This window comes from Columba livia, chromosome 8 (assembly GCF_036013475.1).
Source record: "Columba livia isolate bColLiv1 breed racing homer chromosome 8, bColLiv1.pat.W.v2, whole genome shotgun sequence".
In the NCBI taxonomy this organism is placed as follows: Eukaryota; Metazoa; Chordata; class Aves; order Columbiformes; family Columbidae; genus Columba; species Columba livia.
The window spans coordinates 29,954,685-31,100,047 of NC_088609.1; the positions used below are offsets into that span (position 1 = coordinate 29,954,685).

The window sequence follows — 1,145,363 nt, forward strand, 5'->3', positions numbered from 1 at the left end:
AAAGATATCCTCAGGTTCTCTGCTTTGAAATGATGCTACTGAAAAAAAACACATTGCTACTATAATCAAGTTTAGGCTATCATTTGGTTTATGGCAAATAGATGGTATTAGTTAACTCTCTCTGGAAGGAGTGATTCATTGCAGAAGGCGGAGCAGTACTTTGAAGACCTCCCTTCAAACTTCTCAGCTCCTCACAGATGAAGCATATTACACGAGACTAGAGAAGAATAGGCTGTCTTTGAAGAAGCATTAACATGCAGTGCCATCTTTTAAATGTTTTAATTGCTGGTATTCAGCATTTGTATGAGTAAGACAGTCTGTTTATATAAAATTTCTCTTTCTTGTTAACGTACTTGTTCCCCATAAATTGCTGAAAGGAGTTTGTGCTTTTTCTCTACAAGCTGTGCATATTCATCTGAGTGCCCCTGTGCTCAGTCTCCTTCAGAGAGAAAGCCCTTGCTCTTATGTCTTCTGAAAGCTCTTGCAATATGTGTGCGTTCTGCAGCACGGTTATCTTTCAAATATTACAGAAAGTCACTATTTAAAAATATAGGTACTATACAGAAGAATAAAGCCAGATTGGTTAATTTCGCATCTTCTTGAATGCCGTGATATAATTGACTTCCTGAATTCTAAAAATTGCCATGCAGACAGTCAATACACCAGGGACAGACAGTCAGGATAATGATTATCTATAAAGCTTCTCTCTCTCTCTCTCTCTCTTTTTTTTTTTCATTCTCATGCAGCATCAGACCTTTTTAAATGATCTGTAGGTTGTCCTGGTTCATTTAGCTCCATCTGTCTGCTTCAAATATGGGTTTATTATGTGGTAGACTATCTACAAGTGTCTTCTTGCTACAGTAACCTTTTAAATTAAATACGTTAGCAGAGTATGAGAGCTTGCTAACCAAGGGTTTGCCCTATTTTCCCAAGAGGTTCCTCTCAAAGAAAAATTCTCTTTACACACAAAAAAAATTGCAGAAATTCTACTTACTGCATTGGGGCATGTCAGCTCTGTGCAGTGAAATACTTGACAGGTCTCCCAAGGCATGGAGAAGCACCATATAGACGTAGTATGGATCTGGAAGTAGAATAGTGTTGATCAAGTGGCCCTGTGGCCAAGCTAAGAATCCCTGCTGTGATACTGAGGGGATGAGATGTTTTGGATCCAAGCTGCTTTGTGTACATCTACGTAGAAACTCCACAAGGTAAGATACATGTCAACATGACTAAAAATTCCCTGATGCCAGACTACAGCATCAAATTCCTAACTGGAATAATTTATAACCCCTTGAATTCTGACTACTTAGGGGAAATAAATATGAATAAATAGCTTGGATATTTTTAATGATGATTTTTTTTTCAAGGCAGTAGAATGTAGCTCTTTATGCACTGTTACATTTCTTGAGAGTGCGACTAGGCTGTATTAACTAGAAGACAGGGACATTACTTGCTTAACTTTTGGAACTCTCCTGTGCTTTAGAACTGGACTGGCATCTTTGTAGTTAGCACAGAGAGGTGGGGTTTTTTTAACAACAAAATAAACCCCACAACAAAAAAAACCCCACCACATTACATCTCCCGAAGACCCATAAAATTGAAGTACATCTGCAGACAACAGAAAATGTTTAGAAAGTTTGGGTAAACTCAAATTTCAAGAGAATAGTTCATCCCTAATTTGCATGCATGAGTCACATAATTGTCAGTGAGTGATGAAACGGGGAAGCAGGTGGTAGTGTCTGCACACTGGGTTATGAGCGGAGCGTTCTGCGGCAGGGTGTGTTTCAGGCTGTAGGAGAGTTACTGGGAAATGTGACAGACCAAGTTTGTTTGGTTACTGGACAAACTGAATAGATCTGCAAAAACAGTTTAACGGGCCAGGAAGATAAATGCTCTGGCTAGGTTAGAAAGTCTGTTATAAGAAAAGAAAGATGATTTCCGAGATGACAGATGGCAAAATATTGCAGGCTTAAAAAAATACAAAGCACTCTGAGGGCTCCTATTATAACTAGCTCATCCAAAGAGAAGAGACAAAAAAAAGATCAGAGAGATACATTTGCATTGAGGAAAAGAAAAAAAAGTCATACCCTTTTTATTCTGCCTTACGGCCTCATTAAAAACCAATCAAAACAAACCGAACAAAGAAACCCCACAAGCCACAAACAAACAAAATAACCCAAACTGAACCAAACCCCACCTTCCTATAAAATTGAGATCCACCGCCTGTGCTCTTCCACCCTAGCACAGGCTGTCATATTGCCTTATATTTGCATATTCCCACAGAATTTATACTGCTTACATATCTTTCTAAGCAGCATTATACCACAAAAAGTAATGTACTAAATACCCAGTAATACAGCATCCTTTGGACTAAAGACAAGAAAGGGAAAGGAAAACAGGTATATATTCTTCTAAAATATTTTTTTGAAACTGTTAGACTGCAGACATTCTACTCTTGGAATGTTTCTAACCAGTAGTTTTTACAGGCTGCTATTTTGGCTGTTAAAAGAACACCAAAAAAAGCGAAGACCAATGAGGTGGAAGTTTAGCTTTTCCAGATCAGCTGAGGGATTGGTTCAGGAATAAACAGCAGCATCATAACTGGCCATGCATACACCAATGATGTAGCTGTAAATCCTGGAAAAGCACTGCACAGTATTTACAGTATAAAATTCTCCACCTGTCCAAAACTAAGTGATCCCGTAGGCTTGTTGACACACCATGTTTCAGATTACAGTGGACAAAATTAAAGCTCTCTTAACTTCTGGGTCAATAATGCAGAATAATGACATTTATTAGAAGCGTTGCTAACTGTAAAAAAAACATTCAGAAATACTGACATTGAGATCAACATTTCTGACTTGTCCACTTTGAAAGACCATAACTCTGTATTGAAAGCTAAAGGCAAATGTTTTGTCATTGGCTTGTTGCATTACAAGCTCCATTTAGGACTAAACCATCCATACTGTGGCAGGAGACAGAAAACATGTAAACCACTACAAACTTGAGAGTCATTGTGGGATCTCAACTGTACATGTCTCTTCCTCACTAAAATACAGTTTTCTGGTAGTAAAGGCTTTGAATGGGCTCTGGAAAGAAACCTGCATGAGAAAGAAGTTCTCCAGTGGGTTGCCCTGAAAGCTGTAGTTTGTCTACCTGAACTTAGCTTCAGGAGCTGTCTGAAAAGTTAAAGCCATTTTATTGTAGCTGGTAAGCAAAACTAGCTGGAAGAGGAAAAGGCAGGAGGTATCTGTTTGGACCAAGGGTGCTAAGTGGAATGAGAATCAAGAGTGAAGCAAGATCCATCACAGAGAATTTTCATGGTTTCAGAGTTTCGGTGCCCTAAGCTTTTTGTGAGAAAATGTCCCTAAGATTAATAAATTCTTTGCCAATCATGCGTTTGTCATTATTGCCTCAGTACCAGACCACGAACATACTGGAGTTGCCAGGATCTCTGGTTCTGTCGTGACTTCCAGTGCATCAGCAGATCAGTGCACAACAAGTCAAGTCCTGTTCTTTGCTTTGTATGTTCTTATGTCTGTTAGCGAACAGGTTAAGAAAGCCAGTTCGTATCCAACAAACAACAGCCTAACAAATTCTAGCATTTGTGAAATGTCAAGTAAATATGTGTGCTCACAGAATCCAGGGCGTATTTCTAGACACTGTAATCCCTCCAGTCTTAGAAAATAAGCAGGATCACAACAGCAACAGGCTCTAGGCAAACAGACAAAACCCCCACATTTCTTTGGAGGCTATAAACCTGCAGTACCATACCTGCCAACCTAAGTAGCATTCTTCTGCTGTTTGCTTAAGTTATGCATAGATTCAGCTAGGAAATACAAGCCCGACGTACAAAATAATCAGGATAGAATGACAATTCCTACAAACCACCAAATTGCTAACCATCAATTTTCAATCATCTCCTCTGATCCTTTATTTCTGATTTCTTCATGGAGTAACTTTTGTGACCAACACACGTAAGTAAAACCTATTGTAACTGTGTCTGCAGAAAGAGCAGCACTTGGCAAATAAAACATTGGTTGAGACAAGGTCATTGTAGAATTGCATACAGGTCTTTAGCTTTCTGCTCTTCACTACTGCTTAGATATAGTTCTCTTTGTCTAAGTTAATTTCTTAATGACAATCAATTATGCTACTTGTTGCTTGTTTATATTACATTTTGCAGATTTCCAGTTTTGTGCCACTGAGACATAAACTTCCTGACCTTCAATACATTAAGCTAATGTGCTCCCACGTTAATGTAATCAAATGATCACAGCACTTCCCACTATCTGAGCTTTACTCTTAACAGTGATTGCTGCAGAAGCCATCATGTTTCAGTTGTGTTGTCAACTACAATAACGATCTTGCTATGTAGTCTTTAGTTCATTATTCTAGTGCAGTGGCTATGAGAAAATTTAACTTGCTGAATACAACGTTAGCTTTTATGAAAAATGTAAATTTGAGACATTCAGGAGAGGTGAGATCTTTTCTTATTCAAGCAAATAGAGTAAGGACAAACAGACTGGCTTTGGGTGTGCGAGGCCTTTTTCAGGTGAAGGCTTTTCTCCCCTCAACAATTATAATAGCTGTTGTAATAAAGTACATGACTTTTTCTTGAAAACCTTGCCTTATCTGTATTCTTGGACCTTCATAGCAACAAACATTTTTCACTATAGGTGTGTACAAAACTGAAATCCTTGGGATCTCGAAATCAGTTGTATTTTGCAGTGTCTATGCACCTTTAAACCATAAACACTTCCTGCATGGCGACATGGATGTGCAACACTGAAATTGCATCAAGAATATTTGATACAAGAAATTAAGAAGTTTCCCTTACTAGAACTAGCAGAAGGAATTAGGTTAGAACATACTGATGACAAGAACTGAAAACTTCACGTTTGTCCAAAACTACGCATGGGGTCATATATAGGGGGAATCCCGAAGAGCGCTCACTGCGTGTCAGCAGCTTGTTCAGTTGTGTAGCACAATCAAGCAGTAGCTCCCAAGAGTCTTTTGGCATCTTGGCTTGGTTTGGAGGCAAGTGCTCTCTCCAGTAACGGAGGGGACAGAGCAAGACAAACAGGAAATGCATAATAAAACTGCCTACTTTGTAAAACTCATAAGCTTATCTTACAAGCTGGATACATGATATATTCTCTTTGAAAATGTTATAGATAAACTTGTGCCAGCCGCAGTCCATCAATTTTATGAAATTAAATTCAGCGAACGCAGCAAATTCCCATACCGTAGGAATAACTACAGAACCATCATGAATAATGAATATAATGAAAGAAATATACCTCCAAGCACAGACAAACTACTGACTGCATCGTCAGATTAAAAAAACCCAGGGTGACTTAAATAGTTATTTGCAAATATCATTCTGTAAACAAATTTGAATATAAAAGCCACACAGAGTTTGTTATTCTTCAAATTTGTATAAAGGAGTTTTCATCTCTGAAATGACAATCCATTCAAAGTACAAAGGCAAACGTACTGAAGGTGGCAGTTTGATTTACCAGAAATACCAGGAAATAGGGCAGAATACAGCTGAGCATAAATTCCTACCAAAAGTTATCATCAAGTGAGTGATCACCAGGGAGTAAAATGCTTGTGCCTCCACTTCACAGAGATCTTGGGGAACAACAAGCACTTATCACTAATCAGTACCATTGCCACTGTACTCCAGAAAACTGTATTTACAGAGGTTTATTGCTTCCTTTATTTAACTGTCTCCAAATATAAGAAAGACTTGGATCAAAAATGGCCTTCACCTTTCCCCAAGCAGAAATAGAAATACACAAAGAACCCCAAATCACTTGTGTCTCCATTCAGACAACGGTTTGAAAATAAAATGAAGTGGATTTTCCTCTGTTTTGAAGACTACTGCATACCACATTCAGGCCAGTATCACATACTGAAAGATCAGATAGCTGATAGGGTGATCACCTGACAGAGCTGGCTCAAAGATAAGTCTAAAGCCTGTATTTGCTACCCAGCTCAGGTTGTCCCACTTTCACTGTGTTCAGCTGGCGCCAGAGAAAGGGAGGGTCTGAGAGTGAACTTGCCTGTGTTAAGCCTTCTTGGCAAAACGTAGATATCTCTATTATCTTTCTGCATTTAGCATCTCTGCCTGCCTGCACGGCTCCTCATTAAAGGAGAATGTGAACTTACGGCAAGGAAGAGGGAGAAACGAACATCCCAAATAAGATTACAGCTCTCAAAATACTTTATAGGTAGGGAAAATGCAGCTCCCACAACCAAGAATGGGTGAGAGTAACCCTGAGAATCCATTCCAAAAGTTAGCTGTGTAGCCCCACCGTAGCATCAACATAAATAAACCACCAGTGCAGGGCAGGTGAAAGGAATCTGGGTTTATTTCCTCTGTCTTCTGAACTAAACAGGAGCTGTGCTTCAGTGGGAATCTGGGATCGGGAAGTTCCTCCCTGCTGCATTGTAGTGCCATAAATAGCAATTTTTGTTATGTAAAAAATGGTAGACAAAACAGTAAAGACGACATCCTAAAAATGTTGGATCTAACTGTACTGCTCTTCTTAAAGATAATTAGTAAAAACTTGGCAAATGCAGAAAAGGCACGCATATAGTCCTGTGTCTGGTATGAAGTTTATACATCCAGAAACTGGAAGTTTATAGAGGGTAGTTAACATCTCAGTTAACGAGTCTCTTGACTCAACTGATGCATGTATGTTCCTTGGTGCCAAATTACACATACTCTGGACAGCACAGTATTACCCCCACTACAGACAGAAATGTTTTTGGGTGGTTATAGACATAGTAAGGGAAAAGAAACTGACTTCATTAACATGGAAGTTACTGATTCCTATGCACAACTATCAAGGAGAGGGTCTGAACTTATGAGTGACACCAACATAGAATGGAAAATCGGCAGAGAAGCTGAAGGAATATAAAGAGGAAATAAGAGGCAAAGTACGACTAAATGAGTGATGCGGATGTTCATTTGAATACAGAAATGTTGTTTACATTTTTAGGGTGACTAAGTTGTGTTTTAATGCATCTCAGAATTAATCAGAGGCTTATTCATGCAAAGGAGTGGTACACGTGGGGCCTGCTATCCGTAATCTGCTTCTTGCTGGCTGCTTCTTTTTTTTCAGGAAGCCAATTAAAACCCCACAATTGTAAGCAATCTGGTTATGTCATTGTATTTCCTGGATGGTAAATCTGTAAAAATGCTTGGACTTTGTATAATTTGGCCCACAGATGTCTCTCAAAGGAACTGAAATGTATGTAGAAAAGATACATGGGTTTTTGTTTGAGTTAATTTGGAATGAAAAGGCAGAGCCCTACTGCAAATCATATTTGTGAAGCTGGGAAAAAAATAAATGTGGTTGTTGCCATCTGGCTCTTTCAAAATGATCCCTACGGAGATCTGTCTCTGTCTATTTATACCATATCCATTGTCATCATATCTGACCGTCCTGTGAGATGGCACTCTGGGCAAGAAACAGAGAGGATGATACTCTGAAAATTATGGAGATGATTCTCAGTGAAAATCAGCATAGCAAGATTAGTGAATGAAGTACATAGTTTACACCAAATGAGAATCTGCCCTTACGAATGAATTGCCCGTTGTTAAAAGATCTTAGAAGTACACTTGTCATGACTGTTCTTAGTGAGGTTGTCCTGCCTCAGAGACCAGAGATAAGGGAAAATGGCTTTTTGCTTTCCTCTCCTGATGGGCATTTCTATGTATGTACAAATGCAGTCTCATTTACACCAGTACTCATGGACCCTCAAAAGCATATTCACACACAAATACATATTATGTCAGAAAAGCTAATATACCCACCTATGTTATTCTTTGTAAGAAGCAAGGCTTAGAGGAGGTTGCAGGGGCACTGAAGAGAGAACAATTGAAGATAAATATCTGGAAATTAAATACAACTACTCTATAGCTAACAATAAGGATAGGTAGGCAGCGTTCACTACTTCATATCTAATATTCAGGGACACAAACAGGATATTGTGCTCCTCTGAAAGCTTTTGTGTTTGTAGCTTTTGCCTGTGTATTTCTAACTGCCCTTCCCCTTTATGCACCTGTGTCTCGTTTTTTAAGGCAATAAACCCCTTAACAGGCCCTACCAAGGCTCACTTTCTGATTAAAAGGATTGTGGGCATCCACTCAAGGAACAGGGAAAACACCATGTGATTTAGGCATCCATTCGTACCATTCAAATGTTGATTATTCATGGTAAAAAGTCCATGAGGATACCACAGGAAAATGTGTTAACAATATATTAACAACAAATGTACTAACAAAAGATACCTGATTTGTGGGAGGAAGCTGGTTTCAACAATTAAAAGTGGCTACATTCAGCCAATCATTTTCTCCTTTCCTAATTTCAATATCTGACCTAAATGATAAAACTGTTAAAAATATTTGACCATCCAAGGGGAAAAAAACACATGAAATCCCCAGAGTTTCTTGATACAGCAGAAGAAATGCTGTAAACATTACATGTTTATAAGGAGTGTTCTAGCAGTCTCTGTGTACTGTACCACTAAGACTCTCAAAAGGCATGTAAACACATCTACAGCAATACAACACTGAGTAGCTTAATTCTGCTCCAATTTAACTCAACTGAGAGCAGTATGGAGTAGCTCAGTGCTGGTTCATGTTTCCACAACATGCCCTAATGTTGCTCACTGCTGGCCCAGCACCGCTGCTAGTTGTTCTGGCAAAACAATGCCATGGAAATCCTTGCTAAGGTACAGGAACTCACCTTGGAATGAAGGACCGGTGGGAATGCAAACACCCTCACACAGTATCTTCACTGAACCCTTCCTGGGCTCCACCTCCCCACAAATGGCCTGATTCTGATGCACTACTTAGTACAAAATGGTATTAAATTTCAATCAAAACCAGTCATAAGATTTTCTCCTAGTGGCAAATCCACTCAACCTTATTTGAAGTAGGAGGCATTCCTAATTCATCCACCAGGATTTTCAGCCTAACCACAGCTGCCAATTTTTAAAAAAAGAAACAACCTATTTCAGGGAGTATGAGATAACACCAATAGCTGATACCAGGTTAGTGTTAAAATCTTCACAGGACCTAGTCTTAGAAAGGCTGTGAAATGTAGTTATCTGAGCCTGAATACATATTACACTTCCAGTCTCTAGTATATTCATTTTTCTTGAGCATTTTCCTATGAATAACTGCTCTAGAAAAGCCTGGTAGCTGATTCTTTCCCTACCTTTCAGCCACCTCTTAGAAGACCTTCTTCTTCTTCTACTTTCCACTCTTTAGGGCTCAGTTTTATGTCTTTTCTTCTAATCACATGCAGCTCCTTTGCTGGAGGTTGATTTTTCTTTCACATTTTTTTCTTCAGGAGAAATATAATTTTTCCAACGACAACCTTTTGTTCCTTTCTCTTCAAGTCACACAACTATCATTCTGCAGCTCTCTCAAAAAACCCTTCTATTTTATATAATTAGTCATAGATCAAAATAGCAGACAATGTCTTTCCTACTGTCATTTTTTTAGAGTGTTTCTGATAACTATATAATGAGAAAAGCCTTTCCACTATACTTCTCTTGTGCCCTAGTTGGATATTACTTGTATTTAGATCACGACATAACAAAAGCTTGAAATTAATTTTCATGAATATTTGTTGCAAAAAGAGGACACATTTGAAATGATAATATTTACATTCTATTAAGGTGCAATCGACCAGCTTGTAGACAGCAGAATAGAGGCTCAGGAAGAAATTACCTAAGATATCCGTAGGACTCAACATTCATGGCCAGATCCTCCGTTTGGCTTCAATGGAGCAATGCTGATGTACTCCCACACACAATCTGGCCTTGTTCTCTGCAGTGCTATGGCACCCAATACTCTTTTTAACAGGTTTACCTTTGTCCAATTAATATTTTTTGTTAATATTCAAGCAATTTTTATTTACTTAAAAAAAATCTACGTCTAAGAGGTCTAAAATGCGACCCGTGATCACTGTGTCAGCCTCTTGGCTTTATAATTTTTTATTCAGCCTCCATGTGCAAACTCAAAGACCTTCAATACTCATTTCCTTTCTGGTGCATCTCCCACAGATGCAAAATATTCCCTGGAAACTCTTCCAGAGATGAATGTGCTGAAATTTCACTGCGTAGGGGTAGAATATTTTATTATGTAATATCAAATTTTAGTCTCATATCAGAGATTTTCATCTGGAGATATTACAGCACCCAAAATATAATACTCCAACTTCTGTTTTCAAGTATTTAACTACCAAATAAATGCTCTATCAGCTGGACCCCTCGGGAACTCCAGCGATATCTGGAGCTTATCAGACAACCCTTAGAATTTTTTTCGGGGTAATTTCTTGGGGAAGTATCTCAAGTTTGGCTGTGCCTGTGTGAAGGCAGCAAACCAAAAGTGAAATGGTACTTGCATCCCACATGCCTAGATAAAACATCTTCACGGGTTTATTGTGCAGCATTCTGCAGTAACAGATATGAATGGCAGGCAAACCCCAGAAATTAATAAGATCCTTTCATGCATGTGTCTACAGGGAGTCTTTATTAATGTTCAAGTTGAACCTCTAAAGAGATGGCCAGACGTTTTGCATGGCACTCCTCCTGGCCCTTTACTTACAGGATTTTATTAGCATCGACACTGAGATATTACTTACGTAATAAGAGTTTATGACAGCACAAGTACTTATACGAGAGGACTGCACATCATTAGAACATATTTTCTGACATCGTGTATTCTTCATTAACTTTTAAACATTTTACTAATTAGATTTCACTTTGCAAAATGGACACTAAAGAGGATGGCTTTTATCCTGGCTCCTACTCCATGAAAAATTATGGGATGGTGGGCAGCAAATGTTAATTGAATATACAGCAGTAGCTGAGTTCTGCTGCTGCCCTTCTCTTCCTGCTGCCCTTTTCGAGACTGAAGGCTGCCATTATTGTTTCATTCCTTTGACCTCTCATAAGGGCAGCAGAGAAAGGTCAGGTTGCTCTTTTCTTTCCACTCCTCCGGATCAGCTGGCAGTCCAGACCTCTCCAAATTTGTTCCCATAGCTTTCTATCGTAGTGTATCTCCTTGAATATCTTATTTCTATTCTTAACTCTGATTTATTGTTCTAGTACTAAGAAACCAGAAATTAGGCACCTCCAACTCTCCAGGCACCTAGATAACCTCTTAAAATACAAATGACTATCACTTACCATATGATCAGATAGGAGCAAGAAAGACACCTAAAGCAAAATGTGATACAACCCTCCAACAGCCTCACCAAAATCCTCTTGCTTCCTTTCAGCCAAACTATCTTTGTGACTAAAGGGGAAACCAGCAACTGGTCCTGAAACGTAGTGAACATGTCCACAGGAACAGTGAGTCACTGCCTCCACCTTCCCACTTCTTTTTGTTTAACCCTAGTGTCCCAATCTAATCAAAGCTTATGTGATCACAGACACTCTGCTAGTTTGCAAGTCTGACTGCCTCCACCTAGTAACTTTGGCTTTCACCAGGTAATTCAAAATTGATTTCACAGAAAAAACAAAAGTCTTTGATATAGGCATAAGTTTCATGAAGATCAGTAGTCAGCTAATAGGAGGCAGTCCCTGCTAGCACTTTGAATGAAGGAAAGGCAGGAAGGGTTTAAATTGCCTCTCATATGTTCAGTTTGCCCAGAGGCTGGGAGGAAGTAGCAAACAGGTGGGACATTTTCACCTTAACTTCTTAAGTTACTGCAGGAGAAAGCGCATCTGGGGACACATGAAAGGGATAGAGGGAGCATGGAAAGACAGAGGACACAGAGATATCACAGAGTATGAGGATTTTTAAGAGACATGGGGGAATCTGGAGCTAAATCAATGGAGAAATGCAGATTATTAAGGACAAATCCATTGCTTAACCAGACTTCATTACTCCCAGAACTAGTAACAGGGCTATGGCGTATGTCCCTTCACTGGCAATAAGTACAGAAACCATATCAGCCAGAGCTTCTTCAAGGATTCACTCAGATTATTTAGCTTTCTAGATCAAAGTCAACAGCTTCAAATGAATCTGGAAGACAATGGCATGGCTTTATGGGGTAAGAAGAAACTTCAGCCTTTATTGATATCAGCAAAATGAGATCAATAAATGCAGTCACATAACCTTCAAAAGCGTAGGCAACTCTAGTTATTAATAATTCACTATAAATGAGTGTAGCAGCACTTGCTCTGTTCAGGTGTCAACATTTTTAGGTTGAGATAATATACAGAATTTATTGGAAAAGTTTTTCCTGTGCTATCTTTCCAAATAACCTGACTACAGTGTTCATGCTGTTCCCTGAAGGTGCAGGGCTTACAGAGGACCCTTGCCCACGCCTAATAAAGGCATTTATATGTCCGTCCATACAAATCTCTGCATATGGAATCAGGCTGATCCTGAACAGCAATGGCAATGTCCTTATTAATTAAAACATTTTGTTATTAAGAGATTTTAGTACTCTCATTAACAGTAATAGCATGAGAGCAATATCTTGTTACGAGGAAATACAGTAGCAGAAGGGAGAATGCTCTAGAGAGGAAAATTTCCATGGGGCTTAAAGATCCTTGGCACAGGATATATAATAAATGAGGGTGACTTCTGTGTCTCAGAAAAGTTACCTTGCTTTGCCCACAGAAGAAACATGGCTGGCTCTGGGTTCAATTAAATATTGCACCCAGGCTTGATTCCTATAGCCAACGAGGTTGACGTTAACTATTCTTTCTACATTACAAGTTAAGAACGTTCTGATTTTGTATAACTTGGTCACGGATACCAGTGCTCTGGAAAATCCAAAGCAAACATATTCTATGAATTTCTCAGGTATCAGAATACGATTTTGGAAATTTGTTCAATAGAATTCGATAAATCTGGAACAAAAATTGAGAAAAGTTATAGACTGCTTATTTGTTCATCTCCCAGTTCACATGTATTTTCAGGCAATATATTGAGTTAAATTAAGCAAGCAAATTTGGATGACCAAAGTCAAAAACAAGCTCAATCTATTTTGAGGTATCTTTTCAGTTCCAGAAGTTTTAAACTTTACTACTGGGGAAAAAAGAAAAGCCGCAGCTGTGTTCAGCAATTCATAGTGGAGCCTGATACCATTGATTCTACTGTCTATTGTGCCCATATTGGTGATGCTGCTATGAAACATGACTCTAGGCATGCTCAATGGTGTGGCATGGAGGAATTAACCTGCTTCTTTCATGTCTTCATAGCTAATACGTTTTATCTAGTTATTATGTAGACTGATCAAACGGAGAGAGTTTAAATGCTTGGTGACTTGTCACACTGGGACCTTCAACTGTTTGAAACAGTGAATTATTTTCAGACAGTTGCTGCTGTTCAATTACGCATTTTTGTTTTGCGATGCATATAATCAGTCACCATATTCACAAATTCAAGATTTCCCAGTGGGAAAAGTTTTAAAGATAGGAGTTCTATTACTTTCAATGCCTTATCAAAATGGAGGCAAGCAACACATGTTTTCAGCAACAAATATCTTGGGAAATATACTAAGGGCTCAATCCTGCCGTTCTCAGATATTTTGGGATTTGCTGCTACCAACAGAATGGCTAAGGCAGTATGCTAAGCCCAGATCTATTTTGTTCTCCATACAGAAAACTGTTTTGAGGAAAGAAACAGGGAGGCTATCGAATTCCAGATCAAATGCGTAATACATGTGTCAAAAAATTTACTCAAAAGAATGAACATTAGTTTCTTTGGTTTACAGATTATCAACATTATAAACCATTTCCGTGAGCAATACAGGAACAAAAACTCTTAAGCGGTGCTAAAAACGCTCTTCCCCATCAGGAGGAACAGACAGTTTTGCAGCTGTCCTTTGCAGCATCTGTGACACAGCCCGTCAGCACTAACTGCAGACACACAAAACGCCTGCACCTCTTCTCTGGGAAACAACTGACCTTGATGCCTGTCCACACCTTTTCTGCCCCTTACAGATCTTTTGCATTTGATGTGAATTAAAAAGGTGACGGTGTGCAGGGAATCCACCTAGATTTACCCCATCCATTCCACCAGGAGCCTGGATTCTTTTGGTGTATTAGAAACAGAAATACATTAAGTCACTGACAGAATGAAATAGAATTCTTGATATGGCGATGTACAGTGTTGTAACATCACTGAGGAGAGTTTTGAAATGTGAGTGCAAATCATAAGACTCTTAGCTCGCTAGATGCAGTCAAAACAATGTCTAAGATTTCAAGCTTTAAAAAGATCTAAGGGAGAGAAACACCAAACCACAGATCCAAGCTTTGTCTGGGATATCCACCCCTATTAATATTGTGTGGGAATATTCCCAAAGGACAAGGAGAATGTCAACAACAGGCCAGCTTTGCTTATGCATTGTTCGCCAGAAGTGAAGGATCTGAACACACTTTTTACATTTCAAATGTTTGTTTTGCTTAACACAGAAGTTATTTCCAGAATTCCCTGTGAGAATCAAGACATCATTACTCTGGGTGCTGAGCAGACGGTGTATAACCTGATTCTGGCCTGAAGATATTTCCCTTCCCAGACAAGATATATGTAGCCAACTTTGACAACTTTTCATGCAATTCTTTGTGATTAGAAATGTGCTCAGAAAACAGTCCATTAAAACTGAATGAAAGGTCAAGTCCCCATTTGGGTAATTATGTTGTTTTCAAGAGTGATCAGAGAGAACTATGGCAACATATTGTGGATTAGTATCTGCCACCATACGGCACTTCAAAATGACAAATAGGAACAATGCATAGACTTTGTTAAAGAAGCAAATTGTAAGCAATTTAAAAAAACCTGTTGTATAAAATCAACCCTTGGTATTAAATACCGGAAACCTGTGAGATATATATATTTTTTTTGTGCACATCGCTACACAGGTACAGAAATATCCGAGACCATCAAGTCCTGGGCAATTATATTTTATGTCTGATTATTTTAGACTTTTTCACTTCTACTATCTAGGAAATCTGTAAGGTGTCTCTAGCTGTAAGGAAATATTTGGGCTGCTTAAATACATGCTTAAAAGGCAAAGATACCAAAGTACAGAGATTGAGTATTTAGTCTTATTAAAATGGGCAAAAAAAACTCCAGCATCCTGGAAATGTAAATGGAACAGAGTTTTCCTGTCAGTACCGCTGACAGAAAAAAGCACCAAATTGTTCACAGTATGTTTGGGATTGGAAGGGACCTCAAAAGACCATCCAGTCCAATCCCCCTGCTGGAGCAGGAACGCCCAGGTGAGGTCGCACAGGAACATGTCCAGGCGGGTTTTGAATGTCTCCAGGGAAGGAGACTCCACAACCTCCCTGGGCAGCCTGGGCCAGGCTCTGTCACCCTCACTGAGAAGAAGTTTCTTCTCAAATTTAAGCGGAACCTCTTGTGTTCCAGCTTGATCCCATTACCCCTTGTCCTGTCATTGTTTGCCACCGAGAAGAGCCTGGCTCCATCCTCACGGCACTCACCCTTTCTATATTTATAAACATTAATGAGGTCCCCCCTTAGTCTCCTCTTCTCCAAAGTAAAGAGCCCCAGCTCCCTCAGCCTTTCCTCACACGGGAGATGCTCCACTCCCTTAATCATCTTCGTTGCCCTATGCTGGACCCTCTCCAGCAGTTCCCTGTCCTGCTGGAACTGAGGGGCCACAACTGGACACAATATTCCAGATGTGGTCTCACCAGGGCGGAGTAGAGGGGAAGGAGAACCTCTCTCGATCTACTAGCCACCCGCCTTCTAATCCACCCCAGGATGCCATTGGCCTTCCTGGCCACAAGGGCACAGTGCTGGCTCATGGTCATCCTGTTGTCCACCAGGACCCCCAGGTCCCTTTCCTCTACACTGCCACTGCTTCCTCTTTATGAAAATCGCAATATGGTCTTAAAAATTATGAACACAAAAAGAAAAGAAGGTGATTTTTGTACCTTTTTCTCGCTTTCAAGCTGCTGAAATTGCACAGATCACTTCTGAGTTTTTTCTGCAAGGTGAACTGCATTGTTTTTTATTCCTTTTCAAGGAGCGTTCTCATATGAACCATGTCCAAATCCTGAAATCTTGTGAAACGTGACGCCGTCAGGAGCTCAGAGCTGTGCAGCAGCGAGCCTGGGCAGGCTGGACAGCACGCCCTGCAAAATTCTAGCGCCTGCTGCTGGGAGATGCTCAGCAGAGATGGCAGCGCTTCAGCACTTCAGCTTGAAGAAGGAGCTTTCCAAGGGCGCCATGTCGCCGGCACCATCCTTCCCAGCCAAGCCCAGGCCAGGCAAGCTCTCCCAGGGCAGCGGGGCAGCCTGTTGCCTACAGCTGCTCCACACACACAGAGCTCCGGGGTGAAGATGGCTGGTTAGAACTCTCCCGAGCAATCTCTTGGGATATAAATGCACCCCCAGCAGGTCCTGGGCACTGCCCGGCCCATGTCAGCTGCCAGAGACGGGTCAGAGCTGCCACTGCCCTCCACTGGCACAGCCGCCACCTCGTCTGCCCTCCTGTCCTGGTTTTGTTAAAAACAAGTTTCTCTTTCAGTGAGTTTGCCTGTCAGCTAAAGCTTCATATTAGCTGCATTTTCCTGGAGAACCAGATACATGTTTTGGTAAACATAGCAATGGAATGCGAGGTCGTTGATAAGGATGGATGCACATCTTGTGAGAGGGGCAACGAGAAACAGATGACCAAAAACTGACCAAGTATAACATCCCATTCACATAAGACTTCAGTGGAGTAGGAGATCACGAGGATCTTGTCCTTTTTCCTCATGGCCGACATGAGGAGAGGACCTTGAGAGTCGTCCCTGCGAACTGAGGCCTAGTGACAGACTGAATCCAGCTCCAGTCCGGGACTTTGGGTGCCGGCCCTGCAGTTGCCGGTACTTTCAAGGTTGGTTTTGTATATTTTGTATTACTTTCTCTATTCTTATCAGTAGCATTTTTAACTTTCCAACTCTCTTCTCTTTGTCCTTCTTTCCCTCCCAATTGCCTGTCCTTAGTGTGAAGCGGGGAGAGGGAGGGGGTTTTATTGTTACCCTGCAATCGAACCTCGACGCCTCCGCTGGGAGACCTGCCGGCTCTCCAGAGCTGCTTCCCTCAACGAGAGGCCGGCAACAGACAGCCAATCCTTTGCCTTCCTTGGAGAGTGACAGCCCTCTTGTCCAATGAAAGCCCAGCTCTGTGTCAGGTGGTGAACAGCCCGCCCAAAAAGCTGCATCACACCTCCACCCTTCGGCTTCACCTCTGAGACCAGGATGAGGTAACTGAGACAGGTAGAAACTTCCCCCAAAAAAACAGAGCTGTTTTGATCAAAAAACGTGTGAAATAAACCGTGCAAACAATCGCATGGAAATCGTGCAGCCTCTCTCCTACCTTATAATTCCAATTACATTCTCCTAATCTACAAAATTGAAAGGTAATGAGCAGTATTTCCTTAAACCACATTAAATAACACTGTCAAAATGCAAATTTATTCATTAAGTATAAATGAGTGTGTTAAATATTCATGAATTGTTGCTTGCAGTATATAATTAATCCCATGGTCTGTGTGTCCAACAGCATTTAGAAGATAAAGAGTTGAGAAAGCGCTGCTGCAGAATGATAACATTTAAAGCATGTTTTTAAAAGCAAAGGTCGCCAGCCCTTTGGCTCCTAAACTATTACCAGTGCTCATAACTCATTGTAATGCCTCTTCAGCATGTACACACGCTTTCATGATTCAAGGTTTGTGTTCTCAGCCCTTGCTGTCTAATAATCTATTCAAGGAAAGAAATACTTGAGAGCGGAAGGTGCTATTAAATTGTCCCATTCACTACCGATGCACTCAAATTAACACGGCACTTTCTACATTTTAAAATTCCCAAGGAATACAAAGCTGCCCTTGAAAAAAATGATACAGTTTGACTCCCTGGTCCTTCTTTTGTCTGTAAAAAGTGAATCCTGACACTTGCTTGACTGTCACTAAGGCTGGTTGCCATTTCAAGTATCATGAAAGATAAAACAAAGGCTTCGGCACCAGGGCTGACCTCTTTTTTCCTGTGCTTTATAGCCATTTGCAGATGTGAAGCTCAAACCCTGTACTAAGCTTTAAGCAGGTGCTCCCATTGATGCCAATGTGAAGTGTGGCACATAAAGCACTGGGATGTTATGGCTAAATGTCATTAGCTTAAATATTCCCTCTTTTCTCTGCTTTTCTTAAATTCCCACTGCTTCCTTTCATGGAATCGAAACCACTTTCAGAAACTTTGTCAGTCTGCTTCATACTGGTTTTTGGGAATAATCTTTGAGGTAATGATGAAATTATTTTTTCAAGATAGCACGAAGAAATAACAAAAAATAAAATCATTAGAGTGTTCATAGTAATTCCCTCCACAATCACCTGATGAACTCAAGCTGCCTGCTCTACACAGCTTTCAGCTAGTTGTGCAAGTTGTCCTGGTTTTGTTAAAAACAAGTTTCTCTTTTAGTGGATTTGCCTGTCAGCTAAAGCTTCATATCAGCTGCATTTTCCTGGAGAACCAGATCCATGTTTTGGTAAACATACCAATGGAATGCAAAGTCATTGATAAGCATGGATGGACATCTCACGAGAGGGACAACAAGAAACAAGTGACCAAGAAACTGACCAACTGTGTATAACATCCCATTCACGTGAATACTTCCTATAAAAGTGGGAGATCACGAGGATCTTGTCCCTTTTTCGTCCCTTTTACTTATGGCTGACATTAGGAGAGGACCTTGAGAGTCGTCCCTGCGAACTGAGGCCTAGTGACAGACTGAATCCAGCTCCGGTTGGCTGCAGAGTCCAGTCCAGGACTTTAGTTGCCGGCTCTGCAGTTGCTGAGACTTTCAAGATTGGTTTTGTATATTTTGTATTATTTTCTCTATTCTTATTAGTAGCATTAGTAAAACATTGTTAATTTTTCCAACTCTCTTCTCTCTGTCCTTCTTTCCCTCCCGATCGCCTGTCCTGAGTGGGAAAAGGGGAGAGGGAAGGGCAAAAGGGGGAAGTGGGGGGGAGAGGAGCTTAACAATACATCTGTCAGGGTTTTATTGTCACCCTGCAATCTAAACCCTCAACACAAGTGAAAACTCTGCAGTCTCCCCTTCCTTCCTTCCCTCCTTCCTTCCCTCCCTCCTTCCTTCCTTCCTTCCTCCCTTCCTTCCTCCCACTTTCAGAAAAAAAAATACATGGCAGTAAATTGATCTATGATGGTTTAGTGTGTGAGATTTTTACCATGTCATTTTGTGTGTGTGTGCAATTAATCAACACAATACCAACCAAAACTGACTCACATTTCCAAGTAACTCAACTTCTTGTTCATGGCACAGGCCATAGAAAATTAGTATTTAAGAAGTGCTGAGAGGCTGTGCTCTGTCCAAATTTAAAACTTTATGTTTTTTCCCTTGCAAACATGTAACAAATGGTGTGTTATTTGTCTGAAGACACGTTCATCCAGAGCCAGCAAGAGTATCTCTGCATCGCATGGGCTTGTTCTGTACCATGTGGACATATCCTGCCAAGTTAGGTGCTGGAGGATTTTCAGTTTCTGTACAGTATATTCAGGGGACACATTTGCATAGTTGTCTTCCTAGTTGTGCAGAACTAATACACAGGACAAGGAAGCAATCAGACTTTTTGCTGGGTGACATCACCATACATCAAGTGTCTTTCATCATTCAAGTCACTAAGATGATGAAGTGATACAACTTGCAGTGTGTCAGAAAACGAGCTGAACGTCTTCTCTGTAGTGCTGACCAAAAAAAGGCAGCATGAAACCAAATGGATTTGATTAGCCTTATTTCAAGGCCTGAGAAGCAGTGCTTAGTGAACTACAGGCACTATAAGAACAGGTTAAACGCAAAGGTGGTCACAGAATGCAGGATAATGTTTCATCGTATCTATTAAACAGGTAAGTCATCAAACCCCACAGCCAGGCAGCTGCAATCCAAACACTGTTGCCACTCAGTTTACAAGACGTTTGTGATAATTGCTTTTGTTGTAATTAAAAAGCTGCGCAAGTCTACCCAGATGTATTGTAACTAGCACCTTATCTCCTGTGCCAAGATGAGGACAGACCTCACCTGTCAAAGACAATTAACTTAGAGAGCTCTCCTCTGGACAGGAGAAGAGTTAATCAGAAATTCTCTGGTAGAACGTTTTGCTTTTTCTAGTGAAAAATGCTAGTTGGTTGTCATTTAAATGTCCCACAGAAAGATGCAGATTTTGATCAATCTTCTGACAAAACAAGCCTGTTCTTAATCTGTTTCATTTTTTGACAGTTCCTCTGCTCACTTTACATATTGTCTCAGAACCTGGACTGTAGTTAGCAAATTCTGCCGACCCAGAGGAGAGATGGGAGCTGCTAGCCCAGGGACTATCCTGGTTTCTCTCTGCAATGATAAACAGAAGGGCCCAAGCAGATAATGTTTGAAGAGCCTGCATTTTCATTTGAGAACAGATGGCTTTCCCCCATCTCCTCCCCTCCAGAGGCAGAAGTGTGATGGTAAGGTATCATGTGTAGCCAAACCAACCTAGGATAAAGGCTGGAGATACAAAGGTGATTGGAAAGGCTGTTTTGCAAAGAAAAAGTAGACAATGATAGAGTGTTCCTGGACTCCAGGTGTGTCTTTAAGATTGAACAGCTGTCCAGTGTCTGAGAGCAAAGATCATCAGTGATTACACATGCAGCTTCAGTGACTCTGCTTCATAGATGAGTTCAGGGAACGCTGTATATTGCTGAAGGAGAAGAGTGCTTTGAATGAAGGAAGACAGGAAAAAAGGATTCTGAACATTCAGCATCTGTCTTTTGATGCAGATGAATGGATGGCACAGTTTGGGTAGTCTCCTGTTCAGCAGAAGGACAAACAAGATGACCATGAGCCAGCACCGGGCCCTTGTGGCCAGGAAGGCCAATGGCATCCTGGGGTGTATTAGAAGGGGGGTGGTTAGTAGATCGAGAGAGGTCCTCCTTCCCCTCTACTCCACCCTGGTGAGACCACATCTGGAATATTGTGTCCAGTTCTGGGCCCCTCAGTTCCAGCAGGACAGGGAACTGCTGGAGAGGGTCCAGCACAGGGCAACAAAGATGATTAAGGGAATGAAGCACCTCCGTTATGAAGAAAGGCTGAGGGAGCTGGGGCTCTTTACTTTGGAGAAGAGGAGACTAAGGGGGGACTTCATTAATGTTTATAAATATACAAAGGGTGAGTGCCACGAGGATGGAGCCAGGCTCTTCTCGGTGGCAAACAATGACAGGACAAGGGGTAATGGGATCAAGCTGGAACACAAGAGGTTCCGCTTAAATTTGAGAAGAAACTTCTTCTCAGTGAGGGTGGCAGAGCCTGGCCCAGGCTGCCCAGGGAGGTTGTGGAGTCTCCTTCCCTGGAGACATTCAAATCCGCCTGGACATGTTCCTGTGCGACCTCACCTGGGCGTTCCTGCTCCAGCAGGGGGATTGGACTGGATGATCTTTTGAGGTCCCTTCCAATCCCAAACATACTGTGATACTGTGAAACAGCCTGCTAGGGAAGAGGCTGAAAAAGAGTGCTACAAGAGAAATTGATGAAAAAACAAACCAAACACCACATGGGTCTTTATCCACCATGAGGTCAAGATGTCAAAACCAAAATTAATCAAGGATGTAGAAGTACTAGTCCAAATGAATCTGGGTAAAAAGGAATCAGAATTATCTCTTTATGAATTAAGTGTAGCAAATATTACTGACACTGTCTGGGAAGAACTACATAACTGAAACATTAAAATAAATGATTTTAACCTATTTTGGAATGATCAAGTAGAGAGAAGGGAAAGAAGGGTGGAACTCAACAGTCAAAAAGACAGTCTGTTTTCAGGGCACTGGCAGCTCAAAGAAATTATCTTGAATGCAGTGGATCAATACTCTAACAGATAAAACACTAGATGGGATAGTAGCTGCTGTCTGCAAATCACCAAATCATAGAAGAGAGCAGGATGACTGGATGCCTTTGCACCTTCTGTAATGTGTAGGAGCAAAAAAAGCTGCGCTATCATCTGAGATTTCAATCTGCCTGACATATGCTTAAAGTTTCATGATGCTGGTACTAAAACCTCTGCAGTATTTTTGAACATTATGTATGAACATTTCTTAAAACAAAAAGGGAAACTCTCCCCAAATGAGAATTCTATGTGAGATCTCATCTCACAAATAATGAAAAGAGATCAGAGGACTTGATAAGAGAACTAAATATTAGTGGCTATGATGCTTGATTGCTCTTTATGGGCATAAAGAGAAGGAAGCCCAAAGAGTAATATGGATGGTGCAGTCAGTCTTTTTACCAAGCTGAAAATTATTGTAAAGGAGAATCAGCTAGGAGAGAGAACTTATCAATAACTGGAAAATACACATATTTTACCTAATAGCTGTGAAAATTAGGAAAGAAAGCTGTATGTGTTTAAAAAAATCTAGCTCAAAGGGTTAATTAAAGCCTCTACGTAAGTATGACTCACTGAAAGAAAGTTGATAACACTGAATATAGAGTAGAAGTAAGGAACTACATAAATAATTCCTCCAATAAATGTAGCCAAGTAGTAAGGAGAAATTTATGTCCAGAGAATTAAGGACAATATTTTTCAAATACATTAGCAATCCTGACAATGGTACCAGTTCTTCATCAGGTCGAAGTGGAAATTTGTTAAGAGTAATGAAGACAAGAAAGAAGCGTTCAATAAGTATTTGTGTTTGGTATTTAAGGAAAAGACACACAATTGGTGATGCTTTATGAGGATGATGAACTACCAGGCAACGAAACTCCTCAAAGAAAGCCATTAAATAGAAGCTACTGAAGTAAGAAATATTTGCATAGAGAAATTCCAATAACTTTCATCCAAGAGTTGACAGAGGAATCTCTATTGTTATTACTGCTTTTTGCTAATTCTTGGAACAATTGGGAAAGTTCCAGAAAGCTGGAAGAAAACTTATGTTGTGTTAATATTTAAGAAGGATAAACTTAATGACCTATATAATTACAGTCCTGTCAGTCTGAAATTGATCTGGAGCAAAGTAATGGAATAGCTGACAGGGGACTCAATTACTAACTAATTAAAGAGGAGAAATATGGTAAATGCCAATCTCAGTGCAATATGGAAAACAGATACTGTCAAACACATTTGCTGGCTTTTTTTCCAATTGTGACTACAAGCAAAACACAACACTGTTAATATACTTTGATTCTATATGACATTTGATGTGGTATTCATGACATTTGAGTTAAGAAACCATAATAATACAAAGCAGACGTGTCGCACATTAAATGAATCAAAAGCTGGTTAACTGACATTTCAAGATGTGAATTTAAATGGGGAACGATCACAGATCAGGTATTCTGCTGGGATGGCTTCCTGGGCACACTCCAGTTAAAATTGTTATCAACAATTTGGAGGAAAACCCAAAGGTTTGCAGAAGACCCGGTCATTAAGGGAGAAATTAGTAATAAAAAGAAAAAACCATTGACATTATTTGACAAGATGGAAATGTAAAGCCGCAGGAACAAAAAATTCAGGGGAACAGGCTGGCTATTCTATAAGAGTTTGAAAAGGTCCAAGGGGGATAACTCAATAATTAAACTATTTCTTTTTACCCGACTATCTGGTTCTAGGACAAATAATCAAATAAATTCATATTCACATCCCATGCCACTAAGTATGTTAAGTATGAATGTACTCCAAGAGTTATATGCAAACCTAACTGTCCTGCATGGAAAAAGGATGAAATGATCCATATTACATCATGCTATTAGTATGCATTCACAGCTCACGCTGTAATGGTTCTGAAGGGAACATTACGGTATATTCAGAGAGTATGTCTGAAAAAATAACACACAAATTCGTAACAAGCCCCTTGGCAGCATATCAGATTTGAAGGACCCTCAAAGCTGAGTGTGTGAATGGCATTTCTTCCCTTTATTTAGTTTCCTTCGGCTCTTTGCAGTGGCTGACAAAATAGCCCGGTTTGCAAAGGAAACAAATTTCTGTGCCACGAGTACCTGAGTACCAGAATCTGGCCCAAAATTAGATGGTAACATTTGCTGCATTATATATGCCAGTGCTGACAAACACACCTGGAATCTCCAGCCCTTTCATGAACGCAGTTAAGTCTATATGCGTTTAATTCAGCACATACAGACCAAGCTAAAATTTACATGTTGAAGCCTGTTGCTTTTTAATCACGTCCTTAGCGGGGCTATGAAACAGGAAAATGAGAAGCTAGTTAGAGGCTGGAGGAGTTCCAGCTTTCCTCTCAGCGCCATGAGGTCCACCGCGTGATGGAAGAGAAGTTACGTAGCTCCTCCTCATAGTCTTGTCAACGCTGTAGCTGCAAGTTCGCACCTTTGCATGAAACGTGATCTCTCCCGCAGCCCCTCAGTCCTACAGAGCTTGCTGAAGCGTGCACTGAATGTCCCCTCCCAGGGGTTTCAGTGACTTGAATTCCGAGAGCGCACTTGAAGGATGTACCCCATACGGATAGGAGCCAACGTGCCTTTCCTACAAACTCCTGCATTTCTGTGTGCGTGTGTGCGCGCACAACCTGTGTTTCAACACGCCGAAATAAACACATGAATTTTTCTTGTAAGTGTAGGCTTTGTGGCTGAAAGTCAATTAAGAAATAATGTAGGCATAAGTTCATGTTTGTGTGTAGCAGATTACAATGCTTTCTAGAACACTTTCTAGTTACTTTGACTTCGGTGAACTGTCAAGTATTGTTATAGTAGCATACACATAAAAAAGAGTAAGCGTTTAGCACAAAATAATGTATAAATTATGTCAGACAACTGCAAAACTGTATACATTTATTCACATTTTAAAATAACTCAGGCGCAATTTTGCAAGTACATGGAAGCACATTCTCCAAATGGGGGCAAAACCTAAGTAGCGTATAGCAAGAAAACACATGGCAGAACATCTGAAATAAGTAGAAATAGTACGAAAGTTTCCTAAGTCTACAGTGATATCTACTATGAATACAGTTGTCAGCGTTACAAAAAGGTAGCCAAAGAATGCATGTAATAAATAGTCTAACATGAACTTTCTACATAAGTTTATGTTAGCAGCATATAGTAGCAACTGTCTAAGAACAGAACATTTGTATACTGTACACACATGCACATATGCACACATATACAGATACAACTGGAAGGCCACAAAACCAAAAATACCCTGGGAGAATGATGAAGGGAATTTTTATGTGTGATGCAGTATATAAAAACAATGCATGCATTAGCAAGCATCCAGCATGTTCATGATAAGATCACAGCCACGAGTGGAATCACAGTTAACTCTCCATCAAACTATGCACTTTCCATGCTGGATTACTCTGTCCTATACCACATTCCTGACTTATGGAGCACATTTGGATGTTAATCTTAGAAGGAGTAGGAAAACCTTGGTTCCCATGATCTGACAGGAGAAACCAGATCTTAGATTTGAGAGAAAAATACCAATGCAAAGAAACATACCCATGTGAAGCCTGAGGGGAAGGGTGGTGGGGAAATAACAAAAGGCTTTTATTTAGCCAAAAGATGGGCTAGCAGGATTTTTACTTTCCTGCGGGGCAGTCCAGTATAGAGCCCTCATTTAAGAAGCTTTAGTTTTCACAATGGAGAGGTCCTCAGGATGTGAACTAGATTCCTTTTGGGTGATCCAGTCACTAGTGGCCTCCATCCCATGGGACCAAACTAGAGACTGTGCATGGTGTGGACATCAGGCCCTTAGGATACAGATCTGATCCAGCTGAGCTAATTCCTTCCTTGTGTAGATATAGGCTTTGGAAATATACAGAATAAACATGAATCAATGGGTACTACAACCTGTAGTTACTGTGTAAGAGATTAATCTTATTTGTTCTTACTTGCCACTACCTGGAAAAAAAGTCTTTCCCTATACTCTCTTTTTGTGCCTGCAGATGTGTGTCTGTGCCTGAGGACGGGATAGATGAACAGCCAAAAGAGCAGTGAGCACACCATTTTTCTATTTCTCCAGTCATCCCCAGAAAGACTACTTTCAGCAGCAACAATACGAAAAACCTACAGGCATCTTAGCCCGTTTACTCCGTGTACAATTCCCATTAAAAAGATACTCCCATAAATGTCAAAATCTTGTGACTGTTGCCCTGTCAACATCTTGACACTATCCATGTCAATAAAGTCATTCCCGATGTTACACACAGATGTGGAATTTCCTAAGAACACAGAGTTGTGACTCTGAGCACTAGAGCAGATTCACCAAAGGAAGTTTAACTTTTTCTGATATTCCAGTGAAAAATGTCAAATGTAATAAATATTTCTGGACTGGTTTCAACGATTGATTTGCTGCCAGCTGCTAATGGCACTTACAGAGCTCCAGCGAAGTGCTCTGAGTAACACATGATATGAGAGAAGAAAAAGCACTACTTCTGTTGCTGAAACTAAGTTTACACACAACTTACATTATTTATTATAGTGCGAGAATAAAACGTGTAACATGCTATCATGCATAATACATGGTAAGAACATGCATTAGTTCAAGTTTACAGTCTCTTTATGGCCCATAAATCAGAATAGCAGTGGCAGATGCTGACAGCTGCATATCTTGAGGAATTCTCAGAAATAGCAGCAAGCAATGCAAAAAAGATGCAAAATCAGCTCTTTAAGACACCCATACAATGGTCACTGTTTGTGAGTCAATCTTACAAACAATAACAAAACCCAGTGGAATATTTCCCGCCGCATTCCAAGAAACGGAGTTCAACACGTGAGGTGAGACTGTGCCCTAAGCAAGACCATGCTGCTGGTTTGAGGGACTGTCCCTGCGCTGACACCCATCACTCCTCACCCCCAGGTCAGCATCACCGCTCCCCTGGCCCCACGGAAGGGCAGGACGGGACAGACTTTGGGCAGCTCACAGGCTGCGTAGGTCAGCTGAAGGATGTATGCCATCCATGATGATGGCTTCCACAGAAGCCCTGTCCTTCAATGTGGAGAGACCCCATCTTTCTCCTTCAGCCCCTTTCTGGAGGGTTTGCCTAGGAGACTCCAATCCAGAACACACACACATGAGAATTCTGTAGATTACACAATACGAAGTTTACAAGCAGCTTGCTTTTCTCTCTGTCTTTAGCTATAACTCACAACAATAGCTAGAAAAATAGATATGAATCTGGTGGTTGGCTATTTACCGTATCATTCTTCACTCCCCCATGGTTAAGTCACATTCCTCTGCATCCTCTCAGGAAAGAAGGAACAGAATGAGACACATCTGCTGAAAATTAAACACTTTCTCCTCAAAAGAACTATGCCTAGTCAGGAAAAACACTCCTTTTTTGGTAAATACATGACTCTCTGTTGTACGCAGTACATCAAAATGACCACAGACAGCTCCAGTGTGATCCTTTGGCACTAACACAGTTTCACTCTGGTGGGTACCCTAAGGTTCATCATAAAAATACCCCAGACTTGCGTGAGCGTAACTAAAGATACATGCTATTTTTGAGATACATGTAGCAAAAAAAATAATCAGCAAAATATAAGCAACGGTATGTAAAGTGCTTCTGATTTTTTACTTACTAGGGGCACCCTCCAGTTATAATTAATGAGTGATTACTTATTAAAATCTTACTTACCTGGACATGTGCTCTGGCTGTACGTCTGTGCTCTGCTGCCAGCTACCTTTGTGTGGGGTCCTACTTCTGTCCAGCTCACGAGCTGGTGAATAAAGACCATCTGCACCAGCCCTCCAAGTGCTGGATGGGCTCCTCTCCATTAGCTGTGCACCGCATCGTGTGCACATGGTACTTCTCAGGCAGACACTGCTTACCTTAGTACCCAGGAGTGCAAAGATTTTACTGGCGTGGGCACTGTAAGTCGTGAACTTGCCAAAGTGGTTTCCATTAGTTTCTAACTGAGTCCTCAGAGATTCCTATATCAGTGAGTCTTCAGATAATTTACATCGTGTTAGGCTGACTTCTTCATCCCTGGTGTTGTTTATATAGAAACCTTTAGCAACACAGAATTTGCCTCTGCTTTTTCCTGCAAAGGGCATGTTTTCCCACTGCTGGTAATTCCTACTGGAGAGAGTAGGACAATAGTTCTACCTTTGAGGAAACAGAATACTTTGGAAAAGTATTTCCAGGAGAGAGAAATGGGTTCTCCTCTCCTAAAGCACTTTAGGGGCATTTTTTAGAAGTCGAGACACCATCTGCTCCTAAGCAGAGCTCTTCCTCAGTCCTCCTCGCTTACTGATGTAACTGATTCAAGCAGTCTGCAGATGGAGCCTCCCAGCCCAGATGGAAAGGGAATTTGGCTGGATACATGGACTACTTTTTATCTTCCTGTGAAGAGGCCTTAGTGTAAGCAGAGGGCTGTGATCTGGGCGTCTAGGAGGAACGACAAGGCTGGGATCATGTCTGCTGTGTCTGTTTAGAAAAACAAAAGCCAGGTTTTTATGTTATTCAGTTAATTACCTGTGGATTTGTAGTTAGCCACTCGAAAACTTTCTGCTCCTATTTAAACTTCTTTTCCTTGAAAAAAATTAAATCTGAAATAATGCAACAACATACATGAAGTGTATTAAAATTTAAATGTTCATTAAAAGCAAGCCTACAGCAGACCAAACAATAAATGCCCCTTTTCTTTTTTTTTGTTCCAGAAGTCTATTTTAGAAAAATAACTAAGCTATAAAATAAAACATTTGCTGACTATTTAGCTGACTGACAGGGAAAAAGAAAACAAGTCAAATTACTTGTGAGTATTCCTCTATTAGCTGCAATGTGAATACCTATTTTGAAAACCTCAGGTAAACTCCCTGCTTGTTTTATACACATGAGTAGTTGATTAAAATAGGACTACTTGAATGAATAAGCAATTAGGATCTGATTACGTTCAGGTAAACTCTCGTAGGCTTTATTTTAAAGAATTAAAGGTTTTCAGCCGATGTCTTAACTGCTCTCAGAAGGTGAATCACCGAGGTCTCTCACTACACAGCCAAGTACTGAGATTCTTTCTTCAGTACCACAGTGCTGATTTTTAAGAGATTTCAACAAAGTAATTTCTTTGTAGAATCATTTTTAACACAGTGGTCACAGTTCTTTACTGATATAATAAAAATCATGCAAATATGTGTTTAGTTTATGCTAAAGACAGGCTCATTTAAATAAAGGAGCTGATGTTCATTTACTCTCGTGTGAATGAAGCCTGCCGTAATGTTTCTAAAAGTGGATCTGCTCCTCCTGCAAATCCAAGCAGAGAGCAACACTTCTACTTTGCTCTGACAACTGCACTCTAATGATGTTCTCGGTTTTGCTGTACATTTAGCTGTTCTTAGAGCTGTATTTTTCTTAGCTAGCCTTTCCATGAGATATTGCTTCGTACGGCATGCACGCACTCTACAAGGAGCTTCAGTATGAAACACATAATTCACAACTGATTTATGGCGATTTGGCAAGTCTTAATTATCTTAAAAACCTTCTCAGGCTTAAAAACTGCCTTGCATGTGAGCACAGCTTGGGCAGAATCCTTATTCTGTGCTCGCTGGGGAGAAAGACTTTGCTTCACGAGGACACTTCTGATGTAAGTCTGTCCAGCCCATCTGCACTGACATATGCAGCACTTTCACAGCAACTTTCTATTAATCCAAAGGCCTTCTAAATACAAGTTCAATCTGACCGATGTTCTCCTTTCCAGCTCCCCTTCCCACAAGGGATCTATAGGTTTTCCCAGGCTGCCCTGTACAATATGCGTGGAATGTTCTCCCTAGTTCCGTATGTCCCGCATTCTTCAAATCCTGCATTACAGTTTTTTTATTAGTTTTCCATCTATCCAGCCATCCATCTGAACCGAAAAGATGCATATGCACATGGCAATAAATCTAGTTTACTGTCTTTTGCAACTGCAACTCTTCATCCATCCATGACCCTTCCCCCTCTTGTTTTCATCCCATGCTATATTAGCCTACAATTGATTTTAAACTCCAGGGACAAGAAGCAGCCACTTTAAATTATTTCTATAGTACAGCGCTGTCTGTAGCCTTCAGACACTCTGGGCACCTCTTCTGCAAGGCATTATACAAATACATTGCAAATGAGAGTATCTGTCTCAAGAGCTTACAAGAAAGTCAGTCGAGACAGGGAGTAGGAAAATATTGTTGTTCTCCATTTCCGAAGAGGAAGGTGAGACATCAAGTCACACAAGAAGCCTGGGACAGAGAGTGTATTTGAATATAGATATTTATCCAGGATCATAAGCATGGCCCCAGTCTTTGTCTGACAACCAGCATGAGCACTTAGAGCACTAAAGTAAGCAGTGAAAGCTGAGCTATATTAAAAATAAAATCAGAAAGCTGCATTTGCAGTAGAAGGGGCAAGAGAGATGATACCCCGGCACCACCTACCAAGAGGAACACGAAACCAATGCTGAGGAGGAGGAGCACAGGTGAAGAGATTTCCTCCTCATCCTAAGAACTGCAGCTGCTGATGAGAGAATATATATGCCATGAACATATAAAATACAGATTCATATATACAAATATACAATAGGAAATAGTCAGTATACAAATACTTACATGTAAAAATAGCTTTTTACTTTCCCCTTTTCATGATTTACAAAAGCATACAAAGTTTCCTGTTGGTTAATATTTAAGTAGTGTGAGTAAACCCTGTGTGTCTTGTTCCACACATTTTTTTTTCAAGTGTTCACAGTATTGGCTATTACAGTATTGAATGTGACATTCCAGATGTTAAGCTTAAAGCATGAATTTAAATACGGTTTAAATAAAACTCACATGTGTAGTGGAATTATGGTCATGTTATGAATGAGTCTGCTGCACTTGCAAACTTTCCATAAGAGTAAGCCTGGAAATACAGATTTCAACTAAAGATGAGTATATTTTAAAATTCTTGAGCTGCCTCTTGATGTGCAGATAATATCGTGAGATGGTGAGTTCTTTCAACTCCATATGAAGCAATGCAAGCTGAGAGAACTCAGTGCTGCATATTATCCTTGGTAGGAAAGTGGATTCACAGAACAATTCGCCATCAGATCCAGACACACTGTCACTCTCTTCAAATACCCAACCGACAAGAATAAAAGACAGGTACCGTTGGTTTTGTATTAAGAATAAATAAATGCTCTGTAGCATTCTTCATCAGGAAAGTGCTTTATGGATTTAAATTAATCCTCACAGCTGATGGATGACATTTTGATGGGAAAATACTGTCAAAATACTGGTATCTGGATGTTGGAGCAACGCAAAGGCACACCTGAAGTAAATGGAAATGTTCATAAGACAACTTTACACTAACCAGCTTGGGTACTAACAGCAGGCTTGGTACAACAGCCAAAGGTTTATAATGGGCTGCAAAACACAGTCTTTGCTAAATGCCATGCTGTGAAACTAAACTGTGGGACAACAGCCTCAGAAAGTATAGAACATGTCATCCAAGATGGTTCAGCCTGACCAGGGTGGAATGACGCTGCATTTCAGAAGTTATTAATTGATCAGCGAGAGCCTCAAGTAAACAGTATCTTCTCATGCAAGAGTTTTCTACGGTTCAAGAACCACGTTGAGCTCATCTCTGATTTTACCACATATGCAGGTGCTCAGATGTATCAATGTATTCATGTGTTTTTCAGAATTTACTCACTCGTACACCTTGGAGGTCTATACTTCTCCTCATAGTTCTTTTGCAGAAAATTTCTACTAATCCCACAAATGGAACTAGTGCTGCAGTACCACAAATGAGCTAAAAATACTAATTTGAATTAACTAAGGTGATGGACAAGTTTTAAAGGACCACCATGTTCTCTGTGTGCACACCTGTACCTAGGAAATCTCATATGTCTTTAACTGCTACTGCCTTGAAGTAAAATCCAGTTAAAGTATAAAGTGCATTGTGAGGAGTAAAACCCTAAGAAATAACAAACAATGTGTCTGCCTTCCACAGATGATTAATCTTGCTTAACAGCTGAACCATCACCCTCTTTGTCTTCTAGTTTTTAGTTTAGTGTTACCCCTGCTGAGAAAGGCCAGCCAGATGTAAGCAAAATTCTTGTAAACGGAGACATTTTTGTAACATGCTGTTAAGGGAGAGTTAAGAAAACCAGTATCAAGACACTGTCCAGTTGGGGTGGGTAAATATTATTGTGTGCCTCTTGGCCCATTCAGCAAATACTTTCTTTTCTGTGATAAACCTATGGCCTCCATACGGAGCATTTTCGTGCAGAAAGTATTCCTCACACTCATCTCTTCCTGGCTCGTAATAGTGGTAGGGAACTTTACGAAAGCCTTCTGACCTAGGAAAAAAAGAGATACATTTAAGTATTATTTCCAAGAAAAACATTAATATATACTGCACCTGAATTATCTGAAATCCTTTCCATGTGTCAGCACCTGAGCTCCTTTGCTAAATTGTATGGGCTTTCATTACAGCATGATTTGTATGAATTTTCCTATAGAAAACGAAGCTAAGTGTGTATCTCAACACACACTGGTCTCATCGGTCAGTAAGCATGGCACAGGTATGGCACATTTTGTTTAGCCTTAGACAACTCAGTCCACAAAGGCTCCATCACTAAGCAAAGTCTTCTCTTGACACTGGTTCTTGAACTGGCTGAATAAGGCAGTTATAAGAAGAATATACATTATATAAGTCGGCAATGCAGTCAGAACTGCAGTTTAAGAAAACCCGCCCTTCTCTGCCTTAACAGAATGAAGAGCTATCATGCCGTTAACTGGTTTTACATCAGGTCTAAGCAATGCCAGCTTGCCTGAACTCTATGAGGACGACTTTAGTCCTGCCACCCCTCATCTCAGGGCGCCTACTGTATTTTCATAAACAAAGAACAACATATGTTCATTCCATCTGGATGACTCACTCAATCAGTGAAATCTGCAAGTTCTAAAAACTCGGTCTCTAATGTTAAGATACCCTAATTAAACAGCTGTGACTCAATTCTATTTTCTTTTTTTTAGAGTCTGCCAGGAATGAGGAGTAACAGAGAATGTGGACTGGGGGTCCACACAAAGACCTGACTTTAGGAACCTGGGACCCACTGAACGGGTTACATGCAGGACTTGAACCAGCCTAGCTACAGAAGAATAGACTTGTACTAGTATCACACATCGGTTATGACCTTTTCTGCTTTTCTGAATGAGGAATAGTTTCATTTTATATTTTGCTACCATATAGTGTAGATTAAAGCACTTAACTTAGATTGTGTGTATAGTTTTACTTCTGACAACAGAATTAATCCATTGTCACTGTGAGGTCGCTACCAGTGGTTGGTTGGAATTTATGTCAGTTTACTGTGATAAAGCTCGCAGGACTTGTTTTATTATCTAATTAGAAACCCCCTACTACTGAAAACAAGCCATATATAACCTTGAAAGTTCAAGCAGGTTGCTCAATGGTGGTGAAATGTAATTTCAGGTAACTACCCTGGGCTAACCAGTTCCTTTCACTTCCAGGTGTATTTGGTATTCAGAGAATTATTACTATTTCCTCTATAGATTTGTTTTAGCAGTAGAAGTAAGTATATTTGTCAGAAGAATACGAAAATACTTTGTTGCCAACTAATTCAGAAACCACGAAAGATCTTTCATTAAAAACAGTTACTTATGACATCCAATGTTAGATTTTGTAAGTGTTCTTATTTTCTCAACAGCAAATGCCATATCAAGACTAACTAAGCTAACAATAGTGTCACATTAAGGCAAAACACCGGGAAATGACTGCCTGATCCATTTTTTGGATTTACGATATTAAAATAAATCACAAAATTTTGACAAGACATCAGAATTGTAGATGTATGAAAATAATTTCCTGTGATCTTACTTGCAGTAGGTGTCATTTATCATCCCATAGACGTGAATTCCATAGCAGGCATCCATAGCCAAAATTAAGGTAAACCAACCCGTACTGAGATATGAACCTGACTGGACTCTGTAAAAATACAACATACACAAAACAAATTGCAATGAGAAATTATCAACACTTTATCAAAGAAATAGAATGTATTACCTGGGACAAAAGGCATTAAGCAACCTGACAATCTGTCAAAACCATACAATTATTTTGAATTATTTATAGATATGCTCTCATTCTTGCCAGCTTGGGGCCTCAAGCTATTGTCCACAGAAAAAATACCACATTCAATATCTGAAGTCAAACAATGCATCTCCCTTGAGACAGAAACTATTTCATTTTTATGTCTGAAGGACAGCAATTAGTAGACTGTGTAAAACGAGGCAAAGTTCACCAGAAAGCAAACTACTGGCAGAGTTTGTGCTGTGTGCACGTGAGTATCCAACAGCCCCTTCCACAAGAAAAGCCTTGATCTGCAGTGGGCTTGGAAATTCACACAGCAATGAAACTTCTAAAGACATTTTGGTAGAAAAGCATGTAACATGAGGCTTTGAAAAACAAAGCATGTTGCTTTATATACGTTTGTGTCATCATTCTTTAAGATGACATAGCAGAGAGAAAAACACAAGAAGACAGTGCCCAGATTGATAACCTTTGCTGAAATAACTAGTTGCATTAAATCAGTGTAGAAGTATTACCTGCATGAGTGAGAACAAATGACATGTGTAAGGATTTGGCTTACACACTGGCTTTGTGAGCAAACATGCGTTGTTAATTACAGACCAAATCCCGCTCGCTCTACTCATGCAAATGTTACCATAAGGGATGGGGAGTCAACAGAGTTCCCCAAATACAATTCTGTGATCTTAACAGAGCCCCAGCTTTGTCTCAGTTTGAGAGAGTTGGGTGTGAGTGAGAGGAGGGGATAGTTTAGCTTTATGCCACATCTTTTAGCTCTTAGGTTTTGGGTACAGCAGGGAGCAGTCTGTTCTTCATCATAAGTTAAAGCAGACTAAGGTTTGCACACAATTAAGCTTTGCTGCAAAAGAGCTCCCAGGTAGGCCTATCTGCGAATCAGTTATCCCTGTCAACAAAATCTTCCAAAAACATTTTCATCCTGGGGTAGGAATAAAGCTTGCATGTGGAAAATAAAAATAAATCATATAGCAACTTATCCAGCCTATAAACCCCAACTTTCCTGCGAGATAGAGGAATCAACTCTGGCATTTCTTCCTGGTTCAGAACAAGAACGTACTACGGTCTCCTGCCCCCCAGGTAAATCTGCCAATCAGTGGCTTTTGGCTCGTATTCTGTGTTACTTCCTTGCTCTTTTTTTGTTGAACCTTGACTAATTTTTCTTAGTGAAAACCAATTACCTCAGCTCCCAGAGAGTTTTACCGTACTCAGGAACACTGAAAGGAGTTTGTGCTAAATTGCTAAATCTTCTCTTCCTTGCCCATGTCTACCTTCCTTCATGGGTTAGCTGGTGTAAACTTCTATCTCTACTTTTCTGAAATGTGCTTTTCCTTGGGGAGACCCCTAACTACCTGCTTGGATGCTTTCCTAAGGGACCATTCTGGAAACCATAAATACAGGGTTAACTTGGCACTGAAGGATGACAAGTGGGAAGAAAAGGCAGGGTGTCAAATACCCGTGTTCCATTAGGTGGACACCAACTATGATTGTGCTTCTTTACTTGACGCCTTTGTAGCCATGAAAATGTGCATGTGTTTATCTGTCCCCTTAGGATCTTCCTTTCTTCAAACAGAATGATCTACTATTGTCTAGCAAAGAGAATTCCCAGTCCAATTCAGGTTATTTCAGAGTAACATTCTGCCATGATAAAAAGCTGCATTGTTTCTAACTTGCTTTCTGTTCTTGTGCCAGAACAACACTAGCCTTGAGTTTTTAAAGCCATTTAAAATCATAATAGCTATTTATAAGAACACTGTGAAGATCAGGACCCTTCCGATAATGGAGGTTTATTGGAGAGTACTATATTGACAGTAGCATCTGAAATTTGCTACACTCAGGAGGAAAAAGGAATTTTAAAAGAGAATTAATCAATATTTCATGTCTTATTTTAACACCATTGGACCTTAGTCCTCTCATCTATATACTACACTGGCAGGATAAATAAAAACAGCGGAGTGAGTTCCCAGATACCTTCCCTGGGAGATGAAGTACATGACAGAATACAGATTATGTACTTTAAAACAAAGCACTTAAATTGCTCCCATTTTTTTCTTTTGAAGATACATAGGGATACAAGGGAATATGCTTAAGCAGTGGGGATTCTGGATGATTTGGTAACACCTTAGAATTCAATCTGATACCGTAAACATACATTCAACATTCTAATGAAAGCAATATTAGATCTGTGAAAACAATTTGCAATGTCCCTAAAAAGTCATAAATCTCTGAATACTTTTAAAAATATCATCCCATAAAGCCGTAGTGCAAAGCAATGTCTCAGCTCTTGCTATTATGCTAACACCGTGCACTCCATTTCTTTCTCTACAGGAGAGTTTTACATGGATTTTGGCCAGGGCTTTTTGAGACTCATGAGAAGGAGCTCCTCTCATTACTGTAATTGCATTCAAATTTCACATTTTACACACTGAAAAGGATCCTCCATGTATGAGCAGCATAAGGCTATGTCACTGCACGAATCTGAGCAAAGGGGGACATTCATCTCAAAACAGGGAAAACAGGAGTTTGTCAAACATCATCCATAGAACAACTGTAGGCAAATCTATTGTGATACATGTGCGTGCAGCAAATCCAAAATTCTTCCCTATGGCTCATAGTGACTTTTTGTTATACTCTAAAATTAATGGGGCACCAGATCGCGGCAGGAAATTGTCTGAACAGCTCAGGAGAAAACAATGCCCTGTTTTTCAAAAAATGCATTTAAAAAGAAGATGGTTTTGCTTTCAAGACCTGATTCACAACTGGATGCAGCAATAAAATGGCAATTCTCACAAAAAGTTACTTTGTCTGTTTATCTTGAGAATGAAAGCTTGTTTTGCATACTTCCTGCATCATTTGGCTTCTTAAATAAATGTTAGTTATTGGGATGTAATTCATTCTGCTAAATACCATCCAGCATTTCAGACAAGTACATAAGCATGTTTTTAACATTAAACACATGAAAAGACCAATGGAATCAACTTAATTAAGATGCTTGAAACAAAGTATATTCTTGCCTATCTTGTTCTTAGTGAAGGTTTAAGTGCTTAAACTGTCATTATTTCATCTCAGAATATAAAAGTGAGCTCCAAGATTCATAGTTATTTGCAAGTTTAAAGTCTCAAAACGTAGGATTTGCATTTTTAGTAATGCTTTCCATAAAGTCCAATAGAAAGAACTGCCTATAGTTTCTCACAACACCTTAAAAAGGAGCCTTGCCTTCTACATTTTAGAAGGAAATTATAAAAAATATATTTAGAATTGCTAAAATGCTAATGTGTGATACATAAAGGATTACTTAAAAATAAAAGCAATTAGACATGGTTCTTTAGCCTTAGCTTTCCAATATTGTAAAAAAGCATAATAAATGATATAAATAAGATGGGATAGATAGAGCCCAATAAAAATGTTGGCGACTGAAATTCATCTTCTTTGACATCTATAACCGTGCTTTGATGGAGGCTAAATGAAGGAAAAACTGGTTCCTTCTCTTATCAGGGGAAAATGGAGGAACATCAAATATTTTCTTCCTGATCCAGGGCAGGTAAAAGTTTTGTTGTCACTTGAGTTCTGATTTTACCATAGAATTCCAGGAAGTTCTTTTATTCGTTCGATTGTTCCAGGATTTTTTAATGTGCATAATCAATTCGAGCTCTATGGTTCAATGGGCTGTAATTTCCAGTGGGGATTTCAGTGGTAAAAAACCAAAAGTTTGTTGTGGCAGAGATGTCCTGTAGACAAGCAATGAAAATGCAGAAAAGAATTCAGAACCTTTTTTTTTCCTTAATTATTTACTGAGATAAATTAGAGCACAGAAGGTCAATTAAGAGTGTTAATTAAGAAGAAAAACGAAGAAATGTAGCACTTCAAGAAGCTATCAAGTAACACAGAGCTTGCCAAAAGCATTAACTAGACACTTTGCCTTTTTTGCTTTTTTTCAAAATATTGCAGGAAAATAAAATTCAACAATGACAGATTGAAATGACGAGATTCTCCAGGCCAATTAATTGACAAAAAACCTTATCTTTTCAAAATGTCTGTTTATAGACTCTAATTCTCAGATGACCCTCCTACCAAACTACTGAATCAGCAGCAGCTTTATGTGCAGCAGCTTGCCAGGCCCCTTGATTAATAAAGAATTATAAGTAAGTATATGGGTCTAAACAAACTAAGAGACCTGTAATCCACAGAGCGGCGGCTTCATCATGTGAGGTGTCCTTCCAGCATGCTAAAAGATTTGTCAAAGTGATTCAAAATGAAAAGAAATATTTTCAAGAACTGTGTCAAGATTAGTTTAGACCATATTCAGGTAGACATGTCTGTGGCACTGAGGAATTTGTATCCGCAGTGCATCACGACCCCATGGATCCCCTGGGAGGGGGTCAGCACGCTCTGGTTTTGCCGGGCCCCCTGCCGCTTGCCCCGTGTCAGCCTCGTCTGTCACCGACCCTCGGGAATGAGGGTAGAAGGTCCATGGCCCAACCACGCTCCCTTGTTAAAGACAACCAGCTCTTCTTCTCCCTGGGTTACTGCAGGATTTTGCATTGCTGAATAATGGTGTTTCCTTACAACTAAAAAATTAGAAATTTATCTACCAGCACAAACTGGTGATCCATTATTTAATTCTATACTTGCCAGATTAGTGCTATCGCGGTACCTATGTTGACTGAGATGTATTTTTTTCTTCTGCAGAAGCATCTCTGAATATATCTGCTGAACAACCCTTCTTCTTTGCCATATTTAACAATCACATTCCCCGAGTTTGGTCTGTGCTTTCCTCTTCATATCAAAAGTAGATTTATTAATGACAGATTAGAGTGAACTGACAGGAAAATGTCCCCACCTCTGAGAGAACGGCAAGGCTTGTTTTCCGAGCACCTCTCCTCTGAGGAGGACATGTACTTCTCATGCCAGAAAACTGTTTTCTTGAGAGGAAAAAAACGAAGTACATTTGGTACAGGAGAAGGGCAAGAGTCTAAATGCTGAAGAATGTGAGCACTAGCTTAGATGTAATTTGGTTTTCTGCAAGACTCAGTGCTTTGTTGCTAATAATTTCATTATGTGCTTTGTGCAGAAAAAATAGCACAAGAAGAGCAATGGAGACACAAGCACAGAGAATTGATTTCACTTGGTAAAAACGGTTGCTATTTCTGCATTATAAAGATACCTGTTCAGCGGTTGTTTTTCATAATTATTCATTGTTTCGTACGTGTGTGTATGCACGCGCGTGCTTGCTTTGCATTCCACAGCCATGCAGGACATCTAATAATAAACACCCATGCCCCTCTAGCAGCAAGCAGACTGTCTCACACATTTAAAAGCCCACACGGTGCTTCAGGTCATTCTGAAAAGTGAAACATTTATATATGGACAGATGTTTTATTATCCATCATGTATGGTTGTATGCAAAGCTTAAACAAGTGGAATGCATTCTGAACAGCACAGACCACATTCCAGATTCAGACAGCAAGATGTACCTGGGAATGGAGAAGGGATGCACCCCTGCCAGCCCAAACTCTTGGCAGATCATCCTTACTGTGAATATAAACCGCAGTCCGGTGGCACACTGGCCAGTCATCTCCAGAAAGATGAGTTTTCTATCTATATCAATACTGCACCAATGGAACACGTAGGACAAGAATCTGTTTTGGTTGAACTTGCTATAAAACCACAGAAAAAGCTACTCCTAGGTCACAAACTACCCCATAAGAATCTCTCCCCATAATCTGATTTGAAAAGAGTTTTAAAAATTAATAAATCCTATGTCAAATGGCCTTGAAAAATAAGACAGCAAGGACACTTCTGAATGATTACAAAAGGGAACACAAAAAATACGGCTTTCTATTTAACTGCATCTAATTAGAAAATACAACTATTTGACTTACTATTTATGATTTTTGGCAAGACAGGCAAAAACAATATTAGAAATAATGAAGAATCTGCTACTGCAATTACTGAAATCCATGCGACATCTGCTTGGGTGTGTAATTTATGCATATAGCTCCAATCTTTGTGTTGTGTGCATATTGTTTTCTTTCTTTCCCCTCTTTCTCTGCTCTACTCAAAATATCCATGTAAACATGAAACAAAGGAGGGAGCGGGGGGGAAAGGCAGCTGAAAGAAATTGACTTCTGCTGCCCAGGCTTCTGTACTTCCCTTATTTCTGGTTCCTTAACCTGACTTTGACACAGCTCAGTCGTGAACCGAGGCAACAAGAGAAGGAAGTTATTTCATTCAGGCAGAGAGGGCTCCTTCAGATGCCTTTGCTGCTCAGCTCAGAGAAGAAAAGGAGAATTCTTGTTTATCAAGGGTAATCAGAGAGGACCAGCTCGCTGCAAAGCACACACAAAAAAGAAACGAGGCTAAAGAATTGTAATTGTAAACCCTACTTTCCAGCTTTTATATATATATATATATATATATGTATGTATGTATATGAATGGAGAATTGGGCGGGGAAAAAATTAATGAAATATAACAAGGGCAAGTGTAGAGTCCTGCATCTGGGCAGGAACAACCCCAGGTTCCAGTGTAAGTTGGGGAATGACCTATTAGAGAGCAGTGTAGGGGAAAGGGACCTGGGGGTCCTGGGGACAGCAGGGTGACCATGAGCCAGCACTGGGCCCTTGTGGCCAGGAAGGCCAATGGTACCTGGGGTGGGTTAGAAGGGGGGTGGTCAGTAGGTCAGAGAGGTTCTCCTGCCCCTCTGCTCTGCCCTGGGGAGACCACACCTGGAATATTGTGTCCAGTTGTGGCCCCTCAGTTCCAGCAGGACAGGGAACTGCTGGAGAGAGTCCAGCGCAGCCACCAAGATGCTGAAGGGAGTGGAGCATCTCCCGTGTGAGGAAAGGCTGAGGGAGCTGGGGCTCTGGAGCTGGACAAGAGGAGACTGAGGGGTGACCTCATTAATGTTTACAGATATCTAAAGGGTGAGTGTCAGGAGGATGGAGCCAGGTTCTTCTCAGTGACAGGACAATGGGTAATGGGTTCAAACTGGAACACAAGAGGTTCCATTTAAATATGAGAAGAAACTTCTTCTCAGTGAGGGTGACAGAGCCTAGACGAGGCTGCCCAGGGGGGTTGTGGAGTTTTCTTCCTTGGAGACATTCAAAACCCACTTGGACATGTTCCTGTGCGACCTCACCTGGGCGTTCCTGCTCCAGCAGGGGGATTGGACTGGATGATCTTTTGAGGTCCCTTCCAATCCCAAACATACTGTGATACTGTGATACTACTAATAGGTCAGACTTACTGCAGTCCCCGATGGCTCTGACAAAGGGAGTGACGGCTGAAACCTTGACACAGGTTTCACAACCTGTGCCACAGGTCTCTGTGGGGCAGCTTTCTGTGCTGTCCTCTTCACCAGTACCTGCGCCCAGTTTACTAAGCCCTGGCTCAAGATTTTCCCACAGCACGAAAAGGGGTAGAGCGGGATTTAGATTTTCATACTTTGTAACAAAAAATGAATCAAAATTTGAAAGCGTGCCAAGCGGAAGAAAAAAGACAACAGTGACTTTTTCCTGCATCTACATTTAAATCAACACTTGCTGTCTTGGGTCTGCACATTCTTCTCCAGGGAGGATGTAAACTAAACAGAGCTGCAGTTAATCCAGGATCCCCAAAGAGAATTAATTAAGCAGGCTTTCCCACCCTTTTCTTTTGGTATTACAGGGCACTTACTACTCCTAGCTGCATATTTTAGTGAAATCTATTGTAGGTGAATACAGAAGTAATTTCTTGATTAGCTCTCACCTTGTCAAGGCAAGATACTAAAGAGAGTTCATCTAATCTTGTCTGAAAGCAGCTTGGATTTGTCATAAAAACATTTTCTTTTTTTTTTTTTTTTTTTATGTTTAAAGCAAAAAATATGAGATGATTTTCTAAAGGCGCACATTGCATGTCTGTGGCGTTGGGATACGAGCAGAGGCTTTTATAAAGGTATTTTGGTTTACTGTTATGGTGAAAAGAAAAGAACACCTATCACGAGACTGTACCCGAACTATTTATTTGAGTGGGCAGAACACTCAGCTGGCAGAAACCACACTGATGTACATCTAGCTGATCCCCTCTTACATTTCCTACAATCCCATCACTACTTCTTTTGATGGTAACATGGAAAAGAAGGCAGTATTACATTTTTCTCCCTACATTTTGCATTTATCTGAGAACTGTGCTTTTCACCAAGATAAATGCTCATCCAAAAAAAGCTTATGGACTTACAGAGGGCCAGTCATAATATTAATGGGAAGTTTCATTTACGAAACAAAATTATTCACTGAGAAAAGAGCACCCCACGTATAAGACATTCGCGGGTGCCTATCCCTCTATCAATGACTTGTGTTTCCCCAGCTGTGGTAGCCATAAGAATGTTTCCAGGTATTGTAAAATTAAATCCTAATTTGTTGCTAAATTACTCACTGATTATTTAGGCTAGGGTAGCCCTGCAAATCCTCGCTGTGCAAGGCACTGTATACCCACATGTGACAGTCCTTGCCCCAAAGAGCTTAGCTGTCGATCACGAGAAACAGAACCTTTGGAGTAATTTAACATGCACACAAAAGTCTCTGCATGAAGTATAGCAAGCAGAATAGAATAAAAGAAATGCAAGACCTTTTAGTACTGCTCCATAGAAACTTCCTCCAATGCTGCATTGTGTTATAAAGACACATTCTATGAAACTGAATCTGGAGCCACAGTGCTCTTCTCTACACAAACCAAAAGTTCATTTTAGATTACGGAACATCAATATTTTCAGCAAAAATGAAATCTTAAATCCAGACAAATTATTCTGATGTGGAGAAAAGGAGATAAAAATAGAACTTGTGTGGGTTTGAATTTTAATTCACATGCAAGAGGCCATAATGTAACCCATCAGTCAAGCTTCGAAGATGAACTGCTAATTAACACAGATGTTGCCTTCCCTTTTACTATTGTGACTTTCTCCAGATTAACTTTTCCTTAAAGTAAAAAAGGAACAAAATATTTCTCTTTCCTTTTTTTTTTTTTTAAAAAAAAAAAACAAACCCAAACCAACTATATAGTTTAATGAAAGATACAAACATTTATAGGTAACATGTTATGGTTTAATTTCAATATTAGGGTCTTGTTTACTCTCTATATTGTATCCAAACGTCTCTAGTCTTTCACTGGTTTCTTAACTAACTCACATCTGTCCAGCTTTCTAGATAGAAGCAAATTCTCCCAGTCTCTGAGCTACTGAATCTTCCCCACCTTCTCCATTGCTCTGTTCACACAGTAGCTGGCTTTCTGATGGGCACCCCTCACTGATGTACGTTGGACAGAAGAGTCTGAGGTCTAATTAAAGCCCCCACTTGAAACAGAGGGTCCCAAATCCTCAGGACTTGCATGACTACCTTTTGTCTTTCCCCTTCTGTCCACCAAGAGCCACTACATCTGTGCTGCAGGGTCTTTGGAAGGCCAGGTGCCTAAAGCCATTGACACAAGTATCCGCAATGAAGGCACCACCTTGATTGCAGATAGACACATTCAGCAGAACAGGCAAAGAATGGTGCATTTTCTTCTCTCAGATGGCAGCGTTTAGAAAAAAGCATGATACAGCAAACAATTTAGAAAAGCAGAAGACGCCACGGAGAAGCTCATTGGAAGAGGAACTGTGGCTCAGAGTAGATTCCCTTCTATCCCACTGCACAGTTCCTTCAGCAACAGACAATTTCAGGATGTTTCCTTCCCATATTCATTGAATAGACTGCAAAAGGTTCATACAAATGGAAGCGGGGAGGAAAAATCTCCATGCTTATTAAAATGACAGTGAAATGCTCTAAAAGAGAATTTTTATGGCTTCCCTGCTCTCAGTGGAAGTAACAGATCAGTTAATTTTCTAAGTCTTCCACAATCCAGCTTTTTGAGAATGGTCAACACGAGAATTATCAGACTGATCATCTCACCAGCTCACTGTCAGCATGATGCCTAGTTACCAAGTATGGTGACGAATTTATTTAGCTTCAGGGATTCGATATTTCCAGTGAACCAAAGTCACTAGAGCACATTCATGAAGCGGGACGGTGGTCCTTTGCTTTATAAATGAAAGCTCTGGTTTCTCCTCCACATAACACATTGCTCTCAGTGTCATCACCTTTTCAGTGGTTCCCAGCGTCAGTGATAACGTGGAGGCTCAGCTGTGCTGCCAGGGAAGCTCCGCAGGCACCTGCCAGCACACATCAGAGGGGCTGCTGCTGCTCCTCAGGCGTCAAAGCTCAGGACATCACCTTTAACCGGATTCTTCTCTATAAGCTTTGCACATCAAACATTAAAACAAACTAGTCCATTACAACTAGAAACTGCAGCCCGCTTGTCACAGTATAGATGACCCAAGACTACATATTTTTGGCACCAAATTATAAAATCTAAAGCTGCAAAAAAATCTGTTGTACAGTAATGTCACAGAGAACCTCGGCTCACACTAGTAACTACATTGCTGGAAGGAATACCAGATTAAAAATTAAGAGTTCAATCACACACAGTACTGGAGATAGCATCACAATTAGCTTTACAAAACAACATCATTCTTTATGAGGCTTTTTCTTTTTCTCTTCATGCTATTTGCCTGATAAGCCTTTGCCAGAAAAGACATTAAACTAATTAAAATTACTTATAGAAAATGTGGGACAACTGAAATGATTTATTGATTTTTCTTCTCAAAATAAACCTTATTTTGAATTCCAAATATACAATAATAAAAATAAAGCAGAAGCCTCAGATAGTATGTTTACTCCCAACATGTTAATAAATTTACAGAGACAATCCATTAAAACTTTAAGGTTACAATAGCTGTTTGGAAAAATCAGTGTAGAATACATTTTATGCAATTAAATTCCTTTTCTGCTGTAAGGTACAAAGCCAAGAGCTGAGGTGTTTTCAGGAAAACCTACAACTAACGGGAACTTCCAACAATAGTTTAAAGGAAAAAGTGTCCAGGCCAACAAGTCAAAGTGTGAACATTTGTTATGCAATATTAATGTGCCGCTGATATAATCCGCTATCTGCATGCAATCTGAAGAGATGAGAGAATATGAAGCTGTGTTAAATATCAGTCTGTGGTAACTATCGCTTCTTATCTAGGCACGGAAATAACGAATCTTTTTGCTTCAGTTCTTTGGGAACTCATTTTAAGCATTTCTACAAGACCTTCGTCGTCCACCCTGCAACGTCATGAATGCTCCTTAGATCATATTGAGAATTTGCTCGTCCTGTGAATATCCCCAGTGTTCAAATGTATTTCTACGAAGGATGCTCATGGACTGACAGTCTGAGCAGAACACAGCATTTGATCCTTCACGAGGACCCTCCTCACAACTCTCTATCTTAAATCCCTTTGAAGTTTCAAAAACATACCTAGACTTACTGAAAAATGAATAGCTGATCCAGTTTGATGTTGTCCCTGTCTTTTTTATATACCCCATCTCCAGAGCTCCAACTCAGGCACTTAGATATAAACGTTCTGTAGTACATACAATGAATATATACAAGTAAATAGATGCAACAGCCACATTCACAAACCAGCAGTTTTACCCCTCGATCTCTGTGGTGCCTTTTGCCACTCCACTAGCCATTTTGTCCTCAGATTTGACAAGAGAAGGCATAGCACTTAGGCAAAATACATTACTTCTCTTTTTTTCTGCTCTGCAAGTCAGCATTATCTGATTAGGTCTACTTCCTACGGCTTGTTCAGTCTTGCTTATCAGACACACTGGAAAATATTTCCAATAATAAGCCACCAGAAATCTGCCTTCATATCTGGTGTCAGGCTACATATAACAGAAATCTTTTCATATTAGTTTTAAAGTATTGCTTCATTCAACAAGCCGACGGCTGGCTGACACACAATCTAACCTAAAGGCTATGGATCAGCAGGTAAATGCAGAAATTCTATTAGTTTTCAGACCTGAGGTTTACGCCTTTCATTTCAAATGAAATCAAAATCCTACACATGAATAGGTAAAGCACAGAGTAAAGATCCTTTCTTAAAACCATCCATTACCTGTTACATGAGTGCAAGGAAGAAAGCAGTTCCTGCATCTTGTATATACTGAATTTCTTGTGCTCAACGACTCTGGCAAGGATGGTAAATAGCAGACATAAAAGAGATCCATTTTGAGGAAAAATTAAAACCATGACGAACATTATATCAGGCAATGTGAAATCCTGCAAAGGTGCGAAGACAGGCATATTCAGATATGCTTGGTATTAACAAAACCTCTCCAAGCTTGTACAAATTGGACTTTCTTACTTCAATCTGAATTTAAATGTTGTAGGCAAACTGTCTATGCTTTAGAGGTTTTAGAAATGAGCATCCTCATGTAGCACCAGAGGAACGAAATAATGCAAAAGTGCATATTACAATGTACCCAGAAAGTTTAGGAAAATATTTCTTTTTCCAAAGCAGAAGGAAGGGCTGACACACCAGAAGGCTGTGCTGCCATTCAGCGAGACCTGGACAGGCTGGAGGACTGGGCAGAGAAGAACCTGATGAAGTTCAACAAGGACAAGTGTAGGGTCCTGCACCTGGGGAGGAATAACCCCAGGCACCAGGACAGGGTAGGGGCAGACCTGCTGGAAAGCAGCACTGCGGAGAAGAACTGGGGAGTTCTGGTTGACAACAGGTTGGCCATGAGTCAACAATGTGCTCTCGTGGCCAAGAAGGCCAATGGTATCCTGGGGTGCATTAAGAAGAGTGTAACCAACCAGTTGAGGGAGGTGATCCCCTCCCTCTACTCTGACCTGGTGAGGCCTCATCTGGAGTACCGCATCCAGTTCTGGGCTCCCCAGTTTAAGAAGGACAAGGAATTACTGGAGGTAGTCCAGCGGTGGGCTACGAAGATGATTAGGGGCCTAAAGCACCTTTCTTATGAGGAGAAACTGAGAGAGCTGGGTCTGTTCAGCCTGGAGAAGGCTGAGATGGGATCTCATCAATGTTTATAAATATCTCAAGGCTGGCCGTCAAGAGGAGGGAACAAATTCTTTCCAGTTGTGCTCAACGATAGGGTGAGGGGCAATGGGCACAGACTGAAGCACAGGAGGTTCCATCTGAATATGAGGAGAAACTTCTTTACCTTGAGGGTGCCAGAGCACTGGACCAGGCTGCCCAGAGAGGTTGTGGAGTCTCCTTCTCTGAAGACACTCAAAACCCACCTGCCCACATTCCTATGCAATGTACTCTAGGTGAACCTCCTGCTGGGTTGGACTAGATGATCTCAACAGGTCCCTTCCAACCCCAACCATTCTGTGATTTCGTGAAGAAAAGCATGACTTTCTCTTAGAAAAATTAGCTGTAATATTTGTCTTTGGAGCATGGCATTAAAGAGTAAAGAAGCTACTTGGCTTGTTGGGGTCCCTCTTTCTTATTATACAAGCCTACTCATATCTTTCATTTGTCTTTGTGTTTATTTGTATTTAATCTGTATTTTCCTCTGGCAATAGGTTTGATAGCCACTTGTTTCATTTCGTGTTGAAGCTATCTTACAGCTTGATGATTACAAGTGAGCTGGTATTCTTTATCATAGCTCTTAGCTATTATAATATTCAGTCCTCATATATGGATTTCCCCTACATTTTCTCCAAGAGAGGTAGAAGTGTAGCTGTTACACAAAACTGAGAAGAAACAGAAGTCTACACAGTGTGAGATTTCACCTTATGTGTTCAGTCGGATCAAGAAATGTTACGTCAACTGGCTTACAGTAAAAGCAAACAGAAAACTCCAGATGCAATGTCAGGGTACAGCTCTCAGTTAAGTCCAATAAGCCAATTAAATCACAGTTTATGAAGGAATAAAAACCAGCCATGATCGTTCTGTTTTATCTCACAGAAGATGAAAGCAGAAATGCAGGTGTATCTTGCCCTTCTGACAAGTATATGCCAGCACTTCTCCCGATTCTGCATAAGAACTTTTGACATGGAAACAGTGCTCTGTACTCTCCAGTCAAAGGCTGACCTAAATGGTGCATGAAAATCCACTTTCTGTTGCGGTATACTAAAATCAGGGATGCAGAAAGCTAATATGAAATATACCATCCGAGCTGGCTCCACTGCTCTTGTGGTACCTTTCATCCCAAAAGGTTCATGGCAGACTGCATACACACTGACAAATGCTCCACTTGCAAGGGAATGTGGAAGGCGTTTAACAGCATGGCAACGACAAAGGACAATTTAGGATGAGGAGGAAGGTCTGTGTATCAAGTAAACTCCCCAACAGCATGGGAGATGCTTGTGCAATGCCGTCAAGAGAGGAATACTGATATGGAGTAGTTTCCTAACGCATCCTTGAATTACCTTGGAAATTGCTCATCGAAGTATTGACTGGATCTGACTATGTTGAACTTGTTTGATCTGCTGATATTGGGCTGTATGGCTGCAGTTTGTGATAAGAAGCCAGTGTTAAAAATAAACTTCAGATCTCAGAAAAGCCAAGCAAGAAAACCCACAACCCTAAACTATTCACATTCAATACAAACAGGTAATTTATTCTTGAACTGCTCATATAATAGTCTATATCCATCTATCATTATGAAAAATACATGGATAAACAGCTTATTACCATATGAAACAACGCAGAGATCTTATGTCTCATAGATTTACAAGCATTGCTCAGGGCTTTGCTGTTTTAGACTAATGCCATTATCTTTATGCTGTGTAGTATTGTCCTCCATTGTGCAGTATTCATTATTATGCGCTTTTTTATTCACTACCTCTGCAGATATGCACAGATCAAGCTAACCGATTTTCTGGTACCACAGACATGCATTGCACTTAGGTCTACCACAGGTATTCCTCATGCTTACAAAACAAAGCTCTTCACTCTTTGTAAATGTTGAATGATTTCAATGGTGTTATTAGGACTTTGTTTACCCTCCATTCATTCCTAGGAGGATTTAAGAAATAAAAATTTACTGGTAGGGGGAAGGAATATAAATTGAACTACTTTATGAAGGCCATTCCTTAAAATGACTCAGACAATAAATTTCAGCAATTGTTAAAGAGCAAAAGCTTTTGTAGGTACCTGAGAACAACAACACAGGTGGAGGAAGAAGAGAGAACATCTTCAGCTGAGATCATTCAGGTTTACCATTTACTTGTACAAGCCTAACCAGAGAGCTGCTCCTCAATTAGTGAACTGTCACTTCTCCTCTGGGCCTTGAATGACACTTTGCTCTTGTTTTACCTTTGTATTTTTATTTGGTTTCTTTAAGTGCTTGCAAAGGATTAGTTTGAAAGGATGCTTGTTTTCACACACTGTGGAATGAGTTGCCTGTTTCTAACTTGCAAACTACAATGCAGGCTAGACAGACTCCATAACATATAAACAGAGTTTATAGAGGCTGTAAGAAGCAGCTGGAGTGGAAGTGTTTTGCACAGAGCAGTGTTCGAAAAGATGCTAGATATTATCTCACTCAGTCCTCAAATACCACGGTAAATGAACACATAAAACAAACCTAATTTCTCCCATGAAGATTTCTGAGTTTCTCTTTAAGGAAAGAGTCTGGGATGAAGGCATAGGAAATACAAAATTATCTCCTTTTGGTAACTTATTTCACTAGTGCACGAACTGCATGAAAGACACTTCTGTATTGCACGAATGTGTGAAAATTAACCATGGGAAAAATGCATTTTACACTGCGGTCCAGAACTGAAATATACATTGGTGACATTCTCCTTTCTAAGCAGTTTAATACTGCAAGTAAATGAGACCTCACAGTGTTATGCAAGGTATGCAAGGGCAGATATCACCAACAAGCAGAAAAGTTAAGACTCGGGCGGACAAAGCCAGACCCATACAGCTCAGTTAAATCTATTGTGAGCTCAAGTACCACCCTCAGTCATGCTCAGCAGCCTGTCAGACACAGCGCAATCAAGCTGTGTGGTTGATGATGTTACCGATCCAACTGTTTCTCACCACCAAACAACTGGAGGTTACGGATCCCACAGTTCTGGTAGCACATGATGCAGGTCTCTAACTTGCTTCATGTAAAATAACCAGACTAGACCGACTTGCACCCATGGGAAGCACGACAGCAGGTAGCTGACTACGCTGGGCGGTTAGGAAGTGGCTCTGTCTCACACCAGTCCAGCCAGGAACATGTGCCTTGACCCTCTGGAAATGTGCATTCATGAGTTTTGATAGAGCAGCTTCCTAGAATTTTCTACTGATAGGAAATTGGGAAAACAAATGCATCTAAGGAGAACAAAATATCTGATATTTTGATCATGGGCAAGCAAATACCTTCAAAAAGACTTTGGACCTGCAAAGACCGTTATTGGAACAACATCTTTTTCAAGCCTGGCTTGAAGTATGCCTAGTATCCACATATAAAGATCATCATTGTAATGGTAATTGCTTTGCCACTCCAGGAGTCCACTCCAGGAGCCTGAATAGCAGACACAGCTATGATTAAATGTAATTCAATTCACCTCTTTGTATCTTTTACCTGGCACCACGTTGTTATTTACCTGAACAGTGGTTATAAACCCTCACAATTCAAATATTATACAACAAAACCAGAATATTGCCAACTTGAGACAAGACCACTAGTAAAGCACTCCTCCTTAAGCAAATAATGCTGAGAGATTTTCAGTACTTTGCCTTAGGCGTTTAACTTTGTTCAAAAATAATCATGAGGGTAGGCAGAAAACATATTTGACAGAGCGGTTAGGTGGAGGCTTATATTACTATGGATTTTCGTTCAGTAGAAGCAGGTAGAAGATGAGTTTAATGCACTTTCTAGAAAACGATCTTTTGCTTTACTCCTATTTGCTAAAACAAAAAGTTTCAATTCAAACGATATTTTTTCCACAATGCCATGAAAAGTGAAGGTGTAAAATCATTTATGTTCTTTGTGATGTCTTTTGGTTTGGGGTTTGACATCACACTGTACTGTGCTCCTATCTAAATGACTTCATGGATTGATGGCCTCAGCTGCCCAAGTGCTTGAAATCAGCATTTGCACAAAGTTGTACTGAATTATTAAGTTGCCTTCACATTTTGGAGTGCTCCAAAATAAATATCAATCTTTCGGTTTCTGTTCAAAGTACTTCCTGAAAGCAAAATGAATTAATCTATTAGCACACCTGTAAATTAAGTAGGTATTCTGACTTGTTAACTGAAGCAGACAGAAGCTGTCTGAGATGTCCAAACAGCTTGCTCTTGCTCCCATTGAAACCACCAGCAGTGCTCTCATTGTCTTCAGAGTCATGGGGCAGAGCCCAGAGTAAGCAGCAAATAATAAAAACCATAAATCTAATTCTCAATCAATTGCATTAATAACACATAGTAGACTACAGGGCGACAGGAAGGCAATGTGCTTGGCAAAAACAAGTTGCACGAAGCAACAGTTAATACGGCACATCCCACAAGGGTATGTAGGCATTTGCAACATGAGCACCTGTATATTATTTGTCCCAGCAGTTCTTGAATATCTCCCTTACCGGTGGGCAATGTGCCGGTAACCATGCAATTGTGACGGAAAAGCACCTGGAGCCCCATTTAAAAAGTGAAAATCCCTGTTTGCTTCTGCCCCTGAATCTCAAGCAGACCCGATAAACCTGCTGATGCCAGATTAGGAAAAACATATTCCACAGTTTATCATAAATAAGTGGGATGTATGTTTAGGTTCTGCCTGCAAAGAAAACCCTTCATCCTGGCTTGAATGGGTAGGGAACTTTTCAAAGTACAGAATTTCAAACAAGATTAAGCCCCAGTAAATCCTCTTTCATTGTGCCTTGCTGTGCAGACTGTCCTTTCACTAAACACAGGTTTGAAATATGGGGTAGCTTATTTCCCAGAGTGCCATCCTTCTTTGGCTCAAATTCCCACAGAGATTTGTTTTCTCAGCCAACCCTGCACATTCCTCCCACTAACGAGTACAACTGTGCTACAAAACAGACATCAAAATGACTGCCATGCCACAGAATCCAGGCTCCTACAAAGAAGAAATAGAAAAGAGACAGACATTGTTCAACCCGATCTCCCAAAATGATGCAGAATCCCTTCAAATCAATTGACCTGATGTTCCTGGTGGTTTTGTATTTCTTGTTCTCCGCCTTTTCCAAAATGTCCTTTTCAATAAAGCTTGAATAAATCTTCAGAAATGTAAATGAAGTGCTCTGGAAAGGGCAAGCAATCAGCTTTGAAGCCCAAGGAAAAGAAATATTTTTCATTGCAGAATTTATACATCATCCATTCAGACGCAGTATCTTAATTTTAACCTATATGGTGTCTATGAATGAGCCTGAGCCTCACCTGAAATAAATGAAGTCTCGCTGAAAGAAAAAATGAAGTGATAGCCTTTTTCCAAGTTCTAACAGAAGACAGGAATTATTCAGAAAAGAACAACAACCAATGCAAGTATTGTAAATACTGCAAATATTTCTTTCATATGAAGCAGAAATGATTTTATAGCTTTCCTGAGAGGAACTGTGAAACCCATTTTCTTTTTCCTGCAAGGATAAGTAAAAATCTTCTGAAACTCTATTACTATTATACTCTAAAATATGTATAAGGCACAGACATAAACTCTCCTAAGAAAACAGCAAGAAAACAATCTAGTTAAAGGTTTCTAATCTACCTGTACAACATTACCCTTCTGGTTTCTTCTCGAATAAAAATGAGTGATTAGAGGGATGAAAACCAGCAATTAATTCATTAATTTGTAAGGGCAGAGGAATAAAATCCTTAAAATCCTGGATGTTTCCCCAGGAGTTTTGCTGAGTGATTTTGTACCTTCTGAAGGCATGTGCCAAGAGAAGGTCAGCTGAACTAATCCATGCTTACACCTTGGCATCTCCATTGAAACATGACATCTCTGTACTGTAGAGTTATTACTTGCTGCCTATGACACTAAGTCTCAGAAAAAGGCCAGACTTGATCCCGAATGGAGGTGTGACTGACATGTCTTTCATAAGCCCAAGAAACCTATAGACTGGGTGTCTCAGGAGACTAATAGTTCAACTTCTTTTGGAGTATTTTCCTCTTCTGTCTGGCTTTCACAGCACACGTTTTCCCGATACAGTAACTCCAGAGCGGAAAAGGAAGCACCAAAACTCAAAGGCAAGTCAAATGTATTTGCTCATGCACATTTACCCAATAAACAGGGCTTAAGCATTCACTACCAGTTGTGAATTCGTCTCCTCTAAGTGTGAAACCACAGCTTCCTTGGTTGGTCTCACAAGTTTTTTCCACACAAAGCAGGGAATCCCAAAATCTCACAGTGAATGCCTGGCAGCAAACAAACAAATGAAACAACACATCACAGAATAAAAGCAGCCATAAAAAACCCTCATGTATAAAAATTAGTTGTCAGATAGCTGACAACTCCATTCTGTCTTCCTGTAGCTCGTAATACCCAGGAAACAACCTCTTCCCATTTATCACTATTTACCAATACCAGTCTCCCAGGTCTCAGAGCTTGGACCAGCTACAATTGCCACCCACTCCATATTCACAGAATCCATCTCCTTCTCATGCCATCTGTTCTTTGTCCTGGACTAATCATGATATATGGGGCAATATGATGACTACCTGCTCTCAACGCCGCTTACTGTAGGTTTCAGCAGAAACGCAACTGTGAGGCTACGAGTATCGTCTCTAAACTCCTGGTGTAAAACCACTGCAGCAGAGAGACAAGTTTTAGGATGAGTACTACTCCCGATGCTGTTATCACCCTTTGTTCTGTGTTGGAAGAGAGATTCTATCTGATTTTTTACCACTACTATACTTCAAAGCTACACTTGGTGCAAACAAATCTAGCTGATAATGGCCTCTCTTGGTTAACACAGGATCACGTCTGGAAACTTGACTACGAAAGGACTCTAAGATTTACTTCTGAAACTTAGGCTTTCATTGGTCTGTTTGGGAGGAAGGCTGGTTACTAGTGATAACACATGCATTTAGACTCTTAAAGAAACCTGACAGGTGCCAGACATAAGAAATTCTCATTTTCCTCTGCGAGTCTGGCTCCATTACACACATGTTCAGATCCCATTTTTGTTAGCCAAAGTCCTGTTTAAAAAATCATTTAACAGATTTTAAGAAGCCTGTAGTCATTTATTCAGAATTTTTCCTTTTTTATTTCAGTCGGATATTAATAGAACAGCAAAGAAAAATGTTCCCATGGTTTAAAGAACACATTTTTCTCTATATCTGCCTCTGCTTACACATGAGGGGGAAGAGGCTCTTATAATCTACAGTGCAAGCAGGAAAGGTGACAAGGGAAAACTTATCTTTTAAAATGCTTTCCTGTTTTACTTCAGGTGAAGCAGGTAGTTAACATGCTGGAGGCTGTTTTCTGTGTAACCTGGAATGCTAAAGAGAAGCGGCATTCTAAATATCATATATAGAGCCTGCATCATAACATCTGTGACAACTGGAGATGCACAGACAAGAATTAAAGTTTAACTAGTTTTGAAGTGAAAAGTTAAATACCAGAGAGAGTGCTTCTTACTATCTGCCCAATATTAAGAACACTAAATAATTTAAAAACGACAGTGAGGGTAATACATGCCGCAAACCACACAAGATTTTACCCTTGCAAACAAAGTTCAGGAGCTTTTTTGCTCACAGCAAAAGCATCTTGGTTTGAATTAGTATGATAAGTAAATATTCCCACTTCTCTGCTGGTTTGGAAGTGAGGTTAATAGAGGTGAAACATTCAAGCAACATCTCTAACATACACATTTTTCTGTGCAAGAAATCATTATTCCCACTTCATGATTTTGTCGGCCTGGATGTAAGATCTGCAAAATGGAGAAAAGTTTACAAAATGCAAAAACGACTTTGAGAGCAAAATAGAATTATATATTTATGTTTCTGGTCAGAAAGTAAGCTAGGGTAGTTATTTCATTGAATAAACAAAGACCAAAGCATCACCTCTCTCTTTGCTGTGGTCAAAGTCAGGATTTGCAGATCTCATCCACTAAGGCTTGCATCTTCAGACCGATCCAATCCAAGCAGTAGTAACATTTTAGTGGATTCTATTTCTTTTCTGCTTGAATTAACTGTCTGAAAGATTCATTACTTGCATAGTTCAAGGCTCTGAACAAATCTGAATTAACTTCAGTGGCTCATTTTCATAGGACAGAGTTAGTTTGTACACAAGTGTAATCTGAATTTTATCAGGAACTGAGGCTGTTTCGACAAGCATGGGACAAAAAACCCTAAGGCACTTGAGTACGTTAGAACCTAATTTCCTTAATTCATATTAAAACCAAATGTATAGAATATTGTAGTTTAAAAAAATCGTTGGTGTTAATAGGACAAGTGATAAAATGTGGGTCTAACCAAAATGACTCAGTATTGCACATTAAACCCCACAGAACCCAATTACTCATTGCTGTTTCTGGTGAGGAATGTGATATTCAAGGGTATAGCCTGACCTGCAGTCATAAAGAACACATATATTAAAAAGAGCAGGTTGATGGCAGGGCTACGAAATACTGTTCTTTTACTGCATGATCTTAGCTTTGAATCCATTGGTAGCAGTATTAGGACAAGAGTTACATGATACAATTTTATTTTAAAGCAATCAGGTCCATAGATTCAGCAAAATCCTGACATGGTTGTACTTGACAGAAGGCAACATTAATAAGCTTGGCCTTGGTATTAGGAAGATCTCCCTTTAAAAAAAGCACTTGTGTGTTTTCTTTTGAACTTGTCATTTTGATTTATCTGAGAATCTCTTCTTGATTTACCTTGAGAAACCTTACGAGGCATAAAGAGAGACCTTTTGGGGATGTCTTGTCACATGAAAAGGCTTTATCCTATTGTCCACCCAGTTTGCTAAGTAAGCGACCTGTCATGCTTCTATTAATTCGCTCAGGTCAAAGCTGAAATTCATTTTGAAGCTCATATTTCAGAATTTTTCTTCTTGAATCCATTGAGCTTGCTGTGTACAAGCACAAAACTGTCATAGAAAGGGAAAACAACAACAATGAAAAAAAAACCAAACAAAACAAATAAAAACCCCCCAACCAAACAACCAAAAAACAACAACAACAAAACCCCTGTCATGTGCTTTGGGTTGTTTTTCCCCCCTCTTCCAGTTCAAACAAGTGTCTGTTTTGTGCTGCTGAGATTGGTACAACACCTCATCCATTTCAAAAGGGAGACTGCTTTATGAACTCATGGAAAACGGTTATTTTATACAGCAGCTTGCAGATATGATCCTCTGACAAGCAGCGCTCATTAAAAGAGCATCAGCTGGCTCAAGCAGTAGTCTTGGTTGCTACTGAAGTAAGTCAGACCCTTGGGGATTTTAACATCATTTGTTCAACAAACAGTCTCATTCTGTCCAGCTGTAAAAGAAAAAAAAAAATCCAATTTAAAAATAAATCTTTTGTAATGTGCTCAAGGAAATGTATGGTATGGGAGGATTGAGAAGTTATCTATTATACAGGCATTCTGTTCACATCCAGGATGATTGTGCCTTGATAAACGAACAGTGACACTATTGGCAAACCCGGGATTTGAAGTAATGGTTCATTAATGCAACTGCACACTAAGTAATGTACCTGGGTGTCAGCATTCTGCCAGGTTTTCTTCCTCATTGTAATGCTCTTTTTCCTCCTGGATATGTTTAAAAAATATCCTGGCACTCCTGTCAATATATTAGTTTGAAAAATGTCACCATGGGCCCGGAACTGTTGTGTGTGTACGTAACTGTGCACTGACACAGCCATTGGCTTGATGCATTCTGGTGATGCGAGTTCAGCCTCCTGTAGAGATCCAAATTATGATACGATTGCACTGAGCTTACAGACTTCTCTCATGCTGGGATGGAGATGGTGTGAGGAGCTAAATTCACAAAACAGAGCAACGTGCTCACACGGCATGGTTTGAATAGCTCTTCCAGCTGCACGCCGCGCACATCTTGCTTTTCTTTAGAGGAGTGCAGAGATTAGATATGGCTGAGCTGGGGATGCGAGGTATTCACTTCTTCCTCTTCACTAACATGATCCTTCTCATTTTGATCTGAGCTTCCATCATTCCTTCCTTCCTTCCCTCTTTTTCTTCTTCTTTTATTTTTTTTAATCATATTCAACACTTCCCAACTCTACCTGCCAGTGACCAGATGTCTAATAGAATGGTTTGTATAGCCCATGGCTCTGTTCCAACAGGGTGAGTGCTCAAAGGCCCTGGCAAGAATATTTTAAAGTGTCGTTTAGGATTTAGGATCAATTTGAAAAAGACAATTACAATCAGCGCTGTTGGTAAGGCAAGGTTTTAAAGCACACATAGGGCAAAGGAGGATTCAACATCAAGGGGAATGACATCCAAAGGGGACGGACTTAGTAATTCCTTCCATCTGTCACCGATAGATGACAGAAAGTTCATTAAGCCATCTTTGTGTGATCAGAGAGGAAAACCGCATTTTCAGCACAATTATGTAGCACCATGCTTAACTATTATCATATATGTCAGCAACAATTGCTAGTTGTTGGATGGCTTATATACAAGTATCGTGAAGAACTCAAAAAAGGTGTGTGTAATTGTTTCAAATACGTTTCATTAGATTTTAATTTGTAGACGGATGTGACTGGTGCAGCATAAAGTGACCTCATGCTTCCTTGCCCCAGGAAATTCTTGGAAATGAGTGATTTCAGCTCAGTGGGATTCACATTGCAATGTATTTTAAATTACAAGAACTGAGTCTTTTGCTTGCTGTTGTCCATCTGCGTGATATTCTTTGATTTACTCCTAAACGCAGAACATATAGATTGCTTCTTATCTACATAGCTTAGTGAGTCTTACACAGAAAAATTAGGAAGGAAATCTCAAAGGCAATTATGTTGGAATGAAACAGCTGCAAGGAATCATCAAATGCGTTGTGGCCAGCGCCAGCGGGAGTGTTTGAAATAGTTGAGTTCATGTGAAAACTCACCTCACGCAGACTTTTTGAAGGAAGACGCAAGTGTTTGCTCAGGGATTTTTGAAATTTTACAGAATTGCTCAGTTTTCCCCAGTCCTATGAAGACATTACTAACAGTCAGCAGAGCTCTCCTTTGCCAGCGGCTACTGATTGTAATCCCTTTCCCCTGCCCTCGCAGGTAGGGAACGTGAACAAATATCCACTGCAGTTAATGGGATCATCTTAAATCCTTCAGAGGCAACTATCTTACTCCATTAACCCACCAGGGACTGGCTGTAACAGAGACAAGAGTGTGGTTTGACTCCCAACTTATCTCAATGGCCACAATATTTCTTAGGGCGCCCTTTACCAACGCATCTTTGCACACAAATGGGGCCGAATGCACCGAACTAATGAAGGTTACCTACTGTTCAAACTTTAAAGCACATCAAGGAGCATGCCTAACTAATTCCACCACCGGGCTAAGATCATGCTGTATATTTGACAGTAAGCACAGTCTTTCCAGCCTGCCCAGGGGAACCTCCACTCTTATCATTTTGGCTTTTGATGTGCAGCACCTACGGAACAAAAATACTTAGCAAGTTGCAAACATTAAGGGTGAACTTGAAAAGTTCTTGTTCCAAGCTCAGATACCCGATATTGAATGTGCCTGTTGGCACATTCCAAGCAAGAGCAATTTTAAAAACTAAACCTAACATACTATTATTGATCTGATTTTGTCTGCTGTGCAAGGTGCAGCCGTTCCGCTGAGGTACCTATGCAGTTCACACGGCTGAAGGCCACTGAACTAGAGAACAAGCTGATCGATTTCCTATTTGTGTCCAACAGTACTTTAGTGGCATTAAATATTATTTAATGGCACTGATTACATTTCAGTAAAATTTCCAAAGAAACCTTAACAAAAAATAGCAACAACCAGCCCTCCCCTTAACCGGTAGCATTGTTCTATAGCTGAAGCAAGCACACTGTCTGGTTGCACTGGAGGGTCACATCTTGATTAAGCAGAGTGTCAAGAGTATTGATAGCATCTTTTCAGTATTCTGGGGAGCAGTCATCAATAAAACCCTAACAGAGTACAATGACTTGTACTCTCCTTTTATTAATCATGAAAATATATTTACAGTTGGGGCAGAAGTGCATTGCAAGAAGCATCAGTCCTCTCTGCTCACATCCACATTGCAATCCCCGTTCATTTTATAGGAATTGAAGTCTAAAATGGAAGTCAGTTCACATGAATCTTCCTGTTGCACACAATTATTGTTACCAGAAATCTTCAAGGAAAATCAAAACAAAGCTCACAGGCAAATCAAAATGACAAGTTCAAAACAAAAACACATTAAAGCTTAAAGAAAAAAAATAGATCTATTTCCTTTACCGACTCAAACTTAATAAAGAAGATTCTGACAAGCACAGTGCTGTTATATATACAGCTGCCTGAGTCCACATTCCTGATTGCTTTATACGAAATGGTGTCAAGAAACTACCCTCTCAATAGTACTAAATGGGAAACATCTCGAGTGTATTTACTTCAAAAATCAAATGCAGGTGAGCAAGACGCCAGTTTAATTTCTTTTTTATGGTAAAATCCCTGGCTCATTGCTGGGCTGCAGCTGCCGGTTTGTTTGCAGATTGACTGGTCCAGAGGATACAGAATGTGAACAGCATCTCGGATTTTCAGGGGAGAGCAGAGGGGCAAAGTTCTCTCCTGCAGGTCAGCAGTGTGGCTCAGAAAGGCAAGTTTGCCTCTTCGTGGAGACCATCCAGACCAAAATCTTTCCCCTCACTCCATGAAGAAAATCTTTCTGGAAAGAATTCACTGTAACCAGTCACCGCCTGATCTCCGAGTTTCTTGTTTCACCAGTCCCAAGAGGTGCAAATCATCTCCTGGGATACATCAAACTGCTCGTGTCCGTGAGGGTAGGCAGCTCCTCAGCAGAGACATTCAGTATCTCACGTAGTTTAGCCCTTAACACACAGAGGCGAAAAAAGAAGAAAATAAAACTAAAATTAAATACTTTGCATGGTTCATGTGCATGAAACAAGGAATCCTCCTGACCACATACTGCAGGGGGTGAGCAGCTAGCGGAGTTCCTACCTAGAAAAGGAGAAAATGTTCTATTTCCTATGTCAATCCCATGGCAAATATTTGCAAGAACTAAGCAAGCATACTTAATTGGCTACTCTTTTTGTAAGCAGAAGCCACAGAAGATGTTTATCTTCAAATCTGATTTCATACCTCAGCTGTCACTGAGGAAATTAAACATTCCACAAGTCACTCTCTCTGTCAAATACGGAGACAGTCGGCAAATGTAGGCCATAAAGGTAGAGACTAATTACCGGCTGTATGAATTGTTGCTGTTTTCCTCTGTCAATTACGTCACTGTTAATCATGGAGTGAACTCCTGAGAGTTTTGTATCGTTCCTCCCTGCATTTTTCACAAATGAAAAGTAAACAAATGTAACCAGAGGTCATTCTAAGCTCTCTCTATCCACTGGCAGGAAAAAGTTCTAGGAGCCTCAGCATCTCTCTCCATTAAGATGAATTTTAAAATGTTAATTTCACAAAATGCTTTTTAACTAACAGATCGAGACAGGTCATGATTTATCTTACGAATTTGAATCATATTTATGCACACATTTACTTCTGGTAAAAGATTTTCTGCACACTATTTGTGCCCCGTTCTTGCTTTTTGGGGCTCAGAATCATTTACGTTGGGCTACATAAGACTCACCATAAAGGGGCCAGAGCAAAGAGTGAAGTACAGGAGAAGAATGGAAGGAATGTATATACGGTAGGTCAGTCTTCTCAGTCATAATAACTGAGCTAATAATTTTTCCCTATGAGGCCACCCTGGTGTTTCCACCAGAAGGTTCAGCTGTATCAGATAAAAGCTAAACTTCATAAGAAGGTAGAAATACGATTTACTGTTAAAAAGACAACGTATCTGCCTATGTTGGGCAGCCAGTGGTGCATCAGTATTCCTCCCGCACTTTAGAAAAGACAAGCATCCCAGTTTGCTCCACAGGATTTTTTTAGAAAATGTGATATTGCAGTTGAATTCATTCAATACACCCAAATATCAACACAGAATTTGGCACGGGAGACCAGATGAAAAGAATATCATAAAAATGTCATAAGGGTGCACAGACAGGTGAGGGAATGAAATCTTCACAAATACTAATACAGGACACAAGAAGCACAGTTTGGGGCAAGTTTGCCTTGGATTGCAAGAACAGTCTAATCCAATTCCCACATGAGTTAAGGAGTCTACTTCCACCAAATTTGACACATAGGACTAAACCCACCACAAGCACATACAGAAGGAAACTATTGATACCTGTTAGCACTGCCCATCGGTTTTTTGTCCCCATAGATTGTTACGGTCACACTGTATTTAGCACAATGCCTATCAGTACTCCTCTGCAAGAGCAAGTATTATTCTCACTTGTACCTTATGGATCCATAAATACCTCTACAGAAGTATTTTCTTCCTTTCATCTGGCACTAAAGAATTGTACGTTGAAAAACTGCTCTGACTCAAATGACAACTCTTGCTGATAGAACTGAAGACAGACCTCAAAATTTGATTTGAAATACAGGAAAACCCTGTGTGCTACACTTCACTTTAAAAATTAAGACTGTGCATAAGAAGAAACATATGAACAATTGCATCTAATTATATATATATATATATATTTCCAAGCAGTTCTGGGAACAGAGGCTCCGCTGTCCTGTGCGGGATTCAGCAAGATTATGGTCTTGGCACTCGTTTTCTCTGAAGGGAAATGTGATATGACATGAACCTCTTTTTCTTACCTACTTTCTTTCTGTGATTACAATTAGATTGAAACCTCCCTGCCGCTGTTTTAGAAATTCAAACCTTAGCCTAGATATTCAAAAATTACACATGGTCTTTTGCTAAATACCGTAACTCCCATCTAGATAGAGACTGATAACCTCAATTTATAGATGCATACATTTTAAAGAACATAATTAATTTAATTCTTCACTAGAGTTACTGGTAACTAAACAAATGATGGGTAATAGTGCATTTGGAGTAAAGAGGCTGTATTCCAGGCTGTGAGGGATATCAGGAAATCCAACCGCTCCTGTGAACTGCATATCCCTCCTTTAGCACGGCAGGAACAATGTGTCATTCAGGCTACAACCACATGAAGATTGGAGTATTCTTGTTATGACCATTACAATAATTAATTGCTTATTAACCTGCAAAGGATTATCTTGAACCAATACGATTCTGCTAGTTGGACTTCAGCCATTTGATTACTTACTACTTCTGTTTACAGGGAATTGGGGACTACTGCTACTCACCCTATCAGTCATTAAAAGGAAATTACTTTTTCCAGTCAAGCTATTATGGTCACAGGATTTTTACATTTTCTATTACTGATAGTATGAATTACTATAGCATTGACATACACAGAATATACCTTTCTTTTGGTCTTATATTAACAATTGGGCAGCTCCCGGGTTTGCAATAGGGCTGTTAAAATTAACTGCAATATGACAATAAATGCCATGGAATGGCATGCCAAGACTGAAAGCAAAACATGGTAATATCAGGTAATAAGGCTGAATTACTGTACCGGTAAGTTTGTATCATGTGCATTCTGAAGGTGATACCTGGCAGGTTACATTCCTGTCAGGCTTATGCACGGCAAATCTTCAGCACATTGTGTAGAGAGGTAAACCGGTAATTTCTAGTTCATTTTTAATTCTCAGCTAGATCCATAAAATTACTTGAAAACTGCGTCTGCAATAAGCTGATTGTTTCAGCACCTATTTCTTATAGAGAAAAAAGAAAGGGTGAAAAAAGAAAGAAAGAAACACCACAGAACTGACAATTTGATGGGATTGCAAGCTTACTCAGCCATCACTGGGATGCCTGAAAGGCCAGGCACTCACTTTCCTTGGTACAGATTAATTAGCCAGCTGTGACGCCTAGATCTCTATTTTTAAATAATGACTTCCATAAATCTCTGAAGACAAGAATTTACCACTGCTACATTACACGTAACTGTAGCTGCAAGATATCACTAGCAGTGGAAATTCAAGTTTGCAGGAAACTGATACAAGGCTTTTCCATGAAGAGTAGGAAAATTAACCCTGACACCTATATAATTCCACTGGGGCTCACCTCCATTTCCGATATAACACCACAGCAAATTGCATCCTCGTGCTTCTCATACAATCATGAAAGTGCTAATATTAAAAAACCTGGTAAGGTGTCTGTGTTTTAGCTAGAATTAATGATTGTGAAAAGGGAAAAGTTTGGGAAATGTTGCAGTAAGCAGCAGCAGGTGAATTTGTCCCAAGGCTCGCTCATAAAAACTACAATACACACATTTGTACATGGACACTTATAACTCCAGTGAAGGTAAGCAGAACTATTTTGTCATTTTTCAGATTGTTTTTGTACACTTGTGCTTATTACCATTGGGCTCACAACTCTCATTCTGAGCAGATGCACTGAAGTAGGTTTAACTACCTGCATGTTTCAGATAAGAGTCGTTCCTTTTTCAACTCGGGTTTGAATTCCCTCAGTTCATGCAACATTTCTGTCTGCAGTCATGGTAAAGACAAAGTACAGGATGAAAGGAATATCTGCCTGCAGTGATCCTCGATAACTGCATACAGCAGGATATTGTCACCAGCTGGAAGAGCATTCAGGTGTCACTCATAAATGTGATTTTTAACAAAAATGATAGTCAATAGAATTGCTATAACATTGCAGTGGGGAGAGAAGAAGATATGAAACACTCCAGATGTGATCTATGCTGCAATATTAAGTGAATTACCAACATTTTGCAGCAGGTTTGTCTAAGGAATAAAAAAATAACTCAGCTTTGAAACATCCCAGTAGTTCTTTAACAGGCGCAAAAGATCAACAGATAATTACAGTGTATTTTGGTAAATACAGTGGGTATGATTTATGGTATATTTTAATTACCACAGAGAGCCTAGCATGAACGATGAACACTTAAAAGTCAAGATAAATATATGAACACATCGCCTATAAAAATAAATCCTTTAAGTAACATGTATTTCACTGATATTTGCAAGAAACTGCAGAGCTACATGAGAATAGCCCTGTTTCATTTGTTATGTAAATGGCTGATGAGTTACAGGACCATCTCTCACTCTTTGCCAGATTCAGCAAGACAAGTTATGTTCCCCTTCATGGGCATATACCTTTAAGAAGTCCATAGGAAAGAAGACGCCTATTGCTTCAGTTTAAACAGGTGACACCAAATGCTATTTTGTTAGCATTATTTCAGCCTTATGCTAATGAGTTCCAGCACTGTTGTAGGTGAGTCTCTCCTCAATTATGCAAACTTTGGTCTTTAGTATAGAGGTCATAATGTGACACACAAAATTGTATAGTAATGAGGTTATTCACATTCTGTTACAGTGCACAAGAATTGAAAACCAAAAGTGAAATTAACTTTCTTCCTGGTCTTTTTTGTCTTCATAGATTGAGGGTAATAACACAGTGGTATAGGATGACTGGGATACAAATATTCAGAACCCAGCATCATACCAATATCACAAAGCAAACATCATAGTGGGTACTATTGCATTAACACCGCAGTTCTGAGCTCTAGGAGATGAATTTCATATATAATACAGCCTGATGTTTACCAATTCATCACAATGACCTGGCTTGCTACTTCCTCAGAAAACTGCAAAAAAGAAAATGTCACACATATTTGCATTCAGGAGGTTACTGTGCATCACTGCACACTTCCCATACTGTCTAAACAAAAGTCTGGTTTGTGCTGTCAGTCTAATGGCTCAGCTGCTAACCCCGTCCGAACTGCCCTTGGGAGGCATCAGGGGACTCTCCATACTGGTAGCCCGAGGCATGAAGAAGATGAGGCGCTTTGTTCCATAAAGAAAAAGAAAAGCTACTGTCAGGACAGCCCGTATCCCACAGGATCTCCTTCTGGAAGTTATTGGAAAGTGTGACTACAAGCAAGGAAAGGTGGCAGAGGATGGCTGGTGTGGGGAGCTGGAACCAGCTGGTGCACAGATAGGAAAGGGGTTTGAATTAGTGAGAACAGGATTTCAGATTAGCAAATTGCCTTAGCTCAAGCTGATGCAGAATACAGCTTCGAGGATAAAAGACCATGTTTGGTACATGCATGGATAAGGGCATCCACATGTTACTATCCCTGCTTAAAGTCTCTCTGTTTCAACTCACTAATTTGTTGGATATTTTTAGACCTAAAAGAATAATTTTATCAAATGTGTGTATAACATATGGTCTGGGTGTCTTTACAACACATCTTACTCTGTTCACTACCAGAGTAGCTGGATTAAGACAAAAATAGGTTGTGTTTCTTTCTCCCTAAATGTTCATTACACATCTACTGAAATGTACAAAGCAAAGCAAAAATCATAACTCTGCTTCAGAGGATGGGCTGGAACAAAAGGACAGGGCTAGAACTGGATGTTCATTTTATGAGAATTTTTGACAGTCCAAAATTCAATTTCACTGCAAACTAATAGAGATAATTTCCAAAGCAGAACTCTACAAGCTATGTCATCAGCCATTTTTATCCCCAAACTTCCATTGCAAAGTGAGTTTTGAATTTTCATTTATTATTTTTCCAGTAAAACAGCAGTGATCCCTGTGTCACGGAGGCACCCCGAGGTTAGTTTAAGGGACAACAGGGTCCAAAACAATCTTTATTAAACTGGTGAGAAACAGGGTTTTAGCACTCCAAAAGTGACTTAAATACAGGTTCGGATCTCAGTTGAGGAAAATTATTAAGGGGCAGCAACTAATACAACAGGTGGTCCACAGAGTGCATGCACGTGGCATCATCACCCAAAACAATGCCGGAGCCGTCTCTGAGTCCGGGAGGAGCACACACTTGCCTGAACACGGTGTGGGGTTATTTTAAAGGGATACACGTACTCGTATTGAGTACGGAAAGTGTGCACTTGCAATTGAGCGAGGGTAAATTTATAATACACTCGCAATCCTGCAAGGGTTAATTTACTTACACGTGCAAATGTGCATGGAATATTACACATGCTTATGTGGAAGCTCGGGAGGAAAATACATTCACGATTGTGCGAGGAAATAATTTATACACGTGCTTGTATTGAGCACGGAAAGTAAGCGTGCAAATGTGCACGGAAAGTTACACGTGCTTACATGGAAGCACGGGAAGAAAATACACCCGTGATTATGCGAGGATTAACTTTACATGTGCTCATATTGAGCACAGAAAGTTACACGTGCAAATGTGCACGGGAAGTATAAATACACTCGCAGTCCTGCGAGAAGTTTTACTCACAGCCGTGGCGGCAAGGCAAGTGGAGTCTCCATCCCAGGGGGCTCTCGGCAGCAGCATCTTCCTCGTGCTCCGAGAGACCCACGACAATGGGCGGAGTCTTGACGAGAGTCCCGTTTTTTATAGGCTGATCAGATCTGACTGCAGGCATTCCAGAAGCTTCTCTGCACCCCCACACTGGCTGTGGGTGCCCCTGAAGCCTCCAAACATCCCCCACACTGGCTGCGGGCGCCCAGCGGCTCCTGGCGCCTCGGCGCTCCCTTCTCCTAACGGCCCTGGCCAGGGGCTCTGGGGCCAAACAAAAGCAGCTGTTGGCCTCAAACAGCAGAGAGAGAGGGAGATGTGTCTACTCCTTCCATGAGAAAGGAGGGAGGGGGAGAGAGGGGGTTTTGCATCCTGCCACACCCTGTTATTCACTATTTTGAGAGAAATGCAAACATGACCTAGAAGATGATTCATGCTACATTCAGAAAATGGATACGGCTGATTAATACTCAGTATTCTTCTGCTTTTCTGAATGAAGGATACACCTGTGTAGCACAAAGCAGTGCACTGCAAAATACAGATATCCAACTTCAGCTAGAGGAGTGAAGTGCAAACAAGTTCCATGTCTCCTGTCTAATAGTAATAAAACAGTGCAAGAAATGTCTATCCAAGTGGCCTGACCTTCTAAAGTAATGAATACCCAACAGCTACCAGTGAAGTTGGTGTGCCTCAGAATTCATTTAAACTAAAGCTATTTATTAAGGGGAAGATTTTCACAAGGAAAACATGCAGTTATGGGAACAGAAATACCAGGTCTACCTTGGGAAACTTCATCACTGTCAAACTCTGGAGTGAACATCTAACCTTTGGTACCTAGGTGTGAAAATCTCAGTTGTATTTTCACTGTGTTTTATACAAAACAGCTGACAAATGAAAAATACTTATTTATACGTGGTGACACTATCTCTTTTGGGCAATGCTGGAGTCAGATCTCCTAATCCAGCATTTATGTTCTTCCCAATTCTCCCTCTTTTCCTCTTCCAGGAAATCTGTAGCTCTGCCAGTATGTGCCAAAAAACCATCACGACATAATCCTGTCACATAAAGTGTTCTCTAAAAGTTAGTTCTTCCAAAACAGTCTCTTTTGTGACTTTCTCTGGAGTCACAAGGGGAAGACTCCCATCATGTCTTAACGCACCTTCCAGAATTTCTCAGCTATTGGAAAATAATAGATGTTCTCTGACTCCTTTGTGCAAAACACCAACATATTTACCTTGAGATCCGGGGTTTGAGGTCGAAGCATTGTTACAAAAGCAACGAAGTAGCAACAAATTTTAAAGGTAATTTTTTGTTAGACAGGCGTACATTCTGTTCCACATTTGCATTCAATGATGTGTACATGCTGAATGCAATACCATTATCCCTTCTATTTGAATTCTTTTTCTGCTACGGCACAAAAGAAATAATTCTTAATCGCACAGCGAACTTAGGCTTGCAAATCATTAGGAGACCAAGGTTCCCTTCCAAGCTGAAAGGGCTGCATCACGAGAGATGCAGAGGTGAAGGAGAACTATTATTTAGCCGCAGGACAAATCCTGTTCTCTACACAGCACAGACTGGCAGAGTGCCCAGCACCGGGCTGCTCTGCTCATGCCATCAGTTCAATACAGCTTCAACCTGACAGAATTACTCTGGATCCGGAAAAGGAAACTTCTTGTTAAGTACTGTGCCAGTTGTTTAGCATCTCACCAATGGTGCTGAATGTGCCACTAGTGAGCACTTGAGGTCTGGAGCAACCGTGTATGAATAAGGATACAAAATCAGTTGTCTCCCTTGACTGTATTCTTTACTTTTACTTGGCTTAGGCAGCTTAGGGGAGGCATCTACCTGGCTTATTTGCAAGAAAGGATCCGTTTCCATCAAGAAATAATTCCTGAGATTGACAGCCCTGTTTGCTCAAGTGCAGGTGCAGCTGAAATTTGGAAATGAGACAACATGTTGTAATTGCATCCAACACCGAGGAAGGGTCTTCCCAGGAAAACTCTGCTTAAGCTGCTTCTTCCAGGGTGGGAAGCAGCAGAGCTTGCAGCCAGCGATTTGTGTTGCTCTCATCCCTGAGGATTTCTGTGCGGGAGTCTCAGAAGGGACAGGGTCTCTGCTCCGCACAGACAAGCAAGCACAGCTTCGCCAAGACAAAATCCTGCTATAACCATGCTCTGCTGCAAAAAAAGTAACCTGGATCAGTGTGGCTTTCTGTACTGTCAAATACCAGCAGTACTGCAGTGCACCATTTTCTCTGGGTGATCCAGCACAGGCCAGATGCTATTTCAGTACTACTAGAGGTAGAACTAAAGCTAATGGGCCATACAGGTATCGCAGAGGGAGGTGAAACAGTGGGGACAGGGAGGTCCCAGACTGAGAGGCGTCAGAACCTAAATGATCCTTTCCCTGAATCCATGTACTGGGAGGTGCAAAACTCGTCTATTCAGAAATTAAGGTATCTTCCTCATCACAGAACTGAGTTATGTATTCAGTGACTTCTTGGTTGCCTTCCATCAAAGATATTTCCTGTTCTCTTCCTGCACCTAGTGCTAAAGCTTCAGCCTTATGTTTTCTTTAATATCTTTAATCACGGTTTTTGGGTGAATGAGCTTAACAGCTCCTGAGCCTAAAAAATTCTTAGCTCAAACTACATCCAAAACTTTTCTAATCATTCACTTTGTCATTCGAATACATATAAACTTATACATGTGTATACAATCTGAAACGTTTCTTCTGCAAATGACTGTGCTTATATTTCCAGTATCTTCATTACAACTAAAGAAGCTTTAACTTGTCCCATCACACAAGAACGGAAAGACCCTACACACCAAACGTGTACCCTCTTTATTCAAGGTCATGCTTGTGGGGCAGTTTCACTACATGGTTGTAAAACTGCAATCCTGAAATCTCTGAGATGAACTCCTTCCCATCAATTCTGAATTCTACCCCACTAGTGGCATTAACATGCACAAATCTGCTGGAATATGCGGTTTTTATCACAACTATTAATGAAATGCAACATCATAAACAATAAAGTTTAATTAGTAACTAAAGTGTCTATGGCAATTAAATAAGAAGGAAGTGTTCTGGAACACAGCAAGATGGATTATACTTTGAGTCATTTACATTGCAAATGGATTTTAAAGATGTTATTGATGGAAGTTTAGGGGAAGTTAAGATTTTTAGAAAACAAGACAATGACTCTATGACACTCAAAGGCATCACTTGGCTTAACATGAACTTGGTAACTGGAATGGCAGGTGGAACTAATGGGAGTAGCTAATAATATGAAGTGCACTGAAGGAACATTAGGAAAAAAGCTTAAGAGACTATAGTGCAGTGACACGACTCATTAGTGTCAGGCCAAAATAGCACTCAAAATTAAATAATACCTATTCAGTAATACAGTAAGGAAAAAAAGAAATTAATGTATGTCATGCCTATTTGAAACTGAACACAGCTGCTTACTATATAGTCATAACTCCAACTGAAACACTGTAATCAGTTAACATTCAGAGCAAAGGTCCTATTTCTAGACAATCTGTGAGTAACCTAAGTGGACAAGTGGTGGAACACTGTCTACTTGTTTCAACTCACAGTTCATTCCACCTGAATTATTCAGCCTACAACAGCAAAGCTGGATAACTGTCAGGAGAAGGCTGGTTAAGAACAAAAATAAAGAGGAAAAGAGGCAGGTGGCTGTGACTTGAGGCCAAGATTTCTCCTCTGCGACAGGAAGGTAAAGAAAGCATTAGCATTCGTTCTTTTGCAGAAAAAGCCAGCAAAAGCTAGATGGGGAAGAATTACCACTGGCTGATTCACTAGGAAAGTGAGTTTTCAGTTCTGCACAGGCTGCCCTGAAAGCAGGCAAATCCTCCTGGGTTTGCTAGAGGACAGGTCACCTCCGAAGCAGCCTGGTCCTCATGCACCTTGCTACCCAGTGCGTGTCGATTCCCTAACCCTGTGATCCCCCGGGAATGGGCGCTCAAGCACACTGAAACCCCGCTGGGCCTAGAACAGGGACCCGTGACTGTGCAAACAGCACTCACCAGCCTTGCAGAGCCTGCCAAGCTTTAGAGTTATCCACGAGGATGTATTTAGGAAGAGGCATTTTGAGTTCTTCATCTGCGGGGTACAGGAATTTGAATTGTTCCCACTGGCAGTAGATACAATACGGGCAGTTGAAGATTCATTTTTTGTGACAGTAAGAATGGAAAAATAGTGGCTTTTGATTCTTTCTTTTCACAGGTTTCCATGAACTTAAACTGTTTTATTTTTCAGACCAATCTAATGTTTAAAACACTGTCTGCCCTCGCCAATTGCCCTTGTGTCAGGCTTTTTTTCTGTTGTTTTCTCATGTCTCCTCCACTATCCTATGCCTGGCTTATCAATGGTAATGAAATTTAAGAGACAAAATCCTGGACTTCGGTGCTATATTAGAATTTTGGTTGATTTCGTACAGATCCTTAACATTAGCTATTTTGTCCTTAAGGGAAGAGGTGAGTAAACAGAGCAAAAGGTATTGATCAATAGCTTCATAAATAAAGTCCCTTGAAACTTCTGCTCCTACTCTTGTCCCTCTTTGTCTGCATATTTACAAACATTCTGGCATCAACACATCGGATTTTCAAAAGCATTCAGGTGATTGTTTACTTTGCTGCCGGTGCAATAGGAGGTAAAACTACCCCTTAACTAACGGCAGCCCTGATAAGCCTTTGCTGAGAGTAAATCCCATCTCCAAGGTTTTTCTTCCCAAGTATGTTTGCAGAATAAGCACCGTGAGAATCTCATATCTTGTCCACAGTGATGTCTGCTCTACAGGATAGATTCTCCCTGGAATATTTGCTACTCTGCAGCGAACCACAGAGAGGGTCGATTCTGCTACACAGCCTTGGCAGGTGACAAACTTCTGTCGCTCTGGCTCCTCAGGATTACAAGGAGACACTGTCTGTAGCTTTCTTTTGTTCCAAGGTGCAGTGGGCAAGGTGAATAGCCGCATGTACTTCTGAGAACTGCGTTGCCCTCGAACACTCACATCTGTGCAACAGGAAAGCTATACAAAAGAATGAAAAGAGTGAAAGCGAAAAATCTGAATGTGTTATTCAAAGGCTTGAAGGTTTTGCTTTATGCTCTTCTAATAGCTCTGAAATGAAATGACAGTAGATCTTTTTAAGTACGTGCAGAAAATCTGATCTTGCAAGTGCTGGCTGCTCCCCTCCTGGTGCTGAGCACTTCTGTTGCCTTGGAACTGACGCACTCAAGGCACATGCTTTGTACCTGTGGGACAATCTCATCATTTATATATTTACTATTGCAAGGTGAAAGAAAAAATGGAGCTATAAGAGTTTGTATTGTTAATGCATGGAGGGGCCACGGAGCTGACTTTTGGAGCAAAGCTTTGCAACTGGAGGGCACATGCGAAAGTCCGCATACTAAGCGGCGGAGAGGTTGTTTTCCCTTGAACTCAAACTTCAGTCAAATGACATGACATATGGAAATGGCGCCTTCAGGATTAGCTCATTAGTGCTCTTAAGACCTCTGATTCACCTACCATTTTAAATGCAAAAACTTCCACAAGTTTTGTAAATATTGAACAAAATAACGGTGTGTGCACAAATGTATGGGAAGGTTTTCAGACAGCTTGGGAAAAAAAGTGCTATGTGTTTGTTGCCACAAAAAGCACCTTTTTTCCTCTGTGAATGTCAGCTTCTTATGGGTGTCGGCGAATTCTGACAACCAGAAACCAGCACGTATTTACTCTGCCCTGTGTGGATGAGGAAACACAACAATATATGAGATCTAAACGAGGAAACATTTTCATTTTGCATAGGGTCTTGGATCTTTAAAATGAACCAAATCCCCAGCTCTGAAAAACTTTTAACTTTGAGATATTTGTTGACAGGTAGGCTCAGATCTACAGTTTGAATTTTTTGTTCTGTGACACCTGTGTTTCTTCCCTATGCATAACAATGCAACAACTAGGGAAGAAAGTCTGCCTTATAATTAGAGCAGAAGACAGAGCATGGAGAGAGAGCATATTCACACAGCTTGAGACACTTTTCTCCAGGCTTTCTACAGCCACTGAAGAGAGAGAACTTTACGAGGCAACTTATGGCCCCTAAGCAGGCCTCTGTTTTTAATCACCTCTCCAGTGACTCTCAAAAGGACTCCAATGGCTGTGAAAAGAGGCCTTCTCTCCAATGAATACAGAAGGGGCAAGAAAGCCGCATCTCCTAATGTAGGTTTCTGAGCAGGGGTTTAGATGCCCTCAGTTCTGTTTTTGCATATTCCACAAGACTCTGTGCCTGGCAAAAGGCAGGTGCCTCAGTTTTCTCATCTGCAGAGCTGGTGCCCCTTCCATCCCCCGGCTCCAGAGCTGTCCCGTAAAGCAACGGCAGGACAAGAGGCAGAAGAGGTGGGATGTGACGCTACACATCACAGCATGCTGGATTCCACCTCTAACAGCAGGTCTCCACCGATAACCCAACTAGAAGGAAGGCGGTGCTACCAGTCCTTAACTGCAACATACAGGAATTGGAATATGATGAGAGGTGCTGATACAAATGTGCTGTGCTGAGAGGTAGTTTTCCCTGCAGGAGCGCTATCCTGGAGGTGGCATAGCTATTTTAAAATGTTTTATGATTTTAAAGCATCATAAAGGTCAAAGTTTAATAACTGTGGCATATAATTCCCTCTACCTTTAGCTCTGCTTCTAGTGTTATTAACTTATCCACAGTCTAGACATAATATGCAGTGCAGTAGTTTGAGCAACGCTCTGCCAAGCTGACAGGATCAGCTTCTCGGGGGATGTAAGGGTAATTCACCCTCCAACTTCACTGAATCCTCTTTGGACCGAAACCTGCTAGTTGAACAAAAAGTTGCTACAACATGTCATATGCTATGGCGTGTAAGAGATGTCAGATGTGGTGAACATTTGTAATTGGAAACACACAGTCGAGTGCAAAGAGAAAATAGCTGTATTTCAGAAAATGAACGGGATGGTTCCCCATGTACAAATAGGAGTTTTCACTAATGTTATCCAGCTCCTAAGGATAAAAGGCTTTCTTTTGCTTCCACTGGAAGAGGATTCAGCCTCTAAAATTATTAGGGAAGACAGTTTTCTTGGATTACTGAAAGAACAAAACACGGCCCAAGCCAATGTGTCACTGTGGAGGAATACACGTTCTCGCAGCATCAATACGGTCCCCCAAATTCAATTAAAATATCAATGTATTGAATTAACTTGGTCTTTTTTTCCTAGCTCTGGATGTTCTCAGCTACATCCATGAGGAGACAGATCTAAACCACAGCCAAACCAACGAGTGACTACTTCCGGCTTCAATAGTTTCAGATCAGCAGCTGTTTGAATGCACTTGGGCAGCCTTTTCTTCTAAGAATTGATTACAAATGTTTAGTAATAAAAAGCCCAGCATTTTTAAGTTGCTATGTAACGGAAGTGATTTTTCACATAGGCCATGGCCCACAACAAGGTGAGCATTAACTTTTGAATGTGCAAAAATACATGTTAAACTCCGTTCCCACAAAACCTCACACATGAAATATCAACGTTTACTTTCTGCAAACATTTATACCAGATATGATTGCTCGACTGTTTGCAGAGTTAATCTAAGAGTGTGAAGTAAGTTAATTTAAAATTAAAATTAATAGGAGTTGTTAGTTCACATTATTCATCCCGCTTTGTTTAATACAGAGGTCAAGTAGCAAATGTGTGTGGGAGGCAAGAACGTCACACCAGTCTCCTTTCTTTTGCCCCAGTCTTTTACACCTCCTGGGCACAGCCTGCTACTCTCCAGTTCTGGCACTCAGAAAACCTTCATCAGTAATAACATTTATGTCAAAAAAAAGAAAGAAAATACTTAATTTTGCCCATCCCAAGACACAAATGTGGAAAAAAATGTGGCATTTCTTAGATGTAGAAGCATTATACTGGGGACAACCTCCCTTCCTGTGCTTACGTCTATCTTCAGAATCAGTATTAATGCTGTAACACTATGCAACAGACATATGGAAGTGTTATTTGTTTCTCATTTACCAAACAGATAAGAATATGGAAATAGTTTCAGTCCATTTGTTTGATGAGCTTCCTAAGCCAGTAATAAACAAATCAATACAATTAGTTTTGGCTCATCATCATTAGGACCTTCACTACTGGGATACAATTTAATTATACCTCTTGTTCCACAGCAAAAGGAAAGCCTTTGAAAATGGGCCACTTTGCCAACTATTGAACCAGGAGGGAGGAGCAAGAAGATACATCAGTGATGGAGGAGTTATTATCTAAGCAGGGTGTACAACATATAAAGCATATTGTGGAATACAATTTCCCTGATTGCAAGTCTAAAATATTCCTGCCATTAAGTGCTTACGAGCAACCCAATGTGAAATCCAGCCGTAAAATGACTGTGTATATGACATGCTTCATGTGAATGTTGCAATTAATACGGCACGCATCAATCACTCTTGGACTTGATTACAAACTACACTAATCCTAATTGATTAATTAAGCTGCAAAGTTACATACAGTAATGTAGGTTAAAAAATCCTCACCATATGTGCGCTAATGTCCCAAAATACATTTTCATAGCGGAGATTAAATGCTGTTACTTTGCTCTCGGCTGTGCATTAAGAGTCTAACAAGAAGGGCTGCACCAAACATGGATATCCCTGCAATTCTGCAGTATAGGAATGCAGCTAGCTATAGCAGAGGTAATGGGAACAAACATCCTCATTCTAACCCTCAGGAATATTTTGGGGAGGAAAAGGCTGAAATCTAAAGCTGGCTTTCCTGAAGGACTCCTGAACCACAATTCTGCTGTGGCAACGCCTGCTGCAGAACAGTCCTCACCTCGGCGGGGACAACAGAAAATCTTTAGGTGCACTGAATGCACACTCAGAGGGGCAACTCTCCAACACCATCAATCAATGCCTCAAGACTCTAATTGGTATTTTTGCACCACCTTTTTATGCCACAATTGCAGTCACTCTTCTCTAAACCGTGTCTGACAGGTTTGAAAGCAAAGATTACCCCAGAGAGGGGCAGGTGGGGTAGAATGGTGCCAACCTGCCCAGCGAGAGGGGCCCAGATAACCTGAAGCTGGAGATGAAAGGGCTACACAGGAGAGGAAGGAAATCTCTAGCGATCTCCCCATCATGTCACCTTATCACGGGCTAGGTTTGCCAGGCTTTTATTTGCCATGGTTTCAGTCCTCCAGGGAAAATATCTTTGTGAAATCTAAGGTGACTTGATACATAAATAATGCAACTGAGATCACTCAAAAAACATAACATTCACTACACATCCAGTACAAAGCTCACTATTGTATTTATAACAATACATCTTTGGATGACATATTTTAGATCGACTTATAGGAACTTTTCACACAATCAATAAATGTTACCTCCAAATTAATTGCTCGGATGCTTAAAAGTGTATTTCTGCTCAGTACCCAGCACCAGGCACTGCTAATCAATGCATTCTACTGTATGATTATCATACTAATTTCATCTTATTTTTGAATGACAATAAAAACCAATCCCCCAAAACAAAAATACAAATGAACCAACCAAAAAAAAAAAGTGTTTTTAAAAAACAGGAGCTGCTGCTTGTATACTTTGAAAAACTGTGGTATATTTAAGGTTTCGGTATGGAGAATGAAGATGCTAACTTCAGACAGCTCCTTTTAGGTATCTTGCTGTAAACAGACACATAAAAATTACAGTAGGTTGTCTTAGCTGAAGTTCATTATGAAGTATCATAATGACAGTGCAAGCACTGTAAGCCACTGAGGTGTTGTCCATAAGAGGCTCTGCTTTCAAAGTATGTCAGGTTGGTTTTTAGTTTCAGCAGGTCTCCAGTGTCATCAGAAAGGACCAATCCATCCTGGAAGGTAGGTATGGAAGGAAATTACCCTATGCTTCCCCAGTAATGTCAGCGTAACACAGCCAGTTCAGGATCTCAGCAGTACCGTCCCAGAGTGAGCATCTGAAGATTTCCAGAAAATAATAGGATCTTTTTTAAAGCCTCTTATACAGGTCTCTACCTTTCGCTTGGTAAAGTCTGTGAAAAATAATATGAGCTGTTTCATGTTTGTTTTGTGGTTATTTTTGTTATCAGGACACAATGCCCCAGTGTCTTTTTGACATGTATGTGTTTGCCCTTCCTAAGGTTTAACACTTTAGCTTCTTTTTCATCAGGCCCCTGGATCATAATCCAAAAGTAATGGTCTAGTATCACTTAAACTGTCATCTGAGTACAAAGCTATTAAACACAGCTGGGCTGATAAAAGGAAAGAAACTCCTGCTGGTGAAATGTATTGATGGCTGGGCACTGTAACAAATTTATCAGTCTCTTCTACAATGTATTGTCATTCGTAACTGGCGTGGCAGAGTGGAGAGGGCACTGTGGCGTTGGGGATATTAAAAGCCCGTTTTTCTATGAGGAAGTTTGCACTGTTTGAAGTGTCCCGTTTTGTTGTGTTGTCTGTAACACCTTCCTCAGCCTCACAGGACACGATGCTGGCTGCAAGCCAGTAAAGCAAATCCTACAAGAGGCTACAGTTAAGACAAAAGGGATGGGAGCATAGGGGAGGAAATGCAAATTTATTAGCATAGTCACGCCTGAAGCGCATGGGGAGCAGAACCTTTGGCAGGGTTCAAGGGTCTCTCAACAGGCCCGTGCCTGCCTCTCTCATGGCCGCTGCTGAGAGCCCATGGGAAAAGCCAGCAGTGACCTTAACGCAAATGACCCTACAGCAAAAAAAAAGGAGAATTAATCAAACTTGGGCCGTTGTGTCAAAAACATAGCAAAACCATTTTCTGGGATATCTTATCCTCCACAGAGAAGTAAACCAGCAACATAAATATAGGAAGGCTTGATCCAAACATCTTTTGCTTCATTGGCAAGAACCTAGGGCTTTGAGATTTCACCATTTTACTTTAAGTTCTACAATATGTAGCATTCTTTGAGCCCTGTTTTCTGGAATCAATTGACTATACGGGAGGTGCCACTTTTGCTAAAACAGGAGAAATTTTCAAGCCATCATGATTTCAGAGAACAGCTGGGAAACACAAACTCTGAAATCCCCAAAACAAGAACACAAACAGAATTTCATGTTTATCCTTCTGAAATCTCATCTTGGGAGGCTGAGCTCTGGCCTTGAACACCTGAGAATGTTGGCATTAAGATACTTACTGACACCTCAAACAAGCTCCTATTCCTGGCCCTGAATCTACATAGGGGCTCAGAGAAGAAGCTCCACAGTATGTGTCGGTGCAGGTGTGATGATGAGAACGTGTCATTGCCAAAGAGACACATTTTTGCAGCACCTGGTGTTTTTTCCGACAGTACCGTTTTACCGCACCAAAAAGCTGAAGTTCAAAATGCAAGCAAACCAACACACTTTGGGACTTGAAGGTAAGAGAGCTGACTGAAGCTGTGACCTTGCACGCCAGGGAAAAAAATGTACGGCTTGTTACTAGAAACCCTTTCTGAAAAGAAAACACAAGTGCATTTATTTCAGTGGGCATTCATTCAAGAGAGTGCACACATTTTGTGCTTTTATCTCAGCATCTCATTATATACATGCAAAACAATATTTGATTCTGTCATCAAGTGGGTAATTTTGTTGTTTTATTGTTTCTTTTAAAACAGATGATAGCTGCAAACAGAGCAAAATCAGGCTAAAAGCTTGAAATGCACTAAAGCTTACCTATGCATTTTCTATGGTGCATCACTATCTGACAGCTCTTCACTGATCAAGCTGTTCAGATCCACAGTTACAACATCCATTAGGATCTTGCAGTGAATTCTACGGTCTGATTGTTCCGCCAGTTCTAAGAGGATAAAGCAGTATGGGCAAATTCTCTGTTTCCAGAATGCAGTTATAATAATAGGCCTATAACTCCTACAGCAACCACTTAGCAATACTCAAATGCTGTAAAACGCCGTAGCTGTGAAATCTAACAGTCATAACTTTGAGACCCCTCAAAACTGCTCTGCTTTCCAAGATCTAGTTAAGCCTATCTGGGAAATTTATGCCAATAGCAATCATACATGTTCATCTGCAGATGCGAGTTCAAAGGACAAATCTTGATGATTTCAGAATACATTCTTCCATTTTAATTGAACCCAGGATGTTGAAAACATGCTGTAAAACTCAATCCTTTCCCAGTGTCATTATTTTCTCCAATACCGAGTGGTTTGAGTGGTTGGTAGTTACGGAAATGAATGGAAAATGTCAAGAGATTCTGAATTTCAAGTGTTCTACTCCTGAAATCAGATCAGACTGTACTGCAATAAGTAATTAATGGTGTATCTGCCCAGTGTAGTCAATTACACTGCTTTTATAAACTGATGTATTTCTTGTATGTATACAATCAGATGGTTGACTTATATTAGCTGCATGACCTGTAACTTGGAATATCTTTATGCGCAGTGAAAAATCTCAAGCATGCTGTCCCGTCACCATAGTTTCTTGAATTTAATATGATATTAATTCAGCAAGTCACAAAACAGTTGAGATGAGATAAAATAAACAGTAAGAATTTCACCTGGACTTGGGCAAAGCATTTGAAACTGTCCCACACAACATTCTTGCCTCTAAACTGGAGACATATCGATCTGACAGATGGACCACGCAGTGGATAAGGACTCGGCCGGACGGCTGCATTCGAAGAAATGCGGTCGATGGCTTGATGTCCAAGCGGAGACCAGTGACGACTGGTGTTCCTCAGGGGTCAGTATTGGAACTGGTGCTATTACCATCTTTGCTGGTGACATGGGCAATGGGACTGAGGCCACCCTCAGCAAGTTTGCCAGTGACACCAAGCTGTGCGGTGCAGCTGACACGCTGGAGAAACGGGATGTCATTCAGAGACACCTTGACAGGCTTGAGAGGTGGGCCCATGCTAACCTCATGAAGTTTAACAAGGCCAAGTGCAAGGTCCTGCAAGTGGGCCAAGGCAATCCTAAGCACAAACACAGGCTGGGCAGAGAACGGATTGAGAGCAGCCCTGAGGAAAAGGACTTGAAGGTGTTGCTTGATGAGAAGCTCAACATGTTCCAGCAATGTGCGCCTGCAGCCCAGAAAGCCAACTGTGTCCTGGGCTGCACCAAAAGAAGTAAGAAGAGCAGGTCAAGGGAGATGTTTCTCCCTCTTTGCTCTCGTGAGATCCCACCTACAGTACTGCATCCAGCCCTGTGGCCCCCAACATTAGAAGGATGTGGACCTGTTTGAGTAGGTCCAGAGAAGTCCATGAAGGTGATCAGAGGGCTGGAGCACCTACGAAGACACGCTGAGAGAGCTGGGGTTGTTAAGCCTGCAGAAGGCTCTGGAAAGACCTCATAGCAGCCTTCCAGTACCTAAGGGAATCTACAAGGAAGCTGGATAAGGACTTTTTACGGGGGCATGGAGTGATAAGACAAGGACTAAGGGCTTTAAACTGAAAAAGGGTAGATTTAGATTAGATAGAAGGAAGAAATCCTTCACTATGAGGGTGGTGAGGAACTGGAACAGGTTGCCCAGCGAAGTTGCGGGTGCCCCGTCGATGGAAGTGTTCAAGGCCAGGTTGGATGGAGCTCTGAGCAACCTAGTTTAGTGGAAGGTGTCCCTGCCTACGGCAGCAGGTGGAACTAGATCATCTTTAAGGTCCTTTCTAACCCAAAGCACTCTAAGATTCTATGATCCTGAAGATCCACGAACAAGGGAAAGCTGTGGCTTTATAATCCTGCTTCAGAAGGGAGTCTTTCACATAATCACTAAAAATTTTAATTTCTCTGCACAGAATGAAATTCCAAATGGCTTTTGACAGTGGTAACTCTTCTGCAAACCTATTTTGTTTTAGTAGCTGAACATCAATTCATACCATAATGAAAAGTAAATCTTCAAAGTTCTCTCTCTCTCTCTTCCTTAGCATTTAATACAAATCGATGACACAACGTGACCGCTATCACAACATCTCTCCTTGCAGATTATTTTCTTCACACGTTTAATCAACGATGCTAAGATACTAAAATCACTTTGCTGCCTTTTTTCAATTTACCAAGACTTAGTCTTTCTCTAACTTTCAGGCAGCATGTAGGTTAAATAATACTGGTTGAATGTGGATTGATTTGAGGGTAATAGTTATGTGTGAAACAGCATATATTGTATTTAAATTTAGTGATCTAATTAAAGCAGTGGAATCTTTGAGTACATGTATCACAGATGGCACAGTAGTTTATCTTTCAATAGGTCTCCTGTTATAAACTGTAAACTTCACTCAGCAAGCTCAGTAAAACATTTTATGCATATAAACTGACTCCTAATTGTGTGCTGACGTTTCTAATAGTGCAACAATCCCAAGGATCTTTCTATTTGATTTGGCAAAGTGCTCTTTACAATATCATTCGCTCTCTTTCTCTCTTGAGATACGGAAAGGTTTAACTGGAGCTCCAGGATACACTGCACACGGTCAGAGCTTTCAGCAGCAGCCAGCCAACCTCTTTATTACTCCTTCATTCCCTGGGTTTATGAAAAGGGCAGTTAATTCAGCAGGCAGCCCTCTTACCTCTGTCCCAGTGCTGCGATGGCTCCGATTCCTCCCTCACTTGCGCTGCTCTAAGCCTGCAATAACTCCACTGAAATAATCAGTAAAACTGGTCTTCGTGAGAGGAAAATGAAGCTCTTTATCTTTCAGAGACTTAGTGTTCTTTCTTACTGCAAAGTAAGTGCTTTTTCTGTATTGAAGCTATTAAAAATGTCAAGGTGCACCTTGCAAGGCCAAAGACATTTTACTTTTATGACCAAATTTCAGTTTGAATAATTACAAGACGCAGTTAAAAATACGTTTTCCACAAGAAGGGCCAACACTTTCATGAAAATGTTTTCCTTCCATACTGCATTTCCCCCCCTGTGTCAAACGCACATTTGTTCTTTCCTTTCATTCGTAAATGTCTATTTGCTGTTTAGCAGCCATTGCATTTCATCCCAGAGGTGGCTGCATTTTGCAGTGGATGAAAGAGACTCTTTTATAAATAGTAAAGTTAATTATTTCATCTTATTTCTTCATTTCCACCAAGATTAGCTGTTATAAATAAATACATTTACAGTCATCAAATACTACTGCCTCATTTCCCATTAGATTCATTCTCTACACTTCTTTTCCATGAAATCAGACTCAGCTTTTTCATACAAAGAGGGCACATGATTTTTAATTCCACTAGGATTATGTCTTTGGGTCAAAGCATAATTGCCTACAATAAATAGAAGCATGAAAGAGTGACTTGGAAATGGAGAGACAATATGCTGGACCTGTTTAAAAGACATCTGGTGCCCCAATTCACTGATAGCAATGCTGAAGGGCATTTGTTTTCCCCTGCTATGTGAAAATTCAATTTCCTTTGAACTATGGGGAAATCATATTTTTATCGATTAAAGGGAACCAAAAAAAAACAGACAGATACCCAATTTTGTGGGTATCACACAGAGCATCTCTGGCCTTGCATATGGTGTACTACTGCTTTAAATAAAATACTGTTGGTCTTAATTTCTTTCGACAGCAGCCAGATGTAGGGAGCCAAGTGTGCATCTGTGGGAAGACCAATGGAGAAACAATTCCGAATCTTTACATTAACAGTTAGCCTCAGGCTCTAACTATTATTCTGTAGCGGCACTTGGCAGGGAAGGTATATGAAGTTTTGTAAGGTAAGAAGGAGTCTCCATTCCCCACCCTGGCAACAGATGGAACTAATGAACTACAATTAAAGTAACATTTGGTCCATTCACAGATCAATTGACAGACTGAAAACTAGGAGGGATGTATGCTCAGTATTGCTCTGGAAAGGAGGTGCAAACAGAGCTTTAAAAATACCAATAGCTGTGTGCTAGGTTACTTCTGCACCCCTCAACAGCTCTAAATTCTCCTGAGTTGCTGCAGCCCCTTGCCAGTCCCTAAAATACCACCAAGAAGCTCTTCTCAAGGTCAGCATCCTCACAGTGGCTCCCGGACACACATCTTGCACTGACTGTATGTGCTTTGCACAAATGACTCTCTGATCCCTCAAGGTTATTCACATCAGAGGAGTAAATGTCTTTTCAATCAGCTGTAGAGCAGCTGTGAACAGCTGGAACAGTGAAAGACAGACTGCTACAGCTGGATCCCCTCCATTCAACTATCTTACCTGCTGTGGCAAGACCTGAAGCTCCCCAGAGCATGGGAAGGCGATGGAGATTCAAGTATCTCCAACTACTGTGGGGCATGTGCCATCCTCTGGGTTGCTGCAACCCACTGATGGCTCTGCATTGTGAGAGGGTGGGTGATGGGGGTTCCTGGGCCCACGTACAGAGAAGGCAGCAATGTCACAAGGATTTACTGCAGGCCTCTCCTGAGGTCCCAGCCTGGGCACACTCTTGTTAACAGCTTTAGCACTGGTGAGCAGCAGGAAACATTTGGAAGAGTAACATCCAGAGCTGAAGTCTGCTCACGACAGATGGGAAAGTTAATTCAGTCCTGGACAGCAGATGTCACAAAAGGTTAGTCACAGAGTCATGGGTCTGAGCAGGCGCTGTAAATACAGTCGAGCACCAGCTTAAGGTATCTTACTCCTTTGCAAAGAGAGCTTCTTTTCCATCATTCCACCCAGTGGCTTCACTGTTGTGCCCTCAGTCCCACTTCCCATCAGGGAACAAGGAACAATGTTAAGTGCCAGGCAGAGTCACAGGACAGTCTACAGAGAAATCTGACCCAGCTACAGCTCTAAAGGTCCTGTGGAGTAAGGTTAGAAGGTGAAGAGAGAATGTGTGACGGAGGAAGGAAGCTCTGCCCACACTCTGTTGCCAGATTATCAACATACTAGTGTACTAAAGCCTTACAAAGTCAGTTCCTAAACAAACACACACCTCTCAGTGCAGATACTTCAGTCTACCTGTTAAAAAGAAAAGGCATTCCCCCAAACAAACAATTAGCTTTCCCCCTCTTCTATTAAAAAAGAAAATGCAAATTTAGGGAAAACCAGTCTGTATACAAACAGTATTCTGAGAAGACCAAATGTTATTGCGCCAATGGGAGGAATGACTTTCAGAAGGAAAGGCAGTCAGCTAAAACTGACAACCGTACATACTTAAGTCCACAGAACTGTTGGCTTGAATGTCCCAGCTGAGTTTAGTCCCTGCAGAAGTAGAAAGAAGCAATTTCAGCCGTTTCTAAATTCAATTTTTGAACTGGAAAGATTCCAGATAACTTTGGACAGTAATTTCACTGCAGTGAGATATGTCAAGACTCTTCTATATCCAAGTGTACTTTAATATATCTAGAATTCTATAGGACTTCTGTATGACAATTAAAAGCTTCCTGATATTGTTCACTCTAACCACTTCCATGGGAATATACTTAACAGTCATCATTCCCACGCTTGGAAAATGCACTCCAGCTATCTGGCCAAACTTCTGTGGTTTTTTTGGTATCTCTCTGACTCAATTTTCCATGTCACTTTTTTCCTCTGCCCCAGGGTGCAATTCATTTTCAGATCCAGTTTTATGTTGCCAGATATAAGTAATTATGAAGAACCAGGATGGCAACCAGACCAAGAAGAGCATGATATAGCAGGTGAACTTTCTGCTGTAGTAAGAACATGAAAGATACCACCTCTGTCATGCCTTTGCCAAAACAACAGCATCCTAAATAACTGCGCATACCTGTTAAAAGATATGCTACATAACCAGAAGAACCCACAATTTACCTCACTTTGCTCACGAAGAGTGAAGCGCCCAGGTCAGGCATCTAGACTCTCTTTAGTCAATAAAGAAGGGGCAGAAAATCTGCTTCACCTGTCTTTACACAACCCTTTCAGACAAGTACTTTCCAGAGATGTTTACTGAAAACTGCTGGAAGGGAGGCGAGGGAACTACCTAAGGCAAACCCCTACCCTCCACACTGCCAAAGCAACCCACTCAAAGTCTACCTGCATTAGGGATTTTACATCTTGACCTTATGTAATTTAAATGAAGTTCTCTGTATTTTATATTTAATATGTTAAGAACACCAATTCAGCCAGTCAACTATGCTTAATGCAAGCCTTTGGTTTTCATTGGGTTGGGAGCTCTTGCGTGAAGTAGCTATCTCCTTTTACACTAGCATTCTGTGTCAAGAAGCTGCACCCTGTGACATTAAGGATCTAAAAGTATAAGTATACTGTATTCTGTAGCACTAAAAATCAAAGAATCCAAATCAATGCTACAGATCACAGAACGTATCATTGGGAGTTTTTCACCATTAAAAAAACATGTCTCATGATCTATGTTGTAAATACACACTCAATCCATTTTTAAAACATGTATTGCTCTGAGTGCGTAGGGATGGTAATGGGAATGGCAAGGATGTCGCTGAGATATTCCTGCCCTAATGTTTCCCCTGAGTGAAAGACGTTTTATTGAACTGACATGGGAAACGATAAAGACAGTTTTTACAAATACAGATATACACAGTTCGTTAGTTACAGCCAGACTCTTTTGTAGAACCAGTGACTAAAGTTATGGCCACTAATAATGCTAAACACTGCTTCTGTAAGGCCAGTACTTCTATAATCCATAATGGTGAAGATCACATGATGAGATAAGCTTCTCTTTATATAGTCTTCCACACAGAGGCTTATAAGTGTATTTTCCTCTCATAGGTAAGATAAAGGTTGAGCCGAATTATACCATTTCCCCCAAAATTTATTGAAACAACTATTCTAATTGGGCCATAGTATTAGCCTTGATATGATTACAAGCAAGTTTTGAGGAATCAGACAATAAAGCAGAAAAGAAAAAACAACCTGTAGGCCACTCTGAATGAAAGCAAACCACACCATTTTGAATTCTCCTGCTCTGCTGTCATGCGCAGGAATGCAAGAAATAAAAGCATTTATTAAATACAAGGTGGGGAGGGCTGCTGGCTGGACTACTTAGCATCCAAAGGGCATGAAACCAAAAAATGGAAAGGGTCTAAACTTTCTGCATGCACCTGCAGCCCACTCGGTACCGCTCAGTGCTAGGCTGATATGCCTTCAACAGTAACACCGCAAGGTAATTTGGAGTCCAATTGTACTTTAAATAGAGAGGGCTCCCCTAGGAATTAGAAGAATCAATTACTGCATATTAGACACAGCAGATATAACTTTTGTGTGAGCCTTTAATTTGAAACCAATGGATTTGGTCCTCAGTAGAAAAGTATGGACTTTTTAACTTTAAATAGTATTTTCTCAGAAGTTTTCAAATAAGAGTCCCTGTATCACATTGCCTTCCTACCCATTCTTTTTAGTTCATTGCTTTCGCACATCAGAGACTGAGTTACACTTTCGAGTCTTTCACTTTTAAAGCAATAATTGAACTGTGTACATTGCTACCATATATTTCTTCAAAACGTTTAAAATATTACCAAACAATAAATCTTTTAATCAGTTTATTATACTGGTCTTTTACCTCATAGACTTAAGGTCAAATCTGGATTAGAGAAGCTGGTGTAACCTGATAGTTTCATCAGTTCATGGCAGCGCTTCCTGTACATAGTAAAAGACCAGTTTACCTGAGCTGGACCAGCAATCTTCGCTTGAGAGAGAAGCCAAACCTGGGGCAGAAGCATCACAGTGAACTGGGTCTGACACGAACTCACAGAACTGGAAAGGCTTCAACGGGTTCTGGTGTGTGACATTAGCTTGTCACTTTTGTAGGCACTCGAATTATTCAGGCTATTTACACACGAGCTAAGATTTTCAGAGAGTAAGAAGGGTACAACTTCTCAAAGCAGATCAGGAATCTAATCCCATTTTACACTATTAGATCAAGGAGGCGCTTCAGAAAATGATTTTCCCCTATATTTCTGCCATGTCCACTAATTATAAAGAGCAGCTACTGGTGATCAAGAAATGAAAACAGGAATAAAATACTGACAAAACTTAGCTGCCAGCTCCTGAATTTACTAGAACTAATTGAAACATTTTCCTCACTTTGAAGAGAGAAACCAGCTCCTGATGCAGCATCCCATGCGCAAATCCTGCTGTGAACAAAAGTGCAACACAGCGTCTGACCTCCCGACTTTGGTGGAGAGCGCACATGTTGAAAACGAGATTAAAGATCTGCTGTTCAGACCAGGCTTGGATTTACAGGGATTTGGTGACAGTGAGGAGAAGGGCAGAAGGTGGTAATGGCTGTCTGAGAAAGCTGTAACGCTGTTTAATTCACAGCCAAATCTGTGGCACAGAGCAAGCACAGCTTTTCCACCCCTCCTGAAATGAAAGTTTGCATCAGGTTCTATCAGTGCTCTCTGGATGCCACTGCAAAGGCATCGGAGCTCACAGTTTACCATGTTGAGTAAGAAAAATAGCAGCATATTGTGAGCTATTTTCATCAGGTTTTCTTCCGCTAATTTTATTCCTCTTGTGCTATAAGATCACTCATAGCAGCTCAAAAATGCCTAATGAAAAGAGAAATAGCCTATTTGATTCCAGCCATGCTGTTCTAAGAGAATTAATCAGAGTCATCATTACCTTAAACACTTCCATTCAGTGGGCTTTATGATGAGCGCAAGAAAAGTAAACGCTGTTTCAAATAGGTACCTCTATATATTGAATCAAATAAATGAATGATAAAGCGCTGGCACTTTTTGGCTGTAATTCTCTCACTGCTTAGAGCAATTTCTAATGCAAATGAAGGATGATGTAGCAGAGCTATTTAGCAATTTTCTTTGATGGGCAGTGCTGACTGCTGGAAAGTGGCAGGAATGCAACTGCTCCGACGTGGAGTGCTCCAACGTGTCTTGAGAGCTTCCTTCCCAGATCTAATGATCATTCCTGCCTCCTGCAAAGTGTGATCTTTAAACAAGGCTCAGCTGAGCAATACAAGCCTATCATTGCACACAGGCCAAGACACAAGAGCTGGGTCTAGTCATACAGAATTTTAGGTAAGTTGCAATTTCTAGTGAATTCATTTAGGAAGTTCCACTACTGTCTGTATATAAAAATGCACTTTATATGGATTTGATCATCATCTGGTCATCCAGGACTCCCCCCAAGGTAAGCGTGAACTCGCACAGGCAAGATAATACGCCTGTGTTTTCTGAATGTCAGGGTAGTGCATCAGGGCCCATTTTGGGAACCCTGAGTGAAGGAGATCTCCATAGCTCTGCCATCGGCTTGCAGCATGATAGCTGTGCACCATTTGAAAAATGACTCCCTGTATGAGTTTGACAATCAGGAAAACAGGGAAATTAAAGCTGATTTAATGTCCTGCACTGCTTTAAGGTCTGTGGATGATATGCATTATGAAATGCTAAATACTATTAATGAAATCTAACTGGAGCAATAACACTGGCTTCAGTCTCGGGAAGAAAGATGGGCTTGGGAACCATCCCTCTATTTAATGAAACATTGCATAAGGCCAGAAGGAGGTTGTCATCAAGTAAGAGTGTATATACAAAATGCAGTAGATTGTATGTCTACAACAAATTAAAGCACAGAAAAATTCTTCAGAGACTGCAAAAATACCTGGACAATGTGAAATGGTGTACAAACATCATTTTTACAAGGGGATAGAGCATAGGTTCTCTTCAGGATATATATGGGAAAAGAATAAGCCCCAGTTAACCTCAGTTTCTCGGTCTTCTTGAACCTTTGTGTCTCATGAATGTGGGATGTGGCACTGACTGGAAACCTCAAGCTACCAAGATGCAACTCTGCTGGGTTGGTATTCAGACCAAATAACACAACATCAGAAGAGGCAAAGTCTTACAAAGCTGTAGCGAGGAAGAAAGACCAGACCCCCATGTCTTCACCAGCCACCGCCAAAACATGGACCAGCCATCCTGCTAACAACAGCACAGAGCAGATGTCGTCCTTTGTAGAGTATGGAGGCACTCAGGGAGACCCAAACAAACCTTCCCCAGCCCTTAGCACACCCTGCCACACACTTAAGGGGATCAAAGATGTTTATACTGCTGCATCCTAGGGAAAAGCGAGACATGGTATTCTGAAGTAAATGAAAACATCAATAAACCCACTTCCAGTAGGATAGCAGAAGGTCTGGAAAACTGGGCAGACTTACTGAAGAAAGTGGCCAGGGCAAAGGAAAACATCTCAGAAAGCTGTTTTCCAGGCAAACTGGCCCGGTTTAAAGGATGCTAACCAGCATTTCTGCAACAATATTTCACTACTTTTTTTTGCTCAGACTTTTCTGTCTGAGGAATGACTTTGGAAATGGAGAGGCAGGGCTTGCTGAGATCCATATGTTGCGGTGAGAAGAGATGTAACGCTGAGCTTTTTCCACAAGACTGGGCAGGGCGATCTGTCCTCAAAGGGCATATTTACAGGAAATCATCAAAGACAAATTTGTGGTTTCCACTTTCCTGATTGGGGCGGATGGTGCTGTATGATTGCTACTCCAGGTCCTCAGGTGTCCTGCTGTTTTCAATACTTTGCACTTTAAACTGTCTTACAACTGACTTTGGTTTGTACTTATTTATTAAAAAAAACCCACTTCCATCCGTTTAACTAGTTAATGCTTTCACAGCCCTTTGAAGCTGTAAAGCACTGCAAATTTAGAAACTGTTCTTAACAATCATTTGGACAAATGCATCCAGAAAATTGCATATTGATGGAAGGAGTTTATGTTCTTCGCAGTCAAATATTTCCTCACTCATTTCATGCAAAATTGCTTGGCCAAACAGATTTTCCCAAGGCTCTCTCAATAATGAATGTAACTTTCTTTTGTTTCTGGCTCTTCTCCGAACCCATCAGGAAAGGGTAAAGCATAATGACATAGGTCTGTTGTCTCCTGTAACCCTCTGGGACTGTTCTCTCTAATGTGATTGTTCGAAAAATCAGCAGTTTTCTGGCAGGATATAAACCAAGCTATTTTACTTCCAAAGAACACTGAAAAACAATCTGAGCCCGCTCACTCATTCAACATTAATTTTTAAAAGAATCAATTTTGTAATCTTTCAATTATGGTTTATTATAATGATAAAAATCACTGAGAAATACGGGGTTTTTTTCTACTTCTAGTGCTGGTTGCTGTCATCACACCACTTTCAGCAATGCTGAAAACATCTGGACTAATAAACCAGGCATTACTTATTTATATTTCAGTATTACTTATTTAGAAAGATATTAAACATCGATCCCCTTAGCAGTTGGTGACGTTACAAAAAACTAAAAGCAAATAAATTCTATCTATAGGACATAAAAACCTAAAGTCACTGTGAGTCTGGCTCTCTTGTACTGCTGTAATTGAAAAGCACTTTAAAAAATCCAAACCAAACCACACTGACCTCGCTCCTCGCTCATACTGTGGAACACACGGTCTCTGTGCGAACACCTCTGATGCTGGAAGCTCACAGAAAGGCTGTTGTAACTGTGGTCCGCAGCCACATACCAGATCCCTTCTCTTTTCACACCAAAATCGTCACATAAGAGGGAACACGCATTGTTCATACAGCAGGTCAGGCCAGAGCTTAGCATTTAACAGCATGAGCACAATGGCTTTTATTATGTTCACATTTTACAATAAAAAGCATACAGAAAAATAACTTGGTTTCTGATCAAAATCTGAGCTCCCTGCTGTTTTAATTCCTGTAACCAACGATCATCAATAAATAAACACGCACAACTTCTACATCCCACTGTGAAATTTTGTGTTTGTTTTAAGTACCGTATGTACTGAGTTGGGATCTGGAATGCCAGATCAGACTTTCAGGTATTCTGCTCCAGGATTCAAGTGAAAGAGCAAGCACAAGGGCACGGGCAGGGAGGGGAGAGCTGTTCTTCATCAGGTCTCTGACCTGCTTTAAAAGAGGTTGTGCCAAAAACAGGAGGCGTGTTTGACGCAATATGTTTCACAATAAAAGGACAAAGGCTGAAAGAAGAAAGCCACGTAGGTGACATAGTTGCAAACAATGAGCGAGGAAATCAAAGGGGAAAAAATGTGGAAAAATATCAGGAATGATAGAGAAGGAAAAAGATATTAGAAGGAAAGCAGGAAACATGGCAAATGGAAACAAGTACCTAATGAAAGGGAAACATGAACAAGGAAGAGTTTGTGACCAAAGTACAGCGAACACATTACAGCCTGTGATTTGAGTTAGCTAATCCAAATGGAAGAGGCTGAGATGGGCATAAGGAGAAGGCACAAAAGTTGAAATGCTTGGGGAAGTGCTTGGGGCCAGGCCTCAGCCTCACAGACAACACATGCCTTAGTATGGCATCTAAAGGACCGGGCAGAAAACCATGCTCTGAACATCACCATACAACCATGCGCACTGTGGCTCACAAATTCTACCCACCGTTTATCTCGCTGAACAGAAAATTAAACCCTGCCTTTGCAAAGCCACAAGAACTGTCGCCTGCAAGGAGACAATCCCATAGGTGGATGCACTGGATAACTCGGCTGGTCTCTGGGCTCCCTCTCCTCCATAGCATTCCCACCCCAGCAGCCTGAAGGTGCCTTTGCCTTCCCACTGATACGGGCAAGAGCAGCAGGGAATGCGGTAGAGAGGTGGGAGTCCCCAACCCCATCCCCTCGACGGGAAAGGCTTCTCTGACTTAGTTAATTAATGTTCTTGCCACTAAGATAATTTGGGAGATCTATGCATTCCTGAACCAAGCACTTGTAACTTAGAGCTCAATATTCCAACCTACAAAATGAGAGGCTTGTCTATCCCTGTCAAAGCACCATTTTTCTATTTGTTCTTGCGTGTTCCACCTATGGATATAACAGAAAATGAACTTGCTTATCTGGCTGGCTCTACTACTCAGTAGTAGATAATACTCAAACAAAATTGCTGCAGATGACAACACACATCTTTACGATTTTCTCATTCACCTAAAGAGAGATGGTATTCTACTGACTCAGTGTCAAGCTACCTTCATTTTTCTAACACAAACCTGAAGGACCTAAGATTATGTTAAAATTTGTGTTCAATGCAGCCATGTTGCAAGATTTGACTACCTCTGGCTTACTTAATTTTAAAAAATTTCTTGTGAAGACTATATGTACCGTTTGATTAAAAAAGAACTTCTAACCATTGGTTTTAATATACCATTGGTTTTGAAGTACATAGAGTGGACACAAACTTCACTGAAGCATGCAGAGCTACAATTCTGTGCAAAATGTTCTCTTTACAGGAAGTGCAATAGTATTGTAAAATGTAATTAGGTATAATCTTCCCTGTTTTCTTTAGTTATTAACATTATGTAAAGATAAACTAAGGCATAATGAGTCTTTTCAGTATCACATAATTGTTATTTTAATGGTTACATTACAAGCAATATAATACTATACATACTTCCACCTCTCATATTAGTGGGCAATTATTTTGAAACTTTCTATTATAATCTACCCACAGAGACCCATGTATTAATGCTACCACGTTATTACAGTATGATGATGACCACAGTTTTGAAATCAATATGATAGCCTCAGGGAAAAATGTAAAGTAATAATGAAGAAAATATCTATATTATATGCCAGTTTCAGTCCTGGTAAACTTCAGACAGAAGTTCAAGGGAAATGTGGAGCTGCTCGTGCTACCACTATCCTGAAACTGGTCAAATACATATGAAACCTGTGGTTATTATTTCAAAAAAGGAGGAATACTTTTAATTGATCCAGAATTAAAAGCTTGGAAGTGAAACTGGAATAAGCCTTCCCTGAATATATCATTCACAACTATCATACTAAACCATATCCAGAAATATTGCCCAAAGTACTATATTTTCCACTGATAATGGTCTTAGTTACCTGTCCATTCATTGTCTTTCTAACCAAGTAAAGCAGCGTAACTTGGAAGCTGCTGGTGCTTAGACAAGTCTAAGCAGTACATAAAGCTTGTGGGTATCCTGAGGACGCCCGACACAAAGTTAAATGAAATTTCACATCCACAAGGCACTCCATGGGCGAGACCCAAAATACCTCTAGGAGTGGGAAGGCTCTAAGCAGCCACTGCAGCTGAAAGTCCCTGGCAGAATCTGTACGGTGGAGCTGAAATCCAACTCTATCGAACGCTGTGCTTTCCTGGAAGAGGAGGTAAAGGTAACTTAAGATAATTAAATAAGCCTGGAGGAGTTAAGGCCCGCTGCTTTCTTCTACTCCAAATACAAAACATATTTCAGTGTCATCACTAATATAAAATCAGAGCAGCACACAGAGAATAAAACAGAATACTAAGGTCCAGCAAAGACACGATTCTCCCTCGATAACAGAGGACAAACACATGACAAACACTGGTCACATTTTGTAACGGACTGGAGGAAGGTGTGGAGACAATGATAAGATGGATGGACGCAGGATAGGAAAAAAAATACCCAAAGAAACTGAAACTAAAAATCTTCTTTTAGAGGAATACTGCCTTGCAAATACTCTTCAGATTATTTTCTTCCCTAACATTTTGATTGACTGTAAAAAGTCACGAGACTACTGCTAATTTCTGGCACTAAGGAAGTGCCAGAACATTACCACATTTGGCTGAAAACAGGTTATAGAGCAGCAGAAGTAGTTTCCACTTTGCAGTTCCAAACCATTCCAACCCAAAATTAACACTGTAAGAGACTGAAATGCCTTCACAGTAAGCACACAACATTCAGAAAGCTTTATGGGCACGAATTTCTGCACAGCAATAGCTTGTGCTTTCCTCCCGTGTTCTTTTCTCAAGGAAGTCAAATTGTAAAAAGGGCATAAATATTCCTTGCATCACAAAGGCATTTTGAGGCTTAAGCAATATCTGCAATATTTTTGGAAATGCTCTCATGGAAAATGTTTGGGACGCTCTTCAGAGACGGGATCGCTAGCATCTCTAATGGATGTACTTCAAGGAAAACTCCGAAACAACATATGGAGAGCAAACCAAACAGAGAGCACGTATTTCTGACATTTATGCTTGGTTTTATTGTTAAGATAAAAGCATGCTGTTTGTTCCTTAGGATTTCATCTGCTATGGTTTTCTTTCCTTTGTCTCATTCTACACCGCCGACATCATCTGCAGCAGTTTTTAAAGTTTTGCAGCAAATCCTGTACTTTGGGAATTTTAATGAGTCGTGTAGAGAATGTTATTAGACAGGGAGTTCATCCCTCCTTTCCGTAACCAGTACGGCTATAGCAGAGAGGATGTGCTTGCTGAGACGACTGGTTTTAAAAACAAAGAAAAAGAAGTCTCCAAAGACCAGGATGGGATAGTAACAGCAAACTTGCAAAGAACAAATATGGGCATTTAGAAACCTTTTCTTCTACTGCAGTTGCATGTTTACTGAATACTTATGTACCGGACAGCGTGGCGCCTCTGGTATGCGGTCTCGACTGTACTCAACGCTCCTACCAACAAGAAATGCTTACAACATCTTAAAAATAGAACGGCTGAACCGTTGAACATCTGCATCAAAAAGTATTCCCCTTCACACCCAAACTAAGCTACACATACTGATCAATATCTAGGATGTCAGACAGACTTGAGGACACTCCTCAAGATTCATAATAAATCCCCACAGTTGTAGTTGTTTTTCCAAACCGCTATAGCTTCCAAAACCTGCTGAAGATGTGAATGCCTGAGAAAAATTGTATGTGCTGGTCTTGTGCATGTTACTTTTTAAATGCACAGCTGCCTCACTGTTAAAAGCTCAGAGAATTTGAGTATCACAGGAACTGTATAGGATGTAGTCGGCGATGGTTTTCTAAACACAGGCTGTAACATATCCCAATGGCACATCAAGTTCTCCGAGAAGCGTGGCTGTGAATCCTGAGTTACCTTCAAAGATGTGTGCTATAAATCCATGTGAGCACATACATATCTGTACAGCTTTGCTGTTCGGAAGTTGCAGCCTGAATTTTTTATATGGAATACATGATAACAGACATATAAATAGTGTAGAACATCTGTTTCATGTTTATATGGGTAAAAATACACACTGAAGATGCGCATGAGCAAGCACCTAGTTACACTGAGTTCTAAATTAATGACAAAATGTCACCATTTTCCCCTCGTTTTCCTCACACCTATGTGTATGAGGCCCACACAGGCTTGATTTGTTATCAATTAAATTTTCAGTGAAGTATTTGTTTACTAATCTCTACATTCTTAAGGTAAGGTACTCCAACACCAGTTCAGGCTAAACTGTTTCTACTTTTAAACAGTTTCTCTTTTGCTGTGTTACCTACTTTTTCAAAGCTTTGAGAAGACAATGTTTTTTCTAGACATCATTCAGTGAGATACCAGAAATTGGTTCTCATCCACCTTTTCTTATGAAAGTATTTTCTCGCAAGTTTTACTAGCTAGTGGGTGGACAGATGTAGAGAAACTCTTCTCTATCGGAAGCGGCAAATCACTGTCGTGTTTTATTCCCCAGCTCCTAAGGTTGCTTATCCTCACTTGAGCAGCGACTCTAACACAAAATCCCCCAATGCACCTCATGCAGTTTGATTGTACTACGTTGTCTTTTCCTAAACTCTGTAAATATGGCTCAGAGCACTTTAGGGAGCTTCCATTAGAAAGCCCACAGTTAGCATGCTACCCATTGGTTACTGGTAAAGTAATAGTAACATTGCATTTGTTTTCTAAACTACTTGATATATCTCAGAAAAGTATTGCTGTGTGACAACTGGTGATAAGTATAGACTTCAATGGTAATCACTGTGTTTTAAAGACAACTATTTCAACTGGCAGCAAGGCTGAGCTGAAAAGAGAAATTAATTCCTTGATTTTTAAAGCATTAGTTCTGTTCCTTTAAAATGTTAAGCTCCTTCCGGAAAATTAAAATTTTGCACTATGGAAGATTGTCGAGGGTTTAGATTGTGGGGTGACAATAAAACCCTGGCAGATGTATTGTTAAGCTCCTCTCCCCCCCACTTCCCACTTTTGCCCTTCCCTCTCCCCTTTCCCCACTCAGGACAGGCGATTGGGAGGGAAAGAAGGACAGAGAGAAGAGAGCTGGAAAAATTAACAATGTTTTACTAATGCTACTAATAAGAATAGAGAAAATAATACAAAATATACAAAACCAATCTTGAAAGTCTCAGCAACTGCAGAGCCGGCAACCAAAGTCCTGGACTGGACTCTGCAGCCAACCGGAGCTGGATTCAATCTGTCACTAGGCCTCAGTTCACAGGGACGACTAGCAAGGTCCTCTCCTAATGTCGGCCATAAGCAGAAGGGAAAAAAGGGAAAGGGATGAGATCCTCGTGATCTCCCACTTTGATATGAAGTATTCACGTGAATGGAATGTTATACACAGTTGGTCAGTTTCTTGGTCACTTGTTTCTCTTTGCCCCTCTCGCAAGATGTCCATTCATGCTTATCAATAAGTTTGCATTCCATTGCTAGGTTTACCAAAACATGTGTCTAGTTCTCCAGGAAAATGCAGTTAATATGAAGCTTTAGCTGACAGGCAAAATTCACTGAAAGAGAAACTTGCTTTTTAACAAAACCAGGACAAAGATGATCCAGTGAAGCTTGTGTGAACACCAAAGGCTTCATTCAAAACCTATGCTTCTGTTAATTTTTCCCTCCAAGCCTTCTGCCTTGCAACCATAAAACACCTTCACCGTCAGCAGCAAACCCAGAACCAGTTCAATCCACAGCGCTACCAGGGTTTCTAGCATACGGATCACTGACTTGCCTAATCCTTTCTAAAGGTATATGCTCATGGGATGCAAGAAAATTGGAGGCAGAATCTCATCTACACACACAATCCCAGTGTTGCTCATGAGAGGTATCAGCAATACCCTCATGACTAGAAAAGCTGCAGAATATTTAAAAGCCAGGATGGAAAAAGCGCGTTTAATTAGTACAATACCAAACATTGTACAAAGATTTAACATCTGGCTTGTCAGGAGCAGAAAACAGATTCAGTGGCACTTATAGAAGATGCTATAAATTAAGGGCAATAGATACTGAATTAATTCAAAGAACACGTGAAAATGCACAAAGATAAAGTAGATCCTGATTATGTATTTCTGGACCTGAATCACCAGGTAAAAAGAAATAACTCCATGGGTAAAGTCAGCAATCACCACAGAATCAATAGGTGTCTGAGCCCGCACCAATCCATACGCAGCCACAGATTTCTCACAAAATATTAGCTAATATTGATATTTTTTAATAAAGTTTCACTTTACTATGTAATTAGTGTAATGTTGTAGGGGCTGTGTTTCTCGACAAAAGTACCAGTGCCTTGTACAGCACTTACTGGCACGTTAATAAAAACTGGACTACTTCTATTGAGCTCCATCTGCCTAACAGAGAAAAGCGTTCATCTTAATTAGGAAAATCTTCATAAAGAAATACAAATGCAGTTACTAATGAGCTGAAGGGAATAAATCTAGGACACTCAGGAACAACTGGTGTTTTACCGGGAAATGGAAGAATGAATATAAACCCCAAAACAGTTGTTAGCTGTCCAGTGATTGACTACAAATAGCAATAGATGTTGAGCTTTTAAGTGTTTTATAATGAAAAATCTATTTATTTCATTAAGGCTTCATGCTTTAGACCCTTGTTTTTCCAGGTAATAAAGCAGTCCTGGCTGACAATGAAACTATTTAAATCCTCTATGAATTAAGATGGACAAATCCATTAGCATTTTTTGAAGGAATTGCTTTATAAAAAGAAAGAATGGAAGCGACAAGCAATGGTTCAAGAAAGAATCTGCCATCGAGCACTTGAAAAATGGTCACCAGATCACTGCTCCAGGGAGCTGACAACTTTTTGCTGACTTCATTGGTGCAGCATTAGAGTCTATATCATCATGATAAAGACTATATGAGAAAGTAAACTACAATTTATTTTCGTCCTTCGGAATGTTTCAAGAGGCTTTATACATTTCCTCCGCCAATCTGAATCAGTTTTTCCATCATTTTCTTCAAAGAGTTCTGTAATTTAAATACATTGATATGACCCAACTCTGGTCATTTTCCTTTCAAAACAAAAATTAACTGATCTTCTAGAATTTATATTTTAGAAAAAGCATGTTAATACAAAGCACGGATGGGAAAGTACTTCCTAAATCCCTAAATCTAACCCCCTGTGTCAGTGTTCACAACTTCCCCATGAAAAACCACTTTCTGCAAATATTACCCAACAGTAGCTTTTATGTTTTCTCTGAATGGCCTCGATAGGAAAACTAATATGTATATGTAAGCAAATGCAAAAGTGGAAATAGCATTACTGTAATATTTAATTCAACTTCCAAACCAGAAATACAGCTTAAAGCTCTGACGTTCTGGCCGCTGACAGCTTTACTACCTCAATTCACAGAGAATATCACCAAACAATAGAAATTGCAGCTACTTGAGCGTCAGAGAATGTAATTTCATTTATTCATTTCAATGACGTTTTTACTAGGCTACAGCTTCACGTGGATTAGTCAGCCACATCAAAACCCACATATTGGCTGAGGTGAAGCTGTGATGACTGCAGATGTCTAACAGTGTCAATCTGAACTTTAGAAGAATATAATTTGCTAGCTCCAAATGACAGAGATATAATATAGGTCTCGTATATCTCCGAAGTAATAAATAATTAGTGCGCAGAACTGAGGAAGACAGCAGGTTGAGCACACCCCCAAATTCTGAACCTTGATGCAGAAGTCAGTGATCACAATGATCCATCTTTCTACCTTGAATGATAAAACAGCTTTCTCACAACCTAACACACAGCACCATCTGGCATGAACAGAGCAAACTAAGAACTTCTGGAAGAGAAGCACAAAAGCAATTTCGTTTCTTCAGAACTGTCCAAGATATTAACACAAATCCTTCAAAACCAGCCATTTGACTGCAAATATGGCTCAGTGAACCTGCCTGCTGTAGACACGTGTATAGGTAATAATCTCAAGAAGATGATGTTGAATTGAACTGAACTGTTTGGTTATGGGATCGGTGTTGTCAGAGTTAAGACAGAAAATTGTCTACCAAACTGGCTGAGTTTCAGCACAGTGCCTCATGTCTCTTAATGGGGATTTTGGGAACTCAGAATACATCTCCTCTGCAAAGCTCAGCAGGCTCCTGTCGGTAGCTATTTATAAAAAGAGTGACTACGAACACCAAGTTTAGCTGTGCTTTGAGCAGCGCCAGCACAGGCATCACCGGCTGTCTGCTGGGGCGCCTCGTCCCGCGGGTGCAGTGGGACAGGAGCAGCCTGGTCACACCGGCAGTGCCGGGAGGGGACGGGGAGCTCAGCCATCCCAGGCACCCCTTGGATGTGCTGTGCTGAGTGGTCAGTCTGAGGTGTTTGGAGTACAAACACACATGGAGCCTGCAGTCCGGATGACATGACACTGTCTCGCTGATATTAGCACAGATTTATTTTATCATCGCTTTTTGAAAGTGACTTTTAACGCAGACTGTTTTCTAAATGATCCTTAAAAGACACTCCTTTCTTCCACATCACCTTCACCTGAGGCAATAACATCCAGTAGCACTGATCTATTTGCTGCTAGTTTTCATTAATTTTACCCTCCCTAAGGGTGGTGCAGCTTTGGTGCCAGCTAATTAAAACCTATTTAGGGCTGTTCAGTGCACTTTATCAGACCAAAATTAGCTCTGCTGCTTTAATGAAGACTACAGTTTTCTCTGTTATTTCCAATTAAATGTTATATCATATTGCATTCTATTTCTAACACATGGCAATGGTATAGAGGGGCTTCATAACCACTTACCTGGATTGAGGTACATAAAAAGATGCCACATTTAATTATTACCTAATGTTTCTTTAAATTCCTTCACTTGACTCAATACATATTATATACCAAAACATTAGTGAAATAGTGGAAGAAGCTGCCAGCTTTATGCTCCCTCTAGGGAAGCACCAAGTAAAATGCATTCATGAAAAATTGTGCATGTCTGGTAATGAATATTATTTATGTACAACAATTATTCAAAGCAGATGAGCGTTCACTGCCTTGAACCCGAATGCTTCACTAATGAAGACTCTCAGAAAGAACATATGTCCCCCAGATTCATAACACCACATGCAAGGTTAATTCTGCAGCGTGGATAGCCCTTCTCAGAGGGAATTTTCTGCTGTTGTAGAATTAAAAAAAATACGCCTCATTGCGAAACAAAGAAACTTGTTTGTTGGAATTTAGAGGCAATTCTTGTTTCTTCCATGAAACAATGATAAACCCAAGCTGTGTGTTTTGAAGCTGCCCTCGGATGAAGCTCACACACCAGTGGCGCAGGAGCAAAGCTTTTCTGCAGCACATACCTGTTAGCTGCTTCTCAAAACATCCTTTAAAACCTGAACACCGGTAGGATGAAAATACTGAAAAGTCCCACTAATTACCTAAAAAATGGTACATCAAAGAGCAGGAATAGAAAGCTCATTAAAGGCTTGACAGACTAGAAATCTGTTGCAATCTTACTTTGCGTTAGTAGCATACATTGTACATAAGGACAGTATTTTAGGATTAAACTAAAATAGATGTGGTTACAATGCACTCAGTACGTTTTAAAATACGAGTTGGACTTGGTTTCCTTCCAGAATTTTTGCCGGGAACATGTTGAGACAGACCTCTGTTCAATCTAATATTGCAAGCAAGAGCTGATGTTTCTCTAAGGAACCAAAGGAATATTTGGCTGAGGAACCCGAATCTGTCTCAGCATCATAATAGTCTGGCACAACGTGCAAAACTCTTTCCATCACCCACAAATCTCTTATGCTCTCCCTTTACTGCTTTCACAAATACCTCTAACAGCCTCATGACCCTCCCTCAAAACAGCAGACGGGTCCTGTGAATGTGACACAAAATGCAAGTTTCCAGCTGAGGTGCCCGATTAGTAGGAAACTGCAGGATGTTCGCTTGTGATACAGAAGATGTTGGCTGGTGGCACATTGATTGTTTCCCTTGTTTCTGGCTGACAAGCGCACTAAATGATAACACCACCATTTACTATTTGACGTGGAAAAGTAGGACTAAAAATGAAAGGTGCAGTAGATACAAGGGTATTACCTGATTGCCATTGTGAGAAGCGGTGGGTTTTTTCATGGTGTTAAAAGGAATGCACGTACAAATGCAATGTGATGTGGGTCATGAGGCAGGCTCTTTACAATTTGTCCCATTCGTGGTGTGAAACTTTTAGTTGTTGTAATGGATTAAGGAGAAAGAAATTGGGCCACTTTGACATTAGGCTGCTTAAGAACTTTGTTCATAAGCACAAGGAGAATGGAAGTTCAATCTGCCTTTGATATACAAAGAAGCATTTGTATTGTGTTAATTGCATAATAATAAAACCTTAAGATGTGTTAATTTGTTGGAGAGGAATGAATTAGACTGGAGATGAGGATACTTTGACATTGGTTGATGAAAATTTTTGATAGGATACACTAAGGTCTAGTTTTACAATAAGGATGTTGACAAAGTATTGTAAAATCACTGTGACTTGGCTAACATGGAAGAATCATAAATATAAACCAATTTATGCTTCGTAATGCAATAATGTACCCATGATCACACATAGCTTGAATAATATGTAAACTATACGACCTAGATGTAAGAGAGATCAAGAACAGATCTTGTGTATTTTCTCTGTGAGACTCTGTTCATCAGTTTGTTCAGTTGCACTAAAGAAGTCACGATAACGTTGACACCTTTATGACACATAGGAGTTCCCTCCAACTCTAGAACTGCAGCAGCAACATGTGCACATGGTGAACAAGCTGAGGGGCAAGCTCTTATCTACATTTCAGTAGCTTCAAACAAAGGCAAAATCCCAACTTACCCAGTTAGACTTCACAAAGTGAATCAAGGAAGTTTGAGAGAACAAGCTCTTTACTTCAAAAGCTGAGTGAAAATTCAGACTGAGTTAAACTGCGAATATCTATGTTTTTAATTTTGTCAGAATAACTATGCTCCTTCACAACTGCAAATTCACGGGGTGCAAATTCACAAATTAATACTAAGACACAGCAATATTCTGGAAATTACTTCCTAGTTAGCTCTGGTGCTCTTCCATGCCCACACACAGGTGATCGGAATTTTTGCAGCTCAGTTACAAAATTCCACAATTCGTGGTCTTAATTCCACAAATCCAATTTCTGGTCTGAACATTCTAGACAAAACAGTGGCCCTCACACGTCCATTTCCTCACAGCCCCCACTTAAGCAGCATTCTCAGGTATGGAAAATAGAATTTCAGCATAACTCTGGTAAAAACCTAAATCTATTACTGCATCACTGATAATCCATTTTCACCAAGTAACAGAAATAATGTATAACACTGAGGTTTATGTTTGAAGAGAAGCTACAGTGCACCTCAAGATAGAAGAAAATACAATATCCAGACTTATCCTTTGGTTGTGCATTTGGAAATGTTTGGGTAGCATAATCTTCTTCAAATAAAATGTCAATTTAATCAATAGTAAATTGAGCTGAAAACAACGCACAGCTTTGAAAACACTTCAGGAAGACATCCAATATACTTGGGACTCAAGCCAATGGAAATGGAAAGAACAGAAGGTAGCGTAGGTGGGGTAAATGGGGCCTAGCTGCTGCCTCATCAAGCGCTTATAACAGTCAAAACCACGTAACAATCCATTAAAAACGTATCTGGGGACTCATTTAGCAGCTGGCATCCGGCACGGACTTCTCTCATGTATCTTTTGTCAAACATTATAATTGTTCTTCACAAATAGGACTTACCGGTCTTTTCCCGTCTCCTTCTTAAACACCGCATCACAGTAACTCATGCGCTTCTCTGTTGTCACGTAGATTTGGGCAGTTGGGTAGCTCTCCACAGTTCTCTTTAGCATGTTGTACACGATGCCATTTCCATCCTTCCTCATGTTTCTAAAAGGTCCCCAGATCACATAAACAGTGTTGTTGGTTTCTTTGAAGAAGTATTCAGGATTCTTGAGTAGGAGAGGCACGCTTGTGTGAGAGACCACTCTTACGGTTGTCCTCTTCCCAACATCCTCCTCATAGCCCTTGGTGGGAGCATTGTTCATCCTCCATATGCAGGAGGACTTGTCTATCTCAGCTCCCACCTTCTGGCCAGCCATCTGTCCCGAGTTTGAAACAATGGCACAGAGGTCACAGTCAAGTTGTAGAGGCTGGAAAAAAAAAAAAGAAAACAAAAATATATAGCAAGTCTTTATCTATAAAACACGAAGATTGAAAATTCAGCTAAAAGGAAAACAAGCACAGCCCAACAAACTGACAGCAACGCTTCTCTTTAAAAAAAGAACTTTAGCCATCCCCATGTGGTAGAGCCCTACCACTACAAAGCACTGAAACACAATCCTTTTTAGAGAAACAGATGGCAGTTCCAATATTTTTCTCTGTTCTCCACCTTGCGAGGTCAACTAGAAAAATAATCATTCATTTTTTCCGCCTAAATGTTACTCTTTCCACTAGAAAACAATAAAAGAAAGAAGCAGTAGAAAACAATATTTAGATCAATTCCTTTTTTTCTTTTAACAAGATGTTGTCAGCAATAGAAAAAATAATGCTGGAACTTTAACTGTACAGTGACTGTGTTTATGTGTCTGAATGAATTGTTCCCAAATATGTGATAGAGGTCAAATGAGATGTAACTCTAAAAAGCAATGAAAAGCACGAAAATCCTGCATTTGGAAAGGAGATTTAGACAAAGGAATAGGGTGTTCTGTCTGGATAATGGTTCTGATCCATAAAAAATGAGAGGCAGATATAATGGTGACATGTGAACCAGTAACGTAACCCTGGACAAACTGAAGTCAAAGACAGTGTTTCCTCAGTGTGTCCTAGGGCACTATTTCTCCAGTATGAATTGAAAATAGGAACACTCACCTAACAAAGATACACAGATCTCTCTCATGCTCCATTTGTCAGACTATACATAGTAAATGCATTTTGGTTCTTTTTTAGCAAGAGTAAAAGGAAAGGCCCTGTATTTAAGTTGGATTGTATGAAAAGTTTGGCTAGAAACCTAAAGCAAATGAAAACTACATCTACCAAAAAAACCTACAAAAGACTGTCTAGGCCACAAATCATCGACAATTTTTTGTACAGTCACAGACTTGGTCTTCTGCCACGTTCCCATCTGGAAAACAGCGACTTCAGATCAGTGTTTATTAGGAATAACTAATCTGATGTTCTTTGGACATTTAACCTGACAGGATGCTAGGTACTTTTCTGATCAGACCTGTCATTACTTCCCTTCAAAATCACACCTCATTTAGCTGACGTGGATGAATATCCTGACTACATTTGACCACTATAACCTTAGGACATGGTGCCTGACAAAACATCACGGTTTTTTAATACATATATAATGGCGGATAATACAAGGACAAGAGATAAACATCTGAAAAGAGCCAAATTATAACAGCTAAAGTATCTCATCTTTGGGTGACAAATATTGTACTGAACTAAAATACATCCTACAAGACTTTTGCAACAAATCTCACAATTGCAAAGGTTTGATTTCTCTCTGTGAGTGATTCATGAAAACGCTCTTTCCTCATCAGGAGTTAAAGATGCCTGACTTCATGCAAAAGCATTGGCAACATTTCCTTTGCAGAACACCGTGTATGTTTTTACAGCTGTTGTAGTTTTAGAGAGCTGTCCTGCATAGCTCTTTGACAGCAGGGGTAAAATCCCAGGAGATGCAGCTGAACACTGTCTTTCTGTTTACTGCTTAGTTACAGAAATCCTCTCTAAGATACATTATGAGAACATGGCTGGGTGACCTAAACAAATCCATAAGCATAACTCACGTCTTAACATGAAGTGAATTGTTGAAGTCCCAGTAGATTAATTTATAGCTTTCAGGGTGAACTTTCAAACTAACAAATACTGAATATGAAACTGCTAGATAGGAAAAGCCAATTTGGTCAAGAATCCGGTCTCATTTAAATTTGTCTCAACCTCAGTGTTGGTTTATTTATTTTTTTTCCACAATATTCTACCTCCTCCATTAAAATAGAGCTGCTCTCTTAAATTTGGAATTGTTTGATTTTCTGACCTCAGTTAGAAATGCATTGCACATTTTCTATTCATTGAGTGTAACTGTTCTGCTCGAATAAACTGAGTACACTCACTCTTGCAATTGTGTCCCCTGGTTTTCTAGCTCTTTTGTTGTGATTCATTTATCTTGTTCCAATTTATAAAGCACTTTCATAATATTGAATGCCTGGACTAGGTCAACATATAATCTGTTCTTCTTCAATAGAGGCAGAGACTTAACCCCTCCGAGCCCTACCTCAGAATAAATGTTTTTACGATGTAGAGAAATTTCACGTGTCCTAATACGCTTATTTCCCAACAGAGATCCCAGAGGGAGTAAGGAGCCTGACTGACAGACATCCCACTGACTCCAGCATCATTCACTGACCACAGTATCTTTTTGCATTGTATCTTCCAAAACACATGAGGAAACATGCATCAATATTCACTCATTGAACCCCCACGTGGAGACAGGCCAGCAACTTGCTGTCTTGATTTATAAGCATCACAGACAAAAGGGGTAGTTTCAGTAATCCACATACAATAGCTTTCTCATTTTCCTCATTTGACACGACATTCCTGTTTATTACATGCTAGCTCAGGTATGGCTGTCCCATGACTTTAAGACTCAAAAGCTGCTCAAATGTAGCTCGTCTGCCAGACGGCTCCCACGGGAGCTATTCAGGCACAGGATTTGGGTGCCCAGCAGGACTGGAACTGGGAAGCACCTGGGTAGCTGTGGCTGCTACTTCTGCTGCTGAACTAGGACACAGCTGCCAGCTTGCTATGACCCTTGAAGGGTTGGAGTGATCTCACCCCCTACTCTGGCATTCTATTAATACATCCCTCACACCTCTTTCCCATAGGTGTTTTCTGGCTGCGAGTTGCCCACGACAGCCGCAACCTGTATGAGAAACTATCACTTTTCCATTTAACTTGCTGTATTGTTTCTATTAAGGACAAACAGAAGCAGAGAGACAATTCTTACACACAGAAACTGGAATATAGAGAGATGAAAACTGGAGAATTAGAGAAAATGTGCCTTCTTGGTGATCTGTTTTGCAGTTAACGGTAACTATTTACAGGTGTCCACATCACAAACATCCGGACAACAATGAAATGTCATCCCATCAGTAGCCATATCAGAGAAACAACAATGGTTCTGGCAGGCAGTCCAGGCTGCCCTCTCATCTGCAGAGAGGGTACAGAAGCCATGGGATTGAAAGAGATTGACAGGACCATACGGAAACATGTGTTCTTACTGTTATTCTCGCTGGACCGAGAATGTCAATGAAGGGTTTACCTGTACCTTTCACAAGATCTTTATTCACTTGCATTATAAATATATGAGCTAAATTAGAAACAAAACCAACCAAACAAAAACCACAATGGAAAAGAGAACCGTTCACCTTTTCTTCTCTTTTCATGTGTTTAGACACATATTTCACTTCTACGCGCCATGGGGACCGAGCTATTACTGCTTCTAGAAAATTATTCATTTTGTCACTGACCAGAAGGACGTAGAAGTCCCCAGCAGAGCAGCTGGGCACGATTCTGACAAATTGTCCCATCCTTTTTCCTGAGTGATATATCGGAACTGTTGAGGAGCGCTTATATTTTAATCAGTAAAGAAAATGAAATGTCTGACCTTTCCATTTCCTGTGCAAGCTTACAGACAATAGAAAAGATAATTAAAACTGTGAATTAGAACTTGCAAAACAGTGCTGCTTCTCTAGCGAAGAGAAATAGCTGTGCAATAAAGGTCACTTATCAAACAGTTCTAGTTATTAAATCTTTGCATTTAGCACTGAAGTGGCTTCACAGAATCAAAGGTCAAATCATTAAATAACAAAACCAGTCAGAATTAGAAAAGGTCACAAGCAAATCTAAATAGAAGTAGGTCACAAAACATAACTCTTTCATGGAGTATTTTGATATTTGGAACACCGGTTGCTTTCCAATCAGAAACAACTCCCGCATCATTTTGAATGTCTCCGCCAAGAGACTGAAATTCCGGCTACAGGACCATTTGTATAGAAGGGTTTCCCAATGGCACAGATCCAGGATCACAGACTTTTCCAGGCCTGTAGGTCTGCTGAAGTCCCAAGCGTGGATGATCTCAGGCCAGGTCTCAACCCCTTGGCCAAAACTTCAGCACAAGTCTGTGTAGTCCAACAAAGCAACATCCTGACAGATCATTCACGTGCCGAGCTCCCGTCTTCACAGAGAATGCCAGATTCACTCTTCAGTTGGACCCAACCTAGCTCAGGACTTATGCAGATGTAATTTACACTAACGAAAAGCCGGATTTCTCTTGCGACTTCTGAGCGCTGGAGAGCTCACTCCAACCGCCAACTCAGCTCCACTCTGCGAATCCCACAACTAATCACACAGATAGTTGGGAAATTCGGATTAAACTTTCCCAATTGTTACTTTAACAATATGATTGTAATTTTGTAAATTGGACGCAATGCCCATTCACTACATAATGAGGCAATTATTAGCAGCTCGCCACATATTAATTTGCTCCTTTAATGTTGAAACAAATGAGGTCTTTTCTTATAATCATCCTATTTGAGTGAATTCTAACAAAGCCGATTGAACAAGGCTCCAGAGAGACTTTCTTTATTTCAATGCCATTTATTCTTCTACTCTTCTTGGATGTCTTCAGAATTTTAGAGGATACAACATTTATAATGATGCCAATAGGGAATAGATTTTGCCTTTATTCTTCTTGATGTTCTTTTGAGGTCTTTGAAATGAAAGGTACAAGAGAGGCATTAACCGTCTGGCATTGTTTTTATTGCTTTTCTCCACTTCACAAGCAAAAATGTATTTTAATTTTTCCTGTGTTTCAGTAATGATTAAGCAAGCTGGTTTTTTCTACACTTACTCGCTTTCTTCAGACCTCTGACTGGGAGGAAGGACTCGCCAGGCTTCTCTAAGACAAAATTCAGCACATTTAAAGAAAAGAAAGAGGGTACTTGTATGTTCACCCAGCAAGAGCTATGGTATATAAATCACATTCTATAACTAACATCAAGCAGTAGAGATAAAAATGATAAAAACCACAGGTCTGATTACCCTGAGTTTGCGGTTGTTCCCCCTTCTCTCCTGTGGTAGCGTTGTGGTTTTTTAATCTTCAGTAGATGATTTTGGTCCTAGCCCTCGGCATCACATCCCAGTAAACACCTCCGTCTTCATAAAATTTAATGTTAAGATTTCATAAAGGTTTTAACATTTTGACATTATTTTGAAATAAGCCCTATGTCAACATGCATCCCATTTCCAAATAAATAGAAAATGATCTGCTTCTCCATAAGACTGTTCCTGAGGCTGAAGTGCCGAGGATATTTTATTTAGATGCCTGTCACTGATATGTACGTAAGTGCTAGGAGGAAGTTTTATTTAAATTGAATAAATTGGAAGGGAATGCATAGGAGCCACGTAATGGGACTAATCTTGCAGTAAGAGACTGAATAAATAACCATCTCTAAAATTCTTTCTATATACACTCACCCAGTTGTTACAGAACTGTCATTTCCCTGATTTATTAATTCAGCTCATGTCACAGCTCCTTAAAAGGGTTGTATCAGAACGGGTATCTTGTGGATTCCTGATGTCAGTGGTAAAGAGACAGCCTGGACTTTGGGCAGAGGTTAGAACTTTTATGCCAGCGTCTCCAGCACTATCTAAACTTTAATTTGGCATGTGTATTTTTGAAACATTTTATCTTTCTTTCTCATGGAAAGGGGAGAAAAAAAAATACACAAACCCAAACCTTCTGAACACGAACCACAGTGCAAAGTGATGCAGTGCCATCTTTCTCACTTTCCAGACAGCTCCAGTTGCTCTACGCCAGCTCGTACCTCTTTCAAGATACAGCAGAGCAAATGCTCACCAGAATGTTGTTGGTTTTGCTGCTGCTATTGGGAGCAGTATAGGCAGCTTTGCAAAAAAGACAATCAAATATATCTCATGACACTCAGAGCTGAAAAATAAATGCCTCAAATGTATATGAGAAAACTCTGAGTAGCAAGAGAGCCAAGTATATGGCCTATAAAGAAGAAAACAGAAACGCAGGTCTTTTTATGTATTTTCCTCTATTCTAATATAAAGTAAAAGTTGAAAAATCAAAGATAATACCTGTCTTGATAGTCCCATTAAATAAAATTTTAGTAAAACCAAGTCCAGTTTGATCAAAATATTTTAACTATTTTTTTTAAAAAATCGTATTTAAATAGTATTCTACAATGGAATTAAAACGCTCCTTCAATTGAACATTTTTTTGTATTATAAAAAGGTTAACACATAGCAGTTCACATTAACAGAACAGTCTCTTTCATTTTTTCCTTTCTTCCTGAATTCCAGCTGAAACATCATTGAGGCTGATACCTTTTAAATAAGCCTACGCTGGTTATTTTCTTCTGGAATAACAAACTATTAAGAGATTCCCAATAGCTCTGTTGGCAAAAGTCTCAAAAATGGAAAGGTGGTAGGGAGTAAATAAGGAACAGGAGGAACTGTCCTGTGTCTACGTGGAGGGCCAGTGATGGAAGGAAGTGGCCAGATTCAGTGTTTCAAGCACAACGGCAGGACCCAGCGGAGGCAGAGCACTGGAGAACTGATGGTCAACAGCCCTGTGGGACTTCCAGCACTTAGACAGGGGCAGGTGAAGAAAGCTTTGCCCGGAGGTGTTGCCTGAGGGATGTGTGAGGATCTGTCTCGTGTGTGCACTCTCTGTCAGCTGCAATCTCATTTTAGTTTGCGTCTCAGGTGGTTGGTAAGTTTTCCTCTCCCAATGTATGAGGGCAGAAGGGATGTGCTCTTATTTACATGAAGATGTCACAAAAGGGGAAGGAAGTAAGTGGAAGCGGGATACAAAAGGAGAAAAGTGAACAGACAAAAATTAAACAGATTACAAAAAGGGAGGATATAATTTAGTGTTTAAAATAAAGACATATAAGGGGAAAGAGTATTTGAGAAAAAGTAAAATACTGATATACAGCCAGTAAGACAAACCATGATGCTTGGGAATGAAATCTAGCAAAAGAAAAGTTGGTTGGAAGATATTCGTTAAGGTGTAAACTAACTACTGTGAAAAAAGCTTTATCGGACATGTCAATCAAATAACTCAGCATTATGCAGACAGAATAGCTTTCTTCCTTTAAACTACAATTGCCCAAATGGAAAACAGGTACATTCGGTCCAGCACGCAGTACTACACCTTGTAGGTAACCAGAAACCCTGACGCCTGTAGACATACAGAACTCTGTGTCTATGGTTCCAGATCCACCTAATTAACATCTCTAAACTGGGGCAGGGAGGGGAGGAAAATAGATTCTTCTTTGCCATATAAAATGTCAAGCTAAATATACAAAGATGTCCAAGAACATATGTGGAAATGTGCATGTCAAACACAGTTGAGGATTGAATGCCTAATTGTTATGGGAGGGAGGCAAACTCCACTATGCACACCCTCACAGCAAGTTCACGAGGCGGGCACTAATGTAACATTCACTCTGAAAAGCATCCCATGACAAAATTAATTTCCCAGTTGCTTAAAAAGGAAAACAAAACAAACTACATTAATTCTAGAGTACACCTAATTTCATCCCAGTGGTTTAGCTGATGGCCATAAATAATGAGAATGTTTGAGATACTCCATCTATCACTCATTTGCAAATATACAACCTTTGAAACATCGTGGCTTTGTAACAGTTCAAAAGCTGGGAATTCTTCCAACCCAATGCTGCTTGCTGAATCCAATAAGTCATTTATCTTAACATCCGTCACATTGCTCACTTTCCCTTGTTACCACGTGATGGCTCTTGAATTATGTACACCACAGTTACCGGACAAACACAATTTACACCAGACACTGTCTATCAAGCTTCATAAACAACTCCAAATGCAACACAATAAGCTGATCTTAACTACGGCCCCCCTTTTGTCACTACTGCAAAACTGTATTTGCAACAGTATATTTGTTACCATCAAAAACATCGTCACTTGATCCAGCAAGTCATCAGTGTTGTAATATTTAGACGTACTTTATCTCCTGCAATTCTCTGCTTATATTGCATTTCTTTTCTGGTTTTTTTTTTTGTATGTAGCAATAAGGAAGATAAATTTGTTTCTTCTCTATACAGGCATATTTGCTCGGCAAACAATACAAACCACAACGAGGTAAAATGTCACTCACAACTCAAGGAGACATAAAAGGGGGAACGTACTGTTAGCACATGGACTGAATAGCGAATGAATGACAGTACGAAAGGACAAGAATAATTTCGCACATCCAGAAGCATGTATAGAAGCAGAGGACAGGTAACAGGTAACACAAAATCCTTCCGTACGGGGTGGACTTTAGAATGATGGCCTTCAAAGCAACTGAGGCCAAAAGGACTCCCTCCACAAAAGCTGGATTTTCCTTGCGAATAATAATAAGCATCTGTGCAAAAACATTAATGAGAATTCTTCAATATGACGTTGCCTATGAGAAGACTCTTTCTAAGGAATTCTTTGTCACATAGGCAAAACATTAGTTACCCTGTAACCGCTGACTTTAATTTGTATTTATTATAAATACCCACAGATGGCAGTAAAGTATATAATGTATACAGCAGATCTGTTACAAGTTTGCTTTCTCTAATAACCTCTTATTATCAGCACTCACCATTAATCATGGGCCATTATCTAGGAACGTATTTGGCTGAACCACAGATGCAGGAACGCCTGTTAGGCCTCTAATCTAAATACATTTGAAAAAAATAACACTCACAAAACACGGGCCTTCTAATATGAAGTTCACATCTTATTTCAGGTCAATTTATTTGGGATCTAACCTGGGGAAATGACATCAAGGTAAGCGGCAAAAAACACCTTGTATCCCTATTTTTTTTTAGATGAAAATCCACCTAACAGGCTGGAAGTCTAACCTCTGATTTATTTTGGTTCCATGCTGTCTAGGCCTATTATTTAATTTTGTCTCTCCTGGTGGTCTATCTATCAAATTATTTGTATGCATGGAAGGAAAGCGACATGCTAAAATGTTAATTATCCATTTTTCTGATATTTAAAAAAAAATCCATGCCAAGAATAACAATAAGTTTTATTACAATAGCATTAAAACCAGTAGCATTTTTCATTTGACAAAATAGGCCTTAAGAAGCTTTCTGATACCCGTGTTTTTAATTGCAGGATACCTTATCTAAAAGAGAATACTTACTTGCTACATTCATTTCTTTTCCCCTCATAGGTATATTGGGAATATTTGCTGGACCCCGTTATGACTGTCAGCTTTACAAATGTTTAAAACCTTCTGTAAAAATGTCATTTGAGGTTAAGACTTGGCTTACAAGGTCCTAGTCCAAAAATTAAATTGTTTTAAACAGCCTGTACTTTAAGACACTTAAATCATTTCATTTGCAGAAAGATACAAGGTTAAATCACCATTTTTCAGATATCTGAACTTTCGAACATTATGGCACTGGGCACTATGACAGAAATTTAAACTGGATTGGAGAGTTCTGCTTAAATAATTAGGAAGATTTATGTTAAGGTCTTTTAAGTCATTAATGGAAGCTGTTGAAGCATAGCTGCATATTTAAAATCTCTGAAGCTAAAGGTCTGTTTCAAATGAAAAAATCATTGTACATATACTCTCTTCTGATTGCTTTCGCATCATTGCCTCAGTGCGTATGTCCACTAACTAAATTTTCATCAGCGCAGATCTCATTGCAGGCACTGGTTTCTATCATGGACTAACATTACCTTTGTAAGCACCCTCAAGTGGGAACTACTGGGTTAAATGATTTGTAAATAATTGGAAGATCATTCTGTATTGGTTCTCCTTCTTCATGGAGCTTGATGGTGTAGTTTCTGGTACTAGCGCATCCCACACCAGCCCAATTTCCCCCCTCGCTTACAGGCTTATGCTAAAGAACAGTCCCCGAGCACAGTGGCCTCTGCCACATCTTACTGAAGCCAAGAGGGTTTTGAGCAGGTCATTGCAGCATCGCTCTGGAGCTCAGGACCAGGCCTGAGGAGGTGCTGAGGAACACACACACACACACACACACAAACGAGGGGGTAAGTTATGTGGTGAAGGATGCTAGAAGCAGCTGCAAAGCAAAATCTTATTAGAAAATGAAAATAACAAGCCCTATCAATCTTTTCTCCACTATATAGTCTGGCCTGACAATAATACTGTTGCAAGATATAAACAACACTACCTCCAAAATGGGTACTTATAATCATATAGCTCTTCTCCTTATAATCTAAATTTTTTAAGAGAGAAATTAATTTGAAGTCCTTCACACATTCTTCAGGAGAAAAATACCACTGTAATGTACCGATATGCTGACTTTCCAGGAAAATCTATGGCACATTCATAGCTTCCATCACAGTCAAAAGCAAAACTCCTACTGACATCGTTGGAGCCAGGACATCACCTAACGAATTTTGGAAAGAGAAATTTGTATCCTCGGTTCATAGATGGAAAAGCCTTCTATCTGTAAGCAGACTCAGCTCAGCAAGAGAAATAGCAAAGAAACTTCTTATGTGACGTATCCAGCTTGGGGTAGAATCTCTGCAGGGCTGGGCTCAACAAAACATACGCTAATCTGAGAAACAGATTTAGATATGAGACCATAAAATGAAAAGGCTCAGGAAAAAAGTGTTCTACGCAATTACAAAGGTCACAGTGCTGCTCCTTTGCCTGGGCAGCAGCAGAGGCCTCTCAGCTATGATTCTGTTTCAACCTGTGAAAAGGATACAGGTTATTTTCTTGATGTAAGCTATCTACTCCCAAAGCCAGGTAACAGTCTTCCTTGTTTGAATGTGCGCATCCATACGCATGCTCTGTGCTATATGGACTTAACCTGGTGACAACCGAAATTATCACCCTCGTGTCTACTCCTGGGATGGAGACCTAGGAGGCCACATTAGCTTCCTGCTCTTACTGGCAGCAAACGGGTTCCGTCAGGTTTTGCATTTCAGCCCTGCCTGTGAGGGCACAGGGTTTGTGTGGTTGGGGTGTTTGTTGTGTGGTGCTCTTTTTTTTAAACCTGTTGACTTTAATGAAGCTTGTGATCCCTTATGTTTCCAAGGACTGTAATGACAGGAGGATCTTTATTGTTCAACAACATGAAAAGCAATCTTAAAGGTCAACATAAAAGCTCGTCAGCTGCTCTGTCATTCCAACTGACACAGCAATGAATAACATGGTTCTGACAAAACAGGTTCTTGGGGACAGCAATAAGGAGGAAAACTTGGGGCCCTCTGAGAGCAACTGCCTGGTGACCGCTTTGGCTTGCTGGCACTATGAATATGGTGAAATACACATCAACTGATGGCCTAGTAAGGGAAGTGGTAATGGAAGAGCGACAACTACTTTCTACAGCAAACAGGTTGTGCTTTTCCTTTCCTCCTCCTCGCAGGCAATGCTACAGGCTCTGCTGCACCTCTGGATTCCAACAGCTCACAGCCGCACGCTGGGAACTGAAGAGAACAAGTTGTACCTCAACACCACAAAGAAAGTCTGAGGGACTACAGTACGCAGCCAAGTAAAAAAAATATATATACATATGTAAATATATAAATATGTAAATATATATATACAGATGTATATTCCACTGAAGTCATCAACTAATTACAAAATAATCATCCAAAAGAAATGCCCATTCAGGTTACAGCTAATGTAGAGGGGAAAAAGCCCAGAGGACAGCAATAAATCTTGGCTTGCACAGAAATAGTCTTTCTTCATCTCCATAAACAGTATATGTTGGAAAACTTCTATAGCCATGTTAGTTCTATGTTGTCTTGTCTGCTCAGTGACTTAAAGAAGGCACATACATATGTATTAACAAAAATAAAAGCAGCAAGAGGTATTTATGGAGAGTCTAGATGATGTACTAATTTCATTATAAGAAAATATTTACAAAGCAACTGTGAAAGCTTTGGCATCTCCTCTCTCTGAGTCACACTACTGCACAATTATAGATGCGGTAAGAAGAACAACGTGTGTGCGTGTGTCTTCAGCTACCCCATCACACATGGTCTTAGACACACATAGTGGTTTTTGGCTAAAATGGACCAAGGCAGATGAGCTGAGGAAGAAATACTGATGAGCTACTTATGTCCCATAAAAAAGATTCCTTTGTTATTTTTTAGGGAATGCACCTTTGTAACAGAGGGCAAATAAGCTTTAGAACAAGTGCCCAGAAGATTCTGGAGTCTCCATCCCTATAGATTTCCAAAGCTTGACAAGGCACAGACCACACCTAACCTTGCTATTAGGCCTGTTTATAGATGATGTTGGACTAAATGGACTCAAGAGGTTCCTTCCAACTTATTTTTTTTTCAATAATTCTATCACTTTAAGAACTAAAGGGAAATTGGATGAATTGTAATGAAAAAGACAAAACACATTTTTAGTAGTGAGGACTATTCATCACTGGGAGAAAAAGACAACAGTGACAACAACAAAAGAAAACCACTACAATAAAAGACTGCAAGTTGAATAATTAGTGAAAAATTATTCTCTTTTTCCTTGTCTGTTTTTGGTTCTTTCTACTGCCTGTCACACACAGAATCACATATAAAATACAGCAAGAGAGACAGAAACATTGCTAAAATGAAAATGGGATGATAAGATTTGATCTGCATGTCATATCACAATCCTGCACAGGACCTACACCTAATAAATCTTATTCCTGATAAAACATTACTAGGCACAGCTACAAGACTGGAATCCAGATTGGCCTAAGGTCATAAACACAAGTGCACTCCAGCCAGTGTAGCACAGGCTATGGGCAGGCAACACTGACATTTTGTTCCTGGCGTATGTGAAGTAGCTCCAGGATTGCTAAAGTGGCTGCTTCAAATAGTTTAGGTTCATTGCTTCATAAGATGTTTGTAGAGACTATAAATTTTAGTTGAGTCTTCCTCATAGGTCTTATTTCTAAGGCCTGTTAGCAATGAATACAAGGTGATATATATCACGTCATGCCTGGAGAACGACGCTGGGAGTTCTTGTTGCTGCTTTTCGCTCTACTGACAATGGTGCCTTCACCGGTACCGGAACGCAGACCCAACGCGGGTCCAGCTGCCTTTGGGGTTAGGAAAGGGGTAAAAAGAAAGCAAACCTCCCTGCTAATCCAGCATGAATAAATCTCTTCTGAAACAGAAGTCAGGACTGGTGTCACGTGCTATCACCATGGAGCGGTAAGCTGCAGCTTCACAGTCAGGGGGCTGTGGAGAGTGTAAAGTCCAGGCTGGGACAGAGGGGACGAGGAGAAGAGGTATGTTGCAATGTATAAAATGTACATTACATTCTAGAAAAATGAGGAAAACTCCCATACAATGAGACCTGCAAAGATCCAACTATAATACAGCAGAATTATAGTGGCTATGAAAGGTAGGATGATGAAAATCAATTCTGAAAAAGTATATCACAAGCGAATACCGTACTTATCCCCTCCCTTTGGAATAACCCCACTGTAGCAGCAAAACCATTGCTAGTTCTGTGACAAGATCCTTGCGAAAATCCCGCAGACCCTGTTTTTCAAAAGAGCAATAATGAAAAAATAAAGTCCTGTGGTGCTTTTCCTCTGTCAGCCCTGTTTATGAATTCATAGCACAGCACGAAGGTTATTAAAATCCCATATGTGAGAACCACACACAGCACAAGGAGATATGAATTGGCATTCCGCAGAGATAATGCTATCTAGTGGGCAAAACAAGTTGCACGGTTTCATTCTTATCCAGAGTATGTTTGGAAAGGGCAGAGCATTTGGCTGCTGCTCATGGAGAGCTGACCGGGCACAAACCATTTCTTCTTCTTACCTTGTTGATTAATAGTTTCAAGTAGAGTGTGGCTGTTATCTTGCTGGGCTTTGATATTCCCAGGACACCCTTCTACCCGCACATTGTTTAACATGGGGTGGATTAAACGCTATTTGGGTGACTCAGATACAGTAACTATTAAACACATTGCTGTTTACTTCCACATACATGCATTGCAAATCAAAATGTAATTAACTGTGGAGATAACCAATACATTTCATGAATTAATTCCAGAGTCCTGCCTACCCAATAATTTAATTGTTTTCCAAAATTATTCATTTATTTCCCATTTTATTATTGAAACAAAACAGTTAATGCTGGGGTTTATTTTGCTGCCAAAAATGTTTGGATCACAAGTAGCAAAAAGCTGTTTTCCAGCAGCTGGAAAAACTTCAAGGAAAACAGAACAAACAAAGACAAACCACAACAACCTGCTTTGGGAAAAAGGTTTATGGGAAGAAAACAACCAACCAACAACCACCACCCCAAAAAAAAGCAACAACGAAAAAAACCAAACAAAACCATCACACCACAACCAACCAAACACACCACAACTCCACTAACAAAGCACAGACATGCACTAAATGTTCCCCCAGTGCTTGAATACTCTGGAACTTTTGTTAAAGAGAAAGCAACTTGCATGGTTTTAAAAACCTTGAAAGGAATTGAATTAAATGTCTAAAACATACTCCACTTAAGGACAACCATCAAAGGTTTGCAAGGTTGTTCCTCTGTCTTGCATGTATGATTGATCAGCCATCAGTGAGACCGCAGGTGTCTAACGGCAGCCAGCACTGATGACAGAGATGGAAAGCACTCCAAAGCAGGAAAGGCAGGATCTGCTGTGAAGAACCAAGACAAAATGATCTTCTGGCAGGATTAAAACCCACGTGCTTGTTGGGTACTCTGCTATATTGCTGAGGAAGGGTTTCCTTCTCATCCAGATCTCTATGATCTCACACTGCTGCTCATTCGCCCATTTGAGCAATCACTGCTGAAATACAGAACTGGGGTGATGCTGTGAAGCTTCTGTTGAGATCTGAACTTTCTCTAATTTCAGAAGTGTTTAGACTCAAGATTCTCATTTATACTAAATTATACACCCTTTCAGCTATACCTTCCAACCCTATTGCTATGTGGCAGGCCCCATCACGATATCACACCTTCTGTTTCAGCTACTGGATACTACTTACATGCTACAATCATCATCACTGCCAGAAATTATAATCTATATCAATATTTTACAGAAGCAAAGTGGGGAAGACAGTGAAAAGAAATCAAGTCTCATAACTAAAATGCTTATTCATACAAAGTAGTCAGGAACATTCAACTGTCTTGAACGGGGAAGCAAAGAGGGGAAATCAACTGCTCTGAATCATGGCTGCAGCTAAAGAATGGTCCAGCTGCACCTGGAAATCAAAACAGCTCAACAGAAGCTTAATTTCTGAAGATTTCTGACAGAGAAACCAATTAGTTGGAGTGCTTAGCCTAGGAAATATGTGCAATGCATTTTTTTGCATAGGGATGATGGGATTTTATTGCCTGAACACAAAGTGAAAAGCCTGGTACCAGTACTTTTTTTTCTGGATTCATGAAGGAATGACTTGTAGTTTTGAAAAGGCACAGCTACAGCGTAATTACATTGTACAATGACAGTCCCTGCACTTTGGAGGAGGTGGAAGGTTCAATCACCACCCAGAGCAACGCAAACAACCCTTTCTAGAGAAACAGATGAAGAAACATGTTCTTCAGGGATGGGGCGATTTTCTATACGCGGTTACCTTCAGGTTTGAGTTCAGCTCTGAGGACACCCGTGCAATACTTTTGGGTGACCTGACAGTAAGTCACATTAGCTTAAGCTTCTGATGCTGCAAAATACTTAAGATCAGCTGGTCTTTTTCTTATGCGATTGGATTATTTTTGCTTCAATCATAATCCCACAGACTGTTATTCTATGCTGAAAATAAGAGCCCACCCTTGCATCTTTTTCACTGCCACTACCATTACAAAACACGAGGAAAATAATTCCGTTTTCCTTTTAGCTTAGCTCCTCAAAAGAAGCCTTATTGCATCTCTATCAAATCAGAAGAAAAAAACAAAATGAGGGAAAAAACCCTGACTTTTGTTCTCTTGACCTTGGGAAATAAAAATTCACCAGAGCTTCCCTTCATCTTTCCACTTTATTTTGTTCTGTGACTTGGCAGAAATAAATATCCAACGAAAAAAAATCTTCTATCAGTCTTCTGAATACTTTTGGGACAGAAATCACTGAGAAGTGATGTGTCAGGGCACCTCGTCCGTTTCTTCCTCTCCCTTTCTCAGTCTAAGGATGGTATTGAAAAAGCAAAACCACTTATAAGTGCTGTTTGGGGCATAAAATCCCCTGCCATTTATCTCTCACTAGGACAAATTTTGAAAAGAAGAGCACTTAGAAGTCTCTTTTTGTCTCCATCTACATTATTCCTTCTCTCGGATGTACTTCAAAATAGAAATAGAAATGAAATGCCATTTTCACTGTTTTGATGTTCAAATCAGGCATGTCTCCTCTAATTTCTTCCTTTTGCATTTGCTCTGTAGCAAATATCAGTTTTGGTGTACGCTTCATTCTGTTCCTCTCTCTTTTTAAACTCAACACACCCCCCTCCCCACTACCCTCCAATTCAAATAATGAGATTACGATGCTATAATTTTATTCTGAGCATGACCTTTGATTTCTATACCAAAAAAAAAAGGTACATCCGTTGTGCTGGCCAGATGACAGCAGTACAAACATTTAGCTAATTTAATTGACGCATTAACTCTCTAAAGTGGGGGAACCTTCACTGACCATGGCAGCCATCTCCTGAACCACAAATCAGAAATGGGCACTCAGTGGCAGCAAAATCATAAATACAGTTTTTAATAACTGAAAGAGCAAACATCATCTTGAGTCATACATAAAGGGGTTTGGAATGATCTTTTCACTCTATTTAGCCGTAATGACAGCAAATTCAGTCTGGGAATTTGACTTCAGCACAGATTTGGATCAGCTGCTGAAAGGCAAGGAAAAAAAAAGCAAAAAGAACAATCCATGCCCTGGAAAATTTAAGTAGCAATAGAAGAACAGGGTTAGTGCAGAGAAGAGAAAATGGAAAAAAACCTGATGAACGCTTCCAAATATGTCAAACATGCTGCAAAGAATTGTCCATGTCTGTTCTACATGAGCAAGAGAGATTTGGATTAGACTTTAAGCAGCTTTCTAGCATGGGATACTTTAAAACAATTATAAAACAATCTTGCTGGGGCACAAGTATGAACTAGGTAACTCCTGAGGTCCTTTCTCCTTCTGTGTTCTGCGATTCAGTGAGTTGAACAGGCTGATATACATACAGCGCTTCACAATTTAGCCTTCTTGGGTGACGCTAAAGAAAGAAGGTGACACTGTGCTGTAGGGTAACAGTGTCCAGCTCCGCACTGTGCTCTGTACCACATGGAAAAGCAGCTCTCCAGGTGCCCTGCAGCTGGACAGATGTGCAAGTGTAACTCATGTACTAGTAAAGTAACCTGCAATTTGACAAATCCTAATCCCCAGATAATCAGTAAAACGAGAACAAATCTAATTCTCCATAATGTAACAGCAGCGATAATAATATCAACTTCCAGCTTTTTAGAAAGTCAAGATTATTTTGCTAAATATTAATAATTGTTTTAAAACACTGTCATGTGCTTCTGAGTTTCAAGTTAAGCTACAGCAAAATGAAACTGAACTGGAGGGATTCACTAGTCTGTCACCTTTTAAGATTTCTGCTGAAATCTTAACAGACTGCTGAAATGCAACAGAAGAGTTGCAGTCAATCCTTCTTTCCTCTAAATCTGTTCAAATGTTACATAAAGTATTCCCATACAGCCCCTGCATCTTGACAACAGTAGGTATAAAGCTGCCTTTGAGTAAAAGCTGTATATCTTCTTAGCTTATGACAGCTTCAGACTCACTATTTTTTTCTTCAGTAGAAGGAATGAAAGTAATTGTGGAATAAAGTACCACTCAACATGAGTAAGGATATAAGGATGTCAAATTCTGTTCTATTGCAAGTGCTGTCAAATGATAAGCAATTAGAACCTGCTTTAAAGGTTGCTTAAATAAACAGTAGTTTGTATGAGTTACTTCTCAAAAACCTGCCTAATGTACATACCGCAGTGTGGAACAGTGATTTGTCTACGCTGACTGTGGTGTTACGTGGATAATTCAAGTATAAGAATTTCTACCTGTGCAAAAAATGTTGGTTTCAAAGTCAATTTGAGGGTGTGTATTTTTACCTGTTTCTGATCAGGTCTTCACTGCCGCTTTTCTAAAATCTTTGCCATATTGTCAGCATCGTCTTCATATATAGCTGCCAGTGGAAAATGGATCAGACGCCACAAATTGCTCAAAAGCAATGAAGCCTTGAAGGAACCTTCCGCAGAAAGTCTCTGAACACAGAGCCTGAGCCTGCTGTGCCTGAAATTCCCTCAGTGAGATTCTCCCATGAAGCCAAACATACATTTGTTTCCTCCAGAGGAAACATAAATGTCCTATGGTAAAGAAATGCTAGTTTGTGGCTACCACATTCAGTAATTTATTAAAAGATATAGTTATGCATGCTTCAAAAACATTGCTAAGCGATTGAGCCTACTGACCTACAAAACACAGGTTACATCTGCATTTCAAATGTTGCTTGGTATCAAGCATCTGCAAACTTAGATGCTAACCAAGTAACTGTTTCAGCTGAAAAAACAGATAATGGGGTTCCAGTGACAATAACCCTTGATAAAACACGAGCGCATTGTGTGTAATCTTGCCCCTTGCACCAGAGAGGTGTTGCCAGTTATTGACATTCAGTTTGCCATCAAGAAAACCCATCACTTGTGGAAATACACAGGTAGATGTCCCCATCCACCACTACGCTGAATTTGTCCAATAAACTACAAACTGGTCACGATACGTGAAAATCAGTTTAAATACTGACCAAAGCTCTCCCACAGAGATCGGTCTGTCTGCTCCCCCTCCCACATGGGAAGCAAACGCTGCCATCCTCAGAGCTCACTAGGGACAGAACCGCTTATGGCTACACAGCACAGGGGCACAATAGGAAGAAAAGGTTATAAACACTACAAACTCGGGAAAAACAGACTGTAAAAGCCAATGTGCTTTAATTATTGGCACTGGGATGTGAAAGCCTTGTGCTGTGTTTGACTTTACACTTGTAAATATTAAATGTAATAGCACAACAAGGTCACTATTCAGGACAATGATGCTAAGATTCTCTGTAAGATGCAACCTTCAGACAACTATTGGAGTTACTAATTGCTTCAGCAGGATTACTCGTGTGGCCAGAAAGAGCTGGATTTATCTCTCTGGTAATTAAAAAAGAACAACAAAAAAAATCCCAAATCTGTACAAATCTGCTAATGCATACAATTTCATCACAGGGAAAAGGAACAGAGGATCACATTCTCCTTTCACCCTGACATAAACCTGAAATCCTAGGTAAGCCATTTCTGCCAGTGGCAAAAATAAGAAACCTGCCCTGTGAATTGTAAACTATTATACAGAGGTCCAAACAAAGAAGGTAACGAGACTGTACAATTTTCTGCTGAAAAATTCCTATGTTGAGGGAAGATACTGTTTCTGGATTATAACTGTACTTTTTACCTTTGTCCTTGTTGCTGAGCACAGGAAATACCAATTCTGTTCCCCAAAAGAATGATACATGAGAAATAATAATAAATACAGATATCCTTTGAACTAAGATTAACTTGTTTCAAAAAGCTTTTTTATAAATAGGTGGTATTGTTAAAGAGGTATGTAAGAGTATAGCTGAAAGGTAAATAGCAGGGTAATGAAGCAATCCCTGTGAAGAAGCAATAAACAGCATGGAGTTGAGTCTGTCCGTGGGTGCATTTTCAACTTCAGGAGTCTGAACTTTAGCAGCCATATCTATTCCTTAACTTCTAAATTGGTGGAGTGGCCATCAGAGCTACCTCTGATAAAGTTATTTCTCAAAGAAATAGAAGTTTTTCTAGTCTTGGAGCAAACGCATAACAAATGGCATGTAACTCACACTCTGACTTTAAGCCTGACTGTGTCACCTTAAGTCGCCCTTCCTTCTGAAGAGGCCTCCTACAATCAATAGCATTATTCCTGAAGTGAGCTACCGCTTATGTTCACAGACACCAGAACATTGAAGTTAGAGGCAACATTCAGTCTTAAAGCACTTGTGTTTGTGCTTTGTAAGATTCCCTCTCTCCTATGGGGAGACTCCACAGACAGGTGGAGGAAGGAAGAAATGGGAACAGAAGTTTAACACAGCAGAAAGTAGGTAGGGACAGCAGAGCCCATATGCACCTAAAGTCTAAAAGACAGTTAACAATATATATCTTGTGGATCCTGGCCCAGGGGAGCAAATCTGAATTGACAACTTTAATGGCAAGACCAAGACTTTTGCCTGTTCAAGGATCTGGTATAAATACCTAACTGGGGTGGCTGAGAATTTAGAAGTTGGAACCAGAGCCCAGTGACAGGACAAGATACAACAGGCATGAATAAAAACACAGTAAATTCTGTTCAGACATATGAAAAGCTTTTTCACTGTAAGCCTGGTTGAACACTGGAACAGGTTGCCTAGAGATGTTGTGGAGTCACCATCCATGGAGATACTCAAACACAATGAGACAAAGCCCTGAGCAATCTGCTTTAGCTGACTCTGCTTTGAGGAGGGAGGCTGGACTGGATGATATCCAGAGACTCCAGACCCAGAGGGAAATATCTTAACCCCAATGGGGCTATGTTTACAGGGGTGTTTTTTCCACTGTTCAGCAAGGAAAAAGGTGTAAGTATGGACATATTTTTGCTGTATCTGAAAAAATTATTTGATACTGTTTCATCCAACAGGTTGATTTCTGAAGTGGGAAAGCATGGCATTGAGCAAGACAAGAAACAGAGCAGGTTATAAGTCTTTCCATAGAGAAGAAAACAAGGATGTCTATAAAAGGAACATTTTGAGAATTAGAGAATGTGCCATATGTGTCTCTACTAGAACCACTTTAGGTTTTTTTAATACCATTTGTCGCCATTATCAAAAAAATAAATCAGGGCATCTAACGGAGGTCAAACCAATATAGAAAAGGATAGCAAAAATTTTCTGCTAAGGAGAAACGAATTACAACCTGCTATGCTGGCCAGGGGGGGCTTTCTTAGACCTCGCTGGATAATTTCCAGTCTAACACATAGTTTCTGTCAATGATTGGCAATATGTATCTTAAATATGCTAACAGCACATAGATTTTAAAAGCGTCTTCATTACATATTAGAGTTTCTGCTAAATGTTTTTTATTGTTTGCATAGAACTAGCAATGAGCTGAGTCTGTACACAAAGTTATAGAGGAAGGTTCAGGTCCATGGAAGCTGACCTGGGTTTGCTGCTTTTAAATGCCAGACTATGGAGAGCTGAAATCATACTTTTGGGAAAGCACATCAGTAAGCTCTATGCAATCACTAGACACCACAGGTGAAACACTGTAGTACTAACACCCAAATTCTGTCATCTCTGTATCACAGAATCCCAGAATGTCAGGTATTGGAAGGGCCCTGGAAAGCTCATCCAGTGCAATCCCCCCATGGAGCAGGAACACCCAGATGAGGTTACACAGGAAGGTGTCCAGGCGGGTTGGAATGTCTGCACAGAAGGAGACTCCACAACCTCCCTGGGCAGCCTGGGCCAGGCTCTGACACCCTCACTGAGAAGAAGCTTCTTCTCAGATTTAAGTGGAACCTCTTGTGTTCCAGTTTGAACCCATTACCCCTTATCCTGTCACTGGTTGTCACCAAGAAGAGCCTGGCTCCATCCTCCTGACACTCACCCTTTAGATATCTGTAAACATGAATGAGTCACCCCTCAGTGTCCTCTTGTCCAGCTCCAGAGCCCCAGCTCCCTCAGCCTTTCCTCACACGGGAGATGCTCCACTCCCTTCAGCATCTTGGTGGCTGCGCTGGACTCTCTCCAGCAGTTCCCTGTCCTGCTGGAACTGAGGGGCCACAACTGGACACAATATTCCAGGTGTGGTCTCCCCAGGGCAGAGCAGAGGGGCAGGAGAACCTCTCTGACCTACTGACCACCCCCTTCTAACCCACCCCAGGTACCATTGGCTTCCTGGCCACAAGGGCCCAGTGCTGGCTCATGGTCACCCTGCTGTCCCCAGGACCCCCAGGTCCCTTTCCCCTATACTGCTCTCTAATAGGTCATTCCCCAACTTGTATCCACAGTGTAATTACACCAAAACAACAAAGAATGACAGGTAACAGATTATGCAGACTGAATTCTATTATTTTCTTCAGTTGGAGTTATTTTTGATTTTCCGCTATGTATAGGTATCATCCCATGTTCTGGGCAACTAACTCAGGAACTGAAATATGTGAAGACCACACATATCCAGGTTCATTTTGACAGATTAACCCCATGTTTCATGAACAGGTTCAGAAAGAATGGCATGGTGAAGTGTGAGCTCCTGAGATGCAATACTAGTAAAAATCATCTAGACTAAATCATAAAAAGAAGGAATGAGCACTATAACACCATGAAAAAGGAAAGGAGTTGGAAGTGATGATAAATTATACACTAAACTACCTGCGCAGTATATTTTCAATTGATGTCACTTTCTGAAACCATCAGAACCACACTAGAAATAGTTCAGTAGGCAGCCTGAGTTCTGTTATTTGCAAGAAGGAAGTTGACTGAAAAATACAGCAGGAAATCAACCAAAATCATGGATTTCTGCACTAGAAGAAACTTAATTTGTTGGCTTGTTTGTTTGTTTTAAAAGAAAAAAAGAAAGAAAGAGAGAATTGAGGGAACTCCCTTGTGTAGTTTAAATGTCTCTTAGCTTCACTGCCTTCCCTGAACACCCATGGACTGTCTACCTTTAAAATTTTATCTGTTACAAATAGGAGGTAATTCAGCAAATACAGAATTTAGCATGTGCTTAAATGCTTTGGGACTCATTCCAAAATGCGTGAAAAATCAATGTCTTCACCTGGTTTTGGATGAGGCCCCTGTTGAATATATCTGGTGCTAAGCATGGGCTGAAGTGTTTCGCTAAACAAGTACCAGAGAGAAAGAAATATCTCAAAGAGGTCATTTCCATCTGTATATAAGCACTTAAATGTTACCAGTCTGAGATGCCCAGCTTTAGGTAATGTAAGGTGAAAGCATCTGGATGCTTCAAGAACAGCTTATTGAAGAATCATAAATGTAGCAGCAGAAGATAGTTCTGGATAATACTAAGCTTCGTATGTCCTTTGCCTTGACCCATCATCCTTATTTGTCATCATCTGGTGATCTATGTCCTCCACGTTTCTGATTTTAATTCACATGAACAGAGTGTTACAGGGAGATGTGACTCTACAAATCTTTAATTATACAAGTGAAAAACATGTCACGAAATTCAGGTATGGAGCTCAAAATTACAAGGGATCTGAAAAGTTGCCATAATTTACATGTATTCTAAGACTGTCAGAGCCCGTACCAGTCTAAGTCTTCAAAAAAGATTCCGAAGGACTTCACAATATGAGATAAAACAATAATTTTAGGCTATGTTATAATGTAATTCGTTGCCAAATGATTTCTATTCAGTTTCTAAAAGAGACAGCTTTATAAGAATAGAAAGATTTGTACAAGTCTGGTGAAATTGGTACAAAAACTGTAATAAAAGAGTCAATATAATTTCAGAGTTAACCATCTATTTTCACTACTACTTTAGGTGTCTTGTGAAAGGCTTCCACCTTCCACCTTAAATGCACCATTCCTGACTGCTAAACAATCAAAAGAGAAAGCTGCACCTAAAGACAATTCCAATGGAAAACTAAATTAAATATTAAATACTAAGTGCATGTAAAAGATCACCCGCAGTTTCTTTTCTGTCAGAAAAAAAGAGAGTTACACTACGCTTCTTTTGTTCCATTGCTCTACTAGAATTCATTACCTTCAAAGAGAAAAACAAACAAAAAAGCCCTTCATTCCAGGCTATCGGTGTTTAATTATCGCACATTTACTTCAAGTCCAAGAACCACTGGTTCTGGAAAAAAAATACAAATAGTGCTTTGAAGATGATGTCTCCATGGCTTGCTACATGATGTAGACACCTCCATTTATGATTTCTTGTCCCCATAATGACAGGTTTTTATTTCAGGTAAAATATTAAAAAGAGAAGGAAAAAAAACCTGAGTTATGAGTTTGTGGAGTGAGCGGATTAAAAATAGGCTGAGTTTTTCAGGCTTTCTAATCCTGAACCTATGACCTGGATTTGTATTTTGAATACTATTACTACTGCTGAAGATTACCTAGCACCACCACCTGTCCCTTTGGTATGAAGACAAATGTAGCTTGAGTAAGAATATAAGAATGTAGTTTCCCAAGGAAACAAGGCAGCTTTAACTCTGCGAGCTCTTAGGGACAGCCTGTGACAGTGGACATGGCAAAGGAGGTGCCTTTAGAACACCTGCTGGCAAAGGCGACCCTAACTCAGATGTCCTTATATTCTCGTATCTCCCCTTTCACCCCTTTGCTCCGATAGGTAGGTAAAGGGGACACAACAGCAATTTAGACATCCAGGCATCTCACCTCAATGAGGAAGCAAGGGGAACAAAGGCCTTGCTCAACCCTTGGCTGTATTTGTGCTCAAGTGATGGCATATTTCAGAATAACAGCACAAGTAGACCACTTACAGTGCAATTGTAGAGGGACGGCTCAGGAGAGCAGCATCAATGAGGCACTGAAATAACTTATGTGCATGCACAGGACAAAAAATTCTGATAAACCTTCTTTACTTTCCTGTGCTGTCCATCATTTTCCTACTCCACTCTCTCCATTTTTCCAATGTTATGTTTATTGTTCACTGATATTCTGAAAAGTTCCAGATCACACAGGTAGTTAATACTGATTAGAAAGCTGCAATTTAAAACCACAATACCTGGCTCCAGATAATATTTTTGCAACAGAGGAAATGGATGAAATAAAGTTAACTTCTAACTTCTAAAGACTGCTCACAATCAAGGGAGAGGAGTCTTAGGAACAGAATTCTCATTAGAAAGATTTCATCCATACTGTCATCAATAAGCTGTGAAGAATGAGTGTAGAAGCCAACCTAGAAATAACGTAACGCAGTGTGTAAGAAAAAACACTGCACTGAAAACATAACTTCTTAAAAATAATTAAGCAAGCAAATTCATCACCACCAATGTAAACCTTTCAACGCTCTGACAAGCCTGAAGTTTCCTGCTCTGCGGCCTGATATCCAAGATTCACTGCAAAGCCCTGTTTATCCAACTAACTGCATTTCTCAGTAGCTCTACCTAATTATCAGTTTGGCAATGAAAGAGGCAATGGGGAGCATATATATGTAAATACACCAAAATATGCTAGGGAACATTAAATGTATAAAATCAAGCATTGAAAATGTAGGGAAGTGTCAGAATTAAGGTTGCTGTGCAGGCCTAATTGGGCAACCCTGTGTGCACGCATTATGATAGTGTATTTAATTACCCGACCACCTACTATTTTTGACACTGGACCCCTGCTTGCACTGACTGACATAATGAGCAGCTACTCAATGCCTTTGTTTTCTTGTTATTAGTCAATGTGTCCCCATGCCTCATTTATTGAGCACTATTCACACCCTGCTCTGAGACTTATTAATTTCTGCATGGGCTGTCATACAGCACTTATATTCTAGTAGTTCCTCACTTCTCAAATATCATCCTAAGGTGAGACGCAAAAAGATTGCATTAGCCTTCTTCAGCAGAAGGGTTCTAAGAAAGCAAGGTGAAAGTTATGAATTAAATTGAGAAGTATACGTTCACTGACATACAGAACCTGAAGCAATTAAGAGTTATTTGGTCATTTCTATATTAAGAAAAATTTTCATTGACTTGAGCTATCTCTGTGAAAAATCAGTGCTTCATAAATCAGACCCAAGGGTCTCAAACTACGCATTCAGAAAGTAAACTACACACAATTAGTAAAAACATGGCTTGATTAGACTGGAACCACAAAGAAATTCTGTAACAGGGGCAAGAATAAAATCTAGTTGCCAGCATTAATGCTTAACCATGACAGCCTTGCCTTCCATTCCTGTAATGTCCTAACTCCTTCACAACTTGCCATACCTTCAGCAAAGGCGGGCACCAAAAATGCTAAAATCTGGACAATGAATGAAGCTGAAGTTGTCCCATTATGCACAGCCATGAATACATCAAAGAAGCGTGAATCAAAAGCAGAAAGGCAATTTTAATCATGGCATTTCCCAGACCCTGAACCTTGACTTTCAAACCCATCATGTCAGCTTCACAGGCACACCTATCTTGTCCATGGCAGGGCCAGAACCTTCCTACCCACCACACAGACTGCAGTCAGTTGAATAACACAGTCATAGTGGCAGTAGCAGCATACTATTCTCTCCTTCAGTAGCCACACTGGTTGTATTTTTTAATAGCACCATGATTGTTATTGGGAAAACATTATTCCAATCAGCACTAGTGAAAATAACCCATTTTCCCTCAACCAACAAATATGTCATTAAGAAATAAAATATTCATACTAAAGAAGCATCCAAAATTTAGAGTCGAGCAGGCAGACATATTCCAAAATTCATTAGGTAAATTAATTATGGGGTATTTAAAAAGACTATTTTCTAAACTGCTTTTTGTGTCTTTCACCCACCAGTCCTCCTTTCAGGAATACAAGTTATTCAGCAGGCACACAGGCCCACCGCTCTGCCAGCACAGTGAAATAAATGTCTAGAGGTCAGAGCCTTGGGAAGCCTGAGCTGGGTCTGGCCCGGTCCTGACCTGCTGTGTGGCCTCTGGTAAATGACAACCTCAAGGTCTCACTTTCCCAATCCGCAAAAAGGGCTGGACACTTGATCTCAGAAAGAACTGCACTTGGTATATTGCTCTTATTGAAAAAAAGCCTCCCTACATCAAACCTCTCCACATGTCAAACTGTGTGTGAAGGTGACGTATTTAGCATGGTCCATTTAGTTAGAAAATTATCACGTATCCTGCAAAAGCCTCATTTGCTCCCAGCGCACGGGGATCGGCGGAGTTACGCCTCCGACCTTCCAGGCGTCACCCTGCAGGGACACGAGAACAGACGGGCAGAGACAGGCCAGGGGAGGAAACCTGAGGCACCGGCACATGATCCACCGGTCAAATTTAAAACGAGCTAAAATTCCTTTTTGCAAAGTCCTTGTAACTTGACGTGGATTTAGCTACCAGTAAACTCTAGCCGTGGTGCACACAAACGCAAGGATCCTGCAATGGAATGACAGATCAAGCCTTCTCAGGTGCCCACTTCCTGTGCACAGCTGTTAGACCTGAAAAATTGAAATAGCAAAGTCTAAAAATCTAAGTAAATATGTGTTTTAGAGGAATGATTTCAACTGATTATTTAAAAGTATAAAGAGGTCATCTCACTGCTAATAAAACAATTAGCAGAGTGACATAACTTTCACTCGTTAACTATATTTCTTTCGTACCAACACTACAGGAAGTGCAACAAAGAAAAACTATAATCAGCAAAAATGTATTCCAATGACAGGTTTTTTCTCCTATTAGCTCTGCAAAACATATTAATCCTGAAAGAATAATATTTCCTTTCAGTTTTGCATAGCAGTGTGTACAAATAAAAACGTTAACTGCCAGGACATAATTTTCAGCATGCTTGTCTTACTTCAGATGTGTGGTTTTTGTTTGGAGCACAGCTGTTCATATTTCCCAACATGAGCTTCAGCGCTGTAAATATCTTCTCTATTGAGGCTGCATTCCCAAAGTGCTGCACAGGCGCCACATGTACAAATGGTGTTAGTGCTAATGTAAGCTCTGTGCATGCAAATCCATGCACGGCACTTTGAAAGTGAAGACCATGGACCTTGACCCCACCATTTGCCACTGAACCAGAACCGCTGTATTTAATGCTGCGACTGTAGGATGCTGCGTTTTTCAAACAGCTAAAAGCACTCACTCTGAGATAAAATTTAAATAGATCGTTCTGCAGAAGTGCATTAAAGAAGCAAGTTACTCCCAGCAACCTGGAAACTGAAGGAAAGATTGTCTGGCGTTTATCACCCCTTTTTTCCCCCCAACAGTAGAAGTCTGTGTTGTGTTTAGCTCAATTTCTTTGCTTCTGGATTTCCAAAACAAGCCCTTTGCCTGTCAGCATAACACAGCTGGCAGCACTATTGCCTCTATGCTGGAAGGTCAGAGATGCACATCTCTGACTGAGAGGCGGGCTCGCGTCCAACGCTGACGCTGCACCAGAGCGACTGGGGGATGTCGCTGCTCAGTTACAACTGCCTGCCTTCAGATGAGACATTCAATCAAGGTCATCTCTGCCCATCAGTGGGGACCACCTGGGTGAAAGGTAACAATCCCATGGCAATTTTCACAACAGTAGGATATAAGCACAATGGTCTCCACAATATTTTTCTCCTGAGAAATAGCTTCTGGTATCTGAGATTCTTTGGAAGCAATTGTTAAGCAAAATAATAGAAGCCCATGGGACTATTCAAACCAACAATACTGCCCTCCTTACTTTGCAATACCTTCCCTGTTTAGGAGGAAGGGTTCCCTGCTTCTAAGTACAGCAATAGTAGTGAGTCCAAGTACACATAAATACATTTTGTATGGATACAGCATATAATCATAAGGTTTTTAGAACTGTGGGTTCACAAATTTCCAGTTTCCTGAAGGCAAATTTCAACAATAATGATCAAATTAGGTTAGTATCATTCAGTCTGCTGCTTGAGGAAGACAAAAAAAGACAAGAAACATAAGATTATATTAAAAAAAAACCAAAACAAACGCAAACCCTATTTCTGCATCATTGTCTTCTGAGCCCATCAGTCAAGTTTATTCTATGGCTGGTGACAAAAGTGGTGGTCGGTGGCCATCTACCTCCTCTGTGCCCCAGCTTTGTGACTACAGGGAGAGAACGTGATGAACAGACACGGGCATTTTTTAGCTTTCATAGGATCAATCTATATTGTAAGATCAAGAGCAGAAAGAAAAACTGGTACAACTACAGATGGATGCCAGGCTGTTGCTCTGAAAGTGGTGAAATATCACATCTTTTAATGAGAGCTAGAACAATACACAGGTAATGTAACAGGATGGCATAGAAGTGCAGTGTACTGTGCTCAGGGAACTTGGGCTGTCACAGAAATCTCCCATCCTGAGCAAGGATTTCACCTGTTCTTCATGGACTATAATCAAGCAAGAATGAAGAATTTTTTAAGAAATGTTTTAATTTTTAAGAAACTTTTAAGAAATTGTAAAGCATGTTTTTCTTTCCAAGGAAACTGGGAGAACTTGCATCCTTTCAGATATTGATAAAATAGGGTTCTTCATTGTATTAATTTGAGCAATCCTAGGCAGGTCTCAAGGAAGGAAATATGTTTTATTCATGTGATGGGGGGAGTAAGAATGGAAGGATATCAGATCAAAGGAAAACTGGAATAAAGTTATCTTTGACCACAAGTGAAAACGAGAAGCAAAACCTAACATATATATAGATATATATAGTAGATAGTGAAATAAAATTAAGCATTCAAATGAAAACACTGCTTCTATAAAAATAAGAAATAAGCATATACTTAATGTCCATCATGGGAAAAATTCCAGTGAAGTTACAATTAGATTTTGAGAGTAATTTTAGTAGTAATCCATTTCATTTCTATACCACCATAATGATTTCATCAGTAACAAATTCTCTAGGTAGTATCGCACTGGAAGGTTTGAGGATGGCACCATTAAATAGCATCCATAATTGTTACAATCAACTGCATATTACACAAAAGGGTGCATTTGTGGATGACTGTTAAAGGTACCAATTTGTGAGATTAGCATTACACTGAGCCTTCAAGAACCTATTACCTATGGACCAAAGCTCATGTCAAGTCTATTTTCTGCTGCAAAATGAAACTAGGCATCCTTTCACAGTAGAATACGCAAATACTGCTGATTACCATAAACAGTTTAATTATGATGAGGCAAAACACAGGTTCTCCAAATACCACAGGGCGTAGCTCTAGGTATAACAGCTGCCAATATGTGGATGTTTTCTCATCTTGTTTCAACCTCCTTTGCCCTTAAACTACGATGAGAGTCTTGTGGACACACACACCAGTTCCACAAAGCACAAGAACGTGATGTTTCCTTTACAGCAATAACTGGGAGCAAACCTAAACCAAGCAATCTGTTATAGAAACACATCTGCCTCCCCAAATCCTCCAGAGCAAAGGTGGTAAACTCATTTTCACCAGGGGCCACGTCAGCCTCGCGGTTGCCTTCAAAGGGACGAATAGCATGACAAGGCAACCACAAGGCTGATGTGGCCCATGGTGACAATGAGTTTGCCACCCCTGCTCCAGATCATTGAACAACAGACACTACCTCTGTGCAGAACACTCTTTAAAGATTATCCTAGCTCAAATACAAAAAAATAGTCGAAATCTAGGAGATCCTTAGGTAGACAAATACTTCACTGCATAACTATATAGAGAGATGCTCATATTGCAAAGAAACAAAAGCGCTACATTCATGAATTCTCTAGCAATTTAAAAATCCAAACAGATTTTAAGATGTATTTTGCAATAATATCTACTCACATTTAACGCAGAAATGCCTGTTAGTGATATGTAGTTGCCAAAATTATATTTGTTTATAAAGGTTTTGCTAGACAAACTAGATTTTTCAGAGAAAAATGACATGCTTAGTAAGTGAAGAGAAATTACTAGAGGCACTTTCACATTTAGTAAAGACCAATAAAAAGACTGATTTTGAGGAATTCAGAATACAGCTTAGATAATTGGACAATTAATCTGAATGCACAAGAACTACAAGTGTATGTACAAATCAGATGGTTTTAATGTAAAATGAATTGCTAATTTCTTAACAGACCTGGCACATTCCATCATGAAAGCCGTTCCCCTAATGAACAAACATGTTAATCTGCAAGGACACTACTGCAGACTGGATGGAAAAAATAGTGGCCAAAAGTCATTTTTTAGCTTTCATAGGATCAATCTATATTGTAAGATCAAGAGCAGAAAGAAAAACTGGTACAAACTACAGATGGATATCAGGCTGTTGCTCTGAAAGTGGTGAAATATCATATCTTTTAATGAGATTAACAAGAATAACTCAAACCACTCTAAGATTTCTCATATGGACCAAAACAAACAAAACCAGGACAAAATAAATGGTGTTTGCAGAAAGAGCGGAAAACCATGAAGAAAGTATTAATACCAAGTTGGGCATCATCTTGAGAAACCATGAAGTCATTACTCTCAGGATAAAACCATCCAATACGTTTTAGGAAAAACAAATCCCAGGTAATTTGATATCTAGAAGCAGAGGTAACATTATGTCACGTCCTTCGTCCTGTTCCAGCTCAATCCAACGCCAAGCTCCAGAAAATGGAGACAGGGACAAATGAGGAGGAGGTTGGCTTTTCCTATGGACAAATTAGGAAAAATAAGGAAGAGTTTTGCTTGCTAACATGGTGCTAAAGGTGGAACTGCAAGTGTCTGCATCCACTGGAAGAAAGAAGAGAAGGAGAAGCAGAAATACTTAAGATCTTTAAAGAAGCAGGAAACAACGAGGTATAAACGGCTGTAATATTTTCCCTATCTCTGTCTGAGGAAAAACTGCAGTGGGGAACCGTTAGTCCACTGCATGATCTTACCAGGGAAAAGGCCCAAGAATTATAAATATAAAAGCAGACAGCTTAAAACCTGAGTTAAGGTGAAATACGGGCCAATCATGTACTAGTAGGGAGATGAGCAGACAATTGGGCTTTTTTGAGCTCTAAACATTTTTTTCTATATGTAACTACTTAGCACACACTGAAACTAGCAGAAAAATACATACATTATTCATGCTATTCATGGTAGACATGCACTGTAGTTTCGGTGAACAGGACTGGAAGTAATACCAGAGGAAACAGAGGCCTTAAAAGAAGACACTCATTTCAGAAACTGTAATTATTTGGGTTTTTTTTTTTAAAGGATTCTGTTATGATAATAGTTTGGTTTGCAGAAAATGATTTCTGTGCTGTTCGGATAGATGCCCTCACAGAAGGTTATTTCTTCCCCAGGAAATGAAGGGTGGGTAACAGAATGGGAGCAAGTGGAGGGAGCTCTACAATGCTGGTTCCTATGTGATTATCAACAGCCTGAACATAACAAATGTTTTAGATTTCACGACAGAATTTACCTTGTGTTGCAGCCAGTGGAGATAGGAACTCATTTTAAACAGGAAACAATATCCCCCCCATCCATTGCTTGAAAATGACTTCTCATCCACAATTATCTGTCAGTTTTGCCTTCTCATTTTCAGCTATCTAAAGCTTCCATACCTAGAAAACTCCATTTCTCCTTGATTCTTGTGCTGAGCTCCAAAATAATTTATTAGGAGTTACACATGCTTATCAAAGACAGATAGAATTCATGCAAAAATTAATGGCAGTCTATGAAAGTTGCTATATATCATCATATAATACGTGCTAACACCGCTGTCACATTACTTGAATTGCCCTGTCCTCTGTCAATCAGGATAAAGCATTAGGGTAGTGCAAAGATTATTTTTGTTGTTGTTCTGACAATAAAGTTCTGGCTGTAATACAACGTAATAAGTCACAATATATCAGAGGTAGTAGATCCCAAATCATTATATGAGAGTTAATCTCACCACCCACACTTCACTTTTTGAATGTGACCAAAAGTGACTTGATCCAGAAATGTTACGTGCTCTTTATAAACACGAATCCTTTACAAACATGGTGAAACAGAAGAAGTGAACAGTACCTTTGGCCCACACCAGCAGCAGGACAGGAACTGAGCTTAGTACACAAGAGTTCCAGCCTGTTCTCTGGTGAGTGAAAGATCAAGACTAAACACCATTATTTGCATGACAGTAACGTCGTCAGCTCCATCATTCGTCACTGACACTGGTGATGACGAAGCGTATTGAACACCAACTGGAGCAGAACGAGTGGACTCACTCGAATGGGGGACCCCACAGGATCCTGCTCTCCTGTGGGACTCGCTGAAGATCTGCCATTGAGAGGATTAATGAAGAGACATCACCTGCTATGATTTTGAGACAATTACATTTCCGTGGTTTCTAACTAGAGAGCCTGTTTAGCCTCAAAACCACGGAAAAGTGCCTGTACCCAGGCTTTGGAAGACTCTGGCATGGCAGCAAATAAACATTTTAAGGACTCGCTCCATTTGAGAAAGAAGTTATGCTTGTAAAGACAGCAGAAAGAAACTTAAAAATGTGTGTGAGCTCCGAGCAGACACACAATTTTGCCATAAATTCTTCTGGCTGGAAATCTATTGCCAGTTGCTTTTCCAAAGCCCGTCATCTGAAGACTGGATCAATATAATTCATTCTTCTTGGTGCTACATCTTGAATCGATTCAGGAACCAAACCTTGAGCAGAAGGCAGCGGTTGCTGCCTTGTTAAGAACAGTCCCTCATCTCCTAAATCTCCAAGCGGTGCCTTAGAAGTTATCCTGAAGAGTATATTTTTGGAGAAGAGGTAATCTGATGCTCTAGTGTAAGAAATTTGGGGCAGTGAAGGGCAAGACAAATTGGAGAGGACAGAAGCTGAAGGAAGAAATTAGCACTGGATCTAAAAAGGAAGATCTAACAGGAAATGCTACAGACATTAGAAATTTTTACACACTAGAAATAAGATGACATGAGAAACCGTATCATAAGCTAGAAAATATTAATAAATCAATAAAACGAAATTCACAAAAAGCACCTGAGAACAAAATTGTCAGTCATGGATCAATTCCATAATATACTGTATGTCAACAAATACAGGGCTGTTGTTTTTACCTAAAAGCCAAACTTTGTCCTTCACCTTGGTGTTTAATTTCTATTGCAGTGTATTTGCCAGTGCTGATCTAAGCTTTCAGTGTACTGCTCCGGAACTATGATACTTCAGGGTGGCTCCTGTGCATGTAGTTGGGCATTTCATAGGAGTCTAAAGGCATCTGAAAAAAAGCTCAGAAAAATACTTTTTCAACTTGATGCACTCCAGAAATTACATTTTGTCTTTACAAACATGACTCTTAGGCATCAGCATTCAAAAAAGCAAAAGGGATGGAGGGTGGTAGCATCACTGAACTAGAAGCAGGGAAATCGACCCAAATCAACTTGCACTTTGGCTGGTGTAATATTAATACAGGGCCCTTGAGCATTCTCTGCAGACTGGAGTAAGCAGGTTCTGTCCCCTGGAGAAATACTCATCCAAGATCTGTGGCATTTCCATCATTTTCAAATCTAAAACTCTGGGTCCTAACTGCAAGAGATTCTTAAAGACAAATTCAAGCAGCTGTGCTATGAAAAAAAAAGGATGCTTTTACTTGCAGAAAAGATGACTTGTACGAACAAAGTCAAGGCAGTAACGTGCGCCCCTTGGGTTAGGGATAAAAACGGAGGATGAATTGCTGTTAGTGAGTGGACAATCCCAAAATCACTCTAGTCATTTCTCTGCACTCATTTTTGGAATTTCATTTTACACTGTATTTATGCATCCAATGGGCATGCCAACTGCTTTTCTGAATGACAGGAAACAACAAATTACTGTAATCTCTGACTAGCTGAATATAAAAAAAAAAATACATCAAATGAGAAGGAAAAATAAAGATGGAGGAAAGAAATACTGCAGATAACACACAACTTCATCTTTTCCCCACCCCTACCCAGACAGAAATGGTTTTCATTTTAGGGACTATAATTTACCATGAACTTTTCAATGGTGGTGGTGGTAATTATTGGTTTAGAGGTAGTTCAAAAATTATTTATGATGAGTAGACAAAATTTACATCTACACTCACAGAAAACGTAGGTCCTTGTTACAGATACTCTATCAAATACAGCTCCAAGATCCACACAGTGCCAGCATAGTGATGCTGGTCAGGGGCACGACGTTTTCAGTAAGACAGTCATACAGGTCCATATACAGACCAAACAATACTATTTGGTAGTATGGATTAATGTATTCAGACAGATAAGAGAGAGTATCACAAGAAAAGCAATTATTTCTGGTGCAATCTGCATCTGCTCTAAGAAGGTCTCTTAGCTCATTTCTCTCTGTGCAGCAGTTATACCAGTCCACCTGGTCCAGCTCAGTCTGAGAGGAGATAGAACAGATTAACAGCTCAAAAACGCATTTAAGGTTCACATTTTAATCTAACAAAAAGCCTAAGAGAAAAGGCTCACTCAGTAGAAACTTTCCACCAACTCAGAGGACAATAAACCAGAAAAACCCCCGATATATTCAATCCACAGAGCCTTGCAGCAGAACATGAAGCTGCCAAGCGCAGGCTATGACAGATGGCCATGGGAGCAAACTTGGAAAGCAAGGCTTTCAAGGAAGATGGCTGTGGCTTTAAAACTAGCCAGGAATTGGCATGATTGTCAGTGTTAGGAGCCTGCCTCTTGTGCAGGTTCTAACTGCTGTGCTCACGTGCACACGTGTGAGTGTATGTGCGGCTGGCACGCAGCCTCCCTGCAGGGAAGTATTAACTGCCCTGGGTCAGCTCAGTGTGCACATCTCTGCCAGAACCGCGATGCTGGGCAGGAGCTCAAAGAGCTACAATTGCTGATTACCACAGCCAGCAGAAACCCATTGTGTAGAAACAATTATATGAGCAAAATTTCATTTTCACTAGCTCTTTTTACTCTATGGTGTATTTTATACACCAGTACAAAGTGTACCTTAGCAATCACCACTGCATCCAAGACTAGCAAGACTTTGCTGCAAAGGAGACCTTGAACCTCCATGAGAAACAGACTATAAATGAGGTGAGTGACACGGAACTTATGATGAAAGCATCTTCATTTTGAAACAGCAGCAGTGGGAGGATATCGGGTGAGTAAATTACAGGGCACTGCTCTCCCGGCTGATGAAATGAAACACCAAAAAGACACCTTACTTACTATTAATGCAAACCAGCCCATCATTGATTTAGCAACTATTACTAAAAAAGCTGAAATCACATCATGGCAACAGAATTCGGTTCTCATCCAGGGTAAGAGCATGTTCAGGTTACAGCAAGTTCCTCCTTCCTCTCTTCGACCACAACCCTCACCTGCTCATTATACCAACCACCCTGCCTTTCCTGTCACCCCCAAAGCTTTGGTCTTGTTCAAGAATCTATTACACCAAACCTCTCTGATCTTTTCTTTACCAATCCAAAGAGTATTCCATTCACTTTGTCTGGTCCAGCTGCCATTTAATGAAAACACAAATTTACTGATGGAAGTTTGTCTATCAGGCTGGTTAATTGCAAAGCTTAGGTTGTTCTCTGTTTGCCAAATGGTGTCAAGTAAGTTTTCGTGGTGTCGTGTCTCTCGGTTGGAGAGGCATGTTCACGCTTCTCAGTTGGAAAACACAACTGGCACCTTCTCATAGAGAGTCTAACATTATCCAATATAAACATCCCCTTTGCTAGCAGTAAAAAAATCTTCAAGAAAGTGGGAGAAATCTTTGGAAATTACACATAACCAAGGTAGATGGCAAATCTATAGCACCGGACACATTTTCTGCTATAACCTGTAAGCTCCATTCAAAAGATCAATCCAGCCCATGGCTGTGTATTTATTTCTACCAGGCCAGATTCTTCAGGGATTGACTTTTGATGGCACAGCTCACTTGCTGATAGTAATCGCTTATCAAGTCCCTTAGTCTGTTTTTTTTCAAGGAAAGAAAAAAATAGCAGAGCTGCCACACAGGCAGCACTGCTTGACTCATCACATTCAGGCTCTGTGTGGAGCAGATTTAATTCCTTTGTATAGAATACTTGATATATTTATCCTGGCACTTGACTTTTTCCTCATGAGACACCATCAGAGTTGTGGCAGCTTTAAAAACCTGAGCTAATTCCATATATACAGAAGGAAAAAGGCTGAGCTGGCAGGATTTACTCTACTGAGACACACATCATCTGTGCTGCCTTCTCTCCCGCAGGTTCATAACAGCCTGAGCGGTTTCAAGTGGACCTCACAGCTCATTCTGATGGTTCTCTCTTCTCCTGGGCCAAAAGGGAGCTGGAAAGAGGAAGAAAGCAGTGGGGACTCTGGTGATAATTTGTTCAGTGAGGTCTGTTTCTGTAATATAAGATGTGCTCCCGGAGCTGATCATTTGGTGGTTAAAGTCTTTGGCAGGAATTTTATTTTTAAGTGTGGCTGCAGCTCCCAGAGCCAGCAATGGGAGCTCTGGTGTAGTCAGCAAACACAGAGGGGTGGGGAGGACGGGAATCAACAACCCACCATAAAAATCCCCCTCAGAATTACAACAAGCAATATGATTGTCATTAAAAATGTTATGTATCAAACATAGCGTGGCCAGCAGGACAAGGGCAGTGATCCTTCCCCTGTACTCTGCATTGGGGAGGCCACACCTGGAGTATTGTGTTCAGTTCTGGGCCCCTCAGTTCAGGAAAGACATTGAAGTGCTGGAGCGGGTCCAGAGAAGAGCAACACGACTGGGGAAGGGACTGGAACATAAGACCTATGGGGAGAGGCTGAGGGAGCTGGGCTTGTTTAGTCTGGAGAAGAGGAGGCTTAGAGGTGAGCTCAGCACTCTCTAGAACTACCTGAAGGGCAGTTCTAGCCAGGTGGGGATTGGTCTCTTCTCCCAGGCAGTCAGCAATAGGACAAGGGGGCATGGACTTCAACTCTGCCAGGGGAAATTTAGGCTGAGATTAGAAAGAAATTCTTTACAGAGAGAGTGGTCAGGCATTGGAATGGCTGCCCAGGGAGGTGCTGGACTCGCCGTCCCTAGAGGTTTTTAAACTGAGATTGGACATGGCACTTAGTGCCATGATCTAGTAAACGGACTAGAGTTGGACCAAGGGTTGGACTTGATGATCTCTGAGGGCTTTTCCAACCCAGTCCATTCTGTGACTCTCTAGCCAATCCTTCTGTAGTATTTTCAAGAAAAGTTGTTCCTGAAAATTTATATGGCAGAAGCAGACAAATATAGAGAATAATATACAGCATGTTTACTTTTAGTTCCATTATTATTACTACTATTATTATTACATGATTACTAAGGCTGAAATGATATAACAGAACAACTGATATAAAATTGTGTCTTAGAAGGGATATAAATGATAAATGACTATGAAACAGATGACCTTTTCTTAACAAAATATCCTGTGAATTCTTAAGCTGTAAAAATGAATAAGATCCCAAAGGAAAAGACAGGATGGAAGTTATGAAGTTGTCAGCAATTAAATACTAAAGCAACTTCCTGTCACTGTGAGTTCTGGTTGATGAAGCTTTTTAGTCTCCCTAGGACCCATCTCTTCCCAGCAAGAGCATGACACAAGCGTCCCTGAAGTTAGCGGAACACACCACACGAGCTCACAGTCCCGTACCTTCTGTTTTGACACGAAGCCCAGCACTATTCTCCCAGTTCCTCTTCACAGTAAGTGTCAATCCGTATCCATCACTAACATAGGTAAAACTTAAACCTTCCCAGGTTGATGACTAACTTTAGTTATTTTTAGTACTCCATATGAAAATTTTGGACCTTTTAAAATTTTTTCTTACATCCCATATATGGAAAGAAACAGCTATTAAAACATCCATCACAGTCTTTGCTTGCTTTGTCCATTTTTTAATTTAGTTATTCAAGTGTCATGAAAACATGGTCTCTCATGATTGGTATAGGTGCTTCCTATGATTACGCCTAACAAGTTTGTCAACCGTGGTTTTGCTATTGTTGAAACGGTATGCGCCTTATATTACTAGCAGATGGCACATCACAAGGCCTGTATTTCTGCATGTGATGTTTTCCTCTATACTTCAGGTGCTATTGTGTTTTCAATGAAGTTACCCATCCGCAAACAAACAAAAAGCCCACATCAAAAGAAACACACAAAAACCGCACCACAAACTAGACTCAGGTTGAACGTTCACACATGTATGTGGCTGGGTGTGCCACAACCAGCAAGCAATTATTGCTTGTATACTAGTTTGCTCAGGTTACAGGACAAAATGGTGTGTGTATGATCCAAATATATTTGTTTCTTCAGTATCACAGTATTGATGAGGTTTTCAGTGGCAATAGGATTAAAACAAACAGACAAACAAAAAACCCACCTGCTACAATGCGTGTTTCTTTTCCCTAGTGCTCATCACTATACTGCAAGATTCTTCAATGCTCAGGACACAAAGGCTCTTCTCTCCCTCAGAATTAATTTCAGATGAAGCCATTAGATCTCGCAGTTGCAGTTTAACGTGGGGATTTTAGGTCATCTCAGAACTTACCCTTTTCCAAGAACAGTTTTAATCTTTGCATAGTACTTGAATATACTACTTATAATTATGTTTCAAGTGTTATTGCAGCTATATTTCAGATTTTAGGTATGTAAGAAAATGCTATATTATTTTAATACTGACGGTATGGTAAAAATCTATTCAATATTCACCTTTCAGGAAGCATAATCAAATATCCAAGAACACTATTAGACTTGCCTAGCATAAAGTTTCAAACCACTAATGGGTTTTAAATTGATGTCATAATGCTGCAATTTAAATACATGATGTTCATTAATTTTACCAGAACTCTTTGTAGAGTAGGAGTGGTGCGAAATAAGGAAGAAGGTTATGTTTCCTACACCTGCCTTTTTTTCTGTATGGTTGCCCATTTCTGATACAAGAGAAGAATCTTTACATCAGCTTGGGGTGGGGGGTGAAGTTTACTCAAATGACAACACGTTTCAATCAGGTAATCACTGTGAAATTGTATCAAAGTAGTATTTTCTGTGAAAAAAACACCAGGAATAGGATAAATGTAACTAACGCATGATAGGCATGACATTTCTTAAAGATGGATTTCATGGGACCTATCACCAAAAATCCATAGGTACAAAGTAGAGGAAAATAAGGGATGGAAAAGGTCATCTTGCCCATACACTTTGCCAGTGAAAGGTCAAAATTCATGTACTTGAGCAAGACAGCAATATTGCAAAACGGGCAGCTGTAGTCTTGCCCAAATCTAAGGGAGTCCCCTCAAATGTGGACACACAAAAAGGAAAAGAGATCCCACTGTGAAGGACTAACCAAGGGATCTGTGCTCTTGAGGGGAGCGAGAGACAAATTTCTAGGTGAAGAATCATCTATTTCAGAAATATCCCAAAAGTCAAACTAAAATGTGTCTAGACATAATGGGCCAGTATAGTACAACACTTCACTCCTATTTATATTTCAAATATAGTATGTTTAATGTACATAAAGTCAGGTTTTCAAAGCTGTTGCTATAGCTACAAATCAAGGAAACCATAGCAACATCCCTGTATTATGTACAGTCTTAATTAGGGATTAAGCTATGTCTCTCTTTGCATTTTATATTAAATACTCCCATGCAACCTAGTTATAGTAATCTTAATTTTTTTCAGACTTTTTAATAATTAAAATGCCATAGCATTATACTTTCAAGTCAAATACACAACTCCTGAAATACACCTTTACCGCATTATTCTGATCATACCTAATAATATACACATCACTGTTTTTTACTTAAGATAAACACAGATGTTCATATCACTGTATTTCCTGAACTCCTTTAATACAAATCATTGATCAGTTCAGCCGTAACCACCAAGTAAGTCATTTTCCATCATTTCATAAGGGTTTCAAGTCTCATCTCATCCCACTCAACTTTGCCCCAAAAGAAATCAGCTCCTCCTAACCAACCTTTTTTCCTATTGATTGAAGTTGTGGTTTTCTGTTGTTTGTTTTTTCCCTCAGAAAGTATGCAAGGGAGGGACAGGGAAGCTAGAGGAGCAGACTTTCTAGCCCCCCTGTAATGTCAGATGACTGGGTTGGTGGTACATGACTCTAATTACTCTGTTTTGTTGACCTTGTACATGCACTATTTGAGTACACTGAGAAGTCAGGATTAGAGAGCCCTGGCATGCGGCACATGTGGAGAGGAACAGGAGAAGAGAGAACAAATGTAAAGAAAAGATAGAGGATGTTGGAAGTGGCCGGTGAGCAGGAGGGGGTGCTCTCGGATAGCGGGAGATGTGTAGGACCCAGTGGGGTGACAGGCTTCAAAGGACACCCTAGAAGAATGCGAACACGTTCAGCGGGTGTGTGTAGATTCTCTCAGCAAAAGAAAAGAGAAAGCCAAAATCACGGTTTTAAAAGCCTTCTCTGCTATATTCCTCTGCATCACATAATTTTCTGATAATTCATCGTGGTGTTTCAGTTCTATGAAATGAGCAGAAATTCAAAATATTTGGCACTTACAGAAATGAGAGATCTGTGGTTTTAATCTCTATGAACAACTGAGAATTGCTGGTGATTTTAATACAAATAGCAAACAAATGCATGTTTTTAAAGCAATCTGTGTTATAAAAATTGTAGTCTGAGAATGCTACGAGTGTGACTTAGGAACATGAGCCATGTAAAAGCTTTTCACATGGGCAGCACAACAAAACTTCCTTTGGATAAGGAACAATTAAGTCAGAAGACGGTGCATTCACAATCAGCAAGGCACATTGTTTCGTCGTTATCATTTTAATTAGCAAAATATTAATGTAATCTGCAAACACAAAGGGGAAAACAATTAAAATTACTAAGTTTAAGGAGTCCTTCACGACCTAAGCTAAATTGAGACAAATGTCTTACTAACCGATACTGGTCACCAACTTTCAGGACATTCATTTCCATTTACTGTTAGAACTTCCAAGCGTGTTATCAAATTTAAGAATGAATTAAGGCTCCCACAAGCTACAACCAACCTCTGATGAAGGCGATGGTGAATAAAAATGGATTAGCATGCTCCCCTCCTCTCCAGTTATCAGTCCGGACTGATAGTGATCAAGTGACTGTGGCAGCTCTGCCTCATTCGGATTCCACACCTGCCACTGTGGCAATAACCCAGGGACATGCAGAACACGCTGCCCTTTCATTTCCAGTGGGTTCCTGGTCCTTCCGTATTTAAGATATGCTAGATGGAGCCTTAGCCCTTTTGAACTCAACAGCAGCTCCCATTCATTTCACTGGGACTAGGATTCACACCCTGACTCTAAAAGATTTCCTTTCAAGCGCTCATCCTTTTTCTGCTCCTTAAATAATGTACTTTGGCCTCCAGCATACTCAGTGTTGTATCTTACACGGACAACAATTAAAAGATAAGTTTAAAAGAAGCTGCCTCCTAAAAAGCATAACCCTCTCTCATTGTATTTAACACTCTAAGGGTAAAATACTAACTAACTTGTCCGATACACTTATAGGAATGAACATCATGAAGTGGTATTGTTATTCTCTATGAAAGCTGGTGCGTGAATGAATTTCATTCATTAATATAACAATTGCAATTTTATAAAGAGAAATAAGTAACAGTAAGAAGTCTGATAGTATTTTTCACAATTGAGAGTGCTATAACTGTGCAGAAACAACTTTTATAAAGAGTTAACTTTTTATGTTAGCTTATTTTGCAAGTTTGCATCTGTTATAAATAGTACAGAGAGAGCGAATGAGAGAGGAGTCTGAGCAAAAAGCACCCACCAATATTGCCAACACCCAAAAACGCCATCAGATTTTTTGCCAGCTAAGACATTTTAAAGCAGGAGCCCTTGTAAAATATAATTCTATCACTGAAGTATTTTTATCACACAACAAGTATTCTGCAAAGCAGATACAGGCCACGGCATTTTAAAATACAGACTGGAAATACTGACCCGGCTTTCAAATAGATACCAAGTGTTAGTGTAACAGTTTCAGAAAAATCCAGTAAACTTTTCTACACTCGTATATATTCATTTCACAAACGTCTTCTTCCATGCAAATAAACACAAACTACTTCTTCCTTGGGTATCGCAGACAAAATGAAACGTTTTTAGGACTTAGTTACAAAAACAACCAAGAAAATTTCCTTTTGAGTTAAAAGGACTGAAGGCTTGAAATTAATCTGAAAAATTTTCTTGTTTGTAGAAATACCAGTTTTTACTGGGACTAAGCATGATTTTAAGGCAAGGTCACTGCTCTCTCCACTACAGACATGGTGGAAATTTAAAAAACTCAATGATCATTTAAACGGCAGCACACATTTAAAAGACACTTTGCTCAGAAACATTACTCGCTTTAGTATTTACAGTGGACAGGCTGGTAGAAAAGCAGGAACAGAAAAGTCTACGGGTCCATTATGTTGTGCTCTTTATAACAGGTCTTACCTCTTGTGTCTTCACATTTATGTATCCGTAGTGAGTTCTCAGAGGCTGCCTTTGGCCATAAGAAAATGGGATCCATTTGACACTGGTTTGTCCAAAGCAGTTTAGGATCAAAGGGAAAGTTACTTCATTTGTGAGACGAACGATGATCAGACAGAGGAACGCCGCAATGAAACTCACAGCAACAACGGACTTTCTCTGTCATGAAAAGAAGAAAGAAAATCAATTATTAAAATCAAGAATCAGTTTTAATAAAAAATACATATCTTCTATAACGGGATGAGGGAAAAACACTTTAGAAAGCCTCACGTGAAATTATTTTTATGGCAGTCACTTTGCTGCAGCAGCACAAGGAGCTGGGTGACTGGATCATTTTGTTTCGACAAATTTGCATTTCAGAGGTTTCAAGAGTTTCTTTAAGAACTGGTTTAAATTTTATTTGTATATGGAATTGTGATTTTTATGCAAACACCCACCCCAAAGTCTCCACTCAAAAGCATCAGTGCTCTAGACACATGACAAATACACAAAGTGGAAACGCCACTTGCAGTCACACCACACAATATTTATTGCGCAGAAGATGATGGCCACAGATTGTATTTATTGTGTGTTCATTTTAAATCATTCCAATGCAGCAGAACTCATACTCTAACCTTAAATATTTTTAGAATAAATGTGAAGGCAGCACAACAGCCTGCCTTACTGGAGGTTCACAAATTGACATTGTGAGGCATTGTTATCTTGGACAAGACGACCTCCATAGTTAATAACGTAGCAGATCTGAAGCCTGTATCTAATTAACCTTTGCTTTCCACCTCTAACCTATCCAGTTGGTCGGACTGCTTAATGTAACCACAGAACAATGTCAACTTTTTCCCTGGGTAACTACCCAGTCTGCAGGAGAAAAAACCTAGAAGAAATACGATGTTCCCCTCTTTCTTTGCTATTTTCTGAATGATGCAGTCAATTACTTCTTGACAAATTAGTTAAGGACAATACATGTTAGTTAGCATATGTAAAGATTCTAGGTATGATGCTGTATCATAAGGGTTATTTTTAAATTTTCCCTGAGGGACTGGAACAATAATCATTTACAGGTGTTTTTACTGCACTTTAATTACATTCAAGCTTTACCTAATTTGCCACAGTTTAATCACCCTACTGAATGTAATTCTACCCCCTGTAAACAGTAAAACATACAGAAAAGAGGCAAAAATAATTATTTGCCTAAGGGCCTACATAAGTATATAGCAACACTCAATGCTGGGACGGCAGAATCTGATCACCCTGATTTTTGTCTGCAAATACCACCAGCTAACAGGCACCAGCTGAGTACACATTTAGGACAGATTTTGTACACGATGGCAATCGGATCAGTCATGCTGCAACAGCGATGGAGGGGTGGAAGGCAAGCTCTGATTGCAGCCACGTACGATGAATTTGTTCTTTGCCTGGAGGTTCATTTGACAGTCCGCAGAAAATCAAATTCAAAACGCTGAGCAGAAGAAACGATGATATTTACCCAGCAAACATACTGGGAAAGGTGCAGACAGAGTTTTACTGAACGTGAGCACGCAGGGCTCATGTGCCCATGCATGCAGCCTGGAGACACTGCTGCCGTGCTTCGGTTTGGTTTCTGGACACAGAAAAAAGCGAGAATCGCAAAGAGCATACAGCAAATTTGAAGGGATGTTGCTGTATTCCCACACACAAGAGTTAACAAAATAGTACCTTATGGGGGTCGATTGCATAGCTCTGTTTTGATGTATTAGGAGGCTGCAATATATAAGATACAAGCAACAAAAGGCTGAAATGGAAAACGCGGGTGAATGAGGTCACTGTGAGGAGAAAGGGAAGAGGATGATGAAGAGGAGCAGTATTGTGGCAATGCGATTCAGTGAGGAATTGTAGTCGGCTAATGACCGTGCAATGTAAAATTAAACCCGGCAAATCTTCAGAGGGCAGCACAGCAGCCGCAACCCAATCACAGCTTTCAGAATTCATGGAAGCCACTGCACTTTTCATCAGCTGCATTATAACAGATTTACATTAAATTGCAATAAACTGGCTGGGGAGCACTTCTGTGTCACTTCTTTTTGTACCAGATGGAGTCAGAAATGTTTAGCTATATATCAGGGCCTTGTAAGCGTTAAGAGGAGCCAAGATGCGCAGTGCAAGTGATAATCATAAAACCTCAAGAAGGACGGTGAATTAGTCATATTATTTATTGCAAATCAGGATTAAACTATTGCAAATACTTAAAGGGGAATCTACAGCCTCATTCCATTACCTGAGCACACTTTGATCAAAACATCCACAGCGGGAAGCAGCAACACTGCCCTGTATGATGCCACTAACTGATTTCCCCATATTTTCTATTCCTGGTCTGTTGAATACCCTTTGTAGCTCCTTTATTTTGTGTAGATACGTCCTGAACTCGAAAACACTGCAGTCAGCTTTGTGTGCTTCTCACAGGGAGCTGTTCTAAGGAGCCTCTGCCCCAAGAAGAATTCGGATTGTGTAGTTAGATTCCTTGGCCTTTTCAAGATGCCATCTGATTTTTATATTCCCTCTCTTTAAATAAACTGCACTATAGGAGAAAGGAAAGAAAAAACCTGTGGCTGCCTTTTGTTTTCTTATGTAAGAAAATATTGTTTGAAAAACACCAAAGATTTTTCTGTGTGTGTGTTGCTTAGCTAGAAAGAACCTGCGCTAACTAGAGCAACGCAACAAGATAAAGGCATTTTTACAACAGAAAGGAATCAACACATCTGTTATAATTGTTTTTGGGGAAAAAAAAAAAAGCTATATGCAAACACAATGTCTGTTTATCAACTTGTACAAAGGAACTTGAGTTAAGGATTTGGTTCCCTTGCAATTTTTTGTTAATGGCATGAGATCCAACAATACGCATTCTCCAAGGGAAAGACTACTGCAAATTGTAATTTCATCGGCTCAGTATTGAAAAACAACAAAGCACCTACTTCTCATAATTTTAGCCTTTAGCATCCCATCAGGCAGTCTGTTCAGTGGGCAAGAGTATTCTAAAGGGCACCTCTAACAGTAATTAGTTACCCTTACGTTCTTCCCTCCTTTACATGCTCAAAAATAACAACAACTAAGTGTTATTTATCAGGAAGTACTTCTTGTAAGATCTCTCCTTCTGCAGGCAAATGGATTTTGTTATCTTTCCTGTAATAAAATTTAAAATTTAGTATTGGAGACTCCACACATCCTACAATACATTAAGATATGACAGGGAAGTATGAAGCTATATACAGGGATGAACACTAGACTCTAATTTCTCTCAAAATTTGTCTGTATCAACATTTTAAATGCTCACACATCCTAGCATTTGGTAGAGCTATACCAACGTTAATTAGCAACTCTCCACAGAAAGAAATCTTATTCCTCCTTAATTTTCAGTTCTCATGAATACAAACAGTATCTCAACAAAATAAATGTTTCTCTAATATGGAAACATCCTCTGTACAAAGCCCAATCAATCTATATATCTTGCTAGCTAATTTAACATAGGTATCTTGATGTTGCTGATATTTAAATAAAAAAATGTATATTCGGTTATAAATATTTTTATACATATTCAGTGAAGAGTAAACAATAAGACATCATAAATAGTTTCTTAGCTGCACTATCACAATTTATTAGCTTTTGTAATATTTTATTTCATTCATTATAGTATATGACTAGTCTAGTTGAAAATTGCAAGAAAGTTACCATACTTATGAACCCCAGGTTCCAGTGTAAGTTGGGGAATGACCTATTAGAGAGCAGCGTAGGGGAAAGGGACCTGGGGGTCCTGGGGACAGCAGGGTGACCATGAGCCAGCACTGGGCCCTTGTGGCCAGGAAGGCCAATGGTACCTGGGGTGGGTTAGAAGGGGGTGGTCAGTAGGTCAGAGAGGTTCTCCTGCCCCTCTGCTCTGCCCTGGGGAGACCACACCTGGAATATTGTGTCCAGTTGTGGCCCCTCAGTTCCAGCAGGACAGGAAACTGCTGGAGAGAGTCCAGCGCAGCCACCAAGATGCTGAAGGGAGTGGAGCATCTCCCGTGTGAGGAAAGGCTGAGGGAGCTGGGGCTCTGGAGCTGGACAAGAGGAGACTGAGGGGGGACTCGTTCATGTTTACAGATAGATAAAGGGTGAGTGTCAGGAGGATGAAGCCAGGCTCTTCTCGGTGACAACCAATGATAGGACAAGGGGTAATGGGTGCAAACTGGAACACAGGAGGTTCCACTTAAACTTGAGAAGAAACTTGTTCCTGGTGAGGGTGGCAGAGCCTGGCCCAGGCTGCCCAGGGGGGTTGTGGAGTCTCCTTCTGTGCAGACATTCCAACCCGCCTGGACACCTTCCTGTGTAACCTCATCTGGGTGTTCCTGCCCCATGGGGGGATTGCACTGGATGAGCTTTCCAGGGCCCTTCCAACCCCTGACATGCTGGGATTCTGTGAATACAGGATGCTATAGCAGAAGAGTGAAGGAGTTTAGTATTTGTTAATTACATTAAGACTGTGTAGCTGCTCATTTGTGGTTTAAAACCAAACCAAAGTGGACACACATCAGGTCAGAGCACACATAGTATAAGACCTGGGATCCCACACACACTAGAACTAAACAGTGTATTCTCAACTCTTTTCACTCAATCTCCACAATAACAAAATCCCAGTTCCAGATATTTCTCAGACACCAAACTCATTCTGTCTAGTATGTATATCAAAATAAACAAGCAGTAGGCATGATTCACACTTCCGAGGCTTCAATTTATATCCAAGTTGTTAAAATCAGAATTGAAATAAAAACAGGATTGTGTCATCATACTATGCTAGTTCACATAAATAAAATAATAACAACAGTACTTTCATGGGTGTGTGTGTGTGTATATATATATATATATATATACACATATTTGGCTATCTATAACCTCCATATCATCTGTGCTTGGCTATTTACCAGTGTGATTCATTAGCTTAATTGTGGCAAGAACTTGACAGTCTGAGCAAGCTTGAGTGATTTTTCTCTCATAATCTGCTAAGTGTGAGATGACGAGAACAGTTGTTATAGTTCAACAACGGCGGATAGACACAACCCTTTTTTGTGTTGTATACAGTTGTCTAGCAGGGAGGAAGAAAGGAAATATCTCCGACATAAGACGATAGAAATTTCCTAAGTTGTAAATTTTACTTATATACTAAGTAGGTACTTGGTACCTTTCCTTTCTAGCCCAAGAGCAACACTCTGCCACATAGAGTGTGTTCTATGGAAGAGACTATCAAACCACTCCGCAAGTGGTAATAAAACCCCACACTAGTGAGGTTAACAATAAAAACCCATTTCACAGATGCATAAACTGAAGTTGAAAGCAACTTTCCTAAGATCACAAAGAAATCAACAGAAGCTACGCCTAAACTTTTATTCTAGAACTATGTTGTTTCTCAGGTTTATTGTTTCTGTTATAACCAACTACCTGAATTTGTTAAGTACCAAAGTTGAACGTGATAATATGGAAGACTCTAGTAAAGGACCCTTGCGATCACTCAAGTTCCATGCCCCAAACAGTAATTGAAAAATAAGCCTTTTTTCAGAAACTGATTTTTTACAATATTCATTTTTTTCAGTTATTTTAATGGATACATGATAATACTGCGCTTGGAAGGACAAATCAAAGGTAAAGACTTACGTGAGGGCTTTGAGTCTCTTAGATGACACAATATGCAGTAATATTGTACCTTTACGAGCATACAGAATAACTCAACGCTTTTTTAATATCTCTCCACATTACACTACTTTTATTATACAGCTGATGCAGGGATTCAGGTTTTTTACTCAAGCATAATACCAATTGAAAACAATAATGGCTACACTTACTGAATTTGTTTCGTTTTCTAGACCGCTGTATTAAAAATAGTTTTATTTAATTTTCTCCTTTATGGTCTCAAGCATCCTCTTTGAATGCTGCTTTCTGTTACAACAGAGCATCAAATGGAACTCTTTCAGCACGCTAGTTGAGTACACCTTGCTGATATCACTCGTATTGGAAATAAATATGCCTTCCAGCTATTTCTTTTGTCCTGAATCTCCCTTTAACAGGGCTGCTGGAGGGATACTCAGGCAGGGGTCCTGCAAGTTTTCAAAGAGGGAGCAAGACTGTATAGCAAAGATGCTTTTAGAAACAGACACATGTCAAACAACATTTGCATAAAATCGGTAGCTGAAGATTTACTTTCTTCTCCTTCAGAAGTGAAAGTTAACCCGAATACGTTCAAAGGCTCCACGGGAGACGGCTGTCGATGCTTCTCTCTCAGGAGAAGGTAAGGGGTTGTATCACAAGTCAGACCTGCTTTAGGTTCAAAAACCAGTCAAATCAAGATTAAAGCTTGGTTTTTTTTGTCCTGGAAAAGGGCAGCTTTGCTAAACTGGAATGTAAGCAGCGAAGAAGCTGAGGAGTAAGAGCGGAAATAAGATTTGGTGATGGACAAGTGAGGCAAGAAATGCAGCTTACATAAAACTAGATGAAAGTTATAGAATGAAACACATGACTTTTAGCCTTCTATATGGCCTAGAAAGTATTTAGTCTAACAATGTATGCTGGGTCAGGACTGTATTCATAGCTTATGAAGGTATGAACAGTAGACGCTTCTTGCCTCCTCTTGTAGGAATTCTGGCCTTTTTTATAGCTAAGGGAGCTCAAGAACACGACTCATTGCACCTCTTCTATTGTTGCAATTTGTTGAAAACTTGTCACATAATTCAGTTTTCACCACGATTCACAGTGCAGTCCCATGCGAATGGTGGTGTGTCTAGGTTCATAACAGATAGACACGGTGTTTTTCACAGCAAAATAAAACACATTCAAACATCTCCCTCATTAAAGCAAAAAATCTCTGCAGAAAGGGCTCAGGCAAGACCTGAGCAGCAAACAAAAATGGGAATCAGCACAGTGTTGCCAAAATAATGGATGTGGCAGCAGCAGTGGTCTATAACACAAGTCTTCACTGCTTACGTACCGCAGGATTATTCCTGTTGAGATTTAGTCTCAGGTAACTGCATAACTACTACACACGGCAGAAATAGCACACATATTTGCTTAATAATATGGAATTATGTAAGGTGCAGAACTTCAAAGTTTCAAGGAGTAAACGTTGAAGTATTTTGGAGATCTCTCATATGCGACCATGCATAAGAAGTTACTACATTTGAAAAGTCCCAGGTATTATGAGCCCTTCAAATTGCAAAATGTTGTCAAATTTATCTGCATCACTAATCCCTCTTGCCCTAAACTCAAAGTCTGATCTGAAGGAGCTGGGTTTTTTTGCCTTTTTAAAAAAAAATCTGGAGATATTCTTACCCCTTAAAGTGATTTCAGGCTTTCCAGCACTTTGAGTTCTCCATATCCTATAGTGATTCTTTCTTCCTCTCTTTTCCTGCTTGCTCAAAGCTGAGTTATTTCCTTCAGCAGCATAGTTCTGGCCTAGAGCTCCCTATGCAAACAGTCTCTACCCCCAACAAGGCACAAATACAGCATTAGCACAGCCCCAGTCTTCACAAACAACCAAATCACAGCACTACCAAGCAACCTAAACTTCTGACCAAGGCATGCTTTTTGCCAGTCTGCTGCTTTGATTTATTTGTACTCTAAATGAAAGCTGGCCAGTAGCTTAAAACATCTAGCCCATTAAAATGCCCGTGACAGAGAAGCACACTTTAAATAGGGTTGTTGACTTTTCATTCTAGAAGATTTGTTAAGACTATTTAATCTAAAACTTCTGTTACTGGTTTACCCATGTCCTTCACAACTAGGGTAACCTTCATCAGTAGCTGTAGATGCATGTTATATAAATACTAATGTGGTCTATGCATGATAAAGTAGCATTAAAAAGAAAAGCCTCTGCAGTACAGCTCTCAAATGGTGCTTTTTTTTCCTCTAACTCTGGATTATTGCCCGGCTCTTCTTATCAATAGCTTGGCAAGCTTTCAGACACACACACAGCCTAACGTGTGCTTCCCTATAATAGAACTGCTGGTACAAGAATTTGTGATCTTTCAGCCTGGCAGTTGGTTGTTACTACTTATTGAAGTACCACCGGATTGTAGCTATTTTTCACCTGCTGAGAAAAAGTTCCAAGAGAAAACCACCCAAATGTGAGTATTAACGCTTACCCTGCCAGATACACCTCACATAGGTGAACTCTCTCTTCTTTATAGAAATATATAAAGATGCATGATAGGCAACATCACAAGAATGAATCGCTAACTGGGGAGCTTTCACAAGCGGTCTGAAAGACACCCTATAGCTGCCAGTATTTTAACGAAAAATTCCTTTCAAAAAGTTTATTCTTTCCAGCAGAAATAGACGCAAAAATGAATAAACCAGAAAAGCAATAACAAAACTTCACAGACGCATCAAGACAGATTTGGAGAAAACAATAAAAGTATCGGCAGACCTCTGCTCTGCTGATCTCTATATATGAAAAAAAGTGTAGTTATTAAAAGCCTACTACATTTCTTTATTATTTTATATGAAATATCAGAAATACTCCATTTCTTGTTTCAAAAACTCACAGGAAAGGGAATGCGATGGCTCCTAAAGTAAAAGTGAGATAAATTCAATTTCTGCTCCTAGCAGTAAAATAATCCATGCATTTGGTACACAGCAGGAGGAATGGATGTTAATCACGTACCTATATGTCTAGCAAACACTATGCTGGGATGTAACCTCTGGAATTACTAACTGTTAGATAAGAAAAAAAAAAATCAAACAAGTAAAATTAAAAATATGACAGCAGCCCAGGGGCAGAGAAAATCAAAGGAAATAAAATGCTGCGACAACCCCAAATTCTCCTTATTTTCAGGCTGCACATCTGTGAAGCAAATACCTTTTGCTGGAAACCTTCACTTGCCTGCAGCTCACTTCTACCTGCGGGGAAAAGTTGGTGCTACAGAGCAAAAACCGTGTACCTAGAAATTCACACAAGTGAAATGTGACTGCCCACCACCATCTGGACAAACCCAAACTTCCTCCATGGAGTTCTCCTCTGTAAAGATCCCTGACTGCCACGCTGCACCTGAAGCTAACAAAAATTGGCTCCGTGCCTCAGTTTCCCACTAAAGGTCAGATAACACTGGCTGACAAGAGAGATCTTGCCTAGTCTGCCACTTGGCAGGACTCTTGCTCTGGCCCTTCCCATCAGCTTCATCCCATACTGCTCTCCGGGAAGCCAGCACGTTTGGGAAGTTACTCTGGATGCTCTCTCTGCCACGGTGTACGCAGTGCACCTGCTGTTCAGAAGCACAAAAAGGAAAATAGAAGCAGGAGGTCATTATTCATTTCAGTCTTGCGTTAGGCACCCTCAGACAGCCAGTGCACCCTCACACAATGCAGATCAACGCCTTGTTCCAGGGGCAGGGATGCAAACACTGGCTGGAGGGAGGGTAGAAACCTCCTTCACAGCCCCACCGGGCAAAGGTCTGAATTCAGAGAGCAAAACCACAACGATTTTTCAAACTGGTCTTCCCCGCCAAAAAGCAGGACCGCTGTGAATTTGAAAGAAGCTGAGAGATGATGCTCTTCAACTGGCCTGTAGGAGGAATGTGGTTCCTTGAAGTTGTCCCCCAGTCTCCCCCTCTTCTTTTGCATTTCACCAAGAGATTCTCCAGCACAAGCTGTAGCCTCCATACGCAGCCTCTTACACAAACCCAGTAAACTGGGCTCTAAATCGTTTTTGCAAGGCCCTTTTCTCTTTATCAGACACAAAAATCTCCCTATTTTCTTTGGATAAACCTGCTTTAGCCTGCATCATCTATACATGGTTGACACATTTGTCATCAGAAAAGTAAAGTGTATTGTTCAATGCCTCCAAGCACTGTCTGCTGCTGGCATGTGGAGTAACATTTCAATAGGCATAATCATTTACAGCTGATAAAAAGCAAGACCTAATTACAAAGAAGTGGAGGCTGAGATCAGCTATTTTGTGAAAGGATTTTAAATGTTCTGCAGTATATCCAGGAACATACGACTCTTAGTGAGGAAAACACGCTTTCTCTGTTTAACTCTTGTTCCCTTCTTTATGTTGTTTTCTCTATTGGAAGCTTAGGGGAAAATCCTTTAGAAATCCTTTTTGTATTTTCTTTTTTCTAAAGAAATTAGACACCAGCATAGCACTGTCATTTCTGAACAGATCTTCAAAGTCAAGATTTAGATGTAGATGTTAAACTATTTCTGTGGCATACAAGCCTTCAGGGCAACTTTTGAGCCAATGGAGGCATACGGCATTTGCTGGCATGGTCACATTAGGGTTCTTTCTATTTCCTGAGTTCATTTTCTAATGCAAGAAGTGGAGTTTTGCAAGTGCAACAACTTGCAAGTGCAACACGCCATCTGTGGGATACACATTGAATTCCTTGCTAGAGCGGGGGCTTAGGTGGTTGGTTTCGGACAAAGGTATGCAGAACACAAGAAGACACTTTCTGCAGCACACGTTAACAATCACATTGTTATCACAGCACTAGAACATAGACTTTCCAGCTAGGATGCAGATCAGCTGTGGTAACCGCTGTATGCTCAGAGCAGCAGACCCTACAATGCTATGATCAAAATGAAAAAAGAAGCTAGGCATACATTTTCTACATCTTAAATCTCGTTTGTAGGAGGGGCTGCACTGAGCAATGCAGCGCCCGTACCCGCACAGAGGGGCAAATGACCCGCACATTTCACGTAGAGAACGTCCTTTCAAGACCGGCAGAATCTGACCTTATTTTACACACTTCTATTGATAAAATCACAAGAAAATGTTGCAAACCAGCAGGAACTTAAACTAAATTTAAGTACAATTGTATTCCATCTACATGTAGGAGTCTGTTCATTATTCATCTTTGGATAACATGAGCCAGAGGTTATCAGAAGGTGCCACAAGAGAGACTCTCCAGATAGCAAAGAATATATAGCATTATAGTTACAAAATATAATGACTGCTCACAGAGTGCTCAAGAGGTTGCTGACATATCCCTTAGTTGGCTGGGGAGCTTCTTAAATCAGGGCACTGAAACTCAATAAAAGCACCGATCAAGGCAGCGGCCCGAACTTAATTATGAGCTTTATTGATCATGTCTTCTCTTAAAAAAGAAAAACAAGAGATAAGGTGTCCACAAAGCACTGAGCTGGTGGCAAGGCCTGGCGGGACACTGCACAACAGATTCCTTGGCTGCCCTGACAAATCCGCAGTCTTTGCCTTTTTTGCTGACCTTTCACTTCTAGGAATTGGGAAAAGAATTTTCTGTGAACTAGTTTTTATCCAAAAGAAGCCAAATACAATTTCACATTTACAATAAAATCCGTGACCTGAGACCTATTTTGCGAATGCACACTATCGGATGGTACCTGCAGTGGAACAGCATCCAAAAGCCACAATCACCATTGTGCTAAAAGCTATAAATTCTTGAGATCCATTATTTCTGCAGTGCATCTCAATAGCAGCCAGAGGAAATCATAAACATTGATAGTTTTCCAAAAGAAATTCTTCCGAGCAATAAAGTTTAATCTCCCACTGATCTGTTATCCTGATAGAATAGCACATGGACAGTAACATATATATCCCATCTAAACACACATTCTATCATCATATCACACTCCTCTCACGCTGGGTGAGCTAACTGAATTGAACTTGACCTTCAAAGCCCTTGGAATGCAACAAAATATCTCTGTTTTCTGACATTTATGGGTGGTTTTTCTGCATGGCTGCTTTTATTGCCTAGAAAATAATGGTGAAAGCTGTGTGGACAAACCTTCTATAAACACTGACAAATCACATGAAAGGAAGACAGATTTATTCAGTGTACATTACTCCAGAACTAATCTAATCAAACCCAAGATTTACATTTTTAAAGCAGATCAAAAATTCATAGAGTTAGCATTTTGATACAATAGATATATATTGCAGTTTTATTTTAATCTGCAAGTGTAATTGAACTGATTTGGATTTTCTGCGCTCTTATTTTTGATTAAATAGGCTTTATGTGTTTCATATGAAAATACATCATTGAACTTGCACGTGCAATAGGAAAACTCTATGGAAAATTCATACAGAAGATTACCACCTCTGTCTAATAAAGCTTAGATAAAAACACATATGGACATAAATCTATATTAAAACCTAAAAGTTCTAGATGTAAAAAGACAAATATATCCTACTTGTGGTTTTCTTAAACTTAAAAGAAACCACTCCTGGCCGCTTTATCAGAACTGATGCAGAATGTTTGATGGAGCAAGTGTGACACAAATGTGTACCTAGCAAAGTTTTCCATTCTTTAGTCCATTAAGTACTGCATGATTGCCAGGTGTCAGAAATCATTCCAAACCCCTGTTGTCTCCATGCGTGTTTTACTTATTTGCATGCATCAAACAAACAAAAATAGTAGAAAAACTCCAAAATATTCAAATTGAGCTTATTTTTTGTATGGTAGTAAATTGAAACCACAGTGGCAACACTGCTTCAAACAGTCTGTGGACTGTTCTCTAGAAGACAACAGGGGTTGCAAAACAAAGGATGCATCTGCTATGGGGTGGACACGGGTGGCTCATGTTCTGCTGCCCGATCTTGGGCAAGTCACTGCTACTCTGTTCCTCATTTTCATAGTCTGTCCAAGGCCCCCAACAGCATGCTGTTTTCAAACAGCAGCAAAGCTTGACCCAATTAGAAACAAGTATTTTCACCAAATATTTCAGTCGAAGACATAATCTACTGTTTGGGTACTCAGTTCTAAGTCAGTGCATCTGGCAACTTGCACTGAACAAAAACAACTGCTGAATCCCATTCCACCTTCATCCCACTTGAGTCAAGTCTGGCATCACCAACCCCAGCTCCTGAATACTCTTCTTGAGGTCTGTGGCACCCAAATACTGCATCTTTGTAGCTTACAGCCATTAAAAAACTTCCTTCATTGCCAACTGTGCAAGCCTTGACCTGGATGGGCAAAAAGTTCTCACCTTCAGTTTTGTTGCTGATGGAGGAAGCAGATTCTACCCACAAGCTTCTGTAGGTCACAAATTTCTCCCACACCCTAACAGCCCAGAGTTTTCATTTCTCTTTAACACCACTGTGGTTGAAAGCAGTAGAATAAGGCCACTCGGACCATAACAAACTCATCACAATGTCCCAGAGGTTACAAAAGGGTGTTTTCCATCAGGGAAACTGCCAGAGACACCAGTGAGATCAAATAATGTGCACCAAGACCATTTGCAAGTAGACCATTTACATTTGGATCTATGATATTCAAAAAGCATATAATGAATGTATAATGAATACAGTAATGTCACTCTTACTGTTTTGTCTGTTTTCAATATTTTCCATTATTTTTCTCAAAGGTCTTCGTTTTTAGGTACTATTTATCAGTTCTTACCTCTAGCTTTACCCCAGTGCTGCTGAAAGAGCAGTTATCCACAGAAGAATGAATCTGGACAGGACAAAGGACCCCACTGTCCTGTGGCCACATGTGACCAACCACCCTTCATGGTGCTCCTGTTCTCTGTCACAATGTTTGGGTTTCTAGTAGTTTGTACCATCATTACAAGTTATGAGAGTTTACGATCTGTTCCCATCACTGCAAGTTATAACAATCATCCCTGTGCTCTGAAAAAAAGCAGCAAAATACTTTCTCAGTGAACCTCTAAGTCTTTTAGCCATAAATCTCAACAAATAACGCTGTTTAATTTAACACTGCTATGCAGATTAATGAGACATGTTGTCCACAAGTCAGGGGAGGAACACAAAGATCCATCCTAACTTATTTCGCTTCCAGGTTTATTCATTGTAAGCGTTATATGACATTCACACGGTACTGAAGTTCAAAGAACAAAATGCACATCACTAATAAGCTGATCATTTTTCATTTTGTCTTAGATGCCAAAATTAATGATGCTGTTCCTTTTTCATTAGGTCTCTTTTTTATACTTTATTTCACTAAATCAAAAACAGGGTATGTGAGCAATCAGAATATTTCTCTGCAATTTCCTTGTTTCTGCACATGTAACTAAGCCCACAGTGCTAGAAAATAGATTTAATCACCTTAAACCCCAGGTCTCTCAGGACTCCAACAACTTTTTTGGAGAGAAGATCCAACTTCAGGTGTCAATGTTTCAAGACATTAAATCCTGATATTTTCAGTTTCTCATTCTTAGTTATTCGGCATTCACCACAAATGTCACCACTCAAGTTTCAGCTGGTCTTACTTATTTCCTCTTGCCTGAAACTTTAGCACCTCATTGAGTGCCACAACATCTAATTTGATACCCTCTGACCACTCTTAGATAGTCTCATCCTCAAAGTCAGGCAGTACTCCCCACTTTGCTGTGCTGGGTAGTGCCTCTGCTTCAGCAGCTTCTTGCTACCCAACAATACTGTTCTCGAATTCTCCTCTTTCATTGACGTTAAGGTATCACTATCTTTAATCCCACAGTTTTTCTGCCATTATGCCCCAGCCTCCCATTTGAGTCTTAAACCTTCCTGCCAGTTTCTCCTTTCCTAACTGTTTTAAAGAATCTTGTAGCTGCTCTTCATCATCTACTCTTCTGTGTCTAGCTGACTAATGCCATCCTAAATTCCCTCTCAGAACATCATGTTTCATCTCATAGTAATTCTTTCTTACGATATTAAACAGCTTTTTTCTGGAAACAAAGTCACTTTCCCTGTACAGACCAGTACACATACCCCTTTTTTTCTGTAGCTGTTTGGCGTTTGTTTTTCTGTTATGATACCACTCCTGCAATTGCTGTAATGGTGACGGGCTGCTGTATTTCAGCCTTGTTAATGTCTTTAAACCTTTGTTACGTAGATACAGATTCTTTTGATCGGTGCTGCACTAAGAAAACGAAAGTACTGTTCCACTTAGGCCCTGTGAAGTGCCCTCTATGACAAGGGGTATGGAGAAGAGAGTATATAATGCTATAGAGAAAGAATGTGCTTTGGGGGACTACTGGGGGCATCACCTTTTCATAAGGTATTTGCCTAGAAAGTGTTAATCTAAATAAAAGGCTGGTAGACTAGAAGCACTTTTCTAAACAACAGACTGCATTTAACATTTCTAATTAGTCCTACCAATTCTCAGAAATTTACTTTTGATGTATCTCCTCTCAATCAGTTTGAGCAAGCTCACCGAACCAAATTCTTCTTGTATCTTCCAATAAGCAGCTCTTCTGTTCTCCTGATACATGAGCTTCTCTACGCCTGTTCTTCTGCTTCCTTGTCATCTTCCTTGACTATGGGTATTGCACTCAGTCTTCCAAAAGGAATCTCACCAGTGTGCGATGGTTCAATTTTATTGAGATTCCTGATCATCTTGTGAGTGATCAGCACATCCATAACAAGTCCTTTGCCACTTGTTTCCAGCTGATGAGCTGCCAGTACATCAAGTACAGTGGCCGCCTGATTCCTTTGTTTTTCTATGGTTTGTCTAATTGATAATTTTATATATATACTTTTTTAACACTACAGAACATCCCTGGAGTCTTCTGTAACTATAGCTTAGTTATAAACTGTAGAAGCCAAACAACATCCATAAAGCTTTTAGAAAAAGACTTTCAGAAAAGCTCAGGTCTCAGTAATGCCAGGTAGGATAAAAGAGGTTGCAGCCGCTACATAATAGCAGCTATTGTGTCTTGAAAACAGCATCTCAATCTATTTTTTTAAGTCTTTAGATGCTACTTGAAAAGCCGTGCACAACAGCCTTAACTCACATTACTTTGGAAGTATCTCAGTGAAAAACATTGTCCACAGGGTGTGCCACGACAGAAAACGTATCGCAGCGAGGTCACTTTATGTAAGCTTATTTATTATGCTTTTAAACAGAGTGAAGAGGAATTTTCACACTAAATGATTTAGCCTCTCAAATTTTGACCAAGACTGTACCAAGGAATGTCATATGTTGTCCACTGAAGGGTAAAAGTGTACAAAGCATTAGAGGATGAAGCAAACTACCAGTTATGCACATTTTGTTTCAACCTTCGTCCCTCTTGTCATTGAGCACCGCAGCTGTCATCTCCTAAAAGCCTCACACTGTCACCTCAAAGAGACAGCAGCTGACACATCCCTTTAAAATGAAAGCAAAAAGAGATCTTGTGACATCATAAAACTGGGGATGATAAAATCATTTGGCATAACAATAAGTACAGAAAGACACTTTCCGCTAATCTTTCGCTTTTGTCTCTTCTTGTTATTGGATGCTCACAGGGGAGAAGCAACGCAGCTACCTCTCTTACACCCAAAGTATTTCCCTTTGGCAACCAAAGGACTACTGAAATCTATAGGGAAGCTCTGCTCTGGTTAAAAGCTTCAGAGTTTTCTCTGCCTTCCTTGACCACAGGATGGATTGCCTACATCATACTTATACAGGAAAAAATCATGGATAAATTACTGTGCTATTTTTACTGCACAGAGAATCTCCTCTGCACTACAAACAAAAATAAATACCTCAAAAGACACGCTTTTCCCCCCGCAGCAAAAGCACATCACAGCAGGCCACCTTGCTGACTAGGCAGAGACGCTGTTATTCTATCATATAGGGGTAAGTGGTTTGCTCTTATTTCAACCACATTGCGAACCCAAGACAAGTGCAAACAAAGATGCTGTTGAGAATTAACAAGGTCAATAAGCTGAACCAAAAGCACGTTAAAAATCGCATCAGAGAGAAATAAATGATGTGACAACAGTCCGCTAAGGCACACATTCAAAAACAATCTGATCAAAAGGCAAAGCGGCCCAAAATCTGTCACTTACTCAAACTATTTAAGATTAAACCAAGGTAAGGTGATCACATCACTAAGAAAGCAGAATTAGATCTTTTTAATTATGCTATTGTCTAGTAATGAATAAATTAGGCTTGATTCATTTTATTCCCTCCTCCTGTGCAGCACAATTACAACAGTACTGGAATGAGATTAATAAAAAATTAGCATTTCATCAAAGGTTTTTAATACCCATCTATGATTTAATTTGATCACCAAATTTGATCTATAGTGATATTAATAGATAGAAAAATCCATAGTAGAGTCCATTATTGTTGAACTTTATCATCTTTTTAGAAAGTACAATAGTAAAATTATCTATTAATTAGATTAATTTCAAGGAAGTGTAAATCATCCTGACCCATGATACTTGCTTGCAAAGCTATTGTGAGAGAATAATTTATAGGCAATAGTACAGGAATATTATTCTGAGCAGATGCAAACCTTGAACTTCCAGTCACTAGACTTAAATTCTGACTAGCAATACATCACCTTACAGAAACTCCTATGTCCTCAAGTGCTGCAAGGAGGAGGAAAAGAAAAACAACACAAAAAATCTAAGTAGATTGTTGTTGTTACATATAGTCTGTATTACTGCTTAACATCACCATGAATTAAAATTGGATAAGAGTAAAAATCTCTGATTTTTAGAACTTCAAAGTGAGAAGGACTGCGCCACTCAAATAATAGAGCCCCGTATAAAGAATATGTCTTACAAGTACTTTCATTTGTAACCTATCCTGCTGGTGCTCTATATGGCCTTGCACAAGTATTTAACCCTAAGCAGTAGCTGGCAGTGAATACATGTAGTAAGGAAGGCAAATAAAACATTTAAGCATAGCTTTGCAACTTTTTCATCACATTAAATCAATTTCTACAGATGCTGGATTAGATCTGTCCCAAACCTATATCGGATTCCTAGGTTTAAAAATTTAACTGTATGGTCTTTAAGGCACCAATAGCATCCCCTAAACGTTGAATGGAAAGTAATCAAGACTAGAATCTTGTATTCACACATAAATTTTCAATGGAAATTAGTCACTGTGCTTTCTAATGAGCTATATGTCACTCACTGTGCTTTCTAATGAGCTATATGTCACATTGCACTGTCTATAAATTGTAAATGTTTTCAGCTATGGTGGATAGAGGTCTTACCTGTAAAACCTCATTATAATATACCAAGAGGCTACCAAAATGTTCTGTTTCAAGAGATGGAGAGGACAGAATTTTTTTTATGCACGCACCTATTCCTAGGAACACCTAAAAGCATGGACAGATGGAAAGCGCTCTTCTGATCCATGATTACATCCCTCCACATGATAACTTCTGTACCATGTTTTTTCTAACATTTAGGCTTTTAACATAGACACTGTGCAGAACAAAAGCAGATCACTGCACTGGAAAACCTAGAATCTTGCACCCCAAGACTTCAGTAAAGATCAAACTGAATGGATGTAAATCTGTAATATTATGACTAATCAAGAGTGGACAGAAGACAGCAGAAGAACCTTCTTCCCATCTCTTGAATCCTCAGTTGGTTTTAAGTCCTGTGCAGTGCAACACGTCCAGTAACAGAACATGATAAACACCATTGCTTTAGCTAAAATTTTATGACAGCTTATAGCACCAAAGCAAGAGCACTTTTTCTTGAGGAAATACTCCATGTTTCTGACAGACTATTTAGCAGATGCTAAATGTTCTGAATTTAAATGAAATGTTTGTACCAGAGGGCCAGTGGAAGAAGGACCTTGCAATACGGTCCTTGATTCCCAGTTAGAGGTATTTGGTGTGGCATTCAGTAAGGACTGGAGTTCTTTTATAACAAAGCTTAAAGAATAAAGAAAGCTACTAGAAACACCACTTGTACTTCTGCTGTCTCTCTGGAATTTCTAGTGAAGTGAAATTGATTTTCCTTTTTTTATTAGAGAGGCTATTAAGCATGAGGCACCAAGAGCAAGCCACATAACGAGACAGAAGCATCTGCAAATGCCTGTTAGTTGTTGCACAGTTGCTTTTTGAGAAGAAATACCTGCATGGGTGGAAGATCAATCTCTGTGTAGACTCCAGTGGCAACACATACGGTGACTCCAGGAGCCTGCGTGCATCCAGAAATCTGCAGGTGCAGTAGGCGGCCACTACTGAAATCCGATCCTAGATTTGTCAAAGGATCAAGGACATTTCACCTATCTTCTGACAGACACCCTAGCTCACTAGAGACTGTTCCAGTAAATGCCACATATTGCTGATAGCCCACTTTGACTGCTCAGTGTAAAGAAGTTTGAAACTAGGGCTTGCAGATGAGGTTAAGAAACTCATTATCCACATCTCCCCTTTTCCATCCTTTTCTTTTAAACTCACATCCTCATTGCATTTTAATTTGACTTTCTCCCTTATGAGGAAAGGCTGGGGGAGCTGGGGCTCTTTAGCTTGGAGAAGAGGAGACTGAGGAGTGACTCAGTGTTTACAGATATATAAAGGGTGAGTGTCAGGAGGATGGAGCCAGACTCTTCTTGGTGACAACCAGTGACAGGACAAGGGGTAATGGGTACAAACTGAAACACAAGAGGTTCCACTTAAATTTGAGAAGAAACTTGTTCCTGGTGAGGGTGGCAGAGCCTGGCCCAGGCTGCCCAGGGAGGTTGTGGAGTCTCCTTCTGTGCAGACATTCCAACCCGCCTGGACACCTTCCTGTGTAACCTCATCTGGGTGTTCCTGCTCCATGGGGGGATTGCATTGGATGAGCTTTCCAGGGCCCTTCCAGTCCCCAACATTCTGTGATTCTGTGATCATCCAGAGCTGACCATACAGATTTGTTATCTACGCCATCTTCCAACAGAAGCAGAAGTGGTAGGAGAGCTGGAAACCAGACCCAAAAGGCATTGGGTAGCGGCACATTGCTGCTGTAGAACAGCGGGCCCTTGTTCTGATCTTGTTTCTTCCTGACACACTAGTTTCCTGGCCAGTCTTTTAGAGAATGTGATTAAAAAAAATAAATTGTAGGCATAATATTTCATTTTCTGGTAATAGAACAGTTTAGCACACAGTGACAAAGAGAACAAAGGAGGATAGCGCCCCAACAAATACACAGTTTAGAAGGCACTTATGGTCCTATGAGAGCAGAATAAATTCCTACAAGGAGAATTAATAGGATACCTTATTCTTTAACATCTCAAGGAGGCAGAAGTAAAACAAAAATGAAACTCAAAGCGTCTTTTATTTCAAACAAAAGGAGGATATTTAAACAGGAGAGTGTCATGGGAAAGATTTCGTACCACTACAAACAGTGCACTTGTTCAGAATATAACAGCAATAACATTACTAATGGAAGCAAGACGTTCTCTCAGTTTTCATGTGGATTGTAAATTAGAGAAACTAGTACACGAGCTAAAATACCCACGTATGCATGTGCATGCGCGCACACACACACTGCTCGCCCTTTGCAATGACTGAATTGTCATTTCAGCTCTACAATAGTCAGAGTACAAATGGATGGTTTCTCATCTGCATCTAGCTGTGGCCTCCCTGTTTGTCCCAGGGCCCGGGCAATAGCGTGAAGCAGTGTTATACTCATTAGTCCCTGGAGGTTTCCGCAGTTTATGATCAGAGATGACTTTTCCATCTTCCCACTGCTTGTATATCATTTAACATTACAAGATGTTCCATGAATAATGGAAATAATGAAGCTATGTCCTCTAAGACACTCTCCCCAGGCCAAAGACAGCACCCACTGGAGTTATAAACAAGTTATACATGCGCTGATTAGCTGGCAGAGTGTGTATTACAGGTCAGCTTTGCTTGCCTTTCCTTCACCTGGGGCCTTACTGTGGATCCTCCTCTTCTAAACAGTCACTAATGTTCACAAAACTCGTAGGGATTTAAGTAGCTCTGAGATGATGAGGAAATGCAGAAGTTATTTGTAGAAGAGGACTGGACAGACAAATGAACAGGCAGATAAGCACCATGGCTGTATAACTTATTTCTAATAAAATTTAAACAGTCACTGCTCTTCTAGTTATTTCCTCACTGGTTCTTTCATATAAAATAAATAAGACAGACTGAACGACTTTTGAAGTATGGATTTTTCTCATTTATCTACAAACTTGAGGACAAGAAAGAACATCGATGCTCTACCTAGTCTTCAGAGGCATTTTTGAGTATTACTTGACGGTCTTCATTCCTCAGAAACAGTAAGACAGGATCCAACTTACCCAGTGTTGAATACTTCTTTTTTTAGCACTTAAGCACAGTGTAACAGCAAAGGCCCTCGGAGACTTATTTAGTAAAGCAGGCTGGAATACTCTAATTCTGGATCCATGCTGGCTTTAAATTCTATAACAAATCCAGAGCCACGTAGGAATTCACAGTTGTAATTGCATTGAGCAGCACAGCCAGAAAAACACTTTCAAGCAACAAAGATGTAAATTAATCTTTCCAAGTAAAAAAGAATTTTTCTTGAATTTTTGCCAAAAAAAAAAAAAAGGCACATTAAACTATTTTAATTCCATTTGTTGGAAATATATAAGTATTAACTAGTTCGCTAAAAAGGTCCGCAAGAAGTAAACATTTTTAATCTAAGAACTCACTGCTGAAAACATGCTATGCTGGCTTATCTCCGAGGTGACTAAACCCTGAGTAGAAAAGCCAGCAGCTGATCAGAGCAGCACCCACACTTGAGGTCAGATGGGCACAACTCAGCTATTCCAAGTGTCGCTTGACATTTTGCTGGCTCACCAGCCTATGTGCACCGCTCCAGACTTGACAGATTGCTTGCCACCTGGCGTGCCAAGAGTACAGCAAGAGAGAACAGGTGAGCAGGAGCGTACAAGGAGGATAAAGGCAACATTATTAGATCACCACTCATGGAGAAAAACTTGCTTACTCCAATACCACTGTTCTTGTAAAGGAATTCTAAAAATCTCTCTGTATCTCATCAGACACAAGTAGCTGAAGTTAGAACGCTACATGCCATTATGCATTAATACCTCAAATTTACCTCAGAAGATGCTTTAATGCAACAAAGCTGGAAAATGCAAATATTTGTTACATCATGTAAGACAAACAGTTCCGCAATCACACTGCGCTGACAGAGAGTGATTTTCTCTTCATACACACCAGCTAACGTGAGGTATTACAATTCATGTAAATTGAACTATTCCTGATTTTCAGAGTGAAAAGAATTCAGTTCAAGATTAAGCAACAATTAAGTTTTTAAAATCCCGTGAACTAAATGAGATGGTGAACGATGCATATACCAGAGCTTCAGTAAGCCACTGATCTTTATTGGACTGTGCTACCTTTAATATCAATAGTAAAAGTTACGAAATTACAAAAATACATCATTAGATAATCACGCTATTCTGTTATCTCACTAAACACGAAGAGCAAAACGCATTGCATGAGGTCTGGGTGCATGGGAGGCTTATACAAAAAGCCAGAGATGGGTTAGAGGTTAAAAAAAAGCCCTGAAATTTGGGGATATTCAAGGCATGTGGCTAGAACTGCACAGCTTCTCTTCCCAGGGATGCTCTTAAACACATCCTCAAGGCAGCAATGTGATTACAAGGAATTGGTGCATTGAAACGTTCTGAGAATGGAAGCTGATCCAGTTCAAACAAGTGAGAAATGAGTATGCTACAATGTTGAATATTTAATTAAAGAAAGAAAAAGAGAGAAGATTCACTAGAGACAACTGTTTTGCACTGGCAGGCTTTGGCTAGCTGGCTTGAGAAAGATTTCCATTGTTAAACTCAATTTGAAGAAAGGAAAAAGAGATAGAGGCATGCAAGAGTCTGATATTGTTCAATTAACATTCTGGTTTAAGATTTTAACAATAGCATACTGAAAATGCCCATTTAACGCGCAGGAAAATGTCTGCTCCCAATTGGTTTGGCATGTTCCAGAAATGCCGTCTGATTATACCTCAGCCCAGAAGATTGAGCAAGCTGTCTTAAAGGATTACAACCTACAGACTTACATTTCTGATTTGTAGAACTGCTGGAGGGCATCGTTGAGTGAAAGCAGTTTGTGAGGGTGTTGTACAGAATGTACATCTCAAATGTTTTACACACATGAATTCAGCAAACCTGCCTTCCTGGACAGCAGTAAATCAAGGACACAAGCATCTTGGGAAGGAAAAGGAGAGAGTGAGACGTTATATAATTTTTCTCTATTTTGTCTGGTGAACACGCTCTTCAGATAGTGCAGAGGTCTGTTTGATAAAGCAATTTGATTGAAAACAACTGTGCTATTCCTCTGAAGAGTCCACAGGAGTATCACAGATGGTGAGATAACTTGCTGTAATTTTCTCCAAGAACACTGAATCAGGCTTTCAGCCTACATAGCAGTCGATAATTTCCAATAAAATTCACTAAAGGAGATTTGTTTTTTCGGGAAAGTGGGGAATGTAGGGAAAGAATTTTGTATTTGCACTTCTCAGATTTTGATTATCCCAGCGCGCGTGTCTCTGCTGCGATACCGGGATGTGTTCTGCACTCGGCATGTTGAATATTCTTGCCCTGGCGATTCTGAGTGCACACGTAGGCTAATGCCAGGTTTTTACAGTGACAAAGAAGTGAAAATATGAGAAAGCAAAAGGGCGAAAAAAAGGCATAAATAGCACTGAACTACAAGTGACCTAACCGATCTGTCTGGAAGACTACGGAACTGAGGAACTAGTCTAGTGATTGCTTTGTAATATCTTTACGTTACACTATACAAGATGGGTAAATGCGGTGTCATTGTGTCCTGCTATTCAGAGCCTAACTAGAATAACTGGACTCAATTACATTTGGAGTGGATTTGCGGGGTGAGACATCTAAATCTACAAATAAACCAATCATGTTTCACCATACCAAAGGATTAAATAAATTGAAAAAAAATAAAATATAGCATTTCTATGATCCAAGCTACTCAACCGCAGTTACTCCTTAATGTTTACAAGGATTTTTACCAAATACACTGACCACAGAATGGACAGGCACAGAGAAGACTGTCAATTTGCAGGTGCACTGTGGACTGTAAGGATGTATAGAAGTGTGTCAGTGTTTCCATTGAGGTGTTAGGGCAATTATGGGCCTTGAAAATATACACTGCTCTGGACCTCAGCCAGCCTTCTGCAAACTGAAAATAAACAGGTCTTCCGCTTTAAGATTTTATTCCTCATTCTCCAATAAACAGCCCTTCCTGTTTCATCAATAATATGGAACATAAGGCAAGGTTATATCAAGCCAACCTGCTATTTCCAATGACTCTTCACATTTCTAAACCATCAACAGGTGAAATAACTGTCCAGCCGTTGACTCAAGAAACAGCACATCTGGATTCTAACATCTCACTGGAGCTGGGTACTTGCTGTGGTGAGGAAACACTATACCAACATGCACAGCTAGTCTGGGTTTGTTACCTGGGAGGTAAATGAGAAACATGTCTTAGTCCTTACAACTCAAATACGGTAGTAACCTTGTTTCCATGATTCTTATAATTTGCCTAGACAGCACAAAACTTGGGAGCACTGCAGTTTGCCTGCCAGTGTTTGTCACACGGGTGCATTGCTCTGCTGCCTCTTCAGCTTTCCCACATGCTCCCTCGTGACACAGAACCCTGAAAGCATCTCCACTGGCAGCATTGGAACATGCACAAAACTGGCAGCTTGTCTGCGAGCCTCCTTCCTCTGCCACTGCATCAGCAATCTGTCTGAAGGGCCTGCTTTAATTCCAGCTCTCACACCTTTCCTTTACTGGCATTTAGTTCTGCTCTCAATGACTTGTCCCCGGAGAGTTCTTTCCCTCGGGAAGAAATGCTGCAGCTCCATTGATCGGCCCATGTTCTGTATATAGCAATTCCACACAAGTAGACTATATTGCGTGAACTCCGTGGCACAATTTCCATTGTTTTGGAACAGCTTTAAGGCTCTCAAAATGGTCTCATCAGCAACACCATTATCTGTTAAAAAGGCTGAACTGCTCTTGAGTGCTGTCATTCTGTAAGCTCACCTGCACTGAATGGAATAGCATCCTTGTTGCAAGTCTAGACCACATTTTGGGTCTTGAAAAGCAAACAATGCTTCAACTCACACATAGAGCTCCAACTAAACTGCCAAGGAATCGTTTTAGCTCTTGCTGCTTTTGATTGTAACTGATAAACTGCCAGCTACATATTTTCCCCAGTAATACAGCCCAGGAATCTGCTTCTACTTTGGCAAGTTCAAAATAGTTTCTGCTGCAACTAACTCCTGCATAGAATGCTATTCAGACTATTCAGCCTTCTGGACTATTTCCCATGCAAATCTCGCTTTCAGTTTTATGAACCAAATTTAAGAGGGGGAAAAAAAAAAAAAAGCATTATTTGAATAATGAATCGCCAATCTGTAATTTTAAAATCCTTGAAGATTTTGCTCCCAGGAGTTAGAATATCTAACCTTTCACAGAAGTCTGGCTTTTCATTTCCTTCCTGCCTTTCACAGTTGAATTTCAGATGCTACAGTTGTATTTCAGACACCTCTTTCGCAACACTATTTCTGAATTATCTGTTTTTTACTTGTGCGAAGTGAATCTACACTTTACTTTAGCACTCTTGTGCAAAATATGTGGTTTTGAACTCCAACAATACCCACTCTCCTCAGCTTCTACCACTGAGCAAGACTAATCTATTTTTTATTTTCTTTTTTTATAGTCAAACAGCACTTTGCTATGAATTGCCTAGAATTTGTCCCATTATCACTCTTCAGATAGACCAGAAATCTCGACAGATTAAAGCCATTAGCCCTTTCTTAGCCACAGCACTTGCAAAACCAAATCTTCCATGTCAGCTGCAGTCAGCTATAGCCTATAGGTAGATTTTTGGAAAGGTCAGATCTTCACATTTACCCTTTTCTGCCTGTTTGCTGTTTTGTAGTACAGTGTGTTGCAAGGGTCACACTCCCAAAGTATCCAAACAGCAACAATAACTGTTTGCAAAGGAATATGCAGAGGTATATCAACTTTATATATCAACAAAAATGACACCAAACTTGACGTTATCTCAATGAGCAATGTGCAGCGAGCCAGTTCCAACGTTTGTTGTTTCAGTTAGAGTAAATTTCAATGACAGAAAAATTTTGATTAACACTGGTAGAAAACTGGCCAGCTGTGCTGTGAACCCTTTCACCAAATACTAAGTTCAGAGCATTTTTAGAAAGCCATGAACAGAAAGTTTAATTTTGTCCTCTTGACATCAAAACGTACAGGATAAAATACACAAGCAAGCACCATTAGCTGTATGTGAACAGTAAAAGCAGAGCCTGGCTGGAGCAGCACCACAAGGGATCTGCGGCCCCTGCTCTGCCCAGTCGTTCATATGTTACCCAAATACTCACTGCTGGAGGATCAAAGGGATCCACCTGCTAAGGTCCCTGGCATGGCAGAATGGCCTCTTTTCTATGGAGCATCGGTTAAAGGCAGGCTGAAAGAACAGGCTTTGATAGCAATGTACACTTGAAATGAGTGAATTGCAGAGATTAGCAAGCATTTTGTCCACTCTGTGGAGAAGGCAAACCCTTGCTCAGCACTGTGCAAGTACAGTCCCAGGGTGTTCTATGAGGATCCTGGGGACCTTTCAGAGAGAACAACATTACAGCATCACCAACAGACAGCAGCACTCTGTGTTCCTGGTTGCTGAGTGTTTTGTCACATCAGTCTGGGAAGGCAAGAAACATCATTCAACGATTCATTCTGGTTAATGAAGTTTTCTCTCATTACACTTGAGTGTTTTGGTTTCTAAGACAAAATATTTCTCACAAGAGAAAATGCGTGCCACTGTGCTGAGGTAGCTAACTGGCATTCCCATCCCCATCCCCAACAAAATGGTTCGGGAACACTTGTAGCATGTCTGTTCAATTCTTACACAGAAGGACAGGGCTTCCCCAGAGGCTTGTCCACACGCTAAAACAAAAGGAGGTTTCATAGCCCCTGAGAAAGGCACTGACTAGATTCGGACACTAGGGAAAAGACAGCCAGCTTCTACATGTCTATGGGTGCCTGTCTCCTGATGCTACCCATGCGATGATCCAGTTTGTTATAGTGCTTTCTAAATCCTAGCCAAGAGTTTTATCTCTGAAGATATAGAGTAAATATAAGAAACGTACTTATTAAAAGGTCAGAAACTGTGCTACCAAAGTCTGTGTGTGTGAGTGGGGAAATGTCACCCATCATGCAAGCTCCGGTTTTTCCCAGATTACTCATTAGGAGCACAAAATAATTCTATTTCATATTTCTGCATAGACACTCCAGACTTTGAGCCCAGTTCTTGTTGCTGACAATAGTGGCTGACAGGTAGATGGAGGTTAGAATGGCTCCATTATAAAGCAAACCCAAAAGAATACAGAGTTAAAGGTTTTGCAGCTCACCAGCTCTGCCACTGCTTGATGTTTCAGCTTTTGAATTCTTGCCTTTGCATCTTCCTTTTAACATTTTTACGGGACTTTCTAGCTGGAGTACCTATTAAAGCAGCTGTGTTATTTACTGGATAAAAAGAGCTCCCTCTTTAAAACAAGTGAAAATAAATGCAACAAATGCGTAGTATTACTCTTGCCCTATTGATTTCAAATGTCACAGTAGTTTCACTATTGTGTTAACATTTACATGATAACTCAGTGTAGACGTTTTTCAGTGAATGCACTGAGGTTCACCTTGGGACCTGACCCTAGTAGGGTTCCATCCTCCTGCATTGTCCTCTTCCCTTCAAGTTGAATATTCATTTTGAAACTGCATCAAAGCATGCATCTGGCTCACAATAAAATTCTCAAGAGGAGGCCCAATAGTTTTAGGAACAACGGTGGAAAGAATACAAACAGAGCAGTGTGAAATGAAATCTCAGCAAGACTCTGCCCAATTCAAGTCTCTTCTGCATTCAACATTTGAATTTTCTACATTATTTATTGCCACCATCAGAAGTTTAATCCTTAAGGCATCATTCTGCATGCAGTTGCCTTAAAAGCACATGAAACCCTAGGTAGCTTAATTCCAATACAATTATATACATTATTAATCTCATCTCCAAATATTATGTGCATTTCATCTGAGGAATTGTCTGAGATCCAGAACTTTAGTGTGGAGACCAATTTTCTTGTATCCAAGCTAATTTCCAAGAGCTCTGTTAAGTGATCTTTCACTTGAAGACTCTACTGCCGACAAGCACCATTTTTGTAAGCTGCAAGTAGCACCAAGAAAATGTCTCCAAATCTGAACATTTACCTAATGGAATCGTATTTTCAACCTACATTTCTGAATTTTTCTCTGCAGCTGACAAGTTAAACATTCAGAATCCTTCCCCTCCTCACACCACTAAACTCCCAGTAGATTAACCTGTAATTGTGGCCAATTGCAAGGTGCCTTGAGGTAACTTTACTACTTTGACTGCATCAAACATGATAACTTAAGATGTGACAAATCTCAGAAGAGAAAACTCTCTGCAAGTACCACTTCCATTATTCATTCCCTACTGTCAACCTGAGTGTTCTCAGAAGAGTTCTCCAAATGTCACCTTCCCACTATCTTTCACAGAGCTCCGTACATGTGGCTAGAAATACTGTTGCAAGTATATCCCAGTGTAAACGTTCGGTTTCCACATACACAGAAAATGTTTCTTCTAAAGAAAAAAATAGGGGGGAAAAAAACCAAATGAACAAACACCACGAAACAACTATGTTGTATCCACAGAGCCAGTACGTCCTTCTGTGTTATCTTCAAAACTAAAAGGAGATAGAATGAATGATGCGCACAGGAAGGCACAGGCTGATTTCTGCAGGACTCCTGACCTCACATTCAGTCCGTGACTGCCTGCTCAGTTTGCCTGTATTACTGATACAGTGGTTATTCCTGTTATTTCCCCTTCAAAATTCATACCTGAGGAATAGCAACACTTTGTGCAAATATATATATTCTTATACATGAGGAAATGGGTCTATTCTTTGTTAATATTAGTTTTTATTTCTACTTGAGAAGTTGTAGCCATCTAGCTAAGAAAAGGAAACAAGATAAAATAAGCAGATGTCATGTGGAATGCTATACATCAAGCAAGGACTGTTTGGCTAAACTACTGCTAAGTACCACTGATAAATCACACAGACCAGAATTCATTGCTTGCTCAAAATAGGAAGAAAAAGCTTTGTATTTTGAACATGTGAAAGAAAGCAACTACAATAAATAAGTATCTTCTGTAAATATCCTCAGATCTCTTAAGCAGAAAGAGAGAAAATATTCCAAAATTCGGGAAAAAAATGCTGATAACATCTCAGCTGAACGTATTTTAGGATCTGATCCAAAACTCAGTAAGACATGGTGAGTTTCCATAGGGCATTAAGCTGTAGTTTCCATAGGTAATCACCACCAACTGCTGCTAGTAATGAAGGAGCGGTTGTGAAGCAGGCAGTACGTTTCCAGAGACTACACTGCTAATATGTGCATTTGATTTTTTTATGGTATAATAGTCTTTGGACACAAGGATTTTTCAGAATCCCAACATTACAGGCATTTTAAGTGGACTTCTGGGTTTCTTGACTAGCTCATTAAAACAGCAGTTTTTCTTTCAAATCCTAGATCCCTTGAAGTCAATTAGCTTTTCCTGCCTGGGTAAAGTGGTCTGCTTCCTCCACTGACTCCTTTGCACCTTTGTCTTCAGAGAAAAGCCCAGATTCTCTCTGTAGCTTTCACTGCCAAGGTCCTTAATGTGAAGTATTTATGGTGTCTGGCAAGGTAAAAAAAATGCTTTCTGCAATTAAAGCCTTTATGAACATTTTTGATTCTGCTCCGTTCCAGTCCTAGTGAGATATATATATGCACACATTACAATCTGTATTTCAAAATGAGGGAAAGCAATGCAAATAGGTTAAGTAGTCCAGATAAGGGTGGATGTCTGAGCACACCAGATTCAGCAAACAAACCAGAAGATTCATTACAGTTTATCATTGTAACCGCTTTCAGCGCAGCCTCAGTGACAAAACTGCCTTGTACAAGTAACGCAAATACCACTGATTTCTCTTGCATACTTATTTAAAAAAAAAAATAGAGCATAAAAGAAACATGCTTCTTGGAGTTTGCTTTAATTAAAAATCAGGAGGAGTATCAACTTTTCTTTAAATTATCCTTGGAGACCATAACTGGTTAGCTTAATTCTTCAAAGATTGCTGTACTCTGCCTCCTTGGCTTTTTTCTCTGTCATACATTGGCTCGTTTTATGCCTGACAGTTCTTTTATTACCAGATTTCAATTTGAATCCGATTTCCCCTCTGTCTCATTACTTCTGTCTTGCTCTCTGTTTGTTCTCTTTTTCTTTTCCTGTCTGACAATTCTCTTATTAGCGGATTTGGGTTTGCTTTTGTTTCATGCTTTCTGATTTTATTCTCCTGTGTCTTATTTTTGCCTTTTTACTTACTTTTCTCCTGTCAAGGCCTCCTTTTCTTCCTGCCTATCCTTTCAAAAGGTATGTACTTAGATTTTGTTTAAGGTTGCTGGATTTCAGCATGTTGTGGAGTTGGTTTATGGATAGGTACAGCCATGCAGAAGGAATCACGTTGAAACCTTAGTTCCTTCAGCTGTTTGGTCTAAAAGCACAATCACTAATGTAAGTGTCAACCTATTTATATAGCCATTAGCTCTGCTTCTCAGCTACTGCAACATGCCCTAGATCTAAACTGACTGGGTTAAGAGCAAGGACACTGCCTTTAGATTCATTACTTTCACCCAGAATCCTCCATAAGCCATTAGGTTCCCTCCAGTTAGTAGAGAAAAGAGGTGACACACAAGCCATGCCTTCACTCTGCTGCACGCAGGTTCTCCTCACATGATATACTCTCCTGGAGCCCACTAACAGGCACAACCAACATTACTTGCAGTTCCTTGTGTCTCAGCTCCTCCCCAGGGAATCACGTGTGTGTGCGCACATCACGCAGTGGTGCTGCAAGTCACTGCAGAGGGAAAACAAGAGCTTTTGTGGGCTTCATTGGGGAAATATTGGAAATGCTGCCATTAGCGAGCTTTATCCAGCTGGTCTCCCAATCTTTTAAAGAACTCACAGTACCAGCAGGAATGCATGTGGCCCAGGGGCTGGCAAACACCCACTGGAGCATTGTGACCAGTTCCAAGCAGTCAGGGCCATGAATGAAAGTCAGGGAGACCTCCCTAGTTTGTCACCTGCATCACTAATTTGCTTCAGCTGCCAGAACTTGAGGGAAGACTGAGAAAGCACTACTGGGACAGGGGGCTGATCTGAAAGGAGACGCTTGGCCCATCATAATGCTTGGGAATCCACTTTTCAACAGAATATTTATTTTTATGGGAGTACAATACACAGTTGGGTGAACTTGCTACCATTGACTGCAAGGAGGAAGAGAATATTGTCTCACTGTCCCTTCATATTGTTGTTCTGGTGTTTTGCAATCTAAAATAGAAGTATTGTAGTTATAAATTTTCTCCGCCATGCTTATAAGATGGAAAATTTCTGTTTCCAAAGGCACCAAGAAAGGAGCTTTCCTAGATTTCCTGGTGAGAGCTCAAACTGATGTATTATTTGTCAAGAGACACATTAAATAAACTTGGCCTTTTTTGCTGTCATCAGCTGCCTGAAAGACGAGCTACAAGCATTAGAGTTGCTTTTAATGTCACAGCATTTATGTTAGAGAAAGCACAGTTGAAGCTTCTTATATTTGGAAGGAAGGTATGATGTCAGGAGTGGGTATTACTTGCTGGGGCTGTCTATTCCTCAATGGGAGACTGGTTCCTGCGTAGTGTCTCCTGTACAGATCTGCACTGGGGATGAACAAAGTAATGAATTGTCTCTGATAAATGGAAATCGGGTGTATCAATAGGAGGATGAAGTGCCATGTCATTTTCATGGCCTGTAAAAGAAATCTCGATGAAGTGACACGGCATTTCTTTAAAGGTCATTATTACCCAAGTGCAAGGAGCATACTTCCATTCAATTATTTCCAGAACACAGCCCTCTGTATTGCCACCAAAGAAGTGTTCAGGTCATTTTTTTGTTGACAGGTCACAGGACTTCCTCCCAGTTTCCAGTTCTCCAGATTTAAAGTTCAAAAGCAGGACTCTATACAAAGTGCAACGTAGACTATCAAGACAATGATTTTCTGCTTTAGCTTGCGAAAACTGAAGAATAGCACATCATGTGTCATGCACTGTGGGTTAGGCATACTCACACCCTATTCCATTTGCTAATGAAAGCAAAGAAATAAAAAGAATGTATTGCATACAATGATATGGGGAAGTGCAACATAAAATGTAAAGGCATGCAGCATTATTTGCTGTATTTAAATCCTGTGGATGTACTAAAAACTGCAGCTGTGTGAACCAGATACCAACCCTTCCTTACGATGCACAAATTCTGTATTCTTGGACCAGTATCAGATTGATCAAACTGAATCCAGGATGAGAAAATGAAAGAAAATAATGAAAATGCTCAGAAACATACTATTGGTGAGGCAGGATTTTCTCCTTTTTCTCCCCCCTTTTCCTTTAAACAGACACATCTGCACCAATTTCTCAGACTGAATAGTATTAATCACATTACCACAGTAAGTCCCACAGCACAGATGATTCATCTGATGTGCTGATAAAGAAGGCCATCTCCGCTCCTGCACACCCTGCTCTGCTCAACATCACTTCGTTTCCTGTCTTGTGATTTATACAGAATTGGGACTAGATTGCACACCCTTGACACAGAAGTCCCACTAACATTTGAATAACTGTTCACCATTATGCATAGAAGCTCTTATCAGTGGGTCTTTGAGCGCGGCTGAACGTGACATAGCACTAAACTGCAGCAAGCAGACTGGGATTAGAAATTTCAAAGCCATTTAGATGCCTTAATGATGCACTGTCATAATCCGCCTTCGGGAATGATCTGCCCTCATAGCAAAAGCTAGCGCATTAGCAACATACCCCAATTCCCTCAGGCTCTCCTGCAGCCTAATTAAAACAACCAGAAGCCTTGTTTCACGCAATCTCCACTGTCTATGACAGATCTGATCACAATGAGCACCCTGTGCACGCTTCCCAGGATAGCCAGAATCAGTAATTCGTAGACACATACTGCTTTTAAACTAAGACTATATGGCAGAGCTTTCCTATTTCCCGGCGTCTTAAGAAATCAAGCAGTCAAAAGACAAATAATAAGTTTTCTGAAATCAAACCTGCACCCTGTAGAAACTAGAGACTGATCTGCATTCAGATACAAGACAAACTCTACAGGCCAGCCCATAACTCTACTGTACCTGTCAGTCATATACTTCACATGGAGACTGGCAAGAAACACCAACATTTTTCTTTGCACAGCAATTATTAGCAGAATCCAGACAATCCCAAATGGAAGATGCACAAGGCATGCTGGGTCCTCACTTTCTCAACCTTTGTGGCTTGAATTCAGGCCAAAGCAGTGACTGTTTTGAATCTTAATGCTGATCTGGAGTCATAAACCGCTCCTAAGTTTCTGCCTGGAGCGCATCTATGCCACATTCAGAGCAACTGCACATGCCAGAACTATCACAGACCCTGCACATTTCTGCCAAAACTCTATCTGCTTCACTGGAACTTAATTTGGCCCTGAGTCAGAAGTTACTTAATTCAAACAGCACCTTGTTATAAATTTGCTAGGAATTATCCCCCAGTTGTTTATCAGCAGGAAGACAAAAATTTAAAATACAGTTTACATTTTCCAAGGCCAAGAATTGCTGGCTTTATAGTAACACTATTGACTTGTAAACAAACAGTAAAAAGGAGGATAAAAATCTATCATGCAGGATAATATCCCTCTCATAAATACTCAAGCTATATCTACCTAGCAAATAGAGAGCAAGCAAGGCTTCTGAACCACTTAACACTTCAACTGTTCAGAGAAACCCTTGGATATTGTTAGCAGATAAAAGATAACAGGTTGTGAAATGCATATCCTTTCATTTACCTTCCACATACTCCACATTACCTGAGGTAAGTGTAAATTACCTCAAGTGCATTCCTTATCAAAAAAGCAAGGATATGTTTCCATACTCCTAAAACATTCCTATTTTCAGTTTACATTTCTTCTCTTCAACTTTTGTCAAAGATGCACATAGTACCAGTATTTTCTTCCCGTATCCCACCCTCAAGAAAAGCCTATAGCACAGAGAAAGCAAGTAGGTTGGAGTTGAGCGTTCAGATCTTGATTTTTCACCATCCATTTGAACGGTTTCCCCAGAGTTCACAAGTATTTAGATGCAAGTGTCCAGTGAATGCACATGAGCAAAACACTTCGAGCAAAGAAGAAAGCAACCTACGTGTATAACACAGTATTAAAATATCTATGTGTTTCAGACCACACTTCAGGAAAGCTCTCGGTCATAAAGACTTGAGTTTGCCAGTAACAAAGGTACCCAGCAAGTAAGAAAACTCAACTCTTTCAGAAGCCAAAGACAAACTCACTGCCAATTTTGAGCCTTATAACTCCCAACTATGAACTCTCATGACTGAAATACTTTGTTAACTAATAGCAAGTCATTTTCTACTGTTGAAGTACTCCCTCTGCAGAAACATGATGTGAGCACAGGAGGTTGAATCTGAAGATGTCACCCTTAAATGAGTCGACTCAGGTAGGCGTCCCTTCCAACTTCACACCACTTTTCATCATTGCTGTTTAAAAAGTTCTTCCAAAACTTCACTGGCTTGGAAATACATACTAAGAGGCAGAAATTGCAAAGGAAGTGGGAAAGGCTATAAATATTCCTATAAGACAAGATAAATTGAAGAGAAACTATGCTCTGTTTTTTATATTCTTACTGTTTTCAAATAAAAACCTCAATCTTTTGTGGAAGATAATTTCTAATCGATTGGTTCAAAGCCAACGACTGAATTTTGTACAAAGTACAAGAAGATTGCCAATGATGTCTACATCTCACCCTAATAAGGCTGTTTTATGATCTATCATATTCTGTAAATCTCACCTAACACTGAGCTCTGCTTCTGAACTATTTAACAACTAGATGAAATGTTTTGGTACAGTTTCACTGTAACTCAATTGAGAGTTTAAATGAAACAAAACTTCAAAATGGCACTCTATTTATACGCATCCTTACATCACTTAAAATACCCAAGACCACTTCCAGCAAAAACTTCAATTGCTGCAAAAACTTAATGGGCCTTAACATTTTATACGCCACAGAACCAAACACAGACAAGCTACAGGTTGATGTTATTTAGAATACTGTAGGACACCAAAGGAGTACTCCAGGGTAAAAAGCTCCCTGCCGCTAATGGTCTGTGTTTGAGCTGACAGCAGTGACACATGTACACAGGGTGAGAATTCACGATGCAAATGGAACACTGTCTTCGGAATGGGGAGACACAGATTCGCTGGTCACGTCTATTGGGAATTTGTGCATGTACATGCAAATTAAAAAAGGTTAAAAAGCAAACTAAGCTGAAAGTTAGCTTGAGGAATAAAGAAGCTGCAGTATGAGTTTAGGATACCATCAGAAAACAGGGAAAGAAATACACGCATGCAGAGGGAAGAAGGAAGGGATGCCCAGAGAGAAGGACAACCATTAGTTGGCCAGTTGGTGGATGTATCATTATGAATATAATTGCAGGCACAAATGCATTTGACTTGGTTGCCTAAATATAAAAAAACTCCTACATGGCCCTTCCCTTTCTATGAAACCATCAGTTACAAAACCAGGTCTGTCACTACAACCTTGACTAGTACAGAAGGCACTTTATACTTGCATGAAACAAATAGGAACTGACTGAGTCTGCACTAACACGTGAGATTCAGCTGATGGGTCATTAAAAGTGGTGAGCAGCATCCCATTATTTTCCCCCTCATTTGTTATTTTTAGCTTTCTGTTCTAAGAAAAGAAGTCACAGGCTACTATATCCTGCCTGTCCATTTCACCACATTCAATAATCACATCTCCGTACAAGTTTTGTGCCAATCTGCTTCACAGGGTACACTCCAAGGTTTTCCACACTCACTGCACTTCTGGTCCATACCCGTACACACAGACTAGCCAGCTGCTCAGAGGTCCTCCAGCTCAGCATCTGCCATAGCGTGATTTCAGAGAGCCCTGCTACCAAGGAAAAGAACTAAACAACACAAAGGGGTGGGAGGGGGAAAAAATCTGATGTGCTGCAAGGAGATGCTATTTCATAAAGGTGGAGGGGAAGTAGCCAGAAAAGCAAGAGATGTGAGTTGGAAGGAGGGAGGGAAGCATACAGTGACATGAGAGCCCCATCCAGAGGCAACCAGGTTGTATGAATTCCACTAGTAACAGAATGACTTTTTATTCATTAAGAAAATCACTTTAGATGTGCTGTTGGTGTCTGTTCTGATTGTTTCCAGGACAGAAAGATTTGTTAAGAGAGTTAGATAACGATATGTCCATAAGAAAAACGAGGCAACATAAACGTGTTTCAATGTCTGCGTAAGGTTACCAGTAAAGTGCTCAGATTTCTATCAGCTATTCAACATTGGCCACCATAAAGCAAGTTCTGGTGGGACCATGAGCATACAGGAGCCAAGTTCAGGGCTTATCATCACCCAGCACAAGTCAGAAGAGACTACGGAGGGTTGTACATATATACATTAACTCTTATGTATAAACAGGAAATAAAATGTTTCCATGGAGCAAGTGTAAGATTATTCCTTACGGCAACCCTAAGACATGAGAGCAAACTCACAAAACTTATATTTCTGATAATCCTTTTTGACAGATTTCATTATGGAACTCAGACGTCCTACAGTTTATTTTGATTAGGATGAGAAATCTATGATACAACCAAATATCTCATGCAATTCTGTCTGCTAACAAAATAAAACCGGAAGAGAAATTAAGGTAAAAAGGGGTATTTTCTTTACTCGCACAGTCCCAAACTTCCTTCTAGGTGACATTCAATCCAGAAGGATTTTTTGCCTTTTCCTGTGGACTATACTGCCAAGGATGATTTTGTTACTCCATCCAATGCTTTCAAAACAGCCCTATCCCACTGCTCTAGTACTCTGTCTACCTTCTCTCACCAACATATCCAAGCCTTCATAAAATCATATGCAGTGAAACCTTCTGCTTACACACACCCTGGGCTTGCTCACGTTTGAAGTGGAAGCTGCTGTCACTCTGCCATCTGTTCTATAAAAGAGCATCTCTGTTTCATACAGTTTTTCCAGATGACAGGAAACTATTGTCTTCCCGTTGGTGGCAAGAGTTTTAGTCCAATTCGGAATAACATCTAGCAGCAGAAGCACAGGGCAAAAATACTACATTCTAACTCTGAGCGACCTGATCTAGTTGAAGATGGCCCTGCTTGTTGCAGGGGGGGTGGACAAGATGACCTTTGAAGGTCCCTTTCAACCCAAACTATTCTATGATAATAAAAATTTTAAAAAGTAATAATAATAAATAAAGTTTCCAACCCAAAAGACTCTGAGGAAGTGAAAGACAATAACATTACACTTGAGTGTGCGACTCTGCTCTCTGCTTTAAGTCCTTTAAATGGAACCTTTCTGATGCTAAAGAAAAGCGATAGCATGAAAGCATTTATGGTAAAAGGCCAGCTTAAAATGCCCTTAGCTCAAAGGCCATCCAAGGCCACGCGTCTTTGACATTTTTTAAACATAAATCTCCATACTTTGTTCACTTTCTTTCAAAGCATAACTTGAATTGCAACCCAGTTGGGGTAATCTGGGAATTTTATTTCAAGAGTGTGATTCAATTTTGAGCGTTTGATTCTGCAACTTTAGTCCTGTGTCAAAAAAAATCAATGAAGTAGGTTCTATTTTTTCTTTCCCTGCAAAACAACTGCTCTTCAGTGCAGTGTTGTGCTGTTTCATGTCCATATGAACATGTTCTTCTCTTGTTCAGACCGATATCTCTGTTTAGCCTCAGTGGCTTTCCTCTCTGATCCACAAGCAGATACTATGGATTCCTTGCACTGTGTTTGTATCCTTTGGTCCCTCGCCATAGACATTGGCTTTTTTTTTTTCTTTTTAAAATTGTCTTTGAAAAAATTCTGATTTGCTGTCCGTTTTTAAGGTCAGGTTCACAAAACACACACACCCTACCTTTGCTTGGTAGAGCTTGTTAAATATTTTATTTTATTTGTATTTTTATTAGCTGGATACAGCCCTCTGGGGCACTTTTATGAAGGATGCTTTTGAAATGTAAATGTGATTGATTTGATATTACAGCTTATATTATTCTACTTGCACAGTGCCTTTGGGAAAAGAGAATAGAGTTTCTCTTTCTACTGATGAAAAGGTTCTATGGTAGGTATTTTCCTCTCTTCTACACACAAGCACAAAGAGCCTACTAATTACTAAAGAAAGTTAGCACTGTTTACATGCTCACAACTTCTAGTGTTTCTTCCATTTTCTGAACTGTTTTGGATAAGAAAAACAAACTTGATGCTCCCATTTAAGAGGCAAGTTAAAATTTATATGTGATGCAGACACAGCTCCACCTTTAATAGACCAAATAGTACAAACCATACCATTCTTGTCACAGTCACTAATGGAAAGTGCATAAAGCAGTACAGCTAGGTGGTCTGGAACATGCTGCTGCATTCACCATCACAACAGAAAAGCTGTGAGAGCAAAAGGAAAGGTTGCAAAACCCTATGATTAATTACTCATATTGCAAGAGTTATTTATTACCTTTAAGAAGTAGGTAAATAAGTGCTCAATTCCTTTATGTAACACCAAGTCCTTCAGGAAGGATGTATTTCCAACACTTGGAAGTGATGGGCTTGTGAGCTCCCATTTGAAACACACTGTTCCACTTTCCCCTCCCGCAAGGGGGTGGAATGGACATTAGCAAGGATTTTTCACTGTAGTTCTGCACTGAGATCATCTTCTCTTTTCAAAGAAAGCATATTTGTATGACTTCTACAATCTATCAAATCCAAACGATTTAGCAGAAATACGTTTGACTGTAGCAAACAGTAGAAACAGTTTCAAAACAGTGATGTATTGTCTAGGGAGATATTAAAAGTAAAGCAGGTAACTAAGAAGTTATTTGCATTTCACACGCATAGAATTAAAATACACCCACAAGAACAAGAGGCATTTGTGTAAAATTTAAGCAATATTAAGTGTGCAGTTTTTCCAGCGAATTGGTAAAGCTCAGAAGATGTAACTAATTAGAACAGAAGGCTGCAACAGTTAGACTGTTTCAGAAAGAATAGTTAAGGTATGTTGCCATATGGTGCTTAAAACTCATTTAATGCAATCCAAATAGAGGAACATGTGCATATACCCCTGTGAGTTGCCCAAGCATTAATACTGCCTTTTAACTCAGCCATTTAGTACAGGCACAACTGTTACTGAGCTGTATGACTTTAGACAGTGAAGGTAAAATTAAATTGGGAAAAGATTACAAAAGCTATGAAAATGGCATAAATCAAATCAAATTAAATATTCATCTATGTGTTATATGACATATGATGTTCTGTTCTGCTGAAACAGATAGCAATGTGTAGCAATAAACTCTATAACTTCAAAGGAGCGGCCACTGTACACGAACTCAGACAGTGGATAGGACAGTGGGGTCATGCAGCAGATCCTGAGGCAACGGACAGAATCTCTATAATATCTAAATTGCTCATGTTTGAAAGTACCAGGTGCCATCTGTTCCTATTCAAGTGTGCTCCCTGACAAATATCAAGAAGAATTTTGTAGAGTTTAAGAAGCTGACATGACATTTATGAATCTGAGAAAGAAGAAGAGTTAGAAGTTGAGAAGACAATATCTGAGACCTTAACCAACAAAATTTGTCTTCATTCTCTTCTATGAAAACACAAACTCTTTTTTTTCCTAACGGGGATGTTGCATTACTGATATTGATCCAGAAACAACAGGAAAAGCAGAACTTTGCCTTCTCCTCTGTCAAACTCTGAGAAAGCCTGAACCTCATTTAAATACTGAGATTTAGTCCATCACCCAACAAAACTGTTCATCCTGCTGCCCTGGGAAAAAAAGAGTGAATACAAGAATGAGTAGCCTAAAAATCTTATTCTCTCTTCTGCTGGAACTATTCTTACCTACTGTGTCAAGACCTATCATTATATAAACTCTTTGTCTGCTATTTATGCTTACTATTGCACTTAGCACATTGTAGGCAAATAATACACAAAATAAGCCCTTTTACTGAATCCAAAAGAAGGATGGAAAACTATTTTTGCTATTGTTTAATGAATAAAACTGTCTCACACCCATAATCCCTGGCTCATCTCTTAGGAGGCAGAATATAATTCCCTGGGAGACTTGAGTAAAGGTGGAACTGTGCTCCAGTTGTGTAACTGGTAATTGCCTTCCACGAGCTCTGCGCTGACACAAGGACACCGCGCACAGCAATAGCTGTTCCGCTCACACCGTCGGGAGTAGAATAACGGCCCTATATTCCTACCTGTTCCAGTTCCTGAATCTTAATCACCTGGGGGCTGAAGACACTCCCTTAACTGTGTATATTTTACAACCAGTCAATGCAAAATTAATTACTAACTCTCCCAGTCCTCCAAAAGACATTTTAAAAGATTTTTAGACCTATACATTTTTAAAAAGCATCCTCCATTGATCTATGTCTCTGCCATAGATCTGCGTGCTGCTTTCTGTTCTCTTCAATCTGAGTCTTGAAAACGAGGTACCTTTTCTGAATCCCAATGCCTAAATGTATTCATTGACATTTAGTAATACATTTTACTACTCTGGCCTTTGAGTATGTTGTATCACAACTGCCTGGTCATCCCATAGTTTCCCCACAGGTCAATGACACTTCTGAGGAGGGAATAAGCAAAATGCTATTTGAGCTGATGGTATCGCTTTCTTATTGTGGTGGCTTTGAATTAAAGGCTGTGTATAACAATAACTACACCCGACAGCTCATTGCTTTTGGTGCCAGCTGCCTTCGGAAACTACCTGATTGCTACCTAGGAGGCCACACTCACAAGGGGCTATAGAAGCAAGCTGCATTGCCATCGCTTTCGGGGAGACAATAGATCATGCAGAAGGTTAATTCTGAAAATAATGTGGATTGTAAACAAGATCTTCTGAAAGCTGCACCGCTTATTTTGAAGAAATCTATGTAAGACAGAACACACAGGGAAACTGCAAAGAGTATCAGCTTAAGAATTGTTCTTCTCTGTAACTTCCCTGATTTAGCTAATATGAAAAATAGACACTTAAAACCCCATACTTGAATGTTTAAGACAGATATTCAGGTATTTTCCTAATCATCAACACTGAAGATTCTTACTACAAGTTTGCATCATTGAGCCATCTTCGACAACATAAATCACAAACTCACGTGTCATTTTTATCTTTCACCCAACTGCTTATATTCTTATAGCATGTTGAAATTCAGTCATCTCTGTAACAGAGAAACTAGCCACCCAGCACCCAAAACCAGGACACCGTGGGAGAAAGCAGATGGAAAAGGTGCCGGAACAGGCATAATATTAAAAATAAAAATAATTTTTTAAAAAAGGTGTTGTAGGGCTGTCAACTCTATAAAGAGAATTATCCACTTTCCAAGGGCTCATCTTAAAGCCTCTAGTTTTATGGGAACAGATGCAATGAAAATATACCATAAGTGCACACATGTTAGAGCAAGAGACAGACTTCTTAAGTCTAGGTAGGCAATTTATACATAGAGTGACCAAAGCTTTCTTCCTAGAAATCAGCAGGAGAACTGTCCATTTCCATGGGGACTACATTTTCCTTCTCACAGCTATGTTTCAAGAGGGGAGACTTTAAGAGGAGTGAATAAAAAAACCCCACCGGCTCTGCCTCTTTTGAAAACAATTACTAAAAGTCCTTCTTTGCCCTTCTATCCTTTTCCTTTCCCCTCCACAGAAGAAATCAAAATCTGTTTTTCATCTTCTCAGATCAGCATTGCCTGATTAGCTTTAATTTTTTGATCGACTATTTCCTATTAAGAGTCTGTGATCTTTGTTGTGACAAATACTTTGGACAAATTAGCCAGACATCAGCTACCTACACACACGTCTGTCACTGTTTTTAACAAGCCTTAGTCTCTGACTTGCCAGGGAGGCCGTCACATACCTCTCAGTTAAATGTGCATGTTTTTGTTGCCCAGAACACACGAAATGGCATTAGACACCTAAAAAGCAATTAAATCCTATTGTTCAGTACAGACCTTCCCAAAGCAGGAAATATTATATTACTCTGATAAGACCTATTCCAAATTCGGGATTGGGGTCAGGACAAATGAAGAGGAACCTCAGAGATTTAGGTACTTTTGTATACAGTTTAATTCCAGTGTTGTGTTTAAGGACAGATTCCCCAAAGACCATAACAAGCTTCTACATTTAAGAGCAGTGTATCCTATAAATTCACTGTACACTTGGGTTTACATATTAGTCACTGCTACTTTGTAACAGTAGACGGTTATAATAATGGTATTTCATGTTGTTTCACAGTTAGGGAAGATAGAATAATGATTTGGGAATCCACAGGGAGCCAGTGAAACCAAGTAAATGTTTTGCTATTCAAATTGTGGTGTGAAAGCAAAATTTTCCATCGAAAGTGCTGGCATAGATTTTTCAAAGTGTCTTTAAATACCATTTCCCAATCTGTCGTAATACGTAATAATGTTTTCTCCTGACTCTCAATCATGAAACCAATCGCCAAATTAATTATTTCTCAGAGACCTTTATGATGCTTAGCACATTCTTTCTCCACTTGATTTGCCTTTGTGTTTTACAAGCAAGTGATTTCAATGCAATATTTTAAAACATACATTACTTAAGAAAACTGCTTTGATAAAAATAAGAAACGATCGCTTTCTGCTGGCAAGAAAACACTGCAACAAGTTAAAACAGTGCGACTGAAAGCTGAAGTTAAGTTCGGATTACAGTATTCAGAGTTAGGCAGAGGAAAGGTGGGTTACTTGGAAAATAAGAGAATACAGAATGTCTTGGAAAAAGTCAGGGCATTTCTTAACCTGTCTTTCAGATGTAAGCTCAGCAGCTCCTTGAAATCCAAATGTATGTTTGCACTAAACACCAAGTTGCAATTTGTTGTGTATGTGTTGGGTCCAAAAAACTCCAGCAAATCCTTCTAGAAATGCCTTAAATCATACATCAAAAATATTTCAAAATAAATACAGGTTTTTAAACCAAAAAATGACTGGTTGACTTGTGCCCAGGAGTCCCTTCAGAGGTGACAATGAGCTCAAGCTGCATGCCAATAACCACAAACTGCCTTTTCTGGCCTTGGCAGCATCATTTCAACTTCTTGCCTCAGTTTCTTAATGCCGAATGATAAATATAACAATGTAGACACATATACAAGAAAATGCAAGGCATAACATAACGAGGTATTTTAAATAACTACTCCCCGTCTCCCAAAGGATCTACTCAGAATGTAGTTTCTACATTCTGTGTGGTCTAGACAATAGAGTAGTGAGGTGGGTTGCAAACTGGCTTAAGGAGAGAAGCCAGAGAGTGGTAGTCAATGGTGCGGAGTCTAGTTGGAGGCCAGTATCTAGTGGAGTGCCTCAGGGGTCAGTACTGGGGCCAATATTATTCAATATATTCATTAACGATTTAGACGAGGGAATAGAGTGTACTATCAGCAAGTTTGCTGATGACACTAAGCTGGGAGGAGCGGCTGACACACCAGAAGGCTGTGCTGCCATCCAGAGACCTGGACAGGCTGGAGAGTTGGGTGGGGAATAACCTGATGAAATTTAACAAGGGAAAGTGTAGAGTCCTGCATCTGGGCAGGAACAGCCCCAGGTTCCAGTATAGGTTGGGAAATTACATATTAGAGAGCAGTGTAGGGGAAAGGGACCTGGGGGTCCTGGTGGACAGCAGGATGACCATGAGCCAGCACTGTGCCCTTGTGGCCAGGAAGGCCAATGGTACCTGGGGTGGATTAGAAGGGGGGTGGTTAGTAGATCGAGAGAGGTTCTCCTTCCCCTCTACTCCACCCTGGTGAGACCACATCTGGAATATTGTGTCCAGTTCTGGGCCCCTCAGTTCCAGAAGGACAGGGAACTGCTGGAGAGGGTCCAGCGTAGGGCAATGAAGATGATTAAGGGAGTGGAGCACCTCCCTTATGAGGAAAGGCTGAGGGAGCTGGGGCTCTTTAGTTTGGAGAAGAGGAGACTAAGGGGAGAACTCATTAATGTTTATAAATATACAAAGGGTGAGTGCCATGAGGATGGAGCCAGGCTCTTCTCGGTGGCCAACAATGATAGGACAAGGGGTAATGGGATCAAGCTGGAACACAAGAGGTTCCGCTTAAATTTGAGAAAAAACTTCTTCTCAGTGAGGGTGGCAGAGCCTGGCCCAGGCTGCCCAGGGAGGTTGTGGAGTCTCCTTCTCTGGAGACATTCAAACCCACCTGGACATGTTCCTGTGCGACCTCACCTGGGCGTTCCTGCTCCAGCAGAGGGATTGGACTGGATGATCTTTTGAGGTCCCTTCCAATCCCAAACATACTGTGATACTGTGATACTCTAGAACATGGTGCATCCAGTATGAGGTATTACGGCTGTCTGGGACTGATACAACATTGGGGAGATTGTTTTTCCCTTTATTATCTCAAGTTAAACCAAGCAAATGCTATTAATAGCAGGAATAGGCTGCGTTATGGACCTCTTTATTGCTGACAAAAAAACCAGGTCCAAGTTACTGGAAGGTTAATCTCTCTCCCATCCCTTCAAAGGCTGCATTAAGTACCTTGCAAATGACAAAGCAAATGGGTAAAAACAATACAACAAATAAGAAAGATATGGAAAATATGGGTTCTTCCTTTACAACTTCGAGAACGTGAATTTGAATTTTGTATCTAATGCCTACACATTGTGGCTTACAGAAACATTAAAAATGTATAAACAGAATTTGAAATAGCTCGAAGAACCACAGAACAACACATCTGTTAACCAAATGGAAAGTACCTAAAAAATTAAAGAGGTTGTGGAATGGTTTGTTTTCTTCTTTTGCACTGCACACAATGATTATGTGTTCTTCCCCTCTAAATGAGTCCTCTAAGCTATAAGAGTTTAAATAAACAGAAGTGTCCAGCCATAATGTCTGTTTATATCAGTCTTTGATCAAGCCCAACTGCAACAAATTAGGAGGAGTCTATAAGCAGTAATTAGCAGCATTATTACAAAAGCATTATCACAAAATACTTGCATAACATATTTCTCTCAGTAAGGGTGGGTAGTCTTAAGCCACTTTAAGACTTCACAGTACGATACAACATGCTAAGATTCACACTAAAATAAGTCATTTCTGAAGAATAGGGTGTTCTTCATGTAGCGTTTCCCAGTCTCTTGTAAGAAGGAGAGAACGATGGGCATGAGGTCAGCAAGAAAAGGAGATTGATGGAGTGTAACCACAAAGGGATTATAGAAGGAAGGAAATGTCTTCAGCATAAGTGAACTGTCTTTATTTCGCATTAGTGACATGCATAACAGCACTCTCCTAACCCTCCCTGCACCCCCCCAAAAAAACCTCCAGACCAAACAAACAACAACAAACATACACTGCAAACCACCTTTTGCTTTGTACACAGGCTCCATTTCGAGATTGTCAACACACTGAAAGAATCCCCAAGAAAATTAATGTAATATGGCAAACCAATGAGAAAGATGTATTTTTCTTCTATAGCCTGTTCTACTTCATTAGCCAGCAGGGGTAAAGTCTTGGAGTGTGCATCTGAGCAATTTGTCTGTTGTCTCAGAAACATACCTAACAGAGTTGATATGCAGGGGGAGAATCTCTCTCCTTGACTTCCATATTATTAATCTGCATCTGAGAAGTCATGCTGGTCCATGCATCTGTGTGCAAACAGCCACCAAAAGGGAGAAATCTCGATGTCTCTGTCCATTGGTGATACAACCAAGCTCATCCGTCATTAAAAAAAGAAAGAAAAAATCTAGAAACAGGGCCATGGATCAAAGTAAAAATAACCAGTCTTTTCCATAATACATTAACATTTCACAACTAAAGCTAAGGAAGACACTGCCACCTCGTAAAAGAACAGATAATTAATTTCACTACCACCAGAAATGCTCTTTATAGAAAGAAATCTACTTTTGCTTCTTCAATACCATTAAAATATGTCTACAGCCAATCCTTATTCAGGGCTAAAGGCAATTTTTAAATTACCAGTTATTATGTTAATTTTTTGCTAAGAAGATTTGTGACTTACATAGCATGCACAGTTTAACGTAACTAGAATTTGCCCTCCTGCTGCTAATTGATGACAAAGCACTACACACTTTCTTAAAGAAAAATTAAGCATAATTTTCGAGTCCATTACTGACCTTTATTGTACACAAACTGCTTGAAATAATAACATTATCTACAATCCAGTTCTCGATTACCTTTAACTTCCATATCCTGAATACGCCCGTTACATACTATCAACTAGTTAATATAATCTCTTTTATTTACAATGTGAATATTAGTGGAAGAAAATGGAAGGGCAAATAAAACGTACCACCAGAATAATGTGGGTTTCAACATATTTTCAGACTTTGAGAATTATTTGTAATTTTGGAAAACGTGACACTGCTACACAGGTATACACAATAAATATAGAACTTTATTTAAAAAAAAATCCTTGTGGTTAGTTTATAGAGATTTCCATGTCCATTAAGTCACTGGGTTTTATTTTAGCTAATGGAAATTCTGGTAAAGGTAGCCAATATTTGTTCCCTGACATTTCGGCTGAGAAAAAAAACCCAGAGATTTCCTCATCTTGCTCTCTGAATCCACAGTACATGTGTAAGAAATAATCAATAGCGCTCAGTTAATACCACAGAATATTTCTGCAAATAACCGTTTTAGTTGTAATTCTGATGCCCATAGTCAGGGGGTCACCTTTGACTCTTCCTTCTCAAGACACCATGTCAGTGTCTTAAAGCTACTTTCCATATAACATTTCCAAAGCACGTTTTTGTGCTGTGTGCACATCAGTACAAACTAATTTGTGCCCCTGTTATTTCAGTATTGATGGTTTCACCTTCACACAGGTAGCTATTGTTACACCCTGCAAAATTCAACTTCATCCACACCCCAGCTTTTCTTTCAGAAACCCCATTGATACCTAAGTCCGTCCAGTTCACCCGACCATCGCTTCGTTCCGCACGCAACTTCGAGGCCTTCCTTGATAGAAATGCAGCATAACCTCTTCCTTCTCTTCCCAGTGCTCCCAATCCGCCATTCCAAACCAACCAAAAAAACCCCACCAACCAACAAACCCACCCAAAACTGCAGTTTTCAAGGTTGCACGCAACGACGTTTGTATAAAGCAAAGCTTGTCTTGGCACTGGAATGCTCAAATTGTCATTGGGACAGAGAACAAAAGTAACAGCATGTAACTCTTCTAACAACATGAGCAAGCTATACATCAAACCTGAAAAATAACATCTTCAGTATTAAATGCTTGCACAGAACTAAGTGATATATTCCAAACATTTGTATGCTTGTGAAGAGAATTTTGCTTTTTAACTCTACAGTTTACATCCATTTTTTAATGGACATGTATATACATAAAATTTGCTGTTGAGCTCCTTGGAACAAGTACTGCACACTCCTTGCTCTCTATTTGAAGACCAACTTGAACAAGAGGTTCTTGTCCCTAAGTAAGCTTCAAGGCTCTAGAGTTCATTTTTACAGCCACCTCAGTTTAGATGGATAAAGCCTTAGCATAATGAAGTTAGTAGAGAATTTCACCCTACAATTCAGAATAAGGGGACACAGCAGAACAGACTCCAACTTTCTGCTCAGGTGAATCGCTGGGGAAACCTCAGACCTGTCTGGAGATTAACATATGTACAACATGATCCAGCAGTTCTGTGGAATTAGGATCAATACGATCAAGTGGGATATCAGTGTTAGATAGGTAACAGGTAGAAGATTTTACTTTTAAAATACTCAGCAGTCATATATATGTGAACACTGGAAATTATATCAAATGCTATAGGCAGAACATATAAGAGCAGCAGGTGCAGAGGCTGTTAGTAAAGCAGTTCAATACCGATAAGCTTCAACCGATCTATCTTACAGCAAAAAGAGAAGAAATTCTTGCAAAAATCTGTCCATAAACAGATACTAAGGGAAGGAGGCAGGGTGCACCTCTCACATCCCTAAGCCAGTGAAGGTGGGTGCTGGGAATTACAAGGGAGCGCTGCTGCTATTGGAATAGAGCGATGGGCTCCATGCACCATTGGTGTGAGCAACACGTTTATGTTCTTTAAAAAAATGCAAGCTATTGAGGCTGTTGTGTGCAGAGAAGAAAGTGCTCAAGTACAGGCAAGGGTGGAAAGTGTCTCAGTGTGCAGCTGCAATAATAAACCTGGGTGTTCATCACTATGAACAATTTTGCAGTTCAATCAAGTTTTTCATTCACAAGTCTCCAAGGATTATACAAATGTTCATTAATGAGGTAACCAATCTCTTTCCAACTCATTTTCAGATGAATTAACTAAAAAAAAAAAAAGTGATAATAAAAGCTCGTTTCCCAAGCTTGCTGTTTTACGATTATATGGCCACCCAATAGGAGATTTTATGGCATATTCACATATAAGGCAACATCTAGAGAGCTCTGCATTTAAAAAGTGCTTGATGAGATAGGATTATAAACAAACAGGAAGGAAAAAAGCTCAAGTGTTAGACTGCTTGGCTCCATCTCCTTTTATTCTCCTGTAGTGAACTTGGTGACCTACATGAATTAGATCCTTCAGATACCTGGAATCGCAAGCTAGGAATATTGAATCTCCCTTCTGCACACACAGAGAGCAAACAATGATCACGGTAATGTATTATACCACAGTCCTATCCCTGAGCAGACAGACAAAAAGAATTTAGTCAGAAATTGGAAATACTTCTGAACACAATGAAAAATTGCAGTGAAGCTAAATAGAGAGAACTAGAGCAAGCAGCCGCATTATCTTCTGTAATGGGCAACGGCTGCCACGGGCTACAAACAGCATTTGGATTTTTCAGCACAAACTGGGAGGACCTATATAAACTTTTAGAAGGCCTTTCAATCCACAATGTCCATCATACACCAACAAAGCATAATGATGAATTTGGAGAAAAAGCAGATCGGTAGCTTGTCAATCTGCATGAAATGGCCAAGTCATGCTATTATAAAATCTTTTAAAAATGACCTAATGTGCAATAAGGGGAAAAAATTCCAGAGGTGAGTGATGCAATTGTATAGTCTATTCATGTACCACCTCAGAAAGTAAGAAAATACCCAAGACAGTAAAGCAATGTTTTGTATAATTGGTCATGCACACTAACCGTAGTAAAGGGAATTATTAATTATGTCACAGCTTCCCGACAAGAAAATAATGCACCATTTTAAAGTAGGGAGCAACAGGGATCAGTGGCTTGGGAGGTAACATTTTGCATATATAACATGAATGCTGTGGCTGTTTGCAGAGTGAAGACAGCACGAGGCATAGAGAAGGAGACACACATACGCAAAGTCCAAACAATTCAATTCACTATGAACGTTAATCCATGTTCTACACCACACAAATTTCCTCAGAATTACACAAGACAGACAAAATTAAATAATCATAAAACTGAAGTACACAGGTTACAATTACATACAAAACCAGCAAAGAATAAATACACACACACTTAAGTTTCACAAAGTACAGACAACACTTTCACCACCTTCAGTTAAAACAAGTGAATGGGTGCTCCTAGCAATGTTAAAATAAGCAAAGTACTCCTATGAGAGACACAGCAGATGCAAAATAGAGATGCAGCCTAAATATGTCTCTTTCAGCTTGATACAGCCATCAGCGGCAGCATGAAGCTTATTAGCGATCATCCCACCTTGAAGCACCACGTGAATGAAAAGGCAATCAGGCTACATGATGTCAGTGAGATGGGACTTCAAGGATCATTCCAATAAAAGAGGCAGTCGGTTCCTTGTGTGTGAAGGTCACTATCACCAGTGGAGAAATATACACCTGACTGCAAAGAAATGTCTTGCAGTGGTGTTTGCATGTGAAAAGTTTGGTTCAAGGACAGGAAACCATTCTAGTGGAAAGAGATCGTAAATCACCAGAGACCTGCTTCTTAAAAAAAGAAAAAGTAATGACAAGAAAAAAAGACTGAGCTATACATAACTGACTTCCCATCCAGTAAAACCTTGCAGCATCAAAATATGGCAGCTCAACAGTCATATTAACTCTTCAGCTTGACAGAGTCACCTGAAACAGTTTTATGCCCGTATCAAGGGAGATGCTAGAATGAATCAAAGAATTATGAAGAAGAATTTACTCAGTCTTACATCCAGCATCTTTGCAAGATGACTGTCCTTCCCATTTATACGAGTTCCCAAGAACAGACAGATCTTTCCCTGCGTACCATGAGGTAAGGGTACAAGGCACCATTAGATGTGGTAGTAGCTGAATCTCACTTTGAATTATCACAGAGAAAAGAAATTCTCTAAATATTAATTTACACATCTTTTGTGAAGTGATCAATAGGTGCTACACAGACCTCAGGCATGACAAAAGAAACCTGAGCCCAGTGAACAGCAAGAACTCATATAATAGTGTCCAGTCTAAGCAGAAGACAAGAGTGGAGTGTAGGAAAAGTCCTACAGATTGCTGGCTAAATGGTCAGACATTGTACAATTCCTCCATCCTGGGCAGGCAGCAAAACCAACACTAGAAGTCAAAAATTAGAATAAAAATAGGTATTTTTAATATTCCTTTGTTTAAAGGCATGATGTTGAATGTCAGCTCTTAAAGAAGGTGGCCTAACTTGAGGCACCTTTGAAACAGAGTCAGTCATTCAAGGCAAATTACACAGCAGCAAAGCTACATCTGTTTAACAAGCATTAACTTATTTGTAAACACATTGCAGAGGACAGGGATCTATTTCACAAAACGGAAGTAAATTTATTAATGACAAACCAAGTCATAACTGGGAAGGCTGAAGAGGACAAAATATGCTTTTGAGACTTGATTAGCAGACCACAAAAGAAAATAGCAGTTTTCCAAAATCCTACTCTACCAAGAATTTCTTCTCGCCCAAAAGGAAAGATTAACACACGCAAAAATCAGACAGGTTTCCAGCCCTTAAAACACCAATTTGTTTTGCCTTTCCCTGACTTGCATATTGTCACCAGCCCTCTCTTTGCAGTATGGGTCTCACAAATGCAGTTCCATTCTCTGCTGTTGGCAGAAGTCAGGGATAACAGCTCCTCCTGCTAGAAGAACTCTCCTTTTGCTTCAATTACATAAATGGTGCTTTGGGTGCCAGAGGTTCCACTTCAGTCCCTGCTGACTCACATTGCATCTCCGCAGCTGTGGTTCATTACTCATCAGTCTGCAGGCTTCTTCTCTTCTCATCTGTGACTAACTATTAAAGCACACTAATATGGAAAATTTACAAGAAAATGGACTTCGCTGCCTGGGATAAAAACAGTATTAATCATGCAAATATCTGCACTGTGCATTTGTAAATGTTGTGGGGAAACCAAGAAGTCTGGCTGTGTCCCAAGAATGTGCTTATAGCACTAGAGCTATCTAGGTTGAAATCTCATTTTCTAAGTACTAGATTAAATAAATACTGCAGCCCACAAGTGGAGAAATTTGAAGTCTTTTCCAAATCTGTTTCATAATATTAAAATGCCATTTATTATACAAGAAACTTTGAGTCTGTAGAAGTCCAAGGAAAAAGAATCACCTTGCCATGCTTCCCAAACATACTCAAATGAAACAGTTTAGGCAGAAGCATGAATTGAAGCAGAAGTAGCTTCCAATAAGTCCTCCAGCTTCTGCATGCAGCACAGCTGCAAGAGGGGACTTGGGTTGAGAGTTTTCACATAGCAGAAGCTGCAACTATCATGTTTCCTCTCCCTTAAATATGATCACACTGTCGGAGGATTCTGCTCCTTTTGAAGCAATTTGGTTCTCACCCATTCAAAATTGCTTCTGCAGTGCTGGAAGAAAGAAAGGTCCAACTTCAGAAGAAATGTGGATGCCTTCATATAAGCAAGACATGGTTTTCTATTTGAAAAAGTTAAATAGCTTTCTCAGCCTCTTTGGTTGCTAATTTAATCCCTCTGCTGGCAGATATTTTTAGTTAAGTTGCTGGAAGAGTTGTTCTGCTTTACAGTCAGGTGGAAAATAATAATTCTTTGAAGACATCTCAGCCCAGAGAAAACACAGGCAAAACACTAACTTTCTCCTTGGAATCGTGATAAGAATTGGATATAGGGGGCTATTTGAGAGAGACTAAGTCTAGTTTTAGCGACCTGAATGCCAGGAGTCAGGCTTGTAAAATGCTAAATTCTTTTTGCATAGCAAGGCACACAACTCAGTTGACCAGGGCAAAGCAGATGCTTTCTGACCTCTGATCCAGTCTGACCTCCACATCATACACAACTATGTTTCACCCAAATAACCTATATCAATCTGAAAGACTTGAGTTATATATTTTAATTTAGGAGCAAAATACTTAGTCTACTGTAACTACAGAAAAGAAAAAGCTACAATGCTACACTAAGCCTTTGCAAAGGCCAGGAACTAATGAACAGAAGTGCACACAGTTCTAAAAGCCAAACCACACCTCTGCAGCACAAAGTTGAAACACTCCCAGAGCTCCTTCCAGGCTAAGCCAGGGCAAAAACCTCATTGATCACAGGCCTGCAAGCAAATCACTGCTGAGACACCCAAGGGAATTCTCTGCATCATCTTCCTAGAGATTGTGCTGATCTGGCCTACTTATTATCCAGATACCAGCTACGACCCGATTTGATGCTCACAAGGAGCCCTGCTTTCACCAAAGTCAAAATATGTAATGGGAACAGGCAGAGTGTAGAAGAGGAATTCATTCCTGGCAGGCAATTAGCAGAAACCCTGATGCATGAAATATAATAGAACCATCATATTAATGCAAAGTCCTATGTAATAAAAGCTGTCCCTAATTTATTTCAGGGTTCACTGCAGGAAAGATACAGGCCAAGGAACCTTTAATTCCACATCTCCAGTACATATAGATTAAAGAGCATCTCCCAAAATTGGAGGAAAGCAGGTATTTCAAGAGAGGCAGCCAATTTCTCCTTAAATACTCATAGTGACACAAGTCCAGTATCTCCCCAGGGCACCGTTCCAACGCTCCATCCCTTGAGTGCAGCAAAAACTAACAAGAGTCACTAATGACATGTTCGCTACAAAGGCTAGGTCTGTTCTTGATAATATTACTCGACTTATTAGCAGCATTTGTTACTGTTCAGTAGATCCTGCTGCGTTGCTGGCTAGCAGTGATCAGGCACGTATGGATAGTTCTGCTCAGAACTGGCTGCGGTTTGGCTTTTAGTTGGTGAAAGTGAATTCATTCTCTCATTTTGCTGGGTTTATGTAGGCAGCTCACTTCTCCCCACATTGATTTTAAGGCCTCAGGGCAGGACATATTTCTTTTATGACTTTTACTTGTTCTACATGAATTCATATGCGTACTTGTGAAGTGCATCTGAGATGAATATATAAACACATTATCTAGTAAACCCTGTGTTAGCAAACTATAAGCAACCCAACTGAAGGATGGCAGCTCTGGTAAGTATCAGATATGTATGACACAACTTTCCCAAAGTCATGTCTCATCTAGTTTTCCATCTCTGCTTTCCTACATTTATGCTGCCACTAAATTGCCTCCCTTCAGCTTCCAGTCTCAAATCCTTTAGCTCTTTCTCCTTCCCTCTCAGGCTCAATCAAAAGGCCGCCTACCTAACCCATGCAGTGGGTGCACAGCCTTATACTGCATTTCATGTCTCTGATGCATCAGTTATCACTCAAGCTCTGTAAGGATGAACGGTGCCAAAAGCAGCAATGTGAAGCAACTGAAATGAGAAAAAGGGACCAAAACCAAACAAAGACCATGTCCCCCCGCCCCCCAAGAAAAACCCCGCAACCCACACAAAACAACCAAAAAACCCCAAAACAAACAGAAAAAAAAAAAAGGGAAAAAAATCATATAACAGCTTCTAGTTTTGTCTGAAACATAAGATAGATAAACTCAGCACTGTGACGTAAAACAGTACTGACATCTGCACTTTGAGAACATGTGGTCTAATCTCCTTTGGAATCCCTAGTGCTTAATCTGTCAATCACCACACACAGACTTAGTATTTACTTCCAGGTATTAATCCTCAGCTGTTTCAAGCATAAAAAAAAAAAAAAAATCACCAGGTTTAGACAATACAGCTAAAAACCCCAAGGTTTTTAATCAATTCTTTTCACAGAAATATCCTACCTTGTTTTAACTAATAAAAAAGCAATCCTATTGACTAAAAATTTAATCTTACCTTAAGTATTTTGCCAGTGTGACCACAGAAATATCTCTGAACTAGACTCAAATGCGAGGCACATTAGACGAATGTAGCAGATAAGAAGAAAATCTCCTTTAGTGTAAGAGGCAGAGGACTTTGTCAGGGAAATTTCTGGGAAGGTTCTTCCTCTCTGGACCACACCATTTTCTCTAGTTCAGAACAGCCTTGAATTTTTACCCCCTGGGTTCCTTTAATTACTCTGGATGTACATCATGAGTCATAACAAGACAGTGCACTCCTTAGCCACATCATGCCGATGGCCATTCACCCCAAGCATTTGCAAAATGAAGATTGTTTCTGTTTCACAGAATCACAGAATCCCAGAATGTCAGGGGTTGGAAGGGACCTGGAAAGCTCATCCAGTGCAATCCCCCCATGGAGCAGGAACACCCAGATGAGGTTACACAGGAAGGTGTCCAGGCGGGTTGGAATGTCTGCACAGAAGGAGACTCCACAACCTCCCTGGGCAGCCTGGGCCAGGCTCTGCCACCCTCACCGGGAACAAGTTTCTTCTCAAGTTTAAGTGGAACCTCTTGTGTTCCAGTTTGTACCCTTCCTATTACTTTTTTTTCTTGTAGAAAGTGGAAGAATAGGTAAAATAGATGCCTGTACAATGGGAAAAAGCAGGCAGAGATTATTCACTTTAGGAAAGACAGGAAGCAGTTAATCTGAAACAAATGTAAAGAATTACCTCCAGTCTCTACTTCCTGCAAGTAAGATCAAAACTGCATACAGTCTCAAGTGTTTCTTCACTTTACTGTAACTAACGTCATACAAATACTGGGCCAGAGGCCCCATTCCTCCACAGCACTAATGAAGCATCAGTTATATTGAGAACGTGATGCATTGAGCACAGCTCACTGGAGCCCACTGGCAAGAACCCAAGATGAGCAGAGCAGCACTTTGGTAAAAATACTGGCAGCCCATGACCGCGTGATTGACAGAGAGAGAAAACTTCCAGGTTCATCACCATATGTGGATCTCTTATTTCCAGGATAACTTTCCTTAGTATTGTCCTGCACTATTCAAGGCATGTTTTGAATATGCTATATGGCCTACACTAAACTGGCATTTCAGGACAAGGCTCTCAAAACTCCGAAAATTAGTCATAAAAGTAACTCTATTTTATGGCTGCATCCCTCATTAGACTATTTAGCACCAATTGCCATTGATCACATTCACATTCACAAGGCAGAGGCCACAAGGAATTACATCCTAGAACATGTCAGTTCCTTCATTGTCTAACACAGTTTCATGTATTTTATTCTACTGAAGTCAAACCTCTACCTTCTCATTTTGAAGGGTACAAACAGGCAGCAAACATTCTCCCACCAGTGCTTGGCAGAACTCCTTTAAACATTGCAAAGTCACTCTTGCTTGCCAACTCATCTACCAAATACTTTTGAATTGGAATGACCCTCACTGCAGTGAATTTTTAAATGTAAATGTAGTCAGACTGCCTATATTTGCCAAACTAGGAGCTACACATTTATGAATGCTTGTGTTCAAGTAAGCAGAGAATGCAAGACTAGGTGTTTATTTTTATTGATGATAATGTTTCTGTCTGATGGAAGGCTAAAAGCTTTAATAAAAAGCCTCCTTGAAGTGAAGGTCAGCACAATCAGATACTCAGGACGCAAGGTTTAATTCACCATATGAAGGTTAGTAAGGGAAACCAGAGGCTACTTTGCATGGTGTTACTAATGCATAAAGGCTTGCACACCAGTTACAGCAACAGATTTTTATATAGGGTTGCTGAAACATTTAGAATATCAACACAGGATCAATTTAACTGTCCAGCATCCAAACAAATATAAAAAGCAACCCTGAGCAAGCCGGTCTGCTGACTGTGAGCTAACACAGAACCTCAGCACTGGATGCAGGCAAAGAAACCCTCATTATCACTAGAGAAACAAGAGAGTGTGTTGTAATCTTGGTACCTACTGAGGAAATATTTTCCTTGTCCTACAATGGTATTCAAAACCAAATGCATTTTGATAAACTGTAAAATACAAACATAATGACTGTGTAAGAACTACAAGCATGAGCTCAGTAACCACAACCTCAGGCTGGTGCTTTACATAACCAGTGGACTTTTGCCTGGACTAGCAAAGACAAACAATGCTGTGCTTCAAGATGTCCCAGGACTTAGTTACAAATTAAATAATACATCACCTTCTTCAAGGAGAAATCACATGGCTGGAACTCCATGAAACGTTTGATCTAGCGACAGACTAACCGCAGACAGACATCTCCACACTGTTATTGCTATTGACAAAACTCCCACAACAGGGACACAACCTAATAAACTAGAAGGATCAATTATTTCTGCACTACATTCTTTACCATCTCAGTTCTCCAAGCCCTTAACGTTCCTTAGGAGAAATTCAAAGCAACAGCAAAAAGCCCTTGGAAAAGTGTGTTTAACTTTATCAAACTTCTGGAGACTTCTGTGAGCCAAGAGCTGCTATTTATCAGCATATTCTGTAGTTCATATAGCACATGCTTACATTAAGTGTCAGTTTCCTTTCTCAGCAACTCTTCTATGAAAACACTTATACTTTTTAATGACATGGGGTCATTTTAGCATCCCAGGAGAACTGCATCCCCTTCCCCCCCATCCTCCTTCAAAAGCAAAAAGCACTGATGAAATACTAGCAGGATATCATTCAATGCCTGTCTTCACAAAGGTATCTGATCCTACCTATATATACAATGCTGAATTTTGCCCCAGCATGTACTGGTTACTCCAAACACTTCATTAGGAACATGAAGATATTGGTAAAAAAGCCTTTCATTTACAAATCCTTTCTTGCCCAGTGGCCAATTGAGATAACAGTTCTCTTAAACATCATATTTTAACCAGTGCACTAATTTTATGCCTTTTTTAAAAAAATACGGAGGCCCTCTAGACAAGGCGCCTTCACCGGCTCTCACAGAAGACAGTACAGTACACATTTTCTGGTTTATTAACAGCTGATCTCAAATTAATGTGAATTTGGTCAACCCAGCCATGAAAGCAGAGCTGCTTGGAGCTGAACACCTCCCACACTTCAGGTGTGACCACTGCCACATCCATCCAGCACATGCAGCAAAACAACATCGTTGGAAAGATGGGTATTGGGAAGGACGCTGAACACGATGGATTCTTGCAGACTCCCTTCTGCGTGGTGTGAAACCGCAGCAACACGGTTTCTGACCTTTGTAAAACCCAGAAGGAAAATCTCGTACCAATGCGTATTAATTAAAACCTTAGTTGATCCTTTCTTTAATAGAGGCATCAAATTTGCATTTCCTTAACCAGTAAGCTAAAGTGGGTATCTAGTGGTGAAAGTGTTAGGCATTTGATGCTCCTCAGAATTACAAACTTAGATCCTATCAGCAATCCAGTAAATTATTGAAGTTTACTACAAGAAATGTTTCAATAGAATTTAAAAAAATAAAGGGAAGGGCACCAAGAAGGCTGTTATAGAACGTAACAAACACAATTGCCAAATTTTACCCAGTTTAAACCACTATTCTGCTCACACTGATATATAAATAAATTCAATAATTTATCTTCCTAACAACGCCCAATAATAATATTGATTGTGCCATTTAAAGAGACACCAAAAAAGCCATCCTAATTCTTACAGTGAACATAAAGAAAGAGTAATTACAGAACCACTGGATGGAAAACAATCACAATATTTTAGTTAAAGAAGCTGAGACTAAGTAGTATAATGTACTCATCTGTTGTCTGTCATAATGAAGGCAGTAATTTGTCCCAATACCATTTAAGTATCTTAAATCATTTGGAATGCATGGTAAACTTCACAATGGCACTGCAAACATTTTAAAAGCTGTAATTTTGTTGGGAATCCGAGTTCAGGATTAGGGTAGCAACAACAGGGAGTGTTCAAAGCGAGACACTTCACTCTCAGAATTTCCAGCAGAGGTCCAGAGGCCAGGGAGGGGATGTTGTTTCCTTGGAAACCAGTCTACATATATAGTTGCAGTGTTTAATATGGATAAGGTGACACAGTTACTATGAAGCAAATATAATTATTCTTCTTTAAACTGAACAAATCTAGAATACAAAACCGTCCAATCTCTAAGAAACATAAAAGGATGCTCAATGGCAAAGATCAAACAGCAAGAATGCACAACCAGAGCAGAAGAGAGCAGCCACCAGTGTCCGGGCTGTAAAAGTAATAATGAGAATAAATTCCATGTGTGTCCTCCCTTGTGATGAATGACTGCCACATGACCAGTTCAAACTTTTATTTGTTTGTTCTCCCTTCAGTCATTATTGGTAGGATATGTTTCACTTGGCATACGTCTTAGAAACAGGCTGCATTTCAGGAGAGCAAACTCATTTAAAGGCATTTTTGTTAACAAATGGATCTTTTATAAGGGCCACGCACAAGGTATTTACCAAAAAGCAAACTTTCAAACTTTATTTACCAAAAAGCAAACATATATACGTATATATATGCATATATATGTATATATATATAAAATATTGGCCAGTCACATTTGATTTGAGCTTAGCTAATATTTTATGTGTATTCTGGAAGCCCAAAGCCCACTGCACTTGAGCGGTCAGCAAGGCAGGATTGCTCATGTGACATCTTTCAAGTGGTTTTTAGACAGAATTTCATAACTGAGCGGCCATAAGACCTTCCATAAGATACAGCTACAGAAAATGTATGTTTTAACTGGATATATTTTAGCCCCCAGAAACATCTGCTCCTGACCTGGAACACACTTATGAATGCCCTCGATTTTATGAGGACTATGGGGTCTCTAATGTCAGCAGAAGTACTGCAGCAGTCGCTTGCCCTGCAGACATCCATGCACGTGGTTAAGTCTTTGAATGTGAACTCAAACACAATCTCCACAAAGACACACTAGTGGAAACCAGCTGAAACTAAAGGCTATAGCTAAAGGCAAACAAAAAAAAATCTCATACAGTTTACACCGAAGTCAACCATTAAAAAAATAAACTTTAAAAAAAAACTCTTCACAGTTTTCATCCTTTCACCTGCACTGTTCAATTACAGGAACCAACAGAAAGATTAGGAGAAAGAGAATATTGAAATCATTGCGTTTATTTTAAGCACTTGAAACGATTACACATCCATAAAAAAAAAATGATAAAAGGATAAAGCTGTTTAAGTTTTAAGTCATAGATAGATCAAAGTCAGCCCTGGATTGAGAGTCTGTTTAAATCAGTTCTTGATACAATAAATTAAATATTCAGATATGGAATGCAAAAATCCAATAGAAAAACTGATCTGTTACATGAAACATTTGCTGATTACTAGGCACCTAAATAGCTGTCAGCTCTCCTAATAACTCCATGTTAAGAGACGTGCTCATGACAGAACAAAACCACCACCATCAATCAGATCCAAGTTACAGGCCCATATGCAATTAGTAGCGTGCCATTCCCCTTTCTTTCTTAAGACACAATTATTTAGTAGAAGGTGTTTGACAAGGAAATACTGAATAAATGCTACAAACAAATTATTGGCAAAAGTTTGTTCACTTTTTAAAGTGAATTTGAATTTCAATGTGGGGTGGGGGTTTATGTGTTCACTGATCAAAGTACAGCATTTTAGTGCATTATATTAATGTAACCAAATTTCATTAGACTGTCAAATTCAAAACCCAGGAAGGGAAAATAATAGCAATAAGAGCTATGAGAAAATAATATATAAAACAAGTGATACACAATGCAATCGCTCACCACCTGTCAGCTGATACCCAGCCAGTTCCTCCTAAGTGCTCACCCATCCCACCCTGGCCAACTTGCCCCAATTTAAATGCTGAGCATGGCATCATATGGTATGGAATATCTCTTTGGCCAGTTGGGTCAGCTGTCCCCTCCCAGCTCCTTGGGCACCTCCTCGCTGGCAGAGCCTGGGAAGCTGAAACGCCCCTGATTTAGTATAAGCACTACTTAGCAACAACTAAAACATCAGTATATATTAACATTATTCTCACACTAAATCCAAAACACAGCACTATAGCAGCTACTAGAAATAAAAGTAACCCTATCCCAGCCAAAACTAGGACAAAACTTCATTATTTTTTTTTAAAGTGTGCTGACAGAAAAACAAATTACTAATTTAAAATTAGTTCTCTATAATAACAGGATTCATCAGTGAAGATTTAGATGTACTTTTAAAAATTACTAGCTTTTAAGCATATTAAATCATAGTATCACAATATGTTTGGGATTGGAAGGGACCTCAAAAGATCATCCAGTCCAATCCCCCTGCAGGAGCAGGAACGCCCAGGTGAGGTCGCACAGGAACGTGTCCAGGTGGGTTTGAATGTCTCCAGGGAAGGAGACTCCACAACCTCCCAGGGCAGCCTGGGCCAGGCTCTGCCACCCTCACTGAGAAGAAGTTTCTTCTCAAATTTAAGTGGAACCTCTTGTGTTACAGTTTGAACCCATTACCCCTTGTCCTATCATTGTTTGCCACCGAGAAGAGCCTGGCTCCATCCTCATGGCACTCACCCTTTGTATATTTATAAACATTAATGAGGTCCCCCCTTAGTCTCCTCTTCTCCAAATTAAAGAGACCCAGTTCCCTCGGCCTTTCTTCATAAGGGAGATGCTCCAGTCCCTTAATCATCTTCGTTGCCCGACGCTGGACACTCTACAGCTGTTCCCTGTCCTTCTTGAACTGAGGGGCCCAGAACTGGACACAATATTCCAGATGTGGTCTCACCAGGGCAGAGCAGAGGGGCAGGAGAACCTCTCTGACCTACTGACCACCCCCCTTCTAATCCACCCCAGGTACCATTGGCCTTCCTGGCCACAAGTGCCCAGTGCTGGCTCATGGTCATCCTGCTGTCCACCAGGACCCCCAGGTCCCTTTCCCCTACACTGCTCTCTAATATGTAATTTCCCAACCTATACTGGAACCTGGGGTTGTTCCTGCCCAGATGCAGGACTCTACACTTGCCCTTGTTAAATTTCATTACTGTTATTCCCCGCCCAACTCTCCAGCCTGTCCAGGTCTCTGGATGGCAGCACAGCCTTCTGGCGTGTCAGCCGCTCCTCCCAGCTTAGTGTCATCAGCAAACTTGCTGATAGTACACTCTATTCCCTCATCTAAATCGTTAATGAATATATTGAATAATATTGGCCCCAGCACTGACCCCTGAGGCACTCCACTAGATACTGGCCTCCAACTAGACTCCGCACCATTGACTACCACTCTCTGGCTTCTCTCCTTAAGCCAGTTTGCAACCCACCTCACTACTCTATTGTCTAGACCACACCTCCTCAACTTAGCTGTGAGGATGCTGTGGGAGACTGTGTCAAAGGCTTTACTGAAGTCAAGGTAGACGACATCCACCGCTCTGCCATCATCCATCCACCTTGTTACATTCTCATAAAAGGCTATGAGGTTGGTCAAGCACGACTTCCCCTTGGTAAAGCCATGCTGACTGCCCCTAATAACCCTCTCATCCTTGATATGCCTTGAGATGGCACCAAGGATAAGCTGTTCCATTACTTTCCCAGGGACAGAGGTGAGGCTGACCGGTCTATAATTACCCGGGTCCTCCTTCTTGCCCTTTTTGAAGACTGGAGTGACATTTGCTTTCCTCCAATCCTCAGGCACCTCTCCCGTTTCCCGAGACTTGGCAAAGATGATGGAGAGCGGTCCAGCAATTACTTCAGCCAACTCCCTCAGCACCCGCGGTTGCATCCCATCTGGACCCATGGATTTATGGATGTCCAGACTATTTAATTGCTCCCTAACCCAGTCCTCATCAACTACAGCAAACTCCTCCATTGACCTGGCTTCATCCGGGGTCTCAGGGGTACAGGGCTCCCCAGGACAGCCTCCGGCAGAGTAGACAGAGACAAAGAAGGCATTCAGTAATTCTGCCTTCTCTGTATCTTCTGCCACCAGGGCACCCACCCCGTTCATCAGTGGGCCTACATTGCCTCTGGTATTAGTTTTATCTGCTATGTATTTGAAAAAGTTCTTTTTGCTGTCCTTGACCCCTCTCGCCAGCTGTAATTCTAAGGAGGCCTTGGCTATCCTAGCTGCCTTCCTACATTCCTAAAATCTAAATGTACCCACGTAAGTATTATGGACTTGCACAATATTAAGAAAACCTTTGGCATCATTTGAAGCTGCTGTCTGGGTGCAGGGGCATATCAGTATGAAAATTGTATTTTAAACACAATCTATATAGGGTTATTGTTCTGTTTATTTTTTACTGTTACCATGATATATGGCAGCATGACGATTATCCTAGTCACAATGGAGTTGTGTCACACTACTAGAGAAAACAACTTACAATAACTACACATTTCTCATTTTTAGCAGCAATCTAGGACAAAATCTTACTAGAGTCTAATTCTTGCAAAATACAGCACTATTGATATCAAAATTTAATACAAAAATTTTCAGTGATTTAAACTTAGTCACAGATAATATTGAATAAAGAGTTCTAAATGAACTGAACACTCCTCTTAAATATCTGTCATTTAAAGAACCAGACCACAAACACCTTATCAAAGGTAAATGGGCTTCAAGATAGCTTCAATACTCTTTGTGCTACAAAGATACCACCAAGTTGTAGATGTCATCTATAAAAACAGAGTTGTTATATTTAGAGTTGTTCCTTCTCTAAATGTAATGCTAAGCCTTCCAATGCAGAGTTGCCATTTCTCGTCTTATATAGAGACTCAAAAGGATAAAAATGAACCTGCACTGGACACGTGCCTTTCACAGTCCTGTTTCTTTGATGTGCCCATGTCCACTGGTTAAATCCTCTACCAGCAAAATAACAGCTGACACCTCACACACCGGAACGATAGCTGTAACAATAGCAGTTTATCTATTCCATACAGAGATCACCTAAATACCCCGCAGGATAATTAGCAAAGTTCAAGAGGCATTTTTTTAAAAAGAAAGTCACAAAGACAGTAAATCTGAGCAAGACATCACTTGCTCACAACGATATTGTAAATTATTAGAAAAACACAGTATTTCTGGCAATAAATGGCAAAGGTCTATGAAAGAACCCTATAAGCTCAACTTTCATTTCCTCCTCATTCTTAAAATTTTCCTGTTTTCTGAGAACAAAGTGAAGAAGATAGAACAGAAGTTACTAGGGAGGTGTGTAACCCCTTACAAATGGATTTGTCATCCACATCTAAGTTTTTATCTTTTATGTATATGTAGATAGAAAAAAAGTCAACTCTATGAAATTGTTTTGTCTTTGTTTTCAAAACTTCCTGAAGTATTTCCTACTGGTTTGTTTTAGTATCTTACCACACCTCTCATTCTGTACCTGTCTGTAATAAAGTCATTCTGCTTATTCAAATGTATTAGTAGAAAAATTCTGCAATAAGTCCACTAAATTAACACTATTATTAAAAATACAGGTAACTAAAACACTGTAATTTATAGGTTCGCACGGAATACAGAGTACCTTACTACCTGCAAGAAACTAAACAAACCAACTAATCTATCAGTCAACAGTAATCAATCAGGTTTGCTCTCTAGGGTTTTTGATACTGTCAAAAGCATTTAGGAATAAATCCAGTGATGAAGCCAGAGGAATCCCTTCCAACTTGCCTGTCTAGTGAATACATTCTCAAGTAGCACCAACCAAAAACTTGCGCAGTTTGAGTTCAAATGCACATAAAGTAATAAACAACGGCCAGAGAAGGACAAACACTCAGATGATGTTCCTTGTGCCTTACTACATGATGAAAAGAATGTGTTTCTCTGGTTGCTGGGACCAGGACATTGAGAAACAAAAGGCCCCTACATAAAACCTAACAGAGATGGAAATTATATTTTCATTTGTTTGCAACTCCGTGTTTTCTTTAGATACCTGGCATCTAGTTCAAATATGTATGGGCTTTCACTTTATAAAACTGGAAGAAAATTTCTAAATGAGGAGATTTCAAAAATCAAAAGATTCTTGTAAAATATGACACTAAGAGTGTCTTCCCCCTCACCCCGCATTTCACCATCCCACGTCCATTTGGGTAACCGCATACCAGCTTGTGAGTTATTTCACTGTCACTGGATCTGTAGTTTTCAATGAAAAGTCAGCTTTCGGCAAAAACATTCCCTAAAGGGAGCTACAATTGCAGGGAGCTCTGGATATGCAGAGAAATCCCTGCTCTTCCAAGTTTTGTCCATAAGCAAGTTCATCATCGGTGCCAGGGAACACAAAACGCTTCCCCTTGTGATGCCTGGAGTAATATTTGAGGTCACGCCTCTGCTGATGCCTCTTCTGTTCTTCACTGTTCTCACTTCAGCAAGCCTCCCACTGGACTCAATTAGAATTTTGCTTGAGTAAGCACTGCAGGGTATGGTCTGTTGGCATTAAATAAGCCATCATTTTTAATTGACATTTTAAGTTCCATCAAACCACAGACTATACCTCACACCGCCTCAGTAAGTGTTTGCAAAGGGTAACAATTTGGATCATGTTAATACTCACAAGTGATCCAAGTATACACTGTACAAATACTGAGGTTAGGCAACTTATTTCTTCTTAAATTAGTAGTATTTTGAAAGTCAGAAGACAGCCCAAAGTTATTCTAGGGCATGCACATATTTCTTTTAGATCATTTGGTCCAGCACCATAAGTATTCTGGATACTCAAGACCTCATAAAAGGCTGTTTTATTGGTAAATTCATCCTAAGCCTCTTTTTAGATATAACATTATCCATCTTGAAAAGCCTATAACAGCATGCTCACCACTTTTCATGGGTACACTAACTATCCAATCACCCCAAAATCTTCCATTACTGGCATTTCTTTTTGGGACATCCTCCCCAATATCACTCATCCTCCCCCTGAAAAAGAGGCATTAACAGAAGCTTTTGGTTAGTTGTGTTAGTTGTATTACACACTCAGGATGTTTATTCTTTGAAGCACTTTGAGGCTGACATTTGTATGAACCTCAATAGATGTATAACATAACATCAGATTACTTTTTTGGTTTTTTAGGATCCTAAACCACTTAGCATAATATTATTCTGAATACGTGGAGGACAAGCTTCATACTAATGAATGACCTGTCTCACAATTCCTCTTCACACATGTGCTTCTGTTCACTTCTACATGTAGAACCCTAAGTTACTCTAACCTTCAAAACCCATTTTTTTTTCCCCCCATTTCTTCAAACAAAGAAACACAGAGAGACTTCACTGAGTCTTACGACATGTATTTCAATCCAGAAGCCATTTTGCAAGCCTAAATCATACTACTTCTTTTGTTGTTTTTTCTCCCCCAAAAGGACATCCCTATTTCTTGGAGCACCCATCTACTTCAAACATCCCCATGCTCAACTGCTGATGAATCTTCAGGATTAATGACAGCTAAAAGGCAGCAGATATTAAGCTTGTGTAAGATTAAGTCATGCTTACAGAGAACAGGTAACTAGAAATTCAAAGGAAACACAAAAGGAACATACGAGCTTTACATGCACTGTGCTTTTGCACAAGCAGAACAAAAACTGCAGAGAAAACACTTTAAGAGCCAAATCAAGTGGATTGTTTCTGTAGCATCCTAGAGTTAAAAGGCAAATTACAATCAGTCCCGCAGTAAAATTGAATTTGACAACTCTTTTCTATTGAGATTAGGAATTATCATCTTGCAAACCTGCACTTTGGAGCATCAGTGTCAACCTGTCTGGAACGCAATTTAGGTTTTTCAGTAACATAAAATGCCTACTCTTCTGTAGTCATTAGTGGCTGGCATAAACAGTCTGACAGTATTATAAATGAAGGCCCTGACAGTTCGCAACACTAATCCAATATTTTGCCAGTAGCTCTAGAGCTCTCTGAGAGGGGAAAAAATGCACCTCTTTAATCAGAATCCCTTTGCTCATTCCTGTACTGATGTGGCTTGCAAGTCTCTTTGTGGGAATAACCTGATTTCTGTTGAGCTAGAAAACACACAGTAAAGAATTACATATGTTTATGCACACGCTTAATGTTCTTAGCATAAAAAGATGAGCTAATGTAGTTTACAAGTTATTTCTTAGAGATGAATCTAAAACTAATGAGTAATATATATTTTGAAATGGAAACAGTCTGGGAGCTCTCATTCCCTCTAGTGGCCACGGGCGCTTCGACACCAGATTCAAGAAGGTATGTGAACTGCATCCTTTTATTTAATATATGAAACTAGACTGAGCTCTGCTGCAATGTCGCATTTTAAATGGAAATCCCTGAAGAAATCAATGGCAAATTCTGCTTAAAAACCGGTGGCATATTATGGCCTATAGTTGCCTAAGGAAGATTCCTTCTCAGCAGGGACAAAAACGAAGGTCACTCTCTAGGAGGAGACAGCACTAGGGCTGGACTTAAAGTAATTTGTAATTACATTAACAGTTTGATGGTTTCTTACGTGTTGTGCTCGCCTCAGATCAGAAAATAGAAAATAACGATTTAGGAAACATGAAACAAGCAACAACTGGTGCTATTCATAGTGAAAAGTCAGTAATGGAAAATAAATAGGTAAAAGTAAGCTGCTTTTTAACACAATTCACCTTCAGTCTGACAGAACAAGAAATTGGTAAACCTTCTGCCTCCTCCTCAAAACAACTAAAACTATGTTTAAAACTCCATTGAAAAGGGAAGAAAAGTAGTCTAAGTAGAGCGTAGAGCAGCAACATGTCAATAGAGCATCCAATTATCTAGGTTAAGCAAAGAAGATGGATGGGTACTACACAAATTTCAATCCCAAACTCAATAATCCCCATCAGAACAGAGGGCAATTTTGAGAAGTGCAATACATGCAGAAGAGAGTAATTCAAACTATTTTTATTGCTGGCTTCCAGGTTAACTACAAGCACTGACAGCAAAACAAAACCCCCGGATCCTACAGTTCCTGTTCATAGTGGATTAATGACTAAAGATAAATTAAATGATCGATCTACATTGTGCAAGGAGTGACAACTATTGGAAATATTAAGATGCTACTAAACTGACAGCAAAAGGTACAAAATCAGTTCTGATATCCCTGTCTTAGAACTTACAGAAGAATTGGATTTCTGTACTGGAGCACATTAACCAATTGACAAATTCAGGATTAGCTGGTTTATAAAGGAAACTTAAGACTATATTCATCAGAGTGGAAGTTTGATTAAGAGCATGAAAATAACAAAACTGAAGTGAAATATACCTCTACTAAGGATCCAAATATTATTTTGGAATTGAAAATGCCTCTCCTTTCCTTGGGGAGATGGAGGTAAGAGTAAACATCATATAGCATCTCTATACAGTCTATACAGAAGTATCTGCAAAATTTTTCTACTGCAAGGTGGTAAAATTATCAATTAAAATATTCTCACTTCTGAGCATCATACATCAAACAAAAAATGAAATTAAATTGAGAACCCAGAGAATGATCAGACCAGAGATTTTTAAAAAATATGAGGAAAAGCAAGGGTAAATATTTCAATCAACTAAAAGAAGAGATGACAAGGCGATATGCTTCAAATACATAAAAGGCTACTGTTCTTCATGCCTGTTGGACAGTACAAGTAGTAAAGGGATTAAGTTTCAGCAAGACCAGTAAGGAAAACATTTTCAAACAGTAACGAAACACGGTAGTTTAGGCTGCAAAGTCTGCCTTATTGAAGGTGTTCAGAACTGCTTAGACAATCAGGCATGCAAAAGGACCAATACAGCTGAGCTTGCCGTAGGGCAAGATCACAGAGATGATCAGAGAGGTCCTTTCCAGACCTGTGAGTCTATGAACAGGGAAAGAACAGAAGCAGTCACTGAATCTGAAAGACAGAAGATAAGCAGCAAAACAAGTGAATTAACAGCAGATACTCCTTAACACATTAGCTTACCAGGCCACAGAACTCATTACCAGGGAAAAACAGAGGTTGAATGTTAAATACCTCACTAAAAGCAATCATTCATTTTTACAGACACTGAAAAATAACCTCATACTTCACAAGACTGTGCAGCTATAGCACTAGTAATGCCATTATTTACGGCTGTTTACATGGTAATTTTGCAATACAAAGAATAGTTCACTTGGAAGGTGAGGATGAGACTCATTCCCTCCACAACTTCCTCTCCTAAAAGAAAGGGCAGCAATCTAAAACAAACACCACCGCACCACAATCCACAAGACAAAGCCAAATACACACCACCCTCCCCCCCTCCAAAAAAAACCCAACAGCCCACACCACACCACCACCCCTACAGAACAACCCTCCCACTGGGATTTTCTGCAAAGATTGAGGTTTTTCATTACTTTTATTTTTCTACATTAGCCTAAAAGCAGATGCTTTTCTCCAGCTACCAGAAAGATAATGATATCCCAAATAGGAGGATTTGCTTTGTCAGTAAACTAAAACTAGATCATACTTCTGACTGACACTATTCAAATATTACATCTTACTCAAGACTGATCACCCACTATTTACATAGGTGTTATCAAAATCCACAGGGTGATCATGTTCATCTCTTCTCACTGAGTGGATTTAGTGGTTAAAATATGAACAGTTATTTGTACTAATCATTGTGCAGGTAAATATAGAAGGGAGACACCACTTTCTAAGGTTCTGAGACAACCTTAATACATCATGATAGCTTTGAAAATGGCATATTAAAATATGCATGCATGTTAAAAAAAAAGCCCTAATAGAGCGTAGTATTTCTTTTAAAATTCCAAGAGCGCCCTCTTGTGTGAAAGCTGACAGACATTCCTCTGTGTGCAATGGTGAAGCACGTAAAATGATGCTTTAAGGTCTGCAACAACATAATTACATTCCCCCTTATCACCTCGTAACCTTGCCTGTTTCTGACAAGTAATTTTTATTTCTTCCGACCCGTTCCACTGGATTTTTATTCTTATAGACACATGAGCAGGCAAAGTCAAATCAGTGCAAAATAATCTATTCTGTCTCTCGGCTCATAAATACAGTTTCCTCTGGTGTTTCCCTACTCAGTTCTGCAGGAGCGATACTTCCTCCAGGCTGCAACACTGACACGTACCAGACCCTAATAGAAAGAATATGAAAACGTCAGCCAACACTTTCAAGCTGATAGGAGAAAACCAAAAAAAAACCCACAAACATAACTAGAACTGCAAGAGGCGAGGGAGCAGGGGACTCAGCTTGCTTTTCGTTGTCCGACTTCGAATCAGTTTGCAATGGGAAATTTCCAGAAAATGACGGCCTGCTTACACCGGGATGTCAGTAGGAAAGCATCATTTGCCACAGACAAAGATGAAAACTGAAAGGCATCACAGACACTTACCCAGAGGTAACATACTGACTAATGCCACAGATTTCAAATTGACAGGTGCTCATTAAAAGCCACAAAGGCAAGCTGCCAGGGGGAAGGCAGATTTACTGGGGGAAATGCACATTGCCTGTTAAAGCTTCCATCATTACCAAAAAGGGGGCAGATTCAGAGACACTGAGGAAGAGTGGGTAAAAGCAAATGGGGAGAGAGGCAGATGGAAAGACCTAAACAAAGGTAGGAAGATGAAAGAAGAACGGGAAAGGAAAAGAGTTTACAAGTTGAATCCACATAGAACGTGAAACTCTCATCACTTGCGTTACTTGTCCTTTTAATTTTGTGCTTGCCTCCCCCTAGCAATTAAACTAAACGCCCTTGACAGTCTGTCTTCTGGAGCAGCACAGAACTGAAACTAGACATCAGCTTCAGCCCTTTACAGTCCCCATAGTATTGTCATTTTCTAAATTGGAGATTTATGGAAATTCTGACATTCATCTCTCAGTTAAAATGCTAGCATGTTGCTTACAAACACAGACTTTTTCTCCTTTAAAGCTACAAGGCTTAGCTGCTCTCTAATCATTATCCTGCACACGATGAACTATGAATTTTATGAGCGTTATTGTGTGCTTACATCTCTAAAAGCGTCTGGCCACAGACGTGCTTTTGCTCTCTGTATTCTTTAAACAACAGTAGTAATAATTAGCAACTGTGAGCAGCCTGATTATCATATGAATGGAGAAACAATTGGAAATGCAGCAGAGTTAGGACCCAGCAAACATCTAAGTCTTCAAAATCACAGAATCTTTAGCAACAGATGTCATTCAAAAGTTTACCTGCCACCACACCATTACACGAAAACTATTATTAATAACACTAGGCTCTAAACTGCACCATCAGACTTCAAGTTTGACTAAAGACACTTCATAACATTGATGACTTCTTTCCTTATGTAGTCACGTAATCACAGAATCACACTGAATCACAGAATGTTAGGGATTGGAAGGGATAATAAGGGGATCTGAACTCAGGTTCATATTTCCAGCAGCCTTATTTGTTATTATTTATAAAAATATGTGTTTCTTTGTCTCAGTTATCTTCCTTGTCTCTTTGCTTTCTCGTCTTAGATATCAGAAAGTAAATTTTCATGTAATTAGTTCTGCATATATGTTAACAAAACAACTAAAAAAGCTTTGATGTGACTGAGAATTTACTGTTATTAGAAACGTTACTATCCATTAAGTGTGAAAGAGGAGTATCTTAAAAATTGTAAACCACGTGAGTTAGAACACTAAGCTGCCCTAAAACTACCTTTATTTCTGTGTTGTGCTTCAAGAAGCCTCTATGGGAGAAAGTTTTAAGAAAGGCAAAACTATCCATAAACCCAAATACCAACCATCAGTACTTATAACTCTGCTCTAATTATCGTCGGTGTTAAATGGGCTGCCATGCTGCAGAATGCTTGTAAAAGCTTAAGAAAAGCAAACAAGAAAATGCAAGTTCTGCTACTGTCAACATTTGTCTTTGTAAAAAAGGCAATGAAATCAGCCCAAGAAACAAAATTACTGCACAGACACCCTTTCATGCAAGGGGCCAACTATGAAAATTAGATGGAAGACAAATGCAACTGAGTACAGGCTCTTCTACATCAGATGGAACATGGAAAATAACAATCAGCTATACCCCAGTAGTTACATGGACTGTATCTAATGAAAAATACTACACAATTTCCCCAGAATATGTTGTGACATGGACATATCTGTCACCAGTGGAATTCTCAGAGAGAAAACACTACACATAAACACCAACATGTGTGAAGAGCTACTTATAACAATAGATGTTATCTACTGTACAAGTGTCTCCGTACGCCAGACCCACCCAGTGCCTTTCCAGAGTCCTCCTTTAATAACATGAAATTTCATTAAACCTTCTAGCAACTGCTGGCCATAAGCAAAGGCACTAACACATTCTCCTCATCCTGCAAAGGAACGAATCCTAAAGGAGCGTGTGTGCAATTGTTACCCCATCAACAGCCCTCTCTGCACCCACACCCTCAGTGTTTTAAGTAAGACAGAAGTGGACTAAGTTCAGTCTAAGTATTTACCTACCTTTCTGTCATGCACATTTCCAACTTTACTACACACTGCTCTTACAGACCATGGTAATATTTACATTTAGTGTTCCCTATGTGAGGACTGAGAGGCAGATACGGCAAATGTAAGTTATTTTTGACAAAAACAGTAGGACTTAATAGCAAATTTATCACCTTGCTTTTTTTTTTTCCCCCGCAAGCCAGAAATTCAATCCATTCACCAAACTGTAAATTGTGTCCTCAGAACTTTCAAATTTTATTTGCAGAGGTATTTAGTCACCTGAGAGCCATCACAATATTTGAATATACTTCTGACAATGAAAACGGCTTCCTGCTTTTGCTTACAGCCTGAGACAAAACACACAGGAAAAAACGCCACAAACAAACACAAAACCAACCAACAAAACTAACAACCACCAAACAGTGGTTTCCCAGATATGGTAGTTTGTGACTGTTGGTTTCAGCTGCTGAGTGTTCCCATTCCCCTCATAGCTGCAACAGTAGGAAAAGACCATGGGAAGAAGAGAAGGAAAACAACCACCCGCCCAACCCACACAAACAAAACCAACAAGGCACAAACCAAGACCTCCCCCAACTCTCCACTCTTCATCACACAGCACTTCTGAAACGTCTCCAGATCCACAATTAAATTCCTCCGGGACTTTGGGGACTGACAGACAGCACAGTGCAAGCAGCAACCCACCTGTTAGCATCCCGATTGCCTACAGAACAATTTCCCCGGCTCCAGGTCTCCTGCAGCATCAGGCACAAAGCTGTCACGTCTTTTGTAGGTTTGCTGCCTCAGCAAATCCAATTTCCACTTCTATTTATTTTCTAAATGAAATCCAAGCTGAACTGCTTCCCCAGGAAAGAAAACTGATGTTGAAACACACCTGAATTTGTCTCTCCTGACAATACCCTAAGCAAGGAGGTAAGAAATAATTTTCTCTTTGTACAAAGGATGAAATTTAAGGCTTCAGTAGACAGGAGCTTATATCATCCCAGCAATCAATCCCAACCAGCAAATTCTAGGTCAGCGAAAGCAAATGGAAGTCAGAAGGCTCCAAAGAATGAAACATTCAATTGTTAAGAATTATTGAAAAAGCTTGAGATCTGGTTAGGACAAAGGTCGTATTAAAGCTGCAAAGTGGAAATACAAAAGTTATCTGGAAAATCACCTCCTTCCAAATCTGATGTGCAACAAACTACTTGAGGGAGTTTGTCTTGAAACAACAAAAATGAGACTTAGCAGGGGGAAGGAAAAAAGGAAAAAGGAACCATCTTGGAGTTATAGAATTAGATCCAATATTTTAGAGCGATATGAAATATCAGTGGTGACAGAAAATAGTTGCTGTTAGGAACAGGTTTCCCTCAGCCTTACAAATGGCCAGAAGCCATGGTCCCTTTCCAGAAAAGAAATAGCAGGCATTGAGTGGAGTTAGAGGTGTTTCCTGTGCATGTGGCTTATTTACGCTGTGGCACTTCTTGCCACAGTACACAATACACAATAAAAGCTTGTGGGTTCATGAGAAGATTGCATAAGTTCATCAAAGGAGCTTGTTAAGGGTTATGGAGTAAACAGAAACCACTGCTGGCTCAAGAGGCCTCCTCTCCCAAATTGTTAGGAGCAGACAGAGTACGTGAGGCATTGTCTGCTGCTCGCTCTGGTCTTTTACTTCTGCCAAGCAGGCCTTTGGTCTCACCTTTTGTGCAGCAGTATAATTTAAATCCTTATAATGATATTCAAAAGTCCTCAAGAGGAGCAGAGCACCATGCTACATGAGCACACAATGCCAAGGGATCGACACCTGGTAGCCCTAAAGCACCTGCACAGCAGTAGGAATGGGAGGGCTGAGATGTCCACGTCTCACTGCTCAGAGCACCCCACGCAGCAGCTGTAAAATGCCTTGTCGTGTCTACAAGTACCTGTTTAAACTCTCCTTCAAAATAAACACCACTTCAGCTAAGAGCAACTTGGGGGAATTGGGATCCTTATAAAATAACACACAGGCTCATGTGACCTAAATCCTCACTGATACCAAAGAACAGAAATCAGGCACCAATTATACTTCTTACTGTGTGCCCAAATGCTTAAAATGCTTTTCATAAATGAGGCTAAATCCCAGCAACCTAGCAAGAATTTTTTAAATCCGGAGCATGACAAGCTTTTGAAATGTTACCCTTGGGGCCAACATGATGCCATCTCCGATATTTTATGCCTAGCCTTATCAGTCCTGGCAGGGACCTGGCTTCACAGCTTGAAAATCTGTACAGAGACAAACATCTGGCAGCAATCTGGATGTGGCTCCTTTTCAGCTGCGTGATTAACAGTGCACACTGGGTTTGGACAGCCACTATCTCAGACACCTTCTTGTGCCTCTGACCAGACTCCCTAGGGGAAGACAGTAGCAAACCACAAACAACATATCCATAGAGCAGTCTCTGGAACTGATTAGTCTTTTTGGTCAATATTTTTTATTTGTAAGATTCAGGGCCTGGATTCCAGTTCTTCGGACAGTGACAGATGCAAGGCTGGTAGAGGCCAGTTCACAAAGAAGGGAAAACCAAACCAACCAAACCTTTTCTCCCTGCTCACACCACACACACAAACAAACTGACCCACACAAACCCACAGACACTGCAATTGCTATGAGATGTCCTACACAGCCCAAAAAGGTTGATACCACTGCCATACATCTCCTGAGCCATTCCGTAGCAGAAGGGAAGCTGTCATGGCACAGACACACATAAAAACTGAGCAGATGGGACCAGTGCAGATTTTACCATTACACTGTACGGAATGGGACCCAAGAGCTTTCACATGATGTCACCATGCTCCTGTGTGGTCTCTACCATCAGGAATCAAAGAGCCTTTTCTCCAAGTCATCACCAACCTGATTAATCCCCACATTGTAAAAAAGGAACATTCACTGGGTGTGGAGGAGAGGGGAGATGGTATTTAAAAGTAAAGGTTTTTTGCTTGTTTTTCTGGTTTTGATAGAAACATAGTGACCAATAGACAAACAGATCCAGGAAAAATATCAAGGTGGCTGAAAAATCAATTGAAAGTGAGAACAGCTGCAGGAGAGATAGGTCTGTAGCAAACAGAAATGTTACTGCAACGTCTGTCAATACAACAGAGTGATTAAAAAAGGGAGAAAGCAAGGCAGGAGCACAAAACAAGGATCAGAGGCTTCTGAGATGGATGCAAAGAAAGTCATCAAACACAAAAGGCTAAATCTAACCCACAGCATTCAAAATGACATCAATTATTGAGAAGAATGGTGCACACAGAGTAGTCTTGATGCTGCTGATAACATAAGCTGACATGCCTCCTTATATTTTACACAAATATTTTTTTCATGCTATATCAAACACGCACTACTTCTTATCCCATTAATTTCATTCCCTTTCCTGCTAGCAAAAGGATTAAGATCCAGCCCGGTCAATGAGTTTCTTCCCATTGACTTCTGTGAGGTCTGGCTCAAGTCTATACTTGTCATGGCCAACACACGGCTTACGGTATTTGTCTTGTCATTGTCCAAAGATAAAATTATTTCGGTGTTTTGCATAACCATTTGCTGAATCAGAGAGAAAGCAGATTTTTCTAACAGCAGTAGAAAGTAGCTGGGAGGAGAAGAGACAAAATTAATTTTGAACCTTACCAAGCCAAATTACTGGGCTATTCAGTCAGTAATTGGTATGTTGGAATATAATCGGGGGCCTAAAGACTGAATGCATCCGAGTCACCTACAAGGCCTTTATGTTCCAGGAGGAGGGGCAGGGGCAAGGGAGTCAGGAGAACAAGCCAGTCTTGCCCATGCATAACCAGACTGGGGGTCAGGCTTTCTAAGTCTGGACATTTTGTTTCAGTGTACCAGGAGGGGAGCAAGATGTCATGGATTAATTCAAGTTATGACCAATACAAATGACAACAGCCCTAACACTCCTGTGTGCTTACAGAGCCACAAAGACAGCAGGCATCATAGTGCAGCTAAACTAGAATTCAGAGGACCGTGTAAGAGAGACTATTTCTCCCCCCTGCTTGAGCTAACTCATTAACTGAGAAAAGGAATCCAGACTTTTGTAATTTTATTGTACTTAAAGCACTTTCCTGTATGTAGATTTCAGGGCATCACACAGTCCAGAGTCATTAGTTTAAGAAAGGGTGCAGAAAATTGGTACTAGCTACTCTGTACAGCAACTGCTTACTTGTAGGAATAAATAAAAATAATAATCATTTAAAAAGAAAATTCAAAAGAGAGCAAAAGCTACTGAAGCAGCTCCTCCAAACACACAGTGATTAGTTGATGTAATTATGAGGAAGGTGATTGGTTGGTTTTGGATCTTTTTAATAAACCACAAGATGGAGGCAAAAATCTTTAATATCTCCTTATTCAGCTTAAATGTATGGATTTTAAACCATTATTTGAGCACCAAGTGGTGTTCAGAAACGGGTTTGCCTTGCCCATCTTTGTTTGTAGCCTAACATAACCTACCAATACAAGCATCTTCGCTTCTATCTGGTTGACAGTGAAGGAGTGAGAAACCTCCTGTACTTCCATACTCTGTCTCACTATTGATAATGGTGCGACACACGATGCTTCCAACACTACCAGTCTGCTGCCTCTCTCTCTTTCCAGGGCACAGTTAAAGTATTTTTCATGTTTACTCTTATTTCTTCTGTCACGCATACACACATATAGCATCTTACACTTCCAGTTTTGTAGGCTCTCTCCAGATATAGTCCTTGGGAAAAGTATTTTTACATGTGTTTATTTCTCCACACTACAACTCTGAATTTATTGTCATCATTTCTTGTTATAGTTTGTTAGCTCCCATCCCTCCCCACACACACACAAAAAAAAGGGGGGGAAGGGGTTACAAAAACAACCACCACCACACTGCAAACAACCAGGGGTACAATTCATATCCAGCTGCATATTCTGAAGGTACTTTCAGCTCAGATTTCCAATTATATTAATTATTTATACATGTGACACACCACCATTTTGCAGAACAACCATCAAAACAGAAGTGGGGTGTATGTTGTTTTTCTGTTTTACAGATGGATATAAAATATCCATCCTTGGCTCCGTAGTCCCTTATCCTTGCCTCAGTCAAAGCCTTTCAGTGGCTTTTACAACGTCCACAAAAATGCCTTCTGCTACTACAGATGCCAGACTCAGTTACAAAATCCCATTCACAGAGCTTTAATCAGACCCCGTCAGCCCCCACAGTGAGATAAGGGCACACAGCTGGCTGAGAACCAAAACAGGTTGAGGGTCAGCCAAGGAAAGTAAAAATTGAACATACTAATTCATGACAGTGCTGGAAGAGGAAATGAAAAGCCAGGAGTGCTAGATAGGAATAAAGACCTTGGCCCAAAGAAGTCACCAAGTAGCACCCAATGCCTTTTTCTCCTTGTGTTTCTGTCTATAGGCAGTTTCTCTGCTCCCAGCTCTTGTTTCCTTCACCAGTGTAACTCTGCCAAAGCAGCTCTTTCAGATATTCACTGCCCAGATACCATTAATATTAGTAACAACCATAAAGATTTGGTTTAATGTAGGAATATGCCCTATTTATTCTTTCTCTAACTAAAGATTGTTCCAGTCACTAAAGCACAAAAAAGCATTTCCTTTGCTGACAGGCATGTTACTCAAAAAAAGAAAAGGAAATGATCCTCACAGGAAGGTAACAACCCACCTCCAAACCAGCCTTTACAAATATCATTCATCTTAGACTGGATTATAAAGCATGGTAACTTTCAAAATGTCATAGTGCCACATGCAGTGTTTTCCTAGGTGGATGTTTCCTGTGAAGTAGGTTTTAGTCATCTTTTCCCATGCAATGTTGAATTCATTGTTTCAATTCATAGTATTGAAAATAATACTATCGTTTATGGGAGAAATCCCCAGAAGCTGCTTTTATCAGTAAGTGTGAATTACAGAAAGCACCACACACGGACTGAATGTAATGTTTACAATGACTTCTATTTTCTGCTGATGTTTCAGTAACTTATAAACACTGCTCAAATAATTTACAAAGCGTTAGCAATACCAAGCCCTACTAGCAATGCATTCATTTTAAGAGACAGAACATAACGTACTAAACTGGTTTACATATGTTCAATAAATCATTTATAATGACCTGTGAAACCCTTAGAAAAAAAATAAATACAATAAATTAATTCCATTTGGTAAATGCAGCTATTGACTAGCTATTTAATAAAGCACTCATAACTCCATCTGAAGCATCTGTCTATAGCACCACATGCTTACTAAACTATTCACCACTGAAACAGGCAACTTTTAATAAAAAAAAAAATCTAAATTTAATTCTAAAGATTATTGACCTGCTCTAGTTGTTAAATACATCATTCATAATACATTTAATGAAATATTTATTCTGAGTTATGCGGCCCTCAAAACAAACACATCCTCACAGCTGTTGAAACAGCATCAGTCTTCCATGCAGTAACCACTTCATAGATGACGATGCATGTATTAACAATTTATAGGCTACCCTGAGTCAAGACAGAAAACATTAGAGAGGACATGCATTTGGGTATCTAATAGAACTGAAGAGCAGGGGCAGAGAAACACCACGTGAGCGCCATTCGCTTGGGACTTCCAGAGTCAAGTCCCTTTATTTGGTCCTGGAAGGATCCCCTAAAACATGGGGGGTTTGTTCTTACATGTCTTTGAACTTTTCCAACTCCCTTAAGACTGGCTAGTTTCATGTGCAGATTTTCCAAGCTTACCTTCTGTTTCTAAAAGTATTTATGGCTTAGCAGTGAGCAGAGTTTTGGACTCAGTGTGAGAAAGGGAGTTGGCGCAGTACCTTTAAATAGGACACAGTTAAAATGTCAAGATCCCAACACTTTTAAGCAGCTTAAAAAGTTAACCAGGAAAACCACTTTTCTCCATCAAGTAAAGTAGAATTAAATATTTTTTCCATTTCATAAAATGATGATTTGCAGGTAATCATTTGATTCTTCCAATGTCACTTATGTCCCAAAATAAAAGATGCAGATGCAACCCACTGCTGCATTTCCTGGCTACTGACCACCACCCACCTTTGCCTTGGGACGTAGCTTTGTCACTACATCTGATTTACGATTAAGCTATGATTTTTTTCTTGGAAATCCTGTGCAGAGAATTAGCTTGTTATTTTGCACGTTCGATAATGGCAGAAGCTCTGCAGAATTCAATTCTTTCTTACTCCAGTGAACCCCTATTGATGTTAATGAACTCATGCCTCTCTACCCAGAAATCTGGTAATTGGTAGCAGATAAAATACGTAAAGCAACAATATTTATCTTCTACATTTTTAAGGAGCTCTGTGCTGCATCATTTATACCATGGAACCATGTTCTGGCTTATAGAAGCACCCAAGCTTGTTTGCAACACCTCTGCAGGGTGACTCGGTACTGCACAAGGACCATGAGTAGTCTTGTTACTAATGTATCTGCTCTGGAAAGTCATTGCTACAGTAAGACAATCCTGATGATTCAACAATTTTGAAGAAGAGCTAGAAGAGCAGCAGTTTTTTAAAACCTTTTTTTAAAGCTTATAACACTGCCCTGTTATGATACTCCCATAAAAAGCAGTGCTTAGGAAATAAGTATAATAAGATCCTTTCTTCTGGGCAGTATAGGTCAAGCCTCACAGAACGCAGGTTAATTAACCCCACTGGAGTGCAGTCGGAGCTGACCTTCCACGAGTTTCATAGAAACGTGCAAAAGCCTGAACAAGAACAATCAAGAGACTAAGACTTCAAATTCCTGTGGCTGATCAGAAGTTTCATTTGCAGTGAAAAACTACCTTGTTCCATCAGGAAAAAAAAAGCAGTAAATTAAATACCTGCACTCTCCTATTTTCCTAGGTTCTAAATGTCACTAGATGGCTCAGGAAGCAGCAGATCATTCAAAAAGACCCTTCTGAGATCCTGTCCTTGACTGCCAAGTTAGATTGGCACTTCAGACAATCACTTGGCAGATGACCCCAATCTGTTGTTTTGCTTAGGTAAAAACCAAATGAGAAAAACTGGATTTAAGACAGGATGTTATTCTGACTTATGTCCAGTCTCTTTTTATTATTATTATTATATTAACAGTCGCAGAGCTGTTTCAGTTGTCCTTTAGTTTATATCAAGATATTAAAACATTCTAGAGAGAGGGCAAGAAGTATCAAAATCTCTGCCTATAGGTCCAGAGGAGAGAATCCAACAGGGAGTTTCACCTTAAGCCAGAGCAGAAAACATTCTGAGCCACTAAGCACAGTAACAGCAACTAAACCAACACACGGAGGTTTATTTACAGCTTCTGTAAGCTCGAACATAGGCCTTTCCATTAAAAAAGCGGGAACACAGACCTTTCCATTGAAAAAGCTGGAATATTTTGTTGCTTTTGAATATGAAGTTCTGAACTGCTGAAAATGAAGTTATATTCTAGTCATGCGTAGTAATTCATTTTTGGCCTCCACATTCAAAAATTCAGAAAAATATTAAAAGTCTTTGTGTTCATATCAATATCTAAAAAAAGAAAATTTAGGAACTTGGAAAAGTACTGAAAAGCCAGAAACTACACCCAGAAAGACAGAGGATACCATCTGTCCACCAGAACGCAGACACGCGTGCAAACAAAACACATTCTAGGCCAGTCTTCCAAACAGCAATCTAATTAAAATTGTGCGTATTTGCTACTGATAGCAGGCCCACAATAATATTCCCTGTAATAAAATCAGTTCTGGAGCTGCGGGGTGCTTACAATAAACACTAGGACTCGGGTGTTTGGTTTTGATCCTTTGTACCAAAGCAAAAATACGTCATTAACTTCAGGAGCCGGAGGATGCAAAGCATACGACACCCACTGTTTACACAGTTTGGCTGAGAAGCTGGACTAAGTTTAGCCTTGAAGCCAAGGAGATGAACTACGGCAGTGTATTAGACATAGGGTGGTCATCTGCATCTTTCCAGATGACAAGTACTGCTATAGCAGGAGGGCCAAAACCACACCGAAGGAAAGAACTGCGACCATAGTGTTAGAATGAATTCTCTTTACAGACACCAGTGGATTGACCTTTGTTTCCTAAAACATTCTAGAATAACATTACCAGGAAACGTTTTAGCAAACAGCTCTTTTTAAGCTATGGTGAACAATTGGCAAATAGAAATTTAAAAAAATAGTTTGACAATACATTTGCATTATAATCCCCAAGGGAAATGTAAGGTAAGATTGCAAAGCACTTCTCTAACTCCTCTGAACCCTGGAAGACTAGGTTTGGGGATATCTAGCAGACATTGTCCACAAACAACATGGTACATTCTGCCATTCCGTTAAAAATAATGTTGTGAAACGCAACTAGCAGAGTCTTCCCATGCATGGTTTATGTGAGCAGAGGTTGAAGTTTGCTGTGCCTGCACTACAACCCTTGAGAACAAGGAAAGGTGTGGATTTCAGCAGAAATGGACAGCTGGAATAAATCACTCTTGTTCATCATACTTAGCTCTGTTAAAGGCATGTGTATCAAACATTCCCTTACCCTTAACACCAAAAAAACCCACATGGAATTTTCATACCAGGAATAAGGTAGAAACCTCATTCCAGGTAGTCTCTCCTGTATAATTACATAAAGCTTACTTTCTAGGTGAGAAAGTTAATAACCCTGAATATAGGTTTTAAACAGGACCTTTGGGATAAACAGGGCAAGATGGGTCAGTGAACTGCAGAAAGAGCTGAAAAGGTGATGGACCAAGTTTGCACTCGCTGCCTCACAAACCATCAAATTAGTAGAGGCTTATTGGTTTAGCTAGATTTTCCTGTACAGTTGAACACAAGCAGCAAAAGAAGAGTTACATTCCACCACTTCAGAAAATTCTCAACTGAGTTCATTATGCATGAACAAATTAAATTTAGGCTCTAGGACAAAAAAAAACAACCCTGCCACATTAAAGTTTGCTGCCAAATACAATCCTTCAAGCTTCAGGAGTATTGCAGACTGTAATTCCTTTTAAGAGAAGCCTGCACTTAATTGCAGAGACCTTAACAAAGGATCAAGAATGCTATATTCAGGACAACTACTTATTAATTTATTCATGCCATAAGCCAATTGGTAAAGGGTTCCTCTACCACAGAACTGAAGGGGCACTATTTCCAACTCTTCTGTCTACCCTTCTACATGTAAAATAGCTGAACTTCCAATGTTTCTGCCTTCTGGAGGAAACACTATGCCACCTCAGCAAGATTATAAAGAGAACCAAAAATGCTTGACCTGCTCACAGGTGAGGATGATTCTGTTAACACAGTTATTAAACACGCTTCAATAAACCTGCCACATATGGTGTACTACAATTAACATTATGAATAGCAGCAGCAGCATTGCAGAAATCATAAAAATCACAGAATAATTAGGACTGGGAGACCTCTGGAGATCACCTAGTCAAACCTCCTGCCTAAAGTAAGCCTAATTTCAAAGTCAGATCAGGTTGCTCAGGGCCTTGTCTTATTGAGTTTCTAATATTTCTAAGGCTGCATATGCCAGGCCCCTGTGCCAGTATTATTCCAGTCTTAGTGTACATTTTTTTCTCCTTATATTTAGTTGAAATTTCCCTTGTTGTGACTTGTGGCTGCTGACTTTTTCCACTATGCTCCTCTGAGAAAAGCCTGTCTCCATCTTCTCTAACCCTTCTGGAGGTAGAAGACTGCTAGTAGCTACTCCCTAGGTCTTTGCTTTTCCAGGCTAAGCAAGCCCAGCTTCCTCAGACACTCCTCATAAGATTTTTCTCTCCTAACAACTAGGATACTGGTGGGTGGTTGCCTGCTTCCCACTATTCTTTGCAAAGGAGAAACCTTTCTCACTTTTAATTTTAGTTCCTATAGAAAGCAAGCATGCACACATCAACTTCCCATACATAGACATACTTGCTATTAGTTCTAGGGGATGAGAACAGGGAAAAGCTTGCCCAATGGTTGATTCAATAAATCCGTTCCATCTGCTTTGTCACACTTCAGCATTACTCTTGACCTGTGGCAGGACAAGAACAGGGACAGACAAGTCCGGATCTCCACTGGGTGCCTGCACTTACCAGGGAAGAGCCAAGCTTTAAAAATCCATACAGTTGTTAAAGACCTCTCTTTTGAAGCGAGGTCTTAATTAAGCCAGACAACCGGCTGTCATTACAAGAAATGCCTTCGGGCGCCTCGCTTGTTCAGCCAGCCCGGGTGCAACCCATTGTTGGCTCTCAGAGAGGCAGGAATACCTGCACAGTCCTGCTCCCATCGCAAAGGAGCATGGGTGCAGACAGATCCCTTCGCATGAGCAGAGCTTGGAAGGCAATCATGAGCTGTGGCACAACCAGCCCTCACACAGCTGGCTTCCATGGAACAATGTTTCTCTCAGCAGAACAAGAAACAAGAAAATTGTTTGGATCACTATTTTGTCAACCAACACACAGATACACACAAAAATATATATATATATGTAGCGTAATAAAACAGAAAGGAGAAGCCAACTTCTCCTTCCTCTCATAAAGAACAAAGATGCTGAAGGGAGTGGAGCATCTCCCTTATGAGGAAAGGCTGAGGGAGCTGGGGCTCTGGAGCTGGACAAGAGGACACTGAGGGGGGACTCATTCATGTTTACAGACATATAAAGGGTGAGTGTCAGGAGGATGGAGCCAGGCTCTTCTTGGTGACAACCAGTGACAGGACAAGGGGTAATGGGTTCAAACTGGAACACAGGAGGTTCCACTTAAATTTGAGAAGAAACTTCTTCTCAGTGAGGGTGACAGACACTGGCCCAGGCTGCCCAGGGGGGTTGTGGAGTCTCCTTCTGTGCAGACATTCCAACCCGCCTGGACACCTTCCTGTGTAACCTCATCTGGGTGTTCCTGCTCCATGGGGGGATTGCACTGGATGAGCTTTCCAGGTCCCTTCCAATCCCTGACATTCTGGGATTCTGTGAAAAGAAATCGGACACACCTGGGTGATGCAGCCTATTGTATTATGCATACATTACCCTAAAATCTCCACCCGTGGCATGAATTACCAACAGTCTAAGATACAAATTAACCCCACGAAAACATTCAAACTGCAGTCTCTTTCGCAGTTCTGCAGTAAATCTTAATCTATTTACCCACACTTGCTTCATGCTTCTGTAGCAACAATGAAATTAAAACCAGAGAAAGGCCAGACTACCATTCTGTTATTTCTTCTTAGCGGTAGACATGTTCCAGTCTGTATATGGCTAATGGCATTTTACCCCTCAGGGCTGGAGGAGTCACCACCCACCCACGTGCAGCCAGGGACAGCCCCCGCTTTCTTCTCAGTTCCTACCGCCACACTCAGCCCATCAGCGCTTGAACCTCCAGCCACATTCAGAGAGGGCCGGTTGTCTTTCCCAGCTCTTACTCCTGTGTTTCTCCCTGCACTGTGGCTCTGGGAAGGAAAGGATGTACTCACATCCAGCTACTTTGGAGTTTTACAGAGCAGTTAGTCAGTTGAGATATTTGATATATATTTTTTTTTTAATTTAGAATCACTGTGCAGGTGGAAAGAAATTGGCAATTCTGATGTGCTGAAGAGTAAGAAAACAAAATTTCAGATTTATGCTTAAGGTTCTCTGGTTTGCATCACTTCTGCAAAGGAATAAAACGTGTGCTGTGAAAACTAACTTTATCTTACCTGGTTTTTAATGCAAATTCCACATTCAGTCCCCTACATAAAAGCGACCCATATGTTTTCCTGTTTATTGCCAAAATAAGCCTGATTTAAGCTCTTGATGCAAAACTGATTGAAATGTTAAAATCCATATTACAATACAAATATGGTATATCTTACACCTTCTTAAACAACATTGCTAAATGCAAGGTAATTTTATTTCGGAATTTTAATGTAGTTTTTCCTATAATTTCCACAGCTGCTGCTGAAGTTGCCATCACAGAATACCTTCAGGGACACGTAATTCCCAGGTCTATTGCCGCTGTTTGAGAAGATGTGGATGGCACTTCTGGGATTTCATTTTTGACTGGCAGAGTACAATAAATTAGGGAACAGAAGTGACATCCCTTATCAAAACTTAACCCAAGTGCCTATTATTAGATCTGATTTCCAGACTCAGGTTTCAGAAGGCAGTTTCATATAACTTTCTTTAAACAAGGGTAATACTTATCTATTTGCAGGTTAGCATTTCAAAGCATGTGCTGCCTAAATCTGCTTTGAATTAGCCCTTTGCATCTGCTATTATACTTCAAAGAAATGACTTCCATTAAGTTTAATTACTTCCTTCCGCAGCTTTAGGTACAGCCCTTATTATATTTCATTACCTTTTCTCACGGACTGCATGGCAAATTGATGACTAATAAAAGTACAAAACCAAATAAACTATTAAGCAAGTCCATTACATACACCTAACAACACTGTACATATATCACACTAATTAAGGTATTATCACAGTCTGCAATCGCGTGAATGGAATAATAAGAGGGGAATTTTCACACGAGATCTGCAAAACATGGATCATTCTCTGAAGTTTTTAATACTTTTCTTACCTTATTTATAAATAGCTTTAAATTCCTGAAAGGAAAGCAAGCCTACTAAAGCACAAAAATAGTTTATACTTTTCACTCAAGTATATTAAAAAACGTAATCTAGTCAGCAAGTTGGTTACCAGTTACATTCTCCCATACCCTGCTTGTCTGGCAGTTACAGGGGCACACAAAAGAACTCTACCCTTCCCAGCCATCTGAAATACCATACTCGTGATCCAATACAGATCCTATAATCTCACTTTTTTCCAACTACAGATGGTCAGAAAGACAATGTATAGCAATGGTAGTGCTCTTCCCACTTCATTTGGATGAGTTGTTCTCAAGTACTGACTTGAAAAAACAAAGCATGATGCACATATATAATATTGTTAATCACTATTTTGAACCGAAGTTAAAACAATCGTGTCCACTAAAGGGAAATACTAGATCAGCGTTATCTTTGCATTTCTGATCCAAGCGATGAGACAACCTTTAAAGGTTCCAACTCAAACCATTCTATGAAAACAACTACTTTTTTGTTCTTAGTGATAAAATACTGATAAACAAAATAAAATATACTAACAGTTATATAACTGTTACATGATTAACAGAAGTACACAGCTGTTTATGGAACTCTTCACTGAGTGAAGAAACTTATGACTAGTCAAACATGTCGGGCTGGCAGAGTCGTAGATTTTGAAGACTGAAGAGCAATTTCAAAACTCATTTTCATTTGTTACAAGAAAATAAATATGTTTCCTCCCAGTAAATAACTTTTCAATCAATGGAATGTTCAGGTTTTTATTATATTTTAGTTCCACACACACAACCGACTTCCCACAGTTTTATCTACACTACTGATGAGTTTTCAATTTTCCATCTTACAAGGATGTCTATTTCCATAAAGGGATTTACATTTTCCCATAAATTGCTCTGGAGCACTTTCATGTAATGCTTCAGATGACACTGTACGAATACAACACCAGTGGTTTAATGATGCCATTAGCAAATCATGACAAGCCATGGTACCTTGCCTTGAGGCCCAGAAGGAAATTCAGCTTTCTGGCCTTATTCACAAGGGGCCGAGGACTTCCCTTTGAGAGCAAGACTTTGCACAGACAGAAAAAGAATAGAAAGGAGCAAGTCTGTCAAATTCAATTTTCAGTGGCACTGGTAATGTTTTCCTCCGGATTTTGAGGCTAAAAAACAGCTACAATCCATTTTCACAAGTCTGTGACCTGCATGATATCTGCCTTTTGGGGGATGCACTTTTCACTGTACAATTGTTCCTCATTGCAATGGCCTCGGGCAGATCTGAAACTGATGATCAGAGGTAAAAGGTAAAACAGGAGCCTGTGGCTCCAGCGGCTCTTGAAGTCTGCATTCAGAAGGAGTACACCAAAGTCAGCTTCTCCCACTGGAATCAATGAATGGCAAGCAGTAGTAAGGTCTCATGGAAGATTTCAGTGGGGAAAAAAAGCACAGTCAATCTTCTGGTTAATTTGTAAGTGCCATCAAGTGTAACGTAAGTTTTAGCAAATACTGAAAGCTGAATTTCAGAAACATTAATTTTCTAACCCTCACCTGAAACATCAGACACACCAGGAGGCAGAGAAAGCTATGCAAGCAAAGCTTAAAGAAAATACCAGCTGAGCATCACCTCACGTACCTCAAAAGCACAAGCGCCCCTGGGAGAGAGAAGATGAACACACTGCCTCTAGACGCATGGTCAGACTTGGAATACCAATGGCATTTAGTAAAACAACAGGAAACAAAATATCTTCAGGGACAGCAAAATACGAGACCACAAATAATTTTAGTATTCTGTCTTTTTTTTGACAGACATCCAGCGTAACACTTTCAATAAAGGCCAACTACAATGCATATTCTCTTGCGCCCATAGAACCCAACTAGGGAATATTTTGCTTAGTATTATTTGGCCACATTATAGAATAAACTAAGTAGAGTGGACTTCTAATGACTTGAACATCTCTGACTAGTACGGTTATGGGTAATCGTTCCTTTAATTAAAAAAATCTGGCTGCAGGACAGAACGGTAGAAATAAAATCTACGATCTGCAGAAACAGTAAGCAGAAAAGAACCAAAAAACATTTTAGGTATTTAGGCATATACACATTCATATGCTGAATAATAGGTCATATCTGAAAAAATAAAGGGCCTAAAAGCATAAATCCACCAGACATAGTCACTAACTGTCTATTAGACTGAGTACAATTACTACTTAAAACTGTAGCATTAGTGCTATTAGAATACAGCTCTGCTTCCTAAATAATTCAGACTTATCTACAGGTCAAATGCAGAAGTTCAGCAACGCACAAATGTTGTGGTACCTGGAGTCTGTGCAGGACTGCAGGTGAGGAGGGGGTGGCACATGCAGAGACAGAGATGGCCCATGGTTGTTGCTCAAAGGTAGCAGCACTGGACAGTGTGCTCAGCTGAGCCTAACTGGAAAAGGGTATAGAGGTATCTACAAGTCCAGGACAAACTATGATCTCCATCAGACTAGACAACGTAGGGAACAACTCCCTTTGTCCGTTCTAGGCACACTAAAACCATATTCCAGCACTCAGAAGGCACCAATTTATCAGGCTGGACAAGGGGACTTGCTGCCTCTAACTCAGCATGCTCAGAATACAGCTGTGTTTCTGCTGCAGAACATCCACACAGCTTCTCCTCCCATTTAAATGGTGGCTAGATCCAGACAACTTATTGCCTATGCACTGGCAAGCAGTCTCTACTGAAGGGCAGACAATTAAAAGAATGGGCTACTACCACCACACGAAGTTTTTTGGTAGTAGTATCCACATAAAGATTTCCTTGCCCCTTGTAGACTAATCTCTCATGCTTGCACCACCTTCTCAGCTGGGCCCAATACAATCTTTGCAATACTCAGGAAACTAATTAGTCTTAAAAATTACCCTCTGGAAAGTAGAAAGGGTTATTCTAATGCAGTTCCATTTTCTCCTTATTTTACCACAGCCCTACATCCACAACAAGGGGGGAAGTGAGTAGCTGTAGGTGGCTCATCAGAGGTGCCAGTCTCGGAAGCCAGGGCCACACCGAGGAAAGTGGGAGAGATGCTGCTCCCTGGGATAGCGACCACATGTTGACTAACTGGCTCTTGGATTACACATTTGGCTCTGGGGTCCAGGTCTGTTCTTGTGGCTAAGGCAGCAGTTACAGACAAGGAGACAGAGTCACTATATTTAGTATTCTCAAGAGGAAGTGTGGTTAGATGGGGGAAACTTCTGTGGCATTTCAAGGTCCTCAGTTCTCCAATTTCATCTGAAGTGACCTGGTAAAACCACTAAGATACCCTCAACTAGTTTAATGGGGTGTGAGTGGACAAGTGGCAGCAAACACAAAGGACAAACATAGTACAAACTGCATTTCATAATAAGAGCTGCAAACTGCAGAGACAAACTGCCAGGTCTCAATAACCGGTACAGAGCAGGCGGTGCTGGCTGAGAGAACATCCACAGTAAAGTAAGGATACAGTTCAAGCACTGTTCCTAAAGATGCTGTTTCTTTTGTCTTGTTTGGAATGCTCAATGGCTCTTTTTTATTCCCATTTCCCTACTCAAGAAAAAGAAAAATTTAGTAGGGTAAAACTAATTTTTCTGTAAAAATCCTTTTATGCTGCATAGAAGGGAACAAAATAAAGAGACAGAAGATGGACAGAGAGACATGCAGAGACAGGTATCTGAAATTCTCTCATTACTCATATGGAAAAAAAGTTACAAAATTTTCTCTTTTGGCAAAACTCCTATATTCCAATTACAAAAGACGCGTCCTCAACCAGATTTTTTCGCCACATTATACATTCCACAGCTCCTAGGGATCCCACAGGAGAATGAGTCAGTCTAATTCTCCATTCTGGTTCTTAAAATGCAAAAGCTTGGTTTTTTTGTCTCCACAGACAGGCACTAATAGAAAGCTCCCCACTGTTAACCGTTAATTATTACCTGACTAGCTTTTCACAGACAAATGCAAACACAGGAAAATTACAGTAGATCAGCTGACATGCAGTAATGTGTAAATAACTTATGCACGTGGCCGAGAAGGCAAAGCTAGAAAAGTGTAGTAGAACTACAGGGTGTTTCAAAAAGATGGACCCAATTTGAGGTCACTATACTGCTAAATTAGGTCCATATTTTGAAACACCCTGTATAATTAATTTTAATAATCACATATGACCCAGTGTAAAATAACATCATAATTAGTCAAAGCATATCGGGTGGTGTTCTACTGGCCTCAATGGGTTTGTAATAATGTGTGTTTATTAGCTCTTTTAATGTACACATTGAAATAATTGAAATTGTTATATCTTAAATGTAAGATCATCCCAGGAAGAAAATTATGAATAAACAGATTTGGAAGAAACTAGAACCTGATGATTAACAAAAAAGTGGTATTTGGTTTTTGGCTTTTCCTATTTAGAATTTAAACACCCAAACTCATGGAATGATGTCTCCTGTTACATGCTCGGAAGGGCATTCCCTTTGGCAAAGACCTGGCAAACTTATGCTAGTAGTGAGATTATATTCTCACTACAAGGGCCCAAGGTAGAGTTTTGCCTTATTTATTGAGAACACATCCGATAAATCAAGCTGCCTTTACCCACCTTGTTTACAGATCTCCATAAAGATCAATTCTTCCCTACTCCTGGAAAGAGCTCTCAGAGAGGTCCTGAATACTAGCAACACTTCCACCTCTTCGTTATATATGTTCACACTGCTAGTAGTGAGATTATATATTAAGGAAATAAAAAAATCTTAGAAAGAGACAAAAGATACCTCATCTACACCAAGCCAACATGCGAGGGATGCATCATTACAAGAGAAATGATCTATAAATAATTCATTCTGCATTTCTCCTGTACAAATTGCTATCTATTCCCATGAAATAAACATGTTTTTCTGATTACTTTCAACTGCTCCACTTGTGTATCTTACCTGCCTAGGCTAGTATTCCACTACCTATTGCTAATGCAAATTGCTGCAAAATGTACCCTTCATAAGAAGCTACTGCTTCATTTAATTATTAGCAAGTGTGGTGCTCCCATGTCGATTTTAAAGCATCGCACATGCTACACACACATACAAGAACTGCTTAATAGGGCGCCTTTGGACAACATGAGCCATCACTCCTGAACAGCATTACTTACAAGATTTCATCTCCCAGATGCTTCCATTTCAGTTCCTGCCTCACATTTGTTTTTCTCAATAGTAAAGATGAAAAAAAATATCCAGCATGGTATTTTATCCAATTTCAAATATATCAACCAAGAATTATCATGTTCTCCAGGTGCTTCTGCTGAAATGATCCAAAGCAAAATAACTGTTATTATTTTAAATGCAAAGCCCATGTATATAAATTGGATGCACCAGTATATCTTTGTTGATATAATTTGTGACACTACTATCAAAGTCATATTCGTAAGAGTGTTAAGGCAATATTTACATAAACACAGCGTGCTGAAGGCAATGGGGAGTCCAGAGAATATTCAGTGTGATATTTAACATTTTCTGGGGTGATACACAGCAACTCACACCTCATCCAGCCATGTTTTATGTTTTATTCTGTTCTTAGACTCAGGGACACAACATACAGTACAATCACACATTGTCCTTTTCCAGCCCAAGTTCCCATTCTGCAGAAACCAGTGAACCCACTAGAATAGCCCTGGTCTTTCCTATCTCAGCAGCGCATGGGTTATTTACAACCACCACCACACAAGATGCAGCAGATGCAGTTTTTCCTCCAGCAGGAATAGCAAAGTAATCCCACACAAGCACTGGATGCTGACAACGGTGACACAAATACTCCCTCAGCCTTAAGAGATGACAGGGCCCAAGGCAGAGTTTTGCCTTATTTATTGAGAAAACATCCAATAAATCAAGCTGCCTTTACCCACCTTGTTTACAGATCTCCATAAAGATCAATTCTTCCCTACTCCTGGAAAGAGCTCTCAGAGAGGTCCTGAATACTAGCAACACTTCCACCTCTTCATTATATATGTTCACACTGCTAAGAATCAGACCACGGATGGAGAACAACTGACAGGCAGAAAGCATCGGCAAAGTGTCATGAATAACAACCACAAAATAAATTGCCAGTTAGGTGAATAGGTTGGCTTTGTTCCTGGGGACAACCAACTTGCCACACAGCAGCACCTCTCTGGAGCGACTACGGGACCCAACAGTAGTAGCCAAATCAAAGCCTCCCACTCTTCCATGGGCCTCCCACACAATTTCCAATCCTCTCCAATGCCAGCCATTTATGTGCAAGTGGCTGCGTGCCCCAGGCCCATAATACCTGACAGTCAGACTAAAAGTCTGGAATAAACCTACAATCAATAATTCCATTTTTCTCACACAAAATAGCTCTTGATTTTGTGGTAAAAGCTGCTCTGAGGAGGAGATTGGTGCAAAAAATGATATTTATCTAATAATCACCAGGAAGATACATAAATTCACCTTCCATTCCATGTGCGAGCATTTGATCTTTCCTAACAAATACACAGAAACTTTTTTCCCCTCCCTTAAGCCACACACACACACAAAACACCTCTTAAAAAAAGTAAACCTACTGCATAAATATTGCTTCCTTTGGAAAAGGAAAGAGCAAACCCCAGACAGAGCACCATGTCCAGGACTACACTTGTAGAAGGTGCACAGATACTGCTGGTATGAAACATGGCAGGGGAACAGAAAAACCACTGCAAGCTCTACCTTTTCAAAGTAACTGAGGAGGTGGTGTGAGAGATTTCACTAAAACCTAAAGAATAAAATCAAAATCAGGATCTTTTAAGCTGCATTTCAGACCCCCTTAGTAACACGTGTTTAGCTACTGTGACAAAGGCTGTTTTCCTTTTGGCTACATCTCACTAGAAATAAGAGCACATCTGTCCTATATTTCAAGAATTTTGATATGTTATATCAAAGTAGAAGAATTTGCTGCTTCCTATGATGATTTATGCCATACTATGACATGACAAGTTACCTGGCATTCATGACTTGTCAAAATGAAAATGTAAAAAATAAACAAGACATAAACCACTGAAGCTCATGAAGAGGCTGAATTTTGAGAAGACTGCTCTACCTTTAATATGCAATTCCACAGCCATGATAACACACACAACAATTGAATATCCTGGGTCGGGGAGAACCCAAAAACATCTGGATGACACATGCTTCATTCCTTAAAGATGAACTGCAAAACAATAGCCTTTCTCCCACTACTGCTTTATAACAACTACTTAAATGTAAAACTAAGTATGAGACAAGACCTAATTTCATGCTGGTTTTGCAGTCTTAGTTTTCACACCTCTAATGAATTCAGACCAGAAACTCCAGTTTTAAACCAACTTAAGTACACTTACACCGGAGATTGTCTTGGTTTAGCTACATGGGCATCAAAATCAAATTCATACAACCAAAGCAAGTCTCTTGTAGGACTAGACTGACTAGACTGCCATCTCCTTCTGCTTGGGAGGGGGCTAATATATTATCTTGAAAGTATAATTAGTTTGAGATCATTGCAAGTGAGAATAAAAAGTGGTTTTATACTTCTTAGAATATAATTTTCCTTAAATTTTCAAGAAGCCAACACAATAAAAAACAGATTACAAAATTCTATGTACTACACTTCATAAAATCTTACACAGTAATCAAGCACCACTGGACCATGATACAGCAAATCCTAGCCCAGCACATTGCTGGATTTATTAGCACAGTTTCATTCACTTCGGAGCAATTTAGAGGTAAACAATGCAGAGCAACAAAACAACAACAAGTTGTCTTTTAGTTAGAAACAGAATCATTTTAATAAATGAATTTAAAATAGAAATGTCCAATGTAGAAGGAACACCAGAAAGAATTAACTATGGAGTCTTGCTAGTTTTGTTTGGCGGAGGGGAGAGGAAATCAGCTAGAGCAAATAAGGACAGAGCAATCCAACAAGAAACCTGGTTAGTGCCTCAGAAATCCTGATTTTTCTCTGTAACTCCTTGTTGCATCCTCCTGTCATTTTCCAGCTCTTTTGTGCGTAGCTTATAAGGGGCACCTTTGTGTATTTACAATTTCCATCCATAAAGATATAACCATATACCCCTTGGAATGATCCCAGTCACAACAGAAATACCACAGCCTATAAAACTGTTGATCGTCAGGTTAAGACAAGCTGAGAAGAAAGCTTACATGACAGGGAACCTGCAGCAAATTCAGATGTTGCTGGGAAATGAGCCATCAGATGGGGACCCTCCCATGAGGAGGATCTCTCCAACTCCTGCCATGTCAAGGGAAAGAGCACAGCATGAGAATCAAACGGGATCCAAGTACAATTCTCAGCATAGGAAAACGGATGGATGCCATGCATAAACATCGCTGCAGTCAATTTAACAGTCGAGGGGGGATGTGAATTATCTTGGACCTGATACAAGCAGGATACAGAGGTCATCTCCATGGGAGGCCCCACATCCTGAAAATCCCTCCCAGCAAATGGAATGATGGTGAAACACAAAACCTACCCTGCAAAACAGAGCAGAGGTGAAACAAAGAATGTGCTTGTGATTATGTTAGAAGCTTGGGAGGAAAGATCTACAATCTTCATCATGCACATAAGGGTTAAAAACAAAAAAATTAATAATTAAATATACAAAATGACAAGAGTCCAAATACCAGGACCAGATCCTTGTAGACCTTCTGCCTTTCCCCTCTAAAAAGCTACTTGCTAGGATGGAAAATTTGATAGAATGAGATCAGCTTTGCTATTTGAGTCTCAAAAGTACAGATGGAGCATATGCCTGCAGATAGGAATGTTATCTGTATTACTGCCATGTCCAAACACCCCAATCAGATGCAGGCCATTGAACACTCCGACAAAATTCTCAAAGAAAACTCCTGCCAAACACAGCTTTCCATGTGAACTAAAGGAAAAATGCAGCCTGTGGACTTAATTAAACCAGCTGAAATAACCACGAAGAGAAAACATGCAAAAACCACCATAGGTGAACATGTAGGTACCATCAGCTTTAACAGCATCTAGCAGAAAATTGTTACAAACATGTGCCAAAGGGTTTTGTTTGGCTGAAACCTGTAAGTTACTTTTTGCAAAGCAGTTCTTTTTATTGTTGGATTAGATATAAATATTAAAGCAACTACGGTTTTTAGTTTGCCACCTGCTTACTCTGCAAGAACTCGGAATCAACTGTGGTAACTAAAAGTATTGTGTCACATTATACAAATACTCTTTAGAGCACAGAATTCCACTGAAGCTTCCAACTCGTTTGTGATCTCTGCTGGTAGGTGGCCACATCCAGCCTATAGGCCCAGGAAATCTCCTTTGTGCACTGCACAGTAAACACACAGCACACAAAACAGAAGAGACATCTGTCTAGACTTCAAGCTCAGTCCTCACCGTATGGGCCCATCACACATGGTCTTTTAAAATTAAATTCTACCACACTGAGCTGACACAGTTGAAATTGTACTATGTCGACCACATAATCCACTTTCATCACCTTCTTCGAAACCTCCATTTAAAAATAAGAGTTTGTAAATGGGGGAAGGCATTATCCTCTGCCAAGTTCAGTGTGTGTGAACTATATTACCTGTTCCATTTGCTTTAAAATATTGTGGTCCAGCCCTTGATGAGGGATATAAACATTTTACAGAGTATCATTATCATTTATCTTATATTTATTGTAAGATGACAGGTACAATGAACCATCATTTTTCAATTCTGCAAAAACTAGGATTTCTTTGAAGTAACTTATTGAATAAGATCTGTCGTCATTTTAAAGGGTCAGTGGCTAATACAGTGGAGGTTAGGGAGCTCAGCATCTTTAAGGACTACATAAATATTAATCACACTGTTAATCTAGTAATCAGCAAGGTGGCATGTAGCTACCATAGTAACAAGCATAAGATCAACTCTTTGCTTCCAAGGAATGCCTACGCCTCACTCAGCTATTTGCCAGGATTTTTAAAGACATTATGGAAAATATAAAAACACATCCTGCATCTTAGAACTCGTCTCTTTCCTCAACAGAAGGAGGAATTTATCAGAAAAAGAGCTTCACTGGTTTTAACAAGAGTGTCCTGCTACCAATTGGAGACAAAGTTTCTGGAGCCGCTATCAGTGACAGCCCCGCCAGTCTTACCTACTGCAAGAGCTACACACAGAGATTATTTTGTACAGTAGTTATAGGAAAAGGAGGTCTTGGTATCTACACGTTACACGCTTTTTCTAACATGCTCTTAACCACTGTAACTCCAGTTAGTAATTAACAGCCACCTCTGTTCTTTGCACTTTACAGACATATCTATCCAACTTCACTTCTATTAAACTCTCACACACACAGAACTCCAACATTCAAAAAGTCTCAATATTTTGGTGAGAGCATGTGGAATAATTGAGAAGGGGGAAAAAATGAATCTAGGAATGGAGGCAGTGCAAATCAGAAGGAAGTGCCAGAGAGGCACTCGGGGCTGAAGTGGCAAGGACACACAACTGGTCTGGTTTCCCCTTCCCTTTGCCACCAGCTAGTTAAAAATCTATACCTATAGCACAGATTGATTGATTTTATATGTTTCCACACAGGCTACTAACTGAATAAATGAGGGAGTCAGAACAAACCTGAGAGAAAGGAGGAGGGTGTAGCTTTTTTTTTTGTATTTTCAGGGCGGAATTAGTCTGGTGTCACATCAAAATATACATGTTATTTTGAATTTCCTTGTCTTGTAAAAGCTTGAGGAGTACCTGTAGGCATTACATTAAAAATTTATACACCATTAAGTATCTTGATCTAGACATTTAAATTACTCCTATGGGACATCTGTCTGAGAAAGTCCAGCCTGCCTTATGGCAAAGCTAATCTTCACATATCTGTTACACTTTCTATCCTTGCACCTGCCTGTATTAACAAGATTAAGAATTAGGCTGGCAGAGGGCTGAAGTCAAGGAATACCAATTTATCTAGTGATTTAATCAGAGTTACAACCAACTGGAGCTCCAGGCCTGAGCAAAGGGAAGGTGTTTATCGTGCTATAATTCAAACTCTAAAAGGAAGACCCTGCAGAAGTCATGCTTGTGGCAGGCTGTGTCACCAAACTGTGCAGAGGAAATGATTGGGAGGGCAAAAGACACACTGAAGTTCTCTTGTAAAAGGACATTCTTACTTAACCGTTGGGGCCAGAGGGAAGATTTTGCATATGATCTCTCCGCATCGTCAGAAAAAGTAAAAAGATCTGGATCGCTGGCAGATCAAAGCTGTGTCGTTCAGGGAGTGTTTAAAAACGAGCGCACACGCTTGTCTTTGTGAAGCCAGGCTCCATTCACAGAGCTCATACTTCCTCATCCCGAGCCACAACTTCCAATTGCATCAGTGCTCTCTGTTTAAAGGAGTTTGTTAGCATCTATTTCTGAGCAGAACCAGCTAGTCCAAAGACATTTCTGCACTTGAGGCAGACTTTGCCTTATTTATTAATATGGGCTGCCACAACCTACATGCTCACAAAATAAAACTAAAAGAAAATAATAAATAAAATAAAATCCATGTACCACATACCCACTAGCAGGGAATGAATGAAAGGGGAAAACAGTGCAGCAAATAAAAAAGTAATAAAAATTGGATTCAAGGAGACACAGGAACATTTATTATTTGAGGACTGTTTCAAAGCTTTGTGATTTATCTGTTTTGCTGCTATGCTGAAGGCAACTGCTATGAGAGGCAATCCCAAAGTTTGGCATAATCAACCCTTTGTTAGTAGATCAGACTGAAAATAACAAAGCATTCACAGATCAGTTCTGTTTACTGAAAGGAACAGAGTGCAAATGTATTCAAAAATATACACAGAAAGGAGCAAGGCAGATAGCAAATGAATCTGAAACAAACCACTTTCCAGCCAGGCACAGGAGAGCGACTCCCTGTGAGTGACAACACTACGAGGAGACAAACGCCGCTTGTTTCCAACTGCCCGCACTTCCGCCTCCTCCCCTTTCATTCAATACTTGGTGCTAGTGATGCTCCCTCACCTCCATGACATGCTGGCTGCAAAGACTTTTATCTCAATGAGGAGAGCAGGCTGGAGAAACCCTATGATCACACGGTAAGTTTACTCTTATATTTACTGGCGAGAAGGGGGAAAAACCTTCTATCAAATACGTAGCTTAATTAGCAGATGTAATTAAATATTAAAGCATAATTGCGTGGAGCGTGTGGATCTTGGGTAAATTCAGCAGAGGAATGTGTGCTTAAGGAGCAACTGGGACAGCTGTGTACATCTGCAACCTTTGCTTTAAAAGCAGTAAATGCTGCACGGTCAGCTAAAGAAAATAACTTCCCCTGTTTTGTCCTTTGTACTGAGGGTCTGTTGCCCGAAAGCTATCGCTCCTGAAGGAATTCAGCTCAAAGTCAGCTGAGACAAACCAGAGCCCCTCACCCCCCCTCCTGTTATTCCCTACACAGTTCCCTTCCCGCTAGCCGATAGCTCACGGTTCTGACAATGCAGGGAAAGAGGAAAAGAATGGCAGAGGGAAGCAGAGCACAGCTGTACATTGCAGAATCTCTACATATTCATTTGCCAAACAAAGCCAGTATTCAAAGACAATGAAGATGCAATAGGACCATACCGAATCCATGCCTCTGAGCAGCAAGGGGCTCTCTAACAATGCATTCAAGCAACAGATAGCGGTTTACCTTCAAAATGCAGGCCATGTTCTTTCTCTATCCTTCCTACCACAGAGCAGCAGGATTCTACTTTGTGAGCAGCAGCTCCAGTGTCAGGCAAAAGGCTGGCAGAGCTGCAGAGCTGCTAGAGCTTACATTCCTGTAGATCCAAATAAGGGTACCACGCATCCAGGATCCGTTAGTCATATTAGTCTTTTTATGCCCCTTTCGTTCCACCCATCAGCTCCTACCACTGGCTGGGAGCCAGCCCAGTACCTCCCCTCCGTCACATGACCCCGTTTGATTCATGGCTCCAGCGTGTATTTCTGTAAGCTCCGGGACGCTCTCGCGCAATACTATACGTACAAACGGCAACGTATACCTTGCAGATGTTTCACGATGGTTGCAAATGGAGCTGCATGTTTATAATTAATCCCCGTGCAACTCTCTAAATGTTCTCAGGAGACTCTTGCTGCCAGTTGGTCAGGGAAGTCCGAACTCTTATTTGGGCTCTAAAAATCCTTATGCTGCTTGTTAGTGTGAAGTATTGCTTTATGTCCAGCCCTTTTCATTGTACAGCACTCTTCTCTTTGTCTGAAGGCTGCAACTGCTTCCCTATGAGACCTAATCATTAGCAGCAGCCAACGCAAATATACCACCAGAGGTGCTTGCACTGTGCTGCGCCTGCCTTTTTGTGTAATGGGCTGGCATGCATCACCGGGAATGGAAACTGTGGGCTGGTGGGGTTTTTTTATTATTATTATTATTTGTGCAAGTCTGAAAAAGGGTCTATGAACTTTCTTTGGGCTTTCCAACACTATGGTGGGATTAGCTACAGATTAATATATTCATCTGTTTAAGAGATCTTTCACTTCACATCATCTTATTAAAGTCAAATTCTCCTCTTGCACATCGTGCTCTATATATTATAAAGGTTTTACTTCATATTTATTACTTCTCCTTCGGTCTCTTTCTCCACCTTTTACGTTTTCCCAGTACTTCTCATTACTACATCTTGGAACCCTTTGCATTTTCTGTACTTGGCACCTTCCCTGTGTTCCTTGTGTGCTACATTGCCTCACTCCCGCTGCTTTAATACACACCAAAGCTCTCCCTCTCCCTTAATAAATTCCTTGTAGTGGATGTCTTCATCCTCTCTGCAGCAACTCAGGGTACCTGTTTATATGCAGCCAATACACTCTAGTTAATGTTATGAAACTGCTTACCACGGAGCTCCTTAATATGTGGAATCCAGAAAGGGTTAGTGCTGTGCTGCACATTTAATAACTAATACCATTCCCTGCCTGGCAAGCCTCTCCTGTCCAGATGCAATCCCTCAAGATAGTGAGTCGAAACTAAAGGAATTAGCTGTCCCCATTTCTATGCAGGGGCCAGTCACCCCCAAGAGAAGAACAGAAAGGGACAGGAGGGGCTTTCTCCAGCTCACACTCCTTGGCTGCCTTCCCGTGCGTTTCTGAAGAAGATGCAAATTCGTGTTTGGCCTTCGCACCACCCCTCCAGAGCACCGCAGTTTAACACAGGTCCTGCAAACCCCTCAGCACCTCCTCACCACTGGAAATCCACCTCTTTGCTCAACTACAGCCACAAGCCAAAGCTCTTGAGCTGAAAATTGTGGTGGTGTTGGGGAAAATAATGAAAAAAAACTTATTGAAGTTTCTAACTATGAGTTGTCTAACATAAGGAAATACCTAAACAATGAATCAGTGGAAGAAGCTTGTGAGGAAGGAACCTATAGTCTTTTTTTATTAGAAGCTACCACCAATCAGCATTATAGCATTCTGGATTGTGGTTTATGCCTCTCTAAGGACTAGTTGTTCATAAGGAGTTACGAAACAAAACTCCGGGTTTAATTAATAAAATACACAAACTATTCTTTTTTCTTATTAAAAAAATTGCCTGTTTTCCCCCCCAGCAGTCAAACATGTAGTTTTTCTGGGACTGAAACTATTCCTTCTGTCTGTGTGGTATGGGAAAAGTTGCCATCTGAGACAAATGAAAAATATTCCATCCCCTTCCCACCCCCGCCTTACCAACACTGTAAAGAACAAAGGGAACGAAACTTGGAGAGAAACTGTCCTGAAAAGGTCAATCATTTCAATATGTCCAAAGTATTCGGGGATTTCCAGTGAATTATATGCCTTAAGGAAAGGCAAGGATGTGGGTGTCTTGTTTTAAGCACTTCTCTGACATGCTTTGATTCTATAGACCAAATCAGGCAAAATATAGTGACCTTTAAATTTCAGACATTTTTAAATTGATATTTGTCTTAACAATACTTCATTATCACTTCACCCCAGCAACAGCCATCCTTCCCTCCTTCACACATAATCCAACCACCTCATATTCACCCGCCTGCTGGGCTGCTTTATGACACCTTTTCAGGGGCATAACAAAAGTAATTTCTTAGTTTGTCCAAGAGGCAGCTACAGCCCCTCTAAATCTTCTCAGTTTAGTGAAATACAGGCAAATAGATTTTCTGGAATGCTAGACGTGCTCTAAGTGCCCACGAGTTGCTCACAGTGTGCAGAGGGTCCCACAGCTCCTCTGGGCCATTTGCAGCCAGCAGGACCCTCCAGCAGCTGCTGCTGTTGTAGACAACACTCTGCTGGTGCTTGTAAGTGAGCCATGGGAAACTCTGTCTTTGGAAATGCAGGCAAAGTTTGAATCTTTTCTTCTTTAACTTAGAGAGGAGAAAACCTAAAGCCATGCCTCTCAGACAAATACACACTCTTCTCTAAGGATATGATATTCCACTTTATTTGCTCCTGGGGAAAAGAACTGAAGGCATGACTCTAGCTGAAGTCACCATAAACAGCAACAGAAATTTCACCTCAGAGAAGCAACGTGAAGAAATGCATCCACTAAATGATAAAAGCAAACAAACGTTGCAAGCACACCTTTTCCATAAGCCTCATGAAATGTTTCACTTGAACTTAAAATGCTTTTGTGCTTTAGGTCAAACATGGCTCACTCAAATTTCAACCGTGCATACAACTTTGCATCCAAAATAAACACAGTTGTTGTTGCCTGGTAGGGATATCAAAGGCAGCATGAAGCTGCCTTTCAAGTCTGAGTCATTGTAACAGGCCACACAAAGTCACTCCTGGTTCTGAAGACAAAGATCTTCCATATTTGCCATCTGGTTCAAACCCTGCCAATACATTCCTACAGAGATGCATCTTCAGGGAAAATACGGTGGTTTGGGCAGCAACTCTTTTCAATTCTAGCTCTTAAAAACTAGTTCTGCCATAATCCTTTGCAGAGAAGGCTGACTAAACCTTAATTTGCAAGGATTAATACAGCTGCACAGCACCAGCATGCAAGGAAGAGTTTCTCTGTACTGCTGATACGGCTGGTTCTGCTGGGCTAGGCTGTGCCGTGCATACTGCTTGATGGGTTTGTTGAGTGAATGGACATCACGTAGCTGATAAATCTGTACGTTCACCTATGATGAGAACTCCAAAGCCAAAAGCCCACAAAGGGGTAACAGACTTCAACATTAATTTGCTAATCCCATATTCAGTATTTTAAAAGTGCCTGATTAGAAAAAGTCTGAAAACTACCATCCTCTCACTAACTGCTGAAGCCAGATGCTTTCGCATCTAGTGAAAACATGCCAAAAAGGAAGAAACTATTTTTATACTCGCTGCCACTACAAAATTATGTCATTTGACAAGGGATGGGAGAAGATGGCATTTCTCACCCTTCAGGTGCAACCCAAGTCAGTGGGGAACTAACAGATCCGCTCTACTGTTATCCAGTCAACTCATCTTCCCAACCTTCTCTATCAAATGTTCCTTACCTAACGTAACTCACCATTAGATGTAAGCAATATAACCTACTCGTCAGCCCAACGGCACGACAAAAGTAGAAGATGAGAGGATGGAAAAACAGCAGGCTATGACTTAAGCAGGAAATCTTATCAGGTTATCCAAATGTTACATGTAATTTTAATTTAAACCTTTTCATAAGCCTGACTTTTCAGGTAAGAAAAATGGCTACAAAAAGCCAGTGTGCTTCGTGTCAGAGCTGAACTCCTGCTACACTCCATCTGGAGTCCAGAAGCTGAGAACACATGAGGCTTGATACAGTTTGAATTCTACTTGTCAGAAAAACCCTTACAGCTTAAAACAAGCATGCCACATACACAAGCCAAATCAGAAGTACATATTGGCCTACTCAGGTTCTTCCTCAGCACAATTTGATTGTCCCTTACTCAGCTGCAGGACAACTACGCAGCATTTAAAACAAAACCAAACAAACCTTCAGTTGTGGAATACTTCTGCATGTTTTACCAGCAGGAGACAAGGGTTGCTCGGCACCATTAATGCTATTAGAAATTCAGCTCATCACCGCACTATTATTCAGTGTCATGGTAACAATTCAGCATAAGCGCACAGCACTTTCAGACCTTGCACGTTCATGAGTTCCCCCCAGCCACTTTCTCATACAGGCCTACAAACATACTGAAATCCATGTCTCAAGTTTCTATCAACTTAACATTCATTAAAAAAAACCATGCATTTAAAAAATAAAAATGAAGTGTTGCCCAGGCCTAACGCTTTATGGAAAAAAAACAAAACAGCTTTATTCTCTAACACAAAACAAATCTTTCAATAAAGGTAAATGCTAAGCTATTTTACATCTATGTGAAAGAAAGGATATAGTCTATCCTATGTCTTTAGTATATGGCTTTTACAGAAAGCACACAATGTTGTCAATAAATATTTACTATTTAAAAGAAAATGAAAACCTACTATTTTTAAATGCATGAATATTCAGAGATTAAAATGCAAAGGTCTGTAGAAGTTCCTGGGAGCAGAACAAAGCAAACCCTGCAAATCAGTAACCTTTTCAGAATACTGTCATTTTATTTTCAATCCAAACTCATCTGAGAACTTCAGGTTTCTGCCTTCAGAGTTGCTTATTAAACAGCAATCATTTTACACTGATTGTTCTATTTAATAGTAATGAAGAAGTGGATGTTATATCTTACTTGTAAATTTGTTTTAACAGGAAAAAAATGGAATTCAAATAGAATTTAAAATGCAGGGGTGAAAACAAACAAACGCACACCACCACCACACACCAAAACACCGCACCCAAACCTGCTCAGAGAAGAACACTGTCTATCTTCTCAGACAGCTTTCCTCTCATTAAAACAGACTAAGCAACTCTGAAGAACTCCGTGTCCACTTAGGCCACCAGCTGTTTTGCCCGTATAAAAACAGTAAGTTAAACATATGTATTACTTACTGCAGTCTCCAGGAGAAGAAAATCCATCAATAATATCGTGAAGGGCATTTAAAAGCTAAATGATGTGTTTGAAAATGTACTGACATTTAAAGGTAATGTTGCTGACTAGAGAACATGGTTGGTTGATAGGAATTTCTTGCGAGTTCTGCAGCCAAGGACATACTTGGTTTTTGCACTATTAACTTTTTACATTCCTTACTCCTATTATCAGTGCCTTTACATTCCCACTGTTTTTATAACATATAATTCTAACATTACAAAAGCATTAACGCTATTTCACTCTTAGATATGTCCATGTCAATTTGCCCGCTAATGAGATTTTATCTTTGAGAATACAGCTGTTCACATAAAAGGAACTTAGGAAAAGCAATTACTTCAATCACAGTATTGAAGACCCTAAATTGGCATAGAAACTTTCAATCCAGCATTTCAGCTTAGGAGAATACCTTCTCCTGAGCTGCAGAAGCAGAGACCATCCCCTGCCGTGCTTCCTCCAAAGATCCAGTCAGCTACTGGTTTTATGGGCTAAGCTCTGCTATTATCCAAACTGCCTGTCCTTTGAAAAAATCCTGTCCCTAGCCCTTTCCAAGGCTTTATCTAATGTTTCTTTGCACTTGAAAGGAAAACCTCAAAAGCACAGTGGTAAAGAAAGATTTGCTTAATGCAATGTAGAATTGATTTTGTTCTGAAGGGGAAGCAAAAAAGAAAAAGTGTTGGGGTTTTTTTGACTGCTGTCATGTAACATATCTAGGGGGGCTCATCCCCCATACTGTCAGACCTGAGCCACCTTGCTCAACCACATCCTGCTACACATCATACTGTCACAAAACTCTGAATCCCAAAGCCCCAATATTGGTCTTAACTTAAGAATTGTTCTCCAGGGAAAATAATAAATCAGTCTCTCTGTATTCTGGCAATGAGACAGGAACTTGAGAATCCTATTTTTGCCCAGGAGCAGGGAGGTTGTGAAGGACAGGAACCCATCTCTACTTCACAGGCTAGAAAACAGGGGAAAGAGTCCCTGCCGCTCACCTTGCCTACCCAGTCTCTCATGCATTATCCTTTTAATTATTGTGTAGACCCCATCACTGCCAGCATCCTCTGAGTTCTGAATGTCTTCCCCCGTTCTGGCTGGCAGCCACGGGGCTCTGAGTGGGGACAGCAGCAACCACCACTCAACAGGCTCTGCCCCGCTATGAGCAGAAAGCCAGAGAAACCTGCTGTGCCGCCAGGGACAACAGGTTCTCCGCCCCACATCTTCTTAAGGGACGGAGAGAGCAGCATGACAGCCAGGACAGTCCAGGACAGAGGCTGCACATGGCTGGGGTCCAGAAAACTAAGATCCTGAAGGCAGATTTGCCTTATGCATCAGAACTTTCTATATCTAATTAAAACCAAAGCAATGGCAAGAGAAAACCAAAGGATTTTTTTCTAATCTTAGTCTCAGGTTTTAGAGTTCTTTGTAGTTTCAAGCTCTCAAGAGAAAAACAGGCAAGTGTAATCAGAAATGGTCCAATTCTGCAACAGTAGATCACTTGCACCAGTTCTACCAAAGCCAGCAGCACTCAAAGGATATAAACCAGCACCAAGTGTAACTTGAGCATTATGAATTAGCATTATTTTAGCATGCTATAAATGGACCTGTAACATGATGACAGTAATTTTATGAACAAAAAAATAAAAACGTGTTTCACAGATGCTTTCTGGCTTAGATATATTTTATTCAGTTATGGCCCCAGTGTTTAGACATGCAGCAAAAAAATATCATTTATACACCAGAAAACTAAGCAATGTTTTCACGTTAACAGAGGTGTCATATGGAGAGATTTACAGAGACAGTCAAACTCACATATTTCTGTTTTAAAACCTCATTCTGCACTTGATTGCTGAGTTATGAAACCAATCAAACTGTTAGACTAAAATCCAACTCTACTCCTTCCATTAAAATTCTTTCAGCGAAATTCCCTTCTCAGCATATTTGAAGTCTCACCTAGCCACAGCTTGAGAAACAGAGAGTAAAAGCTGCTTACAGATTTTGAATCGTGAGCTTTACTCCTCTGAATCCAAGTAAAATGATTCTCTACTTCTCTATTAAATCCACACTCTTCTTGAAGCCTTTAGGGACACAGAGTAGCCAGCCATCATCTTGTGTCCTAATGTCAGACTTTGCTCCACCGGATCTAAAGAGAAGAAATATCTACCTTGTTATTAAAGCTACTTTCACCCATGAAGGTTGCCAGTAGCAAAAGAAATTGCTGTATGTTGAAGAGTCCATCCCAAACTATAAACATATATTATCAAGAAAAAGGCTTTAATACCTTCTGAAACATCTGATAGCTATCAGGCTTTTAACAAAATACATTCCATGCAATGCTTTTAATTAACAATGTTGGAAGTTTAGAACTGACAAGCTTGCTTCTGACAGTTTTCTACGCTGCTGTGTAATACCGAACTAGAAGATAAAAAGATGTGGTTACAAGGAGATTTAAGATGCCTAATGAGTTGGAGAACTTTCACATATTGCTTTTATTGGAATAATCAACAACCCTGGCTTTAAAGGTTTTGGATTCCAAACACAAAAATTGAATTATGCACAAATAACGTTGTTGAAAGCATGCGATTAAAGTTGTAGAATTCAACACAAGATTAAAGAAAGACAGGAATTAAGTTGGTCTGTGCAACTTAAATTTAGCCTGGGCATATAGAACTCAGAATTTCTAAATGACATGATCACACAATACTTTCCCCAAAGGAAGTTTGGGAGCTTTTCTGTTTGGAGTTTTTGCTGTTGTGGGTTTTTTTTGTTGGTTGTTGTGACGTGTTTTGGTTGGTTTTTCTTCTTATTGGATTTGTTTTGTTTGGTGGTGGTTTGGTTTTTTGTTTGTTGAGGGGGGAGTGTTTCATTTTTCACCCCTTTTGTAATTCCAAAAACCAGAACTTGCAAAAGATGCGAGTGAATCAGCGTTACATGAATATGCTGTTTCCTACTGGAAAAAATTAAAAATTACACAGTGAATGAGAAATGGTTTTACGGAAAAAACGCAGAAGTAGTCTGGTGATTTAAATCATTGAAAGCTGCTGTGAAGAGGTGCATTCTGTGCTTGTCTCTAACAGAAATGCTCTGCAATGCTCTCTGAATTAATTGCTAGGCTCTAGTATTTTCCCTCATTTTCTGAACTCCCATTTCGTAATTGCAAAGGCTTATTCACTGAGGCACTGGGCACTTGAAGATGTAATTGAATGTAATAGGAGTTACATTTTGAGCATATTAATTGATAGACAATGCTAAGTACTCTGAAAAAATAAGTCTTAGTCACCCTGTATTGGACAACAACATAAACGGACACTAATCATTTTTTGGTGACACTTTGTTTTTTCCCCTATAAAACAGTAATATTTTTTAGTGTGGATAAGTCATATTACAGTGAATGGCATAAAAGTGTCCATTAGGAAATTAGGCATCATGTCTTGAGGAAATGCTTTCATTGCCAGGATGTAATATGTGGCATAGGTCCACACTTGGGCAAGGAGGAGCAAACAGAATATAAGTAGCTGCTTTACACCTGCACCTGGCCAACCTCTGCACATAAAAGAATCAGAGGCATTAGAAGAAAAACAAATTAAATATACATAATGTTTAGGAGATAATTTGACCAAATTAAGACCTCGGAGGTAACCAACTTGGCATTTTAAACTCTTGAATCTGTGACAAACCCCAATCTAGTTAATACTGGCTGCTCAGTCTACCAACTCTGCCACTTAATAGGCAGAGTTGCACAATAAACTTAAGTGGTCTCTGTCGACATAGACTTTCTCAGAAGCTACAGAAAGAAAGTCTGCCATTGTCATACCAAATAACTTAAGAAATAAGATGTCTCAGAGCAAGTCCTTTTAATGGTCCATATAAAGTCCATACAATGGTCCCTGGACAATTAGAGATGTGGTACGTTTTCTAATTTTTATGATCTATGACTTCTGGTGGTCTTGATGTTTTGTTAAAAGTCATTTTAGAGTTTACAAAGAGACATTAAGTCCTCCGTTAGCACTTTTGCCAGATTAAATGTGGAAAATGCATACAGCCGTTACAGTGGTAAAACACAAAGATTTGGTAGTCTGACTATGTTTAAAAAGCCGTTTTTTTAGCAATTTAACCCTGCCATACATCAGTCTAAGCCAGTCAGGGACTTAGACTCAGTGGCCTTTGGTGTAAAACATCAGGCTATGCAAAGATAATTCGGTTTGCAAAGCTTTCACTGGAAATAAGTTGTGTATCTCCAGAAGAAATCTACCATGTCTTCAATCACAATTGCTTACAAACCTTCATAATTGTCATCTGCAGTTTAAAGGCCTCTGTAAACATATTCTCAGCAGTTTCAGTACCAACATATCATTTTTCTATGTCTGTCCTTATTATTGATAGCAGAGCCATTAGTGTTTGCAAATCACGTAACACCCCGATTCTCTTGCAACAAAAGTGCAAGTCATCTAAGTTTATTCCCTTCTTGGTGTTCACAACGTGTAGAGACATATTTTAAATAGAAAACATTTTAGAAAGAAAATAATTTTAAACATTCTCAGGTGGGTAACACTCATTTTACTCACTTCCCTGCCCTGCCCCAAGATTTCTTACTAGAATCAATCTCAATAAAACTACAGTATTTCTGTTAATCCACCAGAAAGAAACAAAGTTCAAAATAGCACATGGTTTCTCATACACAAAATAATACAGTTTTGTAACATTTTTATTATTTTTCAAAACCTTCCAGTTTTTTTCCTTATCAAGATGTGACAGAATTCTGCCCACAGCTCAGTTCTGGCTTTAAAGTGCTGCAGTACACAATAAAAAAACAACTCTTTATAGTCAGAGATGAACTTACTGTGTCTGGCTTTCCATTTTAATAACATTTACAACAGCATTTGGAGATACTGAAACACCAGATTTCATTGAGTGAAAAAATATATACTAGGAGTTAAGATTGACTTTATGCCCATTTAGACATTCTGTATAGCAGTCATTTAAGCAAGAAATTGGCAGGACAAGGTAAATTCAGGACTTCAAGGACTAGTTCCATTTAAACTCTGGAGTCCACATGCAAGCAGAATGGCTGTTCACACCAGAAGTGTCATTCATGGTTCATGGATAGCCTACATTTTTTTTCTGAGACTAAATGCAACACCTGTTCAAAAACACCAAGTTCCTCCATTTTATTCATCTGAAACAAAGTAATCCTTTGCAGTTAAAGGCTCCTAAAGTAGAGGTGCACCATTTGGGACTTGAGGCTAGGGAGAGATTTAATTATATTTGACTAATCCTATCCTTTAATTCGCTAAATGAAGCATCCTTCCAGAAGTGGATGCCACAGGAAAAATGGCCTGATCCACTGGATTTTGCCCAGAATCATGTTTATGTCTTTCTTGGTATAAATCACAATCCTCAGAGAGTTTTACTTAGAAGGAAAATATAAACCAGACTGTTAGGTGAGGTCATGAACAACTGAGAGGCAACTGGTTCAGAAGTGTCAGGAAGGACAGCTTTTTAAAGTCATAGCTCAGTCATACCTTCATATTCTTGCATAATTTGCTTTGCAATTTAGCATTTATCTAAGAATAAAGAAAACCGCACATTGCTGCGGTCCTGTAAAAATCTTGGCCTAATATAATAGCCACCAGCAAAGAGCATCCCTCATGGAAACATCAAGGACATCAGCCTGGGCAGTCACACTTCCCTTCTGTGAGCCACATGATTGCTGTTGTTGCTATAGTCTAAGGGCTGTAACATCAACAAGGTTTGAGTCAGGACTAAAAGGTCTTGGGATAACACAGGGCAGGGTGGGGGGAATTACAGAAAGAGGTCAGACAGGAAATTACATCTATTGCAACTTTGAGAGCATTTCCTTCCTTCCCCTGGTTACTATTTTTAAGTCCCACAAAACAAAGCATCAGGAATTCCTCCAAGGGGACAGCAGCTCTGTATTAGAAAGGCACAGTCGCAAGGCCACTGACAGGCATAGTTAAACAGACTGGCATCAGGGCTGGGTAAGGAGCTGGCAAATTTGTGTTTCATTCTATATTCACAAACAGAAATGGAAACTTCTTCTAAAGTAGAATTCTCTTCCTTTAACATAGCCTCCTAAACATAAGCCCTAGGTAAGTGTGAGCAAATTTGTGAATTTTCAAAGCAGTATCTTAAACCCGCTTGAGATGTTAGTGACATTTACACCCCGCTTATTTCTATCTGCGTTTCAGAAAAAGGGCACTGTTTGCATCGCTTGAAGCTTTTCTTATGCACAGTCAAAACGAACACTGTTACACAAAATAAGTTCACTGGAGGGATAGGAGTTTTAACTTTTAATACATTTCAGACAGTAGCTCTGTTATACCATGCTATTATGCCTCTCCCCAAAAACAGCTGCAGAGAGAGATGTGGGATTCTTCCCCAGCTCCTGCTCCCCTACATCCACACTCCCCTCTCTCCAAGCCAGCTCAAAGCAGTAGTGAGGATGATCGACCGCAGCCAAGCTAAAATAGCATTGGAGATTGTCCACATAGCATCATACTTATTTACCTGAGTATGTTCGTAAGTGTTTGAAAGGAGTAATTTTGATAGAGCCAAGCAAGACAGCTTGTCAGAGGAAATTATTTCAGCTGGGGATCAAGCAACAATCTCCAAAAGCCACCATTTCTGCTTTACTGTTTGTATGCTACAGTTCACAAAAACAGTTGAACTTTCAAGAGGCAAAGTGAAATTAGATCAGGACTCTGCAAGTCTGAGTAGAACAACCTGAGAGAGAGAGAAGACAGCAAGAAGAGCTTGTTAACACCCAGACCTCATCGTGACGCAGATGGAAATTTAAAGTCTCTTCCATATTCACTTCCTTTCTATTTCCAGGAGGCATTTGCTCAAGTGTTTAGCACACATTTGCAGTTTGCTTCTAAAACCATGCAAGAATTTTCAATATTGTGTGAGAATCACTGGAAAATATTCTTAAAGAAAACATGAATATATTTACAGGAAGAGTGTAAATTAATCTATTCCAAGATTAGTCAGAAAGTTTCCTAATTGTGGCTGAAATGCACGTGAACACTACTGTGGTTACTTACACTGAGAAAGAAAACACAAAGAACTGCTCAGGAAGTTGCTAAACATGATAGAAAGCAATGTGACTGCTCACAGAAGTCAGGATCTGCTCTCAAACAGTTCAGGAACACGGGACACTAAATTTAGAGGCTAATTATACTGCATGTTATGAAATCACACAAAAAAAGTTCTCTTAGAGCTCAGATTTTTATTGGTTCTTTCAGCTCTTGTTTCAGGCTGCAGTGTCAGTATTGGAGCACTTGATTCCAAAAGCAAAAATCATCTACACACTGAAAATACAAGCCCTGCCAGGTGGTCCTGTCACCCACCCCTTTCACAGTAAGTATGTGTATTTTTAGTAAGGTAAGTGACATATGAGTCTGGTAGCACTGCTAGATAGAATTATCTTGTAAGAAAAAGTGATTTAGCTGCCTGCTATGCCAAACCTGTGCTGTTGTCTGTTACTTGTGACCGACTTTTCAAGATGTGGCTGGATAAAGGTGCAAACTAGTTACCTGCACCAGGAAGCATTTCAAGCAATGATGGCAACTACTTTCACAGGCAAAGTGTACTTTATGTAAGGGACAGTAGTTTTACCAACTTTAGGTTGGGTCCATCTTTTCGAAACACTCTGTATATATGTGGCAGAGCCAGTTACTGCAAAAACTCATGCTATCATCTGGAGAGTCTTGTGTCTTCAACAAATAACTCCCATTAAGACATTATTCTGTTTTAGCTTCAGTGTGCTCTCGTTTCCATGCAATATCCTTCTTTGGGATTATCCTTCATATCCAGACGTAACAGGGTCTTTGTTTCCTGTTTCTTGCACATACTACTACCAATAATTAGTCGTGAAGAGAAACATTAATTTTTAAAGAAAGTCGGGGTATTTTAAAAACAAAAATCACCTGGGAAAATGACGTGCTCATCCAAGCCATCCGTACTTGTCATTATGCCAAGAACTGCAAAGATGAACAGTGAAAGCAAAGAGCCACGCTGCTTGTCTTCTTCCTCTATGACATCGAGCTGGTTGTAGCCTGCTCTGGGCTCCAGAAATACCCCAAGCTGGGATCCCCAATGCACAGCCGCCAGCCCTCCCAGAGAGCAGTGCGTCTGTCCCCTCTGTTCGGGCAGACACCTTTGCGTGCACCTCCAGGACAGGGAGGACTCCTGAACTCAGATAAAACCACCACCAAGAGCAGCTCCCGCTCAGCTGTTTGGCTGCATTCGTGCTGTATTGTGCCACTTGGTAACCTCAGCCACGGAACACAGAGTTCTGCTGCTGGTCAGCGCTTGAGGGGGACAACAGTAAGCGGTGAAGGCACAAACCCTCTTCTGTCTTCACAAGGTGTCAGAAGGGAAGCATTCCTGCATGCGTGCAAAATCAGAAACTAATAATTTGGTTTTTTTTCAATTGAGGACAAAAGGTATGGATCAGAGTCTTCTCTACAGGCCTATGGATACCAAAGAGGTCCTGGAAAGCCCTTGAAGGTTAATGTGAAGAACACAGAACTGCAGAAAGGAAAGAGATGAGAAAGAGCAGCTGCACCATGTACCAAGCTTGTCACATTTGAACAGGAGACCAGAAAGATCTATGATTAAAAAAAAGAAAATCAATTTTCTATCCAAAAGTTGTATTTACAGTAAATAGCTCTCTTCAGTCACAGAGACAGTAGACAGGCACACTGCATGAAACTGTCTTCCCATACGTACTAGGTGAACCAACTTCATTACAGGTTTATACAAGGATAAACTGTGGCTCTGTTATAGCTTGAATTAATCTAAACTCTTTCCTCTTTCAGGATTAATCTGCAGCAAGATCAACTCCAGGAGCAGGCACCTGGTTGCATGAGTGCTATTGCTAGTGAAGAAAATAGTGCACATGTGTATGCACGTACATATGTGTGTATAAGGGAAAGGCAGGAACAGAGAATAGAGACTGCAGGGACAGGACAGTGACTGTTTAGATTTGCTTAAAATGCCATGAATCCTTAAAACAACCACAAGAGTTTTTAATCAAGAAATAAGCAAAGCTCAAAGCTCACATCCCAAGTGAAGAGCATAAATAGAGCAGAGAATTAATTTACCAAAAGCAACAAACCATGGAAAGAACAAAAAATTGATAGCAAATATAATGTAGAATAGGAGGGAACCTAAACACAGGGTAGCACTCATGGCAATTGTGGAGCGAACTATGGTAATGGAAAGTGTTCTGAGTAAAGGGTCATCTGAGCTACAGGTGATAGGGGAGCAAGAGTTCCCCATAAAGGAGTAGCACAATAATTCAATAGATGACACTCTGCATGTAAGAGAAGAGCATGCAGTGCAAACCAGAAACAAATTTTAATGGTCAGATTTGGACCAAGACATAACCTTAGCAAATAGAAATATGAAATAGACACTAAGGCTTTAGCTAATAAGATGTAATAACTACAAATACTTTCCCAGCATCATGCAAATGAAGGAAGCAAAGTCATCCAACCAACATAAATGTTGGTATGATTGTTAAACCAGTGGGACAGTAAATTACAAAGAAAAAAGTTATACTGGTCTAAATGTCAGTTATTCTTAGCTCTAGTAGACTGTTATCAGCCAACACTGCTGGATAACATTGGTGTTTTCTTGTCCACTTTCAAAAAGAACACCCCGTTTTACTATTAAGCTTATAGTGGGATCACATCAACATGACCAAGATGGTGATCTGCCTTGCAAGACTCAGCATCACAGAAAATAAAATGCTGGTATATAGATTTAAGAGAACAAGAAACCATAACACAATCATAGTTAAAATTACCAAGAAACAGAAAAATATTATAATTGTAAAATAAAATGAAGTGGCAATATAATAGGTTTTTGATCTGCCATGAAATACTTGGAGTACAGTGCAGGGACTCCTGACCAGAGGCTGAACAGGCTGCTGTGGCTATGCGGTCCAACACAGTACATGGCAGATACACTAAACAAAGCTCTGAAAGCTTGACATCTGCATTTACACAACGCTGCAACCAGTTTGTTCTGCAAACAGAAGAGAACTATGAGAAGAAAGACGCTATCAACCTTTTATTTTTTGAAGGAAAATATCTTGAAGTTTGAAATACAGACAAGACAACCACATAACAGAAATACTCCTAAGTGCAGGTTATGACAAGCCAGAAGGGCTTCTTTCTTCACCTTGGACTGGCAAATTTCACATCAGATATTCCAATATGGACATTGCAACCCAGAAGTGGAGCAGAATCCAAAAGAGTCGAGCTTATTTAAGTATCTACAACAAAGGTAGCCACCAGTGTGTGTACATGTATATATATCTCTGTGTGCATGCTTATGCATCTGTGGGTGCATGTATATATACATACATATGCATATTCCTCACGTTATTAGCTTCTTTTCTGTGACTGTGAATGTTACTGTTTCTTCACATTACCCTTCAAGATTATTGTACAGTATTTGTCTAACAGACTTTAGCACCTTATTTATCTAATGAAGTAAGAACTTAGCTAGTGAACACTCAGATTTGAGTTGGGAAGTAGGAAAGAAGACCTTCCTGAAAGTATAAGAAACAGAATTTGTGGTCAGCTAGCACTCTGGCAATGACAGAGCACAAGAACAATACTAGAGTCTGGCATTAATGACCCCCAAGGCAGATTGTTTGTGATGTGGTTGTGCTGCGCTTTTAGGAAGAGTGCTCCAACCCAAATTCCTATAGCCATGGCCACCTTCTCATGTGTTCAAAGGCAAACCACTGACACGGAAAGAAGTAGTACATTTTAGTCAAGATTTCAGCAAAGGGCAATGAAACATAAAATAACATCGGAAAATAAACTTGTTAGCATCAAGCCCTCCAATTCCCACTGAAGACATTTGCTGAGGAGCACATGTGCAGCAGTATTCAGAAAATGTATAAATGTACTTTTAAAGTGACAAATTCAAAAGGCACCCAAGCAGATACACTGACCTCCCTTCCCCTTCATGGTGTTTGGTTGGGTGCAGCAGCTCACTGCAGTTCTTCAATACCATCCAGAACTACAACAGTGCAATTCATAGCTTGTACTTAGAGATGCTTCAGATGAGAAGATTGAATTACTTTTCTGAGTCAGAGCTTTCTAACTTGCCCTTTGTAACCTTGCTGCTCTCCTTTGCTTTCTACTAGTCTCAAGTGCAGCATTCTGAGAGCACAGATGTGAACTCAGCCTGATTTATCCAAATGTTACGAATTTTTATATTTTCGAACAGTTCCAAAAATCTATAGAATTATAATAATTATATCCGTTGCATTGCATTTGTATTCCTGTATTACCTGTGCCCCAATCAACTTATTTTTGTTTTAAAAAATATAGTCATTCAATGGTATGGACTGGGTTATGTTATATAGCTAAAAGATCATAAAGCAAAAACTGTCTGGGACACACTGAGGTGAGCAGGATCACCTGGGCCTGTTTGGTCTTACTTTGAAATCAGTCTCGAGAGGAGACAGAATAAAGAAAAAATAGATATCAGGTGTCCCAGAGCATATACCGGTAGAATGTTGAACATGGACCAAGAGCTAGTCCACATTAATAACTATTTCTTGTTGGAATTAAATACTGGAATGGGCTTATACAGCTGAATTTCCCACTTCTGTTCTGGCAGTTGGAAACAGATGATGTTGTCCACTAGATTACTCAGACTTATTAGAGCTAAACCATGGAAAAATGGATGCACTTCAATGAATAAGCCTTCAGCGGTCAGTCATGCTTCAAATTGGATCCTTCAGTTTCTGAAGGACGACTGCCTTTTCTGCAGAGTTGGGGGACACAAAACATGGTGATACTATTGCCTGCGACCGGCCAAACATGATGCAAGATAAGACAGAAGGAGGTACCACCCCTCTGTGTTGCTGTAGTCTGGCTCCTCACACTAAGGAGACTTTCATATTATCTCCATATGTTTTCCATTTCATTTTTTAAAATTCCCTTAATTTGATCCACTGTGTCATCTGGATTTTATACCTACCATCACCCACAGTTCTGGTGTGGCACAGGTCATAAGGTCCATCTAGGTAATCCCTAGTGAATTACTTTCACTGCAATTGTTGTTCTTTGAACTAATTATCTTTTTGTCATCTTCCCTAGGAAGGTTTTTTGGAAGAATACTGTTTCTGTTTCGCCCCATTGCTGTCTCTCACACACCCTGCTGAGTGAAACTTGTGATCAGTTGAAGATTCTTGTCCTCTTAAGAAACAGGTTAGAAATAGACTTGTTGCTGAGCATTTCCACATTTGTGATCTATGTCTTCCCATTGCCTGCCAGAGACCCTCCACGTGTGGTTGCTTTCTGAAGCAAGCACGACTGACCCGTACAAGCTAATGAAAGCAAAGCGAACAAACAAGCCTTTGAGCCATACTGGATGAACTCAAATTACAGCATACTCCATGTAGGAAAAGAAAAAATAGTCACGTATGCTTATATAACTAATTGAATTACTTCCAGAATTCCTTCCCTCCAGCTTAACACTCAAACTTACAGGGAAGCATTTGACAGAATTTATTTATTTGGAAAGATGACTGCCTTCAACTATTGTAGCTCTTATGCTCCTCAGTAATCAAGTGAGCTTTACCTGAAAGCAAAGCCTCAGACTGAATCCTAGCACCTTCTCCTACTACTGAATTTCACAGTAATATTTTATACCAGTTACGTATTTTCCTTCTATTTTGATAGGTTGAGCAGCCTTGAATTGACTAGTGTTATTCTCTAGAATGAAGGTGGAAGGGGACAGCGATTACTGCAGGAATTGATGTGCTTTGTTTGTACTCATTGAGCCCCTTCCTCCTAGCCAAAATGATCCCTTTAGCTTGCTTCAGAACTTCACAAGCCATGTCTTTGAAGACATCATACAAGCACTTTCTGTAGTCACAGAACATCTCTCCACCACTCCAAATCCAGCATCCCTTCTCTTTAGAAGCCTTGGTCCCATTGAGAACATACTTCTCCTTTATTTTAAAACACCCTTACAGCATCCTACTCAGAATGTGTTCCAAGGACTACTCCATGTCAGATAAAGCATAGTAAAATACTGTTATGTAAAACAAAGCTTCTTGCTGAAAGAAACAGAAAACAGATTTACTTCCATCTTTATGTTGAAATAGCAAATCACAGAATCAAACTGATGTAAGTTATTAGTTGGGTTGTTTGGAAATGTGCCGGCACATCACAAGAGCACTGTCTTCCTGAGAATACACAAAAGCAGATGATACATGTTAGGACTAAAGCTATGCAAATAACTGATTTTGCAGTTTGCTTGGGAAGCACAAAAACTCATTTCAGATTAGTCTGAAATACTCTCCTTTCTTAGGGGAGAAAACAAACAAGAAAAATCCTACTGAAGTCAGAAGAAGGCATTTCATACTTAAAGCCTTTAACCTTCTGAAATGCCTTTGCATAAGAAGCTAACAGAGAAAACATTTTAAATGCTTATTGCAAAAGAGCCATCCATACTATTTTTCAGGCAGACTGACAGGGTAAACTAGAAACACTTCAATCCTTATGCACATACCCTATTACGTTTCCATTATAATTATTTATTAATGAAAGGAAATGTGCAGGATGGGTTTTATGCCTACTGCATAGAATACAACACCAGAATCTATATACTTGTATTCCCCAAAAGAAAACTGGAATTAAATTGGGATGTTTTTCTGAAGCCTTGGCAATACCTTTTGCAGAATGCCTTAGCCCATTCATGTCTATGCTATAGAATTCTGCAGAATATTGCATTCAGAAGAAAAATTATAACCTTTTCAAGTCCTGCCCATCTGTATTTCCCTATCCTCTGAGATGTAGTGCACATAGTAAATGGTTTGTTTGTTCTCTTTGTTTTGCATACATGGATCAAATTTAAAACACAAACAATCAAAACACTACAGTGTATCAATTATTCCCGGCATCAGTAGTAACACAAGAGACACTCCCAGGCCAAATAATGGGTTCTGGCTGCCATTCCCATCACAATCTCTTAAATATTTTGTATAAGTCTGCTAATTTATATCAAGCCCTAAATGCTTTTAAGTATCCATAAAACAAACAGAGGCATATTACTGTCCATAAAGTCATTAAGTAGTTTTTCCTTTGGGGTTCATAGTTTAGAAGAGTTTTCCATGACTTTCATTTTACCTTTAAACAACAAACTCAGCATTATCTAACAGGTTGTCTCTAAAAATTCAATCAGTACTACTTTCTTCACAGCCTATGTTTAAATCTTAGCATTTAAATGGTATTCTACATCTTCAAAGCAAGCATGGTACAAATATTTTAACTAATCCTTGTAACATTTCAAGGTCCACATTAGTTCAATAATTTAAAACAAAGAGAAAAGATTTCTACTGAGTATGAAGAAACCAAAAAAATCATTCCAAAACCAGGAATACAGCATGCATTCACTATCCTAAACACACATATAGCATGAAGCGCTATGCCTGCTTTAGAAGCACCAAAACCCACACAAGTGAAGGTATTCCAAAATGCAATAGTATTAGAAAACCAGCACCGCACATACAACACTTTGAAAACAGAAAGACTATTAATAGCAGCTCATCAACACAGCTCTGCTTGTGAACCAACCTGCATGAGCACATCCTCCTCCTTCCGCGCTTCTCTGACATCAGGCAAACTCTCAACTTGCTCTCCATAGTGCAAACCCAGAGTAAAAAGCTGTCCATTGAGAAAGCAGCTCTCTCACCTAGTTTAAAGCTGTATAGGCCACAGAGGCCAACCTGCTCACTGAGCATTTAGTCATAAAGAAACCTCCCCACCCTTTCCTGGGCAATCAGAAGGCAGCTGTGACTAGCTTGGCCAGAGCTAGCTTGTTCTGCAGCTGTTTTGCCAAAGCCAATTTATTTGTCACATCCCACCTGTTCACTTCGTTAGTAACTATGGGAGATGTTCAAATTCTACAACAGCTGTAGATATTTAAGCATTTTAAGGACCAGGTTTTCAAAGGTATTTAGGCATATAACTCATTTACTACAACCACAGTCAGACATCTAACTAGCTCTGTGGTTCTAGTCCTTAACTCTGTGCAATCTTACAACTCCTGATTCCAGTTAATCTGAGGATTTGGCACAAACAGCTCATTTGCGTCACTTTCTCAAATCAGGATCTCCTTTCCTTCCTTGGCAGTCACAGCTACAGGACCACAGTGCCATCTCTCTCTCTGAGCAAAATCTGCGACATCTTTTAACCTGCTTTCATCATAGGACGAGGTTGTTGTGAGGAAGAATCATGTTATTGTATGCTAAGCAGGCGATCATTACAGCTATTACAGAATCACAGAATCACAGAATGGACTGGGTTGGAAAAGACCTCAGAGATCATCGAGTCCAACCCTTGGTCCAACTCCAGTCCGTTTACTAGATCATGGCACTAAGTGCCATGTCCAATCTCAGTTTAAAAACCTCCAGGGCCGGTGAGTCCAGCACCTCCCTGGGCAGCCATTCCAATGCCTGACCACTCTCTCTGCAAAGAATTTCTTTCTAATATCCAGCCTAAATTTCCCCTGGTAGAGTTTAAGCCCATGCCCCCTTGTCCTATTGCTGACTGCCTGGGAGAAGAGACCAATCCCCACCTGGCTACAACTTCCTTTCAGGTAGTTATAGAGAGTGCTGAGGTCACCCCTAAGCCTCCTCTTCTCCAGACTAAACAACCCCAGCTCCCTCAGCCTCTCCTCATAGGTCTTATGTGCATCCCCCCATCTCTTTTATATAGCTACAGACAGTTGCCCCACTGCCATTTTGCTGTAGTCTTCCAGTTTCGGTAGCACCTTATTGAAAGAATGTCATATCCCATTAGTTTACACCCTGTGTGCTATGGGATTGAAATACTGCAGTTACATAGCATGCCAAAACAACTAACTCCTGCAGAGACGATGGTGCTGGATTACAAAGGAATATGGCTGAGACGGGCAGACCGATGCTTCGCTGGCACACCGCATGAGCAGACCATGCTCACAAGAACCTTAGGAAGGCACTGCCATATTCTTGCCTTTTGTGTTCTAAACTGTCAACCTAATGATTACCTGGAAGCACAGGTGAAGGACAATTTTTACCATGCCAATTCTGCCACTGTGTGTACAGGTTGCTCCAAAGGAAATAATCTGCTGGACACCTGGTTTGGTGCTATATTAAAACAAACTATTTGGAGGCCAGCAAGTCAGTCTATCCTGAGTCAATTTCAGGGGCATCTCCTGTGTGTCCCAGAAGGATGTTCTGGTCAGCTGTACTAGTTAATGTTGCTCCTCATGCTGGTTTCACCGCGTTCCAAAATTCCTCATAAAATTATAATTCCTGAGTGCCCTCCTGCTTTTATCAGCATAATCTTTGAACATTTGGTAAGATCCCTTTCATCCCTTAGCACTTGTCACTGCATTGAATTTCCAGCTTTCTGAGATATACTGGCCTCTAGGAACAAGAACAAATAGCAACAAGCAGTGCCATCGGCTACCTCCAGTTACCAGCCTGATCAGAGGCAGAAGTTCAACATCTTAAACAGCAAAGAAGAGATTTCTCAGAGCGAGTCAGTAACTTTGCTATGAATCTCGCATATCTGGCTCAGGAAACTTAGATCTAGAGATGGTTTTCAGCTTATTTAGCCTCACACAACTTTCTAGGTGACCACACAACTGCAAGGATGGTCTTGATGCACAAGGCTTGTCCACTGCAGACTGTCACCCATCTTTGTTCATAGAAGCAATTACACATTCAAGCCAATATGATTTAGAAAAGTGTCCTGATCAGCCTTAGGTTACAAGCTGCATGTGGTGGTGATCTGGGCAACTGGACCCATTCGGAAAACGACGTTTGGGAAAACAAAGGAGGCAAATTTCAACCTTGATTAGTCCTCTGAAGTAAAATTCAATAAGCTTGTACAAATACAAGTGGTGAGCAACTCATAGCATCATAGAAACAGAGCTTAAAACAAAATATTTTTCTTCTGTATAACAATTTACCCTTTAGGTCCCTAACTTTGAGGGTGACAGGAAGGGAAAGGTAAAACGAGTAGGAACTCAGACTCAGTATATCCTTTCCCTTTGTCTCTCACCAGACAAAACTTTTCCCATACAATCATAAACTCCAACAGGAAATGAATTGTGATTCAGTGACCCAAGTTCAAAGCTACTAAAGCAGCAAATCAGCACAAGTGAGGCAGAGCCAGTGCTAACAAAGAACATATGCTACTTGGGACACACTCGGAGGCTAATTTTCAGTAGAGCTGAGCACTCACAGTGCCAACTGTAGCCAGGTGGAATGGTAGGAGGTCAGCACATCAGAAGATCAGGCTCTTTGATTTAAAGGCTATTGTGAGGTACAGAAAGCCTAAGTGGGAGATGAAAGGATGGAAGGCTGTGACTGTCACTAAGAGTCAAGCGTTGTGGGAAAACAAGTCAAAGCCAACGAAATAATCTTCTCTGTGCCCTGCTCCTCAGAAAGGCATAAAACTCAGAACTTTAAGAATCCAGGGGTAAGAAGAATTTATGGAGAGGAAAAAAGTGATAAATGGTGCAGCATATTTCAAGGCTGGGATTTTAGGGTGACTGCTAAACAGATGCTTGGTGGGAGTACCTACGAGAAGCCTATTATGTTCTCCAACAGGTAGAACCCATTTCTGCAAAAGGATGGTGTAGAAATCCTTCTGCAGAAGATAAAGCACAAGCAGATACCCACATGCACAACCCTGTAACATGACTGCCCAGCTGTTCCATAATCTCCAAATCTGCATAAATATCATAAATTATATTTTACTATGACATATATTCTCTCTAGTACCTATGACCGCTTATTGCAGAGTCTTGATTCAAGAGTACTCTATGCCCTCACTTAGTAATTGCTTCACCACTGACAGCTACAGCTCTATCAATATGATCCTAGTGATATTCGTTATGCAGTGTATAGAGTATTAAAATACCAAACATTTATTAAATACTAAAAACATGTCACTCCTCCCCCTTACCAACCAAAAAGGAAATGTGAATAAACCTTGGTATTTTTGGTAACCACAAAGGAGGAATTGAATACGTGTATATAAAAAAACAGTAAAAAATTACAAGCACTTTCAGTTTGTAAATTAGCACATTCCCAGGTGTGTCAAACTGCACACTCAGGACTGGATCAGTAACCTCCACAAATATGTGAAAATGAAGCAACATGTTTCAGACTATTCTGGCAGAGTGGAGAGATTCAGTACTTAGCCTCTTTTTTAACATTTCCTTTACCATTCCTCATCGTCAAGCTCTTATAAGAGCAGGCATGGCCCTCACTTGTACGCTGCTGCTGTTTTTCCTGCTTCTGGAAATGCAGAGATAGGCTGAGAGAACTGGACCATACGCATTATGCAGCAGTAAGAAAGTGCCATGTTCTGTTGGATGCAGAACATAAAACTGGGAGGGAGAATTAGTTTGTAACTCTTCTGATTTTTTTAAGATAAGAGTGTCCCCTCCTTTCCTATCACTTAATAAGAGAAGTTGGAACCTACACATCTGGAAAGTGGGATGTTCCCAGAACCTGTGAGAATCACTGGACATCCACATGAAACTCCTTTTCTTGTTGGTTTTTAGCATGATCCACACTGTAGACCTCTCAAGCAGTAAGCTCCCCATGCCTCCCTGATGGTGGCTGCCTTCTTCATGCCGCCAATGTATTGCAGAGGGAGAAAAAACACAAGTTCATCCAGCCTCAAATCTCTTTAGCTAAGTAGAGGCTTTCATCTGACTGGAGAAATAGATGGAGGCAATGTATTTAACCTGAGAGAACAGCTCCAAGATAAGCTTCTCCTTGGAGACTGGACACAGAGAAAAACAAGATTCCAAAAGGCAAACACGTCGTTCAGCCGAAGAGGTTTAGAGGAAAGCAAGTGGAAAGGACATTCCATTTTCAAGTTCTTCAGTAAAGATAATCTTGAATGGTTCCCTGGTCACCAAATCCCAAATACTGTGATAAGTTGCTAGTGTGCTAAAGTACCAACTAAATAGTTTATCTCACCATGCCAGTGTCTAGTCAAGTCTCATACACTGCGGTAAAACATTTTAAAAGAGCAATATTTTTAGTTCCTTATAGAGAGGGAATGGATATAAATGTATAGAATTACTTTGCTGTGTTGTGCATTAACATTGGTTATCAGTTGTTACCAGAACTGAGCAGTTTGTGGATATGTTCTTTTGAGCTACCCCTGCTGCAGCATGTAGATGCCTTGAGTCTTACCTGTATTTATACAATTAAGTTGCATTTAAGTCTTTAGATTTCTGCAGTAATGTGTTGTGAGCTTCTCTCTAGGACAGGCTTTCAATAATACAGATCCAATAAAGCTTTAGTATAAACACACTGCTGAACCTTGAGGATGAAATGCACGAGATCTGAGTACTGAAAATAAGGCCAGGGTGGATATCTGTGTCTTTTCCTCTTTTCTGAGGCTGGCTGAGCAAGCTTTCCTGAACAGGAAGAGACCTTGTTATGAATTTAATCAACATTATATTTAGTGGGCCCTAAGTTCCACATGTCTTTCTGTATTTTCACTGGCTGTTACTGTTTTTAAACAGCTGTCAGTGAAAACTGCAAGAGAAAACTATATTCTGATAGTCTAGTTCTTATATCTATAGCTTCTCACATGCTTTGACATAAATTTGGATGAAATGGACTATATGTCCTACATGTCCTGAATGTTCTTGTAAGAAATTGGACGGAAATTAATAATTAGAAAATAAACACTAGTAAAGATACTTAGAATGAACACCCTTCTCTAGGATAAAAGAGAACTTAATAGTGGTGCCATTAAAGTGTGCCTGTGATTAGTGTTTACTGTGGATCATAAATTTGCATGCAAACACTTGTGCAGAACTCCTAGTGACACCTACAGGGGGTGTTCACGTGTCATTTAGCCTTAGCATTCACACTTTGCCGTGAAGCTGATCAGTAAATTGATAAACTACATTGACACTACACTTGCTTAGCTTAAGATATAAGAAGTAAATATCTAAACCCTGTTTATGTCTGACCAGACTGAAGACGGTGCACCTTATTCTGTGCATACAGACCCCCAGCTGCAGTGCATACGAGGCTGATCCACCTTGTCCAGTAGCTACGGCCCCAACTGAAATTCAAGAGAAGGCCAAACTCAAGAGAATGCAAATGTCTTTCTAAACATTAGTCACATCAAACAACTTAAATAAAGGATATTAACTGATGCACTTGAAAATGAAATGTGATAAAATTATGCTTTCTTCAGCTGCTGTACAGGGAAAATAACTGATAAACTAAAGATGAGTAAATTTAAGATGGATCAGGTAAAAATTTCTTCCAACTGTAGTTAAAGGAACTGAACACAAAATATCTGCAGAGCCATTTTTGGGGTTGGGTTGGGTTGGGTTGGGTTTTTTTGGTATGTGTGGGCGTTTTTTGTTTTGTTTTGCTTTGTTTGTTGATTGTTTTTTTAAAGTGCAATAATTAGACCTGTTGTAGCTGTATCAATGTGTGTGTTTCAAGGATACCGCAATCTCATCTTCCAGGGAAGGACGTTACAGCTTGCAAAAGAAATCAGCAAGGAATCTACTCCTCTTTCGTGAACATATATCCCTTCTCTCTGAGTGACTTAGATGGGCATATTTGTAGAAAGGTAGTCCTTCATTCTCTGAATAACCAGATTATAAAACAGTAGGTATTGCTGAGGGCGAGAAATCAGACTTGATGGTCTGATGCAATATGGCATTTCCTGCAGCTCAACTAGTAGTTCATTTCCATACAAAGTCCTTTAAATAGCTAGGTAAAAATTCCACTCTCCCTTGGCTATTTCTGTCAACAGAATTTGCATTGCATGCAATATTTACTGCATCCTTCAGGAATTGTGTTTGACTTGTCTCACACTGGCATCTGTACAGGTTCAGGTGCATGTAAATTCCCCGAGAGGTTATGAAGGAGCCCAAGGGCACAGGAGCTCCAAGAGGCAGCCAAGGGACTAAGCATCAAAATGGCTTGTTGGGATTGTGCTGAGACTGAGATATTATGAGATAGCTGTGTGAAAATACCTGTTCAAGGCAAGAATTAAGACACAGCAGACATTCCATATTAAAGAACAGTCTGGCATGCTGGCAGCTAATTGATTGTTAACGTTTAGTATGTTTGTAGAAAGGAGCATAAGGAAACAATTAAGCCTCCATACTGCTTATAAGCTGTAGAACTGATTTTTTAAAATCTTCTCTTATTTGAGAGAAAATAAAAGCAGCTTCCAGCCTGCTGTTAAAGTTTATGCACCTAAAGCAGGCAATCTAGTTTTCTTCTGACGATATTTAATTTACATCACATTTAATACCAAAATGTGCATTCTCCCTCTGCTTTTATCATCAATTATCTCCTCTTTAATGAAACTGCATGTTTCAGAGACAGAAAACAATCCTACTCTTTTTAAAAAGTGAACAGAACAGCAGCTGTTTATTTTGGAGTGTTCAATGACATCAGATCAAGTTCTCTTCCCTCCAAAATAAGAGTTGAGTTTTAATGTCTGTTCCCTGAGCAGCATTTTCTTGTTAGGCAACATTTTTCCCCTCAGTTGTTAGAAAATAGGTAAAAAAGAAAAAACCATAGCTTTCCTTTCACTAGAGAGCATAGTGATTTGGGGTTTTAGCACAACTTAGTTCTCTTTGAAATATAGACATGTCTCTGATTGGAATTCCAAAATAAACAAAGAAGCCTCAGCCAAACCCTAGAGAAAGGAAGAAAAAGGAGATCTAAAGCAGTTATCTCTGCTGTCAGCATGCTGAGCAAAGAATTCTCCCTTGATTTCCAGCAAATATTTCAGCGAGAGCAAGATGAGGTCTTTATTAACTGAGAGGTGAAGACAAATAACGTTCCACTGACTGTGCTCTGTAAGCGAAATGAAAAGGCTCTATACTTGGAAAAGCAAACTAGATCCTTCTGAAGAACAGGGAACATTGCAGAATCTAAACTCATTTCCTTTACAATGTCCTCTCCCCCATTTAGGCTCTATACTAGTTGTTACCTCTTCCCTTTTGATAAGTTTTATCAAGTTTTTTTGTGTCTTTTTCCCCTTGTTTGGGCTGAAATCTATTAATACATAACCAGCCTGTGGACATATCATCGTCATATAATGTGTTCTGTATACCTCCATGTAGCACCTATCTTTTGCCCCTTCTTAAATGCCCTGGAAATAGTTTTCCCCCCATTCCCTTCAAACAAAGCTTCAAACAAAACACACTTCATGAATGCAAAAAGATATATACTGAAGCACGTTGGTAGGTTTTCTTCTGTTCCAAAAAGTTGTCCAGACTGTAGCCTGGCCAGCATGTGCAATGTATCTGCCCCCAGCCGTGACTTTCTTGGGGAGTACCTGATCAGCACCTCATTGGACTGGTGTGCATCTAACAGGGTTGAAGTCATTAGGCTGCCTGCAGCACGAGCTTCACCATAATGCTTCCTAGTGGCTTCTGAACAGACTGCATAGCCACCTGATGCCCCAGTGTGAGCTGACAAACTCATTCTGCAGCAGAGAACACAGCCAGCAGCTCCTTTCTAATTTGAGCTTATCTCCCTTCTGTGCCCACTGCAAGCTCTACTGAACTGGCCTCAGTGCTGCCCTTGGCCCTCCTTCCTGGGCACTGTTACCTCTGTTGTACTTCTAACTATGCTGAAGGATGGTACCAGTCCTGTGAGTTCCCCTGTTCTTTCAGATGTTTTTTTTGACCGTACTAGATCTCTTAACTATCACAAAAGCCCATAGGTGTATCAAATCTGGAAATGTACTTGGTAACTATCCCAAATCTATTTCCTCTACATGCCCTGAGCTGGACATATTCCTAATGATTCAGTTTCTCTGGTACTAGACAGTGTCCTTCAGATGTCACATGCTCTCTTCATCTTCAGTTTCTGACATAGCTTTCACTTTAGTTTGATATCCTGCTCCCAGCACCCTATCTGGGATTGTTACAATTTGGTACAGTGCTGAATTCTCTCCTCTTTGAGTCTTCCTGCAGGAAAAGCAATATCAAATGCTGTCTTCGTGCCCAAGGTTCCCTCTAGCTCTAATTTCTGTTGACAGCGAAACGCCTCTTGAGTCACACTGATGGCCAGAAATGTTTTTGTTGTTTGGGTTTTTGTTTGCTTGGGATTTTATGTTTGTTTTTAAAAAAAAAGAATCTCCTGAAACCCATGGAAAAGGTCACCAAGGGGCTAATACCTCTTTTTCATATGAGTGTCCTAATGCCAAAACTTAGCACTGTAAGATGATCTATACCTCACAGAAGTACTGAACAAGCATTACACTTATGACTTTTTGCCTGATGGTTCTGATGTGTTATATTTTATGAAGGCTCTGGATGACTCTGCCAGGACAAGTGTCAAGATCTGATTATCATTTCTTTTGGCAATATTTGTATTAAAATACATAGGTCATCAGACACAATATTTTTGACCTTGTGCTTTTTTTGAGATCTGAGAGTGCACAAGACAATCTGTCAAAAGTAATATTTCATCTCTAACATGAACTTAGAATTGTTTGTACACTGAGTAATTTTTACCCCTTATTTTGAAAACAACGGGAAGACATTTAATATTTGTCCAAAAGTTTAGCTGACAGCAATAATTACGGCTAATGAAGACAAAGGGACAATATTTTGTGAAAGTTTGTCATTCTGACCTGACTGAATCATCTGATGTCTTCTATTTTCAGTGTGGACTTTATGTTAAAATAGCCATAGCTTACTACTGTCACAAGTAAAATGGTTAAGGTTACTGTAAGGTCTTTTTCATCTGGAGAGAAGACTTGTAAGAACCAAACTATTTCAAAACTTCTTTCTTTATTATTAAATTCATTCTGATAACATCCCTCTCCCTAATGCATTATGCATTGAAATTCTGGCGATTTTATACTAGCTCATTGCTCAAGATTCAAGATATATTTTTAAAGTTTACTTTGTACTGCAAAGTGTCAGTTGAAAGTACCTAATCTTATTATGGTCAAATATTTTATTATGAGGTGCCCCAATAATCCAACATAAACAGGAAGGTAACTTACCTGGAATGTTTTCACAGAACAACTTGAAGACCAAGCTGATCATTATGTATGACTCCCAAGATAAATGACAAATTTTAAAAGCTATTTTTAAACCAAGTTATTCTTATATTAATGCACGTAAGTGTCTTCCATTTAATGTAATAAATCAAATCTAAGTCTGTCCAACTTTTACCTGGAGATGTTATCTGTATTGCCTTGCTTTTGTGAATCATTAGCTACTGGAATAATCTTAAGAAGCCTTACTTATGTCTTTATTTTAATAACTAACATCAACTGCAACACACATTATATCCCCTCTAAGCTGATATTTGATTATAAGGAATGACAGACCTTTCAATAAGCAAAGTAGCCTCCAGAATCTTTGAAGATCTGGACTAACTTCCAACTCCCAACTGAAAGTCTGGGCAAATCCCCCAGGGAGTTATTAATAATTTGGAAAAAGAAAATAAAAATAAAATTATGTACCTGCAGAAAATTGATATAGCCTAGTGACTTGAGAGGAGTAGATGGAAGGTGCGGTCCATATACATATTCACCTACTATAGCTCTACAGTCTTGCAAAAAGATAGCAATAAACAAAACAATTTAGTAAAAATGTGCTACAGTTACACTTGGAACGTTACAGGTTAAATCATTAGCATGTGGTGCAATTTAAGATGCTCTTGGTGCCTACCTGGCCTCCAGCTGCCATCCCAGAAGGCCTCTCATAGGTTGTGTCACATCTGACAGGCTCCTGTATCAACACCACAGCAGACTAAAAAACATAATAATAAAAATCAGATAGTGCAGTATTCAATAATTCTAAGTAAAGAAGTTTACTCCTAAACTTGTTATCAACTAACTTTGCTTGTATAACCAGATTTCATAAATTATATACTAGTCAGTAGCTTAGCTAAAAAAATTCCATTCAACATCCTCATGATCTGTAATAGAAACAAGCATAAAATAATCACACGGGAAATAGCAATATAGAGATTTTACACATCAAAATGCAATCTCCAGTAATTCAAGACTGTTCTCATGCTAGTAATAGAACCGCTTAGATTTAGCGGCAGAAGACAATTGCATGTCGCAGAGTGCCATAATACAAAATGAGGAACTTTTAATATCTGCGAGAAAAAAAACTACATTATTAGCATTCATAGCCTAGCCCGTAATGTACTGTATTTCCGTGACTTAAGAGCACTATTTGTTTGATCTATTCAAAGCAATTCTGGATAGGAAGATCTAATTCATGGACACAACCTTATTACAGCATCTGACACCAACAGGACTATTGCTGATTTTCCTGCTCACCACAGGACGACTGGGTACAAACTGTAAGGACATGTTCATGTTTAATTATTACGAAAATGTCACGTAAAGAATGAGAAGGGAGTTAAATCACTGTCCAAAGATTTAAGTAAGGTTTTAATAACATGCTGCATGTGAATTATGCTTCCAATAACACATAAATGTATCATGAAGCTTTAGCTGGTACAAAGCAGTTTCTCATGGCTTAATGCATTTGGGAAGAGAATGGCTGTACTTTGTGGTAACAGAAATGCCAATTACAAATCAAACTCATAGTTTAATTCACTTAATTACAGCTGCAGTTAAGACAAAAGCCCTGTTTAAATACTTTCTCTTCAGTTTGTGAAAGTGGAGGGACAATATTCATGTCCTTACGTTTACAGGGGAACAGAAAGGGAACTGCAGCTGTTTGCTCCCAGTGTACCTGTGGTTAAGCTGGACTGCAGCCGCACTGCGGCCCCTCCTGCCTTCACCTCAGGGAACGGCGGATCCTTCCTCACCCGCCATGTTTCTACCCGCCACAGCACCTCCATCTTTGTTACCTCTGTACCCAGAGCACCCACCCGTGCAAACGTGAGGAACGCCTACAGCAGAAAGGCAATTTTGAAGGAGCTAACACGCTTGATTCTTGGTGTATGCGGTGCCTCTGCCCAGGTGTTGGCGGGAATCTCCGCGAGGAGGCGCCAGGGCTGCGCGGCGCCTGAGGCGGCTGGTTCCAACTGGTTCTGGCCGAGCCCACTGCAGGGCGCCGCTGAGCTCACCGCCGGCGCTGCCCATGCCGCTGTGGAAAACACCGCACAGCTGCGAGGAGCGAGGATAAAAAGGTGCGAGAAATGAGCCCCATGAGCAGCCAGGGAGGAGGAAGAGCAGGAGCTCTGGCTGCCGATGCAGACACTCCGCTGCAGCCCCCGGTGGAGCAGATTTCTTCCCGCAGGACAGCAGCTGTGGAGAGGATCTGCGCTGTGGCGGGGGGCAGCACGAGCTCTGGGTCGAATAAGCTGAGAACGGCACATGTAGTTGCTTGTATACTCAACTTGCCATGTGAATTGTCCTTGGGAAAGTGGAACATGCCTCAGCGGGTGAAAGCAACAGCACCACCAGACATTTCAGAGATGCCTTGTGGTGGCCTCATGTAAGAAGCTGCTTGATCTTCAGATTCTTCTTCACTTTACTTACTAATGGAGAGAGGAGGAGCAGCTCTGCTCTTCCAAGGAGAGCCAGTGCAATAAAAATAAACTAACAGCTCCTGTGTTGGTGGAATTGGTTCTAGCTACAGGCTAATTAATACCCCTCTGCAAGCAAAATTGACATTTTAAGGAGTATTTGGAAGAAGGGATTTTGATAATATTATAAGATTTATTTATCTCTAAGGGGAGACTCTATTCACCATGTTCCAGTGTTAAAAGGGTGACTACAAAGACGACTGAGACTCCCTTTTTGCAAGGAGTCACATGGAAAAGATGAGGGGTAATGGGCACAAGTTGCTTCTGGGGAGATTGATTGGACAAAAGGGGGAAATATTTCTTCATGAAAACAATCAGCCATTGGAATTATCTCCCGAGAGAAGTGATGGTTTCCCAGACATTGGACACTTTTAAGATTCAGGTGGACAGGGTGGTGGGCCATCTTGCCCAGACTGTGCTTTTGCCAAGGAAGACTGGACCAGATGATCCTTGTGGTCCCTTCCAGCCTGGTATTCTATGATTCTACAATATATATGTAAGCATGATTCTGTTAAAAAGGCCTCATCACAAGCCTAGCTGCAGGAGAACCGTAACAGAGCCTGGCAGCTTGGATTTGTCCTGACTGCTTCTTTTGGGATTTAAATAGCAATCTTTTAGTCTCAGCCCCATCCCTGCATCTGCTTTAGCTGGAAGTGAGCAAGAACATCCAGATTTTACACAAGCAGACTGCTTTTGGCCTCAGGACAGCTGCCAAGCCTTCAAAAGCCATTGCTATTCAGATCCCACTACTCTACCTCTGAGAAAGCAACCATAATATTGCATGTAAACGTAATACTACCATGAAGTATTTGTCAACCTTTGCAGGTTTACGTTTTGTTCAGTGTTTTATCTCAAACCTCAAATTAGCACAAAAACACCTCCATACAATGGGAAAGATTTCAGTCCCTAAACCCATGAAAGCTGAAGTGAGTTACTTTACAAGATCACAATTAAAAGTTTATTTGCATTGTACACAGTCAACCCGCTTACACTCTAAATTATCTTGTTATTACAGTGGTACAGGAACTTTTAAAGAGATGTTAAAGGATTTGAACCTGCATTATCTCATTATTCTTACGCAATCCGTCAAGAAATCAGTGTATTGTGTATGACTAGAAGTGCCTGGCATCATCTTTTCAACTGTCTATATCAACAGTGAAATTCACTGTAACATCCCTGACCATTTCAGACCCCACACATCAACCCTGGATGCAACACAAACCCCTCATAATGGAGCAGCCCATCTCTAAAAACCCACGAGTGCAAACTGGCCCCATCACAGCCCCCTGGCCAAGCCTTCGGTCTTTTAGGTGACCCATCAGGCTTCCCTGCCTGCACCAACAGCCCTTCCCCTCACAATTAGGGCACCCACAGCCTCTGACCACCTGCCCAAGGGACATGAAATAAAGATGTAGGGAGGATGGCCAGGGCACCCCCCACAGAACAGCAGCAGGAGGAAAGGAGGGGCAGTGCTGTGAGGTGGGGACATGCGCTAGGGTAGGGCTCATCTGCAGCCAAGGGAACGGAGATGGCCAGGAAAGGCTGATGCCGCCTGGCACAGGAGGCTGACAACCTGAGCACCCCACCCTCCCCAACTGGGTACAGAGAGACCTGCACCAGCTCCCCTGGAGCACGGGGCTGCTGTGGGGACCAGGCTCCCCACCCAGGTCCGGTGAAGGCTCTGGGAGCCCCAGGCTCATCTGCCTCAGCAGTGAAGCTGCTACCCTCTTTTCCAGGGGCATAGGAAAGTCATTTTTCAACTCCTCGCCAAGGCAGACGAACAACTTAAGTTCAAAGGATTAGAGGGTGTTGTTTAGGGGGAAAAAGGAAAAAAAGTATACAACACAAATGGAATGAGAGTCTGAAAGAGCAGAGGTAGCACCAGGAACAGCCTGCAGTGTGATGGGAAGGGTCTCGCCTTCCACAGACTCCAGCCCAGCTTCAGGTAATTCCATCTATTCTTCTTTGAAGAAGCCATGTGCTGATACATTAAGAACCCCTTCTTAAAGTAAGCAGTCCTCAATAACTCCCACGCTTTGGTCTTCTGCTCTTGCTTTCTCTGAAACTCTACCCACCAAGTCCAGAAACAACAACTCTCACTTTAAAAAAATACATTTCAAAATCCTACCAAAAGTCTGCTTTCTCTTATGTTAACCACTGGCTAGTCCACATCCTTCCCTGGCTTTGAGGAGAACAGCTGCCAAGAAGTGGCCTTCAACTCAATCAAACTACAAGGCTTTGCTACAGAGAGACTACCATGCAAGAGATGAATTCCAGCTGCATGTTGATATTTCACATTATTCCCACATGTTAAACATTTAAAAATATAAAAGGTGCTTAAGCTTTAAGCAGTGTGCTAAAATAAGTAGACCAAAGCTTCTCCTTTATTAAGACTTCAAAAATACAGCGTGTTAATTCTGCTCAGCCCTGCTTTTGCTGAAGCAGGTGAAGTTATAGCTCACTTCACATGTCCTTGCCTATTATTTCCTATTGCACATTCAACTTCCACCTCATTAGTTTGATGTGTTGTTTCCAGCAGAAATTCCCTCCCATTTGAGTGAGCATCATGTGTTTAAACAAGGGGGGCTTCCACAAGCACCCATCTCATCTCTCTCCTTCCTTTCTAATAGGGTAATTGATCTCCACAATTCCTGTAGTTCCATAATCATGGGTACAAGATGTAGAACTTTTTCCTGTTCTTAACAACACCAGCTCATTTCAGGAGGTTGAAAAAAATAAAATCACACCTTATTGTATGCAACAGACTGATTAAAAGGCTATGGATCAGCATAACAGGCCATGTATAACTCTTAGTTCTGCTTGTGGATGAAGTTATGCAAAGCCTCCTGGTGGTAAATATCTGGAAAGCAAGAACATCCCAGCATGCTATGAAGAGAGAACGCAGTTCCTGGCAGCTCCTTGCTTACAGAAGCACTGCTTTCCCTTGTGTCAGCAGCTCTTGTGAACAGGTCCAATCCATCCAGGCAAACAGGACACAAACCTTTTATGCCTCAGCTGTGGTACACTTGAAGAAAAGCACACAAGTTTCAGTCTGCATAGGTGGAGAATAAAATGCAACAAAATGGACAAGACGGAAGTGTAGGAAGGTCCCTCAGGCACGTCCGTGTTCAGTCATTTCATTTGATAGAATTGCATCTGTGACACACAAGTTATTCAAGACTGTGGGCCCAGGAAGAGGCTACAGAAGCCTTCCAAATTTCAGAGGCATGAGGCAGAGAGACTTCTACACATCCAGGAACAACTGAATGAAGCACACATTACAAAAAAAGAATTTCCTTTGACTTCATCTGTGTTACCAAATACACTTAATAGCAAGATGGCTGCAAATCAGCATTCTGTCCATTGCCTCATAGAGGCCAGAAGAGCATTCTCAACTGCATTTCCAGTTCTCCTTTTCATCAGCACCTGAATGAGTGTGTAGGGAATCCTAAAGGGAAAAAAAAAATGAAAAACAAACAAACACAACTAAGATTTCTTGTGTGTCCACTTCCCCTTCAGTCTTTACTGCAAGAGGAGGATCAAAGAACCCCAACCCTCCCTTTCACCCACAGGGCCAGGCAGTGTTACACCATCCGAACACTACAGTGGATGTTTTGCTATCAAGAACTGCCCCACCACATTCTCTCTTTGCAGTTTCAAGTCTCCTATCACTACAAGTTTTTGAATGGTCTTGCTTCAGAAGAAAAAGGAAGGATCTCAGGACAAACATCTCTCATCCTGGTTGCACAAGGCAGTCTTTGCTAGCATGAGGTTTTTCTTTACCTGGGTTAGAAGTTGATGTCGTCTCAGTTGTTTATAGAACTGCAACACAGAAGGATCAGCTCTCACTGCTTTTGGGTCAAAATCCAGAACACAGAGACCTGCAAGGCCATGGGCTCAGGAAAGGGCTACATAAGCCTGCCCACTTTCAAAGACATGCGACAGGGAGATTTCCACACAATCTAAAGACATGCCCTATCAAAGACACAGACAAGCTTGTTAAAAAACAAACAAAAAAAGAACACCACATTGTATGCACACTGACCTGTCCTGCGAGTCTCTCAAGGTACACGGTCCTCAAGGTACAAGCTTGATTAAAAAAAAAAAAAGGAAGTCCCTTGATTGACTACATAACTGATTAAAAGATGGGGAAAAAAGGACAGTTTTGCACTGTCAGGAATTTTCCAGTAGACAGTAGGGTCCAATAATTCTGATAAGCTGCTTGTGTGAAACTCCACAAAGCCCATATACCCAACACAGCAGGAAAAGAAAACCTGTTGTTTTCACTCCTGGTAATTAACTGGAAGAACACCAGGCTGAGCCAGAGTTGGGGTAGACCTGGCCAGCCCTGTATGCACCAACAGACATCCCAGGAGGCAACAGTATTTACAACATGGACTGTTTTAAACAGTGACATGAGAACAAACTCAGAGGTCTTTTACTGAGAGATGTGTTTATCAAAGTGTATGGAGTCTTCTGGAAAGGTACAATGATATTTTATAGTCCAACAGCAAGTATAGAGTTTGCAGCACCCTTACGGAAACTCTAGGCTAGCAAGACTGCTATGGACAAGCATCACAAACAGGATAAGAGGTGCTGCCTTCTCCACTGCTAAAGACACACACACACCCTAGACCTCCCCCACAACAAAGGCCTTTAGTTTTCCTCCCTGTTTTACCAGCAATGCGAGCTCACTCAGAAAATAAGGCTTATGATGGTGTAAAAGTCTGTAGGCAGCTGCAAAAGAACACTCACCTGACTCTTGTGAATGGAAATAGCCCATGCCAATTTTAAAGGCAACTGTTGACAACTCAGATGAACTCCTGATGGTCCTTTGAAGACCCATTTCTCCATTTTGATGACCTGTATGACCCCAGATAGAAATCTAACCTTAGGCAGCCCTGTAGGAATGGGAGCAGGAGAGAAACAGGGACGTTTTCCTGACATTCAACAGCGAGGAAGCCAGGAGCCTAAGGTTTTTTCCTCCCTCCTTTCCCATGTCAGTCTTTCATGAATTTTAGAGCTGCATTTAAAAAAAAAAACAAAATCCCACACTAAAAAAAAACTAAACCCACACACAGTAAATAGAACATCCTCAAATTACATTTGGGAGAACTTAAGCAGGAGAATTAAACTCAGATAATTTATCAGTTGCGATGCAGAGGAAAATGCCCATTGCAGGTAGCAGAACATTATTCTATGAGAAAAAACCAAACAAACGAAAAAACAACAACAAAAACCTACACAGCCACCAAGACTTGCTTCAACAGAACAGACAGGAAATGCAAACAAGCATACATAGCTAGAGAATAAAGATAAGCAAACATAAGAAGCCCAACAGATAGGTACAGCTGATGCAGCACATGACACCACAGCTCATGAGAACCCCAAACCTCTCATTGTAGAGAAGACGTCCTCCCTGCTTTCTGTTAAGTTATCCTTATCAGGCAGTAGAGAGTAAGTAGTAAGTTCTCATTTTTTCCCCCCCTTCCTCAATACAGGATCTAAAAGTTTACTTACCCTTCTCTTCACTTCCAAATCCTACAACAACTCCTCGTGCCCCGTTCACCAGCCCTTGAGATTCTTAGCCAGCATCACCTACAGAGAAAAAGAAAAATCCCTCAGCGCTCTGGCTTTCCAGCCCATTCAGCCACCTGCAGCTCAGCTTCTAGCCAGGAAGCATAAGCACAGCAGGCTCCTGTGGCCACAGCCACATCTTGCAACTGCAGGATACAGCACCACCTCCAACTGGATTGAAACTGTTTAACAGCCTTTGCTTCCTAGGATTCCCAGCTACAACATTCTGCAGCACTAAGCACTTCAGCTGCTTCTGTCCCCAGCTGTGAGCTCAGATTCAGGGAACAGATTCACCTTCCCCAGACACCAGCAAGCCTAGAACCTAGCAAACAACTTCCCAAGGCAAACAGTGCTGCTGCTAAGCACAGTCCTGTATCCTTTCCACTCTGACAGCCCTAGCTCACAGCAACCTGCCCAGTCCTGCAAATCTGGCAATCTGTGCTATACTCTTACAGGTCAGGAGGGCTGCTGTATGTGGAGCTGAGACTGCAGACAAGGACTGCCTGTGCTCTCTGCTACTTGGAAGCTTTAAACCTGATTTAAGGTGTGTGCCAAAGTCATAGTGGTCACCACTGTCCACAAGACAGGGACCTGTGCTCAAATCAAATAAGTTCTCTATCTGGATAAGATTCCAGATAGAGCTGAAAGGATAAGCAGACTAGGCTAGAATCTTCTGTTGGTCTGGCATAACCGTTCTATACAGAATCTGCATTCTATACATTAATCTAATATACACATCTATCTGCTATTCCTTTATTTTTTATGCCACTTGACCCACTCACTGGTCTTTCACAAGTGTGTGTGCACACACTCACCTGAGCTCCAAGCTTTAGCTCAACTCTACCACCCACAGGACACTGAGCGTCAATTAACTTCGCTAGCATTGGGTCACTGTCCAAAGCCTCAAAAGCGTGCACTTCTCCTGTTAAAGAAAGAAAGATGTGACAAATTGCAATCAATCATTGAATTAATCATTCGGCAATTCATCTTTTAATATCCATTCTGCTCTGCTAATAAGACATCTTGTCACAAACCTTGTCACGTCTAACAGCAGAAAGTTCACTATTGCCTCTCTTCCCGACATACCTCCCAGAGCATGAGTAGGCTCAGAAATCAAAGGCCAGCAGTAAATAGGAACTGAGCACTCACCATTTTGAGCCTATGACTAGTTTCACTTGCTGCCAAAGAGGACTAAGGAAGATTCCCAGGGCCAGAAAGGGAGGCAGAAATGAAACAGCCCTTAATTCCACTTGTGGCTGGATAGAGCACCACCTTTCTGAGATGCTCTGAAAAGAAGCAGGAGTATGGGGGCAATTATGACCCACCCTACTCCTCAGCAAGCAATGAGATCTCAATCTCTTACACACCAAAAAAGTCCGTGTGGATTTTTAAGCAAAAATCTGTGAAGTTTTGCCCCCAGGCAGCTCAACTACAACACACACAGCTTAGACTTGTGCTGCTGTGCACGACAGACCACCAATTCCTCCTGACACCCTATTGCATCCACACAGAGCTCAGCCCCAAAGCCAGCAGCTTCCTCCAAGGAGTTCACCTGATAGCTGTTGCAAGCGCCTCGTTAGTTATTTCTACATCATCTTTATGGGTGCGGAGCCGCGTAGCCAGGATCCCATCGCGCTCAGACCTGTTAGTGGCAGTCTGCATCAGCAGTCTGGTAACCTCCTCTGTGCACCTTGTGACCGGGAAAAGAAGATTATTATTTAAAGTCATCAGGAACAGGTGTTGAGCAGCAGTAACCTTCACACAGCTGGATCAGGCTGTGCAAGCCCCAGACCTCTGGAGCAATGGGCAGAGAAAGTGCAATGTCTGCCCTAACCCTGCCCTGGCCACTGTCAGCTCAGGATCCATTGCATTCCTCAGCAGAAACTGCAAAGAGGGACTCCAGAAAGTGTCCTACCTTGTCAGAGGAGCATGTATAAAACCTGCTTACATTAACTAAAGCGTTTATAGCTACTGCTCCCAGCCACACGTTCCTGATAGAGCACAAAGTGACAAACTGGTCTTTCTTCTGGTCCATTAGTAGGGAGCAGGGATTACAAAGAGAGCAGCTTTTCCTCACCTGCCTAAACGGACTGCACTCAGGAGCGAGACAAAGGTGTTGTCAGTCTGTCTCTGCACTTCGGTCAGCTCCACGTTTATGTGGATGCGTTTCCTCCAGCTTTCTGCCTGGCAAATAGTTCTCTTATTAAGAAAGGAAAGAAGCAGACTTGCAGGATAAGAATAAATTTCAGGTCAGTTTTGTACCAGGAAGCAGAACTTGGTTTCTTCATTAGCCTTGCAGACTGGGGGTAGTTGCAAGAAGTCCCCACAGATGATTAGCTGAATTCCTCCAAAAGGCTCATCTCGTTTTCTGACTGCCCTGAAGAGGAAGGAAGAGAAGCTCTGAATGCTCTCCAGGACCTGCACATAGTCAGGTCTCAGAAGTTACTTCTTAGTCTGACAGCATATTCAAACATACACCCCCTGAGGTAAAAGACTATTATCCTCAGCTGAGTCAGAAGAACTCAAATAATTAACCAGTGCTATTATAAGGCATTTGTTTTGCTTTTGCTTACCTATCCCAGCTATCCTTACTCATCATGGTTCCTTGGTAGGTGTTACACTGCTTCTTTCTCCAACAAAGAATTGCTGCACACAGCACAGACAGCTCTATAGACAACACTTGGCTTGGGAGATGGAAAGAACAACCACAACAGCCGTGGCTGGGAAGTGGGGACATGATCAAAACCTATCTCAAGATAAAGGCCTGCTGGCTGTGAATTCATGCTTCCTTCCAGTCCTATGCCAATGGTTGCCTAGCACCCATTCACATAATCAGAGGAAGGAAGCAACCTGGAAATTCAGGGCAAGTAATTTCTTTTAGGCGTTTGACACTTGCCTGGCCGCTGCCTCCAGCCTGTCGAAGAACTTGCCATCCACCATGGAGATGTCATCGATAATCAAGTGCTGGCAGGCCCGCCAGTGCTGGCGCACCCCAGGCCGCTCTGCCAGCTGAATACACTGTTCCAGCAGTGCCTTCCCAGAGCCGATCCCTGGCAGGGGAAGAAGAAAGCAAAACTTTGGGAAGTTCCTGACTCTTTGGGAAGGGGCTGGACTAGCAGTTCAGAAACAAATGGAATCTTACACCCACTTTTCCAGTACAAAGAAACACGAGTGACAGGACTTCTTGTGTGGGCAGCTATAGACAGTTGAGGAGAAACGAAAAATAACCTCAAAGTTTGTTCTGTTACCCAAGAAACAATTAAGTTATACTCTGACAATGTACCACGATCTACAAATCAAGACAACTGCTCAATTAACTACACGCTGTCCTTGCAACATAAAAGTACAAAGGACATTGTAATACAATAGATAAAAGAGACTTTCTGGGGCTGTAGGTCTACAATCTACCTCCTCATGACAAAAACCATAAACGAAGGCACCTAGAACCTCAAGACTTTTAACCAGATGTGATAATTACAACAGCAATTTTGACCATGAGCCAGCACTGGGCCCTTGTGGCCAGGAAGGCCAACGGTACCTGGGGTGGGTTAGAAGGGGGTGGTCAGTAGGTCAGAGAGGTTCTCCTGCCCCTCTACTCTGCCCTGGGGAGACCACACCTGGAATATTGTGTCCAGTTGTGGCCCCTCAGTTCCAGCAGGACAGGGAACTGCTGGAGAGAGTCCAGCGCAGCCACCAAGATGCTGAAGGGAGTAGAGCATCTCCCGTGTGAGGAAAGGCGGAGGGAGATGGAGAAGAGGAGACTGAGGGGTGACCTCATTAATGTTTACAGATAGATGAAGGGTGAGTGTCAGGAGGATGGAGCCAGGCTCTTCTCGGTGACAAACAACGATAGGACGAGGGGTAATGGGTTCAAACTGGAACACAGGAGGTTCCACTTAAATTTGAGAAGAAACTTGTTCCTGGTGAGGGTGGCAGAGCCTGGCCCAGGCTGCCCAGGGGGTTGTGGAGTCTCCTTCTGTGCAGACATTCCAACCCGCCTGGACACCTTCCTGTGTAACCTCATCTGGGTGTTCCTGCTCCATGGGGGGATTGCACTGGATGAGCTTTCCAGGTCCCTTCCAACCCCTGACATTCTGGCATTCTGTGATTTTGACTTTTTTTCCCTTGATTTCGGGACAGCGAGAGGAAGTGGAATGTTTTCACGTCTGCAGCTTCCTCCTTCCATGTGAAGACTACCTAGGAAAGCAGCTACACATTCATAAATACAGAATACCTCATCTATTCACAGGCCTCTGGGGCTAAAGGCCGTTAAGAAAGGCATCCACTATTATGAGGGCCAATAAAGGTATGGGGACAGTCAATGACAGAGTGCCCATCAACAAAAATACCTTTTCATTGAGGCGCAAATTGGCTGGAGTCCTCAAATCCTTTTTACTTACACATTTCCACACAACTCCCACTTGCAGGACCTCAATCTTCTGTTTTTCAGCCAGAAAATGCCTTCATTTCACCAAGAAGCAAAGGCAGCTTGGTTCTTCTTGGGTCTTTCACAGTATCACAGTATGTTTGGGATTGGAAGGGACCTCAAAAGATCATCCAGTCCAATCCCCCTGCTGGAGCAGGAACACCTAGGTGAGGTTACACAGGAACATGTCCAGGTGGGTTTTGAATGTCTCCAGAGAAGGAGACTCCACAACCTCCCTGGGCAGCCTGTTCCAGTGTCTGTCACCCTCACTGAGAAGAAGTTTCTTCTCAAATTTAAGTGGAACCTCTTGTGTTCCAGCTTGATCCCATTACCCCTTGTCCTATCATTGTTTGCCACGGAGAAGAGCCTGGCTCCATCCTCATGGCACTCACCCTTTATATATTTATAAACATTAATAAGGTCCCCCCTTAGTCTCCTCTTCTCCAAACTAAAGAGCCCCAGCTCCCTCAGCCTTTCCTCACACGGGAGATGCTCCACTCCATCATCTTCTTTGCCCTACACTGGACCCTCTCCAGCAGTTCCCTGTCCTTCTGGAACTGAGGGGCCCAGAACTGGACACAATATTCCAGATGTGGTCTCACCAGGGTGGAGTAGAGGGGCAGGAGAACCTCTCTCGGTCTACTAACCACCCCCCTTCTAATCCACCCCAGGTACCATTGGCCTTCCTGGCCACAAGGGCCCAGTGCTGGCTCATGGTCATCCTGTTGTCCACCAGGACCCCCAGGTCCCTTTCCCCTACACTGCTCTCTAACATGTAATTTCCCAACCTATACTGGAACCTGGGGTTGTTCCTGCCCAGATGCAGGACTCTACACTTTCCCTTGTTAAATTTCATTACTCCTTCAACGGTTTAACGGATTTCAGCCCTGGTTGTTGAATCATTGGGGATAAGCAGTGGAATCCAGGCCTTTCACAACTTCAGAGACATCTGCTTTTTAGAAAGCACCAGCCTTTTCCCATAACTTTTCTAGTCACTTCTCAGCAAGTGTTGAAAGGCTTGAGACCAGAGGCTGAGGAAAAGCTCTTTGACATTAGGCAGAGAAGCCGTAGCACTGTCTTCTGCCCCATTTTACACTGCACTGATTTAAGAGAGACCCATGTCTGTCTTTCAGCTCTGGCAAGATGATAAAATCCTTCAAGCAAACATTTCTGTCCCTGGATCTGCAGTCCCCTCGCTGGAGCTCAGTGGAGACAATTATAAGTGCTAAAATCAAGAGGAAGGGAGCTCTGTAGAGCTGGGATTCTCAGCCTGATTAATTCTGGGAAGCATTACTATAGACACTGTTCACACCTAGTTACAAAGGGGGAGAGCAACACCTATTTGTAAGTTCTGAGTAGCTCAGCCTAAGGCAGAACAGCATGGTTTTACAAGGGAGGAATCAAATAGTTTGATGTTGGGGGCACGCCTAGAGTATGCAACAAAGAGCATTATCTCACGGCAACAATATTTTCATAACCTTCAATACTAATCTTATGGTCACTGCGACTTTTGCTACCTTTCAGGTGAAGGATTATGAACTGCATCAGTATGAGACAGCCAAGTGGGTCAGCACAGTCATCCAGGGAGAGACCCAGAAGGAGGCGATGTGCCAGGGCTTCTGGAAACTCTTCCACTACATCCAAGGGAAGAATGAAAAAGGTACAATGTGCTGGTTTTGAACTGTAAGAAGCACAAATGAGAGGCTAAGCTGGATAGTGTAAGACAGTAGATGAGCTGTAGGACATCCTTTTGCCTCCGTTAGGCCATTCTATATGTGAGGCTGCTTTGGTATCTCATTTTAGGATACTTCTGCATCACCCTTCGCAGCAGCACCCAGGCACTGTCTTTCCTTGCCGCTCAAGACAACACTCTTTTCCTCTCCTCTAGAAATGAAGATTGATATGACTGTACCAGTGACATGTCTGATAAAATCTGGCTGCGCAGACTTCAAGATCTCTTTCTTCATGCCATTTGAACATCAGGACTCCCCGCCACAGCCAACCAACTCGGATGTGTTTATCAAGGGGCGCAAGGCAGCAGCTGTCTTTGTGCAGTAAGCAGCACCAGTGCAGCTGACTAACAAAGGCTGCTACTGAAATGGCTTCATCTATTAAGTCTGGACTATTCTTTCTCACAGTTGTGGATATATCCTGCTTTTCAGAGCCTCCACTGGCAAAAAACTGACCATTTTCAAATCTTTCTTATGCTTAGGTGTCCTAAGAACAAAGAGAAATGAGCAAGTTTTGAAACATTGATTATTTAGCAGACTCTTCAATATTGCATTGAGCGGGTTTTTATAGAAACAGTCTACGGAATCCTCTGCTCTTGGACACCCTCTGTGCTACAGAACATCTAAATTACTCTTCCAGCCCCCTTTATTTACAATCCCAAATATCCACAAAACCTGCAAGGCTGTTATTTATTACCAGAAAAGCACACAAAGCTACACTTCCCCCCTCTGCATGTGCTAATGTCACAGGTAACAATCTGTGTCAGCTAATGCTCTGAGCATTGCCAGCAACTTAATTTTTGTCTTTTAAATCCTACCTTTTAAAACGGCACAAATAGCCAAATGCTCCCTGACATCTAATTCTGCGCCATTTACCTAGTAACTACAAACTGCATCAGAAGTGCTCAAACATCGCATGCTTTGCAAGCCTAAAGTTTCCTTCTGTGAAAATAAGCAAGCACGGGCATGAACTCCTTAACAAAACAACCTTTCACTTCTACCAGGTCCTTTGGTGGATTTGCCTCCCAGAGAAATATGCTGATGAAGCTGAAGTCTTGGCCAGAACCTTAAGAAACAGAGGCCAACCATTCCATGAAGACTTCTTCTATACTGCAGGCTACGACAGTCCCTTCAAGCTCTTCAACAGGCACAATGAAGTGTGGTATTTTAAAAGGTAATACGGTGGGCAGGGTGGAATATTAGGAGGCTACTCATCAGCTTTGGATGAAAACAGACCTTATTAATGGCTTTTGCTTTAGTGCAGAAGAGATTTAATTTGCACATGGACACAGCATGATGTCTAATTTATTTTCTCTAGGATGAAATACTTCTGTGGCTAAAAAATATTTCAGCTCTTTCTACAAGATATCATTTAATTTAGATTGTACCAGCACAAGCGGGAGGGAGATATGACAAACCCATTCCTCTTATTGAAAGCTTCTAGCAAACACTAATAACCTGAAAATATTTCTACAGAACAGTTTGGACATCTAGTTCTACTTCTCATTAGAAGTGCTACAGCAATAGCTCAAGTCTAATGGAGAATGACTTCTCCATAGAGCTAAATTTGCCATATTGATACCACTCCTGAGACAACAAAACGATGGGGGAAATTAAACTAATTTTTTGAAGAAACCTACCATTAATGAGTTTTGGGCAACAGTAATACCGTAGCAGGCCCTAGTGCCTCATGTGCAGTAACATTATCTTTTTAATTAGCATTATTTAAATCCCCCACCTCTACACACATTTTTCCTCACAGGGGCTGGCCACTGTCTTGCTCCAAACTAATGCCAGTGACCAGATTAAACTAAGAGTTCAGTAGAAAAGGGTGAGCAGTGTCCAACCTGTACACTTATTCTACACATGCCATCTGCACCTGAACACGTAATACCAGACTTACTGGTGGCCTGTCATTTAGGAGCAAACACACAAGTAGTGTTTAGCTCTCACCTACAAAATACTAAAGACTTGTTCAATTATTTAACTTTGTCCAAATCTTGGTATTGTGAGGTCAGCTGCAGTCCAACACCCAAGTTAGAAGACACTTGCAGGACTAGCATTTGAACTAGTTTAGACCCTGCTCTAAATCAAGCATTTGAAGCTTTTATCAATTAGACTAAAGCTGTTTTACAGCAAGCTGTTCAAGTCAGAAAACAGTTCACAACAACAGGTAGAGTTTACAAATTTTTATTGGTTCCAATCAGTATCAAGCAAACATTACCAGTGTGGTAAAAAACCTCTTCGCTTTTTAATGCTGTTCATGCAAGTGTAACCCATCGTTCGTCAGTCTTCCACCTATTACAACAGACATAACCATTATAAGGCACCAAACAGGCACAAGAAGCTCGCTGGGAACAACTCAGACCTTAGATTTTCATCTCTGTTCAGAGAGAGAGTTCAAGGCAAAGGTTATCATCATTTGTTCCAGCAAATAAATTTCATTATTCCTACAGTTACACTCACCTTCTCAGTTCTTCTTGCAGTAGTTTCAAAGCTGCCTCCTCCTTACCTAAGGCAAGAAAACACAATTAACATACACAGTAACACAACTGCTTTAAGCTTCAGAGCAGCTTTGTAACCTCAGAGAAAAGTGGAACGGAAATGGTGATATCACAGTCATTCATTTGGCAGAATCAAATTTCATCAGTGGCTACAGATTTTCCCAGAAGTTAAGAGAATTCATCTGCTGTGCGGTCTTACCCAGTGAGGTTGCAGACAGCACGATCCTTCCCTGAGAAAGAGAGAAGCTGTTTCAGAATAACAGGCATCGCTCCATGCAAGTTTAATTATTTATCTATGAAGTTCCATCCACTGAACTAATTTCACCTACAAGGAGGCTGCATTTTAGCTGGCAAATGACTAAATGACAAGAACTTTAACTTGCAACACCCAGATAGGATATGTACAGATTAAAAATCCTAAATTGGAAACACAGAATTACTAACATTGGAAGAATTAGGAAAAAGCTACTAGCTTTGTGATCCTGCCTCTCCATGACAGGAAGTTTTATTCAGTGAGTTTCGATAACTTACATACAAGTGCTATAGAAAACATCCTGAACACCTACAGCCTTAAGAATGATAGCAGAATCAGTCTGCTGGAGGAAATTAGTTGTTTGCTAATACACATCCCGCTGTATTACATATTTAATACCTTATTGGATAAGTGGTCTCCACTGATTCAGTTTCCTTTATTTCTACTGTGTGAAGACATTCGGCAATAAAACCCTAGTTTTAAGAGTTACTGAGGCCACATCTTGTCTTGACACAAACAGAACCCTACATGAAGGTCACCACTGACTGCAGTTCAGGAATTGTCAGGGTATCTGTTCCAAAAGAGCCCTTCCTTTTCAAGTCAAATTGAGAACTACATAGAAGTGGATTCTTGCTACAAGCATTATTCCCACACTAGGAGAACCGGCATACAATAAAGGAAGAAAATCAAATCTATTACAGGACTAATTTTTGGCGCTACTATCTAGGTGTTTAGCACAAAGACAATATTCCAGTAATTATCAAACCACATGTATTCTACACTTACCTCAGACATGTTAGTCTTGTTTTTCACACAAACTGCCCGCAAGCTTCACTCTGTAACAAGTGCATTTTTATTAACACACTCTCCTTGGCAGTGCTTCAAGAGTTAGTTTGAATGTGTGTACTGTTTCAGTGCAAGAGTCCTCCTCAGGCTCTTTCAGAGAGATTCCCATTGCTTAGAACAAATCATCACAAACAGTACATGCTTAGAGAAGCTTTATGTTTTGTTACTTCTGTTCCTCCTTAAAGGACCAGACTTCCACGTTTCAGACCCTACTCCCAACCAATCCTCATTCACATCATGTAGAAGCTTTAATCCAGCCATAGAGACCAATAATTTACCACATTACACCAACTATTTGAGATCAGTGCTATTCCCTGAAAAATCCCACTACTTAATTTAACCTCTAAAAAGTTAAATGGCAAATAATTGTACTGGTTTTGGTTAGCACAAGCTCTGCACTGGCAGGTTATTACACATTCTTGTTAACTAGAAACTCAAGCAGCCTATAGCAGTTACATCATTTCAACTACTCCATACTATAGCTTTTCAGTTACAGAAGGAAGTTAATATTCTAAGTTGTACTGTAAGTTGTAAAAAGTCTTATGGCAACCAAGAAGCAAGCAGCTTACCAAGCAGATGTCAGAGCATCCGGCAGTTCTCCCATTCTCAAATCTAGGACACACAAAAAAATGGAATGTCAGTCCAATGCTGATGTTACTCTAGCGCCCCACGACTTCCAAAAATTCCCTTGCCCATTACTTTCACAACCATCCTTGTACCTTATCACTGCCTTTGGTCACAAAGTGTGTGATTCAATTCCTAGCACCTCAGGTTAACTGAACTCTGCTGGTAAGCTGTGATCTACTGGTAGAGGTAAGAAAATCATCAAGGAACCTTCTGCTTAACACTGCAGCTGCACCACAATTAGAGCCCAGCATCTAATAACCTCTCCAGCACCTATCACACAGTTCTGACCAGTCAAATGTGTTTTCTGGCTACTTACTTCTGCTGGTAGCACCACCAACTGCATCACCCCACAGCTCCACTGCAGCAGCCCTGGAAGAAAGCAGTGTCAGGCGAGCACAGAAGCGAGCACACAAGAAAGAAATCTTGTCAGGCGCCTGAAGTCAGATAGAGCTAATTGCAGACCTCCAGGATTGAAGTCAGGGCAGTCATGTCATCACACAGGCAGCTCACACTGTCAATCACTCAACAGCTATCTGCTCTAGGCTACAGTTGCTACAGGGAAGAGGGCAAATACGCAAATAGCACAACTTCGTGAGCCTACAGGCACACAGTGAAGAGTTTAGCATAAACCAGCCTGCCAAGGCTGGGACTTAGCCAGCAGCTCCCCCCTAAGCATCCTTTGCTTTTGGACAAGATGCAAACAGCAGCAAACACTGGCCCCTTGCACCTCCCTCCCAACTTACATGCAGTTAAATACTTTATTTCTAGGCAGTTTTTCTTAATGCTAATACTTGCAAAATTAAAACAAGTACTTACATCACAATGAGAAATGCCTCAGAAGCCTGTAAAGGAAAAGTTGCTATTAGGTAGAGGCCAGCAGAAAGTTTCAGCACAAGAACAGTTTCAGTGAAATACTGTATCAGCGTTTAGTCAAGTTTTATCCTCATTGGGATCAGAGACCTGATTCAACATCATTTACAGTAAACTGAGCACTCCCAAATCCCCTTCCACAAGCAGGGCCTACAGCCAATCCCCAACACCCCCAAGATGACAATTCCTCAACCCCAGTCACTGCTGAATTGCAGAAAGGAGACAGCATCTGAACTGCAGAGTTCAGTGACTTGAACTTTGTGTAAACATCTAAGTTGGCCTAAAATGGGAAAAGCATTGCAGATTACTAAATTTACAGGACTGCTGCCTTCACTATTCAAGGCATTTCGTCTTAACAGGCACATTCTAAAAATCTTTACCACCACAAAATAATTACTTGATGATTTTACTGTGAAGCGTGGGGGATCTGAAGGTGCACTTAGGCTACTAGTATCTTTGCTTCAGATTCTCCAGAAACAAAATGGATTTGTAGACCCTCTTATCTCCAAAAGCAAACTCCCAAGAACAAATACAGCACAACCAAGCGTAGCATCCATGTAAAAAAATCTTTCAATTACCTGCAATTAGGAAAGCCTTGTGTTCATAAACATCAGTAACAGGTGAAACAGCTGCTCATGCTGGAGGCACAGGAACCCTCCATCTAGGGCACCCTGGAAAGCAACAGAACATTTAGAGAACTTGGAGCACTAACACCAGATCAAAGAAGATTTTGTGTTACTGAAACAGCAAAATCATCCTGCTGTATTTGTGCTTCACAAACACAGCCTGCTCTACCCTTCTATTCCTCCCACTTAATTTTTGATGTTCAGCCCATTTACTGATCTGCCAACACAAATTTTCAAAACATTCATGGAGCAAAATAGTGCTTCACCCTCATTTTTTAATATGGTTTGTCTGTCAAACTTAGCCTAAGGTACCAGAGGCTGCATCAGATAGGAGCGAAAGACAGTAACAGCATGATCAACACGGTTCATCTGCTGAACTATGCCATCATCACACACAGCCTTTTCACACAGCAGGGATATAGATTAGCTTTTCCAGATGCAGGCAATAGAATTATTTACCTTGCACAGCTTATAGCTTCATCTCCCAAAGCCTGCAACAAAAGAAAACAATCATTCAGATTCCCCACATCTTTTGTGGCCTGTAAGGTTCCGGTCTGATTTCAGGCTTGAGGAAGGTTTGAAGTGATCCCAAGAGTGAGATTATGACACAAACGGGGTCAAATGCCACCAATCAAGCCACTTTTATTGCATAAATGCGAAGAGATAGAGCGATAGGAAAGGCAGGAAATGTCAGGAGGAAACAAAGCAAGCATCTGGGAAGAGAAGCAAAGGATAGTCACCACCATGGATCCAGCGGCGTCCCATTGGTCCTCAGTCTTCAGTTCTTCAGTGGTGGGTGCCCAGAGCAGCTTGTTTCCATGGTCCTAGCCCAGCTTTGGTGCCTGATGAGCAAAGGATTGATCATGCTGCTTCAGCAAGTTCGTACAAGTTTCTTTGCAAGCCGCAATGTTTCACAATTCCGCCTTGTTTCATCCGGCAGGCACACACAAACAAGCTTTGAGACAATTAATTGATTTCAGTCTCTCACACCAACCCACGGCTCAAAGATAGCTGTCTTGGTTCGCAGATCACTGTCTTCATGGTCCACAGTGGTGACAGAGGGATAGTAAAGTAGGAAAAGAGCACTTTTCCATGCAACTTTCACAACTCAATGTTTTGGTTGATACACTGCTCAGGTATATTTAATACTGTCTGGTGGTATGGTGACTATAAACTGAGTATTGGTTACAACGTGCTGAATTAATTGTGTTAATCAGAATGATACACAGTCAAAACAACAACATCGCTACACCACATAACATATAAAACAAGATGCACTTAATCCACAGAGCACCTGGAAGCCACGAGAGGGCATCAAATTTCCAACCTTTCCCAGTCGAGATGGGGACATGGGCTACCTCCCTTATTCTAGAAGCTATTTGCTTAATAATCTCACCATTGTCATCGATTTTTAGACAACAGTTTGAATTATTTAATTTACCACAAACACCTCCTCTCCAAGCCAGCAGGTAGTCATGAACCATGCGCTGTTGCAAAGCTGCCGGTCGCATTTTCGCAGCCTTGTCTGCCAACAGACCTAGCGCCTGAGGGGTCTCATTGCTAACGTTTTCCAAAGCATCTTGTAACCGAATAATGAGATTCAAATTATCAACAGGTTCTTGAGCACCACTAATCGCTTCACTTGGGTTCCAGGTGACAGGACCATAGTGCTGGATGATCCGTTGAAGGGGCCAGCCATCCTTCCCCCATGTTTGGCCACTACCACCCACTACAGCCGTATTAACGGATCGCTTACTTCGTGAAAGATCATCAGATAGCCTGACACCCATATTCTTGCCATTGCCTTCGGGGAGCAGAAAAAACAAGGGATGAATGACTCCAATATAACACACCCCAGTCCAATTTGCTGGTAGCAGTTTGTACGCGTGCTGCCCACACACCCAGTAGTGGCCCTTTAAGGCTCGAGTTCCATTTTCAAACAGACCTGTGGGAGTCCAGGGGGTTTGAAAATAAGTGGTGTTACTTGTCCCCAGAGGGTGATACGGCTCCCAGGTCTGGCGTCTGTTGGGGTCTGTAACACTACAAAACCAGGCACCAGATGTTCTTCCCCGTGTACACGAAGTACTAATATTATAAATCAAACTATAATTATCAATAGTATCTCGTCTACGCCTAGAGTGGAGGCTCCAACACAGATATTCTCCAGTCGGTAATTTGGAAGTTGACCCAGAACAATTGTTGGTATCTTCAGCAGGAAGGACTGCCCAAGTTATCTTCCCCTCTGTGGGTAAGGTACTATCATAGAAAGTAACTCTCAACTGGTTAACAGGGGACCAAAAGCCAGAAAAGCGTTTTCGGTGTCCCGTTTCATTTATCCAGGCCCATCCTAGCTGCCGAGGTACAAAAGATTCATCAGTGGAGTTGAACAATTCACAGTATTTCTGCAGCTCCGATTGCAAAAACAGTGGATTGTCTCTGACTCGTGAGCAATTAACAGGCTTGCAGCCATCAATGAGGCAATGGTTTCCATACGTGTAGGTCCAATTGCATTTACTGGTTCCCATAAAGACACCACCTTCCTGAGTTCGATTCAGACAATACTGGCCCTGAGCTGGGTACCGAATTGGCCAGGGTGGTGGTGCATCTTCCTCCCAATAGGTACCATTCTCCACCTCACTGTAATTGCTCACCAGCCACTCAGGAGAAATGGGGACAGAGGTCCAGGGCCAGCTTTCCAGGCCGAGCGGCCCTCCGCACACCCAACAATTGGTAAGATTAAAAGTATGGGCCACAGAATAACCTAAAGTCACAAACTCGTTTTCCCATTCTCGGCTAACACCTAAGCTGAAGCCTACCCAGGGGACAAGGGCAGAGAAAACAGTCGCCCAAAACGACGTCTGCAGTGATATATGATACATCCTTAAAAACATGAACAAAGCAATAAGTATCAATACTATATAAGGAATTAAAATCCAGATGAGGGTCCTCTATCCTGGCTCAGGATGTTTTTCTCCGCAGAGTTTGTCTGCAAGAGAGAAAAGAAAACATCCTCGGTTCGTTTTGGGAGCTGGAGGTAGGAGGTTACTATCAAAAGGATGGGGTGACCCATCCTGTGTTTATTAAGCTTTTGCTCTTGCCCATTAGCATCCTTTATTTAATGGGGTTTCAAGTACCAACAGCACATTCCCTACAGTGGGAAGGTCAAAGAACACAGGTTGGCCAGGAAAACAGGAGGGATTTTTAGGGCCGTCAGGGTCAGTTTTAATCTGTAGAGCAACAGCACAGTATTTCCAAGTCTTACCTTCTCACTAAGTGGAGTAGTCAGCAAACCACACGTTTTATAATGCTTCCAAAAACTGGGGTCTACTTGCACAGCTTGTATCTTCATCTCCCAGAACCTGTAATAACAGAAAATAATAAATCGCATTCCCTCAGCCTTCATGGTCAAGCCTACACTTGCCAGCAACAGATCACAAGAGCCAGACACATCAGATAGGAGCGAAAGACGAAACTGTTCTTCACAGTATATTCTGCTGAACTATGCCATCATCACTGTATCTGCCTTGGAATCAGAGTACCAAGCAATCGCCTCTTGTGACAGCTTTGAAAAATTCAAGTTCCCCACATAAAACACAAATATTCAAGAGTTTTTGAATAATAGAAAGCACCATTTTTTTTCATGGATCAGTGGAAATGAACCCCAAAATGTTTCCTCCTCATTTTAAACATCCCACCCTTTCCACCACAGTGCTTTAACAGCTCCATGGAAGAAACCCCTACACAAACTTCAAATCTCTCACCAGGTGATGTTCCTCTTCAGGTCTTTCGAGTGCACAATTCAAATCCTGGAAGAAAAAAGTAAAAGCTTATGAACAGTATATTCAGAAATCAAAACATCAAGAGGAATTCTAACTTGTTGTGCCTCAGAGGAAAGTTATGGTGGTAAATATGCTCATCATCCTCCTGATCAAGAGTAGCAAATAAATGTCATCATTGTGGCACAAGAGGGAAAACTTAGGTCAGGGATTAAAGTCTGTCTATTGATGATATTAGTACAAAAGATAAAAATCACTAAGTGCCTTTTAATGCTGAATTTTGAAGTTATTTTTTACCTTGTGAAGTAGCATCAAGTCTCCATATTCAGCAGCAGATCTGGAAGAGACAGAGCAGTTTCAGACACCTGTAGAACCAGAGGGAGTTCCTCTGGCAGTGACAGCAAGCACAGAAAAAAAGCCTCAGCACAAGAGTTTTCAGAAATCGCTTCTGTCCACTACTCTTATACTGAAACCATCATAGGCTCTCTGCTTTAATTCACATCGAACCTGATAGTTACAGGTTCTTTTTGAAACATGGATCAGGAACTTTCCTTCAAACACCAAACTATTAATCACCATGGATGGTGAAACAGCAGCAAAAAAGGAAAAAACGCATCTATGGTACTATTATAGCCTGGCAAGAGGCTGGACTAGTGGTTCAGAAACAAATGGAACCTTACACCCACTTTCTAGTACAAAGAAACAGGTGACTTTTCCCAGCAGAATCAGGACTACCTGAAGAGGCACCAGCTCCTGGATTACAAACACCAGTCCTATATTCTCCTGAGATACAAGAGTACTCCAGGCCAGTTGCTCTAAGTGTACCTACACTTTAATTCTCAACTCAAACTATTTCAGAAGCAGCACTTACCTGTTTCAAAGCCATCAGAGAGGTAAGAGTGTAGCTGATACATCTTAAACTGAAAACAAAAGATAATCCATTAGTTTTTCTTCTTTGAAGAATCAAGATGTCATGTTCACACATTCTCTTCTGAAAAATGCAAGTAAAATTCAAAACAGTGTCCTGAGCCTTACAGTAAAGCTCTCCCCAATGCAATCTACACTTCAGCTCTTTGAAGAGACAAAGCCACAAAAATAACTGCTAGCTCGTATTTAAGCAGAACAGAACCACTACAATTCTTTACGTTCTACAGCTTCAGTTCCAGTGAGTAATCACCAGGTAGGTCCAGCAGCCATGAACTTCGTTTGGCTGCTCAGACAGGACCACACCGCCTCAGTCAGGGCAGACACACCACTACACGCTATTCCATGCCCAGCTCAGATATGTTGGTATTCATCACCCTCTCAGATGTCCCTACCAACATAGTTTTCATCATGTGCAGGCACATGGAACTCCCGGTGAGCTACCACACTGCTTTGTTAACATGGGGTATTGAATTGTAACTCCTAGGAAGCCAACATTACCCAGAGCACGTGGCAGGGCTAAGGCTGTCTCCTCACGCACCAACAGGCTATTCTGCAGGGGACAACCTCCACCTTCCACACAACCCAGCTTCTGCTTCCAAAGATTAATTCAGAGGAGGAGGAGGAAACCATTCATCCTACCACAACACACTTTACACAAAAATTTCCATTATCAGTCAAAGCTTCCTCCATAAAACCTAATAAAAAAAGAACTAAGGAGGCTGAGGAGAGACCTTCTCTCCATAACTGCCTGAAAGGAGGTTAAAGCCAAGGGGAGGTCAGGCTCTGCTCCCAAGGAACAAGCAACAGGGCAAGAGTAAACAGCCTCAAGTGGCACCAGGGAGGTTTAGGTAGGACAATGGGAGCAATTTCTTCCCCAAAGGGCTGTGGGGCATTGGAACAGGCTGCCCAGGGCAGTGCTGGAGTCACCATCCCTGGAGGGTTGGACAGACGGACATGAGGTTCTCAGGACATGAGGCAGTACCAGGGTGGGTTATGGTTGGACTCGATGATCCCGAGGGTCTCTTCCAAGCAAAGCAATGCTATGACTCTACAGCTTGTCTCTGCACAAGCACATGCCACCCCGCCACCTTCCAGCAGTATTTCCCACGAGAAAAGGGCTCCCAGGTGAGCCCCCGAAAAACAAACAGCACCCCACTTCTCAACCTCCACCACCCGGCCCGCACCAAATCCCAAGGCCCGAGCCCCGGCCTCCCCCTTCGCTCACCCCCAGGGCGCTCCCAGCCCTCAAGGCCAAGGTTCCCCGGGGCCTCCCCTTCCCGTAGCCGTGAGGCGGCCCCACGGGTCTCCGCTCCCCCAGGGCCGCCACAAGACGGAGTCTCCTCAGGACTCCCCAGCGGCCTAGGCCGCAGAGCGGGCCCCGGCGGCTCAATCCGCCGCCATCCTCTCCCACCAGCGCCCATGGGGGGCCAAGCCCCACCCGCAGCGATCCCGCATCGCGCCCCGGAGCGGCGCAGGGCCGCACCGCGCGGGAAACCCCCGCCACTAACCAGCAGTGCCGCGCCGACCTCTCCCTCCGCTACACCGCAAGCCGAAAGATCGAATGGCGGCCTACGCGCCCTTTATATAGCGCCGTCGCCGGTCACGCGGGAAGGCGTGGCTTACAAGGGGGCGTGTCCACGAGGGGGGTGTGTCCAAAGGGCGCGTCGCGGCCGCGGTGGCGGGCGGGGGAGCGATGAGCTCCGCGGCCTCACGGGCGGGAGTTTTCTTCCGGGGTGCGGCCCGCTCGGGGGGTTTCGCTTCCGGGACGGCGCGGCGGGCCCTTCCCACCCCCGGCAGGTAGGTCGGTCCCGGCGCGGCCCAGCGGGCCCGGGCGGGGCGGGGCGGGGCGGGGCGGGGAGCCCGGGACCGCCCCACCGGCAGCCGCCGTGACGCCCGCGGGGAGCGGCGCTGAGGGGCGGGGGGTGCGCGGCCGCGCACCCCCCGCCCCTCAGCGCCGCTCCCCGCGGGCCCCCCGGGCTCGCCCCGTCCGCGGGGTTCGGGGTTAGGCCGCTTGGCTGCTGTCAGGGCTAAAAATGAACCGCGATCCCCACCCGGAGTCATCGCCGTTGAGGTAAAAAACCCCCAAAACTGTCAAATCGGCAGTTTTAACCGAGGGGAGGGTGAGAGAGGCAGCGCCTGTCATCTCAATCCGGACTTATTTTGTCGCAATTGTCGCCAAGTCACAATAATTTTCAGCCAAAAACACCGATGTTTGTCAGTCTCACCGTCCCCGAGCAGCTCCCGGCGGGACGGCTCTGACCTTTGGAAAAGCGTCAAATGGAAACCTGCAATATATAACAATCCCAAGGAAGAAGCACATTTTCACGGCAGATAGCCTAAAAATGAGATTTTTTCAATCAGTAGCGATGTTTGTTGAACCAAACACACTTGAAAATATATCTTTTTTCTCCTTTGAACTGAATGCAGTTTATTATACACTTCATTACTGGCTCGGTACTACAGGTTTTTTAGGAAAGCGACATGTTACTATATACATTAGAAGGTATTTATCCTATTTAGCCGCGAAGTCAAAATTGTAGTTTTGTCCTAAGTTTTGCTGCAGAGTGACATCCAGAGTGACCATCGCCGGCCACAAACCCCCCGTCCCGGCTTCTTACCGGGGCCTGACGGACGGAGACTTTATTTCCTCACAGGGTGAAAGGCGTTTTGTGAGATAAGTCACTCCAAGTCTCAGCTGGTGACACTTTCAAATGATATTAAAAAGAGATAAAGTGTCTCCGTTTGTCTCCGCAGCAGGTCCCGCTCACCCCATAGGTGACGGCCTCGCAGTCCAAAAAAGGTCGATTCGCCCTCACCAGCCTCTGACTCAGCTTGTCCCCAAAGCCTGTCATAGAATTCCAGCTCCCCCATGCCGAGGTGACAAAGCCCCACGGGCCCTTTCAGCTGCAGGTGGATTTGTCCCTCCCCTTTGGAGCAGAAGCTCACAAATCGATTTTCGGGCTCCCCTGGGAGCTCAGCAGTTGGCATACTATTATATTATCATTATTATTATTATCATCATTATCATCATTATCATTGTTATTATTATTTTCCCTTCTCTTTCTGTCCGTCCCCAGCTGACCCCCCTGAGGAAGGAGGGTTCACCTCCCGAAGGTTGCCCGCCCGCCTCACCTTCCTCAAAGGGACGTTTTGGGGTTTATCCCTTTAGAAACTGGTGGTTTGGGAGGATCGCAGGCTCCCCAGTCCCGCAAACATTTGCACGTACCCGACGTGATTTCGGCTGCGCGAGTGTTTCTAACGGTGTAAAGTGAGACGGGTCATTTGAGGAAATCCCCGCGTGCATTTAAGTGCTGCAGGGTCGGTGCCAGAGGTGCCAGTCAGCGAGGAAATGACTTATTCAGGTTATTTGCGCTTCCGTTTTTTATTTTGACGACCATCGGTGCAACACAAACTCTGAACAGACAGCGGGGAGAGATGAAGTTGATAAGATTCAGTGTTTCTCTGTGGTTTGGGGTGGGACATCACGTCAGGGTCAGCTAATCCTGACGCGGAACGATGAAGCTCGATTGTGCTCGGGAGAACCAGTGCCTCCGTGCTACATTTTTCTTTCCTTTTTCTTTCCAAAGGGGACAGGGGAAAAAAGTTTTCAGACCTTCTTACAACATCAGAAGGAAAAAATAAACCAAGAAGATACCACCCCCCGTTCCTCCCCTCTGCATGTTACTCATAACGTTACAGGTAAGACCGTGGGTTTCCTATTTCACCGCGTTCTGTGCGTTTGAGGTTCTGCTTTTAACATCGTGTTGACGCGGACCCGTGCGCTCTCCCGACTTCCTTGCGTTTTGTGGGTTTTATCGCTTTCTTCTAAAGGCAGAGGAAGGGGAGGAGAGCCCTTCAGACACGGTGCTGTTAGGCTGCACCCCATGAAGTTTTGCGCACCCCCCATCTCTCGTGCCCCAGGGCCACGCGGCCGGCCGGCCCTTGAGTAATCTCTGCGCGCGGCTTCTCGAGATTGACAGGCTGTCCTGCAGCTTCAGGTTTAGTAACATATTTTGCCAAGTTCGCACAAAGTCTGCTCGGGCGTACGGACACGCGCTAGCCTGCGGCGATCATAAGTGAATGAAAAAGACAAGTCTTCCCAAGGTACAAATGCTGTCCCGTGTGCGAGTCCCTTCGATTCAGAGGTTTCTCGGGAGCCTCGGTATTCCCGGCCTGCCTGGAATTGTTTTGGTATCTGCAGCGCTCTGCTTAATCGGCACTTCACACGCCATCCAGCTGCTCACGCCACGAGCGCTCTCTAATGAACATATTTACTTTGCTTTTTGGTTTTGTTTTCTTTCGGGGTTTTGTTTGGTTTTGGGCAAGTTTACGTCTAATTTTGGATCGTTCCAAATGTTGACCATATATGGTCAGGACTCCTTTTCAGAGTTTGCCAAAATGAAATGTGATGATTATAGAAAAATGAATTATGGAAGGGAAACTAGGAGAGCTGGTTTGTTAATCCCCCTTGTTCATAAGTTGGCTTTTGCTGCGTGCGATACCTCAAACTACCCAAACCTCGGCTCCTTTTATCAGGGAGTCACTTGTGCCCAGCGGAGTGTCTGACCCGCTGGTATTTAGAACGGGGTTCGGTTCTTTTTCTTTCACTGGCCTGCTGTATATTTTCTGTCAGAAACGCCACGTATGATGAATATTTTGGTTTTAACAATGTGTTTAAGATGCCTCGAGGTCAAATGTGTGCTGGCCAGCTTTTGAAAAGTCTCTGAGGAGGATTTAGGTCCCGGTGTCTCCTTCCTGACTCCTGTTCTACAAAGGAGGGACAGCAATATTCCTTTGCCTTTTCAAAGTGCTTAGAAGGTACAAGTTCTAAGTATGCAATTGGTTGCCTATTTTTAGTGCCTGAACCATTTTTAATGTTCTTTTTACAATGCAAATGTGCCTTTATCGAGGCTGACGGAATGAACTGTTTCAAGCACGGAAGCCACAGGGAACAGGGCTCTGTTGGGGGCTGGTTTAACATAACTCTTGTGAAAGGTGATGTACGGCACATCGAGATCCGAGAACTGCTGCGAGGCGCTTTTAAGAGACTTCTCTAAGAATCCCCGTGTTTCAAACTGCATGGAAGTAGGTGAAAAATGTTCGGAATGCAAATGATAGAGTAGCTCTGTTAACTATGGTATTTTTGTCCCCGCTTTCCAGTAGGGCCGTGCACCTGCCGCTGGGACAGCCATGGAGAAGAGCGGGAACATTCAGCTGGAGATCCCTGACTTCAGTAACTCCGTCCTGAGCCACCTGAACCAGCTCCGCATGCAGGGCCGCCTGTGCGACATCGTGGTCAACGTCCAGGGCCAAGCTTTCCGCGCTCACAAGGTGGTGCTGGCCGCCAGCTCGCCCTACTTCCGCGACCACATGTCCCTCAATGAAATGAGCACCGTCTCCATTTCCGTCATCAAGAACCCTTCTGTTTTCGAGCAGCTCCTTTCCTTTTGTTACACCGGGAGGATATGTCTGCAGCTGGCCGACATCATCAGTTACCTAACGGCCGCCAGTTTCTTGCAGATGCAGCACATCATAGACAAATGCACGCAGATTCTCGAAGGCATTCATTTCAAAATTAACGTGGCAGAGGTGGAAGCGGAATTGAGCCAGACCAGGACAAAGCATCAGGAGAGACCGCCAGAGTCTCACCGGGTGACGCCAAATCTAAACCGTTCTCTGAGCCCGTGTCACAACACCCCGAAGGGGAGTCGCTTGGGCCAGGTTAGCACCGTGCTGGATATTCGGGAGCTCAGCCCGCCCGAGGAGTCCACCAGCCCCCAGATCATCGAGCAGAGTTCGGACGTGGAAAGCAGGGAGCCCATCCTGCGCATCAACAGAGCGGGACAGTGGTACGTCGAGACGGGCATGGGAGACCGGGGCGGACGGAACGACGACGACGTCCGGGTGCTGGGAGGAGTCCGCATCAAAACGGAGAACCTGGAGGAGTGGCTGGGGGCAGAGCATCAGCCCTCTGGAGAAGACGGGAGCAGCGCGGAGGAGGTCACGGCTATGGTGATCGACACCACGGGCCACGGGTCGCTGGGCCAAGAGGCTTATGTGTTGGGGTCCTCCGGGGCCAAAGTGGTCCGGCCAACCAGCAGCGAGATCGACAGGTGAGTTTTCTTTAACTTGGTTACTGCCCTTGGCCGTGAGAGAAGTTTGTGCAAGATTTTCACGTGGCTGGGTTGGTGGCTTTGGGACGTTTCCCCCTTCTATTTCCTGTGGCCATCTTAAGCATAAAGGAAGTTTTTTTCCTGGTGTTAGGAAGCGTGTCCAATTTGGGTTATAGTATTTCAGTTGGGCAGCAAACAGAGCAGGATGTCCAGGAGATGAATTATGAGCACCTAGAGGAGGACGGCTTGGAGTCTGTACCTCTGGGTGTGTAGCTGAGGTGGGGGTTTTGTCTAAAGAACATGTTGCAGTTCAGGCTCAGCAGATAGCATGCTCAGCATCGGAATTGAGGTCACATACAACATGTGTTACGCAAAGTGTCCTTGCAGGGATGCCTTGTGGCCTGAAAACCTGGGGGTGGTTTTGTTTGAGAAACAAGTCGCTTACCAGCTGTAGGTCAAGAGGAAATTTTCTTCCTGGTGGTCCAGGACAAGAGCGGGCCCTGGGTTTACATCTTCTGAAGCAGTTGAAGTGGGGAGCCCATCGCTGTTGTTTTTGAAAGGGGGAGCAGAAAGCCTTTACTGAAAATAAGTGGTGAAATCTGCTGTGTTTTGATTCCCCATCCATCTGCTTCCCCTCCGCTCCCACATTTGTTTTCCTGCCCTTTGCTCAGCCCAAAGAACAGATCTGATAAGGGGCAGATAGGTTTTGTTTGGGGGTTTGCATTTGTAGGTTTTCCGTTCACATCTGCCTCTCTTCTAGCTCAGTCCCGCTGGTCCCATGGGGGAGCAGCTACCTGGAAGCAGTAGATATTCTGTCACTTGTCACTTCACAAATCAGTGTGTGGGAATGACCATGAGCTGGCCCTTGGGACAGCGATCCTTTCCTCAGTCCTTAACTCTTTTCCACAGAGCAGCTCCCCTCGAGCATCTCTTTTTGCACAGCACACCATATCCACTCTTTCCCATGCGGAATCCACCGCATCACTTTTGTTTCCCACTTGGAAGGCGGAGGAGGGCGAGGGTGGTGACCAAGCGGTGCCCTTACAGAAGTGGTTTCTTCTCCTGTTGTGCAGTTCCTGAGTCACTGGGCCCGTATCGCTTTACTTGTGATCGTGACTGAAAAGCTCTCTGTGATTGAACTGGAAGCCGAATGACTCAGTTGTATTTTTCAGATGTTAAGACTGAAACCACAGACCAGTATGACTTGGTTTTTCCTTTATATTCGCGCTGTTCTGCCTCCCGTGTGTTAGCTGGTGAGGATGAAGAGATGCTATACAGGTGCCTCTATTGCTCGCCCGTTGTTCTAAACACCAGAGTGACCTGATGCCCATTAAAAACTCCGTTTACGCTTTTCCCCCACCCCGCAGATTTAGCCCTTCTGGCAGCATGGTTGCTGTGACTGAGCGGTACAGATCAAAAAGCGAGTCTCCCGGGCGGATGGATGAGCCCAAGCAGCCCAGTTCCCAGGTAGGCAGATCACGAAGTTTGCGAGTGAATGTTGGCGTGGAAGGTGAAGGGGCCTCTGCTGTGATGAAGCAAAACCGGGTGTGAAACAAGGACCTCGCACTGTCGCAAAGGGTTTAGTTGCTCACACTGGGAACGTACGCCATTGGTATATGAGTTAAAAATTATTTGGGCTGCCATTTGGGATTTTGGCCAGATGCCTGGAAAACAGCCTTGTCATTTTGATGTTATTTTTTTGTGGCATACGGTCTGTATCGCAGTGGCAAGTGCGGAACGACCCTGTGTGCCCGGCAGATGAGTAAAGTGACAGCTCGTAATCAAATGACTTTGCTGGAGGCAAGTGAGGGGTTACCAGGCGGCTTTGCCCTTGAACAAGAGCAAGTGAAGCAAGGGGAACAAAATTGCCATTGCTGTCTGCTAACTTTGTAATACACTTCCGTAAAACAAAAGTTACCTTTTTGTTCCTATTTTGCCAAAGCTTCAGCTTGTGTCCTCAGAATACATCTAGAAAATTTCAGGTCAGGCTAACCCTCTGGGGTAAATGCGACACACAAAGCAATTTTAGCTCTATGTACAGAACAGCTGCTATTATTCCTCTGTTATGAGATGGCCTCAAATGTAAAACCACAGGCTACCACGTACACGGGGAAGTATCATCGCCTTCCACTCTCCTGGTATTGCCATATCGATGCTAAAAATAGTCTGTGATCCCTGCGGGGTGGTAGAGTGGAAAGAAAGTCCTGTAGTTTTGTGCATCTGCTTTAGTCCGGAGCAGCTCACCGGCACTTGTACGGTTGGATTCGACGGCACCTGGCACGGTTACACTGCCAGCTGTGTCTGTGCAGCCCCAGGTGCGGGAGGAGAGGCCCTGATGATCTTACACAGCTTGCTTGTCCGTGTTTGGCATTATCAAGAAACAGCATTAAGACCTGGGAAGGCAAACGCTGCATCCTCCAGCATGGAGGCGTTCAGGGGAGCGACTATTTGTGCTCATCCTGAATGCGACAGCCAGAGGTGGCTGTCCTAGAGCCCGAGCTTGCCGTTTAGGGTTACCCTTGGCTGTTTGTCTTTCTGGTTTCAGAAAATACAGAGGAGCTGGCTGGTCCTTGCTGTGCAAGCCGGGCCAGGCGTGCGAGCTGAGCCTCCCCAGCGATGCCGCGGGGCTGGGGTGCGTGGCGCAGCCGTTTAGGCAAGCGCCACTCATTATAAAATGAATCCTGAGCGACACCTGAATAAATACCCATGTAAAGTGACACCCGAAGAGTTTCAGCTATGATTTGTAGTTTATTCCACCTTCGTTTTACTGCAAGCTCTTTGATTGGATTCTTTTTTTTCACCTTTAGGATGTAAAAAAACAGAACGTGGAATACAGTATTTTAATCAAACTGGCCCAGGTTTTAAAAAAAGTAACACGTACTGACATGTTTGCTGCACAACTCAGTCCGTGGCTAAAAGCTAAAACCTGGCTGGCTGTTATTCCCGGTATCTAGTGCAGGACTTGGCAGAAGGGGCCGTCATAGCAGAGGTTGCTAATTGATTGCTCGTTTGTCTTCAGCCCCAAGGCTCCAGTTAAGCACTTAAATGTATGCTTGAGGTTGAAGACGTTAGTGCTGCTGATTCTGAGGTTTGGCACATGCTTCGTGCTTTCCTGGCTGGACCGGGGCCCGTTCTTCTCTCCTGCAGTTTGTTTTAGGCCGCTCGGTATTTAAATCTCTGCCGCTTCCTTTGCAGGGGGAGGAATCGGCCATGCTGGGAGTGAGCGGTTACGTGGAATATCTCCGGGAGCAGGAGGTTTCGGAGCGCTGGTTCCGCTACAACCCCCGACTCACGTGCATTTACTGCGCCAAATCCTTCAACCAGAAAGGCAGCCTGGACCGGCACATGCGTCTCCACATGGGCATCACGCCTTTCGTCTGCCGCATGTGCGGGAAGAAGTACACCCGCAAGGATCAGCTGGAGTATCACATCCGCAAGCACACGGGCAACAAGCCCTTTCATTGCCACGTCTGCGGCAAAAGCTTCCCTTTCCAGGCCATCCTCAACCAGCACTTTCGCAAGAACCACCCTGGCTGTTTGCCTCTGGAGGGGCCGCACAGCATCTCCCCCGAGACCACCGTCACGTCTCGGGGGCAGGCGGAGGAAGAATCTCCTCCGCAGGAGGAGGCTGTGGCCGTGGGGGAGACGGCACAGGGATCCGTGTCCACAACCGGGCCGGATTGAAACACGGCTGACGAGTCTCTGGGGAGAAAGGACCGTCTTCCCGCTTTTTTTTTGGCTCTAAAGAGTCAGCACCAACCTGGCAGGCTGGTACTGTAATTAGTGCAATGCCACCACTGGACAGAAAGAAGCTCTCAAGATGTTGCCAAAATTGCAAAATCTTTCTCTCACACATCCACACACCCACACGTAGAGTGTTCAAAGTTTTTCTCCCTTATTCCTCCTCCTCTCGGAGAAAAACAAAACAACTGTGTCAATCAACTTCTTATTCAGGGATCGACAGGATTTTACATTTTTTTAATGTTCCGTAGCGATCTGGGACGAACAGTCATTTCTGTTTCTCGGCGGTGTTTTGGCCCAGCAGCCAGGTCAGCCGTGCAGAGCCGGTGAGTCCGGCCTATCTGCTGGGCCAGCCCAAGGGGAGAGCAGGGACACGGGGCCGTTGCCTTCCTCCGTTCCCCAGGTAGTTAAACGAAAGCAAAACGACTGTCCTGGTGGAACCGGCCTTGCCCGACTGTATTTATCCCTGTCTTATTTTTGGTGTGTCTCTTACCTTTTTAATCTTACTCTTTCAGGGCTTTTGGCTTGCCCATTCCAGGCGCGCGGCCTTAATGCCCCACGTTAAAAGTGGGCACGGCTACAAAGCCATGTTCTAGAGGTCGGCAAAATTTGAAGCAGTTCGGCTACCGAAAGTGAAATTTAGGAGCGGCGAGGCTTGTGTGGGACTCTTGTCGCATTGGGAGAAGGGTCGGAGGGGTCTTTTGGAGGAGGTTGTCCTTTGCTGTCTCTGATCTGGAGAGTTCAGAGCACTCAGGCGTCCTGAGCGGTTCTTGCTTTGGGTGTTGCCGAGCGTTAGGAAAAGGTTTTCTGGCCTGGCTGAATTGCAGAGTTAGAGGCCTGGCTACCAAAGTCCTTCACCCCTGCTCCCCCCTCGACACGCACTTGATCTTTTCTAACAGCAATACGGTGTACGGAAATGCTGTCGTCCCAGCCCAGCAATCGTGGGTGGTTGCTTTTAAACGTGTTTCTACAAACTAGTTTGATAACTTTTTTTATCGATGAAATGCAAAAAGAAAAGAAAACCCTACTTTATTTCCTCGTAACGGTTCAGGAAACTTAAAAGCAAACGGTTCCTAGAGCAATCACAACCCTGTCCCCTTGCATGGACTTAAACTTTTGTATTCTAAGCAGCTCTGATGTTTAGAGCAAGTTAAGCAAACCCGGAGAGACATGCCTGCGTTGTGTATTGTAGGTCGTGCTTACGTGTTTCATAAACGGAAAAGCATGGGACAGGTAGATAAGTGCAAATATATCGACATCTTTTGAAGAAGTCTTTTAAAAAAATATGCAATACTTTAGGAGTTTTCTCTGGTTCTGATGCCGAGTTGTTGACGGTGGAGGGGGAGAATGAACGACAGGTTGCACGGATTGGGTTCGGACGTTTGGTTGAAGGAGTTCTCTTGAGGATGCGTGACATCTACGATAAGGAAGGATGAAGGATCCTTGAGGTGATGGGAGGAACAATGAGACACTGAAAAAGGAATTCACTTGGTCTTGCTTTGCAAAGCAAGCCTGGCGAGCGCTCGGAGCCTGCGCTTGGCGGGCAGGAGACTTACCGAGGGAAAGTAAAGCCCCGCAGTCTGACTGCACGATTTTGGGCACGTGGAAACCTCTCCAGCCCTCGCTTCCCCCACCCGCAAACCGGGACTCGGGATCGTTTTCCTGCCCCTTCAGAGGGAAGGATTTGAAGGAGGGTGTTGTATTCTTGCCTGGCTTTATGTATTTTTCCTCTTTTGTAAGCGAGGGGTCTCACTGTTCCTCCCAGTTCTCTCTCAACAAGCAGACGTGGCTGTAATGTTCTGTTTGTGTGTGGGGAAGGGCTTGGTGCCAGGATCGCGTCTAACGGGGACGTGCTCCTCAGAGAAGAACCTTTGCAGGTTACAAAGTACAATTTCATTGACCATTTCAAACAGGAAAACTGATCGTTCACCTCCGTTTTCCTTCTGTCCCTTCTTCCTCCTCTCGTGTCAAGTGAACGGTTTTCTAGTGGCTGCTCGAGGGACCAGCCCCGCTGGGTTTCCCGTCAAAGGTCAAAAGAATTGTACTGAAACGGTAACGTTGCCAGAGAGCAGTCGCAGAAGCTGAGAGATGAGAGGGTGAGGAGGAGCGGAGGTGTGTAGGGTATGCTGCTTTAGTTATAGCTTTTGAAGTTACCAAAAATCCAGAAGAAAAAGAAGTTAAAAACTTTGAAATCCTATCCTGTTCACACTAGAGAGCATCAAAAGTTACTTTTAGTTGCTTAAAAGATTTTTAAGTGTTTTAAAATAGAACTTTTAAAAGAATACTACCAAACTATAAAAACATAAAGTTATTTATATACATATATTATATATAAATATAGTGGGAAAGTTTCCCTGCTAAGCTTGCTGTGAAGAGAAGGGTGAAGGTGCAGTAACTGCTATCCAAGCAACGCTTTTCTGAAAGAACAGACGGCAACCGCTCCATGGAAGCGCAGTGAGGAAGGGCCGACAGAAACTGGTGGATGCCGTGATTTGTGCGGCACAGCCGTGAGTTTCCCGAGCAGGTGTTTGTTTTACTGTATCGATACTGTGAAGGGAGGAGCGTCCCAGCCGCCCGGGATGCCGCTGGCGCGTCCCGTCTTGCCGATTCACCGGGTTGAAAACCGTGGAATTGGTCCTTCATATCGTGCTAGGCTGGTCTGAAAACAAAGCTTGTGAAAGGTTTTTATTTTCTTTTGGTTTTCCTCTTTTATGTTTCTTTTTGTTGTTATTTTTGGTGCAGAGGTTGCCACTGTATAAACAATCATTTCTGATTGCATGCAAAAGAGCCAATATTCTTGCCCGGGCCTCGCTGAGGTGAAGTTTATAGCTTGTAGCTAGAGTCAGTATAGGGTATGGTAGCGGGAATCATTTTAATATTATTTCTGTACATTTAATGGATGTGTATGTGTATGTACGTGTGGGAATCATGATGTCTCTAATGTTTTCTTGAGCAGCGCTGAAAGCAGTTTAGGCCCATCCGCACTAGAAGATGGAACCAGTTCAGAAGGAATCATTTCGTTATTAAACTTTTCTTTCAGTGGTTGACTTCCTCAGTGCAGATGAGGCCGAGGTTCGAGAAAAAAGGGCTTGGAGGTCGTATACGGTATGGAAAAAACCTCATGTGAATTTTCCAGCAGTGGTGTAGCTACTTGGAGCTGCTTTTAGTAGCAGAACGCGACCATCTCTCGTTGCCTCTCCATCAGTAAGCTGTGTAGTCCTTCACGGCTGCGCCGAAGCCGCGGAGAATCAGCTGCCGGCTTTCTAAGCACAAACGCTTCCACGGTGGGTTGAGGCACGGCTTTGCATTTCCACGCCTAGCTGCAGCTTTTTCCCCTCTGCCAAAACTGTGATTTCAACTGTGATTTAAGGAGGATGTGAAGAGAACTCTGTCGTATTTTAATACCTCTGTATGTAACGTTTCTGTCCGCTTCAGAGTTAGAGCTTACTAACGCGTTTGTTCGCTCACCTCAGGCAACAGAGGGAACGCACTCTGATTTCTGCAGTTTCCCTTCTCGGAAGGTGAACACATTTCTTAGTTCTTTGCTGCGGCCGAGAAACCTTTCAAATGTGAAGCGTTGCGGTGATCTTGAGCCTGCAGAAAGCCCCGGTGCCAAGTCACCGCAGAGCAACGTGACGGTCGCCGTGGCCGTTCCCTGCTGCTGCCAGGTTCCCTGTGAACAGCTGTGAAAATAACCAGAATTGTGTTAATACTGTGCTGCTGCTTTGGGGAAAAGCTAATCTTCCGCTCGGGAGGATAACCGATGTGAAGCTGGGGAGAGGGAAAAAGCACAAGGTCTTTTTTGCTCTCCGGCGGTGGGAGTGTGTGAAAGCAAAACCGTGCCTCTGATTTCCAGCAGCTAGACAGAGAGGGATGAGTGAGGAGGCTTTATGAAATGTGAATTTGTAACAGGAGGCTGAGAACACACTTAGGGCCGCTTTGTAAGATCCAGGGATATCAACCTGGTAGGATCCGAGCAGCTGATGCGGCCGGGCTGTGCCTCACGTGTCCTCCCGGTGTTGTCCGGCCATCGGGTTCAGTCCTTGGACTTACCTACATCTTCTCTACAATATTTCCAAGCTGTGATCTGTAAAATTGAACTTTCGGAGACTTGGGTGCTTGAAGGGCAGGAGGAATAGAAAGTGTTGTGTCTCTGCTGCTGTTTGAAATCCATCTGTCCCATCTGACAGCTCTTTGGAGCTGGAACTGTGTTTGAAACGATCTGCGGTCTTGCTGGAAAGCGTGATAGGGAGGGTACAGAGCCAGGAGTTCAGCCCTCGGGGAGATCAAGGTTGAAATCAATGGACGGGACAGATCTCTCTGCTCGTCCTGCTCTGTTCTGTGACAGCTGGGTGAATTTGTTTTCCAGGGCAGGCTGTGCCGTGTCTCTGTGACGTGGTAATGTCACCTAAAAGTGCGGTACCCGGTTCAGTAGATGCTTCTACGCAGTCCGGTCTTGGGGCAGAGTCCTTCTGCCGCCTTCAGCCCTAACAAAGCATTTGCAAGAGCAGAGTTGTAGCTTTTATAACATTTGCTGCTGACTTCATCTCTCCCGCAGAACCCAATGTACAAACCGAAAGACAGCTGGAAAGGTGGAGTTTGGGTGGATGGGAGTTTGTGAAGTAGACCGAGTCATGCACCTTTAAAACCAACAAAAACTAGCACCCCTTAAACTTAGTCTTTAAACTTTATAACATTTTCCTCTCCGTGACGTGCCTCCCAATTTAGCCATACCAGCATCCGCATATTTCTGCAGATTAGCGACACCAGATACCGTTGTTGCTCTACTGGAAATATTTTGGGGATGGGAGAAGTCAAGGAGCTGTAATTCAGGAGACTTCTAATTTTTGCCAAGGTATGGGCTCTCGGTTTCCCCCGGGACCACAGGCAGCAAGTCTGGGCTCTATCGATGGCGCTGCCGCCGGCGTAACCTCGTCTGGTGATAACGATGCTCTCAGAGATGAGCATTGCTCCTGTCCCGAGGGGAGATCCATCCTCAGAGCTTTGACGCCTTCAGTGGAAGGTCCTAAAGAAGAGCTCAGTTTTAATCATCGTCATTCAAAGGATATTTTAATATCAAATACATACATATATATGTATGTACATTTATAGATATATATATATATTTGTAACCAAATAGAAGCTAGAACTATGCAAACGCTACTGGCTGTTGCTTGAAACTAATGTCTACCAGAACACTTTGGAATAGGGTAGATTTGTTCAGGTTTATTTTCTTTTTAAATAAAACGCAGCAGGCCAAAGTTTTGCTGTGATTAGTCTTACTAGAAACTTAGGTTATTCCTAATTTGGAACCTGCTCAAGTGGGTTTTAAAATTATCTGAAGAATCCTGCCATCTCTAAAATATTTCCACCTGCTTTGGTATTATTGCTACCAGGCTTTATTTTGTGAAACATAGGAAAACACAGAGGCTGGGATGAGGAGAGATGGAATGTGATGTTTGGGGCGATAGTTTGAAGAGAAGTAGAATCAAGGAGGAACTGGGAGCATTTTGGTTTGGACGTAGGGTTGATTTGGCTTTGAGGAATCTTCCTACTTGTGCAAACGTTGAGGTGGAGGCGGCGATCGGAGCATCACCGGGTTGGATTCTGGTATTGGGAATCTGCCCGCTGAATCCGGTGGTACCGGAGTTTAGTCTGCTAGGAGAAGTTTCTTGTGGTTTCTACCATTTCTTTGTGTCAGAGCCGATCTTTGCTTTTAGGATTAACTGTAACCTTCAGTGACTTTTTATTCCTGAGGACTGTAGAAAATTCAGGTTTCCGATAACATTATCCTCATCCCAACTGTGAACAAGTTACTACTGCTTCTTATAATTTATTGTCTTTCTGTTCCTGAACGTCTGTGTGATCCAGCTGTTCACCAGCGCCACTTTCCAGCACTTCATTAGCTTTTATGCACAGGGAATTGTTGCAATGGATACGTTGACCACGCTAGTTGGAAGAGTAGAAGCCTTTGGAGAATGACTTTTACTTCCTCTAGCTGTCATTAGGGAGTGCACACACACATACCTGTATATACATATATATGTAGACATATATAAAGTGTTTCGATATAAACTCATTTAGCATTATTCTTACTTAATTTATATTTTAATCCAGTTGTAAACCAAAGTATTACTGCTTGTCAAATGATGCGTCTCGGAAATAGGAGGAACCTTTTCAGATGGGAGCCCTGATTGATCTTTGCTGGCAAAAATGTGGATACGAATAAGACTTAGGAACATGTGCTGATGAATCCTAGAGATTTGCAACCTTGGGAGGATTTCAGACTGACTTGCTGGGTAAAGTTTGATGCTGGGGAGGTCAGCGTGAGTTATCATTTAAAAGTGTGGCTTGGCGACCTCTCTGCAGCTGGACTTCTGCATCAGAATCACTTTGGAGTCTCTGCTGCCCTTCTGGTTACAAAACCTGGGGCTTCTGCCCTGTCTCTTGCATTGGGGTGCTGTAAGGATGCTCAAGGACTTGCCTGTAGAATGGCTTAAAGAAATCCCCTGCAAGGGAAAATGAGGCAGGAATTTAGGTGCGGGTTTGCTGTAGAAGCTGTAAGATGGATCTAAAGTGATTCTGCGTGGTCCTCTGCCCGACCCTTGCCTTGTACATGCAGGGTCTGGGTGCATTCTTGGAAAAACACGTATAAAGGAGGAGACAGGGTGTCTCGGCGCCGCTTCTGCCCCCATTCCCTTTGATTTGCTGTTCCGTGCTGCGGTATCTGATAAGGGTCGGAGCCGAAGGTGTTGGTGGAGCTGAAGGCTTGGGAACTGCAAGGTTTTTCACAATACTTAATGTTTTTGTAGGAAGACAAGTATGTTCTGGCAAGCCTAGAGATGGAGAAGACAGCAGATCAGACTGTAGCCCGGCACAACTGGGAGCTAGAGAGAACAGGCCACAGAAACGAACACTAACGTATTTAGTGTCTAATTTACAGTTTTAGAAAATAGGTTTTTGCTATTTACTGATGTCTAGAGGTGCTTTTTTTTCAGTAACCTCCGTGGAGGTGCACGTTCTGCTGTCACCAATGGAAATGAATAGGTTCAAAGATAAAATCTTCCTGATTTTCTTGTGCTGGGCAGTAACTGCCTTTCCAAGGAATTAGCAAACGCTGTGAACAAATTCACCTCTAACAATCTCCCGCAGGCTTGGCAGCGGCTGCGCTTCCTCCTGCTCTTCTGCTCAGCCTGCAGGGTCTCTTTTTAGAGAAGACTTCCCTGCATCCTTTCTTTTGAGCAAGGTGATGGTCCGTCTACCTTTGTCGATCGAGTAGGTTCATCTAATGCTCCCCAGCAGGATCCGCGCGTAGTTGCAGCTCATGGTACATCAAACCAGCCACGTGCAGTACAATTTTTAGCAACTAGATCTGGTAAATATAAAAAGACTGCAAGCTAATCTAGTCCTAATCGCCGTCGCCAGGTACCACGGGTTGAATATAAGACCTTTTCTGCACCATGTACCGTACCAGTGTGTAGCAACATCATCCGTCACATCAAATTCCCTTTGGTTGGGGCATCGTGTAAGCAACCTCAGTGCATATACATATATATCATTTTTTTTTAACAAGGAGATAGCCCTTTCCACTTAAAATTTCCCAAGTTGATTATAAAGTAGCACTGGTGTCAGCACACAGAATCCTGTGTTTCCTCGGTGTTCAGTGGGTTGGTGGAACGTAAGGCTTTGGGTGAGCGGGTTGTGAATGCGTGCTGCTGGCTGGCCCCCTCATCGTTCTGATGGCTTTGGACATGGACCAAAAACTACTATTTATTTTAAAGCTTTAATTCTTTTCATGGAAACGTTGAAAAGTCTTAGCTCCCTCCCTAATGATTTTTATGTTCTGGTAAATTCTCATCCGGCATCAGTTTGTGATCTATGAACAATTTCTATAATACCCACCAGAAGGACTTTGTAGGACTTTGCAGAAGGTTCAAAACCTGTGTCTGTAGGAGGTGACGGTTGTAAGGTGTTTTTTCTGCTGCCATAGAGGCTGGGAGGCACGAGGAGGGGTGTTTGTGGAGAGCCGGTCCCTGTCGCAGTGTGGATTGAGTTGCTGGTGGGATTTTCTTGGGATGTTTTCCTTGTGGCTTCCCATTGCATGAGCACTTCAGCTCCCCAATTCAGTAACAAACACCAGACTCCGCTGCCTTCGGCATCAGGAACACAGTCAGGACTGACGGACAGCACAGGGAGCCTGCGGGGGGATCTTAGGAAGGGAATCGTGAACCAAAAAGTTGGGTTTGTCAAAGGCTTTTGCAAATGCGGAGTTAAACCTGCTTTTGGCAGGGCGGTGGAGTAGGTCTGGGGGTTTGGGCTCTTAACTTCTATTCAGATCCTTGTTTTTGCAGGGTGAGATGGGCCGTTTCAGAAATTTGGGCAAGGAAAAGCGGTAGCGTTTGAACACTGTGTTCTCATTCCAGGTTTCCACTAAGACCCACAGCAGGTATGTCAATGCCATCGATGGGGCGGATGGGGAGCCGGGGGGTGCTGGGTGCCCCGGGCTAGAGATCCCCCACGTAAATGGGCACCTTTGAAAACCAAAAGGATGGTGAACTATTCCCAAAAAGTGGTCTGAGCTGTGCCCGTTGAGCTTGCAGGGCAGGAGTTTTCTGATCAGCTGGCTGAGATAACTGTTGAGCCTGGAGAAACGGCAGCTTAAGGGAGAGCTCAGCACCATGTGCCAGTATTTTAACAGGTGGCTGCAAAGCAGATGGAGACCCCTTGTTACAAGGGGGCCCATGGAAGATATGAGGGGTGATGGGTACAAGTTACCCCGGGGAGATTCTGGTTGGACATAAGTGGGAAGTTTTTCCCCTATGAGAACAATTGGCCATTGGAATCATCTCCCACAAGAGTGGTGGATTCCCCAACACTGGACACTTAAAATTCAGTTGGATAGGGTGCTGAGCCAGCTTGTCTAGACTACACTTTCGCCAAGAAAGGTTGGACCAGATGATCCTTGTGGTCCCTTCCAACCTGGGATTAGTGTTGGGAGAGGAGTGGGCATGGAGGGAAGGAGAATACTGTTAATCCGAACCTGGTGATGGGGACCTGCTTACATCATGGAGAGCTTGATTCACATCACACCTCTGACAAAGCCGGTTTTATTGTATTTCCTCAGAAGTTTTTAGGAGTGGTGGCAAATCTCCCTCCAGCCACAGACGTGTTGCCCTTTCCCTGTGCGCTGATCAGCGCCGCAAAGGCTTCAGCCCACAAAACGACAGAAAACAGCAGCACTTCCACCACGCAGATGTTTGCCTGTGTTAGCTGGGGTTTCTTCAGATAGCCAGGGACACGCCGTCTGAGTCGTTCTAACGGGGAGATCTGCAAAGTGCAAGCAAAAATAGCAAGGAAAGGAGGCTGGCTTAGCAGGGAGGAGGGAGACACCCGAAATAAGCAGGGGGCTCATCTGTTTTCAGCACTGGCTGGGGCTATTGGCAATGAAAACCAAGAGGCGTTGGGCAGAATGAAAAAGCTGTCCTACGGCGTTAGAGCGTCACCCGCGTTCTCTGGCCTGGAGCCACGAATGGGGGGTGAAGGAAAACCAGTCAGTCGCTGGCAGAGGCAGGTTTGCTGTGAAGTGCCGTATTCTGGATGTTACATTTTCTAGCGTGCGTTCAAGCTGTTGTAAACAAGTTTGCTTCCGTTTCAGCGCTCTCTGCTTTTACCCGTGTCATTTCTTCTGTTTAAACTCAGCAGCCAAGGGGACACTGCAGAGAAGACGGAGCCAAGCTCTTCTCAGAGGCAGGCGGTGGAAAGAGGAGCAGCGGTAGGCAGGAGGTTATACCAGCGAGATTCAGGTTAGGTATTACATTTTTTCACTGTGAGTACAGCCAAACAGTATTGGAACGGGTTGTCCGGAGAGGCTGGGAAGTCTCCATCCTGGGAGATACTTGAGACTTGACCAGGCAAGAGTTAGTCCTACTTTGAGGGGGGAGGCAGGGCTGGGGCCCCAGGGTCCTCCTCCCACCCTCCCTGTGTCTGGGCTTCTCCATCACTCCCCTGGAGTATAAATATCACCCACCGCCTGCTGCAAAACGCAAGACAAAGGATAGTGGTTTATCCTACCAGTGTATTCCAGTTACAATTTTTTTCATTTGTTAATGATTAATCCGTGAAATAGCATCTTGGGTGCCACAGTCTGTGGAATCCAGCAGCTCCCTATGCGTGACTGCAGCCTCCGGGTTCCTGTTTCCATCGGACTACGCCAAGCTGTATTGTTGTTAATTTTTTTAGTGTTATAACGTAAAAATGGGCAGCTTTAATGGGCTTCCTAGTTCATATCAGTTAAGCTTTTGAAACGTATTCAGGTATCTTTTAAATACTGCTGTGTAAGTTCCTTGTTTAATCTGATATATTCTGTTATTTTACTGCAGGTATCTAAGGCAGTACTTTAAAACAAAGAAAATCAGTGCATTAATTATTTGCAGACTGTCAGCAATGTTAAGCCTCTATCTTTACTTAGTTTTTGCCAATGTACTTAACCCCCCTTCCTCCTCAGATCCATGGTTACGCGTCTTCGTTATTTTTATATTGTAGTGAAGCTTATTTATTTAAACCTTCCGGTTACCTTTGCAGTCAGACCCAGTACCATTGGCTATGAAACTGTGAAACTAATTAGAAACAAAAAATGAAGCTAGATTGGTTAGTTTTACTACTGGTTGTAAAATAGCAGCATAAAACAAGACAAATACCATTGAAATTGCTCAGTCTGGGGCAGGGGGAGGAATCGCAACACTACAGCTGAGAAGCTTCTTGGAAATGAGTTTTAACCTGATGCTGTTAGTTCCCTGGTCAAGTTTAAAAAGTTGTGTTTAGCCTGAGGGCTGTGTTGGGGTCTGTTCGTTCACCCACGTGCCTGGGGCATTGGTTTGAGATGGGAGTTTGTGCTCCCGTTGTGCTGTTTTCTTAGCACTCACATGCCTAAGGAAACTCTGTGGATTACTGTGAAGCTTTTACTTAATACTTTATTGCGCGTCAGAAGGTTCTGAGAGCTGGAGCTGTGCTGTTTGGGAAGCAATTTTCTGGCTTGCAGGTGAATTTAGGATGGAGAGCAGAATTTTGTCATACCTTTTGCTTAAGACTAATTCCTTTCGGCTCCCCTGGAGTTCTTGCCTGGACAGAAAGCTGATGGGCAACAGCTTCCAGAGTGACGTTGTCACAGGGCAAGCGCCTCCGAGAAATCATCTGAAGCGAAAGGGGAGCGTTGTCACGCAAATAACGCACGTTTCTTTTGTGTTCGTGTACGTAAAATTGCTGACAGTTAGGACAGGCCGAGGGGTGCGAGAGTAATCCCGCTTGGTGGCAAAACAGGGACTTATCTGAGTTAGGAGAAGCATAATACGCAGCTGTATGTTTTGTGGGAACGTATTCCTCACCTTGTGCCCCATGCTCACAGGGAGGGTCAGCGAAGAACAGGAGGAGACCGTATCAGAGGTTAGTTTGCAGGAATGAAAGCAAGTTATTCAAAGTCCTGCTTTTGTCTAAAAAGGGATGCGGTTTTCCCCTGAGCTTCTGGTGTCTCAAACAGGAGCTGAAGCTCCCAGTTGTCTGCCGAGCCGCCCTCTGCCCCCCGTTCCCCCCGTGTCACCCCATTTCCCTGTACAACACTGTGAACGTGACACTGGGAGCTCTTTGTAACGGTTCCACTCAAACCGCCCAGAGCATGAAATGCTGTCCCACGCGGTCACACCGCGATGCTGTAGCGGATGAGCTGTGACAATAACCCCCAAAGAGGGGCCCTGGCGATCAAGCGCTTCCTCGCCGAGCAGGGAAGAGCAGAGCATCAGAACAGGAGGTAACAACGTAAGCGGCTTCGTATAGCGATTTACTAATCAGATTTCATTTCGTAATGAACTAAACTGACAATCAGTTCCTAAAAATATAGAAGCCTCTTAGAGGGAATAGTCAAGTATGTCTTCAACAGAAAGATTTAAGTGGGATAACTTTTAATAAGGAGCACAGGATTTATTTTCCTTTCCTTTTTGTTTTTTGAGCAATCGCTCTAGAAATTACGTTGCGTTAAGCAGCAGAAGATTCACAGGACAGTAACTACCTCTCTCTCTTGGAGTGCTGAGGTTACCACGCTACACACTCTATCAGCAAAGCTTTCACTTAAATAAAACAAAATAGGTTTGTTTTTCCTTACCTCTGTGTTTCAGAAATGCAGGTCTGCTCTGTAAAGTGACTCTATGAAAATGGCATCTGGCAGGAGCAGGGGGGGGACCTTTCGTGGTCCTTCGTCCCCTGTTTCTCGCTGTGACCCTCACGGGTTCGCTCCGGGGCTGCGACAGCTCGTTTGCGTTATTTCACGTATTTCTGCGTTATAACAAGCTGTCCTGCGGGCTCAGCTTCCTGCACTGGGAAGTTAATTAACGGTGTGGAAGGTAAGAGGAGAATCCATCTCCCTCCAAGGGAGCAGGCAGCAAGGAAAGAAAAGCAATAAATAAACAAAACACTTTTATATGTTGGTCATTAGTCAGCAGATCTAACTCTGCGAATTTATATAGCTATATATACGTAAGAATACATACAAGAGAGCAGATCTCTCCTGTGAAAAGGTGCCATTTTTTTTTTTCTAAACAAGAGTCCCTTTCCAAACTAGAACAGCACTTTAAATAGGTTCCTCTTAGAAAAATAAAAAGAAGAAAATAAAAAGAAGAAAAAAAGAAGAAAAAAAAAAGAAGAAAAAAAAATCCTTTACTGAAGAAATGCACTTTAAACCGTAGGAGGAGCGTGGCTGCCGCTGGCACGCGGCGCAGCTGCGCGGGGCGCGGGAGGGAGCGACGTGTCCGCACAGCCCAGCAGCTCTGCGGCAGCTCTACCTCCGCTCCAGCGCCAGCGGGCCCGGCGCACGCCGGCCTGCCCCCGCGCTTTCATAATCGGTCAAGAAATCACCCCCCCTTGCCTGTAGAGAACATCTACATCCCATTTATGCCAGGTCAGAATTTACACCCAGCGACAACGCAGCAGACGGCCCGTCCACAGGCACAGGGCTGAGCTGAGCAAGCAGAGCCACCACAAAGTTGTTACTGGGAGTGTTGTTCTGGTTTGGTTTCTTTTTCCCATAATGTGGATATGGAACCCTAGTCAGCTCAGTATTTTTTATTTTCAATCCAAGTTTGTCTGTCCCACATTGATTCTGCTCTGAGCTGGTTTGCAGAGTAACCATTCGTAAGAAAAATTGTGCTGTCGCCTTCAACTGTTCATATATAAATCAGGCTTTTTAGGACAGGTGTCCTAACACTCAAGACTTCCTTTCACAGTTAAGAAGTTTCCTGCTGTACTAATTATTCTCCTTTTGTTTTTTAATTAATGTTTTTTTTGGTTGCAATCCTTCTTTTCAAAGAGAAGTAAAAAGTCAGTGTTCACACTAGCGTGCAGTAGGTTGAACCGTGAGCCTGCTGCGTGTATCTTGTGGCGATCAGACTGTTCTGAAGTGATGGTACAAGCTGTTCCCAAGCTGGTCCTTCACCATCACCTTCCTCTTCCTCCTCCAGTGCAGCTGGAGGGGGTGGGCAAGGGTGGGGGAGAACCAGAGCTGGGGAAGGGGGAAAGAACACAACGGTAGAGGGGACTGTACAATTGCAATGAAAGCAGTTTAGCAAAACAAAGTTTTTTAAAAAAAGCTCTTGTTGGACAGCTTTAAGAACAATGTGAATGAAAACTTAGCAACTTGGGTAGGAATCTTGGAAAATTCTATAAATGTATACTTGAAATTCTGTTTGTATTAAAAAGAAAACAAATTGAATTTTCTTCTTTCTTTTAACACTGTGTAAAAGAACATTATGCATGTGAGTGGTTTGAGAATTAAATGGTTTAATACTCAGGTTGTCGTCTGTGTTTTGTACCTGGCAGGGCCGCTCTGACGTTGATGTTTGCTGCCACTTCAAAGGGTGGTGTTACACAGCTCGGTGCTGCCCTGAGCTCAGCAATGCAGAGCAGCTGGGCTGCGCCAGGCCGCTTGTCCTGGTGTCTTAGGTGATTTCTGTCCTTTTAATGAGCTTTGTGTCATCAATTCCAACAGCTCGGCCCTTTTCGGTCTCACCGGGTGGAGAAAGCACTGTGCTCTCACTGCCAGCCGAGTGCCCGCTTCCTCTCGCAGCAAGATGACATCCTGGGTTTGGTTTCATGGCAGGGACACCTCCAGCCCTCCTCTTCCACCAGCCTTCACAGCCCCAAGCACAACCAGAAATGTAGAGGTTACAGGAGGAGGTTGTACGTTTCTGGGGCTGCACCAGGACGTGAGGAAGCAGAAGATGGGATCCAGCAAGAACAGACACAGCGGTGCCTGCCAGAGTAGGATGCGGGGGGCGAAATTCTGAATTTGGTTGATCTGTCAGCTCCGTGACACAGAGGAGGTGACTCTCCGTGTCCCAACCACTTGCAACACAAACACAGATGCTCAAACCTTCCTACTGGATCACAGAGGAAAGAGGGCAACAAAACCTTCCAAACCTACAGAGATGTTCCCAGATGTGACCAAACACCTTTCCACACCAGTTCTTCCCCAGACTGGCACATCTAACTTAGCTCCCTCATTGCTTGGGAATTGCTGCCAAGAGCACGCCTTGATCAAAGCAATGTTTGATCCTACAAAATCCAGAGTAAATGGCACACTAGGGAACATCGTGGACTGGCGTTTGAGCAGCTGTCTGCACACAACACTTCTGCAACATGTACTGATAACAGAACTGTGCTTCACTGCCCTTCTTGTTGGAAAAAGCTGCTGTAAATGTAGAAGATCTTAGAGGAAAGCTCACCACATGCTCTTCTGCACCTTGAAAACAACCCTGTCCAAGGTCCCACAGCAGCATGGCCACGCTAGGTGGACCAGAGATGGGATCAGACACGTGGCGTAGCAGCAGACCGTGACACCTCAGCTCTAGGAGTAAACTCACAGGTGAAATATCAGATTTTTAACAGACTTACGGACGTTGTTTAGCTTACCCAGGCACTGTTCATAGACACCTCTGCGCTTCCACCTACCAACTGTTCCGTGCAGGGCTGTGTAAAGATCACAGAACAGTTTGGGCTGGAAAGCTTCAAAGCTCCCCCAGTTCCCCCTGCCATGAGCAGGGACATCTTCACCAGCTCAGGTTGCTCAGAGCCCCGTCCAGCCTGGCCTGGGATGTCTCCAGGGATGGTTCATCCACCACCTCTCTGGCCAACCTGGGCCAGGGTTTCCAGCCCAGCCAGCACATGCCCTTTGGCTGCGGTTGTTCCATGGACCTCTCCAGCAAGGGGCTGTTCTGCTGGGACTTCGAAAAAGGAAAGTTTAAATAAGTCTAGGAAGTGACTTAGTGAAAACTGTCCATTCAGAGATCAGTTTGTTACATACAGATCTGTGGGTTTTTAATGTACCAGGGTATCAGAGTTACAGATTGAGGCCTTAAAGGGAGGAGGGTTGGATATAAGAATGACAGCAATGCTGCACTTGGGTTTAAGTGCCACTAAAACACTGATGCCGGAAAAAATTCAGCTTCCCTTTGCAAGGAGGGTGGAGGAGGTGAGGTGCCCTCTGCCCAGCCTGACACAGCGAGGAGGAGAGGTAACAGCCCAGCTGGACGCAGTCCCTCCCTGCAGCACGCACCAAACAGTTAAACCAACCACCCCAGGAGCAGCCTGGGCTTTGTGGCAATACCCACCGCCCCTTGGCCAGGGGCAGAGAAGGGAGAAGCGAGGGCCCGACAGCCGCTTTAGGAGCAAGGATCAGCTATTCTGCCCATGAAGATGATGGTGTTGAGGGCGGCTTCCCGGATGAAAAGCAGGAAGGGCCTGTTGGCATTGAAGATTATTCTGTTCATGGGGAAGGAACGGCCAGAGACGGTGACAGCTGTAGCAGCTGATGCCTCGCTGCCTTCTTCATTCACCTACCAACCAAAAGAGAAGACGGGATTAAAAGATGGGCATTAGGCAGTAAGGAGAGGGTTCTTCCTCCTTCCCTTCCTCCTCAAAACCCCAAACTGCTGAGGAACTGAACAGCATAGGGTCAGAGCTATTTTTTCTTTGAATCATAGAATCATTTTGGTTGGAAGAGACCCTTCAAGATCATCAAGTCCAACCATTAACCTAACTCTGGCACTAACCCACCTCCCTAAAAACCTCATCTAAATGCCTTTTAAACACCTCCAGGGATGGTGACTCCACCACTGCCCTGGGCAGCCTGTTCCGATGCCCAACAACCCTTTCTGGGAAGAAATTTAATGCTTCATATTTTTAAAAACTAAGAGGAAGACACTTCCTGGGGCAAAACAAGGCTTACCTCGAGGAAGGCTTTGTGGAAAGCCTCAGATACGTACAGGTCTGTACGGCCCTCTGCAATGATACCTGCAATACAAAATGGAGAAAGTTAAAACCACGTTTTATAGACAGCAGCTCAAGAAGAGCCCCTTCATGGCCTGTGTTCAAGCAGAAGACACATCTGTACTAAGGCAAGAATGTCCTCCACCAACTGCAACTGCCTGCCTGACTCCCACACCCTGACGGCAGAGCAGGGCTGCATGTCCACGATGGGACTGATCACAGTCTGTCACTAACTGCAGTGACATCTAAATGCTTCTGTGTTCTTGTTCCTCACGGGCTGCTGCACCTACTGTGCCTGTGGAGGAACGGCTTCCTCCCACCTCTACCCTGCTCCACCCCATCTCTGCATCTGACCTGGGAGTCTGGCATTTTCCGGACTGAAGAGATCTTCCAGCCCCATTTTTCTCAGCTTCTCTTTGACGCTGAAGCTGTCCTCAACGCGGAAGCGAGGGAGGTAGACAAAGAGAGACATCTCTCTCATGGAGTCTATCCAGCCCTGCAGCTTCTCCGATGTCAGGTCTCGCTCCACCTCCACCAGCGTCGTCCCAGCATGGGGCAGGACCAGCACCATCGTGATATCGTCCCCTCTGTAAGGCAGCTCCAGCACCTGGACTCTGTCCTGGGGCATGGACACGTGGTGGAATTTGGACTCTTGGTACATAATTGGGACTTTGCAGGTTTCACCGTTGGCTTTATGAAATAAATCCAGTTTTGTGTTTGGAGCCGGAAACTGTGATTTCCAGTGCCCCTAAGAGGGAGATGGAGAGGACAGAGACAAACATGAGCATCGTGTTTTCCAACAGGGAAATGGTCTGCTCCCCCAGTTTTTTCGCCATACCTTAAAATAAATGGTGTTGACCAGGACCAAGACAGTGAGGTCATCAATACCTCCTTCTGGGATCACTTCTGTAATGCGCCTCTCGGTCTTATTAGCCACCCACTCATTAATGATGTTCCTGGAAAGTTCTGGCTTCTCCTGATGGAAGAGACCCCCAATAAACAAAAGTTAAGTCGAGGCTTTTAAACATTTCTTTGTATCCCTTCTGCAGGAGCACAGAGTGTGCGTCCGCTCGCAGAGGATGCTGCCCCCAGCAGCGGTTAGAAATGAGAAGCTGGGATGTGACTGTGGTTAAGGGGAGCTGAGACAGCAGCTGCTGCATCCCATACACCCTCCTGCCTCCACCGATGTGCCATGCACCCAGAACAAGGCGCTCCCCGAGGGCAAAAGGGAGGGACGCAGCAAAAGCAGGACAGAGGGACAAAAACGAAAAAGAAAAACCCCCAAGTAGTTCAAACTCACTTTGAAGTTCAAGGGCCAGAGTTTCGCTCCATAAACTATTTCACTAATGTTCTGGTAAGTCTCATTAAAGACCAAGGATTTCTCCCCAAAGAGGCGGTTGGCTGATACCAGCTCTGAGGATTTGTTGGCTTTCTTGTAAAGCCGGCAGTTCAGCTTGGCAAAGAAGAAGTGGATCTGATCGGATGTTTTCTCCGAAATGGTGTCGAAGCTGAAGACCTGGAGGAGATAAACAGTGCGAAGGAATCCATGAGCAGGCTCTCGTGCTCCCACAGCAAGTGATGATCCTGCCTTTACCTGCTGCTCAACAGCCTCAAGCGCAGAGCCAAGAAATTCGCAGCCCCTTAGAGCTTCACCCTCCACGTTTAATTTGGAACCCAAATCTACATAGAAGCAACACATCACTAGCCTGAGACCTTGGAGTCCAAAACAGAGGATTTAAACACCACCCAGCTAGAAGCAGGTCTTGGGTCAGTGCCGGTCACAGGAGGACTCGCAAGGTTGGCGCTAAACCTTCTTATGATGATGCCTAAGGCTGCTCCTTCCCAGGAGCAATCCTCCTGGCCTGTTAAGTAATTCTGGTACCCGTTCTCTATTTCTGCAGGGAATGGAACTACGTGACAAGCATTGTGAGGGTAGATTTCTGCAGCACAATCAATTTCTTTCTTATCTGCTCCCATAAGAGTTGCCAGCTGAAATGACATTTATGATTTGTCTACTACTATCCACCCTCAGGGCTTTAAGGCACAGAAAATCCCGTAGCACGTTGCTCCACACAAACCTCCAGAAGCTCTGGCAAAGGTGGTTTTAGTGGCCCTTTTGTAGGGAAAAGGAGGGGATACGGAGAGCGGCTCTGCATCCTGGGTGGCTTAGGGACAGAAGGGTCCCCTTGCAGCAGGGAGGGTTGCCCAGAAGGGAAGGCACGAGGGGAGGTTTTGGGAGATGTGGTTCACTGTTCTCCTCTGCCCTGGACCGTGTGGATGACAGCAAGTGATCCCAACGTCACTTACTCCAGAAGTAACCGAGATCTGGAAGCCAGGTGGGATGCAGGGTGTCCTACGTGTCTTATTTTTGTTCCAAGAGAGAGGGAGGGAGTGTGAAAAAGAGCTTCTCCCAGTGGGACTCAATATCATGGCTTTTTGCATGAGAAAAGGCTAAGCTGTCTGCTCAGCTATGTGCTTGCCCAATCTACAAGAAACAAACTATTCCCGTTCCCTTCCCTCACCTCCCAACTGGGCTTCCTTTCCTCCAGATGAAAACTAACCTCTCAAACCCAGGAAATCCACCCTGAATGCTGGATCCAAATACGGAATCAGAGGAAAGAGCTGGGATCTAAACAAATCCAGAGAGAAGCAGCCTGTGTATGTCCTTCCCAGGGGCTTGTTTAAATAAACATCTCCCTTCCCAAGCCAGGGAGCCATCCTGACCCAGAGAGCCCTTTAGCAGTGGTTGGCCACTGTTGCCTTTGTGGCCTTTCAGACCCAAGAAAAGGCTGAGGGAGCACCACTGACCTCCATGAGCTGCTGGAGGGTGCTACCACAAGCTCCGAGCTTGGTCATGGCGAAGGCCGTAGAAATACTGAGGGGAGACATAAAGATGTTTTCCCCGTTGTCCTTGGAGTCAGCCAGGTACTTGTAGAAGACAACGGCAAAGCGGGAGTTGGCCTTGGACAGCTCCCAGACCCGGGGGTTAGTAGACTCTGGGAGCTTGTCCTTCCCTGTGTCTTGCCCCTCGCTCTCCTGCGGCTTCTTCTCGGGGTTGCGATAGATGCAGATGGGATTCACCGGGATGTCGCGCGGCTTCGCGGTGCAGATGTCTTCCACGACGTAGCGCTCAGGGGCAGCCAGACCCCAGATGCTGAAGAGACACACCAGAAAGAGACGCATTGTCCTGGAACCAGAGAGAGAGAGTTTATACACATTCGCCTGCCCAGAAAACCCACGCTGCCAGTGTGGCCCGCGGGCCTTTTTTCAGCCAACATCAGAGTGACAAGGGCCCCACGGTCCTGTCCAACCATCCTTGTGTCCTGTAGCTGCAGTATAAAGCAGGAGGGCAGACAGCACCAGCAGGACAAGCATGCCTTTGAGAACACACTGCTTTTCAGAACAATCCACTGAAAACAGTGCTTTCCTAGAGCCCTGGGTGCCTTCTTTTTTTAAGATGACCTGCAGTCCAGGTGAATTTATGCTTCTGCACAGATCCCACACGTGTTCCTCATGGGGAGAACACCCACATACAGCCCAAACTCCATAGACCAGTCGGCCTTAGACAAAAGTATTTTTTATAGTTTCCTTCCCCTTCTCCTTGGGGGAATCTCCTAGTTTTCCTGGTCTCTTTTCTCTCTTCACCTGAGCTCCTCTGTCCCTTTCCATTACTGTCTGTGCTTCATGCTATTTAGATTATTGGTGCAGGAAACGCTGTAGCAGAGAAGGGATAAGGAAGAGGTCCCCAGGGGAGTTGGTCCCTCCACGCATTGAGCATCTTTAATCCCCAAAAAGCGTATTTTATAAGCATGTATTGTGTAGCTGGTGCATCACGGCTAGTCCTACCTGAAGTCCCCAACATCTCAATGCAAACTGATTGTCCCTGGTACCTGGGGAGGGCAGGCTCATGTGAATAATCATGTCCTAGCAAAAGCAAGTCTTCGAAAATCTCCCAGCAAGGCAGAGATAATTTATCTTTCCCACCTTTGCTAAAGCAGGGGATCTGCACATCCCATCGGCTCTGGCAGCAAGGCCTCAGCAGCTATCCCAGGGCTGATGAAGCGGCACAGGAGATTTCCTGCGCGCGGCGGTTTTGAGATGCCCTTTACGTGACTCTGCGTTGGGTTTGTTCACACACCCATGGGAGGAAGCTCACGGACCGCAGCCGCAACAGCTCGGGAAACAACCGCTGCGAAGGGCTGGCAGCCCGCCCGGGTCCTGCTGGCCCTGGAAGAGCTTTTCGGAGACACGTCTAACTCAGGTAGATCCCCGCCTGTCCCGTGTACTCGCTGCTGTGGCCACCAAGCATTGCCACCCAAGGGACTAAATTAAATATCAGCTGCATTTAGCGCTGGCAACCTCCGTGGTCTGGTGGGCCAGCACCTCGAGGAGGAAAACAGGAGCGGCTCAAGAACTGATCTGGGATGCAGGAAACCTGTGGGCTCTTTCGCAACCCCCTCCCCAGGCTCTTGGGCAATGACTTCATCTCAGCTCCAGTTCCCCAGCAAAAGCAGAAATTACCTCATTTGGCACCATGACCATATCGAGCCCTGAGGGCCTCTCTTTAGCTAACAGCATAGCAACAAGTACTGCAAAAAACATGCAAAACAAGACATACTTGGAATCATAGAATCATTGGAAGAGACCCTCAGGATCATCAAGTCCAACCATAACCAAACTCCAGCACTAAACCATGTCCCTAAGAACCTCATCTAAATGCCTTTTAAACCCCTCCAGGAGTGGTGACTCCACCACTGCCTTGGGCAGCTGTTCCAATGCCTGACAACCCTTTCTGGGAAAAAAATTTTCCTAATATCCAATCTAAACCTCCCCGGCACAACTTGAGGCCATTTACTCTCATCCTATCACTTACCACTTGGGAGAAGAGACCAACTCCCTCCATGCTTCAACCTCCTTTCAGGTAGTTGTAGACAGCGATAATGTCTCACCTCAGCCTCCTGTTCTCTAGTAAGAGCCCAGGTCTTAATGGAAAATGCAGCTGCAAACTGATTTGGGGTATCACAGTATCACAGTATGTTTGGGATTGGAAGGGACCTCAAAAGATCATCCAGTCCAATCCCCCTGCTGGAGCAGGAACGCCCAGGTGAGGTTACACAGGAAGGTGTCCAGGTGGGTTGGAATGTCTGCACAGAAGGAGACTCCACAACCTCCCTGGGCAGCCTGGGCCAGGCTCTGACACCCTCACCGGGAACAAGTTTCTTCTCAAATTTAAGTGGAACCTCTTGTGTTCCAGTTTGATCCCATTACCCCTTGTCCTATCATTGTTCGCCACCGAGAAGAGCCTGGCTTCATCCTCCTGACACTCACACTTTATATATTTATAAACATTAATGAGTCACCCCTCAGTCTCCTCTTCTCCAAGCTAAAGAGCCCCAGCTCCCTCAGCCTTTCCTCACACGGGAGATGCTCCACTCCCTTCAGCATCTTGGTGGCTGCGCTGGACTCTCTCCAGCAGTTCCCTGTCCTGCTGGAACTGAGGGGCCACAACTGGACACAATATTCCAGGTGTGGTCTCCCCAGGGCAGAGCAGAGGGGCAGGAGAACCTCTCGGACCTACTGACCACCCCCTTCTAACCCACCCCAGGTACCATTGGCCTTCCTGGCCACAAGGGCCCAGTGCTGGCTCATGGTCACCCTGCTGTCCCCAGGACCCCCAGGTCCCTTTCCCCTACACTGCTCTCTAATATGTAATTTCCCAACCTATACTGGAACCTGGGGTTGTTCCTGCCCAGATGCAGGACTCTACACTTTCCCTTGTTAAATTTCATTAGGTTATTCCCCGCCCAACTCTCCAGCCTGTCCAGGTCTCTGGATGGCAGCACAGCCACAGTGTCGTGTCAGCCACTCCTCCCAGCTTAGTAAAAGCACTTACTATACCTGTGAAGGCTAGAATAAAAATGGGAGATTGTGGAAATAAATGCACATGAAAGCAAGGATGACGTGCTCTGGACCAAACTTCGCTTCTGTGAGTTTCCCTCCATAGTCTGGGGCCACAAGTGCTGCTCAAAAATTGTCCCTCACCAGCTTTGTCACCCTCCTCTTCACTCTCTCTAGTACCTCAGGCCACAGCCACCACTCTTGCTGGTAACAACAAACAGATTATCTTTCAAAAGCTTGAGGACAGATGCAACACCACAAAGGGGAAAAGAATTCTAAAAGGGGAAGGAAGTCAACCAAATAAAGAAACAAAAACCACCCCTCAGGGCAGGAAAGCAAGAAAAAGGAAAAATATTCAGACAATTGAAAGTACTCCAGGAAGCACAGCTCTTCCGAACCTTCCTGTAGGAGTGAAATAAAATCAGCCAGCAACGAGGCAGGGACACTTCTGTGTCCCACAGCCCCAGGGCCAGGACCAGAGCGGCTCTCCCTCGCCCATGGTTCATTCTCGCCAGCTCCAGCAGCACTGACGTGCTCGTGGCTGGTCCCACCGCAGAGGGGACAACCTCGCAACAGTCCCTGCCCGGTCACTCCCCTCGCTTCTGGGAAAGACACGTCCCCAAGCGCGTGGTGAGCTGGCTGTACAAGCACAGCTGCCTGCTCCTGTCGAGATGGAGGCAGATGGTGGCGTCTGTTGGCGTAAAGTGCTGCTGATCTCACATTTAAAACCCAAAACACAAGAGCAGGGAGAGCACCTCATCTTCACCCTGTCCTGATTCAATGGGAAATGCTCCTTGTTTCTACCTCACAGTAAAGTCCTGACTCTGTCAGCTTAGAGGAGACACAGCACTTCATACTAATGCCTTAAATCAAATTTATTAGCCACTAAGCCTGACTCGGCCCCTGATGCACCCAACCTGCATATACAGCATTTCCTGCAAGAGAGGACATGTGAGACTCAGGGTGAACCACCACCCTGAGAGGGAACGGCTGCCCTTTAGAGCAAAAGATCTTTGCTATTTCTCTGGCCAGCTCTTTGCGGTAGCACTCGGCCAAAACCACCCTCCTCCTCCTCTCTTTGACTCCCTTTTCCCCTGCAGTGCTGCCACGCGCTCGGCATGTCAGCTGCTTTCATCCTGGAAGGATCCCAAAACTATTACCGCAACATCACTGCCCGAAAGGGGCCGCTGGCAAGGAAGTTGTAAAAATTAAGAAGGGCTCTTTTCCTCTGCTTCACCCCTTAGGAAGCGTAGAAAGCCAAGAAACAAGCTGCTGATTCAGCTCAAAATGAGAAGGCTCCGGACAAGCCTACAGAAAGTGCCCCCATCCGGTGCCTGCTGTGCACCATGGCCAGGCTCCAGCCAGCTCTTCCTCCATCCCACTCCTCCTCATTGCTGCACGAAAGGACAACTAACTGGGCTTGGCCTCCAGCAACCACCCTACTAAACCTACCGGTGCCACCCGTGGCGGCATGAACACCCCACAGCACCCACGCAGTGTGCTAAAGAGCCCAGCAAATGTTAAGCAGCTCCAAACATTTTGAGATTGACTTAGGCTCTAGAGGATAAAAGCCTTCCCCATCCCCCCCATGCCCCAAAAATGGAGTGCAAAGCAAATCAGGAGTGCTCTTTTACAGCCGGGCAAGAGATCAGTGACCACTCAGGACAACCCGACCTTCTGAATTGCTCTCCACACCACAAAGGATTGCTACAGGTCACGGATAAAACTCAAGCGTGACCCATTAGCGAGCAGTACAGCTGCGAGGGGAGGACCCTCTTGAAACAGCTCCTCGGGCCCACGCCCAGAGAGAAAAACACTCTGGCAGCAGCTAAAATTAACTGGCTCCTATAAAGGGAAATGATCTGTGATGAGGATTTAATTAACAACAAAAGATGAGTGGAATCTGTTTCTCTTACCTGCCCCTGTACCTCCAGCCTTCTGCTTTTAGGATGTAAAGGCAAATCGTTAAGAGGACATGCAGTCTTGCTTGAACTCAAGCCAGTCCAAAGAAGATTCCCCACTGGATTTCTGTGCTCAGGCAGAGCTGAGAGGAAAGCAGGGGCTGGTGGGAGGGGAGGAGGATGCTGAGGCCAAAGGCTGATGACCGGCTGCAGAAGGTTAAGCAAAGAGCAGAAAAAAAGAGCAATGTTTAGTTTAAAAGAGGTTTTAAAGTTCAATCTGACAAGGGAAAGTTCGACCACCTACCCCATGGAAGTACCAGATGCCTTCAGCTCTTGCCACTAGAAAATTCACTGCTCCAGCCATGGGAAAAAAAACCCCAAATTTTCAAGAGTTCAAATATAATTGTGCCACTCTAAGGTATTTGTAAATCTCACTTTGGTACCTTGTAGCTCAGCAACGTTTCCCTCTGCCCCCAGGCCTGCCACCCCCAATTTCCCAAACAGGCACAAGTTGAGAGGAACTGCCCCACTTCACACTCCGCAGTTTCAAATGCGATCCCCCCGTAGCTCCACACGCCTTTCCACTGGCACAGCTGGGAAGCTGAGAATTAACAGCATCTCCCCCCACCTGCAGCCCACGCTTGGGAGCAGGGCTAAGCAACACAATTTCTGCTCTGGGATGCAGTTGCTCTACAGCATTGCTTCCTGAACATCAAAACCCAGGAGCTGGCGGGCTCAGCGGGTCACTAAAGCCGCGCTGTCACTGGCCTCCAGTAAGAGCCCAGGTCTTCATGGAAAATGCAGCTGCAGACTGGTTTAGGGGAAATTAAAAGCCCTTACTATACTTGTAAGGGCTAGAATAAAGATGGGAAACAGATTGTGGAAATAAATGCACGTGAAAGAAAGGATGACATGCTCTGGACCAAACTTCGTTTCTGTGGGTTTCCCTCTGTAGCCCGGGGCCACAAGTGCCACTCAAAAACTGCCTCTGCCCAACGTATCATTCTTGCTCTCTCATCAGTCCCACAATCAGGGATATCTTCATCAAATTTTCCATGGTAACTCACACGCTTGCAGGTCCCAGGGTCTTTTACGGGGAATTAGGGATCCTCCACACCCTGCAGATTCCAGGCAGAGGTTTCCACTCACCTCATGCTCAGAGGTAGTTTAATGCAATAAAACCAAGAGCAAACACCTACTGTATATTGCACATCCCACACAGCTCAAGCTAACATGAAAGAACTCAAAGCACACCGGAACTGCGACTGTGTGCTTGCTTCGCTATAAAAAGAGAGGCCAACCACCTAAAACTGAGCAGGGAAATGCTTTATTTAATGGCGGTGGCCCTACCAACAGTGAGGTTAAATTCCAGAATTGGTGCTGGAGGGCTGAAGGGATAAGGAAGTTGCCCAAGCCATACCCTTTAGGGTGGCAAATATATGTTGTTGTTGTTTTTTAGTGCAGTGTTTAACCGGTAATTTATTGCTGGTCCAGTTCAAAGCAACAACCCAGCCCTTGTGCCTGGGCATTTATACTTCAGCAAGCACCCCAAATGCCAAGTGTGATAATATAAACCATTAGCTGCCTCGTTTGCTCTAGCAGAGGGACATTTTTCCTCCCAAAGATGCTGTTCACAGACCCAAAGCAGGAATGGACTGCTTAAAACCATCAAGCACCAAAGCCCTCAGCCGGGTGGCCTCAGTTTTAGTCTCTTCCCAAACTCACAGTCCAGAAGACAGGGAGTCGGAGTTCACCACGGCACAGAAGGAGGTTCCAGAAACAGCTCCAGAGGTCCCAGCTGGGCCAGGGGACCCCGTTGCTGCAGGGTGCTGCCGCCTTTTGCCCACGCATGGGAATGGTGCAGCCCGGCACGGCGCTGTGCTGTGGAAGGTCGCAGGTTCTGCTCTCTGCTCCCCAAAGGAAAGGGCCCAGAGCAGTTCACAGCAGCAGCGAGACAGTGGGTTTTGTCAACATGCACACACTGTCCTCTCAATTGCACCATTTTTGGAGATGCTGGAAACAGCCCTTAAGCATACCCAGGTGCTGAGCAGGAACACAAACCTGCTGAGATTTTGGGTTGTCCTTTGGGCACTCAGTGTTGAGTTTTACAGCAATGCAAAAGGAGGAAGACTCACGCACTCACAGAGCGAGATTGGATCAAGAAATCCCGTGTTCTGGGCTAGGCTTCAGCTCCTTTCTATCCTGGTATCCATTACCCAAAGTTCCAGCAACTGCCATCTGCTTGAGCCCAGCCTCTCCTCTTTTCCTGATACAAACCCCTCCAAGTTTCCCCAAAGCTGATGCAGAGCAGCCACCGCTCCCTTCTGAAGGATCTGATTCCCCGCAGCACTTCACATCTTTAAAAGCCAAACACTGCAGCGATACTCTTTAAAAAAAATTCTTAAGAGAGTACCTGAGCATCCTGGACCCACAGACTAGTGGGAAAAATGGAAAGGAAACCATCAACTGAAACACCCAGTTTTCTGCTAGATTGCCCAATAAATATAATTCCCTTTTGGGAATTCATCATCCAGCAAGAAAATACAGCTGTGTGGAAGTGCGAGGGGGGCCGAACAGTGAGCCGTGATGGGCTTCAGTCCAGCGAAGCACACACCTCAGCCCGGGTCCACTGTGCCTGGGCTCCAAAGTCAAGATACAAGCAATAAACCTGCATGACCAACCAGGGCAGAAGGCCGTGCTTTCAGTAGGAAAGGGAATTGTTTTTTCAGCTTATTCCGTAACAGACTATGCTCAGTCAGCCTCAGATTTATAGCCAGCTACTGACCTGCTAAAGCCCACAAAAAGGAGTAGATTAAAAATCACAAACCAGACCATGCATCAAACCTTGTTCTCATTTTAAGGCAGGTTCCAAACCAGGCTCAACATTAAGAGGGACACTGCTTGCTCCTTGCTCTGAAGGGCTTCTTTTATTCTAGGCTTGTTTTGTTTTGTTTTAATATGTAGACTCTGAGAAAAAATAATCCATTTTGCTAATTGTGTATCCTTTTTGTTCACCTCTTTTGAACACATGAAGCAGCCACTTCACTTATAGGTAGAGTCAGAGAGGAAGGGGCCAGACCCCCAAACAAAGGCACGGGGCTTCTCTGCTGTTCGGCATCTCTTATGCTCCAGCCTGGCAGAGAACAAAAACATCCTTGATCTCAAGAAAGTCTTACATCTCATCCAAAATATACAAGAATGCACATTCATCCCAGACAGAAAAATGAGAGATATTTCAAAGTGTTCTCCATTAATTTATCATTTAATATAAATGCTGACAGAAAAGCAGGTTAAGACCTTGTAGACACTTCAATCTATTTACAAACCAAATATTGAATCACCACCGTTCCACTCATTATTTTTTTGTTGAATCTGCAACTCAGCGGAGCCTTAGACACTATGTGGAAGCAAGGTGAGGCTGAGTCAGCTTTAAAAGGGAGAAAAGCAAGGTGAAGAGGGAAGAAGACATAGCATTTCAATATATGGCTTTTTCTATATAACCACCATGCATACACAACAGGTCTCCATTTCCTTGAGAAACAAAGGAGACAAATATTGACTTCCAGATCTCTTGCCCTTTGCCTCCTTCAATCCATTCCGTTCCAGTTCAGCGCATCTAGGCTTGCCCTTCAAGTTTAAAAGGTATATTGTGGGAATAAAGACACAAGGAGTCGGACATAGGGAAATGTCTCTTCTACCCCTTTTGTCATCTCGGAGTTTTTCCAAAAGGTAGTAAAGCATCTAACCTTCCCAGGAAAGGCACCTCAATGCCTTGTGTGCCTCTGAACGTCTCCCCCGTGACCAGGCCTGTATGTACAAGACTTCAAAATTCCCCTGAACTTGCCAAGAATTCAGTTTATGGAATTCTTATAATACATTCTACTTAATCTCTATTCCTATTTAAAATGTTCTCATAGTTACAAACAATAAATATTCACAATACCAACCCAGAGTCAGCCATTCTCATAAAGGTTCAAGAAATGTTGGGTTTGTTTTAGACAGGGAAGAGAAGCAGGGAAGGAAGAAAACAGCAGAATGAGAAGAAAAGCAAGAAAAACACTAGCTCAACAGGGAGAATCCATGACATTTTGTTTAGCATTGACTTATGAGAACAGTAGACAGGGTATTTCATTTAGCCAGGATCCTAAATAAAGTCAAGAAGTAGTTGATAACCTGACTCAACAAATCTCATGGTCTCCTTTATTGCCTAGACTATCCTTTTTATTTTATTTTTTGTTACATATACCTCTGCAGGGCACAATCACATACAATCAATACGATTGGAAAATTACATGAGCTCTATCCCAAGCATATATGCACCAATGTTAAAAAGTTATTTAAAAAACCAAACAAACCAAAAAAATAAAATAAACTCCACCCAAAAAGGTGATAATGACTGCAGAATGTCTCGGGGAGACTTTTATGGAACTACCAAGATCAAAGAAAACTAGGCTTACAAAAAAAGAGGAAAAAAGGTCATCTATAGAGAAATCCCACAACTGGAAGTTGATGGTTTTAAAGAGGGGGTGGGAGCTGCCATCTAGAAGCTTCCACAACTCTTTCTCCCTCCTCCCACATGTGCCTTGCCTCACCTCTTCCTCCCCATCGCAACAAATACAATGGGGAAAGAGCTCGACACGATGCTACCAGTCATAGAAAACAGGGAAAAAATGATGAAGCTACAGCACAGTCGTTAAGCTGGCTTCAAGAAAAGCTTCTCTTGGCATAGAGGCTGCTCACACAGCAAGCAGAGGCCAAAGGAGTAATGGGATGTCCTTAAAATTAGGAAAAAATGGAAGTCATTTGACGTGTTCAATTTGCCCACGTTACGGCAGCTTCACTTTGGAGAGGCTGCAGATTAAAGGTACCAATGGTAAACTGCGCGGAGGCGGTGACAGAACAGGGTTTGCTCTCTTCTGTCTCAGGTTGCTTTATACATTTAGAAAATGCTGCTACCGAGTTGGTTTTTTTTAATCCAGAAATAACGAGGTCAGTGCACACATCCAGTTGTGGGATCCATCCAATATACAATCTGGTTTGGATGCCAAAGACTTGCGAGTACTGTCTGCCACAGAATTATTAATAAAAATCCTTTTAACATTACAAAGAAGCAAAGAATTTCTTAAACATCAAATACTCCACAAGATTTTTTTCTTACAGATATATTTTCCCATATACTTTTCAAATATAATTCCATCATCTCTAATGCTTTTTATTTAAAGAGACACTGCACCACCTGTTGCTACCATTTTTCCCAAGACTGTATTTTTAAAATTGAAGTTGATAGTTGGTTTCCCTCAAAATTCTAGATCTAAGAATCAGTTGTCCAAAGACACCCAGCTTGCTGGATGCAGCCAGATACCTAAACTTCTCCAAATGCTGAATACCTGGTGATTTGCACTAAAACCATACACAAACTCACTGAAATTGCAAAGATTGCCTGGGAAAGATGAGCTAATTATTTAGGTTACTAAGCTATAGGCATCCAATTTTGATTATTATAGTAATATATTTTAAGCTTAAAATGACTGGGATGCTCCTGATGCAGACAAATCCACATTCCCATGTGTTCTTTTTGTTGGGAAGTTTCAGAAAAAGCTGCCCTCTTTGCTTACCATAGTGTTCAAAGAGTTTCCACAGCACGATATTACACTTGCCATTGGGAAATAAAATTATAAAGAAAACCAATATTAAATTTGTTCTCATTTTCCTACTAATCAAGGCTCTACCTGCATCACAAGAAGCGTCTTGAAGACTGCGGTAACACTAAGCTGTTACATTCTTCTTCCTACACAAGAATAAAGACCACACGTTAACTGTATAAGGACACTGCTGGGATAACATTCCCCAAAATCACTTACTAATATTGTGAAATTTGAACTAACTTACTCTAGCCTTTCATCCCCCTGACATTTCAACGGAAGATAATGCAGCTGCTAACAGCTGCGTGTGGGAAAGAGAATCCCCAATGAAGTTTTTGACACTTGGGACTATATGTGGTCTGAGGACAGCTCCATTTGCTCTACATAATCCATATGCTTGTATACTGCAAGTAACTGTTAGCAGCAAGGCTATACCTTACAGGTGGCTCAGAAGAGCAGCTTCACTTGCCTCAGAAATTCAGAGTTTACATCTGCTCAAGCAAGGCAAATGTCTTCTCCAGTTTGTGTCTAAATCGCCGTTCAGACAGCTCAAGAACTTTCGCTTCCTTTTTTAATCCGGGGAACTGATTTATGGTGATACAAGAAATTAAGCTGCTGCCACACTGACTTTTGTTTGGTTGTTTTTAAATCGGTGCTACCAACATTAGGAGACGGGAATAGGAAGGGTGTGTTTTGGAAAGTGAACGATGACAAAATACGAATATGAAGGTAACATTGTGCCCCAGCCTTGCTCTGTGCTCCATCTATTCTAGGCCTACAAAATCTTATTCAAACACACACAGACAAGCACAAAACTTGCACCCTGTTTATATGTTTGTTTTTCGGTTTTCTCCCCATTTCAGAACAGAGAAGATGAGTTAACACTCCTGCTGCTGAGCCTCCTGATTATTAGCACTGCATTTCTTGGACCATGAAACTGGCTCTGAAATAGCTAGTCAACCAAAGATACTTTATATTGGGCTTCTTCAGATAACTATCCTGTAAGTCTGCTTCATTATAGTCCAGATTTATAAATGGAAATGAGGGTTTATGCTACTCTGCCTTGCAGACTTCTCTCTGCAAGTAAAAACTTCCAAGAGGTTACAAGTTAGATCAAGGATGGAAAATGCAAGCGGCTTTCTTGTTTTAGCAAAGAAAAGCCTCACTCCCAGCCCTTTCTAATACAGGATTTGCCCCACCTTACTCAGTCCGTGCTGTCAAGAGACAATATCATCATACGAGTTTGCTTCTTCCACATCTAATTTAATGTAATGCTCCAGTTTGACAAGTCTTTTCAGTTCCAATGGGCTTAAAAGTCAGTCACATTTGCAACACAGATTTATCTTTCACTGTAACTGAAGAAATTGTAAATGGGTATTCATTTTAAACACTTAAAGACAAGGCTTCTTTGATTATATAAAATTTCTACATTCCTTCTCCCTTTCTATATGAGCCATTCCGGCAGCTGAGAGAATGCATGAGAGACTGAAAACATGTTTGAATACTCCAGATACATTGCAAATTGTACAACTAAATGGAATGATTTTCCACAATTCAATGCACGGATAAGGCTTGACAATCATTAACTTTTGCAAATTGTTATTAGGATAATACAGTCAACTCACAAAATCCTACAAAGATTTGACAATTGAAACGGCTACACCAGGAAAAAAAAAAAAGTGTAAAGCACAAGTCTTTGGCTCTCCTTTAAAGAAAAACAGCAGTTTACCATGTTTATACAGATCCCCCGTTTGCCTACCAGTAGGGGCAATATCACGTTTGTGCATCACTGAGTAATAACACCATTAGAAAAGGCAACTTCACAGAAGTTATTGGCTAAGCGAATTCATTTGAATGCTCTGTTTTGAGGCAGCAAGCTGTCACTGTTACACAATCAGGGAGGGTGAAGGGGCAAACCACAGAAGGAAAGGAAGGAAGGGATGGACAGAAGGGAGAGAATACAGCTCGGAAGAAACTACACAAAGAATTTAAGAAAGGGGATAACAGTGCTGCGAGTCTGAAAAGTGCTCTGAATCTAAATTCTAAAAAGTATACTCTAAAATGGGACAGGATACAATAGAATACATGAGGGGCAAAAGAAAAGGTTAAGTTTCTCCTATTAAGAGAACTAGGTCACAGGAAAGGAAGAAGAGATGTTGACAGAAGGAGAAGGAAAATAACACTCCAGAATAAACAAACATCATTTCTACACTGACTGAATCTCTGCTTGACATACTACAGCTTAACCTAACACTTGAAGCTTCCTATTCTGGAGGGTCTGTCTGTGCTGGGGCTGAAACCCAGGTACCAATAAGGGTTCAAAGTTGCTTACTGCAGTAGAAAATGGAACCTACCTACCAAATGATGTAGTAGTGCCCTAACACCATTGTAATACTGTTTTCTTCTTGCCCCAGCAGAAGAAACTACTTGCTAGCGTAGACTGGTTTCACGGAGGTGGACGGCATTCCTGTACAAGTGGGATAAAGATGGACTACAAAAATGAATGTAGGAGGATAGAGAATTACTCCATTAATTTTCATTCCCTGGTTATTTGCTGTAACCATTAATGGTTCTTTTATATGTAGAACTATCTGTTCTACTAGGACGTTTTTCCACAAAGAGGGAAAATTTTAGGTGCAGCTTCCAGAAAGACTTAAAAGCATGCACTGAATTTTGCTGTTTGACTTGTTTCATCAACTAAACTCCTGCAAAAAAAAAAGACCAAACAGAAAACGGACAAGAAGAGGAGGGGAAAAAAAAGCCAAAAAAAAAATCAATATTGTTGGTGGATATTAAACGAACTATTTGAGAAGCCAAACTATAATACTGGGCAAACAGGGCATTCACCTGGTGACACCGATCACAACAAGGACACTATGCACAAAGTACAGCATGGAGAGCTGGATAATGGAGAAAAAACCCCAACAGTAAGGTCTCCCTTCTAATCCACAGGTTTTGGAAGAATTCACCATATGCAGGCCAGCAACCTGAAAAGTTCTTACTGCAGAATTCCTTCCAGGAGCAAAAGTGGAGGAAAAACTAATCCTTAACCTGGCAAGGAAACCAGCTGGCACACATAATAAAAGGTAACAAGTTTTTTTCCCCATCCAGATTTTCTTCCTAGTGTTGAAAACAAATCTGTAGGTTCAAAACAGATCATAACCGTCTTCCAAAAATTTTACATCAAGAATTACTGCAGCCAAAAAAAAGGGTACATTCTGGGCTTGTCCTCCTAAATTAGAATATTGCACTAATTATCTCAACTAAAATGAGCTCCCTGTGTTAATAAAGACACAGTAGGAAGAAGTAAAACTAATTAAAAGCAAGGAGAAGGCTGACCTGACAGTGGTGCTCTGCACTAAAGGATGGGAGAACAGGGCACAGTGCCCGTGTTGGTTGACTTGTGAGCAGGTTCATCATCATTTCCAGAGCAGAGAAGGGAGGAACAGACCTGACAGGCTCAAAACCCAGCCTAGTTGTGCTTGGCTCAACGGGGAGCGGCTGCAATGCGAGGCCTCGAGTAGGAGATATGGATGGATGGGGACAAGGTGGAGATGAAGCTGTTCTACTGCAAAGATGATTCTTTGCCAAAAGTTAAGAAGGGTTAAAAAAAGAGAGCAAGCTTCAAAACTACTTTAGGCAATTAAGAGGCCAAAGTTCAACTAAGAGCAAAATAAACCCCTGTGAAGACATATGGAAAGTATGGGCGTGTGTGCTGAAAAATGCCTTTATTTTTGTTCAGTGCTTCTACCTCCCAGACATTTGATCACAACAGCTGCGCTCATGCGAAAAAATTCTTAAAACATACCCAATATATATACAGATATAACTATGTATATATGTATATATATATTTATATATAAATTTTTATTTAAATAAAAAAGAAAGCTCGAATCCCAAGCCAATATGTGTATCAAATCCTTGACCAGCCAGGTCTGTAGGGCATAATCAAATTCAATGTGAAATAGTATATAAACGCGGTGCCTTGACTGGGCAAATTAAATAATTGCTACTCAAAAGAGTCTTCTGTTTGGACTCTCCTACTGGTAGGCAATAGTGGGACTGTATCCCCTCCCACCCCCCATTTTGTTTTATTTAACAGTATGATGAATGCAAAGCTTAGCCCAAGGTTGCTATGACCTCAGCAGGAGTTAAGGTTAAGGAAAAAACTAAAAACCAAGAAAATTTATTAACTCTTGCTTTACCCAACCAAAGCAATGCAGTAATTTATTACATAACCAGTGCTTTCCGATTTAGTAGTCGAACTCAGAAAGGAAAAACAAATGAGAACAGGCCAAGAAGGAGCGAGCAGCACTTGAAAAATCATTCTCCACAGAGTTCTTTGTGTACAGGGTCTCACCCCAGTGTGTGTCAAAATAGCCAAAAAATGTGCAGCAAGGATTAAACCTATTTCTTTAACTTTGATAGAAAACATGTAGAAAGGCTTACAGCTTCTCCAACTTACGCTTACAAAGCATCTGCCTGGAGAAGTAGCACACTAGCTCTCTATCAAGCAAGATTTGTTTTTCTGACAGGGTCCTTGCTGTACCTGAAGTGATCCTTTTGATGCAACTTTTCCCCAACACAAGGGGAATCTAGGAAGGAAGGCAGACAAGCTGCAGATTGATTCTCAGGTGTCAAATTCTAATACAGACCTTAAACAATGCCAACTTTATAAGAGAAATAAAAATTCGCCTCTATTTTTCGAATTGACATCACTGACGCACAAGAATCAAAGATTCTTGCGTTGCTCTCCTTCAGTGAAAGGTCCTTACAACATCATTACAGTTAAACAACATGTATCACTGAACAAAACAAAATGAAACAAAAAAATCAAGTTATAGAGGAAGTTACTATGTTTTTAACAATAAAATAGCAAGGAAGAAAAGGGTAATAGTTGCTGAGAAGGAGGCCTCCATGAAAGACCTGTTTCAAAAGGCAAGTCCCTCTGCATCAAGGTATTGCGTGGAGTCTGGGTGCACGTGTTTTAAAGGCAAAGTGAGAAGGGGAAAGAAACCCCAGCAAATGCAAGATAAATGAACATGGTTTGCCAGCTCATCAGCAGTTAACATCCTTCCAGCAACTGCATAGAAACAGGAAGCAGAGGGAACATAAGGTTAGAGATTCTGCCTCAGTCAGGGCTGCACAACCTTCAGTGGTTCGTTAGGCTTCTCTAGCACAATCCCCAGGTAAAATACCTGTGCTGTAGCAGATGGGTCTGCATTCTGCTGACCTCTCCAGTGCCAACCGCAAATAAAGGCCAGCAACCTTAAAATAATATATGTTGGACACTTAATTTCTTATGCTCTTTAATTACATATGCTGTGCTGGGACATATACAAAGGACTGCACCTGTTGCATCGCAAAGATTCTGTCACTTGTAGTTTAAACTTAAATAGTTTATGCAAACAGTCTCACACAAGATAGGGTTCAGTTCTTAGCTATGATGGGAACAACTGTCTTAAGAATGAAGTTTGCTGCACATCTTTTGACACCGTAATTCACAGCTACTCTCCAACCCCCATTCCTTGTTTACCTTTAAACCATTTAAGGAAGTGACCACATTGTTTTAGCCATTGAAAAATTAAGATGATAGGGAAGTATGCACTGGGTATGTAATAATACCAAAATAAAAGAAAAACCTACTTCATTAAGATCATACAATTAATCAAACAGAGTATATATATATAATATCTTTTTTTTTTTAAGCCCTGGGATCCAAGGCGTCCAAAGTTATTAAAATAAAGTTCATTCACAGAACAAAAACAAATTTAATTTGAATCGCTTGCAGATACTGCTAATTTTCATATTTTTTTTTAATTAAAAAATGCGTTAATGTGAACTATGTGCAGGATTTGTTTCTAGTAGTTGTGTTTGTGCACATTGCCTCTGGACCTGCTGCTCTGCTACTGCTGTTGCTCCTGGGTTTCTCCGATCGCCCTTGGAAAAAAAACGTGACGGAAGCTACCGAGACCCCAGCAAAACGGAACTCTGGGGTACGCTGGCCTCACTTCATGGAGCAGACGTGGGCGAAACTCCCGCTCTCTGGGAGTCCTGGTTGTCTCCTCCTCCCTCCGGGTCCTCCGACAGGCTGAGAGATGCTGTCTTGTTGGACAGGAGGCCAATGTTCTCCTGTGTCAAGGGTGATCCGTTCGGAACGTCGCTGCTGAAAGGGAGCGGTGAGAAGAAAGTGGGAGGGGGCAAAAAGAAGTAATTATTGAGATTTCTCATTTAAGTAAAAAGGGCTTTCATATTTGTTGCTGCAGCATCTCAAGGAACAGTTGTGAAAATATGCAAAGACTTGTCTTGTATAATAAATAGGTTGCCAGGTACACTGGAAGCACTTAGCAGACAAAGAACTGATACAAGGCTCATGGAAAAAAGACTACGTATTTTTATGGTTCTACATTAGCTGTATTTTCCAAACTATTTCAGTATATGCCAGAAGATGTACAGTATATATCTGTACAACGCAGCCATTCCAGAACATTTAACTTATCTGGAGCATCTTAATTTTTCTGTTTTTAAAAAAGAACTAGTTGTTTCAACTTCATTACTTCCAGAATTTGATACAGAAAAAATTAGTTTCTGCTCTGAAGGCCTCAATCTAATGCTGCAGCACCGACCTCAAGGATCAGTTATAAGAAATACAGACTTCAGAAACAGTTGAGAGGCATGCATTTTCTGAACACACTTTCTGAATAAATATCCAACTGCTCACATGGAGTTATGCAAACTTAATGAAACATCTGAGCTTCTCCTGTTCAAAGTAGTAGTCTGAGTGCTCTCAGATGTTTGCAGCCATCTGAAAACACTTGCTATGTAGATTTCCAGCATTCCCAGACAACAACTTATTTCAATTGACTATCAAATGTGAGTTTTAATCAATCCCAACATCTACACAAATAAAAATTGCTGCCTACAAATAAAAGTGAACTTAGTTTCAGAGTTCCATACCTTCTTAGATAACATCCACATCATAAACCTTAGCAGCATGGAATAACTTTCCTCTCACATTTGGAACATTTCTTTCCTTTGAAACTAAAGCAGCAGATAAAGTTTTCTTTTATGGTTGGTTGTTTCCTGCTCCTTCTTACTAAGCATCCAATATTAACCAGATGAAATTCTGGTCTCAGAAAGATTAATTCTTTTGTTGTGTTAATTGATACAGAGTCTCATTCCACTCACCAACTAATCAGCTGAAATCACCCTTAATTCATGCTTGCACTACAAAAACCTGATTTATGTAATATTTTCATAGCAGATGCTGCGGTATCAATGTGAGGCAAGTGGTATTACCTGTATACCAGAGAGTGACCCTGCTTAAGTCACTCTCCTGTGATACAAAGACAGACTGAAAACCCCTGTTACCTGAATGTCAGTGCGAGGTCCTCAGCTGGAGCCTTGCTTTGCGGCTCTAACTGTCCATTTTCTGTCTGTTTAGTGGTGCCCAGTTTGTTTTTTATATCCAGTGAAGACTGACTCTCCTTTAAAAACAGGACAGAAGAAACATTCTTTAACATTGTGTTAGAAGAATTTGAGGCTTCATCCTTTTGGACCGATGATGAAGGCCTGTGAACTGGAGTCACACGGTGTAACCCACAAAAGCCGTAAGACAAGAAAACAGACTCTGTAAGATACGCTCCTCCTCTCAGGACACAAGATTTCCCAAAAGGAAGGGATGATTCTTGTAACAACAAGCAAGGACCATAGACTGTAACAGCACACAGACTTCTGAACACTAGCCTGTACCTGCAGACAATGTTTTCTCTGTTAACGCAGTTTATACAACTCACGGCACAGTGACCTTGGAGACGATTCAGTTTTCACCAAATTCAGCACCACACTTATTTCCAAGTGGCAACAAAATAACAGCAGAATATTTTAAAGTGGCCAGGATTCAAATTCAAGTAATTCTCAGAAGGTTTTGAAGACTAAAGAGGTGAAGAGGGAGGCGGATGAGTCCAGCTGCGGTCACCCAGAGAGCCTCTTTGGCAGGGTAAGAGGGCTGCACCACGGCTCTCCCTCTCTCTGCCTTCCCACCCCCACAGCACTCACCATGCTCAGCTCCCGGGTTCTCTTCCCAATTTCCCTTTCCACCTGGTGTAGCTCCAAGCTCAGCTGCTCACTTGAGATCATCCCAGGCCACTTGGGAGGTGGGGCTGGGGGCTGTGGTTGGCCTGCCAGGGTAGTCGCCTCCCTCTGCAACAGCAGCCTGTTACTAACAGCCTAAATGCATAAAGCCAAGCACATACACAACTGAGCACACAACAACCAAGCACAGAAAGAGCTCTATGCCATCATCGAGAGCATTGCTGCTTTGTAAAACTAAGGCCTTCTCTCTCCAGGTTTAACAAGGTCCCAATCAAAATCACTTTCAATGCAAGTTTTAACATTTTTTAAATGCAAGTTTAAATATTTTTTACATGTAGATAAGTCTTTCACTTTTAAACAAGCAGTGTTAAATACCTTATACTGTAATAAATTTGCATGGGTTTTCCCCATATACCTTTCCCTTCTCAAAACTAAGATTAAGCACATGAACAAAACCACTATATTTTGTTTAACAAACAGATCACAAAAGAGTAAAAGCAAATCATCTGTTTTATTTTACCGTAGTAGAATTTATCAAATTCTACAGCAGAGCCAGTATTATTGCTAAACCATATAAAATATCTCCATGGACATGAACGTCAGTATGTAGCTCCCTGCTGGCCCAGATTAGAAAGCACAAGAACAGGGAGGGGCAAGTGACCACAGTGATTCCCAAACTGCAAGTTCCTAGCAGCCAACTAAAAGCAGTAACCACATCAGTCACTCCAAAAATTTGCTAGTATTTGGGAATCGGTTCCATAAGTGTGTGCTCTGCATTTAAGCTACTACTCCACACAACAGAATGTCTGGTTGGTCTACAAGCAGAAATGCTCATTTGAGAAGAAAACCAAACAATCTAGTTCTTCACGCTCAGGCTGAATGAATCAAGAAATTGCTACAACCTTGCAGCAGGTAAATCAAGCCTCCTGAATTTCAAATATCTACTTGCAGCTTTGAACACAAGAGAGAAATTGAAAGCTGTTATTGCTCAAAATAACCAATGAGTTCTCAGGAATTCACATTATGGTAAAATCAAGGCTCAAAACTCAGCTAACGCAGGATTTAACAACTGCCAAAATCACAATAATAATGAGCAGGAGAGGCAGACCACTTATGGGTTTTGCAACTTTTCAATACTCTTCAATTATGGCAAAGGCAGACATGCAAGATTTAAAACGTTTTCTCCTCTTGTTCCCAAACAAGAGCACAAGAACACAAGTCATGTTTCGAGTAACTAAAAAATGCATACTGCTTGTAACTGCTGCTGTGACCTAAAAATTGTGAGCTCTTACAATGAATAGGCAATAACCCTTTCTCTGTAACACGTGTTCTTCAGTAACCATCATTTCAGCAGAAGCTGCTACCCAATACCTACAGCAATTTCTTCTGGGAAAACATTAATATGAGTAGTTGCTGAGGTACAAAGGATAGTTTTCTAGTAAATATTTACTGACTATTTTCCTAGGAGAAAAAAACACCACCTAAAGCTTTCCTAAGACAATTCTTTCATTATGCTTTGACATGCCTTCTTCTGTGACTAACAAAATACAAAGATTCCAGCTCACTAATTCTTTTACAAATGGAGGCTCCCATCTTTCCTCATGTCACAAGTACATTTTTTTCTAGGCAAGGAGACAAAATATTAAAGTTTTTTAAGCTAAATATCTTGAGCTTTTATTTTCTTGCATCTTGTGGCTTGCACTATTTAGAGATAAAGAGGTACAACACAAAGCCAAACATGAAACAGATAAAGATCTCAGCTTTCTGTACGTAAAATCAGACATTTTTCAATGGCAGCAAAGCCAAGAGGAACAGGTGTCTACATCACAAGTTTGTCTCTGAGTTAAGGGAAGAACAGAGAGGGGGAGTAAGTGAGAGAGAGAATAAAAGCCAAGAGAAACATGCACAGAGCACAGATTCAAGTATGGTGTTGATCTGCACGTGAAGCGCAGGGAAGTTTCTGGTGCTATGCAGAGGTTTACACTTGCACCATAGCCCTGATGCCCAGTGTCACAGAATTAAGTATTGTTACTGGTTATCCTTACAGTCTGAGAAAGATCATCAACACATGAAAAGCAGCTTTACTGGCTTCATCTCTCTCCATACCACCCCTCACCGCTCTTCCAGATGTCGGTACCAACCTCTAGGCCTCGCATTTGTGTCTGCTGGCTAATCTGATGGTCTACTTGCTGCAGCTCCATGCGCAGCTGCTGCTCTCGTTCAGCTGAGGGCAACTGTTTCCCATGACCAGCCACATCTGACATGGACAGTCTCTCCCTTTGGGATCAGAAAAGCAAAAAATAATTAGATTAAAACCAAAACAACTTGGCTCAGCTTGCACAGAAAGAAAGAAAGTTTAGAAAAAGGCAAAGGAAAAATAAAGCAATTCTACCTGTCATTGAAACGTCCCTGAGAAGGTATATTTTGATGAGGAGAATATGGAGAGCCTCCCCAGCCACTGTGAGTTCCATAAGGATTGTAGTCTGCCAGTGAACAGAAAGAAAACCATGTCACATCACTACAAAACTATCCTTTAAGTAGTTCAACCAACACACAGTACTGGACAGAAATTAAAGAATAACCAGAAACATCATCCCCCTAAGAGAAAGGATGTCTAGCATTTCTTCTGCTGCAACAAACGCAAAAATACATGTTACCAGTCTGACATGCGCAATGCACGACTCTTCCTACACATCCAACAAGATCTGCTACAGCCTTCCAGAGTCCAGATTGGGAAGGAGTTCAGGCACTCAGAGAGGCAGGGACTAAAAACAAGCTTACAGCTGCCATGAGAGCAATTACTTAAGTCGCTACAAGACTCAAGAGTTGATTAATAATTGTGAGACACCTAGTTAACACCAGTTTGAAGATTAAGCTATCAGGAAACATAGAGTTCTACCTCTGACAGAGTCTAGAAAGCTACTGCTTGAATTAGCAAATGAGTTTTTGTTTTGTTTCCCGTAGCTTGCTGAAAAAATCTAGAAGGAAGTTTTGGGGGAATATAATGAAGTATTTTCTTAAGATTATTCAGCGCACCTCAAGAAAGAGATTACCTTTTGAGTAAGACATACCACCACACTATACGTGTGATTAGAAAACAGATGTGTAGAGAACAAACCACTCCTACTCCGCTTGCTTTGCCATAAGACAATGGTCACAGTAAACTCACTGCAGCAACTGCCCACAAAGGAGGAGTGAAGTGCAGTACTTTGTTATGACGGTTTTGCATTATATATTTGAGAAAGCGCTAAGTTTCTGCATTCTACCACAACAGATTTAAAAGAAGCCTCATCTCAGAGGGACCAGCAGAACAAAATAACTTTTTCTAAACAGCAACAAACAACACTACATGTACAAAACCTGAACTTGGAGCAGGAAGCAGTGGCAGCCTTTTCCTTCAGGTTTCTCAGGGTAGACCTACCTGGAGTTATTTTTAGTGGCATAACATACATTTTTAGATTTCTGAAACAAGAATTAAGTTTACAGGGGTTGTCTTCAACTTGTGCTACACTGTATAGCACTAAAGAAAATCGCAAAATCCAAGAGCACACACTGTACCTGAAATGATCGATTTGGTGGTAGCTCCCTGAACCGCCATGGCCGGCATGGGACCCGAATTCTGGTACATCGCTTTGGAAGTACGAGAGATGGCCCCAAATCTCGACACAGTTGGCCGGTCTCCAAACGGAATGAGGTCATCGTCACCAGTCTCTGCCGCTCTCCTCTGCATGTCTAATCGCTGGTCACGCATGGCTTTACTCTCCACATTCTAGACAAGATGCAGAAGAGGCAGTCAAAAACCTTACTCAGAAACAAACCCACATTCCCTTTACAACAAGCTGGTACCAGTACAGTAAATCTCTTTTATATTCTCTATTCCCTTCGTTCTTCAACTAGTCTATTTTTCAGTTTGTAACTCCACCGTTAGAGTTGATGTCTCTTTAATGGTGTAACTTCAGATGATCATTACTACCACCACTGTGAAACACTTGCATAATTGTGAACAAGTCTAAGAGAAGGGAGCAACAGCAAAAGGAAATTAAGACAAAAAATCTAATGGGACAGAAGGGGAAAAAAACCTGCAGAATAAAGTCAAAGAAGAGATCAGCAGGCATCTCTGAGGAACACATACTCCTTTCAAAGTCCAAAAGAAATTTATCTGAAGGCCAGTGTTAGGAACTATAACACCTACCAGCCTAGAGATGACTCGAAATGGGAATTATTCAGTACAGCGCTTGCTTGGACATGCCTAGTACATCTTTTCAGGGACACTGTTCATTAAGCAGTAGAACTGCTTGTAACATCCTGGTTTCTAACTCAGCTTCAGACTGGGTTAGCAAATGAACAGATCAAATATTTTCTCTCTACTCAAAGAAGTTTGCCAAGCTGTCACAAAGGAAAAGATGTGCACATAAACCAAGCTGGATTTAGCACGATAAGTCAATTTGACTTAAATTACTTAAAAGAAGAAACAACAGGTTATCATAAAGATTTCTACCAAAACTTTTCCTGAGCTGAAGTTAGGCCAATTATGGGAGAAATCACCTGGAGTAAGTTAAACAAGTCCGTGTGTTGTTACCAAGAATAAAAATATATTTAAAAAAAAGCTTCCTCAACACAAAAGAAACACACAAAAAATACACTCCCCTCAAATAATCACCACATCCAGATAAACACAAAACATTAGCAGAAATAAAGAGACTCACTAAGAAAAAGTGCTTAGTTAAATGGGAAAGCTATCTGCTGGCTGCCAGAACACGTTAACACAGTAAGAATTGCCAAAATTCAAGTTAAGACTTTGCTAAAGAAATAAAACTGTAGCACAGTGCTATGGTACAGCAGAAAGAACAAGGTAAGTGGGGCTACAACACAAAGAGGACTGGCTGAAAGCCAGACACTTTAGTATGGTCCAAAATTAAAACTCCGTAAGCTTTCAGTGAGGATAAAGGATTGCTAGAAACAGACAAAATAACAGAGCTAGGGCAGGAATAAAGGGGTGAAATGGCTCACAGCTGAGGTGGAAGTTAAGAAATGCAACATATTGAAACTGGAAAAGGCATTAGACAGCATCTACTTCAGAATTCTGAAACAAAATGACATTTTGATCTCAAGTCTCTAGGATGCTAGTAGTCATTGTAATTTATTTCTCTTTACTAAGTGGGGGAGGAAGAATGTAGTGAAGTTGCAATGCCATCTGCATAAAATCCAGCATTATGCACTCTCAGATGATACTATTTTTATGCTTGAAAAAAGGAGTATCTTGTGAACAACGAAAAAAGGAAGAATTAGTTCACTTGCCATCTGCAGTGAAGGTCTCCTAAGAATTTTTTCCTGTGAGGAGAGAAAAACTGAAGTGCAGCAGAGATCCTATTCGCTTATCCAAAAACTAGCTCTGGGGCAGAACAACGCTTAGTTTAGCTATGAAAAGGGAGGCTGCTTCTCCAGAACCCTATTACCTCTCTTAATTGAGTTCCAGTTTGTTTGCACAGTTTTCTAGCAGCAGGGATGAAAGACGAGAGCTGTTTGCTGGTTCCTGAACGCTGCCACTTGGACAGCAATAAGCTGATTCTGAATAATCCCAGTACTTCCCCAGGTCAAATGTGACAGTGCTGTGACTCAGAGCAAACACACTGTGTATGAGAGAGAGCAAAAGGAGATGTAAAAACCTAAAGATGAAGATAAGATGCCTTTTCTTGCTCTGCTTTTTCTGGAAGAAAGCATCCTTTTTGCTCCCATTTAACACAGTGCCATCAAGGTCTTACAGGAAAGCAATTCAGTGGATGGAAAACAGATGCATTTAATTCCAAAAATGCAGAGGGGAAGCAGACAAGCCTGCCTGTGGGCTTACGGAAGCTGAACAGAAAAATCCTGTGATTTAGTTCAGGGGTTGCAACAGGTGAGCACCTGGCCACAGAAGAATAAATTCTGGACAGAAATTCCTTACTCCTCTCCTTATTGGCCCAAGGTCACCATGACAGTGACAATATATAAACAAAAGATGCTAAAACACTTCTGCAGATGGGAGGTGAAGGAGAAAAACAGATGCATCTTTGTAAAACAGTCCCTCAGACTAAGCAGTCCTTTCTCTTTAAGACTTCAATGTCTTCCTACTTGATGTGCTACCAGCATACTTCTTGCTGTCGAGTGATGCTTGAATGTTGGGAAGAAACAGAATAGTGGTGGTATTTCAGAATTCTTTTTTTTTTTTTGTTTTTCTTACATGCATGATGGCCAATGATGACACCCTTCCTTTTGCAGCACTTACCTAGCAAAAATGCAGCAGCAAAAAATAAGACCACAGCCATGGCTTCAGAAAAGGGCAGCACAGAGTTAGATGCAAGTTTTGGGTATTCTTGCGGTCACAAATCACAAAGAGTCCTTCAAGTAAAAACTAGTAAAGTACTCTGCATGCTTGCAAATGCATTCTTTGACTGTAACACACTTTTCAGCATAAATAGAAGCACTGCCATCATCCTGGAAAACAAGAGCGCCTCCCAAGCCAGAGAAGTACCAGCTTTTCTGCCAAGCTCCCCTTATCACTACATACCGCCATCTCCACACTCCTTGCTGCCACGACATCTTTGGGTTTTGCATCTTTGGTTCCAATATAGGAGCCGATGGTGTCACAGGACCAGGGAGAGTACTGGCTATAGTCGTTTCCTTTGTATTTCCCAGCTACCTTCAGGTCTTCATCCAAGTACTGTACAAAAACAAAAATCTGGTTCTGTAAGTGAAGGGAAGAAGCAGCTTCACAGCCACCACTATTTAGCTCAACAACTTAAAGAAAAACACCACCAGGATTATTTTTTTTATCGGATACATCACCATTTGGAATTGGGCCACAGCAAGCATGAAATGTGTCAAATTCTGATCACCTGGCTACGCTCCCAGTGCTGACTGTTCACTTGGCCCGTATGAAAGTGATATTTTGACCTTGGTTAAAAAAATAAACGTCTATCATGCTGTTACTTAACTCTAAACATGTCAGGAACAAATGAAGCAAAGTCCACTACACATGAAGACTGACTACTATTAATAATGGCTCCAAACTAATTCTCTTGGTTGCACCAAGAGCAGATAGCTTAGGATCAGCAGTAGATCAGAGAACCAACAGCCAGTCAAGAGACTGGAGACTGCACTATAAGGACTTCCCAAAGTCCTACCCCTCCACCATGTGCCAACACTGTACTGTTCTAATTTCCGTGTTGTCTTCACCTATCATGAAAACACTAACTCTAAAGTATTTTCTAAAAATGCTAGGAAGTCACATTTTTGCCAAAATATGCTTACCTCCTCTGAATGAAAGGGGTGAGGCAAAGTTGGTGACGGTGCAAAAGGAGGTGGAGAAATCACTTTCCTCTCTTCTAGCTGGGCCATGATCTCTTTCCTTCGTCGGTGAAGTTCATCCAGGCTGGGATGAGGCTGAAACAAAGACATAGCTTAAAAAATATGGCAACCATATACTGCAATAAAAGGAAAAACAATGAATAGACAGTATCAGTAAAATAACAACTAATCACTTTGTTGAAATCTATGTGTTAACTTTCATGTTTAACATCGGACATGCACATTCCTACACTGGCCAGTGTTAGTTCAAGACAACCCAAGGGCAGGGAATGTCAATTGCCTAAAACTGATTAGATCCTCAATTAACCCAGTGTTTCTAGCTTTAATACTACTTATCTTTTAACTCACAGGTAGCTCAACATGACCCTGCATTCCACCTTGGCAAAGTTTCCACTGGAACATGTTCCAGCATGGCAAGTCCCCATTTCAGTCATATGGGGAAAAGTGTTACAACTCTACAAATCATAACCTAGTACCAGTTAGTTTGTATTTATTATTCATTTCGCAATAGAATTAAATATCCCACAAATACGTTAAACTCAAACCCAATAAATCTGTAAGCTACATGAAAAATGCTTCCTGGACTCAGTAATACAATTCATCTGAATGACAGTCACTTAAGTTAAACTACTCTACAGGACTCAATTCCAGCTGGTGATCAACCCAAGCAGGCTTGTACACTTCTACTAGGAACACCACTAGTTGGCAAGTCTTAAAAGGAAAGAAAATTTGGAAGAGTAGAAATTTTATCTCCTTTATCAAGGGATGTATGTTCGCATATTTATTTATTTAGGCACGGAGATGGTCAGTCACAGATGGGCAGCACAAGAACGCACACGTGACCATATGCCCACACTGTAAATATGAGAGTGGTCCTCTCCAGAATTATCTTTGTTGGAGAAGTCAGGCCCATATGCGACTTCCAAAATCAATTATGATGCTTTTCTACTCTGAGCACTAAGTAGCAGCCCACTTTTTACATTTTAACTTCATTATAATTGCAGAATTGACCAGTAACTAAGCTGCCTTCCTGTTTTTTATTAGCTTCAAATGCACCCCTCCTAAAAAAGTTCAAACTCCTATTTCCTCACAAAAAATATCCCCTTACTGCAATTAAAAAAAATATATAATCAGTATTTTATATAATCAAGTAGTTTATACTTCCTCTCTCAAACAGCTATAAAAACAAAATATAAAAGCCATACCCTGTGGCATGAAGGTCTGATCTGACCAAGATGCGGCGCCACTGGGCAATACCCCTCTGTTTGCTGGTATCTGTCTCTGGATTCAGGTACGTAGGGAGGTACGGCCACTGGCGGTATCTCAATGGGCACTGGGCTTCCTCGCACCATCTCCTCTCGCTGATACGGCTGGACCGGGGGATACACGCGACGGCTGTCGTAGTGCGGTGGATATATGGGCTGTCCCATAGGAGGGTACTGCTGCGGCTGTGTGTACTGGGGGCTCACCACGCGATCCTGAAGGTAGGGCGGGTAATGGTCTAAATAAGGTGGCCCAGGTTCAGGAGCTGATGGAGGAGGTCGGACAAAGCGAGACATGGACTGAGTGGGATAGTAAACTCCTGAAATGAAGCAAGAGGAAAAAAACAGATTCAAGAAAGCGATAATCACAACTCACACAACACACTCATTTCAAACATTCTATTCTACAAGTATCATGAAAGAATGATAGAAATTAATTCACATTTATTGTTTGCCCCCACTGTCTAACCTGTATTTCTACACAAAAGTTAACCACAAAAAAGCAAAAGTTGATCCAAAGCTCAAGTGGCACAGCTTACTGGTATCTTATTTAGATAATTAAGATGTAAAGCTCACAGTTGCTGGAGAAGAGGTGGTGAGACTGAGCCTATCACTGGTGCCACAAAAATAGGAATAATTCACTAGAATGTCTCTGCAGATTGATAGTAATGCTTTTAGCTACACAAGACCTAAAAAGCAAACTGAAGATGAGCCTGTACATCTTTATCCATGCAAACAAAAATTAAATTTGTCTCAACATATCAGAGTCACTGCCTGTTTAAAAAGCTTGGTTTAATTAGAATTTAAAATTATCTAAAGATTTGTTCTACCTCTTGAAGAACAGAAGGAAATTTCAGTACCGCAAATCACCAAACACTAAGATCGCACCTCCTAGTTACCTGAAGATTTTAGTAACATATCTGGGACCTCTGAATAACTTAAAATTATGCATTAATACGTGCTCATCGTTAATAATGTGTTCATCAAGTTTTGTGGACAACTCGAATCTTCATTTGCACACAATAATCAAATGTAAGCTTTTTTGCCTCAAAACACTCTGCAACTTTCTCAAAAACAGTGGGTATGCGTGTCCTTCCTTTCTAGGGCTTTTTCTTCTTTCAGACTTCCATTCCTTGTTTTTCTTTACTTCGCTTTGTCATTTCTCTCTCCAACCTTATGTTGCAAAAGAACCATTCTCTGTCTTTATGTACAACCATACCTTTTTGTTTTAATCCCCTTCAATATTATCTTTCTCCACTTCATCTCTTTAATATTTAGAACTTTTGATCTCATTTCCTTTCTTATGATGATTTTTTTTGTGCCCAGCCCTTCTCTTAAACGCACTTGTCTCTACCACCATGTGCATGCGCAGACATTTCTGGTACACTCTCATGATTTTCATTAAGGGTGTTAAGTATTTTCACCCTTCACGCATAAACCTCTCTGCTTGTTAAGCCTTATTTCCATTTTCCCCAAGTCAAATTGAATTAAGGTTTACCATATTAGATCCCTGACCTAGCCCAGTTGGGAAGAACTGAAGAACAAAGAATTTGCTACACTGGGTGGATATAAACCTGTTTTCACTTGCATTAGAGTCCTCAGTCAAGACATAAAAAGCCTACCATTTCCATTTTATTATGCCAGCACCACATTAGTGACTATAGTCCACATGACATGCGAGAAAACTCCAACTTTAAATGGGTACGAAGATGAAAGAGAGCTTGGTCTCAAACTTACCTTGTTGGTAGGGCGCTGGCTCAAATGGTGGGGCAGCTCCTCTAGGATCTTGATAAAACATATCTGCTTGCGGAGTGTTATACAGCTGAGACCCTCGGGGTACCATGTGCAGCTGCTTGGCGACAGACACTGAAGGCAGATCTGCTGGGGCCCGAGCGGGCACAGGATGAGGGTTGACCGGTAAGGCAGAAATAGAGCTCTTGGGGACAGATTCCAGCCTAAAAAGTAGAGAGATGGTACCTTTCATTACGGTCTGACATAGCACGCTGTACTTTAAAAATGCTGTTCTTCGTCTATATTCCAACTTCTGAATGCTTACACCACCTTCTCCAATTAAAATACAAGCAAAACAGGGACGTAAAGCAGTTTAAAGTTTAAGCTTTAGTTTTCTACTCTCCTCTTTAATCACTTGGAAAAAACAACAAAAACAAACAAACAAAAAATCTTGTTCTATTTCTTTTCTAACAAATGGGCTTACTTTGTTTCTACTGCATATTTACACACATGACACTTTGAACAAGATGTAGGAAGACTCGTACAAGTCAGGGGGGGATCCAGGGGCACTGCTACTCAGATGGTCCATCTTCCCCGGCTTCAGAGCTGTTTCATAACTGGAGTCAGTCCCTCGAGAAATAAGTTGCGTCACCGTGCTGCCTGTTGACACAATTCCATTTGGCAGAGCAGGAGTTTTCCTACTGGGCAAGTCCACTCCCCCTTCCTCCGAGAGGATAGCTCCTGAAGGCAGGCCCACCTCGTTCAGCTGGCCCAGGGATGCGCTCAGGGGTCTTCTGGGAACCAGACGCTTGTTCATTTTACGGAATCTTCAGAAAAAGAAACCACACATCAAAAAATGAAACAAAAAAACCCCCACCAAACAGGAGTTGCATTTTTAATATTATTTTCAAGTTCAAGTTTCCTAAGGGCTTGTGAGAAATTTATTGTGAATATCTGCTGGACTACAACTTCACTGCTATTTGAACTGTTAAAAGGAGTTTCGAGCAGAACAACAAGGATGGATTTTTAATGACAAGTACACCAAGAATTCACAGCTAAACTTCACACAGCGAGTTTAACATCTTATTTCCTGTACACAGATACATTTCAACTGTACAGAAGGAAACCAAAACAAAACATCACAAAATCTACCTGTAGTATCGGAAGCTTCAGAAGAAGAATCACAGCCTATTCAAGTCCTTTTTTACGCAGAGAAGAAGTGAATAGCAGAAAATTTAAGTGACAAAAGATGAACAGATTCCCTTTTGCACCATTTGTCCAACAATAAGCCAAGTCAAGCCTTTACTGCCACGTCATATCTTTTAAAGCACGGTTTGTTAGGATTTGTTATTATACCAATAAGCGACTTACAGCATTTGCATTATTTAATAAATTATGTGATTGCAGAGATAAAAACTCTTAAACGAATTCCAAAAAACTAACTGCTTCTGGTAAGTCTGAACAAACACGAGCCTTTTAACTAACGTTCCATAGAAGTCAGCAGACTGACGGTACTGGACCAACAAAGAGCAAATTCCAGAGTTGAAGGTCCTCCCCTGAACATCCTGCCATCAGCTGAGACACCAGAACGCAAGTGGGAGGGAATATTTGCAGGTCTGAGTGTTCCCACTGTTTAATATTGCAGAAGAGGCCACTTCCTATGCAAGAAGGTTTCAACAGGGTTGAAGCCAACATTTTTGTATCATATCTAACAAGCAAAGTGAGATGGTAACACAGAGTAGGAAGCTAAACACATTATTGTAGAAAACTAAAAAAGGGGGCAGTTACACTCTATTACTTAATCATCTTTATGTTCGCCCACATGCACAGTGTCAATAGCAACACAGAGGCAAAAAGTTTTCTTTGTCATTGTGGTTTTTTTGTTCTTGTTTTGTTTTTTAGATGTGACTGAGTATAGAGTAATCTTTACAATCATCTCATTCAATACCCAAAGCAGTTTCTCCCTGCAAAGCAGCAGGAGGTTGGGAAACCACTGCCATGTTCTCCCTGCCAATTACTTCTGGACACCCACCTCCCACCAGGGGTCTAAAAGTACAGTGTCTGATGGCTCCCAACTCTCCCAACATTTGCACACAATTTGCAAGATTAGGAGGACAGGTCATCCCTGCTCGTTATCTGGAATGCAACAGCACACTCAGGAGAGACGGGTGCACATGTATACATGTACTGACACCCATTCAATCAAAGGTGACAGGAAGAGTTTAAGTAGCACCCTCTCCGTAATAAAATAGTTAGAATAAAAGTTGCCTAGTGCTGCCCTCTGGATTTTTCAGGACAACTTTAGGAAACTTCGTTGCAGTCTCCACATGTGCAGGACATAAAAATAATGTAAAAATTTTAGTACTTGTTTATGCACACTAGCTCTTTGTCTCTTGCCAAGAGGGGAATCAGCTGCTGTTTAAGCAAGTCCAGATTATAATTTGCTACCTAAAGCATTACCACACACTTCCCTGTAACCTTCCGGCAAACTTAAAGCTGTATATAGAGATACAGGAACTACATAGCAACTGCAATGCATATTATTCATACTAAACATTTTTAAAAGGGGAACACTAATGCAGTATCTACTCGAATTAAGCAAAGCTGAAAGGTACAAGGAAGAACTGGAACCCAAGTGTGCCAACCACCTACAGAAACTGCTGCAACCTTCACCCCACAACAACATCAGTACTAAGGTACACAAAATCACGGAGTTTCAGGGATTGAAGGGACCTCAAAAGATCATCTAGTCCAATCCCCCTGCCAGAGCAGGAACACCCAGATGAGGTTACACAGGAAGGTGTCCAGGCGGGTTGGAATGTCTGCACAGAAGGAGACTCCACAACCTCCCTGGGCAGCCTGGGCCAGGCTCTGCCACCCTCACCCCAAACAAGTTTCTTCTCAAATTTAAGTGGAACCTCTTGTGTTCTAGTTTGTACCCATTACCCCTTGTCCTGTCACTGGTTGTCACCAAGAAGAGCCTGGCTCCATCCTCCTGACACTCACCCTTTATCTATCTGTAAACATTAATGAGGTCGCCCCTCAGTCTCCTCTTGTCCAGCTCCAGAGCCCCAGCTCCCTCAGCCTTTCCTCACACGGGAGATGCTCCACTCCCTTCAGCATCTTTGTTGCGCCGCGCTGGACTCCCTCCAGCAGTTCCCTGTCCTGCTGGAACTGAGGGGCCACAGCTGGACACAATATTCCAGGTGTGGTCTCACTAGGGCAGAGTAACCTCTCTGGACCTACTAACCACCCCTTTTCCAATACACCCCAGGATGCCATTGGCCTTCTTGGCCACAAGCCAGTCTGGATAAAACTGGCCGCCTCCACCTGCTGAGCTGACAAACAACCCTTCTTGATCGGTACAACTAGTTCAGGGGCACTAATACTGACCCACCATCCAAACCAGCGCTACCCATCTCCACTTTCTTAAGACTGTAACAAAAGGAAAAACTCCAACTGTTTCTGCAGAACACAACTATCAATGTCCTATTCTCTGTCCATTTGAATAACTGCCTTTGTCATCCTAACATCACGTGCTCCATTCCTTTTTTCTTCTTGTTTTGTCTATGCACTGCACACTGGCTACACAGCCCATGAACTGACACATTAATGCTTCGAGATTTCAATTATTAAGGAAAAGAGACAAGACTGCATACCACTTCCAAATCTTTGAAGTTTTCTTCCAATTTATAAAAGTGCCTTTTCTTTGACAGACATGAATTATTTTAGCCAAAGAAAAAAGTACCAAGTTATATAGACCGCTTAAAATACATTGTATTTAACTCTTAAATGATCCGCTTTACTTAAAAAAAAATAAATATATACATACATATATATATATATATATATATATATATATATATATATTAAAAAAACCTTCAGAACAGCAGCAGCTTGCTATAGGATAACTGTGTGTCCCCTCTAAACCTGTAATGTATGTAACTTATTTACTGCAGACTTGATAAGACCACCACTTTAACTCTTCCAAAATAGCTTTAACCACTCTGTGGTTATTGAACCGGTGATCTGTCAAAAAGTTTCAAAGAACGAGCATTGCAGAAAGAAAACCTGCGATGCTGGTTTTTAGCTCTCTGGATAGCCCTCGCAGCACAGAACAAGAGAACCCCTACAGCTAGAAAACTGCCAGCAACCTACTTCTCATACCTGAATATAAATGCAAGATAAAAAACACATACAAATAAATGAACAAATGGATGCAAACAAGCATGTTTAGTCACACTTAAAAAACAAGGAAAACAGCCCACTGCCAAAATCTCAACACTTGTATAAACAAACTTTCAGAGCCGCATTACTGCTGAATACAGTAAAACATACTATATTTAAGAACTGACAGTTCTAAAACTCAAAAGGTGACTGCTACCAAGTTTTTCACATTATTTCTTGCTAATGTAACAGACAAGTTAGGTCTCCTCTCACCATTCCCAGGTATGATAAATGACTCGCATGGAGAAGAGGAAGCAAAGACCAGACTGACTTCCACCATAAGAGATACACCTACTTTTCCAGCTCCTCCTGCGAATGTGCGAAGGTGCAACTGGCGCCTCGGGGGCATCCTCCTCGCTGTTTCATGTCTCGGCACATGTATGTCTTGTACTTGCTGTGCTGAGGAGGCTGAGAAGGTTAGAGAAACCAGGTGAGATACCTGAATGCAAGTGCACTTAACCAGGAGCTGAACGTTGCCTGATACTGAGAATTCCTTCAATTTAAACATTTCAGAAGTACCTTATGTGAAATAAAGGACTGGAGAAGTATTGGTGTTTGGTTCTTAAACAGAACTAATATATTCAAGAGTAGACATATTGACAACTATCACCATCACTTTTTAACACTGGAACACAGTTGTGTGTTTCAGGAAACAGTTAAGTGCACAAAACTGATACAGGCTGAAAAAAATCACCATGCTTAATAAGAAACCACCAAATATTCACCAAGCTTTGCAGTAGATTGAAAATAAATACAATTTAGTCATTTACTTTTCCTTTGCCTTCTGTTAGCTCAAAATGGCACGAGTATCCCTTTGATCTCTACAAGAGCTACATTTCATCAAGTTCCCTTTTACCCCGCTTTGGACTAAAAATCTCTTTATCTATATTTCCATCAATAGCTGAGGATGCAATCTTACTCCTACACAGATCAGCAGGGCATGAGTAGCCTTCTGTATTTTTCTTTGTTAAGTTTCCCAAGAAACAATGACTTACTGTGATCGTGCTGCCTGCGCGTAGTCCCATTTGCCAGTCTCCCTAAATAAATTCTGACAGAAGGCCAGAGGTGGGCCCAAAGACATTTAAGTTCCTACACTTTTTAATGACAGACTTAAATCAGAGATTATACCCTATCAAAGCTCCCACTGAGGGAAATGTCTGTGAAAGTAAACTCTTGCTTTCTGAGAAACTTAGCCAAAAGATGTGAATCTGAAAGAAGCCATCCACAAAATCATTTTTTAAAAAATATCTACTACAGTGAAAACAGACTTTTGGCAGGGTGTACATATGCTCCACAGCCCTCTGCTGGCCTCTGCTGCCAGGCAGCAGAGCTCTGCCCAATTCTCACATGTCCCCTCTCCCACTTGGGTGACTTTGGGTTCCCTTCCAAGCAGCACAATGTGTACCAGGTCTGGGCCATGGTCACCAGAACAAAAACCCTCAGTGTTTTGCCCGTTTGTGTATCTCTGCTGCTTTTCCTTTTGCCGGTAACAGAGCTCATTATGAATCCCAGTGAACGCAGAAACAATTCACTCTGATTTTACACCCCCCCTTTTTTTTTTGGTCAGAGAGAACCTTTCTACTAGTTCTGCCTCCTAAACCAGGTCTCCAAGAGGATGAGTGCCAAAGCAAGGGAGGGAGTGGGAATGTGTGACAGGCAGCTCTGTCTTTCAGCAGCAGTTCACATTTATATCAACTTGGCTACATAACAAAATGAGATCAAAGGAACATGTGATAACTATGAGATAAGTGTGTATATCTATATATATATATATATATAGATATAGACACACACACACACTTGGCAACATCATCTCATTTCTGAAACAAAAAAAAACTTGTTTCAGGAACTTGGATTGCACCTCAATATTAAGCCTTCACAAGTTCAAAACTTTACAGCACAGGTCTACAAAAAAAATTCATTAACACAGAGCCATCTGACTGAAATGTCACATTAAAAGAGGCCCAAGAAAGTTTCCCAGACATCACAGTTCTAGGTACCTCAGCTTCTCTTCCCCACTCTCTCATCAGGAGGGTTGTTTATTCATTTCCCTACACTTGCAGCTGGATCAGTCTGTTTGCTTTTCATTTTAGTGAGCTGTACAAATTAACGGAACAGGTATTGGAGGTGGTTGTGTTGGTTTGGGGTTTCTTCCTTTCATGTTTGTTTCATTTTGATAAATACAACACAGCAGTCACATTTTTAAATCAGATCTCTGTCAAATCAAATCTCTCCATACAACATCAGTAAACCTCTACTCTTGGATACAGCCAATACAATTTTAGGGGTAAGCACTTGCTAAATGATTTAGCTTTTACCTGCTGCTGATCTGTTCCTTTTTTGCTGTGATTCTGGATATAGTCGACTAAGCCATGAACCACAGTCCTCACAGCAACTAGTCCATTTTCCAGTTGTTCCCATGTTGGAGGTGGGGCATCTATTGTATGGAGAGCAAATATAAAAAGTCAGAAGGATTCTCCAAAATCAGGTACAAAGAAACCACCAGTATCACAAAACTTCACTTGACAACCAAAAAGATTTTATCATATCTGTGTGTTATTAGATAAAAGGATTCAGCACCTTAATTCAGGGATATGTACCACTTAAAGAATAAGCTATAGGCTCAAAATTGAACCACACAAAGTATCAAAATAGTCAGCAAGACTATGTCAAATTAACTCCTACCACAACTATCATATCCTACAAGAACTCCCGAGTAAATGCATTGCACAAACTCTGCACATAATGAAAAGAACTGTGCTGAAAATCCCTCTTCGCACTCAAGACTCCTGTAGGTAAGATCATTCTGTATAAATACCATCATCACTGGCCTAAATCACACAGGCACAGCCACTCAACAGCAACAAAAATTGATGCCTCTCAGAAAAATGTCACAAGACAAATCTACGCATCAGACCACAGCAGTGTGAATAAATTGTACAGCCTTAATTCTATAGCGGCACTTGTTCTTTCTAGCCAATTTACTTCTCTAATCATTTAATCTGCTCCAGCAGGTGACACTCTCACAACGTGCCTACACACTCTGCTGCAAAACACAGGACCTCGAGTGCTTCAGTAAGCACCTTTCAAGGTCTTTTGCACAATTACATTCTATTCCACTCACAAGGACTGCTTTCTTCCAGAGGCGCTTCAACTTTTCCATTATTAGTAACTTCCCCTTCCCAGACTGTCGTTCACACCCTTGCAGAATTACATATCAACAAGAAAAATACTCAGTTCCCTGGGATAACAAACCTTTCTTGTCTAGACTGATTTTTGCCCTGCTTCTGTCTGTTCAATTTATCCAAATTCTACTTTGGAATCTGAAATTGTTTACACAGAACATGCCTTATGATTTTAAACTGCTTTTAAAAGAGTCTTCTGAGCACAATATCTGCAGGCTAGAGACTTCAGATGAAAAAATTAATACATGGTACTTCTAGAACAAAGAAAGACATACAATTTTTAGGTAAGTTAACAGAAGTCCTTCATCTGCTAAGTGTTTTCTTGAAGATTTCCCCCAGTTTCTAAACAAATAGCAGTAGGTGTATTAAAGGGAAAAGGAAGAAGCTAAGAGTGCTGCCGCTCTCCCCTGTTAGCATTGCCCAAAATCAAGTACACATCATGTAAGCTCACAGGACTGTATTTATTCAGCATCTTCACCCATGCTCATCCAGTACTATCAAACAATGATGTTCTCTCTTCAAAGAAGTGGGGAAATTATTCCTGACACATTTTTCAATCTATTTTAGCTTCAGAATCGTTCAGTTCCTCACCCAGATTACTGCTGTTCCCAGGCTGGTTACAAATAACACTCAAGAAACTTAAGTTTGAGTTCAAGGATGTTTCCTTCCACTTGATGAACAGCTTTCAACCCTTCAATAGTGTTAAGTTCCTCTTGCTAAACTGTAAGTTAAAAGGTTTTTATAGAACATCCAGATTTACCTGGACTGGGATCAATATTTGCCAGGAGCTCTAGGTGTGGTCGAAGACGATTCAGGTTAGCTGGATCTCCAGTCCTCTGAAGAGCAATAGTTAATTCCTGAACACTCTGTGCAAACGAGGCTGGGGTCTGCAACTTAAAAAAATTATAATAGTTAACTTTCTACAGGCAAAGTAATCCTTATGGTTTCTGAAGGCTGTCCCACGAGCTCACAAGAGCTGTCTTCCAAGACAGGACTGAAATGTTCTCACACAAGCCCCTTTAAGCACCTTCTTTAAAATTCCTTCTCCAGCATTAAAGGATGCACAACTCTTTGACGCAGCAAGTAAAAATACAGCTCTAAATAGACAAAACAAAGGGCAATATTATTTCTAGTAATGTAACCTATTTATTTTCTGCATTATGCTGGCACCCAGAAAAAAAAAAATACTGAATATTTAAATCTAAATTACACGGTTTTTAAGTCTAACCTCAAAACCAAGAGGTTTGCAACTTGCTCTAAACTGAGTACAGCAGACAATAAAGAGAAGATGGGTGGAGAATAAAGGTAGCTAGCAACATTCCTGTTACTAACATCGCATAATTTCAGTATTTAAAAATCCTTTAATTCTTCTACCAAGGTCCCTCAGGAGGTATCTGGCAAGACACCTGAATAGGTGGGATAATGCACAAACACAGAGCAGACCAATCTTGAAACTGATTTTTGTAGCCATTCAACAATCTCACCTAACGCAGGCACTTACCTGTGAGTCTCTAATTAAAAAGTGCATTTCTCTTAAATTCTCTCTAAATGAAAAGAGACCTGGGCATTTCCAGAGGTCAAGTCATTTTAAGAAATACTTACTTCAGGTATAGACTAAAGGACTGATTTTCTTATGCACCAGGCTCCAGCCTGAGAACATAAGCACTAACCTCTGGTTACCACCCTGGCAGTTACCAGCTGTGCAGCTAACCAACATCTGTGGCTTCCCATTTGCAGCAAGATGTCAAGTAGAAAGAGGTGGAAGGATGGCAGAGGGAGCAGTAGATTACAAATTTATATTCTAATTATTTAGGCCATAACAAGTTTTGAAATAACAAGGCAAATAATGGGTGAGTACACATGGGCACAATCTGTAAATTCACTCTACAAGCATTTAAATCTACTACAGTTGCAAACACACTAAGACTAGGCTGATTTTAGGTGGCTTTACCTTGTCAATGATAGACTGCATGTGGGATTTGTGAGATTGGTCTCCATATAACAGTGAGGACCACTGATCTGGTGCAATGCGTAGACCTGCTTCCATAGCAATTTGAACTATCTGGGAATCATGTTCCCTTCTCAGAGCTTCGTAAGTGCGAAATTCCTCCTTCAGTTGCATCAGGGAGGAATCCTCATCTCGCTTTGTCACCTAGTGGGAAGAAAACAGCCAAACACAATTAAGCAGGATAAGCCACAGATTAGGTAAAGTCCAAGGCAAGTGAAATCTTCAGTCAGCAATTAAGTTTTTCCTCCCAAACTAAACTGAACTATGATACCACGCAGTGAACTACTAGAATAACACACCGTGCATAAACTGGAACCACTATGAAATGGATACCAAGCATTATTTACTCAGACTCTGCTCCAGATACTGGTGAAAGTGTCACACTCCCTAAATGACTTTATAGCATCCACACCTTACTTTTCTAATCAAGGTATTTTGTTTGTATTGCATAATTTTCTTTGAGGATACAAGTAGCAGCAACAAAGCATTTTTCTCATTTGGCAAAAATAATGAAATCCAAGTTGAGTACCTAGGAATGGACCACTAAATACTGTAAAGTGCAATAAGCAGCTTAAGTTCTCTCTATAAAACTCTGATATCCAAGAGCCTCATATTTCTTTGTTCCTAACCACACCACCACTCAATTAACAGAATTGGGGATTTTCCAGCTTTAAGTCTTTTCTAAGGAGAGAAGTTATGCTGGCTTGCAGGTTTTGTTACTGTGCAATTATTAAACCTGGATGGAGTAAAAACTTAGCTTTACAGCTTACAGCTGCCATTTCAGCCTACGTTGCCATCACAGCCATACAATAAAGAACTCTCCAAGCACATGTGGGACTTGATGGTTAATTCTATAACTACAGATCTTTTGGGCACGTGTAATGCTACAGGATAACGAAAATGGAAACTGAAAACTAATATTTTTCATAGTGTTATGAAATCTCCAAGTGGGATCTCTGTCATACCTTGAAGCACGAGGCTCTGTAAAGAAGCTGGACAACGTGCCCAATGCTTGTCTTAGAAGCCTGAGGAAATCGCGGCTCCAGCCTCTGAACCACAAAGAGAACCAAGACCTTCCGAGATAAAGCAGATCCATCTTCCAGAGCCAGCAGAACAAGCTTTAAAGCCTCCTCTTGCATTGCTGGTGAGGGGGAAATATGAAGAGATGCAGTATGAGAGAAGACCAAGAAAGATCTTTGCACAGTTTGCTTCCCTACAAGTGGGAGACCAGCTACAACCCTCCCTACCCCATAATACACACAAACCCGCAGACAGCAAAGGGAGCTGAGCAAGAAAGGAGGGAAAAGAAGGAAGGAACACTTCCAGATTTCCAGACTGTGACCGGGGAGACAGAATTTTTAACTTTTTCTAATTATTATTTGTTCTATATTGGGTATCAGATGATAGGAGGACTTCTTCATTCCTGTCTATATGTCTCTTTAGCATTTGCAAAAGAGTTTTCCAAGTGTATTATCTATGTCCCACACCTATTCCAGCAGAAGCAGCTCACAGGCTGAGGAAGGGCCAGGTTGGTTCCCATGCTGGTAAAAGAGCAACTAGTGCCCACACAAATAGATGAGGTGCTGTAGCACCACATATTTGGCTAGGTAATAAGCCTCTCTCTTCCCTGTAGTGGTACAAAAGTTAGCAGCCAAAAGTTAATTTTCCTTCATTTGTTTCACTGAGGAAAAGCTTATTTATTTTTTCCATTAAGAAATTGGCTTCATATTTCAAGGCATTATTTTCACTGGTCCTCAACCAAGTCTACATTTCCAGTAATGAGACTTCATTAATATTTTTTAAGCAATATTAATTGTTTTACTATTCTATGAAAATGAATTTAAGTACCTATCTATTTAAAAATGCATACACACATGCTCCCAATGTAACAAATCTCTCCTCATAGCTGTTTTGTATGTTTATTACCCTAGAGAAGTAACAGAAGCCATGTCTAGTCACTTCTAGTAACCTCATTTTTTTCTAGAAGGGTCATCTTCAAATAACAGCGAGTGAGAAACTACTTCCCATTTTATCTTATCACAAGAACAAAAGGACATGCATTATCCTGAACTTTACAGAAGACTTTGCAAGTCTTTTGCAAAGCGAGAAGTTCATGGCAGCAGCCAAATAGATAAATCATTAGTTCTGAAGACCTACTATTAAGAAATTAAGCCACTGCCTAATAAAAATCACTCAGTCACTTTGACACCTGTTTATCAATCCTCCTTCATTCTGCATCATTCCTAGTACAGAACCAGTGTTGTGATGTGATCTACCTGGTCCGAGGAACTGGCATCCTCTGGCTCTCACTGCAGCCCAGAGGTTGGAGGAGAGCTGCTGAGGATTTTGATGCTGAAGGATGAGCTCTGTGACTGTTCTTTCACCGAGTGACCGCGCTGCACGCATGGCTCTGATCCGCCCTTCTTCCTCCACTAGCTGGCAGTGAACTAACGTCACAAGTTTCCTTTGCATAGGACGACTTAGCACGCTCTGAGTAGTACTGTTAAGACCCACACCTTCAAAACAAAATGAAGGAGAAAAACATATATAAACAAATATATAAACTATTTCATATGTCCTCTTCTTACGCCAGCCTTCAACCAACTGCAGAAGTACATACGCAGTTCTCCTGATGTCCACTTTATTAACAGAACACCAGAGGAGGCATATCAGAAGTTTGGTTTTGTCAGTTTTACTCAGCACTAAAAGCAAACAGTTCCTACGGGTCAGCTTTGTCACAGTTTTAAGTCTTGTGATTGACTGATTTGGCTCTCTAAGATGGAAGCTCTAATAAATTCTCTCTCCATGTTGGAAGTCACTCCTGCCTCTTCCCATACAGATTCCCAAGGGACTCCTCAAGAGTAGGATCTTCCCCCATTTATGGGCTTCAGCGATCACTGCCACCTTTGACCATTTGTCTGTTTTCACAAAACATTTGGGTTTTTATCTATATCTAATATCTCCAGTTCTTTGGCCTGGGCAAACCAAACTCACACCAAGTGAAAAACTGCTTGGGTAATGTTTAGTTATGTGCAAAAGTTGATTCACAAATGTGCTGGGAGCCACAATAACCAGGTTAAAGGAATGAGTGACTTACTTGACATACAGCTCCAACACGGAGTTTGTTCTACAGCACAGAGCCTGTTCGTTGGGACACTACTACTCAGGGCAATGCTGCTGTCACACTGTATTAGTTGGAAAAGCTTGACACAGATTGTTACAAAAATTCATTTTGGAAAACTTGATGTCCACCTCTACTAACTGAGTTGATAGATTTCTCAAGTCCACCATATGTAATATGATAAAATTCCCCCTGCCCACCCCCATGAAGTAATAACCTTACTGCTTAGGAAAGTTGTTTTGTTTCTAAACAAGGTCTATATCCATTTTTCAATAGCCATCTGCATAGTTTGTTTTGCATCTTATCTGTTTTCAGCTTTCATTTTCAAAGGAAACAATGCAGGAGCTACCTCTTGCGCTGCTCAGTGGTTTGAGGTACAATGCTAATTCTTCCACACACTTCTTGCCCTCCTCATAATGCTTGGTGTCTTCAGCTCCACTACATAAAGTAATTGGCTGCTGCTCAGGAACCTGAAAAGAGATGACAGTCCACAATGAATGTGCATAAATAAGTGGCAGTCATGCTTACCACACCAAATCAAGCTTGTTAATATCAAGCATTTCCTGTTTTCATCCTCTTCTGTGCTTTTTCTATATTAGTAAGCATTCTTTCAGCTTGCTTAATGAACAAATAGCGTTCTTAAAAATAAAAAGCAAAAGTAAGACCAAAAAATGAAGAGAATTCGTAGTTAGCAGATTTATTAAGTGACTGGCAGGAACTAGGAGCACAAGGCTTATTCCAGGACAAAAAAATTATTACATGAGAAACATGGCATTTCTTATAACTGTTATAACTATTCTTATAACTATAAAACTTTGGCAGAAATAACAAACATATTGAGACATTCTCAAAGCTGACTGGTCAAAAAAAACCAACAACAACAACCCAGAACAAATCAGACAAATCCTGGTTTGTAGGTAAGTACAGAGTCATACCTCGGGTCTCACAGCTCTGAAGTCATCTGGGGATAACCGATCAGAGCTACTGGGATTAGTGGGAGAAAGACTTATCAGCAAATTGACTAAGACACCCTCGGAACACACTCTGACCAGACCCAGTTATCAAGCAGCAAGACCAAGTTATCCTACATTGTGAATACAAACACACCCTGCAAGTATTAATCTGACTGCGTTGTTTTCTTTTTAGGGGCGCAGCATAGCCCTGTAGTGCTGTTTCTCATCAACACTATTCAGCAATATCAATATATGATAGCATAGAGAACTGGAATTTCTCAGAAGACTAAACATGAGCACTTCCTGCATATGCTGTTGAAGTGCAAAAGGATCTCAAACTTCTGTCTTCAAGCCGATCACTACCCCACTGGCAATAACAAGAAGCTAATCCCACACAGCTGCTAACAAGGACTAACCAAGGTGCTCCATCTCCAAGCACAAGCCTTTAATGCTTCAGTTAAAGAAGCTACAAACCCACTAACCTTAATGTGCAACCAAGCCACGCATGGCAGCAGCAAATAAAGGCAGTGATAACTAAAATATATACACACACATATATACATAGGATTGCCGCCACCACCACTATGGACAGGAGCTTTCCTATCAGCGTTAATAGAAAGCAAGCTGTTTCAATCATACAATCACACTTCTACAGGCTTAGACAACTGTGTGTGCTGAGTTGCTCATTTGACACACCTTGCAAAACAAAGTTACCAGCTGCATAGCTCCTGCCTTTACAGTAGGTGGCAAAAAAAGTCTCCCAGTGTAACCTATCAGCTGCAATTAAGACAGTTGATACTAACCCAAAACTAACATCATCAAGACAGTCTGGATCAGACACCTCCCCTTTTACTCCTATTCAAGGGAAAAACAAAACCAAGTTCAATCACACCAAGACAGCAAGGCCAGCCTGGATGCTTTCACAGACTGCAGTCAACTCCTGAGGTTTTGGGGGTGTTTTAGTTTCAGGGACAGAGTGGCATTTGTTTAGTTGTTCGTTTGTTTTCAGCAAAAGGAGATTTTGCAACTGTATTTACAGTGATCAGCAATAACTGCTGCAACAGCCTCAGCTGGACTGGTTTCTTGGGATTTGGGAAACAAATACAAGCACCTTCAATATTTGCTTTCGTGTTAACAGAATACTCCACCTCCTTTTCAAAGCCACTGCCATTTTAGCAGCCTGCTTCTGTCTGGGTAGTAACACGAGCACAACCGGCTTATTGATAAAACAACACACATCTCATGCGTTTGTGCCGACTGCACAGTCTCTGCCATATTTACTGCTGTAATACAGTCTGTGCAAATTCCTATCTGCTCCTGCAAGCATTCAGTCTGCCACCAGTGACGATCCGAAACGCGACTATAGTGTCACAACAGCCAGCAGACAAAGAGGGCTCGGGCAGCCGTGGGACAGGAAGCCGTGTCCAGCCCTGGATTGCGATCTGGAATTAAGGCAGGTTTAGCACGCATTCATAGCAGCGCTTTGGAATGCCATACACAGCACAACTCCACCAGAGAGACACAGGGACTGTCTCGGCAACTACCAGAAAGCTTCCCCCAGGAAAAAGCTGGCATAGAAAAACTTGCAAGAGTTAATCAAGCTATTCAATGCTGCGTATCTGCATATCATTCCCATTTCTTTTCTTTACAAGGGAAGCTTCAGTGTAAAAATCTAAAAGCCATGCACAACTGTACTTTTTGCAAAATGAGCCCACAAGAGATTAAACTTTCATCTTAAGCTGGAGCAAGTGTAGTATTGAACAATAAAATAAGACGCTTATTTGGTGGTTGTCAGGAGACAAGAACATATTTCTCCCTACACACAGCTCATCTTCACTCATGTGATGCATCTCACAGTAAAACTTAAAAATAATTTGCCCTTTTGCTGATTCTATTATATGCACTTCTGAGACTTTTTGAAATATTTTAGGGTTAGAATAATTTTAAGAACAGCATCTACCAAGAGAGAAATAAAAACATGATTCAGAGAAGTCACAGGAGATCCGAATTTTAATTTTGATTCTGTCATGTAATTGCTGAGGGAAAACTGAGAAATAATTCGACTCCAAAACATTTTCAGTTCCCCTTGACAAAATAACCTTTCAATAGCACACGAGACCTTATGGTCACTTCTCTTTCCACCTCCTGAGAGCCTCCAAACAAGACGCCTTTCAGAGCAAATTCATTCTTTTCATGCTCATTCAATATTCCATTCCCTCAGACACCACACCAGTATCACAGTTTTCAATGCAAATGTCTTTACATAATATAGTAATCAACACTTCCCCAGGGGAACAAGAACAAGACAGGAAGAATAATCTCAGATGTTTAATCACTTTAAATTTGCGCTCATTTTGTGTGCATCTGCCTTGGCAATGACTGCATCCCGACAGTGGAATGTCGCCCATCAGCATGGCTGCCTGTGGCTGTGGGAAGAGGCCGGTTATGATGGCATGAGGAAGGGAACCGGAAAAGAACACTAAACCAACATCTCTAACCAGGCAGTGATGCCAAATTGGGGATTTCAGCGTAACTTGATGAAGGATGTCAGCTTGAGTTGTCACTAATTACCATTAGACATCTAATCGCCCAGAATGAGAACATGTTAAACAGACCAAACCTCTTTTTGTGTGGACTGAAATCTGTTTCTTCCAATATTTCCACCCCCTCACACACTCTGCAAACAGATTATTTGCTTCCTGCCAAAAAACCCCAAAACCAAACATAACCCAAAGTCTACTGTCTTCAGTTCCTCAAGAGATTGCACTAAAAACAACTTCACAGAGATTCCTCTTTTGTGGCTCTGTACAGTAGGGGAACAGCATATGAGTATCTGCAACAGTTAATTTTCACACCAAGGGTGGCTGTAACCTGGGCAAAAAGTTTCATTTTGTGGAAGAGGTAAGGAGAGGGAAAACTGAGAAACAGCCTCTAATTCAAGTAAAAAAACAACTCTTCACCATTAAAGTGATGAAACCTACATAGAGAGAGAATGCTATCATCAGAGAAAGAGGTTACTGCTTTCCTGGGTGGCTGTGTGACAAACTTAGCACATTTTCCCCAGAAATACAATCCTGCTTATTTCACCCCTTGTGCCTGTGCAAAAGCCAACCAACCTGACTTGCCCTGGAATCCTATCATTGCTGCCAGTCACAGCAGAATAGATTTGCTTCTTAAAACCGCCTGGTTTCCTCCTCTGCCTCCAGCAAAGATGCACTTAACACTTAGAAAAGTGTGAACTTCTCAGAAGCCACCCCACAGGGAAGAGAACAAACTGTTCTCTCCCCCCAGATAAAAGCTTTGTGTTGTATTGGATTTCCTTCTAAAATAAAACCTGGTTTTTGGATAATTCAAAAATTAAACTAACGTGTATCTCCCCATGGACTCAGGTTAAGGTGTGCGGGCATTTGTTGGAGATTAGAGGATGTTAACAACACATATACCCTCCTGAAACTAAACCAAGCGGAACAAGAAAATTAGATCTGTTGAAATTAGCGACTCACGCTCTGTAAGCTGGCTTGCTGCTCACAGATCATTTTTGTGGCTATGTAACAAAGAGAGCCCACCCTCTTAACAGGACGGAGTTCAAAATTACTGTAATTTCTCCCAAGTACCTTTTTTTTTTTTTTCTTTTTCCCTTAACAAAGCCTTTTCCTGTAAAATCATGAAAAAAATGGCCATAGAGAAGAACTGTTTCCCTGTCCTTCAGTGCACAGAGTGTTTATTTACTTTCTAGTACTCCACAGTCTGGTAAACAGTACAACAGGTGCCAGGAATGGAAAAGGAAAGAAAAGAAAGGAGGGAGAGTTATAGTGAACCTGGATTTCATTCACGTGCTCACTGGAATTAGAACTGGGAGGGAGATAGTACAAATGAGGGGGGAGAGAACAATGTATTTTTTGGGTGGCATTTGCAGCTTTCAGGTCACCAAGAAACAAGGTCTTACAAATCCTGATCACGTAAATACAAAAAGTAGCACAAAAATGTCATTAGTTCAAAGTTGCAACCAAGAATTCAGTTCGCTCTCAAGACAAATCCAATACTATCATGAAGCCGCTCTTCCTTCTTCATGCCTCATACACGTACAAATGAGGACACTCTGGTTGGATGACTAACAAAGCCAGAATAAAGTTCTAAATTACCTGTAACAGGGGCAGAGAGTTTTACTCATTGCAGAAGATCTTGTTTTTATGGAAATTTTAATTGAGGTAAAGATCAAGTTAAAGCTATCACATAACTTCTCACAAAGCTTAACAAATGCATACAAAACAACCCCAAAAATGCAAGAGGAAAAAGACATTTACGATAAAGGTGGGTATTCGGCTGCAGTTGGAACTATTCTAGAAACTCAGAGGAAGGAAGAAGGGAGAAAGAGAATGACAATATTTATTTATGGCATCACCCACAGACTCCACACTGCTTTGAAGCTCTTCAAGGATGGCAGCAGAGTTATCATAGAAATGGAGGCACACAATCTCACCGCCCTCTCCTGCAGAGCAGGATGAGTCACTCAGCACAGCCAGGAACACAACCTAATTTTTAAGCTTCTGAAACAACTCCTATGCCATACACCACAAAAGAACAAGCTAGCCATATTACTCGATATATCAAACAAAAAAGTGGCAAAACACCATCTGAATCTCTCCAGGTCACAGTGCCTAATGAAAAGCATCATAAAAACATCTTTCTTTCCTCCACACCTTTTGAAGTTCCTCCAAAACAGAGCTCTTCTCTTTTCCCTGAGCTGTGGATCTCACGGAATTTTCTGCTACCTCCGAGACTCAGCTCAGCCCAGACACAAAAACCCCAGCCTGTCTACATTTTTGTTCCTCACCCATAATAAGTTAGACACGACTGTCCCTCCCTTCCCCAAGCTCACAATTCTGTCCAGCCTTGGGTATGGCACAGGTCACAGGAAATTACCAGCAATCTAACTGTGATAAGCTGATGCCAATTTAAGTCTGTGCTGCAACTGAACAGGGCGATCCTGCTTTCTACACATCCCAGTGCTGCCAGGGCGCTCTCATCCCCATCAGATCACTGGTTCAGCTCACCTCACAAGTACCTGTTTGAGTCTCGGGCAGACTCCCCCTCACCCACCTATATGGATTTAGATTAACATGTCAGCTCAGGAAATTATATTTCCAGAGCACTGTTTCAAACTAAACATAAGGCACTACTAAGGCTGCCACCAGAGGGGTCTGTGCCACTCCCTTACTCTGTGCCACTCCCTTACTCTCTCCTCCTGCTTTGGGACAACCGGTCACAAGTCCATAGCATGAATATGGTAAAGGAAGTAACACAGAAGAAGAATGGCTTCCCACAAGATAAGCTCCTGGATCCAGTTCAGCTTTTCGGGAGAGCATGACTAGATAGAAGTTGGTGAAGAAGGAAGGGAACAGCCCAGGTTACACTAATTTAGATGTAACAAAGTTCTACAGCAACCAGTGTAAGCAAGATTTGAACTGCTGTTCCAGCCACCTCTACCACAGCACATCGAAGGTCTAAAACCTGCACTTGTCAAAGTCAGTCTACAAAAAGGTGTCTACTCTACACACAATTAATGCAGAATTACATTCTTTATTCATTAATTACCCATCTAAAAGAAGGAAAATGCAGACATAGAATTAAAAAAAAAAAAACAAAACACCAATACCTGAGCACCCACTAGTTGCAGCAAGGCTGAGTTCACAGGCAGGAGGTCAATGTCTGTGTTGATAGTGGTCTGGTCAAAGGGACATGCCTTACGGTGGAGCTTGTTGAGGCACATCTTGCAGACAGTGTGTCCGCAACCCAAGCTGATGGGCTTCCGAATCGTTTCGTCGAAAGTCTGTGTGCAAATTGGGCAGGAGAGAAAATCCGTCCATTGTGGAGCTTGTACAGGCATTGCTTCAGGAGTAAATTGACAAGACAAAAATCTAAAGCGCAGATTCCACTGGAATCAAAATCTTCGGAAAAAAAAAAAAGTCTGTTTGCTTTTAAATATCTTCTGTAAGTACAGACAGTCAGCACATAGTGTGAAACATAACCTAAAAGAAAACAGAAACATAAAGTGAGCATTCTCTACTGGAACTGGCATATGAAATCTTTTGTGCTAGGTAAATACCACTTGCAGAGGTATGGCTGAACTAGGAGTGCAGTTCTGACACTAAAGAGAAGACTGAGTCATGATTTGCTTTAATTCCAGCTAGTCTCTGGCACTGGGAAAAAAACCCCAAAACTTAAAACACCACTTAAAGCCATTTCTGCCTGTATGCAGCTTAAAACAAACAAACCAACCAACCAACTCAAACAACCAAAAAACAATATAGTTATCTATCTCACTGAAGTTAGAGACTAATTAGCTTTTTGGTTTTATGTTCACTTTTTTTCTTTACAAATGAGCTAATTAACATCAACCACATTTGGATAAAGAACGATAATTTTTGAAGTGCTGTTGTGCTTATGCCACTATTTTTTTTTTTTAACCATATTAAAGTTTTAATTAATTCTGCTTCAACAAAGTTTCATCCAAAACGTTCATGACAAGTAAGGTTTCCTCCGAGTTCAGCAGGCTCTGGCCTGGCGCACAGTGATGCTGTGGGGACATATGAGCTGCCATAACCTCAAGAAGAAGCGGATGAAGAGCTCAGGGTATAGTCAGACACTGTATGACTGCAATACTACGTACTGCTACTACTGGACGTGCAGACAAGCCGATCTGTGCAGAGCTCCACGGTACCACATGGGCTTATCCAGCCACCCCCCAGTTATCCTGGAAATCTCCCTGCATCGCTGGGTATAATTCAGCATTCAGAACTTGCCGCCGGGGCTCTCTACCAAACTGCTCCATCCCTCTAAAGCAGGAGGAAAATATCTAGAAGTCACTTTGGACTGGAAAAATGACAACTGTTTCTCAAGGAACCCCCAAACTGATGTCTGACTTACCTTCTATCACCAGTGAAACTAGCAAGAAAACAGTGCAGCTCACACAGTTTTACTACCAAACAGATTTTTCTAAATGAAGAAGCAAAACAACAAGAAAAAAAACCCACCCCAAGAACCCAAATATATTAGCTTCACTTTCCCACAGACCACTGGCTTAGGTTTTACACTGAGGAGCCTGTACCTGCTTCCTAATACCCGTTCAGATAGAAAGTTGTTGTATAAGAACCAGCAACCTTTTACAAAATCTTAGCTTTAAAAACAACCTCAAAATTAAAATCTCAATTCTAAGACAAGACAGAGAGAGAAACTTCAAGTTAGGACTTGTGCAATTCAGAAGCAAAACATTTTAAAACAGCAACAAAAGTCTAATGCTAAATAAAACACAGACTCTGAAAAGCCTCAGGCTTTTGTTACGGAATTTAGTGCAATGTTATTCACAGCTAACATCATTTTGTCAAAGCAAACAATGAAGAGTTACTAGTATAAGCTTTTAGCCATGTTTCATCAATGAAACATTAAAGCTTAGTTCTAAAACTAATGAAAAAAATTACTTCTGTCTGCAAAAGACAAAGTACAAATGTCACACAGCCACTGTCTGCCAGCCAATGAGGAATCAATAAGAAATCAATAGCAAGAGACAATGCCTAAAACATCCAGGACATTTATTTCCAAGCCCTCTTTTTATATATTTTTAGGTAAACCCTGTTATAAGTATTCCAGCTAGAAACATTCTTTGTAAACCAAATCTGTAATAGAAATTAATTTGAAACTCCACAAAAATCCTTCTGCCAAGAGGAATACACAGCTTGATAAATCTAGTGTATGTATTGCTGTGCTATGAAATACCATTTCAGGTTCCAAGTTTAAGAGCTGAATCGTACTGCTTCCTTTCCACCACACTGGAATTAAAATATCTAGCAATAATCTCCCAGATTCATCTGCAATTCAGAAACAATTTGAACAGTCTATGTGAAACATAGATTATTAAGCAAGCATTAAGGAAAAGAGTGATTTCTTACTGAGGAAATCTAAAACTAGAAGCTGACATGAAAGTATATCATCAGCACTAGAAAGTAAATGTGGATGTGGAGACGCAAACATCCCAGGCTCTGAACTGAAAAAAGAGCTAAGCAAAACTTTAACATGAGTTAACAACTTAATAATAAACAGAGACATGTTGTTCCTACTTACACCTCTGGCCACTCCAGACAACTGGCATAATGAAATAGGTCATATTTATCTGGCATAATGAAATAGGTCACATTTATTTACAATCTTGACAGTTGACAGAGAAGTTTGGGGAGTCTGGGGAGGGAGAGGGTAATTAGCGGCATCCTGATCTCTTACCAAGGCAGGCCTCAAAAGTCTGGAAAACAAAGAGGTAAAGCTTATACACAGGTACAGCTCTCCAAAGGGTCCAACAAGTCCAAGGCTGGCACCAAACTGACAAAATAGATGGGCACATCACACCTGAATGGAAATCCCACAGCCCTGACTGTGGAATTGCACTAAATAGAGGCACATTTCATCAGTGGGTGACAGTTCCCCATTTCCTTCTCTCCTCCTCTCTATTTCACCAGACTCTGCAGTGCCTGTGCACACATGCTGGTGTTTAAACACCAGAGGAAAGCCACAGATAGCACTGACAATAGAAAACACAGCTGTGAGAAATCACAGGAAATCATTTATTTCAGCACAGTCTAACTGCTGGAACAGATGGCTAACTAGCTCGATCCGGCCAACCTTTTGCCCAGGGAAGAATAGAACAGCTGTCTGAGCAACAACCTCTGCTAATAAATCTCTCCAGAAGATCAGCACAGAACTGTGGAATTCTTCTGGTCTCATGTAAGACAGAGATGGCATCGCAGGGACCGAGGGTTCAGGAACTGCACGCACACAGGCCTGCACCAAATCTAGTATTGCTGCTGCTGCCACAGCTTTCCACATAGATGGTCCAGTTTTCCTGCTGGATCTTTAATCTTCAGACAAGGAAACAGCATCAGGCTGCGAGATACAACCTAAATCTATTTCAGGCACAAAGCATACAGATTGGGTACACACATCAGAAGTGAAGCTGGGAACGATACGCGCCTTTTTGCAAGCTTTGTGACTTGCTGTGACCTCGGAAACAACTGGAAGCAAAATATTCTCGAACTTCGAAGAGCTACTTTCAACAGGAGAGATTTCAAGCAGCAATAAAATGATGGAAGTGAGACAGTTTCATTATCACAGATGGCTACCGGAACCATCATCACTGTAGAAAGATAACACTTCCTTGTAGAGATAATGTAGAAGGAACACATTCAAACTTGCATGCTACAACTCTTCCTTTTTAAATGTTTCTCTCCCAGCATTATGCCGGAGCAAAATACAAATGCAAATATTTATAAGAGGCATACCCATTTAAATAAAATCTCCCTTCCCATAATATTATGACATTTTAAACTCAACCTCTCAATTTGCTAAGCATATCAAACCGGTTAGCTTTCAACACTTCAAATACATATACAGAAACTTCTTCGTGCATGATTGAGGAAAACATATTCCAAAACCCAAGAAACCAAAAACTAAAAAGACACATCCACAGCACATAAATTGGAAGACTAGAAGCTGTAATTAAGAACAAACATGCCCCAAGACATAGACCTTGGATACTACAGCAGGACCAGAGACAGTTTTATTTCCTTACTTCTGCGTCTGAACACATGAAATACCTGTAAGCAAGCCTCCTCCTCCTCCTGCGTAGTGATACATAAGCTGCTCTTATCCACAGCTAGAAGAACCTGAAAACATTTTCCCCTCTCTTCTGGGCCCTCCCTCAACTCCCAAAAAATCCTTGAAATTCCATCCTTCAACTCAGACTGGAAATGTCACGCTGTAATATCAGATCAGTGACCCATCTACTCTGGGACCCTGCTAGTACTTCAGAGAAAGACGGGATCATTCTTCAGAGAAAGACAGGATGGTTCTGTAAGCCACTGGGACAACTACTCAACACTTCATCGCATTCCTTACTCGGCTGGCCTACAACGCAGAGGGTAACACAGGCTCCTGTCCAAGCTGTGTTGTGTCCGCAATGACCAGTGCCTTCCACACGAAGCTAGAAAGCTTTGCAGATTCAACCATCAGGAATGAGTTGTTTTTAAAATGCAGAACGCTTTGTACCAATATCCACTGGCATCAAGTTTCATGCATGATGACACACAGGAAAACTCTCTTCTGCTTTCAGCTAAAGCTCAACTCCCTTTAAATTAATTGCACCCTCCAGTCCTTTAGTACAGGTACCACATATATACTGACTCCTCTCACAAACATGTTATTTGGACCTAACGTGTACTAGCACGGCCTTATCATGTGCCGCTTCGTCATGCCGAAGCTGACAGGGATCTTTCCCAGCAGCAGTCCCCGGTAAGTCACGTTACAGCTTACGGCAGATGACTCAGCACACGTACGGGGCACCCTCTGCTCCGCTTCTGCCCTCCCGGTACATACAGCTCTTCAGAGCCTTACCAGCTCCTCTGTTTTTACACATCTCCGGCATTTCGCTAAGCTCTTCTTACTCAAGCAGTCTCATCTTCTTGACATTCGAAGATCAACATTCTGAGTAATAGTAGTTTTTATGATCTGCTTTTGTTTTAGTCCTGAAGCTGTTTCATTTTTGCTGACTCTTACTTAGAAGTGAAACAAGCAGAACTTCCTGTAGCAGTTAACAGTAAAGATGTAAGTACATCTACTGAGTGCAAAGCTTAACATTAAGGAGCTTGTCGCTGCCAAAACAAACTCAGGCTTGCCTACTGACCTGCTTACACAAACGCAGCTTGTGGCTAATCTGTATTTTCATCTAATAAAGAAAAACATTTTATTAATTATTTTAAAGACTCTTACTCATTAGTAGTACCATGCACATTCCTGAGAAAAAGTAACCTAGCCAAAGATGCTGTTCTCTCTCCTGTGAGACTGGTTCTGTGATACATTAACTACTACAAAACTTTGCTGACACTCAAGATTAAAAATAAATCAACAGCCTAAATGAAATTAACAGAATAGTGAAACAATTCCTAACTAATCAGGATTATCAGATGCCCACAGTGCAATCCTACCCGAACAACCTGATCCTTTCATACCTGCCTAGTGCCAAACAGACCACCGATTTTCACCAGTGCTTCACAGGACCTATTTAGGTAAATAAGTTTTCCACTCCAGTGTGATCTAGATAATAAATAGCATTTCTGAGAACACTGAAGTATCATTGCTCTCTTGTCTGAGAAGAAGCACAGGACCTAATATTTTTAAAAGTCCTGAATTTCATTGTAGCAAAAAAATCACCATGACAACCCCTGGGAAACCCTGACCTGCCAAAAGTAATGGGGCATTTATAGAGACCCAACACTTTGGTCTCAGAAGGCACACTGAAGCCACACACAAACACCCCATATGCCAAATTCATGCTACACAGAAAAGCATAAGCCATGCTAGCTGTGTTTTTAATATCAAAACCACTGAAAAGAAAAAAAAGAAAAAAAGACAAGACAAAGCCTGTGTTTGATCAGAGAACAGGTAGAAGAAAAAGCTTCTTACCTCCACCCAGGGAGTTCCATGAACAACACTAATACGATAAGCCCCGAATAGTATTTCTGCTAGATTGAGATTCTTTCTCTCCTCCTGTTTGGTGGCCGAAACTTGGCTGTACCCTGTCAACTGACGGCAAGCGCTCCGCTTCCTCATTCCTTCCCCGCGCCGCCGCACGCCTGCTCGCAACACACGGCTCTGCAACAACAGACTTTTCCACCCAACAGCAAATCCTGAAAGCCTGTGTGTAACACACATTCCCACCCTTTTTTTAAAGCTACATAAACACCAATGGGCTGCAGTGACTGTATAATATTTTCAGAATGTATACAAAAGCCTATATTGCAAGAAGTTTTGTTTGTTTGGCTTAAAAACCAACGAACCAAATGCCACAACTTCCAGATGTACTAGTGCTTGCCGTAAGATTACCCATTTGAGAAGCCACAGTAAAGAGAAACAGGACAAGCTTGTAGAAATCTTCAGATTCAAGGATACAGACACACATTCCCCTCAGATGGAAAAGTGACTCTCGAAAAAAAACACAAAGAGAGAAAAATCAGGATCATAAAAATTCTGCTCCAAACTCACTGAAGCTCAGTTAAATCACTTTCAAGATTTGCTTTCTTTTATCCACAGTAATGTTGGACTGTGAAAACAAAAGAAGAAGTTATCTACTTTCATGCAAAAGTCTCTAATTTGGTAGCCTGTAAATTACCTTAGGAATATGGGGCCAATTAAGGACAAGATGTTATCCTTCATTTGAAACTTCCTGACTTGTAACACCACAAGGGAAACAAACAAACAAAAAAACCCCAAGACACCTACATCACAACTCCACCACACTACCTCCCAACAGAGGATCTAGCAGCAATTTACAATGATTTAAGCTTCACAACATCCTGTGAGCGAGAGCTAGTATCTTACTACAGAATGGAAAAGTGTTGAATAAAGTTATATTTATCTAGCATCTCACAGGAAAAAAAAAAAAACATGGTATGAAATCTATTATATCATTTTCTTGACCTTTTATTCTCACTCAACGTTCAATCACTAATCATACACCATTAGAGTAATGAAAAGACACTATGTATGTAAAGGAAGCTCAAACCTCCCTGCTCATACCACCCAAAACATACAACCTGCACATGGCTCAAACAGTAAATTTTTGGGGAAGATATACACGACTAACTTTGTAATTTCTGGTTGATACTATACATCCATTACAGCTTATTTAGAAGAAAGGGGAAGTGTTCAATAGTAAGTGGTTTTGTGATCTATTACCTAGGAAATTTTTTCTACCAATCATAAGGACTCCCAAGCCCATCGATGATTAAGACTAGGGAGTTCACAGCAGACACGCATGTCTAGAACATGCTCCTTTCCTTTCAAAGAGTTGTTGCATTTGTCAATGCAAATGACTATTACAGTAACACAACAATTAAACCAGGATTAAAAAAATCAAGGAAGAACCAAACAGATTAACAAAAGAAAGGCAGAAGGCACTTAAAAGAGCCACAATAGTTTTCAGCTTTTGGTTCAACTGGTCAAATTTCAGTCAGTCCTGTTCTCAGGGAGGCAAGAAATGCTTTTCCCAGAAGCACATACATTTTGCTTTCTGAACACCCAAATAACCACAAGAATTGCCACAACATTGAGTCTGAGGCCTTTTCCAAGTAATTGGGGAAGTTAAAGAGAGGACAATTCCTTTCGCATATCAGAAGATCAGAAAAAACAGGTTAAAGTTTATGTAACAAGTCTCCTCTAGACAGCTTTTCAGAGTTTATACAAAAGCCTATAATGCAAGAAGTTTTGTTTGTTTGGCTTAAAAACCAGCCACCACAACTTCCAGATGTACTAGTGCTTGCCGTAAGATCACCCATTTAAGAAACCACAGTAAAGAGAAACAGGACAAGCTTGTAGAAATCTTCAGATTCAAGGATACAGACACACATTCCCTCTTGGTGTCAGCTAGAGAAGTCACTATTCTTCCTTATTCATTCCTTTCTAAAATATTCCAGATTAACTGGGGAAGAACTATGCAAACAGTTAAAGCTAGCAGTTTTAAACATAGGTCTTCAATAAACACAGGTAAGCAGAAATGTGGGTGGACAACAATTACACGAGGACCTCGTTTTAACTGAAACAAAGCAACAAAACCAGCCCACCTAAAATAAAAATGTAAGTAGTAATCTTCAAGAAGGGAAAGCAATGGGAAGTGGGTAGCATTCTGAAGACTGCAAACACTTCAGCTGCATAGGCACAGATGAAAGAACAAAGCAACACTTTTTACATTTTAGTGATCTGAAGTATCGAAAGTATCACAGCACCAGTTAGGATTGGTATCTCCTAATGAGAAACCATATGAAAAAATCAAAATCACTAAAGGCCAGTATCATTCTTTTTCATGGAGGAATAATCTACAGTTACCTGACTACTACTCTAGGCATCTGGTAGATGAGAAGCAAATTCAGGAAAGAAGGGGAGATCATCTTGTTGCCACTGCAATACGTTTATAATTTCTTCAACTGAGAGAAGTATACATGAATCATTCAGTTAAGACCCATCCCAACTCAATGGAAGAGAATGCATTAAAAACTCTGACTTAACAAAAAATGAGAAATTGTTGCTTGCCACCCACTATCCAGTAAGAGCTTCTCTCCCAGCTTGATTCAGCAGCTGTAATTTTTCTTTTATGTCAATGACACACACTACAGCTACAAAAACATTATCATTGCAATGTGAAACAATGAAACAGCAGAGGGGAGAATTAAAGTCCGGCTGGATACACCGGTCCAAAGTTGTCCAAAACCACTCCTCAGCCTCCAACCTGCAATACAACCTTTAAGAATTCACCTCACCCCAGCAAACTTCCATAAAAACCACTCCCACTGAATAACAAACAAAAAACCAAACAAAAATTGCAGAAGTCACATCTTTCTAGCTGCTTTGCGTGTGCACACATGCATATTTTTGTGGTGTACTGTGACAGTATTACTGAAAATACGTTTGATGGACTTACAGGACTAGAATCGAGTAACAGTTTTAAGTCCCTCCCACCTCAATTCTTTTATGTTCAACAGTTAGCATTACACTATTTACCCTCCCCAAAATTTTTGTTTTCAAACAAAAGAAGATAAAATAACCTGCAAAGCTCATATATTCAAAATTCCAGGTGCAATAGTAAGGACACGCTGAAATATACAGTAAGAGCAATATTAAGTGAATACCTGCTGCTGCCAAGTGTAGGAAAGAGGAGCCTTCTATTTCAATGAGTCTTCGAAAGTCAAATCAAAACGTAAAATTCCATTTTACACAGAAGTTTCCAGGTATTCAGAAATCAAACATTTTAAGGGTCTGCTTCCTCACCTCCTCTTTAGTGGGTCTCCCTCTTTTTATTTCTTTGATTTGAAGGTGTTTTTTCTCAACACTTCATAGATGCTGCCCCCATTGTAAAAATAGATGTCAAACAGCTTCATGTTAACAATTGTTTACATAACAGGAGTCTCTAATAAAGCTTCAGTTATTCTATTTACTTTCAAAGCAATTTATTTTGGAAGACTGCACTTAAACGTCAAAAAGATCTTTTAATAAAAGCAAAGTCATCCAAGAGCAGTGAAAACAACTAATTATTTTTTTAAACAAAACTACCAATGTAGTTTCTTGTCTGCCTGTTTTTTAATAATTAATTCATTTTAAGCATATTATTATCACAAGAAAGGTTGTTATATGTTGTATACAAAACAATCTCTAGACTACTGTGATGTTATTTCAAGAGGTAATGCAGCACACACTTTGCTGGCACATTCATTTCATCACAGCAGGAGTTCACAATGACATTTTTTCACCTCCTGAGCCTTATTATGTTCTATACACTGTTGAATCCTCCTCTCAAAGAATTATTATACTATATCAGCTTCAAGAATTCAGCTTCTCTACTTCAGGCACCTGTTCAGTCAACCACACAATATCATTTCTACATTAGTAAGAAACCATAAGGTACCATCAACTTCAGAGAAAAGATGCACATTTGAACACAGTTGTCAGAACACTGCTCTGTTACCACAATGTTGCAGCCCTAACAAACCCTTCCAAAGCGTGGAAGTAAGCAGACTTAGGGGTTGCTAACAGCAGATAATCCACGTTTTCCCCATTTCTCTTCCAGATCACAGCTTAAGTCTACCTGCACCAGTCCTGTCTATAACTAAAATGAGAATTGTCAAAAGATGAGTGAAAACACACAAATTGTAACTGAAGAGCAAATGACAGCCACTACCTACAAGCAGGATACTACAGACAAGATTTAACACTGCAGCAGCAGAATCTCATCCCCACTGCAACAGCAAATAATAACCTGCATTGCTTCCCACAAGCTAATATGGGTTAAGCACCTTATCCTTGTGAGGACTAAACCATCCAGATTTATGTTTTAATTCTACCCCTAATGAAGACAGATAACAAAATATCACCTATTTGGTATTTTCAGTGCAGTTTCATGCACGGCTCCACGAGGCAGCACTACCTTCTCCCCAGTGCTCTCCTGCCAGCTCTAAATCCAACACATCTCGTCTCCACTAGGAGAACACATTAGCTTCTAACAGGCTTCAAAAGCTGCTCCAGATCTGTTAAATGGTCAAGCAGTACTGGAAACATAAGGGAAAGGGGGGAGAACAGAATATGAGAACGTCAAGACAGTTTCTTTTAGCATCACAGGTTTATCAAGTTTTTAGGAGTAATTTCATAAACAGCTTATTTTAGCACAGATTTTTAGATGTCTTCGTTAATTGAAGCCATCTCTAAAGCACTGGCTAAGTTTTAACGACACATTTAAACACTATAAAGCAATCCTAACAATGAGGCATAATGAGAATAGGTGAAATGGAATACGGAACTCAAGTGATAACCCGTGGAATTGTTCCTTTATACTAAATCCACCTAAAAATCTTCTGTTTCAAAAAGAATGCTTCACAGCTAGATCCAACCATCGTTTATTTACCATGCAAGTCACACAAATACAGTCAAACCCCTCCTTTCAGCTCATCCTGGTTACAGTACTGAGCAAAGCGCTATCTAAAGTAGATGAAAGAATCCTGTAGCAGTCCAGAAATTCAAGTTTTGTTACTGCTCCTAGAACCAGAGTTGCAAACCTAGAAGCAAACATGTAAGTGCTACAACAGCTGATAACAAAAATAGCTTACAGTTACCAAACTAAGCCAGATAACCTCCTTTGGCTAGCCCTGCAGTAGCTTCACTGGTAATAATAGTAGGAATAGTAAGATAAAGAACCTAAGTTTCACAGGTGACTATTCTGCTTGTTTCCATGACAGAGGCTGCAATTGTATTTTAATAATGTAACCTAGTCTGCACTAAAGCTCTGGAGTCACCCAAGGTTAAGAGGCAGCTTGTTGCAGAAATGGCACAGAGCCTGGAGAGTTTCAGCTCTGACATAACAGTTGCATTTAAAAATAATAAAAATTAGCTACTCAACATACTATTCAACATTTTCTCCACACCTGAGTATAGTTTCCTTGTAAAAATCCAAACGCTTTTTGTCAAGGACAAACCTGCCCATCACTCATCGCTTTTAAGTAGTGTTAAATTACCATTCGCACAGGGCTTAAAGTCTTTAAATATCAGTAGGAGAGATCACCCAACCGTTGCTGAAAAGCAGGTTAATTCAGGTGCTTCTGACTCAGAATGTAATTGAGCCTCATTTGCTCTAAATGCTACTGGCACCCGGTGATTCAATTTGTAGCACTGCTAAAAAGAGCAGTTCCAGTGGCCAGAAATAGCCTGGGGCAAGGTACTCCTTTTGAATGAGACTTTTCATGTAACCTTCAATTATAACCAAAAAAACCCACCCCAAAACATAAAACCCACACACTTTAAATATTTTGCTGCATTGGTATTAGTCTCAGCTTCCAGATTTATAAAAATAGCATCTCTTCTTTACAGCTTTACAGGATCATTAAAAACAGTACTCGTGGTTTTAGTGAGTGGAAACAAAAGGCTCAAGTCTCAGGGTTTCCATTGAACACCTACTCTTAACCAATAACAAACATTGCAGAGCTTAACCACAAAAATGAAAGCTACGTGGGGGTTTTTTTAATACAAAACAATGTGAGACAGTTGTATATTAGAAAAAAAATCCAAACCTCCAACATCCCACTGACCCTCTGATCAGTAATTAGCTAAAGTTATAATTACTTTTGGCAAGAGCTTGAATTCAAATAGAAAAAAAAAAAAGATGTATCTTGCTGCCTCTTAATAGGTTTTGGAATTATAATCCTAGTTATAAAAAGTTTAAAGTTACAAAACTTGAAAATCATCCAAGCAAGAGGGCAAAATATTATAATCCTGGGAAGTTACCTATCAAAAATCCACTGTCAACTTGACAAATTTTGCTGCTCTGGCCCTGTAAACACAGTTCTACTCCAGACGTGTAATTTTGTCTTTTCAAAGCAAGTCCTCTTATTTACCGCTTACAACGCATGAAACCTGTTCTAAGTGGAGCAGACCACAAAGAACAATTTTCTCCTTCTCAGTTTACAATGCTAAGTTTTAAAAGATATGTTCATCTCTGGAGACACATTACAACTATAATATAGCAGTATCAACACCCAGAATGACATGAAATAAAAAACAGATAGGACTCCATCTCCCAGACTCGACTGCCAGAGTTCTACTAGTAGAAAGTATACAGTTCTCCACAGTGTCCTGAACTCATGTACCTTTTAAAAAGCAAAGAGCTAACTTCTGTTAGTGAACCTTATATTCACAGAAGATTAGACCTCACTCATGGAAGACTAAGGTCTGGAAGATACTCAAAGAAAACAATGTGCAGTCAAGCATCTTTGTACTTCAGTTGGGTGGTTTTATTTCCATTAATATCTCCTTCTTGAAGTGGTCACAGCCCACCAAGCACTTTTAACAGGCAAACCATCGCAGACTGGGGTGAGTACAAGTGTCTGAGTCTCCACACATCCTGATGGCACTATTACCTGTACCTTGAGAGTAAATCTGATCACCTTTGACAGTTAATGCACGCCTGGACTACACAGAAATCTACCTGTCTCCATCTTAAAAATTTCCTTCTATTAGAGTACTAAAATGGAACAGATGCACTTAGCTGCCAATCACACCTCTATTGCTGCAGACCACGCCAGGGTGACAAGCAAGCCTTATACAGGCAATATTTGTATGACTTGATCATTTACATTCTCTGTCTTGCATTGTTTAAGGCCCTGATTAAACAGCAGCTACCTAAATATATGAGAAGGCACAGGAAGGGAAAACCAGGCATTGAAACAGTCAGTCTTACCATTCATGCAGTTAACATCCCTTTACATACCCCTGTATTTATCCACTCACTGTTTTGGGAATAAAAGCCATGACAGTAAGCTAAAACTGCATGACAAACAATTCAAAAAAAGAAAATTCTCAAAATCCATAAGCCAAAGCCACCTGTAATAGCACAACTGAAGCCTTCATAATTGCACTGGAAATTATTTTCTTTAACATACAAAACCTAACAGGAACAAAGTATTTATATTTTTAGCACAGCACAGTCACTGGATTTTCAGGGGCTTACTGTCAATTTTGATTCTGTAATGACAGCTCACATACCAGCCTGTCAAATCAACATGACTGATTCTATTCCCACTTCTCAAAAGCCACACTAATTCATCAAGGTGATTTCAGAACTCATCAAATGTGCTTGAAGGAAAGGCTTGTCGTCACTCACATCCCCTTTCTGAAGGCTCCAAATCACTGTCACCCTAACTGGCAAATAAGCTGGTCTAAGCCTTTCTTTTTCCCCTATCCTGAGGAAGGGGTAGGAAAAAGGACAACTGACATTTTTATCTCTCAGGTGACTTTATATATTACTCACAGGAAGACAGTCGAACGTGGGTTTTTTTTCCCCTGCAGAGTTTACATAAAAGAAAAATGTCTGTGATTGTTTTAATACCTGGTGAGTAATCTGACACCACACCCAAGCTCATCGTGCAGTACCTAATGCGATAGCCACACCATTACATCCTCAAATACTGGTAGATAATTTACCTTACTGATACCAAGCATTTCCGTGGCTACCTTTCTTCCTGGTATATCCTGAAATCATCTCCGTCATGCTCAAGCCTCAGCTTGACAGAGCTCAAGTTGTTCTATTCTAAAAAAATCCACATAAAAATGGCTGCGATCACATAATTCCTCCTCAGAAACACACCCAGAGACATCCCCACCCAGTCGTTGTGTGCTATTTTGTTAGAAACATTTTTCCACTGAGAAAGGAGTGACCAGAAAAGCCACCTACAGATCTGGGCTTGCTGAAGCCATGTAAATCCTCAGATTTAGAAAACCAGGGGGCAAACATTTAGTTTCGATGAACTACAGTGCAGAGACTTTGACACTTAGTGTAGAATAACCCAACTGATTAATTTCTGATATACCTGATACAGGAATAAAGCTAAAAAAAAAACAAAACAAAAACACCCAAACAGCTTGCCAATTTTTATGTCATCTTATTAGTCTTATTTTTATTCCTTTCTCTTCATAAATACTACAGAAATTAGACAGAATATAACACATCAAGGAGAGATGAAAACTTTGGCCAATATTTCTCTCCTCCCCGCCACCAAGGAACATATTCTGCAAAAATGACAGTGCTTGGTAAGAAGATAAAATTGCCTTAACTCTGGAAAAAACAGTAATAGTTACTACTAGTATAACCTATGGAATTTATTTTGCTTTGCAGCCACAAAGCTATGAAGTCTCTGCTACCAGATCCCTCTTGCCCTTCTCTACCAGCAGCCCTCAAAGCAGGAGGCTGGAACAGAAATGCTTTTCTCAAACTCCAAGCAGGCCATCAAAAATGACTTGTTCTAATCCAGAGTCTTAGCCTGGAAAGCACCAACTGGGTGTGCCTTTTTGCTTTCTGGTGAAGAGTTTAGAAGTATCCTGCGCTCTGATACATCTTTAATTTCTGTGTCCAGAGTCACCAGTAAAATAAGCAGCAGGGAAAACTGAAAAGCTACGTTTTCCGATGCATTCTGACAAGTCACAACAAGTTTATTCCCGATACTTCCAGTTGCCTAATACTGTCAATAGGCATCCTCCCACAGCAGAGAGATAGACGATTTAAAAGGTTTCCAAACACAGTCTCAACCCCTATTTTGAGCACCTTTTTGCGCACTACCTCACAACTATCAATGCAAAACAACTTGTTTGTCTCCCTGAAGATCCTCAAAATAAATACATCCTTAAACTTGACAAATGAGATAATTCAGAAAGAAAAATAAAGAATAATGAAGTAAGCCATCTTCAAGCCATAAAAAAGCTCTGCAGGAAGTACAACACAGTAGATAAATAGCATAAAAAAAAAGGTAAAACAGAAGGAATATCCCCAGGTAGCAGTCACAACACAATTTAATATAGAACATAAATACAAAAGACTAACACCACATACAAGCATTAGCAAATTCAGAAGGCAACCCTGATGGCTCAGACCTTTTCTATAGAATCCAACAGCAGCTAGCAACAAAGCAGTCACATTTAAAATAGACTCACTTTTCTGAATGACATTTTCTTGCCACTTGTTGTATGAATCACCTACAAAAAAGTTATAGCGTCCAAGCTTCCATCCTTAAAGCCTGGTTAAACAAGACTAAAATCAAAATCCACCATTTTAACTGAAGTTTTTTGCAGCACTACTAAGACTTCTCTTTTAATTAAGTCTACAGGAGGCCTTTTCACGCAATTAAACAGAGAATGACTCATAAACAGGAAGGACAGCCTGAGTTGCAGCCTCTGGTTTAACTTAGGCTAAACTGGCTTGATGGAGTGGACTGGCTAACTTATTTTTATCTTTCTCCTTTCAAATTTACAGCAACAGCCAAAGTAGTCACGAGGGAGTGCGCCATGAACAATGCTCCCTAACTTCTCACCAGTTCCAGAGGAAACAGGAATATTTTGATAGTCCCCAGTAAAGTCCAAGAACAGAGAGTCCCACGGTTGCTCCATTATCCAAGCAACCAATCCTGGAAGTCTGAGTTGTCAAAACAAAGAAATTAATAGGCAATATGCCATCTCTGTTACCTGCATTAGCTAGCTGAATTGAATACTGACTCATATCAGAAGCTAAATTTAAAAAAAAAAGTAGCTAATACCAGAGAACTAAAGATCATTACACAGAAGAGAGGTGACGAAACCCACGGATCCAGGAAAAATATCCTACAAGAAAACTGCATTTTAGCAAGCAAAGAAACAAAGACTTTTTACAGAAAAGTCACTTCAAGACTGGAAGGATGCATGCTACAGTGGTATTTTCTTTGTAATTGCTTTAGTAATTTCTGATCTATTTTTGAAACAAAATCCATATTCTCCTTACCGAGCAAGTAAAACTAAGAATTACTGTCCTTCTGGAGCTGCTAAATTAAGAGCTAGTCATTTTTCAGCTTCCAACAATTTTTCAGTTTTAATGTCTACCCACACAACTAGTAACAATGCAGGTGACCAATGACAATCTCAGTACTATAAAAAACAACTATTTATCAAGATCTTTTCAATCTGATTCATTGGTTCTCTTGTGTACAACAGGATACTCTGCCAATTTGGCATCTTACACATAAACCCCTGAGCTCCTCAGACATGTCTAAAAAAATTGCCCAAATGCCATGTAAACCAGACTTGTTAATTGCTGTGGAAGAGCTCAAGAAATACCTGTCTAACCAAGCTAGAGAATACACCATACACTACTGGGAAATGTTTTCATTGATAGAAGGGAAGGCTGAGGTTTGCTTCACAGTTCACATACACTCCTACTCTTTCTCCTCCTACCTGAAGAAGGACAACATTTTGCAGTTCTGTGTCTCCTCAAACCACTTGAAGCACTTCACTGTGGCACAAAAACCAGGCTTGATTTTTGCAAAAGGAACAGGAATTTCAAATTGTGAAACAACACGGACAGAAATGATTGCTTCACAGGACTCATAAGCATGAGCAGATTTGTCAAGATTTCATTAGCACAATGTTCGCTTATAAAGGCAGCGGAAAACTTTCTACCGAGCTTCCCAGAGAATACCTTAACCTCAGAAACATAATATTCAACTATCATTAGGCTGGCATAACTGCCAGAATTACTAATGGTCATAAAATAATGTTGATGCATTACGCCACAATTTCAGAATGTCACTTAAGCTAATCAAAGTCACCTTCTACTATTTCTTTCAAATTCAGTTGACATTACTTTCAAGGTCTCTCCTTTGGTTCTTCCATCTTGGTACACAATTAAAAATAAAGGGCACAAACCGCTGTGGTCTTGCTGTTCTCCAAGTACCAGATTGATCAGACACAAACACTGGATAAGGAAGTCTTAACACTTTCATTTGTTTGTACAGCTCCAAACATCAAATAGTACCTGAAGGACTTCCATTCCAAACTGATAACAAAAAGGGGCAGAGGGAGAACAAGCTGAAAAAATGTGACAAGAAAAATAAGTCAATAGTAAGAGTTTTATTTCGCTTCTGAAGGGTATTTATATTATACAGTCACTGTAGTAAAACATGGAAGAGTTACCCATTCAACTACTATAAAAAGAGTGCTAAGTCAGTATGAATATTGTTTACTCTAAAATCAAAGCACAGAGAAAGTTAAAGGCTACCGAACACTGGGAGTGTTCCACAAAAACCGGTTTATTAATACACAGGTAATTAAAACCACCCCCCTCAGCATGGATTTCAATTAATTCACTTTGTAATACCTTCACTGAACCTCGCTCTTCTCGCCCAAAAGTTTGAGTTGAAGACCAACGCTGCCTGGCACAATTTATCGAAAAAAATGAGCTGCAGGCCCCTGACGACCTCCAATGTGTAATAACAGGACAAGATTCCTGCTACTCTAGTACAACTCTCCTTTCGAAACAGTAGGGAAGTCCAAAGTTGCAACTGAAAAACCTTCCAACTTGCTCACCATCTGAACTGAAGTAACTGCGAGAAACTATTTCAGGTGGAAGTTCTGTGAAGATCTTTAGAACCAGGCTACAAGCACTGCTGCTCCGTCAGCTGATCCACCAGAATTTGATTATGAACAGATTTAAAAACAACCATACCTGAATCTTCAAAGCTTCTCCTAACAGGGTCTGATAAACACGGAAGCATCCTGAAAAATAACTTCTGGAATGCCCGGATTCCATGTTAACAGCCTGCTTTGAAACAGGAGCTAATGACATAATTTAAAAAACACCTATTCAACTGGCATAGTAGAGGGAGGAGACAGACCGGGCTTTCCTTGTTAAAACAAAAAAACCCACAAACCAAAAGAAGTCAGGAGCCACCTGCAAGATCCAGATTCTCCCAGACCAGCACATTTCAGGTACTTCAGCGACTCCATACACCTTGTTTCTTCAGCTGTCTTGTAGCTGAAGGGCAGTCCTACTACAGTAGTCTCAGATTTACTCCAAATGTTTGTGCGATTGAGAAATAATGCTTTATGTGAAGGATTAAAAAAAGTGGGTTTGCAAGACTTTTTGCAATAAATCAGTAGGGAGAGCAATGTATACAGCAAGAACGTCACTTACGGCTACTTTAGTGACTTCGAGGTTGGAATGAATAACTGTCAATAGACACTCCAGCTTTTGTAACACTGAACTCAAGACTCCCCTTAACCACAGTATTACTAGACTAACACAAATACTCTTTTTTGTGTTCTTTGTCTCAAATTACACAGCAACCTCTGCCACAATCTATATGAAACACATGAACAATCTGTACCTTTCTTCAGCCACACTTGCGCTATTTTTCAGTTTAACTGCATATCCTCTATTTCTTGTGTTGCAAAACAGGAAAATTTGAATTACTTTCTGTCAAAATCCTTTTGCCTTGCCTCCTCTCTCTTCCTCCCAATCATCTCTCATACGAAGATTTTTTTCTCCATGTTCCTAATAACTCCTCTTTTTTAAATGTGGCTAACATTGTAGTAGGTAAAGGCACACAATGAAATGATAAAGAGATTTTCTGTATTATTCCACATGTCACCCTTACGTTTCCTGATTTTATTATATTTTTTAAAATGCATGCTGAGGAGAAGCTCTTACATGGAAGTCTGCAAAGGCTGTCCAGGTCCTTTTTTCTCTGTGAATTAACATTAAAAATCTTCTGGTTTTCCAAATGTCAATGGCTGGTGCTCAGGAGATGCTGCTAATTAGACAACATCCCATTTTTCATCTGCACAATGCAACAGTGTCTCCCTCACACCAAGTTCAAGCTTAAGCCAGAGCCAAGAGCTGCCTTGTCAAAGGAAACAGTAATACTCGTGGTTATTCTGCCAGTCTTACTGCAACTATAAAAAGTCTGTCTATGTAAGAGTTCTGCAATATGTGGCTGATATAAATAATAAGCCATCTCTACCTGCCAAAAGATGTTCTATACCACAGGTGCCTTCCTTCTCACTGTGATGGAAAGAAATCTCAAAAGGGGGTCGGGGGACACCCATCACATTACCATGAAACACACTCTACAAATTCCAACACAGAACAGTGTACAACTGGTACTCCTGCTGACAACATAAATTTGCAATAAATTATTTCAAAATCTGGATATTTCTACCACAAAAGCCCCCTTCTCCTAGTAGCACACAACAAGTTGCTACCATGCAGTAACAGGAAAGCTATTTCCCCTAGCACTCTAACCAGAAAGTCTTTTTAGATCATGGGGGGGAAAAAAAAAAAGAATTACAATAAACTGACAGAATTTTTACACTTTCTTGCCCATTACGCATTTCCACAAATAAAAAAAACCTCATTAGAAATCAGCTAGCCCTTTGAAATTTAATACCATTTCAACTTTTACTGTACTGGTAACCAAGAAAACGAAACCGATGCAAAAGATAACCATCAAAAGAGACACTTCTTGAGAAAAACAAGTGGTCAAACTAAGTGATGGGAACTGCACCTAATTCAGTACGCACTGTGGAATATCTGCACAGAAAGGAAAGAAACACAACGTAAGTAAATATTTGTGGCTTTCTTTCTCAGTTATCACAAGTTCACAGACTTCAGACTGCATTACTGTAATATAACCTACACAGAATCTTGAAGGTCACACTGAAACTTCAGCTGGTGCAGGATGTTTATAGAATGATCTTTCACAACAGAAGCACATTTCTTCTTTATTCCTGTACAATAATGGTTTCATATTCATTACCAAGTACTGTCCAAGGCAATAACTTCCAACTACAATTTTCTCTATGCATTATCTCTTACACGCTCTGAGTTAGAATTTTTTTGGCTTAACAGCCAATATTAGTTGGGATGCTCCAGCAAACAGCCACCTGATTTACTGGGCACAGGAAAAAGAACCATAAAACCACACAGAGTTTCATCTGCAAAATCATTCAGTGAGTTCACTGGAGAAAAAAATTTTAAACAAGCAGCAGGCTTTGCAAAAAATTAAAAAGCTTTCTAAAGGGTCATCTGCCTAAAAGGTACCTTACACTCACTGCTTCGTAGCTATTTTGAGAGCCTCAAGATGTTTGGGAACCTAAATGCAGGTGAGTTCTTTCCTTCTAGTTCAGCTTTACAATTAATACTGTTTGAAAGCTACAATTCCACAAGTTCTCAAGTGGATGAAACATTTCTTCCAAGTATCCAGCATGTAAACCATATGATTTCTTGGGTGGAATTAAAAAAGTAATTATCCTTCAAATTAATACATATTAATTCATATTACACAATGGGAAAGGTCAGTTCCCTAAGTACCATGAAACATCATTTTACAGCACTGGTTAGTTATGAGATATAGACCCTAATTAAAAAGAGATGTCAGTCTTTGCCATCATCATCAGAGGCAAGTGCCATCAGCACCACCCAAGATCTCTGAACCACATATAAAGCAATTAAGTCAATATTTTAATATATACACTCACAGAATCTCAGCTTCTGCAATGCTTAATTCAACAAAATTGATAATGGTTTCTGCCCAGATTGCTGGTCAATCGCTGGCAACAGAGCAGAAAGCAATCCTATTAACTGCTGTTCATCTGCTTTAGCATGACCACCTTTATATAATAATATACATGCCCTAAGATACAAGTTAAACTCTGACATATTAACATATGCAATTTCTAAATTTACAACTTCATTTGTTCAGTGAAACATTGATTTTTAAAACCATTAGCAGCATGCAGTAGTCTCATTGTAAGATGCAGAAATATTTTGCTTTAAATTTAACTACTTTGGATACAAAGCTGACAAAAACATAAAGCAAACCCAAAACAAACAACACCCACCACACCAGAAAACATACAAGTAACTTCTCCCCATTAAGGTCAGTGCTGCTCAGAAGTGATTGACAAGCTCAACACTCAACCCTTTGGTTGTTAAAAACAGACCGCACTGATGGCACCAACATTTCTCAATCTCCCTCAGAACAGCCTGTCAAGCTGTCTGCTTTGACAGAACCTTTTCGTAGGACAGGAAGGTAAAGAAATGAGCTATTGCGGGGAAAATACAAGGTGCCTAATTGATAACGTCTGCTTCTATTTATGTCAATGGCAACCGTCATTTCATATCAACACCGTGTATTAATGGACTGAAGAAAGCCATAGTGCTAGTGGTAAAGCTCAGAAACCATCCATCGGGCACACACTCCTCCTAGGAGCGTTGGCTTATTTATACAACTATGAAGTCTTTTTAGCTTCATTGACTTCAAACACAGAAATACAGACATTTACAGTCGATTAAAAAACCAACACCCTTCACATCCTTGTAAGCCTGAAGGAGGCAAAAAAGCTAAGTTTAGGAACATACTAATTTCTGCTTCATAGTATTTCTATGTTATCTAACAACTCTATTCCTCCAAGATGCAAACAGAGTATACATGCTGAATTTAACAAGTGCATTTCTTTGCAAGCAGAGCCATTAGAGGATAACATTGGTACACCAGTCACAATGATTAAAGAAGCTCTGCAATACTCCAGGTTACACTGGACCTTTTAATCGGTTTTGCCTGCGTTTCTTTGTTGTTGTTTTGTTTTTTTTTTTTTACTTCAGCAATTTTCAATATAGTAAAAACACACAGAAAACGTCAACCACTGGAGAAAATCACGATTTTTCATTCGTACTTGAATGAAATTAAAACAATAAGAGAGCTACTCTGAGGAAAAAGCCATATACACTCGTAGAAAATGAAAAACCCGCAGTTCCTAGGGAAAGAAAAACAAAACAAAACAAAACAGCATCAGTTCCCCGTTTTTAAACGGCACAGGCCTCACAACGGCTTTTGAGGAGAAAAACTGACACCAGGACGTTCCCAACCACGTTAACACGCAGCCAGACCAACACCGCACTCCCGGCGAGATACCTCACCTATCCAACAGATAAAAACACCACCAGGGCGAAAAGCGAGTGAAAGGAAGCGGAGTCGCTGTTTTGTTTGATCGCGGTTTCTCCCCGGGGGCACCTCACTCTCCCCTCAGGCGCAACAGACAAAAGAGCGACAACCCAGAGGTGTCCCCCACAGCGACCGCGGGAAATAATCATATTGCCCCCCGCGTTGCTGGTTGAATTGTGCCGAGTGCGACGCAAGGATGAGTTTTCTCTTCTTTCCGAGCACGCAGAGCCCCTGGAAAAACAACAGCAGGCGCAGGCCGCACACAAAAGCCGCCTGTCCCCGCTCCGCCGAGGCCGCCGCTCGCCACCCGCCGGGCCCTGCCCGCCCCCTCCGCCTCTCCTGCACCGGGCGCGGGGCCTCCGCAGCTCCCTCCCTCCGGGGAGCTCGGAAATCGAGTCCCGGCAGCAGCCTGAGGCCTAGCGAGGCCGGCAGCGGCACAGGCCTCACTGGCGACAGCAGCGCCCGCCCCCCCCGCTCACCATCCCCGGGAAGGGCAGCGGAGCCCTCCTGCCAGCGCCCCCGAGCCCAGCGCCATTGTTCCCCGCAGCCCAGCCAGGCAGCGGGAGGCAGAGCAGACAGCGCACTCACCACACGGGCCGGGCTCCCCGCAGCGGCCACCGGCCCCCTCAGCTGCGACACACGGGGGCGGCCACAGCGCCCTGCTCCTCCAGCACCCGCGGGCCCCGGGGCTCCCCCACCGCCGCCTGCCGCCCCTCGGCCGCCGCGGCTGCAGCAGCGGCCATCTTGTGCGCCGGCTGCCTCTGCTCTCCTCCCCGCACCGCCTACCTCCTGCACCGCTGCCGCCCGCCCCTTCCTGCGCCCGCCCTGCCGAGCAGGTGGGGCGGGACCGGCAGAAACAGCCGAGTCACGGTCGGGAGCGTCGGGCGGGTGGGGCGGGAGGTGGCGCTGCCGGGTTGTAGTGTCGCCACTCGCCGTGGCGAGCGTGTTGTGAGTTCACGTGGGGGACCGAGCGTGTTCCCTCCATCCTCTCTCGCCTTTTGGGTGTGTTTTGTTTTCCTTTCACCTCCTTTTCTCGTCACCAGTGGTCACGGCGGGTGCAGCGAGGCTGTGGGGCGCAGGTGGAGGCTCTTCACACGCCTGGTGCAGCCTGAGGAGCGACCTGTGCCCGGAGCCTCCGCATCCCCCAGGGCGCCGCCCGCCATTTTCTGTCCCTCAGCGCCCGCAGCGGGCGGGGCGGCCTCTGCTCGGGGTTCGCTGCGGTTCCCGCTCCTTCCCCGCCGTGCCGCCTCCCGCCAGCGAACCGCAGAGCTCTGGGCTGGGTTATTTCCTTGCTTAGAGGGACGAAACCACACGTGAATGCTGTTCTCACATAGGTGGCTGTGCAAGGCAAAGACCCCGTTGCTTTGCGCCCAGAGTCAGAAGTGGCGCTGCTGCTGGAGAAGTTTGCCCGTAGGTTTCTTTGCTGCACGACAAATTTAATTCATCTTCGCCCTCATACAGCACGCCAGGTAAGATGTTGGGGCCCCACCAAGCCCCCCTGTTTCACACAGTGTCTGAACTGCACTTGGGCTACTGAAAACATTTAAGTTCTGAAATGTCTTACAAGTGTTCCTGAAGACTTGCTGCGTGTAGTTAGCACATCCTGACAGTTTTAAAGTGCTTTGAGACTAATTATTTAACATCAGGATATTTCAAGGTAGCGCTGAACTGGTTCCTGCTTTATGGAAACATGAACTGTGGTGTAAAATGCTAATGAATTTATCCAAATCTGTTTCCTAATTTGCCAACAAGAAAGGAGTTTGGTGTTCCCATCCCATTCCCCACAGGTTTTATCTGTATGTGCCCCACTGCAGGCTCAGTGGGGCCGGTGCTGGCGGGAGGTCACTGTGCGGGATGCTGCACATGGAATCACCGCAATTCCCAACACTTTATAGCCTGTGAGGAGCACACCCTGTGCTGTCAGTTCAGCACCTGAGCTGCAGGGGACTGCACGACATGGAGGAGCCATTGAAACACCGCAGTGTCAGGTCAGGAGTGACCAGAGACAGAGGCTTGAGAGCAACCTGCAAGAAGGAAACTGGGCTGTGACATGGAGACAGAAACATGGAAACATATAACAGACCTCCTAGATAGAAGGGAAAAACTACACTGGGTGAGGTTAATCTTCAGCTCCTATTTTGGATTCTTTTATTGATTGCAGACAGATGTTCATGTTAACTTTACAAAAAATCACAGAACGTTAGAGATTGGAAGGGCCCTGGAAAGCTCATCCAGTGCAATCCCCCCATGGAGCAGGAACACCCAGATGAGGTTACACAGGAAGGTGTCCAGGCGGGTTGGAATGTCTGCACAGAAGGAGACTCCACAACCTCCCTGGGCAGCCTGGGCCAGGCTCTGCCACCCTCACCAGGAACAAGTTTCTTCTCATATTTAAATAGGACCTCCTGTGTTCCAGTTTGCACCCATTGCCCCTTGTCCTATCACTGGTTGTCACTGAGAAGAGCCTGGCTCCATCCTCCTGACACTCACACTTTATATATTTGTAAACCATAATAAGGTCACCCCTCAGTGTCCTCTTGTCCAGCTCCAGAGCCCCAGCTCCCTCAGCCTTTCCTCACACGGGAGATGCTCCACTCCCTTCAGCATCTTGGTGGCTGCGCTGGACTCTCTCCAGCAGTTCCCTGTCCTGCTGGAACTGAGGGGCCACAACTGGACACAATATTCCAGGTGTGGTCTCCCCAGGGCAGAGCAGAGGGGCAGGAGAACCTCTCTGACCTACTGACCACCCCCTTCTAACCCACCCCAGGTACCATTGGCCTTCCTGGCCACAAGGGCACAGTGCTGGCTCATGGTCACCCTGCTGTCCCCAGGACCCCCGGGTCCCTTTCCCCTACGCTGCTCTCTAATAGGTCATTCCCCAACTTACACTGGAACCTGGGGTTGTTCCTGCCCAGATTCAAGACTCTACACTCGCCCTTGTTATATTTCATTAAATTTCTCCCTGCCCAGCTCTCCATCCTGTCCAGGTCTCTGGATGGCAGCACAGCTTCCAGTGTCACCACTCCTCCCAGCTTGGTGTCATCAGCAAACTTGCTGACAGTCACTCTATCCCCTCGGCCAAATAATTGATGAATATATTGAATAATACCGGCCCAGCACTGACCCCTGAGGCACTGCACTGGGTACAGGCCTCAACTGGACTCTGCCCCATTGACCACGACTCTCTGGCTTCTTCCCTTCAGCCAGTTCACACTCCACCTCACTACCCGATCGTCCAGGCCCCTCAATTTAGCTGTGAGGATGCTTTGGGAGACTGTGTCAAATGCCTCACTCAAGTCAAGGTAGACCACGTGAGAATAGTGAAATGTGTTATTTGTCTCAGTTTTGCCAAATAAATAGTCTATTATTTAGTCGTTTTCACCAAAACAATTTAACATAATGCTTATCAAGGATTAATGCTTGAATAAAATAATATTCAGAACAGCTGTTAAATTAATTTCTCAAAACAGGGGTTTTATGCCATATTCGCAGGTATTTGAGATGTTATGAACACAGAAGGCTCCAATCTTTACAAAAAAACACATTTAACTTGCTATGAGTTACGTAAGGGCTGTAAATTGGGAAGTTTAGTTAAGCACAAATCTTAAGCGTTATGGCTGGTTTACTGTTCTTTCAAGAAGATTATTGGGAATGATTTAGAAGTCTACAAACAGAAATCTAAACTAAGCAATATTTGTAAGCATCAGAATCTTTAGTACCATCGTTATGTAATAAAATATCTGGATGAATGATTTAATCAAGAACATCATAGTTAGCCAGATTCGGAAATCAAGGTTCATCATAGATTAGTACATTATTATATTTTTACCATTCTGTTGGCATTGTAATATTTCCTACAATGCCCCAATGAAACACGAATACCACTTGTTCTTAATGACTGTATAAATTATGTAAGAGTCTTTGTCCTGCAGCACAATCTTTCATGTAACCATTTAGCAAATTGCACCATACTTTGTTAACAAAAAAAATCTGAATTGTGATAGTCCAGTCTAATTAGTCTTCCCTCTTGGAGATGAAATAAGTAGTAGCTCTGCACATTGTTCCCGATCAATTTAATTATCATCTTTATCCTATTTTTCTAATTTAAAACTGTACATAACACATAAAATTCTCCATCGGCAATCACCATCTTTTGCAGACTCTTCTCCGAAGTGTTATGCTAGAAACATGAACCTCGCTGGAGTTCTGAGTATCCTGTTCACAGAATCACAGAATCGACTGGGTTGGAAAAGCCCTCAGAGATCATCGAGTCCAACCCTTGGTCCAACTCCAGTCCATTGACTAGATCATGGCACTAAGTGCCATGTCCAGTCTCAGTTTAAAAACCTCCAGGGACGGCGAGTCCAGCACCTCCCTGGGCAGCCATTCCAATGCCTGACCACTCTCTCTGTAAAGAATTTCTTTCTAATATCCAGCCTAAATCTCCCCTGGCAGAGTTGAAGCCCATGCCCCCTTGTCCTATTGCTGATGCCTGGGAGAAGAGACCAATCCCCACCTGGCTAGAACTGCCCTTCAGGTAGTTCTAGAGAGTGCTGAGCTCACCTCTAAGCCTCCTCTTCTCTAGACTAAACAAGCCCAGCTCCCTCAGCCTCTCCCCATAGGTCTTATGTTCCAGTCCCTTCCCCAGTCTTGTTGCTCTTCTCTGGACCCGCTCCAGCACTTCAATGTCTTTCCTGAACTGAGGGGCCCAGAACTGAACACAATACTCCAGGTGTGGCCTCACCAGTGCAGAGTACAGGGGAAGGATCACTTCCCTTGTCCTGCTGACCACGCTGTTTTTGATACAGGACAGGATACCGTTGGCCTTCTTGGCCACCTGGGCACACTGTTGGCTCTTGTTGAGCTTCCTGTCAATTAGACCCCCAGGTCCCTTTCTGTCTGACTGCTCTCCAGCCACTCTGCTCCCAGCCTGGAGCGCTGCAGGGGGTTGTTGTGGCCCAAGTGCAGCACCCGGCACTTGGCCTTGTTGAACTTCATCCCATTGGAATCAGCCCATTTTTCCAGTCTATCCAGATCCCTCTGCAGAGCCCTCCTGCCTTCCAGCAGGTCGACACTCCCTCCCAACTTGGTCTCAATCCCCTCATCTAAATCGTCAATAAAGATGTTGAACAGGACTGGACCCAACACTGACCCCTGAGGAACACCACTAGTGACTGGCCGCCAGCTGGATGCAGCCCCATTCACCAGCACTCTCTGGGCCCGGCCCTCCAGCCAGTTCTTAACCCAGCGTAGAGTACACTTGTCCAAGCCATGGGCTACCAGCTTTTGCAGGAGTATATTATGGGAGACAGTGGAGCCGGCACTGGGAGCTGAAATGGAAAGTGTGCTCTGCAACCTTGGCTTAAAACCACAGAACCTAGAACTGGCCCAGGCCTGAGCACATCCTCTTACGTCCTGGTTTAAAGCAGGTGATTGTACAGGGCACATCATTCGGGTGTTTTGTTCAGTCTGGGTTTTAATACTCCAGTCTGGAGACTTCTACCACTTCCTACACGTGGCTCCTGTACACGGTTCCTATATTGCTGAAAGGTTTTCATTTTCAGGTAGCTTAATTTTTCCCTGAGCATTTAATTCTGTTCCTACTTAGTGAATTCTGTTACCAGTATTTACCAACAACTACAGCATAGTTTACCACGGTACTGCATTGTTTCAATTTAAAGAAGTGGGATCTGAAATGACTTGTGGTTCTTGTTAAGTAGCATTGCAAGGGTGAGTGCTTTAAATCTCAACCCCCATTTTAGACCTCCATCACAGTAATGCTTTCTAATGATTATTTTTGTTCTGGATTTTAAAATAAGTTCAGAAATTTGTAGATGAGCTTGTTCTCTCTTGGGAACTTATCCCACAAGATGCCTAGATTATTTTTAATGTCTGCTTTCCCCAGTTATGCAGCATTTCTTCTTGCAGGACATATTGCTTTAGCATATGAAACACAAAACAGTATTTGCTTTTAGGATCACTGTGTTTGTATCTCGTTTCAGCGTCTCAGTTTTCCATTGCTTCTTTTTGTTTTCTCCTTCCAAAAGGGAATACTGTGTGGGCATGGTTCTAGGCTTTTACATTTGTGGCCACCCTAGTAATTTTCTTCAGGTTATATATTAGAAATGAATCCACATGTTAGCCTGTATGACTGAGAGAAATAGGTAAAATACCAGTGTAACTGTCAAATTGTATCATCTTATGGTTCAATTTGTATATTATTCTTTCCATTTAAAACTGTGGAAACAGAATAGCTGTCTTCATAAAAAGAAAGGGTTTTTTATGTGTTGGCAATGTTTCAGTTTGCTATTTTAGTTAGCTATATGACCTGCAAAGCTGATAAAAATGGAAAATTGCTCATTTTGAAACCTGTGATATCAGAATGAAAGGCAAGAATTAAATACTTTTCCAACTTGCTGCAAACATTTAAGAAAATGTCCTTATTATTTCACACAGCCAAGATTCTTGTGTATATCATATAAACCAAAAGATAACAAAAAAGAAAGTCTTTAGCACTTTAGTGTGCTTGATCATGATGTTAACAAAACCTAAAATTCCTGCACTTTTGTAAAATTACACTGACAAAAGTATCTCAGCCATAACATGTGAGATTTAGATTTCCTTTAGACAACAGAAGCTTGAGTGATAAAAAAGAATGTGATGGGCACAAGTGTGAAATCAGTATTCTTCCATGGATGCTTCACTATTAACCACTTGGTTCACTCAAGCAAATAATACTATATAACCAGCAAACATTATCAGATGTGTTTAAAAATTTGTAAAACTTTTTGCTGTTCTTTGGTGCTATACTGTGAGGATATGAGAGGTTTAATGTTCAGTGTGCAGAGCAAGTCAGAGTCATTGCCACATACTTGTTGTTTGGGTGCCCTCTGCTGAAATAACCATCCTTTTGGGTTCTGAATCCACCCTGGAGAGGGCCCAGAGCCTCTGCCAAGTGCCATTTGCTGCCACCTTTTTGTCTTGCACTTTAGCTCCTTCATTTATTTCCTTTTCTTCTCTGTCTCAACAAAAAGCAGAAGCATGACCCTTTATTACCTTCCCTTCCTCCAGCAGTACTTATGTTGAAATGTGTTCTTTTCCTTCATAACATTGCCCCATCACATTTTCCTACAGCAGCCTTTCATTGAGCTTAGGAAAGTAACATGTGAGCTGAGATGATAGAGAATTAAGCACATTATTTTTGCTTTGAAGTGGAGTGGTTAATTTTAACTCTGCAGGTTGATTCAGAAAAATTTGCTGAGGAGTATGTGATTGTGATTTACTATCACCTTTGACTTCATCACCTATAGATCTAAAGGGTACTAAAAACAACGCTGTCATAATCAGTTGCTAAATATGTTTTCATGTGGAGAGCATACACTTTGATATGCAGTTTTTGAAAAATTATTCTTCAAAATATAGTATAGTACATTCATATAACTTAAAGTGTTACAGTATTCCACAATAGCTTCATGTTGCCCTATTAACATAATGTTTACAGCTTCAAAACTAATTATTTAATATTTTTCCTTCTTTGTTAGGTTCTTGTCATAGGAGGAGAATACTGACCTGACATGGAAGTCAAAACATCATTTAGCAAAGCCAGTAGGATTCCTGAAACTGTATCCAGATTAATCAATGAAGAATTTGTCCTGGTTTATCAGCAATTGGAGGATGCTTCTGGAAAATATGAAGAACTTCAGCTAAAAGTTCGTGATTATTTTAAATGTGTGGTAAGATTTGTATTGATCAAAAGATTGCAACTTCTTTGGAATATTTAGTTAAAGATACATGTGTGTGCTTGAGGAGACAATTTTTGTACTTGCTTTTTTTCAGTGAAATTAACATCTCGGATTAAGCAAACCTGTCCAAAACTGGCAGTTCAGTTTTTCTTTTAATAACTTATTTGGGCATCAGCTTTGTTAGTATTCTGTGGCTTTATACATTAGTAAAGGACTAAAAAGTTATTTTCAAAGGCTGAGCTTCAGATTAAAGCTTGGGAAATATTCTTTATGTAGCAACCAGAGACTCTGAATTTTGTTATCTTAAAAGCATGTAATTAGGCTGCATAGGAATAGGCCGCAGAGGGTCTTGATTTTGAGTTTTTAATTTAGGTTTCCTGTTTAGTGCTACTCTAGGCATGACTAAAACCTTTTCTAAAAGCTTTCTACCTCTAAACAGCAGAATATTTTAGCATTTTGGTGACAGTTGATTGGTTAATTACAAATTTGCCCACTTGAGTTGCAGTAGCTGATTTACTGGTTTGGGCCCACTTGGAACAATAGGAATTTGTTCCCCTTGAAATGACAATAAGTACTTAGTCTGTCTTTGCAAAACCATTTGGCAGTTATTTACAACCAATGATTTCCATCTGTGTTAAACACTAGTTATGTTTGGAAAGAGGCAAGAGACCTGGAGGTAGAATCCATGATGCAACTTTATGATGGGCCATGGCTTTTGTTTGATCTGCAAAGCTAGTACTTTCAAGGGCTGTATTTTTTTTTCCCTGGGGAATGGGTCTTACCATGTTCTTGCCACTTCCTTAGACTTGCACCCCTCCTATGTGTGGGACAATTGGATTGGATATGACTAAACAAGGAAAATCTTCTTTAAGACTAATCTATAGAAAGTATGTTGATATTTGTTCTGAATGGAGAATCTAAACACACAAACCTGTTTTTTTAAGAGAGGTCTACAGTTTTTAGGTGGATGGTTGTTGGATTAGCAGTGAGAATATGTACATTATTTATAATGGGATGGGACAGTGGATTATGTTTGATTTTATTTTGTTGATCCTTGGTGTGCTGTATTGTTCAGTAAAGTTTCTTTTGCATCGAGTAAGACTATATGTTTGGAAAATAATAGTGAAAGTGAAACTACAAGTACCTTTAAAAAATGTCATCTCCTCCTGCTTACAGGTATTTTCAAATGGAGATGATCAGCCGGAGAAGGCAATGGAAGAGATACTGAGGGATTCGGAAAAAGACCAGAACAATTTCCCTGCTCTCCGAGGAGGTTCCAGCGAGGCAGGAGATGGGGTCAACAGGTCAAACAAATCAGCCATCTCTGCACCTCCTTTTAGACCCTTCTACTACAGGTATTGCTGAAGTGCTTCCCCCTCAGTCATACATGACAGTTTGTTTCTTTCTGCAGTTTCAAGTTAACCTTAAAATTGAATACAAAGCCCTCAGGAGCTTCATTGCAAAACCATACTGGAGAATTCCCTGGGGCCTCCTCTCCTTTCCTGATTAGTTGAGGATTATAGGCTGGAATGAATTCTCACCAGATTGATACCCTGTGCTGCTCTGTTTATACCCAGACAATTTTCATCTTGTCTCCATCCCTAGATGAATTAGGACTCTGTATCGCGTAACTCGCTGAGTGGACTGGAGTTGAGGTGGAGAATCAGCTGATGGTGTATGAGAAGTTTCAGGGCAGTTTCACTGACTGTGCTACCTGCAAATGAAATAGACCCTGAGCAAACCGAGAGACTTTTCGGCTTTGGTTCTATCACCAGGTGTCAGGACAGCTTTAGATTTGATATTTGGTAGGATTGGTTATGGTATTTTTCTGGTATTTGAAGTTGTGGTAAAAAAGGGAGGACTGAAAGCTTTTTATTTAATTAATATAATATAATTAATTTATGGGTGTCCAGTTCAGTTTCAAATTTATCTTGAAATATTTGTGTGATTTTTACATGAAAAGAAGAAACGGACCTTGTAATACTCAAACATTCTTGGGTTTTTGCTTTTAATTGCCATTCTGAATGTGGTGTTAGGATACTCATGACATTCAAAGGCTTTGGATTTTGCTTTCTGTTGTTTTGAAGCAGTCCAAAACCATGCATTTATTGCAGTCCTGCGTTACCAGCATCTCACTGTTTAGCAAAAGTACTGAGCTGAGCATGTCTGAGCTGTGTTACACCTTGGAGCATACGAATCTGTCAGATAATTGTGCTGGAACAAGTTGGGACTCAACCCGCTGGTCAGAAGCAGCGATCGGCTGGTGGAAGCTTCAGGACCAGTGAGATTCCTTTGTAGCTGTGCAGTGAGAGGATTCGAATGTTCATCTCTGAGTGACGGTGAAGAGCTCAGGAATGGCTGGTGACTCCTCTTGTATTTCCTGGCAATTAGATGAGGGGCGATCCCTTCTGGACAGTATAACCTGACCTTTTGTGAAAGTATTTGCACAAGAAGTGGACCATGCATGTGAAGACTATCAGTTAATGTAATTAGGAGTACACTCTTGTCACTACAGTAGTAGTAGGTATTGTATTAATTTTAATTAGTAAATTACTTCTGAATTGCTCAGTTTTTAAAAACAGCAACTGCTGTTTACGTGTGTCTGGCGGAACCTGCTCGAGGGCAACGAATGAATGAACTGCAGGAGGTGTTGGTCAGACTGTGCGGGTATGGGTTGCGTTTGCAAGGGCCAGGAGTGAACTCCCAGCGTGTGGTGCGTGTGTGTGAAGCAGCCCCGGGAGCGCTCGTCCCTCGCTCTGCCGCAGCACGAGTTGTGTTCCACGCACGGTTTGATCCCCAGGCTCCCAGCTCGGTCCGTCTGTCCCGTTGCCGGCGCTTTGTCCGGCTGAGCAAGGGCTTGGGCTGCGGGCGGGCTGAGGGCGGGGCAAGGGGGCGCGCGCGGGAGCGGCGGCGAGCTGCGATTGGGCGGCTGCGGGCGGCACGTGCTGCCGCGAGGCCGCGTCCGGTCGCCGCGGTGCCGCCGGAGCCGTTGCCGCCGTTGCCGTCGGGGCGAGCGGTCGGTGCGAGAGAGAGAGAGCGGGAGTGCGGGGCTGGCGGAGCCGGCAGCAGCCCTGCCTGCGGACGCGGACACGGCGCCATGTGCGGGATCAGCTGCGGGCCCTGCTGCGGACGGGTAGGAGCGAGCCGGGCCCCGCCGCCCGCCCTCCCCCGGGGCTGCGGGGGACACGGGGCCGGGGGGTGGCAGCTCCGAGTGCCGAGAGAAGGGTGTTGGTGACTGCTGCCGAGGGACAAGTGAGGGGACGGGAGGAAACGGCACCAGCTGTGCCGGGGCAGGCTCGGGTTGGCTGTTGGGAACAATTCCTCACAGAAATGGGAAGGAGTGCGGTCTGGATGATCGGGTAGTGAGGTGGAGTGTGAACTGGCTGAAGGGAAGAAGCCAGAGAGTCACGGTCAATGGGGCAGAGTCCAGTTGAGGCCTGTACCCAGTGCAGTGCCTCAGGGGTCAGTGCTGGGGCCTGTATCATTCAATATATTCATCAATTATTTGGCCGAGGGGATAGAGTGACTGTCAGCAAGTTTGCTGATGACACCAAGCTGGGAGGAGTGGTGACACTGGAAGCTGTGCTGCCATCCACAGACCTGGACAGGCTGGAGAGTTGGGCAGGGAGAAATTTAATGAAATATAACAAGGGCAAGTGTAGAGTCTTGAATCTGGGTAAGAACAACCCCAGGTTCCAGTATAAGTTGGGGAATGACCTATTAGAGAGCAGCGTAGGGGAAAGGGACCTGGGGGGCCTGGTGGACAGCAGGGTGACCATGAGCCAGCACTGGGCCCTTGTGGCCAGGAAGGCCAATGGTACCTGGGGTGGGTTAGAAGGAGTTCCAGAAAGACAGGAAACTGCTGGGTTTAAAAGGCACATAGATGAGGTTCTGAGGGACACGGGGCAGTGCCAGGGGTGGGTTAACAGTTGCACTAGATAATCTCTTCCAACCAAAATGATTCTATGATCCTGTCGTACAATCTGTCTTTTGCATTGTAATAGTGCCTAAAGTTCAGGGTTCATGTGATCTTGTCCTGGTACTTTTGCAAGGACATTAAAAGTAAATGTGTTGCTATCTGCAATTCAAAACTGCCTTTCCGTTGTTTTCTAACAGGCTCGGAGCTTCCCCTTTTGGAACCTGTGTGTTTGGAGATGTTGGAGGAGACCAAGGAGGAGGACACCCAGGAGGAAGAGACATGAGGAAGATGTGGAGTCTCTGCACAGCCTTGAGGAGACTGTGCCCAAGCCAACCAAGGAAGATGTGGAGACTACAGAGCACGTTGAGGAGACTCCAGAGCGCATTGAGGAGACTCTAAACAACACAAGACAGAAAGATGTGGAGACTCCAGAGCACGTTGACGAGACTACGAGCAAGATAAGAGAGGAAGACGCTGAGACTCAAGAGCGCATTGAGAACACTCCAAGCAAGATAATGGAGGAAGAGATGGAGACACCAGAGCACATTGAGAACAGCCTAAGCAATATAATAGAGGAAGACACCAAGACTGCAGAGTGCATAGAGGAGACTCCAGGCAAGCCAGCTGAAGAAGACCTGGAGACTTCACAGAGCCTGGAAGACAATGTGAGGAACCAAGCCGGGGAAGATATGGAGGTTCCACAGAGCATTCAAGAGGCAAGTCACTGGTGTACAGACAGTTCTATCTGACTAGGGGATATTTTAGAGATAAAGGACGTAAAAACCAGGATTTTGTTGCACTGCACTCAAATCCTTTCTAATTGAGTTGTTGCTGTGCTTAAGAGTGTGGTAGTTAGTAAAGCCCTGAAACTTTAAATATTCAATTGGTATGTATGATGAAAAAATATTATGTGGTTGCAGGGGGACCAGTATATGTATTTCTAAAGTTAGTTTTTACGTCTATTCTCAATTCTCTAGTGCTTTGCTCCTCAGCATGTATCAGCATGTTAATACAGCGGCTGTTAGTGCTGGGGTTCGGGAGATCTGCACTCTCTGGTTTAATTCTTACCTCTTTCATTGGCTTGTGCAGTAATTTGTGCACTCAGCTCCTCTCTGCTTTCAGTTAGAAGTCCAAAAATCCCCAGGTAACTAAAGGCAGCTAAAACATGGCAACTTAAGTGAGCGTTGTTGAGGTGTTGTGAGATCCCGGTGTTGGCATGCTGGTGTCTGCAGCCTGCGCTTGTGCAGGGACCGTGTTCCTTTCTCTCTGACCTGTTTCTCTTTGCCCTTTCCTGGCAGAGCACAACTGAGGATGGAGCTGAAGACGCACAAGAAGGAGCTGTTGACTGTGACACCCTGAGAAGAGCGCAGATCCCGCAGACTGAGGGTGAAGGAGCAAGATGGCTCGGGGTAAGTGAAGCTGGCGTGGTGGCCAAGTCCCCAGCTGATTAAAGTGTCCTCACTTCATTGCAATCAGTGCAGCTGTGGCAGTTTGAGCCAGAGGGTCAGGAGGTGGGTAGAACTTTCATGTTATGTTGCGATGTTTCTACATTTTCTTCAGGATCAAAGGCAATAATATAAGAACTTGCTTTGGTGTAGTGTCCAGGTTGGTAGTATAAAGACTTTGAGTGGCAGATTTCCCACCTCTGCTGCCTGTTTTTTACCAGGAGAAATATTAGAAAGTATTTTTGACCTGCGGTACATTTCCCAGCTGATGGTTTTGTGCAGGAGGTGGGGAGCATTTTGAGCATGTCTGCGTCCCAAAAGACAGTTCAGAAAAGCAGAATTTTCTCCCGTTCCAACAACAGGTTTTGTTCGAGTGAGTTGGGCTTCATTACCAATTCCTTTAAGTACTGAGAAGCTTGAAATCTTGCTTAGTAACTTCTTGTAGAGGTACCAGTAGGTGAAGGAACTGAGATCTTTTATGCTTCAAGAAGTCTAATAAACCTTTCTTAAACTTCTTGATGCTAAGAAAGCATCCGGGGTTCTTGAATGGTTGGCCCTGTTATGAGAGAATGGTCAGTTTAAAAGCCAACCATGAGATTACAGCTTAAGCGCTGGAAACACTTGTCTATTTAAATAAGAAATGTCTTTATTGTCCTCCAGTATTTGCTACAGCATTTGGTATTTGGAGAGCCAAAACTGACAAAATTGTTTGGTAACTAGAGATGGAGTGTTCCTGTGAAAAGGTGGAATGGAATCTGTGTTTTATCGTGCAAGCTGTGTCGGGGCTCTGGCTTCTGTCTGATTATGTGCTTTGTCTTTGTTTCCACTTTGTAGGCTGAAGGAGACCAGTTACCTGCAGAACACGCTGTCAGCCCGGACGAGACGTGCAAAAGCAGGGCCCTGAAAGCTGCAACTTTGGAAAAGCTGGTGGAGACGCTTCCAATGGCATTTGCGGATAATGACTTTACATACATCAACACCTTCCTCTCAACGTACAGGGCCTTTGCTTCCACCAGCACAGTCCTGGAGCTGCTCCTGGACAGGTAAGAGCCGGGACAGAACGGAAACTGAGCCATCATTTATTATACACGACAGGGGGATGTTGACAGGAATTTCTTCACCTACTTCTAGTGGTCATGGAGTTAATAACCTGATGGACAGAGGTCGAGAATCCTGCCAAATTCAGGATTTCAGCATAAACAGACCATGTGCAAATGCACGCTGCCCACACCCCAGCTCTCATTAAAGCTGAAGCGCCAGGCGGGGAAAGCGTGCGTGGTCTGACCGGTAGGGAACCAAAATGTTCACACTGAGATGCACCATGAACTCCTCGTGACCCGTACGTAAGGAGGTGCAAGGTGTGGTTTGACAGGAGCTGTTCCAGCTGCCGCCAGGGCTCTCCCCGCAGGTCTCTGGAGGCTCAGTATCCCCAGCTGAGCTCCCTATGGCTGTGGCTGCGCCGCTCCTGTCAGAGGGACCACGGGTCTGCCTGGTTTAGTCTGGGTTTGCTTTGCAGTGCACGGGAACACGTGCAAACCCTTCATCTCTCCTCAGCTTCCCCGGCCACGGTGGAATTGTCCAGCATGAAGCCCTTGTCTTCATGCCAGTTGTATATGAATATGCCAATATGTGTATGTTTATGCCAGTTGTATATGGATTACGCTATTTGGGATTTTGCTTTTGCTCAGTAGAGGTTCCTCTAAACAGCCATCTCATTTTTCCAGATACGGAAACCTGGAGATCTCGGGCTCTGAAGAGCGTGGAAGCCAGAATTCCCCCGGATCCAGCACAGTGCTCAGGACGTAAGTTTGGTTTTGCGGTGCCCAGCGAGCCCCAGTCAGGGTTTGGTGCTGGAGCGGGATGTGGGCAGCACAGCTGTTGTTTCCAATAATACAACCCAGAGAAAATCTTTAATTATTTTGAATGACTGCACTAGTTTCTCAAGGTGTAATTGAGGAAGCAGCCTTTAGTTTCCTATGAAGTATTATCTTAATAATATTTCTTGCATAAAAAGAACAAATTAAATTCTCTGCTCACAGAAGTGTCCATGCTGCCTTCACGTGGGGGATGAATGTCTCAGTGTTCCCCTTGTTGTATTAGGTACAGATCCATGCCATTGCATCAATAGCTGCTGCATACAACCCATGTGCTCTCTCTGAATTTGCTCACAGTGCGATCGCATCGATTTTACAAGCCTGGCTCGACCAATGTGCCGAGGATTTCCAAGAGCCGCCCGACCACGTGTGTCTGCTGAAGGTGCTGAGTTATCTGAAGAAGAACATGCCCGGCTCTGACCCGGAGAAGAGGGCGCAGAACCTCCTGGAGCAGTTCCAGAAAGAAGAACTGGAGAATGATGGTAAAGTACCTTTCTCTGCTGTCTGGGTGTTCTCCCAGCGTCAAGCCTGCCACGTCCCCTTATCCAGGGCACAAAGTTCCTGTGCCATGAGCCGAAAAGTCATAGGAGCTCACGTAGTATGTGAATGAGAACTGGAATCAACTTCCAGCATTAGTGGAGGGACTGAGTTCTTCTACGTGCATTATTCTCACGTCGGCTGCGTGTTTTATCAGACCCTGTTGTCTCTGGAGAACATATCGGTAGGACTGGTGTGCAGAAAAGGCCCAGGTTTAGACTTAGTGCTGCGGCAGCCGAGGCTGCTGATCCATTCTGTTCATCCCGTGAGAGGGGCGGACTTGCCGGGAGGGGCGGCCAGAACAGGTGACCCAAAGTGGTTAGAGAATGGGTTAAGGCACTTCGCAGCTAAGAGAACCTGAACAGCTCAGGTCTCCCTGTTTCTTTTTCTTCTACCTGCTCTTTGCCAATTTAGTCTTTTGTTCCTTCCCTTTCTCACTAAAATGTGCAGCACAGTGAGGCCGTTAGACCAGGCAGGTCCCTTTGCATGTTCTGCTATTAGATGTAGCGATTTTTCAAATATCTGCTTTGATTAATTGTTTTCTGTATAAATTCACTGACTCGTGTTTCCCACGCTGGCCAGACGCGTTCCACAGCCTTTCTCCCTGCAACCTGGATGAGGAAGAGGAACTGGAGATCAGCGGTGCACAAGAATTCTCATTGTTCCAAGAAGAGCTGGTGGCAGAACAGCTGACGTACATGGACGCGGTATGTCGATCATACGTGTTACCTGAAATGCTCGGGGAAATAGTTCTGGGCTTCTAATTGTTTGTTTGTCTGTTTGTTTTTTAACTTATATCAATGTAAGTCTGGCGTTCCAGAACCGCTCTGTTGCTGGGACACAGAGCACAGCTCTGCTTGGTTATCCAAACTCGCTTCATTGATTGGGCTTTTCCCTCAGTTCTTCTGAAGGTGTTTGTCTTTTATTTACAGTGTGAATGTAGACTGTGTAGCCTCTTTTGCAAAGTTTAGTATTTGACCCCTCAGAAATAGCGTATTTTGACTGTATTTTAGGCTACCTCACCTGAAGGTGTATAAGTGCTTTTAACTGTAGTGCTCCGATTTGGTTTATTTGTATCAATCTCTTTCAAAAATATCATTATATGGAATCTTTTCCCCTTGATAATGTAAGTGATAGAAAGGTTTCCCTTATTTTGCCAGGACTGTTTAGCTGACAGTTCTTTTAGGGCATCAGGCCTAAAGAGTTATAGCCAAGTGTATATTTTAAACTAAGAGAAAACCAATATTTCCCTTTTAAAACCATATTAGCTTCAGATGCAGTTTGCACTGTAAACATGCATGTCTTGCTGTGGGCAATAGCGATCCAGGCTGACTTGGACACCTCTGTTTCCCTCTAGACACTCTTCAAGAACGTTGTGCCCCACCACTGCCTGGGCTGCATCTGGTCCCGCAGGGACAAGCAAGAGAACAAACACCTGGCACAGAGCATCAGAGCCACCATCTCGCAGTTCAACGCCGTCACCAACTGCGTGGTCAGCACCGTCCTGGACAGCAGAGAATTAAAGACACGGCAACGAGCGAAGACCTTGGAGAAGTGGATCCGTATCGCACGTGTAAAGCGTTTATTGACGACTGTTTAACGTTCCTTGTGCGGGTGCCGTGGAGCTGGGAGGGGGCAGGGGGGTTGTTGGGGAGTGATATTTTGGATGCTCAGTATTTTTGGAGCTGCCCGCTTAGCAGGGAGAATGTGCAGCGAGCAGGACACGGGGCAGACAGAAGAGCACTGACTGGTGGTGGTGCTGACGTGTAACGCTCCTGTGTTTCTAACCGCTCCTTTCACAGCAATGTAGGATCCTGAACAACTTTTCGTCTTTGAAGGCCATTGTTTCCGCACTGCAGTCCACCTCCGTTTATCGCCTGAAGAAGACCTGGGCCTGCGTTCCAAAGTAAGGCTGTGCAGTGTGTCACTGGATGTGTTTTGGTGCTTTTATCTGTTATGTGCCCAACCGTTAACGATTCATGAGAAAAAAATAGTAACCTGATCTGATTCAGAGTGCTTACAAACAGCTTAAATGATTTAACCTTTTCCTGTACAGGGACACAATGCTGATGTTCGAAGAGCTCTCAGAAATCTTCTCCGACTGTGACAACTTTGCGACGAGCAGGGAGCTGCTGCTGAAGGTGGGAATGAGCTTGAGTCGCCAGTCTGGTGATCTCACCCAAAGCCGAGCTCAGCCCTGTTCCTAACCAATGAACTCCCGTGTGCGGTGCTTTGGGGAAGACGGGTCTGTAAATCCCGGCTTTTCTGCTGGGGCGAGAGGTGCCGCACAGTGAGATTTGACGCAGATGAGTTACGAATGAGCACTTGGGCTTTATACCGCTCTGTACAGACATGAACCGCTGGCTAAGATCCTAAGGATGGTGTCACGAAAGCATCATCTACCAGAGCACTGTTTGGTGAAGCAGACGAGTTGTATTTTGTTTGCTAACACAGGAGTATTCTAGCATTCTAATTAGTATTATTTGTTATTATTTCTCAGTCAATTAATCCACCATTGCTCTGCCCGTTTGCAGGGAGTCACCCAAGGCACGGTACCTTACCTGGGTACCTTCCTCACAGACCTCGTCATGCTGGACACAGCCCTTCAGGACTATCTCGAGGTGATTTGGGGCAATTTTTGGAATCCTAAATATGCTCCCTCCCTTCCAGACACTGTGTCTGGTCCTGTGTTTTCCCCTGGGTTCTAGTGCAGCTCTCAAAAATAGAGGAATCTATTTGAAAAATAGACTCAGGCACACGAGTGCTGTGGTTTATCCTAGAGCTGGAAACAGGTCTTTGCAGAAGCCTTTGCTCAGGGCAGCTCTGGCCTTTCCCTTGGTGTCGCTACTTCATCCTGTTTGTGATTAACTCAGCCCAGCCTGTGCTCTTCTCCTCTGATCCCTTCTCTGTCCTTCCAACAGGGCGGCCTGATCAACTTTGAGAAGCGGCGAAGGGTGAGTGGAACGTTGACTGTTCTGTGGTCGTTAGTTGCTGACGCTCTCTGCTAGAGCGTTCTCTTGGCGAGGCCTGTTGTCTTTGCTCGGGCGTATCCAACAGCCGCTCACGTTACTGCAGATGGTGAGTGTGAGTGTGAGCGCACGACGTGCAGAGCCGGGGAGGATCAGGCTCTGCTGTCATCACAGGCACCTCTAGTTATGTCCCTCGCTTAGTGCCTGAGAACCAGCTCCGTACAGAGCGGGATTCCTCTCTCGGCGCCGCTCTGGCCACGCAGGGCTGAGCGGGAAGGCTGAGCTGCAGAGCTGCATTGTTGGAAACAGTGGTTCTGGACATAGTCACTTCTTCAACTGAACCCGACCTGCGGGTCAAACTCAGTCTGTCCTGGATCTGTTGCTGCGTGTGGGTAGGATATTAACGAGACCGGCTTTATTTTTCTAATTGGAATTCCTATTTTATTATTTGTTTTCTTAGGAATTTGAAGTAATCGCACAAATTAAGCTCTTGCAGTCCTCATGTAACAGCTATTGCATGTCAGCAGATGAGAAATTCGTGCAGTGGTTTAGGAGGCAGCGGCATTTAAGTGATGAGGAGAGGTAGGGTCTCAGCCCAGCTGGCGAAGCAGCTTTTCTTGCCCCGCAGGCAGGTTCAGGTTCTCTCAGCCTTGAGCTCTGCGCTGCCAGGAGCTGCTCCCGGAGAGTGGAAATACACCCGCACAGAGCTGCGCTCCTCCTTGTGGGGATGCCACCCTCTGGGGCGTGGGAATGGCCCAGGGCTCCTCAAATATGGCCACTCTGAGATATTTAACTGATGGTGTTGCCTGTTCTGCAGTTTCCGGCTTTCACGCGAAATTGAAGGAGCTGCTGACAAGAGCGTCGCATCGGCCAAAGCTCAGAGGAGCGTGGTGAAGAGATTCAGCCTGTGAGTATAACGGTTTGGTGCCTGAATATGAACTGGAGTAAATCAAACACCAGCTGACAAACCTGGCTGGGGATCCAGAACACTGGATTTTAGTGCTGGATTATAAATTCAATTCACATTTGCAGCAGCAAAACAGAGTAAATAAGGATAGAGTCTAATTTGCTATACACACACAAACAATAGGCCACTCGAGACAGGAAAGCACAACAGCAGGTCAGCTTGTTGAAGCAAGTGCCAGCTTTGCTCAGCCCAGCTCTGCTGTGCTTTCTTTTCTCCCCTAGGCCGTTCCTGGGCTTGGGGGTGAGCGCCCACAGCACACCCGTCAACGCGCAGCCCAAACCTGCTCCAGGTGGGAGCTCTGGGGACAGCACCGTCACCATCGTCCCTCCCACCGACACTGCCGAGGAGCCTCAGCACAAGGTAGGGCCTGGGCCCTGTGTTCAGCACAGACAGCCTGTGCGAGGCTGCTGACGCTGCCGGCGGCCCCAGGCGCTTGCCCAAGCCTGTGGGTCTTGACTAGAGCGTTGCTTGCGGTGGAATGGAGGGCCCTGAGCTCTGGGAAAGGCAGTTGTGGGGGGAAAGCTCATCTGCATCAGCCCAGCCTAATTCTGGGGCAGGCAGAGCAGCTGGGCTTTGACCTGCCAGGAACTGCCCAGGCCAGCCTTGTCTGGGCTGGGTTCCGTTCCCAGGGAGCTTTGTCCTACAGCCTCTGCTCTCTTGACCTGAACTGCCTTCACTGGGTTGCTGAAGCCCTTGTTGAGGCTGTTGTGCTCAAGAGTGTCATCTTTAGCTTTTGGATCTTTTCAATTAACTGGTAATCAATGTGTTTGATCTCGTGTCCCCCCTTGCTGCCATCTGGTGACAAGTGCTCCAAGAAGTGCCCCGACTCCGTGACTCCCATTACAACAAAAGAAGTGCCGCCAGTCCTGCCACTTTACAACCAACAGAACGGAGAGAGCTGCATCATCCGGACCAGCGTAGAGGAGGACGGAAGTGGCAACATCTACAGGAGCATCCTGGTCAGTGGTGGGAACAGCAAAACGCTGTTCTGTGGGTGATGTTTTCACCCCAGGTGCCTTGAATGGTGCTTTTAGTTTTGGAAACACCTATTCACTGATCAAACCTCCTTGACAAGGAAAATGACAGATGTTAAAAATCAAAACCTGTGGAGCAGGGGATGAATGAGAGGTTTGCAAAGAGCATCTCTCAAGGTTTCTGCTCTAGAAATTGAAGCTTGTCTTTGATCAACAATGCCAAGTGCAGCACTCTGAGCAAGTGCCGGCTTTGCTGCCCCTGCTCTTCTGCCAGCGCCGGCTGTTGTGTGTCCAGCTCAGCCCTGGGGTGTGTGACTGTGGCACAAGGTGCCCCTTCCCCAGCAAACCCAGCTACAAGGCCCCGAATCTTTGCAGGACATCCAGAAAGTGTTTAGCACAGGAGACTGTGGATTAATGGATGTGAGCAAACAGCAGCTGGGGCAGCTATTGCTGTGGATTCGACGGCTGCTGAGAACAAGGTCTCACCTCTGCAAGTGGGTGCTCTGGAGAGCAGAGGCTGTGATTTGCTGCTGCGTTTCTAGAGCAGCGTCTGTTGTCCTGCAGTAAATCAGCCACCAGGTGTCCCAAAGAGCATGTTTTAGTATCTGGCAGAATCTAGGACGCAGTTCCCAACCGAGTCCTTGCCACTCTCTGTCTGCAGCTGACTAACCAAGAGAAGGCTCCTGCTGTCATCCAGAGAGCCCTGGAGAAGCACAGCCTGCAGTGTGGCTCGGCCGAGGATTACGAGCTGGTACAGATCATCTCCGAGGACAAAGGTGGGGAAGCAGAACTCTGCTGCTGCTGCTTGACCGGTGCTGCTGCATTTTGACGGCAAGAGTGACACGCGAAGCGACGTCAGGAACGCCACGGACACGTTGTCACAGCTGCCGGTGAGAATAAACCCCTAAGGCTGAGTGGTGCGCCAACTCACGCTGGCTCTGCTCCCTCTCTTGCAGAGCTGGCGATCCCACCCAAGGCGAACGTGTTCTACGCCATGAACACCCAGGCCAACTTCCATTTCATCCTGAGGAGAAAAGCTGCAGCACAGGAGGAGCCTGCGCCCCATGGATTTTAATAGTTGAGCCTTCTATAGGATTTACTGCTTATATTATAAGCATGGAAACTTTTTTTCCCCCAGGTTTAGTCTGGAGTTGATATATTTGAATATGTGACCTGTATCTAATGTTTGAGCTTTGTATAATATTTAATACTTATATAACAAGTCTATTACCTTTTTTCCAGTAATTTCTAGTTGGAGTTAATATATTTAAACGTTGTATCTGTATATAATATTTGAGCTTTATTTAATATTCTTTAATGTACTAATATTTAATAATTATTTGATATTTTTAATGTACTAATATTTAACATTTTTATTTAATGTAATAATACTTAATAATTTTAATATTTTAGTTAATGTACAAATATTTAATATTTAATATTTAATGTTTTTATTTATTGTGCTAATATTTAATATATTTAATAGTTTTATTTAATGTACTAATATCTAATATTTATTTACTCTTTTTATTTACTGTACTAATATTTAATATTTATTTAATATGTACATAGACCTTTCCCAATAATTTTTGTCTGGAGTTGATACATTATTTCATCTTTATATAATATTTGATCTTTGTAGAACATTTAATATTTATATGATAAATATATTGACTTTTTTCTACCAATTTTTGTCTGGAGTGAATATATTTTAATGTTTGGTCTGTATATAGTGTTTGAGCTTCATATAATATTTATATATACATATGAAAAAAGTTAATAGATATTAATAATTGAGCTTTATAGAATACATCACCTTTATTTAATATTTATCTAATAAATACTTGAACTTTTTCCACCTGTTCTTATCTGGCGTTAAAATATTTTAGTATTTGATCCCTATGTAATATTTAATCTTTACACAGATGGAACATCTCTGTAATAAATACGGAACTTTTTTCCACTAATTCTTCTCTTGAGTAAATATAGTTTAAGATTTGAGCTTTTATAGAATACATAACCTTTATTTAATACATACTCTTTATTTATAGAATAAAGACGTGAGCTTCTTTTCCCACCAATTCTTGTCTGGAGTTAAAATATTTTAATATTTGATCCTTATGTAGTATTTAATCTTTAGCTAATATGTAATGTTTCTATAATAAATACGTAAAGTTTTTTCCACTCATTTTAGTCTGGAGTTAATATATATTAATGTTTTATTTTGCATTATACTTAGTCTTTATATAATAGTTACTATTTATATAATAAATGTGCAAACGTTTTAACACCAATTCTTGTCTGGAGTTAGTATATTTTAATGTTTGATCTCTAAATAATATTTGACGTTTATAGGATATTTAATCTTTATATTATATGTAATATTTCTTTAATAAATAGATTAGCTTTTGACCACTAATTTTTGTCTGGAGTTAATATATTTTAATGTTTGATTTTGTATTCTATTTAATATTTATTTAATATTAAACATTTCTATAATAAATACTTGAACGTTTTCCCACCAATTCTTGTCTGGAGTTAGTGTATTTTAATGTTTGATCTTTATATAATGTTTGAGCTTTGTATAATATTTACTGTGTCTATAATAAATAGATAAACTCTCTACCACTAATTTGTGTCTGGGGTTAATGTATTTAAATATTTGATCTTTATGTGACATTCAATCTCTACGTAACCTTTACTGTTCCTATAATAAACATGTCAACTTTCCCCCTCCCCAGTGTCTGCGTTCATCTCTTTTCCTCTCTGAGACTTCCCCGTGCTCTGAGAGTTTCCACCTTTTCCCCGTTGTCTCCATCACGGCGTTTGTTGCTCCCGGCAAAAAGCCGACCCCGAATTTAAGCTCCTCTTGCTTTCCGGTTGGACTGAAACTACCCAGGGGACAACACACACCAACACAACCTTAACCCATTTCCCTCAGATCCACACAACCTATTTGCGCACCGGGAATTCCACATTGAGTACCGAGGGCACAACAGCACAGAGAGAGCTGTCAGGGGCTGGGGACAGCCTTGGAACCGGTGATGTGCACCAGCCCTGCCTGTGACCTTGTGTGAGCAGCTCGACTTGCTGCTCGCCCTGGGGAAACTGCTCCTGGCTCCGGGTCTGTCACCCCTCACTGCGGGGTCCCCACCAGCCGCGGCTCCGGGGGCTTCGCTCTCGTGCTCCAGAGCAGAGGACAAACCCCACACCTCAAGGAGAACACAACAACTCCTGAAGCAGCCGAGCGAACGTCCCTGTTCAGCTCTGCTGACAGCGTCTCGTTCTCCAGAGCTACAGCCTCACGCGTGACCCCACACGAGGCGGCTCCGCGTTGGGGCTGCGGGTGCAACACCCGCCAGAGGCTCCGCAGGGACGGCCCTGCCCGAGCGGAGCCACGAGCCCGCTGCACAGGAAAGGGGAACAGAGCAGGACAGCGCAGAAGGGTTTGCACGGGCTCCTGCCTTTCCAAAACACCGTGAGTTCTGAGCAGGGAGAGCCCGGACAACACCAGCCCAGGAGCTGAAAGCGCAGAGCGTTGGCACCCGTGGGGTCACCTGCTGCACTGACGGGTGTTTAAGGTCACCCTGGGAAGCAGCCTCATGTTTCCACTCAGATGTGCAATTGCTCTGACCATAGAAAGAGGGAAAAAAAGAGCACAAACACTGAAAAATGAGCCAGGGTGTTTAACCACCATTCACATTTCTGGGGAAGGAACCCCCCTCTGTGCGGGAAGAACACGTTCTTGATTTCAGTTGCCTATTCTTTAAAACCTTTAGTAGAATAGTGACCCCCTGGTTTCCCAGCGCTGAAATAAAAGCACCGCATATAACTATGTCCGTGGTTATGTGTTTCGTTTGCTAACATTCTTGGCGACCACGCAGGGACCTCGTGGGCACCGCTGAGTGGATCGCGTCTCGATCCTGCTCCGGCTAGCACCCCGGTATTCTTGGGGTGCGCATCGGACGCGACCGACCCTCCGCTGCTCTCGACGGACCTGTGATTGGTAAGAAGGTGCTTTTATTATTTGGGTCCTGGGTTTTAGGTAGCTAATATTTGGTTTGGTTTGGTAGCCTGCCGGTCAGACGCGGCGAAAGCCACGCTGGGTTGGGCAGGGAGCTCCCGAGGTACAGCCGAGGCGCCGTCCGTCAGACAGAGGGAAACCTCTGCAGGGTCGGCATTTGGTCTGGTTTGTGTATTCGTTTGGTTTGGTTTGTGTATTCGTTTGGTTGGGTTTGTGTATTCGTTTGGTTTGGTTTGTGTATTCGTTTGGTTTGGTTTGTGTATTCGTTTGGTTTGGTTTGTGTATTTGTTTTGGTTTGGTTTTGTTATAGTCAAATATGACTCCGGAATTTCAGGATAACTTCTATTAAAGCCAAATGATCAGAGCAGCGCCGGGCGGCCGGGCAGTCACTGCTCCACCCGAGGCACGGGAACTGGTTACAGAAGAAACAGTGTTTATATACGTCTGTAAGTACACACCCCGATCTTCTTCCTGATTGGTTAGCTGGGTTGCTATGCTGTCCTCGCACAGCAAAGCACATCCCCCTCCCCATGAGCACACCACATCTTTCCCGCCAAAACTTGCAACATTTTCACGCCAAAACTCGCAACAACAGAATGTGACAAACTATGGTGGTTTAACAGCTACATAACTCAGCAAATCGTTAACCACTAACATATTCCTGGTTTGATTAGCAAATTTACTTTAGTTATGCAATTTATAACAGTTTGGTTTGTGTAATAAAGAATTCTAAGAGTTAGAGATGTTTGTTCATTAACACTTGTTAATAGGAAACGCTCAGGGGTTACTGTACAACATGGGAAGCCCCTGCCCTTTGTTATGCAATTGCCTTCAATGTTCGGTCCTCTAAAGGTGGGAGGGGGCAGGGGTGGGTGAGAAGAGAGGAGATGAACTGCCTGACAACAGAGGACACGTCCGCAGAAAGAACGAGTGACCTGGCACTCTGAGCAACGAACCCGGGACCCTGGAAAAAGGCGGGAAGAAGTTTTTCCGGTGCGCCATTGGAGAAGCCGAGCTCATGGCCGCCCAGCGCTGTCTTTGCTTATTGCGTTGAAATCCATCGGGAATACATTTGTGTTATTCAAGTTAATTTCGAGTCAAAATTTATTACAATTTGGTGCCGTGACTCGGATGAAGGATATTCGGTGGCAACCCCTCTAAGGGAGGCGCCCCGCTTCTTTTTTTAAGCGGCCCTTGTGGGACTCTTGTCACCGGATCCTTCACCGACGAACATTCTGAATTGCGATAAGCAAAGTAAATGCCGGCAGCCCCTTAAACTTTGTGCACGAAGACCCGAGTGAAGACACAGGACGCGTGAGTGTAGGCCGGTTCTCCACTGGGTTGGGGCTGGGATTCCTGAGATACAGCGGAGGGGATCTCAGAAGATGGGACAGGGGAAAAGTAGGCATTCTGTTCCCATGGGAGGGCAACCGCAGGAAAGGCTTCCCCAATTCCTCCAGATAGTCCGTTAGGATCAATGATTAGGTATTGGGATGATTACCCCTCTAGGCGGGGTGAAAGCAAAACGAAAATGCTACATTATTGTATGGAAGTTTGGGGTGGTAAAGAGATCCGTAGAGACCACCTATATTGGCCAGTTTTCGGATCATTTCAGGACTGGATCTGTCAGGCTTTAAACATTTATGTTAATTCAAAGGAGCCTTTTAGTTCAGAAGAAAGCGAATATGCATTATTATGGATAAGATCAGAGACTAGGGTTAATCTACACCCGTTAAAAGAAAAGGGGGGTGATAAACATGGCCGCCAGAGAAATAAGCGGCATGAGGAAGAGATCCCGATGACACCCCCACCTTATGTACCACCACCGCCACCCCCGGTACCAGTTCCTAGCCCAGTCCCAGCCCACCCCCTTCGGCACCGAACCCAGAGGGTTCGGATGACAACCAGTCCACGGGGCCTGTCACGCGTAGCAAGACTGGACAACAGCAACAGCAAACACCAGGGCAGCTATAGCCGCTGCGAGAGATCGCCATGGGAGGGCCTCAGGCGGGAATGGGATATGTGGTGGTACCTCTTAATTCCGGGGATGTTAGAGATTTTAAAAAGGAAATGGGGAGTTTGCTAGAAGACCCGTTGGGAGTAGCGGAGCGGGTTGACCAATTTTTGGGGCCCAACGTATCCACGTGGGACGAGCTGCAGTCGATAATAGGAATATTGTTCACTGCAGGAGAGAGGGGAATGATCCGTAGGGCCGGTATGCGGATTTGGGATGAACAGCATCAGCAAGGTCCTGCAGCCGACACTAAATGGCCGCTGCAAAGACCTGACTGCAACAATCAGGATCCATTACACAGGGCTCATATGCAAGACCTACGGACTATATTAGTCTAGTAGAAGAAGCACAGAAAATAACATTTGGAGGAGAATTGCATGTTTTGACACCACATAATATACGAGGGGTTTTACAACAAAAATCTGATAAATGGATAACAGATTCTAGGTTGTTAAAATACGAAAGTATTTTAATTGAATCCCCTAAATTAACCCTAGAAATTACTTCCTTGCAGAACCCCGCATAGTTCTTATATGGGGAACCTAGCGAACAATTAGCACATGATTGTTTGCAAACAATGGAAAATCAAACAAAAATAAGACCTGACTTAGAAGAAGAGGAATTGTCAGAAGGAGAAAATTGTTTGTAGATGGCTCCTCTGGAGTCATTGAAGGGAAACGTAAATCAGGATATGGGGTAATAAACGGAAAAACTAATAAGGTCTTAGAATCAGGGCCATTAAATCCTGGGCGGTCAGCACAAGCCTGTGAGTTGTATGCCGTTTTAAGAGCCTTACAATGGATCGGCACGGGTAGTGGAACTATATATACAGATTCGAAGTATGCATTTGGGGTAGTACATACATGTGGTAAATTTGGGAAGAACGAGGGTTGATAAATTCCCAAGGGAAAAACTTAATACATCAGGAATTGATCACACAAATCTTGCAAGAAATAAGAAAACCTAGAGCAATAGCAGTGGTTCATGTAAAGGGACACCAGAAAGGCCTGAATCCCATTATTAGGGGAAATAACCTTGCAGACGAAGAAGCAAAAAGGGCGGCCTTTTTAAATCTTAATTTTAATTTAAGATATAATTAATTAATTAATAATTAATAATTAATAATTAATTAATAAATCTTAATTCTGAGTTAGCTGTATTGCAGCTGGTGTTGTTCTGTGGATAGACTGATTTGGATCGAAAACTAATGCAAGGGATTGATGCTTAATATGCTGTTTATTGACACCTGTAAGAAATTACCAAAGGTAGGAGCTGAGGGACGTAACTATTGCTCAGCCAACTGCAATTGCATATAAAGTTTATAGTGGCAGGAATTAAATGAAGGGGCCAGAGGAGCCCAAGCCTGTGCCCGGCAGCTCCCCCTGGATCAGCTGCGGCGGGAAGAGCAGAAGTAAATACGGTTATTAAAGGAGGGTGAGTCCAATTACAACACCCCTATGTTGCCTGTCCGCAAGCCAGATGGGTCATGTTGGGTGGTTCAGGACTTAGGATCTATAAACAAAATAGCTGAGGACCTCTACCCAGTGGTAGCAGACCCATACACCCTTCTGAGAGTATTAACACCTCATTTGACTTGGTTTATCGTTTCAGATTTAAAAGATGCTTTCTTTTGCCTCCCTCTCCATGAAGCCAGCCAGACAATACGTGCATTTGAGTGAGAGAACCCTAAAAATAAATGTAAAACCCAGCTCCCATGGACGGTGTTGCCACAAAGATTCACAAATAGCCTGACAATATTTGGAAATCAGCTTGCTAAAGGTTTTGAATCCTGGGAAGCCCCGTCTGATGAGGGACAGATGCTACAATATGTGGATGACATTTTAATCGCTACTAGAACCAAGGAGACGTGCGTGACCTGGACCCCATGGACCAGAAACAGCTGCAATGGAATAAGGAAGCCACACGAGCCTTTGAAGAACTTAAAAAGGCTTCGATGTCAGCGCCTGCTGCCATTTCTCCTATTGTTTCTCGAGAAGCAGGGAATAGCCTTGGGTGTATTGGCACAGGATCTTGGCCCATGTCGACGAGCAGTGGCCTGTTTCTCCGAACAGTTAGACCCAACTGCAAAGGGGTGGCCTGGATGCCTGCGGGCAGTTGCTGCAGTGGTACTGAATATACAGGAGGTCCAGAGATTCGCCATGGGTCAGAAAATGACTGTGCTAGTATCGCACACAGTGTCTAACAAGATGGTGTAGAAATTATCGTCACTAACATTGTCAACCCGGCTTCTTTCCTCAGCGGTAACTTTGGAGAACCAGTTCATCGTGACTGCCTGTAGACCATCGAAGCAACATCATCCAATGGACCAGATCTAAAAGACATTCTATCGAAAACTGTGAAAGCAGAAGCAGCTAAACCGTGAGGGTTGTGCATGTGCACAGAGCAATTTGGAGAGAAAAGGGACTTTTGAACTGTCAAGAAAAATATATCAAACGTGTGGAGGAGATATCGAAACTACCAGAAGCAGCTCAACTTCCTAAGAAAATGGCAACCATGGCTATTTAAGGCGCAGCAGAAAGTGAGCTCGGAATCGGAAAAGGCTGGCGGACAGAGAGGCAAAACAAACGGTGGGCAAAAGGTAAAACCAGAAAGCGCTCTGGTCCTTGGCGGGCAGGTGTCTTTAAAAGGTAAGGCAGAGTGTACTAAAGAGAATCGAAACTCATCATCGATTTAGAGGAATCATATAATAAGGAAGGGTGGGTTCACACCCCCAGGGAAAACTTATTGTCCCCTTTCATCTAGTTTGGCCTTTAGTAAGGGAAGAACATAGGAAAGGATTTTGGGGAGTAGAACCACTACGCAAACATTTGATTAGGAAAACAGGTGACAGCAGTGTGATCTTTGCCTCCAGACTAATCCCAAAAATATGCCCGAGCTAGAAATGGGTCAAATGGGGAAGGGGAATGGGCCTGGACCACAATGGCACATTGAGTTCCCAGAACTCCCAGGAAAAGGGGGGTACCGATATTTGTTGGTATTAACTGATGTTTTTTCAGGTTGGCCAGAAGCATTCCCTACCAGGACAGCAGAAGTTTAGGAGGTGACTAGAACATTGAAATAACACCAAGGTTTGGAGTTCCAGCTGTTCTATCCTCTGATAGAGGGCCACATTTTATTTATGTGTATGTGAAGTCTTTTGCAGAGAACTTTGGAACCACAACAGAAAGGTCCGTTTCAAGACCTCCTGATATCCTTCACTGCTACCAATATTAGAGAACAGCATGCCTGGGTTCATCATTCCAGAGTGAAGAAAGCCTGTGAAACACCACGGAGGGTCACCCGGGTGCAACCCGGAAAACGATATTTTTCACAATCACCTTTTAATCTTTATAGGTGAGCAGCCTGGGTGGTGCTCATGGCATTGGGAAGAAGAAACCCCAGAGGACAAAACAAGTAGAATTTTTGGTAGATATGGGGGAACACTAATTAAAACCTGGAAAGTAGAAACTCCAACCCCAGGATGGGAGGGGCCTTTTCTTGTTTTGTTAACTGCAGAAACAGCTGTTGGGAGTGCAGAGAAAGGATGGACACACGTCTCTGGAGTTAAAGGACCCCTGGCGGAAGAAAGAACCTGGAAAGTAACGCAAGAACCGGGGGAATTGAAATTGAAATTGACACAGGATCGGTGATGTAACTACTATTAGTAGTATTAATGTGAATGACCAGTAGAAATGAAAATGAGAATGGTTTAATAGTTAAAGGTGTTGAACCGAGTTGTAGATGTAATTCTCTTTATATTCGATGTTTAGGTTGTAAATGGACTGTGGTATAAGCATATCCACAAAGGGAACTTACCGACAGGACTGTGTAATACATGTCTAAGAATAGAAGATAAGGAAACCAGAGCTCGGTGGAGGATTCTGGTCGCCACTGGAAGAGCAGAAGAGAATAGCGAAGAATGGTGGGAGGTATTTACTGAAGGGGTGAATGGGAATTTAGAGAGGAATTAAAAAGAAAGCAAGAGCAACAGAAATTGGTACAGACAAGCAGTGATTGGTGTGAAGAAATAAGGCAAAAGGACAGGGGATTACAATTACCAACAGTAGGGAAAAACCTGTTTATAGATCTTATGGAAAAGATAGTCCGGGAATTAAATGTCACCTGGTGCTGGATATGTGGGGGGTCTCAAATGACTGAACACGTTGGACGAACCCCTTGTAAGTTCGTGCTGCGGGCAAATTCATCAAATACCTCTATTCCTCCCACTTGGTGGCCAGGTCCACCTCATGGATATTGGTCTCGAAATTGTAGCCCGGTGGAAGAAAATGGGGTTCAGGACAGTATGTGCATTTCTGGGTTTACTGTTCATGCCATGTATGATCCCGTGCTTTATTCGGTTAATGCATTCAGTAGTCCAAGGCGTGCAAATCTCAGCCATGCCTATAGATCCTGAAATGGCAACAAAAGGAACGGGGTATGAATTAATGATTGTAAAAGATAACACCAAACCGGACCTAGCCGCCGCTAGGCAGTGCTGGCTAACTTTGAAGCCAAAGCACGAATCGATGGGATAAAAAGAAAAAGGGGGAATAATTGAAATAAATAACTTAAGGTTTTTCTATGGATAAACAACGTTTAATCCAATTCCTTAACTGTATTCCCTAAACACGTGTTCACTAGAGCACAAGCAAAACAGCGCTGGGTGCGCGGGGGATTCGCTCCCCAACACGCACACCTTGAACAATGAGCAGTGTGCTGAAATACAGAAAGGTGTCACATAGATAAGGTGTCTCCTCAAGGCTGCAGCTGGTGCTGTGAAACTTCTTATCTCGGCATTCGATGGGGTTCTGTTTTTTCTTAATACCATTGGTCACATACAGCTCTAAACTAGATATTCATTATGTGGCTTGAAGTTCGTTAGTAGGCCCTTATTATGTGGTTGGTTAACCCTTAAAATGTGAGTTCCCTCTACCAATATAACTTCATAAACAAGTTTTGTAGCTATTTACACAGAACTCAAGCACCTTTTCCTTTTTCCAGGTTCAGAGCCCGTGCCTCATTTGGTTATATCTGTAAACATTGAACATCTCGGCACGAATCACAACTGCATTTCTCACAACCACAATTCTCATTTCTGGGGACGGAACCCCCCTTTGCGCGGGAAGAACGTGTTCTTGATTTCAGTTGCCTACTCTTTAAAGCCTTTAGTAGAACAGTGAATATATTGAACTGCAAAGTGAAAACATCACTGTAGATGACAAGAACTTCGTTTTTCCTTTCCCAGTTATGCTTGGACTTTGCAGTTTTGCGTTATCTGTGTTATCCTGTTGGGTGTTTCTTCCTAAGGAGAACATTACACAGCTTTGCGAGGTTCCTCCTCACGGAAGGCAGCAGCCCCAGACAAACCTCTATATATACACACACACATATATATCTCTGTGTGTCTGAACCCTCTGCTGTTCAGGCGCTTTGTCCGGCTGAGCAAGGGCTTGGGCTGCGGGCGGGCTGAGGGCGGGGCAAGGGGGCGCGCGCGGGAGCGGCGGCGAGCTGCGATTGGGCGGCTGCGGGCGGCACGTGCTGCCGCGAGGCCGCGTCCGGTCGCCGCGGTGCCGCCGGAGCCGTTGCCGCCGTTGCCGTCGGGGCGAGCGGTCGGTGCGAGAGAGAGAGAGCGGGAGTGCGGGGCTGGCGGAGCCGGCAGCAGCCCTGCCTGCGGACGCGGACACGGCGCCATGTGCGGGATCAGCTGCGGGCCCTGCTGCGGACGGGTAGGAGCGAGCCGGGCCCCGCCGCCCGCCCTCCCCCGGGGCTGCGGGGGACACGGGGCCGGGGGGTGGCAGCTCCGAGTGCCGAGAGAAGGGTGTTGGTGACTGCTGCCGAGGGACAAGTGAGGGGACGGGAGGAAACGGCACCAGCTGTGCCGGGGCAGGCTCGGGTTGGCTGTTGGGAACAATTCCTCACAGAAATGGGAAGGAGTGCAGTCTGGATGATCGGGTAGTGAGGTGGAGTGTGAACTGGCTGAAGGGAAGAAGCCAGAGAGTCGTGGTCAATGGGGCAGAGTCCAGTTGAGGCCTGTACCCAGTGCAGTGCCTCAGGGGTCAGTGCTGGGGCCTGTATTGTTCAATATATTCACCAATGACTTGGATGAGGGGATAGAGTGACTGTCAGCAAGTTTGCTGGTGACACCAAGCTGGGAGGAGTGGTGACACTGGAAGCTGTGATGCCATCAGAGACCTGGACAGGCTGGAGAGTTGGGCAGGGAGAAATTTAATGCAGTATAACAAGGGTAAGTGTAGAGTCCTGTATCTGGGCAGGAACAACCCCAGGTTCCAGTGTAAGTTGGGGAATGACCTTTTAGAGAGCAGCGTAGGGGAAAGGGACCTGGGGGTCCTGGGGACAGCAGGGTGACCATGAGCCAGCACTGTGCCCTTGTGGCCAGGAAGGCCAATGGTACCTGGGGTGGATTAGAAGGAGTTCCAGAAAGACAGGAAACTGCTGGGTTTAAAACACACTTAGATGAGGTTCTGAGGGACACGGGGCAGTGCCAGGGGTGGGTTAACGGTTGCACTCGATGATCTCTTTCAACCAAAATGATTCTATGATCCTGTCGTACAATCTTTTGCATTGTAATAGTGCCTAAAGTTCAGGGTTCATATGATCTTGTCCTGGTACTTTTGCAAGGACATTAAAAGCAAATGTGTTGCTATCTGCAATTCAAAACTGCCTTTCCATTGTTTTCTAACAGGCTCGGAGCTTCCCCTTTTGGAACCTGTGTGTTTGGAGATGTTGGAGAAGACCAAGGAGGAGGACACCCAGGAGGAAGAGACATGAGGAAGATGTGGAGTCTCTGCACAGCCTTGAGGAGACTGTGCCCAAGGCAACCAAGGAAGATGTGGAGACTCCAGGGCGCATTGAGGAGACTCCAGAGCGCGTTGAGGAGACTCCAGAGCACGTTGAGGAGACTCCAGAGCGCGTTGAGGAGACTGTAAGCAAGACCAGAGAGGAAGATTCAGAGACTCCAGCGTGCATTGAGGAGAGTCCAGAGCACACTGAGCAGACTGTCAGCAAGACCAGAGAGGAAGATGCGGAGATTACAAGCAAGGTATCAGACGAAGATGCAGAGACTCCAGAGCGCATTGAGAACTGTCTACGCAAGGCAACAGAGGAAGACACCAAGGCTGCAGAGTGCATAGAGAAAACTCCAGGCAAGCCAGCTGAAGAAGACATGGAGACTCCACAGAGCCTGGAAGACAATGTGAGGAACCAACCTGGGGAAGATGTGGATGTTCCACAGAGCGTTCAAGAGGCAAGTCACTGGTGTACAGACCGTTGTATCTGACTAGGGGATATTTTAGAGATAAAGGAGTAAAAACAAACAGAAAAGCAACCCCCAAAAACCCCAAACTCCAGCTTCCCCAAATCAGGATTTGTTTGCAATGCACTCAAATCCTTTCTAATTGAGTTATTCGTGTGCTTAAGGCTGTGTTAGTTAGTAAAGCCCTGAAACTTTAAATATTCCAGTGGTAGGTATGATGATAAAAGATTATGTGGTTGCAGGGGGACCAGTATATGTATTTCTAAAGTTAATTGATACGTTTATTTTCAATTCTCTAGTGCTTTGCCCCTCAACATGTATCAGCATGTTAATACAGCGGCTGTTAGTGCTGGGGTTCAGGAGATCTGCACTCTCTGGTTTAATTCTTACCTCTTTCATTGGCTTGTGCAGTAATTTGTGCACTCAGCTCCTCTCTGCTTTCAGTTAAAAGTCCAAAAACCCCAGGTAACTAAAGGCAGCTAAGAAGTGGCAACTTAAGTGAGCGTTGTTGAGGTGTTGTGAGATCCCGGTGTTGGCATGCTGGTGTCTGCAGCCTGCGCTTGTGCAGGGACCGTGTTCCTTTCTCTCTGACCTGTTTCTCTTTGCCCTTTCCTGGCAGAGCACAACTGAGGATGGAGCTGAAGACGCACAAGAAGGAGCTGTTGACTGTGACACCCTGAGAAGAGCGCAGATCCACCAGACTGAGGGTGAAGGAGCAAGATGGCTCGGGGTAAGTGAAGCTGGTGTGGTGGCCAAGTCCCCAGCTCATTAAAGTGTCCTCACTTCATTGCAATCAGTGCAGCTGTGGCAGTTTGAGCCAGAGGGTCAGGAGGTGGGTAGAACTTTCATGTTATGTTGCCATGTTTCTACATTTTCTTCAGGATCAAAGGCAATAATATAAGAACTTGCTTTGGTGTAGTGTCCAGGTTGGTAGTATAAAGACTTTGAGCGGCAGATTTCCCATCTCTGCCTCCTGTTTTTACCAGGAGAAATATTAGAAAGTATTTTTGACCTCTGGTACATTTCCCAGCTGATGGTTTTGTGCAGGAGGTGGGGAGCATTTTGAGCATGTGTGTGTACCACAAAGATACTTCAGAGAGAAATGCAGCTCTAACTGAAAATATCATAGAACCCGTGTTGAAAGGAATACAACAGTTTTTGTTCGAGTGAGTTGGGCTTCATTACCAATTCCTTTAAGTACTGAGAAGCTTGAAATCTTGCTTAGTAACTTCTTGTAGAGGTACCAGTAGGTGAAGGAACTGAGATCTTTTATGCTTCAAGAAGTCTAATAAACCTTTCTTAAACTTCTTGATGCTAAGAAAGCATCCGGGGTTTTTGAATGGTTGGCCCTGTTATGAGAGAATTGTCAGTTTAAAAGCCAACCATGAGATTACAGCTTAAGCCCTGGAAACACTTGCCTGTTTAAATAAGAAATGTCTTTATTGTCCTCCAGTATTTGCTACAGCATTTGGTACTTGGAGAGCCAAAACTGACAAAATTGTTTGGTAACTAGAGATGGACTGTTCCTGTGAAAAGGTGGAATGGAATCTGTGTTTCATTGTGCAAGCTGTGTCGGGGCTCTGGCTTCTGTCTGATTATGTGCTTTGTCTTTGTTTCCACTTTGTAGGCTGAAGGAGACCAGTTACCTGCAGAACACGCTGTCAGCCCGGACGAGACGTGCAAAAGCAGGGCCCTGAAAGCTGCAACTTTGGAAAAGCTGGTGGAGACGCTTCCAATGGCATTTGCGGATAATGACTTTACATACATCAACACCTTCCTCTCAACGTACAGGGCCTTTGCTTCCACCAGCACAGTCCTGGAGCTGCTCCTGGACAGGTAAGAGCCGGGACAGAACGGACACTGAGCCATCATTTATTATACGACAGGGGGATGTTGACAGGAATTTCGTCCCCTACTTTTAGTGGACATGGAGTTAATAACCTGATGGGCAGAGGTCAAGAATCCTGCCAAATTCAGGATTTCAGCATAAACAGACCATGTGCAAATGCACGCTGCCCACACCCCAGCTCTCATTAAAGCTGAAGCGCCAGGCGGGGAAAGCGTGCGTGGTCTGACCGGTAGGGAACCAAAATGTTCACACTGAGATGCACCATGAACTCCTCGTCACCCGTACGTAAGGAGGTGCAAGGTGTGGTTTGACAGGAGCTGTTCCAGCTGCCGCCAGGGCTCTCCCCGCAGGTCTCTGGAGGCTCAGTGTCCCCAGCTGAGCTCCCTATGGCTGTGGCTGCGCCGCTCCTGTCAGAGGGACCACGGGTCTGCCTGGTTTAGACTGGGTTTGCTTTGCAGTGCACGGGGACATGTGCAAACCCTTCATCTCTCCTCAGCTTCCCCGGCCACGGTGGAATTGTCCAGCATGAAGCCCTTGTCTTCATGCCAGTTGTATATGAATATGCCAATATGTGTATGTTTATGCCAGTTGTATATGGATTACGCTATTTGGGATTTTGCTTTTGCTCAGTAGAGGTTCCTCTAAACAGCCATCTCATTTTTCCAGATACGGAAACCTGGAGATCTCGGGCTCTGAAGAGCGTGGAAGCCAGAATTCCCCTGGATCCAGCACAGTGCTCAGGACGTAAGTTTGGTTTTGCAGCGCCCAGCGAGCCCCAGTCAGGGTTCGGTGCTGGAGCGGGACGTGGGCAGCAGAGCTGTTGTTTCCAATAATACAACCCAGAGAAAATCTTTAATTATTTTGAATGACTGCGCTAGTTTCTCAAGGTGTAATTGAGGAACCAGCCTTTAGTTTCCTATGAAGTATTATCTTAATAATATTTCTTGCATAAAACGAACAAATTAAACTCTCTGCTCGCAGAAGTGTCCATGCTGCCTTCACGTGGGGGATGAATGTCTCAGTGTTCCTGTTGTTGTATTAGGTACAGATCCATGCCATTGCATCAATAGCTGCTGCATACAGCCCATGTGCTCTCTCTGAATTTGCTCACAGTGCGATCGCATCGATTTTACAAGCCTGGCTCGACCAATGTGCCGAGGATTTCCAAGAGCCGCCCGACCACGTGTGTCTGCTGAAGGTGCTGAGTTATCTGAAGAAGAACATGCCCGGCTCTGACCCGGAGAAGAGGGCGCAGAACCTCCTGGAGCAGTTCCAGAAAGAAGAACTGGAGAATGATGGTAAAGTACCTTTATCTGCTGTCTGGGTGTTCTCCCAGCGTCAAGCCTGACACGTCCCCTTATCCAGGGCACAAAGTTCCTGTGCCATGAGCCGAAAAGTCATAGGAGCTCATGTAGTATGTGAATGAGAACTGGAATCAACTTCCAGCATTAGTGGAGGGACTGAGTTCTTCTATGTGCATTATTCTCACGTTGGCTGCGTGTTTTATCAGAGCCTGTTGGCTCTGGAGAACACAACGGTAGGACTGGTGTGCAGAAAAGGCCCAGGTTTAGACTTAGTGCTGCGGCAGCCGAGGCTGCTGATCCATTCTGTTCATCCCGTGAGAGGGGCGGACTTGCCGGGAGGGGCGGCCAGAACAGGTGACCCAAAGTGGTTAGAGAATGGGTTAAGGCACTTCTCAGCTAAGAGACCCTGAACAGCTCAGTTCTCCCTGTTTCTTTTTCTTCTACCTGCTCTTTGCCAATTTAGTCTTTTGTTCCTTCCCTTTCTCACTAAAATGTGCAGCACAGTGAGGCCGTTACACCAGGCAGGTCCCTTTGCATGTTCTGCTATTAGATGTAGGGATTTTTCAAATATCTGCTTTGATTAATTGTTTTCTGTATAAATTCACTGACTCGTGTTTCCCACGCTGGCCAGACGTGTTCCACAGCCTTTCTCCCTGCAACCTGGATGAGGAAGAGGAACTGGAGATCAGCGGTGCACAGGAATTCTCATTGTTCCAAGAAGAGCTGGTGGCAGAACAGCTGACGTACATGGACGCGGTATGTCGATCATACGTGTTACCTGAAATGCTCGGGGAAATAGTTCTGGGCTTCTAATTGTCTGTTTGTTTCTTAACTTATATCAATGTCAGTCTGGCGTTCCAGAACCGCTCTGTTGCTGGGACACAGAGCACAGCTCTGCTTGGTTATCCAAACTCGCTTCATTGATTGGGCTTTTCCTTCAGTTCTTCTGAAGGTGTTTGTCTTTTATTTACAGTGTGAATGTAGACTGTGTAGCCTCTTTTGCAAAGTTTAGTATTTGACCCCTGATAAATAGCGTATTTTGACTGTATTTTAGGCTACCTCACCTGAAGGTGTATAAGTACTTTTAACTGTAGTGCCCCGATTTGGTTTATTTGTATCAATCTCTTTGAAAAATATCATTATATATAATTTTTTCCCGTTGATAATGTAAGTGATAGAAAGGTGTCTCTTATTTTGTCAGGACTGTTTAGCTGACAGTTCTTTTAGGGCGTCAGGCCTAAAGAGTTATAGCCAAGTGTATATTTTAAACTAAGAGAAAACCAATATTTCCCTTTTAATACCATATTAGCTTCAGATGCAGTTTGCACTGTAAACATGCATGTCTTGCTGTGGGCAATAGCGATCCAGGCTGACTTGGACACCTCTGTTTCCCTCTAGACACTCTTCAAGAACGTTGTGCCCCACCACTGCCTGGGCTGCATCTGGTCCCGCAGGGACAAGCAAGAGAACAAACACCTGGCACAGAGCATCAGAGCCACCATCTCGCAGTTCAACGCCGTCACCAACTGCGTGGTCAGCACCGTCCTGGACAGCAGAGAATTAAAGACACGGCAACGAGCGAAGACCTTGGAGAAGTGGATCCGTATCGCACGTGTAAAGCGTTTATTGACGACTGTTTAACGTTCCTTGTGCGGGTGCCGTGGAGCTGGGAGGGGGCAGGGGGGTTGTTGGGGAGTGATATTTTGGATGCTCAGTATTTTTGGAGCTGCCCGCTTAGCAGGGAGAATGTGCAGCGAGCAGGACACGGGGCAGACAGAAGAGCACTGACTGTTGGTGGTGCTGACGTGTAACGCTCCTGTGTTTCTAACCGCTCCTTTCACAGCAATGTAGGATCCTGAACAACTTTTCGTCTTTGAAGGCCATTGTTTCCGCACTGCAGTCCACCTCCGTTTATCGCCTGAAGAAGACCTGGGCCTGCGTTCCAAAGTAAGGCTGTGCAGTGTGTCACTGGATGTGTTTTGGTGCTTTTATCTTTTATGTGCCCAACCGTTAACGATTCTTGAGAAAAAAATAGTAGCCTGATCTGATTCAGAGTGCTTACAAACAGCTTAAATGATTTAACCTTTTCCTGTACAGGGACACAATGCTGATGTTCGAGGAGCTCTCAGAAATCTTCTCCGACTGTGACAACTTTGCGACGAGCAGGGAGCTGCTGCTGAAGGTGGGAATGAGCTTGAGTCGCCAGGCTGGTGATCTCCCCCAAAGCCGAGCTCAGCCCTGTTCCTAACCAATGAACTCCCGTATGCGGTGCTTTGGGGAAGACGGGTCTGTAAATCCCGGCTTTTCTGCTGGGGCGAGAGGTGCCGCACAGCGAGATTTGACGCAGATGAGTTACGAATGAGCACTTGGGCTTTATACCGCTCTGTACAGACATGAACCGCTGGCTAAGATCCTAAGGATGGTGTCATGAAATCATCATTGACAAGAGCGCTGTTTGGTGGAGCAGACGAGTTGTATTTTGTTTGCTTATACAGGAGTATTCTAGCATTCTAATTAGTATTATTGATTATTATTTCTCAGTCAATTAATCCACCATTGCTCTGCCCGTTTGCAGGGAGTCACCCATGGCACGGTACCTTACCTGGGTACCTTCCTCACAGACCTCGTCATGCTGGACACAGCCCTTCAGGACTATCTCGAGGTAATTTGGGGCAATTTTTGGAATCCTAAATATGCTTCCTCCCTTCCCGACACTGTGTCTGGTCCTGTGTCTTCCCCTGGGTTCTAGTGCAGTTCTTAAAAACAGAGGAATCTATTTGAAAAATAGACTCAGGCACACGAGTGCTGTGGTTTATCCTAGAGCTGGAAACAGGTCTTTGCAGAAGCCTTTGCTCCGGGCAGCTCTGGCCTTTCCCTTGGTGTCGCTACTTCATCCTGTTTGTGATTAACTCAGCCCAGCCTGTGCTCTTCTCCTCTGATCCCTTCTCTGTCCTTCCAACAGGGCGGCCTGATCAACTTTGAGAAGCGGCGAAGGGTGAGTGGAACGTTGACTGTTCTGTGGTCGTTAGTTGCTGACGCTCTCTGCTAGAGCGTTCTCTTGGCGAGGCCTGTTGTCTTTGCTCGGGCGTATCCAACAGCCGCTCACGTTACTGCAGATGGTGAGTGTGAGTGTGAGCGCACGACGTGCAGAGCCGGGGAGGATCAGGCTCTGCTGTCATCACAGGCACCTCGAGTTATGTCCCTCGCTTAGTGCCTGAGAACCAGCTCCGTACAGAGCGGGATTCCTCTCTCGGCGCCGCTCTGGCCACGCAGGGCTGAGCGGGAAGGCTGAGCTGCAGAGCTGCATTGTTGGAAACAGTGGTTCTGGACATGGTCACTTCTTCAACTGAAACCGACCTGCGGGTCAAACTCAGTCTGTCCTGGATCTGTTGCTGCCTGTGGGTAGGATATTAACGAGACCGGCTTTCTTTTTCTAATTGGAATTCCTATTTTATTATTTGTTTTCTTAGGAATTTGAAGTAATCGCACAAATTAAGCTCTTGCAGTCCTCATGTAACAGCTATTGCATGTCAGCAGATGAGAAATTCGTGCAGTGGTTTAGGAGGCAGCGGCATTTAAGTGATGAGGAGAGGTAGGGTCTCAGCCCAGCTGGCGAAGCAGCTTTTCTTGCCCCGCAGGCAGGTTCAGGTTCTCTCAGCCTTGAGCTCTGCGCTGCCAGGAGCTGCTCCCGGAGAGTGGAAATACACCCGCACAGAGCTGCGCTCCTCCTTGTGGGGATGCCGCCCTCTGGGGCGTGGGAATGGCCCAGGGCTTCTCAAATATGGCCACTCTGAGATATTTAACTGATGATGTTGCCTGTTCTGCAGTTTCCGGCTTTCACGCGAAATTGAAGGAGCTGCTGACAAGAGTGTCGCATCGGCCAAAGCTCAGAGGAGCGTGGTGAAGAGATTCAGCCTGTGAGTATAACGGTTTGGTGCGTGAATATGAACTGGAGTAAATCAAACACCAGCTGACAAACCTGGCTGGGGATCCAGAACACTGGATTTTAGTGCTGGATTATAAATTCAATTCACATTTGCAGCAGCAAAACAGAGTAAATAAGGATAGAGTCTAATTTGCTATACACACACAAACAATAGGCCACTCGAGACAGGAAAGCACAACAGCAGGTCAGCTTGTTGAAGCAAGTGCCAGCTTTGCTCAGCCCAGCTCTGCTGTGCTTTCTTTTCTCCCCTAGGCCGTTCCTGGGCTTGGGGGTGAGCGCCCACAGCACAGCCGTCAACGCGCAGCCCAAACCTGCTCCAGGTGGGAGCTCTGGGGACAGCACCGTCACCATCGTCCCTCCCACCGACACTGCCGAGGAGCCTCAGCACAAGGTAGGGCCTGGGCCCTGTGTTCAGCACAGACAGCCTGTGCGAGGCTGCTGACGCTGCCGGCGGCCCCAGGCGCTTGCCCAACCCTGTGGGTCTTGACTAGAGCGTTGCTTGCGGTGGAATGGAGGGCCCTGAGCTCTGGGAAAGGCAGTTGTGGGGGGAAAGCTCATCTGCATCAGCCCAGCTTAATTCTGGGGCAGGCAGAGCACTGAGCAAGTGAGAAGCAGCTGAGGTCAGAGCTCGCCAGCCCTGGGCTTTGACCTGCCAGGAACTGCCCAGACCAGCCTTGTCTGGGCTGGGTTCCGTTCCCAGGGAGCTTTGTCCTGCAGACTCTGCTCTCTTGACCTGAACTGCCTTCACTGGGTTGCTGAAGCCCTTGTTGAGGCTGTTGTGCTCAAGAGTGTCATCTTTAGCTTTTGGATCTTTTCAATTAACTGGTAATCAATGTGTTTGATCTCGTGTCCCCCCTTGCTGCCATCTGGTGACAAGTGCTCCAAGAAGTGCCCCGACTCCGTGACTCCCATTGCAACAAAAGAAGTGCCGCCAGTCCTGCCACTTTACAACCAACAGAACGGAGAGAGCTGCATCATCCGGACCAGCGTAGAGGAGGACAGAAGTGGCAACGTCTACAGGAGCATCCTGGTGAGTGGTGGGAACAGCAAAACGCTGTTCTGTGGGTGATGTTTTCACCCCAGGTGCCTTGAACGGTGCTTTTAGTTTTGGAAACACCTGTTCACTGATCAAACCTCCTTGACAAGGAAAATGACCGATGTTAGAAATCAAAACCTGTGGAGCAGGGGATGAATGAGAGGTTTGCAAAGAGCATCTCTCAAGGTTTCTGCTCTAGAAATTGAAGCTTGTCTTTGATCAACAATGCCAAGTGCAGCACTCTGAGCAAGTGCCGGCTTTGCTGCCCCTGCTCTTCTGCCAGCGCCGGCTGTTGTGTGTCCAGCTCAGCCCTGGGGTGTGTGACTGTGGCACAAGGTGCCCCTTCCCCAGCAAACCCAGCTACAAGGCCCCGAATCTTTGCAGGACATCCAGAAAGTGTTTAGCACAGGAGACTGTGGATTAATGGATGTGAGCAAACAGCAGCTGGGGCAGCTATTGCTGTGGATTCGACGGCTGCTGAGAACAAGGTCTCACCTCTGCAAGTGGGTGCTCTGGAGAGCAGAGGCTGTGATTTGCTGCTGCGTTTCTAGAGCAGCGTCTGTTGTCCTGCAGTAAATCAGCCACCAGGTGTCCCAAAGAGCATGTTTTAGTATCTGGCCGAATCTAGGACGCAGTTCCCAACCGAGTCCTTGCCACTCTCTGTCTGCAGCTGACTAACCAAGAGAAGGCTCCTGCTGTCATCCAGAGAGCCCTGGAGAAGCACAGCCTGCAGTGTGGCTCGGCCGAGGATTACGAGCTGGTACAGATCATCTCCGAGGACAAAGGTGGGGAAGCAGAACTCTGCTGCTGCTGCTTGACCGGTGCTGCTGCATTTTGACGGCAAGAGTGACACGCGAAGCGACGTCAGGAACGCCACGGACACGTTGTCACAGCTGCCGGTGAGAATAAACCCCTAAGGCTGAGTGGTGCGCCAACTCACGCTGGCTCTGCTCCCTCTCTTGCAGAGCTGGCGATCCCACCCAAGGCGAACGTGTTCTACGCCATGAACACCCAGGCCAACTTCCATTTCATCCTGAGGAGAAAAGCTGCAGCACAGGAGGAGCCTGCGCCCCATGGATTTTAATGGTTGAGCCTTCTATAGGATTTACTGCTTATATTATAAGCATGTAACCTTTTTTCCCCAGGTTTAGTCGGGAGTTGATATATTTGAATATGTGACCTGTATCTAATGTTTGAGCTTTGTATAATGTTTAATACTTATATAACAAGTCTATTACCTTTTTTCCAGTTCTTGTCTGCAGTTCATGTATTGTAATACTTGATGTTTTTATCATATTTAATCTTTACATACTTGCATAGAAACATTCATTAGTATATAACCTTTTTTCCAGTAACTTCTGCTTGGAGTTACTGTATTTCCATAGCTTAGCTTTACAGAATATTTGAGCTTTGTATAATATTTAATGTTTATACAATAAGTACATAACTTTTTTTCCAGTAATTTCTAGTTTGAGTTAGTATATTTAAATGTTGTATCTGTATATAATATTTGAGCTTTATTTAATATTTTTATTTACTGTACTAATATTTAATATTTAATATTTTTATTTAAGGTACTAACATTTAATATTGAATATTTTTATTAAATGTCATAATATTTAATAATTTTAATATTTTAGTTAATATACAAATATTTAATATATAATGTTTTAATTTAATGTACTAATATTTAATATATTTAATATTTATTTAATGTACTAATATTTAATATTTATTTAATATGTACATAGACCTTATCCAATAATTTTTGTCTGGAGTTGGTACATTATTTCATCTTTATATAATATTTGATCTTTGTAGAATATTTAATATTTATATGATAAATATATCGACTTTTTTCTACCAATTTTTGTCTGGAGTGAATATATTTTAATGTTTGGTCTGTATATAGAGTTTGAGCTTCATATAATATTTATATATACATATGAAATAAGTTAATAGATATTAATAATTGAGCTTTATATAATACATCATGTATATATTTATATTTTTATATATTTATAGTTATATAGTAAATATCAATACAATTTTTATCTTGATAATATTTCTCTAATAAATACTTGAACTTTTTCCACCTCTTCTTATCTGGCGTTAAAATATTTCAGTATTTGATCCCTATGTAATATTTAATCTTTACACAGATGGAACATCTCTGTAATAAATACGGAACTTTTTTCCACTAATTCTTCTCTTGAGTTAATATAGTTTAAGATTTGAGCTTTCTATTTTATATAATATTTAATATAACCTTTCTTTATATAATAAATATGTGAACGTCTTTTCCCACCAATTCTTGTCTGGCGTTAAAATATTTTAATATTTGATCCTTATGTGATATTTAGTGTTTCTATATATGTAACATTTCTATAATAAATACGTGAATTTTTTCCCACTAGTTTTTGTCTGGACTTAATGTAGTTTAATATTTGATCTTTATGTCATATTTAATCTTTATATTTATTTAATGTTTCTATAAAAGCATGTAAACCTTTTTCCACTATTTTTTGATCTGGACTTAATGGACATTAATATTTGAGCTTTATATAATACATCATCTTTATTTAATATTTGTATAATAAATACTTGAACTTTTTAACACCAGTTCTTGTCTGGCATTCAAATATTATAATATTTGCTCCTTATGTAATATTTAATCTTTATCTAATATTTAATGTTTCTATAATAAATACGTAAAGTTTTTTCCACCCATTTTAGTCTGGAGTTAATATATATTAATGTTTTATTTTGCATTCTATTTAGTCTTTATATAATAGTGAATATTTATATAATAAATGTGCAAACGTTTTCTCACCAATTCTTGTCTGGAGTTAGTGTATTTTAGTGATTGACCTCTAGATAATATTTGACCTTTATATGATATTTAATCTTTATATAATATGTAATGTTTCTTTAATAAATAGATTAGCTTTTGACCACTAACTTTTGTCTGGAGTTAGTCTGTTTTAATGTTTGATTTTGTATTCTATTTAATCTTTATTTCATATTTAATATTTATATAATAAATGTGGAAACGTTTTCCCACCAATTCTTGTCTGGAGTTAGTGTATTTTAATGTTTGATCTTTATATAATGTTTGAGCTTTGTATAATATTTAATGTGTCTATAATAAATAGATAAACTCTCTACCACTAATTTGTGTCTGGAGTTAATGTATTTAAATATTTGATCTTTATGTGACATTCAATCTCTACGTAACCTTTACTGTTCCTATAATAAACATGTCAACTTTCCCCCTCCCCAGTGTCTGCGTTCATCTCTTTTCCTCTCTGAGACTTCCCCGTGCTCTGAGAGTTTCCACCTTTTCCCCATTGTCTCCATCACGGCGTTTGTTGCTCCGGCAAAAAGCCGACCCCGAATTTAAGCTCCTCTTGCTTTCCGGTTGTACTGAAACTACCCAGGGGACAACACACACCAACACAACCTTAATCCATTTCCCTCAGATCCACACAACCTATTTGCGCACCGGGAATTCCACATTGAGTACCGAGGGCACAACAGCACAGAGAGAGCTGTCAGGTGCTGGGGACAGCCTTGGAACCGGTGATGTGCACCAGCCCTGCCTGTGACCTTGTGTGAGCAGCTCGACTTGCTGCTCGCCCTGGGGAAACTGCTCCTGGCTCCGGGTCTGTCACCCCTCACTGCGGGGTCCCCACCAGCCGCGGCTCCGGGGGCTTCGCTCTCGTGCTCCAGAGCAGAGGACAAACCCCACACCGCAAGGAGAACACAACAACTCCTGAAGCAGCCGAGCGACCGTCCCTGTTCAGCTCTGCTGACAGCGTCTCGTTCTCCAGAGCTACAGCCTCACGCGTGACCCCACACGAGGCGGCTCCGCGTTGGGGCTGCGGGTGCAACACCCGCCAGAGGCTCCGCAGGGACGGCCCTGCCCGAGCGGAGCCACGAGCCCGCTGCACAGGAAAGGGGAACAGAGCAGGACAGCGCAGAAGGGTTTGCACTGGCTCCTGCCTTTCCAAAACACCGTGAGTTCTGAGCAGGGAGAGCCCGGACAACACCAGCCCAGGAGCTGAAAGCGCAGAGCGTTGGCACCCGTGGGGTCACCTGCTGCACTGACGGGTGTTTAAGGTCACCCTGGGAAGCAGCCTCATGTTTCCACTCAGATGCGCAATTGCTCTGACCATAGAAAGAGGGAAAAAAAGAGCACAAACACTGAAAAATGAGCCAGTGTGCTTAACCACCATTCACATTTCTGGGGAAGGAACCCCCCTTTGTGCGGGAAGAACACGTCCTGGATTTCAGATGCCTATTCTTTAAAACCTTTAGTAGAATAGTGACCCCCTGGTGTGACCCTCCGCTGCTCTCGACGGACCTGTGATTGGTAAGAAGGTGCTTTTATTATTTGGGTCCTGGGTTTTAGGTAGCTAATATTTGGTTTGGTTTGGTAGCCTGCCGGTCAGACGCGGCGAAAGCCACGCTGGGTTGGGCAGGGAGCTCCCGAGGTACAGCCGAGGCGCCGTCCGTCAGACAGAGGGAAACCTCTGCAGGGTCGGCATTCGGTTTGGTTTGTGTATTCGTTTGGTCTGGTTTGTGTATTTGTTTGGTTTGGTTTGTGTATTCGTTTGGTTTGGTTCGTGTATTCGTTTGGTTTGGTTTTGTTATAGTCAAATATGACTCCGGAAATTGAGAATAACTTCTATTAAAGCCAAATGATCAGAACAGCGCCGGGCGGCCGGGCAGTCGCTGCTCCACCCGAGGCACGGGAACTGGTTACAGAAGAAACAGTGTTTATATACGTCTGTAAGTACACACCCCGATCTTCTTCCTGATTGGTTAGCTGGGTTGCTATGCTGTCCTCGCACAGCAAAGCACATCCCCCTCCCCATGAGCACACCACATCTTTCCCGCCAAAACTTGCAACATTTTCCCGCCAAAACTCGCAACAACAGAATGTGACGAACTATGGCAGTTTAACAGCTACATAACTCAGCAAATCGTTAACCACTAACATATTCCCGGTTTGATTAGCAAATTTACTTTAGTTATGCAATTTATAACAGTTTGGTTTGTGTAATAAAGAATTCTAAGAGTTAGAGATGTTTGTTCATTAACACTTGTTAATAGGAAACGCTCAGGGGTTATTGTGCAACATGGGAAGCCCCTGCCCTTTGTTCTGCAATTGCCGTCAATGTTCGGTCCTCTAAAGGTGGGAGGGGGGCAGGGGTGGGTGAGAAGAGAGGAGATGAACTGCCTGACAACAGAGGACACGTCCGCAGAAAGAACGAGTGACCTGGCACTCTGAGCAACGAACCCGGGACCCTGGAAAAAGGCGGGAAGAAGTTTTTCCGGTGCGCCATTGGAGAAGCCGAGCTCATGGCCGCCCAGCGCTGTCTTTGCTTATTGCGTTGAAATCCACGGGAATACATTTGTGTTATTCAAGTTAATTTCGAGTCAAAATTTATCACAATTTGGTGCCGTGACTCGGATGAAGGATATTCGGTGGCAACCCCTCTAAGGGAGGCGCCCCGCTTCTTTTTTTAAGCGGCCCTTGTGGGACTCTTGTCACCGGATCCTTCACCGACGAACATTCTAAATTGCGATAAGCAAAGTAAATGCCGGCAGCCCCTTAAACTTTGTGCACGAAGACCCGAGTGAAGACGCAGGACGCGTGAGTGTAGGCCGGTTCTCCACTGGGTTGGGGCTGGGATTCCTGAGATACAGCGGAGGGGATCTCAGAAGATGGGACAGAGGAAAAGTAGGCATTCTGTTCCCATGGGAGGGCAACCGCAGGACAGGCTTCCCCAATTCCTCCAGATAGTCCGTTAGGATCAATGATTAGGTATTGGGATGATTACCCCTCTAGGCGGGGTGAAAGCAAAACGAAAATGATACATTATTGTATGGAAGTTTGGGGTGGTAAAGAGATCCGTAGAGACCACCTATATTGGCCAGTTTTCGGATCATTTCAGGACTGGATCTGTCAGGCTTTAAACATTTATGTTAATTCAAAGGAGCCTTTTAGTTCAGAAGAAAGCGAATATGCATTATTATGGATAAGATCAGAGACTAGGGTTAATCTACACCCGTTAAAAGAAAAGGGGGGTGATAAACATGGCCGCCAGAGAAATAAGCGGCATGAGGAAGAGATCCCGATGACACCCCCACCTTATGTACCACCACCGCCACCCCCGGTACCAGTTCCTAGCCCAGTCCCAGCCCACCCCCTTCGGCACCGAACCCAGAGGGTTCGGATGACAACCAGTCCACGGGGCCTGTCACGCGTAGCAAGACTGGACAACAGCAACAGCAAACACCAGGGCAGCTATAGCCGCTGCGAGAGATCGCCATGGGAGGGCCTCAGGCGGGAATGGGATATGTGGTGGTACCTCTTAATTCCGGGGATGTTAGAGATTTTAAAAAGGAAATGGGGAGTTTGCTAGAAGACCCGTTGGGAGTAGCGGAGCGGGTTGACCAATTTTTGGGGCCCAACGTATCCACGTGGGACGAGCTGCAGTCGATAATAGGAATATTGTTCACTGCAGGAGAGAGGGGAATGATCCGTAGGGCCGGTATGCGGATTTGGGATGAACAGCATCAGCAAGGTCCTGCAGCCGACACTAAATGGGCGCTGCAAAGACCTGACTGGAACAATCAGGATCCATTACATAGGGGCCATATGCAAGACCTACGGACTATATTAGTCCCAGGCATTAGAGAGTCTGTTCCAAGGGGTCAGAACATTGGCAAGGTATTTAGTGAACACCAAAAGAAAGATGAAACACCTACAGAGTGGTTGGAACGGCTCAGGAAAAACTCACCAGCTGCATTACTAGTAGAAGAAGCACAGAAAATAACATTTGGAGGAGAATTGCATGTTTTGACACCACATAATATACGAGGGGTTTTGCAACAAAAATCTGATAAATGGATAACAGATTCTGGGTTGTTAAAATACGGAAGTATTTTCATTGAATCCCCTAAATTAACCCTAGAAATTACTTCCTTGCAGAACCCCGCATAGTTCTTATATGGGGAACCTAGCGAACAATTAGCACATGATTGTCTGCAAACAATGGAAGAGCAAACAAAAATAAGACCTGACTTAGAAGAAGAGGAATTGTCAGAAGGAGAAAATTGTTTGTAGATGGCTCCTCTGGAGTCATTGAAGGGAAACGTAAATCAGGATATGGGGTAATAAACGGAAAAACTAATAAGGTCTTAGAATCAGGGCCATTAAATCCTGGGTGGTCAGCACAAGCCTGTGAGTTGTATGCCGTTTTAAGAGCCTTACAATGGATCGGCACGGGTAGTGGAACCATATATACAGATTCGAAGTATGCATTTGGGGTAGTACATACATTTGGTAAATTTGGGAAGAACGAGGGTTGATAAATTCCTAAGGGAAAAACTTAATACATCATGAATTGGTCACACAAATCTTGCAAGAAATAAGAAAACCTAGAGCAATAGCAGTGGTTCATGTAAAGGGACACCAGGAAGGCCTGAATCCCATTATTAGGGGAAATAACCTTGCAGATGAAGAAGCAAAAAGGGCGCCTTATTAAATCTTAAAGGATTGACTTGTGAGCTGCCAGATCCGAAGAGATTAAGAGAAAATTGCCCTAATTGCGGACAAGGAACAGAATGGGAAAACGATTTCCCTGGCTATGAGTGCTGGAAAGAGTTTAACGTAGACGCTACTCCCTGTACTTGTCTTGGGCTAAAAGAGAGACAGTGTCCTAGCCGTCCACGCTCAAATACATATGTCTTTAGTACCGTAGAAAAAGAAAAGCTAACCAAACTAGGGGCAAAGCAGCAAGGTGAACAATGGAGATTAGAAGATGGGAGAGAAGTAGTTCCAAGAGTAACTGCAGTCGGTATAATGAACAGGTTACATGATATTACGCATTGGGGAACGCAAGCATTAGTAGAACAATTTGCCACAAAATATGTTTGCATAGGAGCATATAACATAGCAAAACGTATTGTTAAAGGGTGCCTTACATGCCAGAAAGTAAATACACAAGAAATAAGGAAACGAGTTCCCGGCAGAAGGGAACTCACATAGCGGCCATGGTCAAGAATACAGATTGATTTTACAGAGTTACCAAAGGTCGGGCGATACTGCTATTTATTGGTGCTTGTAGACCATCTCCCGCACTTTGTGGAGGCATTTCCAACACCTAGGGCCACTGCTCGTACGGTAGCAAAAATATTGTTAGAAGAAATAATTCCCTGATATGGAATAACCGAAGCTATCGATTCCGACCGGGGCCCACATTTTGCATCAAGAATTATTACAGAAATCTTTCAGACACTAGGTACTGACTGGCAGTATCACACTCCATGGCATCCACAAAGCTCAGGAAGGGTCGAACGAATGAATGGAGAGATAAAAAAAGCAGCTTACTAAATTAATGATAGAGACTAAGATGTCATGGGTAAAATGTTTGCCCCTAGCACTGTTAAACATGAGGACCCAGCCGAGAACAGACCTCGGAATATCACCCTTTGAAATGTTACATGGAATGCCATTCGATTTAGAAACGCCACAAGATCACCCAAAAGTGAGTGATTTTCAGAAGAAAAATTACTTAGTGCAGTTGTTGAAGCGAAGGAAATACCTTTGGGAAAAAGGGTTGGTGGTACAGCGTCCACCTCTGGATATAAAAATACATACCCTAGAACCTGGAGATAAGGTACTCATAAAAACATGGAAAGAAACATCATTAACCCCTCGATGGGAGGGACCTTATGTTGTTTTACTCACTACAGAAACAGCCATCCGAACTGCCGAAAAGGGGTGGACACACGCCAGCCGAGCTAAAGGTCCAGTCAAGACTAACGCCTGGACTGCAGAGCCCACAGACGACCCTCTGAAAGTTAAACTACGGAAACAATAAATGGACTTGGGCTTGTTGAATCATATCGTGCAAGTACGGAAAAAGGATAAAGTTGTTTATGAATATCCCATTTGTAAAAATCATGGAGTTAGATGTATTAATAGAAGTTGTAATTATTATCCTTTTTATACGCTTTAGGTGCATAGTGTGCCGAAACAATTGGTGGTTGCACTGTATAGACGGTATTCCCCTAGAGGAATAGGCAATCAATGTTATAATATCAAATTAGAAATTACAGATTCAGCATTGAAATCAAAAGTCACACGGAAAAGAGATCCAACCCGCCAGTCCTGACTGGTGCTGTATATACACCTACGAAATATAGCCTGAGCGGTTTTGCTCTCACCCTAACGAACCAACCCCTCTAAAATACAAATAACAAGGGTGTGCTGTAGAACTACCATAAAGAAAATACCGTGCCACTCTCCTATAGTCAAAGACTATAATTGGGAAGCGTATAAACAAAGGCATGGAGAGCAAAAGCATTCAGGGTTTCCTGAAGAATATTCTTGCTGCCGAGAAGATGGTTTACCCCGTGGCTCGAAGCAACCGGGTCGACGGGCGAGGCAGAGGAATAAGAAACGGTGGAAACAAGAGCCTGAGTGGAACTATGCCAAAATATTGGCCGAGCTACCCCAATGTTAAGCGGCACACCCAGGCACTAGCTAAAAAGCAAGGAGGAATGAGCCAGAGTCAATGCAGCCCAATCTGGTACACTGTGTTGATGTTGCTATGATTGCTGAGCTATGGAGAAACAGCGCATAGACCGTAGAAGTGGACTTTAATTCAAGCAGAGGAAAGTCGTGTGATTGAAGAGAATGTAACCGTAGGTGCACCCTCATTTAACGGAACCATTTGTGATTTATTGGGACATTTAAGTTCTGGGAAGACTGGAATTTTGGTCACTGCAAACCTCCACATAAAAGGGGAATTGCAGTATCAACTTATTGGTGTCCTAGCTCCAATCCAGGAAAGGGATATTGCAACCATCCTAACCAATATTATTGTGCTTATTGGGGTTGTGCTCTCACCCTAAACGGAAAGGGAACCGATCACTGCTCTGACCTTAGGTATGATAATGGCCCTCAGTGTAGCAGGTGCAGGAACAGGAATTGCCTCAATAGTCAGCCAAAACCAAGAATTCACGGCATTGAGAGTAGCCGTCGATGAGGATCTGCTAAGGATAGAGCAATCTATTACTGCGCTAGAAAAATCAGTCGGATCCTTGTCAGAAGTGGTCTTGCAAAACCGGCGAGGATTACATCTACTGTTCTTCAAAGAAGGAGGCCTTTGCGCAGCTTTAAAGGAGGAATGCTGTGTATATGCAGACCACACAGGTCTAGTAAGAAATACCATTAATAAGCTGCGAGAAAATATAGAAAAACGAAAAAGGGAATATGAATCTCGGGAGAGTTGGTACGAAAGCTGGTTTAGACAATCACCTTGGCTTACAACCCTCCTCTCTACTATAGCAGGGCCGTTGATTCTCTTAATGCTAGTGTTGATGTTTAGACCATGTATTTTTAATAAAGTAATAGCTATTGTGAGAAGCAGGCTAGAAGCAGCACATTTATTATTAGTTAAAGCAAAGTATGAGCAGTTACCCAATCAAGATGATACTGAGTTGTTTGTATTAAGTAGTCAAGAATTACAACGCTTTAATGAACAAGTAAGTAGAAAAAGAAAAGGGGGGAATTGTAATAAACAATTCTAAGAGTTAGAGATGTTTGTTCATTAAAGCTTCTTAAAAGGAAACGCTCAGGGGTTATTGAGTTAGAGATGTTTGTTCATTAACACTTGTTAATAGGAAACGCTCCGGGGTTATTGTGCAGCATGGGAAGCCCCTGCCCTTTGTTCTGCAATTGCCTTCAATGTTCGGTCCTCTAAAGGTGGGAGGGGGGCAGGGGTGGGTGAGAAGAGAGGAGATGAACTGCCTGACAACAGAGGACACGTCCGCAGAAAGAACGAGTGACCTGGCTCTCTGAGCAACGAACCCGGGACCCTGGAAAAAGGTGGGAAGAAGTTTTTCCGGTGCGCCATTGGAGAAGCCGAGCTCATGGCCGCCCAGCGCTGTCTTTGCTTATTGCGTTGAAATCCACGGGAATACATTTGTGTTATTCAAGTTAATTTCGAGTTAAAATTTATTACAGGTATTAACTGATGTTTTTTCAGGTTGGCCAGAAGCATTCCCTACCAGGACAGCAAAAGTTTAGGAGGTGACTAGAACATTGATACGTGAAATAACACCAAGGTTTGGAGTTCCAGCTGTTCTATCCTCTGATAGAGGGCCACATTTTATTTATGTGTATGTGAAGTCTTTTGCAGAGAACTTTGGAACCACAACAGAAAGGTCCGTTTCAAGACCTCCTGATATCCTTCACTGCTACCAATATTAGAGAACAGCATGCCTGGGTTCATCATTCTAGAGTGAAGAAAGCCTGTGAAACACCACGGAGGGTCACCCGGGTGCAACCCGGAAAACTATATTTTTCACAATCACCTTTTAGTCTTTATAGGTGAGCAGCCTGGGTGGTGCTCACCGCATTGGGAAGAAGAAACCCCAGAGAACAAAACAAGTAGAATTTTTGGTAGATAGGGGGGAACACTAATTAAAACCTGGAAAGAAGAAACTCCAACCCCAGGATGGGAGGGGCCTTTTCTTGTTTTGTTAACTGCAGAAACAGCTGTTGGGAGTGCAGAGAAAGGATGGACACACGTCTCTGGAGTTAAAGGACCCCTGGCGGAAGAAAGAACCTGGAAAGTAACGCAAGAACCGGGGGAATTGAAACTGAAATTGACACAGGATCGGTGATGTAACTACTATTAGTAGTATTAATGTGAATGACCAGTAGAAATGAAAATGAGAATGGTTTAATAGTTAAAGGTGTTGAACCGAGCTGTAGATCTTATTCTCTTTATATTCGATGTTTAGGTTGTAAATGGACTGTGGTATAAGCATATCCACAAAGGGAACTTACCGACAGGACTGTGTAATACATGTCTAAGAATAGAAGATAAGGAAACCAGCGCTCGGTGGAGGATTCTGGTCGCCACTGGAAGAGCAGAAGAGAATAGCGAAGAATGGTGGGAGGTATTTACTGAAGGGGTGAATGGGAATTTAGAGAGGAATTAAAAAGAAAGCAAGAGCAACAGAAATTGGTACAGACATTGGTACAGACAATTGGTACAGTGATTGGTATGAAGAAATAAGGCAAAAGGAGAAGGGATTACAATTACCAACAGTAGGGAAAAACCTGTTTATAGATCTTATGGAAAAGATAGCCCGGGAATTAAATGTCACCTGGTGCTGGATATGTGGGGGGTCTCAAATGACTGAACACGTTGGACGAACCCCTTGTAAGTTCGTGTTGCGGGCAAATTCATCAAATACCTCTATTCCTCCCACTTGGTGGCCAGGTCCACCTCATGGATATTGGTCTCGAAATTGTAGCCTGGTGGAAGAAAATGGGGTTCAGGACAGTATGTGCATTTCTGGGTTTACTGTTCATGCCATGTATGATCCCGTGCTTTATTCGGTTAATGCATTCAGTAGTCCAAGGCGTGCAAATCTCAGCCATGCCTACAGATCCTGAAATGGCAACAAAAGGAAGGGGGTATGAATTAATGATTGTAAAAGATAACACCAAACCGGACCTAGCCGCCGCTAGGCAGTGCTGGCTAACTTTGAAGCCAAAGCACGAATCAATGGGATAAAAAGAAAAAGGGGGAATAATTGAAATAAACAACTTAAGGTTTTTCTATGGATAAACAACGTTTAATCCAATTCCTTAACTGTATTCCTTAAACACGTGTTCACTAGAGCACAAGCAAAACAGCGCTGGGTGCGCGGGGGATTCGCTCCCCAACACGCACACCTTGAACAATGAGCAGTGTGCTGAAATACAGAAAGGTGTCACATAGATAAGGTGTCTCCTCAAGGCTGCAGCTGGTGCTGTGAAACTTCTTATCTCGGCATTCGATGGGGTTCTGTTTTTTCTTAATACCATTGGTCACATACAGCTCTAAACTAGATATTCATTATGTGGCTTAAAGTTCGTTAGTAGGCCCTTATTATGTGGTTGGTTAAGCCTTAACATGTGAGTTCCCTCTACCAATATAACTTCATAAACAAGTTTCGTAGCTATTTACACAGAACTCAAGCACCTTTTCCTTTTTCCAGGTTCAGAGCCCGTGCCTCATTTGGTTATATCTGTAAACATTGAACATCTCGGCACGAATCACAACTGCATTTCTCACAACCACAATTCTCATTTCTGGGGACGGAACCCCCCTTTGCGCGGGAAGAACGTGTTCTTGATTTCAGTTGCCTACTCTTTAAAACCTTTAGTAGAACAGTGAATAGATTGAACCGCAAAGTGAAAACATCACTGTAAATGACAAGAGCTTCGTTTTTCCTTTCCCAGTTATGCTTGGACTTTGCAGTTTTGCGTTATCTGTGTTATCCTGTTGGGTGTTTCTTCCTAAGGAGAACATTACACAGCTTTGCGAGGTTCCTCCTCACGGAAGGCAGCAGCCCCAGACAAACCTCTATATATACACACACACATATATATCTCTGTGTGTCTGAACCCTCTGCTGTTCAGGCGCTTTGTCCGGCTGAGCAAGGGCTTGGGCTGCGGGCGGGCTGAGGGCGGGGCAAGGGGGCGCGCGCGGGAGCGGCGGCGAGCTGCGATTGGGCGGCTGCGGGCGGCACGTGCTGCCGCGAGGCCGCGTCCGGTCGCCGCGGTGCCGCCGGAGCCGTTGCCGCCGTTGCCGTCGGGGCGAGCGGTCGGGGCGAGAGAGAGAGAGCGGGAGTGCGGGGCTGGCGGAGCCGGCAGCAGCCCTGCCTGCGGACGCGGACACGGCGCCATGTGCGGGATCAGCTGCGGGCCCTGCTGCGGACGGGTAGGAGCGAGCCGGGCCCCGCCGCCCGCCCTCCCCCGGGGCTGCGGGGGACACGGGGCCGGGGGGTGGCAGCTCCGAGTGCCGAGAGAAGGGTGTTGGTGACTGCTGCCGAGGGACAAGTGAGGGGACGGGAGGAAACGGCACCAGCTGTGCCGGGGCAGGCTCGGGTTGGCTGTTGGGAACAATTCCTCACAGAAATGGTTATTAAACACTGGCCCAGGCTGCCCAGGACAGCGGTGGAGTCACCATCCCTGGAGGGTTTGAGAGGCACAGAGATGAGGTTCTGAGGGACACGGGGCAGTGCCAGGGCTGGGTTAACGGCTGCACTCGATGATCTCTGCCAACCAAAATGATTCTATGATTGTCACAGAGGCACCCCGAGGGTAGATTAAGGGACAACAGGGTCCAAAACAACTTGTATTAAACTGGTGGGAAACAGGGTTTTAGCACTCAAAAAGTGACTTAAATACAGGTTGGGATATCAGTTGAGGAAAATTGTTAAGGGGCAGCATCATCACCCAGAACAATGCCGGAGCCGTCTCTGAGTCCGGGAGGAGCACACACTTGCCTGAACACGGTGTGGGGTTATTTTAAAGGGATACACGTACTCGTATTGAGTACGGAAAGTGTACACTCGCGATTGTGCGAGGGTAAATTTATAATACACTCGCAATCCTGTGCAGAGAAATACACGTGCAAACGTGCACGGAAAGTCACACGTGCTTATGTAGAAGCTCGGGGGGAAAATACACCCGCGATTATGCGAGGATTAACTTTACACTGTGGGTGCCCCTGAAGCCTCCAAACATCCCCCACACTGGCTGCGGGCGCCCAGCGGCTCCTGGCGCCTCGGCGCTCCCTTCTCCTAACGGCCCTGGCCAGGGGCTCTGGGGCCAAACAAAAGCAGCTGTTGGCCTCAAACAGCAGAGAGAGAGGGAGATGTGTCTACTCCTTCCATACTGAAGGATAGGGTGGAGAGATGGCGGTTTACATCCTGCAACAATGATCCTATCGTACAATCTATCTTTTGCATTGTAATAGTGCCTAAAGTTCAGGTTTCATGTGATCTTGTCCTGGTACTTTTGCAAGGACATAAAAAGTAAATGTGTTGCTATCTGCAATTCAAAACTGCCTTTCCGTTGTTTTCTAACAGGCTCAGAGCTTCCCCTTTCGGAACCTGTGTGTTTGGAGATGTTGGAGGAGACCAAGGAGGAGGACACCCAGGAGGAAGAGACATGAGGAAGATGTGGAGTCTCTGCACAGCCTTGAGGAGACTGTGCCCAAGACAACCAAGGAAGATGTGGAGAGTCCAGAGCACATTGACCAGAATCCAGAGCACGCTGAGCAGACTGTAAGCAAGACAAGAGAGGAAGATGCTGAGGGTCGAGAGCACGTAGATGAGACTACAAGTGAGATAAGAGAGGAAGATGCAGAGACTCCTGAGCACATTGAGAACACTCTCAGCAAGATAACAGAGGAAGAGATGGAGACTCCAGAGTGCATTGAGAAGAGTCTAAGCAAGGCAACAGAGGAAGACACCAAGACTGCAGAGTGCATAGAGGAGACTCCAGACAAGCCAGCTGAAGAAGACATGGAGACTCCACAGAGCCTGGAAGACAATGTGAGGAACCAACCTGGGAAAGATGTGGAGGTTCCACAGAGCATTCAAGAGGCAAGTCACTGGTGTACAGACCGTTGTATCTGACTAGGGGATATTTTAGAGATAAAGGAGGAAAAAACAAACAGAAAAGCATCCCAAACCAGGATTTGGTTGCACTGCACTCAAATCCTTTCTAATTGAGTTATTCGTGTGCTTAAGGCTGTGTTAGTTAGTAAAGCCCTGAAACTTTAAATATGCAACTGGTATGTATGATGATAAAAGATTATGTGGTTGCAGGGGGACCAGTATATGTATTTCTAAAGTTAATTGTTACGTTTATTTTCAATTCTCTAGTGCTTTGCTCCTCAGCATGTATCAGCATGTTAATACAGCGGCTGTTAGTGCTGGGGTTCAGGAGATCTGCACTCTCTGGTTTAATTCTTACCTCTTTCATTGGCTTGTGCAGTAATTTGTGCACTCAGGTCCTCTCTGCTTTCAGTTAAAAGTCCAAAAATCCCCAGGTAACTAAAGGCAGCTAGGAAGTGGCAACTTAAGTGAGCGTTGTTGAGGTGTTGTGAGATCCCGGTGTTGGCATGCTGGTGTCTGCAGCCTGCGCTTGTGCAGGGACTGTGTTCCTTTCTCTCTGACCTGTTTCTCTTTGTCCTTTCCTGGCAGAGCACAACTGAGGATGGAGCTGAAGACGCACAAGAAGGAGCTGTTGACTGTGACACCCTGAGAAGAGCGCAGATCCAGCAGACTGAGGGTGAAGGAGCAAGATGGCTCGGGGTAAGTGAAGCTGGCGTGGTGGCCAAGTCCCCAGCTGATTAAAGTGTCCTCACTTCATTGCAATCAGTGCAGCTGTGGCAGTTTGAGCCAGAGGGTCAGGAGGTGGGTAGAACTTTCATGTCGTGTTGCAATGTTTCTACATTTTCTTCAGGATCAAAGGCAATAATATAAGAACTTGCTTTGGTGTAGTGTCCAGGTTGGTAGTATAAAGACTTTGAGTGGCAGATTTCCCACCTCTGCTGCCTGTTTTTTACCAGGAGAAATATTAGAAAGTATTTTTGACCTGCGGTACATTTCCCAGCTGATGGTTTTGTGCAGGAGGTGGGGAGCATTTTTAGCATGTGTGTGTACCACAAAGACACTTCAGAGAGAAATGCAGCTCTAACTGAAAATATCATAGAACCCGTGTTGAAAGGAATACAACAGTTTTTGTTTGAGTGAGTTGGGCTTCATTACCAATTCCTTTAAGTACTGAGAAGCTTGAAATCTTGCTTAGTAACTTCTTGTAGAGGCACCAGTAGGTGAAGGAACTGAGATCTTTCATGCTTCAGGAAGTCTAATAAACCTTTCTTAAACTTCTTGATGCTAAGAAAGCATCCGGGGTTTTTGAATGGTTGGCCCTGTTATGAGAGAATGGTCAGTTTAAAAGGCAACCATGAGATTACAGCTTAAGCCCTGGAAACACTTGCCTGTTTAAATAAGAAATGTCTTTATTGTCCTCCAGTATTTGCTACAGCATTTGGTACTTGGAGAGCCAAAACTGACAAAATTGTTTGGTAACTAGAGATGGACTGTTCCTGTGAAAAGGTGGAATGGAATCTGTGTTTCATCGTGCAAGCTGTGTCGGGGCTCTGGCTTCTGTCTGATTATGTGCTTTGTCTTTGTTTCCACTTTGTAGGCTGAAGGAGACCAGTTACCTGCAGAACACGCTGTCAGCCCGGACGAGACGTGCAAAAGCAGGGCCCTGAAAGCTGCAACTTTGGAAAAGCTGGTGGAGACGCTTCCAATGGCGTTTGCGGATAATGACTTTACATACATCAACACCTTCCTCTCAACGTACAGGGCCTTTGCTTCCACCAGCACAGTCCTGGAGCTGCTCCTGGACAGGTAAGAGCCGGGACAGAATGGAAACTGAGCCATCATTTATTATACACGACAGGGGGATGTTGACAGGAATTTCGTCCCCTACTTTTAGTGGACATGGAGCTAATAACCTGATGGACAGAGGTCGAGAATCCTGCCAAATTCAGGATTTCAGCATAAACAGACCATGTGTAAATGCACACTGCCCACACCCCAGCTCTCATTAAAGCTGAAGCGCCAGGCGGGGAAAGCGTGCGTGGTCTGACCGGTAGGGAACCAAAATGTTCTCACTCAGATGCACCATGAACTCCTCGTCACCCGTACGTAAGGAGGTGCAAGGTGTGGTTTGACAGGAGCTGTTCCAGCTGCCGCCAGGGCTCTCCCCGCAGGTCTCTGGAGGCTCAGTGTCCCCAGCTGAGCTCCCTATGGCTGTGGCTGCGCCGCTCCTGTCAGAGGGACCACGGGTCTGCCTGGTTTAGGCTGGGTTTGCTTTGCAGTGCACGGGGACACGTGCAAACCCTTCATCTCTCCTCAGCTTCCCCGGCCACGGTGGAATTGTCCAGCATGAAGCCCTTGTCTTCATGCCAGTTGTATATGAATATGCCAATATGTATATGTTTATGCCAGTTGTATATGGATTACACTATTTGGGATTTTGCTTTTGCTCAGTAGAGGTTCCTCTAAACAGCCATCTCAATTTTCCAGATACGGAAACCTGGAGATCTCGGGCTCTGAAGAGCGTGGAAGCCAGAATTCCCCCGGATCCAGCACAGTGCTCAGGACGTAAGTTTGGTTTTGCAGCGCCCAGCGAGCCCCAGTCAGGGTTCGGTGCTGGAGCGGGACGTGGGCAGCACAGCTGTTGTTTCCAATAATACAACCCAGAGAAAATCTTCAATTATTTTGAATGATTGTGCTGTTTTCTCAAGGTGTAATTGAGGAAGCAGCCTTTAGTTTCCTGTGAAGTATTATTTTAATAATATTTCTTGCATAAAACGAACAAATTAAATTCTCTGCTCACAGAAGTGTCCATGCTGCCTTCACGTGGGGGATGAATGTCTCAGTGTTCCTGTTGTTGTATTAGGTACAGATCCATGCCATTGCATCAATAGCTGCTGCATACAGCCCATGTGCTCTCTCTGAATTTGCTCACAGTGCGATCGCATCGATTTTACAAGCCTGGCTCGACCAATGTGCCGAGGATTTCCAAGAGCCGCCCGACTACGTGTGTCTGCTGAAGGTGCTGAGTTATCTGAAGAAGAACATGCCCGGCTCTGACCCGGAGAAGAGGGTGCAGAACCTCCTGGAGCAGTTCCAGAAAGAACAACTGGAGAATGATGGTAAAGTACCTTTCTCTGCTGTCTGGGTGTTCTCCCAGCGTCAAGCCTGCCACGTCCCCTTATCCAGGGCACAAAGCTTCCTGTGCCGTGAGCCGAAAAGTCTCTTTGCCAATTTAGTCTTCCAGTCCTCTTTCTCACTAAAATGTGCAGCACAGTGAGGCCGTTACACCAGGCAGGTCCCTTTGCATGTTCTGCTATTAGATGTAGTGATTTTTCAAGTATCTGCTTTGATTAATTGTTTTCTGTATAAATTCACTGACTCGTGTTTCCCACGCTGGCCAGACGCGTTCCACAGCCTTTCTCCCTGCAACCTGGATGAGGAAGAGGAACTGGAGATCAGCGGTGCACAGGAATTCTCATTGTTCCAAGAAGAGCTGGTGGCAGAACAGCTGACGTACATGGACGCGGTATGTCGATCATACGTGTTACCTGAAATGCTCGGGGAAATAGTTCTGGGCTTCTAATTGTTTGTCTGTCTGTTTGTTATTTTAACTTATATCAATGTCAGTCTGGCGTTCCAGAACCGCTCTGTTGCTGGGACACAGAGCACAGCTCTGCTTGGTTATCCAAACTCGCTTCATTGATTGGGCTTTTCCTTCAGTTCTTCTGAAGGTATTTGTCTTTTATTTACAGTGTGAATGTAGACTGTGTAGCCTCTTTTGCAAAGTTTAATATTTGACCCCTGAGAAATATCGTATTTTGACTGTATTTCAGGCTACCTCACCTGAAGGTGTATAAGTACTTTTAACTGTAGTGCTCCGATTTGGTTTATTTGTATCAATCTCTTTCAAAAATAGCATTGTATTGAAATCTTTCCCCTTGATAATGTAAGTGATAGAAAGGTTTCCCTTATTTTGCCAGGACTGTTTAGCTGACAGTTCTTTTAGGGCATCAGGCCTAAAGAGTTATAGCCAAGTGTATATTTTAAACTAAGAGAAAACCAATATTTCCCTTTTAATACCATATTAGCTTCAGATGCAGTTTGCACTGTAAACATGCATGTCTTGCTGTGGGCAATAGCGATCCAGGCTGACTTGGACACCTCTGTTTCCCTCTAGACACTCTTCAAGAACGTTGTGCCCCACCACTGCCTGGGCTGCATCTGGTCCCGCAGGGACAAGCAAGAGAACAAACACCTGGCACAGAGCATCAGAGCCACCATCTCGCAGTTCAACGCCGTCACCAACTGCGTGGTCAGCACCGTCCTGGACAGCAGAGAATTAAAGACACGGCAACGAGCGAAGACCTTGGAGAAGTGGATCCGTATCGCACGTGTAAAGCGTTTATTGACGACTGTTTAACGTTCCTTGTGCGGGTGCCGTGGAGCTGGGAGGGGGCAGGGGGGTTGTTGGGGAGTGATATTTTGGATGCTCAGTATTTTTGGAGCTGCCCGCTTAGCAGGGAGAATGTGCAGCGAGCAGGACACGGGGCAGACAGAAGAGCACTGACTGTTGGTGGTGCTGACGTTTAACGCTCCTGTGTTTCTAACCGCTCCTTTCACAGCAATGTAGGATCCTGAACAACTTTTCGTCTTTGAAGGCCATTGTTTCCGCACTGCAGTCCACCTCCGTTTATCGCCTGAAGAAGACCTGGGCCTGCGTTCCAAAGTAAGGCTGTGCAGTGTGTCACTGGATGTGTTTTCCTGCTTTTATATTTATGTGCCCAACCGGTAACGATGCTTGAGAAAAAAATAGTACCCTGATCTGATTCAGAGTGCTTACAAACAGCTTAAATGATTTAACCTTTTCCTGTACAGGGACACAATGCTGATGTTCGAAGAGCTCTCAGAAATCTTCTCCGACTGTGACAACTTTGCGACGAGCAGGGAGCTGCTGCTGAAGGTGGGAATGAGCTTGAGTCGCCAGGCTGGTGATCTCCCCCAAAGCCGAGCTCAGCCCTGTTCCTAACCAATGAACTCCCGTATGCGGTGCTTTGGGGAAGACGGGTCTGTAAATCCCGGCTTTTCTGCTGGGGCGAGAGGTGCCGCACAGCGAGATTTGACGCAGATGAGTTACGAATGAGCACTTGGGCTTTATACCGCTCTGTACAGACATGAACCGCTGGCTAAGATCCTAAGGATGGTGTCACGAAAGCATCATTGACAAGAGCACTGTTTGGTGAAGCAGACGAGTTGTATTTTGTTTGCTAACACAGGAGTATTCTAGCATTCTAATTAGTATTATTGATTATTATTTCTCAGTCAATTAATCCACCATTGCTCTGCCCGTTTGCAGGGAGTCACCCAAGGCACGGTACCTTACCTGGGTACCTTCCTCACAGACCTCGTCATGCTGGACACAGCCCTTCAGGACTATCTCGAGGTAATTTGGGGCAATTTTTGGAATCCCACATATCCTCCCTCCCTTCCAGACACTGTGTCTGGTCCTGTGTCTTCCCCTGGGTTCTAGTGCAGTTCTTAAAAATAGAGGAATCTATTTGAAAAATAGACTCAGGCACACGAGTGCTGTGGTTTATCCTAGAGCTGGAAACAGGTCTTTGCAGAAGCCTTTGCTCAGGGCAGCTCTGGCCTTTCCCTTGGTGTCGCTACTTCATCCTGTTTGTGATTAACTCAGCCCAGCCTGTGCTCTTCTCCTCTGATCCCTTCTCTGTCCTTCCAACAGGGCGGCCTGATCAACTTTGAGAAGCGGCGAAGGGTGAGTGGAACGTTGACTGTTCTGTGGTCGTTAGTTGCTGACGCTCTCTGCTAGAGCGTTCTCTTGGCGAGGCCTGTTGTCTTTGCTCGGGCGTATCCAACAGCCGCTCACGTTACTGCAGATGGTGAGTGTGAGTGTGAGCGCACGACGTGCAGAGCCGGGGAGGATCAGGCTCTGCTGTCATCACAGGCACCTCTAGTTATGTCCCTCGCTTAGTGCCTGAGAACCAGCTCCGTACAGAGCGGGATTCCTCTCTCGGCGCCGCTCTGGCCACGCAGGTCTGAGCGGGAAGGCTGAGCTGCAGAGCTGCATTGTTGGAAACAGTGGTTCTGGACATGGTCACTTCTTCAACTGAACCCGACCTGCGGGTCAAACTCAGTCTGTCCTGGATCTGTTGCTGCGTGTGGGTAGGATATTAACGAGACCGGCTTTATTTTTCTAATTGGAATTCCTATTTTATTATTTGTTTTCTTAGGAATTTGAAGTAATCGCACAAATTAAGCTCTTGCAGTCCTCATGTAACAGCTATTGCATGTCAGCAGATGAGAAATTCGTGCAGTGGTTTAGGAGGCAGCGGCATTTAAGTGATGAGGAGAGGTAGGGTCTCAGCCCAGCTGGCGAAGCAGCTTTTCTTGCCCCGCAGGCAGGTTCAGGTTCTCTCAGCCTTGAGCTCTGCGCTGCCAGGAGCTGCTCCCGGAGAGTGGAAATACACCCGCACAGAGCTGCGCTCCTCCTTGTGGGGATGCCACCCTCTGGGGCGTGGGAATGGCCCAGGGCTTCTCAAATATGGCCACTCTGAGATATTTAACTGATGGTGTTGCCTGTTCTGCAGTTTCCGGCTTTCACGCGAAATTGAAGGAGCTGCTGACAAGAGTGTCGCATCGGCCAAAGCTCAGAAGAGCGTGGTGAAGAGATTCAGCCTGTGAGTATAACGGTTTGGTGCCTGAATATGAACTGGAGTAAATCAAACACCAGCTGACAAACCTGGCTGGGGATCCAGAACACTGGATTTTAGTGCTGGATTATAAATTCAATTCACATTTGCAGCAGCAAAACAGAGTAAATAAGGATAGAGTCTAATTTGCTATACACACACAAACAATCGGCCACTCGAGACAGGAAAGCACAACAGCAGGTCAGCTTGTTGAAGCAAGTGCCAGCTTTGCTCAGCCCAGCTCTGCTGTGCTTTCTTTTCTCCCCTAGGCCGTTCCTGGGCTTGGGGGTGAGCGCCCACAGCGCACCCGTCAACGCGCAGCCCAAACCTGCTCCAGGTGGGAGCTCTGGGGACAGCACCGTCACCATCGTCCCTCCCACCGACACTGCCGAGGAGCCTCAGCACAAGGTAGGGCCTGGGCCCTGTGTTCAGCACAGACAGCCTGTGCGAGGCTGCTGACGCTGCCGGCGGCCCCAGGCGCTTGCCCAAGCCTGTGGGTCTTGACTAGAGCGTTGCTTGCGGTGGAATGGAGGGCCCTGAGCTCTGGGAAAGGCAGTTGTGGGGGGAAAGCTCATCTGCATCAGCCCAGCCTAATTCTGGGGCAGGCAGAGCACTGAGCAAGTGAGAAGCAGCTGAGGTCAGAGCTCGCCAGCCCTGGGCTTTGACCTGCCAGGAACTGCCCAGACCAGCCTTGTCTGGGCTGGGTTCTGTTCCCAGGGAGCTTTGTCCTACAGCCTCTGCTCTCTTGATCTGAACTGCCTTCACTGGGTTGCTGAAGCCCTTGTTGAGGCTGTTGTGCTCAAGAGTGTCATCTTTAGCTTTTGGATCTTTTCAATTAACTGGTAATCAATGTGTTTGATCTCGTGTCCCCCCTTGCTGCCATCTGGTGACAAGTGCTCCAAGAAGTGCCCCGACTCCGTGACTCCCATTGCAACAAAAGAAGTGCCGCCAGTCCTGCCAGTTTACAACCAACAGAACGGAGAGAGCTGCATCATCCGGACCAGCGTAGAGGAGGACAGAAGTGGCAACATCTACAGGAGCATCCTGGTGAGTGGTGGGAACAGCAAAACGCTGTTCTGTGGGTGATGTTTTCACCCCAGGTGTCTTGAATGGTGCTTTTAGTTTTGGAAACACCTATTCACTGATCAAACCTCCTTGACAAGGAAAATGACCGATGTTAGAAATCAAAACCTGTGGAGCAGGGGATGAATGAGAGGTTTGCAAAGAGCATCTCTCAAGGTTTCTGCTCTAGAAATTGAAGCTTGTCTTTGATCAACAATGCCAAGTGCAGCACTCTGAGCAAGTGCCGGCTTTGCTGCCCCTGCTCTTCTGCCAGCGCCGGCTGTTGTGTGTCCAGCTCAGCTCTGGGGTGTGTGACTGTGACACAAGGTGCCCCTTCCCCAGCAAACCCAGCTACAAGGCCCCGAATCTTTGCAGGACATCCAGAAAGTGTTTAGCACAGGAGACTGTGGATTAATGGATGTGAGCAAACAGCAGCTGGGGCAGCTATTGCTGTGGATTCGACAGCTGCTGAGAACAAGGTCTCACCTCTGCAAGTGGGTGCTCTGGAGAGCAGAGGCTGTGATTTGCTGCTGTGTTTCTAGAGCAGCGTCTGTTGTCTTGCAGTAAATCAGCCACCAGGTGTCCCAAAGAGCATGTTTTAGTATCTGGCCGAATCTAGGACGCAGTTCCCAACCGAGTCCTTGCCACTCTCTGTCTGCAGCTGACTAACCAAGAGAAGGCTCCTGCTGTCATCCAGAGAGCCCTGGAGAAGCACAGCCTGCAGTGTGGCTCGGCCGAGGATTACGAGCTGGTACAGATCATCTCCGAGGACAAAGGTGGGGAAGCAGAACTCTGCTGCTGCTGCTTGACCGGTGCTGCTGCATTTTGACGGCAAGAGTGACACGCGAAGCGACGTCAGGAACGCCACGGACACGTTGTCACAGCTGCCGGTGAGAATAAACCCCTAAGGCTGAGTGGTGCGCCAACTCACGCTGGCTCTGCTCCCTCTCTTGCAGAGCTGGCGATCCCACCCAAGGCGAACGTGTTCTACGCCATGAACACCCAGGCCAACTTCCATTTCATCCTGAGGAGAAAAGCTGCAGCACAGGAGGAGCCTGCGCCCCATGGATTTTAATGGCTGAGCCTTCTATAGGATTTACTGCTTATATTATAACTATGGAAACTTTTTTTCCCCCAGGTGTAGTCGGGAGTTGATATATTTGAATATGTGACCTGTATCTAATGTTTGAGCTTTGTATAATATTTAATATTTATATAACAAGTCTATTACTTTTTTTCCAGTTCTTGTCTGCAGTTCATGTATTTTAATACTTGATGTTTTTATCATATTTAATCTTTACATACTTGCATAGAAACATTCATTAGTATATAACCTTTTTTCCCCTAATTTCTGCTTGGAGTTACTATATTTCAATAGCTTAGCTTTACAGAATATTTGAGCTTTGTATAATATTTAATATCTATAGAATAAGTCCATAACCTTTTTTCCAGTAATTTCTAGTTGGAGTTAATATATTTAAACGTTGTATCTGTATATAATATTTGAGCTTTATTTAATATTTTTCATGTACTAATATTTAATATTTATTTGATATTTTTAATGTACTAATATTTAATATTTTTATTTAATGTAATATTTAATAATTTTAATATTTTAGTTAATGTACAAATATTTAATATTTAATGTTTTTATTTAATGTGCTAATATTTAATATATTTAATAGTTTTATTTAATGTACTAATATCTAGTATTTATTTACTCTTTTTATTTAATGTACTAATATTTAATATTTATTTAATATGTACATAGACCTTATCCAATAATATTTGTCTGGAGTTGATACATTATTTCATCTTTATATAATATTTGATCTTTGTAGAATATTTAATATTTATATGATAAATATATCGACTTTTTTCTACCAATTTTAATGTTAGGTCTGTATATAGTGTTTGAGCTTCATATAATATTTATATATACGTATAAAATAAATAGATACACTTTTTTCCACCCTTTTTTTCTGGAGTTAATAGATGTTAATAATTGAGCTTTATATAATACATCATGTATGTATTTATATTTTATATATTTATAGTTACATAGTAAATATCAATATAATTTTTATCTTTATAATATTTATCTAATAAATACTTGAACTTTTTCCACCTGTTCTTATCTGGCGTTAAAATATTTTAGTATTTGATCCCTATGTAATATTTAATCTTTACACAGATGGAACATCTCTGTAATAAATACGGAACTTTTTCCTCTAATTCTCCTCTTGAGTTAATATAGTTTAAGATTTGAGCTTTTATATAATACATAACCTTTCTTTATATAATAAATATGTGAACTTCTTTTCCCACCAATTCCTGTCTGGCGTTAAAATATTGTAATATTTGATCCTTATGTGATATTTAGTCTTTATATATATATGTAACATTTCTATAATAAATACGTAAACTTTTTTCCACTAATTTTTGTCTGTAGTAAATAGACATTAATATTATGGCTTTATATAATACATCATCTTTATTTCATATTTACATAATAAATACTTGAACTTTTTCCCACCAATTCTTGTCTGGAGTTAGTGTATTTTAATGTTTGATCTCTAGATAATATTTGACCTTTATATGATATTTAATCTTTATATAATATGTAATGTTTCTTTAATAAATAGATTAGCTTTTGACCACTAATTTTTGTCTGGAGTAAATAGACATTAATATTATGGCTTTATCTAATACATCATCTTTATTTCATATTTATATAATAAATACTTGAACTTTTTCCCACCAATTCTTGTCTGGAGTTAGTGTATTTTAGTGATTGACCTCTAGATAATATTTGATCTTTTTATGATATTTAATCTTTATATAGTATTTAATGTTTCTATAATAAATAGATTAAATTTTGACCACTAATTTTGGTATGGAGTTAGTCTGTTTTAATGTTTGATTTTGTATTCTATTTAATCTTTATTTAATATTTAATATTCGTATAATAAATGTGGAAACGTTTTCCCACCAATTCTTGTCTGGAGTTAGTGTATTTTAATGTTTGATCTTTATATAATGTTTGAGCTTTGTATAATATTTAATGTGTCTATAATAAATAGATAAACTCTCTACCACTAATTTGTGTCTGGAGTTAATGTATTTAAATATTTGATCTTTATGTGACATTCAATCTCTACGTAACCTTTACTGTTCCTATAATAAACATGTCAACTTTCCCCCTCCCCAGTGTCTGCGTTCATCTCTTTTCCTCTCTGAGACTTCCCCGTGCTCTGAGAGTTTCCACCTTTTCCCCATTGTCTCCATCACGGCGTTTGTTGCTCCGGCAAAAAGCCGACCCCGAATTTAAGCTGCCTCTTGCTTTCCGGTTGTACTGAAACTACCCAGGGGACAACACACACCAACACAACCTTAACCCATTTCCCTCAGATCCACACAACCTATTTGCGCACCGGGAATTCCACATTGAGTACCGAGGGCACAACAGCACAGAGAGAGCTGTCAGGGGCTGGGGACAGCCTTGGAACCGGTGATGTGCACCAGCCCTGCCTGTGACCTTGTGTGAGCAGCTCGACTTGCTGCTCGCCCTGGGGAAACTGCTCCTGGCTCCGGGTCTGTCACCCCTCACTGCGGGGTCCCCACCAGCCGCGGCTCCGGGGGCTTCGCTCTCGTGCTCCAGAGCAGAGGACAAACCCCACACCGCAAGGAGAACACAACAACTCCTGAAGCAGCCGAGCGAACGTCCCTGTTCAGCTCTGCTGACAGCGTCTCGTTCTCCAGAGCTACAGCCTCACGCGTGACCCCACACGAGGCGGCTCCGCGTTGGGGCTGCGGGTGCAACACCCGCCAGAGGCTCCGCAGGGACGGCCCTGCCCGAGCGGAGCCACGAGCCCGCTGCACAGGAAAGGGGAACAGAGCAGGACAGCGCAGAAGGGTTTGCACGGGCTCCTGCCTTTCCAAAACACCGTGAGTTCTGAGCAGGGAGAGCCCGGACAACACCAGCCCAGGAGCTGAAAGCGCAGAGCGTTGGCACCCGTGGGGTCACCTGCTGCACTGACGGGTGTTTAAGGTCACCCTGGGAAGCAGCCTCATGTTTCCACTCAGATGCGCAATTGCTCTGACCATAGAAAGAGGGAAAAAAAGAGCACAAACACTGAAAAATGAGCCAGTGTGTTTAACCACCATTCACATTTCTGGGGAAGGAACCCCCCTCTGTGCAGGAAGAACACGTTCTTGATTTCAGTTGCCTATTCTTGAAAACCTTTAGTAGAATAGTGACCCCCTGGTTTCCCAGCGCTGAAATAAAAGCACCGCATATAACTATGTCCGTGGTTATGTGTTTCGTTTGCTAACATTTTGGCGACCACGCAGGGACCTCGTGGGCACCGCTGAGTGGATCGCGTCTCCATCCTGCTCCGGCTAGCACCCCGGTATTCTTGGGGTGCGCATCGGACGCGACCGACCCTCCGCTGCTCTCGACGGACCTGTGATTGGTAAGAAGGTGCTTTTATTATTTGGGTCCTGGGTTTTAGGTAGCTAACATTTGGTTTGGTTTGGTAGCCTGCCGGTCAGACGCGGCGAAAGCCACGCTGGGTTGGGCAGGGAGCTCCCGAGGTACAGCCGAGGCGCCGTCCGTCAGCCAGAGGGAAACCTCTGCAGGGTCGGCATTTGGTTTGGTTTGTGTATTCGTTTGGTCTGGTTTGTGTATTCGTTTGGTTTGCTTTGTGTATTCGTTTGGTTTGGTTTGTGTATTTGTTTTGGTTTGGTTTGTGTATTCGTTTGGTTTGGTTCTGTCATAGTCAAATATGACTCCGGAAATTGAGAATAATTTCTATTAAAGCCAAATGATCAGAACAGCGCCGGGCGGCCGGGCAGTCACTGCTCCACCCGAGGCACGGGAACTGGTTACAGAAGAAACAGTGTTTATATACGTCTGTAAGTACACACCCCGATCTTCTTCCTGATTGGTTAGCTGGGTTGCTATGCTGTCCTCGCACAGCAAAGCACATCCCCCTCCCCATGAGCACACCACATCTTTCCCGCCAAAACTTGCAACATTTTCCCGCCAAAACTCGCAACAACAGAATGTGACGAACTATGGTGGTTTAACAGCTACATAACTCAGCAAATCGTTAACCACTAACATATTCCCGGTTTGATTAGCAAATTAACTTTAGCTATGCAGTTTATAACAGTTTGGTTTGTGTAATAAAGAATTCTAAGAGTTAGAGATGTTTGTTCATTAACACTTGTTAATAGGAAACGCTCCGGGGTTATTGTGCAACACGGGAAGCCCCTGCCCTTTGTTCTGCAATTGCCGTCAATGTTCGGTCCTCTAAAGGTGGGAGGGGGCAGGGGTGGGTGAGAAGATAGGAGATGAACTGCCTGACAACAGAGGACACGTCCGCAGAAAGAACGAGTGACCTGGCACTCTGAGCAACGAACCCGGGACCCTGGAAAAAGGCGGGAAGAAGTTTTTCCGGTGCGCCATTGGAGAAGCCGAGCTCATGGCCGCCCAGCGCTGTCTTTGCTTATTGCGTTGAAATCCACGGGAATACATTTGTGTTATTCAAGTTAATTTCGAGTCAAAATTTATCACAATTTGGTGCCGTGACTCGGATGAAGGATATTCGGTGGCAACCCCTCTAAGGGAGGCGCCCCGCTTCTTTTTTTAAGCGGCCCTTGTGGGACTCTTGTCACCGGATCCTTCACCGACGAACATTCTAAATTGCGATAAGCAAAGTAAATGCCGGCAGCCCCTTAAACTTTGTGCACGAAGACCCGAGTGAAGACGCAGGACGCGTGAGTGTAGGCCGGTTCTCCACTGGGTTGGGGCTGGGATTCCTGAGATACAGCGGAGGGGATCTCAGAAGATGGGACAGAGGAAAAGTAGGCATTCTGTTCCCATGGGAGGGCAACCGCAGGACAGGCTTCCCCAATTCCTCCAGATAGTCCGTTAGGATTAATGATTAGGTATTGGGATGATTACCCCTCTAGGCGGGGTGAAAGCAAAACGAAAATGATACATTATTGTATGGAAGTTTGGGGTGGTAAAGAGATCCGTAGAGACCACCTATATTGGCCAGTTTTCGGATCATTTGAGGACTGGATCTGTCAGGCTTTAAACATTTATGTTAATTCAAAGGAGCCTTTTAGTTCAGAAGAAAGCGAATATGCATTATTATGGATAAGATCAGAGACTAGGGTTAATCTACACCCGTTAAAAGAAAAGGGGGGTGATAAACATGGCCGCCAGAGAAATAAGCGGCATGAGGAAGAGATCCCGATGACACCCCCACCTTATGTACCACCACCGCCACCCCCGGTACCAGTTCCTAGCCCAGTCCCAGCCCACCCCCTTCGGCACCGAACCCAGAGGGTTCGGATGACAACCAGTCCACGGGGCCTGTCACGCGTAGCAAGACTGGACAACAGCAACAGCAAACACCAGGGCAGCTATATCCGCTGCGAGAGATCGCCATGGGAGGGCCTCAGGCGGGAATGGGATATGTGGCGGTACCTCTTAATTCCGGGGATGTTAGAGATTTTAAAAAGGAAATGGGGAGTTTGCTAGAAGACCCGTTGGGAGTAGCGGAGCGGGTTGACCAATTTTTGGGGCCCAACGTATCCACGTGGGACGAGCTGCAGTCGATAATAGGAATATTGTTCACTGCAGGAGAGAGGGGAATGATCCGTAGGGCCGGTATGTGGATTTGGGATGAACAGCATCAGCAAGGTCCTGCAGCCGACACTAAATGGCCGCTGCAAAGACCTGACTGCAACAATCAGGATCCATTACACAGGGGCCATATGCAAGACCTACGGACTATATTAGTCCCAGGCATTAGAGAGTCTGTTCCAAGGGGTCAGAACATTGGCAAGGTATTTAGTGAACACCAAAAGAAAGATGAAACACCTACAGAGTGGTTGGAACGGCTCAGGAAAAACTTATCAGCTGCATTACTAGTAGAAGAAGCACAGAAAATAACATTTGGAGGAGAATTGCATGTTTTGACACCACATAGTATACGAGGGGTTTTGCAACAAAAATCTGATAAATGGATAACAGATTCTAGGTTGTTAAAATACGAATGTATTTTAATTGAATCCCCTAAATTAACCCTAGAAATTACTTCCTTGCAGAACCCCCCATGGATCTTATATGGGGAATCTAGCGAACAATTAGCACATGATTGTCTGCAAACAATGGAAGAGCAAACAAAAATAAGACCTGACTTAGAAGAAGAGGAATTGTCAGAAGGAGAAAAATTGTTTGTAGATGGCTCCTCTGGAGTCATTGAAGGGAAACGTAAATCAGGATACGGGGTAATAAACGGAAAAACTAATAAGGTCTTAGAATCAGGGCCATTAAATCCTGGGTGGTCAGCACAAGCCTGTGAGTTGTATGCCGTTTTAAGAGCCTTACAATGGATCGGCACGGGTAGTGGAACTATATATACAGATTCGAAGTATGCATTTGGGGTAGTACATACATGTGGTAACTTTGGGAAGAACGAGGGTTGATAAATTCCCAAGGGAAAAACTTAATACATCAGGAATTGGTCACACAAATCTTGCAAGAAATAATAAAACCTAGAGCAATAGCAGTGGTCCATGTAAAGGGACACCAGAAAGGCCTGAATCCCATTATTAGGGGAAATAACCTTGCAGACGAAGAAGCAAAAAGGGCGCCTTATTAAATCTTAAAGGATTGACTTGTGAGCTGCCAGATCCGAAGAGATTAAGAGAAAATTGCCCTAATTGCGGACAAGGAACAGAACGGGAAAACGATTTCCCTGGCTATGAGTGCTGGAAAGAGTTTAACGTAGACGCTACTCCCTGTACTTGTCTTGGGCTAAAAGAGAGACAGTGTCCTAGCCGTCCACGCTCAAATATACATGTCTTTAGTACCGTAGAAAAAGAAAAGCTAACCAAACTAGGGGCAAAGCAGCAAGGTGAACAATGGAGATTAGAAGATGGGAGAGAAGTAGTTCCAAGAGTAACTGCAGTCGGTATAATGAACAGGTTACATGATATTACGCATTGGGGAACGCAAGCATTAGTAGAACAATTTGCCACAAAATATGTTTGCATAGGAGCATATAACATAGCAAAACGTATTGTTAAAGGGTGCCTTACATGCCAGAAAGTAAATAAACAAGAAATAAGGAAACGAGTTCCCGGCAGAAGGGAACTCACATACCGGCCATTGTCAAGAATACAGATTGATTTTACAGAGTTATCAAAGGTCGGGCGATACTGCTATTTATTGGTGCTTGTAGACCATCTCCCGCACTTTGTGGAGGCATTTCCAACACCTAGAGCCACTGCTCGTACGGTACCAAAATATTGTTAGAAGAAATAATTCTCTGATATGGAATAACCGAAGCTATCGATTCCGACCGGGGCCCACATTTTGCATCAAGAATTATTACAGAAATCTTTCAGACACTAGGTACTGACTGGCAGTATCATACTCCATGGCATCCACAAAGCTCAGGAAGGGTCGAACGAATGAATGGAGAGATAAGAAAAGCAGCTTACTAAATTAATGATAGAGACTAAGATGTCATGGGTAAAATGTTTGCCCCTAGCACTGTTAAACATGAGGACCCAGCCGAGAACAGACCTCGGAATATCACCCTTTGAAATGTTACATGGAATGCCATTCGATTTAGAAACGCCACAAGATCACCCAAAAGTGAGTGATTTTCAGATGAAAAATTACTTAGTGCAGTTGTTGAAGCGAAGGAAATACCTTTGGGAAAAAGGGTTGGTGGTACAGCGTCCACCTCTGAACATAAAAATACATACCATAAAAACATGGAAAGAAACATCATTAACCCCTCGATGGGAGGGACCTTATGTTGTTTTACTCACTACAGAAACAGCCATCCGAACTGCCGAAAAGGGGTGGACACACGCCAGCCGAGCTAAAGGTCCAGTCAAGACTAACGCCTGGACTGCAGAGCCCACAGACGACCCTCTGAAAGTTAAACTACGGAAACAATAAATGGACTTGGGCTTGTTGAATCATATCGTGCACGTACAGAAAAACGATAAGGTTGTTTATGAATATCCCATTTGTAAAAATCATGGAGTTAGATGTATTAATAGAAGTTGTAATTATTATCCTTTTTATATGCTTTAGGTGCATAGTGTGCCGAAACAATTGGTGGTTGCACTGTATAGACGGTATTCCCCTAGAGGAATAGGCAATCAATGTTATAATATCAAATTAGAAATTACAGATTTGGCATTGAAATCAAAAGTCACACGGAAAAGAGATCCAACCCGACAGTCCTGACTGGTGGTGTATATACACCTACGAAATATAGCCTGAGCGGTTTTGCTCTCACCCTAACGAACCAGCCCCTCTAAAATACAAATAACAAGGGTGTGCTGTAGAACTACCATAAAGAAAATACCGTGCCACTCTCCTATAGTCAAAGACCATAATTGGGAAGCGTATAAACAAAGGCATGGAGAGCAAAAGCATTCAGGGTTTCCTGAAGAATATTCTTGCTGCCGAGAAGATGGTTTACCCCGTGGCTCGAAGCAACCGGGTCGACGGGCGAGGCAGAGGAATAAGAGACGGTGGAAACAAGAGCCTGAGTGGAACTATGCCAAAATATTGGCCGAGCTACCCCAGTGTTAAGCGGCACACCCAGGCACTAGCTAAAAAGCAAGGAGGAATGAGCCAGAGTCAATGCAGCCCAATCTGGTACACTATGTTGATGTTGCTATTATTGCTGAGCTATGGAGAAACAGCGCATAGACCATAGAAGTGGACTTTAATTCAAGCAGAGGAAAGTCGTGTGATTGAAGAGAATGTAACCGTAGGTGCACCCTCATTTAACGGAACCATTTGTGATTTATTTGGACATTTAAGTTCTGGGAAGACTGGAATTTTGGTCACTGCAAACCTCCACATAAAAGGGGAATTGCAGTATCAACTTATTGGTGTCCTAGCTCCAATCCAGGAAAGGGATATTGCAACCATCCTAACCAATATTATTGTGCTTATTGGGGTTGTGCTCTCACCCTAAATGGAAAGGGAACCGATCACTGCTCTGACCTTAGGTATGATAATGGCCCTCAGTGTAGCAGGTGCAGGAACAGGAATTGCCTCAATAGTCAGCCAAAACCAAGAATTCACGGCATTGAGAGTAGCCGTCGATGAGGATCTGCTAAGGATAGAGCAATCTATTACTGCGCTAGAAAAATCAGTCGGATCCTTGTCAGAAGTGGTCTTGCAAAACCGGCGAGGATTACATCTACTGTTCTTCAAAGAAGGAGGCCTTTGCGCAGCTTTAAAGGAGGAATGCTGTGTATATGCAGACCACACAGGTATAGTAAGAAATACCATGAATAAGCTGCGAGAAAATATAGAAAAACGAAAAAGGGAATATGAATCTCGGGAGAGTTGGTACGAAACCTGGTTTAGACGATCACCTTGGCTTACAACCCTCCTCTCTACTATAGCAGGGCCGTTGATTCTCTTAATGCTAGTGTTGCTGTTTGGACCATGTATTTTTAATAAAGTAATAGCTATTGTGAGAAGCAGGCTAGAAGCAGCACATTTATTATTAGTTACAGCAAAGTATGATACTTTGATGATACTGAGTTGTTTGTATTAAGTAGTCAAGAATTACAACGCTTTAATGAACAAGTAAGTAGAAAAAGGGGGGAGTTGTAATAAACAATTCTAAGAGTTAGAGATGTTTGTTCATTAAAGCTTCTTAAAAGGAAACGCTCAGGGGTTATTGAGTTAGAGATGTTTGTTCCTTAACACTTGTTAATAGGAAACGCTCACGGGTTATTGTGCAACATGGGAAGCCCCTGCCCTTTGTTCTGCAATTGCCTTCAATGTTCGGTCCTCTAAAGGTGGGAGGGGGGCAGGGGTGGGTGAGAAGAGAGGAGATGAACTGCCTGACAACAGAGGACACGTCCGCAGAAAGAACGAGTGACCTGGCACTCTGAGCAACGAACCCGGGACCCTGGAAAAAGGCGGGAAGAAGTTTTTCCGGTGCGCCATTGGAGAAGCCGAGCTCATGGCCGCCCAGCGCTGTCTTTGCTTATTGCGTTGAAATCCACGGGAATACATTTGTGTTATTCAAGTTAATTTCGAGTCAAAATTTATTACAGGTATTAACTGATGTTTTTTCAGGTTGGCCAGAAGCATTCCCTACCAGGACAGCAAAAGTTTAGGAGGTGACTAGAACATTGATACGTGAAATAACACCAAGGTTTGGAGTTCCAGCTGTTCTATCCTCTGATAGAGGGCCACATTTTATTTATGTGTATGTGAAGTCTTTTGCAGAGAACTTTGGAACCACAACAGAAAGGTCTGTTTCACGACCTCCTGATATCCTTCACTGCTACCAATATTAGAGACCAGCATGCCTGGGTTCATCATTCCAGAGTGAAGAAAGCCTGTGAAACACCACGGAGGGTCACCCGGGTGCAACCTGGAAAACTATATTTTTCACAATCACCTTTTAATCTTTATAGGTGAGCAGCCTGGGTGGTGCTCATGGCATTGGGAAGAAGAAACCCCAGAGAACAAAACAAGTAGAATTTTTGGTAGATATGGGGCAACACTAATTAAAACCTGGAAAGAAGAAACTCCAACCCCAGGATGGGAGGGGCCTTTTCTTGTTCTGTTAACTGCAGAAACAGCTGTTGGGAGTGCAGAGAAAGGATGGACACACGTCTCTGGAGTTAAAGGACCCCTGGCGGAAGAAAGAACCTGGAAAGTAACGCAAGAACCGGGGGAATTGAAACTGAAATTGACACAGGATCGGTGATGTAACTACTATTAGTAGTATTAATGTGAATGCCCAGTATAAATGAAAATGAGAATGGTTTAATAGTTAAAGGTGTTGAACCGAGTTGTAGATGTAATTATCTTTATATTCGATGTTTATGTTGTAAATGGACTGTGGTATAAGCATATCCACAAAGGGAACTTACCGACAGGACTTTGTAATACACGTCTAAGAATAGAAGATAAGGAAACCATCGCTCGGTGGAGGATTCTGGTCGCCACTGGAAGAACAGAAGAGAATAGCGAAGAATGGTGGGAGGTATTTACTGAAGGGGTGAATGGGAATTTAGAGAGTCCACCAGTGGTGAGAAGAACAGAGTGCAGAAAGAGAAATCCAGTTCCGTGTTGCTCCTGTTGTTCCTGGGAAGCGAAGGCCAAGAGCTGGGATACGATCAAAAGTGTCCACGCTATCGGCAGAAATAGGAACGGCGGGGACACGGCCCGTGCTGCCGGGAAGATGAGGAACTCGGCTGCTGGCTGCAGCCTGGTCGGCCAGAGAGGCAGAGGGTGCCGAAACCTGGACCTGATCCTCTTGCTAGGGGCGGTGACTTATTGTTCCCACCTTAGCCTGGCCAGTCCCTGTACCAAGTGCTACGAGCGTGTGAGAATAGGGAGACTAACCCAATGTGTTCTAAACTATCACGCTCATATTAATTCTGGAGGTTATGATAGTACGAAATCGGAGAAGTGTGAAATCCAAGGGCAGAAATTATCCAAGGGTAGCAAGTAACCCAGGGAAAGGTGGACTCGGTGTGGGCTCTGTCTCCTGCCCTGGGGGAGCACAGAGTGTCTGTTTTACACAAGCTGGTATGGGGGGCTGTTCAGATGGAGGGGAGGGCAAGGTCAGTATAAGGAGGAGCTAGTTAAGAGTGCCACTCAGGAATTTAAAAGAAAGCAAGAGCAACAGAAATTGGTACAGACAAGCAGTGACTGGTGTGAAGAAATAAGGCAAAAGGACAAGGGATTACAATTACCAACAGTAGGGAAAAACCTGTTTATAGATCTTATGGAAAAGATAGCCCGGGAATTAAATGTCACCTGGTGCTGGATATGTGGGGGGTCTCAAATGACTGAACACGTTGGACGAACCCCTTGTAAGTTCGTGCTGCGGGCAAATTCATCAAATACCTCTATTCCTCCCACTGGGTGGCCAGGTCCACCTCATGGATATTGGTCTCGAAATTGTAGCCCGGTGGAAGGAAATGGGGTTCAGGACAGTATGTGCATTTCTGGGTTTACTGTTCATGCCATGTATGATCCCATGCTTTATTCGGTTAATGCATTCAGTAGTCCAAGGCGTGCAAATCTCAGCCATGCCTATAGATCCTGAAATGGCAACAAAAGGAACGGGGTATGAATTAATGATTGTAAAAGATAACACCAAACCGGACCTAGCCGCCGCTAGGCAGTGCTGGCTAACTTTGAAGCCAAAGCACGAATCAATGGGATAAAAAGAAAAAGGGGGAATAATTGAAATAAACAACTTAAGCTTTTTCTATGGATAAACAACGTTTAATCCAATTCCTTAACTGTATTCCTTAAACACGTGTTCACTAGAGCACAAGCAAAACAGCGCTGGGTGCGCGGGGGATTCGCTCCCCAACACGCACACCTTGAACAATGAGCAGTGTGCTGAAATACAGAAAGGTGTCACATAGATAAGGTGTCTCCTCAAGGCTGCAGCTGGTGCTGTGAAACTTCTTATCTCGGCATTCGATGGGGTTCTGTTTTTTCTTAATACCATTGGTCACATACAGCTCTAAACTAGATATTCATTATGTGGCTTAAAGTTCGTTAGTAGGCCCTTATTATGTGGTTGGTTAAGCCTTAACATGTGAGTTCCCTCTACCAATATAACTTCATAAACAAGTTTCGCAGCTATTTACATAGAACTCAAGCACCTTTTCCTTTTTCCAGGTTCAGAGCCCGTGCCTCATTTGGTTATATCTGTAAACATTGAACATCTCGGCACGAATCACAACTGCATTTCTCACAACCACAATTCTCATTTCTGGGGACGGAACCCCCCTTTGCGCGGGAAGAACGTGTTCTTGATTTCAGTTGCCTACTCTTTAAAGCCTTTAGTAGAACAGTGAATAGATTGAACCGCAAAGTGAAAACATCACTGTAAATGACAAGAACTTCGTTTTTCCTTTCCCAGTTATGCTTGGACTTTGCAGTTTTGCGTTATCTGTGTTATCCTGTTGGGTGTTTCTTCCTAAGGAGAACATTACACAGCTTTGCGAGGTTCCTCCTCACGGAAGGCAGCAGCCCCAGACAAACCTCTATATATACACACACACATATATATCTCTGTGTGTCTGAACCCTCTGCTGTTCAGGCGCTTTGTCCGGCTGAGCAAGGGCTTGGGCTGCGGGCGGGCTGAGGGCGGGGCAAGGGGGCGCGCGCGGGAGCGGCGGCGAGCTGCGATTGGGCGGCTGCGGGCGGCACGTGCTGCCGCGAGGCCGCGTCCGGTCGCCGCGGTGCCGCCGGAGCCGTTGCCGCCGTTGCCGTCGGGGCGAGCGGTCGGTGCGAGAGAGAGAGAGCGGGAGTGCGGGGCTGGCGGAGCCGGCAGCAGCCCTGCCTGCGGACGCGGACACGGCGCCATGTGCGGGATCAGCTGCGGGCCCTGCTGCGGACGGGTAGGAGCGAGCCGGGCCCCGCCGCCCGCCCTCCCCCGGGGCTGCGGGGGACACGGGGCCGGGGGGTGGCAGCTCCGAGTGCCGAGAGAAGGGTGTTGGTGACTGCTGCCGAGGGACAAGTGAGGGGACGGGAGGAAACGGCACCAGCTGTGCCGGGGCAGGCTCGGCTTGGCTGTTGGGAACAATTCCTCACAGAAATGGGAAGGAGTGCAGTCTGGATGATCGGGTGGTGAGGTGAACTGTGAACTGGCTGAAGGGAAGAAGCCAGAGAGTCACGGTCAATGGGGCAGAGTCCAGTTGAGGCCTGTACCCAGTGCAGTGCCTCAGGGGTCAGTGCTGGGGCCGGTATTATTCAATATATTCATCAATGACTTGGACGAGGGAATAGAGTGACTGTCAGCAAGTTTGCTGATGACACCAAGCTGGGAGGAGTGGTGAGACTGGAAGCTGTGCTGCCATCCAGAGACCTGGACAGGATGGAGAGTTGGGCAGGGAGAAATTTAATGAAATATAACAAGGGCAAGTGTAGAGTATTGCATCTGGGTAAGAACAACCCCAGGTTCCAGTGTAAGTTGGGGAATGACCTATTAGAGAGCAGTGTAGGGGAAAGGGACCTGGGGGTCCTGGGGACAGCAGGGTGACCACGAGCCAGCACTGTGCCCTTGTGGCCAGGAAGGCCAATGGTACCTGGGGTGGGTTAGAAGGAGTTCCAGAAAGACAGGAAACTGCTGGGTTTAAAAGGCACATAGATGAGGTTCTGAGGGGTACGGGGCAGTGCCAGGGGTGGGTTAACAGTTGCACTCGATGATCTCTTCCAACCAAAATGATTCTATGATCCTGTCGTACAATCTGTCTTTTGCATTGTAATAGTGCCTAAAGTTCAGGGTTCATATGATCTTGTCCTGGTACTTTTGCAAGGACATTAAAAGTAAATGTGTTGCTATCTGCAATTCAAAACTGCCTTTCCGTTGTTTTCTAACAGGCTCGGAGCTTCCCCTTTCGGAACCTGTGTGCTTGGAGATGTTGGAGAAGACCAAGGAGGAGGACACCCAGGAGGAAGAGACATGAGGAAGATGTGGAGTCTCTGCACAGCCTTGAGGAGACTGTGCCCAAGGCAACCAAGGAAGATGTGGAGACTCCAGAGCGCGTTGAGGAGAGTCCAGAGCACATTGACGAGACTGTAAGCAAGACCAGAGAGGAAGATGCGGAGGCTCCAGAGCACATTGACCAGACTACAAGCAAGATTAGAGAGGAAGACACAGAGAGTCAAGAGCTCATTGAGAACACTCCAAGCAAGATAACGGAGGAAGACATGGAGACTCAAGAGCACATTGAGAACAGCCTAAGCAATATAACAGAGGAAGACACCGAGACTGCAGAGTGCACAGAGGAGTCTCCAAGCAAGCCAGCTGAAGAAGACATGGAGACTCCACAGAGCCTGGAAGAGAATGTGAGGAAACAACCTGGGGAAGATGTGGAGGTTCCACAGAGCGTTCAAGAGGCAAGTCACTGGTGTACAGCCAGTTCTATCTGACTAGGGGATATTTTAGAGATAAAGGAGGAAAAAACAAACAGAAAAGCATCCGCCCAAAAAAACCCAAATCTTGGCTTCCCCAAACCAGGATTTGTTTGCACTGCACTCAGATCCTTTCTAATTGAGTTGTTGCTGTGCTTAAGGCTGTGGTAGTTAGTAAAGCCCTGAAACTTTAAATATTCAAGTGGTATGTATGATGAAAAAAGATTATATTGTTGCAGGGGGACCAGTATATGTATTTCTAAAGTTAATTGTTATGTCTATTTTCAATTCTCTAGTCCTTTGCTCCTCAACATGTATCAGCATGTTAATACAGCGGCTGTTAGTGCTGGGGTTCAGGAGATCTGCACTCTCTGGTTTAATTCTTACCTCTTTCATTGGCTTGTGCAGTAATTTGTGCACTCAGCTCCTCTCTGCTTTCAGTTAAAAGTCCAAAATCCCCAGGTAACTAAAGGCAGCTAAGAAGTGGCAACTTAAGTGAGCATTGTTGAGGTGTTGTGAGATCCCGGTGTTGGTATGCTGGTGTCTGCAGCCTGCGCTTGTGCAGGGACCGTGTTCCTTTCTCTCTGACCTGTTTCTCTTTGCCCTTTCCTGGCAGAGCACAACTGAGGATGGAGCTGAAGACGCACAAGAAGGAGCTGTTGACTGTGACACCCTGAGAAGAGCGCAGATCCAGCAGACTGAGGGTGAAGGAGCAAGATGGCTCGGGGTAAGTGAAGCTGGCGTGGTGGCCAAGTCCCCAGCTGATTAAAGTGTCCTCACTTCATTGCAATCAGTGCAGCTGTGGCAGTTTGAGCCAGAGGGTCAGGAGGTGGGTAGAACTTTCATGTTGTGTTGCGATGTTTCTACATTTTCTTCAGGATCAAAGGCAATAATATAAGAACTTGCTTTGGTGTAGTGTCCAGGTTGGTAGTATAAAGACTTTGAGTGACAGATTTCCCACCTCTGCTGCCTGTTTTTTACCAGGAGAAATATTAGAAAGTATTTTTGACCTCTGGTACATTTCCCAGCTGATGGTTTTGTGCAGGAGGTGGGGAGCATTTTGAGCATGTCTGCGTCCCACAAAGACACTTCAGAAAAGCAGAATTTTCTCCCGTTCCAGGGGTGTTGTTCCTCGTATGTAGAAGGAGTTTCCAGGTCCTGGTCATATTCTCAAGGGAAGAGTTCTTAGTGGTGCTGCATTTGTAGAGTGATTTGGAGGCGTTTCAGCTGAAAAGCGTTGGCTGGTAAATTATTGGATGTGTCTGAGAGAAATGCAGCTCTAACTGAAAATATCATATAACTTGTGTTGAAAGGAATACAACAGTTTTTGTTCGAGTGAGTTGGGCTTCATTACCAATTCCTTTAAGTACTGAGAAGCTTGAAATCTTGCTTAGTAACTTCTTGTAGAGGTACCAGTAGGTGAAGGAACTGAGATCTTTCATGCTTCAGGAAGTCCAATAAACCTTTCTTAAACTTCTTGATACTAAGAAAGCATCCGGGGTTTTTGAATGGTTGGCCCTGTTATGAGAGGATGGTCAGTTTAAAAGCCGACCATGAGATTACAGCTTAAGCCCTGGAAACACTTGCCTGTTTAAATAAGAAATGTCTTTATTGTCCTCCAGTATTTGATACAGCATTTGGTACTTGGAGAGCCAAAACTGACAAAATTGTTTAGTAACTAGAGATGGACTGTTCCTGTGAAAAGGTGGAATGGAATCTGTGTTTCATTGTGCAAGCTGTGTCGGGGCTCTGGCTTCTGTCTGATTATGTGCTTTGTCTTTGTTTCCACTTTGTAGGCTGAAGGAGACCAGTTACCTGCAGAACACGCTGTCAGCCTGGACGAGACGTGCAAAAGCAGGGCCCTGAAAGCTGCAACTTTGGAAAAGCTGGTGGAGACGCTTCCAATGGCATTTGCGGATAATGACTTTACATACATCAACACCTTCCTCTCAACGTACAGGGCCTTTGCTTCCACCAGCACAGTCCTGGAGCTGCTCCTGGACAGGTAAGAGCCGGGACAGAACGGAAACTGAGCCATCATTTATTATACACGACAGGGGGATGTTGACAGGAATTTCGTCCCCTACTTTTAGTGGACATGGAGCTAATAACCTGATGGACAGAGGTCGAGAATCCTGCCAAATTCAGGATTTCAGCATAAACAGACCATGTGCAAATGCACGCTGCCCACACCCCAGCTCTCATTAAAGCTGAAGCGCCAGGCGGGGAAAGCGTGCGTGGTCTGACCGGTAGGGAACCAAAATGTTCTCACTCAGATGCACCATGAACTCCTCGTCACCCGTACGTAAGGAGGTGCAAGGTGTGGTTTGACAGGAGCTGTTCCAGCTGCCGCCAGGGCTCTCCCCACAGGTCTCTGGAGGCTCAGTGTCCCCAGCTGAGCTCCCTATGGCTGTGGCTGCGCCGCTCCTGTCAGAGGGACCACGGGTCTGCCTGGTTTAGACTGGGTTTGCTTTGCAGTGCACGGGGACATGTGCAAACCCTTCATCTCTCCTCAGCTTCCCCGGCCACGGTGGAATTGTCCAGCATGAAGCCCTTGTCTTCATGCCAGTTGTATATGAATATGCCAATATGTATATGTTTATGCCAGTTGTATATGGATAACACTATTTGGGATTTTGCTTTTGCTCAGTAGAGGTTCCTCTAAACAGCCATCTCATTTTTCCAGATACGGAAACCTGGAGATCTCGGGCTCTGAAGAGCGTGGAAGCCAGAATTCCCCCGGATCCAGCACAGTGCTCAGGACGTAAGTTTGGTTTTGCAGCGCCCAGCGAGCCCCAGTCAGGGTTCGGTGCTGGAGCGGGACGTGGGCAGCACAGCTGTTGTTTCCTTTGACAATTCACAGCCTGTTTGCTTCAAGGAGCTTGTGTAAAGGCCGAGTATCAGCTGTCTCATAACACATCCAGTAACAAAAGCCAGAGAAAATCTTTAATTATTTTGAATGACTGTGCTGGTTTCTCAAGGTGTAATTGAGGAACAAGCCTTTAGTTTCCTATGAAGTATTATCTTAAAAATATTTCTTGCATAAAACGAACAAATTAAATTCTCTGCTCACAGAAGTGTCCATGCTGCCTTCACGTGGGGGATGAATGTCTCAGTGTCCCTGTTGTTGTATTAGGTACAGATCCATGCGATTGCATCAATACCTGCTGCATACAACCCATGTGCTCTCTCTGAATTTGCTCACAGTGCGATCGCATCGATTTTACAAGCCTGGCTCGACCAATGTGCCGAGGATTTCCAAGAGCCGCCCGACCACGTGTGTCTGCTGAAGGTGCTGAGTTACCTGAAGAAGAACATGCCCGGCTCTGACCCGGAGAAGAGGGCGCAGAACCTCCTGGAGCAGTTCCAGAAAGAAGAACTGGAGAATGATGGTAAAGTACCTTTCTCTTCTGTCTGGGTGTTCTCCCAGCGTCAAGCCTGACACGTCCCCTTATCCAGGGCACAAAGCTTCCTGTGCCGTGAGCCGAAAAGTTGTAGGAGCTCACGTAATATGTGAATGAGAACTGGAATCAACTTCCAGCATTAGTGGAGAGACTGAGTTCTTCTACGTGCATTATTCTCACGTTGGCTGCGTGTTTTATCAGACCCTGTTGGCTCTGGAGAACACAACGGTAGGACTGGTGTGCAGAAAAGGCCCAGGTTTAGACTTGGTGCTGCGGCAGCCGAGGCTGCTGATCCATTCTGTTCATCCCGTGAGAGGGGCGGACTTGCCGGGAGGGGCGGCCAGAACAGGTGACCCAAAGTGGTTAGAGAATGGGTTAAGGCACTTCTCAGCTAAGAGACCCTGAACAGCTCAGTTCTCCCTGTTTCTTTTTCTTCTACCTGCTCTTTGCCAATTTAGTCGTTTGTTCCTTCCCTTTCTCACTAAAATGTGCAGCACAGTGAGGCCGTTAGACCAGGCAGGTCCCTTTGCATGTTCTGCTATTAGATGTAGTGATTTTTCAAATATCTGCTTTGATTAATTGTTTTCTGTATAAATTCACTGACTCGTGTTTCCCACGCTGGCCAGACGCGTTCCACAGCCTTTCTCCCTGCAACCTGGATGAGGAAGAGGAACTGGAGATCAGCGGTGCACAAGAATTCTCATTGTTCCAAGAAGAGCTGGTGGCAGAACAGCTGACGTACATGGACGCGGTATGTCGATCATACGTGTTACCTGAAATGCTCGGGGAAATAGTTCTGGCCTTCTAATTGTCTGTTTGTTTCTTAACTTATATCAATGTCTGGCGTTCCAGAACCGCTCTGTTGCTGGGACACAGAGCACAGCTCTGCTTGGTTATCCAAACTCGCTTCATTAATTGGGCTTTAACTTCAGTTTTTTTGAAGGTGTTTGTCTTTTATTTACAGTGTGAATGTAGACTGTGTAGCCTCTTTTGCAAAGTTTAATATTTGACCCCTGAGAAATAGCGTATTTTGACTGTATTTTAGGCTACCTCACCTGAAGGTGTATAAGTGCTTTTAACTGTAGTGCTCCGATTTGTTGTATTTGTATCAATCTCTTTCAAAAATAGCATTATATGGAATCTTTTCCCCTTGATAATTTAAGTGATAGAAAGGTGTCTCTTATTTTGCCAGGACTGTTTAGCTGACAGTTCTTTTAGGGCATCAGGCCTAAAGAGTTATAGCCAAGTGTATATTTTAAACTAAGAGAAAACCAGTATTTCCCTTTTAATACCATATTAGCTTCAGATGCAGTTTGCACTGTAAACATGCATGTCTTGCTGTGGGCAATAGCGATCCAGGCTGACTTGGACACCTCTGTTTCCCTCTAGACACTCTTCAAGAACGTTGTGCCCCACCACTGCCTGGGCTGCATCTGGTCCCGCAGGGACAAGCAAGAGAACAAACACCTGGCACAGAGCATCAGAGCCACCATCTCGCAGTTCAACGCCGTCACCAACTGCGTGGTCAGCACCGTCCTGGACAGCAGAGAATTAAAGACACGGCAACGAGCGAAGACCTTGGAGAAGTGGATCCGTATCGCACGTGTAAAGCGTTTATTGACGACTGTTTAACGTTCCTTGTGCGGGTGCCGTGGAGCTGGGAGGGGGCAGGGGGGCTGTTGGGGAGTGATATTTTGGATGCTCAGTATTTTTGGAGCTGCCCGCTTAGCAGGGAGAATGTGCAGCGAGCAGGACACGGGGCAGACAGAAGAGCACTGACTGTTGGTGGTGCTGACGTGTAACGCTCCTGTGTTTCTAACCGCTCCTTTCACAGCAATGTAGGATCCTGAACAACTTTTCGTCTTTGAAGGCCATTGTTTCCGCACTGCAGTCCACCTCCGTTTATCGCCTGAAGAAGACCTGGGCCTGCGTTCCAAAGTAAGGCTGTGCAGTGTGTCACTGGATGTGTTTTGGTGCTTTTATCTTTTATGTGCCCAACCGTTAACGATTCTTGAGAAAAAAATAGTACCCTGATCTGATTCAGAGTGCTTACAAACAACTTAAATGATTTAACCTTTTCCTGTACAGGGACACAATGCTGATGTTCGAGGAGCTCTCAGAAATCTTCTCCGACTGTGACAACTTTGCGACGAGCAGGGAGCTGCTGATGAAGGTGGGAATGAGCTTGAGTCGCCAGACTGGTGATCTCGCCCAAAGCCGAGCTCAGCCCTGTTCCTAACCAATGAACTCCCGTATGCGGTGCTTTGGGGAAGACGGGTCTGTAAATCCCGGCTTTTCTGCTGGGGCGAGAGGTGCCGCACAGCGAGATTTGACGCAGATGAGTTACGAATGAGCACTTGGGCTTTATACCGCTCTGTACAGACAGGAACCGCTGGCTAAGATCCTAAGGATGGTGTCATGAAAGCATCATTGACAAGAGCACTGTTCGGTGAAGCAGACTAGTTGTATTTTGTTTGCTTATACAGGAGTATTCTAGCATTCTAATTAGTATTATTTGTTATTATTTCTCAGTCAATTAATCCACCATTGCTCTGCCCGTTTGCAGGGAGTCACCCAAGGCACGGTACCTTACCTGGGTACCTTCCTCACAGACCTCGTCATGCTGGACACAGCCCTTCAGGACTATCTCGAGGTAATTTGGGGCAATTTTTGGAATCCTAGATATCCTCCCTCCCTTCCAGACACTGTGTCTGGTCCTGTGTTTTCCCCTGGGTTCTAGTGCAGTTCTCAAAAATAGAGGAATCTATTTGAAAAATAGACTCAGGCACACGAGTGCTGTGGTTTATCCTAGAGCTGGAAACAGGGCTTTGCAGAAGCCTTTGCTCAGGGCAGCTCTGGCCTTTCCCTTGGTGTCGCTACTTCATCCTGTTTGTGATTAACTCAGCCCAGCCTGTGCTCTTCTCCTCTGATCCCTTCTCTGTCCTTCCAACAGGGCGGCCTGATCAACTTTGAGAAGCGGCGAAGGGTGAGTGGAACGTTGACTGTTCTGTGGTCGTTAGTTGCTGACGCTCTCTGCTAGAGCGTTCTCTTGGCGAGGCCTGTTGTCTTTGCTCGGGCGTATCCAACAGCCGCTCACGTTACTGCAGATGGTGAGTGTGAGTGTGAGCGCACGACGTGCAGAGCCGGGGAGGATCAGGCTCTGCTGTCATCACAGGCACCTCTAGTTATGTCCCTCGCTTAGTGCCTGAGAACCAGCTCCGTACAGAGCGGGATTCCTCTCTCGGCGCCGCTCTGGCCACGCAGGGCTGAGCGGGAAGGCTGAGCTGCAGAGCTGCATTGTTGGAAACAGTGGTTCTGGACATAGTCACTTCTTCAACTGAACCCGACCTGCGGGTCAAACTCAGTCTGTCCTGGATCTGTTGCTGCCTGTGGGTAGGATATTAACGAGACCAGCTTTCTTTTTCTAATTGGAATTCCTATTTTATTATTTGTTTTCTTAGGAATTTGAAGTAATCGCACAAATTAAGCTCTTGCAGTCCTCATGTAACAGCTATTGCATGTCAGCAGATGAGAAATTCGTGCAGTGGTTTAGGAGGCAGCGGCATTTAAGTGATGAGGAGAGGTAGGGTCTCAGCCCAGCTGGCGAAGCAGCTTTTCTTGCCCCGCAGGCAGGTTCAGGTTCTCTCAGCCTTGAGCTCTGCGCTGCCAGGAGCTGCTCCCGGAGAGTGGAAATACACCCGCACAGAGCTGCGCTCCTCCTTGTGGGGATGCCACCCTCTGGGGCGTGGGAATGGCCCAGGGCTTCTCAAATATGGCCACTCTGAGATATTTAACTGATGGTGTTGCCTGTTCTGCAGTTTCCGGCTTTCACGCGAAATTGAAGGAGCTGCTGACAAGAGTGTCGCATCGGCCAAAGCTCAGAAGAGCGTGGTGAAGAGATTCAGCCTGTGAGTATAACGGTTTGGTGCCTGAATATGAACTGGAGTAAATCAAACACCAGCTGACAAACCTGGCTGGGGATCCAGAACACTGGATTTTAGTGCTGGATTATAAATTCCATTCACATTTGCAGCAGCAAAACAGAGTAAATAAGGACAGAGTCTAATTTGCTATACACACACAAACAATAGGCCACTCGAGACAGGAAAGCACAACAGCAGGTCAGCTTGTTGAAGCAAGTGCCAGCTTTGCTCAGCCCAGCTCTGCTGTGCTTTCTTTTCTCCCCTAGGCCGTTCCTGGGCTTGGGGGTGAGCGCCCACAGCACAGCCGTCAACGCGCAGCCCAAACCTGCTCCAGGTGGGAGCTCTGGGGACAGCACCGTCACCATCGTCCCTCCCACCGACACTGCCGAGGAGCCTCAGCACAAGGTAGGGCCTGGGCCCTGTGTTCAGCACAGACAGCCTGTGCGAGGCTGCTGACGCTGCCGGCGGCCCCAGGCGCTTGCCCAAGCCTGTGGGTCTTGACTAGAGCGTTGCTTGCGGTGGAATGGAGGGCCCTGAGCTCTGGGAAAGGCAGTTGTGGGGGGAAAGCTCATCTGCATCAGCCCCCCTAATTCTGGGGCAGGCAGAGCACTGAGCAAGTGAGAAGCAGCTGAGGTCAGAGCTCGCCAGCCCTGGGCTTTGACCTGCCAGGAACTGCCCAGACCAGCCTTGTCTGGGCTGGGTTCTGTTCCCAGGGAGCTTTGTCCTGCAGCCTCTGCTCTCTTGACCTGAACTGCCTTCACTGGGTTGCTGAAGCCCTTGTTGAGGCTGTTGTGCTCAAGAGTGTCATCTTTAGCTTTTGGATCTTTTCAATTAACTGGTAATCAATGTGTTTGATCTCGTGTCCCCCCTTGCTGCCATCTGGTGACAAGTGCTCCAAGAAGTGCCCCGACTCCGTGACTCCCATTGCAACAAAAGAAGTGCCGCCAGTCCTGCCAGTTTACAACCAACAGAACGGAGAGAGCTGCATCATCCGGACCAGCGTAGAGGAGGACAGAAGTGGCAACATCTACAGGAGCATCCTGGTGAGTGGTGGGAACAGCAAAACGCTGTTCTGTGGGTGATGTTTTCACCCCAGGTGCCTTGAATGGTGCTTTTAGTTTTGGAAACACCTATTTGCTGATCAAACCTCCTTGACAAGGAAAATGACAGATGTTAGAAATCAAAACCTGTGGAGCAGGGGATGAATGAGAGGTTTGCAAAGAGCATCTCTCAAGGTTTCTGCTCTAGAAATTGAAGCTTGTCTTTGATCAACAATGCCAAGTGCAGCACTCTGAGCAAGTGCCGGCTTTGCTGCCCCTGCTCTTCTGCCAGCGCCGGCTGTTGCGTGTCCAGTTCAGCACTGGGGTGTGTGACTGTGGCACAAGGTGCCCCTTCCCCAGCAAACCCAGCTACAAGGCCCCGAATCTTTGCAGGACATCCAGAAAGTGTTTAGCACCGGAGACTGTGGATTAATGGATGTGAGCAAACAGCAGCTGGGGCAGCTATTGCTGTGGATTCGACGGCTGCTGAGAACAAGGTCTCACCTCTGCAAGTGGGTGCTCTGGAGAGCAGAGGCTGTGATTTGCTGCTGCGTTTCTAGAGCAGCGTCTGTTGTCTTGCAGTAAATCAGCCACCAGGTGTCCCAAAGAGCATGTTTTAGTATCTGGCCGAATCTAGGACGCAGTTCCCAACCGAGTCCTTGCCACTCTCTGTCTGCAGCTGACTAACCAAGAGAAGGCTCCTGCTGTCATCCAGAGAGCCCTGGAGAAGCACAGCCTGCAGTGTGGCTCGGCCGAGGATTACGAGCTGGTACAGATCATCTCCGAGGACAAAGGTGGGGAAGCAGAACTCTGCTGCTGCTGCTTGACCGGTGCTGCTGCATTTTGACGGCAAGAGTGACACGCGAAGCGACGTCAGGAACGCCACGGACACGTTGTCACAGCTGCCGGTGAGAATAAACCCCTAAGGCTGAGTGGTGCGCCAACTCACGCTGGCTCTGCTCCCTCTCTTGCAGAGCTGGCGATCCCACCCAAGGCGAACGTGTTCTACGCCATGAACACCCAGGCCAACTTCCATTTCATCCTGAGGAGAAAAGCTGCAGCACAGGAGGAGCCTGCGCCCCATGGATTTTAATGGTTGAGCCTTCTATAGGATTTACTGCTTATATTATAAGTATGGAAACTTTTTTTCCCCAGGTTTAGTCGGGAGTTGATATATTTGAATATGTGACCTGTATCTAATGTTTGAGCTTTGTATAATATTTAATATTTATATAACAAGTCTATTACCTTTTTTCCAGTTCTTGTCTGCAGTTCATGTATTTTAATACTTGATGTTTTTATCATATTTAATCTTTACATACTTGCATAGAAACATTCATTAGTATATAACCTTTTTTCCACTAATTTCTGCTTGGAGTTACTATATTTCAATAGCTTAGCTTTACAGAATATTTGAGCTTTGTATAATATTTAATGTTTATAGAATAAGTACATAACCTTTTTTCCACTAATTTCTAATTGGAGTTAATATATTTAAACGTTGTATCTGTATATAATATTTGAGCTTTATTTAACATTTTTCATGTACTAATATTTAATATTTATTTGATATTTTTAATGTACTAATATTTAATATTTTTATTTAATTTAATAATATTTAATAATTTTAATATTTTCGTTAATGTACAAATATTTAATATTTAATGTTTTTATTTAATGTGCTAATATTTAATATATTTAACAGTTTTATTTAATGTACTAATATCTAATATTTATTTACTCTTTTTATTTAATGTGCTAATATTTAATATTTATTTAATATGTACATAGACCTTATCCAATAACTTTTGTCTGGAGTTGATACATTATTTCATCTTTATATAATATTTGATCTTTGTAGAATATTTAATATTTATATGATAAATATATCGACTTTTTTCTACCAATTTTCATGTTTGATCTGTATATAGTGTTTGAGCTTCATATAATATTTATATATACGTATAAAATAAATAGATACACTTTTTTCCACCCTTTTTTTCTGGAGTTAACAGATATTAATAATTGAGCTTTATATAATACAGCATGTATATATTTATATTTTATATATTTATAGTTATATAGTAAATATCAATATAATTTTTATCTTTATAATATTTATCTAATAAATACTTGAACTTTTTCCACCTCTTCTTATCTGGCGTTAAAATATTTTAGTATTTGATCCCTATGTAATATTTAATCTTTACACAGATGGAACATCTCTGTAATAAATACGGAACTTTTTTCCTCTAATTCTCCTCTTGAGTTAATATAGTTTAAGATTTGAGCTGTTATATAATACATAAACTTTCTTTATATAATAAATATGTGAACGTCTTTTCCCACCAATTCCTGTCTGGCGTTAAAATATTTTAATATTTGATCCTTATGTGATATTTAGTCTTTATATATATGTAACATTTCTATAATAAATACGTAAATTTTTTTCCACTAATTTTTGTCTGTAGTAAATAGACATTAATATTATGGCTTTATATAATACATCATCTTTATTTCATATTTATATAATAAATACTTGAACTTTTTCCCACCAATTCTTGTCTGGAGTTAGTATATTTTAGTGATTGACCTCTAGATAATATTTGATCTTTATATGATGTTTAATCTTTATATAGTATTTAATGTTTCTATAATAAATAGATTAACTTTTCACCACTACTTTTTGTCTGGAGTTAGTCTGTTTTAATGTTTGATTTTGTATTCTATTTAATCTTTATTTAATATTAAACATTTGTATAATAAATAATTGAACGTTTTCCCACCAATTCTTGTCTGGAGTTAGTGTATTTTAATGTTTGGTCTTTGTATAATGTTTGAGCTTTGTATAATATTTAATGTGTCTATAATAAATAGATAAACTCTCTACCACTAATTTGTGTCTGGAGTTAATGTATTTAAATATTTGATCTTTATGTGACATTCAATCTCTACGTAACCTTTACTGTTCCTATAATAAACATGTCAACTTTCCCCCTCCCCAGTGTCTGCGTTCATCTCTTTTCCTCTCTGAGACTTCCCCGTGCTCTGAGAGTTTCCACCTTTTCCCCATTGTCTCCATCACGGCGTTTGTTGCTCCCGGCAAAAAGCCGACCCCGAATTTAAGCTGCCTCTTGCTTTCCGGTTGTACTGAAACTACCCAGGGGACAACACACACCAACACAACCTTAATCCATTTCCCTCAGATCCACACAACCTATTTGCGCACCGGGAATTCCACATTGAGTACCGAGGGCACAACAGCACAGAGAGAGCTGTCAGGGGCTGGGGACAGCCTTGGAACCGGTGATGTGCACCAGCCCTGCCTGTGACCTTGTGTGAGCAGCTCGACTTGCTGCTCGCCCTGGGGAAACTGCTCCTGGCTCCGGGTCTGTCACCCCTCACTGCGGGGTCCCCACCAGCCGCGGCTCCGGGGGCTTCGCTCTCGTGCTCCAGAGCAGAGGACAAACCCCACACCGCAAGGAGAACACAACAACTCCTGAAGCAGCCGAGCGAACGTCCCTGTTCAGCTCTGCTGACAGCGTCTCGTTCTCCAGAGCTACAGCCTCACGCGTGACCCCACACGAGGCGGCTCCGCGTTGGGGCTGCGGGTGCAACACCCGCCAGAGGCTCCGCAGGGACGGCCCTGCCCGAGCGGAGCCACGAGCCCGCTGCACAGGAAAGGGGAACAGAGCAGGACAGCGCAGAAGGGTTTGCACGGGCTCCTGCCTTTCCAAAACACCGTGAGTTCTGAGCAGGGAGAGCCCGGACAACACCAGCCCAGGAGCTGAAAGCGCAGAGCGTTGGCACACGTGGGGTCACCTGCTGCACTGACGGGTGTTTAAGGTCACCCTGGGAAGCAGCCTCATGTTTCCACTCAGATGCGCAATTGCTCTGACCATAGAAAGAGGGAAAAAAAGAGCACAAACACTGAAAAATGAGCCAGTGCGTTTAACCACAATTCACATTTCTGGGGAAGGAACCCCCCTCTGTGCGGGAAGAACACGTTCTTGATTTCAGTTGCCTATTCTTTAAAACCTTTAGTAGAATAGTGAACCCCTGGTTTCCCAGCGCTGAAATAAAAGCACCACATATAACTATGTCCGTGGTTATGTGTTTCGTTTGCTAACATTCTTGGCGACCACGCAGGGACCTCGTGGGCACCGCTGAGTGGATCGCGTCTCGATCCTGCTCCGGCTAGCACCCCGGTATTCTTGGGGTGCGCATCGGACGCGACCGACCCTCGGCTGCTCTCGACGGACCTGTGATTGGTAAGAAGGTGCTTTTATTATTTGGGTCCTGGGTTTTAGGTAGCTAATATTTGGTTTGGTTTGGTAGCCTGCCGGTCAGACGCGGCGAAAGCCACGCTGGGTTGGGCAGGGAGCTCCCGAGGTACAGCCGAGGTGCCGTCCGTCAGACAGAGGGAAACCTCTGCAGGGTCGGCATTTGGTCTGGTTTGTGTATTCGTTTGGTTTGGTTTGTGTATTTGTTTTGGTTTGGTTTGTGTATTCGTTTGGTTTGGTTTTGTTATAGTCAAATATGACTCCGGAAAGTGAGAATAACTTCTATTAAAGCCAAATGATCAGAGCAGCGCCGGGCGGCCGGGCAGTCGCTGCTCCACCCGAGGCACGGGAACTGGTTACAGAAGAAACAGTGTTTATATACGTCTGTAAGTACACACCCCGATCTTCTTCCTGATTGGTTAGCTGGGTTGCTATGCTGTCCTCGCACAGCAAAGCACATCCCCCTCCCCATGAGCACACCACATCTTTCCCGCCAAAACTTGCAACATTTTCGCGCCAAAACTCGCAACAACAGAATGTGAGGAACTATGGCGGTTTAACAGCTACATAACTCAGCAAATCGTTAACCACTAACATACTCCCGGTTTGATTAGCAAATTTACTTTAGTTATGCAATTTATAACAGTTTGGTTTGTGTAATAAAGAATTCTAAGTGTTAGAGATGTTTGTTCATTAACACTTGTTAATAGGAAACGCTCAGGGGTTATTGTGCAACATGGGAAGCCCCTGCCCTTTGTTCTGCAATTGCCTTCAATGTTGGGTCCTCTAAAGGTGGGAGGGGGCAGGGGTGGGTGAGAAGAGAGGAGATGAACTGCCTGACAACAGAGGACACGTCCGCAGAAAGAACGAGTGACCTGGCACTCTGAGCAACGAACCCGGGACCCTGGAAAAAGGCGGGAAGAAGTTTTTCCGGTGCGCCATTGGAGAAGCCGAGCTCATGGCCGCCCAGCGCTGTCTTTGCTTATTGCGTTGAAATCCACGGGAATACATTTGTGTTATTCAAGTTAATTTCGAGTCAAAATTTATTACAATTTGGTGCCGTGACTCGGATGAAGGATATTCGGTGGCAACCCCTCTAAGGGAGGCGCCCCGCTTCTTTTTTTAAGCGGCCCTTGTGGGACTCTTGTCACCGGATCCTTCACCGACGAACATTCTAAATTGCGATAAGCAAAGTAAATGCCGGCAGCCCCTTAAACTTTGTGCACGAAGACCCGAGTGAAGACGCAGGACGCGTGAGTGTAGGCCGGTTCTCCACTGGGTTGGGGCTGGGATTCCTGAGATACAGCGGAGGGGATCTCAGAAGATGGGACAGAGGAAAAGCAGGCATTCTGTTCCCATGGGAGGGCAACCGCAGGAAAGGCTTCCCCAATTCCTCCAGATAGTCCGTTAGGATTAATGATTAGGTATTGGGATGATTACCCCTCTAGGCGGGGTGAAAGCAAAACGAAAATGATACATTATTGTATGGAAGTTTGGGGTGGTAAAGAGATCCGTAGAGACCACCTATATTGGCCAGTTTTCGGATCATTTGAGGACTGGATCTGTCAGGCTTTAAACATTTATGTTAATTCAGAGGAGCCTTTTAGTTCAGAAGAAAGCGAATATGCATTATTATGGATAAGATCAGAGACTAGGGTTAATCTACACCCGTTAAAAGAAAAGGGGGGTGATAAACATGGCCGCCAGAGAAATAAGCGGCATGAGGAAGAGATCCCGATGACACCCCCACCTTATGTACCACCACCGCCACCCCGGTACCAGTTCCTAGCCCAGTCCCAGCCCACCCCCTTCGGCACCGAACCCAGAGGGTTCGGATGACAACCAGTCCACGGGGCCTGTCACGCGTAGCAAGACTGGACAACAGCAACAGCAAACACCAGGGCAGCTATATCCGCTGCGAGAGATCGCCATGGGAGGGCCTCAGGCGGGAATGGGATATGTGGCGGTACCTCTTAATTCCGGGGATGTTCGAGATTTTAAAAAGGAAATGGGGAGTTTGCTAGAAGACCCGTTGGGAGTAGCGGAGCGGGTTGAGCAATTTTTGGGGCCCAATGTATCCACGTGGGACGAGCTGCAGTCGATAATAGGAATATTGTTCACTGCAGAAGAGAGGGGAATGATCCGTAGGGCCGGTATGCGGATTTGGGATGAACAGCATCAGCAAGGTCCTGCAGCCGACACTAAATGGCCGCTGCAAAGACCTGACTGCAACAATCAGGATCCATTACATAGGGGCCATATGCAAGACCTACGGACTATATTAGTCCCAGGCATTAGAGAGTCTGTTCCAAGGGGTCAGAACATTGGCAAGGTATTTAGTGAACACCAAAAGAAAGATGAAACACCTACAGAGTGGTTGGAACGGCTCAGGAAAAACTTACCAGCTGCATTACTAGTAGAAGAAGCACAGAAAATAACATTTGGAGGAGAATTGCATGTTTTGACACCACATAATATACGAGGGGTTTTGCAACAAAAATCTGATAAGTGGATAACAGATTCTAGGTTGTTAAAATACGGAAGTATTTTAATTGAATCCCCTAAATTAACCCTAGAAATTACTTCCTTGCAGAACCCCACATAGTTATTATATGGGGAATCTAGCGAACAATTAGCACGTGATTGTTTGCAAACAATGGAAGAGCAAACAAAAATAAGACCTGACTTAGAAGAAGAGGAATTGTCAGAAGGAGAAAAATTGTTTGTAGATGGCTCCTCTGGAGTCATTGAAGGGAAACGTAAATCAGGATATGGGGTAATAAACGGAAAAACTAATAAGGTCTTAGAATCAGGGCCATTAAATCCTGGGTGGTCAGCACAAGCCTGTGAGTTGTATGCCGTTTTAAGAGCCTTACAATGGATCGGCACGGGTAGTGGAACTATATGTACAGATTCGAAGTATGCATTTGGGGTAGTACATACATTTGGTAAAATTTGGGAAGAACGAGGGTTGATAAATTCCCAAGGGAAAAACTTAATACATCAGGAATTGGTCACACAAATCTTGCAAGAAATAAGAAAACCTAGAGCAATAGCAGTGGTTCATGTAAAGGGACACCAGAAAGGCCTGAATCCCATTATTAGGGGAAATGACCTTGCAGACGAAGAAGCAAAAAGGGCGGCCTTATTAAATGTTAATTTTAATTGATTTAATTAATTAATTAATAAATAATAATTAATAACTCTTAATTCTGAGTTAGCTGTATTGCAGCTGGTGTTGTTCTGTGGATTGACTGATTTGGATCGAAAACTAATGCAAGGGATTGATGCTTAATATGCTGTTTATTGACACCTGTAAGAAATTACCAAAGGTAGGAGCTGAGGGACGTAACTATTGCTCAGCTAACTGCAATTGCATATAAAGTTTATAGTGGCAGGAATTAAATGAAGGGGCCAGAGGAGCCCAAGCCTGTGCCCGGCAGCTCCCCCTGGATCAGCTGCGGCGGGAAGAGCAGAACTAAATACGGTTATTAAAGGAGGGTGAGTCCAATTACAACACCCCTATGTTGCCTGTCCGCAAGCCAGATGGGTCATGTTGGGTGGTTCAGGACTTAGGAGCTACAAACAAAATAGCTGAGGACCTCTGCCCAGTGGTAGCAGACCCATACACCCTTCTGAGAGTATTAACACCTCATTTGACTTGGTTTATCGTTTCAGATTTAAAAGATGCTTTCTTTTGCCTCCCTCTCCATGAAGCCAGCCAGACAATACGTGCATTTGAGTGAGAGAACCCTAAAAATTAATGTAAAACCCAGCTCCCATGGACGGTGTTGCCACAAAGATTCACAAATAGCCTGACAATATTTGGAAATCAGCTTGCTAAAGGTTTTGAATCCTGGGAAGCCCCGTCTGATGAGGGACAGATGCTACAATATGTGGATGACATTTTAAACGCTACTAGAACCAAGGAGACGTGCGTGACCTGGACCCCATGGACCAGAAACAGCTGCAATGGAATAAGGAAGCCACACGAGCCTTTGAAGAACTTAAAAGGGCTTCGATGTCAGCGCCTGCTGCCATTTCTCCTATTCTTTCTCGAGAAGCAGGGAATAGCCTTGGGTGTATTGGCACAGGATCTTGGCCCATGTCGACGAGCAGTGGCCTGTTTCTCCGAACAGTTAGACCCAACTGCAAAGGGGTGGCCTGGATGCCTGCGGGCAGTTGCTGCAGTGGTACTGAATATACAGGAGGTCCAGAGATTCGCCATGCGTCAGAAAATGACTGTGCTAGTATCGCACACAGTGTCTAACAAGACGGTGTAGAAATTATCGTCACTAACATTGTCAACCCGGCTTCTTTCCTCAGCGGTAACTTTGGAGAACCAGTTCATCGTGACTGCCTGTAGACCATCGAAGCAACATCATCCAATGGACCAGATCTAAAAGACATTCTATTGAAAACTCTGAAAGCAGAAGCAGCTAACCGTGAGGGTTGTGCATGTGCACAGAGCAATTTGGAGAGAAAAGGGACTTTTGAACTGTCAAGAAAAATATATCAAACGTGTGGAGGAAATATCGAAACTACCAGAAGCAGCTCAAGTTCCTAAGAAAATGGCAACCATGGCTATTAAGGCCACAAGCATTCCCTACCAGGACAGCAGAAGTTCAGGAGGTGACTAGAACAGTGATACGTGAAATAACACCAAGGTTTGGAGTTCCAGCTGTTCTATCCTCTGATAGAGGGCCACATTTTATTTATGTGTATGTGAAGTCTTTTGCAGAGAACTTTGGAACCACAACAGAAAGGTCCGTTTCAAGACCTCCTGATATCCTTCACTGCTACCAATATTAGAGAACAGCATGCCTGGGTTCATCATTCCAGAGTGAAGAAAGCCTGTGAAACACCACGGAGGGTCACCCGGGTGCAACCTGGGAAACTATATTTTTCACAATCACCTTTTAGTCTTTATAGGTGAGCAGCCTGGGTGGTGCTCATGGCATTGGGAAGAAGAAACCCCAGAGAACAAAACAAGTAGAATTTTTGGTAGATATGGGGGAACACTAATTAAAACCTGGAAAGAAGAAACTCCAACCCCAGGATGGGAGGGGCCTTTTCTTGTTCTGTTAACTGCAGAAACAGCTGTTGGGAGTGCAGAGAAAGGATGGACACACGTCTCTGGAGTTAAAGGACCCCTGGAGGAAGAAAGAACCTGGAAAGTAACGCAAGAACTGGGGGAATTGAAATTGAAATTGACACAGGATCGGTGATGTAACTACTATTAGTAGTATTAATGTGAATGACCAGTATAAATGAAAATGAGAATGGTTTAATAGTTAAAGGTGTTGAACCGAGTTGCAGATGTAATTATCTTTATATTCGATGTTTATGTTGTAAATGGACTGTGGTATAAGCATATCCACAAAGGGAACTTACCGACAGGACTGTGTAATACACGTCTAAGAATAGAAGATAAGGAAACCAGCGCTCAGTGGAGGATTCTGGTCGCCACTGGAAGAACAGAAGAGAATAGCGAAGAATGGTGGGAGGTATTTACTGAAGGGGTGAATGGGAATTCAGAGAGTCCACCAGTGGTGAGAAGAACAGAGTGCAGAAAGAGAAATCCAGTTCCGTGTTGCTCCTGTTGTTCCTGGGAAGCGAAGGCCAAGAGCTGGGATACGATCAAAAGTGTCCACGCTATCGGCAGAAATAGGAACGGCGGGGACACGGCCCGTGCTGCCGGGAAGATGAGGAACTCGGCTGCCGGCTGCAGCCTGGTCGGCCAGAGAGGCAGAGGGTGCCGAAACCTGGACCTGATCCTCTTGCTAGGGGCGGTGACTTATTGTTCCCACCTTAGCCTGGCCAGTCCCTGTACCAAGTGCTACGAGCCTGTGAGAATAGGGAGACTAACCCAATGTGTTCTAAACTATCACGCTCATATTAATTCTGGAGGTTATGGTAGAACGGAATTGGAGAAGTGTGAAATCCAAGGGCAGAAATTAACCAAGGGTAGCAAGTAACCCAGGGAAAGGTGGACTCGGTGTGGGCTCTGTCTCCTGCCCTGGGGGAGCACAGAGTGTCTGTTTTACACAAGCTCGTATGGGGGGCTGTTCAGATGGAGGGGAGGGCAAGGTCAGTATAAGGAGGAGCTAGTTAAGAGTGCCCTCAGGAATTAAAAAGAAAGCAAGAGCAACAGAAATTGGTACAGACAAGCAGTGATTCGTGTGAAGAAATAAGGCAAAAGGACAAGGGATTACAATTACCAACAGTAGGGAAAAACCTATTTATAGATCTTATGGAAAAGATAGCCCGGGAATTAAATGTCACCTGGTGCTGGATATGTGGGGGGTTTCAAATGACTGAACACGTTGGACGAACCTCTTGTAAGTTCGTGTTGCTGGCAAATTCATCAAATACCTCTATTCCTCCCACTGGGTGGCCAGGTCCACCTCATGGATATTGGTCTCGAAATTGTAGCCCGGTGGAAGGAAATGGGGTTCAGGACAGTATGTGCATTTCTGGGTTTACTGTTCATGCCATGTATGATCCCGTGCTTTATTCGGTTAATGCATTCAGTAGTCCAAGCCGTGCAAATCTCAGCCATGCCTATAGATCCTGAAATGGCAACAAAAGGAACGGGGTATAAATTAATGATTGTAAAAGATAACACCAAACCGGACCTAGCTGCCGCTAGGCAGTGCTGGCTAACTTTGAAGCCAAAGCACGAATCAATGGGATAAAAAGAAAAAGGGGGAATAATTGAAATAAATAACTTAAGGTTTTTCTATGGATAAACAACGTTTAATCCAATTCCTTAACTGCATTCCCTAAACACGTGTTCACTAGAGCACAAGCAAAACAGCGCTGGGTGCGCGGGGGATTCGCTCCCCAACACGCACACCTTGAACAATGAGCAGTGTGCTGAAATACAGAAAGGTGTCACACAGATAAGGTGTCTCCTCAAGGCTGCAGCTGGTGCTGTGAAACTTCTTATCTCGGCATTCGATGGGGTTCTGTTTTTTCTTAATACCATTGGTCACATACAGCTCTAAACTAGATATTCATTATGTGGCTTAAAGTTCGTTAGTAGGCCCTTATTATGTGGTTGGTTAACCCTTAAAATGTGAGTTCCCTCTACCAATATAACTTCATAAACAAGTTTCGTAGCTATTTACACAGAACTTTAGCACCTTTTCCTTTTTCCAGGTTCAGAGCCCGTGCCTCATTTGGTTATATCTGTAAACATTGAACATCTCGGCACGAATCACAACTGCATTTCTCACAACCACAATTCTCATTTCTGGGGACGGAACCCCCCTTTGCGCGGGAAGAACGTGTTCTTGATTTCAGTTGCCTACTCTTTAAAACCTTTAGTAGAACAGTGAATAGATTGAACCGCAAAGTGAAAACATCACTGTAAATGACAAGAACTTCGTTTTTCCTTTCCCAGTTATGCTTGGACTTTGCAGTTTTGCGTTATCTGTGTTATCCTGTTGGGTGTTTCTTCCTAAGGAGAACATTACACAGCTTTGCGAGGTTCCTCCTCACGGAAGGCAGCAGCCCCAGACAAACCTCTATATATACACACACACATATATATCTCTGTGTGTCTGAACCCTCTGCTGTTCAGGCGCTTTGTCCGGCTGAGCAAGGGCTTGGGCTGCGGGCGGGCTGAGGGCGGGGCAAGGGGGCGCGCGCGGGAGCGGCGGCGAGCTGCGATTGGGCGGCTGCGGGCGGCACGTGCTGCCGCGAGGCCGCGTCCGGTCGCCGCGGTGCCGCCGGAGCCGTTGCCGCCGTTGCCGTCGGGGCGAGCGGTCGGTGCGAGAGAGAGAGAGCGGGAGTGCGGGGCTGGCGGAGCCGGCAGCAGCCCTGCCTGCGGACGCGGACACGGCGCCATGTGCGGGATCAGCTGCGGGCCCTGCTGCGGACGGGTAGGAGCGAGCCGGGCCCCGCCGCCCGCCCTCCCCCGGGGCTGCGGGGGACACGGGGCCGGGGGGTGGCAGCTCCGAGTGCCGAGAGAAGGGTGTTGGTGACTGCTGCCGAGGGACAAGTGAGGGGACGGGAGGAAACGGCACCAGCTGTGCCGGGGCAGGCTCGGGTTGGCTGTTGGGAACAATTCCTCACAGAAATGGGAAGGAGTGCGGTCTGGATGATCAGGTAGTGAGGTGGAGTGTGAACTGGCTGAAGGGAAGAAGCCAGAGAGTCACGGTCAATGGGGCAGAGTCCAGTTGAGGCCTGTACCCAGTGCAGTGCCTCAGGGGTCAGTGCTGGGGCCTGTATCATTCAATATATTCATCAATTATTTGGCCGAGGGGATAGAGGGACTGTCAGCAAGTTTGCTGGTGACACCAAGCTGGGAGGAGTGGTGACACTGGAAGCTGTGCTGCCATCAGAGACCTGGACAGGCTGGAGAGTTGGGCAGGGAGAAATTTAATGAAATATAACAAGGGCAAGTGTAGAGTCTTGAATCTGGGTAAGAACAACCCCAGGTTCCAGTATAAGTTGGGGAATGACCTATTAGAGAGCAGTGTAGGGGAAAGGGACCTGGGGGTCCTGGGGACAGCAGGGTGACCATGAGCCAGCACTGGGCTCTTGTGGCCAGGAAGGCCAATGGTACCTGGGGTGGGTTAGAAGGAGTTCCAGAAAGACAGGAAACTGCTGGGTTTAAAAGGCACATAGATGAGGTTCTGAGGGACACGGGGCAGTGCCAGGGGTGGGTTAACAGTTGCACTAGATAATCTCTTCCAACCAAAATGATTCTATGATCCTGTCGTACAATCTGTCTTTTGCATTGTAATAGTGCCTAAAGTTCAGGGTTCATGTGATCTTGTCCTGGTACTTTTGCAAGGACATTAAAAGTAAATGTGTTGCTATCTGCAATTCAAAACTGCCTTTCCGTTGTTTTCTAACAGGCTCAGAGCTTCCCCTTTCGGACCCTGTGTGTTTGGAGATGTTGGAGAAGACCAAGGAGGAGGACACCCAGGAGGAAGAGACATGAGGAAGATGTGGAGTCTCTGCACAGCCTTGAGGAGACTGTGCCCAAGGCAACCAAGGAAGATGTGGAGACTACAGAGCACGTTGAGGAGACTCCAGAGCGCATTGAGGAGACTCTAAACAACACAAGACAGAAAGATGTGGAGACTCCAGAGCACGTTGACGAGACTACGAGCAAGATAAGAGAGGAAGACGCTGAGACTCAAGAGCGCATTGAGAACACTCCAAGCAAGATAATGGAGGAAGAGATGGAGACACCAGAGCACATTGAGAACAGCCTAAGCAATATAATAGAGGAAGACACCAAGACTACAGAGTGCATAGAGGAGACTCCAGACAAGCCAGCTGAAGAAGACATGGAGACTTCACAGAGCCTGGAAGACAATGTGAGGAACCAAGCCGGGGAAGATGTGGAGGTTCCACAGAGCGTTCAAGAGGCAAGTCACTGGTGTACAGACCGTTGTATCTGACTAGGGGATATTTTACAGATAAAGGACGTAAAAACCAGGATTTTGTTGCACTGCATTCAAATCCTTTCTAATTGAGTTGTTGCTGTGCTTAAGAGTGTGGTAGTTAGTAAAGCCATGAAACTTTAAATATTCAATTGGTATGTATGATGAAAAAATATTATGTGGTTGCAGGGGGACCAGTATATGTATTTCTAAAGTTAGTTTTTACGTCTATTCTCAATTCTCTAGTGCTTTGCTCCTCAATATGTATCAGCATGTTAATACAGCGGCTGTTAGTGCTGGGGTTCAGGAGATCTGCACTCTCTGGTTTAATTCTTACCTCTTTCATTGGCTTGTGCAGTAATTTGTGCACTCAGCTCCTCTCTGCTTTCAGTTAAAAGTCCAAAAATCCCCAGGTAACTAAAGGCAGCTAAAACATGGCAACTTAAGTGAGTGTTGTTGAGGTGTTGTGAGATCCCGGTGTTGGCATGCTGGTGTCTGCAGCCTGCGCTTGTGCAGGGACCGTGTTCCTTTCTCTCTGACCTGTTTCTCTTTGCCCTTTCCTGGCAGAGCACAACTGAGGATGGAGCTGAAGACGCACAAGAAGGCGCTGTTGACTGTGACACCCTGAGAAGAGCGCAGATCCAGCAGACTGAGGGTGAAGGAGCAAGATGGCTCGGGGTAAGTGAAGCTGGCGTGGTGGCCAAGTCCCCAGCTGATTAAAGTGTCCTCACTTCATTGCAATCAGTGCAGCTGTGGCAGTTTGAGCCAGAGGGTCAGGAGGTGGGTAGAACTTTCATGTTATGTTGCAATGTTTCTACATTTTCTTCAGGATCAAAGGCAATAATATAAGAACTTGCTTTGGTGTAGTGTCCAGGTTGGTAGTATAAAGACTTTGAGCGGCAGATTTCCCACCTCTGCCTCCTGTTTTCACCAGGAGAAATATTAGAAAGTATTTTTGACCTGCGGTACATTTCCCAGCTGATGGTTTTGTGCAGGAGGTGGGGAGCATTTTGAGCATGTCTGCGTCCCACAAAGGCACTTCAGAAAAGCAGAATTTTCTCCCGTTCCAGGGGTGTTGTTCCTCGTACGTAGAAGGAGCTTCCAGGTCTTGGTCATATTCTCAAGGGAAGAGTTCTTAGTGGTGCTGCATTTGTAGAGAGATTTGGAGGCTTTTCAGCTGAAAAGCGTTGGCTGGTAAATTATTGGATGTGTCTGAGAGAAATGCAGCTCTAACTGAAAATATCATAGAACCTGTGTTGAAAGGAATACAACAGTTTTTGTTTGAGTGAGTTGGGCTTCATTACCAATTCCTTTAAGTACTGAGAAGCTTGAAATCTTGCTTAGTAACTTCTTGTAGAGGCACCAGTAGGTGAAGGAACTGAGATCTTTCATGCTTCAGGAAGTCTAATAAACCTTTCTGAAACTTCTTGATGCTAAGAAAGCATCCGGGGTTTTTGAATGCTTGGCCCTGTTATGAGAGGATGGTCAGTTTAAAAGCCGTCCGTGAGATTACAGCTTAAGCCCTGGAAACACTTGCCTGTTTAAATAAGAAATGTCTTTATTGTCCTCCAGTATTTGCTACAGCATTTGGTACTTGGAGAGCCAAAACTGACAAAATTGTTTGGTAACTAGAGATGGACTGTTCCTGTGAAAAGGTGGAATGGAATCTGTGTTTCATTGTGCAAGCTGTGTCGGGGCTCTGGCTTCTGTCTGATTATGTGCTTTGTCTTTGTTTCCACTTTGTAGGCTGAAGGAGACCAGTTACCTGCAGAACACGCTGTCAGCCTGGACGAGACGTACAAAAGCAGGGCCCTGAAAGCTGCAACTTTGGAAAAGCTGGTGGAGACGCTTCCAATGGCGTTTGCGGATAATGACTTTACATACATCAACACCTTCCTCTCAACTTACAGGGCCTTTGCTTCCACCAGCACAGTCCTGGAGCTGCTCCTGGACAGGTAAGAGCCGGGACAGAACGGAAACTGAGCCATCATTTATTCTACATGGCAGGGGGATGTTGACAGGAATTTCGTCCCCTACTTTTAGTGGACATGGAGTTAATAACCTGTTGGGCAGAGGTCAAGAATCCTGCCAAATTCAGGATTTCAGCATAAACAGACCATGTGCAAATGCACGCTGCCCACACCCCAGCTCTCATTAAAGCTGAAGCGCCAGGCGGGGAAAGCGTGCGTGGTCTGACCGGTAGGGAACCAAAATGTTCTCACTCAGATGCACCATGAACTCCTCGTCACCCGTACGTAAGGAGGTGCAAGGTGTGGTTTGACAGGAGCTGTTCCAGCTGCCGCCAGGGCTCTCCCCGCAGGTCTCTGGAGGCTCAGTGTCCCCAGCTGAGCTCCCTATGGCTGTGGCTGCGCCGCTCCTGTCAGAGGGACCACGGGTCTGCCTGGTTTAGGCTGGGTTTGCTTTGCAGTGCACGGGGACATGTGCAAACCCTTCATCTCTCCTCAGCTTCCCCGGCCACGCTGGAATTGTCCAGCATGAAGCCCTTGTCTTCATGCCAGTTGTATATGAATATGCCAATATGTGTATGTTTATGCCAGTTGTATATGGATTACGCTATTTGGGATTTTGCTTTTGCTCAGTAGAGGTTCCTCTAAACAGCCATCTCATTTTTCCAGATACGGAAACCTGGAGATCTCGGGCTCTGAAGAGCGTGGAAGCCAGAATTCCCCCGGATCCAGCACAGTGCTCAGGACGTAAGTTTGGTTTTGCAGCGCCCAGCGAGCCCCAGTCAGGGTTCGGTGCTGGAGCGGGACGTGGGCAGCACAGCTGTTGTTTCCTTTGACAATTCACAGCCTGTTTGCTTCAAGGAGCTTGTGTAAAGGCCGAGTATCAGCTGTCTCATAGCACATCCAGTAACAGAAGCCAGAGAAAATCTTTAATTATTTTGAATGATTGTGCTGGTTTCTCAAGGTGTAATTGAGGAACCAGCCTTTAGTTTCCTATGAAGTATTATCTTAATAATATTTCTTGCATAAAACGAACAAATTAAATTCTCTGCTCACAGAAGTGTCCATGCTGCCTTCACGTGGGGGATGAATGTCTCAGTGTTCCTGTTGTTGTATTAGGTACAGATCCATGCCATTGCATCAATACCTGCTGCATACAGCCCATGTGCTCTCTCTGAATTTGCTCACAGTGCGATCGCATCGATTTTACAAGCCTGGCTCGACCAATGTGCCGAGGATTTCCAAGAGCCGCCCGACTACGTGTGTCTGCTGAAGGTGCTGAGTTACCTGAAGAAGAACATGCCCGGCTCTGACCCGGAGAAGAGGGCGCAGAACCTCCTGGAGCAGTTCCAGAAAGAAGAACTGGAGAATGATGGTAAAGTACCTTTCTCTGCTGTCTGGGTGTTCTCCCAGCGTCAAGCCTGACACGTCCCCTTATCCAGGGCACAAAGCTTCCTGTGCCGTGAGCCGAAAAGTCTCTTTGCCACTTTAGTCTTCCAGTCCTCTTTCTCACTAAAATGTGCAGCACAGTGAGGCCGTTACACCAGGCAGGTCCCTTTGCATGTTCTGCTATTAGATGTAGCGATTTTTCAAATATCTGCTTTGATTAATTGTTTTCTGTATAAATTCACTGACTCGTGTTTCCCACGCTGGCCAGACGCGTTCCACAGCCTTTCTCCCTGCAACCTGGATGAGGAAGAGGAACTGGAGATCAGCGGTGCACAGGAATTCTCATTGTTCCAAGAAGAGCTGGTGGCAGAACAGCTGACGTACATGGACGCGGTATGTCGATCATACGTGTTACCTGAAATGCTCGGGGAAATAGTTCTGGCCTTCTAATTGTCTGTTTGTTTCTTAACTTATATCAATGTCTGGCGTTCCAGAACCGCTCTGTTGCTGGGACACAGAGCACAGCTCTGCTTGGTTATCCAAACTCGCTTCATTGATTGGGCTTTTCTTTCAGTTCTTCTGAAGGTGTTTGTCTTTTATTTACAGTGTGAATGTAGACTGTGTAGCCTCTTTTGCAAGTTTAATATTTGACTCCTGAGAAATAGCGTATTTTGACTGTATTTTAGGCTACCTCACCTGAAGGTGTAGAAGTACTTTTAACTGGTGCTCTGATTTGGTTTATTTGTAGCAATCTTTTTCAAAAATATCATTATATGGAATCTTTTCCCGTTGATAATGTAAGTGATAGAAAGGTGTCTCTTATTTTGCCAGGACTGTTTAGCTGACAGTTCTTTTAGGGCATCAGGCCTAAAGAGTTATAGCCAAGTGTATATTTTAAACTAAGAGAAAACCAATATTTCCCTTTTAATACCATATTAGCTTCAGATGCAGTTTGCACTGTAAACATGCATGTCTTGCTGTGGGCAATAGCGATCCAGGCTGACTTGGACACCTCTGTTTCCCTCTAGACACTCTTCAAGAACGTTGTGCCCCACCACTGCCTGGGCTGCATCTGGTCCCGCAGGGACAAGCAAGAGAACAAACACCTGGCACAGAGCATCAGAGCCACCATCTCGCAGTTCAACGCCGTCACCAACTGCGTGGTCAGCACCGTCCTGGACAGCAGAGAATTAAAGACACGGCAACGAGCGAAGACCTTGGAGAAGTGGATCCGTATCGCACGTGTAAAGCGTTTATTGACGACTGTTTAACGTTCCTTGTGCGGGTGCCGTGGAGCTGGGAGGGGGCAGGGGGGTTGTTGGGGAGTGATATTTTGGATGCTCAGTATTTTTGGAGCTGCCCGCTTAGCAGGGAGAATGTGCAGCGAGCAGGACACGGGGCAGACAGAAGAGCACTGACTGTTGGTGGTGCTGACGTTTAACGCTCCTGTGTTTCTAACCGCTCCTTTCACAGCAATGTAGGATCCTGAACAACTTTTCGTCTTTGAAGGCCATTGTTTCCGCACTGCAGTCCACCTCCGTTTATCGCCTGAAGAAGACCTGGGCCTGCGTTCCAAAGTAAGGCTGTGCAGTGTGTCACTGGATGTGTTTTGGTGCTTTTATCTTTTATGTGCCCAACCGTTAACGATTCATGAGAAAAAAATCGTACCCTGATCTGATTTAGAGTGCTTACAAACAGCTTAAATGATTTAACCTTTTCCTGTACAGGGACACAATGCTGATGTTCGAAGAGCTCTCAGAAATCTTCTCCGACTGTGACAACTTTGCGACGAGCAGGGAGCTGCTGATGAAGGTGGGAATGAGCTTGAGTCGCCAGGCTGATGATCTCACCCAAAGCCGAGCTCAGCCCTGTTCCTAACCAATGAACTCCCGTGTGCGGTGCTTTGGGGAAGACGGGTCTGTAAATCCCGGCTTTTCTGCTGGGGCGAGAGGTGCCGCACAGCGAGATTTGACGCAGATGAGTTACGAATGAGCACTTGGGCTTTATACCGCTCTGTACAGACAGGAAACGCTGGCTAAGATCCTAAGGATGGTGTCATGAAAGCATCATTGACAAGAGCACTGTTTGGTGAAGCAGACGAGTTGTATTTTGTTTGCTAACACAGGAGTACTCTAGCATTCTAATTAGTATTATTCGTTATTATTTCTCAGTCAATTAATCCACCATTGCTCTGCCCGTTTGCAGGGAGTCACCCAAGGCACGGTACCTTACCTGGGTACCTTCCTCACAGACCTCGTCATGCTGGACACAGCCCTTCAGGACTATCTCGAAGTAATTTGGGGCAATTTTTGGAATCCTACATATCCTCCCTCCCTTCCAGACACTGTGTCTGGTCCTGTGTCTTCCCCTGGGTTCTAGTGCAGTTTTCAAAAATAGAGGAATCTATTTGAAAAATAGACTCAGGCACACGAATGCTGTGGTTTATCCTAGAGCTGGAAACAGGTCTTTGCAGAAGCCTTTGCTCAGGGCAGCTCTGGCCTTTCCCTTGGTGTCGCTACTTCATCCTGTTTGTGATTAACTCAGCCCAGCCTGTGCTCTTCTCCTCTGATCCCTTCTCTGTCCTTCCAACAGGGCGGCCTGATCAACTTTGAGAAGCGGCGAAGGGTGAGTGGAACGTTGACTGTTCTGTGGTCGTTAGTTGCTGACGCTCTCTGCTAGAGCGTTCTCTTGGCGAGGCCTGTTGTCTTTGTTCGGGCGTATCCAACAGCCGCTCACGTTACTGCAGATGGTGAGTGTGAGTGTGAGCGCACGACGTGCAGAGCCGGGGAGGATCAGGCTCTGCTGTCATCACAGGCACCTCTAGTTATGTCCCTCGCTTAGTGCCTGAGAACCAGCTCCGTACAGAGCGGGATTCCTCTCTCGGCGCCGCTCTGGCCACGCAGGGCTGAGCGGGAAGGCTGAGCTGCAGAGCTGCATTGTTGGAAACAGTGGTTCTGGACATAGTCACTTCTTCAACTGAAACCGACCTGCGGGTCAAACTCAGTCTGTCCTGGATCTGTTGCTGCGTGTGGGTAGGATATTAACGAGACCGGCTTTCTTTTTCTAATTGGAATTCCTATTTTATTATTTGTTTTCTTAGGAATTTGAAGTAATCGCACAAATTAAGCTCTTGCAGTCCTCATGTAACAGCTATTGCATGTCAGCAGATGAGAAATTCGTGCAGTGGTTTAGGAGGCAGCGGCATTTAAGTGATGAGGAGAGGTAGGGTCTCAGCCCAGCTGGCGAAGCAGCTTTTCTTGCCCCGCAGGCAGGTTCAGGTTCTCTCAGCCTTGAGCTCTGCGCTGCCAGGAGCTGCTCCCGGAGAGTGGAAATACACCCGCACAGAGCTGCGCTCCTCCTTGTGGGGATGCCACCCTCTGGGGCGTGGGAATGGCCCAGGGCTCCTCAAATATGGCCACTCTGAGATATTTAACTGATGGTGTTGCCTGTTCTGCAGTTTCCGGCTTTCACGCGAAATTGAAGGAGCTGCTGACAAGAGCGTCGCATCGGCCAAAGCTCAGAGGAGCGTGGTGAAGAGATTCAGCCTGTGAGTATAACGGTTTGGTGCCTGAATATGAACTGGAGTAAATCAAACACCAGCTGACAAACCTGGCTGGGGATCCAGAACACTGGATTTTAGTGCTGGATTATAAATTCAATTCACATTTGCAGCAGCAAAACAGAGTAAATAAGGATAGAGTCTAATTTGCTACACACACACAAACAATAGGCCACTCGAGACAGGAAAGCACAACAGCAGGTCAGCTTGTTGAAGCAAGTGCCAGCTTTGCTCAGCCCAGCTCTGCTGTGCTTTCTTTTCTCCCCTAGGCCGTTCCTGGGCTTGGGGGTGAGCGCCCACAGCACAGCCGTCAACGCGCAGCCCAAACCTGCTCCAGGTGGGAGCTCTGGGGACAGCACCGTCACCATCGTCCCTCCCACCGACACTGCCGAGGAGCCTCAGCACAAGGTAGGGCCTGGGCCCTGTGTTCAGCACAGACAGCCTGTGCGAGGCTGCTGACGCTGCCGGCGGCCCCAGGCGCTTGCCCAAGCCTGTGGGTCTTGACTAGAGCGTTGCTTGCGGTGGAATGGAGGGCCCTGAGCTCTGGGAAAGGCAGTTGTGGGGGGAAAGCTCATCTGCATCAGCCCAGCCTAATTCTGGGGCAGGCAGAGCAGCTGGGCTTTGACCTGCCAGGAACTGCCCAGGCCAGCCTTGTCTGGGCTGGGTTCCGTTCCCAGGGAGCTTTGTCCTACAGCCTCTGCTCTCTTGACCTGAACTGCCTTCACTGGGTTGCTGAAGCCCTTGTTGAGGCTGTTGTGCTCAAGAGTGTCATCTTTAGCTTTTGGATCTTTTCAATTAACTGGTAATCAATGTGTTTGATCTCGTGTCCCCCCTTGCTGCCATCTGGTGACAAATGCTCCAAGAAGTGCCCCGACTCCGTGACTCCCATTACAACAAAAGAAGTGCCGCCAGTCCTGCCAGTTTACAACCAACAGAACGGAGAGAGCTGCATCATCCGGACCAGCGTAGAGGAGGACAGAAGTGGCAACATCTACAGGAGCATCCTGGTGAGTGGTGGGAACAGCAAAACGCTGTTCTGTGGGTGATGTTTTCACCCCAGGTGCCTTGAATGGTGCTTTTAGTTTTGGAAACACCTATTCACTGATCAAACCTCCTTGACAAGGAAAATGACAGATGTTAAAAATCAAAACCTGTGGAGCAGGGGATGAATGAGAGGTTTGCAAAGAGCATCTCTCAAGGTTTCTGCTCTAGAAATTGAAGCTTGTCTTTGATCAACAATGCCAAGTGCAGCACTCTGAGCAAGTGCCGGCTTTGCTGCCCCTGCTCTTCTGCCAGCGCCGGCTGTTGTGTGTCCAGCTCAGCACTGGGGTGTGTGACTGTGGCACAAGGTGCCCCTTCCCCAGCAAACCCAGCTACAAGGCCCCGAATCTTTGCAGGACATCCAGAAAGTGTTTAGCACAGGAGACTGTGGATTAATGGATGTGAGCAAACAGCAGCTGGGGCAGCTATTGCTGTGGATTCGACGGCTGCTGAGAACAAGGTCTCACCTCTGCAAGTGGGTGCTCTGGAGAGCAGAGGCTGTGATTTGCTGCTGCATTTCTAGAGCAGCGTCTGTTGTCTTGCAGTAAATCAGCCACCAGGTGTCCCAAAGAGCATGTTTTAGTATCTGGCCGAATCTAGGACGCAGTTCCCAACCGAGTCCTTGCCACTCTCTGTCTGCAGCTGACTAACCAAGAGAAGGCTCCTGCTGTCATCCAGAGAGCCCTGGAGAAGCACAGCCTGCAGTGTGGCTCGGCCGAGGATTACGAGCTGGTACAGATCATCTCCGAGGACAAAGGTGGGGAAGCAGAACTCTGCTGCTGCTGCTTGACCGGTGCTGCTGCATTTTGACGGCAAGAGTGACACGCGAAGCGACGTCAGGAACGCCACGGACACGTTGTCACAGCTGCCGGTGAGAATAAACCCCTGAGGCTGAGTGGTGCGCCAACTCACGCTGGCTCTGCTCCCTCTCTTGCAGAGCTGGCGATCCCACCCAAGGCGAACGTGTTCTACGCCATGAACACCCAGGCCAACTTCCATTTCATCCTGAGGAGAAAAGCTGCAGCACAGGAGGAGCCTGCGCCCCATGGATTTTAATGGTTGAGCCTTCTATAGGATTTACTGCTTATATTATAACTATGGAAACTTTTTTTCCCCAGGTTTAGTCGGGAGTTGATATATTTGAATATGTGACCTGTATATAATGTTTGAGCTTTGTATAATATTTAATATTTATATAACAAGTCTATTACCTTTTTTCCAGTTTTTGTCTGCAGTTCATGTATTGTAATACTTGATGTTTTTATCATATTTAATCTTTACATACTTGCATAGAAACATTCATTAGTATATAACCCTTTTTCCACTAATTTCTGCTTGGAGTTACTATATTTCAGTAGCTTAGCTTTACAGAATATTTGAGCTTTGTATAATATTTAATATCTATAGAATAAGTACAAAACCTTTTTTCCACTAATTTCTAATTGGAGTTAATATATTTAAATGTTGTATCTATACATAATATTTGAGCTTTATTTAATATTTTTATTTACTGTACTAATATTTATTTTTTTATATTTTTATTTAAGGTACTGATATTTAATATTTTTATTTAATATACTAATATTTAATATTTATTGACTATTTTTATTTAATGTACTAATATCTAATATTTATTTACTCTTTTTATTTAATGTACTAATATTTAATATTTATTTAATATGTACATAGACCTTATCCAATAATTCTTGTCTGGAGTTGATACATTATTTCATCTTTATATAATATTTGATCTTTGTAGAATATTTAATATTTATATGATAAATATATCAACTTTTTTCTACCAATTTTTGTCTGGAGTGAATATATTTTAATGTTTGGTCTGTATATAGTGTTTGAGCTTCATATAATACTTATATATACATATGAAATAAATAAGTTAATAGATATTAATAATTGAGCTTTATATAATACATCACCTTTATTTAATATTTATCTAATAAATACTTGAACTTTTTCCACCTCTTCTTATCTGGCGTTAAAATATTTTAGTATTTGATCCCTATGTAATATTTAATCTTTACACAGATGGAACATCTCTGTAATAAATACGGAACTTTTTTCCACTAATTCTTCTCTTGAGTTAATATAGTTTAAGATTTGAACTTTTATAGAATACAAAACCTTTATTTAATACATAATCTTTATTTATAGAATAAAGATGTGAGCTTCTCTTCCCACCAATTCTTGTCTGGAGTTAAAATATTTTAATATTTGATCCTTATGTAGTATTTAATCTTTAGCTAATATGTAATGTTTCTATAATAAATACGTAAAGTTTTTTCCACTCATTTTAGTCTGGAGTTAATATATATGAATGATTTTGCATTATACTTAGTCTTTATATAATAGTTACTATTTATATAATAAATGTGCAAACGTTTTAACACCAATTCTTGTCTGGAGTTAGTATATTTTAATGTTTGATCTCTAAATAATATTTGACCTTTATATGATATTTCGTCTTTATATTATATGTAATATTTCTTTAATAAATAGATTAGCTTTTGACCACTAATTTTTGTCTGGAGTTAATATATTTTAATGTTTGATTTTGTATTCTATTTAATCTTTATTTAATATTAAACATTTCTATAATAAATACTTGAACGTTTTCCCACCAATTCTTGTCTGGAGTTAGTGTATTTTAATGTTTGGTCTTTGTATAATGTTTGAGCTTTGTATAATATTTAATGTGTCTATAATAAATAGATAAACTCTCTACCACTAATTTGTGTCTGGAGTTAATGTATTTAAATATTTGACCTTTATGTGACATTCAATCTCTACGTAACCTTTACTGTTCCTATAATAAACATGTCAACTTTCCCCCTCCCCAGTGTCTGCGTTCATCTCTTTTCCTCTCTGAGACTTCCCCGTGCTCTGAGAGTTTCCACCTTTTCCCCATTGTCTCCATCACGGCGTTTGTTGCTCCGGCAAAAAGCCGACCCCGAATTTAAGCTCCTCTTGCTTTCCGGTTGTACTGAAACTACCCAGGGGACAACACACACCAACACAACCTTAATCCATGTCCCTCAGATCCACACAACCTATTTGCGCACCGGGAATTCCACACTGAGTACCGAGGGCACAACAGCACAGAGAGAGCTGTCAGGGGCTGGGGACAGCCTTGGAACCGGTGATGTGCACCAGCCCTGCCTGTGACCTTGTGTGAGCAGCTCGACTTGCTGCTCGCCCTGGGGAAACTGCTCCTGGCTCCGGGTCTGTCACCCCTCACTGCGGGGTCCCCACCAGCCGCGGCTCCGGGGGCTTCGCTCTCGTGCTCCAGAGCAGAGGACAAACCCCACACCTCAAGGAGAACACAACAACTCCTGAAGCAGCCGAGCGAACGTCCCTGTTCAGCTCTGCTGACAGCGTCTCGTTCTCCAGAGCTACAGCCTCACGCGTGACCCCACACGAGGCGGCTCCGCGTTGGGGCTGCGGGTGCAACACCCGCCAGAGGCTCCGCAGGGACGGCCCTGCCCGAGCGGAGCCACGAGCCCGCTGCACAGGAAAGGGGAACAGAGCAGGACAGCGCAGAAGGGTTTGCACGGGCTCCTGCCTTTCCAAAACACCGTGAGTTCTGAGCAGGGAGAGCCCGGACAACACCAGCCCAGGAGCTGAAAGCGCAGAGCGTTGGCACACGTGGGGTCACCTGCTGCACTGACGGGTGTTTAAGGTCACCCTGGGAAGCAGCCTCATGTTTCCACTCAGATGCGCAATTGCTCTGACCAGAGAAAGCGGGAAAAAAAGAGCACAAACACTGAAAAATGAGCCAGTGTGTTTAACCACCATTCACATTTCTGGGGCAGGAACCCCCCTTTGTGCGGGAAGAACACGTTCTTGATTTCAGTTGCCTATTCTTTAAAACCTTTAGTAGAATAGTGACCCCCTGGTTTCCCAGCGCTGAAATAAAAGCACCGCATATAACTATGTCCGTGGTTATGTGTTTCGTTTGCTAACACTCTTGGCGACCACGCAGGGACCTCGTGGGCACCGCTGAGTGGATCGCGTCTCGATCCTGCTCCGGCTAGCACCCCGGTATTCTTGGGGTGCGCATCGGACGCGACCGACCCTCCGCTGCTCTCGACGGACCTGTGATTGGTAAGAAGGTGCTTTTATTATTTGGGTCCTGGGTTTTAGGTAGCTAATATTTGGTTTGGTTTGGTAGCCTGCCGGTCAGACGCGGCGAAAGCCACGCTGGGTTGGGCAGGGAGCTCCCGAGGTACAGCCGAGGCGCCGTCCGTCAGACAGAGGGAAACCTCTGCAGGGTCGGCATTTGGTCTGGTTTGTGTATTCGTTTGGTTTGGTTTGTGTATTTGTTTTGGTTTGGTTTCTGTATTCGTTTGGTTTGGTTTTGTTATAGTCAAATATGACTCCGGAAATTGAGAATAACTTCTATTAAAGCCAAATGATCAGAGCAGCGCCGGGCGGCCGGGCAGTCACTGCTCCACCCGAGGCACGGGAACTGGTTACAGAAGAAACAGTGTTTATATACGTCTGTAAGTACACACCCCGATCTTCTTCCTGATTGGTTAGCTGGGTTGCTATGCTGTCCTCGCACAGCAAAGCACATCCCCCTCCCCATGAGCACACCACATCTTTCCCGCCAAAACTTGCAACATTTTCCCGCCAAAACTCGCAACAACAGAATGTGACGAACTATGGTGGTTTAACAGCTACATAACTCAGCAAATCGTTAACCACTAACATATTCCCGGTTTGATTAGCAAATTTACTTTAGCTATGCAATTTATAACAGTTTGGTTTGTGTAATAAAGAATTCTAAGAGTTAGAGATGTTTGTTCATTAACACTTGTTAATAGGAAACGCTCAGGGGTTATTGTGCAACATGGGAAGCCCCTGCCCTTTGTTATGCAATTGCCTTCAATGTTGGGTCCTCTAAAGGTGGGAGGGGGCAGGGGTGGGTGAGAAGATAGGAGATGAACTGCCTGACAACAGAGGACACGTCCGCAGAAAGAACGAGTGACCTGGCACTCTGAGCAACGAACCCGGGACCCTGGAAAAAGGCGGGAAGAAGTTTTTCCGGTGCGCCATTGGAGAAGCCGAGCTCATGGCCGCCCAGCGCTGTCTTTGCTTATCGCGTTGAAATCCACGGGAATACATTTGTGTTATTCAAGTTAATTTCGAGTCAAAATTTATCACAATTTGGTGCCGTGACTCGGATGAAGGATATTCGGTGGCAACCCCTCTAAGGGAGGCGCCCCGCTTCTTTTTTTAAGCGGCCCTTGTGGGACTCTTGTCACCGGATCCTTCACCGCCGAACATTCTAAATTGCGATGAGCAAAGTAAATGCCGGCAGCCCCTTAAACTTTGTGCACGAAGACCCGAGTGAAGACGCAGGACGCGTGAGTGTAGGCCGGTTCTCCACTGGGTTGGGGCTGGGATTCCTGAGATACAGCGGAGGGGATCTCAGAAGATGGGACAGAGGAAAAGTAGGCATTCTGTTCCCATGGGAGGGCAACCGCAGGAAAGGCTTCCCCAATTCCTCCAGATAGTCCGTTAGCATTATTGATTAGGTATTGGGATGATTACCCCTCTAGGCGGGGTGAAAGCAAAACGAAAATGATACATTATTGTATGCAAGTTTGGGGTGGTAAAGAGATCCGTAGAGACCACCTATATTGGCCAGTTTTCGGATCATTTGAGGACTGAATCTGTCAGGCTTTAAACATTTATGTTAATTCAAAGGAGCCTTTTAGTTCAGAAGAAAGCGAATATGCATTATTATGGATAAGATCAGAGACTAGGGTTAATCTACACCCGTTAAAAGAAAAGGGGGGTGATAAACATGGCCGCCAGAGAAATAAGCGGCATGAGGAAGAGATCCCGATGACACCCCCACCTTATGTACCACCACCGCCACCCCCGGTACCAGTTCCTAGCCCAGTCCCAGCCCACCCCCTTCGGCACCGAACCCAGAGGGTTCGGATGACAACCAGTCCACGGGGCCTGTCACGCGTAGCAAGACTGGACAACAGCAACAGCAAACACCAGGGCAACTATATCCGCTGCGAGAGATCGCCATGGGAGGGCCTCAGGCGGGAATGGGATATGTGGCGGTACCTCTTAATTCCGGGGATGTTCGAGATTTTAAAAAGGAAATGGGGAGTTTGCTAGAAGACCCGTTGGGAGTAGCGGAGCGGGTTGACCAATTTTTAGGGCCCAACATATCCATGTGGGACGAGCTGCAGTCGATAATAGGAATATTGTTCACTGCAGAAGAGAGGGGAATGATCCGTAGGGCCGGTATGCGGATTTGGGATGAACAGCATCAGCAAGGTCCTGCAGCCGACACTAAATGGCCGCTGCAAAGACCTGACTGGAACAATCAGGATCCATTACATAGGGGTCATATGCAAGACCTACGGACTATATTAGTCCCAGGCATTAGAGAGTCTGTTCCAAGGGGTCAGAACATTGGCAAGGTATTTAGTGAACACCAAAAGAAAGATGAAACACCTACAGAGTGGTTGGAACGGCTCAGGAAAAACTTATCAGCTGCATTACTAGTAGAAGAAGCACAGAAAATAACATTTGGAGGAGAATTGCATGTTTTGACACCACATAATATACAAGGGGTTTTGCAACAAAAATCTGATAAATGGATAACCGATTCTAGGTTGTTAAAATACGAAAGTATTTTCATTGAATCCCCTAAATTAACCCTAGAAATTACTTCCTTGCAGAACCCCCCATAGATCTTATATGGGGAATCTAGCGAACAATTAGCACATGATTGTTTGCAAACAATGGAAGAGCAAACAAAAATAAGACCTGACTTAGAAGAAGAGGAATTGTCAGAAGGAGAAAATTGTTTGTAGATGGCTCCTCTCGAGTCATTGAAGGGAAACGTAAATCAGGATATGGGGTAATAAACGGAAAAACTAATAAGGTCTTAGAATCAGGGCCATTAAATCCTGGGTGGTCAGCACAAGCCTGTGAGTTGTATGCCGTTTTAAGAGCCTTACAATGGATCGGCACGGGTAGTGGAACCATATATACAGATTCGAAGTATGCATTTGGGGTAGTACATACATTTGGTAAAATTTGGGAAGAACGAGGGTTGATAAATTCCCAAGGGAAAAACTTAATACATCAGGAATTGGTCACACAAATGTTGGAAGAAATAAGAAAACCTAGAGCAATAGCAGTGGTTCATGTAAAGGGACACCAGAAAGGCCTGAATCCCATGATTAGGGGAAATAACCTTGCAGACGAAGAAGCAAAAAGGGCGGCCTTTTTAAATCTTAATTTTAATTTAAGATATAATTAATTAATTAATAATTAATAATTAATTAATAAATCTTAATTCTGAGCCAGCTGTATTGCAGCTGGTGTTGTTCTGTGGATAGACTGATTTGGATCGAAAACTAATGCAAGGGATTGATGCTTAATATGCTGTTTATTGACACCTGTAAGAAATTACCAAAGGTAGGAGCTGAGGGACGTAACTATTGCTCAGCTAACTGGAATTGCATATAAAGTTTATAGTCGCAGGAATGAAATGAAGAGGCCAGAGGAGCCCAAGCCTGTGTCCGGCAGCTCCCCCTGGATCAGCTGCGGCAGGAAGAGCAGAAGTAAATACGGTTATTAAAGGAGGGTGAGTCCAATTACAACACCCCTATGTTGCCTGTCCGCAAGCCAGATGGGTCATGTTGGGTGGTTCAGGACTTAGGAGCTACAAACAAAATAGCTGAGGACCTCTGCCCAGTGGTAGCAGACCCATACACCCTTCTGAGAGTATTAACACCTCATTTGACTTGGTTTATCGTTTCAGATTTAAAAGATGCTTTCTTTTGCCTCCCTCTCCATGAAGCCAGCCAGACAATACGTGCATTTGAGTGAGAGAACCCTAAAAATAAATGTAAAACCCGGCTCCCATGGACGGTGTTGCCACAAAGATTCACAAATAGCCTGACAATATTTGGAAATCAGCTTGCTAAAGGTTTTGAATCCTGGGAAGCCCCGTCTGATGAGGGACAGATGCTACGATATATGGATGACATTTTAATCGCTACTAGAAACAAGGAGACGTGCATGACCTGGACCCCATGGACCAGAAACAGCTGCAATGGAATAAGGAAGCCACACGAGCCTTTGAAGAACCAAAAACGCTTCGATGTCAGCGCCTGCTGCCATTTCTCCTATTGTTTCTCGAGAAGCAGGGAATAGCCTTGGGTGTATTGGCACAGGATCTTGGCCCATGTCGACGAGCAGTGGCCTGTTTCTCCGAACAGTTAGACCCAACTGCAAAGGGGTGGCCTGGATGCCTGCGGGCAGTTGCTGCAGTGGTACTGAATATACAGGAGGTCCAGAGATTTGCCATGGGTCAGAAAATGACTGTGCTAGTATCGCACACAGTGTCTAACAAGACGGTGTAGAAATTATCGTCACTAACATTGTCAACCCGGCTTCTTTCCTCAGCGGTAACTTTGGAGAACCAGTTCATCGTGACTGCCTGGAGACCATCGAAGCAACATCATCCAATGGACCAGATCTAAAAGACATTCTATTGAAAACTCTGAAAGCAGAAGCAGCTAAACCGTGAGGGATGTGCATGTGCACAGAGCAATTTGGAGAGAAAAGGGACTTTTGAACTCTCAAGACAAATATATCAAACGTGTGGAGGAGATATCGAAACTACCAGAAGCAGCTCAACTTCCTAAGAAAATGGCAACCATGGCTATTAAGGCGCAGCAGAAAGTGAGCTCGGAATCGGAAAAGGCTGGCGGACAGAGAGGCAAAACAAACGGTGGGCAAAAGGTAAAACCAGAAAGCGCTCTGGTCCTTGGCGGGCAGGTGTCTTTAAAAGGTAAGGCAGAGTGTACTAAAGAGAATCGAAGCTCATCATCGATTTAGAGGAATCATATAATAAGGAAGGGTGGGTTCACACCCCCAGGGAAAACTTATTGTCCCCTTTCATCTAGTTTGGCCTTTAGTAAGGGAAGAACGTAGGAAAGGATTTTGGGGAGTAGAACCACTACGCAAACATTTGATTAGGAAAACAGGTGACAGCAGTGTGATATTTGCCTCCAGACTAATCCCAAAAATATGCCCGAGCTAGAAATGGGTCAAATGGGGAAGGGGAAGGGGCCTGGACCACAATGGCACATTGAGTTCCCAGAACTCCCAGGAAAAGGGGGGTACCCATATTTGTTGGTATTAACTGATGCTTTTTCAGGTTGGCCAGAAGCATTCCCTACCAGGACAGCAAAAGTTTAGGAGGTGACTAGAACATTGATACGTGAAATAACACCAAGGTTTGGAGTTCCAGCTGTTCTATCCTCTGATAGAGGGCCACATTTTATTTATGTGTATGTGAAGTCTTTTGCAGAGAACTTTGGAACCACAACAGAAAGGTCCGTTTCAAGACCTCCTGATATCCTTCACTGCTACCAATATTAGAGAACAGCATGCCTGGGTTCATCATTCCAGAGTGAAGAAAGCCTGTGAAACACCACGGAGGGTCACCCGGGTGCAACCTGGGAAACTATATTTTTCACAATCACCTTTTAGTCTTTATAGGTGAGCAGCCTGGGTGGTGCTCATGGCATTGGGAAGAAGAAACCCCAGAGAACAAAACAAGTAGAATTTTTGGTAGATATGGGGGAACACTAATTAAAACCTGGAAAGAAGAAACTCCAACCCCAGGATGGGAGGGGCCTTTTCTTGTTCTGTTAACTGCAGAAACAGCTGTTGGGAGTGCAGAGAAAGGATGGACACACGTCTCTGGAGTTAAAGGACCCCTGGAGGAAGAAAGAACCTGGAAAGTAACGCAAGAACTGGGGGAATTGAAATTGAAATTGACACAGGATCGGTGATGTAACTACTATTAGTAGTATTAATGTGAATGACCAGTATAAATGAAAATGAGAATGGTTTAATAGTTAAAGGTGTTGAACCGAGTTGCAGATGTAATTATCTTTATATTCGATGTTTATGTTGTAAATGGACTGTGGTATAAGCATATCCACAAAGGGAACTTACCGACAGGACTGTGTAATACACGTCTAAGAATAGAAGATAAGGAAACCAGCGCTCAGTGGAGGATTCTGGTCGCCACTGGAAGAACAGAAGAGAATAGCGAAGAATGGTGGGAGGTATTTACTGAAGGGGTGAATGGGAATTCAGAGAGTCCACCAGTGGTGAGAAGAACAGAGTGCAGAAAGAGAAATCCAGTTCCGTGTTGCTCCTGTTGTTCCTGGGAAGCGAAGGCCAAGAGCTGGGATACGATCAAAAGTGTCCACGCTATCGGCAGAAATAGGAACGGCGGGGACACGGCCCGTGCTGCCGGGAAGATGAGGAACTCGGCTGCCGGCTGCAGCCTGGTCGGCCAGAGAGGCAGAGGGTGCCGAAACCTGGACCTGATCCTCTTGCTAGGGGCGGTGACTTATTGTTCCCACCTTAGCCTGGCCAGTCCCTGTACCAAGTGCTACGAGCCTGTGAGAATAGGGAGACTAACCCAATGTGTTCTAAACTATCACGCTCATATTAATTCTGGAGGTTATGGTAGAACGGAATTGGAGAAGTGTGAAATCCAAGGGCAGAAATTAACCAAGGGTAGCAAGTAACCCAGGGAAAGGTGGACTCGGTGTGGGCTCTGTCTCCTGCCCTGGGGGAGCACAGAGTGTCTGTTTTACACAAGCTCGTATGGGGGGCTGTTCAGATGGAGGGGAGGGCAAGGTCAGTATAAGGAGGAGCTAGTTAAGAGTGCCCTCAGGAATTAAAAAGAAAGCAAGAGCAACAGAAATTGGTACAGACAAGCAGTGATTCGTGTGAAGAAATAAGGCAAAAGGACAAGGGATTACAATTACCAACAGTAGGGAAAAACCTATTTATAGATCTTATGGAAAAGATAGCCCGGGAATTAAATGTCACCTGGTGCTGGATATGTGGGGGGTTTCAAATGACTGAACACGTTGGACGAACCTCTTGTAAGTTCGTGTTGCTGGCAAATTCATCAAATACCTCTATTCCTCCCACTGGGTGGCCAGGTCCACCTCATGGATATTGGTCTCGAAATTGTAGCCCGGTGGAAGGAAATGGGGTTCAGGACAGTATGTGCATTTCTGGGTTTACTGTTCATGCCATGTATGATCCCGTGCTTTATTCGGTTAATGCATTCAGTAGTCCAAGCCGTGCAAATCTCAGCCATGCCTATAGATCCTGAAATGGCAACAAAAGGAACGGGGTATAAATTAATGATTGTAAAAGATAACACCAAACCGGACCTAGCTGCCGCTAGGCAGTGCTGGCTAACTTTGAAGCCAAAGCACGAATCAATGGGATAAAAAGAAAAAGGGGGAATAATTGAAATAAATAACTTAAGGTTTTTCTATGGATAAACAACGTTTAATCCAATTCCTTAACTGCATTCCCTAAACACGTGTTCACTAGAGCACAAGCAAAACAGCGCTGGGTGCGCGGGGGATTCGCTCCCCAACACGCACACCTTGAACAATGAGCAGTGTGCTGAAATACAGAAAGGTGTCACATAGATAAGGTGTCTCCTCAAGGCTGCAGCTGGTGCTGTGAAACTTCTTATCTCGGCATTCGATGGGGTTCTGTTTTTTCTTAATACCATTGGTCACATACAGCTCTAAACTAGATATTCATTATGTGGCTTAAAGTTCGTTAGTAGGCCCTTATTATGTGGTTGGTTAACCCTTAAAATGTGAGTTCCCTCTACCAATATAACTTCATAAACAAGTTTCGTAGCTATTTACACAGAACTTTAGCACCTTTTCCTTTTTCCAGGTTCAGAGCCCGTGCCTCATTTGGTTATATCTGTAAACATTGAACATCTCGGCACGAATCACAACTGCATTTCTCACAACCACAATTCTCATTTCTGGGGACGGAACCCCCCTTTGCGCGGGAAGAACGTGTTCTTGATTTCAGTTGCCTACTCTTTAAAACCTTTAGTAGAACAGTGAATAGATTGAACCGCAAAGTGAAAACATCACTGTAAATGACAAGAACTTCGTTTTTCCTTTCCCAGTTATGCTTGGACTTTGCAGTTTTGCGTTATCTGTGTTATCCTGTTGGGTGTTTCTTCCTAAGGAGAACATTACACAGCTTTGCGAGGTTCCTCCTCACGGAAGGCAGCAGCCCCAGACAAACCTCTATATATACACACACACATATATATCTCTGTGTGTCTGAACCCTCTGCTGTTCAGGCGCTTTGTCCGGCTGAGCAAGGGCTTGGGCTGCGGGCGGGCTGAGGGCGGGGCAAGGGGGCGCGCGCGGGAGCGGCGGCGAGCTGCGATTGGGCGGCTGCGGGCGGCACGTGCTGCCGCGAGGCCGCGTCCGGTCGCCGCGGTGCCGCCGGAGCCGTTGCCGCCGTTGCCGTCGGGGCGAGCGGTCGGTGCGAGAGAGAGAGAGCGGGAGTGCGGGGCTGGCGGAGCCGGCAGCAGCCCTGCCTGCGGACGCGGACACGGCGCCATGTGCGGGATCAGCTGCGGGCCCTGCTGCGGACGGGTAGGAGCGAGCCGGGCCCCGCCGCCCGCCCTCCCCCGGGGCTGCGGGGGACACGGGGCCGGGGGGTGGCAGCTCCGAGTGCCGAGAGAAGGGTGTTGGTGACTGCTGCCGAGGGACAAGTGAGGGGACGGGAGGAAACGGCACCAGCTGTGCCGGGGCAGGCTCGGGTTGGCTGTTGGGAACAATTCCTCACAGAAATGGGAAGGAGTGCGGTCTGGATGATCAGGTAGTGAGGTGGAGTGTGAACTGGCTGAAGGGAAGAAGCCAGAGAGTCACGGTCAATGGGGCAGAGTCCAGTTGAGGCCTGTACCCAGTGCAGTGCCTCAGGGGTCAGTGCTGGGGCCTGTATCATTCAATATATTCATCAATTATTTGGCCGAGGGGATAGAGGGACTGTCAGCAAGTTTGCTGGTGACACCAAGCTGGGAGGAGTGGTGACACTGGAAGCTGTGCTGCCATCAGAGACCTGGACAGGCTGGAGAGTTGGGCAGGGAGAAATTTAATGAAATATAACAAGGGCAAGTGTAGAGTCTTGAATCTGGGTAAGAACAACCCCAGGTTCCAGTATAAGTTGGGGAATGACCTATTAGAGAGCAGTGTAGGGGAAAGGGACCTGGGGGTCCTGGGGACAGCAGGGTGACCATGAGCCAGCACTGGGCTCTTGTGGCCAGGAAGGCCAATGGTACCTGGGGTGGGTTAGAAGGAGTTCCAGAAAGACAGGAAACTGCTGGGTTTAAAAGGCACATAGATGAGGTTCTGAGGGACACGGGGCAGTGCCAGGGGTGGGTTAACAGTTGCACTAGATAATCTCTTCCAACCAAAATGATTCTATGATCCTGTCGTACAATCTGTCTTTTGCATTGTAATAGTGCCTAAAGTTCAGGGTTCATGTGATCTTGTCCTGGTACTTTTGCAAGGACATTAAAAGTAAATGTGTTGCTATCTGCAATTCAAAACTGCCTTTCCGTTGTTTTCTAACAGGCTCAGAGCTTCCCCTTTCGGACCCTGTGTGTTTGGAGATGTTGGAGAAGACCAAGGAGGAGGACACCCAGGAGGAAGAGACATGAGGAAGATGTGGAGTCTCTGCACAGCCTTGAGGAGACTGTGCCCAAGGCAACCAAGGAAGATGTGGAGACTCCAGAGCACGTTGAGGAGACTCCAGAGCGCATTGAGGAGACTCTAAACAACACAAGACAGAAAGATGTGGAGACTCCAGAGCACGTTGACGAGACTACGAGCAAGATAAGAGAGGAAGACGCTGAGACTCAAGAGCGCATTGAGAACACTCCAAGCAAGATAATGGAGGAAGAGATGGAGACACCAGAGCACATTGAGAACAGCCTAAGCAATATAATAGAGGAAGACACCAAGACTACAGAGTGCATAGAGGAGACTCCAGACAAGCCAGCTGAAGAAGACATGGAGACTTCACAGAGCCTGGAAGACAATGTGAGGAACCAAGCCGGGGAAGATGTGGAGGTTCCACAGAGCGTTCAAGAGGCAAGTCACTGGTGTACAGACCGTTGTATCTGACTAGGGGATATTTTACAGATAAAGGACGTAAAAACCAGGATTTTGTTGCACTGCATTCAAATCCTTTCTAATTGAGTTGTTGCTGTGCTTAAGAGTGTGGTAGTTAGTAAAGCCATGAAACTTTAAATATTCAATTGGTATGTATGATGAAAAAATATTATGTGGTTGCAGGGGGACCAGTATATGTATTTCTAAAGTTAGTTTTTACGTCTATTCTCAATTCTCTAGTGCTTTGCTCCTCAATATGTATCAGCATGTTAATACAGCGGCTGTTAGTGCTGGGGTTCAGGAGATCTGCACTCTCTGGTTTAATTCTTACCTCTTTCATTGGCTTGTGCAGTAATTTGTGCACTCAGCTCCTCTCTGCTTTCAGTTAAAAGTCCAAAAATCCCCAGGTAACTAAAGGCAGCTAAAACATGGCAACTTAAGTGAGTGTTGTTGAGGTGTTGTGAGATCCCGGTGTTGGCATGCTGGTGTCTGCAGCCTGCGCTTGTGCAGGGACCGTGTTCCTTTCTCTCTGACCTGTTTCTCTTTGCCCTTTCCTGGCAGAGCACAACTGAGGATGGAGCTGAAGACGCACAAGAAGGCGCTGTTGACTGTGACACCCTGAGAAGAGCGCAGATCCAGCAGACTGAGGGTGAAGGAGCAAGATGGCTCGGGGTAAGTGAAGCTGGCGTGGTGGCCAAGTCCCCAGCTGATTAAAGTGTCCTCACTTCATTGCAATCAGTGCAGCTGTGGCAGTTTGAGCCAGAGGGTCAGGAGGTGGGTAGAACTTTCATGTTATGTTGCAATGTTTCTACATTTTCTTCAGGATCAAAGGCAATAATATAAGAACTTGCTTTGGTGTAGTGTCCAGGTTGGTAGTATAAAGACTTTGAGCGGCAGATTTCCCACCTCTGCCTCCTGTTTTCACCAGGAGAAATATTAGAAAGTATTTTTGACCTGCGGTACATTTCCCAGCTGATGGTTTTGTGCAGGAGGTGGGGAGCATTTTGAGCATGTCTGCGTCCCACAAAGGCACTTCAGAAAAGCAGAATTTTCTCCCGTTCCAGGGGTGTTGTTCCTCGTACGTAGAAGGAGCTTCCAGGTCTTGGTCATATTCTCAAGGGAAGAGTTCTTAGTGGTGCTGCATTTGTAGAGAGATTTGGAGGCTTTTCAGCTGAAAAGCGTTGGCTGGTAAATTATTGGATGTGTCTGAGAGAAATGCAGCTCTAACTGAAAATATCATAGAACCTGTGTTGAAAGGAATACAACAGTTTTTGTTTGAGTGAGTTGGGCTTCATTACCAATTCCTTTAAGTACTGAGAAGCTTGAAATCTTGCTTAGTAACTTCTTGTAGAGGCACCAGTAGGTGAAGGAACTGAGATCTTTCATGCTTCAGGAAGTCTAATAAACCTTTCTGAAACTTCTTGATGCTAAGAAAGCATCCGGGGTTTTTGAATGCTTGGCCCTGTTATGAGAGGATGGTCAGTTTAAAAGCCGTCCGTGAGATTACAGCTTAAGCCCTGGAAACACTTGCCTGTTTAAATAAGAAATGTCTTTATTGTCCTCCAGTATTTGCTACAGCATTTGGTACTTGGAGAGCCAAAACTGACAAAATTGTTTGGTAACTAGAGATGGACTGTTCCTGTGAAAAGGTGGAATGGAATCTGTGTTTCATTGTGCAAGCTGTGTCGGGGCTCTGGCTTCTGTCTGATTATGTGCTTTGTCTTTGTTTCCACTTTGTAGGCTGAAGGAGACCAGTTACCTGCAGAACACGCTGTCAGCCTGGACGAGACGTACAAAAGCAGGGCCCTGAAAGCTGCAACTTTGGAAAAGCTGGTGGAGACGCTTCCAATGGCGTTTGCGGATAATGACTTTACATACATCAACACCTTCCTCTCAACTTACAGGGCCTTTGCTTCCACCAGCACAGTCCTGGAGCTGCTCCTGGACAGGTAAGAGCCGGGACAGAACGGAAACTGAGCCATCATTTATTCTACATGGCAGGGGGATGTTGACAGGAATTTCGTCCCCTACTTTTAGTGGACATGGAGTTAATAACCTGTTGGGCAGAGGTCAAGAATCCTGCCAAATTCAGGATTTCAGCATAAACAGACCATGTGCAAATGCACGCTGCCCACACCCCAGCTCTCATTAAAGCTGAAGCGCCAGGCGGGGAAAGCGTGCGTGGTCTGACCGGTAGGGAACCAAAATGTTCTCACTCAGATGCACCATGAACTCCTCGTCACCCGTACGTAAGGAGGTGCAAGGTGTGGTTTGACAGGAGCTGTTCCAGCTGCCGCCAGGGCTCTCCCCGCAGGTCTCTGGAGGCTCAGTGTCCCCAGCTGAGCTCCCTATGGCTGTGGCTGCGCCGCTCCTGTCAGAGGGACCACGGGTCTGCCTGGTTTAGGCTGGGTTTGCTTTGCAGTGCACGGGGACATGTGCAAACCCTTCATCTCTCCTCAGCTTCCCCGGCCACGCTGGAATTGTCCAGCATGAAGCCCTTGTCTTCATGCCAGTTGTATATGAATATGCCAATATGTGTATGTTTATGCCAGTTGTATATGGATTACGCTATTTGGGATTTTGCTTTTGCTCAGTAGAGGTTCCTCTAAACAGCCATCTCATTTTTCCAGATACGGAAACCTGGAGATCTCGGGCTCTGAAGAGCGTGGAAGCCAGAATTCCCCCGGATCCAGCACAGTGCTCAGGACGTAAGTTTGGTTTTGCAGCGCCCAGCGAGCCCCAGTCAGGGTTCGGTGCTGGAGCGGGACGTGGGCAGCACAGCTGTTGTTTCCTTTGACAATTCACAGCCTGTTTGCTTCAAGGAGCTTGTGTAAAGGCCGAGTATCAGCTGTCTCATAGCACATCCAGTAACAGAAGCCAGAGAAAATCTTTAATTATTTTGAATGATTGTGCTGGTTTCTCAAGGTGTAATTGAGGAACCAGCCTTTAGTTTCCTATGAAGTATTATCTTAATAATATTTCTTGCATAAAACGAACAAATTAAATTCTCTGCTCACAGAAGTGTCCATGCTGCCTTCACGTGGGGGATGAATGTCTCAGTGTTCCTGTTGTTGTATTAGGTACAGATCCATGCCATTGCATCAATACCTGCTGCATACAGCCCATGTGCTCTCTCTGAATTTGCTCACAGTGCGATCGCATCGATTTTACAAGCCTGGCTCGACCAATGTGCCGAGGATTTCCAAGAGCCGCCCGACTACGTGTGTCTGCTGAAGGTGCTGAGTTACCTGAAGAAGAACATGCCCGGCTCTGACCCGGAGAAGAGGGCGCAGAACCTCCTGGAGCAGTTCCAGAAAGAAGAACTGGAGAATGATGGTAAAGTACCTTTCTCTGCTGTCTGGGTGTTCTCCCAGCGTCAAGCCTGACACGTCCCCTTATCCAGGGCACAAAGCTTCCTGTGCCGTGAGCCGAAAAGTCTCTTTGCCACTTTAGTCTTCCAGTCCTCTTTCTCACTAAAATGTGCAGCACAGTGAGGCCGTTACACCAGGCAGGTCCCTTTGCATGTTCTGCTATTAGATGTAGCGATTTTTCAAATATCTGCTTTGATTAATTGTTTTCTGTATAAATTCACTGACTCGTGTTTCCCACGCTGGCCAGACGCGTTCCACAGCCTTTCTCCCTGCAACCTGGATGAGGAAGAGGAACTGGAGATCAGCGGTGCACAGGAATTCTCATTGTTCCAAGAAGAGCTGGTGGCAGAACAGCTGACGTACATGGACGCGGTATGTCGATCATACGTGTTACCTGAAATGCTCGGGGAAATAGTTCTGGCCTTCTAATTGTCTGTTTGTTTCTTAACTTATATCAATGTCTGGCGTTCCAGAACCGCTCTGTTGCTGGGACACAGAGCACAGCTCTGCTTGGTTATCCAAACTCGCTTCATTGATTGGGCTTTTCTTTCAGTTCTTCTGAAGGTGTTTGTCTTTTATTTACAGTGTGAATGTAGACTGTGTAGCCTCTTTTGCAAGTTTAATATTTGACTCCTGAGAAATAGCGTATTTTGACTGTATTTTAGGCTACCTCACCTGAAGGTGTAGAAGTACTTTTAACTGGTGCTCTGATTTGGTTTATTTGTAGCAATCTTTTTCAAAAATATCATTATATGGAATCTTTTCCCGTTGATAATGTAAGTGATAGAAAGGTGTCTCTTATTTTGCCAGGACTGTTTAGCTGACAGTTCTTTTAGGGCATCAGGCCTAAAGAGTTATAGCCAAGTGTATATTTTAAACTAAGAGAAAACCAATATTTCCCTTTTAATACCATATTAGCTTCAGATGCAGTTTGCACTGTAAACATGCATGTCTTGCTGTGGGCAATAGCGATCCAGGCTGACTTGGACACCTCTGTTTCCCTCTAGACACTCTTCAAGAACGTTGTGCCCCACCACTGCCTGGGCTGCATCTGGTCCCGCAGGGACAAGCAAGAGAACAAACACCTGGCACAGAGCATCAGAGCCACCATCTCGCAGTTCAACGCCGTCACCAACTGCGTGGTCAGCACCGTCCTGGACAGCAGAGAATTAAAGACACGGCAACGAGCGAAGACCTTGGAGAAGTGGATCCGTATCGCACGTGTAAAGCGTTTATTGACGACTGTTTAACGTTCCTTGTGCGGGTGCCGTGGAGCTGGGAGGGGGCAGGGGGGTTGTTGGGGAGTGATATTTTGGATGCTCAGTATTTTTGGAGCTGCCCGCTTAGCAGGGAGAATGTGCAGCGAGCAGGACACGGGGCAGACAGAAGAGCACTGACTGTTGGTGGTGCTGACGTTTAACGCTCCTGTGTTTCTAACCGCTCCTTTCACAGCAATGTAGGATCCTGAACAACTTTTCGTCTTTGAAGGCCATTGTTTCCGCACTGCAGTCCACCTCCGTTTATCGCCTGAAGAAGACCTGGGCCTGCGTTCCAAAGTAAGGCTGTGCAGTGTGTCACTGGATGTGTTTTGGTGCTTTTATCTTTTATGTGCCCAACCGTTAACGATTCATGAGAAAAAAATCGTACCCTGATCTGATTTAGAGTGCTTACAAACAGCTTAAATGATTTAACCTTTTCCTGTACAGGGACACAATGCTGATGTTCGAAGAGCTCTCAGAAATCTTCTCCGACTGTGACAACTTTGCGACGAGCAGGGAGCTGCTGATGAAGGTGGGAATGAGCTTGAGTCGCCAGGCTGATGATCTCACCCAAAGCCGAGCTCAGCCCTGTTCCTAACCAATGAACTCCCGTGTGCGGTGCTTTGGGGAAGACGGGTCTGTAAATCCCGGCTTTTCTGCTGGGGCGAGAGGTGCCGCACAGCGAGATTTGACGCAGATGAGTTACGAATGAGCACTTGGGCTTTATACCGCTCTGTACAGACAGGAAACGCTGGCTAAGATCCTAAGGATGGTGTCATGAAAGCATCATTGACAAGAGCACTGTTTGGTGAAGCAGACGAGTTGTATTTTGTTTGCTAACACAGGAGTACTCTAGCATTCTAATTAGTATTATTCGTTATTATTTCTCAGTCAATTAATCCACCATTGCTCTGCCCGTTTGCAGGGAGTCACCCAAGGCACGGTACCTTACCTGGGTACCTTCCTCACAGACCTCGTCATGCTGGACACAGCCCTTCAGGACTATCTCGAAGTAATTTGGGGCAATTTTTGGAATCCTACATATCCTCCCTCCCTTCCAGACACTGTGTCTGGTCCTGTGTCTTCCCCTGGGTTCTAGTGCAGTTTTCAAAAATAGAGGAATCTATTTGAAAAATAGACTCAGGCACACGAATGCTGTGGTTTATCCTAGAGCTGGAAACAGGTCTTTGCAGAAGCCTTTGCTCAGGGCAGCTCTGGCCTTTCCCTTGGTGTCGCTACTTCATCCTGTTTGTGATTAACTCAGCCCAGCCTGTGCTCTTCTCCTCTGATCCCTTCTCTGTCCTTCCAACAGGGCGGCCTGATCAACTTTGAGAAGCGGCGAAGGGTGAGTGGAACGTTGACTGTTCTGTGGTCGTTAGTTGCTGACGCTCTCTGCTAGAGCGTTCTCTTGGCGAGGCCTGTTGTCTTTGTTCGGGCGTATCCAACAGCCGCTCACGTTACTGCAGATGGTGAGTGTGAGTGTGAGCGCACGACGTGCAGAGCCGGGGAGGATCAGGCTCTGCTGTCATCACAGGCACCTCTAGTTATGTCCCTCGCTTAGTGCCTGAGAACCAGCTCCGTACAGAGCGGGATTCCTCTCTCGGCGCCGCTCTGGCCACGCAGGGCTGAGCGGGAAGGCTGAGCTGCAGAGCTGCATTGTTGGAAACAGTGGTTCTGGACATAGTCACTTCTTCAACTGAAACCGACCTGCGGGTCAAACTCAGTCTGTCCTGGATCTGTTGCTGCGTGTGGGTAGGATATTAACGAGACCGGCTTTCTTTTTCTAATTGGAATTCCTATTTTATTATTTGTTTTCTTAGGAATTTGAAGTAATCGCACAAATTAAGCTCTTGCAGTCCTCATGTAACAGCTATTGCATGTCAGCAGATGAGAAATTCGTGCAGTGGTTTAGGAGGCAGCGGCATTTAAGTGATGAGGAGAGGTAGGGTCTCAGCCCAGCTGGCGAAGCAGCTTTTCTTGCCCCGCAGGCAGGTTCAGGTTCTCTCAGCCTTGAGCTCTGCGCTGCCAGGAGCTGCTCCCGGAGAGTGGAAATACACCCGCACAGAGCTGCGCTCCTCCTTGTGGGGATGCCACCCTCTGGGGCGTGGGAATGGCCCAGGGCTCCTCAAATATGGCCACTCTGAGATATTTAACTGATGGTGTTGCCTGTTCTGCAGTTTCCGGCTTTCACGCGAAATTGAAGGAGCTGCTGACAAGAGCGTCGCATCGGCCAAAGCTCAGAGGAGCGTGGTGAAGAGATTCAGCCTGTGAGTATAACGGTTTGGTGCCTGAATATGAACTGGAGTAAATCAAACACCAGCTGACAAACCTGGCTGGGGATCCAGAACACTGGATTTTAGTGCTGGATTATAAATTCAATTCACATTTGCAGCAGCAAAACAGAGTAAATAAGGATAGAGTCTAATTTGCTACACACACACAAACAATAGGCCACTCGAGACAGGAAAGCACAACAGCAGGTCAGCTTGTTGAAGCAAGTGCCAGCTTTGCTCAGCCCAGCTCTGCTGTGCTTTCTTTTCTCCCCTAGGCCGTTCCTGGGCTTGGGGGTGAGCGCCCACAGCACAGCCGTCAACGCGCAGCCCAAACCTGCTCCAGGTGGGAGCTCTGGGGACAGCACCGTCACCATCGTCCCTCCCACCGACACTGCCGAGGAGCCTCAGCACAAGGTAGGGCCTGGGCCCTGTGTTCAGCACAGACAGCCTGTGCGAGGCTGCTGACGCTGCCGGCGGCCCCAGGCGCTTGCCCAAGCCTGTGGGTCTTGACTAGAGCGTTGCTTGCGGTGGAATGGAGGGCCCTGAGCTCTGGGAAAGGCAGTTGTGGGGGGAAAGCTCATCTGCATCAGCCCAGCCTAATTCTGGGGCAGGCAGAGCAGCTGGGCTTTGACCTGCCAGGAACTGCCCAGGCCAGCCTTGTCTGGGCTGGGTTCCGTTCCCAGGGAGCTTTGTCCTACAGCCTCTGCTCTCTTGACCTGAACTGCCTTCACTGGGTTGCTGAAGCCCTTGTTGAGGCTGTTGTGCTCAAGAGTGTCATCTTTAGCTTTTGGATCTTTTCAATTAACTGGTAATCAATGTGTTTGATCTCGTGTCCCCCCTTGCTGCCATCTGGTGACAAATGCTCCAAGAAGTGCCCCGACTCCGTGACTCCCATTACAACAAAAGAAGTGCCGCCAGTCCTGCCAGTTTACAACCAACAGAACGGAGAGAGCTGCATCATCCGGACCAGCGTAGAGGAGGACAGAAGTGGCAACATCTACAGGAGCATCCTGGTGAGTGGTGGGAACAGCAAAACGCTGTTCTGTGGGTGATGTTTTCACCCCAGGTGCCTTGAATGGTGCTTTTAGTTTTGGAAACACCTATTCACTGATCAAACCTCCTTGACAAGGAAAATGACAGATGTTAAAAATCAAAACCTGTGGAGCAGGGGATGAATGAGAGGTTTGCAAAGAGCATCTCTCAAGGTTTCTGCTCTAGAAATTGAAGCTTGTCTTTGATCAACAATGCCAAGTGCAGCACTCTGAGCAAGTGCCGGCTTTGCTGCCCCTGCTCTTCTGCCAGCGCCGGCTGTTGTGTGTCCAGCTCAGCACTGGGGTGTGTGACTGTGGCACAAGGTGCCCCTTCCCCAGCAAACCCAGCTACAAGGCCCCGAATCTTTGCAGGACATCCAGAAAGTGTTTAGCACAGGAGACTGTGGATTAATGGATGTGAGCAAACAGCAGCTGGGGCAGCTATTGCTGTGGATTCGACGGCTGCTGAGAACAAGGTCTCACCTCTGCAAGTGGGTGCTCTGGAGAGCAGAGGCTGTGATTTGCTGCTGCATTTCTAGAGCAGCGTCTGTTGTCTTGCAGTAAATCAGCCACCAGGTGTCCCAAAGAGCATGTTTTAGTATCTGGCCGAATCTAGGACGCAGTTCCCAACCGAGTCCTTGCCACTCTCTGTCTGCAGCTGACTAACCAAGAGAAGGCTCCTGCTGTCATCCAGAGAGCCCTGGAGAAGCACAGCCTGCAGTGTGGCTCGGCCGAGGATTACGAGCTGGTACAGATCATCTCCGAGGACAAAGGTGGGGAAGCAGAACTCTGCTGCTGCTGCTTGACCGGTGCTGCTGCATTTTGACGGCAAGAGTGACACGCGAAGCGACGTCAGGAACGCCACGGACACGTTGTCACAGCTGCCGGTGAGAATAAACCCCTGAGGCTGAGTGGTGCGCCAACTCACGCTGGCTCTGCTCCCTCTCTTGCAGAGCTGGCGATCCCACCCAAGGCGAACGTGTTCTACGCCATGAACACCCAGGCCAACTTCCATTTCATCCTGAGGAGAAAAGCTGCAGCACAGGAGGAGCCTGCGCCCCATGGATTTTAATGGTTGAGCCTTCTATAGGATTTACTGCTTATATTATAACTATGGAAACTTTTTTTCCCCAGGTTTAGTCGGGAGTTGATATATTTGAATATGTGACCTGTATATAATGTTTGAGCTTTGTATAATATTTAATATTTATATAACAAGTCTATTACCTTTTTTCCAGTTTTTGTCTGCAGTTCATGTATTGTAATACTTGATGTTTTTATCATATTTAATCTTTACATACTTGCATAGAAACATTCATTAGTATATAACCCTTTTTCCACTAATTTCTGCTTGGAGTTACTATATTTCAGTAGCTTAGCTTTACAGAATATTTGAGCTTTGTATAATATTTAATATCTATAGAATAAGTACAAAACCTTTTTTCCACTAATTTCTAATTGGAGTTAATATATTTAAATGTTGTATCTATACATAATATTTGAGCTTTATTTAATATTTTTATTTACTGTACTAATATTTATTTTTTTATATTTTTATTTAAGGTACTGATATTTAATATTTTTATTTAATATACTAATATTTAATATTTATTGACTATTTTTATTTAATGTACTAATATCTAATATTTATTTACTCTTTTTATTTAATGTACTAATATTTAATATTTATTTAATATGTACATAGACCTTATCCAATAATTCTTGTCTGGAGTTGATACATTATTTCATCTTTATATAATATTTGATCTTTGTAGAATATTTAATATTTATATGATAAATATATCAACTTTTTTCTACCAATTTTTGTCTGGAGTGAATATATTTTAATGTTTGGTCTGTATATAGTGTTTGAGCTTCATATAATACTTATATATACATATGAAATAAATAAGTTAATAGATATTAATAATTGAGCTTTATATAATACATCACCTTTATTTAATATTTATCTAATAAATACTTGAACTTTTTCCACCTCTTCTTATCTGGCGTTAAAATATTTTAGTATTTGATCCCTATGTAATATTTAATCTTTACACAGATGGAACATCTCTGTAATAAATACGGAACTTTTTTCCACTAATTCTTCTCTTGAGTTAATATAGTTTAAGATTTGAACTTTTATAGAATACAAAACCTTTATTTAATACATAATCTTTATTTATAGAATAAAGATGTGAGCTTCTCTTCCCACCAATTCTTGTCTGGAGTTAAAATATTTTAATATTTGATCCTTATGTAGTATTTAATCTTTAGCTAATATGTAATGTTTCTATAATAAATACGTAAAGTTTTTTCCACTCATTTTAGTCTGGAGTTAATATATATGAATGATTTTGCATTATACTTAGTCTTTATATAATAGTTACTATTTATATAATAAATGTGCAAACGTTTTAACACCAATTCTTGTCTGGAGTTAGTATATTTTAATGTTTGATCTCTAAATAATATTTGACCTTTATATGATATTTCGTCTTTATATTATATGTAATATTTCTTTAATAAATAGATTAGCTTTTGACCACTAATTTTTGTCTGGAGTTAATATATTTTAATGTTTGATTTTGTATTCTATTTAATCTTTATTTAATATTAAACATTTCTATAATAAATACTTGAACGTTTTCCCACCAATTCTTGTCTGGAGTTAGTGTATTTTAATGTTTGGTCTTTGTATAATGTTTGAGCTTTGTATAATATTTAATGTGTCTATAATAAATAGATAAACTCTCTACCACTAATTTGTGTCTGGAGTTAATGTATTTAAATATTTGACCTTTATGTGACATTCAATCTCTACGTAACCTTTACTGTTCCTATAATAAACATGTCAACTTTCCCCCTCCCCAGTGTCTGCGTTCATCTCTTTTCCTCTCTGAGACTTCCCCGTGCTCTGAGAGTTTCCACCTTTTCCCCATTGTCTCCATCACGGCGTTTGTTGCTCCGGCAAAAAGCCGACCCCGAATTTAAGCTCCTCTTGCTTTCCGGTTGTACTGAAACTACCCAGGGGACAACACACACCAACACAACCTTAATCCATGTCCCTCAGATCCACACAACCTATTTGCGCACCGGGAATTCCACACTGAGTACCGAGGGCACAACAGCACAGAGAGAGCTGTCAGGGGCTGGGGACAGCCTTGGAACCGGTGATGTGCACCAGCCCTGCCTGTGACCTTGTGTGAGCAGCTCGACTTGCTGCTCGCCCTGGGGAAACTGCTCCTGGCTCCGGGTCTGTCACCCCTCACTGCGGGGTCCCCACCAGCCGCGGCTCCGGGGGCTTCGCTCTCGTGCTCCAGAGCAGAGGACAAACCCCACACCTCAAGGAGAACACAACAACTCCTGAAGCAGCCGAGCGAACGTCCCTGTTCAGCTCTGCTGACAGCGTCTCGTTCTCCAGAGCTACAGCCTCACGCGTGACCCCACACGAGGCGGCTCCGCGTTGGGGCTGCGGGTGCAACACCCGCCAGAGGCTCCGCAGGGACGGCCCTGCCCGAGCGGAGCCACGAGCCCGCTGCACAGGAAAGGGGAACAGAGCAGGACAGCGCAGAAGGGTTTGCACGGGCTCCTGCCTTTCCAAAACACCGTGAGTTCTGAGCAGGGAGAGCCCGGACAACACCAGCCCAGGAGCTGAAAGCGCAGAGCGTTGGCACACGTGGGGTCACCTGCTGCACTGACGGGTGTTTAAGGTCACCCTGGGAAGCAGCCTCATGTTTCCACTCAGATGCGCAATTGCTCTGACCAGAGAAAGCGGGAAAAAAAGAGCACAAACACTGAAAAATGAGCCAGTGTGTTTAACCACCATTCACATTTCTGGGGCAGGAACCCCCCTTTGTGCGGGAAGAACACGTTCTTGATTTCAGTTGCCTATTCTTTAAAACCTTTAGTAGAATAGTGACCCCCTGGTTTCCCAGCGCTGAAATAAAAGCACCGCATATAACTATGTCCGTGGTTATGTGTTTCGTTTGCTAACACTCTTGGCGACCACGCAGGGACCTCGTGGGCACCGCTGAGTGGATCGCGTCTCGATCCTGCTCCGGCTAGCACCCCGGTATTCTTGGGGTGCGCATCGGACGCGACCGACCCTCCGCTGCTCTCGACGGACCTGTGATTGGTAAGAAGGTGCTTTTATTATTTGGGTCCTGGGTTTTAGGTAGCTAATATTTGGTTTGGTTTGGTAGCCTGCCGGTCAGACGCGGCGAAAGCCACGCTGGGTTGGGCAGGGAGCTCCCGAGGTACAGCCGAGGCGCCGTCCGTCAGACAGAGGGAAACCTCTGCAGGGTCGGCATTTGGTCTGGTTTGTGTATTCGTTTGGTTTGGTTTGTGTATTTGTTTTGGTTTGGTTTCTGTATTCGTTTGGTTTGGTTTTGTTATAGTCAAATATGACTCCGGAAATTGAGAATAACTTCTATTAAAGCCAAATGATCAGAGCAGCGCCGGGCGGCCGGGCAGTCACTGCTCCACCCGAGGCACGGGAACTGGTTACAGAAGAAACAGTGTTTATATACGTCTGTAAGTACACACCCCGATCTTCTTCCTGATTGGTTAGCTGGGTTGCTATGCTGTCCTCGCACAGCAAAGCACATCCCCCTCCCCATGAGCACACCACATCTTTCCCGCCAAAACTTGCAACATTTTCCCGCCAAAACTCGCAACAACAGAATGTGACGAACTATGGTGGTTTAACAGCTACATAACTCAGCAAATCGTTAACCACTAACATATTCCCGGTTTGATTAGCAAATTTACTTTAGCTATGCAATTTATAACAGTTTGGTTTGTGTAATAAAGAATTCTAAGAGTTAGAGATGTTTGTTCATTAACACTTGTTAATAGGAAACGCTCAGGGGTTATTGTGCAACATGGGAAGCCCCTGCCCTTTGTTATGCAATTGCCTTCAATGTTGGGTCCTCTAAAGGTGGGAGGGGGCAGGGGTGGGTGAGAAGATAGGAGATGAACTGCCTGACAACAGAGGACACGTCCGCAGAAAGAACGAGTGACCTGGCACTCTGAGCAACGAACCCGGGACCCTGGAAAAAGGCGGGAAGAAGTTTTTCCGGTGCGCCATTGGAGAAGCCGAGCTCATGGCCGCCCAGCGCTGTCTTTGCTTATCGCGTTGAAATCCACGGGAATACATTTGTGTTATTCAAGTTAATTTCGAGTCAAAATTTATCACAATTTGGTGCCGTGACTCGGATGAAGGATATTCGGTGGCAACCCCTCTAAGGGAGGCGCCCCGCTTCTTTTTTTAAGCGGCCCTTGTGGGACTCTTGTCACCGGATCCTTCACCGCCGAACATTCTAAATTGCGATGAGCAAAGTAAATGCCGGCAGCCCCTTAAACTTTGTGCACGAAGACCCGAGTGAAGACGCAGGACGCGTGAGTGTAGGCCGGTTCTCCACTGGGTTGGGGCTGGGATTCCTGAGATACAGCGGAGGGGATCTCAGAAGATGGGACAGAGGAAAAGTAGGCATTCTGTTCCCATGGGAGGGCAACCGCAGGAAAGGCTTCCCCAATTCCTCCAGATAGTCCGTTAGCATTATTGATTAGGTATTGGGATGATTACCCCTCTAGGCGGGGTGAAAGCAAAACGAAAATGATACATTATTGTATGCAAGTTTGGGGTGGTAAAGAGATCCGTAGAGACCACCTATATTGGCCAGTTTTCGGATCATTTGAGGACTGAATCTGTCAGGCTTTAAACATTTATGTTAATTCAAAGGAGCCTTTTAGTTCAGAAGAAAGCGAATATGCATTATTATGGATAAGATCAGAGACTAGGGTTAATCTACACCCGTTAAAAGAAAAGGGGGGTGATAAACATGGCCGCCAGAGAAATAAGCGGCATGAGGAAGAGATCCCGATGACACCCCCACCTTATGTACCACCACCGCCACCCCCGGTACCAGTTCCTAGCCCAGTCCCAGCCCACCCCCTTCGGCACCGAACCCAGAGGGTTCGGATGACAACCAGTCCACGGGGCCTGTCACGCGTAGCAAGACTGGACAACAGCAACAGCAAACACCAGGGCAACTATATCCGCTGCGAGAGATCGCCATGGGAGGGCCTCAGGCGGGAATGGGATATGTGGCGGTACCTCTTAATTCCGGGGATGTTCGAGATTTTAAAAAGGAAATGGGGAGTTTGCTAGAAGACCCGTTGGGAGTAGCGGAGCGGGTTGACCAATTTTTAGGGCCCAACATATCCATGTGGGACGAGCTGCAGTCGATAATAGGAATATTGTTCACTGCAGAAGAGAGGGGAATGATCCGTAGGGCCGGTATGCGGATTTGGGATGAACAGCATCAGCAAGGTCCTGCAGCCGACACTAAATGGCCGCTGCAAAGACCTGACTGGAACAATCAGGATCCATTACATAGGGGTCATATGCAAGACCTACGGACTATATTAGTCCCAGGCATTAGAGAGTCTGTTCCAAGGGGTCAGAACATTGGCAAGGTATTTAGTGAACACCAAAAGAAAGATGAAACACCTACAGAGTGGTTGGAACGGCTCAGGAAAAACTTATCAGCTGCATTACTAGTAGAAGAAGCACAGAAAATAACATTTGGAGGAGAATTGCATGTTTTGACACCACATAATATACAAGGGGTTTTGCAACAAAAATCTGATAAATGGATAACCGATTCTAGGTTGTTAAAATACGAAAGTATTTTCATTGAATCCCCTAAATTAACCCTAGAAATTACTTCCTTGCAGAACCCCCCATAGATCTTATATGGGGAATCTAGCGAACAATTAGCACATGATTGTTTGCAAACAATGGAAGAGCAAACAAAAATAAGACCTGACTTAGAAGAAGAGGAATTGTCAGAAGGAGAAAATTGTTTGTAGATGGCTCCTCTCGAGTCATTGAAGGGAAACGTAAATCAGGATATGGGGTAATAAACGGAAAAACTAATAAGGTCTTAGAATCAGGGCCATTAAATCCTGGGTGGTCAGCACAAGCCTGTGAGTTGTATGCCGTTTTAAGAGCCTTACAATGGATCGGCACGGGTAGTGGAACCATATATACAGATTCGAAGTATGCATTTGGGGTAGTACATACATTTGGTAAAATTTGGGAAGAACGAGGGTTGATAAATTCCCAAGGGAAAAACTTAATACATCAGGAATTGGTCACACAAATGTTGGAAGAAATAAGAAAACCTAGAGCAATAGCAGTGGTTCATGTAAAGGGACACCAGAAAGGCCTGAATCCCATGATTAGGGGAAATAACCTTGCAGACGAAGAAGCAAAAAGGGCGGCCTTTTTAAATCTTAATTTTAATTTAAGATATAATTAATTAATTAATAATTAATAATTAATTAATAAATCTTAATTCTGAGCCAGCTGTATTGCAGCTGGTGTTGTTCTGTGGATAGACTGATTTGGATCGAAAACTAATGCAAGGGATTGATGCTTAATATGCTGTTTATTGACACCTGTAAGAAATTACCAAAGGTAGGAGCTGAGGGACGTAACTATTGCTCAGCTAACTGGAATTGCATATAAAGTTTATAGTCGCAGGAATGAAATGAAGAGGCCAGAGGAGCCCAAGCCTGTGTCCGGCAGCTCCCCCTGGATCAGCTGCGGCAGGAAGAGCAGAACTAAATACGGTTATTAAAGGAGGGTGAGTCCAATTACAACACCCCTATGTTGCCTGTCCGCAAGCCAGATGGGTCATGTTGGGTGGTTCAGGACTTAGGAGCTACAAACAAAATAGCTGAGGACCTCTGCCCAGTGGTAGCAGACCCATACACCCTTCTGAGAGTATTAACACCTCATTTGACTTGGTTTATCGTTTCAGATTTAAAAGATGCTTTCTTTTGCCTCCCTCTCCATGAAGCCAGCCAGACAATACGTGCATTTGAGTGAGAGAACCCTAAAAATAAATGTAAAACCCGGCTCCCATGGACGGTGTTGCCACAAAGATTCACAAATAGCCTGACAATATTTGGAAATCAGCTTGCTAAAGGTTTTGAATCCTGGGAAGCCCCGTCTGATGAGGGACAGATGCTACGATATATGGATGACATTTTAATCGCTACTAGAAACAAGGAGACGTGCATGACCTGGACCCCATGGACCAGAAACAGCTGCAATGGAATAAGGAAGCCACACGAGCCTTTGAAGAACCAAAAACGCTTCGATGTCAGCGCCTGCTGCCATTTCTCCTATTGTTTCTCGAGAAGCAGGGAATAGCCTTGGGTGTATTGGCACAGGATCTTGGCCCATGTCGACGAGCAGTGGCCTGTTTCTCCGAACAGTTAGACCCAACTGCAAAGGGGTGGCCTGGATGCCTGCGGGCAGTTGCTGCAGTGGTACTGAATATACAGGAGGTCCAGAGATTTGCCATGGGTCAGAAAATGACTGTGCTAGTATCGCACACAGTGTCTAACAAGACGGTGTAGAAATTATCGTCACTAACATTGTCAACCCGGCTTCTTTCCTCAGCGGTAACTTTGGAGAACCAGTTCATCGTGACTGCCTGGAGACCATCGAAGCAACATCATCCAATGGACCAGATCTAAAAGACATTCTATTGAAAACTCTGAAAGCAGAAGCAGCTAAACCGTGAGGGATGTGCATGTGCACAGAGCAATTTGGAGAGAAAAGGGACTTTTGAACTCTCAAGACAAATATATCAAACGTGTGGAGGAGATATCGAAACTACCAGAAGCAGCTCAACTTCCTAAGAAAATGGCAACCATGGCTATTAAGGCGCAGCAGAAAGTGAGCTCGGAATCGGAAAAGGCTGGCGGACAGAGAGGCAAAACAAACGGTGGGCAAAAGGTAAAACCAGAAAGCGCTCTGGTCCTTGGCGGGCAGGTGTCTTTAAAAGGTAAGGCAGAGTGTACTAAAGAGAATCGAAGCTCATCATCGATTTAGAGGAATCATATAATAAGGAAGGGTGGGTTCACACCCCCAGGGAAAACTTATTGTCCCCTTTCATCTAGTTTGGCCTTTAGTAAGGGAAGAACGTAGGAAAGGATTTTGGGGAGTAGAACCACTACGCAAACATTTGATTAGGAAAACAGGTGACAGCAGTGTGATATTTGCCTCCAGACTAATCCCAAAAATATGCCCGAGCTAGAAATGGGTCAAATGGGGAAGGGGAAGGGGCCTGGACCACAATGGCACATTGAGTTCCCAGAACTCCCAGGAAAAGGGGGGTACCCATATTTGTTGGTATTAACTGATGCTTTTTCAGGTTGGCCAGAAGCATTCCCTACCAGGACAGCAAAAGTTTAGGAGGTGACTAGAACATTGATACGTGAAATAACACCAAGGTTTGGAGTTCCAGCTGTTCTATCCTCTGATAGAGGGCCACATTTTATTTATGTGTATGTGAAGTCTTTTGCAGAGAACTTTGGAACCACAACAGAAAGGTCCGTTTCAAGACCTCCTGATATCCTTCACTGCTACCAATATTAGAGAACAGCATGCCTGGGTTCATCATTCCAGAGTGAAGAAAGCCTGTGAAACACCACGGAGGGTCACCCGGGTGCAACCCGGAAAACGATATTTTTCACAATCACCTTTTAATCTTTATAGGTGAGCAGCCTGGGTGGTGCTCATGGCATTGGGAAGAAGAAACCCCAGAGGACAAAACAAGTAGAATTTTGGGTAGATATGGGGTCAACACCAATTAAAACCTGGAAAGAAGAAACTCCAACCCCAGGATGGGAGGGGCCTTTTCTTGTTTTGTTAACTGCAGAAACAGCTGTTGGGAGTGCAGAGAAAGGATGGACACACGTCTCTGGAGTTAAAGGACCCCTGGAGGAAGAAAGAACCTGGAAAGTAATGCAAGAACCGGGGGAATTGAAATTGAAATTGACACGGGATCGGTGATGTAACTACTATTAGTAGTATTAATGTGAATGCCCAGTAGAAATGAAAATGAGAATGGTTTAATAGTTAAAGGTGTTGAACCGAGCTGTAGATGTAATTCTCTTTATATTCGATGTTTAGGTTGTAAATGGACTGTGGTATAAGCATATCCACAAAGGGAACTTACCGACAGGACTGTGTAATACATGTCTAAGAATAGAAGATAAGGAAACCAGAGCTCGGTGGAGGATTCTGGTCGCCACTGGAAGAACAGAAGAGAATAGCGAAGAATGGTGGGAGGTATTTACTGAAGGGGTGAATGGGAATTTAGAGAGGAATTAAAAAGAAAGCAAGAGCAACAGAAATTGGTACAGACAAGCAGTGATTGGTGTGAAGAAATAAGGCAAAAAGGCAAGGGATTACAATTACCAACAGTAGGGAAAAACCTGTTTATAGATCTTATGGAAAAGATAGCCCGGGAATTAAATGTCCCCTGGTGCTGGATATGTGGGGGGTCTCAAATGACTGAACACGTTGGACGAACCCCTTGTAAGTTCATGCTGCGGGCAAATTCATCAAATACCTCTATTCCTCCCACTTGGTGGCCTGGTCCACCTCATGGATATTGGTCTCGAAATTGTAGCCCGGTGGAAGAAAATGGGGTTCAGGACAGTATGTGCATTTCTGGGTTTAATGTTCATGCCATGTATGATCCCGTGCTTTATTCGGTTAATGCATTCAGTAGTCCAAGGCGTGCAAATCTCAGCCATGCCTATAGATCCTGAAATGGCAACAAAAGGAACGGGGTATGAATTAATGATTGTAAATGATAACACCAAACCGGACCTAGCCGCCGCTAGGCAGTGCTGGCTAACTTTGAAGCCAAAGCACGAATCAATGGGATAAAAAGAAAAAGGGGGAATAATTGAAATAAATAACTTAAGGTTTTTCTATGGATAAACAACGTTTAATCCAATTCCTTAACTGTATTCCTTAAACACGTGTTCACTAGAGCACAAGCAAAACAGCGCTGGGTGCGCGGGGGATTCGCTCCCCAACACGCACACCTTGAACAATGAGCAGTGTGCTGAAATACAGAAAGGTGTCACATAGATAAGGTGTCTCCTCAAGGCTGCAGCTGGTGCTGTGAAACTTCTTATCTCGGCATTCGATGGGGTTCTGTTTTTTCTTAATACCATTGGTCACATACAGCTCTAAACTAGATATTCATTATGTGGCTTAAAGTTCGTTAGTAGGCCCTTATTATGTGGTTGGTTAAGCCTTAACATGTGAGTTCCCTCTACCAATATAACTTCATAAACAAGTTTCGTAGCTATTTACATAGAACTCAAGCACCTTTTCCTTTTTCCAGGTTCAGAGCCCGTGCCTCATTTGGTTATATCTGTAAACATTGAACATCTCGGCACGAATCACAACTGCATTTCTCACAACCACAATTCTCATTTCTGGGGACGGAACCCCCCTTTGCGCGGGAAGAACGTGTTCTTGATTTCAGTTGCCTACTCTTTAAAGCCTTTAGTAGAACAGTGAATAGGTTGAACCGCAAAGTGAAAACATCACTGTAAATGACAAGAACTTCGTTTTTCCTTTCCCAGTTATGCTTGGACTTTGCAGTTTTGCGTTATCTGTGTTATCCTGTTGGGTGTTTCTTCCTAAGGAGAACATTACACAGCTTTGCGAGGTTCCTCCTCACGGAAGGCAGCAGCCCCAGACAAACCTCTATATATACACACACACATATATATCTCTGTGTGTCTGAACCCTCTGCTGTTCAGGCGCTTTGTCCGGCTGAGCAAGGGCTTGGGCTGCGGGCGGGCTGAGGGCGGGGCAAGGGGGCGCGCGCGGGAGCGGCGGCGAGCTGCGATTGGGCGGCTGCGGGCGGCACGTGCTGCCGCGAGGCCGCGTCCGGTCGCCGCGGTGCCGCCGGAGCCGTTGCCGCCGTTGCCGTCGGGGCGAGCGGTCGGTGCGAGAGAGAGAGAGCGGGAGTGCGGGGCTGGCGGAGCCGGCAGCAGCCCTGCCTGCGGACGCGGACACGGCGCCATGTGCGGGATCAGCTGCGGGCCCTGCTGCGGACGGGTAGGAGCGAGCCGGGCCCCGCCGCCCGCCCTCCCCCGGGGCTGCGGGGGACACGGGGCCGGGGGGTGGCAGCTCCGAGTGCCGAGAGAAGGGTGTTGGTGACTGCTGCCGAGGGACAAGTGAGGGGACGGGAGGAAACGGCACCAGCTGTGCCGGGGCAGGCTCGGGTTGGCTGTTGGCAACAATTCCTCACAGAAATGGTTATTAAACACTGGCCCAGGCTGCCCAGGACAGCGGTGGAGTCACCATCCCTGGAGGGTTTGAGAGGCACAGAGATGAGGTTCTGAGGGACACGGGGCAGTGCCAGGGCTGGGTTAACGGCTGCACTCGATGATCTCTTTCAACCAAAATGATTCTATGATTGGCACAGAGGCACCCCGAGGGTAGATTAAGGGACAACAGGTTCCAAAACAACTTGTATTAAACTGGTGGGAAACAGGGTTTTAGCACTCCAAAAGTGACTTAAATACAGGTTGGGATATCAGTTGAGGAGAATTATTAAGGGGCAGCATCATCACCCAGAACAATGCCGGAGCCGTCTCTGAGTCCGGGAGGAGGACACACTTGCCTGAACACGGTGTGGGGTTATTTTAAAGGGATACACGTACTCGTATTGAGTACGGAAAGTGTACACTCGCGATTGTGCGAGGGTAAATTTATAATACACTCACAATCCTGAGAGAAGAAATACACGTGCAAACGTGCACGCAAAGTTACACATGCTTATGTGGAAGCTTGGGAGGAAAATACACCTTCGATTATGTGAGGATTAACTTTACACTGTGGGTGCCCCTGAAGCCTCCAAACATCCCGCACACTGGCTGCGGGCGCCCAGCGGCTCCTGGCGCCTCGGCGCTCCCTTCTCCTAACGGCCCTGGCCAGGGGCTCTGGGGCCAAACAAAAGCAGCTGTTGGCCTCAAACAGCAGAGAGAGGGGGAGATGTGCCTGCTCCTTCCATACTGAAGGAGAGGGGGGAGAGATGGGGGTTTACATCCTGCAACAATGATCCTATCGTACAATCTATCTTTTGCATTGTAATAGTGCCTAAAGTTCAGGTTTCATGTGATCTTGTCCTGGTACTTTTGCAAGGACATTAAAAGTAAATGTGTTGCTATCTGCAATTCAAAACTGCCTTTCCGTTGTTTTCTAACAGGCTCGGAGCTTCCCCTTTCGGAACCTGTGTGTTTGGAGATGTTGGAGAAGACCAAGGAGGAGGACACCCAGGAGGAAGAGACATGAGGAAGATGTGGAGTCTCTGCACAGCCTTGAGGAGACTGTGCCCAAGGCAACCAAGGAAGATGTGGAGACTCCAGAGCGCGTTGAGGAGACTCCAGAGCACATTGAGCAGACTGTAAGCAAGACAAGAGAGGAAGATGCTGAGGCTCCAGAGCACGTTGATGAGACTACAAGTGACATAAGAGAGGAAGACGCAGAGACTCAAGAGCGCATTGAGAACACTCCAAGCAAGATAACAGAGGAGGAGATGGAGACTCCAGAGTGCATTGAAAACAGCCTAAGCAATATAACAGAGGAAGACACCGAGACTGCAGAGTGCGTAGAGGAGACTCCAGGCAAGCCAGATGAAGAAGACATGGAGACTCCACAGAGCCTGGAAGAGAATGTGAGGAACCAGCCTGGTGAAGATGTGGAGGTTCCACAGAGCATTCAAGAGGCAAGACACTGGTGTACAGACGGTTGTATCTGACTAGGGGATATTTTAGAGATAAAGGAGGAAAAAACAAACAGAATAGCATCCCCCCAAAAAAACCCAAATCTTGGCTTCCCCAAACCAGGATTTGGTTGCACTGCACTCAAATCCTTTCTAATTGAGTTGTTGCTGTGCTTAAGGCTGTGTTAGTTAGTAAAGCCCTGAAACTTTAAATATGCAACTGGTATGTATGATGATAAAAGATTATGTGGTTGCAGGGGGACCAGTATATGTATTTCTAAAGTTAATTGTTACGTTTATTTTCAATTCTCTAGTGCTTTGCTCTTCAACATGTATCAGCATGTTAATACAGCGGCTGTTAGTGCTGGGGTTCAGGAGATCTGCACTCTCTGGTTTAATTCTTACCTCTTTCATTGGCTTGTGCAGTAATTTGTGCACTCAGCTCCTCTCTGCTTTCAGTTAAAAGTCCAAAAATCCCCAGGTAACTAAAGGCAGCTAAGAAGTGGCAACTTAAGTGAGTGTTGTTGAGGTGTTGTGAGATCCCGGTGTTGGCGTGCTGGTGTCTGCAGCCTGCGCTTGTGCAGGGACCGTGTTCCTTTCTCTCTGACCTGTTTCTCTTTGCCCTTTCCTGGCAGAGCACAACTGAGGATGGAGCTGAAGACGCACAAGAAGGAGCTGTTGACTGTGACACCCTGAGAAGAGCGCAGATCCAGCAGACTGAGGGTGAAGGAGCAAGATGGCTCGGGGTAAGTGAAGCTGGCGTGGTGGCCAAGTCCCCAGCTGATTAAAGTGTCCTCACTTCATTGCAATCAGTGCAGCTGTGGCAGTTTGAGCCAGAGGGTCAGGAGGTGGGTAGAACTTTCATGTTATGTTGCGATGTTTCTACATTTTCTTCAGGATCAAAGGCAATAATATAAGAACTTGCTTTGGTGTAGTGTCCAGGTTGGTAGTATAAAGACTTTGAGTGGCAGATTTCCCACCTCTGCTGCCTGTTTTTTACCAGGAGAAATATTAGAAAGTATTTTTGACCTGCGGTACATTTCCCAGCTGATGGTTTTGTGCAGGAGGTGGGGAGCATTTTGAGCATGTCTGCGTCCCACAAAGACACTTCAGAAAAGCAGAATTTTCTCCCGTTCCAGGGGTGTTGTTCCTCGTACGTAGAAGGAGCTTCCAGGTCTTGGTCATATTCTCAAGGGAAGAGTTCTTAGTGGTGCTGCATTTGTAGAGTGATTTGGAGGCTTTTCAGCTGAAAAGCGTTGGCTGGTAAATTATTGGATGTGTCTGAGAGAAATGCAGCTCTAACTGAAAATATCATAGAACCCGTGTTGAAAGGAATACAACAGTTTTTGTTCGAGTGAGTTGGGCTTCATTACCAATTCCTTTAAGTACTGAGAAGCTTGAAATCTTGCTTAGTAACTTCTTGTAGAGGTACCAGTAGGTGAAGGAACTGAGATCTTTTATGCTTCAAGAAGTCTAATAAACCTTTCTTAAACTTCTTGATGCTTAGAAAGCATCCGGGGTTTTTGAATGCTTGGCCCTGTTATGAGAGAATTGTCAGTTTAAAAGCCAACCATGAGATTACAGCTTAAGCCCTGGAAACACTTGCCTTTTTAAATAAGAAATGTCTTTATTGTCCTCCAGTATTTGCTACAGCATTTGGTATTTGGAGAGCCAAAACTGACAAAATTGTTTAGTAACTAGTGATGGACTGTTCCTGTGAAAAGGTGGAATGGAATCTGTGTTTTATCGTGCAAGCTGTGTCGGGGCTCTGGCTTCTGTCTGATTATGTGCTTTGTCTTTGTTTCCACTTTGTAGGCTGAAGGAGACCAGTTACCTGCAGAACACGCTGTCAGCCCGGACGAGACGTGCAAAAGCAGGGCCCTGAAAGCTGCAACTTTGGAAAAGCTGGTGGAGACGCTTCCAATGGCGTTTGCGGATAATGACTTTACATACATCAACACCTTCCTCTCAACGTACAGGGCCTTTGCTTCCACCAGCACAGTCCTGGAGCTGCTCCTGGACAGGTAAGAGCCGGGACAGAACAGAAACTGAGCCATCATTTATTATACACGACAGGGGGATGTTGACAGGAATTTCGTCCCCTACTTTTAGTGGACATGGAGTTAATAACCTGATGGACAGAGGTCAAGAATCCTGCCAAATTCAGGATTTCAGCATAAACAGACTATGTGCAAATGCACGCTGCCCACACCCCAGCTCTCATTAAAGCTGAAGCGCCAGGCAGGGAAAGCGTGCGTGCTCTGACCGGTAGGGAACCAAAATGTTCACACTGAGATGCACCATGAACTCCTCATCACCCGTACGTAAGGAGGTGCAAGGTGTGGTTTGACAGGAGCTGTTCCAGCTGCCGCCAGGGCTCTCCCCGCAGGTCTCTGGAGGCTCAGTGTCCCCAGCTGAGCTCCCTATGGCTGTGGCTGCGCCGCTCCTGTCAGAGGGACCACGGGTCTGCCTGGTTTAGTCTGGGTTTGCTTTGCAGTGCACGGGGACATGTGCAAACCCTTCATCTCTCCTCAGCTTCCCCGGCCACGGTGCAATTGTCCAGCATGAAGCCCTTGTCTTCATGCCAGTTGTATATGAATATGCCAATATGTATATGTTTATGCCAGTTGTATATGGATAACGCTATTTGGGATTTTGCTTTTGCTCAGTAGAGGTTCCTCTAAACAGCCATCTCATTTTTCCAGATACGGAAACCTGGAGATCTCGGGCTCTGAAGAGCGTGGAAGCCAGAATTCCCCCGGATCCAGCACAGTGCTCAGGACGTAAGTTTGGTTTTGCAGCGCCCAGCGAGCCCCAGTCAGGGTTCGGTGCTGGAGCGGGACGTGGGCAGCAGAGCTGTTGTTTCCTTTGACAATTCACAGCCTGTTTGCTTCAAGGAGCTTGTGTAAAGGCCGAGTATCAGCTGTCTCATAACACATCCAGTAACAGAAGCCAGAGAAAATCTTTAATTATTTTGAATGATTGTGCTGGTTTCTCAAGGTGTAATTGAGGAAGCAGCCTTTAGTTTCCTATGAAGTATTATCTTAATAATATTTCTTGCATAAAAAGAACAAATTAAATTCTCTGCTCACAGAAGTGTCCATGCTGCCTTCACGTGGGGGATGAATGTCTCAGTGTTCCTGTTGTTGTATTAGGTACAGATCCATGCCATTGCATCAATAGCTGCTGCATACAACCCATGTGCTCTCTCTGAATTTGCTCACAGTGCGATCGCATCGATTTTACAAGCCTGGCTCGACCAATGTGCCGAGGATTTCCAAGAGCCGCCCGACCACGTGTGTCTGCTGAAGGTGCTGAGTTATCTGAAGAAGAACATGCCCGGCTCTGACCCGGAGAAGAGGGTGCAGAACCTCCTCGAGCAGTTCCAGAAAGAAGAACTGGAGAATGATGGTAAAGTACCTTTCTCTGCTGTCTGGGTGTTCTCCCAGCGTCAAGCCTGCCACGTCCCCTTATCCAGGGCACAAAGCTTCCTGTGCCGTGAGCCGAAAAGTAGTAGGAGCTCACGTAATATGTGAATGAGAACTGGAATCAACTTCCAGCATTAGTGGAGAGACTGAGTTCTTCTACGTGCATTATTCTCACGTTGGCTGCGTGTTTTATCAGACCCTGTTGGCTCTGGAGAACACAACGGTAGGACTGGTGTGCAGAAAAGGCCCAGGTTTAGACTTAGTGCTGCGGCAGCCGAGGCTGCTGATCCATTCTGTTCATCCCGTGAGAGGGGCGGACTTGCCGGGAGGGGCGGCCAGAACAGGTGACCCAAAGTGGTTAGAGAATGGGTTAAGGCACTTCGCAGCTAAGAGACCCTGAACAGCTCAGTTCTCCCTGTTTCTTTTTCTTCTACCTGCTCTTTGCCAATTTAGTCTTTTGTTCCTTCCCTTTCTCACTAAAATATGCAGCACAGTGAGGCCGTTACACCAGGCAGGTCCCTTTGCATGTTCTGCTATTAGATGTAGTGATTTTTCAACTATCTGCTTTGATTAATTGTTTTCTGTATAAATTCACTGACTCGTGTTTCCCACGCTGGCCAGACGCGTTCCACAGCCTTTCTCCCTGCAACCTGGATGAGGAAGATGAACTGGAGATCAGCGGTGCACAAGAATTCTCATTGTTCCAAGAAGAGCTGGTGGCAGAACAGCTGACGTACATGGACGCGGTATGTCGATCATACGTGTTACCTGAAATGCTCGGGGAAATAGTTCTGGCCTTCTAATTGTCTGTTTGTTTCTTAACTTATATCAATGTCAGTCTGGCGTTCCAGAACCGCTCTGTTGCTGGGACAAAGAGCACAGCTCTGCTTGGTTATCCAAACTCGCTTCATTGATTGGGCTTTTCCTTCAGTTCTTCTGAAGGTGTTTGTCTTTTATTTACAGTGTGAATGTAGACTGTGTAGCCTCTTTTGCAAAGTTTAATATTTGACCCCTGAGAAATAGCGTATTTTGACTGTATTTTAGGCTACCTCACCTGAAGGTGCAGAAGTACTTTTAACTGTAGTGCTCTGATTTGGTTTATTTGTATCAATCTTTTTCAAAAATATCATTATATGGAATCTTTTCCCCTTGATAATTTAAGTGATAGAAAGGTGTCTCTTATTTTGCCAGGACTGTTTAGCTGACAGTTCTTTTAGGGCATCAGGCCTAAAGAGTTATAGCCAAGTGTATATTTTAAACTAAGAGAAAACCAATATTTCCCTTTTAATACCATATTAGCTTCAGATGCAGTTTGCACTGTAAACATGCATGTCTTGCTGTGGGCAATAGCGATCCAGGCTGACTTGGACACCTCTGTTTCCCTCTAGACACTCTTCAAGAACGTTGTGCCCCACCACTGCCTGGGCTGCATCTGGTCCCGCAGGGACAAGCAAGAGAACAAACACCTGGCACAGAGCATCAGAGCCACCATCTCGCAGTTCAACGCCGTCACCAACTGCGTGGTCAGCACCGTCCTGGACAGCAGAGAATTAAAGACACGGCAACGAGCGAAGACCTTGGAGAAGTGGATCCGTATCGCACGTGTAAAGCGTTTATTGACGACTGTTTAACGTTCCTTGTGCGGGTGCCGTGGAGCTGGGAGGGGGCAGGGGGGTTGTTGGGGAGTGATATTTTGGATGCTCAGTATTTTTGGAGCTGCCCGCTTAGCAGGGAGAATGTGCAGCGAGCAGGACACGGGGCAGACAGAAGAGCACTGACTGTTGGTGGTGCTGACGTTTAACGCTCCTGTGTTTCTAACCGCTCCTTTCACAGCAATGTAGGATCCTGAACAACTTTTCGTCTTTGAAGGCCATTGTTTCCGCACTGCAGTCCACCTCCGTTTATCGCCTGAAGAAGACCTGGGCCTGCGTTCCAAAGTAAGGCTGTGCAGTGTGTCACTGGATGTGTTTTGGTGCTTTTATCTTTTATGTGCCCAACCGTTAACGATTCTTGAGAAAAAAATAGTACCCTGATCTGATTCAGAGTGCTTACAAACAGCTTAAATGATTTAACCTTTTCCTGTACAGGGACACAATGCTGATGTTCGAAGAGCTCTCAGAAATCTTCTCCGACTGTGACAACTTTGCGACGAGCAGGGAGCTGCTGCTGAAGGTGGGAATGAGCTTGAGTCGCCAGGCTGGTGATCTCCCCCAAAGCCGAGCTCAGCCCTGTTCCTAACCAATGAACTCCCGTATGCGGTGCTTTGGGGAAGACGGGTCTGTAAATCCCGGCTTTTCTGCTGGGGCGAGAGGTGCCGCACAGCGAGATTTGACGCAGATGAGTTACGAATGAGCACTTGGGCTTTATACCGCTCTGTACAGACAGGAACCGCTGGCTAAGATCCTAAGGATGGTGTCATGAAAGCATCATTGACAAGAGCACTGTTTGGTGAAGCAGACAAGTTGTATTTTGTTTGCTAACACAGGAGTATTCTAGCATTCTAATTAGTATTATTCGTATTATTTCTCAGTCAATTAATCCACCATTGCTCTGCCCGTTTGCAGGGAGTCACCCAAGGCACGGTACCTTACCTGGGTACCTTCCTCACAGACCTCGTCATGCTGGACACAGCCCTTCAGGACTATCTCGAGGTAATTTGGGGCAATTTTTGGAATCCTACATATCCTCCCTCCCTTCCAGACACTGTGTCTGGTCCTGTGTCTTCCCCTGGGTTCTAGTGCAGTTCTTAGAAATAGAGGAATCTATTTGAAAAATAGACTCAGGCACACGAGTGCTGTGGTTTATCCTAGAGCTGGAAACAGGTCTTTGCAGAAGCCTTTGCTCAGGGCAGCTCTGGCCTTTCCCTTGGTGTCGCTACTTCATCCTGTTTGTGATTAACTCAGCCCAGCCTGTGCTCTTCTCCTCTGATCCCTTCTCTGTCCTTCCAACAGGGCGGCCTGATCAACTTTGAGAAGCGGCGAAGGGTGAGTGGAACGTTGACTGTTCTGTGGTCGTTAGTTGCTGACGCTCTCTGCTAGAGCGTTCTCTTGGCGAGGCCTGTTGTCTTTGCTCGGGCGTATCCAACAGCCGCTCACGTTACTGCAGATGGTGAGTGTGAGTGTGAGCGCACGACGTGCAGAGCCGGGGAGGATCAGGCTCTGCTGTCATCACAGGCACCTCTAGTTATGTCCCTCGCTTAGTGCCTGAGAACCAGCTCCGTACAGAGCGGGATTCCTCTCTCGGCGCCGCTCTGGCCACGCAGGGCTGAGCGGGAAGGCTGAGCTGCAGAGCTGCATTGTTGGAAACAGTGGTTCTGGACATGGTCACTTCTTCAACTGAAACCGACCTGCGGGTCAAACTCAGTCTGTCCTGGATCTGTTGCTGCGTGTGGGTAGGATATTAACGAGACCGGCTTTATTTTTCTAATTGGAATTCCTATTTTATTATTTGTTTTCTTAGGAATTTGAAGTAATCGCACAAATTAAGCTCTTGCAGTCCTCATGTAACAGCTATTGCATGTCAGCAGATGAGAAATTCGTGCAGTGGTTTAGGAGGCAGCGGCATTTAAGTGATGAGGAGAGGTAGGGTCTCAGCCCAGCTGGCGAAGCAGCTTTTCTTGCCCCGCAGGCAGGTTCAGGTTCTCTCAGCCTTGAGCTCTGCGCTGCCAGGAGCTGCTCCCGGAGAGTGGAAATACACCCGCACAGAGCTGCGCTCCTCCTTGTGGGGATGCCACCCTCTGGGGCGTGGGAATGGCCCAGGGCTTCTCAAATATGGCCACTCTGAGATATTTAACTGATGGTGTTGCCTGTTCTGCAGTTTCCGGCTTTCACGCGAAATTGAAGGAGCTGCTGACAAGAGTGTCGCATCGGCCAAAGCTCAGAAGAGCGTGGTGAAGAGATTCAGCCTGTGAGTATAACGGTTTGGTGCCTGAATATGAACTGGAGTAAATCAAACACCAGCTGACAAACCTGGCTGGGGATCCAGAACACTGGATTTTAGTGCTGGATTATAAATTCAATTCACATTTGCAGCAGCAATACAGAGTAAATAAGGATAGAGTCTAAGTGCCAGCTTTGCTCAGCCCAGCTCTGCTGTGCTTTCTTTTCTCCCCTAGGCCGTTCCTGGGCTTGGGGGTGAGCGCCCACAGCACAGCCGTCAACGCGCAGCCCAAACCTGCTCCAGGTGGGAGCTCTGGGGACAGCACCGTCACCATCGTCCCTCCCACCGACACTGCCGAGGAGCCTCAGCACAAGGTAGGGCCTGGGCCCTGTGTTCAGCACAGACAGCCTGTGCGAGGCTGCTGACGCTGCCGGCGGCCCCAGGCGCTTGCCCAAGCCTGTGGGTCTTGACTAGAGCGTTGCTTGCGGTGGAATGGAGGGCCCTGAGCTCTGGGAAAGGCAGTTGTGGGGGGAAAGCTCATCTGCATCAGCCCAGCCTAATGCTGGGGCAGGCAGAGCACTGAGCAAGTGAGAAGCAGCTGAGGTCAGAGCTCGCCAGCCCTGGGCTTTGACCTGCCAGGAACTGCCCAGACCAGCCTTGTCTGGGCTGGGTTCCGTTCCCAGGGAGCTTTGTCCTGCAGACTCTGCTCTCATGACCTGAACTGCCTTCACTGGGTTGCTGAAGCCCTTGTTGAGGCTGTTGTGCTCAAGAGTGTCATCTTTAGCTTTTGGATCTTTTCAATTAACTGGTAATCAATGTGTTTGATCTCGTGTCCCCCCTTGCTGCCATCTGGTGACAAGTGCTCCAAGAAGTGCCCCGACTCCGTGACTCCCATTACAACCAAAGAAGTGCCGCCAGTCCTGCCACTTTACAACCGTCAGAACGGAGAGAGCTGCATCATCCGGACCAGCGTAGAGGAGGACAGAAGTGGCAACATCTACAGGAGCATCCTGGTGAGTGGTGGGAACAGCAAAACGCTGTTCTGTGGGTGACGTTTTCACCCCAGGTGCCTTGAATGGTGCTTTTAGTTTTGGAAACACCTATTCACTGATCAAACCTCCTTGACAAGGAAAATGACAGATGTTAGAAATCAAAACCTGTGGAGCAGGGGATGAATGAGAGGTTTGCAAAGAGCATCTCTCAAGGTTTCTGCTCTAGAAATTGAAGCTTGTCTTTGATCAACAATGCCAAGTGCAGCACTCTGAGCAAGTGCCGGCTTTGCTGCCCCTGCTCTTCTGCCAGCGCCGGCTGTTGTGTGTCCAGCTCAGCCCTGGGGTGTGTGACTGTGGCACAAGGTGCCCCTTCCCCAGCAAACCCAGCTACAAGGCCCCGAATCTTTGCAGGACATCCAGAAAGTGTTTAGCACAGGAGACTGTGGATTAATGGATGTGAGCAAACAGCAGCTGGGGCAGCTATTGCTGTGGATTCGACGGCTGCTGAGAACAAGGTCTCACCTCTGCAAGTGGGTGCTCTGGAGAGCAGAGGCTGTGATTTGCTGCTGCGTTTCTAGAGCAGCGTCTGTTGTCTTGCAGTAAATCAGCCACCAGGTGTCCCAAAGAGCATGTTTTAGTATCTGGCCGAATCTAGGACGCAGTTCCCAACCGAGTCCTTGCCACTCTCTGTCTGCAGCTGACTAACCAAGAGAAGGCTCCTGCTGTCATCCAGAGAGCCCTGGAGAAGCACAGCCTGCAGTGTGGCTCGGCCGAGGATTACGAGCTGGTACAGATCATCTCCGAGGACAAAGGTGGGGAAGCAGAACTCTGCTGCTGCTGCTTGACCGGTGCTGCTGCATTTTGACGGCAAGAGTGACACGCGAAGCGACGTCAGGAACGCCACGGACACGTTGTCACAGCTGCCGGTGAGAATAAACCCCTAAGGCTGAGTGGTGCGCCAACTCACGCTGGCTCTGCTCCCTCTCTTGCAGAGCTGGCGATCCCACCCAAGGCGAACGTGTTCTACGCCATGAACACCCAGGCCAACTTCCATTTCATCCTGAGGAGAAAAGCTGCAGCACAGGAGGAGCCTGCGCCCCATGGATTTTAATGGTTGAGCCTTCTATAGGATTTACTGCTTATATTATAACTATGGAAACGTTTTTTCCCCCAGGTTTAGTCGGGAGTTGATATATTTGAATATGTGACCTGTATCTAATGTTTGAGTTTTGTATAATATTTAATATTTATATAACAAGTCTATTACCTTTTTTCCAGTAACTTCTGCTTGGAGTTACTATATTTCCATAGCTTAGCTTTACAGAATATTTGAGCTTTGTATAATATTTAATGTTTATAGAATAAGTACATAACTTTTTTTCCAGTAATTTCTAGTTTGAGTTAGTATATTTAAATGTTGTATCTGTATATAATATTTGAGCTTTATTTAATATTTTTATTTACTGTACTAATATTTAATATTTAATATTTTTATTTAAGGTACTAACATTTAATATTGAATATTTTCATTAAATGTCATAATATTTAATAATTTTAATATTTTAGTTAATGTACAAATATTTACTATATAATGTTTTAATTTAATGTACTAATATTTAATATATTTAATATTTATTTAATGTACTTATATTTAATATTTATTTAATATGTACATAGACCTTATCCAACAATTTTTGTCTGGAGTTGATACATTATTTCATCTTTATATAATATTTGAACTTTGTAGAATATTTAACATTTATATGATAAATATATTGACTTTTTTCTACCAATTTTTGTCTGGAGTGAATATATTTTAATGTTTGGTCTGTATATAGTGTTTGAGCTTCATATCATATTTATATATACATATAAAATAAATAGATACACTTTTTTCCACCCTTTTTTTCTGGACTTAACAGATACTAATAATTGAGCTTTATATAATACATCATGTATATATTTATATTTTTATATATTTATAGTTATATAGTAAATATCAATACAATTTTTATCTTTATAATATGTATCTAATAAATACTTGAACTTTTTCCACCTCTTCTTATCTGGCGTTAAAATATTTCAGTATTTGATCCCTATGTAATATTTAATCTTTACACAGATGGAACATCTCTGTAATAAATACGGAACTTTTTTCCACTAATTCTTCTCTTGAGTAAATATAGTTTAAGATTTGAGCTTTCTATATTATATAATATTTAATATAACCTTTCTTTATATAATAAATATGTGAACGTCTTTTCCCACCAATTCTTGTCTGGCGTTAAAATATTTTAATATTTGATCCTTACGTGATATTTAGTGTTTCTATATATGTAACATTTCTATAATAAATACGTAAATTTTTTCCCACTAGTTTTTGTCTGGAGTTAATGTAGTTTAATATTTGATATTTATGTCATATTTAATCTTTATATTTATTTCATGTTTCTATAAAAGTATGTAAACCTTTTTCCACTATTTTTTGATCTGGAGTTAATGGACATTAATATTTGAGCTTTATATAATACATCATCTTTATTTAATATTTGTATAATAAATACTTGAACTTTTTAACACCAGTTCTTGTCTGGCATTCAAATATTATAATATTTGCTCCTTATGTAATATTTAATCTTTATCTAATATTTAATGTTTCTCTAATAAATACGTAAAGTTTTTTCCACCCATTTTAGTCTGGAGTTAATATATATTAATGTTTTATTTTGCATTCTATTTAGTCTTTATATAATAGTGAATATTTATATAATAAATGTGCAAACGTTTTAACACCAATTCTTGTCTGGAGTTAGTGTATTTTAGTGATTGACCTCTAGATAATATTTGACCTTTATATGATATTTAATCTTTATATAATATGTAATGTTTCTTTAATAAATAGATTAGCTTTTGACCACTAACTTTTGTCTGGAGTTCGTCTGTTTTAATGTTTGATTTTGTATTCTATTTAATCTTTATTTCATATTTAATATTTATATAATAAATGTGGAAACGTTTTCCCACCAATTCTTGTCTGGAGTTAGTGTATTTTAATGTTTGGTCTTTATATAATGTTTGAGCTTTGTATAATATTTAATGTGTCTATAATAAATAGATAAACTCTCTACCACTAATTTGTGTCTGGGGTTAATGTATTTAAATATTTGATCTTTATGTGACATTCAATCTCTATGTAACCTTTACTGTTCCTATAATAAACATGTCAACTTTCCCCCTCCCCAGTGTCTGCGTTCATCTCTTTTCCTCTCTGAGACTTCCCCGTGCTCTGAGAGTTTCCACCTTTTCCCCGTTGTCTCCATCACGGCGTTTGTTGCTCCGGCAAAAAGCCGACCCCAAATTTAAGCTGCTCTTGCTTTCGGGTTGTACTGAAACTACCCAGGGGACAACACACACCAACACAACCTTAACCCATTTCCCTCAGATCCACACAACCTATTTGCGCACCGGGAATTCCACATTGAGTACCGAGGGCGCAACAGCACAGAGAGAGCTGTCAGGGGCTGGGGACAGCCTTGGAACCGGTGATGTGCACCAGCCCTGCCTGTGACCTTGTGTGAGCAGCTCGACTTGCTGCTCGCCCTGGGGAAACTGCTCCTGGCTCCGGGTCTGTCACCCCTCACTGCGGGGTCCCCACCAGCCGCGGCTCCGGGGGCTTCGCTCTCGTGCTCCAGAGCAGAGGACAAACCCCACACCGCAAGGAGAACACAACAACTCCTGAAGCAGCCGAGCGAACGTCCCTGTTCAGCTCTGCTGACAGCGTCTCGTTCTCCAGAGCTACAGCCTCACGCGTGACCCCACACGAGGCGGCTCCGCGTTGGGGCTGCGGGTGCAACACCCGCCAGAGGCTCCGCAGGGACGGCCCTGCCCGAGCGGAGCCACGAGCCCGCTGCACAGGAAAGGGGAACAGAGCAGGACAGCGCAGAAGGGTTTGCACGGGCTCCTGCCTTTCCAAAACACCGTGAGTTCTGAGCAGGGAGAGCCCGGACAACAACAGCCCAGGAGCTGAAAGCGCAGAGCGTTGGCACCCGTGGGGTCACCTGCTGCACTGACGGGTGTTTAAGGTCACCCTGGGAAGCAGCCTCATGTTTCCACTCAGATGCGCAATTGCTCTGACCATAGAAAGAGGGAAAAAAAGAGCACAAACACTGAAAAATGAGCCAGGGTGTTTAACCACCATTCACATTTCTGGGGAAGGAACCCCCCTCTGTGCGGGAAGAACACGTTCTTGATTTCAGTTGCCTATTCTTTAAAACCTTTAGTAGAATAGTGAACCCCTGGTTTCCCAGCGCTGAAATAAAAGCACCGCATATAACTATGTCCGTGGTTATGTGTTTCGTTTGCTAACATTTTGGCGACCACGCAGGGACCTCGTGGGCACCGCTGAGTGGATCGCGTCTCGATCCTGCTCCGGCTAGCACCCCGGTATTCTTGGGGTGCGCATCGGACGCGACCGACCCTCCGCTGCTCTCGACGGACCTGTGATTGGTAAGAAGGTGCTTTTATTATTTGGGTCCTGGGTTTTAGGTAGCTAATATTTGGTTTGGTTTGGTAGCCTGCCGGTCAGACGTGGCGAAAGCCACGCTGGGTTGGGCAGGGAGCTCCCGAGGTACAGCCGAGGCGCCGTCCGTCAGACAGAGGGAAACCTCTGCAGGGTCGGCATTTGGTTTGGTTTGTGTATTCGTTTGGTTTGGTTTGTGTATTTGTTTTGGTTTGGTTTGTGTATTCGTTTGGTTTGGTTTTGTTATAGTCAAATATGACTCCGGAAATTGAGAATAACTTCTATTAAAGCCAAATGATCAGAGCAGCGCCGGGCGGCCGGGCAGTCACTGCTCCACCCGAGGCACGGGAACTGGTTACAGAAGAAACAGTGTTTATATACGTCTGTAAGTACACACCCCGATCTTCTTCCTGATTGGTTAGCTGGGTTGCTATGCTGTCCTCGCACAGCAGAGCACATCCCCCTCCCCACGAGCACACCACATCTTTCCCGCCAAAACTTGCAACATTTTCCCGCCAAAACTCGCAACAACAGAATGTGACGAACTATGGCGGTTTAACAGCTACATAACTCAGCAAATCGTTAACCACTAACATATTCCCGGTTTGATTAGCAAATTTACTTTAGTTATGCAATTTATAACAGTTTGGTTTGTGTAATAAAGAATTCTAAGAGTTAGAGATGTTTGTTCATTAACACTTGTTAAAAGGAAACGCTCAGGGGTTATTGTGCAACATGGGAAGCCCCTGCCCTTTGTCATGCAATTGCCGTCAATGTTCGGTCCTCTAAAGGTGGGAGGGGGCAGGGGTGGGTGAGAAGAGAGGAGATGAACTGCCTGACAACAGAGGACACGTCCGCAGAAAGAACGAGTGACCTGGCACTCTGAGCAACGAACCCGGGACCCTGGAAAAAGGCGGGAAGAAGTTTTTCCGGTGCGCCATTGGAGAAGCCGAGCTCATGGCCGCCCAGCGCTGTCTTTGCTTATTGCGTTGAAATCCACGGGAATACATTTGTGTTATTCAAGTTAATTTCGAGTCTAAATTTATTACAATTTGGTGCCGTGCCTCGGATGAAGGATATTCGGTGGCAACCCCTCTAAGGGAGGCGCCCTGCTTCTTTTTTTAAGCGGCCCTTGTGGGACTCTTGTCACCGGATCCTTCACCGACGAACATTCTAAATTGCGATAAGCAAAGTAAATGCCGGCAGCCCCTTAAACTTTGTGCACGAAGACCCGAGTGAAGACGCAGGACGCGTGAGTGTAGGCCGGTTCTCCACTGGGTTGGGGCTGGGATTCCTGAGATACAGCGGAGGGGATCTCAGAAGATGGGACAGAGGAAAAGTAGGCATTCTGTTCCCATGGGAGGGCAACCACAGGAAAGGCTTCCCCAATTCCTCCAGATAGTCCGTTAGGATCAATGATTAGGTATTGGGATGATTACCCCTCTAGGCAGGGTAAAAGCAAAACGAAAATGATACATTATTGTATGGAAGTTTGGGGTGGTAAAGAGATCTGTAGAGACCACCTATATTGGCCAGTTTTCGGATCATTTGAGGACTGGATCTGTCAGGCTTTAAACATTTATGTTAATTCAGAGGAGCCTTTTAGTTCAGAAGAAAGCGAATATGCATTATTACGGATAAGATCAGAGACTAGGGTTAATCTACACCCGTTAAAAGAAAAGGGGGGTGATAAACATGGCCGCCAGAGAAATAAGCGGCATGAGGAAGAGATCCCGATGACACCCCCACCTTATGTACCACCACCGCCACCCCCGGTACCAGTTCCTAGCCCAGTCCCAGCCCACCCCCTTCGGCACCGAACCCAGAGGGTTCGGATGACAACCAGTCCACGGGGCCTGTCACACGTAGCAAGACTGGACAACAGCAACAGCAAACATCAGGGCAGCTATATCCGCTGCGAGAGATCGCCATGGGAGGGCCTCAGGCGGGAATGGGATATGTGGCGGTACCTCTTAATTCCGGGGATGTTCGAGATTTTAAAAAGGAAATGGGGAGTTTGCTAGAAGACCCGTTGGGAGTAGCGGAGCAGATTGACCAATTTTTCGGGCCCAATGTATCCACGTGGGACGAGCTGCAGTCGATAATAGGAATATTGTTCACTGCAGGAGAGAGGGGAATGATCCGTAGGGCCGGTATGTGGATTTGGGATGAACAGCATCAGCAAGGTCCTGCAGCCGACACTAAACGGCCGCTGCAAAGACCTGACTGGAACAATCAGGATCCATTACATAGGGACCATATGCAAGACCTACGGACTATATTAGTCCCAGGCATTAGAGAGTCTGTTCCAAGGGGTCAGAACATTGGCAAGGTATTTAGTGAACACCAAAAGAAAGATGAAACACCTACAGAGTGGTTGGAACGGCTCAGGAAAAACTTATCAGCTGCATTACTAGTAGAAGAAGCACAGAAAATAACATTTGGAGGAGAATTGCATGTTTTGACACCACATAAAATACGAGGGGTTTTGCAACAAAAATCTGATAAATGGATAACAGATTCTAGGTTGTTAAAATACGGAAGTATTTTCATTGAATCCCCTAAATTAACCCTAGAAATTACTTCCTTGCAGAACCCCCCATGGATCTTATATGGGGAATCTAGCGAACAATTAGCACATGATTGTCTGCAAACAATGGAAGAGCAAACAAAAATAAGACCTGACTTAGAAGAAGAGGAATTGTCAGAAGGAGAAAAATTGTTTGTAGATGGCTCCTCTCGAGTCATTGAAGGGAAACGTAAATCAGGATATGTGGTAATAAACGGAAAAACTAATAAGGTCTTAGAATCAGGGCCATTAAATCCTGGGTGGTCAGCACAAGCCTGTGAGTTGTATGCCGTTTTAAGAGCCTTACAATGGATCGGCACGGGTAGTGGAACTATATATACAGATTCGAAGTATGCATTTGGGGTAGTACATACATGTGGTAAATTTGGGAAGAACGAGGGTTGATAAATTCCCAAGGGAAAAACTTAATACATCAGGAATTGGTCACACAAATCTTGCAAGAAATAAGAAAACCTAGAGCAATAGCAGTGGTTCATGTAAAGGGACACCAGAAAGGCCTGAATCCCATTATTAGCGGAAATAACCTTGCAGACGAAGAAGCAAAAAGGGCGGCCTTTTTAAATCTTAAAGGATTGACTTGTGAGCTGCCAGATCCAAAGAGATTAAGAGAAAATTGCCCTAATTGCAGAGAAGGAACAGAACGGGGAAATGATTTCCCTGGCTATGAGTGCTGGAAAGAGTTTAACGTAGACGCTACTCCCTGTACTTGTCTTGGGCTAAAAGAGAGACAGTGTCCTAGCCGTCCACGCTCAAATATATATGTCTTTAGTACTGTAGAAAAAGAAAAGCTAACCAAACTAGGGGCAAAGCAGCAAGGTGAACAATGGAGATTAGAAGATGGGAGAGAAGTAGTTCCAAGAGTAACTGCAGTCGGTATAATGAACAGGTTACATGATATTACGCATTGGGGAACGCAAGCATTAGTAGAACAATTTGCCACAAAATATGTTTGCATAGGAGCATATAACATAGCAAAACATATTGTTAAAGGGTGCCTTACATGCCAGAAAGTAAATAAACAAGAAATAAGGAAACGAGTTCCCGGCAGAAGGGAACTCACATACCGGCCATTGTCAAGAATACAGATTGATTTTACAGAGTTACCAAAGGTCGGGCGATACTGCTATTTATTGGTGCTTGTAGACCATCTCCCGCACTTTGTGGAGGCATTTCCAACACCTAGAGCCACTGCTCGTACGGTAGCAAAAATATTGTTAGAAGAAATAATTCCCTGATATGGAATAACCGAAGCTATCGATTCCGACCGGGGCCCACATTTTGCATCAAGAATTATTACAGAAATCTTTCAGACACTAGGTACTGACTGGCAGTATCACACTCCATGGCATCCACAAAGCTCAGGAAGGGTCGAACGAATGAATGGAGAGATAAGAAAAGCAGCTTACTAAATTAATGATAGAGACTAAGATGTCATGGGTAAAATGTTTGCCCCTAGCACTGTTAAACATGAGGACCCAGCCGAGAACAGACCTCGCAGTATCACCCTTTGAAATGTTATATGGAATGCCATTCGATTTAGAAACGCCACAAGATCACCCAAAAGTGAGTGATTTTCAGATGAAAAATTTCTTAGTGCAGTTGTTGAAGTGAAGGAAATACCTTTGGGAAAAAGGGTTGATGGTACAGCGTCCACCCTGGACATAAAAATACATACCCTAGAACCTGGAGATAAGGTGCTCATAAAAACATGGAAAGAAACATCATTAACCCCTCGATGGGAGGGACCTTATGTTGTTTTACTCACTACAGAAACAGCCATCCGAACTGCCGAAAAGGGGTGGACACACGCCAGCCGAGCTAAAGGTCCAGTCAAGACTAACACCTGGACTGCAGAGCCCACAGACGACCCTCTGAAAGTTAAACTATGGAAACAATAAATGGACTTGAGCTTGTTGAATCATATCATGCAAGTACAGAAAAACGATAAAGTTGTTTATGAATATCCCATTTGTAAAAATCATAGAGTTAGATGTATTAATAGAAGTTGTATTTGTTATCCTTTTTATATGTTTTAGGTGCATAGTGTGCCGAAACAATTGGTGGTTGCACTGTATAGACGGTATTCCCCTAGAGGAATAGGCAATCAATGTTATAATATCGAATTAGAAATTACAGATTCAGCATTGAAATCAAAAGTCACACGGAAAAGAGATCCAACCCGACAGTCCTGACTGGTGGTGTATATACACCTATGAAATATAGCCTGAGCGGTTTTGCTCTCACCCTAACGAACCAGCCCCTCTAAAATACAAATAACAAGGGTGTGCTGTAGAACTACCATAAAGAAAATACCGTGCCACTCTCCTATAGTCAAAGACTATAATTGGGAAGCGTATAAACAAAGGCATGGAGAGCAAAAGCATTCAGGGTTTCCTGAAGAATATTCTTGCTGCCGAGAAGATGCTTTACCCCGTGGCTCGAAGCAACCGGGTCGACGGGCGAGGCAGAGGAATAAGAGACGGTGGAAACAAGAGCCTGAGTGGAACTATGCCAAAATATTGGCCGAGCTACCCCAATGTTAAGCGGCACACCCAGGCACTAGCTAAAAAGCAAGGAGGAATGAGCCAGAGTCAATGCAGCCCAATCTGGTACACTATGTTGATGTTGCTATTATTGCTGAGCTATGGAGAAACAGCGCATAGACCGTAGAAGTGGACTTTAATTCAAGCAGAGGAAAGTCGTGTGATTGAAGAGAATGTAACCGTAGGTGCACCCTCATTTAACGGAACCATTTGTGATTTATTGGGACATTTAAGTTCTGGGAAGACTGGAATTTTGGTCACTGCAAACCTCCACATAAAAGGGGAATTGCAGTATCAACTTATTGGTGTCCTAGCTCCAATCCAGGAAAGGGATATTGCAACCATCCTAACCAATATTATTGTGCTTATTGGGGTTGTGCTCTCACCCTAAATGGAAAGGGAACCGATCACTGCTCTGACCTTAGGTATGATAATGGCCCTCAGTGTAGCAGGTGCAGGAACAGGAATTGCCTCAATAGTCAGCCAAAACCAAGAATTCACGGCATTGAGAGTAGCCGTCGATGAGGATCTGCTAAGGATAGAGCAATCTATTACTGCGCTAGAAAAATCAGTCAGATCCTTGTCAGAAGTGGTCTTGCAAAACCGGCGAGGATTACATCTACTGTTCTTCAAAGAAGGAGGCCTTTGCGCAGCTTTAAAGGAGGAATGCTGTGTATATGCAGACCACACAGGTCTAGTAAGAAATACCATGAATAAGCTGCGAGAAAATATAGAAAAACGAAAAAGGGAATATGAATCTCGGGAGAGTTGGTACGAAACCTGGTTTAGACAATCACCTTGGCTTACAACCCTCCTCTCTACTATAGCAGGGGCGTTGATTCTCTTAATGCTAGTGTTGAAGTTTGGACCATGTATTTTTAATAAAGTAATAGCTATTGTGAGAAGCAGGCTAGAAGCAGCAAATTTCTTATTAGTTAAAGCAAAGTATGAGCAGTTACCCAATCAAGATGATACTGAGTTGTTTGTATTAAGTAGTCAAGAATTACAACGCTTTAATGAACAAAGTAAGTAGAAAAAGAAAAGGGGGGAATTGTAATAAACAATTCTAAGAGTTAGAGATGTTTGTTCATTAAAGCTTCTTAAAAGGAAACGCTCAGGGGTTATTGAGTTAGAGATATTTGTTCATTAACACTTGTTAATAGGAAACGCTCAGGGGTTATTGTGCAACATGGGAAGCCCCTGCCCTTTGTTATGCAATTGCCTTCAATGTTCGGTCCTCTAAAGGTGGGAGGGGGGCAGGGGTGGGTGAGAAGATAGGAGATGAACTGCCTGACAACAGAGGACACGTCCGCAGAAGGAACGAGTGACCTGGCTCTCTGAGCAACATTTTATATATGTGTAGAGAACTTTGGAACCACAATAGAAAGGTCCGTTTCAAGACCTCCTGATATCCTTCACTGTTACCAATATTAGAGAACAGCATGCCTGGGTTCATCATTCCAGAGTGAAGAAAGCCTGTGAAACACCACGGAGGGTCACCCGGGTGCAACTCGGAAAACGATATTTTTCACAATCACCTTTTAATCTTTATAGGTGAGCAGCCTGGGTGGTGCTCATGGCATTGGGAAGAAGAAACCCCAGAGAACAAAACAAGTAGAATTTTTGGTAGATATGGGGGAACACTAATTAAAACCTGGAAAGAAGAAACTCCAACCCCAGGATGGGAGGGGCCTTTTCTTGTTTTGTTAACTGCAGAAACAGCTGTTGGGAGTGCAGAGAAAGGATGGACACACGTCTGTGGAGTTAAAGGACCCCTGGCGGAAGAAAGAACCTGGAAAGTAACGCAAGAACCGGGGGAATTGAAATTGAAATTGACACAGGATCGGTGATGTAACTACTATTAGTAGTATTAATGTGAATGCCCAGTAGAAATGAAAATGTTTTAATAGTTAAATGTGTTGAACCGAGTTGCAGATGTAATTCTCTTTATATTCGATGATTAGGTTGTAAATGGACTGTGGTATAAGCATATCCACAAAGGGAACTTACCGACAGGACTGTGTAATACATGTCTAAGAATAGAAGATAAGGAAACCATCGCTCGGTGGAGGATTCTGGTCGCCAGTGGAAGAACAGAAGAGAATAGCGAAGAATGGTGGGAGGTATTTACTGAAGGGGTGAATGGGAATTTAGAGAGGAATTAAAAAGAAAGCAAGAGCAACAGAAATTGGTACAGACAAGCAGTGACTGGTGTGAAGAAATAAGGCAAAAAGACAAGGGATTACAATTACCAACAGTAGGGAAAAACCTGTTTATAGATCTTATGGAAAAGATAGCCCGGGAATTAAATGTCACCTGGTGCTGGATATGTGGGGGGTCTCAAATGACTGAACACGTTGGACGAACCCCTTGTAAGTTCGTGTTGCGGGCAAATTCATCAAATACCTCTATTCCTCCCACTTGGTGGCCAGGTCCACCTCATGGATATTGGTCTCGAAATTGTAGCCTGGTGGAAGAAAATGGGGTTCAGGACAGTATGTGCATTTCTGGGTTTACTGTTCATGCCATGTATGATCCTGTGCTTTATTCGGTTAATGCATTCAGTAGTCCAAGGCGTGCAAATCTCAGCCATGCCTATAGATCCTGAAATGGCAACAAAAGGAACGGGGTATAAATTAATGATTGTAAAAGATAACACCAAACCGGACCTAGCCGCCGCTAGGCAGTGCTGGCTAACTTTGAAGCCAAAGCACGAATCAATGGGATAAAAAGGGGGAATAATTGAAATAAATAACTTAAGGTTTTTCTATGGATAAACAACGTTTAATCCAATTCCTTAACTGTATTCCTTGAACACGTGTTCACTAGAGCACAAGCAAAACAGCGCTGGGTGCGCGGGGGATTCGCTCCCCAACACGCACACCTTGAACAATGAGCAGTGTGCTGAAATACAGAAAGGTGTCACACAGATAAGGTGTCTCCTCAAGGCTGCAGCTGGTGCTGTGAAACTTCTTATCTCGGCATTCGATGGGGTTCTGTTTTTTCTTAAGACCATTGGTCACATACAGCTCTAAACTAGATATTCATTATGTGGCTTAAAGTTCGTTAGTAGGCCCTTATTATGTGGTTGGTTAACCCTTAAAATGTGAGTTCCCTCTACCAATATAACTTCATAAACAAGTTTCGTAGCTATTTACATAGAACTGAAGCACCTTTTCCTTTTTCCAGGTTCAGAGCCCGTGCCTCATTTGGTTATATCTGTAAACATTGAACATCTCGGCACGAATCACAACTGCATTTCTCACAACCACAATTCTCATTTCTGGGGACGGAACCCCCCTTTGCGCGGGAAGAACGTGTTCTTGATTTCAGTTGCCTACTCTTTAAAGCCTTTAGTAGGACAGTGAATATATTGAACCGCAAAGTGAAAACATCACTGTAAATGACAAGAACTTCGTTTTTCCTTTCCCAGTTATGCTTGGACTTTGCAGTTTTGCGTTATCTGTGTTATCCTGTTGGGTGTTTCTTCCTAAGGAGAACATTACACAGCTTTGCGAGGTTCCTCCTCACGGAAGGCAGCAGCCCCAGACAAACCTCTATATATACACACACACATATATATCTCTGTGTGTCTGAACCCTCTGCTGTTCAGGCGCTTTGTCCGGCTGAGCAAGGGCTTGGGCTGCGGGCGGGCTGAGGGCGGGGCAAGGGGGCGCGCGCGGGAGCGGCGGCGAGCTGCGATTGGGCGGCTGCGGGCGGCACGTGCTGCCGCGAGGCCGCGTCCGGTCGCCGCGGTGCCGCCGGAGCCGTTGCCGCCGTTGCCGTCGGGGCGAGCGGTCGGTGCGAGAGAGAGAGAGCGGGAGTGCGGGGCTGGCGGAGCCGGCAGCAGCCCTGCCTGCGGACGCGGACACGGCGCCATGTGCGGGATCAGCTGCGGGCCCTGCTGCGGACGGGTAGGAGCGAGCCGGGCCCCGCCGCCCGCCCTCCCCCGGGGCTGCGGGGGACACGGGGCCGGGGGGTGGCAGCTCCGAGTGCCGAGAGAAGGGTGTTGGTGACTGCTGCCGAGGGACAAGTGAGGGGACGGGAGGAAACGGCACCAGCTGTGCCGGGGCAGGCTCGGGTTGGCTGTTGGGAACAATTCCTCACAGAAATGGGAAGGAGTGCGGTCTGGACGATCGGGTAGTGAGGTGGAGTGTGAACTGGCTGAAGGGAAGAAGCCAGAGAGTCACGGTCAATGGGGCAGAGTCCAGTTGAGGCCTGTACCCAGTGCAGTGCCTCAGGGGTCAGTGCTGGGGCCTGTATCATTCAATATGTTCATCAATGACTTGGACGAGGGAATAGAGTGACTGTCAGCAAGTTTGCTGGTGACACCAAGCTGGGAGGAGTGGTGACACTGGAAGCTGTGCTGCCATCCACAGACCTGGACAGGCTGGAGAGTTGGGCGGGGAGAAATTTAATGAAATATAACAAGGGCAAGTGTAGAGTCTTGAATCTGGGTAAGAACAACCCCAGGTTCCAGTATAAGTTGGGGAATGACCTATTAGAGAGCAGCGTAGGGAAAAGGGACGTGGGGGTCCTGGGGACAGCAGGGTGACCATGAGCCAGCACTGGGCTCTTGTGGCCAGGAAGGCCAATGGTACCTGGGGTGGGTTAGAAGGAGTTCCAGAAAGACAGGAAACTGTTGGGTTTAAAAGGCACATAGATGAGGTTCTGAGGGGCACGGGGCAGTGCCGGGGGTGGGTTAACAGTTGCACTCGATGATCTCTTCCAGCCAAAATGATTCTATGATCCTATCGTACAATCTGTCTTTTGCATTGTAATAGTGCCTAAAGTTCAGGGTTCATGTGATCTTGTCCTGGTACTTTTGCAAGGACATTAAAAGTAAATGTGTTGCTATCTGCAATTCAAAACTGCCTTTCCGTTGTTTTCTAACAGGCTCGGAGGTTTCCCTTTCGGAACCTGTGTGTTTGGAGATGTTGGAGGAGACCAAGGAGGAGGACACCCAGGAGGAAGAGACATGAGGAAGATGTGGAGTCTCTGCACAGCCTTGAGGAGACTGTGCCCAAGCCAACCAAGGAAGATGTGGAGACTCCAGAGCGCGTTGAGGAGAGTCCAGAGCGCGTTGTAAGCAAGACAAGAGAGGAAGATGCGGAGGCTCCAGAGCACATTGACCAGACTACAAGCAAGATTAGAGAGGAAGACACAGAGAGTCAAGAGCTCATTGAGAACACTCCAAGCAAGGTAACGGAGGAAGACATGGAGACTCAAGAGCGCATTGAGAACAGCCTAAGCAATATAACAGAGGAAGACACCGAGACTGCAGAGTGCATAGAGGAGACTCCAGGCAAGCCAGCTGAAGAAGACATGGAGACTCCACAGAGCCTGGAAGAGAATGTGAGGAAACAACCTGGGGAAGATGTGGAGGTTCCACAGAGCATTCAAGAGGCAAGTCACTGGTGTACAGACCGTTGTATCTGACTAGGGGATATTTTAGAGATAAAGGAGGAAAAAACAAACAGAAAAGCATCCGCCCAAAAAAACCCAAATCTTGGCTTCCCCAAACCAGGATTTGTTTGCACTGCACTCAAATCCTTTCTAATTGAGTTATTGCTGTGCTTAAGGCTGTGGTAGTTAGTAAAGCCCTGAAACTTTAAATATTCAAGTGGTATGTATGATGAAAAAACATTATATTGTTGCAGGGGGACCAGTATATGTATTTCTGAAGTTAATTGTTATGTCTATTTTCAATTCTCTAGTCCTTTGCTCCTCAACATGTATCAGCATGTTAATACAGCGGCTGTTAGTGCTGGGGTTCAGGAGATCTGCACTCTCTGGTTTAATTCTTACCTCTTTCATTGGCTTGTGCAATAATTTGTGCACTCAGCTCCTCTCTGCTTTCAGTTAAAAGTCCAAAAATCCCCAGGTAACTAAAGGCAGCTAAGAAATGGCAACTTAAGTGAGCGTTGTTGAGGTGTTGTGAGATACCGGTGTTGGCATGCTGGTGTCTGCAGCCTGCGCTTGTGCAGGGACCATGTTCCTTTCTCTCTGACTTGTTTCTCTTTGCCCTTTCCTGTCAGAGCACAACTGAGGATGGCGCTGAAGACGCACAAGAAGGAGCTGTTGACTGTGACACCCTGAGAAGAGCGCAGATCCAGCAGACTGAGGGTGAAGGAGCAAGATGGCTCGGGGTAAGTGAAGCTGGTGTGGTGGCCAAGTCCCCAGCTGATTAAAGTGTCCTCACTTCATTGCAATCAGTGCAGCTGTGGCAGTTTGAGCCAGAGGGTCAGGAGGTGGGTAGAACTTTCATGTTGTGTTGCGATGTTTCTACATTTTCTTCAAGATCAAAGGCAATAATATAAGAACTTGCTTTGGTGTAGTGTCCAGGTTGGTAGTATAAAGACTTTGAGTGACAGATTTCCCACCTCTGCCTCCTGTTTTTACCAGGAGAAATATTAGAAAGTATTTTTGACCTGCGGTACATTTCCCAGCTGATGGTTTTGTGCAGGAGGTGGGGAGCATTTTGAGCATGTCTGCGTCCCACAAAGACACTTCAGAAAAGCAGAATTTTCTCCCGTTCCAGGGGTGTTGTTCCTCGTACGTAGAAGGAGTTTCCAGGTCCTGGTCATATTCTCAAGGGAAGAGTTCTTAGCGGTGCTGCATTTGTAGAGTGATTTGGAGGCTTTTCAGCTGAAAAGCGTTGGTTGGTAAATTATTGGATGTGTCTGAGAGAAATGCAGCTCTAACTGAAAATATCATATAACTTGTGTTGAATGGAATACAACAGTTTTTGTTCGAGTGAGTTGGGCTTCATTACCAATTCCTTTAAGTACTGAGAAGCTTGAAATCTTGCTTAGTAACTTCTTGTAGAGGTACCAGTAGGTGAAGGAACTGAGATCTTTCATGCTTTAAGAAGTCTAATAAACCTTTCTTAAACTTCTTGATGCTAAGAAAGCACCAGGGGTTCTTGAATGCTTGGCCCTGTTATGAGAGAATGGTCAGTTTAAAAGCCAACCATGAGATTACAGCTTAAGCCCTGGAAACACTTGCCTGTTTAAATAAGAAATGTCTTTATTGTCCTCCAGTAGTTGATACAGCATTTGATACTTGGAGAGCCAAAACTGACAAAATTGTTTAGCAACTAGAGATGGACTGTTCCTGTGAAAAGGTGGAATGGAATCTGTGTTTCATTGTGCAAGCTGTGTCGGGGCTCTGGCTTCTGTCTGATTATGTGCTTTGTCTTTGTTTCCACTTTGTAGGCTGAAGGAGACCAGTTACCTGCAGAACACGCTGTCAGCCCGGACGAGACGTGCAAAAGCAGGGCCCTGAAAGCTGCAACTTTGGAAAAGCTGGTGGAGACGCTTCCCTTGGCATTTGCGGATAATGACTTTACATACATCAACACCTTCCTCTCAACGTACAGGGCCTTTGCTTCCACCAGCACAGTCCTGGAGCTGCTCCTGGACAGGTAAGAGCCGGGACAGAATGGAAACTGAGCCATCATTTATTATACACGACAGGGGGATGTTGACAGGAATTTCTTAACCTACTTTTAGTGGACATGGAGTTAATAACCTGATGGACAGAGGTCGAGAATCCTGCCAAATTCAGGATTTCAGCATAAACAGACCATGAGCAAATGCACGCTGCCCACACCCCAGCTCTCATTAAAGCTGAAGCGCCAGGCGGGGAAAGCGTGCGTGGTCTGACCGGTAGGGAACCAAAATGTTCTCACTCAGATGCACCATGAACTCCTCGTCACCCGTACGTAAGGAGGTGCAAGGTGTGGTTTGACAGGAGCTGTTCCAGCTGCCGCCAGGGCTCTCCCCGCAGGTCTCTGGAGGCTCAGTGTCCCCAGCTGAGCTCCCTATGGCTGTGGCTGCGCCGCTCCTGTCAGAGGGACCACGGGTCTGCCTGGTTTAGGCTGGGTTTGCTTTGCAGTGCACGGGGACATGTGCAAAGCCTTCATCTCTCCTCAGCTTCCCCGGCCACGGTGGAATTGTCCAGCATGAAGCCCTTGTCTTCATGCCAGTTGTATATGAATATGCCAATATGTATATGTTTATGCCAGTTGTATATGGATTACGCTATTTGGGATTTTGCTTTTGCTCAGTAGAGGTTCCTCTAAACAGCCATCTCATTTTTCCAGATACGGAAACCTGGAGATCTCGGGCTCTGAAGAGCGTGGAAGCCAGAATTCCCCCGGATCCAGCACAGTGCTCAGGACGTAAGTTTGGTTTTGCAGCGCCCAGCGAGCCCCAGTCAGGGTTCGGTGCTGGAGCGGGACGTGGGCAGCACAGCTGTTGTTTCCAATAATACAACCCAGAGAAAATCTTTAATTATTTTGAATGACTGCACTAGTTTCTCAAGGTGTAATTGAGGAACCAGCCTTTAGTTTCCTATGAAGTATTGTTTTAATAATATTTCTTGCATAAAAAGAACAAATTAAATTCTCTGCTCACAGAAGTGTCCATGCTGCCTTCACGTGGGGGATGAATGTCTCAGTGTTCCCCTTGTTGTATTAGGTACAGATCCATGCCATTGCATCAATACCTGCTGCATACAACCCATGTGCTCTCTCTGAATTTGCTCACAGTGCGATTGCATCGATTTTACAAGCCTGGCTCGACCAATGTGCCGAGGATTTCCAAGAGCCGCCCGACCACGTGTGTCTGCTGAAGGTGCTGAGTTACCTGAAGAAGAACATGCCCGGCTCTGACCCGGAGAAGAGGGCGCAGAACCTCCTGGAGCAGTTCCAGAAAGAAGAACTGGAGAATGATGGTAAAGTACCTTTCTCTGCTGTCTGGGTGTTCTCCCAGCGTCAAGCCTGACACGCCCCCTTATCCAGGGCACAAAGTTCCTGTGCCATGAGCCGAAAAGTCATAGGAGCTCACGTAGTATGTGAATGAGAACTGGAATCAACTTCCAGCATTAGTGGAGGGACTGATTTCTTCTATGTGCATTATTCTCACGTCGGCTGCGTGTTTTATCAGAGCCTGTTGGCTCTGGAGAACATAACGGTAGGACTGGTGTGCAGAAAAGGCCCAGGTTTAGACTTAGTGCTGCGGCAGCCGAGGCTGCTGATCAATTCTGTTCATCCCGTGAGAGGGGCGGACTTGCCGGGAGGGGCGGCCAGAACAGGTGACCCAAAGTGGTTAGAGAATGGGTTAAGGCACTTCTCAGCTAAGAGACCCTGAACAGCTCAGTTCTCCCTGTTTCTTTTTCTTCTACCTGCTCTTTGCCAATTTAGTCTTTTGTTCCTTCCCTTTCTCACTAAAATATGCAGCACAGTGAGGCCGTTACACCAGGCAGGTCCCTTTGCATGTTCTGCTATTAGATGTAGGGATTTTTCAACTATCTGCTTTGATTAATTGTTTTCTGTACAAATTCACTGACTCATGTTTCCCACGCTGGCCAGACGCGTTCCACAGCCTTTCTCCCTGCAACCTGGATGAGGAAGAGGAACTGGAGATCAGCGGTGCACAAGAATTCTCATTGTTCCAAGAAGAGCTGGTGGCAGAACAGCTGACGTACATGGACGCGGTATGTCGATCATACGTGTTACCTGAAATGCTCGGGGAAATGGTTCTGGGCTTCTAATTGTCTGTTTGTTTCTTAACTTATATCAATGTCTGGCGTTCCAGAACCGCTCTGTTGCTGGGACACAGAGCACAGCTCTGCTTGGTTATCCAAACTCGCTTCATTAATTGGGCTTTAACTTCAGTTCTTCTGAAGGTGTTTGTCTTTTATTTACAGTGTGAATGTAGACTGTGTAGCCTCTTTTGCAAAGTTTAATATTTGAACCCTGAGAAATAGCGTATTTTGACTGTATTTTAGGCTACCTCACCTGAAGGTGTATAAGTACTTTTAACTGTAGTGCTCCAATTTGGTTTATTTGTATCAATCTCTTTCAAAAATAGCATTATATGGAATTTTTTCCCCTTCATAATGTAAGTGATAGAAAGGTGTCTCTTATTTTGCCAGGACTGTTTAGCTGACAGTTCTTTTAGGGCATCAGGCCTAAAGAGTTATAGCCAAGTGTATATTTTAAACTAAGAGAAAACCAATATTTCCCTTTTAATACCATATTAGCTTCAGATGCAGTTTGCACTGTAAACATGCATGTCTTGCTGTGGGCAATAGCGATCCAGGCTGACTTGGACACCTCTGTTTCCCTCTAGACACTCTTCAAGAACGTTGTGCCCCACCACTGCCTGGGCTGCATCTGGTCCCGCAGGGACAAGCAAGAGAACAAACACCTGGCACAGAGCATCAGAGCCACCATCTCGCAGTTCAACGCCGTCACCAACTGCGTGGTCAGCACCGTCCTGGACAGCAGAGAATTAAAGACACGGCAACGAGCGAAGACCTTGGAGAAGTGGATCCGTATCGCACGTGTAAAGCGTTTATTGACGACTGTTTAACGTTCCTTGTGCGGGTGCCGTGGAGCTGGGAGGGGGCAGGGGGGTTGTTGGGGAGTGATATTTTGGATGCTCAGTATTTTTGGAGCTGCCCGCTTAGCAGGGAGAATGTGCAGCGAGCAGGACACGGGGCAGACAGAAGAGCACTGACTGTTGGTGGTGCTGACGTGTAACGCTCCTGTGTTTCTAACCGCTCCTTTCACAGCAATGTAGGATCCTGAACAACTTTTCGTCTTTGAAGGCCATTGTTTCCGCACTGCAGTCCACCTCCGTTTATCGCCTGAAGAAGACCTGGGCCTGCGTTCCAAAGTAAGGCTGTGCAGTGTGTCACTGGATGTGTTTTGGTGCTTTTATCTTTTATGTGCCCAACCGTTAACGATTCTTGAGAAAAAAATAGTACCCTGATCTGATTTAGAGTGCTTACAAACAGCTTAAATGATTTAACCTTTTCCTGTACAGGGACACAATGCTGATGTTCGAAGAGCTCTCAGAAATCTTCTCCGACTGTGACAACTTTGCGACGAGCAGGGAGCTGCTGCTGAAGGTGGGAATGAGCTTGAGTCGCCAGGCTGGTGATCTCCCCCAAAGCCGAGCTCAGCCCTGTTCCTAACCAATGAACTCCCGTATGCGGTGCTTTGGGGAAGACGGGTCTGTAAATCCCGGCTTTTCTGCTGGGGCGAGAGGTGCCGCACAGCGAGATTTGACGCAGATGAGTTACGAATGAGCACTTGGGCTTTATACCGCTCTGTACAGACATGAACCGCTGGCTAAGATCCTAAGGAAAATGTCACGAAAGCATCATTTACCAGAGCACTGTTTGGTGAAGCAGACAAGTTGTATTTTGTTTGCTAACACAGGAGTATTCTAGCATTCTAATTAGTATTATTCGTATTATTTCTCAGTCAATTAATCCACCATTGCTCTGCCCGTTTGCAGGGAGTCACCCAAGGCACGGTACCTTACCTGGGTACCTTCCTCACAGACCTCGTCATGCTGGACACAGCCCTTCAGGACTATCTCGAGGTAATTTGGGGCAATTTTTGGAATCCTACATATCCTCCCTCCCTTCCAGACACTGTGTCTGGTCCTGAGTCTTCCCCTGGGTTCTAGTGCAGTTCTTAAAAATAGAGGAATCTATTTAAGAAATAGACTCAGGCACACGAGTGCTGTGGTTTATCCTAGAGCTGGAAACAGGTCTTTGCAGAAGCCTTTGCTCAGGGCAGCTCTGGCCTTTCCCTTGGTGTCGCTACTTCATCCTGTTTGTGATTAACTCAGCCCAGCCTGTGCTCTTCTCCTCTGATCCCTTCTCTGTCCTTCCAACAGGGCGGCCTGATCAACTTTGAGAAGCGGCGAAGGGTGAGTGGAACGTTGACTGTTCTGTGGTCGTTAGTTGCTGACGCTCTCTGCTAGAGCGTTCTCTTGGCGAGGCCTGTTGTCTTTGCTCGGGCGTATCCAACAGCCGCTCACGTTACTGCAGATGGTGAGTGTGAGTGTGAGCGCACGACGTGCAGAGCCGGGGAGGATCAGGCTCTGCTGTCATCACAGGCACCTCTAGTTATGTCCCTCGCTTAGTGCCTGAGAACCAGCTCCGTACAGAGCGGGATTCCTCTCTCGGCGCCGCTCTGGCCACGCAGGGCTGAGCGGGAAGGCTGAGCTGCAGAGCTGCATTGTTGGAAACAGTGGTTCTGGACATGGTCACTTCTGCAACTGAAACCGACCTGCGGGTCAAACTCAGTCTGTCCTGGATCTGTTGCTGCGTGTGGGTAGGATATTAACGAGACCGGCTTTATTTTTCTAATTGGAATTCCTATTTTATTATTTGTTTTCTTAGGAATTTGAAGTAATCGCACAAATTAAGCTCTTGCAGTCCTCATGTAACAGCTATTGCATGTCAGCAGATGAGAAATTCGTGCAGTGGTTTAGGAGGCAGCGGCATTTAAGTGATGAGGAGAGGTAGGGTCTCAGCCCAGCTGGCGAAGCAGCTTTTCTTGCCCCGCAGGCAGGTTCAGGTTCTCTCAGCCTTGAGCTCTGCGCTGCCAGGAGCTGCTCCCGGAGAGTGGAAATACACCCGCACAGAGCTGCGCTCCTCCTTGTGGGGATGCCACCCTCTGGGGCGTGGGAATGGCCCAGGGCTTCTCAAATATGGCCACTCTGAGATATTTAACTGATGGTGTTGCCTGTTCTGCAGTTTCCGGCTTTCACGCGAAATTGAAGGAGCTGCTGACAAGAGTGTCGCATCGGCCAAAGCTCAGAGGAGCGTGGTGAAGAGATTCAGCCTGTGAGTATAACGGTTTGGTGCCTGAATATGAACTGGAGTAAATCAAACACCAGCTGACAAACCTGGCTGGGGATCCAGAACACTGGATTTTAGTGCTGGATTATAAATTCAATTCACATTTGCAGCAGCAATACAGAGTAAATAAGGATAGAGTCTAATTTGCTATACACACACAAACAATAGGCCACTCGAGACAGGAAAGCACAACAGCAGGTCAGCTTGTTGAAGCAAGTGCCAGCTTTGCTCAGCCCAGCTCTGCTGTGCTTTCTTTTCTCCCCTAGGCCGTTCCTGGGCTTGGGGGTGAGCGCCCACAGCACACCCGTCAACGCGCAGCCCAAACCTGCTCCAGGTGGGAGCTCTGGGGACAGCACCGTCACCATCGTCCCTCCCACCAACACTGCCGAGGAGCCTCAGCACAAGGTAGGGCCTGGGCCCTGTGTTCAGCACAGACAGCCTGTGCGAGGCTGCTGACGCTGCCGGCGGCCCCAGGCGCTTGCCCAAGCCTGTGGGTCTTGACTAGAGCGTTGCTTGCGGTGGAATGGAGGGCCCTGAGCTCTGGGAAAGGCAGTTGTGGGGGGAAAGCTCATCTGCATCAGCCCAGCCTAATTCTGGGGCAGGCAGAGCACTGAGCAAGTGAGAAGCAGCTGAGGTCAGAGCTCACCAGCCCTGGGCTTTGACCTGCCAGGAACTGCCCAGACCAGCCTTGTCTGGGCTGGGTTCCGTTCCCAGGGAGCTTTGTCCTGCAGACTCTGCTCTCATGACCTGAACTGCCTTCACTGGGTTGCTGAAGCCCTTGTTGAGGCTGTTGTGCTCAAGAGTGTCATCTTTAGCTTTTGGATCTTTTCAATTAACTGGTAATCAATGTGTTTGATCTCGTGTCCCCCCTTGCTGCCATCTGGTGACAAGTGCTCCAAGAAGTGCCCCGACTCCGTGACTCCCATTACAACCAAACAAGTGCCGCCAGTCCTGCCAGTTTACAACCAACAGAACGGAGAGAGCTGCATCATCCGGACCAGCGTAGAGGAGGACAGAAGTGGCAACATCTACAGGAGCATCCTGGTGAGTGGTGGGAACAGCAAAACGCTGTTCTGTGGGTGATGTTTTCACCCCAGGTCACTTGAATGGTGCTTTTAGTTTTGGAAACACCTATTCGCTGATCAAACCTCCATGACAAGGAAAATGACAGATGTTAGAAATCAAAACCTGTGGAGCAGGGGATGAATGAGAGGTTTGCAAAGAGCATCTCTCAAGGTTTCTGCTCTAGAAATTGAAGCTTGTCTTTGATCAACAATGCCAAGTGCAGCACTCTGAGCAAGTGCCGGCTTTGCTGCCCCTGCTCTTCTGCCAGCGCCGGCTGTTGTGTGTCCAGCTCAGCACTGGGGTGTGTGACTGTGACACAAGGTGCCCCTTCCCCAGCAAACCCAGCTACAAGGCCCCGAATCGTTGCAGGACATCCAGAAAGTGTTTAGCACAGGAGACTGTGGATTAATGGATGTGAGCAAACAGCAGCTGGGGCAGCTATTGCTGTGGATTCGACGGCTGCTGAGAACAAGGTCTCACCCCTGCAAGTGGGTGCTCTGGAGAGCAGAGGCTGTGATTTGCTGCTGCGTTTCTAGAGCAGCGTCTGTTGTCTTGCAGTAAATCAGCCACCAGGTGTCCCAAAGAGCATGTTTTAGTATCTGGCCGAATCTAGGACGCAGTTCCCAACCGAGTCCTTGCCACTCTCTGTCTGCAGCTGACTAACCAAGAGAAGGCTCCTGCTGTCATCCAGAGAGCCCTGGAGAAGCACAGCCTGCAGTGTGGCTCGGCCGAGGATTACGAGCTGGTACAGATCATCTCCGAGGACAAAGGTGGGGAAGCAGAACTCTGCTGCTGCTGCTTGAACGGTGCTGCTGCATTTTGACGGCAAGAGTGACACGCGAAGCGACGTCAGGAACGCCACGGACACGTTGTCACAGCTGCCGGTGAGAATAAACCCCTAAGGCTGAGTGGTGCGCCAACTGACGCTGGCTCTGCTCCCTCTCTTGCAGAGCTGGCGATCCCACCCAAGGCGAACGTGTTCTACGCCATGAACACCCAGGCCAACTTCCATTTCATCCTGAGGAGAAAAGCTGCAGCACAGGAGGAGCCTGCGCCCCATGGATTTTAATGGTTGAGCCTTCTATAGGATTTACTGCTTATATTATAACTATGGAAACGTTTTTTCCCCAGGTTTAGTCGGGAGTTGATATATTTGAATATGTGACCTGTATATACTGTTTGAGCTTTGTATAATATTTAATATTTATATAACAAGTCTATTACCTTTTTTCCAGTTCTTGTCTGCAGTTCATGTATTGTAATACTTGATGTTTTTATCATATTTAATCTTTACATACTTGCATAGAAACATTCATTAGTATATAACCTTTTTTCCACTAACTTCTGCCTGGAGTTACTATATTTCAATAGCTTAGCTTTACAGAATATTTGAGCTTTGTATAATATTTAATATCTTTAGAATAAGTACATAAACTCTTTTCCACTAATTTCTAGTTGGAGTTAATATATTTAAATGCTGTATCTGTATATAATAGTAGAGATTTATTTAACATTTTTATTTAATGTACTAATATTTAATATTTATTTAATAATTTATTTAATGTCATAATATTTAATAATTTTAATATTTTAGTTAATGTATCATTAATATTTATTTAATGTTTTTATTTAATGTACTAATATTTAATATATTTAATATTTATTTAATGCACTAATATTTAATATTTAATATTTATTTACTCTTTTTATTTAATGTACTAATATTTAATATTTATTTAATATGTACATAGACCTTCCCCAATAATTTTTGTCTGGAGTTGATACATTATTTCATCTTTATATAATATTTGATCTTTGTAGAATATTTAATATTTATATGATAAATATATCGACTTTTTTCTACCAATTTTTGTCTGGAGTGAATATATTTTAATGTTTGATCTGTATATAGTGTTTGAACTTCATATAATATTTATATATACATATGAAATAAATAAGTTAATAGATATTAATAATTGAGCTTTATAGAATACATCACCTTTATTTAATATTTATCTAATAAATACTTGAACTTTTTCCACCTCTTCTTATCTGGCGTTAAAATATTTCAGTATTTGATCCCTATGTAATATTTAATCTTTACACAGATGGAACATCTCTTTAATAAATACGGAACTTTTTTCCACTAATTCTTCTCTTGAGTTAATATAGTTTAAGATTTGAGCTTTCTATATTATATAATATTTAATATACCCTTTCTTTATATAATAAATATGTGAACGTCTTTTCCCACCAATTCTTGTCTGGCGTTAAAATATTTTAATATTTGATCCTTATGTGATATTTAGTCTTTATATATATGTAACATTTCTATAATAAATACGTAAATTTTTTCCCACTAGTTTTTGTCTGGAGTTAATGTAGTTTAATATTTGATCTTTATGTCATATTTAATCTTTATATTTATTTAATGTTTCTATAAAAGTATGTAAACCTTTTTCCACTATTTTTTGATCTGGAGTTAATGGACATTAATATTTGAGCTTTATATAATACATCATCTTTATTTAATATTTGTATAATAAATACTTGAACTTTTTAACACCAGTTCTTGTCTGGCATTCAAATATTTTAATATTTGCTCCTTATGTAATATTTAATCTTTATCTAATATTTAATGTTTCTCTAATAAATACGTAAAGTTTTTTCCACCCATTTTAGTCTGGAGTTAATATATATTAATGTTTTATTTTGCATTCTATTTAGTCTTTATATAATAGTGAATATTTATATAATAAATGTGCAAACGTTTTCCCACCAATTCTTGTCTGGAGTTAGTATATTTTAGTGATTGACCTCTAGATAATATTTGATCTTTCTATGATATTTAATCTTTATATAGTATATAATGTTTCTATAATAAATAGATTAACTTTTGACCACTAATTTTGGTCTGGAGTTAGTCTGTTTTAATGTTTGATTTTGTATTCTATTTAATCTTTATTTAATATTAAACATTTGTATAATAAATGTGGAAAAGATTCCCACCAATTCTTGTCTGGAGTTAGTGTATTTTAATGTTTGATCTTTATATAATGTTTGAGCTTTGTATAATATTTAATGTGTCTATAATAAATAGATAAACTCTCTACCACTAATTTGTGTCTGGAGTTAATGTATTTAAATATTTGATCTTTATGTGACATTCAATCTCTACGTAACCTTTACTGTTCCTATAATAAACATGTCAACTTTCCCCCTCCCCAGTGTCTGCGTTCATCTCTTTTCCTCTCTGAGACTTCCCCGTGCTCTGAGAGTTTCCACCTTTTCCCCGTTGTCTCCATCACGGCGTTTGTTGCTCCTGGCAAAAAGCCGACCCCGAATTTAAGCTCCTCTTGCTTTCCGGTTGTACTGAAACTACCCAGGGGACAACACACACCAACACAACCTTAACCCATTTCCCTCAGATCCACACAACCTATTTGCGCACCGGGAATTCCACACTGAGTACCGAGGGCACAACAGCACAGAGAGAGCTGTCAGGGGCTGGGGACAGCCTTGGAACCGGTGATGTGCACCAGCCCTGCCTGTGACCTTGTGTGAGCAGCTCGACTTGCTGCTCGCCCTGGGGAAACTGCTCCTGGCTCCGGGTCTGTCACCCCTCACTGCGGGGTCCCCACCAGCCGCGGCTCCGGGGGCTTCGCTCTCGTGCTCCAGAGCAGAGGACAAACCCCACACCGCAAGGAGAACACAACAACTCCTGAAGCAGCCGAGCGAACGTCCCTGTTCAGCTCTGCTGACAGCGTCTCGTTCTCCAGAGCTACAGCCTCACGCGTGACCCCACACGAGGCGGCTCCGCGTTGGGGCTGCGGGTGCAACACCCGCCAGAGGCTCCGCAGGGACGGCCCTGCCCGAGCGGAGCCACGAGCCCGCTGCACAGGAAAGGGGAACAGAGCAGGACAGCGCAGAAGGGTTTGCACGGGCTCCTGCCTTTCCAAAACACCGTGAGTTCTGAGCAGGGAGAGCCCGGACAACAACAGCCCAGGAGCTGAAAGCGCAGAGCGTTGGCACCCGTGGGGTCACCTGCTGCACTGACGGGTGTTTAAGGTCACCCTGGGAAGCAGCCTCATGTTTCCACTCAGATGCGCAATTGCTCTGACCATAGAAAGAGGGAAAAAAAGAGCACAAACACTGAAAAATGAGCCAGTGTGTTTAACCACAATTCACATTTCTGGGGAAGGAACCCCCCTCTGTGCGGGAAGAACACGTTCTTGATTTCAGTTGCCTATTCTTTAAAACCTTTAGTAGAATAGTGACCCCCTGGTTTCCCAGCGCTGAAATAAAAGCACCGCATATAACTATGTCCGTGGTTATGTGTTTCGTTTGCTAACATTCTTGGCGACCACGCAGGGACCTCGTGGGCACCGCTGAGTGGATCGCGTCTCCATCCTGCTCCGGCTAGCACCCCGGTATTCTTGGGGTGCGCATCGGACGCGACCGACCCTCCGCTGCTCTCGACGGACCTGTGATTGGTAAGAAGGTGCTTTTATTATTTGGGTCCTGGGTTTTAGGTAGCTAATATTTGGTTTGGTTTGGTAGCCTGCCGGTCAGACGCGGCGAAAGCCACGCTGGGTTGGGCAGGGAGCTCCCGAGGAACAGCCGAGGCGCCGTCCGTCAGACAGAGGGAAACCTCTGCAGGGTCGGCATTTGGTTTGGCTTGTGTATTTATTTGGTTTGGTTTGTGTATTTGTTTTGGTTGGGTCTGTGTATTCGTTTGGTTTGGTTTGTTATACTCAAATATGACTCCAGAAATTCAGGATAACTGTTATTAAAGCCAAATGATCAGAGCAGCGCCGGGTGGCCGGGCAGTCACTGCTCCACCCGAGGCACGGGAACTGGTTACAGAAGAAACAGTGTTTATATACGTCTGTAAGTACACACCCCGATCTTCTTCCTGATTGGTTAGCTGGGTTGCTATGCTGTCCTCGCACAGCAAAGCACATCCCCCTCCCCATGAGCACACCACATCTTTCCCGCCAAAACTTGCAACATTTTCCCGCCAAAACTCGCAACAACAAAATGTGACGAACTATGGCGGTTTAACAGCTACATAACTCAGCAAATCGTTAACCACTAACATATTCCCGGTTTGATTAGCAAATTTACTTTAGTTATGCAATTTATAACAGTTTGGTTTGTGTAATAAAGAATTCTAAGAGTTAGAGATGTTTGTTCATTAACACTTGTTAATAGGAAACGCTCAGGGGTTATTGTGCAACATGGGAAGCCCCTGCCCTTTGTTATGCAATTGCCTTCAATGTTGGGTCCTCTAAAGGTGGGAGGGGGGCAGGGGTGGGTGAGAAGAGAGGAGATGAACTGCCTGACAACAGAGGACACGTCCACAGAAAGAACGAGTGACCTGGCTCTCTGAGCAACGAACCCGGGACCCTGGAAAAAGGCGGGAAGAAGTTTTTCCGGTGCGCCATTGGAGAAGCCAAGCTCATGGCCGCCCAGCGCTGTCTTTGCTTATTGCGTTGAAATCCACGGGAATACATTTGTGTTATTCAAGTTAATTTCGAGTCAAAATTTATCACAATTTGGTGCCGTGACTCGGATGAAGGATATTCGGTGGCAACCCCTCTAAGGGAGGCGCCCCGCTTCTTTTTTTAAGTGGCCCTTGTGGGACTCTTGTCACCGGATCCTTCACCGCCAAACATTCTAAATTGCGATAAGCAAAGTAAATGCCGGCAGCCCCTTAAACTTTGTGCACGAAGACCCGAGTGAAGACGCAGGACGCGTGAGTGTAGGCCGGTTCTCCACTGGGTTGGGGCTGGGATTCCTGAGATACAGCGGAGGGGATCTCAGAAGATGGGACAGAGGAAAAGTAGGCATTCTGTTCCCATGGGAGGGCAACCGCAGGAAAGGCTTCCCCAATTCCTCCAGATAGTCCGTTAGGATTAATGATTAGGTATTGGGATGATTACCCCTCTAGGCGGGGTGAAAGCAAAACGAAAATGATACATTATTGTATGGAAGTTTGGGGTGGTAAAGAGATCCGTAGAGACCACCTGTATTGGCCAGTTTTCGGATCATTTGAGGACTGGATCTGTCAGGCTTTAAACATTTATGTTAATTCAAAGGAGCCTTTTAGTTCAGAAGAAAGCGAATATGCATTATTATGGATGAGATCAGAGACTAGGGTTAATCTACACCCGTTAAAAGAAAAGGGGGGTGATAAACATGGCCGCCAGAGAAATAAGCGGCATGAGGAAGAGATCCCGATGACACCCCCACCTTATGTACCACCACCGCCACCCCCGGTACCAGTTCCTAGCCCAGTCCCAGCCCACCCCCTTCGGCACCGAACCCAGAGGGTTCGGATGACAACCAGTCCACGGGGCCTGTCACGCGTAGCAAGACTGGACAACAGCAACAGCAAACACCAGGGCAGCTATATCCGCTGCGAGAGATCGCCATGGGAGGGCCTCAGGCGGGAATGGGATATGTGGCGGTACCTCTTAATTCCGGGGATGTTAGAGATTTTAAAAAGGAAATGGGGAGTTTGCTAGAAGACCCGTTGGGAGTAGCGGAGCAGATTGACCAATTTTTCGGGCCCAATGTATCCACGTGGGACGAGCTGCAGTCGATAATAGGAATATTGTTCACTGCAGGAGAGAGGGGAATGATCCGTAGGGCCGGTATGCGGATTTGGGATGAACAGCATCAGCAAGGTCCTGCAGCCGACACTAAGTGGCCGCTGCAAAGACCTGACTGCAACAATCAGGATCCATTACATAGGGGTCATATGCAAGACCTACGGACTATATTAGTCCCAGGCATTAGAGAGTCTGTTCCAAGGGGTCAGAACATTGGCAAGGTATTTAGTGAACACCAGAAGAAAGATGAAACACCTACAGAGTGGTTGGAACGGCTCAGGAAAAACTCACCAGCTGCATTACTAGTAGAAGAAGCACAGAAAATAACATTTGGAGGAGAATTGCATGTTTTGACACCACATAATATACGAGGGGTTTTGCAACGAAAATCTGATAAATGGATAACAGATTCTAGGTTGTTAAAATACGGAAGTATTTTCATTGAATCCCCTAAATTAACCCTAGAAATTACTTCCTTGCAGAACCCCGCATAGATCTTATATGGGGAATCTAGCGAACAATTAGCACATGATTGTTTGCAAACAATGGAAGAGCAAATAAAAATAAGACCTGACTTAGAAGAAGAGGAATTGTCAGAAGGAGAAAAATTGTTTGTAGATGGCTCCTCTCGAGTCATTGAAGGGAAACGTAAATCAGGATATGGGGTAATAAACGGAAAAACTAATAAGGTCTTAGAATCAGGGCCATTAAATCCTGGGTGGTCAGCACAAGCCTGTGAGTTGTATGCCGTTTTAAGAGCCTTACAATGGATCGGCACGGATAGTGGAACTATATATACAGATTCGAAGTATGCATTTGGGGTAGTACATACATTTGGTAAAATTTGGGAAGAACAAGGGTTGATAAATTCCCAAGGGAAAAACTTAATACATCAGGAATTGGTCACACAAATCTTGCAAGAAATAAGAAAACCTAGAGCAATAGCAGTGGTTCATGTAAAGGGACACCAGAAAGGCCTGAATCCCATTATTAGGGGAAATAACCTTACAGACGAAGAAGCAAAAAGGGCGGCCTTTTTAAATCTTGATTTTGATTAAGATTTAATTAATCAATTAATAATTAATAATCAATTAATAAATCTTAATTCTGAGCCAGCTGTATTGCAGCTGGTGTTGTTCTGTGGATAGACTGATTTGGATCGAAAATTAATGCAAGGGATTGATGCTTAATATGCTGTTTATTGACACCTGTAAGAAATTACCAAAGGTAGGAGCTGAGGGACGTAACTATTGCTCAGCTAACTGGAATTGCATATAAAGTTTATAGTGGCAGGAATGAAATGAAGAGGCCAGAGGAGCCCAAGCCTGTGCCCGGCAGCTCCCCCTGGATCAGCTGCGGTGGGAAGAGCAGAACTAAATACGGTTATTAAAGGAGGGTGAGTCCAATTACAACACCCCTATGTTGCCTGTCCGCAAGCCAGATGGGTCATGTTGGGTGGTTCAGGACTTAGGAGCTATAAACAAAATAGCTGAGGACCTCTGCCCAGTGGTAGCAGACCCATACACCCTTCTGAGAGTATTAACACCTCATTTGACTTGGTTTATCGTTTCAGATTTAAAAGATGCTTTCTTTTGCCTCCCTCTCCATGAAGCCAGCCAGACAATACGTGCATTTGAGTGAGAGAACCCTAAAAATAAATGTAAAACCCGGCTCCCATGGACGGTGTTGCCACAAAGATTCACAAATAGCCTGACAATATTTGGAAATCAGCTTGCTAAAGGTTTTGAATCCTGGGAAGCCCCGTCTGATGAGGGACAGATGCTACAATATGTGGATGACATTTTAATCGCTACTAGAACCAAGGAGACGTGCGTGACCTGGACCCCATGGACCAGAAACAGCTGCAATGGAATAAGGAAGCCACACGAGCCTTTGAAGAACTTAAAAGGGCTTCGATGTCAGCGCCTGCTGCCATTTCTCCTATTCTTTCTCGAGAAGCAGGGAATAGCCTTGGGTGTATTGGCACAGGATCTTGGCCCATATCGACGAGCAGTGGCCTGTTTCTCCAAACAGTTAGACCCAACTGCAAAGGGGTGGCCTGGATGCGAAGGCCAAGAGCTGGGATACGATCAAAAGTGTCCACGCTATCGGCAGAAATAGGAACGGCGGGGACACGGCCCGTGCTGCCGGGAAGATGAGGAACTCGGCTGCCGGCTGCAGCCTGGTCGGCCAGAGAGGCAGAGGGTGCCGAAACCTGGACCTGATCCTCTTGCTAGGGGCGGTGACTTATTGTTCCCACCTTAGCCTGGCCAGTCCCTGTACCAAGTGCTACGAGCGTGTGAGAATAGGGAGACTAACCCAATGTGTTCTAAATTATCACGCTCATATTACTTCTGGAGGTTATGGTAGAACGGAATTGGAGAAGTGTGAAATCCAAGGGCAGAAATTAACCAAGGGTAGCAAGTAACCCAGGGAAAGGTGGACTCGGTGTGGGCTCTGTCTCCTGCCCTGGGGGAGCACAGAGTGTCTGTTTTACACAAGCTGGTATGGGGGGCTGTTCAGATGGAGGGGAGGGCAAGGTCAGTATAAGGAGGAGCTAGTTAAGAGTGCCACTCAGGAATTTAAAAGAAAGCAAGAGCAACAGAAATTGGTACAGACAAGCAGTGATTGGTGTGAAGAAATAAGGCAAAAGGACAAGGGATTACAATTACCAACAGTAGGGAAAAACCTGTTTATAGATCTTATGGAAAAGATAGCCCGGGAATTAAATGTCACCTGGTGCTGGATATGTGGGGGGTCTCAAATGACTGAACACGTTGGACGAACCCCTTGTAAGTTCGTGTTGCGGGCAAATTCATCAAATACCTCTATTCCTCCCACTGGGTGGCCAGGTCCACCTCATGGATATTGGTCTCGAAATTGTAGCCCGGTGGAAGAAAATGGGGTTCAGGACAGTATGTGCATTTCTGGGTTTACTGTTCATGCCATGTATGATCCCGTGCTTTATTCGGTTAATGCATTCAGTAGTCCAAGGCGTGCAAATCTCAGCCATGCCTATAGATCCTGAAATGGCAACAAAAGGAACGGGGTATAAATTAATGATTGTAAAAGATAACACCAAACCGGACCTAGCCGCCGCTAGGCAGTGCTGGCTAACTTTGAAGCCAAAACTTCATAAACAAGTTTCGTAACTATTTACACAGAACTTTAGCACCTTTTCCTTTTTCCAGGTTCAGAGCCCGTGCCTCATTTGGTTATATCTGTAAACATTGAACATCTCGGCACGAATCACAACTGCATTTCTCACAACCACAATTCTCATTTCTGGGGACGGAACCCCCCTTTGCGCGGGAAGAACGTGTTCTTGATTTCAGTTGCCTACTCTTTAAAACCTTTAGTAGAACAGTGAATAGATTGAACCGCAAAGTGAAAACATCACTGTAAATGACAAGAACTTCGTTTTTCCTTTCCCAGTTATGCTTGGACTTTGCAGTTTTGCGTTATCTGTGTTATCCTGTTGGGTGTTTCTTCCTAAGGAGAACATTACACAGCTTTGCGAGGTTCCTCCTCACGGAAGGCAGCAGCCCCAGACAAACCTCTCTATATACACACACACATATATATCTCTGTGTGTCTGAACCCTCTGCTGTTCAGGCGCTTTGTCCGGCTGAGCAAGGGCTTGGGCTGCGGGCGGGCTGAGGGCGGGGCAAGGAGGCGCGCGCGGGAGCGGCGGCGAGCTGCGATTGGGCGGCTGCGGGCGGCACGTGCTGCCGCGAGGCCGCGTCCGGTCGCCGCGGTGCCGCCGGAGCCGTTGCCGCCGTTGCCGTCGGGGCGAGCGGTCGGTGCGAGAGAGAGAGAGCGGGAGTGCGGGGCTGGCGGAGCCGGCAGCAGCCCTGCCTGCGGACGCGGACACGGCGCCATGTGCGGGATCAGCTGCGGGCCCTGCTGCGGACGGGTAGGAGCGAGCCGGGCCCCGCCGCCCGCCCTCCCCCGGGGCTGCGGGGGACACGGGGCCGGGGGGTGGCAGCTCCGAGTGCCGAGAGAAGGGTGTTGGTGACTGCTGCCGAGGGACAAGTGAGGGGACGGGAGGAAACGGCACCAGCTGTGCCGGGGCAGGCTCGGCTTGGCTGTTGGGAACAATTCCTCACAGAAATGGTTATTAAACACTGGCCCAGGCTGCCCAGGACAGCGGTGGAGTCACCATCCCTGGAGGGTTTGAGAGGCACAGAGATGAGGTTCTGAGGGACACGGGGCAGTGCCAGGGCTGGGTTAACGGCTGCACTCGATGATCTCTGCCAACCAAAATGATTCTATGTTTGTCACAGAGGCACCCCGAGGGTAGATTAAGGGACAACAGGTTCCAAAACAACTTTCATTAAACTGGTGGGAAACAGGGTTTTAGCACTCAAAAAGTGACTTAAATACAGGTTGGGATATTAGTTGAGGAAAATTATTAAGGGGCAGCATCATCACCCAGAACAATGCCGGAGCCGTCTCTGAGTCCGGGAGGAGCACACACTTGCCTGAACACGGTGTGGGGTTATTTTAAAGGGGTACACGTACTCGTATTCAGTACCGAACGTTTGCACTCGTGATTGTGCGAGGGTAAATTTATAATACACTCGCAATCCTGCGAGGAGAAATACACGTGCAAATGTGCACGGAAAGTCACACGTGCTTATGTAGAAGCTCAGGGGGAAAATACACCCGCGATTATGTGAGGATTAACTTTACACTTTTCAGGGTGCCCCTGAAGCCTCCAAACATCCCCCACACTGGCTGCGGGCGCCCAGCGGCTCCTGGCGCCTCGGCGCTCCCTTCTCCTAACGGCCCTGGCCAGGGGCTCTGGGGCCAAACAAAAGCAGCTGTTGGCCTCAAACAGCAGAGAGAGGGAGATGTGTCTACTCCTTCCATACTGAAGGAGGTGGGGCAAGAGGGGGGTTTACATCCTGCCACAATGATCCTATCGTTCAATCTATTTTTTGCATTGTAATAGTGCCTAAAGTTCAGGTTTCGTGTGATCTTGTCCTGGAACTTTTGCAAGGACGTGAAAAGTAAATGTGTTGCTATCTGCAATTCAAAACTGCCTTTCCGTTGTTTTCTAACAGGCTCGGAGCTTCCCCTTTTGGAACCTGTGTGTTTGGAGATGTTGGAGGAGACCAAGGAGGAGGACACCCAGGAGGAAGAGACATGAGGAAGATGTGGAGTCTCTGCACAGCCTTGAGGAGACTGTGACCAAGGCAACCAAGGAAGATGTGGAGAGTCCAGAGCACGTTGAGGAGACTCCAGAGCACATTGACCAGAATCCAGAGCACGCTGAGCAGACTGTAAGCAAGACCAGAGAGGAAGATGCGGAGACTCCAGCGTGCATTCAGAAGAGTCCAGAGCACACTGAGCAGACTGTATACAAGACAAGAGAGGAAGATGCGGAGATTACAAGCAATGTATCAGACGAAGACGCAGAGACTCCAGAGCGCATTGAGAACAGCCTAAGCAAGGCAACAGAGGAAGACACCAAGGCTGCAGAGTGCATAGAGGAGACTCCAGGCAAGCCAGCTGAAGAAGACATGGAGACTCCACAGAGCCTTGAAGACAATGTGAGGAACCAGCCTGGGGAAGATGTGGAGGTTCCACAGAGCGTTCAAGAGGCAAGTCACTGGTGTACAGACAGTTCTATCTGACTAGGGGATATTTTAGAGATAAAGGAGTAAAAACAAACAGAAAAGCATCCCCCCAAATAAACCCAAATCTTGGCTTCCCCAAACCAGGATTTGGTTGCACTGCACTCAAATCCTTTCTAATTGAGTTGTTGCTGTGCTTAAGGCTGTGGTAGTTAGTAAAGCCCAGAAACTTTAAATATTCAATTGGTATGTATGATGAAAAAATGTTATGTGGTTGCAGGGGGACCAGTATATGTATTTCTAAAGTTAGTTTTTATGTCTATTCTCAATTCTCTAGTGCTTTGCTCCTCAGCATGTATCACCATGTTAATACAGTGGCTGTTAGTGCTGGGGTTCAGGAGATCTGCACTCTCTGGTTTAATTCTTACCTCTTTCATTGGCTTGTGCAGTAATTTGTGCACTCAGCTCTTCTCTGCTTTAAATTAAAAGTCCAAAAAACCCCAGGTAACTAAAGGCAGCTAAGAAGTGGCAACTTAAGTGAGTGTTGTTGAGGTGTTGTGAGATCCCGGTGTTGGCATGCTGGTGTCTGCAGCCTGCGCTTGTGCAGGGACCGTGTTCCTTTCTCTCTGACCTGTTTCTCTTTGCCCTTTCCTGGCAGAGCACAACTGAGGATGGAGCTGAAGACGCACAAGAAGGAGCTGTTGACTGTGACACCCTGAGAAGAGCGCAGATCCAGCAGACTGAGGGTGAAGGAGCAAGATGGCTCGGGGTAAGTGAAGCTGGTGTGGTGGCCAAGTCCCCAGCTGATTAAAGTGTCCTCACTTCATTGCAATCAGTGCAGCTGTGGCAGTTTGAGCCAGAGGGTCAGGAGGTGGGCAGAACTTTCATGTTGTGTTGCGATGTTTCTGCATTTTCTTCGGGATCAAAGGCAATAATATAAGAACTTGCTTTGGTGTAGTGTCCAGGTTGGTAGTATAAAGACTTTGAGTGGCAGATTTTCCACCTCTGCTGCCTGTTTTCACCAGGAGAAATATTAGAAAGTATTTTTGACCTGCGGTACATTTCCCAGCTGATGGTTTTGTGCAGGAGGTGGGGAGCATTTTGAGCATGTCTGCGTCCCACAAAGACACTTCAGAAAACCAGAATTTTCTCCCGTTCCAGGGGTGTTGTTTCTCGTACGTAGAAGGAGCTTCCAGGTCTTGGTCATATTCTCAAGGGAAGAGTTCTTAGTGGTGCTGCATTTGTAGAGTGATTTGGAGGCTTTTCAGCTGAAAAGCGTTGGCTGGTAAATTAGTGGATGTGTCTGAGAGAAATGCAGCTCTAACTGAAAATATCATAGAACCCGTGTTGAAAGGAATACAACAGTTTTTGTTCGAGTGAGTTGGGCTTCATTACCAATTCCTTTAAGTACTGAGAAGCTTGAAATCTTGCTTAGTAACTTCTTGTAGAGGTACCAGTAGGTGAAGGAACTGAGATCTTTCATGCTTCAGGAAGTCAAATAAACCTTTCTTAAACTTCTTGATGCTAAGAAAGCATCCGGGGTTTTTGAATGGTTGGTCCTGTTATGAGAGGATGGTCAGTTTAAAAGCCAACCATGAGATTACAGCTTAAGCCCTGGAAACACTTGCCTGTTTAAATAAGAAATGTCTTTATTGTCCTCCAGTATTTGATACAGCATTTGGTATTTGGAGAGCCAAAACTGACAAAATTGTTTAGTAACTAGAGATGGACTGTTCCTGTGAAAAGGTGGAATGGAATCTGTGTTTGATTGTGCAAGCTGTGCCGGGGCTCTGGCTTCTGTCTGATTATGTGCTTTGTCTTTGTTTCCACTTTGTAGGCTGAAGGAGACCAGTTACCTGCAGAACACGCTGTCAGCCCGGACGAGACGTGCAAAAGCAGGGCCCTGAAAGCTGCAACTTTGGAAAAGCTGGTGGAGACGCTTCCAATGGCGTTTGCGGATAATGACTTTACATACATCAACACCTTCCTCTCCACGTACAGGGCCTTTGCTTCCACCAGCACAGTCCTGGAGCTGCTCCTGGACAGGTAAGAGCCAGGACAGAACGGAAACTGAGCCATCATTTATTATACACGACAGGGGGATGTTGACAGGAATTTCTTAACCTACTTTTAGTGGACATGGAGTTAATAACCTGATGGACAGAGGTCGAGAATCCTGCCAAATTCAGGATTTCAGCATAAACAGACCATGTGCAAATGCACGCTGCCCACACCCCAGCTCTCATTAAAGCTGAAGCGCCAGGCGGGGAAAGCGTGCGTGGTCTGACCGGTAGGGAACCAAAATGTTCTCACTCAGATGCACCATGAACTCCTCGTCACCCGTACGTAAGGAGGTGCAAGGTGTGGTTTGACAGGAGCTGTTCCAGCTGCCGCCAGGGCTCTCCCCGCAGGTCTCTGGAGGCTCAGTGTCCCCAGCTGAGCTCCCTATGGCTGTGGCTGCGCCGCTCCTGTCAGAGGGACCACGGCTCTGCCTGGTTTAGTCTGGGTTTGCTTTGCAGTGCACGGGGACACGTGCAAACCCTTCATCTCTCCTCAGCTTCCCCGGCCACGGTGGAATTGTCCAGCATGAAGCCCTTGTCTTCATGCCAGTTGTATATGAATATGCCAATATGTGTATGTTTATGCCAGTTGTATATGGATTACGCTATTTGGGATTTTGCTTTTGCTCAGTAGAGGTTCCTCTAAACAGCCATCTCATTTTTCCAGATACGGAAACCTGGAGATCTCGGGCTCTGAAGAGCGTGGAAGCCAGAATTCCCCCGGATCCAGCACAGTGCTCAGGACGTAAGTTTGGTTTTGCAGCGCCCAGCGAGCCCCAGTCAGGGTTCGGTGCTGGAGCGGGACGTGGGCAGCACAGCTGTTGTTTCCAATAATACAACCCAGAGAAAATCTTTAATTATTTTGAATGATTGTGCTGTTTTCTCAAGGTGTAATTGAGGAAGCAGCCTTTAGTTTCCTATGAAGTATTATTTTAATAATATTTCTTGCATAAAAAGAACAAATGAAATTCTCTGCTCACAGAAGTGTCCATGCTGCCTTCACGTGGGGGATGAATGTCTCAGTGTTCCTGTTGTTGTATTAGGTACAGATCCATGCCATTGCATCAATAGCTGCTGCATACAGCCCATGTGCTCTCTCTGAATTTGCTCACAGTGCGATCGCATCGATTTTACAAGCCTGGCTCGACCAATGTGCCGAGGATTTCCAAGAGCCGCCCGACCACGTGTGTCTGCTGAAGGTGCTGAGTTATCTGAAGAAGAACATGCCCGGCTCTGACCCGGAGAAGAGGGCGCAGAACCTCCTGGAGCAGTTCCAGAAAGAAGAACTGGAGAATGATGGTAAAGTACCTTTCTCTGCTGTCTGGGTGTTCTCCCAGCGTCAAGCCTGACACGTCCCCTTATCCAGGGCACAAAGCTTCTGTGCCGTGAGCCGAAAAGTCTCTTTGCCAATTTAGTCTTCCAGTCCTCTTTCTCACTAAAATGTGCAGCACAGTGAGGTCGTTACACCAGGCAGGTCCCTTTGCATGTTCTGCTATTAGATGTAGTGATTTTTCAAGTATCTGCTTTGATTAATTGTTTTCTGTACAAATTCACTGACTCGTGTTTCCCACGCTGGCCAGACGCGTTCCACAGCCTTTCTCCCTGCAACCTGGATGAGGAAGAGGAACTGGAGATCAGCGGTGCACAAGAATTCTCATTGTTCCAAGAAGAGCTGGTGGCAGAACAGCTGACGTACATGGACGCGGTATGTCGATCATACGTGTTACCTGAAATGCTCGGGGAAATGGTTCTGGGCTTCTAATTGTTTGTTTGTCTGTTTGTTTTTTAACTTGTACCAATGAAAGTCTGGCGTTCCAGAACCGCTCTGTTGCTGGGACACAGAGCACAGCTCTGCTTGGTTATCCAAACTCGCTTCATTGATTGGGCTTTTCCTTTTGTTCTTCTGAAGGTGTTTGTCTTTTATTTACAGTGTGAATGTAGACTGTGTAGCCTCTTTTGCAAAGTTTAATATTTGACCCCTGAGAAATAGCGTATTTTGACTGCATTTCAGGCTACCTCACCTGAAGGTGTATAAGTACTTTTAACTGTAGTGCTCCGATTTGGTTTATTTGTATCAATCTCTTTCAAAAATAGCATTATATGGAATCTTTTCCCCTTGATAATTTAAGTGATAGAAAGGTGTCTCTTATTTTGCCAGGACTGTTTAGCTGACAGTTCTTTTAGGGCATCAGGCCTAAAGAGTTATAGCCAAGTGTATATTTTAAACTAAGAGAAAACCAGTATATCCCTTTTAATACCATATTAGCTTCAGATGCAGTTTGCACTGTAAACATGCATGTCTTGCTGTGGGCAATAGCGATCCAGGCTGACTTGGACACCTCTGTTTCCCTCTAGACACTCTTCAAGAACGTTGTGCCCCACCACTGCCTGGGCTGCATCTGGTCCCGCAGGGACAAGCAAGAGAACAAACACCTGGCAGAGAGCATCAGAGCCACCATCTCGCAGTTCAACGCCGTCACCAACTGCGTGGTCAGCACCGTCCTGGACAGCAGAGAATTAAAGACACGGCAACGAGCGAAGACCTTGGAGAAGTGGATCCGTATCGCACGTGTAAAGCGTTTATTGACGACTGTTTAACGTTCCTTGTGCGGGTGCCGTGGAGCTGGGAGGGGGCAGGGGGGTTGTTGGGGAGTGATATTTTGGATGCTCAGTATTTTTGGAGCTGCCCGCTTAGCAGGGAGAATGTGCAGCGAGCAGGACACGGGGCAGACAGAAGAGCACTGACTGTTGGTGGTGCTGACGTGTAACGCTCCTGTGTTTCTATCCGCTCCTTTCACAGCAATGTAGGATCCTGAACAACTTTTCGTCTTTGAAGGCCATTGTTTCCGCACTGCAGTCCACCTCCGTTTATCGCCTGAAGAAGACCTGGGCCTGCGTTCCAAAGTAAGGCTGTGCAGTGTGTCACTGGATGTGTTTTGGTGCTTTTATCTTTTATGTGCCCAACCATTAATGATTCTTGAGAAAAAAATAGTACCCTGATCTGATTCAGAGTGCTTACAAACAACTTAAATGATTTAACCTTTTCCTGTACAGGGACACAATGCTGATGTTTGAAGAGCTCTCAGAAATCTTCTCCGACTCTGACAACTTTGCGACGAGCAGGGAGCTGCTGCTGAAGGTGGGAATGAGCTTGAGTCGCCAGGCTGGTGATCTCCCCCAAAGCCGAGCTCAGCCCTGTTCCTAACCAATGAACTCCCGTATGCGGTGCTTTGGGGAAGACGGGTCTGTAAATCCCGGCTTTTCTGCTGTTGCGAGAGGTGCCGCACAGCGAGATTTGACGCAGATGAGTTACGAATGAGCACTTGGGCTTTATACCGCTCTGTACAGACAGGAACCGCTGGCTAAGATCCTAAGGATGGTGTCACGAAAGCATCATTTACAAGAGCACTGTTTGGTGAAGCAGATGAGTTGTATTTTGTTTGCTAACACAGGAGTATTCTAGCATTCTAATTAGTATTATTGATTATTATTTCTCAGTCAATTAATCCACCATTGCTCTGCCCGTTTGCAGGGAGTCACCCAAGGCACGGTACCTTACCTGGGTACCTTCCTCACAGACCTCGTCATGCTGGACACAGCCCTTCAGGACTATCTCGAGGTGATTTGGGGCAATTTTTGGAATCCTAAATATGCTCCCTCCCTTCCAGACACTGTGTCTGGTCCTGTGTTTTCCCCTGGGTTCTAGTGCAGCTCTCAAAAATAGAGGAATCTATTTGAAAAATAGACTCAGGCACACGAGTGCTGTGGTTTATCCTAGAGCTGGAAACAGGTCTTTGCAGAAGCCTTTGCTCAGGGCAGCTCTGGCCTTTCCCTTGGTGTCGCTACTTCATCCTGTTTGTGATTAACTCAGCCCAGCCTGTGCTCTTCTCCTCTGATCCCTTCTCTGTCCTTCCAACAGGGCGGCCTGATCAACTTTGAGAAGCGGCGAAGGGTGAGTGGAACGTTGACTGTTCTGTGGTCGTTAGTTGCTGACGCTCTCTGCTAGAGCGTTCTCTTGGCGAGGCCTGTTGTCTTTGCTCGGGCGTATCCAACAGCCGCTCACGTTACTGCAGATGGTGAGTGTGAGTGTGAGCGCACGACGTGCAGAGCCGGGGAGGATCAGGCTCTGCTGTCATCACAGGCACCTCTAGTTATGTCCCTCGCTTAGTGCCTGAGAACCAGCTCCGTACAGAGCGGGATTCCTCTCTCGGCGCCGCTCTGGCCACGCAGGGCTGAGCGGGAAGGCTGAGCTGCAGAGCTGCATTGTTGGAAACAGTGGTTCTTGACATGGTCACTTCTTCAACTGAAACCGACCTGCGGGTCAAACTCAGTCTGTCCTGGATCTGTTGCTGCGTGTGGGTAGGATATTAACGAGACCGGCTTTCTTTTTCTAATTGGAATTCCTATTTTATTATTTGTTTTCTTAGGAATTTGAAGTAATTGCACAAATTAAGCTCTTGCAGTCCTCATGTAACAGCTATTGCATGTCAGCAGATGAGAAATTCGTGCAGTGGTTTAGGAGGCAGCGGCATTTAAGTGATGAGGAGAGGTAGGGTCTCAGCCCAGCTGGCGAAGCAGCTTTTCTTGCCCCGCAGGCAGGTTCAGGTTCTCTCAGCCTTGAGCTCTGCGCTGCCAGGAGCTGCTCCCGGAGAGTGGAAATACACCCGCACAGAGCTGCGCTCCTCCTTGTGGGGATGCCACCCTCTGGGGCGTGGGAATGGCCCAGGGCTCCTCAAATATGGCCACTCTGAGATATTTAACTAATGGTGTTGCCTGTTCTGCAGTTTCCGGCTTTCACGCGAAATTGAAGGAGCTGCTGACAAGAGTGTCGCATCGGCCAAAGGTCAGAAGAGCGTGGTGAAGAGATTCAGCCTGTGAGTATAACGGTTTGGTGCCTGAATATGAACTGGAGTAAATCAAACACCAGCTGACAAACCTGGCTGGGGATCCAGAACACTGGATTTTAGTGCTGGATTATAAATTCAATTCACATTTGCAGCAGCAATACAGAGTAAATAAGGATAGAGTCTAAGTGCCAGCTTTGCTCAGCCCAGCTCTGCTGTGCTTTCTTTTCTCCCCTAGGCCGTTCCTGGGCTTGGGGGTGAGCGCCCACAGCACAGCCGTCAACGCGCAGCCCAAACCTGCTCCAGGTGGGAGCTCTGGGGACAGCACCGTCACCATCGTCCCTCCCACCGACACTGCCGAGGAGCCTCAGCACAAGGTAGGGCCTGGGCCCTGTGTTCAGCACAGACAGCCTGTGCGAGGCTGCTGACGCTGCCGGCGGCCCCAGGCGCTTGCCCAAGCCTGTGGGTCTTGACTAGAGCGTTGCTTGCGGTGGAATGGAGGGCCCTGAGCTCTGGGAAAGGCAGTTGTGGGGGGAAAGCTCATCTGCATCAGCCCAGCCTAATTCTGGGGCAGGCAGAGCACTGAGCAAGTGAGAAGCAGCTGAGGTCAGAGCTCGCCAGCCCTGGGCTTTGACCTGCCAGGAACTGCCCAGGCCAGCCTTGTCTGGGCTGGGTTCCGTTCCCAGGGAGCTTTGTCCTGCAGACTCTGCTCTCTTGACCTGAACTGCCTTCACTGGGTTGCTGAAGCCCTTGTTGAGGCTGTTGTGCTCAGGAGTGTCATCTTTAGCTTTTGGATCTTTTCAATTAACTGGTAATCAATGTGTTTGATCTCGTGTCCCCCCTTGCTGCCATCTGGTGACAAGTGCTCCAAGAAGTGCCCCGACTCCGTGACTCCCATTGCAACCAAAGAAGTGCCGCCAGTCCTGCCAGTTTACAACCAACAGAACGGAGAGAGCTGCATCATCCGGACCAGCGTAGAGGAGGACAGAAGTGGCAACATCTACAGGAGCATCCTGGTGAGTGGTGGGAACAGCAAAACGCTGTTCTGTGGGTGATGTTTTCACCCCAGGTGCCTTGAATGGTGCTTTTAGTTTTGGAAACACCTATTCACTGATCAAACCTCCTTGACAAGGAAAATGACCGATGTTAGAAATCAAAACCTGTGGAGCAGGGGATGAATGAGAGGTTTGCAAAGAGCATCTCTCAAGGTTTCTGCTCTAGAAATTGAAGCTTGTCTTTGATCAACAATGCCAAGTGCAGCACTCTGAGCAAGTGCCGGCTTTGCTGCCCCTGCTCTTCTGCCAGCGCCGGCTGTTGTGTGTCCAGCTCAGCACTGGGGTGTGTGACTGTGGCACAAGGTGCCCCTTCCCCAGCAAACCCAGCTACAAGGCCCCGAATCTTTGCAGGACATCCAGAAAGTGTTTAGCACAGGAGACTGTGGATTAATGGATGTGAGCAAACAGCAGCTGGGGCAGCTATTGCTGTGGATTCGACGGCTGCTGAGAACAAGGTCTCACCTCTGCAAGTGGGTGCTCTGGAGAGCAGAGGCTGTGATTTGCTGCTGCGTTTCTAGAGCAGCGTCTGTTGTCCTGCAGTAAATCAGCCACCAGGTGTCCCAAAGAGCATGTTTTAGTATCTGGCCGAATCTAGGACGCAGTTCCCAACCGAGTCCTTGCCACTCTCTGTCTGCAGCTGACTAACCAAGAGAAGGCTCCTGCTGTCATCCAGAGAGCCCTGGAGAAGCACAGCCTGCAGTGTGGCTCGGCCGAGGATTACGAGCTGGTACAGATCATCTCCGAGGACAAAGGTGGGGAAGCAGAACTCTGCTGCTGCTGCTTGACCGGTGCTGCTGCATTTTGACGGCAAGAGTGACACGCGAAGCGACGTCAGGAACGCCACGGACACGTTGTCACAGCTGCCGGTGAGAATAAACCCCTAAGGCTGAGTGGTGCGCCAACTCACGCTGGCTCTGCTCCCTCTCTTGCAGAGCTGGCGATCCCACCCAAGGCGAACGTGTTCTACGCCATGAACACCCAGGCCAACTTCCATTTCATCCTGAGGAGAAAAGCTGCAGCACAGGAGGAGCCTGCGCCCCATGGATTTTAATGGCTGAGCCTTCTATAGGATTTACTGCTTATATTATAAGCATGGAAACTTTTTTTCCCCAGGTTTAGTCTGGAGTTGATATATTTGAATATGTGACCTGTATCTAATGTTTGAGCTTTGTATAATATTTAATATTTATATAACAAGTCTATTACCTTTTTTCCAGTTCTTGTCTGCAGTTCATGTATTGTAATACTTGATGTTTTTATCATATTTAATCTTTACATACTTGCATAGAAACATTCATTAGTATATAACCTTTTTTCCACTAATTTCTGCTTGGAGTTACTATATTTCCATAGCTTAGCTTTACAGAATATTTGAGCTTTGTATAATATTTAATATCTATAGAATAAGTACATAACCTTTTTTCCACTAATTTCTAATTGCAGTTAATATATTTAAACGTTGTATCTGTATATAATATTTGAGCTTTATTTAATATTTTTATTTACTGTACTAATATTTATTTTTTATATTTTTATTTAAGGTACTGATATTTAATATTTTTATTTAATGTACTAATATTTAATATTTATTGACTATTTTTATTTAATGTACTAATATTTATTTAATGGTTTTATTTAATGTACTAATATCTAATATTTATTTACTCTTTTTATTTAATGTACTAATATTTAATATTTATATAATATCTACATAGACCTTCCCCAATAATTTTTGTCTGGAGTTGATACATTATTTCATCTTTATATAATATTTCATCTTTGTAGAATATTTAATATTTATATGATAAATATATCGACTTTTTTCTAACAATTTTTGTCTGGAGTGAATATATTGTAATGTTTGGTCTGTATATAGTGTTAGAGCTTCATATAATATTTATATACACATATTAAATAAATAGATATATACATATATATACATATAAAATAAATAGATACACTTTTTTCCACCCTTTTTTTCTGGAGTTAATAGATATTAATAATTGAGCTTTATATAACACATCATGTATATATTTATATTTTTATATATTTATATTTATATAGTAAATATCAATACAATTTTTATCTTTATAATATTTATCTAATAAATACTTGAACTTTTTCCACCTGTTCTTATCTGGCGTTAAAATATTTTAGTATTTGATCCCTATGTAATATTTAATCTTTACACAGATGGAACATCTCTGTAATAAATACGGAACTTTTTTCCACTAATTCTTCTCTTGAGTTAATATAGTTTAAGATTTGAGCTGTTATATAATACATAACCTTTATTTAATACATAATCTTTATTTATATAATAAATATGTGAACTTCTTTTCCCACCAATTCTTGTCTGGAGTTAAAATATTTTAATATTTGATCCTTATGTAGTATTTAATCTTTAGCTAATATGTAATGTTTCTATAATAAATATGTAAAGTTTTTTCCACTCATTTTAGTCTGGAGTTAATATATATTAATGTTTTATTTTGCATTATACTTAGTTTTCATATATTAGTTACTATTTATATAATAAATGTGCAAATGTTTTAACACCAATTCTTGTCTGGAGTTAGTATATTTTAATGTTTGATCTCTAAATAATATTTGACCTTTATATAATATTTAATCTTTATATAATATGTAATGTCTCTTTAATAAATAGATTAGCTTTTGACCACTAATTTTTGGCTGGAGTTAATCTGTTTTAATGTTTGATTTTGTATTCTATTTAATCTTTATTTAATATTAAACATTTCTATAATAAATACTTGAACGTTTTCCCACCAATTCTTGTCTGGAGTTAGTGTATTTTAATGTTTGGTCTTTGTATAATGTTTGAGCTTTGTATAATATTTAATGTGTCTATAATAAATAGATAAACTCTCTACCACTAATTTGTGTCTGGGGTTAATGTATTTAAATATTTGATCTTTATGTGACATTCAATCTCTACGTAACCTTTACTGTTCCTATAATAAACATGTCAACTTTCCCCCTCCCCAGTGTCTGCGTTCATCTCTTTTCCTCTCTGAGAATTCCCCGTGCTCTGAGAGTTTCCACCTTTTCCCCGTTGTCTCAATCACGGCGTTTGTTGCTCCCGGCAAAAAGCCGACCCCGAATTTAAGCTCCTCTTGCTTTCCGGTTGTACTGAAACTACCCAGGGGACAACACACACCAACACAACCTTAATCCATTTCCCTCAGATCCACACAACCTATTTGCGCACCGGGAATTCCACATTGAGTACCGAGGGCACAACAGCACAGAGAGAGCTGTCAGGTGCTGGGGACAGCCTTGGAACCGGTGATGTGCACCAGCCCTGCCTGTGACCTTGTGTGAGCAGCTCGACTTGCTGCTCGCCCTGGGGAAACTGCTCCTGGCTCCGGGTCTGTCACCCCTCACTGCGGGGTCCCCACCAGCCGCGGCTCCGGGGGCTTCGCTCTCGTGCTCCAGAGCAGAGGACAAACCCCACACCGCAAGGAGAACACAACAACTCCTGAAGCAGCCGAGCGAACGTCCCTGTTCAGCTCTGCTGACAGCGTCTCGTTCTCCAGAGCTACAGCCTCACGCGTGACCCCACACGAGGCGGCTCCGCGTTGGGGCTGCGGGTGCAACACCCGCCAGAGGCTCCGCAGGGACGGCCCTGCCCGAGCGGAGCCACGAGCCCGCTGCACAGGAAAGGGGAACAGAGCAGGACAGCGCAGAAGGGTTTGCACTGGCTCCTGCCTTTCCAAAACACCGTGAGTTCTGAGCAGGGAGAGCCCGGACAACACCAGCCCAGGAGCTGAAAGCGCAGAGCGTTGGCACCCGTGGGGTCACCTGCTGCACTGACGGGTGTTTAAGGTCACCCTGGGAAGCAGCCTCATGTTTCCACTCAGATGCGCAATTGCTCTGACCATAGACAGAGGGAAAAAAAGAGCACAAACACTGAAAAATGAGCCAGTGTGTTTAACCACAATTCACATTTCTGGGGAAGGAACCCCCCTCTGTGCGGGAAGAACACGTTCTTGATTTCAGTTGCCTATTCTTTAAAACCTTTAGTAGAATAGTGACCCCCTGGTTTCCCAGCGCTGAAATAAAAGCACCGCATATAACTATGTCTGTGGTTATGTGTTTCGTTTGCTAACATTTTGGCGACCACGCAGGGACCTCGTGGGCACCGCTGAGTGGATCGCGTCTCCATCCTGCTCCGGCTAGCACCCCGGTATTCTTGGGGTGCGCATCGGACGCGACCGACCCTCCGCTGCTCTCGACGGACCTGTGATTGGTAAGAAGGTGCTTTTATTATTTGGGTCCTGGGTTTTAGGTAGCTAATATTTGGTTTGGTTTGGTAGCCTGCCGGTCAGACGCGGCGAAAGCCACGCTGGGTTGGGCAGGGAGCTCCCGAGGTACAGCCGAGGCGCCGTCCGTCAGACAGAGGGAAACCTCTGCAGGGTCGGCGTTTGGTTTGGTTTGTGTATTCGTTTGGTTTGGTTTGTGTATTTGTTTTGGTTTGGTTTGTGTATTCGTTTGGTTTGGTTTTGTTATAGTCAAATATGACTCCAGAAAGTGAGAATAACTTCCGTTAAAGCCAAATGATCAAAGCAGCGCCGGGCGGCCGGGCAGTCACTGCTCCACCCGAGGCACGGGAACTGGTTACAGAAGAAACAGTGTTTATATACGTCTGTAAGTACACACCCCGATCTTCTTCCTGATTGGTTAGCTGGGTTGCTATGCTGTCCTCGCACAGCAAAGCACATCCCCCTCCCCATGAGCACAACACATCTTTCCCGCCAAAACTTGCAACATTTTCCCGCCAAAACTCGCAACAACAGAATGTGACAAACTATGGTGGTTTAACAGCTACATAACTCAGCAAATCGTTAACCACTAACATATTCCTGGTTTGATTAGCAAATTTACTTTAGTTATGCAATTTATAACAGTTTGGTTTGTGTAATAAAGAATTCTAAGAGTTAGAGATGTTTGTTCATTAACACTTGTTAATAGGAAACGCTCAGGGGTTATTGTGCAACATGGGAAGCCCCTGCCCTTTGTTCTGCAATTGCCTTCAATGTTGGGTCCTCTAAAGGTGGGAGGGGGGCAGGGGTGGGTGAGAAGAGAGGAGATGAACTGCCTGACAACAGAGGACACGTCCGCAGAAAGAACGAGTGACCTGGCACTCTGAGCAACGAACCCGGGACCCTGGAAAAAGGCGGGAAGAAGTTTTTCCGGTGCGCCATTGGAGAAGCCGAGCTCATGGCCGCCCAGCGCTGTCTTTGCTTATTGCGTTGAAATCCACGGGAATACATTTGTGTTATTCAAGTTAATTCCGAGTCAAAATTTATTACAATTTGGTGCCATGACTCGGATGAAGGATATTCGGTGGCAACCCCTCTAAGGGAGGCGCCCCGCTTCTTTTTTTAAGCGGCCCTTGTGGGACTCTTGTCACCGGATCCTTCACCGACGAACATTCTAAATTGCGATAAGCAAAGTAAATGCCGGCAGCCCCTTAAACTTTGTGCACGAAGACCCGAGTGAAGACGCAGGACGCGTGAGTGTAGGCCGGTTCTCCACTGGGTTGGGGCTGGGATTCCTGAGATACAGCGGAGGGGATCTCAGAAGATGGGACAGAGGAAAAGTAGGCATTCTGTTCCCATGGGAGGGCAACCGCAGGAAAGGCTTCCCCAATTCCTCCAGATAGTCCGTTAGCATTATTGATTAGGTATTGGGATGATTACCCCTCTAGGTGGGGTGAAAGCAAAACGAAAATGATACATTATTGTATGGAAGTTTGGGGTGGTAAAGAGATCCGTAGAGACCACCTATATTGGCCAGTTTTCGGATCATTTGAGGACTGGATCTGTCAGGCTTTAAACATTTATGTTAATTCAGAGGAGCCTTTTAGTTCAGAAGAAAGCGAATATGCATTATTACGGATAAGATCAGAGACTAGGGTTAATCTACACCCGTTAAAAGAAAAGGGGGGTGATAAACATGGCCGCCAGAGAAATAAGCGGCATGAGGAAGAGATCCCGATGACACCCCCACCTTATGTACCACCACCGCCACCCCCGGTACCAGTTCCTAGCCCAGTCCCAGCCCACCCCCTTCGGCACCGAACCCAGAGGGTTCGGATGACAACCAGTCCACGGGGCCTGTCACGCGTAGCAAGACTGGACAACAGCAACAGCAAACACCAGGGCAGCTATATCCGCTGCGAGAGATCGCCATGGGAGGGCCTCAGGCGGGAATGGGATATGTGGCGGTACCTCTTAATTCCGGGGATGTTCGAGATTTTAAAAAGGAAATGGGGAGTTTGCTAGAAGACCCGTTGGGAGTAGCGGAGCGGGTTGACCAAATTTTAGGGCCCAACGTATCCACGTGGGACGAGCTGCAGTCGATAATAGGAATATTGTTCACTGCAGAAGAGAGGGGAATGATCCGTAGGGCCGGTATGCGGATTTGGGATGAACAGCATCAGCAAGGTCCTGCAGCCGACACTAAATGGCCGCTGCAAAGACCTGACTGCAACAATCAGGATCCATTACATAGGGGCCATATGCAAGACCTACGGACTATATTAGTCCCAGGCATTAGAGAGTCTGTTCCAAGGGGTCAGAACATTGGCAAGGTATTTAGTGAGCACCAAAACAAAGATGAAACACCTACAGAGTGGTTGGAACGGCTCAAGAAAAACTTACCAGCTGCATTACTAGTAGAAGAAGCACAGAAAATAACATTTGGAGAATTGCATATTTTGACACCACATAATATACGAGGGGTTTTGCAACAAAAATCTGATAAATGGATAACAGATTCTAGGTTGTTAAAATACGGAAGTATTTTCATTGAATCCCCTAAATTAACCCTAGAAATTACTTCCTTGCAGAACCCCGCATAGTTCTTATATGGGGAATCTAGCGAACAATTAGCACATGATTGTCTGCAAACAATGGAAGAGCAAACAAAAATAAGACCTGACTTAGAAGAAGAGGAATTGTCAGAAGGAGAAAAATTGTTTGTAGATGGCTCCTCTCGAGTCATTGAAGGGAAACGTAAATCAGGATATGGGGTAATAAACGGAAAAACTAATAAGGTCTTAGAATCAGGGCCATTAAATCCTGGGTGGTCAGCACAAGCCTGTGAGTTGTATGCCGTTTTAAGAGCCTTACAATGGATCGGCACGGGTAGTGGAACCATATATACAGATTCGAAGTATGCATTTGGGGTAGTACATACATTTGGTGAAAATTGGGAAGAACGAGGGTTGATAAATTCCCAAGGGAAAAACTTAATACATCAGGAATTGGTCACACAAATCTTGCAAGAAATAAGAAAACCTAGAGCAATAGCAGTGGTTCATGTAAAGGGACACCAGAAAGGCCTGAATCCCATTATTAGGGTAAATAACCTTGCAGACGAAGAAGCAAAAAGGGCGCCCTTATTAAATCTTAAAGGATTGACTTGTGAGCTGCCAGATCCAAGGAAATTAAGAGAATATTGCCCTAATTGCGGACAAGGAACAGAACGGGAAAACGATTTCCCTGGCTATGAGTGCTGGAAAGAGTTTAACGTAGACGCTACTCCCTGTACTTGTCTTGGGCTAAAAGAGAGACAGTGTCCTAGCCGTCCACGCTCAAATATATATGTCTTTAGTACTGTAGAAAAAGAAAAGCTAACCAAACTAGGGGCAAAGCAGCAAGGTGAACAATGGAGATTAGAAGATGGGAGAGAAGTAGTTCCAAGAGTAACTGCAGTCGGTATAATGAACAGGTTACATGATATTACGCATTGGGGAACGCAAGCATTAGTAGAACAATTTGCCACAAAATATGTTTGCATAGGAGCATATAACATAGCAAAACATATTGTTAAAGGGTGCCTTACATGCCAGAAAGTAAATAAACAAGAAATAAGGAAACGAGTTCCCGGCAGAAGGGAACTCACATACCGGCCATTGTCAAGAATACAGATTGATTTTACAGAGTTACCAAAGGTCGGGCGATACTGCTATTTATTGGTGCTTGTAGACCATCTCCCGCACTTTGTGGAGGCATTTCCAACACCTAGAGCCACTGCTCGTACGGTACCAAAATATTGTTAGAAGAAATAATTCCCTGATATGGAATAACCGAAGCTATCGATTCCGACCGGGGCCCACATTTTGCATCAAGAATTATTACAGAAATCTTTCAGACACTAGGTACTGACTGGCAGTATCATACTCCATGGCATCCACAAAGCTCAGGAAGGGTCGAACGAATGAATGGAGAGATAAGAAAAGCAGCTTACTAAATTAATGATAGAGACTAAGATGTCATGGTTAAATGTTTCCCCTAGCACTGTTAAACATGAGGACCCAGCCAAGAACAGACCTCGGAATATCACCCTTTGAAATGTTACATGGAATGCCATTCGATTTAGAAACGCCACAAGATCACCCAAAAGTGAGTGATTTTCAGATGAAAAATTACTTAGTGCAGTTGTTGAAGCGAAGGAAATACCTTTGGGAAAAAGGGTTGGTGGTACAGCGTCCACCTCTGGACATAAAAATACATACCATAAAAACATGGAAAGAAACATCATTAACCCCTCGATGGGAGGGACCTTATGTTGTTTTACTCACTACAGAAACAGCCATCCGAACTGCCGAAAAGGGGTGGACACACGCCAGCCGAGCTAAAGGTCCAGTCAAGACTAACGCCTGGACTGCAGAGCCCACAGACGACCCTCTGAAAGTTAAACTACGGAAACAATAAATGGACCTGAGCTTGTTGAATCATATCGTGCAAGTACGGAAAAACGATAAAGATGTTTATGAATATCCCATTTGTAAAAATCATAGAGTTAGATGTATTAATAGAAGTTGTAATTGTTATCCTTTTTATATGCTTTAGGTGCATAGTGTGCCGAAATAATTGGTGGTTGTATTGTATAGACGGTATTCCCCTAGAGGAATATGCAATCAATGTTATAATATCAAATTAGAAATTACAGATTTGGCATTGAAATCAAAAGTCACACGGAAAAGAGATCCAACCCGACAGTCCTGACTGGTGGTGTATATACACCTACGAAATATAGCCTGAGCGGTTTTGCTCTCACCCTAACGAACCAACCCCTCTAAAATACAAATAACAAGGGTGTGCTGTAGAACTACCATAAAGAAAATACCGTGCCACTCTCCTATAGTCAAAGACTATAATTGGGAAGCGTATAAACAAAGGCATGGAGAGCAAAAGCATTCAGGGTTTCCTGAAGAATATTCTTGCTGCCGAGAAGATGGTTTACCCCGTGGCTCGAAGCAACCGGGTCGACGGGCGAGGCAGAGGAATAAGAGACGGTGGAAACAAGAGCCTGAGTGGAACTATGCCAAAATATTGGCCGAGCTACCCCAATGTTAAGCGGCACACCCAGGCACTAGCTAAAAAGCAAGGAGGAATGAGCCAGAGTCAATGCAGCCCAATCTGGTACACTGTGTTGATGTTGCTATTATTGCTGAGCTATGGAGAAACAGCGCATAGACCGTAGAAGTGGACTTTAATTCAAGCAGAGGAAAGTCGTGTGATTGAAGAGAATGTAACCGTAGGTGCTCCCTCATTTAACGGAACCATTTGTGATTTATTCGGACATTTAAGTTCTGGGAAGACTGGAATTTTGGTCACTGCAAACCTCCACATAAAAGGGGAATTGCAGTATCAACTTATTGGTGCCCTAGCTCCAATCCAGGAAAGGGATATTGCAACCATCCTAACCAATATTATTGTGCTTATTGGGGTTGTGCTCTCACCCTAAACGGAAAGGGAACCGATCACTGCTCTGACCTTAGGTATGATAATGGCCCTCAGTGTAGCAGGTGCAGGAACAGGAATTGCCTCAATAGTCAGCCAAAACCAAGAATTCATGGCATTGAGAGTAGCCGTCGATGAGGATCTGCTAAGGATAGAGCAATCTATTACTGCGCTAGAAAAATCAGTCAGATCCTTGTCAGAAGTGGTCTTGCAAAACCGGCGAGGATTACATCTACTGTTCTTCGGAGAAGGAGGCCTTTGCGCAGCATTAAAGGAGGAATGCTGTGTATATGCAGACCACACAGGTCTAGTAAGAAATACCATGAATAAGCTGCGAGAAAATATAGAAAAACGAAAAAGGGAATATGAATCTCAGGAGAGTTGGTACGAAACCTGGTTTAGACAATCACCTTGGCTTACAACCCTCCTCTCTACTATAGCAGGGCTGTTGATTCTCTTAATGCTAGTGTTGCTGTTTGGACCATGTATTTTTAATAAAGTAATAGCTATTGTGAGAAGCAGGCTAGAAGCAGCACATTTACTATTAGTTAAAGCAAAGTATGAGCAGTTACCCAATCATGATGATACTGAGTTATTTGTACTAAGTAGTCAAGAATTACAACGCTTTAATGAACAAAACAAATAGAAAAAGAAAAGGGGGGAGTTGTAATAAACAATTCTAAGAGTTAGAGATGTTTGTTCATTAAAGCTTCTTAAAAGGAAACGCTCAGGGGTTATTGAGTTAGAGATGTTTGTTCATTAACACTTGTTAATAGGAAACGCTCCGGGGTTATTGTGCAACATGGGAAGCCCCTGCCCTTTGTTATGCAATTGCCTTCAATGTTCGGTCCTCTAAAGGTGGGAGGGGGGCAGGGGTGGGTGAGAAGATAGGAGATGAACTGCCTGACAACAGAGGACACGTCCGCAGAAAGAACGAGTGACCTGGCACTCTGAGCAACGAACCCGGGACCCTGGAAAAAGGCGGGAAGAAGTTTTTCCGGTGCGCCATTGGAGAAGCCAAGCTCATGGCCGCCCAGCGCTGTCTTTGCTTATTGCGTTGAAATTCATCGGGAATACATTTGTGTTATTCAAGTTAATTTCGAGTCAAAATTTATTACAGGTATTAACTGATGTTTTTTCAGGTTGGCCAGAAGCATTCCCTACCAGGACAGCAAAAGTTTAGGTGACTAGAACATTGATACGTGAAATAACACCAAGGTTTGGAGTTCCAGCTGTTCTATCCTCTGATAAAGGGCCACATTTTATTTATGTGTATGTGAAGTCTTTTGCAGAGAACTTTGGAACCACAACAGAAAGGTCCGTTTCAAGACCTCCTGATATCCTTCACTGCTACCAATATTAGAGACCAGCATGCCTGGGTTCATCATTCTAGAGTGAAGAAAGCCTGTGAAACACCACGGAGGGTCACCCGGGTGCAACCCGGAAAACTATATTTTTCACAATCACCTTTTAATCTTTATAGGTGAGCAGCCTGGGTGGTGCTCATGGCATTGGGAAGAAGAAACCCCAGAGAACAAAACAAGTGGAATTTTTGGTAGATATGGGGAACACTAATTAAAACCTGGAAAGTAGAAACTCCAACCCCAGGATGGGAGGGGCCTTTTCTTGTTTTGTTAACTGCAGAAACAGCTGTTGGGAGTGCAGAGAAAGGATGGACACACGTCTCTGGAGTTAAAGGACCCCTGGCGGAAGAAAGAACCTGGAAAGTAACGCAAGAACCGGGGGAATTGAAATTGAAATTGACACAGGATCGGTGATGTAACTACTATTAGTAGTATTAATGTGAATGCCCAGTATAAATGAAAATGAGAATGGTTTAATAGTTAAAGGTGTTGAACCGAGCTGTAGATGTAATTCTCTTTATATTCGATGTTTAGGTTGTAAATGGACTGTGGTATAAGCATATCCACAAAGGGAACTTACCGACAGGACTGTGTAATACATGTCTAAGAATAGAAGATAAGGAAACCAGCGCTCGGTGGAGGATTCTGGTCGCCACTGGAAGAGCAGAAGAGAATAGCGAAGAATGGTGGGAGGTATTTACTGAAGGGGTGAATGGGAATTTAGAGAGGAATTAAAAAGAAAGCAAGAGCAACAGAAATTGGTACAGACAAGCAGTGATTGGTGTGAAGAAATAAGGCAAAAAGGCAAGGGATTACAATTACCAACAGTAGGGAAAAACCTGTTTATAGATCTTATGGAAAAGATAGCCCGGGAATTAAATGTCCCCTGGTGCTGGATATGTGGGGGGTCTCAAATGACTGAACACGTTGGACGAACCCCTTGTAAGTTCGTGTTGCGGGCAAATTCATCAAATACCTCTATTCCTCCCACTTGGTGGCCAGGTCCACCTCATGGCTATTGGTCTCGAAATTGTAGCCTGGTGGAAGAAAATGGGGTTCAGGACAGTATGTGCATTTCTGGGTTTACTGTTCATGCCATGTATGATCCCGTGCTTTATTCGGTTAATGCATTCAGTAGTCCAAGGCGTGCAAATCTCAGCCATGCCTATAGATCCTGAAATGGCAACAAAAGGAACGGGGTATAAATTAATGATTGTAAAAGATAACACCAAACCGGACCTAGCCGCCGCGAGGCAGTGCTGGCTAACTTTGAAGCCAAAGCACGAATCGATGGGATAAAAAGGGGGAATAATTGAAATAAATAACTTAAGGTTTTTCTATGGATAAACAACGTTTAATCCAATTCCTTAACTGTATTCCTTAAACACGTGTTCACTAGAGCACAAGCAAAACAGCGCTGGGTGCGCGGGGGATTCGCTCCCCAACACGCACACCTTGAACAATGAGCAGTGTGCTGAAATACAGAAAGGTGTCACATAGATAAGGTGTCTCCTCAAGGCTGCAGCTGGTGCTGTGAAACTTCTTATCTCGGCATTCGATGGGGTTCTGTTTTTTCTTAATACCATTGGTCACATACAGCTCTAAACTAGATATTCATTATGTGGCTTAAAGTTCGTTAGTAGGCCCTTATTATGTGGTTGGTTAAGCCTTAACATGTGAGTTCCCTCTACCAATATAACTTCATAAACAAGTTTCGTAGCTATTTACATAGAACTCAAGCACCTTTTCCTTTTTCCAGGTTCAGAGCCCGTGCCTCATTTGGTTATATCTGTAAACATTGAACATCTCGGCACGAATCACAACTGCATTTCTCACAACCACAATTCTCATTTCTGGGGACGGAACCCCCCTTTGCGCGGGAAGAACGTGTTCTTGATTTCAGTTGCCTACTCTTTAAAGCCTTTAGTAGAACAGTGAATAGATTGAACCGCAAAGTGAAAACATCACTGTAAATGACAAGAACTTCGTTTTTCCTTTCCCAGTTATGCTTGGACTTTGCAGTTTTGCGTTATCTGTGTTATCCTGTTGGGTGTTTCTTACTGATCAGAACATTACACAGCTTTGCGAGGTTCCTCCTCACGGAAGGCAGCAGCCCCAGACAAACCTCTATATATACACACACACATATATATCTCTGTGTGTCTGAACCCTCTGCTGTTCAGGCGCTTTGTCCGGCTGAGCAAGGGCTTGGGCTGCGGGCGGGCTGAGGGCGGGGCAAGGGGGCGCGCGCGGGAGCGGCGGCGAGCTGCGATTGGGCGGCTGCGGGCGGCACGTGCTGCCGCGAGGCCGCGTCCGGTCGCCGCGGTGCCGCCGGAGCCGTTGCCGCCGTTGCCGTCGGGGCGAGCGGTCGGTGCGAGAGAGAGAGAGCGGGAGTGCGGGGCTGGCGGAGCCGGCAGCAGCCCTGCCTGCGGACGCGGACACGGCGCCATGTGCGGGATCAGCTGCGGGCCCTGCTGCGGACGGGTAGGAGCGAGCCGGGCCCCGCCGCCCGCCCTCCCCCGGGGCTGCGGGGGACACGGGGCCGGGGGGTGGCAGCTCCGAGTGCCGAGAGAAGGGTGTTGGTGACTGCTGCCGAGGGACAAGTGAGGGGACGGGAGGAAACGCCACCAGCTGTGCCGGGGCAGGCTCGGGTTGGCTGTTGGCAACAATTCCTCACAGAAATGGGAAGGAGTGCGGTCTGGATGATCGGGTGGTGAGGTGGAGTGTGAACTGGCTGAAGGGAAGAAGCCAGAGAGTCACGGTCAATGGGGCAGAGTCCAGTTGAGGCCTGTACCCAGTGCAGTGCCTCAGGGGTCAGTGCTGGGGCCTGTATCATTCAATATATTCATCAATGACTTGGACGAGGGAATAGAGTGACTGTCAGCAAGTTTGCTGGTGACACCAAGCTGGGAGGAGTGGTGACACTGGAAGCTGTGCTGCCATCCAGAGACCTGGACAGGCTGGAGAGTTGGGCGTGGAGAAATTTAATGAAATATAACAAGGGCAAGTGTAGAGTATTGCATCTGGGTAAGAACAACCCCAGGTTCCAGTGTAAGTTGGGGAATGACCTATTAGAGAGCAGCGTAGGGGAAAGGGACCTGGGGGTCCTGGGGACAGCAGGGTGACCATGAGCCAGCACTGGGCCCTTGTGGCCAGGAAGGCCAATGGTACCTGGGGTGGGTTAGAAGGAGTTCCAGAAAGACAGGAAACTGTTGGGTTTAAAAGGCACATAGATGAGGTTCGGAGGGACACGGGGCAGTGCCAGGGGTGGGTTAACGGTTGCACTCGATGATCTCTTCCAACCAAAATGATTCTATGATCCTGTCGTACAATCTATCTTTTGCATTGTAATAGTGCCTAAAGTTCAGGGTTCATATGATCTTGTCCTGGTACTTTTGCAAGGACATAAAAAGTAAATGTGTTGCTATCTGCAATTCAAAACTGCCTTTCCGTTGTTTTCTAACAGGCTCGGAGCTTCCCCTTTCGGAACCTGTGTGTTTGGAGATGTTGGAGAAGACCAAGGAAGAGGACACCCAGGAGGAAGAGACATGAGGAAGATGTGGAGTCTCTGCACAGCCTTGAGGAGACTATGCCCAAGGCAACCAAGGAAGATGTGGAGACTCCAGTGCGCGTTGTGGAGACTGTAAGCAAGAGCAGAGAGGAAGATGCAGAGACTCCAGCGTGCATTGAGGAGAGTCCAGAGCACATTGACCAGATTGTAAGCAAGACAAGAGAGGAAGATGCGGAGATTACAAGCAAGGTATCAGACGAAGACGCAGAGACTCCAGAGCCTATTGAGAACAGTCTAAGCAAGGCAACAGAGGAAGACACCAAGACTGCAGAGTGCATAGAGGAGACTCCAAGCAAGCCAGCTGAAGAAGACATGGAGACTCCACAGAGCCTGGAAGAGAATGTGAGGAACCAGCCTGGGGAAGATGTGGAGGTTCCACAGAGCGTTCAAGGGGCAAGTCACTGGTGTACAGACGGTTCTATCTGACTAGGGGATATTTTAGAGATAAAGGAGGAAAAAACAAACAGGAAAGCATCCCCCCCAAAAAAAACAAATCTTGGCTTCCCCAAACCAGGATTTGGTTATACTGCACTCAAATCCTTTCTAATTGAGTTGTTGCTGTGCTTAAGGCTGTGGTAGTTAGTAAAGCCCTGAAACTTTAAATATTCAGGTGGTATGTATGATGAAAAAAGATTATGTGGTTGCAGGGGGACCAGTATATGTATTTCTAAAGTTAATTGCTACGTCTATTTTCAATTCTCTAGTGCTTTGCTCCTCAGCATGTATCAGCATGTTAATACAGCGGCTGTTAGTGCTGGGGTTCAGGAGATCTGCACTCTCTGGTTTAATTCTTACCTCTTTCATTGGCTTGTGCAGTAATTTGTGCACTCAGCTCCTCTCTGCTTTCAGTTAAAAGTCCAAAAATCCCCAGGTGACTAAAGGCAGCTAAGAAGTGGCAACTTAAGTGAGTGTTGTTGAGGTGTTGTGAGATCCCGGTGTTGGCATGCTGGTGTCTGCAGCCTGCGCTTGTGCAGGGACCGTGTTCCTTTCTCTCTGACCTGTTTCTCTTTGCCCTTTCCTGGCAGAGCACAACTGAGGATGGAGCTGAAGACGCACAAGAAGGAGCTGTTGACTGTGACACCCTGAGAAGAGCGCAGATCCAGCAGACTGAGGGTGAAGGAGCAAGATGGCTCGGGGTAAGTGAAGCTGGTGTGGTGGCCAAGTCCCCAGCTGATTAAAGTGTCCTCACTTCATTGCAATCAGTGCAGCTGTGGCAGTTTGAGCCAGAGGGTCAGGAGGTGGGTAGAACTTTCATGTTATGTTGCCATGTTTCTACATTTTCTTCAGGATCAAAGGCAATAATATAAGAACTTGCTGTGGTGTAGTGTCCAGGTTGGTAGTACAAAGACTATGAGTGGCAGATTTCCCACCTCTGCCTCCTGTTTTCACCAGGAGAAATATTAGAAAGTATTTTTGACCTGCGGTACATTTCCCAGCTGATGGTTTTGTGCAGGAGGTGGGGAGCATTTTGAGCATGTGTGTGTACCACAAAGACACTTCAGAAAAGCAGAATTTTCTCCCGTTCCAGGGGTGTTGTTCCTCGTACGTAGAAGGAGTTTCCAGGTCTTGGTCATATTCTCAAGGGAAGAGTTCTTACTGGTGCTGCATTTGTAGAGTGATTTGGAGGCTTTTCAGCTGAAAAGCGTTGGCTGGTAAATTATTGGATGTGTCCGAGAGAAATGCAGCTCTAACTGAAAATATCATAGAACCCGTGTTGAAAGGAATACAACAGTTTTTGTTTGAGTGAGTTGGGCTTTATTACCAATTCCTTTAAGTAGTATTGAGAAGCTTGAAATTTTTCTTAGTAACTTCTTGTAGAGGTACCAGTAGGTGAAGTAACTTAGATCTTTAAACCTTCAAGAAGTCTAATAAACCTTTCTTAAACTTTTTGATGCTAAGAAAGCATCCGGGGTTTTTGAATGCTTGGTCCTGTTATGAGAGGATGGTCAGTTTATAAGCCGACCATGAGATTACAGCTTAAGCCCTGGAAACACTTGCCTGTTTAAATAAGAAATGTCTTTATTGTCCTCCAGTAGTTGATACAGCATTTGGTATTTGGAGAGCCAAAACTGACAAAATTGTTTAGTAACTAGAGATGGACTGTTCCTGTGAAAAGGTGGAATGGAATCTGTGTTTCATCGTGCAAGCTGTGTCGGGGCTCTGGCTTCTGTCTGATTATGTGCTTTGTCTTTGTTTCCACTTTGTAGGCTGAAGGAGACCAGTTACCTGCAGAACACGCTGTCAGCCCGGACGAGACGTGCAAAAGCAGGGCCCTGAAAGCTGCAACTTTGGAAAAGCTGGTGGAGACGCTTCCAATGGCATTTGCGGATAATGACTTTACATACATCAACACCTTCCTCTCAACGTACAGGGCCTTTGCTTCCACCAGCACAGTCCTGGAGCTGCTCCTGGACAGGTAAGAGCCGGGACAGAATGGAAACTGAGCCATCATTTATTATACATGACAGGGGGATGTTGACAGGAATTTCATCCCCTACTTTTAGTGGACATGGAGTTAATAACCTGATGGACAGAGGTCGAGAATCCTGCCAAATTCAGGATTTCAGCATAAACAGACCATGTGCAAATGCACGCTGCCCACACCCCAGCTCTCATTAAAGCTGAAGCGCCGGGTGGGGAAAGCGTGCGTGGTCTGACCGGTAGGGAACCAAAATGTTCACACTCAGATGCACCATGAACTCCTCGTCACCCGTACGTAAGGAGGTGCAAGGTGTGGTTTGACAGGAGCTGTTCCAGCTGCCGCCAGGGCTCTCCCCGCAGGTCTCTGGAGGCTCAGTGTCCCCAGCTGAGCTCCCTATGGCTGTGGCTGCGCCGCTCCTGTCAGAGGGACCACGGGTCTGCCTGGTTTAGGCTGGGTTTGCTTTGCAGTGCACGGGGACATGTGCAAACCCTTCATCTCTCCTCAGCTTCCCCGGCCACGGTGGAATTGTCCAGCATGAAGCCCTTGTCTTCATGCCAGTTGTATATGAATATGCCAATATGTATATATTTATGCCAGTTTTATATGGATAACGCTATTTGGGATTTTGCTTTTGCTCAGTAGAGGTTCCTCTAAACAGCCATCTCATTTTTCCAGATACGGAAACCTGGAGATCTCAGGCTCTGAAGAGCGTGGAAGCCAGAATTCCCCCGGATCCAGCACAGTGCTCAGGACGTAAGTTTGGTTTTGCAGCGCCCAGCGAGCCCCAGTCAGGGTTCGGTGCTGGAGCGGGACGTGGGCAGCAGAGCTGTTGTTTCCAATAATACAACCCAGAGAAAATCTTTAATTATTTTGAATGACTGCGCTAGTTTCTCAAGGTGTAATTGAGGAAGCAGCCTTTAGTTTCCTATGAAGTATTATCTTAATAATATTTCTTGCATAAAACGAACAAATTAAACTCTCTGCTCGCAGAAGTGTCCATGCTGCCTTCACGTGGGGGATGAATGTCTCAGTGTTCCTGTTGTTGTATTAGGTACAGATCCATGCCATTGCATCAATAGCTGCTGCATACAACCCATGTGCTCTCTCTGAATTTGCTCACAGTGCGATCGCATCGATTTTACAAGCCTGGCTCGACCAATGTGCCGAGGATTTCCAAGAGCCGCCCGACTACGTGTGTCTGCTGAAGGTGCTGAGTTATCTGAAGAAGAACATGCCCGGCTCTGACCCGGAGAAGAGGGCGCAGAACCTCCTGGAGCAGTTCCAGAAAGAAGAACTGGAGAATGATGGTAAAGTACCTTTCTCTGCTGTCTGGGTGTTCTCCCAGCGTCAAGCCTGACACGTCCCCTTATCCAGGGCACAAAGTTCCTGTGCCATGAGCCGAAAAGTCATAGGAGCTCATGTAGTATGTGAATGAGAACTGGAATCAACTTCCAGCATTAGTGGAGGGACTGAGTTCTTCTATGTGCATTATTCTCACGTTGGCTGCGTGTTTTATCAGAGCCTGTTGGCTCTGGAGAACACAACGGTAGGACTGGTGTGCAGAAAAGGCCCAGGTTTAGACTTAGTGCTGCGGCAGCCGAGGCTGCTGATCCATTCTGTTCATCCCGTGAGAGGGGCGGACTTGCCGGGAGGGGCGGCCAGAACAGGTGACCCAAAGTGGTTAGAGAATGGGTTAAGGCACTTCTCAGCTAAGAGAACCTGAACAGCTCAGGTCTCCCTGTTTCTTTTTCTTCTACCTGCTCTTTGCCAATTTAGTCTTTTGTTCCTTCCCTTTCTCACTAAAATGTGCAGCACAGTGAGGCCGTTACACCAGGCAGGTCCCTTTGCATGTTCTGCTATTAGATGTAGGGATTTTTCAAATATCTGCTTTGATTAATTGTTTTCTGTATAAATTCACTGACTCGTGTTTCCCACGCTGGCCAGACGCGTTCCACAGCCTTTCTCCCTGCAACCTGGATGAGGAAGAGGAACTGGAGATCAGCGGTGCACAGGAATTCTCATTGTTCCAAGAAGAGCTGGTGGCAGAACAGCTGACGTACATGGACGCGGTATGTCGATCATACGTGTTACCTGAAATGCTCGGGGAAATGGTTCTGGGCTTCTAATTGTCTGTTTGTTTCTTAACTTATATCAATGTCAGTCTGGCGTTCCAGAACCGCTCTGTTGCTGGGACACAGAGCACAGCTCTGCTTGGTTATCCAAACTCGCTTCATTGATTGGGCTTTTCCTTCAGTTCTTCTGAAGGTGTTTGTCTTTTATTTACAGTGTGAATGTAGACTGTGTAGCCTCTTTTGCAAAGTTTAATATTTGACCCCTGAGAAATAGCGTATTTTGACTGTATTTTAGGCTACCTCACCTGAAGGTGTATAAGTACTTTTAACTGTAGTGCTCCAATTTGGTTTATTTGTATCAATCTCTTTCAAAAATAGCATTATATGGAATTTTTTCCCCTTCATAATGTAAGTGATAGAAAGGTGTCTCTTATTTTGCCAGGACTGTTTAGCTGACAGTTCTTTTAGGACATCAGGCCTAAAGAGTTATAGCCAAGTGTATATTTTAAACTAAGAGAAAACCAATATTTCCCTTTTAATACCATATTAGCTTCAGATGCAGTTTGCACTGTAAACATGCATTTCTTGCTGTGGGCAATAGCGATCCAGGCTGACTTGGACACCTCTGTTTCCCTCTAGACACTCTTCAAGAACGTTGTGCCCCACCACTGCCTGGGCTGCATCTGGTCCCGCAGGGACAAGCAAGAGAACAAACACCTGGCACAGAGCATCAGAGCCACCATCTCGCAGTTCAACGCCGTCACCAACTGCGTGGTCAGCACCGTCCTGGACAGCAGAGAATTAAAGACACGGCAACGAGCGAAGACCTTGGAGAAGTGGATCCGTATCGCACGTGTAAAGCGTTTATTGACGACTGTTTAACGTTCCTTGTGCGGGTGCCGTGGAGCTGGGAGGGGGCAGGGGGGTTGTTGGGGAGTGATATTTTGGATGCTCAGTATTTTTGGAGCTGCCCGCTTAGCAGGGAGAATGTGCAGCGAGCAGGACACGGGGCAGACAGAAGAGCACTGACTGTTGGTGGTGCTGACGTTTAACGCTCCTGTGTTTCTAACCGCTCCTTTCACAGCAATGTAGGATCCTGAACAACTTTTCGTCTTTGAAGGCCATTGTTTCCGCACTGCAGTCCACCTCCGTTTATCGCCTGAAGAAGACCTGGGCCTGCGTTCCAAAGTAAGGCTGTGCAGTGTGTCACTGGATGTGTTTTGGTGCTTTTATCTTTTATGTGCCCAACCGTTAACGATTCATGAGAAAAAAATAGTACCCTGATCTGATTCAGAGTGCTTACAAACAACTTAAATGATTTAACCTTTTCCTGTACAGGGACACAATGCTGATGTTTGAAGAGCTCTCAGAAATCTTCTCCGACTGTGACAACTTTGCGACGAGCAGGGAGCTGCTGCTGAAGGTGGGAATGAGCTTGAGTCGCCAGGCTGGTGATCTCACCCAAAGCCGAGCTCAGCCCTGTTCCTAACCAATGAACTCCCGTATGCGGTGCTTTGGGGAAGACGGGTCTGTAAATCCCGGCTTTTCTGCTGGGGCGAGAGGTGCCGCACAGCGAGATTTGACGCAGATGAGTTACGAATGAGCACTTGGGCTTTATAGCGCTCTGTACAGACATGAACCGCTGGCTAAGATCCTAAGGATGGTGTCATGAAAGCATCATTGACAAGAGCACTGTTTGGTGAAGCAGATGAGTTGTATTTTGTTTGCTAACACAGGAGTATTCTAGCATTCTAATTAGTATTATTCGTTATTATTTCTCAGTCAATTAATCCACCATTGCTCTGCCCGTTTGCAGGGAGTCACCCAAGGCACGGTACCTTACCTGGGTACCTTCCTCACAGACCTCGTCATGCTGGACACAGCCCTTCAGGACTATCTCGAGGTAATTTGGGGCAATTTTTGGAATCCTAAATATGCTCCCTCCCTTCCAGACACTGTATCTGGTCCTGTGTCTTCCCATGGGTTCTAGTGCAGTTCTTAGAAATAGAGGAATCTATTTGAAAAATAGACTCAGGCACACGAGTGCTGTGGTTTATCCTAGAGCTGGAAACAGGTCTTTGCAGAAGCCCTTGCTCAGGGCAGCTCTGGCCTTTCCCTTGGTGTCGCTACTTCATCCTGTTTGTGATTAACTCAGCCCAGCCTGTGCTCTTCTCCTCTGATCCCTTCTCTGTCCTTCCAACAGGGCGGCCTGATCAACTTTGAGAAGCGGCGAAGGGTGAGTGGAACGTTGACTGTTCTGTGGTCGTTAGTTGCTGACGCTCTCTGCTAGAGCGTTCTCTTGGCGAGGCCTGTTGTCTTTGCTCGGGCGTATCCAACAGCCGCTCACGTTACTGCAGATGGTGAGTGTGAGTGTGAGCGCACGACGTGCAGAGCCGGGGAGGATCAGGCTCTGCTGTCATCACAGGCACCTCTAGTTATGTCCCTCGCTTAGTGCCTGAGAACCAGCTCCGTACAGAGCGGGATTCCTCTCTCGGCGCCGCTCTGGCCACGCAGGGCTGAGCGGGAAGGCTGAGCTGCAGAGCTGCATTGTTGGAAACAGTGGTTCTGGACATAGTCACTTCTTCAACTGAACCCGACCTGCGGGTCAAACTCAGTCTGTCCTGCATCTGTTGCTGCGTGTGGGTAGGATATTAACGAGACCGGCTTTATTTTTCTAATTGGAATTCCTATTTTATTATTTGTTTTCTTAGGAATTTGAAGTAATCGCACAAATTAAGCTCTTGCAGTCCTCATGTAACAGCTATTGCATGTCAGCAGATGAGAAATTCGTGCAGTGGTTTAGGAGGCAGCGGCATTTAAGTGATGAGGAGAGGTAGGGTCTCAGCCCAGCTGGCGAAGCAGCTTTTCTTGCCCCGCAGGCAGGTTCAGGTTCTCTCAGCCTTGAGCTCTGCGCTGCCAGGAGCTGCTCCCGGAGAGTGGAAATACACCCGCACAGAGCTGCGCTCCTCCTTGTGGGGATGCCACCCTCTGGGGCGTGGGAATGGCCCAGGGCTTCTCAAATATGGCCACTCTGAGATATTTAACTGATGGTGTTGCCTGTTCTGCAGTTTCCGGCTTTCACGCGAAATTGAAGGAGCTGTTGACAAGAGTGTCGCATCGGCCAAAGCTCAGAGGAGCGTGGTGAAGAGATTCAGCCTGTGAGTATAACGGTTTGGTGCCTGAATATCAACTGGAATAAATCAAACACCAGCTGACAAACCTGGCTGGGGATCCAGAACACTGGATTTTAGTGCTGGATTATAAATTCAATTCACATTTGCAGCAGCAATACAGAGTAAATAAGGACAGAGTCTAATTTGCTATACACACACAAACAATAGGCCACTCGAGACAGGAAAGCACAACAGCAGGTCAGCTTGTTGAAGCAAGTGCCAGCTTTGCTCAGCCCAGCTCTGCTGCGCTTTCTTTTCTCCCCTAGGCCGTTCCTGGGCTTGGGGGTGAGCGCCCACAGCACACCCGTCAACGCGCAGCCCAAACCTGCTCCAGGTGGGAGCTCTGGGGACAGCACCGTCACCATCGTCCCTCCCACCGACACTGCCGAGGAGCCTCAGCACAAGGTAGGGCCTGGGCCCTGTGTTCAGCACAGACAGCCTGTGCGAGGCTGCTGACGCTGCCGGCGGCCCCAGGCGCTTGCCCAAGCCTGTGGGTCTTGACTAGAGCGTTGCTTGCGGTGGAATGGAGGGCCCTGAGCTCTGGGAAAGGCAGTTGTGGGGGGAAAGCTCATCTGCATCAGCCCAGCCTAATTCTGGGGCAGGCAGAGCAGCTGGGCTTTGACCTGCCAGGAACTGCCCAGGCCAGTCTTGTCTGGGCTGGGTTCCGTTCCCAGGGAGCTTTGTCCTACAGCCTCTGCTCTCTTGACCTGAACTGCCTTCACTGGGTTGCTGAAGCCCTTGTTGAGGCTGTTGTGCTCAAGAGTGTCATCTTTAGCTTTTGGATCTTTTCAATTAACTGGTAATCAATGTGTTTGATCTCGTGTCCCCCCTTGCTGCCATCTGGTGACAAGTGCTCCAAGAAGTGCCCCGACTCCGTGACTCCCATTGCAACCAAAGACGTGCCGCCAGTCCTGCCAGTTTACAACCAACAGAACGGAGAGAGCTGCATCATCCGGACCAGCGTAGAGGAGGACAGAAGTGGCAACATCTACAGGAGCATCCTGGTGAGTGGTGGGAACAGCAAAACGCTGTTCTGTGGGTGATGTTTTCACCCCAGGTGCCTTGAATGGTGCTTTTAGTTTTGGAAACACCTGTTCACTGATCAAACCTCCTTGACAAGGAAAATGACAGATGTTAGAAATCAAAACCTGTGGAGCAGGGGATGAATGAGAGGTTTGCAAAGAGCATCTCTCAAGGTTTCTGCTCTAGAAATTGAAGCTTGTCTTTGATCAACAATGCCAAGTGCAGCACTCTGAGCAAGTGCCGGCTTTGCTGCCCCTGCTCTTCTGCCAGCGCCGGCTGTTGTGTGTCCAGCTCAGCCCTGGGGTGTGTGACTGTGGCACAAGGTGCCCCTTCCCCAGCAAACCCAGCTACAAGGCCCCGAATCTTTGCAGGACATCCAGAAAGTGTTTAGCACAGGAGACTGTGGATTAATGGATGTGAGCAAACAGCAGCTGGGGCAGCTATTGCTGTGGATTCGACGGCTGCTGAGAACAAGGTCTCACCTCTGCAAGTGGGTGCTCTGGAGAGCAGAGGCTGTGATTTGCTGCTGCGTTTCTAGAGCAGCGTCTGTTGTCTTGCAGTAAATCAGCCACCAGGTGTCCCAAAGAGCATGTTTTAGTATCTGGCCGAATCTAGGACGCAGTTCCCAACCGAGTCCTTGCCACTCTCTGTCTGCAGCTGACTAACCAAGAGAAGGCTCCTGCTGTCATCCAGAGAGCCCTGGAGAAGCACAGCCTGCAGTGTGGCTCGGCCGAGGATTACGAGCTGGTACAGATCATCTCCGAGGACAAAGGTGGGGAAGCAGAACTCTGCTGCTGCTGCTTGAACGGTGCTGCTGCATTTTGACGGCAAGAGTGACACGCGAAGCGACGTCAGGAACGCCACGGACACGTTGTCACAGCTGCCGGTGAGAATAAACCCCTAAGGCTGAGTGGTGCGCCAACTCACGCTGGCTCTGCTCCCTCTCTTGCAGAGCTGGCGATCCCACCCAAGGCGAACGTGTTCTACGCCATGAACACCCAGGCCAACTTCCATTTCATCCTGAGGAGAAAAGCTGCAGCACAGGAGGAGCCTGCGCCCCATGGATTTTAATGGTTGAGCCTTCTATAGGATTTACTGCTTATATTATAACTATGGAAACTTTTTTTCCTCCAGGTTTAGTCGGGAGTTGATATATTTCAATATGTGACCTGTATCTAATGTTTGAGCTTTGTATAATATTTAATATTTATATAACAAGTCTATTACCTTTTTTCCAGTTTTTGTCTGCAGTTCATGTATTGTAATACTTGATGTTTTTATCATATTTAATCTTTACATACTTGCATAGAAACATTCATTAGTATATAACCCTTTTTCCACTAAATTCTGCTTGGAGTTACTATATTTCAGTAGCTTAGCTTTACAGAATATTTGAGCTTTGTATAATATTTAATATCTTTAGAATAAGTACATAACATTTTTTCCACTAATTTCTAATTGGAGTTAATATATTTAAATGTTGTATCTGTATATAATATTTGAGCTTTATTTAATATTTTTATTTACTGTACTAATATTTATTTTTTATATTTTTATTTAAGGTACTGATATTTAATATTTTTATTTAATATACTAATATTTAATATTTATTTAATATGTACATAGACCTTATCCAATAATTCTTGTCTGGAGTTGATACATTATTTCATCTTTATATAATATTTGATCTTTGTAGAATATTTAATATTTATATGATAAATATATCAACTTTTTTCTACCAATTTTTGTCTGGAGTGAATATATTTTAATGTTTGGTCTGTATATAGTGTTTGAGCTTCATATAATACTTATATATACATATGAAATAAATAAGTTAATAGATATTAATAATTGAGCTTTATATAATACATCACCTTTATTTAATATTTATCTAATAAATACTTGAACTTTTTCCACCTCTTCTTATCTGGCGTTAAAATATTTTAGTATTTGATCCCTATGTAATATTTAATCTTTACACAGATGGAACATCTCTGTAATAAATACGGAACTTTTTTCCACTAATTCTTCTCTTGAGTTAATATAGTTTAAGATTTGAGCTTTTATAGAATACAAAACCTTTATTTAATACATACTCTTTATTTATAGAATAAATATGTGAGCTTCTTTTCCCACCAATTCTTGTCTGGAGTTAAAATATTTTAATATTTGATCCTTATGTAGTATTTAATCTTTAGCTAATATGTAATGTTTCTATAATAAATACGTAAAGTTTTTTCCACTCATTTTAGTCTGGAGTTAATATATATGAATGTTTTATTTTGCATTATACTTAGTCTTTATATAATAGTTACTATTTATATAATAAATGTGCAAACGTTTTAACACCAATTCTTGTCTGGAGTTAGTATATTTTAATTATTGATCTCTAAATAATATTTGACCTTTATATGATATTTCGTCTTTATATTATATGTAATATTTCTTTAATAAATAGATTAGCTTTTGACCACTAATTTTTGTCTGGAGTTAATATATTTTAATGTTTGATTTTGTATTCTATTTAATCTTTATTTAATATTAAACATTTCTATAATAAATACTTGAACGTTTTCCCACCAATTCTTGTCTGGAGTTAGTGTATTTTAATGTTTGATCTTTATATAATGTTTGAGCTTTGTATAATATTTAATGTGTCTATAATAAATAGATAAACTCTCTACCACTAATTTGTGTCTGGGGTTAATGTATTTAAATATTTGATCTTTATGTGACATTCAATCTCTACGTAACCTTTACTGTTCCTATAATAAACATGTCAACTTTCCCCCTCCCCAGTGTCTGCGTTCATCTCTTTTCCTCTCTGAGACTTCCCCGTGCTCTGAGAGTTTCCACCTTTTCCCCGTTGTCTCAATCACGGCGTTTGTTGCTCCTGGCAAAAAGCCGACCCCGAATTTAAGCTCCTCTTGCTTTCCGGTTGTACTGAAACTACCCAGGGGACAACACACACCAACACAACCTTAACCCATTTCCCTCAGACCCACACAACCTATTTGCGCACCGGGAATTCCACACTGAGTACCGAGGGCACAACAGCACAGAGAGAGCTGTCAGGTGCTGGGGACAGCCTTGGAACCGGTGATGTGCACCAGCCCTGCCTGTGACCTTGTGTGAGCAGCTCGACTTGCTGCTCGCCATGGGGAAACTGCTCCTGGCTCCGGGTCTGTCACCCCTCACTGCGGGGTCCCCACCAGCCGCGGCTCCGGGGGCTTCGCTCTCGTGCTCCAGAGCAGAGGACAAACCCCACACCGCAAGGAGAACACAACAACTCCTGAAGCAGCCGAGCGAACGTCCCTGTTCAGCTCTGCTGACAGCGTCTCGTTCTCCAGAGCTACAGCCTCACGCGTGACCCCACACGAGGCGGCTCCGCGTTGGGGCTGCGGGTGCAACACCCGCCAGAGGCTCCGCAGGGACGGCCCTGCCCGAGCGGAGCCACGAGCCCGCTGCACAGGAAAGGGGAACAGAGCAGGACAGCGCAGAAGGGTTTGCACGGGCTCCTGCCTTTCCAAAACACCGTGAGTTCTGAGCAGGGAGAGCCCGGACAACACCAGCCCAGGAGCTGAAAGCGCAGAGCGTTGGCACACGTGGGGTCACCTGCTGCACTGACGGCTGTTTAAGGTCACCCTGGGAAGCAGCCTCATGTTTCCACTCAGATGCGCAATTGCTCTGACCATAGAAAGAGGGAAAAAAAGAGCACAAACACTGAAAAATGAGCCAGTGTGTTTAACCACCATTCACATTTCTAGGGAAGGAACCCCCCTTTGTGCGGGAAGAACACGTTCTTGATTTCAGTTGCCTATTCTTTAAAACCTTTAGTAGAATAGTGACCCCCTGGTTTCCCAGCGCTGAAATAAAAGCACCGCATATAACTATGTCCGTGGTTATGTGTTTCGTTTGCTAACATTCTTGGCGACCACGCAGGGACCTCGTGGGCACCGCTGAGTGGATCGCGTCTCCATCCTGCTCCGGCTAGCACCCCGGTATTCTTGGGGTGCGCATCGGACGCGACCGACCCTCGGCTGCTCTCGACGGACCTGTGATTGGTAAGAAGGTGCTTTTATTATTTGGCTCCTGGGTTTTAGGTAGCTAATATTTGGTTTGGTTTGGTAGCCTGCCGGTCAGACGCGGCGAAAGCCACGCTGGGTTGGGCAGGGAGCTCCCGAGGTACAGCCGAGGCGCCGTCCGTCAGACAGAGGGAAACCTCTGCAGGGTCGGCATTTGGTTTGGTTTGTGTATTCGTTTGGTTTGGTTTGTGTATTTGTTTTGGTTTGGTTTGTGTATTCGTTTGGTTTGGTTTTGTTATAGTCAAATATGACTCTGGAAAGTGAGAATAACTTCTATTAAAGCCAAATGATCAGAGCAGCGCCGGGCGGCCGGGCAGTCACTGCTCCACCCCAGGCACGGGAACTGGTTACAGAAGAAACAGTGTTTATATACGTCTGTAAGTACACACCCCGATCTTCTTCCTGATTGGTTAGCTGGGTTGCTATGCTGTCCTCGCACAGCAGAGCACATCCCCCTCCCCATGAGCACACCACATCTTTCCCGCCAAAACTTGCAACATTTTCCCGCCAAAACTCGCAACAACAGAATGTGACGAACTATGGCGGTTTAACAGCTACATAACTCAGCAAATCGTTAACCACTAACATACTCCCGGTTTGATTAGCAAATTTACTTTAGTTATGCAATTTATAACAGTTTGGTTTGTGTAATAAAGAATTCTAAGTGTTAGAGATGTTTGTTCATTAACACTTGTTAATAGGAAACGCTCAGGGGTTATTGTGCAACATGGGAAGCCCCTGCCCTTTGTTCTGCAATTGCCTTCAATGTTCGGTCCTCTAAAGGTGGGAGGGGGCAGGGGTGGGTGAGAAGAGAGGAGATGAACTGCCTGACAACAGAGGACACGTCCGCAGAAAGAACGAGTGACCTGGCACTCTGAGCAACGAACCCGGGACCCTGGAAAAAGGCGGGAAGAAGTTTTTCCGGTGCGCCATTGGAGAAGCCGAGCTCATGGCCGCCCAGCGCTGTCTTTGCTTATTGCGTTGAAATCCACGGGAATACATTTGTGTTATTCAAGTTAATTTCGAGTCAAAATTTATCACAATTTGGTGCCGTGACTCGGATGAAGGATATTCGGTGGCAACCCCTCTAAGGGAGGCGCCCCGCTTCTTTTTTTAAGCGGCCCTTGTGGGACTCTTGTCACCGGATCCTTCACCGACGAACATTCTAAATTGCGATAAGCAAAGTAAATGCCGGCAGCCCCTTAAACTTTGTGCACGAAGACCCGAGTGAAGACGCAGGACGCGTGAGTGTAGGCCGGTTCTCCACTGGGTTGGGGCTGGGATTCCTGAGATACAGCGGAGGGGATCTCAGAAGATGGGACAGAGGAAAAGTAGGCATTCTGTTCCCATGGGAGGGCAACCGCAGGAAAGGCTTCCCCAATTCCTCCAGATAGTCCGTTAGGATCAATTATTAGGTATTGGGATGATTACCCCTCTAGGCGGGGTGAAAGCAAAACGAAAATGATACATTATTGTATGGAAGTTTGGGGTGGTAAAGAGATCCGTAGAGACCACCTGTATTGGCCAGTTTTCGGATCATTTGAGGACTGGATCTGTCATGCTTTAAACATTTATGTTAATTCAAAGGAGCCTTTTAGTTCAGAAGAAAGCGAATATGCATTATTATGGATGAGATCAGAGACTAGGGTTAATCTATACCCGTTAAAAGAAAAGGGGGGTGATAAACATGGCCGCCAGAGAAATAAGCGGCATGAGGAAGAGATCCCGATGACACCCCCACCTTATGTACCACCACCGCCACCCCCGGTACCAGTTCCTAGCCCAGTCCCAGCCCACCCCCTTCGGCACCGAACCCAGAGGGTTCGCATGACAACCAGTCCACGGGGCCTGTCACGCGTAGCAAGACTGGACAACAGCAACAGCAAACACCAGGGCAGCTATATCCGCTGCGAGAGATCGCCATGGGAGGGCCTCAGGCGGGAATGGGATATGTGGCGGTACCTCTTAATTCCGGGGATGTTCGAGATTTTAAAAAGGAAATGGGGAGTTTGCTAGAAGACCCGTTGGGAGTAGCGGAGCGGGTTGACCAATTTTTCGGGCCCAATGTATCCACGTGGGACGAGCTGCAGTCGATAGTAGGAATATTGTTCACTGCAGAAGAGAGGGGAATGATCCGTAGGGCCGGTATGTGGATTTGGGATGAACAGCATCAGCAAGGTCCTGCAGCCGACACTAAATGGCCGCTGCAAAGACCCGACTGGAACAATCAGGATCCATTACATAGGGGCCATATGCAAGACCTACGGACTATATTAGTCCCAGGCATTAGAGAGTCTGTTCCAAGGGGTCAGAACATTGGCAAGGTATTTAGTGAACACCAAAAGAAAGATGAAACACCTACAGAGTGGTTGGAACGGCTCAGGAAAAACTTACCAGCTGCATTACTAGTAGAAGAAGCACAGAAAATAACATTTGGAGGAGAATTGCATGTTTTGACACCACATAATATATGAGGGGTTTTGCAACAAAAATCTGATAAATGGATAACAGATTCTAGGTTGTTAAAATACGGAAGTATTTTAATTGAATCCCCTAAATTAACCCTAGAAATTACTTCCTTGCAGAACCCCACATAGTTATTATATGGGGAATCTAGCGAACAATTAGCACATGATTGTTTGCAAACAATGGAAGAGCAAACAAAAATAAGACCTGACTTAGAATAAGAGGAATTGTCAGAAGGAGAAAAATTGTTTGTAGATGGCTCCTCTGGAGTCATTGAAGGGAAACGTAAATCAGGATATGGGGTAATAAATGGAAAAACTAATAAGGTCTTAGAATCAGGGCCATTAAATCCTGGGTGGTCAGCACAAGCCTGTGAGTTGTATGCCGTTTTAAGAGCCTTACAATGGATCGGCACGGGTAGTGGAACTATATATACAGATTCGAAGTATGCATTTGGGGTAGTACATACATTTGGTAAAATTTGGGAAGAACAAGGGTTGATAAATTCCCAAGGGAAAAACTTAATACATCAGGAATTGGTCACACAAATGTTGGAAGAAATAAGAAAACCTAGAGCAATAGCAGTGGTTCATGTAAAGGGACACCAGAAAGGCCTGAATCCCATGATTAGGGGAAATAACCTTGCAGACGAAGAAGCAAAAAGGGCGGCCTTTTTAAATCTTAATTTTAATTTAAGATATAATTAATTAATTAATAATTAATAATTAATTAATAAATCTTAATTCTGAGCCAGCTGTATTGCAGCTGGTGTTGTTCTGTGGATAGACTGATTTGGATCGAAAACTAATGCAAGGGATTGATGCTTAATATGCTGTTTATTGACACCTGTAAGAAATTACCAAAGGTAGGAGCTGAGGGACGTAACTATTGCTCAGCTAACTGGAATTGCATATAAAGTTTATAGTGGCAGGAATGAAATGAAGAGGCCAGAGGAGCCCAAGCCTGTGCCCGGCAGCTCCCCCTGGATCAGCTGCGGCGGGAAGAGCAGAAGTAAATACGGTTATTAAAGGAGGGTGAGTCCAATTACAACACCCCTATGTTGCCTGTCCGCAAGCCAGATGGGTCATGTTGGGTGGTTCAGGACTTAGGAGCTATAAACAAAATAGCTGAGGACCTCTGCCCAGTGGTAGCAGACCCATACACCCTTCTGAGAGTATTAACACCTCATTTGACTTGGTTTATCGTTTTAGATTTAAAAGATGCTTTCTTTTGCCTCCCTCTCCGTGAAGCCAGCCAGACAATACGTGCATTTGAGTGAGAGAACCCTAAAAATAAATGTAAAACCCAGCTCCCATGGACGGTGTTGCCACAAAGATTCACAAATAGCCTGACAATATTTGGAAATCAGCTTGCTAAAGGTTTTGAATCCTGGGAAGCCTCGTCTGATGAGAGACAGATGCTACAATATGTGGATGACATTTTAATCGCTACTAGAACCAAGGAGACGTGCGTGACCTGGACCCCATGGACCAGAAACAGCTGCAATGGAATAAGGAAGCCACACGAGCCTTTGAAGAACTTAAAAGGGCTTCGATGTCAGCGCCTGCTGCCATTTCTCCTATTGTTTCTCGAGAAGCAGGGAATAGCCTTGGGTGTATTGGCACAGGATCTTGGCCCATGTCGACGAGCAGTGGCCTGTTTCTCCAAACAGTTAGACCCAACTGCAAAGGGGTGGCCTGGATGCCTGCGGGCAGTTGCTGCAGTGGTACTGAATATACAGGAGGTCCAGAGATTCGCCATGGGTCAGAAAATGACTGTGCTAGTATCGCACACAGTGTCTAACAAGACGGTGTAGAAATTATCGTCACTAACATTGTCAACCCGGCTTCTTTCCTCAGCGGTAACTTTGGAGAACCAGTTCATCGTGACTGCCTGTAGACCATCGAAGCAACATCATCCAATGGACCAGATCTAAAAGACATTCTATTGAAAACTCTGAAAGCAGAAGCAGCTAACCGTGAGGGTTGTGCATGTGCACAGAGCAATTTGGAGAGCAAAGGGACTTTTGAACTCTCAAGGCAAATATATCAAACGTGTGGAGGAGATATTGAAACTACCAGAAGCAGCTCAACTTCCTAAGAAAATGGCAACCATGGCTATTAAGGCGCAGCAGAAAGTGAGCTCGGAATCGGAAAAGGCTGGCGGACAGAGAGGCAAAACAAACGGTGGGCAAAAGGTAAAACCAGAAAGCGCTCTGGTCCTTGGCGGGCAGGTGTCTTTAAAAGGTAAGGCAGAGTGTACTAAAGAGAATCGAAGCTCATCATCGATTTAGAGGAATCATATAATAAGGAAGGGTGGGTTCACACCCCCAGGGAAAACTTATTGTCCCCTTTCATCTAGTTTGGCCTTTAGTAAGGGAAGAACATAGGAAAGGATTTTGGGGAGTAGAACCACTACGCAAACATTTGATTAGGAAAACAGGTGACAGCAGTGTGATCTTTGCCTCCAGACTAATCCCAAAAATATGCCCGAGCTAGAAATGGGTCAAATGGGGAAGGGGCCTGGACCACAATGGCACATTGAGTTCCCAGAACTCCCAGGAAAAGGGGGGTACCCATATTTGTTGGTATTAACTGATGCTTTTTCAGGTTGGCCAGAAGCATTCCCTACCAGGACAGCAAAAGTTTAGGAGGTGACTAGAACATTGAAATAACACCAAGGTTTGGAGTTCCAGCTGTTCTATCCTCTGATAGAGGGCCACATTTTATTTATGTGTATGTGAAGTCTTTTGCAGAGAACTTTGGAACCACAACAGAAAGGTCCGTTTCAAGACCTCCTGATATCCTTCACTGCTACCAATATTAGAGAACAGCATGCCTGGGTTCATCATTCTAGAGTGAAGAAAGCCTGTGAAACACCACGGAGGGTCACCCGGGTGCAACCCGGAAAACTATATTTTTCACAATCACCTTTTAATCTTTATAGGTGAGCAGCCTGGGTGGTGCTCATGGCATTGGGAAGAAGAAACCCCAGAGAACAAAACAAGTGGAATTTTTGGTAGATATGGGGAACACTAATTAAAACCTGGAAAGTAGAAACTCCAACCCCAGGATGGGAGGGGCCTTTTCTTGTTTTGTTAACTGCAGAAACAGCTGTTGGGAGTGCAGAGAAAGGATGGACACACGTCTCTGGAGTTAAAGGACCCCTGGCGGAAGAAAGAACCTGGAAAGTAACGCAAGAACCGGGGGAATTGAAATTGAAATTGACACGGGATCGGTGATGTAACTACTATTAGTAGTATTAATGTGAATGCCCAGTAGAAATGAAAATGAGAATGGTTTAATAGTTAAAGGTGTTGAACCGAGCTGTAGATGTAATTCTCTTTATATTCGATGTTTAGGTTGTAAATGGACTGTGGTATAAGCATATCCACAAAGGGAACTTACCGACAGGACTGTGTAATACATGTCTAAGAATAGAAGATAAGGAAACCAGCGCTCGGTGGAGGATTCTGGTCGCCACTGGAAGAGCAGAAGAGAATAGCGAAGAATGGTGGGAGGTATTTACTGAAGGGGTGAATGGGAATTTAGAGAGGAATTAAAAAGAAAGCAAGAGCAACAGAAATTGGTACAGACAAGCAGTGATTGGTAGGACGAAATAAGGCAAAAAGACAAGGGATTACAATTACCAACAGTAGGGAAAAACCTGATTATAGATCTTATGGAAAAGATAGCCCGGGAATTAAATGTCCCCTGGTGCTGCATATGTGGGGGGTCTCAAATGACTGAACACGTTGGACGAACCCCTTGTAAGTTCGTGTTGCGGGCAAATTCATCAAATACCTCTATTCCTCCCACTGGGTGGCCAGGTCCACCTCATGGATATTGGTCTCGAAATTGTAGCCCGGTGGAAGAAAATGGGGTTCAGGACAGTATGTGCATTTCTGGGTTTAATGTTCATGCCATGTATGATCCCGTGCTTTATTCGGTTAATGCATTCAGTAGTCCAAGGCGTGCAAATCTCAGCCATGCCTACAGATCCTGAAATGGCAACAAAAGGAACGGGGTATGAATTAATGATTGTAAAAGATAACACCAAACCGGACCTAGCCGCCGCGAGGCAGTGCTGGCTAACTTTGAAGCCAAAGCACGAATCAATGGGATAAAAAGAAAAAGGGGGAATAATTGAAATAAATTACTTAAGGTTTTTCTATGGATAAACAACGTTTAATCCAATCCCTTAACTGTATTCCTTAAACACGTGTTCACTAGAGCACAAGCAAAACAGCGCTGGGTGCGCGGGGGATTCGCTCCCCAACACGCACACCTTGAACAATGAGCAGTGTGCTGAAATACAGAAAGGTGTCACATAGATAAGGTGTCTCCTCAAGGCTGCAGCTGGTGCTGTGAAACTTCTTATCTCGGCATTCGATGGGGTTCTGTTTTTTCTTAATACCATTGGTCACATACAGCTCTAAACTAGATATTCATTATGTGGCCTAAAGTTCGTTAGTAGGCCCTTATTATGTGGTTGGTTAAGCCTTAACATGTGAGTTCCCTCTACCAATGTAACTTCATAAACAAGTTTCGTAGCTATTTACACAGAACTTTAGCACCTTTTCCTTTTTCCAGGTTCAGAGCCCGTGCCTCATTTGGTTATATCTGTAAACATTGGACATCTCGGCACGAATCACAACTGCATTTCTCACAACCACAATTCTCATTTCTGGGGACGGAACCCCCCTTTGCGCGGGAAGAACGTGTTCTTGATTTCATTGCCTACTCTTTAAAGCCTTTAGTAGAACAGTGAATAGATTGAACCGCAAAGTGAAAACATCACTGTAAATGACAAGAACTTCGTTTTTCCTTTCCCAGTTATGCTTGGACTTTGCAGTTTTGCGTTATCTGTGTTATCCTGTTGGGTGTTTCTTCCTAATGAGAACATTACACAGCTTTGCGAGGTTCCTCCTCACGGAAGGCAGCAGCCCCAGACAAACCTCTATATATACACACACACATATATATCTCTGTGTGTCTGAACCCTCTGCTGTTCAGGCGCTTTGTCCGGCTGAGCAAGGGCTTGGGCTGCGGGCGGGCTGAGGGCGGGGCAAGGGGGCGCGCGCGGGAGCGGCGGCGAGCTGCGATTGGGCGGCTGCGGGCGGCACGTGCTGCCGCGAGGCCGCGTCCGGTCGCCGCGGTGCCGCCGGAGCCGTTGCCGCCGTTGCCGTCGGGGCGAGCGGTCGGTGCGAGAGAGAGAGAGCGGGAGTGCGGGGCTGGCGGAGCCGGCAGCAGCCCTGCCTGCGGACGCGGACACGGCGCCATGTGCGGGATCAGCTGCGGGCCCTGCTGCGGACGGGTAGGAGCGAGCCGGGCCCCGCCGCCCGCCCTCCCCCGGGGCTGCGGGGGACACGGGGCCGGGGGGTGGCAGCTCCGAGTGCCGAGAGAAGGGTGTTGGTGACTGCTGCCGAGGGACAAGTGAGGGGACGGGAGGAAACGGCACCAGCTGTGCCGGGGCAGGCTCGGGTTGGCTGTTGGCAACAATTCCTCACAGAAATGGTTATTAAACACTGGCCCAGGCTGCCCAGGACAGCGGTGGAGTCACCATCCCTGGAGGGTTTGAGAGGCACAGAGATGAGGTTCTGAGGGACACGGGGCAGTGCCAGGGCTGGGTTAACGGCTGCACTCGATGATCTCTTCCAACAAAATGATTCTATGATTGTCACAGAGGCACCCCGAGGGGAGTTTAGGGGACAACAGGTTCCAAAACAACTGGTATTAAACTGGTGGGAAACAGGGTTTTAGCACTCCAAAAGTGACTTAAATACAGGTTGGGATATCAGTTGAGGAAAATTGTTAAGGGGCAGCATCATCACCCAGAACAATGCCGGAGCCGTCTCTGAGTCCGGGAGGAGCACACACTTGCCTGAACACGGAGTGGGGTTATTTTAAAGGGATACACGTACTCGTATTGAGCACAGAAAGTGTACACTCGCGATTGTGCGAGGGTAAATTTATAATACACTCGCAATCCTGAGAGGAGAAATGCACGTGCAAATGTGCACGGAAAGTCACACGTGCTTATGTAGAAGCTCGGGGGGAAAATACACCCGCGATTATGCGAGGATTAACCTTACACTGTGGGTGCCCCTGAAGCCTCCAAACATCCCCCACACTGGCTGCGGGCGCCCAGCGGCTCCTGGCGCCTCGGCGCTCCCTTCTCCTAACGGCCCTGGCCAGGGGCTCTGGGGCCAAACAAAAGCAGCTGTTGGCCTCAAACAGCAGAGAGAGAGGGAGATGTGTCTACTCCTTCCATACTGAAGGAGGGGGGGCAAGGGGGGGGGTTACATCCTGCCACAATCGTACAATCTATTTTTTGCATTGTAATAGTGCCTAAAGTTCAGGTTTCGTGTGATCTTGTCCTGGAACTTTTGCAAGGACGTTAAAAGTAAATGTGTTGCTATCTGCAATTCAAAACTGCCTTTCCGTTGTTTTCTAACAGGCTCGGAGCTTCCCCTTTCGGACCCTGTGTGTTTGGAGATGTTGGAGGAGACCAAGGAGGAGGACACCCAGGAGGAAGAGACATGAGGAAGATGTGGAGTCTCTGCACAGCCTTGAGGAGACTGTGCCCAAGGCAACCAAGGAAGATGTGGAGACTACAGAGCGCGTTGTGGAGACTCCAGAGTGCGTTGAGGAGACTGTAAGCAAGACCAGAGAGGAAGATGCGGAGGCTCCAGCGTGCATTCAGGAGAGTCCAGAGCACATTGAGCAGATTGTAAGCAAGACAAGAGAGGAAGATGCAGAGACTCCAGCGTGCATTGAGGAGAGTCCAGAGCACACTGAGCAGACTGTATACAAGACCAGAGAGGAAGATGCGGAGATTACAAGCAAGGTATCAGACGAAGACGCAGAGACTCCAGAGCGCATTGAGAAGAGTCTAAGCAAGGCAACAGAGGAAGACACCAAGGCTGCAGAGTGCATAGAGGAGACTCCAGGCAAGCCAGCTGAAGAAGACATGGAGACTCCACAGAGCCTGGAAGACAATGTGAGGAACCAACCTGGGAAAGATGTGGAGGTTCCACAGAGCGTTCAAGAGGCAAGTCACTGGTGTACAGACCGTTGTATCTGACTAGGGGATATTTTAGAGATAAAGGAGGAAAAAACAAACAGAAAAGCATCCCCCCAAATAAACCCAAATCTTGGCTTCCCCAAACCAGGATTTGGTTATATTGCACTCAAATCCTTTCTAATTGAGTTGTTGCTGTGCTTAAGGCTGTGGTAGTTAGTAAAGCCCTGAAACTTTAAATATTCAAGTGGTATGTATGATGATAAAAGATTATGTGGTTGCAGGGGGACCAGTATATGTATTTCTAAAGTTAATTGTTACGTTTATTTTCAATTCGCTAGTGCTTTGCTCCTCAACCTATATCAGCATGTTAATACAGCGGCTGTTAGTGTTGGGGTTCAGGAGATCTGCACTCTCTGGTTTAATTCTTACCTCTTTCATTGGCTTGTGCAGTAATTTGTGCACTCAGCTCCTCTCTGCTTTCAGTTAAAAGTCCAAAAACCCCCAGGTGACTAAAGGCAGCTAAAACGTGGCAACTTAAGTGAGTGTTGTTGAGGTGTTGTGAGATCCCGGTGTTGGCATGCTGGTGTCTGCAGCCTGCGCTTGTGCAGGGACCGTGTTACTTTCTCTCTGACTTGTTTTTCTTTGCCCTTTCCTGGCAGAGCACAACTGAGGATGGAGCTGAAGACGCACAAGAAGGAGCTGTTGACTGTGACACCCTGAGAAGAGCGCAGATCCAGCAGACTGAGGGTGAAGGAGCAAGATGGCTCGGGGTAAGTGAAGCTGGCGTGGTGGCCAAGTCCCCAGCTGATTAAAGTGTCCTCACTTCATTGCAATCAGTGCAGCTGTGGCAGTTTGAGCCAGAGGGTCAGGAGGTGGGTAGAACTTTCATGTTGTGTTGCAATGTTTCTACATTTTCTTCAGGATCAAAGGCCATAATATAAGAACTTGCTTTGGGGTAGTGTCCAGGTAGGTAGTATAAAGACTTTGAGCGGCAGATTTCCCATCTCTGGTTTAGTGCAAGAGGTGGGGAGCATTTTGAGCATGTATGTGTCCCACAAAGATACTTCAGAGAGAAATGCAGCTCTAACTGAAAATATCATAGAACCCGTGTTGAAAGGAATACAAAAGATATTGTTCATTTTGAGTGAGTTGGGCTTCATTACCAATTCCTTTAAGTACTGAGAAGCTTGAAATCTTGCTTAGTAACTTCTTGTAGAGGTACCAGTAGGTGAAGGAACTTAGATCTTTAATCCTTCAAGAAGTCCAATAAACCTTTCTTAAACTTCTTGATGCTAAGAAAGCATCCGGGGTTTTTGAATGCTTGGCCCTGTTATGAGAGGATGGTCAGTTTAAAAGGCAACCATGAGATTACAGCTTAAGCCCTGGAAACACTTGCCTGTTTAAATAAGAAATGTCTTTATTGTCCTCCAGTATTTGCTACAGCATTTGGTACTTGGAGAGCCAAAACTGACAAAATTGTTTGGTAACTAGAGATGGACTGTTCCTGTGAAAAGGTGGAATGGAATCTGTGTTTCATTGTGCAAGCTGTGTCGGGGCTCTGGCTTCTGTCTGATTATGTGCTTTGTCTTTGTTTCCACTTTGTAGGCTGAAGGAGACCAGTTACCTGCAGAACACGCTGTCAGCCCGGACGAGACGTGCAAAAGCAGGGCCCTGAAAGCTGCAACTTTGGAAAAGCTGGTGGAGACGCTTCCAATGGCATTTGCGGATAATGACTTTACATACATCAACACCTTCCTCTCAACGTACAGGGCCTTTGCTTCCACCAGCACAGTCCTGGAGCTGCTCCTGGACAGGTAAGAGCCGGGACAGAACGGAAACTGAGCCATCATTTATTATACGACAGGGGGATGTTGATAGGAATTTCTTCACCTACTTTTAGTGGACATGGAGCTAATAACCTGATGGGCAGAGGTCAAGAATCCTGCCAAATTCAGGATTTCAGCATAAACAGACCATGTGCAAATGCACGCTGCCCACACCCCAGCTCTCATTAAAGCTGAAGCGCCAGGCGGGGAAAGCGTGCGTGCTCTGACCGGTAGGGAACCAAAATGTTCACACTCAGATGCACCATGAACTCCTCGTCACCCGTACGTAAGGAGGTGCAAGGTGTGGTTTGACAGGAGCTGTTCCAGCTGCCGCCAGGGCTCTCCCCGCAGGTCTCTGGAGGCTCAGTGTCCCCAGCTGAGCTCCCTATGGCTGTGGCTGCGCCGCTCCTGTCAGAGGGACCACGGGTCTGCCTGGTTTAGTCTGGGTTTGCTTTGCAGTGCACGGGGACATGTGCAAACCCTTCATCTCTCCTCAGCTTCCCCGGCCACGGTGGAATTGTCCAGCATGAAGCCCTTGTCTTCATGCCAGTTGTATATGAATATGCCAATATGTGTATGTTTATGCCAGTTGTATATGGATTACGCTATTTGGGATTTTGCTTTTGCTCAGTAGAGGTTCCTCTAAACAGCCATCTCATTTTTCCAGATACGGAAACCTGGAGATCTCGGGCTCTGAAGAGCGTGGAAGCCAGAATTCCCCCGGATCCAGCACAGTGCTCAGGACGTAAGTTTGGTTTTGCAGCGCCCAGCGAGCCCCAGTCAGGGTTCGGTGCTGGAGCGGGACGTGGGCAGCAGAGCTGTTGTTTCCTTTGACAATTCACAGCCTGTTTGCTTCAAGGAGCTTGTGTAAAGGCCGAGTATCAGCTGTCTCATAACACATCCAGTAACAGAAGCCAGAGAAAATCTTTAATTATTTTGAATGACTGTGCTGGTTTCTCAAGGTGTAATTGAGGAACCAGCCTTTAGTTTCCTATGAAATATTATCTTAATAATATTTCTTGCATAAAACGAACAAATTAAATTCTCTGCTCACAGAATTGTCCATACGGCCTTCACGTGGGGAATCAATGTCTCACTGTTCCCCTTGTTGTATTAGGTACAGATCCATGCGATTGCATCACTAGCTGCTGCATACAACCCATGTGCTCTCTCTGAATTTGCTCACAGTGCGATCGCATCGATTTTACAAGCCTGGCTCGACCAATGTGCCGAGGATTTCCAAGAGCCGCCCGACCACGTGTGTCTGCTGAAGGTGCTGAGTTATCTGAAGAAGAACATGCCCGGCTCTGACCCGGAGAAGAGGGCGCAGAACCTCCTGGAGCAGTTCCAGAAAGAAGAACTGGAGAATGATGGTAAAGTACCTTTCTCTGCTGTCTGGGTGTTCTCCCAGCGTCAAGCCTGCCACGTCCCCTTATCCAGGGCACAAAGCTTCCTGTGCCGTGAGCCGAAAAGTCTCTTTGCCAATTTAGTCTTCCAGTCCTCTTTCTCACTAAAATGTGCAGCACAGTGAGGCCGTTACACCAGGCAGGTCCCTTTGCATGTTCTGCTATTAGATGTAGTGATTTTTCAAATATCTGCTTTGATTAATTGTTTTCTGTATAAATTCACTGACTCGTGTTTCCCACGCTGGCCAGACGCGTTCCACAGCCTTTCTCCCTGCAACCTGGATGAGGAAGAGGAACTGGAGATCAGCGGTGCACAGGAATTCTCATTGTTCCAAGAAGAGCTGGTGGCAGAACAGCTGACGTACATGGACGCGGTATGTCGATCATACGTGTTACCTGAAATGCTCGGGGAAATAGTTCTGGGCTTCTAATTGTCTGTTTGTTTCTTAACTTATACCAATGTCAGTCTGGTGTTCCAGAACCGCTCTGTTGCTGGGACACAGAGCACAGCCCTGCTTGGTTATCCAACCTCGCTTCATTGATTGGGCTTTTCCTTCAGTTCTTCTGAAGGTGTTTGTCTTTTATTTACAGTGTGAATGTAGACTGTGTAGCCTCTTTTGCAAAGTTTAATATTTGACCCCTGAGAAATAGCGTATTTTGACTGTATTTTAGGCTACCTCACCTGAAGGTGTATAAGTGCTTTTAACTGTAGTGCTCCGATTTGGTTTATTTGTATCAATCTCTTTCAAAAATAGCATTACATAGAAATCTTTCCCCTTGATAATGTAAGTGATAGAAAGGTGTCTCTTATTTTGCCAGGACTGTTTAGCTGACAGTTCTTTTAGGGCATCAGGCCTAAAGAGTTATAGCCAAGTGTATATTTTAAACTAAGAGAAAACCAATATTTCCCTTTTAATACCATATTAGCTTCAGATGCAGTTTGCACTGTAAACATGCATTTCTTGCTGTGGGCAATAGCGATCCAGGCTGACTTGGACACCTCTGTTTCCCTCTAGACACTCTTCAAGAACGTTGTGCCCCACCACTGCCTGGGCTGCATCTGGTCCCGCAGGGACAAGCAAGAGAACAAACACCTGGCACAGAGCATCAGAGCCACCATCTCGCAGTTCAACGCCGTCACCAACTGCGTGGTCAGCACCGTCCTGGACAGCAGAGAATTAAAGACACGGCAACGAGCGAAGACCTTGGAGAAGTGGATCCGTATCGCACGTGTAAAGCGTTTATTGACGACTGTTTAACGTTCCTTGTGCGGGTGCCGTGGAGCTGGGAGGGGGCAGGGGGGTTGTTGGGGAGTGATATTTTGGATGCTCAGTATTTTTGGAGCTGCCCGCTTAGCAGGGAGAATGTGCAGCAAGCAGGACACGGGGCAGACAGAAGAGCACTGACTGTTGGTGGTGCTGACGTTTAACGCTCCTGTGTTTCTAACCGCTCCTTTCACAGCAATGTAGGATCCTGAACAACTTTTCGTCTTTGAAGGCCATTGTTTCCGCACTGCAGTCCACCTCCGTTTATCGCCTGAAGAAGACCTGGGCCTGCGTTCCAAAGTAAGGCTGTGCAGTGTGTCACTGGATGTGTTTTGGTGCTTTTATCTTTTATGTGCCCAACCGTTAATGATTCTTGAGAAAAAAATAGTACCCTGATCTGATTCAGAGTGCTTACAAACAACTTAAATGATTTAACCTTTTCCTGTACAGGGACACAATGCTGATGTTCGAAGAGCTCTCAGAAATCTTCTCCGACTGTGACAACTTTGCGACGAGCAGGGAGCTGCTGCTGAAGGTGGGAATGAGCTTGAGTCGCCAGGCTGGTGATCTCACCCAAAGCCGAGCTCAGCCCTGTTCCTAACCAATGAACTCCCGTATGCGGTGCTTTGGGGAAGACGGGTCTGTAAATCCCGGCTTTTCTGCTGGGGCGAGAGGTGCCGCACAGCGAGATTTGACGCAGATGAGTTACGAATGAGCACTTGGGCTTTATAGCGCTCTGTACAGACATGAACCGCTGGCTAAGATCCTAAGGATGGTGTCATGAAAGCATCATTGACAAGAGCACTGTTTGGTGAAGCAGATGAGTTGTATTTTGTTTGCTAACACAGGAGTATTCTAGCATTCTAATTAGTATTATTCGTTATTAATTCTCAGTCAATTAATCCACCATTGCTCTGCCCGTTTGCAGGGAGTCACCCAAGGCACGGTACCTTACCTGGGTACCTTCCTCACAGACCTCGTCATGCTGGACACAGCCCTTCAGGACTATCTCGAGGTAATTTGGGGCAATTTTTGGAATCCTACATATCCTCCCTCCCTTCCAGACACTGTATCTGGTCCTGTGTCTTCCCCTGGGTTCTAGTGCAGTTCTTAGAAATAGAGGAAGCTATTTGAAAAATAGACTCAGGCACACGAGTGCTGTGGTTTATCCTAGAGCTGGAAACAGGTCTTTGCAGAAGCCTTTGCTCAGGGCAGCTCTGGCCTTTCCCTTGGTGTCGCTACTTCATCCTGTTTGTGATTAACTCAGCCCAGCCTGTGCTCTTCTCCTCTGATCCCTTCTCTGTCCTTCCAACAGGGCGGCCTGATCAACTTTGAGAAGCGGCGAAGGGTGAGTGGAACGTTGACTGTTCTGTGGTCGTTAGTTGCTGACGCTCTCTGCTAGAGCGTTCTCTTGGCGAGGCCTGTTGTCTTTGCTCGGGCGTATCCAACAGCCGCTCACGTTACTGCAGATGGTGAGTGTGAGTGTGAGCGCACGACGTGCAGAGCCGGGGAGGATCAGGCTCTGCTGTCATCACAGGCACCTCTAGTTATGTCCCTCGCTTAGTGCCTGAGAACCAGCTCCGTACAGAGCGGGATTCCTCTCTCGGCGCCGCTCTGGCCACGCAGGGCTGAGCGGGAAGGCTGAGCTGCAGAGCTGCATTGTTGGAAACAGTGGTTCTGGACATGGTCACTTCTTCAACTGAACCCGACCTGCGGGTCAAACTCAGTCTGTCCTGGATCTGTTGCTGCGTGTGGGTAGGATATTAACGAGACCGGCTTTATTTTTCTAATTGGAATTCCTATTTTATTATTTGTTTTCTTAGGAATTTGAAGTAATCGCACAAATTAAGCTCTTGCAGTCCTCATGTAACAGCTATTGCATGTCAGCAGATGAGAAATTCGTGCAGTGGTTTAGGAGGCAGCGGCATTTAAGTGATGAGGAGAGGTAGGGTCTCAGCCCAGCTGGCGAAGCAGCTTTTCTTGCCCCGCAGGCAGGTTCAGGTTCTCTCAGCCTTGAGCTCTGCGCTGCCAGGAGCTGCTCCCGGAGAGTGGAAATACGCCCGCACAGAGCTGCACTCCTCCTTGTGGGGATGCCACCCTCTGGGGCGTGGGAATGGCCCAGGGCTTCTCAAATATGGCCACTCTGAGATATTTAACTGATGGTGTTGCCTGTTCTGCAGTTTCCGGCTTTCACGCGAAATTGAAGGAGCTGCTGACAAGAGTGTCGCATCGGCCAAAGCTCAGAAGAGCGTGGCGAAGAGATTCAGCCTGTGAGTATAACGGTTTGGTGCCTGAATATGAACTGGAGTAAATCAAACACCAGCTGACAAACCTGGCTGGGGATCCAGAACACTGGATTTTAGTGCTGGATTATAAATTCAATTCACATTTGCAGCAGCAAAACAGAGTAAATAAGGACAGAGTCTAATTTGCTATACACACACAAACAATCGGCCACTCGAGACAGGAAAGCACAACAGCAGGTCAGCTTGTTGAAGCAAGTGCCAGCTTTGCTCAGCCCAGCTCTGCTGTGCTTTCTTTTCTCCCCTAGGCCGTTCCTGGGCTTGGGGGTGAGCGCCCACAGCGCACCCGTCAACGCGCAGCCCAAACCTGCTCCAGGTGGGAGCTCTGGGGACAGCACCGTCACCATCGTCCCTCCCACCGACACTGCCGAGGAGCCTCAGCACAAGGTAGGGCCTGGGCCCTGTGTTCAGCACAGACAGCCTGTGCGAGGCTGCTGACGCTGCCGGCGGCCCCAGGCGCTTGCCCAAGCCTGTGGGTCTTGACTAGAGCGTTGCTTGCGGTGGAATGGAGGGCCCTGAGCTCTGGGAAAGGCAGTTGTGGGGGGAAAGCTCATCTGCATCAGCCCAGCCTAATTCTGGGGCAGGCAGAGCACTGAGCAAGTGAGAAGCAGCTGAGGTCAGAGCTCGCCAGCCCTGGGCTTTGACCTGCCAGGAACTGCCCAGACCAGCCTTGTCTGGGCTGGGTTCCGTTCCCAGGGAGCTTTGTCCTACAGCCTCTGCTCTCTTGACCTGAACTGCCTTCACTGGGTTGCTGAAGCCCTTGTTGAGGCTGTTGTGCTCAAGTGTGTCATCTTTAGCTTTTGGATCTTTTCAATTAACTGGTAATCAATGTGTTTGATCTCGTGTCCCCCCTTGCTGCCATCTGGTGACAAGTGCTCCAAGAAGTGCCCCGACTCCGTGACTCCCATTGCAACCAAAGACGTGCCGCCAGTCCTGCCACTTTACAACCAACAGAACGGAGAGAGCTGCATCATCCGGACCAGCGTAGAGGAGGACAGAAGTGGCAACATCTACAGGAGCATCCTGGTGAGTGGTGGGAACAGCAAAGCGCTGTTCTGTGGGTGATGTTTTCACCCCAGGTGCCTTGAATGGTGCTTTTAGTTTTGGAAACACCTATTTGCTGATCAAACCTCCTTGACAAGGAAAATGACAGATGTTAGAAATCAAAACCTGTGGAGCAGGGGATGAATGAGAGGTTTGCAAAGAGCATCTCTCAAGGTTTCTGCTCTAGAAATTGAAGCTTGTCTTTGATCAACAATGCCAAGTGCAGCACTCTGAGCAAGTGCCGGCTTTGCTGCCCCTGCTCTTCTGCCAGCGCCGGCTGTTGTGTGTCCAGCTCAGCCCTGGGGTGTGTGACTGTGGCACAAGGTGCCCCTTCCCCAGCAAACCCAGCTACAAGGCCCCGAATCTTTGCAGGACATCCAGAAAGTGTTTAGCACAGGAGACTGTGGATTAATGGATGTGAGCAAACAGCAGCTGGGGCAGCTATTGCTGTGGATTCGACGGCTGCTGAGAACAAGGTCTCACCTCTGCAAGTGGGTGCTCTGGAGAGCAGAGGCTGTGATTTGCTGCTGCGTTTCTAGAGCAGCGTCTGTTGTCTTGCAGTAAATCAGCCACCAGGTGTCCCAAAGAGCATGTTTTAGTATCTGGCCGAATCTAGGACGTAGTTCCCAACCGAGTCCTTGCCACTCTCTGTCTGCAGCTGACTAACCAAGAGAAGGCTCCTGCTGTCATCCAGAGAGCCCTGGAGAAGCACAGCCTGCAGTGTGGCTCGGCCGAGGATTACGAGCTGGTACAGATCATCTCCGAGGACAAAGGTGGGGAAGCAGAACTCTGCTGCTGCTGCTTGAACGGTGCTGCTGCATTTTGACGGCAAGAGTGACACGCGAAGCGACGTCAGGAACGCCACGGACACGTTGTCACAGCTGCCGGTGAGAATAAACCCCTAAGGCTGAGTGGTGCGCCAACTCACGCTGGCTCTGCTCCCTCTCTTGCAGAGCTGGCGATCCCACCCAAGGCGAACGTGTTCTACGCCATGAACACCCAGGCCAACTTCCATTTCATCCTGAGGAGAAAAGCTGCAGCACAGGAGGAGCCTGCGCCCCATGGATTTTAATGGCTGAGCCTTCTATAGGATTTACTGCTTATATTATAAGCATGGAAACTGTTTTTCCCCAGGTTTAGTCTGGAGTTGATATATTTGAATATGTGACCTGTATCTAATGTTTGAGCTTTGTATAATATTTAATACTTATATAACAAGTCTATTACCTTTTTTCCAGTTCTTGTCTGCAGTTCATGTATTGTAATACTTGATGTTTTTATCATATTTAATCTTTACATACTTGCATAGAAACATTCATTAGTATATAACCTTTTTTCCACTAATTTCTGCTTGGAGTTACTATATTTCCATAGCTTAGCTTTACAGAATATTTGAGCTTTGTATAATATTTAATATCTATAGAATAAGTACATAACCTTTTTTCCAGTAATTTCTAGTTGGAGTTAATATATTTAAACGTTGTATCTGTATATAATATTTGAGCTTTATTTAATATTCTTTAATGTACTAATATTTAATATTTATTTGATATTTTTAATGTACTAATATTTAACATTTTTATTTAATGTAATAATACTTAATAATTTTAATATTTCAGTTAATGTACAAATATTTAATATTTAATATTTAATGTTTTTATTTAATGTGCTAATATTTAATATATTTAATAGTTTTATTTAATGTACTAATATCTAATATTTATTTACTCTTTTTATTTACTGTACTAATATTTAATATTTATTTAATATGTACATAGACCTTTCCCAATAATTTTTGTCTGGAGTTGATACATTATTTCATCTTTATATAATATTTGATCTTTGTAGAACATTTAATATTTATATGATAAATATATTGACTTTTTTCTACCAATTTTTGTCTGGAGTGAATATATTTTAATGTTTGGTCTGTATATAGAGTTTGAGCTTCATATAATACTTATATATACATACGAAATAAATAAGTTAATAGATATTAATAATTGAGCTTTATATAATACATCACCTTTATTTTATATTTATCTAATAAATACTTGAACTTTTTCCACCTCTTCTTATCTGGCGTTAAAATATTTTAGTATTTGATCCCTATGTAATATTTAATCTTTACACAGATGGAACATCTCTGTAATAAATACGGAACTTTTTTCCACTAATTCTTCTCTTGAGTTAATATAGTTTAAGATTTGAGCTGTTATAGAATACAAAACCTTTATTTAATACATACTCTTTATTTATAGAATAAAGATGTGAGCTTCTTTTCCCACCAATTCTTGTCTGGAGTTGAAATATTTTAATATTTGATCCTTATGTAGTATTTAATCTTTAGCTAATATGTAATGTTTCTATAATAAATACGTAAAGTTTTTTCCACTCATTTTAGTCTGGAGTTAATATATATGAATGTTTTATTTTGCATTATACTTAGTCTTTATATAATAGTTACTATTTATATAATAAATGTGCAAACGTTTTAACACCAATTCTTGTCTGGAGTTAGTATATTTTAATGTTTGATCTCTAGATAATATTTGACCTTTATATGATATTTCGTCTTTATATTATATGTAATATTTCTTTAATAAATAGATTAGCTTTTGACCACTAATTTTTGTCTGGAGTTAATATATTTTAATGTTTGATTTTGTATTCTATTTAATCTTTATTTAATATTAAACATTTCTATAATAAATACTTGAACGTTTTCCCACCAATTCTTGTCTGGAGTTAGTGTATTTTAATGTTTGATCTTTATATAATGTTTGAGCTTTGTATAATATTTAATGTGTCTATAATAAATAGATAAACTCTCTACCACTAATTTGTGTCTGGGGTTAATGTATTTAAATATTTGATCTTCATGTGACATTCAATCTCTACGTAACCTTTACTGTTCCTATAATAAACATGTCAACTTTCCCCCTCCCCAGTGTCTGCGTTCATCTCTTTTCCTCTCTGAGACTTCCCCGTGCTCTGAGAGTTTCCACCTTTTCCCCATTGTCTCCATCACGGCGTTTGTTGCTCCCGGCAAAAAGCCGACCCCGAATTTAAGCTGCTCTTGCTTTCGGGTTGTACTGAAACTACCCAGGGGACAACACACACCAACACAACCTTAATCCATGTCCCTCAGATCCACACAACCTATTTGCGCACCGGGAATTCCACATTGAGTACCGAGGGCACAACAGCACAGAGAGAGCTGTCAGGTGCTGGGGACAGCCTTGGAACCGGTGATGTGCACCAGCCCTGCCTGTGACCTTGTGTGAGCAGCTCGACTTGCTGCTCGCCCTGGGGAAACTGCTCCTGGCTCCGGGTCTGTCACCCCTCACTGCGGGGTCCCCACCAGCCGCGGCTCCGGGGGCTTCGCTCTCGTGCTCCAGAGCAGAGGACAAACCCCACACCGCAAGGAGAACACAACAACTCCTGAAGCAGCCGAGCGAACGTCCCTGTTCAGCTCTGCTGACAGCGTCTCGTTCTCCAGAGCTACAGCCTCACGCGTGACCCCACACGAGGCGGCTCCGCGTTGGGGCTGCGGGTGCAACACCCGCCAGAGGCTCCGCAGGGACGGCCCTGCCCGAGCGGAGCCACGAGCCCGCTGCACAGGAAAGGGGAACAGAGCAGGACAGCGCAGAAGGGTTTGCACGGGCTCCTGCCTTTCCAAAACACCGTGAGTTCTGAGCAGGGAGAGCCCGGACAACACCAGCCCAGGAGCTGAAAGCGCAGAGCGTTGGCACCCGTGGGGTCACCTGCTGCACTGACGGGTGTTTAAGGTCACCCTGGGAAGCAGCCTCATGTTTCCACTCAGATGCGCAATTGCTCTGACCATAGAAAGAGGGGAAAAAAGAGCACAAACACTGAAAAATGAGCCAGTGTGTTTAACCACCATTCACATTTCTAGGGAAGGAACCCCCCTCTGTGCGGGAAGAACACGTTCTTGATTTCAGTTGCCTATTCTTTAAAACCTTTAGTAGAATAGTGACCCCCTGGTTTCCCAGCGCTGAAATAAAAGCACCGCATATAACTATGTCCGTGGTTATATGTTTCGTTTGCTAACATTCTTGGCGACCACGCAGGGACCTCGTGGGCACCGCTGAGTGGATCGCGTCTCCATCCTGCTCCGGCTAGCACCCCGGTATTCTTGGGGTGCGCATCGGACGCGACCGACCCTCCGCTGCTCTCGACGGACCTGTGATTGGTAAGAAGGTGCTTTTATTATTTGGGTCCTGGGTTTTAGGTAGCTAATATTTGGTTTGGTTTGGTAGCCTGCCGGTCAGACGCGGCGAAAGCCACGCTGGGTTGGGCAGGGAGCTCCCGAGGTACAGCCGAGGCGCCGTCCGTCAGACAGAGGGAAACCTCTGCAGGGTCGGCATTTGGTTTGGTTTGTGTATTCGTTTGGTTTGGTTTGTGTATTTGTTTTGGTTTGGTTTGTGTATTCGTTTGGTTTGGTTTTGTTATAGTCAAATATGACTCTGGAAAGTGAGAATAACTTCTATTAAAGCCAAATGATCAGAGCAGCGCCGGGCGGCCGGGCAGTCACTGCTCCACCCCAGGCACGGGAACTGGTTACAGAAGAAACAGTGTTTATATAGGTCTGTAAGTACACACCCCGATCTTCTTCCTGATTGGTTAGCTGGGTTGCTATGCTGTCCTCGCACAGCAGAGCACATCCCCCTCCCCATGAGCACACCACATCTTTCCCGCCAAAACTTGCAACATTTTCCCGCCAAAACTCGCAACAACAGAATGTGACGAACTATGGTGGTTTAACAGCTACATAACTCAGCAAATCGTTAACCACTAACATACTCCTGGTTTGATTAGCAAATTTACTTTAGTTATGCAATTTATAACAGTTTGGTTTGTGCAATAAAGAATTCTAAGAGTTAGAGATGTTTGTTCATTAACACTTGTTAATAGGAAACGCTCAGGGGTTATTGTGCAACATGGGAAGCCCCTGCCCTTTGTTATGCAATTGCCTTCAATGTTCGGTCCTCTAAAGGTGGGAGGGGGGCAGGGGTGGGTGAGAAGAGAGGAGATGAACTGCCTGACAACAGAGGACACGTCCGCAGAAAGAACGAGTGACCTGGCACTCTGAGCAACCAACCCGGGACCCTGGAAAAAGGCGGGAAGAAGTTTTTCCGGTGCGCCATTGGAGAAGCCAAGCTCATGGCCGCCCAGCGCTGTCTTTGCTTATTGCGTTGAAATCCATCGGGAATAAATTTCACAGTATCACAGAATGTTTGGGATTGGAAGGGACCTCAAAAGATCATCCAGTCCAATCCGGGACAGAGGAAAAGTAGGCATTCTGTTCCCATGGGAGGGCAACCGCAGGAAAGGCTTCCCGAATTCCTCCAGATAGTCCGTTAGGATCAATGATTAGGTATTGGATGATTACCCCTCTAGGCGGGGTGAAAGCAAAACGAAAATGATACATTATTGTATGGAAGTTTGGGGTGGTAAAGAGATCCGTAGAGACTACCTATATTGGCCAGTTTTCGGATCATTTGAGGACTGGATCTGTCAGGCTTTAAACATTTATGTTAATTCAAAGGAGCCTTTTAGTTCAGAAGAAAGCGAATATGCATTATTACGGATAAGATCAGAGACTAGGGTTAATCTACACCCGTTAAAAGAAAAGGGGGGTGATAAACATGGCCGCCAGAGAAATAAGCGGCATGAGGAAGAGATCCCGATGACACCCCCACCTTATGTACCACCACCGCCACCCCCGGTACCAGTTCCTAGCCCAGTCCCAGCCCACCCCCTTCGGCACCGAACCCAGAGGGTTCGGATGACAACCAGTCCACGGGGCCTGTCACGCGTAGCAAGACTGGACAACAGCAACAGCAAACACGAGGGCAGCTATATCCGCTGCGAGAGATCGCCATGGGAGGGCCTCAGGCGGGAATGGGATATGTGGCGGTACCTCTTAATTCCGGGGATGTTCGAGATTTTAAAAAGGAAATGGGGAGTTTGCTAGAAGACCCGTTGGGAGTAGCGGAGCGGGTTGACCAAATTTTAGGGCCCAACGTATCCACGGGGGACGAGCTGCAGTCGATAATAGGAATATTGTTCACTGCAGGAGAGAGGGGAATGATCCGTAGGGCCGGTATGCGGATTTGGGATGAACAGCATCAGCAAGGTCCTGCAGCCGACACTAAATGGCCGCTGCAAAGACCTGACTGCAACAATCAGGATCCATTACATAGGGACCATATGCAAGACCTACGGACTATATTAGTCCCAGGCATTAGAGAGTCTGTTCCAAGGGGTCAGAACATTGGCAAGGTATTTAGTGAACACCAAAAGAAAGATGAAACACCTACAGAGTGGTTGGAACGGCTCAGGAAAAACTTATCAGCTGCATTACTAGTAGAAGAAGCACAGAAAATAACATTTGGAGGAGAATTGCATGTTTTGACACCACATAATATACAAGGGGTTTTGCAACAAAAATCTGATAAATGGATAACCGATTCTAGGTTGTTAAAATACGAAAGTATTTTCATTGAATCCCCTAAATTAACCCTAGAAATTACTTCCTTGCAGAACCCCGCATAGTTCTTATATGGGGAACATAGCGAACAATTAGCACATGATTGTTTGCAAACAATGGAAGAGCAAACAAAAATAAGACCTGACTTAGAAGAAGAGGAATTGTCAGAAGGAGAAAAATTGTTTGTAGATGGCTCCTCTCGAGTCATTGAAGGGAAACGTAAATCAGGATATGGGGTAATAAACGGAAAAACTAATAAGGTCTTAGAATCAGGGCCATTAAATCCTGGGTGGTCAGCACAAGCCTGTGAGTTGTATGCCGTTTTAAGAGCCTTACAATGGATCGGCACGGGTAGTGGAACTGTATGTACAGATTCGAAGTATGCATTTGGGGTAGTACATACATTTGGTAAATTTGGGAAGAACGAGGGTTGATAAATTCCCAAGGGAAAAACTTTATACATCAGGAATTGGTCACACAAATCTTGCAAGAAATAAGAAAACCTAGAGCAATAGCAGTGGTTCATGTAAAGGGACACCAGAAAGGCCTGAATCCCATTATTAGGGGAAATAACCTTGCAGACGAAGAAGCAAAAAGGGCGGCTTTATTAAATCTTAAAGGATTGACTTGTGAGCTGCCAGGTCCAAAGAGATTAAGAGAAAATTGCCCTAATTGCAGAGAAGGAACAGAACGGGAAAACGATTTCCCTGGCTATGAGTGCTGGAAAGAGTTTAACGTAGACGCTACTCCCTGTACTTGTCTTGGGCTAAAAGATAGACAGTGTCCTAGCCGTCCACGCTCAAATATATATGTCTTTAGTACTGTAGAAAAAGAAAAGCTAACCAAACTAGGGGCAAAGCAGCAAGGTGAACAATGGAGATTAGAAGATGGGAGAGAAGTAGTTCCAAGAGTAACTGCAGTCGGTATAATGAACAGGTTACATGATATTACACATTGGGGAACGCAAGCATTAGTAGAACAATTTGCCACAAAATATGTTTGCATAGGAGCATATAACATAGCAAAACGTATTGTTAAAGGGTGCCTTACATGTCAGAAAGTAAATAAACAAGAAATAAGGAAACGAGTTCCCGGCAGAAGGGAACTCACATACCAGCCATTCTCAAGAATACAGATTGATTTTACAGAGTTACCAAAGGTCGGGCGATACTGCTATTTATTGGTGCTTGTAGACCATCTCCCGCACTTTGTGGAGGCATTTCCAACACCTGGGGCCACTGCTCGTACGGTACCAAAATATTGTTAGAAGAAATAATTCCCTGATATGGAATAACCGAAGCTATCGATTCCGACCGGGGCCCACATTTTGCATCAAGAATTATTACAGAAATCTTTCAGACACTAGGTACTGACTGGCAGTATCATACTCCATGGCATCCACAAAGCTCAGGAAGGGTCGAACGAATGAATGGAGAGATAAGAAAAGCAGCTTACTAAATTAATGATAGAGACTAAGATGTCATGGGTAAAATGTTTGCCCCTAGCACTGTTAAACATGAGGACCCAGCCGAGAACAGACCTCAGAATATCACCCTTTGAAATGTTACATGGAATGCCATTCGATTTAGAAACGCCACAAGATCACCCAAAAGTGAGTGATTTTCAGATGAAAAATTACTTAGTGCAGTTGTTGAAGCGAAGGAAATACCTTTGGGAAAAAGGGTTGGTGGTACAGCGTCCACCTCTGGACATAAAAATACATACCATAAAAACATGGAAAGAAACATCATTAACCCCTCGATGGGAGGGACATTATGTTGTTTTACTCACTACAGAAACAGCCATCCGAACTGCCGAAAAGGGGTGGACACACGCCAGCCGAGTTAAAGGTCCAGTCAAGACTAACGCCTGGACTGCAGAGCCCACAGACGACCCTCTGAAAGTTAAACTACGGAAACAATAAATGGACTTGGGCTTGTTGAATCATATCGTGCACGTACAGAAAAACGATAAAGTTGTTTATGAATATCCCATTTGTAAAAATCATGGAGTTAGATGTATTAATAGAAGTTGTAATTATTATCCTTCTTATATGCTTTAGGTGCATAGTGTGCCGAAACAATTGGTGGTTGCACTGTATAGACGGTATTCCCCTAGAGGAATAGGCAATCAATGTTATAATATCAAATTAGAAATTACAGATTTAGCATTGAAATCAAAAGTCACACGGAAAAGAGATCCAACCCGACAGTCCTGACTGGTGCTGTATATACACCTACGAAATATAGCCTGAGCGGTTTTGCTCTCACCCTAACGAACCAACCCCTCTAAAATACAAATAACAAGGGTGTGCTGTAGAACTACCATAAAGAAAATACCGTGCCACTCTCCTATAGTCAAAGACTATAATTGGGAAGCGTATAAACAAAGGCATGGAGAGCAAAAGCATTCAGGGTTTCCTGAAGAATATTCTTGCTGCCGAGAAGATGCTTTACCCCGTGGCTCGAAGCAACCGGGTCGACGGGCGAGGCAGAGGAATAAGAAACGGTGGAAACAAGAGCCTGAGTGGAACTTTGCCAAAATATTGGCCGAGCTACCCCAATGTTAAGCGGCACACCCAGGCACTAGCTAAAAAGCAAGGAGGAATGAGCCAGGGTCAATGCAGCCCAATCTGGTACACTATGTTGATGTTGCTATGATTGCTGAGCTATGGAGAAACAGCGCATAGACCGTAGAAGTGGACTTTAATTCAAGCAGAGGAAAGTCGTGTGATGAAGAGAATGTAACCGTAGGTGCACCCTCATTTAACGGAACCATTTGTGATTTATTGGGACATTTAAGTTCTGGGAAGACTGGAATTTTGGTCACTGCAAACCTCCACATAAAAGGGGAATTGCAGTATCAACTTATTGGTGCCCTAGCTCCAGTCCAGGAAAGGGATATTGCAACTACCCTAACCAATATTATTGTGCTTATTGGGGTTGTGCTCTCACCCTAAACGGAAAGGGAACCGATCACTGCTCTGACCTTAGGTATGATAATGGCCCTCAGTGTAGCAGGTGCAGGAACAGGAATTGCCTCAATAGTCAGCCAAAACCAAGAATTCACGGCATTGAGAGTAGCCGTCGATGAGGATCTGCTAAGGATAGAGCAATCTATTACTGCGCTAGAAAAATCAGTCAGATCCTTGTCAGAAGTGGTCTTGCAAAACCGGCGAGGATTACATCTACTGTTCTTCAAAGAAGGAGGCCTTTGCGCAGCTTTAAAGGAGGAATGCTGTGTATATGCAGACCACACAGGTCTAGTAAGAAATACCATGAATAAGCTGCGAGAAAATATAGAAAAACGAAAAAGGGAATATGAATCTCAGGAGAGTTGGTACGAAACCTGGTTTAGACAATCACCTTGGCTTACAACCCTCCTCTCTACTATAGCAGGGCTGTTGATTCTCTTAATGCTAGTGTTGCTGTTTGGACCATGTATTTTTAATAAAGTAATAGCTATTGTGAGAAGCAGGCTAGAAGCAGCACATTTACTATTAGTTAAAGCAAAGTATGAGCAGTTACCCAATCATGATGATACTGAGTTATTTGTACTAAGTAGTCAAGAATTACAACGCTTTAATGAACAAAACAAATAGAAAAAGAAAAGGGGGGAGTTGTAATAAACAATTCTAAGAGTTAGAGATGTTTGTTCATTAAAGCTTCTTAAAAGGAAACGCTCAGGGGTTATTGAGTTAGAGATGTTTGTTCCTTAACACTTGTTAATGGAAAACGCTCCGGGGTTATTGTGCAACATGGGAAGCCCCTGCCCTTTGTTCTGCAATTGCCTTCAATGTTCGGTCCTCTAAAGGTGGGAGGGGGGCAGGGGTGGGTGAGAAGAGAGGAGATGAACTGCCTGACAACAGAGGACACGTCCGCAGAAAGAACGAGTGACCTGGCACTCTGAGCAACGAACCCGGGACCCTGGAAAAAGGCGGGAAGAAGTTTTTCCGGTGCGCCATTGGAGAAGCCGAGCTCATGGCCGCCCAGCGCTGTCTTTGCTTATTGCGTTGAAATCCATCGGGAATACATTTGTGTTATTCAAGTTAATTCCGAGTCAAAATTTATTACAGGTATTAACTGATGTTTTTTGAGGTTGTCCAGAAGCATTCCCTACCAGGACAGCAAAAGTTTAGGAGGTGACTAGAACATTGATACGCGAAATAACACCAAGGTTTGGAGTTCCAGCTGTTCTATCCTCTGATAGAGGGCCACATTTTATTTATGTGTATGTGAAGTCTTTTGCAGAGAACTTTGGAACCACAATAGAAAGGTCTGTTTCAAGACCTCCTGATATCCTTCACTGCTACCAATATTAGAGACCAGCATGCCTGGGTTCATCATTCTAGAGTGAAGAAAGCCTGTGAAACACCACGGAGGGTCACCCGGGTGCAACCCAGAAAACGATATTTTTCACAATCACCTTTTAATCTTTATAGGTGAGCAGCCTGGGTGGTGCTCATGGCATTGGGAAGAAGAAACCCCAGAGAACAAAACAAGTAGAATTTTGGGTAGATATGGGGAACACTAATTAAAACCTGGAAAGAAGAAACTCCAACCCCAGGATGGGAGGGGCCTTTTCTTGCTTTGTTAACTGCAGAAACAGCTGTTGGGAGTGCAGAGAAAGGATGGACACACGTCTCTGGAGTTAAAGGACCCCTGGCGGAAGAAAGAACCTGGAAAGTAACGCAAGAACCGGGGGAATTGAAACTGAAATTGACACGGGATCGTTGATGTAACTACTATTAGTAGTATTAATGTGAATGCCCAGTAGAAATGAAAATGAGAATGGTTTAATAGTTAAAGGTGTTGAACCGAGTTGTAGATGTAATTCTCTTTATGTTCGATGTTTAGGTTGTAAATGGACTGTGGTATAAGCATATCCACAAAGGGAACTTACCGACAGGACTGTGTAATACATGTCTAAGAATAAAAGATAAGGAAACCAGAGCTCGGTGGAGGATTCTGGTCGCCACTGGAAGAACAGAAGAGAATAGTGAAGAATGGTGGGAGGTATTTACTGAAGGGGTGAATGGGAATTTAGAGAGGAATTAAAAAGAAAGCAAGAGCAACAGAAATTGGTACAGACAAGCAGTGATTGGTGTGAAGAAATAAGGCAAAAAGACAAGGGATTACAATTACCAACAGTAGGGAAAAACCTGTTTATAGATCTTATGGAAAAGATAGCCCGGGAATTAAATGTCCCCTGGTGCTGGATATGTGGGGGGTCTCAAATGACTGAACACGTTGGACGAACCCCTTGTAAGTTCGTGTTGCGGGCAAATTCATCAAATACCTCTATTCCTCCCACTTGGTGGCCAGGTCCACCTCATGGATATTGGTCTCGAAATTGTAGCCCGGTGGAAGAAAATGGGGTTCAGGACAGTATGTGCATTTCTGGGTTTACTGTTCATGCCATGTATGATCCCGTGCTTTATTCGGTTAATGCATTCAGTAGTCCAAGGCGTGCAAATCTCAGCCATGCCTATAGATCCTGAAATGGCAACAAAAGGAACGGGGTATAAATTAATGATTGTAAAAGATAACACCAAACTGGACCTAGCCGCCGCGAGGCAGTGCTGGCTAACTTTGAAGCCAAAGCACGAATCAATGGGATAAAAAGAAAAAGGGGGAATAATTGAAATAAATAACTTAAGGTTTTTCTATGGATAAACAACGTTTAATCCAATCCCTTAACTGTATTCCTTAAACACGTGTTCACTAGAGCACAAGCAAAACAGCGCTGGGTGCGCGGGGGATTCGCTCCCCAACACGCACACCTTGAACAATGAGCACTGTGCTGAAATACAGAAAGGTGTCACATAGATAAGGTGTCTCCTCAAGGCTGCAGCTGGTGCTGTGAAACTTCTTATCTCGGCATTCGATGGGGTTCTGTTTTTTCTTAATACCATTGGTCACATACAGCTCTAAACTAGATATTCATTATGTGGCTTAAAGTTCGTTAGTAGGCCCTTATTATGTGGTTGGTTAAGCCTTAACATGTGAGTTCCCTCTACCAATATAACTTCATATACAAGTTTCGTAGCTATTTACATAGAACTGAAGCACCTTTTCCTTTTTCCAGGTTCAGAGCCCGTGCCTCATTTGGTTATATCTGTAAACATTGAACATCTCGGCACGAATCACAACTGCATTTCTCACAACCACAATTCTCATTTCTGGGGACGGAACCCCCCTTTGCGCGGGAAGAACGTGTTCTTGATTTCAGTTGCCTACTCTTTAAAGCCTTTAGTAGAACAGTGAATATATTGAACCGCAAAGTGAAAACATCACTGTAAATGACAAGAACTTCGTTTTTCCTTTCCCAGTTATGCTTGGACTTTGCAGTTTTGCGTTATCTGTGTTATCCTGTTGGGTGTTTCTTCCTAATCAGAACATCACACAGCTTTGCGAGGTTCCTCCTCACGGAAGGCAGCAGCCCCAGACAAACCTCTATATATACACACACACATATATATCTCTGTGTGTCTGAACCCTCTGCTGTTCAGGCGCTTTGTCCGGCTGAGCAAGGGCTTGGGCTGCGGGCGGGCTGAGGGCGGGGCAAGGGGGCGCGCGCGGGAGCGGCGGCGAGCTGCGATTGGGCGGCTGCGGGCGGCACGTGCTGCCGCGAGGCCGCGTCCGGTCGCCGCGGTGCCGCCGGAGCCGTTGCCGCCGTTGCCGTCGGGGCGAGCGGTCGGTGCGAGAGAGAGAGAGCGGGAGTGCGGGGCTGGCGGAGCCGGCAGCAGCCCTGCCTGCGGACGCGGACACGGCGCCATGTGCGGGATCAGCTGCGGGCCCTGCTGCGGACGGGTAGGAGCGAGCCGGGCCCCGCCGCCCGCCCTCCCCCGGGGCTGCGGGGGACACGGGGCCGGGGGGTGGCAGCTCCGAGTGCCGAGAGAAGGGTGTTGGTGACTGCTGCCGAGGGACAAGTGAGGGGACGGGAGGAAACGGCACCAGCTGTGCCGGGGCAGGCTCGGGTTGGCTGTTGGCAACAATTCCTCACAGAAATGGTTATTAAACACTGGCCCAGGCTGCCCAGGACAGCGGTGGAGTCACCATCCCTGGAGGGTTTGAGAGGCACAGAGATGAGGTTCTGAGGGACACGGGGCATTGCCAGGGGTGGGTTAACGGCTGCACTCGATGATCTCTTCCAGCCAAAATGATTCTATGATTGGCACAGAGGCACCCCGAGGGTAGATTAAGGGACAACAGGGTCCAAAACAACTGGTATTAAACTGGTGGGAAACAGGGTTTTAGCACTCCAAAAGTGACTTAAATACAGGTTGGGATATCAGTTGAGGAGAATTATTAAGGGGCAGCATCATCACCCAGAACAATGCCGGAGCCGTCTCTGAGTCCGGGAGGAGCACACACTTGCCTGAACACGGTGTGGGGTTATTTTAAAGGGATACACGTACTCGTATTGAGTACGGAAAGTGTACACTCGTGATTGTGCGAGGGTAAATTTATAATACACTCGCAATCCTGCGAGGAGAAATACACGTGCAAACGTGCACGCAAAGTTACACATGCTTATGTGGAAGCTTGGGAGGAAAATACACCTTCGATTATGTGAGGATTAACTTTACACTGTGGGTGCCCCTGAAGCCTCCAAACATCCCCCACACTGGCTGCGGGCGCCCAGCGGCTCCTGGCGCCTCGGCGCTCCCTTCTCCTAACGGCCCTGGCCAGGGGCTCTGGGGCCAAACAAAAGCAGCTGTTGGCCTCAAACAGCAGAGAGAGGGGGAGATGTGTCTACTCCTTCCACACTGAAGGAGGGGGGGGAGAGATGGGGGTTTACATCCTGCAACAATGATCCTATCGTACAATCTATCTTTTGCATTGTAATAGTGCCTAAAGTTCAGGTTTCATGTGATCTTGTCCTGGTACTTTTGCAAGGACATAAAAAGTAAATGTGTTGCTATCTGTAATTCAAAACTGCCTTTCCGTTGTTTTCTAACAGGCTCGGAGCTTCCCCTTCCAGAACCTGTGTGTTTGGAGATGTTGGAGAAGACCAAGGAGGAGGACACCCAGGAGGAAGAGACATGAGGAAGATGTGGAGTCTCTGCACAGCCTTGAGGAGACTGTGCCCAAGGCAACCAAGGAAGATGTGGAGACTCCAGAGCGCGTTGTGGAGACTCCAGAGCGCGTTGAGGAGACTCCAGAGCACATTGACGAGAATCCAGAGCACGCTGAGCAGACTGTAAGCAAGACAAGAGAGGAAGATGCTGAGGCTCCAGAGCACGTTGATGAGACTACAAGTGAGATAAGAGAGGAAGATGCGGAGACTCCTGAGCACATTGAGAACACTCTCAGCAAGATAACAGAGGAAGAGATGGAGACTCCAGAGCGCATTGAGAACAGCCTAAGCAATATAACAGAGGAAGACACCGAGACTGCAGAGTGCGTAGAGGAGACTCCAGACAAGCCAGCTGAAGAAGACATGGAGACTCCACAGAGCCTGGAAGACAATGTGAGGAACCAAGCCGGGGAAGATGTGGAGGTTCCACAGAGCGTTCAAGAGGCAAGTCACTGGTGTACAGACCGTTGTATCTGACTAGGGGATATTTTAGAGATAAAGGAGGAAAATACAAACAGAAAAGCATCCCCCCCAAATAAACCCAAATCTTGGCTTCCCCAAACCAAGATTTGGTTATACTGCACTCAAATCCTTTCTAATTGACTTATTCCTGTGCTTAAGGCTGTGGTAGTTAGTAAAGCCCTGAAACTTTAAATATTCAAGTGGTATGTATGATGAAAAAAGATTACGTGATTGCAGGGGGACCAGTATATGTATTTCTAAAGTTAATTGTTACGTCTATTTTCAATTCTCTAGTGCTTTGCTCCTCAACATGTATCAGCATGGTAATACAGTGGCTGTTAGTGCTGGGGTTCAGGAGATCTGCACTCTCTGGTTTAATTCTTACCTCTTTCATTGGCTTGTGCAGTAATTTGTGCACTCAGCTCCTCTCTGCCTTCAGTTAAAGTCCAAAATCCCCAGGTAACTAAAGGCAGCTAAAACATGGCAACTTAAGTGAGCGTTGTTGAGGTGTTGTGAGATCCCGGTGTTGGCATGCTGGTGTCTGCAGCCTGCGCTTGTGCAGGGACCGTGTTCCTTCCTCTCTGACCTGTTTCTCTTTGCCCTTTCCTGGCAGAGCACAACTGAGGATGGAGCTGAAGACGCACAAGAAGGAGCTGTTGACTGTGACACCCTGAGAAGAGCGCAGATCCAGCAGACTGAGGGTGAAGGAGCAAGATGGCTCGGGGTAAGTGAAGCTGGTGTGGTGGCCAAGTCCCCAGCTGATTAAAGTGTCCTCACTTCATTGCAATCAGTGCAGCTGTGGCAGTTTGAGCCAGAGGGTCAGGAGGTGGGTAGAACTTTCATGTTGTGTTGCAATGTTTCTACATTTTCTTTGGGATCAAAGGCCATAATATAAGAACTTGCTTTGGTGTAGTGTCCAGGTTGGTAGTATAAAGACTTTGAGTGGCAGATTTCCCACCTCTGCTGCCTGTTTTTTAACAGGAGAAATATTAGAAAGTATTTTTGACCTCTGGTACATTTGCCAGCTGATGGTTTTGTGCAGGAGGTGGGGAGCATTTTGAGCATGTCTGCGTCCCACAAAGACACTTCAGAAAAGCAGAATTTTCTCCCGTTCCAGGGGTGTTGTTCCTCGTACGTAGAAGGAGCTTCCAGGTCTTGGTCATATTCTCAAGGGAAGAGTTCTTAGTGGTGCTGCATTTGTAGAGTGATTTGGAGGCTTTTCAGCTGAAAAGCGTTGGCTGGTAAATTATGGGATGTGTCTGAGAGAAATGCAGCTCTAACTGAAAATATCATAGAACCCGTGTTGAAAGGAATACAACAGTTTTTGTTTGAGTGAGTTGGGCTTCATTACCAATTCCTTTAAGTACTGAGAAGCTTGAAATCTTGCTTAGTAACTTCTTGTAGAGGTACCAGTAGGTGAAGGAACTGAGATCTTTCATGCTTCAGGAAGTCCAATAAACCTTTCTGAAACTTCTTGATGCTAAGAAAGCATCCGGGGTTTTTGAATGCTTGGCCCTGTTATGAGAGAATTGTCAGTTTAAAAGCCAACCATGAGATTACAGCTTAAGCCCTGGAAACACTTGCCTGTTTAAATAAGAAATGTCTTTATTGTCCTCCAGTATTTGCTACAGCATTTGGTATTTGGAGAGCCCAAACTGACAAAATTGTTTGGTAACTAGAGATGGACTGTTCCTGTGAAAAGGTGGAATGGAATCTGTGTTTCATTGTGCAAGCTGTGTCGGGGCTCTGGCTTCTGTCTGATTATGTGCTTTGTCTTTGTTTCCACTTTGTAGGCTGAAGGAGACCAGTTACCTGCAGAACACGCTGTCAGCCCGGACGAGACGTGCAAAAGCAGGGCCCTGAAAGCTGCAACTTTGGAAAAGCTGGTGGAGACGCTTCCAATGGCATTTGCGGATAATGACTTTACATACATCAACATCTTCCTCTCAACGTACAGGGCCTTTGCTTCCACCAGCACAGTCCTGGAGCTGCTCCTGGACAGGTAAGAGCCGGGACAGAACGGAAACTGAGCCATCATTTATTATACACGACAGGGGGATGTTGACAGGAATTTCTTCACCTACTTTTAGTGGACATGGAGTTAATAACCTGATGGACAGAGGTCGAGAATCCTGCCAAATTCAGGATTTCAGCATAAACAGACCATGTGCAAATGCACGCTGCCCACACCCCAGCTCTCATTAAAGCTGAAGCGCCAGGCGGGGAAAGCGTGCGTGGTCTGACCGGTAGGGAACCAAAATGTTCACACTCAGATGCACCATGAACTCCTCGTCACCCGTACGTAAGGAGGTGCAAGGTGTGGTTTGACAGGAGCTGTTCCAGCTGCCGCCAGGGCTCTCCCCGCAGGTCTCTGGAGGCTCAGTGTCCCCAGCTGAGCTCCCTATGGCTGTGGCTGCGCCGCTCCTGTCAGAGGGACCACGGGTCTGCCTGGTTTAGTCTGGGTTTGCTTTGCAGTGCACGGGGACACGTGCAAACCCTTCATCTCTCCTCAGCTTCCCCGGCCACGGTGGAATTGTCCAGCATGAAGCCCTTGTCTTCATGCCAGTTGTATATGAATATGCCAATATGTATATGTTTATGCCAGTTGTATATGGATTACGCTATTTGGGATTTTGCTTTTGCTCAGTAGAGGTTCCTCTAAACAGCCATCTCATTTTTCCAGATACGGAAACCTGGAGATCTCGGGCTCTGAAGAGCGTGGAAGCCAGAATTCCCCCGGATCCAGCACAGTGCTCAGGACGTAAGTTTGGTTTTGCAGCGCCCAGCGAGCCCCAGTCAGGGTTCGGTGCTGGCGCGGGACGTGGGCAGCACAGCTGTTGTTTCCAATAATACAACCCAGAGAAAATCTTCAATTATTTTGAATGATTGTGCTGTTTTCTCAAGGTGTAATTGAGGAAGCAGCCTTTAGTTTCCTGTGAAGTATTATTTTAATAATATTTCTTGCATAAAACGAACAAATTAAATTCTCTGCTCACAGAAGTGTCCATGCTGCCTTCACGTGGGGGATGAATGTCTCAGTGTTCCTGTTGTTGTATTAGGTACAGATGTATAGGATTGCATCAATACCTGCTGCATACAACCCATGTGCTCTCTCTGAATTTGCTCACAGTGCGATCGCATCGATTTTACAAGCCTGGCTCGACCAATGTGCCGAGGATTTCCAAGAGCCGCCCGACCACGTGTGTCTGCTGAAGGTGCTGAGTTATCTGAAGAAGAACATGCCCGGCTCTGACCCGGAGAAGAGGGCGCAGAACCTCCTGGAGCAGTTCCAGAAAGAAGAACTGGAGAATGATGGTAAAGTACCTTTCTCTGCTGTCTGGGTGTTCTCCCAGCGTCAAGCCTGCACGTCCCCTTATCCAGGCCACAAAGCTTCCTGTGCCGTGAGCCGAAAAGTCTCTTTGCCAATTTAGTCTTCCAGTCCTCTTTCTCACTAAAATGTGCAGCACAGTGAGGCCGTTACACCAGGCAGGTCCCTTTGCATGTTCTGCTATTAGATGTAGTGATTTTTCAAGTATCTGCTTTGATTAATTGTTTTCTGTATAAATTCACTGACTCGTGTTTCCCACGCTGGCCAGACGCGTTCCACAGCCTTTCTCCCTGCAACCTGGATGAGGAAGAGGAACTGGAGATCAGCGGTGCACAAGAATTCTCATTGTTCCAAGAAGAGCTGGTGGCAGAACAGCTGACGTACATGGACGCGGTATGTCGATCATACGTGTTACCTGAAATGCTCGGGGAAATAGTTCTGGCCTTCTAATTGTTTGTCTGTCTCTTTGTTATTTTAACTTATATCAATGTAAGTCTGGCGTTCCAGAACCGCTCTGTTGCTGGGACACAGAGCACAGCTCTGCTTGGTTATCCAAACTCGCTTCATTGATTGGGCTTTTCCTTCAGTTCTTCTGAAGGTGTTTGTCTTTTATTTACAGTGTGAATGTAGACTGTGTAGCCTCTTTTGCAAAGTTTAATATTTGACCCCTGAGAAATAGCGTATTTTGACTGTATCTTAGGCTACCTCACCTGAAGGTGTATAAGTACTTTTAACTGTAGTGCTCCGATTTGGTTTATTTGTATCAATCTCTTTCAAAAATATCATTATATGGAATCTTTTCCCCTTGATAATGTAAGTGATTGAAAGGTGTCTCTTATTTTGCCAGGACTGTTTAGCTGACAGTTCTTTTAGGGCATCAGGCCTAAAGAGTTATAGCCAAGTGTATATTTTAAACTAAGAGAAAACCAGTATTTCCCTTTTAATACCATATTAGCTTCAGATGCAGTTTGCACTGTAAACATGCATGTCTTGCTGTGGGCAATAGCGATCCAGGCTGACTTGGACACCTCTGTTTCCCTCTAGACACTCTTCAAGAACGTTGTGCCCCACCACTGCCTGGGCTGCATCTGGTCCCGCAGGGACAAGCAAGAGAACAAACACCTGGCACAGAGCATCAGAGCCACCATCTCGCAGTTCAACGCCGTCACCAACTGCGTGGTCAGCACCGTCCTGGACAGCAGAGAATTAAAGACACGGCAACGAGCGAAGACCTTGGAGAAGTGGATCCGTATCGCACGTGTAAAGCGTTTATTGACGACTGTTTAACGTTCCTTGTGCGGGTGCCGTGGAGCTGGGAGGGGGCAGGGGGGTTGTTGGGGAGTGATATTTTGGATGCTCAGTATTTTTGGAGCTGCCCGCTTAGCAGGGAGAATGTGCAGCGAGCAGGACACGGGGCAGACAGAAGAGCACTGACTGTTGGTGGTGCTGACGTTTAACGCTCCTGTGTTTCTAACCGCTCCTTTCACAGCAATGTAGGATCCTGAACAACTTTTCGTCTTTGAAGGCCATAGTTTCCGCACTGCAGTCCACCTCCGTTTATCGCCTGAAGAAGACCTGGGCCTGCGTTCCAAAGTAAGGCTGTGCAGTGTGTCACTGGATGTGTTTTGGTGCTTTTATCTTTCATGTGCCCAACCGTTAACGATTCATGAGAAAAAAATAGTACCCTGATCTGATTCAGAGTGCTTACAAACAGCTTAAATGATTTAACCTTTTCCTGTACAGGGACACAATGCTGATGTTCGAGGAGCTCTCAGAAATCTTCTCCGACTCTGACAACTTTGCGACGAGCAGGGAGCTGCTGCTGAAGGTGGGAATGAGCTTGAGTCGCCAGGCTGGTGATCTCCCCCAAAGCCGAGCTCAGCCCTGTTCCTAACCAATGAACTCCCGTATGCGGTGCTTTGGGGAAGACGGGTCTGTAAATCCCGGCTTTTCTGCTGGGGCGAGAGGTGCCGCACAGCGAGATTTGACGCAGATGAGTTACGAATGAGCACTTGGGCTTTATACCGCTCTGTACAGACATGAACCGCTGGCTAAGATCCTAAGGATGGTGTCACGAAAGCATCATTTACAAGAGCACTGTTTGGTGAAGCAGACGAGTTGTATTTTGTTTGCTAACACAGGAGTATTCTAGCATTCTAATTAGTATTATTGATTATTATTTCTCAGTCAATTAATCCACCATTGCTCTGCCCGTTTGCAGGGAGTCACCCAAGGCACGGTACCTTACCTGGGTACCTTCCTCACAGACCTCGTCATGCTGGACACAGCCCTTCAGGACTATCTCGAGGTAATTTGGGGCAATTTTTGGAATCCCACATATCCTCCCTCCCTTCCAGACACTGTGTCTGGTCTTGTGTCTTCCCCTGGGTTCTAGTGCAGTTCTTAGAAATAGAGGAATCTATTTGAAAAATAGACTCAGGCACACGAGTGCTGTGGTTTATCCTAGAGCTGGAAACAGGTCTTTGCAGAAGCCTTTGCTCAGGGCAGCTCTGGCCTTTCCCTTGGTGTCGCTACTTCATCCTGTTTGTGATTAACTCAGCCCAGCCTGTGCTCTTCTCCTCTGATCCCTTCTCTGTCCTTCCAACAGGGCGGCCTGATCAACTTTGAGAAGCGGCGAAGGGTGAGTGGAACGTTGACTGTTCTGTGGTCGTTAGTTGCTGACGCTCTCTGCTAGAGCGTTCTCTTGGCGAGGCCTGTTGTCTTTGCTCGGGCGTATCCAACAGCCGCTCACGTTACTGCAGATGGTGAGTGTGAGTGTGAGCGCACGACGTGCAGAGCCGGGGAGGATCAGGCTCTGCTGTCATCACAGGCACCTCGAGTTATGTCCCTCGCTTAGTGCCTGAGAACCAGCTCCGTACAGAGCGGGATTCCTCTCTCGGCGCCGCTCTGGCCACGCAGGGCTGAGCGGGAAGGCTGAGCTGCAGAGCTGCATTGTTGGAAACGGTGGTTCTTGACATGGTCACTTCTTCAACTGAACCCGACCTGCGGGTCAAACTCAGTCTGTCCTGGATCTGTTGCTGCGTGTGGGTAGGATATTAACGAGACCGGCTTTATTTTTCTAATTGGAATTCCTATTTTATTATTTGTTTTCTTAGGAATTTGAAGTAATCGCACAAATTAAGCTCTTGCAGTCCTCATGTAACAGCTATTGCATGTCAGCAGATGAGAAATTCGTGCAGTGGTTTAGGAGGCAGCGGCATTTAAGTGATGAGGAGAGGTAGGGTCTCAGCCCAGCTGGCGAAGCAGCTTTTCTTGCCCCGCAGGCAGGTTCAGGTTCTCTCAGCCTTGAGCTCTGCGCTGCCAGGAGCTGCTCCCGGAGAGTGGAAATACACCCGCACAGAGCTGCGCTCCTCCTTGTGGGGATGCCACCCTCTGGGGCGTGGGAATGGCCCAGGGCTTCTCAAATATGGCCACTCTGAGATATTTAACTGATGGTGTTGCCTGTTCTGCAGTTTCCGGCTTTCACGCGAAATTGAAGGAGCTGCTGACAAGAGTGTCGCATCGGCCAAAGCTCAGAAGAGCGTGGCGAAGAGATTCAGCCTGTGAGTATAACGGTTTGGTGCCTGAATATGAACTGGAGTAAATCAAACACCAGCTGACAAACCTGGCTGGGGATCCAGAACACTGGATTTTAGTGCTGGATTATAAATTCAATTCACATTTGCAGCAGCAAAACAGAGTAAATAAGGACAGAGTCTAATTTGCTATACACACACAAACAATAGGCCACTCGAGACAGGAAAGCACAACAGCAGGTCAGCTTGTTGAAGCAAGTGCCAGCTTTGCTCAGCCCAGCTCTGCTGTGCTTTCTTTTCTCCCCTAGGCCGTTCCTGGGCTTGGGGGTGAGCGCCCACAGCACACCCGTCAACGCGCAGCCCAAACCTGCTCCAGGTGGGAGCTCTGGGGACAGCACCGTCACCATCGTCCCTCCCACCGACACTGCCGAGGAGCCTCAGCACAAGGTAGGGCCTGGGCCCTGTGTTCAGCACAGACAGCCTGTGCGAGGCTGCTGACGCTGCCGGCGGCCCCAGGCGCTTGCCCAAGCCTGTGGGTCTTGACTAGAGCGTTGCTTGCGGTGGAATGGAGGGCCCTGAGCTCTGGGAAAGGCAGTTGTGGGGGGAAAGCTCATCTGCATCAGCCCAGCCTAATGCTGGGGCAGGCAGAGCACTGAGCAAGTGAGAAGCAGCTGAGGTCAGAGCTCGCCAGCCCTGGGCTTTGACCTGCCAGGAACTGCCCAGGCCAGCCTTGTCTGGGCTGGGTTCCGTTCCCAGGGAGCTTTGTCCTACAGCCTCTGCTCTCTTGATCTGAACTGCCTTCACTGGGTTGCTGAAGCCCTTGTTGAGGCTGTTGTGCTCAGGAGTGTCATCTTTAGCTTTTGGATCTTTTCAATTAACTGGTAATCAATGTGTTTGATCTCGTGTCCCCCCTTGCTGCCATCTGGTGACAAGTGCTCCAAGAAGTGCCCCGACTCCGTGACTCCCATTACAACCAAAGAAGTGCCGCCAGTCCTGCCACTTTACAACCAACAGAACGGAGAGAGCTGCATCATCCGGACCAGCGTAGAGGAGGACAGAAGTGGCAACATCTACAGGAGCATCCTGGTGAGTGCTGGGAACAGCAAAACGCTGTTCTGTGGGTGATGTTTTCACCCCAGGTGCCTTGAATGGTGCTTTTAGTTTCGGAAACACCTATTTGCTGATCAAACCTCCTTGACAAGGAAAATGACAGATGTTAGAAATCAAAACCTGTGGAGCAGGGGATGAATGAGAGGTTTGCAAAGAGCATCTCTCAAGGTTTCTGCTCTAGAAATTGAAGCTTGTCTTTGATCAACAATGCCAAGTGCAGCACTCTGAGCAAGTGCCGGCTTTGCTGCCCCTGCTCTTCTGCCAGCGCCGGCTGTTGTGTGTCCAGCTCAGCCCTGGGGTGTGTGACTGTGGCACAAGGTGCCCCTTCCCCAGCAAACCCAGCTACAAGGCCCCGAATCTTTGCAGGACATCCAGAAAGTGTTTAGCACAGGAGACTGTGGATTAATGGATGTGAGCAAACAGCAGCTGGGGCAGCTATTGCTGTGGATTCGACGGCTGCTGAGAACAAGGTCTCACCTCTGCAAGTGGGTGCTCTGGAGAGCAGAGGCTGTGATTTGCTGCTGCGTTTCTAGAGCAGCGTCTGTTGTCCTGCAGTAAATCAGCCACCAGGTGTCCCAAAGAGCATGTTTTAGTATCTGGCCGAATCTAGGACGCAGTTCCCAACCGAGTCCTTGCCACTCTCTGTCTGCAGCTGACTAACCAAGAGAAGGCTCCTGCTGTCATCCAGAGAGCCCTGGAGAAGCACAGCCTGCAGTGTGGCTCGGCCGAGGATTACGAGCTGGTACAGATCATCTCCGAGGACAAAGGTGGGGAAGCAGAACTCTGCTGCTGCTGCTTGACCGGTGCTGCTGCATTTTGACGGCAAGAGTGACACGCGAAGCGACGTCAGGAACGCCACGGACACGTTGTCACAGCTGCCGGTGAGAATAAACCCCTAAGGCTGAGTGGTGCGCCAACTCACGCTGGCTCTGCTCCCTCTCTTGCAGAGCTGGCGATCCCACCCAAGGCGAACGTGTTCTACGCCATGAACACCCAGGCCAACTTCCATTTCATCCTGAGGAGAAAAGCTGCAGCACAGGAGGAGCCTGCGCCCCATGGATTTTAATGGTTGAGCCTTCTATAGGATTTACTGCTTATATTATAAGCATGGAAACTTTTTTTCCCCCAGATTTAGTCGGGAGTTGATATATTTCAATATGTGACCTGTATCCAATGTTTGAGCTTTGTATAATATTTAATATTTATATAACAAGTCTATTACCTTGTTTCCAGTTCTTGTCTGCAGTTCATGTATTTTAATACTTGATGTTTTTATCATATTTAATCTTTACATACTTGCATAGAAACATTCATTAGTATATAACCTTTTTTCCACTAATTTCTGCTTGGAGTTACTATATTTCAGTAGCTTAGCTTTACAGAATATTTGAGCTTTGTATAATATTTAATGTTTATAGAATAAGTACATAACCTTTTTTCCACAAATTTCTAATTGCAGTTAATATATTTAAACGTTGTATCTGTATATAATATTTGAGTTTTATTTAATATTTTTATTTACTCTACTAATATTTATTTTTTATATTTTTATTTAAGGTACTGATATTTAATATTTTTATTTAATATACTAATATTTAATATTTATTGACTATTTTTATTTAATGTACTAATATCTAATATTTATTTACTCTTTATTTAATGTACTAATATTTAATATTTATTTAATATGTACATAGACCTTATCCAATATTTTTTGTCTGGAGTTGATACATTATTTCATCTTTATATAATATTTGATCTTTGTAGAATATTTAATATTTACATGATAAATATATCGACTTTTTTCTACCAATTTTTGTCTGGAGTGAATATATTTTAATGTTTGATCTGTATATAGAGTTTGAGCTTCATATAATATTTATATATACATATGAAATAAGTTAATAGATATTAATAATTGAGCTTTATATAATACATCATGTATATATTTATATTTTTATATATTTATAATTATTTATATATTTATATATATATATATATATATATTTTTATATATTTATAGTTATATAGTAAATATCAATACAATTTTTATCTTTATAATATTTATCTAATAAATACTTGAACTTTTTCCACCTCTTCTTATCTGGCGTTAAAATATTTTAGTATTTGATCCCTATGTAATATTTAATCTTCACACAGATGGAACATCTCTGTAATAAATACGGAACTTTTTTCCACTAATTCTTCTCTTGAGTTAATATAGTTTAAGATTTGAGCTTTCTATATTATATAATATTTAATATAACCTTTCTTTATATAATAAATATGTGAACGTCTTTTCCCACCAATTCTTGTCTGGCGTTAAAATATTTTAATATTTGATCCTTATGTGATATTTAGTCTTTTTATATATGTAACATTTCTATAATAAATACGTAAATTTTTTCCCACTAGTTTTTGTCTGGAGTTAATGTAGTTTAATATTTGATCTTTATGTCATATTTAATCTTTATATTTATTTAATGTTTCTATAAAAGTATGTAAACCTTTTTCCACTATTTTTTGATCTGGAGTTAATGGACATTAGTATTTGAGCTTTATATAATACATCATCTTTATTTAATATTTGTATAATAAATACTTGAACTTTTTAACACCAGTTCTTGTCTGGCATTCAAATATTTTAATATTTGCTCCTTATGTAATATTTAATCTTTATCTAATATTTAATGTTTCTCTAATAAATACGTAAAGTTTTTTCCACCCATTTTAGTCTGGAGTTAATATATATTAATGTTTTATTTTGCATTCTATTTAGTCTTTATATAATAGTGAATATTTATATAATAAATGTGCAAACGTTTTAACACCAATTCTTGTCTGGAGTTAGTGTATTTTAGTGATTGACCTCTAGATAATATTTGATCTTTCTATGATATTTAATCTTTATATAGTATTTAATGTTTCTATAATAGATTAACTTTTGACCACTAATTTTTGTCTGGAGTTAGTCTGTTTTAATGTTTGATTTTGTTTTCTATTTAATCTTTATTTAATATTAAACATTTGTATAATAAATGTGGAAAAGTTTTCCCACCAATTCTTGTCTGGAGATAGTGTATTTTAATGTTTGATCTTTATATAATGTTTGAGCTTTGTATAATATTTAATGTGTCTATAATAAATAGATAAACTCTCTACCACTAATTTGTGTCTGGAGTTAATGTATTTAAATATTTGATCTTTATGTGACATTCAATCTCTACGTAACCTTTACTGTTCCTATAATAAACATGTCAACTTTCCCCCTCCCCAGTGTCTGCGTTCATCTCTTTTCCTCTCTGAGACTTCCCCGTGCTCTGAGAGTTTCCACCTTTTCCCCATTGTCTCCATCACGGCGTTTGTTGCTCCCGGCAAAAAGCCGACCCCGAATTTAAGCTCCTCTTGCTTTCCGGTTGTACTGAAACTACCCAGGGGACAACACACACCAACACAACCTTAATCCATTTCCCTCAGATCCACACAACCTATTTGCGCACCGGGAATTCCACACTGAGTACCGAGGGCACAACAGCACAGAGAGAGCTGTCAGGGGCTGGGGACAGCCTTGGAACCGGTGATGTGCACCAGCCCTGCCTGTGACCTTGTGTGAGCAGCTCGACTTGCTGCTCGCCCTGGGGAAACTGCTCCTGGCTCCGGGTCTGTCACCCCTCACTGCGGGGTCCCCACCAGCCGCGGCTCCGGGGGCTTCGCTCTCGTGCTCCAGAGCAGAGGACAAACCCCACACCGCAAGGAGAACACAACAACTCCTGAAGCAGCCGAGCGAACGTCCCTGTTCAGCTCTGCTGACAGCGTCTCGTTCTCCAGAGCTACAGCCTCACGCGTGACCCCACACGAGGCGGCTCCGCGTTGGGGCTGCGGGTGCAACACCCGCCAGAGGCTCCGCAGGGACGGCCCTGCCCGAGCGGAGCCACGAGCCCGCTGCACAGGAAAGGGGAACAGAGCAGGACAGCGCAGAAGGGTTTGCACGGGCTCCTGCCTTTCCAAAACACCGTGAGTTCTGAGCAGGGAGAGCCCGGACAACACCAGCCCAGGAGCTGAAAGCGCAGAGCGTTGGCACCCGTGGGGTCACCTGCTGCACTGACGGGTGTTTAAGGTCACCCTGGGAAGCAGCCTCATGTTTCCACTCAGATGCGCAATTGCTCTGACCATAGAAAGCGGGAAAAAAAGAGCACAAACACTGAAAAATGAGCCAGGGTGTTTAACCACCATTCACATTTCTGGGGAAGGAACCCCCCTCTGTGCGGGAAGAACACGTTCTTGATTTCAGTTGCCTATTCTTTAAAACCTTTAGTAGAATAGTGACCCCCTGGTTTCCCAGCGCTGAAATAAAAGCACCGCATATAACTATGTCCGTGGTTATGTGTTTCGTTTGCTAACATTCTTGGCGACCACGCAGGGACCTCGTGGGCACCGCTGAGTGGATCGCGTCTCCATCCTGCTCCGGCCAGCACCCCGGTATTCTTGGGGTGCGCATCGGACGCGACCGACCCTCCGCTGCTCTCGACGGACCTGTGATTGGTAAGAAGGTGCTTTTATTATTTGGGTCCTGGGTTTTAGGTAGCTAATATTTGGTTTGGTTTGGTAGCCTGCCGGTCAGACGCGGCGAAAGCCACGCTGGGTTGGGCAGGGAGCTCCCGAGGTACAGCCGAGGCGCCGTCCGTCAGACAGAGGGAAACCTCTGCAGGGTCGGCATTCGGTTTGGTTTGTGTATTCGTTTGGTTTGGTTTGTGTATTTGTTTTGGTTTGGTTTGTGTATTTGTTTTGGTTTGGTTTGGTTTTGTTATAGTCAAATATGACTCCGGAAATTGAGAATAACTTCTATTAAAGCCAAATGATCAGAGCAGCGCCGGGCGGCCGGGTAGTCACTGCTCCACCCGAGGCACGGGAACTGGTTACAGAAGAAACAGTGTTTATATACGTCTGTAAGTACACACCCCGATCTTCTTCCTGATTGGTTAGCTGGGTTGCTATGCTGTCCTCGCACAGCAAAGCACATCCCCCTCCCCATGAGCACACCACATCTTTCCCGCCAAAACTTGCAACATTTTCCCGCCAAAACTCGCAACAACAGAATGTGACGAACTATGGCAGTTTAACAGCTACATAACTCAGCAAATCGTTAACCACTAACATATTCCTGGTTTGATTAGCAAATTTACTTTAGTTATGCAATTTATAACAGTTTGGTTTGTGTAATAAAGAATTCTAAGAGTTAGAGATGTTTGTTCATTAACACTTGTTAATAGGAAACGCTTCTTAAAAGAAAACCTAGAGCAATAGCAGTGGTCCATGTAAAGGGACACCAGAAAGGCCTGAATCCCATTATTAGGGGAAATAACCTTGCAGATGAAGAAGCAAAAAGGGCGGCCTTATTAAATCCTAATTAAGATTAATAAATAATTAATACTTAATTAATAAATCTTAATTCTGTGTTAGCTGTATTGCAGCTGGTGTTGTTCTGTGGATAGACTGATTTGGATGGAAAACTAATGCAAGGGATTGATGCTTAATATGCTGTTTATTGACACCTGTAAGAAATTACCAAAGGTAGGAGCTGAGGGACGTAACTATTGCTCAGCCAACTGCAATTGCATATAAAGTTTATAGTGGCAGGAATGAAATGAAGGGGCCAGAGGAGCCCAAGCCTGTGCCCGGCAGCTCCCCCTGGATCAGCTGCGGCGGGAAGAGCAGAAGTAAATACGGTTATTAAAGGACGGTGAGTCCAATTACAACACCCCTATGTTGCCTGTCCGCAAGCCAGATGGGTCATGTTGGGCGGTTCAGGACTTAGGAGCTATAAACAAAATAGCTGAGGACCTCTGCCCAGTGGTAGCAGACCCATACACCCTTCTGAGAGTATTAACACCTCATTTGACTTGGTTTATCGTTTCAGATTTAAAAGATGCTTTCTTTTGCCTCCCTCTCCATGAAGCCAGCCAGACAATACGTGCATTTGAGTGAGAGAACCCTAAAAATAAATGTAAAACCCGGCTCCCATGGACGGTGTTGCCACAAAGATTCACAAATAGCCTGACAATATTTGGAAATCAGCTTGCTAAAGGTTTTGAATCCTGGGAAGCCCCGTCTGATGAGGGACAGATGCTACAATATGTGGATGACATTTTAATCGCTACTTGAACCAAGGAGACGTGCGTGACCTGGACCCCATGGACCAGAAACAGCTGCAATGGAATAAGGAAGCCACACGAGCCTTTGAAGAACTTAAAAAGGCTTCGATGTCAGTGCCTGCTGCCATTTCTCCTATTCTTTCTCGAGAAGCAGCGAATAGCCTTGGGTGTATTGGCACAGGATCTTGGCCCATGTCGACGAGCAGTGGCCTGTTTCTCCGAACAGTTAGACCCAACTGCAAAGGGGTGGCCTGGATGCGAAGGCCAAGAGCTGGGATACGATCAAAAGTGTCCACGCTATCGGCAGAAATAGGAACAGCGGGGACACGGCCCGTGCTGCCGGGAAGATGAGGAACTCGGCTGCCGGCTGCAGCCTGGTCGGCCAGAGAGGCAGAGGGTGCCGAAACCTGGACCTGATCCTCTTGCTAGGGGCGGTGACTTATTGTTCCCACCTTAGCCTGGCCAGTCCCTGTACCAAGTGCTACGAGTGTGTGAGAACAGGGAGACTAACCCAATGTGTTCTAAATTATCACGCTCATATTAATTCTGGAGGTTATGGTAGAACGGAATTGGAGAAGTGTGAAATCCAAGGGCAGAAATTAACCAAGGGTAGCAAGTAACCCAGGGAAAGGTGGACTCGGTGTGGGCTCTGTCTCCTGCCCTGGGGGAGCACAGAGTGTCTGTTTTACACAAGCTGGTATGGGGGGCTGTTCAGATGGAGGGGAGGGCAAGGTCAGTATAAGGAGGAGCTAGTTAAGAGTGCACTCAGGAATTAAAAAGAAAGCAAGAGCAACAGAAATTGGTACAGACAAGCAGTGATTGGTGTGAAGAAATAAGGCAAAAGGACAAGGGATTACAATTACCAACAGTAGGGAAAAACCTGTTTATAGATCTTATGGAAAAGATAGCCCGGGAATTAAATGTCACCTGGTGCTGGATATGTGGGGGGTCTCAAATGACTGAACACGTTGGACGAACCCCTTGTAAGTTCGTGTTGCGGGCAAATTCATCAAATACCTCTATTCCTCCCACTTGGTGGCCAGGTCCACCTCATGGATATTGGTCTCGAAATTGTAGCCCGGTGGAAGAAAATGGGGTTCAGGACAGTATGTGCATTTCTGGGTTTACTGTTCATGCCATGTATGATCCCGTGCTTTATTCGGTTAATGCATTCAGTAGTCCAAGGCGTGCAAATCTCAGCCATGCCTATAGATCCTGAAATGGCAACAAAAGGAACGGGGTATAAATTAATGATTGTAAAAGATAACACCAAACCGGACCTAGCCGCCGCTAGGCAGTGCTGGCTAACTTTGAAGCCAAAGCACGAATCGATGGGATAAAAAGGGGGAATAATTGAAATAAACAACTTAAGGTTTTTCTATGGATAAACAACGTTTAATCCAATTCCTTAACTGTATTCCTTAAACACGTGTTCACTAGAGCACAAGCAAAACAGCGCTGGGTGCGCGGGGGATTCGCTCCCCAACACGCACACCTTGAACAATGAGCAGTGTGCTGAAATACAGAAAGGTGTCACATAGATAAGGTGTCTCCTCAAGGCTGCAGCTGGTGCTGTGAAACTTCTTATCTCGGCATTCGATGGGGTTCTGTTTTTTCTTAATACCATTGGTCACATACAGCTCTAAACTAGATATTCATTATGTGGCTTAAAGTTCGTTAGTAGGCCCTTATTATGTGGTTGGTTAAGCCTTAACATGTGAGTTCCCTCTACCAATATAACTTCATAAACAAGTTTCGTAGCTATTTACACAGAACTCAAGCACCTTTTCCTTTTTCCAGGTTCAGAGCCCGTGCCTCATTTGGTTATATCTGTAAACATTGAACATCTCGGCACGAATCACAACTGCATTTCTCACAACCACAATTCTCATTTCTGGGGACGGAACCCCCCTTTGCGCGGGAAGAACGTGTTCTTGATTTCATTGCCTACTCTTTAAAACCTTTAGTAGAACAGTGAATATATTGAACCGCAAAGTGAAAACATCACTGTAAATGACAAGAACTTCGTTTTTCCTTTCCCAGTTATTCTTGGACTTTGCAGTTTTGCGTTATCTGTGTTATCCTGTTGGGTGTTTCTTCCTAAGGAGAACATTACACAGCTTTGCGAGGTTCCTCCTCACGGAAGGCAGCAGCCCCAGACAAACCTCTATATATACACACACACATATATATCTCTGTGTGTCTGAACCCTCTGCTGTTCAGGCGCTTTGTCCGGCTGAGCAAGGGCTTGGGCTGCGGGCGGGCTGAGGGCGGGGCAAGGGGGCGCGCGCGGGAGCGGCGGCGAGCTGCGATTGGGCGGCTGCGGGCGGCACGTGCTGCCGCGAGGCCGCGTCCGGTCGCCGCGGTGCCGCCGGAGCCGTTGCCGCCGTTGCCGTCGGGGCGAGCGGTCGGTGCGAGAGAGAGAGAGCGGGAGTGCGGGGCTGGCGGAGCCGGCAGCAGCCCTGCCTGCGGACGCGGACACGGCGCCATGTGCGGGATCAGCTGCGGGCCCTGCTGCGGACGGGTAGGAGCGAGCCGGGCCCCGCCGCCCGCCCTCCCCCGGGGCTGCGGGGGACACGGGGCCGGGGGGTGGCAGCTCCGAGTGCCGAGAGAAGGGTGTTGGTGACTGCTGCCGAGGGACAAGTGAGGGGACGGGAGGAAACGGCACCAGCTGTGCCGGGGCAGGCTCGGGTTGGCTGTTGGCAACAATTCCTCACAGAAATGGTTATTAAACACTGGCCCAGGCTGCCCAGGACAGCGGTGGAGTCACCATCCCTGGAGGGTTTGAGAGGCACAGAGATGAGGTTCTGAGGGACACGGGGCAGTGCCAGGGGTGGGTTAACGGCTGCACTCGATGATCTCTGCCAACCAAAATGATTCTATGATTGTCACAGAGGCACCCCGAGGGGAGTTTAGGGGACTACAGGGTCCAAAACAACTGGTGTTAAACTGGTGGGAAACAGGGTTTTAGCACTCCAAAAGTGACTTAAATACAGGTTGGGATATCAGTTGAGGAAAATTGTTAAGGGGCAGCATCATCACCCAGAACAATGCCGGAGCCGTCTCTGAGTCCGGGAGGAGCACACACTTGCCTGAACACGGTGTGGGGTTATTTTAAAGGGATACACGTACTCGTATTGAGTACGGAAAGTGTACACTCGCGATTGTGCGAGGGTAAATTTATAATACACTCGCAATCCTGAGAGGAGAAATACACGTGCAAACGTGCACGCAAAGTTACACGTGCTTATGTGGAAGCTTGGGAGGAAAATACACCTTCGATTATGTGAGGATTAACTTTACACTGTGGGTGCCCCTGAAGCCTCCAAACATCCCCCACACTGGCTGCGGGCGCCCAGCGGCTCCTGGCGCCTCGGCGCTCCCTTCTCCTAACGGCCCTGGCCAGGGGCTCTGGGGCCAAACAAAAGCAGCTGTTGGCCTCAAACAGCAGAGAGAGAGGGAGATGTGTCTACTCCTTCCATACTGAAGGAGAGGGGGGAGAGATGGGAGTTGACATCCTTCAACAATGATCCTATCATTCAATCTATCTTTTGCATTGTAATAGTGCCTAAAGTTCAGGTTTCATGTGATCTTGTCCTGGTACTTTTGCAAGGACATTAAAAGTAAATGTGTTGCTATCTGCAATTCAAAACTGCCTTTCCGTTGTTTTCTAACAGGCTCGGAGCTTCCCCTTTCGGAACCTGTGTGTTTGGAGATGTTGGAGGAGACCAAGGAGGAGGACACCCAGGAGGAAGAGACATGAGGAAGATGTGGAGTCTCTGCACAGCCTTGAGGAGACTGTGCCCAAGGCAACCAAGGAAGATGTGGAGACTACAGAGCACATTGAGGAGACTCCAGAGCGCGTTGAGGAGACTGTAAGCAAGGCCAGAGAGGAAGATGCGGAGACTCCAGCGTGCATTGAGGAGAGTCCAGAGCACACTGAGCAGACTGTCAGCAAGACCAGAGAGGAAGACACGGAGACTGCAAGCAAGGTATCAGACGAAGATGCAGAGACTCCAGAGCGCATTGAGAACTGTCTACACAAGGCAACAGAGGAAGACACCAAGGCTGCAGAGTGCATAGAGGAGACTCCAGGCAAGCCAGCTGAAGAAGACATGGAGACTCCACAGAGCCTGGAAGACAATGTGAGGAACCAACCTGGGGAAGATGTGGAGGTTCCACAGAGCGTTCAAGAGGCAAGTCACTGGTGTACAGACCGTTGTATCTGACTAGGGGATATTTTAGAGATAAAGGAGTAAAAACAAACAGAAAAGCAACCCCCAAAAACCCCAAACTCCATCTTCGCCAAATCAGGATTTGTTTGCACTGTCCTCAAATCCTTTCTAATTGAGTTGTTGCTGTGCTTAAGGCTGTGGTAGTTAGTAAAGCCCTGAAACTTTAAATATTCCAGTGGTAGGTATGATGATAAAAGATTATGTGGTTGCAGGGGGACCAGTATATGTATTTCTAAAGTTAATTGTTATGTCTATTCTCAATTCTCTAGTGCTTTGCTCCTCAGCATGTATCAGCATGTTAATACAGCGGCTGTTAGTGCTGGGGTTCAGGAGATCTGCACTCTCTGGTTTAATTCTTACCTCTTTCATTGGCTTGTGCAGTAATTTGTGCACTCAGCTCCTCTCTGCTTTCAGTTAAAAGTCCAAAAATCCCCAGGTAACTAAAGGCAGCTAAAACGTGGCAACTTAAGTGAGTGTTGTTGAGGTGTTGTGAGATCCCAGTGTTGGTATGCTGGTGTCTGCAGCCTGCGCTTGTGCAGGGACCGTGTTCCTTTCTCTCTGACCTGTTTCTCTTTGCCCTTTCCTGTCAGAGCACAACTGAGGATGGAGCTGAAGACGCACAAGAAGGAGCTGTTGACTGTGACACCCTGAGAAGAGCGCAGATCCAGCAGACTGACGGTGAAGGAGCAAGATGGCTCGGGGTAAGTGAAGCTGGCGTGGTGGCCAAGTCCCCAGCTGATTAAAGTGTCCTCACTTCATTGCAATCAGTGCAGCTGTGGCAGTCTGAGCCAGAGGGTCAGGAGGTGGGTAGAACTTTCATGTTGTGTTGCAATGTTTCTACATTTTCTTCAGGATCAAAGGCCATAATATAAGAACTTGCTTTGGTGTAGTGTCCAGGTTGGTAGTATAAAGACTTTGAGTGGCAGATTTCCCACCTCTGCTGCCTGTTTTGTACCAGGAGAAATATTAGAAAGTATTTTTGACCTGCGGTACATTTCCCAGCTGATGGTTTTGTGCAGGAGGTGGGGAGCATTTTGAGCATGTCTGTGTTCCACAAAGACACTTCAGAAAAGCAGAATTTTCTCCCGTTCCAGGGGTGTTGTTCCTCGTTCGTAGAAGGAGTTTCCAGGTCTTGGTCATATTCTCAAGGGAAGAGTTCTTAGTGGTGCTGCATTTGTAGAGTGATTTGGAAGGTTTTCAGCTGAAAAGCGTTGGCTGGTAAATTATTGGATGTGTCTGAGAGAAATGCAGCTCTAACTGAAAATATCATAGAACCCGTGTTGAAAGGAATACAACAGTTTTTCTTATTTTGAGTGAGCTGGGCTTCATTACCAATTCCTTTAAGTACTGAGAAGTTTGAAATCTTGCTTAGTAACTTCTTGTAGAGGTACCAGTAGGTGAAGGAACTGAGATCTTTCATGCTTCAGGAAGTCCAATAAACCTTTCTGAAACTTCTTGATGCTAAGAAAGTATCCGGGGTTTTTGAATGGTTGGCCCTGTTATGAGAGAATGGTCAGTTTAAAAGCCAACCATGAGATTACAGCTTAAGCCCTGGAAACACTTGCCTGTTTAAATAAGAAATGTCTTTATTGTCCTCCAGTATTTGATACAGCATTTGGTGTTTGGAGAGCCCAAACTGACAAAATTGTTTGGTAACTAGAGATGGACTGTTCCTGTGAAAAGGTGGAATGGAATCTGTGTTTCATTGTGCAAGCTGTGTCGGGGCTCTGGCTTCTGTCTGATTATGTGCTTTGTCTTTGTTTCCACTTTGTAGGCTGAAGGAGACCAGTTACCTGCAGAACACGCTGTCAGCCCGGACGAGACGTGCAAAAGCAGGGCCCTGAAAGCTGCAACTTTGGAAAAGCTGGTGGAGACGCTTCCAATGGCGTTTGCGGATAATGACTTTACATACATCAACACCTTCCTCTCCACGTACAGGGCCTTTGCTTCCACCAGCACAGTCCTGGAGCTGCTCCTGGACAGGTAAGAGCCGGGACAGAATGGAAACTGAGCCATCATTTATTATACACGACAGGGGGATGTTGACAGGAATTTCGTCCCCTACTTTTAGTGGACATGGAGTTAATAACCTGATGGACAGAGGTCGAGAATCCTGCCAAATTCGGGATTTCAGCATAAACAGACCATGTGCAAATGCACGCTGCCCACACCCCAGCTCTCATTAAAGCTGAAGCGCCAGGCGGGGAAAGCGTGCGTGGTCTGACCGGTAGGGAACCAAAATGTTCTCACTCAGATGCACCATGAACTCCTCGTCACCCGTACGTAAGGAGGTGCAAGGTGTGGTTTGAAAGGAGCTGTTCCAGCTGCCGCCAGGGCTCTCCCCGCAGGTCTCTGGAGGCTCAGTGTCCCCAGCTGAGCTCCCTATGGCTGTGGCTGCGCCGCTCCTGTCAGAGGGACCACGGGTCTGCCTGGTTTAGTCTGGGTTTGCTTTGCAGTGCACGGGGACACGTGCAAACCCTTCATCTCTCCTCAGCTTCCCCGGCCACGGTGGAATTGTCCAGCATGAAGCCCTTGTCTTCATGCCAGTTGTATATGAATATGCCAATATGTGTGTGTTTATGCCAGTTGTATATGGATTACGCTATTTGGGATTTTGCTTTTGCTCAGTAGAGGTTCCTCTAAACAGCCATCTCATTTTTCCAGATACGGAAACCTGGAGATCTCGGGCTCAGAAGAGCGTGGAAGCCAGAATTCCCCCGGATCCAGCACAGTGCTCAGGACGTAAGTTTGGTTTTGCAGCGCCCAGCGAGCCCCAGTCAGGGTTCGGTGCTGGAGCGGGACGTGGGCAGCACAGCTGTTGTTTCCTTTGACAATTCACAGCCTGTTTGCTTCAAGGAGCTTGTGTAAAGGCCGAGTATCAGCTGTCTCATAACACATCCAGTAACAGAAGCCAGAGAAAATCTTTAATTAATTTGAATGATTGTGCTGGTTTCTCAAGGTGTAATTGAGGAACCAGCCTTTAGTTTCCTATGAAGTATTATCTTAATAATATTTCTTGCATAAAACGAACAAATTAAACTCTCTGCTCGCAGAAGTGTCCATGCTGCCTTCACGTGGGGGATGAATGTCTCAGTGTTCCTGTTGTTGTCTTAGGTACAGATCCATGCCATTGCATCAATAGCTGCTGCATACAGCCCATGTGCTCTCTCTGAATTTGCTCACAGTGCGATCGCATCGATTTTACAAGCCTGGCTCGACCAATGTGCCGAGGATTTCCAAGAGCCGCCCGACCACGTGTGTCTGCTGAAGGTGCTGAGTTACCTGAAGAAGAACATGCCCGGCTCTGACCCGGAGAAGAGGGCGCAGAACCTCCTGGAGCAGTTCCAGAAAGAAGAACTGGAGAATGATGGTAAAGTACCTTTCTCTGCTGTCTGGGTGTTCTCCCAGCATCAAGCCTGACACGTCCCCTTATCCAGGGCACAAAGCTTCCTGTGCCGTGAGCCGAAAAGTCTCTTTGCCAATTTAGTCTTCTAGTCCTCTTTCTCACTAAAATGTGCAGCGCAGTGAGGCCGTTAGACCAGGCAGGTCCCTTTGCATGTTCTGCTATTAGATGTAGTGATTTTTCAACTATCTGCTTTGATTAATTGTTTTCTGTATAAATTCACTGACTCGTGTTTCCCACGCTGGCCAGACGCGTTCCACAGCCTTTCTCCCTGCAACCTGGATGAGGAAGAGGAACTGGAGATCAGCGGTGCACAGGAATTCTCATTGTTCCAAGAAGAGCTGGTGGCAGAGCAGCTGACGTACATGGACGCGGTATGTCGATCATACGTGTTACCTGAAATGCTCGGGGAAATAGTTCTGGGCTTCTAATTGTGTGTTTGTCTGTTTGTTTTTTAACTTATATCAATGTCAGTCTGGTGTTCAAGAACCGCTCTGTTGCTGGGACACAGAGCACAGCTCTGCTTGGTTATCCAAACTCGCTTCATTGATTGGGCTTTTCCTTCAGTTCTTCTGAAGGTGTTTGTCTTTTATTTACAGTGTGAATGTAGACTGTGTAGCCTCTTTTGCAAAGTTTAATATTTGACCCCTGAGAAATAGCGTATTTTGACTGTATTTCAGGCTACCTCACCTGAAGGTGTAGAAGTACTTTTAACTGTAGTGCTCCAATTTGGTTTATTTGTATCAATCTCTTTGAAAAATATCATTATATGGAATCTTTTCCCGTTGATAATGTAAGTGATAGAAAGGTGTCTCTTATTTTCCCAGGACTGTTTAGCGGGCAGTTCTTTTAGGGCATCAGGCCTAAAGAGTTATAGCCAAGTGTATATTTTAAACTAAGAGAAAACCAATATTTCCCTTTTAAAACCATATTAGTTTCAGATGCAGTTTGCACTGTAAACATGCATGTCTTGCTGTGGGCAATAGCGATCCAGGCTGACTTGGACACCTCTGTTTCCCTCTAGACACTCTTCAAGAACGTTGTGCCCCACCACTGCCTGGGCTGCATCTGGTCCCGCAGGGACAAGCAAGAGAACAAACACCTGGCACAGAGCATCAGAGCCACCATCTCGCAGTTCAACGCCGTCACCAACTGCGTGGTCAGCACCGTCCTCGACAGCAGAGAATTAAAGACACGGCAACGAGTGAAGACCTTGGAGAAGTGGATCCGTATCGCACGTGTAAAGCGTTTATTGACGACTGTTTAACGTTCCTTGTGCGGGTGCCGTGGAGCTGGGAGGGGGCAGGGGGGTTGTTGGGGAGTGATATTTTGGATGCTCAGTATTTTTGGAGCTGCCCGCTTAGCAGGGAGAATGTGCAGCGAGCAGGACACGGGGCAGACAGAAGAGCACTGACTGTTGGTGGTGCTGACGTGTAACGCTCCTGTGTTTCTAACCGCTCCTTTCACAGCAATGTAGGATCCTGAACAACTTTTCGTCTTTGAAGGCCATTGTTTCCGCACTGCAGTCCACCTCCGTTTATCGCCTGAAGAAGACCTGGGCCTGCGTTCCAAAGTAAGGCTGTGCAGTGTGTCACTGGATGTGTTTTCCTGCTTTTATATTTATGTGCCCAACCGTTAACGATTCTTGAGAAAAAAATAGTACCCTGATCTGATTCAGAGTGCTTACAAACAGCTTAAATGATTCAACCTTTTCCTGTACAGGGACACAATGCTGATGTTCGAAGAGCTCTCAGAAATCTTCTCCGACTCTGACAACTTTGCGACGAGCAGGGAGCTGCTGATGAAGGTGGGAATGAGCTTGAGTCGCCAGGCTGGTGATCTCGCCCAAAGCCGAGCTCAGCCCTGTTCCTAACCAATGAACTCCCGTATGCGGTGCTTTGGGGAAGACGGGTCTGTAAATCCCGGCTTTTCTGCTGGGGCGAGAGGTGCCGCACAGCGAGATTTGACGCAGATGAGTTACGAATGAGCACTTGGGCTTTATACCGCTCTGTACAGACATGAACCGCTGGCTAAGATCCTAAGGATGGTGTCATGAAAGCATCATTGACAAGAGCACTGTTTGGTGAAGCAGACGAGTTGTATTTTGTTTGCTAACACAGGAGTATTCTAGCATTCTAATTAGTATTATTTATTATTATTTCTCAGTCAGTTAATCCACCATTGCTCTGCCCGTTTGCAGGGAGTCACCCAAGGCACGGTACCTTACCTGGGTACCTTCCTCACAGACCTCGTCATGCTGGACACAGCCCTTCAGGACTATCTCGAGGTAATTTGGGGCAATTTTTGGAATCCTACATATCCTCCCTCCCTTCCAGACACTGTGTCTGGTCCTGTGTCTTCCCCTGGGTTCTAGTGCAGTTCTCAAAAATAGAGGAATCTATTTGAAAAATAGACTCAGGCACACGAGTGCTGTGGTTTATCCTAGAGCTGGAAACAGGTCTTTGCAGAAGCCTTTGCTCAGGGCAGCTCTGGCCTTTCCCTTGGTGTCGCTACTTCATCCTGTTTGTGATTAACTCAGCCCAGCCTGTGCTCTTCTCCTCTGATCCCTTCTCTGTCCTTCCAACAGGGCGGCCTGATCAACTTTGAGAAGCGGCGAAGGGTGAGTGGAACGTTGACTGTTCTGTGGTCGTTAGTTGCTGACGCTCTCTGCTAGAGCGTTCTCTTGGCGAGGCCTGTTGTCTTTGCTCGGGCGTATCCAACAGCCGCTCACGTTACTGCAGATGGTGAGTGTGAGTGTGAGCGCACGACGTGCAGAGCCGGGGAGGATCAGGCTCTGCTGTCATCACAGGCACCTCTAGTTATGTCCCTCGCTTAGTGCCTGAGAACCAGCTCCGTACAGAGCGGGATTCCTCTCTCGGCGCCGCTCTGGCCACGCAGGGCTGAGCGGGAAGGCTGAGCTGCAGAGCTGCATTGTTGGAAACAGTGGTTCTGGACATAGTCACTTCTTCAACTGAAACCGACCTGCGGGTCAAACTCAGTCTGTCCTGGATCTGTTGCTGCCTGTGGGTAGGATATTAACGAGACCGGCTTTATTTTTCTAATTGGAATTCCTATTTTATTATTTGTTTTCTTAGGAATTTGAAGTAATCGCACAAATTAAGCTCTTGCAGTCCTCATGTAACAGCTATTGCATGTCAGCAGATGAGAAATTCGTGCAGTGGTTTAGGAGGCAGCGGCATTTAAGTGATGAGGAGAGGTAGGGTCTCAGCCCAGCTGGCGAAGCAGCTTTTCTTGCCCCGCAGGCAGGTTCAGGTTCTCTCAGCCTTGAGCTCTGCGCTGCCAGGAGCTGCTCCCGGAGAGTGGAAATACACCCGCACAGAGCTGCGCTCCTCCTTATGGGGATGCCACCCTCTGGGGCGTGGGAATGGCCCAGGGCTTCTCAAATATGGCCACTCTGAGATATTTAACTAATGGTGTTGCCTGTTCTGCAGTTTCCGGCTTTCACGCGAAATTGAAGGAGCTGCTGACAAGAGTGTCGCATCGGCCAAAGCTCAGAGGAGCGTGGTGAAGAGATTCAGCCTGTGAGTATAACGGTTTGGTGCCTGAATATGAACTGGAGTAAATCAAACACCAGCTGACAAACCTGGCTGGGGATCCAGAACACTGGATTTTAGTGCTGGATTATAAATTCAATTCACATTTGCAGCAGCAAAACAGAGTAAATAAGGACAGAGTCTAATTTGCTACACACACACAAACAATAGGCCACTCGAGACAGGAAAGCACAACAGCAGGTCAGCTTGTTGAAGCAAGTGCCAGCTTTGCTCAGCCCAGCTCTGCTGTGCTTTCTTTTCTCCCCTAGGCCGTTCCTGGGCTTGGGGGTGAGCGCCCACAGCACAGCCGTCAACGCGCAGCCCAAACCTGCTCCAGGTGGGAGCTCTGGGGACAGCACCGTCACCATCGTCCCTCCCACCGACACTGCCGAGGAGCCTCAGCACAAGGTAGGGCCTGGGCCCTGTGTTCAGCACAGACAGCCTGTGCGAGGCTGCTGACGCTGCCGGCGGCCCCAGGCGCTTGCCCAAGCCTGTGGGTCTTGACTAGAGCGTTGCTTGCGGTGGAATGGAGGGCCCTGAGCTCTGGGAAAGGCAGTTGTGGGGGGAAAGCTCATCTGCATCAGCCCAGCCTAATGCTGGGGCAGGCAGAGCAGCTGGGCTTTGACCTGCCAGGAACTGCCCAGGCCAGCCTTGTCTGGGCTGGGTTCCGTTCCCAGGGAGCTTTGTCCTACAGCCTCTGCTCTCTTGACCTGAACTGCCTTCACTGGGTTGCTGAAGCCCTTGTTGAGGCTGTTGTGCTCAAGAGTGTCATCTTTAGCTTTTGGATCTTTTCAATTAACTGGTAATCAATGTGTTGGATTTCGTGTCCCCCCTTGCTGCCATCTGGTGACAAGTGCTCCAAGAAGTGCCCCGACTCCGTGACTCCCATTACAACCAAAGAAGTGCCGCCAGTCCTGCCACTTTACAACCGTCAGAACGGAGAGAGCTGCATCATCCGGACCAGCGTAGAGGAGGACAGAAGTGGCAACAACTACAGGAGCATCCTGGTGAGTGCTGGGAACAGCAAAACGCTGTTCTGTGGGTGATGTTTTCACCCCAGGTGCCTTGAATGGTGCTTTTAGTTTTGGAAACACCTATTCAGTGATCAAACCTCCTTGACAAGGAAAATGACAGATGTTAGAAATCAAAACCTGTGGAGCAGGGGATGAATGAGAGGTTTGCAAAGAGCATCTCTCAAGGTTTCTGCTCTAGAAATTGAAGCTTGTCTTTGATCAACAATGCCAAGTGCAGCACTCTGAGCAAGTGCCGGCTTTGCTGCCCCTGCTCTTCTGCCAGCGCCGGCTGTTGTGTGTCCAGCTCAGCCCTGGGGTGTGTGACTGTGGCACAAGGTGCCCCTTCCCCAGCAAACCCAGCTACAAGGCCCCGAATCTTTGCAGGACATCCAGAAAGTGTTTAGCACAGGAGACTGTGGATTAATGGATGTGCGCAAACAGCAGCTGGGGCAGCTATTGCTGTGGATTCGACGGCTGCTGAGAACAAGGTCTCACCTCTGCAAGTGGGTGCTCTGGAGAGCAGAGGCTGTGATTTGCTGCTGCGTTTCTAGAGCAGCGTCTGTTGTCTTGCAGTAAATCAGCCACCAGGTGTCCCAAAGAGCATGTTTTAGTATCTGGCCGAATCTAGGACGCAGTTCCCAACCGAGTCCTTGCCACTCTCTGTCTGCAGCTGACTAACCAAGAGAAGGCTCCTGCTGTCATCCAGAGAGCCCTGGAGAAGCACAGCCTGCAGTGTGGCTCGGCCGAGGATTACGAGCTGGTACAGATCATCTCCGAGGACAAAGGTGGGGAAGCAGAACTCTGCTGCTGCTGCTTGACCGGTGCTGCTGCATTTTGACGGCAAGAGTGACACGCGAAGCGACGTCAGGAACGCCACGGACACGTTGTCACAGCTGCCGGTGAGAATAAACCCCTAAGGCTGAGTGGTGCGCCAACTCACGCTGGCTCTGCTCCCTCTCTTGCAGAGCTGGCGATCCCACCCAAGGCGAACGTGTTCTACGCCATGAGCACCCAGGCCAACTTCCATTTCATCCTGAGGAGAAAAGCTGCAGCACAGGAGGAGCCTGCGCCCCATGGATTTTAATGGTTGAGCCTTCTATAGGATTTACTGCTTATATTATAAGCATGGAAACTTTTTTTCCCCAGGTTTAGTCTGGAGTTGATATATTTGAATATGTGACCTGTATCTAATGTTTGAGCTTTGTATAATATTTAATATTTATATAACAAGTCTATTACCTTTTTTCCAGTTCTTGTCTGCAGTTCATGTATTTTAATACTTGATGTTTTTATCATATTTAATCTTTACATACTTGCATAGAAACATTCATTAGTATATAACCCTTTTTCCACTAATTTCTGCTTGGAGTTACTATATTTCAGTAGCTTAGCTTTACAGAATATTTGAGCTTTGTATAATATTTAATATCTTTAGAATAAGTACATAACCTTTTTTCCACTAATTTCTAATTGGAGTTAATATATTTAAATGTTGTATCTATACATAATATTTGAGCTTTATTTAATATTTTTATTTACTGTACTAATATTTTTTTTTTATATTTTTATTTAAGGTACTGATATTTAATATTTTTATTTAATATACTAATATTTAATATTTATTGACTATTTTTATTTAATGTACTAATATCTAATATTTATTTACTCTTTTTATTTAATGTACTAATATTTAATATTTATTTAATATGTTACATAGACCTTATCCAATAATTTTTGTCTGGAGTTGATACATTATTTCATCTTTATATAATATTTGATCTTTGTAGAATATTTAATATTTATATGATAAATATATTGACTTTTTTCTACCAATTTTTGTCTGGAGTGAATATATTTTAATGTTTGATCTGTATATAGTGTTTGAACTTCATATAATATTTATATATACATATGAAATAAATAAGTTAATAGATATTAATAATTGAGCTTTATAGAATACATCACGTTTATTTAATATTTATCTAATAAATACTTGAACTTTTTCCGCCTCTTCTTATCTGGCGTTAAAATATTTTAGTATTTGATCCCTATGTAATATTTAATCTTTACACAGATGGAACATCTCTGTAATAAATACGGAACTTTTTTCCACTAATTCTTCTCTTGAGTTAATATAGTTTAAGATTTGAGCTTTTATATAATACATAACCTTTATTTAATACATAATCTTTATTTATTTTCCCACCAATTCTTGTCTGGAGTTAAAATATTTTAATATTTGATCCTTATGTAGTATTTAATCTTTAGCTAATATGTAATGTTTCTCTAATAAATACGTAAAGTTTTTTCCACTCATTTTAGTCTGGAGTTAATATATATTAATGTTTTATTTTGCATTATACTTAGTCTTTATATAATAGTTACTATTTATATAATAAATGTGCAAACGTTTTAACACCAATTCTTGTCTGGAGTTAGTATATTTTAATGTTTGATCTCTAAATAATATTTGACGTTTATAGGATATTTAATCTTTATATAATATGTAATGTTTCTTTAATAAATAGATTAGCTTTAGACCACTAATTTTTGTCTGGAGTTAATATATTTTACTGTGTGATTTTGTATTCTATTTAATCTTTATTTAATATTAAACATTTGTATAATAAATACTTGAACGTTTTCCCACCAATTCTTGTCTGGAGTTAGTATATTTTAATGTTTGCTCTTTGTATAATGTTTGAGCTTTGTATAGTATTTAATGTGTCTATAATAAATAGATAAACTCTCTACCACTAATTTGTGTCTGGGGTTAATGTATTTAAATATTTGATCTTTATGTGACATTCAATCTCTACGTAACCTTTACTGTTCCTATAATAAACATGTCAACTTTCCCCCTCCCCAGTGTCTACGTTCATCTCTTTTCCTCTCTGAGACTTCCCCGTGCTCTGAGAGTTTCCACCTTTTCCCCATTGTCTCCATCACGGCGTTTGTTGCTCCCGGCAAAAAGCCGACCCCGAATTTAAGCTCCTCTTGCTTTCCGGTTGGACTGAAACTACCCAGGGGACAACACACACCAACACAACCTTAACCCATTTCCCTCAGATCCACACAACCTATTTGCGCACCGGGAATTCCACATTGAGTACCGAGGGCACAACAGCACAGAGAGAGCTGTCAGGGGCTGGGGACAGCCTTGGAACCGGTGATGTGCACCAGCCCTGCCTGTGACCTTGTGTGAGCAGCTCGACTTGCTGCTCGCCCTGGGGAAACTGCTCCTGGCCCCGGGTCTGTCACCCCTCACTGCGGGGTCCCCACCAGCCGCGGCTCCGGGGGCTTCGCTCTCGTGCTCCAGAGCAGAGGACAAACCCCACACCGCAAGGAGAACACAACAACTCCTGAAGCAGCCGAGCGAACGTCCCTGTTCAGCTCTGCTGACAGCATCTCGTTCTCCAGAGCTACAGCCTCACGCGTGACCCCACACGAGGCGGCTCCGCGTTGGGGCTGCGGGTGCAACACCCGCCAGAGGCTCCGCAGGGACGGCCCTGCCCGAGCGGAGCCACGAGCCCGCTGCACAGGAAAGGGGAACAGAGCAGGACAGCGCAGAAGGGTTTGCACGGGCTCCTGCCTTTCCAAAACACCGTGAGTTCTGAGCAGGGAGAGCCCGGACAACACCAGCCCAGGAGCTGAAAGCGCAGACAGGGAACCAGCACCTGTCAGAGCTGCGGAACCACTGGGCAGCCACCGGGTCTTGCAGATGGAAATAAATAGAAAACTGCACCTACACACACATGTACAGGTGAAAGTACAGTCGGCTCGACCGAGATCATGAAATGGACACATTCATCTAATTCATTACATTTTAATCCTTAACTTTTTGCCTCCCGCCCCTGAAACCGTTAAACCCCTTGTACTATTAATAACTCGCTTCCTAAATCAACTAAAAAACACCCCACACACCCCAAAACAAAAAAAACAAACAACAAAAAAGCCCAAACCCCACCCATGATGTCAAGTAGTTTATAATAAATTGCTACTGCTCTGCTTACAGAAATCAAAGTCAGAGAACTCCCCAGTGTGTCTGTCCCTTCCCTCTCCAGCCCCAGCAGGGAGAGAGAACCGTGAGGAACACCAGGGCCGTTTCATGGAGAAACTGCTCCCGTGGGCTCACGACAGGTCAGGAGAGGAAGGGCTGGGAAACCAGAGCTGTGCTGACACACGTGCTGCTCCTGCCACACTGACACCGGCACCGCGCTGGCCGCTCCCGCTTCGCACACGTCCCGCTTCTGAAGGCCACGCCGAGCGTCTTGCCACCGCCTGGAGCATCGCCGAGCTCCACCGCGCTTCACACGGCTCCGGGTTGCCGCTTGTAAAGCCAGAGCTGAGGAGAGAAGGAGAGGAGCTGTCAGAGAGCGATGCCCCCGCGGCACAGCCGCTCTCCACACTCACCACGCGGTGTGGACGCTGCTCCAGCCTGCGGAGCAGAAGGAACTCGGCTTCCCGGCACAACAGGGCAGGGACTCTGTGGTAGAGCGACATAGCTGAACGACCTGGCCTTCCCTGCCAGGCCTGCTCCCGCCCCATGAACAACACACACAGCTGCCATCTTGCACCAGGTTCTATGTATTATCAGACCGGCTGACAGGTAAGAACACGTCTTCTTGAGCAGAAAGCACAACATCCGTCAGGAATTATTAACAAACAAACACAAATGAAAGCCCAGGCACACACACCCAACCGTGCAGATCTCCAGCAGGTGAGTCTCTAGGTGGGAAGCGCAGGAGAACGTCCCAGCCAACCCCAGCAGTGCGGGCCAGCAACACCTGCCCTCTGAGAATCGTTTTCTTTTAAAAATAAACACCATACTCTGCAGCAAGTACATCAGAACCCATCCAAAAAAAGAGACAAGTTTGCTCCTCACGTGAAAAAATATCCAGACAAGTTGCCTTTCCGTCCCGTAATGCGCAATAATTCTATTGAGGCTGTCGAGGACAGTACGGCTGACAACACCAACATCTCGGTAAGTTGCTTTGGTTTGATAAGGATAATGTCAAGCAGTTCGTAACCAAACATTTTCAAGTCCCTAGAAGTCCTAACACTTGGTTTTACGGCCTAATTAAGCAGGCCTGCAAACAGGCTGTCAGGCTTTGTTTTCCTGAAGGAATAAGTGGAGGCACAGAGGGTGAAGCAGGACATGACATGGACTAGCTCTTCCCTTTGGCAACCTCCACCTCTTCTGCCAGCTCCCAGGATTTCAGGCACGCCAAGACGGCAGCTCCGGACTGGGAGGCCCGCTCAGACCTGGCAAGTTTTGTGATTTGCAGAGGGGAAGCCAGCGATAGTTTTCTATCACCGTGCGATGAAGGAGATGACCCTGCAGAGGAGCGCTGCTCCACTGAGCTGGATGGTTTTGGAAACCATTTTGATTCCCTTTGAAAAAACAAACCCAAATACCCAAACATTCGCGCGCAGTTTCTCTCAGCGAATAGGGTTATAAAAAGCCTACGAACCTATGAGGACTAACAGTTACACAACAGCCTAGTTACAGCTATCCAGAAAGGTATGAACACTTGTACACCTCTATATATTAATCTTTATAAATACAGTATTCTACACAAGGAACTGTAGAAAGACGTCATTCAAGGTTTGGTTTTTCTTTTACAAAAGCTTGCGGGGGCTTTTGTTCAGATCTCTGCTTCTTTTTTCCGCCAGTCTGCATCACTCGTTCTGTTTCCTCCTTCATGTCCCGCCTTGTCCTGAGCGTCTCGGTCGGTTGTCACATCAGGTCCAAGCTCTTGGGATGGAGACCACGCGCAGAGCTGCTCTACCGCTGCCAAGGGTGAAAAGCCGAAGCGTGAGGCAGGTTCAGCCGCCGGCAGAGCCGCGGGCAGTCATAGCTCATCCCTGGAGGACGGCGCGTCCAGAGACGACTGCGAGGGCAGAGCGTCCTTGTTCTGGGCGTCGCTGTGGATCGTGCCCTGCTGCCGGGATTTCCAGGAGTGCGTTCTGTCCCAGTCTGTCGACACGGTCTCGTTGTCCCAGATGGTGGAGGTCTCCGTGTCGCTAAGGTAGCCGGGCTGCCCCGTGTAGTGCGTGGGGTAGACGAGCAGGGGTTCTGCTGAAAAGGCTTTCAAGTCTCTGGACTCGTAGTACTCCATGTACTTTGCTCTAAAGAGGAGAGAAAAATCACCAGGAACAGAGTGAAGTGCTTATAACTGCGAGATACAAGCCCATCCACTGAGTCAACATGTCCCAAGCAGCACAGGTAGTTGCTGCGGTGGAGTCTGACCCTCTACCAACTACATTCCGCTTTAGAAAAATAAAACGTGAGCATCACAACGTTACACGCTGCATACTAAGCACCGTGAGGTTTTGCGTAGCTTGAGTCAAACAGCATTAAAATGCTAAAGAACGGAATGATTATTAACCTGATCTTTTGTCGGTTTAGGTCTCAGTACTGATTGATAAATCAACGTTTTTGCAGATGAAGTTGCAGAACATGAAGTGAGCTCCATTTTCTGAAGTGCCCCGCAGAGCACTCAAGTCATCAATCTGCTGAAAAACTGTAATGTGAATAATTTGGACTCCAAGCTCCAAAATTAATCATTTATATGTACCACACTAAGTGTGCACACATAAACAAGGGTACACATAGGCATATATAGATATTAACACATATGATATACACTACACAAATCTACGAACCAGATCTTGATCATTCAGCAAGACCAAGCTCACGTGAACCCAAGTAATGAAGACATCCGACCTACTTACACCGGGTGCTTGTTGTACATGACTGGCAGAAATTCATCCACCGGCAACATCTTGCCGAAAGGCTCCGCTCCAATGAGCTTCTGAGCCCCCTGGAAGGAGATCGCGTAGCCCAGGGTCCAGTACGAGTAATCGGCTTCCACCAGGTTCATGACGTTGGGAACCGCTTTCTCAGGCTCCTGCACCTGCATCCTTTTCCGGCCAATGTAGCTTAAAGGGGGAAAAGACCACAGAAATTGGAACTGAAATGCGAATCTGCAGCAGTTAGGAGGACACAACTGTCCATGTCAAGCGGGGAAGGGCAAAGGGTGGATCCAAGAAGCAATCCCTGACACATTTCTATCCTGTACCACTCTCAGACATCCAAATCTTAATCCAGCAGGTGATACAGATGTGAAAGACTTGGTAAGGCAGCTGAGATGACACGGTCCAAGCCTCAGCTCAGCTGTGGCAGTTCCTCTGTCACAGCAGTGTCTCCAGATGACCAACACTGCCCACAAAGCGCACCAGTGGTACCCAACACAGCTGGGGCACCCCAGCACCAGCCTGGCCCAGGAGCAGAGCTGTCCTGACGGGAAGAGCCGACGAGAAGCCTCTGCCACCTTCCCCTGCGCTCCAACGTCACCCTCCATCTCTCCTGCTCATGTCCCCTGTGTGCCCAGAGCTTCCCGAGGGCCAGTGACTTACATCAGCTCCCAGTCTAGCTGGGCTTGTTCAATGTCATCCATCAGCTTCATGAGCTTCCTCTTGAACTGGTGCTCAAAGCGGACATCGTCCTCAATAACAAGCGTCTTCTCCAGTTCTCTGTTCACCACCTGAAACAAGAGGGTTCAGAAGTGATCACAGTGGCCCCAAAATTGCTGGGGATCATCCTGACCTGGCCCTGCCCTCTGGACCACACAGGTAGGGAGGCTGGAGAACCAGCCCTAGATTCACAGCTCAGCTGGGACAAGCTGCCCAAAAATATTCCATGACTGAGCATCTGCAACCTAGAAAAACCCTCCATGTGATGTTGCAGCACCTAGACCCCGTGAGCCAACATCTAGCACGACCGCCTCCTCCTTTGACAACAAAGCTGCTGTTCAGAAAAACCTGTTTCTGTTGGGAAAAAAAGTGTTTCTGGAATCTGGAGGATGATCCAGCATATCCAAAGTCTGGCCCTGACAACTTAAAGAACACACACGCAAAGGCATCCTGCAAGTGCGTTCCCATGTTACCATCTGACCATTGGTGATGCAGAAGTCTCAAGCCCCAAATCATCGCCTGATTTCTCAGTGCTGAAGTCTCTGCTGCTGGCTGAAAGGTATTTGGATCGTCCAACCATCATGGTCACATTTGGGCAGCTCCTGCCTTTGCCCAGTCTTTGTTCTTCCTGCCTCCACATCCCACCTTGCTCAAAATAAACCCTCCCGTTGGGCTGTGTAACTCCAGCACCTCTAACCAGCACAACCCAGGTCCTCTCAAGTGTCACTCCCCAGGTGACCAGGGACAGATGGAAGCTACAGCTATTACCACCCAAACAATATCTCTTAGCTCAGGTAACAGAGATCCCTGCTGCTAAACTTATTTATGATATACCAGCTCAAAAAAAAGCAATTAGCAGAGTCACTGGAACTTGCTTCAGCACACATGAAGAACCAGGGAAATAAAACAGGAGTTTCTTTAACACCATTTCTTCTTCAAAACCTTCCTGCCTTTCTCCTAAGCAAACTCACTCCAAACAGGCTATCGGATGGTCTGCAAATCCAATCGTGAAAACATTCTGATAAAAATCACTCAGCAAATGGAAAGCAGAGCTGAAAAAGCTGAGCAACGTGTTCAAGAGAACCCCTGTACGCGATGCCCTACAAACCAAGGAAAACCATCCTACACTTCCAGAAACCGGTATTATATTAGTTCTGGGACTGTCCGTGTGCCTTCCCACTGCTCCTGCCCTCAGCACCCTCCCCAGGGCCCCCGCAGCCCCCTCACCTCCTCCCAGATGTAGTAGTGGCTGAGGAAGCAGCCGATCTCTCCCCGGGTGAGGGGCCGCGAGGAGTACGGGTCCCGGTAACCCGGCAGCATGTCGATGCTGAGAGCTTTGAGCTGACTCGTGTTCAGCGCTCTGAGAAAGAGAGAACACCTATCAGCATTTAAATAGAAAGTAAATTCAAGTCGGACACAGACGCAACGGGGGAAGTGCTACTGATGTTCAGAGATAAGCCGTAACTCATGAAATTCCCGCACTTGTCTTGCTCAAAAACTGGGAGAAAAATTAACTTACTGATTTACATTCTAAATAAAGCTTACAAATTATATCCCTAACTCTGCCAACGACTTCTTGTGGGACCATCAGGAGTTTGCTTTCAAATATTTTCGTAGGAGGTCCTGATGGGTGCCCAAGTCTCCGAGACCACTAGATGGCCATGTGGGTTCCCACTTCCCTTTTTGCAAGTCCCAGACCAAAAATTTCTGCCTTGATTTCTCACGATAAAAACATCTTAACACACCCTAAAGTAAGGGCTGTGTCAGGGTTAATACTGTAGCCCAACAGCTTTGTAGCACGAGGACAGAGAAACCTCTCAGGAGATAATTGCTCTCATACATTTTTGCTGCTTTCTAATTGTGTGCAAGTGTTATAGTTCACAGAAAGGAGTACGATTTTAACCTGATTTTCATCTTAGGTTGGATCTTGGGAGCAATTTCTTCCCCAAAGGGCTGTGGGGCACTGGAACAGGCTGCCCAGGGCAGTACTGGAGTCACCATCCCTGGAGGGCTGGACAGACGGACATGAGGTTCTCAGGACATGGGGCAGTGACAGGGGTGGGGGAACATTTGGACTCGATGATCTAGAGGGGCTTTTCCAACCAAAATGATTCTATGATTCTATTAGCCTGACCCACACTGCCCTGGTTCTCTCATGAAGACTAATTACAAAAGAAGACACAAACAGAGTAAAACTACCCCAAAGCAGGGGCAGTTAGGTTAATAAAATGCTGGATAAATAAAAGTGATGTCCACCTCTCCCTCAGCCCATCCATCCCCAGCAGGAGGGAGGTCAGGGCACCCAAGGGGATGGTGCCCAGCACAACCCCCTCTTTGCAAGCATCAGCAACCCCAGCCGAAACTCACTTCCCATCCACGGCCTCTACTATCTTGACCGCAATCTCCTGCTCATAGAGAGTCCGCAGCATCCGATCCCGCCTGTCCTTCCGGCGCTTCAGGTTGATCATGAAAATCTGGGTTAAAGAGAGAGACATCAAGCTCACAGCCTGGGAGCGAGGAGGAGAAGTGACTTCTCATCCACCCTTCTCCAGCAGCAGATCTTAAAATACCAGTTGTGATTTTATTCCAGGTTGCGTAGAATTTGTCAAAAAGTTGGGGTTGGTTTTGAGTTGGAAGGTTAGAGGCTCATTCTTTGTCCAACAACCACTTTTTAAGGACGTTTTATGTCACAAGGAAAAGCTGCTTGTCAATGATGAATAATGGTGAGAGCACACCAGTTACAGCCAAGTCTGTAATTTCCAAAGATATAGGATGTTTTGATTTATATTAAACACGGTCAAACACAGTCCCAGAGGAACATCGACACACATGTTTCTCCACAATGCCACCACTACCTGTATTTAGGATTATCTGTGGGGTCGCCACCCAAGCACAAGGACACAGCAAAAAGAGAATTTTTGTAAATTACTTCAGGCACTGAAAATTCATAGAATTTTCACCAAAAAATCACAGAATTTTCACAAAAACTGCTGCTTCTCCTGCCAGAGCAGAAAGCCCAGCACAGAGCCCAGATCGGGACTAGAGATGTCTGGGCCAGGCTCTGCCCAAACCTAAGCAGACTGACTTTTTCGTGGGAGGCAGAGGACTAAAACCCCCATTTGCAGGTAAACTGCAAAGGGGCAGGGATGTTTTTCAGTCCCAGGCAGACAAGTGCAGCTTTGTAGCCTGTGGAGCAAAAACCTCGAGCCAGTAAGAAGATCCAATTCTAGGTCAGCACAAACGCAAAAATAATAAATTGGATAAATAGAGCGCAGCCACAAAGGACAACACAGAAAAAAACCTACAACAGCTGCGCCCTAAACACAGACGCTCCAACAAATCGTGTTCGGAATTCACGGGTTGTATAAACAGATGTAGCAGAATAAGCCAAGAAAACAAAGGCTTCTCTGGTCTCCACAACTGCCACCCTGGCAGCTGCATAAAAACACAACTCCTGGTTAATTAAAGCACAGCAGATCCCTCTCCAGCCTTTCCCCTCAACGCTTGCACCCTCCATAACGTGAAGAACAGGGAGGAGAGGGATTTCTGTGGGGTTTTGGGGCAGGACCGCTGTCAGGAAACACCTTTCTAATGCACTTTCAAAGGCCATAGCAGAAAAATGCGGTGACCATGCAGGGCAGGGGGAGAGCTGTCCCAATAAGGAGGGAGCACATGTGGTTTCCATCCCTCCTAGACATCCCCATCTTGGTCAGAACTTGGCTGAGAGCCTCTCCCAGCTTCTCTGGGCTCCCCAGTGCCTCTCTTAGGGGAGAAAAATCATTCCCGTCTCTCACTGGAAAGCAGGAGAGGTTTCCCAAAGACCAGTTTTTGCTGCAGAATGGAAGGATGGCTAAGCTGCCCCATAGAGTCAGATGTAGAGGAAACGGCACAAGAATCGAGGGAGTTAAATGACATGTTTTTCACCCTCACTTCTGCCATCTCTCCCTGGCTGGATTAAAACATCCGTACCATCAATGCAGGAAGCCCACAGATTTGCTGGGCACTGCCCTGGCACACCAACCTTAATCGGGGGTTTTGTAGCAGGTATGAAATGCCCACAGACCTGAGTGGCCTCATTTCTCCCCAGCAAATGCCAGAGGGCAAGAACACTCCCTGAACCCTTTCCCTTCTGCTTCCCTGACCTCAGAAGTTCTCCCCACGTAAGGATGGCTATTTGCTCCTGGCAAAAAGCTAAAGTCCAACAGATGAGCGACTGGGAAAGAGCTTAAATGTGTGAAAAGATGGGAAAGGGAAATGGCTGGAAGGTCAGTTACAGGGAGATCCCAGCTCCTCTGGGTGAGAAACAGGAAGACAAGACAATGGCAGCGAAATAAGTTCCTTACTTCATCAAATCCCATCTTGTCAGGGTGCTTTGGCGGAACAGAGACAAACTGCGAGGGTTCAACAGGAGGACGATCAACTGGAAGAGAGAAGAGATCCCAAGCATCACCTTCATGCACTGACAATAACGCGCGCGTGTGTGTGTTTGCATCTCTGGACCTAAAGCCCCAGGGACCTGGCTGATGAAGTCAGGCAGGAGTGGGTGTAGCAGAAAGCGTCCACGTCACAGAACAGAAGCCAGCAGCCATCTGCCAGACAGAGCTCAGGAGAAACACGCGGTTCTGCAGCATCCTCGCCACGTTAAAGATGCATTTTTGCATTTGATATGGGGAAGTTGAAGGGGTTTTGTCAACGGAGCTGACCTGACTGTGAAGCAATTACATCTCTAGGTAGAAAAGCAGTGGAAAAATGGGAAACTGCGTGTCAAACCAGGATGAGAGCAGTCGGATCAGGAGGCAGACTCCCAGGGGTAAGAGAGCTCTACAAACCTTAACTTGGGGGAGTCCATCACAACAGGGCACAATAACTTACTCATCGCCTCGATAAGGGTGTGCACAAAGTTCTCAGTTTCTTCTTGCAGCGTCTGGTGCGATTTCAGGGGCATGGGAAGGAAACCATAGTGTTCACGGTTGCAGATGAACATCTGTATCCCTGGGGATCACAGAAAAAAACAGAAAATAGAGTCAGGTCTCTTAACAGAGGAGTTCGCTGCTCCGCTGCTATGTAGCCACTATCAAATTCATTGCCAGGAGCCCAGTCCCAAAAAGTTCTGCTTCATAAGCAAATGAAGGGGTTTAACTTAAATCCCTGGGAGGGTTGAACAAATGTGGAGATGAGGTTCTCAGGGACATGAGTTAGTGCCAGGGGTGGGTTAACGGTTGGACTCGATGATCTTGGTCTTTTCCAAGCAAAATGATTCTATGAAATTCAAGAACATCATAGTGCTATTTTCTGTTTCATTCGGCTGGCAGCAAGTGGTCTCTCCTCTGAAAACGATTTCCAGTTGCTCCCTAACCGAAGGTATTTTTAATTGCCATCAGTTTTCTCCTAGGAGAGACTGGAAACTCCCTCTTAGCCCGGAGAAAGGGTCTTTTTTGGCCTTTGCCTTCATGCTATGCAAACAATCTCACAGCAGAGGGCAGAAACAGCCTTTGGCAAAGCGATGTCTGATGTACACAGGTGATCTGCTGGGAGAACTGGGGAGCATCCCAGAAAAACCCCGTATCCCCCAAACCCCACCTGCACCGCTCAGACCCGACGCAATCCCTTCACAGAGCCAAAAGCAGGAGCAGGTTTGCACCCTCCAAATCAACCAGCCTCAAATCCTAGAGAGAGAGCGCAGCATGGAGAAAGAGATGCTTCCAAAAATAGATGATACCGTAACTTCCTTCTGCTCACAAGCTTTTGCAACTGCTTGTTCAAGGAGCTGAATCTGAAGGTGTGGAACAAGGAGAAGATGCAAAGCTTCTCTTCGGAGCAGATCCGTTTGCAAGGGAGAGACCCACACGCTGCTGGGAATGTCCCAATGTGTGATCAGCAAGATGCTGTTCCCTCCAGACTCACCAGGAGTTTGCTCATTATAACTTTTATTTTTTTAATTAAACAAGCAGAACCACCCTTGTCCCTCTAGGAAATAAATGAAAAGCAGACACTACCTGGTGAGAGTTGGTGCTTTCATGTATTAATCCTCCTAAATCCCTGGTATTTTTAGCAAGGCAGAATTATCTGCACTAACGACCCTGGTGTTTCTACTGTTTTAAGTTCTACAAGGAAATTGCTGGCTACACTACTTGCCAAAACACATTCAGCTGTCAGCTGCAATTTAGGTAAATGGCAAAATAAAAAATACTACCTGCTGATATTAATGGATTTGGCACTGATCTAATCAACTAATCTTATCTGGCTCACCGATCTCCGTTTTTATCTTCCGCTGGCTTAAACACAGTTAATCTGCATAGATTCACACCAGTATTTCTGTTTCTTCTGGGATAAAAGTTACTTCAAAATGGTAAAGCTACCTTAAAACGGGGAGGGGGACTCGCTCTCTGGCTCTGTTTTTATAATAAAATAAACGTTTGCTACAAAGGAGAGAAGGCTATAGATACTGGTGTTACTATTAGCCTTTGTAAGGCAGTGACCAGGGTTCACCGTCATATGCCTTAAATAAATCCACAGCCATATTTAGGCAACCTAAATTTCCCCCCACATCCCTGTGACTGGACATTCCTGGTTGGCTTGAGGTCTTCAGAGCCTCAGGCTGAAGGAAACTCAGAAGATCTGGCCAGCTAAACATTATCTTGCCAGCGCAAAGGGCTCTACGGAGACCACCCTCCCCAATAAAACACCTGTGCTGAGTTTTGTTCTGTGTTCCGCAGCCCACGTCCTCTCGGCAGAAGTGGGACGGTCTCTGTGGAGCATCACAAACCACCTGCTTCGAGCAGAAGATTCACTGTTGGAAAAATCGATGGGTTGACCTGAGGCGTTAAGCGCAGTACTTGGCCCAGACAAAAGCCAACATCGTTTATGGCTTCAGGGAAATAAGTGAAATTACTCTGAAGAGAAGTATACCTCAAAGTCCATACATTTTTCACATTTCTGAACTTGGATGTCATCCTTTTATCCTGGGTGACAAAACTCAGCCCAGGACACAAGCCAACAATCTGAGAAGATCAGTGGGCCAGACTGCCGAGGTCGGCTCTGGAAAAAGCTAAAGTGTTCTAGGATGGAAGGAAAAAATGACGGGTTTGAATCCCTGAAATATTGCTGAAGCAGCTGGAGCTAATGCAATGCAGTTCCCAGACTAATTGGATGCTGTCAGAGGGAACAAGGGGCAGGTAGATTTGAGGGAACCTGCTTTGCTCACCGGACCTAAACCTCTGTTCTCCTTTGGAGCCAACATGCCCATGTCCTGACTCAAAAGGCACCTTTGGGGCCCTGCAAGGTCGCATCTTCCTCTACCTCCCAAGGGCCCAACTTCAGCTCTTGCTGCATCTCCTCTCCCCTCCCACTCATCCATGCTCCACATCCCCTTGAAGCTGAGTTTTAAAAAGCCCTGCTTATCATGCCAAGAACACCGTCTTTCGCAGTGCTGCTTCCAACAAGAAGGATCACTCCAAAGAAAGTTGCGAACAGCCACTGCGCTGCTCTGTAAGTGGTGGGAAAGGCAGATGTCTCAGCCTGGCTCTTCTCCAGAAGCTGCTGTTGACAAGCCACACTTCTTCACTTTCCCTCTACTTGTCTGCACCCCAAGAACAGCCCTTCCTTCTCACCTTAACTTTGCCTCTTTTACAAGCAGAGGACAGATAACACCAGCTGCACATCACTCAGTAGACCCAACATCTGACTTTTCCCAAGTAATTCACCTCAGTAAGCCAGCAAACCAGTCGTGAAGCTCTGGTCATCAGTACCGCTGAGGTTTCATCAGTCATTTTTTCCTTTATAAGGCCCCAAACTTCGCCCTTTTCAACACAGGATGGAAAAGAACAATATGGATGGCCATTAAAAACACATCCCTCCCAGGAGCTCCTTTCATAGATGTGACACAGTTCTGCCAGCCAGGACTTTGCTAGAGACAGAATATCCACCAGATCCAAAAGTAAACAGGACTAAACATCCTCACCAGAAGAACAAGCAGCTGTAGCAGTGGTATCGTGCACTAAGAGACAGCGATTCCCCCAAGACACATGGAGCTCTGCACACACCAACAGCCGTTCCAAGTAAAAGAAGACACTGAGGTGGTGCCTTGTCCTGAAATGACTCCTGTGTTTCAGATCTAACTGAAATCCTCCCACTGTCTGGTAGAAACTGGTCCCAGTACCAACTGGAGCCCCAAAGATCTCAAGGACTGGTTCTCAACTGGTTCTCCCAAAGTCCCAGTGAGGCGTCAAGCCTGCAGACATTTTACTGCTCTCACCCCAGCAAGAAACTTCCTCTCAGCGCAGCCCACAGACCCCACATCATTCCCTGAAAGTTGCACTGATTTTACTTAAAGCAAACAGAACCAACAGAAGAAAAGCCTCTTAACTCTCAGACAATGCCTGCTGAGCTGCCACAAAGCAAAGCTTCATCAAGCACTGCGGGCAAGCAACTTGGGTTTTATTTTGCACAACCGCTGCAACGTCTAAAAAGTGTCTCTTGTCCTCATCCCTTCCTCGTGGAGTGTCCTGGAAGTGGTGACTTTAGACAGAGTGCCTTCCACTCTCACAGCTTTCACCTGTGCTCACTACCATCTCGCTGTGACAAAAAACAAAGGTAGATGCCACTAATTTTGTCTCTGAAACATGGCCTTTGTCCCTAGAATAGTTCCCATGTCTTTTGAAGCTATCTGTGATTCAAAACTGCACTGCCACTTGCTGCTGGTTGTCCCTGACCAGATCCAAAAGAGAAAAGCGAACGGGGTCTCAACTCACCACTGAAGCCAAAACATGGATTTTGGTCTGTGAACTCAAACGTAGAGATCTGCATGTCTCTACGAGTGAATCCTGCCCAGCAAAGGCTCCAGACGTACCTGCTTGGCGACTGGAGAAGGCAAAGACCATGATATCGTCAAAGCTCCAGGTGTAGTCCTGATGCGGGGGGTAGAACGTCAGCTTGGTGGAGGCCTCTTTCCTCAAATCGATGAGGAAGGTGGAATGAATCATCGGGACAGCAAAACAGCCTGTCCTCTTCCATTCCCGGATCAGGGGGTAATCCAGGGTCCTTTTGTAATAGCCCTGCAAACAGAAGGAGAGGGCTGGATGTTACAGGAGACTTCGGCTTCACAGCTGCTCCCTAGCAAAAGTTCCCACCCTTAGTCCTGCTCAGCAGAGACAGATCAGTGCCCAGTTCTCAGATTTTGAAGTGTCCCCATTTCGGAAAGGGCTCAGTCAAGTATTCAGAAACAATCTTCAACCCAAAAGGTTAAAATATGACCTTCTCTCTCCTTTTCAGCAGCTAATGGAAATTCAAGCCTTTCTGCTGCAAAATTCCCTTGCAACAGAGCTTCAAATCTCAGATTTTTTTCCCCTGGCTCTCCAGAAACCTTTTTTTTTTGCACATAGACTCTCAGGTCTGACCCTGAAAGCTGCTGAGCATCCGTGGCATCCTCTGTGTTCAACAAGCACAAAGGACATTCAGTGTCTCACCAAACAGGACCTGCAAATTATTTCTGGCCGTGACCTAAAGAGCTTTGCCAACCTTCCGTCACTCTGGGTGCGACACCCACCTTGCGCAGCTCACAGCTGGTTCTGCAGGTGCCGTATGTCTAAAGCTATCAGATTTGGAAATAAATACACTGAATTCCCCCTGAAAGAAAGTCCTAATGTACCAACTGGACATCTGAACACGGCTGATGGTTGGGTCCGGAGTGGATTCTGGTCTTTACAGAAATGATGAGTCACTAAAATCAGTTGAAGTTACTTTTGATTTATATTTTCCAAGAGCATCCTAGCAACAGCCGAGTAAATCACTGCAGAACCACTTTACCCTGGTTTTGCGCAAAAGCACCGTGTGGTGCATTTGTCTGTTTATGCATCTGTTGATCTGCCCTTCAGAAACCTTCTGACCACGCTGTGAGGACTGGATATCTCAGATGTTCACGAAAAGCAGCGAGCGGGCAGAGCCCTCACTGGCATTGCTGCTGCGTGAAGGGTAAAAACATCCAGCCTTTAACAGACATTCGAGAATGCCTACAGGTGAAAGATGCTGGAAACTTAATTTTTGTCCTCCTCCACTCGCTCACTACGGGCTTGTGGGGCTTTTCACGGCTCATAAATCACCTGTAGCCAAGAAAGACTCCAACTTGTCAGCACTGTTGTGCTCTCCTAAGGATAGCTTCACGACAGCTAAATGTCAGGCTGTCTGCAGCTGCGTTTGGCTTTGTGTTTTAGGGCGTTCTCCAGTTCCTGCTCCCTCCCTGAGTCCCCAGGGAGCAGAAGGCTGAGAGCATGAAGCTGCAGGACTGCGAACACAGAAACAAGCAGCAGCAACTAAGAGAAAAGGAAAAAATAATAAAGTGGGGACTTTCCTCTTCATTTGAGCAGCTTTTTTCAGCAAATTCTGCAAGATGCGTTTGCTGCTAGGTTTTTTTTCCCCTCCTTTTCTCAGTAATCCTGGTAATGATGGAGATTTTCTGCTGGAGAGGTAACAGCAGAGGCTGGTGGACACTGGCAGAGACCCATGTCAGGCTGTGGAGAACTGCTGATTTACATCAGGACTTAACCTTAAACACTTAAAGGACAATGCCTTTCCTATAAAGTTTATTTCTCCATTTTAAAACAAAAACTGAAACAAGTAAACACACCCCTACACACCCCTTTTCTTATCTGTGTATTTACTTCCCAAGAATTTGGCAAGTTCAAGACCTTTTCCTGCTATTTTTACTCAATTAGTTAGTCTGAACTGTGGAATTCCTTGCCATAAGATGGTGTGGGGGCCAAAAAAGAAAAGATTCAGTGATTTCTGTAAAAGAAAAAAAAATAATCACCGAAAGCTTTAAAAACAAAGACCTTCCTCAAGAAATCCTAGAGAAGGAGACTGCCAGAGGATGTTTTACACCAGAAGAAGTGGGAAATGGAGTTTGTACTTCATTCCACTCCAGCAATAATGACAATAATTAGTAACCGGCTAGCTCTCTGGAGTAAAGCAAAAGGGTAGGAAATGGCTGGAGCACGGAGTCTCTCTAACATCCCAAGGGATGACGAACCACCTGCCAGCAGCGGAGTAGAGAACAGGTCAAAAACCTGATCTCATTATTGAGGTTTACCTGTGGGCTTGGAGAAATGAGCATTCATTATAGCCCTCACCTCAGACTGTGCAGGAGAAGAATGGACTCCGACAACTCTATGAGAGCTATAAACTGAAGATGTTTAATGTAAAGTTTGATCAGGTTATATAGTCTTAAACTGCTGATTTTGTAGTTACGTTATTTATACTTGGATAATTATGGTTAGATTACGCGCTGCTTACATTTCTCTAGCTAATACATGATCGGTTGCTATCTTAGACACCTATCACCTCCCATGTCTCGCCACAAACTACTTTAATTCCTCATTCTCCTCTTGCTTCATCAACTTTCTACCCCATTCTGTGTGGTCAAGGACCTTTCAATGACCCTTCACTTGTGGCCTAGATCAGCTCAATGCAGTCTTGCTCACTGCACGGATGTCCATTTGTTTCCAGAAACGATCCCACAAGACTGAATGTCTCAGAAAGCCCATCTAGAGCTTAGTCAAGAACATTCCAAAGAAAAAGAGGGAAAAAAAGGCAAAAGATCACCGCTGACCCACACTGACCACAGCAATGTGGATCTACTTGTCAAGTGATAGCTCAACCTCATCCTGGCTCTAAAAATGATGCTATTCCTACTAGGCAGCATCTTTGTATCAATATTTAATGCAGTACATATGATTTGAGAAAGAAGCACGAAACTAATTTCTACAAGGCAAACAGTGTTGCCCCAACACATAAATCTTGTTCACGTGTGAGAAAAACAACCTATATACAATGGAAAGCTGTAGAAAGAAAAGCAAATCCCTCCCTGATTAGCATCACTACAATGGAAAGCTTGTCTAAAATTATGTACCAAGAGATTTAAGGCCATTACACAAACATATGGAGCGACCTCAAATAAATTCTGGTGTGCATATCAGTATTTTCTATGTAGTTAGTGGGATTGTATAATTTCCCAGGACTTTTGGCTAAACAAGCTCAGCTTCCTCCAGATTCAGCTTTTTCAAGAGAGGAATCTCAGACAAGGCAGCAAGTTCCAGCTATGTGCCTGCACACCCAATGCAGAACACGCATTGCTTTGCTCATAGCTACAGCTCGGTTAGAAAACAAAGCCTGAAAAACATTTATAGACCCCAGTGTCCGCTCTGCCCTTATTCCCAGATTTCCTATAAATGTACCGACCTTGCCCAAAGGTACCCACCAAGATTTGGGATGCCGCCACTGAGAGAGGTGCAAGCTGAGCTGAGCGCACGTCACCGAGCTACAGCAGCTTCTTTTCAGAAAAAGGACGCTACAAAAACAGACGGGAAAGCCCACAGGACAGAAACCATAACCCACCACTTCACAGACACAAGAGGCCTTTGCAAACACAGCTTGCACAGTCACCCAGCAGCGTTCAGGAGGTCACTTGCCTGGGGGGTGATGCCACACCAGAAATTTGAGTAGAGAGAGCGAGACTCGAGCATTGGCGCCACCAAGGTCTTGTTTTCTGCTATCAACAGGTTCAGGGTTTCTGGGTTGGTCAGTAAGTTATCTGTATCAATAAACTAGAGAAGAGGGGAAGAGAAAAATAAATTTGTTATTAGATTAAATGATATGCTTGCCCTGATGATTTCTTGGGAACAAGGCAGCCAGAGGTATGAGGTTGTCAAAAAAACCCAAAAAGCACTGAGCTGGTGGTTTTGATACCGTAGGACACATCTCTGTTAAAGGTACATTACGAGATGGGAAGAGATGCGGAGTTTCCCTCGCACTTGACGGAACGTTCCTCCAACACTGGGGCAACGGAGCTGCGAGGGAAAACATCATTCGGGGTGCATTTATGCTGTGAAGAGCATCACTCTTAAAAAGTGGCCTCAGAGGCTGCTGCAGTGACCAAAGCCACACATCTGTTCACAACTCTTCTGTAGAACTATGTCCCTTACATTTCATCGCTAACAGGTGGGTTTTCCATCTGAGGGACCCTTGCAGGGACCTACCCACCACCAGGACTATGTTCAGTCCTGACTGCTGTGCAAAAAACCGTGGGCTTACCCATGGACTTCTCTCTCCAGCTGCAAACTCTCCTGCTCGTCAGACCAAGAAACAACACACGGCATCTCACTGCAGAGAGCTTTGTCTTTAGATGGACAAGAAACTTTTTGGCAGCCCCAAGTTATCAGAGCGACGAACCGAAAAGCTTTTGCCTGAGGACAGTTAATAAATCAAACCTTGTATTTACCAGGATGTAGTCTGACCACTTCTCTCGTGCAGCACGCAGGGCTGCCTGTCGGAGTTTCATCACGTGAGTGAATCGGGAGCTTGGCCAATGTTTTGGCCCAAATTCTTCTGGGTAAGACCTAGCAAAAAAAAAAGAAAGTGACTGCAACCCATGTCTAGAAACCTATTGCACTAGTTAGAAAAATTAAAAGTTCCCTTGCTACCTTCTTTCCAAAATAAAAACAGTGTTAGAGTCACCTCAGGCAACCCAGGAGCGGTTTTGAGAGAGAAAGATTCCAAGTTTCGTGCTGGCATGTGTACACAGGGCACTGGAAAACAAGCAGCGCTGCAGCGTTTTGGGCTGACCAAGTGACTGAAAGCAAAACAGCACCATCAAACAAACCCAGGAATTTCTTCAGCGGCATCAGGCCCTGATGTAAGCAGAGGTTACACCACCAAAATGAGCTGAAGCTGATTTACCTCATCTGACCCTCCAGCAGAAAGTCATCTCCCCTCTGCTACAATTCAAGTTTAAACTATAAACGCAGCTTCCTTGAGCCCAGTAGAATCAACAGAATGGAGGATGAGAAGATGAAGGCAATTTGGATTCCCTTGGGGTCTGGGCATCACTAGTAACTGCTAACACATCCTGCTAACAGCTCTTAAATCTACAGACACCCAACGCCCAACCCCAGGGGCCCAAGCACGTGAGTGAAGTTACGCACGTGCCTCTGTTCTCAGGATCAGGTCCAAAAGCAAACGCTTTGTTATAAAGATGGAAGGAAACGCCGGGACAGAGCCCTGTGTGGAATAATGAGTCAGGATTTTGAAACAGTGCCAGCACAAGCCAGTGAAGGAGCTAAGAATTTAAAAAACTTCTGACACAACTTTAAAAAGTCAAGTTTGATAGGATTAAGAAAACTCAATATCAATGAAAGGATTTAAAAAGTCAATATTACAAGCATTCCCTGTGGGTTTGTACAAGTGCCTCACCACTGCACTGAGGACCGTGGAAGTAAAAACAAGCCTAAAGAAAAGGGAAAACAATGTACTTTTCCCTGATGGAAGAAATAGAAAACAGAACAAAAAAAGGAACAGCTTATCTTAAAAAAAAAAAAAAAAAAGAGCAATACAAATCAAACACACACAGTTCTTTCTCCTTGAAATTCTGCATATAAATAGGTGTTGCTTTTCGTTCCTCAGAAGAGGATTCTCTTTAAACCTACCATTGTATTTCAAAGCAATGATCCTGCAAGTCATGCAAAGGTATAATATACTGAATTAAATCTAGTTCTCTGGCTCAGAACCTACTGAGTGTTTGATGTCTCGGACAGAACTTTCATAGACACTATGGGAATGGGCTACGATTTCTTTGCCTCCTTGAAAATAAAGAATGACAGTTTTTATTCCCTGTAGTTTTTGATGTGATTTGTTTACCAGGCACAGAGAGCAGCTGCAGACGCTAAATAACTGAACGGAAAATATTTGCTGAAGTTCTGCATGAGTTGCTTCACTGAAGTCAGAGACCTTTTTATGGGCTCCATAAGAACACAATTTAAATGGGACAGACCCCCACCCCCACCCCCAATCTACATTTTAAGTACACCTCCTTGTTTGAGAACAGAAAATCTAGAAAACTGGGGATATACACCAAACAGTCAGCCCCTCATTGCAGCACTCACTGGGGCTCTTCCATCGGTCTCCACTCCACATCGTGGTAGAGGTTCTGCACGTTCTTCAGCCACTCTCTAAGGATTGCTGTGGTGTTGTCAACATTGTGGTCAGTGGCCACCCTGGAAAAATGAGAGCACAAAGAGCCCCATTAACACACGGTTAGGTCCTTCGCTTTTTCCCAGCCGGTAATTGAGTCAAACAGAGGGAGGAGCTATTTATTACAGGCACATCCAGCCCCTGGAAGAACTCGGGGCAGCTCCTCTAGGTGCAAGTCCTTGTTTAAGCACAGAGCAAAGCCCAGATTCCCCACAAAGCCAGAACGCGGGCATCCTTGCACACCCCTCCCCTCTGCTCATCTCCTCCTGCCTCACTGGGACCACAGCAGCTTTAGCATCAAGCAGGTACAGGACTGAATTCTGTTCTTAATGACCACACGGTGAATCCTCCTTGCCCACTGTCACCATCCCTGGGAGGGTTTAAAAGACGCGTAGATGAGGCTCTCAGGGACGTGGGTTAGAGGTGGACTTGGCACTGTGAGGTCAACGGTTGGACTTGATGATCTTAAACATCTTCTCCAACCAAAATGGTTCTATGATTCTAGCCGCGTCCCTTTAAATGTCCAGTTCACCCACTGGAAAAGACACGACAGGCCACCACAACATGAATGGCCAGGGTAAGTTATTGTAGCCGTGAAGATCCTATCTCTAGAGGCACCAGGATTTTGTTCTGCTTGCTGTATTGTCCCCATACTCTGTGTTTAAGCTGAAAAGGCTGGGGCTCACAGACAGCTACTGTTTCCTCACATGGAGGTTCTAAGTTTGTAAAAACACACAGAGGAGCTTTGTGCAGATGCTGTGCTCTCTTAAAATGCTGCAATAGCGCTCAGTCTCTAACAACGGGGTGGAAGGAACCCGTCTGCTTCTTCCCCCACCCTCCCCAAAAGCAGCATCTGAAGAATGTTGTTTTTTTTTTCTCCTTGGGGTTGAGCTGTGTAGCTGCACAAACTGGAACAGGATGCACAGATCCACGTTTCTGATGGGAATCATGTGGAAACGCTCCCAAAGGAGCCACGAGCTCATCGCACAGCCCGGCTCCTCATTCCTCATTCCTCATTCCACGAAGCCTGCGCTTCGTGGGACCACGACTTTGTGAATCCGACACATGGCCATGGTAGATCCCACAGAAAATTCCCTCCAGCCAAAGGGCTGCTCATTTTTCCCTAGGCAAACGGCAGCACAGCCCCATGGCAGGACACAACCTGTGCAGCCACAGCTCCACTGAGAATTTACAATCCCTTTAAACTCCTCTGTGAGTAGAAATACTCCCAAAAGGTCTCGTGGAGAGACAGCAAAGAGAGTGTGGAACACATCCCCAAGGGGAGGGTGCTGGAAGGCTCAGCTAAGGCCCCATCAGCTGCTCTAAATTGCCTCTCTCGTCCTCCAGCTCCAGAGACCCAAAGGGATCTCCCACAGCATCCTCCATCCTACTTGAAGCCATAGACACCTGCAGCTGGGAGGGAAGAAAGGAAGGAGGGGAGACACTTCAGGGAGAAAGGGGGCACAGCCCAAACCCTAGAGCTACTCCAAACTATTTCAGGAAAATACCTCCACTGCAAGTCATCGTGTGATCCTCCAGACAAGAATCAGACCATGAACCCTTTCTAGTTCGTGCAATGAGAAGACATCAGTCTCAGGGGTTTAGCCTGGTTTAATTTAAAAAATAAAAAGGAATCAAGAATTCTGAAGAATGCAATAATTTAAGGACAGGAAGCTTATTTGTTGAGTATTTATTCCTGTCTATCAAAACAATAAATAATGAAAGTTCAGCAAGTGAATGAAGGCTGGTTTCTTTGCTATTAGCTGCTCTCCTACGCCAGAGCAGGCTGGGTTTAGTCATAACTTCAGGGTTTGCTTTTGACCAAGACCCTGGGTTGGACGGCACTGCAAATCTAGCTTTGCGAGGATGTTTAACTGGACTAAAACAGTCATAGTGTTAACTTGGTAGAACAGACTAAGTCTGACTTGCTCCATGTATTTCACAGATCGCAGATTCCACTCCAGCCCCTGTTCTAACACACTTGCTTGGGCTTCCTGCTGCCTTTGTGCGTTCCACTGCTCTTGTTCTGCTTTCCTCCCACACACCAGCTGCACAGTCAACAGCTCCAAAATTCCTAAAATACCAGAGAACCGTGAAAATGGGTTTGTTGTTCATTGTCATTGCTGGAGCTGCAGTGGCACCATGAAGCTCCTGCCACACAGTAGGACCACACTGCAAGTAAGTGTAATGCAAACCAAGCAAAGATGATGGTGGCCTTCCTGAAGAATGTCAGAGTCCATCTTACACCACAGAATCACAGTTTGGGTTGGAAGGACCTTCCCAGCTCCCCCAGTTCCCCCCTGCCATGAGCAGGGACATCTTCACCAGCTCAGGTTGCTCAGAGCCCCGTCCAGCCTGGCCTGGGATGTCTCCAGGGATGGTTCATCCACCACCTCTCTGGCTGGTGTTTTACCACCTCTTTGCCAGGCCTGGGCTAGTCTTAAAGATCTTACAAACCCTCAAAGTGAGCCTACAAATCCTAGAGTCTGGTGTACATGCCCGCCTCCCTCATCAAGCCCCATCCCAGACCTTCTATCCTTGTGTAAGATCAGTGGGGACAACCAGACCCCCCACACCTGGGCTTCTCCATCCTGCTCCTGGTAGGGCAGCATGCTCTTGACACAATCCACCCCAGAAGACCCCAACAGCTGACAACCCCCAGACAGACGTGAGACACAGGAATCTCTACATCTTGAAGGAATCTCTACATCTACCCACAAGGAAACTGCCAGAAGAAAAATGGCATTTTACTGCCCAGGCTGTAATGGTGGTGTTATTTAGAAGGTAAATTCACAGCCCAGTAGACCTTTAACAAGGACATTGATGAGACAAAACTCTGGCACAAATAAATAACTCAAGTCTCCAGGACTATCCACCCAGCAGCATTTCTAAGCCCAAGAGTTCTCAAGGGCAGTAAAATTTGTCACACCCTGGACGAAACATGCCCTATGACTAGCAAATTGGCAGACCTTTGTTTTTCCAGCTTTAGGCCTCAAAAACAACACAATTTAAAAACAAACCCAATAAACGACTCAAGCTATTCTGAAAAGTAATTATTACTATTTGTCTCTGAACAATTCACATTCAAGATCAAACAAAACTCGCACTTACTCCTATTTTAATATCTGAACCAGTCCACCTATCCCCCCGGAAAAAAAAATAGCAGCTATGGTGTACCACTGTCCAGAAAAACAGACACTTCTTTTTTCCTTCCCTTTTTTTAAATAACAACCCCCGCCCAAGAAAAAACAGGCAAATAAAAATACGAGCAGGACTTCCCACTGGCAGCAAGAGCTCCTCAAGCCATAAGAGGAACACCAGGACATTCCCCATCATACACACTTCTGTAATAGTTTGTAGGACATCAAGAAGCTGAGTAGACAGTTAGAACTCCATTGTTCTAACTCAGATGGACCAGTTGGATTCTAAATCCATTTTGGAGACTCTTAAGGCCATTTCTGCTGCAGATGTCACCACCATCATTGGTGGTCTGTTGCCCATGGCGCACATCTCCTCGTTTCTGGAAAACTGAGCATCCTTTCCCTGGGCGAGGACAGTCAGGAAGGGTTGAGATGCAGGGATGGAGCAGCCAACACTTGTGCCGGGGCTGGTACAGTGAGACGAGGCCACGGGATGAGACTGTAGGTGTGATAAACCAAGGGTAAGAAAGCACCACGTGGAGGACGCTGTTGGCAGTGTCCCGTGCTGACTCCCCTTGGGAAAGGCTCCTGGTAGGTGAGGTAAATCACATTTGCTGAGTGGATTAGTTAGTCCCCAGCCTACATCCCTGTGAAGGGTTCTTCCCTCCTTCCCAGGTGCAGGACCTGATGAAGTTCAGGAGATTCCCTGCAGGCACCTCTCAAGCCAAAGCCAACACACTCTGCCTGCAACTAGTAATCGGGGGAGACGACTTAAACAGCGGGATTCCCTCAAAAGAGACCAGTTACATCCACAACCTTTGCACTAAAAGGGATGCAACTTCATGTTCAAGAGCTGATTAACAAAGGCTAAAATTTAAAGAAAAAAGGTCTCCTGCAAGATTTGCAACCTACAGCCTGTGCGCCACAACCAGTTAAGATTGGTGGAGTGACAAGGAAAAAACAACAAAAAAATATATATTAAATTCCTGCCACTCTTTTCTGAAGATAAAGCTTAATAAATTAAACTGGAACAGCCCTCCAGATGGATACACCTATTCCAGTAACATGGCAACTTTTTTCCACTCAGATTTAAACCTATTTCCAATAAACAGAAGTTAAATTTTAGAAAAGCTTGAGCAAGAATGTTCATATAGGGGCTTATGTCAGTGTAACTATGACCACTTCAATATTTACTTTGGCTTTAAGCAGTAGTCTTACCATGGACACAAGCCCCCATTGTCCATGTTATGTAAAGTAGCCCCCTCCCAAAAAAACACAAGTATCGCTAATAGCGGAAAAGTAAGCGCAACATTAAGCTCCTACTGTTTTAATTAAGTAACATGTGAGTAGTAGCACAGGAGGAAAATGGCTCCTTTTACAGACTGCTCATATATTTAGCCTGATAATGTCTGTTCAAACTATGTTTGCAAGAGGGAGTTAATTTAGGTTTCGATGGTTCTCCTCCTGTTTTCCTCCACACCCTCAAGAACAAAAATCACCCTTTTTTACTCCTCCACATCCCAGCCTGCTCTCCCAAGCTATTTACAGTTTATTTACCTCAGGCACTGGGTCAGAGGAAAAAAAATCACCTTCACCATCTGTATAGGAAAAGTACTACAGGACAAAACCAACCCTGTGAGCCTCTGGTTCGTCAGAGTCTGGGTCACCTCGTAACACAAGTTGCGGGAAACTCTATGGCCAGGGGCCTGCAGTGATTTTGCTACTGAATTTAACATTTCTCAATTCTTCCCTTTGGCAAACAGGCAGGGAGAAAGGGCTTTGAAGAGAGGTAAGTACTTCACATTCAAGAAGTGTGTCCTGCAAAGCAGAGCCAGAACTGGAGGCAGTTTCTATGATTCTATGGAAAACTAAAACTCCTTAGAGGATCCTTTCCCATCCTGATGATGTTTCAAAGACTGTAAAGGCTTGAGGAGGGCGTTGGGTTCTGCCCCCATCCCAGTGTAACGTAACACAGCAAAAAAATGTACATGGAAAATGGATCAGCACTGTTTGAGTCATCTGCTCCCAAATCCTTGATTGCTACGAGCGCCAAATTCAGCCCCCCAGGTTCAAGCAGCCCCTTCCCATTGCCCCGCCAAGCATGTACCATGGATGATGATGGTCAGGGTGCTGCTGATGGCTGGGGCTGCGTTGAGAACGGCTCCCAGGAGGAGGACATCCATGGCTTTCCAGGGCTCCTGAATGCTGCAGGACTGAGCTGGGCATGTAACCAAGTCCCAGGAAAAGCCACAGATATCCAGTTTAGCCATCCCTCTCGCTTTTTCTCCGCTTGCAGCCAGAGATTCAGTTTACCCACCAGGCTTCCTATGGGATGTAGTCCAATATTGAGTTCCACTGAAACAAGAGCCATAAGTTGGCCACGTGCCCTAAATCTGCAGAGCCTCGTCCAAAGTGAAGCCCAAAGTCAATGGAAAGCCTGTTAGCAGATCACTCCTAACAACCGTAGCACAGAAACTGGTGATAAAAGCACCAGTAGCTCCCCTTGGCCATCCTCCACAAAGCAGAGTGACAATAAAGCATTCAGAGAGAGTCTATGTCTCAAAAGAAATGGCGATGGAGGAAGCATATCTCTGCACGCCAGAGATGCCCAAATACTCAGGTTGGACCTTAAACCCCTCCGTGCCCTCACATGTTTGAAGTAGCAAGACAGAACAGGAAGGAGATCACCTGCAGATCCCAATCTTTTCTCTTTTATTAGAAATAATACAGACTCACAGGCTATGGCAGCTCAGGCCCAGCTCTCTTACTGTTGGTTAAAGTTTGGCAAGGCCAATTGACCTGCCACCTTCCAGCCCACTAAAAAAGGCTGAATTCTACAATTATTTCTAAAGAAGCTTCCTCACACATGCATAAACCCTCATGGGGAATCTGGCTTGTCTGGGATCTCCAGAGAAGTCTAGGAGACGAAAAGGTGCTGTCACTGTCACCAAATGGCTTGGTCTTTGAGTCAGAGCTGTGTCCCCCACTCTTGCTATCAGGGCTACAGCCAAAGCTGGTCCCACCCAATGCTTCCAGAGAGCTCAGCCCTCTAAAGCAGGACTCAGCATGTTTGTGAGAGACTAGAGAAGACAGTAAGGTACTTCTGGCTTTATAAGGGTCGCTAGCGTGCTCAGAATCATTTAGATGCTGCAGCAAAAGCCCACTGCAGCTTTCAGTCACTTTGGGCAGCTCCAAAGCTGCCTGGTCCGAGCAGAGAACCGAGCTCAGTGTCACACAGACTGATGACTGTGCTTATTCAGGAGGTGAATTCGGCCCTGCCAACAATGACAAAAAGAAAATGAAAATCCAGCACTGGAGTCCTAATATGAGCCGCATACACATTTAGATTTAGATTTCCCAAAACAAGCATTAAATTAAGTAACAGATGAGTAATTTCTCCCTTTGTGTTTGGATGCTGCCAGACTTAGAAGACTAACTCAAAACATAAAAACCACCAAACTGGCAGTTTCCACTGTGAACCAGCGATGAATTAGCTTGACTAGGAAACAGTGCAGCTGGGAGAGCCTAGAAGAGAAGGTATGGATCCTAAAGGAAAAAAAAAAAAAATAAAAGAAAAATTCAAAACACGATGGAGGCAAAACACTTTTAAAATCCAGTGAGAGGGAGTCTGCCAAGGCAGCGGAGAGCTACCAAAAAAGCAGTCGTACTATTACAATGGCTTAAAACAAAGCTTTTGTAGGTCTGGCTCCATCACCTTCCTGCCAAGAAACAAAACACACTATTCACCCCATGGCTTGATGCACAAGTGAAGAGCTGTTCAGCACCCAGCTGGGCAGTATACGCAGGATTTCCCAAACTGGTGTTTTATTCCAGCTACGAAAACGTCCTTCTTTACCACACAATAACAACTGGCATTGCTACTATTCATGACTTACATTCTCCAGCTCAGAACCTTTCCCAAAATTCTGCAAACCAAGCAGGGTTCATTATATTTTTTCAAGCACTCCTGCAGCAACGGGCAGGTATGACGCTCTTGTTCACCCAGCACCGACTGAGGAGGCTCAATTAACAATTTTCTTTTAATTAGAAACACTCTGTTGCTTTGTAGATATTTTTGTGGGTGCCTGGAGTGCCCATCGTACCTTGCATGCATTAATCTGGGATTTGACACCTCAAATCCTGCAGATATCAACAGATCAGGGGATAACAAAGCTGGTGAGGGGCTGGAGCACAAGTGTGATGGGAGCAGCTGAGGGATCTGGGGGTTCAGCTGGAGAACAGGAGCTGAGGGGAGACCTTCTGATCTCTGAACTGCCTGAAAGGAAAAATTTCTTCACTAAAAGGGCTGTCAAGCATTGGAACAGGCTGCCCAGGGCAGTGGTGGAGTCACCATCCCCGGAGGGGTTTAGAACACACGTAGATGTGGTGCTTAGGGACGTGGTTCAGTGGTGGACTCAGCAGTGTTGGGTTAACAGTTGGATTCAATTATATTAAAGCTCTTTTCCAACCTATATGATTCTATAAGGCATCACGAGATGTCACTGAGCTATCTCACAACAACGCTGTTCAGCGCCTGTGAGCAGATTTAAACCTTCCTTGCCACCACTTATTTTATCACAATTATACTCACACAATTAATAAGGCCTGATCCTTCAGGCCTGAGTTCAAATATAGTTTAAGCATTTAATCAACTTGCTAAAAATCTGAACGTATGCGCAAGACTTTTTGGCTTCATGGGGACTTGGCATTTGTTCTAGGGTTTTCCATAATTAAGGACAGACTTTTGGAAGTACCTTCTTTTATTTTTTAATTATTTTAACTTGGTCCCCCAGATGTCAGCTCCTGTGGAGAGATGGTCTGAGCCCCGAGCAGTGGCAGGAGTTGTGTGGGAGCGTGGAACCAGTAACAAGAGCAGCAACACTCCCGCCTGGGCAGCTGGACAAGAACAGGACCTCACAGCCCAGGAATGCAACAAGTATGTCTCTTCTCCCACTTTTTCCCTATGCCCTTCAGCAGCTTGTGGATAATGCATTTTGCTGGCAGCAGCAGTGATTTTAAAGCCTTCAATGATCTTCCAAAGCCAAGGGAATGATTCACAGATGTACATTATTGCGTACATACGCTGGAACACACCAGGATCTTGGCTCTTTCCATGCAACCTCAAGCCAGACACAGGGAAGACATTTTTTTTACACTGAGTGTGGTGAGAGCCTGTCCCAGGTTGGCCAAAGAGGTGGTAGATGAACCATCCCTGGAGACATCCCAGGCCAGGCTGGACGGGGCTCTGAGCAACCTGAGCTGCTGAAGATGTCCCTGCTCATGGCAGGGGGGAACTGGGGGAGCTGGGAAGGCCCCTTCCAACCCAAACTGTTTTGTGATTCTATGACACAAGGGAAACAACATCTCCACAGAAAATCCATCAGGCTGGGGCTGTTTATGGTTCCCTCACGCCCATAGTTAAATATCCCCACGTAACAGCTTCTCTGGGGAATTGTCTTGCAGTGCAGCAGAGGTTCTGGCTGCTCCAACCCCAAGTCCTCTCTTCATCTTGCTTTAGTTCTCCCCACAGTCACCCTGATGCAGACAAAGCTTTAGAAGCAATAAAAAAGAAAACAAAACCAAAAAAACCATCTGCATCTGGCCTTGTAAATATTTCCAAGCAGACTTGGCTTCCAGGGAACAATTCCCATAAGGAAAGCCCAGGAAATCTCATACGCACAGGAACAGGGCTGTGATGAGCCTCTGAAATCAATCTGCTCAAACGAAGAATTAACTACAACAGCGCTGTAATTTCTGAGGGGATAGTTTGTTCCCAGCAATGCTAATTGAGACACCAGCTAATGCAGCTGTTCAAGATTAATGAAAGTGAGTAAGCCACTGGGAAGGAACACTGGTGTTCAGAAATATTCTTGGCTCTGGTCACACAAAATGGATACGTTTTTCAAAGAGCAGAATCTGCTCAAATTTAGGTGCCCAGCACCACTGATTTTTCAATGGGCACATTGAAGATGGACCCATACCGAATTACCAAGGGTCCCCCAGAATAGAAACATCTGCAAAGCTCTCCATCTCCGTACCAAGCGGGCAGAAGAATGAGCACAAGGCTCCCACTAGACACCAATATTGGAGTGAAAGGCAGACCCAGTTTATTGCACTCAGTGGCTTACATTTTTAATTTAGTGGTGTGTTTTGTTTTTTAATGTTTTTTCTCCCCAAAAAAGTTAGAACCATGCCCTGCAAGTATCGGTAAGCACACAGCACTTGCCTCCCAGCCAAGCTTTCATCCACAGGTAGATCTCACATTTCTTACAGTTCTACATACACAATACTGAGATTTTCAGAATGAAAAAGTAGGTTTTGTGATAAGGAAAGAAAACCTAATACCTCTCTACATCTTCCTTTACCCTCCCTTGACCCTCACCTCCTTTCCGAGCTTAAAGGTCCAAAGCTTGTCGTTATTACTGCAGCCCAACATCTGTTTTGCTGACAGTTCTGGTATGGATGGACAGACTTATTTTCCTTCAAAGCAGGCAAAGAATAATGGAATATTTATTTCACTATTATTTATCTCAGGATTACACCACCCTGCGGAGAACAGGCTTAACTGAACACAGCCAGGTTATGGGGTTGAGACAGGTATGCTCCATTCTTCCAAAGAGTTACACAATGTACCTTTCCAGACAAGACATTTTGACAAACTCTTGACTTATTACTTCCTTTCCATTATGGATTTTCATTCTAATCATATCCTACAAGACTTAAAGCATGTTTAACACACATACAGTGCTTTTGATAGTTATCCAAAGACTGTTCAATTAAATGGCTACATATAAAAGCAACTGTTGTCACTTGTCCTTTGCAGGCTGACAAAAACAATGTAAGAAAATAGTAAACACAAGCAGAATATTTTAAATAACTTTACTAATTAGGAGGAGTTTGACCAGCAACTAAAAAAAAAAAAAAAAAAACACACACCAAGCTAATTGTGGAGCAAAGGAAAATTCAAGTTTTTAACCAGCTGAGAATCTGTGATCTGGAAATGACCGGGATGTTTTGTGTGAAACTTGAGTGAGTTTTACACAATAACAGACCCTTTCATGTGAGAACTTCGCTGATATGCAACAATAAGGATATTCTTCCCAAAGGTTTTCAGACAGTTTTTCTTTGAGGCCACAGAAAATATAAAATAAGAACACAACTATTTGCATCTCAATCCAGAAAAAGACAGAGGAAGAAGACAATGAGAACTAGGAACAGTGGGTTTTTTGAGGCTAAAAATGTAGCATTTGGAGATGGGGTCTGCTTCATAGTAGGGAAGAAATGCAAGAGAAATGTAAGAACAGGCCAGAAACAAACCCAGTGGCACAGGATGCTTGGCTATCCAGGAAGATTTTTGCCTCTGGAAAGAGAAAAATAGATACATTTAGAACAGCAGGAGATGCTCAAAGCTAAATAGTCACTGAAAATCAACGGTATTGTGTATTTTCACATCAGTAGGAGATTCTGGAACTTCCAATCTCTATGCACAGCCTGATGCAAGCATCACTGAAATACACACATTTCTTTGACCCGCAGTGACCTCCACATTACGGCTCCCCAGCTTCCTGATGTTCGAGGAAAGCTATTTACTCTGTCCAGTCATTTACAATTTTCATTTATTTCCAAAAGCGTAAGATTTCCCTTCAAGCAGCTATGCAGGTGGACCATAAGTAATAAAGACAGGTCACTGTCACAGATCAGTAAGTCCCCTGGGCTGCATTTCTTTTCAAATCAGATTTTCTCCTATTGAAAGCAGAGGTATAAACTGTGTAACCAGACCTCTGGGACACGAAATGGGACAAAGCTGAGTTGTGCCGCACTCTCAGCATCCTGCAGAATTTCTGCAAGTGATGTGCAGGCTTCCAAAGTGAAGCGGATCAGGAATTCCTTCACTGTTGCTGCAGGCTGAACAGGGCTGTCAATCGGAGAATGGCACCAACCACTCCAGATTCGGTCTCCAACAAGTTGTTACCTGTCTACATACTCAGGTGCACAGAGACAAAGAAAACAGTGAAATATTTCATGCAGCGACTTCTGAAAACTGTGGCACAAATGCTAGGAGATATCTTCCAGTTCAGCAGGTCTGGAAGACGTTGAGAATTCAGGTACACACACACTGAGCAACATCTTGCAATATTCTACCTGTGCAGGCTTTTAGACAGCAGTTGTGTTACGGTGCTTGGTACTAAACCTGCACAGATTAATGGAGAACCTCAAGCTTTTCTGCAGCCCACCTCCTAAGAAGGTACCTTTCGATCAAGACCCATACAGAGTCAGAAAAACTTCAGACATACATATGCCCTGTGTGTACACAAATCCATTCCACCAGCAGCAACAATACGGTTTTGCCCACAAAGGCTTGGAAAAGCAGGGTTACAGGCAGGAGGAAAGTCTGGACTCAGCCACCATCCCAAATTTGATGGCCCAGTGGCAATACCACAACCACGAGAAAGTATCCATCAGCTTCCAGAAGGCTGGATGATGAGCGCAGCACAAGGCACCTATATTTCTGTTGCGGCATCCTAGGGAAGCATCTAATCACAAATAACACCGAGACAAAGTCAAGGATGCTCAGCATTTGGCTGAAGAACTCTTGGCCCTCTGCATAGCCTGCTCTCCACCAGAGGAGGGCCAGCGCCAGCTGCTCTCTCTGCTGGCACTGGGCACACTGGTGTTCACTTACTCCTTCCCTGCGGCTCACTCCCAGCACAGCTCCGGAGAGAAATCGGTTTAGCCGAGCCGACACTACAAATAAATCCCCTGGCCAACTTTGCACTCAGAAATATGACTCTGCACTTCTCCTTCATGAAAGGACTCCCTGTCTGGGCATGGCGAGGGCTGAGTAGGAGCGTGGACCAGATGAATACATCATTAGAGACGTATGGAGAAACCCCATTGCTGTCGGATGCAGAGCTCTCTCTTTGCTGTGCTTGCAGAGAGTTTGGCCAAGTGTAAAGGTTTAGGCGCAGAGACAGAGCTCCAGGCTTGCCTTGCATAGGCAAAAGCAGTTTCAACAATTTAATTTAAGTTTTTTGCCACTGCTTATACATGTGATACTCTTTCCATTCTGATGAGTTGCAATGCTACCTCTCCAGGAGTAGATAACACAGAATACAGAGACAAATCTCAATGCAGTCAGGAAGGGTAATTCCTTCCCAATTACTGGAGCAGATCAATCTCAGGTACGTTGGTGTGTTGTACCACGTATCAGACTCACAGAAACAAAGTTGGCAAGACTTTTTCCAAGGAATGCAACTTTGAGATGGCTCGAGAACAGCAGTTTTCAAACTGTGATCAGCAGACATCTGTGAATTATTTCTGGTGTGTTTGTGAAAGGTAACTTAAAAAAGCCCAGCACACATAAGTCCAAGTTCGCTATGCAGGCGTGTGCATTCCCACAGGAAAAGCGTGTTGGGTTTACGCTCGGCCGACAGAATACCATTCCCCTTTCACTTCTGCTAGAAGGATCAGTACTAATCCCCCCATCAGAGTCAGTGCCCCCATCTCAACCTTCACCCCGTGATCCTCAGCACAATAAACCACCTGTGCACCTAGAACCTCATATAACTTCTGACACTAACAATAACTTGAGTTTATTCTTACAGTGCAAGATAACAGGATCAAGGCTGGTGAGGGCACAGAATCAACACTCCTGCCTTCCAGGGAGGGCTGTGAATTACTGGGCGCTTCCAGGCAAACGTAAAGACCATAAAGCTGCAAGTGCTTATAACATTTAGTACAGACAGAAAGGAGTAGAAACAGAAGTAAAATTTCTTGGCTGCTGCTTCTACAGGCCCCGTACGGGCAAGCGAGCATCCTTTGGGATGTAAAGTGTTACCAGAGAATCTGCTTTTAAAATAAGGCCAGGAGGTACAGCAAGTAAAAGTCAACCAGGGACCTGTAACAAACTCCTCACAAGGAGGAGAGCTGCCATGCTTCTTGCGTTGTGCTTCATAAAGAACCCAGGCACTGGCCCAGAAAGCTCATCTATGTAGTGTCCCCACCATGGACCACCGCAGGCAAATCCATACAGAAGCTGGTCTTCCTCAGACCACAAAGCCCCTTAGACCCATCGGAAGGAGCAACCAACTCCAACATTTCTGGAAGAACAGCCTTTAAGGAGGATCAGTCTTGAGTCTGCAGGTGAGGGAAGTGTTATCCTTGCTTCTACAGCCAAGAGACATGTCAAAGTCTTTGTCTAGAGCACCCCAAGCCAGCTGTGCACCAAGAGCACCAACAAGAATGGACTGGGAGAAGCCAAAAGTCATGGCCTAAGGGCTCACAGCTCCAGATGAATACTGGGAACAGCACAGCTCCACAGCCAGAAGAGCTTCAGATGTCATCTCACCGGCAAGTCACATCGTAGCTGATGTGTGATTTGCATTATTCACCCCAATGTATAGAAGCATCCCACATCACCATGTGCTGAGGCACATTCTTGGCCACTCAGGTGCACAGCTGGTGGGAAATGTCACAGTCCTCCAGAAGTCACAGGGCTAACACCTCTCACCAAAGAGTTGCTGGCTTTTTACAACAGGTCTCGATCCGGCCCACAGTATCAAAAACGAGTGAAGAAACTTCAAAACACAATAGTAGAAATTAGCTGTGTAGCAGATGCCCCTGGGAGGTACAAAATCCACCCAACACCATCTCCAGGTTCTTCCAAAGGTATCTAAGGTGTTTCCAACAGCTGCTGCTGACATCTTCATTGCACTGTTAGGCTAAATTTGACATTTTGGGTCTGACTTTTCCTCTTTGTTCATCTTTTGAATGGTTAGCAGACCCTCCTCTTCACCACCTGCACTAGACTTGATCTCCACCACAGCCAAAGCAATTTATACAGCCACAGGCTAAAGCAGTCTAGGCATCATTAGAGCTTCAGAGAGCACCCTTGGAAAAGAACACAGCTAGAAGACACAAGTCATTAACCTTCCTGTATTCTGGGATCAAGGAATCAGCACTAAAAAAGCAAAACCAAAGTGTTAATGCTGGCAATACAACCAGCCCTTCCCTTCCAGAAAAAACAACACCCCCCAAGCAGTTTAATAGCCCAACCAATAATTTCTGCAAACCTACAGGATGAAGTTAACTATACACAGCATCTAATGACATCGGACTTCACATTTCTCTTGCTGTATTGCAAATTTGCAGTCAACATGGTGGATTTTATTATCATAGAATTGGAGTATCATTTCGGTTGGAAAAGACCCTTTAAGATCATGGTTTAGTGCCAGAGTTAGGTTATGGTTGGACTCTATGATCTTAAAGGTCTCTTCCAACCAAAATGATTCTACGATTCTATGATTGTCATCCTCTCACTGGCACAGGTTTCAATTGGCATAGAGCAATTAATGCCAGATTTTGCTTTTACCAACATTAAGCTAAACCTTACAGTCACCAGTATGTTATTTGAGAGTTGCACTTTGCTGGAGCCAGCATGGAACCTGAAACTGCATAATTCTGGCCTAACCTTTCTCAAGTAGCCAGTTATACTGGAAAATGGAAGTTGTCCGAATTGCACAGAATAGTACACTGCTTCAAAATAAATGGATTATGTCATATTTGTTGGCAAACGGCTGAAAATGTTTTATACGTAATTAAGCAAGAAATCAGAAAAACAACCACTGCAGCCAAGCAGGAATAAAAATAAATTCAACTTTACATATGCAATAGAGAGTTTTCCTGGATGTAATTTTGTCCATCATGAAGAAACAGCTGGAAAATTAACACTTTGCAAGCATGAAATAGTCAACTTATCAAGTCGAATTTTCTTAACTTCTACCAGAGACAGATTTTCCAGTGTTCTCGCTTCGAATGCTCAAGTGTGCTCATCTTCAGAGTGCCAAGGCCTCCCAAAAACCACGGCAAAGGTCTCAATCTGCCCAAGCACTGCATTGAGGCAACATTTCAGCTTTATTTTGCAGAGAGGGAAACTAAAGCAAAGAGATTAATGGATTTTCTCACATCACAAAAAAGGAGTGGGTGTCACAGCTAGGAATGATAAAAGCCTCCACTCCTTCCAAAATACACACTGAAATAAATTACAGATACTCAGCTTTTGTGGAGCAGTTTACTTAACACATTGACAGAGTTTTTGTCAGGCTAGTGGTAAATTTGTGGCCATGACAATCTCAAGAAAAACTTTTCCTCCGCGTTGCTGTTAAGAAACTCTCAAAAGCTCAAAGGCAAAGCCTCTTTTCCTGTTCAAGTATTTTGCCTTCATCACTGGAAAAAAAACCAAAACAAATACCCTGAGTTTTTGGAGATGTGGTTCTAGATTTATTTTTTAAATCACTGAAGCACTCGTATTGGATAAAAATAAATAAACCAACCCCAAAACACCTCCAGCATTAGAAATACTTTGCACACACTTTTGAGAAACAAGAAGATGAACTTTGCGCAGGAGCTGAGGCCCAGCCTCCAGCTTCCACGGTGCTAAATATGACTTAATACTGCTGTAGTGTCCCAAAATTCGATATTAGGCCCCTGTCTGCTGAGTTCCTTGCTCAACAGACTGCTTCCTTTGCTGATGTGGTGATCCCTCCCCAGCTCCAGTCCACACAGGTGCAAATCACAAAGGGATGTGATTCTGCGTTGGTTTATTAACTGCCTTTCATCTTTTTGTATTTTGAAGGGTGTGCTTCTAAACAAGCTGTCAAACCAGGCGGTTAAACCTCTGTTTTTCCTGCCTAACTCAGCACTCAGGTGGAAAAAAACCACAAGGTTTTTCTGTCTTCTCATACAGACAACAGCACAGAATAACACGGGCATCTGAATTAACACTACACAAACAACCTCATCACTGAACGGAGCTACACGTAAGCAAAGCATTTCTGGTTTTAAATCCCAAATACTTGAGGCTAGCTCAAATTTCCGACCCTGAATCCCTTTCATTTGCGATCTCATGTTTCGCTAAGGCGCACAGGAACCCACATGGCTCCTCCAGAGCAGACATGGGCACATATGTGAGGGACACATGGCTACTGCTTGGTGAACACATGTGACGCTGCAGCTGCCAGAGTCAGAACACATTTTCTCCCGGAAAAAACCGACTCGGGACTCAAACTGATGGAAAACTGGTGCTGCATCAATGGTTGTTTGAACTCTAAAGAGAAGAGAAAGAAAAACAGTGAGTTCTCAACATTTCTCTTGTAAGTCAATAGCTCTGCAGCCTTCTGTGCTGTGTGCATTTCTCATCCCCAACTGAGGGGAAAAGAAAAAAGTGACATTTAAAGTATGGGATTGTCCCCCTTACAGGACACAACAGTGCAATTCTCACTTCCGCTGGTCTGCCCTCTTTGGGGGTTTTGGGAAGCATCACTGGAGAGGTGCAAATTCCGGAGAGAGCCAAGCAGGCTGCATCAGCAAGTGTGGTAACTGCACATGGAGAAGAATGCAAATGCACAATTCATTTTAAATATTTAAGGTTTAATCCTGGCTGCGAATGCATAGTTTGATAGCTAATTCTTTCCCTTTCATTGCTTGGATGTAAATAAAGAGAAGAGATGGGCGTTTAACCTCAGTAACCACTGTCCTGGGTAACTGGAAGCCCCATAAAAATAGATATTTTCTTTATTTTGCAGAGCCTGGTTCCCAGCTATGCCACCTCCAACAGGAAAGATTCACAGCTGAAATACATCCACTGCCAGTGGATGAAGTGCACAAGATAAAGTGCTTTATAACCTCAGCAGAGAAGAGACCCACAGCCATCTGCAGGCATCAGATGTGCCTGTCCCCACAGGGACAGCACCGTTCCCATGCATGGATGTTTGAGCTCCCCAGGGCTTTCAGGCAATTTCAAAGGTTGTAAAACTGGGGTTTTGGAATAACTGACAAATCCATCACAGGTCATTTAATCTGACCTACTGCAGACCACAGACAAAGCAACACTTCATGTTCCTATGAATGAGCAAAAGATTTTAGCATCACCTGCTTGCCACTCAAAACCAACCAAACAAAAACACCAACCCTTTTTTTTTTTTTATCTTGTTTTCATCTGAAACTCTCTTAGGCTCATTTTCTGAAGACCTTCAAATAATTCATCACGAGTTTCATCTGAAATCCATCTGACAGCAGCAACTGATGTGCAAGATCAGCTGCAACCAGACAATGTGTCACCAAAGTAACTGGCCACTAGAGGGATTTCTTAAATAAATGAAATACAGGTCATCGGTTGATTTCCTCATGGAGAAAGGGAGAGACTGAGTCTGTCTCATTTGAGAAAACCATTCTGCTCTCTTAGACATGCACCGGGGAGGCCCAACAGAGCAGGCACTGGCGGGAGGCTGCAGCTCCTGTTTCTCAGGCTCCAAACGCCCCGAGACAGGCAGCAGACACCTCACAGACCATTGCAGCGTGAACTTAATAGTTCTGCCCTGGAACAGTTGGCTAGGACTTCTGTTTTAAAGTATTTCATTAACTTATTCAGATCACATCACCTGATATAAGATCTAACAAGCTGAAATCTCAGTTTCTTTGGCTCCTTAGTTGGTTTCTTTTAAGTATATTCTTAATTTCTATGCCAGAGTTAGCACAGCTTTTTAGCTCCATCTGTGTTGTCTGTTCAAGAGACCTGGAAGAAATATGACTTTTTTGGTTTAGTAGATCTGGAAGAAATACAACCTCCTGAGCAGAAAAGGCTGGAGTTTTGGTCCAGCTGTGTGCCTGAACTGTCATAACCAGATGTTTTTCTTTATCTGTGGGCTGTCCCAAAAACCTACATGTAGTAACCAACTTGGCCACATATTCTGCAGCAGCAACAGGAGCTGGTTGGATTTGTCAGGCGGGTGATTAATACTGTTAGATGTAATATGCAATTAGAGAGACCTCACACTCTTGGAGAGGTAAAAATAATTGAGACTTGAACCCCGCTTCTCCTCAGCACGCTTCCTATGTGGTACGCTGAATTTACGCTCGTTATCATTTGTGATTTAGACCCGCCCCAGTCTAGCTCTGGACACATACTCTTTCCCCCTTAAATTTGCAGCACATATATAAAAACATATGCAATGTTCATAATCAAGGCTTCTGGAAACACCACCAATAGGTGTTTGGTTCTTGTTCTGTGAAACAGAGCTTCCTTCAAGGCTCAGGTATGAGGCAAAAAGTCCTGGCAATAGCCTCAGCTTGCATGAAGTCAGAGCTGAGCTCTGCCAGCAGACAGCTGTGAGCTCACCAGTCTGAAATAACAACTCATTGACAAGGGGTTTTGGGGAAGCAACAACTGACTTGTTTGTGTGAGAAATAAAGCTGGAGGGAGGGGGAGTGAGTGTGTGCTAGGAGTGATTAAAAAAGTGCCACAAACCCGTTCCATGACTTAACAATAATAATTTGCATTTAAACCCTGCTTTAAGTAAAACTAAATCCTTTTTAAAAATCATAAATTAAGAGAAGGTATTGAGCAGCAGTGACATTTTCATATTCCAGTCACACACACTGAACTTATTTCAAATTAGTGTTTTGAAAAATGAGTATAACCAAAGTCTCTGACATCCAGAGCCAGAGGAAAAAAATATTTGAAGAGGCAACAGGCCCAAAAGCAATTATTATTCTCTGTTAACCTATTTAGAAGAGTCTGGGTAGGCTCCTCCAGAACCCTGGAGGAGACATCATCTCAGAGCCAACTGAATGGAAACTCCATCCAGAACCTCCTACTGAAGAAGGATGTATCGTTTGGAGCAAACACCGGCAGCATCCAGAAACTGATTTACGCGAGCGAGTCAAATAAATCTAATGGCATAAGACTGGGAAAAATGAGCATAGTGCTGGTCTACTGCTCTGTTGTTCCCTTGCTTGGTTACAAGAACTGGTTGCGCTGGTGCCTCTTCCCAACCAGGACTGACCCGTTTCATCCTAGGCCCAAGGAAATTTCAAGCCTTTTACTTTGCAAAGAAAAGGTCAGGCCTAAGCCTGTTCCAACCCCTGGCCTAATCTGCTCCTATCTCAGTATATAGCAGCTTGACACTCCCAAATCCTAACCTTGACAAAGGCTGTTCCATGCAGCAAAAGGGAACAGAAGGAATTCACCTCTACCAACATCCCATTTTCATCTGAAGGCACCAAAGAAGACAGAGCCCAGCCAAACTATAGAAGCTATGGAGTTCCAGGCATTAACTCTAGTAAAATTATTACCAGAAACTCCACAAATCCACTGACAGAGAATAAAATGCAATGCACCCAAGTCAACACAACCCTCTTCCCAGCTCTGCCGGCCACACAGAATCCAGCAGCAAATTCAGATTTCCAAATCTCACCACAACGCCCCCAAAACACCCAGTTCAACCCCGGAGGAACACTTTATAATAGAAGATCATAATGCACATGCTCCACCAATATAAGCCCCTTTTCTACATCTGCAGGAACTGCACAGGTCAGAAGTAACTGGGGTTCTCAACACCTTCCACTCCCAAGATGTAACAAAGTCAAATCCTCACCGAGAGATCATTTCCACAATAAAAGAGATTACCAGACATTGGGCCGTATTGACACGACTCCTTCTCCTGTTTTTCAAGCCTGTACAACCCATCAGTAAAAGCAGTTCTTGAATACTTAGTTAAAAACCTGAAAGCGAAGCCCCAAGCTATTCCAGCTGTGCGACACAGGGGTCCCTTTCGTACATGGGAAAAGAATACACCACTATCCACAGACACCAACTCTTTCCCCATCTCTTAGGGCTGGGTTTTGCAGGACCTGCAAGTGTCTCAAACACTAGCCTCAATTTTCACTAGCAGACCCACTGGGAAAAGAACACACTGTACTGACAAATGCAGAACTAAAATAAGTAGAAAGGCTTGTAGACTCCAGCATCCGGACTGGACTCTCAAACTAGGATTTGTTTGGAATTTGTCATAAACGTATTCAAGACACTGGAACACTCTGTAAACTGTAAAAGAAGGGCACAAGACTTCGGTCCCTCCCTAACAATCCTCTTAACTCAGCAGGAGCAGTGGAATCCCGCAGTGACCCGAGGGCCTGAACTGTTGTATTTCCTCACTATAATCAGAAATAAGGGATAAGCTGTACCATATAAAAGACCACACGGTGTTGCCCTCCTGCTGACCACAGACTCCTTGCCAAGCCCACAAGCCTTCTTGAATTCAACAGCCTTGAAACTCCACGTTCCCCAAGCACATATGTAATGCCCTGACCTGCTCATAATCCTGCTGGTACACAGTGGAGCAATCCCTAAAGTCAATCAGAGCCCAAGGCAGCATCCCCGAATGGCAACAGCCTCCCGCCTAACCCTGTGGGCCCTGCACAATTCAGCAATAAACGTATTTTGTGAAGAGCTGGATTTCCAAACCCAAGTACCAGTTCCAGTGCCGGCCGTGGCAGCACTTCTCACAGAGCATCAATCCCTCACCCCCATCCCAGTCAATGGGTATTTCTAGAGAAAATTTGAACTCCGCCTCTGGTTTTTGTACCTTTTCAAGCTCTCTTCTAACTCCTAACACCAATCCTAATTTCAGTTATTCCTGCAGGACAAATTCTCACAAAAAAAAAAGCAAACAGAATACATTGATCCAAAGCAACATTTTTCCCAAACATTAAACCTTGCCATAACTGATATCAGGGACTAATCCCTAAAAGATTGGACCCTAAGCAGGGCAAATAGACTTGAATCTTTTTTTCCTAAACCTTAAACCCACCCCATCTCTAGGGGCTAACCTTAACCATAGCCAGGGGATGAGTCTACAGAAAACTGAACATAAGGTACAGCCCCCTGTGGACACCAACGCATTTCTTACTTCTCACAGCCAGGACACAACACAACAATAACGCCAGCACTTTACATGGTTTATTTTCCTCTCCTCAGATCATATTAATAACTCTAACTCTAATCATGCCCAGGGAACCAAAACTACATCAAGAACCAATGTATGTGCCTTGTGTCATGAGCAACAGCCTCATCTATCCGGAAGCCACCTAAAACTGCCCCCTTCAAGTTTTTTTCTCCCAAATATGTACTGCAACCATGACTCTGCCCCCTTCTGATCACTGTGGTTGATGTAGACTAGTGTAACAAGCACAGTGCTTCAACTCCTTTCCCTGGAGTGTAACATCATCGAGGGGGCAAACCCAATGCTAAACTGGAACATACAACACTGACTCTTTTCTAACCCAACCAAATCTGACAATGAAGCGTGAGGAGCCTTGTTGTGCTGCCAGAGTGCCAAATTTCCAGCCTCTCCCTTCTCACGTCTTCATCCATTTGAGGCCAACACCAACACAATACTAATATATCAATAATATAGCAACACTAAACAAAGTCCTGGTGAACCCAGTAATAAACCAGGCACTTTAATCCCCCTTTTCCCAACCCTTACCAGTAATTCTAGCCAATTCTCATCAAGAATTAAGGAGAAGTAAAAACACAGGCCACCAATTCCTGAAGACACCAGCATTCTTCTTAAACCCTCAGTCTGCAGAAGTGAGAAATTGTATGGCTCCTCCTCTTCTTGAAAATAAAAACACAAGCCTTTGCTCTGGTCATACAGTTCCCACTCTGACTTTTCATCTTTCAATATGTCTTTTTTGAGAGGATTCTTTCTATTCTAGTGTAGTGACTTATACATATAACTGCTGTGCTCTTCACTTAGCTCTAATATTTTTTTGTCACTGCTTTTACGGGTTATAGCGTCAATTACAAATTCTGGTTAGACTACAAGAACAGACACTGTTCATTCAAGAAGAAATGTCAAAAGCAAAAATACAGCCCTCAGTAAACTTAAATAGCATGAATACACCACCCAGCATTGAAACTCCACTGAGTAGCAAATCCACAGTTAAACCCCAGGATACTGGGATTTCGCACGTAAAAATAGGTTTCACACGCCAAAACCAGCCACCCTGAGACATTCCCAAATTAGTACACCAGCCCGCTCTCCATCACTCCTCTCCATGGGCTGTGTTACTGTTGCCGCATTTATTTATCCTCTCACGCTGAGCTGGGAGACATAACTACTCAAGAAAAGGCCTTTCCCTGCAGGCAGGCAGCAAGATAAAGCGGCCAAGGACCAAACCCCGCACAGCTAAAGAGCTGCCAGGGGCTGGGCCAGCGCAGCCAAGGTCAAGGCTCTGCACATGTTCTCCTCTCTGCAGCAAACATTAAACCATGGTGGCTCCTCTCCATTAATCTTTTCGTCTCACTTAAATGCGTTGGTTTATTGTTTTTAATACAAAGATGATATAACATCCCTGCATCCTTATATAAACTGACAAATGCTGATGATTAAATGAGATAAAAGTCTTGCTCCAAAACTTCATAGACCGTCTTCCTCTTTGCCTGCTAGAAATATAGAAGCAGAAAAAGTGTCCTGTCGCTTTTCTTGGTTGTCTAAAGCTCATGCTTCCTAATTAACATCCTTTAAAGACTTGTCACAAGATGGCTTTTTACTATAACGACACAGGGGGTACATCAGTCTGATGGGGGAACTTGCTTAAGTTCACTTCGCTGAAGCCTGGTGGGGAATAATTCAATTTAAAAAATTACAGAAAACAAACAAACAAACAAAGTATTTGCATTTAGCGGTTTAACATTTAGTTTCCATGCCACAATTAGCAGTTCAAAGCACAAATGCTGGAAAACAGCCTTTTCTTCCAGTTTTCCAAAGTACCTCGTAAGGACACAAATGATCAAAAATACTGAATAACTCAAAACTACAGCCTCAAATTCTTCTTCTACCCCCAAAGGTACAATGCAGCATCCATTTTAAGAGCAGCTGTTGAGCCAGTAGCAAAACCAAGATTCTAATCTGCTAACTGAAGAGATAACCACCTGCTATCAGCTTCAGGATAATACAAACTAACACTTCAGGCTTAATGCAACCTAGTGTTTGCCACTGGGCAAAATTCAAAGCAGACTGCAGCCATGCAGAACCTTTCCTCATCAAAGAGCAAAAATAAGCAAACAATCCTTTTAGAACCAAGGGAAGCCTGTACCTTGTCAGGGAAAGAACAACCAACCAACCCACCTAGAAATAAAAATGTATTTTTCCTCCTTACAGGAAAAAAAAAATATATAATTGGGGAAAAGATATATATATGTATATATTTATGTATATATTTTTAAATCAATCCCTATTGGAGCTGAAGCCTTCAACAACAAATGTGAAAGAGCTTATATGAGCCCTACCGTGGCACTGTAGTTTACATGGACTTCCCCTTATCTTCTGCTTCAGCATTAATTTAGATTCTCATTAACTCCAGCCTCACGCTAAATGCATTTTCAGGTCTAGATCAAGATCTCCTCATCTTTAGAAGAGGTCTGTTATTCCTATCAGTGCATACAGACAGAATTAAAGAGAAATGGTTAGAAACCTGCTGATTTCTGTGTATCACAACCTTGTCAGCATCAGGGAAAACACTGAAGCTGCCATTCTCACCAGCGCCAGTGTTTCAAAAGTCTCTGGAAAAAAGGAGCAAGAACTCTGGCAAAAAAGCATTCCCATCCCAAAACAACATTGTATTTGTCATACTGTTTTAACAAATGGTATAGCTATATATTAGTAAGAGGGGAAGGCATATTGACTATGTAAATAATTGGTCAGAATGAAAGCAGGAGATATACCAGCCTTCACTCCCGAATTGGGAGGTCTCATTTCCCAGGATGTCTTACTTATCTCAAATAAACAATCACATCTCGCAAAGCAACATAACAAATACTGCATGAACATCATTGTAGCCCTCTGCAGTAAAACTAAACTCCTTATTCAGCCTCTAGTACAAAAATTAAGCCATTTATTTAGCAGTGCCACATCTGTCAAGAAGAGGATCAACACGTTACAAAATATTATCTCAGAAAACTCTGGTGACTAAACTCCATTTAAAAGCACATACCAGTTTCAGAGCCAGCTGGCAAATGTTTAAAATCAGCATGTATTTTTTAGGTCCCCTTTCTTTCCAGGAAGAAAAATTGAGCCATTCTATGGTAACAAAAGCACTGAAGTTCAAAGACATCAGATATAGATATCACCAAAACCAATCATTTCTATGTTTAAAAACTGGATTCAGGCACTAAGTGCAGCAAACTGTGCTGTCCCATTAAAATAAAGGTCCTTTTTTCTTTACTGATGAGTTATTAGCAGTGCCACGTGCCTGTCTGAAGGAGCTGGCAGAAGATGGCCAAAAATCCACCTTGTAGAGAAGGCTAACACATCTTTTTATTCCTGTCTATCTTTAGCCTGAAATTTTGATGCATGTGGGCCCCATTAAGTGCACATCCACCTTTGGCAATGAACATCATCAACGTACACTACGCTTCACTAAAATAAAGGAAATTAAATGCACAGAAATATACTGAAATAATATTAAGCCTGAGACATCCTCCCCCAGGAAGGAAATTCCACTGTTGCCCATATGGGTCGGTCAGGGAGTCCCCCAGGACCAAAGAACAACAGCGAGCGCTGGCAACAAGCAGCTCCAAAGTTCTGCACACCATGTGTGTCACACATCTATTTTTAGAGCATCCTGACCCAGTACGTGAAGACTTTCAGTCCCGGGGGACTCAGATAAATAATTGCAGGCGTTGTGATGCTTTATATAAACATTAAAAAATACCCTTAAATCTATGGTTCAGTATACATCCTGCCCTGCTAGCCCCTCTCCAGTCCCTCAAGCAAAAACTCCTTGTTTTCCTCTCCTAAGGCAGGCCCTGGCCGTACATCCCAGGAACTAACTACACTCCAGCTGTGCTCAAACATCTGGGCTATCTTCTCCAGGAGTCTCACTAGCAGCAATCAGGCAGCTTTCTGAAAAGATGACACGCTAAATTTAGCAGAAAGAAGATGCAAAATGGAAAGGATTAAAAATAAAAATGCAATTGGCACAGCGGTCTTCACGCAAATTTGTCTTCAACCCACAGGTCTGCCACCCTGCTAGAGTCACCCTCAGCTGGTAAGAATTCCCAAAACACTCCTTGCCAGTGACTGTCTCACCTGGAACAGGTTGGCCAGAGGTTGTGGAGTCTCCATCCCCGGAGATATTCAACACTTGAACTGCAATGGCACCGTGCAGCCTGCTCCAGCTGCGCCTGCTTTGGAGACAACCTCCAGAGGTGCCTTCCAACCTCGACCGTTCTACAATATCCATCGGCCCTGGGACACCATGGTTGGAGAAACACTGTGGAAGGGAAGAGGCTTTTGTCCTTGTAAAGAGAGAACAACAGCAGGAGCTACACAGACTTCACCTGGGTCAGACCTAACTGATCCCTGCTTCCAGCTTGACCAGCAGTTAAGCAGCTGAAATAGTTTATATGCCAGGAATGTATAGGTGAAATCGCCCTTTTTTTTTAAGGGGCAAATTAACTCCAGCACTTTACAGCCAACAATTGTTGCAGCTGGTCCTTTGACTCACTCCCACAGCAGCCCCCCAACCCCCCCACACTTGGCTTCAGGAAACACCACCAGGCACAACCTTAACTGGCTGACGAATGCCATATTAAAAATAATAACAATAATAAAAAATAAAAATAAAAACTAGCTCTCCCTGATCTTTGCAAACATCCAAAGGCTTATCATAAACAACCAGCTCTGATATCAAACTCCATCCTGCTGGGTTTTTTGTGACAACATATGATTTGGTTCTTAGGGACACAGTTCAGTGGCAGCATTAGGTTAATGGTTGGACTCAATGATATTGAGGGTCTCTCCCAATCAAAGTGATTCCATGATTCTGTTTTATTGGCATCTCATCTCTAAACACAGCACCTGCACTACAAGGCACCAGGGAGACAATTAGGCAAGTGACAGACAAACAGGTAACAGGGTAGACCCGTCTCAAAATGTAGTTGCCAAACGATAGCAGCCCAAATAAAAAACAAACAAAAACCCACCACAAACCAAAAATGAAAAAAAACCACCACAAATAAACAAACCACAAACACAAAAACCCCAAATAAACAAAAGACACCCACAAAAAACCTCAAACAAAGCCCCAACCTTCAAGCAGACACAGTGTTGTATATTCACTAGTCTTACAGAATTCCTACACATTTCAAGATGCCATTTTTACAGTATAATCCTCTCACCTCTGGAGGGCTCCTTATTCATTTTATGAAAGATCCAAATATTCACATTCAGGTCTAGAAGACCTTAACAAAAACTGTAGGGCAAGATGCTCCTTAATGACACAAAAAAGGCATCAGATTCCAGCAATTTGTGAGCGCAGCAGGAAAAATGAACAAACTACTGCTACCCAGCAAATGTTTGCCAGCACACAAATGATGTTTCATGTTTCCCTGCAAAGTTTTTAGCTGAAAAGCACTTTAAATCCTGCCATGCAGACCTCAGTGAGGCACAGCAGTAATTTTCAGCTTCCTTTCAAATGTTTCTACTGAACAATTTCATGATGTCATTAGCTTAAGTTTGCCAGGATTAGATGAGGGAGACAAACCCAAAGGACAAAAAAAAAAAGTTATTATGGATATTGGGATGGGACCTGGTTTTCTGTTTCTTCGGTAAATTTACCACACTTTAGCGTAGAAGTGACCTCAGCAAGACGACTCAAGAAAAGTCAGTTACGAATTCTATCTCTGGTCTTAATACATTCAAGAATCTTGTGCAGGTTACTTAACTTTTCTTCCCCAATTTCCCCAGCTAGGAAATGGAAGTATTTTATTCCCATTCTTTCTTTTGATGTAGTCATCCAAAAGCAAGTTCTTTGGAAGAAAGGTTCTACGCAACATCTTGCACAACAGGATCATCACATCAATCATAACCCCAAGGCTGGGCAAGTCCCATCTCGCTCTTAGCCCCACTTTATCTTATTAAAGCTATATATTAAATACATTTAAAATATCTACAAACATGAATGGGAAACTAAATTCAACAGGTTTAAACGACAAGGCAAGCAAAACGTTAAGTTTGAATATTGTCCTGTGGAAGCCACAGCACAGGTGAGTAAATTTTAAATAGATCCAAACCACCTGTGGACAGAAGCACCAGAGCTGGCAGACTGGAACTTCAGCATTCCAAAGTGATTAGTACTGACCCTGAAGACTAAAGTGACCTTGTTGCCCAAATGGAAACAAGGACAGAAACAATACACAGCGAGTAATAACACCCATTAGAGTTTCAAATGATCCCTGCGTCCTACAGGAAATTGTCCTCTACGTAGAAATTTTCACATTTAGAAGTAAACTACTGAAGAATAAGAAAATGCTCAGATAAAGTACCATTGGCTAGTTGTCGACTATCAATATATAATTAGGAAAGTTATAATTATTATACTGATCTCATCAGCTTCTATTTTCAGCTACAACTAGTTCTTTTAAGTTGAAACTATTCGCTCACTGGAGCCAGTGTTACAGTATATCCACTGATCTCTCATCTGGGATTTATTCCAGCTTTCCACCAGTCTCACCTATGGTTCACATTATCATTTCTGAAATACAAGCATACTCTAATTTGCAAAGCAGGCACAGATTTTCAAGCACAAAAGAACCTAATTATTGCTTCCAAACACAAACTCATTTATGCAGGCACTTAATCCCCAGGTTAGTAAGAGATGAGAGAGAAGATAGACCAAACTATGAACTAACAGGTATTTAAAGATGAAATTACAGACAACTTTCTTTGCTATACCATCACCTAGCCTGAGGCTAAGGGAAGCGTAAGCCAGTGTGTGATAAACTGCTGAACACACATGCTTTTACTTTCCCCACTACAGCTAAGATGAACCTGTCTGGAAAACAAATATTCCTCACCTATAATTTAATGGATCTCAAATAAACATTGCTAATGTTCAAAACAAAACAAGAACCCGAAACCACCCAAAAACAGCTGAGGCATGCCGACCGTGCAACTTCTGGGTCATTTTCCCTCCCTTCGCAGTTCTCCAAAACCAATGCAAACACTGCACTAAGCCTTCCTACCGTGCCCAAGTTCCCCAGCTCAGCTAGGCTGGGTTTGCAGCTTAGTGTCACTGACATGGCCCTGAGAACAGCTCGGCCCAACTCAGCAAACATACCAAGCACTGCCACACAAAGACTGTATTAGAACACTCCCTAGATAAAAAAACAGCTTGACTTGGGTCCAAGAACCATGTTTTGTTAAGGCTCTCTCCTGTTGCTGGGCACTAGCCTGCTTCTCATAATATTACATACTTTTTTGAGCCAAACGCTGGCCAGGCTTTGCACAAGAACCTGCGGGGAGGGCTGTGGCCCCTTCCTCCCATGCACAAAGGGACGAGTGTCACCTCCAACATTACCCTTCCACAGCTAAACAAGCACCAGCTTGAGGAGCAGGGAAAGACGCTGGGTTCTGCTGAGAAGGTGAGGAGTCTTTGCTGGTCCCACCTTGGTGGCCAGTACCAAAGGCTCACAGCCTAGGGCGAAGTCTATCTTTGCAAGCTAAGCAGGGCCAGGACAAAGACCTGAGCACTGTTTCAGAGTAATAAAATAATTTTGTTTGGAAGAGACCCTCAAGGTCATCGAGTCCAACCATTAATCCAACACTGGTGCTACCCCATGTCCTGAGAACCTCATGTCCGTCTGTCCAACCCTCCAGGGATGGTGACTCCAGCACTGCCCTGGGCAGCCTGTTCCAATGCCCCACAGCCCTTTGGGGAAGAAATTGTTCCCCACATCCAACCTCAACCTCCCCTGGTGCAACTTGAGGCCGTTTCCTCTGCTCCTGGCGCTTGTTCCTGGGGAGCAGAGCCCGACCCCCCCTGGCTCCAAGCTCCTTTCAGGCAGTTCAGAGATCAGAAGGTCTCCCCTCAGCTCCTGTTCTCCAGCTGAACCCCCCAGGTCCCTCAGCCGCTCCCATCACACTTGTGCTCCACACCTTTCCCTTCTCTCAACTCCCTCCAGCACCTCAAGCGCTTTGATCACAGAAATCCCCACCATTAAGTCATTAGTGCAATCTGGGCTGATCTCCCAGACAAAGGTGGCCGGGGTTAACAGAGGCCAGGAGGTAGTTTGGGTGCAGCTTCCCGATTCTTGGAGGGGAATGGGAGGAAGGAAGGAAGCGTTTAACTGAAAGAACATGGGTCACAAGGCGCCAGTTGGCCTCCTACCAAACAGCCTGCTCGAGTCACTAGCAAGTCCTTCATGGTTTCTCACAACCATAGCAACTGAAAAAGTCAGAATTAAGACCAAAGGGAAGAAAGGGAGTACAACACCACCCAGTGTAACTCTTTTGCTCAGTATATCAGGCTAACGATGATTAGTTGATGAAGGTTACGAAAAGAAAATTCAATGTCTGGTTCAAACTCGCTTATTGTCTCTTAACCTGTCTTTACTGTCACTCATAAAACTTCCACCCCAGAAATCTGCTTGAGGAATCCGCTGCTGAATTTAAGCCCTTGAGCAATACAGAGAGCATAGGTGAGCTAAGGAGATTATACGTGGTTTCACTTTTAATTCTCGAGACCTACATTTGTGTATTTCAAAGTGTTGACTTAATACTTTGAAGCAGAATGTAAGTGCCAATGAAGGGACACGACTCTCTGACAACCATCACTTCACAACCCTTCGCACCAAGCTATGCCAGTTACGCAACGGCACAGGGACACAGCTACATCGTGGAAATTATCTGTTGAAAATTCTGTCAGGCACAACATCTGAAACGCAATATGCTTCCAGAAATTGATTGTATCGTTTCACTTTTCTCAGGAAACTAGAGGGATATCATATGTGAGCCTTAACCATGCCCTGTGTCTGTGCAATCCTTTTAAAAATTGATTGATATAAGAATCTTAGCATATTTTACATGATCTTACACTGTTACTTCATGAACAGTCCCCACAAATAATTTCAAACAATATTTCAGAGACCTTAAGTAAGGATAATACAAGCAATACACTAAAATAGTTATAGAGGCAACCAGTGCTCTGCAGGACTTCACAAAGAAGCCAGATTTATTCTGCATTTCTACAGTGAGAGGCATTTCAGCCTGCTCTGGTGATCAGATCTACATTTACGACTCTCACCATATTTTATAGACACCAAGCTCAGCTGAATCACAGTCCATATTTAGGGTTCGACAATATCTATTCTTGCACACATCTGCTAAGATGAAATTCAAACCAGCAAGAGTTCTACTGATACAAATGAAAGCAGAGTCATGGACCCACAACACAGATGAGATTGGCATTCAACCGCTGCCATACACCAGCTTGTAATTCCATAGCCACATTCGTGTGGTACACCATGTTCACGCTGATACCACAATTTGCTTTGTGAGTCCTAAATTCAAAATGGAAAAAAAAAAAGGCTAAAAGGAGCCATGCACTGGTTATATCAGCCACTGATTTTCTGCAAAGACCTTTAGAGTACTCAAAGAACAGCCATGTTCCTGAAGCACAGAGAAACATCCAGTGCTGTCTGCTTAATTACACTTTAGTATCAGTGATGTGGCATCCAGAGAGGTGCTCCCCACATCCCTTTATACAAAGTAAAACCACTTTATTGACTTTTTAACAGGAATCTCCCCACTGACTTCCAGTGAACTTTGGATTTGGCCCTATAGCTTCATTTCTTATTTTACACAGTTACCATACTTAAAAATTTTTTTGGGTCCCTCCAAGCAATTCCTGTTCCTCCCACCATTTATGTCAGACTGAGGGGGAAAGTTTGGGGTTTTGCTTGTTTTTGTGGGTTTTTTTGTCTTGCTTTTTACCTTTAGAAATAAAGGGAAATTGACCAGTTCCCAAATTGCCCTAATTCCTTCATGCGGACACACATTTGATTGCCACAGCTGCCCCCATGCTGTGATTTCTGAATACATCTTTGAGTCCATCTTTCAGACCACAGCCTTACAACAATGCTCCTTTTCAATGCCCATCCGCACCTCCCCGGCCTGTCTGCTCTCCAGCCTTGCCAGAGCCCGACCATCTCCCCACAAAGCCCGGTATTTACCAGCCTGGGAGCAAAGCCCGGCTCGCCGCACCGAGCCCTTCGCGTCTGTGGATTTAGACAAATACTAAGGCGGTGAATGTTCCCAGGCTTCGGGCCAGCTTCGCTCCGAAAACTCCTCTCCCTCCCACACTGCAAAGTCGTCTGGCTGCCCTGGGACCCTTTTCCCCGAACACGCGGGTCGGGGGGACCCCTCACCGGGTGGGCAAGCTCCTTCCCAGAGACCCAAACTCCGGCTACCAGCGGGGGCTGCGACCGGGTTTTGCCGCCGCCTCCCCTCGGGCTCGGTCGGGCAGCGGTACCCGAGCCCCGGCTCCCGGTGCTGCCCCCGCAGAGCGGGACGGGGCGGCCAGAGGAGCGGAGACACCCCCTTCCCCAGCACAGCCTCGCTCTCCGCTCCCTAAAACACCCGCTCTCCCCGCCGGAGCCCCCCCGCCAGGCACAAGCAGGGGGGAACGCGGGGGTCTGAGGGCACCCGGCGGCCTCGTATCACCCCCCGGCCCCGCTTCCCTTACCAGAGGGCGATCCTGCTCATGGGGTAGCGCAGCCGCTCGATGCAGCCGAGGAAATGGGGCAGCGTGTGCGCGGCGTTGCGGGCGATGATGGCCAGTAGCACGGTGGGCTGCAGCAGAGCCGACTCGGGCAGGGGCTGCGGCTCGGGGCTCGGCGGCGGGGGTGGAGGCGGCTCCGGGGGCAGGCTGGCCCCGCAGCCGCCCAGGAGAAGGAGGAGGAGAAGGGGCCGGGGGGCTCGGGGCCCGGCGCTCGCAGCCATGATGGGCGCGGGGCGGCCGCGGGAGCCGCGCCGGCGGTGCGGGGCGGCCGCTGCAGCGCGCCCGGCGCCGCTGGGGGGGAGAAGGGGAGGTGGATGATGATGGAGGAGGAGGAGCAGCGCTGCCGCCTGCCCAACCCCGCGCCCCCCGGCCTTCCCCCCCGCATCAGGCGGGGTGAGCCAAGTTGGATCGGCTCAGCACCTGGATGGCTGCGCTTAGCGCAGGCTGCACACACCTGCGTGAGTCCGGCCCCGGTAAAAGGTACAAAAAAACTACATTTATCCAGCGAGGTTTAGGTTGGAAAGAGGCGTTTGGCAGTTCCCATTACAGCCTGCCCTCCAAGTGCAGATGCTAACGCAGAGATCTCATAGTTTGCTCCTTACGTGGAGATCTTAGAATCACAGAATCATTTTGGTTGGAAGAGACCCTCAAGGTCATCAAGTCCAACCGTTAACCCACCCCTGGCACTTCCCCATGTCCCTGAGAACCTCATCTCTGTGTCTGTTCAACCCCTCCAGGGATGGTGACTCCAGCACTGCCCTGGGCAGCCTGTTCCAATGCCCCACAGCCCTTTGGGGAAGAAATTGTTCCCCAGATCCAACCTCAACCTCCCCTGGCGCAACTTGAGGCTGTTTCCTCTCATCACTTGTTCCTGGGGAGCAGAGCCCGACCCCCCCTGGCTCCAAGCTCCTTTCAGGCAGTTCAGAGATCAGAAGGTCTCCCCTCAGCTTCTGTTCTCCAGCTGAACCCCCCAGGTCCCTCAGCCGCTCCCATCACACTTGTGCTCCAGCCCCTTCACCACCATGATGCCCTCAGCCTTCCCCCCTGTTAAGGAGTGAAAGTTGCTTTGTGCTTTTATGTCAAAAAGTCTCTTGCAAAAATCCCCGGGATGCACTGGGTACAGAGTCTTCAGCTGGAACATGGCTTGAAGATGAAGGTGTTACCTGTATTTCACTGAGCCACCCACCACAGAAACATTCCCATGAATGGACTGATGACAATTTAACAACACCATAAATAAAACATGTTACAGCAATTAAAATTATTGTGTCATGAGCTTAAAAGGGGCATAATAATCACAGGTCTCTTGGAAGTTAATAGGATTTGTGCGTGTTAAAGCCTTTTCAAGATGAAATCTCTAATTAACTCTAAGGGCCTTATCCCGCCGTATCTGGTTTTTACTGTGGGTCAGTAGCTCCTCGAGTTTGAACAGACCTGCTGCAAGCAAACAGCACCATTGCCTGTGTGCTTGCAAGACACTTAGCAACCAAGCAACTTCTTGTGAATTATCCATAATCTCGCTGTGAATTGTTTGCAGCCCCGGCTGCACACACATATATAGTTCATGCTTGCATTATTCTTTGTTTATAGAACATAATTTATCACCCACACCAAATTCTATTGTCTCAGTTTCCTGATCAGATGACTCCCAAAAAAACTAACACGAAAAGAAACATCCTAGGAAAAGAGTAAACTTCAATAAAGAATCTCCACAGGTCAAATCATCGCACTAAAATTTGAGAAGCTTCTGCGATTTGTAAGCATCTTCCTCAATAATTAGTGAAAATATATCCCTCCTGTTTGCCCTTCACAACACCTTTATAATTGTCCTTCCAGAATGATACGTTAATGAGGCTTTTACTTCATGGTTAGTTTGCCACATGTTGCTTTTCTGCTTGGATTCATTAATCAAATAGAAGGAGCAGCTTTGTAGCCTGTATGAAGTGATTAGGGTTTTGCAGGAGCCTGTGCAGTTCTTGCTGTCTTCAGTGAAATGCAAAGTACCTTCAGTTCTTTTCATATTCCCTCCTTTTTGTTTTGTGAACAGCAGCAGAACCATAAAAATTTGCTGGGGGCAAATGTGATTCCTCCAGCAGCATCCCACAAATCGTAATTTGCTCTTCAAAATGACATTCCCCTCACTCAAACAACTCACTTTGCTGGCTGCCTCATGTTGGTACAAAAGAAAAAATCTGGCCTTGCCCTGGAGAGGGAACAGCAGATGCCTGAAATATGAAATGTTTCTTCATGCATAACAGAAAGGCGTCAACTCAATTTCTTACTCCAAGACACATAGCACAGGTCAAAGTTCGGAAAGCTGAGGTCAACCCTCTCATTTCAAGTCATTCTTACATCTATAAATGCATGTACCTTTATGTGCATATACAAAGAGGTCTGCCTACATTTTGACTTCTTTATTAGTGGCCAAAATTATACCCTGTGTTTTTTTAAGCCCAGCCCCAATCCTGCTGTAACAGAACAATTAACCACCCTGTGGTGAAATATTCTAGCTTTGAGGAAGAAACAGCTTTTTGCAGACATAAGTTCCACAGAGATAAATTTAGGCCATTTGTTTCAGCTTCCTCTAAATATCCGCACCAAACAAGAGCAGTCTAGCTGAGAGAACTGCCTGTGGCAGTGACATTCTCCCTCAGTTTGGCAGGTAATGAATTCTCTCAGAGGCAGCTTGCTTCTAATTTAGACTTGTTTCCCATGCAGCCAAAACCAGAGGATCCATCCTTCTGCTAAAGATTATCATACATACAGACCTATAAGAAACTACAGACAAGCCTATTTCCTTTCATTTGTAATACTTCTTCACCTCTGAGGACTCAAATCTATCCAATTCTCTTCCTAGCAACCAAGTAAACTTCTGTTGTCAATTCTTCTGTGAAAGTCTCAGAGACTGGATTCTTTTTTCCTATTTTTATTTTTATTTTGAGCCCAGAGAATAGGAGTGCTGGCTAAAACAATGCTTATTAAAACAGGCCAACCTCCTCAAAATTGCTTGAATAAGATTGACCCCAAATATGAGTTCCTGTGGCTACAAACCACACACCAATTTACGTACTCAGTACATACAGATTAAGTTTCATTGATGCTTTGTTTATGAGCTTAATGATTTTTATGTAATAGAAAGGGCTAAAGACAACACTGTTCATTTTTCACTAAGCCCTGCATCAATCTCATAGTCTCAAGATCACACTTGGTGTTTCCTCTCATCAGTGCTGTTTGGCATTTCCAATATCATTTTCTTGGTGTAGCCTGATCAAGAACAAGCACCGTGTACAAGCGAGGGCTCTGAAGTCTCTCTCTCATCTCATGTTACAATACACTCCGTGTATCTGTTTAAAACACCACACAGCTTTTTTTTTGTGCATGGACACCAGCTTGAAGCTATTCAAAGTGCTGTAAGAGACAGGCCTGACTTCATTTAAGTCAGTCTTTGAAATTCATCCAAAGAGATGCCAAGACAGATGGAGCTGATAAACCAGACCTGGGAGACTTTGCATTAGGCAAATCATGCTTGTGCTGGAAGGCAGGGATATTCCTAAGTAAAGCAGTCCCAGATGATTAAATAACAATACCTTGAATCTAAATCTCCTAACCAGTCTATGAAAGTTTTGGATACTGTACATTAACAACACCTTCTTTGCTTTTGTTTCTGTTTTACTCTTCTTCTCCCTTCATACTTCCCCTCCAGGCATTTCTCTCTCTTTCCAAGGGGACTTTCACTCAGATTAGGTTTGTTATGTTCGTCTGCAGTTGATTCTCCCCACAATTATTTTCCCCTTCTTCCCTTTTTTACACAAACACCTCACTGCCTGCCTCTTGCCCGTTTACCCTGCAATCCACAGGTTTTCTCCCACCTCTGGGCTCCCCAGGCCCACCTGCCTCAGTGATGTCCCTATTAAGTTTAATGGAGTTTTACAGAAGGTCAAAGCAGACTATAAAACAAAGAACACGATTCAAACAGAACAGGAATTGGTTACTTAGCAGAGAAACGTGAAAGACAAACCTGGTGTTAAAGCTTGAAGAATATGCACATAGCAACAAACCATTACATTTGGCAAGGACAGGTGGCATATTATGAACTTGGGTGAACTATGCTCATTATACGCTCATTTTAATACAAAAACACACCTTCTCGCTGAAGGCTGCCTGCCTCCAGAACACCCCTACTCACTGAGCATGTGTAGAAAATGTTGTTTACTGTATGTTTTAAACCAAGGCGAGAAAAGTTTAGACCAGTAGACTTTGAATAGGTATAAATATGTAGAAGATGCTAGGAGTGGTTAAAAGTTGAAATGTATAAATATGTAACTTAACCTGCTTCTAGTGTGCCAGCTTTGCAAAAGATCGCTAGCACCCTTTTCTGTGCAGAACTGCAAATAAAACAAATACCTTGACTCTGTGTGTGAACTGGTGTCTGCACACTGGGTAACAATCCCCCTTTTTGGGACAACAGCAGGATGGTGTTGCTGGCTGCTCCACTGGCCCCGTGGCAAGAACAGCAAAGCCACCACACCCAGGGAATGATGGACAAGTGTCTGTGTGGCACCTGCAGGTGGTAAAGAAACACATTAAGTCATAGAATCATAGAGTTACTTTGGTTGGAAGAGGCCCTCAAGATCATCGAGTCCAACCATTAATCCAACACTTGTGCTACCCCATGTCCTGAGAACCTCATCTCTGTCTGTCCAACCCTCCAGGGATGGTGACTCCAGCACTGCCCTGGGCAGCCTGTTCCAATGCCCCACAGCCCTTTGGGGAAGAAATTGTCCCCAGATCCAACCTCAGCCTCCCCTGGTCCAACCTGAGGCCGTTTCCTCTGGTCCTGTTGCTTGTTCCTGGGGAGCAGAGTCCGACCCCCCCTGGCTCCAAGCTCCTTTCAGGCAGTTCAGAGATCAGAAGGTCTCCCCTCAGCTCCTGTTCTCCAGCTGAACCCCCCAGGTCCCTCAGCCGCTCCCATCACACTTGTGCTCCAGCCCCTCACCAGCTCCGTTCCCTTCTCTCAACGTGCTCCAGCACCTCAAGGCCTTTCTTGGCATGAGGGGCCCAACACTGCACACGGTATGTTCAGTATGTGGAGATGCTCTTGTAATGTAAAGTATTTTTGAAGTGCTCCTCGTCTCTCATAGAAAACATTCTAAGCCCAAACATGCTGAAATTTGTGTCTGGGTTATGAAGCCTGCCTTGCTGGTCTGAAACATCTCATGTCCAAGCTCCACATCTCTCTGGCAGGTTCCTCTCCGCTGCCCGGGTCTCCACACAGACATGGCAGCCTCAGGGCTCTGCTCTCCGGGCTTCCTGCTCGAGGGAATTACTTGAAATCCACAAGCTTCCTTGCGAAATAAGACCTTAAAGTGACTGCGGAGGGACCCGGTGTGATGAGCTAAGCAGGGTTTAGCGCGGGGAGAAGCCCACCCTCGGCTCGGCGGGAACGGCGCGGAGGCGGAACGCGAGCGGCGCCGCCGCCGTTGCCGGGGAGCGCTGGGCTGCGTGACACCGGGGAGCGCATGGAGCCGGCGGCCCGCCGGGGGGAGGAGGGGAATGATGGGGACAGCGGCCCCGCCGAGGGCACCTCCGCGGGCGGGAGGGAGCCGGGGGATCGGGGGGACTGGGCGGGGGGGGCCGGCGGCAACTGGATGGCGATTCACCCTACGGTAGGTGTGGGCGGGAGCGGGGCGGCCCGTCAGCGCCCGGGCGCGGAGGCGGCTTCCTCAGTCCCTCAGCCACGCCGGGGTCCCCTCAGCCCCTCGGGGGTGACTCAGTCACACTGGGGTCCCCTCAGCCCCTCGGGGTCCTGCTCTCCCACCCTCGCCCCAGCCCCTGACAGGATCCCCCCACCTTGGCGCTGAGAAACATCTCGGCCCGGGGGTGCACATTGGTGGTCACCCCGAGGCCGAGGGGCTGGGGAAATGGGGTGTCCCCCCTCCAGAAAGGGGGAGATTTTAATATGTGGGTTTTTTATTGGGCCTGTTGAGAGGCTGGGGGTTTGCTGGGGGAACATACCTGTCTAGAACTATTGCAGTTACAGCTCGACAGTCGATTTTTTCTGCATGTTACTCGATCAATGTTTAACAGAAAGGCAGATTCTCATTTTGTACCAAAAGCTATATCTGCAAAACAGGGTTAAGAAGTTCGTTAGTGCGCATAAAGTATTTAACATAGGCACCAGTGTTACCACACCAGCTGTGCTGGCCAATGAGCACTTATATAAATTACCTGGACACCTCAGGCTGTCATTCTGCTACATACGATGATTTTATTTAGTAGTCTAAAGAAACAATACGTTTTCTATTTAAAATATAACAACATATAAAACTAATTTCTCTAAGTATAATATTGTATGGCGCTTGCTCGTTGGTGCATTTTAATCTGTGACAGGAAGCTGTCTCTTGGCCTTCAGCAGCAAATATATTAGATTTTCAGCTTTTCAGTGGAGTAATTTTTTAATCTGTGTTTATAGAATTACATGAGCTCCCTTTTCATTGGAATGGGGCTGGACTAGATGGCATTTGAAGGTCTCTTCCAACCCAAACTGTTCTATGATCCTGTGAATGTCTCTATTAGAAGGGCACGAGGTTGTAAATGCTGACATCGCAGCTGGAAAACACAACTGTTTTGAACTTTAACCCCATCTTAATTTTTAGTACACCGAAAACATAGAGGTATTTAATTTGGGTGTCATCTTATGTTGATGTACTGCAGCAAAAATAGGTAAAATTCATAGCCCTTCTCCACAAAGCTAGAGCTGTTCCAGAAATAGTTGTGATTCCTCATTTTTTTTTTGTTTATTTGGCTTGCTTTCTGAAGCACCAAAATAGGGGGAATATGGAAAAAAGAGCTTTTAAGATACCATCAGAAAACAAGTCCTGCTTTTTAATTGCCTGTTAGACCTTAAAACTGTTTTCAGACTTCAGTGGCTTAGATAGCTTTACAGATTCTGGGTTTGATCTGTGCCTTCTTAATATAAATTCTGCTTTCCTTCACCAACATTACTTTTTGGGTTTCAGTTCACAGAAATGATGTCTCTCGATATATCTGACAGTACTCAAATCTATGTTGCATTTCTGGTATATCTGGACCTCTTGGAAGGTAATTCAATGAAGCAACCGGATAGACATCTCAACAAATCTGTTTGCCTTTAGCTGCTGTTAAAGTTTGTGCTGGTAGTAGAGTCCTCATTTTTAGCTTTATGTCAAAGTTATGAAATCATAGCATTTCACTAAGGTTACCATTTAGCAAATGGCTGTTTTCTGGGAAGAGCAACAATTTCTGTAGAAAAAATGATGATTTGGAAGTCTGGTGGCAATAATTATGACAAATGCAGTGTAGAGAGTAGGAGCGAGCAGAGTTATAAGATTTATAAGCTGTCTGCGATTCGCCTGTGTTGGTGTTATTGAAAAGGGACAGTCTGTAGGCAGGCAGCTTAATGAAAATACTTGAATTTCTCTTGGAGGCTGGTGGTTCTCAAGGTCAGGGCAGGTTTTACAAGCCAGAAAGCACCGTATCTGTTATTGTTACACGTCTGAAGAAAATGCCTTAATAGGCGTTAAGTCTCCTGTAGTTCTGCAACAAAAACATTTAGCCTTATCCCTTAAAGCAGAACGGAAGAAGTGTGTATTATCATTAATCATGGTTTTAGCACCTGCTCCTTCACAGTTTAGGGTACTGATTTCGATTATACTTTTATGCTGCACATGACTAAAGCTGCATGTGTTTTATCTTCTTTTTACCTTTTTTTTAACCTAATTTTTGCCTCTTTGGAACAAAGCTTTGTCAGACAGATCCCTATTCACCATCAGTGCAGCTCTGGAGTCAGCAGACCACTACCATTCCATGAGTTTCTATAACAGGATTGATTCTCAGAGGGGGAACTTGACATTTGAACGGGGTAGTTTCCACTTATGGGAAACGATCTGTGAGGAGAGGGAGGGAAAACAGGACCTAAGACATTAACTTAAATACCAAATTTAATATTTGAATGATTAAGACTTGAGTTTTGTGTTCTGATCATTCTCGTTGATGATAAACCTTTCTAGGGAGAAACTGGCATGAAGTGAAGCATGTCGGAGTAGCGGAACTGCAGCTCATCTGTTTACACGCACGTGAAAAAGAACAGGATGGGTTCCAGGTGATGGTGCCGATACCTGCGCACATATCGTTAAGCCACGAGAGGTGAGGATGTGGTCGGTGTTTGGCTCGCGTTACCAATGAGATGAAATGAAGAACAGATATATTTAACGGGCTGCTGATGCCCTGGTCATGAGGGGAAGGAAACAAAGGAGTATCAGAGGAAAGCAATATCTCAGCCCGTGAGCAGAGTTATTTTGGCCTGCAAACATACATGCAAAGTTGCATTTTCTTTAATTTTCTAAGCTTCAGCTGTCTCTGCTTCTCCCTCCCTGAAAATGGTAATGCCTTTGGTGTCAGCTTCCCACGGCAACTGGCTCCTCCTGCTCATTAGTGCTTTGTGTTGTTTAGAAGTTCTCTTTCTAAAAGTTGTTTAATATTATGGATAAGCATGGTGGGTTTGGTTTGTTTTTTGTTCTGAAAGTATAATTTGGCTACTTTCAACTGGAAATTCCTCTTTCTTATCTAGAATCTAATGTGTGACTGTCCTTTGAGCTGTCATCTTGCCTGACTCTCTTTGCATGTGCAAGACTAAATAATTGTCAAGCAGAGGACAACACAGCTATGACTTTGTAATATTACAGATATTTGCAGCTTAGAGAAATTCCGCTTCAGTATATTTTTACTGTATATTTTAAATGGCTGGAGGCTTCAAGCAGCCTCAAACACAGAGTTATTTACTCTCTGATCCTGGCCGTCTTTTCTTGTTGGTATTTGCCTTTCTCCCCTATGATCTCTCTGGAGACCTGAACTATTTCAGCTGCAGGATATCGGTAGTATGTTTTCCAATTTCTTCTGTTCCTACTTCCGCAAGGAGATTGTGCTCAGGGCTGGCTTTACAGATCTTATTAGTGTCTACTCTCCCCTCTTGCTCTGTGGGCAGCAGCCTGACACAGTAGCAGATAGCTGATATATTACACTTGCAGACATTGTGTACATCTGTGCACTCCAGGAGTGGTGGTTTAGACATACTATGGGTTTTGCCTTTTTTTTTTTTTAGGTTTTAGAAGTGACAGATCAGTCTCTTGCAGTCTCTCTGCCATGTGTTTTCCCCTTTTAGGCTATCTTCAGAGGAAATTAACTTGTGAGGGGGAAGCAAATGACTTCCAAGGTGTTGCTGGATTTGAGCACTTGCTAAGAAATCTTCCGTTTGCAAATATTGGTCTGTTGTGGCCTCAGTCTTCCAGAGAAATATGGTGTGATCTCAACAGAGGAAAGCTGCTGAGAGGTCTTGCAAGATGCAATGCCGAGTGTCATTTGGCTTCTCTGCAAGAAACGCTGTTTGTGTGTGATGGGACACACTGCTGTTTGTGTTTTGGACTTGATTTTTAGGTGGGAATAGAAGGCAGAAAATTAGGATATGGGATCTTTGAGAACTCAGCCTACGTGCTGAGTTGTGGTGCTTGTTTAGTGCAGTAGATTTCCACCTAGGCTGGAAACTTTGATTCCTGGCTATGGATCAATGCCAGCAAGTATGTTCTAATTAGCTTTTAATGACGGGGAGATATTGCACTGCATGTATGTCCCATCTTGTACTGTTTCATTGGAGCTTTTCACTTGGAGCCTCTGAATTTGTTTGTACTGTGGTGATACTGTTTGCTCTGCTGCTGGCACCAGCACGGATGGAATCCATTACTGGAAGGATGTGTGTTAGAGAGGCGAAGAGTGAATGCGTCACATTGATTAAAAGTACAGTTTGTGACTAAGTTTTGCTACAGGGCAACTACACAGAGTGTATTGTCGCTAAAATGAGCTGAATACCGGGCTGTAATGCCAGGTGAGTCCATTAAAGACTGTAGGTGCTCAACACCCATAGATGTTGTCAGGCAGAAAGATTGTATATGCTTGTATTGGTGTTATTAAATGTGCGTATGCATGCTTGGAATTCTGTTAGCAGTTCACCGCTGATCAGAAGGGCCTGGTCTGTTTTTGTAGAGAAAGGACAGCATCAGCTTGACTCCTTTGCTGAAAGTGAAAAACACGTAGTATAGACAATAATTGTAGCTTGAGGTTATGTTGCGCAGAGGGAGGCCATTAAAAAGGGATCCTGCAGACGGATTCGGAACCAGTATTACAGTACTGCTGCCTCTTTGTTCTGACAGTGATACATATTTGTTGTTGTGATTCTTGATAGCAGGAGGCTTGTTAGGTATCTGAGGTCTTAAATGATATTTTCTCACTTGACTTGACAGGAAAGCTTTTGTACTTTGCATGCTACTTTGCCGTTTTGTTCAAAGCAATGCTTTGGCTTTTCGTGTTGCCTATTAAAGGTGGAGGAATAGGTATGAGTACGAGTGAACACAGCTCCCTGAATGTTGAAAAGGAGCCATTGGAAAGGGTTGGGAAGGTGAAAACCTCCTGTCCTCGTTGCTGGGCCTGGAAATGTGCTCAGTGCAAAAGCAGCTGGCAAACAGCAGCGTGTATAAGCAGGATTGCCTGGGGAGGGGCTGCAGGGGTGGTTTTCATCTTGAAGCCATTTCTGCCAGGCTCGGCCTTCCCAGGTGTCTCATCAAGATTCTGTCCTGGCCGACACTCAGAGGAGTGTGTCCTTAAAAGGCCGGAGTAAAGTTGCTGTGGAAATTACCAGCAAGACACCTGAGCAGATGATAAATACAAGAGCCCTACCAAAAAAAACCCCAAACTGCTCAGTGGTTTTTAGCCTGCTAGAAGATTTCATCATGTCCAGTTTAAGCGTGACAGTTAATTGCTTGAGGCAGAAGCTGTTGCGCTCACTGGGCTCACTGTCCACTTGTGCAAACGGCTTGATGGAAGCTGATTGTCCTGCCCTGCTGGTATAAGGCTGTGTAGTAACTCATTGAATTGCAAAATTCTGGAGCAAAGGGACCACCAATGTAGCCTTGTACAGTCTGAAAAGCATGCTGTGTGAGCATGCTCTTAAAGTGAAGATTGCTGAATCTTCTGCAAGTAAAGATCTGGAGAATAACATGCAACTTGTGTCTGTCTTGGACTGCTCTCTCAACCACACGCAGCTGGCAGAGGTCAGGAGAACCTTGTGTTTGTTCTCCTTTGAATTTAGCACTGATTCACACTTGCAGGAAGAATTTGTAGGTTGATTCTATGACAGCTGGATTTTCTAGATAGCGTTGAAAGCCTTCATCGTTCCAAGGATCAGGGAGTTAGATGCTGGATTTAGTGGAATTACATGCTCTCTGTCCTAGACATATAACATTGTCCAAGCAAAATGTTACTAATAAATCATCAGATTAAATGATACATCGCTGCCCTGTTTGGTTTTTGTATGCAAGTGCTGGGTATGAAGGATGAAGTCCCCTGCATGAAGTTACGGAGTAAAAGAAAGTGAAGTTTGTTTTAGGTGAAGAGTGAAAGCATTATTTTGTTAAAATGGTAACCTAATTTGGAAGAAGACTACAGAAATGTTTCATTATAAAGCCAAGAAGCATACTTAGAAGTAAATCTGAGGACTGGAAATGATTTATCCTCTTTTAAATGTGTAGTCTGAAGTAGACCTTAGTCTAATCTAAAGGTGTTTTACTTCTAAGAAGCACTGTTATCATACATGCACTGGAAGTGTCACATGTGCCATATCTTGCATCCCCTTCACAGTTTTGTCCCAGCTGTTCTGCTATGAGCATTATTTGGGTTGGTTGCGCAGTACTAAGAGTGAACATCCTATAGTTGGTGTATCTTGTAGAACTTTGCTGAATTTCGATTCCTCCTTTTTGCATAATGTCTTGGGTTTTTTTTAGCTTCCACCTTCTATTTCTTGAGGTTTCAATTCCTTTTCCTGACCAGTGAGGTACATGGTGTTTTCTTTAGGTTTGTGCTTTGTTTTGTTTTGTTTTGTTTTCCATTACAAAAAAATGAGTTTCTTCTAGCAGCTCATGTTCCTGTAGTTTGGAAACAAATCCCAAGAAATAGTGGTGTCCGTTTACACCTCCCACCACCACCGTGTGCTTCTCCCCATATATTTCAAAGCACAAAGTTAATATTGGTGCCTGCCCTACAGCTGGGTCTGGAGCAGCATTCCTGATGGAACTTCTCTGAGCTTCCAGTGTTTCTGCTGCTTTTCAGAGGTATTTGCATGGCATCTGTCATTGAAATACTCCTTTGTTCATCACAAAACTTCCTGCTCCTGTTATCTTGCCTTTGTGATTCTGTTAGTTTTTTACTTTTTGGATAGTCAGTTAAAACCTCAAGCTACAGTTTCCTGAAGTTAACCAGTAATATACCAGCTTCTTTCTTTAGAGTGAAAAGAGCAATGTTATTTTGTTGGGAGCAGATCATTAGGAAAGCCAGTACAGGTTTCTGATGTGTGTTGAAGGCCTACCTAGTATTTAAGTATTTTGTTAATGAAGTAAAATGGGGGAAAGATGGAAAATTCTTTTCTTTGAATGGATTTGCATGGATTCTTGGTTTTGTTTTGTTGTTGGGTTTTCTTTTGTTTTTAAGCTATTAATTGCAACAATAATACAAGACCAGGTGAGCTCACCATTGCCATTTAGTTCGAATGCACAGTAAAGGCAGATGCAGGATGACATTCATAGTGCAGTCACCTTAGCTGCAGTTGTCCTTGCATGATGTTAATTAAATTAAACCTGCTCTTATGACAAATTCTCTGGTAAAAAAAAAAAGGCAATCCCTACTCACTGTAGTTTATAGGTATCTAGAAAGCCTTTTCTAAAGCCCTTCCTGTGATGCTTTAGAAATTCCAGGTCTTACTTTTGTGCGTCTCCTTCACATATTTGAGGTTAAATCCCTTTCATCTCCAGCAATGAGGTGTATGTGAGGTTGCTTCCTGGGTTGAAACTGTGTTTCTCATGGTGGGAGCAGATCCTAGCTGGCAGCAAACATGCAGACAACATAGATAGTTTTTCAAGCTATTTTGAAAACTTTGGACTGTATGATCTGTAACAGAAGAGAATTATTATTTAATTTTTTTTTTCTATTTATGGGACTTAAATAAAACTTCCCAGTGTTTTTTGTGATGTATGTGTTCCCCTAGCTGCTGTATGTTTTCCTTTCATAGTGCCTTTGTTCGAAATGTACCTTTTTGTGTAGGAAACCTAAAGCCAGTTTGAATATTCAATGGCTTTTCTTGGTGAGAAGGAGAGAAGGGAGAGGAGTGGTTGCAGGATATTTTAACTCCTAGCCTTCCTGCTGTGCATGCAGCACACTTGATTGTTCTGTGTGCTCTCTTGGGGCTTGAGATGCTTTTTATTTTTTATCAGGTAGTCAGTGGCATAAGCCCTGAGAAGCCTGCATGTACAGGGCTGACCGTGCTCTTCTTCGCCAGGCTGAGCCTGTGTATTAACAAGGCTGAGCCTGTGGATGGGCAAGTCTTAGGCGAGGAACAAAGCTGAGCCTGTGGATGAAGATGTACTGAAGTGATTTGAGTATTGTGTTGTACAGTGTCCTTCAGGAGATGACAAAGTGAAACGGTGCCTTCTTCCAACGTAGGCTTTACTTGAGGCTGGCCTGAAAACTCACTAAACTTTTATTCAGACACTGCAGAACTCAGCTGCACCTTTTATCATGTTAAATCTCTATGTTCTGCTTAAAACCTGATGCCTGTTGGAAAGGAGGAGCCACGTAGAGCTAGTCCATGCCAAACGCTTGACACCAGGGCTTCTTTGAGGCTCATGTTGTTGGAGCATGGCCTGTAAATGCTGGGGAACCAAAACCAGAGTCATTGTGGACCCCTTGGTATCTCTGTGATCAATGTTTGCAGAATATGTCCTAACGAAGTTGTGACTCTTGAGGAAAAGGCTGGTCTGGGTGCTGGTGACTGGAGGTTGTCAAGACTCCAGATATGCCAAAGTACTGGATGTATTGAACTCTCCTGTTCCAGAGTCTTCTAATGTTTGACACTTGCAGAAGCATTAAATCCACTTTTACTTAAGCAAAAGCCATCTTTTATTACTGACATCACTCGTATGGTGTAGCAGATGTACTGGTCATTAAGGAGCTTATCTGTAACCATTAACAGTAAACAAAGTCCACTAGCTCTGTTGGGGGAGGCATTACGTGTGGGCTTCTTGTTTAGGACTTCACTTTGAGTGAGATGGGCAGCCTAGAGGGCTGTGTCTCTTGAAGTAAAGGCTTCTTGCCTTGTTTAGGAGGTCAGATGTGCATTCCTTTGAGTTTTAGAAGGCCAAGAACAATTATTGCTTTTTTTTTTTTTTTTTTCCATATAGGGTGTTAGATACATCAAAAGGATTAAAAAACCCTACACCTTTCCTGCAGTATTTCATCTTCCTGTTCATGGCAGGTAGCAAGTGCAATGAAATCGGCACAAACCCAGTTGTTCTCTGGCTCCTTTGAAATCTCTGCTGCTGCAGAGAAACCTTGTGAACATGCAGGATGCAGAGGCTCACAGTGATGCCTTCAGGGGAGGAGAGGAAACACAGGCGCCTGATACAGACTTCCTGAATTCCGAAGCTTGTTCTTTCAAAAGATCCCCTCTCACGAACCCGCAGATGTGCTGCATTGCGTTAGGGCTGGTTGTGGTATGCCAGAGTTTCACCAACCTCTTTGTAAAAAATGCCTTCCTCATGTCCAGCCTGAATCTCCCTCCTTTAGTTTAAAACCATCACTCCTTGTCCTGTCGCAACAGGCCCTGCTAAAAAGTCTGTCCCCATCTTTCTTATTGGCCTCTTTTAAGTCTAAAAAGGCCATGCTAAGGTCTCCCCAGAGCTTCTCTTCTGCAGGCTGAACACGACGAAAGAGGTCACATTGCTTGAAGTACGAGACTTTTGCAGGTGTCTCCTGTTGGTGGCCAATACAGTATCTCTTTGCTTACTTGCTCTCTTGTTATCACAGAATCACAGAATGGACTGGGTTGGAAAAGACCTCAGAGATCATCGAGTCCAACCCTTGGTCCAACTCTAGTCCGTTTACTAGATCATGGCACTAAGTGCCATGTTCAATCCAATCTCAGTTTAAAAACCTCTAGGGACGGTGAGTCCAGCACCTCCCTGGGCAGCCATTCCAATGCCTGACCACTCCTCTGTAAAGAATTTCTTTCTAATATCCAGCCTAAATTTCCCCTGGTAGAGTTTAAGCCCATGCCCCCTTGTCCTATTGCTGACTGCCTGAGAGAAGAGACCAATCCCCACCTGGCTACAACTTCCTTTCAGGTAGTTATAGAGAGTGATGAGCTCACCTCTAAGCCTCCTCTTCTCCAGACTGAACAACCCCAGCTCCCTCAGCCTCTCCCCGTAGGGCTTGTGTTCAAGTCCCTTCACCAGTCGTGTTGCTCTTCTCTGGACCCGCTCCAGCACTTCAATGTCTTTCCTGACCTGAGGGGCCCAGAACTGAACACAACACTCCAGGTGTGGCCTCCCCAATGCAGAGTACAGGGGAAGGATCACTTCCCTTGTCCTGCTGACCACGCTATTTTGGATACAGGACAGGATACCGTTGGCCTTCTTGGCCACCTGGGCACACTGTTGGCTCACATTATGAAATGTGCTGATGGCAGGAGGACCAGAATACGGCTTTTCACAGCCTTAGGATCTCTCTCACTCTATTGTATTGCATTACATATGGGCCAGTGGTGAAAGCAAAAGAAAAGGCACTACTGAGTTCAGCCCAGTTGAATTATGACCAGCTCAGGACACAGATGGATACTTAAGAGGGTCGTGGGCTTAATAGCGTACGCTTTCCAGGCCGCTGCTTATTCTCTGCCACTTCCCATTTGGCTTTTGTTAAGAGATCAAAGAGATTTGGAAGGAAGATGATGGTTAAAGTTTGAAAGCTGATGCATTTACAAAGAGCCTCATTTTCAGCTACAGTGCCCAGCTTCAGAAATTGACATTTTGTGATGAGTGAGATCTCGGGGGCGCACGAAGCGAGGGGTGGTTTTTGCCACTGCACAGCTGACCTCTCCACAGGTTATAACCTGGCTGGGCAATCCCAGACGAGGCCTCTTGCACCCAAGGTTTGGGTGAGGGAGAAAGCTCCCCATGAAACGCTGTTATGGGGAGTGTTACCACTCTGCGCTGCTTCAGAACTTGCTCCCCGCTCAGAACAGTAACGCAAGGACTCCAGAAATCAATGTTGTCCTCAGCTCTGAACTGAAAAGTAACTGGCATGTTATTCTTCAAATAAGCCGAACAGGAAAAATTGCATAACTTTGTCTTGAATTTTTAAGGAAGATGTTATTTATGCCAGCTGTCTTGAAGAACATTAGTCTTGTGGCTTCTAGTCTAGACGGGGAGGTAGAGAAGCCTGGCGTCGGTTCCTGGGTCATCACAGCCTGGCAGAGAACTGCAGCGCAGAGACTGGAGGATTTATCTCTACAAATGGAACAAGCTTTAATTATTTTGTTCTCTAATTGGACACTGTGTGTTATTCAATTAGAGATACAGATATATATATTTTTTAATCTGATGAAAACAAGGCCGTTAGAGATTGCCATGCTATGATCGTGGTAGTGGAAGGATGGTTGAGGCATGTGCATAGTCGTACACCTAAGCAAACCTTAGAAGTGTGTGTTGAGCCATTTCCAACAGAGATGGATATAACTGATACTATTTTTATTAAATTATTTGTTTGATTTTGTTACTTGATTCTATACCTTTGGATTTTTAGTAGATTTGGATTTTCGGACTTGGTATTCTTTTTTTTATATTATACTTTCTTTAGTGAAGACAAACATGCAAAGCAAAACTAGGCTGAATAAAAATAGCAATGCTGCACTTCTACCTTTGTGCCATTGTTAAGTGGTTCTGGACTCCTTTCTAACCGCCTGTTTCCTCTTCCAGGATAAGAGAAATCCTGACAAAAGCGTCTCTCCCACCGGACAATCCCGACACCCCGCTGTCGGTTACCTTGGCCATAGTTGAGACAGATTCCACAGTGGTCTACTATAAAGTGACTGATGGCCTCGTGATGCCAGATCCTCCTGCCGATGCTGAAGATGTGGACGATAAACAGTGGAGAAAGAAAAGAAAGAAGCTTTTCAAATGATTAAGACAAACGGACTTTTCTTCAGCTACTGTCCTCAAAGCTAAACAAATCCAGGAACTTATGCATGTGCATAAGTAGTGTGCTGAAGTCTGCCTTCTGCATATCAAACATCTGGTCAGGGAGAAGAAAGGCTCGTGCAGCTGCGCTGTAATGAAATGCTATTTAAAATATGAAGTGGGTTGCGCTTTGAGACAGATTATTCCCTACTAATAAATATACCTGTGAGATGTTTCCAAAGCTGGTCTCCTTTGTATCCAAGTATATAATACAATAAACACATCCTTACCCATATTGTAAATATTGGTTAAAGTAGCTCACAGAGTGTCTTTGTCTTAACTCTGTCCTTAATACTGGACATAGTTCTGCTCCTTAAACTGGCTGCCCAAGAGGTGCTTCAGCTAGAAGCAAATTAAGAGGAAAAACCTGACTTTTAGTTTCTTCTATGGGAATTTTCCATGGCTTTCACATAGAAATCTTCTTCAGGTTAAACTTAGAGTTTCTTGGCAATCAAATACCATCCCAGAAGCAGTTTCTTGAGTACAAAAAGGTCCGTATGACATTTGTGTGGCCAAGGACCACACGTTCAAAATTTGAAGCACAAGAGCTCTTTTTTTTTGTGCTTGGGTATAAGAATGGGAGGGAATCCAAAAAAACGGGTTGGAAATGAAAGACCAGTTAAGCTTTACTGTCCACACTCCGTGGATCTGAACGCTGAGCTGCTGGAGGAACCGGACGAGCCCTACGTGAGGCTGTGTACATGCTTTTTTGGTGGCTTTTCTTTCCTGTACAGCAAGGCAAGACTGTGGGTCTGTGGGCTTTGGTCATGGAGAAAGGCAAAGAAAAATCCTCTCATTCTCAGTCTTCCTCCCCTCATGGAGGAAAAACGTAATCTTATTTTGGTCCGGTGCCATACGGCCTTGAAAAGGTACCTGTGTGCTGCCTCCTGCCGTGCTGGGTTTGACCTTAACATCGAAATTTCATATACTCTACAGCTTATTCCAGAAAGTAAATCTTGCACTTTGCTGGGCTACAAACCTCCAGGTAAATTGTGTTAGATGCCTCAGCCCCAGTGTGTGCGGGGAAACTATGTGAAGAAGGCTATAAAAAATGCTACATATTGCAGAATTTATACTTAAGCGACACACAACCCCAGAAGCAAATTCTTTTGCATTTGCTTCAGTTTCTGGGAAATGCTGCCATTGTGCAGTTTGCTGCATGGCTGATGCTAACTTGGCTTTTCTCCTTCGTTTTGTTTTTTCTAGGCACGGAAAGCGGCGCATAACATGAGCCTCCTGTTCTATATACTGCCAACTGCTTACCCAGGGGCTGGAGAGACTGTGTCCGGAGGCTTTGACTTCTGCCACGTGTCCCACTGAGAAATAGTTATTATACAGACCTTTTTCCAGCCTCGTTGGGTTGTGCTGGTTCTTTATTTCTGAGGAAAAAAGAAAAGAATAATAAATAATATCACTGCGCTGTTTGTCCCATATGTATTGCAGTGTAAACAAGGGTATGTTAAATAAGTGGGAAGCCAGCTGTGCTGGCCCTTTGTGTGCTGAATAAAGATGGAGAGAGACGAAGCGTCCAGCGCGGTAACGCATTGAAATTCCTCATTCCACAGCGTCTTGGTGCTCAGCCTAAAGCATCCAAATGTTCCTGTGCATTACATGTTTGTGAGGCCTCTATGGAAGCGTCACCCGTGACACCTTTGCAAATTCACCTCTTATTTCAGTCTGGGAGATTTTACATCTTGCCATCTTTTTGATTTTCTCAAGTTTTATTTGTCATGCACAGCTTGATTTGTTTGACTGCTCACCCTTGATCAACAGAAGGTGTTATTTTAAAACCTTAAGAATATCTTTGTCCGGTAGATTATTGTTTCAAGTCTTTTCTGTCTTCAGAGAGATATTTGCATTGAAGCTTCCCCACTGAGTCAAGAATGACAGAGAAGCAAAGTGATATTTTGGCAAGGATTTGAGGGCGAGACTCAATGCCCAGTTACATAAACACACGTCCACTTTGCTTTATGTAAACTGTTTTCTTTGAGCGCTACTGGCACCGTCACCCCAACTGTCCTATATTCAGCCTGTTTGCAACGCACACAGAACGTTTGATGCAGAAAAAACACCGGTCAAGAAGCAGGAAGCCTTGCTCTGTCCTTCAGAAATTACTAGAAGAATGACACAGTCTACTCTTGTCACACATTCTCAAGCTGGGCAAGGTTTTCCGCAGTATCTTTTGCTTGGACACAACATTGAAATTTCAGTAACATCACTAAAGCCAAGCGATCTTATTCTTTATCATTTCTGGGTCAGCAACCCAACTAAGCTTTTTTGCTTTATTTAAATCATTTTTTTTTGTTCTAATAAAGAGTATGTATGAATTTATTAATCATCCTATGAGTACTACAGGTCTATAGGAATTAGATGTTTAATGTAGGTGTCCTAGTAGTTCTCAGGAGTCTGAACTCCACCAACAAGCCTGTAGGTCCCGCTTTACATAAATGGGCTTTACAGTTAATCTCTCTCAGTCCTCTGGGGATGTTTCAGTTCTCCCTTATAACCCAAAAGTTTAAAATTTCCTTAAGTCATTAGGCCAAAGTAAATAAACTGAGATAAATTCAGGCCCTACTGACTCAAACCCAATAGCCCTTCACCTCCACTTTCCTTAATTTACTTTCATTTTAATCATCCTGCTGATAAATGGTGTTTTGCAAGGCTGCAGCAGCAGTGTTGAACGCTTCAGCCCTTTCTTAGAATCATAGAATCACAGAATATTTTGGGTTGGAAAGGACTTTCCCAGCTCCCCCGGTGCCCCCCCTGCCACGAGCAGGGACATCTTCAGCAGCTCAGGTTGCTCAGAGCCCCGTCCAGCCTGGCCTGGGATGTCTCCAGGGATGGTTCATCCACCACCTCTCTGGCCAACCTGGGCCAGGCTCTCACCACCCTCAGGGGCAACAATTCCTTCCTCATGTCCAGCCTGAATCTCCCTCCTTGTGTTTAAACCATCACCCCTTGTCCTATCACAACAGGCCCTGCTCAAAAGTCTGTCCCCATCTTTCTTACCAATCCCTTTTAAGTCTGGAAAGGATGCAATAAGGTCTCGAGTCCAACTCCTCTCCCTGCACAGGACAACCCCAAAATTCACACTGTGTCTGAGGACATTGTCCAAATGCTTCTTGAATATTGTCACTCTTGGGGCCATGACTACTTCCCTGGGCAGCACCCCATCCCTTAATCACCCTCAAATTTCTCTCTCCATGCTACTTGGAACCTCCCCTTTATTTCCAACCGTCCTGCTACCACCCAATCTTCTGCTGGGGTGCTGAGATGGTCTCTAAAAAGCCACCTATGCCCTTCTCTGTGCTTATCAACTGGGCGTCTTGATTCCACCAGACCAAGCCCATTTCCCACCAAAAATCCAGCTACAATCCTCAGCAAGGTCTCACGAGCATCATGCCAATGCCCAACCTGCTCTCCCTTCATGGTGCAGCGTGGCTGTGGCTCACCTTTTCCATCACCCGAAACACCCAAATTAACACCCATTCGGGCTGTTTGCTGGATAAATGTGCAGGGCAGAGCCGGCTGCATTCGCACCAGAGGGCGCTGGGAGCTTTTCGCTTCTGTGAAAGCCCGAGCTTTGCAAAACTCTCTTCTAACTCCACTGCCTGCTTCTCACCAACAAGAGGAGAGAGAAAGAAAAACACAGGCCACAATAACTCGGTTATTCTCATTGATTTAGGGGTCTGCAAGCAACTCTGCTGTACTAATTTTGGATTCTCACAAAGGGACTTGTTGGAAACTAAAAGCATCCGAAGGTGTTTGTCTGCCCGTGCCACCGATTTCCACAGGCAGGGGGTACAGAATCCTTCTGTGGACCTGAGCCCCTGCTCTCCTCATCCTTGCTGGATGATCCCAGTACAGCCCAGTAAAGCCAAGTACAGCACAGCCTAGCACAGCCCAGTATAGACAAGCCAAGCCCAGTATAGCCCAGGACAGCCAGCTCAGACTGGATTTACCCTGATGTCCCCCTTGTCATGACAGATGAGCATCCCTTCTGCAAGTTGCTCTGATCTGACCATTTTATGATACCACCGTTTGGTGGGTGTGATTTTCCATCGCGATGGACTTATTTAAAGAAATAAAAAAGAGAACATGATTTTGGCATTCCCCAGAGGCTTTGTTAAGCCCCCCTGCTTATTAACAGCACTACATGACTTAATTAGGCTGGTAGGGTGTTCAGGACACTGATTGTTATACAGCAGGTTTCTCCAAACCTGCCCCAGTCCTCACTCTTTCCCATCTAATTCCCCCATATAGGATATAAAGTTATATCCAGTGTTTAGGAAGTTGACTCCAGCACAATGTCAATCCCCGCTTCCCACCTCCTGCACAGAACCTCCTAGATTCATACATGCATTTTTTGAAAGCTTAAAATAAACATCTAGAGGGGAAAATCCAGCTGGAAACCAGCCATAAAAGATCATATTTAACATAGAAGAAGATAGGATGACATCAATAATACCATGTCATACAAAAGAAGTGGCCGAGAGACACTAGAAATACTTGCTGTGCTTAAAAATATGGTACATTCTGCAGAAAACAGTAGGGCGAAAGAGAAAACAGTCATTCTCCCAGGAAAACTTCATTTACCTTCTACTTTCAATTTTGGGATAGATGAGAAACTGTTTAGGAAAGAAATAATGAGTTGTACAAATCAAGGGAAGTATCGGGTTGGAAGGAGGTTACTCAAGGGTTTGTTCAAGGGTTAATGTTTGGTCTCTTATTGATCACTATTTTAATTGATGGTGTTAGACTAAACACAAGCACAAAGTCAATTAAGTGTCAAAGCAGCAAAAAATATGAAAGGGGAAGAGAAAATAATGTGAGAAGAAGCAAATGGCACTGAGAACTGGAGGGAAATACCCCCGTGTCGCACATCCAGGTACAAACTTCATGCTGGAAACTTTGGTGTGCTGGTTGGGAGTGATGGAAACCAGGTTTTGGACGTAGCAGTGAAATGCCACCAAATAACATGGGCGTGAAAAGACAAATGCAATTTCTAGGACCTCTCGGAGGCAAAATACTTCCAGCAGAGATGTGTAATCCAGGAGGTGCCAGCACTGAATGAGGACCCTGCCCTGTCTCGAGGACACCCTGGGCCATGCTGGGCATCCAGGTGCCATTACCAGGCTGGGTAGGGCTGGGTGCCCTCTGGGAGAGAGCTGAACGTGCTCAAAGGCTTCCTCACCATTTGACTGAAGCAAATTCTCATGGAAATCTAAGCACAGATGTTGGACAACACTGTAGAAAGGAACATCACGACGGTCAACACTCAGCTGGCCCCTCGTGCCGCCGGAGGAGTAGACAGTGACTTGCAGGACACACAAACAAACCTTCGCCGTGGTTGGAGCAGGAGAAAACAGTTCCTGCATGCAGGGTGCTTCCTACAGCAGGGATGTCGTGTTAGAATCACAGAATCATTTTGGTTGGAAGAGACCCTCAGGATCATGGAATCCAACCATACCCCACCCCTGGCACTGCCCCATGTCCTGAGAACTTCATCTCCGTCTGTCCAACCCTCCAGGGATGGTGACTCCAGCACTGCCCTGGGCAGCCTGTTCCAATGCCCCACAGCCCTTTGGGGAAGAAATTGTTCCCAGATCCAACCTCAACCTCCCCTGGCGCAACTTGAGGCCGTTTCCTCTGCTCCTGGCGCTTGTTCCTGGGGAGCAGAGACCAACACCCTCCATGCTTCAACCTCCTTTCATGTTGGGATGACGGGTTTGTTTCACAGGAAGGGAAATGAGCGGAGATTTACCCGCTTGGCTTGTCCGTCTGGCTTGGAGCTCTGTGTGACTGGCAAGGGAGTTTTGCTGAGGGAGTTGAGAGAGGGTCAGGAGAGCATCTGCCTCCAGGAACTTGGTTTCAGGACAACCAGGAGAAACACAGGCTGGGATCTGAGCTAGCTGGAAACATTTTTAAAGTGTATATATATTTATTTTCATTTTTACTGCCTATTAAAATGTGTTGTCAAAGTGATGCATCTATTTAAAAAAATTTAAGCTGAGCAAAGGGAATTTACATAGCAGCACAAAAATCCTGAAAACCTCCGGGTGGTAATTTCCCCAAGTAAGACTAATTCCTGTCGAGCGTGTTCCCCAGCATCGTCTTTAATTGCTAGAGCCTGGCAGAAAGACCTGCATGAAGAAAGGAAGATAATAATTAGCCTCGTGTTTTTCTCGCCTTTGTTGTGAGTCTGCAGGGACCGGCCTTTTCTACAGTTATTATTTAGTCAAATCATTTTGTTCTAGTGGGTTGGTAGAAGGGACAACTAGGCTGGAGGAAGGGTGGTTGCATTGTGCTGCGCTTCTATTGCGGGCTTCAGGGACATTAATTTGTTGGCATGCGTCAAAGCAAGATTTCTCTCCCGTTCCACAAAATCACAGAATTTTGAGAAAACATACAAACAAACGAAGAAGGAGCCTAAAAAAAAATAGAGAAATATATGTATTATATGTATTTATGCAGGACTCTTCCAGCAGCACATGGGATGAGTGGTTCTCTCTATTTTTTAACAGCCAAGCCGCATTGGGAAACTCGCTCTCAATCCATTGCGGAGGCAAGTAAATAACTGAGATCACAACGCCGAGGAAATTGCAGATTATTTGGGGAAGAACAACAGAGATTTAGAAAATGAACTTCAGCACCAACACTAATAATAAACCACGACGATTCGTCACAGACCCACTCGGTGACGAGGACAAAACCGAGCTAAAAGTGAGGTTGTTTGGTAAATGGGAATGCTGAGGCGCCCTGGTGAGGGCCCAAGTGTGGGAAGTTATCTAAAAATAAGCAAATAACCCCCCCAAAGCTCTGAAGATTTCAGCACCATCTGGAAACTCTGGGAAAAGCAAAGCAGTTTATGCTGTGGGAGGTATTAAAGAGCAGGGTTTATATATATATATATATATATATATATATATATACACATACACGTATGGATGTATGGAGATGTATATCAAAGCAACGCACATCACCAACAAAGGTGAGGCCAAGGCTCTGAAGTTGAATCCAGCCGAAGATGTCTGAAATTACAGTTTATTGGGATGGGGGCTGGGGTTTGGGATATTTTGTTTGCCTTCTGCTCCAGCCTTGGCCTTGCTTGTTGCTCGTGTCCCATGCCCTCATATGGTCATTACATCGGGCAAGTTTTATGGAAGGAAAAGGGGAAAAAAGTGGAATTTACCCCAGTGGGACATTATAAGGTGATTTAGCGTGGATCTTTTGGACCAGAAGCAATAAAGGAGCCAAGCAAAACTGAGCAGTCACCATCTGAGAAGGGTACAGAAAATCCATCAGAAAACCACCAGAGCTGGAACGGTCTTGAAAAATCCAACAAGATTTGAGTGTATTGGCAGAAAAACAATCCTATGAGTTAAAAAAACAAAAGGAAAGGTGTTTTTGCCAGTTTGCTGAGCTGAGGTGCCAATTGTTCAGCTCCCCATCCCAGAAACACCAAGTGTTGGGAGCTGCACCAAGCCCCAGGTGGAGACCAAGACATGTAGCTATCTTTACATTGCTTAATGCACATGATTTGTCTCTGAGATGAAAAGAAATATAAGGAGGTGCAGGGTTTTATCGTTGTGATGAATTTATTTCAAGGTGGACTTAGGGACTCTCGACTTTTCAGGAGAAGAACCACATTGTATCCCAAAGCGGTGGAAGCACGTATGAGCCGTGAACAGGTCCCTTATCTTTAGATCCCAGTTCAGCCCCCTAAAATGTGGATTACTTCAAGGTGTGGAGTGTTTTTGGTTTTGGTTATTGCTTCCACAGCGGGTTGAACCAATAAAGTGCAGTTGACTTGCTAGGCATGAGCAATTAAATCAAACGAAATTAAAAAGTTAAGCTTTCATTATCTGAAACTGAGCACTAGAAATTAATAGATACTTATGGCCTCAATCTCTGTTCCTCAGATCTCTAGCTGCAAAAGGGAGCAGCACCACTCCTGCCTAATTTCCTCATCTAATTATATAGGATTACAATGCTTACAGCTCACTAATGCTTGTGCATCATTTTGGTGAAACACCCCGAAGGTAAGAGTTCTGTATTCAGTGCTGTGTCCTGACGCTCTCTGATTAATAACTGATGAAGTAACATGCTGATGAGAAGGATAAGGAGGACTATAGATTGACTCCCCATTTACCTGAACGGAAAAAAATAGTACTGACATGTATAACAAAAGACTGTTTTAACACTTACCTGCAAGAAGATCAAGCCCAGGATGATAAGAAGATCCAGCCAGGTCACACAGGCAGCCTGAGTTCTGGCATCACCCAGTGCCAGACTTTGCAAGCCTAAAACTTCCCATAACAGACACAAATTCCCTCTTGGGGTGGACACATGGATCCCGAGGTGGATGTTGCTTGAGGGGACATCGCTCCCAAACGTGGGGACCCCCAGCCCCACCGCTGGCATCTTTGGGGGGGTCACACTGCATCCACCCTCCTCGGCTTCTGTGCCTTTGGGGAATTAGCCCCCCAAATCAGCGTTTTGGCAAAAATACAACTGTAATAGTGAATGTTTTTTTGGGAGGGGGAATGCCTGGCATCTCCAACAATGGCAAAATTATCAGCCCTATGGACAAGCAAGCTGTGTCTGGTGTTCCTGGTAAGCAGACCTGGCAGTGTCCTGGCCCCGGCAAATCCCCGTGTGCTCCCAGCATCGAGGAGCAGTTACCACGTGAAGCCCAAGAAACCCTTCCTCTGGGATGCGGTGGTGCTGCCCCACATCAGGGCTGGCAAATGTCAGTCTTGTGGGGGGGAAAAACAACAACAACTAGGGCTTCTAATCACATTGTACAACGCATTAGGGAAGAAAACATTATTTTAGTGCAAAGCTGGGACATTTTGTAGTTCATTTTTCACCCTGAGCCAGGGTTCCATCTCCAAGCACCTCCCTTGCTGATGCATCTTACGCTCGCAGCTCACGTCCTCCCAGCCCAGTCTCTGCCACCTCTCCCTGCATCCTTCTATTCCCACATTCCTGTATCCCTGCATCCCTGTATCCCCGCATCCCTGCATCTCTATATCGCAGCGTCCCTGTATCCCTGTACCCCTGCATCCCTGTATCCCTGCGTCCCTGTATCCCTGTGTCCCCACATCCCTGCATCCCTGTGTTGCTGCATCCCTGTATCCCCGCACCCCTGTATCCCTGCATCCGTGTATCCACGCATCCCTGTATCCCTGTATCCCTGCATCCCCGCATCCCTGTATCCCCACATCCCTGCATCCCCCTCTCCCCGGCAGGAGCCGGGAATCCTCTCACTGCCGTGGTTTTCACCATGGCCCTGCCAGGGCTCCTCAGCCAGTGAGGATATCTATATTTAGCTGCCGTGCAGCGGCATTTCCAGCTTTCTATTTTTGTAAATGCCGTTTCCTGGGAAAGAGGCTGAGCTGCCTCCAATCTGTGTGAGCACCAGGAGGCGGGAGCTGTGTTTTTTGCTGTGTGTGTGGATGGCGGCACCCGTACTGCTGAGCAGAGATTGCGGTGATTTCTCCTACCCTGGGCACAGCTCGGCACACCAGTGCTGGTCCCAGTGTCAGTGCTGGTCCAGCTGGTGCCTGCAGCTCCGCCAGTGTGATACCAATGCACAACCCATCCCCTCCTCTTTTAATCATAGAATCGCAGAATGGTTTGGGTCAGAGGGGCCTTCGAAGATCCCCCAGTGCCAGCCCTGCCATGAGCAGGGACATCTTCAGCAGCTCAGGTTGCTCAGAGCCCCGTCCAGCCTGGCCTGGGATGTCTCCAGGGATGGTTCATCTACCACCTCTCTGGCCAACCTGGGACAGGCTCTCACGACCCTCAGGGGCAGCAATTCCTTCCTCATGTCCAGCCTGAATCTCCCTCCTTTAGTTTAAAACCATCACCCCTTGTCCTGTCACAACAGGCCCTGCTCAAAAGTCTGTTCTCGTCTTTCTTATAGGTCCCTCTGTCAGAACCATGTCCCTCTGTCAGAGGTATTTCTGAATATTCCAAAATATTTGCTATGCTGGCACAAGTGATCCAATTGAAGAAAGAGATGGACGTTTTTAGAGATGCTCAGTGACTTGGGTTGGCCAAGCAGGAGCTGCAGTTGCACAAAAAAGGGCCATTCGAACACTTTGGGCCACTCAAACCCCTTTGCCAGCCAAACTGGTTTTGCTCTTGTTTTTTTCTGAATGTCTGAAGAATCATAGAATAGAATCATAGAACCATTTTGTTTGGAAGAGACCCTTAAGGTCACTTAAGGCCATCGAGTCCAACCATAACCTACCTCTGGCACTAAACCACATTCCTCAGAACCTCATCTCAGGTCTGTCCAGCCCTCCAGGGATGGTGACTCCAGCACTGCCCTGGGCAGCCTGTTCCAATGCCCCACAGCCCTTTGGGGAAGAAATTGTTCCTAATGTCAAATCTGAACCTTCCCTGGCACAACTGCTGGCCCACAGCAGAGCAATTCAGCCCGTATGAGCGAGTGACTCACCCAAAATATGTGAACAGAGCAGTGCTGGCACAAGCACCAGAGGAACCTGAAGCTAAAAATACAACTCAGCAATTACTCCGAGCCCTCTTGGGCTGATGGGGCCAGGACAGACGGACAAGCCACCGCCTGACACACCATTAGCATCCACCCCAGCCCAGGGGCAAAAGCACCGGAGCTGAACTGAGGCGCACCAGTCTATTTTTAAAAGCTAATTCGCTCTCTGTAACTTGTAAATTCATTCATATAGAAAGCGCGCTGGTGCCTCTGAAGATGATATATCCAACTCGGCGTTGTCGTGAAGCCGTGTTTAGTTCTTATGCTCTTTTTACAAGGGAATTTGCTCATGAGAGCCAGCAGTTTGCTCCAGATACCATCCTTTTTCTGCTCAATTCAGCCACAAGGGCATCACCAGCTTTCCAGTGGTTCACGGATGGTTTGCAATAGTTTTATAAGCTGCACGTTCCCTCCTGTAGTTTGGCTTACCTGCAGTTAAAAAGAAAACAAAGGTGGGGAGAGGCAAGCAAATTCTTCCCTGGATTTTCCTTTCCTCTTTACAATAAACCCTAAATCCTGTCCCAAAACTGCTCTGTTATGATATCCTTTTCAACTGCACCCTGAGATCAGTGCTCGGTGGTGTATACCCTCTTGCAGTATTCCCAAATTCCATTACTTATTTGCAGTATTCCCAAATTCCATTACTTACTTTCTTCAATGTTTTTTTCCTTCCTAGGTTGTCCTCTGGCTTTTTGGTTGTTTCTGTTGTCTCATATTCCTTGCAGGGCACAGGATACATACACAGACCGACCACAGGGTGAATGAACACCCCATTTCCAGTGCTTCCCAGTATCCCCACAACCACCTGGCTCATAGCAGACAACCAATTCCCTTATCTGATGTAGCCACATTTGGGTTTTCCATGCTCAGGGCCGCCATCCCATCCAGGATCTCAAGCAAAGAGCCTGCAGATACCACCTGGTACCTTGACAGTTAAAGTCATCCACAAACCCTCATGTTTCAGCTGCAAAGTAGCTAAAATATTAATTTACAACCTTAAAACAGACCCTGCGTGCTCCTGGGTGCAGAAAGGTAGAATGCGTTCCGATCCGCAACGTATATTTACAGCGCAGAGCTATGCACCTCTCCCTAGTGCTGGCTGGAGAAGCCATATCAATACCCCCATTTCTCCCCAAAGCTGGGGTTTTGTCTGTCACCGTGCCTGAGTGATAACCAACACAGACCTTTCTAATATAGGGATAGAGCAGATATGAGCACAGTTACCTTATACTTGTAATAGAAGACTGAACACATACAGACCCAATAAATTATTGTCAAATTTCCTGGCCACACCACAAAGTCTACTCATCCGTCTCTCCATCGCTCACAAGCATTAAAGCAGAGAGAAGTCCCACTCTCTGGAGCCCAGTGAGCAAAACACAGAAAAACCAGAAACCACCTCAGAATTTAACACTGGAGACCCCATTGTACCTTCCCCCGCCCAGATAAATTTCTTCTGCTCCCTCTACTTCTTCTCCTCAGACAATGTTTCTTCTGATGTTATTCCAACCAATATCAGGCTCCTTTGATGCACTGCAATTCCCCGAAGAACAATACTCAACTTTCGCACACAACCCTTATCTGCATGTATATATCCCTCCTCTCTGCCTCCAAGGAATAGTTTCCTATGATCTTCCAATGTTTATTTAGGTCATTTTCGTCTCGATCCAATTTTCTCTTTGGAGAAGAAAGCCTGTGTATATTTCTTCAGATGTCACTCTCCCTCCTGTACAGTCACAGTAAATACACAGCTATGAAGTCTTTCCTCCGTGTAAACATTGAAATATGGAGAAAGTATCCTAGTTATCTTCAAGATTTACCCTTGGGGTAACTGCTCCCCTTGAAGTCTGAATTAGCTTCGGCGTTCACTTCAATTAGCAGCATTAACCCAACACTGAGGCCACTTCCAAAGCCTCCACCCAAGTTTCTACAATCAGGGTTTCCTTCTCCCGAAGTCTCTGAAGACATTTTCTACATGTTTCATGCAAGTGCAGTGATTCACTGTATCCATAAGAACTTAAAAGACATTTTTAATAGATCTGATTTCAGCTAAATTCAGCCCTCTGGATATGAAACTGTGTCTGGAGGCAGCTGTGTCGCGATTCTCCATGGATAAGGTCCCGTCTCCTCAATTACCGTCTGCCCTGCTACAACCAGATTGCAAAGGAGGAAAACAAGACTGTGTTTTTGTCTAATTACCAGACAGTGAAAGTTATTCTGAGGCTGCCAAGCCGGTATTAGAGACCCTGCTGAATTTCTGGTGGTTTCTGCAATTTGCTACAGCCTAGGTATCACTCACAGGCACAAAACCAGTTTGTTCTTCAGGAAAAGAGCTGCCAGCAACACCCAGCTCAGGAAGAGGAGGAAGAGGGTTTGCTCGATGCCTTTCCAGCTCCCGGAGCCGGAGGGACTGGAGCAAAATGGGGCTTGAGCCAACTTTTCCCACTCGGGATGAAGAGGATGAATGAGCATCCTTAGGATTCAGCTCACAGGCTTTGGGAGATGCTGAATGTAGGCGTTAATCTGCTGACACGGCAACTGGATCCACTGGGGTGGATCCTTGGATAAGCACCAATTTCCATGGCAGGAATCTTTGTGGGAAAAAATATAACATATTTTAAAAGCCACTTTGTGCCAAGGGACCGGGTGCCAGATTCTGCTGGCTGTAATCTCTGGGTGAAAACACTTATCAGGAAAAGCAGGAGGAAGCTGGCTCCGGTTCTTTGTGTAATTAAAGGCCTGGTGCTCTGGAGTAGAAACCTTATTCTCCCACTTCTCAGCTCCCAAGGAAACATGACTTAGCTAGAGTGACTTGGAAATGTATAGGACCAAGATCTATACGTTCCCTGATTGTGATCTGGTAGGTTCAGTGCCAGCTCCAAGCCAGGTGTATTTCAGTATTCACATCCACACCGGTGGGAGCAGACCTGATGTTTCAGCCTGTGTGATGAGTATTTACATCTCATAATGGGATTTAAAAGCTGCTTTAAGTTTTAAGAATAAATAGTCTGATATTCATACATACATCTGTGTGGGGGTGTGCATAAAAACACACAGGTATAGATGAGAGAGGGGGCTATTTATATCAAAACCAGACTTTTAATAAGGAAAAAAGCCCTGTACTTGAATATGTGTGGATGTTTCACTATGGCTGCTCCGAGGCTTGCCCATTGGAAGTGATTTTTGGCTGGCAGATTTTACTGTAAATGTTCATTTTTTCACCTAGAGAAAACAATTTGTTTAACGAAGCCTCTGGGAAAGAATAAAGGTTGGACTGTCCTACTTACATGAAATAATTTGGTTTTGAAGGCTTTTCTTATTCTTCAAGCAGACATGAGAGGCCGGGTTTCATAATCTGCTTCTTAACCTCCATTTGTAACTTGTCATAGTAAGGTGAGAAAAGGCCTTTATGATCTCCCTTGGAGAGCAAGGTAAATTCTTTAAGGGGAAAAAGACAAGATTATGTTATAGCTCTACTATCTGCTTCTGCAGCTTCCCAACATGGGCTCTTGGCTTGCTTCTCACCGTTCAGTTTTACTCTTCGTGCTCCCTATTTTTTGCATGGCTGCTCTCCCTGTGAGGGATATTCCTGAGCTTTTTACCCACTTTCTGTATATTTTTGCCCAGAAGCTTTGCTAAAATCAGCTCCCTACAATGCCTGCGCATGGATAGCTGGCATTTGCATAAGGCTGGGATGGGAAAGGCAACAGGTGTCATAGAATAGAGCTAGCCAAATTTTGCAGGAGATCCTTTTAAAGAGAGACTGAACCCCATTAAGCAACATCTTCATGTCTCACCTGCACAGTCCTGCTACAAGAGTCAAAACTCCTTAAAATACTAAACCAGCCTTAAATCTGCTGGGGGGCTTTATCAAAAGCAGCAAATCTGAGTATCTTTTGGGTCTGAGCAAGCCGAGCCAGCGCTGCCGATGGGAGATGGGGCGAACGCTTGGGCTCATTCGCATCGCTCGGAGCTCCATGACGTGTTCCCTGTGAGATGGGTTTGTACAGCTCCAAAAAGACAGATTTTCCTCAACCTGCTCCCCAGCGCACGATGGTGAACACTCATGCTCTCTGTGCGATGCCGATAAACAGCCCTCGTACGCTCACTCGAGCAGACAAGCTATTTTTGCATGAGTAACCCTGAAAACTCTTGTTGGGATTAAAAGTCTGGTGAGAAGAAGACTGTGCTCTGCATCCAAATGGAGTTATCATCCTACTGCTTGGTAGTTTATATTCAGGCCCTGCTGCTTAAGGATGTAGCCGTAGGATCAATGATGTTAAGAAGGCAGCAAATTAACCAGCAGCTCATTTATAACATCAATTCTGTCTAGAAAAACGACTGTTACTGTCGGTGCTGGAACAAGCCTGATTGTTCAAGTGGGTTAAAATGAATCTTCTGCAGTGTTCGATCCCTGCTGAGGCACTGTGGATAGCAGTATCGAGAAGCATTATCATGGGCGAGTGTCAGACATTGTCTGGATGACTTTGTCTTTACAAGACGGTATTGGCATATCTGTGCTGGTGGTGGGGGAGGACATGAGACCTTGACACAAGAGTCAAATCCAGCCCTTTAATGAACGTGGCATTTCCACCACAATGGTTGCCAGCATGCAGGGAGACGCCAGCATCACCCGTACAGAGCTGGGTGTTGGAAAGGTCCCAGGGAATTACTCTTATTGCAGCTCACGAGCCTGCAAATACCCGTCAGGTCACAGCAGAAACACGAGATACAGTGAAAGTCAGCAAATTGCGTTAACAAACACAAATGCAAGTATGGCCTTGTCCTCCTGCTCTCTATTCACGGGTGCTGAGCTCTTGCTGTCCAACACCGAATTACCAGCTCCTATTGACTGCAGAGGGAGCAGGGATGCAATCCGACAGTGTTTCAAGCCTGTAGAGCACCTTCCTCTGACTCCAATGGCCTCTACAACCTTTGACAATGAGTACACTGTAGCGCATTATGAGTTATTCATGTCTTCATGGTTGGGAATACACAAGCCATAGAGCACTTCCAAGCTGTTTATCTCCAGCTGTACAGCTTGTGAGCTGCAAGGGCATGAGCAGAAATCCAGTGGAGATGACAGTCCTAGGATAACAGCTCAAACTGGCCCATCCCCATCTCATCTCTGAGAGGCAGAGGGCTGGAACAGCTCTGCTGGGAGGGCAGGCTGAGAGAGTTGGGGTGTTCAGCTGGAGAAGAGAAGCTCCAGGGAGACCATACTGTGGCCTTTCTGGACTTAAAAGGGCTGATAAGAAAGATGGGGACAGACTTTTGAGCAGGGCCTGTTGTGATAGGACAAGGGGTGATGGTTTTAAACTGAAGGAGGAGAGATTCAGGCTGGACATGAGGAAGGAATTGTTGGCCCTGAGGGTGGTGAGAGCCTGGCCCAGGTTGGCCAGAGAGGTGGTGGACGAACCATCCCTGGAGACATCCCAGGCCAGGCTGGACGGGGCTCTGAGCAACCTGAGCTGAAGATGTCCCTGCTCGTGGCAGGGCTGGCACTGGGGGAGCTTTGAAGGCCCCTTCAACCCAAACTGTTCTGTGATTGATTCTCTGCCATCACTGGATGTTAGTCCTTGTGCAGAAGACAGCAGCAAGCATGAAGCCTCCAGCAGACCCTTGCAGCCATCAGGGTGGAAATGGCTCCAAAAGGGGATACTTAGCAGATCAAAGATGTTTGTTTACGGTGTCATCCAGCTTAGATATGCTAATCCATGTTGTCATCCCTCAGACTTGGAAGTGACTCCATAACAAGGCCTGACAGGGAAACTGTCAGAAAAATGGGCAAGCAGACCGCTGCTGTCAAACAGTTGACTTCCGAGTCCCCTTAGGTCTCTATTAATTCATTATCATGTACTTTTGCAATCAGCCTTCTGATCCAAAGAAGGGATGACACCAGCGCACACCACATGAGCGAGTTTTAGTTCAGTCTAGCCCAGCCATCGGCTCCAAAATCCCACACCGAACACATGCACACCTTCCTGAAGAAGTCTGATCAAAGTTGTGACCACGCGTAGGCTGCAAACACAAACCTGTGCAAGGGAGCACAGACCCCCTGGTTTTGCTCCAAGAAAATGGACAGGAGCGCTAGCACGTTTCCAGGTCAGAAATCCTCCTTTCAGTGGTACTAAATTACAGAAAAGTCCTCCAACTAAATGCAACCAACAGCAATGGTTTAGTCTACCCACAGCCCAGTTAACTCTACTCACAAACAAGCTTAAGCTGTCCTGATGAGCCTGACCCCAGCGTTATTTCACCACCACTTGACCTTTCAGTCTAGAAATGTGTTTATCTTGTCTCAGCTTCTGAGGGGTTTTGTGACAAGTTTTGGCTGTTTACTGTGCCTGTGGACCAAAGAAATGGGACACATCCCCTAAGCCATTTGCAAAAGGCAGAGCAACCCCCACTTTGGATCTGTCCCCAAGATGTTCCTGAGGACAGAGGTTGACGTGGTACCCATTTCCCCCTAAGTGACATCAGGTTGGGCCAGATTTAGTTAGCTTCCGTCTCCTAAGAAATTAATGGGTAAAGCTAGGAGCTGATGTAGAGTGAATCAAGTTGTTTTTAAATATACCTCTCCCAGTAAAGATGCAAATTAGGATTTTTGTTATGTCTCTCCCTTGTTATGTCACAGCAGTAGAGTACCACTGCCATTTGTCCTTTCCTTTTTCTCTAGTGGACATTTCAGCGGGAACCCTGACACCCCAGAGCAAGCTACAACGAAAAAACCTAAATGATGGCTTATATCTGACAGCAAAGATGTTTATTTTACCTCAAGAGACTGATACACAGCTACGTGTTAGCAAAAGCAGCCACTGTTGAGTCACCCTCCCTTCAGGAAGCAGCAAAGGGTACATTTTTACTTTGATTTTGTTTTAAACAGCATTTCAATACCCAGTTTGTCTGGGGTAAACTCTGAGCCAAATATTCCTATGGGCTCAGTAGCCCCACCTGCAAAGAAAGAAATATCCCATATGGCTTCTGAACAGGACATGAGACATTCCCAATTCATCAAACAACTAGTAAAACAAGCTTACAAGAAATGCTGCTTATAGTAAAGTGTAATGTTTTGTGATCTAAACACCTCTTTTTATGGCCTTGAATGGCCTAATGGGGGCATTACCTTGTTAGTTCTGATGACAGGGGACATACAGGACACTTTACTGGTGATTTTTTGTTTTCACCTCTTTAGGATGCAGATGTTGGTAACACAGGGATTTAGGGCCAGTCTGGCTTCAGGAGAAATCCCATGTTCTTCATCACAGTACTTTATTGCCACAGAAGATACATCTGGAGAGAGAAATCCCGTGTTCTTCATCACAGTACTTTATTGCCACAGAAGATACATCTGGAGAGCCTTGAAAATTTGGAAAGTCAGACTTTGCCCCACTGAGGATACACAAGAGATGAAAAATCGATGCTTGGAAAATCAAAGGTGCTGATATGTGCATTATTCATTGTATGGATTGACACACCCCAGTGCACAGAGCGTACAGATGCAAGCGATAATCTTCATTTCATCGTTTACACAGCCCCTTTTCAGCTCAAAAAATAAAATGCTCACCAGAGCCCACGAGATCACGGCTGGAACCTAAACACTAAAAAGCTTTCAGCGACGATAGCACTTAACGAACCGACTTCCAAAGAAGCGGGAAGCTGGAAATGAGACAAGTTTTCCTTCTCACCAGTGCTCTAACAGACAGCATGAGCCTGTGACACATCTCATTTCTGCATCTTCCAAAGCAGAACGCGTGGAAAAAGCAGGGTTTGAGACCGTTTATTTGAATTCCCAGCAGCTGCTCAGTTCAGCCGCGCTCAAACCTCTCGCTTATTCTTTACAAGTCATCTGTAAACAGCCAGGGAAAGGGCTTTTTGTTCTCACAAAATGGTTGGGAGATGCTTATGTGGGCTCAACATCCAGAACAGTGCACGTACAAAAACGTGCAACATATTTCATAAATAGCAACTGGGGTGGCTGTGTGCTTTGAAAACTGACACTGCTGAAAATGCTTTTTAATAGTTACCGTGTACTTACAGAAAGGTACATTCAAAAAAACTAAAAGGACATCTACGAAATAAGGGTGTTTTTTCAGTCCTTTGTACAACTGCCAGATGCTACTTGCAAATAGAAAGATGTGTCTAATGTTCCCTGTCAGTGTAATGCAAAGTTCATCTTCTTGCAGGGGCATTTTCACTAATTGGCGGGCTGATGTTGAGGTCCAACAGGTCCCGCGTGTCGCTGCACCCTCCTCGCCTGCCAGCGTTACTGTGGTGCCAGATTTAGCAGCCTGACACACGACAGCCCACCAGTCGCTGTGTTCATTCAGAAATCCCTGCCTGTTTTCCGAATCCAGCCATTCAGGACACCCTCCCCTGCGCCGTGCCCATTGCGGCGTACGTCGCCAAGGCAATCGCCCCGTGAAATCCAACTGCGACTGCCAGCAGCCATCCCAGCCCACCATTTCTGCACATCAGCTGCATGGAGCAGGGTGAAAGCGCAGGGTAGCTGCAGAACAAAAAAAAAAACTCAGCTTATCTACATTTATGCCTCATTATTCCCCGCCTGCGAGCATAGGTTCCCTTCTCCACAGCCTTTAGGGAGTGCTGCTCCACAGCCTGATCTCTTTTCATGCAAATAAGAGCACTTCGTACATGAATAAGCAAAGAAGATTGTGTTTCCCTCCCTCTTCGGAGAATTCAATCCATCTGGAAGCAAAAACAATGTTCCTTAGGTGATGGCACAGGGCAGGAGGAAGGAATAGCAATAGCGATGGAGACGTGCTAAAGCTGAAAGGAATACATCCAAAATATCTTAAAAGCACTTAAAATACTAATTAGCATGTCAAGATGCAACAAGGCCAGCAGTTAAAATTAAGCAAATAATTTGGCTGCAAACGCTGCTGGGCTTGCTGTGGTACAAGCAGCGCCTTTATGTGGCACCAGACAAAAAATTACACATTCACATCCATTCTCACCCTCATTTTCCCACTTCTAATAGTTTTCTGCAACGTGATCCTGTTGGTTAATCGTTAGAACCAGGGGAAAGATGCCTCTCTCCAAAAAAACCAAAGCTATGTTTGAATAAGGCCCCTCTCATGCCTACATTGGCCAAGTTGTCCAACAAGACTGCACACTAAATAGCAAAGGTGGTGTGAAGACTTGGCACCTCCCGCTTCAGGAATTTACTTAGCCCCTAATATATGTGTTGCTCAGAGATGCTGCCACTGGGCACCTTTATTTTGGAGATACCTCATCGTAGTCATTGCAGGTGAAAGTTTATTAGAGCAGGAGTGCTGGTCTAATTCAACAAGGGGAATCTCCCATTTCTGGTGAGTATTTATTTTAATATATACATCTTCAACAACAGCTGTCATGGCCAGCACAGCTTCTCTGATAAGGTTGGGGAGGGGGAAAAATGAGGATTGCCAGTGGGTTTGTTGGATCATTTACCACACATAAAAATCACCAGTGACCAATGTGGGATGGGTGAAACCGCACCATGACACAAACAAGCAAAGGCTTTAGCTTCTGTCAGGTGCTGACCAGCCGTGCCAGGGTTTACCCTTAAAAGCATCACCTCACATCGTTGTTTGACTCATTAGGTGTGATGAACTTCCCCGAGGGACATCTGAATAACGACTCGGCAGTTCCCGATAGCTGGTCCCTTCCTGCTGCTCATGAAGGTGGGGAGATGTTCTGAACATGAGCTACCCCTGCACCATCCCCAGTACCTGCACACCGGGAACAAATCCAGAGTCTCTCAAATTGAGTGAATTGATCAGGATTTAAGGACAGCACTTCGACAACTGAGCTTGCAATAGCTGCCCAGTTCCAGGAGATGTTGCTGTGCTTTCAGCTAAGGGCCTGGAGAGACGAACATGGGAATTGTGAAGAGTCACAGAAAACATTGCAAGTGCTCTTGGAGCAAGTAGTATTAGAGAGCACGTGAATATGAGTAAAATCACCCTTCAGTTCTGCATTTTACATGCTGCGATGCATGAGGCCTCTATCAAAAAGCAGATGGGTGGTGGTGTCAAGGATTGGGCCCCCATTTCCAGATATCTCTCACGCTTCAGATTGTGTTGCCTGTTCACACTTGCTGGTCTGTTGCCACACAGAAGACAGGGCGCCGCTTTGAATAAAAGTTCAATTCTTCTCAACTGGCTTTTGACCTACGGTAGGAAAAACCTCCCAAGCTTTCTCTCCCACCTCATGGCCAGGTAAACACAACCTTCTAGAGAACAAGACAACAGGAGATATATATACACTTCTTCTAAGCTTTTAAACAAGAGCCTGGATCACAATTTCTCCAAGGCAAAGTCCCCAGGAGTGCTGGAGAAGGGCCAGGGCTCAAGTATAGCATGACTGGAGGAATCACTGACATGCCCAGATGTCCTGGTTTAACCGGGTCTCTCCCAGCACACCAGAAAGATTAGTCAGCGTCCTGCCTTGGGGTTTGCTTGGGGCAGAGGGCTCACGCTGTCATCTGTCACCCCCACCCAGGCTGCAGCCCTGGGAACAAGCTCGTTCCCAGCTCCTGGCAGCAGACACGAGGACACATGTCTCTTTGTAGGGTCATCACCCAGGCTTGGGGTCACCCTGTGTGACCCAGCTTGAGGAGCTTGCCTCCTACATTTGTTTGTGAAGACTGGCCACCCTACAAGTAGAAATGAGGACAACCAGAGAAAACAGGAACATGTCAAGTTGCTTTGTTCCCACATCTGCATGCACGGAAGGAGCTTGAGCGTTATGTTGTCAATACTCAAGAAGACTGGCAGACCAGAGAGCGTTGGAAGCACACCTTGGCTCTGTTGGTAACCAGGAGCATTGTGGTGACCCATTCGCTGCTGGCTTGCTCTGCTGTATCCTCTCCATCCACCATCATATCACTGACCATCTTCTTCCTTCCCAGAGAGTGCAGGACCCGAGGGAATGGCAGGAAGATGTACCAGGGGAGATTTGGGTTGGACTTTAGGAAAAGGTTCTTCACCCTGAGGGTGCTGTAGCACTGAAACAGACTCTCCAGGGAGGTGGTCACAGCCCCAAAACTGACAGGATTCAGAAAGCGATCAATGTTCTCGGACACATGGTGTGAATTTTTGGGGTTGTCCTACGCAGGGTCAGGAGCTGGGCTTGATGGTTCTTGTGGGTCCCTTCCAATTCAGGACACTCTATGATTCTAGGACAGCATCTGCTGTCCTATTGCTGATGAGGAGCCACACTGGAGCTCAGCACTGCTGCAGGTGCTGCCTTCAACCCAGACACAGGATGTGTTGGTAGAGCCATTCCCCTGAGCCATAGCTTCATCCAACATGAGCCACGGAAGCCAAAATCCCTTGGAGAACAATGAAAAGGGTGTTTGGGGTAATTAAACTCTTCTGGGTGAACTGCATTCCCTGCCCCAAGGAGGTTGCCATCTCATTGAGGGACGAGCACAGATGCTACAGCAAAAATTAAGAAAAGATGATGATGATAACAGACACATGGGTTGCTCAAAGGGTTGAGTCAGAATTCATGTGCCTGCAGCGTAGGGGACGGGGACACTGAAATAGCTGTTTGAGAAGCCAACTGCGCTCCAATTCCTAATCCCTTCTAAACTCAACTTAATATGCACTGCTTAGAGGTACGTAAAACTTGTGCAGGGTTTTTCCAGGTGCAGAGGGATCCAGGTTATCTGGTTCCTTTTCATCCGACCACTTGTGTGCAAAGTTGTACACATGTCCAGCACCATCCATACACAGCCAAGTATTTGAGGCACACATTGAAGGTTATTATTAGAAAGGATCTGAGCATATGACTACTAATACAAAAAAAAAAAACAACACAATAGCGTTTAGACATGAACCTGATAACAGCAATTCTTTAGCACTGCGCAAGACTCTGCTGCAGAGGGGAGGTGATGTATTGTGGTTTTTTGCCCAATATAATTGCTTATTGTAGACGGGAGAGAATGATAAAAAATTCTGGGCACCTTCATGCTCTGTATGGAGCTTTGATCCCTGAATGGAGAACACTCCTCAAGACAGAGCCTGGCTGCTGCTTTCTCTCCAGCCGGCCTCTAACCTCCCGGTTTGTACTGAGAATATGTCAAAAACAAACCAGAGATATGACAAGGGTGTGTCAAAAATAATGGGGAGCAGGGAGAAAAATGCACAGTTTGTAAAGCACTTTGGTTTTGTGGTTGAAGCTAGCTGTGGGCACAAAGAATTAGGTGTCTGCCAATGTAATTGAGGAACACAGGGGCTTGAAACCTCCATTCGCTGTTCTGCCCATCCCAAATGGTTGCACCTCAGCACAGGGACTGGTGCAGAAGTAGCAGCTGGTTCCAGCAGCATGGCGTGAGAAGAATGAATAGAAATGTATACGTTGTGGTGACCTCTGCATTGGCATGCTCTGAATCATCAGCAAGAAAAGCATGGCATGGAGGGTGTTGTTCTCTGCTCCCAAGGAACAAGCAACAGGACCAGAAGAAACGGCCTCAAGTTGCACCAGGGGAGGGTGAGTTGGATCTGGGAAACAATTTCTTCCTGGAAAGAGTTATTAAACATTGGAACAGGCTGCCCAGGGCAGTGCTGGAGTCGTCATCCCTGGAGGGTTGGACGGACAGAGATGAGGTTCTCAGGACATGGGGCAGTGCCAGGGGTGGGTTAACGGTTTGACTTGGTGATCTTGAGGGTCTCTTCCAACCAAAATAATTCTATGAGACAGGGGTTTACAGACCTGGATATCTTTGCATCACTGACATAGATCGAAAGCCTGACACAGATCTGAGTTTACTCCAGGGTCTGGCCCATGACATTTAACTTGCATGACAAAACCAGAAGTTGAGCATCAACTATTAAGATTAGATCCTGACATCAAAGAGTTTCAAATTAGAAGCACCGACAAAAGGGAAACAGCTCTACCTCAAAGCAAACTCCTATTTTGCTTCATGAGACTCTCTAATTGTTACTATTTTCAATTGCGTATTTATACCACAGACCATTTATTTCCCTTTAAGGAGAAAGGAGCGAAATCAGCTTACAATATTTCTACATTTTCTTTCATGTAGGTGTTGAAGCAACTGCCTGCTCATTTTTACTTTTTTTTTAATATTTCTTTTTTTAACATACTTCAAGGCAGCAAAAAAATGACTTGATAAATAGCAGAGAAATGAAAAGTGAGTGTCTCTTCCCAGCTGGGAGATCTGGGAGATCTCAGTGTGGCTAAGGGAAGGGGCCCAGCTTGCAAGGCAGGAACAGAGCTCGAGCTCCTTGCCCTACACAAGCCCAGATCCTCCTCTTTTAAATCCTTGATAAATTTGCTTTCAAACCCCGCTTTGGTCTAAGTTCTAGGGACACTCCCGAGTCATACTGGCCTCGTATTTGGATTTATTAAGGTTATACACAAAAACAAGAATCTGTGAAGTGTTGCATACACTAGTGTTAACATAAAGCCTTCAACATCTACATAATACAAGAAAAACAAACAAACAAACCAGCTTTAATGCAACAGTGCCACCTTGTCTGTTTGCCAGCATCACCCCCAGGCTTCTCCCCACCCCTTTAGGAATGAAGGGATTTCTTACTAATGCTAAATTTTAAATTTAGGTGAGTTTTAATGCCATGGTGCTGCTGAACAGCTTCTCCAATTAACTAAGTCCCTGGGGCCACCATAGCTGGTCAGGGGCAGGTAGGGCCACTCTGGGAAGAAAGATTTGCTCCCTTGGCCCTTCTTTGCCACATAGGGCAGAAGCAGCGAGTTGCTCATTGCAATCCTCCCTCTTTGTGATGCAAGGTCCGTTCTCCTAGAGTGAGGACACAGAGTTTCATCCTCATGCAGACGAGGTTCTCAGGGACATGGAGCAGTGCCAGGGCTGGGTTAACAGTTGCACTTGATCATCTTGAGGGTCTCTTCCAACCAATATGATTCTGTGATTCTGTTCAGTAGGACCTGCTGCTTGTGATGGGAGAACACCCTCAGTTTGCTGTGGCAATTAGTCCAGAAGGATATAAATGAAACAGTATTCCTTCATTTTTACCATTTACAACCAAAAAAGCTATTTCAATAGCAAAAAAGCCAAACCACAAACATGAGCACCTTCTTTCGCTCAGTGTCTGTCACTGGCAGGTCTCAGTAGGCTGCAGTTACAGAAAACGCCACCATCGCCCCAAGGGCTGGACACAAGGAAGGTTTCATTAAGATGAAGAACCAAGGCAGAATGGGGGAATCAAACACCTCCATGTCAGCCTTCAGACATCTTAAATGAAGCAGTCAGAAAATAAACCATCTAAGGCAAGTCTAAGTGAGTTGAAAGCTGTAAAGAAAGAGAACTGAAGCATGGATAGATAGAAACCTTGATTTACCTAAGCCCAACAAACCGCATTTATCCGTTTTATGACAGATAAACATGAATAAAACCATTTTTATCAACTTAGGAGAAAAAAAAATCCTTTATTTCCCAGAAGGTTCCTGTTAGAGCTTGTGACCAGCTGTAATATTGACTTCAGGAGCCTACGCTTTCCAAGCTGTCAGGAAACTCAAAGCAGACTCCACCCAGCAGGAGAGTTCAATGGGAGATTGTGGCCTTTGACAGAGTTGCTAAACCAGCTTCAGGGCAGCTCATCTTAAATAAGCCTGGTATGTCCAGGTCAGGGTTTTTGTTGAGAAGGCTAGGACAGGTTTTCCTGCACTGGCAGGTTCAAGGATGAAGGTGCGGCAAGAAAGGTGGCATTGCATCTTTCAGACTTGCAAGAGCTGTACTCTTTTAGTCCTGATTTTCACCTACCAGATCTTCAGGGTGGATTTGGGAAGATGGAAGGGGAAGCAAGCAAGGCAGGTGGAAGCACCTTGTCTCTTGTGCCCCTTGGTGAATGAAGCGGGAATGGAAAGGAATGAGGAAAAAAAAAAAAACAAACACCTATCCTAATATTTTAGCTTCCAAATGTAGATTTTGCTTGACTCAAAATCCAGAAAACTCGAGTTTTCACATTTTTTTCACCCACTTGTAAACTTTGTTCAACCTTTAAAAAGCCCACTTAACAAACCACTGAAGACCCCCATTGCATTCAGGAGGGCAGAGGGAGAAAAAAGGAAGAAACCTATTTGAAGGGATGTTTTAGGGAAAACACACTTTCTGGGGGTGGCCTTTTTTGGGAACTGGCAGGTAGACAAAATACCCAGCGTGACCAGCAAGTACCTATAGCAATGTAGAACAAACAGAGAAACGTGTTTGGGCTTTTTTGTTTCATTTTCTTTCTTTAATGCCCTATAGGATCAGCATTTCAGGAAATAAACCTCAGAGGCGTTATTTGGATACCATGGAGTCATAGAAAATATTATGTAGGGCCTGAACAAATTTTTTTTATTTTTTTTTTAAAAAATCAAGGAATAGTTCTAACACAAATCTCAGATGACCTGGCTGTGGACTCGCTGCTCAGACCTTCCAAGTAGTTTGCTTCAAAGCAGCAATTCAGCTTCAGGGTTGATCCAAATTCTCCCCTAGTTTTTCTCAATGGGACACGAGAGCTTTGAAACCAACTGAATACTGCTTTCCCTTCATCCCTGCACACCAAAGCAGAAGCTCCTCTGTTTTCTGTTGTGAATAAGAGGAGGAAATCTGTCGAGAGGGCTGCGTACTCCTGGTTGTTGCTCCTGCTTAGGCTCAAGATACAGCTCCAGAATTCTGCTTTTATGGCTTAGTGAAAAGGTGCTGTGAAGTGTGTATGCACTTTGTGTGCACTGAATATATTTTAGGAATGAGCAAGGGTGCTGGTACAGAAATGATCCATCTTCCACTGTCATGGCCCTCCTCACCACAACAGGGCTGGCTACTGAGTCAAAGTCTGTCTCCATCCCTGCAGCTGAAAAGCAACAAGACCTCTATGCAAAAATAGTTGTCTGAAACAGGCAGTCTGCACTGTGTGCTTGATATTGACACCAGCTTGATTGAAGAACGCAATTATTCAGGTCAAAAGGGACCTTGGGATGCCTCTGGTCAACAGGAGCGGGACAGGTCCCAAGAGGGATTCCTGAGTAACCCCACTTGTAACCAGCCTTCAGGTTGAGTACAAACCACTAACCACTATGCTTTGACCCAGTGATCCAGCCAGTTTCCCCCACACATCTAGTGATCCACCCATCCAGACCATAACATCCCAACTTGGACACAGAAAGCTGGGGGAAATGGCATCAAACACCCAACTGAAGTCAAGGTGACATCCCCTGCTTTCCCTCATCCACAGATTCAGTCACCTCTTCTCAGAAGGCATTCAGGTTGGTCACACATAATTAGCCATTTGCAAGGACATGCTGGCTATTGCCATTCCCCACCTTCTTCCAGAAGAAACGTGGACTTGCTCCATGATTTTCCCAAGGAGCAAAGCAAAACTGAGCCCCATTCTCCCTGAACTATGGGCAGCCTGAGACTGAAGGGCAGAGTACTTTCAGGTTGTAAATCAGACTGTCAGGCAACAGCTAGAGAAGCTACCAACCGCAGAAGCCACTTGGAAGCTACCAGGAACAAGCTGAACTTCAGAATGACAGACGCTGAACAACAACAAAAGATCCCTGAGATATAACAAATCCTACAAACAAATGCCAAAACCCAAAAAAAAACTTCATCCTCACAAAAACTTATCTGTGTAAATAATCTGCAAACGGTCCAAAAAACAAAACAGGGAACCACCCACCTTCCCAGACTGCCAAAAATGGAGGGGAAAGACAACAACAAAGTCAACAGCCATCCAAACAAACTGCCCAGATCCAGAAACAATAATTCCCTCCCTTCCAACCTGCTGAAAAGACCCACAGCAGCAATGTTCCCTGCTGAAAGACTGTCCAGAAACAAACACACACCAACACCCCCCAAAAAACAGAAGCCAAACAATAGTTGGTTGGTTTCTTGGAAATATATATTAACAATATCCAGAAGAAATGTTCTCAAGGGGAAATCACGTAACCAAGCACAGAAACAAAAATAGATGGATCTGGCTCTCCAGAGGGATCTCCTTAACAAGCCCAAAGTCATTGGTTTATTCCCACCATGCACATACATCAAGCTTCTGACAAAGAACAACCTCTTACCTTATCTAGTGATACTCCTGATGAGACACTTCAGCTGCCAAGAGTTTGATTTATCAACTCGAGAGATGACTGACACTAGTAAAGACAGTCATACAGTTTTCAGAGGATTTTCCAACCTGTTCACTTTTTTTAGTTGAATATTGCAAATGTTCTCTAACTAAATACCCATAGGATGGTTTGCTGTTAATGGTCCTTTCATTTACTTGCTCACAAGCAAGAATTTTGCACCAGAGGGGATTATTTTTGCTTACAAGGTAGTGGGACACAAGGCACATATGGACAAGTGAGACTAAAATAATGAAATAGTTACAAATTCCAGTCCATGAAAGGTAGATGTCTTTGTAATTTAGGGTCCGTTTGAAGAAAATGTAATTAAGCACTGGGTTCATATTAAGATTTTAGTATTGTGTTGCTCTACTATTTTGTTTGACCACAGATCGGAAACAATTGTTTGACTCTTTATAGGTTATCATAGATAAAGCAACTCTTCATGAATACATCAAATACACCTTCTACATCCCTAATCAATATTGACACTGGGAGCCTCTGAACAAGCAGAGTCCTTACACCAAATGTCTACAGGGAAAATGATTCCACCAGGAATCAAACACTTGCCTCAAATAGCTCTTTGAAATACATATTGACACCCACATAGCTTTCCATGTATTAGTAATTACCGGTGCTGTTCGCCATTTGCATAAGACCATTTATTTGGAGGCCTAATCAACATCTTTAATACACGCAACCATTTCTTCAGGCTGAATTTTGGGGGTCGAATCAACAAGTGGCTCGTGTTTTCAGTCCCTCCAGGATGGCATGCAGTTGGGACATCCAGCATGGTTTTGACACCAAACGAGGGCAGCATGGCCTTCCATTGCACAAACATGGGTTCTGAAATAATTTATGCCCAGCAGGTAGAAATAAAGCTGAGACAGTTCTCAGGCATCTCTAATTTCTGTGCCAGCAAAGCAAAGCTCCAATAACAAACACTCAGCATCTGATGTGACACTGTCACATATTAAACATCATATTTCCCAATCTGAAAGAATCGCTTAAGGGATATCCAAGCTTGCACGCCACGTGAATTTGGAGACTTGTTTACGACTAATAAACCCAGCAGCCTAGGCAGACTTGTTGTGGTCATTTATTAATATAATCCATGTCACCAGGCTGTGCAAGCTCTGTCCAAAAGTAAGGATACAGCAAGTCCTCCTCAGCAGAACAGGCTGTCCTCTGCCCTTCTCCGCCTGTTCTCCAGGTCCTGAACTGGAATATGATATCATTGCTTTGCCCTACTCTGGATTTATCTTTAGCAGAAGAATAGCATGATGACATCGGTCACAAATGCATCGAGACAAATGTGCTGTTTATCACTAGAAATATTTGATTCAGGACTTCATGCCTCATGAATGGTCGACGATCTCCAAGGAAATGTAAAGAAACGCCAGGCAAATCTCCATGGTCCCCCATACACAGCCAGCCAGCATTTATTAATCTTAGGAGTCATTTAAAAGTTCCACAAGAATGAAAAAAACCCAATTTTAGATACATTTATATGTTTGATATCTTGCATTAAATTTCCAGAAGAAATTCCCACTATGCTAATAATCTATTATCATTAAGCAATTCCCATTTTTCATCCACACTTTACAGTACTATTGAGTCTCCTGTAGCATATTTTTTCAAAGTTCACCAAGCGTTTAAGCCAAGGAAGAAAGGAAGGTCAAAAGAAACTAAGCAACTTGCTCAAGGTCCCTAAAATAAAGTGACAAAACCCAGGTGTTTCCTCATCAGCTCAGCACTATTATAAACACAGATTCATTTTATGGCCCTTCAAAGGTCAAAGCCAGAAAGAGGCTGCGTACATATAAAAATATATGTACAGAGAACACTGCACACACCAAGCCTAGAGATATGCAGGCTTTTAAGAAGCCTGAATAAAAGCGATATGACTTGTTGACCATCAGAAATACTAATGGACTGTAATTCCATGACGGTAAGTAGCATCAGCCTCCCTTGTCTCCAAATCTCATGCTGATGGATCAAGTCTGATGGGGGCAGGGGTGAAGCACTACCCCAGCAAATTTCCAAAGCCCCCAACAGAATCTCCTCGAAGTACGATTTCCACAAGCGTGGCACCTCTACCATCTTCCCTGCAGCTTGGTGTTTAGATTTAGAGCTTTATTGGAATGGCACCTTGTGTTTGGTAAAACTACCAGCCATCTTACTCACTGGCTGGGAGGAGGCATGATCCATTTTGCTACATCACTCGAGTACACAGGGCTGTCACAAATTACAATTACTATTTTAAGCTGGAAGAAATTAGGGGGGGTCTTTTGGTGCTGGAAGTGAGGTGATCTTGGAAATAAAATCCTGAGGAGATGGTAAAAATAACAGGTTTTTTTTCTTAATGTCAGCGGGGTAATGTTGCAACACAGTATAAGCTGGGGAATGATCCATTAGAGAGCAGTGTAGGGGAAAGGGACCTGGGGGTCCTGGGGACAGCAGGGTGACCATGAGCCAGCACTGGGCCCTTGTGGCCAGGAAGGCCAATGGTACCTGGGGTGGGTTAGAAGGGGGTGGTCAGTAGGTCAGAGAGGTTCTCCTGCCCCTCTGCTCTGCCCTGGGGAGACCACACCTGGAATATTGTGTCCAGCTGTGGCCCCTCAGTTCCAGCAGGACAGGGAACTGCTGGAGAGAGTCCAGCGCAGCCACCAAGATGCTGAAGGGAGTGGAGCATCTCCCGTGTGAGGAAAGGCTGAGGGAGCTGGGGCTCTGGAGCTGGACAAGAGGAGACTGAGGGGTGACATTATTAATGTTTATAAATATACAAAGGGTAAGTGTCAGGAGGATGGAGCCAGGCTCTTTCTCTGTGACAAACAATGGTAGGACAAGGGGGTAATGGGTTTAAACTGGAACATAAGAGGTTCTACTTAAACTTGAGAAGAAACTTGTTCCTGGTGAGGGTGGCAGAACCTGGCCCAGGCTGCCCAGGGAGGTTGTGGAGTCTCCTTCTGTGCAGACATTCCAACCCGCCTGGACACCTTCCTGTGTAACCTCATCTGGGTGTTCCTGCCCCATGGGGGGATTGCACTGGATGAGCTTTCCAGGGCCCTTCCAACCCCTGACATTCTGGGATTCTATGATCATTTTGTTTCTTCCTCACTCCCACACACCTATGGAAAAGGATTGCCTTCCCACTCAAGAGAGTCTGAATTTTTCATTTAGAGAAGCAGAAGTGACCGCTGCAACTCTGCTTTACATCCCATTTTGCTCCGTTAACTTAATGTTTGTTACTGTGGGTTTCCTTAAGATTTGTCTGTTTGCATACGTTTCCTGGTATATTTGTGCCCGTAACTTCAAGTACAGACAATTTTAGTGCTGAAGCATTGCCCACGTTGTGTAAAAATGGACTAGAAACGATCTTTGTGAATGCCAGCCCTTATAACTTTCCAGCCTTCAGCCCCTTCAGTGCTGTCACAGCTGGTTGTGCCTCTGCCAGGCACATCATGCCATTTTAAACACCACTGGAGCATTTGATATCTCACAAGGGTCGAGAGGAAAAAAACAACCCACCCACCTCTTGAGTTCCCTATGATGTGTTGCATAAAAGCTGCTCCTGTTGGTGGTTGAGCAGGGAGTCTCAAGCACCACAAGCCAAATATTGGCCAGATGAGCCATGAGAAGTGAGCAAGGAACCTCTGAAAGCATCTTAATGATTATCACCTTCTTGAAGAAATTATCTTATTGAAGAAATTAGAAATTTGGTTCCTTTACTGGACCCAAACCCAGAAAACAAAAAACAAATCCCACCTTAGAATCAGAAATCAACTGTAAATACACTGAAGAGGAACTTAAGCAGTACAAATGTCCCACCTCACCCCAAAGGTCCTGAAGACACCTGTGAAGCAGCCAGGGACATGAACAGAAGTGATGGAGGAAAGGCAGAGCAGTTTTAAGACTCAAGAACTAGTGACTCAGCCTGTGTTGGACTACAGCAACCCAAAAACCCTGGATACCCAAATGCGCAACCACCACTGCACCAAATGAGAGCTGGGACAGCTTTCAGACCAGGTGATGTGTCTTACCTGAATCTGCCAAGTCCTCATGTAGCTCATACAATTTTATTGTAAACCCCTTAGCGCTTCAGGACAGGCTAACAGAGCATCCATTCTTTTTCCTCCCCTCTTTGTCCTTTCCCCATCTCTTCTCATGCTTGCCCTGAGCAGGAAGGAACATCTCCCATTTGAAGGAGCACCCGCTGTCATTAACGACAGGAGGTCAGTGCACAAAGTCATTACAGCTGCTTGAGTCAGCACTTGGCTTTCCAGATGAAAGCTTCCCACAGGCAATAACCCTGCTCCTCTTCTCAAAGCTATTCCAACTCTGAGGAACACTACGGTTGAATGCTTTAGAATCACAGAATCATTTTGGTTGAAACAGACCCTCAAGATCATCAAGTCCAACCATTAACCCACCCTTGGCACTGCCCCATGTCCCTGAAAACCTCATCTCCATCTGTTCAACCCCTTCAGGAATGGTGACTCCAGCACTGCCCTGGGCAGCCTGTTCCAATGCCCCACAGCCCTTCGGGGAAGAAATTGTTCCTAAATCCAAACTCAACCTCCCCTGGCACAACTTGAGGCTGTTTCCTCTCATCCTCCTTCTGGCAGGAGGCAAATGCAGCTCCTGGCCTTTGAAAACATGACTGCTGCATGGGATAGTTAGGCCCAATGAGCCTTTGGTGCAGAGATTTAGCTGTAACGCAGTTTTTCAGAGTCAGCTGTCCCCATCTTGCCAGGTTCTGCTGGCAGGGACACACTCCAGGAAGGGACATTCAGTTTGGATGGATAAACAGTAGCGGTTGCCAGCAGAAGAGATTAACTGTTAGGGTGAAAAGACTGTCAGCAAAACCATGCTGAATGTTTTTGGTGAAACCTGAGCCACAGGTACTGCCCTCCAGCCCAAGCTAGCACAGGAGGAAGCTCAGCTCATACAAGTTTATTGGATTAGAGACACATCATTTCCTCACAAACCAGACCTGGTTTCAAGAGATCAGCTTTGGAACAAAATGCTCAACAGCAAGTGAGATTCACATTAAAACAAGTGAAGTGCTGGATGATTAAATGGCAGCTGATGAATTTGATCCAGCATCAAGTCTGGACAAATGCAACATACCTTCTCCAGAAGGCACTTTGCAAACCAAAGTATTCCACAACCAAGGACAGCATTTCACAGAAACAGATGAATTTTGAAAAACTTCTCCAGCTTATGTTATCTTCCAGCGTGAAGGGAAGGACACAAGTTGCTGTAAAGAAACTTCCTGTTAAGAAACTTTATGACATTTGAAGTTTTGAGTCCTCTGTGTGTGCTGGCACCTGCTTTTCCCTTCTGTCACTGATCCAACACTCGATGTGCTTACCACCACGCTTCTGGCAGAACAAAGAGATCGGGCCAAAGTATCAGGCTTGGGGACCAGAGGCGTACAGGACAGACAAAAACACATGCGACATTATTCACGTGGCTAAAATGTACCTGGAAGTTTCCCATGACTTGCATGCTTGCTTTCCTTTATATATATATATATATATATTTTAAAATAAAGCTTGGCGGCAGTTCAGAGCTAGGATTAAAATAACTGCTTGGTGCCATCCCAAGGCAGAGGGCACCGCTGTGCTTTGCCAGCTGCACTGCTGGCACGGACCACGCGAGGTCTGGCTTCTTCTCAATAGGCAGGAGGCAGGAAATGTCCTTTTTCACAGCCATTATTTGGAGACTTTCATGCAGCTATTCCCTCTGACATGCCTTGGAAAGCTCAGGTTTTTAAAGCCGGCTACCAGTTCCTAACGTCAGTGCTGATAACCTGCACTACACACAAGTTCATATGGAGAATATCCAAGTTAGGTGGTAGCATTAGACTGTAGGAGTGTTCAGGTCACCCCCAAAAAGTTCTGAAACTTGCAGTTAAAGATTAGCTTCCATAAGGCCGGTATCACAAGAGAATCTGGCTTTTCATTCAGAAGCAGATTTCTTTCCCCAGCTATGAGGGCCTGAGTGTTTGAGAACAAGAACTCAATGTTCAGAAGCCAGTAAGCAAATAAAGACCCTAAGGTCCCTTTGTATTTAAAAAAGAATAAAAAAGAAGTTATGACTGAGGCCTGACTCATGATTTTCAAATTATTGGAAGCAGCGAACTTAGTAATTCTGTAGTATCTTGTGGATTGGGACTTTCAAGAGTTTCTTTGCACACAGCCAACAGAAGCTTCACACAAGCCTTTCAACCCCACAGCCATACTACGTGGAAATCTGTTTCATTGAATGCAGCCCAAGAAGAGCTGCTCTGTGACTTCTACAGGAGATATTAATGAATAATACATCCAGATATTTTCAGCAAATTCAAACCTCTAATGAAAAGCAGAGGCCCATTACCAGCTTGAACTCCGCTGAGCATCAGGTTGGATCCCAGCGATGCAAACCCAGGGTCAGGAGCAGAATATAGACCTTCAGCCTGGCTTAGCCCAAAGCACACAGAAAGCCAAAAGCTTTGCTTTAAATATGCTACTTTGTTTTTTAAAAGAGCGATTTATATATATTGGCTCATAGCATTGGGTACTATCTGTCAGCACAAGCATAGCATATTGATTTCTACATATATATATATATATATATACATATGACACTTCTGCACCACTTCAGACAGATCCTTTGCAGCAGAAACAACTACTTCTTACCTATGCATTGTTATTATACAGTATAATACATTATAATACAATTCATGCCGTGGGCCACCTCCCTTCCCCGCCGCCTTCCAGAGCATCACGTACCACGCCTGCACGTTGATAAGGCTGGTTTATGAGCTATGGCGGCTGGTTTTAATTAAAGCTGCCTCCTCTGCATCACTTCTAGCCTTGTGCAGACAGGAACACAAATGATTTCATCTCCTCTGATCCACCAGATGCCAAGCTCACAATTACAAGCTGCCATTAATAAGGAAGCTTCTCCTACCAGCTCAAGTGGATTTAGAAAATGAGAACTAAGGAGAAGATATACACCGACAACAAACTAACCCTCCTCCACTTCACCACACCAACTCAGCAGAAAACTGGTGAAGCACGTTACCTTCAAACCTCATCGTCGGAGCTCCTGGAGTGATGCAGCTGAGGATAATGAGGATCAGCACCAGGAAACCACATGCTTGCAGTCACCTTCAGGGCAGCAGACAGCTTCTAGGTCTTTGAACTAATGAGACAGGTCCCCACCAGAAAAGCACAGTGTTTCTTATGGGGCACTATCTTTAATTCCTGCTGAGGCTTCCTGTGCAGGGGTGTGCAAGTGAGGGGATCAGTTACACCTGGAGTCACAGCCCCACCCCTCCCCAGGTGGGACTGAGGGTGTTAAATGGACCCTGACCACCCACACCTGGGCTCTGTAACTGCCCAGGAGTCCCCAGGCCATGGCTGAGCTACTGGTCTCTGCTCTCTTGACTTCTTGTCTGTCCTTCCTGCATGGACTGTGCTTCTTGCACAGGCTACAAAGGTAATGAGAGGTCTGGATCCTCTTTCGAATGAGGAAAGACTGAGAGAGCTGGGGCTGTTCAGCCTGGAGAAGGCTTGAGAGGGGATCTTATCAATGCTCATAAATATCTTCAGCGTGGGTGTCAAGAGGATGGACCAGACTCTTTTCAGTGGTGTCCAATGACAGGGTGAGGGGCAATGGGCACACACTGAAGCACTGGACGTTCCATCTAAACAACAGGAGAAACTTCTTTGAGGGTGCCAGAGCCTGGACCAGGCTGCCCGGAGAGGCTGTGGAGTCTCCTTCTCTGGAGACATTCAAACTTGCCTGGATGCTATCCTCTGCAATCTGCTTTAGATTGAACCTGCCTTAGCAGGTGGGTTGGACTGCATGAACTCCAGAGGTTCCATCCCATCCACCCTCTGATTCTGTGACCTCAGCCTGGACCTGCTGCTTTGCATGATCATGGGGCTGTTGGAAGTTTCTTGCTGTGGTCACCCGGCCCTGTCACCTCACTTGGGTACAGGTGGTCGGTGTGGGGACGTTCAGCTGCTGGCTTGTACCAGAGAAACCTCATCTCCTGCCGTTTCAGCTAGTCGCGTCTTCTATGAGGCTTTCATGGTGGGAAACCCCAAGCTGGCTGGTGGGTCTAGGCATCCTGGTGTCCATGCTGCTAAGGCAAAAGTTGTGGTTTTCTTACCGACCTGACACTGGGATCACCTGCTGAGGTCAGAAAAATTGCAGGCATTTTTTACACTAAGCCAGACTCAAATCAAAGCTTTCCATGGACACAGAAGTCCTACCTCATGTTCTTCTCACTTTTATGCTGTTTTTATAGTATCTGAAGTTCAAGCAAGCCAGTTCATCTTCAAAATACCCTGATGAGGAAAAAAAGAAAAACCCCAAAACTCTACCCTGTATTCCAGATGCAGGAGCTAAGCAGTTGTGCCTTGCTTTTAGAACCACATTTGGCAGAGGCAGTATTTCAACTCTGGAGCACCAGGTGAATAATATTCTTCTTTGCAGAGTGGGGGATTGCTTTATTCCCCATGTAACTGGGACAGTAGGAAACAGGGCTGCCAACAGCCATTAGGTCACTCCTCCCAGCTTCTCTATGCTTGAGGGCTCTTAAAATTCAGATTGGAGGAACCACAGCTGCATCCAACTCAAGATTCTCTGTTAAGGGTCATGGTGGGAAATGTCAGTTTGCAGCAGAAGTCAGGGCAGACTCGATGGTGCTCTGCACAAAGACATCTTAGTCACGCAAATACAGAACATTAAGCTGGATTTGATGAGAAAGCTTTATGGTCACTCCAGGAGAGGAGGCAGCTTAATCTCTTCAATGCGTGGGTTGCACAGTGGCTTATTTCTTGTATGTCTCCAATGTTGTCATAGAAGCAAGTAACATGTTTTTCTGATACAGATCTACTTTGGTACATCCCAAGCTGGTACATTTTGTGCTTGGTTCCTGTCTCCACAGGACAAGAACAGCAACCTCAAACCTATCGGAACGTTCAGGATATCACAGCATGCTGTGTACTTTAAAAGGACCTGTGGTATCCATCTACAGACAACAGATTCCGATTGCAGGGGGTGGGTGGTTGTACCAGACAATGGCACTGCTCAATTGGTTTCCACTGTTAATGCAAAAAATAAGCAATTAATTTATTTGAAAAATACAAGCTATTTTTAGAAAAGAAAAGTACATTCAGCCTTTAATGTAGATAGGGGAAAAGACTTTTCAATTGCCTCAGAATTTGACTCAAAACAAAAGCTGAACGAACCCAACTCCACTTCTGGAATTTATTTTTCCAAGGTTCAAAAACTACATAAAACTGGGTGCAGCCCTGAAGTCTTTTCCCCCTGTGGAAACCAAAGTGATGATCTGACTCCTTTTAACTCCCAGGCTCTGTAACCAGTTTGCTTGTACTTATGGCACCCAGTGATTCCCACAAAACCAGAATTCAAAGGCGGGCACTTGAAACCAAGTACCTGAGTTTGAGTAGTGTTTTAGCCGGCATCCATCCAGGGCCCACCCCGTCAGCATAAGCAGAGCACATTTATCTACAGAGATGTTTTCAGCCTGAAACCACTCGGCTCAGTCCTTAATTTCACAGGGAGAACAACCTCCGAGGACATTAAGGCTTTGAACTTCTTACCAAAGCCCTTCTGGAAGAGCTGCATCATACTGACTGTCTTAACACCCTGTTTCACCGTGGGCATCCTGTTTTCTTTGTCTGTTTAGTAATGACGCCTCATTGTGGAGCCTCTTTCAAAGATAAGCCTACTAAGCAGCTGGATCTGCAAGATGCCAGACTGCCAATCAGCTCTGGTAACGTGGACCTTGTTACACCCAGCTGGAAAATATGGTCCCAGTGCTTGAACCAAGCTCTCCAGCCTTTGCTCAAAGCTTGGTGTTGTGATGAGTCAAATGAGCATTTCTGCGAGTGGTCTAGCAGGAATCGTGTGCTGTAGCTGAGGGAACATTTTCCAGAACATATGGAACTTCAATCTATGTTTACAACAAGGCCTGTCACTTACGAGTACAGAACCACCTCTCATGTCAAAGAAAAAACCACCCAGGACATGAGGTAGGACTCAAGCTAGCTCAGAACCAAATGGTTTTCTTTCCAGGGAAATTAAAGTCTAGAATAAATAGGACTGCTACCCTGAACATGCTGATCCATGCAAAATCCATACAAACTGATCTTCCTGGGTCCCTTTCTTCTTTCTCACCCAGCTGCTCTATGTGAAAGCACCAAAACCAAGTAAGCAGCACCTGGCTGATCCAACCTCCTTCACCAGGAACGTCCCTCCACCCTGCACAGCCATATCTCAGAAGGTGATGGATGGAGACACTGTCCCTCCAGAGGCAGCAGGACACAGTACGGAAGCAAGCATTTGCTTTGAGCTTTGCGTGACCAGACATTTGCAGCCTAGCATCAGTCCCCCGGCTTGTACCCTCCAAAAGATTCTCGCTCTCCTCCCACATCGCTGCCCACGCTCAGCGCTGTCTCTGCAGGCGTTTACTACTATTATTTCAGATGATCTGGCAAACAGGCTTTTGTGCTCCCCTCTGGTGTAAAAGATGGTGATCAGGGCTCTGTCGGAGCTACAGATTAGATCTAAAGCTTCGGGACATCACTGTGCTCTCCAGCAGCATCAAAGGTAGCAAAGCTGCCTTTTCACTTGCACGAACCAGCGGCAACTGAATACCAAAAGCAAAAGGACAGTTACAGTTCTCATTTTACAAAATGGAACTTTGGGTCTTTACATAAATCCTTCTCAAGTCCAACCTTCAGGTTCATCTTCAGTGAGGATACTTTACCCACCTCAGTCTGATCTACAAAAGGGGTAACAATAGAGACAGCTCTTTCTCAGCGGTGCTACGACTAGAAGCAACAGGACGGACAGAAATACATGGAATTCCACCTAAATGTAAGAAAAAGCTGCGTGTTGTGAAGAAGGGTGAACAAGGCAATGGGTTGTCAGGAGAGGTTGTGGAGTCTCCATCCCAGGAGAAATTCCAGCGGTGTTTGGACACAGTCCTGGGCAACCTGCTTCAGCTGGTCCTGCATCGAGCAGGGGGGTTGGATTAGACATCTCCAGAGCCACCTGGAGCAATCTCCATCCTCACCTGTTTTGTGACCTGGTCACTTCATCTGAAAGCAGATGAACAGAAAGCTTTCTTGAAATGAGTTTCCAACATTTTTCTGTAGCACGTGGACATGCTTTCACAGTATTTTGGCTGAGGTTTGGAAAAAAGCTTGCCTCTCCAAGGAGGCACCACAACTGTACCCTAAAGCAATCTTTCCTAAACAGCAGTCAGGTTTATAGTTTAATTTGTTTTTCATAGCATAATGTTGCAATTGTTTTGTATTTTCATTCTTCTGTGTGTGACAGAAGGCAGAAATCGGAGGGGACTAAAGCCAGATATGGGAGAACTGGGAAGCGGCTTCAGAGTCACTGAGTCACCTCGGGGTTGCTGTCACATCCATTATTCCTCATTACAATGACCTCCTGCAGACTAACAAACACATGTCCTATCCGTACTGCAGTCACCATGGGGAGAATAAAAAAGCTTTGGACAGTTCTAGGAAGGGTCTCAATTTCAAGCCACTTTTGTATCACAGCCCATTTTTGTTCAGTGCTGCTTGTTCGGGTCCTCCTCAGAGCTGTTGTTATGGGAAATATCTTTTCTTCCTTATAGATGAGCATCTCTTGATGTTGCTCGTGGTTCAAGTCCTGAGTGATAAACGTGGAGCCCTGGATTGGTGAAATCCATACCTGAGGCTCAGTGAGTTCAATGGGGCCAGAACTACCTATATTCAATCACATCTCAACATTGGACACTCTACATTTGCTGCTGGAGTGTTGGGTTTTTTTTAGAAACTTGGTTTTTATCAAAGTAAAGGCTTGTGTCATTGTTTTGCAAAGCTAGCTGACCCTGTGCTAATTAGCTGTGTTTGAAGGCGCACAGCATAACCCCACACTAAGCAAAACAATGAGCAGCCTATAAATACAAAAAGCGCTACTGCTAAATTTCACATTTTCACCTTTCAACCTAAAAGATTTCCACAGGAGGAGGAGGTTACTCCAATGGCTATTTTTATCTCTTTAAAATTAACAGAAAGGAAAAAATAGGCCCTTTTTGCCCTGGGACTGGAACATAAGGTCAGGATGACAAGTGGTGCTGGCAGGGCTGGGGGGTCTGGCTGTATCCATTGTTCCTCGCGGCTCCAGTTGTCACCATCAATGCGCTGGCACCGCCCTGGGCTTCCATACACTGTGTCCAGCGGGCTGGGGAAAAGAAATAAAACAAATAAAATAGCGTGCTCAGTCCTTCCTGTCAGTTCCTGGCATGTGAATGCTAAAAAACATCAGGAGAAAAACACTCGCCGTTTTTTTCCAGAAACCATGAGAGATGTGAGATCTGGGAGTGACTCACAGGCTCCCCTAGAAAATGGCACTTGTCACACGTCCACAGAGAATCATAACATCATTCCAGTTGATTCTACGGTTCCCCCGCGGGGCTGCAGAAGAGGCTGTTGAGTTTGAGGCTGCTCGGTGGCATTTGGAAGGAATTTGTTCCGCAAGTGGAAACTTTCGTGGCCGAAGCAGCTGGAGAGGGAATAGCCAGTTCAAGTTCTGCCTTTCTCTATGGAAGGTAAACTTAGAAACATGACTTAGATGCATAATTTAGAAAACCAAGATAAAAATCAAGCCAGCTACTTCCCTGAGAGCTTTTTTATGATTATTGCTAAGTGCCATGTTTTCAGCACAGATTTTTCTGGCTAAGCCATGAAACCCACCAAGTGTAATTTTTTGACCACATAACTTGTCCACCCCAAACAGACTCAAAACCTAGTGAAGGATGTGAATTGCAAAGCATTTGTTGTGCACACAGACTTTGGCGATCAGTAATATCTGTATTATGGTATGATGAGACCTTTGGCAACTAATTTGTCAAGTTCTTTTTTGACGAGGGGGCATCAGCGGATGATAAAGTTGAAAGTCTCAAAGTACCAGAGGAGCTGTTCTTGTGTATGGTCAATCAAAATTAATTTACCCCTAATTTATCCTCAGTCTAAACTAAACCAAAATGAATGCCGTGGTCTCACCTCACCCTAGGCTGGCTTCTAGTTGACAGCTCTGAATAATTCAGGAGAAAATCTCTCTCCTACAGGTCTCAACACCACCAGACCTGTCACAATGCACAACCCGGCTCCTGGTTGCTGCCCAACCGGGGCAGGGGAGTGGGCAGCACACCCATGGTTTTTGGGGGACTGCTGTGTTGTACTGAGATTTCTGCCTCCCCTGTTGGTTTGGGCACTTCCATGTCATAAAGGGAAAAGGTAAAAAGCCACCTCGGCACATGCATCCTCCTTCATTGTGTTGGTTCACGTGACGTGTAGCTTTAATAAATTAATTGCTGCAGTTAAAAATCTCTCCTACTGAGCGAGTTTTTGGTTGATAAGAACAATTACATTTGGGCAGACGCAAATTAATAGTGGGACACTCTTCTGCTCCATGCTGCTCCTGGAACGCCTCTTCTGATGAAGTTTCCTGCAAACAGAGTTGCTAGAGCATACTGGGTTGTACTGAAATATCTTCAGTCACGTTTTGTACTGGGGTCTGACAACACTCTGGTTCTCCAGCCATTTCCATTGTGCTTTCATATGCTGTCCCAGCTTTCGATAAGAACGTGTTGAAACCTTGGCATTTTGCAGACTTATGTAGACATTGAGAAACCGATCTCCCCAGGGTTCTGGGCACAGTTATTGACTTGTTCTGGTTTTCATGTTAAAAAAACATTGTTGTGACTTCACTGCCTCAGGCAGGCACCATGAAAAACTGGTGCACGGCGAAAGTGGGGAACGCTCCCAAATCCTGCTGTCACCAGCTAGCCACAGGTTCTTGTCCCCAAGCCGTGTCAGGACAACTCTTTGTGGGGCCAGGCTCTCAGCTCAACCGTGGACATTACCTGGTTTAAAAACTAATGGCTTTGCCTCTGCATGTGGCATTTTGTGTGGTCCATGGGATGGATCTTGTCTGTGTCAGACTGACGTCTGTGTGAGGATGGAAAGTGTCCTGTGGGACCTCGTCCTCTTGCTGTGGAGTGAGACAGAGACCACAGGAAGGCAAGGGTTGACCTTACAGCTGCCACCACCGTCACTGTCACTCAGGTTTCACACAATAGGTTTCTCAGAGCTGGCTGATGGTTCCCCAGATTTCTGTGGATTGTCTTGAGATCCTGCGTGTGTGATCGATAGAGATGCTTATGGTTCATAGCTGCCGCTCAAGTCACCAAGAGCTCTGCCAGAGCTGCTGCGAGGGGTGCAGGGTCTCCCCAGAGAGCCAGAGCCTGGGCAGAGGGATACTCAAAACCAAGAGAGCTGTGGCTCTAATGTCAGGGACTTTAGTTCCTTGTCCACAGGATGGTGATGGTGCCAGTCCCCAGCTTGGCAGAGGTTCACGCTGGCAGGGCGTGAGGCAGCAGACTGAGCCATGCCACCCACCAGCACGTGCAGGGATCGACAGCTCCGTCTCACATCAGCCTTTCAATCCCATGCCGAAAACAGAGAAATGGGATCATTCACCGAATAATGAGGAAAAAGCAGGGGATTGTGTTGACTTGGCACTAAGTGCTCCTCTCAAGATTAAAAACAAGGGTTCTGTTCAAAAGCTGGAGGAGCTTGCAAGGGAGCTGAAGCTGAAATAGTGATGTGCCTTGTCTAACTTTGGAGTGGGTGACTTTTTAGAGCTACTAATGAAAACCAGTCAAGTGGCCTGTGGCTCACTGTTGGTGACTCCTCTTCATTTAGGGACCAGTTGGTACCAGATCGATGTAACGAGCAGCCAGAGCGTGTCGTTCCCAGACACTTCATCCCCACGGACATCTCCTGCCACCGCTGCCAACACCTTGTTTGCAGTGAGATCCATGGCCTGGCCATTCACCTTTCGGCTCCATGGGAAATAAATTGCATGAGGAAGCGCAGCAAGCTCTGCTTTTGTCTTTTTTTCTTTTGTCTCTGGCAGCTCATCAGACTGGCAGCTTCCAAGTGCCGGTGAGGAACAGCTTTTTAGCCTGGTTTCCTGTGGAAACGAGGTTGTTGGGAACAGACCATGGTCAGCTTTAACCCAAGCTAGCTAGCAAGCCCTACTAAAGATCTTTGAAAAACTGAAGTCCTTTAAATTTCATGGAAATAGAGAAGCACGTAGAGAGAAGTGATGTTATGGATGCTGCTGCAGAGGGGAAGGCAGGGAGAAATTGCCTCCTAGATGTAGCGTTCAGCCGATGCTGCTGGCCATGGATGTACTCACCATGGATGTACTCACCAACTAATTTGCAGGCATGAAGCTCCACGGAATGGCTGGTGGCACCAAAGGGCAAGAAGAGACACACGATTGCCGTGGGAACCATGGGTGACAAGGAAGAGGAGCTGGAGAAAGGAGAGGTTGAGGAGATGAGGAGAGCTGAAGCTGTTTTTCAGAGAGCTGAGCATCTGGAAGGCCCCATGTCATATGTTGGAAGAGGTTTGCTGGACTATGGGCCATGGCAGTGCAGGAGATGTGGTAATGTAGGACAGCCTGCAGGAAACTAGGCTTCATGAAACACAGTGGCGTTTTATTGGCTTTTTTTGGTAGGAATTCATAGAATCATGAAATGGTTTGGTTTGAAGGGACCTTCAAAGCTCACTTAGTCCAACCCCTGCCATGAGCAGGGACATCTTCACCTCAATCATTTTGCTCAGAGCCCTGTCCAGCCTTCTTTTAAGCTTCCCCCCCCCCACTTTTTGGGAGAGGATTAGAAAGTTGGCTAGCTTAAATCTGTGACTTCAGTGATTCTGATATAATTTTGAGCTCTCTGATTGCTAACCAGAAGAAAAAATATTATGCTTGGAGATTCCTTGCCCACCTCACACAGTGTCGGACCATCCTGAAGCCAAGGAACGAGTCTCATCCCACCAAGAGCCAAGCTCGACCTTCTACCATGGACCTTCTCAGCAGCGCTGGAGCTAACGGGCTGGAGCAGGTAGGACTGATGTGGCAGATACAATCTTTGTAAAGGAGAAGGTGCCTGGGAAGCAGTACTTTAATTTGGCTAAATTTAAAGCCAGCAGCTAGAAAACAGCCTCAAAGCTTTTTACTTTTGGCTGACCGTGTTTAGCACCGTAAATGGCAGAGGACAGGGAGTGGAAGAGCCCATGCTTTTTAATCAGAGTAGAACGACACAAGTAGCAGGCTCTTGTGTCTAGCTTAGCTCCTGCAGTGATTTTTCTGCCGTGGATCAGTGTTTTTGCAGAGAATAAGGACAGAAAGCTGGGTGAGTTGCTCACGGGTCTTCCTGCTTCAGCAGAAATACATCTTGCATTCAGCTGCACTTGGCAGACCAAGGGAAGAGACTGCGCTTGGCAAACCAAGTGGTATTTAGCCTGTAGCTAGAAATGTTTATAATTTGTTCCTGAAAACAGCCCTGAATATGTCATGGCGCTGGGAAGTGTTCAGCTGGTGTCAGCTGCAGTACAAGGGGTGGGGGATTATCTTGCAAGTCTGTGAATTCAGGAATATCTTGTGTTAAAATACCTGCCACTCACTGTAGTCTGACGCATGCGAAAGGTTGAGCTGCTTTAAAGCTTGTTTTTACAACTCCTTGGGGTCAAATAAACTCTGCAAAGGAGGATTTAGTGAGAAGGACTCACTCTGAGGACCTTATCATCTGAATGAGCTCTAGTTACAGCCAAGCATTTTGTAGGCATCATAGAAGAGGGATGGAGATAAATGAGTTGTAACTCCAGCAATCCAACAGATGTGTGAACTTCTCAAACTACGGCCTGAAGCATCCTTGACTCAGACCTCTGAGCCTTTGGAGGTGTCCATCCTTCTTCTATCAGGAGAATGAAACGTTCTTATCGAAGTCAGGGCTGGGGTGGGATGCAAACTGCACCTGAGCACCGTCCAGCCTCTCAGGACACTTGCCTTTTAATCTCATATTCGAAGCTCAGATCCATCTTGAATTAAAAGGATAATGACCAGTACATACCTTAAAACAACTTGGCCCAGGCTCTGTCTTTCTTTTGCCTAAAAGTCACATTTTCTGCAACTTCAATTGGTGTCATCAGATTGTGATGGCAGCTTTCCATTTCAAATAATTAATTTTACTTTATGAGATCGATCCCTTTAGTAATTTGTTCTTTGCAGTTACTGCACATAGTAATGAACAGAATTTTTAAAATATTAGACTGCGGCTTTTCTGTAATGGCCAAAAAGGTAAAAAATCTGGGGTATCAGAAGGTAATGACAAGGTGGTTGGACATTGGAGTCTTTTCCTGACAGGCAGGGCTCCTATTTTAATTTGCTTTGATATTACCGTTACATTGCAAAATCATCTAGTCTCACCTATGTTTTGTGTACAGCTTAATACGGCCTCGGTTTATGTTTTCTGAGTAATTACCAGCGTGCAGGATTTTCACTCTGCAAAGCACGGGAGTTCCAGGCAGACATTTTAATTTCTATCAGCTGTCATACCCTGGAAAGATAATTAAACACTCTTCGTTTTCCATTTAAAATGGCTTACAAACACCGGACATTAAAACCAGAGAGCTTTCCAAAAGAGAACATGCGGGTAGCTTCAAACTTTCCTTTGGCACCCAGCCATCGGCAAGGTTCAGCAGAAGTTCACCATTTCCCATTGTGTAAGACTATTTGTTTAACATTTCTTTTGTCTGGAGTGGCCTTGTCAAAGAAGATCTCCACATAATTTTCATTTGGCCCTTCACTCCCATCGGAGCTGTCACTCCCGGAGAAGCAGTTTGACTTTAGGCTTAACAGGAATGTAAGCAGAAGTAGATAAAGCTCTTTAAAAAATCACACAACTTTTCAGCTTCCTCGTTAAGTCATCCTTCAACAAGAGATGGGGCGGCCTCAGAATCTCATGGTGTAAAAACCCAAAGGTACTTCCAAAGCCCAAGGTTCAATAACTTGGCTCACTCCACAGGCTGGCCCAGGTTTCGCAGCCAAATTGCAATCTCTATAATTATATTTTGACTAGATTAAAAAGAAAAAGCTTCTTGTTGTTCTGAGCGAGGAACACATCCTTCTTCCCATCCTGTCCCATATGGTGATGCTGAGCGGGGTTCAATGCTCATCCCCTGCTCCTACATGAAGCCATCCACGTGCTGCAGGTACACGTCACCCGTGATGCCCCACAGGGTCCCTCTGACACCCTGCGTCCACGTATTTGCTCTATGTGATATCATTACATCCCCCTAAACAAATTTGTGTCACCTCCTGGCAGGTCTGCATTGCAGAATTTAACCGGGGGCTGAAATCGGAGTCACTGTTACCCCTCCGGTTCCTGCGCCTCAGGCTGTGGCTGTACATGAGCTGCTCCAGTCAAGGATATTGAACCAGAATAGCAGTATTTTCTCTTATTTTAAGACTACAGTAAAGATAATATGCAAAGGGATCTTGCTGAGACCTTTTAAACATTGTACAGATCCACCTCTACTAGGATTTTATATTCAAAAGGAAAAAAACCCACATTACCGTTGACATAGAAACATGTAGGTTGTATGGGACCCCCGGAGAACCTCTGCTCCAACCTCCCCATCAGGTCCAGTTACAGCAGGTTGCTTGGGACCACATCCACTCAAGTCCTGGGTATCTTCAAAGATGAAGGTTTTAAAACCTCTCTGGGCAACCTATGCCAGTATTTCTCCATCCTCAGAGTAGGAAATAATTTTCTTCTATAGGGCTGGAATTTTTATCCAAAAGACACGTATGATCAAAATGATAAAAAATTCAGCCCTACCTGGATCTAGAAGCTCTTGTATGGTTTGTTCAGCCCTCAAAATTTCCTCCTTAGCATTTTTCCACTGCAAACGAAATTATATTTCTCTCTAATCTACTCAATTGTCTAAATACCTTATTTGTGTCCTAGAAACTGCCAAGGCTATGTCTCATTTTAATTTCTTGATGGCCTTGCTCAAAGGCCTGCTGTCATTTTATGGAAGCCCAGTATATTTAAAAAAATCAATTCCAGAAAACAATGCAGTGATGGAAAACTTCCAGACAGCTGCTGCGGATCCCAGACCAAAGAGTTAAACGGCTGCGGCAGGAGCAGTTGTGATCAGCGGGGTTGTCTTTTCAGGGGTCAGTGCGTTTAATAAGAACGTGATGCAAGTTGATGCCAGGGATGTGAAGAGAACATGCCCAGCATCCATACCCCAAAAAGCTCTGCCCCCCCACGGGATGCATCCTGCACCCAGCCCAGCAACTCGCTGCTGCTTCCCTTCTGCCGATCTCCTGCGAAACGAAGGAGAAACGAGTTCAGCTGATGTCCCTGTGAGCGACAGAGCACACTCTTCACGTCACGGCACATTTCATCATCTGCGCGTCTTTAATCCAGAGACACAGGTCTCCGGATTGTGCTGGTTGTTGTGCTGGTACCGTAGAGCCACGTGCGAAAGGGAACTGTGGCTCAGACTGATGCTCTTGGCTTGCAGCTCCCTTTCTCTCCCAAATCTTTAACTTATTTTAATTGCACTCACTAGACTGGTTCTTGCTGCTGACATGACGCTGCAGCAGCATCCTTCAGATGCTTCGTCTAATCCGCCGTACCCTTCCTTTGTCGTGGGAGACACGGCGATGCTAATGCGGTACCCATCAGACGTCAGTGGAGAGATGGGCTGTCCCCAGAAGGAGAGCCATCAGAATCGAGAAAAGATGAGTAACTTGATGTGATCACAAGAATTAACAATACTAAACATGTCTCCGAGAGGCTTTTGGCAAGCTCCTGATTGTCACATCCAGCCAATGAGTTGGTGCTTGCCACAATATTGTCATCCTAAATATCCTGAGAGAACAGAACATAAAGCAAGTTAGTTGTATCTTTGCCTTACACGGGGGATGCTACAGCTCTTCCCTGTTCTCATACATTTCTATCTATACAGCATAAATCAGAAAAACGCTATCTTTGGCACCTATAATTTGAAAGATTCCTCCTCTAACGAAACTAAACACTTCTCAAACGTTGGTCCATGATATTAAAGAGCAGCAACTTATTGTCTCATAGGCAGCCGCACTTCTGCACTGGGAGGCACTTGGAAGTTTGTAAACGAGCAGTTATTTCAAATTTGAGAGTTAAATCAGAAATACCTATTGTTTCTATGAGATTTTTAAAATTACTCATGCCGCCTTCCAAAGTGATATGGAAGGAGGGCAGTGAGGAGGATTCAAATTTCAGATAACATCTGGAAATCTTATTGAAAACGGAGTAGTTTATCCTGTGGTTTTTCAGAGGGGAAAGCAAAAATTGGGAAAGATACAAAAACATATCTTTAGCATAGCACATTATCCATTTAACTAAGAAAACCGAGCAATAATTACCAGCCCACTGGAAGGAATTGCAGCTATGATAGATAGATAGATAGATAGATAGATAGATAGATAGATAGATAGATAGATAGATAGACAGATAGATAGATAGATATTTCCACAGTGTACTCGTGCTGGCTGCCTCTGCATTAACATGCACCACAGGCTGTAGCTATTTTAATGCTGTTTAGCTACAGCATTCTTACATGTCATTGAAAACAGCATCCAGCTTTCTACGAAACAAATGTGTACTCCAATGAGGCAGCTGTCTCGAATACATATTCCTTTGCACGTTATCAGATAGGAAGTTTGAAAACGAAGCAATTAAATACACACAAATCAAACCAAAGATCCTGTATGCTCAGTATAAAGGTTTGTTTATGTGCCAAGTTTCTTCTCTTTCCGCAGTGTTTTTATTATTCTTTGCTTTTTTTCAGAGTTTGGCCATAAAATCTGGTCTCTTCCCTGGTTCTCCATCTACATGACTTTACCTGTCACAGAGAGTTGTTAATGAATATGATTAAGCTGGCACATCCTTAAGTACCATTAAGCTGCTTCAAATATAATCCTCCTAATATACCAGTTCTTTTCTGTGTATCAAGAGAAGATTTATAAATCTCCTCTCATTTTCCCCAAAGGAGTTTACTCCTTTACACCTTAATAGTTAGGCTACGTGTATGTTGAGTTTACCTAGCGTCCTTCTCCTTTGACCTTCACCACGCTTCCTTCCCAGCTCTGATTTTCTTGTTGAAATCTCGCCCACCTTCTTTAATTCCCAGCATGGAATTTCTGCAGCCCTGGATTAAAAAGCAATAGAATTGTATGATTCTATATATCATCCTAGCTGGCAGCCAGATTTGGAGCCCACCTGGCCACGCTTGTGAGAGGCTGATGATATAGCTTTTTTTTTTGATGGAAGGCACCTATTTCCCTCGGGGAGGTTCTTCACGCTGCCTGGTTTCATGCATCTAGCTTTGGTGCCTTAGGACATGCTAAAAACAACACAAAAAAAGCTTCAGCCGAGATCACAGCTTAGCCAGACTGAACCACACGTGAATTAGGCTCCACTGGCTGTAAGCAGAGCCAAGGCAAACCAGCTTTCTAATGCGGAGATTTAAATTAGGCAATAAGATTACCGCCTGCACCATCACTCTAATGAACTTCCATCACCTGCCTATCCTAAATTTGCCATTTGGCGTGGACATGAAGGGCAGTGCAAAGAGAGAGGAATTACAGCTCACCTATACATAAGGAAGCACAGGGTTGCATCACACTCAGGCCTAAATTTTATTTTAATTCCTTGTAAGCCAAGGTCAGGGTGCTGCTAACAACACGTCCGGATAAAAGCTTCACTGTGGCCCTTTCCTTTATGTTGTCTGAAGGACTAAAGGAACTGAACTCTACTAAAACACTTAGTTTTGGTGACAGACTTGCAATTAACACATAGCGAGGGACTGCAAATACATGGGGACATTTATAACATCACTCAAGACTTTTTTTTGCACACTAAAGCCGTAAAGCTCATTCAACGTGTAATTTTCTGAAGAGAGTCTTTCTTCTGGTCTTAAAATATGTATGTCTGCCATCCATCTTCCCATAGCAAACCAAATTGTTCATCTTTGCAGAGCATCAGTTTGCCCCACCATCAGGTTTCCAAGAGGGATGCTCAGTTATCTAAACGCTGAAGCTGGTTTGGGCTCTTGCCAGCTTTGGGCATCATGTTCGCTATACACTGAACTGCTTTGAAGGATGCCTTTCCTCTAAAATATTCCATGCTTTAGAGCTACTACATCTTATTTGGTCTTTATTTCTAGAAGTTTCCTTCACTTGCCACTGGCATCCAGTGGTAATTTTATGGCTGGGCTGAGGTAAATGAAAACTGACTCCAAAAGGGGAGGGTTGTTTTTGTTAATAAAATCAGTAAATGCCTCTGTCAGGAAGCTGTGAATACTAGAAAGGACAGTTGCTTCATGTCAAGTAGAAATACTGTGTTTATTTGGATACTTAGGGCTGTCGGGTATTGGAACAGGCTGCCCAGGGCAGTGGTGGAGTCACCATCCCTGGAGGGTTGGACAGACCGAGATGAGGTTCTCAGGACATGGGGCAGTGCCAGGGGTGGGTTATGGTTGGACTCGATGGTCTTGATGGTCCCTTCCAAGCAAAATGTTTCTATGATATCCCATTTCCATCCGTGCTGTGGGCAGCGGTGACAAGAGATGCCAAGGCACACATGGGACAGTATCTGAGGGCACTCAGGAGACGTCTGGGCTGGATCAGAAGAGGTTCATGAGATGAGGAAGGTAAATGTCCCTCCTCTTCACTTTCAGCAGAAGATAAAGCACCAGCAACACACTGCAATGTGTACAAATACGAGCTTTAAAAACGTATGGCGCAAAAATAACCTAGTTTAGATCTATTGCAAGGTTGACAGGAAGTTCTCTGAGTCAATCCACCAGCCTCCCCTGCAAATCCTGACCAAAAGTGAGCCGCAGATGCTTTCCAAACTCAGATGACTGAGTTCCCATGTCCTGATGATTTACATTCGCCTTCTGCTTTGCCCTCTGTGATTTGGAAAAGCTGCTGTGAAGCCATCTCTGCCCACGCAGAAATAGGAGCTATTTGAAATGTCCCCGGGGAAAACACACTGGCTCACATTTCCCTGGGCTGTACTTCTCTGCACCAACGTATTTGCCCCATCAGTGGTAACTTCCAAATAAACACGGGTAACTTCCATGTTGGAAGACACCACCTGGAGTTTTACTCTGACAGTGCAATATTTCTTTATTAAGAGCACCATGAAAACCTGATCCCAGCGAGATAAAAGCTGTTAAGTCATTGCTGACGGGGGATTTTCACCCTTTCGCTAAGACACACTTTATCCTTGGTTTTAGACATAGCTTTTTCACTACAGACACCAATGTGGATTTTATCTAAAGAACTGAGTGGCACCATCAGATGATGCAGAGGTAGAAGTCTGCTTTGGCAGTAGAACACAAAGCTTGGAGCTAAGAGTTGAAATCATCTTATTGAAAATTATTTGCTTTGAAACTGCTTGACGAGTGAAAAACTGCCTTAGCTGAATTACGTACTTGGTCTGGTGTAGATTAACTTTACTAAATTCATACGAATAATCTATCTGCTTCTGTAGTTCTCAGCACCTAAATCTCTGCCATCATATCACCGTGCAAAAAACCTGAATTATAAAATCTCTTAGGAGCGCGCCTTAGGAGGACTATTTTGCCATCACTTTTAAAGCTAAAATATATTAAAATACATAAAGTAGGACAAGCTTAAGCACAGTTACATTCAACAGGCAGAAAACAGCAATGGTTACTAGCTAGAAACTGCGAATTTTCAGTAGCAAAATAAAGACTTCTTTCTTGTGACCGTGTCTCGCAGCCTCTGCTGTGAACAAAACTATTGATCCAAGAGAGGATGTTTTGCTCAGAGGCTGGAATTCAGCATCCCTGCCCAGCACTGCACCCCAGCCAAGTAGAGATGACCTTGTACTTCACCGCCCCCTTATTTTCTGACAGATGAGTCCTTTCAGCTGCGTTTGTACAGGTACTCTCTTGCGAGCCATTTCAGAAAATACAGTTCTCTCGCATCCATCCAGGTTTCAGGCCAGCTTTCACTTGCCTTGCAGCCTTCTTATCATCGGCAACTGAGTCATCTCCCAGGCTTCCTGTAGTCTGGATTAATTCCTTCTTTGGCAGATGGGATTTCCCTTCCCCCTCTTCCTCTGCAGACTCCTTGAGCAAGTCATCCTGCTCCCCTGGCTCTGCTTTTCCATCCCTAACGTGGGAATCAGTACACTCCCCTTCCTCGGAGCTCTTTTAGGAACAATTCCACTTCTGTCTGCAAAATTCTGTGATGAACGCCCCAGAAAACTATGTGAACAACATAATCCGTAGTGCGCTTTCACAAGGGTGTCAATGAATGACTAAATATATTGCATTTCTCTTCCCAGCTAACCGCATCTTAGGAACGGAAAGTTGTAGTCGCACCAAGCAGATCCTGATGGAAAAAATATCAGCTGCTCCACAGACAGGGCTGGTGGGGCAGGTGAGGGGCAGGAATTGATGTTTCCCACATGGAGGTGAGGATTTGTGAGGCCCAACCTGAGCAGGTAGAACAGAAGGAGGACGAGAAGATGCTTAACGGACCAAGCATGGGAAAGCTGGTTTCTGGGACAGGGGCAGCGGTCATTAGGAGTAAAGTTTGGAGGCACTTTTAGCAGCTGGTTCAGGAACCGAGCTGAGATTTTAGCAGATAATCCTCCTACCTGCTCTGGTGACACCAGTGACAGAAACCACCACCTCCCAATAAAAACCGCAGCGCCGTAGAGAGCACTGGGGTTAATGAAAACATCACCCAGCTCTCCGCTTGGCACCCGGACCGTGCCAATATTGACCAAATAGCTGATGTTATTAAATAGACTCCCTTTCATTTGAAATGCAAACAAGTAAATAGTAGTGCTGCCTCTAATGAGACCTGGAGAACGCACAACACCACCCTGTTCATCACCCTCATGCATCGCTCGGAGCGTGCAGAGCGTTTGGAGACAATGTGCTAAATCTCAGCCGGATTAGACCCCATTATAAGAAAGCTAAAAGCAGGGATAGCTTGCAGCTTGTGCTGGACACTAGCTTGTGAATTGAAAATGATATCGAAATGCCCTGTATTAGTGGTTCGTCTGTGTTTTCTCAGCTCAGAATTAAGCTCTGAGAAGCTCTCCGGGCAGTCGCAGGCGTGTGAGAACATTGCAGGTCAGACACACCACAGAAAGCTCACGGTACCTCCCTGTGATGGGTGGGATGCCACCAAAAGGCACTTGAACCCTCTTGGTTTCCAGGGATGCTTTGATTTATTTTCACAGTCACACCAAACCAAAGAGGACCCAACCCCGCGGACACTTTGTGCGGATTCTTTGCTACAAGTATAAACACCGTCTTTGAAGGGTACATAAAATATTTACAGGCTATAAATCTTGGAAAGTTGTTTCTCTTTCAGCAGCAGATCTACTTTCCTGGCCTGCTCCAGGGCAAATTAGGTAACAGCCTCCAACTCATCTCCTAGCCCACAAGGTTTATGTTTTTATAGAGCATCTTGGAAAAGATTTTGTGATTTACATATGATTTTCTGCCAGAGAGGACACTGAACGCTTCTCCTACAATACAAATAATATTTGGCGTATATTGTTATGAGAGTCTTTTGTGCTACTGCTTTGTAGTACACAGGGGTTTTTTTGTTGTTTTTGCTTACACCTGGTATCTTTTATGGGCTCTGAACCACTCGCATTTCTGAATCATTTGCATTATTCTTAATACCATTGTGGCTCAGATGAGAGCTGGGCTTTTATACAGGACTTTACTAGCAGGCCTTGCATGTTCAAACAAATCGTAACGCTGGGGATTTGTATCTTCAAAGTGCTGTTCAAATGCAGCAAAATAAAACCCTGTACCATTCGGGTGAGGAACCAAGAAGTATTTATTCCTGTTTCACTGATGATTGGGAAACTGAGTCGCTGAAGTTGGTGCCCTGCCCAAATGAGCCCAGTGCACAACCTAGGTGGGACCCCAGAACTGGTCCTCACCTCCAGTCCCCACCAGGCCAAGCAAAGAGCAGGCTTCTTGTATTTTGCAAATGGTTAGTTGCATTTGAAGAGGCCCTAACCCTATTTTGAACCACAGAAGCACAACGTTTGGGGCATGGCAGTGACGGGGATGTTTTCACATATCCTCAGAAGTTATTGGGCTAAACATCTCCCAGTCCAACACCATGGAGTTGGGTGAGGGTCAACCTCCTCTGGTACTTCTTTAGTTGTATACATACGAATATATAATGAGCTTATGTATGGCATTCAGTCTCCCTTCTGGTCACAGTATAGAAAACATAGATTTAGATTTAACCCAGTTAAATAGAAGAAGATTAATGGAGGTTGCTTTCTTCTGAAAGGAAGCACAGGAGCGTATGTGGCTGCAAAGATGAGTTGAATATTCTCGTTCCCCGGTTATCGGGATGTGTGTTAGGACATTTAGGAGCCTGATTTGGTCCTCACTGAGCCAGAAAAGAGAAAAACACTCATCCTCTCCCTCTTGAAAACTGGGATCTGCTCGGTCTCTTAGTCACTCTGGTTTTATGTTCACTGAACTGCCCCACCTGCAGCTGAAGTCACAAGTCTTGGTGTTCACTGGGGAGTACATCAGCCTTTGTCCTCCACCTTCACCACATTAAACAAACTAATAAAACATCTGATCCTGCTCATCCAGACACCTCAAACCTGCTGTGAATTGCGTCAGTTTAAAGTAGATATCTGCTGACAGGTACCTTCAGACACGCTGGTTTCAGCCAGTCCTTCATTTCCAGATTTAACCGGGTTTTTCAGACCACTCAAACACATTTGGGGAAGGGATGCGCAGGGACAATGAGAAAGGTTTTGAACACAGGCGATGGCATGATGTTCCTTCATTTTTGAAAGGCTTTGTCGGGTGGATATCAGGAACTGAGAACCACCTTCCCCTTTCTGGTCAACAGTAGAAGTCACAAATAATGAAAGCTGGAGGTTCCAGCTTGCTCCACACCTTTTACATGCCAACAGCAGCTCACGGGGGAAAGCACAGGCCCATGGCAACCAAGGGAGGTAATAACATTTTGTATTTATTTATGGTAGCTGTGCAACATTGGGAAATATCCCTTTGCCATTGCACAGACAATGAGAAGCAAGGTTTGTTAAACTCCAGAGCTACACCTCTGTTTAAGCATCTTCAAAGAGTTTTCTTTTCCTTCAGTCAGGCTCAACCCAGCTTTTCTTTAGCATCACACCTGGACCTCTGGGTCACATCAGACTTCAGAGAATGGCAGTTCCTTTCCTCTCCCTTCTCTGAAGAGCAACTACCCCAGCACAGACAAGTCCACAATACAGCAAACCCACTAACAGACGTTTGCACCATCTCAGGCATAGCACGTTGTGAGAATTTACACTCCTACAATGCTGGGAGGTAGGTTAATATTTAAGTTGGCTTATAGGTTCTTCACCGCAGAGGAGATGCCTCTGAGGTTTTGGAGCCTGGAGCACCCCATCCCACCAGCAGCAGATGCAGAAAGGCTGCAGCTTTCCTTTCTTCTCCCCTATCACTGCTGGGAAGACTTTCATCTCTTATCCCCCGCTCGGAAAAGGCTGCATTATCTCTATATTTAGCTTGATCACCTGGGTGGGTATTAATACCACACAGTCATGTGCCTGACTCCTGGCTCTGCGGTGGCTCAGCGATTTAAGGAATCACAGAACAGTTTGGGTTGAAGGGCCCTTCCCAGCTCCCCCAGTTCCCCCCTGCCATGAGCAGGGACATCTTCACCAGCTCAGGTTGCTCAGAGCCCCGTCCAGCCTGGCCTGGGATGTCTCCAGGGATGGTTCATCCACCACCTCTCTGGCCAACCTGGGCCAGGCTCTCACCACCCTCAGGGGCAACAATTCCTTCCTCATGTCCGACCTGAATCTCTCTCTGTTAGTTTAAAACCATCACCCCTTGTTCTGTTCTAACACACCCTTCTAAAAGGTCTATCCCCATCTTTCTTGTCAGCCCCTTTTAAGCATTGAGAGGCCACAATAAGGTCTTCCCTTAGGAAGCTGAGGTGGTTTTGCAAAACTACATCCAGTGTCATAGGCTTAGGCTGTGGAAGAAATGTCCTTCTCTTTTTGGGTTTCCTAAGGTCAGATGGGGTTGTTTAGTCTGGAGAAGAGGAGGCTTAGAGGTGAGCTCAGCACTCTCTAGAACTACCTGAAGGGCAGTTCTAGCCAGGTGGGGATTGGTCTCTTCTCCCAGGCAGTCAGCAATAGGACAAGGGGGCATGGGCTTCAACTCTGCCAGAGGAGATTTAGGCTGGAGATTAGAAAGCAATTCTTTGCAGAGAGAGTGGTCAGGCATTGGAATGGCTGCCCAGGGAGGTGCTGGACTCACCGTCCCTGGAGGTTTTTAAACTGAGATTGGACATGGCACTTAGTGCCATGATCTAGTCAATGGACTGGAGTTGGACCAAGGGTTGACTTGATGATCTCTGAGGTCTTTTCCAACCCAGTCGATTCCGTGATTCCCTTCCATTCTCCGTGGCCACTGGTGACAGACATTCTTGTGGGTATACACTGGTTTTTGCCATTTAGTTAGTTGCCCCACATGTGCAGAGTTGCATCTCTCCTCCTCGCAGAGTTCCAAATGTGGACTTTTTTAGTGATGAGAAGGGCAGGAGATCTATTTGGCATCCTGCATGAAAATGAGGGACACCAGCACCTGTTCAGCGTAGTCCTTCTGAGACAGATTATAACAAAACAGGGACAGGGAAGACTAGGCCAGATGTTCAGCCTGTCCCACATCAGCCTGCAGACGTGCCTTGGCTTTATCCTCACCTGTCCCTGTTGTTCAGCAACAGAAGAAGCTGGTGAGAACAGGTCTTTGCAATGTAATGGAATTTTATTGAAACCAAGTAACGCAGAACCACTTTTCGGTACCGGCCTTCAGTGGTTTGCAAGTGGCCAGAATGCTTTTACGCCATTTTTAATCATAGATGAGCCCAACCACAGCATCTCACCAGGGTGTATAAATTTTTGAGCTGGACATCAAATCTGGATTTTTAGAGCCAAAACAGTCCCCATTGTTTGGACATTAACTCACAATGATGGAAAGCCCATTTTTCCATTCTGCTTAAACATGCGTAAATAACACCCAAACCATGTGTCATATTTTAACACAGTTCAATGGAAACACTAATTCTGATTTGGCCTCAAACCAAACTAAACTTACCTAGAGTGAACTCCTCAGCGATGTTCAATTTTTAAGCACCGAGAACGACTATTATGACTTTCTCGGAGATTTTTTCCAAGTGTAGTCCCAGATCCTTGCCTGTTGATTCCCCCTATTGCTCTTCCAGCTCCTCTAAGCTAGAGAGATGATCAAGACTGGTGGCAATATCCTCCCTGCCTTTTTGGAAGGAACATCTTTCTTTCTACTAACTGTATTTCTTCTTCCTCCAAGAGAGAAACTTTGAGCGGCCTAGGGAGCAAGTGAGTTTGTTTGGATAATTAACTGAAAACAGTACTTTTTTTTGAGTAATTACTGCTGAAGTGGTGGTATTTCCATTTATTTCTGGCTTAAATAGCGGCAGTTCTGGAGGAGGGTGAACAAGTAGACACTACTGAAGTAGGTGAGCAAGAAAGGTAAAACATTTTACATGTTTATTGAGGGAAAGATCCCCAAAATGACGATGGAACAGTTGCCTTCATGAAGACAGCATTGGCTCCTGAGGATGGATGGATGCAGCTCACATGGTTTAGACATCAGAAGTTAGGTGCCGGTGCTCATGCTGGTTATCCCAGCACAACACAAGCCTCCAGGAGGACATTCCTTTCATCCTGGGATAAATCAGCCTCTGGAAGTCCTTATTGCTCTCCACTGACTTTAAAAGGAGCCATGGATGACTTGCTGGAGCACAGACATCTAACTCGGAGGTGCCTGGGGTAAGGCAGACAAATCCTGCCCTACAGCTCCGTATCACAACCTACACACAAAAATCACAATAAAAATGCGTTTGTGATTAATCACATACCCATACAAGTTGTGAAACTCAAAGTAATAGTTCCCTTATCAACTATAATATACACTTTCTGTCAGTTTAATGTTTTCTGTAAAGGTGCGTAGCAACAACTGCTCCAAAAGAGCTCAGTTTTTTGGACCAAGTTACCACTTCTAAGGGAATCCTAACTTTGCCTTGATTTGAATGCAGCTAAATTCTCTGCCATAATAGCAGCACAATGACAAAGAATATTTTTTCTCTTTATTTCCTCAGCTTTGAAATTAAAAGGGAATAACATGTGATGTTGCACAGCAAAATAGACCTTCAATCCCACATGGATAGCAGTATTCTCAAGTCGGTGTGTTCTCCTTTCTGGTATGAAAAGTGATGCAGACAAATCTATGTGTATATATATATATTAATACCACTTCCAGTGCATGAAAAGAAGGATGCTGTGTTAGCAGCTAAAGCATGGCCTCTTAGCCATGGCTTGTAGCTTTGCTTCCCAGGCCCACTCTGTGTTTTAGGTCACTTTATTGAATCATTGTTTGCACACTTGAGATGTCGAGACCTGAGACCTTGATCTAATAAAGGCTGCGGTCAGGTTTAACTGTGCACGTGGTGCACAGTCCCTTGCTCCATTGCTGATAAATGGCTTGGGTAGAACACAAACGATGACTTCACTCCTGCCAGCTTTTAGTATCTGAAGCAATACTTCAGCTGGTTAGGAATTTGGGATATATATTTTCTTTTCTGGTGCATTAAAATACACAGAATATCCCCTAATGCTTCATTATGGTTATAGCTACCATTTTTTTTGCTTTATGTTCTTGCAAACAGTATTTTTATGGTCCTGTGAAAGACTGATTTACTTAAAATTTAACAAATCCTAATGTTGTAGTCTCAATATTCAACATCAGCAGTTAAGATGTTATCATAACAAGTAAACTGCTATTATTGTACCACGACCATACTGCCAAGGAATCATTACACAGCAACTCTTACCTCCCATCGCACCAACCCAACCCTTTCCCAAAGACCCAGACAGCAAAATGCAACATAAAGTGCCCTGTGTGAGGGACGGCTTCCCAAAAACCCTTCCCATTCCAACCTGGGTCTGGAAAGAAGAAAATGTTCTTGCTTTTTTGCTGCTAATGCAGTAACGCGCATAACTCAGCATGTGCTTTGGATCCAGTTCTGCACTGTGAAAAAGGGAATATTTTTGCTGATGGACCAGACAGGACCATAGTATCCAGTCCTTGGGTGTCACTAATTTGCTGTCTATTCAGATCGTTGCTTTGTTAGAGGAATTGTAGAGCAAATGGTGGGGGTTTCTGACAAGCGGTGCCTCCAGGAACGCAAATCAAGTTCATCGTGGTCGGTTTATCTGTAACTCCAGTCCCAGCGCAAAATACGTTTTAGGCCAAGAAACTCAGTGTATTAACTTTAGCAGTATCTGTGTTGCACCCAAATTGTTCAACAACTGAAAACTAAAGTTCCTGCTTATTTTTTCCCCTCTTTGCCTTTGACTGAAATTAACAGACAGTTTTGCACAGTCACTAATCTGGGATTAGGACCTCAGAATTAGACGTTCTGACAAGGATCTTTTGCTCCTGTTGATACAGCATCTAAACATGCGTGGCTTATCTGAGGGCTTCTCTACCTGTTTTGTCTTATCTTGCCTGATTGCAAGCCCAGGTATAAAGAGAATAATTTAATCCGAAGAGTAACTAAACAAATATTGGATATAGAACTGGGATCAGTAAAGATTTTCCGAAAATGCCCAGGTGTGTCTATAGGCTTCTCCTACACCCAGCCTTGCTTTCTGTCCTGGGTTTTTAATGTAGGCCCTGTTCTGTGATGACAAAAGGGTGAAAAAGAAAATTTAGGAGAATTATGAGGTTTTAAGTAACACAGACTCTTTTCCAGTATTTCAGCCTCCTTTTTCCCTCTGAACAGGAGTGCTGCTCAATGAGGTGAATGAGAGCAGTTCATGTTTCCAAGGACATTATTTATTCTAAGGTAATTATTTATTGCTTAAGATGCATTTTCTAATACTCCGAGAATTTGTGATCCATTATTTTTCTTTATTGCACATTAACACCATTTCCATTTTAATAATGATAGTGAATGCAACGAGCGGGGCCAGACTGTGCAAAACAAATATCCACTAATTTGTAATAATTTAAATATGTAAAGCTAGACTTTGATGTTAATGCACCATTAAAGAGAAGCCGGGAAGTTTATGCGTCTGTTCCTGTATCACTTGTCAAACAGCAGAACAGCTCCAGGAGCAGCTTGTTGATTCACAGCATCAAACCCACCTCAGCAAGTTTGTCCACTTGTACAAATGTTTGGTACGTGACATCTTCAAATTTTACAGGACATGGAGAATCCAGGTGATCCAGAGACTATATTTATACAGACCTTTGAATATCAGCACGTTTAGGAAATAGTTCAATGTTTTGGAGCTATTATTCTTAAAAGGAACATGAATTTGTCATTGTGGATTGCACGTTAGCATCCCCCAGGCAGGGTCTAGATGATACCAATTAATCAGAGTCTTTAACCTGTTCCTGGCAGCAGTTTGTGCAGCATTTTAGTTCTTCTGAATTAATTGGGAAAAACGTGCAACAATTTCACTTATTCATCTGTAAGATGAGTCATGACTTCCCTAATTTCTCCCATTTCTGAGATGTAGAGCTTCATTAAAATACCAGGAAATCACCAGTACCTTTCAGAAAATAAAACAGGATAATTTAGGCATTTGCAACAATGTTCAGGCTTGGAAGACAGACAGTTGTGCCAAAAATAACTCCCTGATTAGGGTAACAGTTTATTTTTTACCAATAACAAGCAGGACACGGGTACAACACGTATACCTTTGGCATAGACGAGTGAATCGTATACCGATTTTTAGAGACAAGAAGGCAGAGAGATCCCTACAAGCATCACTGTATTGATACAACTTAGGCAACACACGTGCTACACGCACTTTCACGGCGGCAATCTGATGAAAGCCAAGTAATTTTTGAAAAATAAATGGGCCAAATTGATATTTCTACACCAGTTTTATCCATTCTTTTAAGATGCTTCTTGTTTTCAGCGCTCCCTTTTTACACTTTGCATCTTCGAGGCTTGTTCTACACACGCAGCAGCTGTAGCACTTTTATCTCTCCCTGTGTATTTTGTGTTATGGTACTAGAAATGCTTTTCTGTGAATGTCAATGCACTATGGCAGTATAATGTGAGTATGAGCGTGAGAAAAGTCCATGATCCCACTACGATTGCAGCCACAGTGGGAATAATACACATCAGCCTGGGTAAAAATGATGCTCTGAACAAACGGATCCATCAAAACAAAAACAAGACGCAGATCAAGCCAAGAAACAACCTCTCATAGTGTGAAATTTCAGACTTTGAAAAGGCACCAACTCACCAGCTTTCTCCTTTCCAACAGTTTTGTGTGTTTCTTCTTTTTCTTACAATACCAATTTTATCTCTGCAAAAGTCCTAGCAGCCCATGGAAAATTGGCCAGTGGGTAGGTTTTTTTTTTGACAGATTTCCAGAACGACTATAAAAACGACTTCGAAACAAAGCATTCGGAAGGGCACATGCTTTAATACCAATTTACGGCCGTTTCACGGGCAGTTATGAGACCCTTCGTTCCAATTAAGGCCACAGCATTGTTTTTAAACGGCTCCATCGCTCTCCGAACCCGTTCCGCATCTGCCCTGCGGCCCCGTCCCCCCACGACAGCCCCTGGCCAGGGGGAGCGATGCGGGATCGAACCCGTGTTCCCTCGCAACAGCCCCTCGGCCGGGGGGAGCGATGTGGGAGCGATGCGGGATCGAACCCGTGTATCCCCGCAACCGCCCCTCGCCCGGGGGGAGCGATGCGGGACCGAACCCCCGGCAACCGCAGCCCCCGGGCGGGCGGAGCACTCGGCCCCGGCGGCGGGAAAGGCGGGCGGAGCTCTGGGGCTCCTCCCCGCGGCCTCTCCCCGCCTCCCCGCCGGGCGCTCCCCACCGCCCCTTCCCCGCCCCGGCTCTCCGGAGAGGCCGCTCTGCTCCCCGCTGCTGCCGTCGCCGCTCTCGCACACTTTATTTGGAACCGCCCGGTCCTCCCCCGTGCTCTCCAGCCCGGGCCCAGCGCCGATTCTCCGCGGCGGAGGAGCCGCTCCGAGCGGCGGCTCCGGAGGTGAGCGGCCCCCGGGGGCGGTGGGGGGACAACCGGGGGCGCCGCTTCCCCCCGCGGGGAGGCCCGGGCCTGGACGGGCGGCGCTCCGGGCCGGGGTCCGTGTGGGTGGACAACCCGCCCCCCCCCGCCCAGCACCGCGCAGCCGTTTTATTCCCTTATTTCTCCGTCTCCCGATTTCCCCCCCACCCCGCGCCTCCTCCGGGCGATGTTTTATTCATGACCCCGCCGGGCTTTGTACGGGGAGCGGGCGCTTTCCTCCGCAGTTCGCCAAGTGCTGCCAGACCCCGGGGTTGGCGGGGAGGGGGGTCGTGGTTTGCAGACGAAATGGCTGTAGGGTGGGCAAGGTTTTCTCGCCCCGGGGGGTCGAACGGCGTCTGTTTGCTTTGGGGGGTGCTCGTATTGACCGTGGCCCCCAATTGGGGTGAAGCTGCGGGGGGGGGCTCTCTTGCTGCGTTTCCCTCCGTTTGCAGGAGGGACGTAGCTCTGCTGGCTTCGTGGAGAAGAAACAAGTCACTGCAAGGCTTTCCGTAGCAGATTTTATACGTGTGTGTATATATGCATATATATATATATATATATCTTCTCTTTCAAGGGTTCAGCAGCAAGGCTATTGCAACACCAAATGCCTATAAGCCAGGCGGCACTTACACCATCGCCGAGTTAACTGTAGATGTCAGACTGTGCTTGCACTGGTGTGTGATGTCAGATCCGTAATAACGCGCAGAAATGGTGAACTCGGTGCGGGCTGGAGCGCGATGGAGGCAGCGCAGACCCAGCTGGCGTGGACAGATCGGTGGAGCCTCTTTCTTCCCTAGCGCAGGGCCTGCCAGCCCTCAGGCACAGCGTAGGGGCGCTGGGATAATTGTCACCGGTTCGTGGGCGACTGCGGGCTTGGAGGAGCAAGATATTTGCGCCGGGAGCAGAGATACTTAGCTCGCTCTCCTCCGCAAAGGTATTCAGATACGTGTTGGTTAGAGAGTCATTTGCTGATGCCTGTCTGGTCTGTAACTTCTGAAGGTTTCAGTCGAGGACGGATTTCGTTGCGTGCTGTAGAAATTCGCCTGCAATCCATAGGCGGTTTTGTGTCAGCCCCCAATACCACCTCTTGTTTTCCCATGAGCTGATCGTGGACCGCTGGACTAAAACTAGAGAGATGCCAAAACACCTTCCTCGTTTTGCCCGCCCTTCGCCTTCCCCATGCCCTGGTTGCCTGCATTTCAATGGCAAAATTCTGCTCCTGAGCCTGTTCAAAGAAATACGTGTGTTTTGGTTTTGCTTTTCTAACTCGCTGTTTGACAACAGCCGTGAGGCTGCATGTTTCTGAATATGCCCCGTGTATGGGGGCTGGAGGTATTTGCCCTTTGGTACGAGTGCACCCATACTGCTTGGTGTTGTTTAACCTTATATTAAGCATCGTATGACGAGGCGGCTTGATTTGTTTAAGAGTTTGTGATGGTGCAATGCAATAATAACCGTAGATCTCATTGTCTGAAGAATCTTTCAACACTACTGTGTCACGGGAGGCGCTTCATGTGTGTTTATTTCCAAGAGGCGCAGGCGTGGATGAGCAGTATTTGATATTTCGGGGCGGGAGCACTTTGGCACTAGCGCTTTAAGTTGTAATTTATGAGTGTGACGTCACGCGGCAGATAAGCTTTTATGGGATCTGCCATGTTAATTACGGCCTTTGTTTATATACGTGCAATTACTTGTTTTGAAGATCCACGCTGTACAGTTGGCTCAATGGCCTGCGCTGGAGCTGTGAATAAGACCCGGCAGAACGTGCTTTAATTGCGCAAGTGTTGCTCGGCGGTTGAAAACATTCCGCTCTACCTCGTGCGCCAGGTGTGAAGTTATCGCGCTGCGATACGTCTCGGCTCTGAAAGCACTGCCCAAGTGCTTTTATTTTAGTATTTCTCCATCATCTGTTTCATTTTGTTGTGGTTTTTTTTTTTAAAGAAGCGGGGTGTTGAAAAGAGTGATTTCAACTAATCCGTGCCAGAGAGAGCAGCTTGGTTATTTAAGGCTGTGGTTTGTTATGCAATCAGATTAACAAAGGTTGAAATGATCATTCAACTTTGGGTAAACAAGTGATATACGTAACGACGTGGCGACTGTTTACATCGAAGAGACGCGTTGCAAGCGTTGGACAAAACCGCGATGAGGGGACGCAGTAACGCAGCAAATAGATTTGTTTGGTAAACTTCTCGGGGATTATAATGCGCTTACTATTGATTGTCTGTGCTCCAGGAGCTTCTGCGGTGTGTTGGGTGCTGCCTGCACGCATGGGCAACCTTACGTTCGGCTTCATCGAGCTGACAAGCAAAGGCCTTGGCAAACGTCTTTGTGCAGAGCCTGGGGTGCTTCGCGGGCTCTGCGCTAATTGCAGCACAAGAGTTGTGCCTAGGAGGATATGCCCACTCTTTTTACAGCGTGCAGCGGCGCCAGGTTTTGGGGGAAAGGAGGAATAACTGACTCCCCGCAGTCAGATTGCCGCAGCCACCGTGTTGGTGTGGAGCCTGAGTCCCTCATTTCGGGGAAAGGTAACGTACCCCTGAGGGTGCTGCTCTTCCATCCTTCAGCGCAAGGTGATGGAACAGCACTACGTTTTGGATATCCATTCCAAAAGTATTCTAGATTTTTTTTTAGTTATTATTGCTGTACTCATTTCCCTATATAAGCAGGAATCTAATTGCAAAGGGATTTCACAGGCGCTTGCAAATATCAGTGCGCTGCTGGCTGATATTTGTGCTGTATGACATGTTTGTGGCCAGATGTCCACGAGCACGTTTTGGGGATGCTGAATCCCGCTTCAGGAAATCGGTGATGTTGTTCAGGCCGTTTTATTGTGGGATGTTCAGAGAGTAGGCGGTGTGGGATGTGACACGCAATCGGTAATTTTAAGACAACTTCTTTTACTGGTATTAGTCTTGCTTCAGCTCCAATTTATTAACAGGATGGTGTCTTGTTGTCGTCAATATTGTGGACTGAATAAAAGCAGCTATTCTTGATCAGACTGGCGGTCTGTCTAGCTCAGATCTTTTCTGATGGGGCCACTTACAGGAAAAATGCAACTACAGAGTTGTCCTTTGGCCGTTGCTTGAGGAGGTCTTGAAGCTGTTGTGTTTAATAGCTGCTGATGGATTGTGTTCTCTGGAAAACGTCTGATTTGTTTGGAAAACCTTTATGGGCGTCAGCGTTCACAACGTGCTGTGTCGGTGAACTTCTGGTATAATCGCGCACTCTGAAAAGGACTTTATTGTATTTGTTTTCCGGCTTGCCATTTGAAGGGCCTGCTTTGTGATTTTTATATGAATTCTGGAGGAGTACCTTCCTTTTCAGATGGAAAAGTACTGTGTGTGGGGATGTTAACAGGTGTTAGAATATATATAATTGCTGTATGTTTGCAGTAAGGTATGCACCCAGCCCCATTTGCACTCACCTTTCATAGATAGGTACTGTTACAGCTGTCGCATTTAGGTGATTGTATGCAATAAAAAAAGCAGCTCATATACAAGAAGTCATGCAATTTCTGCAGCTATACATCCCGTACATATGTTGCAGTAGGTCTTGGTTCGGAACAACAGGCTACAGAAGAGTCGCTGGATGCCAAGGGGTGACTTCAACGGTGACGTTTGAAGTTCTCGACGAAGTAAATCTTTGCAGGGTATCTGGTGCAACATTTTAGGAGATGTGGGAAGGATGCGGAGAACAGAATTGAAAAATTGTGTTAAAGAGCTCAAAGTTAAGAAATACAGATTCCAATAAGTGCAGCATAATGCAGCAAAAACATCCACTTTATCCCTGAATTATTTACATCAGCTTTCAACATGCCATCCCGGACCATTTCAGGACTAGGTAGGTGTATAAAGTCGTGTTTTAAAATCCACTTTTCCTTCGTGTGGCAGGGAAGCGGGATCTTTTGCTGTGAATAGACTTAGAGTATTTGCTTTCTGTACCGGTGGTCCAGGAATATGTGTCGGGGACAGGGTTTGGTACTGGTGGTAGCGGCAGCTATGTTTGGTGTATTAAATTGCCCACCTTCGGAGGGCTTCTTTTAGTTTTTATTATTATTTTGGCAGCTTCTGAAATCCTATTGATTAAAAATGGGTGAAATTTCCATGTTCTTTTAAAGCAAACAGAAAATCCTCATCTTGCCATTTCTACTGTTATTCCACCCTTAAGCCTGCAAAACTTGTGATTAAAGTGGGTGGAATTTCAGCTTCCTGGTTTACGGGTGGGATAATAGTAGAGAGTGACCAGACAAACATTTTCTGTTTGTTTTTAAAAATAGAGACGCTTGCATAATGATGCTATACCCAACAACGGCGCATGCATATGGATAAGATCTCCGCAACGGCGTGTTAATTCACCAGCATCCCTTGCCCTGCTGTCGCTCGCTTCAAAGCAAAGTAATTCTGGAATGAATAGACGCCAACGCCGAGGGATTTAACTGGAATATTGGCCCAGTCCTGAACAGCCTTTAGGCAGGACTCTGGGTTAGAGGTTTGGAGAAATAGATTTTCAAACCATTATGAGCCCTGAGTGTTTTTAATGTGAATTAGGGAAAGCCATTCTTTCTATTTTATGGAGCGCTGCCTGTGATTTGAGTTGCTGGCGGAGATTTATCTCTTAATGTGTGGTGTGTGCTTGGTAAAACTGAGGCCCCATTTTTGAGAGTGGAAAGCTATTGCTAATGAAAAAAACCCCAAAGAACAAAGCAATTAAAATGTCCAAAAGCATCGGGATCATATCAGCGTCTTTCCTCTTGCTATGGAAATGGCCTCAGTTTGTTTTGGTTGGTTGTGTGTGTTTTGTTGTGGTTTATTGGTTTTTTGACTCTGTATCTCTAACAGAAAGTAATAGACTTTATCCATCAAGTTTGGAAAAAGATGCAAAAGCAAGTTCACTTGTCATATGTATTTAATAGGAAAAAAATAACCCAGGATCTATACGTACAGGTGGGCATTTTCCCAAAGGGGTGTGCTAGGGGTTGAGGCTGTAACCATGTTGTCACTCACCAAAATTCTACTCTGACCATATCTATAAATACCGTAGCCTCACCCCTTTGAAATTATATATAGCTGGAATCATTTCATACATCAGGACATGGAAGGGCCTCGGTGAACTTGTGCTTTTATAATAAACAAAGAGAAGTTTATCCAGGTTGCTCAATGGAGGAGTTTACCTGCGCAGTGATAACTTTATTCCATGAGGGACGCACCTCGGAGACTTTTCTCCTTAGGATTTTTATCTCGTCTCATCCCAAGTTTTTTTTTAATTAATAAAACCAAAACATCATTGATGTGATTCTGCACATTTGGCAGACAGACCTCTGTGTTTCAGACCCGTGGCTAATTAGATTTGCGGAGCCTGTGCGATTTGGAGGTCGGGCAGGGAGGCTGTTTGAGCAGGAAGACGCGGAGGAAGGAACAAGTCGCTCTCACTGCCTTTCTGGTGACGGCAGCAGCGTTTTCCGTGGGCTTGGCAGGTTTCTAGGGGATGTGCTGATGTTGCTGTGCCATTCCCGGGAAAACAGGCCTATCAAAATTCACCGTTTTGTTCGGAGAATCCCTTTTAGATCGCCGCTCCATAAAGCGGTGAATATGGGGTGTTTGCCTGTTTCCACAAGAAAATAGTCTGAGGGAGGAATCGGCCGGTAAACAAAACAAATGCTGTCATTTTAAGGGCTGTAAGCCTGTTTCAGCTTGAACTTTGAGGGATGACTAAGGTGTTTCTCTCTTCTGGCAATACCCGGTTTGGATCCTGTTGCTTAGTTTTGTCCCCAGGCCTGTTCGTCTCAGCTGCGTCTTCCAGGGGATGCAGCTCACGTGTGGCAAATGTACCGGCAGAACGCGTGGGAGTTCGCTCTGGTGTTGGGGATGGATTCATACAGCATCCTCTGGAATAGGATGTTGGAAAATGGTTTTTGGGGGTGCTGGTGGTGATGCTGAAGGATTGGGTACCATTCCTTTCTTCCAGTGCGTAGCTGCGGTCTAAGGGATGCCCGGAGGCTTGGCTTCTCCTCCAAGCCCTCATTTTTGCAGGAATCTGAAACAGCAGAACCCAAGCTGCTGAATAAGCCGTATCGAATCCAAGCAAGCAGATCTGGACATTCCCCCCTTCACCCACCACAGGAATACACAGAGGAGAAACTGCTATGAGCGCTTCAGGGACTTGTTTTATTAGCGGGTGAAAGACAACCAAGCTTTTCTATTCTTTGTTATTTTTTCTTATGGGAGTAGCTGCGTGTTTTGTGTGTTTGTGTTTTTTTTTTTTCCTTATGATTTATATTTTTAAATTACTACCTAGTTTTCAGGTGTGGGAGCCTATCATTTAAAAGTGCCTGGCCAGTACTACTGAAATGAAAATAAAAACCTCCCAACGGACAAGCTTCTGTTGGTTTTCCTCTGTTTAAAAACAATAAATAAGAGGAAGCCATATCCGTTCTGCCCCTGGTCATGTCAGATAAGGTATGTCTTTGAGAATAAAAAGTCTTGATGGTTGTGGGAGGAGGGGAGCGCTTCTTTTGTCTCAAGCAGAGGGTACTAATTAAGCACCAAACAAACTGGGTTTTTGGGGGAGTTTGCTATCGCAAATGTTTTGTTTGGAAGAGCTGTGCAAGCAACACCCACAGGCGCTCACGTAGAGAGAAATCAGCCCCTGGCTGCCCCAAATCTTCCCGTTTCAGTGGGCAGAAATCAGCTGGGCAGGCTTTGGAAGCGGCGGGATCCGGTCTGCGTGTGCTGGAGCAGATTGCGAAGCCCCGAGCAAAGACGTCAGCAGCCAGGAGTGACTGTCGTCCCCGGCGTGGACAGACAGACGGACAGGCTCCCTCAGGCTGACAGGCGGGCCGAGGGTGACGCGGCGCTGATGGGCAGATGATGGCGATTGCCACCTCGGAGTACGGGCTTTGTTTGTTGTTCTTCCCCAACGACAGGAGCTGACTCAGATGGATTTTCCTATAACTCGCGTTCTGCGTCGTGAACGTTTTGGCAAGAGCGAGACTGTTTCCTAAAATAAATTAAAAAAAAAAAAAAAAGAATAAATAATGGAATAAGAGGCCTCAGGCTTAGTAACAGCATTTAGGAGAATAAGAAATGCTCAGCCTTGTGAAGCTACGTTTAGTCGTACATTTATTTGGGGATTTTTACAAGCGTAATGGAAAATTATGCACTTGACTCTTCACTGAGTTGCAGTGGGGACCTAATTTCCCTAAGACGATGACAATCCCAGGCTCCGTGATGTAATTTTTGTTTGCCTTTACACTTCTGTACCCGTCTGAGCCTTTTTTTCCATCCGCAGCAAATGCTTGGGTGCTGCGACAGAAATGGTTTAAAAGCCCGTGATTTGAGAGGAGGAAAAAAAGCTGGAGCTTCTTAGATGAGCGGGGACTGGATCAAGTGGGATTAATCTGGTGTTAGGGTAGGAATTGGTGAGAGGAACCCGGTCAAGTGACTGAGAGGGGAGGTTCATGGAGTCAGAGTTGCTTCTTCAGTCAAAGGAGGATCTGGTTGACATCTTTTTGAGGGTATTTTTTATCTCGCACAGGCTCTGCGTAGCTGTCACATTCTTCCCCCACGATTGCAAGGCGTTCTCTGAGCTCACCGTGCCTTTAAAAAGAGGCTCTCGAAGTGAACAGCGTCACAGAAGGTCGTTAGAAATTTAATACTAGAGTTTAATGAGGTTTGTGAGTTACCTGTAACAAAAAATAACAGTGCTGACGACGGCTTTTGAATTATTAATTTTTGTACGGCGCGCTGTTGGCCATTAAGATGCGTTGTCTATGCAAAGTGGTTCCATAAAATGCACATTATTAGCTTCTATGTGGGTCAGAAAGCATTGCATAGTCGGAGTAACTCTTGTAGTTAAATAGGCTCCTTTGTTAAGCAAATAATTTAAGCACCGGTTACTCTTAGCAGCGTCAAAAAACATACACGAATTCTTGCTGAGTGGTAAATAAAGCCTTTTGGCTTTGAACCAGGGCTGCAGAATCTGACTTAGAAGCTGTTTTTGGGCCAGGGGCACAGCCTGAAGCCGGGGGACGGAGGTGGCGTCGGGATGGGGATGACTCAGCCGGCCCGTAGCTCCTCGTTTCTCCAGCAAGGTGGTGATTTACGGCAGGTCTGTGTCAGCAGTAAACACCCATCCACCCGCTGCTGATTCAGCCACCCCGAAAGCGCTTAGTGAATGATGCGCACCCCGTTTTTTGCCTGCTGGGGTGCCTCCCAGCTCCCTTCCCACCCATGGTGCGAAAGAAAGACGTCGCCTTTCCTCCCCCGTCCCTCGGAGATCCTGCCCTTGCAGATAACGTCGAGCTTGGGACGTTCCCGGTGAGTCAGGGCAGGTCGGCTGGGTGAGCCCTGCGGGGTTTTGGGCTTCTCGAGGCGCTGAGGTCCAAGCAATAATAAATGTGGCAGAATCAGCACATCGGGGTGTTGCTGCTGGGTAGAAAATTGGTCCAAACCCTTCCAGGCCCTGCCCTGGTCTTGTTTTGGAGGCAGAACAGGTTGGGCAGCAGCACAGGACCAGAGGAGACTACAGAAGAAGGTGAAGTTCACAGGGAACGTTCATGAAGTGTTACAGGTCAAGGACTCTTGTTGTTCTGGGGTTTGCGTTGACTTGCAGCACATGAGGAGGAATTTCTTTGCTCCTGTCGTTACGATTAAAGAGAAATAAGGCAAGGAGTTGTTCTACTGCTGGCTTTCCCCTCCTGCCCGCCCTCCAAAAGATATCCCAAGGTGCAAAAAAACCTCACTGATTTTGAAATAAAGCACTTGATTTCTGATATATGAACACTCCTATTAACGTCCAATGACTCTGATGGAGAACAGCATTCTAATGGCAACACCTCCTTCCATCTTTTCCACCCTTCCACCCACTTGCTGTTTCTTGCCATCACAGCCCTTATCTTTTTAGTGGAGGGCAAATGCGAGGATAATTGTTGTGTTCCTATATTTTTTTGCTTTTTTTTGCCTTCGCATTCAGCTTATGCTTTGAAAAGGCATATAACCCCCAAAACCTGCTGCGGATTTTCCGAGCGTCTGAGATCAGCTCTGCTTTTAATCTTAGTAATGACTGGATAGGAATAAAAGGACTAAAAGCCACCAGTAAGAATGGAGGTGACCCTAAAGGCTGCCCGGTTTTGCTTTGGTGATTGTGAATCGTATTGTCCTGTTTGCTGATGGAGTGAATTGGTCACTTCGGTGCCTTTCCAGCCTTTCCATTTCCCATTCCTCAGTTCCCTACCTATAATCTTCTTCCAAGTAGCAAGTGACAGAAGAAGAGGAAACGGCCTCAGGTTGGACCAGGGGAGGTTGAGGTTGGATCTGGGGAACAATTTCTTCCCCAAAGGGCTGTGGGGCATTGGAACAGGCTGCCCAGGGCAGTGCTGGAGTCACCATCCCTGGAGGGTTGGACAAACGGACATGAGGTTCTCAGGACATGGGGCAGTGCCAGGGGTGGGTTATGGTTGGACTTGATCTTGAGGGTCTTTTCCAACCAAAATGATTCTATTATTCTATTCTTTACCTGCTGCCAACTCCTGCAGCATCTTACGAACACGCCCAAAATGTGTTTTGTATTGAGATGGTTTTATTGCTTTGAAAACGCTGAGGTTGGTTGGGTGTAGAAAAAGAAAACAGGTAGTACAAGAGCTTCACAGTCTGCTGCTTCTGTGCCGATAAAGTCAGACTCATGGATTAGGCTCAGTATCTGCAAGGTCTGTCTCGAGTGTGGGCTGAGCTGAGGTGCTGTCTGTGGGAATGCTGGTCTGGTCTCAGTGCTGAGGGGAAGAACAAGTGTTGGCGAGAATCAGGGACCTTTCTGTATCACTGCACGACTGGTTTTGTGTCTTGATTTGAATGTCAAAGAGGAGACAGAAAACAGAAGATGGGAGCGACTTTCGCCCTTAAGGTAATGTATGCCTCTTGGTGCTGGGGTTTGAGCTGACTTACCAGTCTCCAGTTCTTCATTTCTACCTGGTCAATAACCAGCATGTCTCATAGGCTCAACTGTTTGGTTAATCACCGAGGGTGCTCTAGGACAAAGTTTAAAATGGATGAAAATTACGGTCGTCTAAGGTGCTGTGTTCATTGTACTTACCTGCGCTGTGTGCAGCTGCCTTTAGCAGTTCACCTGGTTTTTATCCTGTTTGCTGCTGCTTTGTAGGTCTGTACCTGAAAGGCTTGGGTGAAATGAGTGCCCGCGAGGAAAGTTTTAGGGGATATTGGGAAGAAACATAAAGGAGAGCAAGCATGCACTGGAAAACCAGCTTTGAAGCATGTGGTAAGGAGCAAAAATATGTGTGTGCTTGCAGATATTGCTGGGATATCAGACAGATTTCGTGGTGTAGTGACCAGGGTGGGAGCTGGAGGCCACAGCTCCTTTTCCTCAGGGGTTGTGGAGTTGCCCATGGAGACGGGACGTTCATGGCGTTCCCACCTTGCTCTGTGCCTTGTTAGCAGAAAAAATGAAAACAGGTCCCCTTCATTTTTTTTATTTATTCCATAGCATGAAAGCTAGATTATTTTTCTAAATCCCTTGATCAGCTTGAACCTCAGTAGCTTCATTCTGTTCTCATAACAGATTTGCTTTTCCAATACTATTTTTAAGTTCATAATGATAAAGAAGAGTATTTTCCGTTGCTGTCTATGGCCAGTACTAATGCTCACGGTTCCATCCCGGGGCTGAGGTGTCCTTTGCTATTTCCTGATGCTTTTTGTAGCCATCCTGTGCTCACTTCTGCAGGGGAAAGCCAGTGCTGATAGATCACAGGTTTATATTGCTAATAAGTATAAACAGGCAATTCTGACTCGTTGATCGTGGAAGACAGAACTACAATCAAATATCGTGGCTATGTGAATTTGTTTATATATAGGGAACTTATGCAAATAGCGGTGCAGATTAGGTTTTGCTTCCGTGTGCGCTCACATTCAGTACCCTGGGGCCAAAACTGCTGGAGTCACGGAGGATTTTGCTGCTGAGCTCAGGAGGTCGAGGATTTACCTTCTGACTGTTTAGAGGCACAATGGTTGTTAATACCGTTAAATGCCGTAGAAGGAGGATTCTTGTGGCTTTACATGACCATTAAAGCTGTGTGAAAGGAAAAAGTGAGCTGAAAATGTGTCTTTTGGGCTTTCTGATTACTCTTTGGAAGGTGTACAGCTCCCCTGTGCCTCGGGCTTTTGGTTGTTCTACATCCCCTACCTCTCTTTTACAGACTGGAGCCTGCAGGCGCTTTGGGTTTGACATGGATCAAAAACTAATATTGACCAAGCAATGGTTGGCCACCATGATGCCCAGCAAAGTAGGTGGTGTGTGATGGAGGTGGGCTTGGCTAATGCTTCATTTTTGGGGTAGGAGCAGTAGCTTCTGGGTCATTACTATCAAGAATTGGTGTCAGTAAGCTGAGAAATGATACAGAGTGTGGAGAATGGTGTGTCTGTTCATAAATGTGTTGAACAAAGAGGTGGGAGGGATGTGGGTGAAATGTGAATAGCTAAACAGCCGATGGCATGAGGCTGGAAACGTGAGCAGGAGAAAATGAGACACTGACTGGGGGTCCTGGGGACAGCAGTGTGACCATGAGCCAGCACTGGGCCCTTGTGGCCAGGAAGCCAATGGTACCTGGGGTGGGTTAGAAGGGGGTGGTCAGTAGGTCAGAGAGGTTCTCCTGCCCCTCTGCTCTGCCCTGGGGAGACCACACCTGGAATATTGTGTCCAGTTGTGGCCCCTCAGTTCCAGCAGGACAGGGAACTGCTGGAGAGAGTCCAGCGCAGCCACCAAGATGCTGAAGGGAGTGGAGCATCTCCCGTGTGAGGAAAGGCTGAGGGAGCTGGGGCTCTGGAGCTGGACAAGAGGACACTGAGGGGTGACTCATTCATGTTTACAGATAGATAAAGGGGGAGTGTCAGGAGGATGGAGCCAGGCTCTTCTCAGTGACAACCAATGATAGGACAAGGGGTATTGGGTGCAAACTGGAACACAGGAGGTTCCACTTAAATTTGAGAAGAAACTTGTTCCTGGTGAGGGTGGCAGAGCCTGGCCCAGGCTGCCCAGGGAGGTTGTGGAGTCTCCTTCTGTGCAGACATTCCAACCCGCCTGGACACCTTCCTGTGTAACCTCATCTGGGTGTTTCTGCTCCATGGGGGGATTGCACTGGATGGGCTTTCCAGGTCCCTTCCAATACCTGCCATTCTGGCATTCTGTGAAACCAAGCGGCTCTTGCTGCTGAAAAGGAAACCATGCGAGGGCACACGTGTGCTTTGTGTTACCGTCTCAAGGGGTGTGGTCAAGGGGGCAGAAATGAACAAATCCTTCCTTCTCCCCTTCCCCATATGGTATGTATTAGGAATAAAAGCTTTCCGAGTTGGAGGCTCGGAGGCAGAGCGGTTTCTGTAGGCTGCAATGCAGGACGCTGGCCTTCCTCTTCCTTTTGCTCGGGAAGGCGGCAATGCAAAAAATGAGCCTATCAAAACATTAAAGATCAGTCAAAAAGGTGGTAAATAGTCTGGTTGTGAACTGCAGTGATTTTGCTTGGTGCCCTTCATTGGTTCTTCCTGTTGTTGTTTCCAGGTAGACGTGTTAATATTCCACTTTGGAGTGGTATTTCTTTTGACATCTGGCCGCACTCATTTTTTTTGTTCCCCAAACCTTCTCTCTTTTTACCGCAAACCATTCAGATAACTGGTTTTATGGCAAAGTAATCATCACTTGTGTTAGTTCCCCGGTTCTCAGCGGTGCGTGTATGTACTTCATATTTGAAATAGCAAGACAGACAAATAGATGAGTGTACAAAAGCAACAGCAGCAAGAAAAAATGAATACTATTTGATTAAAATACATTTCAGTGGGGTACCTTAACTGTAGCTCGTCAGGAGTGTGTCTTCTTGGAGGACCTAAGGGTAAGGATGAAGTTTTGTGGATGAACCTTCACTTGCTGAATGTGGGATCCTTTGTAGAGTCAAGGATTGTTTGTATTTCTGTTTTACGTCTACCGCCCTTTCTACCCTGTGTCGTGCAGCAGGCCTGCAAAACCCAAACCAGCAGGAATTTCCGTGGGGTTTCATGCCGCTGCTTGTGTTGGCACAGCGCATTTGGCAGGACACCAAAGAACAGGAGCTGTCTTGTAGGCCAGCAGATGCAGTGGAGTCTATGACTCAGGTCCAAGACTGTCCGGGGCTTTAGTGCTGGTTTTAAGTGGGGACGTTCACGTGGGTAGTATCTGCAAAGGCCTAGGTGCCATCCAAGTTGCCTCATGGGTATCTCTCTTTTATTGGTTTAACATTTTAAAGAACTTCTAAATATATAAAATGCTAAAAGCTTAAATTTTACAAACTTTGTCCCTTGGTTAACTTTACTTTTAACTCAAAATGACTTCTTTCTTTATGGAGCTTCCTCTCTCCAGCACTAATACCATTTCCCATTTCAGTTTGATTTTCTTAAATTTCCCCCTACCACGTTACTAATTGTGTTTTCTTGGCTCAAGAAAGCTCTGGATGAGATCAGGGGTCATTCTGGGAAGCCCAATCCTGACTTTTGACGAGGAAGTTGGCGTCCCAAAGCTTACAAGGTAGAGAGGAGCAACCAAGGGTGAATGGGGAACGGGGAAGAATGGGCAGGAGAGCCTGCTAGACAATCCTGTGCCATCGTGATCGATCCATGTTGACTTGCTGTGTTGTGTTTAGTACAACTTCAGTTACACCTTGAATGGAAGAGGACAAAGTTGTCCCTGTCCTTGTGTTGGGGTAGGAGAGCACATTCCATGATGGTTTCACTGAGTACTTGATGTGTATTCACCCTTTCCCATGTATCTGCTCTTGGTTTCTGTTGGGTGCAGGATGAAATGGACCTTTAATCCGACCCAGTGTGGTTGTTGAGAATAATTCTGTGTCGCAGCTCATCTTTAAAGCCTTATCTGGGCTTTGTGGGGTCTGGGTAGGATGGTTTGGAGGGCCGGGAAGTTCTGCTACAGGCTTCCTGGAGAAGGAATTGCCTCTTTATTTGCTTCTGTACATCCCCACTGAGTTTATTGGATAACAGCAGTCTTGGAAAGCAGAGGGATGTAATAGGAGTTTGCCGTCAAATAAAAAAAAAAATAATAACTAAAATAAGCCTATTACTGCCGCACATAGAAGAGCAGAGGGCTGGAAAGGTGGAACCTTCTTGTGCCTGTGCTGTGCTGCTTGTCCTTTGGTTTCCCGTGTGTGAAATGGTATAAAAATGCCAACCGCCTTGATGCAGCACATGGGGACGAACGACTAAAAGCTCAGTGAAATGGCAAATTATTTCTTGCCTTCATAAAGAAAGAACAGCTGTTCTGTTGGCTTACAAGGGGGGTGGCCCAGCTTTCATTTATTTTACAGCGTTTTCTCGTCTTCCTCTCGCATGAGCGCTAAAAGAAGTGCTGGTATTTTTTGCAGTCTCTGAGGAGTGGTGGATTATCATCCGTTAAGGGACTGCCTGTCTAATTGAAATAGTGAATTTTGAGCACTGTGTGAGTGCGCTTGCTCCTTGGCGTGTTGTTACTCAGTGACTATGGTGTACGAATGCTTGCTAGTGGGAAAACTCATTTCCATGTTTATACACTTGATTTGTTTTGGTAAAAAACCCTCATTTTTAGTGTCTTCTAAGCCAGTAGAAAAACAAACTTACTAGAGTTGGTCCTGTGCTTGTAAGACTGCAATTTTCACCCCAAAGTCTGCAGATTGTATTTTTCCTTATGTTTCCTGCTTCCTCACCTTATGCACAGTCAGTCAGAATACTTCTTTTTTAAATGCAAATGTAACTTTTATAGTAAATTAACAATATATTCTGTTCTGCGTCAGATTCCTCCTGTAGCTGAGGACAGCGTTTAAAGTGATTAGCCAGCAGCTCTTTAATTTTGCCACTTGAAATGCTCATCCGTTCTTTAGCCTGGGATTGCGTCCCCATCCTTCAAAGTCCCCTCCTCTGTTTTAATTGCCACTGGACCCGACTGAGGTTTGCTTTCAGTTTATATGACAAAATACATCTGTAGGATTTGTGGATTTGGAGTCACGCCTCTGTGCTGGGTATGCATTGGGAGTCTAGTGCGTGGTTAGAGCTCTGCTGTTTGTTTTCGGTGTTTCTGTCTTTCAAACAACTTCACATCAGCTCTTTTTAATAAGTGAATGCTTTATAAGCAAAGTAGGATGTGCTTTTATTGATGAGCACAAGCAAAAATACAGAACAAAAGGCAAATGCAAGTAAGATAGGTTCTCCTTACGTGAAGTCTGTTTTAAGTGAGATATACTCTATGCAGATGTGAGAGCAGCTATAATATCAGTGCCCACGCGTCTGAAAAGTAACTTGCCAAAGGTATGAGTGTCCGTAGAATATGTGGTAACTGACGGTATATTTGTATAATAACATTAATAATAACCTTTATTATAGATTTTAAATAACTAGCAGGGCGTTTGAAGATGCAGCAGGGCAGATCACAGCACAGGCCGGTTGCTCAAATAAGTGCTTGGTGTCCCCTGATGTCATAGAGTCATAGAATCATTTTGGTTGGAAGAGACCCTCAGGATCACCAAGTTCAACCATTAACCCACCCCTGGCACTGCCCCATGTCCCTGAGAACCTCAGCTAAATGTCTTTTAAACCCCTCCAGGGATGGTGACTCCACCACTGCCCTGGGCAGCCTATTCCAATGGGGAAGAATTTTCTCCTAATATCCAACCTCAACCTCTCCTGGTGCAGCTTGTCCCCGAGATCAGCATTGGTGACAGAGAGCCACCACCTGTGGTTCCAGGTTTGGTGCCTTTTTGCACGTTCTGATTTAATTAGTGATTTATGTGCAAATCAAATTGGATTGCAATGATTATTGCGGTGTCTGCACTCGAGGAGACGTGTACAGGTATATGGAGCTTTTTGGAAGAAGCAGGCGGGTACGGCACCGATAGACCAGGGCAGCACAGAGCACTGGGCTTGGGTTTGGTTTCTGCAGCTCCTTTTGCTTTGCCTTGGGCACAAAGGACTTGCTTGCCCTTAACTTTTACTTCTCCTCCCCCCTCTTTTAAATGCGTTAATTGGCCTTTAGGCAGAAGATGTAGCTGTTGGACCCTTTAGAAGTGAAAGCCAAGGGGTTGCATCCAAACCTTGTGTGTGTGTATATATATATGTATATACGTATATAGGTATTTGTCTGGGGTGATGTTCAGAAGCGTGAAGCAGCTACAGCAGCAGATCTCCCATAGGCTGAAGCTTTGGAAACCTGTCTGGGTCGTCACTTGGTGACTTTCCTTTTGCCTTTGTCAGCTTTGCGAGGGAGCAAGCTTGAGGCAGAAGGAGAAGATAAGTGGGGGCTGAAATGAATATTTAAGCACTTCTAGATTTATTTCGCTGACAAATAAAATCGCCGCTTGATTTCTGTGTTCACCAGAGCTTTTGCCAAACACTCCAAAAAAGGAGCTGGAGAATGTTAAACACAAACCCCACAGCATTTGATGGGAGTTTATTCTGTTGTTTCAGTAGTGACTCATCTCCAGAATGATCCATCCACTTCTCTATATGTATATGTGGGGGAAAAAAAAAACCCTGACAAAGGTCTTGGAGCCACCTACGAAATGCAACATCCTGTTCAGTTATTAGTTAAAGCATCGGAGTACCTTAAGCCCTTAGGCAATTTAGAGAGTTGCGCTGGCAAAAGATGTTTCCAGTCAAATCTTGTTCGCTGCTTGTTAAACATTCTATATTTCTAAAAGAGTGTGGGACGAGGAAGAACTGGGTGGCTGTGGACAGAGGGAGAAGCGTTAGGTACGATTTCTTTCTCTGGATGGACAGGATTGTAGTTTTTGAAACCTCAGGGGTTGTTGGGACGTCATTTTTTCCTTTCCGTATGTCACATCTTTGGCTAACTGACCTGAAAATTAAAGATCAGCATTTTAGAACATTTATTAAACGCGGCATTTCCTGAGGCTGCCGCTCGGAAAGCTGAGGGCTCCCGTCTCCGTTTTCCTCCTGCCCCTGCTCGTCGTCCTCGGAAGGCAGCGGCGAATACACCAACAGGAAAGGGGAATGATAAAGTGTGGGAACACAGCAAGCACTGAGTTAGCGATGCCAGGAGGAAACGACCTTCTGACGGCAGCCTGGCTTCTGGTGGAAAACAAACCGGAGGTGAACTGACTTAAAGTACTCCGGAAAATTGAGTTTTCTCTCTCGTTAAATTTTTCCTGTGACGTCCTTCTATAATTTTTTAATGCAATACAGTATAAAGAGTGCTGATAATATTGACTGCATACTGGCACTTGTGTTTTAGGTGAGGCCTATGCAGAATGTATTGACTAAATCATCCGAAGGGTTTGTTAGCATATCATCTGCACGCAAATAAAAGTGATGATGGTGATGGAGTCTTCTTCCTCGTGGACTTCATAATGGACTCTGACTCCTCTGTGTTTTGCTTCTGCATGTGAAAGCTGCTCTTTCTTCCTTCAACCCTGTTTGGTTTTTTTCCATTGTGTCATTCCCCCCCGCATTGCAAACTGGTGGAGTGATATATATTTTTTTCGTAATATTTACCCATGCAGTTGCTAGAAAAATAGAACTCTTATTACATGGCAAAATGTAACATGGAATGCAAAAGCTTATTGCCCCTTCGATGCCTTTCCAGAGCTGCAGAGCCCGTCCCAAAGGCTTGGGGGACTCTTGGTTCCCCAGACATTGTACGTGCTCCTTCCACAATCAGTGCAGAAGCACTTTGGACTCTTCGACATGGTAATGACGTTTCCCTCTTCTAGAGCAGCGGAATCCTGATGAGAACGAGTGGTGTCATAGAATCGCAGAATCATTTTGGTTGGAAGAGACCCTTAAGATCGAGTCCAACCATTAACCCACCCCTGGCACTGCCCCATGTCCTGAGAACCTCATCTCTGTCTGTCCAGCCCTCCAGGGATGGTGACTCCAGCACTGCCCTGGGCAGCCTGTTCCAATGCACAACAGCCCTTTGGGGAAGAAATTGTTCCCCAGATACAACCTCAACCTCCCCTGGCGCTACTTGAGGCCATTAAGTGTCCTTTGTCTCTTTGTGCTCAGATGAGCCAAACCATAAATCAGCAGCACTATGGTCTATGCGTCCACCACGAAGGTTTTGGGGGGATTAGAGCATCTTCCAAAAGATGACAACACTGTTGGCCTTGGTCAAGGATCAGAGTAAGCAAAGACAGGGCTATTGCATGATTTTTTTGCTGTTTTCTGGTTTCACATTTCAACTGGAAGACCCTCCTTGAGCACAAAACTTTTGGAAAAGGTTGTCTGGGTGAGAAGAAACTGTATCGCGGCAATTCCTTCCTAAAGAGAAATGTCATCCTGGGGTCCGTCTCCAGGCTCGTTCAGTGTGAGCACGGTAGTTTTACCAACTCTGGGATGTGGGCACCTCGATCTCTAAACCTCCAGAGTTCATGATGGGGTTACGAGCATCAAGATCCCAAGGGTAGTATGTGAGAAAGGGGCATATTTAACAAAAAGACTTGGAAGTAAAACCACTCAAAATACCTCCATTCTGTCTTTTGGTGTTGGTCTGGTCCCATGCAAGATCATCTCCTAAAAATCCACACAGGGCTGCAGCCAGGGCTTATTTTAGAAGCAGCATGGAAGGAATTACGGTGAAGTTCTGTATGCGACTGCAGTTTGACTTGTATCAGAATAATATAATAGGTTCTAAATAAGAAACATTTTCTAACAAAAATGAACTAACCATTGGAAATTATGGTAAACATATGGGAAGCTCTGAAATTATTTATTAGGAGCAGTATATCCTCTGGTTTGCAAAAAGAAGTTCTGTTTTTAGCAAGAGAAAGCTGTGTTTACATGAAGATCAACATGATTTAAGGTTTACCAACTGATTACAAAGGAGCTTTCTTTAATTGAATAGCTGCCAGTAAAAATGGAGGTGAAGATTTGGGTTGTCTCACTGAGGATTTTCATTCCATTAATTTAAATAAGTGTATCCTACTTTGTGCAGAAACTGTGAGTAACAATTTGTGCCATGTACTTACCAGCTGTGGAGAAGACTGAGTAGGTTGGAGTTAAATTCACTGTTTTCCTGTCCAGCCCCAGGTGTCCTTCCCTTGGCCAGGAGACGGTGGCAGCGTTCCTTCTGCCTTTCCTTCTCAAATTACGGACCTGAAGAAAGCCTCCAAAGCCAGTCTTCTTCCCACAGCAACCATTGAAAGATGAGCTTTGGAAAAGAATTTTCTCCACAAAAAATGTCTGTTGTTTTTGAGCAGGTCTCTCGCTCCGTGTCCTCATTTGTAGTTGTTGCAGAGGGATCTGGATAGACTGGAAAAATGGGCTGATTCCAATGGGATTAAGTTCAACAAGGCCAAGTGCCGGGTGCTGCACTTTGGTCACAACAATCCCCTGCAGCGCTCCAGGCTGGGCGCAGAGTGGCTGGAGAGCAGTCAGGCAGAAAGGGACCTGGGGGTGCTAATTGACAGGAAGCTCAACATGAGCCAACAGTGTGCCCAGGTGGCCAAGAAGGCCAACGGTATCCTGTCCTGTATCCAAAATAGCGTGGCCAGCAGGACAAGGGCAGTGATCCTTCCCCTGTACTCTGCATTGGGGAGGCCACACCTGGAGTGTTGTGTTCAGTTCTGGGCCCCTCAGGTCAGGAAAGACATTGAAGTGCTGGAGCGGGTCCAGAGAAGAGCAACACGACTGGGGAAGGGACTTGAACACAAGCCCTATGGGGAGAGGCTGAGGGAGCTGGGCTTGTTTAGTCTGGAGAAGAGGAGGCTTAGAGGTGAGCTCAGCACTCTCTAGAACTACCTGAAGGGCAGTTATAGCCAGGTGGGGATTGGTCTCTTCTCCCAGGCAATCAGCAATAGGACAAGGGGGCATGGGCTTAAACTCTGCCAGGGGAAATTTAGGCTGGAGATTAGAAAGCAATTCTTTACAGAGAGAGTGGTCAGGATTGGAATGGCTGCCCAGGGAGGTGCTGGACTCACCGGCCCTGGAGGTTTTTAAACTGAGATTGGACATGGCACTTAGTGCCATGATCTAGTCAATGGACTGGAGTTGGACCAAGGGTCGGACTTGATGATCTCTGAGGTCTTTTCCAACCCAGTCCATTCTGTGATTCTGTGAAGGACTTAAGATACTTTTTTCCCTGTTTTATCGTAGGAAAAATTGGTAAGCTGTCTGGCCAGTGCTTTTGTGAGGTTCGCGGGGCGCGTGAAATTGTAGTGGAGCAAAACCATGCAGCGGTGAAAATACTTCTTCGGCAGAACAAGTTGTTTCTGAGAAAAGTTTTGTAATGCTTGATTTGATTTTTGTTTTGTTTTGCTTTGGTTTCTTGGCTTCCAAATCAGTGTTGAAAAATACCTGCCAACTGTAATTATTTTACTGGAAGCTTAATCCAAGGCCTAATTTTACTGGAAGCCTGAAGGAGGGGAGGAGACGCGAGCTGGAGAGTGGCATCTGCTGTTGAATGATGGCAATGTCAGACAGATAAATGAACTTGCTGTTAATAAAATAAACACATGATGCTGCTTTTGGCCCAGTGTGGTGAATGGGCTCCATGGAAGACCCATAGCAAGCTGGACGTTTTGCTGCAGGTCCAAAGTCGTCTTTCACCAGAACCTCTTGGCGTGTTTGAGCCATCGAGTTGGTTGTGGTTGAAGTGTGCGAGTTTTACGTGCTTTGGCTGAGAGTAAAATCAGTTCTGATGAGGAGATTGAAAGTATGAAGCTGCTTTAAATGCTGACATCCTTACCAGGATTCAGTTTTGCCGCTTGCCTTTGTTAAAAACTCTCTGTTGTGCTGGTACTTCTCAATCAGGGAACCTCCTGAAGCTCTTCTGGCGTTTCCAGATGGACCTGCACTCCTTCATTGTCCAAGTTTTCTCTTAAAGGGAAGAGGGAGAGGGGCAAAAGACAAATTTTTGGAGTGAATCAACCCAAAGAGCAGGCTGTGCAGGGCAGTATCTAATTTCTTCCATATTTTTTATCTTCCACGGCTGTGGCATCGTGGATGTGCAGGCAGAAGGAGGCGGCTTGTTGTGAGACAGGTGACTTGCACCTGATGGCTTTATGTCAAGCAAAAAAACCCTTGTACATCTGGAATATTGTGTCCAGTTGTGGCCCCTCAGTTCCAGCAGGACAGGGAACTGCTGGAGAGAGTCCAACGCAGCCACCAAGATGCTGAAGGGAGTGGAGCATCTCCCGTGTGAGGAAAGGCTGAGGGAGCTGGGGCTCTGGAGCTGGAGGAGACTGAGGGGTGACTCATTCATGGGGATCAATATGGAAAGGGGGAGTGTCAGGAGGATGGAGCCACTTGTTCCTGGTGAGGGTGGCAGAGCCTGGCCCAGGCTGCCCAGGGAGGTTGTGGAGTCTCCTTCTGTGCAGACATTCCAACCCACCTGGACACCTTCCTGTGTAACCTCATCTGGGTGTTCCTGCTCCATGGGGGGATTGCACTGGATGAGCTTTCCAGGGCCCTTCCAGTCCCTGATATTCCGGGATTCTGTGTGATTTATCTTCGCACCTGGGAGGAATGATTTGAGAGGTAACTTCTCCCGTTGTTACAACTCGAGTTTTCTTGACAGTTCTGGCCATCCCTCCCTGAGTTCATGGTGAGCTGCGTTCATGTTGTGGGTCACTTCATTGCTTGAAAGATCAAACCCACATTTTTTACCCCCAAATCTTTCCGTTGACTTTTTGCAACAGCTTATGCAGCGTGTGCGCCTCCTCGCTTTGCTATCCTTCACAAACGTGTGTGAGACTTGCACAATATTAGTGAAATTAGGCGGATGGTGAAGGATTTTGTTTCAGATGTGCTTTCTGTGAAGTGTTTACAGAGCAGTAGGGGCTGTGGCAGGAGCATTAACTTGGTGTTTTAATAGTTTAGGCAGAAATCTTTGGGAAGAACACAGTGGGAAACTATTTTCCTGTTGTTCTCAGGGGAACTGGGCAGGATGGTGACGGCGCTGGGCACAGCTCGGTTTTGTAGGAAGGAGGATGAATAGATTATGTGGGGAAAAGGACTTTCTCCTCCCTCACCAGCTTTTTCTTCAGGGGAAAATACCCCAAACCCATAGTTTCTCTCAATTTACCTATTGAGAAGAAACTTGAAAGGTATTTATAAACCACAGGGTTTATCTGATTTGTCTGGTTAGGCAAATCGGCAGAATCTGTTTGGGGAAGAAGCCAGGGAAAGGGTATCGCTGTTGTTCTTTTAAACTTTGCAGACAGGCTTAAACTTAGTGGCTGCTGCAAATCCCCTCCAGCGTGTTTCATATAATTTGATATTTACGCTCTGAAAGCCTGTCTAGACTCTTACTGGTTGTTTATTACATACAGCCTCAATCACTGCCTGTCCCTCCTTGGCAGTTTGTATACATAAAATCCACCCCGATCATTCCGCATCTCCCTTTTCTCCATAAAACTCCCCCCAAAACTCCTTTTCCTCCTGAACCTGCTTGTGCCAGGAGCCCCGCGGTGCCTGAGAACGTGTTGCTGATGCTACAGACTCTCCGGGGAGACCTCAACCGACTGGATCTGCCTTTATAAAACCATCCTTGGAGCTGCGGGTGATTCATTGCGTCGAGGGGCTGCAGGCTGATCTATTTTAATCTGGAATCTGCTGCAATTACATTCGGTCATCTGTTTGCCTGTATGTAAAACGGGGGTTGTGGCACCCTCCATCTTCTGCAAACCGGTCCCGATGCCTGAAACCAGCAGCGTTTTATAAGGACTGGGTTACAGTAGTTTATCCTTAAACCTTTGAGTTTTCTCGTGGGTTCGGCGGGAGTAGAATGAGTTTTAATAGGAATTACGAATTGCCTGCTGTTTGACCTTGTGCTTGTATTTGTTTATCTGCTGTTTTATAATTTAATGATGGGGTTTTTGGAGGAGACTGCTCTTGCTCTGTGTTTACAGTGTCCAGCACAGTGGGATTCTTTCCCATGCTACTCCTACGTACTACGGATATTTAAGTAACAATCAAATTTGCGTTCAGCTCTCCCTCCTCTCTTCCACAAACTGATTTAAACCGTTCAGCTCCTCCTTTTCTTATCTGAAACCCTGTGAATTGCGCCTACAATTGTTTTGAGCTTTTTTCTGCTGCCTGTTGGTAACAAGAAGCACTGTTTACTTACATACCAGTAAATCCTCTGTATTAAACAGAAGCTGTTTTCTGTGTTCTGAGGGCTTCAAGAAAACTTGAGCAACAAATAATTTTCCCCTTTGCTAAACGCTGAAATCTTTACCTCTTGTCTTAGTCTTGCAGAGACGTCCCTCAGAGAACACGTGTTTAAGAAAGAGGCAAATCCAAAATCTGCAGGCAGGGGATTAGAAAGTCAAATCCCACTTTGGAAGGTAGATGTATTTATTCTGTGCGTTCACACTCGTTTACAACAGATGCAGCCTTTGGGTTTTGTCTCTTCGTTGCCGCTCCTGGAAGTACTTTGCATATTTAATTAATGGTTTCACATTTGAATTATTCCCCAACAAGTCCTTGCTTCCCATTATCGCTTTCGTTTCTTTTGCTGTCATCTGAAACTCTTCAAGTACAAGAATTAAGCAAATGCTGGAGATCTTATTTCTCCATCCCTTTGTGAATGCAGCCTTTGCAGCATTAAAAGCCTGCAGAGCCGCACGCAGTTCTCAATGGTTTTCTTAATAATTGTATGAATGTTATTCCTTCTGGGACCCAAGACTGCGAAACGTAGCGTGTTGTCCTGTACACTCACGTAGGGGCTTGTGCAAGAGCTTCTTGAATTTCAGATGTCATTGACCTGCCTGGCAGCAATAATAATTTGATAATAATAATTTGATAATAATAATAATAATAATAATAATAATTTGATGATAATAATTTGGCAGCGCTTCTTTAAATTGCCCTTTGTAGTATTGAAATGAACCCTCATCCCTTGTTGCCAGTGCATTCGAGTTATACAAGATGCTGCTTTTCATGAGTGCCTGAAAGTAAAGGCTGATAGTGAGAATTATCTATATCCATATATCTATATCCATATATCTATATCCATATATCTGTATCCATATATCTGTATCTATATCTATAGGAAGTATCTTCCCTCCCTTATAAACAAAACAGATGCACACAAAATGGAAAGGTTTTATTTGCATTTTGGGACTGGAAGCCTACCAAAGAAGGTCATCTTCTGTGGTTTTTTTTAGATGGTAATGAAGATTAAGATGAACTAAATCACATAATTAACATGGGAATATAGGGAGGTCTTTCTTGGTCATCGAGATGAATAATAGGTGAACCTGCTCTAGCAAGCGGGTTGGACTAGATGATCCCCAAAGGTCCCTTCCAAGCCCAACCAGTCTGTGATCCTGTGATAACTGGCTTTATTGCCTTTTTTTCCCAATTGGAAACAACAAGGTTGGTGGAGTTTTCTCCTCGCGTGGATTTTAACGTTGCTGAATTACAATCGCATCCATTACTAACCATGCTTTTGCAGCCGGCAGTCATTTTTCTTCACCAAATTCCACACTCGTAGAATATGTATAAACGCAATGCTGTCATTAGTGATATAAGTGGTGTCCTAAATACCTTCATACGCTGGTTTTGTACATCCAAAATAGTCAACCTTCATTTTTTTTATTGCAAGAGAATAATCGCACGATATGCAAACATGCTCCTGCTAAACCCTGTTGTAAAAGAAACTCAGGTACATGTTACACAACTGCAGATCTATTTTTTAATGTAACAGAATGGCTCGTTTGCATGTTTTCCCAAGGGAACAAGCAGTAAGAATTAAATTCTCCTAAGAATTAGACCGCTGCTATTGGAAAGGATGTGGTGTTGAGTGGGGATGTTGAATAGTGTGGGTGAGTATTCGAATTTTTTGGATTTGCTGTCATAGTAAAGTTCTGGATAAGCCAAAAAACTAATGTAACCCTTGATCAGGTGAATGAAAGTATAGTAATTCATGTAGCCTAGGCCATATTTTTGTGAAGATTGAAGGTAATTCTTTGTAGTTTTTTACTGTTTCCTGCGCCAAACAAACATTTAAGAAGCTATTAAATATATTAATATGCTGTATTGCTGTCTTGTTCTCTGGATTTTATAACCTCTGGTGCTTCAAGACGTGCATTTTCAAGTGAATCTGAGGCTTGTGCTTCTGTCAGCATTTAGGATGCGGGCGATACTGATCCCCAAAGTGGTGATGCTGTTTGTATTTTTTATTTTATTTAAGTTAGACAAGTGAGCAGCGTTTTCCTGCCTCTCCTTTTGTTCACCGAACCCCATCGCCGCTGGCAGCACATCCTCCTCGTTTGTGCCTAGAATCCAAATGCAGCCCTTGCGGCTCCCGAATGGGCTCGTGCCCCAGCTTTTGAGGTAGTTTCAGGAATTGGAGAAGAATTTTAAGTTGCAATTTCAATTTCCCGTTGTCTGTGGTGAGCTTTTATTCTCCGGTCTGCATTCCTGCTCCGTGTTTGCTTTCCACAGCTCGAGCGCCTCTGGCTCTGCAGTTGAAGTTACAGCTGGTTTGTAAAGGGCGGGGAGTTGGGTTTGTTGGTTTTATTTTGGCTTCTTTTCTGAATTTCAAATTATTTTACGTCTCACGCAATTATATCTGTATATAGGGCAGACTAGCAGTCTTTGCAGAATCAGAGCTTGCTATATCAGCTCTGAAATAATTGTTATTTGCGGTAAAAGTGCTTTCTTGCTGCATTAAAAGGTTGTGCCCCTTATGTGTCAGCCAATTTGATCATTATATTAATGTGAACTGTTGACTACATAATCTCATACATTTTAGCTCACCAGAGATTATTTATAAAGCGTAATGAATAAACTGTGCTATCATGAGGCCTGGTAGGTACCATTTTTAAGGTGCTACGTTAAGATGTGTTTCATTTAGTCTGCTAAAATTTACTTTTATTACAGTTTACTGTTTGCATTCCAACAACTTTGACACCTTTAATTGACACTGCTCAGCTCTTTGCTCACCTTCAAGAATACTTGGGATTTTACAGGCTGAACAGGACGTGATACTTCTCACAGAATCACAGAATTTCCCCCCAAATACTTTCTACTACAAGCTTTATTTTCTTGGCAGAAACCCAGCTTTTTCTTCAAAATTATATCTGCATTTATACACTGAAAAAAGCCACACTTTTTTCTTAATCTTTTTGTCCAAGTACTAATTATTTAATTTGTATGAAAACATCAGACTTCAAATTCAGCATATTGCCATTTTAAAGGATAAAACTAGTGTGCTATTTGTTTTCTTTTAATGCTGTTTAAAAAAAAGGCATAAGTGAGCGGGTCTGCCGTGTACACAATTCTTTAAGAACATCGTTCCTAGGATAACCAAATCCCTAAAGCTTTAAGCTTCTCTTTGATCCAAGGGATTATGGGAGATTTCCATTTTCGCGTGGCAAATTTGGGGGCTGAGGATGGGCGTTAAGGATGCGCCGAGGAGCCGTGTTTACATGGGAGAAGAGTCATGTGGGAGCGACATCCCAGAGTTGGTAAAACTACCGTGCTCACACTGAACGAGCCTGGAGACGGACCCCAGGATGACATTTCTCTTTAGGAAGGAATTGCCGCGATACAGTTTCTTCTCACTCAGACAACCTTTTCCAAAAGTTTTGTGCTCAAGGAGGGTCTTCCAGTTGAAATGTGAAACCAGAAAACAGCAAAAAAATCATGCAATAGCCCTGTCTTTGCTTACTCTGATCCTTGACCAAGGCCAACAGTGTTGTCATCTTTTGGAAGATGCTCTAATCCCCCCAAAACCTTCGTGGTGGACGCATAGACCATAGTGCTGCTGATTTATGGTTTGGCTCATCTGAGCACAAAGAGACAAAGGACACTTAATGGCCTCAAGTTGCGCCAGGGGAGGTTGAGGTTGTATCTGGGGAACAATTTCTTCCCCAAAGGGCTGTGGGGCATTGGAACAGGCTGCCCAGGGCAGTGCTGGAGTCACCATCCCTGGAGGGTTGGACAGACGGACATGAGGTTCTCAGGACATGGGGCAGTGCCAGGGGTGGGTTAATGGTTGGACTCAATCTTAAGGGTCCCTTCCAACCAAAATGATTCTGTGATTCTCTGACACCCCTCATTCTCAGGATTCCGCTGCTCTAGAAGAGGGAAACGTCATTACCATGTCGAAGAGTCCAAAGTGCTTCTGCACTGATTGTGGAAGGAGCACGTACAATGTCTGGGGAACCAAGAGTCCCCCAAGCCTTTGGGACGGGCTCTGCAGCTCTGGAAAGGCATCGAAGGGGCAATAAGCTTTTGCATTCCATGTTACATTTTGCCACGTAATATTCTATTTTTCTAGCAACTGCATGGGTGAATATTATGAAAAAAAATATATGTATCACTCCACCAATTTGCATAGGGGGTGGGAATGATACAATAAAAAAAACCCAAACAAACAGGGTTGAAGGAAGAAAGAGCAGCTTTCACATGCAGAAGCACAACACAGAGGAGTCAGAGTCCATTATGAAATCCATGATGAAGATGCCTCCATCACCACCATCACTTTTTTTTGCGTGCAGGTCATATGCTGACAGACGGAGGTGAGGTTCTCAGGGACATGGAGTAGCACCAGTGTTGGGTTAACAGCTGGACTCGATGATCTTGAGGTTTTTTTTCAACCAAAATGATTCTAAGCGTGGTTGGTGTCTCACCACATACCTGTCATGATGCTTCTAGAACACTTTGATCGTGATGAAAGCTGCAGCAAAAAAGACCCCAGGAAGGGGATTTTCAGGGATGAGGAGAAAAATCAAATGTGAAATAAGAAGATAAGACATTAGTAGTATTTAGAAGAATAGCAGTTTTGTAAGCCCACAATATCTGTATGTAAGAGAAGGGCTGATTTGTATCAGCCATTTATGCGGCTCAAATTGGTATTTACAGTATAAATACTGTAAGGTGCTTGTAGCATCTCTTCTGGTGGCGATCATGAGCAGCGCAAGAATCGTGTTGAACATTGTTGGGGTTCGGCTGTCCACTGAGCTGTGGCATTTGGACAAGCTTGCTTTCAGGCCAGAGCTATTTTGAATTTAAAACCGAACGATGAAACAGCATCGGGCAAAAGAAATGCTCAAATAAAGAATAGGAACTGTCTCAAAGGATTATCAAACCCGTCAATCTGCTGATTTCATCTGTCCGTCAAAAGGTTCGGAAGCTGTGATCCCGGTCTGATCCCTCTTCTCCGGAGATAACTCGGGGCAGGGATGTTAGCACAGGAGGTCGGTGGTTTATCTTGATTTTATTGAGTGCTATGGTTACTCTTAATCTTTATTGTGCATCCCCAAATCAGCTTCCTTGGTTAGAAAATCGTGTGTTCTGTCCCTGGTGAAATGAGATGAGCTACTTTGACATTTGTGGTTGTTAAAACCTGATTTTTCTAAATAATCTACTTGCAGTCGGCCGTTACCATCGGAGCAGCTGCAGCTCTCCCTCTGCAGGTGAGAATCGAGGTCCTTGGTGAATATTTCTTCGTCTCTCAAGGGCTTTTGTTGGTAGGGACTAAAGCAAGAAAATTCAGGGTTGTAAAATACATGCGCTCAGAGACAAATATTTGAAGGTGCAGGGAGAAGTCGTGCGAGAACTTCCATAGAACTCCACGTGTTCTTTTGTTACCTGAAGCAAGAAAACAAGATGCTGCACTCTGCAGATGAGAGCAAATTTAAAATAGGGGTTAAAATGCAAGCAAAACAGGCAAAAACCTACAATACCTTTTTTATTATTTGAAGTTGAACTACTCTCCCACTGGTTTGCTTGAGATAGTTGTTTGGTCATTTATTTTCTGCAAGGAATAGGTTAGGTATTTACGAATGGCATAAGCAAATTTTAATTGATGTGCCCCTCAGGTCAGGAAAGACATTGAAGTGCTGGAGCGGGTCCAGAGAAGAGCAACAAGACTGGTGAAGGGACTTGAACACAAGACCTATGGGGAGAGGCTGAGGGAGCTGGGCTTGTTTAGTCTGGAGAAGAGGAGGCTTAGAGCTGAGCTCAGCACTCTCTAGAACTACCTGAAGGGCAGTTCTAGCCAGGTGGGGATTGGTCTCTTCTCCCAGGCAGTCAGCAATAGGACAGGGGGGCATGGGCTTCAACTCTGCCAGGGGAGATTTAGGCTGGAGATTAGAAAGAAATTCTTTGCAGAGAGAGTGGTCAGGCATTGGAATGGCTGCCCAGGGAGGTGCTGGACTCACCGGCCCTGGAGGTTTTTAAACTGAGATTGGACATGGCACTTAGTGCCATGATCTAGTCAATGGACTGGAGTTGGACCAAGGGTTGGACTCGATGATCTCTGAGGTCTTTTCCAACCCAGTCCATTCTGTGATTCTGAGTGAATTTTATTTTTTCCATGGATGTTTTTTCCATCCACTGTAATTTGAAGTTCTAATAGTGGAAGCCTACTATTAGATAAGGGTATTAGTAATATCTGAAGTTTTCTATAAAATAGTTCTTCAGGTTTCTGAGCATATGTGCTTTGCGCTTGTCTCTCACTTTGAAGCCTTCGGTAGTATATGCTGTGAGAAGTTTTGTTTTGCATGATAAGGATATTGTCAGTGTGTAACAAATGCTTAGTTTTTCATGAAAATAAGACTTCCAAGCAATACAGTGCTAAAAGTACCACTCTTCAGTGCAGACACCAAACTGATGCTCCTGGACAACTGTGTTTTAATTAAACCCATCTTACTATTAGTCGCAACCAAAGTTATTTCCTCTGTTGCAAGGCCTGTCTTGACACTTGAACGTGATGCTCAGCCAGCCTGGTAAATATATTAAAAATATGTTATACTTTTAATCTGATGTTAGAAAACAGCGCAGCAAGCATAACTACAGGAGGGTGCAGCTCTTTCTTTGTTTGGCGAGGTGTAGCTGGAATTTTACTGTGATTTCACGGCCTTTGCTTACCCTGAACCAGCAGAGCAAAACTCAGCAGAGGCTGCTGCCCGTTGCTTGGCATCAAGAAGAAATCAGATCAATCTGAAGGCTTGAGTTGTTCCTGTCAGAAATGATAAATAAATGTAGCTTTTATAATCACAGGAAGTAGTTGCCGCAATTCCAAAAAATTATTTTAAGAAAACAGTGTTAGGATAATGAACAGAAAAATGGTTTTATACCTTGCCTTACAACAAACTCCAGAAAGCAAGTTTGATGTTTAGGAGGATGAGAGATGTTTTCTGTCCTCTAAACCAGCCTGGTTGAGCCAGGGGAGGAGGAAATGAGGTAAGGATGGGCCTTTTTAGGAATTTGGGGTTTGAAATACGAATATGTGTGTGTTTGTGTCTTCTAAATGTTTTGTTTGGCTTTACAGGGTATATATTTATGTGTCTGTGTATGCACACATATATACACGCACATATACTAATGTGTATGTATATATTTATACTAATGCGCGTGTATATATATATGTTACATATATATATATATACACACACATACACCTTTCTAACATTTTCATGTTGAAGGGAAGGGTGTAGAGGAGGACATGGACACATATCCGGAGTTTCCTGGTGTTATGGCCTTCACCTTGGAGCATAATAGTCTCTAGCACAGCTTCTGCTCGGTCGCTTGTTCATATCTTGTACTAAATTTGCCTGGTTTTACCTCAGGGGGTTGGAAGAGACATTTTTTTTTCTCTCTGAACCACGTGTAGAGGTGTTGGGAAGCTGAAGATGGCTGGGCTTTTACTTCTAGCAAGTAGTACTTCTTGAACAACATCTAAAGATCTTCCATAAAATGTCAAAGGGGGGAAAAAAGCTGATCTAGAGTTTGACTCCAGAGCTTTTCTAGGCTAAAAAGCTAATCCAAAATACTCGTTGAAAACAGGAAATTCAGTTAACTCCGTGAGATAAATGACAATGTATGGGCTAGGTGTGTGGGACCAACATAAGGTGATCCAAGGGGGAAGGATCTATTGCTTCGCGTCTAGGGAAATGGGAGCAAAAATGTAGGAGTCTGGATTGTTTTAATTTCATCTTGCTCTATTATTTTGATCGAGCCTCCTCACACAGAATATGATGCCTATTTACAGGGAAAAAGCAACAGGGCAACTTGTGGAACGGGAAGCTTAGCGTTGAGTTGAAGACTTAACGAAGGGACGTTAGCGAGGAGCTGTCTGGTAGCGTAAGCTGACGGCGCTATTCTTCAAGAATACAAATTCTTCCCTCTTAAGGAATGCATCTGAATGTGCATATGGAGTCTCCTGCTAAGCATGAATAATCATTCAGGGTAAGTGAGATACCCTGGTTGGTGGAAACTGGGAACCAGGAGCTGCAGCTCATGGGTCTAATAGTGCAGAGCAACAAGGTGCTCGGGGTTTCATCAGAGATGACACAAGAGATGGGCATCAGATGCGGGAACTGTCTTTGCATATTATTGTGCCACATCATGACAGCTCTTCCAAGCCTTTCCCACGGACTAAAACTTGCTGTGGAATGGTGCTATGCCTTCAAGAGGGTTTTTTAGAAATTGTGAGAGATCTACCGAATTACAGTGTATCAGGGTGAAGCCTTTTGGTAGTAGAGACCAGTTGACTGTTCATTTGTATAAACAAAGTGTGTGTGAGGATGATGGCGACAGAGAATCATGATCACCAAAAAATATTTGAGTACCTGTTATATCTCCTCTTGTTATACCAATTAGCACAAATAATCTTTTTGCTGTTTTGATTTACGTTTTACTTTAATTCAGTGTGCAGAATGTCCTACGGTAAATAATGACATGAAGGCAAGAATGAAATATTACAGTGCTGATGTAGCTTTATGTCTTTATGTGTTGTTTTTCGTCATGTTTTCGGGGTGTTCTCCAAATCTCAACGATATGTTGCCATTGAGCTGTCTACAGTAAAGCCCAGCCCATAGTTGTATATTATTCCTCCTAATCTGTGTTGCCTTGTGCTTGTCAAGATAAGTTTATTCCGCTCTCAGGCAGCTTAATTGTCCGGCTTTTCTTTGGCCCTTTGGGATTCTGCAGTTTTCTCTTGTCTTCATTAATTTCCACGGTTTGGTGCCACCCATCATGTAGAGGTCTTCCATGGCCACTCTTTTCTTGAGATGTGATTTAACCCATCTCTATATTTAATGCAAATGTGGGGGTTTGGGTTGTAATAATAAGCCGCAATACTGGAAAAAAAACATGTTTTGGGGAGTTAATGAGGACTAAATGAAGGCGGGCAGGCTGTAGGACTACAGCTGTCTTGCTCTGGAGCATTTCTGGAGGAGTGGTTTCCTTGTGCTGATGTTCAAGGAAGCCTGTTGATGGTGAACTTGCCCTTGTGAAGATGATCTTCTTGCTCTCCTCCTCCTTTTCTTCCTCCTTTTCTTCCTCCTTTTCTTCCTCCTTTTCTTCCTCCTTTTCTTCCTCCTTTTCTTCCTCCTTTTCTTCCTCCTTTTCTTCCTCCTTTTCTTCCTCCTTTTCTTCCTCCTTTTCTTCCTCCTTTTCTTCCTCCTTTTCTTCCTCCTTTTCTTCCTCCTTTTCTTCCTCCTTTTCTTCCTCCTTTTCTTCCTCCTTTTCTTCCTCCTTTTCTTCCTCCTTTTCTTCCTCCTTTTCTTCCTCCTTTTCTTCCTCCTTTTCTTCCTCCTTTTCTTCCTCCTTTTCTTCCTCCTTTTCTTCCTCCTTTTCTTCCTCCTTTTCTTCCTCCTTTTCTTCCTCCTTTTCTTCCTCCTTTTCTTCCTCCTTTTCTTCCTCCTTTTCTTCCTCCTTTTCTTCCTCCTTTTCTTCCTCCTTTTCTTCCTCCTTTTCTTCCTCCTTTTCTTCCTCCTTTTCTTCCTCCTTTTCTTCCTCCTTTTCTTCCTCCTTTTCTTCCTCCTTTTCTTCCTCCTTTTCTTCCTCCTTTTCTTCCTCCTTTTCTTCCTCCTTTTCTTCCTCCTTTTCTTCCTCCTTTTCTTCCTCCTTTTCTTCCTCCTTTTCTTCCTCCTTTTCTTCCTCCTTTTCTTCCTCCTTTCCCTCCACCTCCTTCTCCCAATGGCAGACCAAGTGACTTTCTAAGGTGCCTTCCAAGCCACTTGCTGGGGTTCAGCAATAAAGATGCTGTCACTGTCTTCTGAACATTCAAATAACAGTGGTGTTTTCTTCATCCAAAGTAGCTGAGCATGCTGGCATCCGTGACTGAAGCCAGGTTAATTTTTTTAAATTTTATTTAACTTTTTTTTCTAGTTGTTTTCAAACACTATCACTAATTCTGATTTCAAACCGCTTGTAAGGCTGATTGATCTGTAATTTTCGAGGTCATTCCAGAGCATTTCCTACTCCTCCCTCTATCTAGTTTAGATGGAAAAGGGGCTATTTTCCCTTGTAGTTTTTCAATAAATGAAACATTGAGTCTTCTTGCAAACTGGGGAATAGGAAAATGCTGCGGACGTACTACTGCACCTCAAACACTACCTGTAATATACCCGCCAGATACCGGGTGAGAAGCGGTTGGGGCAATGTATTTATTTTTTAGTATTCAGTTCAGTTTGGTAAAATAAACAGGAGTTGTTCCTGCCGGCCTGTTTTGGATCCCTTGCTGGATCACCAGCCGTGCCACCCCGTGTCATTGATATTCCGGGAGGGTGCGCGGCCGCTCGCAGGGAGCGAGATCCTTGGGGCTCGGGGGGGAAATCACCACTTTTCACTCGCAAACCACCAAGCTAAGCTGAGTGCTGCCCTGGAAACACAAAAGCGGGGGATTTTTATCATGGAAAAATTGGATTACCTGCTCCCCTCCTTCTGAAAAAAGTCTGCTGTGTTCTGAAACACCAGGCTTGGTTTTTATAAGCAATTAAAGGTCCGCTAATGTCCTTCTGTGAGTCTGTGCTTTGGCTTATGTAAAATCTAATAATTTTATTTTTTTCCTTAAGCAGCCTTAAATGAAGATAAACATTCCATTGCACTTTTATCAGTTACATTGCAGACCGAAATGCGCTGGTCACATGAGGATTGATCTGTGTCAAATAATAGCCAAAATCAATAGTTTTATTGCTTTTAAAAATCAATATATATACAGAAACACTTGTTTGCATCAAGTAACTCCTGTGTTTTATTGAGTTTTTCTCTGGGGTTCCGGGGAGTGTGTTGTCCAGAGTGAAGATGCGAAGCCATTGGTAAGCCCAGCTTTAAACCCCGGAGTATTTGAGCATCCGTGTTGTTCCTCCCGTTGCATTTTAATGTTATCATTTGAATGCAGAGGCCTGTGTAAGATCTTCTTATTGCCTAAAAAGAGAGGGGAAGCCGAGCCGCTGGGGTTCCAGCTGGGCCCGTCTGTGCCTGCTGGCTGGCATCACCCCAGGAATTGCTATTCCTCCTTTTGCATCTTGGCTGTATTTAAAGTTTGATCTCTGGTGCCTTCTCAAAAACTCTCTTCTTGGGATGCTTGGAGGTGATGGAATCCAAGCAGCTGCTTTGTATGCCTCATATCTAGAGCTTGAAGGTGATCAGGGCTTCTTTCCCCAGGTTTTAGCCCTGCGACTGTCACCCCAGCGATGTGATTCACCTTAGCGTAGGACCTTGTAGAAAGCAAAGTTTCTCTGTTTAAATCCTTCACCATTATACTTTGAATTCCTTTCACTCAACTGAGCTGTCAGAGAGTTGCTAAGCAACTTCTTCCCTTATTGCTGTGGCGTTTCTCTCCTTTCCCGGCGCTTTTGGGGACTTGAGAGGGTCTTTTCCAGCCTGACAACCAGGTGATAATTCGTATCATCTTGCTGCGAGGGGGCAGGATAGTGTTGGGAACACAAAGCTGATTTCACCTAATTCCTCATCAAAACTGCCTCTCGCACTGCTTGGGTTCCTTCTGAGCTTGTAGGGCCGGTTTCAAACCCCAATTTCCTCAATTTAACTGCAATTAAAGCACTTTTGCTCTGTGCACCACAGCACTGTGGGGACTTGAAAAACCTCTTCTGGTGTCAGAAATAGGGAAACCCAGGTTTTATCGCACAGCAAAATAACGTAGTGAGAGAGCGTTACGTTATGGCAAGCTGTGATTTCGAGGCAGAACATCCTGATTTTATTCATTTTTAAGCTTTACAGCATATTGGGTAAACCTGAGCACTTAGACTTGGCTTCACTTTTAGCAAAGTGAATTTTAAAAAGTGCCAATTTTTAGATTTTATTTCAATATATTTAAAAACTTGTCAGTCTTCCGATGGTCACTAAGAGGAGTCTCCATGTTCTCCGCTCTTCTCTGCACAAAACCTTGATGAGCCAGAAATACCGTCTCTGGCCTTGCTCTTTTTTAGCTTCATGCTCTTGCGTTGATGTTCTGGATTTAGTCTTTGGAGTTCCAAAGGTCTGAACTTCGCCTTGATGAAGTGCCGTTTATTTATGAGCACTGACATATGTATTAAATGATTCACTGTAGATGACAAAACGGTGGCTATTCATCATGTAATTTTTAATTACAAAAAAATGCAATTGAGGAAAAACAAGGTGAAGAGAGAAGAATCTTGTCATCAGCTTCTGGGGTTGATGTTCTTCCTCTGTCTCTATCCTAATGACGTTTTTTTGCAGTGGGATGTAGGCACCTTTAAATAGTCTGTTTAAAATATAATTGGGAAGCGCTCGGCTACAATATCATAGTTCATTTGCGCAGAATTCACATATAACATGCGGATGGAAAAACATCGTCATAGTGACTGGCGGATTTATGGTGTTTTGGTGCGTATGGCCCCGGAAGCTGATTTTCAGGTGACTGTGTTTATCAGTTGTCTGGCAATATAGGATTTACAGGTTCTATAAATGACGCCAGCATTTACAGGTATGTTGTTTGGAGTTAAATGCTGTTCTGGGAAACTGGACTCGGTTATATGTTTTTTCTCATGAAAAACATTGAACTAGTTTCAAGTTTCAGGCTCCTTGCTCAGTTGTGACCATCCACGTTCATGGGTTTGGGTGGGACGCGCACAATCTGCACCTCTAGTTTATAACTGGGGCTGAAGAGCTGCCCTGTTTTCAAAAGGGAAAGCCAGGATTAGAGAGCTGGATGGGACTGGTGTTATTTAACAATTTTCTTGCTGTTGCCTTGCTTTAAAAACAATTATTGTAAATAGTAAGAGAGCTGCTTTGGGCGCTTTGCTCTGCCTTGCTTTGCTCTGATGGGAGTGGGTTTGTGTCCTTTAGGCTTCTGGTAAACTCTGATATTGAGTGTTAGCTTTTGGACAAGTACTACAATTTGCAATAGTTTCATTCTTCCCCGCCCCGTGCCCTTCTTAATTAATATAAAATTGAACGTTTTTTGAGTTCAGTCTCAATATTGCTTTCTCAACATAATAAAAACATATCCAAGGGAGCCTGCCTGCTGTTAGAGTTCATAAACTTATTTATTTTTCTAGTTTTAAAAAGAAATCCTTCTCACACTTGAAGCTAAAACCAGGGAGGGAGAGGAAAGGCTATAAAGATAGTGCAGAATTTGCTCTCAGGAAAGCAGCTGCTGTTTTCCTGTGCAAAAAAAGCTAAATGTGGGAGCAAAGGGGCCAGCGAGCTTAACATCGTACAGCTGTTGGTTGGCTCCTTTTAACGTGGGATGCAGCTGTGTTGAGGTTTTAGTGTTGAGGGGAATCACACATCCCAGTTGGTGAAATGGTCTTGCTGGGCCAGACCCGGCCGGGGATGGTGAACCTGCAGAGATGGAGATGGTTCAACTCAACAAGTTATTGCAATTAGTCCTTGCTGCCTGCGAGGAGGGAAATAACGACAAAATGAGGGAGGAACAACGGTAGAAATGAAGTTTAACCAACGCTACATTTCTTCTCAAAGTAAGAAACATGCCAGGGCTGAAGGTTTTGAAGTAAGTCCTGGAATAACTTGATAAGCCAGGTGACATCCTTGTAGAGAGGTTATCAAAAAACCCCAAACAATACTACGCTGTTGAGTATAAGCACTGTTGAAACGTGACGGTTTTCAGGTAGTTTCTACACAAATATCAGCAGCAGGTCAAAATATTTTAAGTTGGAAGGCTGTGGAGGGGGCTTTAGCAGTTCTTCATGGCTCTTTGGGCAGTATGGAGAGGTATGTGTTGTTCCTTGGCCCATAAGGACAGTATATGATAACTAAGGCCTTGAAGATCTTAGCGTGGTGGACATTGAATTGGAGAAGGAGCAATATTTGAGCATTTGAATATTAAGGGCATTGGAAGGGGAGTCCATTGTGTGCAGAAGGAAAAGGAGTGCAAACGGCTCCTGGGTGGCCAGCTCAGTGCAGCCCAGGAGAAAGGAGACCTGCTTGGAGCCGAGCAGAACAAATGGGAAAACACTTTCAAAACAGGTTTGTCCTTCTGGTCTCAAGGTGATGAAAACAGAGCAGTGGGTGGAATTTCTGCTTGTCTATGGATGTTGTCCGGTGCCCTCGAGTACAGCCGAGAGGCCCAGGATGGACCGGGGGAGATGTGCTTGCATCCTGGGAGCCACCACTGCTCAGCCCCCCCAAAATCCAGCTCTTCTCAATCTTTTGCAATCCATATTTCTATTTTCTTTGGGGGACCTGTATTATTTTGTTCCACTCCTGCAAGGTGACCAGTGTTGCATTAACTTTTCTTCCCATCAGTTTTCCTGGGTCAGCGTCTGCCGAGCTTTAGCGTTTTTGGACGTCTGCGCTGGCATATTTTGGTGTGGTTATCCACAGGAGTTATAATCCTATAGCCATTTGTATTGTTCTGGCAGCACAATCCTTAAAAAAAAAAAAAAAAAGAAAGAAAAAATCCTATTACACTTCAATTCCTACTGATTGTATTCAATGGAAACTTTTTCAGTTATTTATTATACGTTTCTTCCCTGTTCCTGCAGTTGAGCAGAATGTATTTTTCTCTTCGGCTTCTCTGTATGGGTTTCTCTCTTTGCTTGGACTGCTGTGAGGCCGTAATGTTTTCGGCTGTGTTTGGGTGTTTTTGGTTTTCCTTTTGCCCTCATTCTATTCACGTATCGGTTTGGCAGAGGAACCACAATGAGCACTCAAGCGTGTGGCTGTGCGGCTGTGAGGGACGTGGGAGAGCGCTTGGTTTGCTGTTTTCTTTCAGGATTATTTCCCCCCGCTCGTTGGTGCCCAGCCGTACACCTTTCGCAACCGCAGCACCTCGGGCCGGCAGTTCACACCTCGACTTTAGAAACCTGTGCTGGACTGATGGGTGACCCACGAGTCCTGTTCTGTGTGTGCCTGGAAGGAGTTTGGAGCAGCACCTGAAATATTTTGGGGTGGTTCCCGGTCCTCGGGTCACTTCTAGTTTCAGTTTTTGATGGTGAGCGGCACTGATTAGTTTATAATCTTCCTCGAGAGACGTGAAGGCACCTGCACGCTTTGCAAAGACAGTCTGATGTTATTTAACACCTTTTGCGGCCACGGAGCCCGTCTTGTGTCTCTCTGTGGTGACTATGGAAAAACCTTATTATGTTCTGACTTTTTTTTTTTTAAATAAATAAAAAAGGAAAGGTGTTTTGCAAGTGCTGAGCCTCCATCGGGGATGTCCAGAAGCATCTGTGCCTCAGCTGGGTGGGAAAATGCGACCACAACAGATTGTACGTGCTGCTCTTACGTCTCCTCTCTCGCTGGTGTTTTTCCAGCTGCCTGTTCAGTCGGAGGTTTCTGAAGCTCTCCTGGTCTTAAACACAACCTGCAGCCCTCCCGGTTCGGGTTTTGGGGGGAAAACCTGCATGATAGGGTATGGTATCAGACAGGATAGGGCGTAGGGCTCTGGGGTCAAACCACACCAATGCAAATGTACGACTGCTGTGGCTTTCTGCACCAAAAACCCCATTTTCTCCTCCTCGATCCCTGAGGATTAACCCTGCTAAGCAGGAGGGAGAAGGCAGTTAGGAAACATCCCAACTGCATGAAAAATATCCCCGATAGAAATGCTGAACTTGTACAACTGTTCACAAAAAAGCTACGGGTGAAATGAGCCACTTCGTTAGCTTTTAGCATTGATTTTAACTGATGATTTTTGGCTCGGTTGTCGCTGTCGTTTCAGCCATGCATGGGGCTGGGATTGCTCCTCCTGTGGTTTTGAGCAACATCTCTGCACTTATTCTATTGTTTAAGTGTTAGTGGGTTAATGAAGGAAGATTTCATCTTTCTCTAGCTCATCTCCAAAATAAGGAGGCCCCTTTACATTGTTTTGTGCTTTAATTGCACAGAAACAGCAGAGGTACATATGGCAAATGTTTCCTTGCTGACACATTAGCAGCGGGTCCCTGGCATCTCACCTCCTTGGCTTCTGCGTAGCTGAGTTGTTTTGTTTTAATTTCAACCTAAGTGGCACACGAACTAGCTCCTGTCACAGCTTTTTGGATGAAAAATGACTTGGAAGTGACCCTGGGGGCTCTGGATTGCTGCAGGGACATCCAGCAGCCCCTTCCTGACCGCTCCTGCTTCCCCTTCCCTCTGCCAGGATGAATTTGGTCAAAATTGCTGCTTGGCCAAACTTGTGGGGAGCAAGGAGAGGTCTCCAGGTGAAAGCTGGAGGTGATAGTTTGGGGACATGGATTCATTATTGTTGTATTTGCAGCTTGACGGGGAGGGGGAAGGGGGGCGTATGGTGGGCTCTGTAATTTCATTTTTGTACATTTTTGTGTGTTTTTTCAGTCAACCAATTGGAGAGCTTTTTATTGTCAACCTGTTAGGATAGATCGGTGGGTCTAAAGTGGGATGAGACCCTGAAAATATAAAATTACAGATCACAGAATCCCAGAATGTCAGGGGTTGGAAAGGACCTGGAAAGCCCATCCAGTGCAATCCCCCCATGGAGCAGGAACACCCAGATGAGGTTACACAGGAAGGTGTCCAGGCGGGTTGGAATGTCTGCACAGAAGGAGACTCCACAACCTCCCTGGGCAGCCTGGGCCAGGCTCTGCCACCCTCACCAGGAACAAGTTTTTCTCAAATTTAAGTGGAACCTCCTGTGTTCCAGTTTGCACCCATTACCCCTTGTCCTCTCATTGGTTGTCACCGAGAAGAGCCTGGCTCCATCCTCCTGACACTCCCCCTTTATCTATCTGTAAACATGAATGAGTCACCCCTCAGTCTCCTCTTGTCCAGCTCCAGAGCCCCAGCTCCCTCAGCCTTTCCTCACACGGGAGATGCTCCACTCCCTTCAGCATCTTGGTGGCTGCGCTGGACTCTCTCCAGCAGTTCCCTGTCCTGCTGGAACTGAGCGGCCACAACTGGACACAATATTCCAGGTGTGGTCTCACCAGGGCAGAGTAGAGGGGCAGGAGAACCTCTCTCAAACCTCTTCACGTTTTTAGGAAAGACTTGTTGGGGAAAGGGGCAGTCGTAAAAAAGAATGGAGGTCAAAGTCAGTGTTTCCATCTGGAGGAACATCCCCTGTCACTGGTGGAAAGAGAGCAGGAGGGATTTAGGAGAATGAAGCTGTTCTTTTGGAGTGTGGTTATTATCTCTGAAGGTTTTCCTCCAAAGCAAATGCGTTTGTTGATGGCGTTGCTACAGGTATAATTTTATTTCAATCTTAATTTTAAAATTTTATTTTAATCTAATTCTGAATGATGGAGTTGATTGGCTAGGTGCAATGGTTGCATCTTTAAATTATTTTTAGTAAGGCAAAGCAAGGGGAATTGGTTCTCAAAAGGGGGATGATTCTCAGACATGTACAAAACATTGTATAAATCACTGTTCCTGTACCTCAGGGCTTTTTGCTGTGTCTTGCTCAGTAAACCATATCTTGGTCTTAAACCATGAGGACAGAAATAAAATTAAATAGGAGAGGTTATTTTTGGCTTGGTTCATACTTTAGAGGTACTTGGGCACCCCACCCGTTACAGTAAGTTCTGGAGGTTATGCTTAGGTATACAAAAAGGCCTGTACTAAGGCGAGTTTAACTTGGCTTTGCAGCTGTGCTGTCCGTTATCACCCCAGTTTGCTGAACGGGTGCCATCACCAGCGCCACCTTTCCAAAATCCCTTTGGAAATAAATCCCAAACCAATCTTTCTTCTGTGCAATTTGAGTTTTAGGGAGTGACCTCAAGCCGCCTAAAGTCAGTGGAAAGGGTCTCGTTGCCTTTCATCGTGTCCCTCATGCTGGTTTCTGTTGGGTTTTCACTTATCCAGTTCTACCTATGACCCAGAAGAGAAGTTTTATGTATATATTGAGTAATGGGCAGAGATACTTCAGTGACCCACCAGCTTGGAAACGTGTTCAATACACACATCTGAATATTTTGTGTGTGCTGTGGAAATCCCTACTGCAGTTCTATAATGTCCTTGCAACAGCTACAGCCATCCCTTGTATCGAAGCAGGAGATATTTAAGGTCTTCTCAGCTTATTGTCATGTAATCTTATTTTTAATGAAAAGTGCATGTTTTTTCTTTTCCGCCAAGGGAAAGTACGTAGGATAAATGTCCTGATTCTTTGGAAATTCTGGTTGAATAGCACCACCTGCTATGGTAAAGAGAAGCTGGGGCAACCAACGCTCCTGGTTTGAAGGAGGCTGTGCAGGTTGAATATGTAAATATATTGCATGAAAACTTTGCTTTCTCACCAGAAACATACCATGTCTAGTGTGTTTTTCCCAGCCTTCTAAAGTCTTGTCTGTCTTCAATATTTTGTCTATTAATTCTCCTAGAAAGAGGGGAAAAAAAAAAATAATAAAAAAAAAATATATATATATGCTAGAACTGCTTTCTGTAATGGTGGTGGTAATTTTTCTATCACTACTTATGTTTGAGTTTAAAAAAAATAATTAGTTTTATTTGGAAACGGCAAAAATTACAGGCCCTGTGACTTATGTATCTTGCTCCAGTGTTGCTGGGCTTTTCACTCTGGTGTTACTTAAGCTCCAGCCTATGTGGATGAAGAAGAAAGTCGCGATGTGATTCCCCTTCCCTTCTTCATTTGTATTTTACTGTGTGATGTGTGAAATCTCTTCCCAGGTGCTCACTGGTGGTATTTCTCCTTATGAGAACACATTCCCTACAAGTCTTGCCTTGCTTTTAAGAGCTGTTTTATTTGGAAATCACTTGCTGCTCGAATACATCAAAAACCACGTATTGGATCAGCAGAAATGCTGATTGCAAACAAAAGGGAAGAAAATAAGAGGCTAATTTTGCTGATAAAAAAAGGTAAGATAAGCCTCAGCAGAGCAAAGTCTGTCCTGTAACAACCAATAACCTGATGATATATATTAGGAGCATTAATTCAAACCAGGCCCTCCCTGCTGGGAAAAACAGGTAGATGAATTGCTGTGGTTTTTCTGTCAGGTCTCTTTAGCTGTCAAATTGCAACATTCTTGTTTGCTCTTTGTAAAGTGATGGCTTAAAATATGATCTTTTCTGAGCACGGCTTTCCTAGAGGGGATAGAGGCAGTCCCGCCATCCGACTGGGCAACTGGGCTGGTTCAGTTTCACAGAATCACAGAATGATGGTGTATTTTTATTTTTAGGTATTTTTTAGCCTGAGTAAGATGCTAGTAAATGTTTTTCGTTGTGTTTCCTTATGCGTTATTGATTTTAGAGCAGCACCGCGGTCATTTTTCTCCCTTTCAGGCGGTCGCTGCCGCCTTGGCCTAGCAGGCCGGAGCAGTGCGGCTCCAGTAGGACGCTGAAATGTGGGCAGAAACACACAAATTTTGCATCGCAAAGACAAACAAGGGGAGAAAACGCTCAATTTCATGGCTATCGGTACCAAGAGACGGGAGCATCTTCTGCCTGTGGGTTCAAAGCATCACCCCTCACTTTGATTTGCCTATTTTCCCCCCGCTTCTGCCACTGCAAAGTATTTACCCCAGAGCGTTTGCAGCCCTCATTGTGCCGTAACTTCGCCCTGGTCATTTAGCAAATCATTGGCTTAATATTCATTATAACTATGCTCTTCACCAGCAGCGCCGGTTCGAATAAGTCGAAGAAGGAGAAAAAGAACTTATATGATTTTTTTTTTTTAAGTATATTTTTCCTGTCCTCCTTGGTGCGCTTCAGAGGTTAAAAACTCCATCTTTTTGGCTCAAAAATGCCAAAAGGCATTTTTTCTGGCAGAAGTGGTGGTGGGTGGCTGAGCAACAGGGACCCCCAGGTGCTGATTTCCATTGACGCTCATGGGGGGCAAATTCAGCTTTTCAATTTTTCTTTCTTCTTTTTTTTGGGGGGTGAAAAAATAAAATGGAAATCAAACAGTCCTATTCCTTCTAAGATACAAGTATAGTGAATAGCACTAAATTAGATACTTGGGTTGTGCTTGGACTAGGTTGTATTATAGGAAAAAAACAGTCTGTTTTTCCTGTCTGTCAGGCTCTTCTCGGTGACAACCAGTGATAGGACAAGGGGCAATGGGTGCAAACTGGAACACAGGAGGTTCCACTTAAATGTGAGAAGAAACTTGTTCCTGGTGAGGGTGGCAGAGCCTGGCCCAGGCTGCCCAGGGGGGTTGTGGAGTCTCCTTCTGTGCAGACATTCCAACCCGCCTGGACACCTTCCTGTGTAACCTCATCTGGGTGTTCCTGCTCCATGGGGGGATTGCACTGGATGAGCTTTCCAGGGCCCTTCCAGTCCCCAACATTCTGTGAATCTGTGATTTGTAGTTGAAGGTTTTTGTTTTCATGGTTGCACCAAGCTCGTTGCTTTGATCTCTTGAGCTTTGTGAAATTTTAACCTAATTTCCCTGTGTGGTCAACACAGAAGGAAACTTTTAGATGTGTCTGCAGGCTGAGGAAGATGAAAGGTTGGTTATCTCAGTGCAATAAAGCTGGGAACAAATACACCTGTGGTAATAGAAGAATTAACCAACATTTATTGTAAAAGAGTGGAGATCCTCCGTTTGCTGTGAAGTGTTTGGTTTTTGGCTGCGGAAGCAAAATGTGTTTTGTCAAGGATGCTCCTTGGATGTGACTGTCAGAAATAAGAGGTGAGGGGATGACGGGCGGATTAATGAAGCGTTGAAAGAGCCGGTGAAAGAAAAAGCACAATATAGGCACACCTCAAAAAGAAAAACTTAAGTTTCCCAAGAGCAATTTCTATTCTAATTTGAGCTCCCCTTTTTTTGAGCTTAGAAGAAACTTGGGGTACAAAGTACAGCATCTGAGAGCATCTGTAGTCTTCTGACCTGCACATAAAATGATAATCTTAAGCCTGCTGCATTTAATTTGGGGGTGATATAGACACTTTTGATCTGCTGGAGAGATTTTTCTCACCAGCGTTTTGCAGATGGGAGCCTGCAAATTGCCTCTGAGATCTCGATAATTAATGGTGGTGGGTGGTGAACACGAACTGCAAATGGTTTGAGGCTTTTCTTTTTTATTTTTTTTGTTTTAATTATTATTATTTTTGGCTTCTAAAAATCTGTATGCCCCCAAAACCCTCAGGAAGACAAAAGGGAAAATTGTATTTGTGGAAAAGTGGGGGAGGAGGCGTAACAGATGCTGTTATTTTGCTGCTGTTCGGAGGGCTGCGTTTCGCATCCCCAAATCTCTGCCGGTACCCGAACCTTTGGTCCTCGGGCAGGACGGTGCAAGGCTGGGGCACATCACAGGGTTGCCTATCTCTGATTTTGTCACTCATTAAATTAATGCTGCTTTTCTCCCACTTTTTTAAAAATCTGTTTTAAATCCTCTGCTAATTCTGGGCAGTGCTGGTACCCATATCGAAGTGTCACCCATCTCACCGCACTATATTTACAGCACTCCAAGAAACATGCCGGAAAATGTGTGTTGGACTTACCTTGGAGGTCATTTTGGAGTCGCTTTCTCAGCCCAGTTTATTGGCAGCAGGAGGAATTGCCTCCATAACGCAAGAATTTGTTGTGTAGCTGATTCAGGTACCGCTGTGATTACTGTTCTTTAATGTAAAAAGTGGAGCTTCCAGTCCTGTATTCCCATTTTTTTCCTTTAATCACAGTGTGCCTTCGAACATGACCATATTTTTAGTAAGGCTGGCGTGTGCTACCAAGATACAGTTTTCCTTCCCAAAGAGCTTTATCCTTCTGCATTCACGTTCTGCATCTCTTTGCTTCCAATTGCTTCTGGGTGATGGGACCATCACCCTCCTGGGTGCTAACCAACGATTAAGTATTTTGCAACTTGTTTTGCTGCATGTTGGCTGTGTATAAGGCCTCGCAAATAAGAAAAAATAAATCCTTTCCCCAAAACCAACCCACTGCTACGTTATGAAAAGCATTTGGTTTTTATTACTAAGCGGCTGTTTGCCTTTTGTTAAATGGTCCCTGCTGAGAGACAGAAAAAGAAAGAGGAAAAAATAGCTGAATGTGGCAGTGGCGTAATTCATTCAACAGGTACTTGTGTGGGTGCAGTTTGGCTGTTCTGGGACAGAGGTGCAGGGTTTGTGGTTTGCAGTGATTTCCCCATGTCCCGCCTTCACACCTCCTTGTCTTTTTTGGGGTGACACTGGGTCTCCCCTTGCTCTTTTCCGTGTGCTTTTCTCTGGGATGATAGAACTGCTTATATTTTAAATCAGAAATGAAAAATGCTGTTTGCAGGCTCCGCTTACCTTGAACCTCCTGCTTTTATTTGAAATCTGAAACTGGGAATCTGGAGCCAAAAACCTGATTATTTTTTCCCCTTTCATTTCAGCTGGTCTATTAAAATCTATTGTCTTTAAGCAAATTTGCATCCTCTAAGAAAATCAACGCCCGTGTTTCTTTTCCAGCCCACTTAGCAGTTCCTTTTCCCAGTCTGCTGTTATTCCTCCATTGGATTAAAATGGTTTGAAGAACAGCCTTGGCGGTTGCTTGAGGAAGCAGAAAGCTCCCCTAGCTTAATGCTGAATTTTGCTGCAAAACCTAGATTGGGGAATATACAGAACATCAAGAAAAAGGAACATGGATGTGTGAATGGGAGAGCTGGCTGCTTAGAACAGGGATTGAGTGTATAGATGTTGTACGCTTTGAGTGAAACGCCCTCGATAAATGGAGAAAAACACTTTTCTGTGCAGAGGAAGATGGAAGGTGGGAGCTGGTCTTCCCCCTGTTGTTTTACATGACATCTGGATTATTCAGGGAGTCTTATTCCATCTTAAAATGGAGATAGTTGCCGTAATACAGCTGGCTATTGCATTTCACATCTATTAATATAAGATCTTTAATTGATTTAGGGGGAGTATTTTGTCTGAACACTTGCAATTAGCAGCTCTTAATCACTAAAGCACTTTGTAAGAAATCTGGCTTGATAGGTAGATTGGTAGAAGGAAAAGGAGGAGCAGATAATTGCTGGTTTATTTCCTTCCCCCAAAAACCCCTGTGTTCTGTGGGAATGGCTGGATGGGTGGGAAAAGTATCTGTGCTGTGCTGCTTTCTGCAAGCCAGGGATTAAAGAATAGGATGAGTCTACCTGTATCATGATCTACCTATATCAGATGTTTGTTGAGTATGGTTTTAACCACCTAAGATGATGGAGACGGCCTGTGCTCTTGTACTTCATAAACTCTATTATTTGTCTTCTTGGAGGTTTAGAAGGTACTTTTTGTTCACTGTTTTTCTCTCTCTTTTCCCATCTTTAGGTGAAAGGGTCTTGGCAACTGGGCGAGAAGGTGGATTATTTTTCGAACGATGAGCATGCGCCTCTAGAGATGATTTGTGGTTGGGTCCAGCTGGAGCTGTCTGAATGAAGCTATGGGCTGTGCCTCCGCCAAGCATGTTTCTACTGTTCAAAACGAAGAGGAAACTCAGAAGGGGAAAAACTATCAGAACGGAGATGTGTTTGGTGGTAAGTGTTGCCCAATTGCATCCTTCTCCCAGCATCGTGGATGTTCTGGGAGGTATGTTTAGGAACCTTATTCTTTCGCAAAGTATAAGGGAAAATTGATGTTAAAATCACACTGATAGTGCAGTTGGCCCCTCTAAGGGACAGGACAGTGACAGCAGAAACAGGGGTTGGGGTGAAATGCTTAGTGGAAAATGAACATTTGAAGTGATGTACAGTGGCTTTAAGTCTGCACATCCTGGAACAGTTCAGAGACAACGAGTTGCACAACCCCTTCGTAGTTATCTATGTGTCTCTGTAATGTATTTGTCATTAGGTACCAAAATAATTGATTCATTTCCTAAAAATAAGAAGAACAATTCCTCAATACTGCTGTCCTGTAAAGCAATAAAACATCAGTTCTGAAGTCCTGTAGCAAGCAGGGTTTGGAGAAAAACTACAAATAACCCTTCTGCGAGGGATTCAGTGGTGCTGGGAAGCTCTGAACGTGGGATGGAAACATCTGCTTCACTGAGTGGGAAGACTGGTCAGTGATCCAGGTATTTCCACTTGTGCATCAGGAAGGTTGTGTCAGAGAAAACGTTTAGTCACATTCATGATTTTTCTTTGTTTTCTTTCCCTCCACCAGCCCAGATTCTGTTAGTGTAAGCTGGGTATTTTTTAGATAGTGATGTAAATGATCTACGTAATAATTCAGTTTCTAAAATGTTAGGAATTCTTTGGAAAGCTGTTCAGAAGTGAGATCTGCCCAGATATCTGTCTGAAAGTCAGCTCTGAATAAGCTTACTTGGCACTGTTCTTCTTAAAATAGGTGCATTGCTACCAAGTACGCCAAACTTCCCTTCTCTACTGGTTTTTATAGCAGTTCATTGTGTAGAAGTGGGAATGACACATCTAGCAGCAAAAAATATCTCCCTTTGATTTCAAAAGCAATGATATTTCCCTTTTTCAACCCTTGTGGGGGCTAGCTTGCTCCCAACGATGGATCCCAAAGAAAAAACACCTGGAGGCATAATCCAAAGAGAAAGTAGCGGTTCAGTGCGATTCAGGCATAAATGATGGATTGTTTTTCCATGCGTGCAGCTTCACTGAGGGATGCCAGGTTTGGAGTTGTGAGTTCAGAACGTTGCTGTTATTTAAAACACGCTTCAAGTGCTGTCACGAACATAAACCTCTATTAGTTTCTCAAAGAAACTTGAGTTGATATTTTAGCTGATATTTAGTGAGGGAGCAATTTTGGCAATGTGTCTATTTTTTTTTAATTTGACTGCGTGCCGCAGGCTAAAGGTCATAATTTTAATGACGACAAACCTAGAGTAATTTCTGGAGTCAGACGATCAAGAAGATCTCAGGGATTTGAAAAGGCTCCCACTTTATGGAGCTGGCCTGGTGTCAGCAGTGTCATTTAGCTATTCTGGGATCCATTTGAGGGCCGTTAATCATTCCCTGTTTTGCAGATCCCTATCAATAGCAGAAATGCTACCTGCTGTTAACCATTTTCTGGCACGTACTTTAGTTTAGGAACGCCGTTTGTCATCGCCGAAGAACCAGTTCAATGACTGATCCTTTTTTTAGCAAAGAGTTGGAGTCTGTGACTTAACCGACTTGTTAAAAGGTGGCTAGAAGGAGCACAAGAAACGTTTTTCTTCCCTTGCTGCTGAGGCTCAGGCTCCAAATGAGGAATCAGGTGCATGAGAAAGGGGAGCTGGAGTGTACCTGGTTTTACTGCTGCCCTTTTGGGATTTATAAGTGATGAAGAGGATGCTTAGATGCCCAGAAGCAGGAAGCCACGTGTCCAGTGCTTTGCATAGTTCCTGAATATAATTTTTCAAAATTAAAAAAAAAATTATATATATACCTTAATATCACATATATTGTCCTGTCAATTTAAACAGACCATCTCAGCCAGGATGACAAATGTCAGCAGAATAAGTTCCCAGAGATAGAGGAGGAACCACAGAGTTAACAAAGGTTAAAAAATCACCTTTCATCCTGTGTTCCCCTGTCCAGTTCCAGGTGCCAAGAGCTGCTCAATGTCTCTTTGCTTATTGCTGGGGATGGACAGGGGTGAGACCACATCTGGAATATTGTGTCCAGTTGTGGCCCCTCAGTTCCAGAAGGACAGGGAACTGCTGGAGAGGGTCCAGCATAGGGCAACGAAGATGATTAAGGGAGTGGAGCACCTCCCTTATGAGGAAAGGCTGAGGGAGCTGGGGCTCTTTAGTTTGGAGAAGAGGAGACTAAGGGGGAACCTTATTAATGTTTATAAATATATAAAGGGTGAGTGCCATGAGGATGGAGCCAGGCTCTTCTCGGTGGCAAACAATGATAGGACAAGGGGTAATGGGATCAAGCTGGAACACAAGAGGTTCCGCTTAAATTTGAGAAGAAACTTCTTCTCAGTGAGGGTGGCAGACACTGGCCCAGGCTGCCCAGGGAGGTTGTGGAGTCTCCTTCCCTGGAGACATTCAAAACCCGCCTGGACATGTTCCTGTGTGACCTCACCTGGGCGTTCCTGCTCCAGCAGGGGGATTGGACTGGATGATCTTTTGAGGTCCCTTCCAATCCCAAACATACTGTGATACTGTGATACTGTGTCTCATCCAGCCAGTGGCCAAGAGCAGAGCATCTCAGCAGCCTGTAGAGACTGAAAATGAGCTGCGGAATGCAAATGAGCTGGGCAGGGCAAGGGCACAGGAGCAAGAAGGTAATGGAAAGGGAATTAAGAGGCAGTCACTAAAAGAAGTCGTTTTGGGGAAGGAGGCAGCAAACTAAAAGAAATGGAGATGACATGTGGGGTTGGAAGGTGGCTGATGTAATGACAGCACTGATAACATCCTGAGAATATTAGTATCTGTAAATAAAGATGTTAATAGATGATGAACGCTTGCAGCATTCACATCTGGGGACTAACCTGACGTGCAGAACAAGCAGGTACAAGCTTCGTGGTCGTAGTAGCCCAGATTGCCTTAGATGTCTCACAAGTGGAGAAAATCCTGAAGGATTTGGAACAGCAGTGACAGAAATAAAGGAAAATAGCGCAGTGCTGGTGCTGCCTTCCCTGGGCAGCCGGTGTGATTTGAAAGACATGCTGTACAGAACATCTCCCCTCGCTGTTTGCCCAGCGCCTGAGATGAACATCATTCTCCACCTTCTTCCTTGAACATCATCCCCAGACAAGTTGCAGGCAGGAAGAGTCAGCAGTAAGGATTGCACTATTATACTTTCCATCTTGCTTTTGCTTTAAATAAGTCATTTTGAGTGACGGGATGTATGAAAATACTTTATTTAGTTCTGGCCAATTTTGCTCCTACCTTTCCCTTAGGCTGCTGGGGTTTTCTTTTTGCCACTTAGGGATTTTTATCATGGGTGGTCGAAAGCGTTCACCACATAGCTGACAAACCTTTTGCTTTCTGCCTTTTCCCACAAATAAGTGCAGTTGTTCACGTGATTTTCTGTGAGCTCCATCTTCCATCTTTCCTGTTTTGCTCCACTGTTATAATTGCAAGTGGAGCTACTGCGGGATGAACTTAGATGGTCATAGTGAGTGTTGCAGTTATTTTGCAGCTGGACAATAAGAACTGGTGCCAGAACTCCTCTGCCCCAGCTCTGCTGTCCAGGGTGAGTCAAGATGGAAGGTCCAGAGGGCAGAGAAGAAGGGGCTTGGTCATAACCTGGCGTCTAAGTTTCCCACTTCTAAATGATAGACAAGAGCTGTAACTATATGAGGGTGTTTGCTGTGGAGAGAAGAACCCATCTGGTTGTTGTTAAACATGGATTCTTGCTGTGAAGAATCACAGAATCCCAGAATGTCAGGGATTGGAAGGGGCTTGGAAAGCTCATGCAGTGCAATCCCCCCATGGAGCAGGAACACCCAGATGAGGTTACACAGGAAGGTGTCCAGGCGGGTTGGAATGTCTGCACAGAAGGAGACTCCACAACCTCCCTGGGCAGCCTGGGCCAGGCTCTGACACCCTCACCGGGAGCAAGTTTCTTCCAATCTTTAAGTGGAACCTCCTGTGTTCCAGTTTGAACCCATTACCCCTTGTCCTATCATTGGTCGTCACTGAGAAGAGCCTGGCTCCATCCTCCTGACAGTCCCCCTTTATCTATCTGTAAACATGAATGAGTCCCCCCTCAGTCTCCTCTTGTCCAGCTCCAGAGCCCCAGCTCCCTCAGCCTTTCCTCACACGGGAGATGCTCCACTCCCTTCAGCATCTTGGTGGCTGCGCTGGACTCTCTCCAGCAGTTCCCTGTCCTGCTGGAACTGAGGGGCCACAACTGGACACAATATTCCAGGTGTGGTCTCCCCAGGGCAGAGCAGAGGGGCAGGAGAACCTCTCTGACCTACTGACCACCCCTTTCTAACCCACCCCAGGTACCATTGGCCTTCCTGGCCACAAGGGCCCAGTGCTGGCTCATGGTCACCCTGCTGTCCCCAGGACCCCCAGGTCCCTTTCCCCTACACTGCTCTCCAACAGATCATTCCCCAACTTAGACTGGAAATAGTGTCTGCTGGACATGGAGTTGAGGCAGGGAAACACCCTTCATTGTCTGGACTGAAGAAGACATGAAGGAGGTCTGCCCTCTGCCTTTTTGTTGTCTCGCATGCCACAAGCCTTACTCTTGTTTTATCGTAGAATCATTTTGGTTGGAAGAGACCCTCAAGATCATCGAATCCAACCGTTTTGCGGCCCTCCCTCCCAGCCTGCAGAGGGTGGCCTGTCTAGAAGGCCACTTAACATGTCCAAAGCTTTCTTCAGGGGCTGTCTTCAGGGTTTAGCCACCCTGCTTTAGAAGAGAAATAGATTTATTTTTTTTTTCCTTTTACAAGTCACTGCAGGTTAATGTTGTGCTCCAGTGCTTTATTTCTTCCCCAGCTTTTAACCTTCTTTTCAGTTGAGCAGACACATTGAGCCAGGTGTTTGCTGGCAATTTGAAACTCTAGCATTTAAAACAGAGAAACCCACTGTGAAACTCATGAATTCTGTAAGAACAGATTCTGGTTGACCTAGAACAAAACAGAAAAATTTCCATCTTATCCTGAGCTGTAGAAGGCACACTGCATTTTGCTGCAATGTATATTTAAATAATTGAGTTAGCAGGCCTATCAAAGGAGATGTTCTAGAGAAGATTGAGTATAACATGATTATTATGTCTTGTTGGTCTCTAATGACTTAAAAATCCCTCTAATAAGTATAGTAACAATAAATCTTCATTTATTCATCATTCCACTTCAAAGCTGATTTCCAGGGCAATACATAAGAACTATAATAATGTAAATGCCAATGAAGAACAGAATACCATGACAGAGCCTGTTGTTGACTTCAGCATATATTTATATAATATAACATCTCTTGGAGATTAATTTTATTTAAAAAAATCATGAGATGTTCATTTAGGGAGGAGGTTATTGACGTAATTTTTTGTGTAAGAAAATAACCGGTGATGTGATTTGTTGTGTGGGAAAAAAATAGATTTTAGAATCTGTTTGTTAATCTGAGAGGATAATCCAGATATTTATATGGAGCTCTTGGGTGCTTTGCAAAATTAAGTGTAAACGTGGCAGGTAAGAATCTTCTGGCAAATTGGGAATATCCATGCTGTGGTTGCCAGATAGGATTTCAGTTATTAACAGCAGCTCTAACTGCTAAACTAGTCTAAAGAAAGCTGAACACCAAGGCTTGGTTTAGAGATGGGCAGCACGGAGAAGGCGTGTGATGGATCTCAGGTTGCTCACGGGTGTGCACGCCCCCATCTCTGCCCTTCCTCACTCGCCTTTCTCTGCAGTTTTTCCCTGTGTTGATGCTTTTCCCCGAATCTTTTGACAATGCCCATGGTTGAAAAGCCAAGCGGGAAAGTGCGAGGGTTTAACTCGGGCACATGTGGATGTGTGGTGTGCCGCTCTGCAGGGTCAGGACAGCAGCCACCCAGCTCACAGGGAAATCTCCTTTTCCCCCCAAAAATGTTCAGTTTCCCCACCCAAAACAAATTGGTGCCATAACTGAGGGGGAAGGAGGTGGCTTTACTTGACGGCCTGTTCACCAATACCACCATTTAAAACCCCAAATCTTTTATCACATCATCATGAGTGTTCTCAATGTAGTGTTTTCTTTCTTCCTGCATGTTTTATGAGTTTATATTGCTCCTGCTAACCCCTGCCTCGTGACAGTCAAGTATTTCTTTCCTCATGTCTCCTCCACCTGTGTGTAGCTTGTTCTGCTGCCCAGGACAGCAGAGCTCTGACTTACCTGCATTTAAGTAAGTGCTAAAAGGTGCTAAAATGATTCAAGTTTTAAAAACATGTCCACGATATACAGGAAGAGAATGGCAAGGGGAATGTGGGACTATGACTTCCTAAATATGCGTCGTCTTCTCCAGAAATATTGGGCCCAAACCTTTGTAGAGATTACTTTGTTTTGAAGGCTCTTGATGTGATTGACAGGCCTAGAAGCACTATCTTAATCAAAACTTCAGGCTTAGGTTGTCTCTCAGGACTCTTTGAAATACCTGTGAGCCTGGCAAAAACTGTTCAGATGTCCTTAATTAATACAGGATCAGCTTTCCTAAAACTGCCTTGTTCCTGTGCTCCAAATTCTGCAGGTCATCTTCTGGCCTTTTACAGATCTGAATTTGGGAAGTTCTTAGAGAAAACTTGAAGTAAGATATATGAGAAGTGTTCTCGGTGAATAACACCTTCCTGTTACCTCTCCCTTTCCCCTTACTGTCAGAAAACCAAAACCACAAAAACACCACTAAAGTTGAGAATGAGAAATCCTTTCTTCTGGCCGTCTGAACTGAAGCTGTCTGCAAAGAAGTAGCTTAAGGAACGTAATTGCCGTCATGTTGGCCATGAATTCACGCCCTGATCACGGGGTCCCTGCAGCTCACTTTGCCTGGCAGCGTTTATTCTATTGATTCTGCTGATCAGCTGATTAGCACTCAGAGTAATTGCTCCAGCTCATTTGGCTGTCCTGACGTGCTTCTGCAATGTCAGACCTTATTCGTTTTGGGGACAGTAGTGATTATGCATCACTAGGACCAGCACCATGCAGTGTCCTAATACCCCGCTGGGTATTTTCAGACAAAAACCTTTTTAAAAGACATTTTTGGACATGAACAAATATCTCTGTTACAACCACCGGCACTTGTTCCATGCGGTGCTTAATCTGAACTCCATGGAGGTGAGTGGCACGTAGACACTTGGCCTCAGAGGTGCAAAGCTTTAAATATCCCCAGGAGTTTCAAAGGAGGAGATTTTCATTGCTTAAATTCACATTCCAGCTGAGCTCCCGCAAGAGTAGCTTTCACCTTATTCATGATTTCAGCAACTCGTGTTATGATACAAAGTAGATCTTGCTTCGGTGGTTGAAAGGTTAAGAAAAGCAAGCGAGTGTGTTGCTGCATGGGGTTGAGGTGCATATTAGTATGAGCATCTTCCAGAATTAAACTGGACTGGTTCTCCTCACTTCTTGTATTCGGCTGAAATGGTATTTTTTGAGTTTAACATCATCTTTATTTTTATCCATCTTGGTTTAGTGATAGCCTGCTTTCTTATCTGAGTAGACATGGCTTAGTCCTAGACGTGGGTTTCAGGAAGTGAGAGAGAAGAATAGAACCAAAACACGCTTCAGTGATACGTTCATGTGGGAAATGTAATAAAATCACATTTGTTATCTAGGTTTATGGTGTATTTGTGTAATTCTGAGAACACTCTTGGTAAGTCAATCATTTACTATTTTATTCCCATAAAGAAGCAAAAAAATCAAAACAAAACCAAAGCACACCCTCAGGTTTTCTCTAGTCAGGTGTTTGTGATCAATGTGTACAGTGTCTTCTACATGAATTAAAACTCTGTATTTTCACCTTCTGTGAATCGAAGTGGCTCGTCTTTATATTAATATCTCTCTTGGAAAAGGTAAGAAGAAGCTGTTCTGGGCTCTGGATTTGCTCAGAGAGCGGTAGCAGAACAAGCTCTTCGTGCACTTGCAAGGGGAGCAGTGCTGGCCTGGTGGTCCTTGCGGATGAGCTCCAAATCAATGGAAAGGTTCCTGTAGGCTCCTTCTAACACGCTTGGTTTTCGGCATCTGGTTTCACTGATCCAGCAGTGAAGAAAACTAGTTCAAAAGGGATGGTAGGGTAGCTGTTTAAACGCTTGGGTGTTGGAAAATTGCTTAGCTGTAAATCATTGTGGTGAAGTTGAGCAATAGTGGTTGAAGAGGTTCCTCAATCAGGTGTAGTAATCGCTGAACTCCACTGAATGGGTTCCCGTTCAGGGCGAATAAAAGAGCTTGTCCCACCCTGCAGTGCTGTACACATGAGGATGAATAACTTGTGTTTTGATAGCTCTCCGGAGTCTTATCAGGGCTGGGCAGGACGGAGCTGGCGATGGAACGTGGGCAGAGACACGTCCTGCTTCCCTCTCGCTGCCTTCGCATCTCACGCAGCAGCCACCGCCTCTTTCGTACTGTTGACCTTACAGCTACAGGAGCTTTTTGTTTGTTTTAAGTCAAAGTATAAAGAAAGAAGAAAACACCGACCCTTGGAAGCTGATCACACCAAGACAGGCCTGTGCTAGGGAGCAGATTGACCGAGCAGATGCACGGAAACAAATCGTTCTCGGTCACTGGCAGGGTGAGGTTGTGCATTTATATCCATCAAGTGGCTGATTTACCAGAACAAGCCTTCCCGTTCTTAGTCATGACTTCTCCTGGCAGGAAGCAAAAATGAGCAATAAAGAAAAATGGTCCATAGTTAGAGTTCTGTCTCCTATTATTTCAGTTCTTGCCTTTGAAAATATTCAGAAAGACCCTAAATAAGATTATTTTTCCCAAATGGATCTTTGCCATGTAACTATTGCCGAGTTTTTCTTCCTATGAGTAGAGAACAACTGAATAAATTTAGCAAAACAAATTCTTAATTTTGTTGCTGCTTTTTGAGATAACTGTATCAGATGACTAAGCTGGTATAGCAGTGTGCGACCCTTAGCTTAAAAAATAATCCCTGTAGCTTAAACCACCATTGTTATCTAGCCAGAAGATGTTAAAGTACCTTTCTTCTTTACAGCCCTTTTACCTTAGTATATGGTTTGACATCAAACATTTAACTTAACATCTTAGCTTTGGAACAGTTGAAAAGACATACAAATACTTTTGAAATAGGCAAGCTGAAGAGGGGATGACCTTTTACATTATTTTTTGTGAAACCACAGTTTTGTAGAGTTTTCACTTGCGCAGGATGAATTTCAAATTCCTTGGCGCCTTCAAAAGAGCTGGACTTAAAGCCGAGTGGGTATCTATAAATGAAGAGTATAGTCAAGGCTGGGGTTTGCGTTGCACAATCGCAGCAGCGTGCTATAAATAGGGGCACGCATCCGCCTTCAGTATTCGCTAGAGAGAAGCCAGGATGTATTTTCTGGCAGCCTTGGTGCTGGAGGAAATCAGTTTATTTTATGGTACAGACAAACTTACGTTTTACTTGATCTTTTAAACACACAATCTTCAATGTTCGTCGGCTACCTGTAGGTGCGAATGGGGAAAAAATCACGACAAAAATACCACTGTATTTTCAGTGTACTTTTGTCATTTTTCAAGTGGTGTATTTATTGGCCACAAAGTAAAACACAAACCAACCAAAACAAAACACCCCCACAAAACAAAATCCGAAGACTGAAATTTGTCGGGGAAAACCTCAGTCTGGGGGATAATCCTTTGATTCCCAGATGAGCCTCATGAAGCTGCATGGATGCGTATTCATTTCAGCAACACAAGGGTATAATTTTGTAATAAGAATATCTGCTAATGGAAATAACCTGTGCAATACAAGGAAAAAATACCCTACCAGTGAGTATTTGTGCACCTTTGAAGGTCCCTTCCAACCCAAAATATTCCGTGATTCTACCCTTGCGTGCAAAGCCAGACCTGCCTTTATAAGTTTGTTGCTATGAAAGTCTGATTTCTAAACAGCTGCCAAGTGCTTTGCTGCCCTGTGTGCGCAGCCACTGCAGTGAAACCTCCCTTTGTAACGTAGAAAAGCGTTTTTCCATTAGGTATTTCTGTAAAACACTATGCCGTGGGGGGTAAGGATCTGTTGAAAAGGATCAGGTTTAAGGTGCTCTTAAATTATGTTTTACCTTTCTGCTCTTGTAACAGGAGCGCTGCAAGGGGCTGTTCAGGCAACAGAGGCACGGAGCGCTTCGTGTCCTGCCGTACTGGGGAGTAGCATGAACTCACCTTTGTTCCGGGATTTGTGGTTTCGGGAATGATCTTAATCTATTCAAAGGGGAAAAAAAGACGGTGTAATTTTTTAATGGAAGTCTCCTAAATTGTATTTATTAAAATTACATAGGTTTTATCCCCTGTGTTTTGTAGTCAAGTATATATTGAATTTCTAACTATAGGAACGGTCCCTCGCTGCCCAGCGCCACTCCGGTTCTGGGAATTTTCTTAGGATGTTCCCTCATTACCCTTGATTGCTTGAATGTTGCTCCTCCATCAGCGCTGGGGGGGGGTCACTGTTTGCTTTTAGGGATTTAGATAAAGCTTTTACAACGTGGATGCTGCTCAGGGAAGTAGGCGTCTTTCAGAGATAACAAATTAACTCTGAGCATTGTAAAATATTAATCTTTCCGATGGGTTAATTTTGTAGCTCTTTGGGTGGCCTGTAAGTAAAGTAATGTGATTAACTTTGGTATCTTTTGCATCTGGAAATGTGTGCTGTATTTTATAAATTAACTTTTCGTTAGTCCTTCCCTCCCCTCTTGGTTTACAGCGATACTGGCAATAAGGAGACATTTATGCTCATCATGAATTCTCACTACGTAACTGATCCTGGATAATTATTCTGACCCTTTCATAATGCAATTAATAAAAATCAAATAGAATATTTACAAATATTCTTTGAGGTACATGAGCAGTGAAAATTTGGTAGACTGATATTAATACGCACAAAGCTACTGTGCCCGAAAGGATGTGAAAATACATTTCGAGTCACACGTTGCGGGGCAACAATCTCATTTAATAGTTGACTGATTGGGAGTGGCATTACTTGTTAAGTAAAGAGGCTTTTTTATTGACAAGGAAGCTGAAGACACCTCATGTACTTGCAGTAATAGGAAATGTGTAATTTTGGGGGTGTGGCATGGTAATGACTGTTTTTTTCAGGGAACTATTTGGGTCGTCTCAGTTTGGGAGAGGTTTTTGGCGTCTGGAGTAATTGGTTGATGTGTTAGTGGGGCTGTAGGGAGCAGGATCTCTGCTGTACAAGGGATGCTCAGAGTAGCGATCAATTAAGTATATATTCTGGAATCTGAATAGTCCCTGACAGGTCCTGTATCAAGGCAGTTTCTGGGGTGCGGTGTGGAGAGGCGAGAGGACAGCCCATGTCTCTCCTCTATGATCAAGGAGATCTTACTGTCACTGCCTACAAGCTTGCCAAGTTTTTGCCATCTAGTTGGATTGTAGAAGCTTTAGCCCTTGTGCTCTATTTGCATGTTTGCTCCCCAGCTGCCGTTCCTCTTCTCTGTCTTTCCCTTTCACAACAAAGAGGTTTATGGCAGTGAAGCTGATTCTTCAAGCTTTGTTTTTGAAGTCTGAGTGGCACAGGGTGTTTTATTTGAGGGCAGGGCCATGCAATTTTGTTTAAAATAAGCGTTTGACGCTGTTTCCCATGGCATTCTTCTGGGGAAACTGGCTGCTAATGGCTTGGACATGTGTACTCTTCGCTGGCTAAAAATTGGCTGAATGGTCAGGCACAAAAAGTTTTGAATAAAATCAAATGCAGTTGTTGGCCGGTCATGAGTGGTGTCCCCATGGCTCAGCACTGGGGCCAGTTCTGTTTAATCTCTTTATCAATGGTCTGGATGAGGGGATCGAGGGCACCCCCAGTCAGTTTGCAGATGACACCAGGTTGGGTGGAGTGTTGATGTGCTGGAGGCTGGGAAGGCCATACAGAGGGGTCTGGCCTGGCTGGATCCATGGGCTGAGGCCGATTGTCTGAGGTTCACCAAGGTCCTGCACTTGGGTCACAACAACCCCATGAACGCTGCAGGCTGGGGAAGAGCGGCTGGAAAGTGCCCCAGGAAAAGGCCCTGGGGGTGTTGGTGACAGTGGCTGATCATGAGCCAGCGTGTGCCCAGGTGGCCAAGAGGCCACCAGTGTCCTGGCTGGTCCCAGCACTGGTGTGGCCAGCAGGCCCAGGGCAGTGACCGTCCCTGTGCTGGGACCTGGGGAGGACAAACCGCCAACCCTGGGGGCAGTTCTGGGCCCCTCAGCTCAGGGCTCAAAATGGCGGCACCAGGGGTGGCGGGATCACCTCAGTGCACAAAATGGCGGCGCCAGTGGCACCAAAATCACCTGAGGGCTCAAGAAAGGCCTTGAGGTGCTGGAGCAAGTTGAGAGAAGGGAACGGAGCTGGTGAGGGGCTGGAGCACAAGTGTGGTGGGAGCGGCTGAGGGACCTGGGGGGTTCAGCTGGAGAACAGGAGCTGAGGGGAGACCTTCTGATCTCTGAACTGCCTGAAAGGAGCTTGGAGCCAGGGGGTGTCGGGCTCTGCTCCCCAGGAACAAGCGCCAGAACCGGAGGAAATGGCCTCAGGTTGGACCAGGTGAGGCTGAGGTTGGATCTGGGGAACAATTTCTTCCCCAAAGGGCTGTGGGGCATTGGAACAGGCTGCCCAGGGCAGTGCTGGAGTCACCATCCCTGGAGGGTTGGACAGACGGACATGAGGTTCTCAGGGACATGGGGCAGTGCCGGGGGTGGGTTGTGGTTGGACTTGATGATTTTGAGGGTCTCTTCCAACCAAAATGATTCTGTGATTCCATGATAAATTTGTGGTTTTTAAATGTAGTAAGTGATGGGGAATGCTAAACTTGCAGCTTCTTCAAGATGCAGGGCGGCCCACACAGTGCAACCTGGATCCAAAACCCCGTTGGTTTCATATGAGCAGCAATATTTTCAAGGCACAGACCCTTTGTTTTCCTCCTGTCTATTCCTTTAATTAATCTCTCTGCTGCTTGTTTCCTCTCCTGCTTTCGTTTCTCAATTTGATCTTTTTAGTGGGCTAGATAATTGTGTTTACTGAGTTTCCTTCCTGCCGAGCGCCATGGCTGTAATCTCCACCTGAGAAATTATTTCCTTTGAACAACCTGGCGTCTGGCTCCAAGTTATGTGTTAATTAAAAAGTAAAAAAAGTCTGTGTATGTGTGTATATATATATACACACACACACACACGTATATATGAGTTATATAGTTTCAGCAGGGAAAATCTGGAAGCTGAAAGACAGTTACGAGTGCACAACACCAGCACTGCTTTTTGGCTTCTTTATTACAGGCAAGTGCACAAAACCCTTTCATTATATGATCACATGGCTGTTTTTTTCAATACCATCTTATAGATGAAGTTTCCTCAGATCTTACATACAAATGGGTGTCTAAAAGATCTGGAGATTTCGTCTTTAAGGACATTACAGGCAAGGCAGAAATTGTGTGTTTAGCGGTAACTGGTTTTTTGGATGTTGAGGTTGTATTTCTGAGTCGTCTTCTGTGATAATGAAACTGCCCCTGAGGTTGTGCATATAAAAATATAAAAATATATTTTTTTAAAAAATTATATAGATATATATATAAACCACTCCTCTGACCTACCTACCACTAAGGTAGACCTGACAGATACACTGTAGTGGGCCTGTGCCTTTGGTGCAAGTTAAGTTAACATGATCCTTTATACACAAAACTCTAGTTTTCACAGTGCTTAGATTATGCGACAATCCCAATGCCTTGAACTTTTTGGCCAAGAATAAACCAAGTAGTAGAAGAAACCAAGTAATGGGTTTCTTGATTCAGCTGCACATCTCCTGCACACAGAGATGGGTCTCTGCAGATTGTGTACCCAATTCGAAAATTAAACCTCTAGAAACAAGGGAGTGCAATTATGGCTTCGTCATCATCTGCCACTTTATTAGATCAGAGGGAAAAGAAATCAGAAAACCCAAGATGCATATACTGAGGCCCGTGATGAGCGGTGGCATTGCAGGTGTTGCGATGGCACCTTCTGCCCCAGGCTGGGCCTTTCGTGGGAGAGGACAGAGATACCCAAAGGAGTGACAACTGCAAGCGGTTTGCAGCACTGGAAACTTCTGACAGCATTAATGAAGGATGGGTTAAATGACAAGACGAGGTTTTGTGCTTCTACAGCGGCAAAGATCAAGATGATGTCTATTAAAGTGAATGGAGCCGTGTTGCTGTCAAAGCTGCTGGCCCCAGGGAAATGTTGTTGAAAGCTGTCATGATTTGGGACTGAAAAAGGGTCGTGTGATAAAGAAGAAGGGAATTTGCTAAAATCTTCCAGTTTAGTTTCAAGAAGGCATCGCTCTTGAGGGAGTTGATGTTTCATAAAGTGCTGGACGTGATATGGAGCTGTAGTTGGAACCTCTCGATAGCATAGAAAAGAGCTACCCATATCTTGCCTTGCATTAGGGTGAGTGTCCTTCCAATACTGCAGAAGTCCTCCACATACAGTCTGGTTTTTGTTAAACTGGATGTCTCATTCTCCTTTTTACCCCCCAAAACACAACCCTATCCATCACATCTGCCTCGTGCAGACGCAGTAATTAGCATTCCTAGTCAACACGTGGTAGGATTGCGTAGGAAGAAGAAAAAAATACGTGAGGGTGGTCTCCAGATGTGCTGTGATCTGTGTAATACATTCAGTTTTTTAAACAGCGTTGCTTTCAGAGGATTTATATTTTGTTGGCAGAATGAGTGTGTTGTTTGTGCACCTGTTCTCTGTTTAATATCTGGTGGTGTCCACTGCCTTGGCTTCCAGCAGTGGCTGTATTTTAGCTCGGATTAAAGTAAGGCAACTTCATGTGGGAGATGTAACTGAACATTTTCAGTTAGTTCCTTGAGAGAAATAGATTGGCTTATTTCCTAAGGTATTTTCTTCTATTTACTTCATGTTAGTGAAAAACAATATAATCGCTAAAATCTAGAATTGATAGCTCTGAGTTGGTGACAGAGGAACATGACAGGCTGCTCACCCACTGCTGGGACATCTCCAAAGAAACTTCACTCTCAACCCACGTCCAGGTGGATCGGAAGTCCACCCCCGCAGCTGCAAATCTCAGCAATTAAGTCAGAATCGAAATAATAACCATGTAGAATCAAAAAAACCATGTAGATGCTGCTTTTTTTCAGTGCTTGAAGCTGAAGCTAAGATAACTTAGATATTCACCATTACCTAGTGGTTAGTTCTAGAAATATTGCAACTTCTTTCTCTAACTGTTGACTCTTTTTTTTGGATCTTTGACATAGCTTCTGCTGGTATCCAGGCAGCTGATACCCACACACAGTCACAGAGCTGGAATAATCTGAAGAGCAAACCTCGTCCCTCTTGTGCTCCAAAGCAGGATGGACTTTAACCTGCGGTGCACAAGGCTGATGACTTGAAAGACCTCTGATGATGGAAACTGCAGCCACCCAAGCAACCTTGGAGTATTCCTCCTTTGCGGTGGCACTGTAGATGACATGGGGCAAAGTCCAGTTGGAGGCCTGTACCTAGCGCAGTGCCCCAAGGGTCAGTGCTGGGTCTGGTGTTATTCAATATATTCATCAATGACTTGGATGAGGGGATAGAGTGACTGTCAGCAAGTTTGCTGCTGACACCAAGCTGGGAGGAGTGGCTGACACTGGAAGCTGTGCTGCCATCCAGAGACCTGGACAGGCTGGAGAGTTGGGTGGGGGAAAAATTTAATGAAATATAACAAGGGCAAATGTAGAGTATTGCATCTGGGCAGGAACAACCCCAGGTTCCACTGTAAGCTGGGGAATGAGCTGTTGGAGAGCAGCGTAGGTAAAAGGGACCTGGGGGTCCTGGGGGCAGCAGAATGGCCATGAGCCAGCACTGGGCCCTTGTGGCCAGGAAGCCAATGGTACCTGGGGTGGGTTAGAAGGGGGTGGTCAGTAGGTCAGAGAGGTTCTCCTGCCCCTCTGCTCTGCCCTGGGGAGACCACACCTGGAATATTGTGTCCAGTTGTGGCCCCTCAGTTCCAGCAGGACAGGGAACTGCTGGAGAGAGTCCAGCGCAGCCACCAAGATGCTGAAGGGAGTGGAGCATCTCCCGTGTGAGGAAAGGCTGAGGGAGCTGGGGCTCTGGAGCTGGACAAGAGGAGACTGAGGGGTGACTCATTCATGGGGATCAGTATGGAAAGGGGGAGTGTCAGGAGGATGGAGCCAGGCTCTTCTCAGTGACGACCAATGATAGGACAAGGGGTAATGGGTGCAAACTGGAACGTAATCCCTAACATTCTGTGATTCTGTGATTTGGCATGTTCTGTGCTTAGAATCTAAGTGCCTTGCGTCCCGTTAAATGTTTCAGTTAAGTTGCATCAAAATCTCTTAGGATTTTTACCAAATATTTTTAGAAAGAGCGATTGGGTCCTTTATCTAAATATAGTTTTTGGCTTTCAAGTCTTTGAGAGAGGAGAGCACGTGAATCTTTGATCCGTGGCATTCCTCGTGATGGCAGCGGTAGGAGTCGTTTCTGCACCTGGCGGAAAGAAGTACAGTGCGGAGAAATCTGTCAGACAAAAAGCTCACATTTTGCAGAGTAGACGCGTTGTATTATGGATGAAGGATAAATGTTGGCACGTCCTTCGATACAAAGACAAGAGATACTGAAGAACAGATTTGAAGCACAGGTGTGGCTAGAAACGTTCTTCTTGGTGGTGTGACTGAAGAACCACTTTAGCTTCTGTCTGATACTTGATATGTCGCTAAAAATAAAGAAGAGAGGCTCACCCATCGTCCCTGTCGGTGACAGCAGAGCCAAATCTGTTCGTCCTTATATGTCGGAAATGGGAATGCAATATAAATCAGCTTTTCAATTTTATTTTTTCTCTAAGACTTGATGTTTAACAAAAGATTTCTCCAGAAGTCACAGATATCTTTGATGGAGTGGGTTTTTTGGGGGTTTTTTGTTTGTTTTTCTTTTAACTGAGCCGCAAATAGCATCATTGCTGATCCTGCTGTGGTAATGACACAGCGATGTCTGGACGTGCTGAAGAAGTTTTTCTCATAGGAACAACCACAGTTTTCTTGTTTCCCCCCTCTAGTAATTGATTCAATATTATAAATTGATATGCTCATGTATCACTGAAATAATTATTAATGAGTGCTGTTGTTCTTTGTCACGTTGCCATGGCAACCGGATGACATGTTTGAGTAGAATGATCTGTTTCCAGCTGGAGATCTTCATTCATAAGATTTGCCTAATGAGATTTTTTTCTGGCATATTCAACCTAAAAATTCTTCCTCCCTTGCTCTTCCAAAGAGTTTTTCATGCCATAGGTGTTACTGCTTTCTGATGTATATCCTGTGATGGCTTTTGTGATGGGTGTTATGCTCGATAATACTTCTGCCTTTTGTTTTTCCGTCATTTATGTTCTTTTTCTTTCAATTCAATTGGACTGCTTTTCTTCAACTCGCTATTTGCTGTGGCAGTCCTGTAAACCCATTCCTCACCGAACTGAGTTGCTGGAAATCATCTCTTTTTATGTAATAGGCCACACATTTTTTTACTCTTATGCATGATTTTTTACTCTTATGCATGAAAGAAGCATAAAGATGTATTTTTCTTTATATATCGTATCACACACTGAGAGTGATAGTGTCCTAAAATTTGTATTGCATTCACTACTTGATTGTTAGTTTTGCACATGAGAGAAACTTTTATTTGATTTTGATATAAAATTCTATTAGGAAAGAGAAAGGTGTTACTCTTTAGCAAGGTAAATATGCATAGAACTTTGTATAATTTCCTTTATCCTGAACTTTTTACAGTTTTAAAGGTCTTGTTGACTGTCAGACTTGATTGAGATCAAGTAGGGCATAATTAACATTCCAGGATTTCTCTGGGTTCATTTCTAATCGCTCATCATATGTATCTTAACTACAGAAGATAACATTTATCTTCACCTAGTCAAAAAAGACTATTTCTAGTTGTGTCCTCCCAATAATAACAAAAAATAACGTGGGACCTGTCTCCTCTAAATACTTCCTTGAATTTAATTGCTATACTTAGTATATTTGAAAAATTGAATGTTTTCTTATGTGTGAAGAACAAGGTGTTACACATCAGATTAGTTTCTTCTCAGTTACACCAACTAGTAGCATCTTCCCCAGTGAAGCTGCTCGCTACGTTCTCCTCCTTTACACCCTTTAGTTGCCCTTCTGGTTGGCTCCTCATTGCAGCCAACAATCTTGGCTGGGAATGTGCTAAATATTGACTGGTCCCCTCCTCATACCTGGGAAGCTGTCGGCTTGTAGTTAGCTCAATACTCCTCCTTTTTCTTTCTCTGTGATTACTTAGCTGTTTTTTCCCCCCTTTGAAAGTGGAAGGATATCTATTTATACCTATCTTCAGGAAGCAACTACTCAATATGAACTAATGTTGCCAATGTATTGTATTCTCCGTATTCTAAGGAGAATATTTTGCCTGTGATCAGAAATTATGAGAGCTTATGAGTAATCATATATCTTCAAACTTAACGTTGCTGATCCGTTCCCTTCATCTCTGTGTATCTGATAAAGCAGTTGTTTGTGGCTCAGTCCCCTCATTTGTTCCCATTAACTGAAATTAGGGTGATTTTTCGCTTTCTGTTCAACTGTTTATCTGATATTAGTACATGCACCACTTGCACAAAACACAGGGGTTAATGGAGTTTCTAGCTGCTTGGCACTCCTGTCTGATAATCTTTTATTTAGGCACTGAATGTACCTTCTTGGCCTGTAAGGTGGGTCATCAGCTTTAGATTGTGTCAAATTTACATTGCTTTTTGGGCTACAAGTACAGATTTCTTATGCCCAAACACATATAACAGATAATAAGACACTTTCTACTAAAAGACTAATTCTGCCAACATCTACAGAAGCAGGTGTCTTCTACTTTGACCGCCTGATTTTTTTTAATCTCTATTCTCCCAAAAAGAAGGTGAAATTCTCTGAAGTGAGACTTGCATGTTGGCAAGTTGGCATATCCAAAATATCCAAAAATAGAAATGAAAAATTACTGTTTTATTTTTTGGAAACTTTCTTGTTGCTGCATTTCTCGGGCATGAATTGTCCAGGCGTCTGCATTTCTCCTGCAGTTGGTAGGATGGAGAGAAAAGCAACACCAACTGTGCTGTGCTCCACAGATAATTGAGTAGTTCTTGTATTTGTAAGTAAAGTATTGGGGCAAAGCACATTTACTAACATGGTTGTAAATATCTGTGGAAATTACACAAGAAGTTGACACTTGGTGATGATGGTCACCAGACTTAATAGGGATGAAGAAAAAGCAGGGGCATTCAATGCTTTTTTTCTTTTTTTTAATCTCAGTCTCTAAGAATCCTGATAGACCTTGGGCTGCCCATTCCTCTGAGGCAGCTGCCGTCCCTCGCAGCGTCCTTCTGGCCATGTTGTCCAGCTGTGGGGTGGGTGGCCTGGTGATATGCTGGGTGAATCCCAGAATGTCAGGGGTTGAAGGGCCCTGGAAAGCTCATCCAGTGCAATCCCCCCATGGAGCAGGAACACCCCGATGAGGTTACACAGGAAGGTGTCCAGGCGGGTTGGAATGTCTGCACAGAAGGAGACTCCACAACCCCCCTGGGCAGCCTGGGCCAGGCTCTGACACCCTCACTGGGAACAAGTTTCTTCTCAAATTTAAGTGGAACTTTTTGTGTTCCAGTTTGCACCCATTACCCCTTGTCCTATCATTGGTTGTCACCGAGAAGAGCCTGGCTCCATCCTCCTGACACTCACCCTTTCCATACTGATCCCCATGAATGAGTCCCCCCTCAGTCTCCTCTTGTCCAGCTCCAGAGCCCCAGCTCCCTCAGCCTTTCCTCACACGGGAGATGCTCCACTCCCTTCAGCATCTTGGTGGCTGCGCTGGACTCTCTCCAGCAGTTCCCTGTCCTGCTGGAACTGAATGTATCAATGACCTGATGCTGGAGTTGAACGTGGCATTGACAAGTTTGCTGATGACACCACACTTGGAGGTGCTGTCGACTCTCCTGAGGGACAAGGAGGCCTCATGGAGGGATCTAGGCAGATGGGAGCATTGGGCAGTTATTAATAGGATGGAATTTAACGAGGGAAGTTTAAACTGGACGTTATGAACCATTTCTTTACCAAGAGGGGTGTCAAACAGTGGAACAGGCTTCCTGGAGAGCCAGTCGTCGTCCCAAGCCTGTGTTTTAGAGGCATTTGGACAAGGCCATTAACAATGCACTTGAACTTGTGGTCAGCCCTGAAGAGGTCGGGCAGGTGGACTAGATGGTCATTGTAGGTCCCTTCCAACTGAAGGAGTCTATTTTATTCTACTCCAGTCACTCGGTAAGAGCAGCACAAATTTCTAAGTAGTAATGGTGCAATAATTACAAGATTGTTGTCATGATAGTGATGATGAATTTGAGAAGCCCCAGTGCAGATAACTGAGCAGTGACGCCTGGCAGCACTTTCTGACGATCAGGGCAGAAATACAGAATTAAGTTTCCAACAAAAGCCTTAAAAGCCTTCCATCCTGTCTTGCCTCCATCCTATGGAACCATATCTGTCATATGTAAATCAGATTATACTGGTTATCAGTCATGGGCTCCTCAGTGCCCCGGTCCACTCGCTACCAGAGATGATACCTTCCAAGCAAGCATCCCTTACATGCCGTCTGCTGCCCGGACGTGCGCTTGGTGTTCGATCACAATCTTTTGGAATAAACAGGAGACACATTTCAGAGGTTATTTTTGCCCCTGAACATCAGGGCCTCCGTACCCAACTTGTTTTTTACAGGGCTGGGTTGAACACACCTCACTTCTGGTGAATGTGGACGAGCTGTGGGTTGTGCAAACTTCCTTTGTGCTATTTTTTCTTTCTCATCTCTTTTCCTATTCAAATCTGTACAAGCCACCCTGGGAGTTTTATGCTTTTTCTGCATGTGGGTTTTATTGCTAATCACAACAGAGATCATTGAAGGAGCGAGAAAAATGTAAGTTAGATATTGCAGTCAATCAACTACTTCTAATTCCCAGGCTTTATTGTGTTCAGCCTTTTTGGTTTTATGAATTGTCACCTCCAGACTACCTAAATTCTATTGAGAAAAAAAATTTAGAGGAGTTGTTCACATTTACCAGTCTAATAATATTGTCTTAAATTCTTCCATCTGCTTTGAGGCTCTGCATCTGAGATGCTGCTATTTGAGAAATTCACAGTTTTATTTAAACTATAATAAGAAAAGCATATTGCTTTTCTAAGTTAGGCTTGTTTGACTTACATACTCTGTGGTTAAAAGTTTCTGGAAAATGAGCTTCCTTCTAAATAATTTTGATTAGGCAGGGTTGGTACTTGAAGCACTGTGTTCTAGGGCCAGAAAGAAGAATCACCAAATCCTTTCTTGTCCTCCCAGTGAAAAAAACACCCTCTTTATTTGAGTTTTAGTGAGGCTGTTTACTTATAGTATGTAAGATATTTCAGTACTGGGAGAGGAGCTGGAAATTTATGATTTGAAGGGCTGAAATGCCTAGCTCAGAGATATTAAGGGCAAACTAGGAATGTTACTTATTACTCATTTTCATGCTGTGTTTGTATCTGGGTAGTATTAATGCAGAAGAAAAATAGTCATGGTGGGGGGAGTGGGGAGAGAAAGATGCTCAGAATGGGGCCTTTTCTCCAGAAATCACTGTGTGACTGTACATTGTGTCCCTTGTGCTTTAGCTGCGTTTAAAAAGTACAGGAAAAAAACCAAGATAATAATTAAAAAAGCAGCGGGGCTTGGGGGCATGTGTGAGCTTTTGTTGTTTTTTTTTTTTTTGCAGCTTTTAACTGAAATTTCAAATAGCTTCCATCAGCATTGCTTTTCCAAGGAGGTTTTTTCAATGGAAGGAACACCTACAAGCAGACTCCTCTCTGTAGTAGCTACTGTACCTCACGGCTTTGCCCGCTGATAATAAAAACCCAGGGCGATTGCAGGATCAAAGAACATGTTTGTATTAAACATATGATACAGAAAAGTAGGAATTTGAGGGCAAGTACATACCAAACATCCCCTGTTTGTGGTGCCGTGGCTGTACTAGACCAAATCACTACTGAACAATTTCTGGAAGCCAGAACTGGAAATTCTTACTGAAGCTTCATTGAGGAAAAACTTCTTTGATATCCGTCACATTTAAGCCTTTGAAACTATATACATGTAATTTTTAGTCGCTTTGCTTAATTAGGGTCTTTTCTAGTCAGCTGTTTTGGTTTTTGTTGGTTTGGTTTGGTTTTTTCCAGCTGCTGAACTACACTGGTTCAAAATTTTGTTTTCTTTTGTTTTTTTGTTCTTTTCTTGGTGCTCAGATGAGTATAGGATCAAACCAGTGGAAGAGGTCAAATACATGAAAAATGGGGGAGAAGATGATCAGAAAATAGCAGCCAGGAACCAAGAAAACTTGGTAAGGATTGAACTTATCGCTTCTCTAATGAAATAACGTGGCTCTGCTTTTCTAATGAAATATGCAACGTGTGGCACATTCGTACTGCAGCTTACACGTGGCGGGAGGATTTTCTTGAAAATGTCATCACTCCCTGCTAAGCTCAAAGTTGCAAAATATGACTTTTTCCTGCTTGTCTTTCTGAATTAGGCTCTACTTGAGCTTGGAGCCAGTGCTTCCGCCATTATACTCGCTCACCTCCTTTGCAGATGTGAATATACGTGCTTGGAAATGTCTGTGTCTATATTGCAAACGAGTTGGTAGTAAACCAGCAGTGCCATTAAGAAAATGACCTACTTATGTAGATATTATTTGCTCTGTGCTTTCTGGTTTTACGTATTTTGAAATTCACAGGGAAGGCAGTTTGGAATAGAAAAAGCAATATATTCAATGTATTCATAACACAGCAGTCACAAGAATCAATTTTGAGTGTGTTTCTTTTACCCCGATTTGAGCACCTTGCCAGCTCGTAGTTCCACTTAAAGGAAGAAAATCTCAGGTAAACTCTTAGTACTCCTTGAAGTAACCAGGACGCTCTTGAAGCGGCTTAAAAACTCACGGTTGAGTCACTTCTGGCATTTCAGAGAAGTCGTTTCCTCTCTTATAGAGCTGAACGAATGTCAAGGTTATAACTGGCTGACTGGGGCTTTGGCCAGTTTCACTTTTTGAAGGCACCTCACAATTGTAATAGTTGGGTGCAGAATTTCACATCTGCCCCCACCCATTCATTGCCAGTTTTCTTCACGTAAGGGTGGTTTTTTTCCTCCATCTCTAAGACTGAAGGGGGAACATCCAGCAGCAGATTTCCCTGGAGCCACAACCGTTATCACCAGCTGACAATTTGCCTTTTGCCATCATTGGGCAGCTGTACAAAAATCCACTTTTTGGGATGTTTTTTCTCTCTTTCTGAAGATGTAAAGAGCCCCAAGCAACTTCAATACTTTATATTCCCTCTTCTAGACCCACAAACTTGCCTTACACAACCACACATGCATTCCTGTGGTAAACAGAAGAGTTTATGTTGCTGTGTGCTGTCCTTATGTCGTTGCTCGAGTGGTGGTTGAGCGACACGATTTCTGCTTTGCTCTCCAGATCAGGTATTTTGTCACCTGCTGATGCTCCAGGGGATTGCACAACTTCATCTGGAAGCAGGATTTAGGTGGTTTTTTTTAGTGCTGAGAATATCACTGTTTCGAGCAGCATCCCCAGTGCATTCAGCTTTATGGCCAATGTAAGCACGTTTGTTTTGAACAGGAAGAAATGTGACTGCAGGAATTCTTTTATCATTTTAGAGACCCCGGTGCTTTGTTGGTAAGCAGAGAAAAAGGAAAAATGAGCACAATCCTCAGGGGTTTTTTTGATTTTTTTTAAAAATGGAGAAAGCCTAGCAGGTTGAACTTTAAACTAGCCTTCAGCTCTAGTTACATTGGAATATTTGCCAAAGGTAACGTGCCACTTGAATGACACCAAGGAAGAGTCCAGGCAAACTTAGGTCTGCTCAGGTGACGCAGTTGCCGGAGTTGTATTTGAAATTAGATACAGATATTTTGCATGGCTTTTTTTAGTGCCTGCCTAAGTGTTAGCCTGATTAAATTTAGGAAAAGACATTCCTACGGCACGGTGCTTATTGTTTTATTACTGACGGGCCATGTTTGATGGGAGCAGTGGGTTTGTTGGAAAATACGACTTGATATGGAGTTGGAGGGCTGGTATAGCTCTCTCCTCTGACACATCTATCAGGAGGGAAAAAAAAGGACAATAACACAAGGAAGTGTTCAATCAGAGAGGATGTGTATACTTTAAAACAAAAACTGTCTTGCACACCAAAAAGGCTTTATTTTCCTTTTCCTCTTATTACTAGAAAGAGATTACATTGTCTGTAATGTATGCAGCTTTTTAATCCTGGGAATTGTCAAGTCCTTGTCACTCCTGGATTTATTTTTTTAGAGGGGTTTCACTGTGTGAGTTCACCTTGGTAAACAGGTTTTAGTTCACTGCTCAGAGGCCGGGTTAAGCTACCCATCACTCAGGCTTTCGTTTACTTAACGTGTGAGCAAGTTGGCAAGTGCTTACATAATCCTGCCTGCTCATCAGCCATTTCCAGGCAACAAGAAATTTTAGGAAGAAGAAAAGGCAATGGGAGAATCGACCGGCCTTTTTCCCTTCTCTCTTGTTTTTTAATTGTCCCAGTGTTGCTGATTCACAGCTCCTTCGAAACGCAGCCCAGACGAGATGTATAACTTGAATTTTCCCTGGGAGCTGCACCAGTGTGGGTTACCTTACCCTCTGATGTTTGTGCTTGAATTATGTTATTCAGATGCCATCAAATTTTTCAGTCCCATTATCATCACTGTTACTTTTTTAAGGTATTTTGAAGCCTTGCTTAAAAATAAAATCTCTGCTCAAAGTGAAAATAAAACCGCTTCCCTTATAACTGAGGCTCTTTGATGTGGTGCCATCCCTGCCTTTGGTGTTGCGATATTTCTGAGTCAGGGGAAAAAAAGAAAGCTTATGCAAGTAGATAAAGAGGATGGGAGGACATGGCAGACACCAGGCAAATTGTCATTTTGTGCCAGGATTCTGCAGTCAGGGCTTTATTCTGTTCAAGGAGAGAACCGGAGAAGGGCTGGTAGAAGCACAGGTAGCCCTGGGGGAAATGAGGTTCTGTCATTGAATCCCCGTCTTCAACCTGAGGCTTAAGCAGGGCTCGAAACCTGAGCAAGGCTGACGCTGTAAAGCAGAAATACTCCTGAGCTGGCTTGACAACGGGAATGGCTGTGCTAGGGCTGTGTGCCAGGTGGAACAGAAGATGCTCCACGCAAAGACATTTTCTGGCAGAATCAAAGGCCTCCTTGAATTAAAATGTAGGCTCTTGACAGGGAAAAGGAAAAAAATAAACAACAAAACAAAAAAAAAGCCAGGCTTGTTTCAGACTCTGTCAAAGCCACTTACTGCTTTCCCTGTGCTTCCTTTGTATCCATCAGCCCCATTCACTTCTTTACCCACGTTGTTTCTCCAGTTCTCCACTTGCTTGGTGTCGTTCCTGGTTCCTCCATCTGGCTCCTGGCACGCTCCCAAGCGTCCTGCCTGGGCGTCCCCACCCTCCAAAGGAAGCCAGATGTGCTGCCTTTGGTGGGGACGATCCTGAGCTGACAGTCACACGTCCTTGTAGCTGCTGCTGCGAACGGGATGTCGCAGGATTAGGTGCCGGAGACACACGGTTACACTGCAGGCTGGCACTGCCCAGCTAAACCAGGGATGTTTGGAGTCACATCTGCAAAGAACTAGTAGATAAGGAAGAAAAAAACCTTTTTTACACTGGTTTTCAAAAGTATTTACAATTTTTAATCACAAGTGTTGGGCTGTACGTATATAACCCCACACAGAGCCTGGTGACAACGTGCCAAGGGAGGTGATGAACCCCTGTGTGTTAAAATTAACCCTCAGGTCCCTGTGGATCCACTCTGCAAAACCCCACTGGGGCAGTGGGGAGCTCTCTTGTGTTTCCCTGTCTTTTTGGGGGAAATCTGAGTTGATTAAGGGTTTTTTTTATTATAAACTTTCTCCAAGGCAAAAAGTGTTTTACCAACTCTGAGGTTACCACTCAGCAGATCAGGATGGGCTTTTTTGGCCATAAATATTAGCAAAGGCTAATGATGGCTAGTCACATACATCACATAGCTGATTTTGTTACTTTAGAAAGCTAAAATGCTAAAAAAAAATCTGTATTCTCAAAGTCCAAATTGATTCTAAAGCATACCTGTTATGAGCAGGTATGACCAGAATGAATAAAACATTTCTGAAGACCTGTTAACTTTTTGTTTGGAAAGGACTCGCTGTTTAGCCCTATGGCATCACGTTAGATGTACAATCGTAACAGCCTATTTAGCATTCATAACAGGATGGATTTAATTGTCCTCATTTCCATACTCTCACAGCACTAATGGCTTTCCACTGTAAGATCTTATTGTCAGAAAAGGTAAAATAAGAAGGTGTTGCGTATTTGTACAGTTTTGGGGAACTCAATGAACTGTATCAGTTTTCCTCTGTAATAGTACAGAGACCTCTGAAAATATCAAATACCTAAAACTACATTTTTTGTGTGTCAGCTGGTTAAATCAATATTTATTGTGGTTCAGGTGCTGGATGTCTTTGTAACTTGTCCTAACAGAAATCTTTCTGCGCTCCGCATTGGCACAAAAGGCTACTTATTGGGATTTTTATGCTTTGTTATCCAAACCCTCAAAACAACTGGGCATGATCCTCTGCTTTGTCCTGAAGCTCCGTAGCGAAATCGCATGTTAGAGCTTGAGATGAATTCCTGCTGGAGCTGGAAGAAAATTGCCTTTCTCCATTGCTCTTCCTATCTCTCACTCCACCTGTAATAACACGAACAATGTTTTGCCCTTTCTTTTTTCCCAATCAGTATAAATTTCCACTCTGCTTACCTGCAAATGTAATTCTTGTCAGCCTTGCATGCGCTGTTATTTCCTAACTACGTCTTGAGCTTCTCAACCCAGCCGCTCTTCTCCATTTATCATTCAGCTCCATACTACTTAGTATTGCAAACCCTCGGTATCCGTAGCTCAGTGTTCCACACCAGTTATCATTTTCTCCAGTGATATATTAAAAATAGACAGTAATATCTGATAGATGAAATGTACAAAATTAAAAACCTAGCAGAAAATGATGAATGAAACGACTGTAATAACTACATAAAACGTAATATGTGGAAGTGAAGCCACTGTCTATAATATAAATCTTTACATAGGTAAGCGAAATATGTATTGTAGGTACATCAATCGTAAACATTTTGTGATGTGTAATGCAAATATTGGCATATGTCTGAATTCCAGATCCATTTAGGAAAATATCTTTTAATCATTCTGTTGCCAGGCTGCCCAATCTAAGTACTTAAAAAAAATAAGCTATTTAAAAGAACTAAGCTAGCCACCAATCTCTGGGCCTAAATTTGTTGGGGGTATTTGTGGTGTTTTCCTTTCTACATATGCAAAATACCACAAGTGCAAATTTAAGCCCGGTAGAATTTGATATTTTAGAGTGTTTAAAGCCACTGCTGTGTACTATTGCTAGATAAGCTTTGAATTGCTGTGATTTAAATGCAAAACTCTATATCACAGTGCTGTTGCAGTACATTGGTGAACAGCTTTGTACAAATTAAAATGAGTATCATATTAACGTATATTACAGTACCAAGAGTTCCGGCTGTAGTTTCCTAATTATTTATTTTAAACAATTTCGCAACGATAATGTGTTTTGAAACACACTATTTCGGGACAGGATTTGCTTGTGCTCAGCTTATGAGGGGAAAGAACCCAGAAATGCCCAAGGCCCAAAGCCCTCAAGCCCTTAAAAAGAAGACATTTTCTTGGGTTTTGTCTACCCCAAAGTGTTTTGGTGTTTTAAATCCTGTGTTGACGCCTCATTTGCTTTTGGTGCTGTGTTCAGCACCATCCAGGAGACCCTGTCCCACCTCGGGCACGGTGTCAGCTCCAGGTATGAGCGTTGGGATGATGGCATCAGGTTGGTTCATTATCCACCGTCAAGGATGTGTATCTAAGTATCTTTCTATATAAAGGAGAAGCTATTAACTTCTCAAACCTCTTGCTGCCCTATTTGCCTTCTCCTGTTTTCAGAGATGAAGCCTCAAGCTCAATGAAATGCTGAAGATCACAGAACAGTTTGTGTTGGAGGGACCTTCCCAGCTCCCCCAGTGCCAGCCCTGCCATGGGCAGGGACATCTTCACCAGCTCAGGTTGCTCAGAGCCCCGTCCAGCCTGGCCTGGGATGTCTCCAGGGATGGTTCATCTACCACCTCTGGCCAACCTGGGCCAGGCTCTCACCACCCAAAAATTCCTTCCTTGTGTCTAGATGGTGTTGGCTGTTGTGTAGAAATCCAGGCAGGGAGAAAAGCACAAAAACACACTGGGGTCACTCTGGGGGCGGGGGGAAAGAAATTGAGATGCCCTTTTTCTTTGGTTTCTGGGGCATGAGAACAATAAAAGGACAAAGAGAGCATCTCCAAGTGTGCCTGGAGACTTGATAATGCTCCATCGCCCACCCATTGCATCTCCCGTCGATGTGGGAGCTGGAAAAGAGCAGAGAGGGCTGCAGAGCCAGGCTACTCCCCCACACGTTTTCCCACCAGGAGAAGCATCTGCTTTGCCTAAATGCCACATCAGCCAAATCCTGGGGCCCCGAGGGAGGTCTGGGGGAAAACAGGTCCCACAGGCTCCTCGCAGAGAGATGCTCCCCGTCGCGGCTGCTCCGCTCTCCGGTTCAGACACAAACCACAGAATAAAAGGCGCGGCTACAAAACACAGATATGGAACAAATAAGTAAATGAAAGGCAGGGATTAAAATGTAAAAGTAACGCATTGAAGGAGTGAGGAGTGTAATATGAGGCTCCTTTCTGCCGGTGGTGGCAGCGACAGACTGCACAGAGCGAACAACATGTCCCATTTGGTGAAGGGGGAATTTTGCTTTTTCCTTTTCTAAGATGATACTGAAGAAATTCCCCTGGGTATATTTATTTGTTTATTGGATGTGTCTTCCTCCAGTCTTCATTGGTGCAGTCTGTATCAGCTCATCTTACGCTATACGTACTCCCAGCTTCCCTTTCCCAGGGAAATTTAAATTATAAAATCATATTTTGGGTTCCTTTTTTTCAGACTCTGAGACCCTAAACGGATGTTGCCCTATAGCTATCAGTACGAAGTAATTACAACACTTCAGTCTTCATAAACCAGCCTCTCCGATGTGTTTTGGAAGAAATGCATTTGAAGCTGAAATAGAAGTGCACGGAAAGGATATTGTTACTAGAGCCAGTTATTTTAAATACCGTGCAATTAGCTTATTTCCATATTGCCCATTTCGTTTCAACTTTGCCGTGAAATTCTTCAAAGAATGGTTTCTCATAATGAATTTATGACAGTTTTAGCTCATTCCACTTATGGGTCACTGCATATTATATAGAGATCAAAGTGAATGATTGCCCTGAGTATTAATATTCTTTTTCTTCTGAATTCCATTAAAAATTGTTTTGGTGGAAGAAATATTAATTTTTCCTTTAGTATTTAATTTTTCAAAGATCTAGAGAATAAGTGGATACTATTAATAAACATTTTTAGCAAGTTGGAAGATAATATAAAAATTAATTGTGCTTCAGATCTATTTCTTCAGACTAGACCTTGTTTCAGCCTTCACCCTCCGTTAAGTAAATCTGCGTAGTGCTCTACTGAGAGGTAGAATGGTATAATTTATCAGGCTCCTGACGGATGTGATTTTAAATTAGAAAGTTTAAAAAAACGCATAATATTTCTTTCTAAGCGCATTAAAATAACGGCGTCCAGAAGCAACATGTAATTGCAGCCTTGCCAGTGTTTGCTAGGTGGTAAAAATAGTCGTGAAGATCTAAGACCCAAGAGAAGAGCTTTGGGTGGGTGTCCGGAGCAAGTGACGTCTCTCCGTAGCCACCAGCAACCGCGAGCCCGTGGGCATTTCTCAAACCCTCTCGTCATTGTCGTCCTTGTGCTTGAGGTTGTCACAGCCACGGGCAGTGGGTCTATGGCCTGGACACGCCATTCCCACTGCTTCTCTCCAGGAGGACATATAGAAATATATATACTACTCCCCAGAATAGCTTCTTGCGCATTTTGCGGTAAACCAGCCTGTGCTGCAGCGCTGCCAACATCAGCCGTTTGAAAATGAGTCAGCCGTCCAAAATACATAGATCATATGTAAAATTAGTTACTTAAAAAACATTACACATACAGCTCTGGAAGTTTCTGGTTTAAGCGTTTCTTCCATGATTGTGAGGACTGGGAACCATTTTCCGTCCCCCTTTTTTTGTAGAGCTGAGGTTCTTTTTTATTATTTCTATTACTATTTTTTTAAGAGCTTGAGCATCTCAAAATTTGAGGAACTGAAGTTCCAAGAATGATAAGAAATGAGGTTTTGAAAGCTGTCGGCAATGTGTTTCCTCTGTTTTGGTACTTGCTTTTCAGCAATTCCCTGGGAAGTGTTAATTATTAATTCTGCTGTTTTGGAACAGAGGATAAGACAAGATAAGGGCAGAAACGAACACACAGAAATGCCTAAAGTCATCATATTTATCCATACAGATTTCATTAGATATTTAACCATGCAGTCTTAATGATCTCTCAGTTTTACTTTGAGTACAATATTGCACCTGTAAAATTTTTGGGATGTGCCATTTTACACTCAAAATCAATACTGAATTTATTAATTTTGGTGTATCGAAGGTAAAGTAGGATGGGACATTCAGTGTTGGTTTTAGGCAAATCTCTCTTAAAGTCACTGTGGTTTTGCTGTAACTTGTTTATACCGTGGCTGTTTTTTTTAGTGGAAAAAGCGTTTTCTTTTGTGAACTTCCCTAACTAATGTCCTTAAAGACCAGGTTGACGAGGTGAACTGGAAGTCAGTCACACAAACTATTGTCTGCTGTACGTAATACATCTCTAGCACCCAGTTCTGGGGATTTAATGCTGAGGTCCTGTGACAGATGCTTCCTTCTCTCTCTTTTTTCCTCCTTTTATCTTTATCCTATTGTTTTTTGACCAACACCAACACTTTGATGCCCTGGCCTGCTTATAGAGAAATGCGTCTTTAAAGTGGTTTCTAGTAGCCAGGAGCTCATCTTGCTCACACTCAAGTTTGATGGCTTTGTGTACATTCAGAGATCACACCTAAAGACGAGGACTGACCGTTATGAGAGGATGGGATTTGTTCATGTTTTTAGGGAAGAGATCGCTTCTGAGGTTGGTGACAGCTGGTTTGATCTCAAAAGCGGCGAAACAGATGACGCTTGTTGAGCTCTCTAGTGCGAAGTAGACCTCAACATCTGTGCTGGTTGTCTCTCTTGGGTGGAATTTAATGCATCTTCTTGAGTGATGAGCAAGAAAGGTGACATCTTCTGTGGCCAGCAGAGCTGCTAGGGCGAGTACAGCCCAAAGAGGAATCATAGAATCATTTTGGTTGGAAGAGACACTCAAGATCGTTGAGTCCAACCATAACCTAACTCTGACACAGCCCCATGTCCCTAAGAACCTCATCTGTGAGCCTTTTAAACACCACCAGGGATGCTGACCCCACCACTGCCCTGGGCAGTGTGTTGCAGTGTTTTACAACCCTTTCCGTGAAGTTTTTTTCCTAATAGCCAAGCTGAACCCTCCCTGGTGCAACTTGAGGCCGTTTCCTCTTGTATTGGAATCTGTGTGAGCAAGCCAGCATTAAATGGCCATCCTACAAAGAGGTTGGAGGGGTAAAAAAGGATAAAGAAAGAGGGCCAAGAAGTGCAAGGTGAGAAGAGAAGGGGGAAAGGAGCAGAAACACCACAAGGAGAGGCAAGAAGAGCTTCAGAAGGCTCCCTGCAGCCCTGAACTTCTCAGCTCGGCCTAGTTGAGGAGAGGCATCCTTCCTGTACAAGACAGGGGACTCTATGGGCACCGCCACCTCTGTCCTGGTGGTGGCCTGGTGGAGATGGATCAGGTCGCAGGTCTTGGGGCATCACTCTGTATCTCCGGGTGGTCTTACAGGCCATACTGGTGCTGAGCATTTCAACGGGCAGCTCTGCGCTTTTGCCATGAGCAGCAGGCGAGAGCAGCGTTTCGCATCATCTACACTTGCATTATCCAAAAACCAGAGTTTTCTAACTTATTTTTTAAAACGAGCGTTTTCTTCGGTTTTGAATTTGTCGTTTTTCTGTTGAAAGCCCAGTTGCTCCTGTGTTACAACATTGTAAAACCAGGAGCTCCCAGTCTGTTTTGCTGCACTCTTGTTTTGAGTAGCTTGCACTTTGTCCCCCTTTTTTATATAAATTATGCCATTTTTTCCACAATCCCATACACATGAGACTTTCTTCTCCACCTAAATAATTTTTGGTGTGCTTTTTTCCCCCTATTGTTGGTTATTTACTTTTAGAAGCAATATACAGTAGAGGATCCAAGAGTGAGGAGTACTTGCAGGAATAAAAGCCGTGTAGCAAAGGAGCACTAATTATTTAACTTATTTTCAAAAAGACAATATCTATGGTACTGAATGAGCATGAAATCTTACTTTCCTATTTCTTTAGTCGCTGCTTTTGTTGGGCTTTCCACCTGTTAGACAATTGTACGCTCACGTCCTTACTGAGCAGGAACGTTTTTCACCTCTGCAGCAGTTGTTTTGTGTCTGCTCGCCTGGTTATTTCACTTGTGCTTCATCACAAAATTGGTAAATATTTAAAATCCACCATGGAGAAAATGATTTTGTGCAAAATTGTTTGAAATTGTGGTGGACATTTTAAAGTGGATTTCTATTTTTTTATTTCTTTTAGGGAAATGAGGGGTCTCTCCAGGGGCTGGCCTACTCAGATGTTTTATCCGCTTAGGGTTGCTGGGACCGTGCGGTAGTGAAGTGGCATTTGGGCCACATGCGGGCAAAAGACACCCTGATTTAATGATGGCTTCTCCAGAAAAGGTGAAAGAGAACTGGAGATGCCTGCTGGGAAGTTCATTAGCTGTGTTAAGTGGCTCCTTTCACTCTTTACCCTTAATTGCTGCATGCTCAAGGGGACAGGCTTGGCAAACCCAGGTCTCCCCAAGACCTGGTGGGAACTCAGTGCTCATCCCTTTGCTCCCCGTTGCTGTGCGTTTTGAGACTGTTGGGGAGGTAGCAAAGATCCTCAGCCTGCCTTGGTCCACCTGGCCAAGGGGGTTTGGTGATGCCACCACGGACATCTCCACCATAGAGGTCTCCGAGGCGGCTGAAACAATGAGATGATCCATAGGGAGAAGGTGAGCGAACCGAAAGTGTGGGATTCGTTCCTGGTGGTGGGTGACAGCGGGGTCGTGTCATCTACACATGCGGACAGGGGAATCACAGAATCACCCACCAACACTCTTGGTGTTCTTGAGATGTTGCTGGTGCCCTACACAACCCCTCCCCAAAAAGAAGACCCGTGAAGGGGAAGGGATCTTTTCATCTGTACTACGTGTGCTTAAACCTGTGCTGGAAGGTGCTCAGCTTGATGTTTTTGGTTTTATTTTCACTATAATTTCCCTTTTTTGGTTCGGTTGTTCCCCTTTGCCATTGCGGTAGCTGAGACCAGCTGCTCTGCAGGCAGCCGAGAGACTCAACTGCATGTGTGGGAAAGTATTTCTGCGTTTCAGCTGGTGGAAAGAGGAGAAGAAAATCAGATTGGGAGAAGGGGAAGCAAATAAAAGTATAACTTTTGTGGGTACAGGGGTTTTTTTTTAAGTAAAAAAAAAAGGGGGGGAGGAAAAGACCCCTATGAAAATAAATCTATGCTTGTAAAAACAAACACTTCGATATTATGAAGATGCTGGGCAGATAATTCAGGCTCTTGTGGATGACGCAGAGGATGACGCAGTTTGGGAATACATGTAAGGTATGTTATAAAATAAATCTCCTGTATACATGAATATTTTTAATGTGAAGTACAAGTTTACACAGATAGCAAAGCAATGCTGAACTAAGCTACTGTGCAGCTCACCAAACAGTCTTGTGTTTGTTCTCACCGGGAAGAAAACCTTTTTATTTTGGCTTTAAATTCCTTGCTCCTGCAAGAAGCAGTATTAGAGTTCAAATGCAGCTTTCATCTCCCACACTTGATCTGCGCAAACACATGCTTGTGTGCAGCTTTATCGAATATGTCATCTTTCCACGGGATAACATCAAAGACAGGCGGCTTTAAATGAAATAAATAAGTTGCTGGGTAGTCTGTGCATGGGAACACAAACCCAATGGTTTTTAATAAGGTAATAATATTATATTGTGTGTGTGTGTTTATATATTTAAATGTAGTTTGTATTACAGCAGCACCTAAAGGCAATAGCTGGGAATCAGAGCGGCTGCTCTGCCTGCGAAAATGGCAATAAGGTTCTCAAATATTACCAATCCTTCCCCAGAATTTCATGCAAACAAGCACTTTTATTCCAAACCCCAGGTAGTTCCAGGGGAGAAACCCCCTGCCATGAGCAGGGACATCTTCACCAGCTCAGGTTGCTCAGAGCCCCGTCCAGCCTGGCCTGGGATGTCTCCAGGGACGGGGAATGTCGTTCTACCAGCAAAACACTGCGGGTTTCCTATATCGCCCTCTCTTTTTAGACGTGGAGAGCACGTAGGGAATCGTCGCCTAAATATGCGTAGGAAATCCTCATCCCTTTGGGGTGACTGGTGGGGCTCTGAATAACGACCTTCAGGTTGCTTAGGTGTCTTTAAAAGCGAGTCAATGTCAGAATGTGCTTTATTTTTTATAGAGGGCTTGGCTGGATGCACACATTTAGCAGCTTGTGAGTATGTGGGATTTCTCCTGCCTCTCCAAGTCACGGCGTCCTGCCCAGCTTTTCCAAAGGTTAACATCCGCACGGGAACGCTGTCTCCGGAGCGATGTTTACACCCATTTCCTTCCCCGCGAGAACATTCTGCAGCGACACAGCATTCGGCAGCGCTGGGGACGCGGTGACGGCAGATGCGAGGAGCCGGTTGGTGGCTTGTCTTTCCAAAGTACGGCTTGTTCTGAGCAGGTTGGGCATTGAGTTTTCCGCCTTTTTAATTTTATATTTTTCAATGAAGCAAGCAGAAATGTTTTCCTGAGCTAAAGGAGTTGGTCGGCCTTGCAGCAAACCCAGCCGCGTTGGCCGCCGGCCAAGCTGCCGCTCGCCGCAGCCCGCGCACCACGTAACTCCTATAAGAATAGCCTCTTTAAAAAAACCACTCAAATATAAAAGACCTTAGCAATGCATCGTCTTCATCCTCATTGTCAAGAGGTGGAGTTTGGAGGGTTTGCTTGGCTTTTTTTTCTCCCCACGCTGGTGTCCGTCGTTTCGCCCTATGCCTGCAGCAAGCTATTGCTAATGCTGAGAAATATTTTCGGACTTAATGCGGTGAGTCAGGGCTTAGCCATAAATTGGTCATGGGATAGAAAGGATACAGATTGTCTGCTACCCAGGGTCTGGTTTCAGCGATTTCAGAAACATGAGCAATTTCTCAGCTGATGTTAATTACACTCATAACTCTTCCCGAGATGATCTAAGGCAAGGATTAATTACGAAAGTTTCTCGGTGTTAGAACATGTTTCTGTAGTTAAAGTTTGGCATGCGTTCGTTTTATGATTAGAATGAAAGAACTTTCCTCTACTTAAAATCTCTAAATACACCATACTATCTTGCTATGTAAATAATGATACGTATGAGTTTTTCTAAATAAATCTAACTGTTAAATGGCAAAAACACATAAAAGGCCCAGGCGCTACCAGCCAATTCAAAGGCTCATCGAGTGGACTTGCCTATTCCTCCTGGGCTTGGTTCTGTTTTGGAAGCTGTTCTTCTGGCTGTACTTGATTTTTCATTTAAATAAAACTCACCACAGATTATTTTCCTGTCTTCAATTAAAAAATAAGTGACCTAACGAAGTACCCTTAGACACTTGTACTTCTGTCTCCATACCCAAGGGCTTTTCCAGGGCAGCTCCGTAGTGTCTTGATGGAGATGGGGATCCAGTTGTCCCACATTAAACCACCTCATGCTTTGTTGTGCCGGGGTCTCACCTCTGAGCCTCCAGCCTGAGCTTTCAGGTGTCTGCTTAATAAATCTGAATATTTTTAGTGCCTCGGTTGCATCTGTTTAGAGGACAGAAGGAAGCGGAACTTGTTTCAATGAAATGGCACGAGTGCGAAAGTAGCCAGTTCACATCAACGCTTCCAAAAGGTGAACCTAAATAAGAATGGTTAAATGGGTACATGGAAGGCTTGGTTTGACTTGCTGGTGTACAGTCACAAAAGGCTAGACGAGGTGACACATCTTCTTTCCATCTTCTCTGTCTTTTGTGGCCTTTTATTTTCCTGGGCGTAAATTATAGCAGATTCTCACAGTACAGTAGCAGAGTATTCACTGTTAAGGATCCCTGCACCGGTTTAGAAAACTTGGCCAAGTTTTTATTTTGTTCACTTTTTTATTTCATAGAGCTCTTTTCTTATGATTAAGTCACATAGCCAAATAGTGATGTCATTTTGGTTTTTGTATCATCATTCTGGGAGTGCTCTAAAAAAGGAGAGATTCAATTGGAGTTCCTATGACTGCTGTGTTTGAAGGTTTTGTTCTAGAAGAGCGTTGCGTTAGCTTGTCCTTGAGTGCAGGTAACCTCATAAAAAAACAGGGGATTTTTGCTTGTAATAAATTTACACTTAGATTCTTATCATACGTTAATGTTTTTAATAATCTGACACTACAGATCTCCCTGGTTTTATGGCCTCTGCTGCTGACTCCTGCATTATGTATGCTGATGATTACTATGCAAATGTAACTTACTGAATTGATTTAGTGACGGTGGCATAAAGCATAAAGCTTAAAGCTGAGTTCACTTAAGGAAACAAACATGATGCACACACAAAGCCCTACAGTAATAAAAAAGTCTTTTGCATCATGTTGGGCGATGAAATGCAGAGGGATTTGTAATTCAGCTTTCCGATGGAACCTTTGTGTGAAGTGATGCTCCGGCACCGCTCAGCCTCCGGTCCCCCGTGTCCCCAAACTTGGCCCAGTTACTGGCGAGACAAAATGTATTTGATCTGCCTTGAGCTTACAAATGGCGACAGATTAATTTCGAAAGACAGATTACAAACGTGCATCGTGGCCACAGTCTGAGTCCTGTGAAAATGATGTATGGCTGGTGCAGAATGATAAAAATTTGTATCAAGGGAACAGCTTAATTAACTATTCTTGATTAAAGTAGTACAGTATGTGAATTTAATAGCTTGCATTCAATAGCAGAATGTGAAATCACTTACTACTTCGGTGTATCTTGCTGCCAAATTGTGAGCTGCCAGAGGTTCTTCATGATTAATTGAGTTTAGAGGAACTTAACACTGTGGTGGGAGATACCAAATAATTATTCTGCTCCTGCTTCAAGCTCATTGCATCATGTGAATAAAGAAGCTGTCAGGAGGAACAGTCATGGAAGTGGACTAGGAATAGGATTGGTAGCTGTCAGGAAAGGGAAGGCATATTTGAGCTTCAGGTGAATGCCACCATCAAAATGTTGGGCAGTGAAATAGTTGACGGCGTTGCCATTCAAACTTTGACGTTAATGGTCGAAGCGTATGTCATCGTGGTTGTTGGGGTCGTTGTAGGTATGGAGAACAGTTTATTGTGCCTTCTGTAATCTTTTAGGTTGAGCAGCTCTAGCTCATGAAGGGTTTTCTCAATGGTCATCACACTTTGTGGAGCAAAGTTGTTCTCGTGATTCTTTGAGATCTTCTTGGTGCGTGTAGCTGAAGAAGGTCACATATTCTGCAGCCCATTGCACCTTTTACATGCATCAGTATGACACTTGTATTTTTTGCAAGAGCATGACAGTGATGACTCCTGCCCAGCCAGCTTCTGGATCCTGTTAAGCAGAATTACTATGTAAGCTGGTGTTTTCCATATATCCAGTTGGTTATTCCTGCCTGTGAGTAAAACCCAGCACTTGGGTGCTGTTTGAATCATCTCCTGTCTTTCTCAGTACGTCTCTCCAAGTCATCAGGATAACTTTGAATCCTGCGAAGCAGAGTCTCTCCTGGCTTGAAATTCTCCATAGTTTCGGAAAGTATTCGTAGTCTCCAATTCATTATTATTCATCATCCCAGTCCCTAATGAAAATCCGGCTCCAGGATAGATACCAACAAAATCCCACTTGATATATTCCTTTACTTTAACAATGTGCCACGGTGAATTACCTTTTGTGTGGCTTCCTGACCAGCTTTGCTTTATCCTTGAGTGCTTTTGTCTTGTAGGTCTTGACAAACAGACTTGGTTTTCCTAACTTGCTTATGAAAATACCCAGAGGGATGATGACAAAAACCTTGTGAAAATCAAGATGTATCACATATCCCCTGCAACCAATATAGCTGAAATACGGCATTTACCTAAATATTATTATTTTTTAAATATAAGTTTAAAGTACTGTTAGTTTACAACATTTTTCCCATGTAAAGGCTTTCCCTAAAATACTACAGAATGAATATTTGCTTTAAAATACAAGCTGAGGTCGTGAAGCATAACTGGAAGCCAAAGGGTGAATTTTGGGAGCAAGTTTTATTGCTGTGGCATGAAGAGCATTGAACACCTTCATTATACAATGCTTCAGTATTAGTCAAAGCTCAGATTCAGTCAGTCTGATTAATTAGCACAGACGTGCGAGTAGTGAAATTTATTATTATATGATGTCAGAATTAGCTCCTCATCGTCTCCTTTGAAAAATATAAAAACCCTGCATTATATTTCCTTGAGAATCAGTACCTCAAAAATATTTATACTCAATCTCATTTGAAGAACCCTTGTGATTCCAATCAGAGACGGTTTTCAGGGTGTGTTTTCATGTAAATTCGCTATTTGGATGGGTGAGCATTGCTGCTGCTTGGAAGTAAAGTGGGTGAAAAAGATCTCAATGCGGCTTTGGGACTGGGCATCTGCACGCCCCTGACCGATCCAAGATGAAGAATTGGGGTTTGTTCCGAATTTTTTCCTCATTTGTCAGGTTTGTATGTGGGTTCCTACCTTGACTGTGATTAGCGAAGGTCTGAGCGCTGAATAAATCAGCAAAAAGGGTGAGATTTCTTTGAGAGAGACTAATTTCTGCGGGAGCAGGGCTTACTGCAACAGGTAGCCTCACTGAAATGAATAGGATGGGCTATGGCAATACAGTAAGTAAATATAAAGCCCAGAGTTCTTATGGGGACATCTATATCGACGCATTTTTCTTGGAGATATATGTACTGCAGAAGCCGCCTCTGCCGCTACGCCTAATTATAACATGCCATTGTTCTGTGGTTTATGAGCGCTTTGAAAAAATTAGCAAAATCCATTAATACTGCGGTCAGTGAACTCATGTGAAACCGCCCAACGATGCTGTTATTTATACACAGTGGAAAAATCGATAAATTTAATCCAAGGTGGAACTGTCTGGCTCTCGGAGGGGGAAGGCTGCCGAGGCCTGGAAATCGTTGCCTCATGCTCATTGAATAACATCCAGCGGTTGCGGGGCCGAAACTTCCAGACGGGTTTGACTCGCGGGGACCAAGTGTCCAAATGAAGCCTATTTGTCATGCTGCAGTCCTACAGGATTAAGAGCACTTGGATTCATTTGATCTGATGCATTCCAACCATATTAAATAAGTCCATTTTTCATTGTCGTTTGCACCTTGTGTTTTCCTGGCTTTGGAAGTCCAGCATCTTATTTTTTTGGAGACTGAGCTGTGATATGACAAATATTTCTGGCCAATATTTCTAGCTCTGGCAGGGCTTGAAGAATTCTTGGCTGGCTTTTACAGTAGGCTGATAGCTTAGACCAAATATAACAAGAGGCAGAGTACAACATGTAGAATTAAATCATGTTGCTTGTTATTAGATTATTTTTCTTGTCTTGAAATTATTCACTGTATTCTGGGTTTTGTGGTAAATAGGCAGTCATCCTAAAATGTTTTAATCAATACTTAGATGTTAAATAATTTCAAACAAAACATCTGAAAGATCCTTTTGTCTTTCAGCAAGATAATTACGCTGGGAGGTTTGTTTTCATAATTCATTTGGGAAATCCAATTTATTGAGTATTTGGGAAGTAGGACTTACTCTTGATGTATCTGTTTTCTTCTCTTGAACCTTCTTTGCAGCCGTGTCAACAGACACTATTTATAATCACACGAAGGCACAAGTTGCATAGTTTAAAGTCTTTGCAAGGGTACCTCCTGGGTAGGAGAAAAGGGAAGGAGAATGCTATCGTGTGAATGCAAAGCCATGAATCAGCTAGAGTCATAGAATCTTTTTGGTTGGAAGAGACCCTTAAGGTCATTGAGTCCAACCATCCATCCCTGGAGACATCCCAGGCCAGGCTGGACGGGGCTCTGAGCAACCTGAGCTGGTGAAGATGTCCCTGCTCATGGCAGAGGCGGCACTGGATGGGCTTTGAAGGGCCCTTCAACCCAAACCATTCTGTGGTTCTGTAATTAACAGGACTCCTTACAGAGCCAGATGAGTCTTAGTCCTGGCAGGAATGCACCAAAAGTCCATGGCTGGGGCACTTTTAGTGACAGACCTCACTCAAGTGGCCACAAATCAACTATGAAACTGCACTCTTAATGAGAGACAGTTTACTGAGAGGTAAATAAATACCTTTTGGTATTGAAAAATATTCTCTGAACACATGCTGCGTTATTAATGCTGGCCAGTGTTCTTATCAGTGCAGGAGGCCACCTGCTGAAGGACTGGGAGGCGGCTGTGCAGCTCCCCTGGGTCCCGTGGGGCATCTGGGAGGCCCAGAGCTGTGGCTGATGTTAATTGAAAGTGGTTTTAAACCCCAGGAATTTGGGGCTTAAACTGAATGTGAGGATTAGGAGGAGACCACCTAATCATCGAAGTGTTTGTCTTTCCCAGATAAGCTTTGATAACACCCTGAGCTTTCTCTGCACCCACTGGCTGGTTAACGAATTGCTTAATGTGACCTTTCAGAAGTGAGTGGACGGGGGAAATAGCCGTGCACCATCTCTCTCTGAGGCTGGTGTGATCACAGATGCCTCACTTGGTGCTGTCTGAGCAGCAGAAAGGCACAGAGATGGGCTGGAGAAAAGAGACTGTGGGCACAGGAGCTCACAGGTTTGGGCAGGTACCTGTAATTTCCTTCTGCTCATTACGTTCAGTTGATTGCTGTTGGTTTAAATGGGTTTGAACGTGGCAAAATGTGTTCCCCCATGTGTTGTTTGCCCTTCTTTTCTCCAGTGAAGGCTGTTTTATCAATTCTGCTTATACGTGGCAGAGGCTTCTTGAGGTGTCCTCCATGCTGTTCCTGGGGCTGGTTGTTTGCCTGTCTTTCCCTTAGGTTTTCCTTACCAGCATGCCTGTTTTAAACACACATGGCAATACTGCGAAAAGCGTAAAGTCATTTGTTGTTGTCGTGATGTTTGGTAGCTCCAAAATTAGTCTTCAGCACATGTGGTCTTACTCCAGAAGAGTTGTGATTCAGGAGAGCAGCATTATGGGCATATGTACCATTGACCTGAGGGTTCTTATGCACCTCTGTGAGATGAAACAGGCCCTTAAGCGCTTTGCAGATCCAGGGGCAAAGTGTGCCTCGGTTAAAGTTTACATCAGGAAAGCTGTTAACAACAAATTTAAGCCTCAGGGACTTGCTCCCTCGTGTCCCGTGGCCTCAGTGGACCCTGCTTTTCATGAACAGAGTCAGGGAATGAGAGCAGTTCTGCATGTCACTGGTAGGGAAAGAGTGATCCTGACCCACAGTTCGTGCCTCAGTTTGTTTCAAAACAGCTTTTGCAGCCTTTCAGGTTGAGAAGTTTGGGGTAAGTGGTGTCAGATTTGGCTGCTAAGCGCTAAGCACAGTGTTTCGAGTTGTCTTTGTAAAAGATACACGATCTATTAGTCGGTGTTCCTGATAGAGCCGATAAGCCTGAGTGAAGGTCAAGTGTGCTCCTCGCTAGGTCTTGATGTTCTAGGTCTCGCTAGGTCTCTAGTCTGTTTTTAACAGTTTACAAAATGTGGCCACAGAAGAGCCAAGGAAGGAACATACATCATGGATATCTGCTATGGGTTCTTCAGAAGTTTAGAGTTTTGAGAGAGCAAATGACGTGACGTGGTCCTTGGTTGAACATAGGTATAGGATCTGCAGAGAGCCCTCATCACCACGTCTCTGCGGCTCTTCCTTTTGCCAGAGGGACAAACAAGTGAGAAATACTAATCACAGCTTACTGATTGGGATTTCAAAATAGATTTTGGTTGTTAATGTTCTTAGTAGCAATCAGAGGAGATTCTTGGCCTGTTGCAGCTGCTGTGCTTTTATATGGCTCACAGTGTTATAAAAAGGCAGGGGGATTATAGGGCTTTGGTGCCTTTAATAAAATCTATTTTTGCTGTTAGGGTCATTGATGTGGTATATGGTTTGAATTAAAGTTCTCATTATCACATTAAGATTAAACAAGGAGCTAATTAAGTGTAGGGAGGTAGTTGAATGATAACACTGCAACACTGCAGAGAAAAATGAGACAGGATTTCCCTACAAACTCTCAGTTTTCTCCTCGTTGTAAGTACCGTGCCCATGGACATACATGGGACTGTACTTGTGACTCAGGCAGAAAGCTTGCGTGTTTGGCACCGCTGGTAGGAACATGCCAGCCCATCATTTTCTGAACATTCCTGTGATGGGACAACCCCACTAAATTTTAGAGATGCTTTTCTTATCCTTGCACTCACCTACTGGGAAAGAAAATAGTGTGTTAAAACCTGGTGTCTGCAAATGGCTGGAAATCAACTTTCAAACTCAAAAGTTGGTTTTGATTAGAAATAGCAAAATTGGAATTATTAGTAATGCCTATTTGGCTTGTTGCTTGTGATTTTTGTTCATTTTGGGAAGATCTGTTAGATTGTGAGTTACAGAACATGTGGATAATTTACTTTGTGATAATTCTGTTCTCACCAAATAATTATTTTGTTGACATTCCAAGGTTTGAGGCAGGAACACAGATAATCCCCCCAGCTTTTTGGCTTGGGAAAGGTCTTGAGTACTGTACCACAAATTTTCTGTACCAGTTAGAGAAGCTGAGCTCAGCTTGTTTCTCCTTCAGCATTTATTTACCTCGTGTTTTTTTGAAGTATGAATGCACAGGGTACAGTTGGCCCCTGGATATGTGGTAATAAAACTTAATGGTATTATTTCAGCAGTAAGCCATGACTTATAGTTACAAAATGAGGATGTTTAGAGAGGGCTCATGGAAGTCAGAGAGATATGAAGTAGAGCTGCCTGTTTTTTAAATACAAATATGTGACCTAACTGTCTTTTCAAAATAAATGTACTTTCCTTTTTTCAGAGAAACCCCAACCATCCATTTGCTTCTGAGTCTTGGATAGGGCTGCTGCAGGCAGAGAAATGCCGTCTCTGAACGGGGTAGGTTAACCTTGCTGGTTTGAGATAAACCTTAAAAACAGGAGCTTCTTTTGCTCTGAAATGTGGCAATAAATGTGCTACATCCCGACGGCAGCGAGGCTTTAAATCCTGTGACCGAAATTAGAAGTGTGCTCGGTAGGAAAGATGTAGGCAGATGGGAACGAGCCCAGAGGGGAGTGACAATAGGAGGTTTAGCAAACATAAGCTGTAACGGAAGATGGAAGGAATTGATTTGTTTAGCCTAAAAATACAGAAGAAAACGCAAGTTGCCTGATATAGAAAAGGTTGCTTTAAAAGGCATGACAATCAGTTTTCCGTGACCACTGAGAGATGCCAGATGACATCAGGCGAGGATTTAAGCCGAGTAGCAGGATTAAATGTTTGAACTTTCAGGGAAGTGGCAAAATGAGGGCCAGGCTGTTGAGAGAACCTGCAGGATGGGAGTTTGGAGAACAGGTTAGACAGAAGTCTGTTGAAGAGGTTTGGATACGTGCCTTCGGGTGAGGCAATCAGGCGACGTTTTGAAATATCTTCCTTCAGTGGTGGCTGAAACCACGTGAAGCTTTCAGGAGACTGATCTTCTAGAATTTCACAATGCTGTTTTACATTCTGATCAAGGAGCCGCTGAAGTTTTGTGGATGAGTGGAGGATCCATCCCAGGCCATCTTGATGTTGCTCGGCGTATGGGACCTCCTCTCTGCTGCCCATCCCTCCCAGGGTAGCAGATGTCCTAGCCCAATGCTGGCCTATCCCATGGCCATGCCATTGCTGGCACCAGCACTTTCCTGGAGAAGGGATTTGCTGCTTTCTGGAAAAGGAGGCCAGAGCTCATTTTGAGTCTTTTCCGTGTCCTCGTCAACCTGTGAGGACTGGCTTTGGGAAGAGGCGATGCACAAGGTGAGGCGATAGGATATATAGATTTGATATTAGGAAACATTTCTTCTCCAAAGGGCTGTCGGGCATTGGAACAGGCTGCCCAGGACAGTGGTGGAGGCACCATCCCTGGAGGGGTTTAAAAGGCGTTTAGATGAGGTTCTCAGGGACATGGGGTAGTTCCAGGAGTGGGTTGTGGTTGGACTCAATGATCTTAAAGGTCTCTTTCAGCCAAAATGATTCTATGATGGACACATATCAGGCCCACGGTCATTTTGGGACACTTAAATATGTGTTGGACATTGGTATTTTGAGGTCTGTAACTGGATTTTAAACTAGTTCTTCACCCAGTGTTGGCTCAAATATCTGCAGCGTCTTGAGCATCCAAAGCTATTTTTATCCATCCTTGATGGAATATATTTACTTATTGGTGCCTCTTTTTGCTAACACTGAGGAGACATGCTTATTTCTCTGTTCTTGTTCCAAGGAAACGTAGAGGAGATAAGCACTTAAAAACCCAGCCTCAGTTACTCAATTTAGTTTATGATTGTCTTTCATTCTGATGTATATGATGTCTATTCTCAGTATTACTCTCCGATAAATTTGTTTGGATGGAGAATCCAGACAAAATCCATGCTTATTCATCTGAGGACTGGAAACTCAGTGAGTGAGCAGGCTGCTACGTTCTATGTGTAATATATGAAATAATAGTAATTTTTTCTACTATTCAAAAGTAACAGCTAACCAAAATGATGAAAAGTTGGTACAAAATACATAAATCAGATTTAAGTCTCCTCCTGCAGCCATAATACCGCTCATGTGCATCATAGTACATGTCATATTTAATAATATTCAAACTACTATGTCCTTTCAAATATACATTTTTCCCACGCTTGCTGGAATTTGCCGTGTAGCGAGAACTATAACTTCATTCTCTTGGGTCTTAAATCTTGTACCTTGTGCAAATTTGAAGATTAATGCAACTAAAACAGATGCCGAGCGGAGCAAAATACAGACATAGGAAATATCTCCCAGCGATGGCATTTACATAATGGCAATCTACCAACAATCTGAAAATCTGAGCCTTGGACAATGATGGGAGAATGAGAGCTTATAGTGGGGAATTCTTGCTGTTTTGGAACATACATAAATATGGGGTGTTTTTCCTTCATTGGCCACGCAGCTCTGCACGTGGGACACACGATTCTGTGCCCGTCTGTTTGTGGGACACGTGGAGATGGTTCTTGTACTTACACCATTGTGTTATACCTGAGACACATCCCTTTAGGCTCCCAATGCCCAAAACCTTTGTGTATTTGTATCGATGGGTAGTGGTACTCTCAGTTTTCTGTCATCTCGCTTCTCAGGATTACCTCAATCAACATTTCTTGCTACCATTTTATTCTTTTTACATTTGGCTTAATTGTGTCTTTTCATTTGCACCGTGTTTTCTAATTAGTTCAGTTTTAATTGTAAATGACAAACACAGAAGGACTTTTTCTCTCACTGCTTTCTCCCATCCTTTGTAAATCTCTGGTTTGAACAAGATGGGGAGAAATATCTTACATGTATCCCACAAAATTCCCCGTAGGATTGGACTAATGGGACATTGTCCTAACATCTAGCAGGATCTCAGTGTGCTTTACAGAACTGCTTGGATGTAATAAGAAAAGTGTAATAAACTACTCAAACCCACCGTTTGCAAAGAAAAGCCGGTGACCAGTGTAACTGCGGACTCCACAAGAGGAAACACCATCAACCTGCTGTTGTCTTGCAGAGAAAGGGAAGCAAGTGTTACTTTTAGCACCACCTCAAAGTGGCTGTTTGGTCACCATCTCTTCAATGAGCCCAGCCTAAAATCTATAACTTAGTATTAAGGCAGTGAGTATGTGCACATGGGGATATTGGTCATCAGTCTGGGTTGGTTTTGATGCTGCAGGCGGATCTCAGGAGGCTTCGCTTGCATGTGCCTGACATGGAGGCATCTCTCAGGCAATCAGTTTTCCAAAAAACAGTTCAGTTTTACCTTTAGAAAACCTGCATTCCAAAAAACCCTACAGTTGCTGAAATTTTAGGCCCAGCTATTAAAAATCCATGAAACACAGCACATCTCGTTCTCTAGATATGTCATCTCGCCTCTGTCCGGAGGGCATAAAGCCCTTCAAAACCATCCCAATAAAAAGCTCTGCAAGAATTGCCGTAGCAATAACCTCAGTTATACACACATTTACTATAAATAGCTGTATTTTTGTAAAAGCTTGTTGAGCAAGAAAATAATTGACAACGCAGGCTTAATAGGCAGGAAGTTAATTTCTGAGCCAGGCTTTGTTATCCAGGGTGGCTGTACAATCCAGGAGAGTGATATACCTGCAATAGAGCAAGCTTTGTTGTGCCTTTTGTTGCCAGGTGCCCTAAAACCTCTGAAGTTTCCTCAGGAGTCAATCTAGGCTTGTAAGTTATCAGTAATGCAGTTTTTCACTTTTATCCATCTATTTTTTATTTGCTAGATAAACCTCTCAGCCACTCTAATGTACCAAAGCCATTAAAGGTCTGGTATATTAATGAAGTTGGAGGGCAGGTCTTCTTTCTGCCCACAGCATTTTATTTGCAGTCTTTCTGAATATTGCCCTCAGGCAATCCCGCGTCACCCTTATTTCTGGTGTATGTAACTGTGAGGGACAGTTTTCAGCCTCTTGCAAAAGTTGCTTTTAAGGGGATGTTCCTCAACTTCGTTTTGAAGTTGGTTCCCCCTGGAAACCTTGGAGATGTGTCCCTTCCTCTGCTTCCCATTCCCTGGGAAATGCCAAGTTTTCTTGCATGGGTAAGACTCCTACTGAAGGAAGAAGATCATTGAGATAAAATACATATATATTTTTATTTCTGTGGAACTTGGTGTCACAACCTGTATAGAAAGGAGAGGGTTCAAACGCGTGGGCTGACACAACAGCAGAGCCTTGAAAGGGAACAGAATGGCAAAGTGCAGGCCAGAGATTCCCTGGAGGATTTACTGGTCGTACTTATTTATCATTTATGGGCCTTATTTGTAATTTCACCTATTTACCTGCCTTAATTTCCCGTCTTCACGCGATCTGCTTCCATGTCTACATTTCAGTTCATCTACAGCTTACTTGGTATTTGGTTACTTGGCAGAATTAATTGGAATTACTGTAGCCACAACGAGTCCAGACATTCTAATATTGACTGGGAGGGAGGAGGAGTTGAAAAGGAGATGTTTAAAAAGTTGTAGCTATTAGATTTAGTAAATATTAATGACATTTGAAAACCCTTTAGTGCAGGAAATTGCCTTTCTTTTGACGTTCTTCATCAAAACTCAAAGACCAATAACTTTGGCTGAGGACGAACAATATTTAGATACTGCAGAAGTCCTGCAACAATCTCCAGAGGGAACTTTTTCCTCTTCCTTTATTTTTTTTCCCTTTTTTTCCCAAACTTTACGCTTCTGGTTGAATATTTCAGATTTTTTGAGATCCTGCAGCTAGAGTTGAGTGTAATGGGCATGTTAGATGTTCTTAATAATCCTCCCGCATCAGTTTTTAACTTCTCACTTAAAAACCACAGCTGCTAATTAGGTACTGCACTAATTTCAGCCAAATATGCAAACAGCTGATCCAAGAGAAAAAAAAAAGGCCAGGTGACAACCTGAACAGAAATCAGGTACCTCAGATTGGATGTTCTTGGAGCTCAATATGTTGGGCAAGAGCTGAAATGGGTCCAAACCTGCAGACAGAGCAAGTTTGTTTCCCTGCCTCTGGACACACTGTGGAGAGGTTGTTTCCTTTCTCCCTTGGAAAAAAAAAAAAAAAAAAAGAAATAATATAATAACCTGGTTTCCTTGTCAGAATGCCAGAATGTCAGAATCACAGAATGCCAGAATGTGAGGGGTTGGAAGGGACCTGGAAAGCTCATCCAGTGCAATCCCCCCATGGAGCAGGAACACCCAGATGAGGTTACACAGGAAGGTGTCCAGGCGGGTTGGAATGTCTGCACAGAAGGAGACTCCACAACCCCCCTGGGCAGCCTGGGCCAGGCTCTGCCACCCTCACCAGGAACAAGTTTCTTCTCAAGTTTAAGTGGAACCTCCTGTGTTCCAGTTTGCACCCATTGTCCCTTGTCCTGTCACTGGTTGTCACCGAGAAGAGCCTGGCTCCATCCTCCTGACACTCCCCCTTTATCTATCTGTAAACATGAATGAGGTCACCCCTCAGTCTCCTCTTGTCCAGCTCCAGAGCCCCAGCTCCCTCAGCCTTTCCTCACACGGGAGATGCTCCACTCCCTTCAGCATCTTGGTGTCTGCGCTGGACTCTCTCCAGCAGTTCCCTGTCCTGCTGGAACTGAGGGGCCCAGAACTGGACTTGTAATCCATACTCCTGCACAATTTTGTTCTCATTCGCGCTTGCCCTGAATTTCTGTCTTTATCCGAGCCTGGTGAAGGATCTCCATGTAGGTTGTATTTATTTTGTACAGGCACAACAAGCATTTCTCTTTTGTGTTTTGAAGGCCTGGCTGCGAGCCACCGTGCACTCGGTTGAAAGACTCTCTCTGACTTAAAGCCAGGTCTCGCTGAACAAGATGCATAGATGTGTGCATGTACGGCTGGAAAATAAACACTAAAAGCAGCGTTATCTAATCTGTCAAACTGCAGCGTATGGATGCCTTTCTGGTGGGGTGTAGAAAGCTGCTCAGGATTTACCCCCTTCTCTTGAGTAATTTTTAATTGTTTTGTGCTCTCCGAATCCTGCTTTTCCATATTGCATTTCAGGAGCTAGAGTTGCTACAGCAAAATTTCCCAGTAATAACCAGGAAAGAGGAGCTTGATTAAGCAACTAATTTAGGACGAGCCTTGCCCTCTGGAACGAACTGGAGAAAACCATGGACCTCTGATGAACAAGGAGGATTTTTCTCTGTCAAGCCTGGGTTATGCTCCCGGTGTCACTGCAGACTCACCACGTCATGTTGGTTGGGTTTGCAAAATCTAATGTTTTTTCCAAAATAACGCCAGGGCTGTTTGTCAGCTTCTGCTTCCCCTTTGCGCGCCTGAGTGGCCACAATTTGGGCATGAAGTCTTCAGGCTTCAGTCCCCTCCGCTCTGTTACTTGGGCGTAGAACTCAACCATCCTACTCAAAATTCTTTTTTCCAGCGTTCAATTTATTAAGAAAGATGCTTTATCTCAGAATCACAGGCTGGTTGAGGCTGGGAGGGACTTCTGGAAGTCATCTGGCCCAAAGATGGAGATATTTATAGGAGTATAGCATCATGGGCAAATCCTTCATTCTTAGTTGAGGAAATTTTGGCCTGATACAGCAATGGAATTTATTAAAATATCCCATTTAAGACTAAGATTTTCTTATGAAATACAACCTCAGGCTTCATTCAACTCAGCAAATAACAGCCATGTTTTGAAGTCTTCATTCTGAAGAGGAAGGCATCAGGTTGGCAACACCGGGTCAGATGGACAAGCAGAACAACATCATTGCCTCAGGTGCCTCGGTTACAAGGTGCACCTTAAAACTGAGTGCCCATGGTGGTTCACAAACAACATTTTCTAGGAGCCTGGGGCAAGATGGGCATCAATAGTGGAGTGTTAGAACCCATTGACTTGTGTCACAGTTGTGTCTTCAGGGGTTGACGTGATCACATCCATGGTTGCAGCTGCCTGGGAGTTGTATTGGAGACCTCAGGGGGCTTTTTTCCAATATTGGCTCTTCTCCTGACCTTCGCTGGTAGAGGGTTGCTTTAAGACTTGATTTTGGAAAGGTAGAGAAGGTCCTTCTAATGACTGTGATGATAACGTCTTTCTTGGGTGTCTTCTCACCATGAGCATCTCTTTCTTTGTCTCTCTTTGCGTGCATGTGCCCTAGACCCTTTCTGAATATATACACATTGTGGCAGTGATAATGTGATTCCTCTGATGAGACTGGATCCAAGAACAATCTTCTTAGACCAGCATCTGAGATTTTTCAATGCTTGATTTGCCTCTTCCTTATAAAGTTACCTTAAATAACATTCTCAGGTGGTTTTGCTTCGAGGTAGCCAGAGCAAGGAGAAAGAAGCTTTATTTCTGCCAAATGATAATATAAAAAATAGATACGTGTGTATAAAGCAAGGAAACTCAACTTCATTTTTCCCCTAAATATTTTGAATGGTGAGTTAGCTGGCTCCAGAAAGCAGTTTCATCTTGATATAAATCAGGAATGTTATTTTGTAAATATTTGACTAGCTGTAAACTACCAATATTGAGCAAAACGTGATCGCCATCTGGAGAGACCTTTGGTCTTTCTCTCAACTTAAATATATTTTAGTAGCAAATCTATAACGACAAACTAATCTTAAAAAAGATCCTAATGTGGGGGAACGTGCCACCTTCAAACATCAGTGGCTCCAAGTTGGATACTTCAGCCTTTTCCAAATTAAACAAAAGACAGACTTGAAACTAGGAACCCCATTTTACTTACACTAAGTTTTACTGTTTTATGGGGGGGTTCCCCCGTTTTGTTGTATATTTGTGTAATTATTGTAACTTCAGAGGAAAAACAAAGACCAAAATAGGAGTGTAAGTAATGAAAACTAGCCATTAGATTAGGTGGTAGAATTGCTGCTACAGTCTGTATTTGATTCCCTCCTGGTCAATTTAATCAATTTAAAAACGCATAAAATAATGTAAAATGTAAATAACATAAAATTCATAAAACATGGTCTTAGTTATGGAAGCACCTCTTAAAAGTCAGCCCTTTTCTATTAAGCCCTGTACTTGTTAGGAGAGTTGGGAAGACTATTAGCAGCTTACCTGGGTCCATGTATGGCAGTTTTAGGAAGAAAAGCAAAAAAATACTTCAAATGAAGTCCACATGTCTCTAGAAATGGTTTTGTAAGAGGGGAGGCATCGAGGGCAATGTTGACAGATACTTAATGATAATGGCAGTAGTGGCCCTTGCTGTGCTAATAGCATCTGGCAGCAGAGTCACCGCCATCTGTTAATGCCCCAAAATTCTGATACGCTGCATCCTTTATGAAGGAATTAACCATAATTAATGAATCTATCAAATGAAATCACCTTGATTGGACGACAGCTGTACCTGATAATGATTAATTGCAAAATAGTGGGAAGTAAAATGTCCACTATTTACCTTTTTACTATAGACTGGCTAATGCTGCTATCCGAGTACAGCATCCTGGCAGGTTTGTTTTTAAGCTTGTGGTGTTAAACATCATTTACTGTATTTACTTTAAATAATCCTTATAAGCAGAGCTAGATTAAAACAAAGCTTTTGTGTCTTAATTTCTATTTGTGACATATTAAGACTCTAAAAGCGGTTGCAGTGCTGCTGATGCATGGTAACTTTATTTAATGTTAAATAAGGGAGAAAATGAGGTTAAGCTGAAAGATGTGACCCTTCAACCAAACTCAGTTCAGCCTGGAAGAGGAATCTGACTGTGTTAAAGCATTTTGGGTTTTTTTGTAAGCTCGATATTAGAATCCAAACCATTAATTTCTGATTTGTTTGTATTTGGAAGAATTCTTTTCAAATATCTATTTTTATCAAAGCAAATATTTCGGTCAGTGTAATGAAATATCAGTGCCGTAAATAATAGCTAAAAACAAAGCAAAGAGCCAATTTGAGACCTGGTTGGGTTTTATTTTTCTCTGATCTCCTCTTTTTCTGCTGGTTCCTGCTGAGCAACAGATGGAGAAGGTGACATAGTCTCTGCTTAAGTAGGAGAATTGTAAGTAATAGATAATTGAGGTGTGCTAATTATCAGAAGGCATAGGAGGGAAAGAGTAAAATTTGGGATCTTGAAGTCAAGTGAACCAGAATTTTATTTCCTGTGCAAGTCAGTTAATATTCTGAATATTAACTGAGACCCACGGAGAGAAGGCAACTTACATTTTTCTGGTGTTTTTCTATTTGTTCCTAAGTGGCAGAAGTTTCTTTAGGCTGGGATTTGAGCCGATTCCAGCTGCACTGAGGCCAAACCGCAAGCGCGGTTGGGAAGCCGGGTTTGCGCTGCCGTGATTCACCGCTGCTCCCGACGCGGGAGCTGCAAATCGGAACATCCGTTCCCTTTTAACTGGGGCAATGGCTTCGCAGCTATTTTTTGATGGGGAAACGTGTGTGCCCGCAGGGTGATGGTGTGCAGAGAGAGAGAGCAAAAATTCACCATGCCTTGCAGTAGGTGGTCAGGTGTTATTGCTGCTGGACCATCCAGATGTGTCGTTCCAGATGTGCAGTGCAGCCCCTTCCTGGTTTCTGCCTCTGCGTTGTGGCAAACCGACTGGTGGAGCAGATTTGAGGATGAAGTCTCACCTGGTGTGTGAGGTTGGGAGTTAGCTGATACCTGGTTGTGGTGTCTTCACCATGAGACTTGTCCCTCTCTTTATTTTGCTTCACAGTCGTGTATGAGTTTGCTTGACGGTTGCAGCTCATACATCAACTCATATGAGCGGTATCAGTCATAGAATCTATGGGTGCGAAGAGACCTCCAAAGCTCCCCCAGTGCCAGCCCTGCCACGAGCAGGGACATCTTCACCAGCTCAGGTTGCTCAGAGCCCCGTCCAGCCTGGCCTGGGATGTCTCCAGGGATGGTTCAGCCACCACCTGTCTGGCCAACCTGGGCCAGGCTCTCACCACCCTCAGGGACAACAATTCCTGTCCAGCCTGAATCTCCCTCCTTTAGTTTAAACCATCACCCCTTGTCCTATCACAACAGGCCCTGCTCAAAAGTCTGTCCCCATCTTTGTTATCGGCCCCTTTTAAGTACAGAAGAGCCACAATAAGGTGTCCCCGGAGCTTCTCTACTCCAGGCTGGACAACCAGGTGGAAGCTCAGGTATGACTATGTACATGTACACATGCAACATGCACATCCATAGTCATCCCCAGTTAACACTGTTAAAACTAGAAGATGCTTAGAAAACGCGTGGTTTTGTCTTCCGTTCTGCTGCTTTGATGTGACACGGTGGGACCGTGGGCAGGCGGTGGCTGTGGGATGGAACACGCACACGCTGACGTTTGTTAAGGCTTGGAAGAAAGGCTCGTTGCACTCTCACTGTGATTTTCATGCAAGGCACCGCTGTCTGTTTAGGAGGATTAAAAGATATGCATTAAACAGTGTTAAATATGCTGAGGCAGTTGATGTTTACAGCCCTTGTAGAATTATTCATTAAAAGATTAACCGCTAGACAGCCTCTTTTTCTTTAAATTCAGTGATTTAGTAGCCCTCTTAAAAATCATGTTGTGTGATTCAGACATTCAAAGACTAAGTAAGACAAAACAAACCCACCAAAATTACCCACAAAGGCACTAATTCTTAGGTTTACATTTCTTAAATTGTCACGAGCATGACGTGCCTAAGAAATTCAGGTGGATTTGCGGAGCGGGCGAGCTGTAAGATTGGACTCAGCTCATCCATCTGCACCAGCAGCTTTCCCAAATACACAGGGCTGGGAAGATCTGGAAGGGGTGTGTCCTAAGGGATTTTGCAGACAAGAGATACGTGTGTGCACTGAGCTTTGGTTTATAGAAGCCTTTGGCACTGGGATAAGTTGTTTCCTTGAAGCGCTGGCTCTCAACTAAACTCTTTTCTCTCCCAACCAGGGTCATTGCATCAATCGTGTTGCCTTTAATTTCGTTTTTGATGAGCTTTTCTCATTGTTGTACAGGTAGAAGAGCCTGCACCCAGCGGAGCGTGACACCGTGATGACAAACGCCTGTCGTGCTTTTTGTGCTTCCTAAATACTGATGGTATCTCTGTTGTGTGATTTTTTTGTGTGTTTCAGGAAAAAAGTGCCAGTTCAAATGTAAGACTTAAATCTAATAAAGAGATCCCGGGATTAGTACATCAACCCAGAGCAAAGTAAGTTGATTATTTTTTTTATTGTAATACAAATCTACACGGATTAAAGCGGTATCTGTGAGATTCTCAGTTATTACCTAGCAAAAACAATGGGTGGTTCCAGCAGCCCTAAAACCAAACCCAGCTTAAATAAAATAGGTAAGGTCACCTGTGCCCCTGTACCAATGACACAGCCGGGCAGCACTTGTGCCTGCAGCATCCTCTGCTTCACTTGGCTGGGATGCAGGACTTATTAAAAAATAAATAAATGTGTGAGATGCACCTTGCTGTGTCTGTAGGTTTGCCACGCTCAGCTTTCCATATAACTTACACATAAACAAAATTATATATGTGCTAGTGTTCCTAAATAAGTTCCCAGTCAAGTTTTTGCTTGCTCTTGGCCTAGGTTAGCAGCTGTACTGCCTGGGATTAGGAGTGGTAAACAACTTCTATTTAAAGTGGTCAAGTTGTTTCTTAAAATGAGGGTTGTTGTGTAGCTGAGTTTCTCCATCCTTTGCTCGTAGTTCTGTGCTGTTCCTTGTTACATATGCCATAAAATATTCAACTCCTGTGACACACTGGTTATTGGTATTAGTAGCTCGATTCTTATCGAAATCACTGTTACATTTTAATCACTAATTGGATTGAAAATAGCAGATTACACGGAGCCGTATATCAGGTTCTTAACGAAGAAGTGATAACGCTTTGCTGCTGGGTTTTGAACAATAGCGGGAATGCTGCTCTTTATGCCATGCCTTCGGGGCACTTATTAACTTGAACTTGCTGCATATCAAGTGCGTTGTACACGGTTTCAAGTCTGGAAACTTCAGTAATTTCCTCATCAACTGACAGTATTATTCAGCCTCCTTTCAAGAGGGAAAATTGAGTGATTCAGATGTAATTGCAAAGAAGTTCACGGTAGGGAGGTAGAGGCAAAACCACAGTTCAGCAAAGCTCTGCTTCGTTACTGTGGCTGGGTCCTTCCCAGGAGGGTCAGAGATGTCTTTAAGATGCTCTAACAAGAGACTAATCAGCCTCGGCTAAAAAAGGGCAGTTTCTTTTGGTGGGTCACCTCTTCTGGTGCATCCAAGGCAGGTGGACTGCGTGGGGTCGCACATTTTTGCATCAAACTCTGTTTATATTTAAAGTCCCCGCAGAAATCAGAACTGACCGAAAAACCTAAAGACATCCCATTGGCAGAGGTGAATGTTTCTACCACAGTCCTGCAGAAATAAGGCAACGTCTCGGAGAGTTACAGAATCTAACACTGCATTGCTGGGTAAAACCTCCTCTGTTTGCCTGAGCTTCTGCCGTTTACCCAACGTATCGCTGGATTTCTGTTTGTAAAGTGGCTACGTGTGTTTGGGTTGCCAGTCACCAAGTCAGCAAATACCTATTTTCATGTGCATTTTTTTTTTCAAGATTTATCATCTGAAAACCATGACAATTCTGACTGGGTGTTGGCATTACTTGGAAATGGGCTACTTAGCCAAAAGAGCAGAAATTGATAGATAAATCATTAAATAAGTGTTATAGGACTGTTCTTGTAGACCAGGTGTTATTTCAGAACAAAACATAAACCAGGTAACAAATTACAAGTTCGCATACCATGGAGGAAGTTTTAAAATGTCAGCTGTAAAAGTAAGATTGGGAGGGCTCTTCCTATTTATAAAGGATTTAGATTTTTACATCTAGAGCCCTAGACTCTAAAATCAGTGTATACAGGGAGCCGGGTATGGGGGTCTTTGGCAGAGGTCAGGGGTTTGGTCCTTGCTCTTCCCACCTGAAGCATAAATTGAAATAAGTGGTATTTTATACTATTTTTATCCTGCTAAATCACAGAATCACAGAATGGTTTGAGTTGGAGGGGCCTTCAAAGCTCCCCCAGTTCCCCCCTGCCATGAGCAGGGACATCTTCACCAGCTCAGGTTGCTCAGAGCCCCGTCCAGCCTGGCCTGGGATGTCTCCAGGGATGGTTCATCCACCACCTCTCTGGCCAACCTGGGCCAGGCTCTCACCACCCTCAGGGCCAACCATTCCTTCCTCATGTCCAGCCTGAATCTCCCTCCTTTAGTTTAAACCATCACCCCTTGTCCTGTCACAACAGGCCCTGCTCAAAAGTCTGTCCCCGTCTTTCTTCTTGGCCCCTTTTAAGTCTAGGAAGGCTGCAATAAGGTCTCCCTGGAGCTTCTCTTCTCCAGCTGAACACCCCAACGCTCTCAGCCTACCCTCCCAGCAGAGCTGTTCTGTGTTTTGGCAAATTGGCAAATGTGTTTCATTGACCTGCCATGAAACATCTAGAATGTGTTCTCGTGCCTTCTGATGTGTTTCATACAAGGAAAATTAAATCCAAGTTTCTATTTGGGAAAATTCTGGAAGGATACCCAAGAACTCTGCTTGGATTCAATGGTTTTCTGACTCTTCCAGTTCTTCATTAACTCTGCCAGTTCCCCGCCCTGCCATGGATTTTACAGTTTTACACAGCTCCTCAAAATACACATTGTGCCAGCGTTTGTGTGTGTGTCGCATCTCTAAATCATAGAGCAAGTTTACTGCCCGGTCACACTTTTCTGAAGATCATGGCCTGGAAGTTCTTTAGGGGTTCCTGTAGGACTTTTCATGTATCTGGCAACACAATACTCCTTCCCCTCCCACCCTCCTTTAGTTTCCCTATAGATTATGTTTGGGGTAAGTCACTGCAGTATCACCTCATTTTGTTAGAAATTAGATCTATATGATGTTGCAAAGGCAGGAGTGTGTTTCTAGTGCTACCCAGAAGGGGTAAAGCCCTTTTCCAGGACACCTGAATATGCTCAGCTGCCCCAAACAAGCGTTTTTTTCCCCATTTCAGGTGGAGGTGGGAACCCAAGGGACAGGCAGACATCTGGGGACAAAACCTCCCACAGCCCCTGAAAGGCACATTGTTCCCTCTCCTGAATCACCAGCTTTAGGTTTTAACGCCACTCTGAGACCTTCTCCTCGGAACTGAGCCTTCATTTACATCCAGTATAAGCAACTCATTGTATACGTTCATCCCGATAGCTCGTGAAGTGTGAATGCGGAGCTTTGTAGGAAAGCACAGCGTGTTTTGGGGCACTTGGGTGCGGTATTAACTCATGACAGCAGAGAGGCTTGTCGCGAGGAAGAGGAGCCTGGGCTGGGAATTCAATAAGCCAAACCAGCTTTTACCATCGGAGAAAATCTCCGAGAGCTGTGTGTCCTTCTAACCATTTGTCATCACTGTTAACGCTGACACCAGTGTCCATCCTTCCTTTTTCCTTTGTCCCGCGCTGAGTCCCTGGTGCTTTTCTCCAGAGGATGCTCCTGCTCACCTTCCCAGAGGGATATTGTTACTTCAGGAAGGAGGCTCTTACCATCCCCTAATAAATAAAGCACATATACCCCAAATACTCTCTGCCACGCATCCTCGTCTTTGTCTCCTCATCCTTTCCTTTGTGTCCAACCTTCCTGCATTTTTACCTTGGGGAAGGGTCTTGTGCCACCATCAGCGTTTTGCAGACAACAATTGAAGAGTATTTTCCAGCCCTCCTCACAATCTTATCAGTAACCCCTCAGTCTCTTGGTGCTGCAGAATTAATTGAAGTGAATAATCTGCTGGGTCTGCTCGGGGAGCAGCAGAGACCACCCATAGGGGAGGTAGATCTTGCAGAGCAAGGCTTTAACCTCACATCGTAGGCATCTCATTTTGTGGTGCTGAGGTTGGCAGGCTTGGAAAACCTTCTCTCCCAGCACAGGGGGCTCTCACTGGCCCAGGGAAGGGCAGTGGGCTATTAGGTTTCTGTAATCTGCCTGGAAAAGGGAATAATCTCTCCTGGATGCATGTGGGTCCTAGGTAGAACGCAGGACCAAATGCAATATTTTTTTTCTGTGGGCAAACCATAAAAACGTTAAAAAAATTGTCATTGTAGTCACTGTGTAAAGTGATTTATTTTTCACAGCGGTAAAAACCTTCAGCTGGGTCCCTCAGCAACTCTGAGCTGCGGTATTGCTATTTAAAATGGAACAAACCCTGTTGGTACTGATGCTCTCGCTTTGCCTTTCAGCATGCACATCTCCGAAAGCCAACAAGAATTCTTCAGAATGCTCGATGAAAAAATCGAAAAGGTGAGAAACAAAAAAGCAAACGTACGTTTTTCACTTGGGGTGGACACGTAGGTGTCGCGGCTCCACGGGGTGGACAACCTGCCTGGTGCAGTGCTCCACGTTCTCCAGTTCTTGGAGGGGCTCTGGTCCGAGATCCCCCTCACCACTCCTTGGAGAGATAGTTTAAGGACAAAGAAGACAAAAAAATAAAGAAAATAAACCTTTTTTTTTTGTGGAAGCATCACCAGGCTGGGATGGATGGCAAATGGATTCAATGCAAATGCTCGGGATGTATATAAAAGATTGGATGAGGCAGCAGAGCAAAGTGGGGGTTGATGCCCTTAGGGGTTTGATCTTTCATTTAACCTCTGTGGGAGACAACTGGAGTCCGAATGCTGGTAGTATCTGGGATACCCTTCTTATTTCGTGCTGAATCTCTTCAAAATAGCTCCTGGGTCCAAAGGATAGTCTGGCTGTATGTATAGATAACCCCACCCTGGGGCCTGCGCTGAGTAAAATGATGATGCTGGAGATGGTTTGAAGAAGAGGGTGAATAGTTCTTTGCATATTTCATTGTCTTGATAGCAGCTTTCATGTATTTCCCAAGTCTTTTAAATGAGAATCCCAGTTCTTTGTGAGATAGTAGTGAGTGATTGTACCACAACATAGATGGGAAACTGAGACTTGAGCAATTAAACGGGCTGTTTGGATCAAGTCTAGATCTCAACCTTCGCTTATACCTTGACCTGATGTTTGCTTACCAATATGCTCTTTACACTTCATGTTTTGGAGTGGTATATCTTAATAGCTGAGATTAAAAATTTCCTTCCCCAGTTGGATTAAAGTAATTTGTACTCCCAAATTGTAGTGTCGGGTTGCACAGTAGGAGGGAAATTTTTATTGGATGACTGAATTTTTGCCATATTTGCTGGCACTTCTGCTCTTAGGAGTTGGGAGTGCAACAGTGGGTGAGCCTCTTATTTGTCCCTAGCAACAAATTGGTTATGCTGCTCTGAAAAAAAGTATTTCATGAAAGCAAAACATTAAATAAAGGGGAAGAGCAGAAGTGAGGATGAGTTTGAAGATTCCTGGGAAGAGTGTTTCTGCTCCACTGTTTCACAGAAGTAAGATTTTAGTTAACCGATATGCATTTAAAAGTGGAATTGGTGCGTATCTATATGTCTCCTTTGAATAAATGCATCCAACCTATAAATATTGAGACGCTATTCCTGGACTTGGTCACCTTCCAAACACAGAATCGCCAGCGAAATGGATTTTCCGAAGATCTATCGTATCTGCAGAGCAGGCCATCTGATGGCTGTATCTAATGATGAACCGAGGTTAGACTGGGGGTTTGAGATTTGTTTCGGGACGAATAATACCCTTCATTCACCAGCTGCCGCGTCCAGACGCAGTTGATCGTGTCTCCTCGCTGCTTGGACTGTGCTCTCAGATGCTGCAGGTGTTCTCCAGGGCTCGTGTACTAATTAAGCTTCTAGATCAGGAGATTACCTGTTTAGAGGAAAATACACAGTTTTATCTGCCAAAGAGAGGAAGACAGCTCCCATGCATTTCAAACTGCTGACAGCTGATGGGATTGGCAGGAGCTAATGCGCAGCTGAACGTGGGATTTGCTTTCCCTGGGGACCTCCTGTGCCTGAGGAAATAGTCTTCCTAAGAGAAGTTTGGGGTTTTTTTTTTAATTAATCTTTGCCCTCAATACATTGTTTTTCTAGGTATCCGCCACAAGCGCCAAAAAGATTGGAACATCTGAGGGGTTTTGTTTGATCTCTAAATAGCGTTTTGAGTCCCTTCTCTGGGGAAATGGAGGGCAGCAGTCAGACAATTAAACAAATTAAATCAGCGAGCGGCTTGAAATCATCTGCAGAAATGGGGGTGTGGGCACAAGGAAACTGAGCCGCCTTCTGCAAATGCCACCCCAAGGTAGAAACCAGGAAAACCTCCCCTGGTGCAACTTGAGGCCATTTCCTCTTGTCCTTTCCCTTGTTATTTGGGAGAAGAGACCGACCCCCCCTTTGCTACAGCCTCCTTGCCTGAAATCACAGAAATACATTCCAGTAGAGGATGAGCAACAGGTAACAGCAGCAATTATGCTGGAGGAGAGAGCCCCCTCCAGAGCAAATTAGAAAGACGTGGGTCAGAAGTAGAAGTGATTCAGTGAAGGCAGAAATATTAATACAACTTTGCGAAGTGAAAAAGCAGCAGAGAGCGACTGACACATCCCTCCTAAAGCGAACGCAGCAGCTGGATGAATCCGAGAAGAAGAGAAATGGGCACGACCAGCCGCAGGTGGGACGGGGAAAGTCGCTGTACTCATCACATAGTGATTAACCAGGTTTTGAAATGCCGTCTCCGATTAAGAAGATAGAAATGTGTCCTGGTGGCAGCGAAAAGCAGGAGCAAAATGAGGCCGTTTGTATTGGCATTCTGGCAAATAATGAGTTATCTGGGCTCTCCCTACTCTAACAGAGCAAGGACTAATTTAGGCAGATGTTGTATATGGATTCGCAAAGAATTGCTGTGAAACACAGCAGAATTCCCATGTCTCCCCTAAAAATTGTCCAGCCTTTGGGTTTTTCTTTTTCCTACATCTCGACTTAGATTTGGGCCTTGGTTGCCCAGGACCGCACGCAAACTCCACCTTACCCCAAGAAGAAATCTCATTAAATGAACAGGATGGCTCAGATTCGAAGGGGCCCTGTCCCACCAGCACTTGCATGAAAACATGAAATAAAAGCAAAATTAAAAACTGTGACATATAACAGGGCTGAATGTGGAAAATTTACCCCATTTAGCGCCTGCTAGTGAAAACATCCTGACGATGGCTATCGTGGAAAATGGTCTGAAAAGCAACTGCTTTCTCTGAGTACAGAGCAGTAAAGGAATGATTAGAAATTATCTCCTTGAAGTGTGTATTTTTACTGTAGGATATGACACAGTGTGCAGGCGGCTGTCTCGCTGTAGGAAAAACTGCCAAGGCTGAGGTTGATAATATAATTGAACTTCTAGGATTATATTGGGGGCTCGTACCCCTAGAGGAGAAACACATCTTGGCTTTGGGGTTTATGAAACAAACAAACAATCCAGGTGAGCTGTACCAGAGGAAATCATCACCGGTCCCATCATCATACATGGCTGCGGTGGTTTATAGAAAATAACCACAATGCAAACGTGCTCATGGAAAAAAACCTATGAGATGAAAGCAACGTCATAGCACGTGAAGATGCTTTGCTGTGATCGCTCCTGTGGATCCCCTGAGCCCGGGACATCGTGTTTCTGTGACCACGGGGGATGTTGCTTTGGGGTGGCAAATCATTTGGTGTTGTGGGGGTTGCAGGGATTTCTCCCCAGTTTGTTGTTGGAGGCCACGGGAGAGATGCTCCGTCCCCTCTGTAGTAAAACTGGGCACGAAACGCGGGGGAAAGGCACAATGCAGCCTCTTGTGTCGCATTTAAAGAGAAACGGGGGGGAGTTGCCAACCGAAACGTATGCAAGGGCGGAATTATTAGGCTAAAACTCATTAGCAAAGTGGATTGCTCTTAGTGACCGTATTGATTTTTCTCTCACGAAATAAGAAGCGCACAAAAATGGGCACAGCATACAATTATTCAGTGCCACCTCCCGGCGTTTTCTTCCTGCGGGCGCTGCGAACAAAACCAGATTGATGGGGAAAATAAGGGTTTCCCACCGTGGAGCCGGGGGGACGTTTCCCAGCGTCGGCCACCTCCTCTGAAAGGGACCACTGTGTCCCACAGCCGCTTTCAGCCCCAGCAGAAGAAAGGGCTGCTTGGCAAGGCCCATTTCCCTCCCCAGGCCGCCTCTTCCTCCTCCTCTCCGGGCCGGGTTGCAGGAGGATGCTGGTGCCAAGCAACGTCTCTACAACAGTCCATTGAACTGGGGACAATCTGCATTCGGGCGGCGTGGGGTTTGGTTTATGGGCCTGTCACCCGCAACAATGGGGAAAAGGGCTTTTCCTGTGATTATTTTTCTTTCTTCCTTTTTTTTTGTTCCTTTTTCTCTGAAAGGATGTCATCGGCCGTGATGCACACCCGGGCAGGGGGACATGGATGGTCACGCTGTCTGGATGGGAGACACCAGGGGAATGAGCACTTTTGGTTTGGGTACAAGCAGCAGGAAAGGGGCATAGGGCTTTTTTTTTTTTTTTTTTTAATTTTAAATTATCTTAAATTCACACACGCGTGGACATCTACAAAGGCTGAAAGTCGGAATTTGAAACTGCGAAGAAAGGAAGACGGGATTTCTCGGGAATTACGCGGACTTGGATGCGCGTGTTCCCGTTCTCATCTTCCTCGGCGTAGTTCATTTACGCTCTCAGTCATTAAAACCTATTTAATATAATAGCCCGTGCTATTATGGGCTGTTAAGGGGCATTTGGAGTGAGGTTTTGCCCAGCCCCACCAGGACACTTCCCATCTCTGGCACAGCAAGAGATCGCAGCTGCAAACCACTCAAGGTGTCATTGCCTCCAGCATCTATCAACCGTCCTCTGAAACAACCGGGGGGGGGCAAAAATTGACATTTTAAAGTGTGTTTTACTAGATGTTTAGCAGGACCAAAGCTGCCTTGTTTCTCTGCCAATGCAGACAGAGCCCTCTCCTGCCATTCTGCCTGAGGAGCACCAAGGAGAAACCCCGGCGTGATGGATTTACATGGCTTTATTCTTCCTCCCATCTTCCCGAGACACACTGTCCTTATTGCTGATGAAAATTCAATTAGGGCATCAGCTTCAAGCAGAAGCTTTTGCCTAAAAAGAAGAATAACAACTGTAACTTTTTTTGGCCTCTTTGTGGCGTGGTTTCTCCCTGTCCCTCTCTTTTTAGGAGGATAAATACCCCTCACTGGCTGTTTGTGCGAGGAAACCTCACGACGAGCCCTCCTTCATGAAGATGCTAAAGCATCTGCTTAACTTCCTGCTCATGAGCTACTCCAGGGCTTAAATATTCTTTCTCTTGTGTTTAAACACCAGTATGTGCTTAACCCCACCTGAAGCATCTTGGTGTGGACCCCCCAGCAATCCCAGCATCGTCGGTGGGATTTGAATTGCAGACACATTTTGGAGCCCTTGCTCCCGACATGTGCCGTAGCTGTGCCTCCCAAATAAACTGATCTCCGCACCATAAAAACATCTCTAGTTTCCTTCCGTCTTGTGGTGGGGATGGGACAGAAGGTGTAACACAAGATAAGTCCGTGTTTTGTGAAGCTTGTCCTGCTTTCTGCCACCGTGCACGTGTGATTTCAGTATTTCAATTTACTCTTACGTCCAACTCTTGCTGAGATTATCAGATGCGGTGGCGTTGTGCACAGCAGCTCAGTTGCATTGCCCATAGGATTACGTGAATTATAGAATCACAGAATCATTTTGCTTGGAAGAGACACAAAAGATCATCAAGTCCAACCGTAACCCGCCACTGGCACTACCCCATGTCCCTCAGAACCTCGTCTATACATCTTTTAAACACCTTTGTGTTTAAACAGCTTGGTCGCTTTTGCCTCAGAGTTTGTGTTTTTGCAATGGATCTCTAGGGTTGTGTCCAGCAAGGTGTATCTTTACATAGAATAGGTTTGTAAATCCCCCTGCAATTTAAAGCAGGGGACAAAATTAATGCTGTTTACAAAGGGTCTCCTATCCTGGTTTAATGCAAACCTTCCAGAAACAGCAGGAGGAGCTGTGCAAATGCCAGTCCCTGTTTTTAAGGTTTCTACCCAGCTCTGAACATAAATCTCCTAAATTTAGAGAACCGACAGGTACTATTAGTCAGCGCTCCCTTGATTTACTTTCCTCTCTTCTGGCTTTTCTCCATGCAGGGTCGTGATTACTGTTCAGAAGAGGAGGACGTCACATAGTGCCCGCTCTGCCGCTCGCCCCGGAATCAGTAACTACTGTGTAAATAGACGATGACAACCCAGTCGAGACCTTTTGGAAGTCTTCTTGAGTGAACAGCACTACATACCAGAAGAAGATCATTTCCACGTTATATGCTCCATTCAGTTACAGTGTTTCTTAATGAACAGATGAGGAATATTGCTCAGAACTCGTAAGGAACTGGTTTGTTTGTTTTTTTTAATTGCTGCTAGTTAAAACTCGTCGCAACCTCTCACTTTTTTTCTGTGTCCAGATACGCAGCAAATCTCTTAAAGTTAATCCGAAAGACGTTGCTGATTTAATGGAGGCTTCTGGCCCGTTTTCTATCAGGTGAGGTAGTGTTTTACAAAAGCTTCCACAAGCGAACGTTCGAGCATCTAAAGAACCACCCTTGAGCTGTCTGTCAGTCTGCGCTCGGGCCAGAGGGATTAATTAGCGCTGGTGATTTCAGGCTTTGGAGACGGGATGTTTTTGCCGCGGCAGGCCTTGTTTCTCTGCTGGGAAGAAGCTGAGAAGCTGTTATCCATTAAAAGCATGTTGTCACTGAAATACTGGAAGTGATGCAGGAGCAGGAATCTGTACTTTAAGAGGAAAAAGAGTTTCATTTAATAGGCATCTTAATCAAGGACTAAGCTTGCAGTATTGGCTTTGCTGAGCACGAATGGGAGTGTGATCACAATCATTTTGAATCTCTTTTTTTCTAAGAAAATAAACATTTTACTGTTTTTATGTATTCTGGTCTTTTACCGTTCCTACAACACCGTGTTTTAAGAGTCTGGGGACAAGGAAGGCAAAACCAGCCCCCGCGCTGATGAGTCCGGATCCGACCCCTTAAAGCAGCTCCATGCCAACCAGGGGTATGTGTTGCTTGTCCTGGAGAGTTTATTTTTCCACATTATACAGAGAGGATATTACCTTCTCAAAAGCAGATGTAATATTTTTAACAAACGCTGTCATGGGTAATATATAAAAAAAAAAAAAAAAGAACAAAAATACACCTATTGTATTTATTATTTCAAAGGAGATTGTTGCCTTTGCTAATATTTCTTTCTGCTTTGGAACCGTCTGAGGGCCAGGTGTGCACTGCGGAAAAAACTTGGTCAGGTCATAGGTTTCTGTGTTGCGTTGATGTCATTGCTGTGCGTGACGTAAGTGGAATTTTATATAATATATAATATAATAGCGTTAACAGCATCGTTTGATGTGGCTGACACTCGAGCAGGGCACACTGCTCAAAGCCCTTTAACCTTGGCCATTTTTCACTAGACCTCCTGAAAATCAGGGTTTCGAGTCCCTCTAAAATCACCCGTGTCTTCTGAAATATCTCTCAAATATTAGGGCATTTCTTGACTAAAGAGTTTGCCTCCAGTGTTCACTCTGAGTGGGGCTGGACAGTCCACAGCAGAAGGGTATGAGGGTTTTTTCCATCACACTGTGCTATACCCAGAATATATGTAGAAAAACAAACCCAAGTGCTTCACTTTCTTTCCCTGCCCTGGATCTTCCTTTGGCTTTCGGGTTGGAGGACCCACCCGGGAGGTGGGTAAAAGCTCAGTGACAGGTTTCATTATGTGCATCTTGTATTCTGTTGATGGTCAAAAATGGATGGCTCCGAAATCCTCGCTGCATTTCGGCAGCTGGTGTGACCACACAGCCCTTCCCAAGCATCCCAACCTCCCTGGAGACGAGGTGTCACCACCTTCCTCCGTCACATTGTCCTTCTAAGGGCTGGTGGCACCTCCAAGTGCTATGGGGTTTGATCTGCTAGGAATTCTTCAAGGTGATAAGCCTGTCTTGTTGCATAGGATTTTTTTCCCATCATTTATGTCAGCTCTGCAGCAGGTAGCCACGCTAAGGAGAGCACGTTTCAATTATTTAAACACTATTAATTAATAAAGAGTCCGGGGGCTTGATCCTGCAATCTCAGAAGTGCTTTATAAAGCTTTCGCCGGTGGTACGAGAGTGATGGAATTGGGTCCATCCTTTTGCAACACAGTTCATTTCTCACGTACGTATTACCCTGTGTTAGACACATCGTGGTCTTTCAGTACACCTGCCTCCTTTTACATGGGGTTTCTTTCGGTCACTTATTAGTTTTAAGATATTAATACATATATTAACATAACTTTTTCTTTGCTTGTTGAATCAGGCGAACCTGAAGCCTTGAGCAGCGACTGGCTGCAAAAAGCCGTGGCCAAGAGCAAGTGCAGGGACGTGACTGCAGCATTTGGGAGAGGGACAGGACCCACCAAACCTTGTAAGACATTGCACATACCACAAGCAGATCACAAGGTTACTCAGATGAACGTTGCTTTTTAAATCTTTCACCTTTGCAAAGTCTGAGCAAATGTTAAAAGTCTAAGTATACGCAGCGTCTGAGGACCTATAATATTATAAGCAGGTTACTGTAGCTAAAAACGCATCTCTCCCTGAAGCCCTATCTCCACGTTACTGTTCTCTGCTCAAATATACTCAGTGGGGTGGAAAAGAGGGTGGGAGGAGAAGGAAAACTGCTGGTATCTCTGCATTGTCATCGTCACTCGACTAACGAGGAAGGCTGGCGGGGGTTGAGGTTGTCAAGGTTGAACATTGCTACTCTCGGGATCAATTTGGCACCGTTTGATGTAGTGTTCCTAGTATGTATTCAGCCTGAAAGGGGATTCCTGGGGAAAAAAACCCTCTGTTTATTGGCTATCTATGCAGCACTTCTTTTTGTCTCCATCACTAGTAACCAGGGACAGGGACACACTTCACTTTTGCTCCGGTTTCATGGAGTTTTGGCAGCCTCTTCCCTCAGCCACTGCCTGTGTCCGTGTCGTGTCTGTTGCAACACGTACGCTTTGAGCTCAAAAGATGATGCCTTTGTATTTTTTTTAATTATTATGAGAGCAGCGTTTGACCCAACGCACGTCTTGACTCACAGGATCCCGCACCTAAATTAAAGAAGCCCCAAACCATATTTTAGCGCTTCTTTCATCTCGCAAGGCTGCGGTGTTTGGTTTTGCTGGTGCTGTAGACATCATGGGTGAAGAGCAGCCTGGAAACTCTAGAGACAGATGGAGAGGATGGATGTGCAAATAGATACAACAGAGAAACTGGCCAAAACGCCTTTGAGGAGGATCATCGAGGCAGCTGGTTAATTATCTGACCACTAATCCTGCTGTTTCCTGACTCGCATGAACCTGTCTCTGATACTGGACTTTGAGCCCCAAAACTGTTCCATCCAAAACTTAATATTAATTTCTTCTTGTGCGTTCAGTCAGGGGTGTTTTTTTGTTTTGGTGTGTGGTTGTTGTGGGGTTTTTTGTTTGTTTAAGCCTCTCTGCTGGGACCCAGAAGACCCAGACCCACCTCGTCCCCAGCCACAGACAGGCCATGCAGAACCTGGGCTGACTCACCGCACCTCTCCATCCCTTCGTGCACGGCAGGAGCAGCAGCACTTTCCAAACCCTGGCTGCGCAGGTGAAACCTTCACCCCACAAACACCCTCATCCCATCGTCCCCACGCAGACTTGGGTGGGCACCGACCTCCTCTGCACAAACCTGAACCATGAGGCAAGAGCGAAGGGGTAGCTGAAGCACTAGAGAGAAGTGTTGAGCTCTGAAGACATTGCTGGCACCATATGAAAATTAGAGTGAAGACAAACATTCGGTTCTCAGCTATTTCAGTTTTATCAAGTCTATAAAACAATAATTACCCACCACTTTGATTTTGGAGTCAGCGGTGATTCAGCTACCGATGGGCTTGGCAGACGCACCAGCCCTTCTGCTTCCACTGGGTGATGTCTGTGTCTGCCACGGAACGAATTTAATACAAACTTTTAACAAAAAGGGGTGATTCCCAACCGCTCTTGGCTTTTCTGTCCCACCAAAGCTTTGGGTCCGGTTGCTGCTGACACTCAACGCCACGCAGGCTTTGTGCCCAACGTGCGTGTTTTATATTCACGTTTTACATCTCACCAGCAAGAACCCCTCGTGACAAGCAGGATGGAGAGTTGCTGCTTTTTGGCCTCTGCTCTGGGTCCTGATACCGCTGGGAAATTCTCCTTTTTCAGCCTAAAATGTTTCCTCATTTGGTTTCATTCTGTAGATGTTTGGGGAAGAGGAGACAAGGAACGCAGGGATGGGTTTGGAGGGGCATGGTATTTGTGTTACTGTTGGGGAGGAAACATTGAGGTCCAACATCCAAAAGGTGCAGAGTGCTGTTGTGTCAAAGGGAAAAAGTCCCAGCTCAGGGGAACTGCAAAATCTGAAAGCTGGTAGAAGTAAAAAAGTGGATGTCTTTGCTTTGGAAAGGAATATATATATATATATATACATTTAATTTAGCTGCACACCTTTACCCACAACATCCATGTCAATGCTTGCTTTGAGCTTCAAGCTAGTAGAGTCATCATCTTCACCATGACAATCATCATCTTCATTTTCTTCTTCATCGTCATCTTCAGCATGATCATCAACTTCTTTATCTTCTTAATCATGGTCATCATCATCTTCTCATCTTCTTCATTGTCACAAACACGTGTGGGACCGTGAACCTGCTTCGTAAAATCCAACTATAACACCATCCTCACGGACACCTATTCTCCCTGTGTATCTGTATATATAGATATGCATAGAATTTGAGACACAAAGCTCTGGACTGCAATTGCTGCGAGAAACTAGAAAGCTACGTGTGGGAACGGCACGATCCGCTCAGGTTTTTGGCACTCTGCTTTTTGTGCCTATTAATAATGCCCCAGAGTGAGTCACAGGGAGATGCATTTATTCACCGAGTCGCAGAGAGCTGCTGCCCAAAATAGCAGCCGTGTAATGTTTTATGATGCTGTAACGCCAGCGCGGCGAAGATTGACATCATTTAACAGAGCTGCTCCCTGCCTGGCCATCACATTCCCCGTGTCAAGCCTGAAAATAAACGTGAAAAGCCACGTGCCCCGTTACATAAAACAGCCCGTGTCAGAAATGCCTTTTTGCCCTTTCTGCCCGTCTTTTGTGTGTTTGGTTTTTTTTCTCTTTATGCCTTTCGAAGCCACCTTTGCTAATTTTGCTAAACCAGCGTCCCCATACAAACCCCTGAGCAAACCCCTAGGCTGGGGTTCATGCCCAAAACCCAGCGGCTCCTCCCCGAAGAAACAAGAGGTGACGCTCCGCAGATGCTGCTTCACACAGTTTGGGGTTAAATGCCTCCGCAACTGCAGCAGCTCTCTACTAAAGGATTAATAAAGATTAATTCGCCCACGCTGGGGTTTAATGGCTCGGGTGAACTTTCCCAGGCAAACGATGGTTTATAGGGACCGTTCCTGCTGGAAACATTTATTAACATGATCTTTTTATGCAGCACTTTGGGAGAAAACGGGACTCTGGGCTGATGGGAACGGTGGGGCTGAATTTGTGTCCTCCAGCTTCAGGTGTCCCAACGGGGACATGGAAACCGAGTAACAACGCAACAACTGGTGTAAAGGAATGAGTGGCAATTGACCAGAATATTTACATTTTATTAAATCTTTACAATCAGCAGTTATAATCAAGTACACAATTATGTACACAGATTATATACATTTTAGCCCAGACTTTTACATCACAGTACATAGTTGCCCTTTAGAAATATTGTATACACTTCTCACCAGACAGCGAAACCCAACAATAGTGTTACAGCACCTGGTATTAGACATCTTTCTTAAGAAAATAGCTGTAAATTGGGCTGGCTAAAAAGAAAAAAACAACAAAAATCTTATAAAATCTGAACATACGATATTTCATTCACAGAATGGGTTTCTTTCTCTACGTCCTGACTGATGCCTTTTGCATAAGGTGTTCGGTTGTCACTCATGCTGCACCACCAGGTACGCTGGCAGGAGCGGAACCAAAGCCGGGCTCGTTTCCAAACTTCATTAAGAAACATGAAATGTAAACAATTGAGAAGATTCCTCCGGGATCAAATGAGAAATTAATTGGCTGCTGTGAATTACATGGCCTGGAAGAAGCGCTGGCTCCAGCTGCGGGTCCCCAATTCTTCCGGGTTCAATCCCACACAAATAAATGTACAACAGCGTACAGAGAACGGGGCGGTTACTGATGTACCAGCGATATCCCGCATGCAGACTTCAAACAATGTGGGAAGAACCATTACTCCCCTCTCCAAAAGCTTTTCTTGTTTTGATGAATACATTCTTTTTGCTTTTTAACAGTGACAGAAAACTGAGTTCTCTCCAGAATGATATGAACGGGTTAAACGAAAAGCGTGTTTTCCTCCTCAGAAGGAAATACAAAGTGAAAATAACCTGAATAAAAGTGTCGCCCCACCCCAATTCAATCCTCCTTCCCAAAGGTCAGCCCTACCCCCATCGGGTCTGTAAACAAGGCTATGGCTCTCGTGGTGGTTTCATAGGTAAAGGAGAATAAACTCCAAATAAAACCGAAAAGGAAGGAGGCAAGAGTTATGTGAGGTAGGGCCACCACCAAAACGATGCTCCAAATCCATCTGGGATCACTCAAAATCCCTTCGAGGGAGAACTGACCTCTGCTGCTTCAGCACGAGAGGCAGAAAAAGCGCTGAAATAGAAATGAGCTGGTGGTGGCAAAGAAAGTTCATGTTTTAATAAGATTTTACATCTACATTTTCTGCAAGTAAAAAAAGAAAACCTTTAGTTGCTATATTGATGGTCTTATAACGACCAGAGGGCCTCGATAGCTATAAAAGTAATTCTATTTCCACCAGAAGAGCTAAGAAGCATGAAGATGTGGCCCGTGACAAAGAACACGGGAACAAAAATGCTCTTTTCATGGCACTAAAGCACTGACAGACCAAAGGAATTACCGGAGTGAACACTCTGGAGCTGCACCCGATGGTTCGGAGATGAAGGACACTTCAAACACTCCCATGATCAAACTCCTCACATGAGAAAACTCACGTAACACACACAAAATACCATAAATTAAAAGAAATCCTCAGCTGAAAAAACCTTCAAGCCCCGCTCGTCCAGTCCAAACCTCCACCCAGTTTAATTGTGCAAAAGAATGATAACTACCTTTAAAAGCTAATTTATTTGAAAGGACACTTAGTCACTATTCCGCTACCACTCCATTTCCTCCTCCAAATTGCCTCCTGCTTGAGTGATCTGAAGTCACGGTTCTGTCTCTGGACGCTATTCTGTCGCGCTCCCCAAAGGTGCCTGTGCATTGTGAGGCTCTGGCAAGTGTCGTGAAGCAGACACGTACGCAACGTTCGCCTGGGATTTCTCCACGTTGTGCAGGAGTACACAGCAATAAATACAGTATGGCTGTACTAATTAACCGTTGCATATTCAGCACGTGTAATTACACCAGCTAAATGAAAGGTGCAGTTCAGACTGGGGCTTTTTTTTGTTAATTATTCCATTGTAAAGATGGATATAAACCTTCATTTTCAGCCTGGTGCAGCATATAGGCAGTGTTAATTTACTCTTTAATATAAAACAATTCTTTGAACCACAATTCACTAAAAGCAGTTTATATAAATCAAGTTAATTACGTTTTTTTTTTTGGCAGTTTCTTTGGACACACTCAAAACGTCTCTCAGATGTTTAAACATCCCCGTTTTTATTTCCATCACGTTTTTCAGCGTGGGGATAACAAACCGGGACTCGCACTTACCTGTAACAAACCCCGAGCACCAGCGGAGCGTCATCCTCGCGGCTCACGCCGCCGCGCCCTCAACTACGGACCCAACGGCCAAACTTGTTGCGCTTCGCTGCCGGCACTGGCCCCATCGCCCTACGGATCACGCGGGTAGAAGTTGCGTATAAAAAGGATTACAAAGTCAAGCCGTTAGAGGTCGAACTTGTAGAAAAAGGAAGAATTTGTTGTTATAGCTGATGTGGTGATGTTTAGTGTCCTTTTCAGAGAATATTGCCAGTTTAAATTCTGTATCTCGGGGTAGTTTTTCAAGCCGGGAGGCCGAAGGGAACACCCGGAACTCAACATGGACGTTGTCTGCTCTACCTTAACCTCGAGCAGAACTTTCACAACACACCGCGAACCTTTATCTGCTTCTGCTGCCTCGGCTTCCCTAACAGAACCTGCTTACAAGGTCCACGTCGCCTTTGGTTTGAACAGTTTCTCTGGTTGAAAGCGGAGCAAACTCACGTGTCAGAGTCGTTCTTGGCGCTAAGAGATGGAAGGAGCGATGAGCAACACTACTTGGCCTCAGTACGATACGTCAGGATGAAACCAAACTGCTTCTCGCTGTGTCTTAAAGACACGACAGCTAGAAGCGCAGTCTCACCCGCTATCAGTGAAGGATTTCGCGGGGCGGAAAGGATTTCGGCTCCAACCGGGCCAGCGGCCGACCTGCCGCCCCCAAGTGCTCCCGTGGGTAAACCACGGTGTGCTCACCCCGCCGCGCCAACTCGTGCTTTCCAGAGACGGCGGGAGCGTCGCGTCGCGGGCCTGGAACGCACGAGTCCTGGGCTACGGCGCCCGCAGCGGAGCCAGGCAAGCGATTCGATTGCACGTTCCCGTTTTTAAACAGGAAAAATTAAAACAATAAAAGAGCGCGCGCTGGATTTCTCTGGTCATCTCCAGGTGAAACCTGGTTGCTCATGACAACACTGAATATGTTTGCTAGTTCTCAGATATCGGGGCCTCACTTCTACCCAAAGAGCTCTCCATTTGGTTACTAACAAATAAGTTATTATTACAAGTCATAGCTCATCCTTTTCCATCATTTCAAATGCTTCTATATCTTCATTCCAGTCTGCTAATATGGATTCCATAGGCTGGGCTTTGTTATCCCAGCTACCTTTGGAACTTGGCTGTGTCCCGGTGTGTTCCTGAGGCCGGCTGTCCCCTGGCGCGCACGCTGGCTCCGCAGCACCGGCCCCATCGGCTCCAGGGACGGACGAATCCTGATGTGAACCGGAAACGCTGTCACTGTCCGCGTGAGCGGGAGATAAAGAATCGGGGTCGGGAACGTCGGAGCTTTCTCCTTCTTCAGGCTCCTCGCTGACCGCACCTACATCCTGAGATGCTGAAGTATCTTCTTCGGAATTTTGCTTATGTGAATCGTTTTCAGCTGATTTCTGGTCCATATTCTCCACTTCCAAGTCTTTGAGAGAGAGAAAAAAAAAAGTGATTTGACCAAAACGAGAAAAGCGGCATTTTATTATGTGTTTCAAATGCAAAGCCGCTTCCCTTGACCTTATTTCCTCAAGGAAGTGCAGACTTTCCATTGATACGATGATCCAATGTTATTATATTTCACAGAGGAAGGTAAGAGCAGACATTTAAACACAGTTTAAACAAGGGCAAACAACTTAAATAGCGACTTTTGGGTCAGTGTGCTAGCCACCATCCTTCAGGCTTAAGCAAATACCCACTGCGTGCACTGAACTTTAATACTGGGTTTTAAAGCATCCCCAGATCCACCAAGGTCTAAGCAAGGAGGAGTCGGACAGAGTTCGTCAGTGACTGAATTGTGAATTAAAGAGAGCGCCAAGCCGCAGCCTCCCCATCGCATCCCCACTCAGAGCAACACACACGCGTATCTCAAGTACGGATTTAGCTTTACAACAGCCGTCCAGTTTAACCGTGAGGATTTCTCTGGAGTCTGACGCTTACAGTCAGCATCCGGGACACTAATATTTCATGATTTCTATGGAGATTAACTGCATAAGCCAATTTTAACACGGGATACTTACTGCTATCAATAATGTAGTTTGGAATCGTTTTACCTTTAAAGATTGTTGCTGGGATTCCAAACGGAAGCACGAGGAGGGGGGAAGAAGCAGATACGGATTACAAATCCTCAAATGCAGAGCTACCTTTTGTATTTAGTATTTTGTTAGAGCATCTTAACCATAGTTATCAACAGGAGGAACGAGAAATGAAGAAACAACACTGTGGCTTTCGGCAAACGCGCAGAAAATAAAACGCTGCTTTGCTAGAGAAACTTGTTCTTACTCTGCTTGGACACGGCAGCGCTGCGAGGACGGATTTTCTGCCACACGCCAACATTTTAATTGGGAATGTATTAGCTTGCCATTTTCTTGTATTATACAAGAAAAACTGCAAAATGTCTGAGGTCAGCAGCCTCATTTCTTACAACAAGCACTTCTCCTTAGGTAGGCAAAATAGTTGTAGCGGTTGTGCCTTTTGTTTTAGGTACCAAGAATGTCACCGGGGAGCTTGGGAAGAGAGAGGCATTTACAATGTAGGGCACTGAAAACACTTACGCTGTTCCTGACACCACTTCAAAGGAGATTATGACAAAAAGGGTTCAAAAGGCTGGATTTTCGCATTACTCGAATTGACATTTAACTGATGAACAGCATTTCTGGATGTTAATGGTAATTGGGGGGGGGGGAACGGATAATGACACATCTCAGATAATGGCTTTCTTATGAAAAACCTAATAGCGATGTCAAACAAAAAGCTAGCGCTACCAACTAACGTGTTTGTGCTTTTAATCACTACCGTACATTTCACATGGTGCCACAGCTCGGCCGGAAGCTAAATGCGTGTAAATAACCTCAAATCTTACCTCTGTCTTTTGCTTTATCGGAAAGCAGCACCTCCACGGCCTCGTACTCCCGGATGGCATCCAGGATAATGTTTCCTTCCTTGTTGAAGAGGAAGAGCATGGGAATGGTGATATCATCTGTGTTCTTGCCATCGCCGGCCATTTGGAAGAGCGGAGCGGTGTCACTGCTGCTTCCCTCGTTGTCATCTACCCCGCGCACACAAAGGCAGAACAAGCAAACCTCCCGTTAGATAACCATGCCACAGCCCCCAGCTCCCGCGGACTTTCTGAGCAGCGTCCTCCTGCCCCGGCGGCTTAGAGGATACCAGGCAGAAAACGGTTCTAGAAAGCAAAAAGCCAACTTGTGTACTTGTTCTCCTTAACCTTTTTCGTTTGTATCTCAAGCCTTCCTCAGCAGTTGGTAGATAGCGCTATTTCAACTCAGTGATCCTTAAAATAACAACTTTTCATCTGCACAAACAGTGATGATCGCCCTCCTTGATTTGTTTAGCTGCATTTTCTGCGCAGCACCAGACAAAACATTTCCTCATCTTCTGAGAGCAGAATTTGTCACCTCAGAGCGTTCAACATCTGTCAGCTTTCCAGTGTCTGTAAAATACAGGTTGCATTTACACTCATGAAGAACTTAATTTTATTTACCAATAACAATGCCGCCTATCGCTCCGGCTTTCTGAATGTTTCGTGCCTTTTCAGCAAACATACACTGGCCTCGTTGCATCAGAGCAATTTTCTCTTTCACTGCCTCAGGATTAGTGATCTCTGAGCATCCATTATATGGCTTAATGGTTGCAACAAATCCTCTTGTCTGTTTGGAAAAAAGCAAAATAAACCAGACAAAAAGAGATAATTAGAGCACTAGGTTCAAGCCTGCAAAAGACTCCTAAGCATTTTCATTTCTTCAGCTAATCTAGTGTATTTAGTGTTGTATTCTGTGAGCGCACACAATCTTCACCCTGAAGCTGGACTTGAAGAAGCAAGGAATGATCAAGTGAACACCTACTTCTCATATCAAGTGTATTTTGTCTATACCTGTGAACTGCTGCCTCCTGGAATTTTTCCTGTGTTGTGCTGCATCTTGCCAGCCGAAGTCATGGGGTTTGCCTGCTGCTTCCAACAGGGACCACTGTCTCTGGGCTATTTTCTTCTTCCACCTAGATACAACCTTTCATAAAAGTTGCATAAGAAGAGCCTAATCTAACCCTAAAAGGGCTTCTGCAAAGTCGTGGCTTGACTTAAGCCTTCCCTTAAATCAACATCTCTTAAGATATGCACTGCAGATTATAGAAATTTGTTACACATCATACTATGTGTGGATATTACAACCTAAATCATGACTCAGGAGCATAGCGCAGGCTACAGACCGCTAAGCCACTCATCTAAAGACTGTCACTGCCGTCGTTCTGTCATTGCTGCACCCTGTCATTTTAACCACTGGCATTAACTGATCACCCTCTAGCTGGCCACCCTGAAATAGCACCCGTAGTGTAAAACTTAGGCTACGCAATAATGAAACAAGAAAAGCCCAATCAGCAGGGGCATATGAAAGGCAGGTCTTGCTTGACCAACCTCATCTCTTTCTACGACAAGGTGATGCGCTCAGTGGATGAGGGGAAGGCTGTGGGTGTTGTGTACCTGGACTGTAATAAAGCCCAGAGTTGTGGTGAACGGAGCCACACGCAGTTGTTGGCTGGTCATGAGTGGTGTCCCCATGGCTCAGCACTGGGAGCAGTTCTGTTTAATCTCTTTATCAATGGTCTGGATGAGGGGATCGAGGGCACCCTCAGTCAGTTTGCAGATGACACCAGCTTGGGTGGAGTGTTGATGTGCTGGAGGGTGAGAAGGCCATACAGAGGGGTCTGGCCCGGCTGGATCCATGGGCTGAGGCCAATTGTCTGAGGTTCACCAAGGTCCTGCACTTGGGTCACAACAACCCCATGAACGCTGCAGGCTGGGGAAGAGCGGCTGGAAAGTGCCCCAGGAAAAGGCCCTGGGGGTGTTGGTGCCAGCGGCTGATCATGAGCCAGCGTGTGCCCAGGTGGCCAAGAGGCCACCAGCGTCCTGGCTGGTCCCAGCACTGGAGTGGCCAGCAGGCCCAGGGCAGTGACCGTCCCTGTGCTGGGACCTGGGGAGGACAAACCGCCAACCCTGGGGGCAGCTCTGGGCCCCTCAGGCCAAAAAAGGCCTTGAGGTGCTGGAGCGAGTTGAGAGAAGGGAACGGAGCTGGTGAGGGGCTGGAGCACAAGTGTGATGGGAGCGGCTGAGGGACCTGGGGGGTTCAGCTGGAGAACAGGAGCTGAGGGGAGACCTTCTGATCTCTGAACTGCCTGAAAGGAGCTTGGAGCCAGGGGGGTCGGGCTCTGCTCCCCAGGAACAAGTGCCAGGAGCAGAGGAAACGGCCTCAAGTTGCGCCAGGGGAGGTTGAGGTTGGATCTGGGAACAATTTCTTCCCCAAAGGGCTGTGGGGCATTGGAACAGGCTGCCCAGGGCAGTGCTGGAGTCACCATCCCTGGAGGGTTGGACAGACGGACATGAGGTTCTCAGGGACATGGTGGACTTGGCAGTGTTGGCTTAGCGGTTGGACTTGATGATCTTAAAGGTCTTTTCCAACCTGAACGATTCTGTGATACGCATCTTACATACCCCTGTTTTGTGTTTGGATAAGTCCATCCCAAATTGTGCTGGTCCAGCAGTCAAGACCACCCTGCCAAAGAATGGGTGGGAAACGATTTGAACAGCACGAGGAGGCAGCTGTTGCTCCTTCTGTTGCTGACTGGAGAGCTCAATCATTTCCTGCATGAACCGTAAGCCATCTTCAGCATCCAGTGAACTTGCTGCCTGAGTAGTAAAGAAACACTAAGTTTCTTCTTAAATATTTGAGAAACTTGAAAAAAAATAAATAAATTGAACTTTTGTTTGGACCGCTGGTATAAAGATTTTAAAATACAGAGTGGATGCTCACTGGCATTCATTCATAATTTCAAATAAGGACGTTAACTTTTTAGCATCACACAGAAGATGAAAAACATACAAACATATATAGACCTACTAAAGAAAGGGCAGTATCCTGCATATCCAGCTCATGCACTTTGTTCCACAGTCTGGCTGTCCCTCCTGAGCCTCTAAGTGTCAAATACCATCGCTAGTAGGATTTTACTGAAAGTTTTTTAAAAAACAAGTACTGTCAAGTCTTACTTGCACTGCGTGCTGCACTAATTGTACTCTGCCATCTTTCAGATGAATCAAACTGACTCCCATCTTCTTCAGTATCTCCAAGTGTTCGGGATTACTGGCCATGAAATCTCTGGCTCTCAATGGTGGCTTTGGTCCACTTCCCAAACTCTCTTCTCTGCCGAAAGACATTGGAGAGCAAAGCTTTAAAAACCAGATTATTCTTGAATTCTCACAAGTTATTCTTACCACCACTAGATTAGAATTCTTTGGAATAATATTGAGTAAAAGCTTCACTAGAAATCCACTTCTCCATTAAACCATCTTTTTTAAAAAGCTGTCAATATTATCAATAATTTTGTAGTGCAAAAAAGCACATGCAATGTTGATAACTACCATATGCTGTCTCTCATTTCTAAATAGCCTTATTGTAAGACTAACTAAACCCAGTTTTCCTCATACAGTTGATACTCAGTTTACTCCCAAAGTATTAATATCAAAGGGGTGGCCAGAAGGATAAACCTCCTCAGCTCTAACAGACTATCCTATATTCTTCAAAACAGGTGAAGTTAGATATGGTAGCATGACTTGCTTACTACAAAGAAGAGCTGCACAGCTGTTCAAGAGACTAGAGAAACTGATTTTACAAATCAGAGAGACAGAATTCCTGTAGTACCTGGGCTACAATTCCTGCTTGAAGTATGTGACTGGTTAACCTCCTTTTGCTTTAAAAGAGCCACTAATTCCTGCTGGAAATGGACTGTCTTGCTGATGATGCCAAACATAATTAATTTGTCCTGTAGCTGGGCTATCCATGCCTAAAGGGCTCCAAACTCAAGCAGAACAAGCTCCAATACACCTCCTATTTCTCCTTCCGTGCATGACAGACCCCATTCCGTTCAGTCTTACGCTAACAACAGACAGAAAATATCCATCTTACACTCTGGAAACACCCCGAGGGCAGCTCTTATCCACCACGTTTTTCAAGGGTTCACGAATGCTCTGAGCGAACATGGGGTCATTTGGGAAAAGAATCTGGGTGTTGGGACAGGTCCAGTCAAAGTTGCTGTCATCCAGCTCCGTGTACTCTGTCGTCTGAAACGAAAGACACACTTCACCTGGTCAAAATGCAGGTTACAATTGTATAGGAAGAAATTCAAAGTCTTTATGATTTCATTGGATTTTTGCCTTTATGAAGCGTGGACCAGCTGCAGGTCTTAGGTAATTCTCGCTTTGTGTTACTACAAAAACACAAACCAAAGATTCTCCTCCTCAGGAGCCACACAGACCTGCAAGTCTGAATGGGCAAGGATGAATCTCCACACAATTCAAACAATCGCTGTTTTCAGGAGAGATGACAGAGTTAACATGTGCACAAATTGCTGTTCTGTAACATGTGAAACCACGTGGAACGGTGATTTGGAGCCGTATTTAACCTGTTCTTAGTTTTGCAAATAACTGGTTGTGGATAACTGGCAAGTTATTTTCTCACCTATAAAAATTAAAGTCGTATTTACCTGTTTGCAACACATTAGCTAATTACAAAATCAAGTATTTAAAGGCTCCCTAAAAAACAAGGCCTAAAAGGCTGTTAGCTTACTGGAACAGACGCTTTAAAATCCCTGTGCTCGTAGTGTGACACATAGTAGTCACATCACTTCAGAAAGAAGGTCTTGCAAGCGTCAGCATAATAAAACACGACCTTTCCTGTTTACGAACATAAATACAAACAGGATGTTCGGTTCCTGCTGCCAACTAAGTCACAGGCATTTGGGCTGTTTATAATAAAAGTAATTTACACGCTCCATGTTTCCATATCATTTTTTCTCCCCATCAGATAAATTCCATTGAAGAGTAACACGCTTGTCTGTGAACACCTTTTCCAATGGATCTTTGCCACTTTGCTTTAAAGAGCTTAAGAAAACTGCATTTGAACAATTTACTTGATCGTCTTTGTCGACCTTTTTTAACATCTGCTGTTCTCAAGGGAATTACACAGGTCAGGCCACCGGCTCTGGGAATCCTGCCTGTCTTCAAAGTATCAGCTTCTCACTCTGGGAGAAGTTAGGTCAAATTTACGATGCTCCAAGGTATGCTTGTATTATTATAGGTTATTCTGGAAGGTTAAGGAATTTGTAAACCCGTAAGCGTTTTCACCTTTGCACACCAGATGCTACTGCAGGGACTGAAACAATTACATATCCCCAAAGCTATAGCTGTATCTTGTCAAACTAACTCGGTACTGGTCTCAAAAAAACCTTGCAAAATTCACCAAGGGCTTGAGTAGTAAAATAAGCAACAAAAATATAGGCACGCTGTTGCAATTTAAAAAAAAAATAATAGAAAATTAAAGTATCATATTGTATTATTCTCAAGTTTATACAGAGATGGGGAATTGTTTTCTTTTTATATATGGCTAATAACCCACAGCTTTTCTTCCTCAAGATTCAATGGTGCAGAATCCAGTCGTGGGAACTTTACTCGTATTCACGTGACTCTCACTGCTGATATCATGAAATAGTTCATATTAAACCAAGTGTTAAAAACTGATGTACTACTTCAGATTGGGAATTTCCCCCATCTTTTTTCCTCATTTCCTCTCATAAAAAAGGACCCGCTTCAAAGCGCCACTAAAACTGCCGTGAATTTGAGCTGTTACTTACTGTATTTTTTTTAGAGATGGTTTGGTTTGCAGTGGAAAGCCACAGTGGTAATAGATGAGCTTCTGTAGTGAAGATATAATCTTCAATGTCGAAAATCATGTCTTCCTTATCGGCAAACAGCAGGTAAAGATATTTAAACATCTCGGCCAGAAAGAAAGAGTCCATTCTATGGAAAAAAGTGAATGTCCTTTAGGAAAATCCCCTTTTATCTAAACCATCAGTAAAACAAATATTGCTCTGTCTCTGAAGATTTCCTGACTATTATTGTTGAACTGACTTCCATTTAGTGCTCCTTCCACTTGGAAGAAATGATGTTTGGAGGGAAATATTTCAGCATGTTCAATACGCAACGGCATTATAGAAAAAACAAATAAACCTCATTGCAAACTTCTAGATTTGAAGTACATTTTGTTTGCAAGTAATTCATCTATTGCTCTGGGACAAACAAAACAAACTATAAAGCTATTTAAAATCGTTTAGAGACTCTGACGAACGGGTAACTTAAGACTTGGTTATTGAACTGAAGACAGAGAGCTACTCACGAGTCAGTTAATTCAATTATATAAACAGGGTAACGACGTTTTTTTTCCTATAATCTTTTTATGGAAGAAAAATCATTGCAAAATCTTTCACCTGTCTTCATGACTTCCCGTACGAACATCCTTCATTGCAGCAAAGCCGCAAGGTACCCTCGCGTACTTGTTCAAGTTCTCTATGAGTGTTTTTCCAACTTCTAGATAGTAAGGGTCCCCTGTAGCCTATAGAAGAAGAACAAAGCCAAACCCAAACATATAAGTGCACTTAGACTTAGTGTACAATCAGCAGCTTTCCTTCTCCTAACGCTAGTTTATTGATTCCCTACCTTCCCAGACACCGGTGAAGTCTAATTTATTAATAGTGCTAAACAGTCACAAGAGAGACTTGTGATACGCGACTGCATTGCTTTTTATGGCTATGCAGATAAGCATGTGGAAGCATTTACAGAAACAGAAGACATTTAGACCCTGTTCTTCTCTGCAAGGTACAAGTGGCTTCTGCTCTTAGTCTCTAAGTTCTCTTCAAGAGAGATCAGCAATACCTAAGTATATTTAAAAATATGGGCCTTCATCGCTGAATGGTTTTCTTCCTCGTTCCAGCCACAGAAAACAGAATTCCTACAACAAGTTTTGATACGTTCATCTTGTTTATATACAGAACTGGCTCCAGTAGATAAAATAAGCTGGAGGAAGTCTACTCATTCTATATTGAAATAAAACACCAATGAAATTGTAGGTGCCAGACAAAGCGACCCAAAGCCAGCGGAATGAAAGCGATCTTACCTTATACAAGAAGTAAGTGCTTTCGGCAAACTCCGGCCTTAAAGGATGCTGAGCCCAGTGAACTCTGAAGTCTGTTGTGAACGCCTGAGGAGGAAAAAGAACGGGCACAAATACATTCAAGAATAAAAAGCAAACAGGGGTTTATTTTGCATCCTGCGTTAACTCGATTACAGCAGCGCAGGACTGAAGGCCCAGCATCAGTCTCAGGAGCTACAAAAGCATCTTTGCTTAAATACAAACAACTGATCTTTCAAAGTTTCCTTCCTAAGCACAAAGCACTTAAAAAAACACCCCGAAAACTCCTAAGGAGCCAAATCGTACCTTTTTAAAAGGACTCAAATACACCATTCCAGTGCTTACAGAGCGTTTCTCCAGATGAGGTGGATGTGATGTTAATTAAAGTGTTGTCTATTAGGCAAAATTTCAGAACATTCTCTCAGAACAATCTTTAATAATCTTCAGCATTAATGCTACCACGTTACTAAGCAGCTACTGCTACGCGTGCTTATACAAGCTTTACATACCGAAATGAGCCAAAGTCAATTCAGCAACAGCTTCCTATTACTGTGTTAATTACAGTATAACTGAAGGAAAAATATGTCATAACCGAAACGCAGTTGTCACGCATGCAGAACGGTAAATCGCAATAGAATGCTGTGGAAATGAGCCTTTGGTTCTAATAACACATATACCTACTCTTTTTTCAAAGGGATAGCTGAGACTGCTCAAATCGAGGTAAGAATTAAGTTTTACGCGATCAAAACATTACGACCTTACCTCCGGAAGAAAGTTATGCTTTTTTATAACCTGATACAGCATCTCATGAGTTTCAATAGCAGGTCTGATGTCGCCCTTCAACACCTAAAATTCAATAATAAAATTAACACTAATTCAGCATGCACAGGAATAATCTTCCAAGTTAGGCACACTGCGTTCATGTAAACCTACAGACTGATATCTACGTTTCCAGCAGCTCATACTGTAAATATCACCCCTTTTCAGTGTCAGCCACTGATATTCCGTAAGAGCTTTTTAAGCAAAATCAGCGAGCTCCATGTAGAAAAAAGGTCTCTATCATGGAGGAAATGTGATGCAGTTTGTCTTAAAGACGTAAATGGCACACGAACTAGAAAATTTGTCACCGGACTACTGAAAACCAGCGTCATTTGAGTGTATTGGAGTGAAGAAGTGAATCATATGGACATACTTGTCTTGATACTTCATGGCTAAAGATGCACATTAACTTGCATCCTCGCACTGAAGCGACAGGAGGAGGGAGCACAGAAACCCTCATTCGGTATTTCTGAAAATCAAATGACTGAGATTGACTTGTTGGTGATATATCCAGTCTATTCGATTGTTTACTTGCTATGAAAATCATCTACACATGGGTTTTAAACCTTACCTGCAACCCGGGGAAGAAAGCCAGCAAAGAATCCATCCAGGTCCTTGCATTTAGCATGGGTTTATGAATATGAACGTCAAGGAGAAGAGGTGGTTGGCTAATGTATCTCATTATGGCATCGTAGTGCTGCCAAACACCAGAAAAATCATGAGTGTATATTATCAATACATTTTACAAACCAGATCTAGATCTCAGCCTATGCAAAACTCCACATTATCACACACGCAATACACCTCACATTTTCCAAGTAACACACATACACAACAGTATATTCAGCAGACGGGTGATAAACAAGTAACTATCACAGTCAGGCACTTTTTGGGGCTGAATCTTTAAGCAGACGCTACAAAAAGCTGACATTTCTTTCTTTAAACAGGGGAATTCTAAAGCAAATGCATCTCAGGAGTGGAACAGAAAAACCAGGTATTCGAAACCAACAACTCAGCTGCACTTGATGCCTCAGAAGAACTTTAAAACCCACTTGTCAACTTGCTGGCTTCCAATTTCCAATAAGAAACATTTAAAAGACATAATTGAGGCAAAATACAATACTGGTGGCTCCAGGTTAGAAATATGAAATAATGATTAATCTGTTGCAACAGGCCTTTAGCTACTGATTTATTCCAAGTTTAATATTGCTTATGATATCGACTTTTTTACTGGCTATTGCTCTTTTCAAAACAAAGAACACTTTTAGGAAATAATAATGATGCTGAGAAAGTTCTTAACGAATTTAGTGACCCGAGTGTGTTTTTCAGCTTGTAAGTTTGATATATTTAAGAGTATACTGGGCCTTAGGATCTGCAGTGCAATGCAAGGTCCAGACTTTGATTTTCAGACCTTTTTTGTTGCTCCAGGACAGAAAGCAATTGTACTACGGCTTGTAAGAAGCCCTTACGTTGTTTTATAGAAACATTTGCAGAGTTACACTCTCCAAGGTGATGCTGAAATACAGTTTGTCCTGCACAGAAAACAGGGGAAAAGGTGCAGAAGAGTCCGATTTTCATGGAATGGGGTTGAAAATAGCTGCTCAGGTGACAATTCACCCAAGATTAGCAAAAATATAGTAAAATAAAAGAGCTAGCACTAACACCAAAATCAGGAATTCTGAAGCTGTCTTCACAGGTTTCTCAGGTTAACAGCTGACTGACAATACAATTAGTCTCAAATTTGTCTTACAGAAGGCACAAACCTGAGCGAGGTGTTAACTTACCGTGTTAAATCTCTCCAGGAAACTGTCATCTCCCAGCAAGACATAGGCTTTTAATAAATATTCATAATATGAATCTATTCCCGCTCCAACTCCGCTATCTAGAAACGGCAGAGAATGAAAAGGTGGGTTTTTCTTGAAGCAGCTCTACGGACGTTTTCACTTGGCTTCATTTAAGAATTAAGGCACAGCTGGGTGCAGAGCCACCATACTCTACGCTGACGGTTTTGCAGTATTGGTGCACACGGTGATACAAACAGACGTGCATTGAAGCCAGTTGTTTCGCTTTCCCCATACAAAAATATTTCTACTGGCTACCACACACAACCACAGTCCTATTTATATTTATCCTATGTATTTATAGCAGAAACTCTGAGAATTTATCCCGAGGCATTCCCATCTCAGTATGAGTGAATCAGAGAACACTTTCTTTGCAATGAACAACAAAATACCCTTTCAGAGCAGGTTTCTCCAGCACTCATATTATATAACTCCGCTTGCCTACCCCATTAATATTTTTAAATAGTCTAGATAAATGTTTTGGGGGCAGGGGGTTGTGTCAAGAGACTTTTCTTGCCCAAAACCACTTGCGCCCCCTGATCCCGGTCGGAATATCACGCACCTTTGCGGACCCAGTCTCCAGTGTGAATATTAATAGTAACGCCCACTAAATTGCTGCTGCGCTGCCTCTTTTCCCAAATAAAATCGAGCGCTTTCCGGGCGTATTCCTGCAACAACAAAAACCGCTCGTTAAAGGGAATTATAGAGAAACGCAGATACTAAGGCTTATTATTTTTTTTTGCCTATTGAAATTAGGCTATGAAGCAATGTTTCATATATAACAATTATAGAACTCAGTATTGCACACCCTTAAACAGGAGGATGTTATTCTGCTGCTGATTAGAAAGTCAAGAAATAGAACAGCCTTAGAACCAAAACTGCTGTGTCTTCTCAGACAAGGTGAAGCAGCAGCCCCTTTTCTTTAGTATCCAACTTACATGCGTTCTTTGTATACACAAAAAGCAGCTTTAAGGTACCAACTTACCCACCAAAAACGGCTCTAAATTACCAAATACATGCAGGGGATTTTAGGGGGACAAGTTTTACCGAAACACTCAACACAGGCCCAGCTGTGCTTCCATGAAATTAAATACCAGGCCCATGCTAATTCTAATCTGAAAAAGAGTGTATTTTTGTTGGTATCATATCGAAGAAATACTCACAAACATTTTCCTTTAGCTTGCTGCTGACAGTCTGACCTTAGATAAGTCTTGCACAGCTTCACCGGGACTATGTTTGGGGTTTTTTGCCTTTTTAAGCTGCATTCTAAGGAACAAGTATGTCACTTTTCCTTTTGCTAGTCCTGACCCCTCTACCCATCAACCTATGCAAGCATCACCCTTTAGCCAGTCTTCAGTGTATTTATTGCCTTCTGTAACTTCTTCCAAACAACATTAGTTCCTGTGGTTTTTAAACAGTCAAATAGACACTTTTAGAAATAAAAGCCCAAACACAACAAATCTGAACACACACAAACGTTTTGTGTGGAACAGCTAAAATACGCACCCATTTGATAAACTCTATTCTTTTCCCCCCAAATTACAGAAAGGTAATAGAACACTAAGCAATAACTCATCCCCAAAAATAAAGTAACATAGAAAGCAAACCTCAAATATAGATGTTCCTGTGAATCGGCTTAAAGCTGCAAACTCAAGGATCAAGGTACCTGCACAAGCTGTGCAGGTATCGGTTTCTGTTCCAGTCCGTGCTTCCGGATGCCTTACACCAAACTTTAAGTTAACCTAGAGAACAACAGAGATAATCATCTTTATGTTCCCTAGCTCAAAGATTTACAGGCGCCCCTTCGTTTTGCTTTGCTTTGCTTTACCACATACTGACAACTCAAGGGAAGATTTTTGTGCCATTCAAAGAATCTGCAGCAAGCTTTATTTGAATACCACGAAGGATTTTACCTGCAGTATTTTTAGATTACAGCCACCTTTGCCCTCTTACAAATCTGGACGTGGCCCATGAAGATTAATCAGTTTTGAGCTAAATTCACAAGCATATGCTTGCAAGCTGATCTTTCACTGACTTTGTGAGCGAAACGTATCAAACCAAAACGATTCTCCTCAGCTACTTGGTGGTACTTATAGGAGCAGGGAGCAAGACAAGATTACTATTACTACTCACGCACAACACCACATCTTAGTATTTTCAGAGCTGGAAATATAAGGATTCAGAGAGCCTAAAACTGTATTTTAAAATACAAGGTAGCACGTATTACAAATGAGCCATGTGTCACCTTCTGATTTTCTGGACACTTCACAAATATACAAGTGATTTTAGAAACCAAGACAAAACCAAAACGACCAAAGTTTTTGCTTATAGAAGTGAATGTGAATTGCGGAAAGCACAGAACTCACTCTTGGGTAAGGGAGACCACTAGTGGTGTTGAAAGCAGGTAGAAGCTTGTAGCCCAGTTCCTTCGCCATGTGCAGAAGTTCACCGTTGTACCACTGCATATATTCACCTTTTTCTTTCAGCATAATCGCCACTGAATGCCCACCTAGGAGACCCCTAAACACAAGAAAAATGACCCACGACTCAACAGGTATATTCAGTTGAACGGCAAAGCAGCAATTGCTACGATTTAGGTGACTACGTTAAAATAACTGTGCTATATTCACATAGCCCTGATTTTCAGAAATGCGGAGCACACGCGCTTCCAGTTTTAATCAAGGTGAGCTCTCAGTATTTTGGAAGCAATTCTTATTATTCAGGAATCACCGATACATCCGTATAGTTAGGCAAGAATAACAACTAACACCTCTAAAACGGTATGTATTAGCTTAAAATTAAGCTGCTCTGATCCTGCTTTTAAAATAGCAGCAAGTTGGATTACAGACATCCAGAGGTCCGTTCCAACCTGAAATAAACTATTACTCTAAGTATTGAAATACTCTGTTAAATCAAGTATTGAACAGTGTAATCTGCACGACTATTTCCATTAAGAACAAACACCGCTGCCTCGGCATGCACCATTTATTTGATCTAAAAAGCTCCGCCTGCAGCAGTTAGATGGGGGCCAACTGGATTCCATATCACTGCATGGGATCCTGCCCAGCACTTTAAAACCTGGCTTAGGCAGGTGCTGAGCTAGGCTGACAAAGGCACAACTGTTTTAAATGAGGTGGGATGGCACAGAAAGATGTGCCTTAAGGATGTTTAGCTAAACCCCACGTTTGAAAGAGTTTTGAAAACATAAAGTTTACTCACCCAAGGACCCTTATGTTGGTTTCAAAGACAGACACAACTATGTCGTTGTCTAAATTAACATCCTTTATTACTTTTTTTACAGCCTCTTCAAACTCTTTGGTTTTATTTAACACCTGGAATACAAATGTAACAGGGTGTTTAGGTTCCGACATAGCTAATACAGTCACACTCAGGTGTGCAAGAACAAGTGCGATTAATTAAAATATAAAGCACTTAACACGCCTTAGACTGATCTTTGGGTTCTGCAGGGGCGTCCTCTGATGCAGACTGACATTAGTATTATAGTGTTATTGTTTTTGTCATAAGACACGAAAGCGAATAAAAGGTGAAAGAATAAAGTCACTGAGAATGTACCTAATCTATTACCCAGGGATTTACTGTTGGTTCCTTCTCCTAATCCCAGGACTCGGCTTGGGCCTTTCCTACACGTTTTCTTTCACACTTTCTCTGAGTTCAACCCATCTTAAAGAATCTTTGTGACTTATCCAATTTGTTACGAGACGGACCTTTAAATTCCACAAGTGTTAATCTTGCTCTAAGATGGGAAAACAAGAAATAAATCACAGGAATCCATTTGAGTGTCTGGTAGAGACCGGGAGTTCCAGACTCCACGTTAACAGCACTTGCAGAGCTTTATAAGACTCACACGCCAAATCAGCGCGGTGAAGATTTTCAAAGCTTTTACATTTGTTTACCTGGCGACATGAATGGCCATTGACAATACATCAAAGAGATTGAAATCTAACAAAAAGTAGTTTATTAATGATCAGAGTCTTCTATTGAGATGGAATGTTACGTTTGACAACATTTCCTGGTGACACATGTCTAGGGTTGCATTTTTTTAATGTAGATTTAAGCGCGTGCAAATTCATCCATGAAACATGTCCATACAATTTGATACCACAGATAATTCACTAGGCACTAAGAGACGTTCACCTGTAAGCCAGCATGTTGGTTTAGACTACAATGGGAAGGGAAATTCACATTATTTGTTAAATTAAGAGCCCAAGAAAAGCAGCAGCCACTTAGAACATGTGGCTAAAGGCAAAGAAAGATCAGGGGTTTTGTAAATAAAGTAGCAAAATAGAAACCTAAAAATAAGCCTGAACATCAGAAGGCTTTTCTTGTTTTATCAAAGTTTAGCGACAGATTAAACTTACCACAAGAGTGTCCAAGGTATCGATCAAGGTCAGGGAAAACCTACAAAACACAATTTAAACCAGATTTACTATAGATGTGTATGTGCAGAAATTAAGTAACTTTACATAATACCCAATGCTACTAGAAACTACCCTCTCCCAGACCTCCAGCTGCTAAAAAGTGAGTTGTACACAATAATATCAAAACAGCCTACCAAGTTTTTCCCCTTTGTGAGGGGAATAGGAGCTGACAAACAAGCTCTGATTATGAAGGTACCTTTATTGACTGCAAAACTTGCACACCTTTGGTAAGCGAATTAAATTGTAATTTCTATGCCCCGATCAAATCTACTAAGAAACTCAGTAGAGAGGTGCAAAGTCTTTTTCCAGTCTCTTTTTTTAGTGCACACCAAGTGATAGGACCTCTGGCCTAACCCAGTAAAACTGCGTTAATGGGAAGAAACACCATACACAGAACTTCTAGAATATGATGATATTAAAATTGAAAACTTGGGAAACGGTGATGACTGCTGTTAAGTAAATATAAGAAATGCCCAATGTTTGAGACCCTATAGGCACCATGTGACTACGCATGAAGCATAATTAAAATTCTAGTTAAGCGGTGATGTATTATGATTTTCTTTAACTGTAAAGATATAATGGCAAGAAATCTGATCAATAATAATATAGCTGATCATCAGGAAGAGAAAAAAAGCATGTAGACAGAAAAATAATAAAAATATGCTATTCAACAGATGCAAGGGGCTGAAAGGTATTTTTACTCAAATGTTACTATGTAAAAAAGGTCATTAAAAAGAATGCATGACCAGGATTAAACAAAATATTTCCCTGACGCTTCTTTCCCATCAGTCGTATCGCTCAATACCTCCGAGGCAGCAGGTTTATACAGGAATCTCTGTCCTAAGGAACTTGGGTACGTAACAAAAATCCCATGTTCAACATTGGAGTGATTAGAAGTACTCTTGAGGACAAGGACGTCGGCTTTGATTAACGCTATTCTGCTTGGGGACAGTAAGCGGTGATACTAATAATACAAAAGCATCACCTGTTTGTTCTTAAGTATTTGGTCTATAAACTCCACAGATACAGACAAAGGAATCAACGCCAAACACAGAGTGATTCAGCTTGTATTGGATTGTTCAATATAACATGGAGAAAAACAGTCCTTAAATCTACATTTTGCCAGCCAAAGGATCGGTACTTTGTATTACAAGCTATCTCAAGTGAAAAAATATGAAGAATTTCCATGTCTGAAAAACTCTTTTGTATTTTGGCAAAGGCCTCAGGCCACCACACACATGATAATCACTTGACTAATTATGTTTGCAGAGAACTTGCTACTAAAAAAGGCATTTTAAATATCACTTATAAGGCCAGCATAATGGCTAACAGTCTACTGCTCTATGCAGCTAATTAACCCTTTTCACTCCTATTTAGCAGTCAAATATACTAATACCATAAATGACTGCTCACATTTGCAAGGCTTTCCTATGGAAAATACATGGATTGAAAAACACACTATCTTTGGACCTCACTGAGTGGTCAATTCTCTTTTTCTGATTAGGGTACAGTTTGACACCAGTGAACATCATGGGAGGAAATAAGATGTATTTCTGCCTCACCTGTAAGAAGGTCACAATCAGAGCTTTTTTTCCAATAGAGAAAGAGAAATTAGGTAAGAGAAATTAGGAATTACGGATTTATCTGCACCCACAGAATCTTTTTCCACCAAAGTGGGTGGACACGTCTAAGTGAAGAAACGAGTTTTACGGGCTGCAAACTGGACTTAGATTCCTAGATGTTTACATGAGAGAGGAACTTCAGACACTGACTTTCCCAAGGCATCATCCACGTCCCCTCGACTTGGTTCCTGACCCCGCACCCGTCCGCGACAAGTCAAAGGCATGAGCTCGTCGGCCGGATACGCGTGTTCCTGCGGGAAACACAACAAGGGGATGAGTTACAACTGTTCCAGCCACCCCAGCAAATCTCCAGAGCCGCTTAAAATGAACCCGAATTGCGTCGTTAAGGTATATATGACACTTTCTCCAAAGTTCCTGAGCTTATCAGCTCAAAGATGAGTTTAAAACCTAAAGCTAAGGCAGGCATTACCAAGCAGATGGTGTTTCATGGAGAAATTCGACTTTAAAGTCACTTTGGAAACACTTCCAAATGAACAGAAGTGACTCAGGGTCACAATCGGTGGCAGATAAGAGACCTCGCTTCGAAGGGAAAAGAGTAAATTGGTAAATCACGACCCAAGGCATAACAAAAGATAACATTCATGAAAAAAGCTTGCCAAGACTGAACCTTTTCCAAATATAACTTCTCTTAAGAGAGACTTTGCTAGATTTCTTTTGGAAAGGCAGCGGCTACTCTGCGGAGCAAGCTGTATTGTTATAGTATTTCTCATCGGTCAGGCAGAAATAGCAAGAACGGCACCACTGCAGAAGTCACACACGGAATCAAATCCCCCCGCCTATTCCCCATCTGGTCAGTGCAAGCTCTGTAGGTTTATACTACCGCCGAAATGGGATATCAAATGAAACGGACACAAAACTGCGCAACAGGAGAGGTTTACTGAAAAGGTTTCAGAGTGGCCACTGCCATTAAGAAAGATGAGTCTTAAATATATCGAATTTGAACAAACACACATGAAATTGCTTCTCCATTAGAAGCTGGATACACCTGATTTGGGATGGAGCTGCTCTCCTTTGATTTCATCAGGAAACTGGTTGCTGTATTGTACACTCCAATTTTACTTTTAGCAAAGAAATAACATATGGAGGGATGAAAAAGTTCAATTACTGCGCTGAAACTGCAATTAAACACATTCAATGTCTTCCCAAATATACGACACAAAAAATAATCAATATTCAAACATGAAACAGAGAGGAAAAGAAGGAACATTCTCCCATAAATAAACAGCTTTTGCAGCAACTTCTTTTGAAACTGATAGTTTCTCTGTCTACCACCGTCCCAAGTAATTTGGTCTTTGCACGAAACTTTGTTGTCCTCAACTACAAAAGGCAGAATCCCAGTCATTTTAATACAGCTCAGATGTTTCTGAATATCTGTGCAAAGTATTCAGAGAAACAGATTGAAGAAGTACATGGCAAAGGCAATGCTAAAACTAAGATCTCTGCCTTAAATCATGGAGAGAAATGTGATAAAAATTCTGGAGAAAATGGATGTTTAATCTTATACAATCATAAGGAAGCAGAAGGATTCTGAACAATAAAAGTTCGCTTATTCTCTGTCTAGGGCGGGAAAAGTTACTGTGCCAAGTGATTGCCCAACCTGTACCTTCTGTCCTTTCAAGTCACCTCGACAGAAGGTGGCACAACCCATGAAATAGAAACGTGGCACACGCGTTACAACAAACACACTTCTCAAAATACCACACAACTGGAGCTCCGCAGATACTCTGCGATGTCTCCACATCCTGATGGAACAGATGACCGTACTTCCTAATGTCAGGACTGTCCATTCAGCACAGATCTTCCATAACACAAAAAGACGCGTCGCTACCGGGGCTGTAAAATCAGAGTGACTGACATTGTCACATGTTCTGATAGTCAAGAATTAAAAAGAAAAGCTCTGATTATGACAAATATTGTTGAAGGATTGGAGGAAAAACCAAATGCAAAATACCCAGTAGCTCGTTACTCAAAGCTCCTGTTAATAACTGAAAACAAACAAGGACAAGGGAATTTCCCCTTGCATGCAAACGTGAATTTTCCGTCTTCTAAATACGAGTCTGAAACGCGTATTAATAGAAACAGAAAATCAAAACTTTTCAGCTGGCTCTTTCAAAAGCAGCTGCAAAAACACTTCATCCTCTTGTCCTCAGCATCAAGTGTGACACCCTAATATTTTCTTCGGCTTTAAACAAACAAGCCATATTTCCCTGTTTGTTTAGTGCTCCAGCATACGTGGCAAGTAAATATCCTTGTGGCTTCAAAGTTTCCAGGACAGCTGAAGCTTTTCATCCAGAATCTCCTTGCTCCAGATGTAGCAAAACACCGACTGGTTTATAATTGATCACAAAGAACAGTAGGAGAACAGGTCTCTCCTCTGGCATATAACCTTTTATCCACTTTTGCCAAATACATAACAGTTTTTACTTTAGAACTCACTGAAAAACCCAAGCCAAGTGCTTTTCATGGAACCAGGTTCCAGGTAACAAATTATCACCAGAAAACCTGCTGCTTGCTAAACTGTTGTCAAAAGCAAGAGCTAACATTAAAAATCACACACACTTTGAAAATACTCTTGCGTGGCTTCCTATCCATCAATCCTATAACTCTCATGTACTGTATAAACTTGGAACTCACGTGCTTTTAAGCTTATATCACGTATTAAAGCGTTAAACCAGAAAGTGGGGCGTGTTGCAAGATCGTGTCCAGAGACAGCGGCGGTTGGTACTGCAAGAATGGTGCAACTTGGAAAGGTTTCTGCAACAGCCACGAAGAACGTACAAAAAGATTAACGTAAACTCAGTAAGAATGCGGCTTTTATGTTTCTCTTCTTCACATTGACAGTTTCTCCTCGGAAGTGGAGATTACTTATATTTGAAAATAATTAGTACTTAAGGCAAGTCAGCCCACTCTAAGTAGTCCTTTATTCTTTAAGCGAATGTATTTCGAGGTTGATGAGAGCAGAGAATGGCTCACATGTCCAGAACATGAAGACACCTGCACAGAAAGATCCCAAGTCACATTAAAGGAAACCACAGCGAGCGCGGCTCCCTGTCATATGACAGTCACATCCTCAGAAGAGGCCATAACGCACAGAGATGTCACCAGATCCCCTTTTTGTTCTTACTTTGTTCTACAAACACCATTTGTAAAAGAGCTACCAAACCGCATCTAGCGTATCCTGCCACAGAAGAAATATTTTACACCATTTTTAGCCACAAAGTAAATGAGATTGATTTGTATTCTCCAGAATCTGCTGACAGCTCTTCCCGTGCTTGCTCTTCCTTGGATTTTTAGGAGTCTGGCATTACAAACCAAACGGTTTATCAAAGATCAAAATGAAGCCATATGAAAGCCATAACCCTCCTGACACCGCTCTTCCTGAACGGAACATTTGGTCGTTTCCTTTTCAAGGCTATGCAGGTGCTCTTATTTACTGTAGCTTTGTTTTCGGCCCTACCCCCCTGCTGGTTCTCTCGAATGCCACGTACTATAACTTGCTTTCTCTCCCAGGTCAGCAACAACAACTCTGAAAAAATTAAGCAGGTATTTCACTTACCATATAATTGCTATACGCATGATCAAACATTTCTAGCACTTGGTTTCTGAAAAAGAAAAGAGAGAAAGCATGAACGATCTGCCTCACAAGGGCCTTTAACACACCGTCTTAAAACAGCAGGATGTATTACACTTCAACAGCTGAACAGCAGTAACCCTACTAATGTGTTCTACCCAAGTAAATTAAATATAGCATAATAATTTTTCCTAATTCGGCTCGTTTTGTTCACTGCAGAAAGACTTTCTTCACCAAACATGAAATAGAGTATTTGGGTAATCTCAGCCTCCTGTGCTCTTAAATAGTTGTAGATTCACCAACACGTTAAAGCTGGAGACGGGACACATGCCATACTCAGCAAGAAACCAGCAAATACGTTCTGTTTGTAATCACCATTACTAAAACCAACTGACACAGCAGAAATCCCTGTCTGGGATTCAGAAAAGCACCATCAGTTATGCTCTTCCTTGCATTACAAGTCTTGGCAAGCAAATACTAAAGAACATCCTTGTAGACACGTTCATTTTACACGTTTGAAAAGCAGTCAAGGTGAGAAACGCTACTATGTTATAGAAAAACACTGTTTTTTGGAGACAGACAGCACTTCTTCCCATTGTTCCTGACCGCTTCACTGAGAAGCCCTGCAAGGCAAAAGAGGACACTGATTTCTAAGCCACCATCGACATAATTCACAATCTCTGCTGATAAGACCGACCATAAAAGAGACAAGAACACCACGATTATATTCTAAATATCTGACTCAGTCTGATGACTTGGAAATTTAAGGAGTAGTTTTAACTCATCAAATGCATTATGTCATCAAAAGAGCAGAGTACGGTGCCTTTTTCAAGCACTTCACAAGCTACATCCAGCCCGCAGCTCTTTGGTCCTTTGCAGCAGACAGACCCCGGGGTTCAGCACACAAGTCACACAGCAACTTGCACTTCATTTTCCGAAAGAATTTCTGCAACTGATAGGATCTTGTCATTGAACAAACACACGGATTACCCGCTCTTCGCGGAACTGAGCTGGGCTGGAGCCCCCAGATACAAACCACAGCAAGGCGTGAATTGCAAGTGCAAGTTATGAATGTCAAACTATCGGTGAATAAAGGTTAAACTCATGTAGCCGCATGAAGAGAAGGCATAAAATACTATACATATATATATATATATTCAAAGTACCTTGAGAACCCAGGGTGAAAACCCCCAGTAAATATCAACATCAGACCTAAATATCAACTTGTATCTAATGATTAATAAATGTGAATGTCTCCAAGGTTCTCTGGTAGATTTTTGCACCATTATTCCATCCAAATGACCAGTGGATGGGAAGAGGATGATGATTAAGCCGCCTCAGCAATACGCCAAGATCATGATACGCTCGTTGACGTGTTTGCCTAAAAAAACCCTCCACGACGAAGCGCAATACACTGGTACCTAGATTGTAATCTTTACGCTTCAATTCCAAACCGTATTAACAATCAGTTTATCACTTCTCTAAATGAAGAATCGGTTTCTAGACGCACGGGGGACCCAAGCGGTTTACACCAGGCAAGAACACACACAAACATTCACCATTTCTATGACTCCCAGGACTGACCAGAGGCACCGCCGTAATTAGACCAACCGCCTATGGGTTCAGATTTACCTTTGATCGCTTTTACCCACAATTGCCGGCAACCACCGCCTGCAACCTTCAAGATTGGCGCTCCCGAGCCCATGTCGGGAGTTGCAGGGCTCTTATTTCTTGCTGCTTTAAAAACAAACAGTTGTAGAGGTAGTATATAGTGAACCATGTCCCCTGGGCTTCTTTTTTCCCCTCAAGACTGTAGCGGTGATTATAGGGGCAGCAATAAGATGTGTGTATGCTTGCTGGGGCATTTTTGCTGATGCCTAAGAGCATACAGCAATAAAGCAAGTTCACACTGTTCACAAACCAAATCGTGTCAACCCAAACAACTTTTCACACAGGGAGGACTGGTCTACACCTCATGCCTTCTCTTCAATCCTAACCATGCCAACTCTACAAGATTTAAAGAGTTATTTTTAAAATGTAGCTAATTTTTATTTCAATGTGCCACACTTACAGGACTAAAATAATTAATCTTATGACCACACAGATTTAAAGGGGCAACACCGACCTTAGTGTTCTCACCCCTAATTATTCATGGTTTTCCAGCAAATTAGAAAAGGGACCAGTGCAATGAGATACCCGAGTATCTAAAATTCCTGTACTTTGCCCACTTCATGCTATAAAATACTGTATTTTAAAATGGGATTTACACACAGTTCTACAGAGAAGAAAACCAACCAATCTCCTACGGGATAAGGCACAAACCAACCTTTAGTTAATCCATTAATTTAAGGTGAATACCTGCTTCGGAAATGGAGTTAGAGCAGTATGGGAACAAGCCCGCCCCGAGCCCGGGGGCAGCGCGGTTCCCCGGGCGGACCCCAGGCCGACCCGCCGCCGTTTCCCGCCCGCTCGGTGCTCACCCCAACTGGCGCTTCTCCTCCTTGCTCATGGCCCCGGCGCCCGGCGCGGCCGCCAGCACGGAGGAGGCGGAGAGCAGGCCCAGGGCCAGGAGCTTCCACGGCCTCCTCCAGCGGGGCCCCCGCTCGCTGCCGCCGCCCTGGCAGCCCGCAGCTCCGCTCATGGCCGCGGCCGCCCGCCCGCTGCCGCTAGGCCCGGCCCCGGCCCATCCCGCCCCTCAGCGGCCGCGGCTCCGGCGGCTCCGGCGGCTCCCAGCGCCGACGCGCAGCCGGAAGGGACCGGGCCCTCCGCTTCCTGTGGCGTAGCCAAGGAAACCGCCTCCGCGCCGCCGGGCCAATAGGGGAGCGGGGCGGGAGGGGCACGTGACGGCGGCGGCGGCGCGCCCGGGGAGAGGGCGACGTGGACAAAAGGAGGGGCGGGGGGAGGAGAGAGGCGCGCATGCGCGGTGGAGCCGGACTACAACTCCCGGCATGCACCGCGCCGGCACAGCCTATCGGCGCCACCTATCGGCGCCGCCCGCCTGCCCTGGGGCATGCCGGGAGTTGTAGTTCGCCTTCGCTCACCCTGAAGGGCCGTTTGTTCACCACAACCCCCCAGATTAAACTATCGCACACGCACAGAACCAGCCGCCCAGCAATGGAAGGGAAGAGCTGCTTTTATTTGCATCAACAAGCGTTTCTACAAAGTGATAAGCGAGATACAACGTGTTTCATATCCTCTCTTTTAATAAAACTGAAATAAAACAGCGGAATGTCCCCCGGCCCCTGAACCCTCAACCCTCCCAGCGGTGAAAGGCGATTTATTATTGATCCTAGTTTACAAGAGAAATAATTCATTCCAGGGAAGTGCAGGGAATTCCAAGAAAGGCACAAAAAATTGCTAAATGTGTGGATTATTATTATTATTATTATTATTAGTTTTCAATCAGTGGTCCAACATAACCCTTCTAGATTGCCATCGCCTCTACCCAAGTCTGGCTAAACACAAGAAAAACGCCGGTTTGCAAACATCGGGATGTACAGAAAACATCCACAAAGGCGAAGAAATCCAACCCCTTGCCGCGAGGAATTTAAATTGTAGAATAAAGTGATGTACGGGCTAAATTTTCCCCCTTCTTTCCCACCCTGCTTATGAAAAACAAATACGCCGAGTGTCTGCATTCAACAGTTAACATTACAGGAAAATATTATCCCGATCTAAGCCAGACAAAGAAATAACAATTACTACGATGGGAATGTTTACGCTAAATACGTTCTGTACGGATGTATGTGATTCGTATTGGTTGTAAACAGCTTTTGTAGGCGACTGCAGCCTTTGTCACAGACAGTGACCATCGCTGTCTTGCTGGCCCTTCTCAATACAAAACACCCTATTAAAGCCACACGATGTCCCCCGAATTGAGCGTGGCCACGAGAGACGGCTGCTGCCGAACCGTGGAGCACGCGTTATACATTTAAAGTCACTTAACATTCGGGACCAATTAGAAATTACTGATGATTTGTAAAGAAAATCGGCTGACGGTGGTTCATGTGTTTACAGGTCAGGATTTTTGTATGAAATGTGAGGAGGAAACCAGTCAAAGTACTTTTGCAAGGAAAACATCTGTGACCTTAATGTTTCTATATGGCTTCTGGAATAAACAGGAGTTATTTTACCTTAGTGACGCTGGTCCAGCTACTCCACAACATTCCTTATTTATTTGCCTTTTCCTCTAGTGTCAGTTTATAGGTTTATAGCGTATTTCGATAGCATTAAATAGACCTTGCACAGATTGTGGGAGTTAAAGGCCAACAAGCGTTATGCTCTCAGGACTTTGTTGTTTCTTCCCATGTTTTTATGGGTGTCAATCCCGCAGCCCTTATTGTAGTTATCATTAATCTTTCCTGTACTGTATTACATTTATTCGGGAATAGTTTGAAACACCAGGCTGCATTTTTAAGGTGCCTTAAACTGAACTCTAAAGCGAGGTCTCGATCTCTAAAGCCTAAGTGATCAGGCTAATGCTATTTTTAATTTCCAAGCTTTTCTGTGAATTGCGCACGCAAATAACGCATATAAGCAAGTTTGTGCACAGACCGTGGTTTGATATGGATGATCACACGCTGGCTACGAACGCAACAGGTCTCATTTCAACAGCTGCTTTTTAAACGTGGTTCTGCCCTCCGAAATCTAAGAACGCGTGAATTGGCGATTTCTAATACATCTGTACTAGAAATTCTGTGCAATAATTACGGTATTTCACAATGATTGCAATTAAAGATACGGTTTATGCACCTGAAAAGGCTTACAGAACTAGGCGACTGTAACTCCAGTCAGTCAGAAAGGGAATGGCAGGACTCTTAATAGTCTGTATTAGGTAGCTGTAAGTGAATATACTTTATGGTGGGAAGTCAAACAGAAAGATGCTGCCTAATGGTGATAGTTATTGTAAACATTCTCACCTTTCCCTTCCACAAACTAAAACAAAATAAAACAGCCATAAAGTGCTCTGGAAGGCTAAATAACCCCGAAGTGCAGAGTGGGACTGAGAAACCTGCTCCCATATTTTCCCCATCTTAAATATAAGAGAAAAAAAAAAAGAAAATCAGAAGACTTGCTTGTCTTTAGTATCTGTCAAAATTTCAAAATAATTAAGTGATGAGTTTGCAGAGTTCGCATAGAGCGTGGCTTTCGAGCAACCTACTAAATTAACTATTTGGTTCTACGGCAAGGTTTATTTATTTCCTGTATACCGCATGCAAATACTAAAAGCATCCTCAAATAGCGATGTATGTACCAGCCGCCTAAGAATCACAGCACTACTTGTCAAACCCATGCATTTCACACTCACGAGCTACTCCCCTGCTAAAACACCCAAGAACAGTTGTTAAAATAACTTTCTAGTTGGCAGCAAGTTGCTTTTGAAGCATTCAGTGGTCACGCTTGCAGACTTTTTCTATAACCACAAAAGGTAGCAAATGTTAAGTGAAAAGATGAGGTTCCCCAGCAGTAACTTGGTTTCAAACAGTGAGGGCTTTAACCAAAACCAAACCTGTCACCTCTCGGTCGGGAAGGGATCGGTGCTAAGACTGCAAGAGCTGGTAACACCCCAACAAAGCCCGTTTACTATAACCCAATAAGGATTCACAATTAAACAGGGGTTACTGGAGCAGGGCTGGGCTGAAAAGCGCTTCTTACTCTTCGGACTTTTGCTGTGCGTAACTATCTTCTCTGTTTTCTTCCGTGAGAACAGCTTTTACATCTGTGCTTTTTATTTCCGTGTGCGAAGACGATTCACCTTCCGGCTGCTCTGCACCCTCCCCAGCCTGCGGATCTCCCGGGACCTCTGCGGCGCCCACCTCGCCCCGCTCCGGCACCCGAGAAACCGGCACGTCCCGCAGTCCCGTTCTTGGGTTTTCTGTATCCAAAACGGGCACTTGCATCGCGTCTCCATTTTCAGCGGGATCACGCAGAAAGCTCTCAGTCCCCACCTCCGCCAGCACGGCGTGGCTACCGCCCACTCCTCTTTCCTCCCCGTCTAATCTTTCGCCTGCAGACCCGTTTTCGGTGTGTTCCTCTGGCTGCGATCGATCGTTTTTGCAGCTTTCCATACCTGTGTAGCAAACGCTCTGCTTGACTTCCACCCCTGCTGTATCTGAGTTTTCCACCTGAGCTTGTGCTGCATCGCAGGCCCCCTCGGACTCATTCACTAAATCCATACCATCCGTTCCCAAACAAGACGGAGATGGTTGGTCCTCCTTGAACTCCAAGCATTCCGCTGCACCTGTATTCACCATCGTCTGGCTCACCTGAATTCCTGCCACAGCCATTTCGCTCGTCTCATCGTCCCCTTTATAGTGCTCCTGCAACTTCGATATCTCACCTTCACAAATCTCCTTTATGTTCTCAGCTGGAGTATCCGCTGGTATCTCAACTGTTACTGTCAGCAAACTCCTTATCTCATTCACATCATCAGGGGATTTACAACTCTCTTCTTCTGACTTGCTTTCTTTTTCAGGATTAGCCTCAAGCCCTCCTTTCCCTGTGTTTTCATCCTGGGAAATAACCCTTGTCTCAGTACTCGCTTCTTGGTCGTTGCTTTCTTTTTTACTATCCTCCTCAAACTCTCTTCCTACCGCATTTTCACTCTGAGATAATCTTTCCGTCATTTCTTCTTCTACCTTGACTTTCTTCTCAGCATTCCCTACAATCCCTGCTTCTGCTGCATTATTATGTGGGGAAGCCGGCTCTATCTCAGAACCTTCTTCCTGTGCTTTGCTTTCTTTTTCAGTGCCACGGAAAAACGCAGCATCCGTTGCCGTTCGGCTCTCAGAAGTGACCTTCTCTTCCACTTCTTCATGTACCTGAAGTTCTTGTTTAGAGCCGGCTCCAAAATCTTGCACTGCAGCTTCAGGCCCAAAAGCTACTTTTCCCTCCACAACTTCTTGTGTCTCGAGTTCTTTCTCAGCGCTCACTACACCCTCTGATTTCCCCGTGTCCGCGCTCTCCAACGTGCTTTTTTTGTCTTGTTTTGGAAGGGCAGCTGAGCGGGACTCCTGTTTTCCGCCAGCGTCTGTAACAACCGCTTCTTCCCTTTCGCTCACCTGATCACCGGCTGCGCCAACAGAACCGACCGCCTCTTTGTCTGATGGCTTCCTATCATCAGCATCCTTCTCCCAAGAAATCTTTCCTGTCACGACGAGCGTTTCGTCACTCTGGGTGTCGGTGTCCGACACCTCGGCTCGGGCGGCGGACGGTTTCTTGGCGGGAGTGGTTTGTGCCGATCCCGAAGGTGTCTTCAGGTCTGTTAAGCTGGACACGCTTTCACAGGGCAAATTCAAGTTGTCTTCAAAGAGGTTGTGCTTCTTCATGATGGCAGCTTCTTTTATCACTAAATAAAACAGAAAGATCAAACTGCTTTGGAAAGACTGACAGAGATACAGAGTTTTCCTGAGTTCCTAACGTACATTTTGATATTACAACAGCAAATTTCGTCTTCAACTTGCTTCCAGTCTACATTTCTTTTCTGTGGGTGAGGATTTTATCTCTTTTGAATAATGGAACTTCAATATTGACCTAAGCGTTGCTGTATTAGAAAACTACCCATGGACCCGCAACAGACAAAAGTAGTTTCAATGTGGAAGTATTTACATTGAATATAAGAATAAAAGTGTGCTCATTAATTACTTTGTTGATATTTATGAACAGGAGTGCCAAAGAGGGTCTGTTAAAAGTTACTGTGCAATACATATGCTTGTCTTCTATCTGGGGTATCGACAGACCGATCCAGAGAGATACAAGTCTTTTATCTGTCTATATACACCATCAAGAATAGTTTGGTTTTCTGACACAAAAGCAGAGAGATCTGCAGGGAGTACCGCACTGGCATCAGTGATGTACTGCAAACTGCATCCAGCAGCCCATTTCATTTTTTGGTAATTCATTTTTGCTACCATTAGATATCACCGAGTCTTTGCAAATAAGAGCATCCTTTCACTCCTTGGCCCACAGAATCAAGATAAAATGAAGCAGGCGTAATTACATTTTGTTGCAAATGCGCCGAGCTTTGAGTTTGCCAAGTTTAGTGAAGCTGCCCCATAACTGAGATTTTAGGGCTCGCCACACATCTCTAGTGAGCTTCCCAGGGCTCCGGGAAGCTCTGAAGCAAGAGCTCATGGGCCAACAGCTGAAATGTTGTTACTGTCACCTCAAGAATGTTCTCACCTTTCAGGGTTTCCTCCAGCAGCGTCTGATATAAAATCTCTTCATACACATTCTCTACTTGGATCACGCTAGTGTAGTCAGCAAATATATACTGCTCGTATTTCTGCAGCTCCTGTGCAGATAGAGAAGAAAGGAATGGACATGTAAAAAATGAGAGATTCGGAGAATCCTGCTTCAACAGCGCACCTTGGAGATGCCATCCAGCAGGTCTTGCAATGCCCCTTGCTGCCTCTTCAACTATTTGGACTACGACTAAACGAACTACGTACGTTTGCCATTAATTATGCACTTATCAAGTATCCTTGCACTACAGGTCATTGTCATCTGCATACAATAAACCATTCCACAATAACAGCTGGTGAGGAAACGCCTCATTGTTTGCCCAAGGAGGCAAACCCATGGCAAGCAGGGGAGAGACAGGGCTAGGTTTTGTTTGTCTAATAGGTGTGGAACATTTTCACCTTACTGATTTACATGCAACAGGCTGTGTAGACAACAACTGAGTCATTGTCACTAAGCAGCTGCTTGGTGGCCTATAAAGAGCAAATTAAGTGACCTCTGCCCACTTCTAGAAGAGGTGCCTACACGCAAACATCAGGACATTTTCAAGCAAAAGGTCACGGCACGTCAGCCACGCCGCACATTCGCTTCTCGAGCCGGCTGCTTGTTTCTGCAGAGGCGCAAATGCAAAAGGCAGGTGGGAAACCCAACCAAAAGGGCTTGCGGGAAGTTTGTGCCATCGCTGCTTCCTCCAGCCGGTGCGGCAGAGACACAGGCTGGGAACATGTATTCAAGGTGACGAAATGCTTGTCCCTGTGCGTAGGCACCATGTCTTGAAGGTGCTGCTGACACTCTACAAGACACTATTATTTTGGGGATTGTAAAGAAAGTAGAGTGACATACAGAAGAGAGTAATTTTAAATATATTTTTGAAAGCTGCAGGTTTGAATAGTTCATACCCAAAGACTCCCAAGTGTAACTTGGGAAAAGACTTGGGTTTAAACTCAGTTTTGCAACTGAAACAAGCTGGAGAGCATCAGCAAGAGCAGCACACCATGAGCAAGAAATTACTGCCTCCTGGAACTGATGAACTTGAAGCAAAAGTGCAGAGAGGCCGGGATGGTGTAGCGCAGTCATCTCTCAGCAGGTACAGTGAAAATGCAAGAGGATACGCATGGGCTTCAAGAAGGGTACAGACTATTTCGAGGCAAGGTGAACAGCATTCCAGACGGTCCCTGATGTAGCCAGACTGGTAACATCTCCACGAAACACCGGTAGCCACTTTTGCTGAGTACAAACCCACCCATATGATTAAGGGTAACAGAGAATGTCTCTGTGGTTTGTTTCCTGATTGTTGACACAATTAATTCCATTTTAAATGACTGAAAGTAGCATCTAGCTTTGAAAGAGGTTGCCAGCAGAAGTTTTGGGGTTCTGCTGGAAAGTACCCTCTCTCACAGACTGAATTCCACCCTCTTTTTCTTTTTCTAATCACAGAAACCTACTGGTTTGCACGTTGAAGCCAGCGTCTTCTGCATTGTGGGCAAAGTAATTTGCACCAGCGCTTCTTGAAATATCTTCTTCCGGATAGTGCTGCTGTCATAATCGTATTGCTGTCGAAAGAGACAAAAAGAGAAACAAGCCCAAACGTGTTTGGGGTTATTAATCGTTCATCGGAGTAACCGGTTCTTGGTAACCTGTATAGGAGGAACTGGTTCTTGTCAACCTGTAACTGGAGACAGGTGAATCCCGAAAGATACCACATCACGGGCACGCTCAGGGGGTTGAATGCCCACGCAGGTTATTTCAGCTTTTAGAAAAATTCCCTAAAATGGTTTTCTGGGATCTCTTTCTCTTCATTTTTTTTATTACATGGGTGAGAAACAGCCCCCTGATTGCGCTCTCCAGGTATTTCAGCACTGCCTGTGCCGAGAGTAACGAATTCTAGAGGCAGGCTAAATATCAAGCTAACAAGCATTATTTACCCAGCACCATCTCCAGTTGATTTAAATGCAGTTAAAAGGACTGCATGTGTAAATAAATACTTCCACAAGTGTCTGCCCAAAACTAGGTTTTACCCCCCAAATGAGTAGCTTTGTTAAGCACCACCACATCATTATTTCCAGCTGGACGGTAAGAGATATCTTCTTTCATATAAATAAATTCATGTAAAATATATTCTCCGTTTCCAAAAAGGCAGAACCCCAGGTCTTGCTGTGCAAAGGCTGCAATATTATATTTACCTTTAGTACTCTCAGCTTGACTTTTTCAATGGTCGTTGCAACTTTGGCTGAGTCTGCCTGGCGACTTGGAGAGAACAACTGCTCGAAAGTATAAACCGCATTGGCCATCAGCTACAAAAAAATAATTAAACACGTATCAAAGACAAATAACATCAGATTCTTGCAAGCATAAGGAAGCATGATAGATGTAACCAGTAACTTAAATTGTATTTTTGAGAAGGTGAAACAGAGAACAATGGGCCTAAAATCCATAAATATTTCAAGTACTTTAAATGATTGTGGAAGGGAAGGAAAAGCCTTATTTAGTTTGGATTGCAACACTCCGTTTTGGAATGGGAAACCAAAATAGAAGATCACCTAAAGCAAGAGAATAAGGTAATGAAACTACCCCAACTAACATGCTATATTGTCCAAAAATTCCCTGCAGTAATTCAGTTCTCTCCAGGCTAACAGGCACAGAAATGTTGCAATTAATATAGAAAAATAAGCCTCAGAGTCGTTATTATGCCATCACAGCTTTCTCGTATAGATTTAATTTCATGTCACCATCCAAACTGTTGGTGACAAAGACAGAAAGTAGAATTGATCACCTGTATATCAGGGTCACAGACAAAACTCATTATCCCCAATAAGGCAACTCACACTGACTCCTACCAGCTTCTGGTGGTCTTAATAATTAATACTGCAGATAATTTTTTAAAAACTAATTAATCAGCAGCTTTCCTTATAATAAAAATAATTCCAATTTTTATTTGAGGCAAATGATAATTTGGCGTAGCTCTGGCAACGTCACTAAAGCTGCTTTATCAATGTGAGCCGAGCGTTGTGCTCCCGAATTTCCTGAAACTGGCCACTAGAGGATGCCAGGTTCCCAAGCCGAGAATCCTGTTCCCCCCCAGCTGGATAAACCCAACACTTCTTTTAGATGAACACAGACATTTGACCTTATTCGTTAATAAAACAAATGTCCACGGACACAAGGTGAAACTACTCACTACCTGCCTTTTAAAGAGAGAGAAGCAATAACAGCAGTTTTAGATACCAGCCTTTTAAAGACAGAGAAGCGATAAAAGCAGTTTTAAAACAACTTGTGCTTTACTTTGACATATTTATTGTGAATTTTGACTCCTGTTCAGACAAAAAAAACCCCACTTGGTTTCTATGGGATGTATTTTCTGTCCGCTTCTCTGTCTTGACTCATGGTCTTCGCTTACGGACAGACATTTTATTGGCAGCATTTTGGAATGGTCGCCCCTAAAGACCCAGACATGAAATCAGAATCTGATTTCTGAATAATTCTTTGGCTGCTCATCACGGGGCTGTATTTAGAAGAGCTGCTTTTAGGAAAACCCCATCCCAGCACTGTGTAAGAGACTCGCTTTCCATATTCACAGCTCCCACTCCACAGAACTGGACGAGCTCCATTTCACAAGATTACCAATTAGATTATTTAAGTTTCTCAGCTACGGATTAAAATCACAGGATTCATAGAGCTACAAGGCCAAATCTGCCTTGTGATTTGGCAATCAAAAGAAGCCCGCTGGCCAGCTCCTCATGGATTTCTGGCCAGGCATCCAGAAGAAATAAAAGCAAAGCAAAATTATAGCTTATACCAATGCACACTAGGGGAAAAAGAGGTGGAGTTCCTTTTGTATCTGAAATGATGTAGTCGCTTCAACCGTTCCCATGAGAAGCTGGTTAAAGCACCTACATGCAGCTCCATCCTGAGACGTCGCTTGTGTCTGCGTAATTGCCACTTTCTAACGTTAATTGCCTTGCTTCATATTCATGAGAAAATAAACTACCAAGGAGGAGATGTTCCATTTTGATAAAATATATTTAAGAACGTTCCTGAAAAATCAACCCTTGAGAATGGAGATCAGGTTGGTTTGAGCCACCCCGTTGGTACAAGTACAACTTTCTCGGGTGCTGAGACACTCAGAATTCAGCATGTGAACGTTCAGGGGAAGAGATGATCCATCCAAAGTTGTTGTGCCCTACTGAAAGACTCACACACATGCAATCCCACAGATAAAAATGTGAAACAGCTCCTAGCTGTGATTTTCTTAGGTTTTGTTATCTGTGTGTTGATTGAGAGATATTCTGAGACTCTCAAGTAGCTTTTTATCAAGATTATCTTGAAGCAGATTAAGGACAGACCTAACCTGTTCTCCCAGGAGAAAAAGCTGGAGCTTACAGTACCTCTTGCATGAAGTTCTGCGTCCTCTGAATCACAAAATCAATGTGATAGACCTTGAAGCGGCTCTTGAGGTCTTGAAGGAGCTCGTGGAGGAGGTTCACTTTCAGATAGCAGGGCTCCATTTTCACAGAGTCGAACGGCAGGTTCAGAAGCTGATCCACACTCTGCGTTCCAGTGGAGGAAGAACCGGTTTTAAGAGAAAGCAACCACGGGCGAATATTTAATAAAGTAACAGCGGTTCTCAAACAAATTCTGATATCTGCATTCTAGCTGCACAAATACTTCAAGACTTTCTAAATGACAAAACCAAGCGCTAACATCCCGCCACCTGGGAAAGCAAATACTGCTTGTCCTTGTACAAATGCAAAAGGCTCCAGGTATGTTTTTGTCTTACCTCCTTGAGCCTCGTGATATCATTTGTCTTCTGGAAGTCCTGGATGATTGCGTTAACTTCTTTATCAAAAAGCGAGCGGACTTCAGCGAATCCAGAACTCACCGGCCCCATGAGCTCCTCCAATATGGATGCGAGAAATGGCTGGATGTTTTCTGTGCAGCACTTCTGGGCAGGCTCAGAAACGGTGCCTGGAGAGCCAGACGAGACAACGGTTGCATGTAGACTACTAGAGTGAAAAAACTCATCCGATCTACTTCACAATGAATTAGACAACTCTATTTTTCCCTGGAGTCACACCCCTGCGAAGATGATGAGGGTGATGAAAGGAGAGATTGTAGTTTTAGGAGTCACAAGGTTTGCACAGAGCCTGGCCACAGCAACTCGATAAGGAATTATCTAAACTTGGTATTCTATAGTTCACTGAAAACATCTTCGTCTGCTCTGTGACAATATCAACAGAACGGCTCCTAAATTATCAGCTGTTATTTATTTGCTAGCTTAAGCAACATCACTTAATGTTTTTCCCGCTTTTTACACTCACTTTTATATTCATAGCAAAATTAAAATGACTTCACATCACTTTACAACCACCTACGAACCCCTTTGGATTAAATATTCTGTGGTGGCCTACGAATTTGCCACAAAACCAGAACCTCTTTTTGTGGCACATCCCTAGATATCAGGTCAAAACCACTACACTTTTGACCATGCTCATGCGACGTGTATCTTCATTACCTATGGCTGTATGAAAATGAAAGCAGAATGAGCAACTCTAATCAGGATACTCAAAACCCATCAGCTCCAGCTCCAACTTGAGCCTCTGTATTTTCACAGGCACAGCAGCCACAGGTGTCAGATCCCATCAAAGGCAACAGGGGCTCAAAGCATTTGTTTTCTGAAAATTCGTGTCTCCAGTTGGATTTTTCAAAACACATGAGGATTTCAAAACAATGACATCTGGCAATTGGAGCAACACAAGGGGAAGCATTAAAAGAATTGCTCCAAAACACAGCTGTTCCTCCACAAACCTTTGATTTTTCCAGCTAAGAAGTTCTTGCAGTTCAGAATCTGATCCATGTCTGAGCGAATGGTGCCTTCAAGAGTTTTTGCAAAATCTCTGCATTCTTCTTTCAAGGTACTTAATCCTTCCGACACCTCCTGCTGGACTAGGCCATAAGTTTCTTCTACGATCTAAACCCAAATTAAATTAAGAAACATAAATCAGATTCAGCACACACAAACAACTGCTATGAGAAACAACTACTCTGCAAGTACTTACGCCAAACCAGGCCCGCTTCCTATCATTCCTCTTCCCTTTCATTTTGGGCAGGATCATTGTCTGAAGGTTAGGCAGGAGTTCCTCCATCACAAGGTTGCTCAAGATCTATACGGTCAGAAGATTAAAATGACGTGTTCACACATTGTTCTTCCTCTGGAAACTGAGCACTCGCATGACAGAATGATGTGTAAATGTAGGCAACCCCTAATATACAATGGCTTCACAAATATACAATGGCTTCACAAACACACAATGGCTTCACAAACACACAATGGCTTCACAAACACACAATGGCTTCACAAACACACAATGGCTTCACAAACACACAATGGCTTCACAAACACACAATGGCTTCGCCATCCCAGTTGCCAGGAGGATTGCATTTTAAATATCAGGTATGCCTGAGGGAAACCCAATGCATTTCATCTGAAGCTTTTTCCACTGCAAGCCTTTGAGAGACCACACAACCATTGACAACAGAGGAATTAAGATGCTGAACTAAGATGCCCATTCAATTTTTCTGCACGCTATTATGAAATTGCCATGTGAAAACCAATGGAGTTAAAAATATTCATATCAATTGAATATCTAGTTCAAAAACATCTGAAAAGTTGGTTTGCTGACTGCTCCTTCCCCAAACTGACCTTGTTCTGGGACATTCACACGCTCCCAGAGGAGGTATCATCAAGGAGAAATTGTTTAGAGAGTCATCAGACAAAGGATGCTTCTAATAGGAAGATAATTGGCCAAAAAGATAAATGTATGACCGGACCAATGTAGATCTCTGGCACTTTTTCAAGTGAGCACCAACTTCACAATTCAAACAAGAAAAGAAGGAAATCCCAGGAATGACAGGATATAGGACAAAAACTGAATTGAGAAACATGGGTAATCTGTGCATCAAATAATTCTAGTCTGATTTTTTTTTTTCAAAAATGTGTAACATGACCCAAAAGATTCATTAGATCCAGCTCAATCCCGAGGGATAAAAAGGGATAAAAGAAATGACTGTTGGAGTTTGTGAAAAACTTTTCAAGCAACTACTTTTGTCGCTAAAATACAACTATACTGGCCTAAAACCAGTAAAACTTTCATATTGTAGAATCCATATATGTTAAAGTCTCCTCCAAACACCTCCAGATTCTTGAACAACAAACATATATGAAACATAGAACCTAAGAAGATATTCTGTGACAAAGGTGCACCCAGAAGAAAGAAAGGGGGAAGAAAAGTGTGGAAGGGACTTCTACGCATCAAGTTTGTGATTTAATGTAGCGAAACTGAGGGAGAAGTATCATTGCCTCATTTTTGATTAATTCTGAACTGTCAGTCTATCATTGCTGTGTTTTTCTAAATTAACACCATTCTTCCTCAAGAACGTTTTCACCTTGAAACAGGGTTCCATAGTTGCAGAAGAGACGCATCACCCTCTCTGATCCCAGCATCCAACTGGCAATTGGGTCTTGTGGCTGGTTCTAATTAGAAAGAAAAGCCATCAGATTGGCGATACAGATGATACCAATTTGGGGGAGCGGTCAATACGGCGGTAGGCAAGGCTGCTATTCAGAGGGACCAAGATGGGCTGAAGAAATGGGGGAACAAAAACCTCATGGAGTTCAGCAAAAGCAAACGCACAGTCCAACATCCGGGACGGAACAATCTTGTGCACCAGAACAGGCTGGAAAGCTGTTCTGCAGAAAAGGTCTTGCACAGGCTGAGGGAGATGTTCAGCCTGGAGAAGAGAAGCTCCAGGAGACCTTAGTGCGGCCTTTCTGTACTTAAAAGAGGCCGATAAGAAAGATGGGGACAGACTTTTGAGCAGGGCCTGTTGTGACAGGACAAGGGGTGATGGGTTTAAACTAAAGGAGGGAGATTCAGGCTGGACATGAGGAAGGAATGGTTGGCCCTGAGTGTGGTGAGAGCCTGGCCCAGGTTGGCCAGAGAGGTGGTGGCTGAACCATCCCTGGAGACATCCCAGGCCAGGCTGGACGGGGCTCTGAGCAACCTGAGCTGGTGAAGATGTCCCTGCTAATGGCAGGGGGGACCTGGGGGAGCTGGGAAGGGCCCTTCAACCCAAATCATTCTGTGATTCTAAGAAATTCGCCATCAGTCTGCAGGACGCCCTCGCAGCAAAGGGCTAGAGAACACCGAGGGAGGAGAACGTTCCCCTCTCTTCAGCACTTGTCACATGGCATCTGGAGCGGTGTCCGGTTTTGGGCTCTCCAGTACAAGATAGATCTTGACACACTGGAGTGAGGCCAGCAGAGGCCACTAAGGTGGTCAAGAGATAGAGCACATGAAGTGTGAGGTGCAGGGAACAAGATTTGCTCATCCTTAAGAAGATACGGCTCAGGGGAGACCTTATGGCTGTCTACAACCACATAATGGAGGATGTTGGGCAGACAGAGCCAGACTTTTATTGGAAATGCACAGGGAACGGAAGAAGGTGATGGCTACAAGTAGCAAAAAGGGAACTATTAATCAGATATTAATAAATATTTTTCACCGTGAGGGCAGTCATGCAATTTTCAGCCTTGGATATCTTCAGATCTCAGCTGCACAAAGCCCTAAAGCTGGCTCTGCTTTGAACGGGGGCTTGGGCCAGATAACCTCCAGAGATCCCCTTTTATCTAACTGCTCTCTGTTTCTGTGGCTCTCTTGATAGCATCACCCAGCTTTGTACAGAAGAAGCATCAAAGTCTGGCTTCTTCGATACAGAAAGAAAGAAACAGTGTGAGACCGATTCCTGGTTTCATTCACTGGCACCTATTTCAGCATTTTTCCTCAGAATCACCCGCTGGCAATAAATACACAGAGTTACAGGCACACATCTGATTTTGAGAGTCTGGGGTTTTATCTCTTTTTTGTTTTTTTAATTTTTAGAGAGTGTATCTCTGGCCTGAGAAAGCTGCAAGACCTCTCTTCCTCCTGCACTTTCTTCTTGCTGTTGGCCAAAAAGGTGAATGATGCAAACAGAGGGAGGCAGTTCATGGTGGCACCTGCCCTGTTTCTATTTCCGTGTGATCTCAGGTCTCTGAACACGTCTCCTCCGGAGGCATCTACCAGTGTTGGGGATATGTGCTAGATTCTTGAATTTCTCTACTTAAAAGCATGTCTGTTTTGAACTATTTAGTATTTGTTTCAGTCATTAGTCATCCTCAAGCTTCAGAGGAGGGAGGGAGATCTTGTATTTCTGGACAAGGTCGTTTTCTGTTCACAGACCTTGCCCAGGTGTATTTGCACTGGCCCACAGTTACAGATGCGCAGCTGCCAATTTATGACAACACAGGCAACACTATGGTGCATGTGCTGTACAGAACGGCACATAAACCTTTCATCAAGGTGTTTTATCTGCCGTAACAGCACATAAGAGGTTGTCCACACCTCTTGAAAGCTCTGAAGTGCAGTGGATGCCCTGCAAATCACGGAGAGACACAGTAACCCTTCAAAAAAGCAGACAAAATGCATCTTAAGGTTCTGTACATTTCTCCTTTGCTCTGGGAAAAGGATTGCTAGCTTGCTCCGCAGTTCCAGTAAAGCCTCATAAAGTACACAATCCTCCTGCCCCTCCAGTGGGGCTGGAACAGAGGTTTTGCTATGTGATGCATATTTGAACCTGGCTCTTTTTCTCGCTTCAGCAACAGCCCAGCACGGTCCTCATTCAAGAATCAGCGCTGAGCCAACACAAGGTACAAAACCACTGCTCAGCTTTACATTTTCATCACGCTTGGAGTGCCGGTGCTTTCCAACATTCAAGCCCACGCGCGTGGGTTTTCGTCACGGACCAACAGCACAACAGGATAAACAGCAGGAATTTAGGCTCTGAAGTGCACACCATGCAGCGCAAAACAGAGCAGCTCCTGTGCATGAGAATATAACACACAATACCCTACTTATTAATACACCTAAGAACATGCAAAGCCCTATTACCGTTTAATGTAACTTAAGTTCTTATAGATCATGTCACAGCACCACTCAAATTCAGCTACACTGACTCAAATACCAGTCAAAAATGATGGACTAATTCAGGTCCCAAACTTAGGAGCCACTTAAAAACATCTCATGAATCACCCAAACTAGAGCAGCACAGACCAAACAATAAATGTGACAATGGATCAAATACATTCTGAAGCATACATGCACTCTGGTAACGTCTTTAGGAATGCTGGATTGGCTTTATATTTCGGTACTGTAGAGGTTTGGGGTTTTTAATCCCTTATGCAGTAATACTTGATTTACCAGTATGTTATTCTACATGCATGTTGTACTGATCGATGGAGTTCTGTGAGTATAATGAGTGTGCTGCAGTGCCCTCACTATGTGGTTGTGCTGTTTGTAACAAGCGTTGCCAAAAATTGCCTGGTTTTAACCCTGAATTCCAGCACTTAACCTACAGAAACACCACCTACAATTAAATTCATCCTTCATTAGCGACAAAGCATTAAAAATTAGAAAGAACAAAAGCAGGAAAAGGAACTTTTATGACACAAAAAAGATTCAGAAGGTCTTCGGTTGAGTGACTGGGTACTTGCTGATGTTACATCCATGTTGCAGTACCCAGGCAGAACTGCATGAGCTAATGCTGCGGAGATGCTGTTGTTATAAATGAATGCCGGGAATATATTTATTGGCATTCTGCAGAGATTTTTACAGCAACAAATTGCAACTTGCTTGTTCCAAACCACTCACTTAGCTTGGATATCTGCCTAAAATAATTATTACATTTGGTCAAAGCGGGCATGAGAACACACTATACTTACAGAATGAATTATTACTAAGAAGATAATAGCATAACTAGTCTGGATGTCTTCTGATTACAGTTCTCTTGAGGTATATGGGTTATGAGTAAGCAGTTGGCAAGCAATAGGAAATATAAAACATAAAGTGAAACTAACACTATAATAGCTCCATAACTTGAGGGAGGAGGGGAGAAGAGAAAATCCCTCGCTCCATCCACTGGAAGGATGGGACTCCTTATACTAAGGAATTTATTATCAGGAAACTTAAATCCCTGACATTTGAAAAGACACTGTTTACAGATTCTTCTCCAGTCGCTACATTTTTCAGCATTTCAAAGGTAGACTTCTCCTAAAAGAATAAACTGGTTTCTTAAAACAAAACCCTGGATCCTGAACTCCCCATCAGGCTTTTTTTCCATTTTCCCAAAGGAAAGGCAGATTTCATGAAGGAAAACACCCAGCAGCTGGTACTACAGTAAATATTTACTGCTGAGTGCTCAGCGCTTTGGGAAGAAAAAATTATAAATCAGGGCCTAAATAATGTCTGAATTGCACTAAAAGACATCTGGAGCGACACCGAGGCATCAGTGGAGTTACTTCAGCCCCCGTCAGCACCGCAAAGCTGCTCACTCAGGTGCCCAAATATGCAGCCAGACCCTGCACTTAGCATCTCACCTCTGAAGAACTGAAGTTCATACATTTGGGGGTCTAAGTGTGACTGTTACTACGCAAGACTCTGTTTCAGAAGCCTGGCACAAGAAGCAGGTCCGCTAGTTTATCCAGTCAAGACTAAAAGCTTCAAACCCAAAGAATGGGGAAAAGCAAAATGAAGAGATTCTTCAACATTTATGTTTAGTTGCTACTCTGTTCTTTGTAAAGCCCGGTCTCCTATGATGGCATCTGGAGGCATTAGAGGACAAGCAATGGGAAACTGTTGTGTCTAGTAACAAAAGTAACAGCGACAGAAGGAAAAGATCTCTCTTACCTGTAAATCAGCCGTCATAGAAGACAGAAAAACAGGGGACAGCCCAACGCGGCTGCCACACGAACTGTGGGTTCTGAGTTTGGTGTGTATTGATCGCACTGATTTACCAAAACTATGAACAGCAGCAAATGTGGTAGTGGGATGTTAGCAAGTGCCTTGTTTCAGACACAGCATTTACGTGCCACTTGACCCCATGGCATAAAATTAAAGTAGACATAAGAGCTTTCTGTGGAAATGTGGCCACCCCTACATTCCAGCACAACACAACATCTCTAGTTCACAGTACACTTTCTTTCTCTTCCTAGCAAAAAAATCCAAAATAGGGTTTATTAAAAAAAGAGTTATCACTTACATATCGGTAAGAAGTACCTTGAAATCTTGGGTATTTCTACCTACTAGATTTCCTTTTAAAAATGCCATTTTTTCCCAGGAGGCTTTACGACCTTCACTGTCCTCAGAGCTGCCATACCCAAAGCCCCAAAAAATCAGGAAGATATTCTTTTACCTCTTTTTCATTGCCAGTGATCATTTCCCATGTCCCATAGTGGCCTTTCTCCTGCCGGAAGAACTGAATGGCTTCTAAGAACGCCTCGACTTCATACGTGGTCTGCTTGAGAAAATCTAAGGAGAACGAAAAGTAACACAAAGGAGTTACCCATAAATAACCTTTAAAAAATAACCAGCCTTTTGTGACCCTTTTTCCTGTTCCATGTGCATGTAGCAGTAATAGTTTTAAATAATTTACTAAACCTGAACGTATGAAGACCTTGGGCTTTCATTTAAGATTTAGAAGCGTCATGTTGAACTATCACATTGCACATATGAACTATCACTAAGTTGGTAAGTTAAACCAACACCAGCAAATGTTAATATGGATCACAGGATGAGGATGAGGATGACTTTGACTAGGCAGTCATTAAAATAGCAAAGCTCAGCCCTTGCCTTTATGCCTATGAGCAATGTAAGATGGTACATGGGAAGACTTTGACAGCACGTACCAGGGCCAAGAGCTGGGACCTCCTGCTTCTTTAATTTAAGATAAAAATTAAGAATTTAAGATAATGATAGCCAGCTGATTGCGGCATGTCGTAAACTGCTAAACCCTGAGTTAACGCTCCCCAATAACCTTTTATCTCCCTTGTTTTATTAAGGAGTCGATGATCAAGATGATTTTTCACGGACGTACAATAAAACAGACCTGGATAAAATAAGTAATGTGCTCATACCAGTTAAGCACAAAGACTTCAGGCAAAATCGTGCTGCTTTCCCTAAATATTTCAGGAATGTTTAAGCACAGCTCTGGAGTATCTGGTTATCATCCACGGCTACTGCTGCTAGACGGTGGCTCTTCCCACAAACAACGTGGTAGCCTGGGGACACTCTTGTACAAATGAAACCGCAGCATGGAAAAACCTGCAAAGTGGCTGAGCTCGTTTGCTCTCACCAATTCTGGATAACCAGTCCGGCAACAGAAATTACATTGCAGGCAATGTGTTCTGCGCGAGGCTTTCAAGAAGGTTACAGCAGACATTCTCCTTCGCATGAGAGCGCACAAAAATCCAGCTAATGTAGACCAGTTTGTCATGATCTGTGCCTCAAAATGTGGAAAAGCTCCCTAGAGCAATCAGGATTGACAAACCTCAGTAAGGAAAAACACCACTGACATACTTGTGGAACTCAAGTGCTGTGTCTTTGCTGTGAAACAGAGGTTATTGTGAGGATTATTATCTTAAGGGAAAAACAAAGCCACAATGGTTTATCGTCCTCTCCTCAAGGCCTTGATCAGCTGAAGTCCTGTTGTGCAAATTAGGAAGAAAGGAGGGAAGAGGAATGTTAATTCTCTCAAAGGTAAGCACGCTGCTAAAGACACTGGTATGTATAAACAGTTGTTATGTGAAGAGTCAGAGGGTAAGTTCTCAAGCCTTGCCTGTCGAGCAAGACACTTCTTTAGGCTTGTTCATGAAACTTCTGAAGAGAGAAGCTTCGTAGGAGGCTTGCATACACGCCAAAGGCAATACAGGGATTATACAAACTATGGGAAAGACGAAGGATTAACACTACAGTCATGCCTGAAATGTTTCCTCCATGCACTTTACACAAAAACGAAAGCTACAGAAACCTACCATTAATTTAATCAATGCTTCACCATGCCTACTGCTTGAAAACAGCACTGTGTAGATTTTATCTGCAGGGAGGGCAATGAGGTTTCAGATCTGCTAAGAGCTCAAATGTCAGAATTTGCCCTTTCAGAGTTTCCCCTGTGCGTAATTATTGCGTCAGGAACGTATGCTATACATAACTGAGGTGCCGTAAACACTCTCACTGTGCCAGTCTATAGATCCCATCCCTGTTTTGCAGATATTTGGAGGTCCAGAGAGATTTCTTCAAGCTCACATGATGATCAAATGAGAGAAAACTAGCCAGGTAAAACCCCAGCCATACCTTGACTGCTACCTCCATGACTTAGAGCATTTTTAATGGCAAGTCACAAACCAGGATGCCAAAATATCCGTAAAAGAGTCAGAAGTCGGGCCGTTCACTGCCCGACGGCAGCTTTAGTGAAAGAATGGAGTATTCCACCTGAGAAACTGGTGGAGCGTTGTATCTGAAAGCTCTTGTCCTCTCAAAATTAAACTCTGAATATTTTGACAAGACGAGGGCCAGGCTTGGCTGGAGGAAGGGAGAGCTGCAGCTCCCGCAGCCCTCCGATCGTGACTCACATGTTTTCCTCCTTCGCAGCTGTGCTCCCTCCTAACCAAAAGGGACAAAAGACCATCCAAAGGGCTGGACCTTGGACTCGCCGAGACGGTGACACGTCAGTGTTGACAAGAGTCTGCCCTCTAAGATCACCAAGTTTTAAACTCCACGCTCAAGGGAGTATTTTCTCTCTGTTCTGACTGTCCCCAACCCTGCAGAGGAGTGGGAAGAAGGCGCTAAAAATCCAAGAGAGATTCTTTTGAATAGCTCATGGGAAACACATCGAGCTGCAAGTACTATAAAATCCCAATCACACATTCTTTCCTACGCCAGTAAACACAGGAGAAAAACACAATTATGGCAGTCTTACTACTTACAAAGACAGCTCAAAGTAGAAAGGAAGCTTTATCCTTCAAGGCTATTACAACTGCTTAATTTAGGCCATTTCATTCTCACTTTCCATAGGAGGAAAAGATTGCATCAGTGTAAAGCACTGAACAACTAGACCCATCCAGTGTTGGGCCGTGCTGAAGCTGTTGGCGAGGCACAGTAGACAGAGGCACATTGATGGGACAGGGCTCAAGAAAAGGGAATTGTACCCAAGCTGAGAGGCACAGCGGTGCCCATCCTCTGAAATCTCACCAGGGAAGAGCCAGGGCTTCTGTAAATTAGATCTAGCCATTTATGAAAAGGGAATACAATGAAGAAGCTGTTGGGGTGGCCCCGCTTGCGTGCGGGAGAGAGGATAGTGCGTGGGAGACGGGAGCAGATGCTGCAGCTGCAAACAGGGCAGGTGGCAAAGCCCAGCGGCATTGGCAACGATTTGCTCGTCAGCAGAAAGGACAACGTGTGCTTTGCTCTCCCGAACGCCCTCGCATGGGGTTTCCCTTCCACAAATCTGGCCGGCACCGCTCGTGAGTGATAAATATGTCCCCGCTGTCTGTATAGAACATTGACTGTGTTAGGGGGGCTTGAGGGAGCAGTGGTTTTCGGTCATCCTTACCCATACAAAACCATAAATCTAACCGAACGTCCTCCAGCAAAAGGCCGGTGAGGCTTCACAGGTAGCCAGACTGATGCTATGTGCTTAATCCAGGCTGGCTGCACTGGAAAAATCACCCGGGCAGCTTCTCCAGCTGCTAATGAATGTAACATCTGCTTATTTGTGGAGAGCAAACCAAAATTCTGTTCATTCTGTTTAATTTCAAAATAACACCCCCCTAGAGGCTCTATATATACAGGCATGGAGCCTATATTTAATTACAGATAAGATATTGCTAGCCATACATTCCTTTTATAAGCATAACAGAATAACTGCTGTAAAGCTCCTTTTTAAAAGATGGACAGTCATCTAGACACAAAATGGCTTTATAAATCTCCCCAAATTTGCACGTCTCTCAAAGGCACGGCTGAGTTTGTTCAGTACTGCAGAAAGCTGTCTGTAGGAACAAGCTTCTTTGCAGCGTATAAACAGCTCAAATCCCTCTTTTAAAAAAATCATCTCAAACCTTAACTATCAAAATGATACACAGAAGACCAGGCTCCTCAACACCAAGTGCTCTTGCAGCTGGCACAGCAGTGTTCACTTAGAAGGACCTGTTCCTAATTTCAGCTGCATCCAATGTTTCAGCTGCTGCGGGACTTGCAGTCTCCTAACAAGATGCTCCAGGCTATGAGCTGCGGCTCGTTCTCCATCACTCGGCAGATGAATGTTTGGTCATCGTGGCGAGTAACGAGGGAATCATGAGCAGTCTAGGGGAAAGGGACATGGGGGTCCTGGTGGACAGTAGTGTGACCATGAGCCAGCACTGGGCCCTTGTGGCCAGGAAGCCAATGGTACCTGGGGTGGGTTAGAAGGGGGTGGTCAGTAGGTCAGAGAGGTTCTCCTGCCCCTCTGCTCTGCCCTGGGGAGACCACACCTGGAATATTGTGTCCAGCTGTGGCCCCTCAGTTCCAGCAGGACAGGGAACTGCTGGAGAGAGTCCAGCGCAGCCACCAAGATGCTGAAGGGAGTGGAGCATCTCCCGTGTGAGGAAAGGCTGAGGGAGCTGGGGCTCTGGAGCTGGACAAGAGGACACTGAGGGGTGACTCATTCATGTTTACAGATATATAAAGGGTGAGTGTCAGGAGGATGGAGCCAGGCTCTTCTTGGTGACAACCAATGATAGGACAAGGGGTAATGGGTACAAACTGGAACACAAAAGGTTCCACTTAAATTTGAGAAGAAACTTCTCCTCAGTGAGGGTGGCAGAGCCTGGCCCAGGCTGCCCAGGGAGGTTGTGGAGTCTCCTTCTCTGCAGACATTCCAACCCGCCTGGACACCTTCCTGTGTAACCTCATCTGGGTGTTCCTGCTCCATGGGGGGATTGCACTGCATGAGCTTTCCAGGTCCCTTCCAACCCCTGACATGCTGGGATTCTGTGATTCTGTGAATCTTCAGCCCCAAGCTCCCACGCGCTCTCCCACCCACGGTTTAAACCATGAACAGTAATTGTCATTAATAAAGCTATTCAAACTAATTATTGCAGCATGAAAGAGGAGGCTGAAATGGTCATCAAGTAACAGGAATCCAATAGGTGCTTGAAGACGGATGGTGTATCATTTATCCACCTTAGAAATAGAAAAGGCAAGACTAAAAGTCTTAGCATAAGTAGCAGCACAGCTCATTTTTGTACCGCTCGTGCAGCCACATGGAAAAACGTGTGTTTGGGACGAGCAGGGAAATGTTTCTCTAGCGCCTGCTGGGACTGGAGTGGGATGCGATAACCAGACAGCGAGAATTTTCCACCTCCCAGAAGTGACGGGGTGATTTGCTCTGCTGAGACACCAGCGGTTCACAGCTCCCTTCTGCATCCTGCCTAATTCTGCAAAGTGGTTTTTGGACGCAGCAGCAGCGTTACTGCGTTAAAGCGTTTGGAGAGCCAAGGAACTGCAGGCATGATGTTTAATGACCTGTAGAAACAGAGTATGTCATCCTTTCAAACATACTGCTTAACCCCATTGCAAGCCAGTAAATGTCCTTCTACCGCATGGGCTTTTATTAAAATAAATGTATTAATTTTATTGTTAATAATAGCGAAGGGGTATATTGACTGCAGACAAAGTGCTGTAGCAAAGTGAGCTAAACCACTGAGGGCCATCTAAGCTTTTTGGCTGACATTTTGCAAAAGGCTGGGGCCCAAAGCCATAGATGAACAAGCGTTAAAACAGAATCCAGAAGTCTGAGCTCACAGAGCACGGGTTTTAATTAAAGAAATGCTGATTCTGACATAACGCCCATCATCTGTCTACCAAAACTCGGAAGTTATCCACTCCAGCTTCATCTGTTTCCTGCAGCACTCGCATGTACATGTACGTTCCCGAGCGGGAGAGCTGCCTATAATTTGGTGAAAAATTCTGCAGTCACTAAATAACATTTCCTTGCTTGCTTATCCATGTGGTGGAAAGCTGGTTCAGGTGAAGGCAGAGCCAAAATATTGATTTTGTAGCTCTTTCTTGCCGATCTCTTTATATATAATTTTCCTGAGACAAGAAAAATCTCTGCACAGGCATCATTGATGGGCCCTCCTTCTTGTGATACTGCAAAAAGATAGCAGGAGGTGGATAAAGCTGAAAAACCCTTAGGTTGGGATTGTAAGTGTTTCATATTTGATTTTAGCAGTCTCAAAAGATGGTGTTTCCACCACTCACTGGACCCTCAGTGAAACAGATTTCATGCTACGAAATGCAAATTACATTTTTCCTCATTTTCTTCTCCTTCCAAGTCATACCCCCTCTCGTCTTGTTTCTTTCAGATTTATTTAGATTGTTGCTTTTCCTCTGCTTTCCATTAAACATACTCTTTAATTAAAAATATTTCCATTTCTAATTGGTTTTAAAACTAGAAGGAGGTTGCTGAAAGGAAACTTTTAAGACATCTAAATGCACAGGACCTTTCAATGTCTTGCACTGGTACTTCAAAAAAGCTACTGGAGCTGGAGAATATCAGGGAATAAAAGACATTCCTGCAGTTAAGGGACCATCCTGCCAGCCTCCCAACACCACAATTAGGGGATGCCCATCAAATAAAAATAAATGGGCGTGATGAAGAACAATTTCCCCTTCTGAGAGAGATCTTCATAACACGGGTTTTCCACGAGAGCATTTTTTCTAGCGTTTCTGGTAATACCTGCCTGGGATTTACTTGCCATGGGTAGGGGCTACAGTGATTATTGTCTGTTGCTCATGTAGTTTCCGTTTAACGATGAGCAACTTTCTCCTGTGAAGTGTATGAGAAACATCATCACGCAGACATGACAAAGAGAGAGAGCAAGACCATCCCATTATCACGTTATCAGGTGGCAAAAAACAACCACCTGAGTTTCCAGCATCATTTAAGAGCTTGTAAGATATGACAAAGTTGGTAAGAAAGTTCATCAGCTCCAAAAAACGAAGTTCTGAAAATTTCTGTCTTGAAAAAATAAGCAAATGGTGCTGACCCAAAGGGGACAGCAGGTAAGAGAACAAAAGTGAATCCATCTGCTTGGGAACTGGACCTCTGGAAAAGATAATCAGCCCAGGGCTTGTAACACAGCTACAGCACCTCTGGAAACGATCCTCTGAATAAAATGACACACTGCTGAGTTTTACATAACAGAGCCCAGTCCTATTATTATCCAAGTCAAGAATGAAGTATAATGCCCTTGGTCAGAGAAGCATCAGCCCCACAGCTCTGATGTTTTCCTGAGGGCAATGTACTGTCACATTATTCACAGCAAATGCGGTGAGGAGCTGCCAACCACCAACAGAAGCTGCATGAGGTCATTTCCAAACAGGACGCAACCCGCCAATAATACCCTGTATTTATAGCAAATAACGTTTAGCAGCGCGAGTTCCCTCCGAGACCACCAAACCAACATTCGTTGGGTTTAACTATTTGTTTTGCGGCGCTCAAAACACGTATAAAAAGATTACAAAGCACCTCCCTTTGCTGGGAGCAGCAGCTTCATGTCCCGCAGCCTAAAACCTGAGCGCGCTGCAGCAACATACACAAAGAATCACAACATCTCCAACAGTCTCCAAGCATTTTCCAAACCAGCTACAGTATTTCTGGTGCAGGTGAGAATTGTTCTGGCTGCCGAACTTTGAAGCTGGAGATCAGATCCGACCTTAGAGCTGCATAGATGAGCTTGGGTGGTGGGCACAAGGCAACGGCTCTTCCGCATCACCCTGGGATCGGTAATGTGTAAAAAGAAAAGAGAATCATCCCAGGGTTTGGAGGTGACAGAGGTAAGAAGAACATCGTCACAATCAGGATTTTAGCACATGAATCATCTCGGTGTTTCAGTATGAATATACCTCCTACAGATCAAAAACCCTAACTACGGTGCAGGCTTACCGGAACAAAAAACCACACTGGATGAAGGAAATGACGCTGCAGAACAGAAACATCCCAGAAAGAGGAAAAACACTCTTATTTTAAGCAAAATATTCTAAATTATATGTCCTTCATGGCTTTTGTAGCATCCCACAAGCCTCGTCAAAGGTATTTATAGCAAAATGGTTTTGAATGTTATGACAGAATTAATATTTCTACGGAAGTTTGGACACCAGTCTTGAGAAGTCCATTTGGACTTGAGGTACCTGTCTGGTGAAAGACAAGCCATGGCCTCAGCCCCTCATGTGGCCTACACATCTGATGTTATTATTTGGAAAGGGATTTAATTAATCAAAGTGCAGCGGCTGCAGTGAGAGAAGCCAAGACACAAGCCCTGGGTTTGAGCCAGTCTTCATTCGCGCTTTTTTCCCCACCCCAAATTATCACAAAAGCCTTCAGAAGGTTCTTGCTTTAATCCCAGTGCAGAAGGACGTTTGTCTTTAATGTAAAAAAAAAGCCATTTCTTACTCAATTCTACTTTGTTTAATTGGTCCTTCTGCACGTTATCTGAAACAAGCAATAAGAAAATCCTTTTCTTCAGCTGCTCTCTCCAGAGCAGAAATGCCACCTTGTTTGCAATGTGAAGACCAAATAAATCTTTCTAAAGTCCTGTTTGAACTCGTGACAGCTGCTATGCTCGGCACATGGAGATATAGATCATTCAGCTTAAGTATCTGATGTCATCTCTTTATCAACGCTTCAGTAATTATCTTGAATTACAGTTCAAGAGTTAGTAAACCCTACACATACTATATACATGTAAAGTAGGAAAACTAGAAGTAATTATGAGAAAAACACCTGTGAGCTAAACTTAGAGTTGAAAAAGGAAATGTGGACACAACTAATGGAGAAAAACACCCTGAAGCTGACCTGGTTGTCCTGGCATAGCCAAGCTGTGACAGAACGCCCTGCACGAGCTGAAAAGTACATTTTGTATTTCCCTCTTGCCTAATGTGTCTCTTTTTCGTACTTCTTCAATGTATTTATTTCTCTATTTTTTTTTTTCAGTGTTATTTATGGTGAAATTGGCGGTGACAGGATATGGTTTTGAAAGTCCCTTCGCTTCCTGTGCCGTGAGGGTGATTATTGAGATAAGGATGTGAAATCCAACCAGATGAAAGAAAATAAAATGGTGAAGTGAAACTCTGGGTCTCCCAGAATTAGCTGGTTGTGTTTTCCTTCTCATCACACAGACCTCCCTCTGTCCCAGCACCGAGGGCTTGGGCTTCTGCACTTTTAACAGCAAATATCAAGCGAAACACAATAGCTGGTAAACTCGTCTAGGAAACGAGAAGACCTCCTAAAATAACCAAAACAATGAAATAAGCCTTCAGAAGAAACTTCAGCTTGATTTTCAGGGCGTATGAATGTAAAGGACTGAAATCTGGATAACGGGAAACTATTTCCTACAGAAACTATGTCCTTCCACGCTTCAGCTCAAGCGCAGCTTCTATAAAAGCCTGAGAAGCATTTTAAACTACTATTAATACAGAAATTTCCTGAGAAAAGCTCAGCTAAGGCAACACTTAGGGAGGGAAAGCTAATAAATAATATTATGGGCAGAAAATTCTCCTTTTGCTGCCCCTTCTGTTGGGAAGATGATACAAAAGCGGTATTAGGACTTTTTTTTTGGTCACATGCTGTTATTCTCCTGAATTAAGTAGGAATCATCAAAACTGAAAGAAATATAGTAATATCTTTTATATAATGATGTAATGTAGGATCTGTAGATATAAAAGACTCTAACGTGGTAAATAATACTAATTATTTACTAAAGCAAATAAGGCCACATTTAGTGCGCTGTAAACACCTCCCAGCTAAGATCAGATCAGAAAGGAAGAGTTCTCCACTAACCTTTGTAATCGCATCTTTTACAACCACTTTCTTTCGTCTTGACACATTTGTCGTATGAAAAGTTTATTTTGCAGTGTTACTAAAACAGTGAAGGCTACATAATCGCCCTGGGAAAATACAGCAGATGCCCTATGGCAGGAGGAAGAGTCGAACACTGAAAATGTAATTGTGTGGCCCTGCACCCAGAGAGCTGCACGTTCTTCTCTACATGTAGAATTATCTTTATCAGGAGACATCACTTGGCCATGTCACTCCACACCACCGTATTTTATTATTGACTCCTCTGTATCTGTTGGGGTGTTGTTCTCCTGCAAATAACATTTTTTGGCTGATCAATGTCATATATTTAGAGACCTCCCTTCAATGTTATCTTTCTATATGCGCATTTATGTCATTTAACTAATGTAACTCACCCTTTCATTTATCATATTAACTGATCAAAGCCAAAAAGCTTTGAAATCAGCAAATATGCCTGTTAAAATGTTTTATATCCTAGGCCTAGGTAATAAATTCCGTAATAAATGAATTGTGGCATTTCAGAGCTGCGTACAACGTTCTTTAATGCAGTTCCCTCTGCACCCACCAGTTTGTCTGGGTTCACTGCTGCTCCCCGGGCACTTGTGTTTTCGGTAATTAGCAGGAGCTCACAGCTTAAAACCCAAAAAGCATCTGATCTGCTCCCCAAATCCTGAGGCATCACAAAACCCAACTCGCAAAGAGCAAAGCGGGAGCTGCCCAGATGAATCGGCGAGCTGGGATGATTAATCCCTCGGTCAACTTTCAGAATCAGGGTAACTCACAGAAACTCAACATTCTGCTAGAATTCTTTTAAAATCATGACAAATCAGGTCTTGATGCGCTTCGGCTCATTTTAAGGGTTTTAAATCCGCTTTATCTGAACCGTACTCAAGAAGGGTGCGAAACTTCTACGTACTCCATTGATAACGAATAATCACTGTCCACTCCAACTGCAAACCCTTAGCACACAACAGGAAAATTTGGGTGGAGTGGGGAGAGGAACCAGCAATCCGTACATCTGAATCATACGTGCGGCAGTGATCTCTAAATCCAAACGCTTTTGTAACTGTCCTCCTGACCATGATTTCTGACCAGGAAACCCAGAAGCACAGGCTGGACCGGTTATCTATAGCAAAGGGACTCCAAAAAGAAGAAATCGCTGAGTGCCAGGGCGGCTCCCAGCACAAAACCACACGCTGATTCACTCCAGGTTTCTGCTCAGCAAGAAACAGAATTTAATTCCGCTTCCTGGGCGAAAACAAGAGTCCAACCGAAAACTCCTCCAAGTTTTTGGCTAAAGCCCAGCGCAATACATTCCTTTCCAGAAGTGGCAGGTTATAGAAAAGACAGAAAGGCAACTTCTGGTCAGACATTACATCTGTTTTTCTCTTGCCCTTGCCAAACCTGCCCTGGCAAAAGTTAACTTGGCACTTTTTAGAAGAGGGGGGGTGAGTGTTGCCTTGGCCGCTGCCCCTTATCCCACTAAATTATATTCCACAATGGAACTCAAAGGATTTTGCACTGAATTCTTTATAATAATAAACAAGCAGACAACTTTCATATCCTGAGCCTCCTTAGTGTCGCTGCACGTGCCTAAAGCTGCTCAGATGCCTGGTTTTGGTAGGGCGAATTGGTTGCAAATAAAGCGTATAAAAATATTAATAAGGCAACGTTTTTCAGTCATGGAAGAATGAACATAAATCATGGTGAAGTCCTTTTTTAAAAAGCTGCTGAAGAAGTTCACTCCAAGGGCAGAGTTGAGGTTACTGGGGTGCCGGGCAGTCGTCACTTTTCCACTCAGAGCGCGCAGGTTTCTGGGAGATGGTTTAACTCCAAGAAATCCAGAAAATATGGGCTCCCATTTCCTTAGCTGCTCATTTTTCCTAGCCTAACAGTAGGTCTTAATCCAGACTGTCTTTAGTCTGCTGAGCAGAACTAATCTGACAGAAAGGATGAGCCTTGGTGAAGGCATTCCAGTGTCACTAAGCATCTTCCATCTGATAAAAACTTGACTACAGAGAAAACAGAGAGGGATTAATCCTGGAACAAATGCGTAAGTGAGCAATAGCTGAGCAATATGATACATAATAAACCACAGATTTGCAGGCATTGGAGATGGAAAAGACCTATTAGCTCATCTAGTCCCAGCTTCTGCCAATTCAGAATTGGCCCCTAGAGTGATGCACTGAACCTTAAGGAAAAAAAAGGCTGCCAAGAGCTTTGTCAAGCCTCTTAGACTTGCTCCAGAAGAGAGAAATTAAAAACCCCAAACCTAATGAACAGGCTTCAAGATGTGAAGGTCTGACAGTGCCAGGAAAACTTGATTGTATCCCCAGCTCCTTACCAAACTCCGCTGAGGAGCAGAGGGGTGGTTTCCCAAAATCTGGAGTGCTTTCCTACTGTATGCTCACTGCAGCTAAAACCTGACAGAACCGAAAATCACACAGGCAAGTCTCTGCCCTCAAGCATGCTATGGGAATCCAGGTTCCTCTGGCAGCTATATAGGGAATATTTATGAAGACCTAAGCTATTTGGAAGTGCCAATTGAAGGCGTGTTCCTTCTAGACTGATGCCTCCAACCTATGTTAATCCAGCCATGAAATAGTCTTTACAGTCCCAGCGAGTGGGTATTTGCCTACCAGGGTGTCTTAGCCCTCAGCCTCCCCACACCTACACAGATTTGCATCAGAGCTGCTCCCTCCGGTTCGCCGGAGGCTGACGGATCTCAAAGGGCCCGCTGCGTCACACCACCTTCGGCATGGTTTGGAAATGAGCTCGCAAGGGAGTGTGTATCACCTGGGTAACATCGGGACCAAGAATCCCGCGTGTCCCATGGAGAAGGATCTGCCACCAACCACCACCAAGCACCACGCGAGTAACCGCACATCTTAGGGAACTGCCTAGAAACACAGTAATGTGTGTTTTCATCATGGGAACGGAGTCCTAAAGGAGACCGGGAATGGCTTCGGCAGTAGGAACAAGGGAATAGAGATGGCAATTGAGAAGGATCTGGGGTGAAGCTGATGGCCAGAGACAGAAGCGACAGCTAAAAAAAACCACATTGGGAGCCACTTCTGTAAGTAAAAGGGACCATTCACACGCTGCACTCTCAATTCATTTATCTACAAGCATGGGCTTCAGGCCCAAGTAGCTGAGATGGTTGGAGAAGTTCCTGAGTGTTCCCATCTCCCAACAAAGGCAGCAGGAGCAGATGGGACTCAAAAGCAACATTGAAGGTACGGAAAAACCTGGACACAAATGGGGGATCCAGGTCAGCTTGATGGAAAAGCAGAAAAGTAATCTCAAAAACAGGAAGGCATTTATTTTTCTGAACGATCCAGCTTTTCCAATTCCACAGGAGCAAGGTTGTTTTTATAATCCTAGCAAGTCACAAATTGGGATTTTTTTTCAGTTTTCAGTCCAACATACTCAGAAAGTGAGATTTAAGTTTTGCCGTTGTGCAAACAATCATTACTGTGTCTAACACACCATTCACGTCCCTCCTACAAAGCTTAACCATGGCTGGGGCTTGAGCTGCCATCTAAACACCCGCAGAAAACACAGGATGTTTGAGCATTGGTGATGTATATATGACATTACAGAAATGTACTGGGAGACTGTGTTCCCTCCACAGCGCACAAACCTGGTCAATTATATCTATAATGCATGTGTCAAGTTTGCAAACACAGGTGAGAGTTTGCCACGCAATATTTAGTAAATGTCTCGTATGATTTTGTATCGTGACACCGGATTTGAAAGAGCTGACAGAGAAGGGAACGCCACTTTCATTGAATCACAGAATCACAGAATGTCCCGAGTTGGAAGGGACCCACAAGGATCGTAGAGTGCAACTCCTTTCACCACAGTTTTCTACCCAAGCTCACTACACCACAGCTAAAATCCCACCTACCTTTGCCCCCAGCAAAGCAAGAAGGGCTGTGCTAACGCATTCCTCAAGGCACTGAAAGCCAAGCATCTTCCGGAAGCAAGCAGCATTTTTCCACAGCTTTTTTTACAATAATAGCTATTTAAATCTTGGTGGGGGTGACTGAGGCATGGAAGAGGCCGTTCCTGCACTCACCGTGGTTCGCATGTCTCACGCAGTCCCCCAGCACGGCGCTGAACCGCCTCTGAGCTCCTGGCTCCGGGAAGCAATAGTAGCTGTGTCGGACAAAGGGCTGCCACAGGTAAACCGGGAACTCCCTCGGCAGCTGAACGAAGGCTTGAGCGGCCTCCTTCTCACTCGACCCTACACAAAAGAAACCCATATGTCCATTGGATATCTGCAGATTAGGGCGTCTGGCTCTTTACCTCTGCTGCAGAGAGCAGGGGGACACAGCTGGGATGGGCAAACTCAGCAAGAACCAACCACCAGAGCAACCTGGTGTCCTCTTGTGTTCGAGGTGGCCAGAAACTACACATTTTTCGTAAAATTTCAAAGAAACTATTTCATTGGATTGTAGCTGCTAGGGAAAAGGTTTTTATGGCAAATAAGTGGGCAACTCTGGTCTCTTCCGCATAGAGACTGTATAGGAGCCCATGGTCTTCCATATAGAAACAAACTGCTTTAAACCATGTAGGAACAGCAGCGGTTCCCCGTCTCCAGGGCTTCCAACATCCAAAATATGGCCTTAGGAACTGTCCCTTCAAGCCCTTGAATCATAGAATCAAGGGGACCACCTCCCAACAGTCAAAACTTGAAGTGGTATGAGACAAGACTTTAAAAAGAAAATCCTTGTTTACATGTTGCCCTTATCCCTTTCCTCATGTGGCATCCCATTTTCCAAATCTGACTCTGAAACATGAGATTCACTCCTTTATAGCCCAAATTTTCCCCATTTTCATGGAGTGGGGTGAGGGCGGGTAGGACCACAGCGGTTCCCATGCCCGAAACAACAAACTGAGCAGCAGCAACCTTCCTGCCTTCTCTGTGGGACTTACCATCAACTGTGAGTCAACACAGGCAGCTGGCACCTAAAAATGGAAACAAATAAACCAGGAATATCCACAAAGCCCGGGAACAATGCTGGTGCGGTTCCTGCCCGGCTTCTGCACGGCTTCCAGCGGCTTTGTGCCGCGACGCTGGGAAAAAAAGCAGCCAGCATTTCTCTAAATATGAGCTTATGGCATCTTTTGTGTGCATCCACCCTGGAGTTGTGTTTGGACATAAAAACCAGGCTGTGCGTATCTTCTGGTGCCCCATTTTCAAGTCTGGCCTGAAAGCCTGCGCAGAAGAGGTCTGTGTAAGAACAGAGCAGGGCTTACCAACAGGATCTGGAAAATGTTTATCAGATAGCAAATTGTAATCTTCTTCTGAAGTCAGGACTTTGCCTCCTGCAGGAAGAACATGACATTTTGGGCTGGCTCCTTTCTGGTAGGCCTGGAAAAGCAAGAGAGAGGGAGTCAAACGAAGATTTAAGGAGAGGGAAAACATAAAATACACAACTCATAAAGCTAATACATGTGGATATTCCCCAAGGGGAAATTTTTTTTGGTCAGACTGAGTTTTTGATATGTATCCTGTCAAATGTAAAACACGGTTAAATGTAAAAAACACGTTTTAAAATATCCTCTCAGTTCTTATCAGCCATGGTCAAGAGTCAGAGACAGAAGGGAGAAGAAAAGAACGGGATTATCTTCAAAGCCCTATTTGATTTATCACCCAGACCCACTGGACTACAGCAGCTGCCAAACGAAAACCTTCACTATAGTCAACTTGAAGCCACCCAAAAATCACTACTTAAAATCCAACTGCAGAGGCAGGAGGACGTATGACAACAACATGCAGATAAGAAGCGTTCTGTGAGACACAAAGGGAGGTTCCAAGTGTTGTTAAAATGTTTCGCTAGTTCTTGCAAACGTAAATGGCCAACACAAAGTGCTTGGTTGTACCCTCAGCCATCCCCATGGTATTTCCAGCCAGCCCTGCAAGACTGGAGCTGCCTCACTGAGGATGTTTCATCTGGTATTGCTAAAAGAAAGGCAGCAGCAGCAAATTCAGTTTCCTTGGGGGTGCAGAAGAGCATTAAGAGGAAGAAATGTTTACCTCTTTGGTCTCAAAGCAATCCACAGTGTAGTCGTTTTTGATAACGACATATCTGTCCTTCCACTTCTTCAGCTCCTCAGCAAAATGCAGCACCTCTGCCTCGTACAAGACCGTCCCAGCTTCCGCCGGCGGCTGCAAAGACAGTTTTTGAGATTTGAAATGAGTCTGGATTACTGACCGTTTTGAAGCTTTTAGGTCTATATTTCCAAAGGACTGCTTGCTATGAGGGCTTTGGGGTCTTCAGATGCAATCTGGAGTCATAAACATTGTTCTGATTTGGGCAGATAGCACATATGCAACCAAATTCTTGTAGCCTGAGGTGAGGAGGCAGCAGAGAAGCTCTGCTTTCCAAAAATACTTGAAGATTTCTGAGACAGAGACGTTCTTATTTACCTTTTAGTTGGCACACTGAACGCAAGACGACTCGTAGTTTATCTCCCATTTTCCACTACATAACGTCAATGAAAACATTTCACTGATGCAGCAAAGGGTTTTATTATAAAACAGTACATTATTTCCCATCTCTTTGTATCACTTTTGCACCCGTGCTCTCGTGACCGATATGCATCTTTCTGAAAGATGCGGCTCTTCTATTATCCCACCTTTAACATTGCTTTGGTCTATTCATTTCAATATATTATTTCCAAAACAGACAAAAAATATAGATTTCTATCTTCTTAATACTGAAGACTTGTTCTCCGTATTTTCCTCTAGGAGGCTTTTTTCTCTCTTTTTGTCCTTCCTTCTTTAACAAAAAACAGCTTCCCATAGCTCACTTCACAGCGGGGATTATTGCCATCGTCCTCAGGGAACCCTGTAGTGATAGCTGAAAGGTTTAACTGAGTTTCCTACACAAATTTCTGCCCTGAATGCAGGATCTCTGCCCCAGGACTCCTACAAAACCTTGCAATCAGCAGGAAGCAACTAGTTTTTGTCCAAGCATCTGACTCTACCTTGATGAAATGCATGTTTTGTACCCGAAACTCGTGTCATGGTTCTTTTCATGCTCCGATGAGACAACCAAACAAGATCAAAACAAAGATGAATTTCCAAAAGTAAACTTTAAATCCGTACCCAAATGCAACTTTTCCACAAAAACCTGCCTGAAAAAAATCAAACATCTGCACTTGCAAATCTATTGGCTACACCTGGGTTGCATATAAGAAAATACACAGGTAAAGTGTCCTAGATGCAAATGTATTCAACTATCTAATATAAGAAGCTGAAAGAACATTTATGTACTGTGCTTCTATAGCAGCCAGCGGCTGACACCCTTCCAGTTCATGTTTTTCAAACATCACGGCTTACCAAATGCATGATTTAAATAGCTAATGAGTTAGTTATTTCAGGAGAGCAGAGCTGTAGGGCAGCTGGAGGCCGGGGAAGGGCTCAGGTGCCCTCCTACCTTGGTTTTCAGGAAGCGGGACTGGGAATCGCGGTGCTGCTCCAGCTCATCCTGCACGTGCTTGCAGAAAGCCACCGCGTATTGGCGCCTGTAGTGCGGGCTGAAGTTTTTGACGATGGCCTCTGTTTTCCCTGAAATTAAAAGATTAAATTGTATTTCACGCCCACGGGCTCAGAAACTGTCATGCAGAACCGAAGCGGTTGTCACCAGCCACCCAAAATATCGCCCAAGCGTACGATGGGCCACTGTGTCAGGAAAACCTCGGAGATGCATCCAGCTGTTGTGATGACCCGGTTTTAACAATATAGAGAAAACACTGCGTTTCAAACACTGTCTTTCCTTCTAAGAGTGGGCAGAACAAACCCCAAATCCGTTCCTCTAAGAGAAGATGCTATCAGTCGCTCCCTAGGATGTGCTGCCACAGAGCCGTGGGTGTTCGAGAGCTGATAAGGTTTTCAAAAAAACATATATATTAGTGATACTGGGTAGTGTTTAGCCATATTCGCCAATTATATCACACAATGAGATTTTAAAGCTGACTCGAAGGATGTTTTCTAGGCTTGGGCACTGCAGGCTCTGCTTTAATGTAAATAGATACTCAGTCACACCGCAATGAACACTCATCTTGCATTGTCTTGCTGCAATCAAGATCTCAGCAGCAGCAATAACAGCAATAAACACACTGACAGTCTCATTTCTGGGAATCCTAAAGCCATTTCCAAGTAATTAACTCATTAGCCCCATCAAAGAAATAAGAATGTTTGACAGAGAGGGCAGCGAAGCTAAAAGTTAAAGGCACGTGCATGTATGTGACTCAAAGAGTCGGTGGCAATTTGAAAACTAAAACCTGGACTATGATTTAAATAGCATCTGGGTACTGGAGAGAACTCTTTCTTCCTTGTATTAAGAAGTATCATGACAATGTGGGGTTTTTCTGAGCATACACAGAGAAAGATAATTTCACACCGCAAGCAATTTTGATGCTTTCAAAATTTTATTTCCTTCTGCTTGGCGGGGGGGGAAGAAAAACAAACTAATTTTGCTGTATAAGGAAAAAAAAAGTAGTTCCCAAACTGCGATTTCTTAAAACCTTTATGCCTTCACTGGGAGTTTTCACGATGTTTCTGTATTTTATACAACAGGCTGTGAGTGTGAAGCAGCTACGATGAAATCAGAGAAAGGTCTCGACATCTTTGCTGTTTCACATAAGCGTAAACCTTCCAAAATAACCATGCAAAACTTTCTGAATCGCTACCGATTTTACTGCCGTTTGTTTAAATGTCAGGGCAGTTCCCAAAACGTTCACGCCTTCTTTTCATCTTATTTTAAAGATCAAAATAAATACGGTTAAAGAAAGAAAAAAACGTGGATAATTACAAGAGTAAGCGCGTGGGGTTTTACAGGAGCAAGTGCATGGGATGCTCTGGTGTAAAAGATGCTGTGGCCCAAGATTTACCACTCATGGCTACCTTATTTCCATTTTAAATGCCTAAATCTGTATGGCTGAGACTGCCACAGGAATATAGCTCATTTGCTAAGGAATTTGCAGAAATGGGCAATGGCAAAAGCTTCTGGAAGGTGTTAATTTCAGGTCCAGCTCCAATTTGCTCCGAATGTGGGATATAACCAAGGATGCTAGAGGTAACTTCATCAATTCGCATAGACAGCTGCAGTATTTAATGACTCCTTAACTGCTGGATAACGAGGTTTACAGCGCTGTAGTTATGTGGACGTGGCCGCAAAAGAACAAGCTGCACATCACGGGTGCTTGGCTGTGTGTTGGAGTTATGACACAAAGCTGGAGGGACGTCAGGAGGTTTTTGGGTATTTCGGTTTCCCACAGATTTACTTGCGGGACAGCACCAGGCGATAATCTGCACTCCACTTTTAAGAGACCAGATTTTTCCAGACCTACCGATTATAGGATGCGCTTGTGCTGCTGAAGCAGAAAATCCCTGCCCATCTGACAGCCTTTTAAAAACCAGCCTGCTCAGGCGGAGGCAGAAACTTATTCTCCAAATAAGGATGAAGCTTCCCAAAACCTTCTTTATAGCTTTATTTTCATTTTTTCTCCCTTTCTGGTCCCAACCAGCAGTAGGATGTTGTTGGCCCCAGCGCCAGCTGAGTTTCCTGCTCAGGGTTTTCCCCTATTTTCCATTGGGGCTTTTTCTTTTCCAGCTTGCGGTGGCCTCTTAATCTGTTACAGGGGACTCTGGACCTCACTTGACCGCTGCCTGCATCCTGCAGGAAAAAATTGTAGAGGAAATGGGACAAAGAACAAAATTCTGGTGTTGGGGAAAAAAAAAAGCCCCGACAATCGCAGGAAATACCTATGATTTTGGCAAAGCCTTTCAATTATGGCTAAATCGGCTCAGAAGGGGGATTCTTCACTGTCAACATTGCTTAAATCAGTTTAAAGTGTGATGACCAAAAAGAAAGGAGCTACGCAATTCATAATATATATAAAAGACAAACATGACATCACTGTGATTTCTATGTGCAGGATATATCAGAACCAATTAAAGCACAGACTGAGGAGCAAATGTTTTATGGTCTTCAGTTGCGAGCTATAGAAACTCTTCCCATAAAATGATAACAAGGGGTAAATGAAGACAAAATACTCCAGGGCAGTTGAAAAATGAGTTCCCCCAATTCTTTTCCAAATTTAGTGTGGCTTGCTTAGTCAGAGCTGTTTATATGGAGCAAGGCCAACTTTCCCACTTGGTTGGTCTGGCAACAGCGCAGCTCCAGCCCACGTAAATGTGACCTGAAACCCAATATTTATCCTTGGAGAACACATAATTTGATCATCTCCAGTAAGAGCCTGCAAGCAACCAAAATCACCCACAGGAAAAGATGCCAGCGATGGAAGTGGAAGGATTTCTGTCAAATCAAAGTGGTGAGGGTTCCTCCCTCCTTTCTTGAGGGTTTAGATCCTGCTCCAGCATAAACTTCGCTAATGTTTCATGATGCATCCACCCTCGCACTTTATCACGAAAGTTTAGCACACATTTCGATACATCTTTTAAGACTAAAAATTCAAGTAGTTGCACTGAGAAACAAGAAATATCTGCTGGCTGCCCACTGCAGACTGGCAACCCCCCCAAGCTTGTTTCTTCCTGCTTCTCCACCGCCTTTGACCTTTTTAACTGTGCACAACCCGCGCTGGACGCTTGTACAACTCCAAGTCATCAGACCCACAGTATGTCCTCAGACGCCCAACTCCTTCACTCAGATTTGACTGCTTTTATTGAAATAAACGGGCATCCAAGTTTAAAAACTTAAGGCAATCGTTGGCAAGTTGTCCCTGGAATTCCTGCTGGTTTCCAGCCCGGCGGGACAGCCGCGCAGAGCCCGGTCACCTCACCATGCCACACTCCTCCGCTCTCAACCTGGTGCCAAATGGCCTGGAGAGATGCAGGTCAGGAGAATTCCGAATGAAAGATCAGAAAGACAGTAACTTCTCGGCCGGCACACAAGAGAAGTGTCGCTCACACGAACTGGGCTTCAGCCAGCTGGAAGTCAGGAAGGGAAAGAGGTAAGGACTTGCCATAGAAGGTGTTTTTCCACTTCAATATCCATGTTTGGTGGCAAGATGATGAATCACCATCCCTGGAGGGGTTGAACGGACATGGAGGTGAGGTTCTCAGGGACACAGGATAGTGCCAGGAGTGGATTAATGGTTGGACTCGATGATCTCGAGGATCTCTTCCAACCAAAATGATTCTATGATGCCAAGAGTAGCAAGAAGACCCTGACTCTTCCTCTTCATAGCGCAACTGCTTAATTCAGAAGCTTTTGAATGGAGTTTTCAAAAATACCACAATCAGTGATATGAACCTCTTTGGAGGTCTGAGGGATGTGTCTTCTTAAACCATTTAAGCCCATTGGAAAATATCATTTGCACCCTGAGAGACATGAACTGTAAAAATAAGTAGATGATTTTCTGTATCAAAGCAAACACTAGACAAAATAAAACCTAAAAGAAACAATAAGCATTGTGGATGCTGAATGCCAGCACACCCAGTACTTCAAACAAGTGTGAAGTATTGAGACAGAGCAGGAATGAATGACTTTGACCTTGTATTTCTTCCACATGGCCACAAAGCCATCAGAAGTAAATATAAAAAGATCAGTTGACCATAACCACATGGTGCTTCACCAGCCAGGAGTGCAACCCACAACTGGGGACATGCTTTTAAATTATAAACTAGGAACTACTGGGTGCCTTAATGCTATTCAGCAAATTCAGTACCGAGCTTTAAAATTACTCCTCTCCATCCATCCATCTATTCACCCACCCACCCAGATGTATAATCTTATTCTCATAACCCATCAGGGCAGCAGCTATACGAGTTAAAATAATTTCAGTGTTCAGCTCCTGTGCCGATACATCCCAAGTCCAAGATAAACACCATCTTTGATTGAGGTAAACATCTCAAATTGCAGATGCTCTGGAGCCCCGTGAATCGGCAAAGCTCTGAATCGGCAGGTCTGAAACAGGTCGGATGCTCGCCGTGAACTGAGAGAATCAACCTCTGCTGTGATGCTGTGATGCCCAATTCACCTCTTCATTTCAAACATCATTTTCATTTATTAAATGCATCTGGTAACCAAAAAAACCCTAAATTACCAGCAATTCCCTCTTTCTTACAGTCTTCTTTCTCGTGCGGTACTTGTGGTACCACCCAGAAACTCTTTAAATCCAAGAGCTCCCAGGCTTTATCCTACCCATACAGGGAGGCAATCCAAAATACTCTTTGTTATTGAAAGCACAGCTCAGTTTAATCTTTATTTATAGAAAGAGTATTTTGATTATTCATGAGTCATGACTTACTATCTGTTATGAAAAAAGGGATGACAGACACAAATCCCATGTTCTGATGTGGCTGAATTGTGTCTCCACAGGTTTGTTTGCACTTATTTAGTCAAAACAAGAAGATCTCTGGTGGAACCATCTCTCTTCCCCACGTTGACACACTACAAAATACAGTTTGCACTTGATAAAACATTGAAACCAATTATTTACTCTCAGTTTTATTGTGTATTAATGGAGACTATGCTCATTAAAAACTCATAATGCCGCAACTACACACACCCAAATTATCCATCTGCATTATAGATACTGAATTGTATGGGTAAAATTCCAGGTAGTCACTCAGAACTCAACGCATAGGAGAGAATAACACCCATCACACCTCAGATCATCCTCTTCCTAAACCTCAGCACCCCTTGGGTGCTTAACCCAACTTCTCTAGAGGATAAATGGGAAAGGTGATTTTTAAGTTCATGTAAACTTGATCCACAGAAAAGGAGGAGACAAAAATAACAGGCTCCATTCCAGCCTCGCAGATCTCCCTTTCTACAATTGTACTCGAGTACTTAGCTCTTCCTCAAGTGCTCTGCTAAATAATACATGTGAAATTTTATACTGAGCTGCACAATTATCCCACAGATTTCAATAGCTTTATACAACTATCATGTTCTTCTTGGGCAACTTCATGAGCATCTCGTATTTCAGAGCGAGCAGACAGACCTCACATACTCTACAAGAAGGCTCGTTTTCTAAAGAGTAGCTTGTGATTTAACTATGGACCCTGTTATTTTACATTAATTCTGAAATCTGCCTCATTATTAAAAAATGCAGAGCAAAACACAGAGCACTAATCCTGCTTAAACACAGCGCGCCTCTTGGGTCAGACCCAGAGACTCATTCCAGGATTCCTTTTCCCTTCCGTCCCAGACAGGGATCAAGAAAAACCTTCTTAGGAAAGCAGATGGAGATGCCCTCGTTGCAAGGAAAAGACAAGGGGAGATAGGTACAAGTTACTCCTGGGGAGATTCCAATTGGACACAGGGAAATTTTTCCCGGTGAGAACAATCAGTTGTTGGAATCATCTTCCCAGGGAAGTGGTGGGTTCCCCAACACTGGACACTTCAAGATTCATCTGGACAGGGAGCTGGGCCAGCTTGCCTAGACTAGGCTTTGCCAAGAAACGTTGGACCAGATGATCCCATCCAACATGGGATTTTTTGATTTGCCATCTCTCATGCTGGGAGAAATGGATGGACAAGCTCTCCAGCCAGAGACGTGTCCTGCACAAGCAGCTCCACTAGCACTGCAGAAAGGAGAGGCCATGAACCTCAGGAAACCATCCGATCATAGAACAAATCCCAGAATCATTTTGGTTGGAAGAGCCCCTCAAGGTCATAGAGTCCAACCATACCCCACCCCTGGCACTGCCCCATGTCCTGAGAACCTCATCTCCGCCTGTTCAACCCTCCAGGGATGGTGACTCCAGCACTGCCCTGGGCAGCCTGTTCCAATGTTTAATTACCCTTTCTGGGAGGAAATGTTACCTCATATCCAAGCACTAGGGCTGGGGCAGGGATTGGGGAAAGCAATAGGAAGGATTTGAATTCTAACCTTCAAATGCCTGAGCTGCAGCTGGTGAGATGAGGCGCTCTGGTGTGGAACAGCGGGGCCACCAGCTCCGCAACGCTCCTGTTGCCAAATGGTTATTTAGAGGAGAAATGAGATTTCACAAGTTGCCTTTGCACTTGTGTCAGATTAAATAAAAAAAATCCTAATAATCACAGATTACATAAAGGCCAAAGCTTGTGGTTAGTCAAGCAGAAGCAAGCGCAGCACGAGCCAGGGGTTTGATTAACACCGTGTCAGATAACCTTACCATTAAGGCTGCTGAAATATATCCTTTATTGGTAATGGGGTCAGAAGCAGCAATGCTCTGTCTAGAAACAAATATTCACAGTCAAATTCAACTGGAATAAGGTCTGACAATCCTTTATTTATAAGCTTACTTCACCACACCAGAAGAACCAGGGATTTAAGAAAACAAATGAAGCCAATCTAGTTCTTGAGGGCCACAAGAAGCTAAACTCTGCTCTCTGTTACATTAATTTGGTGAAGGTCAAGGGTTTTGAGGCTTTTTTTCAAGTCCATGAGCCACTAATGGAGAAACAGACACCAAGAGTGTCTTGAGCAGCTTTCTGCAGCCCTGATCTCAGCATCACTTTACACATCACAGGAGGCTATACAAGAATATTTCTTGGGAACATTTAAACACCTTTCCAAAAACGTTAAGCCAATGCCGCATCAGCCTTTACATCAGGATGATGTGTCCTCTCCTCCCTCCCTGTGGCACTGCAGTCAGTTATTTCACTGCCCAACCATCCGCAAGGTAAAATAATGATAACCATTCTCACATCGGAGATACAGATAACAGAAATAACCATCTTCACAAAACACTAACTGAAGGTCTTTCTGAATATGTGGATATTTATACAGACACACATCCCTGCACAAGATTAATTCTGTGCAATGCTTGGAGCGTGCTCACGTAGATCTAGGAGATATTTTTACTCACTTTTTTTTCTTAATTCTTTTGCCAAAATTATGCCATACTAGACAGGTCTATTAGAACACAAAATTACTCAAAGGTGTTTATGACATTGGACATTGGTACGAGTACACACGTCCTTCCACGTGAGGCCTTATTTACGCTGAGGTTACCTTAGGTTAAAGTTCCCTTTATTCCCCTTAGGTTACAACTTGTTTCACCACCAGTAAGTCAACCCATTTTATTCCATTTCTCTTCAACAAACACACAAACCCCACAAAATGCAAAAGGGCTACGTGTGGGTAACAAAAGGACAGCAAAGGTACCATCGGGCACTTGCAGTTTTTCTCACCAAACTGTAAGATGTTTGATTCTCTCTTGGCTCCCATATGCCTTGCCCTGGTGCTGTGCGGTGGAAGGGTGTCTGGATGCTCTTGCACTCTCTCAGGCCACCTCCCCTTGTGGTCTTTTGACACGTTGCTTTCTTAGTAAAGGTGTATTTTTAAAATTCGATCTCCGCTACAGCATCCCAGGTAGTTCTTTCAAGTCAAACCCACAGTGATGTACGTGCTGTGAACTTGCTGAAGCTTGGGGTAAAATAACAGATGTGCATTTCACACAGCAAAGGAGACAGAACTATTTATCCCTATCAGATGTAGCCAACAACACAGGTCTTCATATGGACAAACACACAACTCTTTGTGAAAACCAAAAATCAATTGAATGCTCTTTTTCCCTTTTTAAAAAGGACAAACAAACTATATATATAATTAAGCTTCTAATGGAACTTTATATTACAAGAAGAGGAATATGTAAAATGCAGTTCACATCCCAAGGAATTTTTTTATCCCATCTCCCACTTGGAAAACAAAAATGGGAAAATATTTCATTTGTAGTGCATTTTTAGTCATTTGCTTCAGGTTCTCATTAATTTTATGCTATAATACTGCAAGGTGAATGCAAGGAACTTTAATGGTTGTCACTGCAAAACATGATTTGGGAGAGGATGGGAGGACTCACCGTATAAAACCTAGAAATTCGAGTGAAGCGTCATTTCACAATCCCCATAATGTATCACCTATTTTATTGTTTTAAAGCGTGGCCATACAACAGGATCATGATGCCACTGGGATTGTATTTGCCAGCCTATGCTTGCCCTGGTTAAGCCACAATTATTCACTATGACTTTGTGCAAGCTGGTTTTTGCACGTGTATTAAACACGCTGAAAAAATATTTCCATGATATCATCCATCCATATGTGCACCCAGCACCGCAGAACAGCAACCGGTGTGGACTAGTGGTTTTAAGCCGGGAAAATGAAGCGCTAGATGAATGTTTCTTAGTTTTAAATGATTTTTCCTAATATGTGGTTAATCTTTCTATGCCTTAGCTAAGCCAAACTAGACAAATTCTCCCTGCTGATAGTCTGTTCTCATGTTCAGAAAAATTAGATAATATCCTTAAACACGTTTGCTAGATCTTTAGAAATAAACGGATTTGAAAAAATCATTGCATTCACGCTTTGCAAGAAATACTTCCAAGCATTAAAAGGTCTATACTCAAGCAAATAAAAGTCTCGTCTTTTACAAACGAACACTTTTCTGCTTCTCTATGGATTATAATATCTCCCAGCAAGCAAAACCACATCATTCACTGAATTTTTAATTCTGCAGAAGAGACAGGAGGAAGCGTTTGCACCTCATCCTGTGGGGAGGAAGGTTCCTTCCCACGGCTGCTAAAAAGCATCAATTAAAGTTAAGAGCCTAGAATAAAACGCGTATAATTATTACACGAATCTGCTCACCAAACCCCGTGTAAAACAGGCTGTTTTTCCACAAATATACAGATGGGGAAGGGAAACTAAAGCTGTGCAATGCAACAAAAAGGCTTGATAATACAAGAAACACCATAAACACTTCTTACCCTGTCTGGTTTGATATGAGGGGAGCAAGACGCACCGATGTCCAGCTGAAAATAGAGACCTCAACCAAGTCTCCTCTCACCCTCCCAAACCCTGGTATGAATAAGTAGGTCTGATTTTCTCACTCACACTTTACTCAGACTCTACTATAGTGGCTGCTACTGCCCCAGCGTCCCGGTTTGGGATAGGATGTGGTCTCTTGCTCTCTTCCAGTTGTGAAACGGGTCTTCCCTTCCCTCACGAAACCAACGCAACCGCTCCAAAAGCCCCTGCTAAATTTAACCTAGAGACAACCCACGGGCAGAAGCAGAGAAAATGAGAAAAAATGGACATTAAAAGAAAACACAGGAGAAGAAGCGAACAGGAGATGGCTGTCTGGGGCTTCCCAACATGGGAGACCTGCCAGTGGCCTCCTTTTCCTCCTACTCAAATTTGAGGAAGGCCATAATTAAGATCCCAGTATTTCCAACGCACTGTCAAAGAAGGAAAAAAGTGACCCAAACTTTTTTTTTGGCAAAGCTAGAAGGCTTTAATTCATCATTCCTTACTTGGCAGAGTTTATGCCTTCCTGAATTAAAGCTGGGACCTGACTAATAAAAATATACCTTCTGCTAGCAAATTTGGAATTAATTCCATAAATTTTACCCTGAAAAGAGATGAAGTAAAAGCAAAAGAACTCCCAACTTCCTGCAATTGCAGCAGTATCAAAGATGAAGCGTTGCCTTTGCATTCAGCAGGTCTGCTCTTCCTACAACCAGCCAGTGCCAGCGATCCAGATCAGCAGCAGCAGAAGAAACACTCCCTGGTCACAAGGACGTGGGTCAGGGGAATTTAAGGAAAAAAAAAGAAAGAAAGAGAACTGTGTTTAGAAATAATTTGATGTGAATGTAGCAGAGGACACGTACAAAGCAAGACCTTTATCTCATAGTCACTCATGTGCAAAATGCTGGGGTTTAAGGTCTAATTTCTCTCCGCAGGTGGAGTCTCCAATGCATCTTGTGTCCTCCATGGAGCTCGTTTCACTAAAGCCACTTAAACACAGCGGAATCGAGCTCCAAGGGCTTACAGACCAGCCACTTGACAGTCGGCCAAGTGTTGTACATTATTCTTCTTCCGCCTGGACGAGTTTCAGCTCCTCAAGCGCTCATGAAAGCACCACCGAGAAGACAATAGGGTTAGCGCTGGTGTTTGTTTTTTCCATTTCTCAGAAGGCTTCCCGGGAAGAAGCGCCAGTCGGCTATTGTCTCTCTCACTAAATGTGTGTTTGAGTCTCCTCGGCCGCTGAGTTCTTCCTCTTCAATGTTTTAATGCTCCTTCCTTTTTGAAAAAAAAAAAAAAAAAAAGATAAGTTGCCTCATTTCCTCTCCATTTATCTTTCACGTTCAGAAAAGCTTGTGACAACACAAGGCAACTTGAAAGGAAAAAACCAAATCAAAACCACCTTCTTCCAGCGCCGTGTTTGTATAGTTGGACCATGTGGGCTCGGCAAAATAGACAGGCAGGTTATTGTTAAGAAGAGGAAATTTGTTCTTGATAATTTATTTGGAAATGCTTTGGTGGGAGCTCTCCTGCTGGGTCACAGTACCTCTGCATACGGACATGCCGAAAGTACTTGCCCATACGCCACGACTTGTGGTCATGTGTAACCGGAACACATCAGAGCCCTGTTATTTTTGTCTGTGGCAATCTTTGGTGGCAATACCTCAATCAGTGCATTTAACCATCTGCTTTCAGCGCTCTTGTCTTCGTACAATCAATCACATAGCTCTGATTTTATAAGTCTCGTTCTTCCATCATAGGTCTCCATAATGTTCCGTCCATCAGTCCAGTCTGAGCTCCAATCAACGCGGATGCTGATACTTCCTCTCTTTTTGGAGAAGAACATGGTCCTCTCTTTTGCCTGTCCATTTCAAAACTTCAATTCTTCATCTTGCTGTGTTTTGTAAAATGTTTTATTTTGGGGACTGAGAAAAAAAAAACAGCCCTAGGAACGCAAGACGCAAGAGCTGATAAGAATAAAAGAAAATAACTTTGTGTGATGAGCGTTTTATCTGGCAAATTTATGTATATCAGATTACATTTTCATTTTCTGAATGCAGACGTAAGCGTTAGTAATGCTATTTTAGACAGACTGCACGTGAAGCACGCTGTCACAATTTGCTTCAGTGGGGAAGCAGCCAAGCAGCAATCTCATTTACAGACTCACAAGTGCGGAGAAGGACGCTCAAGCCCTGTGGCAAAAGGGGTCACAAAGTGTGTATGTTAGCGCAGGTCTTCATAAGAAAGAGCAGATTTTGGAGAATAACAAACAACTACGATTATGCGGTGTTGCTTTGAAATTATACAATGTGTTTTTCTTTGTGTCTTTCCCCAGACTCCTCTGTCAAGCAATTGCAGAAGATAAAGGAAAGACTGTGAAAGGGTTTCATTTTTGCTTCAGCCTCGGCAGGTCTGCTCTGCAAAAATTTGCCATGTGAGCGTCCAATATCCATAAAGTGTCTCTAACGGAGCAATGCTCATCCTGAATCGCAGCCAAATCCCAATTCCTCCACAGGCTGCCTGCATTTACGGACTCCAACTGAATTTCAAGCCCTGTTTGCAGTCTTCGATGGTGGCTTCAAGTCAGCCTGGGTGTTTCTGAGGTACAAATGCAGGGAAAGCTGCATAAATCCATTTTCTATCTTCATTTGGGCCAACGGGATTCACCAACCTGATGAAGTGCAGGATGAGCACTGAATTTCTGTGAAATATTTTCCCACCTAACAGCATTTGGTGTGGCTTCAAAACACCCTCAAGAGCTCTTTAATCATCAACATGAACCTCCTTGGAGAGACTTTTCTATCCCTTACATTATTCCTAGAGACCTCTACTGCACAGTGCAACCATCTCTTCCGATGAGATGCTACTCAGGCTACTTGTGCAGTAGCAAAAAGTCTTTGTACCCTGGGACATAAATTCTTTGCTATTTACCCTTTCAAGCATCGCTGAGCAACTATTTCACCAACATTTTCACCATAAACTTTGCATAAAACCAGCAACTTCATCCAAACAGGCGGGCTCTTCGTTAACTGCAAAGCAGCTCAGTGAAAAGGATAATAGAATTAGAACAGGCCAGGAATTTTGGAAAATTGTATTCGCAAAAACCGCCAATACGATTCGTGGATTCTTTATCATTTCCAATGCAAAACCAGGGAGACAAGGAGAAACAGCGTTGAAAAAGCGCATCTTATGGCCTCCGCTTTGCACCGAGCTTGAATAGCAAAGACGCACCAAACCCTCAAAAACGAGCCAGTTGGGTTGAACCGTCTGGCTCCAAAAGTTTGGGTTTAAATTGAGCCAGGACTTTTTCTTTGCATGTCTCAGAAATCCAGAGGCCAAGACAACAAAACATGGGCCTCGGGTTCGACATACTGGTTTCCAATTTTGCTTGCAGGCTTGCCCCCCTGAGAACATGTGCCACAGCTAATGGCCACAAAAAATATATATTCTAGGAGATGATAGTCTCTTTTCAATCAGTAACAAGGTCAGATCTTTGTGTTGCAATTACTTCACTTTTAGAAGTAGCTCCGAAACTAAGAGGACAGTATACATGGTTGAAGATTAAAATGGGTTTTGCTGCCACCATTGTGAGGCATCTTCTCGTGTTTCCAGGACTGCTGGGTACCAACCACGAGTCTCTGAAGCCACGCTGAAAGTCTAAACACCAGCCGAAGTCCTTAACATCACAATTTTTGCTTGGATGTATGGAAAATATCTGCTTAATGTGCTTCAGAAGAGCCTTCTGTGGGAAAATAATGGAAGCGTCAGATCTTATCTCATTCAAGAACGACTAGTACAGAGCAACGCAAAGCAAGTTGGAGGAGATAACGCAGCCCTGGCTTCGAGATTGAGCAGATATCCTAACACGCTTTATAAACTCTTCATTTCCTAGGGTTTCTCCAGTTTGTAAAATGCTGCCTCTCGAAATCAAAAGAAAACATAGAATTATAGTACATAAAGAAACATATAAGAAACAAAAGGAGAACTGTTCCACTGGCCAGCAAACACTTTTCTTTAAAGTTATTTAAATAAAAAAATAAGTCTTTCAAATGCATTAGAACCACCTTTTTTGCAAAACTGTGCTGGAAAACTCATTTTTTAAACATACACTCTCCTTTGCATGTCTACTGTATATAAAAGGCATTTCTTCTGGTTAACATATTATTCAGGCCGGAATAATTACACATCAGAGAGATGCCTAATTAGCTAATCTTTAAACTTTCCAGATCTAAAAAAAGATCCCAAGGCATGTTTTATGTATATAGAATGATGTCAGCTGACAAATACGTGGCACAGTCCGTATTATTGTGGTTGTAACCAAGAACCACATGAATCAATGTTTTGGGCTTGTCTTTGCATTAGTCGAGACGACAGGACTTCTGAAGGAAAGCAAGAGTGTGTTCTGTAATCCTGAGAATCCACTATGAAGATAAAAGAAAATCAGCCACACAATACAGGAAATACAGAATATAAGCAATGCTGCATTTTATCAGCAGCGTGCACTTTCTTGGAAGACTCCATAAGGTTTTAAAAATCAAACAGCTGCTGTGAGAAGCAACAATGAATAGAAATACTTGGATTTACAACTAAAACTAACAGGGGACAGAGTTGACAAAGAAATATCTGCAGTTACCACAACCATATTGTTTTAGACTTACATCAGACAAAAGCTATTTCAACAGGAAAACCTGTCTTAGCCAACAGCTGGAAAACTCATAGCCTGATTCTGGAAGGAAAGGGGACTTATTAGTTTTTACAGATGTCTCCATTCCCACCATCCAAAAGGAGCTAAAGCTACAAACAGAGAGACGGGCCCCATCTGCCACACGGCTTTCCCATCCTCCCCAGGCTGCGCACGCTCACGTCTCTGGCATCGATTCAGCCTACACATCTATACATTACGCTCACAGAAACTCAACCTGACATTCTGTAGAGCGTCCTCAAATTCGGCTTTAAATTCATTTTTGGTTCGGCGTCCCAAGAGCAGAACTCTAGACGCCTCTGCTATCAAAGGGGCTGGATTTTATTTTTTAAAAATTGCTCTTTTGCAGACAATAATAATAAAAACCCAGGCACAAAAATAACACCTGCCAGCGCCAAGCGTGACGGGGAGAGCACAGCGACTCGGCAGTTGACCACACTTCCTGCTGCCTAAATATTTAAGGCACGCGAAGGAAAAACCACGTAGCAAGATGAGTAACTAACCAACCACAAGCTGTCGCTCAAAATGACCACATAGTACTTGATGCTCATTGGGTTTGTGTGTCTGTTTATGTTGGTAACTCCCTAGTATCGCAGTGTGGTATCGGTTTGAGACATCCCCATTCTGGTGCGACGTGCTGAGCAGCTCTGTGTTTTTTCCACGCATCAGGGAAGTCGGTGATAACTTCAGATGGGGCCGTCCTTCTTCACTTCAGACGCAACTTCTTCCTACAACAAATCCCAGCGCTGCTTCAGTTTAGGATTTATCGCCACTACTTGGCCACAGCTCCCATGGGATCATCACAAACACATCAAGCCCCAAATGCTCCATCTCCAAAGTCTTCGACAGAAGCGTCTTTTATCACAGATTTCAGGTGGGACATTGTTTGACAGCTGCTTCCTGCTGGGCTCTCCTGCTCTCAGCTAAAAAGCAGTTGAAACACAAGAGAAGGAGGAAGGGATTGAAGCTCTGGTGAAGAACAGTGAAATACATATAACATAGGGACCTTGATTCTACAGCTTCTGAAGGAACCACGCTAATGAAATACCCACGGTCCCTCTGGTGGCACAGCAATCACGTACCCTGACACCAAGCAAGGACACTGCAGCCATTCCCTAAGGAAAGCACCCAGCACTTAATTAAAGTATCTCAAAAGGAATGAGAGAAACAGGAGCTGAACCCAAATACTGGGCCCAAAAAATGCAGCATGGCCAATATAGCAGACTGGTGAAGTATCACACATCTAGAAGTACGGTTAAATTAGGATTCAAGTTTAAATTAGGATTCAAGTTTTCCAGTTGTCCTGATTTTGATGTCCAAAGAGAGAGGGGCTCAAATCCTGCGTCAGTCCACATGGACACTGACATTCTTCCCCCTTCCTTGGGTCTGTTTTTGATAAAAGGCTGATGGAAGCGCTATTAACATCATTTTCTACTTAGTACATGATTTGCTTCTACAGTTCAAAAAGTTTTTGAACATCCTATAGATCGATTTCTTCTATTGAATGCATTGTGATGGCTGAATTGAGACTTTGGCATGGGCTACAAATACCCTACAGACGCAGGTCAGACCTCAATAAGGGTCTTCTCTGTGGGCTACCAGAGAGGTAAAGGAAATTCCAGCTGATTCCCTGTTTCCTGGCCACAGCTGGAAAGCCCACTGCAAGTTATCAAGCTTGGTAAAAACACTAACAAAGAACTAAACAACTATGACTACATTTTAAAAGCATATGGAAAACAAGAACTCACGTCTCCTCTGTATCTTTAATTCAGATAATCCCTTTTCTTTAAAATCACATTGAAAAGTTCCATCTCCTAAGTATGGTACATGCCCCATTTATTGTGGAGCTCTGAAAGTTCGTGGTGTGGTGAGCTGGAAACAGCAGGGACTTGATTTATATTTAAGGTAGGTAAATGCCACATTGAAGAACTAGATCCTGTTTCTGTGCCTGCTACAGTATGGATAAAACATATGTCACATACAGCAGAAGCTCCCAGGTGGCTCCTGCCATCTCCGTTTTCCAATTTGCAGAAGTGCTGAGCACCCGTGGTCACAACAGAGCCCAGCTGGAAATCTGGAGAGAGCATTAAGAGGGCTGATTCCCTGAAAAATTGAGCACTATGTCTGTCAAGCCCCAGATTCATAGCCATAGCTCCTCATATATGAAATAAAACACCACCACGTAGCACAGCATCTCAGCAGGAAGATCAGCTGATTGATGTCTGCACTGCGCTTTGTAGCTTGGCAGGTGTACAGGAAATCTCAGAAGGGAAAAAAAAACACAACAAAAAACCAAACCCAAACAACAAATCTGGGGTTTCCTACTGAATGAAGCCAACAGAAAAATACACCAGAATTTGCCTTTGCATTCTGGTCTCTCTCAAGCATCAGCGGTGAGCTCAGGGCTTCAGACCCCTGGGCCTTTTCAGCTCAAAGTTTATGGCTGGAAGTTGTGTTGGCTTTGTGGCATCACCTTCATCTCCAGGGGTGAAGAGCTGCTGTTAGCTGTGGGTTTCACAGTTATTTGCTACACTGCACAGAGGGCAAACGTGGCAACAACAGGGTTTAGTTCAGCAGGAAAGTCCCAGCAGTGGTTAGAAACCCCCCCCCACTCACCTCGGGTTTCCCTTATTCCAGCTCCACGTCCCCCAACCCCTTCCCTCCTCTTGCAGGATATACCTGAGCTGTTCCACAGAACATCCAGAGAAAGGAAAAACACGTTTTCTTTAGATTAATTCTCACCAAAAAAATAAAAACAACTCATCCATTTTAGCCGCAGTTTTCTCAAAAATGCAATCTGAGGCAGGCACTCAGCATGGAAACTTCGGTCTGAGCAGCTGAAGACTGGGAAAGCCTCATTTGCAACTGAAAACAGTGGAAAGTGTCTGGCAGTCTAAATTGCAGACAATGATATTACTTACAGAATATCCCAAGAGCAAAAAAGGCTTTTTTTTTTTTCCCTTTGCACAGACTCTGCCATTAAATCTTTGCCTGGGGACGATGAAAGCTTATTTTTCCTTCAGTGCGACCGCTACAATATGTGGAATATCGAGTGAAAGTATGCAAGGATCCTCTGTATCACATTCGATAAAAGCAGGCTGGTCAAATGTTCATTTGAGATACTTAACATCCCCAATGCTGCTTCAGGAATCGGGTCACAAACACGGCGACCAAGCTCAGCAGAGAATAGCAGCACAAATAGCAACCGTGGTTTCATGCAGTGGACGAAAATACCACGCAAAGCTTTAAAAATCGCTTCTTAAGGTAAGAGATGAGCTGGGCTGAAGAAGAGCACGAGCTAAAAGGGTGAGTGAGCTTGATGCTGAGTTCCAGGAGGGTGGTGGCATCTTTTGTAAATTTGAAGCAATGATGCCCGTACATCTCTGAAAAAAGGAAAAGCTCCTTGCCAGGCTGCAAGTTTCCAGATGCAGTGCACAAGGGCAATTTTTTTAAGCTGGGATCCCAACCAAAAACCAGCAGTAAATCCAGGAAGACATTACTCCAGCAAGTGATCCACCACAGGCAACAAGCAGGGGGCTTTTTAGAAACTGTATGTGCATACAGAGCTGGCTTGTGAACTCAGCAAAATCTGCAGCTACCTTGACCTGGGGAACATAAACCTTTGTGGGAAATCCCAGATGTTTTTATAATAGAAAGAAGCTGTAGGCATTTTTTTGTTAAGGTTGGCTGTGCAAGTATTTAGCGATGAGGAGCTGGTCCCCAGCACGTACCCCAGGTAATAACCCAGCGGGGTTGGGACCGCGGCAGAGGCCTGGCCGTGCTCTGGGGACGGACACAAGATGCTCCTCCTGGTCCTGGCACTCCCCGGCCCCACTTTCTAGACATTTGGCTTTGCCTTTGTGTGCTCTGCCTGCTTAAACAGTAAACAACCGCAAACAAGGATCGCCTTACGCTGTTTGTGTAATACCACCAACCTCTTTGTGAGGACCAGCACGTCCCCCGCACAAGAACTTATGTGCAATTCAGGCATAGACGAGCTTTTCTGCAAGTTGCCTGTTGCAATGAGTGAGAGCCGCAGTCAAAACGTGCATCACCCTGCGAAGCACAATATAGAATGAACCTGGAAAAAACAGTGGCATTTTTGGGGAGCTGTGAACTGACTGTCTTACACCATTAGGAGGCTGAGGGGAGACCTTCTGATCTCTGAACTGCCTGAAAGGAGCTTGGAGCCAGGGGGGGTCGGGCTCTGCTCCCCAGGAACAAGCGCCAGGAGCAGAGGAAACGGCCTCAAGTTGCGCCAGGGGAGGTTGAGGTTGGATGTGGGGAACAATTTCTTCCCCAAATGGCTGTGGGGCATTGGAACAGGCTGCCCAGGGCAGTGCTGGAGTCACCATCCCTGGAGGGTTGGACAGACGGACATGAGGTTCTCAGGACATGGGGCAGTGCCAGGGGTGGGTTATGGCTGGACTCCATGATCTTGAGAGTCTCTTCCAACCAAAATGATTCTGTGATTACCAACGATCTCCTTACAAGTCCACTATCATTTTTGCTGGTGTTGTCAGTGGAGAGCCCAGAAACAGGCTGGGGACTGACGCGTGATGCCACCCGGACAGACACCATAACAAGGAGGCACCACATTCACCATTTAATCCACAACACGTAGAAAAAAAAAAGCAACCCAAGGACCAGCTGACTTGCTCACTTCGCATGAATCCCAAAAGCAGCGGACCTGCCACACAAGCAGCAGAAAACTATCTGACAGACGCTTGGCTGATTTGGCACCAAACGCATCATCGGCAACACAAGCCTCCATAGCATCTACACGCTCCTCAGGGACCAGGCTGCTCAGGGCAAGGCAGAAGAACAGGCTTCGAATCAAGATCATCACAAACAACATCAAAAAGTTATTTTTAATAAGTATTTCTGGATCGGAAAATTTATTTAGAAAAAATAAATCACCTGCTCTGTTCCTCATCACGCTTCTTTCCTAGAAGAATTTCAACCATACAAAAATCACAGAATGTTAGGGATTGGAAGGGACCTCAAAACATCATCTAGTCCAATAATCTACATACTTCTGATAACTATATTGCTTTTAACTTTTTAATCATCTAACCAGAAGAACCCAAGAGTCTGACTCACTTTTGTTTTCTACTTCCTGATGTTGGTAACTAAGAAAACTACCTTGTTTTAAAAAAATAGATGCAATAACTAAATAATAACTTCAGTAGTGCTGCAATGGCCTAATAAGTAGGCTTAACGCTTTAATGCTATCCAAAGTGTCAGAGCAACTGTTCATGTTTCATGTATTAACTAACATCTTATCACAGAAGCATGAGATTAAAGGCTTATGATTTCAAAGATTAACACTTAATTAAATACCTGGAGAAACTAATTCACGGAAACCCTCGGTTATGCCTATCAAGTTAAGCATTAGTATAGAAACAGCATCAAACTTTTAAAAAAATATGTAACGTTAATTAAAAAATACAGGATAAAGTTTTCAGAAAAGCCAAACAGGCAAAGCCTTTCTTCACACAAGTTTGAGGCATTTCCACAAGCTTTAATCTTGCTTTTATGGGAGGGCTGGCCTCATTTTGTCACTGTCTTTTAACTGCAAAAGCAACTAAAATACTTGCACACATGTTCAAAAACTGGAAGCCGCTTGTAATTGTTCTTTAAGTGTGAAGAGAACAGTTATGTTTACTATACGCAAAGGGAAAAGCTGTAGGAGGAGAGGCTGCTGTACTTTAAAAGTAGCCAGGAGGGCATTGCTTATGAATATTGTCCTTCCCGATCCAGACACCGGCTTTTCAGCTGCTGCTGCCCAAAGGCATCGACAACGAAGCTGTTCTCATCATCTCCAAGCTTTTTTTCCTGCCCTTAGTATCAATAACATTTTTACCAGATGCAAAGACTGTCTTCTAATTTGTGACCAAGCTGCGCTAATTAAAGAACCTCCAATCTTCAAGGTTTATGGAAAATAGCAAGTACAAAAGAGCAGCTGAATCCACACTTACAATTACAGGTTTTGGGGCAAACGTGAGCTTATTTCTCCATTCTTCTGTTGAGACGAAGCTCCTTCCATTGATGCCCTTGCTTAATTCAACATCGTACGTTGTGTTTTCTACACAGCCAGCAGAAAAAGATTTTAAAAGCCACACGCCTTCCCCTACCACCCAGTGATTTCCTTTCACTTATACTACCCAAAAAAACCCTTATTTCCCAGAAAAAAACCCACCATTCAGTTTTCAAACCTGGGCTCTGTAGCAAGCATTACGTAGCACATCATCATTAAGGCTGGTTTTGTGCAAGCAATATGTTTTGTTTTGGTGTAAGGAGCTGGAGATGATCAGAGCTCACATTCGGAAGTTACCAAGTACAATAAATTCTGTTCCAGTTGGGTGGCAAATACCTTTCCCATCAATCACATCCCTGGATGCGTTTTACTTGAATTTAGTCTAAAGCTAAAGCACCCAGCCCCCTGAATTAAAGAATGTAAGAACCACAGAGAAGCTGCCTATCCTTTCCAACACAGACAGGCACTATTTATTGAAACTACAGGGTGAAAATCTGCCACTGGCTCCAACAGCAACAACCTCTCTGAGAACTAGAACTTCCCAGAAAGCAAGCAAAGCCAATAGGATTTTTCTTTGAAATCTCATTTCTTAAGGTCTTCAAGAACTTGGACACTTAGCAAGGTGAATATAATGAAATATAGAAACTTATATACATATTGAAATTTGTATTTCCTACCCACTTCATTTCATTTTTTCATTCCATGGGTATTTACACCTAGTTGGATTGGACTAGATAGCACTCGTCAAGTGCTATCCCGCAATCATGAACTCTGGATTCAGTTGTGTTTGTAAAAGAAAATATTACTCTGCCCCTTCCTTAGATTTTGGGAATTGCGGAAAAATCAGATCAGCTTTTGTCATAAACCTCATACGCGGAAATGAAAAGCGCCCTCTAAGAGCTCTGAAGCAGATGCTGGCGAGTCCAGAGAGACGCTGCGCTCCTGCTCTATCGGATGCTACAGCCACGCTCACCTGCAGAAAACAAAGAGAGAGGATTTCCAAAACACAGCGAGATGTAGCTTGTAACAGGCTGAGAGAAAAAGCACCAAGCGTAGCCAGATTTTTTACAAAACCCAGTTATACTCGCAGCTGTACACCAAATTAAAACCAGAAGGGCTGCGCGACGGTTTCAAGCAGAAAATCCAACATCCAGCCTGAGCGCCTGCCCAAAACAGGCCAACTTTTCCACAATTAATTCCAAGTTATTCTTCCACCCTCCAGCATCCCTGCTCATGGCTGTGGCTGCTGGTGAGAATTTCCCTCCAGAGCTGCGTCAGGCCTGGTTTATCTCCCTCCAAGTCACTGGGACTTATCTCCATACAACTGATGATATTTGTTCAGCTCCCTGTACAGCTAGCGACCGATTTCCTTATCTTGTCTTTTACATAAAGAGTAAATCAGGCTTCTCTTCAGTCTCTAAAACTTGACAGAATAGGAAGAGTCTGTCTGCTTTTTCATGTAGGAACACCTCTAAAGTGCAAAAAAAAACCGCCAAAACCTGTCTTAATTAGTACCATACCGAAATCCATAGGCAAAACAAATGGCTACAAAGAAATTTCTTACAGACGTGAAGTAATAGCTTTCACTGTCGAATGAAAAGAAGAACGGCTGGAAGGTTTGCTCGGAAAAAAGCCCCGAACAATGAGGAAACCCACAGGGTGACAGCACCATCGCTGCAAGGAAAAGAGACGGAAAAGAAGGGAAGGAAGAAGGAAAAACTGCATTTAAACAAACAAATCAAAAGCAAATTACTACAAAGCCTCATCCTCTGGACAGCCTGAGGTTTACAGCAATGGGTCGACTGGATGTGGTCAAGCACGCTGAGCATCTTTAATAATAACACAACCTTCAGAGAAGTGCAGTTTTTTGTATGCTAAACTCTTTTAAAGATGGGCCTGTTGAAATTACTGGTGTTGGGTGCCTGAAATCTGTCCACCTCTCCCAGTTTAAAAAAATGTGGTCCTAACAGTCCATACATAACAGCACAGTTTGGTCCCCTGCTGCTGGGATGGCAGAAATAGGAAATGAGTGAGACCCTCAGGGCCATTTCTCCCTTCTCCCCACTGTGAGATCTGCTTCCACGCCTGTTTCTTGTCTAATACCAGAGACCCAAAGCAAAAACTTTCTATCAAGAATCTTGAAACCTGCGGCACAGTCTCTCAGGGCATCTTACTATGTTGTTTTAACAAGCACTTTCATCTTTTTCCCCAATTTCATGATTGCACCTTGAGTCCACAACTCCCCACTGCCACCCCGTTCCGCTCCCTGTTGGGTGTAACACTCATTAGATATCATTAGACAAATCACATAACGAACACCTCCCATCACAAGTTTAGCCCATGCCTCATCAAACCAAAAGCATTAATTTTTTTAATAAACTCTTTTCACATGACCAGCTCCCAGTCTCCTAATTATTACTGCCATTTTTTAAACTCCATCTGTTTCGCTGGCACCCTGAATAATTCCCATGCAGCCCCACCAAAAACCTACAAAGAAGGATTTTCTCCTCCAGAAGACCTTCCTTGTTTTCTAAGCGCTCAGTACAAAACCTAGAGGAATAACCATACATTTCAAACATAGCCTCACATGCCTCGTACCACTAACAGACTAGTGAAGACCGCTTGAAAAATTACACCTTGGCATCGTACATTCTCTTCTTAGGCATTATTTTCTAGAGAAAACACATGTTATCATGTCAATAATTATATTTTCTGACTTTCAGGTGCGGCTCAAGGTGTTGCCCCATGTACCAGTACATAGAGCTCTCAATGATCTGCAGTTTGGCTGGTTCCCTGCTACCCCTTCTTCCTTAAGAGCACAGGTGTCGAGGTGGAAATCCCAGCTTTTGCATCCAATAACAGTGGTTCCGTGTTGGATACGTGCAGGATTTTCTCTGAAATTCATTTCTCCGACTGGTCCAACGAGGCCCGTGCTTATTCACCCTGTGCCGAGGGCTGTGTTCTCAGCGCTTTATACAGACACCTACACCTACGTTTTTACATATATTTTTTACATAATTTTACACATCGCATAACATTTGTCCCTGGTTTGTTCTCATCTCTCAAGCAACGCGAGCAAATAGACTTTTGGAAATAAGAAAGCCTGTGGATTTATAGGGATGGCGATGAAAATGCCGTATCGGTTTATTGCTGAAAACTGCAGCTACCCCTTTAGCCCTCATTTCCATTAGTTATATGCCTAAATAAACCACAAGGCTTTACAACACAGGGGCAACGGCTTCATGCAGTTGTGTTTAACTCTGCCCCACGCAATTTTGGGAGGAAAATTTTGCAGAACTGACATCCCACCCAAATATTCACAATTTTCTCTGCCACAGGTTGCAGTTAGCGTGGCAGGAACTAACTCAAAAGGTGCTGGTGGTCAATCGCAGCGAGGTTCTGCTGCAAGGACGGGTGCACAAGCCACCTGCCTGAGGTGCAATGCCAAAGGCAGGATGCATAAATCACAAATATTGGTGCGTTTACCAAAATGCCGGTGGGAGGGAGCACTAGAGATGATCTAGACCAATCTTGTGCTTGAAGTAATACTCAGGATTTCCTGTCTTGAGGCTACTGATATTTGGGCCAAGATGAGTGAGCATCCCAAAATGCACCAAGTTTGGAGAACGTCACTGGTTGCAGCATCCTTCAGCCTCTGTGGCACATCCTCCCTCACCAGTGTCATCCCATTCAAGCACTTGGATTCACAGTTCTACTGACAAAAAGCTCCCTACCCTTTTTACTAAGGATCTCCCTGCATCACCTTTGGAGGGAAAAAAAACCAACACCAAACACCAAAACTCCCAGTCCCCCACTAAAACCCACCTAACCTTTACAAAGCCAGCCAAAAAAATGTGCTGCTTAATCTACAGAACTGGCCATTCTGCCTTTTTCCTCCTCGAACGAGGAGAGCTCACCACAGCACTTGCTCTGGAAATATGTCAGTCTAAGACATGTAAGGTAAGCAAGGTCTAAATCTTGCAGACTTCAGCCTCCACGTGAGGAGTAGGTTTAGCGAGCTGGCTGGACCACACTCATATTCTGATTTAAGATGCTCTACCTGATTCCTTTTCCTTCTTGGAAGTGCTAATTTACTGGCAGCCTCCGTACAAAGTGCCTCAGTAATTAGTTTTCAAAGCAAGAACGGCAGACTTGGGATAAGCACAGTGTTTTACTCCAATTTTTCGCAATGATTTCACTTTATTACTTGTCTCTGCAAAGAAGTGACAGCCAAACTAGAGATGCGGAGCCACGCGGCTCTTGGCAAGGGAAAGGCACCTTCCCTTGCAGTGACAGCAGCGTCACATACTCACACCCCGTCTAGTTCCACACGTGTCTGAACAGATGAGGATTTCCCAACCCTCTGACATGAGTTCCCCATTCTAATTCTAGATGATGTCCAGGGCAAAGACCGGCACGATTTCCTCTTGCACAGCTGTGAAGAAGCTCATAAGCTTCCTGAATATCCCACTTTTTCTTTTTTCCTTTTACCTTCAGTAATTAGACATCAGCCCCTTCAGGTGCTCACAACTGCTCAGTTTTCTGCTCAGTCAGGGAGCAGAAAACTTGAAATGCTGAACTTTGCAAGTGCAATTTTGGCTGCAGCACAGGGATGAGTGTAAAGAAAAACATAAATCTCTGAGGATTGCACCCTCGTGGCTGTGACGGGACCTGAAACCACCTTTAACGGCAGAAAATTATGATACTGAGGGGTCATTGTCAAAAAATCTCCACACGTGATGCCCGCAGCTTTGCTGATCGCTTTTCGAGTGAAAACTGTTTAATATTTGCATGTCTTTCCGGCTATGGGAATCTCTTGAAAGATCCACTGTGCTTCCAAAAGTCTTCAGAGGGGAGTGGTTCAACATTTGCACTCTCTCTACACCACAAAATAACATAAAGAATCGCAAAGCAACAGAAAGAAAGGCTGTGGGCACCACCCAGGAGTCACCCCGCGGGCTGAATCATGAGCGCCCAGGCTCATCTCCCAGTCCACGGCAGCGAGGACTCTCGCTGGCTTCACATGTATCATACATAAAACACCAGAACGGGGCTTTCTTTTCACATGCAAACTTTTATTTTGCTTGTAAATCTCCAGCCTTCAAATTTGATTTGTAAATACCTGCTACCTTGCTGATAGAGTGTGGGTAGACAGGCAGGACCAAGATGTTTTATCTTCCACTACTCAAAGAACACAAATACCTCCCCAAATACAGGATTATGCTCTTTTCCTTCATAGTTTAATGGTAACGTGCGTAAATGTATTTTTTTTTTTGTTTCTCTCTCCTAATACTTCAACGGGATAAAAAATTGCTCTTACACGTGTTCAAAGTTTACCTAAATATCCACCTAACAGTTTTTCCACTGCCTTCAATGGGTTCTGCAAAAAAATCAACCCACACAGTTTCAATCCGATCTACCTTGGTGAAATCTAGTGCCTTCAAAGCTTTGGGTGCTGGCGAATTGGGACCTTAGTGCCACACGGGCAGTTTTGGGTCGCATCTCCACATTTTCCCTAAGTTTTCTACACACAGTTTCACATCGCATCTCTCCACACTTTTGGGAAGTTTTTTACACATAGTTTCACATCGCATCTCTCCACACTCTCGTAAAGTTTTTACACAGTTTCACGTCGCGTCTCTCCACACTCTTGAGAAGTTTTTTACACACAGTTTCACGTCGCGTCTCTCCACACTCCCGTAAAGTTTTTACACAGACAGTTTCACGTCGCATCTCTCCACACTCTTAAGTTTTTACCGTCTACTCTTGGGCATGTTATAACCCACTCCTCGGGAGTTTATCACGCATTACTGTTTAAACACCCGCCTGCTCGTAGCCGCTCGGACACTGTCCCTCTCAAGCCGGCGCAGCCCTGCCCGGTGCCCAGCCCGGCTCCGGCCCCGCGGTTTCCCGCCTTCGCCCCCCCGGAGCTTTGATCCCCGGCCGCTCGGTCTCCCCCCTGCCTTGCCGTACCTCGGATGTAGGTGCACTTGCTCTCGTCCAGGAGGCTGGAGGCTGAGCCGCCCATGCTGCCGGGGAGCGCTGCCGCCGCCGCCACCCAGCCCGGCCCGGCCGCTTCCTCCCGCAGGCGCCGCCTCCCTCCCGCCCGCCGCCGCCAGAAGAGGTCGGGCCCCGGCGGCGGGAGGGCCCGGGCAGCAGGAGGGATCCTCCGGCTCCGCTCCCCGCCTCCTTTCCCTCTCTCCCCCACCCCCTGGAAACCCCGGGGTTGCGAAGTTTGGGAGCTGGAGGTGGCAGAAGGCTCCAGGAGCGGTGATGGAGGAGATGAGGGACACGTCCCTCTGAGGGGTGCGCCTCTGGGCACAACTGTGGTTCATCAACGTGCACAGCGCTGCTGGCTCCTCTTGCTGCCCTCATCTCAAAATCCACACCCTCTTGGAGACACACTTAGACCCTTCCATGTTTCACACAATCACACAATGTCAGGGGTTGGAAGGGACCTCGACAGCTCATCCAGTCCAATCCCCCCACCGGAGGAGGAACACCCAGATAAGGTTACACAGGAAGGTGTCCTACTTTAAAGACCATTGATTGTACGTGTGGTACCTATAACGGGAGTGAAGTCCACCAGAAATATTCTCCAGCATTTTACAAGGGGCTGGAGCACAAGTGTGATGGGAGCGGCTGAGGGACCTGGGGGGTTCAGCTGGAGAACAGGAGCTGAGGGGAGACCTGATCTCTGAACTGCCTGAAAGGAGCTTGGAGCCAGGGGGGGTCGGGCTCTGCTCCCCAGGAACAAGCGCCAGGAGCAGAGGAAACGGCCTCAAGTTGCGCCAGGGGAGGTTGAGGTTGGATCTGGGGAACAATTTCTTCCCCAAAGGGCTGTGGGGCATTGGAACAGGCTGCCCAGGGCAGTGCTGGAGTCACCATCCCTGGATGGCTGGACAGATGGACATGAGGTTCTCAGGACATGGGGCAGTGCCAGGGGTGGGTTAATGGTTGGACTCTATGACCTTGAGGGTCTCTTCCAACCAAAATGATTCTGTCATTTTTAAATATCCTTCAAATAGGGCACCTTCTTCTACCAGGGATGTTGAGACACCATAGGATTCATATGGCTCAACCTTTGGGGCCGTACCTTCCCGCTCTGGTTAGCCTCTTACTGGGAATCCTGGCGGCTTCTATAGGATGCTATTGATCTGTGATGCCGGGATGAGCAATAAACTTACACAAACAGGCAATAAAATGCATGCTACTTCATCAAATATTTTCCAGTGATCAAAACAACTTGCTAAAATGTGCAAAAGCATCACTTTGCAGATCCTTGGCACAGCAGTGCAAGATAGTACGGAACAGCTATCCAAATTTTCTTGCCTCTGAATAACAATTTCAGTGAGCCTTTACACCATTTGTGACTTCCTAAGGCATTTTCTCCCATTTTGATTCAGTAATTCAGTTGGGCAGGAATGGGCTGCTCACCATACATTATTGTGCCTGGTATGTTTAGTATGGAGTAGCTGACTTGCAATGGATATGGGTTGTGCTGACATGATGGAGATTGACAGCGGCTGGAAGTTACGTATTTTAGACTTAAATACTTTTGATTGAGCTTGCTGTGAAATTGTTTTGAACTTCACTAAGTTTCACTTACACAGATTGTGCATTAAGGACATTTAATATTTTGCCACTCGGTGGATCACATGGTGGTTAAAAATTTTGGGATAAATCTTAAAACTTTTTAAACGAACACTAAACTTGATCAGATGTGAAATATTGAAGAGAGTATGTTACATCGAGTTCATCAAGTGCCGCCTCCTTGAAGAAAGCTGATTGAAAGCAACTTTAATATAAATTCACACTCTCTGGGCACACACTAATTGTACTGAAGTGTAACAGAGCAATTCTGTCCTGTGTCAAAAATAGCATGGCCAGCAGGACAAGGGCAGTGATCCTTCCCCTGTACTCTGCATTGGTGAGGCCACACCTGGAGTATTGTGTTCAGTTCTGGGCCCCTCAGGTCAGGAAAGACATTGAAGTGCTGGAGCGGGTCCAGAGAAGAGCAACAAGACTGGTGAAGGGACTTGAACACAAGCCCTATGGGGAGAGGCTGAGGGAGCTGGGGTTGTTTAGTCTGGAGAAGAGGAGGCTTAGAGGTGAGCTCAGCACTCCCTAGAACTACCTGAAGGGCAGTTCTAGCCAGGTGGGGATTGGTCTCTTCTCCCAGGCAGTCAGCAATAGGACAAGGGGGCATGGGCTTCAACTCTGCCAGGGGAAATTTAGGCTGGAGATTAGAAAGCAATTCTTTGCAGAGAGAGTGGTCAGGCATTGGAATGGCTGCCCAGGGAGGTGCTGGACTCACTGTCCCTGGAGGTTTTTAAACTGAGATTGGACATGGCACTTAGTGCCATGATTTAGTAAACGGACTGGAGTTGGACCAAGGGTTGGACTTGATGATCTCTGAGGTCTTTTCCAACCCAGTTGATTCTGTGATTCTGTAATTGTTTGACCGGATTCATCCAGAGCATCACCAAAACAGCGTTTCACAAGCCTATAGACGTCTTGGCTGAGAATATAATACTAAATCAACAGCACTTGTAGAGGCCAAATGTGAATCAGATTCTACAATCAATATACCTGGTTGTTGAGCTCTGTGTGAGAGCTTTGCACTTGCAGAAAGGCGGATGCTGCAGTTTGCTCGCTGCACATCTTTGAGCTGTGTGAGCAGACAACCATGAGGAAATGCTGTTTACTGCTGTGCAATTTAAAGGCATTAACTCAGAAGAATTTGGCCTCCGCTGAGTGTAGCATATCTTTTATCAGATGTATTTGAGAAGCCTTTCATAACATACAATCACATGTAACTCGCGAGTCAGCTCCAGGAGTCCGGAGAGATAAACTGGGGAAAATTCATGAGCCGTAAACTGGATTGCTATTCTCTCTCATCATTTAGCAGATGAAAATATGCCAAATCCCAAAAGCTCTTTGCCCAAGAACAGATGCTAGTGTGCATACTGAATGGGAAACCTCCCTGTCTAATTACAGCTAGAGTAAAAACAAAACAAGAACCGAATAGGTTTTTTAATTATAACATTTTATACTTTGGTAATACCTGATCCCCAAGATCCCCAGGCATTTCACAAATGCTACCTAATTAAAGACCATAATTTTCCTTTTAAGATAGGGAAATGCTGTGTTTTAATGGCAAAGTTTGTATCTTAAGCATCTTAAAAAGATACCATGAGAAATGTGAGCAAGGCCAGGAACAGATATAATGATCCTATTTCTATACTGCTTAATAACAAAACCGCCCTTCTCTCAGATAAGAAATTGGCTGCTTTAGATTTTAGTCTGACGTGACTCATCCGCACTGCAGCGATCAAAGATAAAATAATACTATCAAAACAAAAATACCACCAGAGGCAATACAAATATTTCCCCACTTTTTCTCCTATCAAATCCTGATCTTTAAGGGTTTGTTTTCCTTTACTCTCCCAAAAAAGTTCCTTCTCTAAACACCTGCTTTGTATTATATCCTAAAGGGCAACACGATGGAGCTCTTCCATCCCATGAAGTGAACTTGCGAGCGACCAGGACCAGGAGAAGCAGCTCATCCCCAGCAAAGGGACGCAGATCTGTCTCCGCTGCCCCTGTGACTTCACTTGGGATGGTGTGACATGAGGAGAGGTGGATTCTTGTGTCACCAGCGCCCAAGCTTCACCCGTGGTCCAGACCCAGGAGGCAGCCAGTGAAAGTACTGGGAGCTCTCGTACCCAAAAAGCCACTACGCTGCCTCGGTTTGTGTCAGTCTCCAACTCTGTTTTGGGAGGAGGGGAGAAGGAGGATGTCTCCACAATGACTTCTTTATTATCTCCCTGTGGAGGGAACCGTGATGTCACCCCGATGTGCCGCAGATATAGACATGACAAGATCCATTCTCAATGCAAGTGGGCACCGCGTCAGAATAAACTCCCAGCGGCTGGTAGTCAAACACGCCATCTTTAACCCGACCACAGGGCTGATAAACTACACATTTGTCATCAGAGGGACCGATAAAATCTTTGCCACGTTGTTGGCTTCTTCTCCCATGTGCCAACACTTGTCTAATTGTAAATGAGACATGCGAGGGAACAAGTTGCTTTGACATGCTGCATAATAGCGCTTGACTGAGCCCTTTGCTTTAGAGGGGACTGCAGGGTTCACCCTGTGTGTACTCTCCCACAACCTCTTGGTTGCCTCAGAAATAGTTTGTTATCAAGCAGAAACATTTAAGTGAAATGTGTATGAAATCCATTGGGAAAGAAAAGTAATTATCCAAAACTTGCCTAATAAAATTTCTCCAAGGGAAAGTTGCCATTTTCGGACCACTGGCTTCTGTAAGCACGATAACAAGGTGCTATCAACAAAGACAGCTGCAAATATAAAAACCATCGTGAATAAATAGTAATTATCTGTGCCTAGAGGAAACTGTTAATCATTGTTGTCTGAAAGCCAAAGCCAGGTGGCAGAAAGTAGGACCAGGCAGAGGTGTCAGAAGATAAACCCAGTCCTTTTCTCAGGACTCAGGATAGGCCGTGGATTGAAATATATTCTGAATCCCTTCCATCGAAATAACACAGAAGAATGTTATTCTGATGAGGTTTTTCGAAAGGTTAGAAGGAGGTCTTAAAATCTAGCTAGGGAAGATGATACTCTAAAAGAATCACAACTGTTCTGGCTTGAGAGCCAAAAATAATATTTTGATAAAATAGCCTTAAAAAAAGTTAGTGTTCTTTGTGCTTTAGCTACTGGCCTAATTCTGAAAGAAAAGCAAGAAGCACTGAAAACCCACAGACAGAAGAAGAGTGGATTTTAATAGATTCTTAATCGCGAATCATGGAACAGGTTGGAGGGGATCTCAAAAGAGCATCTGGCCCAACCTTTCATGGGAAAGGGAGACGAGATTATCTAGTGCATGATCCAGCCATGTCTTAAAAAACCCAGAGATGGGGACTCTGCCATGTTCTTTGGGAGGTTGTTCCACTGATTGATTGTTCTTACTCTAATAAAAATATTTTTTGATATCAAGATGAAAGGGAAATGTGTGTCGTGGGGACACTATGTGAAGTGCTACTATATTCTAGGGAAGAGAGAAAAATGGTGTTTATGGTCATTATTCAAATAAATCAATCTAATATAACCCCTTATTTTTGTTACTTCAGAAAGTACGGGTGACAGTCTGAACCATTCATGAAAGAGGAAAAGCAAGATAAAGGTATATTTCAATAGCAGATGGTATCTTGGTGGTAAAATTATGAATTTGTGTCTCAATCTCTATCTTTCAATAGCTCTGTAAAAGGTGCTGCAAGGCAAAACATAACCAGGCCGCTAAGTGCACAACCTACCGCAGGATCAGGCTTTGCTGCCGCCCTTCCTCACTCCTGATTTTCTTCCCGGTTATGTTTTCTCACCATTCAACATGTAAACCACGTTCATTTGAATACTCATTGAATACCAGTGCTCATATAATACCAAATTACAAATAGCATTTATCATGTTAAGCTGCTCGGTTGCAAATCATTCGGAAATGTCAATTCCATCTACAGAATTGCAGCTGATCTGTAATCTGAGAGATTTTTGAAACTTTTCAGCAATGAAACATCCTCATAATGCATTAATGGTGACACATGAGAGCTCAGAAGTTCTCCACTCATATTTAGTAAATTTATATTAATATAACCTAGCCCATGCGAGGGTCAGTTAGGCATTAGCTTTGCTACAAATGTAGAATTTCCATCCTCAATATCCAAACAGCACAGATCTTGTTCCTCAAAAATAAATACTTTTTAGTGGCAAGGTAGGAAATTTGGGGTAAAACCTCTTTATTCTTAATTGTCAAAGAGTGAAGCTGGTCATGAAAACTATGCTGTAAATGTAGACTTGAAGCTTTTCTCTCTTTTGACACCTGAGATTCTTGAGTGGGAGGATTTAAGCAGCTGGGCCTTAAAGACACTAGGTAAGCAAAACGTAAGAATCCTGCTACCATAGAACCTCAAAAATTAGGAGAACGGTACACTGCTAATGGTATACACTTGAGAGAAAGTATGTTCTTTTCTATCCTTAAAGCCCCTTCAATGTGTCTTACAGTCCTGGTTAATGTGGAGTACCAACAAAAACTTGTAAACATATTCTGAGCAAGTTATGCTCTTTAAAATAAAATACACAAATTCTCAGTACTTAGGGCATGTTCCCAACTTGGATGTCAAGGCTGCTTTCTAAAAACAGATTCTAAAATTGATTTATTACAAATAATCAGATTCTGTCAAGTACAGCTCTAGACAGTGGCTGTGGAGAAGGAAGAGCACTCTGCATACCATGAGTCCTTAAACAGAAAATTCCTCCGAAACCAGTAACCTCACAAGAGTCTTTGCCTTACCTTAACTTTGCAATCCCCCCCTGGTTTTCCCGCAGGAGTGCTGTTGGCCCTGTCATCTCCATGTCACCTCCGCTGTTTCAAGTATGTCTTTTAGATGCCAACTTTGCAACTTTTCGCAGCCAGAGTCTGCTTAGGGAAGGCTGGAGGAGCAATGCTGGGTCTGGAAGAAGAGGAAAATCAAAAGGTGCAGCAAACCCAATAGGAAGTAGGAAACTCTGTTAGAACATGACATGGGACTAAGGGCATTTGGTTAAAGAACAAAGATTCCGAATAGCGATCCTAAACTCAGAAATTTCAAGATGTGATTCTTGATTTTATTTCCCATAAATTAAGGAATATTGTGTCCAGTTGTGGCCCCTCAGTTCCAGCAGGACAGGGAACTGCTGGAGAGAGTCCAGCACAGGGCAACAAAGATTATTAAGGGAGTGGAGCATCTCCCGTGTGAGGAAAGGCTGAGGGAGCTGGGGCTTTTTAGCTTGGAGAAGGGGAGACTGAGGGGTGACTCATTGATGTTTACAGATAGATAAAGGGGGAGTGTCAGGAGGATGGAGCCAGGCTCTTCTGGTGACAACCAGTGATAGGACAAGGGGTAATGGGATCAAGCTGGAACACAAAAGGTTCCACTTAAATGTGAGAAGAAACTTGTTCCTGGTGAGGGTGGCAGAGCACTGGCCCAGGCTGCCCAGGGAGGTTGTGGAGTCTCCTTCTGTGCAGACATTCCAACCCGCCTGGACACCTTCCTGTGTAACCTCATCTGGGTGTTCCTGCTCCATGGGGGGATTGCACGGGATGAGCTTTCCAGGGCCCTTCAACCCCTGACATTCTGGGATTCTGTGATTCCTGGAGCTCCAGCTGTGCATACTCCATTTGCCTGTCCCAGTGGGGAAAGTAATTACAGGGGTTTGTATAGATGTAAATTAAAATAAATTACATGTGTTGAACTCTTCTTGTTTACTAAATACACAAGTCAATTCAAACACCATTTCCTTCTCCACTGAGTCACTAGGTTATGAAATCTGTTAAACAACACAGCTAGAGGTGATCGCTCCTGCTCAGCTGCCATTAGAGGCCATATTTTAATTAGTTAGGACATTCTTGTCAAAGCAGCTAACATACAGGCCTTTGCAAATTACTTGTTGAAGCAAGCTTCCTCATTGTCAAACGAGTCACATTGATTTGTTCCCTCACCTTGAAACAGGGGTGGCATATAGAAAGCAGTAAATAAAGGCAGAGTTGACCGCATTTTCCATTGTCTGGTGCTCACACAGCTACAGAAGAGCAAATGAGAAGGAGCGGCTCAATCTGTTGGCCTCAGCAGAAAACTCAGGAGGAAAATCCATCTGTCGGAGATCCAATGGACTCTTTACTGCTCAAAATGCACAGCCACACCTGCTTGGGGAGACAAAAAGAAAACATTTCTTTAAGTGGTGGACATGAGTTTATAGGATGGGATTTGCAGCATTAAAGGCTCTTAGGGTTGGACTAGATGACTTTAAACATCCCTCCCGACCCAAACTATTTGGTGATTCAGCTCAGGTAACCAAGGAAGGCTCAAGGCATCCCACAGTCTTTGAACAGACTTTAGTGAGGCAAGACATCAAAAGCTAGAAATTAGACTTGTCATTTTTACTTCTTAATTAAGTAAATTGCAGCATGACTCTACTTAGAAGAGTAAGAAATTCTGTTTCCGTTTGATTAACAAAGATGTGACCAAAACTTTCTTCCCAAGGAAGCTGTTCATGTATGATTAACTATCCTTCGAAAGTACAGCAGGATATGGTGCAGAAGCTGAACAATCCTGCAGACATGATTAACGCAGAAGAGGACTAAATCCCTGCAACATCTGGATTTGCGTCTTCTGGGCACAGATGGTTTTGGTTGCTTTTTATTTCGAGTATATTCATTAAGACTAAGCATGGGGTTTAAACACAACCTTCCTGTTCCAAGGCTCCATTTTCCACAGAGAAGCTTCTCATCGGGAGCCTATCCAAGAAGCCATATGCAATGATTGAAACGGGATTTGCTAAACCATCTTGCATGCTGAACAGGCTGCAAGAGTTCAAAAGGAGACGCACAAAGGAGCATCTTGCAAGAGAAGGACATAACCCACTCGATGGCAACAGCACGACCAGGGGCAGTTCCCCCATTCTAGGACATGCCATGTCACGATATATTTGTTAATGACACAAGTTCTGCCGCAGTCACGCTGATTGGTATAGAAATTGCAACAAGCATCTTATGGTGAAGCAGGAAGCAAGAATCTCTGCGATTAATTATTACCAAGAATTATTTGGGTGGTAATATCTGCACACAGAGTTTTTCATTGTCCTTTAGGAGAGCAAGTGTAATTAACCGGTATATTAATTACCTCTGCAATGATTTTCTTACGCTTACTGCTGCTTTTCTAGTTGTTAATGTGGGTAACAAGTAATCTGCTCTTTTAGCCTGTTACCCAGCTTGGGTTCTCTATAGCTAAGCAACTTTACAGCAGTTGCACTATCTTGTGAAAATTCTATATGTCCAGAAAATGGGCTCTGTTTGATTATCCATTCTTCTATGTTAACTACTGCTAAAAAAATAACTTTAAAAAAAAAAAAAAGATAAACTGCATTTTTGTTGTGCAACTCATATACAGATGTCAAGTGCCTGGCCAAGCAGGCAGTATCTGTTACATCTCTCAAAATGGTTAAGACTTGTTTAATAACACTGAACACCCCGGGTTGCTCTAGAAGCAGTGCAAAATACAATCTGTAGAAATTAGAAAGTACCCAGTAGCTCCTTTTGCTCTAAATTGAGCATTTTTATGTAATAGCAATCTACTTGGATTCGATAAACTCTATCAAATCACTGGTGAGTCTGTTTTTTTCTAAGCAAATGAAAAGTCGGTGGTTATTTGGCTTTTATAGGAAAGCATAATACTAATTAAAAATTGCTTTCTTTCATATAGGCATCCATCATTGCAAGTCCGCCAGTTTTGCTGTACTGTACAGAACATACTGGCATATTTATTGCATTAAAGCATCCCTCTGCAGAAGAAAAAAGGTCATTTTATTACTTTTTTCATTGATTTGAGCAGAAACCTATACTCTCCTGGCTATCTATGCAGTTCAACTTTACCAGATTGGTTTTGGCCACAGCCAGTTGCCATAATGTTTGTAAGTGAAATGCAACTATTGCTCTTCCTTCCTTTTCTATTTCATAATAAAGTTAGTATTTCCGTAGGCCCTGGAATCCTCATTTGCCTGACATGAGAGAAAATAACCACATTCTTCCGTTATCCCAACTTTGAAACATGATTATTAGAAGTATTACCATAGATCACAGAAAAATCTTGTTTGAAAGGGACTTCTGGAGACCATCTGGTCCAAGCAGGGCTGTGGAGATAGGTTGTCCAGGGCTCTGCCAAGCCAAGCCCTGAGTATTTCCAGTGAGGGAAATTCTATAATTTCTCTGGCAACCTGTTCCAATGTTTAATTGTTCTCACAGTGATTTTTTTTTTACTTACATCCAGACAGAATTTCTCCTTGAAGCAACTTGTTTGTCTCACCCCTCATGTGTTTTCCCTTGCTGCGTTCAGATACGCGAAGTAGTGCTCGCCTGTCTAAATCACCACCAGAAGAAACAGCAGTGGTCTCGTTTTATTTCTGATGTCTTGCTGGATATTTAGCGATTGAAGCTTTTGTCCAAGTTTCTCATTCCCGTTTGCACAGCCTGCATAAGTACCCGACAAAACTGGGTGGTCTTTAAGTTGTCTGCCAAGTCCCAGAGAATTAAGGAATACAGAAGTAGACAGGAGTTTAAAATTGAGGGTATTAACATTCTACAACAGCCATCCACTGCCTTTTAAAATGAAGCTTTTCAAGGACTTTGCCTACATGGTATAACTGAGCTGTGAAGGTCACGGCTGCTGCCTGAAGTTCTGTATTCAACCCTCATTTTGTGCACATGCATCACGCTGCAGGCTGAAAGCAGCATGCAAAACCAACCTCCTCATCCTGCCAACAATTACCTGTTACTTGGTGCACTGCCCAGAATAAAATCATGCAAAATTTTAGACTCCACTCTCCATTTCTCTGCTATATTTCTATAGCTATTGAAGCAACTGCCAAAAAAAAAGAGAGACGATAAAAATGTTTAGATTATGGAATACACGTGTATAATGGTTTGGCTACAGTTCCCTTCTCTTTCCCTAAATAGCTGAAAGAATAACGAGAGGAAACACTAAAAAGAACCAGCAATCTAAACAAAGGTTGTGAGGTCAAACTCTCACTTGCTCCTCCTTCCTTCTCTTTATCGCTGCCAGCCACTCGGCTGCTGGCTCGCCGCTGAAGGGATTGCTTGCATTGTTAGTCCATGGTCCAAAACAATATACGACAAAATATATATATATATATTTTGTGGGTGCCCGGTGATATCTTAAAATTAAGATTTTTCACTGGTGGTGGACAAAGGTCTTCTTGCCAATAGGTTTTCACAGCAGTGAAGCAGAGGTTTGAGCGTGTGAACTTAAACATAGCCCAGTAAAAGTTTAGCATCAAGTGGTAACCTGTACAAACGGGTGAAGGGCCGCAAAAGTTCGCCAAGCGTGGAGATGTTTCTAAGAAGCGTGCTATATTTCAGGATAGGACGGGTCTAAGTAGCTGTTGCTCAGTGCAGGCCAAGTAAATGCTGGATTTGCTGTTGCAAAAGGAGTCGATTGACCCTGTCTGACAGTGCTCCTGTGTCCTGCCCCCTGAACACAGCCCTGAAAACAAACAGAGCCAAAGTTGTAACCTGCCTGCATATTGTCTAATTCAATATTTTGGGGCACAGACAGCCAACGCTAAATGTATCAACTTAGAATCTCTGTAAGTGAATTTTCTAATATAACAAGGCAATAGTTCACTGTAGAGAACTATCGCGTGGCTGCAACTGAAGTGCTAGTGTGACACAATAAAAATAAAGGAGGCTATGCAGTTCCTACTGAGTTTGCTCTCACACATCTAATTAGAGAGGAGTGATAAAGATTGTACTCCTAACGGATCAGAGGCTGGAGTTGTAGACAGGAATCAGATTTTGGGTCGATATTCATATATCCTGGCTGTTGCAATGAATGTTGAATGAGCTAGCCAGCAAAATCATGGATGCTCAGGTGTCCACTCCAGCTCTCTGAGGTTATGCAAAATACAACCTCAACCAAAACTTCAAACTAGCTGTTCTGGTCCCCTTTTCTGAAGATGTTAGCGCACCAAAAGTTACTCCTTGCTATCTGGCGCCCTCTCCCGCCCGTTTACTCCTGTAGGCTGTTCTGGTTACACAGAGAATCTCCCACAACATCCTCCTTGTCTCCCCAGGAAGGTCTCTCAGCAGAGAAGTCCCTCTTGCCCCAGCAAGCCTTACCTCCCTGTTTTTCAGATACCTCGGTTGTGGCCACTCATTACACTCCGCAAGGCTCCCAGGCAACCTTAGCTTTGTTAATGAAGACTTACCACGCAATTAATTCTCTTTACAAAGCAAAATTACTCCTAGCATCCTCAACTTACCGTGGTCCAGCTCTCTGCTGGTTGTCTCTGGTTTATTGACAATCATCACCCTTGCCATAAAATGCACTAAACAGTGTTGGTGTTTTTACCTCCACAACAAAATCCTTCTCCCTCTCCTGTCTTTCCCCTAATCGAGTCCAGCTGAAGTTGAAGCAAATAGATCTGAGCGCAGCTGCCTCCTCAACACCATCAGCCTCCTTGCTACTCCATCTCTGTAGTAAGGTAGCAGTAAATACATAGCTGTGACTGTCCCTGCACTCAGCAAAGGCAAGAAAAAGCAGAGATTTTGTGTCTTTGCTCCAAATCTACATGTTTTACATAGAAGGCCCATTGCATCTGCAGCAGAAGTTCAGAGAGGTGTGACTTGACCCCCCGACAGCAGGTTCTCTGGTCATCCAGCTGCCATTAGAACAACCTGAAGCTGCAGCTCTGAGGTGGAAAATTTGCTCCACATATGGGTCCTCTTCCACCTCTTTTATCTGGAGATGAAAATCCGCTGTCCCAGCTCCCACAAAAGGCAGGGAATGGGGCACAAACCCTGAGGAGCTTAAGAATTCGTGAAAGAGGAAACAATAAGGGGATAGCACTTTATTACCACATTTCTACGTCCTCCTCTCACCAGCTGATGGCCAAACCACTTTCTCTTCCATTTCCTTCCTCCTTGTTGTCTTTTTTTACACTGCCAAGTCGTTCACACCGCTTCCTCACCCTCGCTCAGTGTCCCAAGGATTCTCTTTATCATATTTTTCTAGTTTATCATCAAAAAGCTGCAAGAAGCTGAGAAGAAGATAAGCTGTCTCTTAGAGAACAACACAGAGAATGCTCAGACTCTTTGCTAATGCGCTGCTGCAACATTGACTGGATTTGGTCCATACATTTTAGAAGGCTTTTTACTTGTAGCCTGAGGATGTTTTCAGCAAAAATCCATAGATATTGGTCATTCATTTTCTGTAGGTGTCTTTGAAAAACCTTTCTGCAGGGTGGCCTGTTTGATTATTCTCTGATCAATGGCTACACAATACTACTGTAAATTAATTCACAAGAAAGCACGTTAAAAACTTATTTTCAACTGGTTTGTGGCAACGGGTGCACACTCTATAGTTTCATCATCCAAGAAGTCTGTATCACTGACTTTTTTAGGCACATTTTTTTTTCCTATAGCTTTCTTGGACAAAATGAAGCTCCCTAAAAATGCACTTGTAGCTGTTGATTGTCTGACTAACCTACCATGCAATGTTACATCTCCCAGGTGAATAAGATGGTGTGGCCCCAACTCTTTCTGCTGAAGGTGTTTAGGACCAGCACATGTGCTAAGCCTGGAAGTTGTGAAAGCTATATCTGTATTTGTGTTGTGGATTTAGGTTTTCCTACCCCCAAAACCTCCTGCTGCACACCAACCCACCAGACTTCTGCAAAAGAAACCACTGAAAGCAGTGGGAAAAGGAACCCCCAAAGTTTCATGAATTGAAACCATCTGTTTGTGTGATTTACTTCAGCTGTACCTGTTCCTCAAACACAGGAGGCAGTTCTGTAAATACACAAGAATGTAACAAATCTTCCACCAATGCTTACCCTTGTGGCACCAAATGTTTTGGTATCTACTGACAATTTCCTCCCATGACCACTTAGCTTCTGACTAAGGACGCCTGGAACTGGTTTCAAACACTATTCTTTAAATCACTTCTAGAGTTTGAAGCAGATTTGTTGCAATGTTTCCTAACAAAGTGTTTATATTGTTGTTAAACTATTATCAAGAAACACTGATTTTTGTGGTTCATGGGAAAAAAACCAACTTTCTCCCACCTGCTTCCACCAACTTCAAGGTGTTTCAAAATGTTTAGCTTTGACCTCTGAGAAGATGTAGTTTTCAAAGTGACTACTTTCTTTTTGAAAGTAGATATGATATATGCATCTTAGTCATGTAAATACTATGGAATCACTACCTGAACAGAATCATTATGTTCTACTTTCTTTCCTTATGATTTTTTTTTATTCCAAAATTGTAATTGAAACAGTTAAAACCAACCAACCAACCAACCAACCAACCAACCAACCAACCAACCAACCTAATGATACCTGGATTTAAGAACTTACAATCAGGTTTTTGCTTTTCTGGTTAAATCTGTCGAATCACACCTTCTGCCGTTTCTCTTCCTCCACTTTCTAAGCTCAACTTCAAATTGCATTGTAGTTCACTTTTACAAGTTTGGACCTGGGAAGAAGTGGAGACTTCAGCTTTAACTGACTCTATACATCTAATTTAGGTCTGACTCAGAAGACTAGTCACTCCCGAGGCACGCAAGCACAGACAGGACAATTCAGAATACCTAAAGTAGGTGCTTAGACCGCATTGTGTGGAAAAAGATCCCGGCTTGTATGTTAAGAGTACAAAAAAACCCCACCTTCTTTGACCCATTAGTCACCTTTGAGCACCCTCCACCATTCCTCTCTTTTCCAGTCCATCACGCTGCCTACACCGCTTCTAATTTTTATTGTCATTGTGTTCCCACTGTCGTGTTAATTAGATTAAGCCAGGCTCCCACTGAGACTGTAACAATGATAAACATTGTGGTAATCCGTCAACTCCCTCTGCAACCACTTTCCATGGCTTTGTAAATGTGCTGCCCCAACAGACCACACCGCTGGGTAATGTGAATAATCTGCTTTGATCACACTTGCTCATATATGTGACAATAATCAATAGGGAAAATTAAATTCATAATGACAGGGAACCTGAGGCACGTCATCAGCCTTTCCAATTAACTAACCATGAAGAGGGTAATGGAAACAGGATAATTTTAACCATGCATTAATACTGCCACTTTTTAACTACACAATGCAAATGTTGTGGGGAATTATCTCCTGTCAGAAGTTTAAAATGACTGTGCATTACTACCCATGGGTTTCTTTGTCTGGAAAAAAATGGCTTGTTCCATTTTCCCCTCTTTGCCTCAAATAGTTTGTGGCCTTTGCACTGCTTGTTGTAAAAAGAATAATAAATTCTGACGACTTTTAACAGACCCCCAGTTTTACAACATTTCACTTCCAGGCAGTTAACGTCTAAATCCATATTCTGACAGATTTCACCTGAGGAAAAAAGAACAATGCGAGAGCAAGCGCTGAACTGCCTTTCCTGACTTACAGTGGGAAGATATTCAGCGCCAAGGCACTCCGCATTATCTGGCTGTATCGAGAAGCAGGGTGGGCTTCATAAGTGCAGGTTCAGTACAAATGACATGGAAACCATTATAACAAATATTAATATTTCTCTATTTCTCCCCGGCCTTATGCCTCATTTAACTGAATCCAAAAGGTTTAAGTCTTCTGCATCCAGCGTGCGTGCGTGTGTATGTATGGACATCTCTATATATAATCTGCTGTGTTCATAAACCTGTATTACACATCTCATTTCTCTTCTCACTGCAAATTGGAACCAGATGTGTGGGGCTGTAGAGAATAGGTGTGAGCTGGTTTCCTCTAAACTCTTCCTGCTGCTCATTTGGAAAGCGCGAATTTCCCAAACAGCAGAAGCACAGACTTTAAAAACAAGAACAACACACAGCCAAGATCTCACCTTTCCACCCCTCAGCCCAAAAATAATGAAAGAAGAGTAGAGGTAGAACCCAAAAGGAGAAATTATCTCTTCTTTAGACCTCTGCCCTAACACAAAACCTGCCCCCAGCACCTGTTGAAGTCCACTATGGATCCCTAATTCAGAATGGTGTTCAGAGGATTATCTGACAATTATTTTGTCTTCAGGTGTGGGAGGTGATTCACGAACCTGGAGCGAGGTGCTTAGGTTTGCACAGGTGGTCTGTAGTGCAAGTGGAAACCAGGCTGGGCCTCCTCGGAAAGCAACTAACTCTTTAATATGTTGGACTGAAACACGAACGTGTGCAATATATATATATATATATGTATATATACACCACCCCCCAATAAACTAGAGCTCAGACCTATGTGCCCCAAATTCAAAGGCTGCCCAGACTCCAGCAGCAGGACTGTGTTTGAGTTAACCAACTCTTAAAAGGTTTATGAGAACAGCGCTGTGTTCTGAAGAAGTGAGTGGAATTGCTTCGGTGAGTCACACGCTGACTTGGAACAAGAAGACAGCTGTTATAAATCTATTTTTCACCGTTTCTTGAGGTCGCTACTTAAAGTTCAAATAATGGAAAAACCAAATGAGTTAAAAGCAAACGTCTTTGAATCATATTTGAAACACGTTGTTCAGGGATAGTCTTGCAAAAATTAACCAGCCTCTGAAAAGTATGGTACAACTATCTGTTGAGCTTCTCCACTCATTAAAAATTAGACATTAGCCTGCGCTTGATGATAGTCATAAAGGGATCGCATGCTTTGACCAGCTACAAACCAAGATAAGTCTGTGCTACAAGAAATCCTTAAAAATATGGGATAAAGAGAGGGAAGGTGTAATCATTTGCTAGAACTGGTTCTTAAGCCAGGGATGATTAAAACTGTATCTTGCTTTCTCTTCCCCCCGCCCAGCCCCCTCTTTTTGCCTCCTTCTGTCCTTATCCTCGACTGTCTATTTAAAAGTATACTTTTGTTGATCTCGTTTAAAATGGCTTTATAAACGTATCAGGCCAAGACATCCTCCCACTTAATTACTTCCTGCGTGCTTTTCAGTGCAAGCACGAACCTTCAGCATCTTCAGCGCAAGTGCTCTTGGTTGGGCCATTCACTTCCAGGATTGTACTAATAATTGCAGAAAACCCCTCTATTTTTGCAGAACTAATAACTGCAGAAAAAAAAAAAGCTCCATATTTGATTGCATCTGTTTAATACAGCTACAATTACAAATGTGACTTGAACTTATTTGTGCCGTCCTTTAAAGAGACATTCGCTGATGCTGTGAAGACAGAGCATTCGTTCTATGGTCTGATGTGATAAACTCCACAAGAGGGCACCAGATAGTTATCTCAAATATGCTGGCAGCTGTTGTGAAAATGCTGTTACTTGCACCTAATTAGGTGTCATTAGTTGTATTAACCAGCTACAGGTTAGGCCTTCAATGTAGAAACACTCAGTGAAAAATTCGGGGTTTCCATCTACACCACAAAGGAGAAGTTCATCAATGCAAGAGACGGTTTCATTATGGGTTAGTCTCCATTTGCAGAGCTATTCCCCCAAACGCTGCCACCTTCCGTGCTTCAGAGAGGCCTTTGACCTTGTATTTTTAATGCATATATAGTTATTTTTTAAATAATTAAAAAAAAAAAAAAAATCAAAACATTGTGTACAGAATTTCCCCTACGGGAAACCACATTTCATAGGTGTTAATCACACTTATTTCCTTACTGCAGAGGACAGAACGTTGCAAACGTTTGCTGAAGTTGTAAAAATGGTTTTAGCATGTCCCTGTTTCTGTTCAAATCACCTCTGTTAGGCGCTGGAGCTGAAGCGTTCTGCATTCTTCTTTATCCTGAGACTACTCAGATCCTTCTGAACGTATGTGCAAAATGTCCTCAGCTATTTTGAGGCAACAAGAAGGTAAAAAACCAACCAAACAAAAGCACTAACAAATTATCTTTCCCCTCAATCCACTTATTATAATGCAAAAGGTAAAGAAAGTAGTAGAAAAGGAGTTAAAGGAAAATCAGCTGCAGCTTGACACCTAGCCTGGATTGCATCTTATTTACTGAGAGAGGTGATGACAGGACCAGCTTCTGTTTCACTGAAGCATTTCAAAAAGTCATCCTCCTTTAGCAAATGCAACAGAGAAATGTTAACAGTCTTTAAAGCAGATTTACAATGATTCATTTGTAATTATTTTGAAACAACTGCTCAATTGCAGAAGCCGTGGGTAGCACACGAAACTGTCGGTAGCCCCTGGCCGTGACACCCGTGTTATGGGATGGTGGGACTTTGTCCCCAGAGAAGGGAAGAAAGGATTAGGAATCATTATTGCACATGGCTCGGAGAGAATAGAAGGTCAGCCAGTTTGCCAGCCACACACGTACTCTAATCTCCCTCAAAAGGGAACAAAAATGCTCAGTGGGAAAGTGAAAAGTTCTCCCAGGCGAGAAGCGTTGAGTCTCAGAGCAGTTACTACAGAGAATTCCTCTTCTGCTTCTGTTTCTAGGCATCTTCCTAATTAGCAGACTCATTTGACTTAGTATTCAAGAGGAGCGACATCTTTCTTAGTCGCTTTTAACAAGTGATGACTTCTCTATCTCCCAGACCTCGATTTCTGAGAATTGAATGTTATCCTTTAACGATTTATCTTCTACAGCCTGAATTTTGAATATCCATTAGCTACATGGAACAGGTCATTACGCACAACGCCCGACAAGGAAACCACATGTGTTAGCGTGTAAGCTGGACAAGAGGAATATTCTGTTCTCAGAGATGAAATCACTAGTGAATTCAAGCCAAAAACTTCCACGTACTCCAAAATTACAGCTTAGGGGACAAGAAAGTAGGCCCAGACTGCTGGCTCCATGTGCAAGGACCTACACCAGGACGTAAAGCAGCACTAGTAAAGTCACGCCTATGTCAGGGTACCGGAACGGCTGTAAATACCGCCAGAAAGTTACTTCCTTGGGCAGACAAAAGCTTCTGTCTCTTCAGTTCCCATTTTCTTGGCAGCACATGCAAGAAGAAACAAATATTACCTTTGGTTTTATTGTGGCTAAACGATATGTTTTAGATAAATGGAATTAATTCTCTTCTCTTACCGTATTAAAGGGATCAAGGAAATGCCGAAAATAAAGTTCCCACCCCATGAAAATATTTTAATAAGCTGTCTCATTACCTGATTAAATAATTACATTCTTTGTCTCCCTGTTCTAACACCTGTTAATATGCTGTCCTAGATATCAAAATCACAATTAACACCAGCCATTAAGTGCATGCTGCCCCACTCCAGAAGTCCAAATTAAGCATGTCTTTACAAATTATACCTCTAATTATCCAGCTTTGTTATTTCAGTCAAATGTCTTAATGTACCTTAAAGATATTTCACGACCTAAGGAGACATGTCTTCTCAAAGTATGAATATTCTGAAAACATTGTATTTTCGAGCACAAACCCTAAGGCTATAGAATTTGTAAATACTTTTTTTTGGTTAATTTTAAGTGAGCTGGGGTTTTTGCCTTCTGAAATGTTCAAGAATCTGAATTTCATATACTAACCTTTCATTGGCATAGCCATTTCTGTAATTCGGGGTGCTGCTGTTTTGATCTCTCATTTTTTAAACAGGCAAAATCCTTTGATCACTGCCTGAAACTTCATTTTCTGAAGTAGATGACATTGTCTTGCAGCTGCTCCCGGAGTTCTTGGCTAGCTCTGACCTTTGCTTTTACTTGCTGACGTGATTACTTTCAGAAGCAGAGTTGAGACATGTTTTTCCCTGCGCTTTCTCATCTTTGCCTTCTTACAAGCAACCTGCATTAGAGAACTTGTCCTGATGCTGTTTCCATCAAAGCTGGTGAAAGATTTTACGTCCCTGCTCACTCAAAATCAGTTGCCGTTCTGCACACTGCCTAAGAAGTGCGTTGCAGCCATCAGTTAGTTAAGGTTACATTAGAGCCAGATACAGCAACATTTTTAGGATACATTGGAGGGGAAAACAAGTTTTCAACCCTTCCTAAACAAGATCTACTACGTTACTATGTAGTCCCATCTCTGCTACTCCCAGCTCTTTTAGGACTTACAAACTGCTGTTATTAGCACTAACTTTCCCTCTTGAGTTAGTATTTGTTGTCCAAATGCTGGCTACATACTGGTTTCCAGCGCCTTTTTTGAAAGCAAGAACTTAATGATGGCGGGGCATGAATACTGAAGATCCTGTAGCATCTCACACAAAACTTCTTTTCCAAGGGAATAAAGCTGATAGAATCCCTGATTTGTGCGCTTTGACCCTTGAGTAACACGGATTCTGCTACAATTCCCATGTATTCACATTGCCTCTGTGAGTAGTTAATACACCATGGTTTTCTCCTCCCCACTTCTTTTTGCCTACAAGTCTCAAAATAAAATCACAGTCTTTTCAAAGTTCTGAAAATACGTTTCCAGGGTATTATTTTACCGCTCAGTCCAGGAAATTAATACAGATTATGGCAGCGCTGACTGTTTCTGACACACATTGAATTACCTTCATCACATCTATAAACAGACATCCCAAATGCATGACCGCCTATGGAAACAGATAATAAACCTATGTCTCCAGATGTTTGTTACTGCTGAGCAGAACCCACTACACCATTAGCAAATATATCTGAAATCACTCCTTAACATTATCTTTGGGATGTCAATTTGAATGCTGCCTAAAGTGACACAATTTCTGCCTTGGCACAAAAAGTACCCTCTGTCACTGATTATTGTGGGCCTAGTGAACCCAGCTACAGCTGAGCAATCCTGTTTAATTTCCCTCCTCTCCCATTCATAGCATTGAACATTTTTTCATTCTAGATCATGCAGCTTGCTTGCCGCTGTTTTATTTTTAAATAATCTAAAATGTAGCTAAAATGTCCATTCTGGGCCAGTGTTGGTCTAGAGGAACAACCTCTGTGTCCTTTCTTCCTGCCTCGCTTGCATCTGCTCCAATCCTAAGGAAAGCCGCTTTGTACCGTACCGTGTAACCTGCACAAAGTGTAAATGCCTCAGAAATCCCTCTTGCTCAGTTTGACAGGGGCAGCCAGCATGGGAAAAAGGATCAAGTATTTTACTGTTGTCCGGGCACCACCAGTGACTTTACCTCACCCTAGCACTCCACTACCCATTGATTTTTCTCTTGCTATCACTTATTCATAGACTCATCTTTCTTTACTCTAATGGACCACAGCAGAGAAACACACCAAGACTGACATTTCCTCCTGCCTTCTCCTACTTTTTCTGTGTTATTTACAGTTCCCTGCCTCCAGACTTTTAAAATGGGAGTACTTTATTTTCCTTTTTCTTCTGTCTATATATCGGTTTCTAAAAGGCCGTGAATGCGTGACCTTCAATCACTTTAACAGGTAATAAATATTTTACCTGGAAGGGGGGCATGGAAACAGCATGTCTCAGTTGACTGGAGTGATTTTCTTTACTATTATTTTGCTGCTGCCAAGAGCAGAATATATGTTTCCATTACAGCAGGAACAGCGGAAACCAGGAGCTGATGACAGCTTGTTCAGCTGTCATGCCGCACTGTTTTTTCTACCTGCTGCAGAGAAAGCCGCAAAGAACAAAAATTCTCACAAATGCAAAGGTTTGAAATGCAATATTATCCATATCCCAGGCTTCCTATGAGTGCAGAATCACAGGACGATGGGATAACTTGGGCTGGAGGTGACCTCAGGAGGTCCCAGTCCAAGCTCTTGCACAAAGCAGGTCAGCTCTGGGGCCAGACCAGGCTGCTCAGGGCTTGGACCAACTGGGTCTTGGAAACCTCCAAGGATGGAGACGGCACAACCTCTCTAAGCAAACTGTGCTGAGCGCCCTCGTGGGGAACAGCTTTTCCCTGCATTCACCCCAAATCCTTCTCGCTTCAGTTTATTGCACCTCTCACCTCACTCCCTTGCAACGCTGAGCAAATCCTGGCTCCATATTGTCAATAACTAACAGTGGTATACAAACATAGGAACTTCTTCACTCACCACAGCACTGCAGACAATAAGTGAAGCAATTTTCACCAAAGGACACTTTTTGGTACAGCAAATAGCTTGAGAGACGATATCTTCCTATCTTTGGCACTGAAGAACAACTGAAACATCAAGAAAATGTCAGTCATTAATTCTGACTAGTTTCATTCTAAAGAGTGGAACTTACCAGAGTCTATTTTTCTGTTCTGTACCAGCTTTGAACATTAACATTTAGAGAGCTCAACGCAATCCACTTAGGAAAAATAATTCTTAAAAAAAAATCAAGAACAAAAAAGGACTGTTAAATCCTGTCCCCAGCTGACTCCCTCTGAGATTTAGCTGAGACGTTTGATCTCACTTAGAAAACAGAGATGTTATTGCTGAACACCTTATCAAGCTCTTGTGAGGATTTAATTATATAGGCTGTGGTGCAGGTCACAAGGAGTGTGGAGGAGTGAAAACTACCATATAAAAATAGTAACTTAGAATGACCGGGAATAACCCGACACAAGCTAAAATTTCTTTTAAAAATGTGAAGCTTTTCAAAGGGGGAAAAAGTCCCAAGCAGGGCTTTGTTAATATTCCAATTATGAGAATATTAACTGTAAAGCTCTAGTAAAACTTAAAATACTCCATATAGAACTGCTCTAAATACTCCATATTGAATCATCTCAAATGATGTTGCTGTGTCATTAAAGACTGAAGTAGTAATTCCAATTTACACCTCACAAGGTGATCTCTGTTCACTTTTTACTCACACCAGATTTAATTACACTAAGTGAACTGCTATATAAAACAGTTAATCACAAGACCAATAAAGGCACTGCCGGAGACCCAAAGCTCGTAAAAAAACTATCATAACATAACAAACGCTAAAATGTGGAAACCAGGAGACAAATGCTTATTTAGCACGATGGCCCCAGAGATTAAAGATGTTTGAAAAATGTCTGATGTGAATTGTGGTGTCTGAAAGACGAGCACAATCAGGTCTTGCTTCAGTTCCTGGCCCCTGTTTGCGGAATGTAAAGATGGCGCAGCGCACCTTGACGTTGGGCTTCGTCTCACAGTCTCTGAACAGCGGGCATGTCCCTCTCTTCGGAAAGGCGGCCAAGAATGAGAAGCGGTGAAGAGCCACAGAGCTTGGAGGCCACGTTCAGGGAGAAAAGCCCAGCAAAGGCCAGACGGAGGCCATCGGTTTGGCCCGCTTGATACTGAGAATGGTGGACCCGCTCTTGCGCAAAGACAATTTAACATCCTCGCCCCATTGCTTCACCTGGCGATGAGGCACAGGCACTGCACAGGGTCAGCCTGGCCACCGCCATCCCGCCTCAGCCCTCACGGAGGTACCAGCACCACTGGCTCCACACACGCAGTGGGGTTGGGGAGGCTCCTCGGTGGTTTGGAGTGGAAAATATGAGACAGCACCGACCGTCCAGTGCGGTGTCACCTCAGGGAGCATGGCCACCCCCACAGAATCACAGAATCGCAGAATGTCAGGGGTTGAAGGGCCCTGGAAAGCTCATGCAGTGCAATCCCCCCATGGAGCAGGAACACCCAGATGAGGTTACACAGGAAGGTGTCCAGGCGGGTTGGAATGTCTGCACAGAAGGAGACTCCACAACCTCCCTGGGCAGCCTGGGCCAGGCTCTGCCACCCTCACTGAGGAGAAGTTTCTTCTCAAGTTTAAGTGGAACCTCCTGTGTTCCAGTTTGAACCCATTACCCCTTGTCCTACCATTGGTTGTCACCAGAAGAGCCTGGCTCCATCCTCCTGACACTCCCCCTTTATCTATCTGTAAACATTGAGTCCCCCCTCAGTCTCCTCTTCTCCAGCTCCAGAGCCCCAGCTCCCTCAGCCTTTCCTCACACGGGAGATGCTCCACTCCCTTCAGCATCTTGGTGGCTGCACTGGACTCTCTCCAGCAGTTCCCTGTCCTGCTGGAACTGAGGGGCCACAACTGGACACAATATTCCAGGTGTGGTCTCCCCAGGGCAGAGCAGAGGGGCAGGAGAACCTCTCTGACCTACTGACCACCCCCTTCTAACCCACGCCAGGTACCATTGGCCTTCCTGGCCACAAGGGCCCAGTGCTGGCTCATGGTCACACTGCTGTCCCCAGGACGCCCAGGTCCCTTTCCCCTACACTGCCCTCTCCAGGGGCCGCGGGCTGAGGTATCGGGGAGGCGGTGGGGAGTTGGGAGCCCCCCCGAGCTCGCTGCCGCATCGCCGGGCGGAGTGGAGGGGCAAAGGGAGCGCTGACAGGCGGCGGGGCGGGGAACGGAGGGATGGAGGAGGGCGCTGGGCGGCCCGCTCTCCGCAGCCCCATCCATCCGCGCTCCCCCTGCCCAGCCCCGGCCATGAATATGTAACTCCCCTCTCATTTCCCGAGCTCCATTGCGGAGGCTGCCGCTCGCCATATTGTGCTGCTGGGGCTGCGGCGGCACCGCCGGCGGGAGAGGGCGACGGGAGCGAGCGGCGCGGCGGCAGCAGCGAGCGGCGCGGCGGCCTAAGGGGAGAGCCCGGTGAGCGCGGCGCGGGGGCCCGGGCGGCCGCGGCCGTTCCCGTCGGGTCTGTCCATCCGGAGGGGCAGGGCAGGGCAGGGGAGGGCAGCGCAGGGCAGCGCAGGGCGAGGAGCCTCCGGCCGGAGTGGGTGCCCCGGGGGGTGTCTGGTGCCGGACCTGAGGCGGAGGAGGGGCCGCCCCCAGCGCCTGACAGGCCGGGGCCGTGGGGGACGGGGCCGCTCCCCCGTGGTGCGTGGCCGCGGGGAGCTCCGCAAGCCCTGAGGGAAATATATGTATCTATATCTCTATGTATATCTCTACTCTGGAGGCTGCAGGCAGAGGTTGCGTCCGCCGCATTCCGTAACACCACACAGCCAGATGCCTCCCTGGAGGAGGGAGAGCTGGTGAACAGTCACAACCCGTTACTGCTGTTTTAATACATTTCCCCGGCTTAACGTAGGATATTCTGTATGATTTATTGCCCTGCGTTCCCCGCCTTTTGTTTCTCCCCAAGCCGTGTCAGTGTGTCACCGAACGGCGTTTGCGAGGCGTGATGCTGATAAACCGGCTGCCGTGCTGACAATGTCATCGCTCCCGACCGGGCATCAGGTGCAGAAAGACACTGTTGGCGGCTGAAGATGCGTCTCCTCCCTTCACACTCGCTCTTGCTGCTTCCCATAGGAATTTAGAACCTTTTTCTTGCCAACTTCTACAGTCTGTCATAGCTGGCTCTTCAAAATAATTTGCTTCTCTTGGATCCCACCCCATAGCATAGTGTATATGTAAAATGGACACTGAGCAATATTACTGAGATTTTTATTAAGCTGTTTGTTTTTCAGACACTCTTCTATGGGAAATAATTGGATCAGGTGCCTCATTTCATAGAAATCCAGCGGAGAAAGATGATTTCCAGTAGGATAAATGATAATCCACTCCTGTTTGGAGGTGGTTATAGCTCTGTGTAATAACTGTGCGTTTCACGCAGGCTTTTAAGGATTAGAGGAAATAGCTTACATTTGAAAAAACGTGACTGGTGCGCGGGTAACATTACTTTTGCTTGGGGAAAATTCTTTAATCAAATATGTCATTCATTCAGTGACAAAGACTCGATTTGTCATAGGAGTTCCCCGCAGAGGTACCCTCATTTCTATTCATGTATGTTTTCATTAAGAACTTTTGTAATGAGATAATTTGACATTTTTATATATCATGTCGAGCTCAGAGCTGTCAGCCAAGACAGAGGCTCTCACTTTGACAGCAGCAGATATTGATAAGCAGTATATTTTGCATTAAAAGATGTGCTGGTTTGAAGGATTAGCTTTGTCAGATATTTGGAGATGGGGAGGCATTTTCACTGGACAGATGTGGTTATGGTACACTTCAGTGATGACGCTTAAATAAGTTCAGACCATCTTTAGACCTTATTGGCCCTGGAATTGTTATTTACGGTGCTTAATAGACGCCTTCTTATTTTCAGCATTCAGCTTCGTAATAGTAGCGGAACGCAGATTTTTTAACTTCTTCAGTGGCTGAAATTTTGACCTTTGGCTTCAAAGCTTTGAAACACCAGCCCTACTGCCATTGCCAAGAAAAGCTTTGCCTTTCATGGCTTAAACGTGAAATAATGTGCAAGTGCCAGTGAAATAAATCGCATGGGGTGCTCCCTTTATCAATGACACTTTGTTTCTTAAGTGTGGTGCATGGTAATATGTTGAGTATAGAGACTTGGTTGGGCATCTTGGGTGATGAGAGCAGAATTCTGGTGTTTTCAGGGCTGTGCTGTCAATTAAATAGAAATACGGTTGGCACCTATAGGAAAGCCATCAGTCTTATATGAAATAGATGTTGGGATATGTGAATTTATTCAGCTTTCTTTAACTGTTTCTCTTCCCCTTGCTTAATAAAAATAATACAATGGGGGAAAGAAGCCATGGGGAAAAAGGAGCTTCAAAAATAAGTCATAAGTCTGCAAGTGCTCGGGTGTTTTCTTAGAAGGAGCACTGGATCTACTGTTACTGAAGCACCAGTTCGAAAAACATGCATGAAAGAAGTAGCGGAGTAAAGGGATTCCTTCCGCTTTTCTTGGTTTTGCTTAAATACCCTTAGCCTGTTTTTAATGAGTAAATAGCAGTTTAATAATGATGCAAACAGAAAAGAGATTGGAGCAGGGGTGTTGGTGAGCCTGACCTTGGTCCTGCTTGATGGTGAAAATAACTGGCCTTTGAAGCCGACCTTAAATTCTTAGTTTTCTGAGGAATGAGCAGCGTTCGGTGTTACGGAGCTGCTTAGACTTGTTGCAGTGGAGAAATATTTGAGGAATTATCCATTTCTGCCTCCCCTCAACTTCTGGATTGTGCAGCTCTCTTGTGAACACCTGGGAGTTAGCAGCAGTGTTCTGCTATCTAATTAAAAACCTAATCCATTCTTTACTCTTTACCACTCAGGGGTAAAATGAAACTGTTTTGGCTGATTAGAGTCTAAACCGTGTAAGTATTGCTCCTGTAGTACTGTTTACCAAGTGTACAGTTTTATTTGAGAGAGACGCAAACCCTTGTTAGCTGTCACCCGGCTTTAGAGGAAAGCTGTCTGGGTGCCAAACTAACAAATTTGTTTCTGTATATTTATTTTAGGTATTAAGTCAATCATACGTAAGATTACTTGAATCTTTGTCTCTCAAGTGTTGTGGGGGAGTGTATTTTCTCTTATTAATAACCAAGCTGTCTTGCGTTCTCATTAAGAAGACTGGTTGTGGCTGACTTCTCTGTGATCACTGGTAAGTGGATGAGAAATTTTTGTGGCTATCTAACATAGCTCTGGAAAAACTGAAAAAAACCAAGCGTATTTCTTGATTTGATATTCTCAGAATTTCTCCCACAATATAAACTCATGAGAATATTACTGCGTGCTGCCATTTCTGTTAGTAAGTGTGATGGATAGGAGTTGTATGCTGAAGGATAACAAAGTGGCTCACTCGATGTGATCCCAGTAGGCCAGGGCGAGCAGTACACCTGATTTACAGTACATTGGGCTTGAGCTTCTATGATGTTTCTTAAAATTTACTTAAAAGCACCTTGGATCCCAACAACCTTGGGGGTGTTCAGCCTGGAGAAGAGAAGCTCTGGGGAGACCTTATTGCTGCCTTTCCGGACTTAAAAGGGACCGATAAGAAAGATGGGGACAGACTTTTTAGCAGAGCCTGTTGTGATAGGACAAGGGGTGATGGTTTAAACTAAAGGAGGGAGATTGGGGCCGGACATGAGGAAGGAATTTTGTGGCAAAGAATTTAACAAACTAAAAAAAAGTCTGATTAAAAATATCCTAAGGCAACAAGTGTCGTTCCTGAGCTGTTAGTATGTATTTAGTTGCTGTCACAGATTAAACTTTTCTGGAGTTTGAAGGTTTACTTTTGTTTGCTCCCAAGAGTTTTCAGTCTTTTATCCCTCTGATCTGATACAGTACTGAAGTGCATTTTAGGCAGGATTTTATAAAGGCATTTTTGCCTTTGTCTGTCACAACTGGTTATTAATTCTGGAGTCTAAGGTTGATTTAACTCTAAGAGCTTGAGAGCTTTGCTAAGAACTACAGTACCGTGCTTCATAATCTGAGAAACTTTGCATAAAACTTAACCAATAACAGAGAAAATGGCAATTCTGCTCACTTACCTACAGAATTCCATTTAATATTGTTACTTTATAGGGCTGAATTATGGCTAAGTAATGGCTGTTTTCCATTTTTTATACATTGTTGGCAAAGGTCTTTGGCAAATTTTAGGTCAAGCGCTTGTCTGATTTATTGGCTCATGTGAGGAGTGAAAAGATGCTTTTCCTCTATCAGTTTTGTTTTTCAGTCCTGGCAGAAGGTGCTACTGTTGTATCACATTTTAGTGCTCAACTTTGGACAAGATCTAGGTGCTGTGAAAGGGCAAGTAGCAGGTTTTTTTAGCTTTAGTGATTGATCTTAACTACGTGTTGCATAAGAACAGTGGGCAATGTTTGTGATCATGTTGTATATTCCAGTTTTTGCAGCTCAGGAGATGTCTAGGAGGGTATGATACGGGATTGTTGAACGCTGAGGACTGAGGTTATTGACAGTGACAGAGTGGTCCAGGAGGCAGCGTCAAAAAACCTGATGGCCCTTGCTGGGAATATGGAACTCGTTAAAATAAACTCGAGTTTGAGTGTCGGCTGCGTAAGAGCAATGTACACGGACATATAGTGCTTATATGCCATTATACTTTACTTCTAAGATCACATAAATCTGTCATGTCCAAGAGTACGTGACTGTTCTTAACACTGTAATACCCTTGAGTATGATCAAAAGTTTAATTTGATACTATCCTTTTTTTTAATGTTCTTCACATCTAAAATGGGAAGATCCTCTCTCGCTGGTCGCTTCTATTAGCGTTAGATTCATTGCATTTTTCTATAGGTGTACATGTGTGTAGCAGATGGTTTGTAGGAGGTCACTAATGTTTTGGAAGGCCAGGATGAGCAGCTTGATGGCCAGACTGGAAATGCTGCCAGGGATCAATTAAGCTCTGGTCTGGTTAATGGTGAGTGGCAATTAGCTGGAAGATCCCATGTCTTTGCACCAGGCAAAACCACTTTCTTCCTCAGGAGAACAAATACAGTGTAGAAACTGTAAAAGACCTTGTGCTAGCAAGCTGCTGTGTTTCAGAAATGCCAATAGAAGTTTTATTTCCCCCTCTCTTGTCAGACGTTATCTGAGCGGGAGCCTGCTGGAGGTTTCACGGTAATGGCATCAGGTGGCGTTACTTGGGTTTCAAAGGATTTATTTATTTTTCGCATTGAAAATAAACGTCTTTTAAGTTTATGGGGCAGGTCGTGGGAAAACTGGAGTTTGGGACTAGTTATCAGCAAAACTGAAAACTTAGAACAAGTGTGATCGAGAGGGACAATCACATCGGGAAAACATCTGAAGTGTTACGGACTGCCGATGCTGTTCAGCTGCGCCGGTGCCTCGGGTTTCTCTGCATTCCTGGGTTTTACTGGCTGCTTTAGGACATTTTTGAGTCTGTGGTCTTGAATTAATTGTACTGTTTTTCTCTCCTTTTTTTTTTCTCCTAACTGGTAGTGCTCTGGGGCAGAAATGAGATTGATTCTCTTTGTTACCTGCTCTGCATAGGCTGACAAACTTTGGATTCCTCAGTTTGAACATCTGAAAATGAAGAGCTTTATAACACTTTCTTTGGGAATAAACGCGGCTTCCCTAGTCTTGATGTACTTCCAGCGTGGAGGTTCGTAAAATACCTTCTGATGTAGTTGAGTCTCTTCTAGATGAAAAACTTCATTATTGAAAGTAATGGGATAAGAGCAAGAAAATATGAATCTTTCTAGAGTGACCTTTACAGTGGGTCTCAGCTTCCCATCTTGAGAAATCTAGACTTGATTTTTAGTGGCAAATGAGAGAATTTGACAAGGTATTTTACAGCTGATGTGCTTTCCAGTGAGCCTGAAGAAATGCATATGTATGGCTTCTCCAAATATACATTCTGGTGACATAATACTATAAAGAAAAGGAGAATATGTCCTTTTTTCATACAGAACAGCCTGGTTTTATATTTTAAATGGGGAACTTGGCACAACTTTGAGTGTGGGGAACATCTGGCACTCATGTACACACAAATAATTTTATTGTATTAGTAAATTTGTTGTGCCAGCCGATCACTTATCTAACGTTCAGTGGGAGTTGCATGTACTCATCTGACAGTAAAATTTGTGTGTAATTTTAATATTGGCTTTCTGGTTTAATTATAGTTAAATTGTTTTCTCGGCCATGATGTAATTGATCAAAACATTTGAATGGTAATCTCTTCATTCTGTAAATAAAAGTAGGAGAACAGGATGGCAGGGAACCGGACGTTGCTCAAATGGTATTGTCAGGGTGGTTATCACTTTGTGTCCATCGCTTACACTTGGAGGATGGCGTGATGCACGCTGATAATTGAAATTAGAGTGTCCTGGAGCAGGGCAGACCTGCTTTGAGATGTTTCATGACATTAAACGTCGACTGTACCATGCACCACAGTCAGACTGCTTGCATTAATACACATGATTGTTTATGGCCATGTGTGGCCTCGGGATAGTCCCAGCCAGTCTTTATTTTCATACATTTTTATTCAGAGTTAGTTTCTGTTTCTTTGGTTTAGCTCAAACACAGGTTTTCCAGGTTTGCTCTTGAAGAATGAAACCCAGCAACAGTTTGAGATCCCAGGATGATGCCCGGACAAGAATCAGATTTGTGTCCTATTTTCCAGCAAGGCTCTTGCCCCCGGAGTTGCCGGTGAGCTGGTTTCATCTCTTTCATAGAGATAGAGAGTAACAACAACCCGTAGCTGTGTCTCTCCTCCCTCACTTTTTTCTAATTCATTGTGTCTATCCCACAAATACAGTCCAAGGACGTGTTTGTTCGCAAGCTGATATACGTTGAGGGTGGAAAGCACGGTGTAAATACTCATTATTTGTTATCAGATTTGACTTCTGGAGCGTGTAATTGCTATTTGAAGTCTCAGTTTCATAGTTCGTATTAATTCGGCATCTTTAATAGTCTTTTAATTGACTTTGTGCTTTGCAGATGGTAGCATTTTAGTTAATGTGTGCAAAAGTATTTTAAACACTGGCTTTGTGTAAGCGTTGCTAACAACTCCCTTTTAAATGCAGTAGGCATTTACAAAGGAGCTCTCTGACATTACGATAGAATATTAACTGATAAAGTATTTGGTAATAATTTTGAAATTAGCTCATTAATGTACTTCTAAGTGTTCTGGGATATCAGCTGAAACTATTCACTTGATAATATTTGTTTTGTAATCTGTATCTGATCCTCATGAATTTGCATTAATCCATCACCACTTACAGCTCTTTTCTAACAGCCACAGATGTTAAATTTGGGCAGATACCTTCAGCTCTCGGGAGCTTCAGTAGACGGTCAAAACCCAAGGCGTTTTTGCTTACCAATTTGTGTACAGAAGAGAGAAACTATATGATCCGAAAACATTTGTGTGGTATTTTGGGGCTTATATGTTAATTTTCCAGTTTAGACAGAAATACCTAGTTGTGAGTTTTACTCCTGATTCCACAAGTTGCCAGAAGATATATAAGGGGGTGTTCTTTTTCTTCAACATGTGGTTGGTTATATCATGTGTTTATGGAGGAAACTCCCAGCTTAAGCTGGACATTTTCTCTAACATCCTGCGCACCGAAAGGCTCAATTCCCTTGTTGCTGTTTTCATGCAGTTCAAACAAATGGATTCTGCTTTGTTTAAAGCTACTGGTCACTGCAGTCCCCAAAAAACCTACTGATGTTTCTTTTGTAGGTGAGGAGGATGTTCACATTGAGCCACAGAGGCTGTAAAAGACATGAGGAGTAGGAGAATGTCCTGGTCAGGTTTCTTCAGCTTTTTATGGCCGTGCTTTATTGCCCCGTTAGTAGTCGTTGCCGTTGGCTTTTCTTGGCTGTGTCACTTTCTGTACAGCAAAACTAAGTATAAATTTGTCCAATAGTGAGATACCCCCATAATTAGAATAATTTGGGTTGGAAGAGACCTGTAGAGATCATGCAGTACAACCTCCTGGTACGCAGGGCCAGTTAGATGAGGTTGTTGGCGACACCAGTCGAGTGTGACTGTCCCCAAGGGTGGAGATCCCACCACCTCCTTGAAGCGACCTTTCATTAGTGGTCCTCTCATTGTGGCTTGATGCTTTCAGCATGGCAATAGTTTCCCTTGTGAATTTTACCGCTCGATGCTCAGCAGTTTATTTTGTCCGCCCGTGTGCCTTTTGTCATGGCCAACACCTTCTTGTTTTCTTTTTGGTAGCTTAAGCAGTTGTTGCTTGAGGTCTGGCTCGTGGAACTCGTCCACAGCACAAGCTCCTAAAGAGTTTAAATCTGGTTTTAGTGACTATCAGAAATGATGATGGATGCCAGATCATATCTCTCAGATGTCTGCGAGCCTGACAACTCAAACCTTGCACGTTGGAGGTGAGCTGCACTACAGAGACGCTGTGTTTGGTGGCAACTCTGACCATGGATCAGTGAGCTGGAATTTGTTGTTAGCACAGATCCAGACTGGTTGTGTCAAGAGAAGACAACTGTACACGTGGCTAATATAATACTGAAGTCAATTTGCAAATATAAAGAAGTGAAAGCCTTCCTTGTAAGGGGTGTTGTGACATTGAACTTGATAGTTCAATGAACTTGACAGGACAAGGTCTGAAAGCTGAATGAAATAAACCCACTTTAGTAAGACCTTCCTCTCTCTGGCTTACCCCCTTTTGAGATCAGTTATATCCTGATGATAGCGAATGCAATATAAACTTGCTGAGAGATGATTTGGAGCGTGGTGACAATAAAGGAGCAGAGGAGGATGCGGGGGGCACGGACAAACGCGGTGACATCCTTGTTCAGAATCATTGAGCGGTTCATTGCAGAGCTGGGAATAAAATGAGCTCCAGGCCAGACCTGATTTGGCTGCATCCCAGGGATTCAGAGATCCGGAGAGGAATAAAACTTCAGAAAAGAGTGAATAGTAGAAGTATTGGATTGTAATCTAGTCCTAGTTGCCCTAAATTACAATTGAACATAAAATATGAACTACAGGGAAGATTAATTCCTTCAAATAGTGTCTATCCAGATGTTTTTTTCTAAATCAAGCTCTTAGCCAGGAAGTAAAAGCAGCAAAACCTTCAATTTCAGACTGCTTTAATGGAGTAAATTGAAATGAATTATTGAATCGAATACTTTGTCAAAACATTCAATTTGTCCCTAATACTATTTACAGTATTGGAGAGAGTAAAATGTAGAACTCTAATCCTGTTAAGCTTCCAGAGTAACTGCACCACGATACCTGTTTTTAAAAGAACTAATCCTTTGGAAAGTAAAAATGGAAATGGTTGAAGGTGCTGTTGAACTTGGCGTACCAAACAGAGCTCTAACTCTCCTACTGTTTTAAGTCTAAATATTTACCTTTTAACACTTGGAACAAAAATGAATTGATTTCTAAGGGTTCAATACTATGCGCGTATTTTATTTTTTGAAGAGCCTGATGCTTTTTTTTTCCTTAAAAGTGTTTTTGAGGGAAGTATCAGAGCTCAGTAGACTGGTTAGTGTTAAATAGCAGCTCGTACGGTATGGCCAGAGCTGAGCTGGCTTTGTGGGTTCTCTCTTCCAGCTGCTGGGTACCATTCCACCCTCTGGTCTCTTTGCCTGGGCTAAAATAGGCCCTGCAAAGTGTTTTGGAGAGTAATTCAGGTTGTGAGGGCTCTCTGGATGTCATCTGGCAGCAAGTCCCCCGCTCCCTGGTTATAAAGCAGCGCCACCATCATGATTAGTTCAAAGCTAGACCTAAGGAACTGTTTAAATTGTCACCAATGACAAATTGTGAGAAATAAGGCTAACTTAGGGGTGGTAAATCTCTGGGAAGGTGAAGTAGGGAAGAGCAGGAGCAGTGTCACACAGTTCCGAGCGGTCCGGAGCCTGCTGGTCCCGCTGGATTTTATTTCTGCTGGCCAGTTTCAGGACTGGGATACCCGAATACCCAACCTACCATGACTCATCACGATATTTTAGCAAATATTTAAGTGTATTTCAGTATAAAAGCTTGTAAAGTGCGTTGAAAGGACTTGCCGGCATCAATTCCCCAGTCAGCGAGCAGGCAGGAGATCAGAGGCTCTTTTCTGATCGGCTCTTCCGTACCATTATTTTTCCTATAACTGCCTCTTTTCCAGCGCTTCAAGAAGAAGACTTATTTTGTTGTTATGTTTTTAAACCCCAGCTGTTAGTCTTCAATTTTCTTTTTCTAATATATATATATATTTTTAAGAAAATCATCTACAGATGGATGAACACAAAGAGCAAGGTTGTGTAGGCCCGTTTTTCTGAGGAAATTGGGCTTAAATAGCAAGTCTTTCAGATGAAGTGATGTGGTGTATTTTAGTGAAGCCGGCAGTCTCGTCTACCGGCTCTAGTTAGAGAGCTATTCAACGTGTGGGTAAAGCTGCCTTGTATAAAAATCAATGAAAACTCTTAAGAACAGCACAGGTGCGTTTTGTTTTCTTTTGATTTTAGTGTTCTGGCAACGTGGAGAAATGAGAAACATCCTGGGTACAAAGAAATACAAATTTACACCTTCTGATCCTTTTTAACAATCTCCCACTTTTCATCCGCCAGTTTTCTCCTCTAAACGACACGCAGCAACTCAGCAAGTTTTATGACTAAATAGTAAACGTTAGCCTGTTTCTCTTTTTTTCAGGGAGTGAGGAGGGATCAAACCTGGAGAGATTCATAACGTTTCTGGCTCTCAGCTCTGTCGTTCGTTCTTCTGGCTCTATCCGCCAGCCCTTGCGTTGATAGCGACAGCTGTGTGTACTCTGCAAGTACCAAGTTTGTGCTTAAATTTTACTGTCCTCGAAGACTGAGTCAGTCTGAAGGATTGTAGGGATCCTTATAATATTAGTTAGGCTTGGTTTTTGGTTTGGTTTGGGTTTTTTTGACAAGAGTTTCCCCCTGGCTATAGCATAAATCGCAACAAGTAGTTGTGGCTCCAAGAGCTGACAGGAATGTGGCTTCTCCCCATCGTATCACCCTGGTGTCCTGTCACTGGTTCCTTATATCCAGAGGGCCGAGACAAGGCCAGAAAGGTAAAAAACGATTAAAAGTCTAAAGTTGTGGTGTATTAGAAGTTTTTCAAATCGGGGGTACCTGACTTTGCGTTGTTCCCAACTTTAGCACGTGTGACCTGCAAAGAAGAGATCCCATCTTCTTCATTTATAAAGTGGAAAAGATCTGAGATGTTGAACAGCTGAAAACTCGAGTAGATATTGTTGTGATGAAATCCACTTTGTATCTTGAGTTGGAAAAACAAGCATCAGAGAATGGATATTTAAGACTTACAAAAAAATGCTGCAAGGGGTGCAGAGGGATAGTGAAATACGTCAGTGACGGTCCAACTGATTTTAAGAACGTGAGATTTCAGTGGAATGAATTTCCAGACTGAAGAATAAATGTAAGGTTTTATATTTATACTCTATCTTCTCTCCCCTTGCCAGTAGTAGTTAATAAAAGCATGTCATTCTCTTCATCCAGAAACTTTCCACTTCTATATTTTCTGCTCTGAACAAAGCATCAACAACAGAAAACAAAAATCTTTCTTGGGCTTATTAAAGACTTTTCCTAATTTTGTAGCTTTGGAAAGAATCAGCCATTCAGATGTCAGTAGAACTGCCCAACTCTTTGCTGTTGAACCTGAGAGCAAGGGGCTGGTGCGATCTCCTCCTGCTTGGTCATAAGGCTTGACTTGAGTGTTGGCCAACTCTAGAGGTTCTTCTATTAGATCAGTGCAATTTTAGGTCAAAATGCCTCTCCTGATGGTTGAGTTTGACCTTTGATACTGACACCAGCTGCTGATGTTGCCGTATGAGGTTTCAGCAGCGTGAAGAAATGTAATCCAACCTGATGTCCAGTAACGTGCTAGGGGAACAGGGGAAAAACCAAGGAAGCTTATTCATTGATCATCAAACAGATTAAAAACTCCATGCAGTGTAATGTGATTTTTTTGTGGTTGATTTTTCAGGGTGGGAAGGGGCTTTTCAGCATGTTGGAATTGAGCATGTTTCTACTGTTCCTCAAATTTTGCCTTCGGACATAGCAGAGAAGGCAATCGAGTGGACTACGTGGATCTCTCCAGCTTCCAGGCCAGCGTTTGTCCTCTTTCAAATTTGAAAGTGCTATCGCTGCCGACCCGAGGGTCTTACCCGAACGACTTGACTTCTGTACGCCTAGAATTAACTTAAATAGTTGTGGAAACCAGAACACAGAGAAATACTGTGTCCTTTCTTTGCCACTTGTACACTTTTTCAACATTGCTGCTTTGCAATCTGTCATTTAATACCATAATTAAATCCGTACCTCTGGATAACTTAAATTGCTTTTCTGATCCACACAGAGAAACACGTCTCTTGTGACAAGTCATCTGTATTATTAAGGCACTATATATATATATAGTCAAAATCAGAGTCGATGGTCTGTCATCTATTTCTTTTGACGCCTTTTTGGACCTTTATTACTTCTTAGACATAATAGTGGATGTGGCCACTTCATGTCAGGGTTTTTTTCACCCCCTTCCTTTTTTTCAGGAGAAAACTCTAATTTCAGTGCCTGGATAAAAGTAGATTTAATAATCTTTGCTGCACTGTTTCTCTTGCTTTTCCCTCAACAATTAATTAAAGCTTAGAAAGTAACCTCACTCTCCGGAGAGGGTGACCCTTTTCACATGGAATTTGATGGATTGGAAGCTGGATTATGATGTACCTGGTGGGTATCAATAGAATCTGCATTTGGCTGCGGGTTGGAAGGTCTGGAAATACAAACCTCAATTTAAAAAATAAGCGTTACAAGAAAGGAAAAAAGCACTTCTGCTTTTTCCACCCAGTAGAAATATCTGTATCTATAGAAATATCTTGCCTCTTCTGTGGTTACATACATAAGTTTTCTTGCTTCAAGGCAGCTATTTCTAGAGAGATGGGGAGGTCTGTCCATTCTCCTCCAGTGTGCAAATATTTTCTGCTCAGAAACATCATTTTCTTCTGATGTTTTGACCATTCTTTCACACATCTGCAGTGACCACGCGTGGTAGTTTTGCCCCATCACATCCCAACAATCCCACAATTTTGATGGGAAAACATAACAGTTTCTTTGCATGGTCTTTTTTTTGGGTGGGAGGGGGGTTTGTTTGATTTATGTTTGTGTGTTGTTTTTTAAATGAAAAGGTGATGTGTGTGCCTTTACCTGCAAGCAAATTCTGGTTGTGGAGCAGTTATTTCCACTTCCAGGAACGCTTGTCTGCCACTGCTGACACAAAAAATGAGCAAAACCCTGATAATTCATGTATGATTTGGTTAAAGTGGACCCCGCTTGACCCACGAGTGGACGTTGATGGACATTTTCCGCATCAGGTGGCACTTGCAGCTCTCGCACCACGCAGCCCAAGTTTTCCGGCCTTGAGTTTCGTGTCGCTTCTGTTTAACAACCTTAATTGATGTTTGCAAAGCGTTCACGGCTCACCGACTCCTTTAGTTTCTCCGGAGCAGCACAGAGCGTGGGATTATCAGCGTGTGGGACAAAGAAACGTTGTCCCCATTGGTGGCACAAGGACCGTGTGTCTCTGTGACCTGGGGACACCCCGCTGGCCCCAGGAGCCCTTGGCGAGGGAGCTGGATCCCGGAAAATGCAGTTTATCTCTCTTTTTCTCCCCAGGCATGTCTCAAGCCGTGCAGACCAACGGGACGCAGCCTCTAAGCAAAACATGGGAGCTCAGTTTGTACGAGTTGCAAAGAACGCCTCAGGTAAGCCGGGCTCAAGGCCTTCATGGAGCAGCCTTTTTAATGCTTTCTAGAACTCAAAGCTTGATGTTTAATGTTTTCTTCTCCCTTTAGGAGTGTTAACTGCCTCTTTTAAAGGATACTCTTTAAAAAAGTCTTTCCAAGTAAAAACCTGTCTTATAATATTAGAAAAATAAGCTGGTTTGATGTTTATTTCTTTTTTCCTTCCTTTAGCAGTGTATTTGATGTGGTTGTGTATGCGCATTCTGCCTTTTTACCGTGTTTCTCCTTAAAAGCACAGTGAACCATGCAGTCTAAATTCCATTAAAGAACTCTTTACCTTAATTAACGCTAGGAAGCAATCACCGATGGCTTGGAGATCGTGGTGTCGCCCAGGAGCCTGCACAGCGAGCTCATGTGTCCCATCTGCCTGGATATGTTAAAAAACACCATGACGACAAAAGAATGTTTGCATCGCTTCTGCGCCGATTGTATCATCACAGCCCTCAGGAGCGGGTACGGAATCGTTACTGCAGGGAAAAAGGATTTTACTCTAGACTAAGCTTTCCAGGCTTTGCTACTGAAACAACTTAAAGCATAAATAATTTTTCTCATATTCTTCAATTACAAGTTCACCTTTTCCCCAAAGCGATAGAACTCTGAGGTCACCAAGAGCAATTAAGTCAATGAGGGATCTATTTCTGAGGTCACACCTTATTTGCCGTGCCTGTGTAAATCGGATGAGTAATTAGCAAAAATACATTAGAGGGCAGCAACAAAACCATCAGGAGTAAAGACATTGGTCTTGCAGCCATTGACGCCTCTCACAGGAAAGTAAGTGTGGGAACCTGACGTTTCAGTTCAAAGACAACAAAATGGTAGGAAGGACAAGTTTCTGGGTTTAATTTTGCCAGGAATTAGTGCTTGAACTACAGAATAGGTTCCTTAGTCTTCGTTTTATTCTCTGAGCCCCAGAAATACAATGCCTTAATGTAATTTCCACTAGATGTGCATCTTTTTCTAGGTGAGAATCCAGCCAGAGGGTTAAGGGAAGAACTGGGTTGCAGAGTGGAACTCCTGAACTCTTCAGTCTAAATACAGTTTCCTTAAACATATGTTAAAAAGAAGCAGGGAGATACGCTTGGGGTTTTTGTTTCAATGTCTGGAACTACCTGATCTGTCAAAAGACGGAAGCCTCATTCCAGATGTACTCTCAATATTGAGTCTTGGTGAGCTCTTTGACCAAGAATTGCAGCATTAGGGCAGACTTTGCTTATTGCTGGAGAACTGTAACTGTTTTCTCCCTTTTTATTCATATCCAGCAACAAAGAATGTCCCACGTGTCGTAAAAAGCTCGTTTCAAAAAGATCCCTGAGACCAGATCCCAATTTCGACGCTCTCATCAGTAAAATTTATCCCAGCCGCGATGAATACGAAGCTCACCAGGAGCGAGTGCTGGCAAGGATCAGCAAACACAACAACCAGCAAGCTCTGAGTCACAGCATCGAGGAAGGATTAAAGATTCAGGCCATGAACAGGTATGTAACCCACCTCATTTGTCCACGTGTAACCTTCTCTTTGATAGTAAACTGCAACACGGCAAATCCTGTACCGACGTATTCCCCTGACGTGCAAATAAACGCACGTAATGCCAGAATTTAGGTTTTAGTCGCGACTTAATTCACAAGGCTGGGATACGGGGTGTTTACATTCTAGGGGTGACCTAAGAGAGTCAGCTGGGAAAGAGGCCCCAGACTTCGTGTTGTGGTGAAACACAGTGTGATTTATATTTTTCATCACAGGTGGATTCACATTTAGATGAAAATAAAGGTCTGAAAAATAACTGTATGAAGTTAAAAATTACCTTAAAGGTGTTTGAGGGATAGGAAAAAGTCTGTAGTCTTGTCCATGAGTATCTTTTTATCAGAAAGATAGAATTTTTAATTTAAATTTTAAAATCTCTGAAATGTTTAGTGCTTGCGTGTGCCCAGGTCTGACTTCTGGCACGGCAGAGACCGGGAGCGTTGTACCAACCCCGTGGGCCTGTACACTGGGGAATCCTGAGTGTGGATCAGCTGATTTCTACCCGTTTCTTTCTGCTCAGGTTACAGAGGGGCAAGAAGCAGCAGATTGAGAACGGCAGCGGCGCGGAGGACAACGGCGACAGCTCGCACTGCAGCAACGCCTCGACGCACAGCAACCAGGAGGCAGGACCCAGCAATAAAAGAACCAAAACATCAGACGATTCGGGGCTAGAACTGGACAATAACAACACAGCCGTGGCCATAGACCCCGTCATGGACGGGGCGAGTGAAATCGAGTTGGTCTTCAGGCCTCACCCCACCCTGATGGAGAACGACGACAGCGCGCAGACGAGGTAAACACCCGCTTATGGCTCTTCATGTCCTATCTGGATATTCTGCTCTTATTTTTCTGGTGCTTTTGTTTTCTGTCACTTCTTGGGCTTTGAAAAATCCATTTACATCGGTTGTACGACATCCTGTTCAACCACATGCACACTTTCCCCCTTTTCCATTGCAAGTCAGGTCGATGCTCAATTGTGATAAAAAATACTCTGTTGCAGTAACAGTCTGCTTTGATTTAATCACAAATAAAGATGTTGTTAAGGGTTTCTAGCATTGCAGTTTCCAGTAGTTCCCAAGATAATGGTATAATATCAACCCCTTTCTACTTATAATAAGATTCTTTAGGAGTAAATAAACCTTGCGTAAGTGTCAGCAGTTTTTAGAGCAGCTTTGTGTCAAAGGGATTTATAGGCTGGAAGCTTTTCCTGGCATTTTTTTCATGATCCGGTCCAAGCACTGACTGGAAATTTTGGATTGCAGCAACAAGGAGTCTCGTGGAGTTCCCTCCCATCTCTTCCTGGCTTTCGAGACATCTCCCTGTAGCGCCTACAAATATATTCTAAAGTTTCAGCCAGCTTTTCTTTTTGGTTTGGAATTGCAAAGGAGTTCCGGGGGTCGTTCTGAAAGGCGAAGAGAAAACCAAGCTTCTGGGAGAGGCATTTGCGTCAGCCTTTAATTCTTGCGTGAATAATTGAAGCGAAAACAGATAGTGAGACAATACGGAAGAGTGACGAGGCGCAGAGTGTTGCGTGGGCAGCTGTCCCACCGTACAGCTTTCTGTCCAGGCACTTGAGGCTGTATCTATGCTCAGAAGATTTCAGCAGCCATGAGCAGCTCTGAAAAGCCCTTGACATTGGGTTTTTCATTTTGAGCAGATGACAGGGCATCGCTGTCTTCTCCCTCCCAAGAGCAGGAGGGCCTGTGGGACAAGTGTCAAAAAGATGAAAGGACACTTTAGAACGCTATATTTCGATAAGCTGCTTGCATGTCTTGGGGAAAAGCAATTAATATTCTCATTTGTGAACTTCTCCAGGCCTTTTCAAGCTTGATGCTTAATGTTTAGGGGCGTTGCAGATGGCTTTTCACCATACCTACAACTCAAATGTCTTATCGCTGTTGTTGCTGCAGATACATCAAGACCTCGGGCAACGCCACCGTGGATCACTTGTCCAAGTACCTGGCGGTGAGGTTGGCTTTGGAGGAGCTTCGTAGCAAAGGAGAATCCAACCAGATGAACCTGGACACGGCCAGCGAGAAGCAATATACCATTTACATCGCTACCGCCAACGGGCAGTTCACGGTGAGCAGTGGAAAACTGAGCTTTGATATGTCTTTGATACAGGTCTGATTGAAATACACGCAGCTGGACTTTTCCTGAGTTGGCTTTAGGGGTAAAATTCACAGCACCAGGTTGTGCATTTAGGAGCAGATCAGTTCCTCTGCGGGAAAACACATAGAGCAAAAACTCGGTTAGTAGAAAAACAGGCACATAAATTACTTGGGAAAAATCCAGCAATGCCAGCAACAACCAGCTGACTTATGGCGCAATTTTACAGTTAAAATTGAAGAGGAAAATTGTTACTTCATCTGAGATTGTCTGAAGAGCGGGTAGCTCTTGCACCAGAAGTGTCTGGCGTGCGGTGACGTTTCTCGTTTTCTATGTGGGCTTCGAATATTTCCCTGTGAGCCGCTGTGGGTGCACCGGCGGCAGATCCCTCCGTTCAGCTGCCGAATTCGGAATATACATATAAAAGGTGGCAGCGTCACAATCAGATTGAACTCTGAGCCTGATCTTACACTTAGGCATTTATCTGAATGAAGTAAGTCTTGTGGATAAAAGGCAGATCCTTTACATTTCTCTCATTTCTGTTTTGCTGTTCTCTTCTAGGTACTGAACGGCTCGTTTTCCTTGGAACTGGTCAGCGAGAAGTACTGGAAAGTGAACAAACCCATGGAACTGTACTATGCACCCACAAAGGAACATAAATAAGCTGTGCTGGAAAACAGAGACGGGACTAACTCTTTTATAGCTACAACTTTAATATTAAAAGAAGGCACCACCTTTATCTTCATGGACAGCACACGTGATGCCTTCAGGCTCTCTCAGTATACTTATTAATATGGTTAGACAGTATTCTGGGTTGTATTTAATTTAGTCTTTGTTTTGGGGTTTTGCTTTTTTCCCTAGGAGACTAAATGACCTTCTCCAGTGCATTCCAGTGGTTGACATGCTTTTTTGTTCCTAATGCATGATAACGAGTGTTCCGGTTTGGAATGTCTTCATTTTGTCCAGGTAAATCTGGATTTCTCGTCCATATGACACAGTGGCCTCTGGGAAGTACTGAGCATTGGGTGGCCAAGTCGGTCTGTTCAGTAGTCACACATGCCAAGGGCTCTGTTCAATGTTGTCATTTGCTGATGGTTATCCGCATAAAAAATTGGTGGAGGATTGATTTCCGAGTCTTGCAGCTTGAGGTTGATTCCCTAGGGAAGATTTATGAGTAATTTTCTTGTGAACAAATAGAGCTGTAGCGAGAAAACGGACACTTTAAACCCTTCCTGTTTACTGGGCTGAATGCTTCAGCGTGAGGTGATTCGCGAGTCTGGTTTGCTTTTCATTTTCAATAAATATCTCACTCGGAAACCTTTTAACATCCCAAACCCATAACCCTGTGTAGAACACGCCAGCCTTGCTGCGCACTGCAGCTTCCCGGCTGCGCTGTTATCCTGTCCTCGCAACCTTAATCGTTCTGGATGTTTTATATCCCTGCTCTATTTCCCATAATAACAGATTTTTATTGTGAATGTATTGGAATGTTCTGTAAAGAACCCCCCGAAAACTTTTTTAAAAGCAAATCCCCCAAAATTCCAGCACATGGACATAATGCAACGTCCAAACGCTTTGCTTTATGGAATTTGTGCCACCCCAGCTGGGAGCTTATCCGGGCTCCAGTTTGAGGAGGGAGGACTCCAACCAGAAGCTGCTCATAGATTTAGTTTCTTTCCTTTTTTATTTTTTGCCATAGCTTTAACAAACGTGGCTTAGCACTTTGGAAGACGATTTTAGTACTTGACGAAGTTTACCATTTAGTGTCTTAACTTTAGGTTCAAGTTTGACGGACTTGGCAGCAGGCAGTTGTGTCCGGTCCCACAGCTGCTGTCGGCACCTGAAGCAAAAGAAGTTGCTATGATAGGTGAGAAATATTACAATACGCTTTCCAGTAGATGGTGTTGCTGCTGCTTTGTCTTGCCTGTAGTTAGACTGGTTTTGGTACAGAAGTGTTCAGATGCTCGGGGATGCTCTTAGGAGGGAATCATCCTTCTGTCGCATCCATCTCTCCAGCCTGGCACTTGTAAATAAACGTATCCACTCCGGTTGCTGTTGAAGACCAGCTTGATCCTGATGTGAAAACTCCGTGGTTTTCTTTGAGTAACTTGGTTATTTTCTCTTACTGGAAAGACTTGCGTTTTTCTGTGACATGAAACTGCAATTTTCAGGCCCCAGAATGCAGAGGGGGCAGTTTTTAAGGCAATTAATGACTTTCTGGTGAAATGGTGCATTGTATAGACTAGTAGTGCATGTCCACTAAATATTATCTGGGGGGTGGGGGAGTGGTGATTATAAATGCTTTAAAGTTGATGGGGAAACCTTCTAGCTTAGTTGCAGCATCCCTTCCCAGTGTGATTGCCCAGGGGACGTCCAGTCCCAGCGAGAGGTGTTTGTGAGGCCGAGCGGTCTGTCTAGGAGTCTGTCTGTCACTTTGTCCCCAAGTTCTTTAAGAAGCGTGGGAGAATGTGAAGCTTTTATTTTCATGTTGTAGTGAATTTACTGAATATTTATGTTCTTTAAATATTATTATATATATATATATAATGTAGTTGTTTGATTAAACCATCGATTGCACTGTGACTCTCTAGTGCTATAAACTATTTTGTTTTCAAAATGACTTTACTCTTCCGCCTTTTAAAGCCATGTTATTTTTTAAGTACATAATGTATTAGGTACGGGTAAGCCTAATAGCTCTAGTATCCAACTGAAGTGACACTGAAACTCTTGAATTGACAATAAAAGCAAAAATGTTTTAACAAGCTATTGGGAATTCCAGTGCTGCTTCCTCTGCTACTCCATAAAACACACCAACCCTTCAGCCAGTTTTGGAAATCCAGAGGCAGACAGAAGGCATCAGCTGCCACAGGTGCTGGTCTCAGATCCTGGAGCCTGAGGAACAGCATGAAAAGATTTTCACAGCATTTGGGTTGAACCCAGCAACTCCAGTTGCATTTAATTGTATATAACAAGTAGAAGCCTCCAACAGCAGCCTTGAACCAGCACTAGTGTTCCGTTAATTAATTATTGCAGGACTGATGTGACCCAATGAACAACCAAGACAACTATTGAACAGAACGAGAATTCTCACAGGCCCGAGCTGCAAATCCCCCTTCTGGTCACTCACACCAGGCAAAACTCCTTGTCCCTGATTGGATAATGGAAAAAAAACCCAAATTATATGGACAAGCCCAACCTTCATTTTCTCAGCCCCTCCTTGTACACAGGAAGAGTTGCTTTGACTTGGAAAATATGCACAATACCTTCTGTTACTGAGGGGGGAGCTGTAAAAGCAATTGGCAATCCTTCCTCCAACAGGCTTCAGTTAAACTTCCTTTTTAGCTTATTTTGTTCTAACTGGAATGCTCTCTTTTGCTCCAATTAGCCAACTTGGAGTGATTTTTATCCCACTTACAGTAACACTAAAGTGAGCTGTGTTAGCTGCCAGCAGAGCCTTCTAACAGGCTCTCTGCATCAAAAATTATTAAAAACTTTGTTCAGAACAACTAAGGAACACTAACTTTTCCTTCTTCGTTTTCATTTCTAATTTGATACCAAGTTACCTTCAGAAAAGAACTAGAAGCACTGAATTTTCAAAGGAAACTTAGTTTCATGCTGTATCACTGCTGAAGTGCAAATATTATCCCTTTAGTGGTCTCAATTTTTAATTGGGACAGAATGAAAGGAACTCCTCAGTCCTGAATTGAAGATGGTCTTAATTCTGGCCCAAGGGGAGCTTAGGAAGTTACGCATGATTGGGAGCGTACTGGTCATGTTCCTCTTGGTTAGCACTCAATGAGAAGCAATAATCTTACCATGAAGTTTCAAAGAGAGAAATCACAATAATAACCCCTTGTGTTCTGCTCATAGATAAACTGAACACCTGGGGCCAGGCTGAACACCAAACTTGTGAAAAACTGCAGCAACTCCTTCATTTGTGAGAGTTGTTCCCAAAGGTTTGGGGAAAAGAAAGGACAAAGTCAAGTTGATTTGACTGGAATGCTGCCATGTATTTAAGGAACCAGACCCAACTCCCACCGCAGCACCTCTTTGCTTGTTCACAGAAGAGATCTTTTAAACAACTAAGACTTTAATGACAGATTCATAGCAAAATGTCACCTGGAACTTAGGGTGTCTTGTCACTGCTCCTTTTTGCAGTACCCAACCAAACGTCACCGCCGCACAAATGCCTACCGAGGGTGACAAACACAACTCACTAAGGTTTGGATAAACTGGAGTTTCAGGAACAGTCGTGGAACAATTTCTTTCTGCTCTCACTTGAGTTAGGTCCTTGCTTGTAGGTAGGACTATGAAAACAGAACCGAACGCCAAATTACACGTGCCATCTGGAGCGAGCAGCACACCAAGGGTTTTCTGGATTTTATCCTGTCTTATTTTATCATCTTAACTGAACTGTAGCCAGTCAGGTGTTAGGAATGATTCATTTCAGGAATACTGTGTTTCATATTAACCTCCTGTTGAGAAATGCTGAAGACATTCAGCCTCATCCACCCTGCTGGGTTCTGTGCTGGCAATAAGGTGTTACCAAGGGCTCAGGAGCAGCCACCAAGCCTCAGTGCCAAAGTGGATGCAAGAAACTCCCTCTGAGACCTTCCTGCAGCAGCAGTACCTTGACCACACACACTGTGAACAATTCTAAAGTGTCTTTTTCAAATTAAAATAGCAGGCAGCTCAAGTTTTCTAAATCCAGTTTGGTGAGAAGTACTGGCTTACTGAAACAGGGTGCGCTCGCAGTCCGTAACATCCCGCTCTGCAAACAGGATGGTTTGTGTTAATCAGCTGCGCAGGGAGCGGGGCAGTCTTTTGTCAACAAGGCAGCGGCGACCGCAGATTTGTCGTCTTCCAGGAACTCGGCATCGTCCACCTTGCCGTCTGCCTTGCTGTGAGCCTGTTCTCCTTGCTGGATGTCCCCTGGTCGGTGGCCGGGACCCTCCGCCTGGCCCCCCGTGTACGTGGGGGTGCTGTACTTCATCAGGACGGTCTTAAACTGCGCCAAGGGGGCGTTCGTGCGGACTCCCATGGGATCAAAGTGGGTTCTGCTGACTCTGTATCCCGCTTCGGAGAGATAGTTTAAAAACTTATTTAACCTGGAAAAAAAAGGCATTAATGCTAATAAGGCTGATTCAATACAAGTTATCAGTTGTCACAGTACTATAAGACTGGAGCTTAAACAAAAACCTTACTTTGGCATGTTCATTCCTCTAATACTGTGTCTGTGGATATTGTAGTAAAACGCAGGGTGCTCAGCACTGTTCTCAGATTTTTGGCGCTTGGCTGCATTTCGAAGCACTTCATCACTTTTTCTTTTTCCTGAGCCACAAAAAATGCCAGTGAAACCAGTGAATACTCAGCAAGACCACAAAAGATGTCAGTGAAGCCAAAGACAGTACACACAAACAGCCACATAGCAGCTACACCTTTGTGTCTGATTTTATAAGCTAGACTTTTGCGGAGTTAAAATCCAGGCTGAATTTATTTAACATCCTATGATTGTTAAGATACTAAAAAAAACCCAAATCTGTGAACACTAGGTTGGCTTAGCCATCACTTAAACTACAGTTTAATTTGAAACTGCTTCAGCTGCACCAAAATGATCTACTTACCATGTATCAAGTAGGATTCTGCAGAAGTATTTGCTGTTCTAATATATACGCCACATTCTTCTAGAACACAAGAGTCAAAATTAATTGTACTGTGAGACAGGAAAACGGCAAAACAGGAAGAAATAAAACCACATTCTGGCCTAAAGAAGTACAGGAAGGAAAACTTTCACATACTAACTTGGAATTCAGAGGCAATATTCAAAAATACTATTTTATTTAATGAGCAGAACAGCATTCCCATCCTGAAAGGCATTTTTTTGGGCCCGCTGATTTGCAGTGCCTGCGGAATATGCAGAGCACAACAATCCAAGTCCTCTCTTCTTACAGCACATCCTCTCGAGTCAGGATTGGGACACACCAAAGAACCAGCAGACACTGCGTATTTCCAGCTCGCTCAGGAAACATGCTGGATTTCATAGCGGTTCACCTACTGCATTATGTTTATTTGTTGTCCCACCCTGCATTCTGTTTTATGGACACACTAAGTTTTTAAAGAGCAGAATCTCCCTAACTCGCCCCCAAGCCGGTCCTTTTTGTGACACGTCTTGCCGTGGTTCTTACCTTGTTTGTTCTCATCAGAAGGGCTATGGGTAGAAAGTTTTGAAGTTGTACACTCTGCTTCGCAAACTAACGTCTTCAGAAGTGGCTGAGCTTCATCCAGACCATGCTGGACAGCCTCAACCAGCATTCTTCTGAGGAACCCGCTGTTGAAGATGGACCCTGACCTACAAAACACAAGTGAAACATTAAGACTTCTTAACAAAAGCAAAAAATTTGCTCCGCAAATCCCTTGCCCAAACTGATCAGCAATTACATTACACTGAAGCGCTGCATCAGGCTGACTCTGTTCACAACTTGGCAATAGCAAATTGGTTTGCAGTGACAGCAGCATTTGTCTGGTGTTAAAAAAAATATCAAAATCTCAAGAATGGTAATTTTACTTCTGCCCTACTATGTTGAGAAAGTCATTTAGACCCCACAAGAAAAGCACCGTCACTTGTGAACCATTTTCATGCTGCTTTGACATGGTTAAAAGACAAAGATGTATTTGTCTTTCTCACAAGAGAAAATTCTAAGTATTAACTATTGAGCAGTGTAGTATTTACTACCATCAGCACATGTGAGGATTTATTTAATAAGTTCTCCACAACTACAGAATAATAGAAAGTTGCTTAACATTTGGCAACTAGAAGAACACACAGCCGGGCTCCCCTGTGCAGGATGTATTACCTAAATTGCAGCAAATATGAAATTTAAAGGCAGTTTTTAATTTATTAACCAGACTGAACACTATGAACAAGAGCAAAAACTGAATACCCTACTAAATTCAAATTGATCAAACATTTTCTGAACTCCTCCCAGTTGCTCTACCTCCTTTTGCAGCTGTAGAATATCCTGCAGCCTTGCGTTTTTATTATGCAACTGAGCATCTGACCTCCAGAGGTCCTTCCAACCTCGATTATTCTCCAATTCTACGTTGTGTTCTGTACTTACCAGAGAGGACCAAGAACAACCGCTGTCTTCCCAGGCATACTGCTGTGACAATCACAAGGCAGCTGCTGATACGGGTTTTCTACAACAGAAAAACAGGATTTAGAAGTTGTTTTGAAATAGCCAGCAAGGCCTGCTCTACTGAAGAGAGATGACATCAACACAAAGACATTAAGTAAACGATTCATTTACTAGTTATCCTGGTTTCAGCTGGGATAAGAGTTAATTTTCCTCCTAGTAGCTGTGTTTTGGATTTAGTAGGGGAAGAATGTTGATAAGATGCTGATGGTCTGGTTGTTGTTAGGTAGTCAAGGACTTTTCAACTTCTCACGCAGTGCCAGGCGCACAGTGCCAAGACAGCTGACATGGACCGGCCAAAGAGACATTCCATACCATCCACCATCATGCTCAGTGTATATTTTGGAGGAAGAAGGAAGAGGGGGAATGTTTGGAGTCATGGTGTTTTGTCTTCTCAAGTCACCAATAGGTTAGATGGAGCGCAGCTCACCTGGAGCTAGCTGAACACCCGCCTGCCATGGGAAGGGGTGAATGAATTCCTTGTTTCCTTTGCTTTTGTGCGCAGCTTTTGCTTTACCTATTGAACTGTCTTTATCTCAACCCACGAGCTGTATCACTTTTACTCTTCCGATTCTCTCCCCCATCCCACTCGGGGTGAAAAGTGGCTGCATGGGGTAGAGTTACCAGCTGGGGTTAAACCGTGACACTAACGAAAATCTCTGCTATAACACTATACTTATCAGTTACTCATTTCTGTTCTTAAAACTTTATCCAAGGTTTTTTAATAATCTTTTAAATAACAAGCCCATTGCACACTCCTGCACCTGACTTTGAGCAGGACAGTCAAAGACACCACCAGTTAATAGTCAGATATCCAAGAACCTGTAACTTTGAAACAAGCTTTTTCCTTTTATCTTCATTCAAACTACCATCTGGCTAGTAGCTACCTCTTAGCTTATTTTTTTCTACTAACTTGTGTTTAGAGACAGCCCACAGTCAGTTTTTAACCTGGAGGCTGCCTTGATTTACCACTAAGTGTTAGAATTATGTGTGTCTTTCCTACCACACCTGCCGAGAGATTTCCATCAGATGTGTGCAGGTTCTGCCCAAGGGCAGGGAGAATATATCCTTGTCAGAGGGAAAGTGATACTGTTTAGTACACTGCATTTGAAGGTAATAAATGAACCGTAGAAAAGCTATCTGACACTTAAATCTATCCAGCTGCAACTGTGTGGAGGAACCAAATGGTAGCAAAGACTGTCCCACTCTTTGTGCCTTTGCTCAAAATACAGCCCCATATTTACCAGGCATTCCAGCAGCTTCAGCTAGTTGGTGTTGAGAAACAAATCCAGTATATTTACAGCAAAATTCATGCAGCCAACTCATCTAACCCACTACCACAAAGCATGGTACCTTTTCCACCTCATCTAGGTAATTATTACTGTACTAAGGGAGTGCCAATATAAGCAAGGCCTAAACAAACACAAACCAGACATACAGAAATCAGACCTTCCAGAAAGTGCAAACGAAAAGCCATTTACCTTCTGCCATACTACCCTGTTTCTGAAAAATTCTCTCTTCGCACCACTGGCAATGGATGAGGTATCTTATTTTCTTTACTGAATCATCCGCGGTGGATGGTCCCCTTAAAACTCTGACCACTACTAGAACAAAATGTTCTAGAGCCACTGCGAGTAAAACTTCAATGGCTTTGTTACAGCGAGCTGCAGCTCTGTGAAGGAAAAACAAAACCAAATTGTACTCAATTCGGCAGACAAACTGCCACAGATACCTGAACCTGCTGAAAGATTCCTGAGCTCATCCACTTTCTAAAAAGAGATTCTAAAGATCTGAGAAAGCAATCAGGACAAAACCTCATTTTTTAAATAGCTAGTTTTGTCTGCTTCCTTTAAGGCTGAGAATATCTTATTTTACCTTTTACTGAGAATATTGAGATGCAAATGACTGATTTCACAAATTAGTAATCACATGTATCTTGAACCTCAAGCATGAGGATCTAAAGTGAACATCAGCTTCCACCGAAGCAAATCTAACTCTAATGCTCAGCTAGAAGCCACTCAAGCAGTTTAAATCATATTTACAAAGTCCTACGCAGCACTAAAATGACCATAAAATTGATGGAGGAATAACAGAGTGTGCAAATAGGCAAGTCTGGGGAGGGATGGTAATGTAAAAATACCCATCACCAAAAAGCCCTCCCCACTGTCCCAGTCCACCACACTATTTATGCCTTTTCTCCTCACTCAGTCTTTTAGTTTAAAAATCACCTTATCCCATAGCAGCACACAAATAGGAAACATTCATTTTGTATCAAGAATTAAGGAATTCTGGAAACAGAACATGCACAACCTACAGAAGCAGCTAGAAGCAGAATTTGAGCAAATTTGTTTTACCAGCACCTTGTCACAGCAGCAATTATCATTCTGGCTCCCAGTTCCTTGTAGTACTCTGTTCGAACAATATTACACCCATAATGACGTAGGGCAACGTGTTGGGCCTTTGCGTACAGAGAACTGGTGTCTGTGGACGTCAGTGACACAATTCCAAGGTTTCTCACATTTCTGAAGGCAGAATCCAGGTAATTCACAGAAGTTCCAAAGGGGTCCAAATGGCTGAAAGGAAACGAAGCATCACTGAGTATCTATAGATGGTCAACGGTTTAGCCTTAAACTGCGGAAAACACTATTTTATAAGCCTCACTTACGGTCATATTGAAAACAAAATGAGAAAACAGGACTAATATTTACAGTACACCTCTCATTAAATACTCTGGAACTTTCAAGTATCAAATAGAAAGAGCTAGGGAAGCACTATGCTGGAAAATACACATCATCACAAAACCAGATAGTGCTTTTTTTTGCGTCCTGACCCAGTGACTCATTTAAGCTACAAGAATATTGGCCTGAGGCTTACCTTCAGCCTTAAAACAAAGGGAAACTCCCAAACCAAGAATGCATTCCAGTTTATGTACTAAACTAATACTCATTTTCAGCCTGAATACCTACAAGCTGATATCTAGACATTAATCAATCAAAAAAAGAGAATTCAATCACTTATTTTGACGTCTGCATAGGTTTTGAAAAGTATGCATCTATAAACCCAACTTGGAAGAATTAGTCTAGTTGAATATGAACACACTGCAAAATGGATTAAAACAGGAGGTGCAATGAAGTTCTGCACAATGACATGCAAAGGTATGAATTTTAAATTAGAAGTTCCAATTAAAAAAAGACTAATTTGACATTTCTCTTTCTCAAAAAATATAGAAAGAATCTGGCTTAAAATTTTCATGTACTATTATAGACCATTCTGTATGTCAGAAGGACTTCATATTTTCCCTAAATAACCATACACTGGGAGATGGGTGTGATGTGTCATTATCAAACCAGGAAATCATTAACAGAAACATTCAAAACTTACATAAAATCAAATGCTCTCAAATGCATTATAACATTGGCGTCCATTCTTGTCACTTCAATGGTGTCAGTATTTTCTTCTCCATCTGCTCCATCTGCCATAGCTTCACCATTATCTTCCTCCATAGATTCAAGTTTCACCTTCATTTTGTTTAAGTGGCAGTTTTCCCGAATCATTGTCACAGAATTTTCATTACAATCGTTAATTGTAACTTTCACAGCACTCCTGAGATGCTTTGCCCACTGTAATCCCATGATACCTACGGAAAGACAGAAGTGTAACCTTAGAACAACTACTGCAAAAGCTGGCAAAACCATTAGTTATTATTTTATAATAATTAAATAGTTAAACATTAATATTTTTCGGCTGCCTCCAAATGTGGCTTTCGTTGTGCAGCCCATGATGACATAGCAGAAGTGCAGGACAGGATGTGCTTGTGGAGTCTGGCCTCATTCAGAACAGGGATTAATTCACAATCAAGAATTTTTATGAAAAAAAGCTGAGCAGTTACTGTTCTCAATTAAGAGGCAGCAATCCAGATCTCTTTGGGTTTTTGTTCCAGAAGGCTAAATAGACACTGATATAATTACATTTAGTTCACATTCAGAATTTTGTAATCATTTAAGAGATGATCCTGCTAAAGACGCTTGGATTCATCACCATTTTTAAACCACAGGCTCATTTTACAGCCAAATTCCACAACCAGAGTCACACAAGATCTGTGACCTTGCCACAAGTTCAGGAAGATGCCATTAAATGATGGACACTAAAGCAAATAATTTTAAGGAGACCGCTAAGCTTTGACTTAACATTATTTACAGTCTTTAAAACACCTAATACCGCGCTCTTGATGGCATTTTTTGTATGGAAGCCAATGGCTGGCTGCCTAAGGAAGAAAATTATCATGTACCTCACTTTTTTGAATACGTCATGTCAGTTCCTACTCATTTTTGGAGCTTCATACTACTGGATATTAACCAAAAGAGTAAAGTAATCGACTTTACCAGTGGCACCAAAAGCATCCAAACATTCTATCGGTTTACGTTCCTCAGCTAGAACGGCTAGTGCGCAGAATATCAATTGCCTTAAAAATAAAAAGGAACGGTCATGGTAAGTTGAGAAAACATTTTTCCTTCTTTTTCTTTAGTTATTTCCCTTGAACATAATACTAGAACATTTAAGCCAAACTATGTTTTACATGGAAGGACACTACGCTACTAATGGCTCCATGTTGAAAAACATCATAAATTACTGTAGAGCAATGAAATTCCACTTGTTCTTTGAGACATGGCCATGACCTTGGTTGCAATGGCCTCCCCCACAGTCACATCTCAGCTGTCACAGGTATATCTGAGCTAACTTTAAACTCAGCTCAAATATTAACAGCACTGAGACCGTGAGAGGTCAGCAGGGGCTGAAGCCCAGTCCCATGCCTTGGTGTCAACGCTCACACTTTTCAGATGTGGTACAGACGCATTTTCTAATGAAAACTATTTCTCCTGCCCTCTGAACTAAAGTTTCTCAGGGTTTACTTTTCAAAACACACAAGTATTTTTCACTACAAACTCAGCAGCCCTCTGGTGCATCTTCCCACTCCCTGTTCTCTTACCGGTTGAGTTTCATTTTAGGATTAAAATAGGAATCAGTTTTCTGAGGTGTGGAGTAGTTGGGAAGAACCTGCACATCTGTGGCCAACTCCTTCAGCACTTCAGAAGACTTGGGAGCAGGAACTAAAAGAAAGCAGTTGTGGTGGAAGGAAAGAGTTATTGACAACTGAAACAGCATTAGCACATTTGATAAATTAAATTAAAAATTTGCTCCCATATAGCAAGAAGTCTGGGTAATGCTGTAATCTAACTAGCACACGGATCAGTTAACAAGTATGTGAAGGTAAATAAGCAGACAATTTATTTTCTAGTCCTACAAGTAGCAGATAAGGATCAGGCTCTACTATAATTTTTTCCCATAAAACATCAGATTTGTTTCTCAGTTGGGCTCCTACATACTCAGAAATTTCAGAAAGTGAGCCCCTGAGCACATATGCTTTGCATGTTCTAACATAATACATTGCTAATTAATTAAAACCCTAATGACATACTCCTGAATGTGTATCAGTGAACTGCAAAAATCCCTCAAAATCCTTGATCTAATCTCTGTAAATTATCAAACAGCTTCATGAAACGTGTATAGACAGCACAAGCAGAGGGACAATTTCAACAATTAAGCGTGAAAAATGTTCTGAATTTCTCCTCTGCCCATGAGGACAAGTAGCCACAAATATTTCATTTTAAAAGTGTCAAATAGGCCATTCTTTACTAACAGTTCTGAAGGGAACCATACAGAGATACACGTATTTCACAACCTCTGTTAAAGGTTAAAGTTATGGAATTGAAAGTCCATATTAAATTAATGTTCAAAATTAAATTAATAAAAACTAAAGTAATTTCACTAATTTAATATATATAATAAAAAGCAAGTAATTTAATTAATACGGAAATAATAAAAATTACATTTATGGAATGAAGTTAGAAGTACAGTCTATGGTATGGAGGGTACTACTATCACTTCTTAGACATGCAAACTGACTCCAAGATACATAAATACCACTCCTAACCTGCTTATGGGCAACAAAGTGTGACCCTCATAGCTCCCAGTCTCACCTTTATTACATTATATATAGGTAAAAATCCATATGTCTACACAGAGACAGAAAACAAATCAGATCCATTTTCAACATCAATAGTCTAGGGTGCAGGAAAAGGAAAAAAGTTTTGCACATCAGCTAATCAATAATGTGCCTTTTACTTGACAGCTGTAGAGAACAGACAATTTGCAAAAATGAAGAGTTGGCATTCCAATTATTTAAAATGCTTCCCACCACCTTGTTTGGTGTATCCACACTGATGCAGTTTGGATAAAAGGATTTTTATATTGCAGAGATTTCCTCAAGACTGATTCACAAACACACACACAGCCAAATACATAGGCATTAAACTCTCTACACAGATTTTTGTTACATGGCTTCCAGGTCCTCCATTCTTTTGGAGAGAGAGAGAAGCCTACATTTGCAACATTTAACTAATTGTGAAAGGAATATTATTTATCAATAGGAATAGCTAGTCAATGCAGAGGTTACATCACAAGGCTGCTACCTTTGAGGAAAAGAGTGTTCTGAAATATTAAGGGCAGATTTTACAATAGTAAAGCTAAATCTGTTCCAGGATTTTTCTCATCTCTCTCACTCATTTATTATAGTTACTCCACATGCTAGACAGGATAAGAAGATTGAACGTTTTACAGAAGAACAGACCTGTAATAAACCTTGACTCAGTTTCTCCTTTATTCACATGACGATTAATGTGACTGATCATGTCAGTTCTTCGTGTGATAGTTGCTGAGCAGATGATACAGTGGTAATGGGCTCCCATCTTTGAAAGTGTCTGCAAAATACAACATGTGTAATTTCAGAATAAACACAATCAAAACACAGCAACAGCTGAATATAGGCAGATGAAGAAGTCATCTGTTACCACTAGCACATATAAAATACTTTGATTTTACAGCCAGAGACTGTTAAGCGATACCCCCAGAGCCACCCTCTGCCGATGCTCTACGTACTCCACATGCAGGGGAGGAGCAGAGACACATCCAGCACCTCAAATACTTACATTCTGGACTGATAAACTTACACTGGATAGCAAGATGTATTTTGAAACTAAGTAGATTGCAGAAGTTGCCCCCAAAATACCCATTTCCCAGGCTAACAGCATTTTTTACCTGCTCTCCAACAAGGTTTGGTTTTACTGGATGACAAGGTAAGTGGCAGATGCACATTCTGTACCCTGGAAAATAAATTATTGTCACATCATGGCACAGTAAGTCAACAGAATGCATGTGTCCTACACCACATACTCTGATTCAAAGTGTTCTGCATTTTCATCGCATGGTCTCATTGAAGATTCCCAGATACTGCCACAAGAAAATGTTACCACTTATTTCACAAACTCACCTTCTGTAGAGAGAAATTAGCTAATTTTACATTACACATTTTTAAAAATCAGAAAAAATTACATACAGGCAATTCATTTTAATAAATCTGTGAGAAGCTACAGTGAGTCTTCAGGCTATATGGTATATAACATTCAAAAATACTTTGAGTATACCACAAAAGTATTGTTACCTGGCTAAAAGACTCATGTGAAGAACCCATATGTTTCATGGTTTACAGAAAAACAAAACCATCCCCCCAAACAAACCACAAATAAAAGACATCTGCTAGTGCACACAAAGCCAGAACTCTAGTTGGATCATTTTTAAAATCAACCTTCATCTTGTCCATATTCTGATTAGTTGTTTTATTTCCTGCAAACTCGTATTTCTGGTTCTTCAAAAACACATGCTGCTCACTGTCTTTCCCTTCTTCAACTTCCCATAGGGATTTTAATGCATCTTACAAGCAGATCAGAGTTTGTTAAAAGCCAGATAAGTGACCATACTTGTGTGTATTTTTCATTATATACATATTTTAACTTTTATTGTCATTTTCATGACATGCCAAGCAACTGTTGTATTTTCTTTTTAATTAGAAAATGCACAACTGTAACTATTTTGGCCTTTAAAAGAATACAGAGCTATTTTACATTTACATTTTACATCCCAGTTCAAGATTCATTATGTCAAAATGTGGTTCTAGTTCAGAGCTGGTAACAAGATCCTTAAATCAAGAGAAATTTAAAAAGATGACAAAGAACAATGTCCTACAACATGTTCACAATTTCTTCTAGTATTTACTATTCAAATATGATTGTAATTACCTTCAAATTCAACAGAAACTTTCCAGTGCAAATTCTGAAGGTGACGATGGAGCTTAGGACCGTAACAAGCTTTTAATTTCTCCTCGGGACACAATGGACAAGGCTTCTTTTCATCTGAAAATACAAATAAACAAAAAGTATGAGAAACGTATGAAATGCAGCAAATACTCATGTTAACAGAGATGCATATCAAGAGAAAAAAAGAATGAAGGTGCTATCAATGGGAGTTAGAGATGAAGTCACCAAGTTATATTCTATTTCAGGTGCACAAAAACATCAAATTCCTGGATTGCCTCTTTCTACTCCACAGAATATAGACAGATAACATAGAATATAGACAAGAACCACTATAACTTTAAAGATCATTAACTTCTACAACCTCAGGTTTTGTTTTCTAGTATTTTTTTTTATTCGAGCAACATACGGCTAATGGAACTTCTGAAGAGTACTGCAGAATAACAATTTTATAGATGATGTTTAGACTGGCAGCATTTAGAAAAAAAAATCCAACTGAATTGGTTAGAACAGGAAATCTGTCTTTCCATATCCTGAATCTTTTAGATAAAACAAAAACCAGCTATAGTGAGATGCTGTAGAGCTGTACACAGGAATTATGTATCAGAGCACACATACATCTGCTGCTGGGTCGTAAACTCCTGAATGGCAAATAACCTTTCATGCAGAATTTAGCAGAAAAGCTTCGATGTGTTTGAACAGTACACACAGTGAATTTTTAAACATGCCACACAACATGAGGATCTATAATAATAATAATGACATATCTTAGGCGTGCACAGCAGCAAAATTCCTTTTTAATGACTTTTTTAATGAGTGGATTACTACATCCATGCAGTCCCACGCCACTGAAGTCAAAAGAGGCAGCCTACAGCTCCCCAAACAAATCTCTAATGCTGACCAGCCTCTTCTATTGACTTATGATTTACTGATTATTTACCGAGTTTCTTACCACTACCATGGATTTACATCTAAATCAGCAACAGCTACAAGTACAAGAATTCTAAGATACTTACGATCTATCTCCTCATTAAAAATGGAACAAACTCTCTACAGAAAACATTTATTTCAAATTTAAACACTAACAATTAGCTTCCCTGTTAGCACAGCACTTAAAGTAAAATAAAAATGAGACTAAACTGCTGATGGATAGCTAGAATTAACATTTTGCTGATCCATGCACGCTGCCAACATTAGAAATGCTACAATGCAGAAGAAAAAGATGAAAAGGAATCATTAAGGCCTTAAATTTAATGAAAGAAGCACAACAACAAGAAGGGGAACAAACCATAAAGGTATTTGTTTATTAAACCCCTCGTCTTCAAGCATATTAAATATATATGGTGTTTTAAAAATAAAACCTGAAAGAAAAAGTAAATACCTGTAACGTGCTGATCTGTGTTCTGGGATACTGCCATGGTAAACTCACCTTCTTTCAGATCAGCTAATTTCTCTAGATCAGCAAGATGTCTTTGAATTGAAATATGTTTCTCTAAAAAGCAGAGATATTTAGAAGTTAGGCATTCTTAGTTAATAAATCAGTTTACTGCTATTTTTCTATCCATCATTTCAAATCTATCGCTGACACACAACAGATTTCTCAAACTGGAAAGAACTTCATCTGAAAAAAGCTGAAAAGAGCAAGTCACATTTGCTCCTGATTTTACTGCTTAGCATGGGTAGCGAGAGCGAATCAGGCACAAAGCAGTTTAAAAACATCCTATGAACCCTCTGAAAAAACTAAGAGATCAGCTAGAAGTGTGCCAATTATAAGTAACAATTATTCACTGTACAGCTGGGATACATCCCATTCTACCAACTTTTTCGCCCCCTTAAGAATGTTTAACCTTTAAATTTACCACCTGACTTTTCAACTTATCAGTCAATGGGAACAGTGGAGAAATTGCTAAAAACAAGAGAATTAGTTTATATAATAAGTCACCTTTATTGATTTCAGCACACAGAACATTCCAGTTTATAGTAATACTGAGTCTGTAGCGATTTTAAACCTCTACAATGTTTTTACAAGAGGAGTCTTCAGGTTTTCTTATGTGAAACAATGATATCATTGATCATGGGCTCAGGACAGAGAGGTGAATTTTAAAGCAGTTCCCAGCAAGAGACTTCCCCCATTCTCTGTGGTGCTCTTTGCATCAGAACCAGATGTCCCTTTACCTTTCCCCCTATTTCTACCTTTTCTCCTCCTTTTCTTAAGCATGCAATAAATATTCTTAGACTTTATTAACCAACCTCTGGGGTAGTCTGATGATACATCCAAAATGGTGCTATCAGATTCCCTCGTGGATTCTTGCTCCATTCCTTTTTCTTCCGCTTCCAATTCTGACTTAACTTTCACATCCAGGTTGTTGCTTTTCACTTCTCCAGAGAACTCTACACCATCTTCACAAAAATCAAACAAAACGGTGAAAGTGTTGTTGATACAACTGAATTATACAAATATCTTCATTTGTTTCCAATAATTTGGTGTTTCTTACAGGCTAAAATAACTACCAGTGCAAAGGAGAAAAAAAATTGTATGTTTGAGAATAATATGAGACTAATTATTGCTCATCCTTGGAAACCACTGTGAAATAATGCCATCCTGGACAGACAAAACTATTTGCCCATCTGTATCATCAGATGTCTGAAGTTAACAAAATAATATTTACACTTTATTTTCTGGCAAAATGCAGTGCTAACAAGACAAAGCAGGCAAGGAGGGGGTCCAAATACTCATAACAACATACTGACAGTTAAGAAAATTGTAAATTAAAAGTTTAGAACCAAAAAGAGGAAAGGAATCCGCTATCCTCAGGAGCCATGATGAGGGTTAAGTGCTGGTGCCATGAGTATTTTGCAAATGAATGACTTATCTGAGGTAGTGCAGAGATGGGCCACCTGAAGGAATGCCAAAAGTACTTAAGAAGACAAAAAATAGTCAAGTGGTAGACTTGGGAGAAGCACCCTCATCTTGATTTCACAGATGAATGGATGGATGGACTCTGAGCTGAGCACCACCAGTCAGGACCACCACCTTAGCATTTTAAAATCCAGTTTGGTGAAAGGCAGAGGTGTGAATCCTCAGAAGCAGTGGGTCATTCTCCCCACCAATTAACACTACTGGGAAAGCCACATATAGCGAACGGTATTGCCCCTGAACCCTCAAGCTTTAAAGGTAGAACCAGGCAAGTTTTTTAAATAAAAAAAAGCTATGGCACCACTTCTTAGCTATTGGGAAGCAACAGAGCAGGCTCTGACTTTTCAGCCTGGATCCAACAGATGTCTATAAAACCATGAGATGAAGAGAGAGGACTGAAGTCAACCACTCACTGTCTATTCCAGCACAGAAACTGGGATGCACCAACCAGAGACGCCAGAGCTGGAAAGTCAGAGCAGAAGAACATCGGTTTACACAAGAAAGCTGCAGAGCTCCATGCCAAGGATGGTGCAGGTCTACAAGTGCCCAAGTAAGAATTTTACGGAAGAGAAATCCACTATGGGATTTCAAACACAAACCCAAGCTCAAGAAAATGGGGTCACAAACTATTGATTTTTTTGTGCGTGAAGGCATTTCTGCAGGGTGCATTAATACATAGTTGCTGTGTTCTGCCATCTACTCCTGGCCACTAACTAAAGATAAGTCAAGGGCTGGAAGGATCCTACAGCAATTCTTACGATTCCCCTGGGGTATTTTTGTTTGTTTTCTTTTAAATATTGCAGCTGGATACAAATCTTTGCTGTTATAAAGAAATAAAGAGGAAATTGAAGTAATACCTAAAGGCAGGGGGTTGGAGGAATTGTTTGGAAAGACAATCCTAACAATTTTCTACCTACTTTAAAATACATCAACACCAGCTTTGCTACTCAGAGAGCACTGCTGTATTTCTCACATTTTTAAGCTGAAAATTTGTATTAATATTTTCCACCTACTCCCCAATTAAAAAGTTGCAAGATGCCTGGTCATAGTTTCTACAAACTTTATCCGCAGAAAGAAAATTAAAAAGTGAAAGGATTTTTAGTAAGAGATCCATAAGAAGAATAATGATTAATTATAACTATATGTGCTGTGAGGAAAAACTGGTAACACTTATAAAAACACATAGTGAGAGCACGAAAATCCACCCGAGCTGTATTATCTGCATCTTCACAACAAGTCTACAGGTTAAAATGGTTGAAAAAAAAATTATGCATATATATGTACATAGAGCTTGTATACATATAGGAAGAACGGTAAACTTTCACACTAAATCATTAACAAAAGCTATCAAAGCAAGATTGCAGGATTTTTAAAATACTCATGAGGAATCACTGATCATGCACAAACATAATAATGCTTCAAAGAGACTAAAATATACTTTTTAAGAGTCAGTTTGCTTCAACTGTAAGATTACAGCAGCAAATAACATCAGTGCCACATTTGGCGCGGCTGGAAAACCGATTTAAACACATTTGGCAAAAAAAAATAAAAAAGGCGAGGAGAAAACTCGGGGCAGGGGCGGCAGAGCAGCCAATTTAAACACATTTGAGAGAAAAAACCTGAGGAGAAAATCCATGGGGCAGGGACCGCATGGCTCCCAGCGCCCCCAGGTCTGCAACAGGACCTTGTGAGACCGCGGTTCGAGATTAAAAAAATACCTTTAGCAACCACAAAAATCTCCCATTCGATGCAAAGGGAGAAAAGGGGAGACACAAGCCCCATTTCGCTATTTCTAAGCCGGCGGAGGCTCAGCCTCGGGAACACGTGTGGCCCCACACAAACGGGGCAAGCTGAGCCTACCTCAACCCGCCGGTCTCACAGCGCGGGGCGGGAGAGGCGCGAAGGCTGCTCGGGCCGCCCGGCTGTACGAGTTCAAGCCCCCGGTTCCTTCAGGGCGCTTGTTCCCACCTCCCCGCCCGCCGAATCTGCTCGGCGCTCCCCTCAGAGGAGAACGGAGGAGCCGGTGCCCGCCACACCGCCCGGTGCCTCCACACCGCCCGCCCGCGGCCTCCCCGCGCCCGGCCCTCACTGAGCGCCGCGGTCTCGTCATCGCCGCCTTCGGGCTTCTCCTCAGCATCGTCCTCCCGCCCCGGCTGCCTCTGCTCGGGGGACAGCGGCGCTAGCGAGGCCTCTGCAGCCGCCTCCGCTGCCATCTTCTCTACAGGCAGCGGGGAAAGGCGGACAGAAAGACAACCCGTGAGGCCCACACGCCTCTTAAGTGGGAGCGAGGCGGGCGGGGTGGGGGGGCCAGGCGGCGGCGGCCCCGCACGTAGGGCGGGAGGGAGGCGGTTCCGCGCCGCCTACATTTCCCAGAGCGCCTCGGGTGAGCTGAGGGCTGTCCCCGGTGAGGCTCCCGGGTGTCCCCACAGCGGGGAGGAGCTGGGGCCCGGGCGGTTTTTGGGGCGGGCAGCGCCTGTCTGGGAAGCCCCTGGCCCGGGAGCGGGGCCGCGCTCGGGGTGCCCCCGAGGAGCGTCCGAGGTGAGGGCGTGGAGCCGCTGCCCGCGTCGGCTTCAGCAGGGCGGTGAGGTGGGGCTCTCGTTGTCCTGCTGCCGGGGGTTAAGGAGGGAGGGGATGTGTTGGCAGCTGCTGGGCGGGGTCGAGGGGAGTCTGGGGGCTGCGCTGGAGGACCTGGGGGCTCAGCCTACGTTTCCTCACGCGTGGGGTTGGGGCAGGAGGCTCCTGCCACCTCAGTCACAGGCGTTCCCGCGGTCACTCCGCCCCGGCTGCTTGAAGAGCTCTGTGTTTGCTCAACCTCGCCTTCCCTGTGGAATGGCCGAGCTGTTGCTGTGCCCCACCTGCTCAGGCGGGTGATCTGGACTCCAGACATTCACCTCTGGAGCTCTGGGAGCTTCTGGTGAAGGTTTTTTACAGCCTCCTGAAATCCCTTCTTGTTTGTTTAGCTCTAAGGGCCAGTTTGTGTGTGGGGGTGGTGTAGCTGTTGGGAGATATCGCCGTGTTTATTACCTTCCCTCAGTGGAAGTGATGAATTCTATAGCCTAAAACTCGACGTTTGTATGAGTAGCCATTAAAATATGTTTGTCCCTCTTTGTCTTTGTTTGCTGGTACAACATAAATAACATTTAAAATCCACTGTGGTGCTGTAATCTGAAGAGAGAAAGGAGTATTGGAGTGATTTTTATTTATTTATTTTCTCTACACAGTTAAAATTATTTTTATACCAGCTGGAAAACAAAACTTGAAAAAAATAATAATTGCAGTACTGTTTTTCGTAGGATTTCAAGATGTCTAAAAAGAAATTGAAGAAGTTAACTGGGAAGGAAGACTGTTTGGATGGCCGGGATGACAAAGTAGGAACAGCTGTATTATTAATATTACTATTACTTTAATTCAAACCTCCACATTCAAGAAAAAGGCGTGGATTATTTAGCAGGCTTGTGATACAAGGATTAATCAAATTTGAAGATGGTGTCATTAAGAACAGCGGGATGGTTGAATTGTTCAGATGACTGCAAGTTCTAGCCTGGTAACTAGCTTAGGTTTTTCTCCAGAGGTTATGGGTATTGTGGGTATCAGAAAATATCAGACTTTTTTGTTTTAACATATCTTCCTGGTAGAGGACATTGACCTTAAAACTGCTATCAAAACGACTACTGTTTTCCTGGATTGTTCTGTGTCTTGGATCACAGATCTTAATTTTCTGATTAATCACAAATTGTGCTTATTTGAGCGAGCAACTTTTATATATTTCATCTTAACCATTAAGGTTAAGATGGATTTGGTCAGTGACCAAAATCAGATGTAGATTCTTAGTATACTCTGCTACGTATTTGTGTTTAGTGATTAAGTTTTCATGGGACCACTTGTAAAATGCGGTTGCTACAGGGATGATAATCTTTCTGGTCATGCTTGTATGTAGCTTCCCTTTTTAATTGTTTGTATAACTTTTTGGGAAGTTATTTGCCACCAGTGGCATAATGCACATCTAATAAATCAGTAGTTTAATAAATCCATACTTAAGTTTGCTAGATTTTTCCACTTGGATTTTGCAAGGCATATATGAAACAAGAGAGCTTTTAACTGTCTTGTCATAAATGTGTTAAAAAAAAAAGTTTGGAAGTGTTTATAAATGAGCATGATATCTTGGCAATAGAAACTGAGTTGTGCACATGAGGAGCCTTTTGCTCATGAGGAAAAAATTGTTCTAAGACAAATACTTGTAACTATTTTTCTCCTGAATTCCCTATTATTATTCAATATGTCTTTTAACATTAACTTGTTCTAAGGTGGGGTTTTTTTAGTACTTCAATACAAAAGGTAAAAACATGGCTTAAACCCTCATACTATAGCTGTATTGCTAATGCCTATACCCATTTAAATAATAGAGTTTTAACTGTTGCGTGATTTCCATCTCTGTGAGACAGAATTAAATATTGCAGCCGTTGACCAGTGCAAGCAGCAGTGAAAACCCAAACTATTAATAGCAAAAAGATAAGGAAATCTCTGAATAGTAGCAAGTGTTTCTTCAGTGTGATCACAGAATGGATAAAGAGGTATCTTCAGCTCATACAGGTGAGAGTAAGCCATCTAAGTAACTTAGATTGTGTCAGGGCTTTGGGGCTTTTTATGTGGTATAAGCATGGCCACGTGTTAGAGAAAACTTGCTGCCTGCTGGCTTTTAATATTTTGGCATATAATTCTGTAAGCAAAAGGACATTTGTCACAGTATGAATTAGAATAGGTTTAAACAGGGCTGTCTGGGGGACTAAAAGCACTGCTTCTTCTTGATAATGTCGCCCAGATAATGCCAGATGATATGATAGCTGTGGAGTTGTGAACAGAACACCTAAAGCGGTCTGCTCCAAGAGGATATTTACCCCAAACTGATAATGCCTTAGCATTACCTTTTAAGATATCATTTTGTAGTAGTCTATGATTATAATTTTCCTGTTTTATTGCTAGTATTGATCCTGAGTGTGTAGTTCACTGTTTGCCAGTTAATTGAGTTGTTAATAAACCAATAAAACACTTTGATTCCTATTTGATTATAATCATGCAAGTCGAACAGCTCTTCCGCACCAAGCTGCACTGGTATGATTCTCAGTGGCAGGAGCCTTTAACTGCCTCCTAAGTTATAATTTCATTGGGTTTGCTGCTTTTACAACTCCAGAACCAACAACAGCCAGTTCTCCAGATTTCCTTAATTAATGAGGACTCCACTGGTTTCTGCAGCCCTTTTATTTTTTAATGAAGTGCTTTCTATTGGCGAAGTGGAATAGCTAAGGCCTCTCATATTAGGGAAATGTCTGTGGCAGTGACCTAATGGCCTCACAGAGTCAGCATGACCCATTTACCGAAGGAGTAACTTATTTGTAAAAGGCAGTAATGCCTAGAGCTTCCTTAGCTGAAGTAATCCACATGCTACCATTCCCTGTTGTAATTTCCTACACCCTGCTGTAGTTTTGGGAAAACTGAGTCCCATAACCCAAAGGTATATAGAAATTTACCTGCCTCATTGCGCAGAATTTGTATCAGCAGAGTCTCATTTTGCTGCTCCGTGTTCTCTCCCATAGCTGCAATAATAAACTGCTGATTGGAGTCACCTTCTAGTTATTCCACAACATTAACACAACACAAATTGCAATATAGGTATGCCAAGCAGTGATATAGCTGCTTTCTACACAGGGTCTGTTCAAATTCTTTGTTTGGGGACTATCTTTACTCTTAAGCAGGCCTATATAACTCTGGTTTCACACTCTTCTACTAATTAGTAAACCTGGTGAGAATTAATGACACATCTCTTCTGCACAAAAGCCTCCCATAGAAATAATCTCTTCTTTGGCCTTACCTAGGGGGTAGTTGGAAGCAGTCTTCAGGTAACTTTCTTCTCCCTAAGAATTGTTACAAATATACAAAAATAGGTATTTTACACACCGATTTACTTGTAGAGTATATGAAGCTCATGAATCCTCACTGTGCTTAATTAGTTGAGCTTTCTATATTTACAACCAGGACTCTGTTCCACATTGTTTTTTCCTGTGTGTTGTTCTTAAACGTAACAAAATCTAAACACTAGGTCATAGCAAGGTGTGTGGCTGCTTTTTTCAAGATTAACTTAAAATCATAGTGAATCTAGTATGAGATAATAGCTTGTTCCATCCTATGAAGATTTTAACTGCAGTTTCCTCTATAAGGCAAAAATCACTTAGATTTTTTTTTCTTCTTTTAGAACTCTGAAGACACAAAATCTTATAACCGTACTGTGAAAGGCGATACAGAGTTTCAGAGGTAAAATACTGAAGAAAAAAAGTTTGTGTTAAATTAAATTTAAGAAATTTGTTTGACTTGTTACCAAATAAAATACTTTAACTGATGAAGTGTTGGCGTTGCATTAATGAGTGAATTCCGTCTAAGCCAAGCAGTTTGAGATAGTTGAGAAGACAGGGTCCGGAAAAATACTCTCTAATAAGATGAAACTAGACTGATAGTGAATGCAGAAAAAGGTTTTCTCAGTTTTGTAAGTTAAAATAGCTGTGCAACTGGTAAAAATGTAAATACTAAAACCACTGTATCAAACTATTTTAAAGGATGGATGTTGCTGCAAGTCATATTTAAGAACATAGCAAACTAGTACTCATAAATAGTTAGCTGTAGCTGCTAAATCAAGTGCAGGCTTTTTTTGTGGTTATTTTTGGGGGTTTTTGTTGGGTGGTTGTTGTTTTTCTATTACATTAACTGAAGTAGATTACATTACTTATTTTGGTAATGTTTCTATAGGTTCAAAATAGAGAAGGACGTGCAAGAGAAGAAGCGAGACCAAGGTTCTAATATTTCTCACAGTACTGATGGAAGATCCCAAAGAAAATCTCCAAACAGAAGCAAAACCACAGACAATTCTTTAATCCAAACTGAAAAGCAAAAGAAAATAGTGATACAATTTAAAGCCAAAGAAATTAAACATGGAAAAAGTACACACACTCCTGATGTAGTGACTTCTAGTAGGGAAGGTCATAACAAAAGTCGTTTTGATGAAGCAGAAGGAAAAAGACTCTGGCATAGCTTTGCACTTCAGAGGGCGAAGGCGATGAAGAAAAAGACAGAGAAAGCTGAACTTTGCAAACTAAAGTTAAAAGCAGAACAAACAATGTTGGAAAAATTTAAGTTGTCTGCATATGATTCACATGTACCACATAAAAAGGCAGATGGATCAAAAAAACGGAGTGAAGATGTCAGAATTCCCAAAAAGCCATATGACACCTCTACAGGGACTGTGGATGACCATAGGTCTTCCACTAAGAAGTCAAATACGTTATCTAGAACTTGGGAAGAAGAGTATGAAGAAGAACGTAAGGAGTTTCCTATGAAAAAACGGCATGTGAGTAAACGCACACCGTCACGTGCTTCAACTGAAACACCGGAACGTTGGGACTTCAGTAAACGGAAAAAACAGGATGTTGGTTCTGGTAAAGCTGCTGGTGCTTCAGGAACTGAAGGAGGGGACTTTGAAGCCACAGCGTCATGTTTTAAGCAGGTAATGAGAACTCTTTGCTTTGTGCTAGTAGATCTTTCAGGCTACTTTCTGAATGGCAGGCAGTTTTTGTGTGAGCAGACTGTCTTCTTACAAATTTATAACACGATTTCTTAGTTAGCCTCATAGATTTTCCTTGAACGCAGTGTAAACCATATTAAAGTGTTTCTCTGCCAAATCATTAAACAAACTAGAAGAATAAAGGCCTTGCGTGTTAGGACTGTGTCTGCACAAATGCTTTCATAGTATTACTTTGCTGCTGGGGGTGCACACTACTTCAATTTAGGTATAAATGAACAGAAATTTTTTTGAACTCATATTGTCATATCATTTTCTGAATGAATAACCGGAACCAATGAAAATAGCGCCTGCCGAACAGGTGCTTATTGCTGACAAAGTGGTGCCAGGAGAACTTGGAGATGTTGAAGTAAATTTGTACGTTTCCTGCAGAACTTCATCTTTGGCTGTGATGGGTTTGTTTCTAAGTTCTGGCTTGTGTTTGGCTCTGCACCTCGACTTTGTCTGGAGTCTGGTTCCATCTTCTTTACATTCTTCCATCAGATATTTATAAATATTGATAAGATTCCCCCTTCTTCAGGCCAAACTATCCCAGCTCTTTCAGCCTTTTGTATGACAAACTCCCAACTCCTTTAATTATCTTGGTGACCATTTGCTCAGCTCACTCCATTAACTTCACATATGTCTTGTACTGGGAAGCCCAAAGCAAGAATCACATAATGACAAACCCACAAGAGACTGGAGTAATAGGCTCACTGTGTAAGCCACTGTATTTGTTTTAAATGAAAGCCATCCTTCTAAGCCCTTTTGAAATGATACTGTAGTTATTTTTTTATATTCATGATGAATTATGTTTGGTACCTATTCATTTTACTTGGGAGCATTCAGTGTTCTCTAAAAGACTGATAACTGTCCTGCTTCCATTCCTATTTGTTTCTGGACTTTTGAGGTCCCGTGCACATCTGACTCCTACCAAGACAGTGAGGACATAAAGTCTACCCAAAAGGTTAGTGATGTACTTGTTTAACACTGAAGAGCTATGTTCCAAAACTCTTGACATGGGGTCACTTGTTCCTCAGTCTTTCTTGATATTTTGTGGTATTGGGATGATTTTTAAAATTCTTCCTGCAGAACTTTGAAGTCTTTCCACCCCTTCAAGGCAGTCAGAATGCAGAAGCAGACCAAGAGGTTAGTAATGCACTTCTAAGTTGTGGTAAAAATTCATGGCACTGAGTTTGCGTCGCTGGACAATTGTCACTTTTCCTAGTATAGGCTTATGATCTACACTTCTAAAAATGTGGAGCATTTATTTTTCAAATACTAAACAAACTTGCTCAAGTGTCACTAATCAGGATCTTTCTGAGACTGAAACATTGTGTTTCTATTACCTGCCTCAATGTAGGAGCCTTCATAGCTGCCTACATCCTCTAGATATCTCATTTTCCACCCACTAACTTCTAAGCCAGAAAATAGACTTTTTTTTTAAGAAAAACCTGTCAGGAAACTGACAGTCCACATAGCAAAAAACAGAACGAAGTTTTTGGGTATGAGGTAGAAAGGACATAAATCTTCCTTCTAGGCTATATTTTGGACAACTTTTGTGGACTTCTTATAGTGTAGGGTGTGCAGAAGGTTCTTAACAGCTTTACATTTTCTGCACCAACTTTAAAAGTTTCCTGTTTCATTTTTAGTTAGTTTTAACACAACAGTATTAATATAAAAGTATATTTTTGGGGAATAATTCATAACGGATTGCTTACAATTGATATAATGCATTCTTTTTTTCGTCGTAGATGCAGATAGTTGAAGATTTGCATGTTGCTCGTGTTCAAAAGAGGATGGCGCTGCCTGTCGTACAGGCTTGTGGAGAGCTTACCAGTATGGAAATAGATCTTCCAGAGCAGGATTTAAATATTTCTGCTGGTATGTCAGGATTTGATGTTCTTTGGTATCTACACACACCTTGTTATTACAGTTGGTTAATGCTCTGAGTAGAGAGTACACAACTGATTTTTTCACAACTGTTTTTTTGTTGTGATTTTTTTTCTCCCCCAGAGTCTTTTACTTCGGGCCTGAACATATTAGTGGTGATTGACACAAATATAATGATTAGTCACCTTGAGTTTGTCAGATCCCTGAAATCTGAGGACATACCAGGTACGTGAATATGTAATGATCAATAAGACACTTTAAGAAAAAAACCAGATGTTCTAAGAACTCCAGACTACTTGAAGAAAAACAAACCTGGGCTTAAAAAGGCAGCAGGTTTCATATCGAGGCCGGTTCTGTGAACGCGAACAGCCTGCCTCTTATACCTATGTACCTATAGAGCATCATGGTCGACATTCCAGGAATGTGTATGGATTCTTAGAGGTAAATAAATCTTACGTACTCTAAGAACATACTTTTAAGCATTTAATCTGATACTAGAGGCAATAGTGTTTTCTACTCTTTTTGGCATTCTTTTTTCCTAGAAATCTAAAACCACTTAAAATCTGATAAGCAGTCACTCAGTGCGTTATTTATGTCTTGGTAAAAGTCACAGAATTCATGAGATGTGTGAGCGATTTCTCAGGAATTCCACTTGCAAACCCTGGCTTTGATGTTTGGCTTTGATGTTTGTTGTGAGGCTTTTAGTGATTTCATGTTAGCAGGATTAGGATCATGCATGTCAGTTGTTGGTAGACATTTGGAATCTATTGGAGTATTTAGGGTCCTTGGATGCTTTCAGTTAGTGAGAACACTTATTCTGGCCACCTGGAAAATAACGTTAATAAGGGCCTGAGCAATTTTCAAGAGTGTGCCAGACTGTATTTCTCTTTCCAATGTTAGGAACTGTGCTGCATTGTGTAATACTGGGAGCTGCAGTCTCCAATGACTTTTTTAGAATATTGCAGCTGTCAATTTCTGGTCCTACACTAGGCCTGTTATGCAAAAGGTTCAGAAAATTGCTCATTCTGTATCCGTTTATTACAAAATAGGTGGATATGAATGTATTTTTTCCAAAATCGGCTGTACAGAACAGTCATGAAGTTTCTGATTTGCTGTGTATATCGTATATAATAGTTTTAAAGTTCAAATCATACCTACATCCAAATAAAACCATAGTTCAATGTTCATGCTTCCTGTTCCTTGCTTAGGAACTCTGGTTGGCAATCAGCACCGCTCATCACCCCTTTTCTTTGACAATTGGTTTTGTACAGTGGCTGTTGTGGTCATTCAGGCATCTTCAGCCTGTTCTTTCAGCTGCTGTCACCGTTTGCTTTAACATCTTACACTCAGTGTGTGACACGACATTAATTGCTGCAAATATATTTTACGACACCGCTACACACTGCTGTCCAAGTATTCAATTGATTAAAATTGTTTATTCCTTTTGTTTGCCTAATTTTGGCGTTTTTACATATAACCAGTGTAGTGCCGGTTTAAGGTTAGATTAGAAACAGGGAACTTGGCCTTTTTCAGTTGTTTATTTTTTAATATCAGATACTCTTGAGCACGGAATATGAAAACTACTGGCAAAAAAGATACATGGAAGCTAATGTAATTATGATATTGACTTAAAAGTCAGGCAAATTATTACATTTAAATTCTTTTTCTTCCTTGCAGGGGTTAACAGACTTGCATTAATAATTCCCTGGGTCGTTCTACAAGAGTTGGACAACTTGAAGAAGGGGAAAATGTTGCAGCATGTGCGGGACAAAGCTATCCCTGCAGTCCAGTTCATCTACATGTGTCTCAAAAACCAAGATGCAAAATTATGGGGGCAATCCATGCAGCTCGCTTCTCAAAAAATATGTAATACATGTGCAATCAATTTGCTTTGGGTACTTAATCCTTGCAGTACACTTAGTGTGAACATTTGCACTAAATTTTGAGTTTAATACAGTCTTTACTCTGCAGTTTGCTAATTAAAATTAGCTAATAGCTTGCAGCAGCCTTCAGGCTTTAGTGTGCAAATACTTTATTCACATTAGTGCTTTGCTTGCTGTGTTGTCAATTGTTTCTCTGTGAGGGACTTAATGAAAATTTATCTAGTTACTACTTTTGCTTATGAGCTAAGGATATGTTGTTTGCTTTTGCTTTTGACTTGGCCATCACAAAATCTGACATAGTGAAATTTGTGTGGCTCACTTGACATTTTCTGGCAAAACCATGGAGTAGTATCAAAGAATTCCAGGCTCACATTTGTGCTTAGGTTACAATTTGTGTCCTTGCTTGGGGAGTGTTAAACTGAAAAACAGTACCATGACTACACTGAAGTATTTCTTACATTGAGTTCTTTCTGAAGATGTCAGCACTCTCTTCACTCAATTTGCAGATGGCCTGAGTGACGAGAACAATGACGATCGCGTTTTACAGTGTTGTCTGCAGTATCAGAACCTCTTTCCTCAAGCTGTCGTCGTACTCTGCACGTAAGTTCCTGCATGGTTTTGGGTCTCTTATGAGGCTTCAGATTGTCGCATGCCAAATACACTGTTTTCCAATTAGATCTTCAAATGAAACTTACTGTTTCTGAAGTAAGCTTTTTGAAGAGCAATCACCCTCTTAAAAGCTAGAGCGGAAGGATATAATAAAACACAAAGAGTGTGGACTTAAATCACCTTCATGTATGTCAAGGGTTTTGATTGCAGGGTGACAATAAAACTGTGGCAGATGTATTGTTAACCCCTTCTCCTCCCCCTTCTTCCTTCAGCCCCTCCCTCTCCCCCCTTCCCACTAAGGACAGGTGATCGGGAGGGAAAGGACAAGGGGAACAGAGTTGGAAAAATTAAAAATGTTTTACTAATGCTACTAATAAGAATAGAGAAAATAATACAAAATATACAAAACCAATCTTGAAAGTCTCAGCAACTGCAGAGCCGGCACCCGAAGTCCTGGACTGGACTCTGCAGCCAACCGGAGCTGGATTCAGTCTGTCACTAGGCCTCAGTTCGCAGGGATGACTCTCAAGGTCCTCTCCTAATGTCGGCCATAAGGAAAAGGGAGATCCTTGTGATCTCCCACTTTTATATGAAGTATTCACGTGAATGGGATGTTATACACAGTTGGTCAGTTTCTTGGTCACCTGTTTCTTGTTGCCCCTCTCGAGCATCCCTTTGTTATCAGAACTTCACATTCCATTGCTATGTTTCCCCAAACATGGATCTGGTTCTCCAGGAAAATGCAGCTAACATGAAGCTGTAGCTGACAGGCAAATTCACTCAAAGAGAAACTTGTTTTTAACAAAACCAGGACAATGTACTTGAGGCCTGAAGTAGAATTAAATTTACTCAATATTCAATTTTAAAACTTTTCAAAGCACAGCATTCTCAGATGTTCTGATTTCTGATAAAAATATTACTGGAGTTACAAAATAGAAAAGTGGTATTAATTATTGAGGTTCAGTTAGATGCTTTGTATCTGCTCATCTGATTGAGAACAGTGATAAACATTGTCATTGATCTTAAAAAGAGCAAAGATGGAGATAAACTTGCTTCTGGTTTGGGAAGGGTGATGGGTGATGCGGGTTATTTTTAGGAAGAGAGGAGATAGAGATGGATTTGTCTCTGCTCTTGTTCTGTGAGGATAACAGCTGAGTTTTATGTATTGATTCTGGATTTGACACAAGTCACACGAAGCTGGTTTTTAAAGGGCCGATATTCCTCGACAGGGACTGTGAACAGCTTTGGTCTTCGCTGAAACCCGTGTAGGTGCAAGAAGCGTGGTGTTAAGAGCCCAGATATCGTTTTGTGTGAGGTGGCATGTGTGGGTTGGGTTGCTGTGAAAATACTATTTTGGTGGCGCTATTGGTAGGACTACTAATAACGATTTGGGGCTTCTCTGAGTAAAGAATAGAAAGTGACCTCAGAAGTGCTTTTCAGCCAAAAATCCCTTTATCCTTTATCGTTGTAAGCAATGGAAAATTTTGAGAAAAGTACTAGGTCCAACTTTATACTGCATCCTTCTAGTAGTTCTGCTAGAGCAATGTATAACTCGACAATTATTTGGCCAGTAAAACACTAAAAAAAGGTATTGAAAACAAGGATTAATTGTACGATCAGATCAGATATTACTGGCTTAGATCATTGCCTTGTTTGTGTTCCAAGGTCATAGCAGCTAGGTTTCATTGCTGTAGTATTTATATCCACTTTTTCTTAAAGCAAAACTAGAACCTGAAGCATTTTTCATTATGTTTCTATTTGTTTCAGAATAGCTGCTTTAGTTAATTTTGTGGTTTAATTTTTTTGAACTGTTTCTAATTTCTTGAGGAAGAAAGCTTCGTATATAATGAAGCTCACAAGATAAGCTTACTGAAGACAAGGTTTTCCTTGCGTTGGCTTTATTACTTGCTATGCAATGTCGGTTTTATGTCAACAGTGAATTCTCTTCTCCTAGGGATGATAAAAATTTATGTAATAAAGCCATTGTGAGTGAGGTCAAGGCATTCTGCAAAGCTGACTTGGTTACTGCTCTGCGCAATCTGAACGTGAACAGGCACCAGAACTGTGCTGAGCTGCAACCGTCAAAGTGTGGTACGTTTGTTTAACGTGCACAGACACTTGGTGGCTTTTGAGACACGTAACAATCAGTGGAGGAGTGGGAGTATGGTTTCTATATAGTTTCTACTCTAACTTCATTTTTCAGATACTTTTAATCCTTAGGAATGGGGGGGGGGCAGATTTTTTGTTTTCAAAGATCGATGGCTTTTTAACAGTTTGAGACCCCTATTAAAACATCTGTCTTTCAGAGTTCTACAGTTCAAATATGACTTTTTTATAGAAGAACCACAACATGAACGTTCTATGTTTATAATAATCTAACTTCTTATGACTGAAACTATTTTTTTCCAGATGATTTAGTTTGGGTCCTGTTTTTAGCAGTTGTAATATTCAGTGTGCTGCGATCACACCCATACATACTATGCTAATACTTTTCCTTGCATCCCAAAGAGTAGAACTTGATCCTTGGGTTGCCTGTTCGTTTTTCCAAAGCTATAAATATAGCTTACAGTATTAAGAAGTGATCATCTTATATTTGCTGATAACCCCACTGGCTGTATATAATCTAAGTTATTTAAGGAAAAAAAGAAATGTGGAGTAAGATCACAAATGAATGAGGCTCTGGGGAAATAAATCTTTGTCGTTGGTAGCTCATAATTAAAAATACCCACAGTACAAGTGAGTATAACTAGAAATACTTGAAATGTAATTAAGTGTAGCATAACATAAAGTGTGAGTGCTGTCTGTCTTTATTTACGGGAACAAGTTATTTGTGTGCTATCAACATAAATTAGATACAGAAACATTTGCACTAAGTACCTGTTGTTATCATTGGTTTGACAGATGCAGAATTGGAGAAAACAGAGAGAGGTGACGCTAGTCTTACTGCGCGATTCCCAAATATGCTTCCAGACCTTGAAAAGATCTTAGGAGAAGCTTTATCTTGTATTTTGGAGACTGAAATGAAAATCGCATTTGGAAACCTATGGATGGAGGTGATTTCTTTTGTCATCTTGCTTGATATTGCAAGTATTAAGAGGTTTAAGTGTCCTTGGTATTTTAATGGTATTAGTACCTGTGCTAAGCCAAACAGCTAACTCACCTAATTCACTAATCTAACAGTTCAGAAACAGTGAACAGCCAAGTGTTCAAATTTACTATTTCATTTTATAACAAGATTATTCTATTTGACCAGTAATGACTGTGCAGTATTGGACTAGTATTTGAATGGAAAGGTAACAGAAGTGCCGGCTGTTCAGTGTGAATTTTGGGAACTCTTTGTATTAGTTGCATTAATTTTCTATTTCAGCTTTTCTAGCATGGTTAAATCACTGCATTGTAAATATGTCCTTGCAGAAATGTTTCCGTCACGTTTGATATAATATTGAGGCACTGTTGTCGCAGGCGCTTCTTCTGCTTCATGGCAGCTGGTTTTAGATATCATGTGGATAAAATTGTTCACAGCTCAGCTGGTTACAGCGCAGATATAGAATTACAAGGGTGTTAATGAGAAGCTCCAAACACTCACTCTTTCAGAAATATTGTTAACAGAAAAGAAATACTGGTGTATAAGGCCCTTTCAAGTTATCCGTGCTTTGGTTTAAATTCCATTTCATAGCTGGTAGGGGCCAGTTAGAAGTTTGAATTTATTGCAGACAAGCTTCTGTGGCTTTAAAAAACATAAATCTGCACAAGACGACTGTTGTTCCACAAGACAATTTCAATTAGTGATAAGCTTTGAGGCACTTCGAACTTAATTTCTGTTAACATATTTTTAAGCTCTGGTTTCACTTGGTGGTAATAAATTTAAATTTTATTACAAAATGCATATGCTATTTCATGTATATGTACTCGCAGCTAGGAGAAATGTGTTTATTTTTACTTTAACAATACTAGAGAATCAATGCTGAATTTACCGTTGTTCTGGATTTGTGCATAAGTAACACATTAAATAACTTTAAGAGATCGCTCGAGAGTATTTGATGGGTTTGAGAAAAAAGGGAACCAAATATCACAAAAATATTGAAAGATTGTTATTTATTGTACACTGAAGAATTCTGCGTGAGCATCTCTACTTAACCCATGATGCTGTTGAATCAAATACTTTATTTATAGATGAACTTGTTAGATCTGTATATAACCTTATTTATGAGGAATGATTCAAATTCTACTTCAGCAAGCATAAATCATAACGTTTTTGAAGAACAGAGCAGTTGTGAAATGCGTCGGAATATGTCTATATATGTCTATGTTTGAATATATAGTGTATTATCTTTCAGATCCTGTATCTGAAGCCACCATGGACACTAGCAAACTTGCTGAAGTGTTACAAAAAACACTGGATGGCTGTTTTTGGTTATGTTGTGCCAAGGAATTTACTTTCAACCGTTGAATGCCTCTATAAACACCTTTGTACAGGTAAGAATCTCTGAGAACGTAAACTATACACTTGTAAGAAACTACACTCTTCTGGTTTTAGTACTTAGAGAAGTAGATACTTTGAAAAGGCACGTGCTCTGTGCCGTCAAATAGTGACATGTTCTCTTCTACTTTTTTTGTTCATTCAAGATTATCTAAGTGGAGCCTTGGTCAGTCTTACCTGCTTTTGTATTGGTCCACAGTTTATTGCCCAGATGGGTGACAAAATCCCAACACTGGTTTTGTAGCCTTAAAGCCAGAGTTGAACTGAAATCGATGAAATATGAATTACATTTAAAAAAAACCCTAAACAAATAGAGCTTGTGCCACGATCAAGTCTGTCCAGGCTCTGGTTCTGGGGGCTCTAAATATCACCTGAAAAAATCACAAAAAATGATTTCTGAATTATTTTCTTTTTTAACTTCAGTATTATTCAGCCTTTTTCCCCCCCCTATTTTTTAATACAAAGACAGTAAAAGCAAATGTCTGGATGCTATCAGGCACGTAAGACTTTATTTCACACTACGCACCTGCAAAAATCAGGGGAAAAGCATTTAAATTAACATATGGTATATTCATGGTCACCAAAGTCTCAGAATTGTTTCTAAAAAGCAAATAATCTTTCTCCGTCCTTTGCCGCTATGTTATGTGTGGCAAAATGATCTGCATTTGCCAAATAAATTATAGGGGAGTTAAGACAAATTAATGTAATAGATGAAGGCAGGGAGGTTTGCTTGCAAAAAAAGAAGCCAACAAAAAATCCCCAGCCCTTTCATTTATTTAAAGATGTCTTTAAGAACTTGAATTTAACAGATATCTCTCTTTTGGGCTATTGCTGTTCTACAGAATTATTTCAGATATGCCAGCTGATCCTCTTGCCAGATCCTGGGCTAAATTTGGAAGACTCGATTAAGTGAGAAGTCTTAACCTCACTCGTTTCTCTTGAGACTGTTTCATTTAATGCTTCTCAACCTTTTCCAAGGCTTTTCACGTGCTTCAATTATTCCATATATTTGTGTATTCAATTTGCCTCCTACAACTGATAACTCCTAACATTTATTTTTTCTATTTTCTGTATTAACTTCTAAATATCAGGTAAAACAGTTGACTCCTCAACAGCAGCTCTCTTGCTCCAGGAATCCAAAAAATTGTTCCATGCTTTCAGTTCAAGGTCAGACTATGACGGAGTTCTTCCCCATGCTTACGCTGAAGTGAATAAGCTGCACCAAACGCTTACAGAGGTACGGGGAGCTTTAGTTTCTCCATGTTCATATTTGCAAACCTCACTTAGTTTTCTCAATTATTCCCGTAATTTAACAAAAAATATTGCGGGAGATGTTGTTGCTAAGGGTGTTTTCAAAATGTAGCTTTTATTTTCATGTAGCAAATATCTGCCTTGATGTTGAAGTGTTCAAGTTTTCTGAAGTTGGGAACCAAACACATTCATTATTTGTTTGCTGAACTGTTTTATAAGGTGAGGTCAGGCTGTGAGCAGGATTTATCAGAAGACATCATGGTCGTTTCAGAAAATGCTGCATGTGAAAAAATGGAAGCCATGACACCCAATCTTCAAAATCGTGAAGAAGAAAAAAAGTTACATCCGAGCTTTCATGTGGCTCAAGAAAACAGGCACCAGGAAATCTGGTCAGTCCTTGAAGGTGTGTGGAATACAATGAACTTGTACAGGTATGGAAAGCTAAAGAAATTCCGAACTTCTTCCTAACCTTATGGAATTTCCAAATGCACTTTAGAAATGGCTTTTTTCCTCCTAGTTTAGAGAAGAAGCTGTTAGTAATTACTCAAAGTTGACAAAAAAACCCACACAACTTGTCACACAGAGAAGTTAGGAGCGTGCAGATTGTTACATGGGTGCAGTCAGTGATCTCTTTAGTCTGCTGCTCTTTTTCTGGACAGTGGCTGAAATAAGTTGCCTTAGAGAACTATGTTGAAAACTCTACAAGAGCCACAGATCTCATCTTTATCTATAAAAAAGAGGCACTCAAGTTTTAAGTTTTCTTGTGGGTATTTTCTTTCCAAATCCTGTGGAGCTATACTATGCAAAATTGTTTACTTTTTAATCAATTTGAAATACAAGTTTTCTTGTTAAGCAAACTCCTTCACTCTGTAAAATCCACATGTAGAATCTAGTGATGAATTTCCTTTCTCATATCATCTCAAAATTGTATGAAATTAAACCCCTCTCTTTCTGGTTGTTTAACCATTGTTTTAATTTTAATTATTTTTGAAAAATCTGCTGGAAGATGACTGAGATGCCATACTTTTGGATGCTATCACAGAATCTGAATAGATACTGTATTTCCTTTTTGTAGTCTTGGCCTGAAATATTTTCAAAAGAGAGACTCTGAGTTGTGTCAAGCAGAAAGGAACTCTATTTTTGGTGATCTATTAAGGACTTAATAAACGGTAATAAAGGGCTTAATAAACAGTAATGACAACTCTGCCAATATGACTTCTATACAGGCATTTGAATGTACTATAGAGCTGCACCAGCACCTTCTGGTTTGCACTAGTGCAAATTAATCCGAATTGAAGCTGGTTTCAAGTTGACTTGGTGTGGTGTTCAAGTCAGCTGAGGATCTGAACCAGAGAACAATCTTAACAGTTTTCTTGCTGGGATAGTAATTGTGAAGATTTCGTACAGGCATTGAGGAGATGCTCTTTCAAATGTAGCATTTTATAATGAAAATCCAGCTGGACTGTTGGTTCTCACTACCTGCCAAGGCCCATGCTGTGAAAAGAAGATAAAATCTTGGAATCAAAGCTCACTTCACATTCTTTTTGTTCATGTCAAGAAAATCCTACTAGGGCTAATTCTTCATGGGTGCGCTGCAGTGCATGGCCCCAGTGCAACCATTGCAGGGAAAGTGTCGAGTAAATCTGGAAAATGAAGCTGCTTGGAAGATTGCTGGAAAGCACTATATTATAACTAATATATATCATATGATAAAAACTAATGCTTTGTTTCTTTAAGCTAAGAATGCTCTTCTAAGAGAGGCTTACTCAGGCCATGCATGAAGAGACTGTGTCGTTCTCAAGATTAGTGATAAATACTGTTAAAGAATACAGTCACCGAGGAAAATTTTAAACAGAAGTATAATTGTAGGGCATGCTCTTTCTGCTGTTTGTTCTAAGACTATTTTGAATAACATGGTTTTAGTACAGATTTACATTTGACTCTGTGTTGTTGCGGTATGTTGGTTTTTGTTTAATAGTCGAAGTACAATGTGTACAGTAGGTAATGGGTTTCTGTGAATTTTGAGGATTTTTATTGACTGCTTTTCAATGTCTCTTTTTCTTTTGAATATTAGTATTGAAATTTTCCAGAAGTTGGACCCAAACGCAATAACTGTGACTGCAAAGTCTTCGTTTGAAGAAGCTTTTTTAGGTCTGCAGAAACTCTTGGCAGCTGTGAATGATATCCGTGAAGGAATTAGTAGGTAAGCATTTAAGATAGTGATAGTAACAGTCACATGAAGTCATAAAACCCACTGAAATCTCTTGATGCCAAACCGCAATTTATTATGTGTTGCTTAGTTACATGATTTTTAGTAAAAATCTTGGTATTGAGGCTACCTAGGACCATTTCTGGTAGGAAGAGCATTAGAAATGCTTGCAGACACACATATCTCTCGCAGTGCATTTTCTCTTTTATGTCTTGGGACTCTGCTCAGTGTCACTGCAGCGATGACATGATGAGCTAATACCTTAGCTCCCATGGCAAGAGCTTTGAATAATTCAGAACGTTTGTTTTTCAAATGCGAGGCCCACGGGAACCTGGACAAATTTCTGATTTAGTGAAGGACATAAAGTTTTGGGACTTCACTGTTACTGATTCTAGAGTGTTCTTTATGAGTCAAAACCTATAGTGAAGCGGTAACAGTGTCAATAAATCAGCTGGACTCATGAGTTTAGGAAGGATAATGTTCCTTCTGTGTTCCTTCTTTTTTTAAAGAGTACAGAATAATAAAAATTATTCTTTCCAAAGAATAAGGTATCTCCTGTGTAGTGTTAGCTTAGTCCTTTTTTTTTTTATAGCAATGAAGTTTATTCACTGACACCAACAGCCAGAGGAAAAATACTTTAAATGGTCATGATTGTGGCATTCCTCAGTTTCCCATTTGCTTTAACGAGTGTTTTTAGGAACATGTTTGTAATTGTGGTTAAAGTGCCAGTAAGTGTCGTGAGCATCCTCAAGCGAGACAGGCTGTGAATCCAAGTGGCCGGAATAATTTGATTTGGGAAAACACAGCACTTCGCACCCTTCTTTTCACAGAATCCCAGAATGTCAGGGGTTGGAAGGGCCCTGGAAAGCTCATCCAGTGCAATCCCCCCATGGAGCAGGAACACCCAGATGAGGTTACACAGGAAGGTGTCCAGGCGGGTTGGAATGTCTGCAGAGAAGGAGACTCCACAACCCCCCTGGGCAGCCTGGGCCAGGCTCTGCCACCCTCACTGAGAAGAAGTTTCTTCTCATATTTAAGTGGAACCTCCTGTGTTCCAGTTTCAACCCATTACCCCTCGTCCTGTCACTGGTTGTCACCGAGAAGAGCCTGGCTCCATCCTCCTGACACTCATCCTTTATCTATCTGTAAACATGAATGAGTCCCCCCTCAGTCTCCTCTTGTCCAGCTCCAGAGCCCCAGCTCCCTCAGCCTTTCCTCACACGGGAGATGCTCCACTCCCTTCAGCATCTTGGTGGCTGCGCTGGACTCTCTCCAGCAGTTCCCTGTCCTGCTGGAACTGAGGGGCCACAACTGGACACAATATTCCAGGTGTGGTCTCCCCAGGGCAGAGCAGAGGGGCAGGAGAACCTCTCTGACCTACTGACCACCCCCTTCTAATCCACCCCAGGTACCATTGGCCTTCCTGGCCACAAGGGCCCAGTGCTGGCTCATGGTCACCCTGCTGTCCCCAGGACCCCCAGGTCCCTTTCCCCTACACTGCTCTCCAACAGCTCGTTCCCCAACTTATACTGGAACCTGGGGTTGTTCCTGCCCAGATATAAGACTCTACACTTGCCCTTGTTATATTGCATTAAATTTCTCCCTGCCCAACTCTCCAGCCTGTCCAGGTCTCTGATGGCAGCACAGCTTCCAGTGTCAGCCGCTCCTCCCAGCTTGCTGTCACCAGCAAACTTGCTGACAGTCACTCTATTCCTTTTTGCATAGTAACAGTGCAGATAGGTTAGAAAACTGTGGAATAGATGCATCCCTGTATGTTAACAGTCTATCTTTTAGGTAAGTGTTAAATTCCATTTCTGCCACAGGCTTTTACAGCTTTGTTAGAGATTATCTAATAAACATATGCTTTTTTTTTCTGAGAAGTGGGGGTTTTTTATCATTCTACCATAGTAGTGAGCTTTTAAACTTGCGTTATCAGTCCTTATCGAGGTTCATTACAATCTCTTCTGATGGATCACAGTCCTTGTGCTACAGTTGTCACAACAGTCCTGCCAGGTATGGATGTGTGGTTATCCCGGTTGTCAAGTGTGAGGTCTGACCTGTCAAAGCACTTCAAAAATCTGTCACTTGGGACTTGAGCTCATTTTCACCTGTAACTGTTAGAGTATTTATTTATATATATATATATAATAATTACAGTAAAAACATGCAAACATTTGCTTCACTTATTGCCACTCCCAAATAAGTTTTCATTGCCTATTTTTTTATCATAGTCAAAAGAATATTTCCTGAATTAAAGTGTTTCAGAAATACATCTATTCTGTAGGTCCCAAACACGCTTCAAGGTACACTCATGTGAAGTGGTGTGTTCACATGAGCATGAAAGACCATCCTGCAACAGTAGGTATAGGCCTGATTTTTTTTCTGTCCAGCACACGAATAGTGGGACAAGTCTATTCAAATAATTGTTGTCTTTCAGAGATAAATGGTTTAAATAGTATGAAAGCAGAAACAGAAAAATATGGGTAGAGATGTGAGCTAGAGCAGCTTGGCGGTAATTGATTAATTTTCATTGCTGATTGCTTTAGTATTCCCAATTGAGATTAGACTTTAGTAGCAGCAATGTCAGGATTTTCTCTGAAGAAATTGCTTTAGTAAAACAGGTTACTGCTAAACTCGGTTCTTTTCATTGCGGTCCCGAAGTTCTTACAAAAAATCCTGTGGTTATCAGTTTATATGTGTGGTGGATGCCATTTAATGGGAATATGGGTGATTCAAGGTTATTTGTGTTGCAGAGGTGTTTGTTAACACTTTGTGTGGCTGTAACAACAGACAGTTTAAAAATGTCTTTCAGTAGAAGGCTGTTTACCTCCTGTATTTCCCCTTATGGGAGAGCTCTGTAAAAATACAAAGGTCTAACAATATATCAGAAAAATCTGTTTTATAACAGATGTACTTTCTTAATTAGAGCCATGAAAATATCTGAAGCAAAGGTAAACGGGATTCTGTCATTTGATTTTGTTTGAAAAGAAGAGGCTGTTTTCTGTTCCACGTGCTTACCGTGACACTCAATAACATTTATGAAATGGCTTTAAAACTTCCTTTCATACTTTAACATTTTCTACCACTGAACTTTATTTATGCAACCGGGATGATGCTGGGAGAGGAGTAATTTCCTTGCAGGGTTGTGTTTCCCAATGCCTGCCCTGAGTTTGTCGTGCAGTAGGAGGCACCATGGAGCAAGAAATTGAGAGAGACTAGCGTGTCACCATCTGTTTCAGTCTTGAGTGTAGGTATTGAAGTTATTTTCAGGCTTCTGAGTAGGTTTTCTAGAGGGTCAGTATTTATGAATCATTGTATGTTTGCCTATATTACAGTGTATTAAAACAAAAAGTCTGAAGTTTTCAAAAGCAGGAGAGAGGCTCGTTTTGCCCAGGTCGCTCAGCCTTTTGAAACCTGAACTCAGAGTATATTAATTTTTCTTGATTTTTTTTTAAAACAATTCCGTTCAGTGGCTTAGACTTAATTCAATGGTGTGATGGCAGAGAAGGCACCTGGAGAAAAAGTAGCAAAAAGTCCTAGCTTGAATATTTGGAGGTAATATGGCTTTTAGTGATAAAATACAAGTGTTTTCTGTGTTCCTTCTATTCCTTGCTGTCCAGAACAAAGAACAGAGCAACTGTCTTGTGGAAGTTCTGAAGTTTTACAAATAAGTTACGCTAAAAGTTCCATTGCATTAAAAGTTCAGATTTTCAGATTGTTCAAGACAATTAGAAAAACGCAATTACACCTCTTGTGATAAATATGTGTAGCGATACCCTTCCTCCTAACAATAAAAATACTACAGTAGTGGCACTGCTACAGCTGCTCACACTTGATGAGCAGAACATAGTTACGACAAATACAGATATTAAAACAGGGAGGGGAAAAAAGAGCTATTCCATGGGTATAATATATGTTGATGTGTATTACATTGACTAGGCATGAACAAATATATATATTTCAAGTCAAACTTTAAAACCATGGCTTGTTTTTAAATACTTTTGGATTGAATAACATTTCTGACTGGTTTTAGTGGCAGTTTGTATTTATGTCGTATTATTTGGGCTGGGTACTATTTGGAACTAGTTAATTAGGGGCCCTAATTTAAGCTCTCTTAAATAAAATCTTTAAAATAATTAGCTTTAAAATAACTTCTTGGTTTCTTAGTAGCTCTTTGAGGCAACAGAACTAGTTCTACAAGTCAAGGTTGTGCTACATCTCTCATCACTTGTCGAAATTCTTCCACTGATTCTGCTGGAAGATGTTTGGGTCCATCTTCGAGAGAAGTTTCCTACCCAAGTTACTTTTAGATAAGAAATCCCAGTTAATAGAAAAAGTTTAATCTTTGAGTTGACATAATTATTTCTAGTTTCATTTTTTTTTTTCGTGTGTTCACTGGGAAATATTTTGTTGTTCATCTGTCAACTTCAAAATCACTCACAATTTACAGCATATATTCTTAGATATAATCCTTAGGTATTTATACTAATATAATGTTGGCTGTAAAAATATTTATCTCTTACTGCAGTAAGCGGCCTGAATTCTACTTATATCACCTAAACGGCATTTCTGCCCAGTTTGCAATGATGAAGTGTTTGGAAAGCACTGATTTAGATGAGGACTCTGTAAACATTTGTAAATTAAAAGTATAATATTAAAGATCTTCTCAGTAGTACAACAGAGCGTTCGTGTATTGGAACTGATGACTGAATTGAATGTTTTTGGATTAACTTAGTGGAGTGTTTTGACCACACGCAGTCAGATTGGCACCATTTTCTCCTAGTTGTACCATTTCCTGCATGGATTCTTTGCCATCTCCTGTTACATTGGAATTTACCTATAGCTTTCTCTGCTGCCAGCGCCCACGTGTGTCCTTGACCCTTTTGCCTAATTTAATGAGAACTGTATGGAATTAAGTTTCAAGACCTCTGCCTCTCTTAAATACCACCGAAACTGGCCACTGCTTAAAAAGGTGCAGGGCGGAGATGTTGCTGTAGCAGCTATTTAAGCCTTGTTGCCTTTAGAGCAGTCTAGAAAACAGAAAAATGGGAATAAAGGAGTTAATGTTGTAAAAGCCTTTCTGACCTTGCAAAGCTGGAGAACAGGCATCTGGACAAAGCGGGCCTAGGATTTGGCATCCAAACTGCTTCCACAATGGAAGCTAGCATGAACTTGAATTGATTTGGGGAATAATCCCCTTGATTTCTCAATAGGATGGTGTTGAACAAAACTCTGCCGTGTGTAGATCATTGTAACAGCAGTTTGAGCCCCTTATTGCAGTGCTGTGTAATGAGCGATGGTTAATAAGCCACTTAGAAGCTTTGTTTTTCCATTTGTCATCTATTTTATTTCCCTGATCTTCTGGCCATGAGGTTAAATGGGGCTTTTAATGGGTCGCGTTGACTTTTTTGCCGTTCAGTCATACGCCTTTTTGATGAACCGCACAGATTTATTGAATTAACACTGTATGACAGTCTTATCGGTCTGGCGCCATGAGTGATTACAGGGAGCTGGTAAAGAGGAATGGTTTGGTGTGACAAACGCCGAGCTACAGGAATTTGGCCAGATTTGAGAGCCGTTACCACAGAGTCGGGCACGAATTTATCCACATCCTTCACTTGTCATCGCTCCGTTTTTCCATGTTTGTGAGTAGTCGGCACACTGAGCTGCTTTCACAGCCACATTGCTTTGTGGGGTGGTGTTTGTTTGTTCGTTAGTTAATTTTTCTTCTATTTGAGAAGTTAATTTTCCAATCCTTTCCAAATAGGCTTTAATTAATTCCCAGGTCTTCCCTATGCACAAGCGAGGAACCAGACTGTGAACTGTTTTCCTGTCCACTTCCATTCTTGATTATTCTATCTTCCACCCTGTGCATGCATTGGGCATCAAAGCAGTGTCAGCCTAAAGCAATGTTCATAGTTTGGGAAGCCCTGTTGCTTAAAAGATATAAATCATTAGTCTGACACTTTCCTCACGTACTGAATATTTCCAGAAAACTGCGCGCAAGGCTACTGTAGCTTTTAGCTTGATCGATACATTGCTCAGAACATGATGTTTGGATTAATTAAGAGTTGAAGCACATGATGTTGGGGCTGTTTGTGGTTTGGTTTTGCATGGCCGGAAAGGCAAAGTGACTCAGTGGATTTCCACCCTCTGCTTTTGAATATATTTCATGTCGTGTTGAGATAAAATAAAAAGTGGTTAATATTGCAGAGGTCACAATACTGAGGTTCAGGTTCTTGGTAGATGAGTTTTGCATAAGAGCCCATTTGCTTCATGTATCATTAATTCAGAGGGTGTTCTCTAGACATAGTTCTATAGCTGAGGCAGACTTTTTGTCACTGAGAAGCTTTGATGAAAATGAGATCAACTTGATTTAGTGAAATAAAAGACGCAGAGTCAATGTGCATACAAACGTGTTGGGGTTCCCGGTGTACATCTTGTAAAATCTCTATTTCCCGTAATACGGAATAGTGGCTACAGGACATGAAAGAAACATCAAATGACCGCAGCGGTGGTGTGAAATCAATGCCCTGCAGACAGGAATGTGTTGGAATTTTCTACAGAAAAATATATTTCAAGATTGGAGCTGTATTCTAGTTCCTTGTTAGTTGAAAGCAGCAATAAACATGTTTTATGAATGCTGACCTGGTAAGAATTTGTGGGGGAAGTTACTGTACAAGCTCTTCTCTCCCCAACTTCTGTTCAGTACTCCATGAGTAGCGATGGTTCCTCCTTGAAAACAACAAATGTCTTTTATTTGACGATACTGTAAAGCTTTGAGCCAAATGTCAGACTTCTCCTTTCACCATATAAACTCAGAAGCAATCGCTGTAATAATCCAAGCAAACTCCATAAAATAAGTTACAGGATTTAACGTTAAGTTGCTTGTATGCTTATTTACCTACGTTTTAGTTTCTTTTTTTACCGAAGAACTGGAAGCACGGCCGGTTTGTCCATCCACCTGAGGTCTGGTAACGCACAGTGAGCCAAACCCATGGTGTTAGTTTGTTAGCACACTGGGGTCAGCAGCATGGAAATGATTTTTCAATTTGATGTATGAAGAAATGAATGTGATGAGTGGTGAGGGTTTGAGTGCATAGACTGGGAAGCATCACTGGACTATTTTCAAGTCTGTGACATCCTGAGTGTTGTCAAGGCTCGGAGATTTTAATAAATTGTTTCTTTTCTCTAGTAATCATTGAAAAGTGCTCTCTTCAATGAGAAAAGATCAAATACAATCTACGTGCGATGCTGGTGCTTTTGTGGCCTTCGGTTTGTGAAAGGAAAGGGAATGTGGGTGGTGCGTTGGCTGAGTCACACTCACAGCACAAATAAAGGTCTTTGCAAAACCAGGGCTCTAAAAATGACCTGGGAATTACAGTCTAATAGTGCTTTGAAAATGACTTTCGAGCCGCTTTTCTTTAAGTGTGGCCTTGCTGAGAACATTGGAGTGAAAGTTGAACTTTCCAGTCGCTTCTTGGCTTGGAGGCTGGAATCAGGGGGACAGCAGCAGCTGTGCCGAGACACCGTGTATAATCACAGAATCATTTTAATTGGAAAAGACCTTAAGGTCATTGAGTCCAACCATTAACCCAACTCTGACCACTAACCCGCATCCCTAAGAACCTCATCTCTATGTCAAAGGGAACAACAGCACTGATTTAAGGATCCCACCTCCCACTTTGCTCTCAGGCTCTTCCTTCACCTTTATGTAGCTTGTACATACGTTTTTCTTCCACGGAATCGAAAAGCCCATAATTATTCCAGCTCTTCCTTATCTCACCAGCCGTCCTTTCCCCCTGCTCCGTCCTTCCTATAGAAAACATACCTGGCTGGATTTCCCCGCGGCAGCTGCCTTACTTATACATCCTTCCATATACATCCTTGGCACAGCAAGAAAAATACCATGATTTTGCCCCAAGATATTGTGTGGCAATATTGTGAAGTTAATAGTCAAATCTTCCCTTTTATGTTTAGCACAGTTCTGCATTCGGCTTTAGGAAAACAACCCCGCAAGCTTTCCTCCTTTTGGCATGAAACAGAAGGCAGAACGGTACAAAAAGTCATTGGCAACAGGAATCCACTCTTTCCCAGGCCGGGATATACTCATTGATGGATGTTGCCGACGCGGTGCAACAGCTAAAGCCGCCACGTCCTGCGCGGATGGAGCCGCTCGGTGGGAATCGCAGCTGCGATGGGCTCCGAGCTGCCAAAATTCCCGGCGTTTCCAGGGGCGTTTGCCAAATTGTCAAAGCCGGTGACAGCTCTCTCGCTTGGAGGGATTTTTAGGAAAAACGAGCCAATTGGTCCTATTTTTTGTTTGGTTTTTTGCAGTTGGCAGGTTAAGCGCTTTGGTTTAAGGCAAACAAGATTCTGCGTGCGTCTTCTTATGAAGGGGGGAAAAAACGTGGCTAGTTTTTGTTATAGTGATCATTCCAATGGACAATCATGATGAAAATAAGCAGCGGGCTCGCTGGTGATGATAAATGCTGTGGTGTGGTGCAGTCTTCCACCTTGTCTAAAATACAGTGTCTTATTTAGCGGGTTTTTTTAACTTATTCTCTCAGTTTTCTTTTCCACTTTGTAATTAATTCATGTATAAAGGCTTACAGCTTGCATGGAGGAGGAGGGGAGAATTTGGGCGCTTTCCCATGGGAAAGTAAATAGACCTTCCCAAAAGGAAGACTTTCTTTTTTACCAAATCTAGTCATTTTCTTAATCATTATTTCCATACTTAAAACTTCACGTGAGGCAGAATTTTATGAGTATTTGTTAACATATGTGAAGTGCTACGGGGTTTTTAATGTAGATTTTAATGTACATCTTCTAACGTTTCAGAGGGTTCCGTATTTTCCTAGTGAATGTAGATTAGGTTGCACTGAGGAATAGCTAAATTATACCTGCTTAAATAGATGAAGATAATTAATTTTTGAGATAATCACTTTCCTAATGGATCATAAAATACCTTCCTGTGGCTGTCAAACCCTGTTTTCGCTTCTCAGTATTGGATGGGAATTGGGTATTAGGAGAAGTAGCAAATACGGTGTGGGAATTGTAGCGTTTGAACTGTAAATTCGAATAGCGGAGGGAACAAGTTAAAGCTTTAGCTGGTGTGTTGCTTCGCTGCTGCTGCTCCGTGTTCATCCAACAGGCTCTGCTTATGGGAAACAAATGGCTTTTAATTATTGCTGCTCTTCTCTTCCTCTATATAGAGAAATTGCTCAGAAAACCAACAGCTGAAATTTGAATTAGGAAAACCTTCGCAGAAAGTCCGTACAGCAAGAATAAGCTCATTTAATTCTTTTAGAGGAGTGGAAAAGGGGGGGTGAAAGGGAAAATTCTTCAAAGATCAGAATTTTCTTTTTGGTTAAAGGAATTAGATATATATTTGTTTTAATGGAGCACTTCTGAGTATTTTAACTCATCCATAGAATCCTTTTATATTTGTTTAAAACCAAAAAACCCCCAAACTTTTCTCTTTCAGAATTTTGGCCCCAACCAGTAGTTTCCAAGATATTTGGACCCTCTATAACTTCCTCATAAGCAACGAGGTATGAAGTTTTCTTTAATGTTTTGTCAAACACACTTCAGTTACTGTTTCTTATTTAGAGTAGTTATGAAGTTAACTGTCTCATCATTGTGTTTCCAGTGAGCTGGAATTTTGAAGAATTGCTCTTTATCATTAGATGTTGGACATAAAAATATGTATTTTTTTGGTTGGTGTCTACCCAAAGTTATTTGAATCTCTACCGATATTTGAGTTTTCTCAGGGCTCATGTTGTGAATGATTTGCTGTGGGGAGTAAAAAACCCTGAGGCCGAAGGCACCCAAATATCATTTTAAGAAGCGAGCGAATACATTGGATTAGGTGGTTCTATGGAGAATATTGGCTGCAGTTCACAGGGAGAAACAAGAGAAACTGAAATCACCAGTTATTGATGAAGTTTTAACTCATTTGTGCTGCAATGAATATTTGCGGTAGAATAGAGGTATTTTTCCATTTAGTATATGACATATTTCAGATTGCAGTCCTCTCTATACATGAAAAAATACTTGGGTTTTGAGCCTCTACATATAGACTCTGTTTATGGAATTAACACAAATCAGAACTTCATTTGCTATAGAACTGTAGGGTGAATTGGGAGGGCAGGAAGAATGAATTACGGTCTTTTATATTTGTACAGAAATTATTAGAAAACGGAGCTGGAGTGTGACACCTATCACTCTCATTATATACAATAATCATTGTTAATTTGTAATATTTGATTCTATAGCATGATTTTTGAATGTACTGTCTCAAATTGAGAGCCCGTTCGGTAATATATTAACCAGATCTGTTATACCAGCTGTCTAATTTTAATCGGAACGCGATACTTGGTAAATCGCTACGTTAACGCTTTGTTCTTTTGTTTCAGATCAACAGCAGTATAAAATTCACTGCTGAGGAGCTTTACGAGTGCGTTTCACAGGAGATCTATCGGTAAGCTAATTACTGACCACACCAGATGGCTTTTGAGACAGTATTTTGAGACAATACTAACCAAAGTACCATCAGAGAAATCCTTTGGAGAAATAAAAATTGCCACTGTAGGAGGGGCAGAAGGAAGGTGAGTGGGGGTTAGAGCATGAGGTTGCATTTAAGTGAATTTGGGTAGAGCTGAAATTCTCTTTTGGTGATGAGGTACTTGTTGGAAAGGAACACATTACTGTGAGAAACGTGGGTAAAGTGGCTATTTCCACTTCAGGAAGCTTTTCATTAGTTCAGTTGTTCTGTTGCACAGCTGACTTAAAGGCCTTGAAACTATTAATCTGAAAATGAGTGTAAATATTTTCTTCGATGTTCCCATTATACGGATATGAATTGGCTGGAACATAAGCAGGGGCTCTGGTGTGATACAGCTGGTTGGGTATCCAGCAGATGTGCTGGGCTGCTGTTCTGAATTCCAGTTAAAGGCCTTGAAACTATTAATCTGAAAATGAGTGTAAATATTTTCTTCGATGTTCCCATTATATGGATATGAATTGGCTGGAACATGCCAGGATATGAATCTTGGTTCCATCAGCTGCATAAAAGGCTTGAAGATTATTGTAATCTGAGTAAGCAAATGATTCTAAAAACCTTTGCTTTGCCTGGTGTCGAGGGTTAAGATTGCGGGGTGACAATAAAACCCTGGCAGATGTATTGTTAACCCCCTCTCCCCCCCCCACACTTGGATTGATAGTGATTTCTCAAACCTTCCATGAATGTGAAGGTGCCAATTGCCAGGTCAGGGCAATTAGTTGCCTAAAAAAAATGCCGAGACGCTGTGTAGAATCACAAAATCCTCACCTGCTGAATCTTAATTGGAATGAAGTTTTGAACGGTTCGTATCATTTAATAAATGACAATTTGATGGAAGGGGTAAGTGGTAGAAAGACTTACTCAGGCTTTGTTTCGCAAGGCTCTGATCTTGTCTGAACTAAGAAAATACATTGGAGCACTGAGCGTTCAAGTAAATCACTTGAAAGCTGCGTGGGACTTTGACGCTGCTCTTCTTGCTCTTGCACCTGGTTGTATCTGCCTTGCAGTGTGGTTTTGAGGGCGCAGAAACAATCTCCCTTGACCTGTTTAACGTAATTTCTAGTTGCTGCAGTAATTACATTTGAATTAACCCGTTGCACTGTTCTTGGGTATAAAAGTCCGCATGTAGTGTCATCCTAGTTACCACTTTCACTGTTACTCAGTGGCCACTGGAATAACACAGGGAGAATTTTAATTGAGGGGAGAGTCATGAAGTATTCACGTCTCAGCTGAGACTGTATTTTGTGCTAAGGTTTAAGGCTGCACTTGTGTGACTTGTCTTGCTTTTGTTCTCTTGTTTTGAGGAGCACCTTTAAATGGGCTTTTGAGCAAGTATCTTTTGGAAAAGCCAAGTTACAGCGTGTTTGCTGTGTAATCAGGATTAAATTCCTCTGGCGAAACAAAAGTCTAAATAATAAACCGCTGTAGTCAAGAGGGGTTTTTTGCGTGTAAATAAATGTATAAAAGACGGTTTGAACTCAACCTTCCAAAATCCCCATTCTGTCAAGAAAGCTGATAGAAGAAACCTTTCAATGCTGATTATTTATTAAAACTGCCTCTGCATAATGCAGTGAAAAGTAAAAAGGAGCTCTGCCTTTTCACTGAGTTGCAAGTTGGGGGTTTTAAGGTGTTCATAGAAAATCCAGCCTTTGCTGCTTTTTGGATTTTATGGAAATGGCCTTTTTGATTACACACATCACCTTTGCACCTCTGGCACATCATGCTTGTACAAGCAAGATCATAAAAGTCTGTGCTAATTGTATAAAATAGAGATTTTTACATATGAATGAGGTTGTTTTTGAAACTTATAGAATTCAGCTGATACACTTGTGGTTGATTTTTATTGCCTTTTTTTTTTCTCCCTAATAGCAAATATGTTGGGAAAATTCTCTAGCTTAAGTACAGAAATTAGGATCTTTTTTTTCTCCTCACTATTTACCATTTAACCAATTTTACCATCGAATTCCAATTTCAAATAGAAAAACAGGAACAGGTATTTTGACAGTTTTCCCGCTGGAAAAAAGGCAAACGGCACAGGGAAGATGGTCAGAGTGTGCGAGCAAATTAAAGTGCAGCAGGACCAGCCGTGGCTTGGTGTCTACACATGAGTTTTATGAAAGTGGATGTGGGGAATGACATCCTGGGTCTGGCCCTTTTGCCAGCATTTGTTAAAGCCAAGTGCGAGAGGTACGGGACAAGCTGCACGTTGAGCTCAGATTATCCCTGAAGTCTCCGTCCACATTGTAACTGGATAGAACTTGGTAAATATTTAGGAAATGTGGAGTTGACACACAGCTTAGACACACTGAGTACAAAAAAACAGTAATGTTTTCTATGCAAAGGCTCAGTTTGGTGTTGACTGAACTGATGTTTGGTGTGGCTCTTAGATTGTCCCTTTTTCAAGGTGTCATCGCAGGAGGCAGCTGGGAACACGTAAGGCTCAGCCAGCTCTGGCATAAACCCGATATTTTGCTGTGGAGATCCAAATACATCTCCATTTCCAGACATATTGAGTATTTTCTGCTTTAAAGCCTATTAGAATCCGTTTGAGTTTTGGTTTAAGGGACTATATGGGAATGTTCCGTGAACTGGGTTGGTGGTGTCCCGCTAACCTGCGTCTCGTCTCTCCGCAGGGAGCGGCTGGAGGTCGGGTGCTGCCAGCTGGCACAGCTGGAACGCGCCATCGAGCAGTGTCACACCGCGGCACACGCCGAGGCCAAGAACCGCGGCTGGCTGTGACACCGGGGCCGAGCTTTGGAGCTGCCGAGCTCGCCCCTGCCTTGTCCTCATCCAGACAACATCCGACTCCTAGGGGCTGCGCAAGGGACACACTCGAGAAACCAAAAATCTGCCTTTTCTCTTCTCAGTGGTGCCGTTTTATACGTGAGTTGAAGGAAAAACCCAACTAGTTGTTACATATATACATTAAATGTGAGAATTTCTGCCAATGGGCAGGTAATAGAATTGTCGGTCTCCAGTGAGGGGCTCTGGCGTGATACAGCTGGTTGGGTATCCAGCAGATGTGCTGGGCTGCTGTTCTGAATTACAGATGTTGCGTTAGGAGCTACGTCCTTTAATGCTTGCGTAGGAAAATCCTCGTAAGGTGTTTGTTTTGCTGGGACTTGAGAAGTGACAAGTGAGACCGGGGGTCTGAGGAGAGCAGCTGCAGAATCAGCTGCCTGGGATATGGACACGAAGCACTGAAGCGCAGGTGCAATGTATGGATCCTACATAGTGCACTATATACTGAAGAGAGGATATAGAATGGGGAAAGAAATGGATTGAAGCTCATTTTTAAACACACAAAGCAAAAAAGACCCCACTGCCATACAGGTGTGTTTGTCCTGTACCTCTTCTCAGCAGAAAAGGGTGTTTTTGTTAAAATACCCACTTGAGCTTCATCCAGCGGGAGCCTCTAGAAAGTTCCTTTGGGAAAACTCCTCATCCTTCCCCTTTGCCACCTTCCCTTGCGGAGGCAGGAGCGGTTTCCCCTCTGTGCCTCGGTTCTGGTTGAATGTACCAGTTGTTGCTCTCCCAACCCACTTTAACTCCATGGAACTTTGGGATGGAACTTCAGTGCTGCTGTGGCCTTTACAGCTACCTCTTCTGTGTATGTACTTGTACAGAGAGACAAAGGGCAAAGTTCTAAACGGTTTATATTTTGATATTGACTTTTAGATGTATTATTTGTAAAAAAAAAATCTTTTCTTGTTAAAATCAGATTTATTGTTATAGTAAATGGCAGTTGATTCTACGTGGCTGTTTCTCCGAGTAGCTCGGTTTTCGCTTTGCCTAATTACTGTGGATGAAAGTTCAATGTAGTTCTTGCCCCCAGACGTTTGGAACTCAGAGGCGGGTTGGTAGAGTTACTGTTGGAGCCAAAGGGATTTTTCCATTTGTTATCCCATAACTGTGGGGTAAGTATGATAATGCTCAACTACACCTATGTTGGCAACTCGTAAACTGAGGAGGCTGGATCAACTTAAGCACAGTGTCTGGCTTAGCACACTCTACTTTTGGCAGACTGAGGCAAATACTTCATATTTTCTCCTACAAACTCAGTTTTGCGTCTTAAACCTCCAGGCATGTGAAATGTCTATTTTTACATCGCAAACTTCTGTTTTGGTGAAGAAAAGACACGTCAGAGCCATCCGTTGGTGCAAGGATTTCCCCAAAGGTACCTTTAATGTGTTTGCAGCAGCAGCAAGCAGTCAGTGCGAGTTTTGGCACCAGGAGTTAGATGTGCAGCACTACACATTAGACACCGAGTCGTCCTACCCAACATTTTGTCCGTAAGAATAGAGAAAGTGAACTTAAACATAGTACTAGGAACACATACAAAATCAAGTTAGTTGTGTTCTATGACACGTTCAGCTCTAGTATTAGAAAAATAAACTGAAGACAGTTACTAATCAGATGAATACATTGTCATTGCCAACTGGCAAGAGTTTAAAAACCAGGAGAAAACCCCCACATTTAAGTTATTGGTTTACAAACATTTGCTCACCCAGATTAACAAAACTGCTGTACAGAAAACACCCTCTGCTGCCTTCTCAAAATAATTGGAGCCAAAATATTATTCCCATTTCCAATTTTTTTCTGTTCAAACTCCATTCAGCGCTAACAAAGGTGTTACACACCGAGTTGTAACAGTGGAGCAGCTGCTCCGGTGTTACACACCGAGTTGTAACAGTGGAGCAGCCGCTCCCGGCCACTGCTCAGTCAGTTCTCCCACTTAGTCCCTATGAGCTCCAAGGTTGGTTCTTTGCTTCAACCACCATTTATCTGCCGTTTTCACATCAACAGATAAAATACTCTGCTGAGTATATAAAAACTGTTATAAAAAGGCAATCATAAAAGATAAGGTACTGGCAGGCATGTCAGCTTTTTTTAATAAAAAAAATAGCCATTATATCTATTTAAATAAGGCTTCTTGTTACAGATTGTTCCAGTTACTGAAGGAAAACAAGGCCCGATCAAAAAATAACCGTCCCCCTAAACTTAACGCTTCCTGCCCCAAGAACAACATCCTACAGGAAAAGTCATTTAATGTGCAAAGTGACAAAACAAACAGCGGGGGAAGCTCCTGAAATGATATGCCCCGTCTAGTTTCTCTCGCATTATCTTCAAAATCTTAAAAAACAAAAAAGCAAAACTGAAAACAAAGTTCTAAAATACACAGAAAACCCTTCATCTCAATATTCTTTCCAAAACAAATATGTACAGCATGTTATAATGCAATATGCAAAAGCTTTGTGTTGCTGTTGGCAACATCTACACCCTCCCCGCCCCTATTCACATGTGTACCTCTACTCAACCACAATTACATCACTAAGCCTGTTAGTTTGAAAAGGGGAATTTAATTCACTTAAAACTTGGAAATTTTTGTGTAGGGGCTCCATTCGTTTGACTCAGGATTGTAAACTTCAACCGTGTTCAAGAATTCGTTGCCATCGAATCCCCCAACTGCGTAAATAGTGTTGGCCACCGTGGTGATGCCGGCGTTGCTCCTTGGAGTAGTCATACTCGCCATCATCCTCCACTCGTTCTTGGCGGGGTCGTACATCTCCACGCAGCTCACTGCGTGGGAGCCATCGAAGCCTCCTCCAACAAAGAGTCTTCCTGTCAAACGCAAACAAAAGTGAATGTTTCGCCTCTGTCGCCAAACACAGCCTCTATTTGCAATGGCAAAACTAAGGAACTTTGGGTTCTTCTGAACTTACAGAATTGACCTGCTTTGGGTCTCGCAATTGCTAGAGGTGACTAAAACTAAAATCAGTGAGCACAAAGTCCAGATTCAAATAGATGCAGTTCTAGAAGATACACAGTGCCCCAAAATGAGACATTTTTGTTTTGCTGGTTACAGTTTTAATTAAATTGGAGGCACAGCCATGTTCTTACTGCGCTGTCTCCTCCCCAAGCAGGAACACAGCTTTGTACTCCACTTGCAGCATAGCTTAACACAAACAGTTCATCGAGCACAAGTGAGCGCTTGAGCCTGCAGGCACCTACCGTCACGAACGGCCACTCCAGCTCCCCGCCGAGCCACGTTCATGGGCGCTATCAGGGTCCAGGTGTTGTTCTCGGGATTGTAACGCTCCACGCTGTTCAGGCAGTTCCACGATTCAGCTCCTCCAATGATGTATAAATACCCCCCCAGCTCACACACCGCTGACTGGTGTCTCCCTACAATCAAACACCAGCAGTTACAGCCCTACCAAAACACCGAAATCTAAACTTTTTTAAAATTTGGTTTGGTTTTAAACCTGCAGTTTTGCCATCGCCCTTTTCCCATCTCCCTCTCAAACTACACAGCCCACTTACGGATATTAAGGGGAGCACAGCTTGTCCAAGATTTTGTTACGGGATCAAACACGTCACAGTTCTTAAGTCCCTTTTGGCCGTAGGGATCTGAACCACCAACAATGTACAGTTTTCCATTCAGGGCACATACTCCTGTTCATACAGAAAAGAAAAATAACTAAGCTAATAAATTAATATATATTTTTTTAAAACAACAGTGATCAGCTGCAGACATGTTACCTGCATTGCAGCGGTTGGTTCTCAGCTCCGGAACTGGAGTCCAATCATCTATTTCTGGCTCATACATTTCTCCACAGCTCAAGTCATCCGAGTGACCGTTCGACCCACCCACAACATACAGCTGCCCCTAAATGGAAAAAATAAAGTGCCTGCTTCACATCTATGTACACAACAACTCAAACCATTAGCACTTAACTACGGTTAACCAAACGCTGTTACCATTTTGTCAAGTTTGCCACGTTTGTCCCACCTCACATTCCACCCGATCCGCCCCCACCACCCACCATTAAAACCGCCATCTGGAACCGAGCTCTCGGCGTTCTCATCGGCGCGAGGAACGTCCAGGTGTCCTTCTGCGGATCGTAGCATTCCACTGTGCGCAAGCACTCCTCTCTGTTATAGCCACCTGAAAGCCAAAGGTTAGAGGTCACATCTCCAAACACCGACTGCTTTGACGTTGAAGAGTTGAAACCACCTTCCCCCTCACCCCAACCGCACAAGTTAAAGAACCATCATCATTTCTTTTACCTGCGGCGATGAGCTTGCCGTCAAGTTCAGCGGTGCCCAGTCCGGACCGAGCGTACTGCATGGGAGACATGGGCTTCTCGACGGTGTCGCTGGGCTGCGGCTCGAAGCTCAGGCTCTTGAGCAGCCGCGGTGTGCTGGTGGGAGAGCTCTGAGGGCTGTTGCGGCCGTGCAGGAATATCACGCACAGCACTCCGTCCAGAACGGCCAGACACAGGTAGGTGTTACCTGTTGTCAGGAGAGACCACCAAGAGAATAAAATTTCAGGTGAATGCCATCTAGGGTCTCCTGATTCTGCTGCTCCCCTTTGTAAGCATGAAAACTTCATTATTTTTTTTTCTGGTTACCAGTTCCGAGTGTTAGCCTAGTTACTGAGAAATGGGAGTTTTAGATCATTTAGATGATGGTTGGACTAGATGATCTCCAGAGGTCCTTCCAACCCCAACCACTCTTTGATTCTGTGATTAATATAGTGCTCAAAAGACCTAAGACAGCAATATAAAGACACGCTAGGGGATAGTCTCCTCTAACGCACACAGCAAATAGCTCAGTTAATTAATTACAGACTGCCTGTTCGCTTTGATTATACACAGTGTGGGATCTGGCATGGCCCTGTAGATACAGACTCAAGATGTAAGTGATCCTGCTTTGGCCCCAGATACATTAGAAACATCCCACAAATTACTGGGCCAATCAAATTAATCCATTTGTATAACCAGTAAGAAAAAGCACTTCTGCATTTCTTACAAATGTTGAAGGAAACCCCTCAGGAGAGGTGGGAGGTGCATGATACCAGACGCATCGTTTAGACAAACCCCACTCTGGTTACTCACTCGAAGTTCTCTCTGAAGCAATGATTTTCCACTCATGCTTAGGACTCTGAACAGTAGCATTTGGAGAAGGACTTCCAGAGGAGCTGCTACTGATCTGCTTGTGATCATTCTCACGTGGTGGCTTCTTCTGCAAAATCAAAAGGCAGCTACAGAAACCTAGCCAGAGACTACACTCCTTCTACATGCGCTTCTCTGAGCTCATACCTAACTACTCAACACTTCTCTACCACCTCTGCAGAGTGTCATTTATAGCACAGCTACATTTTTGACAGAGAACATCCTGCCTACTCAGCAACAGTGGCCAAAACCCACCCTGCACCTCCTCTTGTTAACTCACTTCACCCTGTGACCGCACCTTTACCCTGCTGCTGTCTGACCAGAAACGATTTCGCACCCCTCAAAGAGATCTCGCGTTACTAGCAGGATTTCCGAAAAACCCGCACCCCTTGGGAGAGAACTGATCCACAAAAGAGAAGCCTCACTCACAAGCTCCGCTTCTGGCACTGGAGTTAATTACATAACGCTATTTGGAAGTGAATTAACTATTCTCTTCATTCCCTGCAGACAAATTAATTTCGCCTCAGTTCCCCTCTGTGCTCCGATTAGCTGTTTCTTGGATGTTACTCCCCTGAAACTGCCCACTAACAGGACATTTCTGCTTGCTTTTCTTCTTCCATTAAATTTATCCTGTAGCCTACATAATTTTGCTCAATGAACAAAAAAACCCAAGTTTCACATTTCAGACTATGCTGCACAGTTAGTTGAGTTGTTCAGGCTTTTTCTGTATCTCAAGAACCAAACAGAAGAAGTTAACGTTCTGTCTATCCTGTTTAACAGAGAAGTTCTGGACCACAGTACCAAGTTTGTGATGCTCGCACATTTCCCCAGAGCCTGATCTCCAGAAATACATCGTCTAACTCATCAGTAACCTCACACGGACAACTGATTGCTGTATGTAGCTCCCCACAACACCCAATTCCTTTCTGGATAGCACTGTTGTTATTTCTGAACCTTCATCCAATTAAGAGCTTAGATTCTCTTTCCTTAAATTGCCTCAACAGTCACAGAAATTACACACAACTACTGGCCTTGTTTCTAAAAATGTGCAGGTCTGGAGTGGTATCCAAAGGTGGTGAAGTCTGTGAAGGCTTACTAAAAATGATTAAGAAACTGGAAAATTAGCTGGCTTTTCATTTTTCTCTCTTTTCCCCTCTAAAATCCATGTTTTGGGATGAAGAGTGTTTCACATAAACATTTCAGAAACATACATCCGTATCTTTGCTTCTAACTTGGTGAATTTTAACACCCTTAATTTCTATAAACCAACTGATAATTTACATCTATTAGCCCTTTTTTATTCTTTGCTTCTTCAACAGCCTCCGTTGTACTACATTGTGCATTTTCAAGCAGAAATATAACTGGCTAGAACTGCAAGAAAGTGTTAAAAAGTAATCTCAAACAGCACGCAATCTGCACACAGTCAAAGCATCACTTATGTCTAGATCAGGAGTGATCTACTCCGGCTTTTTTAAATCTCTCTCGCACATTAGCAGTGCAGCTCAACAAAAGAAAACAGACGCTGGCAGCTGAAGGATTAGAACTTATGTCTGGAATCCTTTTCCGTGCCAAAATTTAACAGACGCATAAGCCACTCTCCACTGCAAGCCAGGCAGCCTGTGATTCCTTAGTCCCTCAAGTATCTCTGCAAAGCCCCAGCTGACTTGCTACAGCTTTTCTACCTCTTCCTTCTGCCTAGGAGTTCTTTTGAAGTCAAACCTAAAGCGTTCCATTTTGCAAAGGCTCAGTCTAAAAAACCTGAGGTGGCGACTAAATGGTCACCTCCAGAAGGATCCCTTCTCGCCACGTGTTTCTCCATTAAAGCTACAGCTGCTTTCTCTGCTCCAGTACCCGAGAGTTCAGGTGTGCTGTAAACTGCTCCAGTCTATCTGGGGTTACCTCAGACTGTCTGCAAGTTGTACCTGCACAAACTGAATGTGGTCATCATCACTGCCATACACCTCAGCCTGTCCATCTAGCAGATTTCCATCAAGCAGCTTGTGATCAGCTGAGTAGTACAGCGTTTGAACCTGCAAAAACAACAACAGAACACCCAGGTGGCTACCGGCTCCGTTGCTCCCGAGCTACAGGCACATTACAAAAGGCAGTCGCCAGCATACTTCTCGTCAGCTCATCTCAATCTAGCGGAACGACAAAACTAAAAGGAAGCAGATGTCATGGTGGCAAATCTTCCAACACTGGGTGAAGGCTCCTTATTTCTCAGCTTGAGAGAAATCTTCGGTTTCCAAGGACTTCGGCTGGTTTTTTTTTCCAGCGCAGAAACATTAGACAAGCGAGAGGCACATTAATTTGCAGAATTTACACAAATTCACAATCTCATGCAAGCATTTTCGTTAGCCCCGCAAACAAGTTTTCTGCTTTGAAAAATACACATATTTATCTCCATCAAAAAAAGTTAAAGAGAAGCCAACAGTGGGCTCTAAGAGAAAGGTATGGGGACGAGGGCAGACAACACAAATTTAAGTTCTGGAGGAAACTGCCGTCCACAACTACACATCAGATGCAACTGTTTCAGTGAAATGCATCTGGGTTTCAACACGATCAAAGCTCTTTAAATGAGTTATCCCAGGAGGAAATGAGCATACACGACAGTATCAACACGGACTTTTCCCTATACAAGTGCTGCCGAAGACGTATCGTGCTTGTAATAACAAACTGGAAAAATTTTGAGGTTTCACGGGTTTTTTGTAAAGTCCGTTTTCTCGAGCCAATTGAAAATTTAGATTCCCCGCTCATTTTGCCATTACAAACTGCCCAGGCTACATCTAAGTATTAGTATTCATGAGTAAAGCCATTTAATAACACACAACTTAAAAGAAAATGTATCCTGTAAAGGAGTAAGTAAACACCATTAAATCATCATCATCGTTCTCTGCCCACAGCGGATTTTCTTAGGAGAACTGGGGCAGGACTGCTGCTTCTGTACGTGTCAATACACTTGAGGGCTCTTCTTGGTTCTTCAGCCTTGGTATCCTAGTTTTGTTAATAAACCTATGGGGAGATAAACCAACGGGGAGGAACAACCATTAGAAGCTTTTACCTACTTTGCATTTACAAGCAAAACCTGCAGAGGAAAACATCAAGAAGTCTACGGCAAGTTTCAGTTACCACCTCCCCAATTCTAAAGCAAGGTACACGCCACTTTGAGGTTACTATACAGCACGTAGTGAGCGAAGAAGGAAAGCGCAAGACCAGACTGAACAGTTCATTCAGCTCACCTGAACACCCCCCCTGTTTCTCAGCTTAGGGGTACCTACAGTAAAATTTAAATTCTTTAGGGTCATAGTTAAAAAAGTGAAAAAAATAAAAAAGAAAAGAAAAAGGGATCATCCTTCACATCGACTTTTTTATTTTATTAAGAAGATGTTTAATCCCATTTTCTTAAAGACTAACCTCTTCCATGAGATCTTCCAGGCTGTCTCCATTCTCCCAGATGCTGCGCTGTACCCAGTTGATTACCTTTGTGTACAGTTTGCCGTTGCTGGGTAGGCCAACATTGTCCTCCAGCATGACTTCGAGCTTGAATTAGAAGAGGAAAAGATCATTTACTCTCCTCGTATTTGTAGCGTACTGCACTTTACACAGTGAGCATCACTCTACCGCAGAGCTAGAAACCACCACCTAGGAGGACCTTTCAGCCTGTGCCACTGAAACGAGGAAGCACATTTTAAGTACAACTTATTTTTGACGCTTAGAAAGGATGATAGTACGTGTTCTCTACAGTCAAGGTTCACAGTAGTAGAAATATTACACAGATCCAGAATTTTCACCGCGTCTTCCTGCTCCCCAAAAGGAGCCCCTAACAGTTGCTCCTTCATTACCACCTACCAGAAGAAAGGCCACAAACTTGAGCTAACCTTTAACCGGGGGAGCTTGAGAAATTCTTCCTGTTCTGAAATCTGTAACAGATGTTCCTGAATGTAGCCATCAATCTTGTTCAACAAACGTGAGTCTCCCATGCAACTTGCAAAGTTCCGGTAAGAGATGCAGCTCTGAACGTCCATCTTGGAGAGCAAATAATCACCACAAACCTTTTAAGAAAAAAGGCTGCGTCTTAATTTACAAGTCGACAAGATTTTTATGCTTCAATTATCCACCTCAACATACAGCAGCAGCTGCTTTCTAACTGCACAACAGTGACTGTTGTCAGCCCTCTGACAGAGCTGTAAATGAAATGTTGCCTTCCGTTGGAATGTGAGTGTATTAAAAGCTATGCACAAATACACTGACGCCAAGCTTTCCAATTTAACGCCCGTTCAAAACTGCGGATCCACAGCCAAGTGAAGAATCCTAATTCCCCTGGCAAAGGTATCCCCATTTGTGGCAAGAGAAGATACGTTTGGTAGAGCTTGACTTCAAAAGTATGTTCAGGAGTATGCGGATTATTCTTTTTTCATACTGCCACAATTTACAGGTTTAATTACGTTCCCCAATGCAACTGAACACACCACCGCTCCCACAAACCTGATGATTCAGAAGCCGTTTTGCTGATACAGGTGCACAAATACAAAACTTAGACTTCAGAGAACCCTCCAGCACGAAGGTAACACAACTGGAAGCAACACATACTGCTGTCACTCCAATCAATCCAGTGCTAATGAACATCAAAAGCAGCTTATCCGCTGAGCACTTTTTCAACAGAACCTTCATTTTTTTTGTCTCATTAACACAAAACAACATAATACTGTCAGCCTGAGAAAGTAGAGCCCAGAACTGTACCTGCTTAACTCTCTCCATCTTCAACTTCTTTGCTGCAGAGTACACATCCTTCACCAGTTCCTTATCAGCTTTTAACCTAGTAAAGGCAGAAATTTGTCATCAATATTTGGGTTTTTTTAAATTAAAATCTACTCCCTCTAGTTTCTATGCAGACTACTTACTGAGCAGTGTAAGCGTAATTCAGCAGAACTTCCACAGCTTCTGGGTTGAGATCATCGAATTTAACATGGGAAATTCCATGAGAATCGCTATCGCTGTTGAAGATTTCGAACAGGTAGGGACTGCAGCACGCCAGCACGGCTCGGTGCGCCAACATCTCGTGTCCGCACACCTTGATTTAAAACACAAGTAAGAAATCCACATGCTGGTAAGACCTCTTTTAAAGTACATTTGCATTATACTAGTACAAAGGCCTACCCAACTGAATGTCACAGTTCAAATCAATGTTTCAAATCGATAGTCTCCAATTTACGTCAGCTGAAAAAAAATGTTAGCATCACTTCTCCCAAAATATATCTGGCTTTTTTTCTTTTTAAATGTACGCATTTTTCAGAAAAAACAGATTCTAAAAATCTCATGCCCCACAACCACTGAGGCACATGGCATTACACAGCGTAACAAAAAGCCCCAGCACGTTCAACCATCATACTCGACAGAAAACAGTTACCTGGAGACGGACATCACAGAACTGACCACTTTTACGTAAGGCATTTAGTTTGGCAACAGATGACTCAATGAAGTTTTCATCTTCAAACATCAAATATCCATTAGGAATCATTTTGGTGTTGGTCTGGCTGAAAACAGAATGCGTAAAGTTGAGAGAGACAACATTTTGCTGCAGTACAGAAGGACTATCAACACAGTGTTTGCAAACAAACATTTATGGGGAATTAAAAAAAGAAAGATCCATCCCCAAAACAAAAGCCTAGAAGAGTACTACTGCTGGTAAGTACATGTGGACAAAAACCCTTTGAACTGGCTAAATTAATGACTTCATTCAATATTTTAGAGTAGCTGGAAGTCATGAAAGAACATTAGCACCAGCAAATCAACAGAATCAAATACATTCTGAACAATGACAACTTATTTTAAGTTGCCACGAAGCTAAAAGAGCTTCCCCTGAAGATCTTGCCCATATACAGACAGACCATCCCAGGTACACTGGACCGAGACTGGAAAAACAAATTGAGGAAACCAACATTTGAATGTGGAAACTATTTTTATAGGTCATTTAATTGATTCTTTTTTTAGCTAAGCACTTTAAAGAAAAGTTCACTTTATAAATAGGAAGCTAATTAAGAATAATAAAATACAACCCTGAGGTCACCTAATGAATTTGAAATAATAATTAAACAACTATATATATCAAATTGCTGAGTCTGAGCTGCTAACATATGCAAAAGTCTACTTTCCTCATCAATTTGAGAAGAAAGAATATGCGGGATGCTACTAATGTTACCAGCAACAACTTATATTTCTGTCTGAAGTTTAAGAAAATTCTGAAGATCAGACTGAACGAGAGAAGTCCCCAAACAGAAAAAGCGGATAACAAAAATCAGTAATAGAAACAGCAAGCCCCTCACAAAATAATTCTAATGTTAATCTGTTCGTTTTAATTTTCCTTACTACAGAAAGCATTTGACCCTAAACTGGCAACAATAATCTTACTTACAGAGATTATTATCCATTTGTATAGACTTTCACTTGCTGCATTTTATTTAAAAAAAATAAAAAAAAAAGGACAGCAAAGTTTTAAAGTCACAGAATTTCATCAAAATTATTAACTTGTATACGCAGCTAACAGTATCAACTTACCTAGCAAATATATTCCTGTCAATTTTGAACTGGGAGATCTTAAAATAATCCAATGGTATCACTGTGTTAAACCAGAGCACTTGAGTTTCAGTATCTTCTGGTAGGGAAGATGTTTGTTGAAGTGCAAAAGCAGACGTGTCTTTGCAGCTGCAATAGGGATTCCAAAACTATCAGGCTTGAAGATGATGTAATAAAGTCCTTAAGAGCTATAGACATGAATTTCTTCTGTGATAATCATGCATCATAACCTGCAATAAAGAAGAAGATTTCAAGTAAGGACACCGGACAGTGCCACCCCGTATTTCAGATAAAACTTTAATAGTCTCTTAAAAGTTCCCGACCCAATCAAACAAGTGTTTCTTCACAGAAATAAAACAGCCTGAAAAATTCCATACTGACACCAATACATTCTCGTGCCTAATGAGAGGTCAACCACATCAATTTTTGTACCCCCAGAGACAAGGAAGCAGCTGAATTAGTGCCTAGAGAAAAAGGTGGAACAGCGGAATTCCATTTTTAGGCAATTCCTCACCAACTCCAACCTTTGGTGCTTCCGGTACCTCAGCATTACTGCTCGCTTCCACAAGTGGAGAACTCTCACGTAACACAACAAAAATGACTAAATCTAAAAAAAGAAACCAATCCACATGCCTCCTACCTTTTGCTTTTCCTGTACTCATCTACTTATATCCTTCTTCTACTGAATGCCTGAAAGGGACTGAAGATGGATTAAGGACACGTCTGAAATGACTGGGCATCTCTCCAGTCTGCGGTACCTCCACAAAACTGATGAAGTCAAGAAACGGCTATTTCGATGATAACCTTCTTAGATAAAAAATAAAGTCTCTTTGCTACCCTGGGAACAGAATCTGTTAAGTTCTGGTCAAGCCCTGGGGCAGCTTTGCTGGGATTCTGTGTGTGAGGGGAGCCTTTATGTTGGGCTTTTTTGGGGAGGGGAGAAGGGGAGGAACAGCAGTGGGGAGGGAACAGGCAAACACACACCCATTCCGGAACTTTCCATGACCCTAATGCCACCTCAGGAAAACATCAATCACTTCAGTTCCAAAACTATATTTGTATCTACAGATAAAATGCCACATGGGCAACCAGGTTTCCTAAAAATAGGTGCAGCTCGCTTCTCCTCGTCAGAAATTAAAAAGTCACCTACGATGACTCCATAAATCAAACACATGTTCTTTTTATAATCCCACAGGCAAGTTATGAAATGCATCCCAACCTCTATTTACCAAATATTATTTAACTGAGTATTTGGAAGTCAACACTTCTCTTGTTGGTACAACTAGTATAACCCTTTCAGTTTCTAAAGCAAACAAAACATTTCACTTCTGAAAAACAGATTCACCTCATCTGAAACATTCAGTTTTTCAAAGATGCAGAGATATTATTTCAACACAAGTGTTGCAATGAATTAACTCTGAAGTTATGAGAAGCTACCAGAAGTTGCGCTTCACCAAAATGAATGTACAAGGCAATTATCACTCAGAGAATTCTGACTTCCATCATTTCAGATTTTAAAAGTTCCAGGTGAAAAGTCTTGCACCAACCCGCTCAATTCTGAGCAGAAAACCACACATCAGATTATCCACCTCGCTCACACAGGTTTTGTCTTTCCTTTGTGCTTGGGGTCTAAACCACACATTCTGCTTTTATGCATCTAATAGCATTGTCTAACCTGAATACCTAGGAATTTGCATGTCTTTTTTACTGCCCCAAAGTTTCAATACCATTGTGTGTGAACCATGGATAATATTACTCAAAGTGGCATTAAATAGCACAAGCATATTCATTACATTCTGCATTTTTTGCTTAGGTATACTACTACTAGAACAAAAGCCAAATCAGCCAAAATTCTATGAAAAGCCAAGAACACTGCATTTTCTGTTTAAAATATTACACGTAAACAGGTACTACAAACAAATTCCTTTCTTAAGCATCTAAATAACTTTTCATTACCTTCCCCCCTCCCCCCGCTTATACACCCTTCTAGCTCACCACACCAAGAACCGTCAGCAGCTTTTTGTACGATTTTCCAGGATATTTTTAAAAAAACCAAGCATGACGTTCACGGTTTTAATATTAAAGCCTGGAGGCACCCCCTCGCTCCAGAGTTGATCACTGCAAGTGTGGTGGTGTGGGTGACGGGAGGCCAGAAGCCACGGAATGTTCACGTGGTGCGTTCCCATGCAGAGGAACGCCGGTACTCAAACGTCTGCCCAGTTGCTTGATTTAAACAGAATTGTGTTCTAATAATTGTGTTTCCTAAACACCTACTGTTATGCACAAGCTTTTCCAATTGCTACTTATGTGTACCGCTGGACCACCAAAGATTCATGGCTGATAATACACTCGGAGAGGAATTCACTGCACATAACTGACTCCACAAGAGAGATTTCCCCCTTTTAAACTCATCTGTTTCACTGTATATACACTTAAAGATGCATTTCAGAAGACTCACCCAAATAATAATGAAACCAAGTCTTCTCATCCTTCACTACCCTATTCTCTTACGTGCAGCTTGCAAATACTATTGAGTATGATTAGCGCAGTTACAACATCAAATAAATGTCATAATTAATACACTTTATATTGTGTATTGTGTCTAGAATTTAGGATCTGTTCATCCCAGTTTTTTTTTAAACAGTTGTTCGTTGCAGAAAAGATTCCGGCATTGAAAAATCCTGCTGCACGGTGATTACGGCTGAATTCCTCCAAGATGTAAACCCCACGATCTGAGAGTCTCCGCTGCAGAGCCACGAGCTGCAGTCTCAGGTCAGGTACCAAAAAGACGGGTAAGAAGTCACCTTGCCCATGACCTAACAACACAGGTAGTATTTATTTTTCCTCTCACCTGAGAACTCTCGTCTTTAGTACCAGCTGGTGATTTCTGGCTGTTCACAGTCTAGTTCAGCAGAAATGTAGGTCACATCTATGACTACTCAGAGTCCACTACCTCTATCAGAAGATAAAACCAGATGCCCTCAACATTCTTCTTTCATGCAGCAGCATTTATTTATGGTAAAAACACACGATATTTTCATGTCTGAGTTTGCATTTGGGCAAAATATCAGGGACCAAGACATGTATTAACAGACTTTACACCACTAAACACCTTCAACTTCTTTACACCAGTGATTTAAAAATAAGAGTCCCAGAATTTAAATCAATTTTGTTTCGTGTATTTACTTTTCAGTTGTCTTCCCCTAAAGATTTAGTCTATTGAGAAATATGACTTGTACACAATGTTTTTCTGTTTCACTGCAAACCAACCGCAGCTGTGCTTCCCCCACAATGGGGGAAGGAAGAACCGCTTCCCAAAACCTTTTCACACAGCCCAGGAAGAGGTACTACTTGGTTTGTCCTCTACCAAGAGCAAGCCTGGAGAGCTCCTTCAAACACACATTTATGTATGTAGACTTAAAAAAATTATGAGAAGCAGGTTTTACGCTTGAATGTTACTGCTCTTGCAACTACAGCTCAGCTGTAACACACCATTTACTCACTTCCAAGGCCACACTGGCCCTTACATCCCCTTTCCACACCAATTCTGTGTTTCCTCTCCTTCTCCACCACGTCATACCTTTTTTGTTGTTGTCATGGCCTTTATCTACAGCTTCTTCTTCTGCCTCACATGTGCTCTCTTGAAATCTTTAATTAATCTTTAACCTTTGAAAGTTCTTTCCTTTTTCCCCCCCCTTCACACAGGTTTCTTTTTTCTACTAACACACTTCTTCCAATATTTGTCCCACAACCAACAAACTGGTGGGTTTTTTGCTTGTGTGTTGTTGTTGTCTCCCACCCCCACCCTGGGCAGTTTTTGCCCTTTCCTGCCATCTCCTGCTCCTTAAGAACTCAAGCTGAGGAAAACAAAATGAGACCTATTTACAGTTTCCTAACTGGAAAGTATCCCCATGCTGTTGCGTCCTGTGCTCCAGGAGTCAGGCTACAAAATCCGCTTGCTAAAATTAAACCAATCTCATCAAAGCGCCACATCCTGCTTGGTTCCTTATTCTGTAGATCCCTGATGGAAGAGAGTAAGTGTGATGTCTACACAGCCACCACTGGAAATAAAATTAAAACCAAAACCCCTTCATAAGCCACAACAAATACGGAGAGTGGCATGATGCTGAATTTCCACTTGTCTATCACTGCTCAGTCTTGCTGTCCTTCTTTGTAAATAAACCAGATGCCTTGCTTCTCACTTCATCAATGTTCTTCCACTACATAAAACTGTAACCAATTCAGTTTGGAGTCTTGGGAGTAACAGCGAAGACGTCGAGGAAAAGGCATTTTCTACCTTGAAGCACCTCTGAAATATTCTGAGAGGCTGATGGAAATTGGGGAAAACCCCCCAAAAACCTCCTATCCTGGTCATCCACACTCATCACCTTTCTCCAGATGCACCATCAGCCCCTAGTTTCGCTGTATTATTTATCCTCTATTTTCTAGAGCTGCTACAGACGACGGGGAGGGTCACGACAGCAAGAAGCTGTCAGAACACTTTTTTCAGCCCCAAGCGGCTACAAAGTCCGGGATTTTTGCGCTTCTCTTTCCCCCACGTTTAACTACAAAGGCTTTAGCAAAGGTGCCCCTGGAACAACACCCACCCGTGGGGGAAACACCTCATTGCCGGGGCCTGAGGACACTCCCGGCAGCGCCCCCACATCCCCGGGCGACCGAGAGGGAACCGGCCATGGCCACGACTTCGCCTTGGTGAGCCCGGCAACTTGGAGATCTGGGAGCAACGAGCAACCAAGAGCCGCGGAGCCACACGGGATCCTGTTCCTCCAGCCGAGGGGACAGGAGAGCGGGGGACAGCCCGGGGCGCCACGGCCACAGCCCAGCGCCGAACGGGGAACAAAGAGCGGCGGGGCCGGGGAGGCGCAGGGCCCGGCAACCCCGGCCGCTGTCCGCCCCCCCCCCCCCCCCATCCCATCCCGCTGGGCCCCGCCGTACCTGGTGCCTCCCAGCGCAGACGATGCTGTTCATATTGGGAGCCTCCAGGCTGAGGGGGAAGCCGACGCGGAGATGCAGTCCCAGCCGGGCGGGAAGACGGAGCGGAGGGCGCAGGGAGAGCCAGGCGATGCGGTGCGGTGCAACGGCGGAGGGCGCGGCGGGAGCAGGGAAGCGCGGACACAATTCCGAGATCCGCCACAGCAGCCTGAAGAAAATCCGGCAGCCTGAGGAGAATGCCCCACGCCTGCGCGGCGCTGCGGCTCGTACCCCTCCGCCTCCGCGGAGGCGGGCGGCATCGCTCCGCCGAGAAACGAGTCCCGGCCGCGCCTTCCCTCCGCTCCACAGAGCAAGGCGGGGGAAGGCGGCGGGCCGGCAGGGGGCGCTGCGAACGGGGGTGCCCGCCTGAGGGGACGGGAAACCCGGGCGGGGCTCAGGGGACCGAGCCGGGGAAATGCGGGGCTGATCCGCCGCGCTTCTACAAGTGAGTGCCGTCGCGGTCGTTTACACGTAGCTCTAGGCTGCAAGCTCTCCCTGGTTCCATGGTTTTATTTTTTTTCCAACGTGGCGTTGGTTTTTCTCCTCAGCGATGACTTCCTCTCAGCGCTCGGGTCTGTGGTTTGAGGTGTCGTTAACTGCTTAACCAAAAAAAAATCATATTTAATGCTGCAAATACTCCATGGCAGCCTGTGCTCCATCACCCCGGATTGTTCCAGAAAAGGTATTTTCCCATCTGGATTAAAACCACCCCCACCCACACTTTTCACAATAAATCCTATCTTGCTGGGCAAGGTGGTTTTAAAATATCCCAGCTGATAAAGGAGGGGTGTTTAGAGCCTTTGTTATGTGTTTGCATGATAGAAAGTGCAGAGGGTTTCTAATTCACGGCTGGGCCCCAAGTGCTGCTGCAAAATAAAATAAAACATGGAGCTGGGGGAAGCCTGAGGGTCCTTCCCTGTTCAAAACAACAGGAAAGTCACCTGCAAGGGCTGTTGAGCATTGGAACAGCTGCCCAGGGCAGCAGTGGAGTCACCGTCCCTTCAGGGGTTTAAAAGGCACTTAGATGAGGTTCTCAGGGACATGGGGCGGTGCTGGAGTTTGGTTATGGAGTTTGGTTGAACTCAATGATCCTGAGAGTCTCTTCCAACTGTAATGACTCTGTGATTCTAAGGCAGCAATACGCTTCCCCACACTCCTTCCTCTTCTTCTTTCTCCTGATTTGGAGGCCACTTTGGTAAGAAACTAGGAAACCTATAGATTATGTTATTAACAGATCCATCCTCAGTGCCTCAGCTGTCAAATGTGTGTGACGTGCACAATAACATTTACCCATTTCTCTGACACTCTTCCAGAATCTTGGTGGAGAAGCATATTTCAAAACACTGGAGTTGGACAGTTCTGAGGTTTCAAGCAGAAAACGCTTCAAAATACTGAAAATAATGGTCTCAGCAGAAGCAAGCAGAGGTGTTAAGCCATAGGCATATTCCTCACCTATACATATCCCTTCATCTCTGGAGATTATATATATGATAGCACTGGGCCCTCTCTTCAGCTTCTCTTCTTGCCAAACAGGACCCTTTCAACTTCTTGCCTCTCTCTGACACATTTATATCCCTTTCATTTTTTTTTAAGTCACCAGCCACACCTCAGTGCCTGCCTTCCCTCCCTACTTTCTTTTTGAATTAAGCTTCTTATTAAGGCCATGCTAATCAGAGGCACTTGTGGTAAAGCTGGGAGGGAGGGGGAGGTGAAGACAAGCGATAGAAACTATGATCAAATAAAATAGTGCTGGGGATGTTCCTTCATTAAGTAGATCTCAGGATTATGCAAGCTGCTGTTCCAGTATTCTTTGGAAAGGAAATGTCTTTGTGAATCACCATTAATTTTAATAATCAGCCACAGCAGGTGACGTCAAAGAGCATGCAGAGCATCCTCCCGACAGCACAGGGTGAGCGGATGGGTTTTCCCAGTTCTTTTTGCTTAGGTCGCTGTGGCAGGGGAACACATTTGGTATTTTGTGAACTGTGGCTAGCGGGGAGCTCAGGCAACACCTGCTTTGGGCAAGTTGCATTCTGAGAACCCAAACTCATCTCCCACTGAAAACAATTGTTTGTTGTCATTTTTTTCTTTGCTTCTCGCTTTGTAATCAGTATGAAATTAGTTTGCGCCCTCAGACACATGCTGTGAACTGTGGAGTTGTCATATGCAGGGACAGGAGTTGGACTCAATGATCCTTGTGGGTCCCTTCCAATTCAGGACATTCTCTGATTCAAACACCATTGTTCCAGCTGAGATGTGACTGTATTTCTTATGATGATGGAGAAGACTTCTACAGCATGCAGATAACTTTAGTCCAATATGCTAGATGCTTTGCAGTCCTTCCTAGTGAGACCTTTGCTAAATCTTGGTGGATTTTTGAAGAAGAATACTTGATTGAAAGATGACAGTGTGATTGAGTTGATAGTGAACGACTGAGTTACTGGGAGCTGAGCCAGAATCACTAGTTAGCACAAGTGCAACCATCAGAGCAGAGGTGATGTTTGTTAGGGTCTTTGATCTCATGGTTTGACAACTATCTTTCCATGTAAGTGTTCCTAAGGTGTAGAGAGCACTTCTTTAACAAAACCACTTCTCTAACAACACTGGATTCAAAAATTTAAAAAATAAATTATAAAAGTTATGATTTTAGAGGCTCTGGATGTTCTGCACACCTCTTGTCTCCCACCACGGAAGACAGAGTCTTCCTCGTTAATGAATGGAAAGCCCTCTTGCTTTTCTTCAAAATGGGGTGATACTCTTAAATCATGTGGTTTGTAGGTGTCCCTGACTGTGCTGTGGCTCTTCTGCTGGTCCCTGGTCTTATTACAAGTGCCTAATCTAAAGATCCAGTGTCCAAAGGAAAGGCTGCTTGTGTTATCTCTGGATATTACAAGGGCCTAATGTTATAATATTAAACTCTACTTCCACCAAAGCTTAGTCATGAAGACCACCTGACAAGGGAAAATATTCCATTTGGTGAGAGCAAAATATGTGCCTTGGATTGCTGCATTAAAAATCGAGGAATTGGAGAAAAAAAAAAATGTTACTCCTAGAAGAATAAGACGTGTTTGCGCATAAGCCACCCTACAATATATCTTTAAATCTAACATCACGTAGCGTTTCTCTTTGGACACGGATTAGTACAGCTCAGCAAAGTGCAGCACCTGAGCGAGGTACACGAACAGCCAAGGATCTGCTCCGTGGTGTTCTTTTAAAAGGAAAATAGTTTCTGTGAACAAAGAAGACATTTTGTGAAACCAAATACGATTTAGATTCTCCTTAATTGTCACATATACTAGCCTACTCGTTCCATAACTTTTCCTTGCTGTGTTTGAGAAGGATTTTTGGTAGTTTGTTATAGTTGCAGAAATCCTGGTGTAGAACATGTTTTGTTGGTGCCTTGGCTCTCAGAGTCCTCAGCAGTGACATTTTATTGGTGTTTGGGGTGTAGAGGCTGCGTTGGAATTAATGATCTGTGTTGGATTGTTTCCTGTAAATTCTGGTGCGTCATTTGCCATCTGGCTGGCTGGTAGCCGCTGTTCCGAGGAGGGCAGTTCCTCTCCTTTCCTCGCCCTGTTCTTAGGCAAAGCAACGATCGTCTTGGATGAATTCTTCACTTAGGAGCAGAGATTGTAGGCAATTTAGATGCAGTACATAAGAGTATTAAAAGGCCTAATTTCAATAGCTGTGGCCTTACATTTTAAAGGCAGGCTCTCTATCAAGTGTCTGTTCATTTTTCCTAAGTGATGTAAACAACTTTCCTCCTTGGTTTCAGGAGACACCATTCTTCCACCACAGTGACCTTCACTCGTTTCAAATCGCTTTGTGTTGGACAGAAAACCAGAGGCTGTCTTCCACACCAACGTTATAAATCCTGTCTTGTCTCAGTTCCATTAAGCAAACAGAAGTGTCTTTAATTAATTCCAATGGATTAAGTCCATAGGAAACATGCGGTGGCTTCTGACAGAGCTGCTAGTTAATGTCTTGAAAAAACCCTCTTCTACCTGTCCTGCCATCTCAACAATGCAGCTTTTAGGATGAAGCATCATGAGAGCTCCCAGCTGCAAATGTACCTTGCATAGAGAAAATAGGCACAGTTTTTGAAAAATTATAGCTCTTTGACGACAATTCTCATGGTGCAACTATCAGTGGACCCATTCTGTGCATGGCGGTACTACCTTTGTCTGTGTTTACATGATATTTTTCCTTGGTCTGGGACAGTTGTGCCGGTATTTAACTCAGATGTAACACCAATTTGAAAGTATGGATGTGTGTATCTAAACTGTTCACAAAGCAGTACCTGCCCTGTCTTCATTCCCCGAGCAAACGAATCAAAAATTGATATTCAGATCTGGTTCCCCAGCAAATGCGGTGGGACATTTTATAGAGACTTTTCTTCAAGGCTGGTCCTTTGGACTGTACATGCTCAAAAGCTTCCAAAGGACTGAGTCAGGAATCGGCCTTCAAAAAAAGTCTCTAGTTTGTGGCTTTCCTGTAGAACTTGAAATTTTGTTATTGCTTCTTTAGCCCAGTTAAAATTAAATGAACTCTCCCATGCTTTCTGGTTGTATTAATTTACGGTTGCTGGGCAGTGATATTTACAAATATATTCTACTTGTTCCCTATAAAAACACGGACTTATTCCCATACAGCTGTATGTCTTTATTGCTTCTATAAGGACATTGTTTCTTTGGCTGAAACACCCTGTTCAGAGTGTTACAATAAAAGGCTGTAAACCGGTTTGCTCTTAAATTGTTTGCCTTCGTGACCCTTACGCTTTCTGCCAGCTCCTGGCCGTGCATGGAGCTCTGAGCTTTGGACTGTTTGTCCTTGGTGATGCATTCACAAAATATGTTTGTTGGCTCTGCTGCAGTCTGGTAGCTCCAATTTGCTTTTCCTTCTTTATTTTTTCTCGCCTGCTCAACCTACATCATAACTTTCACTCGTGGTCCTAAGGAAAAGTCAGAATGTAAAGAAAAAGAATTTAGAATTTTTCCAGTATGAGAATCATACCAGTAGGTCCAAAGCTGTTACAGTGGTTGCTTTTCAAGTAAAGTTCTTCTTTTCAGCCTTTGCAGAAGAACCCAGTGTCCGTCAGTTTTGTTTTATTTTGGTTTGGTTTCATTTGGTTTTTTAATTAATGCTAACATCTAAAGCTAAAGAGAATGAAATTGGTTTAAGAGTTGGACTATGTGTTTGTAATCTCTGCACAAGCAGAAGAGTAGCATTATTTCTAAAACTGCTTTAACTCTACCTTGATGTTTTAGCCACAATAATGGGATGACTAACTTCATGTCAAAAAAAAAAAGAAGAAAAATGTAGGAAAACCTTTATGTGCTGTGAAAGGAAAGCTTTTCCCATTGTGTATCCATGCCAGCAGGAAGGCAGAAGGTTAATGAGAAAACCTCCTTTAAGGTTGTTTTTCAGATGTGCACAGGGACAAGCCAAAGACAAGCTACATTGTTTCTTGATGTAGAGCAATGAATTAATCTTAAAAACTCATAATTTGTTCCAAAGAACACAGCAATTTATTATAACTGGGTCCTCACTTTGTATTACGCTGCAGCTAGGCAGGGTCTGAAAAAGTGACTCTTACACGTAGATCCTCATTGATTTTGATTTCATCAATATTATGAGTTCATTCAACATGGTTTGGTTTGGGGTGTTTTTGTTGTTTTTGTTTGTTTAACATCTGGAACCAATTATCTTTTATTGGTATGATTGGTTTCCAAAAACACCGGTGAGTGCTACAACTGGCCTGCCACAGATTATGGAGAATTTCGGTAGGGTTGGCGGAAATGTCTCTTGGAACCATCGGCAGGGTTTGTGTTGAAATGATTTATTTCACGAGTCACGTTGCTTTGCATTTCTGTAGCACTTTCTGTTTGAAGACCTCGGAACTATATGTAAATGAATTCAGCAGCGTAGAAATGCGTAGGAGGAGATAACTATTTTATATTTATGCTTGGCTCTATGTCATTGTTGCTTGTCTTCGCAGGTGAGTGGACTGCATGAAGAGGACTGTCTGATTTGCCTGAGATCACAAAAGTGCAAGAACCGGCAACACTGACAGAAAAGTAAATTTCCCCACTCTTGAATCTAGACAGAATACCACCAGCTTATTTCTTTAAATATATATATATATATATACAAACATGTTTATGCTTATGTGTTGCATTTTAACATAGCAAAATACTCAGGAAAGGAATTTAAACAATGAAGTTAGTTTTTATTAAGACGGAATACAGTATTTTGCCCCTCACATTAAGGACTCGGTTATTTTATTATCATACCTAAGATGAGGAGTTTGTTACATGCTGATATACAAACGGTTATGGTGCCAAGATAATTACCAATGCGTCATAGCCATGTGTGTTTTGTTCCAGCTTCAAAGCTCTTCAGCCATCCCTACCCATCAACATCAAGTTTCTACTCCTATTATAATTAAAAACATATTTACCTTTGAACTCTGGGGGAACAAGAAGTGGCCCCTTGGGTAACTGTGTGAAATAATGGACTTCAGTAACATTTACTTCACTCATCCAATCTGTGTGTTGATTTGAACCAAATTACTCAAGTAATCACAGTACAGTTTACTTACGGCTTTATATTTTTAATTATCATGCAAGTGTCTAACACTAGGAATGATCTGTATTTAGGAAAAAGAGGGAAAGGTATTATGAGTGGTTTTCTACAAGCAGTGTTCAGATAATACACACAAACCAAAAAAAAACCAGACAGCTGCTCTGAAATCTATAGTGTGTTTCAAGTTTTGTGAATTCTAGTGGTAACTATAGCAAAGAAAGCAGGTGAGCATTTTATATCGGTCCAAAAAACCATTTTCACTTTGTGTTGCTGAGACCCGAGGTTCTGAAAAGAAATGGAGAATATTATCTTGCTTTTCCCCAAAAGAAGTTAACTGATAATCTGTCTTCATCTCTTAATTTTTGCCTCTTGTTCATTTCTCTTGCTTTCTCTTGCTCATTTATTGTCTGTCTTTTGAATGTCCTTTTGTCGGTAATTTTCATTGTCTGCTTTTATGTCACTTGGCAAAAACCAAGGCGATAAATTACAGACTCTTCACAAGAGCGAACGATCACCAGTGGCTTTGCTTGTGATACTTTTATGGGATGCCTTATCTTTTCCCTTCACTTATAAATGAATGAGATTTGAAGTGTTTGATAGGAAAGGGGAAGCGGCATAACTATTTATAGAGTCACAGCTACAGTGTTGAGAAGGAAAACACGTTTCAAATCTGTAAGTGAAAGCTGGATCCCATTTGGTTTTGTAGTCATTCCCTTTTTATGAGTGAATCAGGATTGTGCCCTGTCATTATCTGGGATTCTACTATAGCCACTCAAAGCTTTCCCCACTGGAATATCTGATCCCATCACTGAGGTTAATGGCTGTAGTCTCGCAACAACTCAGGGAGATTTATACACCTCATTTCACAGTTTCTTAAACTGAGGCTTAAAAAGGTGAAGCCATTGGTTTGAGTTACAAAGGAAGAATGTAGGAAAATTTTTAGTTCAGTTTGGATCACCCTAGTCCTATGTCAGCACTTTCACCCTAAAGCTATTGTTCTGTTGTGATGCAAAGAATAATACATGACTCATGCATGTATGCTTCTTTTTCTCTTCTATATAGCCATTTAGAAGAGAACCACCATATAAATGTTAATAAGCCAGTGTGAAATATCTGGAAACATGCATTATCATTTGGCTAAGATTCAAAACTCAAGATTTATTAAGTCATCAGAGAAGGCTGATGGCCAAAATAACAGGCTAGCTGTAGATATTGCTGTAGTATCTCCCTGTGCTTCCTAGTCCCCTCTTTGGAAAATGAAATGTCAGGCCTGGGAAACTGTATTTTTGGTGAAAGAACGGGTAGTGGTGTGATCATAGTGAAAAGTGTGGTGGAGGGATTACACTCTCAAACTTTCCAGGTCTTCTGAATTTCAGAATAAAAAACAAACTAACACCAAAAACCAGAATGTGGGAGATATAATTTGACGCTTTGGGACATGTTTCCTTTCAGCTGTATCGCTTACCTGATTTTGCTTTACCCTTTTCCACCTTCAGACTCATTCCATCTTCACCCACAAACTCTCTTGATTCATTTGACTTTGCCAGTCCTTCCTCCTCCTTATCTTAGGAATTACTGAGCTCCTTATTATCCACAACCAGGATTTTCGGTTTCTATTCACATTCCCTGACACAGCTCTAGCCTGAAAATCACCTCTCACACCTCTTCCTTCTTGCTGCCGTAAAGACTCTCCTGCACAACAGAGGAGATCACGTAGATTATTGCACAGCCCGTTGGATAACTTGGAATGACGTTTTATTTTTCAGGAGTGAATCCGAAACCTGCAGTAACTTTGGGAGGTTTGGTAGGACAAGCACTGCAGCACAAATCTCTGTTAGACGTGGAGTCGCGGGCTCCTGCAAATTAGGGTTAAAGAAAGGAGCAAGGGGGATGTATTCTACAACCATCTATAATTCCATTCATAATGAAGAAAGGAGAGGGGTTTTTTGTGAAGATCTGTTTCTAACAAAATAGAAATATGGCAAACATGTTTCACTTCATTACATGTTACCACTGTTGCTGTAGTTCTGCAAATCCAGCTGAAGAAACAAAGGTTTAGGAAGAGCAAGCCCTATGGGCCCACCATTGCTTTTTTATCACTCCCTATCACGCCAATGCAATTATTTGCTGCAACATGCTGTAACACGGGAGAATGAAATTACCTAAGCTAAGAAACAACTTTTATTTTCTGTTTTTCAACCTGAATCATTCAACAGATTGAGTTTGCATGGGGATGGGAAGCTGGCTGGCGATTCTTACACCTACTTTTGCTACTGCAGCCAACATGCAATGGCTACGGTGTCAGGACAGCAGTACTCTGGGTCCTGCATCCCTAGATATGACTGGCTTGGTATTTAGGAAGACAAGCAGTGCCATACCATGAAGTGGCTACTTGTAGTTCTTTTATTATCAGTAGGGCAAAATAGGTACAAAGCAATGAAGGCGGTGGGTGCGTGATGAATTGTTATTCACTAAATCTTCCAGTAGCAGGGGGCATATGTTGAAACAAATAAGAGGCAGATTTGAAAGTTTGATTGAAGAAAGTGAATTCTTTAAACGGCGTGCGCTGAACTTCTGGAATTAGTGTCCATTGAAGCGATGGAGTAACAGTGAACACAAGATAAAACATTGTCAGGGGTCTTGAGAAACAAACCACAGCCAGGCACAAAAATAACATTTTCAAATACATGCTGAAGGAAGAGATTACTCTCTCATGGTCCAACATTTTTGCTATTGAATTTAATTTGTGCCCAAGAGAGACAACCAGCATTCCTGCTCTGCTTTCCTTAGCACTTTGGAGGTGTGGAAATGAGGCTTTTGAGAGTTCTTACAGAGATCTCTGGTGACTGAAATCCAGATGAAGGTAACTGCTGTACAGATGCATTTGTACCATATGGGCATTTTTATCTCCCATGAAGATGCCTGTGGTTTGGCCGGGTGCCACTGGGAGTTTTGGCACTTTTTAAATTGACCAACATACCCCTTATGTTGTTAACACTCTAATTTTAGCAGTGATTAACTTTGAACCTGCTCTGATCTCCGCTGTTCCCAGGTGATGCTCACCCTTTTCTCTGGACATGACAAAAAGTAAGATATTTGGAGCAACATAGAAACCCTGTTTAATGACAAAAGAGGAGACAGCTTGTATTATTTTTAAAACTTTGGGTCAGATTCCTTTCTGACTCATTACATTTGCTGCATATTGATTTTCCCGAAGTTACATAAGGCATAAAACCAGCCCTTTGTCACCAAAAGCAGCACAGCTGTTTCCAGGACCATGAGTCATGTGCATGACTTCTCTTTTTAACTTCCCACTGGCTTTTTAAAAATATACTTTAATATCAGTTTTGCTTTTCAACACCAAAGAGAAACAGCAATAATTCCTCCCAAGAACTGCAGGTTTGGGCAAAACATTAAGTTGTCATATGCTGCGAAGGTTGTGTTGCAAAGTTGTTTTAAACTCTGATATTTGCACAATATTGTAGAATATTGGAGAAGTAACGTATGGTTACATACATTTAAAATTCAGATTGGAGGTATTGTTTATTTAAGCAATAGTGAAACACAGCTGCTGGGGCTGTTTTAGATAACCAGGCAGTCCAGACCTTCTCTGACCAAGTCAGGCATCAGTGTGGTTAAAATGTTGTTTACTGGAACACTTTGCAAAAGCAAGTTAATGTTAGTAGCAGCAGGAAACAATGAGAAGTTTAGGCTACGCTCCCACTTTTCTAGAGTGTGTTCATAAATAGTTAAGTATCAAAACCTTTAAAAGTGGATATACGGAAAAAATAATAAACATGAGTACAGGGTGAGAATGAAATTCCCATTGAATTATTTTGTGTAATCCCATCTGGATTAACAAGACAACCACTGGTGATTAAAATCAGCTTTTCCTTGTGCTCTGGCTCCAATATTGCAGAGGTATAACAACCTGGTCTTTGTGCCACACCAATGTGAGAGCGTTGGCTTTCGAACCCTGTTTTGTTTTGCTCCAGCTTTTGTGCCAGGGATCTGACCTGAGCTGCACGGACCTCCGCAGGGAACTCCGTGTGCTCTTCTGAAGCAATGTCACCTCGATCCTCTTCTGGGTCTGGGATCGCATCACACTTGGACAAGACTGTGGCCTCAGCCTTTGTTTGATGCCCAAAACTCCTCTGGTGGCACAAAGAAGCTGCAGTCCTCTTGGCCGTTCACTTAGTTTTTATAAAAAGAACAGGGAAAGACAGCACGGCAGAAGCTTGTTTGAAAAATTACCCCATTTCTTGTGGCTACACTTGAAAATATTCATCTCCCAGTTGTTTCATTCTGTGTGATTTGCCACAAAGTTGCAGGTGGTGGTGGAGGAAAAAGCGAGTACGGTGGTCTGAAGCCAGTTGTCAAAGCGTGTCCTCATGGGTAGTCCTGCTGAGATGCCCAGATGGAGCGATACGGCACACGTGTGTCACCCCGTTTGTTATCACAGTTTTACATTAGGAAAAAATGGTTCCCGGAAAGGTCTGTCGGGCATTGGAACAGGCTGCCCAGGGCAGTGGTGGAGTCACCACCCCTGGGGAGGTTTATAAGGAATTTAAATGAGGCTCTTAGGGACATGAGTTAGTTATAGCTGGACTGGATGATCCTGAGGGTCTCTCCTGACCAAAATGATTCTATGATTAATATCTCCTGGGTGCCTACAGAGCCCGGCCAGACCACGGCATCATGCACACAAAGAGAACAAGCTGTGGATAAACTATGCGGCTCCTCCCAAGTCACCTGGCGATCTGTGGCAGATCAGGCGAATTTTACAAGTTAGTTATATGGGTTGCAAGCCCGGCCTTTTTACTGCAAGGCTCATGAAGCAAGGAATTTAGAAAACCTCCATCTAACTGGCTCTTACAGGTTTAAAAACACCACTGCTGTGCTTTGCCTGGCTTTGCAGGTGTTGTACCAGTACCGAGGCACTCAACTTGCCTCTCAAGGACAATACTGAGAATTAGGTAAAGTGTATAAAGCGCTCTGAAGACGAAAAGCACACCAGTCCTTAGTACTATGTGGGAACCATGGATTAACAGCAGTTTAGACTGGGTTTGCTGAAGTCACATCATTTGCACATTTAAAATTAGATGATATCCACATATATTAATTTGATAAATATATGAAACCTGCATATTTGCACTCATCTCTGAGGCTTTTGGTCTGTTTTATGGGCTGAGAAGACAGCGTGCATCATCCCGATTGCTGTGCTCAAGATCAAATGTAAAAATCCAAATGTAAAAATTAATGAGCGAAATCTCCAAATGCTTTTACAGTTTTGTGCATCTCGCACACTCGCAGGTTTTTATGAAGAGAGAATACAGTGATCTTTTTTTAAGTCAAAAAATCAGCGGACCAGGTTCATACCACCACCGCAGTTTAGGGAATTATTAATTCATGTAAGAGGACAGATACTAGGTTATAAGTCAAATTGCACCCAGAAATACATATAAGAACAAGACCATTTCTTTTAATCTCTGTATGTCCATGTATTTGCGCACACAGGTCACCTATATGAGTTATACAGAGACGTATAGGTGGGAGGTATGTCTAGGTTACGTCCTTTCCGTTCCTTGGGTATAACCCTGCAAATAACCACATGCTCTGCCTTTTAAAAAGCAATGCTGCTGCTTAGCAACCATTTTCTGCCTGCATGAAAGCAGAAACCTTGCAAATCACAAACAAATCCGTAGGTCCATGCAGAGGCCAAGTTAAATAAAGTGGTATCCTTTACCCAAACTCTGTCTGCTCCTCTTTTTTGCAAGGTAGAAATTTCCATGAAAAATAAGAGGGACTGTAGGACATAGAGCTTTAAAGAAGGTGTTTAAAAATTAGATAAATAGGAAATAAATATGATGCACAGGAAGTTTTCAGCCACTATGGAAAATAAAAAAATACCTCCAAAGGAGATGAAAATCGCTTAATTCAGACTTCTAAGGCCAAAGTTTAAACTGGATTTAAAATTTTCCTTCCCCTCATCATGACTAATAATTACTAATATGTGTTATTTCCTCCATAAAAAGTGAGATGGAGAGGACAAGGAGTTACTTTTGATATCCTTATTGCCAGCTCTTTTTAAACATGTTGGCCAGACAGACTCGTGCACTGACATGTCATTAACACGTGAGGCTGACTCTCACAAAAGAGCCACATCCACCCGACTACAGAGCTGGTGCTTCTGCTAAAAGTCCAATTTTCAGAGATTTTTATATTCCTAGAAATGCAGCTGGTGCCAAGACATCACATTTTTCAAAAGAAAATCTAATGAAAAGCAAATTAGGTGCCTAAATCTCAGGGCGACTAGATGCTTCATGTGGTAAGGTACTTTTGAAAATCCCATTAGGCACCTAAATATCTTTGGAAAATCTGGTCCTGTGAGGTTGAGCAAAATCCACTTGAAATCTATGGGAGTCACTCCACTGACTTCAGGAGGTTTTGAGTTCAGCAACTGTATTGTACCAGTTGTATTGTTATGTTGTGCTGGTTTTGTATCTCTGAACAGTTCTTGTGGTTTAACTAAACACCATGCAGCCACTCGCTCATTCCCCCACAGTGGGATGGGGGAGAGAATCGGAAAAGTGATACAGCTCATGGGCTGAGATAAAGACAGTTCAATAGGTAAAGCAAAAGCTGCGCATAAAAGCAAAGGAAACAAAGAATTTACTCACTGCTCCCCATGGCAGGCGGGTGTTCAGCCACTGCCAGGAGAACAGGGGCCTGTCGTGTGTATTGGTGACTTGGGAAGACAAACACCATCGCTCCAAACATCCTCCCTTCCTTCTTCTCCCCCCAAAATATATACTTACCCCCAAATATATGGTATGGAATGTCCCTTTGGCCACTTGGGGTCAGGGGTCCCGGCTGCGCCCCCTCCCAGCTCCTTACACATCTTCAGCCTTCTGGCTGAAAAGTCCTTGACCTGGTATAAACATTGCTTGGCAGCAACCAAACCAGCAGTGTGTTATCAACATTTTCTCTTAAATCCAAAACACAGCACTATGCAGCTACTAGGAGGAAAATGAGCATTATCCAAGCTGAAATGAGGACAAGAGCAAGTAGTAATGGCACAGCCATGGTGCAGAAGCGCAATGCTCACCCTTGAGTATGAGGATTTTACCACTTCCATTCTCCCCCAACTCTTGTGTCATGCCACAGATGCAGAAAATCCCTGGTGCAGACCTGCTCACCTGGGAAAATGTGCTGCCCAAGACACGGTTTCTGTTCCTTTGCCATGTCTGCTTTGCAATGTAGAAGCTTTACAGCCTGCAGGAAATAAAAAAAAGCTTATTGGTATAAATGTTCTGCTCACATCTCGCTTGCCAGGCTGGCTGGAGAGTAAACCCCCATTGACTGATTGCTGCATGCGCCTCTGTATGCATCTCTGTGTTATTTAAGCACAATACACCTAATTGTGGCCTAATATCTGTCTAGAGAAGCATGAATTCTCCCCAAATGAACGAGACTGGCAAGGCCCACTATTTTCTTTATCTCCTGACCTTTGGGGCAAAGACACGGACCCCTGCACCTTTTCCAAGAAAAAAGGCTGCTGTTTAGCCTGTGAAAAATATAGAGGCCTGCTTATATTTTAAAAAACACTTGAAGCTTTTCCTTTCTTTCAAGGCTTAAATACTTCCAAACACCTCCTTTTCAGGATTTAATGTTCAAGAGAAACAACTTTGGGTGCTAAAATTACAGAATCACAGAATCACAGAATGGACTGGGTTGGAAAAGACCTCAGAGATCATCGAGTCCAACCCTTGGTCCAACTCTAGTCCGTTTACTAGATCATGGCACTAAGTGCCATGTCCAATCTCAGTTTAAAAACCTCCAGGGCCGGCGAGTCCAGCACCTCCCTGGGCAGCCATTCCAATGCCTGACCACTCTCTCTGCAAAGAATTTCTTTCTAATATCCAGCCTAAATTTCCCCTGGCAGAGTTTAAGCCCATGCCCCCTTGTCCTATTGCTGACTGCCTGGGAGAAGAGACCAATCCCCACCTGGCTAGAACTGCCCTTCAGGTAGTTCTAGAGAGTGCTGAGCTCACCTCTAAGCCTCCTCTTCTCCAGACTAAACAAGCCCAGCTCCCTCAGCCTCTCCCCATAGGGCTTGTGTTCAAGTCCCTTCCCCAGTCGTGTTGCTCTTCTCTGGACCCGCTCCAGCACTTCAATGTCTTTCCTGAACTGAGGGGGAATTGTGGCTTTCCTTTGAAAATGCAATCACTAGGGAATGGATCAATTTGTTATATAATTCCAGTAACAAAAAGAAAAAAGGAATTGTCTTTTTTTTCCCCCTCAGAAATGCCTCAGTGCTGATTTTCCTTCTGGTTTGATCGCAGGTAACCCACAAACGATGAGCCCGGACATCGTAGCAGGTGGATCTCGGTGGAGCTTGCCCTGCGGCGACCGGTGAGCTGAAAGATGAGATCGGACACAACTGAATGAACACGTTTTCTCGATGCTTTGTGACCCTGTTTCATTCCCCGGCAGGTTCGTTTGTCTGATTACCTCTGCACGGTCTTGCTCATGCAACCTAAAGGCAGCCAGGTTGGCTCCTGCAGCTACAGCTAAAAAAAGAGAACAGGAATACGACCTGGCAAATGGAAGGGAACAAAACTGGAAAATTATGCAGCGAGATTTTTGACATTGCTGAAGCCCAGGAATCTTTAGGAGCACAATGACAAATCTGCCGTAAAACCAGAGGGAACAGAAAACATTTGGAATTTTTAATATAGTGATATGGCTTTTTAACTTACGCTAAGAATAAGGTGACACACTCATATGTGTAAGACATTTTTACTGTAGAATTTCAAACGTTACAAGCGTCACATTTTGGCCCTGGAGGCTGCTTTTGTATAAACCGATGCTGACATACTCACTAATGTTTGAAGGGCTTCGAGCAAGGGACTAATACATAAACTGGAGGCCTGTCTGCAGAACGCATTCTGTGTACTTAATGCCATCATTAACAAAGTTAAGCGTTACTGGATACATTTATATTTTCCAGTTTTCTTCCTGTTTTGAAGTGTCAATATCTAATGTGGCAAAAACCTTCAGGAATGTAGCAAGTGGTGCTGTTATTTCTAAGCAAACAAAGCTGGTATTGTCATTAAATATTGGGTGGGCTTTGACTAGAGAGAGATCAACACTATTAGTTCTGTTTAGGAGAGATGAAATGCTGCCAAACTTCATGATGATGCTCCTGATACCCCAGCTCTTAAACTCAACCTCTAAAAAGTACCTTTCAAAAAAGTACTCCTAACTATTTCTTATTAAAATAGAGTAAGAAATATCTGTTTTCTGGGAAGCACCTTTGCAGTCTTTCTGTGAGACAACTGATCCTTGGCTTGTGCCAACGGAGTGAAACCGAGAGCGGCTCCACTCGGAATGAAGAAGGGAAACTGTTTCAATTAACTTTGGTTGCATTTTTATCAGTGTTTATCATGGGAAGTTCCTCCAGGGTGAAAGAGAACACGAAGTACAGGGCGCTCAGCAAATCGCCACCAAAGTTGAATATTTATGAATATTTAACAGGTCTTGCAGATTATGACTGGTGGTTTTCAAGCGTGACTACCAAGGAATATACAGAGAAGTCCATGTGATGGGAAATAAAGTTTACAACCCCAGTCCATGTGTGTTGATTGAGGCCAGATAACAAAATTTAGTCTGCCAGCCTTCTTGTGTATTATACTCTAATTGCAATTAATAGCTCTGTGTACATGAAGTCTCTTAGCAATTAGCTTGTTCTGCTTAAGCTTGAAATCTGGAATGTAATTCAGATTAAGTGTTATGCTAGAAAAGTCTGTCAGTCCAAAAGCGATCTGAGAATAAACAAACACACCTGCTTCGCTGAGAACAACATGCTTGTAAAGTCTTAGGCAAATACTTCCTGAGAATGAATATAAAAATAGCAAAAGCTGTTAAGCCCTAAAAATGTCACACTGTAGCAGGACTTTCACCTTCAGGGTGGTGACAGACTGAGGAAAGTCATCTGTAACAGCAAAACTCAGGAAGAGCTGGTCTGCCTCAGTGTGGGGTGCACTGTTCAGTGCAAAAGCTAAAATCCATGGGAGCTACTTAATCTGGCATCAATTTACCCTGAACAGTAGAGGTTTTGATGTTTAAATGCTCAGCTACATGCTGCTTATTTCACCTTAACGTCTGAGGGAATCAGTAGGTCAGTGGGCTCAAGCCCAACCACCCCAGCTTCAGACTGCGAAACACGAATCTTATGCTGGTTGGGAGGAAGAACGCAATTTTCCTCACATTGCAGGATCAATAGCGTTCATTTAAACTTTATAAAGCGCTAATAAACCTTCCATGAAGGAGGCAAGTGTTATCAATCTCATGGCATGAGTGCTGACATCTCAGAGGGATGTGAAGTGACTTGGCCAGTTGAGATGGATCCTTGTTTTAATTGGTATCCTCAACAGAAGAAGATATTAGTTTTAAATATTAACACTTCAAAATACAAAACGTGTCTCCAGCTGAAAAATAGGTTGTTTAATGAAGGAATAAATACATTGATTCAATTTGAAATGCAAAATTTGATTTGGCCGTAGCAGAGCAAATATTAAAAATACTTCTTATTAATAAACCTCAGCTGTTCAGTGACCAAAACTGGATGCACAGCAGCTGATGAGCACAATACAACGCAGACAGAAATATAATGTATAGCAACACATCAGAAGGGTATTATAACCCCTACTACAAATCTGTTTACCTCTGTACAAATGTCTGATTTCTTTGCAGTCCACCCATAACAGAAGACAAGCTGTTTTTTGCCGGTGAGTTAATTTTATTTG

At 43.5% G+C, this 1,145,363-nt stretch overlaps 40 protein-coding genes, 4 long non-coding RNA genes and 7 other non-coding genes across 115 annotated transcripts in view; 35 read left to right on the forward strand and 16 right to left on the reverse strand.

Moving 5' to 3' along the window:
- Positions 1-24,803: 24,803 nt before the first annotated feature.
- On the reverse strand, positions 24,804-263,161 carry ST6GALNAC3 (ST6 N-acetylgalactosaminide alpha-2,6-sialyltransferase 3). 3 transcript variants are annotated; one of them, XM_065071333.1, is made up of 5 exons: positions 263,048-263,161; positions 145,389-145,583; positions 101,971-102,380; positions 33,849-33,956; positions 24,804-32,307 (listed from the first exon to the last, which is right to left on the reverse strand). In XM_065071333.1, the coding sequence occupies exons 1-5, from the start codon at positions 263,051-263,053 to the stop codon at positions 32,121-32,123; spliced, it is 906 nt and encodes a 301-aa protein (XP_064927405.1). In that variant the 5' UTR covers positions 263,054-263,161; the 3' UTR covers positions 24,804-32,120. The 3 variants fall into 3 exon arrangements, with proteins under 3 accessions (XP_064927405.1, XP_021150792.1, XP_064927406.1); XM_021295117.2 differs by lacking the exon at positions 263,048-263,161 and adding an exon at positions 243,128-243,390; XM_065071334.1 differs by lacking the exons at positions 24,804-32,307; positions 33,849-33,956; positions 263,048-263,161 and adding exons at positions 40,530-59,928; positions 243,128-243,376.
- LOC110362932 (uncharacterized) lies at positions 241,620-276,131 on the forward strand. Of its 10 annotated transcripts, none has more exons than XR_010474144.1 (6): positions 241,620-242,537; positions 255,677-255,791; positions 257,255-258,728; positions 260,082-260,309; positions 260,564-260,674; positions 268,473-276,131. It is a non-coding gene; the product is annotated as an uncharacterized LOC110362932 (long non-coding RNA). The 10 variants fall into 10 exon arrangements; XR_010474145.1 differs by having other exon boundaries at positions 273,706-276,131; XR_010474150.1 differs by having other exon boundaries at positions 274,174-276,131.
- LOC102098484 (ATP-dependent DNA helicase PIF1-like) lies at positions 275,945-286,907 on the reverse strand. The gene is given in 12 exon segments (XM_065071332.1): positions 275,945-278,461; positions 278,797-278,988; positions 279,769-279,914; positions 280,534-280,593; positions 280,596-280,611; positions 281,406-281,512; positions 282,143-282,165; positions 282,167-282,280; positions 282,668-282,774; positions 282,853-282,967; positions 283,487-283,640; positions 286,534-286,907. Coding segments are annotated over 12 exon segments (1,119 nt in total). The 5' UTR covers positions 286,562-286,907; the 3' UTR covers positions 275,945-278,404.
- LOC135580049 (heme-binding protein 2-like) lies at positions 286,511-287,924 on the forward strand. Its single transcript, XM_065071348.1, has 3 exons — positions 286,511-286,676; positions 286,905-287,070; positions 287,702-287,924. Exons 1-3 carry the CDS (start codon positions 286,511-286,513, stop codon positions 287,922-287,924), a joined length of 555 nt encoding a protein of 184 aa, XP_064927420.1.
- Positions 287,925-289,325: 1,401 nt separating this feature from the next.
- Positions 289,326-289,401, reverse strand: LOC135580168 (small nucleolar RNA SNORD47). Its single transcript, XR_010474448.1, has one exon. It is a non-coding gene; the product is annotated as a small nucleolar RNA SNORD47 (small nucleolar RNA).
- Positions 289,402-290,407: 1,006 nt separating this feature from the next.
- On the reverse strand, positions 290,408-290,486 carry LOC135580160 (small nucleolar RNA SNORD79). The gene has a single exon (XR_010474440.1). It is a non-coding gene; the product is annotated as a small nucleolar RNA SNORD79 (small nucleolar RNA).
- A 2,301-nt stretch (positions 290,487-292,787) lies between these two features.
- On the reverse strand, positions 292,788-292,873 carry LOC135580172 (small nucleolar RNA snR60/Z15/Z230/Z193/J17). Its single transcript, XR_010474452.1, has one exon. It is a non-coding gene; the product is annotated as a small nucleolar RNA snR60/Z15/Z230/Z193/J17 (small nucleolar RNA).
- A 3,040-nt stretch (positions 292,874-295,913) lies between these two features.
- LOC135580171 (small nucleolar RNA snR60/Z15/Z230/Z193/J17) lies at positions 295,914-295,994 on the reverse strand. The gene has a single exon (XR_010474451.1). It is a non-coding gene; the product is annotated as a small nucleolar RNA snR60/Z15/Z230/Z193/J17 (small nucleolar RNA).
- Positions 295,995-296,352: 358 nt separating this feature from the next.
- LOC135580157 (small nucleolar RNA SNORD24) lies at positions 296,353-296,434 on the reverse strand. Its single transcript, XR_010474437.1, has one exon. It is a non-coding gene; the product is annotated as a small nucleolar RNA SNORD24 (small nucleolar RNA).
- A 230-nt stretch (positions 296,435-296,664) lies between these two features.
- Positions 296,665-296,732, reverse strand: LOC135580177 (small nucleolar RNA SNORD75). The gene has a single exon (XR_010474457.1). It is a non-coding gene; the product is annotated as a small nucleolar RNA SNORD75 (small nucleolar RNA).
- Positions 296,733-297,517: 785 nt separating this feature from the next.
- Positions 297,518-297,595, reverse strand: LOC135580170 (small nucleolar RNA SNORD74). The gene has a single exon (XR_010474450.1). It is a non-coding gene; the product is annotated as a small nucleolar RNA SNORD74 (small nucleolar RNA).
- A 1,230-nt stretch (positions 297,596-298,825) lies between these two features.
- On the forward strand, positions 298,826-320,860 carry ZBTB37 (zinc finger and BTB domain containing 37). 2 transcript variants are annotated; one of them, XM_065071330.1, is made up of 5 exons: positions 298,826-298,972; positions 300,763-300,874; positions 302,336-303,288; positions 304,656-304,755; positions 306,484-320,860. In XM_065071330.1, the coding sequence occupies exons 3-5, from the start codon at positions 302,366-302,368 to the stop codon at positions 306,970-306,972; spliced, it is 1,512 nt and encodes a 503-aa protein (XP_064927402.1). In that variant the 5' UTR covers positions 298,826-298,972; positions 300,763-300,874; positions 302,336-302,365; the 3' UTR covers positions 306,973-320,860. The 2 variants fall into 2 exon arrangements, with proteins under 2 accessions (XP_064927402.1, XP_064927401.1); XM_065071329.1 differs by having other exon boundaries at positions 298,837-298,972; positions 302,339-303,288.
- A 1,496-nt stretch (positions 320,861-322,356) lies between these two features.
- On the reverse strand, positions 322,357-331,330 carry SERPINC1 (serpin family C member 1). Its single transcript, XM_005507923.3, has 7 exons — positions 331,152-331,330; positions 326,146-326,524; positions 324,638-324,853; positions 324,176-324,313; positions 323,692-324,085; positions 323,297-323,361; positions 322,357-322,904 (listed from the first exon to the last, which is right to left on the reverse strand). Exons 2-7 carry the CDS (start codon positions 326,518-326,520, stop codon positions 322,731-322,733), a joined length of 1,362 nt encoding a protein of 453 aa, XP_005507980.2. The 5' UTR covers positions 326,521-326,524; positions 331,152-331,330; the 3' UTR covers positions 322,357-322,730.
- A 3,049-nt stretch (positions 331,331-334,379) lies between these two features.
- Positions 334,380-397,377, reverse strand: RC3H1 (ring finger and CCCH-type domains 1). 14 transcript variants are annotated; one of them, XM_021295128.2, is made up of 20 exons: positions 397,173-397,377; positions 374,363-374,735; positions 368,103-368,223; positions 366,909-367,148; positions 365,598-365,773; positions 364,576-364,776; positions 363,385-363,511; positions 361,758-361,876; positions 359,735-359,847; positions 355,758-356,039; positions 355,219-355,436; positions 353,425-353,801; positions 352,163-352,294; positions 351,420-351,590; positions 348,431-348,641; positions 347,265-347,355; positions 347,014-347,149; positions 344,837-345,007; positions 344,150-344,265; positions 334,380-342,944 (listed from the first exon to the last, which is right to left on the reverse strand). In XM_021295128.2, exons 2-20 carry the CDS (start codon positions 374,591-374,593, stop codon positions 342,791-342,793), a joined length of 3,387 nt encoding a protein of 1,128 aa, XP_021150803.1. In that variant the 5' UTR covers positions 374,594-374,735; positions 397,173-397,377; the 3' UTR covers positions 334,380-342,790. The 14 variants fall into 14 exon arrangements, with proteins under 14 accessions (XP_021150803.1, XP_021150802.1, XP_064927394.1 ...); XM_021295127.2 differs by having other exon boundaries at positions 334,380-342,941; positions 363,385-363,517; XM_065071322.1 differs by having other exon boundaries at positions 344,837-344,980; positions 351,420-351,572; positions 397,173-397,376.
- A 101-nt stretch (positions 397,378-397,478) lies between these two features.
- Positions 397,479-418,321, forward strand: LOC102084174 (ral guanine nucleotide dissociation stimulator-like 1). 6 transcript variants are annotated; one of them, XM_065071327.1, is made up of 17 exons: positions 397,481-397,586; positions 397,919-398,053; positions 404,126-404,317; positions 405,503-405,681; positions 408,443-408,961; positions 409,544-409,654; positions 410,525-410,733; positions 411,415-411,492; positions 411,862-412,046; positions 412,684-412,808; positions 413,459-413,674; positions 413,904-414,007; positions 414,158-414,242; positions 414,636-414,722; positions 415,023-416,397; positions 416,844-416,996; positions 417,673-418,321. In XM_065071327.1, the coding sequence occupies exons 5-15, from the start codon at positions 408,761-408,763 to the stop codon at positions 415,107-415,109; spliced, it is 1,488 nt and encodes a 495-aa protein (XP_064927399.1). In that variant the 5' UTR covers positions 397,481-397,586; positions 397,919-398,053; positions 404,126-404,317; positions 405,503-405,681; positions 408,443-408,760; the 3' UTR covers positions 415,110-416,397; positions 416,844-416,996; positions 417,673-418,321. The 6 variants fall into 6 exon arrangements, with proteins under 6 accessions (XP_064927398.1, XP_064927400.1, XP_064927399.1 ...); XM_065071326.1 differs by having other exon boundaries at positions 397,479-398,053; XM_065071328.1 differs by having other exon boundaries at positions 397,479-398,053; positions 404,126-404,293.
- A 10,148-nt stretch (positions 418,322-428,469) lies between these two features.
- Positions 428,470-431,094, forward strand: LOC135580050 (zinc finger CCCH domain-containing protein 18-like). The gene is made up of 3 exons (XM_065071349.1): positions 428,470-428,775; positions 429,753-430,313; positions 430,942-431,094. The coding sequence occupies exons 1-3, from the start codon at positions 428,740-428,742 to the stop codon at positions 431,092-431,094; spliced, it is 750 nt and encodes a 249-aa protein (XP_064927421.1). The 5' UTR covers positions 428,470-428,739.
- Positions 431,095-433,393: 2,299 nt separating this feature from the next.
- Positions 433,394-439,957, forward strand: LOC135580051 (ral guanine nucleotide dissociation stimulator-like 1). Its single transcript, XM_065071350.1, has 11 exons — positions 433,394-433,469; positions 434,107-434,231; positions 434,874-435,089; positions 435,319-435,422; positions 435,573-435,657; positions 436,051-436,137; positions 436,438-436,470; positions 437,303-437,392; positions 437,674-437,812; positions 438,299-438,451; positions 439,128-439,957. Exons 1-8 carry the CDS (start codon positions 433,394-433,396, stop codon positions 437,324-437,326), a joined length of 750 nt encoding a protein of 249 aa, XP_064927422.1. The 3' UTR covers positions 437,327-437,392; positions 437,674-437,812; positions 438,299-438,451; positions 439,128-439,957.
- Positions 439,958-452,223: 12,266 nt separating this feature from the next.
- LOC135580052 (ral guanine nucleotide dissociation stimulator-like 1) lies at positions 452,224-459,984 on the forward strand. Its single transcript, XM_065071351.1, has 12 exons — positions 452,224-452,259; positions 453,413-453,931; positions 454,535-454,645; positions 455,544-455,752; positions 456,434-456,511; positions 456,881-457,065; positions 457,348-457,472; positions 458,124-458,339; positions 458,569-458,672; positions 458,822-458,906; positions 459,300-459,386; positions 459,687-459,984. The coding sequence occupies exons 1-12, from the start codon at positions 452,224-452,226 to the stop codon at positions 459,771-459,773; spliced, it is 1,842 nt and encodes a 613-aa protein (XP_064927423.1). The 3' UTR covers positions 459,774-459,984.
- Positions 459,985-460,903: 919 nt separating this feature from the next.
- LOC135580138 (ral guanine nucleotide dissociation stimulator-like 1) lies at positions 460,904-463,139 on the forward strand. 2 transcript variants are annotated; one of them, XR_010474404.1, is made up of 3 exons: positions 460,904-461,061; positions 461,548-461,700; positions 462,377-463,137. XR_010474404.1 is itself a non-coding variant. In XM_065072751.1 (2 exons), the coding sequence occupies exons 1-2, from the start codon at positions 461,503-461,505 to the stop codon at positions 462,542-462,544; spliced, it is 366 nt and encodes a 121-aa protein (XP_064928823.1). In that variant the 5' UTR covers positions 461,488-461,502; the 3' UTR covers positions 462,545-463,139. The 2 variants fall into 2 exon arrangements, 1 of the variants encoding a protein (XP_064928823.1); XM_065072751.1 differs by lacking the exon at positions 460,904-461,061 and having other exon boundaries at positions 461,488-461,700; positions 462,377-463,139.
- A 5,764-nt stretch (positions 463,140-468,903) lies between these two features.
- On the forward strand, positions 468,904-485,589 carry LOC135580053 (ral guanine nucleotide dissociation stimulator-like 1). The gene is made up of 14 exons (XM_065071352.1): positions 468,904-469,023; positions 477,152-477,670; positions 478,302-478,412; positions 479,482-479,690; positions 480,372-480,449; positions 480,893-481,077; positions 481,716-481,840; positions 482,479-482,694; positions 482,924-483,027; positions 483,178-483,262; positions 483,656-483,742; positions 484,043-484,075; positions 484,908-484,997; positions 485,279-485,589. The coding sequence occupies exons 1-13, from the start codon at positions 468,904-468,906 to the stop codon at positions 484,929-484,931; spliced, it is 1,896 nt and encodes a 631-aa protein (XP_064927424.1). The 3' UTR covers positions 484,932-484,997; positions 485,279-485,589.
- A 13,600-nt stretch (positions 485,590-499,189) lies between these two features.
- Positions 499,190-507,113, forward strand: LOC135580054 (ral guanine nucleotide dissociation stimulator-like 1). Its single transcript, XM_065071353.1, has 14 exons — positions 499,190-499,724; positions 500,307-500,417; positions 501,486-501,694; positions 502,376-502,453; positions 502,897-503,081; positions 503,364-503,488; positions 504,124-504,339; positions 504,569-504,672; positions 504,823-504,907; positions 505,301-505,387; positions 505,688-505,720; positions 506,196-506,317; positions 506,553-506,642; positions 506,924-507,113. The coding sequence occupies exons 1-14, from the start codon at positions 499,524-499,526 to the stop codon at positions 507,111-507,113; spliced, it is 1,836 nt and encodes a 611-aa protein (XP_064927425.1). The 5' UTR covers positions 499,190-499,523.
- Positions 505,837-510,012, forward strand: LOC135580139 (ral guanine nucleotide dissociation stimulator-like 1). Its single transcript, XM_065072752.1, has 3 exons — positions 505,837-506,642; positions 506,924-507,661; positions 508,338-510,012. The coding sequence occupies exons 2-3, from the start codon at positions 507,464-507,466 to the stop codon at positions 508,503-508,505; spliced, it is 366 nt and encodes a 121-aa protein (XP_064928824.1). The 5' UTR covers positions 505,837-506,642; positions 506,924-507,463; the 3' UTR covers positions 508,506-510,012.
- Positions 510,013-521,183: 11,171 nt separating this feature from the next.
- Positions 521,184-529,108, forward strand: LOC135580056 (ral guanine nucleotide dissociation stimulator-like 1). The gene is made up of 14 exons (XM_065071355.1): positions 521,184-521,719; positions 522,302-522,412; positions 523,481-523,689; positions 524,371-524,448; positions 524,892-525,076; positions 525,359-525,483; positions 526,119-526,334; positions 526,564-526,667; positions 526,818-526,902; positions 527,296-527,382; positions 527,683-527,715; positions 528,191-528,312; positions 528,548-528,637; positions 528,919-529,108. The coding sequence occupies exons 1-14, from the start codon at positions 521,519-521,521 to the stop codon at positions 529,106-529,108; spliced, it is 1,836 nt and encodes a 611-aa protein (XP_064927427.1). The 5' UTR covers positions 521,184-521,518.
- LOC135580140 (ral guanine nucleotide dissociation stimulator-like 1) lies at positions 527,833-532,006 on the forward strand. Its single transcript, XM_065072753.1, has 3 exons — positions 527,833-528,637; positions 528,919-529,656; positions 530,333-532,006. Exons 2-3 carry the CDS (start codon positions 529,459-529,461, stop codon positions 530,498-530,500), a joined length of 366 nt encoding a protein of 121 aa, XP_064928825.1. The 5' UTR covers positions 527,833-528,637; positions 528,919-529,458; the 3' UTR covers positions 530,501-532,006.
- A 9,311-nt stretch (positions 532,007-541,317) lies between these two features.
- Positions 541,318-551,243, forward strand: LOC135580057 (ral guanine nucleotide dissociation stimulator-like 1). Its single transcript, XM_065071356.1, has 13 exons — positions 541,318-541,630; positions 542,784-543,302; positions 543,935-544,045; positions 545,115-545,323; positions 546,005-546,082; positions 546,526-546,710; positions 547,349-547,473; positions 548,116-548,331; positions 548,561-548,664; positions 548,815-548,899; positions 549,292-549,378; positions 549,679-550,633; positions 550,842-551,243. The coding sequence occupies exons 1-12, from the start codon at positions 541,595-541,597 to the stop codon at positions 549,763-549,765; spliced, it is 1,842 nt and encodes a 613-aa protein (XP_064927428.1). The 5' UTR covers positions 541,318-541,594; the 3' UTR covers positions 549,766-550,633; positions 550,842-551,243.
- A 6,804-nt stretch (positions 551,244-558,047) lies between these two features.
- Positions 558,048-573,335, forward strand: LOC135580058 (ral guanine nucleotide dissociation stimulator-like 1). The gene is made up of 12 exons (XM_065071357.1): positions 558,048-558,191; positions 566,147-566,656; positions 567,289-567,399; positions 568,468-568,676; positions 569,358-569,435; positions 569,805-569,989; positions 570,627-570,751; positions 571,390-571,605; positions 571,835-571,938; positions 572,089-572,173; positions 572,566-572,652; positions 572,953-573,335. Exons 1-12 carry the CDS (start codon positions 558,048-558,050, stop codon positions 573,037-573,039), a joined length of 1,941 nt encoding a protein of 646 aa, XP_064927429.1. The 3' UTR covers positions 573,040-573,335.
- A 994-nt stretch (positions 573,336-574,329) lies between these two features.
- On the forward strand, positions 574,330-576,497 carry LOC135580141 (ral guanine nucleotide dissociation stimulator-like 1). Its single transcript, XM_065072754.1, has 2 exons — positions 574,330-574,966; positions 575,643-576,497. Exons 1-2 carry the CDS (start codon positions 574,769-574,771, stop codon positions 575,808-575,810), a joined length of 366 nt encoding a protein of 121 aa, XP_064928826.1. The 5' UTR covers positions 574,330-574,768; the 3' UTR covers positions 575,811-576,497.
- An 8,845-nt stretch (positions 576,498-585,342) lies between these two features.
- Positions 585,343-587,997, forward strand: LOC135580059 (protein FAM184B-like). The gene is made up of 3 exons (XM_065071358.1): positions 585,343-585,520; positions 586,674-587,213; positions 587,845-587,997. The coding sequence occupies exons 1-3, from the start codon at positions 585,485-585,487 to the stop codon at positions 587,995-587,997; spliced, it is 729 nt and encodes a 242-aa protein (XP_064927430.1). The 5' UTR covers positions 585,343-585,484.
- A 988-nt stretch (positions 587,998-588,985) lies between these two features.
- Positions 588,986-594,089, forward strand: LOC135580142 (ral guanine nucleotide dissociation stimulator-like 1). The gene is made up of 10 exons (XM_065072755.1): positions 588,986-589,232; positions 589,914-589,991; positions 590,361-590,545; positions 590,827-590,951; positions 591,602-591,817; positions 592,047-592,150; positions 592,301-592,385; positions 592,779-592,865; positions 593,166-593,198; positions 594,031-594,089. The coding sequence occupies exons 1-10, from the start codon at positions 589,132-589,134 to the stop codon at positions 594,052-594,054; spliced, it is 1,038 nt and encodes a 345-aa protein (XP_064928827.1). The 5' UTR covers positions 588,986-589,131; the 3' UTR covers positions 594,055-594,089.
- Positions 594,090-594,133: 44 nt separating this feature from the next.
- On the forward strand, positions 594,134-596,616 carry LOC135580143 (uncharacterized). The gene is made up of 3 exons (XR_010474407.1): positions 594,134-594,467; positions 594,954-595,106; positions 595,783-596,616. It is a non-coding gene; the product is annotated as an uncharacterized LOC135580143 (long non-coding RNA).
- An 11,914-nt stretch (positions 596,617-608,530) lies between these two features.
- Positions 608,531-611,112, forward strand: LOC135580144 (uncharacterized). The gene is made up of 3 exons (XM_065072756.1): positions 608,531-608,772; positions 609,755-610,201; positions 610,885-611,112. The coding sequence occupies exons 1-3, from the start codon at positions 608,737-608,739 to the stop codon at positions 611,035-611,037; spliced, it is 636 nt and encodes a 211-aa protein (XP_064928828.1). The 5' UTR covers positions 608,531-608,736; the 3' UTR covers positions 611,038-611,112.
- An 842-nt stretch (positions 611,113-611,954) lies between these two features.
- Positions 611,955-616,911, forward strand: LOC135580060 (ral guanine nucleotide dissociation stimulator-like 1). The gene is made up of 10 exons (XM_065071359.1): positions 611,955-611,975; positions 612,067-612,275; positions 612,957-613,034; positions 613,404-613,588; positions 614,226-614,350; positions 614,993-615,208; positions 615,438-615,541; positions 615,692-615,776; positions 616,170-616,256; positions 616,557-616,911. Exons 1-10 carry the CDS (start codon positions 611,955-611,957, stop codon positions 616,641-616,643), a joined length of 1,197 nt encoding a protein of 398 aa, XP_064927431.1. The 3' UTR covers positions 616,644-616,911.
- A 95-nt stretch (positions 616,912-617,006) lies between these two features.
- LOC135580145 (uncharacterized) lies at positions 617,007-620,018 on the forward strand. The gene is made up of 4 exons (XR_010474408.1): positions 617,007-617,511; positions 617,793-617,931; positions 618,378-618,530; positions 619,207-620,018. It is a non-coding gene; the product is annotated as an uncharacterized LOC135580145 (long non-coding RNA).
- A 7,195-nt stretch (positions 620,019-627,213) lies between these two features.
- LOC135580061 (ral guanine nucleotide dissociation stimulator-like 1) lies at positions 627,214-638,866 on the forward strand. The gene is made up of 16 exons (XM_065071360.1): positions 627,214-627,297; positions 628,047-628,118; positions 628,208-628,290; positions 630,116-630,416; positions 631,560-632,153; positions 632,786-632,896; positions 633,732-633,940; positions 634,620-634,697; positions 635,141-635,325; positions 635,608-635,732; positions 636,375-636,590; positions 636,820-636,923; positions 637,074-637,158; positions 637,552-637,638; positions 637,939-637,971; positions 638,804-638,866. The coding sequence occupies exons 1-16, from the start codon at positions 627,214-627,216 to the stop codon at positions 638,825-638,827; spliced, it is 2,391 nt and encodes a 796-aa protein (XP_064927432.1). The 3' UTR covers positions 638,828-638,866.
- A 335-nt stretch (positions 638,867-639,201) lies between these two features.
- Positions 639,202-642,368, forward strand: LOC135580146 (ral guanine nucleotide dissociation stimulator-like 1). Its single transcript, XM_065072757.1, has 2 exons — positions 639,202-639,952; positions 640,629-642,368. The coding sequence occupies exons 1-2, from the start codon at positions 639,755-639,757 to the stop codon at positions 640,794-640,796; spliced, it is 366 nt and encodes a 121-aa protein (XP_064928829.1). The 5' UTR covers positions 639,202-639,754; the 3' UTR covers positions 640,797-642,368.
- Positions 642,369-653,015: 10,647 nt separating this feature from the next.
- Positions 653,016-655,216, forward strand: LOC135580068 (muscle M-line assembly protein unc-89-like). The gene is made up of 2 exons (XM_065071369.1): positions 653,016-653,299; positions 654,453-655,216. The coding sequence occupies exons 1-2, from the start codon at positions 653,264-653,266 to the stop codon at positions 655,044-655,046; spliced, it is 630 nt and encodes a 209-aa protein (XP_064927441.1). The 5' UTR covers positions 653,016-653,263; the 3' UTR covers positions 655,047-655,216.
- Positions 655,217-656,771: 1,555 nt separating this feature from the next.
- On the forward strand, positions 656,772-659,956 carry LOC135580062 (ral guanine nucleotide dissociation stimulator-like 1). Its single transcript, XM_065071361.1, has 6 exons — positions 656,772-657,033; positions 657,715-657,792; positions 658,162-658,346; positions 658,628-658,752; positions 659,404-659,619; positions 659,849-659,956. The coding sequence occupies exons 1-6, from the start codon at positions 656,933-656,935 to the stop codon at positions 659,954-659,956; spliced, it is 813 nt and encodes a 270-aa protein (XP_064927433.1). The 5' UTR covers positions 656,772-656,932.
- A 152-nt stretch (positions 659,957-660,108) lies between these two features.
- LOC135580148 (ral guanine nucleotide dissociation stimulator-like 1) lies at positions 660,109-661,184 on the forward strand. Its single transcript, XM_065072759.1, has 3 exons — positions 660,109-660,187; positions 660,581-660,667; positions 660,968-661,184. Exons 1-3 carry the CDS (start codon positions 660,110-660,112, stop codon positions 661,052-661,054), a joined length of 252 nt encoding a protein of 83 aa, XP_064928831.1. The 5' UTR covers position 660,109; the 3' UTR covers positions 661,055-661,184.
- Positions 661,185-661,950: 766 nt separating this feature from the next.
- LOC135580147 (ral guanine nucleotide dissociation stimulator-like 1) lies at positions 661,951-664,476 on the forward strand. Of its 2 annotated transcripts, XR_010474409.1 has the most exons (3): positions 661,951-662,342; positions 662,829-662,981; positions 663,658-664,472. XR_010474409.1 is itself a non-coding variant. In XM_065072758.1 (2 exons), the coding sequence occupies exons 1-2, from the start codon at positions 662,784-662,786 to the stop codon at positions 663,823-663,825; spliced, it is 366 nt and encodes a 121-aa protein (XP_064928830.1). In that variant the 5' UTR covers positions 662,593-662,783; the 3' UTR covers positions 663,826-664,476. The 2 variants fall into 2 exon arrangements, 1 of the variants encoding a protein (XP_064928830.1); XM_065072758.1 differs by lacking the exon at positions 661,951-662,342 and having other exon boundaries at positions 662,593-662,981; positions 663,658-664,476.
- A 6,862-nt stretch (positions 664,477-671,338) lies between these two features.
- Positions 671,339-675,661, forward strand: LOC135580149 (protein FAM184B-like). The gene is made up of 4 exons (XM_065072760.1): positions 671,339-671,681; positions 672,835-673,353; positions 673,983-674,093; positions 675,167-675,661. The coding sequence occupies exons 1-4, from the start codon at positions 671,646-671,648 to the stop codon at positions 675,377-675,379; spliced, it is 879 nt and encodes a 292-aa protein (XP_064928832.1). The 5' UTR covers positions 671,339-671,645; the 3' UTR covers positions 675,380-675,661.
- Positions 675,662-676,209: 548 nt separating this feature from the next.
- Positions 676,210-682,930, forward strand: LOC135580150 (ral guanine nucleotide dissociation stimulator-like 1). Its single transcript, XM_065072761.1, has 11 exons — positions 676,210-676,762; positions 677,045-677,169; positions 677,820-678,035; positions 678,265-678,368; positions 678,518-678,602; positions 678,996-679,082; positions 679,383-679,415; positions 680,248-680,337; positions 680,619-680,757; positions 681,204-681,356; positions 682,033-682,930. Exons 1-8 carry the CDS (start codon positions 676,687-676,689, stop codon positions 680,269-680,271), a joined length of 750 nt encoding a protein of 249 aa, XP_064928833.1. The 5' UTR covers positions 676,210-676,686; the 3' UTR covers positions 680,272-680,337; positions 680,619-680,757; positions 681,204-681,356; positions 682,033-682,930.
- A 2,242-nt stretch (positions 682,931-685,172) lies between these two features.
- Positions 685,173-735,700, reverse strand: COLGALT2 (collagen beta(1-O)galactosyltransferase 2). Of its 4 annotated transcripts, none has more exons than XM_065072762.1 (12): positions 735,371-735,700; positions 703,772-703,882; positions 702,112-702,229; positions 701,303-701,437; positions 697,690-697,894; positions 693,714-693,833; positions 693,185-693,261; positions 691,209-691,315; positions 690,069-690,201; positions 688,785-688,912; positions 688,101-688,307; positions 685,173-685,707 (listed from the first exon to the last, which is right to left on the reverse strand). In XM_065072762.1, the coding sequence occupies exons 1-12, from the start codon at positions 735,625-735,627 to the stop codon at positions 685,494-685,496; spliced, it is 1,812 nt and encodes a 603-aa protein (XP_064928834.1). In that variant the 5' UTR covers positions 735,628-735,700; the 3' UTR covers positions 685,173-685,493. The 4 variants fall into 4 exon arrangements, with proteins under 4 accessions (XP_064928834.1, XP_064928837.1, XP_064928835.1 ...); XM_065072765.1 differs by lacking the exon at positions 685,173-685,707 and adding an exon at positions 685,934-687,494 and having other exon boundaries at positions 735,371-735,697; XM_065072763.1 differs by lacking the exons at positions 685,173-685,707; positions 735,371-735,700 and adding exons at positions 685,934-687,494; positions 728,935-729,112.
- Positions 735,701-740,910: 5,210 nt separating this feature from the next.
- Positions 740,911-752,809, forward strand: TSEN15 (tRNA splicing endonuclease subunit 15). The gene is made up of 4 exons (XM_005506547.4): positions 740,911-741,072; positions 742,426-742,507; positions 743,455-743,590; positions 752,293-752,809. Exons 1-4 carry the CDS (start codon positions 740,926-740,928, stop codon positions 752,495-752,497), a joined length of 570 nt encoding a protein of 189 aa, XP_005506604.3. The 5' UTR covers positions 740,911-740,925; the 3' UTR covers positions 752,498-752,809.
- Positions 752,810-814,112: 61,303 nt separating this feature from the next.
- Positions 814,113-925,841, forward strand: C8H1orf21 (chromosome 8 C1orf21 homolog). Of its 3 annotated transcripts, none has more exons than XM_065071340.1 (6): positions 814,113-814,307; positions 860,696-860,901; positions 883,271-883,365; positions 915,044-915,120; positions 919,164-919,224; positions 925,051-925,841. In XM_065071340.1, the coding sequence occupies exons 2-6, from the start codon at positions 860,808-860,810 to the stop codon at positions 925,087-925,089; spliced, it is 366 nt and encodes a 121-aa protein (XP_064927412.1). In that variant the 5' UTR covers positions 814,113-814,307; positions 860,696-860,807; the 3' UTR covers positions 925,090-925,841. The 3 variants fall into 3 exon arrangements, with proteins under 3 accessions (XP_064927412.1, XP_021148689.1, XP_064927415.1); XM_021293014.2 differs by lacking the exon at positions 814,113-814,307 and adding an exon at positions 814,957-815,259; XM_065071343.1 differs by lacking the exon at positions 814,113-814,307 and adding an exon at positions 824,045-824,222.
- A 4,741-nt stretch (positions 925,842-930,582) lies between these two features.
- On the reverse strand, positions 930,583-957,867 carry EDEM3 (ER degradation enhancing alpha-mannosidase like protein 3). 2 transcript variants are annotated; one of them, XM_065071338.1, is made up of 21 exons: positions 957,586-957,867; positions 955,091-955,136; positions 951,664-951,764; positions 949,832-949,871; positions 948,672-948,784; positions 947,819-947,972; positions 947,060-947,194; positions 946,015-946,120; positions 945,396-945,493; positions 944,183-944,308; positions 943,555-943,638; positions 942,778-942,861; positions 942,092-942,216; positions 941,459-941,624; positions 939,736-939,890; positions 938,820-938,973; positions 938,268-938,462; positions 936,267-936,432; positions 935,628-935,813; positions 934,786-934,833; positions 930,583-934,193 (listed from the first exon to the last, which is right to left on the reverse strand). In XM_065071338.1, the coding sequence occupies exons 1-21, from the start codon at positions 957,744-957,746 to the stop codon at positions 933,790-933,792; spliced, it is 2,847 nt and encodes a 948-aa protein (XP_064927410.1). In that variant the 5' UTR covers positions 957,747-957,867; the 3' UTR covers positions 930,583-933,789. The 2 variants fall into 2 exon arrangements, with proteins under 2 accessions (XP_064927410.1, XP_064927411.1); XM_065071339.1 differs by lacking the exon at positions 934,786-934,833 and having other exon boundaries at positions 957,586-957,865.
- A 353-nt stretch (positions 957,868-958,220) lies between these two features.
- NIBAN1 (niban apoptosis regulator 1) lies at positions 958,221-1,018,756 on the reverse strand. Of its 3 annotated transcripts, XM_065071337.1 has the most exons (15): positions 1,018,600-1,018,686; positions 1,002,751-1,003,162; positions 992,563-992,693; positions 991,158-991,289; positions 990,377-990,491; positions 989,193-989,360; positions 975,632-975,747; positions 969,403-969,507; positions 969,152-969,314; positions 968,124-968,311; positions 967,732-967,893; positions 965,530-965,640; positions 964,792-964,899; positions 963,287-963,398; positions 958,221-962,453 (listed from the first exon to the last, which is right to left on the reverse strand). In XM_065071337.1, the coding sequence occupies exons 2-15, from the start codon at positions 1,002,779-1,002,781 to the stop codon at positions 960,757-960,759; spliced, it is 3,339 nt and encodes a 1,112-aa protein (XP_064927409.1). In that variant the 5' UTR covers positions 1,002,782-1,003,162; positions 1,018,600-1,018,686; the 3' UTR covers positions 958,221-960,756. The 3 variants fall into 3 exon arrangements, with proteins under 3 accessions (XP_064927409.1, XP_021148676.2, XP_064927408.1); XM_021293001.2 differs by lacking the exon at positions 1,002,751-1,003,162 and having other exon boundaries at positions 1,018,600-1,018,756; XM_065071336.1 differs by lacking the exons at positions 1,002,751-1,003,162; positions 1,018,600-1,018,686 and adding an exon at positions 1,007,090-1,008,731.
- Positions 1,018,757-1,042,494: 23,738 nt separating this feature from the next.
- Positions 1,042,495-1,062,399, forward strand: RNF2 (ring finger protein 2). Of its 2 annotated transcripts, none has more exons than XM_065072786.1 (7): positions 1,042,495-1,042,626; positions 1,055,878-1,055,966; positions 1,056,298-1,056,458; positions 1,057,265-1,057,480; positions 1,058,047-1,058,319; positions 1,059,437-1,059,608; positions 1,060,197-1,062,399. In XM_065072786.1, exons 2-7 carry the CDS (start codon positions 1,055,880-1,055,882, stop codon positions 1,060,296-1,060,298), a joined length of 1,011 nt encoding a protein of 336 aa, XP_064928858.1. In that variant the 5' UTR covers positions 1,042,495-1,042,626; positions 1,055,878-1,055,879; the 3' UTR covers positions 1,060,299-1,062,399. The 2 variants fall into 2 exon arrangements, with proteins under 2 accessions (XP_064928858.1, XP_064928859.1); XM_065072787.1 differs by lacking the exon at positions 1,042,495-1,042,626 and adding an exon at positions 1,042,654-1,042,672.
- Positions 1,062,400-1,063,624: 1,225 nt separating this feature from the next.
- On the reverse strand, positions 1,063,625-1,080,337 carry TRMT1L (tRNA methyltransferase 1 like). 9 transcript variants are annotated; one of them, XM_065072780.1, is made up of 16 exons: positions 1,080,042-1,080,337; positions 1,077,286-1,077,435; positions 1,076,465-1,076,527; positions 1,075,021-1,075,134; positions 1,073,984-1,074,048; positions 1,073,517-1,073,646; positions 1,071,816-1,071,936; positions 1,071,211-1,071,290; positions 1,070,210-1,070,465; positions 1,069,189-1,069,401; positions 1,068,310-1,068,500; positions 1,066,754-1,066,832; positions 1,065,821-1,065,984; positions 1,065,260-1,065,319; positions 1,064,840-1,064,966; positions 1,063,625-1,064,743 (listed from the first exon to the last, which is right to left on the reverse strand). In XM_065072780.1, exons 1-16 carry the CDS (start codon positions 1,080,163-1,080,165, stop codon positions 1,064,428-1,064,430), a joined length of 2,253 nt encoding a protein of 750 aa, XP_064928852.1. In that variant the 5' UTR covers positions 1,080,166-1,080,337; the 3' UTR covers positions 1,063,625-1,064,427. The 9 variants fall into 9 exon arrangements, with proteins under 9 accessions (XP_064928852.1, XP_064928850.1, XP_064928851.1 ...); XM_065072778.1 differs by having other exon boundaries at positions 1,076,417-1,076,527; positions 1,080,042-1,080,301; XM_065072779.1 differs by having other exon boundaries at positions 1,065,260-1,065,316; positions 1,076,417-1,076,527; positions 1,080,042-1,080,287.
- On the forward strand, positions 1,080,336-1,112,198 carry SWT1 (SWT1 RNA endoribonuclease homolog). Of its 11 annotated transcripts, none has more exons than XM_065072769.1 (19): positions 1,080,336-1,080,538; positions 1,081,246-1,081,320; positions 1,084,200-1,084,258; positions 1,084,748-1,085,501; positions 1,086,466-1,086,522; positions 1,086,648-1,086,704; positions 1,087,310-1,087,439; positions 1,087,572-1,087,673; positions 1,089,126-1,089,314; positions 1,089,838-1,089,931; positions 1,091,895-1,092,031; positions 1,092,842-1,092,993; positions 1,094,278-1,094,416; positions 1,095,512-1,095,657; positions 1,095,891-1,096,102; positions 1,097,746-1,097,874; positions 1,107,368-1,107,434; positions 1,108,299-1,108,363; positions 1,111,078-1,112,198. In XM_065072769.1, the coding sequence occupies exons 2-19, from the start codon at positions 1,081,255-1,081,257 to the stop codon at positions 1,111,181-1,111,183; spliced, it is 2,661 nt and encodes an 886-aa protein (XP_064928841.1). In that variant the 5' UTR covers positions 1,080,336-1,080,538; positions 1,081,246-1,081,254; the 3' UTR covers positions 1,111,184-1,112,198. The 11 variants fall into 11 exon arrangements, 9 of the variants coding, with proteins under 9 accessions (XP_064928841.1, XP_064928846.1, XP_064928840.1 ...); XM_065072774.1 differs by having other exon boundaries at positions 1,084,748-1,085,500; positions 1,086,456-1,086,522; XR_010474411.1 differs by having other exon boundaries at positions 1,080,337-1,080,490; positions 1,095,891-1,096,074.
- A 400-nt stretch (positions 1,112,199-1,112,598) lies between these two features.
- IVNS1ABP (influenza virus NS1A binding protein) lies at positions 1,112,599-1,128,254 on the reverse strand. 3 transcript variants are annotated; one of them, XM_065072785.1, is made up of 15 exons: positions 1,127,932-1,128,254; positions 1,122,958-1,123,205; positions 1,121,810-1,121,932; positions 1,121,304-1,121,473; positions 1,121,143-1,121,218; positions 1,120,281-1,120,454; positions 1,119,817-1,119,942; positions 1,118,325-1,118,432; positions 1,116,346-1,116,472; positions 1,115,516-1,115,740; positions 1,115,272-1,115,393; positions 1,114,988-1,115,114; positions 1,114,769-1,114,900; positions 1,114,457-1,114,630; positions 1,112,599-1,114,066 (listed from the first exon to the last, which is right to left on the reverse strand). In XM_065072785.1, the coding sequence occupies exons 3-15, from the start codon at positions 1,121,918-1,121,920 to the stop codon at positions 1,113,813-1,113,815; spliced, it is 1,926 nt and encodes a 641-aa protein (XP_064928857.1). In that variant the 5' UTR covers positions 1,121,921-1,121,932; positions 1,122,958-1,123,205; positions 1,127,932-1,128,254; the 3' UTR covers positions 1,112,599-1,113,812. The 3 variants fall into 3 exon arrangements, with proteins under 3 accessions (XP_064928857.1, XP_064928856.1, XP_013223806.1); XM_065072784.1 differs by having other exon boundaries at positions 1,121,810-1,121,936; positions 1,127,932-1,128,233; XM_013368352.3 differs by lacking the exon at positions 1,127,932-1,128,254 and adding an exon at positions 1,123,616-1,123,826 and having other exon boundaries at positions 1,121,810-1,121,936.
- A 23-nt stretch (positions 1,128,255-1,128,277) lies between these two features.
- The window catches only part of LOC110361749 (uncharacterized), an 88,054-nt gene continuing 70,968 nt past the window's right edge, over positions 1,128,278-1,145,363 (forward strand). For all 4 annotated transcript variants that reach the window (XR_010474413.1, XR_010474412.1, XR_010474415.1 and 1 more), the window contains exons 1-3: positions 1,128,278-1,128,412; positions 1,133,966-1,134,044; positions 1,142,898-1,143,048. This is a non-coding gene — a long non-coding RNA (uncharacterized LOC110361749). The remainder of the gene's footprint in view (positions 1,128,413-1,133,965; positions 1,134,045-1,142,897; positions 1,143,049-1,145,363) is intronic.

What these genes read in the sequence shown, in the direction of transcription:
- ST6GALNAC3 (XM_021295117.2), bottom strand. An exon ending in TAAATGTGAAGACACAAGAG is followed by an intron (nt 102,381 to 145,388) that starts GTAAGACCTGTT and finishes TTTTTTTTCCAG; the next exon opens with CCTCTACAACTTGACTGTGA. An exon ending in ATAAATGACACCTACTGCAA is followed by an intron (nt 32,308 to 33,848) that starts GTAAGATCACAG and finishes TTTTTTTCCTAG; the next exon opens with GTCAGAAGGCTTTCGTAAAG.
- LOC135580049 (XM_065071348.1), top strand. Translation starts at nt 286,511, where the DNA reads ATGGTCACTGCGACTTTTGCTACCTTTCAGGTGAAGGATTATGAACTG. An exon ending in CCAAGGGAAGAATGAAAAAG is followed by an intron (nt 286,677 to 286,904) that starts GTACAATGTGCT and finishes CCTCTCCTCTAG; the next exon opens with AAATGAAGATTGATATGACT. An exon ending in GCAGCAGCTGTCTTTGTGCA is followed by an intron (nt 287,071 to 287,701) that starts GTAAGCAGCACC and finishes TGTGAAAATAAG; the next exon opens with CAAGCACGGGCATGAACTCC.
- ZBTB37 (XM_065071329.1), top strand. Translation starts at nt 300,854, where the DNA reads ATGTTACTCATAACGTTACAG. An exon ending in TGTTACTCATAACGTTACAG is followed by an intron (nt 300,875 to 302,338) that starts GTAAGACCGTGG and finishes GCTTTCCAGTAG; the next exon opens with GGCCGTGCACCTGCCGCTGG. An exon ending in ACCAGCAGCGAGATCGACAG is followed by an intron (nt 303,289 to 304,655) that starts GTGAGTTTTCTT and finishes CCCACCCCGCAG; the next exon opens with ATTTAGCCCTTCTGGCAGCA.
- SERPINC1 (XM_005507923.3), bottom strand. Translation starts at nt 326,520, where the DNA reads ATGCGTCTCTTTCTGGTGTGTCTCTTCAGCATCTGGGGTCTGGCTGCC. An exon ending in TCTGGCCCTTGAACTTCAAA is followed by an intron (nt 324,314 to 324,637) that starts GTGAGTTTGAAC and finishes CTCTTCCATCAG; the next exon opens with GAGAAGCCAGAACTTTCCAG. An exon ending in GGAAAATGCCAGACTCCCAG is followed by an intron (nt 323,362 to 323,691) that starts GTCAGATGCAGA and finishes TTTGTATTGCAG; the next exon opens with GTATCATTGCAGAGGGCCGT.
- RC3H1 (XM_013368800.3), bottom strand. Translation starts at nt 374,593, where the DNA reads ATGCCTGTACAAGCTCCACAATGGACGGATTTTCTCTCCTGCCCAATT. An exon ending in ATGCCAGTTCCTCGGACCAG is followed by an intron (nt 365,774 to 366,908) that starts GTAGATCACATC and finishes CCCCCTCACCAG; the next exon opens with CAATGCAAGAGGAGGCTTTA. An exon ending in GAACCCGGGAGCTGAGCATG is followed by an intron (nt 344,266 to 344,836) that starts GTGAGTGCTGTG and finishes CTGTTTTTAAAG; the next exon opens with GAGAGTCAGTCTTCACTGGA.
- LOC102084174 (XM_065071323.1), top strand. Translation starts at nt 407,424, where the DNA reads ATGTGCGGGATCAGCTGCGGGCCCTGCTGCGGACGG. An exon ending in GCGGGCCCTGCTGCGGACGG is followed by an intron (nt 407,460 to 408,442) that starts GTAGGAGCGAGC and finishes GTTTTCTAACAG; the next exon opens with GCTCGGAGCTTCCCCTTTTG. An exon ending in AGTGGATCCGTATCGCACGT is followed by an intron (nt 413,675 to 413,903) that starts GTAAAGCGTTTA and finishes CTCCTTTCACAG; the next exon opens with CAATGTAGGATCCTGAACAA.
- LOC135580050 (XM_065071349.1), top strand. Translation starts at nt 428,740, where the DNA reads ATGTGCGGGATCAGCTGCGGGCCCTGCTGCGGACGG. An exon ending in GCGGGCCCTGCTGCGGACGG is followed by an intron (nt 428,776 to 429,752) that starts GTAGGAGCGAGC and finishes GTTTTCTAACAG; the next exon opens with GCTCGGAGCTTCCCCTTTTG. An exon ending in TTCCACAGAGCGTTCAAGAG is followed by an intron (nt 430,314 to 430,941) that starts GCAAGTCACTGG and finishes CTTTCCTGGCAG; the next exon opens with AGCACAACTGAGGATGGAGC.
- LOC135580051 (XM_065071350.1), top strand. Translation starts at nt 433,394, where the DNA reads ATGCCCGGCTCTGACCCGGAGAAGAGGGCGCAGAACCTCCTGGAGCAG. An exon ending in AGAAGAACTGGAGAATGATG is followed by an intron (nt 433,470 to 434,106) that starts GTAAAGTACCTT and finishes CACGCTGGCCAG; the next exon opens with ACGTGTTCCACAGCCTTTCT. An exon ending in ACCTGGGCCTGCGTTCCAAA is followed by an intron (nt 435,423 to 435,572) that starts GTAAGGCTGTGC and finishes TTTCCTGTACAG; the next exon opens with GGACACAATGCTGATGTTCG.
- LOC135580052 (XM_065071351.1), top strand. Translation starts at nt 452,224, where the DNA reads ATGTGCGGGATCAGCTGCGGGCCCTGCTGCGGACGG. An exon ending in TCCAGCACAGTGCTCAGGAC is followed by an intron (nt 456,512 to 456,880) that starts GTAAGTTTGGTT and finishes ATTTGCTCACAG; the next exon opens with TGCGATCGCATCGATTTTAC. An exon ending in AGAACAACTGGAGAATGATG is followed by an intron (nt 457,066 to 457,347) that starts GTAAAGTACCTT and finishes CACGCTGGCCAG; the next exon opens with ACGCGTTCCACAGCCTTTCT.
- LOC135580138 (XM_065072751.1), top strand. Translation starts at nt 461,503, where the DNA reads ATGTGTTTGATCTCGTGTCCCCCCTTGCTGCCATCTGGTGACAAGTGC. An exon ending in ACATCTACAGGAGCATCCTG is followed by an intron (nt 461,701 to 462,376) that starts GTGAGTGGTGGG and finishes CTCTGTCTGCAG; the next exon opens with CTGACTAACCAAGAGAAGGC.
- LOC135580053 (XM_065071352.1), top strand. Translation starts at nt 468,904, where the DNA reads ATGGAAGAGCAAACAAAAATAAGACCTGACTTAGAAGAAGAGGAATTG. An exon ending in AAGGAGCAAGATGGCTCGGG is followed by an intron (nt 478,413 to 479,481) that starts GTAAGTGAAGCT and finishes TCCACTTTGTAG; the next exon opens with GCTGAAGGAGACCAGTTACC. An exon ending in ACCTGGGCCTGCGTTCCAAA is followed by an intron (nt 483,028 to 483,177) that starts GTAAGGCTGTGC and finishes TTTCCTGTACAG; the next exon opens with GGACACAATGCTGATGTTCG.
- LOC135580054 (XM_065071353.1), top strand. Translation starts at nt 499,524, where the DNA reads ATGGAGGAAGAGATGGAGACACCAGAGCACATTGAGAACAGCCTAAGC. An exon ending in TCCAGCACAGTGCTCAGGAC is followed by an intron (nt 502,454 to 502,896) that starts GTAAGTTTGGTT and finishes ATTTGCTCACAG; the next exon opens with TGCGATCGCATCGATTTTAC. An exon ending in CATTTAAGTGATGAGGAGAG is followed by an intron (nt 506,318 to 506,552) that starts GTAGGGTCTCAG and finishes CCTGTTCTGCAG; the next exon opens with TTTCCGGCTTTCACGCGAAA.
- LOC135580139 (XM_065072752.1), top strand. Translation starts at nt 507,464, where the DNA reads ATGTGTTTGATCTCGTGTCCCCCCTTGCTGCCATCTGGTGACAAATGC. An exon ending in ACATCTACAGGAGCATCCTG is followed by an intron (nt 507,662 to 508,337) that starts GTGAGTGGTGGG and finishes CTCTGTCTGCAG; the next exon opens with CTGACTAACCAAGAGAAGGC.
- LOC135580056 (XM_065071355.1), top strand. Translation starts at nt 521,519, where the DNA reads ATGGAGGAAGAGATGGAGACACCAGAGCACATTGAGAACAGCCTAAGC. An exon ending in ACCTGGGCCTGCGTTCCAAA is followed by an intron (nt 526,668 to 526,817) that starts GTAAGGCTGTGC and finishes TTTCCTGTACAG; the next exon opens with GGACACAATGCTGATGTTCG. An exon ending in GTGGTGAAGAGATTCAGCCT is followed by an intron (nt 528,638 to 528,918) that starts GTGAGTATAACG and finishes TTTCTCCCCTAG; the next exon opens with GCCGTTCCTGGGCTTGGGGG.
- LOC135580140 (XM_065072753.1), top strand. Translation starts at nt 529,459, where the DNA reads ATGTGTTTGATCTCGTGTCCCCCCTTGCTGCCATCTGGTGACAAATGC. An exon ending in ACATCTACAGGAGCATCCTG is followed by an intron (nt 529,657 to 530,332) that starts GTGAGTGGTGGG and finishes CTCTGTCTGCAG; the next exon opens with CTGACTAACCAAGAGAAGGC.
- LOC135580057 (XM_065071356.1), top strand. Translation starts at nt 541,595, where the DNA reads ATGTGCGGGATCAGCTGCGGGCCCTGCTGCGGACGG. An exon ending in AGCTGACGTACATGGACGCG is followed by an intron (nt 547,474 to 548,115) that starts GTATGTCGATCA and finishes GTTTCCCTCTAG; the next exon opens with ACACTCTTCAAGAACGTTGT. An exon ending in GCAGGGAGCTGCTGCTGAAG is followed by an intron (nt 548,900 to 549,291) that starts GTGGGAATGAGC and finishes GCCCGTTTGCAG; the next exon opens with GGAGTCACCCAAGGCACGGT.
- LOC135580058 (XM_065071357.1), top strand. Translation starts at nt 558,048, where the DNA reads ATGGGAGGGCCTCAGGCGGGAATGGGATATGTGGCGGTACCTCTTAAT. An exon ending in AGAAGAACTGGAGAATGATG is followed by an intron (nt 569,990 to 570,626) that starts GTAAAGTACCTT and finishes CACGCTGGCCAG; the next exon opens with ACGCGTTCCACAGCCTTTCT. An exon ending in AGCTGACGTACATGGACGCG is followed by an intron (nt 570,752 to 571,389) that starts GTATGTCGATCA and finishes GTTTCCCTCTAG; the next exon opens with ACACTCTTCAAGAACGTTGT.
- LOC135580141 (XM_065072754.1), top strand. Translation starts at nt 574,769, where the DNA reads ATGTGTTTGATCTCGTGTCCCCCCTTGCTGCCATCTGGTGACAAGTGC. An exon ending in ACATCTACAGGAGCATCCTG is followed by an intron (nt 574,967 to 575,642) that starts GTGAGTGGTGGG and finishes CTCTGTCTGCAG; the next exon opens with CTGACTAACCAAGAGAAGGC.
- LOC135580059 (XM_065071358.1), top strand. Translation starts at nt 585,485, where the DNA reads ATGTGCGGGATCAGCTGCGGGCCCTGCTGCGGACGG. An exon ending in GCGGGCCCTGCTGCGGACGG is followed by an intron (nt 585,521 to 586,673) that starts GTAGGAGCGAGC and finishes GTTTTCTAACAG; the next exon opens with GCTCGGAGCTTCCCCTTTTG. An exon ending in TTCCACAGAGCGTTCAAGAG is followed by an intron (nt 587,214 to 587,844) that starts GCAAGTCACTGG and finishes CTTTCCTGGCAG; the next exon opens with AGCACAACTGAGGATGGAGC.
- LOC135580142 (XM_065072755.1), top strand. Translation starts at nt 589,132, where the DNA reads ATGGCGTTTGCGGATAATGACTTTACATACATCAACACCTTCCTCTCC. An exon ending in TCCAGCACAGTGCTCAGGAC is followed by an intron (nt 589,992 to 590,360) that starts GTAAGTTTGGTT and finishes ATTTGCTCACAG; the next exon opens with TGCGATCGCATCGATTTTAC. An exon ending in ACCTGGGCCTGCGTTCCAAA is followed by an intron (nt 592,151 to 592,300) that starts GTAAGGCTGTGC and finishes TTTCCTGTACAG; the next exon opens with GGACACAATGCTGATGTTTG.
- LOC135580144 (XM_065072756.1), top strand. Translation starts at nt 608,737, where the DNA reads ATGTGCGGGATCAGCTGCGGGCCCTGCTGCGGACGG. An exon ending in GCGGGCCCTGCTGCGGACGG is followed by an intron (nt 608,773 to 609,754) that starts GTAGGAGCGAGC and finishes GTTTTCTAACAG; the next exon opens with GCTCGGAGCTTCCCCTTTCG. An exon ending in CACAGAGCCTGGAAGAGAAT is followed by an intron (nt 610,202 to 610,884) that starts GTGAGGAACCAG and finishes CTTTCCTGGCAG; the next exon opens with AGCACAACTGAGGATGGAGC.
- LOC135580060 (XM_065071359.1), top strand. Translation starts at nt 611,955, where the DNA reads ATGGACTGTTCCTGTGAAAAG. An exon ending in AGCTGACGTACATGGACGCG is followed by an intron (nt 614,351 to 614,992) that starts GTATGTCGATCA and finishes GTTTCCCTCTAG; the next exon opens with ACACTCTTCAAGAACGTTGT. An exon ending in AGTGGATCCGTATCGCACGT is followed by an intron (nt 615,209 to 615,437) that starts GTAAAGCGTTTA and finishes CTCCTTTCACAG; the next exon opens with CAATGTAGGATCCTGAACAA.
- LOC135580061 (XM_065071360.1), top strand. Translation starts at nt 627,214, where the DNA reads ATGGCTATTAAGGCGCAGCAGAAAGTGAGCTCGGAATCGGAAAAGGCT. An exon ending in AGCTGACGTACATGGACGCG is followed by an intron (nt 635,733 to 636,374) that starts GTATGTCGATCA and finishes GTTTCCCTCTAG; the next exon opens with ACACTCTTCAAGAACGTTGT. An exon ending in GCAGGGAGCTGCTGCTGAAG is followed by an intron (nt 637,159 to 637,551) that starts GTGGGAATGAGC and finishes GCCCGTTTGCAG; the next exon opens with GGAGTCACCCAAGGCACGGT.
- LOC135580146 (XM_065072757.1), top strand. Translation starts at nt 639,755, where the DNA reads ATGTGTTTGATCTCGTGTCCCCCCTTGCTGCCATCTGGTGACAAGTGC. An exon ending in ACATCTACAGGAGCATCCTG is followed by an intron (nt 639,953 to 640,628) that starts GTGAGTGGTGGG and finishes CTCTGTCTGCAG; the next exon opens with CTGACTAACCAAGAGAAGGC.
- LOC135580068 (XM_065071369.1), top strand. Translation starts at nt 653,264, where the DNA reads ATGTGCGGGATCAGCTGCGGGCCCTGCTGCGGACGG. An exon ending in GCGGGCCCTGCTGCGGACGG is followed by an intron (nt 653,300 to 654,452) that starts GTAGGAGCGAGC and finishes GTTTTCTAACAG; the next exon opens with GCTCGGAGCTTCCCCTTCCA.
- LOC135580062 (XM_065071361.1), top strand. Translation starts at nt 656,933, where the DNA reads ATGGCATTTGCGGATAATGACTTTACATACATCAACATCTTCCTCTCA. An exon ending in CTGGAGCTGCTCCTGGACAG is followed by an intron (nt 657,034 to 657,714) that starts GTAAGAGCCGGG and finishes TCATTTTTCCAG; the next exon opens with ATACGGAAACCTGGAGATCT. An exon ending in AGAAGAACTGGAGAATGATG is followed by an intron (nt 658,347 to 658,627) that starts GTAAAGTACCTT and finishes CACGCTGGCCAG; the next exon opens with ACGCGTTCCACAGCCTTTCT.
- LOC135580148 (XM_065072759.1), top strand. Translation starts at nt 660,110, where the DNA reads ATGCTGATGTTCGAGGAGCTCTCAGAAATCTTCTCCGACTCTGACAAC. An exon ending in GCAGGGAGCTGCTGCTGAAG is followed by an intron (nt 660,188 to 660,580) that starts GTGGGAATGAGC and finishes GCCCGTTTGCAG; the next exon opens with GGAGTCACCCAAGGCACGGT. An exon ending in CCCTTCAGGACTATCTCGAG is followed by an intron (nt 660,668 to 660,967) that starts GTAATTTGGGGC and finishes TCCTTCCAACAG; the next exon opens with GGCGGCCTGATCAACTTTGA.
- LOC135580147 (XM_065072758.1), top strand. Translation starts at nt 662,784, where the DNA reads ATGTGTTTGATCTCGTGTCCCCCCTTGCTGCCATCTGGTGACAAGTGC. An exon ending in ACATCTACAGGAGCATCCTG is followed by an intron (nt 662,982 to 663,657) that starts GTGAGTGCTGGG and finishes CTCTGTCTGCAG; the next exon opens with CTGACTAACCAAGAGAAGGC.
- LOC135580149 (XM_065072760.1), top strand. Translation starts at nt 671,646, where the DNA reads ATGTGCGGGATCAGCTGCGGGCCCTGCTGCGGACGG. An exon ending in GCGGGCCCTGCTGCGGACGG is followed by an intron (nt 671,682 to 672,834) that starts GTAGGAGCGAGC and finishes GTTTTCTAACAG; the next exon opens with GCTCGGAGCTTCCCCTTTCG. An exon ending in AAGGAGCAAGATGGCTCGGG is followed by an intron (nt 674,094 to 675,166) that starts GTAAGTGAAGCT and finishes TCCACTTTGTAG; the next exon opens with GCTGAAGGAGACCAGTTACC.
- LOC135580150 (XM_065072761.1), top strand. Translation starts at nt 676,687, where the DNA reads ATGCCCGGCTCTGACCCGGAGAAGAGGGCGCAGAACCTCCTGGAGCAG. An exon ending in ACCTGGGCCTGCGTTCCAAA is followed by an intron (nt 678,369 to 678,517) that starts GTAAGGCTGTGC and finishes TTTCCTGTACAG; the next exon opens with GGACACAATGCTGATGTTCG. An exon ending in ACTTTGAGAAGCGGCGAAGG is followed by an intron (nt 679,416 to 680,247) that starts GTGAGTGGAACG and finishes CCTGTTCTGCAG; the next exon opens with TTTCCGGCTTTCACGCGAAA.
- COLGALT2 (XM_065072765.1), bottom strand. Translation starts at nt 735,627, where the DNA reads ATGGCTGCGAGCGCCGGGCCCCGAGCCCCCCGGCCCCTTCTCCTCCTC. An exon ending in GGTGTGGCATCACCCCCCAG is followed by an intron (nt 697,895 to 701,302) that starts GCAAGTGACCTC and finishes TTCTGTTTGCAG; the next exon opens with GGCTATTACAAAAGGACCCT. An exon ending in ACTACTACATCTGGGAGGAG is followed by an intron (nt 688,913 to 690,068) that starts GTGAGGGGGCTG and finishes CTCTTGTTTCAG; the next exon opens with GTGGTGAACAGAGAACTGGA.
- TSEN15 (XM_005506547.4), top strand. Translation starts at nt 740,926, where the DNA reads ATGGAGCCGGCGGCCCGCCGGGGGGAGGAGGGGAATGATGGGGACAGC. An exon ending in ATATCTGGACCTCTTGGAAG is followed by an intron (nt 742,508 to 743,454) that starts GTAATTCAATGA and finishes AAACCTTTCTAG; the next exon opens with GGAGAAACTGGCATGAAGTG. An exon ending in ATATCGTTAAGCCACGAGAG is followed by an intron (nt 743,591 to 752,292) that starts GTGAGGATGTGG and finishes TTCCTCTTCCAG; the next exon opens with GATAAGAGAAATCCTGACAA.
- C8H1orf21 (XM_065071340.1), top strand. Translation starts at nt 860,808, where the DNA reads ATGGGCTGTGCCTCCGCCAAGCATGTTTCTACTGTTCAAAACGAAGAG. An exon ending in GTACATCAACCCAGAGCAAA is followed by an intron (nt 915,121 to 919,163) that starts GTAAGTTGATTA and finishes TTTGCCTTTCAG; the next exon opens with CATGCACATCTCCGAAAGCC. An exon ending in TCGATGAAAAAATCGAAAAG is followed by an intron (nt 919,225 to 925,050) that starts GTGAGAAACAAA and finishes TTCTCCATGCAG; the next exon opens with GGTCGTGATTACTGTTCAGA.
- EDEM3 (XM_065071338.1), bottom strand. Translation starts at nt 957,746, where the DNA reads ATGAGCGGAGCTGCGGGCTGCCAGGGCGGCGGCAGCGAGCGGGGGCCC. An exon ending in ATGCGTATAGCAATTATATG is followed by an intron (nt 951,765 to 955,090) that starts GTAAGTGAAATA and finishes TGTTTCCCGCAG; the next exon opens with GAACACGCGTATCCGGCCGA. An exon ending in GCACTTACTTCTTGTATAAG is followed by an intron (nt 942,217 to 942,777) that starts GTAAGATCGCTT and finishes CTTCTTCTATAG; the next exon opens with GCTACAGGGGACCCTTACTA.
- NIBAN1 (XM_065071336.1), bottom strand. Translation starts at nt 1,007,252, where the DNA reads ATGCGTGGAAAAAACACAGAGCTGCTCAGCACGTCGCACCAGAATGGG. An exon ending in CTTAGCTGGAAAAATCAAAG is followed by an intron (nt 968,312 to 969,151) that starts GTTTGTGGAGGA and finishes CTGGCTCTCCAG; the next exon opens with GCACCGTTTCTGAGCCTGCC. An exon ending in ATATCACGAGGCTCAAGGAG is followed by an intron (nt 967,894 to 968,123) that starts GTAAGACAAAAA and finishes ACTGGAACGCAG; the next exon opens with AGTGTGGATCAGCTTCTGAA.
- RNF2 (XM_065072786.1), top strand. Translation starts at nt 1,055,880, where the DNA reads ATGTCTCAAGCCGTGCAGACCAACGGGACGCAGCCTCTAAGCAAAACA. An exon ending in AGTTGCAAAGAACGCCTCAG is followed by an intron (nt 1,055,967 to 1,056,297) that starts GTAAGCCGGGCT and finishes AATTAACGCTAG; the next exon opens with GAAGCAATCACCGATGGCTT. An exon ending in AAGATTCAGGCCATGAACAG is followed by an intron (nt 1,057,481 to 1,058,046) that starts GTATGTAACCCA and finishes CTTTCTGCTCAG; the next exon opens with GTTACAGAGGGGCAAGAAGC.
- TRMT1L (XM_065072778.1), bottom strand. Translation starts at nt 1,080,165, where the DNA reads ATGGCAGCGGAGGCGGCTGCAGAGGCCTCGCTAGCGCCGCTGTCCCCC. An exon ending in TTCTGATGAGAACAAACAAG is followed by an intron (nt 1,065,320 to 1,065,820) that starts GTAAGAACCACG and finishes CTTGTGTTCTAG; the next exon opens with AAGAATGTGGCGTATATATT. An exon ending in AGAATCCTACTTGATACATG is followed by an intron (nt 1,064,967 to 1,065,259) that starts GTAAGTAGATCA and finishes TTTGTGGCTCAG; the next exon opens with GAAAAAGAAAAAGTGATGAA.
- SWT1 (XM_065072774.1), top strand. Translation starts at nt 1,081,255, where the DNA reads ATGTCTAAAAAGAAATTGAAGAAGTTAACTGGGAAGGAAGACTGTTTG. An exon ending in ACAGCGTCATGTTTTAAGCA is followed by an intron (nt 1,085,501 to 1,086,455) that starts GGTAATGAGAAC and finishes TATTTGTTTCTG; the next exon opens with GACTTTTGAGGTCCCGTGCA. An exon ending in AATACAATGAACTTGTACAG is followed by an intron (nt 1,096,103 to 1,097,745) that starts GTATGGAAAGCT and finishes TTTGAATATTAG; the next exon opens with TATTGAAATTTTCCAGAAGT.
- IVNS1ABP (XM_065072785.1), bottom strand. Translation starts at nt 1,121,920, where the DNA reads ATGATTCCTAATGGATATTTGATGTTTGAAGATGAAAACTTCATTGAG. An exon ending in AACCAACCGCTGCAATGCAG is followed by an intron (nt 1,114,901 to 1,114,987) that starts GTAACATGTCTG and finishes CTGTATGAACAG; the next exon opens with GAGTATGTGCCCTGAATGGA. An exon ending in TGGAGTGGCCGTTCGTGACG is followed by an intron (nt 1,114,067 to 1,114,456) that starts GTAGGTGCCTGC and finishes TGCGTTTGACAG; the next exon opens with GAAGACTCTTTGTTGGAGGA.